The 1,153,433-nt window shown below is 43.5% G+C and overlaps 2 protein-coding genes across 2 annotated transcripts; one reads left to right on the top strand and one right to left on the bottom strand.

The window, feature by feature from the left end:
• Positions 1–62,047: 62,047 nt before the first annotated feature.
• LOC143783380 (uncharacterized) lies at positions 62,048–64,662 on the bottom strand. Its single transcript, XM_077271794.1, has 6 exons — positions 63,451–64,662; positions 63,100–63,182; positions 62,841–62,938; positions 62,616–62,726; positions 62,395–62,501; positions 62,048–62,279 (listed from the first exon to the last, which is right to left on the bottom strand). The coding sequence occupies exon 1, from the start codon at positions 64,611–64,613 to the stop codon at positions 63,549–63,551; it is 1,065 nt and encodes a 354-aa protein (XP_077127909.1). The 5' UTR covers positions 64,614–64,662; the 3' UTR covers positions 62,048–62,279; positions 62,395–62,501; positions 62,616–62,726; positions 62,841–62,938; positions 63,100–63,182; positions 63,451–63,548.
• Positions 64,663–242,537: 177,875 nt separating this feature from the next.
• NXPH1 (neurexophilin 1) lies at positions 242,538–758,898 on the top strand. Its single transcript, XM_077268109.1, has 2 exons — positions 242,538–243,017; positions 756,974–758,898. The coding sequence occupies exons 1-2, from the start codon at positions 242,964–242,966 to the stop codon at positions 757,733–757,735; spliced, it is 816 nt and encodes a 271-aa protein (XP_077124224.1). The 5' UTR covers positions 242,538–242,963; the 3' UTR covers positions 757,736–758,898.
• The last annotated feature ends 394,535 nt before the right edge of the window (positions 758,899–1,153,433 follow it).

Genomic DNA, 1,153,433 nt, shown 5'->3' with positions numbered 1-1,153,433 from the left:
GTGTTAAGAAGTCCTGCAGAGGTCCTGGGCTCCGTACCCCGACGCGCGTTTCGCGTGCAATCTCTCTCGCTTCCTCAGGGGGCGTGGTTAATAGGGATCTCAGTTCCGTTTAAGTAGTCTTTACATCCGATCATGTGATAACGTGACAACGTTATAGTGCGCATGAGTGGATCGCCGGTACGTCCCCATGCTGCGTTACAAGCCTCACTCCCAGGCCGGTCCCAGTCACGTGAGCGGGCCAGCGCCACGTCCACACCACGTGACCAAGGAACGTTGCCAGGGAGAAGGAGGAATGCAGCTGGTTCTATGGTCCAGCGTACAAAAATAAAGTGACTGTGCCGAAAGTGCATAATGTGCCGAATAAGGTAAACATGTAATCCTAATTGTAAAACAATATTTTAAAAATGTGTATATAGTGCCCGAGAGGAAAAATTCCTCGGTATCCAATCACTATATCCATATGAATAAATTAATATTACGTGAACCCTACATTAATGAAAGTGAAGGGATTTTACTACTGCCCATTAGCAATTCGGTATAAAAACCGCTGCTAATGGTTAAAAGTGAAACAGGATAAAAAGTGAAAAATATAATGAATATTTAATTGATCAGGTGACAGATTTACCGGATATACATTATCATATCCCATGTACAGCATTAATTAATAAATTTACACATAGACACTAATTACTTAACACTAAAAAACAGGCAAAAAAGCAGGCAAAAAATGTACATATATAATATTAAAATATACAGACACCAAGAGCAATGGACTCTATTGACATTAGATGTTTATGGGAATCATATTAATGCATATTATTACTCATCAATACAAAGATATTAATCATCCTAATAGTATCCTTACTATATAAATAATCAAATATATAGAGTAATTTATTATATACCATATTGTAAGATGGATATGCATTATATTATATGCGATTGCCTTTTCTAATCTTTGTCTTTTCATTTTTCATCATAGTACTCCAAGAAATCTTGATCGCGCAGGTTATTTCACCCGAGTGTCCCAGATGTCAGAAGCCATATACATACAATGGTGAGTATAGCACACTAAAAATAATTAAAAGAGATACCAAATTAAAACTAAAGGGCAATGTAGGAGAAGCAGAAAATGAAGCAGAAGCCCAATTCCTCAGGCCCCTATTTCACAAAAAGGAGGAAAATCCGTGAGTTTCATTAAGACCCAAGGGTGTCATGCTGCCCACAGTGCTGATCCAACGGCATTCTCTTTGGGCTAGAATGCGCCTCACATCACCTCCCCTAATGCCACACTGTATATGGTCAATTCCCCGTGCCATAAAGGACTTCGGGTTACAGTTGTGGTATTGCTTGTAATGCCGTGGTATGGTTTTTAGTTTCGTCATATCCGTTTCATCTTTCGCAGCCACTATATCACGCACATGTTCGCGCGTGCGCGTGCCCAGTCTACGAGATGTAAGTCCTATATATATTTTAGGACAGCTGCATACAGCATAATAGATCACCTGTGTTGTATTGCAGGTTATATGATGGTTTATGGAAAAAGTCCTTTTCCCATCTACTGAGTCAAAAGTGGTCACACGAGAGATGTTCGGACATGAGATACAGTTTCCACAGGGGAAACAGCCCCTAGATGGTCCACCGGATCCAAAATCAAATTTTGTCAGCTTGGGTACATAGTGGCTCGACACTAGTAGATCCTTTAGGTTTTTACTTTTTCTGGCCGTCATTGAGGGATATTCTCCAAGACACTTAGAGAGCAATGGATCACTTTTGAGGACGCCCCAATGTTTTTGGAGACATCTCCTCATTGTTGCCCATTCTCCATTATACGTAGAGATAAACCGTACTACGTCATGTTGATTAAACATCTTATTAGTTTTTTGATTGCTGTTTTTTCCACTGGAACACAGTAGTTGCTCCCGTGAGGAATATTTTGCTCTCAAGTATCCCTTCTTGATGTTCCTATTACTATATCCTCTCTCTTGAAATCTGGCTCTAAGATCTAATGCCTGTGCCTCAAATTTGGTGGTGGAGGAACAGATCCGCTTCATCCTAAGATGCTGACCAACTGGGATGGCTTTAATTGTACTATATGGGTGACCCGAATCCGCATGCAGAAGTGCATTGACAGATGTGGATTTCCTGAAGACATCCGTCTGTAGGTACCGATTCTCATCAACCTCAATTTTGATGTCCAGAAAATCCACAACTGTCTTACTTGTTTGGTATGTTAGTTTGATGTTATACGTATTGTCATTAAGTTGTTTCATAAATTCATGCAAAGCGTCATCGGGCCCCTGCCATATAATGAACAGGTCATCGATGTATCGCAGCCAGCACTGCACATGGTCCGCGGTCCGCGGTCCCCCTCCGCCAAAAACCTCCCTCTCCCAAAACCCCAGAAAGAGGTTGGCGAAGGAGGGCGCACAGGCCGCGCCCATGGCAGTGCCACGCTGCTGCAAGTAAAATACATCTTTGAACACAAAAAATTTTTTTGTTAATATGAACGTCAGCAGTTCCATGACCAGGTCACAAATGGCTCCATCCCAGTTGCTAGCATCCAGGAAGAAGCGGACCGCCTCCAATCCCACATCATGTCCAATACAGGTATATAGTGATTGTATGTCCGCAGTGATTAGACACATGTTGTCCTCCAACTGAATCCCATTGATCCGTCGCAGGACATCCGACGTGTCCCTGGCATAAGAGGGGAGCGACTCCACCAAAGGTTTTAGATAGTAGTCCACAAATTTGCATATGGGATCGCTCAACCCCCCCATGCCAGAGACTATCGGACGGCCCGGCAGGTCAATGGGATTTTTATGGATCTTTGGGACAAAGTAGAGCGTAGGGACTTTCGGTGATTTAGTAAGTAATCCATCCAGCACCTGTTTGGGTATGACACCCCTCTCATGTGCATCTATCAGAATTCCCTCCAATTCACATAGGAAGTTATGAGTTGGATTGTAATCCAACTTCCTATATGTTTCTTTATCTTTAAGATGCCTAAATGCCTCCCTTTCATAGAGGATACTAGGCCAAAGTACCACATTTCCCCCCTTGTCCGCTGGTTTGATCACAACATCCTCATACCTCCTGAGTTGCTCAATAGCTGATCTTTGTTTGGATGTTAGGTTGTCATGTCTGCGTTTAGTAGAAATGTTCTGAAATTCTTGCAGAACCAGCTTAGTGAAAATCTCCACTGCTGGACACAGGGACAAGGAGGGAAATGTGGTAGATTTAGGTTTACAATCTTGTGGAAAAGTACTCACCGCTCCAGGCATCTGTTCGTCCAGGAGACCCTCCAGCGCCATCAACGCCTCTCTCTCAACATCATCATTAGTCAGCTCATGGCTACCCCTCTCAAATATTTTCTTAAAAATTAATTTCCTTGAGAAGAGGTGTAAGTCCTTGGTGGCTGTGAAGAGATCAAATTTATTAGTAGGGGAGAAGGTAAGACCCCTTTGTAGGACATCCAGTTGATCATTAGAGAGAACATGGTGGGAAAGGTTAATTACCTCCAGACCCTTTTTGTCCTTTTTGTTAGGTTGATTGTTGGATGGATTATTCTGGAGGTTTTTACGTTTCCCAGCATTTCTCTCTCTGTTAAATCCAGAATTTCGTAGATCATAATATCTGGGTTGTGTCTTATTTGACTCCTCATTTGATGACATTGATACAGTAGAGGCAGATCTGGCGTGGGAGGACCCCCTCGACCGATTACCCCTTCTGTTCCATCTATACATAGTATTAGATTGTTGATCACCCAAGTCACGTTGGAACTTCCTTGTTTTATTTTCACAGATACTCTTTTCCCACTTGCTAAATTCATTATCTATTTCTATGTTAAATTGTGCAAGAGTATCACTGGACAAGTCTTGTTTGAATTTAGCCTGAAGATCTTCAATATTTTTATCCAGGATCTCCAGATTAGCTAGATTATTTTGAGCTAAGAGTTCCATGAACCCTCTGGAGCAGCCTGTGGCCAGTTCCTCCCATTTCTGTTTGAAAATGGCATCATCAATTTCAAAGGAGGGGAAAACCTGAATTCTGAGTCCCCTTGGTATGAGGCCCCTCTCTAGATATTTGTTAAGAAATGCCCGATTCCACCAAATTCTTAACCGTTTGTTGAGGAGGTCTTTAAGTTGTCTGAAAATTTCCTGCTTATCCCGACCATTGCCCATCAGAGATGTACCAGGATCGTCACAGAACACATCATTGAGTTGTACCAGCCACGTCTGTTCACGGGCTTTAAAATCCATGTTGGAACTGACTTTAGTTGCTGTAAGATATACAGAAATGAACATATAGGCAAAAAGAGACGTCAGTAAACAATATCACATTAAATGGCGACTCACCTAATAGATATTAGCATAAAAGGAGAATAAAGAGTCATAACTGGCCAATATATTTACACAAAAACTTCTTTTTATTGACAGAAAACGGTCATATGAATATTAATATACCGTGTCTTAATAAATGCTTGATCATAAAAGTATTTTAGTGACTATATCCATATATACATCAAAGGGAGTCCAGATGTTCACACAGGACCAGAGTAAACAGATTCAATTAACTTAAATAGTATATACACACACAAAAAATGGGTTAGGCTATCTGTAGACATGGATTAAATCCAAGTCATATGCGATGTGCTAAGGGTCACCACATGTCCGCAGAAGGCCATCAAAAACATAACAATTAACATAAATAAAATTTAGTTTAAGTTAGATTACCCATATGTGTTAAGAAGTCCTGCAGAGGTCCTGGGCTCCGTTCCCCGACGCGCGTTTCGCGTGCAATCTCTCTCGCTTCCTCAGGGGGCGTGGTTAATAGGGATCTCAGTTCCGTTTAAGTAGTCTTTACATCCGATCATGTGATAACGTGACAACGTTATAGTGCGCATGAGTGGATCGCCGGTACATCTAATGTCAATAGAGTCCATTGCTCTTGGTGTCTGTATATTTTAATATTATATATGTACATTTTTTGCCTGCTTTTTTGCCTGTTTTTTAGTGTTAAGTAATTAGTGTCTATGTGTAAATTTATTAATTAATGCTGTACATGGGATATGATAATGTATATCCGGTAAATCTGTCACCTGATCAATTAAATATTCATTATATTTTTCACTTTTTATCCTGTTTCACTTTTAACCATTAGCAGCGGTTTTTATACCGAATTGCTAATGGGCAGTAGTAAAATCCCTTCACTTTCATTAATGTAGGGTTCACGTAATATTAATTTATTCATATGGATATAGTGATTGGATACCGAGGAATTTTTCCTCTCGGGCACTATATACACATTTTTAAAATATTGTTTTACAATTAGGATTACATGTTTACCTTATTCGGCACATTAAGCACTTTCGGCACAGTCACTTTATTTTTGTACGCTGGACCATAGAACCAGCTGCGTTCCTCCTTCTCCCTGGCAACGTTCCTTGGTCACGTGGTGTGGACGTGGCGCTGGCCCGCTCACGTGACTGGGACCGGCCTGGGAGTGAGGCTTGTAACGCAGCATGGGGACGTACCGGCGATCCACTCATGCGCACTATAACGTTGTCACGTTATCACATGATCGGATGTAAAGACTACTTAAACGGAACTGAGATCCCTATTAACCACGCCCCCTGAGGAAGCGAGAGAGATTGCACGCGAAACGCGCGTCGGGGTACGGAGCCCAGGACCTCTGCAGGACTTCTTAACACATATGGGTAATCTAACTTAAACTAAATTTTATTTATGTTAATTGTTATGTTTTTGATGGCCTTCTGCGGACATGTGGTGACCCTTAGCACATCGCATATGACTTGGATTTAATCCATGTCTACAGATAGCCTAACCCATTTTTTGTGTGTGTATATACTATTTAAGTTAATTGAATCTGTTTACTCTGGTCCTGTGTGAACATCTAGACTCCCTTTGATGTATATATGGATATAGTCACTAAAATACTTTTATGATCAAGCATTTATTAAGACATGGTATATTAATATTCATATGACCGTTTTCTGTCAATAAAAAGAAGTTTTTGTGTAAATATATTGGCCAGTTATGACTCTTTATTCTCCTTTTATGCTAATATCTATTAGGTGAGTCGCCATTTAATGTGATATTGTTTACTGACGTCTCTTTTTGCCTATCTATTATAGTATGTAGATATATTGATAGATAATAGATAGATGATAGCTAGATAGATGATAGACAGATAGATAATAGATAGATATAGACAGAAAGATAGATTTTAGATAGGTAGATAATAGATAAATGGATAATAGATAGATAATAGTTATTAGATAGATAGATAGATAATAGGGAAATATATAATTGATAGATAATTATTTATCTATTATCTATCTGTCTATTATCTATCTATTATCTATCTATCTATCTATCTATCTATCTATCTATCTACCTATTTATCTATTTTCTATCTATCTATTTTCTATCTATCTCATATTCATCTATCTGTAACAAGGCGCAGGACAGTCCTCATCTCTTACACCCCAGCACGCTATATGAAGATGTGGATCCTGACTGAATGTGTGGGTTTCGTCTATGGGGGCACTACACCCTTGCAGGCGGTATGATGGCTGGCCAGGACCAGATGTTGTAAACTGCAATGAGGGAGATCACCAACCAAACATAAGCTGTCTTTTACTGAACACTAACTTGGTGGGAACTATGTACAATAGATGGGGGGTGCATAACTTTATGAACGTTTCCTTTATAACATTGATCATCTTCACAGATGGTCTCTCTACCTCTTCCAAATTTTCTTGCTTCCGCCTCAAGCTCTATCTAGGGGCTCTCTCTTTGTCTCACGCTCCCTGTTCTGTCCTGGCCAGTCACCTCTCTGAGTTATAAACTCAGGACCCTACGGCTAGGCGTCCTGTCCTAGGACCAATCTTTGGTGCATCACTCTGTCCTTCAGTCATTTTCCTTTCTCTACTCTGGATCTCGCTATCCACAGTCTCGGTCTCCATTCACTTCAGGGACACCCACGTCATGCGGCTCTGCACACTGCTCACTATCAAGACCATATGCCTGCTTCTGGCAAGCACTGGGCCCTAACTAACTTCCTGACATGAATCTTTCTCTGTCCCTTTATGTTAGCCCCTCCCACTCTGGGCTAGTACCAAATATATTAACACTGTCTCCCCCTGCTAACTACCTGTTGCTGGGCAGAGTACAACTCTAACAATGCATGTCGCAGTATGTCCATCTCCTTACATATCTATCGATCAATCGATCTGTCTCATATTCATCTATCTGTATAAAATTGGAAAACAATGCAAAAATAAAGATAGTGGGTGCAAATCCCCCCAAGCACAAAAAGGTGGCAGAACTCCAAGGTAAAAAATGTGAGTAGTTTATTGACTCATCACAAATAAACCACTCACATTTTTGACTTTGGAGTGCTGCCTCTATTTCTTGCCTGGATATTAAGATTGGATCACTCAGTTGCACATGGAGGTAGACAACGGAACACTGTCTCTTTAAGACTCTCACTGGTTTATGAGGAGTGCTTCATAAGCCAGTGCAAAAGGCCTTCCTGGCATAAGGAAAAACAAAGCAAAACATACAGCACAGTCCGTGTGGTTGCAGGGATCTACTCACTCATGAAAACCAACAATATACATGTTCAGCTTCCTTGATAGGACACCTAGCACTGGAGTTCCATTCTCTAGGCCTACTGAACACTGAATGCTTCTGGAAGCCGACTATTTAAACCCCAGACCACACCCTCAGGTGAGATAAAGTGGATAACCTCCCACCCGCTCTATCCTTGAAATAAACTCAGCCCTTAAAATAGCCGATTAACCCCTCATAACACATAGTGTGCTGGAGCAAGCCTCTGGGCTTCAATGCACTGAAGTCAATAGCCTCAGCGAAACATATCTCCACTCCAGCACCTTGCCAGTGAGTTTGTCACATATTCCCCCCTCTGCCCAAAGCTGAAGGTATTGGCACCTTTACTCACTAAGCGGGGAAGTCTGGACATGACATCTGCATTACCATGCAGTTTCCCTGACCTATAAACCACATGGAAGCTGTAGTCCTGGAGTGACATAAACCACCTAGTCACCTGGGCATTCTTCCCGTTTCTTTCCCTCATCCATCTCAGGGGTGCATGGTCTTTCACTAATCTGAACTTCTGGCCTAACAGGTAGTACCTCGGTGTGTCATTTGCCCATTTGATGGCCAAGCACTCTTTTTCCATGATGGCATAGTTTTTCTCACAGGCATAGAGTTTTCTGTTTATGTATAGGATGGGATGCTCTTCTCCGTTTACTTCCTGGGACAACACGGCCTCAACCCGACTTCTGAGGCATCCGTCTGTACCGCAAATTCCCTACTGAAGTCAGGTGCAATCAAGACCGTCTGCTTACACAGGGCGAACTTCAACTCCTGGAATGCCAGCTCTGTTTCAGAGGATCATTTGGCCATCGATGTCTTCGTGCCCTTAAGAAGATCAATTGGCTATCATGGCGAATTTGGGATAAATTAAATAGTATCCCACAATTCCCAGAAATGCCCAAACTAGTTTCTTGGAGACAAGTTGCGGCCAATTCTGGATTGCTTCTACCTTATTTGCTTGCCGCCTAATGTTGCCCCTTCTGACTATATAGCCAAAGTATTTTGCCTCTTCTTTCCCCATGTTGCACTTCTTTGGGTTTATGATAAACCTCATGGCTGCCTTCGGAAATCCGATACAGCTTTTGGTTCACCCTCACATGTGGTTCTGTCAGGATTTCATGCTCCATAACCTGTGTACATCCTGGCAACTCCGAAAACAGGTCCCGGTTCTGCTGAAGAAGCTCTCAGCACCGCTGCTTCTGCGCCAGAACTGTGACATCCTCGACTGTGGCTTCAAGATTGGCCCCTAGTCACATAACTTCCACCAGTTCCCTGTTTCGCCATGGTTTGAGCAGGTTAATGTGGTACACCTGGTATAGCTTTCTTCTCCCTGGTTGGTGGACCTTGTAGTTGACCGCACTCAACTTTTTGACCACCTCGTATGGTCTTTGCCACTTGACCAGTAACTTACTTTCCATAGTGAGGAGCAACACTAACGTCTGGTCTCCAGGGCTAAATTGTCTCAGTCTTGCTAACCGATTGTTAGACCCTTGCCTGGGCCTCATGTGCTTGAAGAAGGTTCTCCCTCTCAATTGGCATCACCCTCGAGATCCTGTACTGCATCTGGGCCACATGTTCGATTATGCTTCAGTGGTGTATTACTTCTGCTTCCCAGGTCTCCTTTGCAATGTCCAGAAGTCCCCAAGAGTGCAGTCTGTATAGCAGCTTAAATAGTGAGAACCCTGTCAAAGCCTGCGGGACTCTCTAATGGAGAACAGTAAGTACGGTAGCAGGCAATCCCAGTCTCGGCCATCCTACTTCATAACCTTCTTCAGCATAAATTTCAAGGTCTTGTTGTAACTCTCCACCAGGCCGTCCGTCTGTGGATGGTACACCGATGTTCGGAGTTGGGTAATCTGGAGATCCTTAGACAGCTGCATCATCACTCTAAACATAAAAGGAGTCCTTTGGTCCATCAGGAATTCCTTTGGCAGGTCCGATCGGGAGAAAATGTCGACTAGCACTCACGCTATACTCCTGGTGGAGGAGTCTCTCAGTGGTACTGCCTCTGCTTATCATATTGCATAGTCCATTACTACCAGGATGTATTGGTGACCCCTCGCAGACTTAACTAAGGGCCCAGCAGCAATATGGGCAACGACACTAGGGGACTGCAGAAGTGGGATACAGGAGCAGTTAGCTGACAGGTAGGGCAGGATCGGTAGAAATGAACAATGTCCCGGTGACACTCAGGCCAGTAGAACCTCTGAAGGACCCGCTACTGAGTTTCGCTACTCCCAGATGCCCACCCAAGCCATGAGTATGGGCCAGATCTATTACTCTACACCTTTAGGGACCTGGAACCAACAACTGCTCTATCACTTTCCCTCTTGGTTTAGTGACCCAATAAAACAGCTCCTCATTTAAAGTAAAATATGGAAACCTGGTGTTGGCCCCTGGCTCTTGATCAACCCCATTTATCACAGTCACATTATCAAAAACACCTTTCAATGTAAATGCAGCGCCCCAGAGTCCTGGTCATTGCAGTACTGTGGCTCGGCCGCTAAGGGGGGCTATGGTACGTCTGATGGCACTGAAGGAGTTCATCTGACCAGGTATCACATACACCAATACATTTCACAGTCTGGCCTCCAGGGGGAGCTAAGGGTACTATTCATTAGGCCACTCCTCACAGTCTGGTAAAACTGGGGGTTAGGCAGGAAGTTAGGGAGAACGCTGACTGGGTTGGAACTGGGCAACACCTTGTGGCAGAGGGTGTTGTAGGGGAAGATTCGGTAGGGTCCCTGTCAGGGGTGGGATCCTGACAGAGGCCTGGCAAACAGAGAGAAAGCTACGGGACCGCGCCTGCACTTCATAGCGGCGGTGCCCTAAGAAAGGACAAGAAGCGAGATTTATTGTGCTGAGTGAGAAATGAGATCAACGCAACAGGGAGAAATACCAGTAAGAGTCGTGCTGTTAGACCGAGGCAACATCCTACTGAGGCGTAACTAACCGGTGACCGGAACGCCGAGGAAGTACAGAGCTCTAAGCATTACTTCAAACCAACGGCAGGACAGAGAGCTATAGGCTGGCTGTCTCACCTACATCACCTACGCAGACATAGGGGGCAACTTGTGGAGAGGGGCGACTCTAGGGTCCCGGAAGAGCTCCGAGCCTTCCCGTCATACGGGTGCGTCCTACCATAAGATCTGGGGGACGAGATTAAGAAGAACATCAGAATCGAGTTGTTGTGAGGGAACACGAGAAACAGACACAACAGTTGTGGGGACTATCCCGTAAGCACCGCAGGGTAGGACCACAACACATAAGCGCTAGAAGGAAGGCACAGATTTCCACCTGCAAAGGGAACTCTGGAGGTGCCATCGGACCGGCCGGACTTGCGCAGCCTGGTTAACCGTACTCCGGACTGAGGACCCAGAAGCCTTCAGTAAAGAGGTAAAGAGACTGCAACCTGGTGTCCTCGTTATTTACTGCACCGCACCACCATCCACATCTATTACTGTACGCCCCTCAGCAGGGTCACGGACCGGGTCTAGCCACCGTGACAACCCCAGAGCAGAGACTCAGAGGCCCGTTACCGGGTACCCCTCGGCCCTGCGGCAGTGGGGGCGCTACATAAAATCTTGCACTTGGGCAGTCCCCAAATTCCCCACAGAAACCCTCAACTCAGGAATCTCATCCTCATGGGTCACTGTCTCATCAAGGACATACAGGGGGAACTCATCAGCCTCCGACTACAATGGGGATTCTTCATGGGTGGACAGGCTCCTGTCTGAGTTAGTGGGCACCCTAGTCTATTCACACAAGTCCCATAACAGGCTAACGTCCCCTCTGATTATCACTGTGTGTAGCAATTCTTTGACTACCCTGACCTCATGGAACTCGGTGCCACAGCTTGTTTTTATCATCACTATGGTGACGGGTTAGTCCTGCAGAGGACACCCATGTGTTTACCTGGGATCGACTGGGGGGGGGGGGGGCATTACCAGGGTCACCAAACTCCCTGAGTCCAAGAGTCCTGACCAGTCCAAGAGTCCTGGACACCAGTGCTCCATTTATTGTCACAGAACATGCCTGAGGCCCCTCACCGGGCTGATAGTCCACACTGCAGATAGGATAGACATAGTATGAACATCGCATTCCTCCATCTGTTTGTAAAACATAGGACAGAGGATGGCTATGTGTCCAGGATTGTGACATCTCCAGCAGTGTAAGTCCTTACCTGCAGCCTTTGGCAACCCCTCAGCAACACCTTGGGACCTTGGACTCCTACCAGTGGTGGCTTTTCTACCCCACTTGATATTCGGGCTCCTTCTGGGTAGCCCAGAATGGGGATGAATCACCACAAGGCTTTCTTAGAGACCTCTTGACCACCTGCTACTTTTCTACTAGGCCAGCCAGGTCATCTGCATTTCGGGGGTCTCCCTGGGCAACCCAGGTCTGCACCAGCCTTGGATGGGAGTGGATAAACCTGTTCATTATGACCTGCTCTACCATCTGGTCTGGGGCGGATGACTCCAGCTGCAACCACTTCTGTACCGGATGCAACAAATTAAACATTTGGGAGCGAGGGAATTTATCACCGCAATACACCCAGTGGTGGACCCTTTGAGCTCGGACAGACATAGTCACCCCTGAGAGTGCCAGTATCTCAGTTTTTAGTTTGGCATATTCTCGGGCATCTTGTAAGGCCAGGTCCTAATAAGCCTTCTGGGGCTCGCCAGTCAGATAGGGGGCCAGCACCTCTGCACACTGGTCCGGCAGCAGCTTTTACCGCTCTGCCACCCTTTCAAACACAGTCAAAAAAGCTTCTGGATCACCCCCAAGGGCCGTGGGGTACTCGGTACCGGGTCCGGTCGGCTCAAAGGGGGATGTCACGGTGGCTGACCCGGTCCGTGGCCCTGGGATGTCCGTATAAAAGGGAAAGGTCTTTAAAGGGATATAGTTTGTGTTCATGACGCCACCTGTGGTATTCGGTCAGGGTGACCGACGCTGCTTTAAGGGGTCCGCTGGGGTGATGTTATGGCAGCTAGATGGTATACCTTCCCACAGGTGAAGTATGTCCCCAGGGCTTCCCGGTGTGTAGATGGTGGATGGTGAGAGGCGCAGAGAAGAACGAGGTTGCACTCTCTTTACCTTTACTGAAGATTTCAGCATTCACAGTCCAGGGCACCAGATCACAGGGCAGGCAGAGTCCAGCCGGTTTGGAGGCAAGTCCAGAGTTCCCTTGTCCAGGTGGAAATCAGTAGCCTTCCCTTGTGCTGCGGTGGTGTAGTCCCTTACTGCCTATGGCTTCATATAAGGGTCTCACAGATGTGCGCTCTCTGTCCCCCATTTAGGATAGGACAAAACCCGTATGTTATGATCCTAGTGGCTTAGGATCACAAATCTAACCAGCTAAGTAGAAAATAATAGGACGAGCTCTGGGGATGTGGTAACTGGACTAACCGCAAACCTGATCCTAACCGCACACACTATAGGCAGCCATGGAACGTTTCCTGAAATCCTAGACGTCTCTTCACGGCCTGAGAAACTGACTACCCCTAAAGAGAAAGTAAAGACCTCACTTGCCTCAGAGAAATTCCCCAGAGATATAGAAGCCCCCCACAAATAATAACGGTGAGTTAAGAGGAAAAGACAAATGCAGAGATGAAACAGGTTAAGCAAATGAGGCCCGCTAACGCTAGATAGCAGAAAATAGCAAGGGATCTGTGCGGCCAGTAAAAAACCCTATGCAAAAATATCCACGCAGAGAATGCGAGAACCCCCACACAACTAACGATGTGGGGGGAGCAACTCAGCACCCCAGAGCACCAGCAAGCAGGGAAATCACATATTAGCAAGCTGGACAAAAACTCATCATATACTAGGAAACATCTTGAACTCAGATGAGCAAAAATAAGCAAACAGAACTTAGCTTCTCTTGGAGAGACTGATAACGGATGTAGACAGGAGCAATCAGAATAGCACTGAATACAATGGCAACAGGCAAGGAATGAAGGACCAGGTAGATTAAATAGGAAACCTAACTAGCAGATGACGAGACAGCTGATCCTGCCAGAAACCTGCAAAATAACAAAAAGAGCCACCAGGAGGAGCCCAAAGAGAGAACTCACACAGTACCACTCATGACCACAGGAGGGAGCCCGGAAACAGAGTTCACAACACCTTATGACTGATGACTTGAGCCTGTTTATAGGGTCTCTTAGATAACTCGGCTCTGTGGGTGTCACCGTGCCTCTTGGGTGTAGGTGCGGACAGGTAACCTGCAATTAGCTTTCCTGCCGGTCTCTGAAATAAGACGTAGAGGTCCTTACTCCCTCGGTGATCCGGCTACCGGGATTTTGCGCCTCAGAAGGAGGCAGCCTGAGCGGGGCTGGTCCCCTTCTGGTATCCTCTCCTTTGCTTCGACTTCCTTCATGCTTGCTGCAATACAATTCTGCCTTTCAATGTCTCTTTCTGGGAGCTGCAGCTCTGAGGGCATGCACAGCTCCGTTAACCTTCTTCCCTCTTCAGACTCCGGTCTGGACTAACTGAGCTGAACTCAGCTAGCAACTAACTTCTGTCTGGAACTGACTAACTTTCCCTACAGACTACCAGTTATATATATGTGGGGAATGACCTAATAAATAAAGCAGGAGATCCCTCTGGTGGCCTGGAGTGTGAATGTGTTGCATGTTTGTGATACCTGGATGCAGTTATCCTTTCTTGCCTCCAAACGTAGCATCACTCTCCCCGAGAGGAAAGCAATACCACTGTGATGACCAGGACCCTGGGGCACCGCACTTCCACATCATTGTGCGGGGTCATTTTTTGCATTGCTCGTCTTACTGCCTTCCGACGTATGTTTCGTCACCTGGACTTAGGTGAGGGGTTGATGGCCTTCCACGAATTGCCTCTGTGAGCAAGTCAATCTGCTGCTGCTGCTTTTGGTACCTGTCTTGTTGCTGCTCCTGCTGCTGTTGGTGCTTTTGTTGCCAGCTGTTGCTGCTGTAACTGTTGCTGGTGCTGCTGTTGCTGCTTTGCTTGCACCAGATGTTTAATCAGGTCCTCGGTTTTGCCTGACGTCATTTCCTGGCTTGTGACAGCCTTCACCCAGGACATGCAGTACCTCTTGAAGTAGTCACATGTGTTTGCTGGGAACGCTACCTGCACGTCTAACGCCATCTGTGGTAGATCATCTTACTGGGTTGCATATGGAGGTAGACAACAGAACACGGTCTCTTTACGTTTTTCTGGTTTATTAGGAGTGCTTCACAAGCCAGTGCAGAGTTATCAAAATAAAATAACCTTCCTGGCCTAAGGAAAAACAAAGGAAAACATACAGCACTGTCCGTGTGGTTGCAGGGATCCGCCTGCCCAGGAAAACCAACACATACATGTTCAGCTTCCTTGTTAGGACTCCTAGCACTGGAGTTCCACTCTTTAGGCCTACTGATCACTGAATACCTCTGGAGGCCGATTATTTAAACCCCAGACCCCTCTCTGGGGTGGAGATAAAATGGTCAATCTCCCACCCGCTCTATGGTTGTCCACAAAAACCCAGCACTTAAAATGGCCTGTTAATCCCTCTCAACACAGAGTGTGCTGAAGCAAACTTCTGGGTTTCAATTCACTGAAGCCAATAGCCTCAGAGAAACGTATCTTTCCCCCAGCACTCTATCTATCTATCTATCTATCTATCTATCTATCTATCTATCTATCTATCTAGTGTCTGTCAATTGAAGTGCAGGTGCAGCTTCAGCTGTAAAGTAGTTTAGTTTCCACGCATTCTAGAATTATACAGATAAATGTAGCAGGGTTGAGTTTTTCAGATGCAGCAGAGCTGAGGTTGTCACCTATCTGCTGCCCTGTAGAGGACACACAGAGATATAAAGCTCGGCTCCTGTTGGACTTACCGCTGCCGTCATGTCCGCTGTCACACATGCAGTTTATCTCTTTCCTCTAGAAAGCCATCGCCGGTGTTTTCAGAAGACTCTCAGCAGGACTAGATGGACTGTTGCACACAATGCGAGTAATTAAAAAAGGATTTCTTTCTGTCTTTTTTTTTCTTCTTCTTTTATTAATACCAACCATTTTATTAATTCCGTATATTAAAATTCTATAGACACTGAGTTACAACTTTCATAATCTTCATTTCATTATCTTAATGAGATCTCTCCTACATTATCCCGCAGTTTAATTCTGATCACATTAATGGAGGTACACAGCCAGGAATCTGCGCGGCTGGGGTTTATTTTTTCCTTTATTCCCCCCCCTTCCTCCTTCCCATTTTTTTTTCCTTTTTACGTCCGTTTCGCTTTGGTAGGTTTTATAATTGCAAAGTTGTAATTTTTAGCCGCCAGTTTCAAGTTGATTGTATAAAGGCTTGAGGCACAAGGAATGGAGAAAGCGGAGCAAATGACAGGACTTGCAATGGAGGCGTCGGGGGGGTTCTGGATTATTAGGGACTGGCCCCATGTAGCTATTCAGATATTTGCATTCTTTTATAGAATATTTATCATCATTGTTATCATTACCATCATTATTGCTATGTGTTACGTATCGGCAATATTCCCTCATTAACCCCCTTCCAGCTGGGTAATGATGATGCCACCTTCCCTCAAATACACCGATACTAAGTTTTATATGTGTACAATTACTACTCGGTTAATTTTAAGGCACAATTCAAAAAAGTCTTATGCACAATATTTTATTATTATTATTATTATTATTATTATTTATTTTTATTTTTTTTCGTTTTAAAATCACTAAAGAACGAAATTCAGGCAAAACCTGTACACACAAACCTATAAATGTAACTAACATAAAAATTAGAGTGCTGTTCATCAATACAAAAGTCTATAAAGCCAAAATTGTGTCCAAATAACAAACAAACAATAAAAAACAAACAAACAAAAACACCCACATAAATGATTTTTCCATCTACACTTCTCACTAAAGAGCAATGTAACAACAACCACAAAACCCACCAAAAACTGGTGAAACATAGTATGGTGCATGCTGTACATAGATATTGGAATTAGGGGAAATGAGAGATTACTGCGCGGCTAAGAATAAAAAGGTACGTTCACACATAGGTTTTGATGCATTTTTTCTGCAGGCTATGGCGGTTTTGGTGCAGTTTTTTATGCTTTTTTTTGTATTAAGCTAATTTCATCCGCAGTAAAAAAAAAACAACAACCCTGAAAGCGCAATTAAAAAATGCGCATAATTTTTTTTTAGCAATATTTTACAGTAATGGAAAAACAAAAAAATGCATGAGATTTCAAAGCGTCCCATCTCATTCCCAAGGTGCGTTTTTTCCTTGTTCTTTTTTAATCTACGATGCAGCATGTAATTTTTTTCACTGTTTTAACTGCAGTTTTTCCCCATTGAGATCAAAGTGTAGCACTAAAGAAGCAACTAAATTGTGTGTAGTTTACACTGCAGTTTTCTGCAAATTAGACTGTGGTTTTCTGCAATCACAGGGCAAAAGTCCTGTGTCAATTAGCTTTTAATATATTCTAATACTGGATGAAGCTCTATTTTATTAAAAGTTCAATAATAGTTCAAGTCCCTAACTATCCATTTAAAGAGGACCTGTCACTGGGTCATAGGTAACCAATTTTTGTTCTTATTCACGAGTACAAAAAATCCTATATATGGGCCTTTTTATGTTATAATTATTATGATCTTTTACAAAGAGGCAGTGCTCATGTAAGGGTAATAACGCAGAGCAACCTAAAAACACGCCCCAGAGGATCCTGTATGCCACACCCCATTAGTAAAAACCATAAAAATTTCCACCAATGCATATGGACATTGTCATGGGGATACCGCGACAGAGTGGGGTCAGACGATCGCGGCGTCTGGTGATACACACACCTGCGGTAGTTAGAACGACTTCACCGTCTTCTTAGCAGTGCTGGCTTTCTTTGCTCTGGCGCGGCAAGGGTTAAACGGCTTGGACTCCTGAAGTTCTCTGTCTTGGGTTGTACAAGCTGTTCTGAGTTGTTACTCCCAGCTGGTATAAGAACTTTCCTCCTTGCTTCTGACCTTGCCAGTGATAGTTACCACTTCCTGGTTAGTAGCTGTAGTCAGGAGATTTCTGGGTGGATTTGGTTTGCGTGATTCCTCCTAATCCTCTTCTCATTTAGTTTTTTCCCACCTATTCCTTCCTAGTTTCCCTCTTGGTTGTTTGCTGAGTGTATTTTTATAGTTTATAGAGTATAGTTTTCTTTTACCCCTGTCTGTTTACCCCTGTCTGTCTGGTTTGTGTTATCCTATACACTTCTGTCTCATACATCCCTTAGTGGCAGAGGAAACAAATAAGTTTTATTATAGAAGCAAAGCAAGGTAGAAGACCCAGGCATCTTCACCATCAGGAGTAATCCGGGGGAGAAGGATAGTCTAGGGTTCCTCTAGCTCGAGAGACAGCACCTGCCCATTGTTCCTGGCAATAACAGACATAACTGTACGACCTGCGCTGGGGTGCGTTAGTGTTTAGGAGCTTCCTCCACATGCACTAGATGCCAGAAGTAGTACATTGCCAGCGTCTGTTTCTAACAGCCTTGGCCAAAGCTGACCTCGATGCTGTTAACCTGGGCCGTGACAAGGGGTAAGCAGGGTAGGCACCTGCCTATGACACTACCTCTTACCTACCCTAGGGGGGGCAAGCTTTGAAGAATAATGTTTCACCCCTCTCTCTGCCATCGCTCCCTGCCTAAATACAATTGTATTTGCATCCGTCAGATGCGAAGACTATTGATATCAGCACCGCCCGACATAGAAGCAGATGAGCTGTAATCATCTCCCTGCTCTGCCAGGATCTCCAGCAAGACGCGGGCCATAACACTTCCAGCCTGCGACTTGTTGGAGAAGTCACACACAGGGCATGTTGGCTGGCGCGATGGAGTGACGTCATTGCACTGTCCATCGTCCACTGCTGCAGATTGTGGACACGAGCATCCATTAGGTGAGTATACGCTTTTTTCCTAAAATGTTTTATATTACTGTGCAAGGGGGCATAAAATGAGAGGCTATGCAGATGCGGGCATAAAAAGAAGGACTGTGCAGAAGGGGGATAAAATGAGGGTCTGTGCAATAGGGGGATAAAATAAGAGGCTATGCAGATGGGGGAATAAATTGAGATGCTGTGCAGATGGGGGAATAAAATGAGGGGCTGTGCAGAAGGTGGAATAAAATGTGGGGCTGTGCAGAAGGTGGAATAAAATGTGGGGCTGTGCAGAAGGGGGATAAAATGAGGGTCTGTGCAATAGGGGGATAAAATAAGAGGCTATGCAGATGGGGGAATAAATTGAGATGCTGTGCAGATGGGGGAATAAAATGAGGGGCTGTGCAGAAGGTGGAATAAAATGTGGGGCTGTGCAGAAGGTGGAATAAAATGTGGGGCTGTGCAGAAGGGGATAAAATGAGGGTCTGTGCAATAGGGGGATAAAATAAGGGGCTATGCAGATGGGGGAATAAATTGAGATGCTGTGCAGATGGGGGAATAAAATGAGGGGCTGTGCAGAAGGTGGAATAAAATGTGGGGCTGTGCAGAAGGTGGAATAAAATGTGGGGCTGTGCAGAAGGGGATAAAATGAGGGTCTGTGCAATAGGGGGATAAAATAAGGGGCTATGCAGATGGGAGAATAAATTGAGATGATGTGCAGATGGGGGAATAAAATGAGGGGCTGTGCCGAAGGTGGAATAAAATGTGGGTCTGTTCAGAAGGTGGAATAAAATGTGGGGCTGTACAAGGGAGGCATAAAATGAAAGAATGTGCAGGGGGGCGTAAAATGAGGGGCTGTGCAGGGAGCATGAAATGATAGGCTGTGCGGGGGCAAGAAAGGAGGGGCTGTGTGGGAGGCTATGAAATGAGGGGCCGTGTGTTTGGGCCATGAAATGAGGGGCTGTGTGGGGGGAACAGCAAAGTATATAAGGAGCTGTGGTGACCATACTGCATATCGGGCTGTAGTTGACATTATACTGGGGGCTGTGGTGACCAAACTGGATAGGGGGCTGTGGTGAATATCATACTGTTTAAGGTGCTGTTTGTGGGCCATAATACTGTATGGGGTGCTGTGGGGCCATTATAGTATACATAGGGGCTGTTTTGGACATCATACTATATATAGGTAGACAGTGGTGAACATCATACTATACTGTATATGGGGGCTGTGGTAGTGACCATACTATATATTGGTGGCTTGTTGTGCATATCATACCGTATAGGTGGCTGTGGTGACCATCATACTGTGTAGACGTACAGTGTGAGGAATGTTTACAGTTTGAAGAGAGCAACGTGGTGAGCAGTATGAGTGCATAGTGTGAAGAGGGGCAGCGTGAAATGGGGGCACAGTATGGAAAGGCGTTAGCGGGATTTGTGACACGCTTTTCGAAAGCGCGAGTTAAATTCCGCTGTCAGAGATTGAAACACATCTCCATCCATGGAAAAATAAAAATGTTACAGGTCTCAGAAAATGGCAACACAAACCAAATTTATAAAAAAAAAATTCAAACTTGTGAATTTGTTTTTCACCACTTAAAAAAATAATGTCTGATAATGTTGTACAAGTACTGACATAAAGGATCATGTTATCAGGTCAGTTTTGCCAAACAATGAAATCCGTAAAAAAACTAAATTCCAAAACAATGTCAGAATTTCATTTTTTCATCAATTCATCACATCTCCCCCCCCCCCATTTTCAGTACATTTTATGGTAAAATAAGTACATTGTTTTCAAAAATACAACTCATCCAGTAAAAAAAACCAAAGCTCTCTTATGGCTATGTCAGTGGAAGAATAAAAATGTTATGTCTCTTTGAATAAGAGGAGGAAAAACCCCCCAAAGCCTTTACATGTAAATTTGTCTGTTCCTGAATGGGTTAAAAATTAATTATTTTTACCTGCACAGCCCACTAGGGGGAGCTTAGGAGTTTACTGTATACAGTTGTATTATTATTATTATAATTACTAGATGGTGGCCCGATTCTAACGCATCGGGTATTCTAGAATATGTATGCATAGTGTATAGCACAGTCCACGTAGTATATTGCACAGCCCACGCAGTACATTGCGAAGCCCACACAGTACATTGCGCAGCCCACGCAGTACATTGCGCAGCCCACACAGTACATTGCGCAGCCCACGCAGTACATTGCGCAGCCCACGCAGTACATTGCGCAGCCCACGCAGTACATTAAGCAGCCCACACAGTACATTGCGCAGCCAACGCAGTACATTGCGCAGCCAACGCAGTACATTGCGCAGCCAACGCAGTACATTGCACAGCCAACGCAGTACATTGCGCAGCCCACGTAGTACATTGCGCTGCCCACATAGTACATTGGGCAGCGTACATAGTATATTGCGCAGCCCACGTTGTATATTGCGCAGCCCACGTAGTACATTGCGCAGCCCACGTAGTACATTGCGCAGCCCACGTAGTACATTGTGCAGCCCACGATGTACATTGCGCAGCCCACGTAATATATTGTGCAGCCCACATAATATATTGCGCAGCCCACGTTGTACATTGCGCAGCCCACGTTGTATATTGCACAGCCCACATAGTATAATGCACAGCCCACGTAGTATATTGCGCAGCCCACGTTGTACATTGCGCAGCCCACGTAGTACATTGCGCAGCCCATGTTGTACATTGCGCAGCCCACGTAGTACATTGCGCAGCCCACGTAGTATATTGCGCAGCCCACGTAGTATATTGCGCAGCCCACGTAGTATATTGCGCAGCCCACGTTGTATATTGCGCAGCCCACGTTGTATATTGCGCAGCCCATGTTGTATATTGCGCAGCCCACGTATATAGCAATGTGGGCATGATATCCCTGTTAAAAAAAAAATAATTAAAATAAAAAATAGTTATATACTCACCTTCCGTTGGCGCCAGGATCCAGGAAGCGGTTACCGACGCTTGGGATCCACCAAAGCTCTGCCGAGCCGCTAGCGCCGGCCACCATCTTCCGTTCCCAGGATGCATTGCGAAATTACCCAGATGACTTAGCAGTCTCGCGAGACCGCTAAGTCTTCTGGGTAATTTTGCAATGCATCGCCGGGAACGGAAGATGGCGGCCGGCGCTAGTGGCTCGGTGGACAACGGCGGGTGAGTATAGCAGGTTTTTTGTTTTTTTATTATTTTTAACATTAGATTTTTTTTACTATTGATGCCGCATAGGCAGCATCAATAGTAAAAAATTGGGGACACACAGGGTTAATAGCAGCGGTTACGGCGTGCGTTACCCGCGGCATAACGCGGTCCGCTACCGCCGGCATTAACCCTGTGAGCGGTGACCGGAGGGGAGTATGCGGGTGCCGGGCAGTGAGTGCGGGGAGTAAGGAGCGGCCATTTTCTTCCGGACTGTGCGCGACGCTGATTGGTCGTGGCAATGGTCGTGGGCGTTTTGCCACGACCAATCAGCGACTTGGATTCCATGAGAGACAGAGGCCACGACCAATGAATATCCGTGACAGACAGACAGACGGAAGTGACCCTTAGACAATTATATAGTAGATTAGCTCCCTCTAGTGGTGACTGTGAGCTGAGAAGACTTTATCATTCCGCTCTTCATCTCTCTAGGAAATTTGAAGCTCAGCAAGATGCAACTGTGACTGCTGATATAATATATTAAGAAATTAATCAGAACAGTAAGTAAAAACACATCTAACCTTAAAATAATCAATATTTTATTCAGTTCTATTTTCTAACAGAATTACATCTGATAACTATTCTTAAAAGCCCGGCACACAGAAAATTGTTTGAGTGTGAGAAAAATATTAAAAAAAAAATAAATCCAAGAAAGAACATTTTTTCCCATCTTTCTCATCTAGAACTAAACACTTATGGGAGTTAAAAAGAACATCCTTTTCATTTCCAAGGCTGATAAATCAGAAGTGGTTTTCAAAGCTGCTCCAGATTACTAAGGAGCTACTTTTAAAGTATATCTCCAGCACTTTAGAAAATGAATTCCACTCAAGGCTCCACCAACCTGTATATTATTATTGGGCGGTCGGCCATTGAATGCAATTGGAACAATATATATTTTGTTACAATGTAGCGCAGAGAGGAATGGACTGAAGTTACACAGGGAGACGTGAATGTCACAGATATTTAACACATATACAGAAGAATGAACTACTTAAGCTGGGAAGAAAACAGCAAAATCTTAAAAAAGAACATTAAAAACATTTAAAATGTTTTTTCTAGATCAGGGATAAGATGAGTCAGAAAATATTTCTCCTTCACCATTCATCTTATATTTTCTTAATTATAGAGGTGAGTGTTTCTAGGAGAGAAGTAAACAACAGACAGTATCAAAATTCATGTCATAAATGCAACTCCAGTTAATAACAATGAACAAGAATCTAACAACAATGACACTGTTCGCTATGCAAAAAAACCTATTATAATAATGAGCTCCTGTGCTGCCTATCTAATACTGCCCCCATGTAAAAGAATATAACTACTATAATACTGCTCCTATGTACAAGAATATAACTACTATAGTACTGCTCCTATGTACAAGAATATAACTACTATAATACTGCCCCTATGTACAAGAATATAACTACTATAATACTACTCCCATGTAAAAGAATATAACTACTATAATACTGCCCCTATGTACAAGAATATAACTACTATAATACTGCCCCAATGCACAAGAATATAACTACTATAATACTGCCCCTATGTACAAGAATATAACTACTATAATACTGCCTCCTATATACAAGAATATAACTACTATAATACTGCTCCTATGTACAAGAATATAACTACTATAATACTGCTCCTATGTACAAGAATATAACTACTATAATATTGTCACTATGTACAAGAATATAACTACTATAATACTGCTCCTATGTACAAGAATATAACTACTATAATACTGCTCCTATGTACAAGAATATAACTACTATAATACTGCCCCTATATACAAGAAGATAACTACTATAATACTGCTCCTATGTACAAGAATATAACTACTATAATACTGCCCCTATATACAAGAATATAACTACTATAATACTGCCCCTATGTACAGGAATATAACTACTATAATACTGCTCCTATGTACAAGAATATAACTACTATAATACTGACCCTATGTACAAGAATATAACTACTATAATACTGCCCCTATGTACAAGAATATAACTACTATAATACTGCTCCTATGTACAAGAATATAACTACTATAATACTGCCCCTATGTACAAGAATATAACTACTATAATACTGCCCCTATGTACAAGAATATAACTACTATAATACTGCCCCTATATACAAGAAGATAACTACTATAATACTGCTCCTATGTACAAGAATATAACTACTATAATACTGCTCCTATGTACAAGAATATAACTGCTATAATACTGCCTCCTATATACAAGAATATAACTACTATAATACTGCTCCTATGTACAAGAATATTACTACTGTAAAACTGCTCCATATGCACAAGAATATAACTACTATAATACTGCCCCTATGTACAAGAATATAACTACTATAATACTGCCCCCTATGTACAAGAATATAACTACTATAATACTGCTCCTATGTACAAGAATATAGCTACTATAATACTGCTCCTATGTACAAGAATATAACTACTATAATACTGCCCCTATGTTCAGGAATATAACTACTATAATACTGCTCCTATATACAAGAATATAACTACTATAATACTGCTCCTATGTACAAGAATATAACTACTATAATACTGCCCCTATATACAAGAATATAACTACTATAATAATGCTCCTATGTACAAGAATATAACTACTATAATACTGCCCCTATATACAAGAATATAACTACTATAATACTGCCCCTATGTACAAGAATATAACTACTATAATACTGCCCCTATGTACAAGAATATAACTACTATAATACTGCCCCTATATACAAGAATATAACTACTGTAATACTGCTCCTATGTACAAGAATATAACTACTATAATACTGCCCCTATATACAAGAATATAACTACTGTAATACTGCTCCTATGTACAAGAATATACCTACTATAATACTGCTCCTATGTACAAGAATATAACTACTATAATACTGCTCCTATGTACAAGAATATAACTACTATAATACTGCTCCTATGTACAAGAATATTACTACTGTAAAACTGCTCCATATGTACAAGAATATAACTACTATAATACTGCCCCTATGTACAAGAATATAACTACTATAATACTGCCCCCTATGTACAAGAATATAACTACTATAATACTGCTCCTATGTACAAGAATATAGCTACTATAATACTGCCCCTATGTTCAGGAATATAACTACTATAATACTGCCCCCTATGTACAAGAATATAACTACTATAATACTGCTCCTATGTACAAGAATATAACTACTATAATACTGCCCCTATGTACAAGAATATAACTACTATAATACTGCTCCTATATACAAGAATATAACTACTATAATACTGCCCCTATATACAAGAATATAACTACTATAATACTGCCCCTATGTACAAGAATATAACTACTATAATACTGCTCCTATATACAAGAATATAACTACTATAATACTGCCCCTATATACAAGAATATAACTACTATAATACTGCCCCTATATACAAGAATATAACTACTATAATACTGCCCCTATATACAAGAATATAACTACTATAATACTGCTCCTATATACAAGAATATAACTACTATAATACTGCCCCTATATACAAGAATATAACTACTATAATACTGCCCCTATGTACAAGAATATAACTACTATAATACTGCTCCTATATACAAGAATATAACTACTATAATACTGCCCCTATATACAAGAATATAACTACTATAATACTGCTCCTATGTATAAGAATATAACTACTATAATACTGTTCTCTATGTACAAGAATATAACTACTATAATACTGCCCCTATATACAAGAATATAACTACTATAATACTGCTCCTATATACAAGAATATAACTACTATAATACTGCCCCTATATACAAGAATATAACTACTATAATACTGCCCCTATATACAAGAATATAACTACTATAATACTGCTCCTATATACAAGAATATAACTACTATAATACTGCCCCTATATACAAGAATATAACTACTATAATACTGCCCCTATGTACAAGAATATAACTACTATAATACTGCCCCCTATGTACAGGAATATAACTACTATAATACTGCTCCTATGTGCAAGAATATAACTACTCTAATATGAAATTAATATTGGGTACTTAGTCAACATAATCTTGATTAAAAAAAATGCAAAAGCCGTCTCACCACGTCACAGTGATAAGATCTACCTGCTCACCACTTGACAAACGGTAAGAATTTGATATTTGAGGTTAGGACCCTCCAGATTAGGGTCACCGTGACATGGTGGAATGACTTTTGCATTTTTTTTACTCAAAATTATGTTAACTACGGTAAGTACCCTATATGATTTTCATGCACTATTGCTGTTTGTTTATTTACTGCAGGGTATTTGCTTTTTATAAATAAATTCAACCTAGCACAAAATATACAATGTCGCCAACAGGACAATTTCACTTCTTTATCAAATTTTCCTACCGGGGAATGAATTATAGCAAACGAGACTTAATGTACTGTTCTAAGTTAATTAAAAGAGCGCATTCCCACAGGAGGAGACCGAGCTCTATGATGTTATTGTCAGTGACATTGCTGGAGAGTCCGTAACAATAGAAGCCGGTGGTATATTTATATTGACGTCCATTGCAGATTTACGAGTCGACACATGGAACAAGAATTCCAATGAAAGGCAACCTGAGTAAATCATACGGTAGCGTCATGACTTTCCACAGCTCATCATTGATTTGTCATAGCCTTTGTGAGCCGCTAATGAAACGATCACCCCATGTGTACTTCTGCTTGGTTTAATTAAAATCATTATTTTGCATTGCACTCCGGCCTTTGACAGTGGGGGATGAGCGCCGGTGTCCTCTGTCATTCACCGGTCGGGATCAGGAGGAAGGTGAAGAATATTTTCTATTTTAATGGAAAGGAAAGATTCTTAGATGTCACATAGGTGACAGATCCGTCTCCAGATGTGTTAACGGCTAATTCCACCTAAAACGGAAGTCTTAAGGGGACACTGTCATATCCTCCTAGTGATGAGCAGATCAATCCAATGCAAATCGATTTTGAGTTGAATTTTCTGAAATTTGCAGATCCTGACAAATTCAGACAATTTATGCTTAAATTTGTGAGTATATATATATATATATATATATATATATATATATATATATATATATATATATGTCTGCTGATATTTTAAACATTGCTAAAGATTGCAGAAGCCAGAGTGCACTCATGACGTTAGGCACAGAATCTTGGGCTTTTCCATATCGCGTTGCAGCTATCACATGCACTTCCTCAGCCAGTATAAAAGATGAGGGCAGAGAAAGCAGTGGCCATTTTTGTATTTTACAGCCTAGTGATAGAAGGTCAGAGCACACAGCTCATCATTATCGATGGGGATAGAAAAGCCTAAATCTGATGGCTATTATGCTATTGTAGAGCTGAAGAACATTGAAAAGAGGAGAGGTAATCTCAGACTGGGCATAATAATCCAAAGATTCAAGTGATATAGGGAGGTGCCGAACCTGCAGAGCCAGTGTGACTGTGAATTGATTAATCAGTGACATACTGCAGTAACAGCACCATAATAACACATTTTTTTTTATTCTTCAAACACTGCAAACAAGGAAGACTGTTTAATACACCTCTGTCTTAATTTTGTTTTTGCATTCGTGGGCTCAACAGGGGTTCAGTACTGTGGTGAAATATGTGTATATGTAACTGCTGTTAGCAAAATAGAATGTGTTAACACAAAAACCACAAAACAAATAGAAATGTAATTATTAAAAGACAAAAACTATTGTATTTCAACACCAGAGATATTCCACACAGATTTAACTAAATTGGCCAAGTAATGTGAAGTAATCTTCTACAACTTATTCGAGAGCCTTTTGATAAACTTCATTCTTAGTTTTTCCTTCAGGTACAAAGACGAACAGATTTTTGGCTGTTCCAACTCTTGAACAGCAAAGTACTGCAGTGCACAGGGTCTGGGAAAGGTCAGAGAGGCCCGGCGCCTGTGCACTGCAGTACATCATCTGATGAAGATAGGAGGCGCCGGACCGGACCGCGACACCCATCGGACCGGACCGCAGTGGGAACACCCCTGAGTGAGTATAATAACCTCTTTTTCTCATTTTTTTGTATACATCGGGGGCTTATCTACATACAGCATTACAGAATGCTGTAGATAAGCCCCTGATGCTTTTGGGCTTAGCTCAACTTCGATTTTGGGGGTGACAGGTTCCCTTTTAACATAGAATTGTCCCTAGGGGTCTCAGACTCTATCACACCGGCGAAACGTACTAGATTGCTGGAGTTGCTTAAAAAATAGGGAAGGAACTAGACTGATAGTTCCATCCACTTTATGAGTATTTTACTGAAGGAGAAAAGAATCACTTTTTGAGTCCACTTCAAAAAGGTTAACAGAGCTTAATGGCGAAACACGGAAATATAAAGCAGATCTAGACTTTCCAAGAAAGGAGGCTACCTTTAGACATCAGCTGAACAATTCCAGGGATCAATAAATGATTGGAAACATAAGTAGTTATCTAGAGACTTAAGGTACCTTCACACGAAACGACTTTGTAACGATATCGCTACCGATCCGTGACGTTGTAGCGTCCTCGCTAGCGATATCGTTTCGTTTGACATGCAGCAGCGATCAGGATCCTGCTGTGATGTCGCTGGTCGCTGAATAAAGTCCAGAACTTTATTTGGTCGTCCGATCGCTGTGTATCGTTGTGTTTGAAAGCAAAAGCAACGATACCAGCGATATTTTACACTGGTAACCAGGGTAAACATCGGGTTACCAAGTGCAGGGCTGCGCTTAGTAACCCGATGTTTACCCTGGTTACCAGCGTAAAAGTAAAAAAAACAAACAGTACATGCTCACCTGCACGTCCCCCAGCGTCTGCTTCCTGCACTGACTGAGCCCGGCCCTAAAGTGAAAGTGAAAGCACAGCGGTGACGTCACCGCTGTGCTGTTAGGGCCGGAGCTCAGTCAGTGTCAGGAAGCAGACGCTGGGGGACGCGCAGGTGAGTATGTACTGTTTTTTTTTTTACTTTTACGCTGGTAACCAGGGTAAACATCGGGTTACTAAGCGCGGCCCTGCGCCTAGCAACCCGATGTTTACCCTGGTTACCCGGGGACCTCGGCATCGTTGGTCGCTGGAGTGGAGAGCGGTCTGTGTGACAGCTCCCCAGCGATCAAACAGCGACGCTGCAGCGATCGGCATCATTGTCGCTATCGCTGCAGCGTCGCTTCGTGTGAAGGTACCTTAAGAGAGAAGGGGCAATGCTTTTCTCCAAGAAGATAAACAGAAAGAGGAGACAACAGATATCTCTTCTTCAGATATCGCTGTCCGACCGGCGGCAGCCTAATTTTGGAAGACGGAGAACCTTTGTTAACAAAATTGGAGAGGCGGGATCAGAGGAACAGCTCTTCAGTAAGAATCAACCAGAGCCATAGTATCGATACCTCATCTACTATGCCCTCAGCCAACCAATGTCCCTTGTCCTCATCTTCGAATGAATATTGGCCTTTGTCAACTGAGAGAGAGAGTAGGGGGCCGACCCCAGGTACAAAAATGATCACCCAAGATGATAACAGGATTATAAATCTCTCACCCTATTTACTATTCCCTGTAGAGTAATGTGTTCTGTGTAAAAGTTTATCCTTTGTTCCAACTAATAGATACGATGAGTTTGGATGGGTCAAGAACATCAATCTCTTCTCAAGGAAATTAAAATTGAGAACATTTTTCGAAACGTACAATCAAGCAGAATTTGCACCCTTGAGTATATCTGAGGAGGATCTCCCCATTGTAGGAAACACTAGACATCCAAGCCAAGGACCCTTCACTGGGCTCAAGCCTAATAGTTGGAGGATGCCTCCCCGGCATGGAGATCACCACCAGTATTGAGATTTTCACCAAATTGGTTGCAGATGAGCTCAGAAGAATGGGTTACATTATTAACAGGCGTATTTATATCAAATCTATAAATGAAAGGAGCGGCCCTAGACAACCTTGCCCAGAATAAGGAGCTAATATTCAAAGCCTCAGATAAAGGTGGCAACCTAATCATACTGGACCATATGTGTTGATATTTAGTACTACTTCACTACCATCGATTGCTCCAATTGGTTTGAGGATATTTAGTAACTATTTTTTATTTACAAAAATATTCTTTTTAAATTAACTAATAAAAGTAACGTTTATATATAGATATATAGGTGTATCTTACTGTGTGAACCAATTTGCTATACCCATACCCTAGAACAGCACTATAAGTAATCTGTAGTCTCAGTACCTTACTAGCGGACCTCAGATTACTACACTTGTCATGTCCAGGCAACTAGAGGCTTTGTAGTATTGAGATTTACAGCAAATTTATTCCCAATAATTCCAATTTTTAGGAAAATTTCTCATAGCTGGCAAATTTGAATTTGGACAGATTCGCTCATTTGTAACTCCAATTTTATTGTTATATTTTTTGCCTCATTCTTAAGTTGAAGTAGCTGGAAAATACTCCTCTTTATATGTTTCCGCTTTTTGTTTCCTTCCTTCTAAAGGTAGATTTTTTTTTTTTTTTTTTGCATTTCACGCATTAACCCCTTCACCCCCAAGGGTGGTTTGCACGTTATGGACCGGGCCAATTTTTACAATTCTGACCACTGTCCCTTTATGAGGTTATAACTCTGGAACGCTTCAACGGATTCTGGTGATTCTGACATTGTTTTCTTGTGACATATTGTACTTCATGATAGTGGTAAAATTTCTTTGATATTACCTGCGTTTATTTGTGAAAAAAATGGAAATTTGGCGAACATTTTGAAAATTTCGCAATTTTCCAAATTTGAACTTTTATGCAATTAAATCACAGAGATATGTCACACAAAACACTTAATAAGTAACATTTCCCACATGTCTACTTTACATCAGCACCATTTTGGAACCAAAATTTTTTTTTGTTAGGGAGTTATAAGGGTTAAAAGTTGACCAGCAATTTCTCATTTTTACAACACCATTTTTTTTTAGGGACCACATCTCATTTGAAGTCATTTTGAGGGGTCTATATGATAGAAAATACCCAAGTGTGACACCATTCTAAAAACTGCACCCCTCAAGGTGCTAAAAACCACATTCAAAAAGTTTATTAACCCTTCAGGTGTTTCACAGGAATTTTTGGAATGTTTAAATAAAAATGAACATTTAACTTTTTTTCACACAAAATTTACTTCAGCTCCAATTTGTTTTATTTTACCAAGGGTAACAGGAGAAAATGGACCCCAAAAGATGTTATACAATTTGTCCTGAGTACGCCGATACCCCATATGTAGGGGTAAACCACTGTTTGGGCGCATGACAGAGCTCGGAAGCGAAGGAGCGCCATTTGACTTTTCAATGCAAAATTGACTGGAATTGAGATGGGACGCCATGTTGCGTTTGGAGAGCCACTGATGTGCCTGAACATTGAAACCCCCCACAAGTGACACGATTTTGGAAAGTAGACCCCCTAAGGAACTTATCTAGATGTGTTGTGAGCACTTTGACCCACCAAGTGCTTCACAGAAGTTTATAATGCAGAACCGTAAAAATAAAAAATCATATTTTTTCACAAAAATGATCTTTTTGCCCCCAATTTTTTATTTTCCCAAGGGTAAGAGAAGACATTGGACCCCAAAAGTTGTTGTACAATTTGTCCTGAGTACGCTGATACCCCATATGTGGGGGTAAACCACTGTTTGGGCGCATGGGAGAGCTCGGAAGGGAAGGAGCGCCGTTTGACTTTTCACTGCAAAATTGACAGGAATTGAGATGGGACGCCATGTTGCGTTTGGAGAGCCACTGATGTGCCTAAACATTGAAACCCCACACAAGTGACACCATTTTGGAAAGTAGACCCCCTAAGGAACTTATCTAGAGGTGTGGTGAGCACTTTGACCCACCAAGTGCTTCACAGAAGTTTATAATGCAGAGCCGTAAAAATAAAACAAAAATTTTTTCCCACAAAAATTATTTTTTAGCCCCCAGTTTTGTATTTTCCCGAGGGTAACAGGAGAAATTGGACCCCAAAAGTTGTTGTCCAATTTGTCCTGAGTACGCTGATACCCCATATGTGGGGGGAACCACCGTTTGGGCGCATGGGAGGGCTCGGAAGGGATGGAGCGCCATTTGGAATGCAGACTTAGATGGAATGGTCTGCAGGCGTCACATTGCGTTTGCAGAGCCCCTAATGTACCTAAACAGTAAAACCCCCCCACAAGTGACACCATTTTGGAAAGTAGACCCCCTAAGGAACTCATCTAGATGTGTTGTGAGAGCTTTGAACCCCCAAGTGTTTCACTACAGTTTATAACGCAGAGCCGTGCAAATAAAAAATATTTTTTTTCCACAAAAATTATTTTTTAGCCCCCAGTTTTGTATTTTTCCAAGGGGTAACAGGAGAAATTGGACCCTATATATTGTTGTCCAATTTGTCCTGAGTACGCTGATACCTGATATCTGGGGGGGAACCACCGTTTGAGCGCATGGCAGAGCTCGGAAGGGAAGGATCATCATTTGCAATGCAGACTTAGATGGATTGGTCTGCAGGCGTCACATTGCATTTGCAGAGCCCCTAATGTACCTAAACAGTAGAAACCCCCCACAAGTGACCCAATATTGGAAACTTGACCCCCCAAGGAACTTATCTAGTTGTGTTGTGAGAACTTTGAACCCCCAAGTGTTTCACTACAGTTTATAACGCAGAGCCGTGAAGATAAAAAAAATAAAAAATTTCCCCCCAAAATTATTTTTTAGCCCCCAGTTTTGTATTTTCCCAATGGTAACAGGAGAAATTGGACCCCAAAAGTTGTTGTCCAATTTGTCTTGAGTACGCTGATACCCCATATGTGGGGGGGAACCACCGTTTGGGCGCATGGAAGGGCTCGGAAGGGGAAGGAGCGCCATTTGGAATGCAGACTTAGATGGAATGGTCTGCAGGCGTCACATTGCGTTTGCAGAGCCCCTAATGTACCTAAACAGTAGAAACCCCCCACAAGTGACACCATTTTGGAAAGTAGACCCCCTAAGGAACTCATCTAGATGTGTTGTGAGAGCTTTGAACCCCCAAGTGTTTCACTACAGTTTATAACGCAGAGTCATGCAAAAAAAAAAAAAATTTTTTTCCACAAAAATTGTTTTTTAGCCCCTAGTTTTGTATTTTCCCAAGGGTAACAGGAGAAATTGGACCCCAAAAGTTGTTCTCCAATGTGTTCCGAGTACGCTGATACCCCATATGTTGGGTTAAACCCCTGTTTGGGCGCACGGGAGAGCTTGGAAGGGAAGAAGCACTGTTTTACTTTTTCAACGCAGAATTGGCTGGAATTGAAATCGGATGCCATGTCACGTTTGGAGAGCCCCTGATGTGCCTAAACAGTGGAAACCCCCCAATTATAACTGAAACCCTAATCCAAACACACCCCTAACCCTAATCCCAACGGTAACCCTAACCACACCTCTAACCCAGACACACCCCTAACCCTAATCCCAACCCTATTCCCAACCGTAAATGTAATCCAAACCCTAACCCTAGCCCTAACCCCAGCTCTAACCCTAGCCCTAACCCTAATGGGAAAATGGAAATAAATACATTTTTTAAATTTTTTAAATTTTTCCCTAACTAAGGGGGTGATGAAGGGGGGTTTGATTTACTTTTATAGCGGGTTATTTAGCGGATTTTTATGATTGGCAGCTGTCACACACTGAAAGACGCTTTTTATTGCAAAAAATATTTTTTGCGTTACCACATTTTGAGAGCTATAATTTTTCCATATTTGAGTCCACAGAGTCATGTGAGGTCTTGTTTTTTGTGGGACGAGTTGACGTTTTTATTGGTAACATGTTCGGGCATGGGAGATTTTTTTGATCGCTTTTTATTCCGATTTTTGTGAGGCAGAATGACCAAAAACCAGCTATTCATGAATTTCTTTTGGGGGAGGCGCTTATACCGTTCCGCGTTTGGTAAAATTGATAAAGCAGTTTTATTCTTCGGGTCAGTACGATTACAGCGATACCTCATTTATATCATTTTTTTATGTTTTGGCGCTTTTATACGATAAAAGCTATTTTATAGAAAAAATAATTATTTTGGCATCGCTTTATTCTGAGGACTATAACTTTTTTATTTTTTCGCTGATGATGGTGTATGGCGGCTCGTTTTTTGTGGGACAAGATGACGTTTTCAGCGGTATCATGGTTATTTATATCCGTCTTTTTGATCGCGTGTTATTCCACTTTTTGTTTGGCGGTATGAGAATAAAGCGTTGTTTTTTGCCTCGTTTTTTTTTTTTTTTTTTTTTTACGGTGTTCACTGAAGGGGTTAACGGACGCGGCGATACTAAATATGTGTACTTTTATTGTTTGATTTTTTTTTTATTTAGATAAAGATATGTATTTATGGGAATAATTATTTTTTTTTTATTTATTTATTTAGGAATTTTTTATTTATTTTTTTTTTACACATGTGGACATTTTTTTTTTACTTTTTTACTTTGTCCCAGGGGGGACATCACAGATCGGTGATTTGACAGTGTGCACAGCACTCTGTCAAATCGGCGATCCCACTTAGAGTGCAGCAAGCTTACCAGCGCCTGCTCTGAGCAGGCACTCGGTAAGCCACCTCCCTCCCTGCAGGACCTGGATGCCGCGGCCATCTTGGATCCGGGACCTGCAGCGAGGAAGGAGGTAGGAGACCCTCGGAGCAACGCGATCACATCGCGTTGCTCCGGGGGTCTCAGTGAAGCCCGCAGGGAGCCCTCTCCCTGCGCGATGCTTCTCTATACCGCCGGCACACCGCGATCATGTTTGATCGCGGTGTGCCGGGGGTTAATGTGCCGGGGGCGGTCCGTGACCGCTCCTGGCACATAGCGCCGGATGTCAGCTGCGATAGTCAGCTGACACCCGGCCGCGATCGGCCGCGCTCCCCCCGTGAGCGCGGCCGATCGTGCTGGACGTACTATTCCGTCCTTAGGAAGTAGGGCCCACCTGGACGGAATAGTACGTCTAATGACAGAAAGGGGTTAAAAAAATATCAATCTTTATTTGAAAACAAAATTAGTAATCTTGCAATATTCACACTGACCACTGGTTCTATTTTAGACTTATATATCATATCCTTTAAGGAAGAGTAATTAGCAGGCTCATTATCATCTGAGGCAGAATAACAATGATGAATAACACCTCTTTATAAAATAGATAACACAGGATCCACTATTCACAATAGGTAATATCACAGCTCACCTCCTCCTCCTGTATAATGATTGATAACACCTCTATATACAGTAGATAACACAGGATCCACCATTCACAATAGGTGATGTCACAGCTCACCTCCTCCTGTACAATGACTGATAACACCTCTATATACAGTAGATAACACATGATCCACCATTCACAATAGGTGATGTCACAGCTCACCTCCTCCTCCTGTACAATGACTGATAACACCTCTATATACAGTAGATGACACAGGATCCACCATTCACAATAGGTGATATCACAGCTGACCTCCTCCTCCTGTATAATGATTGATAACACCTCTATATACAGTAGATAACACAAGATCCACCATTCACAAATAGGTGATGTCACAGCTCACCTCCTCCTCCTGTACAATGACTGATAACACCTCCATATACAGTAGATAACACAGGATCCATCATTCACAATAGGTGATGTCACAGCTCACCTCCTCCTCCTGTACAATGACTGATAACACCTCTATATACAGTAGATAACACAGGATCCATCATTCACAATAGGTGATGTCACAGCTCACCTCCTCCTCCTGTACAATGACTGATAACACCTCTATATACAGTAGATAACACAAGATCCACCATTCACAATAGGTGATGTCACAGCTCACCTCCTCCTCCTGTACAATGACTGATAACACCTCTATATACAGTAGATAACACAGGATCCATCATTCACAATAGGTGATGTCACAGCTCACCTCCTCCTCCTGTACAATGACTGATAACACCTCTATATACAGTAGATAACACAGGATCCACCATTCACAATAGGTAATGTCACAGCTCACCTCCTCCTCCTCCTCCTGTACAATGACTGATTACAGCTCTATATGCAGCTGATAACACAGGATCCACCATTCACAATAGGTGATGTCACAGCTCACCTCCTCCTCCTGTACAATGACTGATAATACCTCTATATACAGTAGATAACACAGGATCCACCATTCACAATAGATGTCACAGCTCACCTCCTCCTCCTGCACAATGACTGATAACACATCTATATACAGTATATAACAGGATCCACCATTCACAATAGGTGATGTCACAGCTCACCTCCTACTCCTGTACAATGACTGATAATACCTCTGTATACAGTAGATAACATAGGATCCACCATTCATAATAGGTGATGTCACAGCTCACCTCCTCCTCCTCCTGTACAATGACTAATAACACCTCTATATACAGCAGATAACACAGGATCCACCATTCACAATAGGTGATGTCACAACTCACCTCCTCCTCCTGTACAATGACTGATAACACCTCTATATACAGCAGATAACACAGGATCCACCATTCACAATAGGTGATGTCACAGCTCACCTCCTCCTCCTGTACAATGACTGATAACACCTCTATATACAGTGGATAACACAGGATCCACCATTCACAATAGGTGATGTCACAGCTCACCTCCTCCTCCTGTACAAAGACTAATAACACCTCTATATACAGTAGATAACACAAGACTCACCATTCACAATAGGTGATGTCACAGCTTACCTCCTCCTGTACAATGACTGATAACACCTCTATATACAGTAGATAACACAGGATCCACCATTCACAATAGGTGATGTCACAGCTCACCTTCTCCTGTACAATGACTGATAACACCTCTATATACAGTAGATAACACAGGATCCACCATTCACAATAGGTGATGTCACAGCTCACCTCCTCCTTCTGTACAGTGACTGATAACACCTCTATATACAGTAGATAACACAGGATCCACCATTTACAATAGGTGATGTCACAGCTCACCTCCTCCTCCTGTACAATGATTGATAACACCTCTATATACAGCAGATAACACAGGATCCACCATTCACAATGTATGATGTCACAGCTCACCTCCTCCTCCTGTACAATGACTGATAACACCTCTATATACAGTAGATAACACAGGATCCACTATACACAATGTATGATATCACAGCTCACCTCCTCCTCCTGTACAATGACTGATAACACCTCTATATACAGCAGATAACACAGGATCCACCATTCACAATGTATGATGTCACAGCTCACCTCCTCTTCTCCTCCTACACAGTTGGTCGTTTTCCGATTATGCAATTCTTTTAAGAAAAGTGGATGACATTTATGGAAATCTAATGCCTACTGTGCTGTTTTTCACAATGTGGAAATTGACATTTGGTGCAATTTTAAAATCCACATCGTCAATTTCTCTTGTGGGTAGTATGTCTTATATTTGCAGATTTTCCCCAAAGACTTTACTGAAATATGGAAAATCCACTTATAAAAAAGCATAAGTGAGATCCAGCGATCTCACTTGCATAACAGCAGTGTTTACAAGAGCTAAAGTAAAGAGCCTGTAAGCGCTGCGTTCCTTGTCAGGAAACCGGCAACCCCTGATAGTCTTCGTAGGTGTCCGGTAACATAGGCAATGAGCTGTACACAATAGTATTCTTGAGAGCAGTGAGGATTTTTTAATAAGATGTAAATTGCAAAGTTATTTGTTTCTACAAACACTCTGCAGTTCTGTCTCTTTAACGAGATAAGACAACTTCAAGGTTCTGGAGTCTGAGGCTTCAGTGGAAGTTTGAGAAAGGAACAAGCAATGTATTTGTATCATAAATTTCGCTTTCCTTGTATCTTTTGTACAATAATGAAATGTCAGAGTGTGAGTATCCAGGAAACAAAGTAAAATATCAAACTTATTATCAACTGCAATGTGCAGAAAACAAAAGATTAAGTACATGAAGAAAGAGAGGAAACCAGACAGCTGTGTATCCTGGCAAATGCCAACACTGATGCTCCTATAACGTAGCAAGCGAGATATGTAACCATTAAATATCTACATTATATCACATGTATCCATCATATATTTACATTGTCTCACATGTATCATCTTTTATCTACATTATATCACAAGTATAGATCTATGAGAGATAAATGTGATATAACAGATATATATTTGTTGTACCACATGCATCTATCATATATCTATATTATATCATATGTATCATTATATATTTAAGTTATAACACATGAATCGATTATGTACAGAGGGTGAAATAAGTATTGAACATGTCACCAATTTTTTAAGTGAATATATTTCTAAAGGTGCCATTGACATGAAATTCTCACCAGATGTCGGTAACATCTCATCCAATCCACACAGGCGAAGAAATCAAGCCATAGATGTCCATAAGTTAAGTTATGTGTAATAGTGAGAAATGACACAGGAAAAAAAGTATTGAGCACATGAAGAAAGAGAGGTGCAAAAGGCCAAGGAAAATCCTGACACCGGCTGAGAGCTATCAGTAATTAGAAAGCAACTCTACTACTTAGTGACAAATAACAACAGCTGATTCAACTGATGGCCTATAAAATGGTGTCTCATTACCAAGGTGCTATACAAGAAACATCTTTTTTTTTTTTTTAAATTTGTTTATTAACAAATTATTAAATAAAATTTCCATCCAAAATTATCAAGCATATTATGCAGTACATATAAACTGTGTATTATTAGTCATGTAATAAAATGCAGTTTTCATCTATAGCCAATGTTATCTTATAATTCTTATTATACTTGTTTTCCAGTAGTAACATATGAGTCATTAAGTAAATAAAGCATAAAGAAAACCAGAACTCTTAAGTTAGAACTGTATCTACTCTAACCTCTAATACGCCGCATTACCTCGTGTCTGTCCCCCTGTGTGACATCCCCCGTCCGTGACAGGTCTATAGAGTAAGATGGGAAGCATTCCATCTACCCCAAATTTTTTCAAATTTGCCCGGGCAGCCTCTATTTTGATATAGTGTGCGTTCATATGGAATTATCGAGTTGATTAAGTCAATCCAAGTTCTTATAGATGGTTTTGAACTCCCCATCCACCGCAGTGCCAGTACCTTCCGTGCCATAAAGAGCGTCTCACGTAAGAAAATGTCAGTATAATGATCCCAAGCCTCCTCCTCCCATATTCCAAATAAGCAAACTAGTGGTTCATGGGGGACTGGAATTAACAACAAAGATGCTAATAGCGATGTCACCTCCTTCCAGTATTGAAGAGTGACAGGACAACTCCATATCATGTGGATGATATCTGCATCAGTTGAATGGCAGCGCATACATTCTGACGTTTGAAGCCAACCCATTTTAAAAAGCCGTTTCGGAGTTAGATACGACTGGTGTATTATATACAGCTGAGTCATCTTGTTGTTAACCGAAGGGGATACTTTAATTGGGGATTCCAGGATGTCGTCCCATTCCTCTTCTTGTATATCAGCAAGAAGTCCCCCCACTTCCCTTAACAGATTCAATAGTAAGTGTTGCTCCCGAGGACAGCATATAGGTGTATAGAGAGGAGATGAGAGCTTGTGGGCCCTGCGGCTTAAGAATTCCTATCAAGGGTAGAGAGGATATAACTTGACCTGCGCCTGCCTGTCTCATATATGACTGAATGGCTGATCTGAGCTGCAAATATCTGAAGAACTGAGATCTCGGTATATCGTACTTACTGTAGTTTGCAATTTCTCAAAAGACACAAAAGTTCCCTGATCATACAGATCACCTATTGATGAGACATCATGCCCAATCCAAAAACCAGCGGACGGGTGGTTCAATAAAGTTGGGAAATAGCCATTATTCCACAGGGGCATCTCCACGATAATATCTATGAATCCAACCGTTTTCTTAACTTGCCTCCAAACCGACCTCGCCAAACGCAGTAAGGGTATCATACGAGGGATACTAATTTTCTCCACTTCTAAAAAATTCAATGGACATTCGATTTGCGCCTCATGAAGCAAATGACTTTCAGAGTTAGGAAGGCAGTTATCGGGCATCCACTTATTAATGGCTCCAGTCTGACCTGCCAAGTAATATAGACAGAAATCTGGCAGCGCCGCCCCACCTCCCTGGTTTGGTCTCTTCAGTGTAGTTAGCTTAAGTTTGGGCCTAGATTTCCCCCAAATGAAAACTGTAATTTGAGAATTCAAATTTGCAAAAAAGGACTTAGGGATTGGTACAGCACTATGCTGGAGGCAATAACTAAGCTTGGGAAGCAATATCATTTTAATTAAGTTGACCCGGCCGGCCACGGACAGCGGAAGTTTACTCCACGCTGCAAATTTAGATTTAACTATTTCTAGCAATGGGAATATATTGAGCTGCAGGTCGGATCCACTATTGTGAGAAATATATATGCCCAAATATTTAAAGCTGTGTACAATAGAGAGGGAGGAATGAGTCCCAAGGCCGGGCATCGGAGTACGAGAAAGAGGCATCAACGCGGATTTATCCCAGTTTATGTATAGGCCCGAATGTCTACTAAATTTACCTATAGTAGCTATTACCCGTGGTAGCGTTTCCTCTGCCCTATCCATAAATATCACCATATCGTCAGCATAGAGACCAATGGTATCCACACGGCCAGCTATATTTATACCCTTCGTCAGTAGAGGACCTTATACGTATCGCCAAAGCCTCTATTGCTAGGGCGAAGAGGGCCGGAGAGAGAAGGCACCCCTGGCGGGTCCCTCTATGTAGTGAAAAAGGTTTAGAGGCAGAGCCATTAACAATGATGCGGGCCTTGGGCTTCATATATAAAAGACCTACCCATTTCAAAAAGCCATCACCAAAACCGTATTTTTTTAAACATGCTAACAGAAAGGGCCATTCCAAAGAGTCAAAAGCTTTAGCCGCATCTAGCGATGCCAGTGTCCAGGAATTACCTGGTACCAATGAGCTATATTGAACTACTGACTGGACCCTCCTAATATTGATGGAGGTATTTTTGCCTGGCATTAAACCCGTTTGGTCCGGGTGTATAAGGTCTAATATAATCGAATTCAGTCTTGTAGCTAGAATTTTAGTAAAAACTTTATAGTCTACATTTACCAATGATATGGGCCTGTAAGATCCACATTCCAATGGGTCCTTCCCCTCCTTTCTGAGCACAATAATATTTGCCTCATAAAACGTGTCAGGCATAGAACCCCCTTCTCGCATCCCTTGGAACACTCTCAACAAGATTGGCGCCAGTATGTCCCGATATTTCCTATACAATTCAGTGGGAAACCCATCTGGACCAGGGGCTTTCCCAGAGGCCATGTCCATCAAAGCTTGTTCAACTTCCTCCAATGTAATCTCCGCATCCATAAAGGCTCGCTGAGCTGAGGTCAGTACAGGGAACGTTATATCCGATAGATAATCTAGGTTTTCCCGAGTATCAAAGTCACACTTAGATGTATACAGTGAATTATAGTAATCATAAAAACAGCCAAGTATCTCCTCAGTTGAGGACACTAATGATCCGTCTGATGTTCGGATTTGTAATATAGTATTGGATACATTATGTTGACGTACCAAAAAGGCCAAAAATTTACTAGTTTGATTCCCCAGCTCAAAGTAGGATTGGCGAGTAAAAAATAATTTACGTTTAGATTTAGTGTCTACGTGTTGAACATATAGCCTCTGGGAAGTTAGCCACTCTAGTCTATTACCATTAGGGTATGTGTCCACGTTCAGGATTGCATCAGGATTTGGTCAGGATTTTTCATCAGTATTTGTAAGCCAAAACCAGGAGTGGAGCAATTAGAGGAAAAGTATAATAGAAACATATGCACCACTTCTGCATTTATCACCCACTCCTGGTTTTGGCTTACAAATACTGATGAAAAATCCTGACCAAATCCTGATGCAATCCTGAACGTGGACACATACCCTAAGTCGGGTTAGACACATAAGCAGACTCTGATTCTTTTAATCGTTGCTCCATCTCGTCATCCTCCCTTGATGTCACCCTTTTTATATAAGATATCGTAGAAGATAGGCATCCCCTCAGATATGCCTTGAGGGTATCCCAGAATAGGTTAATGTCTCGGGGTTCTGGGTGGGACGAAATAAAGCATTTCAACTGGTCTACAGTCCTATCACTGGAATTTATCAATTTGAGCCAAAATGGATTTAATTTCCAAGCTATGCCTCTATTCAATTGGCTGAATTTAAGTGTAAGAATGACCGGACTATGATCAGAGATTCCCCTATTACCATGTTCAACACTGTCTACCCATACTGCCAACTAGTGTTGAGCGATACCGTCCGATACTTGAAAGTATCGGTATCGGAAAGTATCGGCCGATACCGGCAAAGTATCGGATCTAATCCGATACCGATACCCGATACCAATACAAGTCAATGGGACTCAAGTATCGGACGGTATCCCTGATGGTTCCCAGGGTCTGAAGGAGAGGAAACTCTCCTTCAGGCCCTGGGATCCATATTAATGTGTAAAAGAAAGAATTAAAATAAAAAAATATTGATATACTCACCTCTCCGACGCAGCCTGGACCTTACCGAGGGAACCGGGAGCCTTCTTTGCTTAAAATGCGCGCGTTTCCTGCCTTCCGTGACGTCACGGCATGTGATTGGTTGCGTGCCGCCCATGTGGCCGCGACCAATCACAGCAAGCCGTGACGTAATTTTCAGGTCCTGGATGCCTAATTCTAGGCATTCAGGATTTGAAAATTACGTTACGGCTTGTGATTGGTCGCGTCGCGGTCACATGGGCGACGCGACCAATCACAAGCCGTGACGTCACGGGAGGCAGGAAACGCGCGCATTTTAAAATTACGTCACGGCTTGTGATTGGTTGCATGCCGCCCATGTGACCGCGACGCGACCAATCACAGCAAGCCGTGATGTAATTTTCAGGTCCTGAATGCCTAATTCATAATTCTAGGCATTCAGGACCTGAAAATTACGTCACGGCTTGCTGTGATTGGTCGCGTCGCGGTCACATGGGCGGCACGCAACCAATCACAAGCCGTGACGTAATTTTAAAACGCGCGCGTTTCCTGCCTCCCGTGACGTCACGGCTTGTAATTGGTCGCGTCGCCCATGTGACCGCGACGCGACCAATCACAAGCCGTAACGTAATTTTCAAATCCTGAATGCCTAGAATTAGGCATCCAGGACCTGAAAATTACATCACGGCTTGCTGTGATTGGTCGCGTCGCGGCCACATGGGCGGCACGCAACCAATCACAAGCCGTGACGTCACGGAAGGCAGGAAACGCACGCATTTTAAGCAAAGAAGGCTCCCGGTTCCCTCGGTGAGGTCCAGGCTGCGTCGGAGAGGTGAGTATATCCCTATTTTTATTTTAATTCTTTATTTTACACATTAATGTTGTTTCGATACCAATACCCAATACCACAAAAGTATTGGATCTCGGTATCGGAATTCCGATACCCGCAAGTATCGGCCGATACCCGATACTTGCGGTATCGGAATGTTCAACACTACTGCCAACCCTTCAGTACTGAATATATAGTCTAGGCGAGAAAGAGACCGTCTGGTGGATGAGTGACAGGTATAACTTTTTTCTCCGGGATGGTGCATCCTCCACAAGTCTAACCAGCCACTACCTTCCATGAATAAAGCTAGTTGGGATGGGACCTGAGAAAAGATCTCCCCCGCCACATCATCCCCCAGTCTCAATCTATCGAGGCGAGTGTCCATAACCAGATTAAAGTCGCCCATATAGATGACATTTGCATCTGGAAAGCTCAAGGCAAAGTTCATTGCCATCCGAAGTATTGATAGATTAGCTGGGGGAGGGTTATATATACATAGTAAGACGTATTCATGAGAGTTAATAAGTGCATGTACAAAGACAGCCTTCAGAATCCCTCCTAGCCTCCCTCAGCTCCCATCTGACCTCTCTGTGAACTAACAATGAGACCCCTCTCGAGTAACTGGTGTGAAATGCATGTATGGACCATTGCACCCACAGTTTCTGTACACATCGGGCCGTGTCTCTAGTCAGATGTGTCTCCACCAACGCTACAATATGTGGATGATAGCGCTTGATTTGTGAGAACACCTTAATTTTCTTCCAGGGAGATTTAATACCCCATACGTTCCAGGTCATGTATATTATTTCAGACCCCATACTCACTCAACAAAATATACATAACGTCATCCGAGCAAATCTTAGGGACAGCACACAAGAGTTGAGAGGTCCATTGGCGGCGATTTCTACCTACAGAACAAATAAAACAAACATAGAGAAAAGAACATAACAAGAACCAAACATTATAGGAGCGTAGTCCCATGCTCCTATTATCAGGTGAGAAAAAAAAACGGGGATACCCTCGCTAAATTAAGTTAAGCGTTCGGTATTGTTGGTAGGTTAAGTACCCACATGCAGAGCTCCATTCCATGGTTATCCACCCAAGTATACTAGGAGTTCTTTGCATTGGACATCTTGTGGACCCGCAGCCACTCAGCCGCTTCCTCCGGATCAGTGAAGAAGACAGAGGAACTTTCGTGAACAACTCGCAGGCGAGCGGGATAGATCATGGAGTATATAACATTCCGGTCTCTGAGTTGCTTTTTAATTTCCAGGAACTGCGCTCGTTGTTTCTGAAGTTCCATAGAGAAATCCGGGAAAATTGAAATCGTAGCATTGTGGAACTTGATGGGACTCTTTTGTCGTGCCAAACGTAAAATGGCATCTCTATCTTTACAGTTGGGGATACGGGCCAAGAAAGGCCTCGGTGGAGCTCCAGGTGGGAGGGGCTTCGTGGGGACCCGATGGGCCCTTTCCATCGAGAAAGTTGAGGAGAATTCGCCTTCCAGAGTAGTCTTAAGCCAGTCCTCAAGAAATTCCTCAGGTCGTTGACCCTCCGAGCGTCCGGTAGACCAATAATACGGATATTATTTCGACGCAGTCTGTTCTCCAGGTCATCCGCTTTTTGTTTTCAGGCGTTTATGGAGCCAGCCACTCTTGTTAATTTAGCCTCCATGGGCGTAATGGTATCTTCAATTTGCGATACTCTCGTTTCCACCTCCGCGATACGTCCTCCCATATTTTGCATATCCAGTCTCAGGCGGCCCACCTCGGTGTGCACGTCTTCTATCTTTTCGGTAAGAGAGGATCTAGTTAAGGAGATAGCTTGCATTAGCTGCTCAGAGGCCTGTTTGAGAGTTAATTCTTCTTGTTCCCCCTCCTCATTACTATCAGAGGAGCGACCTTTACGTTGACCCTGTGAGGGGTTATATCTGAGAGTTCACCCACTATCTGAGGGCTCCTCTCTAGCATATTTTTTCAGTTTATCGGCCATTCCCGATCCTTTTGCGTGCTGCATGGCTGTCAGGAGTGAGAGACAGTCAAGTAACCGGAGATATAGATTGCCAGATTCCAGCCACAGGAAAATAGCAGAGCCGACAGAGATTATATGTGTATATAACTTTATGAGGCGACTTGCGGTGTATGGGCTGCTTGTAATAGTGGAGGCAACAGCATCCAGATCCCAGGAGAGTTCTATGTCCCAGGAGGGGAGTGGGGGAGGGGTCCGCAGCAGCAGCACAGGCAGCGTGGGGGGAGGGGAGCCAGACCCTCCAAATCACAAACGCAGATGGGGCAGGTGTCTTCTAAATAGGGGAACACGGGGCCCAATTTCTCAGGGCACTCACCGCTTGTCCCCTTAGTGCTCAGCAGGGTATATGTTCACCCCCCTAACAGCGTAGCAGGTGATACTCCGTGCCACATCTCTTAATGGCTGATCGGGCGCTTATTGAAAGAACGCCGCCCATGCCGGCACCACCAACCACAGTCCCCCGGCTCCTGGTATAACAGCGCAGGTACCTCCAGCTCCTGCGAACAATCCGGGAATCCAGGAGGAAGCTCCGGTCCCAGCGTAAGTCGGCGCTGCTCCGTACCTCGCCGGAGCACACGCTGGCAAGATGGCCGCCACCTCTCTTTGTTCTCACCACCTCCACAGGTCCCGTCGGCTTTCAGCTCCCCTCCAAGCCTTGGTATCTCTCACACCTCCGTCCCGCACCTTCCAAAGTCAAAGGGGGACCACAGGTCACACTCAGTCCACTCTTTAAAGGGGTTTAGGTGGCAGGATGATAGCAGGATAGTGGGAGCTCTCCGGGAGTATGTCTGCTTCCTTCGGCTACATAGCCACGCCCCCCAAGAAACATCTTTTGATGGGTAAAACCAGTGAGCTGTCTCAAGACCTTCACAACCTTATTGTTGCAAAATATACTGATGACATTGGTTACAGAAGAATTTCTAAACTACTGAAGGTTCCAGTGGGGCCATAATCCAGAAGTGGAAAAAACATAATTTCACCATAATCCAAAGACGACAAGGTGCTCCCTGCCAGATTAAAGACAGAGGAGTGAACAGAATAATTAGAAGAGCTGTCCAGGAGACAAGGACCTCCAGTAGAGAGCTACAGAAAGACCTCAAATCAACAGGTATAATCTGTCAACCAGAATTTTGGACCACCTGTCTTTTGCAAACTGCTCCAGGTCTCACATTCTAGAAGGGAGCCTTCTCCTAACAGCAGTTGTAAGATCTCTCCACAGATGGTCAATGGGATTTAGATCCAGACTCATTGCTGGACACGTCAGATCTCCAGCGCTTCTGTCCATTTCAGGGGACTTTTTGAAGTATGTTTAGGGTTATTATCCTGGTGGAAGACCCATGACCTAGGACGCAAACCCTGCTTTCAGACACTGGGCACTGCATTGCAACCCAAAATCCTTTGGTGATCTTCAGATTTCATGATGTCTTGCACACAGTCAAGGCACCCAGTGCCAGAGGCCGCAAAATAGCCCCAAGACATCTTTGACCCTCCACCATATTTGACTGTAGGTACTGTGTTCTTTTCTTTGCAGGCCTCATTCCGTTTTCAGAAAACAGTTGAATGATGTTATTTACCAGAAAGCTCTATCTTGGTTTCATCTGTGTACAAGACGCTTTCCCAGAAGGATTTTGGCTTACTTGCGTACATTTTGGCAAGCTGCATTCTCGCTTTTTATGTCTCTGTGTCAGCAGTGGGGTCCTCCTGGGTCTCCTACCATAGCGTTTCATTTCATTCAAATGTTGATGTATAGTTCGGGCTGACACTGAAGCACCCCAAGCCTATAGGACAGCTGAAGTTCTTTGGTACTTGATTGGGGCTGCTTAGCCAGCATCCGGATTATCCTGCTTTGCAACATTTCATCAATTATTCTCTGCTTTCCACGTCAAGGGAGTGTCATTGGTTGTAAACTTCTAGATCAAACTGCGCACTGTGGACAAAGGAACAGTAAGATTTCTAGAGATGGACTTGTAACCTTGAGATTGTTGATATTGTGCAGCAATTTTGGTTCTCAGACAGTTCTTTTCTTCTCTTTCTGTTCTTCATGCTTAATGTGACACACACAGACACAAAATACAAAGATTGAGTTAACTTTTCCACTTTATGATCTGGTTTCAGGAGTGATTTTGCATATTGCCCACACCTGTTACTTGCCACAAGTGAGTTTGAATGAGCATCACATGCTTGAAACAAAGTTGTTTACCCACGATTTTGGAAATTCCATTTTGGGGGTTTTTATGGGAAATTATATCCAATTTCCCTTTTTTCTCTGTTATTTTGGGTTGTTCCAAAACACACAAAGAAAATAAATGTGTATAAGAAATGTGTAATTGCAATAATTTCAGGGAGAAATACTTTGTTTCCTGTAACAATTTCAACGGTGCCAAAACTTTTGTCCGTGACTGTATATTCTTGTACATAGGGGCAATATTATAGTAATTATATTCTTGTACATAGGAGCAGTATTATAGTAGTTATATTCTTGTATATAGGGGCAGTATTATAGTAGTTATATTCTTGTACATAGGGGGCAGTATTATAATAGTTATATTCTTGTACATAGGAGCAGTATTATAGTAGTTATATTCTTGTACATAGGAGCAGTATTATAGTAGTTATATTCTTGTACATAGGAGCAGTATTATAGTAGTTATATTCTTGTACATAGGAGCAGTATTATAGTATTTATATTCTTGTACATAGGAGCAGTATTTGTTGTGAATTTGCTTTTTGCTCCCTCTAGTGGTTACTAGTTTTTTGACTCTGGTTTTTCTGTCATTCCTTTTATCCGCACCTGGGTCGTTAGTTAGGGGTGTTGCTATATAAGCTCCCTGGACCTTCAGTTCTATGCCTGGCAACGTAGTTATCAGAGCTAGTCTGCTGTGCTCTTGTCTACTGATCCTGGTTCCAGTTATATCAGCTAAGTCTGCCTTTTGCTTTTTGCTATTTGTTTTGGTTTTGTATTTTTGTCCAGCTTGTTCCTAATCTATATCCTGACCTTTGCTGGAAGCTCTAGGGGGCTGGTGTTCTCCCCCCGGACCGTTAGACGGTTCGGGGGTTCTTGAATTTCCAGTGTGGATTTTGATAGGGTTTTTGTTGACCATATAAGTTACCTTTCTTTATTCTGCTATCAGTAAGCGGGCCTCTCTGTGCTAAACCTGGTTCATTTCTGTGTTTGTCATTTCCTCTTACCTCACCGTTATTATTTGTGGGGGGCTTCTATCCAGCTTTGGGGTCCCCTTCTCTGGAGGCAAGAAAGGTCTTTGTTTTTCCTCTACTAGGGGTAGCTAGATTCTCCGGCTGGCGCGTGTCATCTAGAATCAACGTAGGAATGATCCCCGGCTACTGCTAGTGTTGGCGTTAGGAGTAGATATATGGTCAACCCAGTTGCCACTGCCCTATGAGCTGGATTTTTGTATTCTGCAGACTTCCACGTTCCTCTGAGACCCTCGCCATTGGGGTCATAACAGTTTGCCAGGCCCGTATTAATTTTAATGCATTGCAGAAGAGGGATTATAAGAAAGAAGATTCTGAGTTTTTTTTTTTTTTTTTTTCTTCTTCCCCTTTACCTCAGAGTGGCTATGCTTGCTGCAGACATGAATGTCCAGACCTTGATTACAAGTGTGGACCAGCTGGCTACTCGTGTGCAGGGCATACAAGACTATGTTATCAGAAATCCTAGGTCAGAACCTAAAATACCGATTCCTGAACTGTTTTCCGGAGACAGGTTTAAGTTTAGGAATTTCATGAATAATTGTAAATTGTTTTTGTCCCTGAGACCCTGTTCATCTGGAGACTCTGCTCAGCAAGTAAAAATTGTTATTTCGTTCTTACGGGGCGACCCTCAGGATTGGGCTTTTTCGCTGGCGCCAGGAGATCCGGCATTGGCTGATATTGATGCGTTTTTTCTGGCGCTCGGTTTACTTTATGAGGAACCCAATCTTGAGATTCAGGCAGAAAAGGCCTTGCTGGCTATGTCTCAGGGGCAGGACGAGGCTGAAGTGTATTGCCAAAAATTTCGGAAATGGTCCGTGCTGACACATTGGAACGAGTGTGCACTGGCCGCTAATTTTAGAAATGGCCTTTCTGAAGCCATTAAGAATGTTATGGTGGGTTTTCCCATTCCCACAGGTCTGAATGATACTATGGCACTGGCTATTCAAATTGACCGGCGGTTGCGGGAACGCAAAACCGCAAATTCCCTCATGGTGTTGTCTGAACAGACACCTAATTCGGTGCAATGTGATAGAAAAACCGCAAATTCCCTCATGGTGTTGTCTGAACAGACACCTGATTTAATGCAATGTGATAGAATCCTGACTAGAAATGAGCGGAAAATTCATAGACGCCGGAATGGCTTGTGCTACTACTGTGGTGATTCTACACATGTTATCTCAGCATGCTCTAAACGTATAGCTAAGGTTGTTAGTCCTGTCACCGTTGGTAATTTGCAACCTAAATTTATTCTGTCTGTAACTTTGATTTGCTCACTGTCGTCTTATCCTGTCATGGCGTTTGTAGATTCAGGTGCTGCCCTGAGTCTTATGGATCTGTCATTTGCTAAGCGCTGTGGTTTTACTCTTGAACCATTAGTAAATCCTATTCCTCTTAGGGGTATTGATGCTACGCCATTGGCAGCAAATAAACCGCAGTATTGGACACAGGTTACCATGTGCATGACTCCTGAACACCGCGAGGTGATACGTTTCCTGGTTTTACATAAAATGCATGATTTGGTTGTTTTAGGGCTGCCATGGTTACAGACCCATAATCCAGTCCTGGACTGGAAGGCTATGTCAGTCTCAAGTTGGGGCTGTCGTGGTATTCATGGGGAGTCCCTGCCTGTGTCTATTGCTTCTTCTACGCCTTCGGAAGTTCCTGAGTATTTGTCTGATTATCAGGATGTCTTCAGTGAGTCTGAGTCCAGTGCACTGCCTCCTCATAGGGACTGTGACTGTGCTATAGATTTGATCCCAGGCAGTAAATTTCCTAAGGGAAGACTGTTTAATCTGTCGGTACCTGAACATACCGCTATGCGTTCATATATCAAGGAGTCTCTGGAGAAAGGACATATTCGTCCGTCTTCTTCCCCTCTTGGTGCGGGATTCTTTTTTGTGGCAAAAAAGGACGGATCTTTGAGGCCTTGTATTGATTATCGGCTTTTAAATAAGATCACTATCAAATTTCAGTATCCTTTGCCGCTGTTGTCTGACTTGTTTGCCCGGATTAAAGGTGCCAAGTGGTTCACCAAGATAGACCTTCGTGGTGCGTACAACCTTGTGCGCATTAAGCAAGGTGATGAATGGAAAACCGCATTCAATACGCCCGAAGGTCATTTTGAGTACTTGGTGATGCCTTTTGGGCTCTCCAATGCGCCTTCAGTTTTTCAGTCCTTTATGCATGACATTTTCCGGAAGTATCTGGATAAATTTTTGATTGTTTATCTGGATGATATTTTGGTTTTTTCTGATAATTGGGATTCGCATGTGGAGCAGGTCAGGTTGGTCTTTAAAATTTTGCGTGAAAATTCGTTATTTGTCAAGGGCTCAAAATGTCTTTTTGGTGTACAGAAGGTTCCCTTTTTGGGGTTCATTTTTTCCCCTTCTGCTGTGGAGATGGACCCAGTCAAGGTCCGAGCTATTCTTGATTGGACTCAGCCCTCGTCAGTTAAGAGTCTTCAGAAGTTCTTGGGTTTCGCTAACTTCTACCGTCGTTTTATCGCTAATTTTTCTAGCATTGTGAAACCTTTGACGGATATGACCAAGAAGGGCTCCGATGTAGCTAACTGGGCTCCTGCTGCCGTGGAGGCTTTCCAGGAGTTGAAACGCCGGTTTACTTCGGCGCCTGTTTTGTGCCAGCCCGATGTCTCACTTCCCTTTCAGGTTGAGGTGGATGCTTCAGAGATTGGAGCAGGGGCCGTTTTGTCGCAGAGAGGCCCTGGTTGCTCTGTTATGAAACCTTGTGCCTTTTTCTCTAGGAAGTTTTCGCCTGCCGAGCGAAATTATGATGTGGGCAATCGGGAGTTGTTGGCCATGAAATGGGCATTTGAGGAGTGGCGTCATTGGCTCGAGGGTGCTAAGCATCGTGTGGTGGTCTTGACTGATCACAAAAATCTGATGTATCTCGAGTCTGCTAAACGCCTTAATCCGAGACAGGCCCGCTGGTCATTGTTTTTCTCCCGCTTTGATTTTGTTGTCTCGTATTTACCAGGTTCAAAGAATGTGAAGGCCGATGCTCTTTCTAGGAGCTTTGTGCCTGATGCTCCTGAAGTCGCTGATCCTGTTGGTATTCTTAAAGATGGAGTTATCTTGTCAGCTATTTCTCTGGATCTGCGACGTGTGTTGCAGAGATTTCAGGCTGATAGGCCTGAGTCTTGTCCACCTGACAGACTGTTTGTCCCGGATAAGTGGACTAGCAGAGTCATTTCCGAGGTTCATTCCTCGGTGTTGGCAGGTCACCCGGGAATTTTTGGCACCAGAGATCTGGTGGCCAGGTCCTTTTGGTGGCCTTCCTTGTCAAGGGATGTGCGGTCATTTGTGCAGTCCTGTGGGACTTGTGCTCGAGCCAAGCCTTGCTGTTCTCGTGCCAGCGGTTTGCTCTTGCCCTTGCCTGTCCCGAAGAGACCTTGGACACATATCTCCATGGATTTCATTTCTGATCTTCCGCTATCTCAGGGCATGTCCGTTATCTGGGTGATATGTGATCGCTTCTCCAAGATGGTCCATTTGGTTCCTTTGCCTAAGCTGCCTTCCTCTTCCGATCTGGTTCCTGTGTTTTTCCAGAACGTGGTTCGTTTGCACGGCATCCCTGAGAATATTGTGTCAGACAGAGGATCCCAGTTCGTTTCCAGGTTCTGGCGATCCTTTTGTAGTAGGATGGGCATTGATTTGTCGTTTTCGTCTGCCTTCCATCCTCAGACTAATGGACAGACGGAGCGAACCAATCAGACTTTGGAGGCTTATTTGAGGTGTTTTGTCTCTGCTGATCAGGACGATTGGGTGACATTCTTGCCGTTGGCTGAGTTTGCCCTTAATAATCGGGCTAGTTCCGCCACCTTGGTTTCGCCTTTTTTCTGCAACTCTGGTTTCCATCCTCGCTTTTCTTCGGGTCATGTGGAGCCTTCTGACTGTCCTGGGGTGGATTCTGTGGTGGATAGGTTGCAGAGGATCTGGAATCATGTGGTGGACAACTTGAAGTTGTCACAGGAGAGGGCTCAGCGCTTTGCCAACCGCCGCCGCGGTGTGGGTCCCCGACTACGCGTTGGGGATTTGGTATGGCTTTCTTCCCGCTTTGTTCCTATGAAGGTCTCCTCTCCCAAATTTAAACCTCGTTTTATTGGGCCTTACAAGATATTGGAAATCCTTAATCCTGTATCTTTTCGTCTGGATCTTCCTGTGTCGTTTGCTATTCACAATGTATTTCATAGGTCCTTGTTGCGGCGGTACATTGTGCCTGTAGTTCCTTCTGCTGAGCCTCCTGCTCCGGTGTTGGTTGAGGGCGAGTTGGAGTACGTGGTGGAGAAGATCTTGGATTCTCGCCTCTCCAGGTGGAGGCTTCAGTACCTGGTCAAGTGGAAGGGCTATGGTCAGGAGGATAATTCCTGGGTGGTCGCCTCTGATGTTCATGCGGGCGATTTAGTTCGTGCCTTTCATGCCGCTCATCCTGATCGCCCTGGTGGTCGTGGTGAGGGTTCGGTGACCCCTCACTAAGGGGGGGGTACTGTTGTGAATTTGCTTTTTGCTCCCTCTAGTGGTTACTAGTTTTTTGACTCTGGTTTTTCTGTCATTCCTTTTATCCGCACCTGGGTCGTTAGTTAGGGGTGTTGCTATATAAGCTCCCTGGAACTTCAGTTCTATGCCTGGCAACGTAGTTATCAGAGCTAGTCTGCTGTGCTCTTGTCTACTGATCCTGGTTCCAGTTATATCAGCTAAGTCTGCCTTTTGCTTTTTGCTATTTGTTTTGGTTTTGTATTTTTGTCCAGCTTGTTCCTAATCTATATCCTGACCTTTGCTGGAAGCTCTAGGGGGCTGGTGTTCTCCCCCCGGACCGTTAGACGGTTCGGGGGTTCTTGAATTTCCAGTGTGGATTTTGATAGGGTTTTTGTTGACCATATAAGTTACCTTTCTTTATTCTGCTATCAGTAAGCGGGCCTCTCTGTGCTAAACCTGGTTCATTTCTGTGTTTGTCATTTCCTCTTACCTCACCGTTATTATTTGTGGGGGGCTTCTATCCAGCTTTGGGGTCCCCTTCTCTGGAGGCAAGAAAGGTCTTTGTTTTTCCTCTACTAGGGGTAGCTAGATTCTCCGGCTGGCGCGTGTCATCTAGAATCAACGTAGGAATGATCCCCGGCTACTGCTAGTGTTGGCGTTAGGAGTAGATATATGGTCAACCCAGTTGCCACTGCCCTATGAGCTGGATTTTTGTATTCTGCAGACTTCCACGTTCCTCTGAGACCCTCGCCATTGGGGTCATAACAAGTATTATAGTATTTATATTCTTGTACATAGGAGCAGTATTATAGTAGTTATATTCTTGTACATAGGGGCAGTATTATATTAGTTATATTCTTGTACATAGGGGCAGTATTATATTAGTTATATTCTTGTACATAGGGGCAGTATTATATTAGTTATATTCTTGTACATAGGGGCAGTATTATATTAGTTATATTCTTGTACATGGGGGCAGTATTATAGTAGTTATATTCTTGTACATAGGGGCAGTATTATAGTAGTTATATTCTTGTACACAGGGGGCAGTATTATAGTAGTTATATTCTTGTACATAGGAGCAGTATTATAGTAGTTATAATCTTGTACATAGGAGCAGTACTATAGTAGTTATATTCTTGTACATAGGGGCAGTATTATAGTAGTTATATTCTTGTACATAGGAGCAGTATTATAGTAGTTATATTCTTGTACATAGGAGCAGTATTATAGTAGTTATATTCTTGTACATAGGGGCAGTATTATAGTAGTTATATTCTTGTACATAGGAGCAGTATTATAGTAGTTATATTCTTGTACATAGGGGCAGTATTATAGTAGTTATATTCTTGTACATAGGGGCAGTATTATACTAGTTATATTCTTGTACACAGGGAGCATTATTATAGTAGTTATATTCTTGTACATAGGAGCAGTATTATAGTAGTTATAATCTTGTACATAGGAGCAGTACTATAGTAGTTATATTCTTGTACATAGGGGCAGTATTATAGTAGTTATATTCTTGTACATAGGGGCAGTATTATAGTAGTTATATTCTTGTACATAGGGAGCAGTATTATAGTAGTTATATTCTTGTATATAGGGGCAGTATTATAGTAGTTACATTCTTTTATGTAGGAGCAGTATTATAGTAGTTATATTCCTGTACACAGAGGTCAGTATTATAGTATTTATTTTCTAGCATACAAGGAGCAGTATATTATTAATTATAATCCTTATACTACAATGTACTGAACACTATGTTTGTCTGTATACATACATACTGCTTCTGTCACATTAATATGGATTGGAGCTATAAGGTTTAGTTGCGCAGAAATGAGCACGTACAACCACAAGATGGCAGTGTTACAGCTGCAATGATGCGGTGCGCTGCACATTGCGCTCCCCGCTCTCCTTTTACTTTCCCGCACTATACCTCACATTATGCTTTGTCCTGTTTATGGCACATTCTGTGTTTTTTTTCCTGACAATGAATTTTAATGCCCCACTTATTACAGTATTGTCTCTTTCCAATTTTCTCTGCTCTTAACAGCCGTTTATTGCAATTTTGCCCCCTGGCTATGAAAGCTATGGAGAGTTGCAATAGCCAGAAATGAAATTAGAGATTATTAAAAAGGTCAAAGTATCTTTCACACAATACACAGGTTATCTCAATTTCCAAACCTCATTCTTGTGTCAAAGGTCACCCTGAGAAAAAAATGGAAATAGCACCACATGGATCCTATTGCTCCTCGTTATTCTGCACCGGAGACTCGTAACCTCGTGGAGCGGCTCATTGTTCTGCGCTTCGTCACTTAGTGCCATTCGGTGACCTGAACAAATATTTTAGCAGAAAAATAAAACTCTGCACTGTGAAGTTTTCCAAACTTCTAACAATAAGCGGAGCCGATTTTCATTGGGATAATCAAGCATATGCAAATTAGGTGAGAAGTGCACTGGGGGCGTGTCAATGCACTGGGAAGAAGCAGTCTATGTCCGATGACACGCCCATAGTGCACTTCCAGCCTGATTTGCATATGGATTCTACACTAGCTTTCATCGAATCTCTACAAAAAAAGGTATATTGTTTTAAAGTCAAATGTAGTAGACTAAACAACTGTATATACAGTATAAATAATATATAGGGTTGCATATGTCACTTCGTTCCATCCGAGACATATTCATCAAATATTTTATTTTATGCCGCCTCTGAGTGTGCATACATAGAGAAAAATTGTGTATAGTCACTTTTATCTGTTTATGTCATGATCAACTTTTATGTCTTGCTCTATTGCTTTTTTTCTTCTGTCCCCATCTTTTAAAAGCCACTTTGTTTTGTTTTTTGAGGGCTGTATGGTGTTTGTCTTACCAGTTAAATAATTTTATATTTCGATAATTTTGACAGAAGCAAAAAAAAATCTTATTTTTGTTCATTTTTTAAATTTTTAAAACCAAATCGGAGAAATTGGGTCCTTCAAAGTTTTATTGTGTTTAAAGTTGTTATATTAAATACTTTATTATTTTTATATAGACTTGAACCTGTGATCCTTTGATCGCTGGTTCTATATACTGCAATACCATAGTATGTTCCCCACATTTTCTAAAAATAAAGGGAACGCAGAGGTGGTTTATTTTATCGCTGAGTCTTCTTCCCTGTGATCCTTCCATAGGGGATCCTTGTCCTGGCGCTGTAAAGGTTACAGATACATGGTCCTATTGACGTGAACAGGTCGGACTCTAATTTCCCACATTGCTTGGTGGCCGTTCTGCAGGGATCACAAAGGTCCTAGTGACAATTCATCAATTTATAAGATGGGACCACTGCTCTAACTCTTTTACAAAGAAATCCTCCAGTGGATCCAGAAGATGATACAGATTATTTTAAGGGCAACATGCTTGGTGGTTACGGAGTCTCTTAAAAGTTAACGTGCTTGGAGGTTGCAATGTTCTTAGAGGCAACAGCTTGAACTAGGGTAGATGATCGGCATACACATCAACAATGATCTTCTATTTGAGATACAACCTGTTGGCAGACTCCTCCAGCTCCTCTGCACTTTCTGTCTCACAGCAATGTATCTCAGTATTTGGTACTGTGCCCTCTAATGGTTATCTTTTTTTTTGCAGACTCCTCTGGTGTGGCATTCTGCTGCTGGGCCCAGTCTTTGCCTTAAAGTGGATGCACTCTTTATTCAGAGGAAAAAGCTTCTCTACTCCTCTCGGTGATGCCTGTCCTCTCCGTCCTTAAATTAGCCCCACTAAGAGTATTAATATCCCACATTGTAGACCCCACGTGTCCTCCCATTCTGCCTCATGTCTCTCCATATTGCCCCCATAGTAATCCATAATAGTATAATGTACCCCATAGTCATATATAGTGTAATGCACCCACATAGCAGTATACTGCTCCCTATAATACTATAATTTAGCAGCCCTATAGGAGTATAATGCAGCAGCCCCATAGGAGTATAATGCAGCAGCTCCATAGCAGTATAATGGAGCAGCCCCATAGGAGTATAATGCAGCAACCCCATAGGAGTATAATGCAGCAGCCCCATAGGAGTATAATGCAGCAGCTCCATAGGAGTATAATGCAGCCGCCCCATAGGAGTATAATGCAGCAGCCCCATAGGAGCATAATGCAGCAGGTACATAGGAGTATAATGCATCAGCTTCATAGGAGTATAATGCAGCAGCCCCATAGTAGTATAATGCAGCAGCTCCATAGGAGTATAATTCAGCAGCCCCATAAGAGTAAAATGCAGCAGCCCCATAGGAGTATAATGCAGCAGCCCCATAGCAGTATAATGCAGCAGCTCCATAGGAGTATAATGCAGCAGCTCCATAGGAGTATAATGCAACAGCCCCATAGGAGTATAATGCAGCAGCCACATAGGAGTATAATGCAGCAGCCCCATAGGAGTATAATGCAGCAGCCCCATAGGAGTATAATGCAGCAGCCCCATAGGAGTATAATGCAAGAGCCCCATAAGAGTATAATGCAGCAGCCCCATAGGATTAAAATGCAGCAGCCCCATAGGAGTCTAATGCAGCAGCTACATAGGAAAATAATGCAGCAGCTTCATAGGAGGATAATGCAGCAGCCCCATAGTAGTATAATGCAGCAGCTCCATATGAGTATAATGCAGCAGCCTCATAGGAGTATAATGCAGCAGCCCCATAGGAGTATAATGCAGCAGCCTCACAGGAGTATGATGCAGCAGCCCCATAGGAGTATAATGCAGCAGCCCCATAGGTGTATAATGCAGCAGCCCCATAGGATTAAAATGCAGCAGCCCCATAGGAGTATAATGCAGCAGCTACATACAAGTATAATGCAGCAGCTTCATAGGAGTATAATGCAGCAGCCCCATAGTAGTATAATGCAGAAGCTCCATATGAGTATAATGCAGCAGCCTCATAGGAGTATAATGCAGCAGCCTCATAGGAGTATAATGCAGCAGCCCCATAGGAGTATAATTCAAGTACCCCATAGGAGTATAATGCAGCAGCCCCATAGGAGTATAATGCAGCATCTCCATAGCAGTATAATGCAGCAGCCCTATAGGAGTATAATGCACCCATAGTATAATGCATCAGCCCCATAATATAATGCACCCATGGTATAATGCATCAGCCGAATAGGAGTATAATGCATCCGTAGTATAATGCATCAGCCCCATAGTATAATGCACCCATAGTATAATGCAACAGCCGCATAGGAGTATAATGCACCCATAGTATAATGCATCAGCCCCATAGTATAATGCACCCCATAGTATAATGCAGCAGCCCCATAGTATAATGCACCCATAGCAGTATAATGCATCCCATAGTATAATGCATCCCCTTCCCCTCCACACACCCCCATGGTAGTATAATGCACCCCCATACTGGTATAATATGCCCCATACCGCGATTTTACAAAAATAAAAAGTTTTTCCTTACTTGGCCAAGCTCCAGCAATGTCCTCACCTATGATTCAAACTGAAGAAAAGGACAGCGCCACACCAGATAGTGAAAAGCAGCTCACATATTTATTCTGCCTCCTGCGGCAACGTTTCGGTCCAAAGACCGAAGGGCTTGACAAAGGTCTTGGGACCGAAACGTTGCCGCAGGAGGCAGAATAAATATGTGAGCTGCTTTTCACTATCTGGTGTGGCGCTGTCCTTTTCTTCAGTTTGGATTTGGATGTTCTATCTGGGATGGACCCCCTGGTGAGGACGTGCGCCCTGATGTCCAAAGAGACTATATAATTATAGGGTGTGGCTTTACTGCTTCCTTTTTTGTAACTCACCAATGATTCGGCTGAGTCGCGCAGCGTTGTTCCGGCATATGAGTGACATCATACATCGGCGACGTGCGCGCTGATGTAAGCTGCCAGCTGGAGGCTGTTGACTGTTGCCGTGTGGGAGGAATCTCCCGCACGGCAACTGATTTTAACTGATCATGCGTCGGAGGACATGTGGTCAGTTACGGGCCTGGTTAGCATAACAGAGGGGGCCCACTGCAGGCTCCCTCTGCTCATTGGGCCCCATAAGCCAGTAAGGGCAGTAACGCCCTGATGATGGCCCTGCACACCATTACTGACTCATTGCCAAACTGGTCATGCTGGAGGATGTTGCAGGCAGCAGAACGTTCTCCATGGCGTCTCCAGACACTGTCACATCTGTCACGTGTACTCTCATCTGTGAAGAGTGTGAGGGTATGTGCACACGTCTGGATTTCTTGCAGAAATTTCCTGAAGAAAACCGGAAATTTTCTGCAAGAAATCCGCATTTTTTTTTTGCGTTTTTTTCCCGTTTTTTTCGCGTTTTTTTTTAGCATTCTGCAAGCGTAATTAGCTTGCAGAATGCTAAAGTTTTCCAAGCGATCTGTAGCATCGCTTGGAAAACTGACTGACAGGTTGGTCACACTTGTCAAACATACTGTTTGACAAGTGTGACCAACTTTTTACTATAGATGCTGCCTATGCAGCATCTATAGTAAAAGATAGAATGTTTAAAAATAATAAAAAAAATAAAAAAAATGGTTATACTCACCCAGACGATCTCCTCAGTGGCGTCCGTTCCTCTTCCTATAGCTGGTGTGTGCGCGCAGGACCTTCCATGACGTCGCGACCAATCACAAGACCAATCACAAGACAGTGACGTCATCACAGGTCCTTCACCGCACACCAGCTATAGGAACCGAAGCAGCAGCATGCACCGCTGAGGCGGGAAGACATCGAGGGTGAGTATAGGACTATTTATTTTTTTAATTCTTTTTTTTTTGACCAATTATATGGTGCCCAGTCCGTGGAGGAGTCTCCTCTCCTCCACCCTGGGTACCAACCGCACATAATCTTCTTACTTCCCGCATGGTGTGCACAGCCCCGTGCGGGAAGTAAGCAGATCAATGGACTCCTAGGTGTGCGGAATCCCCGCAATTCCGCATTTTTAATGAACATGTTGCTTTTTTTTCCGCGATGCGATTTTTTCGCAGAAAAAATCGCAACATTTGCACAAAAAATGCGGAATACACTGTAAATAATAGGAGGCATATGTTAGCGTTTTTTTCACGTTTTTATCGCGGTTTTATAGCAGAAAAAACGCGAAAAAAACGCAAAAAATCCTGATGTGTGCACATACCCTAAGAGTGTGAACTGTAATAGTTGTTATTTGTGCCTCCGTCTCGGTTTGTGACTCACTGGATCTTCTTTGGACCTCTGGTCATTACAAAGAGCGCAGGGCATCAATGTCGAATCTGCCAGTTTTGATGTGCTCTGGCAAATGTCAATCTCCCTGCACAGTATTTGGCTGTAAGAACAACACCCATTTGTGGACTTCAGTCCCTCATACCACCCTCATGGAGTCTGTTTCTGACAGATTGAGCAGACACATTGATGTTAGTGGCTTGCTGGAGGTCATTTTGCAGGGCTCTGCCAGTGTTCTTCCTGTTTTTTCTTGTACAAAGGAGGAGGTAGTGGTCCTGCTGCTGGGTTGTTACCCTCCTATGGCCCCGTACAGTTCAGAGGAAAAAGGCACTAGTGATGGGTCATTCATACTGTACTGTATATAAATAAAAAAGTTACATTTATAACTTTTGGCTCCTAAAAATGCTTTGATTAGTTTGTGAAATCCCTCATATCCTGTTCATAGAGCAACTTATCCTTAAGGGGATCCACTACTAGGACAACCCCTGCTTGATCTAAATGTTTGACCCCGATAAAATAAAATAGCTTATACTCGTCTCTTGTGCGGCACCGTTCCAGCAGTCTAGGCATTGGTGGTCCCTGGAATCTCGTGCAGTTGTTGTGACACGTGACCCTGGCGTTCGATCAGAGCTGTCATCACTGTCTCTGCCTTCGGATGTTTTGAGCATGAAGAGGAAGTCAGAGATCAGCTACAGCCTGAACTTCCTCTTCATGTTCAAAACGCCCAAAGCCGGGGACAGTGATGCCAGCGCTGATGGGACGCCATGGTTAGGCGCCATCCTAGACACAATATTCTCCTCCATCCCAATCATTTTTCAGGCAGTTTTATGACTATCGCAATGATTGGAGCCAGAAGCTTTTGATCGTAAGGATAAAGTCTTCATTCTCAGGCTGAGAGCTGCCAGGGTACAGCAAGTGTCTACAGGAATACATAGGAACGGCGGGAGATTTCTTGGGCCTCTTATTCTCAGCAATGGTGGGGATGGGCATGTTGGGTGTCCATCAGTCATTCTTTTATGGATGGTCTAATAGACAAGTAATATTTTCCTATTCACATGGTAATGTCTTATACAGGGTTACCCTATGAAGACAAGCCCTGTCTGTATGCCTTGTTGGGTCATATGGATGTTATACAGGGGGGTCTCGTCCACTTGACATTCTACTGTTACCTTACATGGAGAGACACTGGTAAGTATGGTTGCTGGCCGCTTCTGCCAGTGATAAAAAAAATAATTTCTAGGGGGTTTGGTAGGAAAATCCTCAGGGCTAAATTAGTCCGTTGATCTATTTGGCTAACCCTGATAATTCATACCAGGCAGGACATCATAAAAGGGGAACTCTGACAACAAGGAATTAAACCCTGAGCGTCACCCCATCTATTTTGAGATTGGGGTCCCTGCACACCTGCAGCAAATGAAAGGGTAATGTGGACCCCCTGTTTTCCCAAATGGAACATATTTTAAAGGGGCACTCATCAGATTAACGACAAATGTCATGGATCTGCCATCAATGTCTATAGTTGGAAGAAAATCATGGCTGATCAGAATACCTGTGTAATATCCATACAGATCAGTATATACATTTATTTATAAGGTGTATACTGTATATAGAGAACAAGAAACCCGCGTATTACAGCTGGGAACAAGCTGAGGTCAAATGCTGTGTATATATGACAGTAGTATAGCAATACAATACTGCACCCCTGTATATACCCCACGGGGTTCACCACCTTTGTACTAAATATACTGTGATGATACATAATAAGACTTGGCTCAGATACACGGCTCAGACAGACGGCTCAGATACACAGCTGAGACAGATGGCTCAAACACACAGCTGAGACACCCAGCTGAGACACACGGTTCAGATACACAGCTCAGATACACAGCTGAGACACACGGCTAAGATACGTGGCTCAGACATACGGCTCAGACACACGGCTGCTAGATAATAATGTAATTCTTTATTAGCTTCATACAAGATATCACATGTAGAAGTTCCCACAATGATGATGGGTCCTGAACTCACGGAGAGTTGTCTGTCAGCGATCAGGAGAGGAAAAACCCCCAGTGGAGGAAACCTCTAGGGAACCATGGCTGACGGACTGCCCTTCCCCTGGACAGTGCTGGATCATAGACTCTACATGCCATTTATAGACATGGAGTCACTTACGGACCTTAAACAAAAAGTAAAAACAGTGAAAATCAGACGCCCCCAATAATGGCAGCACGCCCCCCATTTTTATACATTCACTATATTGAAGGTATTATGGAAAGTTCATGGTTACTTACTGGTGCAGACTGGTCTGTGGCCCCAGGTCATGTCCTTTTGAAGGTCGGGGCGATCTCTTCGTCATAAACTCTACATGCCGTTTATAGACATGGAGTCACTACCTGACCTTAAGCAAAAAGTAAAAATAATGAAGATCAGACGCCTCCAATAATGGCAGCATGCCCACATTTTTATACATTCACTATATTGAGGTTATTATGGAAAGTTCATGGTTACTTACTGGTGCAGACTGGTCTGTGGCTCCGGGTCATGTCCGGTTGAAAGTCGGGTCAATCTCTTGGACCATCATAGACTCTACATGTCGTTTATAGACATGGAGTCACTTCCTGACCTTAAACAAAAAGTAAAAACAATGAAGATCAGATGCCCCAATAATGGCAGCACGCCCCCCATTTTTATACATTCACTATATTGAGGGTATCATGGAAAGTTCATGGTTACTTACTGGTGCAGACTGGTCTGTCATTCAGGGTCATGTCTGGTTTACGGTCGGGGCGATCTCTTCATCATAGACTCCACCTGCCGTTTATAGACATGGAGTCACTACCGGGTTCATAAATATTGTGAGACAGAAAGAAACAGAACATCAGGATACAATGAGGATACAATGACACTCCGGCCATGTCTGACAACATGACTTTTGGCTATATACATATATTATCACATGAGAAGAGGTTTTAGTAACTCTGTAACAAGGAACTTACGTGATTTAGGGTTTGAGGGCGTCCAATGCGATCCATCTCTGGGCCTGGATGTGATGGCCGGAGTTACTCGCTTCATGCTCTTTCTGGAATAAGAAGTAAAAAAAGTATATTAGACGCCCCCAATAATGGCTGCACCCCCCCCATCATATTCATTGTGATATCGTCGATGAGATCATGACATCGAAGTTCCATGTAGATTGTGACATCACAGAGCCATAACCTAGGAAAGAACAAAATGAACGAATCCTCTGCAGAAAATAAACAGTAAATAGTAATAGTACATGAAATCTACATTGGGGACCTGGCGGACATTATTTTGATCAAAAGAGTAAAAAGTCCATGGTTACTTACTGGTGCAGACTGGTCTATGGCCCCGGGTCGTGTCCGGTGAAGGTTGGGTCGATCTCTTGGACTGTCATAGACTCTACATGCCGTTTATAGACATGGAGTCACTTCCGGATGTTTTTGGGAAATCCGCTGATCCTGCCGTTCTGCAGGCAGGATATTAGATGAGTCCTCATCATCCGTGGCTGGAACTCAGCTCTGGGTTCACCGCCATCTGCCATAAGCTCGTAGGCAAACGCTATAGCATATAAGCCACAGTCGTAGCAGTTCTTCTGCTGATCCACATCGATAAACCTCAGATTTTTCAGGGGATTGTCGACCACTTCACTGTACATGTTGATAATCTGCTGACGGATGGATGGAGACAGATTCCTGGAGTTGCTGCTGTCGGCCACAAAGATTTGGCCATTTTTATAGCAGGTTGTCAGCCAGTGCATCCTTTCCTCATCATAGTGGATTTGTACAGCATTCTTCAGTACTCTGTACCCTGGTACCATAAGCGCACAGGGGGGCTGCAGGCCATCAAAACCCTCAAACTGGCTCTGCAGCAGGTCCTGGGCCATGATGATGATCTCGTCATCCAGGTAGCCTTCCTCCCCTTTGCTCTGCAGGATGGTTAAGTGCTCTGGAGACAGGTTGTCCTCCTGGTTCCCAATATCGGGCATCTCCACTTGTGGGGTCTCCATCTCCAGGGATAGTTTTCTAAGTAGATCAGTAATGTTTTCTATAGCAGCTCTCTTGGCTGGTGGCAGCATCTCGTGCTGACTATCCTCAGAGGTTGGTGCTTTTCTTTTCAGATTGTCTCGGGGTCTTGTTTGTGGTAGCCCCTCGGGTGCACCTTGTGCACATTCTGGATCGGCAAGATCCTCTCCACTTTCTGCAATGCTAGAAGTGGGCTCAGTGTCACCTACTATGTAGGTTGGGCTCTTCTCACCGCTGTCTTGGCTGATGACGTGGTCTTTACGTCTTTTTATAGCAACTGACCTGAAGCTCCTGACCGCTGTAATGGTGGCAGATTTCAGGGCCTGGAAGGAATCCTTCAACAGAGTTCTCCAATTCCATTGGGATTTCCTGAATCGGGTCAGAAGGCTAAAGCCAATTGACTTGCAGTAAGAGAGAGCCTTGACCAGCAGCCGCTGGCCATAACGGCGACGTCCATGAATCCTCATGATGGCGTCGCTTTCTTTCTCCTTCGTATTCCTCCTGTAGCTTTGTGTATCCAGTAGGGAGTCACACAAATGACAGCTCCGGCTCTGTGCGCAGGCTTTACATAGGCCTTACTCCTTTGCTTCCATTGTGATGTCATAGAGTAGATGATGTCATCGAGTTCCACATTCCACACTGTGACATCACTGCTCCAGACCCAGCTGCTAAGGGCCCACCAGTAACATTGATGCTGATGCCATTCTACAGCTACGTGCAGTTATTAACTGGCCCTTAATCACAAATTTCCAACCACATTCTCCATAAAATGTTATGAGGAGGTTCCTCTATGTGCAGTTATATCTCCACCGAAGTATATGGAGAATGCAGTGTGGGGGGGATTGAAGGACTGCCATTGATTTCTAAAACTCCCACTAAAATATGTTTTTTTGGATAAATCCTTGGGGAAAATCCTCAAGTTTTATAGTTGTTTTGTTGTATAAAGTCTTTCCTGAATACTGAGTCGGTTACATTATTTCCCATTATTATGAAGCTTTTCTACATGTTTATCATTATTTTTATTTCCTGTTATATTTGGGTGGTATACCTGCTTTCCGGCCATGGGGTGATGTAAGAAAATGTGTTTAACATGTGTCCACGCCATGTGGGGAGCTTTAGCATCTACCTGACAATAAATGCCGCCATACTCCTGACATCTACCTGAGAATAAATGCCGCCATACTCCTGACATCTACCTGACAATAAATGCCGCCATACTCCTGACATTGTTCACACTCATCATTGCTCAGATGTATTTTAACCAATCACATTAAAATTTATTATGAATAAAAGAAATTGAAATCTTACAATTTTCACACTGGACACTGAGGATTTTTTTTCAGTTGTTTCACAAATTTAACATGTACATTAGCCACAATGATCAGGGTCTGACCTTATATTTTCTATTGCGGCATCTAATGAGCGTGTGCAAAGGTCATTGTAGAGGGAAGGGAAGCAGGAGGAGCTGTGACATCGCCCATTGTGATTGGTGGATACTGAGTTTTCAGCAGTGTACAGAGGCTGTATCAGTCATTGTAATCCTGCCTCTGATGATAAGGAGTCAGCTGAAAACGGTTCTTGAAAGGATAGGAAGTCTGACTCTTAACTAACCTCAGTGGCCCGAGTGAAAACTGAAAGTTTACTGTTTTTAATCAAGGTCGTGATGTGAAAAAAAACTGCCAAAAGTATTTAAAAAAAAAAACAGTCATCTGAAGAAGGCTTGCAGAAATCGAGAGCATTTATGTAAAAAAGAAAAACTGATCTTTTTAGATGCAGAGATTTTTGTAACAAATCTGTGCAAACAATTGTTGTTTTTCTCCACCAGTTTTGGCTGATTATTTTGACATAGAAAAGGAAATAAATGGAATTATTTTATGTTTATTTTGTTTTTAGTATTTGTTATTACATTCTTTAGATGCCCTAAAAAGATCAGAAATTAAGATGGGAGGTGGAGGGAGGAATTAATTAATTTTATAGTTTTTCTTATCCTGTGACTGCAGTTGCCATCAGCCCTGATCTTGTGACTAGATTTCCCCCAACCTATTGGTCACATATCCGGTCTATCGGCGACCACACATCGGCTGAACCAATGGCGGCTGTTAGATTACCGCTCCCTCCACTGCATTACATTACATTACTGATCCTGAGTTACATCCTGTATTATACTCCAGAGCTGCACTCACTATTCTGCTGGTGTAGTCACTGTGTACATACATTACATTACTGATCCTGAGTTACATCCTGTATTATACCCCAGAGCTGCACTCACTATTCTGCTGGTGCAGTCACTGTGTACATACATTACTGATCCTGAGTTACATCCTGTATTATACTCCAGAGCTGCACTCACTATTCTGCTGGTGTAGTCACTGTGTACATACATTACTGATCCTGAGTTTTACCTCCTGTATTAGGCTATGTGCACACGTTGAGGATTGGGGTGCAGAATTTTCAGCACAAAATCCGCATCTACTGGCAGAAAATGCAGGTGCGGATTTGCCGCTGATTTTATGCGGATTTTGTGCGTTTTTGATGCGGAATTGATGCGGATTTTCTGCGTTTTTTACCCCTCGGATTTCTATTATGGAAGGGGTCAGAAACGCTGCAGTTCCTCCCCAAAGAAGTAGCATGCTACTTCTTTTGTTCTGCAGAGGTTTTCATGCGGATTTTTCCACACCATTAGCACAGCTTTTCTTTTCTATTGATTTACATTGTACTGTAAATCACTGTGCGGAACTGCAGCGTTTCTGCACGGAAAAATCCGCTGCGGATCCACACTAATTCTGCATCGTGTGCACACAGCCTTATACTCCAGAGCTGCACTCACTATTCTGTTGGTGCAATCACTGTGTACATACTTTAAAATACTGATCCTGAGTTATATCCTGTATTATACCCCAGAGCTGCACTCACTATTCTGCTGGTGCAGTCACTGTGTACATGCATTACATTACTGATCCTGAGTTACATCCTGTATTATACCCCAGAGCTGCACTCACTATTCTGCTGGTGCAATCACTGTGTACATACATTACATTACTGATGCTGAGTTACATCCTGTATTATACCCCAGAGCTGCACTCACTATTTTGCTGGTGCAGTCACTGTGTACATACATTACATTACTAATCCAGAGTTACATCCTGTATTATACCCCAGAGCTGCACTCACTATTCTGCTGGGGCAGTCACTGTGTATGTAGCGCCCCCACTGCCGCAGGGCCGAGGGGTACCCGGTACCGGGCCTCTGAGTCTCTGCTCTGGGATTGTCACGGTGGCTAGACCCGGTCCGTGACCCTGCTGAGGGGCGCTCAATAATAGGTGTGGATGGTGGTGGTAGTGCGGTGCAGTGCTGGTCACAGTAAATAACGAGGACACCAGGTTGCAGTCTCTTTACCTCTTTACTGAAGGCTCCAGGATCCTCAGTCCGGAATACGGTTAACCAGGCTGCGCAAGTCCGGCCGGTCCGATGGCACCTCCAGAGTTCCATTTGCAGGTGGAAATCTGTGCCTACCTTCTAGCGCTTGTGTGTTGTGGTCCTCCCCTGCTGTGCTTACAGGATAGTCCCCACAACTGTTGTGTCTGTTTCTCGTGTTCCCTCACAACTCGATTCTGATGTTCTTCTTCGTCCCCCAGATGATATGGCTAGGACGCACCCGTATGATGGATAGGCTCGGAGCTCTTCCTGGACCCTAGTGTCGCCCTTCTCCTGTTGTTGCCCCCTGTGTCTTCGTAGGTGATTTGTGTGAGACAGCCCGCCTATAACTGACTGTCCTGCCGTAGGTTTGAAGTATTGCTTGGAGCCTAGTACTTCCTTGGCGTTCCGGCCACCGGCTACGCGCCTCAGTAGGATGTTGCCTGTTGCCTCGTCTTACAGCACGACTCCTACTTGTGTTTCTCCTTGTTGCGTTGATCTCGTTTCTCACTCAGCACAATATACCTCGCTTCTTGTCCTTTCTTAGGGCACCGCCGCTATCTCGTGCAGGCGCGGTCCCGTAACGTTCTCTCTGTTCGCTAGGCCTCTGTCAGGATCCCACCCCTGACAGGGACCCCCCTGAGTCTCTCCCCGCAACACCCTCTGCCACAGGATGTTGCCTGTTCGATTCCCAGTCAGCTTCTCTCTAACTTCCTATCCAACCCCCAGTTTTACCAGACTGTGAGGAGTGGCCTAATACATAGCACCCTTAGCTCCCCCTGGAGGCCAGACTGTGAAGTGTATTGGTGTCTGTGATACCTGGTCAGGTAAACTCCTTCAGTGCCATCAGACGTACCATAGCCCCCCTTAGCGGCGGAGCATCAGTACTGCAACGAACAGGACTCTGGGGCGCTGCACTCCCCCCCGGTTAAATCCAGTACTCCTGGACTGGGAAGAAAACAACAATACATGTCAGCAAAAAGACATACAATTTTGGAAATGCAATAACAATAAGTAAATTTGAACAGAGCTTCCCTTTATGGGAGGTGAGGACACTTGAACGTTACAAACCTGGTTAAATACTTTAAATAACATACTATAAATAACTTCTCTTACCCAACCGGGTATTCTACTTAGTGCAAATTTCTGAACAATAATTTAACATTGCCTTTAAGGACGTACACGCTGAATCCACTAAAGACCTTCTTATAAAACATTATAAGGCTAATCAACTTTTTCTTCATTTTCCACCTTTACATCTGCAGGACCGCCTGTCTATCTGCCCCAGGCCTACTGCCTCTCGTTCTGTTGCAGGACCGCCCCTTTCCACCCGGGCCTACTGCCTTTCTGCTACTATACACAGTATAGAACTTATCTTCCATCTCTCAGTTCAGGATCACCGAGCCATCTCTGTATGGCTCCTAGGAGGACTCACCGATTTACCCCATCTGGGTTCACTTCCTGTCCTCATTTTTCTAGCAACATCATTAAACATTTCTCACAATTAACTAGCTCACTACATATAACCTTTTTATACGTAAGCATTATTAATACTTTCTTTTAAAGCATCATCATTCTTTAAGTGCTATCGATGAACGTTCCCTTTAAGAAGGAACCAAGTCTCTATGAGGTAGTGCAACTTCTCAAGCTGCAAGTCCGTATGCAGTAAGGACTCCGATGCTGCTTCCAGGAACAGTTTCTTCGCAAAGAGTCCTTTCTTTTATAAAACCAGTAGAGGGCACCTTTAAGAAAGTGCAAACTATTTACAAGGAGTTTGTAATCATGCAGTGTTCATGATCCAGCAGTCTTTTCCAAATAGGGGGTTAAAAGGAGCAGAAAGGGAAAACAAAAACAAAAATAAAAGCAATAGGGATCCCGGGTAAACACAGGGATCCCTTTAAGAATAACCCTAGTCGGGTTTAAAGCAGCAAAGAGCAGGGAATCAAACAGTTAACTATTTACATATCCATGGCATCGAGGTTTACTCTCGCTCTGGCGGCCGTAGCTCCGCATAGACCTCGCTCGGCAAGGTGATTGGCGAGATCGGGGCCTTTAAGAAGTGCTCCATACCCGTGGCCCGATCCCAGGGTGTAAAGCACCGGAGTCTATAGGTCCCAGGGAGAGGGGGTACCGCGACGGGGCCTATCAGCAAGTCCTCTGCTGGTGAGGCAGGGTCGTTCTTCATACCTGCTTCAGATGCGGTCCCTCCGGTGCCGATCTGCTCCGTCTCCGCTGGGGTCTGGAACGCTAGTTGCAGGGCCTTGCGCTGCGGCGTTGTCATCTCCGTTTGCAGCACCTCGCTTTCCGGCAGGGCCTTGCTTTCTGGCTTCGGAGCGCTGGAACTTCTTTACTGCTCTGGACCAGACGAGGCTGCCGACAGACGTCTGGTGAGGCTCCCGATGAAGGTCTTCTTCCACCCGGCCTCAGTGCTCAGCTGCGTCCGCAGGAGTTGGTCGCTGAGCTCATCCACTCTGGCCGGCAGGAAGTCAGTATCAGCAGTGGAGGCTTGGTCACGGAGTCTCTCCGGGTAGCTGGGGGAGTCCTCTGCTCCGACCCCACGCTCCGGTTCCGGGCAGCTCGCCATGGCGTCCTCCACGTGGTTCGCTTCTTCTTCCTGGTCCTTTTCCCGCTCTCTCCTTCGTGGGCGGTTTCGCTTTCTTTGTCTCCGCCCTCCATTGAGAATCAGGAGGCGGATCTCGGCTGCTGACGGACACGTCCTCAAGGGGCAGAAATACTTAGACTGGGCGGCCATTGTCTTTCGCGCTCTTCAGCTTGTTTACGCCCACTTCCACGCCCTTCTTCTTCTCCTGCGCTTCTCGGAGTGCTATAATGGCGGCGGTTTTGGCGGGAATTTATTTTTTTTTTTTTGGCGGCAGTGGCAATGCACAGTCTTTGCAATAAGTCACAGTCCAAGCACAACAAATCACAGTTCCAAGGCACACGTGACCTGATTCTTCAGGCTTAAGTAGATCCTGTTCGTGATGCCAAGTTGTAGCGCCCCCACTGCCGCAGAGCCGAGGGGTACCCGGTACCGGGCCTCTGAGTCTCTGCTCTGGGATTGTCACGATGGCTAGACCCGGTCCGTGACCCTGCTGAGGGGCGCTCAATAATAGGTGTGGATGGTGGTGGTAGTGCGGTGCAGTGCTGGTCACAGTAAATAACGAGGACACCAGGTTGCAGTCTCTTTACCTCTTTACTGAAGGCTCCAGGATCCTCAGTCCGGAATACGGTTAACCAGGCTGCGCAAGTCCGGCCGGTCCGATGGCACCTCCAGAGTTCCCTTTGCAGGTGGAAATCTGTGCCTACCTTCTAGCGCTTGTGTGTTGTGGTCCTCCCCTGCTGTGCTTACAGGATAGTCCCCACAACTGTTGTGTCTGTTTCTCGTGTTCCCTCACAACTCGATTCTGATGTTCTTCTTCGTCCCCCAGATGATATGGCTAGGATGCACCCGTATGACGGGTAGGCTCGGAGCTCTTCCTGGACCCTAGTGTCGCCCTTCTCCTGTTGTTGCCCCCTGTGTCTTCGTAGGTGATTTGTGTGAGACAGCCCGCCTATAGCTGACTGTCCTGCTGTAGGTTTGAAGTATTGCTTGGAGCCTAGTACTTCCTCGGCGTTCCGGCCACCGGCTACGCGCCTCAGTAGGATGTTGCCTCGTCTTACAGCACGACTCCTACTGGTATTCTCCTTGTTGCGTTGATCTCGTTTCTCACTCAGCACAATATACCTCGCTTCTTGTCCTTTCTTAGGGCACCGCCGCTATCTCGTGCAGGCGCGGTCCCGTAACGTTCTCTCTGTTCGCTAGGCCTCTGTCAGGATCCCACCCCTGACAGGGACCCCCCTGAATCTTCCCCTGCAACACCCTCTGCCACAGGATGTTGCCTGTTCAATTCCCAGTCAGCTTCTCTCTAACTTCCTATCCAACCCCCAGTTTTACCAGACTGTGAGGAGTGGCCTAATACATAGCACCCTTAGCTCCCCCTGGAGGCCAGACTGTGAAGTGTATTGGTGTCTGTGATACCTGGTCAGGTGAACTCCTTCAGTGCCATCAGACGTACCATAGCCCCCCTTAGCGGCGGAGCATCAGTACTGCAACGACCAGGACTCTGGGGCGCTGCATGTACATACATTACATTACTGATGCTGAGTTACATCCTGTATTATACTCCAAAGCTGTACTCACTATTTTGCCGGTGCAGTCACTGTGTACTTACGGTACATTACATTACTGATCCTGTACTGATCCTGAGTTACATCCTGTATTATACTCCAGAGCTGCGCTCACTATTCTGCTGGTGCAGTCGCTGTGTACATACATTACATTGCTGATCCTGTGCTATATTTGCTCCTCAAAAAAATGAAGTGAACACTAAAATCCCACATCCTAGATATCACTGAGTGAAATATTCAAGTTGCAAATCTTTATTTGTTACATAGTGGAATGCCTTGAGAACAATAAAACATAAAATTTATCTATGTAAATCACAATTAATATCCCATGGAGGTCTGGATTTGGAATGATGCTCAAAATCAAAGTGGAAAATCAAATTACAGGTTGATCTAACTTAAGCAGAAATGCCTCAAGACAAGGAAATGATGCTCAGTAGTGTGTGTGGCCTCCACGTGCCTGTATGACCTCCCTACAACACCTTAGCATGGTCTTGATGAGGCAGAGGATGGTCTCCTGAGGGATCTCCTCCCAGTCCAGGTGGGCCCTCTGGGGTTCCTCGCTGGCACTGACTCACTGGCTGATATAAGGGCAGATGCCCAGATTTTGTGTGATTTATCTGCTCCGGAGGTTGCTCACCCCATAGATGAGTCTTTTAAACCATTTACAGGGGGTGTGCCATCAACGTTTATGCCCCAAGTTTCCCCTGGGAATGTAATCGATTTATTTGAGACCCAGATACTAAAGGATGTGAAATCTGTTATATATCCGATTGCCCCACCTAACATCACAACTTTAGAGAAACGCGCCCTTTTTGAAATCAGAGAATTTTCTGATGAGGTTGTGAGGAATGCAGATAAGGGCGGCAATGTAGTTTTATTACCAAAAGAGCAGTATTTGGCGGAGGCCACGAGACAGTTGTCTGATACGTCTACCTATTTAAGATTGACACAAGATCCTACAACTAGGTTCAAGAATGAATTACGAACCTTTTTGCATAAAAATGCAGAATTGGGTGTTTTGTCCAGAAAAAAGGCTGAGAAGCTGCTGCCGGAGTTCCCACACCGCCCTCATTGGTATTATATTCCAAAAGTTCATAAGTCCCTCACTACCCTGCCAGGACGCCCCATTGTGTCAGGGATCGGGTCCCTCACAGAGCCATTATCACAGTACATGGATTGGTTGTTGCGCCCTTTGCTGCATGACATTCCCTCCTATATTAAGGATACTGATGAGTTTTTAAGGGTCCTTAGGGGTATTACTTGGCAGGCAGGCTTTTCCTTGGTCTCTATTGACGTGGAAAGCCTGTACACAAGGATCCTCCAGGATTTGGGTGTAGCAGCTTTGAAGAAAATTTGGGATTTTTCGTTTTTCCGTTTTCGTTTTTCGCTCCCCTCCTTCACAGAGCCATAACTTTTTTATTTTTCTGTCAATTTGGCCATGTGAGGGCTTATTTTTTGCGGGACGAGTTGTACTTTTGAACGACATCATTGGTTTTACCATGTCGTGTACTAGAAAACGGGAAAAAAATTCCAAGTGCAGTGAAATTGCAAAAAAAGTGCAATCCCACACTTGTTTTTTGCTTGCCTATTTTGCTAGGTTCACTAAATGCTAAAACTGACCTGCCATTATGATTCTCCAGGTCAGTACGAGTTCATAGACACCTCACATGTCTAGGTTATGTTTTACCTAAGTGGTGAAAAAAAATTCCAAACTTTGCAAAAAAAAAAAAAAAAATTGCGCCATTTTCCGATACTCGTAGCGTCTCCATTTTTCGTGATCTGGGGTCAGGTGAGGGCTTATTTTTTGCGTGCCGAGCTGGCGTTTTTAATTATAGCATTTTGGTGCAGATACGTTCTTTTGATCGCCCGTTATTACATTTTAATGCAATGTCGCGGCGACCAAAAAAACGTATTTCTGGCGTTTCGATTTTTTTTCTCATTACGCCATTTAGCGATCAGGTTAATGCTTTTTTTTATTGATAGATCGGGCGATTCTGAACGCGGCGATACCAAATATGTGTAGGTTTGATTTTTTTTTTATTGATTTATTTTGATTGGGGCGAAAGGGGGGTGATTTAAACTTTTATGTTTTTTTTATTTTTTTCACATTTTTAAAAACTTTTTTTTTTCACTTTCGCCATGCTTCTATAGCCTCCATGGGAGGCTAGAAGCAGGCACAGCCCGATCGGCTCTGCTACATAACAGCGATCATCAGATCGCTGTTATGTAGGAGAATTGCAGGTGTGCTGTGGGCGCCGACCACATGGTGGCGCTCACAGCCACCGGCGATCAGTAACCATAGAGGTCTCAAGGACCTCTATGGTTACCATTCAGAAGCATCGCCGACCCCCGATCATGTGACGGGGGTCGGCGATGACGTCATATCCGGCCGCCCGGCCGGATGCGGTAGTTAAATGCCGCTGTCTGCGTTTGACAGCGGCATTTAACTAGTTAATAGGCGCGGGCAGATCGCGATTCTGCCCGCGCCTATTGCGGGCACATGTCAGCTGTTCAAAACAGCTGACATGTCCCGGCTTTGATGCGGGCTCACCGCGGAGCCCTGCATCAAAGCAGGGGAGCTGACCTCGGACGGTATAGTACGTCCGAGGTCAGTAAGGGGTTAAAAAGAAGTGATGGTTTTGTCAACTTTGTGTGTGAGGGCATGGATTTCATATTAAAACACAATGCGTTCAAATTTATGGATTCCTGGTTCTTGCAATGCACTGGGACCGCGATGGGACCTCCGGTGGCGAGCACTTTTGCGAACCTTTTTCTGGCTTTGTTGGAGGAGGATTATGTGTACAATATTGGAAATATTTTTTTGAGGCCCATCAGACTTTATGTTCACTATGTGGACGACATTTTCATGATATGGGACGGACCTCGTGACTCATTTGATGATTTTGTCCAGTATCTCAATGAGTCTAATCGAATGAATATGTCGTTCACATCGAGATATGGAGGCCCTGATTTGGATTTTTTAGACGTACAAATTAACGTTGTGGATGGTGCGATCTGTACCAGAGTGTTTTGAAAACCGTCTGCTACGAACTCTGTCCTACATTTTGATAGTTTCCATCCGGCTCTTGTAAAATGCTCCCTCCCTTATAGCCAATTATTAAGATTGAAGAGGATTAATAAAAATCAGGCAAGAGACAATAGTCATGGTTCTGCCCACAAACGTGATAAGAGATTTGTTTTTTTTTCGGCCCTATGGACGGTATCATACGGTCGGCTATTCTCAGGAATTGGCACATTCTAGAAAGTGATAAAGATATTGCGGAGGTGGCAGCAAGGGGTCCCATTATTTCTAATAGACGCAGCACCACTCTGGGTGACATAATAGTGAAAAAACGGATGGTGAAGCAACAAGGTAATTGGCTAAGTAAAAGTCTTCCTCATGGTAATTTTAAGTGTGGACATTGTAGTTTTTATAATTAACATGATGTAAGTCAAACACTTTGCATTGGAGATGTCTCACACTGTCAAAGATTTCATCACGTGCAACACGACCCATGTGGTTTATGTGGTTTTATGTCGTTGTAAGTCCTTCTATATCGGCAAGACCATTCGCCCCCTCTATGTGAGGTTCAGGGAGCATTACAACTCGATCGGTTCAGGCAAGGGGGTTCCACGTCTGATCAAACATGTTAGGGAATTCCATGGAGGAAACCCAGAGGGGCTTTCTTTTGCTCGCTTAGAAAGGGTGTCTCTTCCAGTGCAAGGAGGAGATCTGCATAAGCTTCTACTAAAAAGAGAGGCCGTATGGATTATGGGCACTCGAGCGCAAGAATCCGCTGGTTTGAATGAAAGATTGGATATGTCCATTTTCCTGTAATAAGCCGGTTTTATTGTGTTTTTGGATTGTTTTCCAAATGCATTTTAATTGTTATGTATAGCTGCTGCACATGTGTTCCAGCACCGGGGGTGGGGATTAGCTGCCTCCGTCTGTTAAGAGGTGATGTCAGCCTCACTTACCTGTGTGACCAGTAGAAGCGCCACTGCAGCGCGAAACGGCTGTCGTCCATTCCACTCCTGCTCCCATCCTCACGACGCCGATGTTTTAAAGTATTGGAATAAAGAAGTTTTTTTAACCGGTGAGTGCCATCCGTTCCTTTCAATTTTTGTATATATTAACAATTTTATTGTTAGGTTTTTTACTCCTTGTAAATCTCTGATTTTAGATTGTGCCATCTCCAGCTTTTTCTATCATGTACCACATTCCCGAGATTCATTATATTCACTGGCAGCTGCGTGTGTATGGGCGCCGTGTCTCTGTCACCTGGCTGGCACCCTGGCATCTCCATGCCTGCTGCGCATGACCAGGGGCCTCGAGCTTCTTGTGCTCCCGCGCATGTTCGGTTGGGCTTGACAGCCGAGGTACGCCTTGCTGGGGGCGATGAACGTGGTGAATACATAGCTGCCATTCGTTGCCGTGGGTACAAGTGATACACAGGTGATCTGTTGCTAGGGATATATGAAGGTCCTCTCAGATCATCCCCACATATCCCCTTGAGAAAGTGGAACGCGCGTTGGGGCCCATTCTCTTAGACTTCCTCCAGCCTGAGTCTTCATTCACCCACCAAGTAAGAGGTATTTCGCCTAGTGTGCACATACTAACATGCATTAGCAATACCACTTGGCTTACACCTCCTATTCACATTTACGCTGATGTGCCTCTTGTTTACTTATGCTCACTATTGTGCAATTATTGTACAAAGTTTTACCCAGGTGATGGAGTGATCTCCGGCTGTTACTGTCTTTGTCTATCTTTGTTGTCACATACGGTATATCCCTTTTGTACCTTTTTACCATTAGCTGTTTCATTATCAAATCACGTATTAAAAATCATTTTGATCACTCGCTACTGCTTTTTTTCTAGTTTTTCCAAATTATGATTGTCATATGAAGTTTTAATTATTCCCCCCATTTTCACGATCTCTGCCATACGCTGTCATCTTGATCTCTCTATTTAATTGGTTTCTGTTGTAAAATCAAAATAGCCATTAAATAAAATACACTCACCGGCCACTTTATTAGGTACACCATGCTAGTAACGGGTTGGACCCCCTTTTGCCTTCAGAACTGCCTCAATTCTTCGTGGCATAGATTCAACAAGGTGCTGGAAGCATTCCTCAGAGATTTTGGTCCATATTGACATGATGGCATCACACAGTTGCCGCAGATTTGTCGGCTGCACATCCCAAAGATGCTCCATACAAGGCAGGATGGATCCATGCTTTCATGTTGTTTACGCCAAATTCTGACCCTACCATCCGAATGTCGCAGCAGAAATCGAGACTCATCAGACCAAGCAACGTTTTTCCAATCTTCTACTGTCCAATTTCGATGAGCTTGTACAAATTGTAGCCTCAGTTTCCTGATCTTAGCTGAAAGGAGTGGTACCCGGTGTGGTCTTCTGCTGCTGTAGCCCATCTGCCTCAAAGTTCGACGCACTGTGCATTCAGAGATGCTCTTAGGCCTACCTTGGTTGTAACGGGTGGCGATTTGAGTCACTGTTGCCTTTCTATCAGCTCGAACCAGTCTGCCCATTCTCCTCTGACCTCTGGCATCAACAAGGCATTTCCGCCCACAGAACTGCCGCTCACTGGATTTTTTTTTTTTTTCGGGCCATTCTCTGTAAACCCTAGAGATGGTTGTGAATGAAAATCCCAGTAGATCAGCAGTTTCTGAAATACTCAGACCAGCCCTTCTGGCACCAACAACCATGCCACGTTCAAAGGCACTCAAATCACCTTTCTTCCCCATACTGATGCTCGGTTTGAACTGCAGGAGATTGTCTTGACCATGTCTACATGCCTAAATGCACTGAGTTGCCGCCATGTGATTGGCTGATTAGAAATTAAGTGTTAACAAGAAGTTGGACAGGTGTACCTAATAAAGTGGCCAGTGAGTGTAGATTGGTTGTGGACATTGAGGCTGATGGAAATCCATGTTGTATTCCTTTGATGCTGGAAAATTCTCCACAAAATGTCATGTGAGAGTGCTTTCATATTTACCACCAGTGCTAATTTGGCAATCCTGCATACCAAAGCATGGGAAGATTGAGTTTATGCAAATCTCACCTAAAAGTGGCCATTTTCAAACATTCTGGGGCGGGGCTTAAAGTGTATAACAGTCATTTCAGGAGAACTTGCAGTAGAATGTCCGAGTGTTCCGCTAGCTCCGCCCCTCTCAATAGAAGCTATTAAACACCAACCGTCATCTCCCATCTTAGTAATCGGAAAATCTTTATTCACTGGATACAGATTTTACCTGTGAAGTGAGAGTGAACAATCAGTCCAGGAGGAGAAAGAAGCAGAATTCTCTTATATTACAAAGTAGTTGCTTATTTTTATTTTTGCTATTTATGAAATAAAAATGAAACAATGGTTAACTCTTTAACCACCTCATTCTGTGGCCAATTTTCCTTTTTTTGTGTTTTCCTTCCTTCCCTCTTCTTGGAGCCATAATTTTTTAAACATTTTCTGTCCACAGAGCTGAATGAGGGCTTATTTTTTGCCAGACAAATTGTATTTTTGAATGACGCCATTCATTTGATCAAGTGATGCACCAAAAAATTCCATGTGCGTCACAATTGCAAAAAAAAGTGCAATTCCGCAATTGATTTTTCTTTTTTTTTTATTTACAATGTTCATTATATGGTAAAACTGACATGGCAATCAGATTCTCCAGATCAAAATGATTATGCAGATACTTAACATTTAGTTTTTTTTTTTTTAAGTGGTTAAACTTTTTTGGAAATTTATAAAAAAAAATTTTTTCTTGTGTTGTCATTTTCTGACAGTTGTAAGATTGTTAAGTATGGCTAAGTATAGCGAAAATCAAACTCTCTTATGAACACCAGCAGATCCTCTACTGTCATGGCAACCCATAAGCGCCCTGCGATCACGTCATGGAGCATAGAACAGCTTGCCCCTCTCCCGTTGGGCATTAAATGCCATTGTCAGAGGTTAACAGCAGCATTTAGATAGCTAACAGATGCTGATGGAGCTCTGCTTTACCCATGGCTATTAGAGGCAGATGATAGCTGAACAATTCAGCCATCATCTGCCGGCAAAGATGTGAGCTTAGCTTACGAGCCCGCATCAAGGACAGAGAGCCAAAATATGATGCCATATCTCACTAAGAGATTAGATGTCCTGATTTTGGGCATTGAAAAGTTGATAAGTGTCTGTCAAAAAACCCACCTCTGCAGTCCCTGGAGGTACAGTAAAGCCGTATGCTGGCCGCTAGAGTCAAGACATATTGCAGAGTTGTCATATGAAACCGTGAAACTGTCATCAGAGCTCCCAAGGGAAACAAGGAGAATTCTGAGAACAGTTTTAGTTGTGAATGGAGAAGAAATAAGAGATAAATTGTATGTGATGTAAGGACATTAAAAATATTGGAATGTCACCACAATTGGAGAAATTGACTCAATTGCTGTAACCAGTTGGGCTTACGCAGTAGCGGTCCGATATGGGCCCATGAACCCCTCGCAATTAATCCTAATTGGACACGTTCTATCACAATCAGGTGAGTCCTTCCAGTGATAATTATGGTCATAGTGAGTGAAAATGTGTTTAAAGTATTCACACAGTAAGGTTTGATGAAAGGTGGACATTACCTGTCACGTCGCATCTTCCAGGTCATCCTGCCTAATATAAATAAATACCGCCACTCACCTAAGATGGTTTTACTTCATATTCCTGAAACAGACGTTTCTCAAAGTCTCAGAAATGCATAAGATTCAGCTTCCAACAAGCAATTAAAGTCCTTCTGTGTTGTTACGTGACACCCCCATGATGAAATGTACAGGACGTGAAATTAAAGGGGCTATATAAATTGGTTTGGCATTTATAAGAGCTTGGGAAATTGTAGAGTTGAGATTTAAGGTAGAGAAATCTCATTTAATAAATTACTCGAAAAAATGCTAATATGAACCAGAATGAAGACTAACCTGTTATTATCCTGATGGGGCTCGTACTGAGACGGACGCCCAAGAAGGTTTATAGCAGAAAATTAAATCACAGCTCCACTTATCTATCTGAAAAGTTGGGTAAGGCTGCAGATACTTTGCTTCGAGAAGGAAAAGTCCAAGAAAAGTAGAGCAAATGGTGCCCCTTATATTATACAGTGACCCAGCCAAAGTGTGCCATCAAATACTAGGCTCCTGCCAAAGAGTGCCCACATACATAATGCACCCCCAGTCAGAGCATGCCCATGAATATCGGGCTCCTACCAAAAAGTGCCCCCATAGATAATACCCCGATCAGAGCTTGCCCATGGAAACAGGGTTCCTACCAGAGAGTGTCCCCACAGATAATGGCCCAGTCAGGGCATGCCACTAAATACCAAGCTCATGCCAGAGAGTGCCCCAATAGATAATGCCCCAGTCAGGGCATGCTCCCGAATACAGAGAGAGTGCCGCCATAGATAATTCCCCAGTAAGAAAATACCTCTAAATACAGGTTTTCTGCTAGAGTCCCCATAGGTAGGGCGCCAGCCTCAACATGCCCCCAAATAGAGTGCCAGGAAGTGCCACATAGATAATGCCCCACATAGAGCATGGCACTATATACAGTCATTCATCCAGTGTGTGCCCCCCAATACAGTGCTGCTACCAAAGAGTGCCCTCATAGATAGTACTCTATCCATAGAGTGCCCCTATATACACTGATTCAGACAGAGTGTGCCCCCATTTACAGGGCTCATGTAGAGTAAGCTCCCACATAGTGAACCAGTCACAGCATGTCCCCCAAATACAAGACACCTAGAAGAAGGAGCCCCTTTAAATACTGTCCAAGCCAGAGTATATCCATATATAGTGTATATGTGGGCACTGTCAGGCAGTACCCATAAATTAGAGATCACCTATAAAAATCAATACAGAGTTCCTACCAAAGTCTGCCCTCATAGATAGTACTCTATCCATAGAGTGCCCCTATATACAGTGATTCAGTCAGAGTATGCCCCCAATTACAGGGCTCATGCAAAGTAAGCTCCCACATAGTGAACCAGCCAGAGCATGTCCCCCTAAAACAAGGCTCCTATAAGAAAGAGCCCCTTTAGATACCATCCGAGCCATAGCATATCCACATATACAGTAATTTAGGGGTGCTGCCTGACAGTGCCCACACATACAGAGACCCCTAAATAAATCAATATAGGGTTCCTTAAAGAGAGTGCCCCAATAGATAATGTCCCTATAAGTAGTGGCTCACACAAGAAATGCCTCCATATATCTTGACCCAGGCAAAGGGGGCCTCCAAATACAGGGTTTCAGAGAGAGTCCATCTATAGATAATGCCCCAAGGGAGAGTGTGCAAGCCAAGGGGTGCCCTCACATACAGTGCTAACCATAAAATCAAGGATCATGCTCTACATAGTAACCTAGACAAGGAGTACCTGCACATACAGTGACCCAACCAGGTTGGGCCTCCAAATACAGGACGACTCCGGACAGTGTGTCCTCATTAATAGTGCCCCAATCTAAGAGGGGGAGCCTCAGAGCACTCTGTAAAGGATGGTGAATTTACAGATGGAATTTAATTCTGCCCCCATGAGATGCTGAAAAGCAGTACTGTGCAAAAGTTATATACACTCCTCAACATTAAAATTGCAGCACCAAGAAGGAAAACTCGTGGAAATACGTCAGTCCCTGGATGGAGATGTCACTGAACTGCAAATGATAAAAAAAATTGGAAACTAAATTTTCATTCTTTTCTGATTTTTTTCCATCTGGAGTCTGAGAGCCACATGTCGAAATCCCAGTACTTCCATCCTTGGCTGCTATCAGTGAGCTAATTAATGGTTGTCTGTGGAAGGTTCTGCCACTGAATGCACTTGGGTAAATCATCAAGATCCACTGCTGGCAGCTCCTGTGTAATCACCAAGCAATAACGTCCCCGATGTGCTTGGTGGGAGACAAGTCTGGAGACGCTGCAGCCACGGCTGCTCACAGGAGCACCAGAAACATGCGGTCTGGCGTTGTCGTGTTGAAAAATGGCTCATGGGACACTTTGGAAAAATGTGGATATTGTATATATTTTTCGATATATTTATTCATTTTCCAGTATAATTACCCTTTTTAATATCAGCATCTAAGACTTTTATTCCTGCATTTTGAACTGTAACAGCTACGCGTAATGTCTGCTTTGCCCTCAAACAAAAATGAACACACTTGTATAAAGAAATTCTGAATAAGCATCTACAACCATTTTTAATTTAAAAAAATCAGTCCTTTAGCTCTCTGCTTCCCAGTCTCCTGCTGTCTGGTTACATCTCTGAGCTCCAGCGATGGGACATGCCAGTAGTTTGAGTTTTCAGCTGAAATGATATTTCTCAACCTTCCTTGTGCTCCATTGGACTTTCTTATGTGGCTTTGCTCGTACTTTTTTCTTGCACCTTTGTTTAAAAAAAATTGACATGTCTACAGCTTCAATCAGAGCTCGAGGGGAGTTCTGAAGAGGCAAAATGCCACCTGATCTGTAGACGTGATATCGGCCAAAAAAGGCAGAGACAAAGCTGTGGTAGTTGCGTGGCCGCCCGAGGAGAGAGTGGCATTAATATCACAAAAATTTGTTATTGTGGCAGGTTAAATACATTTGATTATAAATGTTTGAAAATTGACAACGCCTTTAATAACTGCTGGATCTATCAAGCGTTTGTGCCTCTTTGTAATAAAGAAGTCAGGTCATCTGATGGAACATTACATATACATTGTATTTATGAACCAAGAGAATCAGAATTAACAAAGTTTTAGTTCCCTACTATTGAGTCCTATTGAGCAATTACTTATGGTTATACTTATAGCCTAGTTTGATGCAAACATCTCAGGCTTCATCCCTTTATATAGAACTGTAACCACCAAGCGTAATATACTACCGAATGTGTATTGTAACTGTCAAGCGTACGCTCCTCTGCCCGATGTAAATGAGGGTCAGCATGAACATAGGCATAGATCCCTACCAGACAGCTCAGCTATATAGAGCAAATGATATACAATATACAGTTGTGTGAAAAAGTGTTTGCCCCCTTCCTGATTTCCTATTCTTTTGCATGCTTGTCACACTTAAATGTTTCAGACAAATATAACACAAGTAAACACCAAATATAGTTTATAAATGAAGGTCTTTATAATTAAAAGAAAAAGAAGTCCAAACCTAACCTAATCTGATAACTGGTTGGGCCACCCTTAGCAGCAACAACTGCAATCAAGTGTTTGCGATAACTGGCAATAAGTCTTTTACAACGCTCTGGAAGAATTTCGGTCACTCATCTTTACAGTATTGTTGTAATTCAGTCACATTGGAGGGTTTCCGAGCATGAGCCGCCTTTTTAAGGTCAGACCACAACATGTCAATTGGATTAAGGTCAGGACTTTGACTAGGCCACTGCAAAGTCTTAATTTTGTTTTTCTTAAGGCATTCAGAGGTGGACTTGCTGGTGTGTTTTGGATAATTGTCCTGCTGCATTAACCAAGTGTGCTTCAGTTTGAGGTCACAAATAGATGGCCAGATATTCTCCTTCAGGGTTATTGGTAGACAGCAGAATTCATGGTTCCATTTACCACAGCAAGTCTTACAGGTCCTGAAGCAGCAAAACAGTCTCAGACCATCACACTACCAACAACCATATTTTACTGTTTGTATGATGCTCCTTTTCTGACATGCTGTGTTACTTCTACACCAGATGTAAAGAGACATACACTTTCCAAAAAGTTCAACTTTTGTCTCATCAGTCCCAGAAATCTTGGGGATCATCTAGATGTTTTCTGACAAACTGAGACAAGTCTTTATGTTCTTATTGCTCAGAAGTGGTTTTCGTCTTGGAACTCTGTCACGCAGGCTATTTTTGCCCAGTCTTCTTATGATGGAGTCATGAACACTGACCTTAACTGAGGTAAGTGAGGTCAGCAGTTCTTTGGATGTTGTTGTGGGTTCTTTTGTGATCTCTTGGATGAGTCGTTGCTGTGCTCTTGGGGTAGTTTTGGTCAGCTGGCCATTCATAGGAAGGTTTACGACTGTTCCATGTTTTCGCCATTTGTGGATAATGGAACTTACTGTGGCTCGCTGGAGTTCCTAAGCTTTAGAAATGGCATTGTAACCTTTTCCAGGCTGATATATCTCATTTACTTTGCTTCTCATTTATTCCAGAATTGATTTGGATCGTGCTTTGATTTGATCGGCATGATGTCCAGCTTTTCAGGATCTTTTGATCTACTTCACTTTGTCAGGCAGATCCTATTTAAGTGCTTTCTTGATTGAGAACAGGTGTGGCACTAATCAGGCCTGTACGTGGCTAGTGAATTGGAACTCAGCTTCCTAAAGTTGTGATGAACCACAGTTAATTTTTTAGTTTATGCTTTAAGGAGGGGGCAGGGTCCTGTAGGTTTGGATTCCTTTTTCTCTTAATAATAAAGACCTTCATTTAAACACTGCATTTTGTGATTACTTGTGTTATCTTTTTTCTAATATGTAAATTTGTTTGTTGATCTGAAACATTTAAGTGTGACAAACATGCAAAAGAATAGGAAATCAGGTAGGGGGCAAAAACGTTTTCACACCACTGTATATACACATATGTAAATATGGAACACCTCGTAGAGGTGTTTAAGAACGACAAAAATTACATACCACCTAATCGGTCATGTAACTATCAAGCGTCTGTGCCTCTGTATAAAATAGAAGTCTTCTGTTCAAACATATATCCAGTGACTAGTATTATTATTTTTCTATTTTAATAGCCCCAATTTTGGTTCCTCAGACTTTCATCCCTGGCAATACATTAGGCAAATAAAGAGCAAAAAACATGAGCGAGCGGGGCTGATGATGGCGTTCTTAAGGACACAAAATAATGTGTGAAAGAAAGAACAATGGGACCACAATGTAGCACAGCGATGTCTAATGACAAGAGTCCCAAATCCAATACTGGGGGTTTGGCGGTGATCCCGAATGTGCTTACTGACCATGTCAGAAGATAAGTACTCACACGAGTAAATTCTAAATGGAATATTGATGAATCCTAAAGTCAACGCGAAAAAGAACTAACAAGAAACTTGGATTTAAGTAAACAGAAAAAAAAAATTCTATCTGGATAAACATGTCAGCGTCTTGGGATCCACCACAATATTGATAATGAGTTTCAAAGCCATTCACCCTTAGAAGTCTCAGTGACTACAGTTTGCCTTTCAAATGGATTTCAAATTGTATTGTTGCCGCGATGCTTTCTCCCGTGATTGCCTTTCTATTGTAGCTCCATGCCTCAATGGACGGTTTGATTGTATGTATCAGGCACATTGTTCAAGTGCTGCTGCTTGTAATCACCTACAATCTATATTGCTTCCCCTCGCCAGTAAAAACTCAACACATCCTACTCCGAGGAATCTCCCCCAGGGGAAAATGTCGCTCATTCTCCCGGTGTCTGATGTCGGGTTGAGGGAATGAGATGGTTATAGTCGTGTTGGTCTTCAATCATATATTATGGAAGTGGCAGAAACCTTGTAAAGTCTGACTCAGGTTTTGTGAACATCCTGCGTTATCGATGAAATGTTTAATGAGAATGTAAGTATTCATTCAGTGGGTACGGAAAGTATTCAGACCCCTTTAAATTTTTCACTCTTTGTTTCATTGCAGCCATTTGGTAAATTCAAAAAAGTTAATTTTTTTTCTCATTAATGTACACTCTGCACCCCATCTTGAATGAAAAAAAAACAGAAATGTAGTCATTTTTAGCAAATTTATTTAGAAAGAAAAACTGAAATATCACATGGTCATAAGTCTTCAGCCCCTTTGCTCAGTATTGAGTATAAGCACCTTTTGAGCTAGTACAGCCATGGATCTTCTTGGGAATGATGCAACAAGTTTTTTGCCCCTTGATTTGGAGATCCTCGGCCATTCTTCCTTGCAGATGCTCTCCAGTTCCGTCAGGTTGGATGGTGAACTTTGGTGGATGCCATTTTCAGGTCTTTCCAGAGATGCTCAATTGGGTTTAGGTCAGGGCTCTGGCTGGGCCAGTCAAGAATGGTCACAGAGTTGTTCTGAAGCCACTCCTTTGTTATTTTAGCTGTGTGCTTAGGATCATTGTCTTGTTGGAAGGTGAACCTGTGGCCAAGTCTGAGGTCCAGAGCACTCTGGAAGAGTTTTTTTGTCTAGGAGATCTCTGTACTTGGTCGCATTCATGTTTCCTTCAATGACAACCAGTCGTTCTGTCCCTGCAGCTGAAAAATACTGCCGTAGCATGATGCAGCCACCACCATGTTTCACTGTTGGAACTGTATTGGGCAGGTGATGAGCAGTGCCTGGTTTTCTCCACACATACCAAATTATCACCAAAAAGGTCTATCTTCATCTCATCAGACCAGAGAATCTTATTTCCCATAGTCTTGGAGTCCTTCATGCATTTTTTAGCATACTCTATGTGGGCTTTCATATGTCTTGCACTGAGGAGAGGCTTCCATCAGGCCACTCTGCCATAAAGGCCCGACTGGTGGAGGCTGCAGTGATAGTTGACTTTGTGGAACTTTCTCCTATCTCCCTATTGCATCTCTGGAGTTCAGCCACAATGATTTTGGGGTTCTTCTTTACCTCTCTCACCAAGGCTCTTCTCCCACGATTGCTCAGTTTGGCTGGACGGCCAGGTCTAGGAAGACTTCTGAGGGTCCCAAACTTCTTCCACTTAAGGATTATGGAGGACACTCTGCTCTTAGGAACCTGGAGTACTGCAGAAATTCTGTTGTAACCTTGGCCAGATCTGTGCCTTGCCACAATTCTGTCTCTGAGCTCCTTGGCCAGTTCCTTTGACCTCATGACTCTCATTTGGTCTGACAAGCACTGTGAGCTGTGAGGTCTTATATAGACAGGTGTGAGCCTTTCCAAATCAAGTCCTATCAGTTTAATTACACACAGCTGGACTCCAATGAAGGAGAAGAACCATCTCAAGAAGGATCGCAAGGAAATGGACATCATGTGACTTAAATATGAGTGTCTGAGCAAAGGGTCTGAATACTTATGACCATGTGATATTTCAGTTTTCCTTTCTTATTAAATTTGCAAAAAATTCTACATTTCTGTTTTTTTTCAGTCAAGATGAGATGCAGAGTGTATGTCAAGGTAATAAAAATGAACTTTTTTGAATTTACCAAATGGCTGCAATGAATCAAAGAGTGAAAAATTTAAAAGGGTCTGAATACTTTCCGTACCCACTGTATTTTATTTGCTTTTTTAATTATTTATTTTCTCATTTGTTTTACACACTGTGCCCCCATATGATCTTAAAAGACGTATGGGGGAATTGTATAATTAATTATTATTATTAATACATTATTTTTATTGATGATTTCTCCTGTAATTGGGGCTGGTGTATTATCTCCAGTTACAGGGAAAATTCAGCCTCCTGCCTGTATAGCGGAGCTGAATTTAGGTCCTAAGATCCAGCAGCTCCTATTCTCTTCCTTCATCAAATTATCAATGGGTCTAGAGAAGGAGGCACTGTCAGTGCTTCATAATCTGTATATAAAACAAAGAGGAGTGGGTCAAAAGACCCAGAGACAACCCAAAATTCACAAATAACAATATATAAATACCGTAATCTTTATTAATAGAAAAATAGCAAACAGGTAGGGGCATGGCGCCACATGGCGCACAGAGACACCGCACAGTCGTGTATAAATACCAAGGGCCCACAAAGCCGGGAAATCAAACACCCATAATCAATTCAAAAGATCAACAGAGAACCATACATTCCCCATATAGGGGGTAAAATAAATTATAATACATATAAGAAGGATGCACTCTCTCAAATTTGATGATGCAATGTAAAAAGTGCTAATTACCTCTTAGTAGGATGTGAGACTTCCAGGGTCCATGCGCCCACCTCGACGCGCGTTTCGGTAACACACCTTCCTGAGGGGGCACTTCTTCTGTATATAGAAGTGTTTAATGTTGTGTTAACAGCAATCATGGTATCAAACTCTCTCTGCCTCCTCTTTTGGGAGTCTGGCTGTGTCTGACATCTCCTGCAGATGACTATCTCCTGCAAGTTGCTTGCTCTGCACTGACATTTTAGACTGTCAGTGCAGAGTTAAGTGTGGACTGCTTAGACATATACAGTCCATAGGTGATCCAGAACTGGTGAAATCTTTTTTTATGGACATCTCCAGGGACACAAACATGTTTGCCTATGTAGATTTTATTGGTGATCAGTTCTTTTTATCAGTCCTTGTGAAATGCTCCTATGGAGAAGGAACTGGGGTATGATTGGGGGAAATAATGGAGATTGATCCTGTAATTAGGATTCCCCTTTTGCCCATGCTGGGATTTTATTGAACTGTTTTTATTCTTTCTCTACAGCAGCAAAGAAACCCAACAACCATCAAGGTAAATACATTTTGGATGTCTCCTTTTTTACTCCTAATTAGGACAAATAGAGTTTGTAGAGGATAATTACCCATCATTACCCCACTCTAATACCTATAGAGCAGACAGATACTGCAGAAAGTCAATTCTAGTTTAAGGATCATTTACCTTTCGACAGTGAGCACGACGTTTCTCCATTGATACCAGCTGATGCAGTGTCCTACTGGGTTGATCCCCCATGATGAACTCATGTCTCCAGGACCTGCCCCAAGATTATCCAAACATGATGACCCCCTCTTGCCCTTAAAAGGAATCTGTCAGCAAGTTTTTGCTACTTGATGCAGGCTGAGAACTCAGTCCAATGATGTGTCACTTAGATTACTGGGTACAGCCGTTCTGACACGGTCAGAGCTTTTAGATTCAGAATGAAGCAAAGCTGAGAAAGCTAACCCCACCCACACCGAAGCTTACCCTGCCCACACCGAAGCAAACGCCGCCCACACTGAAGCTTACCCTGCCCACACCGAAGCAAACGCCGCCCACACCTGGCTCTCTGTGTACAAAGTCCGTAGACAGTGAGGTGCTTAGTAGCTGGACGAGTGCAGCAATGTTAATGGCTTCGTGATAAATCCTTCACAGTTAGTAAACAACAGTGAGCACTTTAACAAGTGACACATCCCTGAAATCTGTGTTTCAGCCTCTATCTCCTGATGTCTTGAGATTACAGAGCAAAAACCTGCTGACAGATTCCCTTCAAGTCCTCACCCTACTCTCCATCCACCACTGTCTCTACAAGACCTGCTCTTGCTGCTGAAAGCCTCACTCTGCTCTTATATCATGTAGATTATTCAGGTCCATATCCTGCTGCCTCTGCTCCACCTGTCAGAAGTGCAGAAAACGTGGAGAAGAATAGCCCGGCGCTGGTATGAAGACAAGTAACCTGAAAATGCCTTATTATATCTACATTTATACTTTTCAATCAACATCTGACTGCACTTTATGTAAGTGGTGGTGCCTGCAGTTAGTCAATGACATTTTATTGCCACAAGTGTCATCTGTAAGAGAAGACCAGCGCTGATCCACGATGGATAAGGTCCTATAGGTGTCCTACCTTCCTTCATCAGTCCGGTGCTCCAAAAAACAGATCTCCCTGACAGAACCTCTCCCTCTTAATGCCTTACCCCCTTAAACCCCCAATTCCTTACTGCCTCTTTACCTTAGTGCTTTCTTGACTTAGCTCCTCTTCCCCTTATTGCTTCTCTCCTTTATTGGCTCTTAGGTGATATTCAGACGTCAACAATTTTATTTGCACATAAAAATATTGGACACTTTCCATCAGTGTTCGGTCAGTGTGTCCGTTGTTACCATCAGTGTTCCGTCAGTGGTTTTCTCATATGCCATAAAATAAATTGCAGACCTATTCCAGGCATGTTTGATCAGAGACTCGAATCAACACCTGACAGATCTGTTTTTTTCTTTGAAGACAACTCGGTCCAAAAAAAACAAACCCATGGACGTGGGAACAGCTCCATAGACTATAATGGGTGCATGTTCTATCCTTGAAAAACAGACAGAACACATGTGTGACTTTTAAATGTCTCATTGAGGCCTTGGTGATTTTTCCCTTTTGCTCCCTATTAGCATTATTTTCCATTATTGCCTCTTTTACTTAGTGCTGCTCCTCTCCCCCTTAGTACTGCTCCCCATTGGTGCCGCTCTCTTACCGCCTCTCACCATTAGTGCTGCTCTCTTACTGCATCTCCCCCATAGTGCTGCTCCCCATTACTGCTGCTTTCTTACTGCATCTCCCCCTTAGTGCTGCTCCCCCTTTACTGCTGCTTTCTTACTGCATCTCCCCCTTAGTGCTGCTCCCCCTTTACTGCTACTTTCTTACTGCATCTCCCCCTTAGTGCTACTCCCCATTACTGCTGCTTTCTTATTGCATCTCCCCCTTAGTGCTGCTCCCCATTACTGCTGCTTTCTTACTGCATCTCCCCCTTAGTGCTGCTCCCCATTACTGCTGCTTTCTTACTGCATCTCCCCCTTAGTGCTGCTCCCCATTAGTGCCTCTCCCCATTAGTGCCACTCACCTTTTAGCGCCTCTCCCCCTTAGTGCTGGCCCTGATAAGTGCCTATCACCCCATACTGCCTTCCCTCATAGTGCTACTCTCCATTAAAGTCACTCCTCCTTAGCGCCCTCTCACACTTAGTGATGCTCCTGATTAGTGCTTCTCTCCCTTAGTGCTGTTCCCCATTAGAGCCGCTCTTCCTTATCACCTCTCCTCTCTATTACCTATACCCTTAGAGTTTTTTCCATTAGTACCTCTTAGTACCTGAGGGCAGGGGCACAGTGATGGGGCAATGGTTGTGGGCAGGGGCACAGTGATGGGGCTGTGGGTGGGGGCAGGGGCACCGTGATGAGGCAATGGTTGTGGGCAGGGGCACAGTGATGGGGGCTGTGAGTGGGGGCAGGGGCACAGTGATGGAGCAATGGTTGTGGGCAGGGGCACAGTGATGGGGCTGTGGGTGGGGGCAGGGGCACAGTGATGAAGCTGTGGGTGAGGGCAGGGGTACAGCGATGGGAGCTGTGGGTGGGGGCAGGGGCACAGTGATGGGGCAATGGTTGTGGGCAGGGGCACAGTGATGGGGCTGTGGGTGGGGGCAGGGGCACAGTGATGTGGGGATTATGGGTGAGGACAGGGGATCAGTGATAGGGATTGTAGGTGAGGTGCACAGTAATAGGCATGGATTTTCTGAATGGTACAGTTATACAATCACTATATGGAGGTTTTATATGGTCACTCTATGGCATTGTTATTTCAAATTATTATACTGTTATTTCAGCACTGTCTGGATTTTTTATATGGTCACAGTATGGTGCTGTTATCTCATCACTGTATGGAGGTTTTATATGGCCCTAGTATGGTACTGTTATCTCATCACTGTATGGAGGTTTTATATGGTCACAGTATGGTACTGTTATCTCATCACTGTATGGAGGTTTTATATGGTCACAGTATGCTACTGTTATCTCATCACTGTATGGAGGTTTTATATGGTCACAGTATGGTACTGTTATCTCATCACTGTATGGAGGTTTTATATGGCCACAGTTTGGTACTGTTATCTCATCACTGTATGGAGGTTTTATATGGTCACAGTATGGTACTGTTATCTCATCACTGTATGGAGGTTTTATATGGCCACAGTATGGTGCTGTTATCTCATCACTGTATGGAGGTTTTATATGGTCACAGTATGGTACTGTTATCTCATCACTGTATGGAGGTTTTATATGGTCACAGTATGGTACTGTTATCTCATCACTGTATGGAGGTTTTATATGGTCACAGTATGGTACTGTTATCTCATCACTGTATGGAGGTTTTATATAGCCACAGTATGGTACTGTTATCTCATCACTGTATGGAAGTTTTATATGGTCACAGTATGGTGCTGTTATCTCATCACTGTATGGAGGTTTTATATGGTCACAGTATGGTACTGTTATCTCATCACTGTATGGAGGTTTTATTTGGTCACAGTATGGTACTGTTATCTCATCACTGTATGGAGGTTTTATATGGTCACAGTATGGTACTGTTATCTCATCACTGTATGGAGGTTTTATATAGCCACAGTATGGTACTGTTATCTCATCACTGTATGGAAGTTTTATATGGTCACAGTATGGTGCTGTTATCTCATCACTGTATGGAGGTTTTATATAGCCACAGTATGGTACTGTTATCTCATCTCTGTATGGAAGTTTTATATGGTCACAGTATGGTACTGTTATCTCATCACTGTATGGAGGTTTTATATAGCCACAGTATGGTACTGTTATCTCATCACTGTATGGAAGTTTTATATGGTCACAGTATGGTGCTGTTATCTCATCACTGTATGGAGGTTTTATATAGCCACAGTATGGTACTGTTATCTCATCTCTGTATGGAAGTTTTATATGGTCACAGTATGGTACTGTTATCTCATCACTGTATGGAGGTTTTATATGGTCACAGTATAGTACTGTTATCTCATCACTGTATGGAGGTTTTATATAGCCACAGTATGGTACTGTTATCTCATCACTGTATGGAAGTTTTATATGGTCACAGTATGGTACTGTTATCTCATCACTGTATGGAGGTTTTATATGGCCACAGTATGGTGCTGTTATCTCATCACTGTATGGAGGTTTTATATGGTCACAGTATGGTACTGTTATCTCATCACTGTATGGAGGTTTTATATGGTCACAGTATGGTACTGTTATCTCATCACTGTATGGAGGTTTTATATGGTCACAGTATGGTACTGTTATCTCATCACTGTATGGAGGTTTTATATAGCCACAGTATGGTACTGTTATCTCATCACTGTATGGAAGTTTTATATGGTCACAGTATGGTGCTGTTATCTCATCACTGTATGGAGGTTTTATATGGTCACAGTATGGTACTGTTATCTCATCACTGTATGGAGGTTTTATTTGGTCACAGTATGGTACTGTTATCTCATCACTGTATGGAGGTTTTATATGGTCACAGTATGGTACTGTTATCTCATCACTGTATGGAGGTTTTATATGGTCACAGTATGGTACTGTTATCTCATCACTGTATGGAAGTTTTATATGGTCACAGTATGGTGCTGTTATCTCATCACTGTATGGAGGTTTTATATAGCCACAGTATGGTACTGTTATCTCATCTCTGTATGGAAGTTTTATATGGTCACAGTATGGTACTGTTATCTCATCACTGTATGGAGGTTTTATATAGCCACAGTATGGTACTGTTATCTCATCACTGTATGGAAGTTTTATATGGTCACAGTATGGTGCTGTTATCTCATCACTGTATGGAGGTTTTATATAGCCACAGTATGGTACTGTTATCTCATCTCTGTATGGAAGTTTTATATGGTCACAGTATGGTACTGTTATCTCATCACTGTATGGAGGTTTTATATGGTCACAGTATAGTACTGTTATCTCATCACTGTATGGAGGTTTTATATAGCCACAGTATGGTACTGTTATCTCATCACTGTATGGAAGTTTTATATGGTCACAGTATGGTACTGTTATCTCATCACTGTATGGAGGTTTTATATGGCCACAGTATGGTGCTGTTATCTCATCACTGTATGGAGGTTTTATATGGTCACAGTATGGTACTGTTATCTCATCACTGTATGGAGGTTTTATATGGTCACAGTATGGTACTGTTATCTCATCACTGTATGGAGGTTTTATATGGCCCTAGTATGGTACTGTTATCTCATCACTGTATGGAGGTTTTATATGGTCACAGTATGGTACTGTTATCTCATCACTGTATGGAAGTTTTATATGGTCACAGTATGGTACTGTTATCTCATCACTGTATGGAGGTTTTATATGGTCACAGTATGGTACTGTTATCTCATCACTGTATGGAGGTTTTATATGGTCACAGTATGGTACTGTTATGTCATCACTGTATGGAGGTTTTATATGGTCACAGTATGGTACTGTTATCTCATCACTGTATGGAGGTTTTATATGGCCACAGTATGGTGCTGTTATCTCATCACTGTATGGAGGTTTTATATGGTCACAGTATGGTACTGTTATCTCATCACTGTATGGAGGTTTTATTTGGTCACAGTATGGTACTGTTATCTCATCACTGTATGGAGGTTTTATATGGTCATAGTATGGTACTGTTATCTCATCACTGTATGGAGGTTTTATATGGTCACAGTATGGTACTGTTATGTCATCACTGTATGGAGGTTTTATATAGCCACAGTATGGTACTGTTATCTCATCACTGTATGGAAGTTTTATATGGTCACAGTATGGTACTGTTATCTCATAACTGTATGGAGGTTTTATATGGTAAAAGTGTGGTACAGTTATTTCAGCACTCTATGATGGTTTTGTATGGCCATTGTATGATACTGTTGTCTTATCAGTGTGAGGAGGTTTTATATGATGATCACAGTACAACACTTCTTTTTCAGCACTAAACTTAGTTTATGGCTACTGGATGTTATCTCAGCACTGTAGAGATGTTTTATAATGTCACATTATGGCACTGTTATTTTATACAGTTGCTGTATGGAAGCGTTGAAACAGTTGATATGTTTTATATGGTCACAGTACGGTACTGATATTTCATCACCATAGAGAAGTTTTCTATGATCACTGTGCTGTATGGTTTAAGCACTATATGGAGGTTTTATATAGTCACTTTATGGCACTGCTATTTTATCACTGTGTGGGTGTTTTGTTTGGCCATTGCATGCTACAGTTGTCTGTCACAGTGTAGGGAGATTTTTTTTATAATAATTGTATTGCACATTTTTTTCAGCACTACACATAATTTTATTTCCATTGAAAGTTATCTCAGAACTCTAAGGATGTTTTATATGGTCACTGTATGGTGCTATTATTTCATGTGAAGATTTTATACAGTTACTCTATGGTGCTACTATTTCAGCATTGTTTGGAGGTTTTATATTTGAGAATGTGGAGATTTTATACGGTCACTTTGAGGTACTATTATTTCAGCACTGCATGGAGGTTTTATACAGTTATTGGATGGCATTATTATTTCAGCACTGTATGGAGTTTTTATATAGACACTATATAGTACTATTCTTTCAGAACTATATGGAGGTTTTATATTGTCACTGTAGGTTTTATATTTGAGTACTTTGTGGAGATTTTATACGGTCACTTTGAGTTACTATTATTTCAGCACTGTATGGAGGTTTTATACAGTTATTGGATGGCATTATTATTTCAGCACTGTATGGAGTTTTTATATAGACACTATATAGTACTATTATTTCAGAACTATATGGAGGTTTTATATTGTCACTGTTTGGTACTATTATTTGAGAACTTTGTGGAGATTTTATACGGTCACTTTGTGGTACTTTTATTTCAGCACTGTATGGTGGTTTTATATGGTCACTCTATGGAACTGTTATTTCATCACTGTATGGACATTTTAGCTGGACACTATATAGCCATTTTATTGCACATTATGTCCTTATTTAGCCCCTTTAAAGCATCAGTGTATATTTATACATTTTTATTTCCTTTTCCCTGGTTCTCTCCATTCAAGTAAAGGTAGACCCCCAGATACTTTGTCCCCCCTGTAAATTTACAATCCTATTTCTGTCCGTCAGCACAGTATTGGAGCCAGTACATATCGGCCATGCGGGCGCCTGTAGACGTCGTGTGCCTTTTATGATTTCACACAGCAGGATGGCTGCTCCTATAAGCTCATTGCCTGTTTTCTGACTGATCCGCGTTCGCCATCCCCTCGGGTTACCGTGTTTTCATCAAGTCTCCATGCTGGATGTATTAATCATAGCCCCTAATTCCCCCCTACATCGCCATTTTTTTTTTATTTTTACTGTTTCTAGATTCTTACATCTTGTTAAACGCAAACTGGCAAAATAAGTTTGAAAACATAATAGTAATAAAAAGAAATGTGTCGGGGCCGTTAGAGAAGATGGATGGTGAGACGCCGGGCTGAGGTGCCATCATTTTACTACAACAAGACTTGCAGTATTTCTACTTTAATCCTTTTTTTTTTTTTTAGTCGCTGGAGGGGCTGTAAATGTGTTTTGCAGTAATGCCACGGACAGCCTCCAGCAAGGGGTTAATAGATATAAGCTATATTAATTCTAAACTATATCAGCTGCTGAAGTCGAGCAGCGCGACATTGGAGCACCGGATGGTACCCGTCGGCCTTTTCTCTCTTTTTTTTTTCCTCTTTCCATGCTTGAAAATCATATATTTACTCGTACAGATAAAGTTAATTTATGCGGGGAAGAACTGGAATGATGAGAGTAAGTGGTGCAGAAAGAGATTAAGAAACAGCCGCATCTCCCCCCTCCCCCGACACCTTCGGCCGTGTACCAGCAAACAGAGCAGATCAGAAATCGCCCCTGAATCTCGATTGGATGCTGTATTTTTACTCTTCGGTTACCATCAAGGGAAAAAAAAGAAAATAGGAATGAAATATGATCTGCATCTATCAGGAGAAGCCATTAGAAAAACAAAATCTGGAAAACCTAGAAATAAAATACATTTATGCCAGCGGTCCTATATATGGAATATGCATTGTTTTGTGAAAACAATGAAGTTTAGCTGCTCTGATCACTACTGATCGCTCTTCGGCTGGACCCATAGATTTAACGCCATTTATGTGAAGCCACCACTAGGGGGAGCTCATTGAATTCAACAGACACTGTGTAGATCCATATGCAGTGAGCTCCCCCTAGTGGTGTCTACAGGTAGTGAAAGTTTTAACCTTTCCAGTCTTTTTTTTGTTTTGTGTTAGCAAATTTCGGCTTGACACTAGTATACGCCATCACTCAGTGATTAATACTCGCACTTTATAAGTCCAACTTGTGTTTATTGCAGGGTGACCCTTGGGGCTTCACCAGTGTCAACTGTCCTAAATTTACAGAGACTGTCCCAAATTTTGAAATCCTGATAAATTCGGTGCATCCTGAATTGAAAGAGGTGGAATTTGTATGAACATCGCCCCCAAAGTTTGCAAGCATATTTCCCAGACAGAACTAGAGTTACTGACATTATCGATGTCCCGGGCCCTGCAAATTGGTTTGCACCAACTCTACGAAGTATGCCACCTATTGGGGACAGAGGGTAGTTCAGCTTCACCCCAATCAGTTATCTCATGGTCTATCTTGAATAGGACTGAATTGATATCTTCTTTGTTTTTTCATAGTTAACCCTTTAATGTACTACAATGTAATAGTAAGTCACTGGTCTTAGTGGCATTCACGGCACCTTGATGTACTACTACGTTTGGTTGATTGCCCGAGCACTGCCACTGTGCCAAGCAGGACGGCTGTAATACATAGCTGCACTATACCTCTGGCAACTCCCTAGTCCTGGCACGTAATAATTGGCAGTGAGTCCTGGCACCCAAATGTTAACACCAAACTCCTGTCACCCATGTTCTGGGACCGATTCCTGGAACCCAAGTATTGGCACTAAAGACCTGGCACCGAAGGCCTGGCACCTAATCATTGGCATCCCAGTTCTGGCAGCCAAGTCTGTTGTGAAATTGGATTCTGGGCTCCCCCGGTGGCCACTTGTGGAATTGAACTTGTGTGCATCATCCCCTCTGTTCACCTGCTCCTATCAGGATGTGGGAGTCGCTATATAACCTTGCTCCTCTGTCAGTTTCTTGCCGGTCAACAATGTAATCAGAAGCCTTCTGTGCTTGTTCCTGCTACTAGACAACTCCCAGCTAAGTTGGACTTTTGTCCTTGTGTGTTTTTGCATTTTGTTCCTGTTCACAGCTGCTGTTTCGTTACTGTGTCTGGAAAGCTCTTGTGATCGGAAATTGCCACTCTGGTGTTATGAGTTAATGCTAGAGTCTTAAAGGAATTTCTGGATGGTGTTTTGATAGGGTTTTCTGCTGACCATGAAAGTGTCCTTTCTGTCTTCCTGCTATCTAGAAAGCGGACCTCGATTTTGCTAAACCTATTTTCATACTACGTTTGTCATTTCATCTAAAATCACCGCCAATATATGTGGGGGCCTCTGTCTGCCTTTTGGGAAAATTTCTCTAGAGGTGAGCCAGGACTGTCTTTTCCTCTGCTAGGATTAGGTAGTTCTCCGGCTGGCGCTGGGCATCTAGGGTTAAAAAACGTAGGCATGCTACCCGGCCACTTCTAGTTGTGCGGCAGGTTTAGTTCATGGTCAGTATAGTTTCCATCTTCCAAGAGCTAGTTCTCATATATGCTGGGCTATGTTCTCTCGCCATTGAGAATCATGACACAAGTCATAGCTCTGAATTCATGGCATTCAAGTCCAGGCACTCAAGTCATGGCATCCAAGTCTTTGAATCTATGTCCTGGTAAATAAGTCCTCGTACCCAAGTTTTGGCCCACAATTCCCTGGCACCAATTTTTGGTACCCAAGTGCTGACACCCATATCCTAACACCCAAGCCTGGCACTCAAGTCTTGGCATCTAAGTCCTTGTACCTAAATCCTGGAAACCTTCTCTTTGGACTCAAGTCTTGCCACTCAAGTCCTAGTACCAAATTCCTTGGCATCACTGTCGTAGCTTTAAATTAGTGGCATCCAAGTCACGGCATCCAAGTCTTGGAATTTATGTCTTTGGGCCTAAGTCCAGCACCCATGTATTGTCACCAAAGTTCTGGCACCAATTTCTGGCACCCAATATTTGCATCCAATTATTGGCACCTATGTCCTGGCACCCAAATCCTGGAATTCAAGTCTTGGCATCTAAGTCCTGGTACCTTAGATCTGGCACCTAATTCTTGGCTTCCAAGTCCTGGCACCTAATTCTTGGCATCTAAGTCCTGGCACCCTAGTATTGGCAACAAAGCCCTGCCCCCATGTCTCGGAACCCACGTACTGGTACCAAGCATTTGGCAACCAAGTCTTGTATCCACATCTTGGCATCTAAATCTTGGTACCTATGTCCCGGAATCCAAGTATCGGCAACAAAGTCCTGCATCCATGTTCTGACACCCAAGTACTGATACCCAGGTCTTAGCAACCAAGTCTTGACATCGAAGTCCTGATACCTTAGATCTGGCACCTAATTCTTGGCTTCCAAGTCCTGGCACCTAATTCTTGGCATGTAAGTCCTGGCACCCTAGTATTGGCAACAAAGCCCTACCCCGGTGTCCCGGCACCCACGTACTGGTACCAAGGATTTGTTTCGACATCTTGGCATCTAAGTCTTGGTACCTATGTCCCGGAATCCAAGTATCGGCAAAAAAGTCCTGCATCCATGTTCTGACACCCAAGTACTGATACCCAGGTCTTAGCAACCAAGTCTTGGCATCTAAGTCCTGATACCTAAGTTCTGGCACCCAACTCTCGCCACCCAAGTCCTGACATCAAAGTTGTGGGATCTGTTGGGTAACTCAAACCTCACCAAAATCATGAAAGAAAGATGCAAATGCTGAAACTGCACTGTCCCTTTGGTTATTTTTGAAGAAATTATTACAGGAGGTTTTGCATAGTGGTAAAGTCTGAGCATGAAATTGCAAATCTCAGGATCTCAGGTCCAGTCAAGTGGATGGGACATGGCTGCAATACCAGGACCAACCACTACTGAGTATACGGCGCTGTGCCAGGTAGATAATGCAGAGAAGCGCTGCAGCATCTTTAGTCAGTGGATCGCCAGCAGTGCCGGGAGTCTGACACCCACGATGGGTATCCTATAATAATAGGCTAGGAAAGCCCCTTTAAGGGGTTAATCATATTCTTGTTGCAAGTCTTGTGTGCTCAGGTTTTTCCACCGATAACACGATGTGAACAGTAACAATTATAATTAAGCTCTGCCTTCACCTGGAGCACGGCTATAATTATGCATTCGTCAAACAACATGCTAGGAAAATAAAGAGATAAAGAAATGAACGCGAGATGACAAATCAATGTTGCGAGCAGTAAGTAATGATACACAAAGGTCTGTTCATTAGACGGTTATAATACCCTGGCAGACGGTGTAATGAGGCACAAGACCACAGGCTGAGCGTCTGCGGCCCTTTAGCCGCTCGCACAATATGTGTTATTACTGCTCCATTCGGCATTGTTTGTTTACAAAGCAAAAAGTATCAGTTCAGCCGAAGATTGGAGCCGATCAGGAATGATTTCCGAGGACTCGCTTTGCCCTATGTGCCCTGCAGATCGGGGTCTTTCGGTGAAGTGGAAGAATTACCAAAGAGCAAAAGGTCCCTGAAAGTTTATTTACTGAAGGATCTCGGCTCTGCTAGTTATCAGTTATGTCCGGTGACGCTACAAATTACAGCTCTGGCGCTGCGGAGTGAAAATTTGCAACGTGAAAATACGAGTCAATTAATGCTACGGATGCCACCTATTGAATTAAAAATGTGTGGATTTCGTTGCATGTGCATATATCCTAAGGGTGGAGACACAAAATCCACTACCGCAGTTCCACAGCCAAAAATGCACGCAGACTTACAATCGCGAATTTCATAACATCTGGTATTTGATGCAGATTTGTGTTGCCGATTTTGAGCTTGAATTCTGCATACAAAATCCACAATACATGTAGAAGATATTTAAAAAATTATTCATGCAATTACTGGGCGGAAATTGAACCCATGCATGATTCTCCTCGGTGTTCCCCTCTGTTGCCTGTAAGTGCATATTTGTATGATTGGTATTTTTCCTTTATCCCTGTACATCCTTCCTTGTTTTTCTGGTTTGTGCATATACATACACTATTAATTCCCACTTCCCTTGGTGGGGGAGGGGGACAGATATAGGGCTGGTTCAGGAGTTCAGCAATGTATGTGGCTTTCAGTGTCTACACTATCACCAGAAGTAATACAGGGAGCAGGGATAGCTAGGGCACCCCTATCATTAGGGACAGTGTTATGACCCCAATGGCAGAGGGTCTCAGAAATATTTACTAAGTCTGCAAACACAAAAACCAGCTCATAGGGCAGTGGTAACTGGGCTGACCATATATCTAATCCTAGCACCACACATAACAGGAGCCGGGGAACGTGCCTACGTTGATTCTAGACGTCTCGCGCCAGCCGGAGAACTAACTAGCCCTAGAAGGGAAAAGAAAGACCTTTCTTGCCTCCAGAGAAAAGACCTCAAAAGCTGGATACAAGCCCCCAACAAATAATAACGGTGAGGTAAGAGGAAAAGACAAACGTAAGAATGAGGTAGGTATTTAGCAAAGAGAGGCCCACTAGCTAATAGCAGAATATAGTAAGATAACTTATATGGTCAGCAAAAACCCTATCAAAAATATCCACGCTGGAAATTCAAGAACCCCCGAACCGTCTAACGGCCCGGGGGGAGAACACCAGCCCCCTAGAGCTTCCAGCAATGTCAGGAATCACATTTAGTACAAGCTGGACAAAAATGAGAGCAAGCAAATAACCCAAAAAACAAGAAGCAGGACTTAGCTTAATTTTGCACGAACCAGGACCAACAGATAGGAGCAAACAGAAAGGATCTGATTACAACGATGCCAGGCACTGGACTAAGGATCCAGAAGGTTTATATAGCAACACCCCTGGACTAACGACCCAGGTGGGTGCAAACTGAGGGAAGAAAATCCCAGAGTCATATCACTAGTAACCACAAGAGGGAGCCAAAAAGTCTAATTCACAACAGTACCCCCCCCTTAAGGAGGGGTCACCGAACCCTCACCAAGACCACCAGGGCGATCAGGATGAGCAGCGTGAAAGGCACGAACTAAATCGGCCGCATGCACATCAGAGGCAACCACCCAGGAATTATCCTCCTGACCGTAGCCCTTCCACTTGACCAGATACTGAAGCCTCCGTCTGGAGAGACGAGAATCCAAGATCTTCTCCACCACGTACTCCAACTCGCCCTCAACCAACACCGGAGCAGGAGGCTCAGCAGAAGGAACCACAGGCACAACGTAGCGTCGCAACAAAGACCTATGGAACACGTTGTGAATGGCAAACGACACCGGAAGATCCAAGCGAAAGGACACTGGATTAAGGATTTCCAATATCTTGTAAGAACCAATGAAGCGAGGCTTAAATTTAGGAGAGGAGACCTTCATAGGAACAAATCGAGAAGACAGCCACACCAAATCCCCAACACGAAGTCGGGGACCCACACCGCGGCGGCGGTTGGCAAAACGCTGAGCCTTCTCCTGTGACAATTTTAAGTTGTCCACCACATGATTCCAGATCTGCTGCAACCTATCCACCACAGAATCTACCCCAGGACAGTCAGAAGGCTCCACATGTCCCGAGGAAAAACGAGGATGGAAACCAGAGTTGCAGAAAAATGGCGAAACCAAAGTAGCGGAACTAGCCCGATTATTAAGGGCAAACTCAGCCAACGGCAAGAAGGTCACCCAATCATCCTGATCTGCCGAAACAAAACACCTCAAATAAGCCTCCAGAGTCTGATTAGTTCGCTCCGTTTGTCCATTAGTCTGAGGATGAAAGGCAGACGAGAACGACAAATCAATGCCCATCCTAGCACAAAAGGATCGCCAGAACCTGGAAACAAACTGGGATCCTCTGTCAGACACAATATTCTCAGGAATGCCGTGTAAACGAACCACATTCTGAAAGAACACAGGAACCAGATCAGAAGAGGAAGGCAGCTTAGGCAAAGGCACCAAATGGACCATTTTTGAAAAGCGATCACATACCACCCAGATGACAGACATACCCTGAGACACCGGGAGATCAGAAATGAAATCCATGGAAATGTGTGTCCAAGGCCTCTTCGGGACAGGCAAGGGCAAGAGCAACCCGCTGACACGAGAACAGCAAGGCTTAGCTCGAGCACAAGTCCCACAGGACTGCACAAATGACCGCACATCCCGTGACAAGGAAGGCCACAAAAAGGACCTAGCCACCAGATCTCTGGTGCCAAAAATTCCCGGATGACCTGCCTGAACCTCGGAAATGACTCTGCTGGTCCACTTATCAGGAACAAACAGTCTGTCAGGTGGACAAGAGTCAGGTCTACCAGCCTGAAATCTCTGCAACACGCGTCGCAAATCAGGAGAAATGGCTGACAAGATAACTCCCTCTTTAAGAATACCAACCGGTTCTGCGACTCCAGGAGAGTCAGGCACAAAGCTCCTTGAAAGAGCATCAGCCTTCACATTCTTTGAACCTGGTAAATACGAGACCACAAAGTCAAAACGGGAGAAAAACAATGACCAGCGGGCCTGACTAGGATTCAGGCGTTTAGCAGACTCGAGATACATCAGATTTTTGTGATCAGTCAAGACCACCACACGATGCTTAGCACCCTCGAGCCAATGACGCCACTCCTCAAATGCCCACTTCATGGCCAGCAACTCCCGATTGCCAACATCATAATTCCGCTCAGCAGGCGAAAACTTCCTAGAGAAGAAAGCACATGGTCTCATTACCGAGCAACCAGGGCCTCTCTGTGACAAAACGGCCCCTGCCCCAATCTCAGAAGCGTCCACTTCGACCTGAAAGGGAAGTGAGACATCAGGCTGGCACAAAACAGGCGCCGAAGTAAACCGGCGTTTCAACTCTTGGAACGCCTCCACGTCTGCAGGAGCCCAGTTAGCCACATCAGAACCCTTCTTGGTCATATCCGTCAAAGGTTTAACAACGCTAGAAAAATTAGTGATAAAACGACGGTAGAAGTTAGCAAAACCCAAGAACTTCTGAAGACTCTTAACTGACGTGGGTTGAGTCCACTCATGAATAGCTCGGACCTTGACTGGCTCCATCTCCACAGCAGAAGGGGAAAAAATAAACCCCAAAAAGGGAACCTTCTGTACTCTAAAGAGACACTTTGAGCCCTTAACAAACAAAGCATTCTCACGCAAAACCTGAAACACCATCCTGACCTGCTCCACATGTGAGTCCCAATCTTCAGAGAAAACCAGAATATCATCCAGATAAACAATCATAAATTTATCCAGATACTTCCGGAAAATATCATGCATAAAGGACTGAAACACTGAGGGAGCATTAGAGAGCCCAAAAGGCATCACCAAGTACTCAAAATGACCTTCGGGCGTATTAAATGCAGTCTTCCATTCATCTCCTTGCTTAATGCGCACAAGGTTGTACGCACCACGAAGATCTATCTTGGTGAACCACTTGGCACCTTTAATCCGGGCAAACAAGTCCGACAACAGAGGCAAAGGATACTGAAATTTAACAGTGATTTTATTCAGAAGCCGATAGTCAATACAAGGTCTCAAAGATCCGTCCTTCTTGGCCACAAAAAAGAATCCCGCACCAAGAGGGGAAGAGGATGGACGGATATGCCCCTTCTCCAGAGACTCCTTGATATACGAACGCATTGCGGCATGCTCAGGTACAGACAGATTAAATAATCTTCCCTTAGGAAATTTACTACCTGGAATCAAATCTATGGCGCAGTCACAGTCCCTATGAGGAGGCAGAGCACTGGATCTGGACTCGCTGAATACATCCTGATAATCAGACAAATACTCAGGAACATCCGAAGGAGTAGAGGAAGCAATAGACACCGGCGGGGAATCGCAATGAATTCCCTGACAGCCCCAACTTGACACAGACATTGCCTTCCAATCCAAGACTGGATTGTGGGTCTGTAACCATGGCAGACCCAAAACGACCAAATCATGCATTTTATGTAGAACAAGAAAACGAATCACCTCCCGATGTTCAGGAGTCATGCACATGGTTACTTGCGTCCAAAACTGCGGTTTATTTTCCGCCAATGGCGTAGCATCAATACCTCTAAGAGGAATAGGATTTACCAACGGTTCAAGAACAAAACCACAGCGCTTGGCAAATGACAGATCCATAAGACTCAGGGCAGCACCTGAATCCACAAACGCCATAACAGGGTAAGAAGACAATGAGCAAATTAAAGTCACAGACAAAATAAATTTAGGTTGCAAATTACCAATGGCGACAGGACTAACAACCCTTGTTAGGCGTTTAGAGCATGCTGATATAACATGTGTAGAATCATCACAGTAAAAACACAACCCATTCTGACGTCTATGATTTTTCCGCTCATTTCTAGTCTGAATTCTATCACATTGCATTAAATCAGGTGTTTGTTCAGACAGCACCACCAGAGGATTATCGGTTTTACGCTCCCGCAAACGCCGGTCAATTTGAATAGCCAGCGCCATGGAATCATTCAGACTTGTAGGAATGGGGAAACCCACCATCACATTCTTAATGGCTTCAGAAAGGCCATTTCTGAAATTTGCGGCCAGAGCACACTCATTCCACTGAGTAAGCACGGACCATTTCCGAAATTTTTGGCAATACACTTCAGCTTCATCCTGGCCCTGAGAAATAGCCAGCAAAGCTTTTTCTGCCTGAACTTCAAGATTGGGTTCCTCGTAAAGCAATCCGAGCGCCAGAAAAAACGCATCAATATTTGCCAATGCCGGATCTCCTGGCGCTAGCGAGAAAGCCCAATCCTGAGGGTCGCCCCGTAAAAAAGAAATAACAATTTTAACTTGCTGAGCAGAATCTCCAGATGAACAGGGTCTCAGAGAAAGAAACAATTTACAATTATTCTTGAAATTCCTAAACCTAAATCGGTCTCCAGAAAACAGTTCAGGAATAGGTATTTTAGGTTCAGACATAGGGCTACTGGTAACAAAATCTTGTATGCCCTGCACACGAGCAGCAAGCTGGTCTACACTTGTAATCAAGGTCTGGACATTCATGTCTGCAGCAAGCACAAGCCACTCAAAGGTAAAGGGGAGGAAAAGAGGAAAGAAAAAAAAAAACCTCAAAATTTCCTTTCTTATTATCCCACTTCTGCAATGCATTAAACATTCAATGTTGGCCTGGCATACTGTTATGACCCCAATGGCAGAGGGTCTCAGAAATAATTACTAAGTCTGCAAACACAAAAACCAGCTCATAGGGCAGTGGTAACTGGGCTGACCATATATCTAATCCTAGCACCACAAATAACAGCAGCCGGGGAACGTGCCTATGTTGATTCTAGACGTCTCGCGCCAGCCGGAGAACTAACTAGCCCTAGAAGGGAAAAGAAAGACCTTTCTTGCCTCCAGAGAAAAGACCCCAAAAGTTGGATACAAGCCCCCAACAAATAATAATGGTGAGGTAAGAGGAAAAGACAAACGTAAGAATGAGCTAGGTATTTAGCAAAGAGAGGCCCACTAGCTAATAGCAGAATATAGTAAGATAACTTATATGGTCAGCAAAAACCCTATCAAAAATATCCACGCTGGAAATTCAAGAACCCCCGAACCGTCTAACGGCCCGGGGGGAGAACACCAGCCCCCTAGAGCTTCCAGCAAGGTCAGGAATCACATTTAGTACAAGCTGGACAAAAATGAGAGCAAGCAAATAACCCAAAAAACAAGAAGCAGGACTTAGCTTAATTTTGCACGAACCAGGACCAACAGATAGGAGCAAACAGAAAGGATCTGATTACAACGATGCCAGGCACTGGACTAAGGATCCAGAAGGTTTATATAGCAACACCCCTGGACTAACGACCCAGGTGGGTGCAAACTGAGGGAAGAAAATCCCAGAGTCATATCACTAGTAACCACAAGAGGGAGCCAAAAAGTCTAATTCACAACAGGACAGGAAGAAGCCCCTGGCCTCGAGTAATCTTTCAAAAGAAAGTCGTAACAGCCATTGTGAGGTGGTGGAATCAGCATACTGCATTTTTTCAGACCATTAAAACAAAGTAGTTAATTTACAGCTGCAAACTTAGTAATAAATCTCGGCACGTGTTTAGGAAGAAGCCGCCATCTGTAGACGCAGAGCCCATCAATCACTATCTTGTATTAGAAGGCAATAGAATCCTTGATTAAATGGAAAGAATTCTTATAAATGCTATCACAGGGAAAATACTGCTGTGGCAAATGCCATGCCGCTGCTTATGTTGCAGAATTTCTTCCTTGTGTTTAGTCAAATATCATTATTCACTGAATTAGCAACGAAAATTTCCAGCTCTCTCTGTGGCAGGTACAGGCTGAGGATTATCTGCCAGGCAAGATCTATTACATCAGGTCCTCTATACAAATGCAAATATGCAGAATTTCACAGAGCATCCCCTTCTTGAGTGGTTGACAGTTCAGATCAGTGACATGGCTGAGCCGATGGCTTGACCTGGCCACTCCATGATGCTGCATTCAGAGGCCTGGGCAGAATCAGAGGAGCGCAAGGGCACTGAAACAGCTGTACAGCAAAAAAATGAATGCAATTTCTGCACTCCTTTGCTAGGAGACCAGTCATCTCTGATAAACAACAGCAGTGGCTGGTAATTTAGCAGTATACAATAAAAATAGAGATCCCTCCATTCTTAAGAAACAGATGATTTCTCAAAAAAAAGTTGTCATGGAAAAATGAAAATCTCCAGAAGGAGGAAGCGCTTGCACTGAATTGAATAGGGAAAGAGAGGAAATTAAGTGTAGCTAGGAGGTGAGAAAACTCATTAAAACATCCAGTGGAGATAGGACCTCCTGGTGTGGACAGGTAATTATGACTGGTATATTTGCTGGGAATAGACATGAAGTCTGATGTTTTGTTAATAAGAGGTGGAGAAATATCCTTTTACATGAACCAGCTTGTTTGGAACAAAAGACTATTTCAGAAAATTGGGCACCATTGGAAAGTTGTGAATATTGGGATTTGTATCGATTTCATAGTGATGGGATATATATTTTCAACTTCAGGACTAATAGGGGAAGAATATGCATATTTTTTGATAACATGCCTAAAAACATGCCTAAAATCCGCAAATTAATAGTGGCCATATAGCTGAAAACAGCCATGCCATGTTTCCTATCTATGGAAAGGTAAAATCATGATAAAAAATATGATGTCGATATCGAACGTCTGTGAATTCAGGAGCGAAGATATCATGAATGTTGGGAATATCATAAGTTTCTGAAACTGAAACCAGATCCCGCTATCAGACCCACATGAGGTCATCAAGGGGAGATATGAGAGTGTAACTTAGGAGCTAATAAAAGGCAAATGCCAAATTTTGGGCCTTCGCAATCCTTGGAGGTGCGGCCAACTGTGATTCTGTGCATTTCTTTCTGGAGTACCTCCCTCCATAATTCTGAAGTCATTGCAGTGACATCAAGTTCAGAAAGTTTCTTTTGTTATTCTTTTTTATATTTATGTATATGCTGTACTGTTTTGTCCCCTTTGTAAAATCTTTTGTATATTTTTTGCAAACACTGTCTATCTTTCTGGATGAAATATAAAATGTAATAGTTCTGCTCCTTTAGTTCTGTAAACCACACTCCGAGGCCATGCGCTACCTGTCAGGTGTCCACACGGCCAGTATAATGATTGGTGGTGGCAGCTATTAAGCATTCTTTGCTTATTGTAGAGCTGGCAGTGACTATACCGAGGAATATATATATATATATATATATTTATATTTCATGCTTTGGAATCAGTTGTATACATACAATACACTCACCGTGAGTTCCCCAATAATCGGCCTAGCAGTGGAAACAGCCTCTAGTATTTTTCGGTCAATTGTGTAATTGTCTTGACGATAGGGGGCAGCACAGGGCAGTTCATGGCAAAAAGGTAACAACTTGGTGGTTCAGGGAGACCACCCCGGCTATGAAAAAAAAAATTACTTATTTTTAAGAGAACTCTGCAATTGTACTCATCTTAGAAGATGAGGCAACCCATTTAAAAGAGTTATGCCCCTCATTAAAAAATATCAGGTATGCTACTTTGTGGATTGGTAAGGGTTCAATGGTTAAGATCCTGAAAATGTGTCTGTTAAGTGCTTCATCAGGATAGATCACTCTTGACATATTTCTGGCTGTCCCGTAAAGAATGAATGGAGCTCTGGTGTGCATGAGCCACTGGAGACACAGACAGAAGGGGGTCCCTGTGCAAGAACAGTTTATGGTCTGTTTCCAGTCTAATGGCATCATGATGCACAATACCACCTGCTTTGGAAATAGTCCCTGTTAAATATGCTTATTTTGCACATTTATTTAATCAGGACTCTTTACCAGATGCGTTACTCTTAAAGGGAACCTGTCACCCCCCCCCCCCCCCCAGGCGTTTGAAACTAAAAGAGCCACCTTGTGCAGCAGTAATGTAATGTAATTTGTCAGAAAATACCTTTCTTCAGTCAAGGAGGAAGGCCTTTCCCCCCCTGCTGCAGATAACACACAGCAAATCACTCACTCAAATCTTCTTGGCGCCGGGCGCCGCCTCCTCACCACTATTTTGAAATGAGCCGGCACCTGCGCTCTTTTCCCCTGCCTGGTTAGGCACAGTGAGCGCTGCCCGTCTGTCCTCATATACAGTCTAGCTGACTGTGCCTGTGCAGCCGCCCTGCCTGTGAATCCCAGCCCCACAATGTGAATAAATCAGAAGACACTGCGGGGCTGGGATTCACAGGCAGGCCGCCGCACAGGCGCAGTCAGCTAGACTGCATATGAGGACAGATGGGCAGCACTCACTGTGCCTGCCCAAGGCCGGCTCATTTCAAAACAGCCAAGAAGACTTGAGTGACGGCTGTGTGGCGTCTGCAGCAGGGGGGGAAAGACCTGCCTCCAGGAATGAAGAAAGGTATTTTCTGACAAATTACATTATATTACTGCTGCACATGCTGGCTCTTTTAGTTTCAAATGCCTGGGGTGGGGGGGGGGGGGGTGAGTGGGTGACAGGTTCCCTTTAGGAGTAGCGCATCTGGTAAAGAGTCCTGATTTATTTCTGCAGTTACAGCACCCAGAACTAAAAGAGCCACCTTGTCAGAATGCAGCACTACTGCTGCACAAGGTGGCTCTTTTACTTTCAAATGCCTTGGGGGGGGGGGGGGGGTGACAGGTTCCCTTTAAAGAAAAATGTCATGATATCTTCATAAAAAATGTAGTGGTTTATTGGATTGTCCACAGAAAAACCACATTGCAGCAAAACATAAAATAGGTGAAATAGTTACGAACAGATTGTCCATTTGTTCCTCATTTTTCCCGAGATGGTAAAAAGCGTCTGTCTGTCTTCAGTAGAAGTCATCCTTCTTTCTGTAAGTTGTCTGAAGTCCATGGAGAATGATGGAGAAGGCAGGAGGTGACTGCCCCACGTGACAGCCCCCCACCCTCCTAAGAGACATGATTATATATGTCCCATAGACCACGTGTTCTCTCTATATGGTGTTCACTTATACTCTGAGCTACATATACAGGAATAGCTTTTGTAATGTCAGCGAAAGACAATGTGCTCAGTACAGAATTGAGAATAAGAATAATACAATTAATAATAAATATTTAACAGTCCCCTCTTACATCTTCGTCCCCTGTGCGACTGCACAGGTTGGGTTGCATCAATGGTATGTCCGCCCCTGGCATGTCGTGTATCTTATCCGTTCCCACAGTGTATTTTAGCTCCCTATTCACAGACTTGGTAGGGATCCTAACGTTTAGACCCACCACTGATCCATGAGTTGAGGAGCATAATCCTCAGTACAGGCTTTGGATAGCCCCCGCCCGGCATCACTAGCAAACAGATGATTTTAGAAGGGAAAGCCATAGCTGAAGGGTTCAGGTCCGTCAGGCTAGAAGCTGCAATTATAAAGCATTTCACCCTTATGGGTGAAATAAAATGACACCTCACTATGACAACCTTGTGCCACGGGTGGCTTCATGAGTTAACCCTTTAAAAAAAATGTCATATACAAATTAGTTGTGCTATGGAGGAGTTGGGGTTCCATAAGAAGACTAAAAGTAGAGCTCCTATTCTCAGCAATTATGGCTGATGGGTTGTGCCATTTAATCTGGCCATTTATCAGTGATGATGGATGGGATATTGGAGTGATCATCTACCTCTGTCCATCCATATGCAAGCCTATCGGATTCCTTGCGCATGCGCGGTGGACCTGGAGCTTGACTGACCTGGGAATAAATCCAATTGGCTGGTGGCATGGAGCAAGAAACGGGTCAAAGGAGGTCACAATGGATGCCAATTTGTATTGGACCTTCTTTCTGGATCAGAAGCCTGGCTGTTATGCCCTTCTTATCTCTAAAGTGGTAAGTTAGACCGTGTCTCTCACATGATGGAGGAGGGAGGTCTTCACTGCTTTACACCAACTGTGAAGAAGGGTAATAAGAAGTTATCTCCTGGGAGTTAAGAAGGTGGATGGTATATGTGGGGTGGTGGCGTGCCAACCAACCACTTGCACTCTTGCTGACAATTTGATGAACTAGAGGAGCTATGATTACCTCTATGATTACCTATATGTGTTTGGGAATTCTGGAGTTTTAACACTTTTACTGTAAAGAACCCTGTCTTGCCTTATAGAAACGCTTTCTTCAACCTGGCTTTGGCCATGGAATTTAGACACTGGGCTCGGATAGGGTAAAATAGCAAAATAAAAGACCATTTCATCTTACTAAGCTTTGGGTTGTCCCAATTCACAAATTATTACCTCCCGCTATCTCCTGCAGTCCCGAAGACAATGGATTGAGTCGTGGTTCACGTGCATTAGCCTAGCTATTCCTTTGTTAATCTTTATGGGCGTTACGATAACAGTTCACAAAGTCTCCAACCTTGGTCATCTTTTACTAACTTAGTAGGTTGAAGTGGTTGTCCCCTTCAAGACATTTATGGGCAATAGTTAGAAGTTTGAAATTTTTTACGGTCTCTTTTCTTGTTGTGTATTATTTATTGTTTGTAGCAAGTTCTTCAATATGCCGCATGTGGATCATTTTGTGCCAAAAAATGCCCTTTCATTTTTGTCTTCGACTTTTTTTTTTTGGCATCTTTTTGGAGCAAAAAGTCACATGTTGTCCGAATATGTCACAAAATTTTAGCAAACAATTCAGGCATGCATGAAATCACCACTCCAGCACATTTATACTAAATTTTGTCACTATTTTTAAAAGTCGCTGTTGATGAATTAACCTGAAAACATCTGGAAGACCCGATCCTCGTCTACAATGATGAACATAATAAACCCACAGGTGAATATACTGTATATAAAATAGACTTTAAAAATGTCGTAAATTAAAAGAAGAATAAGGCGAAAAACACCAAAAACTAGACCCAAAAAAATGTTGATAATTTTTCTTCATTGTTGACCTGCAGAACTCTCAGTCCTTGAAATAAACATTAAAATAAAATAGAAATGTCTCGTAAAAGTATCAGGCGTGATCCGTCACTATGGAGATGAATGGGAATGTATTCGGAGACTCGGACTTACAGTTTTGGAGGAAAGTATTAGAACTCTTTACTAACATTTTCCTATCAAAGCTCTGGCATTTAACTCCTTATTGGTTTTACCTCATTTATTCCACCCTGACCCACAATTAAGGGTTTACAGTTAGGATAAGCAATCACTGGCACGTAATGGGGGTCCGATCCGCTAATGTGCAAAGAAATGCTGCTCTGCCACAAGTAAATGGTGGTTAAAAAATCATTTTTCAGTTCGGTTCTATCGAATGTTTTGCACCGTTCGACTTTTCCAGGCTCTTTCCTTCCTGGCCCATTCAACTTTGATGTGGTCTGTGGTTATAAATCAGCTGAGAGGAGCTGACAAAAAGACAGATAAGAGTTTTTACAAACTCTTCTATTGGGGTGTCAGAATGAGCTCACTTACAGAATCACAGTTAACTCATCCTGCCGAATTCAAAACACAGTACAACACAGAGGATGTAGAAGGAAAACAATGCAACATTTTTAATTGAAACCCAATTATTAAAATTATTTTTTAGCCAAACAGTTTTATGACTATAAGTTAAAACATGTCTTCCTTTAGCATTGTTGATGTCTTCATTAACCCCGACCATTGGCATTAAAGGAAGAACCAAGGGGTTATAATCCATCCATAGAGCATTAACAACACTGTGTACTAAGAATAAAGAGACAAAAACTGAGAGAGGAGTGCAGTCAGGGGCAACAGGTTCCCTAAAAATTTAAGGACCTACTGTGTCGTGGCAGTGGGCTTATATATTTTGATCAAAGTGTTAGCTAAGAAGCTCGGGTTCAGTCCTGATAATCTTGCTTAGGCGCATTCATTAGATCAAGGTATAATATTTGGCTGTATGGTCCATGTCTATTTCTACAGCTATGGTGTACTGCATAGTCTGTCCTCTGTGTTTTTTGTTTTTCTTGGTGCCTTCCAGGTGTTTTAAAACTAAGGAACTGCAAAAAAATAGATTCATGCCTGTTTTACTACATAGTTTTTTTTTCCTGAGACCATATGTAAGGGATTTTTTTTTAGATCAGTTCACTTGGTGTTTACATCTGTCCCAGGTATGTTGGGCTTCGCTTCCAGCCCCTGGGTCCGCTGCCCTCTGTTGTGCTCCACATTGGATTTTGCAGGTTGCCAGCGTGGATCAATCGACATCATCTCCCTAGACGTATTTAAAGACCATTTATGTCTTGGGAGTGAGTCTCTAGACCTCCATGCTTGGAGTGCTCCAGCTTCTTTGCATACTGTGCTTTACTTGGATCCATTCCTACTTGGATCCACTTCCTGCTGTTCCTGAGATCCCTCTGTGTGCCAAGTCCTCACTGCCCAAATGCCTTTCTACTTGCCGTATCAACGCCTGGAGTCAGTGTGCTCACCCGGACCTGAGGCTTAGCCGAACCACCCCACCTGGTGAGCCCTAACATCATTACTGCTGTGGTGTTGTGTCTGCAGGATTGGGTGGTAAAGAGCTGTGGGCAGCATGGGTGTTGTAAGGCATCAGGGTCACCCTGATGGAGCGGTGTCATGGCAGTGGTAGCTACCGCACACGGCTACTCCTAACAGATTACTGAGAGGTTCACCATGACGTGGCAGTGATAGCTACTGCACAGCACTACTACTAACAGATTACTGAGAGGTTCACCATGACGTGGCAGTGGTAGCTACCGCACAGCGCTACTACTAACAGATTACTGAGAGGGTCACCATGACATGGCAGTGGTAGCTACCGCACAGCGCTACTCCTAACAGATTACTGAGAGGTTCACCATGACGTGGCAGTGGTAGCTACCGCACAGCACTACTCCTAACAGATTACTGAGAGGTTCACCATGACGTGGCAGTGGTAGCTACCGCACAGCGCTACTCCTAACAGATTACTGAGAGGTTCACCATGACATGGCAGTGGTAGCTACCGCACAGCACTACTCCTAACAGATTACTGAGAGGGTCACCATGACATGGCAGTGGTAGCTACCGCACAGCACTACTCCTAACAGATTACTGAGAGGGTCACCATGACATGGCAGTGGTAGCTACCGCACAGCGCTACTCCTAACAGATTACTGAGAGGTTCACCATGACGTGGCAGTGGTAGCTACCGCACAGCACTACTCCTAACAGATTACTGAGAGGGTCACCATGACATGGCAGTGGTAGCTACCGCACAGCGCTACTCCTAACAGATTACTGAGAGGTTCACCATGACATGGCAGTGGTAGCTACCGCACAGCACTACTCCTAACAGATTACTGAGAGGTTCACCATGACGTGGCAGTGGTAGCTACCGCACAGCACTACTCCTAACAGATTACTGAGAGGGTCACCATGACATGGCAGTGGTAGCTACCGCACAGCGCTACTCCTAACAGATTACTGAGAGGTTCACCATGACATGGCAGTGGTAGCTACCGCACAGCACTACTCCTAACAGATTACTGAGAGGTTCACCATGACATGGCAGTGGTAGCTACCGCACAGCACTACTCCTAACAAATTACTGAGAGGTTCGCCATGACGTGGCAGTGGGCTTTTACATTTTGATCAATATGTTCAGATTTGAGCACATTTTCTTAGCTCTAGTAGATCAATTTACAATATTTGGATGTAGAGTCCATGGATTTTTTATGCAGTCATAATGTAGAGGGTATTATTTGTAACCTGTGATGGAAAGATGGTTGGGTTTAGAACTGGTCATAGTGGTGTTTGAACATCAAGGCTTTCTGTGCCAAAGCCCCTCTATCCCCAATATACGACGTAAAATCCTATTCTTTTTCTTTGCAGGAATCTTCTATTACAAGGACTAATAAGGAGACCATGATCGTTCCCTTGTATTCCCAACTGACTCATCCGATGCTGTTTCAGTTCAGCTAAAGAATTTGTATCTAGAAGAACTATTTTTCACAAGTTCTTTTCATCTGGCTTGTTGAAATAACTGTGTATTCCCGTATTAATAAAGAATAACTATCTGTGTGTGAAATGTCTGTAAGTTAAGTACACAGAGGGTCAAACGCGCTGACAATATGCTGCATTGAAATTCCCTTTCACAAATAACCCCCCTACGTGAAGTCCGCTGGTTAAGATCCTGTCGAGCCAATGTGTCTGCTTTAATAATAAGATATCACATTCATTGTGCTTGCTTCTCGGCTACACGGCTGTCAGGATTTATACAGAAAAATCTTTTTGATGTTTGGTTGGACAAAAAAAAAGGAAACAGTAGCATTTCTACTATTCAGATTTTCACTCCATTTTACTGGCATCCGTGATACCTAGAATGGGGCAAGTAACTTCATGGGGCAATAACTCATCTACAGAGGTAACGTCTTCACTCCATCGGGCGATGTCGCGGGATCTTTGAAGAGAAAAGCAGCTGAATAATCAACTAAGGTGTCAAAAAATACCTTTAGGCAACTGATGTGTCTTCGATTTCTCATGAGGTGAACAAGATCGCTGGAAATAGCCGAGAGCCAAATTGTGGGACAAATGTAAGATACTGTTAAGATAGACTGAGGAAGTGTAGTGTTATCTGGCCCGGCCAGAGTCAGGAGATAATTGTGACAGCCGAGGTAGTGAAAAGTGTGTAAGAAAAGGGCAGAAGAACCTGGAATGGGCACACCGACTACCGTTGCTGAAATTGGCTGGGCATTGGATGGGGTAAATTTTGCAGAATTGGCACAAAGTATCTTCAACAAAAACATTACTTTTCTCCGCAGAGGCATTCAGGCTTAATAGTTGTAACTAAAGGAGAGGCACATAAAAAAGTTCTGTAAGAAACACATCTACCGAAGTAACATTTTGCAATCTTTCCTCCATTGGGTGAAGTCATGAGAGCTTTAAAGATAAAACCGAAGAACTGTTTGGGGGACAATAGTGCACAAACTTGGGGCAGAATCGCTTGTTAAGGTTAGTTAAAGGTGGGAGTATGCGTTCACCTGGCGGAGCTGTGTGACGGCACAACACCTGTAGACTCGTGTAGACTCATGTAACTGCTGCTGTGGCCCCAAGGCTGGAGGAGAAAAACATCTACCAGATCAATAATTGTAGAGGAGGACGATATCACGCTGCATGGACTGCGCTGTGTTAAATAAGCTGCCTTTTGCATTCCAAAATGGCAACTTTGTTCTCCACCCACCAGACTCCACTGTCCACCTGCCTCAGGCTCTTAACCTTTTCATCCCAAATACAAAAATTATTCCTCTGCCCCCACTGTTCTACTATCCCATGGTCGGAGATGGCATTGATCAATCAGTGTGGACACACGAGATGGTCAGGGCTAGCAGCAATCAAGATATGAAGTCAACAGTGCACCACCAAGGACTGATATGCGACAAAACCCAAAATGTGAACACCAAGAAGAGAACTAGTAATTTGTTGGATAGACAAGAGGTTTGGTAGAAGGTAGGAAGTCAGAACTAGGATCCCAAGCCAAACAAATCCAGAAAAGCCAACCAAGAATACTAACTGAATGGTCCATGCTGAAGATACATCAAAGATAGCATCATACCTTGGGCAAGCCCTCCTTAAACAAGAAGAACAAGTATCTCCAATAAGACATGACTAGCCATCTTTGACATCAATGTAGGTGTAAAGATAACTAAAAGATCAAGCACAGCTTTCAGTGAAGGACCATGTAGGGTGCCAAAGATCTCAACTTTACAAAGTCCTAGACGAGTGCTCCACAGCTCCAGTCCTCAAGAGCCACCAATAGATCATGTTTTCAGGATTTCATCATTATTCCCCAAGTGATAACTCCATCACCTGTGCAATACTAATGAAACCCTGAAAACATGATCTGTTGGTGGCTCTTGAGGACTGGAGATGGTGTACACTGACGTAGACCATAGCCTTTCTTACAGTCCTCGAAAACTCATTTACACCTTTGTCCTTTTTTCATCTCATTTCTGCTTTTTCCTCCAACGCAAACTTCAAGTCTCTTTCATTTCATGAAGGTATCATCCCAAGTAATGTTATGAAATGTAAAGATTTTGAATATTTTTTTTTTTATAATCCATTCCTTCCTGATACCTTAAAAAAAAAAATGAATCGAAAGAGGGAGAAAAAAATACAATCCAAAAATCGAGAGGCTCCCAACTCCTTCTGAATTAGGTTTACAAAGCATTTCTGTCCTCATTTATCTCCTCTCTCTAAGAAAAATCATTCATGTGATCCCGGATTGTGGCTCGTACAAGCGGCATGAATCATGTAGGTACCGTATTCACTCTCTCGGGAGGTTAGCACCAGCTGTCTCATTGACTCCGCCACTCTGTTGGCTGATTCTAAAGGTGCTCTGGCATCATTACCAGAAGGAACTGTTTAATAAGGTGCCACAATGCTAGCAGTTACCAGGCGGAGGGAACGGAAACATCTGGTATAATACAAAGAACAGTCCATTGCTAAAACCCGGGCTTGGCTACAAGTATCTGAGGATAAATATTCACGTATGTGAAAGCCAATATCTCATGCCAAGAAGGAACTGCATGCGTATAAGCCGAAATATTAAACCGGCTACAAAAGGTACACAAATCAGATCGAGTTTATGCTTTTTTTTCACACTTTTGGACAACAAGCTCTATGCGGAGAACTTCCTAAAAGCCCGTGTGGTTGTGTATTTGTCTGCCGCCATCGAACATCTCTTGGCCACAGATTTATTTCCACGAGTAGGAAAGCTATTTCCTTGAGTGCTCAGATCTCACCTCGCCTGAACGTGGTCTTCCCTTTGTGTTTTCCAATAAAAGGAAAATGAAAAGAGTCACTTGGCTCTTAAGACTTCTCACTGTCGAGCGGATGAAGAGCAAAACATTCAGAGTCTTATTCAACGGTACGACCATAATGTTCTGTAACCCCCGGCTACAAATTAGTAATTAGTTGTCAAATGTGCAAAAGGGAGGCGGATATAGAGTCGTTACTTTTTGTGGCAACGTTATATCCCTTTTTATGGTGCGTATTACTAATGACTGAGGTTTATTAACCTATCAGAGGATTGGAATGATGATAACAGCAGGAGATGAGTGTGATGATTAGTATGGGGGTCAGTGACCTGTATATTCCTTTTATTAAGACTGAACTGCATAGGAAAGAATATTACATGTAAGGGAACAGAATCAAATTGTAATATTTAAGTTTTAGGAATGGCCATGGCAGCGGTAGATGAGTGTGATGGTTAGTATGGGGGACAGTGACCGGTATTCAGATAATATCCAGAGTCAATTGTGTAGGAAAAGAGAGAAACATAAAGAAAAAATGCAGTGTAGCCAATAAAATGATGGGAATGGCCATAACAGCAGGAGATGAGTGTGATGATTAGTATGGGAGGCAGTGACCTGTCTGCATATAATTTATGGAGTGGGTTGTGTAGGAAAGGAGAGAAAGCATACGGGAAAAAATGCAGTGTGGCCAACCAAATTTTGGATATCGCCATAACAGCAGGTGATGAGTGTGATGACTGATATGTAAGAAAGTGACCTGTAAATTCATACACACTTGTATACTTATATTATAAAGAGCAGGCTATGTAGCACTGAGGCAGTGCGTGTTTCTGGAGCAATGACATCACAGCCTTTATGATGACTGAATTTACTGCAGCAAATTATATCTATGGATTCATCACAGCAGTAAGAGAGCGTTATGTTTACCTTGTGGGAGGCAGTGACCTGACCACTCATGGCATTATATTAAGTAGGATATAATTACTGTTGGGCAGCAGCAGGCAGTGGGCAGGGATAGATACCTACAATCAGTCAGTTAATGAGTTATACAGCAGAAGTAGATTGTGTTTACCTTATGGGAGACAGTGACCTTTCCACTCACGTCATTAAATAAGGTAAGACAGGTTTTCCATAAGAACAGTGTCATAAAGTGGGCAGGGATACAGTAGGTCATTGTAATAATGAGTAAGCTGATGGAACTGAGTTATGCAGCAGAAGAGGACTGTGTTGATCTTGAGGAGCCTGTGACCCAATATCAACTAATGCAAGGTTTATATGTGGGAGAGTGACTTTTATACCCATACACATCTGTATATATAAATTAAAAAGAGTGTGTTACATAACACAGAGGCAGTATGTGTGTATGGATCCTTGACATTGTAGATTATATGAAACTTACTGCAGCAGATTAAATCTATTGATTGATCGCAGCAGTAAAGGTACCGTCACACTAAGCAACGCTGCAGCGATACAGACAACGATGCCGATCGCTGCAGCGTCGCTGTTTGATCGCTGGAGAGCTGTCACACAGACCGCTCTCCAGCGACCAACGATGCCAAGGTCCCTCGGTAACCAGGGTAAACATCGGGTTGCTAAGCGCAGGGCCGCGCTTAGTAACCCGATGTTTACCCTGGTTACCAGTGTAAAATGTAAAAAAACAAACACTACATACTCACCTTCGCGTCCCCCGGCGTCCGCTTCCTGCACTGACTGAGTGCCGGCCCTAACAGCAGAGCGGTGACGTCACCGCTGTGCTGTGCTTTCACTTTAGGGCCGGCGCTCAGTCACTGCAGGAAGCGGACGCCGGGGGACGCGAAGGTGAGTATGTACTGTTTGTTTTTTTACATTTTACACTGGTAACCAAGGTAAACATCGGGTTACTAAGCGCAGCCCTGCGTTTAGTAACCCGATATTTACCCTGGTTACCATTGTAAAACATTGCTGGTATCGTTGCTTTTGCTGTCAAACACAACGATACACGGTGATCTGACGACCAAATAAAGTTCTGAACTTTAATCAACGACCAGCGATATCACAGCAGGATCCAGATCGCTGCTGCGTGTCAAACACAACGATATCGCTTTTCAGGACGCTGCAACTTCACGGATCGCTAGTGATATCGTTTAGTGTGACGGTACCTTAAGAGAGGACTGTGTTTACCTTGTGAAAGATAGTGACCTAACCTGGTATGTCACTATATTAAATAGGACAAGGTTGCTGTGAGGCAATATAATACAGAGGGCAGGGATAGATACCTGCAATCAATCAGTTAATGGAACAGAGTTATACAGCAGCAGAGTATTGTGTTTTCCTTATGGGAGGCAGTGACCTTTTGACTCACAGAATTATATCAAGCAGGAAAGCTTTGCCACAAGGTCAGTAGCATTAAGTGGGCAGGGATGGGTAACTGCAATGAGTCAGTTGATATAACTGAGTTACGCAGCAGAAGAGGACTGAGTTGATCTTGTGGGGGAAGTGACCCAGTATCTGCTCATGTTAAAATAATCATTGGCAGACGAGTGGTTGGGCAGGAGCAGCTCCATGGTGAGTGGAGAAATACAAGAAAAGAGAATCCATAGACAGCAGTCAATGCAAATCTTGCAGACATTTTACTTGACTATTAGGATATTAGTGCACATCAATAGATAATGGAAATGTGATATCCAGATGTTTTTGCCACAATTTTCCTCTCTAGACATGCAGAAGCTGATCTGTGAAGTCAGAATGTCAGACTCTCCGCGCCAGGTTGTGGATAATTCACAGTGTGATCCGGTTCTTCAGAGGCGCTGTCTGTGGGGAAATATAGTAACATGGGAGCCGCTGTTGGGTGACGGCTGTTTCTGCAGCTATCAGCAATTTCACTCACTAATATAGTTCAGTGTTGAATCTAAAATGTGGGTCACAGACCAAAGTGTCAGTGATTTACGCCTCCACCAGCATGGAAAGGAAGATCTCACATCCATAGACCGGAGGGTGCTGATCATTGCTGGTCACTAGTAGTCAGCACCCGGATCTGCAAAACTCACTTTGGAAATTAAGAAAAAATTTAGACTAGAATGTTCCCGTGATTCTAAATAATCACTACAGAAAGAAATCCCTTTTGGCAAATGGCGTAACTAAAGTCCTATGAGCCAAGGTTCCAATTTTGGACCTGGGCCCCCACCTCCATGTTGGTCAGATGTAAGGTTCTTTGTAGCATTGGAGTTCCTATGAAGACATACCTGTTGTGCAATAGTGTCCCCATCATGGCACCTTCCTGTAATCATGTCCCCATCCTGGACTCTTTCTGTAATAATGTCTTTCATCCTGGCCCCCATCATGTAATAATATCTCCCATACTAGGCTCCTTCCTGTTATTATATCCCCTTTCCAGGCCTCTTCCTGTTATAAGTCCCCCATCCTGATTCCCTTCCAGTAATAATGTCCCCCATCCTGGGCCCTTTCCTGTAACAGTGACCTATTATTATGTTTACCATCCTAGGCCCATTCGTGGCATAATGACCACCATCCTGGACTCCATTCTGGTATAATCATCCCGATTCTGATATAATGACTTTGATCCTGGGGTCCTTCCCAGTACAATGACTCCCATCCTGGTTCCCATTCTGTTGTAATGATATCACAAGGGTGTCACGTCCCCCTGGAAGGCCTGGAGTTATACCGACATGTCAGGTAATGAATTGCAGGTCTTCTTTAGAGATAGTGTGATTTATGTCTATACTAAATGGATTTAGTTTCCTCTGGTGCTGAATAGATTAATGACCCATTCTATGCTGGTCAGAAACATGCAGCTCCATTTCAGCTGCTTCTGATCTGGTCATTACCTCTTCCTGTAAAAACTGGTCAGACCTTCTTGACCCTGCCGGTAAAAGATTTGAAGATTTGTCTTCTTGTGCTTTGTGCTAAAGCTAAATGGTGGAGTAAAGTTGTAGTAGTGTTCTATGGTTTGCTGTTGTCCGTGTGTGTTTATCTCCTGGTCCCTTTTCCCATTTAGTTTATTCCTCCCTGTCCCGATCCTCCTCCCTATTGTTGGTTAGTGCTTTTGCATGATACAGGTTTTCTGTTATCCCTGTTTTGTCTTTGTGTCTTGTTTACCTTACCATGCCTCATGGAGTGGGGGAGGGGACAGATCAGGGTTTAACAGGGGCATAGTAAGGTCGGAGACACAGGCCTCTCTACCTTCAAGAGTACCCCCGGGACATTGATAGTTAGGGTCCCAGTTCCAGGGATAGTTTGAGGCCCCTCTTCCTTACTGAAGACCATCACAGTGTGACAAATGACCCCCATCCTTGATTCAATTCTGGTATAATGACCTCATCCTGGACCTCATTCTGGTATAAGGACCTCATCTTGGACCTCATTCTGGTATAATGACTCCCTTCCTGGTATAATGTCCATTCTATTTTCCAAAACATAAAAAAAAAAGATTTTTCTTACCTTTTTGCACTCCCATCATGGGGTGCGGTGTCTTCTTCTGTACCCAGTAGTAGACTTCAGTGTGCCGGCACAGGAAGCGCATGACATCACTGCCATGGCCGCTTGTGACTGGCACACTGACATCAGCGGCATGTATTTGAGTGCATGGCGGCTCCCTGTGTTGCAATACACTTCAGCTGAATGCGCATCATCGGACACACATCTAGTTGAAGTAGCTTCTGGCGTCAGCGGGCACCCCCCTCCCGAATGGGCCTGGTTGCGGTATTACTCTCTGAGACCGCGAACGTTACGTCCCTGCTCTTGGATTTGAATCAGCAGTAGTAATTGAAACTTTTTTAGTATTATCATCCCTTGTACCGATTTCTCTTGCGAGTACACCGAGTTTTATGTGCAGATTGTTCCTATAGAAGTGAAGAAAATGCATAAAATCCGCAAGTAAAAAACAGCATACCGTATGTGCTTTTGATGCATTTCTAGTGCAGAAAAGCGCTAAAAATGCATTTTATCTGCACATGACTGTATCAATAATGTTTTGTCAAAGCCAAATACTGGGAAGTATGAAGAAGAAAAAGAAGAAGCTGAATTTAAAACATAACATATCAAAAAGAGACAAAAAAGCAATAAAAACACAAGCAAAGTAATTTACCTAATAGGTGCAAAAATGCTGCAGACAATCTGCACCATCAAAAACTCAGCAAATACTCATTGTGGGAACTAAGCCTAACTTTCCTCCAAGAGATCGTCTGACCTCCCAGTCACAGCCTCATACTGTCATCCCTCCTCTTTACAGCCTCCAATGGACTGCAGGAACTTTTCTTCATGTTATCAGCTCCCAGTCTAATGAGGATATATATATATATATATATATATATATATATATATATATATATATATATATAATCAGATACATTTTTTTTCAGTCGTGGATATTTTTCCAATTTAGGTATGTAAAGAGAAGCCAGTTGTAATCACCCCAATCACCTAATCGGCACACTTGTTGATTCCACGGCAGTCATATCATGGAGATTTTTGTTGTGCCTTCCATTCTAGTGAATATATGTACGTATGGGCATAAAAGACGTGTAAAGACTGCACATCCTGAACTGTTATTCTTTGCAGATGTTTTGCATATTTTTTTTTTGCTATAAACATTAAAGCTAATGGAACCGACCTGCAATACCACGCACGACCTATTGACAGTGGTGGTGCTGTTTCTGATAGAAAGGAGAATTTTTTTTTTTCTAATCCTGGACAATAAACTTTAATTTGCATGCATTTTTTATGAACAAAAAAACTTTTGAATTTGATGAAAAACTGCTTCAATGTACCCACATTTCTACTTTCATAGAGTAAAGAGAGGATTTTATAGGATGCTTTTTTCCCTCTATTATTCAAAGGTGTAAGAAGTGTCGTGCTGATATGCTCAATATAATAGTTTTTAGCCTTCGGCTGACATTGGTTTTTTTTAATAGAAGGAAAAAAACGTGTGGATTCTATCCTATGATTATTGGCTGAATGAGACTATATGAAGGGTATGACACGTATGAGGTGAGCCGGCCGGCCACACGCATGTCCATGGCTGTCGGTGCTGGCGCTAAGCAGTGCGGAGGGGCTGTCACTGCCGCTTTAGCTCACAACACGACCTTCTGCACCGCGCGGAATTCTAGAAATCTAATATTATATGATGACAGTTTTGTCACTTGTGTTCACCAACCTCTGCTTAAAGGGGAACCGTCAGCTCCCTGACATGTCTGTTTTGCAAAACTCTTGCATTCCCCAAAAAATAACAATTCCAAAGCATCTTCTATTGAGAATATCTGTTGGACGGTTCCTCTGTTGCACTTCCTGGGAATGGATGAATAAATTGACAAATGGGCGTTACCATCCTCACAAAGTAACTAATCAGTATTAATAATAAGGTAACGACACACCCCCTTGTACATGGATATGATATCGCCTAATTTATTCATGCATTCCATTAGTAATAATTGAGGAAAAGCACAATTCAAACGTTCTAAGAGCAGGGGCTCCTGCATGTTAATTTCAGAAGAATGAATGTAAATATTGATGACCCCAAACATTATGTATGCAACAGGACAGACATCAAAAACAGGAAAAATTCCAGAGGACGTCTTCTTATTCTTGACCAAGTTTGTCTTATAATTTACTCCTTAGCCCCATCCCATAAAGGCTTTAATTCTTACCACAATAGGACATAACGGTACATATTAAGAATGACATTTATTTATCTATTTATTTTTAAATAAACAAAAGTAAATAAAACAATAAAAAAAAATCTATCTATATATGCATATATTATTTTAGTACAAGCACTACTATGCTTTCATTCTTACCCCAATGGTACATATTAGGAGAGATATGTAGTTTTGCATTCATTGTTTTAAAATTAACTAAAGTGCATACAAAATAATAACATAAAAAATATATATATGTATATTTATAATTTGAGTACAATCACAAATAGGCATACTATTATACACTCACCGGCCACTTTATTAGATACACCATGCTAGTAACGGGTTGGACCCCTTTTGCCTTCAGAACTGCCTCAATTCTTCGTGGCATAGATTCAACAAGGTGCTGGAAGCATTCCTCAGAGATTTTGGTCCATATTGACATGATGGCATCACACAGTTGCTGCAGATTTGTCGGCTGCACATCCCAAAGATGCTCCATACAAGGCAGGATGGATCCATGCTTTCATGTTGTTTACGCCAAATTCTGACCCTACCATCCGAATGTCGCAGCAGAAATCGAGACTCATCAGACCAAGCAACGTTTTTCCAATCTTCTACTGTCCAATTTCGATGAGCTTGTGCAAATTGTAGCCTCAGTTTCCTGTTCTTAGCTGAAAGGAGTGGTACCCGGTGTGGTCTTCTGCTGCTGTAGCCCATCTGCCTCAAAGTTCGATGCACTGTGCGTTCAGAGATGCTCTTAGGCCTACCTTGGTTGTAACGGGTGGCGATTTGAGTCACTGTTGCCTTTCTATCAGCTCGAACCAGTCTGCCCATTCTCCTCTGACCTCTGGCATCAACAAGGCATTTCCGCCCACAGAACTGCCGCTCACTGGATTTTTTTTCTTTTTCGGACCATTCTCTGTAAACCCTAGAGATGGTTGTGCGTGAAAATCCCAGTAGATCAGCAGTTTCTGAAATACTCAGACCAGCCCTTCTGGCACCAACAACCATGCCACGTTCAAAGGCACTCAAATCACCTTTCTTCCCCATACTGATGCTCGGTTTGAACTGCAGGAGATTGTCTTGACCATGTCTACATGCCTAAATGCACTGAGTTGCCGCCATGTGATTGGCTGATTAGAAATTAAGTGTTAACAAGAAGTTGGACAGGTGTACCTAATAAAGTGGCCAGTGAGTGTAGTTACATAGGTGCATAGGTTGAAAACAGAACTAGGTCCATCAAGTTAAACCTTTCTCCACCTATGCTTTCATTCTTGCTGAAATGGTACATATTGGGAATGACATATTTTTGCTTTTAATTTTTTTTAAATAAAAAATAAAATATAATAAATTGAAAAAAAAAAAAAAAGAAGCATATGTATTTATATAGTGTCATGGCTGAAAGTGTTGGCACCCTTGAAATTGTTCGAGAAAATGAAGTATTTCTCCCTGAAAATTATTGCAATGACGCGTTTTGTTATACACATGTTTATTTCCTTTGTGTGTATTGGAACAACAGAAAAAAAAAACCTGAGAAAAAAAGACAAACTGGACATAATTACACACAAAACCCCCAAAATGGGCCAAAAAAAAATTGTTGGCACCCTCAACTTAATATTTGGTTGCACCCCCTTTGGAATAAATAACTGCAATCAATCGCTTCCTATAATGACCAACAAGTTTCTCTCACCTCTCAGGTGGAATTTTGCACTCCTCTTTTGCAAACTGCTCCAGGTCTCATATGTGAATCCACCTTCTCCAAACAGAAATTTCAAAATCTCTGCACAGGTGATCAATGGGACTTGGATTCAGACTCTGCGACACTTCAAAACTCTCCAATGCTTTGTTTCCATCCATTTCTAGGGGCTTCTTGGGATTTCTGGGGTTACTATCCTGGTGGAAGACCCATGACCTGGGACACAAACCTAGCTATCAGACACTGGACACTACATTGCGAATCAAAATCCTTTGACAATCTTCAGATTTCATGATGCCTTGCAAACAGTCAAAGCACCTGGTGCCAGAGGCAGCAAAACAACTCCAAAACATCTTTGAACCTCCACCATACTTCACTGTAGGTACTGTGTTCTTTTCTGTATAGGATCACTCCATTTTCAGTAAACATCAAAATGATGTGCTTTACCATAAAGCTCTATCTTGGTCTCATCTGCCCACAAAACGCTTTCCTAGAAGGATTTTGGTTTACTCACGTACATTTTGACACACTGTATTCTAGCTTTTTTATGTCTCTGTGACAGCAGCGGGGTCCTCCTAAGTTTCATTCAAATGTCGATGGATAATTCACGCTGACAGCGATACACCCTGAGCCTGCAGGACAGCTTTAATTGGGACTGCTTATCCACCGTCCGGACTAGACTGCGTTACAACCTTTCATCAATTTTTCTCTGGTGTCCATGTACACGGAGATTAGCTACAGAGCCATGGGTTGTAAACTTCTTGATTATGTTGCACATTGTGGACAAAGGAACATCAAGATCTCTGGAGTTGGACTTGTAACCTTGAGATTGTTAATATTTTCCAGCAATTTTGGTTCTCAAGTCCTCAGACAGTTCTCTTCTCCTCTTTCTGTTCTTCACACTTATTGTGGCACACAATGCAAAAATTGAGTCAACTTCTCCCTTTTTATCTGGTTTCCGGTGTGATTTTCATATTGCCCACACCTGTTACTTGCCACAGGCTAGTGTGAACGAGCATCATATGCTTGAAACAAAGTTGTTTACCCACAATTTTGGAAAGGCGCCAACAATTTTGTCCTGCCCAATTTGTTTTTTTTGTGAAATGATGTCCAATTTGCCTTTTTTGCAGTTTTTTTATTGTTCCAATACACACGTGGCAATAAACATGTGTATAACAAAACGTGTAATTGCAATACATTTCTTGGAGAAATAATTCATTTTTTTGAACAATTTCAAGGGTGCCAGCACTTTCAAATATAATTCACGTTCTGAACTGAATATTTTTATCTTTTTTCACTCTTTTATCCTATAATCATTCTAAATATTGAACAAACTCACACCCACAAGATATAAAACCCCCAAACTGGGGCTCGGTGTGAGGCGGACAATGCAGAAGCTATGCATAAAATCCATCTAAATGCCGGAACATTTGGGAAGACTGAAAAAGAAAATCTATAAAATTGTTTAAACCGGAGGAGGAAAGATATGTCATCAGATGACCCAGGGGGCCCATCCTGCGCTGCCATGTGGAACCGTCTCACTGGAGGATGAAGGGATGTGTTTCAATGTTTAGTGAACCATCGTGAGCCGCTCTGTAACAAAAAATGGCCGCTTGCATCTAAATCTATTACATGCAATGTATTTATAAGAACAATTCTACACTACAGTGATTTAAACTGTCAGCTCAGAAATGGTGCTGACCCCAGCGTCTTCCCTCCACCATGCTTGTCACAACGTTCCATCTCTGTCAGCGCAGACAGCTCATGGGGGCAGCGAGCGCCGGGCTCCCAACAGAGATCTCAGACAGAAAGGTCTCTAACAAATGGAACTGACAAACCGCACAAAACTTTACAATCCTCTTACTTATTTTTTTAGCCTTTGTTGCATCATTTTAGCCAAAAAGTTTTACTTTTTTTTTTAACTCCTTTTTGGCAGTTTCGGATACAAGTGTTTTTTTTTTAAATCACTTTTTGGGCTAAAAGTTGTCTGTACGTCAATCAGGAAATAGTGAATATGCCACAAACACAGGGGCAGATATACCAAACTGTTCAAAGATTTACACATTGTAATCTCACACTACAAAGTCACGTCAGCCTCATGCTGCTTAATAAATTTGACGCATCTACACTAAGGTTCCAAAGTTTAGGGTCACCCAGACAATTTTGTGTTTTCCATGAAAACTCATACTTTTATTAATCCAATGAGTTGCCAAATGAATTGACAATCTAGTCCAGACATTAACAAGGTTCGAAAAAAAGATTTTTATTTGAAATAATAATTTTCTTCTTCAGACTTTACTCCCTTTGCAGCAATTCCAGCATTGCAGACCTTTGGCATTCTAGCAGTTAATTTGCTTAGGTAATCTGGAGAAATTTCCCCCCATGCTTCCAGAAGCCCCTCCACAAGTTGGTTTGGCTTGATGGGCACTTTTTTGCACCATACGGTCAAGCTGCTACCACAACAGCTCAATGGGGTTGAGATCTGGTGACTGTGCTGGCCGCTCCATTACAGATAGATACCAGCTGCCGGCTTCTTCCCTAAATAGTTCTTGCATAATTTGGAGGTGTGATTTGGGTCATTGTCCTGTTGTAGGATGAAATTGGCTCCAATCAAGCGCTGTCCACAGGGTATGGCATGGCGTTGCAAAATGGGGTGATGGCCTTTACCTTGTACAAATCTCCCACTTTACCAGCACCAAAGCAACCTCGGACCATCACATTACCCCCACCATGCTTGACAGATGGCGTCACACTCTTCCAGCATCTTTTCAGTTGTTCTGCGTCTCACAAATGTTCTTCTGTGTGATCCAAACACCTCAAACTTGGATTCGTCGTCCATAACACTTTTTTCCAATCTTCCTCTGTCCAATGTCGGTGTTCTTTTGCCTATATTAATCTTTTCCTTTTATTAGCCAGTCTCAGATGTGGCTTTTTCTTTGCCACTCTGCCCTGAAGGCCAACATCCCAGAGTCGCCTCTTCGCTGTAGATGTTGACACTGACGTTCTGCGTGTACTATTTAATGAAGCTGCCAGTTAAGGACCTGTGAGGCGTCGATCTCTTGCACTACAGACTCTAATGTACTTGTCTTGTTGCTCAGTTGGGCAGCGGGGCCTCCCACTTCTCTTTCTACTCTGGTTAGAGCCTGTTTGTGCTCTCCTCTGAAGGGAGTAGTACACACTGTTGTAGGAAATCTTCAGTTTCTTGGCAATTTTTCGCATGGAATAGCCTTCATTTCTAAGAACAAGAATAGACTGTCGAGTTTCACATGAATTTTTTTTCTGGCCATTTTGAGAGTTTAGTGGAACCAACAAATGTAATGTTCCAGTTTCTCAACTAGCTCAAAGAAAGGTCGGGTTTATAGGTTCTCTAATCAGCCAAACTGTTTTCAGCTGTGCTAACATACTTGCACAAGGGTTTTCAAGGGTATTCTAACCATCCATTAGCCTTCTTACACAGTTAGCAAACACAAAGTACCATAAGAACACTGGAGTGATGGTTGCTGGAAATGGGCCTCTATACACCTATGAAGATATTGGATTACAAACCAGACGTTTGCAGCTAGAATAGTCATTTACCACATTAACAATGTATAGAGTGTATTTCTGAATCATTTAATGTTAGCTTCATTGGAAAAAACTGCTTTTCTGTCAAAAATAAGTAAATGTCTAAGTGACCCTAAACTTTTGAACGGTAGTGTATCTATTATCTATCCATTATCTAGTTATTTATTATCTATCTATTATTATTATTTATTTATATAGCACCATTAATTCCATGGTGCTGTACATGAGAAAGGGGTTACATCTATTATCATCTATCTATCTATCTAATCTAAGAAATAGAAAAATAGATCAGCACATTCAGCATAGAAAGAATCTGGGTGCAAAAGAGCTTCCACAGGCATGCACCAAACCTTGCATGTAGTAGTCCAAAAAAGGAAGCAGCACACCACTGTCTGTGAATAAGGAGCTGTTTTATTTAGCCCATGATGGCGTCGTTTCAGTTCAGGGTAGCATGCCTACTGCCTGAAAAAGGTCCGCTACACTGAACCAAAACGTCGCCATCATGGGTTAAATAAAATAGCTCCTTATTCACAGACAGTGGTGTGCTGCTTCCTTTTTTGGACTACTATCTATCTATCTATCTATCTATCTATCTACTATCTATCTATCTATCTATCTATCTATCTATCTATCTATTATCTATCTATCTATTATCTATCTGTCATCTAGCTATCTATCTATTTATGTTTTATCTATCTATCATCTATAGCTGATATTGATGGATTTTTAGGATTCTTTTCCTATTTACCTATTTATGATGATGCGGAGTTTATAGTTTTGCATGTTCTCTATGGCACTGCAGGTGATATCTGGGCTTTGTACATGGCTTTCTCCATCTGTCCCATAGATTACGAATGAAGCATCAGTATTAAATGCACAGCACTTTCCAGCTTGGCGCACAAGACCCCTGTTCTTGTGATTGGTAGGGGTCCCAGCCTTACTGACCTAGCCATTAGTATGGTATACCCCTTTAATCAGGACCTGTTAATGTGATGCGGTCACTATTACATAGAGATGAGTGAATGCTCCAGAATACACAGATTCTCCTGACTTGTTGCTGCTCATCTCTCCTCCTTATAATCTGCAACTTCTGACCCAACTTTGTAGCCACAAGTGAAACTTTTCCCCCTCTTTTTACCTGCAGACGATCCTGTGGTCCTCACATCGCATTGTGGCTGCAGCTGCTAAACGTCTCGTCATTAATGGCGATTTATCTGTGAAGCAGAAATATCACAAGTTTTAGCTGAAGAATAATTGCACTCAGTAGGTTGCAAATTAAATAATGAAAGAAGACAAGACAAATACCTCCCGATTATTACCTTCCTGTCTTTGTACCTGATACATGAAACATCTCCGATGCTGACATATGCCGACGTTCTGATTAATCCTGGAAATGAGCTTAGCGGACACCATGGGAGAAAATCCCCGAATGGCGCTGCCTGCGCTATCAAAAATCCCTTTGAACTAATTGTCGATATGCTGAGTATTGACAGAAAGCTTTCACCCCATGACTGTTACGTAGCTTATTTAAAGTGAATGGTCATCAGAAAATGGCATATGTTTAAATCAGAGTTTTGTGTTTTGTGTATCTTTTTAAAATATTTGGTGATGTATTTTGTTTTCGTATTATGACCATTATTTAAAAACAAAAATGATTAACTTGCAATTTTCACACTGACCACTGGGGCTAATTTAGATTCATACTTTCTCTTATAACAGGAAGAGTTTTCAGCAGAGGCAGTATTACATTGACTGATATCACAGAATCCACCATTCACAATAGGTGATATCACAGCTCACCTCCTCCTCCTGTACAATGACTGATAACACCTCTATATACAGTAGATAACAGAGGATCCACCATTCACAATAGCTGATGTCACAGCTCACCTCCTCCTCCTGTACAATGACTGATAACACCTCTATATACAGTAGATAACACAGGATCCACCATTCACAATAGATGATGTCACAGCTCACCTCCTCCTGTACAATGACTGATAACACCTCTATATACAGTAGATAACACAGGATCCACCATTCACAATAGGTGATGTCACAGCTCACCTCCTCCTCCTGTACAATGACTGATAGCAGCTCTATATACAGTAGATAACACAGGATCCACCATTCACAATAGGTGATATCACAGCTCACCTCCTCCTCCTGTACAATGACTGATAACACCTCTATATACAGTACATAACACAGGATCCACCATTCACAATAGATGATGTCACAGCTCACCTCCTCCTCCTATACAATGACTGATAACACCTCTATACACAGTAGATAACACAGGATCCACCATTCACAATAGGTGATATCACAGCTCACCTCCTCCTCCTGTACAATGACTGATAACACCTCTATACACAGTAGATAACACAGGATCCACCATTCAAAATAGGTGATGTCACAGCTTACCTCCTCCTCCTGTACAGTGACTGATAACACCTCTATATACAGTAGATAATACAAGATCCACCATTCACAATAGGTGATATCACAGCTCACCTCCTCCTCCTGTACAATGACTGATAACACCTCTATGCACAGTAGATAACACAGGATCCACCATTCACAAAAGGTGATGTCACAGCTCACCTCCTCCTCCTGTACAATGATTGATAACACCTCTATATACAGTAGATAACACAGGATCCACCATTCACAATAGGTGATGTCACAGCTCACCTCCTCCTCCTCCTGTACAATGACTGATAACACCTCTATATACAGTAGATAACACAGGATCCACCATTCACAACCGGTGATATCACAGCTCACCTCCTCCTGTACAATGACTGCTAACACCTCTATATACAGAAGATAACACAGGATCCACCATTCACAATATATGATGTCACAGCTCATCTCCTTCTCCTCTACAATGACTGATAACACCTCTATATAGAGTAGATAACACAGGATCCACCATTCAAAATAGGTGATATCACAGCTCACTTCCTCCTGTACAATGACTGATATCACCTCTACATACAGTAGATAACACAGGATCCACCATTTACAATAGGTGGTATCACAGCTCACCTCCTCCTGTACAATGACTGATAACACCTCTATATACAGTAGATAACACAGGATCCACCATTCACAATAGGTGATATCACAGCTCACCTCCTCCTGTACAATGACTGATAACACCTCTATATACAGTACATAACACAGGATCCATCATTCACAATAGGTGATATCACAGCTCACCTCCTCCTGTACAATGACTGATAACACCTATATATACAGTAGATAACACAGGATTCACCATTCACAATAGGTGATGTCACAGCTCACCTCCTCCTGTACAATGACTGATAACACTTCTATATACAGTAGATAACACGGGATCCACCATTCACAATAGGTGATGTCACAGCTCACCTCCTCCTCCTGTACAATGACTGATAATACCTCTATATACATTAGATAACACAGGATCCACCAATCACAATAGGTGATATCACAGCTCACCTCCTCCTGTACAATGACTGATAACACCTCTATATACAGTAGATAACACAGGATCCACCATTCACAATAGGTGATATCACGGCTCACCTCCTCCTCCTGTACAATGACTGATAACATCTCTATACACAGCAGATAACACAGGATCCACCATTCACAATAGGTGATATCACAGCTCACCTCCTCCTGTACAATGACTGATAACACCTCTATATACAGTACATAACACAGGATCCACCATTCACAATATATGATGTCACAGCTCACCACTTCCTCCTGTACAATGACTGATAACACCTCTATATACATTAGATAACACAGGATCCACCATTCACAATAGGTGATATCACAGCTCACCTCCTCCTGTACAATGACTGATAACACCTCTATATACAGTAGATAACACAGGATCCACCATTCACAATAGGTGATATCACGGCTCACCTCCTCCTCCTGTACAATGACTGATAACATCTCTATACACAGCAGATAACACAGGATCCACCATTCACAATAGGTGATATCACAGCTCACCTCCTCCTGTACAATGACTGATAACACCTCTATATACAGTACATAACACAGGATCCACCATTCACAATATATGATGTCACAGCTCACCACTTCCTCCTGTACAATGACTGATAACACCTCTATATACAGTAGATAACACAGGATCCACCATTCACAATAGGTGATATCACAGCTCACCTCCTCCTCCTGTACAATGACTGATAATACCTATATATACATTAGATAACACAGGATCCACCAATCACAATAGGTGATATCACAGCTCACCTCCTCCTGTACAATGACTGATAACACTTCTATATACAGTAGATAACACGGGATCCACCATTCACAATAGGTGATGTCACAGCTCACCTCCTCCTCCTGTACAATGACTGATAATACCTCTATATACATTAGATAACACAGGATCCACCAATCACAATAGGTGATATCACAGCTCACCTCCTCCTGTACAATGACTGATAACACCTCTATATACAGTAGATAACACAGGATCCACCATTCACAATAGGTGATATCACGGCTCACCTCCTCCTCCTGTACAATGACTGATAACATCTCTATACACAGTACATAACACAGGATCCATCATTCACAATAGGTGATATCACAGCTCACCTCCTCCTGTACAATGACTGATAACACCTATATATACAGTAGATAACACAGGATTCACCATTCACAATAGGTGATGTCACAGCTCACCTCCTCCTGTACAATGACTGATAACACTTCTATATACAGTAGATAACACGGGATCCACCATTCACAATAGGTGATGTCACAGCTCACCTCCTCCTCCTGTACAATGACTGATAATACCTCTATATACATTAGATAACACAGGATCCACCAATCACAATAGGTGATATCACAGCTCACCTCCTCCTGTACAATGACTGATAACACCTCTATATACAGTAGATAACACAGGATCCACCATTCACAATAGGTGATATCACGGCTCACCTCCTCCTCCTGTACAATGACTGATAACATCTCTATACACAGCAGATAACACAGGATCCACCATTCACAATAGGTGATATCACAGCTCACCTCCTCCTGTACAATGACTGATAACACCTCTATATACAGTACATAACACAGGATCCACCATTCACAATATATGATGTCACAGCTCACCACTTCCTCCTGAACAATGACTGATAACACCTCTATATACATTAGATAACACAGGATCCACCATTCACAATAGGTGATATCACAGCTCACCTCCTCCTGTACAATGACTGATAACACCTCTATATACAGTAGATAACACAGGATCCACCATTCACAATAGGTGATATCACGGCTCACCTCCTCCTCCTGTACAATGACTGATAACATCTCTATACACAGCAGATAACACAGGATCCACCATTCACAATAGGTGATATCACAGCTCACCTCCTCCTGTACAATGACTGATAACACCTCTATATACAGTACATAACACAGGATCCACCATTCACAATATATGATGTCACAGCTCACCACTTCCTCCTGTACAATGACTGATAACACCTCTATATACAGTAGATAACACAGGATCCACCAATCACAATAGGTGATATCACAGCTCACCTCCTCCTGTACAATGACTGATAACACCTCTATATACAGTAGATAACACAGGATCCACCATTCACAATAGGTGATATCACGGCTCACCTCCTCCTCCTGTACAATGACTGATAACATCTCTATACACAGCAGATAACACAGGATCCACCATTCACAATAGGTGATATCACAGCTCACCTCCTCCTGTACAATGACTGATAACACCTCTATATACAGTACATAACACAGGATCCACCATTCACAATATATGATGTCACAGCTCACCACTTCCTCCTGTACAATGACTGATAACACCTCTATATACATTAGATAACACAGGATCCACCATTCACAATAGGTGATATCACAGCTCACCTCCTCCTGTACAATGACTGATAACACCTCTATATACAGTAGATAACACAGGATCCACCATTCACAATAGGTGATATCACGGCTCACCTCCTCCTCCTGTACAATGACTGATAACATCTCTATACACAGCAGATAACACAGGATCCACCATTCACAATAGGTGATATCACAGCTCACCTCCTCCTGTACAATGACTGATAACACCTCTATATACAGTACATAACACAGGATCCACCATTCACAATATATGATGTCACAGCTCACCACTTCCTCCTGTACAATGACTGATAACACCTCTATATACAGTAGATAACACAGGATCCACCATTCACAATAGGTGATATCACAGCTCACCTCCTCCTGTACAATGACTGATAACATCTCTATATACAGTAGATGACACAGGATCTACCATTCACAATAGGTGATATCACAGCTCACCTCCTCCTCCTGTACAATGACTGATAACACCTCTATATACAGTACATAACACAGGATCCACCATTCACAATAGGTGATATCACAGCTCACCTCCTCGCCCTCCTGTACAATGACTGATAACACCTATATACAGTAGATAACACAGAATCCACCATTCACAATAGATGATGTCACAGCTCACCTCCTCTCCTGTACAATGACTGATAACACCTCTATACACAGGAGATAAAACAGGATCCACCATTCACAATAGGTGATGTCACAGCTTACCTCCTCCTCCTGTACAATGACTGATAACACCTCTATATACAGTAGATAATACAGGATCCACTATTCACAATAGGTGATATCACAGCTTACCTCCTCCTCCTGTACAATGACTTATAACACCTCTATATACAGTAGATAATACAGGATCCACTATTCACAATAGGTGATATCGCAGCTCACCTCCTCCTCCTGTACAATGACTGATAACACCTCTATATACAGTAGATAATACAGGATCCACCATTCACAATAGGTGATATCACAGCTCACCTCCTCCTGTACAATGACTGATAACACCTCTATATACAGTAGATAACACAGGATCCACCATTCACAATAGGTGATATCACAGCTCACCTCCTCCTGTACAATGACTGATAACACCTCTATATACAGTACATAACACAGGATCTACCATTCACAATATATGATGTCACAGCTCACCTCCTCCTCCTGTACAATGACTGATAACACCTCTATATACAGTAGATAACACAGGATCCACCATTCACAATAGGTGATATCACAGCTCACCTCCTCCTGTACAATGACTGATAACATCTCTATATACAGTAGATGACACAGGATCTACCATTCACAACAGGTGATATCACAGCTCACCTCCTCCTCCTGTACAATGACTGATAACACCTCTATATACAGTACATAACACAGGATCCACCATTCACAATAGGTGATATCACAGCTCACCTCCTCGCCCTCCTGTACAATGACTGATAACACCTCTATATACAGTAGATGACACAGGATCCACCATTCACAATAGATGATGTCACAGCTCACCTCCTCTCCTGTACAATGACTGATAACACCTCTATACACAGTAGATAACACAGGATCCACCATTCACAATAGGTGATGTCACAGCTCACCTCCTCCTCCTGTATAATGACTGATAACACCTCTATATACAGTAGATAACACAGGATCCACCATTCACAATAGGTGATGTCACAGCTTACCTCCTCCTCTAGTACAATGACTGATAACACCTCTATATACAGTAGATAATACAGGATCCACTATTCACAATAGGTGATATCACAGCTCACCTCCTCCTCCTGTACAATGACTGATAACACCTCTATATACAGTAGATAATACAGGATCCACCATTCACAATAGGTGATATCACAGCTCACCTCCTCCTGTACAATGACTGCTAACACCTCTATATACAGTAGATAACACAGCATCCACCATTTACAATATATGATGTCACAGCTCACCTCCTCCTCCTGTACAATGACTGATAACACCTCTATATACAGTAGATAACACAGGATCCACCATTCACAATAGGTGATATCACAGCTCACCTCCTCCTCCTGTACAATGACTGATATCACCTCTACATACAGTAGATAACACAGGATCCACCATTTACAATAGGTGATATCACAGCTCACCTCCTCCTGTACAATGACTGATAACACCTCTATATACAGTAGATAACACAGGATCCACCATTCACAATAGGTGATGTCACAGCTCACCTCCTCCTCCTGTATAATGACTGATAACACCTCTATATACAGTAGATAATACAGGATCCACCATTCACAATAGGTGATGTCACATCTCACCTCCTCCTCCTGTACAGTGACTGATAACACCTCTATATACAGTAGATAACACAGGATCCACCATTCACAATAGGTGATATCACAGCTCACCTCCTCCTCCTGTACAATGAATGATAACACCTCTATATACAGTAGATAACACAGGATCCGCCATTCACAATAGGCAATGTGACAGCTCACCTCCTCCTCCCTTCAGAATGATGCAGCGCCCCAGAGTCCTGGTCGTTGCAGTACTGTGGCTCCGCCACTATGGGGAGCTATGGTGCGTCTGATGGCACTGAAGGAGTTCATCTGATCAGGTATCACAGACACCAATACATTTCACAGCCGGGCCTCCGGGGGGAGCTAAGGGTGCTATTCATTAGGCCACTCCCCACCATAGTGGGTAAACTGGGGGTCAGGCAGGAAGTTAGATGAGAAAGCTGACTGGGTTGGAACCAGGCAAACCTTGTGGCAGAGGGTGTTGTAGGGGAAGATACAGTAGGGTCTCTGTCAGGGGTGGGATCCTGACAGAGGCTTGGCAAGAAGAACGAACGTAACGGGACCGTGCCTGCTCCGGGTAGCGGCGGTGCCCAAGAAAGGATTAGAAGAGAGATAGATTGTGCTGAGTGAGAAACGAGATCACGCAAAGGAGAAATACCAGTAGGAGTCGTGCTGTAAGATCGAAGCAACATCCTACTGAGGCGCACTACCGGTGGCCGGAACGCCGAGGAAGTATCATAACATTCAGCTTCAAGCAATACTTCAAACAGCGGCAGGGCAGTCAGTCTAAGGCGGGCTGTCTAACTCAAATCACCTATGCAGTCTTGGGGGGCAACTTGTGGAGAGGGGCGACTCTAGGGTCCCGGAAGAGCTCCGAGCCTAACCGTCAAACGGGTGCCGTCCCAACCAGAACATCAGGGAGGGACGGAGGATTAGCAGAACATCATCTAGTCGAGTTGTGAGGGAACTTAAGAAACAGACACAACAGTTGTGGGGACTTTCCGTAAGCACAGCAGGGAAGGACCACAACACATAGCGCTAGGGGGAAGGCACAGATTTCCTCCTGTGAAGAGAACTCTGGAGGTGCCATTGGACCGGCCGGACGTGCGCAGCCTGGTGAACCGTATTCTGGACTGAGGACCCAGAGATCTTCAGTAAAGAGGTAAAGAGACTGCAACCTGGTGTCCTCGTTATTTACCGCGACCTGCACCCCACAACTACACCATCATTCACTATTCTATCACCGGACGTTCCCCACTGACAGACAGGGCCACGGACCGGGTCTAGCCACCGTGACAACCCCAGAACTGAGACTCAGAGGCCCGGCTCCGGGTACCCCTCGGCCCTGCGGCGGTGTGGGGGCACTCCAATGACTGATAACACCTCTATATACAGTAGATAACACAGGATCCACCATTCACAATAGGTGATGTAACAGCTCACCTCCTCCTCCTCCTGTACAATGACTGATAACACCTTTATATACAGTAGATAACACAGGATCAACCATTCACAATAGGCGATGTCATAGCTCACCTCCTCCTCCTGTACAATGACTGATAACACCTCTATATACAGTAGATAACACAGGATCCACCATTCACAATAGGTGATATCACAGCTCACCTCCTCCTCCTGTACAATGATGATAACACCTCTATATACAGTAGATATTACAGGATCCACCATTCACAATAGGTGATGTCACATCTCACCTCCTCCTCCTGTACAGTGACTGATAACACCTCTATATACAGTAGATAACACAGGATCCACCATTCACAATAGGTGATATCACAGCTCACCTCCTCCTCCTGTACAATGAATGATAACACCTCTATATACAGTAGTTAACACAGGATCCACCATTCACAATAGGCAATGTGACAGCTCACCTCCTCCTCCCTTCAGAATGACTGATAACACCTCTATATACAGTAGATAACACAGGATCCACCATTCACAATAGGTGATTTAACAGCTCACCTCCTCCTCCTCCTGTATAATGACTGATAACACCTTTATATACAGTAGATAACACAGGATCCACCATTCACAATAGGCGATGTCATAGCTCACCTCCTCCTCCTGTACAATGACTGATAACACCTCTATATACAGTAAATAACACAGGATCCACCATTCACAATAGGTGATATCACAGCTCACCTCCTCCTCCTGTACAATGACTGATAACACCTCTATATACAGTAGATAACACAAGATCCACCATTCACAATAGGTGATGTCACAGCTCACCTCCTCCTCCTGTACAATGACTGATAACACCTCTATATACAGTAGATAACACAGGATTCAGCATCCTCAATAGGTGATGTCACAGCTCACCTCCTCCTCCTGTGCAATGACTGATAACACCTCTATATACAGTAGATAACACAGGATCCACCATTCACAATAGGTGATGTCACAGCTCACCTCCTCCTCCTGTACAATGACTGATAACACCTCTATATACAGTAGATAACACTGGATCCACCATTCACAATAGGCGATGTCACAGCTCACCTCCTCCTCCTGTACAATGACTGATAATACCTCTATATACAGTAGATAACACAGGATCCACCATTCACAATAGGTGATATCACAGCTCACCTCCTCCTCCTGTACAATGACTGATAACACCTCTATATACAGTAGATAACACAGGATCCACCATTCACAATATGTGATATCACAGCTCACCTCCTCCTCCTGTACAATGACTGATAACACCTCTATATACAGTAGATAACACAGGATCCACCATTCACAATAGGTGATATCACAGCTCACCTCCTCCTCCTGTACAATGACTGATAACACCTCTATATACAGTAGATAACACAGGATCCACCATTCACAATATGTGATATCACAGCTCACCTCCTCCTCCTGTACAATGACTGATAACACCTCTATATACAGTAGATAACACAAGATCCACCATTCACAATAGGTGATGTCACAGCTCACCTCCTCCTCCTGTACAATGAATGATAACACCTCTATATACAGTAGTTAACACAGGATCCGCCATTCACAATAGGCAATGTGACAGCTCACCTCCTCCTCCCTTCAGAATGACTGATAACACCTCTATATACAGTAGATAACACAGGATCCACCATTCACAATAGGTGATTTAACAGCTCACCTCCTCCTCCTGTATAATGACTGATAACACCTTTATATACAGTAGATAACACAGGATCCACCATTCACAATAGGCGATGTCATAGCTCACCTCCTCCTCCTGTACAATGACTGATAACACCTCTATATACAGTAGATAACACAGGATCCACCATTCACAATAGGTGATATCACAGCTCACCTCCTCCTCCTGTACAATGACTGATAACACCTCTATATACAGTAGATAACACAGGATCCACCATTCACAATATGTGATATCACAGCTCACCTCCTCCTCCTGTACAATGACTGATAACACCTCTATATACAGTAGATAACACAAGATCCACCATTCACAATAGGTGATGTCACAGCTCACCTCCTCCTCCTGTACAATGACTGATAACACCTCTATATACAGTAGATAACACAGGATTCAGCATCCACAATAGGTGATGTCACAGCTCACCTCCTCCTCCTGTGCAATGACTGATAACACCTCTATATACAGTAGATAACACAGGATCCACCATTCACAATAGGTGATGTCACAGCTCACCTCCTCCTCCTGTACAATGACTGATAACACCTCTATATACAGTAGATAACACTGGATCCACCATTCACAATAGGCGATGTCACAGCTCACCTCCTCCTCCTGTACAATGACTGATAATACCTCTATATACAGTAGATAACACAGGATCCACCATTCACAATAGGTGATGTCACAGCTCACCTCCTCCTCCCTTCAGAATGACCTGTGCACCACTCATTAGATGCTTTATTGCATAATATAGGGTCAGAGTCAGCTCATTGCTGCTGTTTGCATTTCTTTAAACTACAGGATGTTAGAGTCTAAAAAAGCCCTGTGTGAAAATTACAAGATTTCTATATTTTTATTTTTATTAACCCCTTTCCAACCTTAGACGTATAGGTTTGTCTAAGGTTGGCTCCGTTGTTTGCTGCAGGCTCCGGTGATGAGTCCGCAACTTCTCCTGCACATGTCAGCTAATTTCATTTGCTGACATGTGCCTCTAACAGCCACGGGTAGAATTGTGATCCACCCGCGGCTCTTAACATATGAAATGACGCTGTCAATCTCTGACAGCGGTATTTAACATGCTCGCGTCAGAAGCGCATCACTAATCCAACCCATCGGCGCCCGCGTCACATGACCACGGGTCGCCGATGGGTCTGCATGAGACCACTGTGTTTGTCATTGCTGGATAGCTATGAATGCCGCCCAGCAGACAGCGCTCATAGCGTGTGAGCATTTCTGTATTTCTTATTTCGTAACCCTTTCGGAAGATCTAGTCAGACGTGAGCTTCGGTTTCCTCACCCCGGGTAAAGCATCGTGCATCTGTCTGCTTATCGCTGTGTACAGAAAATGCGATACATTTTGGTAAATTTTGGCACTTCATAAATTTGTTGCTAAAAAATTTCTGCAGCAAAGTTCCATAAATTGAATTTGCTGTTGCTGATTCTCTGTTTCTTGTGGATTCTGCAAAGGAAAAAAAGTTTTTAAAAAATATTTGCAACAATTACATTTTGGATTGTATTTTGAGGCTATTAATGCTTTGTTCACGCTATGCAAATTGCCTCTTCTGAGAAAAAGAGTTCACACTAGGCATTTTTGCTTTTTTTATGCTAATTTTCAGCTACTTTTTACAATACCAGCAAAGCCTATGAGATTTCCAAAATCTCATGCACACACATTGTTTTTTTTGTCATTAGTATTTTGTGTTTTGGATTGTTTTTTCTGCACAATGAAGCATGTCACTTCTTTCAGCGTTTTTCACTCATTGGCTTGAATGGGTGGTGAAAAAACGCTGAAAAAGCACACTAAAACTGCAGGTATCAGGTTTGGCTGTGTTTTTTTCTGCCAAAATCTGATTCTATGGAATAGGACTTTTCTTTTTCAACACTAAACTTTATCAGCATGCACAAGAGACAAATCTAGCATGCTAAAACCGCAGCAAAGAAAAATGTTTTTTTTTTTCTGCAGAAGAATAACACTGAAAAAACGCCTAGTGTGAACTTACCCTAACTTTCTTATGGTAAAAAGCTTAAAAACAAAAGAGCCAATATAGGATAATAATTAATTTTCAAATCTGCACAATAGGTAAATTTTTGCATGGAAATTGCATAAATGGAATTTTCTGGTTCTGTAACTTATTACAGACTTTCCAGGCAGATTTCTTACCTACAGGGTGATTTTTTTTCTCACTTGTCATCCGTGTATAATCTGTTTTTTTGCAGCAGCTATTAATCATTTACAGAATTGTATGTTACAGAATTTCAATGCATCCGTAAAAAATCAGATATTCTACATGTTCTTCACGGATGACACTCAGACCAAAAATGCAGTTGTGTGAACGAGCCCTTACTGAGATGGATGAATAAGCAAATAAAAGGCAAATAAGGTCTAGTCGTCGCGGGACAGAATCAAGATATATTCTCACTGGACCAGAAATACTAATACTGGGTACGTCAGGATGGAAATTTCATGTTGTCTTCACAAAAAAATGGTGCAAAGCCCGAACTCTTTGTAATAAAAAAATATAAATATGACACTTTTCTTAAAGATATATATAAAAATAAATATATAAAAAATGATTTTCTACCGTTGCGTTCTATAAACAAATGTGCCTCAATGTTTTCCAAAGATTGAAAAAACCCCAAAACTTTCTTTTTGGAAAAAGAAATGCTATAATTACTCTATTTCTAACTTTCTTTTAGCCATAACTTTATAACTTTTTAAGCACGTTAATGTGGAAAGATTTTAGCCAGGTGTTAAAAAAAAATGCTACAAACTAAAAAGCTTTCAGAAATAGAAGAATACTTTATTATTTTTTATCAACTAACAAAATGCAAAGTGAATGAACAAAAGAGAAATTTAAATCACATTAATATTTGCAGACCGCCCTTTGCTTTTATCACACTTGTACAAAGTCAGGGATTTTGTAGGATTATAGTTATACTGAACTGGTGATAATGATCATCGTAGTCATATATAGGTTGTAACACATTCATTAAATGAAACAGAAACAGCCATGTAGGAGGCTTAAAACTGGGTGAGGAATTAACCAAACTTTGCTACAAAGGTGAGGTTGTGGAAGACAGTTTCTCATCACAGGTCTTACCACAGCAATGAGACACAAGGTCGTAATACTGCCTCGGTAAAGTTTCTCCCAGGAAAAGTTTTCACAGCAGACTGGGGGTTCAAGAAGTAGCATCCAAACTCTTCTGAAGAAGCATCAAGAATTGGCAACATTGAAGACTGTAGACGCAATGGTCGGCCAAGGAACTTAGTGCAGCAGATGAAAGACACATTGTACAAAATAAAGGGAACACTAAAATCCCACATCCTAGACATCACTGAATGAAATATTTCAGTTGCAAATCTTTATTCATTACATAGTGGAATGTGTTGAGAACAATGAAGCCTAAAAATGATCAATGTAAATCACAACTAATATCCCATGGAGGTCTGGAATTGGAATGATGCTCAAAATCAAAGTGGAAAATGAAGTTACAGGCTGATCCAACTTCAGTGGAAATGCCTCAAGACAAGGAAATGATGCTCAGTAGTGTGTGTGGCCTCCACGTGCCTGGATGACCTCCCTACAACGCCTGGGCATGCTCCTGATGAGGCAGGGGATGGTCTCCTGAAGGGTCTAATCCCTGACCTGGACTAAAGCATCTGCCAACTCCTGGACAGTCTGTGGTGCAATGTGACGTTGGAGGATGATGCGAGACATTATGTACCAGATGTGTTCAATCGGATTCAGGTCTGGGGAACAGGCGGGCCAGTCCATAGCTTCAATGCCTTCATCTTACAGGAACTGCTGACACACTCCAGCCACATGAGATCTGGCATTGTCCTGCATTAGGAGGAAACCAGGGCCAACCTCACCAGCATATGATCTCACAAGGGGTCTGAGTATCTCATCTCGGTACCTAATGGCAGTCAGGCTACCTCTGGCGAGCACATAGAGGGCTGTGTGGCCCTCCTAAGAAATGGCACCCCACACCATTACTGACCCACTGCCAAACCGGTCATGCTGAAGGATGTTGCAGGCAGCAGACCGCTCTCCACGGCGTCTCCAGACTCTGTCACATCTGTCACATGTGCTCAGTGTGAACCTGCCTTCATCTGTGAAGAGCACAGGGCACTAGTGGTGAATTTGCCAATCCTGGTGTTCTGTGGCAAATGCCAAGCATCCTGCATGGTGTTGCGCTGTGAGCACAACCCCCATCTGTGGACGTCGGGCACTCAGACCATCCTCATGGAGTCAGTTTCTAACCGTTTGTGCAGACACATTAACCTTTGTGGCCTGCTGGAGGTCGGTCATTTTGCAGGGCTCTGGCAGTGCTCCTCCTGTTCCTCCTTGCACAAAGGCAGAGGTAGCGCTCCTGCTGCTGGGTTGTTACCCTCCTATGGCCCCCTCCACATCTCCTGGTGTACTGGCCTGTCTCCTGGTAGTGCCTCCAGCCTCTGTATACTACGCTGACAGACACAGCAAACCTTCTTGCCACAGCTCGCATTGATGTGCCATCCTGGATGAGCTGCACTACCTGAGCCACTTATGTGGGTTGTACAGTCCGTCTCATGCTACCATGAGTATGAAAGCACAACCAACATTCAAACGTGACCAAAACATCAACCAGAAAGCATTGGTACTGAGATATGGTCTGTGGTCCCCACCTGCAGAACCACTCCTTTATTGAGGGTGTCTTGATAATTGCCAATAATTTCCATCTGTTGTCTATTCTATTTGCACAACAGCATGTGAGATTGATTGTCAATCAGTGTTGCTTCCTAAGTGGACAGTTTGATTTCACAGAAGTTTGATTCACCTGGAGTTATATTCTGTTGTTTAAGTGTCCCCTTTACTTTTATGAGCAGTGTACTTACTTCCCATTAAAACTGGAAGATGACCAGCAGTGCCATCAATTCAGCTCTGGGCTAATGGAGGCTTTGGAGCATTTTTTATTCCAATTTTCTGGGAAAATTCTGTGAAGTTGGAAAATTAAAATCTCAAAAGTTTCGCTCATATTTAGTGTGTCACAATTAAATGTGATAAAAATTAAACCTTGCACTCAACTTAGAGATAGTGATGATTTATTGTAAAACGTTTCGGTCACGTTTGACCTTCATCAGTGACGTACTATATTCAATGGTATATTTGAGGAGACTCACATGCACCAACATCACAAGCAAAAGATCCACTTCACAATCCCTAAATCTACCAAAAATACAGACCTACCAGGTACTATCCCTACGGATATCCTCAAATATACCATTGAATATAGTACGTCACTGATGAAGGTCAAACGTGACCGAAACTATCTCTCAGTTGAGTGCAAGGTTTAATTTTTACCATTGTACAGTTTGGGTACCTACCTTAGCACCACCCATAGTAGTGCTCACGGTGTTTATTTATGTAATTAAATGTCAGACCTTCCTGCAAGAGAAATTCCCGGCAATCATATGATCAGATATGTGACATTCCACAACCAATACGGTTGCACGGTGGATACTTTGCAAGCAAAAAGAAGTCCTGAAAGCAGGACACCCAAAAGTTGACTGTGTGATCAGCTGATTTATAATTTATATATGTTTTTTACTTTGCCACATCTGTATTTTTCTTTTTTATTTTATAATTAATGCTTGTCTATTTTTTTTTAACTTAATACAAAAAATATGATGAAGTCCTAGATCGATGACTTTTGATTCTGAGCTGTAAGGGTTAAGGAATGAGCAGATATGGCGGTGGTAATATATTCGCTGCGTACACATAATTATTCCGTGCCATCAGTCATGTTTTATTGGGGGAGCCGGTTTGTACACATCTAATGGCACTTCTTATTTTGCAGTTTATGTTCTTGATGAATTGCGCTCTAAAAGGGCACAACTTGGCTTTTTGTGCTTGAAATGTCTTTCGCAAAGGGTATAATATTTCCTCAGTCTGTTTTCCTGCCATCTATCACAATTCACCCTAAAAGATAACGGAAGGAGCCGTAGATCGAGGCTGTTCTTCTTTTTTGGTAATAAAAGCAGAACATCGTAAACAAGAATCACTTCGATCAGAAAAATTCAGACTGAAAATCCTGAGGAGAAAATCAGATTGAACACAATTTTCAATTAATAGAATACAATTCCAGCCCAGAGATAAACCAACGAGTAATATCAGACCTGAAACAGGCAAAATGAAAAGGGGGATTTCCATTTCCAATAAGATATTATTTCATATATATATTTTTTATCTTGCCACTCAGAATTTACCAAAAACTGGTGAACACCTAAAGGGGTTGTACAGAACTAAGAAAAAAGGAGCTATATTTCGGATAGGGCATCTTTATCAGGTTGGTGGGACTCCAGCACCAGGCACCCCCACCGATCAGCAGTCGTAGTTTAGTGCCCAAAGAAATAGACTGAATACAATTTTAACAAGTTTTCCATATTGGGTTGCAAAGTAGCTCAGTAAGTTCCTTTTGTGAGGGTTTAGTAGATATATAGTTTGCTTTAATTTTATTCAGCATGTTCCTAAAAAAAGCTGTGTAAGTTCTGCCAGGGCTCGGATAAAGCCTGTGAGTCCTCTCCTGTTTACCCATATACAGAGCTAAAACTTGTGAATCCTGCTTCCCTGGAAAGCCTTATGGAAAAAAAATCTGTAAATCCTACTACTGTATCTCCCACCCACTCACACAGAAAGCCTGCAAGTTCTTCTTCCCCCACCTACTTATAGATAAAGTCTGTGTGTCCTGCTTTCTCCTCTCACTCTTGAGAAAGCCTGTGAGTCCTAGTTCCCGAACCATAAACTAATAGAGAAAAACTGAGTCCAGCTTCCTCCAACCACTTATACAGAAAGTATGAGTCCTGTTTTCTCCACCCACTTATAGAGCAAGCCTGTGAGTCCTGCTTCCCCACCCACTTATAGAGAAAGCCTCTGAGTCCTGCTTCCCCACCCACTCATAGAGAAAGCCTGTGAGTCCTGCTTCCCCACCCACCCACTTATAGAGAAAGCATGTGAGTCCTGCTTCCTTCATCCATCTATTGAGAAAGTCTGTGAGCTCTATTTCCCTGCTCGCTTATAGAGTCTGTGTGTCCTGCTTTCTCCACTCACTCTTGAGAAAGTCTGTGAATCCTACTTCCTGAACCATAAACTAATAGAGAAAAACTGAATCCAGCTTCCTCCAACCACTTATAGAGAAAGTGTGAGTCCTGCTTCTTCCACCCTTCTAATGAGAAATTCTGTGATCCCAGCTTCCCTGCCCATCCATAGAGAAAGCCTGTGAGTCCTGCTTCCCCACCCACTTATAGAGAAAGCATGCGAGTCCTGCTTCCCCACCCACTTATAGAGAAAGCATGTGAGTCCTGCTTCCTCTGCCCACTTATAGAGAAAGCATGCGAGTCCTGCTTCCCCACCCACTTATAGAGAAAGCATGTGAGTCCTGCTTCCTCTGCCCACTTATAGAGAAAGCCTGTGAGTTCTGCTTCCTTCATCCATCTATAAAGTCTGTGAGCTCTATTTCCCTTATAGAGTCTGTGTGTCCTGCTTTCTCCACTCACTGTTGAGAAAGCCTTTGAGTCCTACTTCCCGAACCATAAACTAATAGAGAAAACTGAGTCCAGCTTCCTCCGACCACTTATAGAGAAACTGTGAGTCCTGTTTCCTCCACCCATCTATAGAGAAAGCCTGTGAGTCCTGCTTCCCCACCCACTTATAGAGCAACTTGACTGAAAAATTTAATTGGACTATAAGTTGGTATGCATGCAAAATAGGAACATGTTCACTTTGGCCATTAAACAGACAAAACCTAAGACAGAAACATAATGAACATATACCCTGCAGTAAGTACTGTATTTTCTGGTGTATAAGATGACCTTTTAACCTCTGAAAATCTTCTTAAAAGTCGGGGGTCATCTTATACGCCGGGTGTCGTCTTATAGGGTGGGTGCGGACCAATGTGCATATGGTGGGTGGGAGTGGTCTCCATGACAAAGAGAGGGGGACGTCTCACAGGGAAGGAGTAAGTGGAGTATCCCCCTATTACCTCATTGTGGCAGCGATGCTCTCTATGCTGGGGGGAGGCGGCTCCTCTTTGTGCAGCATGATGTCTCTGTGCTGGGGGCGGCGGCAGCTCCTCTTTGTGCAGCGTGGGGGCTCCGCCGGCATTTCCTCAAAGCCCGGAGGCCCCGTCAGCTCCATTGCTGCGATGCGGTGGCCTCCGGGAAAATGGTCGCTGGGGGCGGCGTATGCTGATTCAGATCTCGTCCCAAGATCTCGGGAGATGGGATCTGAATCTGAGCATAAGAAAAAGCCTGTGATTCCTGCTTCCCTGCCCACTTATAGAGAAATCCTGTGATTCCTGCATCCTTGGCCATAAACTAATAAAGACTGTGAGTCCAGCTTCTCTGCCCACTTATAGAGAAGGCCTGTGAGTTCTGCTTCCCTGTCCATCCATAGAGAATCATGTGAATCAAGCTTCCATGTCCATCCATAGAGAAAGCCTGCAAGCTCTCCTTCCGCGCCCACTTATAGAGAAAGTCTGAGAGTCTTGCTTCTCAGCCCATCTATAGAGAAAGTTTGAGAGTCCATCTTCTCTTGTCCACTTATAGAGAAATCCTGAGTCCAGATTCCCAGCCCACTTAAAGAGCAAACCCGCTTCCTACCTGTCTATAGAGAAAGCCTGCAAGTCCGCTTCCCTGCTCATCCATAGAGAGAGCCTGTGAGTTCTGCTTCCCCACCCATCTATAGAGAAAGCCTGTGAGTCCTGCTTCCCTGCCCATCCATAGAGAAAGCCTGTGAGTCCTGTTTCCCCACCTATTTATAGAGAAAGCCTGTGAGTCATGCTTCCCCGCCCATCCATAGAGAAAGCTTGTGAGTCTAGCTTCCCTGCCCATTCATAGAGAAAGCTTGTGAGTCCTGCTTCCCTGTCCATCTATAGAGAAAGCCTGTGAGTCCTGCTTCCCTGCCCATCTATAGAGAAAGCCTGTGAGTCCTGCTTCCCTGCCCATCCATAGAGAAAGCTTGTGAGTCCTGCTTCCCTGCCCATCTATAGAGAAAGCCTGTGAGTCCTGCTTCCCTGTCAATCTATAGAGAAAGCCTGTGAGTCCTGCTTCCCTGCCCATCTATAGAGAAAGCCTGTGAGTCCTGCTTCCCTGCCCATCCATAGAGAAAGCCTGTGAGTTCTGCTTCCCTGCCCATCTATAGAGAAAGCCTGTGAGTCCTGATTCCCTGTCCATCTATAGAGAAAGCCTGAGTCCTGATTCCCTGCCCATCCATAAAGAAAGCCTGTGAGTCCTGCTTCCCCACCCATCTATAGAGAATGCCTGTGAGTCCTGCTTGTTCTGTCCCCACATGAGGCGAATGGAGGTGTAGTTGACTAATAAGGGTTGTGAGAGAATTGTACCTTAAGTTTTCCTCACTGTAGGGCAGACTGGACCAATGCTGTTCAGCGTTCGGAGAGATGATGCACATCAGGGATTGTGCAATCCAGACTTGTTTATTTGAAAATCTGGACATACAGCGTAGGATGGTAATACAGTAACTTCTCCAGAGTTGAGTCAAGTACAGCAAGTGTATTAGTGACAGCGAGTGAGCAGCAAGAGGTGAAAGACTGATGCCTTCCTAAGCCCGGTTCAAGGGTGTCCTCTCACAACAGCATGTAAACTAAAAATGAAATGGCTGCCAGAGGAAGAGAAGACTTGACCCCTGAACCGGAAGTGGAAGACATGCCCACAAGAATAAATTAATAACAAGCTGCCATATGGAAAAAGACCACTGGGTGGCAGCAGATCTGAAATGCAAGAACATACACAGCATGAAAACACATAAAACTGAAGAGCATAACTAACATGGAACAGCACACTCCCTGTCTGAAATTCCATAAGGGATTTCACTATATTAATGTCATTGAAATAAAGTCCAACAACCTAGAAAATGAAACCAAACATGCATGCAGTGCAATAGCAACAACTTCAAACAAGATAAATGAATGTCTTTAAGTCAGTTCCTGAGATAATCCAAAGGAATCTTCGGATCAGAGAAGCAGCACTAAGCCAAACTATCTCTGACCCAACTATAATCCAATGGACAAAGTACTATTGCAGTGTTCTGTTCGACATTTATCCTACCGGAATGTCTTCGATTGGCAGTACCAATACGAGCTCATGGATTGGCCTCTGAAATGTCTTAGGTTCACATTTCCTAAGGACCTTCTGCTCCACCTTCCGGACCTTACCGTCTTCGCTAGGGAAAGTCTTTGTAATGATTCCCATAGGCCAGTCGATCCTTTGAGCTTGTTGTTCCTTCATTAACACAATGTCTCCTTCTTTCAAGTTCGGTTTACTCTGTCGCCATTTTCTTCTTCCTTGAAGAACCACAAGGTACTCCTTTCTCCACCAGTTCCAGAAGTAATCGGCGAGGTACTGTACGCGTTTCCACTGCTTCTGGTAGGAGTTTGCGTGAGTAAACTCTCCACTGACTGTTAGCGGGTTCCCGATCTTTTGGGTAAGAAGAGTACCCGGCGTAAGAATGGTTGGCATTTCAGGATCCATTGACACTGGGATAAGGAGTCTTGAGTTGATTATGGCAGAAACTTCAGCCAGAAGAGTAACCAAGGTCTCATGCGTAAGTCTTGAAGAGTTCATGTCCATAAGCATAGCATTCAAGATGTTGTGTGAGATCCCGATCATCCTTTCCCAGGAACCTCCCATGTGAGAACTATGCGGAGGATTGAAGATCTAGGTGCAACCTCTTTCTGCCAGTTGATCCTGAATTGGCTTGATGTCGATATCCAGCTCATGCTGTATAAAGTCTGCGAGTTATACTGCAAGCATGGTCCCACGGAGTTCAATCCTGGGAATAGTGTGGTCAGGCTTGGGAGCCAACTTAGCCTTGCCGAAAACGAAACCAACATGATCTTGATTGTCGGATCCCATCACCTTCAGGTAGGCAACAGCTGCAATGGCCTCCGTGGATGCATCCGAGAACACATGGAGTTCCGTCCAAGTGCTAGCAGCAAGTGAGATTCCGGCATAGAATCTCGGTATATGGATTTTGTCCAAGGCACACAAAGACTGCTTCCAAGTTTTCCATTTTGGTTCCTTATCAGAAGGTAGTGGGGCATCCCAGTCCTTGACGGTTTCGGAAAGCTGTCTCAGAAGGGATTTACCTTGTATGGTAATTGGTGCTACGAATCCCAGTGGGTCATATAAGCAATTTACCACTGACAGGACACCACGTTTAGTCTATGGTTTGTCTGCACAGTTGATTTGGAAACCGAAGGTGTCGGCTGACAGGTTCCACCTCAGGCCTAAGCTTCTCTGCACAGGCGGACGGTCTTGTCCCAGGTCTATATCCTTGAATCCAGGTGCGTGGTCACTTGACTCAAAGGCTCTCATGACAGCCAGGCTGTTTGAAGCAATTTTGTGCAGTCAAAGCTTAGCTCGGTACAACAGATGTTGGTTCCTTTTAAGTAGGTCGATTGCCGCTTCTTCTGTGGGTAGAGATTTTAGTCCATTATCTACGTAGAAGTCTTTCTCTACAAAGTCTCTGGCGTCTGTCCCATACTCAGACTCTCCTTCTAGTGCGGTTCTCCAGAGGCCATATGTTGCCACTGCGGGTGAATTGCTGTTCCCAAATACGTGCACCCACATGAAATACTCCACCATCTCTTTGCTGGAGTCATTGTCCTTGTACCACAGGAACCTGAGGAAATTCCTGTGGTCCTCTTTAACTATGAAACAGTGGAACATCTGTTCAATGTCGGCTGTGATGGCAATGGGCTCTTTCCTGAACCTCATCAACACTCCTACTAGGTTGTTTGTCAGATTAGGACCTGTGAGGAGGACATCATTGAGAGATATGCCTTGATGTTTGGCGCTTGAATCAAAGACAACTCTAATTTGCTTAGGTTTCCACGGGTGATATACTCCAAATAAGGGCAAATACCAGCACTCCTCGTTTTCCTTTAAGGGAGGCGCTGGCTCCGCATGGTTGTTATGGAATATTTTGCACATAAAGATGATGATGTGTTCTTTCATCTCTGGTTTATTGCTTAGTGTGCGCTGGAGAGCGTTGAATCTGGACAAGGCTTGTTCACGATTGTTTGGGAGCCTTACCCTAGTAGCTCGGAAGGGTAGGGGAAAAAAACAGTGATTAGTCTCGTCCTTAAGGAACTCATTGTCCATTATCCTGACACATTCCTTGTCTTCCATAGATGGGGCCGATCTTCCCAAGTCGTCTGCATAGGGAGAAGGGATAACATCAGGCAGCTGTACAGGATCTGGAGGCTTTTCCTTCACCTCATAGTGATGAGGACATGGTTTGCAGAAAGTAGTGCGCCCGTCCCGGCGTATGTAGGTCTTAAAGGAATAGACTCCTGTTTGGTCCAAGCATACATTTCCTATGACTACCCACCCCAAGTCAAGTCTCTGGGCATAGGGGGATTAGTCAGGACCATTACACTGTTGGCGGACCTTATGTATCCTTAAATTATCTCTGCCGAGCGAAAGTAGGATTTCAGCATCTGTGTCCAAAGGTGGGATAACACTGGCTAGGTGCTTTAAGTGTGGTTGGTGGAAGACAGCTTCCGGGGTAGGGATCTCATCCCTTTGGTCTGGTATTTGATCGCATTCGATTAGCATAGGTAAGGGGTATTTCTACGTGTCCATTGACAGGAGGAGCAATGAAACCTTGTGCTCTTCTGCCGCTAGTCTCTATGCGCCCCGAGCAAGTATTCAGAGTGTAGGGCGTTGCTGGTCCCTTGATTCTAAAGGCTTCAAAGAACTTATTTCCAGCTAGGGATCGATTGCTCTGATCATCAAAGATGGCATACATTTTTACTGCCTTCTCTGGTTGCCCTTCTGGATAAACTGTGATTAGGAATATCCTGGCACAGCACTTAGCACTTTGATTCTCCCCACATACCTCTGAGCATGAGCAGGAAACAGCTGTGGTGGACTTGGCATGATTCTGTGGCTCCCTTCTATGGCTTGTAGAGAGACTAGAGGTAACTGCGACTGCTGGATCGCTGGTGGCTGAGGCTGGGTTCAAGGATGTTGGGTGTCTTTCGCTGTGACACTCTTCACACTTAATGGCAGATTTACAGTCCTTAGCCATGTGTTCTGATGAAGCGCAGCACTTGAAACATACCCCAAGTTTGCTGAGGATTTTCTTGTGCTCCTGCATGGTTTTGGACCTGAAGCCTCTACATTTCTTCAGTGAGTGTGGTTTTTTGTGAATGGGACAGTCACAATTGAAAGACATATCCCTCGACGGAATAGTATACTGTTTATCGGCAGGTACTGCAGGTGATGGCAGGTTAGTCTTTCTGATGCTTACACTGTTCCTCGAGTTCTTGCATCTATGTTTGATACTTTCATACCTTGATGAAGGTGTCGCTGGAGCTGCAATGTTAGACTCCAGGAAGTCGAGGCTAGGATCGTTCCTCATTTGGGCCTGTTCATCAATGAACTTGCAGAACTGAATGAATGGATGAAAGGTGACATCATGAGACCTTTTATATCTGGAGACGCACACTGCCCACTTCTCTTGCAGACTATGTGGTAGCTTTGAGACGATTGGGTTCACCCCATGGGCAGTGTCCAGGTAGTACAGTCCAGACAGATGAGGGTCTCTTTTAGCAAGCTCTAGCTCCATAAGCAGATCACTTAAGTCCAGAAGTTTGTGGGCTTCCTTAAGGTTGATCCGTGGTATGTTCTACAGTCTCTTGAATAGGGAGTTTTCTATGGCTTCAGCGCTACCATAGGTTCTTTCAAGTCTCTGCCAGGCCGCAGCAAAACCTGCTTCAACCTGCCCCACATACACATGCATGTAGAAAAGCTGCAGAGACACCATCATGTGTTTCTCAACGCAAGCAATGAATAGCCAGGTCTTTCACCGGGAAGGAACAACCACGGGAAGGGCAGCATCCAATAAAGGAAAACCACCTATGCCAAAACATGGTATCCATCCACAGACAGCTGTTTCGGGATATTTGCCCCTCATCAGTGTGGAGTAGGAAACTGGCTATTAGAAGCAGTGCCTAGTGAAAAGACTATAAACATAAGGATGAATGACCTCGGGGAGATCAAAACATCCAACACCGCGGAGACACCATCACGTGTTTCTCAACGCAGTGATCCAGAACACTGCCCCCATCCCTAAAGGGAAATATGCAAATGCATGTAGAAAAGCCGCAGAGACACCATCACGTGTTTCTCAACGCAAGCAATGAATAGCCAGGTCTTTCACCGGGAAGGAACAACCACGGGAAGGGCAGCATCCAATAAAGGAAAACCACCTATGCCAAAACATGGTATCCATCCACAGACAGCTGTTTCGTGGTATTTGCCCCTCATCAGTGTGGAGTAGTAAACTGGCTATTAGGAGTAGTGCCTAGTGAAAAGACTATAAACCTCAGGATGAATGACCTCGGGGAGATCAAAACATCCAACACCGCGGAGACAACATCACGTGTTTCTCAACGCAGTGATCCAGAACACTGCCCCCATCCCTAAAGGGAAATATGCAAATGCATGTAGAAAAGCTGCGGAGACACCATCACATGTTTCTCAACGCAAGCAATGAATAGCCAGGTCTTTCACCAGGAAGGAACAACCACAGGAAGGGCAGCATCCAATAAAGGAAAACCACCTATGCCAAAACATGGTATCCATCCACAGACAGCTGTTTCGGGGTATTTGCCCCTCATCAGTGTGGAGTAGGAAACTGGCTATTAGAAGCAGTGCCTAGTGAAAAGGCTATAAACGTATGGATGAATGACCTCGGGGAGATCAAAACATCCAACACCGCGGAGACACCATCACGTGTTTCTCAACGCAGTGATCCAGAACACTGCCCCCATCCCTTATGGAAAATATGCAAATGCATGCAGAAAAGCCGCGGAGACACCATCACGTGTTTCTCAACGCAAGCAATGAATAGCCAGGTCTTTCACCGGGAAGGAACAACCACAGGAAGGGCAGCATCCAATAAAGGAAAACCACCTATGCCAAAACATGGTATCCATCCACAGACAGCTGTTTCGGGGTATTTGCCCCTCATCAGTGTGGAGTAGGAAACTGGCTATTAGGAGCAGTGCCTAGTGAAAAGACTATAAACATAAGGATGAATGACCTCGGGGAGATCAAAACATCCAACACCGCGGAGACACCATCACGTGTTTCTCAACGCAGTGATCCAGAACACTGCCCCATCCCTAAAGGGAAATATGCAAATGCATGTAGAAAAGCCGCAGAGACACCATCACGTGTTTCTCAAAGCAAGCAATGAATAGCCAGGTCTTTCACCAGGAAGGAACAACCAGGGGAAGGGCAGCATCCAATAAAGGAAAACCACCTATGTCAAAACATGGTATCCATCCACAGACAGCTGTTTTGGGGTATTTGCCCCTCATCAGTGTGGAGTAGGAAACTGGCTATTAGGAGCAGTGCCTAGTGAAAAGACTATAAACATAAGGATGAATGACCTCGGGGAGATCAAAACATCCAACACCGCGGAGACACCATCACGTGTTTCTCAACGCAGTGATCCAGAACACTGCCCCCATCCCTAAAGGGAAATATGCAAATGCATGTAGAAAAGCTGCGGAGACACCATCTGTGTTGAGAAACACTGCTGCCCTTCCCGTGGTTGTTCCTTCCCGGTGAAAGACCTGGCTATTCATTGCTTGCTTTGAGAAACACGTGATGGTGTCTCTGCGGCTTTTCTACATGCATTTGCATATCTCCCATTAGGGATGGGGGCAGTGTTCTGGATCACTGCGTTGAGAAACACGTGATGGTGTCTCCGCGGTGTTGGATGTTTTGATCTCCCCGAGGTCATTAATCCTTATGTTTATTGCCCCACATACACAGTCCTAAGACTCTTGATATGGTTTGTGGATTCAGGACTCAACCATTTTACCATGAGGTTGAGCTCCAGCTCCGCAGATAGGTTGAGATCAGCAATGGCGGCCATGAAGGTTGCTTTCCAGGCTCTGTAGTTCTCTGCATGGTCGTCGAATTTTGAGAGGCTAGTGCTGATTAGCTCCCTGCTCACCATGAACCTGGCAAACTCGGACATGTTTGATCCTTCACTCCTTGTTATCGTATTAGCTTGTGGTGCCCATCGGGCGTATAAGCTGTGTGGCGTGGAAGGGTGAATTGTTCCCGCGTAGAATGTTGTCGCTGCAGGGTTGAGCTGTGGTTTAACCTGTGGAGATTCCGAAGACTGCTGCTTGAACTGTGGAGGCAAGCTGGAGTGTGCCTTGTGGTCGTCTTGTGGTGATGACTGCTCCTGAGGGGGTGCATCATGGCATTGGTTTTGGGTCTCTGTAGGGGCTGTGGGCGATACTGGCACCATAGGTTGGGCTGACTTGGACGTTTCCGCAATGTATCTATATTTATTTTCATTTTAAAAAGGGCTTCTGTAGAATAGAACAAAAAACAAATGTAGCTTTCTTTAAATAACATCTGTCCACATGTTGTGTGTGGTATTACAATTCAACCATATTAACTCTCGGAAAGCTATACCAGATACAACCTGAGAATTGATGTGGCACATAGTTATCATCAGAAAATGTCTAAATCGGATTTTGTGTTACTTTTTTTATACTATTCTATATTTTATTTACATAAAAAAGCAATTTTCATACTGACCACTGGGGTATTTTTGAGACTCATACTTTCAGGAAACATTTTTAACGATCGCATTATCAGCAGAGACCTCATCACAATGACAGGTACCACCTCTACACACATCTTGGAACCATCAGTCACAACACAAGAGGTGATGTCCCAGCTACCCCTGGATTTCCTCCCTTTACACTGACCTTTACACCCGCTCATTAGATGATTCAATACAAAAGATAGGGTGAGCGTCTGTTCATTGCTGCTAATGTACATGTGTTATTTCCTGGAACAACAGGAAATTATAGTCTAAATAAGCCCCAGTGGTCAGTGTGAGAATTGCAACATTTCACATTTTTATTTTTAACATAGATTGTAATATGTAAAAAAAAAATTACAAGCGCTCATTAGATGTTTCAATACAAAAAATAAGGGTCAGCGTCTGTTCATTGCTACTAATGTACATGTGTTATTTCCTGGAACAACAGGAAGTTGTAGTATAAAAAAGCCCCAGTGGTCAGTGTGAGAATTGCAACATTTCACATTTTTATTTTAACATAGATTGTGATATTTAAACAAAAAATTACAAGCGCTCATTAGATGTTTCAATACAAATAATAAGGGTCAGCATCTGTTCATTGCTGCTAATGTGCATGTGTTATTTCCTGGAACAACAGGAAGTTGTAGTATAAAAAAGCCCCAGTGGTCAGTGTGAGAATTGCAACATTTCACATTTTTATTTTTAACATAGATTGTGATATGTAAAAAAAAAAAAAATACATTTACGGCTCAAAGAAAATAGTTTTAAACAATCTGTAATTTTCTGATCACTTCCCTCTAGGATTTACTTACGTTCTTTAGTATACAAAGGGAATTGGAAGGAGTAGAAATCAGACATTATGCACTCCGAGTCAACCATCTTCCTTCATGTGAAAAACAAAGTTCCTAAATGAATGAAGAGGCGAGGTTCTTATCTCAGCGGGGCGACGTGCAGTAATAATATCCCGCTGGGCTGAACAGCACTAGACAAAATAGACTCTCAGGAATTTCGGCTCCTATAATGGAGCATTACCTGCTCACCTCCTAGGTGGTGGAGCATTGCACCCTCCTGCTTGGCGTGAGTGGCAATAATTAATCAGTGGCTGGCTCTCATTAGCCGTGGGCTTGTGATCAGATGCGTGCCCTAACAGGAGGCTCGTCAGTGTTCATGTTCAGGCTGCTTTCTGTGCCATCAGCTCAGCCAGTGATGAAACCATGAAATCCCATTCCCTATGACCTGCAGTGAAACTCTACAGATCACCGCAGCAGATGCTTTAAAATTCGGCTTCATTATGGGCTTGACAGCTCACCCCTTAAATGGGACAAGCAAATACCCGCTACCAGGCGCTTATTAAAATAATGCATATGCTCAAAGATGACGAGATCACACATCACTCAGGAATTTTGCCACATGTCTATAGAATCATCAGAACTTCAGAATTTTTGGAATAAAGTATAAACACAAACATCTTCATTGTTTCATCTATAGAATCTATTCTTGTTTTTTTCCTTTTTCTTTATAAATACTTTGTTAAATACCTTGTAAAATATCACCGGAAATTTGCTTATTTTACTTCCTAAAAATACAAAGTTTCATAATAAGTTGAAAATGTAGCAAATTACAGTTTTATGTTACTTTATGGAAACGTTTCCCTATTAATATGGGAATCTATATGGCAGACGGTAATGACCCCCCATTTATTATGGTTTGTATGAAAGTGCAGACTGGGAATGGTATTATTAAAGGGGTTGTACCAAAGGCATTGAATGGACCTCCACCCATAATTATTCATCACCTATCCATTGATATTCAAAGGAGTAGCTATAATCAGAAAATGACCTATTGATTAAATCAGGTTTTTGTTTTTGTGTTAACTATGTTTTTTTTATTTTTGGCAATTTTTTTTTACATTTTTTTGAACATATCACAATTTGTATTAAAAGCCGGTGGCTTTTTTTTTAGATTAAATATCTCCCTGTTGTGTTAGGAAATAGCACATGAACATTAGCCACAATGAACAGAATCTGATGCTTTTGTATCAAAGCATCTAAGGAGCGGGTGCAAAAATCATCATGAAGGGAGAGGAGCAGGGTCAGCTGTGATATTACCTGTGATACAGTATTATCAACTGTGTATAGAGTTGTAATCCTGGCTCTGAACATAAGGAAACAGCTGAAAACTCTTCCAGAAAGAATAGGAAGAATAAAGCCCTAGTGGCCAGAATGAAAATTGCAAGATTACAAATTTAATTTTGGTTTTAATTAAAATGGTGATATAAAAAATGACATTTTTTTAAATACATGGAACTAAAAAACTTTAAATAATCGTTTCTTTTCTGATTGTTTTATTTTAAGTGGAAAGAATTTATCAAGGAGTTTTTTGGAGTGAAAAAGTCACAATTTGTTTGCTTGCTCTTTTTTCAATTGCAACTTTTTGGCAAATTTTGGTTGATCTAATCAGTATTTAAAATATGGATGAGAAAGTGGATGCCATTGACTATGCAAATAGGTCTAAGACATATATTATACATTGCTAACTTTTAAAAAGTAACAGAAAAGTCAGCCCAAAAGTGAGGAGGCGCGAAGTGGTCCAAATTTCTAGACAGAAGTGTTATTTGCAAAAATGCACCAAATATATTGCAAAACAGCCACAAGTAAAAATTTTACTCAAGGGTGCTAATATCGAGAACTCGAATCTCCATTTTCAGGGATCTGCGTCCGAAGAAATTAATGGGAGCCTCGGAAAGTGCGTTTGATTCATCCTTCTCAGTAATGTTGGGGGTCAAAGATGTTGGACACACATCTCAGTTGCTTTTAGAATGGATCCACAGAATATACTGGAAAATTAAAAAATTAAAAATAGTATTTTTTTAAAATAAAAAGTTAGAAAAACAGGAAAAAAAATTCCGGGTTTTAAAACCAGTGTTAAATTTAGTTGTAAGGAATGTCTTTTGTGGGAAGCTACAGAGGCTCCATCTGTCACTATTACTGCTAGATAAGATAGGCGTGAACGCTCTGCTCCCATTCTCACTTTGATATCGTCTTCTAACACTTCTCTCTGAAGCTTAAAAAACCTGAAAAAATATTTAGAAATATGTTCTTGCATGGTGGAGAGAAAGTAAGTAAAAACTTGTTTAATTCTATATTTAAATATTATATTTTTTTATAGGTGTTGGTCCATTTGTTTCATATATAGTCACAAATTCTGCACCATAGAGTCATTTTATGAGATTATGGCTGCCTGCAGCCACCACTAGGGGGAGCTCCCTGTATACAGAGATACATGATAAGATTCTGTCTGCAGCCACCACTAGGGGGAGCTCCCTGTATACAGAGATACATGATAAGATCCTGTCTGCAGTCACCACTAGGGGGAGCTCCCTGTATACAGAGATACATGATAATATCCTGTCTGCAGTCACCACTAGGGGGAGCTCCCTGTATACAGAGATACATGATAAGATCCTGACTGTAGCCACCACTAGGGGGAGCTCCCTGTATACAGAGATACATGATAATATCCTGTCTGCAGTCACCACTAGGGGGAGCTCCCTGTATACAGAGATACATGATAAGATCCTGTCTGCAGTCACCACTAGGGGGAGCTCCCTGTATACAGAGATACATGATAATATCCTGTCTGCAGTCACCACTAGGGGGAGCTCCCTGTATACAGAGATACATGATAAGATCCTGACTGTAGCCACCACTAGGGGGAGCTCCCTGTATACAGAGATACATGATAATATCCTGTCTGCAGTCACCACTAGGGGGAGCTCCCTGTATACAGAGATACATGATAAGATCCTGACTGTAGCCACCACTAGGGGGAGCTCCCTGTATACAGAGATACATGATAAGACCCTGTCTGCAGCCATCACTAGGGGGAGCTCCCTGTACACAGAGATACATGATAAGATTCTGTCTGCAGACACCACTAGGGGGAGCTCCCTGTATACAGAGATACATGATAAGATCCTGTCTGCAGCCACCACTAGGGGGAGCTCCCTGCATACAGAGATACATGATAAGATCCTGTCTGCAGTCACCACTAGGGGGAGATCCCTGCATACAGAGATACATGATAAGATCCTGTCTGCAGTCACCACCAGGGGGAGCTCCCTGTATACAGAGATACATGATAAGATTCTGTCTGCAGACACCACTAGGGGGAGCTCCCTGTATAGAGAGATACATGATAAGATCCTGTCTGCAGCCACCACTAGGGGGAGCTCCCTGTATACAGAGATACATGATAAGATCCTGTCTGCCGACACCACAAGGGGGAGCTCCCTGTATACAGAGATACATGATAAGATCCTGTCTGCAGTCACCACTAGGGGGAGCTCCCTGTATACAGAGATACATGATAAGATCCTGTCTGCAGCCACCACTAGGGGGAGCTCCCTGTATACAGAGATACATGATAAGATCCTGTCTGCCGACACCACAAGGGGGAGCTCCCTGTATACAGAGATACATGATAAGATCCTGTCTGCAGCCACCACTAGGGGGAGCTCCCTGTATAGAGAGATACATGATAAGATCCTGTCTGCAGCCACCACTAGGGGGAGCTCCCTGCATACAGAGATACATGATAAGATCCTGTCTGCAGTCACCACTAGGGGGAGATCCCTGCATACAGAGATACATGATAAGATCCTGTCTGCAGTCACCACCAGGGGGAGCTCCCTGTATACAGAGATACATGATAAGATCCTGTCTGCAGCCACCACTAGGGGGAGCTCCCTGTATACAGAGATACATGATAAGATTCTGTCTGCAGACACGACTAGGGGGAGCTCCCTGTATAGAGAGATACATGATAAGATCCTGTCTGCCGACACCACAAGGGGGAGCTCCCTGTATACAGAGATACATGATAAGATCCTGTCTGCAGTCACCACTAAGGGGAGCTCCCTGTATACAGAGATACATGATAAGATCCTGTCTGCAGCCACCACTAGGGGGAGCTCCTTGTATACAGAGATACATGATAAGATTCTGTCTGCGGCCACCACTAGGGGGAGCTCCCTGTATACAGAGATACATAAGATCCTGTCTGCAGTCACCGCTAGGGGGAGCTCCCTGTATACAGAGATACATGATAAGATTCTGTCTGCGGCCACCACTAGGGGGAGCTCCCTGTATACAGAGATACATGATAAGATCCTGTCTGCAGTCACCACTAGGGGGAGCTCCCTGTATACAGAGATACATGATAAGATCCTGTCTGCAGCCACCACTAGGGGGAGATCCCTGCATACAGAGATACATGATAAGATCCTGTCTGCAGTCACCACCAGGGGGAGCTCCCTGTATACAGAGATACATGATAAGATTCTGTCTGCAGACACCACTAGGGGGAGCTCCCTGTATAGAGAGATACATGATAAGATCCTGTCTGCCGACACCACAAGGGGGAGCTCCCTGTATACAGAGATACATGATAAGATCCTGACTGCAGCCACCACTAGGGGGAGTTCCCTGTATACAGAGATACATGATAAGATCCTGTCTGCAGCCACCACTAGGGGGAGCTCCCTGTATACAGAGATACATGATAAGATCCTGTCTGCAGCCACCACTAGGGGGAGCTCCCTGTATACAGAGATACATGATAAGATCCTGTCTGCAGTCACCACTAAGGGGAGCTCCCTGTATACAGAGATACATGATAAGATCCTGTCTGCAGCCACCACTAGGGGGAGCTCCCTGTATACAGAGATTCATGATAAGATCCTGTCTGCAGCCACCACTAGGGGGAGCTCCCTGTATACAGATACATGATAAGATTCTGTCTGCCGACACCACTAGGGGGAGCTCCCTGTATACAGAGATACATGATAAGATCCTGTCTGCAGCCACCACTAGGGGGAGCTCCCTGTATACAGAGATACATGATAAGATCCTGTCTGTAGTCACCACTAGGGGGAGCTCCCTGTATACAGAGATTCATGATAAGATCCTGTCTGCAGCCACCACTAGGTGGAGCTCCCTGTATACAGAGATACATGATAAGATCCTGTCTGCAGCCACCACTAGGGGGAGTTCCCTGTATACAGAGATACATGATAAGATCCTGTCTGCAGTCACCACTAGGGGGAGCTCCCTGTATACAGAGATACATGATAAGATCCTGTCTGCAGTCACCACTAGGGGGAGCTCCCTGTATACAGAGATACATGATAAGATCCTGTCTGCAGCCACCACTAGGGGGAGCTCCCTGTATACAGACTATTATTTTCAAATGTTTCTCTAGTAAAACAACTAGAAATATAAAATTCTGATATTAGGGAAACAGAGTTCTGATCCGTCTATGGATATATTATGAAATTAAAACACAAATTTGGTCTTTTTTAATATGATGATTATATCAATATTTGAGAGGAGAAAACCACAAAGGATAAGCTAAGGGTTCCTTAACAAATAAAAAATAAATCTGAAAAAAAAACCAACCTAAAAATAAAATATTCTTTATTTGAATAACTGTTAAAATTGTTAGGAATAAATAGACGACATGAATAAACATACAATCAATAACTGTGGTTAAAGGGTAAGAGAGGTGTTAATTTGCTGCCACTTAGTTCCATCCTCAGCTGGTGGGTCGACGAAGCTCCTCCCTGTGACCAAGTGGGTGTGGCTTAATTTTCCCTTGTATGACTGCAGACAGGGCAGTGGGGGGAAGCTCCTGCTGCAGACACTTGTCTGACAGCCACACACAGGACAGTAATAAGAAGGAGGGTGGATGTGACTGATTCCCTGAGACACACAGGGCAGATTTTTCATATCTCTCAGATGTAATTATAATATGATAGCAGATACGATCAGAGAAAAAAAGGAGATAAAGAGAAGAAATTGGGGGATATGATTATATTTTGGGGGAGCATTTCTTATTTTACAAACATAGATGAGCTAAACTATAAACGGGTATTCCCATCTCCCAGATCCTATCCCCATATGTACCAGGTGTAATAATAATAATATTAACAAATTCCTCCAATTAAAAATGTAGTATAGTTTTTCTGATTCGCTATGTCTCTTTCCTCATGTGCAGGCGTCGCAGGACCTTAGGTACCCATGGTTACGACCACTAGCAGCTGTCACTGTATCAATGGTCATAACCATGGATACCTAAGGTCCTGCAATGCCTGCACAAAAGGAAAGGGACATAGCAAATCTGAAGAACTATACTGAAGGTATTTGCTAATATTATTATTATTATTACATGTACTACATATTGGGATAGGATCTTGGATATGGGAATACCCCTGTAAGGGGAAGCCGTCAGCTTTTGTGTGTTTTATTACATGCTGGTATTACCCTTATAGAACATACAGTATGTGCCTATGGGCTCATAATATCAATCCACAGACACAACGCATAGCATGACCATTACTAAGGCTAAAATTTGGGATGCACACTCCCCTTGGAAAAAGCTTAAACGCGAAACGCGCGTCGGGGTGCCACAGTCACTTAAAGGTACAGTACTTGTTTATTTCCACTTCCATCTTTAAGGTACCTTATCCCTGTTCCTCACCACCATGCCCCCTTCTCATGAACGTTTTGCTGCCTATGTCACAATCAAGCATTAATTGAAAACTTTTTCATTCTTGTGGCTGAATCATGTGGAGGAAATTACTGATATATTGATTAATTATGGGATATGTATAAAGATGTTACAAGCATTGTTATGGGGCTTGTTATGTTTTGACTGCTTTACTACGTATGATATATAAAAAAAATTTTTGGGGGAAGCTTCATTGCTCCACAAATTTATAAATATACAATTATTATTCTAAATCTAGAAACGGCTCCATTCTTAAAGGTGATGATTCACCTGTAATTTGTTTACCTTTTTTTGGTTGTTTTTTTTTTGCATATTGTTGCCCCCATATTGAATGATTTTATCTTTAATCTTTTAATAGTGTATCAATAAAAATCCTTGTGTAATTTTATAGCGTATACCTTCCCACTTATTATTTGATTTATGTAATATTTGGAAGTGCCATGGATCTAGGCATGGTATATACTCTTTGAGGTTTTAAATTTGGGAAGGATTTGTCGTCTTCTAAAATTCGAACTAAATACGTTGAACCTGATGAACCTTTGTCTTTTTCCACCTCCATGAATTGTGTTACTATTGTAGGAATATCATGGAGAGCGCGGTATGAGCTCCTTGATGTATTGTTCACTCTGATCCTGATGATACATTGTTACTTCCCCGCACGTGTGTAACGCTCGCTATATCTGCCGTGTTTGATATGCATTGACTTTTAATTTACTTACCTGTAAATGCCATGTCTGATAACCGCGGCACGGATCATTATCGGCTTCTGGAGAGGATGAGATGGAGTAATGCACAGCTGCTAAAGATTTGCAGCCGGTCTGTCTTGACCAAGATAAGAACCCGAATCTTCTCAGCCTCTGAACATCTTCTACATTGTGACGGAGGCATTTCCGGCCCAGACATCTAAACTGTAAATTACACACAACGCATATTGTTAACAATGGAAAGCAAGAGGCGGTTTTATTAATCCCGCAGCCCGACATCAAGGTCAATAACTTGCCATGTATCATGTATCAGATAGCGAGACTTTACAATCATGGATAAATAACAAGAATCTAGAAATAGAACATTGTTCATCTGACTTCATATGACTCATTGCACAGAAAAATGGTGATAGCATTTTATTATATTCTGACTTACAAGGATAAGGCCACAAAGTAGACATGTAAACGACTAATAAAACTCCTATAATGCTAATGAATAAAGCATATCTACTATCATACCGCCCCATGTACAAGAATATCAATAACTTAATATTGCTCCTATGTACAAGAATATAACTACTGTAATACTTCCTCCTATGTACAAGAATATAAGTTATAACTACTATAAACTGCCCCTATATACAATAATATAACTACTATAATACTGCCTCATGTACAAGAATATAACTACTATAATACTGCCTCATGTACAAGAATATAACTACTATAATACTGCCCCTATGTACAAGAATATAACTACTATGATACTGCCCCTATGTACAAGAATATAACTACTATAATACTTCTCTTATATACAAGAATATAACTACTATAATACTGCCCCTATGTACAAGAATATAACTGCTATAATACTGCTCCCTATGTACAAGAATATAACTACTATGATACTGCCCCTATATACAAGAATATAACTACTATAATACTGCCCCTATATACAAGAATATAACTACTATAATACTGCCCCTATGTACAAGAATATAACTACTATGATACTGCCCCTATGTACAAGAATATAACTACTATAATACTTCTCTTATATACAAGAATATAACTACTATAATACTGCCCCTATGTACAAGAATATAACTGCTATAATACTGCTCCCTATGTACAAGAATATAACTACTATGATACTGCCCCTATATACAAGAATATAACTGCTATAATACTGCTCCCTATGTACAAGAATATAACTACTATGATACTGCCCCTATATACAAGAATATAACTACTATAATACTGCCCCTATGTACAAGAATATAACTACTATAATACTGCTCCTATGTACAAGAATATAACTACTATAATACTGCTCCTATGTACAAGAATATAACTACTATAATACTGCTCCCTATGTACAAGAATATAACTACTATAATACTGCTCCCTATGTACAAGAATATAACTACTATGATACTGCCCCTATATACAAGAATATAACTACTATAATACTGCCCCTATATACAAGAATATAACTACTATAATACTGCCCCTATGTACAAGAATATAACTACTATAATACTGCTCCTATGTACAAGAATATAAGTACTATAATACTGCCCCCTATGTACAAGAATATAACTACTATAAGGCTAGGTTCACATTGCGTTAGTGGGTGATCGCTAACGGACAGCGTTGCACGGCGAAAATGTCGCAATTAACGCCGTGCAACGGGTCCGTTAGCGCACCCATTGACAGCAATGTAAATTTCGCCAGCAGTGCATCACTAGCGCGTGCCTTTTTCGGCTCGCGCTAGTGATGTGCGGCTCTTCTGTGACGCGCCTCGGACGCTGCTTGCAGCGTCCGCGGCGCGCCCGAGGTCCGTTCCCCGCTCTCGCAGATCGGGGATCTGCGAGAGCGGGGACGTTAACGCGACCCCTGAACGCGGCCCCTAAATAAACATTGCGTTAGCGCAATCCGCTAGCGCTAGCGCTAAACGGATTGCCCTAACGCAATGTGAACCTAGCCTAATACTGCCTCTTATGTACAAGAATATAACTACTATAATACTGCTCCCTATGTACAAGAATATAACTTCTATAATACTGCCTCTTATGTACAAGAATATAACTACTATAATACTGCTCCTATGTACAAGAATATAACTACTGTAATACTGCTCCTATATACAAGAATATAACTACTATAATACTGCTCCTATATACAAGAATATAACTACTATAATACTGCTCCTATGTACAAGAATATAACTACTATAATAGTGCTCCTACATACAGGAATATAACTACTATAATACTGCCTCTATGTACAAGAATATAACTACTATAATACTGCCCCTATGTACAAGAATATAACTACTATAATACTGCCTCTTATGTACAAGAATATAACTACTATAATACTGCTCCCTATGTACAAGAATATAACTACTATAATACTGCTCCCTATGTACAAGAATATAACTACTATAATACTGCTCCCTATGCACAAGAATATAACTACTATGATACTGCCCCTATGTACAAGTATATAACTACTATAATACTGCCCCTATGTACAAGAATATAACTACTATAATACTGCCCCTATGTACAAGAATATAACTACTATAATACTGCCACTTATGTACAAGAATATAACTACTATAATACTGCCCCTATGTACAAGAATATAACTACTATAATACTGCCCTATGTACAAGAATATAACTACTATAATACTGCTCCCTATGTACAAGAATATAACTACTATAATACTGCCTCTTATGTACAAGAATATAACTACTATAATACTGCTCCTATGTACAAGAATATAACTACTATAATACTGCTCCTATGTACAAGAATATAACTACTATAATACTGCTCCTATATACAAGAATATAACTACTATAATACTGCTCCTACATACAGGAATATAACTACTATAATACTGCCTCTATATACAAGAATATAACTACTATAATACGGCTCCTATGTACAAGAATATAACTACCATAATACTGTTCCTATGTACAAGAATATAACTACTATAATACTGCCCCCTATGTACAAGAATATAACTACTATAATACTGCTCCTATGTACAAGAATATAACTACTATAATACGGCTCCTATGTACAAGAATATAACTACTATAATACTGCTCCTATGTACAAGAATATAACTACTATAATACTGCCCCCTATGTACAAGAATATAACTACTATAATACTGCTCCTATGTACAAGAATGTAACTACTATAATACTGCCCCTATGTACAATAATATAACTACTATAATACTGCCTCTTATGTACAAGAATATAACTACTATAATACTGCTCCTATGTACAAGTATATAACTACTATAATACTGCCTCTTATGTACAAGAATATAATTACTATAATACTGTCCCTTATGTACAAGAATATAACTACTATAATACTGCTCCTATGTACAAGAATATAACTACTATAATACTGCCCCCTATGTACAAGAATATAACTACTATAATACTGCCCCTATGTACAAGAATATAACTACTATAATACTGCCTCTTATGTACAAGAATATAATTACTATAATACTGCTCCTATGTACAAGAATATAATTACTATAATACTGCCCCCTATGTACAAGAATATAACTACTATAATACTGCCCCTATGTACAAGAATATAACTACTATAATACTGCCTCTTATGTACAAGAATATAACTACTATAATACTGCCCCTATATACAAGAATATAACTACTATAATACTGCCCCTATATACAAGAATATAACTACTATAATACTGCCTCTTATGTACAAGAATATAATTACTATAATACTGCTCCTATGTACAAGAATATAATTACTATAATACTGCCTCTATTCCTTTTTCTTACCCTGTAAAAAGAGTAATAAAATAAAATCTAAACAATAAAAGTGTTTTTCATTTCATATCTGTTATCAGGAGAAAATCTGAAATCACTTTGAAATATACAGAAAAATTATAATAAATAAATGGTTCTATATTTTAATATATGTAAATATTCGCTGATATATTGGCATAACATGGTCACGTGTGAGAATATTTTTCTTGTGCTTTATGACATTTTAGTGTTATAATTAAGATCTAGAAAATCTCATTTGTTCCATCACCCTGCAACCACAATAAATGATTTTTTTTCACGGAATGACTGATTTCCTGGAAATTTTTGTCTTTTAGCCATGTTCTGTCTGTTACGTTTCAGTGAATACCAGAAAAGATAATTTCGAGGCTGTTTATTTTGTATTTGATCCATGGAAAAACCATGAAGTACAAAAGATACAAATTGACATTATATTAGTAAATGATTGAGTTTTACTAAATGACAACCTCAGCTCTGCTACATGTAAAGTATGTGCAAAAGTGCAGATATCACGCTTATTACTAATTAGGCTAAGCAATGACAAATTTGCCTCAAAAAATGATTAGTAGAGGAGTAAATGGTATTAGGGTCAGAATAACCCATTATTGAAAATAGTATCATTAACTTCTGCTGTGATCTTCTCTAAATGACACCAATCGCTCATCGTTCAGCCCAAGCAATTGCTTGGTAGCTGTCAATCATTTGACGAACAGCTCATAGTGATGCATCATCAGAGTGCGGTTGCAATCAGGGAACACTAGGTGGTGCAAAGAGACTATAAGGCACCAGGTTTAATGTAAGTTCATTTGTTAACAAGCGGGTTTAAAAAAATAAAGCTTTTAAGTAACTGCAAGTCAGTGCATGCAAGCAATGGCTCAGTATAGTCAGTGGATGTAGGTGACGGCTCTTGGAGTCAGTGGATGTAGGTGACAGCTCGTGAAGTCAGTGGATGTAGGTGACGGCTCGTGAAGTCAGTGGATGTAGGTGACGGCTCGTGGAGTCAGTGGATGTAGGTGACAGCTCGTGAAGTCAGTGGATGTAGGTGACAGCTCGTGAAGTCAGTGGATGTAGGTGACGGCTCATGGAGTCAGTGGATGTAGGTGATGGCTCGTGGAGTCAGTGGATGTAGGTGACGGCTCGTGAAGTCAGTGGATGTAGGTGACAGCTCGTGGAGTCAGTGGATGTAGGTGACGGCTCGTAAAGTCAGTGGATGTAGGTGATGGCTCGTGGAGTCAGTGGATGTAGGTGATGGCTCGTGAAGTCAGTGGATGTAGGTGACGGCTCATGGAGTCAGTGGATGTAGGTGACAGCTCATGGAGTCAGTGGATGTAGGTGATGGCTCATGGAGTCAGTGGATGTAGGTGACGGCTCGTGGAGTCAGTGTATGTAGGTGACAGCTCATGGAGTCAGTGGATGTAGGTGACGGCTCGTGGAGTCAGTGGATGTAGGTGACGGCTCGTGAAGTCAGTGGATGTAGGTGACGGCTCATGGAGTCAGTGGATGTAGGTGACAGCTCGTGGAGTCAGAGGATGTAGGTGACGGCTCCTGGAGTCAGTGGATGTAGGTGACAGCTCCTGGAGTCAGTGGATGTAGGTGACGGCTCATGGAGTCAGTGGATGTAGGTGACAGCTCGTGGAGTCAGTGGATGTAGGTGACGGCTCGTAGAGTCAGTGGATGTAGGTGACGTCTTGTGGAGTCAGTCGATGTAGATGACAGCTTGTGGCATCAGTGCATTAGGTGATCGCTCGTGGAGTCAGTGGATGTAGGTGATGGCTCGTGAAGTCAGTGGATGTAGGTGACGGCTCGTGAAGTCTGTGGATGTAGGTGATGGCTCATGGAGTCAGTCGTTGTAGATGACAGCTTGTGGAATCAGTGGATTAAGTGACAGCTCATAGAGTCAGTGGTTAGGTGATGGCTTGTGGAGTCAGTGGATGTAGGTGATGGCTCTTGGAGTCAGTGGATGTAGGTGATGGCTCATGAAGTCAGTGGATGTAGGTGACGGCTCATGGAGTCAGTGGATGTAGATGATGTTTCGTGGAGTCAGTCGATGTAGATGACAGCTTGTGTAATCAGTAGATTAGGTGACAGCTCATAGAGTCAGTGGATTAGATGACGGCTCATGGAGTCAGTGGATGTAGGTGACGGCTCATGGAGTCAGTGGATGTAGATGACGTCTCGTAGAGTCAGTCGATGTAGATGACAGCTTGTGGAATCAGTGGATTAGGTGACAGCTCATAGAGTCAGTGGATTAGGTGACGGCTCTTGGAGTCAGTGAATGTAGGTGACGGCTCGTGAAGTCAGAGGATGTAGGTGACGGCTCATGGAGTCAGTGGATATAGATGACGTCTCATGGAGTCAGCTGATGTAGATGACAGCTTGTGGAATCAGTGGATTAGGTCATAGAGTCAGTGGATGTAGGTGACGGCTCGTGGAGTCAGTGGATGTAGGTGACGGCTCGTGAAGTCAGTGGATGTAGGTGACGGCTCATGGAGTCAGTGGATGTAGGTGACAGCTCGTGGAGTCAGAGGATGTAGGTGACGGCTCCTGGAGTCAGTGGATGTAGGTGACAGCTCCTGGAGTCAGTGGATGTAGGTGACGGCTCATGGAGTCAGTGGATGTAGGTGACAGCTCGTGGAGTCAGTGGATGTAGGTGACGGCTCGTAGAGTCAGTGGATGTAGGTGACGTCTTGTGGAGTCAGTCGATGTAGATGACAGCTTGTGGCATCAGTGCATTAGGTGATCGCTCGTGGAGTCAGTGGATGTAGGTGATGGCTCGTGAAGTCAGTGGATGTAGGTGACGGCTCGTGAAGTCTGTGGATGTAGGTGATGGCTCATGGAGTCAGTCGTTGTAGATGACAGCTTGTGGAATCAGTGGATTAAGTGACAGCTCATAGAGTCAGTGGTTAGGTGATGGCTTGTGGAGTCAGTGGATGTAGGTGATGGCTCTTGGAGTCAGTGGATGTAGGTGATGGCTCATGAAGTCAGTGGATGTAGGTGACGGCTCATGGAGTCAGTGGATGTAGATGATGTTTCGTGGAGTCAGTCGATGTAGATGACAGCTTGTGTAATCAGTAGATTAGGTGACAGCTCATAGAGTCAGTGGATTAGATGACGGCTCATGGAGTCAGTGGATGTAGGTGACGGCTCATGGAGTCAGTGGATGTAGATGACGTCTCGTAGAGTCAGTCGATGTAGATGACAGCTTGTGGAATCAGTGGATTAGGTGACAGCTCATAGAGTCAGTGGATTAGGTGACGGCTCTTGGAGTCAGTGAATGTAGGTGACGGCTCGTGAAGTCAGAGGATGTAGGTGACGGCTCATGGAGTCAGTGGATATAGATGACGTCTCATGGAGTCAGCTGATGTAGATGACAGCTTGTGGAATCAGTGGATTAGGTCATAGAGTCAGTGGATTAGGTGATGGCTCATGGAGTCAGTGGATATAGGTGACAGCACATGGAGTCAGTGGATGTAGATCATGGCTCATAGAGTCAGTGGAATTAGGTGACAGTTCGTGGAATCTGTGGATGTAGATGATGGCTCGTGGAGTCTATGGATGTAGATGATGGCTCGTGGAGTCTATGGAAGTAGATGACGGCTCGTGGAGTCCGTGTATGTAGATGACAGCTTGTGGAGTCACTGGATGTAGGTGACAGCTCGTGGAGTTAGTGTTTTTTTTTTCATAACCAGCCAAGGTAAAGCAGACAGCTGGGGGCTGATATTAGCAGGATGGGAGGGTCTATGGATAATGAACCTTTCCCAGCCTAAAAATACAAACACACACACAGGAAAAAAGCTCCTCCGATGTAGTCCACGTTCTACAATGTCTCCAACGTCTGTGAATAGCAGTAAATTTCTTGCTATTCACAGGCGCCGGGTACTGAAGACAACGCTGAGAGCCACTGAGTCTCGCTGCGCTTAGTTAGTTATCAGCGGCTCTGATAAGAGTTATCGTCACTATACGGCGCCTGTGAATGCCAGTGCTTTACTGCTGTTCACAAATGCCCGAGACATGAGCGAATGTGGATAGTTTGGAGGAGCTTCATGGGAATATTTTTGATAATAAATTGGTGAACGCAGGATGGTGTGGAGGAGTCTTTATTCTAATAAAGTATTTTTTCCTGGGTGTATGTTTTTATTTTTTGATTACTGGGTTAGTAATGAGGGTATCTGGAAAAACCATCACCAGGTGATTTCCATAAAAATTCAAGTTTTGTCTTTTATTTAATCCATTGTTTGTAAAAAGTTAAAAACATACATATGAAAAAGTGTCAAGGGGGCAAACATCCCCCGCACACGGGATTAAATAAAAGACAAAACTTGAATTTTTATGGAAATCACCTGGTGCTGGTTTTTCCTTTTTTGCATGCATTTACAAGTGGACTCCAGCCATATTGAACCTGGCACCCGTGGTCCTGTGATACTCTGGTGAGCACTGTGAAAATCCTTTTTCCTCTTTCCCATGTTGGTATCTGATTAGACACCTCTCCATTACTAACCCCTGAACTTGTTGCCAGCTGACATTACACACTTGACATCAACCCCAAAAATATTACCCCAATTGCTACCACACTAGGGAATCGGGAAGAGCCGGGCAAAGCGCCAGAGTTGATGCATCTAATGTGATGTGTCAATTCTGAGGTGACGGCGGGCTGTTATATTTATGCTGAGAAGGGGAAAATATCCATGGGCGTTCCCAGTCTGATAATATCAGCCTGCAGCTGTCTGCTTTACCTTGGCTGATTATCAAAAATGAGGGGGGGGGGTAAATATTATTTATTTAGTCCCCAGTAGCGACTTGCGAGTCAGCAAAGCATCTAGGCATCTTTCCCATGCTGTTCCCATGCCATTTCAGCGATGTTTCCATCCATTTCAGCAATGTTCCTGCCCCCCAGCCCTCTGTTAGGGCTCGCATTTCCCATTGACTTCCATTATACTCATTACACAAGTCGAGTCCATCTGTGCGTCCAACTTGCTCGATTCAAGTACCGAGCACTTGAGCATTTTAGTGCTCAATCATCACTATTTTGAGGCTTGGCCCATGATCTATTAACCCCTTCATGACCCAGCCTATTTTGGCCTTAATGACCTTGCCATTTTTTGCAATTCTGACCAGTGTCCCTTTATGAGGTAATAACTCAGGAACGCTTCAACGGATCCTTGCGGTTCTGAGATTGTTTTTTCGTGACATATTGGGCTTCATGTAAGTGGTAAATTTAGGTTGATAATTTCTGAGTTTATTTGTGAAAAAAACGGAAATTTGGCGAAAAATTTGAAAATTTTGCAATTTTCACATTTTGAATTTTTATTCTGTTAAACCAGAGAGTTATGTGACACAAAATAGTTAATAAATAACATTTCCCACATGTCTACTTTACATCAGCACAATTTTGGAAACAAATTTTTATTTTGCTAGGAAGTTATAAGGGTTAAAATTTGACTAGTGATTTCTCATTTTTACAACAAAATTTACAAAACCATTTTTTTTAGGGACCACCTCACATTTGAAGTCAGTTTGAGGGTTCTATATGGCTGAAAATACCCAAAAGTGACACCATTCTAAAAACTGCACCCCTCAAGGTGCTCAAAACCACATTCAAGAAGTTTATTAACCCTTCAGGTGTTTCACAGCAGCAGAAGCAACATGGAGGGGAAAAATTAACATTTAACTTTTCAGTCACAAAAATGATCTTTTCGCAACAATTTTTTTATTTTCCCAAGGGTAAAAGGAGAAACTGGACCACGAATGTTGTTGTCCAATTTGTCCTGAGTACGCTGATACCTCATATGTGGGGGTAAACCACTGTTTGGGCGCACGGCAGGGCTCGGAAGGGAAGGAGCGCCATTTGACTTTTTGAATGAAAAATTGGCTCCAATCTTTAGCGGACACCATGTCGCGTTTGGAGAGCCCCCGTGTGCCTAAACATTGGAGCTCCCCCACAAGTGACCCCATTTTGGAAACTAGACCCCCCAAGGAACTTATCTAGAAGCATAGTGAGCACTTTAAACCCCCAGGTGCTTCACAAATTAATCCGTAAAAATGAAAAAGTACTTTTTTTTCACACAAAATTTCTTTTAGCCTCAATTTTTTCATTTTCACATGGGCAACAGGATAAAATGGATCCTAAAATTGGTTGGGCAATTTCTCCTGAGTATGCCAATACCTCATATGTGGGGGTAAACTACTGTTTGGGCACATGGTAAGGCTCGGAAGGGAAGGAGCGCCATTTGACTTTTTGAATGAAAAATTATCTCCATAGTTAGCGGACACCATGTCAGGTTTGGAGAGGCCCTGTGTGCCTAAACATTGGAGCTCCCCCACAAGTGACCCCATTTTGGAAACTAGACCCCCCAAGGAACTTATCTAGATGCATAGTGAGCACTTTAAACCCTCAGGTGCTTCACAAATTGATCCGTAAAAATGAAAAAGTACTTTTTTTTCACACAAAATTTCTTTTAGCCTCAATTTTTTCATTTTCACATGGGCAACAGGATAAAATGGATCCTAAAATTTGTTGGGCAATTTCTCCTGAGTACGCCGATACCTCATATGTGGGGGTAAACCACTGTTTGGGTGCACGGCAAGGCTCGGAAGGGAATGCGCGCCATTTGACTTTTTGAATGGAAAATTTGCTCCAATCGTTAGTGGACACCATGTCGTGTTTGGAGAGCCCCTGTGTGCCTAAACATCGGAGCTCCCCTACAAGTGACCCCATTTTGGAAACTAGACCCCCCAAGAAACTAATCTAGATGCATAGTGAGCACTTAAAACCCCCAGGTGCTTCACAGAAGTTTATAACGCAGAGCCATGAAAATAAAAAAAAATATTTTTCTTTCCTCAAAAATGATTTTTAGCCCGGAGTTTTTTATTTTCCCAAGGATAATAGGAGAAATTGGACCCCAAATGTTGTTGTCCAGTTTGTCCTGAGTACGATGATACCCCATATGTGGGGGTAAACCACTGTTTGGGCGCACGGCAGGGCTCGGAAGGGAAGGCACGCCATTTGGCTTTTTGAATGGAAAATTAGCTTCAATCATTAGCGGACACCATGTCGCGTTTGGAGAGCCCCTGTGTGCCTAAACATTGGAGCTCCTGCACAAGTGACCCCATTTTGGAAACTAGACCTCCCAAGGAACTAATCTAGATGTGTGGTGAGCACATTGAACCCCCAAGTGCTTCACAGAAGTTTATAACGCAGAGCCATGAAAATAAAAAATTATTTTTCTTTCCTCAAAAATGATTTTTTAACCCACAATTTTTTATTTTCCCAAGGGTAACAGGAGAAATTGGACCCCAAAAGTTGTTGTCCAGTTTCTCCTGAGTACGCTGATACCCCATATGTGGGGGTAAACCACTGTTTGGGCACATGCCGGGGCTCGGAAGGGAAGTAGTGACATTTGAAATGCAGACTTTGATGGAATGGTCTGCGGGCGTCACGTTGCATTTGCAGAGCCCCTGATATGCCTAAACAGTAGAAACCCCCCCTAAGTGATGCCATTTTGGAAACTAGACCCCCCAAAGAACTTATCTAGATGTGTGGTGAGCACGTTCAACCCCCAAGTGCTTCACAGAAGTTTACAAAGCAGAGCCGTGAAAATAAAAAATCATTTTTCTGTCCTCAAAAAAGATGTTTTAGCAAGCAATTTTTTTTTCACAAGCATAGCAGGAGAAATTGGACCCCAATATTTGTTGCCCAGTTTGTTGTGAGTATGCTGGTACCCCATATGTGGGGGTAAACCACTGTTTGGGCGCACGTCAGGGCTTGGAAGGGAAGTAGTGACATTTGAAATGCAGACTTTTATGGAATGGTCTGCGGGCGTCACGTTGCATTTGCAGAGCCCCTGATGTGCCTAAACAGTAGAAACCCCCCCTAAGTGACGCCATTTTGGAAACTAGACCCCCCAAAGAACTTATCTAGATGTGTGGTGAGCACGTTCAACCCCCAAGTGCTTCACAAAAGTTTACAATGCAGAGCCGTGAAAATAAAAAAATCATTTTTCTGTCCTCAAAAAAGATGTTTTAGCAAGCAATTTTTTTTTCACAAGGGTAGCAGGAGAAATTGGACCCCAATATTTGTTGCCCAGTTTGTTGTGAGTATGCTGGTACCCCATATGTGGGGGTAAACCACTGTTTGGGCGCACGTCAGGGCTTGGAAGGGAAGTAGTGACATTTGAAATGCAGACTTTGATGGAATGGTCTGCGGGCGTCATGTTGCATTTGCAGAGCCCCTGATGTGCCTAAACAGTAGAAACACCCCACAAGTGACCCCATTTTGGAAACTAGACCCCAAAAGGATCTTATCTAGATGTGTGGTGAGCACTTTCAACCCCCAAGTGCTTCACATAAGTTTATAACGTAGAGCCATGAAAATAAAAAATAATTGTTCTTTCCTCAAAAATTATGTTTTAGCAAGTAATTTTTTATTTTTGCAAGGGTAACAGGAGAAATTGGACCCCAATAGTTGTTGCCCAGTTTGTCCTGAGTACGCTGGTATCCCATATGTGGGGGTAAACCACTGTTTGGGCGCACGTCGGGGCTTGGAAGGGAGGGCGCACCATTTGACTTTTTGAACGCAAGATTGGCTGGAATAAATGGTGGCGCCATGTTGCGTTTGGAGACCCCTGATGTGCCTAAACAGTGGAAACCCCTCAATTCTAACTTCAACACTAACCCCAACACACCTCTAACCCTAATCCCAACTGTAGCCATAACCCTAATCACAACCCTAACCCCAACACACCCCTAACCACAACCCTAACCCCAACACACCCGTAACCCTAAATCCAACCCTAACCCTAATCCTAACCCTAATCCCAACCCTACCCACAACTGTAACCCCAACACAACCCTAACCCTATCCTTAACCCTAACCACAAGCCTAATCTTAACCCTATTTCCAACCCTAGCCCTAATTCCAACCCTAAGGGTACCGTCTCACATAACGATTTACCAACGTTCACGACCAGCGATACGACCTGGCCGTGATCGTTGGAAAGTCGTTGTGTGGTCGCTGGGGAGCTGTCACACAGACCGCTCTCCAGCGACCAACGATGCCAAGGTCCCGGGTAACCAGGGTAAACATCGGGTTACTAAGCGCAGGGCCGCGCTTAGTAACCCGATGTTTACCGTGGTTACCAGCGTAAAAGTAAAAAAAAAAAAACGTACATACTCACATTTCGGTGTCCTTCAGGTCCCTTGCCGTCTGCTTCCCACTCTGACTGAGTGCCGCCGTACAGTGAGAGCAGAGCGCAGCGGTGACGTCACTGCTGTGCTGTGCTCTCACTTTCTGGCCGGCAGACAGTCAGAGCGGGAAGCAGACGGCAAGGGACCTGAAGGACACCGAAATGTGAGTATGTACGGTTTTATTTTTTTTACTTTTACGCTGGTAACCACGGTAAACATCGGGGTACTAAGCGCGGCCCTGCGCTTAGTAACCCGATGTTTACCCTGGTTACAAGCGAACGCATCGCTGGATCACTGTCACAACGATCCAGCGATGACAGCGGGAGATCCAGCGACGAAAGAAAGTTCCAAACGATCTGCTACGACGTACGATTCTCAGCAGGGTCCCTGATCGCTGCTGCGTGTCAGACACAGCGATATCGTATGGATATCGCTGGAACGTCACGGATCGTACCGTCGTAACGATCAAAGTGCCACTGTGAGACGGTACCCTAACTCTAATTCCAACCCTAACCCTAAGGCTATGTGCCCACGTTGCGGATTCGTGTGAGATTTTTCCGCACGATTTTTGAAAAATCCGCAGGTAAAAGGCACTGCGTTTTACCTGCAGATTTACCGCAGATTTCCAGTGTTTTTTTGTGCGGATTTCACCTGCGGATTCCTATTGAGGAACAGGTGTAAAACGCTGCGGAATCCGCACAAAGAATTGACATGCTGCAGAAAATACAACGCAGCGTTTCTGCAAGGAATTTTCCGCACCATGGGCACAGTGGATTTGGTTTTCCATAGGTGTACATGGTACTGTAAACCTGATGGAAAACTGCAACGAATTCGCAGCGGCCAATCCGCTGCGGATCCGCAGCCAAATCCGCTGCGGATCCGCAGCCAAATCCGCTGCGGATCCGCAGCCAAATCCGCTGCGGATCCGCGGCCAATCCGCTGCGGATCCGCGGCCAATCCGCTGCGGATCCGCAGCCAAATCCGCACATGCCATAACCCTAACCCTACCCCTAACCCTAACCCTACCCGTAACCCTAACCCTACCCCTAACCCTAGTTCTAACCCTAACCCTAGTGGAAAACGAAAAAAAAAAAAAAAAATATTTTCTTTATTTTATTATTCTCCCTACCTATGGGGGTGATAAAGGGGGGGGGGTATTTATTATTTTTTTTATTTTGATCGCTGTGATAGAACCTACCACAGCGATCAAAATGTACTTGTAAGGAATCTGCCGGCTGGCAGATTTCGGCGGGCGCACTGAGCATGCGCCCGCCATATTGGAAGATGGCGGCGCCCAGCGAGGAGACGTACGGACACCGGGAGGATCGGTAAGTATGAAGGGGTGGTGGGGGGGTGGATTGGAGCACAGGGGGGGTGATCGGACCACAGGGGGGGTGAATTCAAACAAGGAGGGAGCGGACAGGAGGACGGGGGAGCCGGCAGGCGGACGGAGGGGACCGGACCCCATAACGGAGGACTGGGGGGGCGATCGGTGGGTGTGGGGGGGGGTCACTTGAGTATTTCCAGCCATGGCCGATGATATTGCAGCATCGGCCATGGCTGGATTGTAATATTTCACCATTTTTTTAGGTGAAATATTACAAATCGCTCTGATTGGCAGTTTCACTTTCAACAGCCAATCAGAGCGATCGTAGCCACGGGGGGGTGAAGCCACCCCCCCTGGGCTGAAGCACCACTCCCCCTGTCTCTGCAGATCGGGTAAAATGGGAGTTAACCCCTTCACCCGATCTGCAGGGACGCGATCATTCCATGACGCATACGCTGCGTCATAGGTCGGATTGGCACAGACTTTCATGACGCAGCGTATGCGTCAAAGGTCGGGAAGGGGTTAAAATACTAGCACTCAGCTGGTATTGGTTTATTTTAATTCTAAGCCTGGCACAGGTGGGATTATTTTTACTATAAGGAGTTAGGAGGGGGCATTATGGTAAGGAGGCAAAATGGGGGCATTTTTATAGGGAGGCACACTAGGGGCATTATAATAAGGCACATTAGAGAATTACTACAATAAAGAGGTATTGGGTGACATTACAATAAGGGGGTACAATGGGGATCATTATAGGGAAGCACTAGGGTATTATTATAAGAAAGCACAGGGGTTTGACATTTTTATTATTATAAGGAGGCATGGGGTCATTATTGTTATAAAGGGTCACAGGGGGATACTATTACTTTATGTTGTATAATTGTAAGGAGAAGTGTGGGAGAATTATTACTGTGCGAAAGTACAGATAGAACATTATTACTGTCAAGGGTCACAGTTTTAATGTATTGGGGCACAAAAAGAGGTATTATTCATGTAAAGGGCAAATAGGAGGCATTAATACTGCCCAGGACACAGGTTATAATAATAATGTATATGTTTTGTGTCAAAGCCAAAGATGTCCGTGTGTTACATTCTGCAGGGATGAATTATGGAAGGAAGAAGTAGTCATGGCGGTCTGAGCTGAATGAAAAAAAAACAATGGAAAAAGAATGACTACCATCAACGAGAACGTCCCTGGTGAGAACCTACATAGCATACACATATATAGTAGGTACGGAAAGTATTCAGACCCTTTAAAACTTTTCACTCTTTGTTTCATCGCAGCCATTTGGTAAATTCAAAAAAAGTTCATTTTTTCTCATTAATGTACACTCTTCACCCCCTCTTCACTGAAAAAAAAGCAGAAATGTAGAAATTTTTGCAAATTTATTAAAAAAGAAAAAGTGAAATATCACATGGCCATAAGTATTCAGACCCTTTGCTCAGACACTCATGTTTAAGTCACATGCTGTCCATTTCCTTGTGATTCTCCTTGAGATGGTTCTACTCCTTCATTGGAGTCCAGCTGTGTGAAATTAAACTGATAGGACTTGATTTGGAAAGGCGCACACCTGTCTATATAAGACCTCACAGCTCACAATGCATGTCAGACCAAATGAGAATCATGAGGTCAAAGGAACTGGCCAAGGAGCTCAAAGACAGAATTGTGGCAAGGCACAGATCTGGCCAAGGTTACAACAGAATTTCTGCGGTACTCAAGGTTCCTAAGAGCACAGTGGCCTCCATAATTCATAAATGGAAGAAGTTTGGGACCACCAGAAGTCTTCCTAGTCCTTGCCATGCAGCCAAACTGAGCAATCGTGGGAGAAGAGCCTTGGTGAGAGAGGTAAAGAAGAACCCCAAGATCACTGTGGCTGAGCTCCAGAGATGCAGTAGGGAGATGGGAGAAAGCTCTACAAAGTCAACTATCACTGCAGCCCTCCACCAGTCAGGCCTTTACAGCAGAGTTGCCCAATGGAAGCCTCCCCTCAGTGCAAGACATATGAAAGCCTGCATAGAGTTTGCTAAAAAAAACACATGAAGGACTCCCAGACTATGAGAAATAAGATTCTCTGGTCTGATGAGATGAAGATAGACCTTTTTGGTGATAATTCTAAGCGGTATGTGTGGAGAAAACCAGGCACTGCTCATCACCTGCCCAATACAATCCCAACAGTGAAACATGGTGGTGGCAGCATCATGCTATGGGGATATTTTTCAGCTGCAGGGACAGGGGACTGGTTGTCATTGAAGGAAACATGAATACGGCCAAGTACATATATATCCTGGATGAAAACCTCTTCCAGAGTGCTCTGGACCTCAGATTTGGCCAAAGGTTCACCTTCCTGCAAGACAATGACCCTAAGCACACAGCTACTGTAAAATAACAAAGGAGTGGCTTCAGAACAACTCTGTGACCATTCCAGACTGGCCCAGCCAGAGCCCTGACCTAAACCCAATTGAGCATCTCTGGAGAGATCTGAAAATGGCTGTCCACCAACGTTCACCATCCAACCTGACGGAACTGGAGAGGATCTGCAAGGAGGAATGGCCGAGGATCCCCAAATCCAGGGGTGAAAAACTTGTGGCATCATTCCCAAGAAGACTCATGGCTGTACAAGCTCAAAAGGGGCTTCTACACAATATTGAGCAAAGGGTGTGAATACTTATGTGTTATGGAGCTGGTGGTTAGGAATACTTGGAATGACCTGATAGGTAAACCAGAAATATAGGACAAGCTCTGGGGACGTGGGAACTTTACTGACCGCAAACCTGATCCTATCACACACACTATAGGCAGCCGTGGAGCGTACCTAACTCTCCCTAGACGCCTCTTCACAGCCTGAGAGCTAGCTACCCCTAGAGATAAACAAAAGCCTCACTTGCCTCAGAGAAATTTCCCCAAAGTAAAGTCAGCCCCCCACAAATAATGACGGTGAGTTAAGAGGAAAATACAAACATAGGAATGAAAACAGGTTTTAGCAAAAGAGGCCCACTAGTACTAAATAGTATGAAGATAGCAAGGGAACTGTGCGGTCAGTATAAAATACTACAAAATATCCACGCAGAGAGAACAAAAGACCCTCTCACCGACTCACGATGTGAGGGAGCAACTCTGCTCCTCAGAGCTTCCAGCTAGCAAGAAAATAGCATATAAGCAAGCTGGACTGAACTTATCATATACTGAGAAACATTTTCCAAAAGCAATGAGCAAAAATGAACTAGCATGAACTTAACTTCTCCAGGAGGAGACAGGTCACACGTGAAGTCCCAAAGAGAACTGAACCAATACTGAATACAATGACAGCTGGCAACAAGTAAAGATCTAGGTGGAGTTAAATAGGCAACCAGCACTGCAGAAAACGAGCCAGCTGGAGCCCAGCTAAAGACCAGCAGTATCACTCAAAGCCACCAGAGGGAGCCCACGAACAGAACTCAACAAAGTACCATTCACGACCACAGGAGGGAGCCCGAGAACGGAATTCACAACAGTACCCCCCCCTTGAGGAGGGGTCACCGAACCCTCACCAGAGCCCCCAGGCCGATCAGGACGAGCCAAATGAAAGGCACGAACCAAATCAGCAGCATGGACATCAGAGGCAACAACCCAGGAATTATCCTCCTGACCATAGCCCTTCCACTTAACCAAGTACTGAAGCTTCCGTCTCGAGACACGAGAATCCAAGATCTTCTCCACCACATACTCCAATTCACCCTCGACCAACACCGGAGCAGGAGGATCAACAGAAGGAACCACAGGCACCACATACCTCCGCAACAATGACCTATGGAATACATTATGGATGGCAAAAGATGCTGGGAGGTCCAAACGAAATGACACAGGATTGAGGATTTCAGAAATCTTATAAGGACCGATGAAACGAGGCTTAAACTTAGGAGAGGAAACCTTCATAGGAACATAACGAGAAGACAACCAAACCAAATCCCCCACACGAAGTCGGGGACCCACACAGCGACGGCGGTTAGCAAAGCGCCGAGCCTTCTCCTGTGACAGCGCCAAATTGTCCACTACGTGGTTCCAAATCTGCTGCAACCTGTCCACCACAGAATCCACACCAGGACAGTCAGAAGGCTCAACCTGCCCTGAGGAAAAACGAGGATGAAAACCAGAATTACAAAAAAAAGGCGAAACCAAAGTAGCAGAACTAGCCCGGTTATTGAGGGCGAACTCAGCCAATGGCAAAAAAGTCACCCAATCATCCTGATCAGCAGAAACAAAACATCTCAGATAAGTTTCCAAGGTCTGATTAGTTCTTTCGGTTTGGCCATTTGTCTGAGGATGGAAAGCCGAAGAAAAATACAAATCAATGCCCATCTTAGCACAAAAGGACCGCCAATATCTGGACACAAACTGGGACCCTCTGTCCGACACAATGTTCTCCGGAATACCATGCAAACGAACCACATTCTGAAAGAACAGCGGAACCAAATCAGAGGAGGAAGGTAATTTAGGCAAGGGCACCAAATGGACCATCTTAGAAAAACGATCGCAAACCACCCAGATGACAGACATCCTCTGAGAGACCGGAAGATCCGAAATAAAATCCATGGAAATATGCGTCCAGGGCCTCTTTGGGACAGGCAAAGGCAAAAGCAATCCGCTGGCACGAGAACAGCAAGGCTTGGCTCGAGCACAAATCCCACAGGACTGCACAAAAGAACGCACATCTCGTGACAAGGAAGGCCACCAAAAGGACCTAGCCACCAAATCTCTGGTCCCAAAAATCCCAGGATGACCCGCAAACACTGAACAATGAATCTCGGAAATAACTCTACTGGTCCATCTATCAGGGACAAACAGTCTCTCCGGTGGACAACGGTCAGGTCTATTGACCTGAAACTCCTGCAGCACCCGCCGCAAATCAGGGGAGATGGCAGACAGAATCACCCCCTCTCTGAGGATACCAGCCGGTTCAGGAACTCCCGGAGAGTCAGGCACAAAACTCCTAGAAAGGGCATCAGCCTTCACATTCATAGAGCCCGGAAGGTACGAAACCACGAAATCGAAACGGGAGAAAAACAGCGACCATCGAGCCTGTCTAGGATTTAGCCGCTTGGCAGACTCGAGATAAATCAAATTCTTGTGATCCGTCAAAACCACCACACGATGCTTGGCTCCCTCAAGCCAATGTCGCCACTCCTCAAATGCCCACTTCATTGCCAACAACTCCCGATTGCCAACATCATAATTACGCTCGGCAGGCGAAAACTTTCTAGAAAAGAAAGCACATGGCTTCATCACAGAGCCATCAGAGCTTCTCTGAGACAAGACAGCCCCTGCTCCAATCTCAGAAGCATCAACCTCGACCTGAAAAGGGAGAGAAACATCCGGCTGACGCAAGACAGGAGCCGAAGAAAACCGACGTTTCAGCTCCTGAAAGGCCTCAACGGCCGCAGGAGACCAATTCGTCACATCAGCACCCTTTTTGGTCAGATCAGTCAAAGGCTTAACCACACTAGAAAAATTAGTGATGAAGCGACGGTAAAAATTAGCAAAGCCCAGGAACTTCTGAAGACTCTTCACAGATGTAGGTTGAGTCCAATCATAAATGGCCTGGACTTTAACTGAATCCATCTCGATAGTAGAAGGGGAAAAAATAAAGCCCAAAAAGGAAACCTTCTGGACTCCGAAGAGACATTTAGAGCCTGTGAAGAGCAGAACAAAAATGGTTACCTCAATGAACCACAAAAAAGAATTTGTGATAAATATTGACCTGTCCATTCAAAGACATTTTAGCTATAGTATGAAATCCTGGTTTTCTTGTCTGTGGAATTGCCTTTGTTTTGTTTGCTGTGAAACTGCCACTGTATTGTTTTGTTTGTGAAACTGCCGCCCACGAAACTGTTTTTTCCTTCTTTCTTTGTTCAAACTTGTAAAACTTGTATAACCACTGAAACTAACTTAACCATTGAAACTACCTGTACAAACTATATAAAGAGAGGATAGCAGCTTGAAGGAAGGCGTGCTTCAGAAGGCTTCCCAGTGATACACTATACGAGAGGTGTCTTGTGTATTATTTCTGGTGACTCCCCACTTCCAAGGGCTGCTCCGACTGAGTGATTATCCTGACATTTCCTGGCGCCTGAACAGGGACCCGAGGTCAGTGTATTCCTTCAAGAACACCGGCAGAATACGAACAAAAAGAGAATCTGGGATAATGGACGGCAGATGAACAAAAACCTGGCCAGGTAAGAGACACTGTTAGATCTCTTATCTGCCCTGCACTGTCCGTAAGATTTTCTGTGTCGTGTTCTTTAGCGGGTAGTTCTAGTAGAGGAGGATACCTATAGCTCGGGTTCTTGAACTATTTAGGAATTGATCACCTCACGGAGTACAGCATTGAATGAGAGTGAATGTGAATGGAAGGTGTGTGGAAGTTGGGAATAGCCCTATAAGCCGCCCAGGGTGTTGAAACAGAAGAAGTGACTGACCCACTGGGCAACGTGGTTGCGTCCTTTCGGGGAGACCTCTGAGCCTATGTTCAATCTCTGACCCTGTCTTTGACGAAAACCTGGTGACGGATAAGTGTATGATAGTATGAGCCCAGGACAGATAAATTAGCCTGGGACAAGTTTGATCTTCTGTATGATAGTATGAGCCCAGGACAGATAAATTAGCCTGGGACAAGATACGTCTGTCTGGTTGCATTTATGTTGTTTGCTATAGGTGTAGGAATCAGGATTTTCTTATATTAGCACGGTACGCAGAAGCCGTTAAACATCCTAGCTCCTTAGGAAGAAGGTAACGAGGTATTCTCATACCCAAACGCCACCTAGGGCAAGAAAAAAGACATCCTAGCTCCTTAGGAAGAAGGTAACGAGGTATTCTCATACCCAAACGCCACCTAGGGCAAAGAAGCTCAGGATAAGAAAATGGGGAATAAGCAAACAAAGTAGGAACCAGAAGAATTAGATATCTATACTATCATAAAGAAAGAGAAGTTAGCAAATGTTTTGTGTATGTTGTTGAAAATGAAAGGAATTGCAGAGCAAAAGGAATTGCATTGGTATTCAGAGAAAGCTCAATTAAGGGATGAGGTAGACAATATGAATTACCAAAATTGTGAGTTAAGAAGATAAGCTCGAGGAGTATAAGGAAAGATGTAAACTTAGGGAACAGCGAATTGCTTTGCTAGAAGAAAAGGAAGCAAAGTATAATGATGTTATGACAATACTTAGAAATCAGTTGCATGATGCTAATGTAAAACTGAAACTAAAAGAACATGATAATATGTCTTTGAAATCACAGAAAAGTACTAAAGTGAATAGTCATTGCTGTAATCAAATGTGCAAATCTAATGACCAGGAAGAAAGAAAAAGGGGGGAGGAGCAGCCTGTGTGCACTGCTGATAGCCCTGAAGGCAACCCAAATCAGAATTCCTCTCTCTTTACTCCTGAGTCAGGTAGATTAAGACAATTGAGGGAGAATTCGCTTATAAACAGCAGCAATCAAGTACATTGCACAACACTCACCATACAAGAGAAAACAAACCTATGCCAGATATTAGGGAAATTTGACACAAGCGCATCAGCCATTAGTCTTTCCAATAGGTTAGAAGCTGTAGTGACGCAATACAATCTAGGTAATAGGGCTGCATGTGCATTACTTCGGGTATGGCTCCCATCCCAACTCTGTAAAAAGTTGCAGCCTCCTGTAGGATATCACAAAGGATTGTCTGCAGATCTTGAATACAATTGGGGAAATGCTAGTGACAGAATGGAGGAATTAAAGAGAGTCATAGGAGGACGAGATACAAGAGGTACTAATGCCTTAGAAAATGCAAAACTAAACAGGAAAAACAGGTTTTTTACAGAAGGAGATGGTGCCTTACAAACCATAGAATCAGGTACGCAATTTGTAGATCACTTAATGGTTTTCATGAGGGAGAGACAGAGGCAGAGAGGAACAACGGGAGTGGTGGCTCAGAAATCTGGACAATCAGTAGACGAATATTATGTAAGTGTAGAAAATAATTTCAGAGATGAAGGCATGGATCTAACCGCTTCAGGAATGATGAGGTTAGTTACAAAAACCTTTATAGATGGATTGTCTCCAAAAGTGAAGGAAAAGCTTAAGGCTGCAACCCCTGATTGGAGAACCTTGGAAGACCCACACCTGGCTAGACAGAAAGCTGTAGGGATAGAAATGGACTTAAGAGAAAATTCTAAGCCAGTAAGAATTGCACAGGCTAATACTGGCTCTGCTAATCAAAAGTCTACTTGTCATTACTGTAAGAAGCCAGGACATTTCCAAAGGGAATGTAGGAAGAGAAAAGCAGATATAGATTCAGGAACCTTTGTACCCAAAAATAGGATAAATAACCCAGCGCCTGATCAAACAGACAGTTCAGAATGACTGAAAGTTATGCAGGTCTCTCTTCCTTCTAGAAGACCAATAATACAAATTGAGGTTGAGGGTAAAAATGTACCTTTTCTGATAGATACGGGAGCAACATCCTCCATTTTAAATCAGGACTTTTTACCATATCCTGACAATATATCCTCAAAGGTAACATATGCAGAAGGGTATGATGGTAAAATTCAGGCGTTGCCCTTTACAAAACCTTTAAATGTGAGCTTTGGCCCTAAAACCTTTGTATCCAAATTTTTATTTGCTAAAGGTGCCCAACATTTCCTTTGCCAGGGTTCAGACTCTTAATCTCGCGTCTTTGCTCCCTTTAGAGTCTGAGGGGGGTACCATACCTGAGGAAACTGCACTCTCCAACTCCTTTGACCCATCAGAATCAATGCATGATTGTGTACAATTAATGGAACAAGAGACTCAGGGCTTATGTAATGTATGTGACAAGCCACTCTGTAATGCTACATTTGAACTTTTCATAGATGGCAGTAGATATGCAGATATGAATGGACAATTTCATACAGGTTATGCGGTAGTAACTCAGCATGAAGTGCTGAAAGCAGAACCTCTCCCTGCTAATCAGTCTGCACAAGAAGCAGAACTTACGGCATTAGTTGAAGCTCTAGAAATAGCCAAAGATCAGACAGCAAACATATACACTGATTCTAGATATGCACATGGCATTATTTTCGATTTTGGCGTAATATGGAGAGCCAGAGGTTATATGACTGCTTCAGGCCAACCTGTTAAACATGCCTCCCTCATTAGACAGATTCTGGAGGCAGCACAAGAAACTAAAGAAATAGCGGTGATAAAGGTAGCTGCACATGTGAGACTCGACACCGAGGAAGCCAGGGGTAACGATAAAGCCGATAAGGCAGCAAAACAGGCAGCACGTAAACCCTTACATCATGCTCACACACTAGATAGCTCTGAAGATGATGAGGAGAGATTGAAGGAAGCTCAGAAACAGGTAGATGACGAAGAACGAGGGCAGTGGCAGAAAAAAGGGGCAGAAAAGCAGCAAGGATTATGGAAAAAAGGAACTTTGTTGTGTTTACCCAGAGCCTGGTACCCCGCAGTGGCAAGTGACCTCCACCTACCTATGCATGTGTCGGCAAACGGTATGACGCTCAAGGTAAAAGAAAGGTGGTTGGCTCCAGGCTTTGGTAATTTCGCTCGGAACATGTGTGCTGCATGCGCAATATGCCTGGCACACAATCCAGGTCAGACCATTAAAACCCCAACCAAGCATCATGTAAGACCACTGTATCCCTTTCAAAGACTCCAGATCGACTACATCCAGCTTCCTAGGTACAATGGATACGAATATGTGCTTGTGTGTGTGGACATGTTCTCAGGGTGGCCAGAGGCTTATCCAGTTCGTAAAGCCTCAGCAAAAACTACTGCCATTAAAATAGCACATGAACTGATACCCCGTTACGGCATGCCTGAGGTGATCGAGTCAGATAGGGGTACCCATTTTACTAGAGAAATATTCCAGATTGTTATGAAAATGTTGCAAATTTGGGTTGTTATTTTCCACAACAACTGATGTTGAATACTGAGACTTTAACTGCTTATGTACAAGAATTACAAAAACGTTTAACTAAAGTGCATTCGCAAGTTTTTGCTTCCCTTCCAGATCCAGAAAATCTCGAAGGAGGCCACAAGTTGGAACCTGGTGATCAAGTCTACGTGAAAAGACACACCAGAAAGACTCTGGAACTGAGATTTGATGGACCTTTCCAAGTCCTGTTAACAACTCCAACAGCAGTCAAGCTTGAAGGAAAGGCATCATGGATACATGCAAGCCATTTCAAAAAAGCAGTATAAGACTCATGATATTGATGTTAATAATGTTAACCTCAATGGAATGCATGTATGTGGGAATCCCGCAGCCGGGTACTGTAGCCCCTTGGGACAAAAACCCTCTTGGTGTATGCTTCAGAATGTATCTAGTTTTGTGGATTTGGCTCACAGATTGGTATTGCAGCACTCAGCTTTGTGGGATCTGCCTGAGGGTACATTTTGGATATGCGGAGAAGGAGCATATAAATGGCTTCCCGTAGGTATAAAGGGTACTTGTACATTAGGACGCCTAACCCCGGCTACTTTCATAATTTCAAATAAACAAGTGAATATGCAAGCCGTGCCCAAGCACACATTGTATAAAAGAGCTGCAGATAACTCACCACGTCCCTCGGGGAGGCCACATATAGTACAAATGGGAATTCCCAACAAAATTGCTAGTACCATTTTTATTTATCCTATGTTAACACAGATGTGGGATAAATTAGTTAGAGCCACGGATTATCTAGATGACCAGATTTGGGATATATTGGACATATTAAATACTAGTATAGCTGTACAGAATCAGCTTATAATAGTCACTAACCAACATACCCTGGTATTGGATTACCTAACTGCCTCACAAGGGGGTATGTGTCAAATCATCGGACCCACCTGCTGTCATTATATAGACCCGAATAGTACTATGAATATGAGATTTAAATTAGAAGATGTACAACGACTCAGGGATCAGTATGACAAAGACAATGACCAAAATAAGGATAGCTGGTGGTCAGATACCTTTTCTTTTCTTAACCCGGCCAATTGGTTCAGAGGGTTCGGTGGGTGGGTTACCGGGATTATGCAAAGCCTAATACATGCAGTTATAGTTATTGTAATTATATATGTATTATTCAAGGTTGTACTCAAAGGTATCTCGGTATGCACAAATAAATTTTGTGTAATGGATGCGAGAATATAAAGTTTTTTATCTATATGACAAGGTTTTGAATGGAATATGTCAAAGGGGGGATTGTGAAGAGCAGAACAAAAATGGTTACCTCAATGAACCACAAAAAAGAATTTGTGATAAATATTGACCTGTCCATTCAAAGACATTTTAGCTATAGTATGAAATCCTGGTTTTCTTGTCTGTGGAATTGCCTTTGTTTTGTTTGCTGTGAAACTGCCACTGTATTGTTTTGTTTGTGAAACTGCCGCCCACGAAACTGTTTTTTCCTTCTTTCTTTGTTCAAACTTGTAAAACTTGTATAACCACTGAAACTAACTTAACCATTGAAACTACCTGTACAAACTATATAAAGAGAGGATAGCAGCTTGAAGGAAGGCGTGCTTCAGAAGGCTTCCCAGTGATACACTATACGAGAGGTGTCTTGTGTATTATTTCTGGTGACTCCCCACTTCCAAGGGCTGCTCCGACTGAGTGATGATCTTGACAAGCCCTTCACAAACAAAGCATTAGCACGCAGGACCTGAAATACCATCCTGACCTGCTTCACATGAGATTCCCAATCATCAGAAAAGACCAGGATATCATCCAGGTATACAATCATGAATCTATCCAGATACTCTCGGAAGATGTCGTGCATAAAGGACTGAAACACGGAAGGGGCATTAGAAAGCCCAAATGGCATCACCAAGTACTCAAAATGGCCCTCGGGCGTATTAAATGCTGTTTTCCATTCATCGCCCCGCTTTATACGCACAAGATTATACGCTCCTCGAAGATCTATCTTGGTGAACCAACTAGCCCCCTTAATCCGAGCAAATAGATCGGACAGCAGAGGCAAAGGGTACTGAAATTTGACTGTGATTTTATTAAGAAGGCGGTAATCTATACAGGGTCTCAAAGAACCATCCTTCTTGGCCACAAAAAAGAACCCTGCTCCCAATGGTGACGAGGACGGGCGAATATGTCCTTTCTCCAAGGACTCCTTTATATAACTCCGCATAGCGGCATGCTCTGGCACAGACAAATTGAACAATCGACCCTTAGGGAACTTACTACCAGGAATCAAATTTATAGCACAATCACAATCCCTATGAGGAGGTAGGGCACTGGATTTGGGCTCATCAAATACATCCTGGTAATCCGACAAAAATTCAGGGACTTCAGAAGGAGTAGAAGAGGCAATTGACACCAAAGGAACATCACCATGTACCCCTTGACAACCCCAGCTAAACACAGACATTGATTTCCAATCCAATACTGGATTATGAACCTGCAGCCATGGCAACCCCAACACGACAACATCATGCAAATTATGTAACACCAGAAAGCGAATATCCTCCTGATGTGCAGGAGTCATGCACATGGTCACTTGAGTCCAGTACTGAGGCTTATTCTTGGCCAATGGCGTAGCATCAATTCCCCTTAGTGGAATAGGAAACTGCAAAGGCTCCAAGAAAAAAACACAGGGCCTGGCAAATTCCAAATCCATCAAATTCAGGGCAGCGCCTGAATCCACAAAAGCCATAACTGAGTAGGATGACAGAGAGCAAATCAAAGTAACAGACAAAATAAATTTAGGCTGTACAGTACCAATGGTGACAGACCTAGCGAACCTTTTAGTGCGCTTAGGACAAACAGAGATAGCATGAGTGGAGTCACCACAGTAAAAACACAACCCATTCTGACGTCTGTGATTTTGCCGTTCAATTCTGGTCAGAATCCTATTGCATTGCATAGACTCAGGCTTCTGCTCAGAGAACACCGCCAGATGGTGCACAGGTTTGCGCTCCCGCAAACGCCGATCAATCTGAATGGCCAAGGACATTGAATCATTCAGACCCGCAGGCGTGGGGAACCCCACCATAACATCCTTAAGGGCTTCAGAAAGACCCTTTCTGAAAATCGCTGCCAGGGCACACTCATTCCATTGAGTGAGCACAGACCACTTCCTAAACCTCTGGCAGTAAACCTCCGCTTCATCCTGACCCTGAGACAGAGCCAGCAAAGTCTTTTCTGCCTGGTCTACTGAATTAGGCTCCTCATAAAGCAATCCAAGTGCCAGAAAAAACGCATCTACATTTAGCAATGCAGGATCTCCTGGCGCAAGGGAGAATGCCCAGTCTTGAGGGTCGCCACGTAACAAAGAAATAATAATTTTAACTTGCTGAGTAGGGTCACCAGAGGTGCGGGGTTTCAGAGCAAGAAACAATTTGCAATTGTTTTTGAAATTCAGAAACTTAGATCTATCTCCATAAAACAAATCAGGAATTGTTATTCTAGGTTCTAACATCGGATTCTGAACTACAAAATCCTGAATGCTTTGTACCCTTGCAGTGAGATGATCCAAACTAGAGGACAGACTTTGAATGTTCATATCTGCAGCTGAGTCCTGAACCACCCAGAGATTAAGGGGAGGAGAGAAGCAAAACACACTGCAGAGAAAAAAAATGAACTCAGGACTTCTCTTATCCCTCTTTTGTGAGGCATTAACACTTTCGGGCCAGCTGTACTGTTATGGTGCTGGTGGTTAGGAACACTTGGAATGACCTGATAGGTAAACCAGAAATATAGGACAAGCTCTGGGGACGTGGGAACTTTACTGACCGCAAACCTGATCCTATCACACACACTATAGGCAGCCGTGGAGCGTACCTAACTCTCCCTAGACGCCTCTTCACAGCCTGAGAGCTAGCTACCCCTAGAGATAAACAAAAGCCTCACTTGCCTCAGAGAAATTTCCCCAAAGTAAAGTCAGCCCCCCACAAATAATGACGGTGAGTTAAGAGGAAAATACAAACATAGGAATGAAAACAGGTTTTAGCAAAAGAGGCCCACTAGTACTAAATAGTATGAAGATAGCAAGGGAACTGTGCGGTCAGTATAAAATACTACTAAATATCCATGCAGAGAGAACAAAAGACCCTCACACCGACTCACGATGTGAGGGAGCAACTCTGCTCCCCAGAGCTTCCAGCTAGCAAGAAAATAGCATATAAGCAAGCTGGACTGAACTTATCATATACTGAGAAACATTTTCCAAAAGCAATGAGCAAAAATGAACTAGCATGAACTTAACTTCTCCAGGAGGAGACAGGTCACACGTGAAGTCCCAAAGAGAACTGAACCAATACTGAATACAATGACAGCTGGCAACAAGTAAAGATCTAGGTGGAGTTAAATAGGCAACCAGCACTGCAGAAAATGAGGCAGCTGGAGCCCAGCTAAAGACCAGCAGTATCACTCACAGCCACCAGAGGGAGCCCACGAACAGAACTCAACAAAGTACCATTCACGACCACAGGGGGGAGCCCGAGAACGGAATTCACAACACTTATGACCATGTGATATTTCAGTTTTTCTTTTTATATAAATTTGCAAAAATTTCTTCATTTCTGTTTTTTTTCAGTCAAGATGGGGTGCAGAGTGTACATTAATGAGGAAAAAATTAACTTTTTTGAATTTACCAAATGGCTGCAATGAAACAAAGAGTGAAAAATGTAAAGGGGTCTGAATACATCCGTACCCACTGTATGTTCTCAGGGGACCTGAGTATAAAGCACATGAAGATTAAGGATGTTTGACCCAAAAATCCTCAGCACAGCTAATATGGATAATAGCCCTCCCGTCTATCAAGCTCCAGTTCTGCCATACCAGTTTACTCCACAATATTTCTTGCAGTCAGTGCCCAACGTGACATCACAAGGTGGACGTCTGGTTGATTCTCCTAGTCTCGCAATGTGTCCTTCATGTCATGAGAATGTAACAACAAGGGTCTCCTTTAATTCAGGACTTTTTACCTGGTTTTTATGTGTTGCCATTATGTTTTTTTGGTTTGTAGCTGGATGTTGCTTGATTCCTTTCTGTATAAACGCCACAAAAGATGTGGATCATTTCTGCCCACGTTGTGACTGTTGCATCTTCAAGTACAAAAGGCTCTAATTCGCCCCAAACTGATGCCTGAAACAAAGACAAATTGACTTTTTTGGACACTTCAGCGTTAGAAACACAGAAATTGAACTTTAATAATGCAATTCAATGGTAAATGGACACCTGTGATGCCTCTCTTGTTCACATGCGTTACACTTAAAGCTGCCGCCCGTTTTCTTTTTAATGGAGGGCTAGGGAACAGTTTGCATTGACGGAGGAAATGCTGTTGTGAACGGTCTCTGAGCAATTTAGAGCAGAAAGTACATTTTATTAAGATGTTGATTAATTATTCCAAAATCCAAGCTGTCGCTAGTTTAGCTACTGCTCCGTAACCTCCGGGAGTCACTGATTGGTGCCATTTAAAGAAGTACCAAGCCTTTTTTAAAATATGTAAATACACTAGTTAAAATGTTATATACTAAGCACTAAGTGACTTTTACGTTGGGTGGATTTACTGTTATTTATTATGACTTGTAATCAGTGTATTTCAAAATATTAACAGATTGTATGGACTAAAACCACTGTATGTTCTGCGGAGCACGGGTGTAGAGCTAATATTACCATTATATGGTCACTGTGAGGTGGTAATATCAGTCCTAGTACAGGGGTTTTGGATACTGATCAGTATGGCGGTATTATCACTACTGTATATACTGGTAATATTCGGTTATGGACTGGCAGTATGATTTGTCTATTTTACTGCAATATTGATGTTATTATTGGTCTTGGTGCAGGAATGTTTGATAAAAAGTTTCTACCTTGAAATTTTCGGCAAGCACTGCAGCTAGCTGATAACTAACAGTGTGTAGTGTACATCTAGAAGATGAGGGTCCCGGGTGGGTGTGTGGACTTGTGCTTTGTTATCTATGACTTTAGACGGTGTGATGTAGTGACCCATGTTACAGCCAGGGGGCGCTGCATGTGCTTCCCAGGATACGCATGGAGGCGTATCTGTAATGGTGATAATGAAACAGTGTCCGGCATGATTGTAAATGGCCGGTATGTGTTGCAGAAGGAGTCAGCGCTGTAAGCCTGTAGCATTGTTGTTCTGGGACCTGTAGACCTACAAGTATTTGTATAGTTAAAAGGGAGGCTTGCAGGGTTAGTCAGAGAGCTGGGCGGGACTGGCTAACCACACACACCTCCCACCTATGGGGGTGGTTACAGGTATATAATGTGACCAGGGTTTGGGTCACATGTTCAAAGTGTATGGACCTGAAGGTTCAGAGTGTATGGACTGGAATGGTCAGTGTGTAAAGTCCTGGATGGTCTGTGTTGGAATGTCCTGGAGTGGACTGGATTTTTGGAAGCACATGGAGAGGCCATGGATTGAGGGCCTGTGTGTTGGAAGTGCCTGGGACCGGACTTCCTGAATAGCACACGGGAAGGCCGTATCTGCAGAGCCTGTGATGGCTACTGTATTGGGGAAGCTACAGTTATGTCTGTGGGACTGGACTATCTGAAGTGCCCTGGTCACAAGGAGGGTGATCCCAGTTCGGCAGCTTCCCTGGGAACCAGGACTGACAGGAGTCAGTGTGTGGAGCAGGAGCTCCTGTAAGATAACTCCAGATAAAGGGGGTTATGGGCAGAGAAGTTTCTGCCATTGGAACAGTCTGTCAGTGTTATGATGTTCCGTTGATGTAAATAATGAACTGTTCGTGGTGCGGTTTATGATGTTTAATAAACCAGATAGACTGTTTTTGTGAGAAAACATGCCTGAGTGCTTTAATCCGTTGCCAAGTGAGTGTCCCCAACCCACTCAGGTAGCGCTATCTCACAGCGGCCAGGACCAGATGTTGAACAGTCCAATGAGGGAGACCACTAGTCAAAAATAAACTTTTTACTAAACAATAACTTGGTGAGGATTATATACAGTAGAGGGCGGTTACACAACTTTATGAACGTTTCTTTCACAATATGAAGCATTTTCACACACAGTTCCAATTCCTTTCACGTTACTATTTTGGTCTCCACTGTTTCACTTTCCTTCACCACGGCCCAGCTCAGTACTACAGTCCAGCTAGCAAGAGTCCTATTCTCAACCCGCGGTTCCACTTCTTCTTTCCACTCAAGGGAACTATGGTGCCAGTATGGCCGGTATTTAGCTTCTTTGTCACTAACGCTCTGGATCTCCCGCCCCGGACAAACTCTCTTTATCTCGCGTACTCTGTCCCGTCTTGGCGCGTTACTTCTCTGAGTTATAAACTCAGAGCCGTACTGTTCTCCCAGGACCCATCTCTGTTTAATCACTCTGTCCTCCTGTTGGTTTTCCTTTTCGCTCTACTCTCTTTCATGCTAACTACCATCTTGGTCTCCTCTCACTTCGTGGCCCCCATGTCATGCGACACTGCTTACAATCTAGACCTTAGGTCTGTTCTTGACGCACACTGGGCCCTATCTGTCATCCTGACAGGAAACGGTCTCTGTCCCCTCACCTTAGCCCCTCTCACTTTAGGCTAATCTCAAACATTAACTTAAACTTTCCCTACTGTCGGGCAGAACACAACACTATCACCAGTAAGGCATGTCGCCATTCACATTAATCAATACAACAATACACTTGTTCTTCAAGTTAGAACGTTGGCAGGATGTCCATCTCTTTACATAGACACCATTAGGATTTGTCTTGGCTTGCCAGATGAATCAGTAGTCACACGATGCTCACAGATGGGGTAAGAAAAACCAGGTGACAGATTCTGTTTAATGATTATGTAGCCACGGCATAGCAGAAATATTTAGTATTATATAGTGCTATATTGGTAATATAGGTCATGTAGTAAATACGAATTTTTTCCAGGCAGGGTAACAAAGTATTTGTAATATAGACTTTGAAATACCAAGACTAAATGTCAGTCTCAGTCCAATTCTGGATGTAGGTGATGGCTTGATGTAGTGAGTGAATGTAGTTGGTAGCTCGGTGTAGTTAATGGATGTAGATGACGTTTCGGTGTAATCAGTGGATTTAGGTACAGTAACTACTCCCGGGTCGTCAGTGGTTATATGTGATGGCTCAGAGTAGTCAGTGGATGTAGATGACACCTTGATCTAGTCAATGGATGAAGGTGATGATCAGTAAAGTTAATGGATGTAAGTGACAGCTTGGTGTAGTCAGTTGTTGGATCGTGGCCCCAAGGACCAGACTTACCCTGGAGAGGAGTGACTGAGCAGATACCTTTGTGTTTGCTGGAGCCTCTAGTGGTAAGGTCAGGCTTGTACGGCAGGTAGCTGCCAGGTACCACTCCAGGACGTCATCCGGTAGTAGCAGCTGACCTCCAAGGGGACAGGACACTGTAATGACAGGTGCAGGCAGGTACAATACGTATGCTGTCTGGCTCAGCTGATTCATAGACAGGCAGGTACTGGCAGACACGGCTGGTATGCAGACGCTGGTGGATACGGGGATACGGGTGATGTACAGGCAGTCGGGTACAGGCAGACACCACTGGTATACTAGCAGGCAGGTGAGCACGGCTGATACACTAGGAAGCAGGCGGGCTGATATAAAGGCATAGGTAGGAGCCAGTTCGGATTGGAGGGATAGGAACAGTTTCAGGAAGGACTGGGTCACTGTCGAGTGTGACTGGAATTCAGGAATAGGTCGGTCCCAGTTCAGACTTGACGGGCAAGCAGGAAACCACAGATGCGGTCAAGCAGGAAACCACAGATGCGGTCAAGCAGAAAGCCGCAGACGCGGACAGTCAGGAGACCGAAGATGCGGACAGGCAAGACAGGACACGGTTCACATGGGATGCTTTCCTAGCACGGGTGTTGTGAATTCTGCTCTTGGGCTCCCTCCGGTGATTGTAAGTGGTAGTGCTGCTGTCTTTGGATCACAGCTGTCATTAGGTGTGTCCACTTATTGCAATTCTGACTGGGCTATTTAGTCTTGCTTGACCCTTTGGTTAGTGCCAGTTGTCCATTGTTTCCTGGAGGATTCACTTCCCTGCCTGGTCTCTCTTGCTTTCTGATCATTTCAACAAGATAAGTGCTGGCTTTGTTTTCTGCAGTCCACATGCTGTGGGCCTGATCGCTCTAGTTACCTTCCATGTTTGTCTTGTCCAGCTTGGTCTGTATAAGGATTTGTTTAGCCAAGCTGGTATCTCTGGAGATGCAGATATACCCTCCATGCCTTTAGTTAGTTGTGGAGTTTTGTATTTTCTGTGGTGGATATTTTCTAGTGTTTTAATACTGACCGCATAGTACTCTGTCCTATTCTTTCTATATAGCTTGAATTGGCCTCCTTTGCTAAATCCCGATTTCAGTCTGCGTATTTTATTTCCCTCTCTTCTCACAGTCAATATTTGTGGGGGGCTGTCTATCCTTTGTGGGGGATTTTCTCTGAGGCAAGATAGTTTTCCCCTTTCTATCTCTAGGGGTAATTAGTCCTCCGGCTGTGTCGAGATGTCTAGGGAGTGACAGGTACATTCCACGGCTACTTCTAGTTGCGGTGTTAAGTTCAGGGTCTGCGGTCAGTACAGGTACCACCTTCTCCAGAGTACGTCTCATGCTGCTCCTAGGCCACCAGTTCATAACACATGGGACAATTACAAGGACAGGTACATGCAGGACAGAGAGGACCAGTTTCACACAATACTTGCAATGAAGTAGCAGGTGTTCACACTGATCTCTAATGTTGCACAGCTACTACAAAGTAGGGATAGGTATTGGTTCAGACACTGCAGGTATAGAGACAGGTACAGGTTTAAACACTACAGGTTTAGCGATAGGAACTGGTTCAGACACTGCCATTAGCGCTGTTTACTGTTTCACACACTGCAGGTTTAATAATAGGTACAGGTACAGACAGAGCAGGTTTAGGGAAAGATCCAGACTAGATACCAACAGGTCCTGATTCAGACAAGAACAGACACCGGTACAGGTTGAGGGTTGGCATTGGTATTCAGCCCCCAGGGTGACAGAAACAGGAAAGATCAGATACAGGTACAGATTCAGGGTTCAGGCCTGGGTATACCGGCCCAGGGGAACAGGTTCATGCAAGCTCAGAAACAGTACAGGACCTGGCAACTCAGTAACTGCACACACATTGAAAAAGAATAATGCTCAGGCATATTTCAACAGGTGGAGGTGTCGTAAGTACCAAATGCCTCTCAGCAATAGGCTGGGGACACCTTAGGAGTGCACACACTGTCTCTTTAAGAATTAGGAAGTTGCCGCGTGTGCGCCCTAAACATGCGGCCAGGAAGCATGCAGAACCAAAAGAGGGTACAGAGCTTACAGCACACAGTGAGCAGAGGACAAAGAGCTCACAGCTCGGCCTGTGGTGGTGAGTACGTTGGTGTCCCTGAATGGTAGGGAATGGGAAGCCATGCAGAGATGCAGGCGGCGGTGTTACATCAGTAGATGTAGGCTAGAACTTGGTATATTCAGTGTATGTAGGTGATGGCTCCATGTAGTCAGTGGATTAGGTAATAGCTAGGTTTTCTTAGTGGTTGCATGTGATGGCTGAGTAGTCAGTGGGTATAGGAGACATCTTTGTTTAGTCAGTGTTTGTAAGTGACGGTTCGGTGTAGCCAGTTGATGTAAGTGATGGCTTGGTGAATTCAGTGGGTTTAGGTTACCGCTAGGTTTTTACAGTGGTTGCAGATGATGGCTCAGAGTAGTCAGTGGATATAAGTGACATCTCAGTGTAGTCAGTGTATGTAGGGGACAGCTTGGTGTATACAGTGTATGTAGGTGATGGCTTGGTGTAGACAATGGATGTAGGGGACGGCTCGGTGTAGACAGTGGATGTAGGGGATGGCTTGGTGTAGACAGTGGATGTAGGGGACGGCTCGGTGTACACAATGTATGTAGGTGATGGCTCAGTGTAGACAGTGGATGTACTGGGCTGCTCAGTGTAGCCAGTGTATGTAGGTGATGGCTCGGTGTAGATAGAGGATGTAGGGGATGGCTCGGTGTAGACAGTGGATGTAGGGGATGGCTCGGTGTAGACAGTGGATGTAAGTGACAGCTTGGTGTAGACAGTGGATGTAGGGGATGGCTCGGTGTAGACAGTGGATGTAGGGGATGGCTCGGTGTAGACAGTGGATGTAAGTGACAGCTTGGTGTAGACAGTGGATGTAGGGGATGGCTCGGTGTAGACAGTTGATGTAGGGGACAGCTCGGTGTAGACAGTGGATGTAGGTGATGGCTCGGTCTAGACAGTGGATGTAGAGGATGGCTCGGTGTAGACAGTGGATGTAGGGGATGGCTCGGTGTAGAGAGTGGATGTAGGGGACAGCTCGGTGTAGACAGTGGATGTAGGTGATGGCTCGGCGTAGACAGTGTATGTAGGTGATGGCTCGGTGTAGACAGTGGATGTAGAGGATGGCTCGGTGTAGACAGTGGATGTAGGGGATGACTTGGTGTAGGCAGTGGATGCAGGGATGCAGACGCTGGCTCAGTTTAGACAGTGGATGTAGAGGATGGCTTGGTGCAGACAGTGGATGTAGGTGATGGCTCGGGGTAGACAGTGTATGTAGGTGATGGTTCGGTGTAGATAGTGGATGTAGGGGACGGCTCGGTGTAGACAGTGGATGTAGGGGATGGCTCAGTGTAGCTAGTGGATGTAGGTGATGGCTCAGTGTAGACAGTGTATGTAGGTGATGGTTCGGTGTAGATAGTGGATGTAGAGGATGGCTCGGTGTAGACAGTGTATGTAGGTGATGGCTCGGTGTAGACAGTGGATGTAGAGGATGGCTTGGTGTAGACAGTGGATGTAGGGGATGGCTTATTGTAGACAGTGTATGTAGGTGATGGTTCGTTGTAGATAGTGGATGTAGGGAACGGCTCGGTGTAGTCACTGGATATAGGGGACGGCTCGATGTAGACAGTGGATGTAGGTGATGGCTCGGTGTAGACAATGTATGTAGGTAATGGCTTGGTGTAGATAGTGGATGTAGGGGATGGCTCGGTGTAGACAGTGGATGTAGGGGACGGCTCTGTGTAGACAGTGTATGTAGGTGACAGCTTGGTGTAGATAGTGGATGTAGGGGATGGCTCGGTGTAGACAGTGGATGTAGGTGATGGCTCTGTGTAGACAGTGTATGTAGGTGACAGCTTGGTGTAGACAGTGTATGTAGGTGACGGCTTGGTGTAGATAGTGGATGTAGGTGATGACTCGGTGTAGATAGTGGATGTAGGTGACGGCTTGGTGTAGATAGTGGATGTAGGGGATGGCTCGGTGTAGACAGTGGATGTAGGTGATGGCTTGGTGTAGACAGTGTATGTAGGTGATGACTCGGTGTAGACAGTGGATGTAGGGGACCCCTCGGTGTAGGCAATGGATGCAGGTGATGGCTCGGTGTAGACAGTGGATGTAGGGGATGGCTCGGTGTAGATAGTGGATGTAGGGGATGGCTCGGTGTAGACAGTGGATGTAGGTGATGGCTCGGTGTAGACAGTGTATGTAGGTGATGACTCGGTGTAGACAGTGGATGTAGGGGACCGCTCGGTGTAGGCAATGGATGCAGGTGATGGCTCGGTGTACTCAATGGATGTAGGCGACGTGTCAGTGTAGTCAGTGGATTTAGGTTACTGGTAGGTTTTGTCAGTGCTTTTTATTTACTTAGTTGCTCATTTTTTCTCATGTAGGTTTTATATGTTTTATGGCCAACATGTGAACATGCGTTTATGTGCTGCATGTGTACTAACTCAAGTCAAGCTCAGTTGTTGTGTTTTTACTTTGTATTATTGCATTCTGTGCGAGCCGGGGTGTGGCCTCCCTTGCCTGAGCTGGAAACTGTATATAAGGCTTCCCCAGACTGATGGTCCACTGGTTGGGCCCAGTCCTTTTGTCTGCCATTATTTACACACTGAAGTCAACTTTGATACATGGTAAGGTTTTTAATATTAGACAGTGTAGGACTGTCCCAATCAGAGTTACCTTTTCGTGGTGGGATGGCTTTTATGCTATTTTTGATAAAAAAAAAACAGTATTACTAAAAACTCAGTGTTAGTTAAATTCACTTTTTGCTTTTTATTTACTTAGATACAGCAGGGTTTTTGCTCATTTTTTCTCTTGCAGGTTTTATAGGTTTTGTCAGTGATTGCAGATGAAGGCTCAGAGCAGTCAGTGGATGTAAGTGATGGCTCACAGTAGTCTGTGGATGTTGGTGATGCTTTAGTGTAATCAGTAGTAGAAGGTGGTGGTTAGTAGAAGAGTCTCGGTGTAGTCAGTGGATGTGGTTGATAGCTCAGTTTAGAGGATGTTGGTGACGGCTTGTTGTAGTAGTTGGATAAAAGTAACAGCTCGGTGTAGTAAGTGGATGTAGGTGACACCTTGGTGTAGTCACTGGATGTAGATGATGTCTCAGTTTCGTTAATGGATGTAGATGAAGGCTCACTGGAGTTAGTGGATTTAGGTGATTATTCAATGGAGCCAGTAGATTTAGGTGGAGTCAGTGGATTTAGATGAATGCACTCCACAAATCAATTATAAGATTGTTTGCTACATTATATCAGTGCAGGTGCTGGTTTTATGGGCCACCCTTGACTCTGTGAAACAATGTATAACATTCCAAGGATTGTGGTAGGATCAGGTATGAATGATAATATGATAATATATACATGTCACATAGTAGTAACACATCAGGGGTCAGCCCCCCGCACTCACAGCTCCGGCACGGTTCTCTATTATCCTGAGTAACTTGTTACCATCACGAACTGCGGTGGCTTCATTGCTTTGTGTTTTTTTTAATCTAAAGTTAATTAAGTAGCTTGCATTAAAGGAAATGAAGTAGAACCAGAGAAGCCTTTATAGGCAGCAGCAGCAGCAAAAAGAACGAGCCCGAGGTACTATTCCCTTTGTTCTAAAGACTTCCATGGAATGTTGTCAGCAAAATATCTTTATTAAAGAACTGCAAAAGAATGAAAAGCAAACACTGATTATACTGTAATGAAATGGAACTATCCATTATCTATCTATCTATCTATCTATCTATCTATCTATCTATCTATCTATCTATCTATCTATCTATCTATCATCTATCTGTTGTGAGAAGGTCACTGGTAAAATACTGGAGGGGAGATATGTGTCACTCAGGACTTAGCCTCAGTGATAAGAACCTGGAAAAATGCTCCAAATACTAAGTGCTGAGAGGGGTTAATCAGCCATGTTAAGGGCTAGGTTTCTATGGACAGCTGAAGAATGGGGGGGAGGATGTTCACCATATCTCCACCCCGGGGTGTGGTCCAGAATGTAAATAGGCAGCCTTCTGACTCATTTAGGCTACGTGACCATGATCAGGAATAGTAGAGGTTTGGATGCAATGTATTTTCGCTACGTCTAAAACTGCACGTTCTAATTACCGCACTTGTTTTTTAGTACATGTGAATTTACTGCATGTAATGACATTTTATTGGTCAATATATGCAGCGGAGAACTACAGAAATTGACATGCTGCGGCTCGTAAATCCGCACCACGGGTGAGTTTACGCAGCATTAAATAGAAGCACAGTGAGCATGGTATTTCCAGGTCCCCCTCCTCATCGGGCCCCAGGGGCATCATTCGGCCATTCACTTAGTAACTGAATGTTTGTCTTCAGATGCACATTCAGTTGCAATCTATTGCCATGCAGAACCTACCTCCTGCACTGCAATAGGATCCACCAGCCAACCAGAAGCTGTCAGCTGGCGATGGCACGCACATTGCCAGCGTATGATGTCACTGTCATGCAGTGGCGTATCCAGGGAGGGCAGCCAGGGCATGTGCCCCGGGCGCAGCCGACGGGGGCGCCAGCGGGCCGCCTGATGATGCGGCGGTCCAAGGAGGCTCCTCGTCGGCAGCATTCTGTCGCTCCCACACTGAGATACTCACCTACTCCTGGCGGCGCGGTCCCTGCAGTTCTCCGGTTCCCCGACGCTGCAGCTTCTTCCTGTACTGAGTGGTCACATGGTACCGCTCATTACAGTAATGAATATGCGGCTCTACCTCCCATAGGGGTGGAGCCGCATATTCATTACTGTAATGAGCGGTAACGGTGACCGCTCAGTACAGGAAGAAGCTGCTGGCGCCGGGAACCAGGGACTGCACAGTGCTCCTCGTTTCGGCGCCGCCCTGTCTTCAGCAGTGACGCTGAGGTCAGAGAGCGCGGTGACGTAGTTAGTGCGTGCCCTCTGCTTAAACGTCAGTGCTGAAGATGGAGCGGCGGCTGGAACGTGGAGCAGGTGAATATTGAAAGTGCTGGGGGCCTGGGCGCCGGAGAGGTATGTGATTTTTTTTTTTTTATCGCAGCAACAGCAAATGGGGCAAGTGTCTGTATGGAGCATCTTATGGGGCATAATCAACGTTTCTGCAGCACTATATGGGGCAAATATATTTATGGAGCATCTTATGGGGCATAATCAACGATCAACGTTTCTGCAGCACTATATGGCGCAAATATCTTTATGGAGCATCTTATGGGGCCATAATCAACGTTTCTGCAGCATTATATGGTGCAAATATCTCTATGGAGCATCTGATGGGGCCATAATTAACATTTGTGCAGCACTATATGGCGCAAATATATTTATGGAGCATCTTATGGGGCCATTATTAACCTTTATGCAGGATTATATGGGGCTCCTGATTCAATATGGATATTAAAAAACACTTAACCTACCGCTGTCTCAATTAATTTTACTTTTATTGGTATCTATTTTAACATTATGGGGATTCAGGAATGTAAACACACCAAAAACAGGCAGAGATGCTTACCTGTCTAAATGGGCCTCAATACAAATTCACAAGCAGGGTGCAGCAGACCCAAATAAAATAGCAAATGCACAGGTGCAATACCTAATGAAACAGCACCTGTGCATTTGCTATTTTATTTGGGTCCGCTGCACCCTGCTTGTGCATTTGTATTGAGGCCCATTTAGACAGGTAAGCATCTCTGCCTGTTTTTGGTGTGTTTTCTTGAATTTTTCCTTTTTTGGTGTGATTCAGGAATGTACCTTGGCTTGGTTCATACATTTCAATAGCGTTAAGGTTCAAATGGGGGAGGTTTTTTTGGGGGGGGGCGCCAAACTGATCCTTTGCCCCGGGTGCAGGAAAGGCTAGATACACCTCTGCTGTCATGCACCGGCAAGTCCGTGCCTTACATGGTTCAGGAAGAGGATACCTCTGGAACATGGCCAGGTAAGGAGAAACTTTTTTTTTTTAACAAAATAAGAGACATATGGGGGGTGGGGAAGTGGGCAGGATCGAGATATATGAAGGGGCTGGATGGAGATATATGAGGGGGCTGGATGGAGATATATGAGGGGGCTGGATGGAGATATATTAGGGGGCTGGATGGAGACCAGGGCCAGCCCGAGAGATTACGGCGCCCTAGGTGAAACTATTTTGTTGCACCCCTACTACTTTTAACATACCTCCCAACTTTTGAAGATGGGAAAGAGGGACAAAGTTTGCGGCGCACCAAGCGCGCCGCGGCAAATTTTAGGCAACGCCTCTGACCACACCCATTCATAACTAGCCACACCCATATCCACGTCCCAACCACACCCATTTAGCACTGCTGATCACACTGTTTCATAAAGAATAATTATAAACAAAAAAATATGGCCACACAGTGCTCCATCCTGTATAATGGCCACACATGATGCTCCATACTGTATAATGGCCACACATGATGCTCCATATTGTATAATGGCCACACATGATGCTCCATACTGTATAATGGCCACACATGATGCTCCATACTGTATAATGACCACACATGATGCTCCATACTGTATAATGGCCACACATGATGCTCCATACTGTATAATGACCACACATGATGCTCCATACTGTATAATGGCCACACATGATGCTCCATACTGTATAATGGCCACACATGATGCTCCATACTGTATAATGGCCACACATGATGCTCCATACTGTATAATGGCCACACATGATGCTCCATACTGTATAATGACCACTCATGATGCTCCATACTGTATAATGACCACACATGATGCTCCATACTGTATAATGGCCACTCATGATGCTCCATACTGTATAATGGCCACACATGATGCTCCATACTGTATATTGGCCGCACATGATGCTCCATACTGTATAATGGCCACACATGATGCTCCATACTGTATAATGGCCGCACATGATGCTCCATACTGTATAATGGCCACACATCATGCTCCATACTGTATAATGGCCACACATCATGCTCCATACTGTATAATGGCCACACATGATGCTCCATACTGTATAATGGCCACACATGATGCTCCATACTGTATAGTGGCCGCACATGATGCTCCATACTGTATAATGACCACTCATGATGCTCCATACTGTATAATGACCACACATGATGCTCCATACTGTATAATGGCCACTCATGATGCTCCATACTGTATAATGACCACCCATGATGCTCCATACTGTATATTGGCCGCACATGATACTTCGTACCGTATAATGGCCACACATAGCTACTCCTACACACGCAGCTGCGCTCCGTACACACGCGCTCCGCTCCATACACCTCGTACACACGCGGCTCTGCTCCATACACCTCGTACACATTTAGCTCCGCTCCATACACCTCATACACACACGACTCTGCTCTGTACACCTCATACACACACGGCTCCGCTCCATACACCTCATACACATTCAGCTCCGCTCCATACACCTTCTACCTTTTGAAAAGATTTTTTATAATTTTTTCTATTTTTTCTCTGGCGCCCCCTTAGGGTCGGCGCCCTAGGCGGCCGCCTAGTTCGCCTATATGTTTGGGCCGGTCCTGATGGAGACATAGAGGGCAGGATGGAGACATATAGGGGCAGTATGGAGACATATGGGGGCAGGATGGATACATATGGGGGCAGGATGGAGACATTTGGCAGGATGGAGACATATGGGGCAGGATGGAGATATATGAGAGGGCTGGATGGAGACAGGATGGAGACATATGAGGGGGCAGGATGGAAACATATGGGGGGGAGTATGGAGACATTAGGGGCAGGATAGAGACATATGGGGGGCAGTATGGAGATATGAGGGGGCAGGATGGAGACATGAGAGATCAAGATGGAGACATGAAGGGGCACGATGGAGACGTGGAGATCAGGATGGGAGGACATATGTGGAGTGCAGGATGGAGACATGAGGGGGCAGGATGGAGATATATGGAGGGCAGGATGGAGACATAAGAGGAGGCAGGAAGGAGACATAAGGGGGCAGGATGGAGACATATGGAGGGCAGGATGGAGACATATGGGGCTGGATGAAGACATATGAGGAGGCAGGATGGAAACATAGGAGGCAGGATGGAGACATGGGGGCAGTATGGAGACATATGGGGCAGGATGGAGATATATGAGGGGGTAGGATGGAGACATAGGGGGTGCAGGATGGAGACATATTGGGGCAGGATGTAGACATATTACAGAGCAGGATGGAGACTTATGGGGGAAGGAAGGAGACATATGAGGGTACAGGCGGGAGACATATGATGGTAGGATGGAGACATGAGGGCAGGATGGAGATAGTTGGGGAGAAGCCAGGATGAAGACATATTAGAGGGCAGGATGGAGACTTATGGGGGTTGGATGGAGACATATGAAGGCAGGATAGAGACATATGGGGAGAAGGCAGGAAGAAAACCTATGGGGCCGGGATGAGAGGATGTATGGGGGGGGGGGGGGGGCAAAATGGAGACATACAGGACCAGGATGAGAGTACATAAATGGGGGGCAGAATGGAAACATATGGGGGGGCAGAATGATAGAACATATGAGAGGGAGGATTGATACATATGGGAGAGCAGGATGTAGACATATAGGGGCGCAGGATGGAGCCATATGGGATGGAGACCTATGGGTCAGGATGGGAGAATATATGAATACATATGGGTAACAAAAAACTGACTTGCATGTCCAAATCAGAAAACTGGTGCGTACAGAAGCGAACTAGGAGTAGCCATCTCTCTCTATATATAACAAACAAATACAGTTGCACCAGTTGCACTCTGTAGTACTAAAGCATGTAAAAATGTAATATATGAAAAATGCATAACATTACTGCTCTAGATAATGAGAAAAAATGGTTTAGCACTACAGAGACATATGGGAGGGGGGGCAGGATGTAGACCTGTGAGGCCAGGATGGGAGGATATATGGGAACAAGATGGAGACACATGGGGGCCAGGATGAGGGACGTTATTACAGGAAGGTGCCAGGATGTAGGACATTATTACTGTAGGGGCTAATAATGGATTTTATTATTGCTGTGATGTACTTTTTCTTTTTCAGGATACTGTTTTCAGTGAGGGGAGAGGTCCTGTTGCTGTGCAGGGCGACACTGTAACTTTTTTTTACCAGTCCTGGCTGGTAGAATTGATGGCCGTCTGCGCTGCATGATGAAGGAAAGCTAAGATGAATATCTTCAACTAGAGACGTCTCTGGTGAGTCACTGTATTACCTGTACACTGACACTATATACAGAGGTCCTGTGTATAATGTCATTGGTGATCACTGTATTACCTGTACACGGACAATATACAGAGGTCCTGTGTATAATGTCACTGGTGATCACTGTATTACCTGTACACGGACAATATATACAGAGGTCCTGTGTATAATGTCGCCAGTGATCACTGTATTGCCTGCACACTGACACTATATACAGAGATCCTGTGTATAATGTCATTGGTGATCACTGTATTATCTGTACACTGACATTGTGTACAAATCTCATGTGTATAATGTCACTGGTGATCCCTGCATTACCTGTACACTATATACAGAGCTCCTGTGTATAGTGTCACTGGTGATCACTGTATTATCTGTACATGGACACTATATACAGATCTCCTGTGTTTAATGTCCATGGTGATCCTTGTATTACATGTACACTATATACAGAGCTCCTGTATATAATGTCACCAGTGATCACTATATCACCTGTACACTGACACTATATACAGAGCTCCTGTGTATAATGTCACCAGCAATCACTGTATTACCTGTACATTAACATTATATACAGAGCCCCTGTGTACAACATCACTGGTGATCACTGTATTACCTGTACACTAACACTATATACAGAGATCCTGTGTATAATGTCACTGGTGATCACTGTATTACCTGTACACTTACACTTTATACAGAACTCCTGTGTACAATGTCACTGGTGATCACTGTATTACCTGTACACTAACACTATATACAGAGATCCTGTGTATAATGTCACTGGTCATCACTGTATTACCTGTACACTGACACTATATATAGAGCTCCTGTGTATAATGTCACTGGTGATCACTGTATTACCAGTACACTGACATTGTATACAGAGATCCTGTGTATAATTTCACCGGTGATCACTTTCTTACCTGTGCACTGACACTATATACAGAGATTATGTGTATAATGTCACTGATGATCACTGTCTTACCTCTACACTGACACTATACAGAGCACCTGTGTATAATGTCACTGGCGACACTGTATTACCTGTACACTGACACTATGTACAGATCTCCTGTGTATAATGTCACTGGTGATCCCTGCATTACCTGTACACTATATACAGAGCTCTTGTGTATAATGTCAACATTGACTCCTTTATTATCTGTACACTATATAGAGATCCTGTGTATAATGTTACTGGTGATCTCTGTATTACCTGTACACGGACACTGTGTACAGATCTCCTGTTTAATGTCACTGATGATCCCTGTATTACATATACACTATATACAGAGCTCCTGTGTATAATGTCACTGGTGGTCATTGTATTACCTGTACACTAACACTATATACGGGGCTTCTGTGTATAATGTCACTTATGGTAATATTAGTATTGTGTTTTTTATTATTAATCAATATTTTAGTATTCACTCACTATGTGGTATGGTCACGGTGTGGTGGTATTTTTCCATTGTATGTGGCATTATCCGGTCACTCTGTGGTGGTAATATGTAGTCTGGTCATGGTGTGACGGTATTTGTTACTTGTATGTGATATTATTCAGTTATTATGTGGAGGTAATATGTGGTTTGGTCATGGTGTGACGGTATTTGTTCCTTGTATGTGGTATTATTGGTCATATTAAACAAATGTATGTGACACATTCCCTTAACCCCTTCCTGACCTGTGACACAGCGTCTGCGTCTTGAAAGTCGGTGCCAATCCGACCTGTGACGCATATGCTGCGTAATAGAATGATCGTGTTCCTGCAGATCGGGTGAAAGGGTTAACTCAAATTTCACCTGACCTGCAGGGACAGGGGGAGTGGTACTTCAGCCCAGGGGGGGGTGGCTTTACCCCCACGTGGCTACAATTGCTCTGATTGGCTGTTGAAAGTGAATTAGAATTAGGCTATGTGCACATGGTGCGGATTGGCCGCTGCGGATTCGTAGTAGTTTTCCATCACGTTTACAGTACCATGTAAGCCTATGGAAAATCAAATCCGCTGTGCCCATGGTGCGGAAAATACTGCTCGGTATTTTCCGCAGCATGTCAATTCTTTGTGCGAATTCTGCAGCGTTTTACACCTGTTCCTGTATAGGAATCTGCAGGTGAAATCCACACAAAAAACACTGGAAATCCACAGGTAAAATGCAGTGCGTTTTACCTGCGGATTTTTCGAAAAGGTGAGGAAAAATCGACACGCAAATCCTCAATGTGGGCACATGGGGTTAGGGTTGAAATTAGAGTTAGGGTTGGAATTAGGGTTAGGGTTGGAATTAGGGTTAAGATTAGGGTAAGAGGTGTGTTGGGGTTAGGGTTAGGCTTGTGGTTAGGGTTATGGTTAGGGTTGGGATTAGGGTTAGGGATGTGTTGGGGTTAGGGTTGTGGTTAGGGCTGGGATTAGGGTTAGGGGCGTGTTGGGGTTAGGGTTGTGGTTAGGGGTGTATTGAGGTTGGGGTTGTGATTAGGGTCATGGTTAGAGTTGGAATTAGGGTTAGGGGTGTGTTGGGGTTAGTGTTGGAGTTAGAATTGAGGGGTTTCCACTGTTTAGGCACATCAGGGGTCTCCAAACACGACATGGCGCCACCATTGATTCCAGCCAATCTTGCGTTCAAAAAGTCAAATGTTTCTCCCTCCCTTCCGAGCCCCAACATGTGACCAAACAGTGGTTTACCCTCACATATGGGGTACCAGCATACTCAGGACAAACTGGACCACAACTTTTGGGGTCCAATATCTCCTGTTACCCTTGTGAAAATAATTTACCACTAACATGAAGCCCAATATGTCACGAATAGTGTTGAGCGATACTTTCCGATATCGGAAAGTATCGGTATCGGAAAGTATCGGCCGATACCGTCAAAATATCGGATCCAATCCGATACCGATACCCGATCCCAATGCAAGTCAATGGGACGAAAATATCGGAATTAAAATAAACCCTTTATAAACTTGTAGGTTCATTCTACATGAAGGAAAACAACTAAGAATAATGTAGGATGTATTGGGGGACGTGGCGGAGATATTAAAGGGACAGAGGTTTAGCCCAATGTAATAGAATAGCAGGATTTTTAATTTTTTTTTATGAAGTTCGGCGTTAGAAAGAATTTGACTATGTTATTTTTTTTTTTTTTTATGTCAGATATTGATGTTTCACTACTTCCACGCCCTTCACCTTCTTTTTTACTTCTCCCACGCTTTCTTCTTAATTATCCTCATCATCAGCTTCTTTGACATCAACTTCTTCACCTTATTCATCTTCTTCTTCATCTTCTACCTATTATTTTTTGGGTTACATTGTTCATATTCTTTTTATTTTACTATTATCTTCATCATATTCAACTTCTTCATCATATTCTTATTTGTGACAGGCATTCCCGTAGTTGTTATCTATAAAAGTTTGAAGATTACACCTTCCGTTCTGCCTGTCACAAACCAGTTACATTTGTCCGCGTTCAGTTTGGCCTGCAGCATCAGGCTTTATCCAGGGGCACCACGAGGAGGAACGGACTCACCCCCATACACTGCTTAGTCTTCTTCTGCTTATAATTTACATAATATTTTTTTGCTCTGATATTTTGTGTTATGCTTAATGTCCTTCTGCTCTTTGTTCTGCAGCCTCTTGTTCTTCTGCTTCTCGGTCTTCCAGGTCGTCGTCGTCTCCAGGGTCGTCGTCTCCGGGGTCGTCGTCATCGGGGTGGTCTCCGGGGTCGTCGTCATCGGGGTGGTCTTCAGGGTCATCGTCTCCAGGGTCGTCGTCATCACGGTGGTTGTCGTCTCTGGTGTCGTCGTCATCTTAGGGGTGTTCTTCCGGGTCATCGTGTTTAGTCTCTTGAACTTGGAAATGTAGCAGAAGGTACAAGAAGGCTGAGAAAATGCCGAGAACCAGCTGATGGAACTGGAACTCGGATGGCTACCCGAAGGTCCAAGAGCCAATGGAACTACCGAGGACCAGCTGACGTTACTGGAACCCGGTTACTAAGCAGGAGGTACCCGTGCCTGAAAGCACTACCAAGGACCACCTGACGTTGGTGGAACTCGGATACCCAGAGGGAGGCACCTAAGCCAAAGGCTCTGCCCGGAACCAGCTGACGGTACTGGAACCAGGATGGGGAGCAGAAGGTACAAGAGCAAAAGACACTGCCGAGAACCAGCTGACGGTGCTGGAACCCGGATGGGTAGCCGAAGGTCCAAGAGCCAATGGAACTACCGAGGACCAGCTGACGTTACTGGAACCCGGTTACTAAGCAGGAGGTACCCGTGCCTGAAAGCACTACCAAGGACCACCTGACGTTGGTGGAACTCGGATACCCAGAGGGAGGCACCTAAGCCAAAGGCTCTGCCCGGAACCAGCTGACGGTACTGGAACCAGGATGGGGAGCAGAAGGTACAAGAGCAAGTGTCTGCGTGCCTTTTGCAGGACACGATGCCGGCTGCACAGCAGGGGAACAGCTGGCGGTGCTGGACCCCACTGACACATTGGCGAGGTGTTTTTCTCTGTGCAGCTAGCACATCTGGGCCCCAACTGGCGGTTTGTTAGAGCCCAGGGTCAGCAGGAGGAGGAGCAGGAGGAGGAGGAGCAGGGGGAGGGGAGTGTAGGCCGAAGCCTGCACTGGCGGCAGCTTTGGGTCTGTTGTGTCTGCGTGGCTTTTGCAGGACACGTTGCCGGCTACACAGCAGGGGAACAGCTGGCGGTGCTGGACCCCACTGACACATTGGTGAGGTGTTTGGCTCTGTGCAGCCAGCACTTCCGGACAGCAACTAGCGTTGTTGGAGCCCGGGCTCTGCAGGTGGAGCAGAGTGTAGGCCGAAGCCTACTTGAACCGATTTCAAAGGTCACCTTTAACCCCCCCTCAGGGGTTAGAAAGTAGAAGAGCCACAGCTTATGCAGCAGTAGTGCTGCACAAGTCAAAGGTTGCTCTTTTAATTTTTCTCCTTGCACACGCTGAATGAAACACGTATAACATTTAGCCCTTTATACAGTCAAACTGTGTTGGAGGCGCGAGTTCCCTTTGTAATGAGACGCAGCACAGGTGTCAAGAATCCCACCTTGGTGCTGGGTGCAGCCTCCCGAGCGTTGTTATTTGCTGTACAGGAGTCTGCGCTGTCGTGTTATCCCCTGGCCTAGCGCCGTTAGCGCTGCCCATCTTCTGGCATCATGTAATGTCGGCCGGTGCGGTTCGCGATGACCATGAATCCCAGCCCCACAGTGTCTTAACATTGTTAAAACACTGCGGGGCTGGGATTCAGGGCCTGGCGCAGCACATATGTTGGCCTCTCACACTCGGGTCCTTACACCCGCTTCAGACTGTGCGGCGTCATCTGATCCCTTATCGCATGCCACGGCCATGAAGCCGCACAGTCCGAAGAAGGCGGAAGGAGAGGAGGGACAGGCGAACTGATGCACTGATCCTGCCCATGAATCACACCCTCGCAGTCCCAATAAATAAGACACCGAGGGGCGTTGTGTGGGTCAGGGCGGCCGCAGAGGCGCAGCCAGCCAAACAATGATGCCAGAAGACGGGCAGCGCTACCAAGGGGGTTGCAGCGTGTCATTACAAAGGAAAGTCACACCACCGGGACGGTTAAATGGTCAGTCACACAGAGGACACATTTCAGACGTGTTTTCAGTTCCACATGTGCGAGGAGAATACGTTTCTGAGCCACCTTGCACACATGCAGCATTACCGCTGTACAAGGTGGCTGGATAACGTAAAAACGCCTGGGGGAGGGGGGACAGGTTCCCTTCAATTTCAGTTCTTGTGTCTGCGTGGCTTTTGCAGGACACGTTGCCGGCTGCACAGCAGGGGAACAGCTGGCGGTGCTGGACCCCACTGACACATTGGCTGGTGTTTTTCTCTGTGCAGCTAGCACATCTGGGCAAAAACTGGCGGTGTGTTAGAGCCCAGGGACAGCAGGAGGAGGAGCAGGAGGAGGAGGAGCAGGGGGAGGGGAGTGTAGGCCGAAGCCTGCACAGGCGGCAGCTTTGGGTGTGTTGTGTCTGCGTGGCTTTTGCAGGACACGTTGCCGGCTACACAGCAGGGGAACAGCTGGCGGTGCTGGACCCCACTGACACATTGGCGAGGTGTTTGGCTCTGTGCAGCCAGCACTTCCGGACAGCAACTAGCGTTGTTGGAGCCCGGGCTCTGCAGGTGGAGCAGAGTGTAGGCCGAAGCCTAATTGAACCGATTTCAAAAGTCACCTTTAACCCCCCCTCAGGGGTTACAAAGTAGAAGAGCCACAGCTTATGCAGCAGCAGTGCTGCGCAAGTCAAAGGTTGCTCTTGTAATTTTTCTCCTTGCACACGCTGAATGGAACACGTATAACATTTAGCCCTTTATACAGTCAAACTGTGTAATGGAGGCGAGAGTTCCCTTTGTAATGAGACGCAGCACAGGTGTCAAGAATCCCACCTTGGTGCTGGGTGCAGCCTCCCGAGCGTTGTTATTTGCTGTACAGGAGTCTGCGCTGTCGTGTTATCCCCTGGCCTAGCGCCGTTAGCGCTGCCCATCTTCTGGCATCATGTAATGTCGGCCGGTGCGGTTCGCGATGACCATGAATCCCAGCCCCGCAGTGTCTTAACATTGTTAAAACACTGCGGGGCTGGGATTCAGGGCCTGGCGCAGCACATATGTTCGCCTCTCACACTCGGGTCCTTACACCCGCTTCAGACTGTGCGGCGTCATCTGATCCCTTATCGCATGCCACGGCCATGAAGCCGCACAGTCCGAAGAAGGCGGAAGGAGAGGAGGGACAGGCGAACTGATGCACTGATCCTGCCCATCAATCACACCCTCGCAGTCCCAATAAATAAGACAACGAGGGGCGTTGTGTGGGTCAGGGCGGCCGCAGAGGCGCAGGCAGCCAAACAATGATGCCAGAAGACGGGCAGCGCTACCAAGGGGGTTGCAGCGTGTCATTACAAAGGAAAGTCACACCACCGGGACGGTTAAATGGTCACACAGAGGACACATTGCAGACGTGTTTTCAGTTCCACATGTGCGAGGAGAATACGTTTATGAGCCACCTTGCACACATGCAGCATTACCGCTGTACAAGGTGGCTGGATAACGTAAAAACGCCTGGGGGAGGGGGGACAGGTTCCCTTCAATTTCAGTTCTTGTGTCTGCGTGGCTTTTGCAGGACACGTTGCCGGCTGCACAGCAGGGGAACAGCTGGCGGTGCTGGACCCCACTGACACATTGGCTGGTGTTTTTCTCTGTGCAGCTAGCACATCTGGGCCCCAACTGGCGGTGTGTTAGAGCCCAGGGACAGCAGGAGGAGGAGCAGGAGGAGGAGGAGCAGGGGGAGGGGAGTGTAGGCCGAAGCCTGCACAGGCGGCAGCTTTGGGTGTGTTGTGTCTGCGTGGCTTTTGCAGGACACGTTGCCGGCTACACAGCAGGGGAACAGCTGGCGGTGCTGGACCCCACTGACACATTGGTGAGGTGTTTGGCTCTGTGCAGCCAGCACTTCCGGACAGCAACTAGCGTTGTTGGAGCCCGGGCTCTGCAGGTGGAGCAGAGTGTAGGCCGAAGCCTACTTGAACCGATTTCAAAGGTCACCTTTAACCCCCCCTCAGGGGTTAGAAAGTAGAAGAGCCACAGCTTATGCAGCAGTAGTGCTGCACAAGTCAAAGGTTGCTCTTTTAATTTTTCTCCTTGCACACGCTGAATGAAACACGTATAACATTTAGCCCTTTATACAGTCAAACTGTGTTGGAGGCGCGAGTTCCCTTTGTAATGAGACGCAGCACAGGTGTCAAGAATCCCACCTTGGTGCTGGGTGCAGCCTCCCGAGTGTTGTTATTTGCTGTACAGGAGTCTGCGCTGTCGTGTTATCCCCTGGCCTAGCGCCGTTAGCGCTGCCCATCTTCTGGCATCATGTAATGTCGGCCGGTGCGGTTCGCGATGACCATGAATCCCAGCCCCACAGTGTCTTAACATTGTTAAAACACTGCGGGGCTGGGATTCAGGGCCTGGCGCAGCACATATGTTGGCCTCTCACACTCGGGTCCTTACACCCGCTTCAGACTGTGCGGCGTCATCTGATCCCTTATCGCATGCCACGGCCATGAAGCCGCACAGTCCGAAGAAGGCGGAAGGAGAGGAGGGACAGGCGAACTGATGCACTGATCCTGCCCATGAATCACACCCTCGCAGTCCCAATAAATAAGACACCGAGGGGCGTTGTGTGGGTCAGGGCGGCCGCAGAGGCGCAGCCAGCCAAACAATGATGCCAGAAGACGGGCAGCGCTACCAAGGGGGTTGCAGCGTGTCATTACAAAGGAAAGTCACACCACCGGGACGGTTAAATGGTCAGTCACACAGAGGACACATTTCAGACGTGTTTTCAGTTCCACATGTGCGAGGAGAATACGTTTCTGAGCCACCTTGCACACATGCAGCATTACCGCTGTACAAGGTGGCTGGATAACGTAAAAACGCCTGGGGGAGGGGGGACAGGTTCCCTTCAATTTCAGTTCTTGTGTCTGCGTGGCTTTTGCAGGACACGTTGCCGGCTGCACAGCAGGGGAACAGCTGGCGGTGCTGGACCCCACTGACACATTGGCTGGTGTTTTTCTCTGTGCAGCTAGCACATCTGGGCAAAAACTGGCGGTGTGTTAGAGCCCAGGGACAGCAGGAGGAGGAGCAGGAGGAGGAGGAGCAGGGGGAGGGGAGTGTAGGCCGAAGCCTGCACAGGCGGCAGCTTTGGGTGTGTTGTGTCTGCGTGGCTTTTGCAGGACACGTTGCCGGCTACACAGCAGGGGAACAGCTGGCGGTGCTGGACCCCACTGACACATTGGCGAGGTGTTTGGCTCTGTGCAGCCAGCACTTCCGGACAGCAACTAGCGTTGTTGGAGCCCGGGCTCTGCAGGTGGAGCAGAGTGTAGGCCGAAGCCTAATTGAACCGATTTCAAAAGTCACCTTTAACCCCCCCTCAGGGGTTACAAAGTAGAAGAGCCACAGCTTATGCAGCAGCAGTGCTGCGCAAGTCAAAGGTTGCTCTTGTAATTTTTCTCCTTGCACACGCTGAATGGAACACGTATAACATTTAGCCCTTTATACAGTCAAACTGTGTAATGGAGGCGAGAGTTCCCTTTGTAATGAGACGCAGCACAGGTGTCAAGAATCCCACCTTGGTGCTGGGTGCAGCCTCCCGAGCGTTGTTATTTGCTGTACAGGAGTCTGCGCTGTCGTGTTATCCCCTGGCCTAGCGCCGTTAGCGCTGCCCATCTTCTGGCATCATGTAATGTCGGCCGGTGCGGTTCGCGATGACCATGAATCCCAGCCCCGCAGTGTCTTAACATTGTTAAAACACTGCGGGGCTGGGATTCAGGGCCTGGCGCAGCACATATGTTCGCCTCTCACACTCGGGTCCTTACACCCGCTTCAGACTGTGCGGCGTCATCTGATCCCTTATCGCATGCCACGGCCATGAAGCCGCACAGTCCGAAGAAGGCGGAAGGAGAGGAGGGACAGGCGAACTGATGCACTGATCCTGCCCATCAATCACACCCTCGCAGTCCCAATAAATAAGACAACGAGGGGCGTTGTGTGGGTCAGGGCGGCCGCAGAGGCGCAGGCAGCCAAACAATGATGCCAGAAGACGGGCAGCGCTACCAAGGGGGTTGCAGCGTGTCATTACAAAGGAAAGTCACACCACCGGGACGGTTAAATGGTCACACAGAGGACACATTGCAGACGTGTTTTCAGTTCCACATGTGCGAGGAGAATACGTTTATGAGCCACCTTGCACACATGCAGCATTACCGCTGTACAAGGTGGCTGGATAACGTAAAAACGCCTGGGGGAGGGGGGACAGGTTCCCTTCAATTTCAGTTCTTGTGTCTGCGTGGCTTTTGCAGGACACGTTGCCGGCTGCACAGCAGGGGAACAGCTGGCGGTGCTGGACCCCACTGACACATTGGCTGGTGTTTTTCTCTGTGCAGCTAGCACATCTGGGCAAAAACTGGCGGTGTGTTAGAGCCCAGGGACAGCAGGAGGAGGAGCAGGAGGAGGAGGAGCAGGGGGAGGGGAGTGTAGGCCGAAGCCTGCACAGGCGGCAGCTTTGGGTGTGTTGTGTCTGCGTGGCTTTTGCAGGACACGTTGCCGGCTACACAGCAGGGGAACAGCTGGCGGTGCTGGACCCCACTGACACATTGGCGAGGTGTTTGGCTCTGTGCAGCCAGCACTTCCGGACAGCAACTAGCGTTGTTGGAGCCCGGGCTCTGCAGGTGGAGCAGAGTGTAGGCCGAAGCCTAATTGAACCGATTTCAAAAGTCACCTTTAACCCCCCCTCAGGGGTTACAAAGTAGAAGAGCCACAGCTTATGCAGCAGCAGTGCTGCGCAAGTCAAAGGTTGCTCTTGTAATTTTTCTCCTTGCACACGCTGAATGGAACACGTATAACATTTAGCCCTTTATACAGTCAAACTGTGTAATGGAGGCGAGAGTTCCCTTTGTAATGAGACGCAGCACAGGTGTCAAGAATCCCACCTTGGTGCTGGGTGCAGCCTCCCGAGCGTTGTTATTTGCTGTACAGGAGTCTGCGCTGTCGTGTTATCCCCTGGCCTAGCGCCGTTAGCGCTGCCCATCTTCTGGCATCATGTAATGTCGGCCGGTGCGGTTCGCGATGACCATGAATCCCAGCCCCGCAGTGTCTTAACATTGTTAAAACACTGCGGGGCTGGGATTCAGGGCCTGGCGCAGCACATATGTTCGCCTCTCACACTCGGGTCCTTACACCCGCTTCAGACTGTGCGGCGTCATCTGATCCCTTATCGCATGCCACGGCCATGAAGCCGCACAGTCCGAAGAAGGCGGAAGGAGAGGAGGGACAGGCGAACTGATGCACTGATCCTGCCCATCAATCACACCCTCGCAGTCCCAATAAATAAGACAACGAGGGGCGTTGTGTGGGTCAGGGCGGCCGCAGAGGCGCAGGCAGCCAAACAATGATGCCAGAAGACGGGCAGCGCTACCAAGGGGGTTGCAGCGTGTCATTACAAAGGAAAGTCACACCACCGGGACGGTTAAATGGTCACACAGAGGACACATTGCAGACGTGTTTTCAGTTCCACATGTGCGAGGAGAATACGTTTATGAGCCACCTTGCACACATGCAGCATTACCGCTGTACAAGGTGGCCTTTAAAACGTACAAACGCCTGGGGGAGGGGGGACAGGTTCCCTTCAATTTCAGTTCTTGTGTCTGCGTGGCTTTTGCAGGACACGTTGCCGGCTGCACAGCAGGGGAACAGCTGGCGGTGCTGGACCCCACTGACACATTGGCTGGTGTTTTTCTCTGTGCAGCTAGCACATCTGGGCCCCAACTGGCGGTGTGTTAGAGCCCAGGGACAGCAGGAGGAGGAGCAGGAGGAGGAGGAGCAGGGGGAGGGGAGTGTAGGCCGAAGCCTGCACTGGCGGCAGCTTTGGGTCTGTTGTGTCTGCGTGGCTTTTGCAGGACACGTTGCCGGCTACACAGCAGGGGAACAGCTGGCGGTGCTGGACCCCACTGACACATTGGCGAGGTGTTTGGCTCTGTGCAGCCAGCACTTCCGGACAGCAACTAGCGTTGTTGGAGCCCGGGCTCTGCAGGTGGAGCAGAGTGTAGGCCGAAGCCTACTTGAACCGATTTCAAAGGTCACCTTTAACCCCCCCTCAGGGGTTAGAAAGTAGAAGAGCCACAGCTTATGCAGCAGTAGTGGTGCACAAGTCAAAGGTTGCTCTTTTAATTTGGCTCCTTGCACACGCTGAATGGAACACGTATAACATTTAGCCCTTTATACAGTCAAACTGTGTTGGAGGCGCGAGTTCCCTTTGTAATGAGACGCAGCACAGGTGTCAAGAATCCCACCTTGGTGCTGGGTGCAGCCTCCCGAGCGTTGTTATTTGCTGTACAGGAGTCTGCGCTGTCGTGTTATCCCCTGGCCTAGCGCCGTTAGCGCTGCCCATCTTCTGGCATCATGTAATGTCGGCCGGTGCGGTTCGCGATGACCATGAATCCCAGCCCCGCAGTGTCTTAACATTGTTAAAACACTGCGGGGCTGGGATTCAGGGCCTGGCGCAGCACATATGTTGGCCTCTCACACTCGGGTCCTTACACCCGCTTCAGACTGTGCGGCGTCATCTGATCCCTTATCGCATGCCACGGCCATGAAGCCGCACAGTCCGAAGAAGGCGGAAGGAGAGGAGGGACAGGCGAACTGATGCACTGATCCTGCCCATCAATCACACCCTCGCAGTCCCAATAAATAAGACAACGAGGGGCGTTGTGTGGGTCAGGGCGGCCGCAGAGGCGCAGCCAGCCAAACAATGATGCCAGAAGACGGGCAGCGTTACCAAGGAGCTTGTTGCGTGTGTCAATACAAAGTCAAATCACACCTGAGGGACGTTTTAATGGTCACAGAGGACACATTTTAGACGTGTTCACTTCAACATGGGCAAGGAGAATAAGTTTCTGAGCCACCTTGAACACATGCAGCATTACTGCTGTTCAAGGTAGCTGTAAAACATAGAAACACCTGGGGGAGGGGGGACAGGTTCCCTTCAATTTCAGTTCTTGTGTCTGCGTGGCGGTCACAGGACACGTTGCCGGCTACACAGCAGGGGAACAGCTGGCGGTGCTGAACCCCACTGACACATTGGCTGGTGTTTTTCTCTGTGCAGCTAGCACATCTGGGCAAAAACTGGCGGTGTTAGAGCCCAGGGTCAGCAGGAGGAGCAGGGGGAGCGGAGTGTAGGCCGAAGCCTGCACTCGAGCAAGTTGAAAGGAAACCTTTAACCCCCCCCCCCCCCAGGCGTTTGTAGCTGAAAGAGCCATTGTGTACAGCACTAATGCTGGAAAAGGTAAACTTAGCTCTTTTAATTATGGTCCTTGTACATGCGGAACCAAACATTTATGAAATGTGTCTCCTCACAGCGTTAAACCGTCCGGTAGGTGGAACTTTCCTTTGTCGTGTGACGCAGCACAGCCATCATTTTTACCCCCTTGGCGCCGTGCGCCCCCTCCTCAGCGTTGTTTGAATCTGTCCCGGAGCCTGCGCTGTTAGGTTAGCCCTTGGCCATGCACACATGTTGCGCTGCCCGTCTTCTGACCTCATTTGGTGTCAGGCTGGCTGCGCCTGTGCGGGTGCGCTGGCCGAGATCCCGCCTCGCAGTGTCGTCTAATGTAATCCCACCGCGGGCCTGTGATCCGTGCCCGTGCGCAGTGCATATCCTCTCCTCTCACTCCCCTCCCTACGGCTTTTTCAGACTGTGCGGTGTCACGGCCGTGGCATGCTATTAGGGACCAGCTGACATCGCACAGTCTGAAGAAGCCGTAGGGAGGGGAGTGAGAGGAGAGGATATGCACTGCGCACGGGCACGGATCACAGGCCCGCGGTGGGATTACATTAGACGACACTGCGAGGCGGGATCTCGGCCAGCGCACCCGCACAGGCGCAGCCAGCCTGACACCAAATGAGGTCAGAAGACGGGCAGCGCAACATGTGTGCATGGCCAAGGGCTAACCTAACAGCGCAGGCTCCGGGACAGATTCAAACAACGCTGAGGAGGGGGCGCACGGCGCCAAGGGGGTAAAAATGATGGCTGTGCTGCGTCACACGACAAAGGAAAGTTCCACCTACCGGACGGTTTAACGCTGTGTGGGGACACATTTCATAAGTGTTAGGTTCAGCATGTGCAAGGAGCATCACGAAAAGAGGCACTTTTTCCCTTTGCATTATTACTGCTGCACAAGGTGGCTCCTTCAGTAACAAACGCCTGGGGGGGGGGGGGGTCAGGTTCCCTTACATTTAACTTGTTGTGTCTGCGTGGCGGTCGCAGTACACGTTGCCGTATACACAGCAGGGGAACAGCTGGCGGTGCTGAACCCCACTAACACATTGGCGAGGTGTTTGGCTCTGTGCGTACAGCACTTCTGGACGGCAACTAGCGGTGTTGGAGCCCAGGGACAGGTGGAGGAGGAGGAGGTTGGAGGAGGTTGGAGGAGGTAGGAGGGATTGCCACACACACAGCAGGGGAACAGCTGACGTTACTGAACCCCAATAACAGAGGAGGGACTGTTGACTGTGCGTACAGCACTTCTGGACGGCAACTGGCGGTGTTGGAGCCCAGGGACAGGTGGAGGAGGAGGAGGTTGGAGGAGGTAGGAGGGATTGCCACACACACAGCAGGGGAACAGCTGACGTTACTGAACCCCAATAACAGAGGAGCGACTGTTGACTGTGCGTACAGCACTTCTGGACGGCAACTGGCGGTGTTGGAGCCCAGGGACAGGTGGAGGAGGAGGAGGTTGGAGGAGGTAGGAGGGATTGCCACACACACAGCAGGGGAACAGCTGACGTTACTGAACCCCAATAACAGAGGAGGGACTGTTGACTGTGCGTACAGCACTTCTGGACGGCAACTGGCGGTGTTGGAGCCCAGGGACAGGTGGAGGAGGAGGAGGTAGGAGGAGGTAGGAGGGATTGCCACACACACAGCAGGGGAACAGCTGACGTTACTGAACCCCAATAACAGAGGAGGGACTGTTGACTGTGCGTACAGCACTTCTGGACGGCAACTGGCGGTGTTGGAGCCCAGGGACAGGTGGAGGAGGAGGAGGTTGGAGGAGGTAGGAGGGATTGCCACACACACAGCAGGGGAACAGCTGACGTTACTGAACCCCAATAACAGAGGAGCGACTGTTGACTGTGCGTACAGCACTTCTGGACGGCAACTGGCGGTGTTGGAGCCCAGGGACAGGTGGAGGAGGAGGAGGTTGGAGGAGGTTGGAGGAGGTAGGAGGGATTGCCACACACACAGCAGGGGAACAGCTGACGTTACTGAACCCCAATAACAGAGGAGGGACTGTTGACTGTGCGTACAGCACTTCTGGACGGCAACTGGCGGTGTTGGAGCCCAGGGACAGGTGGAGGAGGAGGAGGTTGGAGGAGGTAGGAGGGATTGCCACACACACAGCAGGGGAACAGCTGACGTTACTGAACCCCAATAACAGAGGAGCGACTGTTGACTGTGCGTACAGCACTTCTGGACGGCAACTGGCGGTGTTGGAGCCCAGGGACAGGTGGAGGAGGAGGAGGTTGGAGGAGGTAGGAGGGATTGCCACACACACAGCAGGGGAACAGCTGACGTTACTGAACCCCAATAACAGAGGAGCGACTGTTGGGACTGTGCGTACAGCACTTCTGGACGGCAACTGGCGGTGTTGGAGCCCAGGGACAGGTGGAGGAGGAGGAGGTTGGAGGAGGTAGGAGGGATTGCCACACACACAGCAGGGGAACAGCTGACGTTACTGAACCCCAATAACAGAGGAGCGACTGTTGGGACTGTGCGTACAGCACTACCAGGCAACAACTAGCGGTGTTGGAGCCCAGGGACAGGTGGAAAAGCAGAGGAACACAATGTAGGCCGAAGCCTGAGAAAGTCGAAAGGGAACCTTTAACCCCCCCCCAAGGCGTTTGTAGCTGAAAGAGCCAGCTTGTGCAGCACAAAAGATGCAAAAGGAAAAGGTGGCTCTTTTCATCATGCTCCTTGCAAACACAGAACTAAACACTTATAAAATGTGTCCCCTGCAACCGTAAAACCGTCCCGGAGGTGGGACTTTCCTTCGTAATGTGACGCAGCCCAGCCGTCATTCCTACCCCCCCGGCGCCGCGCACCGGCTCCTCAGCGTTGTTTTATTCCGTCCAGGAGCCTGCGCTGTTATGTTATCCCGTGGCCAGGCACACTTAGCGCTGCCCGTCTTCTGGCATCATTTGGTGTCTGGATGGCTGCGCCTGTGCGGCCGCGCTGGCAGAGAGCCCGCCTCGCAGTGTCTTCTGATTTAATCCCACTGGGGGCCTGGGATCCATGGACATGCGCAGTGCATATCTGAACCTCCACCTCTCACTCATCTCCCTATGGCTTCTTCAGACTGTGCGGTGTCACGGCCGTGGCATGCTGTTAGGGACCAGCTGACACCGAACAGTCTGAAGAAGCCATAGGGAAATGAGTGAGAGGTGGAGGTTCAGATATGCACTGCGCATGTCCATGGATCCCAGGCCCCCAGTGGGATTAAATCAGAAGACACTGCGAGGCGGGCTCTCTGCCAGCGCGGCCGCACAGGCGCAGCCATCCAGACACCAAATGATGCCAGAAGACGGGCAGCGCTAAGTGTGCCTGGCCACGGGATAACATAACAGCGCAGGCTCCTGGACGGAATAAAACAACGCTGAGGAGCCGGTGCGCGGCGCCGGGGGGGTAGGAATGACGGCTGGGCTGCGTCACATTACGAAGGAAAGTCCCACCTCCGGGACGGTTTTACGGTATCAGTGGACACATTTTATAAGTGTTAAGTTCTGCGTGTGCAAGGAGCTAAACAAAAATAGCTACCTTTTCCTTGGGCAGCATTACTGCTGCACAAGGTGGCTCTTTCAGTAACAAACGCCTTGGGGGGGGGGACAGATTCCCTTACATTTCAGTTGTTGTGTCAGCGTGGCGGTCGCATGACACATTGCCGGCTACACAGCTGGGGATCAGCTGACGTTACTGAAACCCAATAACACTGGGTCGTATGTTTTGACTGTGCAGACGGCACGTCTGAGCCTCAACTGGCGGTGTTGGAGCCCAGGAATTTAAGTTCAGGTGGTAGAAAGATGAACACAACAGGAGACCTGGATAACGTATACAGTGACCTAATTATTCAATCAGGAGGAGGAGTGGCAAATTCCGGCGAGATCCAGGCCTTGTTCATTTTCAGGAAAGTAAGCCGGTCAACGTTATCGGAGGATAGTCGCATGCGACGGTCAGTTAGTACACCACCTGCAGCACTAAAGACACGTTCCGATAATACACTGGCCGCAGGGCAAGACAGCACCTCCAATGCATACTGGCTTAGCTCTGGCCATGTATCCAGCTTTGAGACCCAAAACTTGAAAGGGGAAGAGCCGTCTGGGAGTACAGCAAGAGGGCAAGACATGTAGTCTGTCACCATCTGACGGAACCGTTGCCTCCTGCTGACTGGAGCCGTCTGTGATGGTGTAGACTTTTGTGGCGGGCACAGAAAACTGTGCCACAGTTCGGCCATACTGGTCTTGCCTTGGGCAGAGGCACTGCTTCTGCTCCCTCTTTGTGCAGAGCCTCCACCACGGCCTGGACGCACTGAGCTGCTTTGGAATGCACTAGCAGCACTTCTCTCAGTTGGAATGGAGAAGATGATGGAATTGACCAGTGTGTCTTGGTACTCCCGCATTTTTCGCTCCCGGTTCAACGGTGTGATGAGGCTTTCTACGTTGTCCCGGTAGCGAGGATCGAGGAGGGTGAACACCCAATAATCAGACATGTTGAGAATGTGGGCGATGCGGCGGTCGTTTCTCAGGCACTGCAGCATGTAATCCACCATGTGCTGCAGACTGCCAACTGCCCAAGAAACGCTGTCCCCTGCTGGAGGCGTGATCTCTGCCCGCTCGTCATCACCCCACCCTCGCTGTACACACTGAGTACTGGACAATTGTGTAACTCCCTCCTCTGGACGGATGTCTTCCTCCTCCATTGACTCCTCCTCATCCTCCTCACAAACGGTCCCCTGCCTACGCGTTTGTGAGGAACCACGTGGCGCTGACTGTCCAGAAGATGATGGAAATGGTGAATCCTCATCCTCCACCTCTTCCACAACATCATCCCTTAGCGCTTGCAGTGATTTTTCAAGCAGGCAGATAAGGGGGACAGTCATGCTGACTAGTGCATCATCTGCACTCGCCATCCGCGTGGAATAATCAAAGGGACGCAAAACCTGGCAGACGTCATTCATAGTGGCCCACTCTGTGGTTGTGAAGTCTGTACGGCGCTGACTGCGACTTCTTTGCGCCTGAAGCAGCTGGTACTCCATTACAGCTTGCTGCTGCTCACACAACCGCTCCAACATATGTAACGTGGAATTCCACCTGGTAGGTAGGTCACATATGATGCGATGTTCCGGCAGGCGGTGTCGGCGCTGCAGAGCCGCAATGCGCGCTTTTGCCGTGCTGGAACGCCGCAAGTGAGCACACTCTAGACGGACCTTGTGCAGCAGTGCATCAAGATCCGGATAGTCCCTCAAAAAGCTCTGCACGACCAAATTGAGCACATGTGCCAGACATGGGATGTGAGTGAGGTTGCCGAGGCCCAGAGCTGCCACCAGATTTCGGCCATTATCACACACTACCATGCCTGGCTGGAGATTCGCTGGCACAAACCACACATCGCTCTCCTGCTTGATGGCATTCCAGAGCTCCTGCGCTGTGTGGCTACGATTCCCCAAGAAAATTAATTTCAAGACGGCCTGTTGACGTTTGGCCACGGCTGTGCTCATGTCGGTCGTAACAGGTACACGTTCATCACGGGTCCATGTGGAGGTGGACTGTGACGGCTCCTGCAGCGATGATTCTGAGGAACTGGTGTAAGAGGAGGAGTCAATGCGTACAGAATGGATTCCTGCAATCCTTGGAGTGGGCAGGACACGTCCTGCGCCACTCGCACGGTCTGTACCCGGCTCAACGACATTAACCCAATGGGCAGTGAGGGAAAGGTATCGCCCCTGTCCATGTTGACTGGTCCACGCATCGGTGGTGAGGTGGACCTTGCTACTGACGGCGTTCAGTAGCGCGTGTTTTATGTGTCCCTCCACATGCTTCTGCAGGGCAGGGACGGCTTGCCTGCTGAAGTAAAAGCGGCTGGGCACATTGTACTGTGGGACTGCCAATGACATCAAGTCACGGAAGCTGTCAGTCTCCACCAGCCTGAATGACAGCATTTCCAGTGACAGAAGTTTGGCAATGCCTGCAGTCAGAGCCTGTGCTCGTGGGTGGTTTGACGAGAAAGGCCGCCTTTTCTCCCATGCCTGTACTACCGATGGCTGTAGACTGGGCTGGGAGTGTGTGGATGACTGGGAAAGTGGCGCTGCGGGTGGAATTACAGCGGGTCTCTGGACAACAGGGGCAGAGGTTCTTCCACGGCGATCCTGGGAGGACGCCGAACCAGCTGCGTGTGAGGTAGAGGAAGAGGCAACACGAGCTGAAGAGGTGGTAGCTGCCGCTGTTGGTTGGCCTACCTCTTCAGTGTGTTTTTCTAACTCCGCCGGGTGCCTGTTGCGCACATGTTTCCACATGTTGGAGGTATTGAGGTTGCTGACATTTTTCCCTCTTTTGACTTTTTGATGACACACGTTGCATCTGACATAGCAAATGTCATCTGCAACTGTGTCAAAAAAGGACCAGGCACTGCAAGTCTTGGGAGCGCCCTTTTTGGCTTTTGGAAGAGACATGCTCCTAACGGGTGCCAAAGCGGAGGCTGCAGGATCCGCAGTCTTCCCCCTCCCTCTCCCTCTTTGGGCCGTACGGGGAATCTCTTCCTCAGAGCTGCTCCCACCACCTTCCTGTCCCTCACGCCAAGATGGGTCGAGGACCTCATCATCTACACTACCCTCTGCCCCCAACTGCTCCTCCTGGGTAGTCTCAGCAGCAGAGCACGCACCAGTAAGTGGCACCTGAGTGTCATCATCAGCTGATGCGGCCTGCGATGTGGTGACCGGAGCCACTGGCCCACCCGCCTCTTCAGAGGAAGACAGAAAAAGCTGTTGGGCATCACTGCACCCTGCCTCTTCTTCCATTTCTCCAATGCTGCTTGGCTGGCCCCCTGTTTCCAAGCCAAGAGATTCAGAGAACAGAAGTAGAGACGGCTCCTGTCCTGGGCTCTCTGTCTGCCTGGGCAATTTGGCAGGTGGTGAAGAGACAGATGGCTGCTCTCCAGTGCTCTGTGTCTGAGAGGATGTGGCACTAATGGAAGTTGATGCATTAGCTGCCATCCATCCGACAACAGCTTCAATTTGTTCTTCACGCAGCAGCGGTGTACGGCGCTCGGACACAAAGCTTCGCATGAACGACTGTTGCCTGGTGAAAGTGGGTGCTGATGAGTCACCGGTGCCCGCAGCAGGCACAGAATCCCCACGTCCCCTCCCTGCTCCGCGACGGCTCCCACGCCCCCGTGCCTTACTCACTGCCTTCTTCATCTTGGTTGACTGATAAAGATAAGCAGAAAAGTACTAACGGATTTGTGTGCTTATTCCTGAGCAACTCCTCCTAACAGGTATAAGAAGCACTAATTATCTAAAGTGTGGACTAGACTTTAATATGAGCTAATGTGGCCTACAGAAATGTAAAGTGGTGTAACTGGTGTGTTTGGTGAACTTTATTATTTATTTATTTTTTGGGGGCTGAACTGACAACAGATAGAGCTGCAGTCACACGGAGACCGTGCAGACAGACGTAAACGGCGCTACAAGGCCCAAAAACCCTCCTCTACTTTATCCTATGTAGTGTTTTTCCACAAATTAGCTGGAGACGGGTGGAAAGACACTAATAGGATTTTTTTGAATAAATTAGCAGCAGACTACACTATTTGGAAAAAAAAGAAAATTGATTTGGCGGTATGATGCAGTGAACAACCCTGAGCTGGAGACAACCAGGCTATGGCTGCTCACAGACTACAGGGCGAGCTGCAGTCACACGGAGACCGTGCAGACAGCCGTAAACGGCGCTGCAAGGCCCAAAAACCCTCCTCTACTTTATCCTATGTAGTGTTTTTCCACAAATTAGCTGGAGACGGGTGGAAAGACACTAATAGGATTTTTTTAAATTAATTAGCAGCAGACTACACTACTTTGAAAAAAAAGAAAATTGATTTGGCGGTATGACGCAGTGAAAAACCCTGAGCTGGAGACAACCAGGCTATAGCTGCTCACAGATTACAGGGCGAGCTGCAGTCACACGGAGACCGTGCAGACAGCCGTAAACGGCGCTGCAAGGCCCAAAAACCCTCCTCTACTTTATCCTATGTAGTGTTTTTCCACAAATTAGCTGGAGACGGGTGGAAAGACACTAATAGGATTTTTTTAAATTAATTAGCAGCAGACTACACTACTTTGAAAAAAAAGAAAATTGATTTGGCGGTATGACGCAGTGAAAAACCCTGAGCTGGAGACAACCAGGCTACAGCTGCTCACAGATTACAGGGCGAGCTGCAGTCACACGGAGACCGTGCAGACAGCCGTAAACGGCGCTGCAAGGCCCAAAAACCCTCCTCTACTTTATCCTATGTAGTGTTTTTCCACAAATTAGCTGGAGACGGGTGGAAAGACACTAATAGGATTTTTTTGAATAAATTAGCAGCAGACTACACTACTTGGGAAAAAAAAAAAAAAAGGAACAGTATGAGGCAATGAACCACCCTCCCTGAACTGAATACAACCAACTATGGATGGCCTATGTGGCTGCACTCAGACTGGAGACTGGGCTGCACTCACACACACACACACACAGACCCTGCAGATCGCTGTGAAAACAGCGCTACAAGGCAAAAGCAAGGTGAATAGTAGGTGAACACAGCGGTTGCTAAATTAGCCTTTGGAAAGCACAAAGAAGCAAATCGCTATCTCTAAACTGTCCCTCAGTCAGCAAACAGCGTCCTGTCACTAACTGAATTCACAGCAGAGTGATCGCAAAATGGCGCCAGCGACTTTTAAACTGCATCATGACATCATTACACCAGCCAATCACAGCCTTGCCAGTAGTTTCATGCCCTCCATGCTAAACAGGATGTGCCCACACTTGGAATCAATCTCATTGGCTGAATTTCTGCTTTTTGAATCTTAGAACTTCCGATTCCGGTATCCGATACGCGGCAAGTATCGGAATCCCGGTATCGGAATTCCGATACCGCAAGTATCGGCCGATACCCGATACTTGCGGTATCGGAATGCTCAACACTAGTCACGAAAAAACGATCTCAGAATCGCTTGGATCCATTGAAGCGTTCCTGAGTTATTACTTCAAAAAGGATCACTGGTCAGAATTGCAAAAAATGGCCTGGCCAGGTCATTAAGGTCACAATAGGCTGGGTCATGAAGGGGTTAAAGAAAAATAAATAAAAATTTACCTAAAAAGAGTATTGGATATTTTAAGAAATGTTTAATAGGCGAGAGCATGTTTGTTATCTAATGTTCGATGAGAGATGTGTCACAACTCATTTTGTGGAAGTCGTGACAGCTCTTGTTCTGCTTTAATTTAAACGTGGTTTTTCCTTTTGGGCCAGCAAGAGTTAATGTCAGTTTCCTTACCTGGCAGCTGCTGTATTTGCTGGTCAGCTGATGTGGGTGGTGACCACTCACACCATTTTTTAAATAGTCACCTGGCACATCAGCTATCGATGATAGAGTTTTTCTCTGGTGACAGCTGGGTATCATCTGCTTGGGGTCCTGGTTCCGTATCCTCTGCTGCGTGGAGCTTGTGCAGCGCCCCAGAGACCTGGTCGTTGCAGTAACGTCGCTCTGCCGCTAAGGGGAGTGATGGTATGTCTGATTGCACTAAACGAGTTCACCTGACCAGGTATCACAGTCACACATTACACTTCACACTCTGGCCACCAGGGGGAGCAAAAGGTTCTATGTATTAGGCCACTCCTCACGCTCTGGTAAAACTGGGGGTTGGATAGGAAGTTAGGGAGAAGCTGACTGTGTTTTGCCCAGGTAACATCTAGTGAGAGGAGAGCGTTGCTTGGGAAGATCCAGGGGGGTCCCTGTCAGGGGTGGGATCCTGGCAGAGGCCTAGTAAAGGACAGATCGTTACGGAGCCGCGCCTGCACCTCATTGCGGCAGCATCTTAAGAAAGGACACGAAGCGAAGTATATTGTGGAGAAGTGAGAAACGAGATCACAGCACAAAGGCGATAGAACCAGAAGGAGTTGTGCCTCGAGATCGGCAACATCCTTCTGAGGCGCGTAGCCGGCGGCCGGAACGCCGAGGAAGTAATAGACTCTACGCATTACTTTGAACTATGGCAGGGCAGTTAACTCTAGGTTGGCTGTCTCACCTTTACACCTAATGAAGACAACGGAGGCAATTGTGGGAGAGGGGCGTCTCTAGGGTCCCTATAAAATAGCTCCAGGCCTACCCCGTCATACGGGTGCGTCCTATCCATATCATCTGGGGGACGGAGAGAGAGAACAGAAACATACACGACAGTTGTGAGGACTATCCTGTGGTGCTCAGCAGGGAAGTACTACAACACCCAGGCGCTAGTAGGTAGGCTACTGATTTCCACCTGCAAAGGGAACTCTGGATGTGACTTCGGACCGGCCGGTCTCAGCCAGCCCTGTCGAAGCCTTCAGTAAAGAGGTAAAGATACTGCAACCCTGTGTCCTCGTTATTTACTGCGACCTACACCGTCACCTACATCTTTAATTGGGCGCCCCTTAGCAGGGCCATGGACCGGGTCAGGCCCCCGTGACATCCCCAGAACTGAGAGACCCGGTATCGAGTACCCCGCTGCCCTGCGCTTGGGGGCCGCTCCAAACTTGGTGTCACAAACAGGATCTACTTAAGCCTGAGGAATCAGGTCATGTGTGCCTTTGAACTGTGACTGAATTGTGTTTGAACCGTGATTTATTGCAAAGACTGTGTATTGCTATTTGCTGCCAAAAATTCCCACCAAAACCGCCGCCATTACAGTGCCACAAGGGGCGCAGGAGAAGAAGAAGGGCGTGGATTTGTGGGCGTGAACGAACTGAAGAGCGCGAAAGACAATGGCCGCCCAGTCTAAGTATTTCTGTACCTTGAGGACGTGTCCATCAGCAGCCGAGATCCGCCTCCTGATTCTCAATGGAGGGCGGCGACAAAGAAAGCGAAACCGCCCACGGAGGAGAGAGCGGGAAAAAGGACCAGGAAGAGGCGAACTACGTGGAGGATGCCATGGCGAGCTGCCCAGGACCAGAGCGTGGGGTCGGAGCAGAGGACTCCCCCAGCTACCCGGAAGGGCACCGTAACCAGGCCTCCACCGCTGTTACTGATTTCCTGCAGGCCGGAATGGAGGAGTTGATTGACCAGCTCCTGCAGATGCGGGTAACCACCAGGACCGCATACCGGATGACATCTGTGGAGGATTCCTCAACACCGCCACCGCTCCCTACATCGCTACAGGAGCCGCTGCCAACACCGTCGCGGACGCCACCGCCAGCAGAGCCGCCGACATCGAGGACACCGCTGCGGCAGGTAAGAATGCTGACCCTGCTCCGGTGACTGAGAAACTATTGATAGGCCCCGTCGCAGCGCCACCTGCTGCCCTGACTAAGACTACCTCTGAACCGATGAGTCCCAGCACTACTACTACAGTGTGCATTATCTCTACTACTGAACTTACTACCAAAACTGACATTCGAACCCAGATTATACCTGAAAAACCGATTAGCGACATTGATACCGCATCGGGTGAGAAGTCGAACACGGATCTTCCCAAGCCAGGAAGTGTTCGCTACCGAATGATGCCTTGCAACCTACCATGAGAATAAACCTCAGAGCCACGAGTATGTAAATAGTTAACTGTTTGTTTTCCTGCTGTTTTGCTGCTTTAAACCCGACCAGGGTTAGTGCTTAAAGGGATCCCTTTGTTGACCCGGGATCCCTATCGTTTTATGTTTTTGCACAAGTTTTCCAGGTTTATCAAAGACTGCCGAATCATGGACGGTGAATGATTCACAAACTGTTGCTGTATATAGTTGGCACCTTCTTAAAGGTGCCCCCTACTGGTTTTACAAAAGAAAGAAGAGCTTTTTGAAGAGACTGTTCCTGGATACAGCGCAGAAGTTCTTGTTTACCGCAGACTTGCAAATTGATAGTTTGCACTACCTCAAAGAGACTTGAGATGTCCCTCTTAAAGGGAATGTTCGTTGTTGCACTTAGCCAAAATATAATGTTGCCTTAAGAGAGTTAAATAGTAATAATGTTTACATAGGAATAGTATGTAGTTGGTTAGATAGTAATAAGAAACGTTTAATGATGTTCTTTGAAAATTGAGGACCAGGGAAAGTTGAAAACTGAGTTTCAATAACGTGAACCCATAGGGGTTAGTGAGTCCTCCGGAAAGCCATAAGAAGATGGTTGGTGAATCTGTACTTAGGAAGGTAAAGAAAAGTTAATTTGTACTATAGTGTTTTATAGTATGCCTTTAGTGGGTACCTGCCCTTATGCCCTTAAAGGAAGAGTTAAATTATTGTTCCGAATTTGCACTTAGTAGATAGAATGCCCAGCTGGGTAATGATAGTTATTTATAGTCAGTTATTTAATAAGTGTTATTTAAAATCTTAAGCACCATGTAAATATGTTTCTATTTGTAACGTTCAAGTGTCCTCACCTCCCATAAAGGGAAGCACTGTTAAAATTTACTTGTTTACAGCATTTCAAAATTTTGTATGTCTTTTGCTGACATGTATTGTTGTTCTTCTTTCCCAGTCTGGGAGTACTGGATTTAACGCGGGGGGGGGGGGGGGGGGGGAGTGCAGCGCCCCAGAGACCTGGTCATTGCAGTAACGCCGCTCTGCCGCTAAGGGGAGTGATGGTACGTCTGATTGCACTAAAAGAGTTCACCTGACCAGGTATCACAGTCACACATTACACTTCATGCAAAGGAAGAGGGAGAGCTAGGGAGCACTACCAATGGGCGAGGCCTAGCAAAGGACAGATCGTTACGGAGCCGTGCCTGCACCTCATTGCGGCGGCATCTTAAGAAAGGACACGAAGCGAAGTATATTGTGGAGAAGTGAGAAACGAGGTCACAGCACAAAGGCGATAGAACCAGAAGGAGTCGTGCCTCTAGATCGGCAACATCCTTCTGAGGCGCGTAGCCGGCGGCCGAAACACCGAGAAAGTAATAGACTCTACGCATTACTTTGAACCAACGTCAGGGCAGTTAACTCTAGGTTGGCTGTCTCACCTTTTACACCTAATGAAGACAACGGAGGCAATTGTGGGAGAGGGGCGTCTCTAGGGTCCCTATAAAATAACTCCAGGCCTACCCTGTCATACGGGTGCGTCCTATCCATATCATCTGGGGGATGGAGTGAAAGAACAGAAACATACATGACAGTTGTGAGGACTATCCTGTGGTGCTCAGCAGGGAAGTACTACAACACACAGGTGCTAGTAGGTAGGCACTGATTTCCACCTGCAAAGGGAACTCTGGATGTGCCTTCGGACCAGCCGGTCTCAGCCAGCCCTGTTAGCAGTGCTCTGGATTGCGGATGCCAAAGCCTTCAGTAAAGAGGTAAAGAGACTGCAACCCTGTGTCCTCGTTATTTACTGTGACCTACACCGTCACCTACATCTTTAATTGGGCGCCCCTTAGCAGGACCACGGACCGGGTCAGGCCACCGTGACATCCCCAGAACTGAGAGACCCGGTACCGAGTACCCCGCTGCCCTGCGCTTGGGGGCCGCTCCACTTGCAGCAGAAGCTTGAAAGCTAAGTTTTCTTGTTCTTTTTCTGTCTCATGCTTGTCACTACCCCCTGTGTTTACACCATCTGCAGTGGTGAGGCTAGCGTCCTTGCCGGCCAGTGCACTAGCCAGGGTATAGTGATGTGACAGCTAGGGACTAGGCACGTGACGACGGTGGGGGGAAGGACCCACATAGGGTGTTAAGGGAGCTTAGAGATAGGCATAGGCTCTGTTAAGAAGTGCCCCGTCCCTTGATCCCTATTGTTAGGGCCTTCCTCTCCCTTTTTCCATCCCCATTGTTGGTGTTTGTTGCACCATCCACTGGTCCGACCCTTGTGGGTTGTCACAAATTATTAATGTGTGATTGGTGAGGAAGTGGTACAGAAGTGGAGTATTTCCAAGAGTGGGCGGTGGGACTGTGGAAGGTTCGAGGGGTGGAGGCGGAGCTGGGGTGGAGCCTGGGCGGAGTCTCAAGGTGGCCTGAAAATGTTGCCAGTATGGGGCCCTGAAATTCCTGGTGACAGCCATGCTGTACTGTATGCTATTTTGTTTTCCTGTTATGCCAGAAGGGCAGTGTTTGTTTATCTAATTTTGCACTTGTTTACGCAAAACATTTTTTCAATAAATCACTTGAAACGTCAAAAAGTGTTCCTGTGACTACCTCCTGGAGCAGCTGAGTGAGTCGATCTACCACACTATCTATCTATGTATTATCTATCTATTATCTATCTATCTATCTATCTATTATATATCAATTATCAATCTATCTATCTATCTATCTATCTATCTTATCTATCTATTATCTATCAATATATTATCTATCTATTATCTCTCTATTTACTATCTATTATCTATATTCTACTTATTATCTATCTATTATCAATCTATCTATTATCTATCTATCTATTATCTATCAATTATCTATCTATCTATCTATTATATATCTATCTATTATCTATCAATTATCTATCTATCTATTATATATCAATTATCAATCTATCTATTACACTGGTCAACAGCATTTTTGGTGCCAAAGATATTTCATCGAATTTAGGGTATTTTTGGGGTGCTGATTCTGAATATGTCATCAGTTTTGCCAGATTGGCTCAAGTTTTTGAGATTTTTGGTATCTTATTTATAGCACTTGTTGGTAAATGCGACGCATCATCTCATTAATTTCCTTGGATTAGTACTTGAACTGAGCAGTTCTCAATATAGTTTTGTGTTAATTAGTGTTCTAAAAGTTTGTTCATAGCTTGATTTTTGCACTAACTTTATGTTGTTGTCTGTTTTCCAGTGAAAAGCATGAACTCATCAAGAAGAAGTTGTCTTAACGATCCAGACTCATTCTGTTACATTTGTGGTGAATACACACTGCCAAAACATAGAAGAAACATAACAGACTTCGTAAAAAAAAGTGTATTTTGCCTATTTTGGGGTTATGCTTGGGGACCAAGACAAGTTTTGGGCACCACACATAGTGTGCAAAGCATGTATCGAATTATTACGAAAATGGAGCAAAGGACAAAGAAAAAGCTTCAAATTTGGTGTTCCAATGGTGTGGAGAGAGCCAAAAAATCATCATGATGAGTGTTATTTATGGTAAACACAGGTACAGGCACATCTTCACAATGAGGGACAGGCCTTCTTGCAGATTCCATGTTACTCCCATTTTCGTTTCTTATGCTTATTGAATCCTTGCACTTGCACTGCACAGAAATAACAGTCATCATGATGATTTTTTGGCTCTCTCCACACCATTGGAACACCAAATTTGAAGCTTTTTCTTTGTCCTTTGCTCCATTTTCGTAATAATTCGATACATGCTTTGCACACTATGTGTGGTGCCCAAAACTTGTCTTGGTCCCCAAGCATAACCCCAAAATAGGCAAAATACACTTTTTTTACGAAGTCTGTTATGTTTCTTCTATGTTTTGGCAGTGTGTATTCACCACAAATGTAACAGAATGAGTCTGGATCGTTAAGACAACTTCTTCTTGATGAGTTCATGCTTTTCACTGGAAAACAGACAACAACATAAAGTTAGTGCAAAAATCAAGCTAGGAACAAACTTTTAGAACACTAATTAACACAAAACTATATTGAGAACTGCTCAGTTCAAGTACTAATCCAAAGAAATTAATGAGATGATGCGTCGCATTTACCAACAAGTGCTATAAATAAGATACCAAAAATCTCAAAAACTTGAGCCAATCTGGCAAAACTGATGACATATTCAGAATCAGCACCCCAAAAATACCCTAAATTCGATGAAATATCTTTGGCACCAAAAATCCTGTTGACCAGTGTTATCTATCTATCTATCTATTATCTATCAATTATCTATCTATCTATTATCTGTCTATTATCTATTATCTATCTGTTATCTATCTATCTATCTATCTATCTATCTATCTATCTATATATCTATCTATCTATTATCTATCTATCTATTATCTATCTATCTATTATTTATCTATTATCTATCTATCTATCTATCTATCTATCTATCTATCTATCTATCTATCTATCTATCTATCTATCTATCTATCCACACTGCAGATGTCTTCCTCCATGTGCACACACATCTGTATCACCCCTGCTATTTCTCCTGGCTGTCGCTCCTGTATCTATGTGTGTGAGATGTATGTGGCTAGTGAGGGGTTTCGAAGGTGCCCTTCTCCTTTAATAGATAACAATCACTCACTGACATTGCTGGAAACATATTGTGGATGTGAAAAATAGATACGGTAAGTAAAGGATTTAAGAGAGAACCTTTGAGTGGAGATCGTCTTATAATATGTATTAAATAAGACCTAGATTTATGCCAAGGACAGAGCAGTATATAATGTCCCCACCATATAGAACATTTGATGGGGGAACATGGATGAAGATGAGTGGATTTTCTCATTTCATCATTTTCTTGATTGTACAGTTTGCATTTGCTTATAATCTGTTTGTTGACTTTTTTAGCACAACAGTTTGTGCTCCAGAGGTGCTCTTCTCTCTCTCTCTCTCTCTCTCTCTCTCTCTCTCTATACAGCTCTGGCAAAATTAAGAGACCACTGCACAGTTTTATACAAACCAGCTTCTCTCCATGTCTGACAGCCATTCCATTCCAGTGTCAGTTGAATTCCACCCAGAGGACACGTCATTCTACTTAATGTACTTCTGATTAAGTGATCACCTGAACCAAATCCTATTTAACACAGGAAAGTATAAAAAACTCTGCTGTGGTGTTCACAATCCTCTTGCAATAGGACAAGCTGGATGGCAAAACAAGTGCTAGGAATATCCCAAAAGTAATAGGAATGAAAAAATAACTTTTAACCATACCAAAGTTGTTGAAAAGTCATGAGTGAGGAAAAGAAGGGCTCAATTCAGGCTTTACTAGCAGAGGGACACAATGAGCGTCATGTTGCCACCATCCTTAAAATTTCTAAGACGGCAGTCCATTACAACAAGGTCAAGCAGCAAAAATTGGGGACAACAAAGCTACAGACTGGCAGAGGGCGAAAACGACTCTTCACTGAGCAGGATGACCGTCATCGTATTCAAATGTCACTCAGCAACCACAGGATGATATCAAGTGACCTACAAAAGGAATGGCAAATGGCAGCTGGGGTGAAGTGCACGGCAAGAACAGTTCATAACAGACTCCTAGAGGCAGGACTCAAGTCATGGAAAGCTAGAAAAAAGCCTTTCATCCATGAGAAATAAAGGAGAACCAGGCTGAAGTTTGCCAAAGACCATAAGGACTGGACCATAGAGAACTGGAGTAAGGTAATCTTCTCTGATGAGTCTAATTTTCAGCTTTGCCCAACACCTGGTCGTCTAATGGTTAGACGGAGACCTGGAGAGGCATACAAGCCAGTGTCTTGCATCCACTGTGAAATTTGGTGGAGGATCAGTGATGATCTGAGGGGCCTTCATCAAGGCTGGAATTGGGCAGGTTGTTCTTTGCGAAGGACATATGAATCAAGCTACATACAAGGTTATCCTGGAAAAACAGTTGATTCCTTCTGCTCAGGCAATGTTCCCCAACTCTGAGGACTGGTTTCTCTAGCAGGACAATGCGCCATGCCACACAGCTAGGTCAATCAAGGTGTGGATGAAGGACCACCACATCAAATCCCTGGCATGGCCAGCGCAATCTCCAGACCTGAACCCCACTGAAAACCTCTGGAATGTAATCAGGAGGATGATGGATAGTCACAAGCCATCACACAAAGAAGAACTGCTGACATTATTGTACCAGGAGTGGCATAAGGTCACCAGAAGCAGTGTGAAAGACTGGTGGAAAGCTGCCAAGATGCATGAAAACTGTGATTAAAATCATGGTTATTCCACATAATATTGATTTCTGAACTCTTCCCGAGATTAAACATTAGTATTGATGTTTCTAAATGATTATGAACTTGTTTTTTTTGCATCATTTCAGGTCTTCAAGCAATGCATTTTTTTATTATTTGACCATTTCTCATTTTCAGAAAATACTAAATATATTGCTTGGAAATTCGGAGACATGTTGTCAGTAGTTTATAGAATAAAATAACAATTCATATTTTACTCAAAAATATACATATAAAGAGAAAAATCAGATAAACTGAAGATTTTAGAGTGGTCTCTTAATTTTTGACGGAGCTGTATATATTATATATGTATCCTATCTATGTATCCATCCATCTATACATGAACATATATGGTGTAATTCAATCTACAGCACTCCATTTCCCCTCCCTTCAAATAATAAAATAATAGTGGCTTCCTGTAGCCACCACTAGGGGGAGCTTATGAGCTACTGAATACAAAGCCAATGTGAATCTATCTGCAGTGAGCTCCCCCTAGTGGTGGCTACTAGGAGACAGAATTTTGTCATTGAACACTAGTACTTTGGAGTTTCAGAAATCTTATGCTCTGTCTGTTAAACAATTACATTGTGAAACTATCGGTGCAGATTTTGCATCCTTTACTTAAAAATTAAATATTTTTCCAAGTTTCTCTTAGTGGACCCGTTGTTCCCTTCAGATAGGCACACCATCGCTTTACTTTGACAGCAATGACTTAAGGGTAACAGATCTCTGGAAAATCCCAGGAAGGAAAGTCGTAAAGTCCTGTTCCAGATAAGTCAACTAGAAGCCAGATTAGATTCCAAGAGACATCCAGGGATCCACTGAGCAGCAGATTCTTCATCACATCCTTCAGTAGAGAAATAATTAACCCATTAACTCCACAGAGCTAACAGTCTTGGTTCTGTCCAAGCTTTCCAGCTCCAGTCCTCTTCTTTGCACCTATCATTATTTCTCTATAACACTCCCCTAGTGGTCAGAAATAGGTAGTGCAGCTATCTTAGAAATAGATGTATCAGTGTATATGGGGAGTGATTGATAATATTTATATGTCTTCATGGTCCAGGTTCTCTTCTGTATATTTGAGGATACATTACAACGCATTAGGAAATGTACAAGGGAGTCAAATCATTGACTACTGGGCTGAAATGTCCAGCTATGTAGTTTATTAATAAAGGAGAGATTATCCATATAGATGGAATTGAGTCTCCAGGTAAGTTTCAGAAACCCTCTTAAGAAGGACAAACATTGTATGGGGGTCCTATGCCAGCTCCCCAGTGAATGAATACCATCCGTTATAGAAACTGCCCTACATCCTATGAATGTCCTATTTGTCCTCCAGTCCATACTATGGGCATTGGGGTAAATGGGCTCAGGGCCATTATGTCTTCTCCTTGCACCCATCTCCTACTAGACAGGATGTCTATGACATTGGCATCTTGCTGGACCTTAGTTTGAGATCTTTTCTTTGTTATTCCAACTTATGCTGTTTTTTTTTCTATTGCCTTCATTCCACCCTGTCCAAGACTAGTGTCCCTTATAGGTGACATCTATGTGTGCCTGGTACTAGCTAATGCCCTGCCTTCACTTTCCATGTCCCAGCAGGTGCATTGCTTCATTGTCATAGATGCCCCCTCTATAGCCCACCCTACGGGATATGGACAGGCTCCCACCACATGGCCCCTGCACTGTGTGCCCTGTGCATGCTCTGCCCCACTGCTTGCCCTTGCCTTGCTGCCAGTGGGTGTAGCAGGGGGGCACAATGTGTTTTTTTACTTCTCAAACCCCTTCCCACATTTTTCTTTCTTGCAAATATGGATGACTTTTTTTTTTCACCCCTGATCTCCAGTTGAAGTGAAAGTCCAGCCGTGGTCCTGTGCCCCCCAATGCCTAGCAGTGGTCCTGTGCCCCCCAATGCCTAGCAGTGGTCCTGTGCCCCCCCAATGCCTGGCACTGCCCTGTGTGCCCCCCAATGCCTGGCACTGCCCTGTGTGCCCCCCAATGCCTGGCACTGCCCTGTGTGCCCCCCAATGCCTGGCACTGCCCTGTGTGCCCCCCAATGCCTGGCACTGCCCTGTGTGCCCCCCAATGCCTGGCACTGCCCTGTGTGCCCCCCAATGCCTGGCACTGCCCTGTGTGCCCGCCAATGCCTGGCACTGCCCTGTGTGCCCCCAATGCCTGGCACTGCCCTGTGTGCCCCCCAATGCCTGGCACTGCCCTGTGTGCCCCCCAATGCCTGGCACTGCCCTGTGTGCCCAGCTGCTCCAGTCCAGGATGAGGGTGTAGAGAGCAGCAGCCATCAGCCCAGCTCCTCAGTCCCAGAAAGCAGGGGCAGCCTATTGCTCCTCAGCAACCTATTGCATTGTGACTGCAACCCCCACCCTCCTCCAGCACACACTCACACTGGGACTGATCGCAAGTGATCCATCTGCAGCACAATCCTGCCTGCCGACAACTGGGCGATCGCCTCCCTGCTGGATTACATTCCTTCTTCCCGATTCCAGTCATTTTCTACAGATCTTTCCCCCTCCACCTCCCCAGGCTGTGTGCCCTGCGGTCATGGGGTGCACGATCTCCCCCAGGCTGGTGAGAGCCCCCCAGCTCCTGTAAAGTGGAGGCCAGACTTGGATTTATGTTCCTGGAGGAATAGTCGTCCGAGCAGGAGAACACGAGCAAGTTCCGTCCGGGAAGGATGCAGGCTGTCCACTGTGTGTGTGCGCTGCTGCTGCACTCCGCTCTGCACCTGGTAAGTTCTGGCCCCACTCTCCCCATCCTGATAGCATAGCCCTGGGGGGCAGGGGGGCTGCCAGGATGCCCTTGTCACCTTCATTGGGAACTTAGAGGTCATCTGCTGGGGGCTACATCATAGGGGTGCAGCTGGGGAACTGCAAGTACCAGCACAAAGGGGAGTGAAGTACCAACATCACAGCTGGTGAACTACTAGTCCCAGCATCAGCTGCTTTGCAAAACCTGGTGAACGACCACATTGAATCGCAGGTGCTTTGCAAGAGCTGGTGAACTACTAGCACCAGCGTCAAGGGCTTTTCCAAGATCAGGTGAACTACTAGTCCCAGCATGAAGAGCTTTTTCCAAGAGCAGGTGAACTACTAGTCCCAGCATGAAGAGCTTTGCAGGAACTGGTGAACTACTAGTCCCAGCATCAGCTGCTTTGCAGGAACTGGTGAACTACCATATTTAATAGCAGGTGTTTTGCAAGAGCTGGTGAACTACTAGCCCCAGCATCATCAAGGGTTTTTGCAAGAGCTACTAGTTCCAACACCAAGAGCTTTTGAGACAGCCATAGGACCACTAGTCTCAGAATTTTTTTATTTTAATTTTGCAAGAGCTGGTGAACTACTAGTCCCAGCATAAAGAGCTTTGCAAGAACTGCTAAAATATTAGTCCCAGCATCAGGTGAACCACCAGTTTCAACATTAGTTGCTTTGCAAGAGCTGGTGAACTACTGGTCCCAGCATCAAAGGTTTTGCAAGAGCTGGTGATCTATTAACGCCAGCATCAAGGGCTTTGCATGAGATGGTGGACTACTAGCCCCAGCAGTAACTGCTTTGCAAAACCTGGGGAGCTACTAGTTTCAATATCAGGTGCTTTGCAAGAGTTGGTGAACTAATATCCCCAGCGGCAAAGGCTTTGAAACAGCTGTAGAACTACTAGTCTCAGAAACTGGGTATTTGTAAGAGCTGGAGGACTACTAGTCCCAACATTAGATGTTTTTTAGGAGCTGGTAAACTATCATCAGAAGCAGCTACCGAACCAGCAGTTCTAGCATCAGGGTCTTTCAAGGTGCTGGTGAACTACAAGTTCCAGAATCTAAAGCCTTTAGACAGTCTCCTAAATCTAAGTGCAACATTGGAGAGTTTTGAGACAAATGGGGAGCTACAAGTCCCAGCATATGCGACTGAACAATAAGTTGCACATGTGGTGAACTACAACTCCCAACATCGTAGGCTTCGAAGCTGCAGATCGACCAGAAGGTCCAGTACATGAAGACTCCATACAAACCATCTAGAGCTCGAAATGATAGGAAGCTTTTCAGTAGCTGGTGGACTACAAGCTGCAGCAAGTTCTCACCACAGTAGTTAGTCATTAATTACTAAAGGTTGAGGTTCCAGGAGTTTCTGCATACTGTAAGTTTTATAGTAGCAGCATCACTATGAGCCACAGGTGGGAGTCTGGGATGTGGAGGGTCCCAGTATATAATAATAGTCTATTAATATTGTGTTAGGTGAGGAATGGAGAGGCATGTGCAGGGGGTGGGGGGCTGTACTTGTGAAAACTCTTCTTAGGGTCCATTGATATAAAATATCCAATACCAGCCAATTATCAGACAATCAGTGGAATTTACACCAGACTTCAAAATGAAGAATATATATATATATATATATATATATATATATATATATATATATATATATATATATATATATATATATATATATATATATATATATATATAAGGGCTAGGTCTATTTTTGCAAAAAAAAATTAATAATAAAAAAATAATGATAATTAAAAAAAAAATCTCAATATCTGTCATTCCTACTTTGTGCCACCAGAGGGCGCTGCGCCTCTCACTCTGCGACACTTGGCCCTTCAGCTTGGCAGGTGAACTCTGAGGCATCAGACCCAGCTGTTTGCGCCTTTCCCCCTCCTTCTCCTTTACTTTTTTTTTTTTCTTGATTAAGATTCATGAACTTCACTTTAGAAGCCCCTGCCATGAATTGATAGGAAATCCGGAGCCTTCTAGAGGCAGAATAATAAAAAGAGACTTGACCAAACAGCTGGAGGGGCAAGGATGAATCTGCGACTTTTTGCACTGAACATGCGATTTTGCGTCCTTTTTTTTTTTGCGCTGAAAAAATTTGGGATCCCCATCCCCCCCCCCCAAAAGAAAAATGTGTCAGAAATGGCTGATGTGAGCGGAGTGTGGAGTGTTTGTTGGCACTTAAACTGTTTTCTTCCCTCATTATACGAACTGAGCGGAATGTACAACAAGCGCATTAATTCGGCTTTAATTGTAAACTGGGAGCATTTGAGGAGCGTTCAGTGCGGAAACGGCGCGGATTCAATTACCGCTTAGCTGCAGACTTCATTACCTGAATGCTTCTCACTGGGGGGTTCGGCAATTGTGGATCAGGAGACAATTTTCCAATTTCAACTCAAACACATTGCAGCTTGTGAGCAATAAAAAAAAGAAAGAAAATCCTACAATAAAATACAGAACCCAATGGGATCAACTCAGCCAGCGCCTTCCCTTTAACCTCGGCCGATTTGGGATCTATCCCCTTAAATATCCCCATCTCCTATAGGGGCTGCTGCCCTCATCAGTCTGAACCCGTCTATAATCTAATCCCGCACTTCGCCTAGAACCTGGTTCTGGTTCTGTAAATATTTAACATTATGTTAATGCAGGAAACAATGCCGCCTCCTTCTATAGGATTCTATAGGGGAACTGTGCGACTTTTCTGCAGCCCCAGAGCTCCTGGGAAACTGTGCGGCGCTGTCCCTGGTGCTGGTTCTGCCCCAGTATGGAAATCTACACCTGGGATCTCATGAGAGACACATCTGCTAATTACTGGGGATAAACCTTGTATCCACCCGGTGTCATCGTGCAGCTGCTCACAGACCGATGCGACCAGATCGCTGCGATCTCCCCACAGCCGAGGAGGAATCACAGACTGCTGGGGCCAAGATACAACGAGAGGAACAGATCCAAGGACACTGGAAACTGCAGCAAGCACAACACACACCATATACACAGACATATATACATATATACAGTATATATATGCACTCAACACACACACACATATATATATATACACACACACACCATATACATATATATGCACTCAACACACACACACACACACATATATATATATATATATATATATATATATATATATATACACACACAGAACACACACACATACACATATATATACATGCAACAAACACCATATACACAGACATATATACACAGTATATATATGCACTCAACACACACACATATATATATATATATATATATATATATATATACACACACAACACACACACACCATATACATATATATGCACTCAACACACACACACACACACATATATATATATATACACACACACAACACACACACATACACATATATATACATGCAACAAACACCATATACACACCATACATACACATATATACACACACACATACACATATATATATATATACACAGCACACACCATATATATAGTATGTATATATATACACAGCACACAACACACACCATACACACACACACATATATACACCCACAACAAACACACTCATATATATATATATGTATATATATATATATATACACACACACACCATGAAGATACTTACAAGTGCATGTATACATGCAGACTCATACACTGTACAATATACTCATAAATAAATGCATACACAGGAATTTAAAAACATATACACTATGTACATACACACAGACATATATACACATATAAACACACGCATACACCTGAATACAGACACACATGCTGAAGGAAACACATCACATCCACATAAATAATTGCCTCCACAAACAGATACATACACAGAGAGATAACTCTATATGTTTATGTGTCACACACCTATAAACACAATCATAATCATATCCACATGATGGGCATATGATGGGCATACATGGCAGCACATACCTAGATGCACATATTCTGGGGCTTATATCACACACATATATACACACATATACAAATATATATACACACAGACATATACATATATATATATACACAGACATATATATATAATATATATATACACACACATATACACACCTATATTTATATACACACACATATGTCTTTCTCTTTCCCAGCAGTACAGGAGGCCTCTGGTTCCGGTCCAGTCCTCCAGGTTTCGTGTCCTCTTCATAGTAATACATGGAGTCTCCCAGTGGGAACCAGAACTGTTCTGGACTCGGCGCATTTTCTCCTGGGAGATTTGGAAGCTTAATGATTCATGAATAATGACTAATGATCAGGAAAGTGAGGACTACAAGTCACAGTATTCCTGCGGTTCTATCCCAGCACACTAGAATACAATGCTCGGAGCTATAAGGACCCGTTCACATCACTGCAGACCATAGACGGAGCAGCTTCGCGTTAATTCTCTATATCATCTGTCAGTTCTGTGGTTAATAGATTAAATAGTATTCACGAACTTTAGTAGTTTAGTCGGAGCCGTTATTACCGTTCCCGTCCCGCAGCCTGGAGCAGTGTGCACGGAGCCTCTGCGGCTGCGGCCGGGCGTCTCCAGCGGGCGCAGAGCGTTATGTGCGGGTAGAGCACGGTCTAATGACGGGCTGCAGATTACAGGTGTGAACAGCTCCAGACTTCACACCTCCATTATGTCTGTTCTCTTTCTTCATTTCTGGAAAGGTCAGGCCGGTAATAAAGGCGCCGGATTCCGTCTATTGCTGGAAGCCACATTATCATTTGGGGACAATAAGAAGCTCGTTCTCTCCGGACCTGGAAGACGTTTTAGGGGGCTGTGAGAAGAAATCTAAGACTCAACGAATGACCTTTAATTTAACATATAGGGGAGAAAAAGGGAGAGATTAACCCTTCACTGCTACACCTGTGCCGGAAATGAGCTATAGGAATGTAATAAAGGGGAGACTGGAGCAGGGGGGATAGAATGCATCATATCTATCTATCTATCTATCTATCTATCTATCTATCTATCTATCTATCTATCTATCTATCTATCTATCTATCATCTATCTATCTATCTCTATCTATTATCTATCTATCTATCTATGAATCTATCTATCTATCTATCTATCTATCTATCTATGAATCTATCTATCTATCTATCTATCTATCTATCTATCTATCTATCTATCTATTATCTATGTATAATCTATCTATCTATCTATCTATCTATTATCTATCTATCTATTATCTGTCATCTATCTATTATCTATCTATTATCCATCTATTAATCTATCTATCTATTATCTATCTATCTATCTATCTATCTATCTATCTATCTATCTATCTATTATCTATCAATTTATTATCTATCTATCTATCTATCTATCTATCTATCTATCTATCTATCTATTATCTATCTATCTATTATCTATCTATCTATCTATCTATCTATCTATCTATCTATCTATCTATCTATCTATCTATCTATCTATTATCTATCATGACTGAGAAACCTAACATAATATAATCCTGTATATTTTCACTTTGTGACAGACAGGATAACACAATGAATGTGCAGACTTGTATTTTACACTCCATGATTATATCTATAGAAATACTGATCTCCTTTAATGGAGTATATACTTTGCATCTCATATCTATACTAGCATAGCCGATCGCTATAAGGGTGCACATACTTTGCACTATACATATATATCAGTAATTCTGACCATATATGATGGGGATACACTTTACCCTCCATATATATACACCAGTGTAGCTGACCATATAGGACCGGGCATATTCTTTACCCTCCTTGTATACCCACATAGCATAGATATTATTAGTAAAGCTGATGATATGTGCTGGGGCATACACTTTACATATCTGTGCTAGTAACGCTGATCATATAGGATGGGGCATACACTTTACATATCTGTGCTAGTAACGCTGATCATATAGGATGGGGCATACACTTTACATATCTGTGCTAGTAACGCTGATCATATAGGATGGGGCATACACTTTACATATCTGTGCTAGTAACGCTGATCATATAGGATGAGGCATACACTTTACATATCTGTGCTAGTAACGCTGATCATATAGGATGGGGCATACACTTTACATATCTGTGCTAGTAACGCTGATTCTATAGGATGGGGCATACACTTTACATATCTGTGCTAGTAACGCTGATTCTATAGGATGGGGCATACACTTTACATATCTGTGCTAGTAACGCTGATTCTATAGGATGGGGCATACACTTTACATATCTGTGCTAGTAACGCTGATCATATAGGATGGGGCATACACTTTACATATCTGTGCTAGTAACGCTGATTCTATAGGATGGGGCATACACTTTACATATCTGTGCTAGTAACGCTGATTCTATAGGATGGGGCATACACTTTACATATCTGTGCTAGTAACGCTGATTCTATAGGATGGGGCATACACTTTACATATCTGTGCTAGTAACGCTGATCATATAGGATGGGGCATACACTTTACATATCTGTGCTAGTAACGCTGATTCTATAGGTACAGCCAAAGTAACAAAGATAAACCTAGATACTTTGCACTGCTACATCTATAACAGTGTAACTTATGGGAATTTTTTTTGCACTGTATATGTGTATGATTAATTCTGGGAATGTCTGCGCCTGTGATACAGACTCTGCGATAACCATATAGAATCCATATTGGGGGCCCTGGCCATTTTCTCCTGTCTCTACCGCACCTCCTCCTCTGGTCGGCACCATCCTGGTGGTTACATTTTCTTCTGTGATTTATCAGTTTAGTTCTCAGCCCTCTTCGAGTCTTCCTATAACTCATCCTCCCTGACATTTTGTTAAATGGGACCATTGCAGAGAAGAGATTGACGTGTGGACGACCCTTCTATAAGGAATGTGACAGTATACAGTCAGGGTGGGTGGGATGGGTGGTGGTGATGGTGGGGAGAGGGTTCCTCCTCCAAGGCCTGGCAAGCACTTCATCAAGGATAAAAAGCCTTTGCTGCTGCTGCTAGGATGTCACTCAATTTATTGTGAAAGTCGAATGAATTACGTTTAATGAAAGTGGTCCCCTGATGAATATTACCAGCAATTTCCCGAGCTGGCTCTGTCACATTGATATGAAGAAATGCCAGCTTGTAACTAAACTGCCACCCTCCACCCCATACTCAATTACTATGTTCTCGAGGAGCAATTTATATTGGTTTGATAGATGCAAAATATCTGCTTTATGGAGAGATTCAAATATAACCTATCTCTAGAAGACGTAGAAGGGGCACATAGACCCTTGGTCTACAGAAAGCTTTCAAATATTCATCATGACATATAAACTGTACAGAATGATCAACCCCGATCAAGTTTTGGAGTCATCACATACTTTAGAAACTTGGGAAGTATTTGTAAAGGTTAACTCTTTACTGGAAACCTAAGGTAACCTGCTTGACCTGACCAAAAGAGGGTCAATTAAAGGGTTACCTAGTCCACAGGAGGAACTAGACTCATAGTCTACATAAGAAACCAGACTCATAGTCTACAGAAGGAACCAGACCTATAGTTTACAGAAGCAACTAGACCCTTAATCTACCCGAGCAACTAGACTCATAGTCTACAGAAGGAACTAGACCCATATTCTACAGAAGGATCCACACCCATATTCTACAGAAGGAGATAGACCCATAGTCTATAGAAAGGAACTAGACCCATAGTCTACAGAAAGAACTAGACGCATAGTCTACAGGAGAAGCCAAACCCATAGTCTATAGGAGGAACTAGATCCACTTGATCCATAGTCTACAGAAAAAGCTAGACCCATATTCTACAGAAGGATCTACACCCATATTCTACAGAAGGAGATAGACCCATAGTCTACAGAAGGAACTACACCCATAGTCTACAGGAGGAGCCAAACCCATAGTCTACAGGAGGAACTAGATCCACTTGATCCATAGTCTACAGAAAAAGCTAGACTCATATTTTACAGAATGAACCAGGCCCATGTTCTACAGAAGGAACAAGACCCATATTCTACAGTAGGGCTCAGACACATATTCTACAGAAGAAACCATACCCATATTCTACAGAAGCAACTAGACTCATAGATTACAGAAGGATCTAAACCCATATTCTACAGAAGGATCTACAACCATATTCTACAGAAGAATCTAGACTTATAGTCTACAGAAGGAACTAGACAAATAGTCAACAGTAGGACCTAGACCCATATTCTACAGAAGGAACTAGACACATGTTCTACAGAAGAAACTAGACCCATGTTCTACAGAAAGAGCTCTTAAATGTCCAAATTCTTTTAAATATATGCTGTTATTTGCTTTTTCTTATCAATTTGATGGGGTTTCTCTCCATTGGAAACCCCTTACTTATTAATTCGAAGACTGGTTTTGTAGACCCATAGCCTCAAAAAGGTCACCAGGAATTCAAATTCCTTGACTTTTTTTGCACATCCCAAGATCCTTGTCAAAATAAAACTTTGAGAGTTTTTATTTTCAGGTTTTTTTTGAGCGTCTAGCTTTTAAATCCTATTTTTCCATAGTCTCAAGGTGGTCTTCAGACTAAAAAGTCTGCTTAACTGATGCACAAAGCATGACTATTAGGGAACCCGACAATCCAAAGAAATGTCAAGTCTACTCACAAAGGTCATCATACTTATCTTACTACCAGGAAGGGAATTTGTTTGGTTATTTTACTTTTTTTTTTTGCCTCAACTGCAAGCATTTTTTATTTTTTATTTAAAGGGTCAGTTGATAGTCTCAAGAAGGTCAACAGACTTAGGAATTTTGTATAAATCATGGAAATTTATATCAATCAGCCTATATTTGTTGGCCTATTTTTTTTTTGGTCCGTCCAGTTTCCACTGCAAATATTTTATTTCTCATTTCAAGGGTCAAGAGGTCCATATTTTTAGGAAGGTGACCGAGCCTGCACATTTGCATGCCTTGCAGTCTATAGTATGGAGATCTGGGCTGGTCCCATTCCTGGCGGTGCTTCTGGGGTTATATTTGTTTGCTGATTTGATGTTTTTTGGTGGTGACTGCTGGATTTTGGAGCTTGGATGGAGCAGGGATAATACAGAGAATTGACCATGTTATGGGGCTGTCTTGGTCTATTTATTTTACTCACAATAACATAAATTGCTGCTTTGGAGGAAAAAATGGTGTTTCCTTAGAAACCATCTGCGCTTTCGGGTCCTGAATCTTTCTAATTCCCAGCGCTACTGAGGCAGAAAAAGACGCCCGGTGATGGTTAACAGATAAATGATCTGAGACCGCAGGACCAGAGCACAAATGACTAAATGGATTAGGGTCACCGGAATCTACATAAGTGAAAGCCGCTTATTGACACCGTCCGGTCCCGGGGATGACATTTTGTCACTACTGTTTATGCATCTATTTTTTTTTGTTCTTCTTTTTTTTTTTTTGTACAAGGATAGAAATAATTATAGGATTTAAAGAAGTAATATTAAATGAGCAAAGCAATGAAAAGATGTAAAGCGAAGGAGGATGTTCGAAAATGTTCAGTACAAGAAAAGTGTAGAACTTTGTAATTTAAAAATATAGATTTGCAGAGCTGAGTATATATATATATATATCTCTGACTGATCCTTTCTATCATTTATCTATTATCTATCTATTATCTATGTATCTATATATCATCTATCCATCTATTATCCATGTATCTATCTATTATCTATCTATTATCTATCTATTTATCTATTATCTATCTATCTATCTATCTATCTATCTATCTATCTATCTGTCTGTCTATCTATTAATCTATTATCTATCATCTATCTATTATCTATATATATATATATATATATATATATATATATATATATATATCTATTAATCTATTATCTATCATCTATCTATTTATCTATCATCTATCTATCTATCTATCTATCTATCTATCTATCTATTATCTATCTATCTATTATCTATCTATCTATCTATCTATCTATCTATCTATCTATCTGTCTATCTGTCTATCTGTCTATCTATTAATCTATTATCTATCATCTATCTATTATCTATATATTTATATATATATATATTATCTATTAATCTATCATCTATCTATCTATCTATCTATCTATCTATCTATCTATCTATCATCTATCTATTAATCTATTATCTATCTATCTATCTATCTATCTATCTATCTATCTATCTATCTGTCTATTATCTATCTATCTGTCTATTATCTATCTATTTATCATCTATCTATTATCTATCTAATATCTATCTATCTCATATCTATCTATCTAGTATCTATCTATTATCTATCTATCTATCTATCTATCTATCTATCAATCTATTATCTATCTATCTATCTATCTATCTATCTATCTATCTATCTATCTCTATCTATCTATTATCTATCATCTATCTATTATCTATCTATCATCTATCTATCATCTATCTATTATCTATCTATCTATCTCATATCTATCTATCATCTATCTATTATCTATCTATCTATCTATCTATCTATCTATCTATCTATCTATCTATCTATCTATCTCATATCTATCTATCTATCTATCTATCTATCTATCTATCTATCTATCTATCTATCTCATATCTATCTATCTATCTATCTATCTATCTATCTATCTATCTATCTATCTATCTATCTATCTGTCTGTCTATGTTATGAGATGTAGCAGAGGTAAATTCGCACATCAGGCAGTTGCCATAACCTGTAGGATAACCTTCTGCCCTGTCTGAACTTAGCCCAGTCCTGCAGTTACCGGCCGCCTGCCCTCTGCTCCATCTCTCTGTATTACAGCCGCTGTCCTGTTGTTCCAGTGCAATCTCTGCCCTCCTCTGTACAGACTCTGGGGGTCTCACCTGGTGTCCCAGCCTTCCAGCACCATGGAGAGCCCCCAGCCTGACCCCCCAGTAGGCAGGAGCTGCTGCCTGAGATCAGGGCCCTCTCCGGGACCAGCAATCCTTCTACAATCCTCTCCTATTGATTCTTAACTTGTATCAATTCTTGAGAAGAGAGAGACATATTCCTCGGGGGATAAATGAACATCGTTCTCTTTGATTATAACAATCTTAGATAAAGAGAACATTTCTTACAGGACGTTACGAGGAATTGGATTCTGATTCGTCCCCCTGTCGCTTTCCTTGGGGGTCTTGTAAGAATTTGCTGTCTCCCAGCACAAAGGGTTAAGTCTTATTGAGCTACATCTGTAAGACACAGTTCTTTTCTTAAGAGCTGACACTGCCCTGCGCCTCCTGCCTTTGTAGCTCTACAGGGGAGGCTTGTCGCAAGGCGCCGGGAGGGGACCTCACCAAATCTGTGATAAATGAGACATTTTTGCAGCAAATGTGCAGAAATCTTTATTGATTTCCTTTTTCCTCTTTCTCAGCCCTGTACTTGCCTCCTTGTTTAAGTTCTTCTCTCCTCCTTAAGTCATAAGAATGGAATGAACTCCATTTAATTTTGATAAATGGCCCCCGACGCTCGGTATTGATTGGCTGCTGTTGGAGGAAACCACCGCTAAGCAGGCTTTCCTAGTCATTAATACTGACACTTCACCCCTCTGGTAATGTAGCAAGAGTCTTTTTATGGACAGGGAAAATCTGATTGAATCAGTCGTTTACTATCGGAAAAGTTCTATACAAAATCCAGAAATATTTAAAGGGGTTTGCTCTGCTTAGAAAACACAATTTCCAAATATTTTATTGGGCTTCGAGAGTTGATAGATGAGGATCCCTATTTATTGTTCCTCTGGAGGACTCCACAATCCATTGATTTCAGAAGCACCTGTGTAATTCTTCTTGTGTCCTGCAGAGGCAGTGTAGTATTATAGAACACTTGCTGTTGGATTTCCTCAAAGTATATGGTTGATTTTTGGAACTCCTACTTGTCTGAGATAGTGTGATCCGTATATTTTTCCCAAACCTGTCAAGAAATTTAAAAAGTTGTATAAAAAGTAAATACTACCATTGGAAATAAGAAATGGACTTTCATGACAAAGTTCCCTAAGCGAATACATTTTGCTACACCATCACTCTGCTGCAGCCTCTGCTCCCTCCCAAAAATTAAACATCATCAGTGACTTTCATTTCAAGTGTTGGAGTAAACTCTGCTCTGTCATTGTGTGATGTGCCCAGTGACAGTGCACTCTCTTGCTGGCTCAGATCAGTAATAACAAGCCAACAACAGAGCGCACAGTCGGTATACATTGTAAGGTGAATACCAGGCTTGAAGAGACCAGCACCGCCCTTGCAAGAGCAACATTTTTAATGTTACAAAAATGATTTTTCAGCCCAGAATGCATGCATTTAAGTAAAAACTAAGTCTCCACAGGTGGATAACACCTTTTATGCATTTACTGTTAGCTTTTCAAGCAGATAGCTGATGACACCAATAAAAGTATTAACATTCATAAGTCAATGGGGGCCTCATTGTAAAAAAGTGATTGTGCAAAGGGAACAATATTCCCCTTTAAACTGGTTGATTAAAAAATATAAATACATTAAAAAAATGGCATATTAGACCATTTTACTATCTCTGTATAATACCATCATCAGAGAAAGCAGGTGTGAGCTTCAAGTGACCCATGAGTCCATGAGCTTCAAGTGGCTCATGAGCCCATAAGCCTCAAGTGGCAAATGTGCCCATGAGCTTCAAGTGGCTAATGAGCCAATGAGTTTAAGTGGCCCATGAGCCCCGGAGTTTCAAGTGGCCTTTGAGCTTCAAATGGCCCATGAGCTTATGAGCTTCAAGTGGCCCATGAGCCCATGAGCTTCAAGTGGCCCATGAGCTTCAAGTGGCCCATGAGTCCATAAGCTTCAAGTGGCAAATGTGCCCATGAGCTTCAGGTGGCAAATGAGCCCATGAATTTAAGTTGCACAATGAGCCCATGAGTTTCAAGTGGCCCATGAGCTTCAAATGGCCCATGAGCTCATGAGCTTCAAGTGGCCCATGAGCTTCAAGTGGCCCATGAGCCCATGAGCTTCAAGTGGTCCATGAGCTTCAAGTGGCCCATGAGCCCATGAGCTTCAAGTGGCCCTTGAGCTCATGAGTGTTGTGAAATTGGATTCTGGGCTCCCCCGGTGGCCACTTGTGGAATTTAACTTGTGTGCATCATCCCCTCTGTTCACCTGCTCCTATCAGGATGTGGGAGTCGCTATATAACCTTGCTCCTCTGTCAGTTTCATGCCGGTCAACAATGTAATCAGTAGCCTTTCTGTGCATGTTCCTGCTACTAGACAACTCCCAGCTAAGTTGGACTTTTGTCCTTGTGTGTTTTTGCATTTTGTTCCTGTTCACAGCTGCTGTTTCGTTACTGTGTCTGGAAAGCTCTTGTGAGCGGAAATTGCCACTCTGGTGTTATGAGTTAATGCTAGAGTCTTAAAGTAATTTCTGGATGGTGTTTTGATAGGGTTTTCTGCTGACCATGAAAGTGCCCTTTCTGTCTTCATGCTATCTAGTAAGCGGACCTCGATTTTGCTAAACCTATTTTCATACTACGTTTGTCATTTCATCTTAAATCACCGCCAATATATGTGGGGGCCTCTGTCTGCCTTTTGGGAAAATTTCTCTAGAGGTGAGCCAGGACTGTCTTTTCCTCTGCTAGGATTAGGTAGTTCTCCGGCTGGCGCTGGGCATCTAGGGATAAAAAAACGTAGGCATGCTACCCGGCCACTTCTAGTTGTGCGGCAGGTTTAGTTCATGGTCAGTATAGTTTCCATCTTCCAAGAGCTAGTTCTCATATATGCTGGGCTATGTTCTCTCGCCATTGAGAATCATGACAGTTTGACCGGCCCAAAAAAGGGTTAAATTACTGGCTGAGAAAGGAGAGAAAAAAGAAGTCTGCTACAATTTTTTTTTTTTTTTTTTTTTTTTCCCTCTAGTTCTGAGTGTGCTCTTAATTGAATCACTTGCTAGTCTGCCTATACTGCAGCCTTCCTCTCTTCCTCTCCTTCTAATCCTTGAATGGCTCTGTGTTCACCTGTTTCAAATGGATCTTCAGAGTGTAGCTACAGGTTTGAATAATCTCGCCACAAAGGTACAAAATTTGCAAGATTTTGTTGTTCATGCACCTATGTCTGAGCCTAGAATTCCTTTGCCTGAATTCTTCTCGGGGAATAGATCTCACTTTCAAAATTTTAAAAATAATTGCAAATTGTTTTTGTCCCTGAAGTCTCGCTCTGCCGGAGACCCTGCACAGCAGGTCAGGATTGTAATTTCCTTGCTCCGGGGCGACCCTCAAGACTGGGCTTTTGCATTGGCACCAGGGGATCCTGCGTTGCTCAATGTGGATGCGTTTTTTCTGGCCTTGGGGTTGCTTTATGAGGAACCTCATTTAGAGCTTCAGGCGGAAAAGGCCTTGATGTCCTTGTCTCAGGGGCAAGATGAAGCTGAAATATACTGCCAAAAATTCCGCAAATGGTCTGTGCTTACTCAGTGGAATGAGTGCGCCCTGGCGGCGATTTTCAGAGAAGGTCTCTCTGATGCCATTAAGGATGTTATGGTGGGGTTCCCTGTGCCTGCGAGTCTGAATGAGTCCATGACGATGGCTATTCAGATCGATAGGCGTCTGCGGGAACGCAAACCTGTGCACCATTTGGCGGTGTCTACTGAGAAAACGCCAGAAAATATGCAATGTGATAGAATTCTGTCCAGAAGCGAGCGGCAGAATTTTAGACGAAAAAATGGGTTGTGCTTCTATTGTGGTGATTCAACTCATGTTATATCAGCATGCTTTAAGCGTACTAAGAAGCCTGACAAGTCTGTTTCAATTAGCACTTTACAGTCTAAGTTTATTCTATCTGTGACCCTGATTTGTTCTTTGTCATCTATTACCGCGGACGCCTATGTCGACTCTGGCGCTGCTTTGAGTCTTATGGATTGGTCCTTTGCCAAACGCTGTGGGTATGATTTGGAGCCATTGGAGGCTCCGATACCTCTGAAAGGGATTGACTCCACCCCATTGGCTAGTAATAAACCACAATACTGGACACAAGTAACTATGCGTATTAATCCGGATCACCAGGAGATTATTCGCTTTCTGGTGCTGTATAATCTACATGATGTTTTGGTGCTGGGATTGCCATGGCTGCAATCTCATAACCCAGTCCTCGACTGGAGAGCTATGTCTGTGTTAAGCTGGGGATGTAAGGGAACTCATGGGGACGTACCTTTGGTTTCCATTTCATCATCTATTCCCTCTGAGATTCCTGAATTCTTGTCTGACTTTCGTGACGTTTTTGAAGAACCCAAGGTTGGTTCACTACCTCCGCACCGGGAGTGCGATTGTGCCATAGACTTGATCCCGGGTAGTAAATACCCTAAGGGTCGTTTATTTAATCTGTCTGTGCCTGAACACGCTGCTATGCGAGAATATATAAAGGAGTCCTTGGAAAAGGGACATATTCGTCCTTCGTCATCTCCCTTAGGAGCCGGTTTTTTCTTTGTGTCTAAGAAAGACGGCTCTTTGAGGCCGTGTATTGATTATCGACTTTTGAATAAAATCACGGTTAAATATCAATATCCGTTACCACTGCTTACTGATTTGTTTGCTCGTATAAAGGGGGCCAAGTGGTTCTCTAAGATTGATCTCCGTGGGGCGTATAATTTGGTGCGAATCAAGCAGGGGGATGAGTGGAAAACCGCATTTAATACGCCCGAGGGCCATTTTGAGTATTTGGTGATGCCTTTTGGTCTTTCAAATGCCCCTTCAGTCTTCCAGTCCTTTATGCATGACATTTTCCGCGATTATTTGGATAAATTTATGATTGTGTATCTGGATGATATTCTGATTTTTTCGGATGACTGGGACTCTCATGTCCAGCAGGTCAGGAGGGTTTTTCAGGTTTTGCGGTCTAATTCCTTGTGTGTGAAGGGTTCTAAGTGTGTTTTTGGGGTTCAGAAGATTTCCTTCTTGGGATACATTTTTTCCCCCTCTTCCATCGAGATGGATCCTGTCAAGGTTCAGGCTATTGGTGATTGGACGCAACCCTCTTCTCTTAAGAGTCTTCAGAAATTTTTGGGCTTTGCTAACTTTTATCGTCGATTTATTGCTGGTTTTTCTGATGTTGTAAAACCATTGACTGATTTGACTAAGAAGGGTGCTGATGTTGCTGATTGGTCCCCTGATGCTGTGGAGGCCTTTCGGGAGCTTAAGCGCCGCTTTTCTTCCGCCCCAGTGTTGCGTCAGCCTGATGTTGCTCTTCCTTTTCAGGTTGAGGTCGACGCTTCTGAAATCGGAGCTGGGGCGGTGTTGTCGCAGAGAAGTTCCGACTGCTCCGTGATGAGACCTTGTGCTTTTTTTTCCCGTAAATTTTCGCCCGCCGAGCGGAATTATGATATTGGGAATCGGGAGCTTTTGGCCATGAAGTGGGCTTTTGAGGAGTGGCGTCACTGGCTTGAGGGGGCCAGACATCAGGTGGTGGTATTGACTGACCACAAAAATTTAATTTACCTTGAGTCTGCCAGGTGCCTGAATCCTAGACAAGCGCGCTGGTCGTTGTTTTTCTCTCGGTTTAATTTTGTGGTGTCTTACCTACTGGGTTCTAGGAATGTTAAGGCGGATGCCCTTTCTAGGAGTTTTGAGCCTGACTCCCCTGGTAATTCTGAGCCCACAGGTATCCTTAAAGATGGAGTGATATTGTCTGCCGTTTCTCCAGACCTGCGGCGGGCCTTGCAGGAGTTTCAGGCGGATGGACCTGATCGTTGCCCACCTGGTAGACTGTTTGTTCCTGATGATTGGACCAGTAGAGTCATTTCTGAGGTTCATTCTTCTGCGTTGGCAGGTCATCCTGGAATCTTTGGTACCAGGGATTTGGTGGCAAGGTCCTTCTGGTGGCCTTCCCTGTCACGAGATGTGCGAGGCTTTGTGCAGTCTTGTGACGTTTGTGCTCGGGCCAAGCCTTGTTGTTCTCGGGCTAGTGGATTGTTGTTACCCTTGCCTATCCCGAAGAGGCCTTGGACGCACATCTCGATGGATTTTATTTCGGATCTGCCTGTTTCTCAGAAGATGTCTGTCATCTGGGTGGTGTGTGACCGTTTCTCTAAGATGGTCCATCTGGTTCCCTTGCCTAAGTTGCCTTCTTCTTCCGAGTTGGTTCCTCTGTTTTTTCAAAATGTTGTTCGTTTGCATGGTATTCCGGAGAATATCGTTTCTGACAGAGGGACCCAATTCGTGTCTAGATTTTGGCGGGCATTCTGTGCTAGGATGGGCATAGATTTGTCTTTTTCGTCTGCTTTCCATCCTCAGACTAATGGCCAGACCGAGCGGACTAATCAGACCTTGGAGACATATTTGAGGTGTTTTGTGTCTGCGGATCAGGATGATTGGGTTGCTTTTTTGCCTTTGGCGGAGTTCGCCCTCAATAATCGGGCCAGCTCTGCCACCTTGGTGTCCCCGTTTTTCTGTAATTCGGGGTTTCATCCTCGATTTTCCTCCGGTCAAGTGGAATCTTCGGATTGTCCTGGAGTGGATGCTGTGGTGGAGAGGTTGCATCAGATTTGGGGGCAGGTGGTGGACAATTTGAAGTTGTCCCAGGAGAAGACTCAGCTTTTTGCCAACCGCCGTCGTCGTGTTGGTCCTCGGCTTTGTGTTGGGGACTTGGTGTGGTTGTCTTCTCGTTTTGTCCCTATGAGGGTTTCTTCTCCTAAGTTTAAGCCTCGGTTCATCGGCCCGTACAAGATATTGGAGATTCTTAACCCTGTGTCCTTCCGTTTGGACCTCCCTGCATCCTTTTCGATTCATAATGTTTTTCATCGGTCATTGTTGCGCAGGTATGAGGTACCAGCTGTGCCTTCCGTTGAGCCTCCTGCTCCGGTGTTGGTTGAGGGTGAGTTGGAGTACGTTGTGGAAAAGATCTTGGACTCTCATGTTTCCAGACGGAAACTCCAGTATCTGGTCAAATGGAAGGGATACGGTCAGGAGGATAATTCTTGGGTCACTGCCTCTGATGTTCATGCCTCCGATCTTGTCCGTGCCTTTCATAGGGCTCATCCTGATCGCCCTGGTGGTTCTGGTGAGGGTTCGGTGCCCCCTCCTTGAGGGGGGGGTACTGTTGTGAAATTGGATTCTGGGCTCCCCCGGTGGCCACTTGTGGAATTTAACTTGTGTGCATCATCCCCTCTGTTCACCTGCTCCTATCAGGATGTGGGAGTCGCTATATAACCTTGCTCCTCTGTCAGTTTCATGCCGGTCAACAATGTAATCAGTAGCCTTTCTGTGCATGTTCCTGCTACTAGACAACTCCCAGCTAAGTTGGACTTTTGTCCTTGTGTGTTTTTGCATTTTGTTCCTGTTCACAGCTGCTGTTTCGTTACTGTGTCTGGAAAGCTCTTGTGAGCGGAAATTGCCACTCTGGTGTTATGAGTTAATGCTAGAGTCTTAAAGTAATTTCTGGATGGTGTTTTGATAGGGTTTTCTGCTGACCATGAAAGTGCCCTTTCTGTCTTCATGCTATCTAGTAAGCGGACCTCGATTTTGCTAAACCTATTTTCATACTACGTTTGTCATTTCATCTTAAATCACCGCCAATATATGTGGGGGCCTCTGTCTGCCTTTTGGGAAAATTTCTCTAGAGGTGAGCCAGGACTGTCTTTTCCTCTGCTAGGATTAGGTAGTTCTCCGGCTGGCGCTGGGCATCTAGGGATAAAAAAACGTAGGCATGCTACCCGGCCACTTCTAGTTGTGCGGCAGGTTTAGTTCATGGTCAGTATAGTTTCCATCTTCCAAGAGCTAGTTCTCATATATGCTGGGCTATGTTCTCTCGCCATTGAGAATCATGACACATGAGCTTCAAGTGGCCCATGAGCTTCAAGTGGCCCATGAGCCCACGAGCTTCATGTGGCCCATGAGCTTCAAGTGGCCCATGAACCCATGAGTTTCAAGTGGCCCAAGAGACCATGAGCTTCAAGTGGCCCAAGAGCCTATGAGCTTCAAGTGGCACATGAATCCATGAGTTTCAAGTGGCCCAAGAGCCCATGAGCTTCAAGTGGCCAAAGAGCCCATGAGCTTCAAGTGGCTCATGAGCCCATAAGCTTCAAGTGGCAAATGTGCCTATGAGCTTCAAGTGGCTAATGAACCAATGAGTTTAAGTGGCCCATGAGCCCCTGAGTTTCAAGTGGCCTATGAATTTCAAGTGGCCCATGAGTTTCAAGTGGCCCATGAGCTTCAAATGGCCCATGAGCTTATGAGCTTCAAGTGATCCATGAGCTTCAAGTGGCCCATGAGCCCATGAGCTTCAAGTGGCCCATGAGCTTCAAGTGGCCCATGAGTCCATAAGCTTCAAGTGGCAAATGTTCCCATGAGCTCCAGGTGGAAAATGAGCCCATGAATTTAAGTGGCACAATGAGCCCATGAGTTTCAAGTGGCCCATGAGCTTCAAGTGGCCCATGAGCCCATGAGCTTCAAGTGGCCCATGAGCTTCAAGTGGCCTGTGAGCCCATGAGCTTCAAGTGGCCCATGAGCTCATGAGCTTCAAGGGCCCATGAGCTTCAAGTGGCCCATGAATCCATGAGTTTCAAGTGGCCCAAGAGCCCATGAGCTTCAAGTGGCCCAAGAGCCTATGAGCTTCAAGTGGCCCATGAATCCATGAGTTTCAAGTGGCCCAAGAGCCCATGAGCTTCAAGTGGCCCATGAACCCATGAGCTTCAAGTGGCCCATAAGTCCATGAGCTTCAAGTGGCACGTGAGCTCATGAGCTTCAAGTGGCCCATGAGTCCATAAGCTTCAAGTGGCAAATGTGCCCATGAGCTTCAAGTGGCAAATGAGCCCATGAATTTAAGTGGCACAATGAGCCCATGAGTTTCAAGTGGCCCATGAGCTTCAAATGGCCCATGAGCTCATGAGCTTCAAGTGGTCCATGAGCTTCAAGTGGCCCATGAGCCCATGAGCTTCAAGTGGTCCATGAGCTTCAAGTGGCCCATGAGCTCATGAGCTTCAAATGGCCCATGAGCTTCAAGTGGCCCATGAGCCCACGAGCTTCAAGTGGCCCATGAGCTTCAAGTGGCCCATGAACCCATGAGCTTCAAGTGGCCCAAGAGCCTATGAGCTTCAAGTGGCCCATGAATCCTTGAGTTTCAAGTGGCCCAAGAGCCCATGAGCTTCAAGTGGCCCATGAACCCATGAGCTTCAAGTGGCCCATAAGTCCATGAGCTTCAAGTGGCACGTGAGCTCATGAGCTTCAAGTGGCCCATGAGTCCATAAGCTTCAAGTGGCAAATGTGCCCATGAGCTTCAAGTGGCAAATGAGCCCATGAATTTAAGTGGCACAATGAGCCCATGAGTTTCAAGTGGCCCATGAGCTTCAAATGGCCCATGAGCTCATGAGCTTCAAGTGGTCCATGAGCTTCAAGTGGCCCATGAGCCCATGAGCTTCAAGTGGTCCATGAGCTTCAAGTGGCCCATGAGCTCATGAGCTTCAAATGGCCCATGAGCTTCAAGTGGCCCATGAGCCCACGAGCTTCAAGTGGCCCATGAACCCATGAGCTTCAAGTGGCCCAAGAGCCTATGAGCTTCAAGTGACCCATGAATCTTTGAGTTTCAAGTGGCCCAAGTGGCCCATGAGCTTCAACTGGCCCATAAGCCCTTGAGCTTCAGGTGGCCCATGAGCTCATGAGCTTCATGTGGCCCATGAGTCCATGAGCTTCAAGTGGCATGACTTGAAACTCATGGGCCCCAATGCCAAAGCTCCAACTGGGCCCAGAATGAAGGTAAGTCTTTCATAGTATATATAAGCTAAGGGGACTTTTTGGACACCTCGGCTGCAGGGCCGGGGTGTATTTGCAACTTACGCTCCTGGCTATAGAGAGTGACCTACATGATATGAGATGCCAATTGGTTTGATTTCATTAGCGCAATGCTTCATTTTGCCAACGGTGGCACTGCAGGAAATTGAACATTTGCTCCACAGATCTCCACCGATTGCTTGGGATCAGCTTATTATTGTGAGAATCTGCTAACCTGAAAGGCTTTTCTAAAAGAAGGCCACCAAGCAGCATCTAATTCCGATAAGAATACACCATTTTCAGGTTGTAGTCTGCGCTTCTTCCCCTCCAATTTACTGACATCCAGTGCAGCATTTATTAGAAGGCAGGGAATGAATGTTGCCGTCTGCCTCCCACATTGAGCATTATCTGATCATTTTTTCTTGTCACTTTTTGTCTATAGTAATTGTGGTACTTTTGCAATTATTAATGGCAGTTAATGTAACAGCTGCGTGGCGCCGCATTGTGCGCGGCAATTTAGACTCGTGCAGTGGCTACTGTTTTTTTTTTCAATGGAGTTTATGTAATTTTGGCTACGGCTTTATTTCTGTTTAACATTTGACCGGGGCGAACAAAGTGAGCAGTGTGTTACTCCGAAGTTAATTAACATTCTGGTCTGCTGGATAACACTATAGGGGTCACAAGGCGGAATGGAGAAGAAGGCGCCGAAGAAGAGAACGTGGGGGGAGGGGAGGAGAGAAGCCGTCCGCAGTACACCTGCAGCAGAGATGATGGATGCACCAGTGGAGGAAGGCTTTAATACGGCTAATTAATGAGGGAGGATCCACGGCTGCTCATTGCTAAACCGATTTATCAATACAAGCTGCATATTGCAGTCTTAAAGGGGTTGCACCATAATTGGGGGTTACCCCCTATCCATAACATAGGGGACCATTTCCTGATCGTTGATTTGCTCTGAAGATCCCCATATCGTGCTGGCGGTCCATCCCATTGAAAGGTTCGGAAGCGGCATGTTTGACCTCAACCCCATTCATATGGGGGTCTTCAAAGCTACATTCTCTGGATTAGTGGGGGTCCCAGCAGTCAGACCCCCAGCGATTAGGAAGTTACAGATAGAGGATAAAGTCCAATCTGGGTGCAAACACTTTAAAAAGGCGTGTATACTTTTGTAATTTTTTGCAGGCTGGAGAAGGGGTTAACTGAGAATCCGTTAGTGAGCTTTTTCTGATGAGAAAGTTTTCAACTCTTATTTTTGTCTTTTAGTTTATTCTCTTTGTGCTGGATCATGACCTCATCAAAATTCAGTGCAACTTTGATGTGATTAAGACAGGTTGAATATAAAAATAAAGATCATTTTAAAATGTTTAATTTTGCAAAAAATTCATTTTTAGGAATTTGGGGCAGAAAAACAAAAAGGAAAGTGACTTAAAAAAAATCTCAAATTATATATCGATATTGAGTTGAAACAGTGAGATAGCGCTCACCAACGGATTCTCAGTTATCTCACTCTACAGCCGTCAACAAAAAAGTCTGCAAAAGTCAAATGGTCGAACATTTTTAAATGGAACCCAATTGTTAAAAATTATTTTTAGCCTAAAATAAAATATCTCAGAAGGGGTGGCCATATATTTTAATTGATAGGCGGGCATCAAAAAGAGAAGACAGAATTAATTATTCCGATGTATCATTATTTAAGTGAACGATCACCGCATTAATTGTTTGTACCAAAGTGCATAGAACCGCCACTGCGATACAAATTAAATAAGTTGCCGCACTATTAAAAAATCCTATATATTCCCTAAAGAGCAATAATCCCCAAAAGACTTTGCTTCATTTCTCCGGCGCAGAACCTTCTGTAAGATTTCTCGGTGAACACGTGGGAGGAGGAAGGTAAAAGCAGTTTCAACAAGTAATTCTGGTTTTGAACTGCAAGCGGGGATGTAATTGAAAGGCATAATAGGGCGAGCAGTAAAGAAAGAGCAGGCTGCAGTATTTCACTGAACGCGGGGGATGGTAGAGGGTAAATTATAGTAATGTAGTAGAAGGAAGTGAGAAATTGTACTTGAAGAATAAAGGTAAAATGGCAGCAAATTCCAAACTTGTATGTATATATCTCGAAATGGTAATGGTCAGAAGCGGGCAAGGAATGGATGGTAAAATCCTCATGGCATCAATAATTGATAGGAAGAAATCATTTACACAATACGACGTGATTGGGTTGACTTCTCACTGAAAAGAAAAGTTAAACTTTTTAAACTTTTTTTTTTTCTATTCAGCCTTTGTAACTTTATGAATTTGTGTAATATACTTCATTACTTTGCTTTCTTCTATCTTTAACACCAAGCTGTAAGTGTTGGTTTTTCTTCCTGGTTCATTCTCTTTTAGCAGCTGATTTGAACTGCTGATTTCGCTAAGATCCGTACTCAGAGAGTGAGTGTTTCTGCTCCTCTCCTCCATGATCAGGCAATGTTTTAGCATGGTAAAGGGGAAGCAAAGAAACTAAAGGCCCCGTCTCACATAGCGAGATCGCTAGTGAGATCGCTGCTGAGTCACAAGTTTTGTGACGCAACAGCGACCTCAGTAGCGATCTCGCTATGTGTGACACGTACCAGCGACCAGGCCCCTGCTGCGAGATCGCTGGTCGTGTCGGAATGGCCTGGACCTTTTTTTGGTCGTTGAATCGGTCCAGCGATGTCTTCACTGGTAACCAGGGTAAACATCGGGTTACTAAGCGCAGGGCCGCGCTTAGTAACCCGATGTTTACCCTGGTTACCAGCGTAAATGTAAAAAAAACAAACACTACATACTCACCATCTGTTGCCCGTCAGGTCCCTTGCCGTCTGCTTCCTGCTCTGACTGACTGCCGTACAGTGAGAGCACAGCAGTGACGTCACCGCTGCGCTCTGCTCTCAGCTCTCACTGTACGGCGGCTCAGTCAGAGCAGGAAGCAGACGGCAAGGGACCTGACGGGCAACAGATGGTGAGTATGTAGTGTTTGTTTTTTTTACATTTACGCTGGTAACCAGGGTAAACATCGGGTTACTAAGCGCGGCCCTGCGCTTAGTAACCCGATGTTTACCCTGGTTACCCGGGTGCTGCAGGGGGACTTCGGCATCGTTGAAGACAGTTTCAACGATGCCGAAGTCGTTCCCCTGATCGTTGGTCGCTGGAGAGAGCGGTCTGTGTGACAGCTCCCCAGCGACCACACAGCGACCACACAGCGACGCTGCAGCGATCAGCATCGTTGTCTGTATCGCTGCAGCGTCGCTGTGTGAGACGGGGCCTTAATTCTTTTGGTACTTATCTTAGCTAGATCTGCAGCTCAAATAAGATACTAATGAACCAGGTGGAAAAACCAGCACTTTCATATAAAAACTCATTAAAAATGCATACATTATGCATCCTATCATTTAGAATGCATTCTGCATGTGTTGTGCACATGATGCGTTTTTTTCCGCGAAAAAAACGCATCGCGGTAAAAAAAGCAGCATGTTCATTAATTTTGCGGATTTTCCGCGTTTTTCCCGCAATTCTATGCATTGGGAAAAACCGCAACAAAAAACGCATCAAAAATGCGAAAAAAAACGCATGCGGATTTCTGGCAGAAATGTCCGGTTTTTGTTAGGAAAATTTCTGCAAGAAATCCTGACGTGTGCACATACGCTCAGGTTGGTGTTAAAGGTAGAAGAAAGCAAAATAAGATACTGATGTACCGAATATTACAAAGATTCCTAGCTTTACAAAGGCTGATCAATAATTAAATAATAAAAAGTTTAGATAGTGTTTAATAAATTGACTTTAAGCATACAAGTCTAAGTCATACTACTCTCTCGGAAAGTCAGTGAGTTTCTAGGAAAATGGGAGAATTCTCGGCCTACTGAAAGTGTTGGGAAATCATCCAGACCTTGCCAAAGCTTTCCAAAACTCTTGGGAGGTTTCTAGTTCCCTGGAGTCCTGGGAGGTGGAGAGTGAGACGTGAAAGAGGAAAAGAATAAGCGTGTAGGAGATGTAGGTCCTCCAAAGGGTAGTGGCCATGGTAAAATTTTTTGGTAGACCGCTGCAAGGTTTTCCTTTTCCAGTAAAAGTTGGTATGTATGATTATTTGGAAACCACCAACAAGTTTCTCACTATTCCCACCACATAAGTATAATTTCTTTTCAAGTCTAGATTTCCACCTTAGAAAACAAAGTTATTAAAGCTCATGCACCGTATGATAATTAGGACTGAGGTGGGCGTTGAGCGTATGCAAGGCACCCAATGCCTGCCAGGATCAGCAGTAATTTGGCCCATCTTTGGTTGATTGACTTGGCTGAAACCTCCCACATTATCCTTGATGCTCCCTAAATCTAGTCTGGTGTGAGCACATAGTGTATTCCCTGCTGCAGGGTAGAGGGTTCACTTCCAACATGCGCCAATCTAGATTTGGTGAAGGCAGTAGATGACTGTAGGTTGTCCACTACTTTTACATTGGTGGCTTATCCTTAAATTAAAGGTCATGAATGTCTGATCAGGTGGGGTCAGACTCCCAACACCCTCACCGATCAGCTGTTATCAGTGGTGGTGGTAACTGGCTGAATGTAGTCAGAGCAGCTCGTCAAGTGAGTAGTTCTAGCCGGCTTCCGGCGCCACTGCCATCGATAACAGCTGATCGGTGAGGGTGTCAGGTGTTGGACCTCACCCGTTCCGACATTCATGACCTTCGACATAAGGATAGGTCATCAATGTAAAGTAGTGGACAACCTCTTTAAGAGGAGCAGTTATCCACATCAATCAAGCATTGAGGACTTCGGTTACCTCTGATTTACCTGAACCATTGGAATCCTCCGAATGCCGAGTAGACACTCAAGTCCTAATTAGCATATAGGGTCCAATTCATTTTTGCATTTGCACTTTTTATTGTCTAATTTTTTGTGTTTTTCACCTGCCTTTTTTTTTTCATTTGTGTCTTTCTTAAAGTCTACTTTTTGTGTGATCCCGTTTTATTTTATGCTTGCCATTGTCGTCGACGTTTTGGGTTTGCAAATAATTTCATTAGATTGATCAAATGCAACTTTAAGAAGTTGCTAAATTTTGGTCGCAAATATACTCCACTCCCTCCTTATAGTGATTTAAAGTATGAAATCTGACATTTTTTGCACAAATTTAGCAAAAACTTTGCAAAACACGTGACTTTTTTTGCGGTAAAAAGTCTCAAAACAAGTTAAAGGCAAAAATAAAGAACATTTCTCAAAATTTGAGAATCACGTTCAGCATTTTGAAGAATTTAGCTCAACGAATATCGCAAGACAAAAAAATAAGAAGGGTGACGAAACAAAAAAACCTCCCAGAAATGATGAATTGGACCCAAAGTGATTGAGTTTTAGAATTTTGATTTGTAAGGTATACAGCCGTACTCTAGACATATAGCCATGAGTTTAGATGGCGGCTTTCAAATGTGGTGGTAAATGGGTAAAATCCAGGAAGGGGTCATCGTCAGCATCCTCTGCTGGGCAGGAGTGTTACTTGGAGCCCTTCATGGTGGACCACATAATACTTGGTTATACCAAGTCCGCTAATTCGAGAGCTCCTCTTCGCTGCAGCTCATGGCTGCTATTTCTCCAGTTTTCTGGAATAATTTGCTCCTTTTTAGTGACTTTAGTATTTGTGCCTCATTTTTTATAATGCTTTGTCTTTAAATCTTTTTTTTTATATTTCCTTGCCAACTTTACTTATTGAGATTCATAGACAGATTCACTAAATATGACTTTTACTAAAAATTTGTCCCTGCCAGGAAAAAGATTTTTGGTAGAGTTTTTCATTTGGCGCATTTTATAAAATAAATAATCATTTCTTAAAAGGATTGTCTAAATTTTGCACTAAAAGATGCAGAAAATGGTAAAAGACTAAAATAAAGAGATTTTTTGAATTTGGGCAAAACTTACGAACCGCGAAAACAATGACAAAAAAAATGATTCCAACTAAATGAATTGACGCATCGATCTCATAGTTTGCCACTATCCATTAATTATTAGGGGTGCACACACTTTAGCATGCACAAATGTGCACTATAGAAAATATTGCCATTTCTTATTTTGATGTTCTTCATTTATCCTCAATTCCTATTGTCCTCCCTCTTTCCCAGATCTCCAACCTCTGTGGATTCTGGTTTCATTAACTGAGGATTACATGATTAGACCCATCTGTCGGCCATAATTGCTATTTACCATCTCTCATTTCCAGTTGCCACTTTGGGGTCTTTGATTATAACTAGTTCAGAATTAACATTGTCATTATACATATTTTATATTATTATTATATTATTATTATTATTATTATTATATTATTATTATTATTAGTAGTGATGTTATTAAATATTAATGCTCCTGCATTATAACAGAGATCAGACTGAAGAAAATGAATGACTAAGTAAAAAAGTTTAAAAAAGTAAAAAAAACTGTAAAAATATATTTTTTGAAATCACATAATAATAATAATAATAATAATAATAATAATAATAAAAAATGCACATATATATATATATATATATATATATATATATATATATATATAGTACCTTTAAGTAAGTATTATTAGGAAAAAAAACAGTCAATAAAATTGTACCTATTTGGTATCACCAGCGCGTCCAGAACGACCCGACCTATAAAACTGTCCCAATAGTTAACCCTTTTAGTGAACAAAAAAAACGAACCAAAAAGGATGCTTTATCATCATACCACCGAACAAAAAGTGGAATAAAACATGATAAAAAAGACAAATACAGTAGAAATAGAAATAGCACCAATGAAAATGACATCTTGTCCAGGTAAAAAAGTTGCCATATAGCTCCATCAGCCAAAGAAAAAATGTCTAGCTCTCAGAATAAAGCGATGCAAAAATATAGATATTTTCAACAAAATAGTTTTTATTGTTTAAAAGCATCAAAACTTAAAAAATGACATAAATGTGGTATCACTGTAACCGTACTGACCAGAAGAATAAAGCTGCCTTATCAATTTTAAAATACGTGGAATGGCATGAAAAAGAACAAAACAAAAACATTTCTCGAATTGTTGTTTTTAGTTTATTCTGCCTCACAAAAATCAGAATAGAAAGCGATCAAAAAAGGTCATGAGCCGAAAATGTAATTAAAACATAAACTCACCCCACAAAAAAGAAACCATCACATGACTCTGTAGGCTGAAATATAGAAAAATTATAGCTCTCAAAATATGGGGATGCAAAAATTCGTTTTTGAAAAAAAAAAAGCGTCTTTTAGTGTGTAACAGCAGCCAAACATAAAAACCTAATATAAATCAAGTATCACTGTACTCTAATCGCACCGACCCGAAGAATAAAGTTGCCTAATCACCAGTCCAGAGTAACTCTGCTGCCTCATTATAGTAAATGGATCCCTCGGGGGTTTCATCTGAATTACGTCACTCGGAGATTTAGATGGAAACCCAGATGTAAGTGCTCAGCGTAGAGTGCTGGATAAATGTGATCCCAAATGTTATGTAAAATGTTCCCAATAAAAACTTCAACTCAATTCACAAAAAAGGGAGTCCTATCTCAGGTCTCTCATCTGTTAACGGAAATATAGGGGGCTTCCAAATTACTGGTAGCACAAAGACTCTGGAAAAGCGAAATGGCTCTCACACCCAAAAGAAATCCAGCCAATTTATGTGCTTCCAAATCCAGATGCCCTCTTTCTGACCCTCTTTCTGACCCTTACAGTGTGCCTAAACCACAGTTAGTATCAACATGATTGTCATTTCTGTAGTGATGAGAGCCCGCCTAATTTACAGGTGCATGAGCTGGTCACAATGTAAGGGCACAGTAAAGTATGGGTCACTACAGCGGTAGTTTGCAATTTTCAAAATGTGAACTTCAATATGGAGCTTCTTCCCTTCTGAGCTTTGCACTGTGCCTCAAAAGTAGTTATCAACCACAAATGGGGTATTGGCGTGCTCAGGAGAAATTGAACAACAAATTTTGGAAAACAAATTGCATGGTGCATTTACTCATGATATCTTTATGAAAATGCAAAATTTGGGCCAATTTTTTTTTTTGTGGTGAAAATGTAATTTTTTTTATTGTAATGGCTCAGGCCGGCGTCACACTCAGCGTATGAAAATACGGTCCGTTTTTTTACGGCCGTAATACGCAGAAATGTTCCCAAAATAGTGATCCGTATGTCATCCGTAGGCAGGGTGTGGCAGCGTATTTTGTGCGTGTCATCCTCCGTATGTAATCCATATGGCATCCGTACTGCGATATTTTCTCGCAGGCTTGCAAAACCGACATTGAATGGATTTATGGGCTCAAATGTTCGTTAAAACATATATACAGTATCTATATATATATATATATATATATATATATGTCATTGAGACACACATATATATATATATATATATATATATATATATATATATATACTGTATTTATATTTAATTCAGCGTGAGATATGTGAAAAGCCGGTAATTCAATTGCCGGCTTTTTCTTTCTCCTTCACAAACCCGACAGGATATGAGACATGGTTTACATACAGTAAACCATCTCATATCCCTTTTTTTTTGCATATTCCACACTACTAATGTTAGTAGTGTGTATGTGCAAAATTTGGGTGCTGTAGCTTGTAAAATAAAGGGTTAAATCGTGGAAAAAATTGGCGTGGGCTCCCGCGCAATTTTCTCCGCCAGAGTGGTAAAGCCAGTGACTGAGGGCCGATATTAATAGCCTAGAGAGGGTCCATGGTTATTGGCCCCCCCGGCTAAAAACATCTGCCCCCAGCCACCCCAGAAAAGGCACATCTGGAAGATGCGCCTATTCTGGCACTTGGCCACTCTCTTCCCACTCCCGTGTAGGGGTGGGATATGGGGTAATGAAGGGTTAATGTCACTTTGCTATTGTAAGGTGACATTAAGCCAGATTAATAATGGAGAGGCGTCAATTATGACACCTATCCATTATTAATCCAATAGTACCAAATGGTTAATAAAACACACACACATTATTTAAAAGTATTTTAATGAAATAAAGACACAGGGTGTTGTAATATTTTATTATACTGGTAATCCACCTGAAGACCCTCGTCCTGTAAAAAAGGTAAAAAAAAAAATCAACAATATCCCATACCTTCCGTCGTTCTGTCAGTCCCACGATGTAAATCCATCTGAAGGGGTTAAATCATTTTACAGCCAGGAGCTCTGCTAATGCAGTCGCTCCTGTCTGTAAAAAGTTGTGAATGAATGTAATGCAGGGGAATGTCCTGTAGTTACCTTGAGTCGCGGTGATGCGCCCCCTGCTGGATGTCCTCATATGAACTCGAGCATGGGAATTTTTCCCACACTCGAGTTCATATGAGGACATCCAGCAGAGGGTGCATCACCGCGACTCAAGGTAACTACATGACATTCCCCTGCTTTCCATTCATTCCCCAGGGTTTTACAGCCACGAGCACTGCATTAGCAGAGCTCCTGGGTGTAAAATGATTTAACCCCTTCAGATGGATTTACATCGTGGGACGTGACCTGAACGACGGAAGGTATGGGATATTGTTGTTTTTTTATTTTACCTTTTTTACAGGACGAGGGTCTTCAGGTGGATTACCAGTATAATAAAATATTGCAACACCCTGTGTCTTTATTTCATTAAAGTACTTTGTAATAATGTGTGTGTGTTTTATTAACCATTTTGTACTATTGGATTAATAATGGATAGGTGTCATAATTGACGCCTCTCCATTATTAATCTGGCTTAATGTCACCTTATAATAGCAAGGTGACATTAACCCTTCATTACCCCATATCCCACCGCTACACGGGAGTGGGAAGAGAGTGGCCAAGTGCCAGAATAGGCGCATCTTCCAGATGTGCCACTTCAGGGGTGGCTGGGGGCAGATGTTTTTAGCCAGGGGGGCCAATAACCATGGACCCTCTCCTGGCTATTAATATCTGCCCTCAGTCACTGGCTTTACTACTCTGGCGGAGAAAATTGCGCGGGAGCCCACGCCAATTTTTTCCGCTATTTAACCCTTTATTTTACAAGCTGCAGCACCCAAATTTTGCACATACACACTACTAACATTAGTAGTGTGGAATATGCAAAAAAAAAAGGATATGAGATGGTTTACTGTATGTAAACCATGTCTCATATCCTGTCGGGTTTGTGAAGGAGAAAGAAAAAGCCGGCAATTGAATTACAGGCTTTTCTATAGAACACCGCTGCGTATTTCTCGCAAGTCACCCTGCTGGTCTGTGTATAATCCGTATTTTTCTCGCACCCATAGACTTTCATTGGCGATTTTTTTGCGCAATACGGTGACAAACGTAGCATGCTGTTATTTTCTATGGCCGTACAAGACCGTATAATACGGATCAGTAAAATACGGCAGATAGGAGCTGGGCCATAGAGAATCATTGTGCCGTATGCAATCCGTATTTTCTGCACCTCTCATACATCAATAAAACTCGCTAGTGTGACGCTGGCCTCAATGTTATAAACTTCAGTATAGCACATTGGGGTTCAAGGTGCTCACCACACATCTAGATAACTTCCAAGAGGGGTCTAGTTTCAAAAATGTTGTCACTTATGGGGGTTTCCACTGTTTTGGCACATCAAGGGCTCTCCAAATGCGATATGGCATCCACTAATTATTCCGGCAACTTTTTAATTCAAAAAGTCAAATGACGCTGTTTACCTTCCAAGCCCTTTTGTGCATGCAAACAGTAGATTTCCCTCACTTATGGAGTATCGGCATGCTCAGGAGAAATTGCGAAATAAATTGTTATGCAACTTCTCTACTTTGCATGTCGCAAACAATTTATGAGCAGTATTATAGTAGTTATATTCTTGTACATAGGGAGCAGTATTATAATAGTTATATTCTTGTACATAGGGGCAGTATTATAGTATATTCTTGTACATAGGGGCAGTATTATAGTAGTTATATTCTTGTACATAGGGGCAGTATTATAGTAGTTATATTCTTGTACATAGCGGGCAGTATTATAGTAGTTATATTCTTGTACATAGAGGCAGTATTATAGTAGTTATATTCTTGTACATAGAGGCAGGATTATAGTAGTTATATTATTGTGTATAGGGGTAGTATTATAATAGTTATATTCCTGTACATAGGGGGCAGTATTATAGTAGTTATATTCTTGTACATAGGAGCAGTATTATAGTAGTTATATTCTTGTACATAGGGGAAGTATTATAGTAGTTATATTCTTGTACATAGGGGCAGTATTATAGTAGTTATATTCTTGTACATAGAGGCAGGATTATAGTAGTTATATTATTGTATATAGGGGTAGTATTATAGTAGTTATATTCCTGTACATAGGGGGCAGTATTATAGTAGTTATATTCTTGTACATAGGGGGCAGTATTATAATAGTTATATTCTTGTACATAGGAGCAGTATTATAGTAGTTATATTCTTGTACATAGGGGCAGTATTATAGTAGTTATATTCTTGTACATAGGAGCAGTATTATAGTAGTTATATTCTTGTACATAGGGGCAGTATTATAGTAGTTATATTCTTGTACATAGGGGCAGTATTATAGTAGTTATATTCTTGTACATAGGGGCAGTATTATAGTAGTTATATTCTTGTATATAGGGGCAGTATTATAGTAGTTATATTCTTGTACATAGGGGGCAGTATTATAGTAGTTATATTCTTGTACATAGGCGCAGTATTATAGTAGGTATATTCTTGTACATAGGGGAAGTATTATAGTAGTTATATTCTTGTACATAGGGGGCAGTATTATAGTAGGTATATTCTTGTACATAGGAGCAGTATTATAGTAGTTATATCTTATATATCTTTCTTATTTATGTGTCTTCTTACCTATCTAGCTATTTTGTTATGGTTAAATACAGCTTATACATATCAGAAGTTTCCTTCAGTTCTTTGTTGAATTCTAGGCTCATTGTCAAACTGGATTATTGACTACTTTGATCTGACAGCGGTGTAGTAATGATTGAAGAGTATTTAAAGTAAAAATGAATCCTAAATGCCAGTTGATCTATATTGTGCAGCTTCATTTTACATCATTACAGTGGGGCACAATTAGGCCCCCTGCTGTTCCCGGGGATATTTAGGCTCCAATTCATACAATAGGAGGCCACATCCTGACATAAAATCCTATTATTGTGCAGCTTGTAGTAAGTACAATAGATCATCCATTTACTTGGAAATAGTTTAAAAATGATTCTAGCAGTTTCTTATTTTTTATATAGATTTATATCGATTTTTTTCACACTGGACAGTAAAGTGCCATATAATGTGTGTCGGGGAATGCTGAATCCTCTCCAGATTTCTTACATGTTAACTTTTGCCTTCAGCACTCTACATATGCTGATATTTTACTGAGCTTATTCTGGTCTTTTTCAAGTACACAGACGTCAATGCATCTAAGCAGAGCTGCACTGTAAAGCATGGTGAGTAGTAAAAAGCAGCAGAGCTGCAGCCACTTATGTAATTGGCTTCAGCACATCACATATGCTGATCTTCTGCTGAGATCACTCTGGATTAATTTACTGCACAGTAGTCAATAAATTAAAGCAGAGCTGCAGTGTAAAGCATGATGGTAGATAGGGGAAGATCTTAAGATTCTTACATGATAAAGTTGACTTTTAACGCCAACATACTAAATATGTTAACTTTTTGGTAAGCTTCTGCTGTGCTTTTACTGATACACATCTGTCCTTGTGTGTAGGCAGGGCTGCAGTGTAAGGCTGTGTGCACACGTAGCAGACTTTTTGCGTTTTTTTGCGGTTTTTCGCTATAAAAACGCTATAAAACCGCGAAAAAACCGCTAACATTAAGCATCCTATGTAACAGATTGCAATCCGCATTTTTTGTGCACATGCTGCATCTTTTTCCTGAGCGGAATCGCAATCCAGAAAAAAACGCAGCATGTTCATTAAAATTGCGGAATCGCGGCGATTCTGCACACATAGGAGTGCATTGATCTGCTTACTTCCCGCACGGGGCTGTGCACACCATGCGGGAAGTAAGCAGATCAAGTGCGGTTGGTACCCAGGGTGGGGGAGAGGAGACTCTCCTCCACAGACTGGGCACCATATAAGTGGTAAAGAAAAAAAGAATTAACCCCTTAACGACCGCCGATACGCCTTTTAACGGCGGCCGCTAAGGGTACTTAAACCACAGCGCCGTTAATTAACGGCGCTGTGGAAAAAGTGAATAGCGCCCCCCAGAGTCGGATTTTCTCTGGGGTCTCGGTTACCGGGGGTAGCCGAGACCCCAGAGAACATGATTCGGGTTTTTTTTACCGACCCCCGAGTTGCGATCGCCAGTAATTAACCGTTTACCAGCGATCGCAAAAAAAAACCAAAACGCGATTTCCCATTTAATTTCTCTGTCCTCCGATGTGATCGCACATCGGAGGACAGAGAAATGGGGTCCCCGGTCGCCCCCGATGCCCCCCCGATACTCACCTGTCTCCCCCGGTGCTCCTCGTGGCTCCCCATGGGCGCCGCCATCTTAAAAATGGCGGCACACGTGCAGTGCGCCCGCCGGCCGGCACCTGGGAGATCTTTGGGGTCTCGGCTGCTGGGGGTAGCCGAGACCCCAAAGAACATGATCGGGGTTGGTTTTTACCGACCCCTGTTTTGCGATCGCCGGTAATTAACTGTTTACCGGCGACCGCAAAAAAAAAAAAAAAAAAAGTGATGTGTAATTCTCTGTCCTCTGATGTGATCGCACATCAGAGGACAGAGAAATAGGGGGATTCGGGGACCCTATCATTCTTACCGGTGTCCCTGGGTCCTCCTGTGTCTTCTCCTGCCGGCCGGCTTCTTCCTATAGAAAGAAAATGGCGGGCGCATGCGCAGTGCGCCCGCTCTCTGCTGCCATCTGCTGGCCGGCAGGAGAGAATAGTTGGGGCTAAAATTAGGGTTAGGGTTTGGGTTAGGGCTAGGGTTAGGGCTAGGGTTAGGGCTAGGGTTAGGGTTAGGGTTAGGGCTAGGGTTAGGGCTAGGGTTGGGGCTAAATTTAGGGTTAGGGTTGGAGCTAAATTTAAGGTTAGGGTTGGGGCTAAATTTAGGGTTAGGGCTGGGGCTAAATTTAGGGTTAGGGTTGGGGCTAAAGTTAGGGCTATAGTTAGAGTTGGGGCTAAAGTTAGGACTAGGGTTGCGGCTAAAGTTAGGGTTAGGGTTGGGATTAGGGTTTGGATTAGGGTTGGCATTAGGGTTACATTTGGGATTACGGTTAGGTTTGGGATTAGGGTTAAGGGTAGGGCCGACGTTCCCGACGCTAGCGTGGTCTCCGCCGCACAACGGGGGCAGCGGATGTATTTTTCCAACGCATCCGCTGCCCCATTGTGAGGTGCGGGGAAGTGCGGGGAGGTGGGGGCGGAGTTCCGGCCGCGCATGCGCGGTCGGAGAAAGCGGACCGTCGGGAGCAAAAAACGTTACATGTAAGGTTTTTTTCTCCCGACGGTCCGCTAACACACGCCCAAGCATCGCAAAACGGACGCGACGTTTGGCAATGCGTCGCAAATGCGTCGCTAATGTTAGTCTATGACGAAAAAACGTATCCAGCAAGAACTTTTGCTGGATGCGTATTTTCGGCAAAACGACGCATTTGCGACGTATTGCAGTTAACGCTAGTGTGAAAGTAGCCTTAGGGGTGTATTGGGATTAGGGTTAGGTTTGAGGTTAGGGTTGAGATTAGGATTACGGGTGTGTTGGATTTAGGGTTCTGATTAGGGTTATGGTTGTTTTGAGGTTAGGGTTGCGATTATCCTTAGGGTTGTGATTAGGATTATGGATCGGGTTGGCATTAGGGTTAGGCCTCTTTCACACTTCAGTCTTTTGGCGTCAGTCTGAAACGGCCATTTTCATCAAATAGCGGATCCGCCATTTTTTTTGGCGGTTCCGCTATTTTCCCATAGACATGCATTAGCGACGGATTGTGGCGGATGGTCGTCCGTTCCATCCGCCATGTGACGGATCCGTCGAGATTTGGCGGACGTCATCTAGACATTGACGGCCATTGTAACGTTTTTTGTCTGCGCCGAAATGGCGGTTCGCGACGGATCCGTTGCGTTCGTCATTCCATAGAATGGCCGCCTATGGGCGACGGATGCGTTGTTACCGTCATTTCGGCGGATCCGTTGCCCCAATCCGCTTTTTCAATTGCGCATGCTCCAAAAAGTAGATACTTTTCCCAGACAACCCCCAAGTAACGGATCCGTCAAAAAACCGGATCCGTTAATACCGTTTTCTCAACAATTGTGACGGATCCGTCACTATGTCGGAGCTGACTGACGCCAAACAACTGAAGTGTGAAAGAAGCCTTAGGGGTGTGTTGGGGTTAGGGTTGGAGTTAGATTTGGAGGGGGTTTCCACTGTTTAGGTACATCAGGGGGTCTCTAAACGCCACAGCCAATTTTGCGCTCAAAAAGTCAAATGGTGCTCCCTCCCTTCCGAGCTCTGCCGTGCACCCAAACAGTGGTTTACCCCCACATATGGGGCATCAGCGTACTCGGGATAAATTGGACAACAACTTTTGGGGTCCAATTTCTCCTGTTACCCTTGTGAAAATAAAAACTTGGGGGCTAAAAAATTTTTTTTGTGGAAAAAAAAATATTTTTTATTTTCACAACTCTGCATTATAAACGTCTGTGAAGCACTTGGGCATTCAAAGTTCTCACCACACATCTAGATAAGTTCCTTGGGGGCCCTAGTTTCCAAAATGGGGTCACTTGTGGGGGGTTTCTACTGTTTAGGTACATCAGGGTCTCTGCAAACGCAACATAATGCCCGCAGACCATTCTATCAAAGTCCGCATTCCAAAATGGGGTTCCTTCCCTTCCGAGCTCTGCCATGCGCTCAAACAGTGGTCCCCACCACACATGGGGTATCAGTGTACTCAGCACAAATTGGACAACAACTTTGGGGTCGAATTTCTCTTGTTACCCTTGTCAAAATAAAAATTTGGGGGCTCAAAAATCTTTTTTGTGGAAAAATGTTTTAATTTTTATTTTCACGACTCTGCATTATAAACTTCTGTGAAGCACTTGGGCATTCAAAGTTCTCACCACACATCTAGATAAGTTCCCTGGGGGGTCTAGTTTCCAAAATGGGGTCACTTGTGGGGAGTTTCTACTGTTTAGGCACATCAGGGGCTCTGCAAATGCAACATAACGCCTGCAGACCATCCTATCAAAGTCTGCATTCCAAAACGGCGCTCCTTCCCTTCCGAGGTCTGCCGTGCACCCAAACAGTGGTCTCCCCCACACATGGGGTATCAGTGTACTCAGGACAAATTGGACAACAACTCTTGGGGTCCAATTTCTCTTGTTACCCTTGTCAAAATAAAAATTTGGGGGCTAAAAAATCTTTTTTTGTGGAAAAAAAAAATATTTTTTATTTTCACGACTCTGCATTATAAACTTCTGTGAAGCAGATGGGCATTCAAAGCTCTCACAACACATCTAGATAAGTTCCTTGGGGGGTCTAGTTTCCCAAATGGGGTCACTTGTGGGGGGTTTCTACTGTTTAGGTACATCAAGGGCTCTGCAAATGCAACATAACGCCCGCAGACCATTCTATCAAAGTCTGCATTCCAAAACGGCGCTCCTTCCCTTCCGAGCTCTGCCATGCGCCCAAACAGTGGTTTACCCCCACATATGGGGTATCAGCCTACTCAGCATAAATTGCACAATAAATTTTGGGGTCCAATTTCTCCTGTTACCCTTGAGAAAATAAAAAATTGCAGGCTAAAAAAATCATTTTTGAGGAAAAAAAAAGGATTTTTTATTTTCACGGCTCTACTTTATAAATTTCTGTGAAGAACTTGGGGGTTTAAAGTGCTCACCGCACATCTAGATAAGTTCCTTAAGTGGTCTAGTTTCCAAAATGGGGTCACTTGTGGGGGGCTTCTACTGTTTAGGCACATCAGGGGCTCTCCAAATGCGACATGGCGTCCAATCTCAATTCCAGCCAATTCTACATTGAAAAAGTAAAACGGCACTCCTTCTCTTCCAAGCTCTGCGGTGCGCCCAAACAGTGGTTTACCCCCACATATGGGGTATCAAAATACTCAGGAGAAATTGCACAACAACTTTTGTGGTCTAATTTCTCCTGTTACCCTTGTGAAAATAAGAATTTGTGGGCGAAAAGATCATTTTTGTGTAAACAAATGCGATTTTTTATTTTCACGGCTCTACTTTATAAACTTCTGTGAAGCACTTGGGGGCTCAAAGTGCTCACCACACATCCAGTTAAGTTCCTTAAGGGGTCTAGTTTCCAAAATGGGGTCACTTGTGGGGGGTTTCCACTGTTTAGGCACATCAGGGGCTCTCTAAACGTGACATGGCATCCGATCTCAATTCCAGCCAATTCTGCATTGAAAAAGTAAAACGGCGCTCCTTCTCTTCCAAGCTCTGCGGTGCGCCCAAACAGTGGTTTACCCCCACATATGAGGTATCGGCGTATTCAGGAGAAATTGCACAACAACATTTATGGTTAAATTTCCGTTTTTACACTTGTGAAAATAAAAAAAATGGTTCTGAAGCAAAATGTTTGCAAAAAAAAGTTAAATGTTCATTTTTGCCTTCCACATTGTTTCAGTTCCTGTGAAGCACGTAAAGGGTTAACAAACTTCTTGAATGTGGTTTTGAGCACCTTGAGGGGTGCAGTTTTTAGAATGGTGTCACACTTGGTTATTTTCTATCATATTGACCCCTCAAAATGACTTCAAATGTGATGTGGTCCCTAAAAAAAAAATGGTGTTGTAAAAATGAGAAATTGCTGGTCAACTTTTAACCCTTATAACTCCGTAACAAAAAAAAATTTTGGTTCCAAAATTGTGACATATCTCTCTGATTTAAGGGCATAAAAATCCAAATTTTGAAAATTGCTAAATTTTTAATTTTTTTTGCCATATTTCCATTTTTTTCATAAATAATCGCAAGTAATATCGAAGAAATGTTACCACTAACATGAAGTACAATATGTCACGAAAAAACAATCTCAGAATCAGCAGGATCCTTTGAAGCGTTCCAGAGTTATAACCTCATAAAGTGACGGTGGTCAGAATTGTAAAAATTGGCCTGGTCATTAAGTACCAAATTGGCTCTGTCACTAAGGGGTTAAAATAAAAAATAGCGATATACTCACCTTCTGGCGGCCCGTCCTTCTCAGAGGCTTCCGAGGTGTGTGTGAAGGACCTGCGATGACGTCGCGGTCACATGACCGCGATGACGTCGCGGTCACGTGACCGCTACGTCAATGGAAGGTCCTGAACACACAGCATTAGGAACGGACGCCGCTGAGGTGAGTATAACCTTTTTTTTTATTTTTTTTATTATTTGTAACATTCTATCATTTACTATAGATGCTGCATAGGCAGCATCTATAGTAAAAAGTTGGTCACACTTGTCAAACACTATGTTTGTGTGACCAACCTGTCAGTCAGTTTTCCAAGCGATGCTACAGATCGCTTGGAAAACGCTAGCACTCTGCAAGCTAATTATGCTTGCAAAACACTAGTTTTCTGCGGGTATATGCATGCAAATTCTGCATGCGATATACCCGCGGCAGGAGGCGCAGAATTGCCGCGGAAATTTCCGCGGCAATTCTGCTACGTGTGAACTCAGCCTAAAGCGTGGAAATTGATAAAATAAGAGCCTAAACTTTTTATATCATCAGGTTGATTTTCGCTTCCAATATAGCATGTGTCATGATCCAGGTTGTGGTTTGTTTCCCTACAGTGTATGACTCGGCCTGATCTCTGTACCCCGCCTCTTGTTTTCCTTCTCTGTTACCATGTTCCCCGACCGGCTTTGACTCTCTGGCTTGTACCCCGACTTCGTCTTATGTCTCACGTTTTGGATACCGTGCTCCTGTTTGGCTCTGACTTCTGGCTTGTCTCTGACTATGTGCATTGCTGTTACCTCTGGTACTTCTGCTCCTGACAGTTTCTGACTCAGCTCGTTTGACCACTCTTTCGTTACCTGTGACACCTGTGCGGCTGCTCAGTGTTGCTAAGCTGTGAGTGTGCAACCTCTCTTCCCTCACCAGCACCCCCTGTTGGAGGTTGCGCTATACTGCATTGCAGCCGCATCACATCATGTGTCCTAATTTACTAGTGAGTTTAGAATGTTTAAATAGCACAGTGCAGGCAACATGTAGAGGCGCACCTGCAGTGCAAAGCATGGGGGACGAACAGAGGCAGAGTCTGAGCAGCTTACACATCTGTAAAGTGCAGTGAAACTGGCAACTGAATGCGTGCTGCTGATTGTGCATGTTCCTGGAAGAAGTAGAGCTGAGAAACAGTCAATGAGAGGGGAATTGTTACATTATGCTGGCTATTATATAGATATATGCGGCAGATAATAATCGTGATGATGATGGTGGTATCATCGAGTGCTATTGCATTCAGAGCCCGAGGCAGATCGGAATATAATAGGGTGTCACTTGTGATATCAACTCGCACACTTACGGTACAAAAGAGGTTAGTCTGAGCGGTAGAACTAAATAATGGAGACCATTTGGCTACAATGTGTTCATTATCCCACACTGAGCACCTAATAAATATTAATAACCGAGCTCCGCTCCCTGGTAGATATCTTTTCACTACAAAGTAAGAAAAAAACAAAACACAACGTTTTAATTTGGAAAATAAATAAAGATGCAGCAGAGCCGAGTTTGTCAGTGCAGCGGAGCTAAGTTAGCAATTGGCAATTGTGGTTTTGTTCACCCCCCCAATCACATCACCTCCCTATGTCGGCATATTTGCCAATTACTTGCTCCTCCATATCGACCTGATACAATTACTCCCAATCTTTTTGGCAGGGGAGGGAGGAGGCACATGAGAAGGATGCAGCCAGGCTCGGACTGGCCGACAGGAGAACAGGAGAATCCTCCGGTAGGCCGCTGCGAAGGACTGATAATGAGCAGTGCTGTTCCACTTCATTCACAATTTGCAGAAAATGGCATCTAATCATTCATTAAACCAGCTAGCCAATATAATATTATATAGAGGCAAAAACAAATAATTATTGTATAGGAAATTCTATCAGTGAGGGGTCGGCCACCAATCACTAGAATAAAGGATTAGTGTTTCCCTTTCCCATTCTTTCCATCCAGACCATTATTGACAAGTGGGTATCCTTGTGTTCGGACCATAAAGGTCTGGCATTGATCTATTTTTTTTTTTTAATAGATGATAAATCATCATTTTTGGAACACCCCTGTAAATCGTTTTAACAGATTGATAGTATAAGAAAATATAAGATACTTTGCAATGTATATTGGGAGAGAAATCGTTTTCTTTCTCCACTTATGAGCCACTTCTTATCATCTTCCCTACTTCTTCAACTCACTGCTTAAATATGAATTGCTCAAGGCAACCTTGAGAAAAAAAGAATAAAACCATATATTTAAATGATCTTCTGAATTTGACTTCTTCAGTGATCAGCAGCGCGAACCAGTCCACAAAATCCCTTCTGGTTGCTCAAGACATGACAGACCGCTGGCTTACTGAGAAATTAAATTGCAGGTACCCACTGAAGTATATGGAGCAGAGAGGGTGAGGATAAAAGTGAGAAAGAGGCAATGATACACAGTGTTCTTTCTTTCTAGTAAGTGTTTAGGTCACTCTAATGCTGGATTCCCATCTACACTGCTTAGTACTGCTGTGTAACATCCTTAATTCTGCTTCTGATTTTTATTACTCTCACCCCAGTGCTGGATTCACATCTACACTTTTCAGTCCAGCTGTATAATTCTTTGTGCTCCATACTGTGGTTTTTCAGTAAGTGTTTTATAATGATGTTTTGATATGTTGTAAGTGTTTGATATATTTGAAGTGTTTTGATATGGTGTTTCCAATACACATCACACCGAAACTTAAGGGATTCCTGCTCACCTGTCTCTAAATAGCCCTTGGCCAGCAGCATGGAGAATGATATGCAGCAGTCCTGATATCACAGCTACACTGCTCAGTACTGTTGCATAATATCTTCCATGCTGCATCTGCTTCTGACCAACTTCTACAAAGAGACAGGAGAGCAGGAATCCTTCATGTTTGGGTGTGATGTGCAGAAGATACATCATATCATCTAGTCTCTACCCACCAGCTCTGAAACAACTGCTGCTGCTATACAAACAATGCCTGCGCCTGTGGCATTTCTCTAAATGTTTATCAAGTCACATTCATTAATTTTTAAATTAAATGCGTCCTGGTGGGATTTTTTTTTCTTCTAATATTTGAAAGTCGCTGATACTTGAAAGTCTTCTAACCTCGCCGGTAATGGAATACCGTATCGGTTACAAATGCGGACTGACATTGTCAGCGCGAGGAGCTATAATTACACGGCATTTGTGGAAATAAATTAACATTTGCATAAAACGCATTAGGAGCAACAATCTCTGTCATCTGTTGTTTCTGAAATTATTTAGGAACGAAACAGCCAAGAGTTAATCTCTGAACTTCAGCAAGATATTGACATTGGGTTCGGCATACAGCTGTCCGTGTCATCTCTAATTAAGGTTGTCAGATTTTTAATTATGGTTACAGTTCGGTACTGTTAAAGCGCCACAATCGACCGTTATCCGACAAGACAATGTACGGTATATGCGCGTTACTGTATGGAGCCGGTACGTCGCATCCATCCACATTGAAACAATAGCTTCTAATGTAAAGTTACCTGCATTACATGCAACGTACACAGTAAAATATTCTAAGACGCCGCTCAATGCCAGATGGCTGCATGGTAAATAAAGATGTATAATGAATATTGTGATCAGTCCTTGAGAAAACAAGTATCTGATTGTGCCAGGCAAAGAGGGAAAGGATTCTTGGAGTCTGAATTCCTACAACTCATCAGTGTTTTTATAGTTTGTTGTGATATATTTTTTTGGGGGGTAGATTTAGGTTTTGTAGTTTTGTGCTCTTTTTATAGTGTATGGAAATTGGTAGCTAGCAAAACTTTTCTTTTACATTTTATACCCATGGCTTAGCTTGATGCTATATGAAGCATACATAATTCTTATAGGTCCAAACTGTGGCGCTGAGTCACTTCTCATGGCCAAGCCATGAAACGGGATAGTCAGGAGTCCGAGGTCAAAAGCCAGGAAGGTATGTCATAAACAGAATAAAGAGACAAAATCATAGTCAGGTAACGTTCCGAGGTCAGAATACCAGGAGGATAGCAGATCATAGCAGAAGGGGTAAAACAGGCGGATGGTCAGAACTAGGTCCAAGATCAACAACGAAAGATCTACAAATAGAACACAAGGCACAGTGAGACAAACCACACAGAAGCTGAATGTACGTCTGGCAGAGGTCTGGGAGAAACAGCCCAGTTAAGTAGCATGGCAATTACCTGAGATAATGAACACCTGAAGATATCTAGCACCTCCCAGTCTCAGATTGGCCGGCCGAGCTGTCAATCAACACACTGACAGCTCAGCACGCCCCTGCACCAGACTGATTAACTGAGCTGTCAAAGTACTGACAGCTTCAACACGCCCCTGTACCAGATTGGACGGCTGAGCTGTCAGTAACTGCACCCCAGACACACTGATGGGTGGAACCGCGACACATAGTATGTTGGCATTTTGTGTGCATTTTGTCTCCTAAGCACAATATTAACCCCTTCATGACCCAGCCTATTTTGGCCTTAATGACCTTGCCGTTTTTTGAAATTCTGACCAGTGTCCCTTTATGAGGTAATAACTCAGGAACGCTTCAACGGATCCTAGCGATTCTGAGATTGTTTTTTCGTGACATATTGGGCTTCATGTTAGTGGTAAATTTAGGTCGATAATTTCTGAGTTTATTTGTGAAAAAAACGGAAATTTGGCAAAAAATTTGAAAATTTCGCAATTTTCACATTTTGAATTTTTATTCTGTTAAACCAGAGAGTTATGTGACACAAAATAGTTAATAAATAACGTTTCCCACATGTCTACTTTACATCAGCACAATTTTGGAAACAATTTTTTTTTTTGCTAGGAAGTTATAAGGGTTAAAATTTGACCAGTGATTTCTCATTTTTACAACAAAATTTACAAAACCATTTTTTTTAGGGACCACCTCACATTTGAAGTCATTTTGAGGGTTCTATATGGCTGAAAATACCCAAAAGTGACACCATTCTAAAAACTGCACCCCTCAAGGTGCTCAAAACCACATTCAAGAAGTTTATTAACCCTTCAGGTGTTTCACAGCAGCAGAAGCAACATGGAAGTAAAAAATGAACATTTAACTTTTTAGTCACAAAAATGATCTTTTAGCAACAATTTTTTTATTTTCCCAGCGGTAAAAGGAGAAACTGGACCACGAACGTTGTTGTCCAATTTGTCCTGAGTACGCTGATACCTCATATGTGGGGGTAAACCACTGTTTGGGCGCACGGCAGGGCTTGGAAGGGAAGGAGCGCCATTTGACTTTTTGAATGAAAAATTGGCTCCAATCTTTAGCGGACACCATGTCATGTTTGGAGAGCCCCCGTGTGCCTAAACATTGGAGCTCCCCCACAAGTGACCCCATTTTGGAAACTAGACCCCCAAGGAACTTATCTAGAAGCATAGTGAGCACTTTAAACCCCCAGGTGCTTCACAAATTGATCCGTAAAAATGAAAAAGTACTTTTTTTTCACAAAAAAATTATTTTAGCCTCAATTTTTTCATTTTCACATGGGCAACAGGATAAAATGGATCCTAAATTTTGTTGGGCAATTTCTCCTGAGTACACAAATACCTCACATGTGGGGGTAAACCACTGTTTGGGCACATGGTAAGGCTCGGAAGGGAAGGAGCGCCATTTGACTTTTTGAATGAAAAATTATCTCCATCGTTAGCGGACACCATGTCGCGTTTGGAAAGCCCCTGTGTGCCTAAACATTGGAGCTCCTCCACAAGTGACCCCATTTTGGAAACTAGACCCCCCAAGGAACTCATCTAGAGGCATAGTGAGCACTTTAAACCCCCAGGTGCTTCACAAATTGATCCGCAAAAATGAAAAAGTACTTTTTTTTCACACAAAATTTATTTTAGCCTCAATTCTTTCATTTTCACATGGGCAACAGGATAAAATGGATCCTAAAATTTGTTGGGCAATTTCTCCTGAGTATGCCGATACCTCATATGTGGGGGTAAACCACTGTTTGGGTGCATGGCAAGGCTCGGAAGGGGAGGCGTGCCATTTGACTTTTTGAATGGAAAATTAGCTCCAATCGTTAGCGGACACCATGTCGCGTTTGGAGAGCCCCTGTGTGCCTAAACATTGGAGCTCCCCTACAAGTGACCCCATTTTGGAAACTAGACCCCCCAAGGAACTTATCTAGATGCATAGTGAGCACTTAGAACCCCCAGGTGCTTCACAGAAGTTTATAACGCAGAGCCGTGAAAATAAAAAAATAATTTTTCTTTCCTCAAAAATGATTTTTAGCCCAGAATTTTTTATTTTCCCAAGGGTAATAGGAGAAATTGGACCCCAAATTTTGTTGTCCAGTTTGTCCTGAGTACGGTGATACCCCATATGTGGGGGTAAACCACTGTTTGGGCGCACGGCAGGGCTCGGAAGGGAAGGCACGCCATTTGGCTTTTTGAATGGAAAATTAGCTCCAATCATTAGCGGACACCATGTCGCGTTTGGAGAGCCCCTGTGTGCCTAAACATTGGAGCTCCCGCACAAGTGACCCCATTTTGGAAACTAGACCTCCCAAGGAACTAATCTAGATGTGTGGTGAGCACTTTGAACCCCCAAGTGCTTCACAGAAGTTTATAACGCAGAGCCGTGAAAATAAAAAATGTGTTTCCTTTCCTCAAAAATATTTTTTAGCCCAGAATTTTTTTATTTTTGCAAGAGTAACAGGAGAAATTGGACCCCAAAAGTTGTTGACCAGTTTCTCCTGAGTACGCTGATACCCCATATGTGGGGGTAAACCACTGTTTTGGCACACGTCGGGGTTCGGAAGGGAAGTAGTGACGTTTTGAAATGCAGACTTTGATGGAATGCTCTGCGGGCATCAGGTTGCGTTTGCAGAGCCCCTGATGTGCCTAAACAGTAGGAACTCCCCACAAGTGACTCCATTTTGGAAACTAGACCCCCAAGGGAACTTATCTAGATGTGTGGTGAGCACTTTGAACCCCCAAATGCTTCACAGAAGTTTATAACGCAGAGCCGTGAAAATAATAAATGTGTTTCCTTTCCTCAAAAATATTTTTTTAGCCCAGAATTTTTTATTTTTGCAAGACTAACAGGAGAAATTGGACCCCAAAAGTTGTTGTCCAGTTTCTCCTGAGTACGCTGATACCCCATATGTGGGGGTAAACCACTGTTTGGGCACATGCCGGGGCTCGGAAGGGAAGTAGTGACGTTTTGGAATGCAGACTTTGATGGAATGGTCTGCGGGCATCATGTTACGTTTGCAGAGCCCCTGATATGCCTAAACAGTAGAAACCCCCCACAAGTGACCCCATTTTGGAAACTAGACGCCCCAAGGAACTTATCTAGATGTGTGGTGAGCACGTTCAACCCCCAAGTGCTTCACAGAAGTTTACAACGCAGAGCCGTGAAAATAAAAAATCATTTTTCTTTCCTCAAAAAAGATGTTTTAGCAAGCAATTTTTTATTTTCACAAGGGTAACAGGAGAATTTGGACCCCAATATTTGTTGCCCAGTTTGTTGTGAGTATGCTGATACCCCATATGTGGGGGTAAACCACTGTTTGGGCGCACGTCAGGGCTCGGAAGGGAAGTAGTGACATTTGAAATGCAGACTTTGATGGAATGGTCTGCGGGCGTCACATTGCATTTGCAGAGCCCCTGATGTGCCTAAACAGTAGAAACACCCCACAAGTGACCCCATTTTGGAAACTAGACCCCCGAAGGAACTTATCTAGATGTGTGGTGAGCACGTTCAACCCCCAAGTGCTTCACAGAAGTTTACAACGCAGAGCCGTGAAAATAAAAAATCATTTTTCTTTCCTCAAAAAAGATGTTTTAGCAAGCAATTTTTTATTTTCACAAGGGTAACAGGAGAATTTGGACCCCAATATTTGTTGCCCAGTTTGTTGTGAGTATGCTGATACCCCATATGTGGGGGTAAACCACTGTTTGGGCGCACGTCAGGGCTCGGAAGGGAAGTAGTGACATTTGAAATGCAGACTTTGATGGAATGGTCTGCGGGCGTCACATTGCATTTGCAGAGCCCCTGATGTGCCTAAACAGTAGAAACACCCCACAAGTGACCCCATTTTGGAAACTAGACCCCCGAAGGAACTTATCTAGATGTGTGGTGAGCACTTTCAACCCCCAAGTGCTTCACAGAAGTTTATAACGCAGAGCCGTGAAAATAAAAAATAATTGTTCTTTCCTCAAAAATTATGTTTTAGCAAGTAATTTTTTATTTTTGCAAGGGTAACAGGAGAAATTGGACCCCAACAGTTGTTGCCCAGTTTGTCCTGAGTACGCTGGTACCCCAAATGTGGGGGTAAACCACTGTTTGGGCGCACGTCGGGGCTTGGAAGGGAGGGAGCACCATTTGACTTTTTGAATGCAAGATTGGCTGGAATCAATGGTGGCGCCATGTTGCGTTTGGAGACCCCTGATGTGCCTAAACAGTGGAAACCCCTCAATTCTAACTTCAACACTAACCCCAACACACCCCTAATCCTAATCCCAACTGTAGCCATAACCCTAATCACAAACCTAACCCCAACACACCCCTAACCACAACCCTAACCGCAACACACCCGTAACCCTAATTCCAACCCTAATCCTAACCCTAATCCCAACCGTAACCCTAATCCCAACCCTAACCACAACTGTAACCCCAACACACCCCTAACCCTATCCGTAACCCTAACCACAAGCCTAATCTTAACCCTATTTCAAACCCTAGCCCTAATTCCAACCCTAACTCTAATTCCAACCCTAACCCTAAGGCTATGTGCCCACGTTGCGAATTCGTGTGAGATTTTTCCGCACGATTTTTGAAAAATCTGCAGGTAAAAGGCACTGCGTTTTACCTGCGGATTTACAGCAGATTTCCAGTGTTTTTTTGTGCGGATTTCACCTGCGGATTCCTATTGAGGAACAGGTGTAAAACGTTGCGGAATCCGCACAAAGAATTGACATGCTGCGGAAAATACAACGCAGCGTTTCTGCACGGAATTTTCCGCACCATGGGCACAGCGGATTTGGTTTTCCTTAGGTGTACATGGTACTGTAAACCTGATGGAAAACTGCTTCGAATTCGCAGCGGCCAATCCGCTGCGGATCCGCGGCCAATCCGCTGCGGATCCGCGGCCAATCCGCTGCGGATCCGCTGCCAATCCGCTGCGGATCCGCTGCCAATCCGCTGCGGATCCGCTGCCAATCTGCTGCGGATCCGCTGCGGATCCGCGGCCCATCCGCTGCGGATCCGCTGCCAATCCGCTGCGGATCCGCTGCGGATCCGCTGCGGATCCGCTGCCGATCCGCTGCGGATCCGCGGCCGATCCGCTGCGGATCCGCTGCCGATCCGCTGCCGATCCGCTGCGGATCCGCGGCCGATCCGCTGCGGATCCGCTGCCGATCCGCTGCCGATCCGCTGCGGATCCGCGGCCGATCCGCTGCGGATCCGCTGCCGATCCGCTGCGGATCCGCTGCCGATCCGCGGCCCATCCGCTGCGGATCCGCTGCCAATCCGCTGCGGATCCGCTGCCAATCCGCTGCGGATCCGCGTCCGATCCGCGTCCGATCCGCGTCCGATCCGCTGCGGATCCGCGGCCGATCCGCTGCGGATCCACGGCCGATCCGCTCTGTGTGCACATGCCATAACCCTACCCCTAATTACCCTACCCGTAACCCTAACCCTACCCCTAACCCTACCCCTAGTTCTAACCCTAGTTCTAATCCTAACCCTAGAGGAAAAAAAAAAAAAAAAAAAAATTCTTTATTTTATTATTGTCACTACCTATGGGGGTGATAAAGGGGGGGGGGGTTATTTATTATTTTTTTATTTTGATCGCTGTGATAGAACCTACCACAGCGATCAAAATGTACCTGTAAGGAATCTGCCGACTGGCAGATTCGGCGGGCGCACTGAGCATGCGCCCGCCATTTTCCAACATGGCGGCGCCCAGCGAGGAGACGGACGGACACCGGGAGGATCGGTAAGTATGAAGGGGTGGTGGGGGGGTGGATCGGAGCACGGGGGGGGGGAACGGAGCACAGGGGGGGTGGGTCTGGGCAAGGAGGGAGCGGACAGGAGGACGGGGGAGCCGGCAGGCGGACGGAGGGGACCGGACCCCATAACAGAGGACGGGGGGGGCGATCGGTGGGCGTGGGGGGGGGTACTTCAGTATTTCCAGCCATGGCCGATGATATTGCAGCATCGGCCATGGCTGGATTGTAATATTTCACCAGTTTTTTAGGTGAAATATTACAAATCGCTCTGATTGGCAGTTTCACTTTCAACAGCCAATCAGAGCGATCGTAGCCACGGGGGGGTGAAGCCACCCCCCCTGGGCTGAAGTACCACTCCCCCTCTCCCTGCAGATCGGGTAAAATAGGAGTTAACCCCTTCACCCGATCTGCAGGGACGCGATCATTCCATGACGCCACATAGGCGTCATGGGTCGGATTGGCACGGGTTTTCATGACGCCTACGTGGCGTCATGGGTCGGGAAGGGGTTAAAATCCTGAAAATTTGTAGCAATGTTAAAGGGGTCCCAACCGCTGGGACCTCCTCTGATTGCACAAATGGTTTTATGCCCATTAGAATGGGAGGGGGGTTTGCTCATGTTTGACTGCTGTTCCATTAATTCCATATTGGACTGTTGTTGATAATCAAGTGCAGCGCTACGGATTTACCATATAGAATAAGTGGCGCAGCAGTTGAGCATGTGCACTGTTATTTCATTCTAGTGGGAGATATAGTGCCCCGTCCTGCGGATCGTTGGAGGTACCAGGGCTGAAAAAATGATCATGTAACCATGGAGAGATGATAACTTCTTCAAACCAGAACAATCCATATATAATTAAAAGATATTTCTTAAAAAAAAAATCATTTTTCTTCGGGGAGGTGATTGAGAAAGAAAAAAGCTAAATAATACTTATCTCAATGTTGCGATCCATAGAAAGAAAAGAGCAAACAATAAGTTCTAAAGTCCATAAAGTATTACATTCAAGTTACTGCATGGATAAAGTTATGTCTCGGCTGAGATATGGTTAAGAAAGAAAGATCCCGAAAGGTCAGTACTTAGAAATGTCATATCTCATTGACTAAATATGGGGGATCCATTTCTGAAGAAACTAAAGAGAGAGTCTTGTAAAGTTGAAATTGTTAGCATAGGTATCGATACAGCTCAGTTGGCATGTGATTGAGGAAGAAGGTCCAGGCGGGGTGTAGTTATAATAACATAGCATGGATTAAATTTTGGAAGAATGTTCTGGCAGGGCACAACCTAGATAACTCCAATCTCAATATAGGAATTATCTACACTTATAAAAATAGCTTTTTTAATATACTTTGTAACGCACCTCCAGTTCTGAAGACTAAAGTGACTACTTTGTATTGAGCTTGTTGGGATGGGTGTAGTATAAAGGCTCATAGATACTTGATTTGTCGCATGGCATGGGGTGGGGTGGGGGTGGTTGACAGTATAGAGCCGAGTGGAAAATTTTATGGGTATTCAACAACTTCAGTGTTGGGCTAGAGTTTTGCTTAGGGCTAGAGTTATGGATAAGGCTAGAGTAAGGCTTAGGGATAGAATAAAAGCTAGGGCTAGAGTTATGGTTAGAGTTATGGTTAGGGCTATAGTAAGGGTTAGGGCTAGAGTAAGGGTTAGAGCTAGAGTAAAAGTTAGGGCTAGACTTATGCTTAGGGCTAGAGTAAGGGTTAGGGCTAGCGTTATGGTTAGGACTAGAGTAAGGGTTAGGCCTAGAGTTATGGTTAGGGCTAGAGGAAGGAATAGGGCTAGAGTAAGGATTAGGGCTAGAGTTATGATTAGGGCTATAGTCATGGTTAGGGCTAGAGTAAGGATTAGGGCTAAAGCTATGGTTAGGGCTAGAGTAGGGGTTAGGGCTAGGATTATGTTTAGGGCTAGAGTTATGGTTAGGGCTAGCATTATGGTTAGGGCTAGAGTAAGGGTTACGGCTAGAGTAAGGGTTAGGGCTAGAATAAGGATTATGGCTAGAGTTATGGTTAGGGCTATAGTTATGGTTAGGGCTAGAGTAAGGGTTAGGGCTAGAGTTAGGATTAGGGCTAGAGTTATGGTTAGGGCTATAGTTATGGTTAGGGCTAGAGTAAGGATTAGGGCTAGAGTTAGGATTAGGGATAGAATTATGGTAAGGGCTATAGTTATGGTTAGGTCTAGAGTTATGGTTACGGCTCGAGTTATGGTTAGGGCTAAAATTATGGTTAGGGCTAGACTAAGGGTCAGGGCTAGAGTAAGGTTTAGGGCTAGAATAAGGATTATGGCTATAGTTATGGTTAGGGCTATAGTTATGGTTAGGGCTAGAGTAAGGGTTAGGGCTAAAATGAGGATTATGGCTAGAGTTATGGTTAGGGCTATAGTTATGGTTAGGGCTAGAGTAACGATTAGGGCTAGAATTATGGTTAGGGCTAGAGTTATGGTTAGGGCTAGAGTTATGGTTAGGGCTAGAGTAAGGGTTAGGGCTAGAGTTATGGTTAGGGCTAGTGTTATGGTTAGGGCTATAGTCATGGTTAGGGCTAGAGTAAGGATTAGGGATAGAGTTATGGTTAGGGCTAGAGCAGGGGTTAGGGCTAGAATTATGGTTATGGCTAGAATTATGGTTAGGGCTAGAGTAAGGATTAGGACTAGAGTTATGGTTAGGGCTAGAGTACGGGTTAGGGCTAGAATTATGGTTAGGGCTAGAGTTATGGTTAGGGCTAGAGTTATGGCTAGAGTTATGGTTAGGGCTAGAGTAAGGATTAGGGCTAGAGTTATGGTTCCGGCTCGAGTTATGGTTAGGGCTAGAATTATGGTTAGGGATAGAGTAAGGGTTAGGCTAGAGTTATGGTTAGGGCTAGAGTAAGGATTAGGGCTAGAATTATGGTTAGGGCTAGAGTTATGGTTAGGGCTAGTGTTATGGTTAGGGCTAGAGTAAGGGTTAGGGCTAAGGTTATGGTTAGGGCTAGAGTAAGAATATGGTTAGGGCTATAGTCATGGCTAGGGCTAGAGTAAGGATTATGGCTAGAGTTATGGTTAGGGCTAGAGTAGGGGTTAGGGCTAGAATTATGGTTAGTGCTAGAATTATGGTTAGGGCTAGAGCAAGGATTAGGGCTAGAGTTATGGTTAGGGCTAGAGTAGGGGTTAGGGCTAGAATTATGGTTAGGGCTAGAGTTATGGTTAGGGCTAGAGTTATGGTTATGGCTAGAGTTATTGTTAGGGCTAGAGTAAGGATTAGGGCTAGAGTTATGGTTTGGGCTAGAGTAAGGATTAGGGCTAGAATTATGGTTAGGGCTAGAGTAAGGATTAGGGCTAGAATTATGGTTAGGGCTAGACAGAGGTGTATCTAGGGTTTCTGGCACCCGGGGCAAGAATTCATTTTGGCGCCCCCCCAAACCAAGGACATATGCGATTTTCATACTTAGTCATGTACCGACGAGCTCCTCTCCCTAATGCTCTCAATGATCAGTGAAAAACAGAGAAGCAGGAAGAGAAGCTCATTGTCATAGGACCATAAGTATGAAAATCGCATATGAGTGAAGTGTCCATGTGACGAATACTGGAACCTGCAGAGCTGAATCCTGACATCGCAAACTTCTGAATTCTCACAACAAATGCACTGCACACTTTTAGGATTCTTCCTTGCCAGTGGACAGTCACGTCAGTACAAGCATGCGATTTGTTTACTTCTGAACACATTCCAACTAGACGTGCCCGGCCTCGCTCAGTTCATTATCATTGAGTGAGGCCACACATGTCTAGTCAGCATATGACCTCATGTATGTAAATCACCAGCACGAGAGAATTCTGACAGTGTGCAGTGCGCACTGTGAGAACTCAGAAGTCTGCAGTCACAAAGAATGACTGCAGACTCAATACAAACCTGGACATCCCCTTTAATGTATCACAAATAACATTTACATCCAGGTACCTTATAGATAACGTCGTCTCTGGAGTCATTCTCCTTCTTTTCTTCATCTTGTCCAGACCCCATGATGCGTTTTCTCATCCACAGCTCGTCGCTGCAGACTTCCATCTTCTCCGCTCTTTTGCAGAAAATCTCCACATGATGCCCTTAAAGATACAAGTGTCATTAAAGTGCTCCTGAATAAAAAATTGCCCCATCCCCAAATTCTCCCCACACATAATAAATCCCCCTATCCCCTCTCAAATTGTCCACACACATATTATTGTCCTCTACCCCACCCCATCATTGCTCTCTTTAACACCTCCATCATTGCCTTCTCTGTCACACCCATCATTGCCCATTTCACCACCTCCAGCATTTCCTCCCCCAAATGCCATCATTGCCCTTTTCACCACATCCATCGTTTCCTCCTCCCCCACCATCCCCATCTTTGCCCATTCCACCACTTCCATCATTTCCTCTACCACCATCCCCATCATTGCCCATTCCACCACTTCCATCATTTCCTCCTCCCCCAACATCCCCATCATTGCTCTCTCCCCATCAGCCCCATCATTGCCCTCTCCTCCCCCACCATCCCCATCATTGCTCTCTCCCCATCAGCCCCATCATTGCCCTCTCCTCCCCACCATTCCCATCATTGCGCTCTCCCCATCAGCCCCATCATTGCCCTCTCCTCCCCCAACATCCCCATCATTGCTCTCTCCCCATCAACCCCATCATTGCCCTCTCCTCCCCCAGCATTGCTCTCTCCCTGTCAGCTCCATCATTGCCCTCTCCTCCTCCACCATCCCATCATTGCTCTCTCCTGTCAGCCCCATCATTGCCCTCTCCTCCTCCACCATCCCCATCATTGCCATCTCCCCATCAGCCCCATCATTGTCCTCTCCCCCCACCGTCTCCATCATTGCCCTCTCCTCCCCCTACACACACACCATTTACTTTTCTGCACATTCCCCTGCAGCGCACCACACACACACACACTCCTCTCACCTCTCCTCGCGCTCTGCTGCAGCATCTCCATCGTCTTCCTCTGACACAGCCGGCCGCTGAATGATGACGTAACCCTGCGGCGCATCTGTGTGAGAGGAAGTGCAGGCAGGAAGACGGATCGCTGCAGCTCCACTGCTATTTTGTCTTGTAGGCAGCGTAGCTGCAGGGATTTCTCCCTGCCCGCCGCAGCCACCCTGCAGGGGCCACCTCCATCTCCGCACATGTTGGGAGCCGGTGCTCTGCAGCTTCTCTGTGCCGGCTACCAGCTTGACAGTCGGCATAGAGAACAGCTGACTCCCAGACCAGGGGCGGCAGAATGCAGCCGCCGGGGGAGACACTGCGGACCGCCACATTAGGTGGCCCGACTGCGCCCCCCTGCTGGATGTGCCTGGGGCACATGCCCCGGCTGCCCCCCAGATACGCCACTGCGGCTAGAGTTATGGTTAGGGCTAGAGTTATGGTTAGGGCTAGAGGGCTAGAGTAAGGGTTAGGGATAAGGTTATGGTTAGGGCTAGAGTAAGGATACGGTTAGGGCTATAGTCATGGTTAGGGCTAGAGTAAGGATTAGGGCTAGAGTTATGGTTAGGGCTAGAGTAGGGGTTAGGGCTAGCATTATGGTTAGGGCAAGAGTTATGGTTAGGGCTAGAGTTATGGTTACAGCTAGAGTTATGGTTAGGGCTAGAGTAAGGATTAGGGCTAGAGTTATGGTTAGGGCTAGATTTATGGATAGGGCTAATGTTAGGTTTAGAGCTAGATTAAGGGTTAGGGCTATAGTTATGCTTAAGGCTAGAGTAAGGATTAGGGATAGAGATATGGTTAGGGCTAGAGTAAGGGTTAGGGCTATAGTATGGGTTTTGACTGGTGTTATGGTTAGGGCTAGAGATATGGTTAGGGCTAGAGTAAGGGTTAGGGCTTGAGTAAGAGTTATATATGAAATAAACTTTGGCACTCAACTTGTAATGATGTGAAATTTTTAATGGCAGCCACTTGTACAGACGTTTCGGTCAGACATATTGACCTTCTTCAGTGTACTGCGATAATATTGAAAAGCAAAACAATAGAATATGTACAATAATATAAAGTAAACAACAAAAGAAAAAAACAAATAGCATGAGGAGACTCATATATAATGTGCATCTATGGTGGTGGATGGGAAAGGGAATGGGGGTAATAGGACAAAAGGAAAGAGAAAGGAAGTAATCATACCTGGTCTCTTAGAAACACTATTTGTGTGTGGCTTAAGCTCAGATTGAGGTCCTATATATGGATCCTAAGACAAAATTATGTCTGTTTAGACAGGTGCGATCCATGAGAGTCATGACTAAATATTAAATGCAGGACTAACCCATGTATAAGTATGAATGAGGATACAACGGTGGCTACTAGCCGGCGCTTTTGGGTCTGTATTACTATTTTCCTGGGACTGTCCAGTCCGGATAAACAAGTTCTCTTTGTATTCTACTATATACTATTATATTTTTTTAGATCCATTCCATTACCTAGACGAGCAGTGGTACGTCCTCATACACTATCCTCCACCGTTGTATCCTCATTTTTTTCTTTTGTTGTTTACTTTATATTATTGTACATATTCTATTGTTTTGCTTTTCAATATTATCGCAGTACACTGAAGAAGGTCAATATGTCTGACCGAAACGTCTGTACAAGTGGCTGCCATTAAAAATTTCACATCATTACAAGTTGAGTGCCAAAGTTTATTTCATATATAGCTTCTGGTTTGGGAACCCTCTTTGTGCACCTCCACAGCTGTGCCACGTTACACTACACTATTGAGTAAGAGTTAGGCCTAAAGTTATGGTTAGGGCTAGAGTTAGGATTAGGGCTAGAGTTATGGTTAGGGCTAGATTTATGGTTAGGGCTAATGTTAGGGTTAGGGCTAGAGTCAGGATTAGGGCTAGAGTAAGGACTAGGGTTAGAGTAAGGCTGCCGTCACTCTAGCAGTATTTGGTCAGTATTTTATATCAGTATTTGTAAGCCAATACTAGAAGTGGAACAAATAGAGGAAAAGTATAATAGAAACATATGCACCACTTCTGCATTTATCACCCACTCCTGGTTTTGGCTTACAAATACTGATGTAAAATTCTGACCAAATACTGCTAGTGTGACGGCAGCCTAAGGGTTAGGGCTAGAGTAAGGGTTAGAGCTTTAGTTAGCAATAGGTCTAGGGTTAGGTTTAAGGCTAGGGTAATAAAATAGTTACATATAAAAAACATAAAGATGTATTAAGAAAAGTAAAACATATAACAATGTCTAACTTTTTAACGTTGGATTTCAGCAACAAGCAGAAAATACCTAGAGAATTAAAGGTCAAACTATAATTCAGTTAGCATTTTCTTCGTAATACAATACATGTGCTTGGGGGGGATAAAGGGTTCAATACTTGAGTGGTGGAAGGAAATCAAGGAGTGCTAATGGTCCATGGGTTTTGGAATGCAAAATACTGTACATGCTTTAGCCAGGGCGCTATGAACTCATATTGCACCACAGTGCCAGATGCACTCTGACTTTGCTGCTTAAAAAGGCCCAAAACCTCCTCCACCACATAAGAAGACTCTAATAGTACCGATTGCACATACAACGTGAGGTCCTGGTGACCGATTTTCCACTGGAGTCCCCGAGCTTGCATTTGTGCCTCTGGTTATGATTCTGTCTTTACATCTTGTTTTGGAAGTTTTCCATATTTTCTATATTTTCCAGTAAACGATCAGAGATCCAACGGCCATAACTCAGTATCAATGCCCAATATCTTGACATTATTGTAAGTAGAACGCTGGCTTAATTTTCGCCGTACACTGTTTTCGACCTTGGCAGAATCTTTTTATTGCCCTCGTCCCTGTTGTAAATACAAGTTCTATTTTTCCGCGCAGATTTATTTCACCCTTACGAGGGCCTAAAATGTAAATAAAAATTGCTTCTTGAAAATGTTATAGATGAAGGTCACGGTTTTCCACGGTCTTTAAAATGTCATCTGACCCATCAGCTCTTCAGAAGATAATGCATTCCATAAGTCGTCGGTGGGGCTTCCTCTCGAGCGTTTTATGCTTTACTGTTTTTATGTGGCCTTCCAACTTTGTGATATTAATCTTGTTAGGACTCATTGTGTTAGTAAAGATTGTGTAATCCATCAGCGGATTCAATCTGTGATCTCATCAGGCCTGAACCGATCGCAAAGGATATACAAAACTAGCAAATTAAGCCGAAAAAATGCAATGTTTTCTCCAAAATGCTTCTCCTACAGCTCTACATAAAGCACCACAAAAGTTCTAAAAGTCGCAAAATGTACAGATATGTCCAATCTTACCTCTTAGTGTTGAGGTCTCCAGTTTCATATGATGCATTAAAAGACGTCTTGACTTGCTGCAACTTACATTGCAAACACTCGGTGGTCAGACGTAGACATACATAACATAAATATCACCCAACAGCCAAACTGTCAAAGTCTGTATATATTGATGCCAAGAGGAAAAGTAATTAAGGAGACATCTGTAGCAAACGAAAAACACAAAAAAACCCTTAAACAAGAACTCCTGAGGAAGGAGTGGAGCATAGGAGTTGTTGCCAGACATTGGACCTACCAGGTGCTTATCTGCCTTGATATCATCTGTCAGGGGACAATCGGGTGGCCACCATACACGTTAGACTGCTGGACGAACCCTATGATATCGATGGGTTCAGCCAAGATTAGCCTGATGTGTTTAGGGTCTTTACTTTGCCACCATAACTATTCCTCCAGTGATTACATTTCTGTCATGTCCCAGTCTACACAGCAAAGCAACAAGTAAATTGCAGGAAACAATAAATATTAATTTACCGTATTATGTTCTCACTGGTTTCAGGAGAGAAAACCAGCACCAATAGAATTGCTTAAAAAAAATTGAGAATGATGAAAATCTAATTGAAATGATTCATTATTTCCCTTCAATTTGTATAATGTAGAACAATAAATTCTTATATTTAGCATTAAAGAAAAAGTATCATGTGAGATTCCTGGGATTTGGCCACAGTAGGGCTGAGCTGCGGTAACAACTTAATGATTTTTTTCATTAATGATTTTTTCACTAGAAACAAGTTTGCTGTTATCTCATCACTTTTGTAGTAATTAAAGTTCATTCTCCACATTTTTCTTCCCTGAACATTTTACAGACAACAGTTTTTATGATGAGGTGTTGAGATTTTAAAACCAAAGTGTTATAATTATAAACCCACCAGACACCACGGCGTTACTTCTTAATTATACATCAATACTTCTCACTACAAGGACATGTACACGAGTCCTCAGAATGTATGGAATATCAATAGGAATTATCTATCTATCTATCTATCTATCTATCTATCTATCTATCTATCTATCTATCTATCATCTATCTATCAATATTATGTATATATCTATTATATATCTCTCTATTATCTGTCTATTATCTATCTATTATATATCATCTATCTATATATTATCTATTATTAGTTATGAGTAGTGATGAGCGAGTATACTCGTTGCTCGGGTGGTCTCCAAATATTTGTGAGTACTCGTAGATTTAGTTTTTATCACCTCAGTTGCATGATTTACAGCTGCTAGACAGGCCTAGTACATGTGGGAGTTACCTGGTTGCTAGGGAATCCCCACATGTATTCAGGCTGTCCAGCAGCTGTAGATCATGCAGCTGAGGTGATGAAAACTAAATCTCCGAGTACTCACAAATGCTCAGAGATCACCCGAGCGTGCTGAGAGAAACCCGAGCAACAAGTACACTCACTCATCACTAGTCAGGAGTAGTGATGAGCGAATAGCATTGTTGCTCGGGTCTCCCCGAGCACGCTTGGGTGATCTCCGAGAATTTTGGAGTGCTTGGAGATTTAGTTTTCGTCGCCTCAGCTGCATGATTTACAGCTGCTGGACAGCCTGAATGCATGTGGGGATTCCCTAGCAACCAGGCAACCCCCACATGTACTCAGCCTGTCTAGCAGCTGTAAATCATGCAGCTGAGGTGATGAAAACTAAATCTCTGAGCACTAACATACTCGGAGACCACCCGAGCAACGAGTATACTCGCTCATCACTATCTATTATCTATCTATCTATCTATCTATCTATCTATCTATCTATCTATCTATCTATCTATCATCTATCTATCTATTATCTATCTATCAATTATCTATCTATTATCTATCTATCAATTATCTATCTATTATCTATCTATCTATCTATCCTTTTCTTCTGTTGTCATACTTTGTGTTATTACATTTTATTTCAGTTTCCCTCTCTCGTTGTTGTGTATTTAGTAATGAGACATTATTCACTAAGTTGTTGAACTTGATTATTCCGGAATGTTCTTGACACAATTGTGTTTCTCTGTATATTACACAACAATCCTTCTGCAGTGACCCCATGCCACGTCGTGGTTGGAGAGAACTGAATTATAGGAGGCACTGAGGCTTTTTCTTTAATAGAGACATTGTTATTCTTGCCAGGTATTAGCCATGAATCTTGCAAACCACTCGCATGCTTTATGGCCGTTCTCGGGGAGTCATTTAACAACATATTGTTTATAAATTTTAATGAGCAAACATTAACATGGAAGAAGGCAGAAAAAATGAGAATTCAAGAAATGGGATGCAATTTAAAGAGCTAATGACCAGCAGGGGTGTGTTCACCGTACCGGGGGGAATGAATATACAGCAATCAGCCAAGAATGCAGCAATATAAATGCTGCAAAAATAAAGATTATATTCTACCATGATCCCATACAATGACCACATTTATCGAAGACTTTTATGTTTTGTTCTATTTCTATACGTTATTTATAGCAATAAATGAACATTTTTTTATTTTTTATTTTTTTATTTTTTGCTTGAACGTAAATCTTATATTGAGTTCATATTAGTTCTGTATATTTGCAGCAAGAATCAGCAAAGCTCTGGATATTTGTGTGACACTGATTCACCAGGTTAGAAAGGGTCCTTTTAGCGTCTCCCCGACTCCCACACATTGGTTTAGCTTTTTTTATTGCTGTATACAATAGATATAGTCTAGAAAAAATGAAAAACTATTGTCGTGGGAAGGGTTAGCATGGTAAAAAATAATTATTGTATTATTAATGTATTATTATTAGCATTGCATTACTATTAACTATGTATTATTATTTTTGGATTATTATTATTTTTATTAATATAATGTTATGATTATTTTATTGCTTCTATTATTATTATATATTTTAGTATTATTATTTTTATGATTATTTTATTGTTTTTATTATTATTATTGTATTATTTTGAGTATTATTATAACTATTATCATTGTGTTATTATTGTATAATGATTATTAGCATTGTATTATTATTTTTTTATTTTTTTTATTATTTTATTTTTGTAATATTATTATTTTTATTATTATTTTTTTGGATGACTACTATTATTATTGTGTTATAATTATTGTATAATTACTATTAGCATTGTATTATTTTTTTGATTATTATATTATTTTTTTTGTATTTTTTTGTATTATTTTTCATTATTATTGTTATTGTTAAATTATCGACACTTTTAAAACACGGTAACTTGGACCCACGTTGAATCAAATTTGGGAGGGCAGCAACATAGGTTAAGAGCAACACGTGTATAAAATTTAACCTATGATTCTTGATCGTTGATCAAGAGAATGCAAAAAAAAACAAACAATCCATATGAGGAACTTGCTAATTACCCCATATTGCATGGAAATATCCTTCTCAATAAATTCTTATATCAACCACTCCTCTCATGTAATCTACTTCTCAGAACCCATATAGGAGATTACAATACACCATAACAACTTCAGAGAGTTTATTTTGCCTTCACTGCTTTTACTGTAAAGAACCCTCTATATAATAATGATATAGAACCTTCTTTTGTTTAAATGTAGAGGATATTCCCTTAATTATTACACATATTTTTGTCCACCGATACATTTATGATAATTAGTTCATCTTTTCGAAACAAAATAGATTAAAGTTTGAAAGTATGTGGAGGGAATCATATCTGCTTCCATAAAGGTTGTGTACATGCAAGTCAAGAAGCATGGCTTCCATCTCACTTATTTCCAGACCAGTCCTTGTGGTTGTGTCGTCATCTTTGAAAGGTTTGCCCATTCTGCTACCATTTTTACTTGTTTTGGAACCTCATATATATATATATATATATAAAAAAAAATCACCTTTGCAAAAAAAACAAACAAACAAAAAAAATCTTGATTAAACTTTTTCTACTCCTGTAAACTTGCAAAAATAATGCAAACCTTTGTGTCTCCATCGCATCAAACTATAAATAAATTCTTTGTAATCCCTTTTTTCTGTCCACAACTGTTTCTAACTTAGAGAGCAAAAAAGAAGTAAAGAAAAATAGAATAGAAGCAGAGCTGTGTCAGACTGCAGATGGTTTAGTTGTTGTCTGTAACCATAGAAGCACACAGTTCTGCAGAAGGGCTGTGTACCCAAAACGGAAGATTTTATACTCATGACTAGCTAGGAGGTTGCTTCATTTGTTTTATTAATTTCAGAAATATTGTAGCAATAAACAGAAATCAGAAATCAATATTGAAACTTTTGGAATTGGATCCCAATATCAATTTTCATATAAAATATCGAGGATCCTTCCTCTTTTCTTGCAATTTTTCAAAGCTGTGCACCCCTTAATTATTACTATGTAATAAAACAGAGCAAAAGTGTTTAATATTAGTAAATTAAATGTCGCTTCATTAAAGGGATTGTCCCTGTCGGGGGGATACATGCACTGCTGGAAGATATTTTGCACCTGTTTTATTCTAATAATACCGGTCATATGTGTAGAAGTGACAACACTGGTATAATGTGCACCCGTTCCATTTATTAGAATTGGACAAGTGCATGACACCTGACAACCGTGCAAGCATCTAGATGTGTGCAGACAGGATGTCACCGCTGCTTCCTATGCAATGCAGAAGTGAATAGGGCTCTGAAAACCCCTTTAAAGGGGGTTGTACACTACTAGGACAACCCCTTCTTGAACTAAATGTTTGGCCCCGATAAAATAGTAAAATCTTTACTCACCTACAGCACTCGCGGTCCTGGAGCTCTCGTCAGGGATCAGCTGATCCCTGACTTCCTGTTATGGATGTGTCAAAGGCTGCAGACCATTGCACTGCATCTGTCTGCATAAGGTCTCAGCAGTTTGCTTTGCAGACTTGTGCCTGGTCCTTCTGACGCTAGGACCCAGTGGCCATCTCCCCCGTCTCTAATGGTCACACCTTGATCTGGGTGTTTATAACTCCCAACTTGTTGTTGGGTGTTGCAGGTGATATTTTCTATTTGCACTTCTCTGTTGAGGCTTGGAGCTGCAGCAGTCGGCTAGCATCTTCTTTGGAGTTTGGAGGACGTTGATGTTTCTCTCTGAGTCTACTCAATCTAAATGTTCCCTTGTTTTGTGTATCCTAGCTGTCTTTAGTGGTAGTGAGGATTGACTAGTGCTCATCCTGTCCTTCTCAATGCAGAGCTTATCGCCAGGGTAAGGCAGGGATTAGGTATCCTGCTTGGGGATAGGTGCGGAACCTATATAGGGATGATAGTGCAGACAGGGTGACATTAGATATGTCTAGGGGTCTCCACTCCCCCCTTCCTTAGTGTTTGGTTTCCTTTCCCTTATCCCTTTGTGTAGCACTTAGTCTGTCCTATATTGTGCGTGACATTTCCTCTTCATGTTCAATCTGTACAAAGGTGAAGACAGATCACAACCTCATACAATAGCTCTGTGACAGAGAGTGCTGACACAGCTGGACCAAACATTTAGTTCAAGAAGGGGTTGTCTTAGTAGTGACTCAGTAACTCAGAAATGGACTGCTAATGTAAAGGTATTGATAGAATTGCCTTTTGAAAGAGGTACATACACATGTAAAGAGTTGAGCACTAGTCAATCCCCACTACCACTAAAGACAGCTAGGATACACAAAACAAGGGAACGTGTAGCTTTAGTAGACTCAGAGAGAAACACCAACATCCTTCAAACTCCAAAGAAGACGCTAGCCGACTGCTGCAGCTCCAAGCCTCAACAGAGAAGTCCAAATAGAAAATATCACCCGCAACAACGAACAGTAAGTTGGGAGTTATTAATAGTTAGAGGGTGAAATCCAGATGACAGATTACCTTTGAGGACTGTAATTTTTATTGCCACGGGTTTACCACGACAGAGAGGAGGCAGAAGACTGCAGCGTCTGATTTCTCCTACTCTTGCACTGATTAGAAGCACTTCACGTTCATATTAAATAGTGCAGGTTTCTTTTAGCAGTGCAGGGGTTAATCTGCCCTGTTGAGAGCTCTTGGAAGCTTTCCTGCATTAAGGCTCAGTTGTCCACTGTTAGCCACTCCCATCTCCTATATAATCTGGGCCCTGGCTAGCACTCATGGTCAGAGAAAGCTTAATCGGCATGGCTGGAGGTTGCTGTTGGTTATAATAGGTGAAAGGCGTTTGGTGGATTTATCTGTGGCTGTTGCTAGGTTTTGAGTGTGTGATAATTCCATTCTCCTAATTTGGTTTAACCCCATCCTTCACTCTCTGGTGCCTTCCTCTGTAGTTTATGTGTGTATATTTGTATGATTGGTATTTTCCTTTATCCCTGTTCATATTACCTTGTTAGTCTGGTTGGTGTATTACAATTCACTACTGTTCCCCTCTTCCCTAGATGGAAGGGTACACACTTAGGGTGGATTTAGGAGCTAAGGCAAGGTACGTGGCCCGGCATCTTCACCATTAGAAGTAATCTGGGGAACAGGGCGAGCTAGGGTGCCCCCAGCATTAGGGACAGGGAAGAAGCCCCTGTCTCGGGACACCAAACAACAAAGTTGTGACAATTACATTATCACAACATAATACCAAAACACTCAACAGGTTGCAATTCACATCACAGCCACACTATATCTCATCTGCCATTTCTCCTGTGGTGTCTCTGTAGGGAAAATTAATAATTATTAGAGATGAGCGTGTATACTCGTTGCTCGGGTTCTCCTGAGCACGCTCGGATGGTATCCGAGTATTTGTGACTACTCAGAGATTTAGTTTTCATCCCAGCAGCTGAATGATTTACAGCTACTAGCCAGCTTGAATACATGTGGGGATTCCCTAGCAACCAGGCAACCCCTACATGTACTCAGCCTGGCTAGTAGCTGTAAATCATTCAGCTGCTGTGATGAAAACTAAATCTCTGAATACTAACAAATACTTGGAGACCACCTGAGTAAAGAGTATACTCACTCATCGCTAATAATTACATCCAGAGTACCACACTGCACTTTTGGTCCCAGTAGGGTGGTATTTTATGATCAGCTTCTAACCCTTCTACCAAGTAGAGTTTATCCAAAGCAAAGCACAGAAGTCCTACGGATAATTATTAGAAAAAAAAGTGATACTAAAGGCAGTGCAATAAGAATAAATTAAAGTTTTTCTTCTATGTTATTTTCTGCTGAACTTCATCACCGTCTTTAGAGGTCTCAGCATTTTGTACCATTGTACAGATTGCTCTGTGCTTTGACATTTCTTTTTTCAAGCATGGAAAATTCTCACACCTTGGATGAAAATAATAATGTTTTATCTTAACAATGTGCTGACCAAGATCCCTAAGGCCGGTTTCACACGTCAGTGGCTCCGGTACGTGAGGTGACAGTTTCCTCCCGTACCGGAGACACTGACACACGTAGACCCATAAAAATCAATGCATCTGTTCAGATGTCATTGATTTTGTGCGGACCGTGTGCGGACCGTGTCTCCGTGTGCCAAACACGGAGACATGTCAGTGTTCGTGGGAGCGCACGTTTTACACGGACCCAATAGAGTCAATGGGTCCGTGTAAAACACGCACCTCACACGGACATTCTCCGTCTGGGGTCCGTGTGGCGTGCCGGAGACAGCGCTACAGTAAGCGCTGTCCCCCCCCACATGGTGCTGAAGCCGCCATTCATATGTTCCCTGTAGCAGCGTTTGCTATAGAGAAAATATGAATGATAGTGTTTAAAATAAAGATCCATGTGTCCGCCGCCCCCCCACCCCCTGTGCGCCCCCCCCGCTGGTCAGAAAATACTTATCCGGGTCCCCCGTCGGCTGTCGCTCCTTCCTGGTCTGGCCGCGCCTCCTACTGTATGCGGCCGATTACACTCATGAATATGTGGCTCCACCTCCAATAGGGGCGGAGCCGCCTATTCATGAGTGTAAATGAGCGGCCCCACGTGACCGCATACAGTAAGCCGCGGCCAGACCAGGAAGGAGCGACTGCCGACGGGGGATCCGGGTGAGTATTTTCTGACCAGCGGGGGGGGCGCACAGGGGGTGGGGGGGCGGCGGACACATGGATCTTTATTTTAAACACTATTCTTCATATTTTCCCTGCAGCAAACGTTGCTGCAGGGATGATATGAATCGCAGCTTCAGCACCATGCAGAGTGGGTACCACACGCTCCGTGTGGTACCCACTCGCCATACGGGCGGCACACGTGTGCCGCAGGTATGGCCTCCGTGAGTTCCCAGGCACACGGACACGGATAACTCCGGTACCGATTTATTCCGGTACCGGAATTATCTGGACGTGTGGGTCAGCCCTCACAAGGATTCTATTAATAACATCTTCAAGACAGACCTTCAGAAAAAAAAGTTGAGAAAAAAATAGTTATAAAAAAATTACTAAACATTTCCATTTTATTTATTTTTAAATATAATAATAATCCTAATAATCTTTATTTATATAGCGCCAACATATTCCGCAGCGCTTTTCAGTTTAATAGTTTTAAACATAACAGTCATAAGTAACAACGTTAACAATATGTCATGTCGGACGCTGTTCACACTAGGGCGTCCGACAGACAGCAGTAATTCCACTTACATCCACTACACGCTCAGTGGCGTCGGCTAGATTTTATCCAGCTTTCTCGGGGTTAATCTAGCTGGTAATCAGGTTGGAGGCTGGGTCACGCCCACGGCCTTTAAATAGTCGCTCTGGACTTTGGGCGTCGCCGATTATAGCTTGTGCTTTGCCTGGTGATTCCGGTCTGGAGTGGTGGTCTTATTGTAGGAATATCTTATCTGGTGGTGTATTATCCTTTGTCATATTCCTCCTTCCTATTTTGTATTTGTTTTGCCCTGTGCACATTATAGTGTATTCCTGTGTATCTGCGGCGTGGTGCGTTTTTCAGTTTTCCCTGTCTGCGCTTTCTGTGGGGATTGGTGTGTGGTCTCTTCACTGGGTGGCGGGTGGTGGTTTCAGCTTAGGGCTGAAACAGGAGTCAGGGTCAGGCCCAGACATGCACACCTTTAGTGTAACTTCTGGGAAAGGGACAGACAGGGTTTCCCTAGCCTGAGGGATATCGCAGGGGCCCGGGTAACCAACCTTAGTCTACCCAGTACTCCCATGACACAATACAATAATTAAAGCACAATAAGACGACCCTGCTCATGAGAGCTTACAATCTACAATGAGGTGGGGGAGATACAAAGTACAGGTGTGTATTTACAATGACGTATTTACAATGATGGTCCAGCCATCTTCAGGGGGTGGGGGGTGGATGGAGATAATGAATGGGCTACACACACAAACATAAAATGACTTTGATTAGGGAACATGATAGGCTGCTCTGAACAAATGTGTTTTGAGCGAGCGTCTAAAACTATGCAAGTTGTGGATGGTCCTAATATCTTGGGGTAGAGCATTCCAGAGGATTGGCGCAGCACGGGAGAAGTCTTGTAGTCAGGAGTGGGAGGTACGGATTAGTGCAGAGGTTAGTCGAAAGTCATTTGCAGAGCGCAGAGGTTGGTTAGGCCGATAGACAGAAATGAGGGAGGAGATGTAAGGGGGTGCCACACTGTGGAGAGGTTTGTGGGTGAGAACAAGTACTTTGAATTGTATCCTGTAATGAATGGGCAGCCAGTGTAACGACTGGCGAAGAGCGGACGCGTCCGAGTAATGATTAGCCAGATGGATGACCCTGGCTGCTGCATTAAGGATGGACTGGAGAGAGTAAAGTCGCGTGAGGGGGAGGCCAATTAATAGAGCATTAAAGTAGTCCAGGCGGGAGTAGATGAGGGCGACAGTGAGGGTTTTTGTTGTTTCCATGGTGAGAAAAGGGCGGATTCTAGAGATGTTCTTTAGGTGTAAGCGGCACGAGCGGGCAAGAGATTGTATGTGGGAGGTGAAGGAGAGATTGGAGTCAAACATAACACCTAGACAGCGCGCCTGCTGCCGGGGTGTTATTATGGTGCCACCCACGGAGAGGGAAATGTCAGATTTAGGGAGGTTGGTAGATGGTGGGAGCAGAAGAAGTTCAGTTTTTTAGAGAATGAGTTTCAGATAAAGAGCGGACATGATGTTGGAGACTGCGGACAGACAGTCACTGGTGTTCTGTAGTACAGCGGGGTTAAGGTCAGGTGATGACGTGTATAGTTGTGTGTCATCAGCATAAAGATCGTACTGAAAGCCAAATCTGCTGATGGTCTGTCCAATTGGGGCTGTGTAGAGGAAGAAGAGAAGGGGCCAAGGACTGAGCCCTGAGGTACCCCGACAATGAGAGGAAGAGGAGATGAAGTGGAGCCAGAGAACAGAACACTGAAGGAGCGGTCAGAAAGGTAGGAGGAGAACCAGGAGAGCAGTGTCCTTAATGCCTAGTGACTGGAGCCTAGAGAGTAGGAGAGGGTGGTCAACAGTGTCGAAAGCTGCAGAAAGGTCGAGAAGAATGAGCAGAGAGTGGTCACCGTTACATTTTGCTGTCAGAAGGTCATTGGTCACTTTGATGAGTGCAGTTTCTGTCGAATGTACTGGGCGGAAACCGGACTGTGAAGTGTCTAGGAAGGAGTGAATGGAGAGATAACGGGTAAGGCAGGAGTAGATCAGGAGCTCCAAGAGTTTAGAGATGAAGGGGAGATTGGAGACTGGTCTGTAGTTGTTTGTGCAGGATGGGTCGAGGGTGGGTTTCTTTAGTAATGGAGTGATGATAGAGTGTTTGAAGAAGGACGGGAAAAGTACAGAGGAGAGTGAGAGATTAAAGATTGTAGTTAGGTGAGTAGTGACGACTGGAGAGAGAGACTGGAGGAGGTGTGAGGGAATGGGGTCGGTGGTGCATGTAGTCAGACGAGAAGAGGAGAGGAGCCTGGAGACTTCTTCTGTGATGGGATCAAACGTGGAGAGTGAGCCAGGGCTGTTTCACTCTGTGTTTGGAGGTTCTGCGGGTGAGGGGAGCTACTTGGTCAAGGGTGCTTCTAAGGCCTCTTTCATACGTCCAGATAATTCCGGTACTGGAGAAATCGGTACCGGAGTTATCCGTGTCCGTGTGTCCGTGTGCTCACTTGGCACATCAGTGTGGCACACGTGCGGCATCTGTGTGCCGCCCGTGTGCCGCCTGAGAACCACACGGACCGTGCAGGAGAGACAGCGCTACAGTAAGCGCTGTCCCCCCTGCTGTGGTGCTGAAGGCGGCATTCATCCTGTCCTGTGTGAGCGGTCACGAGGGACAGCTCATTACAGTGAGGAATATGTGCATATTCCTCACTGTAACGAGCTGTCCCTCGTGACTGCTCACACAGGACAAGGGGCCGGCGCTGAGAGGAGAGAGGAGACATCGCGGGAGCTGGGTAAGTATTTCTTCTGCAAGGGGCCGGGCGGCGCACTGGGGATGGGAGGTGGGAGGTCCCAGCAACTTTATTTTTAACAAAAATTAAAAAAAAACTTGATCTTTCATCTCTTCTCTCCTGCGGGGAGAAGAGATGAATGCCGCCTTCAGCACCACAGCGGGGGGGACAGCGCTTACTGTAACGCTGTCTCTCCTGCGGGCGGTACGTGCACACGGAGGAGGAGTGGGTCTACGTGTGTCAGTGTCTCCGGTACGTGAGAAAACTGTCAGTACACGTACCGGAGACACTGACGTGTGAAAGAGGCCTAAGAGTGTCATTGAAGTGATGTACAGCCAGATAATAATAAAATAATAATAATAAAATAGTATCAATATCTATTACTATATTATCTAAATCTATATTAAATGATAATTATATACGGTAATTAATTTTATTTTCTTTTTTTAATTTTTAATTCATTTTAGACCTTTTTAAAATGATTTTCCAGAAATATATATATTTTTGTTATTTTTTTTCCCCTTTTTTATTTCACGACTTTGATCAGCCGGCATGTTTCTATGTTTCTGCCACCATTGATAGGCTCTATTATAGTTCATTAGCTGTAACCATGGTAATGACATTTAGAGACACTGATTAATTACACCACCTAATGAATCAAGTCTCAAGATTAGGCGAGCCATCAAAGAGAGAAAAGTTATTATATGAAAACACAATCACAATAGAGCGAGGAAAGCGATCCGACATAAACCGCAATTGCGCACATACGGAAATATAAACAACGAGGGCTGTATTCACTAAAGGGGGCACAGCTGCAGTTTTGCCATGAATGGAAGTTAAAGAGGACCTTTAATTAAAAGCTTAAAAGTCTTTCTTTTAATCTCCAGTGTAAGCAAATAATGTTTTTGTTTTTTTTTTTTTAAAGGAAAATTCCATGGCTCCGTTTTAAAAGAAATGAGGCCAGCATTAGAATCTTAAACAGATAATAATAGGTAAAATGATAAAAAAAAAAAAAAACAAACAGAAAAAGAATAAGTAATCAATAAATAAATTAAAAAAAAGAAAAATCACAAAAAATAAAAGATAAAAAAAACTTGGGAAAAAAATGTAAATTTAGAATCAGGTCTGTTTTTATTGCTTTATGTTTCCTGTGACAGTTTGTCATGAAAAGAAAGTAACATACTTATCTCTGTCGCTCCAATGCTGTCATATTATGACCCTCCGATCTTCGGGGGTGGTACTGACAGTGAGGGAGGTGCTGGGTGGTGCACTCTCCAGAGTCTCCACCCAAGAGGTTCAAAAGTCAGTTTCCGACTTTGTACAGGAGCTGTATACATAAAACGGATGGTTATTTTGGACCCAAATTATTTGCAAAACTATTACATTTTTGTATTTTAAATAAAAATGATTAAAAACGTGCCTACTTTTAAAAAAAGAAACAAAAAAACAGCATTTGCAGATCAGTCTCATTAAAGTGAGTAGGGATGAGATGCAATACCACACACAACCTGTAGACAAGTGTAGCGCTTTTTTAATTTTTTTTTAATTTAAAGACATCAGCCTTTTTTTTAACCCTGGACAATCCCTTTAATTAGGCTCTAAACACAACATATCCAGGCTGATCAGTCTATATGTCACAGGTTCGGGGATATTTACTGTATCTCTTCTCTTCTACATAATGACAAATGGAAATATGTTTTGTGTTACTGTACATGTCACATGAAATTAGTTTTTGCTAATTTTAGGATTTGGTGACAACTAGATGATTCTTAGCTATGTCTTGATATGAGAAACCACACTATTTAGTGAGTGTATTTGCTTTTTCACTCCACTATACACTTGATTATATCACATATATTGCTGACAAGTTTTTTCTAAATTAAATGGTAACATTAAACTTATTGAATAGAACGAGCGCAGTAACGCAAAAAAACAGTATGCGGTAAGCTACAAATCTCCTCAGCTCCCCCTAGTGGTGACTGCAGGTAGCCAGAATGTAATTATCAAACTTTATCGGGGAGATTTATTATAGGTGAATATTTTTATGTCAGTTTTCCTGGAGGTTATATTGTCATTATTTGCACCAAATTAAATAAACGTTAACTCCAAGGAAAATATAGCATTTCTGGCTCATCCTTAAAGGGGTTTTCTGGGCTTGGGGTTCAAGTCTGTAGTCACTTTATGTGACTGCAGACTTGTGAATCCTTACTGCACGCTGGCGCTAGGAGTGGGCAAGCGTGCTACATCCAGTATGTGATTTTCATTCACACGGTCACAGGTCAACTAGATGTGCGAAGTCTCACTCATAACAAGTGAAGTCGAACACGTCTAGTTGGAATGTGGCTGAAAGTATTCATGTTACATTCACACTGACACAGTGATAATACAATGAGATATTAGACTTTGTGTTTCTTAATTACAGTTGTGGATCATTTCTGATATTAGCTTTTGAATTATATTGTGTGACTGTCTAATTAAAATGATTGGAATAAAAAAGAGGGGGTAAAAAAAAGCAGAGTTCTTGATCAACAGAATAAATAGGATAGATGCCCTGTAGATATTAAATGCCTCAAGCCCCCTACATAAAATAAACTAGCGCCTTTTGCTGCCTTTCATGTGGCATTAAAGGGTGTTTAACCTTATTTAAGCTATTAAATAAATAATTAAAAAAAATGTTGTTATTTTTTTAAGCAGCTGAGGAAAAACAGACAGCTGAGACCTGGAGTTATTATTTCTGGGAAGGGACCAATATCTGTGGAGCTTCCCAGACTATTAATATCAATCCACAACTGTCTGCTTAGCCTTTGCTGGTTATTAAAAATGAAAGGTGCCATTTTTTTGGGTCCCTTTATGAGATGTCTTTGTATCTTGACTTACATTGGTGAGTCCGTTCTGATTCTCGCAGACAATATCAGCAGGCTGCGATTTTTTTTTCAGTCTGATCCGAGGTGAGAAAAAACTCACAGATGATGCAATGTTTTCTCGCATTGCACTCATCTGATTTATATGCTTCAGCTCTTCATTCATTTCTAGACCCTTGTTATGCAGTTTGCAGCTTTGTCCAATTTTTAGAATTCTATAGTGTGGTACTGACTCTCCCAGTAACATAGGCTGGATGTCGTGTGTTTGTGTCCAGAGCGCTGCTATTTTCATTTAGTTTGATGTAACAGCACAGCCCAAATACTGCACTTATTTCCCCTTTATGTGCTTTCATCCCTGCCCTCCATAAAGGTTCCATTACTTTCTCCCCTCTCTCCTGCAAATCTGTGTACAAACTCCTCCCCCTCCCTCCTGCTGTCTCTAACACCAAGAATAAGGTGGGGCAGAGCAGAGGGAAAAGTCAATAGATGCTCTGATACATTTCTACCACTGTTTACCAGTAATGTAGGCTCAATGTGATGTCTTTGCATCCTGGATGCTACTATTTTCATTTGCTTTTATCGATCAGTACAGTCCAAATACTGCCATTATTTCCCCGTTATGTTCTTTCCTCCCTGCTCTCCATAAAGGTTTATGTACTTTATCCCCTTTCCACTGCAGAACTGTAGACAAGCCCCTTCCTCTCCCTCCTGCTGTCTCTAACACTGAGAGAAGGGAAGAGCAGAGCAGAGGGAAATGTCAGGAGATGCTCTGATACATTTCTACCATTTTTATAAAGCACTTTGCTAGGTAAAGGAGTTAGAGACACTCCACAGCCAAATGTTAGAACATTTTGAATTAAGGTGTGGATATTCTGAGGGGTAACGTACAGTGCCTTGTGAAAGTATTCGGCCCCCTGGAACTTTTCACCCTTTTCCCACATATCAGGCTTCAAACATAAAGATAAGAAATGTAAATATTTGGTGAAGAACCAACAACAAGTGGAACACAATTGTGAAGTTGAACGAAATTTATTGGTTATTTTAAATTTTTATGGAAAATCAAAATCTGAAAAGTAGGGCGTGCAATATTATTCGGCCCCTGTAACTTAATACTTTGTTGTGCCACCTTTTGCTGTGATTACAAGTCTCTTGGGGTATGTCTCTATCAGTTTTGTACATCGAGAGACTGAAATTCTCGCCCATTCTTCCTTGGCAAACAGCTCGCGCTCAGTGAGGTTTGATGGAGATCGTTTGTGGACAGCAGTTTTCAGCTCTTTCCACAGATTCTCGATTGGATTGAGGTCTGGACTCTGACTTGGCCATTCCTAACACCTGGATACTTTTATTTCTGAACCATTCCATTGTAGATTTTCCTTTATGTTTGGGATCATTGTCTTGTTGGAAGACAAATCTCCGTCCCAGTCTCAGGTTTTTTGCAGACTCCAACAGGTTTTCTTCAAGAATAAGAAAAAAAAATAATGAAAACCAGCTCACCTGCTAGGCATGTGTTGTGGGGAAGCCCGGATAACGTGCAGTCATCACGTGGAGCAATAGGGCAAAACAGGAGAAAAATCCAGCTTCCAAAGATAATCAAATTTATTGAAGATAAAATGCAAAGTCCAAAAACATGGTTCACAGGAGAATGTGTAGCAGCAGGCTACGCGTTTCGAACAGTATGTTCTTTTTCAAAGCAACCTTATAGTGCCCAAATGCTTTGAAAAAGAACATACTGTTCGAAACGCGTAGCCTGCTGCTGCACATTCTCCTGTGAACCATGTTTTTGGACTTTGCATTTTATCTTCAATATATTTGATTATCTTTGGAAGCTGGATTTTTCTCCTGTTTTGCCCTATTTCTTCAAGAATGGTCCTGTATTTGGCTCCATCCATCTTCCCATCAATTTTAACCACCTTCCCTGTCCCTGCTGAAGAAAAGCAGGCCCAAACCATGATGCTGCCACCACCATGTTTGACAGTGGGGATGGTGTGTTCAGGGTGATAAGCTGTGTTGCCTTTACGCCACACATATCGTTTGGCATTGTTGCCAAAAAGTTTGATTTTGGTTTCATCTGACCAGAGCACCTTCTTCCACATGTTTGGTGTCTCCCAGGTGGCTTGTTGCAAACTTTAAATGACACTTTTTATGGATATCTTTGAGAAATGGCTTGCCTCTTGCCACTCTTCCATAATGGCCAGATTTATGGAGTGTACGACTGATTGTTTTCCTATGGACAGACTGTCCCACCTCAGCTGTAGATCTCTGCAGTTCATCCAGAGTGATCATGGGCCTCTTGGCTGCATCTCTGATCAGTCTTCTCCTTGTTTGAGATGAAAGTTTAGAGGGACGGCCTGGTCTTGGTAGATTTGCAGTGCTATGATACTCCTTCCATTTCAATATGATCGCTTGCACAGTGCTCCTTGGGATGTTTAAAGTTTTGGAAATCATTTTGTATCCAAATCCGGCTTTAAACGTCTCCACAACAGTATCACGGACCTGCCTGTTGTGTTCCTTGGTCTTCATGATGCTCTCTGTGCTTCACACAGAACCCTGAGACTATCACAGAGCAGGTGCATTTATACGGAGACCTGATTACACACAGGTGGATTATATTTATCATCATTAGGCATTTAGGACAACATTGGATCATTCAGAGATCCACAATGAACTTCTGGAGGGAGTTTGCTGCACTGAAAATTAAGGGGCCGAATAATATTGCACGCCCCACTTCTCAGTTTTTGAATTTCCACAAAAATTTAAAATAACCAATACATTTCATTCAACTTCACAATTGTGTTCCACTTGTTGTTGATTCTTCACCAAAAATTTACATTTGGTATCTTTATGTTTGAAGAATGATATGTGGGAAAAGGTTGAAAAGTTCCAGGGAGCCGAATACTTTCACAAGGCGCTGTATTTATATTAAAGCATTGGAGTGGGGTCAGCTCATCCTGATTGCAGTCCAAAAATTAGCCACAAAGACAAGAGCGGTGACTAGGGTTGAGCGAAACGGGTCGTTCATTTTCAAAAGTCGCCGACTTTTGGCTAAGTCGGCGTCTCATGAAACCCGATCCGACCCCTGTGCTTGTCGGCCATGCGGTACGCGACTTTCGCGCCAAAGTCGCGTTTCAATGACGCGAAAAGCGCCATTTCTCAGCCAATGAAGGTGAACGCAGAGTGTGGGCAGCGTGATGACATAGGTCCTGGTCCCCACCATCTTAGAGAAGGGCATTGCAGTGATTGGCTTGCTGTCTGCGGCGTCACAGGGGCTATAAAGGGGCGTTCCCGCCGACCGCCATCTTACTGCTGCTGATCTGAGCTTAGGGAGAGGTTGCTGCCGCTTCGTCAGAAGCAGGGAGAGCGTTAGGCAGGGTCCACTAACCACCAAACCGCTTGTGCTGTAGCGATTTCCACTGTCCAACACCACCTTCGGTGTGCAGGGACACTGGAAGCTACATTTTTTTTTTCCTCAGCGCTGTAGCTCATTGGGCTGCACTAGAAGGCTCCGTGATAGCTGTATTGCTGTGTGTACGCCACTGTGCAAACCAACTGCTTTTTTCAAAGCACATATCCTCTTGTTCCTTCCTTTCTGCACAGCTATCTTTTTTGTTTGTCCACACTTTTTATTTAATTTGTGCATCAGTCCACTCCTATTGCTGCCTGCCATACCTGGCTTACATTACTGCAGGGAGATAGTAATTGTAGGACAGTCCCTGTTTTTTTTTTTGTTTTTTTTTTGTGGAAGATTAAGATTGACATTTCTGCTACAGTGCCATCCCTGTGTGTGCCATCTCTCACTGAGTGGGCCATAGAAAGCCTATTTATTTTTTTCCTTGATTTGTGTTCTAAAATCTACCTCAACACAAAAACACTACATCAATCAGTGGGAGAAAAATATTGGCCTCAGTCAGGGCTTGTGTGCCACTCCTGTGTGTGCCATCTCTCATTCAGTGGGCCATACAAAGCCTATTTATTTATTTATTTTTTTTAATATTATTGGGTTTCTAAAGTCTCCGTGAAAAAAAAAAAAAATACATAAAAAAACAGTGGGAGAGTAATATTGCCCTTTCAGCTTGTGTGCCAGTCTTGACTCCTGGGTGTGCCACCTCTCTCTCTCTAATTGTGGGACATAGAAAGCCTATTTATTTTTTTGCTTTTTTTAAATATTATTTGGTTTCTAAAGTCTCCCTGAAAAAAAAAAAAAAAACATAAAAAAACAGTGGGAGAGTAATATTGCCCTTTCAGCTTGTGTGCCAGTCTTGACTCCTGGGTGTGCCACCTCTCTCTCTCTAATTGTGGGCCATAGAAAGCCTATTTATTTTTTTGCTTTGTTTAATATTGGGTTTCTAAAGTCTCCGTGAAAAAAAAAAAAAAATACATAAAAAAACAGTGGGAGAGTAATATTGCCCTTTCAGCTTGTGTGCCAGTCTTGACTCCTGGGTGTGCCACCTCTCTCTCTCTAATTGTGGGCCATAGAAAGCCTATTTATTTTTTTGCTTTTTTTAAATATTATTTGGTTTCTAAAGTCTCCCTGAAAAAAAAAAAAAAACATAAAAAAACAGTGGGAGAGTAATAGTGCCCTTTCAGCTTGTGTGCCAGTCTTGACTCCTGGGTGTGCCACCTCTCTCTCTCTAATTGTGGGCCATAGAAAGCCTATTTATTTTTTTGCTTTGTTTAATATTTGGTTTCTAAAGTCTCCCTGAAAAAAAAAAAAATACATAAAAAAACAGTGGGAGAGTAATATTGCCCTTTCAGCTTGTGTGCCAGTCTTGACTCCTGGGTGTGCCACCTCTCTCTCTCTAATTGTGGGCCATAGAAAGCCTATTTATTTTTTTGCTTTGTTTAATATTATTTGGTTTCTAAAGTCTCCCTGAAAAAAAAAAAAAAACATAAAAAAACAGTGGGAGAGTAATATTGCCCTTTCAGCTTGTGTGCCAGTCTTGACTCCTGGGTGTGCCACCTCTCTCTCTCTAATTGTGGGCCATAGAAAGGCTATTTTATTTTTTTATTTTTTTTATTAGTATTTGGTTTCTAAATTGTCCCTGAAAAAAATATTTTATCTTATTTGGTTTCTAAAGTCTCCCTGACAAAAAAAAAAAAAAAAAAATTAGGTGGGAGAATAATATTGACATTAGTGCTTGAGTGACAGTCCTGCGTGTGTGTCATCTCTGTGATTTTGTGCCACAGAAAACAGAGTGTGTAACATTGTGCCTGATTTTCCTTGTGGTCTCACCAACCTGTTAAGGGATATAGAAATCATACTGAAGTTGTAGCTCACCGTGTAAGTTGTTTGACAGCAACAAATAAAGTTACTTTGGTTAATTTTTTAAAACAATGAGGAAGTCTGGTGCAAGAGGTCGTGGCCGTGGGCGTTCATTGTCAGCTGGTAATGATGGTAGTGGTAGTGGAGCATCAGGTGGTCGTGGGGATAAAAATATTCCACCTAAGTCTGGAGCTGTGGAGCCAGTTTCGTCGTCTGGCTACACAAGGCCTCGAACGCTCTCTATTCTGGGAGTAGGAAAAACGCTTTTAAAGCCGGAGCAGCAACAGCAAGTTTTGGCTTACATTGCAGACTCAGCCTCTAGCTCTTTTGCCTCCTCTTCTGAAACTGGTAAATGTAAAAGCAGCGCGTCGCTTGTGGATGTTCACGGTCAGGGACAAGTCGCTTCCTTGTCCTCCTCAGCAAAAACTACAACAAGAGAGAAGGATGCAGCAGGCGACACAACGGGTCACTCCATGGAGCTCTTTACACATACCGTCCCTGGCTTAGAAAGTGAAACACTTAACAGGCCATGCCCATTACAAGTAGATTCTGACATGGAGTGCACTAATGCACAGCCACAGCCAGAGTACTATGCTGCTCCTTTGACTCAGACCACCACATTGCCCTCTCAGGGTACAGATCCACAATCAGACCCTGATGAGACTATGTTGCCCCGCCACGAACGCTATACCACCGACCGACACAGTGACACAGACGAAGTTGCACACGAGCTCGAAGAGGAGGTAATAGATGACCCAGTTATTGACCCCGATTGGCAGCCATTGGGGGAACAGGGTGCAGGCAGCAGTAGTTCAGAAGCGGAGGTGGAGGAGGGGCCGCAGCAGGCATCAACATCGCAACAGGTTCCATCTGCCGGGCCCCTATCTGGCCCAAAACGCGTGTCAAAGCCAAAACCTGTTGGAGCACAGCGTTGCCATCCGGTTAAAGCTCAGTCTGCAATCCCTGAAAAGGGATCCGATGCTAGGAAGAGTGCAGTCTGGCATTTTTTTAAACAACATCCAATTGATCAGCGCAAAGTCATCTGTCAAAAATGTTCTACTAGCTTAAGCAGAGGTCAGAATCTGAAAAGTCTCAATACTAGTTGCATGCATAGACACTTAACCACCATGCATTTTCAAGCCTGGACTAACTACCAAACGTCCCTTAAGGTTGTAGCACCCTCGGCCAATGAAGCTAGTCATCAACGCAACATCCCTTCCGTCACTGTAAGGCCACCATTTTCCGCACCACCGGCAGTATCTGTGCAGGTTTCTTTGCCAGCCAAAAGCAGTCAGGGTCAGGGAATCACCAGTTTTGTAGGCGGAAATATTGCATCTAGGGCACCGGCGGAAACAATACCGTCTCCAACCGTCTCTCAGTCTGCCATGTCCACCGGCACACCAGCAAGTTCCACGATCTCCATCTCTCCAGTTCAGCTCACACTACATGAGACTCTGGTTAGAAAAAGGAAGTACTTATCCTCGCATCCGCGTACACAGGGTTTTAACGCCCACATAGCTAGACTAATCTCGTTAGAGATGATGCCCTACCGGTTAGTTGAAAGCGAAGCTTTCAAAGCCCTGATGGAGTACGCTGAACCACGATACGAGCTACCCAGTCGACACTTTTTTTCCAGAAAAGCCATCCCAGCCCTGCACCAGCATGTTAAACAGCGCATCGTCCATGCACTCAGGCAATCTGTGAGTACAAAGGTGCACCTGACTACAGATGCATGGACCAGTAGGCATGGCCAGGGACGTTATGTGTCCATCACGGCACACTGGGTGAATGTGGTGGATGCAGGGTCCACAGGGGACATCAATTTCGGGACAGTCGTGCCTAGCCCACGGTCTAGGAAACAGTTGGCTGTAGGCGTTCGCACCCCCTCCTCCTCCTCCTCCTCGTCCTCCTGCAGAAGCTACAGCTCTTCCACAGACCGCAGTCGGCCAACCACTCCATCGGCAGATGACACTGTTGCACACCAGATGTCCCATTATGGGCCAGCTACTGGCAAGCGTCAGCAGGCTGTATTGGCTATGAATTTTTTGGGCGACAACAGACACACCGCGGAAGTTCTGTCCGAGTTCTTGCAACAAGAAACGCAGTCGTGGCTGGGCACAGTAGATCTTGAGGCAGGCAAGGTAGTTAGTGATAACGGAAGGAATTTCATGGCTGCCATCTCCCTTTCCCAACTGAAACACATTCCTTGCCTGGCTCACACCTTAAACCTGGTGGTGCAGTGCTTATTGAAAACTTATCCTGGGTTCTCCGACCTGCTCCTCAAAGTGCGTGGACTTTGCTCACATATCCGACGTTCGCCTGTACACGCCAGCCGTATGCAGACCTATCAGCGGTCTTTGAACCTTCCCCAGCATCGCCTAATCATAGACGTTGCAACAAGGTGGAACTCAACACTGCACATGCTTCAGAGACTGTGCCAACAGAGGCGGGCTGTTATGTTTTTGTGGGAGGATACACATACACGGGCAGGCAGTAGGATGGCAGACATGGAGTTGTCAGGTGTGCAGTGGTCTAAGATACAAGACATGTGTCAAGTCCTTCAGTGTTTTGAGGAATGCACACGGCTGGTTAGTGCAGACAACGCCGTAATAAGCATGAGCATCCCCCTAATGCGTCTGCTGATGCAAAGTTTGACGCACATAAAGGAGCAGGCGTCTGCACCAGAGGAAGAGGAAAGCCTTGATGACAGTCAGCCATTGTCTGGTCAGGGCAGTGTACAGGACGAGGTAGCGGGCGAAGAGGAGGTGGAGGACGAGGAGGATGATGGGGATGAGTATATTTTTAATGCGGAACCTTTCCCGGGGGCACTGGAAATTGGTTGCGTGTCAAGGCCGGGTTCTGGTTTTTTGAGGGACACAAGTGACGTAGATTTGCCTGCAACTGCCCCTCACCCAATCACAACCGGAGATTTGACAACTGGAACTTTGGCCCACATGGCGGATTATGCCTTACGTATCCTAAAAAGGGACACACGCATAACGAAAATGATGAACGATGACGATTACTGGTTGGCGTGCCTCCTTGATCCACGCTATAAAGGCAAATTGCAAAATATTATGCCACATGAGAACTTGGAACTAATATTAGCAACCAAACAATCAACTCTTGTTGACCGTTTGCTTCAGGCATTCCCAGCACACAGCGCACGTGATCGTTCTCACACGAGCTCCAGGGGGCAGCAGACTAGGAGTGTTAGGGGTGCACACATCAGAAGTGGCGTTGGACAGAGGGGTTTTCTGACCAGGTTGTGGAGTGATTTTGCTATGACCGCAGACAGGACAGGTACTGCTGCATCAATTGAAAGTGACAGGAGACAACATTTGTCCAGTATGGTTACTAACTATTTTTCATCCCTTATCGATGTTCTCCCTCAACCGTCATTCCCATTTGATTACTGGGCCTCCAAATTAGACACCTGGCCAGAATTGGCAGAATATGCATTGCAGGAGCTTGCTTGCCCGGCAGCAAGTGTCCTATCAGAAAGAGTATTCAGTGCTGCAGGTTCAATATTAACCGAAAAAAGGACTCGTCTGGCTACCCAAAATGTTGACGATCTAACATTCATTAAAATGAACCACAACTGGATTTCGAAATCTTTTGCCCCACCTTGCCCGGCCGACACCTAGCTTTCATATGAAAAGCTCTTGCCTGTGGACTACTGTGAATTACTTTTCTAATGTCTAATTTGCTGCAGCTGATTGTCCAGCATACGACATGTTTACACCTCCCTAAATGGCCAAACTCCCCACACGGGGCCGTGGTATCGCGACTTGGCGCAAGCACCCGTGAGACTGCTGTTTGTCTGAAGAGGTGGGTGTACTCGCTTTTGGTCGACGGCATTGCTACTGGGTTCCTCATAGTACAATAAAGTGTCTCTGGCGGTGGTGGTGCGCACCCAACGTCAGACACACTGTTGTAACATGAGGGGCCTTGGGCCTGTAACGCCGGCCACAAGAGAGTTCACCCACCCCCAGGTCAAACATTGCTCTACCACTTCCACAGTTATCTCTCACACTTCCACCAATGTTTAGTCTATGCGCTGACATCCTTCCATACCTGCCACTGACAATACCATTGTGTTGACATGTATGATGGTACTTAACATAGTCAGGGGCAGTGTCCTCTATTTACCACAGTAAATACTTTGCGCAAAATTAGTAGGTCTGAAACAACGCAGAGGATCCCACCCCTGAACCTAATGATTGCACCCTTTAGTGTTTTTGTTTTGTTTTAATGCGAGACATTCACATTTAGTTGTTGTTTTGGACTACTAACTGGCAGACACTCATTACAATCGGCCTCCGTTGACCAGACCACTGCTGCCCGTGTACCCCTGTAACTAATAATAAAGTGCCTACTAGGGTTGAGCGAAACGGGTCGATCATTTTCAAAAGTCGCCGACTTTTGGCTAAGTCGGCGTCTCATGAAACCCGATCCGACCCCTGTGCTTGTCGGCCATGCGGTACGCGACTTTCGCGCCAAAGTCGCGTTTCAATGACGCGAAAAGCGCCATTTCTCAGCCAATGAAGGTGAACGCAGAGTGTGGGCAGCGTGATGACATAGATCCTGGTCCCCACCATCTTAGAGAAGGGCATTGCAGTGATTGGCTTGCTGTCTGCGGCGTCCCAGGGGCTATAAAGGGGCGTTCCCGCCGACCGCCATCTTACTGCTGCTGATCTGAGCTTAGGGACAGGTTGCTGCCGCTTCGTCAGAAGCAGGGAGAGCGTTAGGCAGGGTCCACTAACCACCAAACCGCTTGTGCTGCAGCGATTTCCACTGTCCAACACCACCTTCGGTGTGCAGGGACTGTGGAAGCTATTTTTTTTTTTTTTTCCCCTCAGCGCTGTAGCTCATTGGGCTGCCCTAGAAGGCTCCGTGATAGCTGTATTGCTGTGTGTACGCCACTGTGGAAACCAACTGCTTTTTTCAAAGCACATATCCTCTTGTTCCTTCCTTTCTGCACAGCTATCTTTTTTGTTTGTCCACACTTTTTATTTAATTTGTGCATCAGTCCACTCCTATTGCTGCCTGCCATACCTGGCTTACATTACTGCAGGGAGATAGTAATTGTAGGACAGTCCCTGTTTTTTTTTTGTTTTTTTTGTGGGAGATTAAGATTGGCATTTCTGCTACAGTGCCATCCCTGTGTGTGCCATCTCTCACTGAGTGGGCCATAGAAAGCCTATTTATTTTTTCCGTGATTTGTGTTCTAAATTCTACCTCAACACAAAAACACTACATCAATCAGTGGGAGAAAAATATTGGCCTCAGTCAGGGCTTGTGTGCCACTGCTGTGTGTGCTATCTCTCATTCAGTGGGCTATAGCAAGCCTATTTTTTTTTTTTTTTTAATATTATTGGGTTTCTAAAGTCTCCCTGAAAAAAAAAAAAAAACCTAAAAAAACAGTGGGAGAGTAATATTGCCCTTTCAGCTTGTGTGCCAGTCTTGACTCCTGGGTGTGCCACCTCTCTCCCTCTCATTCAGTGGGCCATAGAAAGCCTATTTTTTTTTTTTTTTAAATATTATTGGGTTTCTAAAGTCTCCCTTAAAAAACAAAAAATACATAAAAAAACAGTGGGAGAGTAATATTGCCCTTTCAGCTTGTGTGCCAGGCTTGACTCCTGGGTGTGCCACCTCTCTCCCTCTCATTCAGTGGGCCATAGAAAGCCTATTTATTTTTTTTTTTAAATATTATTGGGTTTCTAAAGTCTCCCTTAAAAAACAAAAAATACATAAAAAAACAGTGGGAGAGTAATATTGCCCTTTCAGCTTGTGTGCCAGTCTTGACTCCTGGGTGTGCCACCTCTCTCTCATTCAGTGGGCCATAGAAAGCATTTTTTTTTTTTTCCTTGATTTGTGTTCTAAAATCTACCTCAACACAAAAACACTACATCAATCAGTGGGAGAAAAATATTGGCCTCAGTCAGGGCTTGTGTGCCACTGCTGTGTGTGCTATCTCTCATTCAGTGGGCTATAGAAAGCCTATTTATTTATTTATTTTTTTTCTTATTATTTGGTTTCTAAAGTCTCCCTGAAAAAAAAAAAAAAAACATAAAAAAACAGTGGGAGAGTAATATTGCCCTTTCAGCTTGTGTGCCAGTCTTGACTCCTGGGTGTGCCACCTCTCTCCCTCTCATTCAGTGGGCCATAGAAAGCCTATTTATTTTTTTTTTTAAATATTATTGGGTTTCTAAAGTCTCCCTTAAAAAAAAAAAAATACATAAAAAAACAGTGGGAGAGTAATATTGCCCTTTCAGCTTGTGTGCCAGTCTTGACTCCTGGGTGTGCCACCTCTCTCTCTCATTCAGTGGGCCATAGAAAGGCTATTTTTTTTTTTGGTTTTTTTAATATTATTTGGTTTCTAAAGTCTCCCTGAAAAAAAAAAAAAAACATAAAAAAACAGTGGGAGAGTAATATTGCCCTTTCAGCTTGTGTGCCAGTCTTGACTCCTGGGTGTGCCACCTCTCTCCCTCTCATTCAGTGGGCCATAGAAAGCCTATTTATTTTTTTTTTTAAATATTATTGGGTTTCTAAAGTCTCCCTTAAAAAACAAAAAATACATAAAAAAACAGTGGGAGAGTAATATTGCCCTTTCAGCTTGTGTGCCAGGCTTGACTCCTGGGTGTGCCACCTCTCTCCCTCTCATTCAGTGGGCCATAGAAAGCCTATTTATTTATTTTTTTAAATATTATTGGGTTTCTAAAGTCTCCCTTAAAAAACAAAAAATACATAAAAAAACAGTGGGAGAGTAATATTGCCCTTTCAGCTTGTGTGCCAGTCTTGACTCCTGGGTGTGCCACCTCTCTCTCATTCAGTGGGCCATAGAAAGCATTTTTTTTTTTTTCCTTGATTTGTGTTCTAAAATCTACCTCAACACAAAAACACTACATCAATCAGTGGGAGAAAAATATTGGCCTCAGTCAGGGCTTGTGTGCCACTGCTGTGTGTGCTATCTCTCATTCAGTGGGCTATAGAAAGCCTATTTTTTTTTTTTTTTTTTAATATTATTTGGTTTCTAAAGTCTCCCTGAAAAAAAAAAAAATACCTAAAAAAAAAAAACAGTGGGAGAGTAATATTGCCCTTTCAGCTTGTGTGCCAGTCTTGACTCCTGGGTGTGCCACCTCTCTCCCTCTCATTCAGTGGGCCATAGAAAGCCTATTTATTTTTTTTTTTAAATATTATTGGGTTTCTAAAGTCTCCCTTAAAAAACAAAAAATACATAAAAAAACAGTGGGAGAGTAATATTGCCCTTTCAGCTTGTGTGCCAGGCTTGACTCCTGGGTGTGCCACCTCTCTCCCTCTCATTCAGTGGGCCATAGAAAGCCTATTTATTTATTTTTTTAAATATTATTGGGTTTCTAAAGTCTCCCTGAAAAAAAAAAAAATACATAAAAAAACAGTGGGAGAGTAATATTGCCCTTTCAGCTTGTGTGCCAGTCTTGACTCCTGGGTGTGCCACCTCTCTCCCTCTAATTCAGTGGGCCATAGAAAGCCTATTTTTTTTTTTTTTTAAATATTATTGGGTTTCTAAAGTCTCCCTGAAAAAAAAAAAATACATAAAAAAACAGTGGGAGAGTAATATTGCCCTTTCAGCTTGTGTGCCAGTCTTGACTCCTGGGTGTGCCACCTCTCTCCCTCTCATTCAGTGGGCCATAGAAAGCCTATTTATTTATTTTTTTAAATATTATTGGGTTTCTAAAGTCTCCCTTAAAAAACAAAAAATACATAAAAAAACAGTGGGAGAGTAATATTGCCCTTTCAGCTTGTGTGCCAGGCTTGACTCCTGGGTGTGCCACCTCTCTCCCTCTCATTCAGTGGGCCATAGAAAGCCTATTTATTATTTTTTTTAAATATTATTGGGTTTCTAAAGTCTCCCTGAAAAAAAAAAAAATACATAAAAAAACAGTGGGAGAGTAATATTGCCCTTTCAGCTTGTGTGCCAGTCTTGACTCCTGGGTGTGCCACCTCTCTCTCATTCAGTGGGCCATAGAAAGCATTTTTTTTTTTTTTTCCTTGATTTGTGTTCTAAAATCTACCTCAACACAAAAACACTACATCAATCAGTGGGAGAAAAATATTGGCCTCAGTCAGGGCTTGTGTGCCACTGCTGTGTGTGCTATCTCTCATTCAGTGGGCTATAGAAAGCCTATTTATTTATTTATTTTTTTTCTTATTATTTGGTTTCTAAAGTCTCCCTGAAAAAAAAAAAAAAAACATAAAAAAACAGTGGGAGAGTAATATTGCCCTTTCAGCTTGTGTGCCAGTCTTGACTCCTGGGTGTGCCACCTCTCTCTCTCATTCAGTGGGCTATAGAAAGCCTATTTTTTTTTTTTTTTTTTTAATATTATTTGGTTTCTAAAGTCTCCCTGAAATAAAAAAAAAACTTAAAAAAACAGTGGGAGAGTAATATTGCCCTTTCAGCTTGTGCGCCAGTCTTGACTCCTGGGTGTGCCACCTCTCTCTCTCTAATTGTGGGCCATAGAAAGCCTTTTTTTTTTTTTTTTTTTTTTTTTAATATTATTTGGTTTCTAAAGTCTCCCTGAGAAAAAAAAAAAAATAAATTAGGTGGGAGATTAATATTGACATTAGTGCTTGAGTGACAGTCCTGCGTGTGTGTCATCTCTGTGATTTTGTGCCACAGAAAACAGAGTGTGTAACATTGTGCCTGATTTTCCTTGTGGTCTCACCAACCTGTTAAGGGATATTGAAATCATACTGAAGTTATAGCTCACCGTGTAAGTTGTTTGACAGCAACAAATAAAGTTACTTTGGTTAAGATTTTAAAACAATGAGGAAGTCTGGTGCAAGAGGTCGTCGTGGGCGTTCATTGTCAGCTGGTAATGATGGTAGTGGTAGTGGAGCATCAGGTGGTCGTGGGGATAAAAATATTCCACCTAAGTCTGGAGCTGTGGAGCCAGTTTCGTCGTCAGGCTACACAAGGCCTCGAACGCTCTCTTTTCTGGGAGTAGGAAAACCGCTTTTAAAGGCGGAGCAGCAACAGCAAGTTTTGGCTTACATTGCAGACTCAGCCTCTAGCTCTTTTGCCTCCTCTTCCGAAACTGGTAAATGTAAAAGCAGCGCGTCGCTTGTGGATGTTCACGGTCAGGGACAAGTCGCTTCCTTGTCCTCCTCAGCAAAAACTAAAAACAAGAGAGAAGGATGCAGCAGGCGACACAACGGGTCACTCCATGGAGCTCTTTACACATACCGTCCCTGGCTTAGAAAGTGCAACATTTAACAGGCCATGCCCATTACAAGTATATTCTGACATGGAGTGCACTGATGCACAGCCACAGCCAGAGTACTATGCTGCTCCTTTGACTCAGACCACCACATTGCCCTCTCAGGGTACAGATCCACAATCAGACCCTGATGAGACTATGTTGCCCCGCCACGAACGCTATACCACCGACCGACACAGTGACACAGACGAAGTTGCACACGAGCTCGAAGAGGAGGTAATAGATGACCCAGTTATTGACCCTGATTGGCAGCCATTGGGGGAACAGGGTGCAGGCGGCAGTAGTTCAGAAGCGGAGGTGGAGGAGGGGCCGCAGCAGGCATCAACATCGCAACAGGTTCCATCTGCCGGGCCCGTATCTGGCCCAAAACGCGTGTCAAAGCCAAAACCTGTTGGAGCACAGCGTTGCCATCCGGTTAAAGCTCAGTCTGCAATCCCTGAAAAGGGATCCGAGTCTAGGAAGAGTGCAGTCTGGCATTTTTTTAAACAACATCCAACTGATCAGCGCAAAGTCATCTGTCAAAAATGTTCAACTAGCTTAAGCAGAGGTCAGAATCTGAAAAGTCTAAATACTAGTTGCATGCATAGACACTTAACCACCATGCATTTTCAAGCCTGGACTAACTACCAAACGTCCCTCAAGGTTGTAGCACCCTCGGCCAATGAAGCTAGTCAGCAACGCAACATCCCTTCCGTCACTGTAAGGCCACCATTTTCCGCACCACCGGCAGTATCTGTGCAGGTTTCTTTGCCAGCCAAAAGCAGTCAGGGTCAGGGAATCACCAGTTTTGTAGGAGGAAATATTGCATCTAGGGCACCGGCGGAAACAATACCGTCTCCAACCGTCTCTCAGTCTGCCATGTACACCGGCACACCCGAAAGTTCCACGATCTCCAGCTCTCCAGTCCAGCTCACCCTACATGAGACTCTGGTTAGAAAAAGGAAGTACTTATCCTCGCATCCGCGTACACAGTGTTTTAACGCCCACATAGCTAGACTAATCTCGTTAGAGATGATGCCCTACCGGTTAGTTGAAAGCGAAGCTTTCAAAGCCCTGATGGAGTACGCTGAACCACGATACGAGCTACCCAGTCGACACTTTTTTTCCAGAAAAGCCATCCCAGCCCTGCACCAGCATGTTAAACAGCGCATCGTCCATGCACTCAGGCAATCTGTGAGTACAAAGGTGCACCTGACTACAGATGCATGGACCAGTAGGCATGGCCAGGGACGTTATGTGTCCATCACGGCACACTGGGTGAATGTGGTGGATGCAGGGTCCACAGGCGACATCAATTTAGGGACAGTTGTGCCTAGCCCACGGTCTAGGAAACAGTTGGCTGTAGGCGTTCGCACCCCCTCCTCCTCCTCCTCGTCCTCCTGCAGAAGCTACAGCTCTTCCACAGAACGCAGTCTGCCAACCACTCCATCGGCAGATGACACTGTTGCACACCAGTTGTCCCATTATGGGCCAGCTACTGCCAAGCGTCAGCAGGCTGTATTGGCTATGAAGTGCTTGGGCGACAACAGACACACCGCGGAAGTTCTGTCCGAGTTCTTGCAACAAGAAACGCAGTCGTGGCTGGGCACAGTAGATCTTGAGGCAGGCAAGGTAGTGAGTGATAACGGAAGGAATTTCATGGCTGCCATCTCCCTTTCCCAACTGAAACACATTCCTTGCCTGGCTCACACCTTAAACCTGGTGGTGCAGTGCTTATTGAAAACTTATCCTGGGTTCTCCGACCTGCTCCTCAAAGTGCGTGCACTTTGCTCACATATCCGACGTTCGCCTGTACACGCCAGCCGTATGCAGACCTATCAGCGGTCTTTGAACCTTCCCCAGCATCGCCTAATCATAGACGTTGCAACAAGGTGGAACTCAACACTGCACATGCTTCAGAGACTGTGCGAACAGAGGCGTGCTGTTATTTATTTGTGGGAGGATACACGGGCAGGCAGTAGGATGGCAGACATGGAGTTGTCAGGTGTGCAGTGGTCTAAGATACAAGACATGTGTCAAGTCCTTCAGTGTTTTGAGGAATGCACACGGCTGGTTAGTGCAGACAACGCCGTAATAAGCATGAGCATCCCCCTAATGCGTCTGCTGATGCAAAGTTTGACGCACATAAAGGAGCAGGCGTCTGCACCAGAGGAAGAGGAAAGCCTTGATTACAGTCAGCCATTGTCTGGTCAGGGCAGTGTACAGGACGAGGTAGCGGGCGAAGAGGAGGTGGAGGACGAGGAGGATGATGGGGATGAGTATATTTTTAATGCCGAACCTTTCCCGGGGGCACAGGAAATTGGTTGCGTGTCACGGCCGGGTTCTGGTTTTTTGAGGGACACAAGTGACGTAGATTTGCCTGCAACTGCCCCTCAACCAATCACAACCGGAGATTTGACAACTGGAACTTTGGCCCACATGGCGGATTATGCCTTACGTATCCTAAAAAGGGACACACGCATTACGAAAATGATGAACGATGACGATTACTGGTTGGCCTGCCTCCTTGATCCACGCTATAAAGGCAAATTGCAAAATATTATGCCACATGAGAACTTGGAACTAATATTAGCAACCAAACAATCAACTCTTGTTGACCGTTTGCTTCAGGCATTCCCAGCACACAGCGCACGTGATCGTTCTCACACGAGCTCCAGGGGGCAGCAGACTAGGAGTGTTAGGGGTGCACACATCAGAAGTGGCGTTGGACAGAGGGGTTTTCTGACCAGGTTGTGGAGTGATTTTGCTATGACCGCAGACAGGACAGGTACTGCTGCATCAATTGAAAGTGACAGGAGACAACATTTGTCCAGTATGGTTACTAACTATTTTTCATCCCTTATCGATGTTCTCCCTCAACCGTCATTCCCATTTGATTACTGGGCCTCCAAATTAGACACCTGGCCAGAATTGGCAGAATATGCATTGCAGGAGCTTGCTTGCCCGGCAGCAAGTGTCCTATCAGAAAGAGTATTCAGTGCTGCAGGTTCAATATTAACCGAAAAAAGGACTCGTCTGGCTACCCAAAATGTTGACGATCTAAAGGTACCGTCACATTAAGCGACGCTGCAGCGATAGCGACAACGATGCCGATCGCTGCAGCGTCGCTGTTTGATCGCTGGAGAGCTGTCACACAGACCGCTCTCCAGCGACCAACGATGCCGAGGTCCCTGGGTAACCAGGGTAAACATCGGGTTGCTAAGCGCAGGGCTGCGCTTAGTAACCCGATGTTTACCCTGGTTACCAGCGTAAAAGTAAAAAAAACAAACAGTACATACTCACCCAGCGTCCCCCAGCCTCTGCTTCCTGACACTGACTGAGCTCCGGCCCTAACAGCAGAGCGGCTTTCACTTTCACTTTAGGGCCGGCGCTCAGTCAGTGTCAGGAAGCAGACGCTGGGGGAGGTATGACGCTGGGTGAGTATGTACTGTTTGTTTTTTTTACTTTTACGCTGGTAACCAGGGTAAACATCGGGTTACTAAGCGCGGCCCTGCGCTTGGTAACCCGATGTTTACCCTGGTTACCAGTGTAAAACATCGCTGGTATCGTTGCTTTTGGTGTCAAACACAACGATACACGGCGATCGGACGACCAAATAAAGTTCTGGACTTTATTCAGCGACCAGCGACATCACAGCAGGATCCTGATCGCTGCTGCGTGTCAAATTAAACGATATCGCTAGCGAGGACGCTGCAACGTCACGGATCGCTAGCGATATCGTTTAGTGTGACGGTACCTTAACATTCATTAAAATGAACCACAACTGGATTTCGAAATCTTTTGCCCCACCTTGCCCGGCCGACACCTAGCTTTCCTATGAAAGGCTCTTGCCTGTGAATTACTTTTCTAATGTCTAATTTGCTGCAGCTGATTGTACAGCATACGACATGTTTACACCTCCCTAAATGGCCAAACTCCCCACACGGGGCCGTGGTATCGCGACTTGGCGCAAGCACCCGTGAGACTGCTGTTTGTCTGAAGAGGTGGGTGTGCTCGCTTTTGGTTGACGGCATTGCTACTGGGTCCCTCATAGTACAATGTAGTGTCTCTGGCGGTGGTGGTGCGCACCCAACGTCAGACACACCGTTGTAACATGAGGGGCCCTGGGGCGGTCCCGCCGGCCTCTAGAGAGTTCCCCCCTACCCCAGCTCAAAATGTGCTCTACCACATGCAAAATTATGTCGCACAGCTCCACCAATCTTTAGTCTATTCGCTGACATCATTCAATGTCTGGCACTGACAATACAAATTTGTAGACATCTACGATGCAACTTAAAGTAGTCTGTGTCTGTGTCCTATATTGGCACCATTAAATAGTTACTGCCAAATTACTATGTCAGAAACTCAGCAGATGAGCCCACCCCTGTACCTAAGTATGCCACCTTTTTTTTTGTTTTGGTTGTTTTGCGAGACATTGACATCTATTTATATTTTGGGAGTACTGGGACAGACACTCCTTGCACTACTCCTCCACTCACCACCAAGCTGCCCGTGTATCCATGTAACCGCTGTAAAACTGCCATGAGCCTATTGTTTGTTATTTTAGGCCTTTGAAGCCTGTCTGCGGTCCCTCCTTCCACTAGTCCTCCACTGACCAGACCACTGCTGCCCGTGTACCCCTGGAACCAATTATAAAGTGCCTACAGCCAGCCCATTTTTTTATGTTAGGCCTTTGAAGCCTGTCTGCGGTCCCTCCTTCCACTAGTCCTCCACTGGCCAGACCACTGCTGCCCGTGTACCCCTGGAACCAATTATAAAGTGCCTACAGCCAGCCCATTTTTTTATGTTAGGCCTTTGAAGCCTGTCTGCGGTCCCTCCTTCCACTAGTCCTCCACTGGCCAGACCACTGCTGCCCGTGTACCCCTGGAACCAATTATAAAGTGCCTACAGCCAGCCCATTTTCTTATGTTAGGCCTTTGAAGCCTGTCTGCGGTCCCTACTTTAAATACTCCTCCACTGACCACCAAGCTGCCTGCCCGTGTATCCATGTAACCGCTGTAAAACTGCCATGAGCCTATTGTTTGTTATTTTAGGCCTTTGAAGCCTGTCTGCGGTCCCTACTTTAAATACTCCTCCACTGACCACCAAGCTGCCTGCCCGTGTATCCATGTAACCGCTGTAAAACTGCCATGAGCCTATTGTTTGTTATTTTAGGCCTTTGAAGCCTGTCTGCGGTCCCTCCTTCCACTAGTCCTCCACTGACCAGACCACTGCTGCCCGTGTACCCCTGGAACCAATTATAAAGTGCCTACAGCCAGCCCATTTTTTTATGTTAGGCCTTTGAAGCCTGTCTGCGGTCCCTCCTTCCACTAGTCCTCCACTGGCCAGACCACTGCTGCCCGTGTACCCCTGGAACCAATTATAAAGTGCCTACAGCCAGCCCATTTTCTTATGTTAGGCCTTTGAAGCCTGTCTGCGGTCCCTACTTTAAATACTCCTCCACTGACCACCAAGCTGCCTGCCCGTGTATCCATGTAACCGCTGTAAAACTGCCATGAGCCTATTGTTTGTTATTTTAGGCCTTTGAAGCCTGTCTGCGGTCCCTCCTTCCACTAGTCCTCCACTGACCAGACCACTGCTGCCCGTGTACCCCTGGAACCAATTATAAAGTGCCTACAGCCAGCCCATTTTCTTATGTTAGGCCTTTGAAGCCTGTCTGCGGTCCCTACTTTAAATACTCCTCCACTGACCACCAAGCTGCCTGCCCGTGTATCCATGTAACCGCTGTAAAACTGCCATGAGCCTATTGTTTGTTATTTTAGGCCTTTGAAGCCTGTCTGCGGTCCCTACTTTAAATACTCCTCCACTGACCACCAAGCTGCCTGCCCGTGTATCCATGTAACCGCTGTAAAACTGCCATGAGCCTATTGTTTGTTATTTTAGGCCTTTGAAGCCTGTCTGCGGTCCCTCCTTCCACTAGTCCTCCACTGACCAGACCACTGCTGCCCGTGTACCCCTGGAACCAATTATAAAGTGCCTACAGCCAGCCCATTTTTTTATGTTAGGCCTTTGAAGCCTGTCTGCGGTCCCTCCTTCCACTAGTCCTCCACTGACCAGACCACTGCTGCCCGTGTACCCCTGGAACCAATTATAAAGTGCCTACAGCCAGCCCATTTTCTTATGTTAGGCCTTTGAAGCCTGTCTGCGGTCCCTACTTTAAATACTCCTCCACTGACCACCAAGCTGCCTGCCCGTGTATCCATGTAACCGCTGTAAAACTGCCATGAGCCTATTGTTTGTTATTTTAGGCCTTTGAAGCCTGTCTGCGGTCCCTCCTTCCACTAGTCCTCCACTGACCAGACCACTGCTGCCCGTGTACCCCTGGAACCAATTATAAAGTGCCTACAGCCAGCCCATTTTTTTATGTTAGGCCTTTGAAGCCTGTCTGCGGTCCCTCCTTCCACTAGTCCTCCACTGGCCAGACCACTGCTGCCCGTGTACCCCTGGAACCAATTATAAAGTGCCTACAGCCAGCCCATTTTCTTATGTTAGGCCTTTGAAGCCTGTCTGCGGTCCCTACTTTAAATACTCCTCCACTGACCACCAAGCTGCCTGCCCGTGTATCCATGTAACCGCTGTAAAACTGCCATGAGCCTATTGTTTGTTATTTTAGGCCTTTGAAGCCTGTCTGCGGTCCCTACTTTAAATACTCCTCCACTGACCACCAAGCTGCCTGCCCGTGTATCCATGTAACCGCTGTAAAACTGCCATGAGCCTATTGTTTGTTATTTTAGGCCTTTGAAGCCTGTCTGCGGTCCCTCCTTCCACTAGTCCTCCACTGACCAGACCACTGCTGCCCGTGTACCCCTGGAACCAATTATAAAGTGCCTACAGCCAGCCCATTTTTTTATGTTAGGCCTTTGAAGCCTGTCTGCGGTCCCTCCTTCCACTAGTCCTCCACTGGCCAGACCACTGCTGCCCGTGTACCCCTGGAACCAATTATAAAGTGCCTACAGCCAGCCCATTTTCTTATGTTAGGCCTTTGAAGCCTGTCTGCGGTCCCTACTTTAAATACTCCTCCACTGACCACCAAGCTGCCTGCCCGTGTATCCATGTAACCGCTGTAAAACTGCCATGAGCCTATTGTTTGTTATTTTAGGCCTTTGAAGCCTGTCTGCGGTCCCTCCTTCCACTAGTCCTCCACTGACCAGACCACTGCTGCCCGTGTACCCCTGGAACCAATTATAAAGTGCCTACAGCCAGCCCATTTTCTTATGTTAGGCCTTTGAAGCCTGTCTGCGGTCCCTACTTTAAATACTCCTCCACTGACCACCAAGCTGCCTGCCCGTGTATCCATGTAACCGCTGTAAAACTGCCATGAGCCTATTGTTTGTTATTTTAGGCCTTTGAAGCCTGTCTGCGGTCCCTACTTTAAATACTCCTCCACTGACCACCAAGCTGCCTGCCCGTGTATCCATGTAACCGCTGTAAAACTGCCATGAGCCTATTGTTTGTTATTTTAGGCCTTTGAAGCCTGTCTGCGGTCCCTCCTTCCACTAGTCCTCCACTGACCAGACCACTGCTGCCCGTGTACCCCTGGAACCAATTATAAAGTGCCTACAGCCAGCCCATTTTTTTATGTTAGGCCTTTGAAGCCTGTCTGCGGTCCCTCCTTCCACTAGTCCTCCACTGACCAGACCACTGCTGCCCGTGTACCCCTGGAACCAATTATAATGTGCCTACAGCCAGCCCATTTTCTTATGTTAGGCCTTTGAAGCCTGTCTGCGGTCCCTACTTTAAATACTCCTCCACTGACCACCAAGCTGCCTGCCCGTGTATCCATGTAACCGCTGTAAAACTGCCATGAGCCTATTGTTTGTTATTTTAGGCCTTTGAAGCCTGTCTGCGGTCCCTCCTTACACTAGTCCTCCACTGACCAGACCACTGCTGCCCGTGTACCCCTGGAACCAATTATAAAGTGCCTACAGCCAGCCCATTTTTTTATGTTAGGCCTTTGAAGCCTGTCTGCGGTCCCTCCTTCCACTAGTCCTCCACTGGCCAGACCACTGCTGCCCGTGTACCCCTGGAACCAATTATAAAGTGCCTACAGCCAGCCCATTTTCTTATGTTAGGCCTTTGAAGCCTGTCTGCGGTCCCTACTTTAAATACTCCTCCACTGACCACCAAGCTGCCTGCCCGTGTATCCATGTAACCGCTGTAAAACTGCCATGAGCCTATTGTTTGTTATTTTAGGCCTTTGAAGCCTGTCTGCGGTCCCTCCTTCCACTAGTCCTCCACTGACCAGACCACTGCTGCCCGTGTACCCCTGGAACCAATTATAAAGTGCCTACAGCCAGCCCATTTTTTTATGTTAGGCCTTTGAAGCCTGTCTGCGGTCCCTCCTTCCACTAGTCCTCCACTGGCCAGACCACTGCTGCCCGTGTACCCCTGGAACCAATTATAAAGTGCCTACAGCCAGCCCATTTTCTTATGTTAGGCCTTTGAAGCCTGTCTGCGGTCCCTACTTTAAATACTCCTCCACTGACCACCAAGCTGCCTGCCCGTGTATCCATGTAACCGCTGTAAAACTGCCATGAGCCTATTGTTTGTTATTTTAGGCCTTTGAAGCCTGTCTGCGGTCCCTACTTTAAATACTCCTCCACTGACCACCAAGCTGCCTGCCCGTGTATCCATGTAACCGCTGTAAAACTGCCATGAGCCTATTGTTTGTTATTTTAGGCCTTTGAAGCCTGTCTGCGGTCCCTCCTTCCACTAGTCCTCCACTGACCAGACCACTGCTGCCCGTGTACTCCTGGAACCAATTATAAAGTGCCTACAGCCAGCCCATTTTTTTATGTTAGGCCTTTGAAGCCTGTCTGCGGTCCCTCCTTCCACTAGTCCTCCACTGGCCAGACCACTGCTGCCCGTGTACCCCTGGAACCAATTATAAAGTGCCTACAGCCAGCCCATTTTCTTATGTTAGGCCTTTGAAGCCTGTCTGCGGTCCCTACTTTAAATACTCCTCCACTGACCACCAAGCTGCCTGCCCGTGTATCCATGTAACCGCTGTAAAACTGCCATGAGCCTATTGTTTGTTATGTTAGGCCTTTGATAGCCTGTCTGCGGTCCCTACTTTAAATACTCCTCCACTCACCACCAAGCTGCCTGCCCGTCTATCCATGTAACCGCTGTAAAACTGCAATGAGCCTATTGTTTGTTATTTTAGGCCTTTGATAGCCTGTCTGCGGCCCCTACTTGCAATACTCCTCCACTGACCACAATGCTGCCTGGAGTGCCTGCCTGTGTATCCATGTAACCGATGTAAAACTGCCATGACTGCCTACTGTTTGTTATTTTAGGCCTTTGATAGCCTGTCTGCAGCCCCTACTTGCAATACTCCTCCACTGACCACACCAATGCTGCCCGTGTACCGCTGGAACCTATTTAAAAGTTCATAGAGCCTAGTTATATATTTTATTTACTATTAATAAGGCCATGATGGACTACGCTGTACCACGCTACAAGCTAACCAGTCGACACTTCTTTTGCGAGAAAAGCCATCCCAACCCTCCACCAGCATGTAGAAGACCGCATTGTCCATGCACTCTGGCAATCTGTGAGTACAAAGGTGCACCTGACAACAGACGCATGGACCTGTAGGCATGGCCACGGAAGATTACGTGTCCATTACGGCGCAATGGGTTAATGTGGTGGATGCATGGTCCACAGGGGACAGCCTACTAAGTCTGTCTGCAGTCCCTAATTCAAATTGTCCTCCACTGTCTAAATCGGAGCTTCCACCTTCTGGCTTTCGGCCTATAGTATCAGAAATTAAACTGCATTTGGCCTTCAACTTTGGTTAGGGCCTACTAACGGCTTCTGCCCCTCCCTGGTGTTGCCCTCAACTAAATAAAGCTGAGCTTCAACCTTCTGCTCCAAATTACCATTTTAAAAAATGCAATAGGCTTTTCCGGCCTACTAAAGGTGTCTGTCTGTGTGCCCCTGCCTGGTGTTGTCCTCAACTAAATAAAGCTGAGCTTCAACCTTCTGCTCCAAATTACCATTTTAAAAAATGCAATAGGCTTTTCCGGCCTACTAAAGGTGTCTGTCTGTGTGCCCCTGCCTGGTGTTGTCCTCAACTAAATAAAGCTGAGCTTCAACCTTCCGGCTCTCATTAAGTGGTTTTAAAAAAAAAAAATGGTGGTTAGGGCCTACTAACGGCTTCTGCCCCTCCCTGGTGTTGCCCTCAACTAAATAAAGCTGAGCTTCAACCTTCTGCTCCAAATTACCATTTTAAAAAATGCAATAGGCTTTTCCGGCCTACTAAAGGTGTCTGTCTGTGTGCCCCTGCCTGGTGTTGTCCTCAACTAAATAAAGCTGAGCTTCAACCTTCCGGCTCTCATTAAGTGGTTTTAAAAAAAAAAAATGGTGGTTAGGGCCTACTAACGGCTTCTGCCCCTCCCTGGTGTTGCCCTCAACTAAATAAAGCTGAGCTTCAACCTTCTGCTCCAAATTACCATTTTAAAAAATGCAATAGGCTTTTCCGGCCTACTAAAGGTGTCTGTCTGTGTGCCCCTGCCTGGTGTTGTCCTCAACTAAATAAAGCTGAGCTTCAACCTTCCGGCTCTCATTAAGTGGTTTTAAAAAAAAAAAATGGTGGTTAGGGCCTACTAATGGCTTCTGCCCCTCCCTGGTGTTGTCCTCAACTAAATAAAGCTGAGCTTCAACCTTCTGCTCCAAATTACCATTTTAAAAAATGCAATAGGCTTTTCCGGCCTACTAAAGGTGTCTGTCTGTGTGCCCCTGCCTGGTGTTGTCCTCAACTAAATAAAGCTGAGCTTCAACCTTCTGCTCCAAATTACCATTTTAAAAAATGCAATAGGCTTTTCCGGCCTACTAAAGGTGTCTGTCTGTGTGCCCCTGCCTGGTGTTGTCCTCAACTAAATAAAGCTGAGCTTCAACCTTCTGCTCCAAATTACCATTTTAAAAAATGCAATAGGCTTTTCCGGCCTACTAAAGGTGTCTGCCCCTCCCTGGTGTTGTCCTCAACTGAACAAAGCTGAGCTTCCACATTCTGGCTTTCGCCCTATACTATCAGATATTAAACTGCATTTGGCCTACTAGTGTGGTTAGGCCCTTGAAACAGTGTCTGCTGCTCTTGGGTTTGCTACTCCACTGAACAAAGCAATGCCGCCTGTTTAGTCCTGTTACCAATTTTGAACTGCATGTAGCCTACTTTATTCTTTGGCCCTATATCTGTTTCCTCCTCATCCTGCCCATTGCCCAGCCACTGCTAAATGAGTCTGCTGGTACATTGACCTAGACCACTACATTCCCCTTGTACTCTACACAGCCAGAATCTGACCCTGCTGAAAGTAAGGTTCCCCTTCCCGCATGTTATACCACCTTACACAGGGACAAAGAGGAAGGTGCAGATTAAAGTGCAGGTTCCTTCATCAGGTGGGGGGGCATACTCGTTGGCGACGTCACTGGCACAGGGCCCCTCAGAGTACGCAAAAGTGTCGCTGCTGGTGGGAGGCGCCCCCGCCATGCAAACACACCGCCGTACTTTGAGGGGCCCTGTGCCAGTGGCAATGCGAACGAGTGGGCCCCCCCCTGCTTGCTCAGGATCACAGCACTTGCAACTTTTAAATACTTACCTTTCCCTGCAACACCGCCGTGACGTAGTCCGCATTTCCTGGGCCCACGAAAAACTTGAGCCAGCCCTACTCCCCCCACAACTTTCCCCCAATTCCCTATGCCCAACTATTATTATACAGTTAATTAAGATTGGCAAGCTTCAGAAACAAGAATGGATGTTTTTGGCATTAAAATGGGCACTGTAGGTGTTTTCCTGGCCTCCACTCACTGCCGACTATGCTTCCCCATTGACTTGCATTGGGTTTCGTGTTTCGGTCGATCCCCGACTTTTAGCGATAATCGGCCGACTGCACTCGACTCGACTCTGGACAAAATCGGGTTTCCCAAAACCCTACTCGATCTTAAAAAAATGAAAGTCGCTCAACCCTAGTGCCTACAGCCAGCCCAATTTAATTATGTTAGGCCTTCGAAGCCTGTCTGCGGTCCCTCCTTCCACTAGGCCTCCACTGACCAGACCACTGCTGCCCGTGTACCCCTGTAACTAATAATAAAGTGCCTACAGCCAGCCCAATTTAATTATGTTAGGCCTTCGAAGCCTGTCTGCGGTCCCTCCTTCCACTAGGCCTCTACTGACCAGACCACTGCTGCCCGTGTACCCCTGGAACCAATTATAAAGTGCATAGAGCCTATTTTTTAATTTAATTTAATATTAATAAAGCCAGGATGAACTACGATATACCACGCTATGAGCTACCCAGTTGACAATTCTTTTGCGAGAAAAGCCATCCCACCCCTCCACCTGCATGTTAAAGACCGCATTGTCCTTGCATTCTGTCAATTTGTCAGTCCAAAGGTACACCTGACAACAGACACATGGACCTGTAGGCCTGGCCACGGAAGGTTACGTGTCCTTTGTGGCTCAATGGGTTAATGTATTGGATGCATGGTCCACACAAGGGACAGCCTGCAAAGTCTGTCTGCAGTCCCTAATTCAAGTTGGCCTCAACTGAATAAAGCTGAGCTTCTACCTTCTGGCTCAGATTAACTGCTGTTTTTAAAAAAATTGGCTTTTCCGTCCTTCTAAAGGTGTCTGCCCCTGCCTGGTGTTGTCCTCAACTGAATAAAGCTGAGCTTCAACCTTCAGTTCCAAACATACAACAAAAAACTGGTACAATACAAAAAGTGGCCTCCAGCTACAAAAACTTTCTCCTACAAGTAGTTAACTGACAGTTTTTTTTCCAGTGAAAACACAGATATGGCATCCAACAAGTGTTGTCCTGTCTCGTCTTCTTTATATTATTGCCAAGAAGCTGCAACTGAAGAAAGCTGTGCTTCAACCTTCTGTTCCAAATTACCATTTTTAAAACTGCAATTGGCTGTTCCGGCCTACTAAAGGGGTCTGCCCCTGCCTGGTGTTGTCCTCAACTGAATAAAGCTGAGCTTCAACCTTCAGTTCCAAATTACCATTTTTAAAAATGCAATTGGCTGTTCCGGCCTACTAAAGGTGTCTGTCTGCCCCTGCCTGGTGTTGTCCTCAACTGAATAAAGCTGAGCTTCAACCTTCAGTTCCAAACATACAACCAAAAACTGGTACAATACAAAAAGTGGCCTCCAGCTACAAAAACATTCTCCTACAAGTAGTTAAATGACAGTTTTTTTTCCAGTGAAAACACAGATATGGCATCCAACGAGTGTTGTCCTGTCTCGTCTTCTTTATATTATTGCCAAGAAGCTGCAACTGAATAAAGCTGTGCTTCAACCTTCAGTTCCAAATTACCATTTTTAAAAATGCAATTGGCTGTTCCGGCCTACTAAAGGTGTCTGTCTGCCCCTGCCTGGTGTTGTCCTCAACTGAATAAAGCTGAGCTTCAACCTTCAGTTCCAAATTACCATTTTTAAAAATGCAATTGGCTGTTCCGGCCTACTAAAGGTGAATGTCTGCCCCTGCCTGGTGTTGTCCTCAACTGAATAAAGCTGAGCTTCTACCTTCTGTTCCAAATTACCATTTTTAAAAATGCCATTGGCTGTTCCGGCCTACTAAAGGTGTCTGTCTGCCCCTGCCTGGTGTTGTCCTCAACTGAATAAAGCTGAGCTTCAACCTTCAGTTCCAAATTACCATTTTTAAAAATGCAATTGGCTGTTCCGGCCTACTAAAGGTGTCTGTCTGCCCCTGCCTGGTGTTGTCCTCAACTGAATAAAGCTGAGCTTCAACCTTCAGTTCCAAATTACCATTTTTAAAAATGCAATTGGCTGTTCCGGCCTACTAAAGGGGTCTGCCCCTGCCTGGTGTTGTCCTCAACTGAATAAAGCTGAGCTTCTACCTTCTGCCTCTTACTAACTGCTGTTTTTTTAAAAAAATTGGCTGTTCCGGCCTACTAAAGGTGTCTGTCTGCCCCTGCCTGGTGTTGTCCTCAACTGAACAAAGCTGTGCTTCAACCTTCTGTTCCAAATTACCATTTTTAAAAATGCCATTGGCTGTTCCGGCCTACTAAAGATGTCTGTCTGCCCCTGCCTGGTGTTGTCCTCAACTGAACAAAGCTGTGCTTCAACCTTCTGTTCCAAATTACCATTTTTAAAAATGCCATTGGCTGTTCCGGCCTACTAAAGGTGTCTGTCTGCCCCTGCCTGGTGTTGTCCTCAACTGAATAAAGCTGAGCTTCAACCTTCAGTTCCAAATTACCATTTTTAAAAATGCAATTGGCTGTTCCGGCCTACTAAAGGTGTCTGTCTGCCCCTGCCTGGTGTTGTCCTCAACTGAATAAAGCTGAGCTTCAACCTTCAGTTCCAAATTACCATTTTTAAAAATGCAATTGGCTGTTCCGGCCTACTAAAGGTGTCTGTCTGCCCCTGCCTGGTGTTGTCCTCAACTGAATAAAGCTGAGCTTCAACCTTCAGTTCCAAATTACCATTTTTAAAAATGCAATTGGCTGTTCCGGCCTACTAAAGGGGTCTGCCCCTGCCTGGTGTTGTCCTCAACTGAATAAAGCTGAGCTTCTACCTTCTGCCTCTTACTAACTGCTGTTTTTTAAAAAAAATTGGCTGTTCCGGCCTACTAAAGGTGTCTGTCTGCCCCTGCCTGGTGTTGTCCTCAACTGAACAAAGCTGTGCTTCAACCTTCTGTTCCAAATTACCATTTTTAAAAATGCAATTGGCTGTTCCGGCCTACTAAAGGGGTCTGCCCCTGCCTGGTGTTGTCCTCAACTGAATAAAGCTGAGCTTCTACCTTCTGCCTCTTACTAACTGCTGTTTTTTAAAAAAAATTGGCTGTTCCGGCCTACTAAAGGTGTCTGTCTGCCCCTGCCTGGTGTTGTCCTCAACTGAACAAAGCTGTGCTTCAACCTTCTGTTTCAAATTACCATTTTTAAAAATGCCATTGGCTGTTCCGGCCTACTAAAGGTGTCTGTCTGCCCCTGCCTGGTGTTGTCCTCAACTGAATAAAGCTGAGCTTCAACCTTCAGTTCCAAATTACCATTTTTAAAAATGCACTTGGCTGTTCCGGCCTACTAAAGGTGTCTGTCTGCCCCTGCCTGGTGTTGTCCTCAACTGAATAAAGCTGAGCTTCAACCTTCAGTTCCAAATTACCATTTTTAAAAATGCAATTGGCTGTTCCGGCCTACTAAAGGTGTCTGTCTGCCCCTGCCTGGTGCAAACACACCGCTGTACTTTGAGGGGCCCTGTGCCAGTGCCAATGCGAACGAGTGGGCCCCCCCTGCTTGCTCAGGATCACAGCACTTGCAACGTTGAAATACTTACCTTTCCCTGCAACACCGCCGTGACGTAGTCCGCATTTCCTGGGCCCACGAAAAACTTGAGCCAGCCCTACTCCCCCCACAACTTTTGCCAAATGACCCCCAATTTCCAGTGCCCAACTATTATTATAAAGTTAATTAAGATTGACAAGCTTCAGAAACAAGAATGGATGTTTTTGGCATTAAAATGTGCACTGTAGGTGTTTTCCTGGCCTCCACTCACTGCCGACTATGCTTCCCCATTGACTTGCATTGGGTTTCGTGTTTCGGTCGATCCCCGACTTTTAGCGATAATCGGCCGACTGCACTCGACTCGACTCTGGACAAAATCGGGTTTCACAAAACCCGACTCGATCTTAAAAAAATGAAAGTCGCTCAACTCTAGCGGTGACCCTTTAATTAGAAAATATAGGCCAACACTGATGTTTGCTATGGCTATACAGTGATACAGGTTATATCTATATTCTGGTGAATGCTTCAGACCAAATACAATGTGAACACAGCCTTGATCATCTGAAAATGCACAAGATCTCCCGTTTCAGCAAATCCATTTACTTTCTTGTCTTCGCTCCTAGTTATGACATAAATGGTTATGATTGCGATTATTTACTTACAACAAATGCCTTAAGAAACTGATGGTGGTGGATGGCGAGCTATAATTATAAAGATGTCTTCAGTCTGGTTCCCAATTTGGCAGTGGAGATAAAGAGGCCAGAAGGTGATATTTGTTTAGATGGTAACTGATCTCGCATAAACTCCTCATCATCACTTGCATTAACTGGGCAGATGTCTGTAAACTGCAATTCTCATACATCTCGTATGTAAATAGTATTGAGCTCCCTGATCACTCCAAGATGAACTGCAAATTGGAAGAGTATGTTTCCCGATAATCGGCTTTTTATTTAGCCTGATATACGGGATGAGGCTGAAAGAAACTCTATTAGTAAACCCGACTCACGTTATAACCCGGAACTGTGAGAAATACCGATTCCTACTGAGGTAAAGCTGATCTTGATGGACATCACACTGAAGGATTATTACGGATCTTCCAGGACTCATTCAAACGTTTTGGCCAAATAATTTTAAGGAACACCCCAATATGGAAGAAAACACCATAGATAAGAAAAGCAGATACATTTTTTTATATATACATAGAAAGAAATTACAAAACTTGTTAGTAACAGAATCAATGCAATAAACAATTAAAATCATCCATCATACAGTATTCAAATAATCAATCTGAGGAATATGTAAAATACTGCCCCTATGTACAAGAATATAACTACGATAATACTGCTCCTATGTACAAGAATATAACTACAATAATACTGCTCCAATGTACAAGAATATAACTACTATAATACTGCTCCCTATGTACAAGAATATAACTACTATAATACTACCCCTATGTACAAGAATATAACTACTATAATACTGACCCTATGTACAGGAATATAACTACTATAATACTACCCCTATGTACAAGAATATAACTACTATAATACTGCTCCCTATGTACAAGAATATAACTACTATAATACTGCTCCTATGTACAAAAATATAATTACTATAATACTGCTCCTATGTACAAGAATATAATTACTATAATACTGCCCCTATGTACAAGAATATAACTACTATAATACTGCCCCTATGTACAAGAATATAACTACTATAATACTGTCCCTATGTACAAGAATATAACTACTATAATACTGCCTCCTATATGTACAAGAATATAACTACTATAATACTGCCCCTATGTACAATAATATAACTACTATAATACTGCCCCCTATGTACAAGAATATAACTACTATAATACTGCCCCTATGTACAAGAATATAACTACTATAATATTGCCCTTATGTACAAAAATATAACTACTATAATACTGCTCCCTATGTACAAGAATAAAACTACTATAATACTGCCCCATGTACAAGAATATAACTACTACTAGCTGTTTCCAGCCAGCTAACGCTCGGCACGCTCACTGCTATCTAATGGGGGGGATTATCTGTGGTAATGTGGTGGGGGGGTGGGATTATGTGTGGTGATGTGGTGGGGGGCAGGATTATCTGTGGTAATGTGGTGGGGGCGGGATTGTGTGTGGTAATGTGGGGGGGCGGGATGTTGTGTGGTAATGTGGTGGGGGGCGGGATTGTGTGTCGTAATGTGGTGGGAGGTGGGATTGTGTGTGGTAATGTGGTGGGGGGCGGGATTGTGTGTGGTAATGTGGTGGGGGGTGGGATTGTGTGTAGTAATGTGGTGGGGGGTGGGATTATGTGTGGTAATGTGGTGGGGGGCGGGATTTTGTGTAGTAATGTGGTGGGGGCGGGATTATGTGTGATAATGTGGTGGGGAGCGGGATTATGTGTGGTAATGTGGTGGGGGGCAGGATTGTGTGTGGTAATGTGGTGGGGAGCGGGATAGTGTTTGGTAATGTGGTGGGGGGCGGGATTGTGTGTAGTAATGTGGTGGGGAGCGGGATAGTGTTTGGTAATGTGGTGGGGGGCGGGATTGTGTGTGGTAATGTGGTGGGGGGCGGGATTATGTGTGGTAATGTGGTGGGGGGCAGGATTATGCGTGGTAATGTGGTGGGGGGCAGGATTGTGTGTGGTAATGTGGTGGGGGGCGGGATTGTGTGTGGTAATGTGGTGGGGGGGCGGGATTGTGTGTGGTAATGTGTTGGGAAGCGGGATTGTGTGTAGTAATGTGGTGGGGGGGATTATGTGTGGTAATGTGGTGGGGAGCGGGATTATGTGTGGTAATGTGGGGAGCGGGATTGTGTGTAGTAATGTGGTGGAGAGCGGGATTGTGTGTGGTAATGTGGTGGGGGGCAGGATTGTGTGTGGTAATGGGGTGGGGGGTGGGATTGTGTGTGGTAATGTGGTGGGGGCGAGATAATGTGTGGTAATGTGGTGGGGGGCAGGATTGTGTGTGGTAATGTGGGGGGCAGGATTGTGTGTGGTAATGTGGTGGGGGTGGGATTGTGTGTGGTAATGTGGTGGGAGGGCGGGATTGTGTGTGGTAATGTGTTGGGGTGCGGGATTGTGTGTGGAAATGTGGTGGGGGGGCGGGATTGTGTGTGGTAATGTGGTGAGGGGCGGGACTGTGTGTGGTAATGGGGTGGGAGGCGGGATTGTGTGTGGTAATGGAGTGGAGGCGGGATTATGTGTGGTAATTTGGTGTGGGCGGAGCTACTGTGCAGGGGGCGGGATTAGCGAGTAATCACGATGCCTCATATATATAGATACTACTGCTCCCTATGTCCAAGAATGTAACTACTGTAATACTGTCCTCTATGTATAATAATATAACTTCCATAATACTGACCCTTATGTACAAGAATATAACTACTATAATACTGCTCTCTATGTACAAGAATATAACTACTATAATACTGCTCCTATGTACAAGAATATAACTGCTGTAATACTGCCCCTATGTACAAGAATATAACTACTATAATACTGCCCCCTATGTACAAGAGTATAACTACTATAATATTGCTCCTATGTACAAGAATATAACTACTATAATACTGCCCCTATGTACAAGAATATAACTACTATAATACTGCCCCCTATGTACGGGAATATAACTACTATAATACTGCTCCTATGTACAAGAATATAACTACTATAATACTGCCCCTATGTACAAGAATATAACTACTATAATACTGCCCCTATGTACAAGAATATAACTACTATAATACTGCTCCTATGTACAAGAATATAACTACTATAATACTGCTCCTATATACAAGAATATAACTACTATAATACTGCTCCTATGTACAAGAATATAACTACTATAATACTGCTCCTATGTACAAGAATATAACTACTATAATACTGCTCCTATATACAAGAATATAACTACTATAATACTGCTCCTATGTACAAGACTATAACTACTATAATACTGCTCCTATGTACAAGATTATATCTACTATAATACTGTCCCTTATGTGCAAGAATATAACTACTATAATGCTGCCCCCTATGTACAAGAATATTACTGCTATAATACTGCTCCTATGTACAAGAATATAACTACTATAATACTGCTCCTATGTACAAGAATATAACTACTATAATACTGCTCCCTATGTACAAGAATATAACTACTATAATACTGCTCCCTATGTACAAGAATATAACTACTATAATACTGCTCCTATGTACAAGAATATAACTACTATAATACTGCTCCTATGTACAAGAATATAACTACTATAACACTGCTCCTATGTACAAGAATATAACTACTATAATACTGCTCCTATGTACAAGAATATAACTACTATAATACTGCCCCTATGTACAAGAATATAACTACTATAATACTGCCCCTATGTACAAGAATATAACTACTATAATACTGCTCCTATGTACAAGAATATAACTACTATAATACTGCTCCTATATACAAGAATATAACTACTATAATACTGCTCCTATGTACAAGAATATAACTACTATAATACTGCTCCTATGTACAAGAATATAACTACTATAATACTGCTCCTATATACAAGAATATAACTACTATAATACTGCTCCTATGTACAAGACTATAACTACTATAATACTGCTCCTATGTACAAGATTATATCTACTATAATACTGTCCCTTATGTGCAAGAATATAACTACTATAATGCTGCCCCCTATGTACAAGAATATTACTGCTATAATACTGCTCCTATGTACAAGAATATAACTACTATAATACTGCTCCTATGTACAAGAATATAACTACTATAATACTGCTCCCTATGTACAAGAATATAACTACTATAATACTGCTCCCTATGTACAAGAATATAACTACTATAATACTGCTCCTATGTACAAGAATATAACTACTATAATACTGCTCCTATGTACAAGAATATAACTACTATAACACTGCTCCTATGTACAAGAATATAACTACTATAATACTGCTCCCTATGTACAAGAATATAACTACTATAATACTGCTCCTATGTACAAGAATATAACTACTATAATACTGCTCCTATGTACAAGAATATAACTACTATACTGCCCCTATGTACAAGAATATAACTACTATAATACTGCTCCTGTGTACAAGAATATAACTACTATAATACTGCTCCTATGTACAAGAATATAACTACTATAATACTGCTCCCTATGTACAAGAATATAACTACTATAATACTGCTCCTATGTACAAGAATATAACTACTATAATACTGCTCCTATGTACAGGAATATAACTACTATAATACTGCTCCTATGTACAAGAATATAACTACTATAATACTGCTCCCTATGTACAAGAATATAACTACTATAATACTGCTCCTATGTACAAGAATATAACTACTATAATACTGCTCCTATGTACAGGAATATAACTACTATAATACTGCTCCTATGTACAAGAATATAACTACTATAATACTGCCCCTATGTACAGGAATATAACTACTATAATACTGCTCCTATGTACAAGAATATAACTACTATACTGCCCCTATATATAGGAATATAACTACTATAATACTGCCCCTATGTACAAGAATATAACTACTATAATACTGCCCCTATGTACAAGAATATAACTACTATAATACTGCCCCCTATGTACAAGAATATAACTACTATAATACTGCCCCTATGTACAAGAATATAACTACTATAATACTGTGGACCTGTGTATATAAATACAGTACATGACTTGGATATGTGGATTTCTCACGTTTGCTGCGGTCACAGTAGTTGCATCACGTTGTGAGAAGATGTCGGAGTTGATCACTCTCAGAGTCATAGTAAACATAGATGACAAATACATCTTCAATTACTCAAATTAACATTTGTATCGACATTCAATCTTCTCACACTGCTCACCCGATCCAAGACAACAAATAAATGCAGTATACAAATCAATTTTCTCACTGAATTATTAAACACAAATCAAACACACGGAGTTTTAAGCCTGAATAACAATGCGGAATAATATCATATTCCAATATCATGTCTTGCTGCCGAGCGCGGCTGTGTGCACTGTGCTATGACATTGAATTAGCAGTGGGAATTGAAAATCCCGCTGGGGATAACACCCTATAATAAGTCGTATTCCATGGCTATTGCTGGTGTCCCAGTGTTTGTCTCTCCCTCTGTACCGTATATATCTGTTTTTTTTTGCTATTTCTCACTTTTGATGACTCTAAAAAGTAAAGACAGAACAATTTATAGTTACATTATAGTTATTGTGAACCTTTACAAAACTGTAAAATAATGGACTAAATTGCAATTCCATTTTTCTTAATTCTATAGGGGTTCATAGACATTTGTATTGAAGGGGGTGCACACTTTTTTGCAAAGATTTTTATTGCTCTTAATGATGAATGTAAAATTAAACATTCAAAAACTTTGAAAATAATCCAATTTTGTGTCATGTTACAGCTTCAATGTAGAGCTATAATATATGGACCAAAGTATTGGGATAGTTGTCTTTATCATTGACTTCAAGCTTCTCATTCAGTTCCATTATTCCTGGTATTTAACAACTTGACACCATTGCCCCACGGTGTATAACATCCAGCCCCTCCCCCCTTCATACAGTCCAATTTCCACCAGTGTAGAACATCCATCCCCATTCACAGTGTATAACATCCATCCCAATTGACCCCGGTGTTTAACATTTAGTCCTTCCCTCACCCCGTGTATAACATCCGGCCCCTCGTCCAGGTATATAGCATCTGGCCCCATTTCCCCTGATGTGTAACGTCCAGCCCATCACCCCCGGTGTACAACTTCCAGCCCCTCTCACCTCCAGTGTATAACTTCCGGCTCCTCATCCAGATGTATAAAATCTAGCCACATTGCCCCCAGTGTGCAACATTTGGCCACATTGCCGCCCAGTATATAACATCCGACCACATTGTCCCTGGTGCATAACATTCGGCCACATTGCCCCCGGTATATAACATTAGGCCACATTGCACCCGGTATATAACATTCGGCCACATTGTCCCTCAGTATGTAACATTCGGCCACATTGTCCCTCGGTATATAATATCCGACCACATTGCACCCGGTATATAACATTCGGCCACATTGTCCTCCGGTGTATAACATCCGACCACATTGCATCCGGTATATAACATTCAGCCACATTGTCCCTCAGTATATAACTTTCGGCCACATTGACCCCAGTATATATAATTTGGCCACATTGCCTCCAGTATATAACATTCGGCCACATTGCCCCTGGTATATGACATCTGACCACATTGCCTCCAGTATATAACATCTGATCTGACCACATTGCCCCTGGTATACAACATTTGGCAACATTGCCCTCCGGTATATAACATTCAGCCACATTGTCCCGCAGTATATAACGTTCGGCCACATTGCCCCTGGTATATATCATTCGGCCACATTATCCTCCGGTGTATAACATCTGACCACATTGCCCCTGGTATACAACATTCAGCCACATTGCCCCCCGTATATAACATTCGACCACATTGACCCCGGTATATAACATTCAACCACATTGCCCCGGTATATAACATTCGGCCACATTGCCCCGGTATATAACATTCGACCACATTGCCCCGGTATATAACATTCGGCCACATTGCACCCGGTATATAACATTCGGTCACATTGACCCCAGTATATATCATTTGCCCACATTGCACCCAGTATATATCATTCGGCCACATTGCACCCAGTATATAACATTCGGTCACATTGACCCCAGTATATATCATTCGCCCACATTGCACCCAGTATATAACATTCGGTCGCATTGACCCCAGTATATATCATTCGGCCACATTGCCTTGGTATATAACATTCAACCACATTGCACCCGGAATATAACATTCGGCCAAATTGACCCCAGTATATAACATTCGACCACATTGCACCCGGAATATAACATTCGGCCAAATTGACCCCAGTATATAACATTCGGCCACATTGCACCCGGTATATATCATTCGGCCACATTGACCCCAGTATATAACATTCGACCACATTGCACCCGGTATATAACATTTGGCTACATTGCCCCCCAGTGTTACTGCATGGAGCCATTCGTGACTGGCACTGTATGGGTAGTGTACAATTGACATTCATTAATTTCTCATTTTTTAACTTTTTTTGCAATTTTTCCTGTAAAATACCTAGAATAAGGTTCTTTGTCATAGTTATTCTTCCCAGAACAGGACTCCTTCCATCATTGCTGCATCAAGCATCATCTGCATAGCCACATATCGAGTACCTGTTGATAGATTAGCCTTATACCCACTGAACTGGTCCATGTATGAATCACTCTAATGGAGAATATCGGTAAGGAAAAAGTTTCATGGAGACAGGGTCAGTTTTCTGCAGATAGAAGAAGGAAGTGGGAAGGGACAGAAGGTACAAGCAGTTCCATACATCTCCATAAGGAAGTTTCTGCAGCTGTATAGTTTACTTCCTTTTCTCTAAGGTGTCACTTGGCCGACATCAATACCTTTAAACTTTTTTATGGCTTCCAATACTCCAGCTGATGCACCATAATCACCAAGAGCTCCATTCCAGACCTGAGGATGGGTCTCCAGAAGCCTTGTACAGTAGTATTCTGAATGCACCAGGGAAAATTATCTCAATCTCCATCTATACAGAACTTGTCCAACTTCATCATCATCTAAGCTGTTGTCATCTCACCATTTGGTGCCACTTACATCTATAAATCTTGGGCTAAATCACAAATATCTCACTACATATGGATTTATAATCCGTATATAGTGGGATATTTTTAATTCAGCTCAAGAAATATTGATCCATGTGGCTCCAAGGTCAACTCCAAAATGCGTTGTCTTCTGCCGGATCTTCTGATTTCTGTGGGGTTGCATGGCCTGACCCTTTGAGCTTGAACCTCATGACCAATACCAAAAAGTGATTTCCATGAGTGTTATGATCATTAGGTCTTTATAGTTCGTTATGATTCTTCTTCTCGCCTTGGTCCTCCCACTTTACCCATAGAACGTCCCTTCCATGTTGTAGGCAGTTCTACAATATGTGGACACCAGTAAACAGTTTCCCATGCTGCTTGGCCCAAAGTGACATGAAGGTTGGGGAAGGAATGATATTAGGTTTGTCTGGTGGCACTCACTTCTGCATCAAGAGGTGAGCAGCACCGATCACACCTGTCGAGACTCATACATATATAATCGATGGAGAGTTGAGTAGCACCAATGATGTCGCGTCTGCCAGGAACACTTGCATGATCGATGAGGAGGTGAGAGGCATCGGACAACCCCTTTATTATTGAGGTGAATTGAAGATACATTAACATAAGTAAGATCTTAAACAGACATTTCAAAATTAGGGAACAAGACGAGCCCCCTTTATTGGTGGGTATCCAATTAGTCCAAACCCTATGGATCATCAATTTATTGTATGAGTAGTATCACTACCAAGCTACACGTCAGTGGTCATCCTGTAGTGAGGACATCTGTTGAGTTTCCCTGACAGATTACCCATATTGCCTAGAGAGGACGATCTACATAAATGGAACGCCAAGTCATGTAGCCATAGTTTTATTGTAGCTAGGAACAAAATAAAAAAACTTGATAAAAAAAATGTTCTGCCATTTGGGGCAGACTAATACTTTTTCATGGATAGAAATGACAAATCATGCCGTGTGATCCTGAAGTCAGGTGTCACTCTACTCCATATGTCTACTCAATAACCGGCAGAAAAGGTGACAGATGAAAAAGTATAACCCAAAACTGCAGGATCAGACTACACACAGGGTTTGTTTGTAGTCTGACACCATGGAAACACACAGATTTTCAAATTAGTTATTTTTTTTAATCCAGACTTTTGCAAAATTACTGTATTTTTTTTAACTCCGTAACTGGACCATGGTGCCTTGATACCTGGTGGTGAAATGATGGTACAATGTTTAGCATTACAACTGTATGATTTCTTGTCCAAGCACTTGTAAGTCTATAACGAGTAAAATGTGAAATTGACCCTGGTCCCCCTGTGTTTATTCGAATGAATTTCCTCCTCCAGATTAATAGACATCCCATTGAGTGCTGCTATATTGAATACAAATCTGGATAATTTGCCAGCTCCATGGTATTTGTGGAGATAGAGGAAGTTCACATGAAGGTCAGTGTGTGAGAGGTGGATCTCATTTCCCTTTCCTTCTAGATTTCCATTCCAATCTTATTATGTAAGAATAAATATCTCTCCTCTGTCAAATCCCCCATTAGGTCTGTCTCCCACCAGGACATATTGCAATACCCTGAGAAGATTTCCTACTTTCCTTGGTTGCCGAATTCATTCTTCTCAATAGACTTTTATCTATTTCCTTCCTAATTATCCCATCAATATTCAATCAATATTCAATTTTTGCTCAGCTTTTGTTCTTTAGTGAATGTTTAGATGGAATGAGAAGCGGTGGGGTCACTGGATATGTTGTCTGTCGTTACGTGTCCATTTCATACTTTCTGGACTAGATTTGTATTGACTTACAATAGATGTCCACAATTGGAAAAATATGGCTGTTGGCTTTCAAACAACAGCACCGTACTTGTTTATACGTTGTGTTTGGTGGACTAAGCCCCATTGAGTAGAGTCACCCCAATAATAGCCGCAACCCATATACCAAGATCAGAGAAAGCTCAGATCATGGCTATTTTAGGCATAGTGTCTCAACTATGAGCTGTGTTCCTGGTGTTTCAGTTTGCCACATCCATCTGAAGGTCGGACCCTCGCCCACCAACCAATAATGGTATTGGGGAAATCCTTTTAGTTAGGAATTAATTAGTGAACCCCACCGGTATTGAGCACACTACCTGAAGGACACTAGTAGAGATGAGTGGATCAAGCAAAACTTGAATGTGCCTGATAGAGCGGATTTTACTGGGAAATCCAATTTGCGGGTAGTTACCCAAATTTCCAAATTTAATGTCCCTAATTATTCTTTTGAGTTCTCTCCAGACCCTAGAGCATAATAAACATAAAATGTAAAACTTGAAGGAAATCCTTGTACTCACCTTACCGCTCAGGTCTCCGGCTTCTCCATTCCTCACCTTCTCCTGTCTTGTCCTCACCACAACTTATGATCGTTGTCGCTTGCGCTGGCACACGTGAGGTCGAGACATCATGTCATTGAAATGCGTGTTCCATGAACTACCGTGCATGTGCAGAACCATCTCAAAGTTGCACGGAGATTTTAGCTCAAGTGGCGGCGATCTGAACATGTGTCAAGGATGGGACAGGTGAGAGTGAGAAGAAGAGGGGCCGGAAAGTTGAGTGTTAAGGAGAGTGTGAAAATTTTTGGGTTTTGACTTTTAACCTTTTAAAGCCATTTTGATGAATCGACACGGAAATGACTTATAAAGAAATCTGCATTTTGGAGAATGCGAATGTTTGTAAAATTTGAGTAGAATTCAAATCCACTTGAATATATTGTCTTATCTCTAAACACTAGCACTTTGTAGTTATCATACAGGACTGTAAATGTCTGCTACTTGGTGGTGCCTTCAGAAGCTGGAGATGCTTAGATGCTTTGGTCAAAAGCTACCATGGCGTTCAAATGATTAGTATCTTCTCCCCTTCATTGTTTACATGAGCAAAGTGGCTCATCCCATTTTGGGTATGACTTTTTTGGGCAACACATCAGCAGCTAGTATCGGCTGTAGTATTTAGGTGACACTCTATTGAAATAACCAGATTTAGATGTAACTCCAACAATGATTGTTTTTATCCTTCAGAAACAACAGTCAATAGAAACTATGACATCTAAGGGGTTAGACAGTGGGAGGGAGTTTAGCTGTAGAAAGACAGTTTTTAACGAAAGTTATCAGAAGTTGAAGGGGTTGCCACATTCTATGGACATTGCAACCCATAAATCGCAAGTGGGCTAATCCAAATCAGTCTTCGAGTCTAGTACTTCATCTGTTTGTTGGACACCCACCCATTAATCATGGTCTCAGGGCATTATTTTAGTCTTTACTTTCAGTCTATCAGTATATCTATTTTTATTTTTGCTGATTCGCACTGATTACCAAGCAGTGGAACTCACCTGATAATATCCAGCACTGTCTACTGTGCAAGAGAACAGCGCCTCATGTGGACAAAATTGGATTAAAATCCGTTGGATTTTTTTCCTTTTAAGAAATAGTCATCTTGAAGTAAAGTGATATTAATAAGAGAAAGCTGAAACTACAAATGCAAAGGTGGAAGGTGCTCTTTGAATCACCTAGTAGACTTTTCTTCGGATTTACAAAGAGCTCAGTGTCTGTTATTGTATCTACAATAAAGGGTTATTTTATTATTCCGGACTTTGATGGCCACCATTATTTATTTTCATCATGAAGCTGTGAACAATTGATGAATTTACTATCAAAGCTACAGATGGCATCAAAGTTTTTGAATCTGGAAGAATGTAGCAAGGTGAAGTATAGATGGTAAATACCGGCCATACTGGATCTATGACGTGACTGCTAGGGGTCATCCCACTGTACGACCATTTCCTGACTTTGCTTTAAAGAAACAACGTTTATGAAGAGTTGTTACATTGGATCCCTAAATGTTGTATATGTTCTTATTTTGTCCTTTTTTTAAGTCACCCTATCAGAATATGACTGATTGCCTCCTAGTGAGCATGTCCTGAGTAATGAGCAATGGTAGCTGTGCAGGGAGAGAAGAGGAAGTAGGAGGAGATGCCACCACCATCACTTATTTTCAGATGTTACCGGTTCCATAATAGGGATATTATTCATTGCAATTCTTCTGGTGATAATAAAATGACTGCTGACCCTGACCTTCTGCTTTTGCTTTAGGAAATGCAGGGGCCTGTATTCTTCCAACAGGTTAAGATTGTTTTGCCATAGGTTGGAGAACACTGAGCTAGAGCGATCCGGGTAAAGTGGAGAAGCAGCTGCACCGAAATCGCATTCATCATATCCGGTCTTCCTGTATTCTGTAGAGTGTAGTATCTGTCAGAATATAAATCAGCGCATTTGAAGGGGTTGTGCCAAGTTAGGATAGTTTAGGAGATAACTTGTTAATTGAGGGGTTTGACCACTGGGACACCCACCAAATCCCCAAAACTGTAAAAATTGAACAACATTCCATGAAAGTAATGAAAGCCTGGGAACTACGGAAGGAAGGCAGCCAGCCCTATTGCATTCAACCACATGGTTCGGTAGGAGACCCTTTAAGGATTCTGACCCCAAGGGGTTCTGATGGCTTGGTCAGCCTTTAAGACTTGGTGACCTCCTTCTCTACCACTTATGATGCCCTACAGTCATCTTGGAGCTCCATGACTCAAGGCCCTCTGGTTTTGAGGCCATACCTGTATCTGGGAGTGCCTGAGGTTGCCATCAGCTCCATGCCTGAAACGCTCCCGATTTGCAGCAAAGACCCCCTCCAATAGGTTTACCATTGGTTTTCTGAATAGGATCCTGGTGGCAAGCAGATCAATCTAAGACCCCATTTGAACCATGTTCTGAAATGTTCCAACCCCCCAAATTTCCAGCCTTGGTGCTGCCTTCTCTATCATCCGCAGATATTGGCGACTGCAGGGAATTTAATAACCCCATGGGTGGTCTTCCATTTCCCAGTGTGGCAGTTAGCTGTAATTACCCCTTTTTCTATATCTTTCCAAGCCATACTGATCCCAGAAAGGCAGCTGTCCTTGATTGAAGAACCCCACATACATCGTCCTATGCTACAGGCAAGACTATGAATTCATGATGATGCCACTTATGATGTGGGCATGGGTCCAACCAGTTGGCAATACACAACCCTAATTTATCTCTGTAGATGACATTTTGCACTAAGCCCTGCAAGTATTATCAGTTGTCCCCTCTCCCCATATAGAAAGTATTTACATACAAGACATAGAGCAAATGTCACACAATCTCCCTCCCCATGTGATAAATGTAATGGGTGCTGCCTGCAGGAACATATGTTACAGTGGATGCTATGGATGTATGACCCCTGTTATTTACTGTCCTCTCACTTCTAGTATCTGTAGCAGTTTTTACCATAGTTGGGACTAATTTATGGCCTGATCGTGCCTGCTGCCTCCAATGAGACAGGGATATTTACTGACTTCAGCATGGCTCGGCTTGGCCTTACCAATGACCTTGACTTGACTATGTGCTGTATACTGGCTCCATTATTTAAGGGTAAATCCTATTAAGATTCATTGTCTTCTTCTCCTATAATATTTACTGTGATGATAAACTGCTCCTTTTAATTGAGGACCACATCATAAAGCACAAGAGCTCCTTGTGTAAAACTCAATATCCATTGTGAAGTGCTCCACTGTCAATTACCTGTCTCTACAGCATAGAAATACTGGGAAAACCTCACCATTCATAGGGATAGTATTATAGTAGTTATATTCTTGTACATAGGGGCAGTATTATAGTAGTTATATTCTTGTACTGTACATAGGGGCAATATTATAGTAGTTATATTCTTGTACATAGGAGCAGTATTGTAGTAGTTATATTCTTGTACACAGGGGCAGTATTATAGTAGTTATATTCTTGTACATAGGAGCAGTATTATAGTAGTTATATTCTTGTACATAAGGGCAGTATTATAGTAGTTATATTCTTGTACATAGGGGCAGTATTATAGTAGTTATATTCTTGTACATAAGGGCAGTATTATAGTAGTTATATTCTTGTACATAGGGGCAGTATTATAGTAGTTATATTCTTGTACATAGGGGCAGTATTATAGTAGTTATATTCTTGCACATAAGGGCAGTATTATAGTAGTTATATTCTTGTACATAGGAGCAGTATTATAGTAGTTATATTCTTGTACATAGGGGCAGTATTATAGTAGTTATATTCTTGTACATAAGGGCAGTATTATAGTAGTTATATTCTTGTACATAGGGGCAGTATTATAGTAGTTATATTCCTGTACATAAGGGCAGTATTATAGTAGTTATATTCTTGTACATAGGAGCAGTATTATAGTAGTTATATTCTTGTACATAAGGGCAGTGTTATAGTAGTTATATTCTTGTACGTACGGGCAGTATTATAGTAGTTATATTCTAGTACATAGGGGCAGTATTATAGTAGTTATATTCTTATACATACGGGCAGTATTATAGTAGTTATATTCTTGTACATAGGGGCAGTATTATAGCAGTTATATTCTTGTACATACGGGCAGTATTATTGTAGTTATATTCTTGTACATAAGGGCAGTATTATAGTAGTTATATTCTTGTACATAGGGGCAGTATTATAGTAGTTATATTCTTGTACATAGGAGCAGTATTATATTAGTTATATTCTTGTACATAGGGGCAGTATTATAGTAGTTATATTCTTGTACATAGGGGCAGTATTATAGTAGTTATATATTCTTGTACATATGGGCAGTATTATAGTAGTTATATTCTTGTATATAGGGGCAGTATTATAGCAGTTATATTCTTGTACATACGGGCAGTATTATTGTAGTTATATTCTTGTACATAAGGGCAGTATTATAGTAGTTATATCCTTGTACACAGTGGGCAGTATTATATTAGTTATATTCTTGTACATAGGGGCAGTATTATAGTATTTATATTCTTGTACATAGGAGCAGTATTAAAGTAGTTATATTCTTGTACATAGGAGCAGTATTATAGTAGTTATATTCTTGTACATAGGGAGCAGTATTATAGTAGTTATATTCTTGTACATAGGGGCAGTATTATAGTAGTTATATTCTTGTACATAGGAGGCAGTATTATAGTAGTTATATTCTTGTACATAGGAGCAGTATTATAGTAGTTATATTCTTGTACATAGGGGCAGTATTATAGTAGTTATATTCTTGTACATAAGGGCAGTATTATAGTAGTTATATTCTTGTACATAGGAGCAGTATTATAGTAGTTATATTCTTGTACATAAGGGCAGTGTTATAGTAGTTATATTCTTGTACGTACGGGCAGTATTATAGTAGTTATATTCTAGTACATAGGGGCAGTATTATAGTAGTTATATTCTTGTACATACGGGCAGTATTATAGTAGTTATATTCTTGTACATAGGGGCAGTATTATAGCAGTTATATTCTTGTACATACGGGCAGTATTATTGTAGTTATATTCTTGTACATAAGGGCAGTATTATAGTAGTTATATTCTTGTACATAGGGGCAGTATTATAGTAGTTATATTCTTGTACATAGGAGCAGTATTATATTAGCTATATTCTTGTACATAGGGGCAGTATTATAGTAGTTATATTCTTGTACATAGGGGCAGTATTATAGTAGTTATATATTCTTGTACATATGGGCAGTATTATAGTAGTTATATTCTTGTATATAGGGGCAGTATTATAGCAGTTATATTCTTGTACATACGGGCAGTATTATTGTAGTTATATTCTTGTACATAAGGGCAGTATTATAGTAGTTATATCCTTGTACACAGTGGGCAGTATTATATTAGTTATATTCTTGTACATAGGGGCAGTATTATAGTATTTATATTCTTGTACATAGGAGCAGTATTATACTAGTTATATTCTTTTACATAGGGGCAGTATTAAAGTAGTTATATTCTTGTACATGGGGCAGTATTAAAGTAGTTATATTCTTGTACATAGGGACAGTATTAAAGTAGTTATATTCTTGTACATAGGGGCAGTATTATACTAGTTATATTCTTGTACATAGGGACAGTATTATAGTTATATTCTTGTACATAGGAGCAGTATTATAGTAGTTATATTCTTGTACATAGGGAGCAGTATTATAGTAGTTGTATTCTTGTACAAAGGAGCAGTATTATAGTAGTTATATTCTTGTACATAGGGGCAGTATTATACTAGTTATATTCTTGTACATAGGGACAGTATTAAAGTAGTTATATTCTTGTACATAGGAGCAGTATTATAGTAGTTATATTCTTGTACATAGGGAGCAGTATTATAGTAGTTATATTCTTGTACATAGAGGCAGTATTATAGTAGTTATATTCTTGTACATAGGGGCAGTATTATAGTAGTTATATTCTTGTACATAGGAGCAGTATTATAGTAGTTATATTCTTGTACATAGGGGCAGTATTATAGTAGTTATATTCTTGTACATAGGGGGCAGTATTATAGTAGTTATATTCTTGTACATAGGGGCAGTATTATAGTAGTTATATTCTTGTACATAGGAGCAGTATTATAGTAGTTATAGTCTTGTACATAGGGGCAGTATTATAGTAGTTATATCCTTGTACATAGGAGGCAGTATTATAGTAGTTATATTCTTGTACATAGGAGCAGTATTATAGTAGTTATATTCTTGTACATAGGAGCAGTTTTATAGTAGTTATATTCTTGTACATAGGAGCAGTATTATAGTAGTTATATTCTTCTACATAGGTGCAGTATTATAGTAGTTATATTCTGGTACATACTGTAGGGTGCATGGAAAGTTGCAGTATATATGTTCTGTGCAGGATGTGCTCAAGACATTTGTCACTCCCAATGCCTTTGAGAATCACATAAAGCATTGGTCATCAGTAAGCAGTCACAAGTGAAAACCTATTTCTCCATGAAAGTACGAGATTCTATTTTATAGGTGAGTTTAACAGAAACAGGACGACATTAACCGACTTTGACTTCTGCCCACATTTTAAATAACATTAAAGTAATTGTATCAGTTTTTTGGCTAAGATCCCATAGAAGATGTATTTTCCTGGAGCCTTCTGCCTGCTCAATTCACACAAACAGTCAAGGTGATTGTCTTCTTACTACATTCTATCCTGCATCTAATTAAAAGTTTTCTTTTTAAAATAATTAGAGATGAACCAAGAAACTTTCTCCAGAGCATCAAGTTTAATAGTCCCAATGTAAATGGAGAGAAAAACATTTTTGTCACCATTTTGACAATGTTCTTTAACACATTGCCAGTGTTGTAATATTCATTCTATGAACTCGTGTCTTAATAGTGTTGTTTTCTTATTATACTTTTCTAGATGAAAAAAACATATACATACACAGAAAGTCAATTAAAGAAACTGATATTTAAATGAATTTGAACCTAAAAGCAATTAATGAAATACTAAATTCTCTGTAGGATTTCTACTCAGTTGCGCTTTCAGGTAGTCACGGGATGAGGTTTCAGTAAAAGGTCCAGGCTGGTTTATCAAAACTTCATAAACCGCTCAGGATAGCAAAACAAAAACATCCTTTTCAAGCACAAAGTGAAAACATAAAGTAAATTGTCCATACAGTAGTGCGGGTTCTCCCACTCGGGTTAATGTCCAGCTCTTTAGTCCTTAGCAAAGACAAACAACACTGGAGGTCTGCACACCTCTACTCACCGACCCTGAATTAAAAAAATGGTCTTCTTCTTTATCTGCCATACCATGCCCCAGGGTGGGGAAATGTGCGCAGCCAGTCCCACCCATCCCTCCTACTGCTCGAAAACCCGGCCTTGACATGCCCTATTAACTCTCTCAGCACTACATGTGCTGGAGCCTGCTTTTCTGGGCTAACATTACTGAGGCTACCAACCTCAATGATACTTATCTCCTCTCGAGAACCTTTCCGGTGGCCATATTACATACTCCCCCATGCTCAAAACTGGGGGGGCTAAACATCTTCCATCATCAAATGATGGGCCCTTGACAGAGCGTCAGTGTTGTTATGTAGTTTCAGTGGGCCTATGCTAAAATCATGGATTACTAGGAACCACCTGATCACCTGTTCCCCTTCTTCTACTGAATCCACCTCAGCAGGGCATGGTCTGACACTGACCTGAACTTCCTGCCTAAGAGGTAGTAACTTAGAGTCACCAACGATACTTGATGGCCAAACATTCGTTCTCCACTATGGAGTAACTCTTCTTGCAGGAAGACAGCTTCCGACTTTTGTACATTATGGGGTGCTCTTCCCTTTTCACTTCCGGAGACAAGACAGCACCCAGGCCAATAAATGACTTGTCCATCTGGACCACAAACTCCTTAGTGAAGTCTGATTCCACCAACAGTGGCTGTTTTCACAGGGCTAGCTTCAGTTCCTGGAAGACCATCTCAGCTTTTGGAGACCATTTCATAGGGGCCCTGCCACTTGGCTAGAAATTTTCTCTCCCCTGTAGGTGCCAGTACCAGTACCCAATTACGAGGGTTGAAATGTCTCACCCTCGCCGATCTATTGTACACCCTCGACTGTGCTTCTTGTGCTTTGAGGAGGTGCTCTTTCACAATGGTCATCACCTCCTGCAGGTTGTAGACTTTGCTTCCCAGGTCTACTTCACTATATCCAGGAGTCCATCGGGGTGTCGGCCATACAACAGTTCAAATGAGGAAAAACCATTAGAGTTTTGTGGGATTTTTCTGATGGAGAATAACAGGTGTGGCAGTAGAACGTCCCAGTCTCAGCCATTCTTCTGTACGATCTTCTTTAACATCGCTTCTCATGCTGGCATCATTTTACTGGCCAGTGATTAGGTGGATGGTCGTGTGTTGGTATTGTTGGGACACCAGTAGAGTATTGGCGCCTGAGATTCAATTGTTTTAAAAGTTGTTTTTTGGACTCATAATCTGCAACCATATTTTTTTTTAAACTTGGACAACTTCTATTAATTATGTAATTGTAATTACCATACAAGGTCCAGAGAATGAAAAAATCCTTCTGATGAGCTCCCCCAACAGGGCTCTTGAGAATCAGTGCAAGAAATTTCTTGTTAATGTTGGTAAAGGAAAAAAAACAAAGTTGTTCTCAGGCCTATATTTCTTGTCTTAATCCTTGGTTGTTTGGTATCGGATGGCCACATTGTAGAAAATTGACAATTTGAATTTACAGATATTCTAGAGCACTTTTTTATATCATGAGTCAGTAGTAGTGCTGACTTTAAGTCTGTGTTAATATTAGTGCTTTGATTTTGATTATTTTACAAAGTATGTAAGTTCTATGTCATCCATTGTATCACTAGAAGTCAATAGTTATTGCATTCGACAGCAGCCGTGGAGCCACATGCCAATGGACTGGTTGTGGAATACTGGTCTAGAGTATCAAAGACAAAAATGTTTCTTTGGACACACCGTCTCTACAATGACAGTATGTGGAAATATGAAGCCACATTCACTACTTGGTCTCCTTTAAAGGGAATCTGTCATCAGTTATTTGATAGCTAATCTGAGAGCAGCATAATTTAATGGCAGAGAGCTTGATTTCACTGATGTATCACTTACACAGCTATGTAGTGCAGTATTCAGAAAATCACTGGAATTATATACTTAACAAAAAAGTGTGAAACAACTGAAATTATGTCTTATATTCTAGGTTCTTCAAAGTAGCCACCTTTTGCTTTGATGACTGCTTTGCACACTCTTGGCATTCTCTTGATGAGCTTCAAGAGGTAGTCACCGGCAATGGTTTTCACTTCACAGGTGTGCCCTGTCAGGTTTAATAAGTGGGATTTCTTGCCTTATAAATGGGGTTGGGACTAGTGTTGAGCATTCCGATACCGCAAGTATCGGGTATCGGCCGATACTTGCGGGTATCGGAATTCCGATACCGAGATCTGATACTTTTGTGGTATCGGGTATCGGTATCGAAACAACATTAATGTAATAATGTGTAAAAGAGAGAATTAAAATAAAAAATATTGCTATACTCACCTCTCCGACGCAGCCTGGACCTCACCGAGGGAACCGGCAGCGTTGTTTGCTTAAAATTCGCGCGTTTACTTCCTTACGTGAAGTCCCGGCTTGTGATTGGTCGCGTGCCGCCCATGTGGCCGCGACGCGACCAATCACAGCAAGCCGTGACGTAATTTCAGGTCCTTCAGGATTTTAAAATTACGTTCTGGCTTGTGATTGGTCGCGTCGCGGCCACATGGGCGACGCGACCAATCACAAGCCGTGACGTCACGGGAGGCAGGACACGCGCGCATTTAAAATGCGCGCGTGTCCTGCCTCCCGTGACGTCACGGCTTGTGATTGGTCGCGTCGCCCATGTGGCCGCGACGCGACCAATCACAGCAAGCCGTGACGTAATTTTAAAATCCTGAAGGACCTGAAATTACGTCACGGCTTGCTGTGATTGGTCGCGTCGCGGCCACATGGGTGGCACGCGACCAATCACAAGCCGGGACTTCACTTAAGGAAGTAAACGCGCGAATTTTAAGCAAACAACGCTGCCGGTTCCCTCGGTGAGGTCCAGGCTGCGTCGGAGAGGTGAGTATAGCAATATTTTTTATTTTAATTCTTTCTTTTACACATTAATATGGATCCCAGGGCCTGAAGGAGAGTTTCCTCTCCTTCAGACCCTGGGAACCATCAGGGATACCGTCCGATACTTGAGTCCCATTGACTTGTATTGGTATCGGGTATCGGTATCGGATTGGATCCGATACTTTGCCGGTATCGGCCGATACTTTCCGATACCGATACTTTCAAGTATCGGACGGTATCGCTCAACACTAGTTGGGACCATCAGTTGTGTTGTGCAGAAGTCTGGTGGATACACAGCTGATAGTCCTACTGAATAGACTGTTAGAATTTGTATTATGGCAAGAAAAAAACAGCTAAGTAAAGAAAAATGAGTGTCCATCATTACTTTAAGAAATGAAGGTCAGTCAGTCTGAAAAATTGTGAAAACTTTGAAAGTGTCCCGAAGTGAAGTGTCAAAAAACCATCAAGCGCTACAAAGAAACTGGCTCACATGAGGACCGCCCCAGGAAAGGAAGACCAAGAGTCACCTCTGCTTCTGAGGATAAGTTTATCTGAGTCACCAGCCTCAGAAATCGCAGGTTAACAGCAGCTCAGATTAGAGACCAGGTCAATGCCACACAGCGTTCTAGCAGCAGACACATCTCTACAACAACTGTTAAGAGGAGACTTTGTGCAGCAGGCCTTCATGGTAAAATAGCTGCTAGGAAACCACTGCTAAGGACAGGCAACAAGCAGAAGAGACTTGTTTGGGCTAAAGAACACAAGGAATAGACATTAGACCAGTGGAAATCTGTGCTTTGGTCTGATGAGTCCAAATTTTAGATCTTTGGATCCAACCACCGTGTCTTTGTGCGACCCAGAAAAGGTGAACGGATGGACTCTACATACCTGGTTCCCACCGTGAAGCATGGAGGAGGAGGTGTGACGGTGTGGGGGTGCTTTGCTGGTGACACTGTTGGGGATTTATTCAAAATTGAAGGCATACTGAACCAGCATGGCTACCACAGCATCTTGCAGTGGCATGCTATTCCATCCGGTTTGCGTTTAATTGGACCATCATTTATTTTTCAACAGGACAGTGACCCCCAAACACACCTTCAGGCTGTGTAAGGGCTATTTGACTAAGAAGGAGAGTGATGGGGTGCTACGCCAGATGACCTGGCCTCCACAGTCACCAGACCTGAACCCAATCGAGATGGTTTGGGGTGAGCTGGACCGCAGAGTGAAGGCAAAAGGGCCAACAAGTGCTAAGCATCTCTGAGAACTCCTTCAAGATTGTTGGAAGACCATTCCCGGTGACTACCTCTTGAAGCTCATCAAGAGAATGCCAAGAGTGTGCAAAGCAGTCATCAAAGCAAAAGGTGGCTACTTTGAAGAACCTAGAATATAAGACATAATTTCAGTTGTTTCCCACTTTTTTGTTAAGTATATAATTCCACATGTGTTAATTCATAGTTTTGCTGCCTTCAGTGTGAATGTACAATTTTCATAGTCATGAAAATACAGAAATTTTTTTAAAAGAGAAGGTGTGTCCAAACTTTTGGTCTGTACTGTATATTAGAAACAGCTTTGAAAAAAAATATGATTTTGGGATACTCTGTCGGGAGTTATTTATGCACCATGTGGCTTCCGTTCCTTTCCTTTTGGCTCAGCATAGCCTAAGATGAGTGTCACGAGATGACCAGGTTTAAAGAAAAGAATCGTGTTTTTTTTTTTACTCTGTTGGCAACTACTTATCCCATACGTGTCTATAAAACCATTGGTGATGTCATCTGCCAACGTTTAGTAGGAGCAACAAAGGAATGTTCAATACATTTTATAGACTGCGTCTCAAGTCAATGGCAATTTAGGATTTAATAAAGGGCATCCAAGGTTTATAACTACAGAAGAGCCTTTACCGAGAGCTGTTCAGCTAGATATTCGTGGAGCGTCACATTGTGTTTAGAGGAAAATGGAATACAAAGGACGAGATACAAAGGACGACACCTCGGGTGTCTTGTTCTGCTTTGCTTTGTCATCTTTGGTGTGAAATCAGAATGTTAGGATGTCAAACCGCTGCGCTGCCAGCGTCAAGTGATATGATTAAAAAAAACAAAATGCAGAATGTTTTTTTTACATCTTTCTAGATCAGGTTTTGTCACTTTTTATTTCTCACATATCAAAGCTTCCACAGCGATGGACTAGCTAGCCCAGTTAGATGAAAAGTCGTGTGGATACATTGTGACACAACAATTCTTGAGGCAGAATCCAGTGTGGGGTACAAATCATTTATATACCACGCCGATCTTGTCTCAGGTGGGGATCAATAAGGAGCTATCCTCGTAAGTAAAACTTCTTCTAGGTGCAGAAGCAAACAAGAGAACGTTTCCTGGATTTGAGACTTTATATAACTTTTGAAATAGTTTTCCAGATAGTTTAAATTTCATTATCCTTTAAAGGATGTAAAACTTTAAAAAATAGCCTTCAGCAATAAAGAGGTTACCTGGGAATTGTTGACACCTTGGATTCCAAGAGATTTGACTTGGTTATAAACTATGGAGTGTATAATTGAAGGGACTCCCTAATTATTACTGGGGATGAGTGGACCGGTGGATGTTCGATTTCGTCGAGTTCAACCGAACTTTAGTCCGATGTTCGCTTAGGGCACCAGAATGCTACTCATACTAGAACCCAAACCCAAAAACCATAGAAGACAATGGGAACCTGTACTTTGGTGCTGTAAAATGGTTGTAGTAAGGGCTAGGGGTCTCTCTCCCAGAACTCTGAATACTAAAACAGACTTCAAGGAGAACAGACTTCCTGTAGAAACCCATGTTTGGAGTTCAGCAACGGGTCGGGTACGATCTTTACAGTTCAGGTTCACTCATCTCTGGTTATTACCCTGTAGCTTGTATACAGGGGTCTGAAGTATGCTGGTTAGGCTCAACAAACTAGTTTGCATTTAGCAATAGCTTGTCAGATGATGGTCAGGGCAGAGAGAACATGGGAAGTGAGGTCAGGACTCAGGAAACAAGTCAGATCATTAGAAGATAGTCTTCTCAGAACTATATTGGGCAGGCAATAAAAGATGAGGGAAGACTCCTTATGTTAGCTGGGTAGAGAGGCATGAGCTTGGGAGCTGCTGGCCATTTAAGAGACAGGAATATATTGTGAGAAGACCTTTGAGGTAGGCTCAGGTCCCATCAGGAATTGACCAATGCAAACACAGGAACCCTCTCAAAGGCACAGAAGAATAATAGGAAGCTCGACAGCAGAATTGACTTTATGACTGCCACCAGTAGTTTACTATCTACGTTAATTAATTTTAGTGTTCTTGGTGGCCCAAGTGCCATAACTTGTCTTCAGCAGCCCTACTTTGCAGCCAACAGAGTACATTTTCAGATTGATTTATTAAGTCAGTATTGAAAGTATCTAGATCAGAGGTGTGAGTCTAGTTTGGCTTACCTGGTGAGGTGGATCCTCCAAGCCCAAGGTTTTGTGGTCAAACGGGCCCTGGGAGTCGGTGCAGCAGGCAAGTGAGGCACACAGGACACGGGTAGTAGAAGCATTTGAGACCGTAGGTAGACTGGAGACTAGGAAGCATGTAGTAGAGGTACTGGAAGCCACAGGCAGGCAGGAGACCAGTAAGCAGGTAGCAGAGGTACTGGAAGCTGCAGGCTAACTTGAGACCAGGAAGCAGGTGGCAGAGACACTGGAAGCTGCAGGCAGACAGGGAACCGGTAAGAAGGTAGCAGAGGTACTGGAAGCTACAGGCAGACAGGGGACCGGTAAGCAGGTAGCACAGGTACTGGAAGCTTCAGGCAGACTGGAGACCAGGAAGCAGGTAGCAGATGCATTGGAGGCTGCAGGCAGACAGGGGACCGGTAAGCAGGTAGCAGAGGTACTGGAAGCTGCAGGCAGACTGGAGACCAGGAAGCAGGTGGCAGATGCATTTGAGGCTGCAGGCAGACAGGAATTAGTCTTAAAAGTCTTAAAACCAAGACATAGGTGTGTGTCTTGGTGGGCCTTATGTAGACCCAGGCAGACTATAACATGTGAGCATGCTGAGCCACCTGCAAAGCTTGACATGGAGCACAACAGAGTTCAGTGGACTGGCGTGAAGGGAGCAAAACCTGGATTTTGGACAGGTGTGTAACAGAGTCACATTGAGAAATATAGACTTAACCCAAGGGGTCATAAGCCACGTGTGCTCCCACACCACTGGAGGAAACTCATAAGTTGGTGCTTAAACAACTCGCTAAAAATCCTAGTTTGCACCAGTCATTTGAAATGCATCATAATTGAAAAATAATATGCTGCACTCCCACTCAGGTATGAGAGCCGCTCCTTAGGCACTGACGTGTCATTGCCGCCAACACATGGTGCTTGTTGACCAATCAAGTTGAGAAGCACATTCATTTTCATATACTGACAAAGACTTGGAGTAATGAAGAAAACCTACTGGTGTAAAGTAGGGTGCAAAAGGGGTCATACAAACCACTACTCTATCCCACAAGTAAATTCTTCAGGTCCTTTTATCTTTTGCATTTCTACAAATGCGAGCATGCTCTGATTTTCTGGAAAACTAGATGCAATTATGCACCAATAACATTTTCCCTTCGGTTCAGCCCTTTTACCGTTCATGAATGACCCTTATTATCTTGTAAAGCAGCATTTTGAATACATGCAAATTTGAAGGGATTTCTGTTTAACACATCTCTTCCTTTATAGAGCCCTTTTAACTCTATTGATTGACAATACTCATGTATTATTAATCGGATGTGACATCAGTAGAATTGGTAATCAGGTCCTCGCTGGAAACCTGCTCTTTACATCGCTTTGTTTTGCCGTGCTCTTCATGTTTTCATATTAAATTGTATGGCTATTTGCATTTGTTTGCCTTTGATTACACGATAAGATGTTTTCACAGAAAAAAGCAAATCACAAGCCGCACGGCATAAAATTATATGGTTATTTCAAGGAATCTAGTCTAGCTGTCTAATGTGTTTTACTTTCACAAAGAAAACCTGAGTATCCAGGCACCTGATGTTCTCCTTATTACAAACAGTACATTCTTGTTATTTTTTGGTGCCATTTTGTATTATTATCCCTATAGAAATGACTTAGAGAAATGAAATATACTGAAAATAGTCACAACCTCTTTTAAAGATCACTCTAGGCAAAATCAATACGGTATTTTGCTTATCACCGATCCTCAGGGGCGGGGCATGACACCGTCAGAAAGAACCTGTTATACCCCATCCTATTCTAGTTATCGATGGGACTCCTAGCATTTATCACATATCCAATTGCTCATCACTTATTTGACTTACAGCTGATGGTTTGTTACAATGTAAGACTTCGTAAAATCCTCTGTTAGTAACAGAGGTTTTATTTAAATCCTTTTCTGGCCAGAGGGAGTGATTATTGTGAAAGTGTTACTTACTTCTCTGATTTCCCACAGTTTTGGTGTTATCACTTTAGTGGTCTCCTCAAAAAGTTGAAAGGTAGAGACGAGGGAACCCGAACTTTAAAGTTCGGGGATCATACAGGACAGTTAGTGTCCAGTGCTAAAAACCGAACACAGACCTTTCCCAGAAGTCCATTGCAATGTTCAGAGTTCTGGGGGAAGTCCAGGAGGAGGGAGAAAAGGAGTTCGGGTTCTGGTTCAAATTGGGGTTGCAGTTCTGACACCCAAACCAATCTTTGGAATAAAGTTTGGGTCGGGTACCAGAACCCAAACTTCCACAGGTCTGCTCATCCCTAGTTCTCACCATATAGATACTTTACTACTGACGGCACTGAGTATGGTGCGGTGACGGAACGACGAGACATCAATCCAAACAGTGGCCAATCGGTGGGGATCGTACAGGACAGTTAGTGTCTGGTACTAAACCCCAAACACAGACTTCTTCCAGAAGTCCATTGCAATGTTCAGAGTTCTTCGGGAAGTCAGGGAAGAGAGAGAAATGGAGTTCGGGTTCTGGTTCAAATTGGGATGCAGTTCTGATACCCAAACCAATCTTTGGAATAAAGTTTGGGTCGGGTACCAGAACCCAAACTTCCACAAGTCTGCTCATCCCTAGTTCTCACCATATAGATACTTTACTGCTGACGGCACTGAGTATGGTGCGTTGACGGAACAACGAGACATCAACCCAAACAGTGGCCAATCGGTGGTGTTAGTGGTCTGGTGACTCTACGGACATGACATTATCATTCGTTCAGGCTGCAGGCTTGGAGCGGTGGCCATTCAGAGACTTAAGTAACACTTTTATTTTTACAATGATCTTCTTTTCCTGTTGTTCAGTTTTGAAACTGGGTGGAAATTTCTATTTAGGCTTTCTGAATTTCAGATTGACTTACACTTGACTTACTACAAATCTGTAGGACTCATTAAAAAACAATACAAAACTCTGTGCTTTTCCATATATCTTTCTGTAGTTGGACTAGTCCAACAGACGACAAAAAGTCCTCCAGTGGGTCTAAATGCAACTGTCTAAATCTACAAACTTAGAGTAAACAGTTGTAACATTGACCAGATTTATCACCGTGGCTCTTGGGTTTTGATAAATCTGTCTAATTTTAAGACTATGTCCCCGATTTATCAAAGTTTTTATGCCAGAATTCAGTTGTAAAAAGCAACAATTTTTTGTGAGGCTGAACAAATCTGCTGCCACTTTTTGCCTTTTCACGGCATTTTTACCTAGCTGTGACAAAGTGGGCAGAGTTGGGGCGGGACATGAATGTTTTACGGGATGTGGCAAATCCAGCTCATCACATTCATGATGAGCAGGGCTTAACCTTAGGCCACAAATATTACTCTAGTTCCTGACTGGAGTAAGATTTCTGATGAGTTGCACACAGAGGAGCAGGCCACTCTGCGCCTTGCTTAATTAGTCATGCGCCACGTACAGACCCAACGGAATTTCACCCAGTGCCGGAAAAATGTTGTTCTTGATGTAGGGGACTAGACTATGTTTAGTCTAAGTTTATGCCACTTTTTAGTCGGCTTGCTTTGTAGCTGAAATGCGCGCCGCTTTTCTGGCACATTTTTGTTGCGTTGTTTTGCACATCACGCCAGGCCCATTTCTCTATAAACCACACCACGTCATTGAGGACACTCCTCTTTATTGGCCAAGAGGCAAAAAGTGTCTAAAACCCATAATAAATATGGTACAGATCATAAATGACAGTTTTTTGGCACAAATTACTCCAGAATTCTGGTGAATTTCGCTGAATAAATATCCTCCGATGAGTTCCAAAGGTCTAAAAATCCACAAATGATCTCTCATGGTGTATACTGTTTGATCGTGCGGTTGTTCTTTACAGATGGATGTTGAGCTCTTAGTGTAATGTCCCTTGGCTGGCCCAGGATTCCCTAGTTTAATAATGTTTCTCTTTTTCCTGATGAAGACCCCATTATGGGGTTGAAACGTGTTGCATATAATTATACTTGTCTCACCTACTACCCTAAAGCTAAGACCAAATCATTGAGTATTGACAAATGTGCTCTCTGCTGATCCCAAGAACCAGGACCTTGGATCCAATGTTAACTAGGCATTGGACAGTAGACTGAACCCTTGGATTGATTGCCACCCACATTACCCCTGAAATAGGAGAGTAACCACTAGCTAGGTTTACTTTTTGGGGGCTTTCTTTGGAACTACCTTCTCTTTCCATCCTTCCATAACATGTTTTTCCTCTTATGAATACACAGCTAGGTCTCTTTTCCGTAGATCACTATTCTCTACGTTCTCTTTGGGCCAAAATTTCCTGAGCTCTTCACCATTTTCCCATCAATTAGCAAGCTTTTCCACCTGATCAGTCCATTGGCCATGGCCATATGTTCTACGTGCTTCGGTAGGTATGATTAATGGGCCGCACACATGAGATAGTCCATGTGCATCCATCTTCTCCGTGGTCCTCCTATATTGCTCTGACCTCTCCCATTATTTCTGCATGGATGGTAAACTCAACACGTAAGAATTTCGAGGCTACAAGAGAGAACATTAACATGAAACTGTACATGTACTATATATTGTAATCCTGTACACATTAATAATCTGCTCCAGCGGAACAAAGTAATATCACTCCAGATATCCTGTTAGACATAATTTTACAAAAAATCTAATATTTTCCCTTAATTTTAGAGATTTCTAGCCTGACAACTGCAGAATGGCCACCGTCAGGACATAAATATCTCAGATTTTATTTCATTGCCCCAGACAAGATCTCTCTCTACTTTTCCTGTAAAAGTTTCTGAAAGCAAAGATTTCTTTCCCCATACATTCTGTGAAAAATTAAATACTCGTGATCAATACCATTTTTTATATCCAGAATTTGTCTCGAAATGGTCATGTGAATCAATGCGTGACTCAGGTGGTGCCAGTCCTGTAGACAGAGTTTTTATATGAAATTTCTAAAGTTCGTAACATATATTTATATCACATAAATTCAAAGGGAATTACTTAAAGGGATTCTGTTAGTTTTTTTTCTATGTAATATAAGATCATTATGATGTAGGGGCTGAGACCCTGATTCCAGCAATGTTTCACTTATCAGGCTACGTGTTGTTGTTTCAATAAAATCAGTGTTTTATCAGCAGAAGATTCACTACAGGACTAGTTGCCATGTGGAATGTAGTCCTCCTCCTCTCCCTCACCACTGATTGGCAGCTCTCTGTTAGTGTACACAGGAAGCTGCCAATCAGTGGTGTGGGCGGGGTTATACAGTGTTCAGCATTCAGAGCACTGCTAGATCTACAGCAGAGAAGACAGTGATTTTATAAAAATGACACCAGCCAGCCCAGTAAGTGATACATCTCTGGATTCAGGGTCTCTAGTCCTACATCACACTGTTCACAGGTTACATAGCAAACATTTGCTGACAAGTTTCCTTTAAATGGGTTTTATCATGATAATAAATCCATCCTATGTAAAAGATCTCAGAAAATATTCACTATTCAAAAACAATTCATTTTTATTTCAGGGTTACCTGTGTAGCCTGACCACTGATCAGACTACACAGATAACATTGAAACAGAAATCTGATGCATTTTTAAAAAATGAATTGTATTTGTAAAGTATATTTTTTCAAAGTTTTTTTAAGATATGAAGAACTTATGTGATAAAGCCCAATATAAAGGGACTGTCACCACTTTTTTAACACCACAAAATTTTTGTATTCAAAAATTGGTACTGATGCAAATCTCATAATCCACAGCACAGGCATTAAGTTAAAGGGTACATCTTGTTGAGAAAAAATATGAGAAACATCACTACAGGCCATTATATGACTTATATACTACAGTTTTTTATTTACAGTTTTCCCCTCTGCAGACTCTACTTCTTATTTTCAGTTGTCTCTGAGCTAGTGGGAAGAGACTCCCTGCAATGGCGTCTCTCATACACAGCACATACAGACATAACAGATTTCTGCCTTCCTGTTCAGACCCCATGTTCAGAAGCAGCAGCAGCATAGAGGACATAATAAAATAGTATGGAGCAGGGTGGCTATTAATCCAGCTCAGTCGTGAGATAAAACACTTAGCAGCATAGAGTACATTATACTGCAGTCCTGAGCTGTGTGGATGTGAATCCAGCACTGAGATAAAATACTGTTAGAAACAGTATGGAGCACATTATTCAATGTTACTGAGCTGTGTAGATATAAAACCAGCACTGGGTTGAGTTAAAATACTTACTAATAGCATCAGTAAGGAGCTAGTTATACTGCAGCCCTGAGCAGCATGGATGTGAATCCAGCACTGGGGTGAGATAAAATAAAATTAGCAACAGCATGGAACAAATTATAAAGCAATACTGAACAGTGCAGCTGTTAATCCAGCTCTGTGGTGGTAAATTAAAGCATTCACTAGTATCTGCAGCATGAAATACATTATACAGCAGTACTAAGCAGTGTAACTGTGAATCCATCCCTGGGATAGATAAAACACTTGCTTTTTAATAGCAGCACTGTCCCTATGAGTATCTTTGCTTTCCTGTTGTGATTTTGCTTTTTGCTCCCTCTAGTGGTCATTAGTGATTTGACTCTGGAGCTTCTGTCTTTTCCTATATCCTCACCTGGGCCGTTAGTTCAGGGGCGTTGCTATATAAGCTCCCTGGACCTTCAGTTCAATGCCTGGCATCGTTGAAATCAGAGCTAATCTGTTGTGCTCTTGTCCTATTATCCGGGTTCCTGTATTTCAAGCTAAGTCTGCTTCCTTGCTTTTTGCTTTTGTTTTGTTTGGTATTTTGTCCAGCTTGTTCCAATCTGTATCCTGACCTTTGCTGGAAGCTCTAGGGAGCTGGTGTTCTCCCCCCGGACCGTTAGACGGTTTGGGGGTTCTTGAATCTCCAGCGTGGATTTTTATAGGGTTTTTGTTGACCAGATAAGTTATCTTGCTATATTCTGCTATTAGTAAGCTGGCCTCTCTTTGCTGAACCTGGTTCATTTCTGTGTTTGTCATTTCCTCTTACCTCACCGTTATTATTTGTGGGGGGCTTGTATCTTGCTTTGGGGTCCCTTTCTCTGGAGGCAAGAGAGGTCTTTGTTTTCTTCTCCTAGGGGTAGTTAGATTCTCCGGCTGGCGCGAGTCATCTAGCGATCACCGTAGGCATGATCCCCGGCTACTTCTAGTGTTGGCGTTAGGAGTAGCTATTTGGTCAACCCAGTTACCACAGCCCTATGAGCTGGATTTTTGAATCTCGCAGACTTACACGTTCCTCTGAGACCCTGTCCACTGGGGTCATAACAGTATGCCAGGCCAGTATTAAATGTTTAATGCATTGCAGAAGTGGGATTATAAGAAAGAAAATTTTGAGGTTTTTTTTTTCCCTCTCTCATTTTTTTTTTTTTTTTTTTTCTTTTCCCCTTTACCTCAGAGTGGCTTAAGCTTGCTGCAGACATGAATGTCCAGACCTTGATTACAAGTGTGGACCAGCTTGCCGCTCGTGTGCAGAGTATACAAGATTATGTTATCAGAAATCCTAGGTCTGAACCCAAGATTCCGATTCCTGAACTGTTTTCAGGAGACCGATTTAAGTTTAGGAATTTCAGGAATAATTGTAAATTGTTTTTGTCCCTGAAACCTTGTTCGTCTGGAGACTCTGCTCAACAAGTAAAAATTGTTATTTCATTCTTACGGGGTGACCCTCAAGATTGGGCTTTTTCGTTGGCGCCAGGAGATCCGGCATTGGCTGATATTGATGCGTTTTTTCTGGCGCTCGGTTTACTTTATGAGGAACCCAATCTTGAGATTCAGGCAGAGAAAGCCTTGCTGGCTATGTCTCAGGGCCAGGACGAGGCTGAGGTGTATTGCCAAAAATTTCGGAAATGGTCCGTGCTGACACATTGGAACGAGTGTGCACTGGCCGCTAATTTTAGAAATGGCCTTTCTGAGGCCATTAAGAATGTTATGGTGGGTTTTCCCATTCCCACAGGTCTGAATGATACCATGTCCCTGGCTATTCAAATTGACCGGCGGTTGCGGGAGCGCAAAACCGCAAATTCCCTCATGTTGTTGTCTGAACAGACACCTGATGTGATGCAATGTGATAGAAAAACCGCAAATTCCCTCATGGTGTTGTCTGAACGGACACCTGATTTGATGCAATGTGATAGAATCCTGACTAGAAATGAGAGGAAAATTCATAGACGCCGGAATGGCTTGTGCTACTACTGTGGTGATTCTACACATGTTATCTCAGCATGCTCTAAACGTATATCTAAGGTTGTTAGTCCTGTCACCGTTGGTAATTTGCATCCTAAGTTTATTCTGTCTGTAACTTTGATTTGCTCACTGTCATCTTATCCTGTCATGGCGTTTGTAGATTCAGGTGCTGCCCTGAGTCTTATGGATCTCTCATTTGCTAAGCGCTGTGGTTTTATTCTTGAACCATTAGAAAATCCTATCCCTCTTAGGGGTATTGATGCTACGCCATTGGCAGAAAATAAGCCGCAGTATTGGACACAGGTTACCATGTGCATGACTCCTGAACACCGCGAGGTGATACGTTTTCTCGTTCTACATAAAATGCATGATTTGGTTGTTTTGGGGCTGCCATGGTTACAGACCCATAATCCAGTCCTTGACTGGAAGGCTATGTCAGTGTCTGGTTGGGGCTGTCGTGGTATTCATGAGGATTCCCTGCCTGTGTCTATTGCTTCTTCTACGCCTTCGGAAGTTCCGGAGTATTTGTCTGATTATCAGGATGTCTTTAGCGAGTCCAGGTCCAGTGCATTGCCTCCTCATAGGGAATGTGACTGTGCAATAGATTTGATTCCAGGCAGTAAATTTCCTAAGGGAAGACTGTTTAATCTGTCGATACCTGAACATACCGCTATGCGTTCATATATCAAGGAGTCTCTGGAGAAAGGACACATCCGTCCGTCTTCTTCCCCTCTTGGTGCGGGATTCTTTTTTGTGGCTAAAAAGGACGGATCTTTGAGGCCTTGTATTGACTATCGGCTTTTAAATAAGATCACTGTCAAATTTCAGTATCCTTTGCCGCTGTTGTCTGACTTGTTTGCCCGGATTAAAGGTGCCAAGTGGTTTACCAAGATAGACCTTCGTGGTGCGTACAACCTTGTGCGCATTAAGCAAGGGGATGAATGGAAAACCGCATTCAATACGCCCGAAGGTCATTTTGAGTACTTGGTGATGCCTTTTGGGCTCTCTAATGCCCCTTCAGTTTTTCAGTCCTTTATGCATGACATTTTCCGGAACTATCTGGATAAATTTTTGATCGTTTATCTGGATGATATTCTGTTTTTTTCTGATAATTGGGACTCGCATGTGGAGCAGGTCAGGATGGTCTTTAAAATTTTGCGTGAAAATTCTTTGTTTGTCAAGGGCTCAAAGTGTCTTTTTGGTGTACAGAAGGTTCCCTTTTTGGGGTTCATTTTTTCCCCTTCTGCTGTGGAGATGGACCCAGTCAAGGTCCGAGCTATTCTTGATTGGACTCAGCCCTCGTCAGTTAAGAGTCTTCAGAAGTTCTTGGGTTTCGCTAACTTCTACCGTCGTTTTATCGCTAACTTTTCTAGCATTGTGAAACCTTTGACGGATATGACCAAGAAGGGCTCCGATGTGGTTAATTGGGCTCCTGCTGCCGTGGAGGCTTTCCAGGAGTTGAAACGTCGGTTTACTTCTGCGCCTGTTTTGTGCCAGCCTAATGTCTCGCTTCCCTTTCAGGTTGAGGTGGATGCTTCAGAGATTGGAGCAGGGGCCGTTTTGTCGCAGAGAGGCCCTGGTTGCTCTGTTATGAGACCTTGCGCCTTTTTCTCTAGGAAGTTTTCGCCTGCGGAGCGAAATTATGATGTGGGCAATCGGGAGTTGTTGGCCATGAAATGGGCATTTGAGGAGTGGCGTCATTGGCTCGAGGGTGCTAAGCATCGTGTGGTGGTCTTGACTGATCACAAAAATCTGATGTATCTCGAGTCTGCTAAACGCCTGAATCCTAGACAGGCCCGCTGGTCATTGTTTTTCTCCCGTTTTGACTTTGTTGTCTCGTATTTACCAGGTTCAAAAAATGTGAAGGCCGATGCTCTTTCCAGGAGCTTTGTGCCTGATGCTCCTGGAGTCGCTGAACCTGTTTGTATTCTTAAGGATGGTATTATCTTGTCAGCTATTTCTCCAGATCTGCGACGTGTGTTGCAGAGATTTCAGGCTGATAGGCCTGATTCTTGTCCACCTGACAGACTGTTTGTGCCTGATAAGTGGACCAACAGAGTCATTTCCGAGGTTCATTCCTCGGTGTTGGCAGGTCACCCAGGAATTTTTGGCACCAGAGATCTGGTGGCCAGATCCTTTTGGTGGCCTTCCTTGTCTAGGGATGTGCGGTCATTTGTACAGTCCTGTGGGACTTGTGCTCGAGCTAAGCCTTGCTGTTCTCGTGCCAGCGGGTTGCTCTTGCCCTTGCCTGTCCCTAAGAGACCTTGGACACATATCTCCATGGATTTCATTTCTGATCTTCCGGTGTCTCAAGGCATGTCTGTTATCTGGGTGATATGTGATCGCTTCTCCAAGATGGTCCATTTGGTTCCTTTGCCTAAGCTGCCTTCCTCTTCCGATCTGGTTCCTGTGTTTTTCCAGAACGTGGTTCGTTTGCACGGCATCCCTGAGAATATTGTGTCAGACAGAGGATCCCAGTTCGTTTCCAGATTCTGGCGATCCTTTTGTAGTAGGATGGGCATTGACTTGTCGTTTTCGTCTGCTTTCCATCCTCAGACTAATGGACAGATGGAGCGAACTAATCAGACTTTGGAGGCTTATTTGATGTGTTTTGTCTCTGCTGATCAGGACGATTGGGTGACCTTCTTGCCGTTGGCTGAGTTTGCCCTTAATAATCGGGCTAGTTCCGCCACCTTGGTTTCGCCGTTTTTCTGCAACTCTGGTTTCCACCCTCGTTTTTCTTCGGGTCATGTGGAACCTTCTGACTGCCCTGGGGTGGATTCTGTGGTGGATAGGTTGCAGCGGATCTGGAATCTTGTGGTGGACAACTTGAAGTTGTCACAGGAGAGGGCTCAGCGCTTTGCCAACCGCCGCCGCGGTGTGGGTCCCCGACTACGTGTTGGGGATTTGGTGTGGCTTTCTTCCCGCTTTGTTCCTATGAAGGTTTCTTCTCCCAAATTTAAACCTCGTTTTATTGGTCCTTACAAGATATTGGAAATCCTTAATCCTGTATCCTTTCGCCTGGATCTTCCTGTGTCGTTTGCTATCCACAACGTGTTTCATAGGTCCTTGTTGCGGCGGTACGTTGTGCCTGTGGTTCCTTCTGCTGAGCCTCCTGCTCCGGTGTTGGTTGAGGGCGAGTTGGAGTACGTGGTGGAGAAGATCTTGGATTCTCGTCTCTCCAGGCGGAGGCTTCAGTACCTGGTCAAGTGGAAGGGCTATGGTCAGGAAGATAATTCCTGGGTGGTCGCCTCTGATGTTCATGCGGCCGATTTAGTTCGTGCCTTTCACGCCGCTCGTCCTGATCGCCCTGGTGGTCGTGGTGAGGGTTCGGTGACCCCTCACTAAGGGGGGGGTACTGTTGTGATTTTGTTTTTTGCTCCCTCTAGTGGTCATTAGTGATTTGACTCTGGAGCTTCTGTCTTTTCCTATATCCTCACCTGGGCCGTTAGTTCAGGGGCGTTGCTATATAAGCTCCCTGGACCTTCAGTTCAATGCCTGGCATCGTTGAAATCAGAGCTAATCTGTTGTGCTCTTGTCCTATTATCCGGGTTCCTGTATTTCAAGCTAAGTCTGCTTCCTTGCTTTTTGCTTTTGTTTTGTTTGGTATTTTGTCCAGCTTGTTCCAATCTGTATCCTGACCTTTGCTGGAAGCTCTAGGGGGCTGGTGTTCTCCCCCCGGACCGTTAGACGGTTCGGGGGTTCTTGAATCTCCAGCGTGGATTTTTATAGGGTTTTTGTTGACCAGATAAGTTATCTTGCTATATTCTGCTATTAGTAAGCTGGCCTCTCTTTGCTGAACCTGGTTCATTTCTGTGTTTGTCATTTCCTTATACCTCACCGTTATTATTTGTGGGGGGCTTGTATCTTGCTTTGGGGTCCCTTTCTCTGGAGGCAAGAGAGGTCTTTGTTTTCTTCTCCTAGGGGTAGTTAGATTCTCCGGCTGGCGCGAGTCATCTAGCGATCACCGTAGGCATGATCCCCGGCTACTTCTAGTGTTGGCGTTAGGAGTAGCTATTTGGTCAACCCAGTTACCACAGCCCTATGAGCTGGATTTTTGAATCTCGCAGACTTACACGTTCCTCTGAGACCCTGTCCACTGGGGTCATAACACTTTCCTTCTCCATAAAACTGCGGCATAAAGGACATTATACAGCAGTACTAAGCAGTGTAACTGTGAAGCCATCCCTGGGATAGATAAAACACTCACTTTTAAATAACAGCACTGTCCCTATGAGTATCTTTGCTTTCCTTCTTCATAAAACTGCGGCATAAAGGACATTATACAGCAGTGCTAAGCAGTGTAACTGTGAATCCATCCCTGGGATAGATAAAACACTTACTTTTAAATAACAGCACTGTCCCTATGAGTATCTTTGCTTTCCTTCTCCATAAAACTGAGGCATAAAATACATTATACAGCAGTACTAAGCAGTGTAACTGTGAAGCCATCACTGGGATAGATAAAACACTTACTATTATGTAGCAGCAGTCTCCCTATAAGTATCTTTGCTTGCCTTCTCTATAAAGCTGTAACATAGCAGAGATTATACAGCAGTATTAAGCAGTGTAACTGGGAATCCATCACTGGGATAGATAAACCACTCACTATTATGTAGCAGCACTCTCCCTATGAGTATCTTGCTTTCCTTCTCTATGAAGTTGCAGCATAAAGGACATTAGACAGCAGTACTAAGCAGTATAACTGTGAATCCATCACTGGTACACATAAAACACTTACTAGTAAGTAGCAGCACTTTCTCTATGAGTATCTCTGGTTTCTTTTTCTATAAACTTCATTAGGCTATAGACTATAATCTGATTCCCCCATAGGTGCATGGCTGATGTAGGGAATGGAAGAAGCAACCAGTTCTGTAGGAACAGTTTATCCATGATGGTGCTAAAGGTTGGGAAGGTGATGGAAGGATAAAACAAGGGATGAAGACAAATCACATGCATGAAGTTTGCAGATGACTTTTTGGGATATCTCCATAGCTTATGTTGAATCCTCTCAGTAAGATGCATTACAGTCCAGAATGTATTTCACAAACCCCCTTCGCGGGGAGACGTCCCCGCCGCCATCCCCTCCATCCTCTCCATCCTCTCCATGTCAACACGCTCGGTAACATATTGCTTTTTGATTCACAGGCAGCAATTTAAAGGAAAAGCCTTTTGGTGTTTTCGCAGGTCATATACAAACTGTCATTGCGGGTCTTTCAAGTATCTCTCAAGGGTAAAGTGATTTGCCGAGACAAAACACATCAATGAAAACTGCTATCCAAACGTATTTGCAGTCGCCCGCTTTTAGGCGCTTTTCCGTACATGTGCTGCCTCTGTTTTGACATTGAAGAGAACGAGTTGGCAGAAATCCCACAATGCCTGTCAAACACTTTACACTTCATAACTAACTAAGCTGGGGAAAAAAAGGCTTTGAGTCGTGTTATAAAGCTGACATATGGAGAGTTTGTTACTTCGGCACCTCATTTCTTCTGATTATATTACGCAGATGAGGGGGCAGGCGTAGATTGGGGATTTGTAGTCTACAAAACCTGGTGGAGACGAGTTATCACCTATCCGATCAGTGGGGGTACGGGCAATAGGACTGGCACCAATCAGTGGTGGTGCGGCAGTGCCATGCTTGACTGCTGCTCCATTAATTCCTTATGGAACTGCCGAGCACTTCCTCGACTTTTTCCGGCAGCCCAATAGAGAAGAAATGGAGGGGCGGTTGGGTGTCCGACCTGTCCATAATTTAGAAACAGGGATAAAAGTTCCCTCTCTGGCAGTCGTTGAAGGTTCCAGCTGTCAGACTCCCATTAATTGGTAAGTTATCACCTCTCCAGGGGATAGATCAGAGAAGCCCTTTATTGGAGGAGGATCTCCATCTCTTGGCCAGAGAAGAGAAGAATTGCAAAGGGCGCCTCTCACTCTGGAGGACCAATCATGTCCTGTGTTATACAGGTAACCTATTGATATGAGTCGCAATGGTGTAATGCCCAATATCTCCTGTGGTGGTGCTGCAGGGAAATGGAGCACATATCAGACTCTAGCTGAACGCCGTGTGTACCCCCAGAAGACCACTTTGTGATTAGTTTACTATCGAAGGAACCCTTATAAGAAGTAAGGATGGTCTAAAGTTTAGAAGCTTTCACAGATTATTTGTCCCTGCCAGAGGGGGTAGCAACAGCCCCTGTAGTCTGGACAACCAAAATTTGCACCAAACTTGGTGTCTGATCCCCTGGAGGCAGCTAGTGACCAACTTGGAGCTTGTGGTCCTTTTTGCAAAATCTTCAACAAGCCACCCAGATATCCCAAGTCTATGAGCCAAAGTTCGTCTTTCAGGTCCAGCACCTAGATGAGGCTCTAACCACCATCGTTATGCCCTTGAAGATAGCTGTATTTTCCAGTTGGGAAGTACTGTGTTTAGGCAGCTCTCTGCCATTGTTGTTTGGACATGTTAAAGTCATATGTGCTACTGTATTATTTGGGCACTATATGGAACATCAAAATATTACCTGGAAAATCTGTTAAAAAATGAAGTCATATAAATCTGTTTTTGCCTTTATTTTCACTGAAAGGGGTTTCCTCATCACAACCATCACATCTATGAGAGTTCCAAAAATAACTGATTAAGTGCGCTCGGCTGTTTTTGAACTTATCGAAAAAGTAAATGGAGAAGGCCACGCATGAACATCCAATCTTTCAGTAACTGCGACTGAGAAAGTGCACGCAGATGTTTTCAGACCTGCCGTAAAAGTTAAAAAACAGTCTCGCGCATGCAAATGGAGAAAGCCATGGATGTACAGTCGCCTCTCCAATCATATACACTAAGTGCACTCAGCTGTTTTCAGACGTCACCAATAAAAGGAAATGTAGACGGAAGCCCATGTACAATCACTTCTCTAGTAACAAATAAGTGCATTCTGATGTATTCAGACGGACACAAAAAAGTCAATAAAGAGCATTGCGCATGCGCAGTCACGTCTCCAGTAACAGTTGTAGATCATGTGTCCAGGGTAGCTTTGGAACATCCCGTAAAAGTGTAAGGGGAGCATCGTTAATTCCAGACACCTCTATGAGGGTTGCAAAAATAACTGATTAACTTATCGAAAAAGTAAATGGAGAAGGCCATGCATGAACATCCAATCCTTCAGCAACTGTGACGGAATAAATGCACGCAGATGTTTTCAGACCTCTGTTAAAAGTTAAGAAACAGCCTCGCGCATGCACACTGCTTCTCCGGTCACAGTTGTTGAGCATGCGTGCTTAGCAATTTTGGAACCTCCCATAAAAGTGACCGGAGAGCGCTGTACATGTGTAGCCACCTCACCAGCCATAGCATTCGAAAAATTACAATTGAATGTTTCCAGACTTTGCATGAAAGTGAATGAAGAGAGCTGCGCATGTGCAACCACTTCTCCAGTCTCAGTATGGGAGCGAGTGCGCGCTGGTTGCTTTTGAACCTATCATAAAAGTAAATGGAGAGTGCTGAGCAAGTGCAACCTCCTCTCCAATCATACGGTAAATACTGTGTCCAGATCTCCAATAAAGTCAATAAAGAGCATTGCGCATGCACAGCTGACTGTTGAGCCTACGCGCTTAGCAGTTTTGGAACCACCCATAAAAGTGAATTGAGGGAGTTGCACATGCGCCGCCGCCTCTCCAGTCACAGCGGCTGATCAAGTTCTGTTTTCAGACTTCCTATAAGGCCGGGGTCACACGAGTGTGCAAAAAAGTCAGTCCCATTCTCATCCAGAAAAGTGGGATGATTTTTTTCCTCCCCATATCGAATCCGTTCTTTCACTCAGCAGCTATTAATCATTTACAGAACGATTTACGGTTTCCTATGTTACAGAATTGTAATGTCACCCCTAAAATTCAGACACCAAACTGGTCAAGTATGGCATCCAATTTTTTTTATTTTCGCACTGAACCAATTTTGCAAATTTTTTCTCATGCAGAATACAGCTGAGAAAAAAGCCGCCGGTCTGCACCGCCTCCGTGACTAACGCTGGTCCGCGTGCAATCCCTGTGTACTTGTCCATTTTATTCCCTCGTGTGAGTGAGCCCTTACAGTAAATGGGGGCAAGATGTGTAGCCTCCGCTCCAATCATAGCGACCACGGCGCCATTAAAAAAAAAATTGGATCAGGGAGAACTCACTTTGGAGATAGGAGCGGGTCCCAACGATGAGAGTCAGAACTATCAGACATTTATGGTATATCTTAAATATCCTTTTAATTTTTGCGCAATTTGAAACTCTGTAACAAAAAAATTGATTTCCGAAGATATTTTCGAAAGATAGATATAGATTTCCGTAGATATGTTAATAAATGAATAATCTTAAGTTTTTTTTCATCTTTTTAAGGTAAAATTAGGGCGTAGCGGGCATCGCCTCTAACTAGCTATGAACAATGCATTGTCTGGCATCACACAGACACGTACGCCACTCCACCTGCACATTGTCACAGCGGATTATCGTTACGTAGGATATAATGCCTTAAGTTGTGTTGAGTCTTTAGAAATGGAGAACAGAAATAGGTGTCTGGAAATAGAATAGCTCTCTCTCCTCCGTGCCGTCGAGCTGAGAAGACACACCATTATTCCCCCTTTTTCTCCGACTGGCTGCGCAGCCGGCAAAAAGGAGAAACCGTCGATGATAAATTATAAGAGAGGAGAACTGGATTGCACAAGCTGCCGTACCAATATATGTGCAAGTTATACATAGATAACACAATACAGAACAAGAAAATCAACCCGGTGACATTTTGATTAAGTGTTCTCCATTCTAAGTCGAGGATGATACGGCAAAATTACTGTGTGACACTGGAAGATAAAGTACACTTTCTTCTCCCGTGATTGAGGTCCAGTGACAAACTGGCACTATAATTCAGACTGTCTCGAGCCAATTGCAGGAGGCACAAGCGGGAGGAGATATATATAATGGAGATCAAAGTGCGGTCGGCTGCTATTGCCACGTTTATATACCGGGTTGTGCTTCAGAGAACGACTTTTTCAGTTTCGACTTATCAAATTCTTCTAGTGAATATTTTATTCCATAAACCTATTAGATAAAATGGTAGAGTTATAATAATAAGGAGACCTCACAGTCATAGGTCTACTAATATACTTGTTTGCCAACTTGGCCACAGATATTTTCTATATCTGATATGCATTTTTTCCAAAAACATCTCCACAACCGTCCACAGGTTTTGTGTTGTATTACTGCTCATTTCCATTTATTTCATTGGAGCTGAGCTGCAGTACCAGACACAACCTGCGGAAGTGCTGCAGGGAACGTAAACACTTACTTTCTGATTTCACCACTGATCTCTTGAGGTCCCAGCTGCAGAAAAAAACAAAAACATAATCAGCTAATCTTAGTGGGATGCAACTGTTAATGTCGGCATTAATTGTTTGGTGAACCTCAGTTAAAGGCAATACTGGAGAACTAGGCTAAAACTGATTGACGGAATATCTGTAGCATGTTACAGGTATTGCACATGACAGGGTGATTTTGCACTTGGTATTATTAAAGGAATATGCATTTCAATGTCACTTGGAAGGTAAAACATTGACATTTCCAGCAACCAGAAGGTGGCACTATATTATTTAGTAACATTTGAGAAAAGTGTAACATTTGTTAAAACTGACAAGAAATTCGTCATCAGAAATGTCCCAATGTTTAAATCAAGGTTTTTATGTTGAATTTATTTTTTATAGATTTTTTTGTTTTTTATATTGCCCTCTATTTAAAAAAGAAAAGATCTCTTGCAATTTTTACAATGATCACTAACTCGAATATTAGACTTACTTCCTGTTCTGTATAAATGACTTTTTTGAATTTATTATCATCACAAAAAGATAATAAGTCTATTCAGTCGATAGCGCAGTATCCACCATTCACAATAGGTGATGTCACAGCTCACCTCCTCCTCCTGTACAATGACTGATAACACCTCTATATACAGTAGATAACACAGTATCCACCATTCACAATAGGTGATATCACAGCTCACCTCCTCCTCCTGTACAATGACTAATAACACCTCTATATACAGTAGATAACACAGGATCCACCATTCACAATAGGTGATGTCACAGCTCACCTCCTCCTCCTGTACAATGACTGATAACACCTCTATATACAGTAGATAACACAGGATCCACCATTCACAATAGGTGATGTCACAGCTCACCTCCTCCTCCTGTACAATGACTGATAACACCTCTATATACAGTAGATAACACAGGATCCACCATTCACAATAGGTGATGTCACAGCTCACCTCCTCCTCCTGTACAATGACTGATAACACCTCTATATACAGTAGATAACACAGGATCCACCATTCACAATAGGTGATGTCACAGCTCACCTCCTCCTCCTGTACAATGACTGATAACACCTCTATATACAGCAGATAGCACAGGATCCACCATTTACAATAGGTGATGTCACAGCTCACCTCCTCCTCCTGTACAATGACTGATAACACCTCTATACACAGTAGATAACACTGGATCCACCATTCACAATAAGTGATGTCACAGCTCACCTCCTCCTCCTGTACAATGACTGATAACACCTCTATACACAGTAGATAACACAGGATCCACCATTCACAATAGGTGATGTCACAGCTCACCTCCTCCTCCTGTACAATGACTGATAACACCTCTATATACAGTAGATAACACAGGATCCACCATTCACAATAGGTGATGTCACAGCTCACCTCCTCCTCCCTCTGTACAGTGACTGATAACACCTCTATATACAGTAGATAACACAGGATCCACCATTCACAATAGGTGATGTCACAGCTCACCTCCTCCTCCTGTACAATGACTGATAACACCTCTATATACAGTAGATAACACAGGATCCACCATTCACAATAGGTGATGTCACAGCTCACCTCCTCCTCCTGTACAATGACTGATAACACCTCTATATACAGTAGATAATACAGGATCCACCATTCACAATAGGTGATGTCACAGCTCCCCTCCCCCTCCTGTACAATGACTGATAACACCTCTATATACAGCAGACAACACAGGATCCACCATTCACAATAAGTGATATCACAGGTCACCTCTTCCTCCTCCTGTACTATAACCTCTGCACAAATCAGAACATGCCTAGAAAATTTCCCATACAAGTTAATGAGTCAGTGCCAGTCTATTGCTGCCTATATCCTTTGGCTACTGAAAAGAACAGAACTTATGGGCTTAATATTAAGCCTTGTGGCAAGTGTGACATTCCAAAATGTCATATTTTTTAATTGATACAAAAATATGAAAAACATTATATTTAAAAAAAAAAGACATTTATCATAAGAACATTTAAACAATAGGTAATTTTCTGATGACACATTCATTATAACCAGGTTCTTCATTTCATATCCTAAGTTTTGTATTTCCTCCTTGTAGTGTTAATTGTCTTTGTGACAATGATGTAACAACCTCTGCTGCACATCACTGGGCTCGCAGCAGAGGTTGTTATACCTGATATCAGCTAGTACTTTGCAGCTATTGGCTGCAGCTAAATAGCATTACTAAGCTTCAGCCAATAGTTGCAGAGCACTGACTGATGTCAGAGGTTGGGGGCGGTTCTGATAAATTTTTGGTGAACTTTGATACCAAGTTAAAGGGGTTATAAAATTTTAGAAAAATTTGACTTCTTTGTTCTAGAAACTGCTCCACTTTGGCTATGGATTGTATCCAGTGTTGCAGCTCAGCTCAAATGAGATAGATGAGGAGGGATAAAAATGTTTTCTTTCTACATAATCCTAATTTTTTTTTTTACACAATTTTACCAATTGTGTAAACTTATTGAATATAAAATCAAAATTAATTTTTGATCCAAGCTTTTTGTTTTATTATTATTTTTCTTTAATTTACTGATGGAATTATCTGTAAAAAAAAATGGTGATATAATCAGCTGGAAGCTCTCCCATAAAATGAGGCTTTCCAGATGTTTGCATTGAATTCTGGGTGGTTTATGGCATAAAGCTGATCCTGGTGAGAATGTAGATAAAGTCGTAATTAATTAATTTGGAATTTCAATGAAGCTTACGTGACGGCACATAGTTTGTTGAATGCTCGTTGTCAAAGGGCTGAGAAAGATAAAATGAAGGCACTGCCATTGTTATATGGGGCATGGAAACTGCTCGGCGAGGATTCGCAGCGCCCATAAATCAGAAAAATAGGAACCGTTATTTTGCTTCCAGTTCATCACAGATCATTGGCATTAAACTGCAAGAGGTGACATTACAAGCAGTAAAAGTGAAAGGCAATGAATCCACAAGCAGGGGCATTATAGAAAAAGAATTCCATATTTATTATTTATGAAAATACAGTGATACATTTAATTAGTAATCAACCCACATACTGTACATATAAGTATAGTATCATATGCTTATTTAGTAGATATAGCTGGGGCGTGACTTTATGGGACGTAGAGTTAACGCTTACTCAAGGCCTTGATGCCTAAACAAGTCCATGTCCCTTCTGTTAGGCCAGTCTCACACGTCCACATAATTCCGGTACCGAAGAAAATGGTACCGGAGTCATCCGTGTCCGTGTGCTCACGTTGCACATCAGTGTGGCACGTGAGCGGCAGCCGTGTGCTGCCCGTGTGCTGCCTGAGGACCACACGGACTGTGCAGGAGAGACAGTGCTACAGTTAAGCACTGTCCCCTGCGTGTGGTGCTGAAGCCGGCATTCATCCCTCCTGTCCTGCTCGGCTGAAAGCAGTGCTTGCAGGAGAGAAGGGATGAAAGGTCAAGTTTTTTTTTGCTAAAAATAAAGTTTGGGGTCACCTCCCATGTTCCACCCCTCCCCACCCCTGCACACCTGCCTGCTTGCAGAGAAATACTCACCCAGTTCCCGCAATGCCTCCTCTCAGAGCCGGCAGCCTGTCCTGTGTGAGCGGTCACGTGGTACCACTCATTACAGTGATGAATATGCGGCTCCACCCCTATGGGAGGGGAGGGGTGGGATGCAGTAGGTGACCCCAAACTTTATTTTTAACAAAAAAAACCTTGATCTTTCATCCCTTCTCTCCTGCAAGCGCTGCTTTTAGCCGAGCAGTACAGAAGTGATGAATGCCGGCTTCAGCACCACACGCAGGGGACAGCGCTTAACTGTAGCGCTGTTTCTCCTGCGGCGATACGTGCACACGGAGGAGAGTGCACACTGTTCTCCGTGTGCACGTGTGCGGGACACTTTGCAGACCGTGCTGCCAGAGAAAAACGGACATGTCTCCGTGTTTTGCACACGGACATACGGTCACGGAGACGTGTGCATAGACCCATTCATTTGAATGGGTCTACGTGTGTCAGTGTCTCCGGTACATGAGAAAACTGTCACTACATGTACCGGAGCCACTGACATGTGAAACCGGCCTTACATTGGAAGACCTCCATTATAATTAGTACATTGGGGGCCCTGTAACAGATTTTAGATTGAATTTGAGAATTGATCACCTTAGAAAGATAAAAATAATTAAATATAATTAATATAATTAATATACTTTGTCAGGAGATGTTTCTGCTGTATTTCCATCTATATATGACTGCCAAAGTGCTGCCTCCCATTGGAGAGTTTTTATCATGGCACCATAATGTATTGAATTTCCATCATAGTAGGAATGATCACATGCTGATTGATGGGCTTTTCCTTCATAGAACAGCATCTCATTTAGCAATATAACGATCCCTTATTTTAATTGTAAAATGAGTTAAAGATAAAATTAAAATATAAATTGAGCAATATTTGACATTTTATCAGAAGCTTTAACCACTGTTGAGGTCCAGGCATCACAAAAACACATTCTTTTTTGGTCTTAACAGCACTCCGCATGGTCTGGAGGGGTATAACAAGCAAAACATTTGTTGCTTAATATAAATACTTTCTCATAGCACCAAGAGTTAAACTAAAATAATGTAAAATAAATGTTAGAATTTAGAATCTCCTACTCAGAAGAAGATAAAAAAGAAAAATGGATTAAATTGAGCAGACAAGACAAATTATGTTTTTATCACTCTATGGATATGATTTGTTTGGATGGAATTTATGCATTACATGTTTTTTTTCTCTTTTTATATTGATGATACTCTGTCAGGAGACATTTATGCTATATGTATCTATGACCATCTATGAGTTGCATCCCATTGGGGAGGGGTGGAGGTTTCTATTATGGCACGATAATTTATTGAATTTACATCCAAATATAATTAATTAATGATGCCCCTGGGTGTAACAGGATCTAATTTATCAACATAATGATCCCTTATTTTTAGGACATACTGAGAATAGGATAAAAATAAAATACAAAATTAAGCAATATTTGAAATTTTCGTTTGATCTTTGTCCACTGGTGAGGTCTAGGTATCATGAAATTGTTACCAGTTGCCCCAAGATACAAAAATACATTCTTTCTTGTCATAACTGCACTCCACATGGTCTGGAGGGGTAGTGCAAGTGAAATTTCTCAGGTCTTTTTTTTAATTGCAATGATTTATCAGAAGGCCAAAAATGAAGATAAAATAACATTCATATCTAATTAACATTACATTATAAAATTAACTAGTAAAAAAAGCTAAGAAAAAATGAATTAAATTGAGCAGACAAGATAAACTATGTTTTTATGATTCTATGGCTATGATCATGCTTTACATGTTTTTATTTTATTTTTATGTTTAAATATATCAAACATCTGTATGATGACAAGGGAAATGTTGAAATATTAGATAAACATATGATTTGTCCTTTTTCACATATTCTCCCATTGCGAACTGACACTTTGATATTTCCATCTTGCGTGCGGCGTGGAGGAAGGTGAGGAGTGATAAATTCGCAGAGTCATTAAAGTAATGGATATGGCTATTATATTAGCACCGTAATGAAATGCACTTGCTGACATGTATATGAGCTTTCTAGTAAAATTGCTTCTCCCATATATTCGGAGTATGTGCCGCACAGACCTGCTAATATCACTTGGCATCTATTCGACATGAGTGATGTCTGTGACATTTTTCACTGTAATTTTCCAAATTTGTCACATTTTAATTGGCACATTCAGGAAATCTCTGATGGAACAATTGCGTTGCTTCAGAAAAACAACAAATTGTCAACACTTTGTCCTAATTTCTTTTTTTCTATTGTTTTATGGGCTCGAAAACACAAAAATGGATATAGTATGTGAAAAAAAATGTATTAAGGTGGTGGATTTGCATCCAAGCATTAGGAAGGTACAAAAGGTTTTTTTTGCTTTATACCAGAAGATAGATGGCATCAATGTTGACAATTTTGTACTAGAGATGAGCGAATCTTTTGAATTCATCAGCTTTGAATTTTTTTTTTTTTTTACAAAAATTCTTCAATTGCCCTGAAAAAATACAAGTATCAAGGTCACACACTATATGTACAGTTTCTTCAGTGTTTTTTTCCTTCCTATCTGTGTTGCTGAGTTGTGAAGTCCTCTTACTATCCAGATTCACTACAGAGCAGCTGCTGCATTCCCTGTCTTGGCTTTTATACAGGCTACGAAAATCCCTCTTGTTTGGATGTGCTATACCATGCGATGTGATAGCTGTAAGGCATTATAGGAAATACCTCTAGGTTGCAACTTTCTTGGGCTGCTGCAATCTGTAAAATTGGCAAGGCCAATTTAGATGAGGGGCTAAAAGAACAGCAAATTGTTCAAAATTTTGAAAAATTTAACATAGCTTTGTATTACGTTGATTCGATCCTCTCTAATCTGTACATATCGAAATAAGTCAGGTTAAGGGAAAGGTTAATGAAGGACAGATCTGTATGTATAAGAATAAACATTAACACAAATTAATTTGTAGTTAAGCCAGAAATATGTGAAGCCGGCATCTTCTTGGCCTATTTCCTTTCCTCCCCAATCACTGAATAGGTGGGGATATTCCTTACATGATGTCAGAGCTGTGCTTTGTGCTCATTGGACAATTAGATGAATTCTCTGCTGCTCAGCTGCTGCTGCTCTCACAGCATGAAGTCATACACTGCTGTGTGAAAACTGCAGCTGCGCACCCCTCCTCCCTCTCCTCAGCAGTTACTGAACATGTAGACTGTGAGCAGAAAAAGGGGAACTACAGGTAACTGAAAGCAGAGGATTTTCACCTTAAAATATGTAAAATTAAATTGTAAGCATAAGTAATCTTTTATTCAACTTAAGTGAGAATAAATTAAATGGATGTCATCTGGAAAGAGCAGAAATCCATGCCAATGTGTCCAGCTGTCCCTTACCTTTATTCAATTATTATCAACTCTTCCAATTTCTCGTGAAAATAAATCAACGCATTATCACTACAATAATGCCCTTAATATGATGCAACACAAATCACAACCAATCGGTGGCTTCATATCTATATATATAATTACCTTAAATTGTCTGTCATCCACTTGCGTCTGGACGTCCTCGAATCCCACAATCCACCGTGCCGCATCGGAAGTATACCGACCACCATATATGAATACCCAAGTGATGGGTATTCCAATATGGCACCTGCTGGTGGTACCAGGCCCTTGCGCAGTACCACCAGCGGGTCATTGCCGGAACCCCCGCTGCTGGGATCCAGGTTGCCGCTGGGATCCCGACCGCCACTGGGATCCAGACCACTGCTGGGATCTCAGCCTCTGCTGGAATCCAGGCCGCCACTGGGATCCCTGCCGCCAGGAGTCACCACCCTCCAGATGCAAGAGCATCGGGCCTCAATCTAGTAGACACATATACTACAAACGACTCATGAAAGAACAAAGAAAATTTGAACATTAATTTTTTTTTTCATACAGCTGATCATCTTGCAGCACACATCTAGGGAAGTGTCAAGCCAGGAACAATGGTAAGGAAGGACAAAAGCTTGACTTAGGTCATCTCTGGGGGGGCCTGTCTGTGATTGATAGAGAATTAGGGGGCATTATATAAGGCCAGTTTGGGTCTTCTCGTATAAGAGCTACAGTATGTGGTCATAATGGTCACTGTTGTCCCAGGAAAATGTATACATGCCAGTGGTTGGAAAACATGGCCGTCGGCTACACTTTTCTAAATTCGGATGTCTTCCCACCTTCTTGGGTTTCCCCCATAAAATTGGTAAGACAGATATTGTTTGTCTATATGTGTCCGAATATGCAAGTCATGTCTGGGCAGCTTTGATGTGTATTGAACAGGGTTGAGCCAGTAAACATTTTGTTTTGGGAAGTTGTAAACAGTTTTATTCATGTACTCTATGTCTATTAAAGGGTTATTTACAAAATCACCATTCATGGTCTCATAGACAAAGAATGGGCCAGTGGTCGAACCTCCATCCGCACCTTCGCTACATTCAAGATGGGGCGAAGTTTTCAAGTTCCGGAGCCCTGTTCTCGGGATCATTGGGGATCTCAGTGGTCAGATCCCAAGCGATCAGTAATTTTGTTTTCCCACCCCATGGATAGGAATAATGTATGATTTTAGGGATAACTCTTTAATGCCCCATTAAGCTTTTTTTTATTGCATATCTAGTAAGATAATTTTTTTTACAGTGACACAATTTTTTTTAAAATTTCTACAAAGTGTGGCCACCAGTTCTGAAAGATCTATGACGACCACTACACTGCGAAGCCAATTCAACATCTACATCTTCCATGTATGGGATGTGGCAGAAGGACATTTTAGACCCCCTTAGATACCAGGGCCTCTTCAGACGAGGGCACCCCCGCGGCATTCACATCAGACTGCCTTGAGGATAAAAGGACGTGACAACCTCTCTCAGCTCATTTATGATTTAGTTCTCTGGCTGTCACATTTTTTCATTCCTTACATTACCATCCATGAAGCTCTCCTGGAGGACTGAGCTCATTTTCCACTATCCTGGGACATCATAGAACTTTAGAAAATATTTTCTAAGTTCTGATCATGTTCAAATAGGTGAAATGTGCAAGAAATATATTAAAAAAAATGTCAGTGGGACTATAGGCAAAGATACATCTCTTTGGTGATTTATAAAAATAGTCATTTTCAAATATGTACACTAAATAATAATGTTCAGAGTCTGAAAAGTAAAATTTAATAGGTCGAGAAGATACTCTTTAAGTGAAGGTTTTAGCTTCATGTTGTTTTTAGATCTAACATTTTGTGCCAATTTATTCCTTAACATATTTTAAGAAGGGTTAAAAGTCTGTTTTTGTGTATAGGTGCCCAAATCCTCTAAATAGACATTTGGCTACCTTCAGCCACCACTAGGGGGAGCTCAGGAGCTTGCTATGTACAGTTTGCATACTGAACTCTATTATAATGTAGTCTGCTCTTGAGCTCCCCCTAGTGGTGGCTTCAGGCGGATAGACATGTGTCTGTTAATTCTAAAGCATATACTGTATAAGGAAATAAGAAAAAAATAACTCTGACCCCGATTTAAGCATTTTTTATGCATATTTTAAAATATTAGAAATTTTAAATGACACAACATTTGTATTGGTAAGTTGGACAAAGCTACATTTTGGGAGGGATGTATCAGAAAATAAGGAATGAGAAATGTCTAATATTAGGGGTTGGTTACCCAACATTACGTAGTGATTACATAGGGTGCTAGTAAATAAATTCTAGAAAATAATATGTATAAAATTTGAATTCTTTTATTTTTTGCAAAAAACAATACAAAATATATTTTACAGTAATATGTTTTGAACGTGTCCTGCTTCTCTTAGAATGTGTCCTTCCTTCTCTTATTTTTTTCCTTTATAATGATGAAATCTTTTTTTGCTGATTTTTCTCATTACTGGGTTCACACTAAGTCATGTCAAACCTCAGACACTGTATTTCCTTCACTTTCTGTTTTTTTTTAATTTGTTGTTCAAAACAATCAGTGTAAAATAATAGAATTTTTTTTTTCTAACCCGGTTTTCATAATTCCACGTCTCAGACACCTATTAAATTTGCAAAATCCTTAATGTCCTTATTAGGGATACGATTAAGTTTTTGAAATATATTAATTCACATATATATCTAAAATATATATTTCAAACACAAAAACCCATTAAATTTACAAAATCCTTAATGTCCTTAATATATATATATATATATATATATATATATATATATATATATATATATATATATATACCGTATATATATATATATATATATATATATGAAAACAATATACATACATATTTCAAACAGTTAGAACCTCAAAGTCCTTATTATATATTTATCATACGTGTGTTATATATGTATTAAAAAAGTATATATTTCAAACACTTAAAATACCATATTAAATAGGAATAAAAATTCAATTATAAAAAAAACATTAAATTAGCAAAATCCTTAATGTTCTTAATATATATATATATATATATATATATATATATATATATATATATATATTTTTTTTTTTGTTCCACTACTTAAAACACATTGCATTTACAAAATCCTTGATCCTTATTATATACATGCATATATATATATATATATATATATATATATATATATATATATATATATTTCAAATTGTAATAGTATTACAAATAAAGACAAAAAGGATTTTGTACATTTATATATATATATATATATATATATATATATATATATATACATATATATATATATATTGACATATATATCTTCCTCGACCCATTAAATAACCATCTGATTGCTGCATTTAATTAAAAACATTAAACATACAAATCAAACATAGTAATGAGACATCAAAAGAAATGGCTAATTATAAAGAAAAATAAAATAACCAAATTCTTGCATAACAACAGAACATATGCTATAGTAATTACCAGTATATAAAATATAAAAAGAATCAAAAATAAAACAATGCATAGGTAAATGTAAATATGTAAATTATACTGTCATACCGCACCATTTATTCAAAATGCTTAATGAAAATGAATCTTACATTGATACATTTTCCCCTTAATCTTTGCTACTGTAAGAAAAAAAAATGGCAATAACATTTCCCTTTATTTGATTAATATCTTCAATTCCTCACATTCAACCTCGTTAGACTTGCGAAGACACCGAAGCGTGCACGTGAATGTAACATTATCTTATTTCTAAATTTAATATTTTGACTTTTTACGGAAACATTTTCTGAGAAGAATTAAGTGAATCATTTGTCTAGAACTCTATATTCCATGGAAGGAGGATTTTTTTTATTATTTTTTTTTTCTATTTTCCTGCCAGGAAATGTGTGTAAATGCCATAGTGGAGCATTTATACAGCATCTATACACCATTGAGCATGGATTGACTTCAGTCTTTTTTTTTTTTTTTTTGCGACGACTGCAGAGCTCAATAAATAATAGCTCAGATACAAACTGTAATGGCTGTGAAATAGAGGGATAAAAAAAAAAATCTTTTGTTTCATCCTCTGTGTGTTCCGGAGAAGGTTTCTTTGAGTAGTGGTTTTATCATTAAAAGCTGGTTATCCACAGGCATTTGCAAATGAGCTTCACTGTCAGTTTATCTTACACGAACACTTCAGTCATTTTTATGCGACAGTACAAAGGACTTGCACTGTGGGAATTCAGGAGCACAGCTGTCAGAAATGCCATCTTTACATATTACTGTCCAAGGCTTGTGTCTCTCCTTGCTGCAGACTACAGATGAGAGATCTCAGGGGATTTGTATGGCATAATACGATTGCTTACTAAAGATGGAGCGAAAACAAATCTGCCAACACAAAGCATAATATTACAAAAAAAATAAACATCGTATGAACGCGTCAGACCTTTATTTCCAGAAAATCTTTTTTATCTCTTGAACCAAAAAAATATAAATATCTTCATTCTGTACTTTTAGATTTATTTATTTCTTATTTTTATTTCTCTTAAATAATAAAAAAAAGTTAAAATATCTTCATTCTGTACTTTTACATTTATTTATTTCTTATTTTTATTTCTCTTAAATAAAAAAATTAAAATATCTTCATTCTGTACTTTTACATTTATTCATTTATTTTCTTATTTTTATTTCTCTTAAATAAAAAAAATAAATATCTTCATTTTCTACTTTTGTATTTATTTATTTTCTTATTTTTATTTCTTTTGAATAAAATAAATATATATATAAATAGCTTCGTTTTCTACTTTTATATTTATTTATTTGTTTTATTATTTTTATTTATTTTATTCCTATTTTTTTTATTTTGCTTTTTATTTAATTTAATTTTTTTTTTTATATCTATATATTACCACGGCTTTTACGCTTTTTTTTTTTTTTTTTAATCAAAATAGCCTAAATTTTATTTACATGTACTAATATTATTTACTGATTTACTTGCTGTAGGTTATAAGCCCATTTTTGTTTTTTTGTTGTTGTTTTTTCTCTGGTTTTGTTTATATACGTAATATTTTTTAAATATCGTTACAATTTATTTTCTGCATAATAGTATGTATATATATATATATATATATATATATATATATATATATATATTATATATATATATATATATATATATATATATATATATATATATATAAGCATTGAAAACATATATGTAATTTTTAAGAAATTACCATTACATCCAACCTTAAAAAAATAAAACAAAACAAAAATAAATCAAGGAAATACTTGTTCAGGAGGGTTCATTTGTAGACCAATCCACATTGATTAAAGTGGCACAAAGGATTGTGATCATACAATCACTTCTAATTTCTGTTGAAGGGCTTGACTCCATATTTGTTATTTCAGTCTATCTCTATATCAGCTTCTCTACACTTTTCAAAGTAGACTTTTGTGGATTCCTAGTTTGCTGGCAAGGCTCGGCTAATAAATATGTCACTTTTCATTTTCAGACCATCCATGAAAGTACTCTTGGATTGCCCAATTCACACTTCAATAGTCCCCCTGTGAATATTATGAAGATAACCAGTGATATATTCATTTTGGGAGCTTTCTCTCTGAGTACAGCTCAGGGTGAAATAAGAAGCCACAATGGCCCTTATCTTTATAGAGATCATTCTTCAAAACATATATATCCAGGCTGTTCATTCCAATGTCTTCGTATTGTATAGCATCGCCACAATAGCCATTGCTCATGGTTTCTGATGCTTAAGTTGGATAAAATGACTGATACAAGGTTTATTAATCATTTTTTTTCCAATTTCCTTTCTTTATAGACCATTATTGGTACCCAGCTACTCCTCAACAAATTTTGAAAATAATAATTTTAATTTATTTTTTGCATTTTACATACAGGTGCTTCCCGCAAAATTAGAATATCATCAAAAAGTTAATTTATTTCAGTTCTTCAATACAAAAAGTGAAACTCATATATCATATAGAGTCATTACAAACAGAGTGATCTATTTCAAGTGTTTATTTCTGTTAATGTTGATGATTATGGCTTACAGCCAGTGAAAACCCAAAAGTCATTATCTCAGTAAATTAGAAAACTTTATAACATCAGCTTAAAAAATGACTTTAAAATCTGAAATGTTGGCCTACTGAAATGTATGTGCAGTAAATGCACTCAATACTTGGTCGGGCTCCTTTAGCATCAATTACTGCATCGATGCAGCGTGGCATGGAGGTGATCAGCCTGTGGCACTGCTGCGGGGTTATGGAAGCCCAGGTTGCTTTGATAGCAGCCTTCAGCTCGTCTGCATTGTTGGGTCTGATGTCTCATCTTCCTCTTGACAATACTCCATAGATTCTCTATGGGGTTAAGGTCAGGCAAGTTTGCTGCCAATCAAGCTCAGTGATACCATTGTTTGTAAACCAGGTATTGGTACTTTTGGCCGTGTGGACAGGGGCCAAGTCCTGCTGGAGAATGAAACCTCCATCTCCAAAAAGCTTGTCGGCAGAGGGAAGCATGAAGTCCTCTGAAATGTCCTGGTAGACGGCTGCGCTGACTTTGGTCTTGATAACACACAGTGGACCTACACCAGCAGCTGACATGGCTCCCCAAACCATCACTGATTGTGGAGACCTCACACCAGACCTCCAGCAGCTTGGATTGTGGCCTCTCCACTCTTCCTCCAGACTCTGGGACCTTTATTTCCAAATGAAATGCAAAATTTACTTTCATCTGAAAACAACACCTTGGACCACTGACAACAGGTAGTTCTTTTCCTCCTTGGCCCAGGAAAGACGCTTCTGGCGTTGTCTATTGGTCATGAGTGGCTGACACAAGGAATGTGACACTTGTAGCCCATGTCCTGGATAAGTCTGTGTGTGGTGAAGCAATGACTCCAGCAGCAGTCCACTCCTTGTGCATCTCCCACAAGTTTTTGAATGGCCTTTTCTTAACAATCCTTTCAAGGCTGTGGTTATCCTGGTTGCTTTTGCACCTTTTTCTACCACACTTTTCCTTCCACTCAAGTTTCCATTAATATGCTTGGGTACAGCACTCTGTGAACAGCCGGCTTCTTTAGCAATGACCTTTTGTGGCTTACCCTCCTTGTGAAGTGTGTCAGTGACTGCCATCTGGACATCTGTCAGGTCAGCAGTCTTCCCCGTGATTGTGGAGCTACTGAAACAGACTAAGGGACCTCTTTAAATGCTTAGGAAGCCTTTGAAGTTATTTTTGCTAATTATTCTAATTTACTGAGATAATGACTTTTTGGTTTTCATTTGCTGTAAGCCATAATCATAAACATTAACAGAAATAAACACTTGAAATAGATCACTCTGTCTGTAATAACTCTATATAATATGTGAGTTTCACTTTTTGTATTGAAGAACTGAAATAAATTAGCTTTTTGATGATATTCTAATTTTGGGAGAAGCACCTGTATGTAGCTGCCGGTTGGGATCAATTACTCAACGATCTCTTACTGGCTTTTAATGAAAGCTGCTGGTCTCTTGAGTTGCCTACATCAGGAATGACAGAGACCACAAATCACCTTGTTATGACAACTGGTGACCCAATGACATCAGCTACTGTTGGGCTACTTAAATTGGCCATGCTGCAATCTTGGGCTGGTGGATATCAGATTGTAGTACATGTACCACAAAATTATAAAATTCATATCTCACGGAGATACGTTAAGTGCTTTAATCCTGTGTTTTTAATTATAGCTTGGTATATTTTATGATAGTGGGGACTTGACCTAAAAACATTGAGATAAACTGTTCTAGAACATGATTTGGTCTCGATCACCATTTGGTCTTCATCTTCAGTCTTTGATTCCTTGGCTTGGTTTCCAGTTCTCCGCACTGTTCAGGCTTTTATCATGACCTTGACTTCTACAGTATATCTTGACTCTGATATTATTTTTTCTAGGCTATGACCACGCTTGTTCCTAATAAAGACTGCTTTACCCAACTGTGCCAGTAGTTATTATTCCGGTGTTTACCAACTGCTGAGCACTCCTAAGTCCGCCATACATATTAGATGGCTATCGGCCGAATGATGACAGCTATCTTGGCAGTCTCTCCAAGACAGCTGTTACTATACATGTCTGGCAGCAGTTTATCTTTGGGACAACAAAAGGATTGTCATTCCGAATCTGGATATCATGAATCCTTCTCTCCCCTCAATAATCAATTGCACACTGCCTTTTTACACATTGCAGAAGATTGCATCAATCACAGAAGGCCAACATGATCTTGGGTGTGACTGTATGTGATTCCCCATAATGCTTTTAAGCTATCACATGGCAAAGCGCAGTCAATCAGGAGGGACAATGAGAGACAGTATAAAAGCTGAGGCAGGGTATGTAGCAGCAATTTTAGGGTGATTTATGAGAATGTAAATATGTCACAGCACACAGCTCTCTAGTAGAGACAGGACGAGAAAACCATACTACGTTGGACAAATACTAAAGAGAGTTGGACAACTGCAGCACTGAAAAAAGTGAGTGCAGTAGTCTACAAATAATACAGAAGTTCAGTTGAGGTGGGAGAGGTATCAGCAGCAATGCCAGACTCTTTGTGATTGATCAGTAATAATATATAGCTGACATCTGTCCTGCTGCATTTGAATTTCAATTACACATTTATTCTTTATTCTTAATGTACTAGAAATCAGCAGCAAGACAGTACAATAGTTTTTGTCGAAAAGTCACAAGAGACTACTGATTTTTTGTATTTCTTGCGCAAACCTGTTTGCGAAGTGGGGAATAATTATTTTTAAAAAATACAAAAGAAAGTGCCTACTTCACAAACTGTGCATGTAGTAACCATTTTTTGCACATCTGTTTGACTAGTCAAATCTTACATCTGTTCATTCTACATAAAATACAATGCCCAGTTGCCGATGTTGGGTTTTTAGTCTCCTATCAAACTAGCATTTCTTATTCCATCGTTATTGTAAAGGAGGTTACATTTTGTTGAAAAAAATTGAAAAATATAAAGAAAAATGTAAACATTTAACTGTGCCTTTCTGTTTTTGCACACCTGTTTTACTAGTCCAATTTGAGAACCCTACGTCCCACACTTATACTGCCTCCTGCTGCTACTTTCTACTTTCTGCAAATGTACCGTCCTACCTGGTATTCATTTTTGCATCTTTTTTTTGTATGAGGGTTGAATAATTAGGGTTTAAACAATTGTAGAAAGTTAATTACAGTGTTGCATAAAATGTATGGTAAAAGAAAAAGTCGAAATAACAATTGAGGGGGTAGTTTAAAAGTGAATAAACCTACACAATGGCTAAGAATGTAGGAGCTGCTAAGAGAAGCAGAAGCATTACCCCTACACCGGCATGTGTGTGTATGGAGGTGCAGATGGTGTCATGGACTATATAGGACATCATTTGCCTCAGTCACAGCTGGATGATGTTACCTCTGACAGCGACACCGGCAGTTTGATTCAGTGTTCTGCGCAGACCGGTCTGCCTGATCACAAATGATAAAGGGATAATTTTTGTAAAGTTTTTTATAATTTTAAGAAGCGTGAAGTCTGTCAGTGCACTGTGTTATTAAATGGGTTGCTAGTCTTTATGGTGTGGGCACTTTGACATTACAAAGCCTGTGTTTGATGTAAAGAGAAAAGACAGAAAGGAAAGGGAATATGATATGGTCCTTGGAGACCCTTGCACAAATCTTTTCAGGGCAATCAAATACATCTTCTGCAAATCAAATTTTTGCCAAAAATTTGTCGAACTTGATGAATTATAATTTCTAAAGATTCTCATCTATCATATATCTATCTCGAGTCTATGCATTCTGGGTAGGTAATATAGAACTCTTGACCTTTGTGAGCCCCTTGAAAACAGTCCTACCATTGTCAAGGTACCTTTTGTGACCCTGTTTTATCCCTGAGCCTCCAAGCATTTGAAGCCAACATGTTTTATATTTTTATTTTTTATTTTTTATGTCTTGTTGTAATAAATGACTACATGGAATGGCAGCATGTTTTCAATTGCAACATATATCTCTATGCACCTTGTCTTTGTATATTTTCATGTATCTGAGTAATTGCGCCTTTCCCATTGATCCGAATGCCTTTGTTTTGTCAGTAAAGTCTATTCCCAGTCATGTAATCTGACTTTTATTTCGAGTCGAAAACAAATCAAATACATGCATTTAGCTGCTTCCCCGAGTCCTCCGGAGGATCTAAGTCTATAATGTCTAACCTCAGTCTTCCGGAGTCCCAGGTGAGCCCGGTCTAGTCAACTTGATCTGACTTGCTCTTTTCTTACAAGGAATTGATCTCAGCCACGTTTCACTTTGCAGACACTTAACAGTTTAAGCAATGGCAATTTAATGAATAACTTTTACAGAAATTTCCCTAATGAAAAGAGTTCGTAAGCTGATGACTTTTGGGATGTGTTTAACAAACTATTCTTTTATACTGGATGTAACAGTAGCGAGGCCGGAAACAATCATTGTATCATCATTATTGGTTTGTTATTCAGAATCTAAGCATTAAAAAAAAAAGGATTGTAGTGTATTATGCTTCAGGTCTATGCAGAAATGAGAAAACAATAGCTACAATATAATAGATAAAATATGCAGAAACGAGTAAAAAGTAAAAAGTTTTTTATTTTTTTCTATACACTGCGCCATCCTGGTGGAGCCATAGATTGCAGCTGAGCCACATTAAAGTAAATCAAGGTTAGATATCACTTACCGTAAATATGTAATTTTTTTTTAATCTGATGTAGATGCCGCTGTTTTTCTGAATCCGATGTTGTTTGTCTTTTGGTTCTATGCCTCTCCATTCCTGAGATATGACCTCTTTTTCACTGTATGAAACGCTAGTCTTTTTAGCCAACTAGGCATGGTCCTCAAGGAGATGCCTACAGAGTAGACTTGAGGACTACACCTACTTGGCTAAAAACACTAGACAGGGAAGAAGTGACCATATCTCAGGAATTGAGAGGAGCGGAAATAGAAGAAAAACAACGCTGGGTTCAGTAGAACAGAGGCATTACTGTTGTGAATTTGCTTTTTGCTCCCTCTAGTGGTTACTAGTTTTTTGACTCTGGTTTTTCTGTCATTCCTTTTATCCGCACCTGGGTCGTTAGTTAGGGGTGTTGCTATATAAGCTCCCTGGACCTTCAGTTCAATGCCTGGCAACGTAGTTATCAGAGCTAGTCTGCTGTGCTCTTGTCTACTGATCCTGGTTCCAGTTATATCAGCTAAGTCTGCCTTTTGCTTTTTGCTATTTGTTTTGGTTTTGTATTTTTGTCCAGCTTGTTCCAAATCTATATCCTGACCTTTGCTGGAAGCTCTAGGGGGCTGGTGTTCTCCCCCCGGACCGTTAGACGGTTCGGGGGTTCTTGAATTTCCAGTGTGGATTTTGATAGGGTTTTTGTTGACCATATAAGTTACCTTTCTTTATTCTGCTATCAGTAAGCGGGCCTCTCTGTGCTAAACCTGGTTCATTTCTGTGTTTGTCATTTCCTCTTACCTCACCGTCATTATTTGTGGGGGGCTTCTATCCAGCTTTGGGGTCCCCTTCTCTGGAGGCAAGAAAGGTCTTTGTTTTCCTCTACTAGGGGTAGCTAGATTCTCCGGCTGGCGCGTGTCATCTAGAATCAACGTAGGAATGATCCCCGGCTACTTCTAGTGTTGGCGTTAGGAGTAGATATATGGTCAACCCAGTTACCACTGCCCTATGAGCTGGATTTTTGTATTCTGCAGACTTCCACGTTCCTCTGAGACCCTCGCCATTGGGGTCATAACACATTACACCAGGCAAAGGATGTCCATGTTTACAACAAGTGAAAGGTTCACCTTAAATAGGACACAGCCTATATACACAATTGATGGAAAAATGTAGAACTTGTTTTTAAACTCATGTAAAGCCTTTATTTAAATTGAAAATATATATTTTGTCTTTAAAGAGGTCTCCTGCTGACAGCTATTCATCCCAACTCCCTCTATACATAAGCATGCTCATTTCAGCTGAGTGTGCATGTGTTCTCAATAAGGAGAAGAGAGCAAGCCACGGCCAGACATCTTTGTTCATGGACTAGGACTGTATTCTATAATTTAACATGCCCCATACGTCTCTCCTCTGAAATTACCTGTTGGGAAGGGCCCTTTGGCTGAATCCTACTGTTATGCACATGAGACACCAATTAGGCGTAGAGCCATAAAGGGCCCAATGTCTTCCACATCTATGACTTTGAAACCTAGAACATGTTCACCACATTTTCGTGGGTCCATCTAAATTAAATGGGATGTGGCTTATGCCTTGGATTGCCAAGTGCCACCAGCTCTTGGTTATTGTGTCTTCTTGCCTGTTTGAAATGGGTCCAAAGATACTCAAGGGCATAACAATAGGTATGCTAAAGGACATGCCAGCCAGTTTTCCTTAACCACGAAATTTAGATACGAAGCAGGGTCTGGAGAACCAAATAATTGCCCCAGATGAAGACAGGTCTATCTAGAATTTTGTTTAACACTTGAGGTTACGCCAGTTCCATAGAACCCCATAGAATCACGTACATAGAAGTATTTGCTTGGAGACGAATCTGCTGACTCCTCCGCCTTCTGCTTGTTAAGATTTCCTGGTTAAGTTCATTATGGTGTTTACCGCTCCTCTCATATCTCAAGATCTGATTAATAAGAAGATTTATGAACATGATTTCTTTTACAGGATCCTATTTCTGGAGAGATTTACAGAATCACTGCAGATTGTTCCAGCGCGGCGCACGTTGTTTATTGGCTTTATTTTCTTTACAGCAAAGACTGTTGGGAATACAGATATAATGCCATAACCATCTGTCAGCGTCAATGGAGGCATGTGGCGAGGAAGAGACTGTAGATCAGGGATGCGGAGAAAATAAGAATCATAGGCAAAAAGCAAGAGAGCAGTCTCCACATTGTCTTCACTTAATGTTCAGGTTTATTATGTATCTCCTATTTATTTATATCTATTTACTATATCTATCTATTAGGAATGAGCCATTATGCCAAAATTTGAATTCTGAAGATTCTCTGAAAATCTGCTGAGGAGCTCAATTTGGAGTGAATATATTTCATATCCATCGAATGAGCCTTGGTTGCTGTTAAAATGCCAACCCCAAAAAGATGGGCCAGGAAAGGGTTAAAAAACATAAAACAATCATACTCTCCTAGCCCTCCACCTGTCCCTGCAGCTTCCTGCTTGTCTTCCTCTGGCTTCCTGGGCATCCATGATGGGAATTCTGACATAATGACATCATGATGCACATCGTCCTGTGAGTGGTAGTGCACATCATGACGTCATCACATAGGAGGACTTGCCGGCACCAAAAGCGAGAAAGAAGAGTGAGAAAAAGGCCAGCGAAGTAATGGATTGGGGCCTAGGAAGCCAACTGAGGGGCAGGTGAGTATGAAGAGGTTTTATTATTAAACCCCTTTCTGGCTCAAGTTTATCCAGCAAAATAGTGGCCAGCTTTTTGCCGATGTGCCGGGGTCACACAGAGCAAACCTCCCATAAATGCGACTTACTAAACAGATTTTATTTTTCAGCAGATTCACTCATCATCACTATCTATCTATGTATCTATCTATTATCTATATATCTATCTATGTATCTATCTATATATTATCTATCTATCTATCTATCTATCTATCTATTATCTATATATCTATCTATGTATCTATCTATCTATTATCTATCTATCTATTATCTATCTATCTATCTATCTATCTATCTATCTATCTATCTATTATCCATCATCTATCTATCTATCTATCTATCTATCTATCTATCTATCTATCTATCTATCTATCTATCTCTCTATCTATTATCTATATATCTATCTATGTATCTATCTATCTATCTATCTATCTATCTATCTATCTATTATCTATCTGTTATCTCTCTATTATCTATCTATTATCTATCTATGTATCTATCTATTATCTATATATCTATATATGTATCTATCTATATATTATCTATCTATCTATTGTCTATCTATCTATCTATCTATCTATCTATCTATCTATCATCTATTATCTATCTATCTATCTATCTATCTATCTATTATCTATATATCTATCTATGTATCTATCTATCTATCTATCTATCTATCTATCTATCTATCTATCTATCTATCTATCTATTATCTATCTATCTATCTATTATCCATCATCTATCTATCTATATATCTATCTATCTATCTATCTATCTATCTATCTATCTATCTATCTATCTATCTATCTATCTCTCTATCTATTATCTATCTATCTATCTATCTATCTATCTATCTATCTGTTATCTATCTATTATCTATCTATCATCTATCTATCTGTTATCTCTCTATTATCTATCTGTTATCTATTATCTATCTATCTATTATCTATCTATTACCTGTTATCTATCTATTATCTGTCTATCTATTATCTATCTATCTATTATCTATCTATCTATCTATGTCTATTATGTATCTATTCATCTATTATCTATCTATGTATCTATCTATCTATTATCTATCATCTACCCTATGTACAGTATACAGTATCTATTATGTGAACCCCCTCTATATTAACCCTGTTTGCACACCACCCATAGATTAATCCCCCCCTACGTTCTCCTTCTTCTGTTGGATAAAGGCGATGGTTTTTACTAGCGTTAGTCTTTTTTTTTGTTTCATGGTCAGATTCTTTTATCTTCCCGACACTTCAATTACTGACAAAAACTGTCCATAAATGCTCCGTGTGGCTCGGTCCCATCTGTAATGCCGCCTCCATTGAAGGCATAGCACACGTACTGTGACCAATCCTTAATGAGGCCCGGTAGGCCGGCCGATTGACATTGATGGAGATTTCTCCCTTCTCAGTCATTGCAGCATCGTTTTCTCTTCAGTGTCTGAAAGGAAAGCGAATCAGACGCCACATCCAAAAGCGCAACAGAAAAAGGAAAAGGTCAAGTTACTGTTGCTTGCCAGAAATTAATTAATACAAAAAATGGAAAATGTTTTTTTTTTTTTTTTAAAAGTCTAATGTTAAGTACCCCTCCCTTCACTGGCGGAGCACCCGATGCCACGATACGATGCACTAAACCTGTTCTTTTCTGCACTGAACAATTCAGTATGCGAAGACTCACATCTTGCAATGAATTTTTCTATTCTGCGCTAATGGCAAAAGAGGAAAAAGAAAATTAGGAAAATGTACACAATGGCGCCTGTCCTGCGACTATTTCATTGTTTCAGGTGAAGTAGGTAGTAGATATGTTCGTCAGGGTTCAGTTTTCCTGACAGATTTTCACATCTTCTATATAGAGTTACATTATAAAAAGAAAAAAGTCTTCCTGTTTCCTGCGACCACCTTTTTAGGGTATCAGGTGCTTACATTTACTTATTTGTCTGTCCTATCACCTTTTGAGTGCGGCTTTATATATTTTCCTTCTGCTGGTATTTCTTGCAGGTGATAGTTTCATTTTGACGTCCAGCTATACTGCTGTAGTTTAAGCCAGTCAGTGAAAGACCAGCTAGGGTTAATCTCTTTGCTGTTTATGTTCTTTACCCTGCACCTATCTTCTGTTTCTTTTTAGGAAGTAGGTGGCATTTTTTCTAACATTACGTACTTAGTAGTTTATTTTGGGGTTTGTTTTACTCACTCTGGGATCTCTTTCTATTTCAGCACACTTTCCTTTCTATAGGTAATTTTCACTCTGCTCTGTCTTCCTGTTTTTTTAGGAGGAATGTGAAGCTCTCGATGGTCTTTCAGGCAGTATAGGTCCGAGTTGCTATAATCTAGTCTGTGGTTAGGGCTATCTCGGCTCATGCAGGAACCAGTAGGACTGCGGGGTCAGGATCTCTAGTCTGTACAGGAAGCGGCAGGGTCAGTTGCAGTTTTTCTAGTGTGTTACTTACTTTTCTGAGTGAATTGCTACACTATCACGCTTTTTTGGTAAGATTTGATAACCTAGAAATAGTTGATTCCTGTTCTGTTCTCGTGAGCCAATATAACAAGAAATGGGACATTTCTGGACCCTCTTTTTTCCAAGATCCAAGTGACAGCCTCATGGGCTATCTTTTTAGTATACTCCACCATGAGGGGCATGCGCTAAGAAATGAAAATAAAAATATTCTTCCATATTTAACCACTAGGTGCAGAAAGATCTGTTCCTTACATAAGGGGACTTTTGAAAACAACAGTTTAGTGATACGTACAACCAGCAGGTTTTTCCAACTCTGTTACTGGTGGTTTGTGTGCTACTCATTGGCTACAGTAACAGAACATTTTTGGGGGTGGTGTAATGGTTTAGTAGGTAGCAATTGATCTACTTAATATACTTTATATTCAACCAAAAGCAACATCTGCAAAAAGTTTTTTGGGGGGTTTGCTGTGGCCTGATTCATTATTGCATTTTCAACTTTTTTTGGCTTAATTGTTGGTGTTTTTCACCTGTTATTTTTATTTGCGCCCTATTCTTCTTTTAATTTGCACCTTTTTTTTAAAGACTACAGAAGCAGATCTTCCTGAAAGTTTTTTTTGGGAAGTGGAGAGGTCATGTAGAGAGGTGACTAGTGAAGAGTGAATATACTCGTTACTCGAGATTTCCCGAGCACGCTCAGGGGTCCTCTGAGTATTTTTTAGTGCTCGGAGATTTAGTTTTTAGCACCACAGCTGGAATTATTTACATCTGTTAGCCAGCATAAGTACATGTGTGGATTCCCTAGCAACCAGGCAACCCCCACATGTACTTATGCTGTTTACAGATGTAAATCATTCAGGTGCGGCAATAAAAACTAAAACTCCGAGAACTAAAAAATACTCAGAGGACCCCCGAGCGTGCTCGAGAAATCTCGAGTAACGAGTATATTTGCTCATCACTAGAGGTGACACGTGTAAAAATGTGCGGGAACACAACAAAGTTGCTTTAAAACTCTGTTCACATATTCATTTTAGCTTTTAGCCATTGCTGCATTGGGTCCTTCATATCAGCAAACTGAGCTTGTGACGAACCCAGTGGCACATAATGGGGTCGGTCTAGATTTCTTTTTGGTTCTCGTCAACTTGTTGGGAAGAGTAAAGATGGATGCTGGTGGGATGAGCATTGCCTTTTTTCATGGCAGTGTCATTTTAAGAAGGTTTTTACCATGAAAGACATTTTTTACTTATCCAAAGGGATCCAAGTCTGCTCTTTTTCCTCACTGTATAACCATGATGAAGAAAAGTTTGAAGGAATGAATAGTCGCGCATGCGCACTGCTATCTGTGGGTGGACAGAGATAGCCAAACACAGTGCAAAATTCTCTAGTCTTTGCTGCTTATCCTCCAGGACATAAGTCATCCATTATTCCTCATTGAACAAAAACAGTGAAGAGGGATTTAAAGGGTTTAACAGTTGCATGTGAAACAGATGGAGACAACTGAGCACAGTGCAAAGTCCAACAGATCTGAAACATTCAACATTCTTCCTCCTTACACAAGATGAAAAGGAGTAACAAAGACATCCAAGCACAGTGCCAAGTCCCATAGTCCCCAAAAAGAACATTATTTCCTATCCACATGGACCTACATCAACCCTTCTTCCTCTCTGAAGTACCATGATGGAGAGCGATTGGAAGGGATTAACGGTTGTGCATGCGCACTGTTGCCCCAATTAAAGTCTGTTTGTCTACCAGAGTCAGCCAAGCACAGTACAAAGCCCATTAGTCCATAAAATAACATTTATTACTAATCAACAGGGACCCAAGTCTACCATTTTTCCTCACTGTACAACCATGGTGACGAGGGATTTCCATATATAGATCAACTGGCCTATGTATGACACTTCCATTAACACAACAAAATGTGTTTGCCGGCGCATGCGTGGTGGCCGTATCTGGCGGCTGAGTGCCGCTGCCGTTTTGGAACCATAAAAGGGACATAAATATCCCCCATTTACACCTCCCTTTATTTTCGCTTCCATGAATTTACATCAGCGGGCATTTTTATTCTCGCATGGACTATTGCGCTACTATGGCAACGCGTCCATGGCGATGTTGGCTCCGCCCCCTGTATCGATGCTTGGAACGGGGGAATGTGGAAGTGATGTCAGACGCCGACTTGAGCGAGTGCAATGGCCGGCCTCAGCAAAGAGAAAGTACACCAATTGTCCAATTAGCTAGCCACTATAGAAAGATCTACTTTGGGCACATTAACATACATTCCCCCGGACGAAGCTAAACGCGAAACGCGCGTTGGGGCTCAGGACCGCATATACAGGTTATGTAGCACTATTTATCCTTATGTTTGATTATACTGACTTATGGGACTTGTAGGATTTTTGATGAATAGGAAGTCTGTTCATTGAGGGCAGCTAAGCTGTTGGTATGGAGGCTATGTGGTGGCAATAGTTGAGCACAATGCACTATGCACTTTATTAGGCTATATATATACCACCACATATATCCCTATAGGGTTATTTAGTATGGTCCACTGTTGGGACAGTTATATATGTACTTACAACCTATCCCTATACTTAAAACCTCAGCAATATAAAATCTAACTATACATATTACTCATGTACCTCATTAGTTTGGTGCATACTCCTTGTACTATATGTGCTACATGAACAGGTATAATGTGGTGTACTTGCATATGTTGTCTCCACTGTTAGAATTTTAATTGCTTGATATATTTAAAAAAAAATTTTTGTTGTTTTTAAAAAAATATTTAATAAAATTTACCGGTTTATGAAAAATATGACATTGACTTCCGCTTTTGGTGCTTATTGGATTTTCATGGTGACGAGGGGTTTGAAGTTTTTGAATGGCGCGCATGCGCGATACTGTTCCAATTAAAGTCTGTGGAATTGTTAGCGATTGATAAACACATTACAAAGTTCAATAGTTCCTAAAAATTCATCATTCTTACTCCCTACGCAAGGTGAAGAGGAGTTTGAAGGGATTAACGCTTGCGCATGTACATTGTTGCTTGACTTAAAGTCTGTGGAACTACCAAAGACAACCAACCAAGCCCAGTGCAATGTCCCGTTATCACAAAAAAACACGTTATCACCTATCCACATGGACCTAAGTCAACTCTCTGTTCCATATTGAAAAGCCACAATGAAAGGGACATTGCAGGGATTAATGGTTGCGTATGCACACTGTTGCTCACACCTAAAGTCTGTGGGACTGCCAAAGACATCCAAGAATGGTGCATAGTCCCCAAAAAGAACAATACTACTTATCCACAAGGACCTAAGTCAATAATTCTTCCTCAATGAGAAACCTCGATGAAGAGGGATTTGAAGGGATTAACTGTTACGCATGCGCACTGTTGCTCCAAAATCTATGGGACAAGAGACAGCTGAACACACTGCAAGGTCCAATAGTCCCTAAAATTACATTTATTACTAATCAACAGGGACCCAATATACCATTTTTTCTCACTGTACAACCATGGTGAGGAAGGGTTTGAAGTTTTTGAATGGCGTGCGTGCGCGATACTGTTCCAATTAAAGTCTGTGGACTTGTTAGCGATAGGTAAGCACATTGCAAAGTCCAATAGTTCATAAAAATGCATCATTCTTACTCCCTACACAAGGTGAAGAGGAGTTTGAAGGGATTAATGCTTGCGCATGTACATTGTTGCTCGAATTAACGTCTGTGGATCTACCAAAGACAACCAAGCCCAATGCAAAGTCCTGTTATCACTTTAAAACACATTATAACCTATCCACATGGACCTAAGTCAACTCACTGTTCCGTATTGAAAAGCCATGATGAAAGAGGTATTGAAGGGATTAATGGTTGCGTATGCACACTGTTGCTCACACCTAAAGTCTGTGGGACTACCAAAGACATCCAAGAACAGTGCAAAGTTCCACAGTCCCCAAAAAGAACATTACTACTTAGCCACATGGACTTAAGTCAACCGCTCTTCCTCATTGAGAAAACTTGTTGAAGAGGGATTTGATTAACTGTTGCGCATGCGCACTGTTGCTCCAAAATCTATGGGACAACAAGAGATAGCTGAACACATTGCAAGATCCAATAGTCCCTAAAATGACCTTAATTACCTATCCACAAGTCCACCAGTCTTCATCACTGATTGACGGGCGCGCATGTGCAATACTGTTCTGATCCAAGACTGCGGAACTGACGGAGACAACTGAGCACAGTGCAAAGTCCTATAGACGTTAACAAATTTGGCCCACACTTATTATCATCTTCTTTTGAAAGTTACCGAGATATAATTGAGTAGAGCGATTTTCCATATCAATAAAGATATATTAAAGTAACACTTAATTTCCAGCCCTTGTTACTAACATTGAAAAGATGTACCAGCGCTGATTTTTAATAGCTTGTGCATGTCAATAAAACCTGTTAGCCCAGATTAGTTTAGTATTTGAAGAACGTTTACTGCGAATGGAATATTAACATCTTGTGAATTCTTCTCTTTTTTTTTTTTTTTGAACCAAAAGATGGAGATCAATTAGGTGTAAATTATAACTTCTATAGAACGAGGGCAGCTGTGAATCGCATTCAGAACAGACGGGCGCCGGCTCTGCTCTGCAGATATTACTCAGCCTTTTGTTCTAAATTGTAAATCAGTACGGTTTAAATGTCAGAAAATCACTGTCTCTGAATGCGCGATATTTATTGACTGCTCCTGAGAAGCAGTTGGAAGATCTTTTGTGAAATCCTTCATTCACTATGATTCATCAATACTTTTACAACGGCAATAAATGTTCAAGGGTTTGTGGAGCTTAGTGGAATTAGAAACAGTTACCTGTCCTTGTACTTGATATCCTCGGCTTTTTGTGCTTGCAGAACAGAATCATTGCTGAACGTTTCGTGAAAAAAAAAAGAAGAAGGATGCAATTTGTCATAGCGGTTCTTATTTTTACCGATGGAGCAGAATTTGTTGTGCCATTTGATGAGTCCAACAGATCATAGAGAAAATGAGGTTAAAGGTGTTGTATCATAAAGCCATGCCCTTTCCATATGCTCTGTTAAGGCCACGTGCACATGTTGCGGAAAGTTGTGCGGATTTTTCCACACTGATTTTGGCAAATCTGCAGTAAATCCGCACTGCGGATTTACTGCGGCATTACTGCGGATTTACTGCGTTTTTTTTTTGCGGATTCCACCTGCGGATTCCTATTATGGAGCAGGTGTAAACTGCTGCGGAATCCGCACAAAGAATTGACATACTACGGAATAATCAACGCAGCGTTTCCACACGTTTTTTTCCACAGCATGTGCATGTTTTGTTTTCAATAGGTTTACATGGTACTCTAAACTCATGGAAAACTGCTGCAAATCAGCAGCGGCCAATCCGCTGCGGATCCGCAGCAAAATCCGCAGCAAAATCCGCAACGTGTGCACATACCCTAAGGCTTATGGATGTCAAAGATTGGGGTCTCCTGTTCAAGAACACCCCGACTAATGAGACAAAGAGCCAATGCGACACGTGGAAGTCTTAGAACCATAAGGATTTAAAGCGCCCTTGTTGGTACTTCATGACTGCCGGATCATGCAAACTTCCTTGGCTGGCACTCAAATTTCGGCATCGTGGGAACAACTGGCAGTTATGAGGCCCTTGTAAAGTCATAATGTTGCGGCGCAAAAGACATCATGGCATTGCAAGGTCCTGGTAAAAGCCAGACATGACTAATATAATCAGACTCGGACTGGCCCATTGGAGAGCAGATGAATCTCCTGGTGGGCCCCTGTGAAGGAGTGCTAATGAGTGGTGTTAACAAACTTGATTAATTATTTATGGGGAAAGGCATCAAACAATGATTCATTATACAAGCTATTCAGTTTAAGATTATATAGAAGCTTTAAAAAGTTGTGTACTGGAATAAGATAATTTTTCGATGTAGCTGAACGGTGCGCATGTAGATTCAATGTTACTGGTGGCCTTTTGTTACCTCAGTCTGACACTGAGTATGCCAGTGCATTCGATGACCGGCTGAGGAGGTCTGCCGGACCATGATTACAGAAGTCCCAACACTCACAGAAGGAGCCACCTTGTATTTTTATTATATCACACTGTGGAAAGCTCGAAAGTGGGCTGAAACTTTCAGTTGGATCAGTGTGATATAATAAAGATATGAGGTTAAACCTTCCGGGAGCGCCGGAACTTCTCTAATATTGTCCCATTTACCCTTCTCTTGCACCACCGCTATAATGGAGTGCCGATCATTTTGGAATTCTGCAGGACCATAGTCTGGCTGCCATGTGGTCACTACAAATCTATTTTGCTCCCATCTAAGAAATAGATTTTCACCCGAATGGCCAGAAGTTAACTATCACTATATTTCAGTGCAGTGCAACAGCCTACAGGGGAAATATACACTCACTGGCCACTTTATTAGGTACACCTGTCCAACTTCTTGTTAACACTTAATTTCTAATCAGCCAATCACATGGCGGCAACTCAGTGCATTTAGGCATGTAGACATGGTCAAGACAATCTCCTGCAGTTCAAACCGAGCATCAGTATGGGGAAGAAAGGTGATTTGAGTGCCTTTGAACGTGGCATGGTTGTTGGTGCCAGAAGGGCTGGTCTGAGTATTTCAGAAACTGCTGATCTACTGGGATTTTCACGCACAACCATCTCTAGGGTTTACAGAGAATGGTCCGAAAAAGAAAAAAAATCCAGTGAGCGGCAGTTCTGTGGGCGGAAATGCCTTGTTGATGCCAGAGGTCAGAGGAGAATGGGCAGACTGGTTCGAGCTGATAGAAAGGCAGCAGTGACTCAAATCGCCACCCGTTACAACCAAGGTAGGCCTAAGAGCATCTCTGAACGCACAGTGCGTCGAACTTTGAGGCAGATGGGCTACAGCAGCAGAAGACCACACCGGGTACCACTCCTTTCAGCTAAGAACAGGAAACTGAGGCTACAATTTGTACAAGCTCATCGAAATTGGACAGTAGAAGATTGGAAAAACGTTGCTTGGTCTGATGAGTCTCGATTTCTGCTGCGACATTCGGATGGTAGGGTCAGAATTTGGCGTAAACAACATGAAAGCATGGATCCATCCTGCCTTGTATGGAGCATCTTTGGGATGTGCAGCCGACAAATCTGCGGCAACTGTGTGATGCCATCATGTCAATATGGACCAAAATCTCTGAGGAATGCTTCCAGCACCTTGTTGAATCTATGCCACGAAGAATTGAGGCAGTTCTGAAGGCAAAAGGGGGTCCAACCCGTTACTAGCATGGTGTACCTAATAAAGTGGCCGGTGAGTGTATATTAAAATATGCGACAATATCAGATTGCTAGAAATTTCTCAAACCTAATCCATGATGATCAGCGGATTGGCCAGCGGGCTTTAAATTAAAAAAGGATTTGCAATTATAAGATATCATAATGTGCTGCACTTCCTTAGAAAGATGTGCCCAATTTAGAAAGCGATAGAAGGAAGGGGTCTTTTGACTAAAATCCTCAATTCTTGCTCAGGTTCAGTAAAAAGAGCATCCGTCACTCTGAACGATCAGCCCGGTCCTGCATTACATGGACAATAGATACAATTTGACAATAGAATTCTTATTTTCCACGAGCTCCTACTGTCAGATTTCCCCACAGATCACAGATGATCATTGGGTTTTAACAGGGTGATAATACTTTGTGATATGCTAATTGGGAACCTTCTATCAAGAAGAGTTTGACCAGTATATATAACCTAAAATATATACACTGTGTTCCAAATTATTATGCAAATTGGATTTAAGTGTCATAAAGATTTAATCGTTTTGTTTTTCAAATAAATTCATGGATGGTATTGTGTCTCAGGGCTCAATGGATCACTGAAATCAATCTTAAACACATGTGATATTTAGTTTTCCAGGTGATTCTAATTAAAGGAAAACTACTTAAAAATGATGTTCCACATTATTAAGCAGGCCACAGGTTTCAAGCAATATAGGAAATAAAAAGGATCTCTCTGCTGCTGAAAAATGTTAAATAGTGCAATGCCTTGGACAAGGTATGAAAACATTAGATATTTCACGAAAACTTAGGAGTGATCATCATACTATGAAGAGATTTATGACTGAAACAGAGTTCATGCAGATAAAGGCATATTGAGGAAGGTTTCTGCCAGACAAATTCATTGAATTAAGAGAGGAGCTGCCAAAATACCATTACAAAGCAGCAAAAAGTTATTTGAAGTTGCTGGTGCCTCTGGAGTCCCTCAAACCTCAAGGCGCAGGATCCTTCAAAGGCTTGCTTTGGTGCATAAACCTACTATTCGGCCACCCCTAAACAGTGATCACAAGCAGAAATGGTTGCAGTGGGCCCAGACATACATGAAGACTATTTTTCAAGCAGTCTTGTTTACTGATGAGTGTCCAGCAACCTTGGATGGTCCAGATGGAAGGAGTAGTGGATGGTTGGTGGATGGCCACCATGTCCCAACAAGGCTGCGACGTCAGCAAGGAGGTTGAGGAGTCATGTTTTGGTCCAGAACAGCTGGTAGGGCCCTTTAAGGTTCATGAAGGTGTGAAAATGACCTCTGCAAAGTGTATAGAGTTTCTGACTGACAACTTTCTTCCATGGTATAAAAAGCAGAAACATGCCTTCAGGAGCCGAAGCATCTTCATGCATGACAATGCCCCATCTCATGCTGCAAAGAATCTCTCTGAGTCATTGGCTGCTATGGGCATAAAGGGAGATAAACTCATGGTGTGGCCACCATCTTCCCCTGACCTCAACCCTATGGAGAACCTTTGGATTATCATCAAGCTAAAGATCTATGAGGGTGGGAGGCAGTTTTCATCACAACAGCAGGTCTGGGAGGCTCTTCTGACTTCATGCAAAGAAATACAAGCAGAAACTCTCCAAAACTCACACGTTCAATGGATGCAAGAGTTGTGAAGGTGATATCAAAGAAGGGCTCCTATGGTAACATGTAACTTGGCCTGTTAGGAGGTTTAGGAGTTAAATAGCTTTTTTGTTCAGTGAATGTGACCTCCTAATGCTGCAAATTCCACAAATGAGCATTTTCAGTTCTTTAAAACATATCAAATGTTTAGAAATTCTACCGTGCCTAATAATTTGGAACAGTGCATTTTAAGTTTTTATTCATTTTGGAGATTATACTGTTATCATTGGGAGGTTTCTTCAATAAAATTTGATGTATGCTCTATCGGGTGATGACTTTTATTAGACTGATTGTCATTTGGACCGACCATTTAGGAAAATCAGAGAAAAATGTCATTTGCATAATAATTTGGAACATAGTGTAAATCTGTATTGTTCATATTAATTTTTAAAGATAAGAGAGAAGGCTACATTCCCACGATCAGTAATCAGCAGCGCTTTGGACGCAGCACATGTATGGTGGACGTATACGGAGCTGTGTCAGGGCTACGTTCCCACAATCAGTAATAGGCAGCGCTTTGGACGCAGCACATGTATGGTGGATGTATACGGAGCTGTGTCAGGGCTACGTTCCCACGATCAGTAATCAGCAGCGCTTTGGACGCAGCACATGTATGGTGGACGTATACGGAGCTGTGTCAGGGCTACGTTCCCACAATCAGTAATAGGCAGCGCTTTGGACGCAGCACATGTATGGTGGATGTATACGGAGCTGTGTTAGGGCCATACCTCCCAACCGCCCCGGATCCAGCGGGACTGTCCCGATTTTGACAGTTAGCCCCGCGATCCCGGGCGGGACATTAGTTGTCCCGCACTGGTTGGGAGGTGTGTACATCACCCGGTCAGCTCCCTGAGTAATGCCTTTTGGTCTTTCAAATGCCCCTTCAGTCTTTCAGTCCTTTATGCATGACATTTTCCGTGAATATTTGGATAAATTTATGATCGTGTATCTGGATGATATTTTGATTTTTTCGGAGGACTGGGATTCTCATGTCCAACAGGTCAGGAGGGTTTTTCAGGTTTTGCGGGCTAATTCCTTGTGTGTGAAGGGTTCTAAGTGTATTTTTGGGGTTCAAAAGATTTCTTTTTTGGGGTACATTTTTTCCCCCTCTTCCATTGAGATGGATCCTGTCAAGGTTCGGGCTATTTGTGATTGGACGCAACCTTCTTCTCTTAAGAGCCTTCAGAAATTTTTGGGCTTTGCTAATTTTTATCGTCGATTTATAACTGGTTTTTCTGATGTTGCTAAACCTTTGACTGATTTGACCAAAGAGGGTGCTGATGTTGCTGATTGGTCCCCTGCTGCTGTGGAGGCCTTTCGGGAGCTTAAGCACCGCTTTTCTTCCGCCCCTGTGTTGCGTCAGCCTGATGTTACTCTTCCTTTTCAGGTTGAGGTCGATGCTTCCGAGATCGGAGCTGGGGCGGTCTTGTCGCAGAAAAGTTCCGACTGCTCCGTGATGAGACCTTGTGCGTTCTTTTCTCGAAAATTTTTGCCCGCCGAGCGAAATTATGATATTGGTAATCGGGAGCTTTTGGCTATGAAGTGGGCTTTTGAGGAGTGGCGTAATTGGCTTGAGGGGGCTAGACATCAAGTGGTGGTATTGACCGATCACAAGAATTTGATTTATCTTGAGTCTGCCAGGCGCCTGAATCCTAGACAGGCGCGCTGGTCATTGTTTTTCTCTCGGTTTAATTTTGTGGTCTCATACTTACCAGGTTCTAAAAATGTGAAGGCGGATGCCCTTTCTAGGAGTTTTGAACCTGATTCCCCTGGTGATTCTGAACCTACAGGTATCCTTAAGGATGGGGTGATATTATCTGCTGTTTCCCCAGACCTGCGACGGGCTTTGCAGGAGTTTCAGGCGGATAGACCTGATCGTTGCCCGCCTGGTAGACTGTTTGTTCCTGATGATTGGACCAGTAGAGTAATCTCGGAGGTTCATTCTTCTGTGTTGGCAGGTCATCCCGGGATCTTTGGTACCAGGGATTTGGTGGCTAGGTCCTTCTGGTGGCCTTCCCTGTCTCGAGATGTACGAGTTTTTGTGCAGTCTTGTGATGTTTGTGCTCGGGCCAAACCTTGTTGTTCTCGGGCCAGCGGATTGTTGTTATCTTTGCCTATTCCGAAGAGGCCTTGGACTCACATCTCTATGGATTTTATTTCTGATCTCCCTGTTTCTCAGAAAATGTCTGTCATCTGGGTGGTGTGTGACCGTTTTTCAAAGATGGTCCATTTGGTGCCCTTGCCTAAGTTACCTTCCTCATCCGAGTTGGTTCCTCTGTTTTTTCAAAATGTGGTTCGCTTGCATGGTATTCCGGAGAATATCGTTTCTGACAGGGGGACCCAGTTCGTGTCTAGATTTTGGCGGGCGTTCTGTGCTAGGATGGGCATTGATTTGTCTTTTTCGTCTGCGTTCCATCCTCAGACTAATGGCCAGACTGAGCGAACTAATCAGACCTTGGAGACTTATTTGAGGTGTTTTGTGTCTGCGGATCAGGATGACTGGGTTGCCTTTTTGCCGTTGGCGGAGTTTGCCCTCAATAATCGGGCTAGTTCTGCCACTTTGGTTTCTCCTTTCTTTTGCAATGCGGGGTTTCATCCTCGTTTTTCTTCCGGTCAGGTGGAGTCTTCGAATTGTCCTGGAGTGGATACTGTGGTGGATAGGTTGCATCGGATTTGGGGACAGGTGGTGGACAATTTGGAGTTGTCCCAGGAGAAGACTCGGCATTTTGCTAACCGCCGTCGTCGTGTTGGTCCTCGTCTTCGTGTTGGGGACTTGGTGTGGTTGTCTTCTCGTTTTGTCCCTATGAGGGTTTCTTCTCCTAAGTTTAAGCCTCGGTTCATCGGCCCGTATAAGATTTTGGAGATTCTTAACCCCGTGTCCTTTCGATTGGACCTCCCAGCATCTTTTTCTATCCATAATGTCTTCCATCGGTCATTATTGCGCAGGTATGAGGTACCGGTTGTGCCTTCCGTTGAGCCTCCCGCTCCGGTGTTGGTTGAGGGTGAATTGGAGTACGTTGTGGAGAAGATCTTGGACTCCCGTGTTTCCAGACGGAAACTTCAGTATCTGGTCAAGTGGAAGGGCTACGGTCAAGAGGATAATTCTTGGGTGACAGCCTCTGATGTTCATGCCTCTGATTTGGTCCGTGCCTTTCATAGGGCTCATCCTGATCGCCCTGGTGGTTCTTGTGAGGGTTCGGTGCCCCCTCCTTGAGGGGGGGGTACTGTTGTGAATTTGGTTTTTGGGCTCCCCCGGTGGTCACTGGTGGTACTGGACTTGTGTGCTTCACTTTCTCTGTTCACCTGTTTCCATCAGGATATGGGTGTATCCTATTTAGCCTTGCTGCTCAGTTATTCTAGTGCCGGCCATCAATGTAACCAGAGCCTTTCTGTTGCATGTTCCTGCTTCTAGACTACTATCAGCTAAGTTGGACTCTTAGTCCTAAGTTTGTTTTGCATTTTTGTTCCAGTTCACAGTTATGTTATTTTTCTGTAGCTGGAAGCTCTTGTGGGCCGAAATTGCCACTCCGGTGTCATGAGTTGACACATGAGTCTTAAAGTAATTTCGGGATGGTATTTTAATAGGGTTTTCAGCTGACCGTGAAGTTCCCTATTGTATCTTCTTGCTATCTAGTAAGCGGACCTCGCTTTGCTGAACCTACCTTCATACTACGTATGTCTTTTCCTCTGAACTCACCGCCAATATATGTGGGGGGCTTCTGTCTCCTTTTTGGGGGAATTTCCCTAGAGGTAAGCCAGGTCTGTCTTTTCCTCTATTAGGGTTAGTTAGTCCTCCGGCTGGCGCTAGGCGTCTAGGGATAAAACGTAGGTACGCCACCCGGCCACTGTTAGTTGTGTGGTAGGTTTAGCTCACGGTCAGCTCGAGATTCCATCTCCCAGGAGCTAGTCTGTAGTTTAAGTTCTCTGACGTTTCCTTGCCATTGGGAACCATGACATACTACTAGGGGGAGCACACTACATTCAATGTTATACAGCTACCACTCGGTGGAGCTTACTATATATATATTTATAGACCCCCCACAAGTGGGAACACACATCATACAAATTTCATTCAAATTTATACAGCCACTGCCATAGGGGGAGCTCACTGCATACAGATTTATTTAGTGACCACCAGGGGGAGCTCACTATATACAGGTTTATACAGCCATCAGTAGGGGGAGCTCACTGCACACATATTTATACAGTAACCACTAGGGGGAGTTCACTACATACAGATTTATACAGTCACCACTAGGGGGAGTTCACCACAAACACATTTATGCAGTCACCACTAGGGGGAGCTCACTGCATGTTTAGACAGCCACTACTAGAGGGAGCTCATTACACAAAGACTTATACAGCTTCCATTGTGTTCAATGGTGGCTATATAAATACACATGTTTCTAGCCTCCCTTGGCTGTAAATAGCCATAATTATTGAAAATTGATTAGCGCTCAGTGGGAAATCAGCCCATTCAGAGTTGGTTATAAGGCCCTATGATATCTGTGTGCGTCGCTGGCAGGTAAACACTTTATAATGGTGCTGATAATCTTTTACAGATGATGAACAATAATGAACAAAGATACTTTAGAAAATTTAAAACCAAAGGGAAAAGACTCTCGAGCTAAGTGGCTCCATTGAAATAAAATCATTCAAACATTGTTCTATACATAAAACCTACCACCTAAGTGATTAAAATAAATGAAACATACTATGAAACAAAAAAATGCTCGTGAGCGTTCGTATTCCTGAACCACTTGGCGACAATGAGCTCTTGTTAATTGATGATTGTTATTCAGAACATTATGTTCACAAAATTGTTACTAGGAGCGAGATGTTTACAGTGTTAGCAAATTTGGGGAGGAGACAGCTGCATGAAACAGATTGTTTTGGGCTTGAAGTAATGCCAACCAGCCTGGCAATTGTGACCGGCTCTTCCCTGTATTGTACATGTGCCCGAAAACTCATTAGCATGCCTATTTTTATTAATTAACTTTCAGAAATGGAGTTTAGATGATAGATGCTGTTCAAGTTGTTTCAGAACTGGGCAAAAATGGAAATAAGAGCAAACCTGGATCAGGAAATATCCAGAATCACTCATATTTACAGTATTATGTTACTTTGTATCACATTCTATCATTTTCTGTTATACATTACAGGATGTAATATCATGTAAGTATCAAATATATATTTAAATGGTCCCGGGATTTTAAGACAACATGATTTAATAGGTAATAAATTGACAATCTGCAAATCATTTTATTTAAATATTATCTTGTTTTTACCCCCCCCCCCAAATGTTTCCAAAGCGCTGGCTACTATGTGTCTTTTTTTTATGTAACTTGTTCACATTCATGTTATCAAGTGTAATTCATCTCTATCAGCTGAGACACTGAGAATAATTAAAGTGAACCTGTCGATTCATCAGACAGTTATTACAATAAGAAGGATTTGTAGACCCATACATAAAATAATATAGTATCATGTTGGGGTAACCACTATAAGAATCAAGCTCAGACCAATAACACTTGGAACGTATCAAATATAAGGAGAGAGAATTTTAAAGTTAATAATAATAATAATAATATTATTATTATATTTTATAGTTAAACATCAATAATCTTTATTACAAAAAATCACACAGTGAGAGAAAACAGGACAAACAAACCCCTAAAAAAAAACGTAAAAACAGTTAGGGTAAGGTGGTTCAGACAATTTATGACTAGCATATACAAATATATTATAAGTCAGTACATCCATTATACATAATAGAAAAGTGCATAGCCATAGTAGAATAATTACAGGCAATGGAATGAAAAGCAAAGAGGTTGTGCTGCTCGATGTTAATGATCTGCATTAGTCGGTATCAAAAGAAGTTCATATAAGGCAGGAGAAGCATATCGACCAGACATGACTAGGAAATACAGACCATGGGCCATTGTTAATGATTTGAACTACAGTGCCCAGCATCCCAACGCGCGTTTCGCCTGTAGCTTCATCAGGGGTCGCTGAAAGACAGCATCAAGTTGGCGCTGTTACACTGATTAAAATGATAGCTGGGTTGAAGAAATCTGTCTTATGGTTCTGGTTTAATCTGTGTTTGAAGTTGTGAGTTAAGGAGATGCTTGTGCTTTGGGTAGGGTCTGTGGGGTTTTTTTTTTGCTGCCTCGGCCTCATCACCATCATTCTGGGCTTAAATGGCAGGTCACTGAAGAGGATAGGTAAGATAACTTTTCTTTGAAGGAGTCTATTATATTTAAAGGAATAGATCATCATCATACATCAGGAAAATCACTGAAATAGATGGAAACAGCAATCAAAAGTAATGGGGACAGCATCTCTGACTCCCAGGTTGCTGCTGGGAATAATGCTGTTAGAGTATTGCTCGACTTTTACATACTGACAATAAAACATACAAAACCGCCAATAAAATTGAATTTTACAGTAAAACAAATGTTGGGAAACATACTTTCCTGTATAATGACTTGCATATAAGAGAAAATCAACACAAGAAAAAAAATCCTTGCCTCCTCCACCCATTTAGGCTGCATGCCCATGATCAGTAATACTGGAAGCACAGTGGACGGGATTAAATAGTAATCTCATGCCCACTGTGCTTGTCTTTTACGCTGTGTAAACTCACCTGCGGTGCAGGTTTCCGATCCGCAGCATGGCAATTGTGGGGAGGCTGCGGGCTTGTATTGTATTGCAGCCTGATAATATGTGCTCCCAGCTGTCTGCTTTACCTTTGCTGGTTACCAAAAATAAGGGGGGGGGACATCATTTTTTTAATTGCTTATTAAAACAAGGCTAACTACACTTGTGTAAAAGCACTTTACAATGCATGTGCCTTTTTTAACTGTGGAATTATAGCAACCAATGCAAGTCTGTGGGGAAATTCAGGAAATTCAACACAGAAGACTGAGCACTCCCGAATGAGAAATTGATATGCTGTGGCTCGGAAACCCGCACCACAGATGAGTTTACACAGCGCAAAAAAGAAGCACAGTGGGTACTATTAATTCCATCCAGCGTGCTTGTACTGTACAACACAACATTTCCGACACAGCAAAAATACAGTACACTGCATCCAGAACGCTAATATTACTGATTGTGAGCATGCAGCCTAAAGCTGCGAAGCATGTGGGGTGGGGACTCAAGCACCCAAGATACTCGATCGACTAACATTCATACCCGAGCACCCAAGAAAAACATGATTTTGTGATACTCTGTTTGGAGATGATTATGCTATATGTATCCATACGTTGCCACCTAATGATTGTGATGCACACTGCAACTTGTTGCGAAAATTCCTTATATAGTGGGAGAATGTTTTGAATTTGCTGAAAAGCAACGGTGGCTGCATTTGCATTTTTTAATTTAGAAAAATGTAATTAAAGCCATAGGCAACCATTGGGTCGTAAAGTCCCTATGTTTAGAAAATTAGAAAAATAGTAAATATATTTATTAATCAAAAGAGCCCCACGATTTTTTATGGTTATATCTGGTATGACAGTTCTGTTCCGTATTGGCGCTCAACTGATATACGTGACAAAATCCATGGCCAAAAACAGATCGTCTATTGAAATAAGATGTTTTTTTAACCAAAACTTTAAGGAATCTTAAGAGGAATTCAAAACATAAAATTGGTGGAGGGATGCGGGCAGAGCCTATGCTTTACACTTTACTCACTCCTTCCCCACCGGCCCTTTCTTCCTTAAGTCCCTCTCAGTAGAAATCTGTATATTAGAGATTTCAGAGTGTATGGCGCAAGCTGCAGAATGATCTTCCTTGCTGGGTATGTTTGAGCACAACGGCCGTGGTTAATTCCAGTTATTAAGTTCGGTGAGCAGGTTGATGGGAGGATTAATCCTCAATAATGGGAAAATGGAGAGTCCTACATGACACATAATAGTAAATTAATGCACAATTCATTGTCAGGTCTTCAGGAAAAGGGATTTAATTCCTCTGATGTCTTTGACCTTTGATGCTCATTTTAATGTCTTGAATAAAATGAGGCATGGTGTTTGGTGTCTGATATGTTGGCATAACAGTATATCTGTGCATTTATTGTTCTTTATTTTAAGATATAAAGTAAAGTTTTTATTTTCTATGTGCTATTATTCCATATTATTGTTCCACCATTTAATATTTACCTATTATTCTATAAAAATTTAATCTAGAAATTTAAAGATGATGATAAAAAGTAGCATGAGCATTTTAAAGCTGGAGTAAGACAAGAGATGATGGGAAAAGCACACTGTGATGCGGCTGCAGTGCAGTTTAGTGCAACCTCCACCAGGGGGAGCTGGTGAGAGAAGAGAGGTTGCACACTCACAGCGTATCAACACTGAGCAGCTGCAAAGGTGTCACAGGTAACGAAAGAGTAGTCAGACGAGCAGAGTCAGAAACTGTCAGGAGCAGAGGTACCAGTGGTCACAGCAAAGCACGTAGTCAGAGACAAGCCAGAAGTCAGAGCCAAATGGGAGTGCGGTATCCAAAACTTGAGACATAAGATGAAGTCGGGGTACAAGCCAGAAGTCAAAGACGGTCAGGGAACGTGGTATCAGAGACGGAAAGCAAGAGGCGGGTTCAGAGATCAGGCCAAGTCATACACTGTAAGGAAAACCACCAGACGAATTTTAAGTCATGGATAGGGAACTGGTCTCACACAAATATGGGAAGTCAGAGGCAGAAGGATCACCAGGGTATACGTGTCAGCTGCTCTAGCTTGGAAGCAAGAACTATCACTGACGCTGGCCAGCAGACTGCAGAGGACTGAAAAAGCCCAGCCAGCTCCAAAACGAGGCAGAAGGGGGTTAACCACCGCATGATCAGTCCAGAGAGATAATAGCAGAAAACAAACTCCGGACTGGATCATGACACACACCTCCCCATGCTTCCTTCCCCTCTATTTACAATGGTTGCTGCTGATAAGACAGACAATGACCACTACACTTTCCTAGTGGATTATTTTTTGAGGATATTAGGCCATTGCTGTACTTGAGCTGGTGACTAACGTAAGGAAAATCTGATAAAATAATATATAATTCAAAAATAAAAATAGTATTGAGTATAGATGTAGACTAGTTAGAACAGAGATATTTAATTGGAAAAATGATCTAGTTTATTCTCTTTAAAGGAAATTTACAACCAAAAGCAAAATTAAAGGGATTGTCCATTAAAAATAAGTTATCACCTATCCGCGGAATGGGGGATATCTTGATAATAGGTGGGTGTCACACTGCTGATCGGCAAAAAAGGGATTTTTATCCCTAACGTGGCACTTTAATTCCAGTTACAAAATGGATCGGCAGGAACGATGACTGACCGCTGCTCGATTCATTCTTTACGCGGCTGATAGAAAAAGCATGCACACTGCCGCTCCATTCTCAGGGAGAAAAAAGTGCTATGTTCTGCTAATTGATGCAGGTTCCATCATTTCGACCCCCAATGATCCACAAGTTATCACCTATCCTTTATATAGTCAAAAGTAGAATGATTGTAACTTACGTGGTTGAACAAGTTTCAAGGGTTTATTCCATCTGTAGCATCATATCTAATGATGACGCGTTTCTGCTCTAACTATGATTTTACATGGGACAGGTTCTGTAGACACGAGCACCACCAACTTCACGAGTGCTGACTGTATCACTTACTGTTCTATCCTTCATAGACAAGATCATTTGCTTTCTCCAAATAATCCATTTAAGGCATCCAAAAATGTCTCTTATAATGTTGACTTTGATTATTCACCTATGTATATAGCAAACTTTCCCTTGACATTTACCATATCATTTGTCTTTGAAAATAGCATCTTAAGGTTTATTTCAGTAGAAAGTTAAAGTTTCCTACAGCTTTATATTGACTGTTCTGTCTTCCTGTATTGCCTGGTTTAATGGATACACTGTTCAGGCTCCAATTGACAAAATCCACATCTCTGTAATAAAAGTACAGTGAACAATTGCCCCATGCTAGACTGTCAATATTATCTCCTGCTACATTAAAGAAGCACTCCTCCTCCTCCTCCTTGTCCTCCTCCTCCTTGCCCTCCTCCTCCTTGTCCTCCTCCTCTCATCAAAGTTCTTATCTTATTAATATACTAGCTGAAGAGCCCAGCGTTGCCTGGGCATAGTAAATATCTGTGGTTAGTTATAGCACCTCGCTTCTCTTATTTTCCCATCACGCCTCTCATTTTCCCCTCACATCTTTCATTTTCCCCCTCACATCTCTCATTTTCCCCTTCACTCCTTTAATTTCCCCCCTCACTCCTCTCATTCCCCTCTCACTCCTCTCATTCCCCACTAACACTTGTCATGTTGACCTCACTTCTGTCATTTTCCGATCACTCCACTATTTTCCCTCACTCCTCTCATTTTGCACTCACACCTTTTCATTTTCACCTCACACCTCTCATTTTCCCCTCAGTATATACATGTTTGTCATCTCCTTTATATATAGTATACACCTGTATGTTATCTCCTGTATATAGTATATACCTGTATGTCATCTCCCCTGTATATAGTATATACCTGCATGTCATCTCCCCTGTAAATAGTATATACCTGTGTGTCATCTCCCCTGTATATAGTATATACCCATGTGTCATCTCCTCCTGTATATTGTATATACCTATGTGTCATATCCTCCTGTATATAGTATATACCTGTATGTCATCTCCTCTATATAGTATATACCTGTATGTCATCTCTCCTGTATATAGTATATACCTGCATGTCATCTCCCCTGTAAATAGTATATACCTGCTGTATGTCATCTCCTCCTGTATATTGTATATACCTATGTGTCATATCCTCCTGTATATAGTATATACCTGTATGTCATCTCTTCTGTATATAGAATATACCTGTATGTCATCTACTCCTATATATAGTATATACCTGTGTCATCTCCTGTATATAGTATATACCTGTATGTCATCTCCCCTGTAAATAGTATATACCTGCTGTATGTCATCTCCACCTCTATATACCTATGAGTCATCTCCTCTTTTATATAGTATATACCTGCTGTATGTCAACTCCTCCTTCAAACACCAGTGGGTTGAACTGTCTCTTTTCCGGAGGACGGTGGATGTTAAGCGATATCGGGTGTTCTGGGGGCATACTTGCTCAGTCGATAGGGTACAATCATGTACATTCACAATTTGTTTCGGAGCTCTTTCATCAGGTCATATGTAAAAATGCTATTTGACTCTCGACAAAAGCCCATTTCAAAAGCTTTTACTGAGCAAGTGGGTCCATACAATACTCAGTTTCGACTGACGTCACAGTTCAACCCACTGGTGTCTCACAGCAGCGCCAAGGAAGAGGATCATTATCAAAAGATATTGGATGTGCTTATACCATTTTTGGGAAAAAGCCACTGTCTACAACTGCCCAATTTACACACAACATGGAATTTGGTGACATAGTGTGTAACAAGATTATTAAAAAAGTATGGAATCAAAATACTTGATCTTTAATTGAACCGGATCCTAAGTGAAAGATTCCCCCATATTTCTCAACAATTCATAAGGAAATGCTCAAGTGCACTATTGACTTCTATGGAGACAGTCAGATACACCTGGAGCTCGCACTGGCTCACCCTCCCACTTACCCTGCCCTCTCTTGAAAGGCGCTGACTATCCTAGTACCGATCTGGCTGATGAAGATATTTGTCCAGGCAATGTACGCTTGGAAAAATTATGCAAATTATCTCTCCTCAAGGAAGGAGAAATCTATCTCTTCATTGCCATCCATAGGTAGCTATCATATAAGTCAAAGTCCCAGCCTTTAAAAAGTCTTGAAGCATGACAAAGAATATCAGCCAAACCAGACACCTCCATTTGTAGACAGCACTTTTTGCTCCTCAAAAATTACCAAAATGCATCACATAGTGGCGGTCATCGTACTTGGAGATGCATGATCAGACTTTGCAAAGATGACAGATTACAGATCAGACCATAGCATGGCTTGTTTGCATTCTGTAACTATTGAAACTGATACGCACAAGTCTTGAGGAACAGTGTGCCGGTGTAAGAGTAACTTTTCGAAAAGTTGGTGGAGCTGGCCAAGACTGTTGTAAGAAGACCAAAATTTGCCAACTTTTATTAAATAGTTTTGCACTACAATTCTGGAGAAATTTGATTCTGTTTGATGAAATGAGGGGGCCATAGCCTGCATAGAAGCTATATCTGCAAAACTAAAATATTTTTTAAATTAAGGCTATGGCCCTGATTCACCATTGTCTTTGTGCCAGCATTTTATCTAGTTTTAAGTGTTTTGCGCCTTTTTTTGCACCCAATTAATTATTCTAGTTGCGCTATGTTGAAGCCCATTTTATATTTGCTCACCTGTAAATTTTTCCGCTTTGTTTGCATTGTTTAGCGACTGGGCTAATTCATCAATCTCGACTTTTTAAAAAGTTGCAAAGTTTGGCACAACTCCACTCCGGTTCCCCTTGTAGTGATTTTATAGACATGTTACAAAGTTTATGCATCTTCTGCAACATTTTTTTTAATAAAAGCAATTGTTTGATCAAAACGTTGCAAAATTGGCAAAAAGCGGGAAAAATTCTCTTTTTTTAGTTTGCACCAAATTAATGAACCATATGCACGACTTTGATGAATTTGGCATAATAATTGTCAGTGAATACCCCAGGACAAAGACCCCCATTCATCATTTTCATATTTGTTTTTAAATCCCTTTTTTCCTTTTTGTCTTTTGGTATTAGTTGCCATTTTTGGTGCCCAGTTAATCAAAATGGTGCACGCGATTCATGAATTTAAATGAAAGTAAACAAACAGGATTTATTTTGGATATATTGACGACATGAATAAAATAATTTCAAAAGTATACACACCTTTAACATTTTAACTATTTTCTCTATTTTTTGCCATGGGTAAAAAGTTGTTTTGGGAAAAGGTAACATCTTATTTTGTTATATTATCTTCCCCCAGAATTTAAATAAAATATACTATAAAGTAAAATGCTCTGGAGAGGATGGTGATCATCGGCAGGTTATAAGATGACAGCCGCTATTGTACTGTACAACAGAACGAATAATAAAATCCTTTCATAGATGGCACTAAATATAAATTCTCCAAATCAAAAGATATTAAGAGAGTTGTAATTCAGGAAGTCTTAAATGGGAATGATGGCCGGAGCACAGGGACCATTTTATTGCCCTCTTAAAATCGTGCTGGCGGCCCGTAATGAAAGCGCTGAAATTCTTCATTCATTTTCAGAGAAATATGAATTGATCACATGCAGCAGGCCACAGTTTCATTATACTCTCAGCTCCAGCTGACTGACTTCTTCATAAAACGTGCCATTCTTTTCCTCTTGTAGCCTTTTAGTTTATGATCAAAATCAATGAAGACTGAAGCTTTCCACGGCCATCTATAAAATGCAATTACTGTATACAACACACTGTAAAGATCCCACCGTGTATACGTTGAGGAATTATTTATGCCACTTTCCTCCAGAGCAGTATTGATCTTCATTACCGAGTTCTTTACAAAAAGCCTAAAGTCTACATGTTCAACAAAATATATAGTTATTGAGCCGGATTTATTACTTGAGCATTAATGACCTTTGCTTTACCTCCCGTCTTTAACTCTACCATTGTCCACAACACGATTTATCTTTCTGACTTTAAAAACAGTGGTGCATTTTTCCTACAAATATCATCATTTGTTACTTTTATTTACTTCTGAATTTTAATTACTTTTAATTTATTTGCTTATTTTATTTCTTTGAGTATGGTACATTGTGTATTTTTTCATATTTTATACACAATTTTGCATTTTCCATCAACTATCATCCTTTGATATTTTTTTTTTTATTATTATGTGTTTTGCATTCTATTTACTTTTTATTTATTTGCCAATTTAATTTTTTGGGGTGCATTGTATATTTTTTCTAATTTTACATACAATGGGTAATTTTTCTACAAATATTATTTGTTCTTTAATTTTTTATTATTATTTACTTTGAATTTTATCTACTTTTCATTTATTGGCTTATTTTTTAGTACATTGAAATATTTTTTCTAATTGGGTCATTTTTCTACAAATAATATTTTTTCTTTATTTTTTATTATTTAGTTTGAATTTGAGTTGACTTTTTATTAATTTGCTTATTTTTTGAGAGCATTGTTTATTTGTTTGTAATTTTACATACAATGGTGCATTTGTTTTTACAAGTGTCATCTTTTTTCATTATTTACTTTGAATTGTAGTTACTTTTTATTTATTTGTTTATTTTTTGAGTATATTGTTTTCTAATTTTACATACAATGGTGCATTTTTCAACAAATATCATCCTTTGTTATGTTTTTTATTGTTACTTTTTGTTTAATTGGTTATTTTCTATTTTTTGAGTACATTGAATATTAAAAAAATATATATTTTGCAAATATTTAATCGTCTAAAAATATTTTTTTTAGGTAATATCTTATCTAGCAGACCTATTTTTAAGCAGAAATCCCTAAGTGTCAATCAAAATATATAGAAAGATATATGGAAAGTGATTAATAAACTTGACCAGAGATAAAACAGACAAAACAGACCACCAGGGGAAAAAAGTGAACAATGGTATCAAAAAAGGGTATATTTATTTGCTAGAAAAAAGATACGAAGATATAAAGGGTGCTTCAACAGCGGGAACGTGGATAGCAGGTGAAACAAAGAAAATGTAATACATAGAGTACAAGAAGCAGGATATATCAACAATTGTATAAATATAGCATTATTAGTGGCCTCCCTGATAATCCATATAATACGTGGTGAAATAGCTTAACAGCATTAAATTAAATACATATGTTACCTTTAATGGTATATTTACTTTCAGCTACAAGAGGACCATCACCGCGTCTCTCTACCCCGATGCGCGTTTCGCTTGACTTCGTCTGGGGGCATCTCTGTTGAAGCACCTTTTATACCTCTATATCATTTTTTTTCTAATAACATAAAATACCATTTTTTGACACCATTATTCACCTTTTCTGGAGGTCTATTTTATCTCTGGTATCGGTGCAATATTCTATAAAGTGAACATGAATATTACGTTTACGCTCCATTTTTTTTTTATAGATGTTCTTTTCCAAAACTGTTATCATTTATTTTTTATACTAATTTTTTAAAAATTTTGTTTTATTTGTTTTCATTTTTTTAAAATTTTCCACACATATTTTTTTTAAAAAGAGACTGAAGAATATGTCAAAGTTTGCTTCATCTCATGTCCTGAACCCTGTTTCACATATAATGGTATATTAGACCTATTTACCTAAACTATAACTTTTGTGTTGTAATTATTTTTAAAGAGAAAAAGAGGAAAGAAAAGCAATTCATAAAGAATATGTACACCTATATAAAAATATGTTTATTAGGATCAAAACTTCATAAAACCTATTAGAACAGAAAAAATCCCTAGCAATGACATCCAGACATACAAATATCCATATATACAGTTAATATAATAAGATATAAACTTTGCAAAATATGCGTATATATAGCAATTTATATAAAGATGTAGATCATATGCATAAATACGCAAAAATTTAATAAAGTGCAATAATATATGAAAATATAAGGTACAATAATAAGAGCTAGCAAGGTGCAAGATGATATAATAAGTATAGAAACCACCAATATAAATGTATTAAAATAAGTTAAGGCAATAAATATCCAAAACACAGATATAGAAACAATGAAAATAGTAATAATAAAGAATCCGGTTAATGATGAATAATATAGTAATATAATGCTATATACTCAACAGCGTAAAGTATAACTTTGCTTTTAAATATATCAAACTCATAGTGTGAGATCAAAGTTAGTATAAAGGAAAGCCAGTGATGGATCCCCACGTGTATTGCTGGTCAAGCAGGCTTCATCAGGGGAGAGGAAACTAATAATTTTTTTGCATGCTATCTATTATTATTATTTACATGAAGTCAACCTATTTTGTATTTAGATTCTATTTATATTTATATTTTCAACTAATTATTACTTTGAACATTAACCTTTTGTTTTTCTGCCATCTTTAAAAGTATGATTGTCATTATCATGAGTGTTTAACTTTTTTAACCCCTTACTGACATCGGGTGTACACTTGCGCTGATGTCAGACTCCCTCCCTTTGATGGGGGCTCCGGCGGTGAGCCCACATCTTTCCTGGCACATATCAGCTGTTTTGAACAACTGATATGTGCCCGCAATAGCCGCGGATGGAATCGTGATCCACCCACGGCTATTAACTAGTTAAATGCCGCTGTCAAACTCTGATAGCGGCATTTAGCAAGCGCTTCCGGCAATCGCACCAGAAATACGCCCACCGGTGACCCACACCCACCAGTGTGTTGGCATGACAACCTGAGGTCTCCTGGAGACCTCTATGGTTGTCAGTGCCAACTGGCTGTGAGCACCACCCAGTGGTTGGCGCTCATGGCAAGTGAGTAATTCAGCTATATAGAGGCGATCTGATCACCGCCTCTATGTAGCAGAGCCGATCGGGCTATGGCAGCTTCTAGTCTCCTATGTAGACTATTGAAGCAATAATACCTCAATATCGGACCAACGTGAATTACTGTCGAACAAAGAGAAGCATAAAGAGTCAATAGATCTTTATTAAATACAAAATAAAAAGAATTAAAAATAAAATTAAAGAAAAAGAGTAACACAAGCAGAGCACCCCCGGAAGAAGCTGATATTGCCAAACATGCATCGGGGTGGGGGGATATTCTTATCCGTCCTGTTGTGAATTTGGATTCTGGGCTCCCCCGGTGGCTACTGGTGGAATTGAACTGTGTCTTCATCTTCTCTGTTCACCTGTTCCCATCAGGATGTGGGAGTCGCTATATAACCTTGCTGCTCTGTTAGTTCCTTGCCGGTCAACAATGTTATCAGAAGCCTCTCTGTGCTTGTTCCTGCTCCTAGACAACTACTAGATAAGTTGGACTCTTGTCCATGTTTGTTTTTGCATTTTTGTTCCAGTTCACAGCTGTAGTTTCGTTACTGTGTCTGGAAAGCTCTTGTGAACAGGAATTGCCACTCTGGTGTTATGAGTTAATGCCAGAGTTTTAAAGTAATTTCTGGATGGTGTTTTGATAGGGTTTTCAGCTGACCATGAAAGTGTCCTTTCTGTCTTCTGCTATGTAGTAAGTGGACCTCAAATTTGCTAAACCTATTTTCATACTACGTTTGTTATTTCTTCTTAACTCACCGCCAATACATGTGGGGGGCCTCTGTCTCCTTTCGGGGTATTTCTCTAGAGGTGAGCTAGGACTAATATTTTCCTCTGCTAGCTTTAGTTAGTCCTCCGGCTGGTGCTGGGCATCTAGAATCAACGTAGGCATGCTACCCGGCCACTGCTAGTTGTGCGTTAGGTTTAGTTCATGGTCAGCTCAGTTCCATCTTCCAAGAGCTAGTTCATATATATGCTGATGCTATGTTCTCTTGCCATTGAGATCATGACAGTTTGACCGGCCCACTAAAGGGTTAAAATCCTTGGCTGAGAAAGGAGAGAAATAAGTAGTCTGCTGAAATTTTTTTTTTTTTCTCTCCTTCTTTGAATGGCTCTGTGTCCACCTGTTTGTAATGGATCTTCAGAGTGTAACTGCAGGTTTGAATAATCTCGCCACGAAGGTACAAAATTTGCAAGATTTTGTTTGTCATGCACCTGTATCTGAGCCGAGAATTCCTTTGCCGGAATTTTTCTCGGGGAATAGATCCGGGTTTCAGAATTTTCGAAATAATTGCAAATTATTTTTGTCCCTGAAATCTCGCTCTGCCGGAGACCCTGCACAGCAGGTCAGGATTGTGATTTCCTTGCTCCGGGGCGACCCTCAAGACTGGGCTTTTTCATTGACACCAGGGGATCCTGCGTTGCTCAATGTGGATGCGTTTTTTCTGGCCTTGGGGTTGCTTTATGACGAACCTCATTTGGAGCTTCAGGCAGAAAAAACTTTGATGTCCCTATCTCAGGGGCAAGATGAAGCGGAAATTTACTGCCAAAGATTCCGTAAATGGTCTGTGCTTACTCAGTGGAATGAGTGCGCCCTGGCGGCGACTTTCAGAGAGGGTCTCTCTGATGCCATTAAGGATGTTATGGTGGGGTTCCCTGTGCCTGCGGGTCTGAATGAGTCCATGACAATGGCTATTCAGATCGATAGGCGTTTGCGGGAGCGCAAACCAGTGCACCATCTGGCGGTGTCCACTGAGAAGTCGCCAGAGAGTATGCAGTGTGATAGAATTCTGTCCCGAAGCGAGCGGCAGAATTTTAGACGGAAAAATGGGTTGTGTTTCTATTGTGGTGATTCTACTCATGTTATATCAGCATGCTCTAAGCGCACTAAAAAGCTTGGTAAATCTGTTTCCATTTGCACCTTACCGTCTAAGTTTATTCTATCTGTGACCCTGATTTGCTCTTTGTCATCTATTACCACGGACGCCTATGTCGACTCTGGCGCCGCTTTGAGTCTTATGGATTGGTCCTTTGCCAAACGCTGTGGGTATGATTTAGAGCCTTTGGAGACTCCTATTCCTCTGAAGGGGATTGACTCCACCCCATTGGCTAATAATAAACCACAATACTGGACACAAGTAACTATGCGTATTAATCCGGATCACCAGGAGATTATTCGCTTTCTGGTGCTGTATAATCTACATGATGATTTGGTGCTAGGATTGCCTTGGCTGCAATCTCACAACCCAGTCCTCGACTGGAGAGCTATGTCTGTGTTGAGCTGGGGATGTAAGGGGGCTCATGGGGATGTACCTGTGGTTTCCATTTCATCATCTATTCCCTCTGAAATTCCTGAGTTCCTGTCTGACTATCGTGACGTCTTTGAAGAATCCAAGCTTGGTTCGTTACCTCCGCACCGAGAGTGCGATTGTGCCATAGATTTAATCCCGGGTAGTAAATACCCAAAGGGTCGTTTATTTAATCTGTCTGTGCCTGAACATGCTGCTATGCGAGAATATATAAGGGAGTCCTTGGAAAAGGGACATATTCGTCCATCGTCATCTCCCTTAGGAGCCGGTTTTTTCTTTGTGTCAAAAAAAGACGGCTCTTTGAGACCATGTATTGATTATCGGCTTTTGAATAAGATCACTGTTAAATATCAATACCCATTGCCGTTGCTGACTGATTTGTTTGCTCGCATAAAGGGGGCCAAGTGGTTCTCTAAGATTGACCTTCGTGGGGCGTATAATTTGGTGCGAATCAGGCAGGGGGATGAGTGGAAAACCGCATTTAATACGCCCGAGGGCCACTTTGAGTATTTAGTGATGCCTTTTGGTCTTTCAAATGCTCCGTCAGTTTTCCAGTCCTTTATGCATGATATTTTTCGCGATTATTTGGATAAATTTATGATTGTGTATCTGGATGATATTCTGATTTTTTCGGATGACTGGGACTCTCATGTCCAGCAAGTCAGGAGGGTTTTTCAGGTTTTGCGGTCTAATTCTTTGTGTGTGAAGGGTTCTAAGTGTGTTTTTGGGGTACAGAGGATTTCCTTTTTGGGATATATTTTTTCCCCCTCTTCCATTGAAATGGATCCTGTCAAGGTTCAAGCTATTTGTGATTGGACGCAGCCCTCTTCTCTTAAGAGTCTTCAGAAATTTTTGGGCTTTGCTAACTTTTATCGTCGATTTATTGCTGGTTTTTCGGATATTGCTAAGCCATTGACCGATTTGACTAAGAAGGGTGCTGATGTTGCTGATTGGTCCCCTGATGCTGTGGAGGCCTTTCGGGAGCTTAAGCGCCGTTTTTCCTCTCCCCCTGTGTTGCGTCAGCCTGATGTTGCTCTACCTTTTCAGGTTGAGGTCGACGCTTCTGAGATCGGAGCTGGGGCAGTGTTGTCGCAGAGAAGTTCTGACTGCTCCGTGATGAGGCCTTGTGCCTTCTTTTCCCGTAAATTTTCGCCCGCTGAGCGGAATTATGATGTTGGGAATCGGGAGCTTTTGGCCATGAAGTGGGCTTTTGAGGAGTGGCGCCATTGGCTTGAGGGAGCCAGACATCAGGTGGTGGTATTGACTGACCACAAAAATTTGATTTATCTTGAGACCGCCAGGCGCCTGAATCCTAGACAGGCGCGCTGGTCATTATTTTTCTCTCGGTTTAATTTTGTGGTGTCATACCTACCGGGTTCTAAGAATGTTAAGGCGGATGCCCTTTCTAGGAGTTTTGAGCCTGACTCGCCTGGTAACTCTGAGCCCACAGGTATCCTTAAGGACGGAGTGGTATTGTCAGCCGTTTCTCCAGACCTGCGGCGGGCCTTGCAGGAGTTTCAGGCGGATAGACCTGATCGTTGCCCACCTGATAAACTGTTTGTTCCTGATGATTGGACCAGTAGAGTCATCTCTGAGGTTCATTCTTCTGCGTTGGCAGGTCATCCTGGCATTTTTGGTACCAGGGATTTGGTGGCAAGGTCCTTCTGGTGGCCTTCCCTGTCACGAGATGTGCGAGGCTTTGTGCAGTCTTGTGACGTTTGTGCTCGGGCCAAGTCTTGTTGTTCTCGGGCTAGTGGATTATTGTTGCCCTTGCCTATTCCTAAGAGGCCTTGGACGCACATCTCGATGGATTTTATTTCAGATCTGCCTGTTTCTCAGAAGATGTCTGTCATCTGGGTGGTGTGTGACCGTTTTTCTAAGATGGTCCATTTGGTTCCTCTGCCCAAGTTGCCTTCTTCTTCCGAGTTGGTTCCTCTGTTTTTTCAAAATGTTGTTCGTTTGCATGGTATTCCTGAGAATATCGTTTCTGACAGAGGGACCCAATTCGTGTCTAGATTTTGGCGGGCATTCTGTGCTAGGATGGGCATAGATTTATCTTTTTCGTCCGCTTTCCATCCTCAGACGAATGGCCAGACCGAGCGGATTAATCAGACCCTGGAGACATATCTGAGGTGTTTTGTGTCTGCTGACCAGGATGATTGGGTTGCTTTTTTGCCATTGGCGGAGTTCGCTCTCAATAATCGGGCCAGCTCTGCCACTTTGGTGTCCCCGTTTTTCTGTAATTCGGGGTTTCATCCTCGATTTTCCTCTGGTCAGGTGGAATCTTCGGATTGTCCTGGAGTGGATGCTGTGGTGGAGAGATTGCATCAGATCTGGGGGCAGGTGGTGGACAATTTGAGGTTGTCCCAGGAGAAGACTCAGCTTTTTGCCAACCGCCACCGTCGTGTTGGTCCTCGGCTTTGTGTTGGGGATTTGGTGTGGCTGTCTTCTCGTTTTGTCCCTATGAGGGTCTCTTCTCCTAAGTTTAAGCCTCGGTTCATCGGCCCGTATAAGATATTGGAGATTCTTAACCCTGTTTCCTTCCGTTTGGACCTCCCTGCATCCTTTTCTATTCATAACGTTTTTCATCGGTCATTGTTGCGCAGGTATGAGGTACCGGTTGTGCCTTCCGTTGAGCCTCCTGCTCCGGTGTTGGTTGAGGGTGAGTTGGAGTACGTTGTGGAGAAAATCTTAGACTCTCGTGTTTCCAGACGGAGACTCCAGTATCTGGTCAAGTGGAAGGGATACGGCCAGGAGGATAATTCTTGGGTGAATGCATCTGATGTTCATGCCTCTGATCTGGTTCGTACCTTTCATAGGGCCCATCCTGATCGCCCTGGTGGTTCTGGTGAGGGTTCGGTGCCCCCTCCTTGAGGGGGGGGTACTGTTGTGAATTTGGATTCTGGGCTCCCCCGGTGGCTACTGGTGGAATTGAACTGTGTCTTCATCTTCTCTGTTCACCTGTTCCCATCAGGATGTGGGAGTCGCTATATAACCTTGCTGCTCTGTTAGTTCCTTGCCGGTCAACAATGTTATCAGAAGCCTCTCTGTGCTTGTTCCTGCTCCTAGACAACTACTAGATAAGTTGGACTCTTGTCCATGTTTGTTTTTGCATTTTTGTTCCAGTTCACAGCTGTAGTTTCGTTACTGTGTCTGGAAAGCTCTTGTGAACAGGAATTGCCACTCTGGTGTTATGAGTTAATGCCAGAGTTTTAAAGTAATTTCTGGATGGTGTTTTGATAGGGTTTTCAGCTGACCATGAAAGTGTCCTTTCTGTCTTCTGCTATGTAGTAAGTGGACCTCAAATTTGCTAAACCTATTTTCATACTACGTTTGTTATTTCTTCTTAACTCACCGCCAATACATGTGGGGGGGCCTCTGTCTCCTTTCGGGGTATTTCTCTAGAGGTGAGCTAGGACTAATATTTTCCTCTGCTAGCTTTAGTTAGTCCTCCGGCTGGTGCTGGGCATCTAGAATCAACGTAGGCATGCTACCCGGCCACTGCTAGTTGTGCGTTAGGTTTAGTTCATGGTCAGCTCAGTTCCATCTTCCAAGAGCTAGTTCATATATATGCTGATGCTATGTTCTCTTGCCATTGAGATCATGACACCGTCCTACAGCACATTTTTTCTACTAAGGTAATTATTTCTATGGCTTTTCTTTTCCACTTCTTTACTTATTTGTTTAATTATTTACATCTGTGGACTATGTGGACTTGTATAACACTTGGCTCACAGCCATCACTGCTACATACATTTTTTCCAGGCAGCTTTTGAATGATAGTTATATATTAAATTTACATATTTTTTGCGATTTGTTTCTAAGCTGTTCAGGATATTATAATCCTTACTTATCAGTCATAAATGTTTACCAGTGGTACTATATAGTGCTTGCACAAGATATGTATTACTTTATTATTTTTTGGACTATCCTTACGTACTTTTTCTAGGACAAATTAGTTATACCTCCCCCCAACTGGGAACTCTGCTAGTGTTACTCTTTTTCTATAATTTTATTTTTAATTGTTTTTATTTTGTATTTAATAAAGATCTATTGAATTTTTATGGTTCTCTTCGTTCGACAGTAATTCACCTTAGTCCGAAATTGAGGTATTATATCTATAATCAGCTCTCAAAATGCGCCAGCTTTTCTAGTTGGTCTGTTTGATAAGTTTGGTGCATCTTTACCCTGTCTATTTTAAGAGGGGAAATCAAATCATCAAACAATTTTTTCCAGAGAACTGGCATAGAAAAGTTACAGTTATTTTTGCGCAATAGATGGTTATGCAAATATTTTTCAATTTTTAGTGTTTTGATAACTTTTGGAAAACTTGGTGGAACTTGGTAGAAGGAAGAGTGTCCAACCATCGCCCAACTGACTGTATATATTTTCCCATAGCCAAAAAAGTGGTATAAATTGTAAAAGAAATGTATTCCTTCATAATTTGCTATTATTTATGTGCCCTATCATTCTTATCTATGGTCTTTTTTCCCTTATGGTATTTTTTATGTCTTCTTTGTGCAGCCATGTTGTCTTGTTATCACAGACATCCATCTTTCTGTTTTAGAGCCTTCCCGACAGCGCTGGATTTTGTTTTTCCGTTTACAATGTATAGTTTAGTCTCACACAAGTCATTGCACGTTGCTATTCGCTTCCAGCAAAGAGATATTCTGGTAAACATTTGTTTCCAATTAGAAAATAAAAATGCATTGAATGCAAATTGTGAATCTGACACTTTTAATTAATTAAGCTAATACGAAGAACAGGGCTGCAATCAGGAGGATGAAATTAACTGGAACAGAACTTATTCAGATTTCCTTTCTGTTGCTTTTAATTTGGAGATCAGGATTTGTTTAGAAGAAAGAAAAGAAGAAAGAAAGAAAAGATTGTTCTCCTTCTGCCCCGAGGTTACTCTCTACCACGAACTTAGAGATGGATTTTAGGGTTTTATGTAAAAAAAAAAAAAAAAGGTTGAAAATTCTTTTTTTTGGAACGCAAAAAAATTGAACAGAGGGCTTGTCTCATGAAGATAATCCCGTTTTGAAAATTAAGTCAGTGTGGCCATCATCAGATCATCATGAGTCTGACTACTCTTACCTTCACAAACCAGTTATGGTCGTTGGTGGGGTTGCGAAAAGTCACGCAATTCCCAACTGAGGAAAAGTAACATCAACGTCAATGTGCATGATAGAAGTTGAAGGGTGATATTCCATGGACAATGATCGGTGAAAAAAACTTCTTTACTAGTTATATAAGAAAGACATGAAGGCGTTGGAGCACAGATGGTGGTGCAGACTATGGCAGTTTCAAGTACACATTATGCTTCAATGGGTCTAAGTACCAAGGTGTCCAGAAGGAATAGTGTCCAGGTACCCGGACCCATTGAAGCGTAGGGTGTACGCGAAACGGCCATAGTCCGCATGGTCATCAGCGCTCCATGTCTTTTTTATGCAATTAATAAAAAAGATTTTTTTCACCGATCAGTGTCCATGGAGTCTACCCTTCATCTTCAATCCTGCACATTCGAATGAGCTCGTCTGCCCGGGTGTTCACATGCACCTGTGAGCCTTTGGTGTAGGAAGCATTCTGTCCGCAAGACTAATCCAATGCTCATGTGTAGTTATGTGAGTTTGGTTAGTGCTGATTTTCCTTCTTCTTTCACAGTAACATTTCATGCCAGATATTCAAGTTAATGGTCGTCCATTTATTGATACATGGACACACCGGGTCTGCTATGCAGGAGCCGCCCTCACATTGAGGGAACCTGCCATTGTTCAGATTCATGTGCCCTAGTAGGACGCAAGGAGTAGGACTGCCCAATAATAACTCCAATATCCTAAACTGCCAACTGGGAAACATCCTTCAAAAAGATTTTACATGACTTTTCTAGACGTGCTGATTAATATGACTAGAAGTTACCAACTGTAAATGGCCAAATAAGAGAATCGAAAACTAAAACTTTTGCCGCAAACAGTTGGTCCAATGTTAAAAGTCAAGTGATTAGCTGCTATCCCCAAAAGAAGTTGTATGGACTGTCTCAAGAGAAATCTGTTATTACTTCCTACCATTAAACCCTTTCCCTCTTTTTTCCCTTTTTTTCTCTTTCATTTTTTCCTCCCCTTCTTACAAGAGCCATAACTTTTTTATTTTTGCAAACAAAATTGACGTATCAGAACAAGTTGCAGATTTGAATGACCCCATTCACTTCACCATATAATGTGCTGAAAAAATATCAAAATGGGGAGAAATGGCAAAAATTTTTTAACTCCACCACTGTTTTTTGTGTTTTGTGTCAGCATGTCCTGAAAAATGAGAAAAAAATATCAAAATGGGTGAAATGACAAAAAAAAATGTAATTCTGCCAGTTTTTGGGGTTTCATTTCAATACTTGATGATAAAATTGACCTGGTGACAGGATTACATGAATTTTCAGGTCAGTACGAATATGGCAAAACAAAAAATGGCTAAACAAATTAGAATTTTATAAAAAAAAAATTGTGTCACCATTTTCTAAACCATTGATATTTTTTCATTTTTTTCATTCCTCTGGTGGAACTGTATGAGGGTTTCTTTTTTGTTTGTGATATGTAATTTTAATTGTTTTTTTATTTTTATCATTTTCGCTTTTTATTGCAATTTGTAGTGAGTGACCAAACATGTCTGTTCTGTTTTTTTTTTATTCACAATGTTTACTGTATAAATTAATTTACTTTATATCTTTATAAATAAGACTTTCAAAGACAAGCTTATACTTTAATTTTTTTTTTTCCTGTTGGGAGAAAAGGGGTTATTCAAACTTTTATTACTTTGTTTTTTATCTATTTTTAAAAGCTTGATTACTTCAATATAGTGCAAATTGATAATCTCCTTTGTAGTCCAGCCACAATTCTATAATCTCAAGTTAGGTATGGTAACTTTTCTGATTGAGAACACATTCTACCTCACCTTCATGAGTATTGGGTGGGGGTGGTTGGGAAGAATGACTGTCGAACAAGTGACAGTTCGTCTGACAGCTGTGGAAAGTATTTGGCTACTTTTGGATATTTTTGAGACTCTTACTGTTTAGCCCCTTCCTGACATGGGGCAGGTACAGGCTGGCTCTGATTGGTGCAGTTTAATTACTTAAGAGCCAACGGCAATCTCTGACATTAGAGTCTTGTGATTACAGGACGCGGCACAACTTGGTGATGGGATCTCAAGATGCTGATGGGTTGTCTTTCCAATCCACGCCTCCTGAAAGAGTCTGCCATTTTTGTTCTTCCATGAGAATCTCAAACAGAGGATGGGCTTCAATGAAGAACCTATTTTGTACTATATACTGCAATACATAAGCCCATAGGTATTGCAGGTTCAAGACCCCTGAGGGCACAAAAAAATAAAAAAGAATCGAAAAATTATTAAAAGTATTTAAAAAAAAATTAAAAGTTTAAATTGTCACTGTGTTGCCAAATTTAAAGAAATAAAATAAATAAACATATTTGACCTAATCATGTTAATAAAAGTACAAGGTAAGTCTGAACAAAATAAACCAATACAGTAAAAACCATAAAACAAATTCATCAATGTACTTTACACAGAAAAAGAACACTGAAACGCGATTAAACTGTAAAAAAAAAAGGTACGCGTCATACAAAATGCAAAACACAAACCCGTCAAACAGCTCGGATGACAGAAAAATATGGGAAACAGAAAAAGATGAAATGTTTGTAAAATAAAAAAAAAATAGAGTTCAGAGTTTTTCAAAATGTTTCACCCAAAACTACGAGTAGTAAAGCAAAAAATAAGGCTATGCTGAAGCAAAAATAAAAAAGTTATGACTCTTGAAAGAAGGGGAGGAAAAAAAGGAAATCACAAAAAAAACCCTGGGTCTCGTCGAATGTGAACAAGATCAGACTCTGTCACTTCTACAAGAAGACGTTTCTAGTTCCCTTCCGCACATTGAGGTGTCCATGACCCTACAAGACGGTGGTGAACTAATATACATATTCCGTTGTTTGGTATCATACTTTTGAGGACCCCCAAGTCACAAAGATGGCACAAGGAATATCCAATCAAGGAAATTACATGGTGCAATGGCACAAATTGATGTATCCAAAAACAGAATTAAATTAGAGAAATTACGAACTGGAAAATTAAAATTTGATTTTACTCTCAGAGGGGTGATGCATTGAATATCTAGTCTGGCTTATTGCTCTTGCATTCGGAGATTGAAATGTTGTTTTTTTTTCCTCATTAGGTATATGAGTTTAATAGGTTGATTGGTTCAGACAACGTCTTCCTAAATTTGTCCATAGTGAACAATGGGAATTATGCCAAAATCTAGTAATACCAAAGTACTTGTCTTTGGGGGGGAAAATGAATGCTCGTAAATACCAATGTATGACCTGAAATAGTTCGTTTCATTCAGGGTGGCTGACCCAACTCTCAGCCTATGGCTGTATTGTCAAAATGGTTGGAGCTTTGGTCTAGATGGACAGACACAGGTTAAAGACTACTGACAGACGATTGACCGCCAACTGAACTATTTTGGTTCGGCCATTAGTGTGACTTTGGATACTTTTGCAAAAACAAAATATTGATCGATGATAAGAAAACTTCAAAAGCCAAAAAAGTTATCCAGTACCATCATCACCTTGGCATTGGCGATAGCATTAACTCAGGCATCACCGATTAAGACCAATTATTGGTGTCAGCGATCACATGGATATAGCTTCTACCTGCTACATTTTGTCTGAAATTAAGTTTAAAGGCTTCTTTTCTGCAGCGAAGGCAGAGTTTGTAGTTTCTCAACAGTGTGAAAGCCACAGAGTGTAGACTGCTGTCTTAGAGGGGATGTCCACCACTAGACAACCCCATATCTATACAACGCTCCCCCATTCTCAGCCCTCTGTCCCTCGATTGTTACCAAGATAAACATTGTCATGTGACCATTAAATTCAGCAGCAACTCCTGATCGGCTGCTACATTCAGAATTACATCAAAGAAAAAAAGGAAAGAACTAATATCTTTAGGAAATGGCTTCACATTGACTTATCTCACAGAGTAGAACACAATTGTCTGAACAAGGAAGCATAGGACGTTTTATTATAGTAAAGAAGGTAGAATTGTAACATAGCAAACAGGTAGTATTACAGGAGTAATCCGCTTTACATAAGATATAACATTTCAGTAGATATATTCTTGTACATAGGGGCAGTATTATAGTAGTTATATTCTTGTACATAGGAGCAGTATTATAGTAGTTATATTCTTGTACATAGGAGCAGTATTATAGTAGTTATATTCTTGTACATAGGGGCAGTATTATAGTAGTTATATTCTTGTACATAGGAGCAGTATTATAGTAGTTATATTCTTGTACATAGGAGCAGTATTATAGTAGTTATATTCTTGTACATAGGGGGCAGTATTATAGTAGTTATATTCTTGTACATAGGAGCAGTATTATAGTAGTTATATTCTTGTACATAGGGGGCAGTATTATAGTAGTTATATTCTTGTACATAGGAGCAGTATTATAGTAGTTATATTCTTGTATATAGGAGCAGTATTATAGTAGTTATATTCTTGTACATAGGAGCAGTATTATAGTAGTTATATTCTTGTACATAGGAGCAGTATTATAGTAGTTATATTCTTGTACATAGGAGCAGTATTATAGTAGTTATGTTCTTGTACATAGGGGCAGTTGTCATGATCTCTGCAGGCAGAGATCATAGCAAGCCTATAGAGGGACAAGCTCTCGGAAGATGGAACTATACTGACCATGAACTAAGCCTGCCGCGCAACTAGAAATAGCCAGGTAGCATTTCCTATTTATCGCTAGATGCCCAGCTCTGGCCTAAGACCTAAATAGCTAGCAGAGGGAAATATAAGACCTGGCTCACCTCTAGAGAAATATTCAAAAGAAGACAGTAGCCCCCCACATATAATGACGGTGAGTTCAGATGAAACAACAAACGCAGCAGGAAAATAGTCTTAGCAAATTTGAGGTCCGCTTACTAGATAGCAGAAGACAGATAGTATACTTTCATGGTCAGCAGAAAAACACTAACAAAACACCATCCAGAGATTACCTTAAACTCTGGCATTAACTCATAACGCCAGAGTAGCAATCCCTGATCAACGAGAGCTTTCCAGACACAGTAACAAAACTTCAGCTGTGAACTGGAACAAATAGGCAAAACAAAACATGGACAAAAGTCCAACTTATCTAGTAGTTGTCTAGAAGCAGGAACAAGCACTGAGAGGCATCAGATAACATTGTTGACCGGCAAGAAACCACCAGAGAAATGAGCTTAAATAGCGACACCCACTACTGATGGAACCAGGTGAAACAGGAAAGAGGATGACAAGTCCAATTCCACAAGCGGCCACCGGGGGAGCCCAGAATCCAAATTCACAACAGTACCCCCCCCTCAAGGAGGGGGCACCGAACCCTCACCAGATCCACCAGGGCGACCAGGATGAGCCCTATGGAAGGCACGAACAAGATCAGAAGCATGAACATCAGATGCATTGACCCAAGAATTATCCTCCTGGCCGTAACCCTTCCAGTTGACCAGATACTGGAGTTTCCGTCTGGAAACACGAGAGTCCAAAATTTTCTCCACAACGTACTCCAACTCACCCTCAACCAACACCGGAGCAGGAGGCTCAACTGAAGGTACAACAGGTACCTCATACCTGCGCAATAACGACCGATGAAAAACGTTATGAATGGAAAAGGACGCAGGGAGGTCCAAACGGAAAGAAACAGGATTAAGAATCTCCAATATTCTATAAGGGCCGATGAACCGAGGTTTAAACTTAGGAGAAGAGACCCTCATAGGGACAAAACGAGAAGACAACCACACTAAATCTCCAACACAAAGCCGAGAACCAACACGACGATGACGGTTGGCAAAACGCTGAGTCTTCTCCTGGGACAACTTCAAATTGTCCATAACCTGCCCCCAGATGTGATGCAATCTCTCCACCACCGCATCCACTCCAGGACAATCCGAGGATTCCACCTGACCGGAGGAAAATCGAGGGTGAAACCCCGAATTACAGAAAAACGGGGACACCAAGGTGGAAGAACTGGCCCGATTATTGAGGGCGAACTCTGCCAATGGCAAAAAAGCAACCCAATCATCCTGGTCAGCAGAGACAAAACACCTCAGATATGTCTCAAGGGTCTGATTAGTCCGCTCGGTCTGGCCATTAGTCTGAGGGTGAAAAGCAGATGAAAAAGACAAATCTATGCCCATCCTAGCACAGAATGCCCGCCAAAATCTAGACACAAATTGGGTACCTCTGTCAGAAACAATATTCTCAGGAATACCGTGCAATCGGACAACATTCTGAAAAAACAGAGGAACCAACTCAGAAGAAGAAGGCAACTTGGGCAGAGGAACCAAATGGACCATTTTAGAGAAACGGTCACAGACCACCCAGATGACAGACATCTTCTGGGAAACAGGCAGATCTGAAATAAAATCCATCGAGATGTGTGTCCAAGGCCTCTTAGGAATAGGCAAGGGCAACAGCAGTCCGCTAGCCCGAGAACTACAAGACTTGGCCCGAGCACAAACGTCACATGACTGCACAAAGACTCGCACATCTCGTGACAGGGAAGGCCACCAGAAGGATCTTGCCACCAAATCCCTGGTACCAAAAATTCCGGGATGACCTGCCAATGCAGAAGAATGTACCTCAGAGATGACTCTGCTGGTCCAATCATCCGGAACAAACAGTCTATCAGGCGGACAACGATCCGGTCTATCCGCCTGAAACTCTTGCAAGGACCGCCGCAGATCAGGAGAAACGGCCGACAAAATTACTCCCTCCCTAAGGATACCTGTGGGTTCAGAATTACCAGGAGAGTCCGGGTCAAAACTCCTAGAAAGGGCATCTGCCTTAACATTCTTAGAACCCGGTAGGTATGACACCACAAAATTAAAGCGAGAAAAAAATAAAGACCAGCGCGCCTGTCTAGGATTCAGGCGTCTGGCAGTCTCAAGATAAATCAAATTTTTGTGGTCAGTCAATACCACCACCTGATGCCTAGCCCCCTCGAGCCAATGGCGCCACTCCTCAAACGCCCACTTCATGGCCAAAAGCTCCCGATTCCCAACATCATAATTCCGCTCTGCGGGCGAAAATTTGCGAGAAAAGAAGGCACAAGGCCTAATGACGGAGCAGTCGGAACCTTTCTGCGACAACACTGCCCCAGCTCCGATCTCCGAAGCGTCAACCTCAACCTGAAAAGGCAGATTCACATCAGGCTGACGCAACACAGGGGCAGAGGCAAAACGGCGCTTAAGCTCCTGAAAGGCCTCTACAGCATGAGGGGACCAATTAGCAACATCAGCGCCTTGTCTGGTCAAATCAGTCAGTGGTTTAACGACATCCGAAAAACCAGCAATAAATCGGCGGTAAAAGTTGGCAAAGCCCAAAAATCTCTGAAGACCCTTAAGAGAGGAGGGCTGAGTCCAGTCACAAATAGCTTGCACCTTGACGGGATCCATCTCAATGGAAGAGGGAGAAAAAATATACCCCAAAAAGGAAATTTTCTGGACCCCAAAAACGCACTTAGACCCCTTCACACATAAAGAATTAGACCGCAGAACCTGAAAAACTCTCCTGACCTGCTGGACATGAGAGTCCCAGTCATCAGAAAAAATCAGAATATCATCCAGATATATTATCATAAATTTATCCAGAAAATCGCGGAAAATATCATGCATAAAAGACTGGAAAACTGAAGGGGCATTAGAAAGACCAAAAGGCATGACCAAATACTCAAAGTGGCCCTCGGGCGTATTAAATGCGGTCTTCCACTCATCCCACTGAGTAAGCACAGACCATTTACGGAATTTTTGGCAGAAAACTTCAGCTTCGTCTTGCCCCTGAGATAGTGCCATCAAAGTTTTTTCTGCCTGAAGTTCCAAATGAGGTTCCTCATAAAGCAAGCCCAAGGCCAGAAAAAACGCATCCACATCGCGTAACGCAGGATCCCCTGCTGGCAATGAGAAGGCCCAATCTTGAGGGTCACCCCTGAGCAAGGAAATCACAATCCTAACCTGCTGAGCAGGGTCTCCAGCTGAACGAGACTTCAGGGACAAATAAAGCTTACAATTATTTCGGAAATTCTGGAAGCTAGCTCTATTCCCTGTGAAGAACTCCGGCAAAGGAATTCTCGGCTCAGATACCGGAGCATGTACCACAAAATCTTGTAAATTTTGTACTTTCGTGATGAGATTATTCAAACCCGCAGTTACACTCAGGAGATCCATTATTGTCAGGTGCACACAGAGCATACAGAGATTAGGAGGAGAGAGAGAAAAAAGACTGCAGCAAGGCAGACTGGAGGAAAAAAAAAAAAAAAAAAAATTCCAGCAGACTTCTTATAACTCTCCTTTCTCAACCTGGGTCTTTAACACTTTATGGGCCGGTCAAACTGTCATGATCTCTGCAGGCAGAGATCATAGCAAGCCTATAGAGGGACAAGCTCTCGGAAGATGGAACTATACTGACCATGAACTAAGCCTGCCGCGCAACTAGAAATAGCCAGGTAGCATTTCCTATTTATCGCTAGATGCCCAGCTCTGGCCTAAGACCTAAATAGCTAGCAGAGGGAAATATAAGACCTGGCTCACCTCTAGAGAAATATTCAAAAGAAGACAGTAGCCCCCCACATATAATGACGGTGAGTTCAGATGAAACAACAAACGCAGCAGGAAAATAGTCTTAGCAAATTTGAGGTCCGCTTACTAGATAGCAGAAGACAGATAGTATACTTTCATGGTCAGCAGAAAAACACTAACAAAACACCATCCAGAGATTACCTTAAACTCTGGCATTAACTCATAACGCCAGAGTAGCAATCCCTGATCAACGAGAGCTTTCCAGACACAGTAACAAAACTTCAGCTGTGAACTGGAACAAATAGGCAAAACAAAACATGGACAAAAGTCCAACTTATCTAGTAGTTGTCTAGAAGCAGGAACAAGCACTGAGAGGCATCAGATAACATTGTTGACCGGCAAGAAACCACCAGAGAAATGAGCTTAAATAGCGACACCCACTACTGATGGAACCAGGTGAAACAGGAAAGAGGATGACAAGTCCAATTCCACAAGCGGCCACCGGGGGAGCCCAGAATCCAAATTCACAACAGGCAGTATTATAGTAGTTATATTCTTGTACATAGGAGCAGTATTATAGTAGTTATATTCTTGTATATAGGAGCAGTATTATAGTAGTTATATTCTTGTACATAGGAGCAGTATTATAGTAGTTATATTCTTGTACTGAGGAGCAGTATTATAGTATATTCTAGTACATAGGGGCAGTATTATAGTAGTTATAGTCTTGTACATAGGGGCAGTATTATAGTAGTTATATTCTTGTACATAGGAGCAGTATTATAGTAGTTATGTTCTTGTACATAGGGGCAGTATTATAGTAGTTATATTCTTGTACTGAGGAGCAGTATTATAGTATATTCTAGTACATAGGGGCAGTATTATAGTAGTTATATTCTTGTACATAGGAGCAGTATTATAGTAGTTATATTCTTGTACATAGGAGCAGTATTATAGTAGTTATATTCTTGTACATAGGAGCAGTATTATAGTAGTTATGTTCTTGTACATAGGGGCAGTATTATAGTAGTTATATTCTTGTACATAGGAGCAGTATTATAGTAGTTATATTCTTGTATATAGGAGCAGTATTATAGTAGTTATATTCTTGTACATAGGAGCAGTATTATAGTAGTTATATTCTTGTACTGAGGAGCAGTATTATAGTATATTCTAGTACATAGGGGCAGTATTATAGTAGTTATAGTCTTGTACATAGGGGCAGTATTATAGTAGTTATATTCTTTTACATAGGAGCAGTATTATAGTAGTTATGTTCTTGTACATAGGGGCAGTATTATAGTAGTTATATTCTTGTACTGAGGAGCAGTATTATAGTATATTCTAGTACATAGGGGCAGTATTATAGTAGTTATATTCTTGTACATAGGAGCAGTATTATAGTAGTTATGTTCTTGTACATAGGAGCAGTATTATAGTAGTTATATTCTTGTACTGAGGAGCAGTATTATAGTATATTCTAGTACATAGGGGCAGTATTATAGTAGTTATATTCTTGTACATAGGAGCAGTATTATAGTAGTTATATTCTTGTACATAGGAGCAGTATTATAGTAGTTATGTTCTTGTACATAGGGGCAGTATTATAGTAGTTATATTCTTGTACATAGGAGCAGTATTATAGTAGTTATATTCTTGTATATAGGAGCAGTATTATAGTAGTTATATTCTTGTACATAGGAGCAGTATTATAGTAGTTATATTCTTGTACTGAGGAGCAGTATTATAGTATATTCTAGTACATAGGGGCAGTATTATAGTAGTTATAGTCTTGTACATAGGGGCAGTATTATAGTAGTTATATTCTTGTACATAGGGGCAGTATTATAGTAGTTATATTCTTGTACATAGGGGCAGTATTATAGTAGTTATATTCTTGTACATTGGAGCAGTATTATAGTAGTTATATTCTTGTACATAGGAGCAGTATTATAGTAGTTATATTCTTGTACATAGGGGCAGTATTATAGTAGTTATATTCTTGTACATAGGAGCAGTATTATAGTAGTTATATTCTTGTACATAGGGGGCAGTATTATAGTAGTTATATTCTTGTACATAGGGGACAGTATTATAGTAGTTATATTATTGTACATAGGGGCAGTATTATAGTAGTTATATTATTGTACATAGGAGCAGTATTATAGTAGTTATATTCTTGTACATAGGGAGCAGTATTATAGTAGTTATATTCCTGTACATAGGAGGCAGTATTATAGTAGTTATATTCCTGTACATAGGAGGCAGTATTATAGTAGTTATAGTCTTGTACATAGGGGCAATATTATAGTAGTTATATTCTTGTACATAGGAGCAGTATTATAGTAGTTATGTTTTTGTACATAGGGGCAGTATTATAGTAGTTATATTCTTGTACATTGGAGCAGTATTATAGTAGTTATATTCTTGTACATAGGAGCAGTATTATAGTAGTTATATTCTTGTACATAGGGGCAGTATTATAGTAGTTATATTCTTGTACATAGGAGCAGTATTATAGTAGTTATATTCTTGTACATAGGGGACAATATTATAGTAGTTATATTATTGTACATAGGGGGCAGTATTATAGTAGTTATAGTATTGTACATAGGAGCAGTATTATAGTACGGTAGTTATATTCTTGTACATAGGGGCAGTATTATAGTAGTTATATTCTTGTACATAGGGAGCAGTATTATAGTAGTTATATTCCTGTACATAGGAGGCAGTATTATAGTAGTTATAGTCTTGTACATAGGGGCAATATTATAGTAGTTATATTCTTGTACATAGGAGCAGTATTATAGTAGTTATATTCTTGTACATAGGAGCAGTATTATAGTAGTTATATTCTTGTACATAGGAGCAGTGTTATAGTAGTTATATTCTTGTACATAGGGGCAGTATTATAGTAGTTATAGTCTTGTACATAGGGGCAGTATTATAGTAGTTATATTCTTGTACATAGGAGCAGTGTTATAGTAGTTATATTCTTGTACATAGGAGCAGTATTATAGTAGTTATATTCTTGTACATAGGGGCAGTATTATAGTAGTTATATTCTTGTACATAGGAGCAGTATTATAGTAGTTATATTCTTGTACATAGAGGCAGTATTATAGTAGTTATATTCTTGTACATAGGGGCAGTATTATAGTAGTTATATTCTTGTACATGGAGCAGTATTATAGTAGTTAAAAGTGCTGAATAGGAGGATTTGTGGGTTATGATCCGCGCTGCCATCTACTCCAAATCAGACAAAGTGTACAATTGAACAGTGGTTTAGTCTATTCGTTTCGGAGTGCATGTGACATGACTCTTTCCTCAGGAAATACCACGATACCATACTTGTGGTATTTTCTGAGGAAGGAGTTATGTGCACTCCGAAATGCATAGACTAAACCACTGTTCAATTGTACACTTTGTCTGATTTGGAGTAGCTGCCAGCGTGGATCATAACCCACAAATCCTCTGATTCAGTGATTTAGCTACGGTCGCACGGCGACCGGTGGATCTGCGGCAGACGCCATTGTATGCTTGTGAACATTTTATATCAAGTGATCAGTTATATTACTGGTAAATCTTCTATTAATTGTGAGATAAGACACTATCTGCTCTTCTTCTTTCCTACAAGTTATATTACTAGTAGTTAAAAGTGAGAACAACAGCTTTGGAACCCTAGCGTTTTGCAGTGCTTACTAGGATCTTTTTAAAAGTCAACCTAATTAGCAAATACCATGTTTTACTTCTTTTAATTGTTTAGTTTTGCTTAGTATTCAAAATAGTGTAAGGCATAGAAAAAAACCCTTATATGTTAACTATAAAAAATGAAGCATTCCTATTATAAGGATACATTTACCTAAAAAAATGAAAACAGCTCATTTAAAGCTATAAACTTTTGAATCAATTTTACAAAAGTATGGATTTTTTAAAATTTTTCCAATTATTTTTTGAAGATTGTTTTTTTTCTTGACCAAAATAAAGTACAACTTCCATTTTTTTACATTGTTTATCATTGATAAAAAATATGTAAAAATGTTAGTATACATATTTATAATATTTTCCAATATTGATGAATATAAATACGAAATATATTATATAATTTTGATATATTATTATTTTCTAAAGTAACACGAAATCAGCAACAAAACTAAATGTCTAAGGCTATGTGCACACAGTGCGTTTTTTATGTGTTTTCGCAGCGCTTTTCCGAGCAGAAATGAGCCAAAAACGCTAAGGAATCCTTATGCAAGCTTATTCATTGACAATCCTGAAGTGTTGTGCACATGATCAGTAAATTTACATGCATATTTGCAGTGCGTTTCTGCACCCATTGACTTCAATTGAGTGAGTCAAATCATCTGCAAAAACGCAGGTATAAAAATGTTTGTGGATTTGCTGAGTTTTTATTTTGCATTTTACCGGCTTCCAATGGTGGGAAACAGGCGCGGTGGTTTTTATGGGCGGTAACGTAACTGCCGGTAAGAACGTCGGTCAGAGTGCTGCGGGGTCATGCTGGCAGATGTCAGTGTGAAGATGTCAGTGTGACCCCGCAGCTGTGACTGTGACCTGCAGGCATGGGCTGATGAGACTACTGCTCCCATCAGGCGACGTCTGCTGTCACTGATAACAGTGACTGCGGGTGCCACTGATGGGAGACGTAGTCTCATCTGCCAGTGCCTGTGCCCACAGTTAAAAAAAAGAAGTAAAATTACATACATATTCAAATAAAAACAAATTATACTCACCTTAACTCCCAATCCCTGACACCCTCGTCTCCTTGAAATAATGTAAAATAGTAAACCAACATATACTCACCTGTCCGTCGTAGTCCTGTTAATCCCGATTGTCCCACGGCGATCTCACCTGTAGAGTAGTCACATCAGGAGATGTGACTGCTCTACCTGGCACCCGGTGATACACTGACAGGAGGTAATCGCTCCCGCAGTGTAACACCGAGCTGCCGTGAGAGTTCACCAGAGTTCATCCGGTGCTCTCACTTACTGCACCACTGCATGAAAACTTTCCTACACCGCAGTGGTACCGCAAGGGAGATCACTGGAGCTAATCAACTGATGAACTCTGGTGAACTCTCTCACAGCAGCTCAGTGATAAACTGTGGGAGCAATTACCTCCTGTCAGTGTATCGCTGGCTGTCTTTGAGAGCAGTTACATCACTGATGTGACTGTTCTCAAAGTCATCAGGATCGTCATGGGACATTATGGATTATCTTCTCGGCAGACAGGTGAGGAATATTGTGGTTTATTATTTTATTTTTGTTGCAGGAGGCCTTGGCATTGGGGGATTAGGCATTTGATGAGAATGGTTTAATTAAGATTAGGAAAGGAGTCTGTGTCATTTTTTCAAATAAAGGACTTTATTCTGGGTGTCTGTGTTTTTATACAATATCACTATGGGGTTACTAATGGATAGGCGTCTTATAGACACTTCTCCATTACTAAACTCTGGGCTTGATGACACCTGACAATACAAAGGTGACATGAACCCCACAAATATGAACTTCACTTGCCACCACTGCAGGGCAAGTGGGAAGAGCGGGGCTAAGCACCAGATTTGGCACATCATATACATGAACCTTTTCTGGGGCGGCTGAGAGCTGATGTTTTTAGTCTGAGAGGGGCCATTATCCATGGCCCCTTCCTAGGCTATTAATATCAGCCTGCAGCTGTCTGCCTAGCCTTTGCTGGTTATATTTTATAGGGGGACCCCATGTCAATTTTTTTGGTGATCCCCTGTAAACTAGACAGTACAGTCTAAGCAAACAGCTGTGAGCTGATATTAATAGCCTGGGAACCTTTATGGCTATTGACTCCTTACCAGAATATTAACATCAGCCCTCAGCCATCAGCTTTCCCTCTGCTGGATATTAAAATTACGTGGAAGCCCATGCAATTTTTTTTTCTTTTTTTTTCTTTAAAATTAAAGGCCCCGTCACACATAGCGAGATCGCTAGCGAGATTGCTGCTGAGTCACAAGTTTTGTGACGCAACAGCGACCTCAGTAGCGATCTCGCTATGTGTGACACGTACCAGCGACCCGGCCCCTGCTGCGAGATCGCTGGTCGTGTCGGAATGGCCTGGACCTTTTTTTGGTCGTTGAGGTCCCGCTGACATCGCTGAATCGGTGTGTGTGACACCGATCCAGCGATGTCTTCACTGGTAACCAGGGTAAACATCGGGTTACTAAGCGCAGGGCCGCGCTTAGTAACCCGATGTTTACCCTGGTTACCAGCGTAAATGTAAAAAAAACCAAACAGTACATACTCACCATCTGATGTCCGTCAGGACCCTTGCCGTCTGCTTCCTGCTCTGACTGAGATCCGGCCGTACAGTGAGAGCAGATCACAGCGGTGACGTCACCGCTGTGATCTGCTCTCACTGTACAGCGGCACTCAGTCAGAGCAGGAAGCAGACGGCAAGGGACCTGACGGTCATCAGATGGTGAGTATGTACTGTTTGTTTTTTTTTGGTAACCAGGGTAAACATCGGGTTACTAAGCGCGGCCCTGCGCTTAGTAACCCGATGTTTACCCTGGTTACCCGGGTGCTGCAGGGGGACTTCGGCATCGTTGAAGACAGTTTCAACGATGCCGAAGTCGTTCCCCTGATCGTTGGTCGCTGGAGAGAGCTGTCTGTGTGACAGCTCCCCAGCGACCACACAGCGACTTACCAACGATCACGGCCAGGTCGTATCGCTGGTCGTGATCGTTGGTAAATCGCTATGTGTGACGGGGCCTTTACAGTTGCTTGTCTGGTTACAACCTATGTACATTGGTTCTGTTAATAGGCTAGTGACAATGTGTGTGTGTTTGTGTGTTTGTGTTTACTTATGGGCTTAGTAATGAGGGTGTTGGGCTACCACCTTTTCATTACTAAACCTTTAACTAGGTGTCAATGACAGATGCTGACCCCCAAGCCCTACTACTGCATCAGCATGAAAAAGGTAGTGTTGGACCAAGAAACTACATCACAAAACTTTTTTTAATTATCTTTATTTAGCTCGAGAAAGCATTCATTGCTGTACAAAAATGCATGCAAAAACAAAAACACATACAAAAACGCTACAAAAAAGGCACCAAAAACGCTGCAAAATGCAAATTTTTTCTGTAGCGTTTTTCCTGTCAAGAGATGCAGAGACCTTGCAGAAATTTCTGCAAGCAAATACTCAACGTGCGCACATAGCTTTAAAAACATTTTGCACGGAACACAGGTATTTACTTCATTCTGATGTCTTACGTTTCTGAGAGATGACTTTTTATTATTATTATTATTGTTTATTTATATAGCACCATTAATTCCATGGTGCTGTACATGAGAAGGGGTTACATCAAAATACAAATATCACTTACAGTAAACAAAACTAACAATGACAGACTGGTACAGCGGGAAGAGGACCCTGCCCTTGCGGGCTTACAATCTACAGGATTGTGGGGAAGGAGACAGTAGGTCAAGGGTTGCAGTAGCTCCAGTGGTGTTGAGGTGGCCGTGTAGTCTTTACAGGCTGTAAGCTTCTTTGAAGAGATGGGTTTTCAGGTTTCTTTTGAAGGATCCAAAAGTAGTGGATAACCGGATGTGTTGGGGCACTGAATTCCAGAGGATGGGTGATATTCGGGAGAAGTCTTGGATGCGATTGGGTGAGGAGCGAATAAGCGTGGAGGAAAGGAGGAGGTCTTGGGAGGACCGGAGATTACGTGAGGGAAGATATTGAGAGATTAGTGTGGAAATATACGGAGGAGAAAGATTATGGATGGCTTTGTAGGTCAGTGTTAGTAATTTAAACTGGATACGCTGAGAAATTGGGAGCCAGTGAAGGGATTTGCAAAGAGGGGAAGCAGGAGTGTAGCGAGGAGAGAGATTAATTAGACGGGCAGCAGAGTTAAGGATGGACTGGAGGGGTGCGAGAGTGTTAGAAGGTAGGCCACAGAGGAGTATGTTGCAGTAGTCGAGGCGGGAGATGATTAGGGCATGCACGAGCATTTTGGTAGAGTGTGGGTTGCGGAAAGGACGGATTCTGGAAATATTTTTGAGCTGGAGGCGACAGGAGGTGGCGAGAGCTTGGATGTGCGGTTTGAAGGACAGGGCAGAGTCAAGGGTTACTCCGAGGCAGCGGATTTTGGGGACAGGGGAAAGTGTGATTTCATTTATTTTGATAGATAGATAGATCAGGTAGGCAAGATATGCGAGAGTGAGGAAAGATAATTAGTTCAGATTTGTCCACATTGAGCTTGAGGAAGCGAGAGGAGAAGAAGGAGGATATGGCTGATAGACACTTTGGGATTCTGGAGAGCAGGGAGGTGACATCTGGACCAGAGAGGTAGATCTGAGTGTCATCGGCATATAAATGGTACTGGAAGCCATAGGACTTTATGAGTTGTCCCAGGCCGAGTGTATAGATTGAGAAGAGTAAGGGTCCTAGGACAGAGCCTTGAGGGACACCAACAGAGAGGGGGCGAGATGAAGAGGTAGTATGGGAGTAGGAAACGCTAAATGTGCGGTTGGCAAGGTATGAGGAGATCCAAGATAGGGCGAGGTCTTTGACCCCAAAGGAAGAGAGGATCTGTAGTAGGAGGCAGTGGTCAACTGTGTCAAAGGCAGAGGACAGGTCTAGGAGGAGGAGAATAGAGAACTGTCTGTTAGCTTTGGCTGTAAGTAAGTCGTTAGTAATTTTGGTCAGGGCAGTCTCAGTGGAATGGTGGGGACGGAAGCCAGATTGTAGGTTGTCGAAGAGAGAGTTAGATGCAAAGTGAGAGGAAAGTTCAGCATGGACGTGCTGCTCAAGGAGTTTGGATGCAAATGGGAGCAAAGATATGGGGCGATAGCTGGACATGGCGCTTGGGTCAAGGGATGGCTTTTTGAGGATAGGTGTGATTGTGGCATGTTTGAAGGCAGAGGGGAAGGTACCAGAAGTTAGTGAAAGGTTGAAGAGATGGGTTAGGGATGGGATTAGTGTGGTGGTGAGGTTGGGGAGGAGGTGGGATGGGATGGGGTCAAGTGCACAAGTGGTGAGGTGTGATTTGGAGAGAAGATGAGCAAGCTCCCCTTCAGAGATTTTGGAGAGTGAAGTTATGGGGTTTGGGCATTGATCTCTCATACAAAGGGGTAGTGGTGGTTGGACAACAAAGACTTGCCTTGTTTGGTCTATCTTATTTTTGAAGTGCGTGGCAAAGTCCTCGGCAACGATTAGGGAAGTTGGAGGGGGCAGTGGTGGGCGGAGGAGGGAGTTAAAAGTGTTGAACAACTGTTTGGGGTTGTGGGATAAGGAAGATACGAGGGTTGTGAAATAGGCCTGTTTAGCAGAGGTGAGAGCTGATTTGAATGCCAGTGTTGCTTGTTTGAGTGCAGTGAAATCATCTTGTGAATGCGTTTTCTTCCAACGCCGTTCTGCAATTCTGGACACTTGCCGAAGCTTTTTAGTGATGTTATTGTGCCAGGGTTGTCTATTGGTTCGTCGCGCTCTGCTATGCATGACAGGGGCAACCGTGTCAATAGCTTTAGACTTTAGATCAGGAGTAGTAGTTTGGCTTCACTCTTCTGGTTTGTTATTACAGACTAGTTGGGAAAGTTTCATGAAGATAATAATGATCTTATCAAACACATATTAAAAACTTCAATATATATTTCTCAGTTTTGTTTTAGACCTGAAAGATTGAAAGATAAGCAGGTGTGATAAGAAAGATCGCGCATTTTTTGTTTAAGATTTTCTTCTAGATTCTTTATTTATTGTTCATTGTTTAAAATATGTGATTTTTCACTTTTAAATTGCTTTCAATTTGTTTATTTTATAGTTTGTGAGTGTTAAAAAAAAAATCACATTTCAGTTAAAGGTAGATTAAAGGTGTAAAGATATGGATGGTTACTATGGCTGTTATGATACGAGTAAAGATTGAGGTCGAAATGTTGGAGAAGAAAAATTGTACATTATGTTAGTTGGTCATACAGCGCTATTGGTCATATGGTGGAGAAGGTCTGAGGCCGTTCAGTTGTTAGTCAATAGATTGTTTGGCAAAAGGATGTCCATCTATGACTTGGAGTTAAAGAGAAAAGAGGTCAATCAGGGAGATGAAAGTTAAAGGCGTACTCCGGGAAACGAAAAATGAATTTAAATTCATATATGCATCTTACTGTTGTCATGTACCAGTCGATACATTCTGATGACCCTCGGGCAACAAGTACCAAGCATCGGTTGCATGATCTCAGCCATGTATGTTTGACTTTGAAACTCTGCGGCGTTTTGGTGAAAACACATTTGAAAAGCAGAGGTGGAGCAAACCTCAAGGGTGACTCGTCGGAATGTCCGGTCTCTGATGGCTTCTTTCCCGTCCTTTCTCCTTAGCGACAAGTCTCTTTCTACATGCGCGTATGTCTAAGGAGAGACATGAGTCACTGGCAGTGGGTGAGTAGAAACCACTGGGGTTATGCCTATTTGACTAGATACCCATAGTCCCCAGCGGATGCTACATCAAAAATAACATGGGTGTGACTTGCTTCTTGCTTCTCGTGCAAGCCAAATCCTCATCTGAGTGCATGTTTGATTCTCCCTCTTCTCCTCACTCTCCGCTGTTCTATACTTTCATGTCTCATATGTCACATATGAGGTGAGAAGAAGCTCAGAACGCGGCTGTGTAATATCATGGCTTCTCGATACCTTACAGCTCCATTTCTACTTTCCCTGCTGTCCCTTTCAAGCCACTTGACATAACACATACAATCTGTGAAGGAACATGGAGTGAGCACGGGCCATACTGGGCGGGAGCTCTGAAATGGTATATGAGAGCGGTGAAGAAGCAGAGAGGAAGAGCAGAGACCATCATTAGAGAGAAGGAGTAACATCAACACACGCAGATGAAAACTGGTCAGGAGGAGGCCGGTGTGCAAAAAGAGTAGTCAGCAGGTCACCCTCCATAATCTGTGATATAGCATCCCAATAGGTGGAGAGCACCCAGCACTGACAGCCCCAATGCAGAGCCGGTGTCAGTCAGTGTCGGGGTCGCAGTTACAGCCGCCGCTCCATATACTTGGTGCGGTGACTGCACCTGTGCCGGCTCCTTCCCCATGACTGAAATCCGATTGCTGCCCGAGGGAATAAAGTTAATTTTCATACCTGCAGGTTAAAGAGGTTGTCCGGTCCAAATCGATAAGTATGTGTCACTTATGAATCCCCCAGCACACACACTGTGCCGGTTTCTGAGCAGGGACCGGAGGGTATGTATGCGCTATACATACTCCCAGACACAGCCTGACCAGTGGGCACAGCCTCGCTCCATACACTTGTATTGAGCAAGGCCGCACCCCGACTAGGGCAGTGGCCATTCAGTGGGCATGGCCAACCAGAGGGTGCGGCCTTGCTCCATACATGTGAATGGAGCGAGACTGCAACCACTGGCGGGCTATGGCTAGGAGTATGTATAACACATACATTTCCTCCGGTCCCAGCTCAGAAATTGGCGAATCCTTGCAGTGCACACTGCGTGCGCTGGCGGGATTCATAAGTTTTTAGTTACAGAGTGACTGCAGACTTTTCGATATGGACCGAACAAATCCTTTAACAGCGTTTTTACTGGTGAAAGGTTGTCTTTAACAGAACGCAGTTTTAAATACATTTTTATCTCCCCAGAATATCCCTTTAAGCATAAGACTTTGATGTGGGCTTGACTATAAAATGTAAAATAATATAAAAATATTTTTTTTATATTTCTACTATATTTATATCATTTAAGATTGTAATCACATATTTTATTGGTTATTTATTTATTTATTTTTTCCACAGTTACCGTAGTTTTAAAAATTTAATTTATGAATGCAGCAAATAAATAATTCATTTGAAAATCTAATATTTAGGAAAGTTGACGAAACACAAAATTTTGTGAAGAAGTAAAATTTGAAATTGTCGCAAAAACAAAGCATGACAGTGGAAAATCTAATTTGGAATTCATCACATGTATTATTTCATAAAATGTGTTAAAGAATTAAACTGGAATCTCAAATTAAATGTACTAAAGTGCTAAACTTGATTCTTGATTTAAATCTCTTCTTGAGAAAGCCGCGTATTTTATTGCTCGGCGGAAAGTTCAATTTGCTCACTTTCAAGGTTAGATAGAATCCTTAATTGTTTTTATGTTAGTCAAAAATGGTTCCATTAAAATCCTGCTCTCCGAAGTCCATGCAATCATGTTCATAATGTTACATTCTGTGTTAAACATTCTAGAATTGAGTGGCCAGGGAATATTAACATGGGTAGATAATTCATTCTGTTTATGAACATGCAGGGCAATATCAATGTCCATATTATACTTGCACCTCAGCCTTGACTTCCAGAAAATGACCTCGTGGATTAAAAGGGAAAGGGAAAATAGTTGTTCAGATCTGTTATTGTTCAGACGCGAATATTCCTTTTTTTATTAGCCTGAAAAAAAAAAAAATGTCAAAAAAATAAAATAAAATAAAACATTTCAACGCAACAATTACAATAAATAGTGGCCATTTAGGGGAAATAAATATTTACATGATATTTGTCATTTAAACAAATATTGCATAATATTTGAAAATTTGTAGTATGTTTTATCAGAAAAATATACTTTTTTTCATTTATAAAGCACTTCTTTCTCTTCTCCCTGCCTGTTGATCTCAACATTCACTCTCAGAAATTGCTAAAATATATATTGGCAAAAAAAAGATTGAATAGATTACAGCTGTGTATTGTAGTCAAGGGAGATGAGTTGCTGGGAGATGGAGATGGATTCACAGCTACACTGCAAATTCTATGTATAATTTCCTCCATTCTGCTGCACTTTAGTGTTTGTTTTTTTATTTTACTCCAGTGCTGGATTCACAGCTGCACTGCTCAATGCTGCTCTATGATGTCCTCAAGCCTTCTGAACTTGCTCTGTATAGAGACAAGAGAGCAGGAATCCCTTAAGTCTGTATGTACTGTGTATGGGAAGCATCATATCACTTAGTCTCTACCCACTAGCTTAGAGTCAACTGAAAATTAGAGATTGAGCCTACTGAGAAGAAATCTGGGGAAAAATGTAGTATAAAAGTTTTGTAATGGGCCAGATATCATCTTATTCCTCATGCATGCATACAGGACTCCTTATTCTAAAAATGTACCTAAAATTTTAACCCACAGTGTATATAATTCTGTACTTTTTCTGAGTAGAATCATAGACTTCTGGGATCTACTGAAACTTGATATGCAAACATCAAAATGGATCCTATTGGTCGTTATTTTTTTGTGCCAGTTTGGATAAATCAACATCTGCATGGCGCCAAAACAGAAATTGTAACCATTGCAAATATTTTAAGTTTCTTAAATTTAAACCGGTGTAACAGGCCAAAGTAACCCCGTCCCAGATTAACCCCGGGTATAATTTGGCCTAGGCCAGAGTATACCCCGGGGTATAAACTGGCCTAGGCCAAACTATACCCAGGCATAAAATGGCCTAGGCCAAACTATACCCCGGGGTGTAAAATAGCCTAGGCCAAACTATACCCCTCCAGGCCACATTATACCCCCCAGGGTTAAAGTGGCCTAGGCTACATTTAACCCTGGGTATATTTTGGCCTAGGCCAAACTATACCTAAGGATGTAAAACAGCCTAGGCCAAACTATAACAGGCCACACTATACCCTCAGGCCAGACTATAGCCTTTTACTGGTTGCTATGGGATTTTACATGGCCACTTTATCCTAGCAACGCCCTGGATACGGTTGGAAAAGGGGTTTATCTACCTTGGGGGCACCCTCACAGCACTGCGGGGAAGCCGGGGAACCCTTTTACTGGTTGCTATGGGATTTTACATGACCAATTTATCCTAGCAACGCCTTGTATACGCTTGGAAAAGGGGTTAATCTACCTTGGAGGACACCCTCACAGCACTGCGGGGTGGGTGGGGATCCCTTTTACTGGTTGCTATGGGATTTTACATGGCCACTTTATCCTAGCAACGCCCTGGATACGGTTGGAAAAGGGGTTTATCTACCTTGGGGGCACCCTCACAGCACTGCGGGGAAGCCGGGGAACCCTTTTACTGGTTGCTATGGGATTTTACATGACCAATTTATCCTAGCAACGCCTTGTATACGCTTGGAAAAGGGGTTAATCTACCTTGGAGGACACCCTCACAGCACTGCGGGGTGGGTGGGGATCCCTTTTACTGGTTGCTATGGGATTTTACATGGCCACTTTATCCTAGCAACGCCCTGGATACGGTTGGAAAAGGGGTTTATCTACCTTGGGGGCACCATCACAGCACTGCGGGGAAGCCGGGGAACCCTTTTACTGGTTGCTATGGGATTTTACATGGCCACTTTATCCTAGCAACGCCTTGGATACGCTTGGAAAAGGGGCTTATCTACCTTGGGGGCACTGTCGCAGCATTGCATGGAGGCTGGGGAACTCTTTTCCTGGTTGCTAAGCGATTTCAAATGATCAATCTAAGGTACTTACACCATGTAAAACCCTATAGCAAGCAGGGTGCCCCCAAGGTAGATAAACCCCTTTTCCAAGCATATACAAGGCATTGCTAGGATAAAGTGGTCATGTAAAATCCCATAGCAACCAGTAAAAGGTTTCCCCACCCACCCGCAGTGCTGCAATGGTGCCCCCAAGATAGATAAACCCCTTTTCCAAGCGTATCCAAGGTGTTGCTAGGATAGAGTGATCATGCTATATCCCATAGCAACCAGTAAAGGGGTTCCCCACCCACCCCTCAGTGCTCGTCAGTGCCCCCTAGGTATACAAAGCCCTTTTCCAAGCATATCCAAGGCGCCAAGACAACGAGCTGGCACGAGCAGGGCTGAAGATTTCATGTCACATGTGACTATAGGGAGGGGGTGGGGCTTAGAAAGGGAGATCCCTGGCGTCACCAGAGGTGGAGGAGCTTGAAAAGGAGCAGTGCCCGATGGGAGGGGGAGCTGTGACCTAGAAGAATGAGCAGCTTTCCCTCAGCTTACCCTGGGGGGTATAATCTGGCCTGGAGGGGTATACTTTGGCCTAGGCTATTTTATACCCCGGGGTATAGTTTGGCCTAGGCCAAAGTATACCCGGGGTATAATCTAGCCTAGGCCACTTTAACCCCGGGTATAGTCTGGCCTGGGGGTATAATCTGGCCTGTTACACCGGGAATGACTAATCTACTTTTACCTATAAATTGGCTCCATGTGGCGGCCGCCGACCTCCAGGCTTTGCCGTAGGGTAATTATATCATAATTGAGCCAGCAGGGCTTAAGGTAAAACAACTTTGTTTAGCGAGTAGACTCATTTCGGCAGGCAAATGTATGCAAATGAGCAAAACTTTCCGAAGCCTTCTATACGCTCCTTCTTATTTATCTTTCTGGAATCTACTTAGAAGTGCTCGGAAAATAAGTAACCCTTAGCAGTATGTAAAAACAAAATGTCATCTTGTCTCTTACGGGAATGGGATGAGGAAGGTCTACTAATGTGAGGAGGCGGTAAACAATGGCGGCTGGTAGAAAATACCATCTTAGACAAGACGCATTCATCTCGGCGCCCTCAGGTTCTTCGCGAATAGCTCGGTGTATTTTCTAAGAACTGTTTTGATAGGGACTTTCATTAATCTCGGCATTGTTTGCCTGAGAACAATTTACAATTTGACACATTAAAACCTGACATTTTTTCACTCTGTTCATTAAAAAAGTATGTGTGAGGAAAAATTGCATTTTTGACATATTACCGGCTTGTACATTTCACCTCATTATTGCTTTATAGAGGTGAAAGAAATCTCAGTTATTCACAAAAAAAGAAAAGGAACATGAAAAATAGGTAGAGTTGCGCGTTGGTAGCCCGTGATATCGCTTTTTCAGGGGGTAAGTACAAGTACCAGCATCTAAGGGTATGTTCACACAGGAGGAAGAAAATTCTGATGAATTTTTCAAAAAAGGAATCCCGATCAGGAACGATCCCTGATCGGTTTTCTTTTCTCAGTTTTAGGATATGTGCACACAACGAGTTTTTCAGCCGGATTCCAAATGGAACCCTTCTGATAAAGTGTTGTAAAAAAGTAAACAAGGAGATTACTGTGCACATGTTGTGTCCTTTACAACTTCTCTTGACTGCTTCAAGGTATAGAAACTGTGAAGTGGTTAGAAGAAGTAGCAGGCTTAGTCTGCTTATTCTCTGGATGGTTTCTGCTAGAAAGCCACTCGATTATAGTGGAAAATATAAAGAAACTGGGAAGTTTGGCGCCACGAAGAAAGGAGGCAAAGCCGCCAGTGGAAGCTCTTCAGGAAAAAGTTGTTTTTTTATTTTTGTAAATTCACCATACGGATTCAGAGATATGGGCGTTTTTAAGTACAATTTTTTATGGTCTTACAAAAGGGGCGGTGCTCATAGGCAGATCATTCACAGCTGCCTAAAGACACGCCCCTGAGGATCCTATATGCCCTGCCCCATGAAATGACGCTAAAAATTATCACCAAATAAAATGGTTAAAACTGTGTGGAAGATTTAAAAAAAGGACAACAAAAATAAAAGATTGAAAATAGAATACTCAGGAGAGCTGTGGGATAAAATTAGAGCAAAAACTGGACACTTTGGTCCTTGTGAAAGGTCTTCTTGTGTTTCATTTTCTTTATAGTGAGCTGGGAATCACAGAAAAGGGCATAATAAGTCATGAAAAGGACAAAATAATCTTTTAAAAGTAGTAGAGAGTCCCTTTAGCAAAGTATGGGTGCAAATCCATCATGCAGATCAAAGCTTGGCAATAGTCCAAGAAATAGTTTAAGGAGTTGTTAAGAATTAAAAATATGATTGTCTATCCTAAGGATAGGATATTAGTGTAAGACTAATGGGATCCAATTTCTGACACCTATGACAATGGAGCTCTGCCTTGTCTTCTGTTTATCAGGTACAGCGCCACACTTTTCATAGTGGCTGGGCATGGTACTGCAGCTTCTACTAAAACTACAGAGAACTGTGCCAAAAAACAATGAAGGGGACATGGTGCTTGGTAATGTGGGCACTTTAATTTGTTGATCAGTGTGATTATGGATACTTATAAATTACCCATCTGATATTAACGGCCTATTGTTAGGATAGATCATCAGTGTTTGGAATTGGCGAATCCCTTTTATCCACATATTTCCATTGTGTCTATCTACATTAGAATTCCGAGAGTCAAGCTATGCATTTCAACTCCATCTTTCATCTTTGCCAGCCCTCTTTTCTGCTGGGCATATTATAGGACAATATTATAATTATTATTACTATTAGTACTTATTTTTAGAGCGCCGTTGTTCCCATTGTGTTTGCACAATAGCTACTGAAGTTTTCGAAAATCACGTGATTTTATAAAGGTTCTCTAAAAATAAGTCGAAATCTTCAGTCGACTCTATGACTGAATCTGGAAACAGTTACATTTCCCTACAGCACCACCATAGGAGAAATAAGGTATTGCAATGTGGAATAACATGTCTGGTCCTCCAAATAGAGAGAGATCATTTCTAAGGTTTTGGCTAAGAAAAAAAATGACTTGAATTTCCTAATGGGATATTTCAATCTTTGTTTTCTAAACAGGACAATCCCTTTAACATGAGGTACATCTGCTAGAAAACTACAATGTGTCACTATGTTATAGGAATATTTGCTAATATTTTGAGATTTTCTGGTCCTGGTTCTTTTACTCTTTTCCACGCCTGTTATGTTTCCCTCTCTCCATTTACTAACTTACTTTGAGATGTTAAAGGGGTGGTCCGATAATAGGATAACCGCTTCTTGATCAAACTGTTTAGCCCCCATAAAATAATAAAGCCTATACTCCCCTCTTGTTCCGGCGTTGTTCCCATGGTGACGGCACATGGTGGTCTTCCTGGGGCTCCGATGTGATTGTTGTGACACATGACACCGGGGCCCAATCAGCGCTGCCGTCTCTGTCCCGCCTACAGACAAATCAAACCTGAAGAGGAAGTCCGGGCTGCAGCTGATCTCTGACATCCTCTTCATGCTGAATTCGACAGGAGATGGTGACAGTGACGCTGCCATGATGTGTCACAAAAGCAGCACAGGAGCCCTGGCAAGGAACGACGCCGATAAGGGAGGTGCCATCGGGGTCAAGGGGTATGACAAGAAGTTGTCCAAGTAGTGGACAACATCTTTAAGGCACAACCCTAACAGTACCATCCATGGCATCGCCCTCTAAAAAAAGGAAACCACCCAATCTCTTAAAGGGCTTTCCCATCTCATAAAGTCACGGCATATTCCCATCACTTTATGACCAGTGAAGGATTGATCTCCAGTCCGTACACTAATACTGAGAATTTAGGATAGGCGTAAACGGATTGAGGCAATCTGGAGTTTTAAGTGAAACTGAATGACCAAGAACCTCTGTACTGGAGGAAAATAGTGAGAAGGACACATTACTCTTATTCTAAGGATCGTGTGTCCTAGAGGTTGATTCCCACCATAGAGCACACTCTAATGAGATACCTTCATTTCATGACATTGGAAGACCCCTTTAAACATACCTGCCTGAGCACCCCCCTCAGCATTATCAGCCAAAGCACATATCCATCATTTTTCCATTCACTGTCTATGGGACTGTATCTCAGGCAGTTCCATAGACAATAAATAGTGATATACACAAACAGCCATCGCTCCATCTAAATGGAACACTTCAGAACCCTATTCTTTTGATCGTTGGGGGTCACATTGATTGGACCCTCAGTGATCAGCAAGTTATCCCTTATTCTGAGAATGAGGCAAACCGGCAAACCCTTTAAAGTAAATGGATCGTTACATTGAATCTTATAATGAAAATTCCCCAGGGATTTGCATCCCACTGTTCACAATCAAGCCCTTTTATTGAATTTTGCTGTTGAGTTGATAATTGGAAGTTCAGTATTTTACTTGTTACAGGAGACATTTCCCCCACAGGAATGCAACATCGTATCACCCTATTGTGACTCCACTCTTAATTTATATCCCTCGTGGCCATCCTGACAAGCTCCTGTCACTGCTTAATGAAGTCTCTCCTATTTATTGCTCGGTACTGACTAACTTTTCCATTACATCTGCTGTGGGATCATCTGTCAGTAGCTCTTATTCCATGGCTGCAGAATAGGCTGCTAGAGATAGTGCTCGAAGATAACCTCCCATACCCGCGACTTACCGGAAGGAGAAAACGAGAGCTGTCTGTAATTGAATGGAGCCAAATCCCTGCAGAAAGATGATTTATGCATCACACACCATGAGTATCAGGCCGAACTGAGAGAACAATTCAAGGCGCAATTAATATTCACATCTGATCTACAATAGACATTACAAAAATTGTAAAAACATTGACTTTTTTTTAACCAAACATTATTTTATTTTGCATTGGACATTTATCAGTATTAAGGGAGAGGCTACGATTTAAAATTATTTTTATATTATAAGAATAATTTATCTTGTGTTCCTTTAGGAAATGACTAGTATAATACTATCCTTATTAAACAAGAATATATCTAGTATAATACTGCTCCTATGTACAAGAATATAACTACTATAATACTGCTCCTATGTACAAGAATATAACTACTATAATACTGCCCCTATGTACAAGAATATAACTACAATAATACTGCTCCTATGTACAAGAATATAACTACTATAATACTGCTCCTATGTACAAGAATATAACTACTATAATACTGCTCCTATGTACAAGAATATAACTGCTATAATACTGCTCCTATATACAAGAATATAACTACTATAATACTGCTCCTATGTACAAGTATATAATTAATATAATACTTCTGCTATGTACAAGAATATAACTACTATAATACTGCTCCTATGTACAAGAATATAACTACTATAATACTGCTCCCTATGTACAAGAATATAACTACTATAATACTGTCCCTATGTACAAGAATATAACTACTATAATACTGTCCCTATGTACAAGAATATAACTACTATAATACTGCCCCTATATACAAGAATTTAACTAATATTATAATACTGCTCCTATGTATAAGAATATAACTACTATAATACTGCCCCTATGTGCAAGAATATAACTACTATAATACTGCCCCCTATATAAAAGAATATTACTACTGTAATACTGCTCCTATGTACAAGAATATAACTACTATAATACTGCTCCTATGTACAAGAATATAACTACTATAATACTGCCCCTATGTACAAGAATATAACTACTATAATACTGCCCCTATGTACAAGAATATAACTACTATAATACTGCCTCCTATGTACAAGAATATAACTACTATAATACTGCCCTATGTACAAGAATATAACTACTATAATACTGCCCCTATGTACAAGAATATAACAACTATAAGACTGCCTCCTATGTACAAGAATATAACTACTGTAATACTGCCCCCTATGTACAAGAATATAACTACTATAATACTGCTCCCTATGTACAAGAATATAACTACTATTAGTCTACGTTCACATTAGCGTTCGGCGCCGCAGCGTCGGGCGCCGCAGCGTCGCCGCATGCGTCATGCGCCCCTATATTTAACATGGGGGCGCATGGACATGTGTTGTGCTGCGTTTTGCGACGCATGGCCGCAAGCGTTGGGCGCAGAGAACGCAACAAGTTGCATTTTTTTTGCGTCCAACTTTCGGCAAAAAAGGACGCATGCGTCGCAAAACACAGCGTTTTAGCGTGCGTTTTGTCGCGTTTTTGTTTGCGTTGTGCGTTGCGTCGCCGACGCAGCGGCGCACAACGCAAATGTGAACGTAGCCTAATACTGCCCCCTATTTGCAAGAATATAACTACTGTAATACTGCCCCTATGTACAAGAATATAACTACTATAATACTGCTCCTATGTACAAGAATATAACTACTATAATACTGCCCCCTATGTACAGGAATATACCTACTATAATACTGCTCCTATGTTCAAGAATATAACTACTATAATACTGCCCCTATGTACAAGAATATATCTACTATAATACTGACCCTATGTACAATAATATACCTACTATAATACTGCTCCTATGTACAAGAATATAACTACTATAATACTGCTCCCTATGTACAAGAACATAACTACTATAATACTGCTCCTATGTGCAAGAATATAACTTCTATAATACTGCTTCTATGCACAAGAATATAACTACTATAAAACTGTTCCTATGTACAAATATATAACTACTATAATACTGCTCCGATGTACAAGAATATAACTACTGTAACACTGCTCCTATATACAAGAATATAACTACTATAATACTGCTCCTATGTACAAGAATATAACTACTATAATACTGCTCCTATGTACAAGAATATAACTACTATAATACTGCTCCCTATGTACAAGAACATAACTACTATAATACTGCTCCTATGTACAAGAATATAACTACTATAATACTGCTCCTATGTACAAGAATATAACTACTATAACCCCTTTCTGACATCGGACGTACTATCCCGTCGAGGTGGGGTGGGTCCGTATGACTACCGACGGGATAGTACGTCCAGTGCGATCGGCCGCGCTCATGGGGGGAGCACGGCCGATCGCGGCCGGGTGTCAGCTGACTATCGCAGCTGACATCCGACACTATGTGCCAGTAGTGGTCACGGACCGCCCCGGGCACATTAACCCCCGGCATACTGCGATCAAACATGATCGCAGTGTTCCGGCAGTATAGGGAAGCATCGCGCAGGGAAGGGGCTCCCTGCGTGCTTCCCTGAGACCCTCGGAGCAACGTGATGTGATCGCGTTGCTCCGAGCGTCTCTTACCTCCTATCCCTGCAGGCCCCGGATCCAAAATGGCCGCGGGGCTGCATCCGGGTCCTGCAGGGACTACTTCCGGGTCCAGAGCAGGCGCTGGTAAGCCTGCAGCGCTGTAAGTCAGATTGCTGATCTGACAGAGTGCTGTGCAAACTGTCAGATCAGCGATCTGTGATGTCCCCCCCGGGACAAAGTAAAAAAGTAAAAAAAAAAAAATTCCACATGTGTAAAGAAAAAAAGAAAAATTCCTGAATAAAAAAAAATATATATTATTCCCATAAATACATTTCTTTAAATAAAAAAACAATAAAAGTACACATATTTAGTATCGCCGCATCCGTAACGACCCAACCTATAAAACTGTCCCACTAGTTAACCCCTTCAACGAACACCGTAAGAAAAAAAAAAAAACAAGGCAAAAAACAACGCTTTATTATCATACTGCCGAACAAAAAGTGGAATAACACGCGATCAAAAAGACGGATATAAATAACCATGGTATCGCTGAAAACGTCATCTTGTCCCGCAAAAAACAAGCCACAATACAGCATCATAAGCAAAAAAATAAAAAAGTTATAGTCCTCAGAATAAAGCGATGTCAAAATAATTATTTTTTCTATAAAATAGCTTTTATCGTATAAAAGCGCCAAAACATAAAAAAATGATATAAATGAGATATCGCTGTAATCGTACTGACCCGAAGAATAAAACTGCTTTATCAATTTTACCAAACGTGGAACGGTATAAACACCTCCCCCAAAAGAAATTCATGAATAGCTGGTTTTTGGTCATTCTGCCTCACAAAAATCGAAATAAAAAGCGATCAAAAACTGTCACGTGTCCGAAAATGTTACCAATAAAAACGTCAACTCGTCCTGCAAAAAACAAGACCTCAAATGACTTTGTGGACCAAAATATGGAAAAATTATAGGTCTCAAAATGTGGAGACGCAAAAACTTTTTTGCAAAAAAAGCGTCTTTTAGTGTGTGACTGCTGCCAATCATAAAAATCCGCTATAAAAAACGCTATAAAAGTAAATCAAACCCCCCTTCATCACCCCCTTAGTTAGGGAAAAATAATAAAATTAAAAAAAATTATTTATTTCCATTTTCCCATTAGGGTTAGGGCTAGGGTTAGGGCTAGGGTTAGGGTTAAGGCTAGGGTTAGGGCTAGGGTTATGGCTAGAGTTAGGGCTAGGGTTAGGGCTAGGGTTAGAGCTAGGGTTAGGGTTAGGGCTAGGGTTAGGGCTAGGGTTAGGGTTAGGGTTGGGGCTAGGGTTGGAGCTAAAGTTAGGGATAGGGTTGGGGCTAAAGTTAGAGTTAGGGTTGGGGCTAAAGTTAGGGTTAGGGTTGGGGCTAAAGTTAGGGTTAGGGTTGGGGCTAAAGTTAGGGTTAGGGTTGGGGCTAAAGTTGGGGTTAGGGTTGGGGCTAAAGTTAGGGTTAGGGTTTGGATTACATTTACGGTTGGGATTAGGGTTGGGATTAGAGTTAGGGGTGTGTCAGGGTTAGGGGTGTGGTTAGGGTTACCGTTGGGATTAGGGTTAGGGGTGTGTTTGGATTAGGGTTTCAGGTAGAATTGGGGAGTTTCCACTGTTCAGGCACATCAGGGGCTCTCCAAACGCGACATGGAGTCCGATCTCAATTCCAGCCAATTCTGCGTTGAAAAAGTAAAACAGTGCTCCTTCCCTTCTGAGCTCTCCCGTGCGCCCAAACAGGGGTTTACCCAAACAACTTTTGGGGTCCAATTTCTCCTGTTACCCTTGGGAAAATACAACAGCGGGGGCTAAAAATCATTTTTGTGGGAAAAAAAAGAGATTTTTTATTTTCACTTCTCTGCGTTGTAAACTGTAGTGAAACACTTGGGGGTTTAAAGTTCTCACAACACATCTAGATAAGTTTTTTGGGAGGTCTAGTTTCCAATATGGGGTCACTTCTGGGGGGTTTCTACTGTTTGGGTACATCAGGAGCTCTGCAAATGCAACGTGACGCCTGCAGACCAATCCATCTAAGTCTGCATTCCAAATGGCTCTCCTTCCCTTCCGAGCTATGCCATGCGCCCAAACAGTGGTTCCCCCCACATACGGGGTATCAACGTACTCAGGACAAATTGGACAACAACTTTTGGGGTCCAATTTCTCCTGTTACCCTTGGGAAAATACAAAACTGGGGGCTAAAAAATAATTTTTGTGAAAAAAAAAAAGAATTTTTATTTTCACGGCTCTGCGTTATAAACTGTAGTGAAACATTTGGGGGTTCAAAGTTCTCACAACACATCTAGATAAGTTCCTTGGGAGGTCTAGTTTCCAATATGGGGTCACTTGTGGGGGGTTTCTACTGTTTGGGTACATCAGGGGCTCTGCAAATGCAACGTGACGCCTGCAGACCAATCCATCTAACTCTGCATTCGAAATGGCGCTCCTTCCCTTCCAAGCTCTGCCATGCGCCCAAACAGTGGTTCCCCCCCACATACGAGGTATCAGCATACTCAGGACAAATTGAACAACAGCTATTGGGGTCCAATTTATCCTGTTACCCTTGTGAAAATACAAAACTGGGGGCGAAAAAATCATTTTTGTGAAAAAAAAAAATAATTTATTTTCACGGCTCTGCGTTATAAACTGTAGTGAAACACTTGGGGGTTCAAAGCTCTCAAAACACATCTAGATTAGTTCCTTAGGGGGTCTACTTTCCAAAATGGTGTCACTTGCATTGAAAAGTAAAATGGCGCTCATTCCGTTCCGAGCTCTGCTATGCGCCCAAACAGTGGTTTACCCCCACATATGGGGTATCGTCGTACTCAGGACAAATTGCACAGCAACTTTTGTGGTCTAATTTCTTCTCTTACCCTTGGGAAAATAAAAAATTGGGAGCAAAAAGATCATTTTTGTGAAAAAATATGATTTTTTATTTTTACGGCTCTGTATTATAAACTTCTGTGAAGCACTTGGTGGGTCAAAGTGCTCACCACACATCTAGATAAGTTCCTTAGGGGGTCTACTTTCCAAAATGGTGTCACTTGTGGGGGTTTTCAATGTTTCGGCACATCAGGGGCTCTCCAAACGCAACATGGCGTCCCATCTCAATTCCAGTCAATTTTGCATTGAAAAGTAAAATGGCGCTCCTTTTCTTCCGAGCTCTGCCATGCGCCCAAACAGTGGTTTACCCCCACATATGGGGTATCAGCATACTCAGGACAAATTGTACAACAAGTTTTGGTGTCCATTTTCTCCTGTTACTCTTGGTAAAATAAAACAAATTGGAGCTGAAATAAATTTTGTGTGAAAAAAATTAAATGTTCATTTTTATTTAAACATTCCAAAAATTCCTGTGAAACACCTGAAGGGTTAATAAACTTCTTGAATGTGGTTTTGAGCAGCTTGAGGGGTGCAGTTTTTAGAATGGTGTCACACTTGGGTATTTTCTATCATATAGACCCCTCAAAATGACTTCAAATGAGATATGGTCCCTAAAAAAAAATGGTGTTGTAAAAATGAGAAATTTCTGGTCAACTTTTAACCCTTATAACTCCCTAACAAAAAATTGTGCTGATGTAAAGAAGACATGTGGGAAATGTTACTTATTAAGTATTTTTCTTGACATATCTATGTGATTTAAGGGCATAAAAATTCAAAGTTGGAAAATTGCAACATTTTCAAAATTTTCACCAAATTTCCATTTTTTTCACAAATAAACGCAGGTAATATCAAAGAAATTTTACCAGTATCATGAAGTACAATATGTCACGAGAAAACAATGTCAGAATCACCGGGATCCGTTGAAGTGTTCCAGAGTTATAACCTCATAAAGGGACAGTGGTCAGAATTGTAAAAATTGGCCTGGTCATTAACGTGCAAACCACCCTTGGGGGTAAAGGGGTTAATACTGCCCCTATGTACAAGAGTATAACTACTATAATACTGCCCCTATGTACAAGAGTATAACTACTATAACTCTGCCCCTATGTACAATAATATAACTACTATAATACTGCCCCTATGTACAAGAATATAACTACTATAATACTGCTCCTATATACAAGAATATAACTACTATAATACTGCCCCTATGTACAAGAATATAACTACTATAATACTGCCCCTATGTACAAGAATATAACTACTATAATACTGCCCCTATGTACAAGAATATAACTACTATAATACTGCTCCTATGTACAAGAATATAACTACTATAATACTGCCCCTATGTACAAGAATATAACTACTATAATACTGCCCCCTATGTACAATAATATACCTACTATAATACTGCTCCTATGTACAAGAATTTAACTACTATAATACTGCCCCTGTGTACATGAATATAACTACTATAATACTGCCTCTATGTACAAGAATATAACTACTATAATACTGCTCCTATATACAAGAATATAACTACTATAATACTGCCCCTATGTACAAGAATATAACTACTATAATACTGCCCCTATGTACAAGAATATAACTACTATAATACTGCCCCTATGTACAAGAATATAACTACTATAATACTGCCCCTATGTACAAGAATATAACTACTATAATACTGCTCCTATGTACAAGAATATAACTACTATAATACTGCTCCTATGTACACGAATATAACTACTATAATACTGCCCCTATGTACATGAATATAACTACTATAATACTGCCTCTATGTACAAGAATATAACTACTATAATACTGCCCCCTATGTACAATAATATACCTACTATAATACTGCTCCTATGTACAAGAATATAACTACTATAATACTGCTCCTATGTATAAGAATAAATCTGCTGATATTGCATCCTATAGACTGTGTTACAATTTCTATAGTAATAACATTAGTAATATATAATATTATGTTTTATAATCATCATTATTTTAGTAATATTGTTATGTTATGGGCTTTTTGAGATTACCCTTTTAAGCAATAGACATAATTATATGAGTTTGATACAATTACTGAGTGATAGGATGTGAGAACAGACGTCTAGGAGAATTGTATCTCTTTCCAGATTGTGTTATGTTTTATTTACATGCCACACATGGACTAATTAGGCTTGGATGAACTCCGCAGATAGGAGCATCTGTGCTGCTGGGATAAATACATATGTTATTGTTTGGAAAGCTAATCAATAGAGTCAATATTTTGGCTTTAATTTTCCAGAATTATATTTATTTTCCAAGTGATTCTCTGCTTCAATGTCGTCCATGTGGCTTTAACCATCCTAATAAGCTGTAATTATAATCCTCTATTAAAATAATCCCTCTAAGGACAGCTATTGAAACTGTCAAAAATCCTTATGACCCCAAGCTAAGGGATGTCGTGAAAATAATCCAAAAAAAGTGTTTATTTAGTTGTAAGTAGTGTTGAGCGATACCGTCCGATACTTGAAAGTATCGGTATCGGAAAGTATCGGCCGATACCGGCAAAGTATCGGATCTAATCCGATACCGATACCCGATACCAATACAAGTCAATGGGACTCAAGTATCGGACGGTATCCTGATGGTTCCCAGGGTCTGAAGGAGAGGAAACTCTCCTTCAGGCCCTGGGATCCATATTAATGTGTAAAATAAAGAATTAAAATAAAAAAATATTGCTATACTCACCTCTCCGACGCAGCCTGGACCTTACCGAGGGAACCGGCAGCGTTGTTTGCTTAAAATGTGCGCTTTTACTTCCTTCCGTGACGTCACGGCTTGTGATTGGTCGCGTGCCGCCCATGTGGCCGCGACGCGACCAATCACAGCAAGCCGTGACGTAATTTTCAGGTCCTGGATGCCTAATTCTAGGCATTCATGATTTTAAAATTACGTTCCGGCTTGTGATTGGTCGCGTCGCGGTCACATGGGCGACGCGACCAATCACAAGCCGTGACGTCATGGGAGGCAGGAGACGCGCGCATTTTTAAAATTACGTCACGGCTTGTGATTGGTTGCGTGCCGCCCATGTGACCGCGACGCGACCAATCACAGCAAGCCGTGACGTAATTTCAGGTCCTGAATGCAGAAATAGGCATCAGGACCTGAAATTACGTCACGGCTTGCTGTGATTGGTCGCGTCGCGGTCACATGGGCGGCACGCAACCAATCACAAGCCGTGACGTAATTTTAAAAATGCGCACGTCTCCTGCCTCCCGTGACGTCACAGCTTGTGATTGGTCGCGTCGCCCATGTGACCGCGACCAATCACAAGCCGGAACGTAATTTTAAAATCATGAATGCCTAGAATTAGGCATTGAGGACCTGAAAATTACGTCACGGCTTGCTGTGATTGGTCGCATCGCGGCCACATGGGCGGCACGCGACCAATCACAAGCCGTGACGTCACGGAAGGAAGTAAAAGCGCGCATTTTAAGCAAACAACGCTGCCGGTTCCCTCGGTGAGGTCCAGGCTGCGTCGGAGAGGTGAGTATAGCAATATTTTTTATTTTAATTCTTTATTTTACACATTAATGTTGTTTCGATACCGATACCCGATACCACAAAAGTATCGGATCTCGGTATCGGAATTCCGATACCCGCAAGTATCGGCCGATACCCGATACTTGCGGTATCGGAATGCTCAACACTAGTTGTAAGACATCTTAGTCTTGTTTAGTGCTGCTTGCATTGATAACTTATGTTTGACCCATTGACAGCGTAAAACAATTTGATAATAGTAAAGTGACTGAAAGTAGACGTCCACCTCATATGATTATTTTTAGGCTTTGTATTCTGTGCTGATTTTATATATATATACACTCACCGGCCACTTTATTAGGTACACCATGCTAGTAACGGGTTGGACCCCCTTTTGCCTTCAGAACTGCCTCAATTCTTCGTGGCATAGATTCAACAAGGTGCTGGAAGCATTCCTCAGAGATTTTGGTCCATATTGACATGATGGCATCACACAGTTGCCGCAGATTTGTCGGCTGCACATCCCAAAGATGCTCCATACAAGGCAGGATGGATCCATGCTTTCATGTTGTTTACGCCAAATTCTGACCCTACCATCCGAATGTCGCAGCAGAAATCAAGACTCATCAGACCAAGCAACGTTTTTCCAATCTTCTACTGTCCAATTTCGATGAGCTTGTACAAATTGTAGCCTCAGTTTCCTGTTCTTAGCTGAAAGGAGTGGTACCCGGTGTGGTCTTCTGCTGCTGTAGCCCATCTGCCTCAAAGTTCGACGCACTGTGCGTTCAGAGATGCTCTTAGGCCTACCTTGGTTGTAACGGGTGGCGATTTGAGTCACTGTTGCCTTTCTATCAGCTCGAACCAGTCTGCCCATTCTCCTCTGACCTCTGGCATCAACAAGGCATTTCCGCCCACAGAACTGCCGCTCACTGGATTTTTTTTCTTTTTCGGACCATTCTCTGTAAACCCTAGAGATGGTTGTGCGTGAAAATCCCAGTAGATCAGCAGTTTCTGAAATACTCAGACCAGCCCTTCTGGCACCAACAACCATGCCACGTTCAAAGGCACTCAAATCACCTTTCTTCCCCATACTGATGCTCGGTTTGAACTGCAGGAGATTGTCTTGACCATGTCTACATGCCTAAATGCACTGAGTTGCCGCCATGTGATTGGCTGATTAGAAATTAAGTGTTAACAAGAAGTTGGACAGGTGTACCTAATAAAGTGGCCGGTGAGTGTATATATATATATATATATATATATTATAAATATCGTATATATATATATACGATATTTATAACCATGTATATAACCCCTTTCTCATGTACAGCACCATGGAATTAATGGTGCTATATAAATAAATAATAATTATATATATATATATATATATATATATATATATATATATATATATAGATATATATATATACACACACAAACATGCCAAAGAATAGGAAATCAGGAAGGGGGCAAAGACTTTTTCACACAACTTTATATATATATATATATATATATATATATATATATAAATTGAGAGGATAGCAGCACACCACTGATGAAAAAATGAAAAAAACTTTATTCAGGCATAGCAAACCATATTAAAAACATGAAAAGCCTATATATGTAGTTGTGTGAAAAGGTTTTGCCCCCTTCCTGATTTCCTATTCTTTGACATGTTTGTCACACTAAAATTCCAACAACTGCAGTCAAGCGTTTGCGATAACTGGCAATGAGTCTTTTGCAACACTCTGGAAGAATTTTGGCCCACTCATCTTTGCAGAATTGTTGTAATTCAGCCACATTGAAGGGTTTACAAGAATGAACTGTCTTATTAAGGTAATAGCACAGCATCTCAATTGGACTAAGGTCAGGAGTTTGACTAGGCCACTCCAAAGTCTTAATTTTGTTTTTCTTAAGGCATTCAGAGGTGAACTTTCTGGTGTGTTTTAGATCATTGTCCTGCTGCAGAAACCAGGTGCATTTTATCTTGAGGTCACAAACAGATGACTAGACAATCTCCTTCATTATTTTCTGGCAGATAGCAGAATTCAAGGTTCTATTTACCACAGCTAGTCTTCCAGGTCCTGAAGTAGAAAAACAGCCCCGGATCATCACAGAATCACCACCATATTTTACTGTTGGTATGATGTTCTTTTTCTGAAATGCTGTGTTACTTCTATGTCATATGTAATGGGCCTTACATCGTTCAAAAAGTTTAACTGTTGTCTCGTCAATCTATAGAGTATTCTCCCAAAAGTCTTGGGGATCATCAAGATGTTTTCTGGCAAAACTGAGATGAGCCTTTATGTTCTTTTTGCTCAGCAATGGTTTTCATCTTGGAACTCTGCCATGCAGGCCATTTTTTCCCAGTCTCTTTCTTCTGGTCATGAACACTGACTTTAACTGAGGCAAGTGAGGACTGCAGTTCTTTGAATGTTGTTATTGGGTCTTTTGTGATTGTTTGGATGAGTCGTTGCAGTGCTCATGATGTAATATTGGTTGATTGACCACTCCTGGAAAAGTCACCACTGTTCCATGTTTTTTTCATGTGTAGATAGTGGCTGTCACTGTGGTTTACTGGCATCCAAAAGCTTGAGAAATGACTTTATAACGTTTTCCAGACTGATAGATATTAATTACTTTGTTTCTTATTTTTTGCAGAATTTCTTTGTATCACAGTTTGATGTCTAACTTTTGAAGATTTTTTTCTTCTGTTTCACTTTGTCAGGCAGGTCCTAGTTAAGTTATTTCTTGATTGAGAACAGGTATGGCAGTAATCAGGCATGTGTATGGTGAAGGAATTTGAGCTCAGCTTCCCAAAGATGTGATAAACCAAAGTTAATTTATGCTTTAAGAGGAGGGGGCAATCACTTTTTCACATAGGGCCCTTTAGGTTTGGATTTCTTTTTCCCTTAATTATAGAGACATTCATTTATAAATAGCATTTTGTGTTTAGTTGTGTTATATTTGTCTAATATTTAAATTTGTTTGGTGTTTGGTGATCTGAAACATTTAAGTGTGACAAACATGCAAAAGAATAGGAAAACAAGAAGGGGCAAATACTTTTACACACAGCTGTATGTATGTATGTATATATATATATATATATATATATATATATATTTATATATACAGTATATATAAACAATTTTGCGGTGTACATAGCCAGTCTTGTGAAACTGTTTCATGAAAAATTTTGCCTGCTCTTTCCTGCAGTGGTTTTGCCTAGGAAAACCTTGGTAGGTGCAGCAGTGTCTTAAAGAGGATATCCGGGACTTTACAAAAAAATGTATCTAAGCACTAACAGGCAGGTAATTGCAGCTTACCTGCCTGTTGTGTTCGGCGCCATTCTTCCCCATACAATTTGAACCATTGTACTCGTTGGACCTCTACAGTGGTTAGTATTTTAGCTTATTTAGCAAATTAGGGGTACTTTACCTACAGTGCCTACAAGTAGTATTCAACCCCCTGCAGATTTAGCAGGTTTACACATTTGGAATTAACTTGGCATTGTGACATTTGGACTGTAGATCAGCCTGGAAGTGTGAAATGCACTGCAGCAAAAAAGAATGTTATTTCTTTGTTTATTTTTTTTTTAAATTGGGAAAAGTTTTTTCAGAGGGTCATTTATTATTCAACCCCTCAACCCACCAGAATTCTGTTTGGTTCCCCTAAAGTATTAAGAAGTAGTTCAGGCACAAAGAACAATGAGCTTCACATGTTTGGATTAATTATCTCTTTTTCCAGCCTTTTCTGACTATTTAAGACCCTCCCCAAACTTGTGAACAGCACTCAAACATGGTCAACATGGGAAAGACAAAGGAGCATTCCAAGGCCATCAGAGACAAGATCGTGGAGAGTCACAAGGCTGGCAAGGGGTACAAAACCCTTTCCAAGGAGTTGGGCCTACCTGTCTCCACTGTTGGGAGCATCATCCGGAAGTGGAAGGCTTATGGAACTACTGTTAGCCTTCCACGGCCTGGACAGCCTTTGAAAGTTTCCTCCCGTGCCGAGGCCAGGCTTGTCCGAAGAGTCAAGGCTAACCCAAGGACAACAAGGAAGGAGCTCCGGGAAGATCTCATGGCAGTGGGGACATTGGTTTCAGTCAATACCATAAGTAACGTACTCCACCGCAATGGTCTCCGTTCCAGACGAGCCCGTAAGGTACCTTTACTTTCAAAGCGTCATGTCAAGGCTCGTCTACAGTTTGCTCATGATCACTTGGAGGACTCTGAGACTGACTGGTTCAAGGTTCTCTGGTCTGATGAGACCAAGATCGAGATCTTTGGTGCCAACCACACACGTGACGTTTGGAGACTGGATGGCACTGCATACGACCCCAGGAATACCATCCCTACAGTCAAGCATGGTGGTGGCAGCATCATGCTGTGGGGCTGTTTCTCAGCCAAGGGGCCTGGCCATATGGTCCGCATCCATGGGAAGATGGATAGCACGGCCTACCTGGAGATTTTGGCCAAGAACCTCCGCTCCTCCATCAAGGATCTTAAGATGGGTCGTCATTTCATCTTCCAACAAGACAACGACCCAAAGCACACAGCCAAGAAAACCAAGGCCTGGTTCAAGAGGCAAAAAATCAAGGTGTTACAGTGGCCTAGTCAGTCTCCTGACCTTAACCCAATTGAAAACTTGTGGAAGGAGCTCAAGATTAAAGTCCACATGAGACACCCAAAGAACCTAGATAACTTGGAGAAGATCTGCATGGAGGAGTGGGCCAAGATAACTCCAGAGACCTGTGCCGGCCTGATCAGGTCTTATAAAAGACGATTATTAGCTGTAATTGCAAACAAAGGTTATTCCACAAAATATTAAACCTAGGGGTTGAATAATAATTGACCCACACTTTTATGTTTAAAATTTATAAAAATTTAACTGAGCAACAAAACTTTTTGGTTTGTAAGATTTATGCATCTGTTAATAAATCCTGCTCTTGTTTGAAGTTTGAAGGCTCTAACTTATTTGCATCTTATTAAACCTGCTAAATCTGCAGGGGGTTGAATACTACTTGTAGGCACTGTAAGTGCACAAACACAGCTTCTTTTCCCAAATTTTCATCCAGAATTTCCAGACCAGACCTACTTATTTCAATTAGGCCATGTCCACATGTTCAGTATTTGGTCAGTATTTTTACATCAGTATTTGTAAGCCAAAATCAGGAGTGTGTAAAAAAAAGCAGAAGTGGTGACGCATTTCTATGATACTTTCTGTTGTGAAATTGGATTCTGGGCTCCCCGGTGGCCACTGGTGGAATTGAACTTGTGTGCATCATCCTCTCTGTTCACCTGTTCCCATCAGGATGTGGGAGTCTCTATATAACCTTGCTCCTCTGTCAGTTTCATGCCGGTCAACAATGTAATCAGAAGCCTTTCTTTGCATGTTCCTGCTACTAGACAACTCCCAGCTAAGTTGGACTTTCGTCCTTGTTTGTTTTTGCATTTTGTTCCAGTTCACAGCTGCTGTTTCATTACTGTGTCTGGAAAGCTCTTGTGATCTGAAATTGCCACTCTGGTGTTATGAGTTAATACTAGAGTCTTAAAGTAATTTCTGGATGGTGTTTTGATAGGGTTTTCAGCTGACCATGAAAGTGCCCTTTCTGTCTTCCTGCTATCTAGTAAGCGGACCTCGATTTTGCTAAACCTATTTTCATACTACGTTTGTCATTTCATCTTAAATCACCGCCAATATATGTGGGGGCCTCTGTCTGCCTTTTGGGGAAATTTCTTCTCTGGAGGTGAGCCAGGACTGTGTTTTCCTCTGCTAGGATTAGTTAGTCCTCCGGCTGGCGCTGGGCGTCTAGGGATAAAACGTAGGCACGCTACCCGGCCACTGTTAATTGTGCGGCAGGTTTAGTTCATGGTCAGTTTAGATTCCATCTTCCAAGAGCTAGTTCTTATATATGCTGGGCTATGTTCTCTCGCCATTGAGAATCATGACAGTTTGACCGGCCCAAAAGGGTTAAATTATTGGCTGAGAAAGGAGAGAAAAAAGAAGTCTGCTGAAAAATTTTTTTTTTTTTCTCTAGTTCTGAGTGTGCTCATAATTGAATCACTTGCTAGTCTGCCTATACTGCAGCCTTCCTCTCTTTCTATCCTTCTAATCCTTGAATGGCTCTGTGTTCACCTGTTTGAAATGGATCTTCAGAGTGTAGCTACAGGTTTGAATAATCTCGCCACGAAGGTACAAAATTTGCAAGATTTTGTTGTTCATGCACCTATGTCTGAACCTAGAATTCCTTTGCCTGAATTTTTTTCAGGGAATAGATCTTGCTTTCAAAATTTTAAAAATAATTGCAAATTGTTTTTGTCCCTGAAGTCTCGCTCTGCCGGAGATCCTGCACAGCAGGTCAGGATTGTAATTTCCTTGCTCCGGGGCGACCCTCAAGATTGGGCTTTTGCATTGACACCAGGGGATCCTGCGTTGCTCAATGTGGATGCGTTTTTTCTGGCCTTGGGGTTGCTTTATGAGGAACCTCATTTAGAGCTTCAGGCGGAAAAAGCTTTGATGTCCCTATCTCAGGGGCAAGATGAAGCTGAAATATACTGCCAAAAATTCCGTAAATGGTCTGTGCTTACTCAGTGGAATGAGTGCGCCCTGGCGGCGATTTTCAGAGAAGGTCTCTCTGATGCCATTAAGGATGTTATGGTGGGGTTCCCTGTGCCTGCGGGTCTGAATGAGTCCATGACAATGGCTATTCAGATCGATAGGCGTCTGCGGGAGCGCAAACCTGTGCACCATTTGGCGGTGTCTACTGAGAAGACGCCAGAAAATATGCAATGTGATAGAATTCTGTCCAGAAGCGAGCGGCAGAATTTTAGACGAAAAAATGGGTTGTGCTTCTATTGTGGTGATTCAACTCATGTTATATCAGCATGCTCTAAGCGTACTAAGAAGCTTGACAAGTCTGTTTCAATTAGCACTTTACAGTCTAAGTTTATTCTATCTGTGACCCTGATTTGTTCTTTATCATCTATTACCGCGGACGCCTATGTCGACTCTGGCGCCGCTTTGAGTCTTATGGATTGGTCCTTTGCCAAACGCTGTGGGTATGATTTGGAGCCTTTGGAAGCTCCTATACCTCTGAAGGGGATTGACTCCACCCCATTGGCTAGTAATAAACCACAATACTGGACACAAGTAACTATGCGTATTAATCCGGATCACCAGGAGATTATTCGCTTTCTGGTGCTGTATAATCTACATGATGTTTTGGTGCTAGGATTGCCATGGCTGCAATCTCATAACCCAGTCCTCGACTGGAAAGCTATGTCTGTGTTAAGCTGGGGATGTAAAGGGACTCATGGGGACGTACCTTTGGTTTCCATTTCATCATCTATTCCCTCTGAGATTCCTGAATTCTTGTCTGACTATCGTGACATTTTTGAAGAACCCAAGCTTGGTTCACTACCTCCGCACCGGGAGTGCGATTGTGCCATAGATTTGATCCCGGGTAGTAAATACCCTAAGGGTCGTTTATTTAATCTGTCTGTGCCTGAACACGCTGCTATGCGAGAATATATAAAGGAGTCCTTGGAAAAGGGACATATTCGTCCTTCGTCATCTCCCTTAGGAGCCGGTTTTTTCTTTGTGTCTAAGAAAGATGGCTCTTTGAGGCCGTGTATTGATTATCGGCTTTTGAATAAAATCACGGTTAAATATCAATATCCGTTACCACTGCTGACTGATTTGTTTGCTCGTATAAAGGGGGCCAAGTGGTTCTCTAAGATTGATCTCCGTGGGGCGTATAATTTGGTGCGAATCAAGCAGGGGGATGAGTGGAAAACCGCATTTAATACGCCCGAGGGCCACTTTGAGTATTTGGTGATGCCTTTTGGTCTTTCAAATGCCCCTTCAGTCTTCCAGTCCTTTATGCATGACATTTTCCGCGATTATTTGGATAAATTTATGATTGTGTATCTGGATGATATTCTGATTTTTTCGGATGACTGGGACTCTCATGTCCAGCAGGTCAGGAGGGTTTTTCAGGTTTTGCGGTCTAATTCCTTGTGTGTGAAGGGTTCTAAGTGCGTTTTTGGGGTTCAAAAGATTTCCTTCTTGGGATACATTTTTTCCCCCTCTTCCATCGAGATGGATCCTGTCAAGGTTCAGGCTATTTGTGATTGGACGCAACCCTCTTCTCTTAAGAGTCTTCAGAAATTTTTGGGCTTTGCTAACTTTTATCGTCGATTTATTGCTGGTTTTTCTGATGTTGTTAAACCATTGAGTGATTTGACTAAGAAGGGTGCTGATGTTGCTGATTGGTCCCCTGATGCTGTGGAGGCCTTTCGGGAGCTTAAGCGCCGCTTTTCTTCCGCCCCTGTGTTGCGTCAGCCTGATGTTGCTCTTCCTTTTCAGGTTGAGGTCGACGCTTCTGAAATCGGAGCTGGGGCGGTGTTGTCGCAGAGAAGTTCCGACTGCCCCGTGATGAGACCTTGTGCTTTTTTTTCCCGTAAATTTTCGCCCGCCGAGCGGAATTATGATATTGGGAATCGGGAGCTTTTGGCCATGAAGTGGGCTTTTGAGGAGTGGCGTCACTGGCTTGAGGGGGCCAGACATCAGGTGGTGGTATTGACTGACCACAAAAATTTAATTTACCTTGAGTCTGCCAGGCGCCTGAATCCTAGACAGGCGCGCTGGTCGTTGTTTTTCTCTCGGTTTAATTTTGTGGTGTCATACCTACCGGGTTCTAAGAATGTTAAGGCGGATGCCCTTTCTAGGAGTTTTGAGCCTGACTCCCCTGGTAATTCTGAGCCCACAGGTATCCTTAAGGATGGAGTGATATTGTCTGCCGTTTCTCCAGACCTGCGGCGGGCCTTGCAGGAGTTTCAGGCGGATAGACCGGATCGTTGCCCACCTGGTAGACTGTTTGTTCCTGATGATTGGACCAGTAGAGTCATCTCTGAGGTTCATTCTTCTGCGTTGGCAGGTCATCCTGGAATCTTTGGTACCAGGGATTTGGTGGCAAGGTCCTTCTGGTGGCCTTCCCTGTCACGAGATGTGCGAGGCTTTGTGCAGTCTTGTGACGTTTGTGCTCGGGCCAAGCCTTGTTGTTCTCGGGCTAGTGGATTGTTGTTGCCCTTGCCTATTCCGAAGAGGCCTTGGACGCACATCTCGATGGATTTTATTTCGGATCTGCCTGTTTCTCAGAAGATGTCTGTCATCTGGGTGGTGTGTGACCGTTTCTCTAAGATGGTCCATTTGGTTCCCTTGCCTAAGTTGCCTTCTTCTTCCGAGTTGGTTCCTCTGTTTTTTCAAAATGTTGTTCGTTTGCATGGTATTCCGGAGAATATCGTTTCTGACAGAGGGACCCAATTCGTGTCTAGATTTTGGCGGGCATTCTGTGCTAGGATGGGCATAGATTTGTCTTTTTCGTCTGCTTTCCATCCTCAGACTAATGGCCAGACCGAGCAGACTAATCAGACCTTGGAGACATATTTGAGGTGTTTTGTGTCTGCGGATCAGGATGATTGGGTTGCTTTTTTGCCATTGGCGGAGTTCGCCCTCAATAATCGGGCCAGCTCTGCCACCTTGGTGTCCCCGTTTTTCTGTAATTCGGGGTTTCATCCTCGATTTTCCTCCGGTCAGGTGGAATCTTCGGATTGTCCTGGAGTGGATGCTGTGGTGGAGAGGTTGCATCAGATTTGGGGGCAGGTAGTGGACAATTTGAAGTTGTCCCAGGAGAAGACTCAGCTTTTTGCCAACCGCCGTCGTCGTGTTGGTCCTCGGCTTTGTGTTGGGGACTTGGTGTGGTTGTCTTCTCGTTTTGTCCCTATGAGGGTTTCTTCTCCTAAGTTTAAGCCTCGGTTCATCGGCCCGTACAAGATATTGGAGATTCTTAACCCTGTGTCCTTCCGTTTGGACCTCCCTGCATCTTTTTCTATTCATAATGTTTTTCATCGGTCATTATTGCGCAGGTATGAGGTACCGGTTGTGCCTTCCGTTGAGCCTCCTGCTCCGGTGTTGGTTGAGGGTGAGTTGGAGTACGTTGTGGAAAAGATCTTAGACTCCCGTGTTTCCAGACGGAAACTCCAGTATCTGGTCAAATGGAAGGGATACGGTCAGGAGGATAATTCTTGGGTGACTGCCTCTGATGTTCATGCCTCCGATCTTGTCCGTGCCTTTCATAGGGCTCATCCTGATCGCCCTGGTGGTTCTGGTGAGGGTTCGGTGCCCCCTCCTTGAGGGGGGGGTACTGTTGTGAAATTGGATTCTGGGCTCCCCCGGTGGCCACTGGTGGAATTGAACTTGTGTGCATCATCCTCTCTGTTCACCTGTTCCCATCAGGATGTGGGAGTCTCTATATAACCTTGCTCCTCTGTCAGTTTCATGCCGGTCAACAATGTAATCAGAAGCCTTTCTTTGCATGTTCCTGCTACTAGACAACTCCCAGCTAAGTTGGACTTTCGTCCTTGTTTGTTTTTGCATTTTGTTCCAGTTCACAGCTGCTGTTTCGTTACTGTGTCTGGAAAGCTCTTGTGATCTGAAATTGCCACTCTGGTGTTATGAGTTAATACTAGAGTCTTAAAGTAATTTCTGGATGGTGTTTTGATAGGGTTTTCAGCTGACCATGAAAGTGCCCTTTCTGTCTTCCTGCTATCTAGTAAGCGGACCTCGATTTTGCTAAACCTATTTTCATACTACGTTTGTCATTTCATCTTAAATCACCGCCAATATATGTGGGGGCCTCTGTCTGCCTTTTGGGGAAATTTCTTCTCTGGAGGTGAGCCAGGACTGTGTTTTCCTCTGCTAGGATTAGTTAGTCCTCCGGCTGGCGCTGGGCGTCTAGGGATAAAACGTAGGCACGCTACCCGGCCACTGTTAATTGTGCGGCAGGTTTAGTTCATGGTCAGTTTAGATTCCATCTTCCAAGAGCTAGTTCTTATATATGCTGGGCTATGTTCTCTCGCCATTGAGAATCATGACAACTTTCCCTCTGATTGTTCCACTCCTGATTTAGGCTTACAAATACTGATGTAAAATACTGATCAAATACTGAACGTGTGAACGTGGCCTTGCCAATATTGTGGATGAACTAAAAACAGAAGGTTTGCCAGCATCTGGTGGAAAAAAAAAAATATTAAAAAAGGCTTTGATGGAAAGCCAACAGATCACCACGTATCAGTCTCAACAGAGGCTTCGTACCAGCATTGTGGCTGAGAATATAAGAATTAGATACACGATTCTTTTGGATGGAATCAGAACTGTGATTTGGTAGAACTCTAGGATTGATTCCATGTGTGGACCCTAGACACACTGGTCCAACATTGACACTCAGTGTCGGACTGGGGTGCCAAAGGCCCACCAGTAAGATTAACTCCAGGACCCCACTTTTAAGTTACATGGAAATATGAATTTATCCTCCTTCACAAAATTTCACGGCAATAAACTGAGTTGATTGTTAATTTAATGCTGCCTTTGTCTGTATGTGGTGAATCAAATGTATTGTGCCAGGTACTGTTCATATAAGTGGGTGGTGGTTCATTCCTGCAAGAGGGCCCACCAGAGGATTTTCCTGTTCTCCCGTGGGCCAGTCCGAGCCTGCTGACACTGGTTATAGGTCAAACTCAATAAAGACAGTTGAAAACGGGAATGTGTCCATGGCAGCTTTCCAGACTTGAGGTGGTGGCATAGTACACCACAATTTAAGATTTGGTCAACTTGTCCCAAAGTGTCCTCAATTGGAAGAATGGGAAATAGGACACTTAAGTCTTTATCAAAATACGTAGAAAGGAATTATTCATATCGTACATAGTACTGTTTCCAACCAGACGGCCTCCAAACACGTTAGTACGTGCGCTGGTCATCAACTTGTTAACCATTCTGCACAATGGGGACTATTCTGACGAGGTCTGAGTTTTATAACTCATACAGATGGGCTCTTTAATGGTGTGATGCCAACGGTATGTTTTGCTGCAACCTCGGGAAGAGTTGCGAAATGCAGAAGCTTCCGAATTCCCGGTAGAGCGATTATATCTTCCGTGCCCTGTTTATGTGCACCTGCTATACACGGCAGTCACTTTAAGATGATTGTAATCAGTGACATGATACTTAGTAAAATGTGGAAGGTATCAGAGGAGACTCCTGGGATGTACATTTTAGATGCAGCTTAATGTCTTCATTAGAAGTACAGTTTTGCTTTTCAAATAAGGGAATAAGGTGGGGGAGCAAATTTTCTTCTGCTTGCAAAATATTATAATTTTTTGGATTTATTTTTCTGGCTAAATTTGCACTTGGTTAACATAAAAAAAATCCCAAACTGTATTGAAGGGACTATGAAACATGAGGAAGTTGGATGTTATGGTCGGGGTAGCTGCTGCTATTCAGCAACCAATTTAACTTGTCGATTTTTCGTTTTTTTGCTCCATCTTTCTTTGAGGGGTGTTTACAATATTTATTCTGAGCCTAAATGAAGAGGCAATATGATTCCCCAGGCCAGTGCAATTAGAGGATAAGTAAACTTTTAAACTAAAAATTTTCTTATGTTGCCAGTTTTGAAGACCCATAAGTAGGGATGAGCGGACCTGTGGAAGTTCGGGTTCTTGTACCCAAACTGAACTTTAGTCCAAAATTTGGTTTGGGTACTAGAACTGTTCCCGAACTAGAACCAGCACCCGAACCCCATGGAAAACAATAAAGACCTGAGCTTTGGATCTGGAAAAAAAATTCTCTCTCTGAAACGAACTTTCGCCGGAAACCCAAACTTTCAAACTTTGCAATGGACCTCAGGGAGAAATCTGTGTCCGTTGTTTAATGCCAGACTCTAATTTTCCGGTACGAACCCCAAACTTTTATATTCGGATTCGCTCATCTCTACCCATAAGTTTTTTAATTCTTTTTTTAAAAAGCTGAAAAGGCTTGTTCTTTGTGCATTTATCTGTAGTTTTTATTAATACTATTTTGGATCTCAAAACATTTTTTGATCACTTTTTATTGCATTAAATTGAAGAAGTTTGGAGACAAAAGGATGCCAACTCTGGCCTTTCATTTTTTAAATATTTTTGGTGTTTAATGTACGGCATAAATCCATTTGTATTTTGATAGATTTTACTGCTGTGATCAAATATTTTAATTTAAAAAAATAATAATTTCTTCACTTTTAAGCATGGAAAAAGGAGGCGTTTTACACTTTATATATTTTCTAGTTTTTATGTTTTTTTTAAACTTTATTTTATTTTTTAGTCCTCATAGGACTTCAACCTACAATTATTTAGTCACTTATACAATATACTGCAACACTACTATACACTACAGTGTTGCAATAGATGCTGCAAATGAAGATGTCTCAAAAATCTCAGCCTATAGATGGGATTCACAGGAATTTGAAGATAGTAGCCATAGGGGAAAATGGCAGGTCATTAATTACCTAATACATAGATAAATGTAATATCATGCATGTTTTCCACTTTTGTTCTTGGTTTGGAATATCTGTAGATGAGTTGTGTGAAATAAACAGCTTTAAAAAAACAACAAAAAAAACATGATTTTGCGATACTCCGTCTGGAGATGTTTATGCTGCATTTGTCTGTATGTGACCACCTAATGGCTGTGATGTGTATTGCAGCTTATTGAGGATTTTACACTAATGTATAAAATTGTAAAGTCCCTGATATACAAACAGTAAGGTTTGAGTGGACACATCTGTACATGCCAGATATTTTTTATAGACTGTCCATGTCAAGGCAAGAGCTTCTGTTTGCAGCGGCTCTCGACTTTAGCTCGGAGGCGGACTACTGGGTCATTGTTGGCTTTAGTGGAAACCAAGCAAAAAGACTGGATCATGAGTGTTTTAAAGGGACTGTGCTGGATTAGAAAAACTGGGCTACAGACTTCTAGAAACAGGGCCACTCATATCTACAGTAGGGTTGAGCGCACCCATGGAAGTTCGGGTTTTGGTGCCTGATCCAAACTTTATTCCAAAGTTTGATATGGGTACCAGAACTGTACCCAACTTGAACAAGAACCTGAACCACATTGAAAACCATTGGGACCTAGACAACTGTCTCTCCATGGACTTCCCCCAGAACTCCGAGCTTTGCAATGTACGAGAGTCTTCCATGCTTGGCATTTAGTACTGGGCATTAAAAGTCCGGTACGAACCCTGAACTTTTAAGTTTGAGGTTTGTTCATCTGTAGTCTACAGGAATTATGTACTATTGCAGCTCAGCTCCATTTTGTTTGAGCTACAGTACCAGACACAACCTAAAAACGTGTGGTGCTGTTTCTGAAAGAAGTCGGTCAGGTTTGTCTAGGAACTGCGTTGGGACTAGGGAAGCTTCAAAACAGTTAAAGGACCTTCAGATCTTAGTGTCGGATAATGATTGCTCATTACTAGGAATTGTATGCAAGGAGGATTAAGTTGAAAAATTTCTATGACCATAGTGGAAAGGGGCTCTATATAAGTTTGGCCATGGAGCTCATGACTATAAAACTGTCAAGAGCCCTGCTGCAGACTTACAGCAGGAGTCTGTGCACGTGTTACAGAAGGACAGAGAGAGTAAGGAGCACTGCGGTGAGCTTACCTGCCAGAGCGCTGGACCTGAAGCACGTGACCTCCGGGGGAGTGAACGTAGGCAGGGCCAGATGTCGAGTAGAGGCGGCGACCGGCGAAGCCGGAGAGCAGTCTGAACGTGCCGAGGTCAAGCTGGGAGGCAGATGAAGTGCCAGCAGGGTGAGACGTAAGCATGGTCGAGACATAGCAAAAAGGTCAAGGAGCCGAAGATAATGGTGCAGTACAAACAGAGCAGACCGAAGGGAAGTTAGAGTACCAAGACGAAGGTCAGAGCCAGAAACAGACAATAAGCACAGAGTCACAAGGCAAAGCACATGCACAAGAAAGCAAACGGAATAAACAGTATGCAAGCACACCACGGGGTCAGACACACAGCCGAGACAGATGTGCGGGTGCAGAGAAGAGCGACCAAGGTTATTAGAGGACTGGGGGGTCTGCCATACCAAGATAGGTTATTACACTTGGGGCTATTTAGTTTGGAAAAAAGAAGACTAAGGGGTGATCTTATGTTAATGTATAAATATATGAGGGGACAGTACAAAGACCTTTCTGATGATCTTTTTAATCATAGACCGGTGACAGGGACAAGGGGGCATCCTCTACGTCTGGAGGAAAAAAGGTTTAAGCATAATAACAGACGCGGATTCTTTACTGTAAGAGCAGTGAGACTATGGAACTCTCTGCCGTATGATGTTGTAATGAGTGATTCATTGCTTCAATTTAAGAGGGGACTGGATACCTTTCTGGAAAAGTATAATATTACAGGGTATATACACTAGATTCCTTGATAAGGCGTTGATCCAGGGAACTAGTCTGATTGCCGTATGTGGGGTTGGGAAGGAATTTTTTTCCCCATGATGGAGCTTACTCTTACCACATGGGGTTTGTTTGCCTTCCCCTGGATCAACATGTTAGGGCATGTTAGGTTAGGCTATGGGTTGAACTAGATGGACTTAAAGTCTTCCTTCAACCTTAATAACTATGTAACTATGTAACTATGTATCACTGACAAGGATCCCCAGATGAAGGCAGGTGAATAGAGCCCTCCCCAAACCAAAAGGAGGCTATACAAATTAACCTTGAAAGGACATGGAAGGAATCCTGTCCACAACCATGACAAAAACTTCCATCTCTGCTATGGGTTGTGATTTCTGTTTTTACGTTAACTTCATTGCCAGGAACGATCCGCAGAATGTTCCTCTCTTCTTTCACGAGTTTTCTCACCGCTCTCATCGCCGGTCAATAACACATTATTCATACAATTAAACATGTAATCTACTTAATTAAATCATTAGGTAACATTTACAACAGATACTTAGCTTTTATAGGTTTTTAAGGCTTCAGGTAATTAAAGAGACAGGTTTAAGATTGTTAGATCATCTCACCATACATTTTATGAATCTATAGACGATAACATCTCATTTACTGGCAGAAGATGGAAATTTTTCATCAGTGTCCTACAGGTGGATCATACAGTGTATATATCATTTAGAGAGAAGTCAGAGCTCCCATCTTCGAATAGCTAAGCTATAAATTACTGCAAATCATAAAGGGGTTATCCTAAACCGTTCTGTACTGAGTTAAAGAAGCACTCCTCCTCCTCTTCCTCCTCCTCCTTGTCCTCCTTCTCCTCTCATCAAAGTTTTTATCCTCTTAATATCATGCAGTCATCATATTATACAGAATTGTGTACTTACAGTTGCTCATTTTGCCTTTCTGCCCAATTAATTCTTCTCTTTTCTCTGCGCTATGTAGAAACAGGAAGTCACCTTTCCCTGCATTTATCATTCCCCTCTTCAACTCCTGACCCATCGGCTCCCTCCTCCCCCGCCAGAGACTTTTTCAGTGACTCATACAGGGAAAATTGACCTCCTGATTCTACATAGAGCTTAGAGGGATTCATCTCTCCAGTTATTAATCTTGTCATGTCATAGACCTAATAAAAAAGAGAAGAATTATCTGGGTAGAAAGGAAAAAGGAGCAATTGTAAATACACAGTGCTAAATAATATGATGATTGCAATATATTAAGAGGATATAAACTTTGATGGGATTGCGTCTTTGAGTAGTCATAAATACTCCCATTGCTTACCACAGCTTTTCTGTTTTGAAAAATTAACCATCTCCCCCAGCTTCAGTATGTTTAAAAAACAAACACGCCACGCCTTTCTCGTCCTCCCCCGGTCTAGTGGGAATTCTTTACCGCTGCTCTCGATGTGTCATTATCGGCAGTACTGGCACAAACCACCTAGAGGTTCTGAGCTCACTTATTGGCTACAGGGCTAGCAATGTGATGTCATCGCTGTATATAATAACAGTCATCGGGAGGAGCGGCAGATGCTCTGCGCTGGACCCGGAGAGAGTGAAGAGTAAAGAACAGTGTTGTTTTCTATAAGATAAACTGCAGAGTTTTTTTTATGAAATGGGACAACCTCTTTAAATCTATTGCTGTTCCTTGAACTCAATTGTGGAATAACAAAAAATTTATGGAAATCGAGGTCCTCAAATGTGTTTATTAATTTTATAATAATATTGATAAAATACATCGTAATTTATGGGGGATTACTAAGAAAAAATTTAGTTTAGAAAGTTAGAAATAATTTTTGTTGCTTTTTTTTCTATTTCTATTTAACTTTTAATAATCTCGTTTAGTCTGACATTTCCTGCTTACCATAAATCACGTTTTTAGCTTTGATGTTTAGACTGGGACAGAATGAACTTAGTCATCTCATTATTATTTAATAACAGATCTAAACTATTGCTGGAGCTCTATGGAAGGCAAGGTAATGCTATACTTACAGATGACGCTTTGTATGTAGATCCACTTTCTTTGTAGAGCTGCGTTTAATCTTTTCCTGGAGACTGTTGGGGAGCTTTTCTGGCCATTTACAAAACTTTATTACTATTAAGCAGCACACTTCTTGCTGCACTGTTTTTGCGGAAAAAAATGGAAGGATGAGTATGTCTCCAGTATGGCTGTCCCAAGGGAGTTTTTTGAAAATAATAAATAACTACAAAGTAAAAAAAATAACGAAGCATTTTTTTTTTCCTGCATGACAAAAGAGGATGAATTAAACTAAAATTCTATACACGGGACATTCCACTTTAAGAAAAATTAACTTTGCTTTTTTTTTTCTTTAAATTAAATGTATATTTTAATTTAAAATATTTTAAAATTAATTTTTAACCTTAAATCTGAACAGCAGGAAGAGAAGCAACTAAGAAATAGAGATCAGCTTTTTCCACGTTTAATAAGCCATTTTCTCAGAGCTTTTATATCTCCGATGTCTGACTCATCCAGTGTAAAGTCTTTGAAGTTTGAACTTAACTTTTTTCGTGGGTTTTGCAGAACATAGTGACTCGTACCAGTACCACTCCCTCAGTCTTGGCAGTCAGACATGTATAGTAACTAGGATAGGTCCCCTTCTTTCACATATAAATGGGTTTCATACAGCAGCCCCAGTACTCTCTATTTCATATGCAGAATAGTGTGACGATTTGGCTACTGTGATCTTTAAGACTTCTCAAGGTAATAAAATTGGAATATTATTTTCTATGTTATTACAAAATGGATCACAAGTGTTAGAAAATTTATTGCGCTAAGAATTTTTGCCACTAGGCGGTGCTAGACCAGATAACACGTGACTGAATAAAACAGCACACCATGAGGCCATGCATGGTAGTTCAGGCAAATCTTAAAATGATTTCGTAACAAAATATTGTTATGTGCTTGCAGAAATATTATTACGATTTCTACAGAAGTAGTATTGAAGATAATTGCAGGGGATTGTCCTATAAACAACAGATATTATCTATTTTCAAAATAGGCAATGCATTTTTAATTTCTGGGGTGTAATGTTGGGTTTGCCACCCTTCAGGGGAACAGGGGTCCTAACAATCCTTGTTTGATTGAAGTGTAGTGAACAATGAACATGTGCAAAAAGTATATTCACTATCTATAGAATTGTGGGTCACACATGTTCACTACTAGTAATGGGTGAACCCCTGGATGTTCGGGTCTAGCTGGTTGGGCCAAACATTTAAAAAAGTTACGTTTGGGTACTAAAACAGTACCCGAATCTGGAAGCATTTCAAATGAATGGAGGGCCTGAACATCCATTGTTTGCAATGCTGTCATCTGTAGGACAGAGCGGGAAACACTGCCTCTGATTGGTGGAAAGATCATTACCAGTGGTTAGAGAGCAGCAGTTCCCATGCTGTCAGATAATAGTGTGAGCCAGCAGCTGTGACCAGCGGAAAAAAGTTTACCTCCGGTCACAGGCGTCGGTTGATGAGAGAGTACTACTCCCATCAGCCTACCCTGCTGCCCTATTCATCTGCCAGTGCCTGCGCTATAAATAAATAAATAATAATAAAAAACATGACATGGGGTCTGTTCTATTTTTCATACTGTACCAGTTCGCCCATCACTACTCACTACTACTCCAAATACAGGACGTTTAAAGAGATCTGTTCTTGGGAGTGGGGATCTCAGTTGTTGGACTTCCAGTGCTCATACATTTATTATCTATTCTGTAAATAGGATATAAATAAAGTTTTTAATGACAGTTTTACTCTTAGACCTTTTGATACTGCATCATATCTTCATTCCAGTTGTCTCATGAGGCTGAAGTACAGTACCACAAACAGCCTTTAAACAAAAGTGGCACTGTATAAGGAAGATGGAAATTTGGCTAAAGTATAATTTCTAAAAATGACCCTCATTTTCAGCTTCTTATCCACCATTAAATTTGGGATAAGACCAACCTGGAATTCTCTTCTCTAAAGTGTTCCCATAGGAGCCCTCATGGTCCATACACTCCCAGCTCTTTGGGAAGGTCTTACTCATTTTATCCAATGTTCAGTTTGTGGTTTCCTGTTCCTTTTCCAATTCAGAATACATTTTCATTCTGATACTTTGGCAAAGGCATCTTAGAGCTAGAACCAAAATATTAGCAGATGTTGGCAAGTATGTGATTTAAGGGTCCTGTGCCAAAAATTCTGGTTCAAAAGTTGCAAATCTTTGTCTGAATCATAATTGTGCAAATACGTATGACTTTTTTTCTTGCGTTTTTCAGTGTCGTCACCTCAATTCTAAAAAATGGAGATGGCCTATCACAGGGGCAGAACTTAAAATAATAATTTATGAGAGAGATTAGCGGAAATCTACGTCAGCTTATAGGTGGAGTGATTTTGTTCCGAGGCTAACTGGCTGCCCAAAATGAACCAAATGTATAATTATTTGAGCATTTCAATCCATTGCGCTTTGTTTAAGACAAGGGTATGAAAGTTGATCTTAATGGGGTTGTCTAGCAGATAACAATTTGTTACTTACCAATAGCTCTGAATGGCTTAAAAGCATAGGAAAAGCAATACTTGCCTAATTGATCCTTAGTTGCTCCCTTTCCAAATCCCCTTGCCGTTCTCTACTTCAGTGTACAGGGAATGTTAGAAAATGCCCACTCAACCAATCACTGGCCTCAATGGGAACACACCCCCAGTTAATGATTGGCTGAGTAGAATTTCCTGTGTGCCAAGACAGGATCAGGAAGTAGAGGCTGGCGGAGAACCAAGGTAGCATTGAAACAGAAGACGCAGGGAAACATTAATGTGAGTTTTGCTTATTATACCTTTTGTTTTAACTAATTTGGGCCAGTGGTAGCACATTTATACCAGCCTGACTCTACATTTTTCTGCCACAAGGTGGTTGAGCATTAACATAAAGCAAGGCCATCTTGAACTAGCTCTATGAACAAGACGGGAGGACATAAATTGTAAAGCTAGAGTCCACCAATTCTGTTGATGGCACTTTTTTTTTCTTCACCAACAATCACTACAATGAGACATAAAATTATAACTGCAGACTGTTATATACTGTATTTAATCAAGTCAATGAATGAGATCATAAAAGAAGCTGTATTAGTTCATTACAAGCCAATCATTTTGCACAAAGAAAGGCAAAGCTATCAATTTCTCGATTCGTGTCGGATTCAGGTTTATTTAGAGGGGTAAAAAAAGTTGCATTGAACAGAAGAAGTGTCAGAAAGATATACAGATGCACAATTGCTTATTGTTTCAGAAATAAGACAGGTGAGGTGGCTGAGATCACATCCAATTTTCTATTTGCGCCCGGCTAAATTGGATTTGAGCTGTCGTCTTTCCATCTGAGGAAGGCGTGAGAGGAGGACACTGAATTTAGTCTTTTTACCAAGTCTGCTTTCCGAAAAGGTAGAAGCTGTTACAAATTACAGGGCACTTGATGACAAGCGGCAAGAAAGTTATAGTTCATTCAAACCTGGTGTAGCGAAAAAGAAAAAAAATGGGAGGGTCGGTCCGACGTGCGGAGACATAACTGTAGGTTTGAGTGACAGGGTTGAGTGGTTGACTCAAGAAGATGAATTGTAAGACAAATACACAGCTGCTGCCCTATTATGTGCGGTGTGAACGAGAGACGTTCATTTTATTGTACATATGGCTCCAGATCAGCCCGACAGCTCTGAAGAATTGAAGGCGCGGTAATAATGGATTGGTTACGGAGCGGAAGGTGTGGCTTGTGACTTTGCTTTTGAAGAAGGAGAAACAGTTTTTCTTCAACCTGTTCTGTGTTCTTCTCATAATAAACTGCTTCAAGATCCAAGGAGATAAAAATATGTAGTTTCTTGGTGGCAGTGCCAATAGTCCAGACCTACGGCTCAGACCTGAAGATGACATTTCTCTGAAGACTGGTTACTTTGATTGATTGGTTTGATTGTCTATATTGTCCAGGATTGTTGTTCTTGGTGGGTTTTTTTGGCCAAAATAGTAGCTAGATGAAAAAAAAAATTTTTGTAATTTCTAGCTGTTGGTGCCGATAGACACGACCTACGGCTCTGACCTAAAGATCACATTTCTCTAAAGACTGGTTACTTTGATTGATTGATTGGTTTGATTGTTTATATTTTTGAGGATAGTAGTTTCTGGTGAGGTTTTTTTTTGGCCAAAATAGTAGTTAGATGAAAAGAAACAATTTCTGTAATTTCTAGCTGTTGGTGCCAATAGACACGACCTACGGCTCTGACCTAAAGATCACATTTCTCTGAAGACTGGTTACTTTGATTGATTGATTGATTGGTTTGATTGTTTACATTTTCCAGGATAGTAGTTTCTGGTGAGTTTTTTTGTCCAAAGTTGTGGTTGGATAAAGAAATAATTTGCACCCCAGATGCAATTTATGGATTGTGTTTCTTAGTATTTTGATATGTGGTAAAAGTGATCTTCCTGGTGGAAGTGATCTATATGTTTAAAGTGACCTACAGTATGTAGTAGGAGTAATCTTATATGTAAGGGGAAAAATATATCAAAATTAGTTGTAAATCGTGATGGCTGGAAGATTGGGGAACCTGTTAAATGGACTATTTTAGTAAGTTACAGTATATAACAATTTACTAATGGTTTAGGCATATGTATTTTTCATAGAAAACCCCTTTAAAAAATGTTTCCATAGTTATACAACAATCCATAAAAATCCATTGACAATCAATGACAATAGTTTAGTGAGTCCAGTGGGCGATTCGCATTCACCAGTGGTAATTCCATGCAAACTCGGTGTGACCCCCCCCCCACAATTAACACAGTAGTAAAGACTCCAAAAGTTCTGAGACACCAGAGAATATATATAGGGATAAAACGTTACTTTTATTCCATCCTTAAAATCATGAAAATACAAAAATGAGGTAGACGATTAGATGTTTTGGCCATAATAGGCCTTTATCAAGCCAGAAATCCAAATGATGAAATGGCTGACTTTGTTTTATCCCTAAATACATTCTATGGTGCCTCAGAATTTTTGGATTCTTTAATGACAATGGTTTAGGTTAGAGACTTGGATCTAGAATTTTAGTTTGTTGGCCTTGATTTAATTTATTAAAAAAACTACAAAAATTAATAAGCCACAATTATGATTATTATTTATGTAATAACACTGGCGCTTTACCAACAGTCTAGGTTCCAAATTTCAGGTCGCCTCTTCACTTTTGACATCATCAATCTGTCCAAATAACCCACCCTCTCACTTTGTAACATCACTGGCCTTCTCAAAATATCAGTTAGTTAGGTGGGATTCTCATTTGGTGCCACACAGATATCATAGGAGTGCACTATGTAGCATCACTATCAGTTTTAATGCATTGTCCTTGACTACAGTCATGGCAGCCAACATCAGGTTGATGTGGTGAACACAGGTACAGCAAGGCTGAAACCAAGCAAATCTACTCATATAATCTAGTGGCAGATTAGTGTAGCGGTAGTGGTCTATCAATGTTGATACAACTATGTGGTTACACACTGTATAGTCATGCAGATTTTGGTGGTTACACAACTATGTAGTTAACAGAACTTGGTGGTTACATAGCATCACTTAATGGTTGCATCAAAAATTAGATACAGATCTTGGTGGTTACAAAATAATGTAGATATAGAGATTTTTGTATCCACAACAATGTAGCTACAGAGCTTGGTGGTTACACAGCGATGTAGATACTGATCTTGGTGCTTACACACAATGTAGTTACAAAGCTTGGTGGTTACACAACAATGTAGATACAGAGCTTGGTGGTTACACAACAATGTAGATACAGAGCTTGGTGGTTACATAACAATGTAGTTACAGAGCTTGGTGGTTACACAACAATGTAGATACAGAGCTTGGTGGTTACACAACAATGTAGTTGCAGAGCTTAGCGGTTACACAACAATGTAGTTACAGAGCTTGGCGGTTACATAACAATGTAGTTACAGAGCTTGGTGGTTACGCAACAATGTAGTTACAGAGCTTGGTGGTTACAGAGCAATGTAGTTACAGAGCTTGGCAGTTACACAGCAATGTAGTTACAGAGCTTGGTAGTTACACAACAATGTAGATACAGAGCTTGGTGGTTACAAAACAATGTAGCTACAGAGCTTGGTGGTTACACAACAATGTAGTTACAGAGCTTGGTGGTTACATAACAATGTAGTTACAGAGCTTGGTGGTTACATGACTACCTTGATACAGAGCTTGTTGTGTTATGATTTTCCCAATGGCAGGGAAATCAAAATAACAACGGACTAGCTCTCGGGTGATGGGAACTAAAGTGACCGTGACCTGAACCTGACACGACACTGGAAGTAGCCGGGGAGTGTTTCCTACGATGCCCTAGACACCACGCGCCAGCCGGAGATCTAACTACCCCTATCAGAGGAATATACAGGCCTGCCTTACCTCCAGAGATGAACCCCAAAAGGAGATAGCAGCCCCCCACAGATATTGACGGTGAGTCAAGAGGAAAAGACATACGTAGGATGAACAGCAGATTTAGCACAGTGAGGTCCGCTTACTAGATAGCAGAAGTACAGGAAAGAGTCACTTCACGGTCAACTTCAAAACACTACTCAAAAACACCATCCTGAAATTACTTTAAAACTCCAGTGACAACTCATGCCACTGGAGTGGCAATTTCAGTCCACGAGAGCTTCCAGCTACAGAGAGTCACATTGCAAATAGCTGGACAAAAATAGCATTAACTAGAAACAAAATTCAACTTAGCTGAACAGGATCTTGAGGCAGGAGAATGCAACAGAATGCTACTGATACATTGTTGGCCGGCATCGGACCAGCAGCCAAGCAGCCTTAAATAGGAAACTCCCCTAATGGGTGTCAACAGGTGATCAAGGATAGAAGAAGGCAAATAAGTGGCACTACCATAAAACACCACCGGGGGAGCCCACAAACAGAATTCACAACATTGTTGATTACATACAAATGTAGACACAGAGTTTCGTGGTTAAACAACAATGTAGTTATAGAGCTTGGTGGTTATGCAACAATGTAGATACAGAGCTTGGTGGTTACATGACTACATAGGCACAGTGCTTGATGGTTACTAAACCATGTAGTTACAGAGATGGGTGGTTACTAAGCAATGTAGTTACAGAGTTTGGTGGTTACGCAACAATGTAGTTACAGAGCTTGGTGGTTACACAACAATGTAGATACAGAGCTTGGTGGTTACACAACAATGTAGATACAGAGCTTGGTGGTTACATGACTACAAAGACACAGAGCTTGTTGATTGCATACAAATGTAGACACAGAGTTTGGTGGTTAAACAACAATGTAGTTACAGAGCTTGGTGGTTGCACAACAATGTAGTTACAGAGCTTGGTGGTTACACAACAATGTAGATACAGAGCTTGGTAGTTACCCAACAATGTAGTTGCAGAGCTTAGTGGTTACACAACAATGTAGATACAGAGCTTGGTGGTTACAAAACAATGTAGTTACAGAGCTTGGTGGTTACATGACTACATAGGCACAGAGCTTGGTGATTACATACAAATGTAGACACATAGCTTGGTGGTTACTAAACAATGTAGTTAGAGAGCTTGGTGGTTACACAACAATGTAGATGCAGAGCTTGGTGGTTACATGACTACATAGACACAGAGCTTGATGGTTACTAAACAATGTAGTTACAGAGCTTGGTGGTTACTAAACAATGTAGTTACAGAGCTTGGTGGTTACTAAACAATGTAGTTACAGAGCTTGGTGTTTACTAAACAATGTAGTTACAGAGCTTGGTGATTTCACAGCAGTGTAGTTGCAGAGCTTAGTGTTATGTAACAGCATAGATACAGAGCTTGGTGTTCAGACAACAATGTAGTCACAGCTATTGGTGGTTGTGTAAAAACAAAGATACAGACTTTGGTGGTGACACAACAAAGTAGTTACAGATCTTGATAGTTACTAAACAATGTAGATAAAACAGCTTTACAAGACAAGATGGCCTGCTAACTCACTGAGGTGTCAGGTTACACCTCTAATTATATTCCATGGGGAGAGTAAGGGGGGAGGAATGAGTAGCAGAGTGATAATACAGGGAATCACACAGAGTTCCAACAAATCTTCTACCTTGCCCCAGAGATGGATTCACATCTACACTACTCAGTACTGTTGCGCTGAATAATTTTCTCCATACTGCTGCTACTTCTGTTTGTGTGTTAACTAAGGATTAAAGAGCAGAAATCCTTCTCTGTATGCTATTCTGTGTATGGTAAATGTCATAGCAGATAATCTCCACCCACCAGCTCAGAGACAACTGACAATTAGATACAGAGCCCACAGTGGGGAAAACTGGTGCAAACAGCAGGATAACAATCATATAATGATCAGACATGTTGTTACTCCTCATGTACATACATATAATGGCTTATTCTGAAAAGATACTTGAAAGTACGGTTGCTATTTAAGGATAGAACATTTGTAATAGGGTGTATCAGTATTCGTGCTCACTCAATGGAAAATTCCATGCAAAAATACATGGTGTCTTTATTGGCCCATGTACACACGTGGCAGAGTTTCGGTGCAAGAGGAAGTGAAACTTTGTGAAGCCACTTGTTCTTGACCTGAAACATTACTACCTCTCCACATGGAGCAATAAAGACTCCATTTTGTTCATGAAATTTGCTATTGAATGCTTTTTTGTGTACTATAGGTCGTTGAGTTGCAACCTGTAGGCTGGCACCTATACCTGCACTTTTGCTTGTGCAGCTCCATTTTTGTTTTCTACATATCCAGTAGCCAGTTACGTGTATCACTCTTCTTTAACTCTTGCACTGCTGACATTTGGTGGCTTCAGTGATTTTAGTACATATCGACATGTTTTTCTGCTGATGTCCGCCTACTGGGATAATTTGTAAGTCAATTTCCTCTTCCTTCTCATAATCCCTTCCTGGATGTTTGCAACGACAATGTGTATTTGAGTCTGTTTGTCTTTTTTTGGGGTATTAAAGGTGAAATCTGTGTCACTTCCACCCCAAACCATGTATCTTTCCATTTGCTAAAAGAGGAAGGTCCGCAAATTGCATAGCAGAACACTTGCACGTCTGGTCATTCATCGACCGCCGATGATGTCCTCTGCAGAGATCTACCCAACCAACGACGGGCTTTAGTCCTTTCTTACACTGCTCTGGTGAGATAAAAGCTGAGTTCTGATTTGTTGTTGGGGATATGAAGACGATTTTATTCTAAGGCCGTTCTGATGAATTTTTGGTTTTGGTATGGTACATATTTAGAGCAGACTTTTCCTGACACTTGCATTCTCTTCAGTTGCTTAAGACTCGCCGGTAACGTAAGCCGGTCCTTTCGGCTGCAAAATAAAAATCTACAAATCATTTTGCTTTTGATTTTGTCACAATGATTTAGCGATGACAAACACATTACGGCATCGAGCAGCGAATACAGTTCAGTGTTACATCCAATTTAAGAACTGAAGTCTTCTGCAGTAACCGGCTGTAATGATGAGCGGCACAGAAGCACATGTCTGCTCTGCCGAGAAATGATTCTTCCTTAATCCACAGAAGCTCAGCAAACTGACAACACTTAACATGATTATGTCAAGTTCAAGCAGAATTTAGAGGAAGGCCAGACATGGCGGAGATGTCACTGTCACTTATTAATACCTTTCGTGGTAACGACTTACACAACCTGCAGAACCGAGACACTTCGGCTTATCTAAGTGGCTATTGAGAAGAAGGATGATACACCCATTAATATGACGCAATGCAAGCAATGCACCTCATGTTTAACCCTTGAAGGACTACCCATCATCTTTTGGGTCACTGCATTAAAGGGTGGGTTGGCTCATAAACAGAGAAGAGCTAGTTTGCCAAAATTCCATTATGGCAGAATCAATCAAAAACAGCCTGGAAATTCGATTAACAAAAAAGAAAAAATTGGTAAAAATCGTATCGGCCAGGAAGGCGTTAAAAATTGTACTCAGCCAATTCCATACCTCTCCCGCCACCATCGGTCCTCTGATTGACTCCTTTGTCTTCTCTCTTCTCTTCCGCGAGCTTCCGGAAAAGTACTTGGAAAAGAGGCACTGATTAATGTCAATGAGATGTGTTGCAATCCGCCTGACGGTGGGGTACCTAGTGAGGAGCAGCGCCACCAAAGTCCCAGAGATAGGTAGATAGAAGTAGCTTAATAGAGGATTGGCAGAGGTGGGAGAGGAAAGCGGGAGGCACAAGGAGAGAGGAGAATAAAAAAAGTTTATCCTTTTTACTGCCCTCGCATTTTCTAATAGTCTGTGGATCGTCTATAAGAACAACCCGACCATATGTTCTTTAGGAAGGTTGTCCACCATGCAATCATGATCATGATATAAACTATGGTAAATGTTATTACTAATATGATACCTGATATCATTGTGCATCATTTGTGACTATTGGTGGTTGTTGTGGCGGTGGGAAATGTTTTGGAATATGTTGTCCTTTTTAACGCAATAATCCTGATTTCTTCATATTACTTGTGACTTGCACCCACTACATCCACAAAGGACTGCAATTAAAGAGCAATTGATTATATCCCATGCTCTTGTATTAGAAGATTACAAACCTTTCATTCCACATGTGCAATCCGTAGACTGGCTGAATCATTGTAAAACACAATGTGTCACTGTGTAATGGAGACATTTCTGTGATCTATGAATAGAAAAACACGAGAGCGGCATAAATATTCTAGTGCATAAGTGATGTTGTGACAAGGCAGTCAGCACAATGCAATTTAGATTATGACTATTTCATCGGAAAGACTTCACTGTACAATGTGGTGTTTAGTGTTTGCAGGAGCGGGAATTGTTTTATTTGGTAACTGATTTGTCAGTCTGATATATGATGTATATACAGCAGAGTCCCTATGTATTGCATATGATGTATATACAGCAGAGTCCCTGTATATCCCATATGATGTATATACAACAGAGTCCCAGTGTATCTCATGTGATGTATATACAGCAGGATCCCTGTGTATCCCATGTGATGTATATGCAGCAGAGTCCTGGTGTAACCTATGTGATGTATTTACAACAGCCTCAGTGTATCCTATGTGATGTATATACATCAGCCTCAGTGTACCCTATGTGTTACACATACATCAGCCTCAGTGTCTCCTATGTGATGTATATACATCAGCCTTAGTGTATCCTATGTGATGTATATACATCAGCCTCAGTGTACCCTATGTGTTATATATACATCAGCCTCAGTGTCTCCTATGTTATGTATATACATCAGCCTCAGTGTCTCCTATGTGATGTATATACATCAGCCTCAGTGTATCCTATGTGATGTATATACATCAGCCTCAGTGTATCCTATGTGATGTATATACATCAGCCTCATTGTATCTTATGTGATGTGTATAATCAGCCTCATTGTATCCTATGTGATGTACATAGTTCAGCCTCAGTGCACTCTATGCGATATATATAGCAGTCTTAGTGTATCCTGTGTGATGTGCATACAGCCGTCTAAGTGTCTCCTATGTGATGTATATACAGCAGTCTCAGTGTGTCTTTTGTGAGGCTGGAGAGACATCTATGTGAGGTCTGACATACATCAGTCTGAGAGGGTTTAGTGAATCCTGCATTGAGCAGGGGGTTGGACACGATGACCTTGGAGGTCCCTTCCAACTCCAGCAATCTATGATTTTATGTATATACAGCAGTCTCAGTGTCTACTATCTGATGTATATGACATGCTCAGCAAACCTTATGTGATGTATACAGCAGAGTGTCATTGTATCCTATGTGATGTATATCCAAGAAACTGTAGAAGAGATCAGCGCAAAACACGGCCTTATCTGAGAAATATAGTGATCTTTACGCTCAGATTAAACTCACCTGTTTAATCCCTAAAAACAGCATATAGTGCAATATCAGCTGCAGCAGATCCACGGGTCAGCCAGTGACCATCAGACATCAATAGGTTAGAAGGAGTTTGTGGATAGTCTCCACGCTGCCGACAGGATTTAAGACATATATCCCAGTATAGTAAAATAAGATGATGGTTTATTTTGACGTGTTTCGAAGTACAAAATTACTTCTTCAGAAGAAGTAAATTTGTACTTCGAAACATGTCAAAATAAAGCATAATATTATTTTACTACACTGGGATATACAGTATGTCTTAAATCCTGTTGGCAGCATGGAGACTATCAACAAACTCCTTCTAACCTATTGATATATGATGTATATGGAAGCCTCAGCATACCTTATGTGATGTATATACAGCAGAATCTCTGTGTATCCTTTGATGTATACAGCGGTTTCAGTGCATCCTGTGTGAAGTAGAAACAGCAGTCTCAATCTATCCTATGTAATGTATATACAGCAGCCTCAGTATATCCTATGAGATGTATACTGCACAGTCGAGGAGCTATACTTTCACATGACAACACCAAGCCACAAGGCTGCCTGCAAGCCTTAACGTGCACCCATGGCTGCAGTGTCTCCAGACTTGTCGCCCATCAAGCACATCTGGGATGTCATTGGTCGGTGATTATACAGAAGCTGCCAGCAGGGATGTGTTATGATTTGCCCTAGTGCATTCAGTGGCAGAACCTTCCTCAGCCAACCATTAATAAGGGCAGCATGGTGGCTCAGTGGTCCTGGGTTCAAATCCCACCAAGGGCAACATCTGCAAGGAGTTTGTATGTTCTCCCCGTGTTTCTGTGGGTTTCCTCCAGTTTCCTCCCACATTCCAAAGACATACTGATAGGGAATTTAGATTGTGAGCCCCATAATAACCTCATTGATAGCTGCTAAGCCTGTACGTGACGGGATTTCTGCATGTAACGTTCATACTTCAGAATGAAGAAATCCAATTGATTTGAAAATGTTGTTTCCATTGTTTCATCCTTTGCAGATCAGAAACTGGTCTATCCATCCTGTGATTTCCATAATCCCCATCTTTTCCTTTTTGGTGTTGCCATTTCTGTTTTGAGACACTCAATGCCATTCCTCTGTAGCTAATCATTGTATGGACTCACCTATGATACTTATACTCTCTAAGGCAATGATACATTTAGCTGCATAGGGACCTAGAGAAGGAAGAAGAAAGGCAGAGCTGGATGTGGAGGGGTCCCCAAATGCTCAGGTAGACTACCATTCTCTAGATGACGATGGGTTCGTTGAGGTCGCGACATAACTCAGGGATAAAAGATCCTTAATCGATCGATCCATGACTGATCCTTCAGTTGCACTTCATTGAATTTTGCCTTTTTATTTGTACATTGTAACTATAATTCTTTAAATGGTAATTTTCCCTTTTTAACACCGAACTTTGCTCCCTCATTTCAGGATTGATAGGGGGGAGTCTAAGGAATTTGGACCCCATTGATGATAACGTTACAACACATGCAAAAGCTTATACAATGGGAACACCCGTTTAAATGAGTCTGCCTGCATCCTGGAGGTTAATCTAAAAGATCACCCCTGCTCATATGTCTTGGAGGGAGAACAGAGGAAGGAATTCCCTGTGTGCCGCAGATGAGAGCCTTTGTATTACTCACCGACAGTTGTATTCAGCTTCGCGTCTACAGAGATACTAATGGCGTTTCCTGCTCATGTAAATCCGTGTTTGTATTGTTGGAATATTGAATTATTTATCAAGTGGTGAATCGGTAGACTTCAGCGGCAACAAGAAGGAAAATGCAAAACTGCGCACAAAGGGGCTGCTTAATGCAATGTGGTGTAGTCAGCAGATCTCGGAACACTCTTGACCTACATAAATGACGCTTGCACTGTTTGCGCATCAAATGATGTCTAGAGAAGTTCTTTGAAGTTATTGTTGTGCACACTGAACATACCAAGAAGATCTAACAGGTTATTCCTAGAAATAAGTGAATCAGTTCTATGTGAACATGGCAAATTCAAATTGTCCATGTGACTTTCACAAATCTCCTAAATGAGCCACTGCCTGTTTGTACATTGCAGGAGATTGCACCAGCTAAAGAAGGCTCACATGTCCTAAGGTGTGACCTCCCGAGCTTCCCCATATTGTATTCCAGCTATTACATCACATGGTACAGCAGAGCTAATCAGAATTAATTATCATAGCTGTCACGATATTGTAGGGAATGTAATATGATTTCGTAGCTTTGCTGTGGGCTAAACCCCTCCCCCCTTCTCTCTTTGCTTCTAAGTATTCTTCTCAATGCTCTGCCCTGCCCCCAATCCCAGGAAGGTTTATTGCGCTTGTAGAGGCACAAATCTCCCTCCAGCTGAAAACTTGTCTGATATCCTTCTCAAGACATGCGGCCCTTTGTTCTGTTATAGTAAGATATTGGGCCAACGGTTTAAGCTAGGAAAATAATACATCCAGTTTGTGGATCTCCATCGGCGGATCTATTGGCCACGGTAAACGCGGGCCTCTAGTTCCAACCGGGACAGAGTATGGATTTCTCTGGAACTGAGTGTCCCTACTAGCCTGAATTTAGTATGTATAGACAGCAAATCTTAATACAAGATGAATGCTGGGTGTGTTATGATTCTGACATTTCTGTAGCGGAGATACAGGCATTAGACAAACTTGTGTTAAATTTACTAAGACTAAAAAGATAGGAGGGACTGAGGAAACCAGCCCTGTTCATGATGTCACACGGCGGTGGTTATTTAAGTGACTCCACTTTATCCAGCCTCCAGAGTCTGCCAGAGTCTGTCTGAGTCTTATCTGAGGAGTCCTGACTGCCAGTCCTGATGCATTGGGACATATGGGAACTCCACCCATTAGTCTGGTTGCCTGACATGAACTGAGAAGATGTGAGTGTTACCTTTTCTCATTTAATCCCTTTATTTTATAATTACCTTGTACATTTTAAATTGTCTCATATTGTATCATCTTTATATGCCTTTTTTGTAAACACTGCCTTAAACTTTCAGAGTAAAATATATAAATTACTAGTTCGTTCTTCCTGTTCTAAAACGTACCTTAAGCCTTCTGAAGGGAATTACGCTACTGTTTTGGGTTAGCTTCGAACCTGTTTAATCGAAGCTGGTGGCGGCATACCTTTGTACTGGGTAGTTGGGAGTCGTGGTAGCGACTGTGGCGTTGATAATTATTGTTCCTGCCTGAGTGGGAGTAGTTATATCGCCTTGCTGCAGCATGCCCAATAGCCAGTACATAGCAGGCAGCCTTTCTGGTGACTAATTACCCTAGGTGCAGTACCTAATCTGACCTGGAGAGTAAGGGGGCGCCAGAGAGCTGCAAGTTTCAAGTGGAACTGTAAGCGGGATATACATAAATCCCTGCAGTTCATGGTATATTGAAGAGCAGTGGGATAACTAAAATAAGCCCCTGCTGTAAACGAAGAGGTCAATAGCCTTGTGTGTGTTTTTTTTCATCACATTGTAGCAGTGGAGGGATACCTAAGATAAGCCCCCTGCACATGTGATAGCCGTCTGTTGGCCTAAAGTCACCCCGATCCGTGACATAGGGGTGACGGTCACGGTGGGAATCGTGGCAAATTGGTGGCAGCGGTGTGGATTCATGACAATAGCCTGTATAAAAGCCAAGGAAAGGAAGGCAGCGACCCTTCTGTAGTGAATCTGGATAGTGAGAGGACGTCACATCTCACAACTTAGTCATAAATATAGCAGTATTAAGCTGTATAATACTGATATTGTATAGATAGTGTGTGACAGCACAATAGTGAAGAATAATTGTCATCCACTTACACACGGCCATATACAGTATGTTTGCTTTAAACAGATTGTGAAGATCTGAGGTTGTGGGTTATAATAATCACCTAGGCAGGTCAACGATTCAACTATTTTTTATTCCTTACATCCATGGTTTTAAAATAACTCCGAGAATATGGTCAAAAAACAATATGTCCAATCCACGAGATCCTCCCCCTGAGGCCGGTAGTCCCATTGCCCCTGTACCAAGCGGTACCTACTTTCTCCCAACTTTTGGTTGGCCCACAGATTTCGTATCTCCCGCTGGTATAGTTTGTAGTCAGAGTCCGCGCTCTTCCAAAAGGCAGGTAACACAACTAAAGCCCATGTATCCAAAAGCAACAGTTCAAGAAAGTTTCTGAACTCCAGATGACACATCCCTCAACAGTAGCACGTGTGTCCAGCCCAACCGAGAACTCCATAGGTCATCCATCCATGTGCTCCAGAACCTCAGCCTAGATCCTTTCCCCTCGATGTCATTCTCCCCACTGCCTGACTAGACATATGGATGCTTCCCCCCCTCCCTGGGATCAGACCCCCGAATGAGCAGAAGTGTACATACCCTCCCCCTTAAACATTTGCTTTTAGCTCAAAGAATGAAGAATATACCAGTATCCCATCACCTGGAATGGCATGTGGGACCCCCTGTGGTGACACCCCCCCTGGGTATTCTATCCCCATATACAGGACGGTCGCATCGGGGGGGTGCTTGGTGTTCTTTAGAGACACCCCCATCCAGTTTATAATATATAGAGTATATGGTGGACCCCCAAGTAGGGGTAAGTCAAGTCTTGGAAACAATTTCTACTTGATCGTATAGAACCACACAAAAAGATTGATTGAAGGCAAGAAAAGAACGTTTCTGCTGACTTAATTTGCATCCATCTCACATAGCTGAAGTCTCCTGCCAAATTTCTAAAGTCAGAACAATACTTGGGAACATGAATAGCACTGTTGGTAAAATTATATATTTTATAGCCCGTAGCATGAAACAAAAGGAAAATTCCCACATTCCGTGCTGCTCCGTCTGGCTTATAATAGACAGATATTGGATCGGTTTCCTTGTGGTATTATTAGGGATGTTGCTCCAGTGATGGACATAACCCATAGATAATGCTTTGCTTTAGTTATTTCATTGCACTAAAATGAGAATTTAATGAGATTATTCTTGTCGGAAGGTTTCGATACATCATGTTCTATGGGAACATTCAGCAATTTTGCTGTTCAATGGATATTCATGTTTCACATTTAAAAAAACAAGTCTAGTCATCACTTTCCTCATTATGTCCCGTATCGTGGCTGATGTGTTCGGTTCTACTCTATATATTGCATATATCTGATCCATGGGTCAGGAAGGAATTTTCTTTTTAATTCTTTTAGGTGCAGAGAAATCTGACTGTATTTAAAGTAGAATCCACAACAGATGTCAGAAGCTGAAATGTGTGTGCGCGGGGCAGAGAGCTGTGACATCATCTATTGTGAATGGCGGATCCTGTGTTACCTACTGTATATAGAGGTGTTATCAGTCATTGTACAGGAGGAGGAGGAGGTGAGCTGTGATATCACCTATTGTGAGTGGTGGATCCTGTGTTATCTACTGTATATAGAGGTGTTATCAGTCATTGTACAGGAGGAGGAGGTGAGCTGTGACATCACCTATTGTGAATGGTGGGTCCTGTGTTAGCTACTGTATATAGAGGTGTTATCAGTCATTATACAGGAGGAGGAGGTGAGCTGTGACATCACCTATTGTGAATGGTGGACCCTGTGTTATCTACTGTATATAGAGGTGCTATCAGTCATTGTACAGGAGAAGGTGAGCTGTGACATCATCTATTGTGAATGGTGGATCCTGTATTATCTACTGTATATAGAGGTGTTATCAGTCATTGTACAGGAGGAGGAGGAGGTGAGCTGTGACATCATCTATTGTGAATGGTGGATCCTGTGTTATCTACTGTATATAGAGGTGTTATCAGTCATTGTACAGGAGGAGGAGGTGAGCTGTGACATCACCTATTGTGAATGGTGGGTCCTGTGTTAGCTACTGTATATAGAGGTGTTATCAGTCATTATACAGGAGGAGGAGGTGAGCTGTGACATCACCTATTGTGAATGGTGGGTCCTGTGTTAGCTACTGTATATAGAGGTGCAAGAATGAGAGTATTAAAAAGCAACATAACTAAATTAGAGTCTATATTACTCAGTTGCTTTCTGTAGGAAATTACTTTTAATCCAAGCCGTACAACAGCATATGAAAAAGGTGTGGAAACCACATAAAACGACCAAAAACTGGAAACTCAATTCTATAAATAGTTTTATTAGACATATAAAAATGTTACACATAAAAGAAAACAGGACATGAATAGTACAAAATGGAATTATGGTGCAAGACACTGCACAGAGATATAATTGTGTCAGTGGACAGGCGGACCACAGACTCCTAATAATCAAAGATAACCGTATAGAGGAGAGGACACCGGAGTGTAAATCCCAATCCTGCAGGTGTGGGGCATATAATGATATTACACCCTAATCCCAGGGTATGGGCACTAAAAAATATTACTAATTATAATGTACCACCCAGGGTATTCATGCACTGAGTATCTATGGCCCATCCATACTTACACGCCCTTGGGAAAAGTCACATAAGAAGTGTAATTAAAGCTGCACCATACACCTTGCCTCCCTAAGCCCCCGCCAAACAAATCGGCAACACTAACAGAGAGTCTCCATATAGCTCCATAATTAACCGGCCACTCAGCCTATGTAATATATTACCTCTCACAGAAGGGGGGTAGAAAAGGAATGCTCCGGTGCCCCTGGGTCCGGTCCGCTGGTCACCCGACGCGCGTTTCGGAGCTCGCAAGCTCCTTCGTCAGGGGGCGTGTCTAATGCTCGGGACAGACTGTATATAGAGGTGTTATCAGTCATTGTACAGGAGAAGGAGGTGAGCTGTGACATCACCTAATGTGAATAGTGGATCCTGTGTTATCTACTGTATATAGAGGTGTTATCAGTCATTGTACAGGAGGAGGAGGTGAGCTGTGACATCATCTATTGTGAATGGTGGATCCTGTGTTATCTACTGTATATAGAGGTGTTATCAGTCATTGTACAGGAGGAGATGAGCTGTGACATCATCTATTGTGAATGGTGGATCCTGTGTTATCTACTGTATATAGAGGTGTTATCAGTCATTGTACAGGAGGAGGAGGTGAGCTGTGACATCACCTATTGTGAATGGTGGATCCTGTGTTATCTACTGTATATAGAGGTGTTATCAGTCATTGTACAGGAGGAGGAGGTGAGCTGTGATATCACCTATTGTGAATGGTGGATTCTGTGTTATCTACTGTATATAGAGGTGTTATCAGTCATTGTACAGGAGGAGGAGGTGAGCTGTGACATCACCTATTGTGAATGATGGATCCTGTGTTATCTACTGTATATAGAATTTGGCCAAATTTGGCCAAATACAGAATTTGGCCAAATAGTGTGACCCATCAGATTAATGAGACCACCTTGACGATGGTTGATGGGCTCATACTATTTGGCCAAATTCTGTTCAAAGCGTCTCATAAATATTTTTCCTAATGTTCAAAAAACCATTTTGCTATTCATATTTCATGTATTTCATATTCGACATGCTTTGGCACGCTAGAATGCAACCTTTTTTTGTATATTGTATATGGAGGTAGCTTCTCCTGGTATGCACCTATTCACACTAGTTTGGATGTGCCAGTCATTTTTCTGTCATCGTTAAATCTCCAAGCAGTCATAAATACTCTGAGAAACCCGAGCAACGAATACACTCGCTCATCACTACACCGAACCACTTGGTTATCACTTTTGCCTTGTGATTCCATATTTTGCTTTAGTGAGTCATCTGTCACTTTTTTATATTTCCGCAGTGGAAAATTCTGCTCGGATAGCAATGGTAATGTGTATTTTGCACTAAAAACACTGGAGAGCGATGTGTGATGTGAGTGTACCTTCCTGTTGGGTTTACAAACAGCATTTCTTAGGGTATGTGCACACGTTCAGGTTTTATTGCGTTTTTTTCGCATTTTTTCATGATAAAAACACTATAAAAACTCATTAAAAACGCATGCATTATGCATCTTATAATTTAGAATGCATTCTGCAATTTTTGTGCACATGATGCGTTTTTTTCCGCTAAAAAAACGCATTGCGGTAAAAAAAGCAGCATGTTCATTAATTTTGCGTTTTTTTCGCGTTTTTCCCGCTATTCTATGCATTGGGGAAAAACGCATAAAAAACGCATGCGGATTTCTGGCAGAAATGTCCGTTTTTTGTCAGGAAAATTTCTGCCAGAAATCCTGACGTGTGCACATAGCCTCAAAATCCTGTGGGTCTCATTTTGTTATTAAATTTTCCCTTTTTTGTCTATTTTTTTGTATTTTTTGCCAGTTTTTTATTTGCACCACTTTCTCTCCTTTCAATCTGTGATTTTTTTTAAAGTCTATTTTATATCTATATACCTATTTTTTTATGTTCGCAATAGTGGGCAGGGTTTGAAGTTTCCAGCTGATTCATCAAACGCGACTTTTAAAAAATGAATACAATTTTTGCACTCCAGTCCCCCTTTAAGCGATTTTATGTACAGTACATCTGAAATTTTTCACAATTGTTGTGACATTTTAGCTGGTGCCAAACCGATTAAAGAGAAAAAAAAGAGTATTTGTGATTTTATGCAAAAATCATGAACTGCGTGCACCATTTTGAAGACATTGGCTCAAAATACATGGAAGAAAAAAAAATTGACCAAAAAATCCCTGCAAATGATTCCTGTGTTTTTTATGCAATATTTGCTGATATATGTTAGCTGCAATTCAATAGGAAGATAGTACATTAATTTTTTGGGGGGATGGGCGCTTTATTTTTCACACTTTTGGTGTATTTATTGAGTTCTTTGCTTTTATTTTTCCAAACACATCACAATCTAAGTTCGGCTTTTTTTCATATATTTTCTACAGGTTTTATACCCAGTAGGGGACAACCCCTTTGAGAAATGATTCAGAATTTGTAATATTGAATTTCATCATAATGAATGAATAATTCATTCCCAGCTCATCATTCATGTGACCTGGCAGCTCTGCTGAGTGTTTGTGCTGCTGTTTGTTTGATCACAGCATTATGTCGCTTTTGTCCGCACCTTGCTCCATGTATGACTGGCCCACGAGGGGCACTTAAGGTTTCATGTACAAAAGACTGTCAATTTTTCTACATTTCCATATCTTACTTATCTCGTGTTTGATAACAGTGAAACTACCGGATCTGCCAAAGCAAATGACAGATAAATGTGTGATTGATATTGAAATTACAGAGCGCTCTTTGAAGGATAAATACAAAAGAATTGGTAATAGCTCGCATCCTAAATAACATTTAGGCTTTCAGCAATCAAAACAAAGTACAAAGTCTCAAAGTCCGCAAGTATAAGATCATAGGAATCCGCTCACTTCCGTGTGTGGACTAAAAAATTTCATTTTAATCCCTTTTTTTTCAATAATTGAAGCTAAGAATGGCTGATGCTGAATTTTAATGGTCTGATGCTTTACATCAAGACCAAATTCAGTTAAAAGGGTTGTCTGACACTTTTTTATTTTAATAATAAGCCCAATATAATCTACAACAAAAAACCCAAAACACACTCAACTACTCATTCTCTGATGCTGCTCAAGACTATGAGCATGTCCTGAGCAAACATTTTTAGCCAATTCTTGGGGCCCCCAATAATTAGACATTTATCACCTATCCTTAAGGACTCCAGTGGATTGGACATTTCTAACCTATCATTGGGGCCCCAAATGATCATATATTTATAATAATATATCTTTTGGTTCCCCAATGAACAGTTAATAATCACATGTATCTAGGACCCCCAATGTTCAGACATTTATCACCTATCCTTGGGGCCCCAAAGATCTGAAATGTATCATCTATCCTTGGGACCCCCAATTATAAAACATTTATCATCTGGTCTTGGGGCCCCCAGCGATAAGACATTTATTACCTAAACTTGGGACCCCCAATAATACAAAATGTAATACTTATCTTTGGGACCCCCCAATGATCAGACATTTATCACTTATCCATGGGGACCTCAATGATCAGACATTTATCACCTATCCTTGGGGTCCCCAATAGTCGGACATTTATCACCTATCCTTGGGGACCCCAATAATCAGACATTTATCACCTATCCTTGGGGACCCCAATGATCAGACTGCTTTTCCTGAATCTCTGCCCATCTAGCCTGACTGAGAGCTCCTCAGTGTCTACGCTGAATTTCTGAACACTTACCATAATTGACAGCTCTTCAGTTCACACCTACCTACTTTTAGCCTTATTGACAAATGTTCAGTGTCACTCCTACCTACTGCGACCAAATTTCTGCCCACCTCGCCTTATTGACAGCTGCTCAGTTTCCTAGTATGCGTCTGCTGAATCTCTGCCCACTTTCCTCAGTGTTCCTCCTACCAACTGGTTCTGAATATCCACCCATCTAACCTTAGTGACAGCTCTTCAGTGTACATCTAACCTTAGTGACAGCTCTTCAATGTTATTCCTACCACCTGGTTCTGAATCTCCGCCCATCTAACCTTAGTGACAGCTCTCCAGTGTTATTCCTACCACCTGGTTCTGAATCTCCACCCATCTAACCATAGTGACAGCTCTCCAGTGTTATTCCTACCACCTGGTTCTGAATCTCCCCCCATCTAACCTTAGTGACAGCTCCTCAGTGTTATTCCTGCCACCTGGTTCTGAATCTACGCTCATCTAATCTTAGTGACAGCTCCTCAGTGTTTTTCCTACCACCTGGTTCTGAGTCTCTGCCCATCTAATCTTAGTGACAGCTCCTCAGTGTTATTCCTACCACATGGTTCTGAATCTCCGCCCATCTAATCTTAGTGACAGTTCTTCAGTGTTATTCCTACCACCTGGTTCTGAATCTCCGGCCATCTAACCTTAGTGACAGCTCCTCAGTGTTATTCCTACCACCTGGTTCTGAATCTCTGCCCATCTAACCTTAGTGACAGCTCTCCAGTGTTATTCCTACCACCTGGTTCTGAATCTCCGCCCATCTAATCTTAGTGACAGCTCCTCAGTGTTATTCCTACCACCTGGTTCTGGATCTCCGCCCATCTAATCTTAGTTGCAGCTCCTCAGTGTTATTCTTACCACCTGGTTCTGAATCTCCGCCCATCTAACCTTAGTGACAGCTCTCCAGTGTTATGCCTACCACCTGGTTCTGAATCTCCGCCCATCTAATCTTAGTGACAGCTCCTCAGTGTTATTCCTACCACCTGGTTCTGAATCTCCGCCCATCTAATCTTAGTGACAGCTCCTCAACGTTATTCCTACCACCTGGTTCTGAATCTCCGCCCATCTAATCTTAGTGACAGCTCCTCAGTGTTATTCTTACCACTTGGTTCTGAATCTCCGCCCATCTAACCTTAGTGACAGCTCTCCAGTGTTATTCCTACCACCTGGTTCTGAATCTCTGCCCATCTAATCTTAGTGACAGCTCCTCAGCGTTATTCCTACCACCTGGTTCTGAATCTCCCCCCATCTAATCTTAGTGACAGCTCCTCAGTGTTATTCCTACCACCTGGTTCTGAATCTCCACCCATCTAACCTTAGTGACAGCTCTCCAGTGTTATTCCTACCACCTGGTTCTGAATCTCCGCCCATCTAATCTTAGTGACAGCTCCTCAGTGTTATTCCTACCACCTGGTTCTGGATCTCCGCCCATCTAATCTTAGTGACAGCTCCTCAGTGTTATTCCTACCACCTGGTTCTGAATCTCTGCCCATCTAACCTTAGTGACAGCTCTCCAGTGTTATTCCTACCACCTGGTTCTGAATCTCCCCCCATCTAATCTTAGTGACAGCTCCTCAGTGTTATTCCTACCACCTGGTTCTGGATCTCCGCCCATCTAATCTGAGTGACAGCTCCTCAGTGTTATTCCTACCACCTGGTTCTGAATCTCTGCCCATCTAACCTTAGTGACAGCTCTCCAGTGTTATTCCTACCACCTGGTTCTGAATCTCCGCCCATCTAATCTTAGTGACAGCTCCTCAGTGTTATTCCTACCACCTGGTTCTGGATCTCCGCCCATCTAATCTGAGTGACAGCTCCTCAGTGTTATTCCTACCACCTGGTTCTGAATCTCTGCCCATCTAACCTTAGTGACAGCTCTCCAGTGTTATTCCTACCACCTGGTTCTGAATCTCCGCCCATCTAATCTTAGTGACAGCTCCTCAGTGTTATTCCTGTTGCAGAGTGCGTCTTCTTGCAGTCACCGCTGTGGTTACGAGAGCTTCAATCAGCAAGATATCTTGAGTAAACAGTATTTACTTCATACTGGATAAACATGAGATACAATTCAGTGTCACACAGTCCGTGCACTGAGGCATAACACATTCAAGAAGAAGAAAGAATAATCAGGAAGTAAGAAAAACAACCAACAATTGAGAGCTTCCCTCCCAACATTACAGCAAGTATATAACTTTACACACTATCGCCATCTGCTGTCTGGTTAGTATAAAGTCCTCCTTTCACTTATAATAAGTCCTAATCTGTTGCATATGCCAACACCCTTTCTCAACAGTAAGGACTTATTCAATCAAGCCCAACTTTTTTATTAGTCTCTGATGTTTATCAGCATTCAACGCCTTCGTAAAGATGTCTGGTGTCATTTCTTCAGTAGGACAGTACTCCAACCTCAAGACTCCTTGTTCCTGATGATCTCTCAAGAAATGATATTTCACATCAATATGCTTGGTTCTTGGATTGACTCTTTCCATCTGAGCAAGAACAAGACATCCTTGATTGTCCTTTTTCAGTTTTGTTGGTGCCAACTGTGGTTGTCCTAATTCTGTCAACAATTGTCTTAACCACAGTACTTCTTGACTCGCATGTGCTGCGGCAACATATTCTGCTTCTGTTGAAGATAGTGTCACAATTGACTGTTTCTTACTTGTCCAACTTATTGGTCCACCTGAGAGGAAAAAAATATGTCCACTGGTAGATCTTCTGTCAGTTGGATCTCCAGCCCAATCTGCATCAACATATCCTGTTAAAATGCAATCATCACTTGTGGGTAATTTCAGCTTAACATTGCTAGTTCCTTTCAAATAATGCATTACTCTCTTCACGGCATTCCAATCAGCTTTATTTGGTTTTGATACCTTTCTACTCAGGATTCCTACTGCTGCTGCGATGTCTGGTCTTGTAACGGTCGCTAGATACAGTAGTTTTCCTATTGCTGTTCTGTATTCTTCATTATTTGGTAGCATATTTTTTTCACTGTTCATCTCTTTGAGATAATTAGTTTCCATTGGAGACTTTACTGTTTTTGCATCCTTTAATCCAAATTTTTCTGTTATGTCTTGAATCATGTGATTTTGATTCAGTAGGAAACTTCCGTCTTCTTCTCTTTCTACCTGTATTCCTAGATATTGTTTTACATTTCCCAAGTCTTTGATTTCGAAATGTTGCTTCAGGATTTTTAGAATGTTTTCGTTATCCCTTTCTTGTTCAAAACAAATCAAAATGTCGTCTACATATATGAGTATATAAATCCATCTATTAATCAGCATTTTTGTGTATAAGCATGGATCAGCTTTGCTTCTTTGAAATTTTTCATTTCTAAGTACTTCCGTGATTTTGTCATTCCACGCTTTAGCTGCTTGCTTTAAACCATATATGCTTTTCTGTAGTTTACAAACTTTGTTTGGATTTCTTTCATCTTTGAATCCTGGAGGTTGTTCCATATAAATGTCTTCTGTTAAATCTCCAATCAGAAAAGCTGTCTTTACATCCAGATGTCTCAGTTGCATCTGTTTCATTGCTGCAACTGTAAGTAAAGTTCTTATTGTAGTGTGTTTGACAACTGGAGCAAATGTCTCATCATAGTCTTCTCCATATTTTTGAGAATACCCTTTAGCTACGAGTCTTGCTCGGTATCTTTCAGCTGTGCCATCTGTTTGGTATTTAACTTTAAAAATCCATTTACATCCTATGGTTTTTCTTCCTTCTGGTAAATCTGTTAGTGTCCATGTATTTGAGTCTTGCATGGATTTAATTTCTGTTTCTGTTGCTTCTATCCATTTATTAGCTTCTTCTACAGGAAGATTAGATATGTCTTCCCAAGAGGTAGGCTCATAGATTTTTCTTGTGCTTGTCTTGTATGAGAGACGTTTTGGTGGTTTTCCTTTGTTCTCTCTCATTGAACGTCTTGGTTCTGTGTCTGTTTGTAGTTGTGATTCTTCACTTTCAGTATTTTGTTCTTCATTAATTTCTGCTTCTTTCTCATCAGATATTTCTTCAGTTGTGTCACTATTGGTTTTCTCATTTTTTGTTTCAACTGAAATCATAATGTCTTCATTTAAATCTTCAATGAATGTCACACTGTTACTCACCGTAACTCTGTCTGTTTTGGGATCTAGGATTCTGTATCCTTTGCAATTTTCACTATATCCAACAAATATTCCTTCCATGGATCTGTTTTGAAGTTTGGAACATTTTTCTGTTGGAATGAATATAAAAACTTTACATCCAAAAACTTTTAAATGATTGACAGTTGGTTTCATACCTTGCCACAGTTCATATGGAGTTTTCGTCAGTTTTCTGGAAAAAAGTCATTTCTGTAGATATGTAGCTGTCATTGCTGCCTCACCCCAATATTTCTCTGGTAGTTTTGAATCCATCAGCATACATCTTATCATTTCTGTTAGAGTTCTGTTTTTCCTTTCTGCTACTCCATTTTGTTCAGGTGTGTATGGAACCGTTTTCTGGTGTTCTATTCCATTTTGTCTTAAGTAGTCTTGTATTCTGTGACCTGTAAATTCACCTCCATTATCACTTCTGATGACAATTGGCTTCCTTTGAAATTTGTTACTTGATCTTGTTACATAGTCTACAAGTTTATCAAAAACTTCACTTTTATTTTTAATTAAGTATGTGACTGTGTATCTTGAGTAATCGCCTATAAAAGTCAACATGTATCTATTGCCTCCTGATGTAGTCACTTTCATGGGTCCACATACGTCAGTATGCACCAAATCAAGTGGTCTTTCGCTTTTCATCTCACTTTCTTTTGGAATAGATATCCTTGTGGCTTTGGATTTTATACAACATTCACATCTTATGGTAATTGAGCAATCTGATATCTTTAAATCTTTTGTCAATTCTTTTCTCTGTAGTTCCCTTATACTGTCAGGGTGTCTATGTCCTAGACGTCTATGCCACATGTGAATACAGTTTTTGTGATCATGTGTACATACCTTCATCTGTTCCTTTGGTGTGTCAAAATGATATAATTGTTCATCTGCCTTGACTTTGGTTATCACCTTATTTCCTGCAATAATTGCACACTCATTGTCTTTGAATTTCACTGTAAGTCCTTTTGCTGTTAAACGTTTCACAGATAATAATCCACCTTCCAATTTTGGAACATACAACACATCTTGTACAAGTATCTTTGAATTTTGCCCGAACTTGTTTGAACAATTTAGCATACCTTGTCCGATACCTTCTGCGGTTATTTTGCTTCCATCTGCAAGATAAATGGCTTCTTTCTTATCTAAATCAATATCAGTAAAGAAATTCTTGTCACTTGTCATATGACTCGTTGCTCCTGAATCAATAAACCAATCAAGTGATGATTTCTTGTCTGTTACTTTAAATTAGCCATTCCAATTATTCTCACATGAATCGGAAATTGTGTTTTTTACTTTCTGTGTATGCTTTTTATGTTGTAATTTTTGTTGTTCTGCTTTCCATATGGTACAGTCTTTCTTTAAATGACCTTTTTTCTTACATCTGAAGCATTCTCTTGTCTCTTTATTCTAGGGTTTTTTGAATTCTGTAGCTTTAAGAGCGTTTTCACTGTCCTTTTCAGTAGAAGAATCATTTCTTTGTTCTTTTCTTCTCTGATATTCATCTATTAGTCTTGTATTCACAAAACCTAATGTAATGTCAGTTTCTGGTCTCGTCTCAAGGGCATTTATCAAGGCTGTATACGAATCTGGTAAACTGCACAACAATATAGCTGCTACATGACTTTCTTTAACATCTTCACCAATAGATCTTAGCTGTGATATCACTTCCATCATTGAGAATATGTGCTTCTGCATATCGTCATTTGCACTCAATCTCATACTGTAAAGCTTTCTTAATAAAAATAACTTGTGATTCAAGCTAGGTCTTTCATACAGTTTTCTTAATGCTTCCCACATTCCCTTAGCTGTTTCTTCATTTCTTATATGTATTAATTGAGCATCATCCACTAATAAGCTAATGGTGGCTTTAGCTTGTCTATTCTTCTTATCCCATGTCTGATTATCTTGATCTGGTCTTGCTGTAACAATTACTTCCCATAGATCATGCTTAGATAACAACATCTCTACTTTGAATTTCCATAACTGATAATTTTCACTATTCAGTTTAGCTACTGTAAATTTCAGTTCTGTGTTACTCATGATCTTTATATAGTCTTACTTGTTTAGAGAGTTGTACTGAAGATATTCTCCTGTATGTCCAGCTCCTGGGATCATGAATTCCTCTGTCACTCTGTATTTATTTCCTTCTGTTTACAGAGCTTATCTGTGTGCTCTGTTATCTGAATAAACCAGGATCCTGCTCCCTGGGCTTGTAGTGCAGACCTATAGTGTCTGGGCCCATAACCTGTTGCAGAGTGCGTCTTCTTGCAGTCACTGCTGTAGTTATGAGAGCTTCAATCAGCAAGATATCTTGATTAAACAGTATTTACTTCATACTGGATAAACATGAGATACAATTCAGTGTCACACAGTCCGTGCACTGAGGCATAACACATTCAAGAAGAAGAAAGAATAATCAGGAAGTAAGAAAAACAACCAACAATTGAGAGCTTCCCTCCCCACATTACAGCAAGTATATAACTTTACACACTATCGCCATCTGCTGTCTGGTTAGTATAAAGTCCTCCTTTCACTTATAATAAGTCCTAATCTGTTGCATATGTGTTATGACCCCAATGGCAGAGGATCTCAGAGGTTACAACAAAGTCTGCAAACACAAAAATACCAGCTCATAGGGAAGTGGTAACTAGGCTGACCGTATACCTGATCCTAGCACAAACAACTAGCAGTAGCCGGGGAACGTACCTACGTTGATTCTAGACGTCTCGCGCCAGCCGGAGAACTAACCAACCCTATAAGGGAAAATAAGACCATTCTTGCCTCCAGAGAAAAGACCCCAAAGTTAAATACAAGCCCCCAACAAATAATAACGGTGAGGTAAGAAGAAAAGACAAACGTAGGAATGAACTAGGTTTTAGCAAAGAGAGGCCCACTGACTAATAGCAGAATATAGGAAGATGACTTATACGGTCAGCAAAAAACCCTATCAAAATATCCACGCTGAATATTCAAGAACCCCCGAACCGACTAACGGTGTGGGGGGAGAATATCAGCACCCCTAGAGCTTCCAGCAATATCAGGAATCACATTTTGTACAAGCTGGACAAAAATTAGGACAATGCAAATAACCAAAAATAAGGAAGCAGGACTTAGCTTATCTTGCAAAGAACCAGGACCAGCAGACAGGAGCAAACAGAAATGAACTAATTACAACGATGCCAGGCACCAGACTGAGAATCCAGGAAGTTTAAATAGCAACACCCCTGGCCTAACGAACCAGGTGGGTACCAAGCTGGGGAAAGACAATCCCAGTGCCATACCACTAGTGACCACAAGAGGGAGCCAAGAAGTATAGTTCACAACACATATGCCAACAATTCCTACCACCTTGTTCTGAATCTCCGCCCATCTAATATTAGTGACAGCTCCTCAGTGTTATTCCTACCACCTAGTTCTGAATCTCCGCCCATCTAATCTTAGTGACAGCTCCTCAGTGTTATTCCTACCACCTTGTTCTGAATCTCCGCCCATCTAATATTAGTGACAGCTCCTCAGTGTTATTCCTACCACCTGGTTCTGAATCTCCGCCCATCCAATCTTAGTGACAGCTCCTCAGTGTTATTCATACCACCTGGTTCTGGATCTCTGCCCATCTAATCTTAGTTATAGCTCCTCAGTGTTATTCTTACCACCTGGTTCTGAATCTCCGCCCATCTAACCTTAGTGACAGCTCTCCAGTGTTATGCCTACCACCTGGTTCTGAATCTCCGCCCATCTAATCTTAGTGAGAGCTCCTCAGTGTTATTCCTACCACCTTGTTCTAAATCTCCGCCCATCTAATATTAGTGACAGCTCCTCAGTGTTATTCCTACCACCTGGTTCTGAATCTCCGCCCATCTAATCTTAGTGACAGCTCCTCAGTGTTATTCCTACCACCTTGTTCTGAATCTCCGCCCATCTAATATTAGTGACAGCTCCTCAGTGTTATTTCTACCACCTGGTTCTGAATCTCCGCCCATCCAATCTTAGTGACAGCTCCTCAGTGTTATTCCTACCACCTGGTTCTGAATCTCTGCCCATCTAACCTTAGTGACAGCTCCTCAGTGTTATTCCTACCACCTAGTTCTGAATCTCCGCCCATCTAATCTTAGTGACAGCTCCTCAGTGTTATTCCTACCACCTTGTTCTGAATCTCCGCCCATCTAACCTTAGTGACAGCTCCTCAGTGTTATTCCTACCACCTTGTTCTGAATCTCCGCCCATCTAATCTTAGTGACAGCTCCTCAGTGTTACTCCTACCACTTGGTTCTGAATCTACGCCCATCTAATCTTAGTGACAGCTCCTCAGTGTTACTCCTACCATCTGGTTCTGAATCTCCGCCCATCTAATCTTAGTGACAGCTCCTCAGCGTTGTGAATGGCAAACGACACCGGAAGATCCAAACGAAAGGACACTGGATTAAGGATTTCCAAAATCTTATAAGGACCGATGAAGCGAGGCTTGAATTTAGGAGAGGAGACCTTCATAGGAACAAACCGAGAAGACAGCCATACCAAATCCCCAACACGAAGTCGGGGACCCACACCGCGGCGGCGGTTGGCAAAACGCTGAGCCTTCTCCTGTGACAACTTTAAGTTGTCCACCACATGATTCCAAATCCGCTGCAACCTATCCACCACGGAATCCACCCCAGGACAGTCAGAAGGCTCAACATGTCCCGAGGAAAAACGAGGATGAAAACCAGAGTTGCAGAAAAATGGCGAAACCAAAGTAGCGGAACTAGCCCGATTATTAAGGGCAAACTCAGCCAATGGCAAGAAGGTCACCCAATCATCCTGATCTGCAGAAACAAAACACCTCAAATAAGCCTCCAGTGTCTGATTAGTTCGCTCCGTTTGGCCATTAGTCTGAGGATGAAAGGCAGACGAAAACGACAAATCAATGCCCATCTTAGCACAAAAGGATCGCCAGAACCTGGACACAAACTGGGATCCTCTGTCAGACACGATATTCTCAGGAATGCCGTGCAAACGAACCACATTCTGAAAGAACAAAGGAACCAGATCGGAAGAGGAAGGCAACTTAGGCAAGGACACCAAATGGACCATCTTGGAAAAACGATCACACACCACCCAGATGACAGACATACCTTGAGACACCGGAAGATCTGAAATGAAATCCATGGAAATGTGTGTCCAAGGCCTCTTCGGGACAGGCAAGGGCAAAAGCAACCCGCTGGCACGAGAACAGCAAGGCTTAGTCCGAGCACAAGTCCCACAGGACTGCACAAATGACCGCACATCCCGTGACAAGGAAGGCCACCAAAAGGACCTAGCTACCAAATCTCTGGTGCCAAAAATCCCCGGATACCCTGCCAACACCGAGGAATGAACCTCGGAAATGACTCTGCTGGTCCATTTATCAGGAACAAACAGTCTGTCAGGTGGACAAGAGTCAGGTCTACCAACGTGAAATCTCTGCAACACACGTCGCAAATCAGGAGAAATGGCCGACAAGATTACTCCCTCTTTCAGAATACCAGCTGGCTCTGAGACTCCAGGAGAGTCAGGCACAAAGCTCCTAGAAAGAGCATCAGCCTTCACATTCTTCGAACCAGGCAGGTACGAGACCACAAAGTCAAAACGGGAGAAAAACAATGACCAACGAGCCTGTCTAAGATTCAGGCGCTTAGCAGACTCGAGATACATCAGATTTTTGTGATCAGTCAAAACCACCACACGATGCTTAGCACCCTCGAGCCAATGACGCCACTCCTCAAATGCCCACTTCATGGCCAACAACTCCCGATTCCCAACATCATAGTTCCGCTCAGCAGGCGAAAACTTCCTAGAAAAAAAGCACATGGTCTCATTACAGAGCAACCAGAGCCTCTCTGCGACAAAACAGCCCCTGCACCGATCTCAGAAGCATCCACTTCAACCTGAAAGGGAAGTGAGACATCAGGCTGACACAAAACAGGCGCCGAAGTAAACCGGCGCTTCAGCTCTTGGAAGGCCTCCACGGCTGCAGGAGCCCAATTAGCAACATCAGAACCTTTCTTGGTCATATCCGTCAAAGGTTTAACAACGCTAGAAAAGCTAGCGATAAAACGACGGTAGAAGTTAACAAAACCCAAGAACTTCTGAAGACTCTTAACAGACGTGGGTTGAGTCCAATCATGAATAGCTCGGACCTTGACTGGGTCCATCTCCACAGCAGAAGGGGAGAAAATAAAACCCAAAAAGGGAACCTTCTGCACTCCAAAGAGACACTTTGAGCCCTTCACAAACAAAGCATTCTCACGCAAAACCTGAAACACCATCCTGACCTGCTTTACATGAGAGTCCCAATCATCAGAAAAAAACAGAATATCATCCAGATAAACAATCATAAATTTATCCAGATACTTCCGGAAGATGTCATGCATAAAGGACTGAAACACTGAAGGAGCATTAGAGAGCCCAAAAGGCATCACCAAGTACTCAAAATGACCTTCGGGCGTATTAAATGCAGTTTTCCATTCATCTCCCTGCTTAATGCGCACAAGGTTGTACGCACCACGAAGATCTATCTTGGTGAACCACCTGGCACCCTTAATCCGGGCAAACAAGTCCGACAATAGAGGCAAAGGATACTGAAATTTAACAGTGATTTTATTCGAAAGCCGATAGTCTATACAAGGTCTCAAAGATCCGTCCTACTTGGCCACAAAAAAGAATCCTGCACCAAGAGGGGAAGAGGATGGACGAATATGCCCCTTCTTCAAAGACTCCTTGATATAAGAACGCATTGCGGCATGCTCGGGTACAGACAGATTAAATAATCTACCCTTAGGAAATTTACTACCCGGAATCAAATCTATAGCGCAGTCACAGTCCCTATGAAGAGGAAGAACACTGGACCTGGACTCACTGAATACATCCTGATAGTCAAACAAATACTCAGGAACTTCTGAAGGAGTAGAGGAAGCAATAGACACCGGCGGGGAATCGCAATGAATTCCCTGACAGCCCCAACTTGACACAGACATAGCCCTCCAATCCAAAACTGGATTATGGGTCTGTAACCATGGCAGACCTAAAACGACCAAATCATGCATTTTATGCAAAACAAGAAAACGAATCACCTCCCGATGTTCAGGAGTCGTGCACATGGTCACTTGTGTCCAAAACTGCGGCTTATTTTCCGCCAATGGCGTAGCATCAATTCCTCTAAGAGGGATAGGATTTACTAAAGGCTCCAAAACAAAACCACAGCGCTTGGCAAACGACAAGTCCATAAGACTCAGGGCAGCACCTGAGTCCACAAACGCCATAACAGGGTGGGAAGACAATGAGCAAATTAAAGTCACAGACAAAATAAATTTAGGTTGCAAATTACCAATGGCGACAGGACTAACAACCTTTGTTAGGCGTTTAGAGCATGCTGATATAACATGTGTAGAATCACCACAGTAAAAACACAACCCATTCTGACGTCTATGATTTCTCCGTTCGATTCTAGTCTGAATTCTATCACATTGCATTAAATCAGGTGTCTGTTCAGACAACACCACCAGAGGATTAGCGGCTTTGCGCTCCCGCAAACGCCGGTCAATCTGAATGGCCAGCGCCATAGAATCATTCAGACTTGTAGGAATGGAGAAACCAACCATCACATTCTTAATGGCTTCAGAAAGGCCATTTCTGAAATTTGCGGCCAGAGCACACTCATTCCACTGAGTAAGCACGGACCATTTCCGGAATTTTTGGCAATACACTTCAGCTTCATCCTGGCCCTGAGAGATAGCCAGCAAAGCTTTTTCTGCCTGAATTTCAAGATTGGGCTCCTCATAAAGCAATCCGAGCGCCAGAAAAAACGCATCAATATTTGCCAATGCCGGATCTCCTGGCGCCAACGAGAAAGCCCAATCCTGAGGGTCGCAACGCAAAAAGGAGATAACAATCTTAACTTGCTGAGCTGAGTCTCCAGACGAACGAGGTCTCAAAGATAGAAACAATTTACAATTATTCCTAAAATTCCTAAATTTAAATCGATCTCCAGAGAACAGCTCAGGAATAGGTATTTTAGGTTCTGACATAGGACTACTAGTAACAAAATCCTGAATGCCCTGCACACGTGCAGCAAGCTGATCCACACTAGTAATCAGTCTGGACATTCATGTCTGCAGCAAAGCTTTAAGCCACTCAGAGAAAAAGGGGAGGAAGAAAAAAAAAAAAAAAAAAACTCAGAATTTCTTTTCTTTTAATCCCACTTCTGCAATGCATTAACTATTCACTTAGGCCTGGCATACTGTTATGACCCCAATGGCAGAGGATCTCAGAGGTTACAACAAAGTCTGCAAACACAAAAATACCAGCTCATAGGGAAGTGGTATCTAGGCTGACCGTATACCTGATCCTAGCACAAACAACTAGCAGTAGCCGGGGAACGTACCTACGTTGATTCTAGACGTCTCGCGCCAGCCGGAGAACTAACTAACCCTATAAGGGAAAATAAGACCTTTCTTGCCTCCAGAGAAAAGACCCCAAAGTTAAATACAAGCCCCCAACAAATAATAACGGTGAGGTAAGAAGAAAAGACAAACGTAGGAATGAACTAGGTTTTAGCAAAGAGAGGCCCACTGACAAATAGCAGAATATAGGAAGATGACTTATACGGTCAGCAAAAAACCCTATCAAAATATCCACGCTGAATATTCAAGAACCCCCGAACCGACTAACGGTGTGGGGGGAGAATATCAGCACCCCTAGAGCTTCCAGCAATATCAGGAATCACATTTTGTACAAGCTGGACAAAAATTAGGACAATGCAAATAACCAAAAATAAGGAAGCAGGACTTAGCTTATCTTGCAAAGAACCAGGACCAGCAGACAGGAGCAAACAGAAATGAACTGATTACAACGATGCCAGGCACCAGACTGAGAATCCAGGAAGTTTAAATAGCAACACCCCTGGCCTAACGAACCAGGTGGGTACCAAGCTGGGGAAAGACAATCCCAGTGCCATACCACTAGTGACCACAAGAGGGAGCCAAGAAGTATAGTTCACAACACATATGCCAACAATTCCTACCACCTTGTTCTGAATCTCCGCCCATCTAATATTAGTGACAGCTCCTCAGTGTTATTCCTACCACCTAGTTCTGAATCTCCGCCCATCTAATCTTAGTGACAGCTCCTCAGTGTTATTCCTACCACCTGGTTCTGAATCTCCGCCCATCCAATCTTAGTGACAGCTCCTCAGTGTTATTCATACCACCTGGTTCTGGATCTCTGCCCATCTAATCTTAGTTATAGCTCCTCAGTGTTATTCTTACCACCTGGTTCTGAATCTCCGCCCATCTAACCTTAGTGTCAGCTCTCCAGTGTTATGCCTACCACCTGGTTCTGAATCTCCGCCCATCTAATCTTAGTGACAGCTCCTCGGTGTTATTCCTACCACCTTGTTCTGAATCTCCGCCCATCTAATATTAGTGACAGCTCCTCAGTGTTATTCCTACCACCTGGTTCTGAATCTCCGCCCACCTAATCTTAGTGACAGCTCCTCAGTGTTATTCCTACCACCTTGTTCTGAATCTCCGCCCATCTAATATTAGTGACAGCTCCTCAGTGTTATTTCTACCACCTGGTTCTGAATCTCCGCCCATCCAATCTTAGTGACAGCTCCTCAGTGTTATTCCTACCACCTGGTTCTGAATCTCTGCCCATCTAATATTAGTGACAGCTCCTCAGTGTTATTCCTACCACCTTGTTCTGAATCTCCGCCCATCTAACCTTAGTGACAGCTCCTCAGTGTTACTCCTACCACCTTGTTCTGAATCTCCACCCATCTAATCTTAGTGACAGCTCCTCAGTGTTACTCCTACCACTTGGTTCTGAATCTACGCCCATCTAATCTTGGTGACAGCTCCTCAGTGTTACTCCTACCATCTGGTTCTGAATCTCCGCCCATCTAATCTTAGTAACAGCTCCTCAGTGTTATTCCTACCACCTTGTTCTGAATCTCCGCCCATCTATCCTTAGTGACAGCTCTCCAGTGTTATTCCTACCACCTGGTTCTGAATCTCTGCCCATCTAATATTAGTGACAGCTCCTCAGTGTTACTCCTACCGCTTGGTTCTGAATCTCCACCCATCTAACCTTAGTGACAGCTCTCCAGTGTTATTCCTACCACCTGGTTCTGAATCTCTGCCCATCTAAGCTTAGTGACAGCTCCTCAGTATTACTCCTACCACTTGGTTCTGAATCTCCACCCATCTAACCTTAGTGACAGCTCTCCAGTGTTATTCCTACCACCTGGTTCTGAATCTCCGCCCATCTAATCTTAGTGACAGCTCCTCAGTGTTATTCCTTTACACCTGGTTCTGAATCTCCGCCCATCTAACCTTAGTGACAGCTCTCCAGTGTTAATCCTACCACCTGGTTCTGAATCTCCACCCATCTAATCTTAGTGACAGCTCCTCAGTGTTATTCCTACCACCTGTTTCTGAATCTCCACCCATCTAATCTTAGTGACAGCTCCTCAGTGTTTTTCCTACCACCTGGTTCTTAGTCTCTGCCCATCTAATCTTAGTGACAGCTCCTCAGTGTTATTCCTACCACCTGGTTCTGAATCTCCACCCATCTAATCTTAGTGACAGCTCTCCAGTGTTAATCCTACCACATGGTTCTGAATCTCCGCCCATCTAATCTTAGTGACAGCTTCTCAGTGTTATTCCTACCAGCTGTTTCTGAATCTCCACCCATCTAATCTTAGTGACAGCTCCTCAGTGTTTTTCCTACCACCTGGTTTTGAGTCTCCGCCCATCTAACCTTAGTGACAGCTCTCCAGTGTTATGCCTACCACCTGGTTCTGAATCTCCGCCCATCTAATCTTAGTGACAGCTCCTCAGTGTTATTCCTACCACCTTGTTCTGAATCTCCGCCCATCTAATATTAGTGACAGCTCCTCAGTGTTATCCCTACCACCTGGTTTTGAATCTCCGCCCATCTAATCTTAGTGACAGCTCCTCAGTGTTATTCCTACCACCTTGTTCTGAATCTCCGCCCATCTAATATTAGTGACAGCTCCTCAGTGTTATTCCTACCACCTGGTTCTGAATCTCCGCCCATCCAATCTTAGTGACAGCTCCTCAGTGTTATTCCAACCACCTGGTTCTGAATCTCTGCCCATCTAATCTTAGTGACAGCTCCTCAGTGTTATTCCTACCACCTTGTTCTGAATCTCCGCCCATCTAACCTTAGTGACAGCTCCTCAGTGTTATTCCTACCACCTTGTTCTAAATCTCCGCCCATCTAATATTAGTGACAGCTCCTCAGTGTTATTCCTACCACCTGGTTCTGAATCTCCGCCCATCTAATCTTAGTGACAGCTCCTCAGTGTTATTCCTACCACCTTGTTCTGAATCTCCGCCCATCTAATATTAGTGACAGCTCCTCAGTGTTATTTCTACCACCTGGTTCTGAATCTCCGCCCATCCAATCTTAGTGACAGCTCCTCAGTGTTATTCCTACCACCTGGTTCTGAATCTCTGCCCATCTAATATTAGTGACAGCTCCTCAGTGTTATTCCTACCACCTAGTTCTGAATCTCCGCCCATCTAATCTTAGTGACAGCTCCTCAGTGTTATTCCTACCACCTTGTTCTGAATCTCCGCCCATCTAACCTTAGTGACAGCTCCTCAGTGTTATTCCTACCACCTTGTTCTGAATCTCCGCCCATCTAATCTTAGTGACAGCTCCTCAGTGTTACTCCTACCACTTGGTTCTGAATCTACGCCCATCTAATCTTAGTGACAGCTCCTCAGTGTTACTCCTACCATCTGGTTCTGAATCTCCGCCCATCTAATCTTAGTGACAGCTCCTCAGCGTTGTGAATGGCAAACGACACCGGAAGATCCAAACGAAAGGACACTGGATTAAGGAATTCCAAAATCTTATAAGGACCGATGAAGCGAGGCTTGAATTTAGGAGAGGAGACCTTCATAGGAACAAACCGAGAAGACAGCCATACCAAATCCCCAACACGAAGTCGGGGACCCACACCGCGGCGGCGGTTGGCAAAACGCTGAGCCTTCTCCTGTGACAACTTTAAGTTGTCCACCACATGATTCCAAATCCGCTGCAACCTATCCACCACGGAATCCACCCCAGGACAGTCAGAAGGCTCAACATGTCCCGAGGAAAAACGAGGATGAAAACCAGAGTTGCAGAAAAATGGCGAAACCAAAGTAGCGGAACTAGCCCGATTATTAAGGGCAAACTCAGCCAATGGCAAGAAGGTCACCCAATCATCCTGATCTGCAGAAACAAAACACCTCAAATAAGCCTCCAGTGTCTGATTAGTTCGCTCCGTTTGGCCATTAGTCTGAGGATGAAAGGCAGACGAAAACGACAAATCAATGCCCATCTTAGCACAAAAGGATCGCCAGAACCTGGACACAAACTGGGATCCTCTGTCAGACACGATATTCTCAGGAATGCCGTGCAAACGAACCACATTCTGAAAGAACAAAGGAACCAGATCGGAAGAGGAAGGCAACTTAGGCAAGGACACCAAATGGACCATCTTGGAAAAACGATCACACACCACCCAGATGACAGACATACCTTGAGACACCGGAAGATCTGAAATGAAATCCATGGAAATGTGTGTCCAAGGCCTCTTCGGGACAGGCAAGGGCAAAAGCAACCCGCTGGCACGAGAACAGCAAGGCTTAGTCCGAGCACAAGTCCCACAGGACTGCACAAATGACCGCACATCCCGTGACAAGGAAGGCCACCAAAAGGACCTAGCTACCAAATCTCTGGTGCCAAAAATCCCCGGATACCCTGCCAACACCGAGGAATGAACCTCGGAAATGACTCTGCTGGTCCATTTATCAGGAACAAACAGTCTGTCAGGTGGACAAGAGTCAGGTCTACCAACCTGAAATCTCTGCAACACACGTCGCAAATCAGGAGAAATGGCCGACAAGATTACTCCCTCTTTCAGAATACCAGCTGGCTCTGAGACTCCAGGAGAGTCAGGCACAAAGCTCCTAGAAAGAGCATCAGCCTTCACATTCTTCGAACCAGGCAGGTACGAGACCACAAAGTCAAAACGGGAGAAAAACAATGACCAACGAGCCTGTCTAGGATTCAGGCGCTTAGCAGACTCGAGATACATCAGATTTTTGTGATCAGTCAAAACCACCACACGATGCTTAGCACCCTCGAGCCAATGACGCCACTCCTCAAATGCCCACTTCATGGCCAACAACTCCCGATTCCCAACATCATAGTTCCGCTCAGCAGGCGAAAACTTCCTAGAAAAAAAGCACATGGTCTCATTACAGAGCAACCAGAGCCTCTCTGCGACAAAACAGCCCCTGCACCGATCTCAGAAGCATCCACTTCAACCTGAAAGGGAAGTGAGACATCAGGCTGACACAAAACAGGCGCCGAAGTAAACCGGCGCTTCAGCTCTTGGAAGGCCTCCACGGCTGCAGGAGCCCAATTAGCAACATCAGAACCTTTCTTGGTCATATCCGTCAAAGGTTTAACAACGCTAGAAAAGCTAGCGATAAAACGACGGTAGAAGTTAACAAAACCCAAGAACTTCTGAAGACTCTTAACAGACGTGGGTTGAGTCCAATCATGAATAGCTCGGACCTTGACTGGGTCCATCTCCACAGCAGAAGGGGAGAAAATAAAACCCAAAAAGGGAACCTTCTGCACTCCAAAGAGACACTTTGAGCCCTTCACAAACAAAGCATTCTCACGCAAAACCTGAAACACCATCCTGACCTGCTTTACATGAGAGTCCCAATCATCAGAAAAAAACAGAATATCATCCAGATAAACAATCATAAATTTATCCAGATACTTCCGGAAGATGTCATGCATAAAGGACTGAAACACTGAAGGAGCATTAGAGAGCCCAAAAGGCATCACCAAGTACTCAAAATGACCTTCGGGCGTATTAAATGCAGTTTTCCATTCATCTCCCTGCTTAATGCGCACAAGGTTGTACGCACCACGAAGATCTATCTTGGTGAACCACCTGGCACCCTTAATCCGGGCAAACAAGTCCGACAATAGAGGCAAAGGATACTGAAATTTAACAGTGATTTTATTCAGAAGCCGATAGTCTATACAAGGTCTCAAAGATCCGTCCTTCTTGGCCACAAAAAAGAATCCTGCACCAAGAGGGGAAGAGGATGGACGAATATGCCCCTTCTTCAAAGACTCCTTGATATAAGAACGCATTGCGGCATGCTCGGGTACAGACAGATTAAATAATCTACCCTTAGGAAATTTACTACCCGGAATCAAATCTATAGCGCAGTCACAGTCCCTATGAAGAGGAAGAACACTGGACCTGGACTCACTGAATACATCCTGATAGTCAAACAAATACTCAGGAACTTCTGAAGGAGTAGAGGAAGCAATAGACACCGGCGGGGAATCGCAATGAATTCCCTGACAGCCCCAACTTGACACAGACATAGCCCTCCAATCCAAAACTGGATTATGGGTCTGTAACCATGGCAGACCTAAAACGACCAAATCATGCATTTTATGCAAAACAAGAAAACGAATCACCTCCCGATGTTCAGGAGTCGTGCACATGGTCACTTGTGTCCAAAACTGCGGCTTATTTTCCGCCAAAGGCGTAGCATCAATTCCTCTAAGAGGGATAGGATTTACTAAAGGCTCCAAAACAAAACCACAGCGCTTGGCAAACGACAAGTCCATAAGACTCAGGGCAGCACCTGAGTCCACAAACGCCATAACAGGGTGGGAAGACAATGAGCAAATTAAAGTCACAGACAAAATAAATTTAGGTTGCAAATTACCAATGGCGACAGGACTAACAACCTTTGTTAGGCGTTTAGAGCATGCTGATATAACATGTGTAGAATCACCACAGTAAAAACACAACCCATTCTGACGTCTATGATTTCTCCGTTCGATTCTAGTCTGAATTCTATCACATTGCATTAAATCAGGTGTCTGTTCAGACAACACCACCAGAGGATTAGCGGCTTTGCGCTCCCGCAAACGCCGGTCAATCTGAATGGCCAGCGCCATAGAATCATTCAGACTTGTAGGAATGGAGAAACCAACCATCACATTCTTAATGGCTTCAGAAAGGCCATTTCTGAAATTTGCGGCCAGAGCACACTCATTCCACTGAGTAAGCACGGACCATTTCCGGAATTTTTGGCAATACACTTCAGCTTCATCCTGGCCCTGAGAGATAGCCAGCAAAGCTTTTTCTGCCTGAATTTCAAGATTGGGCTCCTCATAAAGCAATCCGAGCGCCAGAAAAAACGCATCAATATTTGCCAATGCCGGATCTCCTGGCGCCAACGAGAAAGCCCAATCCTGAGGGTCGCCACGCAAAAAGGAGATAACAATCTTAACTTGCTGAGCTGAGTCTCCAGACGAACGAGGTCTCAAAGATAGAAACAATTTACAATTATTCCTAAAATTCCTAAATTTAAATCGATCTCCAGAGAACAGCTCAGGAATAGGTATTTTAGGTTCTGACATAGGACTACTAGTAACAAAATCCTGAATGCCCTGCACACGTGCAGCAAGCTGATCCACACTAGTAATCAGTCTGGACATTCATGTCTGCAGCAAAGCTTTAAGCCACTCAGAGAAAAAGGGGAGGAAGAAAAAAAAAAAAAAAAAAACTCAGAATTTCTTTTCTTTTAATCCCACTTCTGCAATGCATTAACTATTCACTTAGGCCTGGCATACTGTTATGACCCCAATGGCAGAGGATCTCAGAGGTTACAACAAAGTCTGCAAACACAAAAATACCAGCTCATAGGGAAGTGGTATCTAGGCTGACCGTATACCTGATCCTAGCACAAACAACTAGCAGTAGCCGGGGAACGTACCTACGTTGATTCTAGACGTCTCGCGCCAGCCGGAGAACTAACTAACCCTATAAGGGAAAATAAGACCTTTCTTGCCTCCAGAGAAAAGACCCCAAAGTTAAATACAAGCCCCCAACAAATAATAACGGTGAGGTAAGAAGAAAAGACAAACGTAGGAATGAACTAGGTTTTAGCAAAGAGAGGCCCACTGACTAATAGCAGAATATAGGAAGATGACTTATACGGTCAGCAAAAAACCCTATCAAAATATCCACGCTGAATATTCAAGAACCCCCGAACCGACTAACGGTGTGGGGGGAGAATATCAGCACCCCTAGAGCTTCCAGCAATATCAGGAATCACATTTTGTACAAGCTGGACAAAAATTAGGACAATGCAAATAACCAAAAATAAGGAAGCAGGACTTAGCTTATCTTGCAAAGAACCAGGACCAGCAGACAGGAGCAAACAGAAATGAACTGATTACAACGATGCCAGGCACCAGACTGAGAATCCAGGAAGTTTAAATAGCAACACCCCTGGCCTAACGAACCAGGTGGGTACCAAGCTGGGGAAAGACAATCCCAGTGCCATACCACTAGTGACCACAAGAGGGAGCCAAGAAGTATAGTTCACAACACATATGCCAACAATTCCTACCACCTTGTTCTGAATCTCCGCCCATCTAATATTAGTGACAGCTCCTCAGTGTTATTCCTACCACCTAGTTCTGAATCTCCGCCCATCTAATCTTAGTGACAGCTCCTCAGTGTTATTCCTACCACCTGGTTCTGAATCTCCGCCCATCCAATCTTAGTGACAGCTCCTCAGTGTTATTCATACCACCTGGTTCTGGATCTCTGCCCATCTAATCTTAGTTATAGCTCCTCAGTGTTATTCTTACCACCTGGTTCTGAATCTCCGCCCATCTAACCTTAGTGTCAGCTCTCCAGTGTTATGCCTACCACCTGGTTCTGAATCTCCGCCCATCTAATCTTAGTGACAGCTCCTCAGTGTTATTCCTACCACCTTGTTCTGAATCTCCGCCCATCTAATATTAGTGACAGCTCCTCAGTGTTATTCCTACCACCTGGTTCTGAATCTCCGCCCACCTAATCTTAGTGACAGCTCCTCAGTGTTATTCCTACCACCTTGTTCTGAATCTCCGCCCATCTAATATTAGTGACAGCTCCTCAGTGTTATTTCTACCACCTGGTTCTGAATCTCCGCCCATCCAATCTTAGTGACAGCTCCTCAGTGTTATTCCTACCACCTGGTTCTGAATCTCTGCCCATCTAATATTAGTGACAGCTCCTCAGTGTTATTCCTACCACCTTGTTCTGAATCTCCGCCCATCTAACCTTAGTGACAGCTCCTCAGTGTTACTCCTACCACCTTGTTCTGAATCTCCACCCATCTAATCTTAGTGACAGCTCCTCAGTGTTACTCCTACCACTTGGTTCTGAATCTACGCCCATCTAATCTTGGTGACAGCTCCTCAGTGTTACTCCTACCATCTGGTTCTGAATCTCCACCCATCTAATCTTAGTAACAGCTCCTCAGTGTTATTCCTACCACCTTGTTCTGAATCTCCGCCCATCTATCCTTAGTGACAGCTCTCCAGTGTTATTCCTACCACCTGGTTCTGAATCTCTGCCCATCTAATATTAGTGACAGCTCCTCAGTGTTACTCCTACCGCTTGGTTCTGAATCTCCACCCATCTAACCTTAGTGACAGCTCTCCAGTGTTATTCCTACCACCTGGTTCTGAATCTCTGCCCATCTAAGCTTAGTGACAGCTCCTCAGTATTACTCCTACCACTTGGTTCTGAATCTCCACCCATCTAACCTTAGTGACAGCTCTCCAGTGTTATTCCTACCACCTGGTTCTGAATCTCCGCCCATCTAATCTTAGTGACAGCTCCTCAGTGTTATTCCTTTACACCTGGTTCTGAATCTCCGCCCATCTAACCTTAGTGACAGCTCTCCAGTGTTAATCCTACCACCTGGTTCTGAATCTCCACCCATCTAATCTTAGTGACAGCTCCTCAGTGTTATTCCTACCACCTGTTTCTGAATCTCCACCCATCTAATCTTATTGACAGCTCCTCAGTGTTTTTCCTACCACCTGGTTCTTAGTCTCTGCCCATCTAATCTTAGTGACAGCTCCTCAGTGTTATTCCTACCACCTGGTTCTGAATCTCCACCCATCTAATCTTAGTGACAGCTCTCCAGTGTTAATCCTACCACATGGTTCTGAATCTCCGCCCATCTAATCTTAGTGACAGCTTCTCAGTGTTATTCCTACCAGCTGTTTCTGAATCTCCACCCATCTAATCTTAGTGACAGCTCCTCAGTGTTTTTCCTACCACCTGGTTTTGAGTCTCCGCCCATCTAACCTTAGTGACAGCTCTCCAGTGTTATGCCTACCACCTGGTTCTGAATCTCCGCCCATCTAATCTTAGTGACAGCTCCTCAGTGTTATTCCTACCACCTTGTTCTGAATCTCCGCCCATCTAATATTAGTGACAGCTCCTCAGTGTTATCCCTACCACCTGGTTCTGAATCTCCGCCCATCTAATCTTAGTGACAGCTCCTCAGTGTTATTCCTACCACCTTGTTCTGAATCTCCGCCCATCTAATATTAGTGACAGCTCCTCAGTGTTATTCCTACCACCTGGTTCTGAATCTCCGCCCATCCAATCTTAGTGACAGCTCCTCAGTGTTATTCCTACCACCTGGTTCTGAATCTCTGCCCATCTAATCTTAGTGACAGCTCCTCAGTGTTATTCCTACCACCTTGTTCTGAATCTCCGCCCATCTAACCTTAGTGACAGCTCCTCAGTGTTACTCCTACCACCTTGTTCTGAATCTCCGCCCATCTAATCTTAGTGACAGCTCCTCAGTGTTACTCCTACCACTTGGTTCTGAATCTACGCCCATCTAATCTTAGTGACAGCTCCTCAGTGTTCCTCCTACAATCTGGCTCTGAATCTCCGCCCATCTAATCTTAGTGACAGCTCCTCAGTGTTATTCCTACCACCTTGTTCTGAATCTCCGCCCATCTAACCTTAGTGACAGCTCTCCAGTGTTATTCCTACCACCTGGTTCTGAATCTCTGTCCATCTAATCTTAGTGACAGCTCCTCAGTGTTACTCCTACCGCTTGGTTCTGAATCTCCACCCATCTAACCTTAGTGACAGCTCTCCAGTGTTATTCCTACCACCTGGTTCTGAATCTCTGCCCATCTAATCTTAGTGACAGCTCCTCAGTGTTACTCCTACCACTTGGTTCTGAATCTCCACCCATCTAACCTTAGTGACAGCTCTCCAGTTTTATTCCTACCACCTGGTTCTGAATCTCCGCCCATCTAATCTTAGTGACAGCTCCTCAGTGTTATTCCTTTACACCTGGTTCTGAATCTCCGCCCATCTAACCTTAGTGACAGCTCTCCAGTGTTAATCCTACCACCTGGTTCTGAATCTCCGCCCATCTAATCTTAGTGACAGCTCCTCAGTGTTATTCCTACCACCTGTTTCTGAATCTCCACCCATCTAATCTTAGTGACAGCTCCTCAGTGTTTTTCCTACCACCTGGTTCTGAGTCTCTGCTCATCTAATCTTAGTGACAGCTCCTCAGTGTTATTCCTACCACCTGGTTCTGAATCTCCGCCCATCTAATCTTAGTGACAGCTCCTCAGTGTTATTCCTACCACCTGGTTCTGAATCTCCACCCATCTAACCTTAGTCACAGCTCTCCAGTGTTATTCCTACCACCTGGTTCTGAATCTCTGCCCATGTAATCGTAGTGACAGCTCCTCAGTGTTATTCCTACCACCTGTTTCTGAATCTCCGCCCATCTAATCTTAATGACAGCTCCTCGGTGTTATTCCTACCACCTGGTTCTGAGTCTCTGCCCATCTAACCTTAGTGACAGCTCTCCAGTGTTATTCCTACCACCTGGTTCTGAATCTCCGCCCATCTAATCTTAGTGACAGCTCTCCAGTGTTATTCCTACCACCTGGTTCTGAATCTCCGCCCATCTAATCTTAGTGACAGCTCTTCAGTGTTATTCCTACATCCTGGTTCTGAATCTCCGCCTATCTAACCTTAGTGACAGCTCTCCAGTGTTATTCCTGCCACCTGGTTCTGAATCTCCACCCATCTAATCTTAGTGACAGCTCTCCAGTGTTATTCCTACATCCTGGTTCTGAATCTCCGCCTATCTAACCATAGTGACAGCTCTCCAGTGTTATTCCTGCCACCTGGTTCTGAATCTCCACCCATCTAACCTTAGTGACAGCTCCTCAGTGTTACTCCTACCACCTGGTTCTGAATCTCCGCCCATCTAACCTTATTGAAAGCTCTTCAGTGTCCATTCTCAATGCTTCTCCTGAATCTCTGTCTACCTTAGCTGACTGACAGTTTTTCACTGCTTTTGCAATTTATAAAGTTCTGAGTTTATAGAATACGATAAAAACATAAAGCGCCTATTTTGGAACATAACATCGAGCTTCACAGTGATAGTAAAAGCAATTCAAGAACAACTGGCAATCTCTCTAAACATTTTATTCTTACTCCTCTATTTTAATAGTATTATAAATACCCTTTATATTCACATTTAAGCAATTTGTAAGAGAATTAAAGCCGAGCATTTTGCTGATGACAGATGAGGAACGTTGCAAAAACTAAGAAGAATTTTTCAAGTGAGGGAAATAGGAAATCTAGAAAGTGTTAATAGATCTATTGCGTTACTACTGTAATACTATATATTTTTTGTATGAGAGCAGCAGCTTATATTGGAAGCTACGTTCCGAGCCTTGATCAGCATGTCAGATATTCTACACGATATACAGAACTATTGTGGCCTTCAAAAACATGGCAGAACTTTGACAGACTCCATTACGGGTCAATGTGATCAGATCAGATATGGAGATATTGAGTCTTTTATGAACAGAAGCCATGACACATATGTAACCATAACAATAGAGAAATCAACTCAGTGATCTGAGCTTGATTTTTTACACATTTTAAAATGTATATAAAAATGAATTATGAATTCCCAATTCAGACTGGATTTACACATCTGTGTTTCATGGTCCATGTGAGAAGCTGGCCATGGACTAAAGACTATTGGACCAATGGAGGTAGAGCAGAGTCCACGGCTTTAAGGGATACAAACTTTTTCCAGCAGGGAGAACCGGTTACGTTAATCTTATTGTGTTTTATTAGAAATTTGCTTGCTTGTTTCCATTCATTGACAGTAAACAGAGGAAGATATATGGGCATGATCTCATGTATACATAAGGCCTACATTAGCATTTCTATTCTTCATCTGGTGGGGGCATGTGTCTATTTGTTCCTCACTGCAGGGGGCATTCCTAATGCACAACCCTACAGACAGGCTGGACACTAGGCTTCAAAAACATTCTTCATCCTTTGAGCTACCTGTAGCAAATGTTTAAAGAGGATGGGGTGTTAATATCTAAGCCCAACCAGAGGACTGATTTCAGGAGAGGTAGAACAGTAAGCCACATGTTTAGTGAAGGAATTGGTGAGATGACGTCAAGTCGTGAGTATCATTGGCTGAGGCTAAGTCCTCTTGTCCATGTACGGATGGACTATGAAGATTGGAGGTCAGTTGCCAGGTGGAGATGGATACACATGCTATCGGGTTGTGGTATATGTCATCTGGATTTAACCCCTTCCCGACCCATGACGCCACATAGGCGTCATGAAAACCCGTGCCAATCCGACCCATGACGCCTATGTGGCGTCATGGAATGATCGCGTCCCTGCAGATCGGGTGAAGGGGTTAACTCCTATTTTACCCGATCTGCAGGGAGAGGGGGAGTGGTACTTCAGCCCAGGGGGGGTGGCTTCACCCCCCCGTGGCTACGATCGCTCTGATTGGCTGTTGAAAGTGAAACTGCCAATCAGAGCGATTTGTAATATTTCACCTAAAAAACTGGTGAAATATTACAATCCAGCCATGGCCGATGCTGCAATATCATCGGCCATGGCTGGAAACACTAATGTGACCCCCCCACACCCCACCGATCGCCCCCCCAGTGCTCCGTTATAGGGTCCGGTCCCCTCCGTCCGCCTGCCGGCTCCCCCGTCCTGCTGTCCGCACCCCCGTCCTCCTGCCCGCTCCCCCCCTGCTCCTATGTCACCCCCCCGTGCTCCGACGCCCCCCCCGTGCCCCGATCTCCCCCCCCTTATACTTACCGAGGCTCCCGGTCCCCGTCCGCCTCCATCATGGGCGCCGCCATCTTCCAAAATGGCGGGCGCATGCTCAGTGCGCCCGCCGGCCGGCAGATTCATTAGAGGTACATTTTGATCGCTGTGGTAGGTTCTATCACAGCGATCAAAATAAAAAAATAATAAATAAACCCCCCCCTTTATCACCCCCATAGGTAGGGACAATAATAAAATAAAGAAAATATTTTTTTTTCTTTTTCCACTAGGGTTAGGGTTAGAACTAGGGTTAGAACTAGGGGTAGGGTTAGGGGTAGGGTTAGGGTTACGGGTAGGGTTAGGGTTAGGGGTAGGGTTATGGCATGTGCACACAGAGCGGATCGGCCGCGGATCCGCAGCGGATCGGCCGCGGATCCGCAGCGGATCGGCAGCGGATCGGCAGCGGATCCGCCGCGGATCGGCCGCGGATCGGCCGCGGATCGGCCGCGGATCCGCCGCGGATCGGCAGCGGATCGGCAGCGGATCGGCAGCGGATCCGCAGCGGATCCGCAGCGGATCGGCAGCGGATCGGCAGCGGATCGGCAGCGGATCCGCAGCGGATTGGCAGCGGATCGGCAGCGGATCCGCAGCGGATCCGCAGCGGATCCGCAGCGGATCCGCAGCGGATTGGCCGCGGATCCGCAGCGGATTGGCAGCGGATTGGCCGCGGATCCGCAGCGGATTGGCCGCTGCGAATTCGAAGCAGTTTTCCATCAGGTTTACAGTACCATGTACACCTAAGGAAAACCAAATCCGCTGTGCCCATGGTGCGGAAAATTCCGTGCAGAAACGCTGCGTTGTATTTTCCGCAGCATGTCAATTCTTTGTGCGGATTCCGCAGCGTTTTACACCTGTTCCTCAATAGGAATCCGCAGGTGAAATCTGCACAAAAAAACACTGGAAATCTGCTGTAAATCCGCAGGTAAAACGCAGTGCCTTTTACCTGCAGATTTTTCAAAAATCATGAGGAAAAATCTCACACGAATCCGCAACGTGGGCACATAGCCTTAGGGTTAGGGTTGGAATTAGAGTTAGGGTTGGAATTAGGGCTAGGGTTTGAAATAGGGTTAAGATTAGGCTTGTGGTTAGGGTTACGGATAGGGTTAGGGGTGTGTTGGGGTTACAGTTGTGGTTAGGGTTGGGATTAGGGTTACGGTTGGGATTAGGGTTAGGATTAGGGTTGGAATTAGGGTTACGGGTGTGTTGCGGTTAGGGTTGTGGTTAGGGGTGTGTTGGGGTTAAGGTTGTGATTAGGGTTATGGCTACAGTTGGGATTAGGATTAGGGGTGTGTTGGGGTTAGTGTTGAAGTTAGAATTGAGGGGTTTCCACTGTTTAGGCACATCAGGGGTCTCCAAACGCAACATGGCGCCACCATTGATTCCAGCCAATCTTGCGTTCAAAAAGTCAAATGGTGCTCCCGCCCTTCCAAGCCCCGACGTGCGCCCAAACAGTGGTTTACCCCCACATTTGGGGTACCAGCGTACTCAGGACAAACTGGGCAACAACTGCTGGGGTCTAATTTCTCCTGTTACCCTTGCAAAAATAAAAAATTACTTGCTAAAAAATAATTTTTGATGAAAGAACAATTATTTTTTATTTTCACGGCTCTGCGTTATAAACTTCTGTGAAGCACTTGGGGGTTGAAAGTGCTCACCACACATCTAGATAAGTTCCTTCGGGGGTCTAGTTTCCAAAATGGGGTCACTTGTGGGGTGTTTCTACTGTTTAGGTACATCAGGGGCTCTGCAAATGCAATGTGACGCCCGCAGACCATTCCATCAAAGTCTGCATTTCAAATGTCACTACTTCCCTTCCGAGCCCTGACGTGTGCCCAAACAGTGGTTTACCCCCACATATGGGGTATCAGCGTACTCACAACAAACTGGGCAACAAATATTGGGGTCCAAATTCTCCTGTTACCCTTGTGAAAATAAAAAATTGCTTGCTAAAACATCTTTTTTGAGGAAAGAAAAATGATTTTTTATTTTCACGGCTCTGCGTTGTAAACTTCTGTGAAGCACTTGGGGGTTGAACGTGCTCACCACACATCTAGATAAGTTCCTTGGGGGGTCTAGTTTCCAAAATGGGGTCACTTGTGGGGGGTTTCTACTGTTTAGGCATATCAGGGGCTCTGCAAACGCAACCTGACGCCCGCAGAGCATTCCATCAAAGTCTGCATTTCAAAACGTCACTACTTCCCTTCCGAACCCCGACGTGTGCCAAAACAGTGGTTTACCCCCACATATGGGGTATCAGCGTACTCAGGAGAAACTGGACAACAACTTTTGGGGTCCAATTTCTCCTGTTACTCTTGCAAAAATAAAAAAATTCTGGGCTAAAAAAATATTTTTGAGGAAAGGAAACACATTTTTTATTTTCACGGCTCTGCGTTATAAACTTCTGTGAAGCACTTGGGGGTTCAAAGTGCTCACTACACATCTAGATAAGTTCCCTTGGGGGTCTAGTTTCCAAAATGGAGTCAATTGTGGGGAGTTCCTACTGTTTAGGCACATCAGGGGCTCTGCAAACGCAACCTGACGCCCGCAGAGCATTCCATCAAAGTCTGCATTTCAAAACGTCACTACTTCCCTTCCGAACCCTGACGTGTGCCAAAACAGTGGTTTACCCCCACATATGGGGTATCAGCGTACTCAGGAGAAACTGGACAACAACTTTTGGGGTCCAATTTCTCCTGTTACCCTTGGGAAAATAAAAAATTGTGGGCTAAAAAATCATTTTTGAGAAAAGAAAAATTATTTTTTATTTTCATGGCTCTGCGTTATAAACTTCTGTGAAGCACTTGGGGGTTCAAAGTGCTCACCACACATCTAGATTAGTTCCTTGGGAGGTCTAGTTTCCAAAATGGGGTCACTTGTGCGGGAGCTCCAATGTTTAGGCACACAGGGGCTCTCCAAACGCGACATGGTGTCCGCTAATGATTGGAGCTAATTTTCCATTCAAAAAGCCAAATGGCGTGCCTTCCCTTCCGAGCCCTGCCGTGCGCCCAAACAGTGGTTTACCCCCACATATGGGGTATCATCGTACTCAGAACAAACTGGACAAAAACATTTGGGGTCCAATTTCTCCTATTACCCTTGGGAAAATAAAAAATTCTGGGCTAAAAATCATTTTTGAGGAAAGAAAAATTATTTTTTTATTTTCACGGCTCTGCGTTATAAACTTCTGTGAAGCACCTGGGGGTTATAAGTGCTCACTATGCATCTAGATAAGTTTCTTGGGGGGTCTAGTTTCCAAAATGGGGTCACTTGTAGGGGAGCTCCAATGTTTAGGCACACAGGGGCTCTCCAAACGCGACATGGTGTCCGCTAACGATTGGAGCTAATTTTCCATTCAAAAAGTCAAATGGCACGCCTCCCCTTCCGAGCCTTGCCGTGCACCCAAACAGTGGTTTACCCCCACATATGAGGTATCGGCATACTCAGGAGAAATTGCCCAACAAATTTTAGGATCCATTTTATCCTGTTGCCCATGTGAAAATGAAAGAATTGAGGCTAAAAGAAATTTTGTGTGAAAAAAAAGTACTTTTTCATTTTTGCGGATCAATTTGTGAAGCACCTGGGGGTTTAAAGTGCTCACTATGCCTCTGGATGAGTTCCTTGGGGGGTCTAGTTTCCAAAATGGGGTCACTTGTGGAGGAGCTCCAATGTTTAGGCACACAGGAGCTTTCCAAACGCGACATGGTGTCCGCTAACGATGGAGATAATTTTCCATTCAAAAAGTCAAATGGCGCTCCTTCCCTTCCGAGCCTTACCATGTGCCCAAACAGTGGTTTACCCCCACATGTGAGGTATTGGTGTACTCAGGAGAAATTGCCCAACAAAATTTAGGATCCATTTTATCCTGTTGCCCATGTGAAAATGAAAAAATTGAGGCTAAAATAATTTTTTTGTGAAAAAAAAGTACTTTTTCATTTTTACGGATCAATTTGTGAAGCACCTGGGGGTTTAAAGTGCTCACTATGCTTCTAGATAAGTTCCTTGGGGGGTCTAGTTTCCAAAATGTGGTCACTTGTGGGGGAGCTCCAATGTTTAGGCACACGGGGGCTCTCCAAACGCGACATGGTGTCCGCTAAAGATTGGAGCCAATTTTTCATTAAAAAAGTCAAATGGCGCTCCTTCCCTTCCGAGCCCTGCCGTGCGCCCAAACAGTTGTTTACCCCCACATATGAGGTATCAGCGTACTCAGGACAAATTGGACAACAACGTCCCTGGTCCAGTTTCTCCTTTTACCCTTGGGAAAATAAAAAAATTGTTGCTAAAAGATCATTTTTGTGACTAAAAAGTTAAATGTTCATTTTTTACTTCCATGTTGCTTCTGCTGCTGTGAAACACCTGAAGGGTTAATAAACTTCTTGAATGTGGTTTTGAGCACCTTGAGGGGTGCAGTTTTTAGAATGGTGTCACTTTTGGGTATTTTCAGCCATATAGAACCCTCAAAATGACTTCAAATGTGAGGTGGTCCCTAAAAAAAATGGTTTTGTAAATTTTGTTGTAAAAATGAGAAATCACTGGTCAAATTTTAACCCTTATAACTTCCTAGCAAAAAAAAAAATTGTTTTCAAAATTGAGCTGATGTAAAGTAGACATGTGGGAAACGTTATTTATTAACTATTTTGTGTCACATAACTCTCTGGTTTAACAGAATAAAAATTCAAAATGTGAAAATTGCGAAATTTTCAAATTTTTTGCCACATTTCCGTTTTTTTCACAAATAAACTCAAAAATTATCGACCTAAATTTACCACTAACATGAAGCCCAATATGTCACGAAAAAACAATCTCAGAATCGCTAGGATCCGTTGAAGCGTTCCTGAGTTATTACCTCATAAAGGGACACTGGTCAGAATTGCAAAAAACGGCAAGGTCATTAAGGCCAAAATAGGCTGGGTCATGAAGGGGTTAAGGAACTATCCTAAGGACTGTTGTTGTCAGCTGGAGCTGGATACACGTGCTACGGTCATGGTATATGTTTTCTGGATTTGAGGAAGTACCTTAAGAACTGTTGTTGCTGGCTGGGGTTGGATACACATGCTAAGGTCATGGTATCTGTCATCTGCATTTCAGGAACTATCCAAATGACTGTTGTTGCCAGCCGGAGCTGGATACATGTGCTATGGTCGTAGTATCCATTGTATGGAGGAGCATAGGCTGTGACTGCAGACTGTAGCGGTGGGAGATACAAAAGCTGTAGGCCAACCAAAAGTTGGGAGACAGTGGGTATTGCCTGGTACGGGGCAGTGGAACTACCAACCCTGGGTTGGAATCTTGTGGACTGAGGGCAATGTATTGTGGCCATCTACCACTGCTGTAAGACTATGTATGTAAGGAATAAAAAATAATTTAATCATTAACCTGCCTAGGTGATTATTGCAACCCACAACCTCAGATCAACCTCAGATCTTCACAATTCAAGTACAGACCGCGATATACAGAATTGCCATATATGAATATGAGGCTGTTGAGTTCAGGACAGAAGATGTTCTGTGTATACTTGAACCACATTGAAATGGAAAATTGTGAACATATTCTGCACTACTGAATAAGATGTAGATCCAGGCATAATAATATAAAAGATGGTGGTTTTATTCAGAGTCAAATGACTCGTTTACCTTTCTCAGTGACTGCAAACTGCAGTGTTTTATTCGGCTCTCAACAGGAAATAGCACACTTACATTAGGCACAATGAACAAATTCAGACATTATCTTTTGTATTGAAGCATCTAATGAGCATGTGCAGAGGTCATTGTGAAGTAAGTGGGAGCATAGGGAGCTGCGACATCTCCTTTTGTGATTGGTGGATCCAGTGTTATCAACTGTGTATAAGAAGTGTAATCTTTCATTGTAATCCTACCTCCTCTGATAATAAGGAAACTGTTGAAAACTCTCCCTAAGGCCATGTGCACACGTTCAGGGTTTTTCGCGTTTTTTTCGCGTTTTTTCGCTATAAAAACGTGATAAAAACGCGAAAAAAACACTTACATATGCCTCCTATTATTTAGAGGGTATTCCGCATTTTTTGTGCAAATGTTGCGATTTTTTCCGCAAAAAAATCGCATCGCGGAAAAAAAAGCAACATGTTCATTAAAAATGCGGAATTGCCGGGATTCCGCACACCTAGGAGTCCATTGATCTGCTTACTTCCCGCACGGGGCTGTGCACACCATGCGGGAAGTAAGCAGATTATGTGTGGTTGGTACCCAGGGTGGAGGAGAGGAGACTCTCCTCCACGGACTGGGCACCATATAATTGGTAAAAAAAAAAAGAATTAAAATAAAAAATAGTCCTATACTCACCCTCTGATGGCCGCCGAAGTGTTCCCGCCTCTCCGGTGCATGCTGCCGCTTCGGTTCCTATAGATGGTGTGGTTCAGGACCTGTGATGACGTCACTGTCTTGTGATTGGTCGCGTGACCGCTCATGTGACTCACGCGACCAATCACAAGCCGTGACGTCATCACAGGTCCTGAACCACACCGGCATCTATAGGAACGGACGCCGCTGAGGAGATCGTCTGGGTGAGTATAACGATTTTTTATTTTTTTTATTATTTTTAAACATTCTATCTTTTACTATAGATGCTGCATAAGCTGCATCTATAGTAACAAGTTGGTCACACTTGTCAAACAGTATGTTTGACAAGTGTGACCAACCTGTCAGTCAGTTTTCCAAGCGATGCTACAGATCGCTTTGAAAACTTTAGCATTCTGCAAGCTAATTACTTATTATTATAAGGAAGTGGGAAGTGTGAAAACTGCAAGATTACTTATTTTATCTTATAATAATAATTGAGATATAATAAAAATCTAAAAGTTTTTTAAATTATTCATAACACAAAAAGCTGATTGAAATAATAGGTAATTATTTGAGGACACATTCCCTTTAAAGGGAGGGTGCCGTGATTTTAATTTTTGTATTAATAATTATTGATTATATAATCAATTATTTTTAATACAAAACTAAATGTACTACTTTCATACTTTTTTATTTATTCCCTTTTACTTCTACCACTGGAGGCCGCCATTTTCATTAGTGTGGGTGTAAGTGTCTGGGCACGACACTTGCACTCCTCACTTACGGCAGCCATGGACATAGGAGCCAACGGTCGGGCTCCGACCCCATCTCCTGCCTCACAGCTGTGACTTGGGCACGCCCACTGAGCTGCTACGTCACAGCTGTGAGAGGAGATCGCGGCCATTTTGTTTGCTGTGGGCTGCGATGACCGAAGATGTTGGGGAGAAGCTGCTGGGAGCGAGGGTCCAGGGTAAGTATCTGCAGTGCTAGCAGTGATCGCAGCCTGTAATTAGTATTACAGTACAGGCTGCCATCACTGCCGACCTGCACTGTCTTGCTGAAAGCTTCCTCCCTCAGTCCAGGGGCCAGAAATCCCCCAGCAGCAGCAGCGTGTCTCCCTGTACATGGAGCGTTATGTCTGCTGCTTCTCTGTGCAGCACTGATGGCTGGAGCCTGGATGTGTTGCACCTCATCACACTCACACAGTGACTGTAGGTGCAGCCTGGAGTCCCTGTTTCTAAAAATAGAGCAACTCTGCAGCTGGGGATCCCTGGGTGGTTACAAGGGGCGGCACCCAGGCTGGCCAGTAATGGTTAACCCTTCGCTGCCTGCTGTGCATGGTGCAGGAAGATCAGTGTGCAGGCAGGCAGCAGTCTGGGGGCTTCACCTATGGATCAGGTGAAAGGTCTGCACAGTGTAAAGAGGTGGGCTATGGTTGGCACAATAATATTGTTCTAACACTTGGGCTATGGTTGGCACAAGGAAGCAGACCCCAGGGGGTGATGACACTCAGCAAGCTCTAGCTGCTGTGTCACTACAAGTCCCAGCATGCCAGGACTGAGCTCCTAAGTGTCGTAGTCCTGCAGCTCCTCAGGTCTCCTGCCTGATCTTCCTACTATACATTCCAGAGCAGAGGGCAGGTGGCAGCAGTCTGAGACTAGTGATCCAGGGAGCAGAAGAGGAAAGACTGTGGCTGGGCCCTGACACCCACACTAAGCTCACTGACACCCACCCCATGCCCCCTGACACCCACCCCATACTCCCTGACACTCACCCCATGCCCCCTGACACCCACCCCATACTCCCTGACACTCACCCCATGCCCCCCCTGACACCCACCCCATACTCCCTGACACTCACCCCATGCCCCCTGATACCCACCTCAATCTCACTGACACTCACCCCATGCCCCCTGACACCCACCCCATACTCCCTGACACTCACCCCATGCCCCCTGACACCCACCCCATACTCACTGACACTCACCCCATGCCCCCTGACACCCACCCCATACTCCCTGACACTCACCCCATGCCCCCTGACACCCACCCCATACTCCCTGACACTCACCCCATGCCCCCCCTGACACCCACCCCATACTCCCTGACACTCACCCCATGCCCCCTGATACCCACCTCAATCTCACTGACACTCACCCCATGCCCCCTGATACCCACCCCATACTCCCTGACACTCACCCCATGCCCCCTGACACCCACCCCATACTCACTGACACTCACCCCATGCCCCCTGACACCCACCCCATACTCCCCGACACCCATCTCGTGCTCCCTGAAACCCACCTCAATCTCACTGACACCGCAAGCCTTGTGTCTTTCAGGACAAGCTGTGAGGATCGTCACCAAGGGCGTACATACAAATCATAGGGCGACAAAGCATATGATCTATTTGCCCACCCCCCAAAAAAATAAAAATAAAATAAATATAATAATTGTGGGGGTCACAGAAGGGCATAGCTCACAACTTTCCTGCCTTTGCATAATAAATATACCACCATATATATTTATTACATAATACTGCCATATAGGTCATACATAATGCCGCCATATATATTTTATAACATAATACTCATAAAGACCACACATTATACCTCCACATATATTTATTACATAGTACTGCCGTATAGGTCATACATAGTGCCGCCAGATATATCTATTACATAATACTGTAATATGGACCGTACGTAATGTTGCCATATATATTTTTTACATAATGCTGCCATATAGATCAAACATAATATTGCTGGATATATTTATTACATAAAACTGCCATATAGATCACACATGATGCCACCATATAATGTATATTTTTAACATAGCACTGCCATATAGACCACACTTGATGCCGCTAATTATTATGTGTGACCTGTATGATGGCATTATGTGTGATCTATATGACAGTATTATATGTGATATGTATGGTTGTATTATGTTTGATCAGTATGGTGCAATAATATAAGAACTATATGACGGGATTATATGAGAACTATATTGTGGGATTATGTCTGATTATCTATGTGGCAGTATTATGTGAGAATTATATGGTGGTTTTATGTATGATCTACATGGCGGTATTATGTGTGATCTATATGGCGGTATGTGTGATCTATATGGCAATATTATGTGTGATCTGTATGGCAGTATTATCTTCATAAAGGGGACCCATTCTAGGGTTGTTCTGGCTGAGCACCTGCACGCGGGTCTGGGGTAATAGAGGGGGCAGCATGACCTCCAGTTAGGTGCAGTCAGGGCTAGTGAGGCAGCTGAAGAGAGGGGTCTCATTTTTATCGTTACTATATGGCTACATTTCCTTCCCAGCGTCACCCCGTACTTCGCCTGTCGTCTCACTTTCACACATCGCCAGGACAGGATGGAGAAGACAGGATCTGAGGAGGGGAATGGGGTCTTTGCATGCAATGGCTGGATCAGAACAGGCCATCAATCCGCAGAAATGTTTCCTGGATTTCTGTGGAGCAGACGGTCCATCCATGTGTATAAAAGACAGTGCTCTATGTGCATACAATCCCTGACTGCTCCGCGCACTGAACATGGTGCCCCCTCCATAGACCAACACACTGCTCTCCTGAAATACTCTGTGCTGCTGTCACCCTGCTCCCTCCACCACATATCTCCCAGAATCCTTGCTGCCTGCCTTCCTCGGTGACTGTCTACTTGTCAGTATAAGGCTGCCGTCACACATTCATTATTTGGTCAGTATTTTACCTCAGTATTTGTAAGCCAAAACCAGGAGTGGGTGATAAATGCAGAAGTGGTGCATATGTTTCTATTATACTTTTCCTCTTATTGTTCCACTCCTGGTTTTGGCTTACAAATACTGATGTAAAATACTGACCAAATACTGCTAGTGTGACGGCAGCCTTACTCTGCAGTCACCAACAAAATGGCCGCTCACTGGGTTCCTGAATATCATCCGCTCTTATCCCTTAGCAGACACCCAGAAGGGAAGGAGAGGAGACATCACACACGTCAGCAGACTCCGCCCATAATTACTGCAGTGCTGTAATGTGAGCTAGTTGTACATGAGGTTTTTGTCAAATTTCAGCAGCTGCTCCCCCTAGTGTTTAAAAGTGGAAATGCCAAACCTTTTAAAATTATTTTTCATATTTTACTAAATTATAAACAAACGAAAATATTTTTTAAGAAAATGTAAACATTAATTCTTTACAATTTTTCAATTGCTGGAAAAAAATTTTTTTTGATGGCACCTTCCCTTTAAGGGGCTGATTACCCCATTATGATCCATTCTGCTAATCCTTTTACTTAAAAAAAGATTACCTGGATTGTACCCTCTGTACTTCAAATTTTGTCCATTTGAGTGATTTTCTTCAGTGTTTTTAACTTTCATTTCACCATATAATAATATCAAGGGTCGACATTTACAATATATTCTTTAGATACACTGTAAAAGAGCAAATTGTATGTGAAAAAAATGAGCAAAAAGGTTCTGAAACTTTCCCTTTACAAAAGAGCAGAAATTCCTTCTTCGGCACAAAAAAAATTCTGCAAAATTGCATAAGGGAATCGTTAACACCAGGAGAATAATAGACAGAAAATAATCGGATTTAAATTGCTGTATCCCGTTAATATGGCTAGCCAATGACCATGGCTATTGATCACATCAGCCATTCTTACCCCCATATTTTCAGACAAAATCTGAGACTAGGAAAAATATTCATTCATTTTCAAAAAAACATCCATTTGGTAATGATGATTGACTTCCTTCTGACCATAGTCATGTTCTTAAGAAATCTTTTGCCACCTTTGCAGGAAGCAGTGCCAAATCCTCGCTGGCTCGCCAATGTGTGCAGTCATGTCGACTAAATATAGCTTTCTTTAAGGAGTTTGTGGCACTTTACTTCCCCTTCGAAGGAACCATTCAGTCATCCTTGACATGTAGCAATTATAGTATTCCGCCGCTGCTCACTTGAAAGCTTGCCTAATGTAGCCAGGATAGATATAATCATAGCTCACCCGGGCATTCATTGTTAAACTCCATTTCCTATTTGCTCATAATATACAAAAACATTCCATATAAAAATTATATTGTAATGCAAAAATGGGACAGTTATTTCACAGATTACAAGCCATATCGAGACCCTCCGCTTATTCACACAATCGGTGTTTTTCGGTGGGGAATCCATTCTGAAACATGTCTGTAAAGAAATAAGACAGCGCTACCAGAGTGAGAAATTGCTAGAAGACGTCGCTTTTCTGTTTGTAGCAGGCTTTATTGGAAGCATCTCAAGATATTGCTTTTAACTAGAGATGAACGAATAAATTCGACTGGAATTGAATGTTACAAAATTCCAAATTCTCCAAAATGCGGATTTTATGTTATTCGCTTCCATGTGGATTTAGGTGGCTGCTATTTTTATGAACCATAAAGGGCTATAAAAAAATTAAAAACCTTGCGCACACCATATCGGTTACCTCTCCGAATCCTCCACTACTCACCACTAGTGTTGAGCATTCCGATACCGCAAGTATCGGGTATCGGCCGATACTTGCGGTATCGGAATTCCGATACCGAGATCCGATACTTTTGTGGTATCGGGAATTGGTATCGGGATTAATATCAATGTGTAAAAGAAAGAATTAAAATAAAAAATAGGGATATACTCACCTCTCCGGCGTAACCGGGAGCCATTGTACCTAAGAATGCGCGCTTGAAGGGCCTTAGATGACGTCACGGCGCCCGCTCTAATTGGTCCGTAGCGGTCGCGTGACCGCTACGCGACCAATCACAAAGCCGTGACGTCACCTAAGGTCTTTCAAGTGCTTGAAAGACCTTAGGTGACGTCACGGCTTTGTGATTGGTCGCGTAGCGGTCACGCGACCGCTACGCGACCAATCAGAAGCTGCGGACATCTTCTAAGGTATTTCAAGCGCTTGAAAGACCTTAGGTGACGTCACGGCTTTGTGATTGGTCGCTTAGCGGTCACGCAACCGCTACGGACCAATCAGAGCGCCGTGACGTCATCTAAGGCCCTTCAAGCGTGCATTCTTAGGTACAACGGCTCCCGGTTACGGTGGTAAAGTCCAGGGCGCATCAGAGGGTGAGTATATCCCTATTTTTTATTTTAATTCTTTCTTTTACACATTGATATGGATCCCAGGGCCTGAAGGAGAGTTTCCTCTCCTTCAGACCCTGGGAACCATACAGGATACCGTCCGATACTTGGTGTCCCATTGACTTGTATTGGTATCGGGTATCGGTATCGGATTAGATCTGATACTTTGCCGGTATCGGCCGATACTTTCCGATACCGATACTTTCAAGTATCGGACGGTATTGCTCAACACTACTCACCACCCGTCCAGTCCTCAACGCATTCTCTGATCACTTGGAATCTCCTGGATCTCCATCATAGCGTTAGGGCCCAGGGATCTGTACATATGCACGTAAGGTCATGGCTCACATTGTGATGTCATAACACCATGATCTCCCGTGCACTTGCCAGGACCTCCCAGGCATCATGAAAGCCGGAAGTCCCGACCCAGTGTGAGAGAATTGGGGAACATCCTCACCCGCCAGGTCATTGTTGAATTTCCTGATCCCTGTCACTCACACTGAAATCCTCAGAATTCTCACTCACGCTATACTGGGGCTGATGAGGTGCAGCAGATTCTACATATGTGATTGCACATGTCATGATGTCGCTACCTATCATGCACTTGCTCTGAATCCTCCTGGTCCTCATCAGAGCTGGAAGTCCAAGCTTAGTAAGTGAAGCTCAGGATTCTAGCATGAGCGGCAATGATCAGAACATGCAGCGAGGACCGGACAGAGGTAGTGAGTAGCAGAGGGGCTGGAGAAGTGAGTGGTGAGGATTTTTTTAACTTTTTTTTTATTATTCTTTGGGGTCTGGAGAGATCACTGAGCATAATAAGGGATATCAAATTCATGGAAAACAACTTCTTTAGGATTGATTTTCAACGCTGTGAGGCAGTGACTGGTATCATATGCGAGAGTCGCTTTGTGTCCCCCAGGATGGGCACGGAAGCATATTGGAGTGCATTGCAGTCACAGGCATAGCTGTGATTGCAATGCAAAATAAAAGTAAGTGTTCGTCTTGGGCAAGCTATTTGTCCAAGGCCGATTTAGGAAAACCTGCCATGGGCTTTAATTTTTGAAGTGGACTACAGGATGGTGGTGGGGCAGCCGTTTCCTCCCAGCTGGATCTTCCATGTGGCCTATGGTCACAGGTCCCTTGTAAAAACCCAGAAGCAGAGGGTTGGGTTGTCAGTTTGGTTTTTCAAGTGTGCAGAGCAGGAGGCTCTGCCATAGCCTCAGCCCGTGTGAAGCAACATGGAGCCAAAGCGGAGCAAAAAGGCCTGGCACCCTCAGCGTACACAGCAGTGCAGTCGATCCCGGTTATGGACTATTTTGTTTCCCAGATGTGATCTGGAGGATCCTATTTACTTTTTTGTTTATGAGTTCACTGACCATTGAAAGAGACTTTGTTTTTGAACTTTCCTGGGTCACTGCCTGTCTGTCACGCTGCACCAACCTCAATGCAATACAGCGCGAACAGGCAAATTGAAATTTTGTCCAAGAAAAAACAATGGGCAGCGGCGGGAGAAATGTATGGAGACAACAATCGGACTACAACCGTTTCGTCCTGCGTGTGCTTCTATGGGTTGAAGGTCCTTGGACTTGTAGAACCACACACAGCACGAAATGGCTGTAGTCCGATTGTTGTCTCTGCACACTTCTCCCGATGCTAAGTTTTAACCGCTGGGAATAAAGGATTGTGTGCAGAACGGTGAGTGCTGCCCATTCTTCTTTGACATTTTGTTGCACTGCATTCTTTGGTAGCACCCATGTTCCTTCTCCAGATTTCCATGGGGCTGATCAGCAAGATATACCCATACTAGCATACTAGTCCTGTTGCCGATCTCACCTACTCCCACTAACAGCTTCGAATTTTGCCTGATCCACTCATCTCTACTTTTAAAGTAAGACTGTAGGTTACGTCAGAACTTGTTAAGCTGGAAATGGATGCAAAAGTCACCAAATTTTCATATAATACAGGATACTCAAAACAATGCAATAATGTACTCAAAAAGTAAAAAATACCCAAAAGCTTGATAAATAAGGAGGATATAAAAAGAGCCAATTGCATTGGCATGAATGACTTTCTGCATTAAAAATACCGTTAGTCTCAATGTACTGCAGTAATTTACAATCTGAGATATATATATACTGTATTTCTGTGTATATAAGACATACAGTACTTGCTCTGCGCCTTCTCAGCCTCCTTTCCTTTAATCATCATTAGCCTGAGTTATCCGAGTTATTCCCTGAGCTGGAAACACACATAATTACCATTTTGTGTCCTTCTATAAAATGGAGGCATCAGATAATTGACTTTTTGTTCAAGCTCCGCTACACATTTATCCCTTCCTTCCTCACAAGTTCTGTATCTAGCCCTTCAAGGGGAGGACAGGCAGTTATTAAGTTTCAAGGTTTTAAAAAAGTTCCTAATGTGCGAATTCTCATTTGTTTTCTCCATGAAGAGAGTATTTATACTACAATATTGATGGAAAAGATTTGTCATAATGCACAATAGAGGTGAAAAAAATATTGTAATTTTGTATTTGCTGCAAAAATAATATTGTACGAGGATGTTATTAAAGTATTGGCTGACCTATGTAGCTGATCGATATAATAACGTACGGATTTACATTTTGAACTTCCATACTATAGCAACATATACTTGACCCTTAATTCTAAACTTATGGTATTTAATCCCCAAGGGAATACATGCTTTGTTTACAAACCCCAAAAGGGTACATACTATTCCATGTCAGGGAAAACTGCATTCTTACATGGTAAGGTAATAGCTTTGGAAGTTCAATGGATAAAAGAATGTACCAAATGCAACAAAAATGAAGAAAATTCTTCCATAAGCTCCGCGGGGGCGGTACTTATGAGCTAAGTATTGACCAGACCAAATGGTGAAAAAGAATGAAAATGGGGAAATATTTCACCCCACTACACAGAGCCTACACTATCATCCTAAGATGATACTTACCTCATAAGTACCGCCCCTGCGGAGCTTATGGAAGAATTTTCTTCATTTTCAATCTGGAAACCTACAAATTGAGCATAGAAGTGCCAATGTTAATGACACTGCTTGGCGGTATTATAAGGGCATTTTTATTTTGGAACTGTGTAGCAGATTTTTGGACAGTGTGTGGGGTATTGTCTAGATACATCAGAACAATATATTTTTAATTGTGGTATTTATTGGTACTTTTTAATTATTATAATTGTTATCTGTGATTATTTGGAATAAAATCTAGCTATATTTAAATTTCTGAGACAACTTCCCTTCCTTTAAATAGGAAACTCCAGCACCAAGTTTATTCTTAAACTCCAGGTCCTATACCTTGCAAAATAGGAGAGCAGTAGCAAAGAATATTTTATGTAGGCTCCTCCCCTGACCTTGGTCCCAACCCTTAACCCCACCTACGAGCAGCCAGCAGGCAATAATCCTTACTTTCCAAATAAAAATATGGTAAAAATCTTTAAATGTATTAAAGTATATTAAAAAAAGATATTATTGCAACATTTTGTGTCTAAAATGTACTTTTTAAAATTTTTCATGAAAATTCTTCATTATTCATGGAAAATTAGGTAAATGTGCATTTCAGAAATTCATTATAGTCTATAACATATTTTATTTTATTTGCAATTTGAAGCATAAGAAAATGATAATCAGCCATAAAATTAGAGAATTGAATGTCTTTGAACTAAATTGCTAGAGAATTGTTCACCTCAGTCAATCAATGCTGGTTCGCCCATTTATTTACAGTCCAATGCACATTTTTCCTTGGTAACTGAAATAAAAGGAGACAGAAAAAGTCAATTCTCTATATCTAAATGGGGATGTTTCTTCAGGTTTTGCATGTACTAATCCCATCATCATTGCAGAGAGGGCAATCTGTATAGTCACATATCGAGCACCTGTTGTCAAATTAGCCATATACCCACTGAACTGGTCCATGTATAGATTAGTCTAATGGGCAACAGCAGTAAAAGAAAGGGTTTTTCTTTGGAGACAGGGTCAGTGTTCCATGGATAGAGAAAGGAAGTGGGATGGAACAGTAATACAAGGAGCATCATACATCCCCATAAGTGAGGTCTCGCTATAATGTCAGTCGCAGAAAAATTTTCTCCAAATATACCATTGAAGAGAATTTCTGTTCTTATTTAATCTAAATAGGGACACAGTTCTGTACGGAATATTTCTTGACTTAGCTTTATTTTTGTCCAAGAACATTTTTTTTTCTAAAAAAAGATCTCCAAATCCCTTGCAGAGTAATTTTTTTCCACAAGAGGGCATTATTGAGCTTTCTGCATACTGGTATATTATTGAGTTCAATATCTGAACAGTATGCAGTAAGAGCTGGAGCTCCCTCTAGTGGTAGACAATTTTTTAAAATATTCGACTCTTTGTAACTTCCTAAAATACTCTTTCTAGTGACCTTGGAATAATTTTTTCTCTGAAACCACTGTCTTAAAAATTCACCACTGTTCCTAATCTTTTATTACCCTCACTTTGGTTCAATGAAGTATTAAAGATGAGTCTGTCACCCCCCCAAATGCATTTCTAATGAGCGATACAGTGTTGTAGGAAACTTAGCCCCCATAACAACCATATTAGCACTGCACATGTTACTGGTACAGTGCCTGAGAATATGACTTGTAAATCGTATGCAAATGAGGAGATTATGGTGCACCCTTGGCATTACCAAGGGTTTTGGTGCACAGTTATGCCACCTCATTTGCACATTGGGGCCTTTTCCCCTCTAATGAATGACAGTCTGAATGCTACTGGCATGTGTGCGGCTGCACACGCACATATAGTGTGGCTGGCAGCATTCAGACTGTGTTCCTCACTCGCACCAAACACAAGGGGTGCACTGAAGCCTCCTCATTAGCATGTGAATTAAAAGTTATTTTCTCAGGTATTGCATCAGTGACAGGTACAGTGTTAGTACCTACAACACCGAATAGTCCTTTTAAAATACATTGTGGGGGTGACAAACTACCTTTAAAGGGAATTTATCATTAATGTGTCCCCTGAACACATGTGCAAACATATGCATGAAGGTTTTGAAATGTAAACTCATCAAAACCTTTACATCTTCTACCTGTTGCTGCATTTCTGAGTGATTAGCATTTTAATTCATATGCAATTTGGTGTTAAGTGCTTCTTGCATGACAGAGCAGTTCCCAAGCCTTGGTCTCATAGGTTGTTTTGCCACTTAGGACCATCGTTTTCAGCTCATTTGACATGCCTGGCAAGGATATCGGTGAGCTATCACTCAAGCTGAAGAGGCTGGTGATGGGTGGGGAAATAACCTTGGGGTGAGGCAGAAGCTCAGGAAGTGTCCAGTCATTTCCAGAGCACTTAATGTTTTATTTCCATATGCATTAAAAGCTAACTGCTCAGGAATGTAGCAACAGATAAAAGATATAAAGGTGTTGATGCATTTAGATTTTAAAAGGCGTTCATGCCCAGACTATATATGCAAATAGTAAATAGTATTGTACACATTTCCAAAATGATATATTCCAATAATTTTGTAGCTACCCCTTTAACAGTGTTGTTGTAATTGTATGATCTTGCACTGACTACAAGTAAATTAGCCGTACTAAACTGCAATACCAATTATAGACCTTGGACCAGGAAGGCACTGTTTTCGGGAAAAATGCTCAAGCATTTTGAATGTTTTCTTTGTACATATCCTTTAAAGATAACAAATTGTCAAACCCATTTTGCAAAGTCTGCAAAAATGATTAAACAATGAAGTAACTTTGTTTAGCTGAAAGTAGAGAGTAAAAATTTGAACTGATCCTGCTGGTTCGTGTAAAGACTAGAGATCCTGACCAACAGTCCCTGGAGGTTCCTGTATGAGCAGAAATAGCCCTAATCACAGACTAGAAGATGGAAACTTGGACCTAAACTGCCTGCAAGGCCATCGAGTGCTTCACATTCCTCCTAAAGAGTCAGTGGGCAGAGAAGAGGGTGAATTACCTACAAAAAGGAAAGTGTGCAGAAAAGGGAAAGATCCCAGAGTGAGTAAAGGAAACCCCAAAATACAAAACAAAGTATAAAGTGCGTACTGTTAGATTACCGTATTTTTCGGACTATAAGACGCACTTTTTTCCTCCAAATTTGGGAGGAAAGTGTGGGTGCGTCTTATAGTACGGATATAGCATGTGGGGAGGGGGGCAGCAGCAGTGGGATCGCACTGTTATCCCACTTCAGGATGTCCCCGCTGCCCGGAATCAGCTGCTGGGGAAAGCACATGGCCCCGCTGATTAAGTGCAGTGAATATTTATTAGCTGCTCCCCGCCCACCGATCAGCTGAGCGGTGAGCCGGGAGCAGCAAATGAATGCTGCACTTAAGCAGGGACACACAGTTTCCCCAGCACTGATTCCGGGGAGAATCTGTGTGTCCGGGGGAGGAGGAGGCAGCAGCAGGGGCCAGGAGATCGCTGCCTACCTGCCTGTGCTGGACGCTGAGCTGTCTGTGCTGCACAGGGAGGACCTGTGTGATGTCAGAAGTGGGAGGGCTGGAGCATCACATGGCAGCTCAGAGCCCTCCCTCTTCTGACATCATCACAGGTCCTTCAGACTCCCACCTAGAATCTGCAGCTTCCTCTTATGTCCTGCGCTGTGGAAAGGCAACAACAACAGGGAGGGCTCTGTGTGTGTGCAGCCATGGGATGCTCCAGCTTTTACCTCACAACAGTGTGGCTGGCTGCCACAATTAAGAGGTCAGTCTTTACAAAACACAATAAAGCACTCTGCCACTCCTTTGGTGAACTATAACTCCCAGCATGTCATAGGATCTGCAGGACATGCTGGGAGTTATAGTTCTCCCATGGGATTTTAAAGCAGCACTCCAGTGTTATTTTGCAGTGCTGGAGTGGTGCTTTCACTATAAGCCCTGTGCACCCATTCTTAGGGCTCATTTCCACATGCGAGGCACACGTCCGTATCTCGCATGTGGAAACCAAGCTGTGGAGCCGGCACTCCAGAGCGGAGCGTGCGGCCGTATAGGAACACATGGAGCTGCACAGCTCCGTTCCAAAGTGCCGGAGCCAGAGCTTGGTTTCCACATGCGAGATACGGACGTGTGCCTCGCATGTGGAAATGAGCCCTTATACTCACCCTCCAGCGTCTTCATATCGTACTTCACAGACACCACACTGGTCCTGCAGCTTCCAACATAATAACATACTATTATATATAATAACACCACATATAATAGTATGTTATTTATGTTATTAAATATTTTACCACATTTTTTTTGCTTCAAATATTTTTTTCCCTATTTTCCACCTCTAAAACCTGGGTGCGCCTTATAGTCCGGTGCATCTTATAGTCTGAAAAATACGGTATATGCCGCCTACTTCCCAAAAAAGAACCAGAAGGTAGGTGCGAAGAAAAGAACAGAAACAGCAAGGAGATAAAACCTTTCAGTAATTTCACTAACTGGCTTTAAGGTATAGCAGAATGGCTGAACATCCACATGAAACTATCACCCACAGGAAATGCCAGCAGGGGGACAGAATATAAAGCCGCACCCGAAAGGTGATAGGGCAGACAAACAGAAAAGCATAGTTGAAATCAACAAGTCAGTAATGATTTTTCTCACAAATTGACATAATAGATATTATACATGACAACATTTGTGATGTTTAAGTCCCAGCCCAGAAATATATATGAATGCCCAGAATAAAATGCCCAATATTTTTAAGCCCAGACAGAATTATGTTCCAGTTTACTTGACTGTATCGCAAGAAAAAAAAAAAAATAAGAAATTATAAAGTATGCAGTTTGGGTCTTAGAGTCTGAAAAAATAATAATTTAATCTATGTCTTCATAATTCAGAAGACCAAACTTTTTCATTTCTTTTTTTTCTATAACTCTTTGTTTTTCAGAAAGTGATTTTTCACTTTTATTTTAGGATACATGTCTTATATTCTAGGTTCTTCAAAGTAGCCACCTTTTGCTTTGATGACTGCTTTGCACACTCTTGGCATTCTCTTGATGAGCTTCAAGAGGTAGTCACCAGGAATGGTCTTCCAACAATCTTGAAGGAGTTCCCAGAGATGCTTAGCACTTGTTGGCCCTTTTGCCTTCACTCTGCGGTCCAGCTCACCCCAAACCATCTCGATTGGGTTCAGGTCTGGTGACTGTGCAGGCCAGGTCATCTGGCGTAGCACCCCATCACTCTCCTTCTTGGTCAAATAGCCCTTACACAGCCTGGAGGGGTGTTTGGGGTCATTGTCCTGTTGAAAAATAAATGATGGTCCAACTAAACGCAAACCGGATGGAATAGCATGCCGCTGCAAGATGCTGTGGTAGCCATGCTGGTTCAGTATACCTTCAATTTTGAATAACTCCCCAACAGTGTCACCAGCAAAGCCCCCCCACACCATCACACCTCCTCATCCATGCTTCACGGTGGGAACCAGGCATGTAGAGTCCATCCGTTCACCTTTTCTGCGTCGCACAACGACACGGTGGTTGGAACCAAAGCTCTCAAATTTGGACTCATCAGACCAAAGCACAGATTTCCACTGGTCTAATGTCCATTCCTTGTGTTCTTTAGCCCAAACAAGTCTCTTCTGCTTGTTGCCTGTCCTTAGCAGTGGTTTCCTAGCAGCTATTTTTCCATGAAGGCCTGCTGCACAAAGTCTCCTCTTAACAGTTGTTGTAGAGATGTGTCTGCTGCTAGAACTCTGTGTGGCATTGACCTGGTCTCTAATCTGAGCTGCTGTTAACCTGCGATTTCTGAGGCTGGTGACTCGGATAAACTTATCCTCAGAAGCAGAGGTGACTCTTGGTCTTCCTTTCCTGGGGCGGTCCTCATGTGAGCCAGTTTCTTTGTAGTGCTTGATGGTTTTTGCCACTGCACTTGATGACACTTTCAAAGTTTTCCCAATTTTTCGGACTGACTGACCTTCATTTCTTAAAGTACTGATGGCCACTCGTTTTTCTTTACTGAGCTGCTTTTTTCTTGCCGTAATACAAATTCTAACAGTCTATTCAGTAGGACTATCAGCTGTGTATCCACCAGACTTCTGCACAACACAACTGAAGGTCCCAATCCCATTTATAAGGCAATAAATCTCACTTATTAAACCTGACAGGGCACACCTGTGAAGTGAAAACCATTCCCGGTGACTACCTCTTGAAGCTCATCAAGAGAATGCCAAGAGTGTGCAAAGCAGTCATCAAAGCAAAAGGTGGCTACTTTGAAGAACCTAGAATATAAGACATAATTTCAGTTGTTTCACACTTTTTTGTTAAGTATATAATTCCACATGTGTTAATTCATAGTTTTGATGCCTTCAGTGTGAATGTACAATTTTCATAGTCATGAAAATACAGAAAAATCTTTAAATGAGAAGGTGTGTCCAAACTTTTGGTCTGAACTGTATGTGCTAATACTTTGTTGGAATAATAAAGTCTTTTATATATTTAGTAATAGAGTTGCATTATGATGTCATACATTCTTTATATGTAAATGTCCCACTCCGTCCTATAATATATAGCCATGATAAAAGGGCCGTCATTTTCGCACCATTTGCAGTCTGTGACTGCTATAAACAGACCTGACTTCGGCCATTAATGGTCGTTCCTCTCATTTCTCATCCACCGGCAATCACATTGATTACAGTCAGTAATCAGATCACAATATCATCTTGCAGAACAGGTTTATAATGCAGAAGTAATCCTGGTGTTAAATGTCAGGAAATTAACTAACAGATGGAGAATTACAAAAAGTATGCAGATGAGGGATAGACAAAGCTAAAGAACATGAAAACAAAGAGCGGCGAGGAAGAATTGGAAAGATAAGAATGTTTTGGTGACACATAAATATGAAAAGTGCCTAATGATAGAGAAAAATTAAATTCTGGGCTTTATAAAAGATGCAATTTCTCCTATCATCTTAATTAAAGTTGATGATATGAAATAATTATTAAATTACAATAATTAGGTCAAATATTTCTCAAATGTCCTGCCGTCTGTTAGCACAGTTGAAATGTTGCTATTTTAAAGGACGAATTTACCCCATAAACAAGTCGTACGTCTGAATAGGTCCTAGTGCAGCAATTAAAATGATACCTGTATTGTAGTAATCCGATATTCCAGTCCTGAGAAATTAGGCTTTAAAAATCATATTCAAATTAGCCAGTAAGAGCATTAGGGGCGTGTCCATACATTCAAGAGCACTTACAGACTAAATGGCACATGACTTCAAAGTTTGATTTTTCAGCACTGGCACATCGGATTTCTACAATATAGGTATCAATTTTATTATTTTCCAAGGACCTATACAACCATACTACTAGTTTCAGTAACAGAATAATCCCTTTAAATGAAGTCTACCATTTTTATTTTTTCTAAAACATTTCAATACATTTTTTCTTATTTTTGTAGAGTGGGTAAAAGACATACGAGTGCACTTAAATAAGAAATGTGGACAAAAGAGATAAGTGAATATTCAAAACGTCTACATTTCGTACTAAAGAGACATGTATGTTGCAAATTAGAGAATGGAGACCATGTAGCTAGAATAAGGATGAGTGATGGGAGAACGTGCTCTGATAAGGTGTTATCCGCCATGCTCGTGTGCTTACCGAGTGTCTTCGGCGTTCTCAGATAATATGTTTGAGTCCCCGCGGCTGCATGTCTCGCGGCTGTTCTGTTGATGTAGGCAGTTACACCCCATCTACAGAGTAGCCCGGAAGAAGAAGAGTTGCTCTGCTGATGTCGGAGCAGCTGAATCGGACCGCCATGAGCCGATGCTGGAGAGAGCAAGTAGGTAGTTGTTAACTAGTCAGCAACTACCTGCCTGTTAGTTTTTTTGTCTCATACTAAAAAAATCAACCCCTTTAATGAACAATTATGTTTTGCCATATGTAAAAAAGATGGGCTTAAAGAAGACCATAGATATGTAGTTTTTTATAACACTCTGTTAATGCCGCTGTTCTCCTGATTCCATCGTTATCTTTCTTTCGTTCCTGCTCCTCTCCGTTCCTGAGATATGGCCTTATTTTTGTATATTAATCTATCCTTTTTATCCAAAAGGGTGTGATCCTCAGCTTTGTTCTGTGGGCGTATCCTTGAGGATCACACCCCTTTGGATAATAAGAGTAGATTGTTATACATAGAAGAGAGGGCCGTATCTCAGGAACGGAGAGGCGCAGAAGTAAAAGAAAAATAGCGCTGGATTCGAGAGAACGGGGGCATTTACACCAGGTTAAACTCCAACCATTAGTGGGTGGTCCCCTTTGGTATGGTGGATCTCCAGTGTAGCATTAGGGGGTTGTCAGGCTGGACTGGGGTTGGGACTTACATGTCCCTGGATTGCTAACAACAGAGTTAGAAGACTGGGATGGCCATGTACATGGGCGGAAACAGTAGGAAGGGACTCTTGTCCCAGAACAGTATAGGGCCCTTTGCCGTCCAACAACTCATCATAATGAACAATTCGACCTGCTTTGTAGATGGTAGTGGCCCCATGACTTCTTGGGTCCCTATGCAGCTGTTTAGGTTGCTATGTCTGCTCATGGCCATGCATGTATGTTATATCATTATGGATGCAGTGATATCCATGGCATTGACGCCTATGGGAACCCAAAAGCCTCTGTAGAACCCACCAGTGTACGTGGGAGCCCTGGTATAAATGTTGTTCTGGGGCCAAGGAACTTCATGGAACTCTTCTGTTTATTCAGTTCACCATCATTACCTAAGGACTGTAAAAAAAAGTTTTGCCAAAACTCTTGGAGTAAAGTGAAGTCCTATTTTATCGCCGGCAGATCTCAGTGGAATGAGCTCCGCAGGAGGTTTGTAATCAAATTGTTAAAGAACTATTAAACCTTTGTCATTTTTTAATTTGTGAATTAAACCTACAAATGGATTAAAACTTATTTGCAATGAAGTGAAACCACTTGATAGAAAAACAAATAGAAACGGCCATTTAAGAGGAGCAATTTCTAAGTGAAACCATTAAAAAGCACATTAGGAGCAGTCTGTGAGCGCCGTACAGGAGGAGCGAGGCAGAAGGCTATTATCCCCTAGAAAGTGACAAGGAATCAGCATGTAACAAATGTGGTGATCCTGCAAAAGCTGCGGCATTCATCGTACAAAGAGCAGAGAAAACCAAGCTAAAAATACCAATACAGCCAGCCTCCGCTATATGAAGCCAGGTTCTGTATAGAGGCGAAATACTTAAAAGCCGAATCACACATAGAATGGCAAAGATAAAGACATACATCGATAGAAACACGCATAGATCTATAGAATCATGCACACACTAGAGATGATCTAATAATTTGATGCGAATCACAGGAACTCCAATTAAGCTGAAAATATGTGTGTAACTGTCTGATGTCTCAAAGGACTGTAACCTTTCAAGCTCTGTAATGCAAACACTGCATTAGTAATGTTGAAGTGACCGTGCCATAAAAAGGTTACCTAGTAGGTTTTAATGGAGCAAAAATCATCCCTATTAGTCATTTGTGATCTGACAGACTGTCCTTTGCAAAATACTGACTCGAACTGATGGTGTCACTGTCAGAGGTAACATCATCCTGCTGTGCCTGAGACTAGCGATACACCTATATACCCTACTGTCCTCCTGAGACTAATGATACACCTATATACCCTACTGTCCTCCTGAGACTAGTGATACACCTATATACCCTACTGTCCTCCTGAGACTAGCGATACACCTATATACCCTACTGTCCTCCTGAAACTAGTGATACACCTATATAACCCTACTGTCCTCCTGAGACTAATGATACACCTATATACCCTACTGTCCTCCTGAGACTAGTGATACACCTATATACCCTACTGTCCTCCTGAGACTAGTGATACACCTATATACTCTACTGTCCTCCTGAGACTAATGATACACCTATATACCCTACTGTCCTCCTGAGACTAGTGATACACCTATATACCCTACTGTCCTCCTGAGACTAATGATACACCTATATACCCTACTGTCCTCCTGAGACTAATGATACACCTATATACCCTACTGTCCTCCTGAGACTAGTGATACACCTATATACCCTACTGTCCTCCTGAGACTAGCGATACACCTATATACCCTACTGTCCTCCTGAAACTAGTGATACACCTATATAACCCTACTGTCCTCCTGAGACTAATGATACACCTATATACCCTACTGTCCTCCTGAGACTAGTGATACACCTATATACCCTACTGTCCTCCTGAGACTAGTGATACACCTATATACCCTACTGTCCTCCTGAGACTAATGATACACCTATATACCCTACTGTCCTCCTGAGACTAGTGATACACCTATATACCCTACTGTCCTCCTGAGACTAATGATACACCTATATACCCTACTGTCCTCCTGAGACTAATGATACACCTATATACCCTACTGTCCTCCTGAGACTAATGATACGCCTATATACCCTACTGTCCTCCTGAGACTAGTGATACGCCTATATACCCTACTGTCCTCCTGAGACTAGAGATACGCCTATATACCCTACTGTCCTCCTGAGACTAGTGATACACCTATATACCCTACTGTCCTCCTGAGACTAATTATACGCCTATATACCCTACTGTCCTCCTGAGACTAGTGATACACCTATATACCCTACTTTCCTCCTGAGACTAATGATACACCTATATACCCTACTGTCCTCCTGAGACTAATGATACACCTATATACCCTACTGTCCTCCTGAGACTAGTGATACACCTACACTCACTGGCCACTTTATTAGGTACACCTGTCCAACTTCTTCTTAACACTTAATTTCTAATCAGCCAATCACATGGCGGCAACTCAGTGCATTTAGGCATGTAGACATGGTCAAGACAATCTCCTGCAGTTCAAACCGAGCATCAGTATGGGGAAGAAAGGTGATTTGAGTGCCTTTGAACGTGGCATGGTTGTTGGTGCCAGAAGGGCTGGTCTGAGTATTTCAGAAACTGCTGATCTACTGGGATTTTCACGCACAACCATCTCTAGGGTTTACAAAGAATGGTCCGAAAAAGAAAAAAAATCCAGTGAGCGGCAGTTCTGTGGGCGGAAATGCCTTGTTGATGCCAGAGGTCAGAGGAGAATGGGCAGACTGGTTCGAGCTGATAGAAAGGCAACAGTGACTCAAATCGCCACCCGTTACAACCAAGGTAGGCCTAAGAGCATCTCTGAACGCACAGTGCGTCGAACTTTGAGGCAGATGGGCTACAGCAGCAGAAGACCACACCGGGTACCACTCCTTTCAGCTAAGAACAGGAAACTGAGGCTACAATTTGTACAAGCTCATCGAAATTGGACAGTAGAAGATTGGAAAAACGTTGCTTGGTCTGATGAGTCTCGATTTCTGCTGCGACATTCGGATGGTAGGGTCAGAATTTGGCGTAAACAACATGAAAGCATGGATCCATCCTGCCTTGTATGGAGCATCTTTGGGATGTGCAGCCGACAAATCTGCGGCAACTGTGTGATGCCATCATGTCAATATGGACCAAAATCTCTGAGGAATGCTTCCAGCACCTTGTTGAATCTATGCCACGAAGAATTGAGGCAGTTCTGAAGGCAAAAGGGGGTCCAACCCGTTACTAGCATGGTGTACCTAATAAAGTGGCCGGTGAGTGTATATACCCTACTGTCCTCCTGAGACTAGTGATACACCTATATACCCTACTGTCCTCCTGAGACTAATGATACGCCTATATACCCTACTGTCCTCCTGAAACTAATGATACGCCTATATACCCTACTGTCCTCCTGAGACTAATGATACGCCTATATACCCTACTGTCCTCCTGAGACTAATGATACACCTATATACCCTACTGTCCTCCTGAGACTAGTGATACACCTATATACCCTACTGTCCTCCTGAGACTAATGATACACCTATATACCCTACTGTCCTCCTGAGACTAGTGATACACCTATATACCCTACTGTCCTCCTGAGACTAATGATACACCTATATACCCTACTGTCCTCCTGAGACTAGTTATTCACCTATATACCCTACTGTCCTCCTGAGACTAATGATACGCCTATATACCCTACTGTCCTCCTGAAACTAATGATACGCCTATATACCCTACTGTACTCCACTTGTTCCTGATTATTATGCTTATAGGAGGCACAGAGGAATGATTAGGACCTGCATTTGGTAGGGCTACTGCCCAGACGGCTGCTGCCGGCTGGTGCTTCTGATGCTCCTCGCAGCTGCCATATTCTTGGCTATTAGTGATGAGCGAGTATACTCGTTGCTCGGGTTTTCCCAAGCATGCTTGGGTGTCCTCCGAGTATTTGTGACTGCTCAGAGATTTAGTTTTTGTTGACACAGCTGCATGATTTGCGGCTGCTAGACAGCCTGAATACATGTGGGAGTTGCCTGTTTGTTTAGGAATCCTCACATGTATTCAGGCTGTCTAGCAGTCGCAAATCATGCAACTGCGTCAACAAAAACTAAATCTCCGAGTACTCACAAATACTCAGAGGTCACCCGAGCGTGCTTGGAGAAACCCGAGTAACGAGTATACTCGCTCATCACTATTGGCTATGGTATGGAGTCTTCTTTCTTTAAAACTACCACATCCATTGCCATTGCCACTTTTCTATTACCATACAGTTAGATTATGATTAATTTTTGACTATATTTTTAACGAAAATTATTCAACTGTTGCCAAAAGAGATTTAATATTTAATGTTAGGTAGGTACAGAAAACCAAATGAGTCAAAGGCCACAGTATAGGTGCGATGTGTTCTGTGGTCAAATTGAACTAGTAAATCAGTTGTGCTAAAAAAGACATGCACAGTTAAAAATCACCTTTTTTTACAAGTTTTTCAAAATTCAGCCCCCTTTCTAAAAATGCTAAGTAGTTATACTTCCAGAAATCAAGCACCAGCAACAAGGCGCTGTATTGATGTGGCATGTATGAATGTAAAATTTCATTAGTAAAACAGATGTGCAAAAAAGTATTATTTGCAACACGCACACTTTATGATATATAAAGCGCTGTTATATATGTATTTTTAGAATGTTTCTTTAGCATTTTTAAAAAACAATTATTTCTTCCCTTGTAACAAGTAATCATACTGCCTCTGACTGACCCTGATTTCAAATTTATTTTTCTTTAAACACCATTAAGGTAGCTTGCTGCTGCTTTCTAGTGCATTAAGAATTAAAAATAATTCAAAGTCAGCAGGACAGATGCCATCTACACCATATCACTGATTAATCACACTGAGTCTGGCACTGATATTTGTACTTTTCCTATCTCTTATTCTATCAATTGAATCTCTGCAACTTTTCAGACTACTACAACCCCTGGCAAAAATTATGGAATCACTGGCCTTGGAGGATGTTCATTCAGTTGTTTAATTTTGTAGAAAAAAAGCAGATCACAGACATGGTACAAAACTAAAGTCATTTCAAATGGCAACTTTCTGGCTTTAATAAACACTAACCAAAAACTGTGGTAGTCAGTAATGGTTACTTTTTTTAACCAAGCTTAGGGGAAAAATTATGGAATCACTCAACTCTGAGGAAAAAATTATGGAATCAACGTGTAAATTTTCATACCCAAAACTAACACCTGCATCAAATAGATCTGCTCGTTAGTCTGCATCTAAAAAGGAGTGATCACACCTTGGAGAGGTGTTACACCAAGTGGACTGACATGAATCATAGCTCCAACACGGGAGATGTCAATTGAAACAAAGAAGGGGATTATCAAACTCTTAAAAGAGGGTAAATCTTGTTGCAAAAGATGTTGGTTGTTCACAGTCAGCTGTGTCTAAAATCTGGACCAAATAGAAACAACATGGGAAGATTGTTAAAGGCAAACATACTTGTAGACCAAGAAAGACATCAAAGTGTCAAGACTGGAAACGTAAAGCAATATGTCTCCAAAATAGGAAATGCCAAACAAAACAAATGAGGAACAAATGTGTGGAAACTGGAGTCAACGTCTGTGACCAAACTGTAAGAAACCGCCTAAAGGAAATGGGATTTACATACAGAAAAGCTAAACGAAAGCCATCATTAACACCTAAACAGAAAAAAACAAGGTTACAATGGGCTAAGGAGAAGCAATTGTCGACTGGATGAAAGTCATATTCAGTGATGAATCGTGAATCTGCATTGGGCAAGGTGATGATGCTGGAACTTTTGTTTGGTGCCGTTCCAATGAAATTTATGAAGATGACTGCCTGAAGAGAACATGCAAATTTCCACAGTCATTGATGATATGGGGCTGCATGTCAGGTAAAGGCACTGGGGAGATGGCTGTCATTACACCTTCTATAAATGCACAAGTTTCTGTTGATATTTTGGACACTTTTCTTATCCCATCAATTGAAAGGATGTTTGGAGATGATGAAATCATTTTTCAAGATGATAATGCATCCTGCCATAGAGCAAAAACTGTGCAAACATTCCCTGAAAAAAGACAAATAAGGTCAATGTCATGGCCGGCAAATAGTCCGGATCTCAATCCAATAGAAAATCTTTGGTGGAAGTTGAAGAAAATGGTCCATGACAAGGCTCCAACTTGCAAAGCTGATCTGGCAACAGCAATCAGAGAAAGTTGGAGCCAGATTGATGAAGAGTCCTGTGTGACACTCATTAAGTCCAAGCCTCAGAGACTGCAAGCTGTTAGAAAAGCCAGAGGTGGTGCACCAAAATACTAGTGATGTGCTGGAGGGTTTTTTTTTTTTTTCATGATTCCATAATTTTTTCCTGAGAATTGAGTGAGTCCATATTTTTTACCCTATGCTTGGTTAAAAAAAAGTAACCATTACTGACTACCACATTTTTTGTTCTTGATTTCTTTTAGTGTTTCTTAAAGCCAGAAAGTTGCTATTTGAAATGACTTTAGTTTTGTGCCATGTCTGTGATCTGCTTTATTTCTACAAAATTAAACAACTGAATGAACATCCTCCAAGGCCGGTGATAACATAATTTTTGTCAGGTGTTGTATTATCATCTTCCCTGGTGCAGTTATACAACACAATACTGTTTGGAGTATTTATACAATGTGCTAGGACTTTCACCTCACTATTGCTGAGCTTTGAGCTCTGATATCTTCTCACTATCCTAAATCACCATAAAATGGCTGCTGAATTCCATTCCATTCCCTGCCTTGGCTTTTATACAGGCTATCATAGTCCTGATTGGTTGTGTTATACCATGTGATGTTATAGCTGCAAGTCATTATGGTAAAGCCTGCCCAGTTAAGCCTGAAATCAGTTCAACCTTCTGTGATTGATGCAATCTTCAGCAGTTTGCAAAAAGTCAACAATTTTTATTTAATTCATCTGAATCACATTGCACATTGATGCAATTTTCCGGGACCTGCAAATTTAATATAATTAAACTTGAATACAATTCTCATTTCATCCATTTAATCATCTCTAATACACACCTATACAATCATACATAAATTTAACATAGAAACATGAAGTATAGAAACATGTACACAGATATAGAAATATAGGTATGTATATATACCTAAATATCCAAACTTACAGAGACATACATTGAATGAAACATATGTGCACCTAAAATAACAGTCACATCTATAGAAACATTCATAAATGTATAGAAACATAAAGATAAATGTAAATGTCTATAGAAGAATACCATAGCTTGTAATAAATAATTCCATTCACTAGGGGGAGCTGCTTTCATACACATTTATTTTGCTCCCTTTGTACTCACTAATAAATGTGTAGACAGTGAGCTCCCCCTAGTGGTGACTGCAGGAGCTCAGGTTTTTTTTATCATGTAACTTCATAGCTGTGTGCAGAACTGCAGAGAAATTGAAGCTTTACAAAAGAAAACTAAGCCCTGATCCACATAAAGATATTTTATTAAATCGTCATAAATGGGATCTAGGGTAAATAAAAAAAAAGTTTAGATTTAGTCTTGTGGTTATGCAGCCTTCTTCTCCCAGTGAATGACAACAAGTTCACAGTTTATGATTTTGATTCATATCTGGTTCAAGAGATATTTTCTGTTGTAAACGACTCTTTTAGACACAGGGGATGGCAGTTTTAAGAATTTTGACAGAACTTATATACCATGATACATATTGGAAAAAAAAAGCAATAAAACATCATTATAGTTGTACAATTTTTTTTTAGTAAGGAAGCATTAGTCTCGGAATCCTTAGGAGGGCCCAGTTGCACCCTGGAAAAATATACAGTGCACTAAAACATAACAATGTATGCAAGGTATTGGTTGATATTATGGCCACCTGTGTATTTGCTATCTTTACTTGGGCCTGGTGCACCCTGGGTAGTGCAATTGTTGGAGGCCTTGAACAGGTAAGCATCCATGCCTGTGTTCTGGTGTTTTTTTGTTTAGTATAGTGGAGGTTTTTCCTCTTATGGTGTTTTTTTTAGATTAGGACTGCCAATATACAAGGACCCTTGACGTGGGTTGGCAGCTTAAATATTGTGGCCATAATATCAACCAATACCTTGCATACATTGTTATGTTTTAGTGCACTGTATATTTTTCCAGGGTGCGACTGGGCCCTAGATGGCTCTGTACACTGTGGCCTCTGTTCACACAGGATGCATTATGGTGAGCCCGCTATACATATGGCCTCAGTAATAGGCTTTGCACCATATACTTTGCATTCCTGTGTGAACATGCCACATACAGACTATTTTTTTTTTCTATTTTTTGCACGGGTGCTCCAAGCGGCCAATTCCTGATTGTAGGTTGGCTGCATTAGTATTATTTGCACCTGTGTATTTGCTATCTTTACTTGGGCCTGGTGCACCCTGGTTAGTGCAATTGTTGGAGGCCTTGAACAGGTAAGCATCTCTGCCTGTGTTCTGGTGTTTTTTTGTTTAGTATAGTGGAGGTTTCACCCTCACTGTCAAAAAGTGTTTTCTATTATCTAATCTGTATCTTCTCCCATTCAGTTTCATTCCATTGCTTCTCGTGTTTCCATGTGCAGATGAGAATAATGATCTTGTACTGATCTTTGGATTATTGGGGGTCCCAGTGAACAGACTCCCAACAATCAACAAGTTCTTCCCAATTTGATGTACTGGGAATAACTTGCTTTTTTGGGGGAAAAAACCCCTTTAATGAAATGTACAGAAAGATATGGGTGGACATATCTGTAAAGTGTAGAGTCTCATCATACTTTGGCACCTTTCTAATCTTGCCTTAATATTTTTGAGCTTTATATTTTGATAGTCCCATGCCATGGTCGACTCTTGACTGTCACAAAATGGCTATGGACTGTGCATCATTTTTGCCTGTATTTCGGTTCTCAGGTTTCTTAAGATTTATGAGCAGGAATACTTATAGTACTAGAAAACAGAAGTTGAGTAAACATTTCAGTATATTTTGGTGTGTTGGCAGAAATCCAACCAAAGACGGAGAACAGTTAAACTCCATTCAAGTGTTGTGCGTGGTGAAATTCAATGCCAACATCCCAGTGCCTGAAGGCATTGGTACGTACTAACGAGAGGCCCAAAGTAACTCCAAGTGTTTAGGCACAGTATGAACACAGTATGCCGCCTTCTTATACCTCTGTTTCATTACCTGTCAACACTTACAGTATCACTAACCTGCAATGATTACATCCCACGGACAACTTTTAATAAGTTAACAATGTAAACGTAACTTTTTGTGCTGCCATTGGTTTCACCGATGATTTCCCATAGTCATACCCATTGACTTAGTTTTGAAAAAATATATATTTTGACCCTTCAAGCTTCTGTCCATCAAAGTGATCCATTATTCATATCTGACTAGACATAATCTGCTACTCATCATTTTTTCTTGATAACTTATTTAGGATCTCTACGAACCAAACTTCTAGGCTCAGCAGCTTTTGCCTCGGCGTAAAATTCTGACATGATTTATATCAATCTAATACGAAGTTGAAACTTGGATTCACTTGTAGTTTAGCTTCTCAGAGCTTATGGCTGGACCATCAATGGTCTAATGTTATGACCTTCAATAAAATCCAAGAAAAATGTTTCTAGTCAAGTGAAATCCCTTCTTCAAGTCCTACATCTATGAACTCTCAAAAGATGTGTCCTACACGCCTTATCTCAAGACAAGCTTGGCAAGATGACTGGCTTTGAAGAAAAATATGATTTTGTGACGCTATCGGGATATGCTTATGCTTTATGTACCTGTGGCCACCCAGAAGTTGTGGTGTAAATTGTAGAGTGTGGATGGTTGTGCTAGCTTGTAATGTAATGTATCGAATTTCTATCTGGGAAATTTAGGGTGAAGCAAAGGTAAACAGATCTGTATCTGCAGGTAGAGATAATTTGTCCACTTGGACTTCTCTAAAGCAGAAAAGTTGTCATCCTTTCTGCAAAATGGTAGGGTCTTACTACTGGTCTTTTGAGTAACCCTTGACAAGTTTGGATTCTGCTGAGGTCTAGGAGATCTAGTTAGCTCTGGTATGTAGACAGGATGATGGATTTCCCTGTGACTGGGGCTAATTTGCCAGCCCAAGTTACAGGGGAAATCATTTATAAAAAAAAATATTAAATTTTGAAATACCCTATGAAAAGATTTTTAATGACCTTATGGGTACACAGTGTATGAAATGAATGAATAAAATAAGATAAAATAAAAAAATAACGTTTTTTACTAGCTGCATTCCCTTTGAAAAAAAACAAAACAACAAAAACCATATGTCTAATATATAAAATTGTTAAAAATAATGGAATAAAATTTGTGGTCATAAAAAAATATATAGATGTAGAAAAAATTAAAAACAGACATGTATTTTCTTTTCTTTTACCCCTAATATCGCCCGATTAAAACAAAATAACCCATCATGAAATAATGATGCGAAAAATATTTGAATATTAGAAAGAGCAAATTTTTACAGCTTTTAAATATCTTGTATGAAAAAATAGAAGATTTATATAGTCATTATTGGGGAAAATGGCCTGGTGTTGAACTAGCTAAAAACAGATGAGGAATATCGGTTATGGTTCCATTCAAAATGGAAAACATGAACACAGCCTAATAATAACCTAGAAGAGGCAGCCTGGAATTTGTTATAGGCTGTAGCTCATTTTACCAGAAATTTTCCATGTATTTTTATGACTTTCCGCTCTGTATTTTGGCTATTCACTCTGCGTTGCGACTTACATCTTTCAAAACTGCATGACAGGACAAATTTAGAAAAAAAAACCCCATTCCTAACACTGTCACAAAAAATGGATAGAATTCTGAAATATTCATGGAGCACAAAGCGGCGCTTAGACTGCATCATTATTTACACACTTATCTCAATGCCCAGATTTCTTTTTTGAAATTCTTTAATGTGAGTACATCGCGTTGGAATCCAGTGTAATTCCCTGCTGAATTTCATGTTTAATCTGCAACGTTTGACAATATACTTCATAAAAAAATAAGGAAAAAAATTCAATAAAAAAAGCAAATAAAAATGTCTTGATATTATTTCAGACAAAATGGGTAAAAATAGTTCCCGTTCTAAAATCAGGCAATAATTCTTTAGCCTACGGAATTACGAGCAGTGACAGCTGCTGCGATTACATGAAAAATAGTCATATCTGATTATTCCTGATTTGAGATACTTGAATTTAAACACTGGAAAGGATTGTCGTTTGTTTTCAAACACAAATGAGATGTTGAGTGCTTTAAAGGATGCTAAGATATTCAATACCCTTGATTCATCCTCTACTTCCCATCAATTTCACATTTCCCGTCAAGCTTGAGGAAAATACATAGAATTATGTGGTGATATTTTGTCTCATTATTATTAATAATCTTTGTTATTTTTTTCATAAACCCAAATAATTGTCTTTTGATTTAAAGAGGATCTGTCACTGGGTCAAAAGTGGCCAGCTTTTGCTCGTGTTTTATTTCTGCTGTTCCTCTCAATAATTCCTAATTCTTTCTTTTTATTTGCTAAATGATTTAACAGTTATTATTTCCCTTTTCATATAGTGCAATTTTTTTGTGTGACTATAATAAGGGGGTGTGACTCACAGATCCCCAGGGGCGTGTCTTTAGCATGCTCTGCATCGTTATCTTATAAGCACCGCCCCCTTGGAAAAGACTATTAAAAATATCACTAAATAAAAGACCCATATCTCTGGAATATAAATAAATAAATAATGGAATTCTCAGCAGAGCCGCAAGAATAACATAGAAAAAAAGGGACTTTTCACCTGGTGATGGGTCCTTTTTAAAGGAGTTGTCTACTTCATTTTTTTTTGTAAAGTGAGACCGAGAAAATGGAAAAAAAATGCACTAACCTACCGATCTACCGATCCTCCATAGCGCCGTAGTTTCTTATTTGTCTTCCTGCCTCTTCTCTTGAAGGGAATGAGCATGTGGCCACTGAAGCCGATCAGTGAGTGACTCCATACATCCTGTTCTGGCCATGTAGACTCGAGACCACTATAGCCAATTGGTCGTCAAAATAATGACTCATTAGTCACCGCTGCAACCACTCATTGGCTGATTTGGTCACATACATGTTCCTGCTAGTAAAGGGAGCAACGAGCAAGCTGCTGATCATCGAGGAGCTAAGTATTGGACAACATTTACTTTGAGCCAGTAAAGGACCTTCACACAAGATGACCCATGACGGTGTTGACAACCCCATATACATCCTAAGGATAGGTCATAGTCAACCAAATCCAGTAAAAGTAACAGTGAATACCTAGAAATCAATGATTAGGACAAATGGAGCTAAATGTGTCAGTCCAAAGTCATGAGCTACATTCAACACATCTCTCTGTACTTCAGAGCTCATGAGAAACATAAAGGGAACCTGTCAGCAGGATTGTGCTCAGTAACTACAGACAGTGTCAGGTCGGCGCCGTTATACTGATTACAATGATACCTGATGATGGAATCCATCTTGTGGTTGCTGTTTAATCCTTATTTTCAGTTTTGAGTCTAATGAAATGCTCGTGCTCTGGGGCGGGGCTGTGGGCGGGGCTTTATATGGTGCTCTGCTTACATATTCATCTGTATGGCTTCTGACAGGTCACTGATCCCTCACTGACCCGCTGTTGTGAATTCTGTTGTGGGTTCTGCTCTTAGGCTCCCTCCGGTGGTTATAAGTGGTAGTGCTGCTGTTTGTCCTTCACAACAGTCATCAGCTGCTTCCACTTTGGACGGGACTATTTAGTCTGGCTCCTGCCTTTAGTGAGTGCCAGTTGTCCATTGTTTTCTAGGGATCCACATCTCTGCTTGGTTTCTCCTTCTGGATTGTCCAAATCATCAAAGATAAGTCCTGGCTCTGTTTTTGCAGTCCACATGCGGTGGACTTAATAGTTCTGTGAATTGCTATGTTTTTTCTTGTCCAGCTTTGTCTGTGTTAAGATTTACTCAGCCAAGTTGGAAGCTCTGGAGTCACAGAGTTACCCTCCATGCCTTTAGTTAGGTGTGGAGATTTTTGTATTCTCTGTGGTGGATTTTGTAGTATTTTTTATACTGACCGCACAGTACTCTTTCCTGTCTTTTCTTTCTAGGTAGCGTGGCCTCCTTTGCTAAATTCTGTTTTCAGTTTGCGTTTGTAATTTCCCTCTCCTCTCACAGTCAATATTTGTGGGGGGCTGCCTTTCCTTTGGGAATTTTCTCTGAGGCAAGATAGTATTCCTGTTTCTTTCTTTAGGTGTAATTAGTCCTCCGGCCGTGACGAGGTGTCTAGGGAGTGACAGGAACATCCCACGGCTACTTCTAGTTTATGTGTTAAGTTCAGGGTCTGCGGTCAGTATAGAGGCCACCTACTCCAGAGCTCGTCCATGCTGCTCCTAGGCCACCAGTTCATAACACCCGCCCCCTAGTTTACATAATGAATATTATATGGTTTTTTTCTTAATTACCTTCTGCAGGCAGGTGCCGGCAGCGGCGCCTGCGCTGCAGCATGATCACATCTATAATGTGTATTTAATAATTTTTTTTAATGGTATACATTAATTCATTTAAAAAAATGGCACCCGCCACATCTGCGCAGTAGCAGCTATTGGCAATCTGATAGCTGCTACTGTGTAGGTGGCGGCGGCACCATCTTGCTATAGAAAAAAGTAGTCTCGGCTCAGATTGCACCTTCCACACCTCCGCAGTAGCATCTATTGGCGCCATCTTGGAGAAAGCACTGAGGGATCAATGACCTGTCAGAAGCCCATACAGGTGAATATGTAAGTAGGGCACCGCATAAAGCCCCCCGCAACCTCCCTCAGGCCCACAACCCCCCATATAAAGCCCCCCCACAATCCCCCACAGGCCCACAACCCCCACATAAAGCCCCCCCACAATCCACCACAGGCCCACAACCACCCACATAAAGCCCCCCCACAATCCCCCACAGGCCGCCCCGGAGCACGAGAATATCATTAACTGAAAATAAAGATTACACAACAACCACAAGACGGATTTCATCACCAGGTATCATTGTAATCAGTATAACAGCGCCGACCTGACACTGTCTGTAGGTTCCTGTGCACAATCCTGCTGAGAGGGTTAGAAATATTGCAAAGTCCAATGTTTCACTCGATCACTGACATTACAACGCACAAAAAGAATGTTCTGTCCACTTCTACCAAACCATTCAATCCATCCAATGCACCACCCCAGCCAAACCACTAACAAACAGCTACAATACAAGCTGAAGGGCAGCAGGCCGATCATTTGGTTACAGAACAAGTCCTGACTCCTGACATTTGGGTTGTGATTCAGTTTTGCAGATATTGATTTTGCAAACTTAATCATAACTCGAAATTGGTCTCATTGGAGTTATTTTTGTAAGTATGTAGGTTTTTTTGTAAAATAATCCTGAGCATTTACTTTCTAAATGAAAAATAATTACCGTATGTCTTTTATCTTTCTTTCCTTTTTCATTGTTTCTTTCTCCTTCCAGCCTTTTTATTTATTTTCATTTTTTCTTCCTTCCTTTTTCTTTCTATCTTCTTCCTTCCATTTTCTTTCTTTCTTTCCTTCTTCCTTTTCCTTTCTCTCTCCCTTTGTTTTGTCCTTCCTTTTTATTTCTTTGTTTCTTTCTTTCATTCCTTTTTCTTTCTCTCTTTCTTTCTTTCTTTCTTTCTTTCTTTCCCTTTTCTTTCTTTCTCTTTCTTTCTTCCTTTTTCTTTTTTTCTCTTTTCTTTTCTTCTTTCTTCCTTCCTCTTTCTTTCTTTCTTTCTTTCTTTCTTTCTTTCTTTCTTTCTTTCTTTCTTTCTTTCTTTCTTTTTCCCATAAAGAGAAATCTAAGTAGCACTCCATGAAATATTCAATGCAAAATATTGGAAATTTTTTTTGCCCATGTGAGACGTGCAACGTTTTGTCTTAGCCTTTGTCAATCTTGAACACTTCCTGGAGTGCGGGGTACATTTTTTGGATTCTCTATTCATAGTGGTTGTTGGATCACAACCTGTGGACTGGCGCCAACTGCTTCACTATCCACTTGTGGTGCCTCATTTTTTGTGTTTCACCTATATGTTTATTACATATCTTTCTCATATCTATCTATATAACTATCTATGTAAACTTTTCAGATATATTTTTATAGATATGTGCAGAAACATAAAACTATTGAACTCCAAGTGTAAAGATACAAAGTATAGGGCGTCATTGTAAGTGTGATTATGCTTATTTCCTCATTATTGTGGAGTTTCACACCAGAGCATTTATCTGCCTTTTATCAATTTACTTATGACATTGAGTTTGGCGGACTGATGGGCTGCCACTGAGATAAATGTAAAGATTTACCTTCAGTATTAGTTGTAGAGGTTTTGGTTAGGAGTTTCAGATCTATGCCCCCTGCTGCGGAACATTTTATGCTAAGGCTCGCTCACTATTGAGACAAGAGCTTTTCACTGCCTTTGTTTGGATGAATAGACTCTGAGGCAACAGGATCATTATGGCGCATTGCTTCAATTCATCCCTTTAGAAAGCGAGAAAGTGGGGCTGCATTGTATTCTGGGGCCGCACAAAGGTCGGACATCGGAAATGTGTTATTCCAGAAGGTAGCACACATTAGATATTGTTTAATAATATTATATTATCACTCTGTAAAGCCAAATAAAAGCTAAAACCTATTTTCTATGGATTTGTCAAAATGGATGTCAAATTGTTAGTGCAACTTTTTAGGGGCATTTTTCAAGAAGTTAAAATGACCTCATTGAAGAACCATCAACATTTAGGATATGAGGAACTATCAACATTCACAATATGAAGAACCATTTATATTTAGGATATGTAGAACCATCAACATTCAGGATATGAAGAACCATCTGCATTTAATATATGAAGAAACATCTACACTAAGGATATGAAGAACAAATCTTCATTTAGGATATTTAGGACCATCTATATTTGTTTTTTTTTTCAGGATATAAAGAACTATCAGTATTAATGATTTGTAGAACCATCAACATTTAGCATATGAAGAACCATCAACATTCATGATATGTAAAACCATTTGAATTTAGGGTATAAAGAACCATCTAGATTTAGGGTTCGAAGAGCCATCAACATTCATAATATGAAGAACCTTCTAAATTTAGGATGTGAAGACTTATCAAAATTTAGGACTCAAAGTACAATCAACATTCAGGATATGAAGAATTATCAACATTGAGGATTTCAAGAATCATCAACATTCAGAATATGAACAACTATCAATGTTTAGGATATGTACAATCATCTGCATTTAGGAAACCATCTAGGTTTAGCATATGAAGAACCATCTATATTTGTGATATAAAGACCCATTAACAATCAAGATATGTAGAACTATCAACATTTAAGATACAAGAGAACCATGCGCATTTAGAACATGAAGAACCATCTACTTTCAGGATATGATGAACCAGAAACATTTAGGATATGAAAGAGCCACCTACATTTATGATATGAAGAACTATCAATAATTAGGATATGAAGAACAATCTACAGTCAGTGAATGAAGAACCATCAACATTTAGGGATTGTAGAACCATCTATATTTGTGATATAAAGACCCAAGAACAATCAAGATATGTAGAACATCAACATTTAAGATATGAAGAACCATCTCCATTTAGAGTATGAAGAACCACCTACTTTCAGGATATGATGAACCAGAAACATTTAGAATATGAAGAACCACCTACTTTCAGGATATGATGAGCCAGAAACATTTAGGATATGAAAAACCACCTACATTTAGGATAGGAAGAACTATCAATAATTAAGATATGAAGAACAATCTACATTCAGTGAATGAAGAACCATCAACATTTAGGAATTGTAGAACCATCTATATTTAGGATATAAAGAACCATCAACAATCAGGATATAAAGAACCATCAACATTTAGGGTATGAAGAACCTGAAGAACCATCAACATCTAATATATAATTGCCTAGAATACTACTTCCTGCAATTTGTGCCAACTTCCGTGGCTTTGTCCGGAGATAATGTCCGGAGATAATGTCCGGAGCTAATGTCCGGAGCTAATGTCTGGAGATAAGTGACGTCACCAGTGTCCTACACCCAGGCAGAGCACAGGGGCCCCAGGCAGCATATGGGGCCCCAGGCAGAGCACAGGGGCCCCAGGCAGCATATGGGGCCCCAGGCAGAGCACAGTGGCCCCAGGCAGAGCACAGGGGCCCCAGGGAGCATATGGGGCCCCAGGCAGAGCACAGTAGTCCCAGGCAGAGCACAGGGGCCCCAGGCAGCCTATGGGGCCCCAGGCAGAGCACAGTGGCCCCAGGCAGAGCACAGGGGCCCCAGGCAGCATATGGGGCCCCAGGCAGAGCACAGGGGCCCCAGGCAGCATATGGGGCCCCAGGCAGAGCACAGGGGCCCCAGGCAGAGCACAGGGGCCCCAGGCAGAGCACAGGGGCCCCAGGCAGCATATGGGGCCCCAGGCAGAGCACAGGGGCCCCAGGCAGCATATGGGGCCCCAGGCAGAGCACAGGGGCCCCAGGCAGCATATGGGGCCCCAGGCAGCATATGGGGCCCCAGGCAGAGCACAGTGGCCCCAGGCAGAGCACAGGGGCCCCAGGCAGCACATGGGGCCCCAGGCAGAGCACAGGGGCCCCAGGCAGAGCACAGGGGCCCCAGGCAGCATATGGGGCCCCAGGCAGAGCACAGGGGCCCCAGGCAGCATATGGGGCCCCAGGCAGAGCACAGTGGCCCCAGGCAGCATATGGGGCCCCAGGCAGAGCACAGTGGCCCCAGGCAGCATATGGGGCCCCAGGCAGAGCACAGTGGTCCCAGGCAGAGCACAGGGGCCCCAGGCAGCTTATGGGGCCCCAGGCAGAGCACAGTGGCCCCAGGCAGAACATGGGGCCCCAGGCAGAGCACAGTGGCCCCAGGCAGAGCACAGTGGCCCCAGGCAGAACATGGGGCCCCAGGCAGAGCACAGGGGCTCCAGGCAGAGCACAGGGGCCCCAGGCAGCATATGGGGCCCCAGGCAGAGCACAGGGGCCCCAGGCAGCATATGGGGCCCCAGGCAGAGCACAGGGGCCCCAGGCAGCATATGGGGCCCCAGGCAGAGCACAGGGGCCCCAGGCAGCATATGGGGCCCCAGGCAGAGCACAGGGGCCCCAGGCAGCATATGGGGCCCCAGGCAGAGCACAGTGGCCCCAGGCAAAGCACACACCAAATCGGAGGCCGAGGGGCCCCGCCAACCAAATCGGAGGCCGAGGGGCCCCACCCACCAAAGCGGAGGCCGACGGTCCCCGCCCACCAAATCGGAGGCCGAGGGTCCCCGCCCACCAAATCGGAGGCCGAGGGGCCCCGCCCACCAAATCGGAGGCCGAGGGTCCCCGCCCACCAAATCGGAGGATAAGGGGCCCCGCCTACCAAATCGGAGGCTGAGGGGCCCCACCAACCAAATCGGAGGCCGAGGAGCCCCGCCCACCAAATCGAAGGCAGAGGGACCCCGCCCACCAAATCGGAGGCCGTGGGGCCCCGCCAACCAAATCGGAGGCCGAGGGTCCCCGCCCACCAAATTATTCTTACATTTGAATAAATAAAGTATATATGGATTCTAGACTCCCGATTCTTTAGAATCGGGCTGCCATCTAGTTTAGTATAATGTTATTGGCTGTTGAACTTAGGTCATGTGCCATAATTCAATTATTACATTCTCAAGATGGACACATAGAAAGCATGAAGAACAGGAGGATGCCATTACTAGTGCTCACTGTACGATTTTGCATCTGAATGTTTTATGAATAAGGGTGGGGGGCTTCTAACCACTGGTTATCAGCTGTGAGATGATCTGAAGATTTGACATGGAACTTGCATACTTTAAGAGAGTTATGGGGTTTATTGGTAACGTTGTATGTATATATTTAAAGATGTATCTGCCGTTACTTACCTATGGGATAGTCACATAAGTCACGTAATGTAGTTATGTAGTCTAGTAATGTAGGATTTTCCTGTAGAGCTGTCATTTTAGGAAAAAGTCAGTCTTGTAGGATAGATAGTTAGTTTTATAAAATAGGCAAATAATATAGTTTGTAGTATAGTCATATATTTTGCACAAAATTGCCCACAACTAAGTCAAACTGTTTGGACAGGGAACTCAACTTAATAATAGAACTTCAGCCAAAAAATAACTAAATGCTCATAGAGTATAATCCTAAAATATCAAAGTTTATTAGACAATATTAAAAAAATTTAAAGTTAAAATACAGAGGTTGCTGAGCTTCACTATGTGAACAAACAGACTGATACAATAAAGTGCAAGGTGCATGACAATAAAAATAATTATTTGCACAAAATAATACAATAAATCAGTCATACAAAATGCTTGAGAAACCAAAATATGAAAAAATATGAAACAATGTAAAGAAAAGAAAAGAAACACCACCTTGTATATAAAGTAGGGGTATAAGTGCAGAAAATTACTAAAATTCAAGGCATAGACACAAGTAGGGCTGAACATAGCCACACTTAATCCACTAAAGCTTTAAAATAATGAAGCATTATTACATAAGTGTGAGCAAATGAATATTTACAGAGTGGTAAAGTCAGTGTGTGTGCGCCCCGTCGCCCCAACGTACGTTTCGTTGCTACTTCATCAGGATGCCTCTTACCACTAAAGAGACTTTATGCAAATTCTCAGTTTTCAACCTCAGCAAAGTGTGTAATAACCATTCAGTTTGAAGCAACTTAAAATATTGATTTTTTAATCTGGATATTTAGGGACTTCTTTTTTTTACCTCCATAATTTGCAAATTTGGAGGCACTTATCGATGTTAATTAGCAGCCATTAACTTCTTCAAGACTCCATACTTCCAACCAGACACGGTGACTGGCAGCTTCGGTTGATATGCATCCCATGAGCTGTCTTATGAAGCTTTATTATGTCTGGACCTGGTAGCATTGGATACCCAGTAGGACCATTACTACCTAAAACTTACTAACAATGAGCTTAATATTATGCCTGCAGACTTGTCTAAAGTTGATAAAAGAGCCGATACTAATTTGCAATGCATTGGTGTGGACGGATGGACAATATCACCTTAATATTTTGCATAATTATTAACGAGTGAATAAAAAACCCTCTAATGCACAGTGACAATGCCGCACAGCCATAAATCTTCTTTGAGTGAGAGGTTTAATGATGTGTGAAATCATTGCGTACCTGGAGGTTCTGGTGAACATATCCCCCCACCGTCCTCTATGTGTATAGATAGGGCCTGTAGGTACATTCGTGTTGGACTAATTACAGGTGTAATTTTGTGAACACTCTGTCTCACGCATTTTTTATTTAATTTTAATATACAAGTGCATTGTATATATTATATACAGTCATTATAAACAGAGCGATCTATTTCATGTGTTTATTTCTGTTAATGTTGATGATTATAGCTTACAGCTAATGAAATCCCCAAAGTCATTATCTCAGTAAATTAGAATAGTTTATAACACCAGCTTGAAAAATTATTTTAAAATCCGAAATGTTGGCCTACTGAAATGTATGTTCAGTAAATGCACTCAATACTTGGTTGAGCTCCTTTTGCATCAATTACTGCATCAATGCAGCATGGCATGGAGGTGATCAGCCTGTGGCACTGCTGAGGGGTTATGGAAGCCCAGGGTGCTTTGATAGCAGCCTTCAGCTCGTCTGCATTGTTGGGTCTGGTGTCTCTCATCTTCCCCTTGACAATACTCCATAGATTCTCTACTGTTGTTAGTAAACCAGGTATTGGTACTTTTGGCAGTGTGGACAGGTGCCAAGTCCTGCTGGAGAATGAATTTTCCATCTCCAAAAAGCTTGTCGGCAGAGGAAAGCATGAAGTGTTCTAAAATGTCCTCGTAGATGGCTGCGCTGACTTTGGTCTTGACAAAACACAATGGACCTACACCAGCAGATGACATGGCTCCCCAAACCATCACAACCTGAACACATGCAGGGATTGCCTGTTTGTTAGGGAATCCCCACATGTATTCAGGCTGTCTAGCAGCTGCAAATCATGTAGCTGCGGGGACACAAACATAGTCTACGAGCGCGCCCAAGCTACTCAGAGAACGCCCGAGCATGCTCGGAAATCTCGAGTAACAAGCACACTCGCTCATCACTAATAGCCATGTCTTATAGTCATGCAGTATAGTCATGTAGGACATTATCAGTTCTCAGCATACTTGTATGGTTATGGAGGAGACACAGTATTTTGCGTTTCTACGATAGCTGTAGAACAACGGGTTTTAGAAAAATTCCAATTATTTTATGATAAATATATTCCATTATTTAAAGTCATTTATCATGGAAGAGCTTCTGCTGGAGATCTCGCATACGAGGACTCACATAAATCTACACTGCGTGCAATACAATTGGTGTTTGTAATTTACAGGTCCATATTTGTCTATTTCCATTGTTTTGTGAGGTTGCCGCACTTTTGGCAAGTCACGTGCTGAGCAGTTGGTTCCATATGGTGCCATATTACTGAAAGAACTCTACAGAGTGTTCCGTGCGCATACCAGATAAGTTCAACATCTTGGAAATAGTTCAGTGGAAAAATAGATGAATCTGAAGGGTTATACACATATTTATATACAATTCTACCCTTCCAAATGGAACGCCCACCAGGGCCGTGGGGCACTCGGTACCGGGTCTGGTACTTAAGGGGATGTGTCACGGCGGCGGTGATCCAGTCCGTGGCCCTGGGCGCCCATGTTAAAGGAAAGGTCTTTAAAGCAGTGTATGAAGTAATAAAAGTTCATGATGCCACCTGTGGTGTTCGGTCAGGGGTGACCAACGCTGCTTAAAGGGGTCCACTGGGGTGATATTATGGCAGCAGGGATGGTATGGCTTCCCACAGGTGAAGCTGGGTCCCCAGGACTCCCGATGTAGTAAGGACAGGTGGTAGGTGGTGTAGAAAGAAAGGAGGACACAAGGTTGCAGTTTCTTTACCTCTTTACTGTATGATTTAGGCAGCCACAGTCCAGGGTACCAGATTACAGGTGCTGGTGGTGGTCCAGCTGGCTTGGAAGCATCTCAGGAATCCCCCTAACCAGGTGGAGTTGGAAGCCTTTCTTCTAGCGCTGTGGTGTTGTAGTCCCTTGCTGCCTTAGGCCTCACACAAGGTTCTCACATTCTTTCTCTGTCCATCTTTAGGTAGAACACTAACCCGTACAACAGGTAACTCAAGCTTTTTTACAGGATCTCTATCACGACCCGGGCTCTATCTGTTACTGTGTCCTTGGGTGATAATGGTGGACAGGTAACTTGAAATCTAGCTGTCTGCCGGTTTCTGCCGTGGGGCATGAAGTTACTCCCACAACCTCGGTCTTCCGGCTACCGGTATCTGTGCTCAGCGTGGAGGAAGTTCAGTCACAACTTCTCTTTCCAGCTCTTCACTTCGCCTTTACTCCTTCCTCCTTTCAGTCTCTTTACAAGTTGCTCTGCTCTCTTTTTTTCCTTCCTAGAAGCTGCAGAATCACTTGTCTGCACAGCCCCAGATTTCTTTCCTCACTCCTCGCTCTTCTTTCACCAACTGCCTCTCTCCAACTGCCTAGCAACTGCCTAGGAACTGACTCCTCCTCCCAGCCAGAAAGAGCAGCTCCCCTAAAGTCAGGTGTAGAGCTCCCCCTTCTGGCCTGGAGTCAGAACGGTGCTGTTTATACTGAATACCTGTTAAAGGGATCCTTCCTCGCTTCCAAGCATGACATCACTCTCCCCATGAGGAAAGCAATGCCACTGTAACAACCGGTTACCTGTGGTGTTACACTTACCTTTACTCAACATATCCCAAGGTGGGTGGTGTGAGAAGAGCAGCTTTGAAAAAAAAAGAAAGAAAACATACTCTGTGGGGAGATGATTATGCTATATGTGCCTAAATGTGGTCATCCAGTGGCTGTAATGTGAATTGCAGACATTTTCTAGCATGTTAGATTACTGTATATAAAAGTTTTTTCAGAGAGACTGGAGACTTTAACAAAGTTTGAGAAAAGATCATAATGGCTTCAGTATCATTCGCTTCTTTTGAGGAATATTGACTCCTATTTGTTAGCTGCTGGGGCATGGCATGATTTTCATTCATTCAGTGGCACATATAGTGCATGCCTAAATATTAATATTTATCCATACATTGGCACATAAGTAAAAAACCATTGTAAGATACCTATTTCAGGATGTAATACCAACAAATATTGAGCCTATGGGAATGACTGTTAATACTATTTTACTTCAGATGTGTGGATGACTAGATATATTTTTTGTAGGAAATTATCTTAAAAGAGTCATTGCATTTTCCATCCACATATATATATATATATATATATATATATATATATATTTTACCTGGTGTAAATGCCACTGTTCTCCTGAATCCGGGGTTGTTTTTCTTTTGTTCCTGCGCCTCTCCATTCCTGAGATATGGCCTCATCTTCCTAGTATAGGAAGTATAGGCTCTATCCTGAAGAAGACACCTACTGAGAAAAATTGAGAAACGGACACACTTAGCTATTAATACTTGACTTATATACAGGGAAGAAGGGGCCATATCTCAGGAACAGAAAGGCACAAGAAGAAAAGAAAAACATCGTCCGATTCAGGAGAACAGCAACATTTACTCCGGGTAAAAAAAAATGTACATATTTATTGAAAGTGACAAGTTGTCTTTAAATCCCAATTACATAGCTGGTTTATGTAAACATGTTATACATGGCAAAAGGACGAAGGGAAGCACAGAAAATCTATGAACCAGTAAACTGAATTCTGGATCTACTCTCTTCATCATAAATTTATTGTCTAGTGTCCTACTAGTGATCTGTTGTAATCTATGAGGAAACGATGAAGAAAGTGTTCAAGTTCCTTGCAATGCCACTAAAGGAGAGATGAGGAATTACACCGACTCCCCTGAAATCAGAAAATCAGCAGATTGTATGTGTAATGCATGGACATGGCAGTGCCTTCAGATCAGGAGACAAAGCCACCCTTTAGCTTTGCTTATACGTACAATTCCTTAATAGGGAACATCTAACTGAGAATCTGCACCCTTTAATATAAGCACACAGAAGTGCCAAATAAACTCATCTAAGTCCTTTTTCAGCCATGAGAGGAGACAACTTTTAATATAAAACCCATGGTTCCTCCATCGGCTTCTCCTGGATTTCCCAGGGTACATGAGCATTACTAGAAAGAGATCAGTATTTATGAGCTGTTCCAGTCTCCATCTAGGACCATTTGGTGACTGGCATAGGATAATGCTCAGCAGATGGCAGAGTCCAAATACCCATGATAACAGCAGCTGTTATTTTCAGGGATATCAGTTGATAGCTCTTTATGTAGAAAATACAAGACGTATTCAAAAAGGAATTAACACTTTCAGGATTTTTGGTCTTCAGGATCATGGAAAAAAATGTTTGTTATCTTGCCATTCAGAATTTTCCTTTGTATCAGTGCCAATATAGATGTGTTCTTATTTATCTTTGTCTTTGACTCTACGTACTTCAACATAAGTGAAACCAGATGATCATCTTTGAAAAAAATATACACTGCTCAAAAAAATAAAGGGAACACTTAAACAACAGAATATAACTCCAAGTAGATCAAACTTCTGTGAAATCAAACTGTCCACTTAGGAAGCAAAACTGATTGACAATCAATTTCACATGCTGTTGTGCAAATAGAATAGACAACAGATGGAAATTATTGGCAATTATGAAGACACTCAATAAAGGAGTGGTTCTGCAGGTGGGGACCACAGACCACATCTCCGTACCAATGCTTTCTGGCTGATGTTTTGGGCACTTTTGAATGTTGGTTGTGCTTTCTCACTCATGGTAGCATGAGACAGACTCTACAACCCCCACAAGTGGCTCAGGTAGTGCAGCTCATCCAGGATGGCACATCAATGTGAGCTGTGGCAAGAAGGTTTGCTGTGTCTGTCAGCGTAGTGTCCAGAGGCTGGAGGCACTACCATGAGACAGGCCAGTACACCAGGAGATGTGGAGGGGGCCGTAGGAGGGCAAGAACGCAGCAGCAGGACCGCTACCTCCACCTTTGTGCAAGGAGGAACAGGAGGAGCACTGCCAGAGCCCTGCAAAATGACCTCCAGCAGGCCACAAATGTGCATGTGTCTGCACAAATGGTTAGAAAACGACTCCATGAGGATGGTCTGAGTACCAGACGTCCACAGACAGGGGTTGTGCTCACAGCCCAACACCGTGCAGGACGCTTGGCATTTGCCACAGAACACCAGGATTGGCAAATTCGCCACTGGCGCCATGTGCTCTTCACAGATGAAAGCAGGGTCACACTGAGCACATGTGACAGACATGACAGAGTCTGGAGACACCGTGGAGAGCGATCTACTGCCTGCAACATCCTTCAGCATGACCGGTTTGGCAGTGGGTCAGTAATGGTGTGGGGTGGCATTTCTTTGGAGGGCCGCACAGCCCTCCATGTGCTCACCAGAGGTAGCCTGAATGCCATTAGGTACTAAGATGAGATCCTCAGACCCCTTGTGAGACCATATGCTGGTGCAGTTGGCCCTGGGCTCCTCCTAATGCAGGACAATGCCAGACCTCATGTGGCTGGAGTGTGTCAGCAGTTCCTGCAAGATGAAGGCATTGAAGCTGTGGACTGGCCCGCCTTTTCCCCAGACTTGAATCCGATTGAACACATCTGGGACATCATGTCTCGCACCATCCACCAATGTCACGTTACACCACAGACTGTCCAGAAGTTGGCGGATGCTTTAGTCCAGGTCTGGGAGGAGATCCCTCAGGAGACTATCTGCCGCCTCATCAGGAGCATGCCCAGGCATTGTAGGGAGGTCATACAGGAACGTGGAGGCCACACACACTACTGAGCATCATTTCCTTGTCTTGAGGCATTTCCACTGAAGTTGGATCAGCCTGTAATTCATTTTCCACTTTGATTTTGAGCATCATTCCAACTCCAGACCTCCGATGGATATTAGTTGTGATTTACATTGATGATTTTTAGGTTTTATTGTTCTCAACACATTCCACTATGTATTGAATAAAGATTTACAAGTGGAATATTTCATTCAGTGATATCTAGGATGTAAGGATTTTAGTGTTCCCTTTATTTTTTTGAGCAGTGTATATATTTTGTGATACTCTGACAGGAGTAAATTATGCTGTATATGTCTGAGTTTGTATGTGTCTATATGTGCAACTTTGTATGCATATTTGGCTAGATGAGTGCTAATGTATCTATGTATATACACTATCTAGTTTTGTGTTACTTAACAGGAGATATGTATGATATAAGTGTCTATATGTTGTCACCTAGAGGTTGTCAAAATAATGATGTCATTAAAGATGAGAGAATCTGTGAGAGTCTGATTGAATTTGTCCTGAATTTTACAAAAGTTTAGATTCTATTAAATCCGTATATTTTATAATAGAATTCTTTTGAGAATTCAGCAGAATGACAGCCATCCAACAACCAGTTTGCTGATGCGTAGAGAGATGGGAAAGACCTAGTCATTAACTGTCCCATCCATTGCAGCCCCCACATGTCTGGTGTTCCACAAAGCTCCCTATGGCCTCTTCTTTCCATAGGACCTATGTAAAACATCCTCTTCCTTTTGATGAGTTGTGTGAGATGAACAGCTTTTTAAATAAAACTTGATTTTGTGATAGTCTGTTGGGAGAGGTTTCTGCTATGCTTCTATGTATGTATTGGATGTATGTGGCCACCCATTAGTTGAGATGCTATCAAGTCCTTATGCTATGCTGAGATTGTATCATCAGAAAGTAGAGTCCTGATGAAATTTGTCAATTAGTAATGGTGGACTGTATATATTCACATGTAATACTGAATAATGTGGTTGCCTAGGACTAAGATTTTAGGATAGGTTATCAATATGAAAACAGTAGTGATATGCACCTGTCTTGGCTCCAGGACAGGACTCTGCTCCCTTCGCCTATCGTGGCTGCCCTTTGCTATGCTATACATTAGCTTTCACAAGTTACCTGACATATTCTAGTGACATCGTCACCCAAGTCCCGTTAAGTCTCATTCTGACATGTCTCTGGGGCTGAGTATTGACTAAGCTTTCTGTTCAGTTACCATGTGTTTTGGATTTTTTAATCATCTCAGAAAATTCCTGTGTTTTCTTCTATATGCGCCTTCTTTCTGGCTTAGGCCTGCTGGTTAACCCTTCACCTGATGTAAGTGTGAGCTGATTGGGAATATACCGCTGGCCGTCACCAACCATTAACCATTGAGAATATTGTTGCCTGCAGTACTAATCACCGGCCACAGAAGGTCAATGTTTCCTCTGTAACTCCTCTATGACTTTGGCTTAGACTACGTAGTTTGTGCAGAATTTTTATCTAGACACAGTTACCCAGTCCTGCGACGAGACATAGAAACAGTGTTTCTGTTGGCAGAGACTTGTGTTATGTTAACTGGACTCTGTTCTGCTGGTTTGATCTGCAATTAGGACAGACTCATATGGAGATGTGAATTAACCTGTTGCATTGTTGGCTGGTCGAAAGGTAACAAGGTTAGAGTTTAACAGTAAACGTTTGTTTGACAAGTTTAGCGTTTACTGCTTCCCTTGTCCATAGCTTTGCTGTATCCTGGGGAGCCCACCCCAGTCCACGACATACATAAGCATAATTAAATCATCTCAGGACTAGTTCACACCCCGATGCTGCAATTACTGGACATCTTCTTCAGTTGACCTGTTCAGTTCCTCTGCTCATCTGCTCCTTGGGCTCTTTGTCTTACGGCCTATCTGTCTGCCATCCAGCTGACGCTGCAGTTCTAGTCCTTTCTGCTCCATGTGCCATCTATCAAGTCATGTGTCATTGTGTTCGATCCATGTGTTTACCCTGACCTGTGGCTTAGTGAATCCACCTCACCTGATGAGCCCAAACAAATGGTTGTCTAAAATCTGACACCCAACCGATCAGCAAGAGTCCTTACTGCAGTGCTATACATCAGGTGCAGAGCCAAAATACCACAGCTCCATACACTGTGTAGTGGATATCTTGGATACTGCAGTACCTGAGAATGGCCACTACATAGCGCATGGAGCTGTAGTGTTATGGCTCCCTACACTTGATTACTGGCAGCCGCGAGAATATGTCAGATTTTCATGGATAGTCCATCAATATTGTAATCCTGGACATCTCCTTTAAATAAAATTCAATAGTCTGGTACACTTCACCTAATATGTTTATTTATTAGGGACCTGTCAATATTAGAAATTCTCTATTCTTCACTATTTTATTCTTCCTGATATTCCGGGCGAAAACTTGAAGTATTTTGAGAAGAACCTTGTCATTTGTATCAATTCTATTAAACAGTAGAACAATTGATCTGTTGGGTAGGAAGCTTAGCGATCGCTTCATATCGCGGCCTCTCTCCTCGTCACGGCGTCCGTTAAGCCGCTTCATTCAGGCTCAAACAAATAAAGATTGTGTTTATTTTATAAAGCTTAAATTAAATTTCTCCTACTTGGAGCTCTTATCCGGGTCTGCGGCTCCCACACTTGTCTTTACACACACACAGTATAGTGAATGCGCTCTCATTTATTAAAATCTCAAGGAGAAAATTATGATAATCCAGTGCTGAGGACCAAAGAGACTGTGCTCTTTCTAGAAAATTAATTAGATCATGTTTGAATACTCATATTTCTCTTTTGTATTTAGCTATGCGAAAATAGTTCTCCTTGATTGCCTTGGGGTTTAGGGATGACCTACTACCGACCCAATTAAAAAAAATACACAACAAAGCGGCTAATTTTCCGAGCAACCAGTCATTGAGTTTATCACTTTCCTACTTTTGTAGTTTTTAAAAGAATGTTATCACTTGGAAAATCGATTATGAAAAAGTCAGGCGAGATAAGTGATTTTTTATTTTTTTTCTGATGCGTAGAATAATAAAATGTACTGATGTAGCGGGACTGAATTGATCATTTAAAAAGATATTCCCTTTAAATTATCACTCATTGACCACTTCTATAAAGCAAAACTGTAGCAAGCAACCCTGTAAGTTACACACCATTATAATCAGGGTCTCTGTCAATGGTATACATCATGAATGGAATATCAGAAACCCGATGATAGGTTCCTTTGGGGGAGAGGAGAGTTTAGAGTTACCTAGTTTATCATCAGTCAGGATCACTGGCACTGTAACTCATTCTGCAGTTTGTTATGTACAGTGTTACTGTTATGATTCTGAGGCAGAAACAAGAGTGGACCCTCTGGACCGTGGAAGGCGACCCTCCGGGCGAGCAAGCCTGGTGTTAACCAACCCCTATACAGGGACTGTTAGGGAGCAGGCCCGGAGATAACCTAACCACGGTAGCAGATACCAGGAGAGACGGCTCTTGATAGGAAAATAAACAGAGGAGGGGACTAGGCAGGAATACTAGGAACGAGGAAGGTGGAATCCTGGAGAAACAGAAAAGGGAATGAGCTGAGGATGACCAGAGACAGGTAGGAACTGAGGGAATTAGGGGGAGAGGGTAAACCAAGAAGAAGCTGAGAATTTAGCACTAGAGAAAGAGGAAACGAGCGCAGAACCAGTACAGAGGTTCAGAGCTCAGAACCAGAGACGAAGAAGGCCAGAGACAAAAGCAAAAGAGCTTGAGACACTCAGGCACCTCCTAGCAGGGGAGGTGGCCTGATATACCGTGAGGTCCACTGGGATAGGTTGCTGGGAGTCCAAGTGGAGCAAAACATCCGGCGCTGGAACCCGGGACCGGGAGGAGGGTCTTAGCGTCGAATCCTGCGCGCCTGCGCAGAAGCAGACATCCTACGGTGCGGAGGAGGCGCGCGCCGAGGACGAGCGTGCTGCTGACCGGAAGTAGGAAGTGCGGCAACGGGGGAAGGAGACGCAGCGGTGGAAGGGACAGTGCGCCGGAACCCGGGAGAGGAGCGAACGCTGAGAACAGAGGCGGCAGCGGAAGCAGCATGTCGGGAGCCAGGGATGGAGCGGTAAGTATGAGTAGTAACAGTACCCCCCTCTTTAAAATCCCCATTCTTGAATTTAGCGAGAAATTTTTTAAGAAGACGAGGTGCATTGATATTCTCTAGAGGTTCCCACGATCTTTCTTCAGGACCAAAACCCTTCCAATCCACCAGAAAAAACTCTTTTCCACGAACTCTCTTCTTGGCTAAAATATCTCTCACCTCAAAAATGTTATTGGCATGGAGAGGCTGCAGAGAGATACAGGGAGAAGGATGGAAGCGGTTAAGGATAACAGGTTTGAGCAGAGATACATGAAAGGTATTGGGAATACGGAGCGAGGCAGGCAACTTCAGCTTGTAGGCGACTTCGTTGACCCGACTCAGAACTTCAAAGGGCCCGATGTAACGAGGACCAAGTTTGTAGGAAGGAATCTTGAGCCTTATGTAACGTGAGGCAAGCCAAACCTTATCGCCAGGCAAGAATGGAGAAGAGTCTAAACGTCTCTTGTCAGCATGTGTTTTCATTTTGACAGACGCCATCTCGAGAGCCTTTTTAACCTCTCCCCATATTGCTGAGAAATTTGAAGTCAAAGAGTCTGCGGCTGGAACTCCTGTAGTGGAAGAAATCGGAAGAGGCATATTCGGATGTTGACCAAAGACAACAAAAAAAGGAGATTTAGCTGAAGACTCATTAGAGTGGTTGTTATAGGCGAATTCGGCCCATGGCAGAAGGCTTACCCAATCATCGTGGTGAGAATTGATGAAGTGACGGAGATAGACAGCCACAATCTGGTTAGTTCGTTCAGCTTGACCATTAGTTTGGGGGTGATAGGCAGAAGAAAAATCTAGAGACACCTTCAAAAGCTTGCATAGCGCCCTCCAAAAACGAGACGTAAACTGAACTCCTCGGTCAGAGACAATGTTTTGAGGAAACCCATGAAGTTTGAAGATAGTTGAAATGAAGATCTTTGCCAATTCCGGAGCTGTGGGAAGTCCAGGCAAGGGAATGAAGTGGGCCATCTTGGAGAACCGATCTACCACCGTAAGAATGACTGTACAATTTGAGGATCTCGGTAAATCGGTAATGAAGTCCATGGCGATGTGTTGACACGGACTGGAAGGCACAGGAAGAGGAAGCAACCCACCACGAGGTAACTGTCTTGGCACTTTGCATTTCGCACAAGAGGGACATGAGGCGATAAACTCTTCGATATCCTGTCGTAATGAAGGCCACCAATAGTAGCGGGAGACGAGAAGGAGAGTTTTCTTAACTCCGGCATGGCCTGCAAATTTAGAGGAATGTCCCCAACGCAGCACTGTCTCTCTGTCGTTTTCAGAGACTAAAGTCTTACCCGGAGAAGGACAGATCACCCCTAAAGGGGCTACAGTAACGATCTTACTGGGATCCATGATATGTGCTGGCTCCTCGTCAAAGTCCTCAGGCTGCGAAAGTCTGGACAGAGCGTCTGCTTTGACATTTTTGTCACCAGGCCGAAAACGAAGCTCGAAGTCAAAACGAGCAAAGAACAGGGACCACCGAGCCTGCCGAGGATTAAGCCTGTGCGCGGTTTGAAGATAGGCCAAGTTCTTGTGGTCAGAAAAAATCACAAAAGGATGAACGGCTCCTTCTAGAAGATGTCTCCACTCCTCCAGAGCCAACTTTAAGGCCAAGAGTTCTCGGTCCCCAATGGTATAATTACGTTCCGAAGCTGAAAACGTTTTGGAGAAGAAGCCGCAGGGAACCAATCGACCCGTAGAGGTTCTTTGGGAGAGCACCGCTCCGGCACCTGTGGCAGAGGCATCCACCTCGAGAACGAATGGTTTATTGATTTCGGGATGATGTAAAACTGGAGCGGAGGAGAAGGACTGTTTCAGAAGCATAAAGGCTTTTTCGGTCTCTGGAGTCCATGTCTTCGGGTTGGACCCTTTATGGGTGAGAGCAGTGAGCGGCCGCACTACAGAGGAGAAATGTGAAATAAATTGCCTGTAGTAGTTGGCGAACCCTAGAAACCGTTGAATGGCTTTTGTTCCATAGGGACGTGGCCAATTGAGAATGGCGCTCACCTTCTCAGGATCCATTTTAAGGCCAGTGTCCGAAATGATGTATCCCAGAAAGGGCAAGGAAGTTTGTTCGAAGAGGCACTTCTCATATTTGGCGTAAAGACGATTCTCTCTTAAACGTTGCAGAACCAGACGAACGCTTCTTCTGTGAGAAGGTAGATCTGCCGAAAAAATCAGGATGTCGTCTAAATACACCACCACACAGGAATAAAGAAGGTCTCGAAAGATGTCATTCACGAATTCTTGGAAGACTGCGGGAGCATTGCTGAGTCCGAACGGCATGACTAGGTATTCGTAATGCCCGTCCCGGGTATTAAAGGCAGTCTTCCATTCATCGCCAGAGCGAATTCGAACAAGGTTGTAGGCACCCCGTAGATCTAGCTTCGTGAAGATCCGCGCCCCTCTTAGTCGGTCGAAGAGCTCTGGAATAAGAGGCAGAGGATACTTATTCTTGACCGTAATGTTGTTCAGGCCCCGGTAATCAATGCAGGGTCGAAGAGATCCGTCCTTCTTCTTGACAAAGAAGAACCCTGCACCAGCAGGGGAAGAAGATTTTCGAATGAATCCTCTAGATAAATTCTCTTGGACGTAATCGGACATAGCTTTGGTCTCGGCGGGAGATAACGGGTAGATTCTCCCTCTAGGGGGAGTGGAACCGGGTAGAAGCTCGATTGGACAATCATAGGCCCGGTGCGGAGGTAGAGTCTCGGCCTCTTTTTTATCAAAGACATCCAAGAAGGACCAGTATGGAGTAGGTAGTCCGGAGGGAACGGAGTCAGCTGGAACCGGAACTACAGGACGAACGGGAAGAAGACATTGGCTTTGACATGTAGATCCCCAACGGAGCACATCACCCGAGCGCCAGTCCAGAGTAGGTTCGTGCGTGCGGAGCCAAGGTAGACCTAGAAGCAGAGCATGGGTTAGATTAGGTAAAACGTAGAGAGTAATCTTTTCACGATGAAGAGCCCCAATACGCAGTTCAATCTCCTCCGTAACCAAAGTGATGGCGTCTTGCAAGGGTTTTCCATCCACGGAGGTAATCAAACGAGGGGGGTCCAAAGAAAGAACTGGAATGCGAAGCCTCCGAACCGCCTCAAGACTGATAAAATTGCCTGCCGCGCCCGAATCCACATACGCGAGCTCCGAAAAGCGTCTTTGATTGAGAATAAGCAAAACAGACAAAAACAAAGGTTGAGAGGAGTCAGAGTCACCTAGGGAGGCCTCTCTTACCTGTCCTAGGCGGAGGAGTTTTCCGGCCTCTCAGGACATGCCCGTAGTAAGTGTGAGGCGCTACCGCAGTAAAAGCAGAGTCCCTGGGAACGTCTCTCCCGACGACGTTGCTCTGCCATCTTGACTTGGTCGACCTGCATGGGTTCTGGTACGGATGCAGTAGGTGACGAAGAGGGCCTAGGACTCCCAGACCTGCGGAGAGATGGTAGAGGGCGAACAGACCTCCTCTCTCTAGCGGATTCACGTGATCGTTCTTGAAAGCGAAGATCAATGCGCGTGGAGAGGGATATGAGGTCCTCTAAAGAGGTTGGGGTATCTCGTCCAGCCAACTCATCCTTAATTCGACTGGACAGACCTAGCCAAAAGGCACCAACCAAGGCCTCGTTATTCCACCCTAACTCAGAGGCCAGGGTACGGAAGCGAATAGCATATTGGCCAACAGATAGAGAGCCCTGCTGAAGATTGAAAAGCGACTCAGTTGTGGAAGCTAAGCGTCCGGGCTCGTCGAAAACCCTACGGAAAGTCTCTAAAAAGGAGGACAATTGAGAGACTACGGGATCATCCCGCTCCCATAGAGGATTTACCCAGGACAAAGCCTCTCCTTCCAAGTGAGACACTATAAAAGCCACCTTGGCTCGGTCAGTGGGATATTGCTGGGGAAGGAGCTCAAAGTGGAGGCGACACTGGTTTAGAAATCCCCTACAGAGTTTGGGATCCCCGTTAAACCTTGGAGGTTTACCAAGGCGAGGCGGCGGATGAGGCGAAGAAGAGGAATTAGAGTCCTGTGGTACCGGAGCGGAAGCCGCGGAGACAGACTGCAAATTAAATAAGCGATCGTCTATGGAAGCCATGTAAGATAGCATACGTGCTTGCGTATCACGCTGTTGGGAAAGTTCCTGCTGCAGACCCGCAATTTGATTAGCATTAACCGGGTCGGCGGTCTGTATAGCAGTCAGGTGGGACTCCATGTTTTTCATGAAGGACATAATGCGCTGTTGATTGTCGCGCAAGTGCGCCAATTCCTTCTGAGCAGAGAACGTGGTACCTGCGGGGTCCATGGCCTGAGTGTACTGTTATGATTCTGAGGCAGAAACAAGAGTGGACCCTCTGGACCGTGGAAGGCGACCCTCCGGGCGAGCAAGCCTGGTGTTAACCAACCCCTATACAGGGACTGTTAGGGAGCAGGCCCGGAGATAACCTAACCACGGTAGCAGATACCAGGAGAGACGGCTCTTGATAGGAAAATAAACAGAGGAGGGGACTAGGCAGGAATACTAGGAACGAGGAAGGTGGAATCCTGGAGAAACAGAAAAGGGAATGAGCTGAGGATGACCAGAGACAGGTAGGAACTGAGGGAATTAGGGGGAGAGGGTAAACCAAGAAGAAGCTGAGAATTTAGCACTAGAGAAAGAGGAAACGAGCGCAGAACCAGTACGGAGGTTCAGAGCTCAGAACCAGAGACGAAGAAGGCCAGAGACAAAAGCAAAAGAGCTTGAGACACTCAGGCACCTCCTAGCAGGGGAGGTGGCCTGATATACCGTGAGGTCCACTGGGATAGGTTGCTGGGAGTCCAAGTGGAGCAAAACATCCGGCGCTGGAACCCGGGACCGGGAGGAGGGTCTTAGCGTCGAATCCTGCGCGCCTGCGCAGAAGCAGACATCCTACGGTGCGGAGGAGGCGCGTGCCGAGGACGAGCATGCCGCTGACAGGAAGTAGGAAGTGCGGCAACGGGGGAAGGAGACGCAGCGGCGGAAGGGACAGTGCGCCGGAACCCGGGAGAGGAGCGAACGCTGAGAACAGAGGCGGCAGCGGAAGCAGCATGTTGGGAGCCAGGGATGGAGCGGTAAGTATGAGTAGTAACAGTTACAAAGAGGATGTAGAAACTAAATGGTTTGAAATTTTACACACTTTCAGGAAAAGAAAAATTTAGTTTTTTAATAGTTTTTAAGGGACTTTATCAACACTCGACTAGTATCTAAACCAAGACCAGAACCTTGCAGGTGCCCGTGCCCTCATAAAAATGATACCTTTCCTGTTAAAATCAATTAAGTTGTTTTGAAAAAATTGTCATTTTGTCAAACATGTAAATATGGTGCCTCTTGGGCATGGCCGAGAGGATTGATGCACCTTCCCATGTACATCTCTTAAGGCTATTTCTGCCCTTGTCTCCACTGAAATCTTGTGCCACTCATGAGAGTACCAGTGCACGCACAGAACAGGCAGCAGGTGTATCTGGTACTTAATTAGCATATAAGAAAAAAGGATGATTTTGTTAAAATAGACCTAATGGCTTTTTTCAGCAAAAGAATAATTTTTCTGAAGACACAGTTACGTACAAGAAGCTGTATTTCTGTAACAGAGTTTAAATGGAACCATTTCTACAGCCTCTATGTATCAATGTACATATTAGATTGCAGAATGATTTGTAGCACCAATGAGCAGTGTCGTAACTTGAGTCCGATGGGTCTCGGTACCAAATTTGGATCTGAGCCCCCCTTGCATGTTGGTCAGATGTATGGGCCCTTCTAGATATTATAAAGACATACGTGTTCACCCACCGCCCTTCATTATGTAGTAATGTCCCCCATCCTGAGCTCTTTCCTGGTATATATGTGCCTCATCCTGGTATACATGTATCCCTTCCTAGTTATATGCCCCCCATCCTGGTATATATGTCCCCCAACCTGGGCCCATCCTGGTATATAGCTCCTCCATCCTGGTATATGTCTCTCATCCTGGTATATATGTCCCCCAACCTGGGCACATCCTGGTATATACATCCTTCATCCCGGTATATATGTCCCCTATCCTTGTATATAGGTCTTTCTTCCTGGTATATGTGTGCCCCATCCTGGTATATATGTCCCTCATCCTGGTATATGTGTGCCCCATCCTGGTATATATGCCCTTCATCCTGGTATATATGTGCCCCATCATGGGCCCCTGGGCCCCTTTCTGGTATATATGTCCCCCGTTCTGACTCTGGATTAAAAAAAAAAATTACTCACCTTCCTCCAGTCCCACGATGTGCTACGTCCTCTTCTGTAACAGGCGTACGAGCCGGCATCTGACATCGTAGTGCCTGCTATGGACAATGCATGATGTCACTGCTATACGTCATCTTTGACTGCCACATTGACATCAGCTGCAGGCTTCCATTTGTCCCACAGCATGTATTGCGGTGCAGGGAGCTGGATGGTTCCTGTGCTGCCATACATTTCAACTGGATGTGCATCCTTGGACACACATTCAGTTGTGCTCAAAAGTTTACATACCTCGGCAGAATTTTTGCTTTCTTGGCCTTTTTTTCAGAGAATATGAATGAAAACACCAAAACTTTTCCTGCACTCATGGTTAATGGTTGGGTGAAGCCATTTATTGTCAAACTACTGTGTTTTCTCTTTTTAAATCATAATGACAGCCCAAAACATCCAACTGACCCTGATCAATAGTTTACATACCCCATTTCTTAATACCGTGTATTGCCCCCTCTAGCATCAATGACAGCTTGAAGTCTTTTGTGGTAGTTGTGGATGAGGTTCTTTATTTTCTCAAATGGTAAAGCTGCCCACTTTCCTTGGCAAAAAAACTTCAGTTCCTGTAAATTCCTGGGCTGTCTAGCATGATCTCCCCAGAGTGGCTCAATGATATTAAGGTAAGGAGACTGATGATGGCCACTCCAGAATCTTCACTTTTTTCTGCTGTAACTAATGACAGATCCACTTGGCCTTGTGTTTTGGATCGTTGTCATGTTGGAATGTCCAAGTACGTCCAATGCGCAGCCTCCGGGCTGATGAGTGCAAATTTGTCCTTGTGTTATGATTTAAAAAGAGAAAACACAGTAGTTTGACAATAAATGGCTTCACCCAACCACTAACCATGAGTGGAGAAAAAGATTTGATGATATCATTCATATTCTCTGAAAAAAGGCCAAGAAACCAAACATTCTGCCGGGGTATGTAAACTTTTGAGCACAACCGTATAGCTTAAGTAGAAGCTGGAGTCAGTGGGCACACCTCCAGCACAGACTACTCGTGGTTGCAACTGTGATCATTACGCCCTTGTCAGTGAGCTTGTTGACCGGTGAGTGGATAACACTTATTGGACGAAAGTTTACAGGAAAGGAATTACTTTTCTCAGGGCACAGTAACCTTTAAGGTGCTGGGCATGGCTTAAATACTAATTGGGAACTGATAGACTCCCTTAAAAAGCTATTTTAAGGATATGAACATCTTTGGGGCTTTTTTTTAATTAAATATGTATCTTTTTTATCTTTGTAATAGGGTTTCAATAAAATTTGGAGCTGTTTGGCTTCTATATCCTCCGTGTATCACTGTACATAACAGACTGCAGAATGAGATACAGGACCAGTGAGCTTGTTTAATGGCAATTCTTAACAGATGGAAATTAACGGGAAAGGGACATTCACTGTACAGGGTTTGGCTTGGTTTAAACACCATGTTCTATTATTTCTGGCCTGACCCCTTTAAGAAAGCGAAAATTCAATTTTGTAAAAACTCTACAAGTCGGATTTATCTCTATTAATATGGTAAACTCAAATTAACGAAGTTTATGTGTTGATGGTATTAATCCGGGATTGTTGTTTTAAACTCTTTCCGTAAAAGAATTATATTAAAAATAGCATCAATTTATTAGGCAAACACAAAAAAATATATCTATATTCCTTAATGAGGATTTCGGCAGAGTTTCTTTACTTTGCATTGTCTTTCGCAGAGCAACAAACTTCATGGAGAGATTCTTAATTAATAGTTAATCTTGTTGTTATTACTATCTAAGCAGCAGAAGCTTAGAGACAGGGTTTTGTGAGATTTTAATTTTGATTAGATATTTCTCTAAGCTGGCATTCTTTGAATAGGATTTTTAATGGAAATGTGGTTTAAAACAACAGACGGGTATTTAATCACTTTTTTTTGTGCCGGGGTTTAGTAAGCCATAAAGAAATTTATACAAAACCTTCCTGTCCCCAGATCTTATATGACCTTTGTAAAAAAAAAAGAAAAAGCAAAATACACCATGGGTGGTAATCATCATAGGTCTGGGTGGAAGGGGCTGTCTGCTATGAAAAAAAAGTTTAAAAACAGCGAATGGAGATGAACTGTAATTCCAGGCATAGTCCATGGGCAGGGTGGCATTTTGACCTAAGAAAATCACTTTAAAGGGGTTTTCTGGGACAATTCAATTTTTTTCTTATTTGCCTAAGAACATATAGCCACATAGTTGATACCTGTAGAGTGTCGATCTCTGCCAGCACAAAGTGGTAATGGACTGCTTCTGCTGGCGAATCTGTGGCTTCCGGTGATGTCACATCAACAGCAACTTCTTCTCTTCCGCTATGTTCTGCTGATGGAGCGTGACTGCAGATGTTATGCTGATTGACAGCTAGCTCCCTGCTGCCTAACTGCGGGGAGCCAGATATCAATCAGCATCTTGTCGCCAGTCACACCCCATTAACAGAGAAACCTGGAAGAGGAACAGCTTCTTTATTGACGTGAAGAAGCAGAATTGCTAGAAGGAGCAGTCTGTGGTTACTCTAAGCCGGCGATGGACAGAAGAAGCCGGTAGTTAGCAACTACATGTATGTTAATTCTTAGGCCAATATGAAAAAATAAAATAGTTCCCCAAAAAACCTTAAAGTTACAAACATGTTAAAGATCAGAGTGGGGCTGGACCACTGGAGCTCAAGAAATCTCCCAATGGCTCCAGACTTGGACCCGTTAATGAACCTTTTGCGGTCCAGCAGAAGTTGACACCACTTTGAGCTGGTTTTGGAGAAATTCATAAGGGAAGAAACACAAATAAGATCTCATTCATGGGATATCCTAAAATGCAATATTCTGAAAAGATTGAAATTTAGCTTTAGGTGGGCCCAAATAATCCCAATTAGAAACCACTGAATCTTTCGAAATTTGAATTTGGCATTTTCACCAAATGTTTCTAAGAAAAATTATTTCCCGCAAATTCATTCTTTTTAATTTGATAATACTTCATAGCCTCCAACTGCCCCGAAAGGACAAGTGTGACATTTTTCTCTTTAATTTCTCACTCTACTCTTCATTAGTGCTGCGCTGTCACACACATCCGTACAGTTTTGTCAGTGTTTTATGTCTTTCCTTCATCATGTTTCGTCTTTAAGTTGAGTCTTCAGGACTCCTAATGACTAGTGTTGAGCGATACTTTCCGATATCGGAAAGTATCGGTATCGGAAAGTATCGGCCGATACCGTCAAAATATCGGATCTAATCCGATACCGATACCCGATCCCAATGCAAGTCAATGGGACGAAAATATCGGAATTAAAATAAACCCTTTATAAACTTGTAGGTTCATTCTACATGAAGGAAAACAACTAAGAATAATGTAGGATGTATTGGGGGACGTGGCGGAGACATTAAAGGCACAGAGGTTTAGCCCAATGTAATAGAATAGCAGTTTGGTTTTTTTTTATGACGTTCGGCGGTAGAAAGATTTTGACTATGTTAATTTTTTTTTATTTTGTCAGATATTGATGTTTCACTACTTCCACGCCCTTCACCTTCTTTTTTACTTCTCCCACACTTTCTTCTTCATTATCCTCATCATCAGCTTCTTTGACATCAACTTCTTCACCTTATTCATCTTCTTCTTCATCTTCTACCTATTATTTTTTTTCTTACATTGTTCATATTCTTTTTATTTTACTATTATCTTCATCATATTCTACTTCTTCATCATATTCTTATTTGTGACAGGCATTCCCGTAGTTGTTATCTATAAAAGTTTGAAGATTACACCTTCCGTTCTGCCTGTCACAAAAGAGTTACATTTGTCCGCGTTCAGTTTGGCCTGCAGCATCAGGCTTTATCCAGGGGCACCACGAGGAGGAGCGGACTCACCCCCATACACTGCTTAGTCTTCTTCTGCTTATAATTTAGATAATATTTTTTGCTCTGATATTTAGTGTTATGCTTAATGTTCTTCTGCTCTTTGTTCTGCAGCCTCTTGTTCTTCTGCTTCTCGGTCTTCCAGGTCGTCGTCGTCTCCAGGGTCGTCGTCTCCGGGGTCGTCGTCATCGGGGTGGTCTTCAGGGTCGTCGTCTCCGGGGTCGTCGTCATCGGGGTGGTCTTCGGGGTCATCGTCTCCAGGGTCGTCGTCATCACGGTGGTTGTCGTCTCTGGTGTCGTCGTCATCTTAGGGGTGGTCTTCCGGGTCATCGTGTTTAGTCTCTTGAACTTGGAAATGTAGCAGAAGGTACAAGAAGGCTGAGAAAATGCCGAGAACCAGCTGATGGAACTGGAACTCGGATGGCTACCCGAAGGTCCAAGAGCCAATGGAACTACCGAGGACCAGCTGACGTTACTGGAACCCGGTTACTAAGCAGGAGGTACCCGTGCCTGAAAGCACTACCAAGGACCACCTGACGTTGGTGGAACTCGGATACCCAGAGGGAGGCACCTAAGCCAAAGGCTCTGCCCGGAACCAGCTGACGGTACTGGAACCAGGATGGGGAGCAGAAGGTACAAGAGCAAAAGACACTGCCGAGAACCAGCTGACGGTGCTGGAACCCGGATGGGTAGCCGAAGGTCCAAGAGCCAATGGAACTACCGAAGACCAGCTGACGTTACTGGAACCCGGTTACTAAGCAGGAGGTACCCGTGCCTGAAAGCACTACCAAGGACCACCTGACGTTGGTGGAACTCGGATACCCAGAGGGAGGCACCTAAGCCAAAGGCTCTGCCCGGAACCAGCTGACGGTACTGGAACCAGGATGGGGAGCAGAAGGTACAAGAGCAAGTGTCTGCGTGGCTTTTGCAGGACACGATGCCGGCTGCACAGCAGGGGAACAGCTGGCGGTGCTGAACCCCACTGACACATTGGCTGGTGTTTTTCTCTGTGCAGCTAGCAGTACCGGGCCCCAACTGGCGGTGTTAGAGCCCGGGGTCAGCAGGAGGAGGAGATGGAGCAGAGTGTAGGCCGAAGCCTGCACTGGCGGCAGCTTTGGGTCTGTTGTGCCTGCGTGGCTGTTGCAGGACACGTTGCCGGCTGCACAGCAGGGGAACAGCTGGCGGTGCTGAACCCCACTGACACATTGGCTGGTGTTTGGCTCTGTGCAGCTAGCAGTACCGGGCCACAACTGGCGGTGTTGGAGCCCGGGCTCTGCAGGGGGAGCAGAGTGTAGGCCGAAGCCTACTTGAACCAATTTCAAAGGTAACCTTTAACCCCCCCTCAGGGGTTACAAAGTAGAAGAGCCACAGCTTATGCAGCAGTAGTGCTGCACAAGTCAAAGGTTGCTCTTTTAATTTTGCTCCTTGCACACGCTGAATGAAACACGTATAACATTTAGCCCTTTATACAGTCAAACTGTGTTGGAGGCGCGAGTTCCCTTTGTAATGAGACGCAGCACAGATGTCAAGAATCCCACCTTGGTGCTGGGTGCAGCCTCCTGAGCGTTGTTATTTGCTGTACAGGAGTCTGCGCTGTCGTGTTATCCCCTGGCCTAGCGCTGTTAGCGCTGCCCATCTTCTGACCTCATTTAATGTCGGCCGCTGCGGTTCGCGATGACCATGAATCCCAGCCCCGCGGTGTCTTAACATTGTTAAAACATTGCGGGGCTGGGATTCATGGCCTGGCGCAGCACATATGTTCGCCTCTCGCACTCGGGTCCTTACACCCGCTGCAGACTGTGCGGCGTCAGCTGATCCCTTATCGCATGCCACGGCCATGAAGCCGCACAGTCTGAAGAAGGCGGAAGGAGATGAGGGACAGGCGAACTGATGCACTGCTCATGCCCATCAATCACACCCTCGCAGTCCCAAGAAATAAGACACCGAGGGGCGTTGTGTGGGTCAGGGCGGCCGCAGAGGCGCAGGCAGCCAAACAATGATGCCAGAAGACGGGCAGCGCTACCAAGGGGGTTGCAGCGTGTCATTACAAAGGAAAGTCACACCCCCGGGACGGTTAAATGGTCACACAGAGGACACATTTCAGACGTGTTTTCAGTTCCACATGTGCGAGGAGAATACGTTTATGAGCCACCTTGCACACATGCAGCATTACCGCTGTACAAGGTGGCCTTAAAAACGTACAAACGCCTGGGGGAGGGGGGACAGGTTCCCTTCAATTTCAGTTCTTGTGTCTGCGTGGCTTTTGCAGGACACGATGCCGGCTGCACAGCAGGGGAACAGCTGGCGGTGCTGAACCCCACTGACACATTGGCTGGTGTTTTTCTCTGTGCAGCTAGCAGTACCGGGCCCCAACTGGCGGTGTTAGAGCCCGGGGTCAGCAGGAGGAGGAGATGGAGCAGAGTGTAGGCCGAAGCCTGCACTGGCGGCAGCTTTGGGTCTGTTGTGCCTGCGTGGCTGTTGCAGGACACGTTGCCGGCTGCACAGCAGGGGAACAGCTGGCGGTGCTGAACCCCACTGACACATTGGCTGGTGTTTGGCTCTGTGCAGCTAGCACATCTGGGCCCCAACTGGCGGTGTTAGAGCCCAGGGTCAGCAGGAGGAGGAGAGGGAGCAGAGTGTAGGCCGAAGCCTGCACTGGAGCAAGTTGAAAGGGAAACTTTAACCCCCCCCCAGGCGTTTGTAGCTGAAAGAGCCATCGTGTACAGCACTAATGCTGGAAAAGGTAAACTTAGCTCTTTTAATTATGGTCCTTGCACATGCTGAACCTAACACTTATAAAAAGTGTCCCCTCCTACCGTGATACCGTCCGGTAGGTGGAACTTTCCTTTGTGATGTGACGCAGCACAGCCGTCATTCTTACCCCCTTGGCGCCGTGCGCCGCCTCCTCAGCGTTGTTTGAATCAGTCCCGGAGCCTGCGCTGTTAGGTTAGCCCTTGGCCATGCACACATTTTGCGCTGCCCGTCTTCTGACATCATTTGGTGTCAGGCTGGCTGCGCCTGTGCGGCCGCGCTGGCAGAGAGCCCGCCTCGTACTGTCTTCTGATTAAATCCCACTGGGGGCCTGAGATCCATGGACATGCGCAGTGCATATCTGAACCTCCACCTCTCACTCATCTCCCTACGGCTTCTTCTGAATGTGCGGTGTCACGGCCGTGGCATGCTATTAGGGACCAGCTGACACCGCACAGTTTGAATAAGCCGTAGGGAGATGAGTGAGAGGTGGAGGTTCAGATATGCACTGCGCATGTCCATGGATCTCAGGCCCCCAGTGGGATTAACCCCTTCCCGACCTGTGACACAGCGTATGCGTCATGAAAGTCGGTGCCTTCCCGACCTGTGACGCATATGCTGTGTCACAGAATGATCGCGTCCCTGCAGATCGGGTGAAGGGGTTAACTCCTATTTTACCCGATCTGCAGGGAGAGGGGGAGTGGTACTTCAGCCCAGGGGGGGTGGCTTCACCCCCCCGTGGCTACGATCGCTCTGATTGGCTGTTGAATTGAAACTGCCAATCAGAGCGATTTGTAATATTTCACCTATGAAAATGGTGAAATATTACAATCCAGCCATGGCCGATGCTGCAATAGCATCTGCCATGGCTGGAGACCCCGATCTGCCCCCACCCCAGCCCACCGATCGCCCCCCCAGTCGTCCTTTTTGCCCCGATCTCCGTTCCGCTCCCCTCCTCCCTCCTGTCGGCTCCCCCGGTCCTCCTGTCCGCTCCCCAGGTCCTCCGATCCCCCCCCCGTGTTCCGGTCCCACCCCCCCATACTTACCTAGCTCCGATGTCCCTCCCGGTGTCCGGCCGTCTGCTTCATGGGCGCCGCCATCTTGGAAAATGGCGGGCGCATGCGCAGTACGCCCGCCGAATCTGCAAGCCGGCAGATTCGTTCCTGCACATTTTGGTCGCTGTGATAAGTTCTATCACAGCGATCAAAATAAAAAAAATAGTGAATAAATCACCCCCTTTATCACCCCCATAGGTAGGGATAATAATAAAATACAGAAAATATAATTATTTTTGTTTTTCCATTAGGGTTAGGGTTAGGGGTAGGGTTAGGGTTAGGGGTAGGGTTAGGGGTAGGGTTGCACTTAGGGTTGCACTTAGGGTTGCACTTAGGGTTGCACTTAGGGCTAGGGTTGCACTTAGGGTTGCACTTAGGGTTGCACTTAGGGCTAGGGTTGCACTTAGGGTTGCACTTAGGGTTGCACTTAGGGCTAGGGTTGCACTTAGGGTTGCACTTAGGGTTGCACTTAGGGCTAGGGTTGCACTTAGGGTTGCACTTAGGGCTAGGGTTGCACTTAGGGTTGCACTTAGGGTTGCACTTAGGGCTAGGGTTGCACTTAGGGTTGCACTTAGGGTTGCACTTAGGGTTGCACTTAGGGTTGCACTTAGGGCTAGGGTTGCACTTAGGGTTGCACTTAGGGTTGCACTTAGGGTTGCACTTAGGGTTGCACTTAGGGCTAGGGTTGCACTTAGGGTTACACTTAGGGTTGCACTTAGGGTTGCACTTAGGGTTGCACTTAGGGCTAGGGTTGCACTTAGGGTTGCACTTAGGGTTGCACTTAGGGTTGCACTTAGGGCTAGGGTTGCACTTAGGGTTGCACTTAGGGTTGCACTTAGGGTTGCACTTAGGGTTGCACTTAGGGCTAGGGTTGCACTTAGGGTTACACTTAGGGTTGCACTTAGGGTTGCACTTAGGGTTGCACTTAGGGCTAGGGTTGCACTTAGGGTTGCACTTAGGGCTAGGGTTGCACTTAGGGTTGCACTTAGGGTTGCACTTAGGGTTGCACTTAGGGCTAGGGTTGCACTTAGGGTTGCACTTAGGGTTGCACTTAGGGTTGCACTTAGGGTTGCACTTAGGGCTAGGGTTGCACTTAGGGTTGCACTTAGGGTTGCACTTAGGGCTAGGGTTGCACTTAGGGTTGCACTTAGGGTTGCACTTAGGGCTAGGGTTGCACTTAGGGTTGCACTTAGGGTTGCACTTAGGGCTAGGGTTGCACTTAGGGTTGCACTTAGGGCTAGGGTTGCACTTAGGGTTGCACTTAGGGTTGCACTTAGGGCTAGGGTTGCACTTAGGGTTGCACTTAGGGTTGCACTTAGGGTTGCACTTAGGGTTGCACTTAGGGCTAGGGTTGCACTTAGGGTTGCACTTAGGGTTGCACTTAGGGTTGCACTTAGGGTTGCACTTAGGGCTAGGGTTGCACTTAGGGTTACACTTAGGGTTGCACTTAGGGTTGCACTTAGGGTTGCACTTAGGGCTAGGGTTGCACTTAGGGTTGCACTTAGGGTTGCACTTAGGGTTGCACTTAGGGCTAGGGTTGCACTTAGGGTTGCACTTAGGGTTGCACTTAGGGTTGCACTTAGGGTTGCACTTAGGGCTAGGGTTGCACTTAGGGTTACACTTAGGGTTGCACTTAGGGTTGCACTTAGGGTTGCACTTAGGGCTAGGGTTGCACTTAGGGTTGCACTTAGGGCTAGGGTTGCACTTAGGGTTGCACTTAGGGTTGCACTTAGGGTTGCACTTAGGGCTAGGGTTGCACTTAGGGTTGCACTTAGGGTTGCACTTAGGGTTGCACTTAGGGCTAGGGTTGCACTTAGGGTTGCACTTAGGGTTGCACTTAGGGCTAGGGTTGCACTTAGGGTTGCACTTAGGGTTGCACTTAGGGCTAGGGTTGCACTTAGGGTTGCACTTAGGGCTAGGGTTGCACTTAGGGCTAGAATTAGGGTTAGAATTAGGGTTAGAATTAGGCTATGTGCACACGGTGCGGATTTGGCTGCGGATCCGCAGCGGATTGGTCGCTGCGGATTCGTATCAGTTTTCCATCACGTTTACAGTACCACGTAAACCTATGGAAAACCAAATCCGCTGTGCCCATGGTGCAGAAAATACAGCGCGGAAACGCTGCGTTGTATTTTCCGCAGCATGTCAATTCTTTGTGCAATTCCGCAGCGTTTTACACCTGCTCCATAATAGGAATCCGCAAGTGAAATCCACACAAAAAACACTGGAAATCCGCGGTAAATCCGCAGGTAAAGCGCAGTGCGTTTTACCTGCAGATTTTTCAAAAACTGCGGAAAAATCCACACAAATCCGCAACGTGAGCACATAGCCTTAGGGTTGGAATTAGGGGTAAGACTAGGGTTAGGGGTGTGTTGGGGTTAGGGTTGTGGTTAGGGTTGGGATTAGAGTTAGGGGTGTGTTGGGGTTAGTGTTGGAGTTAGAATTGAGGGGTTTCCACTTTTTAGGCACATCAGGGGGTCTCCAAACGCGACACGGCGCCACCATTGATTCCAGCCAATCTTGCGTTGAAAAAGTAAAATGGTGCTCTCTCCCTTCCGAGCCCCGACGTGTGCCCAAACAGTGCTTTACCCCCACATATGGGGTACCAGCGTACTCAGGAGAAACTGATCAACAACTTTTGGGGTCCAATTTCTCCTGTAACCCTTGGGAAAATAAAAAATTGCGGGCTAAAAAATTATTTTTGAGGAAAGAAAAATGATTTTTTATTTTCACGGCTCTGCGTTATAAACTTCTGTGAAGCACTTGGGGGTTAAAAGTGCTCACCACACATCTAGATAAGTTCCCTTGGGGGTTTAGTTTCCAAAATGGGGTCACTTGTGGGGAGTTTCTACTGTTTAGGCACATCAGGGGCTCTGCAAACGCAACGTGATGCCCGCAGAGCATTCCATCAAAGTCTGCATTTCAAAACGTCACTACTTCACTTCCGAGCTCCGGCAAGTGCCCAAACAGTGGTTTACCCCCACATATGGGGTATCACCGTACTCAGGAGAAACTGGACAACAACTCTTGGGGTCAAATTTCTCCTGTTACCCTTGGGAAAATAAAAAAATCAGGGCTAAAAAATTTTTTTTGAGGAAAGAAAACGTATTTATTATTTTCACGGCTCTGTGTTATAAACTTCTGTGAAGCACTTAGAGGTTCAAAGTGCTCACCACACATCTAGATAAGTTCCCTTGGGGGTTTAGTTTCCAAAATGGGGTCACTTGTGGGGGGTTTCTACTGTTTAGGCACATCAGGGGCTCTGCAAAAGCAACGTGATGCCCGCAGAGCATTCCATCAAAGTCTGCATTTCAAAACATCACTACTTCACTTCCAAGTCCCGGCATGTGCCCAAACAGTGGTTTACCCCCACATATGGGGTATCAGCATACTCAGGAGAAACTGGACAACAAATCTTGGGGTCAAATTTCTCCTGTTACCCTTGGGAAAATAAAAAAATCAGGGCTAAAAAATACGTTTTCTTTCCTCAAAAATTTTTTTATTATTTTCACGGCTCTGCGTTATAAACTTCTGTGAAGCACTTAGGGGTTCAAAGTGCTCACCACACATCTAGATAAGTTCATTTGGGGGTCTAGTTTCCAAAATGGGGTCACTTGTGGGGGGTTTCTACTGTTTAGGCACATCAGGGGCTCTGCAAACGCAACGTGACGCCCGCAGAGCATTCCATCAAAGTCTGCATTTCAAAACGTCACTACTTCGTTCCGAACCCCGACGTGTGCCCAAGCAGTGGTTTACCCCCACATATGGGGTATCAGCGTACTCAGGAGAAACTGGACAACAACTATTGGGGTCAAATTTCCCCTGTTACCCTTGGGAAAATAAAAAATTCAGGGCTAAAAAAAATTTTTTGAGAAAAGAAAAAATATTTTTTATTTTCATGGCTCTGCGTTATAAACTTCTGTGAAGCACTTGGGGCTTCAAAGTGCTCACCACACATCTAGATTAGTTCCTTGGGAGGTCTAGTTTCCAAAATGGGGTCACTTATGGGGAAGCTCCAATGTTTAGGCACACAGGGGCTCTCCAAACGCGACATGGTGTCCGCTAATGATTGGAGCTAATTTTCCATTCAAAAAGCCAAATGGCGTGCCTTCCCTTCCAAGCCCTGCCATGCACCCAAACAGTGGTTTACCCCCACATATGGGGTATCATCGTACTCAGGACAAACTGGACAACAACATTTGGGGTCCAATTTCTCCTGTTACCCTTGGGAAAATAAAAAATTCTGGGCTAAAAATCATTTTTGAGGGAAGAAAAATTATTTTTTATTTTCACGGCTCTGCGTTATAAACTTCTGTGAAGCACTTGTTGGTTTAAAGTGCTCACTATGCATCTAGATAAGTTCCTTGGGGGGTCTAGTTTCCAAAATGGGGTCACTTGTGGGGGAGCTCCAATGTTTAGGCACACAGGGGCTCTCCAAACGCGACATGGTGTCCGCTAACGATTGGAGCTACTTTTCCATTCAAAAAGTCAAATGGCGCGCCTTCCCTTCCGAGCCTTGCCATGCGCCCAAACAGTGGTTTACCCCCACATATGAGGTACCGGTGTACTCAGGAGAAATTGTCCAACAAATTTTAGGATCCATTTTATCCTGTTGCCCATGTGAAAATTAAAAAATTGAGGCTAAAAGAATTTTTTTGTGAAAAAAAAGTACTTTTTCATTTTTACGGATCAATTTGTGAAGCACCTGAGGGTTTAAAGTGCTCACTATGCATCTAGATAAGTTCCTTGGGGGGTCTCCTTTCCAAAATGGGGTCACTTGTGGGGAAGCTCCAATGTTTAGTCACACAGGGGCTCTCCAAACGCGACATGGTGTCCGCTAACGATGGAGATAATTTTTCATTCAAAAAGTCAAATGGCGCTCTGTTATGAAACCAATGGCGAGGGTCTCAGAGGAACGTGGAAGTCTGCAGAATACAAAAATCCAGCTCATAGGGCAGTGATAACTGGGTTGACCATATATCTACTCCTAACGCCAACACTAGAAGTAGCCGGGGTTCATTCCTACGTTGATTCTAGATGACACGCGCCAGCCGGAGAATCTAGCTACCCCTAGTAGAGGAAAACAAAGACCTTTCTTGCCTCCAGAGAAGGGGACCCCAAAGCTGGATAGAAGCCCCCCACAAATAATGACGGTGAGGTAAGAGGAAATGACAAACACAGAAATGAACCAGGTTTAGCACAGAGAGGCCCGCTTACTGATAGCAGAATAAAGAAAGGTAACTTATATGGTCAACAAAAACCCTATCAAAATCCACACTGGAAATTCAAGAACCCCCGAACCGTCTAACGGTCCGGGGGGAGAACACCAGCCCCCTAGAGCTTCCAGCAAAGGTCAGGATATAGATTTGGAACAAGCTGGACAAAAATACAAAACCAAAACAAATAGCAAAAAGCAAAAGGCAGACTTAGCTGATATAACTGGAACCAGGATCAGTAGACAAGAGCACAGCAGACTAGCTCTGATAACTACGTTGCCAGGCATTGAACTGAAGGTCCAGGGAGCTTAAATAGCAACACCCCTAACTAACGACCCAGGTGCGGATAAAAGGAATGACAGAAAAACCAGAGTCAAAAAACTAGTAACCACTAGAGGGAGCAAAAAGCAAATTCACAACAGTACCCCCCCCTTAGTGAGGGGTCACCGAACCCTCACCACGACCACCAGGGCGATCAGGATGAGCGGCATGAAAGGCACGAACTAAATCGGCCGCATGAACATCAGAGGCGACCACCCAGGAATTATCCTCCTGACCATAGCCCTTCCACTTGACCAGGTACTGAAGCCTCCGCCTGGAGAGGCGAGAATCCAAGATCTTCTCCACCACGTACTCCAACTCGCCCTCAACCAACACCGGAGCAGGAGGCTCAGCAGAAGGAACTACAGGCACAATGTACCGCCGCAACAAGGACCTATGAAATACATTGTGAATAGCAAACGACACAGGAAGATCCAGACGAAAAGATACAGGATTAAGGATTTCCAATATCTTGTAAGGCCCAATAAAACGAGGTTTAAATTTGGGAGAGGAGACCTTCATAGGAACAAAGCGGGAAGAAAGCCACACCAAATCCCCAACGCGTAGTCGGGGACCCACACCGCGGCGGCGGTTGGCAAAGCGCTGAGCCTTCTCCTGTGACAACTTCAAGTTGTCCACCACATGATTCCAGATCTGCTGCAACCTATCAACCACAGAATCCACCCCAGGACAGTCAGAAGGCTCCACATGACCCGAAGAAAAGCGAGGATGGAAACCAGAGTTGCAGAAAAAAGGCGAAACCAAGGTGGCGGAACTAGCCCGATTATTAAGGGCAAACTCAGCCAACGGCAAGAATGTCACCCAATCGTCCTGATCAGCAGAGACAAAACACCTCAAATAAGCCTCCAAAGTCTGATTGGTTCGCTCCGTCTGTCCATTAGTCTGAGGATGGAAAGCCGACGAAAACGACAAATCAATGCCCATCCTACTACAAAAGGATCGCCAGAACCTGGAAACGAACTGGGATCCTCTGTCTGACACAATATTCTCAGGGATGCCGTGCAAACGAACCACGTTCTGGAAAAACACAGGAACCAGATCGGAAGAGGAAGGCAGCTTAGGCAAAGGAACCAAATGGACCATCTTGGAGAAGCGATCACATATCACCCAGATAACGGACATGCCCTGAGATAGCGGAAGATCAGAAATGAAATCCATGGAGATATGTGTCCAAGGTCTCTTCGGGACAGGCAAGGGCAAGAGCAAACCGCTGGCACGAGAACAGCAAGGCTTAGCTCGAGCACAAGTCCCACAGGACTGCACAAATGACCGCACATCCCTTGACAAGGAAGGCCACCAAAAGGACCTGGCCACCAGATCTCTGGTGCCAAAAATTCCCGGGTGACCTGCCAACACCGAGGAATGAACCTCGGAAATGACTCTGCTGGTCCACTTATCCGGGACAAACAGTCTGTCAGGTGGACAAGACTCAGGCCTATCAGCCTGAAATCTCTGCAACACACGTCGCAGATCCGGAGAAATAGCTGACAAGATAACTCCATCTTTAAGAATACCAACAGGATCAGCAACTCCAGGAGCATCAGGCACAAAGCTCCTAGAAAGAGCATCGGCCTTCACATTCTTTGAACCTGGTAAATACGAGACAACAAAATCAAAGCGGGAGAAAAACAATGACCAGCGGGCCTGTCTCGGATTAAGGCGTTTAGCAGACTCGAGATACATCAGATTTTTGTGATCAGTCAAGACCACCACACGATGCTTAGCACCCTCGAGCCAATGACGCCACTCCTCAAATGCCCATTTCATGGCCAACAACTCCCGATTGCCCACATCATAATTTCGCTCGGCAGGCGAAAACTTCCTAGAGAAAAAGGCACAAGGCCTCACAACAGAGCAACCAGGGCCTCTCTGCGACAAAACGGCCCCTGCCCCAATCTCCGAAGCATCCACCTCAACCTGAAAGGGAAGTGAGACGTCAGGCTGGCACAAAACAGGCGCCGAAGTAAACCGGCGTTTCAACTCCTGGAAAGCCTCCACGGCAGCAGGAGCCCAGTTAGCTACATCGGAGCCCTTCTTGGTCATATCCGTCAAAGGTTTCACAATGCTAGAAAAATTAGCGATAAAACGACGGTAGAAGTTAGCGAAGCCCAAGAACTTCTGAAGACTCTTAACTGACGAGGGCTGAGTCCAATCAAGAATAGCTCGGACCTTGACTGGGTCCATCTCCACAGCAGAAGGGGAAAAAATGAACCCCAAAAAGGGAACCTTCTGTACACCAAAGAGACACTTTGAGCCCTTGACAAACAAAGAATTTTCACGCAAAATTTTAAAGACCAACCTGACCTGCTCCACATGCGAATCCCAATTATCAGAAAAAACCAAAATATCATCCAGATAAACAATCAAAAATTTATCCAGATACTTCCGGAAAATGTCATGCATAAAGGACTGAAAAACTGAAGGCGCATTGGAGAGCCCAAAAGGCATCACCAAGTACTCAAAATGACCTTCGGGCGTATTGAATGCGGTTTTCCATTCATCACCTTGCTTAATGCGCACAAGGTTGTACGCACCACGAAGGTCTATCTTGGTGAACCACTTGGCACCCTTAATCCGGGCAAACAAGTCAGACAACAGCGGTAAAGGATACTGAAATTTGACAGTGATCTTATTTAAAAGCCGATAATCAATACAAGGTCTCAAAGATCCGTCCTTTTTTGCCACAAAAAAGAATCCCGCACCAAGAGGGGAAGAAGACGGACGAATATGTCCTTTTTCCAGAGACTCCTTGATATATGAACGCATAGCGGTATGTTCAGGTACCGACAGATTAAACAGTCTTCCCTTAGGAAATTTACTGCCTGGGATCAAATCTATAGCACAGTCACAGTCCCTATGAGGAGGCAGTGCACTGGACTCAGACTCACTGAAGACATCCTGATAATCAGACAAATACTCCGGAACTTCCGAAGGCGTAGAAGAAGCAATAGACACAGGCAGGGAATCCTCATGAATACCACGACAGCCCCAACTTGAGACTGACATAGCCTTCCAGTCCAGGACTGGATTATGGGTCTGTAACCATGGCAGCCCTAAAACGACCAAATCATGCATTTTATGTAAAACCAGGAAACGTATCCCCTCGCGGTGTTCAGGAGTCATGCACATGGTAACCTGAGTCCAATACTGCGGTTTATTTGCTGCCAATGGTGTAGCATCAATACCCCTAAGAGGAATAGGATTTTCTAATGGTTCAAGAGTAAATCCACAGCGCTTAGCAAATGAGAGATCCATGAGACTCAGGGCAGCACCTGAATCTACAAACGCCATGACAGGATAAGATGACAGTGAGCAAATCAAAGTTACAGACAGAATAAATTTAGGTTGCAAATTACCAACGGTGACAGGACTAACAACCTTAGCTATACGTTTAGAGCATGCTGAGATAACATGTGTAGAATCACCACAGTAGTAGCACAAGCCATTCCGGCGTCTATGAATTTTCCACTCATTTCTAGTCAGGATTCTATCACATTGCATTAAATCAGGTGTCTGTTCAGACAACACCATGAGGGAATTTGCGGTTTTTCTATCACATTGCACCGAATTAGGTGTCTGTTCAGACAACACCATGAGGGAATTTGCGGTTTTGCGCTCCCGCAACCGCCGGTCAATTTGAATAGCCAGTGCCATAGTATCATTCAGACCTGTGGGAATGGGAAAACCCACCATAACATTCTTAATGGCTTCAGAAAGGCCATTTCTAAAATTAGCGGCCAGTGCACACTCGTTCCAATGTGTCAGCACGGACCATTTCCGAAATTTTTGGCAATACACTTCAGCCTCGTCCTGCCCCTGAGACATAGACAGCAAGGCCTTTTCTGCCTGAATCTCAAGATTGGGTTCCTCATAAAGTAAACCGAGCGCCAGAAAAAACGCATCAAGATCAGCCAATGCCGGATCTCCTGGCGCCAGCGAAAAAGCCCAATCCTGAGGGTCGCCCCGTAAGAACGAAATAACAATTTTTACTTGCTGAGCAGAATCTCCTGATGAACAGGGTCTCAGGGACAAAAACAATTTACAATTATTCACGAAATTCCTAAACTTAAACCTGTCTCCGGAAAACAGTTCAGGAATCGGTATTTTAGGTTCTGACCTAGGATTTCTGATAACATAGTCTTGTATGCCCTGCACACGAGTAGCCAGCTGGTCCACACTTGTAATCAAGGTCTGGACATTCATGTCTGCAGCAAGCATAGCCACTCTGAGGTAAAGGGGAAGGAGAAAAAAAAAAAAACTCAGAATCTTCTTTCTTATAATCCCTCTTCTGCAATGCATTAAACATTTAATACTGGCCTGGCAAACTATTATGACCCCAATGGCGAGGGTCTCAGAGGAACGTGGAAGTCTGCAGAATACAAAAATCCAGCTCATAGGGCAGTGATAACTGGGTTGACCATATATCTACTCCTAACGCCAACACTAGAAGTAGCCGGGGATCATTCCTACGTTGATTCTAGATGACACGCGCCAGCCGGAGAATCTAGCTACCCCTAGTAGAGGAAAACAAAGACCTTTCTTGCCTCCAGAGAAGGGGACCCCAAAGCTGGATAGAAGCCCCCCACAAATAATGACGGTGAGGTAAGAGGAAATGACAAACACAGAAATGAACCAGGTTTAGCACAGAGAGGCCCGCTTACTGATAGCAGAATAAAGAAAGGTAACTTATATGGTCAACAAAAACCCTATCAAAATCCACACTGGAAATTCAAGAACCCCCGAACCGTCTAACGGTCCGGGGGGAGAACACCAGCCCCCTAGAGCTTCCAGCAAAGGTCAGGATATAGATTTGGAACAAGCTGGACAAAAATACAAAACCAAAACAAATAGCAAAAAGCAAAAGGCAGACTTAGCTGATATAACTGGAACCAGGATCAGTAGACAAGAGCACAGCAGACTAGCTCTGATAACTACGTTGCCAGGCATTGAACTGAAGGTCCAGGGAGCTTAAATAGCAACACCCCTAACTAACGACCCAGGTGCGGATAAAAGGAATGACAGAAAAACCAGAGTCAAAAAACTAGTAACCACTAGAGGGAGCAAAAAGCAAATTCACAACAGCGCTCCTTCCCTTCCGAGACTTACCATGTGCCCAAACAGTGGTTTACCCCCACATGTGAGGTATCAGTGTACTCAGGAGAAATTGACCAACAAATTTTAGGATCCATTTTATCCTGTTGCCCATGTGAAAATTAAAAAATTGAGGCTAAAATATTTTTTTTGTGAAAAAAAAGTACTTTTTCATTTTTACGGATCAATTTGTGAAGCACCTGGGGGTTTAAAGTGCTCACTATGCATCTAGATAAGTTCCTTGGGGGGTCTAGTTTCCAAAATGGGGTCACTTGTGGGGGAGCTCCAATGTTTAGGCACACGGGGGCTCTCCAAACGCGACATGGTGTCCGCTAAAGATTGGAGCCAATTTTTCATTCAAAAAGTCAAATGGCGCTCCTTCCCTTCCGAGTTCTGCCGTGCGCCCAAACAGTGGTTTACCCCCACATATGAGGTATCAGCGTACTCAGGACAAATTGGACAACAACGTTCGTGGTCCACTTTCTCCTTTTACCCTTGGGAAAATAAAAAAATTGTTGCTAAAAGATCATTTTTGTGACTAAAAAGTTAAATGTTCATTTTTTCCTTCCATGTTGCTTCTGCTGCTGTGAAACACCTGAAGGGTTAATAAACTTCTTGAATGTGGTTTTGAGCACCTTGAGGGGTGCAGTTTTTAGAATGGTGTCACTTTGGGGTATTTTCAGCCATATAGAACCCTCAAATTGACTTCAAATGTGAGGTGGTCCCTAAAAAAAATGGTTTTGTAAATTTTGTTGTAAAAATGAGAAATCACTGGTCAAATTTTAACCCTTATAACTTCCTAGCAAAAAAAAATGTTGTTTCCAAAATTGTGCTGATGTAAAGTAAACATGTGGTAAATGTTATTTATTAACTATTTTGTGTCACATAACTCTCTGGTTTAACAGAATAAAAATTCAAAATGTGAAAATTGCAAAATTTTCAAAATTTTCGCCAGATTTCCATTTTTTTCACAAATAAACGCAGAAATTATCGACCTAAATTTACCACTAACATGAAGCCCAATATGTCACGAAAAAACAATCTCAGAATCGCTAGGATCCGTTGAAGCGTTCCCGAGTTATTACCTCATAAAGGGACACTGGTCAGAATTGCAAAAAACGGCAAGGTCATTAAGGCCAAAATAGGCTGGGTCATGAAGGGGTTAAATCAGAAGACAGTACGAGGCGGGCTCTCTGCCAGCGCGGCCGCACAGGAGCAGCCAGCCTGACACCAAATGATGTCAGAAGATGGGCAGCGCAAAATGTGTGCATGGCCAAGGGCTAACTGTTGTGAATTTGGATTCTGGGCTCCCCCGGTGGCTGCTTGTGGAATTGGACTTGTCATCCTCTTTCCTGTTTCACCTGGTTCCATCAGTAGTGGGTGTCGCTATTTAAGCTCATTTCTCTGGTGGTTTCTTGCCGGTCAACAATGTTATCTGATGCCTCTCAGTGCTTGTTCCTGCTTCTAGACTACTACTAGATAAGTTGGACTTTTGTCCATGTTTTGTTTTGCCTATTTGTTCCAGTTCACAGCTGAAGTTTTGTTACTGTGTCTGGAAAGCTCTCGTTGATCAGGGATTGCTACTCTGGCGTTATGAGTTAATGCCAGAGTTTAAGGTAATCTCTGGATGGTGTTTTGTTAGTGTTTTTCTCCTGACCATGAAAGTATACTATCTGTCTTCTGCTATCTAGTAAGCGGACCTCAAATTTGCTAAGACTATTTTCCTGCTGCGTTTGTTGTTTCATCTGAACTCACCGTCATTATATGTGGGGGGCTACTGTCTTCTTTGGAATATTTCTCTAGAGGTGAGCCAGGTCTTATATTTCCCTCTGCTAGCTATTTAGGTCTTAGGCCAGAGCTGGGCATCTAGCTATAAATAGGAAATGCTACCTGGCTATTTCTAGTTGCGCGGCAGGCTTAGTTCATGGTCAGTATAGTTCCATCTTCCGAGAGCTTGTCCCTCTATAGGCTTGCTATGATCTCTGCCTGCAGAGATCATGACAGTTTGACCGGCGCCAATAAAGTGTTAAAGACCCAGGTTGAGAAAGGAGAGTTATAAGAAGTCTGCTGGAATTTTTTTTTTTTTTTCCTCCAGTCTGCCTTGCTGCAGTCTTTTTTCTCTCTCTCCTCCTAATCTCTGTATGGCTCTGTGTGCACCTGACAATAATGGATCTCCAGAGTGTAACTGCGGGTTTGAATAATCTCATCACGAAAGTACAAAATTTACAAGATTTTGTGGTACATGCTCCGGTATCTGAGCCGAGAATTCCTTTGCCGGAGTTCTTCACAGGGAATAGAGCTAGCTTCCAGAATTTCCGAAATAATTGTAAGCTTTATTTGTCCCTGAAGTCTCGTTCAGCTGGAGACCCTGCTCAGCAGGTTAGGATTGTGATTTCCTTGCTCAGGGGTGACCCTCAAGATTGGGCCTTCTCATTGCCAGCAGGGGATCCTGCGTTACGCGATGTGGATGCGTTTTTTCTGGCCTTGGGCTTGCTTTATGAGGAACCTCATTTGGAACTTCAGGCAGAAAAAACTTTGATGGCACTATCTCAGGGGCAAGACGAAGCTGAAGTTTTCTGCCAAAAATTCCGTAAATGGTCTGTGCTTACTCAGTGGAATGAGTGCGCCTTGGCGGCAACTTTCAGAGAAGGTCTCTCTGATGCCGTTAAGGATGTTATGGTGGGGTTCCCTGTGCCTGCAGGTCTGAATGAGTCCATGACAATGGCTATTCAGATTGATAGGCGTCTGCGGGAGCGCAAACCGGTGCACCATCTGGCGGTGTCTATGGAAAAGACGCCAGAAAGTATGCAGTGTGATAGAATTCTGTCCAGGAGCGAGCGACAGAATTTTAGACGGAAGAATGGATTGTGTTTCTATTGTGGGGATTCTACTCATGTTATATCAGCATGCTCTAGGCGTACAAAGAAGCTTGATAAGTCTGTTTCCATTGGCACCATTCAGTCTAAGTTTATTTTGTCTGTAACCCTGATTTGCTCTTTGTCATCCATTGCCACGGACGCCTATGTTGACTCTGGCGCCGCTCTGAGTCTTATGGATTGGTCCTTTGCCAATCGTTGTGGTTTTGATTTAGAGCCTTTGGAGACTCTTATTCCTCTGAAGGGGATTGACTCCACCCCATTGGCTAATAATAAACCACAATACTGGACACAAGTAACCATGCGTATCAATCCGGATCACCAGGAGATTATTCGTTTCCTGGTGCTGTATAATTTACATGACGATTTGGTACTGGGATTGCCATGGTTGCAGTCTCACAACCCAGTCTTGGACTGGAGAGCAATGTCTGTGTTGAGCTGGGGATGTAAGGGTATTCATGGGGACTTACCTTTGGTTTCTATTTCGTCGTCCATTCCCTCTGAAGTCCCTGAGTTCCTCTCTGATTATCAAGACGTCTTTGACGAACCCAAGCTTGGGTCGTTACCTCCGCACCGTGAGTGCGATTGTGCCATAGATTTGATACCGGGTTGTAAATATCCCAAGGGTCGTTTGTTTAATCTGTCTGTGCCGGAACATGCTGCTATGCGGGAATATATAAAGGAGTCTTTGGAAAAGGGACATATTCGTCCATCTTCTTCTCCCTTGGGAGCTGGGTTTTTCTTTGTCTCAAAAAAAGACGGCTCTTTGAGACCATGTATTGATTATCGGCTTCTGAATAAGATCACTGTTAAGTATCAATACCCATTGCCATTGCTTACTGATTTGTTTGCTCGTATAGAGGGTGCTAAGTGGTTCTCTAAAATTGATCTTCGTGGGGCGTATAATTTGGTGCGGATCAGGCAGGGGGATGAGTGGAAGACCGCATTTAATACGCCCGAGGGCCACTTTGAGTATTTGGTCATGCCTTTTGGTCTTTCTAATGCCCCTTCAGTTTTCCAGTCTTTTATGCATGATATTTTCCGCGATTTTCTGGATAAATTTATGATAATATATCTGGATGATATTCTGATTTTTTCTGATGACTGGGACTCTCATGTCCAGCAGGTCAGGAGAGTTTTTCAGGTTCTGCGGTCTAATTCTTTATGTGTGAAGGGGTCTAAGTGCGTTTTTGGGGTCCAGAAAATTTCCTTTTTGGGGTATATTTTTTCTCCCTCTTCCATTGAGATGGATCCCGTCAAGGTGCAAGCTATTTGTGACTGGACTCAGCCCTCCTCTCTTAAGGGTCTTCAGAGATTTTTGGGCTTTGCCAACTTTTACCGCCGATTTATTGCTGGTTTTTCGGATGTCGTTAAACCACTGACTGATTTGACCAGACAAGGCGCTGATGTTGCTAATTGGTCCCCTCATGCTGTAGAGGCCTTTCAGGAGCTTAAGCGCCGTTTTGCCTCTGCCCCTGTGTTGCGTCAGCCTGATGTGAATCTGCCTTTTCAGGTTGAGGTTGACGCTTCGGAGATCGGAGCTGGGGCAGTGTTGTCGCAGAAAGGTTCCGACTGCTCCGTCATTAGGCCTTGTGCCTTCTTTTCTCGCAAATTTTCGCCCGCAGAGCGGAATTATGATGTTGGGAATCGGGAGCTTTTGGCCATGAAGTGGGCGTTTGAGGAGTGGCGCCATTGGCTCGAGGGGGCTAGGCATCAGGTGGTGGTATTGACTGACCACAAAAATTTGATTTATCTTGAGACTGCCAGACGCCTGAATCCTAGACAGGCGCGCTGGTCTTTATTTTTTTCTCGCTTTAATTTTGTGGTGTCATACCTACCGGGTTCTAAGAATGTTAAGGCAGATGCCCTTTCTAGGAGTTTTGACCCGGACTCTCCTGGTAATTCTGAACCCACAGGTATCCTTAGGGAGGGAGTAATTTTGTCGGCCGTTTCTCCTGATCTGCGGCGGTCCTTGCAAGAGTTTCAGGCGGATAGACCGGATCGTTGTCCGCCTGATAGACTGTTTGTTCCGGATGATTGGACCAGCAGAGTCATCTCTGAGGTACATTCTTCTGCATTGGCAGGTCATCCCGGAATTTTTGGTACCAGGGATTTGGTGGCAAGATCCTTCTGGTGGCCTTCCCTGTCACGAGATGTGCGAGTCTTTGTGCAGTCATGTGACGTTTGTGCTCGGGCCAAGTCTTGTAGTTCTCGGGCTAGCGGACTGCTGTTGCCCTTGCCTATTCCTAAGAGGCCTTGGACACACATCTCGATGGATTTTATTTCAGATCTGCCTGTTTCCCAGAAGATGTCTGTCATCTGGGTGGTCTGTGACCGTTTCTCTAAAATGGTCCATTTGGTTCCTCTGCCCAAGTTGCCTTCTTCTTCTGAGTTGGTTCCTCTGTTTTTTCAGAATGTTGTCCGATTGCACGGTATTCCTGAGAATATTGTTTCTGACAGAGGTACCCAATTTGTGTCTAGATTTTGGCGGGCATTCTGTGCTAGGATGGGCATAGATTTGTCTTTTTCATCTGCTTTTCACCCTCAGACTAATGGCCAGACCGAGCGGACTAATCAGACCCTGGAGACATATCTGAGGTGTTTTGTCTCTGCTGACCAGGATGATTGGGTTGCTTTTTTGCCATTGGCAGAGTTCGCTGTCATGATCTCTGCAGGCAGAGATCATAGCAAGCCTATAGAGGGACAAGCTCTCGGAAGATGGAACTATACTGACCATGAACTAAGCCTGCCGCGCAACTAGAAATAGCCAGGTAGCATTTCCTATTTATCGCTAGATGCCCAGCTCTGGCCTAAGACCTAAATAGCTAGCAGAGGGAAATATAAGACCTGGCTCACCTCTAGAGAAATATTCCAAAGAAGACAGTAGCCCCCCACATATAATGACGGTGAGTTCAGATGAAACAACAAACGCAGCAGGAAAATAGTCTTAGCAAATTTGAGGTCCGCTTACTAGATAGCAGAAGACAGATAGTATACTTTCATGGTCAGCAGAAAAACACTAACAAAACACCATCCAGAGATTACCTTAAACTCTGGCATTAACTCATAACGCCAGAGTAGCAATCCCTGATCAACGAGAGCTTTCCAGACACAGTAACAAAACTTCAGCTGTGAACTGGAACAAATAGGCAAAACAAAACATGGACAAAAGTCCAACTTATCTAGTAGTTGTCTAGAAGCAGGAACAAGCACTGAGAGGCATCAGATAACATTGTTGACCGGCAAGAAACCACCAGAGAAATGAGCTTAAATAGCGACACCCACTACTGATGGAACCAGGTGAAACAGGAAAGAGGATGACAAGTCCAATTCCACAAGCGGCCACCGGGGGAGCCCAGAATCCAAATTCACAACAGTACCCCCCCCTCAAGGAGGGGGCACCGAACCCTCACCAGATCCACCAGGGCGACCAGGATGAGCCCTATGGAAGGCACGAACAAGATCAGAAGCATGAACATCAGATGCATTGACCCAAGAATTATCCTCCTGGCCGTAACCCTTCCAGTTGACCAGATACTGGAGTCTCCGTCTGGAAACACGAGAGTCCAAAATTTTCTCCACAACGTACTCCAACTCACCCTCAACCAACACCGGAGCAGGAGGCTCAACTGAAGGTACAACAGGTACCTCATACCTGCGCAATAACGACCGATGAAAAACGTTATGAATGGAAAAGGACGCAGGGAGGTCCAAACGGAAAGAAACAGGATTAAGAATCTCCAATATTCTATAAGGGCCGATGAACCGAGGTTTAAACTTAGGAGAAGAGACCCTCATAGGGACAAAACGAGAAGACAACCACACCAAATCTCCAACACAAAGCCGAGAACCAACACGACGATGACGGTTGGCAAAACGCTGAGTCTTCTCCTGGGACAACTTCAAATTGTCCATAACCTGCCCCCAGATGTGATGCAATCTCTCCACCACCGCATCCACTCCAGGACAATCCGAGGATTCCACCTGACCGGAGGAAAATCGAGGGTGAAACCCCGAATTACAGAAAAACGGGGACACCAAGGTGGAAGAGCTGGCCCGATTATTGAGGGCGAACTCTGCCAATGGCAAAAAAGCAACCCAATCATCCTGGTCAGCAGAGACAAAACACCTCAGATATGTCTCCAGGGTCTGATTAGTCCGCTCGGTCTGGCCATTAGTCTGAGGGTGAAAAGCAGATGAAAAAGACAAATCTATGCCCATCCTAGCACAGAATGCCCGCCAAAATCTAGACACAAATTGGGTACCTCTGTCAGAAACAATATTCTCAGGAATACCGTGCAATCGGACAACATTCTGAAAAAACAGAGGAACCAACTCAGAAGAAGAAGGCAACTTGGGCAGAGGAACCAAATGGACCATTTTAGAGAAACGGTCACAGACCACCCAGATGACAGACATCTTCTGGGAAACAGGCAGATCTGAAATAAAATCCATCGAGATGTGTGTCCAAGGCCTCTTAGGAATAGGCAAGGGCAACAGCAGTCCGCTAGCCCGAGAACTACAAGACTTGGCCCGAGCACAAACGTCACATGACTGCACAAAGACTCGCACATCTCGTGACAGGGAAGGCCACCAGAAGGATCTTGCCACCAAATCCCTGGTACCAAAAATTCCGGGATGACCTGCCAATGCAGAAGAATGTACCTCAGAGATGACTCTGCTGGTCCAATCATCCGGAACAAACAGTCTATCAGGCGGACAACGATCCGGTCTATCCGCCTGAAACTCTTGCAAGGACCGCCGCAGATCAGGAGAAACGGCCGACAAAATTACTCCCTCCCTAAGGATACCTGTGGGTTCAGAATTACCAGGAGAGTCCGGGTCAAAACTCCTAGAAAGGGCATCTGCCTTAACATTCTTAGAACCCGGTAGGTATGACACCACAAAATTAAAGCGAGAAAAAAATAAAGACCAGCGCGCCTGTCTAGGATTCAGGCGTCTGGCAGTCTCAAGATAAATCAAATTTTTGTGGTCAGTCAATACCACCACCTGATGCCTAGCCCCCTCGAGCCAATGGCGCCACTCCTCAAACGCCCACTTCATGGCCAAAAGCTCCCGATTCCCAACATCATAATTCCGCTCTGCGGGCGAAAATTTGCGAGAAAAGAAGGCACAAGGCCTAATGACGGAGCAGTCGGAACCTTTCTGCGACAACACTGCCCCAGCTCCGATCTCCGAAGCGTCAACCTCCACCTGAAAAGGCAGATTCACATCAGGCTGACGCAACACAGGGGCAGAGGCAAAACGGCGCTTAAGCTCCTGAAAGGCCTCTACAGCATGAGGGGACCAATTAGCAACATCAGCGCCTTGTCTGGTCAAATCAGTCAGTGGTTTAACGACATCCGAAAAACCAGCAATAAATCGGCGGTAAAAGTTGGCAAAGCCCAAAAATCTCTGAAGACCCTTAAGAGAGGAGGGCTGAGTCCAGTCACAAATAGCTTGCACCTTGACGGGATCCATCTCAATGGAAGAGGGAGAAAAAATATACCCCAAAAAGGAAATTTTCTGGACCCCAAAAACGCACTTAGACCCCTTCACACATAAAGAATTAGACCGCAGAACCTGAAAAACTCTCCTGACCTGCTGGACATGAGAGTCCCAGTCATCAGAAAAAATCAGAATATCATCCAGATATATTATCATAAATTTATCCAGAAAATCGCGGAAAATATCATGCATAAAAGACTGGAAAACTGAAGGGGCATTAGAAAGACCAAAAGGCATGACCAAATACTCAAAGTGGCCCTCGGGCGTATTAAATGCGGTCTTCCACTCATCCCCCTGCCTGATCCGCACCAAATTATACGCCCCACGAAGATCAATTTTAGAGAACCACTTAGCACCCTCTATACGAGCAAACAAATCAGTAAGCAATGGCAATGGGTATTGATACTTAACAGTGATCTTATTCAGAAGCCGATAATCAATACATGGTCTCAAAGAGCCGTCTTTTTTTGAGACAAAGAAAAACCCAGCTCCCAAGGGAGAAGAAGATGGACGAATATGTCCCTTTTCCAAAGACTCCTTTATATATTCCCGCATAGCAGCATGTTCCGGCACAGACAGATTAAACAAACGACCCTTTGGATATTTACAACCCGGTATCAAATCTATGGCACAATCGCACTCACGGTGCGGAGGTAACGACCCAAGCTTGGGTTCGTCAAAGACGTCTTGATAATCAGAGAGGAACTCAGGGACTTCAGAGGGAATGGACGACGAAATAGAAACCAAAGGTAAGTCCCCATGAATACCCTTACATCCCCAGCTCAACACAGACATTGCTCTCCAGTCCAAGACTGGGTTGTGAGACTGCAACCATGGCAATCCCAGTACCAAATCGTCATGTAAATTATACAGCACCAGGAAACGAATAATCTCCTGGTGATCCGGATTGATACGCATGGTTACTTGTGTCCAGTATTGTGGTTTATTATTAGCCAATGGGGTGGAGTCAATCCCCTTCAGAGGAATAAGAGTCTCCAAAGGCTCTAAATCAAAACCACAACGATTGGCAAAGGACCAATCCATAAGACTCAGAGCGGCGCCAGAGTCAACATAGGCGTCCGTGGCAATGGATGACAAAGAGCAAATCAGGGTTACAGACAAAATAAACTTAGACTGAATGGTGCCAATGGAAACAGACTTATCAAGCTTCTTTGTACGCCTAGAGCATGCTGATATAACATGAGTAGAATCCCCACAATAGAAACACAATCCATTCTTCCGTCTAAAATTCTGTCGCTCGCTCCTGGACAGAATTCTATCACACTGCATACTTTCTGGCGTCTTTTCCATAGACACCGCCAGATGGTGCACCGGTTTGCGCTCCCGCAGACGCCTATCAATCTGAATAGCCATTGTCATGGACTCATTCAGACCTGCAGGCACAGGGAACCCCACCATAACATCCTTAACGGCATCAGAGAGACCTTCTCTGAAAGTTGCCGCCAAGGCGCACTCATTCCACTGAGTAAGCACAGACCATTTACGGAATTTTTGGCAGAAAACTTCAGCTTCGTCTTGCCCCTGAGATAGTGCCATCAAAGTTTTTTCTGCCTGAAGTTCCAAATGAGGTTCCTCATAAAGCAAGCCCAAGGCCAGAAAAAACGCAACCACATCGCGTAACGCAGGATCCCCTGCTGGCAATGAGAAGGCCCAATCTTGAGGGTCACCCCTGAGCAAGGAAATCACAATCCTAACCTGCTGAGCAGGGTCTCCAGCTGAACGAGACTTCAGGGACAAATAAAGCTTACAATTATTTCGGAAATTCTGGAAGCTAGCTCTATTCCCTGTGAAGAACTCCGGCAAAGGAATTCTCGGCTCAGATACCGGAGCATGTACCACAAAATCTTGTAAATTTTGTACTTTCGTGATGAGATTATTCAAATCCGCAGTTACACTCTGGAGATCCATTATTGTCAGGTGCACACAGAGCAATACAGAGATTAGGAGGAGAGAGAGAAAAAAGACTGCAGCAAGGCAGACTGGAGGAAAAAAAAAAAAAAAATTCCAGCAGACTTCTTATAACTCTCCTTTCTCAACCTGGGTCTTTAACACTTTATTGGCCGGTCAAACTGTCATGATCTCTGCAGGCAGAGATCATAGCAAGCCTATAGAGGGACAAGCTCTCGGAAGATGGAACTATACTGACCATGAACTAAGCCTGCCGCGCAACTAGAAATAGCCAGGTAGCATTTCCTATTTATCGCTAGATGCCCAGCTCTGGCCTAAGACCTAAATAGCTAGCAGAGGGAAATATAAGACCTGGCTCACCTCTAGAGAAATATTCCAAAGAAGACAGTAGCCCCCCACATATAATGACGGTGAGTTCAGATGAAACAACAAACGCAGCAGGAAAATAGTCTTAGCAAATTTGAGGTCCGCTTACTAGATAGCAGAAGACAGATAGTATACTTTCATGGTCAGCAGAAAAACACTAACAAAACACCATCCAGAGATTACCTTAAACTCTGGCATTAACTCATAACGCCAGAGTAGCAATCCCTGATCAACGAGAGCTTTCCAGACACAGTAACAAAACTTCAGCTGTGAACTGGAACAAATAGGCAAAACAAAACATGGACAAAAGTCCAACTTATCTAGTAGTTGTCTAGAAGCAGGAACAAGCACTGAGAGGCATCAGATAACATTGTTGACCGGCAAGAAACCACCAGAGAAATGAGCTTAAATAGCGACACCCACTACTGATGGAACCAGGTGAAACAGGAAAGAGGATGACAAGTCCAATTCCACAAGCGGCCACCGGGGGAGCCCAGAATCCAAATTCACAACAGTTCGCCCTCAATAATCGGGCCAGCTCTTCCACCTTGGTGTCCCCGTTTTTCTGTAATTCGGGGTTTCACCCTCGATTTTCCTCCGGTCAGGTGGAATCCTCGGATTGTCCTGGAGTGGATGCGGTGGTGGAGAGATTGCATCACATCTGGGGGCAGGTTATGGACAATTTGAAGTTGTCCCAGGAGAAGACTCAGCGTTTTGCCAACCGTCATCGTCGTGTTGGTTCTCGGCTTTGTGTTGGAGATTTGGTGTGGTTGTCTTCTCGTTTTGTCCCTATGAGGGTCTCTTCTCCTAAGTTTAAACCTCGGTTCATCGGCCCTTATAGAATATTGGAGATTCTTAATCCTGTTTCTTTCCGTTTGGACCTCCCTGCGTCCTTTTCCATTCATAACGTTTTTCATCGGTCGTTATTGCGCAGGTATGAGGTACCTGTGGTACCTTCAGTTGAGCCTCCTGCTCCGGTGTTGGTTGAGGGTGAGTTGGAGTACGTTGTGGAGAAAATTTTGGACTCTCGTGTTTCCAGACGGAGACTCCAGTATCTGGTCAACTGGAAGGGTTACGGCCAGGAGGATAATTCTTGGGTCAATGCATCTGATGTTCATGCTTCTGATCTTGTTCGTGCCTTCCATAGGGCTCATCCTGGTCGCCCTGGTGGATCTGGTGAGGGTTCGGTGCCCCCTCCTTGAGGGGGGGGTACTGTTGTGAATTTGGATTCTGGGCTCCCCCGGTGGCTGCTTGTGGAATTGGACTTGTCATCCTCTTTCCTGTTTCACCTGGTTCCATCAGTAGTGGGTGTCGCTATTTAAGCTCATTTCTCTGGTGGTTTCTTGCCGGTCAACAATGTTATCTGATGCCTCTCAGTGCTTGTTCCTGCTTCTAGACTACTACTAGATAAGTTGGACTTTTGTCCATGTTTTGTTTTGCCTATTTGTTCCAGTTCACAGCTGAAGTTTTGTTACTGTGTCTGGAAAGCTCTCGTTGATCAGGGATTGCTACTCTGGCGTTATGAGTTAATGCCAGAGTTTAAGGTAATCTCTGGATGGTGTTTTGTTAGTGTTTTTCTCCTGACCATGAAAGTATACTATCTGTCTTCTGCTATCTAGTAAGCGGACCTCAAATTTGCTAAGACTATTTTCCTGCTGCGTTTGTTGTTTCATCTGAACTCACCGTCATTATATGTGGGGGGCTACTGTCTTCTTTGGAATATTTCTCTAGAGGTGAGCCAGGTCTTATATTTCCCTCTGCTAGCTATTTAGGTCTTAGGCCAGAGCTGGGCATCTAGCTATAAATAGGAAATGCTACCTGGCTATTTCTAGTTGCGCGGCAGGCTTAGTTCATGGTCAGTATAGTTCCATCTTCCGAGAGCTTGTCCCTCTATAGGCTTGCTATGATCTCTGCCTGCAGAGATCATGACAGCTAACCTAACAGCGCAGGCTCCGGGACTGATTCAAACAACGCTGAGGAGGCGGCGCACGGCGCCAAGGGGGTAAGAATGACGGCTGTGCTGCGTCACATCACAAAGGAAAGTTCCACCAACCGGACGGTATCACGGTAGGAGGGGACACTTTTCATAAGTGTTAGGATCAGCATGTGCAAGGAGCACCACGAAAAGAGGCACTTTTTCCCTTTGCATCATTACTGCTGCACAAGGTGGCTCCTTCAGTAACAAACGCCTGGGGGGGGGGGACAGGTTCCCTTAAATTTAACTTGTTGTGCCTGCGTGGTGGTCGCAGTACACGTTGCCGGCTGCACAGCAGGGGAACAGCTGACGTTACTGAACCCCAATAACAGAGGAGGGACTGTTGGGACTGTGCGGACAGCACTTCTGGACGGCAACTGGCGGTGTTGGAGCCCAGGGACAGGTGGAGGAGGAGGAGGTAGGAGGAGGTAGGAGGGATTGCCACACACACAGCTGGGGAACAGCTGACGTTACTGAACCCCAATAACAGAGGAGGGACTGTTGACTGTGCGTACAGCACTTCTGGACGGCAACTGGCGGTGTTGGAGCCCAGGGACAGGAGGGGGAGGTGGAGGAGGTAGGAGGGATTGCCACACACACAGCTGGGGAACAGCTGACGTTACTGAACCCCAATAACAGAGGAGGGACTGTTGGGACTGTGCGGACAGCACTTCTGGACGGCAACTGGCGGTGTTGGAGCCCAGGGACAGGTGGATGAGGAGGAGGTGGAGGAGGTAGGAGGGATTGCCACACACACAGCTGGGGAACAGCTGACGTTACTGAACCCCAATAACAGAGGAGGGACTGTTGGGACTGTGCGGACAGCACTTCTGGACGGCAACTGGCGGTGTTGGAGCCCAGGGACAGGAGGGGGAGGTGGAGGAGGTAGGAGGGATTGCCACACACACAGCTGGGGAACAGCTGACGTTACTGAACCCCAATAACAGAGGAGGGACTGTTGACTGTGCGTACAGCACTTCTGGACGGCAACTGGCGGTGTTGGAGCCCAGGGACAGGAGGGGGAGGTGGAGGAGGTAGGAGGGATTGCCACACACACAGCTGGGGAACAGCTGACGTTACTGAACCCCAATAACAGAGGAGGGACTGTTGGGACTGTGCGGACAGCACTTCTGGACGGCAACTGGCGGTGTTGGAGCCCAGGGACAGGTGGAGGAGGAGGAGGTAGGAGGAGGTAGGAGGGATTGCCACACACACAGCTGGGGAACAGCTGACGTTACTGAACCCCAATAACAGAGGAGGGACTGTTGACTGTGCGTACAGCACTTCTGGACGGCAACTGGCGGTGTTGGAGCCCAGGGACAGGAGGGGGAGGTGGAGGAGGTAGGAGGGATTGCCACACACAGCTGGGGAACAGCTGATGTTACTGAACCCCAATAACAGAGGAGGGACTGTTGGGACTGTGCGGACAGCACTTCTGGACGGCAACTGGCGGTGTTGGAGCCCAGGGACAGGTGGAGGAGGAGGAGGTGGAGGAGGTAGGAGGGATTGCCACACACACAGCTGGGGAACAGCTGACGTTACTGAACCCCAATAACAGAGGAGGGACTGTTGACTGTGCGTACAGCACTTCTGGATGGCAACTGGCGGTGTTGGAGCCCAGGGACAGGAGGGGGAGGTGGAGGAGGTAGGAGGGATTGCCACACACACAGCTGGGGAACAGCTGACGTTACTGAACCCCAATAACAGAGGAGGGACTGTTGGGACTGTGCGGACAGCACTTCTGGACGGCAACTGGCGGTGTTGGAGCCCAGGGACAGGAGGGGGAGGTGGAGGAGGTAGGAGGGATTGCCACACACACAGCTGGGGAACAGCTGACGTTACTGAACCCCAATAACAGAGGAGGGACTGTTGGGACTGTGCGGACAGCACTTCTGGATGGCAACTGGCGGTGTTGGAGCCCAGGGACAGGTGGAGGAGGAGGAGGTAGGAGGAGGTAGGAGGGATTGCCACACACACAGCTGGGGAACAGCTGACGTTACTGAACCCCAATAACAGAGGAAGGACTGTTGACTGTGCGTACAGCACTTCTGGACGGCAACTGGCGGTGTTGGAGCCCAGGGACAGGAGGGGGAGGTGGAGGAGGTAGGAGGGATTGCCACACACACAGCTGGGGAACAGCTGACGTTACTGAACCCCAATAACAGAGGAGGGACTGTTGGGACTGTGCGGACAGCACTTCTGGACGGCAACTGGCGGTGTTGGAGCCCAGGGACAGGTGGAGGAGGAGGAGGTGGAGGAGGTAGGAGGGATTGCCACACACACAGCTGGGGAACAGCTGACGTTACTGAACCCCAATAACAGAGGAGGGACTGTTGGGACTGTGCGGACAGCACTTCTGGACGGCAACTGGCGGTGTTGGAGCCCAGGGACAGGTGGAGGAGGAGGAGGTGGAGGAGGTAGGAGGGATTGCCACACACACAGCTGGGGAACAGCTGACGTTACTGAACCCCAATAACAGAGGAGCGACTGTTGGGACTGTGCGGACAGCACTTCTGGACGGCAACTGGCGGTGTTGGAGCCCAGGGACAGGTGGAAAAGCAGAGGAACACAATGTAGGCCGAAGCCTGAGAAAGTCGAATGGGAACCTTTAACCCCCCCCCCCCCAAGGCGTTTGTAGCTGAAAGAGCCAGCTTGTGCAGCACAAAAGATGCAAAAGGAAAAGGTGGCTCTTTTCATCACGCTCCTTGCAAACACAGAACTAAACACTTATAAAATGTGTCCCCTGAAACCGTGAAACCGTCCCGGAGGTGGGACTTTCCTTCGTAATATGACGCAGCACAGCCGTCATTCCTACCCCCCCGGCGCCGTGCCCCGGCTCCTCAGCGTTGTTTGATTCCGTCCCGGAGCCTGCGCTGTTAAGTTATCCCTTGGCCAGGCACACTTAGCGCTGCCCATCCTCTGACATCATTTGGTGTCAGGCTGGCTGCGCCTGTGCGGCCGCGCTGGACGAGAGCCCGCCTCGCAGTGTCTTCTGATTTTATCCCACTGGGGGCCTGGGATCCATGGCCATGCGCAGTGCATATCCTCGCCTCTCACTCCCCTCCCTACGGCTTCTTAAGACTGTGCGGTGTCACGACCGTGGCATGCTATTAGGGACCAGCTGACACCGAACAGTCTGAAGAAGCCATAGGGAGATGAGTGAGAGGTGGAGGTTCAGATATGCAATGCGCATGTCCATGGATCCCAGGCCCCCAGTGGGATTAAATCAGAAGACACTGCGAGGCGGGCTCTCGGCCAGCGCGGCCGCACAGGCGCAGCCATCCTGACACCAAATGATGCCAGAATACGGGCAGCGCTAAGTGTGCCTGGCCACGGGATAACATAACAGCGCAGGCTCCGGGACGGAATCAAACAACGCTGAGGAGCCGGGGCGCAGCGCCGGGGGGGTAGGAATGACGGCTGTGCTGCGTCATATTACGAAGGAAAGTCCCACCTCCGGGACGGTTTTACGGTATCAGTGGACACATTTTATAAGTGTTAAGTTCTGCGTGTGCAAGGAGCTAAACCAAAATAGCTACCTTTTCCTTGTGCAGCATTACTGCTGCACAAGGTGGCTCTTTCAGTAACAAACGCCTTGGGGGGGGGACAGATTCCCTTACATTTCAGTTGTTGTGTCAGCGTGGCGGTCGCATGACACATTGCCGGCTACACAGCTGGGGATCAGCTGACGTTACTGAAACCCAATAACACTGGGTCGTATGTTTTGACTGTGCAGACGGCACTTCTGAGCCTCAACTGGCGGTGTTGGAGCCCAGGAATTTAAGTTCAGGTGGTAGAAAGATGAACACAACAGGAGACCTGGATAACGTATACAGTGACGTAATTATTTAATCAGGAGGAGGAGTGGCAAATTCCTGCGAGATCCAGGCCTTGTTCATTTTCAGGAAAGTAAGCCGGTCAACGTTATCGGAGGATAGTCGCATGCGACGGTCAGTTAGTACACCACCTGCAGCACTAAAGACACGTTCCGATAATACACTGGCCGCAGGGCAAGACAGCACCTCCAATGCATACTGGCTTAGCTCTGGCCATGTATCCAGCTTTGAGACCCAAAACTTGAAAGGGGAAGAGCCGTCTGGGAGTACAGCAAGAGGGCAAGACATGTAGTCTGTCACCATCTGACGGAACCGTTGCCTCCTGCTGACTGGAGCCGTCTGTGATGGTGTAGACTTTTGTGGGGGGCACAGAAAACTGTGCCACAGTTGGGCCATACTGGTCTTGCCTTGGGCAGAGGCACTGCTTCTGCTCCCTCTTTGTGCAGAGCCTCCACCACTGCCTGGACGCACTGAGCTGCTTTGGAATGCACTAGCAGCACTTCTCTCAGTTGGAATGGAGAAGATGATGGAATTGACCAGTGTGTCTTGGTACTCCCGCATTTTTCGCTCCCGGTTCAACGGTGTGATGAGGCTTTCTACGTTGTCCCGGTAGCGAGGATCGAGGAGGGTGAACACCCAATAATCAGACATGTTGAGAATGTGGGCGATGCGGCGGTCGTTTCTCAGGCACTGCAGCATGTAATCCACCATGTGCTGCAGACTGCCAACTGCCCAAGAAACGCTGTCCCCTGCTGGAGGCGTGGTCTCTGCCCGCTCGTCATCACCCCACCCTCGCTGTACACACTGAGTACTGGACAATTCGGTAACTCCCTCCTCTGGACGGATGTCTTCCTCCTCCATTGACTCCTCCTCATCCTCCTCACAAACTGTCCCCTGCCTACGCGTTTGTGAGGAACCACGTGGCACTGACTGTCCAGAAGATGATGGAAATGGTAAATCCTCATCCTCCACCTCTTCCACAACATCATCCCTTAGCGCTTGCAGTGATTTTTCAAGCAGGCAGATAAGGGGGACAGTCATGCTGACTAGTGCATCATCTGCACTCGCCATCCGCGTGGAATAATCAAAGGGACGCAAAACCTGGCAGACGTCATTCATAGTGGCCCACTCTGTGGTTGTGAAGTCTGTACGGCGCTGACTGCGACTTCTTTGCGCCTGAAGCAGCTGGTACTCCATTACAGCTTGCTGCTGCTCACACAACCGCTCCAACATATGTAACGTGGAATTCCACCTGGTAGGTAGGTCACATATGATGCGATGTTCCGGCAGGCGGTGTCGGCGCTGCAGAGCCTCAATGCGCGCTTTTGCCATGCTGGAACGCTGCAAGTGAGCACACTCTAGGCGGACCTTGTGCAGCAGTGCATCAAGATCCGGATAGTCCCTCAAAAAGCTCTGCATGACCAAATTGAGCACATGTGCCAGACATGGGATGTGAGTGAGGTTGCCGAGGCCCAGAGCTGCCACCAGATTTCGGCCATTATCACACACTACCATGCCTGGCTGGAGATTCGCTGGCACAAACCACACATCGCTCTCCTGCTTGATGGCATTCCAGAGCTCCTGCGCTGTGTGGCTACGATTCCCCAAAAAAATTAATTTCAACACGGCCTGTTGACGTTTGGCCACGGCTGTGCTCATGTCGGTCGTAACAGGTACACGTTCATCACGGGTCCATGTGGAGGTGGACTGTGACGGCTCCTGCAGCGATGATTCTGAGGAACTGGTGTAAGAGGAGGAGTCAATGCGTACAGAATGGATTCCTGCAATCCTTGGAGTGGGCAGGACACGTCCTGCGCCACTCGCACGGTCTGTACCCGGCTCAACGACATTAACCCAATGGGCAGTGAGGGAAAGGTATCGCCCCTGTCCATGTTGACTGGTCCACGCATCGGTGGTGAGGTGGACCTTGCTACTGACGGTGTTCAGTAGCGCGTGTTTTATGTGTCCCTCCACATGCTTGTGCAGGGCAGGGACGGCTTGCCTGCTGAAGTAAAAGCGGCTGGGCACATTGTACTGTGGGACTGCCAATGACATCAAGTCACGGAAGCTGTCAGTCTCCACCAGCCTGAATGACAGCATTTCCAGTGAAAGAAGTTTGGCAATGCCTGCAGTCAGAGCCTGTGCTCGTGGGTGGTTTGACAAGAAAGGCCGCCTTTTCTCCCATGCCTGTACTACCGATGGCTGTAGAGTGGGCTGGGAGTGTGTGGATGACTGGGAAAGTGGTGCTGCGGGTGGAATTACAGCGGGTCTCTGGACAACAGGGCCAGAGGTTCTTCCACGGCGATCCTGGGAGGAAGCCGAACCAGCTGCGTGTGAGCTAGAGGAAGAGGCAACACGAGCTGAAGAGGTGGTAGCTGCCGCTGTTGGTTGGCCTAGCTCTTCAGTGTGTTTTTCTAACTCCGCCGGGTGCCTGTTGCGCACATGTTTCCACATGTTGGAGGTATTGAGGTTGCTGACATTTTTCCCTCTTTTGACTTTTTGATGACACACCTTGCATCTGACATAGCAAATGTCATCTGCAACTGTGTCAAAAAAGGACCAGGCACTGCAAGTCTTGGGAGCGCCCTTTTTGGCTTTTGGAAGAGACATGCTCCTAATGGGTGCCAAAGCGGAGGCTGCAGGATCCGCAGTCTTCCCCCTCCCTCTCCCTCTTTGGGCCGTACGGGGAATCTCTTCCTCAGAGCTGCTCCCACCACCTTCCTGTCCCTCACGCCAAGATGGGTCAAGGACCTCATCATCTACACTACCCTCTGCCCCCAACTGCTCCTCCTGGGTAGTCTCAGCAGCAGAGCACGCACCAGTAAGTGGCACCTGAGTGTCATCATCAGCTGATGCGGCCTGCGATGTGGTGACCGGAGCCACTGGCCCACCCGCCTCTTCAGAGGAAGAGAGAAAAAGCTGTTGGGCATCACTGCACCCTGCCTCTTCTTCCATTTCTCCAATGCTGCTTGGCTGGCCCCCTGTTTCCAAGCCAAGAGATTCAGAGAACAGAAGTAGAGACGGCTCCTGTCCTGGGCTCTCTGTCTGCCTGGGCAATTTGGCAGGTGGTGAAGAGACAGATGGCTGCTCTCCAGTGCTCTGTGTCTGAGAGGATGTGGCACTAATTGAAGTTGATGCATTAGCTGCCATCCATCCGACAACGGCTTCAATTTGTTCTTCACGCAGCAGCGGTGTACGGCGCTCTGACACAAAGCTGCGCATGAACGACTGTTGCCTGGTGAATGTGGGTGCTGATGAGTCACCGGTGCCCGCAGCAGGCACAGAATCCCCACGTCCCCTCCCTGCTCCGCGCCCACGCCCACGCCCACGTGCCTTACTCACTGCCTTCTTCATCTTGGTTGACTGATAAAGATAAGCAGAAAAGTACTAACGGCTTTGTGTGCTTATTCCTGAGCAACTCCTCCTAACAGGTATAAGAAACACTAATTTTCTAAAGTGTGGACTAGACTTTAATATGAGCTAATGTGGCCTACACAAATGTAAAGTGGTGTAACTGGTGTGTTTGGTGAACTTTATTATTTATTTATTTTTTGGGGGCTGAACTGACAACGGATAGAGCTGCAGTCACACGGAGACCGTGCAGACAGACGTAAACGGCGCTGCAAGGCCCAAAAACCCTCCTCTACGTTATCCTATGTAGTGTTTTTCCACAAGTTAGCTGGAGACGGGTGGAAAGACACTAATAGGAATTTTTGAAAAAATGTGCAGCAGCCTGCACTACTTAAAACAAAATGAAAATTGATTTGGCAGTATGACGCAGTGAACAACCCTGAGCTGGAGACAACCAGGCTACGGCTGCTCACAGACTACAGGGCGAGCTGCAGTCACACGGAGACCGTGCAGACAGCCGTAAACGGCGCTGCAAGGCCCAAAAACCCTCCTCTACGTTATCCTATGTAGTGTTTTTCCACAAATTAGCTGGAGACGGGTGGAAAGACACTAATAGGAATTTTTTGAAAAAATGTGCAGCAGCCTGCACTACTTAAAACAAAATGAAAATTGATTTGGCGGTATGACGCAGTGAACAACCCTGAGCTGGAGACAACCAGGCTACGGCTGCTCACAGACTACAGGGCGAGCTGCAGTCACACGGAGACCGTGCAGACAGCCGTAAACGGCGCTGCAAGGCCCAAAAACCCTCCTCTACGTTATCCTATGTAGTGTTTTTCCACAAATTAGCTGGAGACGGGTGGAAAGACACTAATAGGAATTTTTTGAAAAAATGTGCAGCAGCCTGCACTACTTAAAACAAAATGAAAATTGATTTGGCGGTATGACGCAGTGAACAACCCTGAGCTGGAGACAACCAGGCTACGGCTGCTCACAGACTACAGGGCGAGCTGCAGTCACACGGAGACCGTGCAGACAGCCGTAAACGGCGCTGCAAGGCCCAAAAACCCTCCTCTACGTTATCCTATGTAGTGTTTTTCCACAAATTAGCTGGAGACGGGTGGAAAGACACTAATAGGAATTTTTTGAAAAAATGTGCAGCAGCCTGCACTACTTAAAACAAAATGAAAATTGATTTGGCGGTATGACGCAGTGAACAACCCTGAGCTGGAGACAACCAGGCTACGGCTGCTCACAGACTACAGGGCGAGCTGCAGTCACACGGAGACCGTGCAGACAGCCGTAAACGGCGCTGCAAGGCCCAAAAACCCTCCTCTACGTTATCCTATGTAGTGTTTTTCCACAAATTAGCTGGAGACGGGTGGAAAGACACTAATAGGAATTTTTTGAAAAAATGTGCAGCAGCCTGCACTACTTAAAACAAAATGAAAATTGATTTGGCGGTATGACGCAGTGAACAACCCTGAGCTGGAGACAACCAGGCTACGGCTGCTCACAGACTACAGGGCGAGCTGCAGTCACACGGAGACCGTGCAGACAGCCGTAAACGGCGCTGCAAGGCCCAAAAACCCTCCTCTACGTTATCCTATGTAGTGTTTTTCCACAAATTAGCTGGAGACGGGTGGAAAGACACTAATAGGATTTTTTTGAATAAATTAGCAGCAGACTACACTACTTGAAAAAAAAAAAAAAAAAGAACAGTATGAGGCAATGAACCACCCTCCCTGAACTGAATACAACCAGCTATGGATGGCCTATGTGGCTGCACTCAGACTAGAGAGTGGGCTGCACTCACACACACACACACACAGACCTTGCAGATCGCTGTGAAAACAGCGCTACAAGGCAAAAGCAAGTAGGTGAACACAGCGGTTGCTAAATTAGCCTTTGGAAAGCACAAAGAAGCAAATCGCTATCTCTAAACTGTCCCTCAGTCAGCAAACAGCGTCCTGTCACTAACTGAATTCACAGCAGAGTGATCGCAAAATGGCGCCAGCGACTTTTAAACTGCATCATGACATCATTTCAGCAGCCAATCACAGCCTTGCCAGTAGTTTCATGCCCTCCATGCTAAACAGGATGTGCCCACACTTGGAATCATTCTCATTGGCTGAATTTCTGCATTTTGAATCTTGGAACTTCCGATTCCGGTATCCGATACGCGGCAAGTATCGGAATCCCGGTATCGGAATTCCGATACCGCAAGTATCGGCCGATACCCGATACTTGCGGTATCGGAATGCTCAACACTACTAATGACATATAAATGTTTTTCGCGTTTTTTCTAAAATCGCCTTGGTATTAGTCGTCCTCTTCTTTTCTTCCAATGATAATTGTCTTTACTATTAAGCCTCTTATACAGTCTTCAAGATAATATAAAGTTTTAGTCTAGATTTCTGTGTTCTAATGGAGTTGTCCTACTGGATTTGGTCAAGGATTCTGTACGTCCTTAGCTACAGTGAAGTTCAGGTATTTCTCACTTTTTTCAAGTCTTACTTTATCGTTCAGCTTCCAAAAGCAAGAAACTTAAAAGCTACATATTTGGATAAATTTGACCTTAAACTGGTTGTCCCATCTACTGATAAAAGTCTTCAGTCTCTCTATGTGACTGCAGACTTCTAAATTCTGATATTATCTGCCCACTGTCAGGAATCGCCAATATTGCCGGTGAGATTGGTTGTCACGTGACCAGGAAAATTAGATTTGCATTCCGACTAAGGAATTGAGAAAAGCCGAGCATGTCTAGTTGGCACATGACTGCATGTATGCAAATCACATACCTGAGGCCATACGATTGAGCGTTCTCTACAGCAATGCCAATGACCCTTGACAGCGTGTGTACCACACACTGCCAGGATTCAAAAGTCTGTGGTTACATATAGCGACTGCACAGTTTTATCAGAAACTAGACAACCCCTTTAAATGGGAATTCATTCTATGCTCACATATGTTAGCCAACTGTACTGCACTATGATTGATGTACCTGCTACAGGTCCTGCTGGTCATGTATCCTGCGGCTCATATCAAGAGGTTTCTTCATACAAATGTCTTTCCTCTCAAACCTGTCATGTCCATACATGCTACTTACCTATAGATATTGGGGTGACCTGCAAGTAAATGGTGAATAAATCCTGTGTATCCAGCTTACTGGAGCAGCAGCTGCAGGGAGAAAATAAAATGATATTGTAACTGGAGCCATTCACTTCCGGAAATAGGAGCGGAGCAGGGAGGTGTAACAATCACCGCTCACTAAATTGAGTGCACTGTAATCACTCCCCAGCACCATAACAGCCTGATCCTCAGTGTGAGTGCACAGAGCAGGCTGTCAATCAATGTTTGGGGGAGTGGTTACAGGCAGACAAAATATACTGAACAAAAATATAGTCACAACACTTTTCTTTTCACTCACATTTCTCGTGAACTGAACTCAAAGATCTAAGAATGTTTCTATGGACACAAAAGGCCTTTTTCTCTCAAATATTGTTCATACATTTGTCTAAATTTATCATAGTGAGCTCATCTCCTAGTCTGTGTTAGTGAGATTTTCTCCTAATCTATGTTAGTGAGCTCTTCTCCTAATCTGTGCTAGTGAGCTCTTCTCCTAATCTGTGTTAGTGAGCTCTTCTCCTAATCTGTGTTAGTGAGCTCTTCTCCTAATCTGTGTTAGTGAGCTCTTCTCCTAATCTGTGCTAGTGAGCTCTTCTCCTAATCTGTGTTAGTGAGCTCTTCTCCTAATCTGTGTTAGTGAGCTCTTCTCCTAATCTGTTAGTGAGCTCTTCTCCTAATCTGCGTTAGTGAGCTCTTCTCCTAATCTGTGTTAGTGAGCTCTTCTCCTAATCTATGTTAGTGTGCTCTTCTCCTAATCTGTGTTAGTGAGCTCTTCTCCTAATCTATGTTAGTGTGCTCTTCTCCTAATCTGTGTTAGTGAGCTCTTCTCCTAATCTGTGTTAGTGAGCTCTTCTCCTAATCTATGTTAGTGTGCTCTTCTCCTAATCTGTGTTAGTGAGCTCTTCTCCTAATCTGTGCTAGTGAGCTCTTCTCCTAATCTATGTTAGTGTGCTCTTCTCCTAATCTGTGTTAGTGAGCTCTTCTCCTAATCTATGTTAGTGAGCTCTTCTCCTAATCTGTGTTAGTGAGCTCTTCTCCTAATCTGTGTTAATGAACTCTTCTCCTAATCTATGTATTTTCATCGCTACGACGGCACGATTCGTGACGTTCTAGCGATATCGTTACGATATCGTTGTGTCTGACACGCTACTGCGATCCGGATCCCCGCTGAGAATCGTACGTCGTAGCAGATCGTTTGAAATTTTCTTTCGTCGTCTAGTGTCCCGCTGTGGCGGCATGATTGCATCGTGTGACACAGGTTGTATACGATGTGCGCACAGTAACCAACGGCTTCTACATCGCAAATACGTCATGAAATTATCGCTCCAGCGCCGTGTATTGCAACGTGTGACCGCAGTCTACAATGCTGGAGTGATAATCATACGACGCTGCAACGTCACGAATCGTGCCGTCGTAGCGATGAAAATGGCACTGTGTGACGGTACCCTTAGTGAGCGCTTCTCCTAATCTATGTTAGTGTGCTCTTCTCCTAGTCTGTGTTAGTGAGCTCTTCTCCTAATCTGTGTTAGTGAGCTCTTCTCCTAATCTGTGTTAGTGAGCTCTTCTCCTAATCTGTGTTAGTGAGCTCTTCTCCTAATCTGTGTTAGTGAGCTCTTCTCCTAATCTGTTGGTGAGCACTTCTCCTAATCTGTTGGTGAGCACTTCCCCTAATCTGTGTTAGTGAGCTCTTCTCCTAATCTGTGTTAGTGAGCTCTTCTCCTAATCTGTGTTAGTGAGCTCTTCTCCTAATCTGTTGGTGAGCACTTCTCCTAATCTGTTGGTGAGCACTTCCCCTAATCTGTGTTAGTGAGCTCTTCTTCTAATCTGTGTTAGTGAGCTCTTCTCCTAATCTGTGTTAGCGAGCTCTTCTCCTAATCTGTGTTAGTGAGCTCTTCTCCTAATCTGTGTTAGTGAGCTCTTCTCCTAATCTGTGTTAGTGAGCTCTTCTCCTAATCTGTGTTAGTGAGCTCTTCTCCTAATCTATGTTAGTGAGCTCTTCTCCTAATCTATGTTAGTGAGCTCTTCTCCTAATCTATGTTAGTGAGCTCTTCTCCTAATCTGTGTTAGTGAGCTCTTCTCCTAATCTGTGTTAGTGAGCTCTTCTCCTAATCTGTGTTAGTGAGCTCTTCTAATCTGTGTTAGTGAACTCTTCTCCTAATCTGTGTTAGTGAGCGCTTCTCCTAATCTTTGTTAGTTGGTCCAAGCAAAAAGCGTATCATGTGCACAGACCATATGCTATCAAAGGTACGAGTGGTATTCGTAAAAAAAAAAAAGCTGGCACGTGTACGAGAAAAACTGAACTATGAATGAGGCCTTACCTTGTGAAATTGTTATGTTGTCACTGCAATGAATAGATCTGGTGGTATTTCAAGTGGTGAAGGACCAATGGCATGTATGGGCTCCGTAGTTATACGCAGCTATAGCCATTTGTTAAAACGTAGTCATGTGTGGCTGATGTCAAGAAAAAAGGATGTAATCCCAAGCAAATCTAATAAATTAGGGCAAAAATATGACATTGTGATAAATCTAAACTGGAAGAAGCTGTTGCAGTCACATAATGAGCCTCTGATATGACCACTAACATGAAACGCAGTGGCCAACCATTTGCCAGACACAAGACTTGAGGTCCTTACAAATATCAGCACCAAGACACTGTCAACATTTGAGGCTTTTTAAATGAGCGTTCTTGAGGCTGGGGGTGCACTGGCATACAGAAATTGTTTCCTTATGATTGTAAGCTTTTTTAAAGCATCTCATGTCATAATTTACATGGATAGATTCTTTTATAATTTGCCTGACCTTAAATACCTTGCTAGAGCCTGAAACATCAATCTCATGGATTCATATCTACAAAAGAGGGGTCAATATTTTCCTCCCCAGGCTCCTCCTTGTCATCAGAGGGTTAATCTCTATCAGCGGTCGGCTGCAATCATTATCTGGTGGTTTATGAGTTAGATCATTGTCTCTGGGTCATCGATAGTCTGTTGCTTTTCAATAAGACAAAAGGACAGTGGGAGCCTTTAAATTGTTTTTATCGACTAAGGAAACAGTGAGATTTGTATTCACGCCGGGCTTTTGATATCTCTGTGTTACAATTCTTCCTTGTGCTGCGCTTGTAGAATAGAGAGGCTTTATTAAACTCGATACATTGAACGGCACATCAAATATCATGGCTTCCCACCACTTATCGCCAGAGGTTATCCCTCGTTCTTTCTGCAGGTTCTAAATGACGGATGATTTCTGTAATCCAATGGAACTTTCTTTTTCATCGTTCTTTTTTTTAATAAATCTTTATCGAGGTGTTCACTGTATTTTCAACATTTATTTTTATCGATCTTCCAGTCCGCTGACTTCAACCCTCGTCGCTAAGAGTTCCTTCTTCACTGTTATCTACAGAACATCTGTTCATTCCTTTAATATGATTTCTTTTCCTTCAAAAAAGCCTTACCAGGTCCAAGAAACCTTCTCTGGGAGGATTTCCAACTAGTCCAGAAGTGCTGATTATTAAACATTAATCCATATTTTCAGTTTACTTGTACCAAAAGCAACACCTGTCGCACTTCACCGCCCCGATGACCTGTCGGTACTCAGTAGACTCCATCAACTCATCACTGAATGTAAAGATATAAGTAGGAATATAAAATGTTAGATATTCTTTATGTTGCTAGAGTGTAAAAAATATCTAAGATGAACCATAACTACAAGGAAAATGTCTTGCCTAACAGAAACAATTTTATAGATTCTATAATGAAATCCAAATTTAATACAAAATGTCCTTGGGTTTGGGACGATCACCTCTTGGTGAAATTACAGAATGGTCTCAAAGAACTTTTCTAGCTCTGGAGGACCTGACTTGTTTAGAGTTGAACAGGCAACATGTAATACTTAATTTTTCCTGTGGAGGCACTGCAGGGAAACCAAAATCTAACTACTTGGTTTCCAACAGTTTAGAGCTGATTGTCTGATTGGCTAAATTGGTTCGAATTGTGCACTCAGTAATTTCATAATATGTTTTTATAGACAGAGCATCTTTTTTCAGATCTATTATGGAGTTAAAGGCGTCTGTTCACCCCAAAACTGAAATTGAAATATTTAGACCTTTTCCATAGGGCACAATAAAAAATGTACTGTTACTTAGACTTTAGTATATGTGTTTTATAGAAAAACGGTTTTATTGCATATGTAAATGAGGGGGCTTTGGGGTACCTGTGGCTTGGTCCATTGTTCCGCTCTCCCAATTACCATTATCTGACCTTTCCCTCATGAGAATTGGCAGCACTTGCTTTGGAGCATGGCTTTATCTAACTCCTCAGCCCTGTACCTTCTGACACTGGGGCGGCCAAGTGGCTGCATGCACAGTGTCAGTGTGCTCAGAGGCTGAGTTCTCATTCCCGTCTCCTGTGTATAGCGGCCACTCGCTACACATAGGATTATAAAGCAGCATGCGACCACTATACACAGGAGAGGGAGGGGAGAGTGTGCAAATATTAACATTCTGTGCATTCTCACCTCTCTCTTGTCAGCATCAGTCGCACCTGCTGAGAACAGCTGCTATACACAGGAGACAGGGATGAGAACATGGTCCTTGTGCACACTAACACTGTGTATGCAGGAACTGGGCCGCTCCAGTGTCAGTACATGCAGGGTTGGGGAGTTAGATAAGGCAGTTCTCAAAAGCGAGTGCTTCCAATCACCAACAAGAGAAGGGCAAAGGATGGTATTTGAGGGGCAGAACAATTAGCCAAGCCATTAGCCATGCCACGGGTACCACATAGTCCCCTCATTTAATAAAGTCCACATACCAATATCATTTTTATTGGGGATAAGGCCCCTATGGGAATATCTAAATAAACCATTTCCAGTTTTGGGATTGACAGACGCCCTTTAAAGAAAAGTTGTACTGATCCATCTTTATTGAACTTCAGGTTGACGTATAGTCTAATCATACACAGAGGCAAGAAATGGTGCTTGGAGGGGTTGGAAACAGGTGAGGAGGACTCAGAAAAGGGGTTTTATGTATGGGTCAAGATTTTTAACAAACCTGTATCTATTGGAAGAGCAACTGAAACAGTGACCAGACATGAATATAATCTGAGGGTGTCGTCAGCCTGTGGTGTCCATAGTAGCTATAAAGATCAATTCCACTAGCTCTATAATAGTCAGGGCTATTATAGAATCCAGCTCGGTAGGCGGAGAAGGCTCCCATGACCTCAGGTATGGCTGGAGAAAGAGGGTGGGCATGCTTTCCCAAAATACCTTGCAATTATGACATGGTATAGCACATCCAATCAAGAAGACTGTCATAGCCTGTATAAAAGCAGAAGCAGGGAATGTAGCAGCCAATTTGTGGTGAACCTGAATAGTGAAAGGACGTCACAGCTCACTGCTCAGTCACATAGACAGGGAGAGAAAGCCACAAAAAATGAAGAAACTGTACAGATAGTGTGTGACAGCAGAGCAGTGGAGAACAGTTACCGTATGTTTACTCATTTGACATTACTAAGGATGTGTTTGCATTAAAGAGCTTGAAATAGGTCGGATGCAGTCCTAGTAGACCTCAGAGTCTAACATGCCTTTCTTCATTGCAATTATAGGCTTTGGAGTACTTTCAGTTGGCGGCAAATCGATTCACTGCAGACCAAAGTTTGGGGCAAAATTTGACAAAGGTGACAAATTTGAATTGAAAAAGATAAGCTCATCCTTACTTTTGAGAGTAGCGTCAAAATGATCTGGAAAATAGGGTCTGTGCTAGGAAGAATGTATGAAACCATTAAGATTTTGTGCCTCAAACGAGTTTTGTAACCACCAAGTGTACAGTGCCTCCAAGTGAGTAAGTGACCGCAACATTACATTTTGTGTGCCACTATGAATGTAGAGGAGAAGTAATTTGTTCTACTCTACAATTGCCATTTCTTACTTAGCAACCTCCATGTCACAAGTATGGAACACAATTATGTAGACACGGAAACATTTTGTGGAATTCTTGAAAGTTTTAAAAAGTGAAAAATATTGATTTTTTTTAGGAGAACTCCTGATTCACATGAAGAAATTGCGATTTTGCAGTTTGGTGGTGGGTGCAGAACTATGTCATTTTTATATTGAAAAATTATCCGTACATCATGTTCTATCAGTTGGAAGAAGGAGCTGACCCGTTACCTAGACACTTGGGATGAAAGACGCATTTGTTCACTAGAGTGCTGCTAAATAGGTTAAATTACAGTCCAGTCCTCTATAAATGGATTTTAGTCTCGTCGAGTCTTGCTGTGAATTATAAACGCTTTCTCATTAGTAGCTCCGATGCCTTTGATGTCAGTTATTCAAAGTTTTTGTCTTTCATGTCTGAGTGTACACATGTTCCAGCTCGATTTAGGTCGAGCGTCCTACATGCCATATTTCATGGCTATATTGTTTTCTGCAAAGGTTAATAAAAATGAAAAAGAACGGGGGTGGAAGGGGAGGGATAAAAATAGTTTCTGATAATTGCTGACACAAGCTTACAAGTTTCAGAAACCTTGATTAAAAAAAATGGAACCCTAAGTCTACCCACGGCGCACATCACAACCTGCGAGAGCTGATTAAAGCGTGGGCTCAGCCTTGGTGAGAATGGCTGCACAGTAAGTAGAATTCTGCCAGTTGCTCCTTAGCAATAGACTCCATGCTGACCCTTATGACCACCGCCTATTTATTACTTGGGTTCTCTGCTTTGGACAACCCCTACTTTTGAGATGGGTCCTATGACAATAATTTGAATAAGAAGGAAAGACCGTCACTACTGCTCCCGAAGTGTACGTGGTTGAGAAGGACACATCAGGAAGATAGTTTGTGACCAGTTTATCATCATGTAGACAAACCTTAGCATGGAAAAAGACAAAGGGTCGAAGTTCTTGCTGCAAAAAGATACCTTTATTTCGATATGGCAAAAAGTAGAAATTGTCCAATTTTTCGACCAATAACGGTCTAGACATCTATGGATGTCCTTGACCAATACCAATGTCGGTTGAAATGTTGGACCGGCTCAAAACAAAACTAACTTTTTGCAGCAAGAACTTTCACCCTTTGTCTTTTTTGGGTGCTGAGTTTTTCGTCTATATGATAATAAACTGGTCACAAACGATCCTCCGGATGTGTCCTCCCCAGCTGCAATTTGTGACAAACCAGGGAGTAAGGATTCACTTTTTCTGCTGCGCCAACACAAGAGAAATGAGCCATTACACAGCGTCCATACATATTATTGGGATCTGTGCTAATGTAGAGCAGGACAAATCCACCAGAGAGAGAGACGCTGTCTGTACCCGCGCTCCAATCTGGCTACAAAAATGAGGCTCCTCATCAGGCCAAGAATGAGCAACTTCTCTTCCGATAGTATCTTCTTTGAGAGGAGAAGTTAACTTTGTTCAGACTCTACAATTATTAAGGTACTACTAAGTCCTGCACACTTGATGGTAGCCATTGGTGGGCACAGACAGAAGAAGACCCCTGTGCAAGAACAGATATATGAGCCCTTTACAGTCATAATGCACAGTTCTAACTTCTCTTTATTATCTATCTATTATCTATCTATCATCTATCTATTATCTATCTATCTATCTATCTATCTATCTATCTATCTATCTATCTATCTATCTATTATCTGTCTATTATCTATCTATCTATTATTTATCTATTATCTATCTATCTATCTATCTATCTATCTATCATCTATCTATCTATCTATCTATCTATCTATCTATCTATCTATCATTTATCTATTTATTATCTATCTATCTATTATCTATCATCTATCTATTTATTATCTATCTATTATCTATCTATCTATCTATATATTAACTATCATCTATCTATTATTTATCTATTATCTATCTATCCTTTATCTATCTATCTATCAATCTATCTATCTATCTATCTATTATTTATCTATCTATTATCTATCTATCTATTATCTATCTATCTATTTATTATCTATCTATTATCTATATATCTATCTATTATCTATCTATCTATATATTATCTATCATCTATCTATTATCTATCTATCATCTATCTATATATTATCTATCATCTATCTATTATTTATCTATTATCTATCTATCCTTTATCTATCTATCAATCTATCCATCTATCTATCTATCTATTATTTATCTATCTATTATCTATCTATCTATTATCTATCTATCTATTTATTTATTATCTATCTATTATCTATATATCTATCTATTATCTATCATCTATCTATTATCGATCTATCATCTATCTATATATTATCTATCATCTATCTATTATTTATCTATTATCTATCTATCCTTTATCTATCTATCTATCTATCTATCTATCTATCTATCTATCTATCTATTATCTATCTATATATTATCTATCTATTATCGATCTATTTATCCATTTATCTATCTATCTATCTATCTATCTATCTATCTATCTATCTATCTATCTATCCTTTATCTATCTATCTATCTATCTATCTATCTATCTATCTATCTATCTATCTATTATCCATCTATTATCTATCTATCTATCTATCTATCTATCATTTATCTATCTATCTATCTATCTATCTATCTATCTATCTATTATCTATCTATCTATCTATCTATCTATCTATTATCCATCTATTATCTATCTATCTATCTATCTATCTATCTATCATTTATCTATCTATCTATCTATCTATCTATCTATCTATTATTTATCTATCTATTATCTATCTATCTATCTATCTATCTATCTATCTATTATCTATCTATCTCTATCTATCTATCTATCTATCTATCTATCTATCTATCTATCTATCTATCTATCTATCTATCTATCTATCATCTATCTATCATCTATCTATCTATCCTTTATCTATCTATCTATCATTTATCTATCTATCTATCTATCTATCTATCTATCTATCTATTTATCTATCTATTATCTATCTATCTATCTATCTATCTATTATCGATCTATTTATCCATTTATCTATCTATGTTCGTCTACTTCTACATTAGGGATTCAATCTACTTGAAAACTTGTTAATAAATGTAGATCGTATTAGAATGATGCCCAACAGCAAAATCCTGGATGTAACACCTGCACCCTCCTGCAACCTTTATTTCACTAGAATTAATTAGAATGTTAATTAGGTGACAGTAGAAGAAACAAAACCTCAGCATCTTTTATGGTTACTACCGAGAAGGTGGGAGATAGCTAGAAATGTCCAAGACAGATACAGATTGTCATAAATGAAGTGTTTGCTAATTGTAGTGTGAATCTTATACAGTAAAGTATAGAACTCTCTCCCGATACAACGTTGTGCCCTCAAAACAAATGCGAAAAACTCCTTGTGCGTCTAAACCTTTACGTCGTCATTCTCTTTTCAGCCTTCTCTTGTCAATTACTGAAACGTTAGTCGCTATGTGACTGTCACCAGTATCAGATATATTCGTTCTCACTGGTCTAATTTTTCAGGAGGAAGTAGCTAACTTCTCCTTATTGAATTTCATTAAAAAGAAACTGGTTATCCACCACATTATTTCATTTAAGGGGAGGTTGTCACCCCCAAAATACATTTTAAATGGGCTATATAATGAGCTATACAGTGTTGTGGGGGATTTAGCCCCTATAACAATCATACCACCCTGCACATGTTACTGGTACATTGCCTGAGAAAATAACTCTTACATCGTATGCAAATGAGATGGAGAAATGTTGCATCATATTTTTGACCATTCCAAAAGTGCACCAAAGCGAAGTCCCCGAGGTCCCCTACAGCACTGTATAGCCCATTTAAAATGCATGTTAGGGGTGATGGACTCCCTTTAATAAATCGGCCCATGGTGGTCTTCAAAAAAAAAGTTGCCTTTGCTCCACACTGATGAAGTGTCTCCAACCGGTCTCCTGGCTTACTCTTCCAGAGAGGACACCACATGACAATTGCAGTGTTGATATTCAATGTGAGCCAGAGGAGAGAGCAGGAGACTGCCTGTCATGTCTCACCAGCTGAGGTGGATTCTCTAAGCCCCCGGTTTGGATGAGCAGTTGTTAAGAAGCATGGACAGGTTGGAGCAATAGAAATGAAAACACAAAAAAGGCAACTGGAGGAGTAAAGTAGTAGACCGCATGATAGAGCCTCAGACTCTGTGAAGCAGAGCCCAGCAATGTAACAGAGCAAGGTATGTTAAGAGACTCACTATACTAAATTAGCAGATTCCAGCGATGTAGCAGAGCAAAGTAGGTTAAGAGACTCATTGTACTAATGTAGCAGAGCCCAGCAATGTAGCAGAGCAAAGTAGGTTAAGAGACTCATTGTACTAAACTAGCAGAGTTCAGCAATGTAGCAGAGCAAAGTAAGTTAAGAGACTCAATGTACTAATGTAGCAGAGGCCAGCAATGTAGCACAGCAAAGTAGGTTAGGAGACTCACAATACTATTGTAGCAGAGCCCAGCAATGTAGCAGAGCAAAGTAGGTTAAGAGACTCACAGTACTATTATAGCAGAGCCCAGTAATGTAGCAGAGCAAAGTAGGTTAAGAGACTCACAGTACTAATGTAGCAGAGTCCAGCAATGTAGCAGAGCAAAGTAGGTTAGGAGACTCCCAGTACTATTGTAGCAGAGCCCAGTAATGTAGCAAAGCAAAGTAGGTTAAGAGACTCACAGTACTATTGTAGCATAGCCCAGCAATGTAGCAGAGCAAAGTAGGTTAAGAGACTCACAGTACTATTGCAGCAGAGCCCAGTAATGTAGCAGAGCAAAGTAGGTTAAGAGACTCACAGTACAATTGTAGCAGAGCCCAGCAATGTAGCAGAGCAAAGTAGGTTAAGAGACTCACAGTACTATTGTAACAGAGCCCAATAATGTAGCAGAGCAAAGTAGGTTAGGAGACTCACAGTACTATTGTAACAGAGCCCAATAATGTAGCAGTGCAAAGTAGGTTAAGAGACTCACTGTATTAATGTAGCAGAGCTCAGTGATGTAGCAGAGCAAAGTAGGTTAGGAGACACAGTACTATTGTAGCAGAGCCCAATAATGTAGCAGTGCAAAGTAGGTTAAGAGACTCACTGTATTAATGTAGCAGAGCTCAGTGATGTAGCAGAGCAAAGTAGGTTAAGAGACTCACTGTACTATTGTAGCAGTGCCCAATAATGTAGCAGAGCAAAGTAGATTAAGAGACTCACAGTACTATTGCAGCAGAGCCCAGAAATGTAGCAGATCAAAGTAGGTTAGGAGACTCACTGTACTATTGTAGCAGAGCCCAGCAATATAGCAGTGCAAAGTAGGTTAAGAGACTCACAGTACTAATGTAGCAGAGCCCAATAATGTAGCAGAGCAAAGTAGATTAAGAGACTCACAGTACTAATGTAGCAGAGCCCAGCAATGTAGCAGAGCAAAGTAGGTTAAGAGACTCACAGTACTAATGTAGCAGACCCTAGTAATGTAGAGTGCAAAGTAGGTTAGGAGACTCACTGTACTAATGTAGCAGTGCCCAATAATGTAGCAGAGCAAAGTAGGTTAGGAGACTCACTGTACTAATGTAGCAGTGCCCAATAATGTAGCAGTGCAAAGTAGGTTAAGAGACTCACAGTACTAATTTAGCAGAGCCTAGTAATGTAGCAGAACAAATTAGGTTAAGAGACTCGCTGTACTATTGTAGCAGAGCCCAATAATGTAGCAGAGCAAAGTAGGTTAAGAGACTCACTGTACTAAATTAGCAGAGGCCAGCGATGTAGCAGATCAAAGCAAAGCAGCACAGTTGTGGTGGTCAGGTGACTTGTTGATGTAGCAAAGCCCAGCAACATAGCAGATCTGAGCATGTCAGTAGGCTTACTGTGGCAAAGTTCAGTTGTAGGAATGGTAGAAATAGAATCCTACAGTAGTGGCTTTCACACTAATTACCTGATTACTCAGGCAGGATGTGGCCACCTGAGCTAGTGCAGGGGTGGTACCGGGATATTATGGCTACCAGATGCACAGAGGAGCAGATGAATAACACTGTGTCTTCTTGCTCTGTTTAGATGGTGAGGACTTTTGAATAATTATCTTATTTTTATTTAAGATCACCATGGGCCAATTTGTGAAGTTAAATGTAGCAGTAGACAACCCCTTATATACCGATATCTCAGGAAAGTAGGAGCGGTAAGAAACGTAGCAGGTTTATTGCATCGTGTCCTGTTTTTATAGATTTCTCTTGGAAGAAAAAACAAAACAAATTTTAAGCACAGAAATATATTAGAGTAATCTGTTTCAGGTAAGTAACTCTGATGCTGTGACCGTGCTGTATATTAATAGCCATATGCCACTTTTTTGTTTTTGCTGCAGATGGCAGAGTTAAGAAGCAAAAAAAACAGGAATTGAATTTGTGTGTGTAATTATTGGCAGGTGTTCATATAATGTAAGATCACAAACCAGCCATTTCTGGAGCAAAACATGAAAAAAGATTTTATGAAAGACTGTAAAGCAGGAATATTTTTGGTCATAATGAACAATCTATAAAATGTGCAGCTTTTGTGTTTATAACGTGGCTTGCATTAGTACTCCTTGGCATATTTTGTGTTTTGTACCTCATAATCTGAAATTTCAGTTTTTTTTAGGGTTTGCATCAGTTCATGTAAAGAACATTCCTACACAACTGTGAACATTTGGTTTTCTTTTTATTGTGAAGCAAACAACAAATAGGACAAAATAACTGAAAACTTCTGTGTGCAAAACTATTCACCGCCTAAAGTCAGTACTTTGTAGAGCCTCCTTTTGCCGCAATTACAGTTGCAATTCACTTTGGATAAGTCCCTAGGAGCTTTCCACATCTTGTCACTGGGATTTTTGCCAGTTCATCAAGGCAAAACTGATCCATCTCCTTCAAATTAGATGGTTTCCTCTGGTGAACAGCAATCTTCAAGTCTGACCACAGATTCTCAGTTGGATTAAGGTCTGGGCTTTGACTAGGCCACTCCAAAACATTTACACATTTCCCCTTAAACCACTTGAGTGTTGTGTTAGCAGTATTCTTTAGGTTCATTGTATAGTTGTAAGGTGAGCCTCCATCCCAGTCTCAAATCAACGTCAGACTGAAAAAGGTTTTGCTCAAAAATATGCCTGTATTTCACAACCATCCATCTTTCCCTCAACTTGGGCCATTTTCCCTGTACCTGCTGCCGAAAAAACATCCCTACAGTATGATGTTGCCACCACCATGTGTCACTGTGGGATTGGTGTTCTTGGTGTGATGAGTTGTGTTGGACACAGCATTTACCTTGGTGGCCAAAAAGTTAAATTTTAGTCCCATTTGACCACAGCAACTTCCTCCATACATTCGTGGCATCTCCCACATGTCTTTTGGAAAATTCAAAACAAGCCTTACAATTTTTGTAAGAAAATGCTTTTTTTGGCCACTCCTTCACAAAGGTCACCTCTATGGAGTGTTCGGCTTATTGTGGTCATATGGACAGATACTCCAATCTCTGCTTGGGAACTCTGCAGCTCCTTCAGGCTTACCGTTGGTCTTTGTGCTGCCTCTTTGAGTAATTCCCTCCTTTCCTGGGCTGAGGGTTTTGGTGTGTGGCCCTCTATTGGCAAGTTTGTTGTGGTACTATGTTCTTTCCATTTGATGATAATGGATTTGATGGTTCTCTGGGGGATCATCAGAGACTGGGAAATTTTTTGAAAACCCAACCCTGACTTGCACTTTTCAACAACTTTGTCCTTGACTTGTTTGGAGATCTCCTTGGTCTTCATGGTGCTGTTTGGAGATCTCCTTGGTCTTCATGGTGCTGTTTGGAGATCTCCTTGGTCTTCATGGTGTTGTTTGGAGATCTCCTTGGTCTTCATGGTGTTTCGTTAATGGTGCCTCTTGGTAATGGTGTTGCAGCCTCTGTGGCCTTTCAGGAAAGGTAAAGTGGATATATATATAGTGACAGCATGTGACACTTAGACTGCACACAGGGGACGTCCTGTCACTAACCATGGGACTTATGAAGGAAATTGCTTGCACCAAAAATGTTTATGCGCTTCATAGCAAAAGGGGAGAATACATATGCGCATGCTAATTTTTAGTTATTTGATCTGACAAATTAAATTAATGTCTACACTTTTTCTCACTTCACCAAGTTAGACTATTTAGTGCTCATGCCTCACAGACAGCTCAGATTACAAAAATACTTAAACACCTATTGTAATGTAACAAAATAGGTAAAAGGCCAAAGGGTGAATACTCTCCCAAGGCACTGTTATATATATATATATATATATATATATATATATATATTTACAGTAGTTTATCTAAGATCTTCTGTGTCAGATCAGGCTCTCCATTTACATTAACCAAACCTGTGCTCTGTATCCCTTTCAGCCTGAGCTACAGCAGCTCTTACAAACAGACTGCTTAACGTATTCTCCATTTATATAGAGACCCCATGTCTCTCTCAGCTGCAGCTTACATTTTGGCTGATCACTCACCAGCAGCACATTTGACTCTGCTTCATCCAGCAGACTGACTGACTCCTCAGTCACTCCATTCAGAGAGAGACCATGGCACGTCTCTCTCAGCTGCAGCTCAAATCTTGGCTAGTCCCACAATGAATCTACTTCATGCTTCTTAGAGAAACCATGCAGGTGCATCTAATCAAGACTCCGCAGAGCTGGGATTTAACGCTGTCCTTGCCAGCTATGCTACATATCCCCCTCTCTGCCCAAAGCCGAGGGCTGGGCATCATCTGCCAACTCACACTTACAACAGGGGTCACTCTACCAAAACTGATTACTGGCCCATTTTCTAAGGGGTCTCTGAAAGGGTAATGCTATTTTAGAGGATCCCGTTTTCCCAATCTAAAACGACAAAATATTATTTAGCACCATATGTAGTTTTACTTTGAGAACTGCAATATTATGTTGGACCTTTATGAATAGTATTTTTGGGGCTCTTTAAAGTTTTATCCCTACCTCCTGGACCCTTATAGATTCTGAGAAGGAAAAAACATATTATTTAATTGTTAATGAGGTTGTCAGAGCACCTAAAATATCTAAATAATTCAAAATATGTATACTTACACCCTAACCATTGTTGTAATATGTTTTATTACACAACACTTACTTTTTCCTATCCTGCTAATCCTTAAATTTGTTTTTTTACTGCACTTCCCGTGACGTTTTGTTTGAGAGGAGTCTCTCTCTTGATGACATTTTTTCAGTTAGAAGCTATGGTCATAGAGATAGAAGCAGAGAGCCAGCGCTGCACTCACATCTCCAGTGTCCAGGACATCTTTAGAGAGGGTGGCAATGCAAAAAACTAGTAAACAACTGCAGCATTGCCCCCTGTGACGTTCTGTTCAAGGGAGGGTAATGGACACTACGGGGCGTGAGTGCAGCCTCAGCCTCTTGTGACGACATGTTTGAGACTTCTCTCAAACAAAACATCAAAGGGGGGAGAGTTAAAAAAAACCATACAGTGATTAGCTAGACAGGGAGACAGGGAAAAGTGTAGGGTATTGTGTAAAATAGTAAATTACAAAAGTAGTTAGGGTGCAAGGATAGAGATTTAGAAAATACATTTTAGGTGCCGAGAATCTCTTTAAGGAAAATGCAACACAGCGCCATTTAGGTGAGGTCGTTCTTTACCTGGGTGAAACTGTAAAGGGGTCCTTCTTTCTCTGGGTTGTAGGAGTAGATAGATAGATAGACAGATGAATGGATGGGCGGACAGATACATGGAGCCTACCTTCGAAATATTGTAATGACAAGTATAGTTAATTTTATAAAAGACATCATACGAAGTTCTTTTTGTGGAATCTGTGTCGCTATCGGTAAAGTTTATTCATGGAGAAGCAATGTACAGATTGTTAGTTTGTTAAGTTGCAGGATTCTGATCCGATGGTGAACACTGCAATTAATCACGTCCTTGTTGAGATTTAAGGCGGAGGTGTAAGCAATTCTACCAGACGTGGACGATTTATGATTTTTGCTGGGAAGTTCAGTTTCTCGGTGCAGATATGTAACAGCTGTGTTGGGGTTTTCCACTAAACGTTTTCCAGACCATCAGGCAGCTATGAGGCAAAGCAGGAAAACATTTGGGGTTGTACAAGGCCTATTACCCACCACTAACAAAACATCTGGTGGAGACCTCATGTTTTCCAAAGTAATCATTTTTCATGCTAATAACTGCGAGGAAGATTTGTCTAAAGACAGAGCATTGTACTTTTCCCTCCTCTTTATCTACCTAGAAATAGCTTATGGGGCCAACTAGCGAGTGTGTTGGTGGCCACCCACCCGACTGTCTAGGAAGAGTCCAATTCACAAAATAGCTTTCAAAAAGTAAATATTTTTGCAAGAAGAAGATTAGATTTCTCAGTATAAATTCTCAACCCTCCTCAGACAGTCGTAGATCTGTATAAGTGGAACCAAAGAAGTGTATAACTCGCAGGTTCCGAGTCTATCTTCTGTATTCTGTGAAGATTTTATCTGCAGCACCCTCTACATGCAGTCTCATAGTCACACTAAGGAAGACATACTGCATCTGCATCCCGCTCCTCCTCCTGCTACATGCAGTCTCACAGACAAACTAAGGACGACATACTTCGCCTGCATCTCCCTTCTCTTCCTCCTTGTGCATGCAGACTCACAGACACACTAAGGATGACATACTGCGCCTGCATTTTCCTTCTCTTCCTCCTCTTCCTCCTTGTGCATGCAGACTAACAGACACACCAAGGATGACATACTGCTCCTGCATCTCCCTTCTCTTCCTCCTTGTGCATGCAGTCTCACAGACACACTAAGGACGACATACTGCTCCTGCATCTCCCTTCTCTTCCTTCTTTTGCATGAAGTCTCACAGACACACTGAGGATGACATACTGCTCCTGCATCTCCCTTCTCTTCCTCCTTGTGCATGCGGTCTCACAGACACACTAAGGATGACATACTGCTCCTGCATCTTCCTTCTCTTCCTCCTTGTGCATGCAGTCTCACAGACACACTAAGAATGACATACTGCTCCTGCATCTCCCTTCTCTTCCTCCTTGTTTTGTGCATGCAGTCTCACAGACACACTAAGGACGACATACTGCGCCTGCATCCCACTCCTCCTCCTGCTACATGCAGTCTCTCAGACAAACTAAAGACGACATACTGCTCCTGCATCTTCCTTCTCTTCCTCCTTGTTTTGTGCATGCAGTCTCACAGACACACTAAGGATGACATACTGCGCCCGCATCTTCCTTCTCTTCCTCCTTGTTTTGTGCATGCAGACTCACAGACACACTAAGGATTACATACTGCTCCTGCATCTCACTTCTCTTCCTCCTTGTTTTGTGCATGCAGTCTCACAGACACACTAAGGACGACATACTGCTCCTGCATCTTCCTTCTCTTCCTCCTTGTGCATGCAGACTCACAGACACACTAAGGATGACATACTGCGCCCGCATCTTCCTTCTCTTCCTCCTTGTTTTGTGCATGCAGACTCACAGACACACTAAGGATTACATACTGCTCCTGCATCTCACTTCTCTTCCTCCTTGTTTTGTGCATGCAGTCTCACAGACACACTAAGGATGACATACTGCGCCTGCATCTCCCTTCTCTTCCTCCTTGTGCATGCAGACTCACAGACACACTAAGGACGACATACTGGGCCTGCATCTTCCTTCTCTTCCTCCTTGTGCATGCGGTCTCACAGACACACTAAGGATGACATACTGTGCCTGCATCTCCCTTCTCTTCCTCCTTGTGCATGCAGTCTCACAGACGCACTAAGGATGACATACTGCTCCTGCATCTCCCTTCTCTTCTTTCTTGTGCATGCAGTCTCACAGACACACTAAGGAAGACATACTGTGCCTGCATCTTCCTTCTCTTCCTCCTTTTGCATGCAGTCTCACATACACACTAAGGATGACATACTGCGCCTGCATCTCCCTTCTCTTCCTCCTTTTGCATGCAGTCTCACAGACACACTAAGGACGACATACTGCGCCTGCATCTCCCTTCTCTTCCTCTTTGTGCATGCAGTCTCACAGACACACTAAGGATGACATACTGTGCCTGCATCTTCCTTCTCTTCCTCCTTGTTTTGTGCATGCAGACTCACAGACACACTAAGGATTACATACTGCTCCTGCATCTCACTTCTCTTCCTCCTTGTTTTGTGCATGCAGTCTCACAGACACACTAAGGACGACATACTGCGCCTGCATCTCCCTTCTCTTCCTCCTTGTGCATGCAGACTCACAGACACACTAAGGACGACATACTGGGCCTGCATCTTCCTTCTCTTCCTCCTTGTGCATGCGGTCTCACAGACACACTAAGGATGACATACTGTGCCTGCATCTCCCTTCTCTTCCTCCTTGTGCATGCAGTCTCACAGACGCACTAAGGATGACATACTGCTCCTGCATCTCCCTTCTCTTCTTTCTTGTGCATGCAGTCTCACAGACACACTAAGGAAGACATACTGTGCCTGCATCTTCCTTCTCTTCCTCCTTTTGCATGCAGTCTCACATACACACTAAGGAAGACATACTGTGCCTGCATCTCCCTTCTCTTCCTCTTTGTGCATGCAGTCTCACAGACACACTAAGGAAGACATACTGTGCCTGCATCTTCCTTCTCTTCCTCCTTGTGCATGCAGTCTCACAGACACACTAAGGAAGACATACTGTGCCTGCATCTTCCTTCTCTTCCTCCTTGTGCATGCAGTCTCACAGACACACTAAGGACGACATACTGCTCCTGCCTCTCCCTTCTCTTCCTCCTTGTTTTGTGCATGCAGTCTCACAGACACACTAAGGAAGACATACTGCATGGGGGGTCTTTTTATTCTGTAGTCCCCGTGTTATACTTAATATATTAGTTTATGGGGTATTTTGGTGAATTGAGGTTTCCAAACATTTATATAGTTGTCTACCATTGCTGCATCCTCCTCCTCTGTTACAACATGTGGTTTTAAAGACACATTATGAAAGACATACTGCACTTGCATCTCCCTCCTCTCCCCTCCTTGTGTTTTATTTGCTGTCTGCCTGTTATAACCCAACAGTTCTTATATCACCTCTTCTGGAAGTAATATTTTTTTTGAACATTTTGAGAGATGTCTTCCTTGGCTGCTCCTCTGCCCCCTTCCCCCCCACGGTGCGCCGCCTCATATACCCTCTGATAATGCACCACAATTCTTCTTCTCATTTCTTCCCTCAATCATATTTACTGTATTATTCTCAAGGGTATTTTGGGGAAGTAAGGAGGTTTCTGAATGATTATAGAGATGTCTTGCCTTGCTGCACCCTCTCCCATCTCACAGCATGCAGGTAGTCCCATACATAAAGGAAGAGATGCTGCTGCTGCATCCCCCTCCTCCTCCAAACCAATTATATTGGTAATTATATTAGTTATAGTTTTATGTGGATAGTTTTGGTGAATGAGGGCTGTACGGAAGCCCTGTGGGCAGGAAAAAAATATAAAGGTGAAAGTAGTGGTATTCATTGCAGACAGACAGTAAGCATTTTCTACTACTTTTTATTGACCATGTACTGGAAAACCCAAGGTGAAAAGAAGACAATGACACATTCGCCATTGGAAGGCACAGGAAGACTACGTTTATTTTGACATATGAAGAATATTAAAAACGTGTTTCTTACAGTTTACCAACTTTTGGAAATTTTCATCCAGGAGAGAATAAGTTTTATGGTATAGACAGCGCTTTGCTGAAAATTCTGTGCCCTGGTCACGCCACCATTAAGGGACCCGTCCTTCCACACTCATCCTCCTCCCACTCCATACCGATTATTTGCCCCATCGCCTCCCATGACGCCGTGACACAAGAACACTTACAAATGTGCTAGATCCAGGAGGTTTCCGCATTTTCCAGGAGCCCCCCATTGAAACCTGCAAAAGTTGACAAATAAGTTTTTTTGGCACCATATTGTTACATTGTTTCAGAACTGTATGTTTGCCTTACTTGAACACTAAATGGATACATTAATAATTCGACAAAAAAAAAAAAAAAAGATGAAAACCAGCTCACCTGCTAGGCATGTGCTGTGGGGAAATACCATGCAGTCATCAGTGACTCATCACGTCGAACAATAGAACAAAAGAGGAAAAAAATCCAGATCCAGCTTCCAAAAATATCCAAATTTATTGAAGGTAAAATGCAAAGTCCAAAAACATGGTTCACAGGAAAATGAGTAGAAGCAGGCTACGCATTTCGAACGATATGTTCTTTTTCAAAGCATTTGGTTGTATTAATTGGGCAGTGTATGCTTATATCATATTGGAGCCATAGGGTTGCATTATTAAGGCACTGTAAGGTTGCATTATTTAGGAACTGTAAGATGGTATTATTTTGTATCTGTATGGTTGTATGCTCACATTATTTGGGGACTCTATTGTTGCATTATTTGGACACTATATTGTAGTATATGGTTGTATTAAATAGACACTGTATGGTTCTATTATATTGGCGCTATATGGTTGCATTATGTGGACATTTTGGGGTGCATTATTTCAGCGCTATATGGTTGCAGTTGCATTATTTGGGTAATTTTGCAGTGTATTATTTCAGCACTGTTTAGTTGCATTATTTGGACATAGTATGGGTGTACTGTATTATTCACACACGGTATGGATGCATTATTTCAGCACTGTATAGTTGCATTATTTGGACATTGTATGGGTGTATTATTCCCACACGGTATGGATGCATTAGTTGAGCACTGTATAGTTGCATTATTTGGACATAGTATGGGTGTATTATTCCCACACGGTATGGATGCATTAGTTGAGCACTGTATAGTTACATTATTTGGACATTGAATGGGTGTATTATTCTCACACAGTATGGATGCATTAGTTGAGCACTGTATAGTTGCATTATTTGTACATAGTATGGGTGTATTATTCCCACACAGTATGGATGCATTAGATGAGCTCTGTATAGTTGCATTATTTGGACATTGAATGGGTGTATTATTTCTACACGGTATGAATGCATTAGTTCAGCACTGTATAATTGCATTATTTGGACATAGTATGGGTGTATTATTCTCACACAGTATGGATGCATTAGTTGAGCACTGTATAGTTACATTATTTGGACATTGTATGGGTGTATTATTCCCACACGGTATGGATGCATTAGTTCAGCACTGTATAGTTGCATTATTTGGACACAGTATGGGTGTATTATTCCCACATGGTATGGATGTATTAGTTGAGTGCTGTGTAGTTGCATTATTTGGACATAGTATGGGTGTATTATTCCCACACAGTATGGATGCATTAGTTGAGCACTGTATAGTTGCATTATTTGTACATAGTATGGGTGTATTATTCCCACATGGTATGGATGCATTAGTTCAGCACTGTATAGTTACATTATTTGGACATTGTATGGGTGTATTATTCCCACACGGTATGGATGCATTAGTTCAGCACTTTATAGTTGCATTATTTGGACATAGTATGGGTGTATTATTCCCACACGGTATGGATGCATTAGTTCAGCCCTGTATAGTTGCATTATTTGGACATAGTATGGGTGTATTATTCCCACATGGTATGGATGCATTAGTTGAGCACTGTATAGTTACATTATTTGGACATTGTATGGGTGTATTATTCCCACATGGTATGGATGTATTAGTTGAGTGCTGTGTAGTTGCATTATTTGGACATTGTATGGGTGTATTATTCCCACATGGTATGGATGCATTAGTTGAGCACTGTATAGTTGCATTATTTGTACATAGTATGGGTATATTATTCCCACACGGTATGGATGCATTAGTTGAGCACTGTATAGTTGCATTATTTGGACATTGAATGGGTGTATTATTTCTACACGGTATGGATGCATTAGTTGAGCACTGTATAGTTACATTATTTGGACATTGTATGGGTGTATTATTCCCACACGGTATGGATGCATTAGTTCAGCACTGTATAGTTGCATTATTTGGACATAGTATGGGTGTATTATTCCCACACGGTATGGATGCATTAGTTCAGCACTGTATAGTTGCATTATTTGGACATAGTATGGGTGTATTATTCCCACATGGTATGGATGTATTAGTTGAGTGCTGTGTAGTTGCATTATTTGGACATTGTATGGGTGTATTATTCCCACATGGTATGGATGCATTAGTTGAGCACTGTATAGTTGCATTATTTGTACATAGTATGGGTATATTATTCCCACACGGTATGGATGCATTAGTTGAGCACTGTATAGTTGCATTATTTGGACATTGAATGGGTGTATTATTTCTACACGGTATGGATGCATTAGTTGAGCACTGTATAGTTACATTATTTGGGCATTGTATGGGTGTATTATTCCCACACGGTATGGATGCATTAGTTCAGCACTGTACAGTTGCATTATTTGGACATAGTATGGGTGTATTATTCCCACATGGTATGGATGTATTAGTTGAGTGCTGTGTAGTTGCATTATTTGGACATAGTATGGGTGTATTATTCCCACACAGTATGGATGCATTAGTTGAGCACTGTATAGTTGCATTATTTGTACATAGTATGGGTGTATTATTCCCACACGGTATGGATGCATTAGTTCAGCACTGTATAGTTGCATTATTTGGACATAGTATGGGTGTATTATTCCCACATGGTATGGATGGATTAGTTCAGCACTGTATAGTTGCATTACTTGGACATTGAATGGGTGTATTATTTCTACACGGTATGGATACATTAGTTGGGCACTGTATGTTTGCATTATTTTGGCACTGTATTGTACTCCACACCATTGAGGGGTCGGGGTGGGATTGCATATGGCTGCACCAAGCCTTTTCTCCCATATCTCCAGCGCTAGGATCCTCTAGAGCATTTACATATGTATGAATGATATCCGCCGCTCCTCTTGTGAAGCCGATGACTTTAGGTTATGGGTTCCTCTAATATAGCTGTAAGACATGATGCTATTTTTCTAAGTCTCGGTGCTCAAGAAATAGACAGGAGATAAGCAGCAAAGATAGAAGATCTTATTTAAATCCTAGTATGAAGCAGCGGGGGCCGAACAGCCTCAGCACAGATTTGTCTGTCGTCCCCTGTGTAATATTTCCATCTCAGTTCTCTTTATTCCATATATCCAGGATTGATAGGAACAGAAAGGGACTGAAGACATAAAGCGAAGAATGGGACACGGATGCAGCAGAGCTGAAGCAGCATTCGCCCATATTCTCACGCCTTACATGTCCTGCAAACCAATGGGAATTGGGATTCTTGAGATACAGCAGAGCTGAGTTTGTGATTTGGCAGAATGCAATGAACAGTATATAAAAGAGAACATAATATATGATTCTCAATGCCCCAGAGCAGAGACTAGCGCTCTAACCACAATGGTTATTACTACCCGTCCTTCATATATAGCGACACCATATTTCCATCAGTCCCTGGTCTCATAAGGGTTCTTTCCTCTTGTCAATCACTCAATTTCATAGCAATCACATCTTCTATGCAGAGCACGTAGTAAACCAGGACTTGATAAGAAAATATATAAGAAAACTTAAATTTCTGTGCGTATGTAGCAGAGCTGCATATATCGTCTGATGTTTCTGAGCCTTGGGATCGTTTTTTTATTTAAAGGGGTATTCCCATCTCTAAGATCCTATCCCAATACAAAATGGGTGTCATAATAATAATAATATTAGTAAGTACCTACAGTTAGAAATGTAGTATAGTTCTTCCAATTCGCTCTGTCTCTTTCCTCATGTGCAGGCACTGTAGGACCTTAGGTATCCACGGTTATGACCATTGGCAACTAGATGTCACTATATCAGTGGTCGTAACCATGGATAACTAACGTCCCACAATGCCTGCCTATGAGAAAAGAGACATAGCAAATCAGGAAAACTATACTACATTTCTAATTGGAGGTATTTGCTAATATTATTATTAATATTACTACACCTACTCCATACAGTATAGGGATAGGATCTTGGAGTTCTTTGCCTGCACTCTTATGGAAAATTAAAGACAAATCACACATATTTCTACTTGCTGTGCCAGATGGCAAACTCAGCTCTGCTACATCTCCAATACTAATGTATTATTAAAAGAGCTCAGGATAGGCGGGGGTGCCCCCAAAACATTCAACAGGTTATCATCTATTCTGTGGGTTGCTCATCATTTGCTAAATTAATTCTTTAAGAATGGATTCAGAAGGGAGGTGTCTTGGGGGGCCCAACATTTTCCTGAATTCAATGAGCAGGAAAGGGGTTAAAAAATTAAAATATAATATTTTACCTGACCTCACTTGTCCCACCACTTAGCCTTGCTTTAGCCTGGTCACCTTCTTCAATGCGGTCATCAGCGCAGGCATTGGGCCATCTTTGTCATCTTCTTACACCCCCATCTTTGATGTCATAAGGTCACTTGTTGCATTCCATGCACATCATGACACATGTGGAGTGATGTTGTGATGTCAAGGCGCCATGGCCTAGTCAGTACTGGAAACACCAAAGATGATGATCAGTGAAGATGGCCCAGTGCCGACCACCAGTGAAGGCAGTATAGATGAGGGCAGATGATCAACATTTAATTTATATGTAAGTTTATTTTCCTCTGGAACCTTCAGAGCTTGTAGAACCTAATAATATGCTCACGATTAGCATTGATTTGATGCAAATCTAATTTTTGGGGAAAACTTGAGCGGACTGTCGTATTGGAATCTTGGAAGATTTGTCCATAACTGGCCAATGGGTGACTCGCTCTTGGCTTGGTTATTTACATAAAGGACAAGTACATAAAGCTATATTTTTGCCCTGTACAACAGACTTAGTCCACTTCACGAGAACCCCTAGAAGTTAAATTGTAGATGTATTATGGACACCAAAATATAAAACTGGTCTGACGCCCCGACACCCTGACACTGATTGATATATTGCGCAGTACTTTGTTATAATTGTACCCCCCAGATAACTGGAACTATTTAATTATGTTTCTTATCATTACCATCCTCATCAGTCAGAGACATGACATGGAAAGTGATATGAGACGGATCTGCTCCACGTCCCCGGCTGCACGATGTGTCACTCTTATTTTTAGTCTTATTCTGTCATCTGGTTCTGCTGAGACAAACTATCTCTGATGTATCTGTGTACAGGATCTCACCCGCCTAAGGATGTTTGTCTCGTGCGCGGTGTCGCGCTGGGAATGGATAGCGCTTATATTAATAACTGGGACCTTGTAAGAGGCTTCCTGAAAAGCAAAAACTTTACAAACAGCCTCAAATACACATGAGTCTCCACAGCTGTAGTATCACAGAGGGTAGTAACTATTTGGGGTGCAGAGTTTATGGGATCTGAAGTCTATGGGGGCCCTAAAGTTTTCTTTGCTATATCAGAGGACCCCAGACATGTGAAGCTTAGGGGCCCGGTAACAGGTTTCGCATTGGTTCCCATGAGTAGAGTTGAGCGAGTATGTTCGGATTCGGTCATCGAATCTGAATTTGCCATATTCGTGCCATATTGCTACCCCATTCATGCCGAATTTATGTTTGATGATGGTTCCGAACAAATTAGGTCATTTCTACTCCCATTGACTCCAATGACGTTCGGCTATGTTCGGCAAATATTGCAAAAACAATATTCACCGCCGATTGTAATCGGAACCAAATTTCGAAAAATTTGCTCAACTCTACCCATGAGCTTCACGCTCTGTATCACACATTACATTACATCATACTTGCCACCAAAGGAAAATTACTTTACCAGAAGATTTGGAAAGTATCTAAGATTTGGGTGAAATATTTCTGGAAGGTTTAGAAAAGCGAGGCATTGACGGGATGGAGAATGAGCGTGGAGTGGACTGTCATCAATATGTAGGGTCTGTCTCAATCCATGTGTACACATTGGTCTGCATCAGAGCTGTAGACAATTGATGAGTGAATCGGACGAATTCGATTGGCCAGATTTACTTCATTTTGTCAAGGAAATTCAGTTTGTGTCAAATTTATTTGATGCAAACAGAATTGATGGTAAAAGTCATTTATTATGTACTGAGGTCCCTCCAGATTCTAGAGCATACTAAGCAAAGGCGTTAAAAAATATTATGCTCACCTCGACCGTCACATGTGCTGGCGCTGCAGTTCTCCGCCTGGTCCTTCACTAGCTTGTCTACTCCCTTTGACTCCACCTTCAGTTTTCAGTTCATTTGCTTCAGCGCGTATTCAGCAAAATGGTAGGCGTAAGCCACCATTTTTCAAAACCATTATGGCCATCAAAAGGTTAAAAGATAATAAAAAAAATCCTTATACTCACCTTATTGCTCACCTCTCCGGTCGATCTGTTCCTCACCATCACCCGTCCAGTCCTCGTCGCATCCTCTGATACATGCCACTTGTGCTGAAATCCCTGGGATTATCACGTTAAGCTGGGATTGGCGGCTCTGATGAAGGTTGGGAGGGTTCGGCATATGAGTGCACAGGGTAATTCCGCATGTCATGATGTCTTAACCTATTAAACTTGTGTTGAACCCTACTTGACCTCATCAGAGCTTGAAGTCCAGGCTCAATGTGAGAAGCCCGTGGACTTCAGTGTGAGCGGTGAGGATCAGAAGATGCGACAAGGACCAGACAAGTGATGGTGAGGAGCAGAGGAGCCAGAGAGGTGAACAGTGAGGTGAGTATAAGGATTTTTTTATTCTTTACCTATTACATTTATTATGCCCTGGGGACTGGAGAGAACCCAAGAGAATAATAAGGGACATTACATTTATGGAGAATAACTTTTCTTCATAATTGAATAACTGGGGAAAATCCTATCGAAAAAGTAAATTTGCATTTTGACTGATCGGCTCAACTCTAGTCTTCACGCTTCGGCACCTTTGACTTTCACTGTGTCCAAAGTGATATCATGATGTTCTGCAGTTTCATGATGTCTCCCCATGATGTCACTTGAGGGCTAGTCAGCACCAGGGGTGCCAAAGAATGAAGTCAAAAAACAAGACCGGAGTCATAGGGAAGAAGTGAACTAGTGGAGGATGGGGTGGAGAGCATGCAGCACCAGGGCAGGTGAAGGGTGAGTTGAGGATAATGTTTTTACTGGCCTTAAAAATAACTAACTAAAATGGTGTCCAGCTAACATTTTACTTGAATCAAATCACATAAAATTCGCAATATGGTAAAGTTGAATATTTTGCGGAATAAGAAGAGCATTACATTCATCTCGAATGGCTTTGCTCATCTCTACTGTAGGCACAAAAAGGTTGAATGTTTTTGATCAAGACTTAAAATACAGTTTCTTCATTATATAATTTAAATATATTGGAGGAAGAAAGACTCAATTGTAAAAGTATACACACCCTGTCAATTAGAGGGGCTCATTTTTAATTATTTTTTTGTAAAATACAAATTTTAAACTAAACTATGTTCTATATATTCATATCTTCAGCATTGAACCTTGCAGAGAAAGAGAGCGCACTGTTGCAATGTATCGCCGTGCATGAGATGAGAATAGCATTGTATATATATATATATATATATATATATATATATATATATATATATATATATATCCCGTGCTCTGTGGGTCTCTTATGATTTATAATGAGGGGTGCATTGAACTCAGCCTCTGGTCTCTTCGACCTCCTCACAAAGCGCAAAAATTCTTTAGTCCCATTAAAGTCTCGAATGTTGACGGTCTGTTCGGTATTGAGAGATGCTTTCACACTTCCTCTGATTTCCAGGTAAAGGACTCTTGCCGTGAACTATCCTACTTTCTGAGCATATTAGACAGGGCTTTTGCTCGTTAGCCCTCATGGGAATAAAATAAAAGATATGTGCTGCTTATTTTGCAAATGGTTATAGAACAGAAGATGTAAGTGGAGTAATTATGATTTACAAGTGTCGGATGTTACATTTGTGGCATTAGGACAACCTTCACCTCCTTTTTTTTGGTAAAAATTGGTGCATGTCTACAATTCATTTTACAGCACCTTGTCGCTCTTTATGTGCCCCAAATTTAATTTGTAACACCTTGAAAATATTTTCGAAATAATAATTTTGTTTTCATTTTTAGAGCTAGGGACAATTGAGGCAAAATTGCAATTGGCAAAGATCACAAAGTATTGGTTGAATAGTGCTGACCGGTCAGACGTCGTTTGGATGCTGGTTGATCTTTTACATTATGCTGGGATTTCCTGCTGGAGTAGGGGAGCGAGCGCTGCCTCGCAGTCATGAAAATATATCTATTTGTTGCACTCAATGAAGCAATGAGGGCCCTCAAAAGTATCCATTTGGAATCAGATGCATACTGCAGATAGAGTTCGGGAGGTGTGTGATATATGGATTGGGCTCAGGAGCTAAAACAGTTCTTCTAATAGCTCCGATCGCTACTGTTTAACCCCTTAAATGCCACTGTCAATCACTGAGTGCAGAATTTAAGTGGTGCAGTTAAGATGGGGAGCCTGATTGTGCTTCGGAAGAAGGAAAGAAAATGATGAAATTAAAAAAATTAAAATCACACGCCCCCGGAAGAAGAATACGCGAAACGCGCGTCGGGGTGAGACGCAGCTGCATTGACACTTTACACAGGTATTAGTATGTGACTCCATGCACCTTTTATTTTCAAACTAGAGTAGCACTATGCACATAGACACTTTAGTGTACTATATTTATTGATGGTAACTATAATGGATTGTTATTAGGGTGTACCATTTAATTCGTATAAATGGCACCTTTATCTATATTAGACTGGATTTGAATAATGTTTTTTGTGGTTACCATATGATTATAATACCTATTATGCTATATACCTGTATATGAATCAGTGTGTCATTCTGCTGTTGGTTGTTAGTCGTTTTGTTGAGGCATCCATTATATACTGTTTACATGATTTTATGGATATGTATTTTAAATAAACGTTATCAATTGTTTTATATACACTTCATGGGCCTTTTTTTTGGTTCTAAGGAACAAAAATTAAAATCTGTTTTGTTTTTAAGGGGATAATTGATATAAATACATTTTCAAGTCACATCCATCATCTCCTGAAGTAGTTTTCCCACAGCTATAAATGTTTTTGCTGAGTCCTAGTTCTAACAAACATTATATTGAACACTGAAGGATTCCCAACCAATAAAAAACCTACCCAAGAGGAAGGAGGTGCTACAGAAGCCAATCAGGATGTTTCAGTCACTCATAGCTCTATGACCACGCCCCTGCGGAACTATGATGTAGCCATTAATCAATAGCTGTGTTATTTGATAAAATCCCTTTTAAGACATACCATTTATTTTTACAATTCTTTTTTCCCTTTTGTGCTTTTTTTATGAATACATCAGCCGCAGATCCTGCTATCAAAATATTATGTTTTGAAGAATGGAGATATCAGGATTTGGTGTAATAAGATGACAACATTTCAAATATCTGATGGTGATAAAAGCCTCTTTTTCCTTCAATTGTAAAATGGATTTTCTGACAGTGATCAAGTCGTGTATTTCAGACGAGGAGGCCCCGGGCAATGGGAAATATGTCAGAGACTTCGCGGGTTTAACTAGAAATCTAAAAAAATAAAATAAAGAAACATTTTACAAAAATTCTATTCTATCTAGACTTAAATGTACACAGATCTTACATTTCATGTCTGAGCCACGGTTATGAGAAGCCATCCATTACTGAAACAGAAGACAGATTTCATTTTTCTCTCTTTTAATTTCTTTTGACACACCTAATTAACTGGATTGGATTTACGGTCTTGTCTTGGCATACATCAGTTTGTATTAACAGGATACTAAATTACAATGAATTAGTGCCACTATCATCATCGGGACAGAAGAGGCAGAGTTTCCTTGTGGATAGGAAATCTTTGGTAAAATAATATCGAAGAGCTGTAACATAAGAGACTGATGAGACTAAAAGATGTTGTTACTCAGTGATCAAAACTTTACAGATCATCTATAGTTTTACTGCAATCTGTATAAATTGTTTGGTGTCGCTAGTAAATGCATTATATTTCATATCTTGTAATGACCCTGAATTACACTCTGTATTATACTCCAGAGCTGCATTCACTATTCTGCTGGTGCAGTCACTGTGTACATACATTACATTACTGATTCTGAGTTACATCCTGTATTATACTCCAGAGCTGCACTCACTATTCTGCTGGTGCAGTCACTGTGTACATACATTACATTACTGATCCTGAGTTACATCCCGTATTATACCCCAGAGCTGCACTCACTATTCTGCTGGTGCAGTCACTGTGTACATACATTACATTACTGATCCTGAGTTACATCCTGTATTATACTCCAGAGCTGCACTCACTATTCTGCTGGTGCAGTCACAGTGCACATACATTACATTACTGATCCTGAGTTGCATCCTGTATTATACTCCAGAGCTGCAATCACTAGTCTGCTGGTGCAGTCACTGTGTACATACATTACATTACTGATCCTGAGTTACATCCTGTATTATACCCAGAGCTGCACTCACTATTCTGCTGGTGCAGTCACAGTGCACATACATTACATTACTGATCCTGAGTTACATTCTGTATTATACCCCAGAGCTGCACTCACTATTCTGCTGGTGCAGTCACTGTGTACATACATTACTGATCCTGAGTTACATCCCGTATTATACCCCAGAGCTGCACTCACTATTCTGCTGGTGCAGTCACTGTGTACATACATTACATTACTGATCCTGAGTTACATCCTGTATTATACTCCAGAGCTGCACTCACTATTCTGCTGGTGCAGTCACAGTGCACATACATTACATTACTGATCCTGAGTTACATCCTGTATTATACCCAGAGCTGCACTCACTATTCTGCTGGTGCAGTCACAGTGCACATACATTACATTACTGATCCTGAGTTACATCCTGTATTATACCCAGAGCTGCACTCACTATTCTGCTGGTGCAGTCACTGTGTACATACATTACATTACTGATCCTGAGTTACATCCTGTATTATACCCAGAGCTGCACTCACTATTCTGCTGGTGCAGTCACTGTGTACATACATTACATTACTGATCCTGAGTTACAGCCTGTATTATACCCCAGAGCTGCACTCACTATTCTGCTGGTGCAGTCACTGTGTACATACATTACATTACTGATCCTGAGTTACAGCCTGTATTATACCCCAGAGCTGCACTCACTATTCTGCTGGTGCACTCACTGTGTACATACATTACTGATCCTGAGTTACATCCTGTATTATACCCCAGAGCTGCACTCACTATTCTCCTCGTGGAGTAAATGTGCATATATTTTCCTTTTTTAATCTTATTTTAATCCTGATTTACAAATGGTTGGTATTTGAGACAGTCAGCAACCTATTAACAGACAAACCTCTAACTGATTTAATTGTTCTACTGATTTTATAACATTGTGTTATATTCTAGCTACTTTGTATTAGTATTTATCATTAGTTTTTTGTACACTGTGTTGTTACATGTTACATGCTGCCACTCATCGTCAGCAGCCATATGAAATAACTGTAACAGGAAAAAATGATAAAGTACGACAGAAGCCCATGGAGAGGAAGGGACACCTGCTACTTTCAGGAAAGGGAGATGTGGGCCTGGGCCCAGACCCTCAGTGGATGTTAGTGGACAGGGAAGGGCAAGAGGTCAGGTGGGACGTCAGTGTCAGTGTTCTTTGTCCCAGCCGTGGTTAGATGGGACATTGTCACTTTCAGGAGCTAGCTTGTCCTTCTGAGGTCAAGTGAACATAAGTGTGTGACCATGGAAGTGTTGGGCTGGGGATTGGGAGACATGGTGGGTAGGAAGGAAAAGGACGGTAAAAAATGACCAGACGTGGTCTGGAGCTGATAGAGTTGTGCCATGTAGGAGGTGGACCAGCAAGTGTCACCACCAGCTTAAACAGAGGATTTGGAAAAGACTTTGGTGGTTAAGGGTATTGGATGTAAACCTGGTGGAGGAGGATCCCGGTGTTCCTGTAGAAACAGCAGTAAGGTCTGCTTGTCTTGTAGGCTAACCAAAAGTTGAGGTTTTGGTAGGAATTGGCAGAACCCTGGAAACTTCCTGACTTCTCTGGAAATCCGGTAGATATCCCCTATTTCGTGAAGCCTCTTAGACAATTAAAGAAAGTGTGAGCTTCCCGGCTGCATAGCCAAAAACTTATATGTTAGGAACACACAAAAAGTGTAAGTGTAAATCCTTGCCTTTCTTCTTTATGGAGTTTCCCTTTAAGAGACCGAGTTGATCCATTGACCACATTAAGATAAATATTACAGTATAATCGCACTGGGCCGAGTTTTTCCGTGTAAGATCTGAGGGTATTTGCCAGATTTGAAATCTTAATTTCAATGATTTTCAGTATTTCGCTCCAAGGCTCCGAGTTTACCGCTAGCAGACAAACCCCAAGACACTTTTTGCAGAAGTAGCACATCAATCAAGGCATCAATTATCCCCCTGATTCCTCATAAATCTTTTTCCATAAGTTCAAACAGATAGCAATGAATATCATCTGCTCTTGAAATTAAATTGAGTTCTATTGCTGAGGGACTGTGCGGGGTAAGTGATTACATTTTTCTTTTACAATCATTGAGCTCCCATCCTCGGCTTTCTCGGTGTAGTGACAGCGGCTCAGCGCCAGGAAGTGACAAATACGTCAAAGTCACATAACATCAGCAAAGGTTAATGAGCATATTAGGTGCCTGAGAAATGACTCCTGTGATTGGCGCTGGGGATAACGCATGAGGCTATGAATCTCCTCATCGTTCTCACATACTATCGAGTCACTGCTATCTACACAGCAAGTGGAAGTCACCTCACATTGGATATCAGTGTCTATGGTGCTTAGAATATGCCTGCAACCTCTCTATATAGATATAATGAAAAGTATAAAATACTGCCCTCTATGTGAAAAATAACTTCAATAATACTGCCCCAATAAACAAGAATATAACTACTATAATACTGTCCCCATGTACAAGAATATAATTACTATAATACTGCCCCTATATACAAGAATATAACTACTATAATACTGCCCCTATGTACAATAATATAACTACTATAATACTGCTCCTATGTACAAGAATATAACTACTATAATACTGCCCCTATGTACAAGAATATAACTACTATAATATTGCCCTTATGTACAAAAATATAACTACTATAATACTGCCCCTATGTACAAGAATATAACTACTATAATACTGCTCCTATGTACAAGAATATAACTACTATAATACTGTCCCCATGTACAAGATTATAACTACTATAATACTGAAATAACAAAGGGGATAAGCCAGCGCTGCTTGTGGTCAGAACATAATACATAAAGTGCACATGCACATATTGATTTCTAACAGTATTTGAAAATGAGACATTTAGCAAAAAATTGATCAATTCTTTGAGCCACCCCGCCACGCCAAGGCATTCTCATAATGGGGCAGTCCTACTCTACGATTTTTATATTCGCTGTCCACTACGGCCTCCTAAATGTATTAAAAGCAAGACCACATTAAATGCAAACTGTACCTGAAGCTTTTCTGAATCACTCCCATGGTGCCAGAAAGGGCAAGCGCAGATAAAGGTTGACTACATCCGGTTGACCACCACTGTTGCCATGCGCACTGGGTTATGCAAGTAGAGGAGAACTGCCCTATTATGAGAATGCCTTGGCGTGGTGGGGTGGCTCAAAGAATTGATCAATTCTATTATTATTATCCAGAGAAAAAGAAAAAAATGATTTGCACTCACCAAGCCCGATAAAACAGATAAGACTTTATTAGGACATATGCGAAATGGACAAGGAGATCATGTTGACCACAGGATGACAGCTGTTTCGCGCACGCAGCGCTTCCACAGATCCCGAGGATCCTCTGGATCTGTGGAAGCGCTGCGTGCACGAAACAGCTGTCATCCTGTGGTCAACATGATCTCCTTGTCCATTTCGCATATGTCCTAATAAAGTCTTATCTGTTTTATCGGGCTTGGTGAGTGCAAACCATTTTTTTCTTTTTCTCTGGATTTCAAGCACTTTTTTGGTTATGCACCCGAAGCGCCCGTGTATGGAGTAGGTGGTATGGGTACTGGCATAGCAGCTTAAGGCATGCTGATAGGTGATCGCAGAAAGCAGCAGTATATATATATATATTTTTTTTTTCTGGACATTGTTTCTACTATTATTATTATTATTATTTATATAGCTTGATTGATTCTATGGTGCTGTACATGAGAAAGGGGTAACATACAAATTACAGATATCACAGTAAACAAACTAACAATTACAGACTGATACAGAGGGGAGAGGACCCTGCCCCTTGCGGGTTTAAATTCTACAGGATGGTGGGGAAGGAGATAGTAAGTTGGGGGTTTGCAACAGGTACGGTGTTGGTGAGGCGGTAGCTCCGGTAGTGGTGAGAAGTCAGCAGGGTCAGTGCAGGCTGTAAGCTTTCCTGAAGAGGTGGGTTTTCAGGTTCCATCTGAAGGATCCAAATGTGGTTGATAGTTGGACTTGTTGGGGCAAAGAATTCCAGAGGATGGGGGATATTCGGGAGAAGTCTTGGAGGTGATTGGATGAGGAGTGAATAAGTGTGGAGGAGAGAAGGAGGTCTTGGGAGGACCGGAGATTACGTGAGGGAAGATATCAGGAGATTAGTTCAGAGATATATGGAGGAGACAGGTTATGGATGGCTTTGTAGGTCAGTATTAGTAATTTGAACTGGATACGCTGAGGGAATGGGAGCCAGTGAAGAGATTTGCAGAGGGTGAAGAAGATGAGTAGAGAGGAGAGAGATTAATTAGTCGGGCAGCAGAGTTAAGGATGGATTGGAGAGGTGCAAGGGTGTTAGCAGGGAGGCCACAGAAAAGGATGTTGCAGTAGTCGAGGTGGGAGATGATAAGAGTATGCACAAGCATTTTAGTAGATTGACGGTTGAGGAAAGGACGGATTCTGGAGATATTTTTGAGCTGGAGGTGACAGGAGGTGGAAAGAGCTTGGATGTGCGGTTTGAAGGACAGGGCAGAGTCAATGGTTACCTGGGGCAGCGGACTTCCGGTACGGGGGAAAGCGTGATGTCTTTAATGGTGATTGATAGATCAGGTAGGGAAGATCTGTGAGATGGAGGAAAGATGATGAGTTCAGATTTGTTCACATTGAGTTTTAGAAAGCGATAGGTGAAGAAGGCGGATATGGCTGACAAACACTCTGGGAATCTGGAGAGCAGAGAGGTGGCATCTGGGCCAGAGAGGAAGATCTGAGTGTCATCAGCATAAAGGTGGTACTGGAATCCATGAGACTTTATGAGTTGTCCCAGGCCAAGTATATAGATTGAGAAGAGAAAGGGTACTAGGACAGACCCTTGAGGGACACCAACAGAGACGTGGCGAGATGAAGCGGTAGTGTGGGAGTGGGAGACGCTGAATGTGCGGTTGGAAAGGTATGAGGAGATCCAGGATAGGGCAAGGTCTTTAATGCCAAAGGAGGAGAGGATCTGTAGTAGGAGGCAGTGTTCAACTGTGTTGAAAGCAGAGGACATGTCTAGAAGGAGGAGTACAGAGTATTGTCCGTTAGCTTTGGCTGTAAGCAGGTCGCTAGTAATTTTGTTCAGGGCAGTCTCAGTTGAGTGATGGGGGCAAAAACCAGATTGTAGATTAATATAATATTGTTCCTTTGTACAAGAATATAACTACTATAATACTGCTCCCTATGTACAAGAATATAACTACTATGATACTGCTCCTATGTACAAGAATATAACTACTATAATACAGCTCCTATGTACAAGAATATAACTACTATAATACTGCTCCTATGTACAAGAGTATAACTACTATAATACTGCCTCCTATATACAAGAATATAACTACTATAATACTGCTCCCTATGTACAAGAATATAACTACTATAATACTGCACCTATGTACAGGAATAAAACTACTATAATGTTGTCCCTATGTACAAGAATATAACTACTATAATACTGCTCCTATGTACAAGAATATAACTACTATAATACTGCCCCCAATGTAGAAGAATATAACCACTATAATACTGCTCCCTATGTACAAGAATATAACTACTATAATACTGCACCTATGTACAAGAATATAACTACTATAATACTGCCCCCAATGTAGAAGAATATAACCACTATAATACTGCTCCCTATGTACAAGAATATAACTACTATAATACTGCCCCTATGTACAAGAATATAACTACTATAATACTGCTCCTATGTACAAGAATATAACTACTATAATACTGCCCCTATGTACAAGAATATAACTACTATAATACTACCCGTATGTACAAGAAAAAAACTACTATAATACTGCCCCCTATGTACAGGAATATAACTACTATAATACTGCCCCTATGTACAAGAATATAACTACAATAATACTGCTCCTATGTACAAGAATATAACTACTATAATACTGCCCCCAATGTAGAAGAATATAACTACTATAATACTGCACCTATGTACAAGAATATAACTACTATAATACTGCCCCCAATGTAGAAGAATATAACCACTATAATACTGCTCCCTATGTACAAGAATATAACTACTATAATACTGCCCCTATGTACAAGAATATAACTACTATAATACTGCACCTATGTACAAGAATATAACTACTATAATACTGCCCCCAATGTAGAAGAATATAACCACTATAATACTGCTCCCTATGTACAAGAATATAACTACTATAATACTGCCCCTATGTACAAGAATATAACTACTATAATACTGCTCCTATGTACAAGAATATAACTACTATAATACTGCCCCCAATGTAGAAGAATATAACCACTATAATACTGCTCCCTATGTACAAGAATATAACTACTATAATACTGCCCCTATGTACAAGAATATAACTACTATAATACTGCTCCTATGTACTAGAATATAACTACTATAATACTGCCCCTATGTACAAGAATATAACTACTATAATACTACCCGTATGTACAAGAAAAAAACTGCTATAATACTGCCCTCTATGTACAAGAATATAATTACTATAATACTGCCCCTATGTACAAGAATATAACTATTATAATACTGCCCCCTATGTACAGGAATATAACTACTATAATACTGCCCCTATGTACAAGAATATAACTACTATAATACTGCTCCCTATGTACAAGAATATAACTACTATAATACTGCACCTATGTACAGGAATAAAACTACTATAATGTTGTCCCTATGTAGAAGAATATAACCACTATAATACTGCTACCTATGTACAAGAATATAACTGCTATAATGCTGCTACTATGTACAAGAATATAACTACTATAATACTGCCCCTATGTACAAGAATATAACTACTATAATACTGCCTCCTATGTATAAGAATATAACTACTATAATACTGCCCCTATGTACAAGAATATAACTACTATAATACTACCCCTATGTACAAGAAAAAAACTACTATAATACTGCCCCCTATGTACAGGAATATAACTACTATAATACTGCCCCTATGTACAAGAATATAACTACTATAATACTGCTCCTATGTACAAGAATATAACTACTATAATACTGCCCTCTATGTACAAGAATATAATTACTATAATACTGCCCCTATGTACAAGAATATAACTACTATAATACTGCCCCCTATGTACAGGAATATAACTACTATAATACTGCTCCTATGTACAAGAATATAACTACTTTAACCCCTTTCTGACATTAGATGTACTATCCCGTCGAGGTTGGGTGGGCCCGTATGACCACCGACGGGATAGTACGTCACATGCGATCGGCCGCGCTCATGGGGGGGAGCGCGGCTGATCGCAGCCGGGTGTCAGCTGACTATCGTAGCTTACATCCGGCACTAGGTGCCAGGAGCGGTCACGGACCGCCCCCGGCACATTAACCCCTGGGCACACTGCGATCAAACATGATCGCAGTGTTCCGGCGGTGTAGGGAAGAATCGTGCAGGGTGGGGGCTCCCTGCGTGCTTCCCTGAGACCCCCAGAGCAACGCGATGTGATCGCGTTGCTCAGAGGGTCTCTTACCTCCTCCTCCCTGCAGCAGGGATCCAAAATGGCCGCAGGGCTGCATCCGGGTCCTGCAGGGAGATGGCTTCACAGCACCTGCTCAGAGCAGGCGCCGGGAAGCCTCCAGGAGTGCACGTCAGATCGCTGATCTGACACAGTGCACAGCAAGGTGTCAGATCAGCGATCTTGCACTATAACATGATGCCCCCCCCGGGGCAATGTTATAGTGTAAAAAAAAAAATATTCACATGTGTAAAAAAAAAATTCAAAACAAAAATAAATATATATATATATTGTTCCTATAAATACATTTCTTTATCTAAATAAAAAAAACAATACAAGTACACATATTTAGCATCGCCGCGTCCGTAACGACCCAACCTATAAAACTCTCCTGCTAGTTAACCCCTTCAGTGAACACAGTAAAAAAAAAGAGGCAAAAAACAACGCTTTATTATCATACCGCCAAACAAAAAGTGGAATAACGCACGATCAAAAAGACGGATATAAACAACCATGGTACCGCTGAAAACGTCATCTTGTCCTGCAAAAAACGAGCTGCCATGCAGCATCATCAAAGAAAAAATAAAAAAGTTATAGTCCTCAGAATGAAGCGATGCAAAAATAATTATTTTTTCTATAAAATAGTTTTTATCGTATAAAAGCGGCAAAACATTAAAAAATTATATAAATGAGGTATCGCTGTAATCGTACTGACCCGAAGAATAAAATTGCTTTATCCATTTTACCAAACGTGGAAAGGTATAAATGCCTCCCCCAAAAGAAATTCATGAATAGCTGGTTTTTGGTCATTCTGCCTCACAAAAATGGGAATAAAAAGCGATCAAAAAATGTCACGTGCCCGAAAATGTTACCAATAAAAACGTCAACTCGTCCCGCAAAAAACAAGACCTCACATGACTCTGTGGACCAAAATATGGAAAAAATTTTGTGGTAACACAAAAAATATTTTTTGCAATAAAAAGCGACTTTCAGTGTGTGACAGCTGCCAATCATAAAAATCAGCTAAAAAACCCACTATAAAAGTAAATCAAACCCCCCTTCACCACCCCCTTAGTGAGGGAAAAATTAAAAAAATTAAAAAAATGTATTTATTTCCATTTTCCCATTAGGGTTAGGGCTAGGGTTAGAGTTAGGGCTAGGGCTAGGGTTAGGGCTAGGGTTAGTGCTAGGGTTAGGGCTAGGGTTAGGGTTAGGACTAGGGTTAAGGCTACAGTTAGGATTGGGGCTAAAGTTAGGGTTAGGGTTGGGGCTAAAGTTAGGGTTAGGGTTTGGATTACATTTACGGTTGGGAATAGGGTTGGGATTAGGGTTTTGGATGTGTCAGGGTTAGGGGTGTGGTTAGGGTTACCGTTGGGATTAGGGTTAAGGATGTGTTTGGATTAGGGTTTTAGTTTTAATTGGGGGGGTTTCCACTGTTTAGGCACATCAGGGGCTCTCCATACGTGACATGGCGTCCAATCTCAATTCCAGCCAATTCTGCGTTGAAAACGTAAACCAGTGCTCCTTCCCTTCCGAGCTCTCCCGTGCGCCCAAACAGGGGTTTACCCCAACATATGGGGTATCAGCGTACTCAGGACAAATTGTACAACAACTTTTGGGTTCAATTTCTTCTCTTATCCTTGGGAAAATAAAAAATTGGGGGAGAAAATATCATTTTTTGACAAAAATATGATTTTTTATTTTTACGGCTCTGCATTATAAACTTCTGTGAATCACTTAATGGGTCAAAGTGCTCACCACTAGAGTTGAGAGACTTTTACTTTTTTAGGATCGAGTCGGGTGAAATCGGCCGATTATTGCGTAAAGTCGGGGGTTGACTGAAACACGGAACCCAATGCAAGTCAATGGGGAATCAAAGTCGGCAGAGAGTGGAGGATAGGAAAACACCTACAGTGGCCATTTTAATGCCAAAAACATCAATTCTTATTACTGAAGCTTGTCAATCTTAATTTACTTTATAATAATAGGCCATGAAAACTTGGGGTCATTTGGCTAAAGTTGTGGGGGGGGGTAGGGCTGGCTCAAGTTTTTCGTGGGCCCAGAAAACGCGTAATACGTCACGGCGGTGGAGCAGCAAGAGGTAAGTATTTCAACTTTGGAAGTGCTGTGATCCTGAGCTAGCAGTGGGGGCCCACTCGTTGGCATTGGCACTGGCACAGGGCCCCTCATAGTACGGCGGTGTGTTTGACGGCGGGTGGCGCCTCCCTCCGGCAGAGACACTTTTGTGTACTATGAGGGGCCCTGTGCCAGTGACGTCACCAACGAGTATGCCCCCCCACCTGATGAAGGAACCTGCACTTTCATCTGCACCTTCCTCTTTGTCCCCGTGTAAGGTGGTATAGTATGCGGGAAGGGGAACCTGACTTTCAGCAGGGTCACACACAACCCAGATAACGGACATTTTCTGTGAGACAGGGAGATCTGAAATAAAATCCATGGAAATGTGCGTCCAAGGCCTCTTCGGGATAGGCAAGGGTAACAACAACCCACTGGCCCGAGAACAGCAAGACTTAGCCCGAGCACACACTTCACAAGACTGCACAAAGGTGCGCACATCCCTTGACAAGGAAGGCCACCAAAAAGACCTGGCCACCAAATCTCTAGTACCAAATATTCCAGGATGACCAGCCAACACAGAAGAATGGACCTCGGAGATGACTCTACTGGTCCAATCATCCGGAACAAACAGTCTTTCTGGTGGACAACGATCAGGTTTATCCGCCTGAAACTCCTGCAATGCACGTCGCGAGTCTGGGGAGACGGCGGACAATATTACCCCATCCCTAAGGATACCAGTAGGCCCAGAGTCTCCAGGAGAGTCAGGCACAAAACTCCTGGAAAGAGCATCCGCCTTCAAATTCTTTGAACCTGGCAGGTATGAAACCACAAAATTGAAACGAGAAAAGAATAACGACCAAGGAGCCTGTCTAGGATTCAGATGCCTGGCAGACTCAAGGTAAATCAGATTTTTGTGGTCAGTCAAGACCACCACACGATGTCTAGCACCCTCAAGCCAATGACGCCACTCCTCAAATGCCCACTTCATGGCCAAAAGCTCCCGATTACCCACATCATAATTGCGCTCGGCGGGCGAGAATTTTCTAGAAAAGAACGCACATGGCTTCATCACCGAGCCATCGGAACTTCTCTGTGACAAAACCGCCCCCGCTCCAATCTCGGAAGCAACAACCTCAACCTGAAAGGGAAGTGAAACATCTGGTTGACATAACACAGGAGCAGAAGAAAACCGGCGCTTAAGTTCCTGAAAGGCCTCCACAGCCGTAGGAGACCAATTAGCAACATCAGCACCCTTTTTAGTCAAATCAGTCAAAGGTTTAACAACACTGGAAAAATTAGTAATGAACCGACGATAAAAATTAGCAAAACCCAAAAACTTCTGAAGACTCTTAACAGATGTAGGTTGTGTCCAGTCACAAATCGCCTGAACCTTGACGGGATCCATCTCAATAGTAGAAGGAGAAAAAATGTACCCCAAAAAAGAAATCTTCTGGACTCCGAAGAGACATTTTGAGCCCTTCACAAACAGAGAATTGGCCCGCAGGACTTGAAACACCTTCCTGACCTGTAGAACATGAGACTCCCAGTCATCAGAAAACACCAAAATATAATCCAAATACACAATCATAAACTTATCCAGATATTCACAGAAAATATTGTGCATAAAGGACTGAAAGACTGAAGGAGCATTAGAAAGTCCAAAAGGCATTACCAAATACTCAAAATGGCCCTCAGGCGTATTAAATGCGGTTTTCCACTCATCACCCTGCTTTATCCGCACAAGATTATACGCACCGCGAAGATCTATCTTAGTGAACCACCTAGCCCCCTTAATGCGAGCAAACAAATCAGTCAATAATGGCAATGGATATTGATATTTGACTGTAATCTTATTCAGAAGGCGATAATCTATACAAGGCCTCAGGGAACCATCTTTTTTAGCCACGAAAAAAAAACCTGCTCCCAGAGGGGACGAAGATGGACGAATATGTCCCTTTTCCAAGGACTCCTTAATATAATTTCGCATAGCAGTATGCTCTGGCACTGACAGATTAAATAAACGACCCTTAGGGAACTTACTGCCAGGAATTAATTCTATAGCACAGTCACAATCCCTATGAGGAGGGAGCGAATTGAGCTTAGGCTCCTCAAAAACATCCCGATAGTCAGACAAAAACGCAGGGACCTCAGAAGGAGTAGATGAAGCGATTGAAATCAGAGGTGCATCATCATGAACCCCCTGACATCCCCAGCTTAACACAGACATAGTTTTCCAATCCAGGACTGGATTATGAGTTTGTAACCATGGCAGACCAAGCACTAGTACATCATGTAAATTATACAGTACAAAGGAAGCGAATCACCTCCTGATGAACGGGAGTCATGCGCATGGTCACTTGTGTCCAGTACTGCGGTTTATTCATAGCCAATGGTGTAGAGTCAATTCCCTTCAAAGGAATAGGAACTTCCAGAGGCTCCAGACTAAAACCGCAGCGTTTGGCAAATGACCAATCCATAAGACTCAGGGCAGCGCCCGAATCCACATAGGCATCGACGGAAATGGATGACAGTGAACAAATCAGAGTTACAGACAAAATGAACTTAGACTGCAGAGTACTAATGGCAAAAGATTTATCAACCTTTTTTGTGCGTTTAGAGCATGCTGATATAACATGAGCTGAATCACCACAATAAAAACACAATCCATTTTTCCGCCTATAATTTTGCCGTTCACTTCTGGACTGAATTCTATCACATTGCATAGTCTCAGGTGCCTGTTCAGAAGACACCGCCAACTGGTGCACAGGTTTGCGCTCCCGTAAACGCCGATCAATCTGAATGGCCATAGCCATAGACTCATTCAGACCTGTAGGCGCAGGGAACCCCACCATAATATCCTTAATGGCCTCAGAAAGACCATCTCTGAAGTTTGCAGCCAGGGCGCACTCATTCCACTGAGTAAGCACCGACCATTTCCGAAATTTTTGACAATATACTTCCGCTTCATCTTGCCCCTGAGAGAGGGCTAATAAAGCCTTTTCAGCCTGAATCTCCAGATTAGGTTCCTCATAGAGCAATCCCAGTGCCAGAAAAAACGCATCCACACTGAGCAATGCAGGATCCCCTGGTGCCAATGCAAATGCCCAATTCTGAGGGTCGCCCCGCAGGAAAGATATTACAATCTTGACCTGCTGAGCAGGGTCTCCAGAGGAGCGAGATTTCAAAGACAGAAACAATTTGCAATTGTTCCTGAAATTCAGGAAGGTAGATCTATCTCCAGAGAAAGACTCTGGAATAGGAATTCTAGGTTCAGACATAGGAGTGTGAACAACAAAATCCTGTATGTTTTGAACTTTTGCAGCAAGATTATTCAGGCTGGAAGCCAAACTCTGGACATCCATGTTAAACAGCTAAGGTCAGAGCCATTCAAGGGTTTAGAGGAGGTAAGAAGCAGCTAGACAGCAATTAAGGGCTAGGCAGCAAAACTCTGAGGGGAAAAAAAAGAAAAAAAAAAAAAATTACCCTTCAACACTTCTTTTCCTCCTGCTCCGGTGCGTCCGGCTATACTGTCATGTTCCCAATGGCAGGGAATTTAACAAATAACATGGGCAAAAACAGGACGAGCTCTAGGGTGATGGAACCTGAGCTGACCGCGATCCTGAACCTCAACACTCAACTAACAGTAGCCGGGGAGCGTTCCTGGGGGGACTCTAGACGCCTCGCGCCAGCCGGAGATCTAGCTTCCCCTATCAGAAGAATCACAGACCTATCTTGCCTCCAGAGAAATATTCCCACAGAAATAGCAGCCCCCCACATATAATGACGGTGAAATGAGAGGAAGGCACAAACGTAGTTATGAAAATAGATTCAGCAAAATGAGGCCCGCTTTAAGCTAGATAGCAGAGGATACAAAAGGTGCACTGCGCGGTCAGCTTAAAAACCCTTCAAAATACCATCCTGAAATTACTTGAACTCATGTGCCAACTCATGGTACATGAGTGGTAATTTCAGCCCACCAGAGCAACCAGTAGCAGAGAATTACATATCTGCAAGCTGGACTAAAAACATGAAAGCAAACATGAAACAGGGAAATCAGAACTTAGCTTGTCTTGAAGGCTTTAGGAGCAGGTAACAGAGACACACTGATACATTGATAGCCGGCAAGGGAATGACAGGAAAGCCAGGTTAAATAGGAAACACCCAGCCTCTGATGGACAGGTGGAAACCAGAGACCGCCACCCACCAAAGTCACCCAGTACCAGTTGTAACCACCAGAGGGAGCCCAAAAACAGAATCCACAACAGCAAGTTGGCTAAAAGCAGTTCAAAATTGGTAACAGGACTAAACTGGTGGCGTTGCTTTGTTCAGCGGAGGACAATTGTAAGGAGTAGCTGACACTGAGTAGGCCCAAATAAGTAAGTAGGCTAAATGCAGTTCAAAAATGGTAACAGGACCAACCAGGCGGCATGGCTTTGTTCAGCGGAGGACAATTGTAAGGTGTGGCTGACACAGTGAGTAGGCCCAAATAAGCAAGTAGGCTAAAAGCAGTTTAAAATTGGTAACAGGACTAAACTGGCGGCGTTGCTTTGTTCAGCGGAGGACAATTGTAAGGAGTGGCTGACACAGTGAGTAGGCCCAAATAAGTAAGTAGGCTAAATGCAGTTCAAAAATGGTAACAGGACTAACCAGGCGGCATTGCGTTGTTCAGTGGAGGACAATTGTAAGGAGTGGCTGACACAGTTAGTAGGCCCAAATAAGTAAGTAGGCTAAATGCAGTTCAAAAATGGTAACATGACTAAACTGGCAGCGTTGCTTTGTTCAGCGAAGGACAATTGTAAGGAGAGGCTGACACAGTAAGTAGGCCCAAATAAGTAAGTAGGCTAAATGTCTGCCAAAAATTTTTTCATAAATAAACCGGTGCCATAGCTAGGTACAAGGGTGGGCTCCTCTGCTGAGTAGCAGACAGTGGTAGTAGGCGCAAAGTATTAACTGGTCTAAATGGAGGCCAGGGCCCCTGTATATTGTAAATATCATCTACCATTTCAACAAATTTGTATTGGCAGTGCGATTGAGGGATTTAACAGCACAGACTACACAGTGGTGGAGCAGGGAGAGGTAAGTAATGCAAGTGGTAGAGCACTGTTTGAGCTGGGGGGAACACTCTCTCATGGGCGGCGGTACTGGCCCTGGGCCCCTCATATTACGACGGTGTGTCTGACGTTGGTTGTGCACCACCACCGTCAGAGACACTTCATTGTACTATGAGGGCCCCTATGCCAGTGCCGTCGCCCAAGAGAGGGCACACCCACCTGTCCAGGCAAATGGCACTCGCACAGGTGCTTGCGCCAGGTGGTGAACACGGCCCTGTGGGGGGAGTTAGCCCATTTAGAGAGGTATAAAAATGGCCTATGGTGGACATTCAGTAGCTGCAAATGGAGGAATTGGAGAAGTAAGTAAGAGGAGGCCAAAAGCAAGACATTTTTCAGGCAAGCTATGCGTCAGCAGGGGAAGGTGGGGCCAAATAATTTGAAATCCATGATTGGTTCATTTTAATGAAGGTTAGATCATCAACATTTCGGGTAGCCAGACGTGTCCTTTTTTCGGTCAGTATTGAACCAGCAGCACTGAATACTCTTACTGATAGCACACTAGCAGCTGGACAAGCGAGCTCCTGTAATGCATATTCTGCCAATTCAGGCCAGGTGTCTATTTTAGATGCCCAGTAATCAAAGGGGAATGACCTGTGAGGGAGAACATCGATAAGGGCAGAAAAGTAGTTCGTAACCATACTGGAAAAATGCTGTCTCCTGTCACTTTGAATCGATGCAGCAGTACCTGTCATGTCAGCAGTCGTTGGGAAATCACTCCACAACCTGGTCATAAAACCCCTCTGTCCAACACCACTGCGGATTGGTACACTTCTAACACCTCTGCCATGTTGCCCACTACTCATGTGAGAACCATCACCGCCGCTGTGTGCTGGGAATGCCTGAACCAAACGGTCTACAAGAGTTGCTTGTTTGGTAGCCAATATTTGCTCAAGGTTCTCATGTGGCATGATATTTTGTCATTTTCCTTTATATCGTGGATCCAGGAGGCAGGCCAACCAGTAATTGTCATCGGTCATTATTTTGATAATGCGAGGGTCCCTTTTTAGGATACACAAGGCATACTCAGCCATGTGGGCCAATGTTCCAGGTGTCAATTCACTTCTTGTGGTGGGTTGAGGAGCACTTTCTTGCAAATCAATATCACTTGTGTCCCGCAAAAAACTCTGTACCTGACCTTGCAACGCCACCAGTTTCTATTGCCCCCTGAGAAACATCCTCCTCAAATAAATATTCATCCCCATCATCCTCCTCCTCTTCATCCGCCACCTCATCCAGGAGAGTTCCCTGAGCTGACAATGGCTGACTGTCATCAAGGCTTCCCTCCTCTTCGGCTGCAGACGCCTGCTCCTTAATGTGCATCAAACTTTACATCAGCAGACGCATTAGTGGGATACTCATGCTTATGATGGCGTCGTCTGCACTTACCAGCCGTGTGCATTCCTCAAAACACTGAAGGACTTGACAGAGGTCTTGGAGCTTCGACCACTGCACACCAGACAACTCCATGTCTGCCATCCAAGTGCCTGCCCGTGTATGTGTATCCTCCCACAAATAAATTACAGCACGCCTCTGTTCGCACAGCCTCTGAAGCATGTGCAGTGTGGAGTTCCACCTTGTTGCAACGTCGATTATTAGGCGGTGCTGGGGAAGCTTCAACGATCGCTGATGGTTCAGCATACGGCTGGAGTGTACGGGCGACCGGCGGATGTGCGAGCAAAGTCTTCGCACCTTCAGGAGCAGGGCTGATAACCCCGGATAATTTTTCAGGAAGCACTGCACCACCAGGTTCAAGATGTGAGCCAGGCAAGGTATGTGTTTCAGTTCTGAAAGGGCTATGGCAGCAATAAAATTCCTTCCGTTATCACTGACTACCTTTTCTGCCTCAAGATGTACACTGCCCAGCCATGACTGAGTTTCTTGCTGCAAGTACTCGGCCAGTACTTCCGCAGTGTGTCTGTTGTCACCCAAACACTTCATTTGTAACACAGCCTGCTGACGCTTACCACTAGCTGTTCAATAATGGGACACCTCGTGTGCAACACTGGCAGCTGCGGATGGAGTGGTCGTGCGACTGTGGTCTGTGGACGAGCTTTCGCTTCTGGAGGAGGAGGAGGAGGAGGAGGAGGAGGGGTGGTGAATGCCTACAGCCAACTGTTTCCTAGACCGTGGGCTAGGCAGAACTGTCCCACTATGGCTGTCCCCTGTGGACCCTGCAACCACCACATTAACCCAGTGCGCCGTGATGGACACGTAACGTCCCTGGCCATGCCTACTGTTATGATCCTAGTGGCAAGGATCGCAGGTCGGACAAGCTAAGTAACTGAACAGACTACTAGCTCTGGGGAAGTGGTAACTGAATTGACCGCAACCTGATCCTATCCGCAAACAACTATAGGCAGCCGTGGAATGTTACCTAAAAATCCTAGACGTCTCTTCACGGCCTGAGAAACTGACTATTCCTGGAGGGAAAGAAAGTCCTCTCTTGCCTCAGTGGAATGACCCCAAAGATATAGAATAGCCCCCCACAAATATTAACGGTGAGTTAAGGGGAAAGCACAAACGTAGAGATGAAATCAGATTTAGCAAATGAGGCCCGCTAATACTAGATAGCAGAAAATAGGAAGGGAACTGTGCGGTCAATAAAAAACCGTACCCCAGAGCTTACCAGCAAAAAGAAATCACATATTAGCAAGCTGGACTAGACTCATCATACACAGAAATCATATTGCAGGGAGATGAGCAAAAAATATTCAAACAGAACTTAGCTTATCCTGAAGAGGCAGAAAATGAGATAATCAGGAGTAATCAGAATAGCACTGAATACATTGACAGCCGGCAACAAGTGGAAGTGAAGCAGAGCTAAATAGGAGCCTCCCTGGTGAATAACGAGGCAGCTGATCCAGCCAGACCCGCAGGATAATAAACCAAACCACCAGGGGGAGCCAAAAAACCAAAGTCACACAATACCATCTGTGACCACAAGAGGGAGCCTGAAAACGGAGTTCACAACAGCCTACTGGTCCATGCATCTGTTGTGAGGTGCACCTTTCCACTGACTAATTGCCTCAGTGCATGGACAATGCGGTCTTTGACATGCTGGTGGAGGGCTGGGATGGCTTTTCTCGCAAAGAAGTGCTGACTGGTTAGGTCATAGCGTGGTACTGCGTAGGCCATCAGGTCTTTGAAAGCTTCGCTTTCAACCAACCAGTAGGGCATCATCTCTAATGAGATTAGTCTAGCAATGTGGGCGTTCAAACCCTGTGTACGCAGATGAGAGGATGAGTACTTTCTTTTCCTATTGAGAGTCTCTTGTAGGGTGAGCTGGACTGGAGAGCTGCATATGGTGGAACTATGGTGGTGGTGGTGGTGGACATGGCAGATTGAGAGAGGGTTGGTGATGGTATACTTGATGTTGGCCTACATACAGTGTTTCCTACCAATAACCTTGTGATTCCCTGACTGCTTTGGCCTTGCGATGATACCTCCACATTTGCTGCTGGTGGTGTCCTAACCAATGGGCTTACAGTGAGGGAAGCAATGTAGCGTTGCTGACTACCTTAATTCTGAGCAGGTGCACCAACGGTACGTTACGTTTGGTAGTTAGTCCAGGCTTGTAAGTGCATGCTGGTTACTGTAAATGTCTACGCATGCACGTTGCATTTAAATTTTGAAGATTCTTCCCTCTGCTAAAGGTCTTTGAGCATTTCTTACAGATAACTTTGCACTGATCATTCGGATCTTGGTTAAAAAATTGCCACACTGCACTCTTCCTACTATCGAATACCTTTTCAGGTATTGCACGCTGTGCTACTTTCACCGGATGGCCACGCTGTCCTAAAACTGTTTTTGACACACGATTTTGGCCTGATACGTGCCTGCCAGATGACAGCTGTTGCGATGTAGATGGCTGCTGCGGATCATCCACCTCTGCTTCTGAGCTACTGGCAGCGGCACCCTCTTTCCCCAATGGCTGCCAATCTGGGTCAACAACTGGGTCATCTATCACCTCCTCTTCAATGTCATGTGCACCTTCCTCTGTGTCACTGTGTAAGGTGCTATAGCGTTTGGGACGGGGCACCATAGTCTCATCAGGGTCAGATTCTGGCTGAGTACAGTGCGAGGGCAATGTAGTGATCTGAGTCAATGGAACAGCATAATAATCTAGCTGTGGCTGTGCATCAGTGCACTCCATGTCCGATTCATCTTGTAATGGGCTGTGAACTATTTCCCTTTCTAACCCAGGCACGGTATGTGTAAAGAGCTCCACGGAGTAACCTGTAGTGTCGCCTGACGCATCGTTCACTTTTGGTTTGGGTGAAAGACACAAGGAAGCGACTTGTTCCTGACCGGGAGCATCCACTGACGACTCACTGCTTTTATATTTGGAACTTTCTGTAGAGGAGGTGAAAGAGCTAGAGGCTGAGTCAGCAAGGAAAGCCAAAACTTTTTCCTGCTGCTCTGGCTTTAAAAGCTTTTTTCCTACTCACCGATAGGGGAGCCTTCGAGGCCTTGTGTAGCCAGACGATGACGCTAGCTCAACACCTCCAGCCTTAGGTGCTATTGTGCTTTTCCCACTACCACCAGATGCTCCACCACCACTACCACCATCATTACCAGCTGGCAATGACTGCCCACGGCTTTTTCCACCAGACTTCCTCATTTTTGGGAAAATCTAACCAAAATAACAACCATTATATGGTACTGTAAAACAAGGTAGAAGGTGTATATAAAATTGTTGAGAATTTAAATCTCCCTTTTTTGGGGGAGACTGAACCCAAACTCAGGCCCAGTGTATAAAACAACGCAATGTGAGTGGCAGCAAGTGGCTGGCTGATACACCACAAACTAAGAGGACTGAGGTATATCCACTTTGGAAGATTTTGAATCTCACTTTTTTTGGGGGAGACTGAACCCAAACTCAGGCCCAGTGTATAAAACAACACAATGGAAGTGGCAGAAAGTGGCTGGAAGATATATGAAAAAATACAAGGACTGTAGTACAATTTCAATCTCCCTACAATGATCTCAGGACAAGTATCCAATTCCAATGAAAAGACAGCGCCAACATGTTCAGTGAAGAATGACTTACATCTTTAATCTGCCCTCTGCGGCGACGTTTCGGTATAACAACCTTTATCAAGCACAGTCAAGCACATGTCCCAACCACCATTAAATACTCTAGGCACCACCCCCCATTACACAAACCACCAATGAGAGAAGGCACCATAATGAAAATACACTTAAAAACATACAAATATACAAAATGCTATAGTATATATAAAAATAACATGTCCCGCCATCAAATAGAGGTATATTAGGTCCGATCGCTAAAACGTTGGTAAACCAACCCTCTAAACTGTAATCAAAGTTCCCCACAGAATCACATAAACAAACTGTGATCATCCAATCGATATCGCGCATTTCCGGTAACTAAGAGACGAACACACCCCCCAAATGATGTCACAAGCACCCACAGTCCAATGCGAAGTCAGACGAACGCGGAAGTGGAAAGAGTTACTGCGCAAGTCCCATTACACGATCCTCACTGCGCACGTCACAAAGCGTCCAAGCATGTTGCCAAGGTGATTATCGTCCAATTGGTTTCTCAATTGTTCATCACATGACCGCAGCATTAGATGGATTGATCTGCCGATCTGGTTCAGCATCCACAGAAGTCCATACAGATAATAGTACATGGTTCCAACAGTAATGTCCAATGAACATTACTGTTGGAACCATGTACTATTATTGTACAAGTATGGCAGCAATAAAAGGACTGCTGCACACAAAAGTGTGGACAAATAAACAAGATAACTGCAGAAAGGAGCAACAGGATTTTTGCTTTTAAAAAAGCAGTTGGTTTGCACAGCAGCGTACAAACAGCAATGCAGCTATCAGGGAGCCTTATAAGGCAGCCTAATAAGCTACAGAGCTGATGCACAAAAATCTAGCCTCCACTGTCCCTGCAAAAAAAGGTGGTGTTGGACAGTGGAAATCGCTACAGCACAAGCGGTTTGGGGGTTAATCTTCCCTCCCTAACTATGTCCCTGCTTCTGACGAAGCTACAGCAACCTCTCCCTATGCTAAGATCAGCAGAAGTAAGATGGCGGTCGGCGTGCACGCCCCTTTATAGCCCCTGTGACGCCGCAGAAAGCAAGCCAATCACTGTCATGCTTTTCTCTAAGATGGTGGGGACCGAGACCTATGTCATCACGCTGCCCACACTCTGCGTCCACCTTCATTGGCGGAGAAATGGCACTGAATGCGTCATACGAAACGCGACTTTGGCGTGAAGATCGCCGACCTATTGGCCGATCCCATACTAGGATCGGGTTGGGTTTCATGAAACCCGACTTTGCCGAAAGTCGGCGATTTTTGAATTTGTCCGTTTCGCTCAACCCTACTCACCACACATCTAGATAAGTTCCTTAGGGGGCCTACTTTCCAAAATGGTGTCACTTGTGGGGATTTCAATGTTTAGGCACATCAGGGGCTCTCCAAACGCAACATGGCGTCCCATCTCAATTCCTGTCAATTTTGCATTGAAAAGTCAAATGGCGCTCCTTCCCTTCCAAGCTCTCCCATGCGCCCAAACAGTGGTTTACCCCAACATATGGGGTATCAGCATTCTCAGGACAAATTGTACAACAACTTTTGGGGTCCAATTTCTTCTCTTACCCTTGGGAAAATAAAAAATTGGGGGCGAAAAGATCATTTTTGCGAAAAAATATGATTTTTTATTTTTACGGCTCTGCATTATAAACTTCTGTGAATCACTTAATGGGTCAAAGTGCTCACCCCACATCTAGATAAGTTCTTCTCCTTCGCTTCCGAGCTCTGCCATGCACCCAAAAAGTGGTTTACCCCCAATTATGGGGTATCGGCGTACTCAGGACAAATTGTAAAACAACATTTGGGGTCCATTTTCTCCTGTTACCCTTGGTAAAATAAAACAAATTGGAGCTGAAATAAATTTTTTGTGAAAAAAAGTTAAATGTTCATTTTTATTTAAACATTTCAAAAATTCCTGTGAAACACCTGAAGGGTTAATAAATTCTTGAATGTGGTTTTGAGCACCTTGAGGGGTGCAGTTTTTAGAATGGTGTCACACTTGGTTATTTTCTATCATATAGACCCCTCAAAATGACTTCAAATGAGATGTGGTCCCTAAAAAAAATGGTGTTGTAAAAATGAGAAATTGCTGGTCAACTTTTAACCTTTATAACTCCCTAACTACTATAATAATATACTAATATAATATAACTACTATAATACTGCTCCTATGTACAAGAATATAACTACTATAATACTGCTCCTATGTACAAGAATATAACTACTATAATACTGCTCCCTATGTACAAGAATATAACTACTATAATACTGCCCCCTATGTACAGGAATATAACTACTATAATACTGCTGCTATGTATAAGAATATAACTACTATAATACTTCTCCTATGTACAGGAATATAACTACTATAATACTGCCCCTATGTACAAGAATATAACTACTATAATACTGCCCCCTATGTACAAGAATATAACTACTATAATACTGCCCCCTATGTACAAGAATATAACTACTATAATACTGCCCCTATGTACAAGAATATAACTACTATAATACTGCCCCCTACGTACAAGAATATAACTACTATAATACTGCCCCATGTACAAGAATATAACTACTATAATACTGCTCCTATGTGCAAGAATATAACTACTATAATGCTGCTCCTATGTACAAGAATATAACTACTGTAATACTGCCCCTATGTACAAGAATATAACTACTATAATACTGCTCCTATGTACAAGAATATAACTACTATAATACTGCCCCCTGTATACAAGAATATAACTACTAAAATACTGCCCCTATGTACAGGTATATAACTACTATAATACTGCTCCTATGTACAAGAATATAACTACTATAATACTGCTCCTATGTACAAGAATATAACTACTATAATACTGCTCCTATGTACAAGAATATAACTACTATAATACTGCCCCCTGTATACAAGAATATAACTACTAAAATACTGCCCCTATGTACAGGTATATAACTACTATAATACTGCTCCTATGTACAAGAATATAACTACTATAATACTGCTCCTATGTACAAGAATATAACTACTATAATACTGCTCCTATGTACAAGAACATAACTACTATAATACTGCCCCTATGTACAAGAATATAACTACTATAATACTGCTCCTATGTACAAGAATATAACTACTATAATACTGCCCCCTGTATACTAGAATATAACTGCTATAATACTGCCCCTATGTACAGGTATATAACTACTATAATACTGCTCCTATGTACAAGAATATAACTACTATAATACTGCCCCTATGTACAAGAATATAACTACTATAATACTGCTCCTATGTACAAGAACATAACTACTATAATACTGCCCCTATGTACAAGAATATAACTACTATAATACTGCTCCTATGTACAAGAATATAACTACTATAATACTGCCCCCTGTATACTAGAATATAACTGCTATAATACTGCCCCTATGTACAGGTATATAACTACTATAATACTGCTCCTATGTACAAGAATATAACTACTATAATACTGCCCCTATGTACAAGAATATAACTACGATAATACTGCTCCTATGTACAAGAATATAACTACTATAATACTGCTTCTATGTACAAGAATATAACTACTATAATACTGCTCCTATGTACAAGAATATAACTACTATAATACTGCCCCCTGTATACTAGAATATAACTGCTATAATACTGCCCCTATGTACAGGTATATAACTACTATAATACTGCTCCTATGTACAAGAATATAACTACTATAATACTGCCCCTATGTACAAGAATATAACTACGATAATACTGCTCCTATGTACAAGAATATAACTACTATAATACTGCTCCTATGTACAAGAATATAACTACTATAATACTGCTCCTATATACAAGAATATAACTACTATAATACTGCCCCTATGTACAAGAATATAACTACTATAATACTGCTCCCTATGTACAAGAATATAACTACTATAATACTGCCCCTATGTACAAGAATATAACTACTATAATACTGCTATGTACAAGAGTATAACTACTATAATACTGCTCCTATGTACAAGAATATAACTACTATAATACTGCTCCTATATACAAGAATATAACTACTATAATACTGCCCCTATGTACAAGAATATAACTACTATAATACTGCTCCCTATGTACAAGAATATAACTACTATAATACTGCCCCTATGTACAAGAATATAACTACTATAATACTGCTCCTATGTACAAGAGTATAACTACTATAATACTGCTCCTATGTACAAGAATATAACTACTATAATACTGCCCCTATGTACAAGAATATAACTACTATAATACTGCTCCTATGTACAAGAATATAACTACTATAATACTGCCCCCTGTATACAAGAATATAACTACTAAAATACTGCCCCTATGTACAGGTATATAACTACTATAATACTGCTCCTATGTACAAGAATATAACTACTATAATACTGCTCCTATGTACAAGAATATAACTACTATAATACTGCTCCTATGTACAAGAATATAACTACTATAATACTGCCCCCTGTATACAAGAATATAACTACTAAAATACTGCCCCTATGTACAGGTATATAACTACTATAATACTGCTCCTATGTACAAGAATATAACTACTATAATACTGCTCCTATGTACAAGAATATAACTACTATAATACTGCTCCTATGTACAAGAACATAACTACTATAATACTGCCCCTATGTACAAGAATATAACTACTATAATACTGCTCCTATGTACAAGAATATAACTACTATAATACTGCCCCCTGTATACTAGAATATAACTGCTATAATACTGCCCCTATGTACAGGTATATAACTACTATAATACTGCTCCTATGTACAAGAATATAACTACTATAATACTGCCCCTATGTACAAGAATATAACTACTATAATACTGCTCCTATGTACAAGAACATAACTACTATAATACTGCCCCTATGTACAAGAATATAACTACTATAATACTGCTCCTATGTACAAGAATATAACTACTATAATACTGCCCCCTGTATACTAGAATATAACTGCTATAATACTGCCCCTATGTACAGGTATATAACTACTATAATACTGCTCCTATGTACAAGAATATAACTACTATAATACTGCCCCTATGTACAAGAATATAACTACGATAATACTGCTCCTATGTACAAGAATATAACTACTATAATACTGCTTCTATGTACAAGAATATAACTACTATAATACTGCTCCTATGTACAAGAATATAACTACTATAATACTGCCCCCTGTATACTAGAATATAACTGCTATAATACTGCCCCTATGTACAGGTATATAACTACTATAATACTGCTCCTATGTACAAGAATATAACTACTATAATACTGCCCCTATGTACAAGAATATAACTACGATAATACTGCTCCTATGTACAAGAATATAACTACTATAATACTGCTCCTATGTACAAGAATATAACTACTATAATACTGCTCCTATATACAAGAATATAACTACTATAATACTGCCCCTATGTACAAGAATATAACTACTATAATACTGCTCCCTATGTACAAGAATATAACTACTATAATACTGCCCCTATGTACAAGAATATAACTACTATAATACTGCTATGTACAAGAGTATAACTACTATAATACTGCTCCTATGTACAAGAATATAACTACTATAATACTGCTCCTATATACAAGAATATAACTACTATAATACTGCCCCTATGTACAAGAATATAACTACTATAATACTGCTCCCTATGTACAAGAATATAACTACTATAATACTGCCCCTATGTACAAGAATATAACTACTATAATACTGCTCCTATGTACAAGAGTATAACTACTATAATACTGCTCCTATGTACAAGAATATAACTACTATAATACTGCTCCTATATACAAGAATATAACTACTATAATACTGCCCCTATGTACAAGAATATAACTACTATAATACTGCTCCCTATGTACAAGAATATAACTACTATAATACTGCCTCCTATGTACAAGAATATAACTACTATAATACTGCCCCCTGTATACTAGAATATAACTACTATAATACTGCCCCTATGTACAAGAATATAACTACTATAATACTGCTCCCTATGTACAAGAATATAACTACTATAATACTGCCCCTATGTACAAGAATATAACTACTATAATAATGCTCCTATGTACAAGAGTATAACTACTATAATACTGCTCCTATGTACAAGAATATAACTACTATAATACTGCTCCTATATACAAGAATATAACTACTATAATACTGCCCCTATGTACAAGAATATAACTACTATAATACTGCTCCCTATGTACAAGAATATAACTACTATAATACTGCTCCCTATGTACAAGAATATAACTACTATAATACTGCCTCCTATGTACAAGAATATAACTACTATAATACTGCTCCTATGTACAATAATATCACTACTATAATACTGCTCCTATGTACAAGAATATAACTACGATAATACTGTCCCATTTACAAGAATATTTGTTAATGACTATAAAAATTAGCAAAAAATAAATAGATCCATATCTCTGGAATGTTTAGTTCATTTAAAAATATAGTAATAAAAAAAGCCACTTTATATTCAAGGGACAGGCAGGAATAAAATAAGAACAACAAAACAGACAATTTTAACCCGGTGACAGGACCTCTTCTGAATGGTTTCTCCTTGTGCATTTATTAGTAGGCAAATCCCCTTTATACTAGCTATTGAACCCGTTCTACGCCTGGGTGGTGAGCATTTATATTGGTATATGGTCCCCATCCTGTCATGTGCTGCTCCCATCCTGCACCCCCATTTTAATCAGTGATGGCAACAGACACTGTGGCGGTATTGAGTCGAAAGTGGCTGCCTTGCTCCACAGACGTGTGTTATATATTCTTTAGAAAGTTACTTGGTAGCTTTGCTGACGTATTGTATAGTGTAGATATTCTTACACATGCTCCTGATATCTGTAACGAAATCATTAATATGGGCGGAAATGCCACGACATCTTGAGAGGACGGGATTGTGACGCAGTAATCGGCGCCTGCGCAGTCCGCGCAGCAGTGTCTCTTCAGATGTATGTAAGTAACGTCATGAGGGCGGGATCGTGTCCACGGTGTCCTCACACCCCCTGATTCCGGGAGCAGGGGGACATTTATGGGCCGGAATCAGGGGGTGTGGGGACACTGTGTGGGTGGAAACTAAGTGATATGGGCGGGATTGTGACACAGTATTCAGCGCCAGCGCAGTCTGCACTTTCCGGCGCCATTTTTACTTGAATACTGACACTGTGTCTATAATCTAACGCTAAGAGCGCCGCGCTTGCGCAGTCTATAAAGGCTTCGGACAGAGTGACGCACCTACCGTTATATTATAGATATGTAGCAGTGCTGATTTGGAAGCAATATAAGAAACTGATTTGACAACGCGTTTTCTATATGGATTTACAAGACATACAAGTGTGTGAGATTCAGGCTCAGCTCCGCTCCGTCTCTCCACACTTTGTATGTGGCCGGCTTGTTTACCAGGAAAGCAAAACCGTATTACACCATAAATGTCTCAATCCATGTACAGTTTTCATGGACAGCTAATTACTAAATCAGGTAGAAAATGAAAGTCAGATCTAATCACTTAATTGATTTCAGCGAGACAGGTTCACGTCCATTTATATTTTCAGTCTGAATGGCTGGGATAGAAAAAATGACATTTTGTAAATTAATCTGATTAGATATGCTAAATCAAGTAATGAGAGGAACATTTAGAATTAAATTGTAAAAGAAGAAATTAGACAAATACGTGCTTGGCGGATAGATGATAGAGAGATAGATAGAAAGATAGATAGATAGATAGAAAGATAGATAGATAGATACATAGATACTAGATAGATAGATAGATAGATAGATAGATAGATAGATAGATAATATATAGATAGATAATTAATAGATAATAGATAGATAATAAATAGATAGATAGATAGATAGATAGATAGATAGATAGATAGATAGATAGATAGATAGATAGATAGATAGATTATAGATAGATAATGGATGGATAGATAATAGATTGATATATAGATAATAGATAGATAAATAGATAACAGATAGATAGATAATAGATTGATAGATAATATATATAATAGATAGATAATAGATAGATAATAGGTAGACAATAGGTAAATAGATAATAGATAGATAGATAGATAGATAGATAGATAGATAGATAGATAGATAGATAGATAGATAGATAGATAGATAGAATTATATAAGTGACTTTTGGAATCTTCTCTATCCCTATTATCTATACCATCCATCACCAGACAGAGTGGAATTACACAAAGATGATGCGTCACAAGACATAAATGTGTCTAATATCATCTGTGAAGCCAAACTCGCTCACTTTCACAAAGTAAAACAGAAATGCGCAAATTTGGTAAAAAAAAATGTACAGCTGATTAGCTATTGAGGAAGTTGCAGGATACATTTCACAAATATCAGAGGTTGACTGTGCAATTAAGCCGGGATTTGTGTCTAATAGTAGTGACCAGAGCCATTTCCGATCGCTTCTATTTGATTACTTAGGTGTTTCTGTCAATTTCTGAGAGTGAAATTAAATTAAATGCACCATTTAGTGTGGAAGGGAACCAAAGGGCTACAAGGGCCCGATACTGCCACGCCATGACCAGACCAAATATTACCACCACATAGTGACCAAATAATAGCACATACAAGGAACAAATACCACCACACAATGGCCAGACCACATATTACCACCACATATTGACCGAATACTAAAATATTGATAATTAATAAAAAACACACAATATTAATATTACCATAAGTGCCATTATACACAGGAGATCTGTACATAGTCTACAGTTTATAGTATATAGCGTACACATAATACAGTGACTACTAGTGATATTATACGCAGGACCTCTGTAAATAGTATAGAGTGTACAAGTAATACAGGGACTCACCAGTGACATTATACACAGGAGCTCTGTATATAGTGTACAGGTAATACAGTGATCACCTGTGACACACACAGAAGATCTGTACATAGTGTCAGTGTACAGGTAATACAGGGATCACCGGTGTCATTATACATAGGAGCTCTGTATATAGTGTATAGTGTACAGGTAATACAGTGATCAACAGTGACATTATACACATGAGCCCTGTATATAGTGTCAGTGTACAGGTAATGCAGAGATCACCAGTGACATTATACACAGCAGCTCTGTATATAGTGTCAGTGTACAGGTAATATAGAGATCACCAGTGACATTATACACAGGACCTATGTATATAGTGTCAATGTACAGGTAATACAGTGATCACCAGTGACATTATACACATGAGCCCTGTATATAGTGTCAGTGTACAGGTAATATAGAGATCACCAGTGACATTATACACATGAGCTCTGTATATTGTGTCAGTGTACAGGTAATGCAGAGATCACCAGTGACATTATACACAGCAGCTCTGTATATAGTGTCAATGTACAGGTCATACAGTGAGCACCGTTGACATTATACACAGGAGCTCTGTATAAAGTATATAGTGTTAGTGTACAAGTAACACACTGACTCACCAGTTATGTCTCTAGTCGAAGTCCTTCATCTTTGATTTTCTTCTTCATCCAGCACAGACCGCCATAACGTCTTCCAGCCAGGACTCATCTCTGCATAAAATAAAACAGTTATGTAGAGCACCGCTTTCAGAGCACATTCCCCACTTTTTCCCCAACGTCTACTCTGTACAGCTGAATACAGACGTGCATCCACCATTAATACATAACTAGTTAATATGCAACCCACCATTACAAATATAAATTGTAATCCACCACTGCTCCCCCACCAACTGTAAATAGAAACTTTCACCACCTAACAAATACATAAATTAATTAGCACCTGTACTCTTTACACCAATTCATTACCAGCCACACTCCTGCATACTTAACGCCCCCCACTATTTACCTCCCGCACCCCAGATTCATTATATTTACATGCCCCCATGCACTTCAATTGATTATGTCATGTCCTCTCTCTCCCACACCTACCCAAAATTCATCATCATTTGCTCTCCCCCACCGTAGGCGCAGTCACCAGCGCGTCACAAAAAAGGCGGAGGACGCTTCCCTGGAGCACCAGGAAAGATCCCTGGGCGGAGTTGTGCACTATCGATGGCGGCATGCTGGCACACAATACTTTATTATACCCTGGGGTTTGGTGAGCAGAAAAAAAAATAGGGGGCTCATACAGCAGTAAGGGTAGTAATGCGCTGCTGGTGGCTCTGATGGTAATTACTGTAAACAGAGAACATTTGATACACCAGAACTGTGCTTTTTCACATCAAAAACCTCCATGAAAAATACTGTAAAAAGTAATCAAAATGTGATATGAACCCCAAATAGGTACCAATAAAACTGAGCTCACCACACACACACAAAAAAGAAAATAAGCCCTCACAAATCTTCAGCTTCATAATAAAGACAATATTACAGGTCTTTGAAAAATGGCAAAACATACACTTCTTTTTATAAACTTTTAGTTTCACCACTTTAATAAAACGAAATATTATGCAGGTTTGATATCACTGTAATCATACTGACTTGAAAAATCATGTTTCTTGCTAAGTTTTACCATATAATAAATGCCGTAGAAAAAAAACTCAAAAACAGTGGTGGGATTGCATTTTTTTCACTGTTACAACCCACTTGGAATTTTTCATTTTCATTGAATGGGAGAATGAAGAGTGTCATTCAAAACTATATCTTGTCCAACAAAAAAGCCTTTATACTTCTATGTTGATAAAAAAAAAACATAAAAAAGTTATGGCTCTTACAGAAAAGGGTGGTAAAATCGATAGAGCAAAAAGGAAATATTTCCCGGTCTGGAGGATAAAGAATGAACGGTACATGCATCAGATTGTGGGAAGAGGGTGAATAATGAAAACTGAGCTCTGATTGGTTGCTGTGGGCAGTATTGATACATTGTATTTACCATTGTCTGAGAGAAGCTTTATGTAACCAATGAAATCACAGAATCTGTAGCATTTTGATAAATATCACATACTCGGAAAAATGTAAGAGTAATATTACTTTACTGGCTGAGAATCCAGTTCCGTGCACACTAGGGAGACCATATGTTCAGCCTGTTCCCGGTATGATATTTTATCTGGGTCGACGTGCGCCGTTCTTCCTACTGCATATAAAGCAGAGCTTAGAAGTAAAGGTGCAGCTTAGGTTCCTTCTACTAGAGAGATACATTGCCTCCAGCGTCTGTTCCGGGAATATTAATTTCCTGTAGTTAAATATGTATTCAGTAAATAAGCTTTATGTCAATATTATGTTTACAGTTGTAGCAGAGCCGAGTTTGCTACTTAGCATAATGCAAAATTCATACAGACCTGCAGGTTTTGCACTGCCTTCTCTTGGGAACCGTCACCAAATTTGTCATGTTGAACTGGACACATGACGTAATAGTGTCTTTTGGGTGCAATAAAACTTTTTTTTTTTAAGTTTTGGCACCTAATGATTTAACTTTTTTTAAATCCAAGTGGGTGATATGAGACTGTTTTCACTGGGGTGTGTACTATTTCCCCCTGTACGATGCTGCTTAATCATGCAAGCAGAAAGACACAAAGAAAAGAAGAAAATATCCCCACCATAGTATAGAGCAGTTTCCTCAGTGTACAAGATGTATGACAGACAGCTTGATCTGCTTGTCTAACCTCCTGTATGATTAGAAAGCACAGATCACACCTTTCAGAGATGGTCCCTCTGGGAAAAAGGGCAGCACAGCTGAGTTCAGCTGTGTCACATTACAAACCATTCTATCAGCTCTCCTCATTTCATAGCACTATCACCTCTGCTTTACTTCCCCTCCTCTGCACTGCCCAGCATGTGTCAGTATTGTAATCACACTAACAGCTCTGGCAAAAATTAAGAGACCACAACATCAAAACTCTGTCATGGGCAGCCCAATCTCCAGACTTGAACCCCATTTAAAACCTCTGGAATGTAATCAAGAGGATGATGGATAGTCACCAGCCATCAAACAAAGAAGAACTGCTGACATTACTGTACCAGGAGCAGTGTGAGAGACTGGAGGAAAGCATGCCAAGACGCATGAAAGCTGATTAAAAATCATGGTTATTCCACAAAATATTGATTTCAGAACTCTTCTGGAGGTAAAACAATAGCATTGTTGTTTCTAAGTGATTATGAAATTGTTTTTTTTCCATTGTTTGAGGTCTACAAGCAATGCATTTTTTGGTTATTTTGACCATTTCTCATTTTCAGACAATAAATACAAAATTTATTGCTTGGAACTTCGAAGACATTTTGTCAGAAGTTTACAGAATAAGAGAACAATTTACATTTTACTCAAAACTATACCTATAAAGAGAAAAATCAGACAAACTGAACATTTTGCAGTGGTCTCTTAATTTTTGCCAGCGCTGTATATCTATTCAACTCAACCTGTACTCTCTTTGCAGTGAGATCAAGGCTATCATTACGTCTCACACAGAAATAGTCCAGGACAGGCAGGTTACACCTGTATAAGATGTAATAACAGCCCTGATGACACTGAAGAGAGAGTACAAGTTTCCACAGCACAGCAGACATAATTATGATCACTGACATACTCAGTAATCAGGAGAGCTGATAGAATGGTTTGTAATGTGACACAACTAAACTCAGCTGCACCTCTCCACCCCCTCACACTGACTCACACACTGAGAAACCTAACCTATGGTGGGGGGTATATATTTTTTTTATTTGAGAGATGCTGCCTGCCTGCTTCATTCATTAATAAAATTTGAGAGCAATTACAAAAGTGAATATTCAAATGTCATTGACGGATGACTGATTATTTGTCGATTGTTTTTGCTATTTACTATCTTGTTTTTTTGTATGATATGAAAAAGAATATCAATATTTTATGCAAAAGAATCATATAGAATTTAGTAACATTAAAAACTGTAGAAATGTATACCGTCTGCATTATTCTGATCTTTTGTTTTCCCCCTTTTGTTCCGACAATTACCTTGAGGCCAGAGAGAAAATTCCTCATTCTTTCTGTCGCCTTCCACAACACATGCTGCTTTATGACAATCGGTAGCTAACAATCACCTGATAAACTACAGGCTGCCATAAACAGCACTTGTATCTGACAGGTCTGCCGGGCAGCAGGAGGGGCGTCTGAGCCAATGGACGACCCCAGTGTTACCATTAGAACATTCTGCAGCTGTGTGGCGCACTGGAGATAATAACATGAAATTATAGAATATTTGCTTATTATAAAAGAGTTTTCATATAAAACAAGCAGAAATACTTTATTATAAGGAAAAAAGGCTGAGATTAACTGATAGATCAGAAATGAGTCACGTAAAGAGGAGCATTCACTAAATTTTTCAAGTTGAATTGGACACAGGATGTAATAGTGGTGGAATAAAGACATTTTTGTTATTTGTTTTTTATTTCACCTCTCCATTTTGAAGATATTAGCAATTAAAATATTTGGCAACTTTGTAAAGTCTGAGAGGGTGATGTTAGACAGTTTTCACTGCAGGGGTGTACTTTTTCCCCCTGTATGATGAGGACCAATCATGAGCAGGCAGCAACCCTCAAATAAAAAAAAGACATGCCCCCCACCATAGGTTAGGTTTCTCAGTGTGTGAGTCAGTGTGAGGGGGCGGAGAGGTGCAGCTGAGTTTAGTTGTGTCACATTACAAACCATTCTATCAGCTCTCCTGATTACTGAGTATGTCAGTGATCATAATTATGTCTGCTGTTCGGTGGAAACTTGTACTCTCTTTTCAGTGTCATCAGGGCTGTCATTACATCTCATACAGGTGTAAACTGCCTGTCCTGGACAATTTCTGTGTGAGAGTGTGAGATGTAATGATAGCCTTGATCTCACTGCAAAAAGAGTACAAGTTGAGTTGAACAGATATACAGCTCTGGCAAAAATTAAGAGACCACAGAAAAATGTTCAGTTTGTCTGATTTTTCTCTTTATAGGTATATTTTTGAGTAAAATGTAAATTGTTCTTTTATTCTATAAACTTCTGGCAATATGTCTCCGAATTTCCAAGCAATAATTTTTGTATTTTTTTCTGACAAAGAAATATGGTCAAAATTAAAAAAACAAACAATGTTTTATAGCGGCCATCACCAAGCCCTGATATCAATCCTATTAAAAAAGGCCGGTGCGGGCAAGGTGACCTACAGACCTGGATTGGTTACATCAGTTTTGTCAGGCGGAATGGGCCCAAATTCTGACCAATTATTGTGAGAAGCTTGTGGAAGGAGATCCCAAACGCCTAACCCAAGTCATTTAGTTTAAGGGCAATGGTACCAAATACTAATGAAATGGATGTAAACGTTTGCCTTTGCAGTAAGTAATAAAAAATGCTTTAAAACATCCTCTCTCATTATTCTGGCATTTGGCAAATATTAATAATTATGGTAATTCTAATTGACCTAAAACGGGAAAGGTTTATTCTGATTTCATGTCAGATATGGAGAAAAACCTGCAGATGGGTCTTTATATAGTGGATGGAAACTTCTGGTTTCAACTGTGGATAGACAGATATATAGATAATGGATAGATAATTTCCGACTGTAGTATACATACACTTTATTATATCCGGCGTGTGACATCCTGCACGGAGCGGCACAGCTTGCATCGTTCTATATTTCATTATGTTCTGATTGTGAACCAGTGTCCCCGTGAATTGGATCTGAGTGAATTCCTATGAGATCGATATTAATGTTGACATTCACTTTGCTTAATCATTAAATCATCACTGAGTTTCCTTCCTAAATCAGATTAGGAGGGCGGCTGTGTGCAGGCAGATTACTGAGGCTGATGTGTTCTGCACAGCGTCCCCCGCTGTCTCACTATGCAGATCCCCTCCGTTACACTGCCGCATGCCCCAGTTGGACCTGCTACCAACAGATGCATCTATAACGCATGCAAATGTAATCAGAACCACTGTGTAATCTAAATGTTACATTAGCCGTTCACCAATGAATGCACAAATGAGATGTGCACTAAGGAGGCTTCTCCTGGCAGTGCCGCAATGAAGCGTGAGAAGCAACGAGAGGCTCCAAAGAAAGGAACCAGTCCTCCTGTTTAGATGTGGAAGAATGTTATATTGCATAAAACAATTGTTAGCTTTCTTATAACATATGACTAAAAAGATGAGAAATGTTACTGCTAAACGGCCAATCTCACCTGTGTTCTCACCAGCTCCATTACTGTAGGGAGGAGAATAATCTGGAGGGAAGAAGCCCCATAAAGCACAAGATGCCACTTAAAGGGTTGCTTCCATAATCACATTATTTTTCACAAAGCGCAATAAATGCATACTTGTTGATAATGTACATACTAAGTTGAACATTAAGTTTCTTTCTTACATCTGTAGCTTCATTTACTTGAATGGCTGGTCCTATTGTTATCTGCTAAAACTACATTTCTCAGCAACATTTGCTTCTCCTCAGTGCTGCAGGCCCCTCACTCCCTTTCCTGAGTGTTCCTGATGAGTCTTATCTCTCCGGGTTATCATCAAGCTAATATAAGTGTAGAATTCAACTTATTATTTTGTGCAATGTCTGCTCCTTCTTTCAGTACCTTGCGTGACTTGTAATATCTTCTGACATATCCATCAGTATCTGCCTGTGTGGTTTTGCATCAGTGGTAGCTGGTTCAAGCAAAGCTCAATTCTCCTGCATTTTTCCACATCAGCAGTTCAGACTTGTGTTTGTTTCCTGCTGCTGACCAATTAGTTTTGTGAGACTGCAAATGCATCTCTGTTGAGGCAGAAGGCAGAAGATAATCATCTGCAATATGCATCAATATAGCGCTATTTGCAGTTTCACATTACTGAACTCAGCAGCAGGCAAAACAACCTGCTAAACTAATGTTATCCTGTGTACACAGAGCCCCATTGCACAGTTTATCTTTCCTTTCAGTCCCCTGTTTAAAGACCATCATAAGAATATCTCTAATTTTTGTTCCTTCTACATATAGTCAATTTTGCAGTGTATATTTTTCTGTCCCCTCTATATTTAGCTGATCATGCAGTATCTTTTTCCCCCTTCTGTATAGAGACCCATCTTGCAGTATGTCTCTGTTTTCTGTCTGCTCAATATACACCCCATCCGGCAGTATATATTTCCTTTCTGTCCCCTTTTTATGTATCCCCATCCTGCAGTATCGCACACACAAGCGATAATTCTCTCTTCAGAGAGAAACTGAACAGATTATGGAAATGACACTAAGCTCATATTCTGATCCAAATTTCATCAGTGTAGGTTTACCATGAAAGAATTGTATCACAACTGCGGAAAAGATGGAGAACAACATTTCTCCATCTTCTCCATTGTCTGTGTCCACGTAAATCAGATTACTCTCAGATGTCATACGAGTGCAGTCCAATGTTTTTCCCGCATCCATTGACTTGAATAGGTGCACGTGACACCGCCTTTTGGACATGAATTTCCGCCAATCTAAGTGATGAAAACTATGTTAGGTGGCCATTAATTTTCAGACCCTTCAGCGACAATTTTGCCTCTTCATTGCACCACCGGAAGGAGCTGATTTCAAATGCATCATATCATCACAGTCTTGATTTTTTTTCTCAATAAAATTAATGAAATGAAAACAACCAACTTTGTAATATATCTGTTGAGGGAAATGTACTTCTTTCTAATGGACTGATCTTTCACTTTCAATTCAGGGGTAAAGTCTGTATTCAGTGAAGACAGATTTCCCCATTACTGAGATAGATGACAGTTGGTGCTTATACACCATGTTCCAAATTATTATGCAAATGACATTTTTCTCTGATTTTCCTAAATGGTCGGTGCAAATGACAGTCAGTCTAATAAAAGTCATCACCCGTTAGAGTATACATCGAATTTTATTGAATAAACCTCCCAATGATAACAGTATAATCTCCAGAATGAATAAAAACTTAAAATGCACTGTTCCAAATTATTAGGCACAGTAGAATTTCTAAACATTTGATATGTTTTAAAGAACTGAAAATGCTCATTTGTGGAATTTGCAGCTTTAGGACGTCACATTCTTTGAACAGAAAGCTATTTACCTCCAAAACCTCCTAACAGGCCAAGTTACATGTTAACATAGGACCCTTCTTTGATGTCACCTTCACAATTCCTGCATCCATTGAGTTTCTGCTTGTATTTCTTTGCCTCCAGAGCTGCTGTTTGGATGTGAACTGCCTCCCACCCTCATAGATCTTTTGCTTGATGATACTCCAAAGGTTCTCTATAGGGTTGAAGTCAGGGGAAGATGGTGGCCACACCATGAGTTTATCTCCTTTTATGCCCATAGCAGCCAATGACTCAGAGGTATTCTTTGCAGCATGAGATGGGGCATTGTCATGCATGAAGATGATTTTGCTCCTGAAGGCACGTTTCTGCTTTTTATACCATGGAAGAAAGTTGTCAGTCAGAAACTCTATATACTTTGCAGAGGTCATTTTCACACCTTCATGAACCTTAAAGGGCCCTACCAGCTGTTTCTCCATGATTCTGGCCCAAAACATGACTCCTCCACCTCCTTGCTGACGTTGCAGCCTTGTTGCGACATGGTGGCCATCCACCAACCATCCACTACTCTATCCATCTGGACCATCCAGGGTTGCTCAACACTTATCAGTAAACAAGAATGTTTGGAAATTAGTCTTCATGTATGTGTGGGCCCAATACAACCATTTCTGCTTGTGAACACTGTTTAAGGGTGGCCGAATAGTAGGTTTATGCACCACAGCAAGACTTTGAAGGAGCCTACACCTTGAGGTTCGAGGGACTCCAGAGGCACCAGCAGCTTCAAATATCTGTTTGCTGCTTTGTAATGGCTTTTTAGCAGCTGCTCTCTTAATCCGATGAACTTGCCTGGCAGAAACCTTCCTCATTATGCCTTTATCAGCGCAAACACATCTGTGCTCAGATACAGCCACAAATCTCTTAACAGTACGATGATCACGCTTAAGTTTTTGGGAAATTTCTAATGTTTTCATCCCTTCACCAAGGCATTGCACTATTTGATGCGTTTCGGCAGAGAGATCCTTTTTCTTTCCCATGTTACTTGAAAACTGTGACCTGCTTAATAATGTGGAACATCATTTTTAAGTAGTTTTCCTTTAATTAGAATCACCTGGAAAACTAATTATCCCATGTGTTTAAGATTGATTTCAGTGATCCATTGAGCCCTGAGACACAATACCATCCACGAGTTTATTTGAAAAACAAAACAATTACATCTTTATCACACTTAAATCCAATTTGCATAATAATTTGGAACACAGTGTAAAAGTCTATGGAGAAGGGAGGAGCAGGAGGCCGACACAGACAGTTACAGTTCTCCATAGAACTTTATGAGAACCAACTGTCATCTCCTATCTCAGTAAAGGCAAAGTTTATATCCACTGAAAACTGAAAGAATGGATGATCAGGGGGAGAAAGAAGTGGATTACTCTATTTCTAATTAGATAAGTGTCATATTTTCAAGTCTACTACTGATCTATGAAAAAAGGTCAACTTTAACAACTCTCCTTATTATCTCTCATGACACTTTTAGCCCAGATCTGGCCAACTATGCAGAAACATCACAGTGTATGATGATATCCCCCCCAAAGAGCCGAATATACCACAGGCCCGGGATTGACCGGTTGGGTTGTGATGATTATTCAGGTTGCGTCGCACTTGTGTCGCTGCGGGAGCATTACCTGCCTGCAATGTGCATCGCGTGCGCGGTGCCAGAGTGGAATATATTGGTATAAGTAGTCCGCTCCCTTTGATGTCTGATATCTTCTACTTTCACGCACTTAGGATGCCATTGGCTAAGTCAGTGAAGGGAATAGATAAGGGTCGCATATTATATCCGGAAAATGGGTTTAAACGGCAATAGGACGTGTAGTTGTTGGTGGGCTTTCACCTAAGATCACATTAAAGACCGTGTTCTTTCAAAGTGAATGCTTATAACGAAATATTATGTTTTCAGTGAAGCGTTAATGTATTTTTTAAAACATTTGTGACATTTTTCTTTAATTTTCCATCACTATTAGGATTTTAAAAAGATTTTCAAATATTGCAGTTTTTACTCTGCTCAATGAGTTTCATAATAGACTGATAATTCTTGTTCTGTAAGGATAATATATAAACCTAGAAACAACCAAGAGCATAATGCCCCCAAAAGATTCATCACATCAACAGTTTCATATGAAACATGTATATTTTATTAGCATAATACAGAAACAAAAAAATATAAAAAACTCAAATAGTACAAATGATGAGGATAAGGTGAATGACTAAAAGACACGCCAAAATGGAGATGCACACATTACACAGTGTAAGGGTGCCAGTACAAGCATAGAATAAGTAGTCTATTAAAATAAGGCAACAATATTGCAAAAAATTGTTATAAGGATGGAGAGAGAAAGTGCAAAAATCCTAGGCTACAAAGCCAGTAGATAGTGAGCATAGCTCCACCATGTCCCTCCTAAGTCCACCCATATTGCAACGTGCCCATAAAGTGGAAATCTAACTTAGTCCCATATCATGTGTTGCGCTTACCCATGTGTGCAATCTCCTGCTAGGAGTGTCAGACCGAAAGCCCCGTTCTGTAAGGATAATGTCTGGAAAGTCTCATTATCGTCACAGACAGGAATAAAATGAAAGGCAACACCTTTATATGGATAACACAGGATCCACCATTCACAATAGGTGATGTCACAGCTCACCTCCTCCTGTACAATGACTGATAACACCTCTATATACAGTAGATAACACAGGAGCCACCATTCACAATAGGTGATGTCACAGCTCACCTCCTCCTCCTCCTGTACAATGACTGATAACACCTCTATATACATAGATAACACAGGATCCACCATTCACAATAGGTGATGTCACAGCTCACCTCCTCCTCCTCCTGTACAATGACTGATAACACCTCTATATACAGTAGATAACACAGGATCCACCATTCACAATAGGTGATGTCACAGCTCATCTCCTCCTCCTGTACAATGACTGATAACACCTCTATATACAGTAGATAACACAGGATCCACCATTCACAATAGGTGATGTCACAGCTCACCTCCTCCTGTACAATAACTGATAACACATCTATATACAGTATATAACAGGATCCACCATTCACAATAGGTGATGTCACAGCTCACCTCCTCCTCCTGTACAATGACTGATAACACCTCTATATACAGTAGATAATACAGGATCCACGATTCACAATAGATGATGTCACAGCTCACCTCCTCCCCCTCCTCTACAATGACTGATAACACCTCTATATACATAGATAACACAGGATCCACCACTCACAATAGGTAATGTCACAGCTCACCTCCTCCCCCTTCACAATGACTGATAACACCTCTATATACAGTAGATAACACAGGATCTGTTGTGAATTCCGCTCTTGGGCTCCCTCCGGTGGTTATAAGTAGCATTTTTGTGAGTTCTGCTCTTGGGCTCCCTCCTGTGGTTTTGAGTGGTATGGCTGCTTCTTGGATTTAGCATCAGCAGCTGTTTTCACTGATCGTCTTTCTGGCTCTGCTATATTAGTCTGGCCTTTTCCCTAATTCTATGCCAGTTGTCAATTGTTGAGCTTGGAGTCATGGCTCTCTGAGGATTTCCCTGTCACTCTGACCATTTCAGCAAAGCTAAGTCCTTGCTTGTCTTTTTGCAGTTCACTTGTTGTGGACTTTGTTGTTTAGCACTTTCTATGTTTTGCTCATTTGTCCAGCTTATCAGTATGTATCTAGTCAGCTAAGCTGGAAGCTCTGGGCAGCAGAGTTTTCCCTCCACACCTTTAGTCAGGTGTGGAGATTTTTGCATTTCTCTGCGGTGGACTTTTTCTAGTTTTTATTACTGAACGCACAGTTTTCTGTTCTGTACTAATTCTATATAGCTAGAAGTGGCCTCCTTTTCTAAACCTTGTTTCATACTACGTATGTCATTTCCTTCTCCTCTCACAGTCATTATTTGTGGGGGGCTGTCCTATCCTTTGGGGATTTTCTCTGAGGCAAGATAGCTTTCTTGTTTCTACCTTTAGGGGTAGCTAGATCTCCGGCTGTGACGAGGTGTCCAGGGAGTGACAGGAACATCCCACGGCTACTGCTAGTGTCTGTGTTAAGATCAGGAACTGCGGTCGGTATAGTTACCACCTGCTCAGAGCTAGTCGCATGTCGCTACTTAATCACCAGACCATAACAGTACAACTGGCCAAAAATGAGATGAATGCATCTCAAAAGAAGGAAAAGAAAAAGAGTTCTGAGCCATTTTTTTTTTCTTTAGTCTGTTTTGTCTTTTTCCTTCCTCTTAATCTCTGGGTGATTCAGGATTTGGATGCGGGCATGGATGTTCAGGGGTTGTTTTCTCGTGTGGATCAGCTTGCTGCAAGAGTACAGAGTATTCAAGATTATGTTGTTCAGACTCCGGCCTTAGAGCCTAGAATTCCTACTCCAGATTTGTTTTACGGGGATAGATCTAAGTTTTTGAACTTTAAAAATAACTGCAAATTGTTTTTTGCTCTGAAACCCCGTTCCTCTGGTGACCCCATTCAGCAAGTAAAAATAGTTATTTCTCTGCTGCGTGGTGACCCTCAGGACTGGGCATTCTCCCTTGAGTCAGGGGATCCGGCATTGCTTAATGTAGATGCATTTTTTCAATCGCTTGGATTATTGTATGACGAACCAAACTCTGTAGAGCATGCTGAGAAAACACTGTTGGCCCTGTGTCAGGGTCAGGAAGCGGCAGAATTATACTGCCAGAAATTTAGAAAATGGTCTGTGCTCACTAAATGGAATGAGGATGCTCTGGCAGCAATTTTCAGAAAGGGTCTTTCTGAAGCCCTTAAAGATGTTATGGTGGGGTTCCCCACGCCTGTTGGTTTGAGCGAATCTATGTCTCTGGCCATTCAGATTGATCGGCGCCTGCGCAAAAGAAAAGTGGTGCACCATATGGCAGCGTCCTCGGAGCAGAGTCCTGAGCCCATGCAATGTGATAGGATTTTGACTAGAGCGGAACAGAGGGGATACAGACGTCAGAATGGGCTGTGTTTTTACTGTGGGGATTCTGCTCATGCTATTTCTGATTGCCCTAAGCATATTAAGAGGGTCGCTAGATCTGTTACCATTAGTACTGTGCAGCCTAAGATTCTCCTGTCTGTGACCCTGATTTGCTCATTGTCATCTTTTTCTGTCATGGCATTTGTGGATTCGGGCGCTGCTCTGAACTTAATGGACTTAGAATTTGCCAGGCGCTGTGGTTTTTCTTTGCAACCTTTGCAGAGCCCTATTCCTTTGAGGGGTATTGATGCTACACCGTTGGCCAATAATAAACCTCAGTATTGGACTCAGCTGACTATGTGCATGGCTCCAGCACATCAGGAAGATTGCCGTTTTCTGGTGTTGCATAATTTACATGATGTTGTTGTACTGGGTTTTCCATGGTTACAAGTACACAATCCAGTGCTGGATTGGAAATCAATGTCTGTGACTAGTTGGGGTTGTCAAGGGGTACATAGTGACGTTCCTTTAATGTCAATTTCCTCTTCCCCCTCTTCTGATGTTCCTGAATTTTTGTCAGATTTCCAGGATGTATTTGATGAGCCCAAGTCCAGTTCCCTTCCTCCACATAGGGACTGTGATTGTGCTATTGACTTGATTCCTGGCTGTAAGTTCCCTAAGGGCCGACTTTTCAACCTGTCTGTGCCTGAACATACCGCCATGCGGAGCTATGTAAAGGAGTCTTTAGAGAAGGGGCATATTCGGCCGTCTTCGTCACCATTGGGAGCGGGATTCTTTTTTGTTGCCAAGAAGGATGGCTCCTTGAGACCCTGTATTGATTATCGCCTTCTTAATAAGATCACGGTCACATTTCAATACCCTTTACCTTTGCTCTCTGATTTGTTTGCTCGGATTAAGGGGGCTAGTTGGTTTACCAAGATTGACCTTCGAGGGGCATATAATCTTGTTCGTATTAAACAGGGTGACGAATGGAAAACTGCATTTAATACGCCCGAAGGCCATTTTGAATACCTGGTGATGCCTTTCGGGCTTTCTAATGCTCCTTCTGTATTTCAGTCCTTTATGCATGATATTTTCCGCAATTATCTTGACAAATTCTTGATTGTGTATTTGGATGATATTTAGATTTTTTCCAATGATTGGGAGTCTCATGTGAAGCAGGTCAGGATGGTATTCCAGATCCTTCGTGATAATGCTCTATTTGTGAAGGGGTCTAAGTGCCTATTTGGAGTTCAGAAGGTCTCTTTTTGGGGGTTTATTTTTTCTCCTTCGTCTATAGAAATGGATCCTGTTAAGGTCCAAGCCATTCATGACTGGATTCAACCCAAATCTGTGAAGAGCCTTCAGAAATTTTTGGGCTTTGCTAATTTTTATCGCCGTTTCATTGCCAACTTCTCTAGTGTAGTTAAACCCCTGACCGATTTGACGAAGAAAGGCGCTGATATGACTAATTGGTCCTCTGAGGCTGTTGAGGCCTTTCAGGAGCTTAAACGCCGATTTACTTCTGCCCCTGTCTTGCGTCAGCCGGATGTTTCTCTTCCTTTTCAGGTTGAGGTTGACGCTTCTGAGATTGGGGCAGGGGCCATTTTGTCACAGAGGAATTCTGTTGGTTCCTTGATGAAGCTATGTGCCTTCTTTTCCCGAAAATTTTCGCCTGCGGAACGCAATTATGATGTCGGCAATCGGGAGTTGTTGGCTATGAAGTGGGCATTTGAGGAGTGGCGACATTGGCTTGAGGGAGCCAAGCACCGCATTGTGGTCCTGACCGATCATAAGAATCTGATTTACCTCGAGTCGGCCAAGCGGCTGAACCCTAGACAGGCTCGGTGGTCCCTGTTTTTCTCCGGTTTTGATTTTGTGGTCTCATATCTTCCAGGATCTAAGAATGTTAAAGCGGATGCCCTCTCTAGGAGTTTTTTGCCTGATTCTCCTGGAGTCCTTGAGCCGGTTGGCATTCTTAGGGAAGGGGTGATTCTGTCTGCCATCTCCCCTGATTTGCGGCGGGCGCTTCAGGAATTTCAGGCTGATAAACCTGACCGCTGTCCTGTGGGGAAGCTGTTTGTTCCTGATAGATGGACAAGTAAGGTAATTTCTGAGGTCCATTGTTCTGTGTTGGCCGGTCATCCTGGGATTTTTGGTACCAGAGATTTGGTTGCTAGGTCCTTTTGGTGGCCTTCCTTGTCGCGGGATGTGCGTTCTTTTGTGCAGTCCTGTGGGACTTGTGCCCGGGCTAAGCCTTGCTGTTCCCGCGCTAGTGGGTTGCTTTTGCCTTTGCCTGTCCCGGAGAGGCCTTGGACGCATATTTCCATGGATTTTATTTCGGATCTACCTGTGTCCCAGAGGATGTCTGTTATCTGGGTGGTTTGTGACCGGTTCTCTAAAATGGTCCATTTGGTACCTTTGCCTAAATTGCCTTCCTCCTCTGATTTGGTTCCATTATTTTTTCAGCATGTGGTTCGTTTGCATGGCATTCCAGAGAATATTGTGTCTGACAGAGGTTCTCAGTTTGTTTCCAGGTTTTGGCGGGCCTTTTGTGCTAAGATGGGCATTAATTTGTCTTTTTCTTCGGCGTTCCATCCTCAGACAAATGGCCAAACTGAGCGAACTAACCAAACCTTGGAAACCTATTTGAGATGCTTGGTGTCTGCTGATCAGGATGATTGGGTGGCTTTCTTGCCATTGGCCAAGTTTGCCCTTAATAATCGGGTCAGTTCGGCTACTTTGGTTTCGCCTTTCTTTTGTAATTTTGGTTTCCATCCTTGTTTTTCTTCAGGGCAGGTTGAGCCTTCTGATTGTCCTGGTGTGGATTCTGTGATGGACAGGTTGCAGCAGATTTGGACTCATGTGGTAGACAATTTGACGTTGTCTCAGGAAAAGGCTCAGCGTTTTGCTAACCGTCGTCGGTGTGTTGGTCCTCGGCTTCGTGTGGGGGATTTGGTCTGGTTATCCTCTCGTCATGTTCCTATGAAGGTTTCTTCCCGTAAGTTCAAGCCTCGGTTTATTGGTCCTTATAAGATTTCTGAGATTACCAATCCAGTGTCTTTTCGTTTGGCCCTTCCAGCCTCTTTTGCCATCCACAATGTTTTCAATAGATCTTCGTTGCGGAGATATGTGGTACCCGTTGTTCCATCTGTTGATCCTCCTGCCCCGGTGTTGGTTGAGGGGGAGTTGGAATATGTGGTTGAGAAAATTTTGGATTCTCGTTTTTCGAGGCGGAGGCTTCAGTATCTTGTCAAGTGGAAGGGTTATGGCCAGGAGGATAATTCTTGGGTGGTTGCCTCCGATGTCCATGCCGCCGATTTGGTTCGTGCTTTTCATTTGGCTCGTCCTGATCGGCCTGGGGGCTCTGGTCAGGGTTCGGTGACCCTTCCTCAAGGGGGGGGTACTGTTGTGAATTCCGCTCTTGGGCTCCCTCCGGTGGTTATAAGTAGCATTTTTGTGATTTCTGCTCTTGGGCTCCCTCCTGTGGTTTTGAGTGGTATGGCTGCTTCTTGGATTTAGCATCAGCAGCTGTTTTCACTGATCGTCTTTCTGGCTCTGCTATATTAGTCTGGCCTTTTCCCTAATTCTATGCCAGTTGTCAATTGTTGAGCTTGGAGTCATGGCTCTCTGAGGATTTCCCTGTCACTCTGACCATTTCACCAAAGCTAAGTCCTTGCTTGTCTTTTTGCAGTTCACTTGTTGTGGACTTTGTTGTTTAGCACTTTCTATGTTTTGCTCATTTGTCCAGCTTATCAGTATGTATCTAGTCAGCTAAGCTGGAAGCTCTGGGCAGCAGAGTTTTCCCTCCACACCTTTAGTCAGGTGTGGAGATTTTTGCATTTCTCTGCGGTGGACTTTTTCTAGTTTTTATTACTGACCGCACAGTGTTCTGTCCTGTACTAATTCTTTCTAGCTAGTAGTGGCCTCCTTTGCTAAATCTTGTTTCATACTACGTATGTCATTTCCTTCTCCTCTCACAGTCATTATTTGTGGGGGGCTGTCCTATCCTTTGGGGATTTTCTCTGAGGCAAGATAGCTTTCCTGCTTCTACCTTTAGGGGTAGCTAGATCTCCGGCTGTGATGAGGTGTCCAGGGAGTGACAGGAACATCCCACGGCTACTGCTAGTGTCTGTGTTAAGATCAGGAACTGCGGTTGGTATAGTTACCACCTGCTCAGAGCTAGTCGCATGTCGCTCCTTAATCACCAGACCATAACAAGGATCCACCATTCACAATAGGTAATTTCACAGCTTACCTCCTCCTCCTCCTGTTCAATGACTGATAGCACCTCTATATACAGTAGAAAACACAGGATCCACCATTCACAATAGGTAATGTCATAGCTCACCTCGTCCTCCTGTACAGTGACTGATAACACCTTTTTATACAGCAGATAACACAGGATTCACCATTCACCAAGATGATATCACAGCTTACCTCCTCCTCCTGTACAATGGCTGATAACACCTCTATATACAGTAGATAACACAGGATCCACCAACCACAATAGGTGATGTCACAGCTCACCTCCTCCTCCTGTACAATGACTGATAACACCTCTATATACAATAGATAACACAGGATCCACCATTCACAATAGGTGATGTTACAGCTCACCTCCTCCTCCTGTACAATGACTGATAACGCCTCTATATACAGCAGATAACACAGGATCCACAATTCACAATAGGTGATTTCACAGCTCACCTTCTCCTCCTGTACAATGACTGATAATCCCTCTATATACAGTAGACAACACAGGATCCACAATTCACAATAGGTAATGTCATAGCTCACCTCGTCCTCCTGTACAGTGACTGATAACACCTTTTTATACAGCAGATAACACAGGATTCACCATTCACAAAGATGATATCACAGCTTACCTCCTCCTCCTGTACAATGGCTGATAACTAGTGTTGAGCGATACTTTCCGATATCGGAAAGTATCGGTATCGGAAAGTATCGGCCGATACCGTCAAAATATCGGATCCAATCCGATATCGATACCCGATCCCAATGCAAGTCAATGGGACGAAAATATCGGAATTAAAATAAACCCTTTATACACTTGTAGGTTCATTCTACATGAAGGAAAACAACTAAGAATAATGTAGGATGTATTGGGGGACGTGGCGGAGACATTAAAGGCACAGAGGTTTAGCCCAATGTAATAGAATAGCAGGTTTTTTTTTTTTTTGGATGACGTTCGGCGTTAGAAAGAATTTGACTATGTTAATTTTTTTTTTTTTTTTTATGCCACATATTGATGTTTCACTACTTCAACGCCCTTCACCTTCTTTTTTTCTTCTCCCACGCTTTCTTCTTCATTATCCTCATCATCAGCTTCTTTGACATCAACTTCTTCACCTTATTCATCTTCTTCTTCATCTTCTACCTATTATTTTTTGGGTTACATTGTTCATATTCTTTTTATTTTACTATTATCTTCATCATATTCTACTTCTTCATCATATTCTTATTTGTGACAGGCATTCCTGTAGTTGTTATCTATAAAAGTTTGAAGATTACACCTTCCGTTCTGCCTGTCACAAAACAGTTACATTTGTCCGCGTTCAGTTTGGCCTGCAGCATCAGGCTTTATCCAGGGGCACCACGAGGAGGAACGGACTCACCCCCATACACTGCTTAGTCTTCTTCTGCTTATAATTTAGATAATATTTTTTGCTCTGATATTTAGTGTTATGCTTAATGTTCTTCTGCTCTTTGTTCTGCAGCCTCTTGTTCTTCTGCTTCTCGGTCTTCCAGGTCGTCGTCGTCTCCAGGGTCGTCGTCTCCAGGGTCGTCGTCTCCCGGGTCGTCGTCATCGGGGTGGTCTTCAGGGTCATCGTCTCCAGGGTCGTCGTCATCACGGTGGTTGTCGTCTCTGGTGTCGTCGTCATCTTAGGGGTGTTCTTCCGGGTCATCGTGTTTAGTCTCTTGAACTTGGAAATGTAGCAGAAGGTACAAGAAGGCTGAGAAAATGCCGAGAACCAGCTGATGGAACTGGAACTCGGATGGCTACCCGAAGGTCCAAGAGCCAATGGAACTACCGAGGACCAGCTGACGTTACTGGAACCCGGTTACTAAGCAGGAGGTACCCGTGCCTGAAAGCACTACCAAGGACCACCTGACGTTGGTGGAACTCGGATACCCAGAGGGAGGCACCTAAGCCAAAGGCTCTGCCCGGAACCAGCTGACGGTACTGGAACCAGGATGGGGAGCAGAAGGTACAAGAGCAAAAGACAGTGCCGAGAACCAGCTGACGGTGCTGGAACCCGGATGGGTAGCCGAAGGTCCAAGAGCCAATGGAACTACCGAGGACCAGCTGACGTTACTGGAACCCGGTTACTAAGCAGGAGGTACCCGTGCCTGAAAGCACTACCAAGGACCACCTGACGTTGGTGGAACTCGGATACCCAGAGGGAGGCACCTAAGCCAAAGGCTCTGCCCGGAACCAGCTGACGGTACTGGAACCAGGATGGGGAGCAGAAGGTACAAGAGCAAGTGTCTGCGTGGCTTTTGCAGGACACGATGCCGGCTGCACAGCAGGGGAACAGCTGGCGGTGCTGAACCCCACTGACACATTGGCGAGGTGTTTTTCTCTGTGCAGCTAGCAGTACCGGGCCCCAACTGGCGGTGTTGGAGCCCGGGGTCAGCAGGAGGAGGAGAGGGAGCAGAGTGTAGGCCGAAGCCTGCACTGGCGGCAGCTTTGGGTCTGTTGTGCCTGCGTGGCTGTTGCAGGACACGTTGCCGGCTGCACAGCAGGGGAACAGCTGGCGGTGCTGAACCCCACTGACACATTGGCGAGGTGTTTTTCTCTGTGCAGCTAGCAGTACCGGGCCCCAACTGGCGGTGTTGGAGCCCGGGCTCTGCAGGGGGAGCAGAGTGTAGGCCGAAGCCTAATCGAACCAATTTCAAAGGTAACCTTTAACCCCCCCTCAGGGGTTACAAAGTAGAAGAGCCACAGCTTATGCAGCAGTAGTGGTGCACAAGTCAAAGGTTGCTCTTTTAATTTGGCTCCTTGCACACGCTGAATGGAACACGTATAACATTTAGCCCTTTATACAGTCAAACTGTGTTGGAGGCGCGAGTTCCCTTTGTAATGAGACGCAGCACAGATGTCAAGAATCCCACCTTGGTGCTGGGTGCAGCCTCCTGAGCGTTGTTATTTGCTGTACAGGAGTCTGCGCTGTCGTGTTATCCCCTGGCCTAGCGCTGTTAGCGCTGCCCATCTTCTGACCTCATTTAATGTTGGCTGGTGCGGTTCGCGATGCCCATGAATCACAGCCCCGCAGTGTATTGACATAGTTAAAACACTGCGGGGCTGGGATTCATGGCCTGGCGCAGTACATATGTTCGCCTCTCGCTTGGGTTCTTACACCTGCTTCAGACTATGTGGCGTCAGCTGATCCCTTATCGCATGCCACGGCCATGAAGCCGCACAGTCTGAAGAAGGCGGAAGGAGATGAGGGACAGGCGAACTGATGCACTGCTCATGCCCATCAAACACACCCTCGCAGTCCCAAGAAATAAGACACCGAGGGGCGTTGTGTGGGTCAGGGCGGCCGCAGAGGCGCAGGCAGCCAAACAATGATGCCAGAAGACGGGCAGCGCTACCAAGGGGGTTGCAGCGTGTCATTACAAAGGAAAGTCACACCACCGGGACGGTTAAATGGTCACACAGAGGACACATTTTAGACGTGTTTTCCGTTCCACATGTGCGAGGAGAATACGTTTATGAGCCACCTTGCACACATGCAGCATTACCGCTGTACAAGGTGGCCTTAAAAACGTACAAACGCCTGGGGGAGGGGGGACAGGTTCCCTTCAATTTCAGTTCTGGTGTCTGCGTGGCTTTTGCAGGACACGATGCCGGCTGCACAGCAGGGGAACAGCTGGCGGTGCTGAACCCCACTGACACATTGGCGAGGTGTTTTTCTCTGTGCAGCTAGCAGTACCGGGCCCCAACTGGCGGTGTTGGAGCCCGGGGTCAGCAGGAGGAGGAGAGGGAGCAGAGTGTAGGCCGAAGCCTGCACTGGCGGCAGCTTTGGGTCTGTTGTGCCTGCGTGGCTGTTGCAGGACACGTTGCCGGCTGCACAGCAGGGGAACAGCTGGCGGTGCTGAACCCCACTGACACATTGGCGAGGTGTTTTTCTCTGTGCAGCTAGCAGTACCGGGCCCCAACTGGCGGTGTTGGAGCCCGGGCTCTGCAGGGGGAGCAGAGTGTAGGCCGAAGCCTAATCGAACCAATTTCAAAGGTAACCTTTAACCCCCCCTCAGGGGTTACAAAGTAGAAGAGCCACAGCTTATGCAGCAGTAGTGGTGCACAAGTCAAAGGTTGCTCTTTTAATTTGGCTCCTTGCACACGCTGAATGGAACACGTATAACATTTAGCCCTTTATACAGTCAAACTGTGTTGGAGGCGCGAGTTCCCTTTGTAATGAGACGCAGCACAGATGTCAAGAATCCCACCTTGGTGCTGGGTGCAGCCTCCTGAGCGTTGTTATTTGCTGTACAGGAGTCTGCGCTGTCGTGTTATCCCCTGGCCTAGCGCTGTTAGCGCTGCCCATCTTCTGACCTCATTTAATGTTGGCTGGTGCGGTTCGCGATGCCCATGAATCACAGCCCCGCAGTGTATTGACATAGTTAAAACACTGCGGGGCTGGGATTCATGGCCTGGCGCAGTACATATGTTCGCCTCTCGCTTGGGTTCTTACACCTGCTTCAGACTATGTGGCGTCAGCTGATCCCTTATCGCATGCCACGGCCATGAAGCCGCACAGTCTGAAGAAGGCGGAAGGTGATGAGGGACAGGCGAACTGATGCACTGCTCATGCCCATCAAACACACCCTCGCAGTCCCAAGAAATAAGACACCGAGGGGCGTTGTGTGGGTCAGGGCGGCCGCAGAGGCGCAGGCAGCCAAACAATGATGCCAGAAGACGGGCAGCGCTACCAAGGGGGTTGCAGCGTGTCATTACAAAGGAAAGTCACACCACCGGGACGGTTAAATGGTCACACAGAGGACACATTTTAGACGTGTTTTCCGTTCCACATGTGCGAGGAGAATACGTTTATGAGCCACCTTGCACACATGCAGCATTACCGCTGTACAAGGTGGCCTTAAAAACGTACAAACGCCTGGGGGAGGGGGGACAGGTTCCCTTCAATTTCAGTTCTGGTGCCTGCGTGGCTGTTGCAGGACACGTTGCCGGCTGCACAGCAGGGGAACAGCTGGCGGTGCTGAACCCCACTGACACATTGGCGAGGTGTTTTTCTCTGTGCAGCTAGCAGTACCGGGCCCTAACTGGCGGTGTTGGAGCCCAGGGTCAGCAGGAGGAGGAGAGGGAGCAGAGTGTAGGCCGAAGCCTGCACTGGAGCAAGTTGAAAGGAAACCTTTAACCCCCCCCCCAGGCGTTTGTAGCTGGAAGAGCCATCGTGTACAGCACTAATGCTGGAAAAGGTAAACTTAGCTCTTTTAATTATGGTCCTTGCAGATGCTGAACCTAACACTTATGAAATGTGTCCCCTCACAGCGTTCAACCGTCCGGTAGGTGGAACTTTCCTTTGTCATGTGACGCAGCACAGCCGTCATTTTTACCCCCTTGTCGCCGTGCGCCGCCTCCTCAGCGTTGTTTGAATCTGTCCCGGAGCCTGCGCTGTTAGGTTACCCCTTGGCCATGCACACATTTTGCGCTGCCCGTCTTCTGACATCATTTGCTGTCAGGCTGGCTGCGCCTGTGCGGGTGCGCTGTCCGAGATTCAGCCTCGCGGTGTCGTCTAATGTAATCCCACCGCGGGCCTGGGATCCGTGTCCATGCGCAGTGCATATCCTCGCCTCTCACACCCCTCCCAACGGCTTCTTAAGACTGTGCGGTGTCACGGCCGTGGCATGCTATTAGGGATCAGCTGACACCGAACAGTCTTTAGAAGCCGTAGGGAGGGGAGTGAGAGGCGAGGATATGCACTGCGCATGGACACGGATCCCAGGCCCGCGGTGGGATTACATTAGACGACACCGCGAGACTGAATCTCGGACAGCGCACCCGCACAGGCGCAGCCAGCCTGACAGCAAATGATGTCAGAAGACGGGCAGCGCAAAATGTGTGCATGGCCAAGGGGTAACCTAACAGCGCAGGCTCCGGGACAGATTCAAACAACGCTGAGGAGGCGGCGCACGGCGACAAGGGGGTAAAAATGACGGCTGTGCTGCGTCACATGACAAAGGAAAGTTCCACCTACCGGACGGTTGAACGCTGTGAGGGGACACATTTCATAAGTGTTAGGTTCAGCATCTGCAAGGAGCACCACGAAAAGAGGCACTTTTTCCCTTTGCATCATTACTGCTGCACAAGGTGGCTCCTTCAGTAACAAACGCCTGGGGGGGGGGGGACAGGTTCCCTTAAATTTAACTTGTTGTGCCTGCGTGGCGGTCGCAGTACACGTTGCCGTATACACAGCAGGGGAACAGCTGGCGGTGCTGAACCCCACTAACAAATTGGCGAGGTGTTTGGCTCTGTGCGTACAGCACTTCTGGACGGCAACTGGCGGTGTTGGAGCCCAGGGACAGGTGGAGGAGGTTGGAGGAGGTAGGAGGGATTGCCACACACACAGCAGGGGAACAGCTGACGTTACTGAACCCCAATAACAGAGGAGGGACTGTTGACTGTGCGTACAGCACTTCTGGACGGCAACTGGCGGTGTTGGAGCCCAGGGGCAGGTGGAGGAGGAGGAGGTTGGAGGAGGTAGGAGGGATTGCCACACACACAGCAGGGGAACAGCTGACGTTACTGAACCCCGATAACAGAGGAGGGACTGTTGACTGTGCGTACAGCACTTCTGGACGGCAACTGGCGGTGTTGGAGCCCAGGGGCAGGTGGAGGAGGAGGAGGTTGGAGGAGGTAGGAGGGATTGCCACACACACAGCAGGGGAACAGCTGACGTTACTGAACCCCAATAACAGAGGAGGGACTGTTGACTGTGCGTACAGCACTTCTGGACGGCAACTGGCGGTGTTGGAGCCCAGGGGCAGGTGGAGGAGGAGGAGGTTGGAGGAGGTAGGAGGGATTGCCACACACACAGCAGGGGAACAGCTGACGTTACTGAACCCCAATAACAGAGGAGGGACTGTTGACTGTGCGTACAGCACTTCTGGACGGCAACTGGCGGTGTTGGAGCCCAGGGGCAGGTGGAGGAGGAGGAGGTTGGAGGAGGTACGAGGGATTGCCACACACACAGCAGGGGAACAGCTGACGTTACTGAACCCCAATAACAGAGGAGGGACTGTTGACTGTGCGTACAGCACTTCTGGACGGCAACTGGCGGTGTTGGAGCCCAGGGGCAGGTGGAGGAGGAGGAGGTTGGAGGAGGTAGGAGGGATTGCCACACACACAGCAGGGGAACAGCTGACGTTACTGAACCCCAATAACAGAGGAGGGACTGTTGACTGTGCGTACAGCACTTCTGGACGGCAACTGGCGGTGTTGGAGCCCAGGGACAGGTGGAAAAGCAGAGGAACACAATGTAGGCCGAAGCCTGAGAAAGTCGAAAGGGAACCTTTAACCCCCCCCCAAGGCGTTTGTAGCTGAAAGAGCCAGCTTGTGCAGCACAAAAGATGCAAAAGGAAAAGGTGGCTCTTTTCATCATGCTCCTTGCAAACACAGAACTAAACACTTATAAAATGTGTCCCCTGCAACCGTAAAACCGTCCCAGAGGTGGGACTTTCCTTCGTAATGTGACGCAGCACAGCCGTCATTCCTACCCCCCCGGCGCCGCGCACCGGCTCCTCAGCGTTGGTTTATTCCGTCCCGGAGCCTGCGCTGTTATGTTATCCCGTGGCCAGGCACACTTAGCGCTGCCCGTCTTCTGGCATCATTTGGTGTCAGGATGGCTGCGCCTGTGCGGCCGCGCTGGAAGAGAGCCCGCCTCGCAGTGTCTTCTGATTTAATCCCACTGGGGGCCTGGGATCCGTGTCCATGCGCAGTGCATATCCTCGCCTCTCACTCCCCTCCCTACGGCTTCTTAAGACTGTGCGGTGTCACGGCCGTGGCATGCTATTAGGGACCAGCTGACACCGAACAGTCTGAAGAAGCCATAGGGAAATGAGTGAGAGGTGGAGGTTCAGATATGCACTGCGCATGTCCATGGATCCCAGGCCCCCAGTGGGATTAAATCAGAAGACACTGCGAGGCGGGCTCTCTGCCAGCGCGGCCGCACAGGCGCAGCCATCCTGACACCAAATGATGCCAGAAGACGGGCAGCGCTAAGTGTGCCTGGCCACGGGATAACATAACAGCGCAGGCTCCGGGACGGAATAAAACAACGCTGAGGAGCCGGTGCGCGGCACCGTGGGGGTAGGAATGACGGCTGTGCTGCGTCACATTACGAAGGAAAGTCCCACCTCCGGGACGGTTTTACGGTATCAGTGGACACATTTTATAAGTGTTAAGTTCTGCGTGTGCAAGGAGCTAAACAAAAATAGCTACCTTTTCCTTGTGCAGCATTACTGCTGCACAAGGTGGCTCTTTCAGTAACAAACGCCTTGGGGGGGGGGGGACAGATTCCCTTACATTTCAGTTGTTGTGTCAGCGTGGCGGTCGCATGACACATTGCCGGCTACACAGCTGGGGATCAGCTGACGTTACTGAAACCCAATAACACTGGGTCGTATGTTTTGACTGTGCAGACGGCACTTCTGAGCCTCAACTGGCGGTGTTGGAGCACAGGAATTTAAGTTCAGGTGGTAGAAAGATGAACACAACAGGAGACCTGGATAACGTATACAGTGACCTAATTATTTAATCAGGAGGAGGAGTGGCAAATTCCTGCGAGATCCAGGCCTTGTTCATTTTCAGGAAAGTAAGCCGGTCAACGTTATCGGAGGATAGTCGCATGCGACGGTCAGTTAGTACACCACCTGCAGCACTAAAGACACGTTCCGATAATACACTGGCCGCAGGGCAAGACAGCACCTCCAATGCATACTGGCTTAGCTCTGGCCATGTATCCAGCTTTGAGACCCAAAACTTGAAAGGGGAAGAGCCGTCTGGGAGTACAGCAAGAGGGCAAGACATGTAGTCTGTCACCATCTGACGGAACCGTTGCCTCCTGCTGACTGGAGCCGTCTGTGATGGTGTAGACTTTTGTGGGGGGCACAGAAAACTGTGCCACAGTTGGGCCATACTGGTCTTGCCTTCGGCAGAGGCACTGCTTCTGCTCCCTCTTTGTGCAGAGCCTCCTCCACTGCCTGGACGCACTGAGCTGCTTTGTAATGCACTAGCAGCACTTCTCTCAGTTGGAATGGAGAAGATGATGGAATTGACCAGTGTGTCTTGGTACTCCCGCATTTTTCGCTCCCGGTTCAACGGTGTGATGAGGCTTTCTACGTTGTCCCGGTAGCGAGGATCGAGGAGGGTGAACACCCAATAATCAGACATGTTGAGAATGTGGGCGATGCGGCGGTCGTTTCTCAGGCACTGCAGCATGTAATCCACCATGTGCTGCAGACTGCCAACTGCCCAAGAAACGCTGTCCCCTGCTGGAGGCATGATCTCTGCCTGCTCGTCATCACCCCACCCTCGCTGTACACACTGAGTACTGGACAATTCGGTAACTCCCTCCTCTGGACGGACGTCTTCCTCCTCCATTGACTCCTCCTCATCCTCCTCACAAACTGTCCCCTGCCTACGCGTTTGTGAGGAACCACGTGGCGCTGACTGTCCAGAAGATGATGGAAATGGTGAATCCTCATCCTCCACCTCTTCCACAACATCATCCCTTAGCGCTTGCAGTGATTTTTCAAGCAGGCAGATAAGGGGGACAGTCATGCTGACTAGTGCATCATCTGCACTCGCCATCCGCGTGGAATAATCAAAGGGACGCAAAACCTGGCAGACGTCATTCATAGTGGCCCACTCTGTGGTTGTGAAGTCTGTACGGCGCTGACTGCGACTTTTTTGCGCCTGAAGCAGCTGGTACTCCATTACAGCTTGCTGCTGCTCACACAACCGCTCCAACATATGTAACGTGGAATTCCACCTGGTAGGTAGGTCACATATGATGCGATGTTCCGGCAGGCGGTGTCGGCGCTGCAGAGCCGCAATGCGCGCTTTTGCCGTGCTGGAACGCCGCAAGTGAGCACACTCTAGGCGGACCTTGTGCAGCAGTGCATCAAGATCCGGATAGTCCCTCAAAAAGCTCTGCACGACCAAATTGAGCACATGTGCCAGACATGGGATGTGAGTGAGGTTGCCGAGGCCCAGAGCTGCCACCAGATTTCGGCCATTATCACACACTACCATGCCTAGCTGGAGATTCGCTGGCACAAACCACACATCGCTCTCCTGCTTGATGGCATTCCAGAGCTCCTGCGCTGTGTGGCTACGATTCCCCAAAAAAATTAATTTCAACACGGCCTGTTGACGTTTGGCCACGGCTGTGCTCATGTCGGTCGTAACAGGTACACGTTCATCACGGGTCCATGTGGAGGTGGACTGTGACGGCTCCTGCAGCGATGATTCTGAGGAACTGGTGTAAGAGGAGGAGTCAATGCGTACAGAATGGATTCCTGCAATCCTTGGAGTGGGCAGGACACGTCCTGCGCCACTCGCACGGTCTGTACCTGGCTCAACGACATTAACCCAATGGGCAGTGAGGGAAAGGTATCGCCCCTGTCCATGTTGACTGGTCCACGCATCGGTGGTGAGGTGGACCTTGCTACTGACGGCGTTCAGAAGCGCGTGTTTTATGTGTCCCTCCACATGCTTGTGCAGGGCAGGGACGGCTTGCCTGCTGAAGTAAAAGCGGCTGGGCACATTGTACTGTGGGACTGCCAATAACATCAAGTCACGGAAGCTGTCAGTCTCCACCAGCCTGAATGACAGCATTTCCAGTGACAGCAGTTTGGCAATGCCTGCAGTCAGAGCCTGTGCTCGTGGGTGGTTTGACGAGAAAGGCCGCCTTTTCTCCCATGCCTGTACTACCGATGGCTGTAGACTGGGCTGGGAGTGTGTGGATGACTGGGAAAGTGGTGCTGCGGGTGGAATTACAGCGGGTCTCTGGACAACAGGGCCAGAGGTTCTTCCACGGCGATCCTGGGAGGAAGCCGAACCAGCTGCGTGTGAGCTAGAGGAAGAGGCAACACGAGCTGAAGAGGTGGTAGCTGCCGCTGTTGGTTGGCCTACCTCTTCAGTGTGTTTTTCTAACTCCGCCGGGTGCCTGTTGCGCACATGTTTCCACATGTTGGAGGTATTGAGGTTGCTGACATTTCGACCTCTTTTGACTTTTTGATGACACACGTTGCATCTGACATAGCAAATGTCATCTGCAACTGTGTCAAAAAAGGACCAGGCACTGCAAGTCTTGGGAGCGCCCTTTTTGGCTTTTGGAAGAGACATGCTCCTAACGGGTGCCAAAGCGGAGGCTGCAGGATCCGCGGTCTTCCCCCTCCCTCTCCCTCTTTGGGCCGTACGGGGAATCTCTTCCTCAGAGCTGCTCCCACCACCTTCCTGTCCCTCACGCCAAGATGGGTCGAGGACCTCATCATCTACACTACCCTCTGCCCCCAACTGCTCCTCCTGGGTAGTCTCAGCAGCAGAGCACGCACCAGTAAGTGGCACCTGAGTGTCATCATCAGCTGATGCGGCCTGCGATGTGGTGACCGGAGCCACTGGCCCACCCGCCTCTTCAGAGGAAGACAGAAAAAGCTGTTGGGCATCACTGCACCCTGCCTCTTCTTCCATTTCTCCAATGCTGCTTGGCTGGCCCCCTGTTTCCAAGCCAAGAGATTCAGAGAACAGAAGTAGAGACGGCTCCTGTCCTGGGCTCTCTGTCTGCCTGGGCAATTTGGCAGGTGGTGAAGAGACAGATGGCTGCTCTCCAGTGCTCTGTGTCTGAGAGGATGTGGCACTAATGGAAGTTGATGCATTAGCTGCCATCCATCCGACAACAGCTTCAATTTGGTCTTGACGCAGCAGCGGTGTACGGCGCTCTGACACAAAGCTGCGCATGAACGACTGTTGCCTGGTGAAAGTGGGTGCTGATGAGTCACCGGTGCCCGCAGCAGGCACAGAATCCCCACGTCCCCTCCCTGCTCCGCGCCCACGCCCACGCCCACGTGCCTTACTCACTGCCTTCTTCATCTTGGTTGACTGATAAAGATAAGCAGAAAAGTACTAACGGATTTGTGTGCTTATTCCTGAGCAACTCCTCCTAACAGGTATAAGAAACACTAATTTTCTAAAGTGTGGACTAGACTTTAATATGAGCTAATGTGGCCTACACAAATGTAAAGTGGTGTAACTGGTGTGTTTGGTGAACTTTATTATTTATTTCTTTTTTGGGGGCTGAACTGACAACAGATAGAGCTGCAGTCACACAGAGACCGTGCAGACAGACGTAAACGGCGCTGCAAGGCCCAAAAACCCTCCTCTACTTTATCCTATGTAGTGTTTTTCCACAAATTAGCTGGAGACGGGTGGAAAGACACTAATAGGATTTTTTTAAATTAATTAGCAGCAGACTACACTACTTGAAAAAAAATTAAAATTGATTTGGCGGTATGACGCAGTGAACAACCCTGAGCTGGAGACAACCAGGCTACGGCTGCTCACAGACTACAGGGCGAGCTGCAGTCACACGGAGACCGTGCAGACAGCCGTAAACGGCGCTGCAAGGCCCAAAAACCCTCCTCTACTTTATCCTATGTAGTGTTTTTCCACAAATTAGCTGGAGACGGGTGGAAAGACACTAATAGGATTTTTTTAAATTAATTAGCAGCAGACTACACTACTTGAAAAAAAATTAAAATTGATTTGGCGGTATGACGCAGTGAACAACCCTGAGCTGGAGACAACCAGGCTACGGCTGCTCACAGACTACAGGGCGAGCTGCAGTCACACGGAGACCGTGCAGACAGCCGTAAACGGCGCTGCAAGGCCCAAAAACCCTCCTCTACTTTATCCTATGTAGTGTTTTTCCACAAATTAGCTGGAGACGGGTGGAAAGACACTAATAGGATTTTTTTGAATAAATTAGCAGCAGACTACACTACTTGAAAAAAAAAAAAAAAAAAGAACAGTATGAGGCAATGAACCACCCTCCCTGAACTGAATACAACCAGCTATGGATGGCCTATGTGGCTGCACTCAGACTAGAGAGTGGGCTGCACTCACACACACACACACACACACAGACCTTGCAGATCGCTGTGAAAACAGCGCTACAAGGCAAAAGCAAGGTGAATAGTAGGTGAACACAGCGGTTGCTAAATTAGCCTTTGGAAAGCACAAAGAAGCAAATCGCTATCTCTAAACTGTCCCTCAGTCAGCAAACAGCGTCCTGTCACTAACTGAATTCACAGCAGAGTGATCGCAAAATGGCGCCAGCGACTTTTAAACTGCATCATGACATCATTTCAGCAGCCAATCACAGCCTTGCCAGTAGTTTCATGCCCTCCATGCTAAACAGGATGTGCCCACACTTGGAATCATTCTCATTGGCTGAATTTCGGAATTTTGAATCTGGGAACTTCCGATTCCGGTATCCGATACGCGGCAAGTATCGGAATCCCGGTATCGGAATTCCGATACCGCAAGTATCGGCCGATACCCGATACTTGCGGTATCGGAATGCTCAACACTACTGATAACACCTCTATATACAGTAGATAACACAGGATCCACCAACCACAATAGGTGATGTCACAGCTCACCTCCTCCTCCTGTGCAATGACTGATAACACCTCTATATACAATAGATAACACAGGATCCACAATTCACAATAGGTGATTTCACAGCTCACCTTCTCCTCCTGTACAATGACTGATAATACCTCTATATACAGTAGATAACACAGGATCCACAATTCACAATAGGTGATGTCACAGCTCACCTTCTCCTCCTGTACAATGACTGATAATACCTCTATATACAGTAGATAACACAGGATCCACCATTCACAATAGGTGATGTTACAGCTCACCTCGTCCTCCTGTACAATGACTGATAACACCTCTATATACAGTAGATAACACAGGATCCACCATTCACAATAGTTGATTTCACAGTTCACTGCCTGGGTGGTCACTTGGGCCAGACATCCGTACATGAACATGTAGCTTAAATGCTGCTCTCAATGATTGATAGTGACATTTTCAGGGTTGACAGGAACGATTTGAGCTCACAGAATGTTAAGGCGAAATTTAAGATATATAACTGTACAAGAAATGTCCTCTACTTGGAGGAGCAATTAGAGGTTTTTCGAACATCTACACCCCCCCTCAGCCGCTGTGGCCCCATGTAAATGTGAGCAGGTTGCGGAATGCAGTATCGGACGGGAGGCAGAGCAAGGGTTAAGGATACTTCACTTGAACAGGAGCTAACTCCATGCAGGGAGAGGAAGTGGTAAGCAGAGGTATAGCAGGTGATATAAGCACAAATGGTGTGCAGGGTGAGTTAAAGAGCAACAATAAGTAATGCAACAGTTCTTTAAGGGTTAACTTATCAGTCCGATGGCTTCCTGACTGTAAAGTATTTGGTTCAAACGGTGGCACCAACGCAGTCAGCGCATGGTGACTCCAGTGTCATCCTGAAGGCGTTGTTGATCCGGGTTCCGTCGGTGATTGTGGGTTCTGGTCGACTAGGACGGGGTCCTGGGTCCAGGGTTCATTGTGCGGTATGAAGTGCAATCTCCAACTCCGTAGGAGCTTAACGTGGCTCAACAGATATAAGCGGGTGAGATGGGACACAGTTCCCAGTGAGTCACCTAGTCCTTCCTAAGCAGTATGCGTGCAGAACTTACTGACCTGGAGCGTTTAGGACCTTTAGCTGGAGGAGCCAACGAGCACACTTCACGTGGCAGCGTACACGATGATATCGTCCAGATAGATGAGAGTGGCCTCAAAGTTCAAGTCGCCTAAGCACCTCTCCATGAGTTGTTGGAAAGTGCCAGGAACGTTAGCAAGGCCGATTGGCATCCGCTTGAATTTCAACAGGCCTATGGGTAGTATGTAGGCCATCTTTACTCGGTCATGCTCAGACATAGGTACTTGCCAATAGCCACTGGCTAAATCCAACGACGAGAAGTATTTTGTGCTTCCCAGTGCAGACAACAATTCCTCAATTCTTGGTAATGGATATCTCGTACAGTACAGGCTTTCAATTTGCGGTAGTCCACACAGAATCGTAGAGTTCCATCCTTCTTTCGTACAAGCACAATGGGAGCAGCCCATGGGCTTTGACTCCCTCAAATAACACTGTTCTGTAGCATCTGTGTCAGCATTCCCTTCACTTCTTGGTACATTTTTGGAGGGATTTGGCGGTATCATTCTCTTATGGGCATGGCATTTCTAGTTGGAATCTCATGGGTGATGGCTGTAGTGCAGCCAAAATCATCCTCATGGCATGCAAATATGTCATGATATTGTCCTAGTAGGGCTTCCACCTGTTGTACCTGTTGCAGTTTGAGTTCTGTTAATTCGGCCCGCATTTGCTCCAGTATACGGAGCCCCTTCCGCAGGTGCTGGGGTTATGGTACTGAAGATGCATCTACAACCACTGTCCAAGGATCTCCCCATTTCATTGTCACTGCCTTTGGTGGTACCAGCTCTTCTGGCATGCCCAGAAATTGCGCTACTTCACTCCTGGGTTGGAGCATGAGTCTGCCTTCCCCCAGATTTACACATCGCACTGGAATCATCTCATTGTGCATAGTAGCAACGTGGAGCCCTGGAGGTAGTTGCTCCATAATAGCTGGCTCTATCTGTGTCTTGACTCCTTCCAGAGGGGTGCAAGCCTGGAAGGGCAGGGTAAGCATGGTCTGTCCCTGTAGCAAGACAAGATGAGCCTGGACAGACAGAGTGAGCACAGTTTGGCCTGGGGGAGAACAATGGTGGCTGCAGCTGGGACGATCACTATCCCCAGTGTCTTCCCATCACTAGAGGTTTCCTGGGCTTGGACTGCATGAATTAGCTGCTGAAACACTCTTCTTTGGGGAGTGTGGAGCTCCACTGTTTCAGGAACATATCTGGGGACTCGTCGATAAGGGGTCTTCAGAATTCCTTTAGCACATTCATCCCTAGAGTGATAGTATGCCCTCTACCTGCGTCTTCAGCCGTCGACACTACTCCCCTCCGACCCAGGTCTTTGCCACAGATGATGATTTGCATCCAGACCACCCCTGCGACCGGGATGGGTAATTGATTGGCAGCCATCAATTTCATCACCGGGCCCCATTCAGGCTGCATCACTTCAGGGAATTGTCATCTGAAGTATGTTTCCGGCATTGTGGTCACCTGTGAGCAGGTGTCAACCATACAGCAGATGGCCCAACCATCTATTTCGGCCCAGACAAGAGGGCACATGGAAAATAAACTTGTGGGACTTCTGATTCTCCTTCTTGACTGCTCAGGCTCCGGGCAGCGTCCCCCAGCCTCGGAGCCTCCTAGTTTAATGGACGGCACTGAAGGGGCCGCCCTTGCTGTGCACATCCCAGAGTCAAATGTCCAGTCTCTCTGCAGTTGTAACATGTAGGAAGTTCTTCTCTGCGGAACGTTCTCACTTCTCAATGAGGTTCAGGACCAGCCCTACCCACGGGCAGGTTTAATGATGTTACCGGTTTGTTCCTTGAATCGGACAACTCTTCTAGAATATCCCAGATTTCTTTTAGCAAGTCTTCCACCCATCTAGGTTCGGTGGCCATTGTCACAGATACCTCTCCGCTCCGTACCCTCCCCGCTGGGACCGTCATCCCCTGCTCCTGCTTGCGTGTGAGCGCTTTGCTCCCGACTTCAGAAAAGGTCATGCGTGGACTTACTCACAAGTGCTCTCGCAAGGCCTGTTTCAGCAGCGCATTTCTCAAGCCTGTCATCAACTGATCCTGCAGTACTATGTCAATCGGCCCTACACTACGCCATCTTTTTAGTAATGGCAGTATGGATCTCCTGTAACTCGTTCATGTACTGCGTCACTGTCTCCTCCTCCCTTTGAACATGGCAAAATAAATGCATGCATAATTCCCCTACATCTGTGGGGTCCCCATGTGTTTCTTCCAGTATTTGTAACACCTTGTCAAAAGTGTCCCATTCCTGGGGGAAAGTTGTAGCATGACGGAATGCCTTTCTTCTCCATCTAAAGCCATTAAAACAACCTCTGCCTTTAACGCAGGGGTCATGGGGTGCATCCTCATCATACCCCTGACCCGCTCAGTCCAGCTCCATAACATATTGCTCCCATTAAACTTTAGGAGGTTGCTTAACATCGCCCCCAGGGATATGCTGAACCTTGGGCCCCCCAATTGCTTGCTCTGCTGCCTCCGTGCTGTTGGACTGCATTCTGCCGACTACGCCAAGTGTGAGCTGGTTGTGGGATGCAGTAACGGACAGAGGAAGAGCAAGGGTTAACGATACCTTACTTGAACAGGGGCGTAACTCCACACAGGGAGAGGAAGGGGTAAACAGGAGTATAGTGGGTGATATAAGCAAAAATGGTGTGCAGGGTGAGTTAGACAGCAACAATAAGTAATGCAACAGTTCTTTAAGGGTTAACTTATTAGTCCGGCGGCTTCCTGACTGTAAGTCTTTGGTTCAAATGGTAGCACCAACGCAGTCGGCGCGTGGCGAGTCCGGTGTCATCATGAAGGCGTTGTTAATCCGTTGTGGGTCCTGGTTGCCTGGGATGGGGTCCTGGGTCCAGGGTTCGTTGTGCGGTATGAAGTGCAGTCTCCAACTCCGTTGGAGCCTAACGTGGCTCGACAGATATAAGCGAGTGAGATAGGGCACGGTTCCCGGTGAGTCACCTGGTCCTTTCTAAGCGGCATGCATGCAGAACTTACTGGTCCGCAGCGTTCAGCACCTTCAGCTGGAGGAGCCAATAGGCACATGGCACGTCTCTCGTCACAGTCTCTGTATGTGGTCACAGCCTTTGCTGTCACGGTGCTCAGAGGATGGCTCACCAACTTTTCCCTGCTGCGCACTGCTTGTTCCCGCCAGGAATGACTGCTTCCACGCGCTCTGGCCTTTTAAGCTTAGCCACATCCCCTGCTGCAAAGTGCAAAGGTCAGTCCAGGTTTCTAAGCTTTTCCCCAGACAACAGAGGAGACAGCCCCAACAGTTCTGGACTCGGCGCAAGAGAGGTACCCCTGGTCCGGTCCTTCTTCTTACATAAACATTGCTGCACACACTGCGTAGCGGTAGTTGTGGAGAACTCCAGCCCGGATGCTATTCAATATCTCCTGCCTATTATGTTCACATCCCTCTAAAATGTGTCCACTTACATGGTCAGACGACACATAGAGCGTGTTTGTAGTCTGTTACCATGGATACACATAGGTCTGCACTGAACTTACACACAATACGGTAACAGAAATTCAAGAATTTCATACGGTAAGTGTGACGCCGACCATACTCATAGAACAACCATAAAGAACTTATCAGATGCCGGAGAATTGACTGAAGCTATTAGAATAGCTGAACATAAAGAGTAAAGAGCTGTAATGGGACGGCCAGGCTCCTCCATCAATCCAGAGCAGGCTAAAATAGATTTCTTATTTCCAATGAAGCATTGATGAATTGTACTCAGGTAGAGCACACTGCCGGGGATATGGCATTTCTGAAAAGTCATTTTTCATCTCACTCAGGAAATTGATAAATGGTAGTGGAGATGATAGGAGTATCCAATTATTTCAAGTGTTGTTCCTAAGTTAAAAAAAATACTAGATCTATTATCTATCTATCTATCTATTACCTATCTATCTATCTATCTATGTATCTATCTATCTATCTATCTATGTATCTATCTATCTATCTATCTATCTATCTATCTATCTATTACCTATCTATCTATCTATCTATCTATCTATCTATCTATCTATCTATCTATCTATCTATCTATCTATCCATCTATCTATCTATCTATGTATGTATCTATCTATCTATCTATCGATCTCCTTTACCTATCATTTACAAATTGTAAGATTGCATATACTTATAATTTAACTAAAAGTAACATTATAAATAAATTAAGTTACAAATCCTGTACTGATCTGGAGTTACATCCTGCATTATACTCCAGAGCTGCACTCACTAGGGTTGAGCGAAACGGGTCGATCATTTTCAAAAGTCGCCGACTTTTGGCTAAGTCGGCGTCTCATGAAACCCGATCCGACCCCTGTGCTTGTCGGCCATGCGGTACGCGACTTTCGCGCCAAAGTCGCGTTTCAATGACGCGAAAAGCGCCATTTCTCAGCCAATGAAGGTGAACGCAGAGTGTGGGCAGCGTGATGACATAGATCCTGGTCCCCACCATCTTAGAGAAGGGCATTGCAGTGATTGGCTTGCTGTCTGCGGCGTCACAGGGGCTATAAAGGGGCGTTCCCGCCGACCGCCATCTTACTGCTGCTGATCTGAGCTTAGGGAGAGGTTGCTGCCGCTTCGTCAGAAGCAGGGAGAGCGTTAGGCAGGGTCCACTAACCACCAAACCGCTTGTGCTGCAGCGATTTCCACTGTCCAACACCACCTTCGGTGTGCAGGGACTGTGGAAGCTATTTTTTTTTTTTTTCCCCTCAGCGCTGTAGCTCATTGGGCTGCCCTAGAAGGCTCCGTGATAGCTGTATTGCTGTGTGTACGCCACTGTGGAAACCAACTGCTTTTTTCAAAGCACATATCCTCTTGTTCCTTTCTGCACAGCTATCTTTTTTGTTTGTCCACACTTTTTATTTAATTTGTGCATCAGTCCACTCCTATTGCTGCCTGCCATACCTGGCTTACATTACTGCAGGGAGATAGTAATTGTAGGACAGTCCCTGTTTTTTTTTTTTTTTTTGTGGGAGATTAAGATTGGCATTTCTGCTACAGTGCCATCCCTGTGTGTGCCATCTCTCACTGAGTGGGCCATAGAAAGCCTATTTATTTTTTCCGTGATTTGTGTTCTAAATTCTACCTCAACACAAAAACACTACATCAATCAGTGGGAGAAAAATATTGGCCTCAGTCAGGGCTTGTGTGCCACTCCTGTGTGTGCTATCTCTCATTCAGTGGGCTATAGAAAGCCTATTTATTTATTTATTTTTTTTCTTATTATTTGGTTTCTAAAGTCTCCCTGAAAAAAAAAAAAATAAATAAAAAAACAGTGGGAGAGTAATATTGCCCTTTCAGCTTGTGTGCCAGTCTTGACTCCTGGGTGTGCCACCTCTCTCATTCAGTGGGCCATAGAAAGCCTTTTTTTTTTTTTTTTTTTTTTTAATATTATTGGGTTTCTAAAGTCTCCCTTAAAAAACACAAAATACATAAAAAAACAGTGGGAGAGTAATATTGCCCTTTCAGCTTGTGTGCCAGTCTTGACTCCTGGGTGTGCCACCTCTCTCTCTCATTCAGTGGGCCATAGAAAGGCTATTTATTTTTTTGGTCTTTTTAATATTATTTGGTTTCTAAAGTCTCCCTTAAAAAACAAAAAATACATAAAAAAACAGTGGGAGAGTAATATTGCCCTTTCAGCTTGTGTGCCAGTCTTGACTCCTGGGTGTGCCACCTCTCTCTCTCATTCAGTGGGCCATAGAAAGGCTATTTATTTTTTTGGTTTTTTTAATATTATTTGGTTTCTAAAGTCTCCCTGAAAAAAAAAAAAAACATAAAAAAACAGTGGGAGAGTAATATTGCCCTTTCAGCTTGTGTGCCAGTCTTGACTCCTGGGTGTGCCACCTCTCTCTCTCATTCAGTGGGCCATAGAAATGCTATTTATTTTTTTGTTTTTTTTAATATTATTTGGTTTCTAAAGTCTCCCTTAAAAAACAAAAAATAAATAAAAAAACAGTGGGAGAGTAATATTGCCCTTTCAGCTTGTGTGCCAGTCTTGACTCCTGGGTGTGCCACCTCTCTCTCTAATTGTGGGCCATAGAAAGCCTTTTTTTTTTTTTTTTTTTTTTTTAATATTATTGGGTTTCTAAAGTCTCCCTTAAAAAACAAAAAATACATAAAAAAACAGTGGGAGAGTAATATTGCCCTTTCAGCTTGTGTGCCAGTCTTGACTCCTGGGTGTGCCACCTCTCTCTCTCATTCAGTGGGCCATAGAAAGGCTATTTATTTTTTTGGTTTTTTTAATATTATTTGGTTTCTAAAGTCTCCCTTAAAAAACAAAAAATACATAAAAAAACAGTGGGAGAGTAATATTGCCCTTTCAGCTTGTGTGCCAGTCTTGACTCCTGGGTGTGCCACCTCTCTCTCTCATTCAGTGGGCCATAGAAAGGCTATTTATTTTTTTGTTTTTTTTAATATTATTTGGTTTCTAAAGTCTCCCTGAAAATAAAAAAAAAAAAACTTAAAAAAACAGTGGGAGAGTAATATTGCCCTTTCAGCTTGTGCGCCAGTCTTGACTCCTGGGTGTGCCACCTCTCTCTCTCTAATTGTGGGCCATAGAAAGCCTTTTTTTTTTTGTTTTTTTTTTAATATTATTTGGTTTCTAAAGTCTCCCTTAAAAAACAAAAAATACCTAAAAAAACAGTGGGAGAGTAATATTGCCCTTTCAGCTTGTGTGCCAGTCTTGACTCCTGGGTGTGCCACCTCTCTCTCTCATTCAGTGGGCCATAGAAAGGCTATTTATTTTTTTGGTTTTTTTAATATTATTTGGTTTCTAAAGTCTCCCTGAGAAAAAAAAATAAATAAATTAGGTGGGAGATTAATATTGACATTAGTGCTTGAGTGACAGTCCTGCGTGTGTGTCATCTCTGTGATTTTGTGCCACAGAAAACAGAGTGTGTAACATTGTGCCTGATTTTCCTTGTGGTCTCACCAACCTGTTAAGGGATATTGAAATCATACTGAAGTTATAGCTCACCGTGTAAGTTGTTTGACAGCAACAAATAAAGTTACTTTGGTTAAGATTTTAAAACAATGAGGAAGTCTGGTGCAAGAGGTCGTCGTGGGCGTTCATTGTCAGCTGGTAATGATGGTAGTGGTAGTGGAGCATCAGGTGGTCGTGGGGATAAAAATATTCCACCTAAGTCTGGAGCTGTGGAGCCAGTTTCGTCGTCAGGCTACACAAGGCCTCGAACGCTCTCTTTTCTGGGAGTAGGAAAACCGCTTTTAAAGGCGGAGCAGCAACAGCAAGTTTTGGCTTACATTGCAGACTCAGCCTCTAGCTCTTTTGCCTCCTCTTCCGAAACTGGTAAATGTAAAAGCAGCGCGTCGCTTGTGGATGTTCACGGTCAGGGACAAGTCGCTTCCTTGTCCTCCTCAGCAAAAACTACAACAAGAGAGAAGGATGCAGCAGGCGACACAACGGGTCACTCCATGGAGCTCTTTACACATACCGTCCCTGGCTTAGAAAGTGAAACATTTAACAGGCCATGCCCATTACAAGTAGATTCTGACATGGAGTGCACTGATGCACAGCCACAGCCAGAGTACTATGCTGCTCCTTTGACTCAGACCACCACATTGCCCTCTCAGGGTACAGATCCACAATCAGACCCTGATGAGACTATGTTGCCCCGCCACGAACGCTATACCACCGACCGACACAGTGACACAGACGAAGTTGCACACGAGCTCGAAGAGGAGGTAATAGATGACCCAGTTATTGACCCCGATTGGCAGCCATTGGGGGAACAGGGTGCAGGCGGCAGTAGTTCAGAAGCGGAGGTGGAGGAGGGGCCGCAGCAGGCATCAACATCGCAACAGGTTCCATCTGCCGGGCCCGTATCTGGCCCAAAACGCGTGTCAAAGCCAAAACCTGTTGGAGGACAGCGTGGCCATCCGGTTAAAGCTCAGTCTGCAATCCCTGAAAAGGGATCCGAGTCTAGGAAGAGTGCAGTCTGGCATTTTTTTAAACAACATCCAACTGATCAGCGCAAAGTCATCTGTCAAAAATGTTCAACTAGCTTAAGCAGAGGTCAGAATCTGAAAAGTCTAAATACTAGTTGCATGCATAGACACTTAACCACCATGCATTTGCAAGCCTGGACTAACTACCAAACGTCCCTTAAGGTTGTAGCACCCTCGGCCAATGAAGCTAGTCAGCAACGCAACATCCCTTCCGTCACTGTAAGGCCACCATTTTCCGCACCACCGGCAGTATCTGTGCAGGTTTCTTTGCCAGCCAAAAGCAGTCAGGGTCAGGGAACCACCAGTTTTGTAGGAGGAAATATTGCATCTAGGGCACCGGCGGAAACAATACCGTCTCCAACCGTCTCTCAGTCTGCCATGTACACCGGCACACCCGAAAGTTCCACGATCTCCAGCTCTCCAGTCCAGCTCACCCTACATGAGACTCTGGTTAGAAAAAGGAAGTACTTATCCTCACATCCGCGTACACAGGGTTTTAACGCCCACATAGCTAGACTAATCTCGTTAGAGATGATGCCCTACCGGTTAGTTGAAAGCGAAGCTTTCAAAGCCCTGATGGAGTACGCTGAACCACGATACGAGCTACCCAGTCGACACTTTTTTTCCAGAAAAGCCATCCCAGCCCTGCACCAGCATGTTAAACAGCGCATCGTCCATGCACTCAGGCAATCTGTGAGTACAAAGGTGCACCTGACTACAGATGCATGGACCAGTAGGCATGGCCAGGGACGTTATGTGTCCATCACGGCACACTGGGTGAATGTGGTGGATGCAGGGTCCACAGGCGACATCAATTTAGGGACAGTTGTGCCTAGCCCACGGTCTAGGAAACAGTTGGCTGTAGGCGTTCGCACCCCCTCCTCCTCCTCCTCCTCCTCGTCCTCCTGCAGAAGCTACAGCTCTTCCACAGAACGCAGTCTGCCAACCACTCCATCGGCAGATGACACTGTTGCACACCAGTTGTCCCATTATGGGCCAGCTACTGCCAAGCGTCAGCAGGCTGTATTGGCTATGAAGTGTTTGGGCGACAACAGACACACCGCGGAAGTTCTGTCCGAGTTCTTGCAACAAGAAACGCAGTCGTGGCTGGGCACAGTAGATCTTGAGGCAGGCAAGGTAGTGAGTGATAACGGAAGGAATTTCATGGCTGCCATCTCCCTTTCCCAACTGAAACACATTCCTTGCCTGGCTCACACCTTAAACCTGGTGGTGCAGTTCTTATTGAAAACTTATCCTGGGTTCTCCGACCTGCTCCTCAAAGTGCGTGCACTTTGCTCACATATCCGACGTTCGCCTGTACACGCCAGCCGTATGCAGACCTATCAGCGGTCTTTGAACCTTCCCCAGCATCGCCTAATCATAGACGTTGCAACAAGGTGGAACTCAACACTGCACATGCTTCAGAGACTGTGCGAACAGAGGCGTGCTGTTATTTATTTGTGGGAGGATACACGGGCAGGCAGTAGGATGGCAGACATGGAGTTGTCAGGTGTGCAGTGGTCTAAGATACAAGACATGTGTCAAGTCCTTCAGTGTTTTGAGGAATGCACACGGCTGGTTAGTGCAGACAACGCCGTAATAAGCATGAGCATCCCCCTAATGCGTCTGCTGATGCAAAGTTTGACGCACATAAAGGAGCAGGCGTCTGCACCAGAGGAAGAGGAAAGCCTTGATGACAGTCAGCCATTGTCTGGTCAGGGCAGTGTACAGGACGAGGTAGCGGGCGAAGAGGAGGTGGAGGACGAGGAGGATGATGGGGATGAGTATATTTTTAATGCCGAACCTTTCCCGGGGGCACAGGAAATTGGTTGCGTGTCACGGCCGGGTTCTGGTTTTTTGAGGGACACAAGTGACGTAGATTTGCCTGCAACTGCCCCTCAACCAATCACAACCGGAGATTTGACAACTGGAACTTTGGCCCACATGGCGGATTATGCCTTACGTATCCTAAAAAGGGACACACGCATTACGAAAATGATGAACGATGACGATTACTGGTTGGCCTGCCTCCTTGATCCACGCTATAAAGGCAAATTGCAAAATATTATGCCACATGAGAACTTGGAACTAATATTAGCAACCAAACAATCAACTCTTGTTGACCGTTTGCTTCAGGCATTCCCAGCACACAGCGGCGGTGATGGTTCTCACATGAGCCGTTGTGGGCAACATGGCAGAGGTGTTAGAAGTGTACCAATCCGCAGTGCACACGAGCTCCAGGGGGCAGCAGACTAGGAGTGTTAGGGGTGCACACATCAGAAGTGGCGTTGGACAGAGGGGTTTTCTGACCAGGTTGTGGAGTGATTTTGCTATGACCGCAGACAGGACAGGTACTGCTGCATCAATTGAAAGTGACAGGAGACAACATTTGTCCAGTATGGTTACTAACTATTTTTCATCCCTTATCGATGTTCTCCTCAACCGTCATTCCCATTTGATTACTGGGCCTCCAAATTAGACACCTGGCCAGAATTGGCAGAATATGCATTGCAGGAGCTTGCTTGCCCGGCAGCAAGTGTCCTATCAGAAAGAGTATTCAGTGCTGCAGGTTCAATATTAACCGAAAAAAGGACTCGTCTGGCTACCCAAAATGTTGACGATCTAACATTCATTAAAATGAACCACAACTGGATTTCGAAATTTTTTGCCCCACCTTGCCCGGCCGACACCTAGCTTTCCTATGAAAAGCTCTTGCCTGTGAATTACTTTTCTAATGTCTAATTTGCTGCAGCTGATTGTACAGCATACGACATGTTTACACCTCCCTAAATGGCCAAACTCCCCACACGGGGCCGTGGTATCGCGACTTGGCGCAAGCACCCGTGAGACTGCTGTTTGTCTGAAGAGGTGGGTGTGCTCGCTTTTGGTTGACGGCATTGCTACTGGGTCCCTCATAGTACAATGTAGTGTCTCTGGCGGTGGTGGTGCGCACCCAACGTCAGACACACCGTTGTAACATGAGGGGCCCTGGGGCGGTCCCGCCGGCCTCAAGAGAGTTCCCCCCTACCCCAGCTCAAAATGTGCTCTACCACGTGCAAAATTATGTCGCACAGCTCCACCAATCTTTAGTCTATTCGCTGACATCATTCAATGTCTGGCACTGACAATACAAATTTGTAGACATCTATGATGCAACTTAAAGTAGTCTGTGTCTGTGTCCTATATTGGCACCATTAAATAGTTACTGCCAAATTACTATGTCAGAAACTCAGTAGATGAGCCCACCCCTGTACCTAAGTATGCCACCTTTTTTTTTGTTTTGGTTGTTTTGCGAGACATTAACATCTATTTATATTTTGGGAGTACTGGGACAGACACTCCTTGCACTACTCCTCCACTCACCACCAAGCTGCCTGTGTATCCATGTAACCGCTGTAAAGCTGCCATGAGCCTATTGTTTGTTATTTTAGGCCTTTGATAGCCTGTCTGCGGTCCCTACTTTAAATACTCCTCCACTCATCACCAGCTGCCTGCCCGTGTATCCATGTAACCGCTGTAAAACTGCCATGAGCCTATTGTTTGTTTTTTTAGGCCTTTGATAGCCTGTCTGCGGTCCCTACTTTAAATACTCCTCCACTCACCACCAAGCTGCCTGCCCGTGTATCCATGTCCCCGCTGTAAAACTGCCATGAGCCTATTGTTTGTTATTTTAGGCCTTTGATAGCCTGTCTGCGGTCCCTACTTTAAATACTCCTCCACTCACCACCAAGCTGCCTGCCCGTGTATCCATGCAACCGCTGTAAAACTGCCATGAGCCTATTGTTTGTTATTTTAGGCCTTCGAAGCCTGTCTGCGGTCCCTCCTTACACTAGGCCTCCACTGACCAGACCACTGCTGCCCGTGTACCCCTGGAACCAATTTTAAAGTGCCTACAGCCAGCCCATTTTATTGTGTTAGGCCTTCGAAGCCTGTCTGCGGTCCCTCCTTCCACTAGGCCTCCACTGACCAGACCACTGCTGCCCGTGTACCCCTGGAACCAATTTTAAAGTGCCTACAGCCAGCCCATTTTATTGTGTTAGGCCTTCGAAGCCTGTCTGCGGTCCCTCCTTCCACTAGGCCTCCACTGACCAGACCACTGCTGCCCGTGTACCCCTGGAACCAATTTTAAAGTGCCTACAGCCAGCCCATTTTATTGTGTTAGGCCTTCGAAGCCTGTCTGCGGTCCCTCCTTCCACTAGGCCTCCACTGACCAGACCACTGCTGCCCGTGTACCCCTGGAACCAATTTTAAAGTGCCTACAGCCAGCCCATTTTATTGTGTTAGGCCTTCGAAGCCTGTCTGCGGTCCCTCCTTCCACTAGGCCTCCACTGACCAGACCACTGCTGCCCGTGTACCCCTGGAACCAATTTTAAAGTGCCTACAGCCAGCCCATTTTATTGTGTTAGGCCTTCGAAGCCTGTCTGCGGTCCCTCCTTCCAATAGGCCTACACTGACAAAGGTACACCTGACAACAGACACATGGACCTGTAGGCATGGCCACGGAAGGTTACGTGTCCTTTGTGGCTCAATGGGTTAATGTATTGGATGCATGGTCCACACAGGGGACAGCCTGCTAAGTCTGTATGCAGTCCCTAATTCAAGTTGTCCTCAACTGAATAAAGCTGAGCTTCTACCTTCTGGCTCTCATTAAGTGTTTTTTAAAAAACAAAATGGTGGTTAGGGCCTACTAACGGCTTCTGCCCCTCCCTGGTGTTGCCCTCAACTGAATAAAGCTGAGCTTCAACCTTCTGGCTCTCATTAAGTGTTTTTTAAAAAACAAAATGGTGGTTAGGGCCTACTAACGGCTTCTGCCCCTCCCTGGTGTTGCCCTCAACTGAATAAAGCTGAGCTTCTACCTTCCGGCTCTGATTAACTGCTGTTTTTAAACACATTGCTGGTTCCGGCCTACTAACGGTGTCTGCCCCTGCCTGGTGTTGCCCTCAACTGAATAAAGCTGAGCTTCAACCTTCTGGCTCTCATTAAGTGTTTTTTAAAAAACAAAATGGTGGTTAGGGCCTACTAACGGCTTCTGCCCCTCCCTGGTGTTGCCCTCAACTGAATAAAGCTGAGCTTCTACCTTCCGGCTCTGATTAACTGCTGTTTTTAAACACATTGCTGGTTCCGGCCTACTAACGGTGTCTGCCCCTGCCTGGTGTTGCCCTCAACTGAATAAAGCTGAGCTTCAACCTTCTGGCTCTCATTAAGTGTTTTTTAAAAAACAAAATGGTGGTTCCGGCCTACTAACGGTGTCTGCCCCTGCCTGGTGTTGCCCTCAACTGAATAAAGCTGAGCTTCAACCTTCTGGCTCTCATTAAGTGTTTTTTAAAAAACAAAATGGTGGTTAGGGCCTACTAACGGCTTCTGCCCCTCCCTGGTGTTTCCCTCAACTGAATAAAGCTGAGCTTCTACCTTCCGGCTCTGATTAACTGCTGTTTTTAAACACATTGCTGGTTCCGGCCTACTAACGGTGTCTGCCCCTGCCTGGTGTTGCCCTCAACTGAATAAAGCTGAGCTTCAACCTTCTGGCTCTCATTAAGTGTTTTTTAAAAAACAAAATGGTGGTTCCGGCCTACTAACGGTGTCTGCCCCTGCCTGGTGTTGCCCTCAACTGAATAAAGCTGAGCTTCAACCTTCTGGCTCTCATTAAGTGTTTTTTAAAAAACAAAATGGTGGTTAGGGCCTACTAACGGCTTCTGCCCCTCCCTGGTGTTGCCCTCAACTGAATAAAGCTGAGCTTCTACCTTCCGGCTCTGATTAACTGCTGTTTTTAAACACATTGCTGGTTCCGGCCTACTAACGGTGTCTGCCCCTGCCTGGTGTTGCCCTCAACTGAATAAAGCTGAGCTTCAACCTTCTGGCTCTCATTAAGTGTTTTTTAAAAAACAAAATGGTGGTTAGGGCCTACTAACGGCTTCTGCCCCTCCCTGGTGTTGCCCTCAACTGAATAAAGCTGAGCTTCTACCTTCCGGCTCTGATTAACTGCTGTTTTTAAACACATTGCTGGTTCCGGCCTACTAACGGTGTCTGCCCCTGCCTGGTGTTGCCCTCAACTGAATAAAGCTGAGCTTCAACCTTCTGGCTCTCATTAAGTGTTTTTTAAAAAACAAAATGGTGGTTAGGGCCTACTAACGGCTTCTGCCCCTCCCTGGTGTTGCCCTCAACTGAATAAAGCTGAGCTTCTACCTTCCGGCTCTGATTAACTGCTGTTTTTAAACACATTGCTGGTTCCGGCCTACTAACAGTGTCTGCCCCTGCCTGGTGTTGCCCTCAACTGAATAAAGCTGAGCTTCAACCTTCTGGCTCTCATTAAGTGTTTTTTAAAAAACAAAATGGTGGTTCCGGCCTACTAACGGTGTCTGCCCCTGCCTGGTGTTGCCCTCAACTGAATAAAGCTGAGCTTCAACCTTCTGGCTCTCATTAAGTGTTTTTTAAAAAACAAAATGGTGGTTAGGGCCTACTAACGGCTTCTGCCCCTCCCTGGTGTTGCCCTCAACTGAATAAAGCTGAGCTTCTACCTTCCGGCTCTGATTAACTGCTGTTTTTAAACACATTGCTGGTTCCGGCCTACTAACGGTGTCTGCCCCTGCCTGGTGTTGCCCTCAAATGAATAAAGCTGAGCTTCAACCTTCTGGCTCTCATTAAGTGTTTTTTAAAAAACAAAATGGTGGTTCCGGCCTACTAACGGTGTCTGCCCCTGCCTGGTGTTGCCCTCAACTGAATAAAGCTGAGCTTCAACCTTCTGGCTCTCATTAAGTGTTTTTTAAAAAACAAAATGGTGGTTAGGGCCTACTAACGGCTTCTGCCCCTCCCTGGTGTTGCCCTCAACTGAATAAAGCTGAGCTTCTACCTTCCGGCTCTGATTAACTGCTGTTTTTAAACACATTGCTGGTTCCGGCCTACTAACGGTGTCTGCCCCTGCCTGTTGTTGCCCTCAACTGAATAAAGCTGAGCTTCAACCTTCTGGCTCTCATTAACTGTTTTTTAAAAAACAAAATGGTGGTTCCGGCCTACTAACGGTGTCTGCCCCTGCCTGGTGTTGCCCTCAACTGAATAAAGCTGAGCTTCAACCTTCTGGCTCTCATTAACTGTTTTTTAAAAAACAAAATGGTGGTTAGGGCCTACTAACGGTGTCTGCCCCTCCCTGGTGTTGCCCTCAACTGAATAAAGCTGAGCTTCAACCTTCTGGCTCTCATTAAGTGTTTTTTAAAAAACAAAATGGTGGTTAGGGCCTACTAACGGTGTCTGCCCCTCCCTGGTGTTGTCCTCAACTGAACAAAGCTGAGCTTCCACATTCTGGCTTTCGGCCTATACTATCAGATATTAAACTGCATTTGGCCTACTAGTGTGGTTAGGCCCTTGAAACAGTGTCTGCTGCTCTTGGGTTTGCTACTCCACTGAACAAAGCAATGCCGCCTGTTTAGTCCTGTTACCAATTTTGATCTGCATTTAGCCTACTTTATTCTTTGGCCCTATATCTGTTTCCTCATCATCCTGCCCATTGCCCAGCCACTGCTAGATGAGTCTGCTGGTACATTGACCTAGACCACTACATTCCCCTTGTACTCTACACAGCCAGAATCTGACCCTGCTGAAAGTAAGGTTCCCCTTCCCGCATATTATACCACCTTACACAGGGACAAAGAGGAAGGTGCAGATGAAAGTGCAGGTTCCTTCATCAGGTGGGGGGGCATACTCGTTGGCGACGTCACTGGCACAGGGCCACTCAGAGTACGCAAAAGTGTCGCTGCTGGTGGGAGGCGCCCCCGCCATGCAAACACACCGCCGTACTTTGAGGGGCCCTGTGCCAGTGCCAATGCGAACGAGTGGGCCCCCCCTGCTTGCTCAGGATCACAGCACTTGCAACGTTGAAATACTTACCTCTCCCTGCTCCACCGCCATGACGTAGTCCATGTTTCCTGGGCCCACTAAAACCTTGAACCAGCCCTACCCCCACAACTTTTGCCAAATGACCACCAATTTCCAGTGCCCAACTATTATTATAAAGTTAATTAAGATTGACAAGCTTCAGAAAACAAGAATGGATGTTTTTGGCAGTAAAATGGGCACTGTAGGTGTTTTCCTGGCCTCCACTCACTGCCGGCTATGCTTCCCCATTGACTTGCATTGGGTTTCGTGTTTCGGTCGATCCCCGACTTTTAGCGATAATCGGCCGACTTCACTCGACTCGACTCTGGACTAAATCGGGTTTCACAAAACCAGACTCGATCTTAAGAAAATGAAAGTCGCTCAACCCTAGCACTCACTATTCTGCTGGTGCAGTCACTGTGTACATACATTACATTACTGATCCTGAGTTACATCTTGTATTATACCCCAGAGCTGCACTCACTATTCTGCTGGTGCAGTCACCGTGTACATACATTACATTACTGATCCTGAGTTACATCCTGTATTATACCCCAGAGCTGCACTCACTATTCTGCTGGTGCAGTCACTGTGTGCATACATTACATTACTGATCCTGAGTTACATCCTGTATTATACTCCAGAGCTGCACTCACTATTCTGCTGGTGCAGTCACTGTGTACATACATTACATTACTGATTCCGAATTACATCCTGTATTATACTCCAGAGCTGCACTCACTATTCTGCTGGTGCAGTCACTGTGTACATACATTACTGATCCTGAGTTACATCCTGTATTATACCCCAGAGCTGCACTCACTATTCTGCTGGTGCAGTCACTGTGTACATACATTACTGATCCTGAGTTACATTCTGTATTATACCCCAGAGCTGCACTCACTATTCTGTTGGTGCAGTCACTGTGTACATACATTACATTACTGATCCTGAGTTACATCCTGTATTATACTCCAGAGCTGCACTCACTATTCTGCTGGTGCAGTCACTGTGTACATACATTACATTACTGATCCTGAGTTACATCCTGTATTATACCCCAGAGCTGCACTCACTATTCTGCTGGTGCAGTCACTGTGTACATACATTACATTACTGATCCTGAGTTACATCCTGTATTATACTCCAGAGCTGCACTCACTATTCTGCTGGTGCAGTCACTGTGTACGTACATTACATTACTGATCCTGAGTTACATCCTGTATTATACCCCAGAGCTGTACTCACTATTCTGCTGGTGCAGTCACTGTGTACATACATTACTGATCCTGAGTTACATTCTGTATTATACCCCAGAGCTGCACTCACTATTCTGTTGGTGCAGTCACTGTGTACATACATTACATTACTGATCCTGAGTTACATCCTGTATTATACTCCAGAGCTGCACTCACTATTCTGCTGGTGCAGTCACTGTGTACATACATTACATTACTGATCCTGAGTTACATCCTGTATTATACCCCAGAGCTGCACTCACTATTCTGCTGGTGCAGTCACTGTGTACATACATTACATTACTGATCCTGAGTTACATCCTGTATTATACCCCAGAGCTGCACTCACTATTCTGCTGGTGCAGTCACTGTGTACATACATTACATTACTAATCCAGAGTTACATTCTGTATTACATTGTGCTACTTTGTGACATAACCTTCTTTTCCTTTGTATTTTTAGAATGGTCCCATCCTACCATGTGTCATTTAGCAAGTCGACATTTGCTCCTTAAAGCTCTAGGACCTTAGTGTAATTTGCACTCGTGACTCCACTCGATATTGGTTCCCTCTGTGGATGGTGGATCCAGTGACTCCTGGCATCTTCCTCATATAAATCATTTCGAGCCCCTTATACTTACTGAGAATGTACAGACTAATGAGAGTCAGTCTTAATTAAGGCTCTTATTAGCGGTGATTACTGGTGTCCGCTCTTTATTTTGCTCATGTCCTCGATACCCCGCTTCTCCCCATCATTTGTACCGCACACCATTCCCATCCTCAGAGCTGCCAGATTTTTCTTACATTTGTATTGCATTAAGTCCCATTATAAGAGATTACTTTGCAAATCCCTTCATAAAGGATAAGACACCAAGAAGGAGTCTGGGAAGTAAAGCTCTTTTTATGCACAGTGCATCAAAGTGGTCCCAATGCTCTGAAGACGCAGCAATTTCTTCAACGTCGGCTGGCAGTTTCTTAAAATATAGGTCTGTCAGGCTCATAATAGATTCTTACATTATTTGATTTGCGGTTCATCTAAGAAACATTCATATTTTGGAAGAATGTCAGAATTCTCCATGGAGCCGATTCAGCTGTCCTACGGGGGGATAGCTGTGAAATGATCTTGTAACATTAAAGTAGAACTACTTGGCGGTGCACAATTCCTAATTGGTGGCCCATTGCTAGAACAGGCCATCAAGTTGGACCCCCGCTAATCACAAGAACAAAGGGATCCATTCGGCTTTGACCAGACATGGAGCTACCGCCGTCTGTGCACACTTTGGCCTTGTGGCTCAGGGACTTACAAGTTGGCAGAACTAGGAGGGTTATTCCCATCTAGGACATTTATGACATATTCACGAGATGTGACACAAATGTCACATCGATATAGGTCTCACAGGGATCTCGAGAATGACGTTGAGGAGGTTCCTGCGCATGAACGACTCTCTCCATTTGTTTGTATATGAGTACCATTATTGATTCCATCGGGAATGAAGAGGTGGCCCAACTCTTCCAGTTGTTACTATTCTGAAAATTGCTTATCAAGTTTGCTCAGCACTTTTGAAGACTTCCATATAAATAAATAAAATTGTGCATGCTACGGCACCTCTCCCGACTGCTATTTTTTTTTGGGTTGGAATTAACATACAAATGAATGGCGAGTGCTGCGCATGCGCAAGCACCTCTCCCAAAGGCAGTTTTTATCAGCAGTTTTATTAGCATTTTCTAGAACATCTACACAAATCAATGGAAAGAGTCCTTCATGAGTGGCCACATTTCTAGTACCGGGAGAAATTTTCACCAGTAATGGTTGGAATTAACATACAAATGAATGGAGAGTGCTGCGCATGCGCAAGCATCTCTCCCAATGGCAGTTTTTATCAGCAGTTTTATTAGCATTTTCTAGAACATCTACACAAATCAATAATAAGAGTCCTTCATGAGTGGCCACATTTCTAGTACCAGAAGCAATTTTCACCAGTAATGGTTGGAATTAACATTCAAATGAATGGAGAGTGTTGCACATGCGCAAGCACCTCTACCAATGGCAGCTTTTAGCACCAGTTTTATTAGCATTTTCTAGAACATTTACACAAATCAATGGTAAAAGTCCTTCATGTGTGGCCACTTTTCCAATTCCAGGGGTAATTTTCACCAGTAATGTACGGAACTACCGTACAAATGAATTCAGAGTATTGCGCATGTTCAGGAGCCTATCTTGATGGCAATTTTTAGCAGCAATTTGCAGGACACCTACAAAAATCAATGGAAAGAGTCCTTCATGCATGGCCACATTTTCAGTATCGGGGAAAATTTTCAACAGTAATGTTCGGGTCTACCATATATGTGAATGAACAATGTTGCACATGCGTGGGCACCTTCCTTGATGGCAACATTTATAAGCAATTTTTGAAAATTCCATGGAAATTAATGGAAAGGGTTCTTCATGCAGTTTTTGACAATAATGTTAAAACCACCATGCAAATGAACAGAGAGAGCAGAGCATGCGCCACCTCCTTTCTTTTGCCGAGGACACCTGAAAAATGCAATGTTTTTTTTTAGTTATTTCATCTCACAGTTAAGTCTGGCATGTTAATAGTTGTCTATAGCCAGTTTTACCTCTAGTTTTGCATCTCAGTCGCCCCCCAAGTTAATGTGACTGGGGTCTAACATTAGACCTGGTGCACCAAAACTGGTACTGACATCTGACAATATCCATCTATGAAAACAGGAATAACCCTTTAACATGTTTCTAATAGATTTACTCTTTAAAGCAAAACTCAAAATTTGCCCCCGATTCTTGGGCATGTGGTAAGATATAGGTGGAAATATTAGTAACTAGGTATCTGTATGAAATGTCCTCCCCCAGTAGTAAATTGTCCTTGTTTCCAATATTTAATTTTTAATTTAATTTTTCATTTTCTTTTTTTCAGGTGATATGTGCAAATATAACAGGTGGTGGGAAACTTGGAAACTTTAAATCAGGAGGCTCCATATCAACACTTAAGCATATATGGACAGAAAGTAACAAAGACTTGTCTATCAGTCGACTCCTTTCACAGACTTTTCACGGTAAAGAAAACCAAACTTCCTTGGATATGAGATACGATACTCCAGAGCCGTATACGGAGCAAGAACTTTGGGAATGGCTGAGGAACTCGACAGATCTTCAGGGACCACGTTCCCGATCCAAAAGACGGCCAATTGTTAAGACGGGAAAGTTTAAGAAAATGTTTGGCTGGGGGGATTTCCATTCCAACATCAAAACTGTAAAGTTAAATTTATTGATAACAGGGAAAATTGTGGACCATGGCAATGGAACCTTCAGTGTCTACTTTCGGCACAACTCAACTGGTCAAGGAAATGTGTCCGTGAGCTTAGTTCCTCCAACCAAAATCGTGGAATTTGACTTGGCTCAGCAATCGGTGATTGACGCGAAAGATTCCAAGTCCTTCAATTGCCGTATTGAGTATGAAAAGGTCGACAAGGCTACCAAGAACACTCTTTGCAACTATGACCCTTCAAAAACATGCTACCAGGAGCAAACCCAAAGTCATGTATCTTGGTTATGCTCCAAGCCCTTCAAGGTGATCTGTATTTATATATCATTTTATAGTACAGATTATAAACTAGTACAAAAGGTGTGTCCTGATTACAACTATCACAGCGACACGCCATACTTCCCTTCTGGTTGACAATAAGACGTATGCAAGACTTACCTCTAAGGAAAACAAAAATAAAAAAAAGGTGACTGGGCTGGAACCGTATCCAAGAAAGTCCCATCAATTGCCTGGAATGTGTCTACTTAATAAACGATGATGAAACAAAACAAAAACAACAAAAACTTTTCTATGGAATCAATCAGATGCTATTGACCTTTCCCCGACTGATCGCTCCATAATCTATTTACTAGGTGTAAGTCACTGTGGATATAAAGGGAACACACACAGAAACGCACACGCAATGTCGCAAATGTCGAATACATAATGTTTCACAAAAAAAATATTTACAAGGAACCAAAAACAAAAAAGAATTAGCCATATCCAAGTCATAAGTATCAAAAATTGAGCCCTCACCACAACTTTAACCCAGGAGGTTTTGCTTATTCTAGATTTGCCAATTTAGGACTTTGTATCTATAAGGTGTGTGCCGTCGGTATGAATCCTTCAGGTTAGCGACCTAACAAACCTAACACACAAAAAAAGGCACATTGATGATGGTGAATAGAGTCAATTGGAGCCCATGGTAAATAAAGATGAAAATCCATTTACAATTTACACGGTCTACTAAGTCACATCGGAATATGTCAGGTTCCTCTTCCCGAAACACCGAGGTTGAGTTGAGAAATGTTGACACAAAACTCCAAGGTTGAGTTGAGAAATATTGACCCAAAACTCTGAGGTTGAGTTGAGAAATGTTGACCCGAAACTTCGAGGTTGAGTTGAGAAATGTTGACCCGCACTTGTGTAATTTGTGAATGGGTGAAATCTTTCTTCCGGTATATTGTATACTTAAGTATCCTAGTCGACATTTGTATGAATGGTTTGTATTGTATATAGTTTAACCCGTGTTCCTTGAGCAGCTTCTTAATATAACTAGTAAATGTCTCCGCTTGTTATTGGTTAAATACAATGAGAGGACTTGAGGATTTCCATGTTTATCGACTTAGCTGTAAAACTTCATTAATACGAGAGGACATAATTATGTATAAAGCATTTATTCTGCTAAGTATTGTTGAAAGCTAAACATATACAACATTGAAGTCTGTATGCATTTAGATATTTTATTTCTGGACGAGATAAAAAAAAAGGTGAATTGTATATAAAAATAAAAGACATAACGTTGAATTTAAAGAGGTGAAACTGGTGTCTCAATCAGGAAATGTTTCCACTTTTTATCCAAATGTTTATGCAGTAACCATTGCCAGACAATGCAAAATAAAATTCCTGAAGGGCACGCACATTACCGCCACTCGCTACCATAAAAATACTTCTACAGAAAGCTGAAAAATACTTCCATATGGTGCAAATACAATAACACTATTTACTGTCATTATAATACTGCCACACAATGCTAAATAATATATCTACTGTATAAGGTAGACACATAATATTGCCATTTATCATACAATGCTAACTAGTATATATATGGTACACACATAATATTGCCATTCACTGCCACAATAATATTGCAATACAATGTCAAATAATACTCCTATACAGTACACACATAATACCACTGAAATTAATACTTCTTCATGGTGTGCACACAATATTGCCACTCATTGCCATAATAATACTCCTATATAATCTAAATGAATGCTCCTACACCATGCACACACACAATACCACCATTCACTTCTATTAAAAAACTGCCATACAATAATAAATAATATATCTATATGGTACAATCATAATGCTGCCATACACTGCCATAATAATACTGCAATACAATGTCAATAATATATAATAAATACAATAATAATACTAAACAATGATGCTATTCACTGCTATGATTATACTTCCATACAATGCAAAATAATACTCCTATATGGTGTGCACACGACACTTCCATTCGCTGTCATAATACTGTTACACAAAGCTAAAGTACAGCATTACTTTATGCACTCACAAAGGGGTTTCTTAGCATTACTTTTTGACCCCTTCCCTCCCCTTCCCTTCATTTTTTATGCTTTGGGGATCTGGAAAATAACAACAAAGATCCAAAAACGTCATCTTGTTGATAGTTTCCAATTAGTAAAACATCATATTAAAGTACAAAACAAAACAACAATAGAAAAATACAAAAGTGCGAATAGAAAATGGAAACATTTTGTAAATATTTTATGGTTTATGGTTCTTCCAGGTGAAGCTTCATATTAATAACATCATATTAGGTGATCGCACGCGATTGTACGGAGTCTGAGCTCTCGCCCTCTGCACTCGCGCCGTGGCAGATTCTGCAGATCCACAATGATGTGATATTGGCTTCTAGAAGACCCAGCAAGAAGCCGCAATCGATGCACTTTAGCCATGTCTAACAACGCGAAGGTCAGAGGAGACTCCAGCCCCAGTTTATCAACAGAAATCAGCTACTATTGTTTGGTGTAATTAAAATATAGTCCCAGAGCAACAGGGCATTACCAGGTGATTAATACAAACTGCTCAGCTACGGGCCGACCGTGAGAGGGGCATTAATCACTGCTAATAAGCCGTCCTTCGGGGGAATATTACTGCAGGTTAGTGTATGGCTGGAAATGAATTATTACACACAGCATGAAAACAGTTCCACGGTAAAAATCAACTGTATCTATCTATCTATCTATCTATCTATCTATCTATCTATCTATCTATCTATCTATCTATATATATTATATATCTACTATCTATCTCTATTATCTCTATCTATTATCTATCTGTTATCCAGCTATCTATTCTCAAGCTATTATCTATCTATTATCTATTATCTATCTATAGTCTATCTATCTATCTATCTATATATTATCTATCATCTATCTATTATCTATCTATCCATTATCTATCTATCTATCTATCTATCTATCTATCTATCTATTATCTATCTATCATTTATCAACCTATTATCTATCTATAGATATTATCTATCTATATATCTAGCTATCTATGTATTATCTATTATCTATTATCTAGAAAACAAAAAATGGAGGCAGTACACCAGTATAAGGTGAAAAAAGTGCTTATTTAGTAGCCCATAGTGGCAACGTTTCGGCTCAAAAACTGCCTTTCTATCTATCATCTATTATCTATCTATTATATACAATCTATCATCGATCTATCTATCATCTATCTATATATCTAGCTATTAATGTATTATCTATCTACTATCTATCTATTATCTATCTATCATCTATCTTTCTATATATCTAGCTATCTATTGTCTATCAATTATCTTTCTATCTGTCTATCCATCTATCTTTTACATATCTATTATCTATCATCGATCTATTATATCTATCTTTCTATCTATTATCTATCTATCTATCTAAATATCATCTATCTATTATCTATCAATCTAGCTTTTATCTATCAGGTTTATTAACCTTTTGCCTAATAATTGTGCACACAGTGTGGAAATCAAATCCTCTCAAATAAATTTGTCTAACCCTACGATATAAAAGACAATAATAACAAGATAATTATAGAGGGCAAAGAAAAGGCTCAGATATTAAACAGACACTTTTCATCCGTGTTCACCAATGAACTGACTGTTCCAGTGATCTTTTAACAAAACAAATCAAAGTTCAACACCTGATATAACTAGTTTAACACAAGAAGAAGTATGCTTGCATCTGAGAAAATTTAACATTGACAAATCCCCTGGCCCACACGGCATTCATCCACGGATACTGAGGGAATTGAGCTCAGTAATTGACAGACCGCTGTGTCTCATATTTTTAGACTCTATTGTAACAGGGGTGGTGGCAAAGGATTGGAGGATGGCTGACATTGTCCCAATATTTAAGAAAGGTAAGGTATATTAAATATTAAATAGCACTTATTTTTTCTATTTTTCTTTTATGCAGGATGCAATTTGCATCACAACCAGTAGGAGTCATATATTGGCACATATAACACAGACATCTCCTGACAGAGTATTGCAAAAAATGTTTTCAAAGCCATTGACCTACATCATTTATCGAGATACAGCAAGTCAAGAGTAAAGGAAACTTTAGCATATTTTATCAATTTATCTGTTACACTGTTATTTTATTAATGGTCATATAATACACAAATTTCAATTGAGCAGCATGAAAAAAAAGTTCCTATATAACTGGCATAGCGTTGTGTGTTTTTCCTTTGAAGAAGACTCTTGATTGGCTAAATATTATTGGTCATGTTGCAAGGCTCGTTAGAAGATCAGACATTGACTTATGGGGTAACTACCTTAAACTGTGCCAGTTTCCTTGGAAAGCTGATGCAGTGCCTAGCGAGGACTAATGGTGCAAGAACTGAACACTGGAGAATCTTCAGTATATCGAAATAGTTGAGGAGTGTAGAAGACATGACACGTTGTGCTAAGATTATACATTTCCAAGGGCACCTGGTGTGCAGATTATGTGCCAGTTGCGACAAACAATCAAATAACCGGTGCAATGCTGATGATGACCGGCATGAGCTCTGAAGATAGAAGTGGTATCCTGTTACCGAGAAGCGACTGGGGCTTCTCGTTAAGAGCAATAGTCTACCAAAGTTCGGTAAATGACCGAGTTCGCTAAAGGCTCTTTCAGACGTCAGCGTTTCCAGTAGCAGCACAGGCCTGTATCATCAGCATGACAAGTATCAGCGCCTGAGAATCATCAATACTGTTTGCGTTATTCCCCATGCCAGGTGCTGAAGTGAAGACAACTCACATCACTGTCATGCCAACAAAGACACATCTATTGGATGCGCCAATTCAGGTGCTTTGCCCAGCTCTTCCCACTTGCCCTGTAGCAGTGGCAAGAGGGGTTCATATTTGTGGGGTTGATGTCACCTTTTTATTGTCAGGTGACATGAAGCCCTTAGCTTAGTAATGGAGAAGTGTCTATAAGACATCTATCCATTGCTAATCCTTTAGTTATATGCTAAATAAAGACACAGCCAGAATAAAATCTTTTAACCCCTTAGTGACTAAGCCAATTTTGACCTTAATGACTAAGCCAATCTTTACAATTCTGACCACCATCACTTTATAATAACACTGGAATGCATCAACTGATCCCACTGATTCTGAGATTGATTTTTCATGACACATTGTACTTCATGATAGTGGTAAAACTTCTTCGAAATTAATTGCGTTTATTTATGAAAAAAATGAAAGTTTGGTAACTCACTGATGGTCAGCACCATGGGAACAGAGTTGTAACGGTGCTCGCGCTGATGTCAGTGAGTTGAGCTGAGTTCATTGGCTATGAACTCCCAGGACTTTTCTGACAACACCACGAGTGTGAAAACTTTCTCACGCTCATGGTGACATCATGTCATAGAAACCACAGGGGCCTGGCTGGAAATGCAGTCTCATTGACCAGGGGATACCTCGATGACGTCACCGCTAGTCGCTGATGCTGTGCTCATCATTCCTCAGTGGTTCTAAGCCTGGACGAACGCATCTTGGCACCATCCAGTTTGAAAACTGTTTATCCCCAGACATGGATTACTGCATTGGACAGAACTATGGACAGATGAGTGATATGGTTGTTTTGTTTTGGTTTTGTTATAGGAGACGAGAGCTTCAATGGAATGGGTGATTATGTTTGTATGGTTTCATTTAGATTCATTAACTCCTTCATGACATGCGCCATACTAGTACTGCGCTGCCGGCACTGCATTTGTGCCATCAGCAGTACTAGTACGGCGCATCGATCACCGTGGTCTCGCGCTGAGCACTGCGGTGATCGGGTGCGGGTGTCAGCTGTATATGACAGCTGACACCCCGCAGCAATGCCCACGATCGGCGCTATCGCCGATCGCGGGCATTTAACCCCTCTGATGCCGCTGTCAATAGTGACAGCGGCATAGAGGGGGATCGCGCAGGGACGGGGGCTCCCTGCGCTCTCCCACCGGAGCAACGCGATGAGATCGCGCTGCTCCGGTGACCTGGAAGGAGTCCCCGGATCCAAGATGGCCGCGGGACTCCTTCCGGGTCATGAGATGACCTAGCTTGCTGGCGCCTGCTGAGAGTTCCTAATAGCAGGCGCCGGCAAGCCTCTGCCCTTGCCTGTCACATCGGTGATCTGACAGAGTGCTGTGCACACTGTCAGATCACCGATCTGTGATGTCCCCCCCTGGGACAAAGTAAAAAAGTTTAAAAAAAAATGTCCACATGTGTAAAAAAAAGAAAAATAAAATTCCTAAATAAAGAAAAAAAAAATAAAATATTCCCATAAATACATTTCTTTATCTAAATAAAAAAATCACACAATAAAAGTACACATATTTAGTATCGCCGCGTCCGTAACGACCCCACCTATAAAACTATATCACTAGTTAACCCCTTCAGTGAACACCGAAAAAAAAAAAAAAACGAGGCAAAAAACAACGCTTTATTCTCATACCGCCAAACAAAAAGTGGAATAACACGCGATCAAAAAGTCAGATATAAATAACCATGGTACCGCTGAAAACGTCATCTTGTCCCGCAAAAAAAAAGCTGCCATACAGCATCATCAGCAGAAAAATAAAAAAGTTATAGCTCTCAGAATAAAGCAATGCAAAAACAATAATTTTTTTATATAAAATAGTTTTTATTGTGTAAAAGCGCCAAAACATAAAAAAATTACATAAATGAGGTATCGCTGTAATCGTACTGACCTGAAGAATAAAACTACTTTATCAATTTTACCACACGTGGATTGGTATAAACGCCCCCCCTAAAAGAATTTCAGGAATTGCTGGTTTTTGTTCATTCTGCCTCCCAAAAATCGGAATAAAAAGCGATCAAAAAATGTCATGTGCCCGAAAATGGTACCAATAAAAACATCAACTCGTCTCGCAAAAAACAAGATCTCACATGACTCTGTGGGCCAAAATATGGATAAATTATAGCTCTCAAAATGTGGTGATGCAAAAACTATTTTTTGCAATAAAAAGCGTCTTTTAGTGTGTGATGGCTGCCAACCATAAAAATCCGCCCAAAAAACGCTATAAAAGTAAATCAAATCCCCCTTCATCACCCCCTTAGTTAGGGAAAAATAATACAATTTTAAAAAATATATTTATTTCCATTTTCCCATATACTGTGCAAGCGCCGCACAACGGGGGCAGCGGATGCTGTTTTTCCACGCATCCTCTGCCCCATTGTGAGGTGTGGGGAGGTGGGGGCGGAGTTCCAGCCGCGCATGCGCGGTCGGAAATGGTGGACCGTCGGCACAAAAAAAGTTACATGTAACGTTTTTTGCTGCCGGCGGTCCGCCACAACACGACGCAACCGTCGCACGACGGTTGCGACGTGTGTCAATACGTCGCAATGCGTCGCTAATGTTAGTCTATGGGGAAAAAAAACGCATCCTGCAGATGACTTTGCAGGATGCGTTTTTTCGCCAAAACGACGCATTGCGACGTATGCAAAAAAACGCTAGTGTGAAAGTAGCGCCAGGGTTAGGACTAGGGTTAGGGCTAGGGTTAGGGTTGGGGTTAGGGCTAGGGTTAGGGCTGGGGTTAGGGTTGGGGTTAGGGTTTCAGTTAGAATTGGGGAGTTTTCACTGTTTAGGCACATCAGGGGCTCTCCAAACGCGACATGGCATCCGATCTCAATTCCAGCCAATTCTGCTTTGAAAAACTAAAACAGTGCTCCTTCCCTTCCGAGTTCTCCTGTGCGCCCAAACAGTGGTTCCCCACAACATATGGGGTATCAGCGTTCTCAGGACAAGTTGGACAACAACTTTTGGGGTACAATTTGTCCTGTTACCCTTGGGAAAATAAAAACATGGGGGCTAAAATATCAGTTTCGTGGAAAAATAAATATTTTTTATTTTCACGGCTCTGCGTGATAAACTGTAGTGAAACACTTGTTGGTTCAAAGTTCTCACAACACATCTAGATAAGTTCCCTGGGGCGTCTAGTTTCCAATATGGGGTCACATGTGGGGGGTTTCTACTGTTTAGGTACATCAGGGGCTCTGCAAATGCAACATGACACCTGCAGACCAATCCATCTAAGTCTGCAATTCAAACGGCGCTCCTTCCCTTCCGAGCTCTGCCGTGCGCCCAAACAGTGGTTCCCCCCATATATGGGGTATCAGCGTACTCAGGACAAATTGGACAATAACTTTTGTGGTCCAATTTCTCCTGTTACCCTTGGGGAAAAAAAAAATTGCGGGCTAAAACATCATTTTGTGTAAAGAAAAAATGATTTTTTAATTTTCACAGCGCTACATTCTAAACTTTAGTGAAACAATTGGGGGTTAAAAGTGCTCACCACACATCTAGATAAGTTCCTTAGGGGGTTTTCTTTACAAAATGGTGTCACTTGTGGGGGTTTCCACTTTTTAGGCACATCAGGGGCTCTCCAAATACGACATGGGTTCCGATCTCAATTCCAGCCAATTTTGCATTGAAAAGTCAAATGGCGCTCCTTCCCTTCCGAGCTCTGCCATGTGCCCAAACAGTGGTTTATCCCCATATATGAAGTATCAGCGTACTCAGGACAAATTGCACAACAACTTTTGGGGTCCAATTTATCCTGTTACCCTTGGGAAAATAAAAAATTTGGGGCAAAAAGATCATTTTTTGTGAAAATTAATGATTTTTTTTTTACGGCTCTACATTATAAACTTCTGTGAAGCACTTGGAGGTTCAAAGTGCTCACCACACATCTAGATTAGTTCCTTAGAGGGTCTACTTTCCAAAATGGTGTCACTTGTGGGGGTTTCCACTGTTTAGGCACATCAGGGGCTCTCCAATCGCGACATGGGTTCCAATCTCAATTCCAGCAAATCTTGCATTGAAAAGTCAAATGGCGCACCTTCCCTTCCGAGCTCTGCCATGTGCCCAATCAATGGTTTACCCCAACATGTGGGGTATCGGCGTACTCAGGACAAATTGTACAACAACTTTTTTGGTCCAATTTCTCCTGTTACCCTTGGTAAAATAAAACAAATTGGATCTGAAGTAAAAATTTTGTGAAAAAAAAGTTAAATGTTCAATTTTTTTTAAACATTCCAAAAATTCCTGTGAAGCACCTGAAGGGTTAATAAACTTTTTGAATGTCGTTATGAGTACCTTGAGGGGTGCAGTTTTTAGAATGGTGTCACTTTTGGTCATTTTCTGTAATATAGACCCCTCAAATTCACTTCAAGTGTGAGGTGGTCCGTAAAAAAAATGGTTTTGCAAATTTTGTTGCAAAAATGAGAAATCGCTGGTCAACTTTTAACCCTTATAACTCCCTAACAAAAAAAAATTATGTTTCCAAAATTGTGCTGATGTAAAGCAGACATGTGGGAAATGTTGTTTATTAACTATATTATGAGATATAACTCTCTAATTTAAGGGCATAAAAACTAAAAGTTGCTAAAAAATTGCTAAATTTTCATAATTTTCGACAAATTTTTGTTTTTTTTCACAAATAAATGCAAGTCATATCAAAGAAGTTTTACCACTATCATGAAGTACAATATGTCACGAGAAAACAGTGTCAGAATCGCCAGGATCCGTTGAAGCGTTTTAGAGTTATGACCTCATAAAGTGACAGTGGTCAAAATTCTAAAAATTGGCCCTGTCACTTAGGTGAAAACAGGCTTCGGGGTGAAGGGGTTAAAGGAGTCTGTGTCAATCTTTCAATTAAAGGACATTATTCTTGCTATGTCTTTATTTACCATATAACTATAGGATTAGTAATGCATAGGTGTCTTATAGATGCTTCTCCATTAGTAAGCCGTGGGCTTGATGTCACCGGACAATACAAAGGTGACATCAACCCCATAACTATGAACCCTACTTGCCACCATAACAGGGCAAGTGGGAAGAGCCAGGCAAAGCACTAGAATTGGTGCATCTAATAGATGCTCCTTTTCTGAGGTGGTTGTGGGCTGCTATTTTTAGGGTGGGGGTCCAATATCCATGGCCCCTTACCAGCCTGAGCAAATCAGCCCCCAGCTGTCAGCTTTAGCTTGGCCGGTTGTCAAAATAGGGGGACCTCACACATTTTTTTTAAATGCATTTAATTAAAGAATAAAAAAACAGCATGGGAACTTCTCTATTCTTGATAACCAGCATTGCTGAAGCTGACAGCTGAGGGCTGCAGCCCGCAGCTGTCAGTTTTGCCTGGCTGGTTATCAAAAATCCAGAGGATTTTTTAAATTCTTTATTTATAGATCAATTGATGTGTCAATTGATGCCACTTTTCCTGGTGTCTGCCCCTAATTTTAGCTGTTTTGACAGCTTTTTGGCCCCCCTGAAGGTGTTGTGTATGCGTTTGGTTTTGCCTCCCATTGAAGTCAATGGGGTTTGGGTATGTTCTTCATCTCTAGTAATAAGTACAATATGTTTTATAGCACAGAGAGAGAGCTCTGCCTAGCATGATACATACAGTGCAATAATCACAAAACTGTCCATTTTTTAGACACCCAATAAAAGAATTGCTATTCTCTTATGTGGTAGAGGGGCTTTCAAAAAGCACCAGGGTCTGGGTATCAATATTTCCAGATTATAATGTTCCCAAAAAGAAAGGGAGCGATTGCCTTTTCCCCCACCCTATGTGCATCAGCACCGGAAAAGGAAATGACAAATGAGTCATAGTATAATTTGACTGCTTAGAGAGAAATGGCCATAATAAAGTGATGAGAAGGTGAGAGCGTTTCATTAAAGTGCTGAACGTCTGACTGACACTGTGAATGAGGAAACTCTTTATGTTGTAGGGGACTACACACCCAGACTGCAGTTATAGGGGGTTCCAGACTACACATCCACACTGCTGTTATAGGGGGATCCAGACTACACATCCAGTCTGCTGTTATAGGGGGATCCAGACTACACATCCACACTGCTGTTATAGGGGGATCCAGAATACACATCCAGACTGCTGTTATAGGGGGATCCAGAATACACATCCACACTGCTGTTATAGGGGGATCCAGACTACACATCCACACTGCTGTTATAGGGGGATCCAGAATACACATCCAGACTGCAGTTATAGGGGGTTCCAGACTACACATCCACACTGCTGTTATAGGGGGATCCAGACTACACATCCACACTGCTGTTATAGGGGGATCCAGACTACACATCCACACTGCTGTTATAGGGAGATCCAGAATACACATCCAGTCTGCTGTTATAGGGGGATCCAGACTACACATCCACACTGCTGTTATAGGGGGATCCAGACTACACATCCACACTGCTGTTATAGGGGGATCCAGAATACACATCCAGACTGCAGTTATAGGGGGTTCCAGACTACACATCCAGACTGCTGTTATAGGGGGATCCAGACTACACACCCAGACTGCTGTTATAGGGGGTCCAGACTACACATCCAGACTGCTGTTATAGGGAGATCCAGACTACACATCCAGACTGCTGTTATAGGGGGATCCAGAATACACATCCAGACAGCTGTTATAGGGGGATCCAGACTACACACCCAGACTGCTGTTATAGGGAGATCCAGAATACACATCCAGACTGCTGTTATAGGGGGATCCAGACTACACACCCAGACTGCTGTTATAGGGGGTCCAGACTACACATCCAGACTGCTGTTATAGGGAGATCCAGACTACACATCCAGACTGCTGTTATAGGGGAGCTCCAGACTACACATCCAGACTGCTGTTATAGGGGGATCCAGAATACACATCCAGACTGCTGTTATGGGGGGATCCAGACTACACACCCAGACTGCTGTTATAGGGGGGATCCAGACTACACACCCAGACTGCTGTTATAGGGGGGATCCAGACTACACATCCAGGCTGCTGTTATAGGGGGTCCAGACTACACATCCAGACTGCTGTTATAGGGGGATCCAGAATACACATCCAGACTGCTGTTATAGGGGGATCCAGAATACACATCCAGACTGCTGTTATAGGGGGGATCCAGACTACACACCCAGACTGCTGTTATAGGGGGATCCAGACTACACACCCAGACTGCTGTTATAGGGGGATCCAGAATAAACATCCAGACTGCTGTTATAGGGGGATCCAGACTACACACCCAGACTGCTGTTATAGGGGGGATCCAGACTACACATCCAGGCTGCTGTTATAGGGGGTCCAGACTACACATCCAGACTGCTGTTATAGGGGGATCCAGAATACACTTCCAGACTGCTGTAATAGGGGGATCCAGAATACACATCCAGACTGCTTTTTATAAGGGGCTCCAGAATACACATCCAGACTGCTGTTATAGGGGGCTCCAGACTACACATCCACACTGCTGTTATAGGAGGCTCCAGAATACACATCCAGACTGCTGTTATAGGGGGATCCAGACTGCACACCCAGACTGCTGTTATAGGGAGATCCAGAATACACATCCAGACTGCTGTTATAGGGAGATCCAGACTACACATCCACACTGCTGTTATAGGGGGATCCAGACTACACACCCAGACTGCTGTTATAGGGGGATCCAGAATACACATCCAGACTGCTGTTCTAGGGAGATCCAGACTACACATCCACACTGCTGTTATAGGGGGATCCAGACTACACACCCAGACTGCTGTTATAGGGGGATCCAGAATACACATCCAGACTGCTGTTATAGGGGGATCCAGACTACACACCCAGACTGCTGTTATAGGGGGGATCCAGACTACACATCCAGGCTGCTGTTATAGGGGGTCCAGACTACACATCCAGACTGCTGTTATAGGGGGATCCAGAATACACATCCAGACTGCTGTTATAGGGGGATCCAGACTACACATCCACACTGCTGTTATAGGGGGATCCAGACTGCACACCCATACTGCTGTTATAGGGGGATCCAGACTCCACATCCAGACTGCTTTTTGTAAGGGGCTCCAGAATACACATTCAGACTGTTGTTATAGGGGGGCTATAAACTACACATCCACACTGCTGTTATAGGAGGGGGGCTCCAGACTACACACCCAGACTGCTGTTATAGGGGGGTTCCAGACTACACATCCAGACTGCTGTTATAGGGGGCTCCAGACTACACACCCAGACTGCTGTTATAGGGGGGTTCCAGACTACACATACAGACAGCTGTTATAGGGGGTTCCAGACTACATGCCCAGACTGCTGTTATAGGGGGGCTCCAGAATGCTGTTATAGGGAGATCCAGACTACACACCAGACTGCTGTTATAGGGGGCTCCAGAATACACATCCAGACTTCTGTCATAGAGGGTTTCCAGACTACATATCCAGACTGCTGTTATAGGGGGCTCCAGACTACACATCCAGGCTACTGTTATAGGGGGTTCCAGACTACACATCCAGACTGCTGTTATAGGGGGCTCCAGACTACACATCCAGACTGCTGTTATAGGGGGCTCCAGACTTCACATCCAGACTGCTGTTATTTGGGGGCTTCAGACTACTCTTCCAGACTGCTGTTGTAGGGGACTCCAGACTACACATCCAGACTGCTGCTATAGAGGACACTTTGACCCCTTGGGAACATATTATTTCTCCTAACCCTTTGAAGATGTAATGTTTGGTTTGCAAACCTCCAAAAATTGATTATTAACCCCAATAAATCAAAAATCCAAGCTCTCTCCTCCACTTTTCATGCCCAAGGTCATCTCTCCAGTTTTGTCATTATGCATCATCAGCTCATGGCGTGTAGGTGCATTATCTGAAAATCTTCACATACACATAGAAGATAAACTGAAGATAGCAAAGGTACAACCCCCTGTTATTGATATTCTCTGCAGGAATACAAAGGTAAGTAGGAAACATGGAGCTGCTCGTCATGTGAGATACTTGTTTGTAGGTATAAGTATTTTGCTACTGATCAATGCAGAGTAGAATTCTCATTCTGAGAGACGCTTTGTGTACTGCATCGGTACTGCCCACTGGTGGTGGTTGAATCTTTTGAAATACAAATTCGTGAGGTTCATAACAATTTTCCAAGAAATATAATTAGTATCAAATCAATTTGCCATGAGTTGCAGTACTACAAAGCCTCAAGATGACCTGAATAGATGTGTAAAACTTTGATGTCTCCTAGCACTGTATCCAACTCCTTTCAATCTTCTTAAAACAAACAGAGCCTTACTAATGTCAAAGTGACCTCACCATAAGACAGATGGTAACTATTATTTAACAGCAGCCCATTTAATAATACAGCACTCTGATTTCCCATGTTTTATTTTATTAAATAAGCAGTCCACAAATTATCCCTCTATGTCAATTGTGATCATGCAGACAATTATGTGCAGAACATTAACTCGAACTGATGGTGTTGCTGTCAGAGGTAACATTATCCTGTTTTTACTCAGAAGAGTGATGTGTCATATATTCCATAATTCTATGCTTCCTCTCAGCCTAAATGCTTGCTGGGAGCGAAGGAGACCAATTGTGGCCTGTATTTGGTACTTCTACTTCTGGCTAGTACCGGTGATAGTGCTTTTGTTCCTGTGTTAGCAGCTCCCACATTCTTAACCGTGTTATGGATTTTTGATTTTCTTTTACACTACCCTGTCCATTGTTATTGCTACCACCAAACATTTTGTACAACATTATAAATATACTACCATTTTTTCAACTCCAATTATTCAACCCTTGCTAAAAAAGGATGTAACTAGAAATCCAAAGTATGTACATGTACATAATGCATAACAAGTGGGCAAAAAATGCACAGTTAAATGTCAATATTTTTTAAACATTGTTTTTAACAAACATCAACCCCTTTCCCAAAAATGACACGATAAGAAATGCTAAATATGTGCATATCCAAAAAGCCAGCACCTGTACCAGTGCACTATATTAGACGTAAAATGTAACTAGTAAATCAGATGTGTGAAAAACATTCCTCGCGACACGGACAATTTGTGTGGTAGACAATCACAGATAAACGTCTGGATTTTTTATGAATTTTCTTTTATCTTTTTAAAAAGCAATTATTCCTCAGTTTCCAGAAAGAATTGCAAAAAGTACAATTTCAAAAAGTACAGTTGCTGGTGACTGACAAACTCTATCCCTGACTGACACTGATTTCAGATTGTGATGTCTTGCTGCTGCTTTCTAGTGCATTATGAATAAAGAAAAGCAAAAGTGCAAATGCAAGTCAATTTCAGAAGGCTAGATGCTAACAAAATCACTGATCAATCATGCAGATGTCATGTCGGACGCTGTTCAGACCAGGTCGTCCGAAAGACAGCGGTAATTCCGCTTTTGACCACTATTTGCTCATTGGCGTCTGCTAGATTTTATCTAGCTGTTCCGGGGTTAATTTACCTAATCCTTGGATTGGAAGCTGGGCCATGCCCACTGCCTTTAAATAGTTCTCCTGATCTTTGGGCGTCGCCGATTATAGCTTCTGTCTTGCATTGTTATCTCGGTCTGGAGTGGAGAGCTGGTGGTTGGAGATTCGTTGCTGGTGGTGTATATTCCTTCGTCTTATTTACTCCTTCCTATATTTGTATTTATTTTGCCCTGCACATTTATAGTGTATTCCTGAGTGTCTGCGGCGTGGTGTATATTTTCCTTTATCCTTGCCTGTGCTAACTGTGAGTATTGGGGAATTACATCTTCACTGGGTGGTGGGCGGAGGTTTCAGCCTAGGGCTGAGCTCAGGAGACAGGGTGAGGTTCGAGGCCTGGACATGCACACCATCAGTGTAAACTCCAGGTAGAGGGTCAGTCAGGATTTCCCTAGTCTGAGGGAAACTGCCGGGGCCCGGGTTATTAGCTCTCGCTCACCTAGTCTCTCCCTGACACCATATTCATGTAAAAAATAAAGAATAAAAATAAAAAATATGGATATACTCACCCCTCCGACGGAGCCTGGCTCTCTGAGTATATCCATATTTTTAATTTTTATTCTTTATTTTTTACATGAATATGGATCCCAGGGCCTGAAGGAGAGTCTCCTCTCCTTCAGACCCTGGGAACCATCCAGGATCGCTCTGTGCACCCGTACCCGGCGTATAAGACGACCCCCGACTTTTGGGACAATTTTTAGGGGTTAAAAAGTCGTCTTATACACTGGAAAATACGGTACAATCAATTGAGGTTTTGATACCTGAAAAAATTGAAAAGGAGCAGTAGTGCCTATTCATTACCACTACTCCATTCACTGTCTATGGGAGTGGTGTTCACTCATGCTCACTACCAAACCTACAAATCCATAGTAAATGTTCATTACTGCTCCATTAACACAAAAAGCAAACTCAAAATACTAACTTTCAGCCCCTGTTCTTGGGATTGATGGTGCCCTTGCATTTAGTTCCCCCCAAATAAGCACATGAATGAGCATGAATCTTTTACCTCTCCTTCCTATGGTCACTGTAAGGTGGTGGCTGGACTGGTCCATGATGGGAGATATTTGTCATTGAGGTGGCAAGCCTTTGTCTTGTAGGACCCATATAAAGCAAGCTCCATCATGTATAGTGCTGAGAGGGGTTTTTAATGGACTCGGATTTTGGGGTCAGGGTTTTTGGAATGGCCGAAGAGCTGGATGGGACTGGCCGTTCCCTCACCTCCAGTTCCAGTATTTGGCATGGACTATAAAAGGCAGTTCACCTGTTTCATTTAGGGCTGGGACTGGAGGTGGAAGCACCTCTGGTGTATGGATCAGCTTTTCAAGTGACTGACAAGGCCTATGAAGCCTATTTTCAGATATATTGATGCTTTCTTTAACTTGTTTTTTATGCAAAGACAAGAATATTTTCTGCTATATTAGGGAGATTTATAGTCTCTGTGCCTACCTGAAACCACTGCCAGAGTAGAATATCTACAACACTTTTATTTTTTTTTATTATAGAGCTGCTCAATCACCGCAAGACTGATCAGTCCCTTACGTGAGACAGTCCGTGCATCCTAAAAAAAAATAAAAATAAAAGAACAAAATTGAATATCTAGCCTACTGTATGACCCAATGAAAATAAACAGTCTACAAAAATGAATAAAAGCTCAAGTATTCTTTCCAAAGCTTTACAATCTTACCACTATTCATGTGCTGAAAAGAAAGTGGAGAGATATTATTATCATCTAATTTTTCTATGTCGGATAAGAAAAGCATTGATCATATCCTCGATCATCTACTCTGCAGAGAATTATAAAAGCCAGCTGCTCGGGAGGAACGTATTAATCTCAAAATAATGATTTCTTCAAACAAAGAAGGGAGAAAACAGCTTCCGTCCTCCACGGTGAGTGTGAATGGAGCCCGCCACCTTCATTATCTGCACCCGAGCATTGTATCTATGGATGATTATATGCAATGTTTCAACCATGGGGCAAGTATTGTCTGGAAATTTTATTGCACAGGAACATCTGCCACCTAAATATAGCCCCAACTCCCTAAGGTGATGTGAGGTAATAGAGGGAAGATTACATATAGAGAACATGGAGTCAAGTTCACGTAGATGATCGTCTTCATTGAGTGTTTCACCTTGACGAGATCAGGTAAAGTGTATCCAGTTGGATATGTGTTATATAATTAGAGGGAATCCATCAGCAGGTTTTGCTATGTAATCCGAGAGCTGCAAAATGTAGACATCCTGATTCCAGTCAACCATAGTCTGTGGATTGGTGTTTCAATAAAATCAGTGTTTTATCAGCAGGAGATTATTATCACTACAGGACTAGTTGTCTCGTGCTTCCTGGTCCATCCACACCCACACCATTGGTTCGCAATATACAGTGTACACAGAAAGCTGCCAATCGGTGATGTGGGCGGGGTTAAACAAGGCTCAGCATTCAGAGATCTACAGCAGAGAAAACTGTGTTTGTATCAAAATGACAGCACACAGCCCTCTCAGTGACATATCATTGGAATCAGGGTCTCATGCTGCTCTCAGATTGCATAGCAAAAACCTGATGACAGATTCCTTTTAAAGGGAATGCACCATAAATTTAAAGGAGTTGTTCAGGGCTGAAATATTGATAATATATTTTGGCACAGGTCATTGATATAAAATGACTTTGGGTCTATCAGCAGGTCTCGCACCTGCTGGAAGTACACAGTATATGGAATCAGGACAGCACAGCTCCAAACACAGCATAGTGGCCATTCTCAGGTACTGCAGCTCAGCTCTCATTGGAGTAACATGAGCTTTGCTGCAGAACCCAAGAATGGCTACTAGAAAGCTTCACTTTGCACCAGATGCTGGCCGGAAGTCGAAGGTTCGCAGGGCTTTGATCTCGTAGCCACAGACTACCAACATGGCTGCTGGACCATGGGGGTCCTGAAAATCTTTTTTGGTCAACTATGTTATAAATCCTTTCTATAATACTTGTATAGAATGTTCACAATAGTGTGTTTGCTTTATGGCATCTGCAACGAATGAACGTTACGGAACAGAAAAGTGTCTGTAAACTTATATAATTTCCATTTTTTTAAGATGTAGCACAGCTAGAAAGGACGGAGGAGCATAGAGTTTTATCTGCGTGTATAGCGTTACTATCCTAAATTATCTAGGCTTTAATCAGTACAATAAAGTACTCCACTGTTCTTCAGTGCCCTGCTCTCTCCTCATAATGAGATGGCACTGCTAAGTCCACACTGTAGTGAACATGAGATGACTCTGCTCATCCTGCCATAGTCTATACAGCAAAGCCAAATAGGGACCAGTACTAGTAAACCTGCTGCCCGGTGGTCCTGCGTATTCATCAGCTCTGTATAACCCCCGCCCCACCATTGATTTGGCAGATTTCTGTGTCCACTGGGCATGGGCAGAAAGCTGTCAATCAGTGATATGGGTGGGACTATATAGAGCTCAGCCTTCAAAGAACTGGTGGATCTGCAGCAGATAAAACAGGGATTTTATCAAAACTGCAGCAAGGAGCCCAGTAAGTGACACATTGCTGGAATCAGGGTTTCTGTCTCTACATCGTACTGCTCTCAGATGGGGTAGCAAAAACCTGGTGACAGATTCCCTTTAAACTTTTTTGTTTCCTCGAATACACCTTTGATTTCCCCTTTGCTAAAAAAAATTAAAATTTTACTGATCTCTTGTGTCCTGTCCTATAAGGATTTGATTTTTTTCTATGTAATTATCATTTTGACCTATTTTATGTAATTTATTTTACTGGGTTGTTTTTGCTGTCATTTGCCTCATAAAATATAAACATAATTAAGTTTATTTTTTTGCCTATTTAAGAAGCATCAAAAGTTTTGAAAGAAAAAGAATAAATCCCGCAAGGATCCTGTATAATCAGAATTTTACTCCGTCTATTTCCCATGTGATATCGCGTCAACTAATGATTGATGAAAAAATGTTTAGGGAAAGCGCAACTTTTCTTTTCTTTTTTTCTATCAATTATTATTTTTGTAACTAAAGTAAAATGGTCTAAATATAATTTTTTTTTTCCTATTAGTTAATAATGAAGGCTATTTATTATAAGGAAATGCATCACATTTTAATGGCAATTAATGTTTTTATTAATCTGCTTTTTCTGACGGCAGAACTTTTTATTCTAACTTTTGGACATGAACAAGGGGCGGCCATCTTGCCTGAGCTGCTACTCTGAGCTGAAACAGCAGTTCAGAATTTTTTTTAACAGCAGGTACCTGTAATACGCGCTATAAAGGGCTTCCATGGGCAAGCTTAGCTCTAGCCGCTCAATCTATTGGCCTTCACCCTTAAACCTGACCTTACACAGGGGCCCCTGGGTTGGGGCAACCTAGCACAAATAATTGGCTGCTGGCTGGTGGAGTAAGATGGCAGCAAGAAGGGTCTTCATGCTAGGTTTTTACTCTTATTCAGGGACATAATTGGCAAGCAAGAGTTTGAGAGCAGAGTAAGACTCCTTAATTTCCTTGGGATTGTGTTGTGAGCATGCTTTGTGACATGTGCAGAGGACATTTTGCATACAAACTAAGGTGGATATGAAATGTCTCCAAAAAATGACCAGGACAGCTTACCGACACCCTCTCCCTGAACAGTGACTTTAGCATATGCCACAGGGTATTCCCAAGAAAACAGAAGAAATTGAGTAATGTTCTAACTTTCCTATCTCTAAGCTTACACAGGGGCCCCTGGGTTGGGGCAACGTAATAGGCTGCTGGCTGGTGGAGCAATATGGTGACAAGAAGGGTCATCATGCCGGGTTCTAAGTCAGGGACAAGAAAGAGATTGACTAGAATATGAACAGAGGCCTGAAAACAGAATAATGAAAATAGTACCACAAGAGCAGAGAGCAAGGATGTGAACCAGGTCAAGCAGAAATTAATAACTGGCAAAATGGAACAAGGATGCAGGAAGTGACATTGCAGTGTCCCCACCCAGGGCTAATTAGCAGTGAGACAACACACACCAGAGACAGATGTTGACACTTAAGCTCCCTGGATGGCCCCACATGTCCCAGAGAATAAGTAGAACCTCCATGTTCCCCGCAGCAACAGAGGCGGCAGGCACCAGCCCGGCTTTCACAGCACCTAGGCATGGAAAACCTAACTCATGGAAGACTGCCTAATTTCTATGGGAGAGTTTTGTAGGCATGCTTTGTGACATGTGCAGAGGACATCTTGCATAGAGATGGAGATGGTGGATATGAACTGTCTCCAATAAGGACAGCTTTCCTCTCTACTCCCTCCCTGCGCAGTGACCTCTGCACATGCCCACAAACTAATACTCCCAACTAATACTGATGATTAGGGGGCTTCAGAGCTCTGTCACATTTACATTTTTTTTGCACAGCAGTGCTCCAGTCACCAGAATGGGATGGCATATACTAGCCCTTTGTCACCATGTTACCCACCACTAGCCCTTAGAGGAAAGGCCTATCTAGGACCTTCAGGACCAAGTCATTTTTTTATCAATCAATGATGCTTTTCATAACAGTCATAACAATTTTGTGTATTCTTTTTTGGGAAGCACAAACAATTTATTAACTTACGGTAATTTTTTTTGAGTGGGGAGAAATGCAAACAAATCAGTGTTTTCCTTTTTTTTCTTTTATACCCAGGTATAAACGATACTTTAACTTTATTCCGTGAGTCGATATGATTGCAGCTTCGTTTGACAGTCACTGATTTATTTTTTTATGTTTTTTCATTGACACAAGAGCTTTTATCTGGGGCAAATTGTTTTTTTTTTATGGCACCATTTAATTGGCCGTAAACTGTATTGAAGAACCAAAAACAAATTCACTGTGGAGTGGAATGGTGAAATGCAGCCGCAATCAGACCACACTCGAGTGCAGTTCAATATTTCCACGGACGCTCAGGATTCAGAGGGTGGAAAACTGTTTTGTTTGGTTTTTTTCAATTCTCCACATACGAGAAAATCGGATGACACTAAGACCACGCTGTGATCAAACCCTGATCAGAATAATTGATCCATTTTTCTCATACGTGAAATAAACTGATGTCTGAATGAGGCCTCATCTGCAGCTAAATCACAACCTACAATTGGTTGTACAAGGAAATTTAAAGAGGATATTCATTGGATTTTTCAATTTTAACATAGTCCCTCCTCTAGTTGGCACTGATCTATGGATTTTGGAACAGTTGTTCTTTTTCTTCTGCTCCCCTCTGTTCCAAAGTTATGTTCTCCAATAATAATGGTGCAAATTTTACCTTTAACTAAGTGGGTGTAAACCACAGAACTTCTCTGTGGGTGTGGCTGTGCTTTGATTGGCCGGCAACAAAGGGAGAAAAATCAATCACCCAGAAAAAATGTATGTGGTATACGCCCAGAGGGTTGAAGGAGAAATTTGCACTATCATTATCGGGGGTCATAACTTTGGAATGGAGGGTCATAGAAGAAAAAGAAAAACTGTTCCAGAATAAGTGGAAACGTGTCAATTGGAGGAGGAACTCATTTTAAATTTAAAAATCTGGTGAAAGGTTCTCTTTAAATGCAGAATAAGCAAATGGGAGTGACCCCTTCTCTAATTATTTCTTATGTATTCCTTTCAAGACCATGACCAATACCGGATTATCTTATCTGTGTATTAACAATCCTTTTCAAGTCTTACTTAAACGAAATATAGAGTAACGGGTACATGTTTTGAGAAAATCCATTCTTCTACAAAGACCTTCTAAGTTTCACTCTGAGACACTACAGTAAAGATGAACGATATTCACTAAAGGTCGTATAACTTATAAGACAACCTTTATTATATCCAAGATGGGATACCCAGGTGATCTGACCTATATTGACATTTAAGGACAGTATTAGAAGACCATGAATCAAAGATTTCGACAATTATATCAAATACCAAAAAAATCTTATATTAATCCCCTCAAACTTGTGGGAATTATATAGGATGATTGTCTGAGGTTATGGAGCTGATTGGGAACATGTGGTGGGAATGACACTTTAAAGAAGTTTGGATGAGAAGACGGAAACGTGATTTTTTTTGAATATAGATAATTATGTTTCTTCAAAAAAAGAGAACATAGTTTTTTAAAGGTTTGTAGGTTCGTGAGTGAAGATGAAGAGAAAAAAGAAATAAAGAAAATGTGCTGTAGAAAGTGAAAAGAAAATAGTAGATGAAAATGCTTTAACTTCAATTGGTTGGCTTTGGCTAACATTAGGTGCAGAGTCTAAAGAATGGCCCAATTCTTCACCCTTAATCTCTACAAGGAGGCATGGTTTTCCTCGTCAGACTCACTGGTTGTGGGATCCGAGATAGCCATCAACTGGACAAAGGTGTAGATGCCAATTTTTGCAAAAGTAAAGCCATTGATAAAGCTGAGGTCATCAAAAGGAAAAGGTCAAGATGTGAGAAACCATGGGAAGAGACTATGACATAACCAGTAGACATGAAAAAGTTGACTTGTGCTGCCCTAGTCAAGTGCCCAGGGCATCTCTAATGCTTCCTAGGCACCTTAACATCATGACATCTCACGAGTACTCGTCACTAGGCCTCATATCAAAGTTATGATATTCTTTGTGTACGAGAGGTGCCCAGGATGCAGTCCGCGGATGCCGGGTACAGAATTGTGTATTGTAGGCCCGTAACCAAGGAGGACCAGATTAGTATAAAGGTATAAGTATAAGAACAAGGAAAGGATAAGGTCAAGCACAAGGTCAAAGTTGGAGTCGAAACCCTCATGTCCACTAAGTAGGCACATTTTTTTCAACCTATAAGGACAGACAATTTTGGTCCTTAGTGTGACAAAAAAAAATAATTGTAAATTAAAAATAAATACATTTAAAACTAATAAAATGTAAAAGTTTAAATTATACAATAATAAATATAAAACTTAAAAAATAAACACATTTTTATCACAACAGGTGTCTGAACCATTAAAATATTTCAGTATTTTATCAAAAATACTCTAAAAAAAAGAATAAAAAGGTTAAAATTTATATTTCTTGGTCACCCTGCCTCCCCAAGAATATTTAATAAAAAGCTATTAAAAAGTTGTGTGTTCCTCAACAGTACCAATAAAAACAACAACTTCTATCAGGAAAAACAAGCACTCATTTGATTAAATCAACTCTTAGAAGGCAGGGATGAAATGGCTCTTAGAAGGCAGGGATGAAAAACTAAAATGAAAAAGTGAAAAATGGCTATGTTATCAAGGGAATTAGGGTTAAAGTGAGGGTTATTCCTGTCTGGTTCTTACCGAATGCTTTGGAGAACTGTAGGAAACTCTTATTAAGAAATAAGGATTACCTCCATTTCTTCTTTAGATCCCAGAAATCCGTTTAGCATTTAGGTGGAAAGGTTCTTTGTTATATAAACTGCCCTGCTAATATATGGCATATAATATTGGCTTAGATCATCTATTTTACATATTTTATTAAACTGCCTCACAGGTTGGGGTTAGTCCATGCATTATGCATTTAATATAGAGATCTCTAGATGATGAGGTTGACTGATACCCTTATTGTGAGGCCATCAAACATTCTCTCCTGGCCAAGCTGTATCATCAGACATCGATGGGATTATATTTACAAACCCCATTACATTCATTTTAGAATTTATATTTGCTGCCTTTCACTTCGGCACATAAGATGTATGACTTTCACTTTTCATGACTTGTTTGAGTTGAACAATTCCATGGAGTTTTTAAAATGACCATTTCCTATCTTCTCGCGTTCATATACAGAGATGAAGAGTCAATGTTTTCAGTGTCATTTGCCCGACCATTAACTGCATGTCCGCAACATGGACGATATATTCAGTCTCCAAAATGGGCATACTTGTTCCTCACCTCTAAAGAATATGGCATCTGTTGGCATTTACCCCAAACACACTAGTAATCGATATTCCCCTCTATATGTCTGCAATGTTTTATTTTCTAGATACTTTCCCAAGCGACAGTTTTACTAGCTGACATGAAACTTGGGAAGTCTTGCTTGCGAAAAGACAGAGAGACTTGTAATTGAGATCCAGCTACATTATAGGCAATGATCCATTTGAAAAAAAATAACCAAAATAGATCTCTTTCATAAGAAAAGAATCATCACATAACCTCGTTCGTGACAGGGCTGTCTTCCACCTAATGTCTTGCAGAAATCCATCACATAGTATAGCACAGCCAATCAGGAGAGACTATAAAAGTCTGTATAAAAGCCAGGGCAGGGAATGCAACAGCCATTTTCTAGTGAATTTTGATAGTGGGAGGACGTCACTGCCCACAGTTCAGTAAGAGAGATAAGTTATATAAATATATACAGGTCCTTCTCAAAAAATTAGCATATAGTGTTAAATTTCATTATTTACCATAATGTAATGATTACAATTAAACTTTCATATATTATAGATTCATTATCCACCAACTGAAATTTGTCAGGTCTTTTATTGTTTTAATACTGATGATTTTGGCATACAACTCCTGAAAACCCAAAAAACCTGTCTCAATAAATTAGCATATCAAGAAAAGGTTCTCTAAACGACCTATTACCCTAATCTTCTGAATCAACTAATTAACTCTAAACACATGCAAAAGATACCTGAGGCTTTTAAAAACTCCCTGCCTGGTTCATTACTCAAAACCCCCATCATGGGTAAGACTAGCGACCTGACAGATGTCAAGAAGGCCATCATTGACACCCTCAAGCAAGAGGGTAAGACCCAGAAAGAAATTTCTCAACAAATAGGCTGTTCCCAGAGTGCTGTATCAAGGCACCTCAATGGTAAGTCTGTTGGAAGGAAACAATGTGGCAGAAAACGCTGTACAATGAGAAGAGGTGACCGGACCCTGAGGAAGATTGTGGAGAAGGACCGATTCCAGACCTTGGGGAACCTGAGGAAGCAGTGGACTGAGTCTGGTGTGGAAACATCCAGAGCCACCGTGCACAGGCATGTGCAGGAAATGGGCTACAGGTGCCGCATTCCCCAGGTAAAGCCACTTTTGAACCATAAACAGCGGCAGAAGCGCCTGACCTGGGCTACAGAGAAGCAGCACTGGACTGTTGCTAAGTGGTCCCAAGTACTTTTTTCTGACGAAAGCAAATTTTGCATGTCATTCGGAAATCAAGGTGCCAGAGTCTGGAGGAAGACTGGGGAGAAGGAAATGCCAAAATGCCTGAAGTCCAGTGTCAAGTACCCACAGTCAGTGATGGTGTGGGGTGCCATGTCAGCTGCTGGTGTTGGTCCACTGTGTTTCATCAAGGGCAGGGTCAATGCAGCTAGCTATCAGGAGATTTTGGAGCACTTCATGCTTCCATCGGCTGAAATGCTTTATGGAGATGAAGATTTCATTTTTCAGCACGACCTGGCACCTGCTCACAGTGCCAAAACCACTGGTAAATGGTTTACTGACCATGGTATTACTGTGCTCAATTGGCCTGCCAACTCTCCTGACCTGAACCCCATAGAGAATCTGTGGGATATTTTGAAGAGAAAGTTGAGAGACGCAAGACCCAACACTCTGGATGAGCTTAAGGCCGCTATTGAAGCATCCTGGGCCTCCATAACATCTCAGCAGTGTCACAGGCTGATTGCCTCCATGCCACGCCGCATTGAAGCAGTCATTTCTGCCAAAGGATTCCCGACCAAGTATTGAGTGCATAACTGAACATTATTATTTGATGGTTTTTTTGTTTGTTATTAAAAAACACTTTTATTTGATTGGACGGGTGAAATATGCTAATTTATTGAGACAGGTTTTTTGGGTTTTCAGGAGTTGTATGCCAAAATCATCAGTATTAAAACAATAAAAGACCTGACAAATTTCAGTTGGTGGATAATGAATCTATAATATATGAAAGTTTAATTGTAATCATTACATTATGGTAAATAATGAAATTTAACACTATATGCTAATTTTTTGAGAAGGACCTGTATAAGATATACACATGTATACTTGTAATGTATTAATAATTTTATCCTACATCAAAAGCAGCAATAATTGAGACAATGAGAGATACCACCCATGACTGTTAAAGTTTTAATCATATTTACTTTTTTTTATTCCAGTGATTTATTAAAGTAGGTGAGACAATGCTTTTCTCCCCTGCATTTCCCAATGTACAGACCACAAGTCATACAAATGCGATAATAATTAGCTAATAGATTGGCACCACCAGGGATCTGAGAAGAAAGCAATGCCAGGAAGATAGAGGTGGTGTCTCCTTGTAAGGGACCAATATGGGTGTATTGGGCTGTGCACATGTTAGGTTATTTCCTTGGAATGCTCAGGGCCAAGGGGAAAAAACGCTGAATTACCAAGTTGGATCGGATATTCAGATCACACTCGGCCATGCAAGTCAACGAGTGCGTGGAAAACATCGGACTTCACTTTTTTCCCCAACTTTTCCTCATCTTAAAGAATCGGATCTCACTAAGATCACTCTGATCAAACTCATAGCATAATCGGTCCGGTTCTCTCAGATGAGAGAATATACGCTCTTGTGACCCTAGCCTTAGGATCAATCGTGACGAGGTTCACTTCATTTACCCCAAACACTAGTGATCGATATTCCCCTCCATATGTCTGCAATGTTTCATCTCCTGGATACTTTCCCAGGCGACCGTGTTCTACTAGCTGACATGAAACTTGGGAAATCTTGCTTGCAAAAAGACAGAGAGATGCTAGGTTTATAAAAATAAACTCTCTTTTATTGCAGAACTGAAGGGGAACTAGTCCCCATGAATATGCAGTACGATCTGCAGGCACCATGCTATAGAGAAGGGGGAGCTGAGTAAATTGATATATAGTTTTCTGAGAAAAGTTTCAGTATATCTTGTGTTTTAATCATTCCGCTGCTCTTTCTGGGATCTTTGGTCCAGTGGGTGGTCCTATCAATGATTGACAGACTGTATAAGTGTGTACAGAAAGATCTCCCAATCACTGATGGGACCGCCCAAAGATCTCGAAGAGAGCAAAGCCTTAAATGATTTAAACACATGTTATACTGAATATTTTCTCAGAAAATTGTATATCAATCCACTTGGATTCCCCTGCTCTACAACATGGTGCCTGCAAATTGGACTGAATTTTCGTGACAGGTTTCCTTTAATTAACAGTATGTCCGAATGATAGCACACACATTGTGAAACCAACGAATCTTTTGTAATTAACAGAGGTTCTATCTTTACGGTTTTCAGTGGATGCTTAGTACTTGGGGGTAACATTAAAGATGCGTGACATCCAATATTTGGTCCCTACTTCCTCCCAATGATTTCTTTGCTGATTGTGTGCCAACTTCAGTGCAGCCGCAGTGCGGTTTTTCTAGTATTTTTTTAATAGAAACTTCCAGAATACAGCCTTCACTACGTTGCCTCCTTCCTGCTCCTTTGCTATCTCAGGGTCCCCACTCTACCAGCAGTGATACTTGTCTGGACTCTCGGCTAAATACACAACTTAAACTGATCTCTGTTCTGCTTGATGCCACAATTCTGGGACACAAGAGAAGTCTTCTTTGTTCTGTCTTGAATCCAATCGACCGTGGTTCCTCCAGGTTGCTTTCCTGTCATCACTGCTGCTCTCATCTAGGGAATAACACTTCTTAGGACCTAAGACCTACTAGTTTTTCAGGGCCTTCTGCTTGTTTCTAACTCCCTCCTAACCAATGATTGTAAGTGCTAACATGTACAATAACAAGTGCGCTTATAGCAATTACAGCACAACTGGAGCAACTTTCAATGTCATATTAATAAATTAAAAAAATAATATGATACAAAACATTCCAACCATTCTTTAGAAGGAGCTGCCTTCTCATTTCATTATATCCCTGAAATTCCTTCTGTGTGTCTATGGTTTATGGTGTTCTCAGATTCCCAAGAACATTTGAAGTCCTCCCTGTACATTGTTCCTCCAATAGTAACCCATTCACTTCATACACCACAAGACTTGGTTGTCTCCAGACTTTGGTTTTTTTTCTCCGCGAACCTCAGCGCTGTCTCCGGCCGGGGCACGCGAGGTATCCGGCGCTCCATAACCCTGCGGCCATCTGTCTGTGGCAGACGCTGCACAGTAAAAGCCTGAGGATCTGCACAAACATACAGAACAGGATCCTCATCCTCTGTATCACCAACGATTAAAACAGTGAGTACTATCAGCCTGAGAGCATTAACAGGTTACATCTATTTGCTTATCCTAACATAACAACATCGTTGTTAATCCATTATATTAGGCAAATATCTTCCTGCAAGCAGATTTGCAAGACATGCTCTTAAACAGCTGATCGATCCTGGTTGGCACAACAAATCACCTGCATATTGGAACACCAACAAGTCATTTATATAACATAAATAACCACAAAACTCATAGTGAGTATACCAAATTGTTATTATTGAAGCGGGTTGTAATCACTGTTCCCCAACACAACTAATGTGAATTTAAATTTATTTAATTAGTGGGAATCTTTGTGGTCCAAAGGAGCAATACTCAAAACGTATCACGTTTACCACAAACAGACTCCCTACATGGATTCCTAGCAACGCACAACACAAATACCAATGAAGTGAGTACAACACCAAAAAATTATCCATACATACCACTTACAGTAGTTCAATCCATGTTACTTCTGTCATAATTAGTGCGGTGATTATCCTTAATTATGATTAAGCAACTTGTTTGTTTCCATTGAAGTCTTAGGGTACCGTCACACAGTGAAATTTCCATCGCTGCGACGGCACGATTCGTGACGTCGCAGCGTCGTATGAATATCGCTCCAGCGTCGTAGACTGCGGTCACACGTTGCAATCACGGCGCTGGAGCGATGCCGAAGTCCCCGGGTAACCAGGGTAAACATCGGGTTACTAAGCGCAGGGCCGCGCTTAGTAACCCGATGTTTACCCTGGTTACCAGCGTTAACGTAAAAAAAACAAACAGTACATACTTACATTCCGGTGTCTGTCCCCGGCGTTCTGCTTCTCTCCACTGTGTAAGCGCCATAGCCGGAAAGCAGAGCGGTGACGTCACCGCGTCACCGCTGTGCTCGCTTTCCGGCCGGCAGGCGCTCACACAGTGCAGAGAAGCTGAGACGCCGGAGGACAGACACCGGAATGTGAGTATGTACTGTTTGTTTTTTTACGTTTACGCTTGTAACCAGGGTAAACATCGGGTTACTAAGCGCGGCCCTGCGCTTAGTTACCCGATGTTTACCCTGGTTACAAGCGAACACATCACTGGATCGCTGTCACACACAACGATCCAGCGATGTCAGCGGGTGATCAAGCGACGAAAGAAAGTTCCAAACGATGTGCTACGACGTACGATTCTCAGCAGGGTCCCTGATCGCTGCTGCGTGTCAGACACTGCGATATCGTAACGATATCGCTAGAACGTCACGAATCGTACCGTCGTAGCGATGGAAATTTCACTGTGTGACGGTACCCTTAGACTTGTATTTGTAGAGTTTTGGGATCTTTAGATCCAGCTTTTCTTGCTGCACTATTTAGAGTATCAGCTAGTAGAGCTCACACGTGGGTTAGACTTCACAGAGTCAGTAAATGAATGCTGTACCCTGTTAGCAGTCACAGGGTGCAGCTGGTAGACACTGGTGGGATTCCTATGATTCACCCCCGCTATACTGGTGATTGGACTCGCTCTGACCCTCGGTGGCTTTTGAGCCCGCGTCTGCGGACACTCTGAGTCAAATGATGAGTCCAAGCGGGAATTCCCACCCTACACTGACCGGTGGTTAGGACACAACTAAACTAAAGATTTACCGCACGTGGTACAGCACCGCTCTGGTGGATGCCACTAACCACCCTAACTAGGGCTAGGAAAGCGCACTAGTTGCGCATGGCGCCACACTGGCGGTCGCTGCTAATTGACAAAGTAAACTCGTGCCTGGTGCTGGATGGCACAATCTGGTGCTAGGTAGCCCAATCACCAAGGTACATTCAACAACATTAGGAATAAGTATGATTAAGGAGTTTTCACCAGATTCAGTCACACATCCACACACACACAATTTCAGCTTTTCAGAGCGGCCATGCAAGCCTTTTATAGCTGTAGCCTTCCGGGACCTTCCTAGTCATTTAATCGGAGCCGTTACAGGACCTGAGCATGTGACCTCCGACTTCCAATGAGAGGTCGTCCCACGGGCATGCTCAGTAGATGAAAAGCAGGACGTAGTCCCTGGAACATCTGCTCACCGCTGATCAATGCTGGTAACAAAGGCTGAACCTGGGGCAGCAGCTGTAACCAGTCGCACAGTATCAGCTTGAGCCAGATGCTGGGACCGATGTCTCCGCTGAGCAGGCTCCACTGCAGCTGGGGAAGAATGGGAGACCACAGAGGACATGGTTTGAGATTCCCCCTGTGCAGCGGTGGGAACTCGACACCTAACACATTGTACAGTCCGGTTTATTACTAAATTCATTGCCTGAAAATACAAATTATGTGTTTCACTCTAATTTGAAGGAAAATCGAGCAGCAAGGTGTTCAATTTCCCTATTTTCCACAGGAGACTTAGAGCATTTCACAGTCCAAATTGAAATATGTGGACTGTGTAATTTTAGGTTCTCCATTGCAAGAAATGTTCCTTGCAGCTACTTTCTGCTCTCCTTAGATGAGGATACTGATTGCGACTCCCTTTTCAATCATTTCAGGACCACGTTAGTAAGATGTATGAAAATGTCTTCCAATAATTGTTTCCAAGATTTTGAAGACCAACATTTACTTCTTAGTAAAGACTTAATAACTTCTACTGTCCAGGACTTGTATTTACTTAAATATCTTCTATTTTTTTTTCAATTTGGGAGACGAGAGGATAAAGAGAGTAATGGAGAGTTGATGCATTGAAAAGCGGATGGATTGTTACCATTGACCTCCATTTCTATGTGCTGCTTGTGCCAGACTTACCCTCTCTTTTATCCCAGATTCTTCCATGGGATCATCTGTATACAGCTATATACCCAGAAGTATAACATTGGGTACATAGTATATAGCCCGGACTATGAGTTTTTATTCTCTCTTTTCATGATGTTACTCTTTTTATGTTGGGTATTATTTATTATGTAAATGTACAGTATACTGTAGTACTTTGGACTTTTTATATCGGACATCCTGAGCTGAAGATTAAATGTTTCCAAGATTCAAGAACTTTTTACAAACTGAAAAAAATGGCCATTTACACCCCTCAGGTAGTTCATGAGGCAAGATTTAAATGTTATTATTTTATCGACAGGGATAATGATAACCATGGGCACTGCCGGCTGTAAGTATTGCCTGGTGTAACCTGAAACTTCTCGTCCCATTTTAAAATTTGTAATGATCCTCTACCTTTAATTTCAGGGCACTGGAGATAATCCTGTGTTATCCTCCATAAAATAAGTCATAGGGTTTAAAAGAAACTTTGAGCATGGTGGCAGTGGTCACGAGGTCATGCAGAGCGGCTAACTAAAGAAGAAGAGAACAGCAGCTTGGAGACAACTCCATTCATAATAGTTGATGTCACAGCTCACTGCCTTCCCCTTCTTGCACAATGAACTAAGCACAATGCACAGAGCATGTCTACAACACTCTCCCATCAACAGTTGATGTCATATATCACCTCCTCCCCGAGCCTGCACAATGACCTCTACACAGGCCACAAAGCATGCCTACAACAATTTCCCATTATTAGTTGATGTCACAGCTCACTTCCTCCCCCTTCTTGCACAATGACATATGCACAATCCATAGAGCATGCCTACAACACTCTCCCATCAATAGTTGATGTCACAGATCACCTCCTCCCTGTCCCTGCACATTGACCTTTGCACAGGCCACAGAGAATGCTTACAATACTGTCCCATTAATAGTCGATGTCACAGCTCACCTCCTCCCCCTTCTTGCACAATGACCTCTGCACAGGCCACAGAGAATGCTTACAACACTCTCCCACCAATAGTCGATGTCACAGCTCCCCTCCTCCCCCTTCTTGCACAATGACCTATGCACAATCCACAGAGCATGCCTACAACACTCTCCCATCAATAGTTGATGTCACAGATCACCTTCTCCCTATCCCTGCAAAATGACCTCTGCACAGGCCACAGAGCATGCCTACAACACTCTCCCACCAATAGTTGATGTCACAGCTCACCTCCTCTCCCTTCTTGCACAATGACATATGCACAATCCACAGAGCATGCCTACAATACTTTCCCACCAATAGTTGATGTCACATATCACCTTCTCCCTGTCCCTGCACAATGACCTCTGCACAGGCCACAGAGAATGCTTACAATACTGTCCCATTAATAGTTGATGTCACAGCTCACCTCCTCCCCCTCCTTGCACAATGACCTATGCACAATTCACAGAGCATGCCTACAACACTCTCCCACCAATAGTTGATGTCACAGCTCACCTCTTCCCCCTTCTTGCACAATGACATATGCACAATCCACAGAGCATGCCTACAACACTCTCCCATTAATAGTTGATGTCACAGATCACCTCCTCCCTGTCCCTGCACAATGACCTCTGCACAGGCCACAAAGAATGCCTACAATACTCACCCATTAATAGTTGATGTCACAGCTCACCTCCTCCCCCTCCTTGCACAATGACCTATGCACAATCCACAGAGCTTGCCTACAACACTCTCCCATCAATAGTTGATGTCACAACTCACCTCCTCCACCTCCCTGCACAATGACTTCTGCATACCTCACAAACCGTGCCACAAAATTCTAACCCCTAGCAATAAATGAGTCATTTACAAACCAAAAGCTTTTATAGTCCATGTGACACAGGTAAAACGTATCTCTGAATGCTATAACAAAACCCAAGATGAGATAACAACCGTCGTCATAACAAAATAGAATATAAAAAAAAACACAATTCAAAATTGTGAACAGATTGAAAAACAAAAGGTATCATTATCTGGTTAAACTATTAAAAAATAATAAAGATCATGCCTTTATAGAGATGGTATCCAGTGCATCGGGACTCAGGCTAGATCTGTGTTTGTCAGATTTTTGTTGTCTGTTTTGTTGTTATAAGGCTTCTCTGAAAGTATCTTCTCCGGCTTAATAAAATGTTATCTGCTCAGCTACAGCATTTGTGACATCTTCTGGGCGCCCTGCTAACATGTCTGCCTTACGTTAGAGGGAAGAACTAATCTGAATGCAAAATGGAGCATTAGTCATCTGCAATGGAAATCAAAAGCAATATCCGGCGCCGAGCTTGGTTGTTTGTATTTGATTCCTATAATCAGTGATAACCTTTCTTGTGAGATCCTGTTCGGCGGCGTCACCTCTCAGTTTAATAATCCACCTCTCCATAATACTTATGAGCCGCCAACCCATTAAACTGTACGATGGAAAGCACAGTGAATTACTCACCTTCTCTAGATGTTTTTTAATACTTGTTTCCATATTAGAGGATTGAAAATTGACTGTTGGTGCTCGTCCTCTTACATTGGATTGGACCATTTAGGTTACTTGACATGTTGTGTGTTCGTGGGAGCATGTGGATGTAGGTTGGGAACCGGTAAAGCAGTCAGCTTTCTGGGAGTAGAAGAGGTTAAGATAGTCATTTAATAGGAGTGAGAATGAACAGAGTTTTCCGGTCCGGGTTAGTTTGAAAAGCATCCAAAGTTTTTTAGGGGCTGCTTTCCGATCACTCAGGATAAGTTGTAGAGGGCATGTGAAGCTGATTTATATATCATCCTATGTGGCCTCTGTGCTAACACTCTCGCACCTCTCCAGTCCGTCTTCCACTCCATTGCCCAATTAATCTACCTTTCTCCTCCTCCTCTTCCCCCTCTGCAAATCCCTTCATTGGCTATCAATTCTCCAACATATCCAGTTCAAACCTTTAGCATTGACCTACAAAGGCATCCATAATATGTCTCCTCCATACATCTCGAAATAAATCTCCCAATATCTTCCAACACGTATTCTCCGATCCTCCAAAGACCTATTATACATTTGCAGCGCCCCAGAGTTCTGGTCGTTGCAGTACTGTGGCTTCGCCGCTAAGGGGAGCCATGGTACGTTCGATGGCACCGAAGGAGTTCCTCCAATCAGGTATCACAGACACCAATATGTTTCACAGCTGGGCCTCCGGGGGGAGCTAAGGGTGCTATTCATTAGGCCACTCCCCACCATAGTGGGTAAACTGGGGGTCAGGCAGGAAGTTAGAAGAGAACGCTGACGGGATTGAACGGAGCAACACCCTGTGGCAGGGGGTGTTGTGAAGGGAGAGACTGTAGGGTCTCTGCCAGGGGTGGGATCCTGGCAGAGGCTTGGCATTGAAAGAACGTAACGGGTCCGCGCAGGCTCCTGGAAGCGGCGGGACTCAAGGAAAGGACTAGAAGCGAGACAGATTGTGCTGAGTGAGAAACGAGATCAAGCAGAAGGAGAATACCAGCAGGGGTTTTGTTGAAAGAGGCAGCACCCTGCTGAGGCGCAATACCGGTGGCCGGAACGCCGAGGGAGTGGATTAGAATACAGCTTCAAGCCATACTCCAAACAGCGGCAGGACAGTCGGTCTCAGGCGGGCTGTCTACCACATATCACCTATGAAGTCTTGGGGGGCAATTGCGGGAGAGGGGCGACTCTAGGGTCCCGGAAGAACTCCAGGCCTACCTGACAAACGGGTGCCATTCCAACCTGAATACAGGGAAGGGGTGGATTACAGAGGAACATCAAATCGAGTTGTGAGGGAACTTAAGAAACAGACACAACCGTTGTGGGGTTACTTTCCGTAAGCACAGCAGGGAAGGACTACAACACATAGCGCTAGAAGGAAGGCACAGATTTCCACCTGAGAGGAGAACTCTGGAGGTGCCATTGGACCGGCCGGACTTGCGTAGCCTGGTGAACCGTGTTCTGGACTGAGGACTCAGAGATCTCCAGTAAAGAGGTAAAGAGACTGCAACCTGGTGTCCTCGTTATTTACCGCGACTTACACCCCACAACTGCACCGCTCCACCGCTATCATTACTACCACCTATTACACCGGACGTCCCCCACTGACGGACAGGGCCACGGACCGGGTCTAGCCACCGTGACAACCCCGAGACTGAGAACTAGAGGCCCGGCTCCGGGTACCCCTCGGCCCTGCGGCGGTGTGGGGGCGCCGCAGACTTGGCGTCACGAACAGGATCTACTTAAGCCTGAAGAATCAGGTCATGTGTGCCTAGAGACTGTGATTTACTGTACTTGAACCGTACTTTATTGAAAAGACTGTGTTGTGCCATTTGCCGCCAAAATCCGCCGCCATTGCAGCGCTGAGGAAAGCGCAGGAAGAGAAGAGGGGCGTGGAGTGGGCGTAGACGAGCTGGAGAGCGCGAAGAATAATGGCCGCCCAGTCTAAATATTTCTGTGCAGTGAGGACGTGTCCGTCAGCAGCAGAGATCCGCCTCCTAATCCTTAATGGGGGGCGGAGGCAGAGAAAACGAAACTGCTCACGCAGGAGAGAGCGGGAAAAAGACCAGGAAGCGACCCACGTGGAGGACGCTATGGCCAGCAGCTCCGAACCTGACAGCGGGGTTGAAGTGGAAGTCTCCCCTGACTACCCGGCTGAGCCCAGCAGCTTGTCCTCCGTGGATAACACCAAATTCCTGAGAGCCGAGATGGAGGATTTATATAACCAGCTCCTCCAACTGCATGTAAGAGTCCAGGCCCCGCATCAGGTGGGACCGGCAGTGGATTCCCGGACATCGGAAGAACCAGCGGGACCTGTCGCGGAAAGTGGAATCGTACCAGTGGGTGAGTCCGCCGATCCTACCCCACTAGCAGAGGGTGTGTTAGTGGGTCCCGTAGCAGCACCACCTCTCCCGGGGACCCATAGACTTCAGCGCCTGTTACCATGGGAGGAAGCCACGGGCATGGAACACCGTATGCGAGCCCCAATCACCCCTACTCCCTTGCCGTGTGAGGTCAGCGCGGAGCGCACGGTGTGCCGCTGGGTGAACCCTGGATCCAATCTCATGGGGTTCCCCGGGGTGGAGACTCAGAAGGGAGAAATGGTGCAGGCCCTAAGCTGGGAGGAATACCAGATCCAGCTAGAACAGCGGTGGCGAGAGGAAGAGAAAACACATCAGGCTAAACGGGAGGCCTATCATCAAAAAGATTTGGCGGTCAAGGACCGGGCCCGTAAGGACCCCACCACTCACCAGGCCCCGCGCAGGCAGGGCATCATCACCGTCTTTAAACTTCAAGGAGGCTGGGGCTTCATTAAAGAACCGGGGCTATACGCAGAGGTCTTTGTTAACCGACGGGATGTCGAGTCACACCTTAGAGAGGGTCACCCCGATCGAGACCTCTATCCGGGAGACAGTGTTACCTACACCCGGCACCTTGGGGAAAAGGGGTGGTTCGCTCTGAACGTCTACAAGAAAGAGAAACCAGCCCCTGTGGCCAAAGTGCCGCCGTGTGACCGATCTGTAACCACCCTGGTCGGCCCCACCTGCCTGACCACAGAACTTGCGATCTGCCACCCGATCGCCGCCACCACTGTCGTGCCTAAAGAGGTGCCCCTTCGAGTGACCGATGTTCCGGATGTGCCAGCACAGAGAGAAGTGGGAACACAGACCTTGATCGCCGCGCACGACCTGGTCGTGCAACAGACCCGAACCCATGGGGTGTATCTGGCAGCGGGAGTGGACCTGAAACCTGAATTGCAGGGGTCCGCCCGCCAGGTGGCGCCTCATGGAAACTTCTGAAAGAAGAGTCACTTTGTGAAAATGTAAATAGTTACTATTTGTTCTTTTGAGTTGTTGCTAAACCCGCCCAGGGTTAATGGATCCCTTTGTTGACCCGGGATCCCTGTGTTTGTTCTGAGTTTTCCTAAAATTTTTGCACAAGTTTAAAGAACTGCAGAAATCATGGACTGTGCATGATTCGAACTTCCCTTGTAAATAGTTTGCACCTTCTTAAAGGTGCTCCCTACTGGTTTTAGCCAAAGACACTTTGCGAAGATATTTGCCCTATTTGTTTGAGCCAAAGACACTTTGTGAAGATACCGTTCCTACCGGTTCTAGTTAAAGACACTTTGCGAAGATACCATGCCGGAACCTTTGCATGGGCCGGTAGGCTGAGAAGACGAGCTACCTTAGAAAGACTTGGTCCCCTCTTAAAGGGGATGTGAGAAACTGAACTTGAGAGAGATACTGTTGCAGAACAGTAATGCCATAATGATGCCTTGAAAAGAAATGTAACTGTTTTACATGCTAAGTTATATGTGTTGAATTTGTTGAAATGTCTAAATAATGTTTTGCAGAAAGAAAAGATGCAGAGAGCCCGTAGGGGTAGAGATAGAGGTCTGCATAGTTGAAAGTAAGCAAAGTAATAATGAAGGTGAGGATAGAAGGTAAACCCCGCGTCCCCATTGAAAGTTACTTTGTTACTAAGGACAGAGAGTGAACCCGTAGGGGTTAGAGAGTGAGTCCTTAAAGGAGCCGAGTAGAGCTGGCTCAGAGTTCTTTAAACGAAAGGAATGTTATATCTATACCATGTATAGTAGAGAAAGGCAGTAGGCCCTGGATGAACAGGGCGGTCCTGTAAAAGAAAGGAGAGGCAGTAGGTCTGGTGCCATAGGGACAGGCGGTCCTGCAGGTTCAAAGTAGGAGAATGTGAAGTTACCTTACCCTGTAATGTGATTATAGGAAGGCCTTTGGTAAACTAAGAGTGTATGTTTCCTAAAGGCAATGTTAATTTATTGTTCCAGAATTTGCACTAAGTAGAATACCCGGTTGGGTAACAGGAGTTATGCATAGCCTGTAATTTATAATGTTGACCATGTTTGTAACGTTAAAAGTGTCCTCACCTCCCATAAAGGGAAGCCTGTTCAAGTATACTTATTGTTTTGCACTCAACAAAATTGTATGTCTGTTTACTAATCTGTATTGTTGTTTTTCTTCCCAGTCCCGGAGTACTGTGTTTAACCAGGGGGGAGTGCAGCGCCCCAGAGTTCTGGTCGTTGCAGTACTGTGGCTTCGCCGCTAAGGGGAGCCATGGTACGTTCGATGGCACCGAAGGAGTTCCTCCAATCAGGTATCACAGACACCAATATGTTTCACAGCTGGGCCTCCGGGGGGAGCTAAGGGTGCTATTCATTAGGCCACTCCCCACCATAGTGGGTAAACTGGGGGTCAGGCAGGAAGTTAGAAGAGAACGCTGACGGGATTGAACGGAGCAACACCCTGTGGCAGGGGGTGTTGTGAAGGGAGAGACTGTAGGGTCTCTGCCAGGGGTGGGATCCTGGCAGAGGCTTGGCATTGAAAGAACGTAACGGGTCCGCGCAGGCTCCTGGAAGCGGCGGGACTCAAGGAAAGGACTAGAAGCGAGACAGATTGTGCTGAGTGAGAAACGAGATCAAGCAGAAGGAGAATACCAGCAGGGGTTTTGTTGAAAGAGGCAGCACCCTGCTGAGGCGCAATACCGGTGGCCGGAACGCCGAGGGAGTGGATTAGAATACAGCTTCAAGCCATACTCCAAACAGCGGCAGGACAGTCGGTCTCAGGCGGGCTGTCTACCACATATCACCTATGAAGTCTTGGGGGGCAATTGCGGGAGAGGGGCGACTCTAGGGTCCCGGAAGAACTCCAGGCCTACCTGACAAACGGGTGCCATTCCAACCTGAATACAGGGAAGGGGTGGATTACAGAGGAACATCAAATCGAGTTGTGAGGGAACTTAAGAAACAGACACAACCGTTGTGGGGTTACTTTCCGTAAGCACAGCAGGGAAGGACTACAACACATAGCGCTAGAAGGAAGGCACAGATTTCCACCTGAGAGGAGAACTCTGGAGGTGCCATTGGACCGGCCGGACTTGCGTAGCCTGGTGAACCGTGTTCTGGACTGAGGACTCAGAGATCTCCAGTAAAGAGGTAAAGAGACTGCAACCTGGTGTCCTCGTTATTTACCGCGACTTACACCCCACAACTGCACCGCTCCACCGCTATCATTACTACCACCTATTACACCGGACGTCCCCCACTGACGGACAGGGCCACGGACCGGGTCTAGCCACCGTGACAACCCCAAGACTGAGAACTAGAGGCCCGGCTCCGGGTACCCCTCGGCCCTGCGGCGGTGTGGGGGCGCCGCACATTCCTAACCCAATCGCCTCAAAGACTTCTCCCGAGTATCCTCCATCCTCTGGAATTCTGTGTCGTAACATGTCCGATTATCCACCACATTCGGAACCTTTATGGCCATAATCATTGCAATAATTTCAGCAGAATTTGAAAATTTGGGCTGCATCAACCAATCAGAGAACATCCGTGGGAGTGCCCAGGAGGGTAGATGCCTGGGAAATGAAGGATCAGGTGGTTTGATTTTAATATGTTCAAATCAATAGAAGTAGTATGGCTGATTTTTCCATATGTCTGCCTAATTTTGACCAAATTTTTAAATAAGTCCTAGAGATTGAGAAATAATTATTTTTTTATTGAGGAAAATTATCTAATAGTTTTTCTGTGAGTGACAAAAGTATGTGACCCTTTGCTATCGGTATCTGGTGTCACCCCCTTTTGCAGAAATAATTAATATAAACGTCTACGGTAATTGTTGATTAGTTCTGCGCATCAGGTGGAGGAATTTTAGCCATTCCTCCCTACAAAACAGTTTTCACCTCTGCTTTGCTGAAGGGTTTTCTCCCAAGAACTGCTTGCTCCAGGTCCTTATACAACATTTCTATAGGATTAAGCTAAAGACTGCGACTTGGACATTACCTTTATTCATCTTTAACCCTTCTTTTGTGGAATGACTTGCGCTTTTGGTTGTTGTCTTGCTTCATGGTCAACGTTCTATTGAGATTTAGCTTATGGACAGCTGTCCGTACATTTCCTTTTTGAATTTGCTGCTATAATTCAGAATTTATTATACCATTTATGATTACAGCCATCCTGGTCCTCATTCCTCAAAACAGGCCCAAATCCTGTTACTACCACCACCATGTGTCACAGATGTGTGAGGTTTTTATGCTATAATGGAGTGTTTTACTTTAGCTAAACATAAGACTTCACTTTTACACCATAAACTTTTTTTGTCTCATACATCCACAAAACATTGTTCCAGAAGCTTTATTCCTTTTCTAGGTGATCTTTAACAAACTGCAGAGTGGGAGCAGTGTTATTTTTGGAAAGTAGTGGCTGTCTCCTTACAATCCTGAATTGCACACCATTGTTGCCCAGTGTTCTCCTGATAGTGGCCATGATCATTAACAAGAGGTCAGAGATGCCTTTAGTTGCTTAGAATTTACCTTGGGTTCCTTTGTGACCTCGCAGACAATTATACCCTTGCTCTTGGAGTCATATCTGTTGGTTGACCACATCTGGAGAGGGTAATAATGGTACTGTGACGCTTGTCACAACCCACGGACAGGCCGTGAGTTAGACATTCTGGGGTAAATACCAAAATAGCACATAGTAAACCAAGGGAAAATATGAAGTCATAAGTCAGGTCACATACCAGGGTCAGATTACCAGAGAAACAGCGGATAAGCAAGTGGCCAATAACAAGCACAGTTCCAGGGAGCACAAGCTTAGAACAAGCTTTGACTGACAGTGATCTGGGCCAGACAACTCACCTAAATAGCAAGGCAATTACCAAGAACAGGGAGCACCATACAAAACTATGTAAAGCAGTCAATACAAGAGAAGATAGTATTCTGCTACAGATGGATCTGGATAAGTTGGTAACTTGGGCCGAGAGTGGCAGATGTGGTTTAACAATGATAAATGTAAGGTTATACACATGGGAAGAAGGAATCAATGTCACCATTACACACTGAACGGGAAACCACAGGGTAAATCTGACATGGAGAAGGACTTGGGGATCCTAGTTAATGATAAACTTACCTGGAGCAGCCAGTGCCAGGCAGCAGCTGCCAAGGCAAACAGGATCATGGGGTGCATTATAAGATGTTTGGATACACATGACGAGAGCATTATACTGCCTCTGTACAAACCCCTGGTTAGACCGCACATGGAGTACTGTGTACAGCTTTGGGCACCGGTGCGTAGGAAAAATATAATGGAACTAGAGCGAGTACAAAGGAGGGCAACAAAATTAATGAATGGGATTGGGGAACTACAATACCCAGAGAGATTAGCAAAATTAGGATTATTTAGTCTAGAAAAAAAGACGACTGAGGGGCGATCTAATAACCATGCATAAGTATATAAGAGGACAACACAAATATCTCTCCGAGGATCTGTTTATACTAAGGAAGGTGATGGTCACAAGGGGGCATTCTCTGCATCTGGAGGAGAGAAGGTTTTTCCACCAACATAGAAGAGGATTCTTTACTGTTAGGGCAGTGAGAATCTGGAATTCCTTGCCTAAGGAGGTGGTGATGGCGAACTCAGTCGAGGGGTTCAAGAGAGGCCTGGATGTCTTCCTGGAGCACAACAATATTGTATCTTATAGTTATTAGGGTCTGTAGAAGGACGTAGATCTGGGGATTTATTCTGACGGAATATTGTTGTGAATTTGGATTCTGGGCTCCCCCGGTGGCTACTGGTGGAATTGAACTGGTGTCTTCATCTTCTCTGTTCACCTGTTCCCATCAAGATGTGGGAGTCGCTATATAACCTTGCTGCTCTGTTAGTTGCTTGCCGGTCAACAATGTTATCAGAAGCCTCTCTGTGCTTGTTCCTGCTCCTAGACAACTACTAGATAAGTTGGACTCTTGTCCATGTTTGTTTTTGCATTTTGTTCCAGTTCACAGCTGTAGTTTCGTTACTGTGTCTGGAAAGCTCTTGTGAACGGGAATTGCCACTCTGGTGTTATGAGTTAATGCCAGAGTTTTAAAGTAATTTCTGGATGGTGTTTTTTGATAGGGTTTTCAGCTGACCATGAAAGTGTCCTTTCTGTCTTCTGCTATGTAGTAAGTGGACCTCAAATTTGCTAAACCTATTTTCATACTACGTTTGTTATTTCATCTCAACTCACCGCCAATACATGTGGGGGGCCTCTGTCTCCTTTCGGGGTATTTCTCTAGAGGTGAGCTAGGACTAATATTTTCCTCTGCTAGCTTTATTTAGTCCTCCGGCTGGGCTGGGCATCTAGAATCAACGTAGGCATGCTACCCGGCCACTGCTAGTTGTGCGTTAGGTTTAATTCATGGTCAGCTCAGTTCCCATCTTCCAAGAGCTAGTTCCTATATATGCTTATGCTATGTTCTCTTGCCATTGAGATCATGACAGTTTGGCCGGCCAACAAAGTGTTAATTGTTTGGGCTGAAGCAGGAGGAAAAGAAGTGTTGAAGGGAAATTTTTTTTTTTTTTTTTTTTCCCCCTCAGAGTTTTGCTGCCTAGCCCTTAATTGCTGTCTAGCTGCTTCTTACCTCCTCTTAACCCTTGAATGGCTCTGTGTCCACCTGTTTGTAATGGATCTTCAGAGTGTAACTGCAGGTTTGAATAATCTCGCCACGAAGGTACAAAATTTGCAAGATTTTGTTTGTCATGCACCTGTATCTGAGCCGAGAATTCCTTTGCCGGAATTTTTCTCGGGAAATAGATCCGGGTTTCAGAATTTTCGAAATAATTGCAAATTATTTTTGTCTCTGAAATCTCGCTCTGCCGGAGACCCTGCACAGCAGGTCAGGATTGTGATTTCCTTGCTCCGGGGCGACCCTCAAGACTGGGCTTTTTCATTGACACCAGGAGATCCTGCGTTGCTCAATGTGGATGCGTTTTTTCTGGCCTTGGGGTTGCTTTATGACGAACCTCATTTGGAGCTTCAGGCAGAAAAAAATTTGATGTCCCTATCTCAGGGGCAAGATGAAGCGGAAATTTACTGCCAAAGATTCCGTAAATGGTCTGTGCTTACTCAGTGGAATGAGTGCGCCCTGGCGGCGACTTTCAGAGAGGGTCTCTCTGATGCCATTAAGGATGTTATGGTGGGGTTCCCTGTGCCTGCGGGTCTGAATGAGTCCATGACAATGGCTATTCAGATCGATAGGCGTTTGCGGGAGCGCAAACCAGTGCACCATCTGGCGGTGTCCACTGAGAAGTCGCCAGAGAGTATGCAGTGTGATAGAATTCTGTCCCGAAGCGAGCGGCAGAATTTTAGACGGAAAAATGGGTTGTGTTTCTATTGTGGTGATTCTACTCATGTTATATCAGCATGCTCTAAGCGCACTAAAAAGCTTGGTAAATCTGTTTCCATTTGCACCTTACCGTCTAAATTTATTCTATCTGTGACCCTGATTTGCTCTTTGTCATCTATTACCACGGACGCCTATGTCGACTCTGGCGCCGCTTTGAGTTTTATGGATTGGTCCTTTGCCAAACGCTGTGGGTATGATTTAGAGCCTTTGGAGACTCCTATTCCTCTGAAGGGGATTGACTCCACCCCATTGGCTAATAATAAACCACAATACTGGACACAAGTAACTATGCGTATTAATCCGGATCACCAGGAGATTATTCGCTTTCTGGTGCTGTATAATCTACATGATGATTTGGTGCTAGGATTGCCTTGGCTGCAATCTCACAACCCAGTCCTCGACTGGAGAGCTATGTCTGTGTTGAGCTGGGGATGTAAGGGGGCTCATGGGGATGTACCTGTGGTTTCCATTTCATCATCCATTCCCTCTGAAATTCCTGAGTTCCTGTCTGACTATCGTGACGTCTTTGAAGAATCCAAGCTTGGTTCGTTACCTCCGCACCGAGAGTGCGATTGTGCCATAGATTTAATCCCGGGTAGTAAATACCCAAAGGGTCGTTTATTTAATCTGTCTGTGCCTGAACATGCTGCTATGCGAGAATATATAAAGGAGTCCTTGGAAAAGGGACATATTCGTCCATCGTCATCTCCCTTAGGAGCCGGTTTTTTCTTTGTGTCAAAAAAAGACGGCTCTTTGAGACCATGTATTGATTATCGGCTTTTGAATAAAATCACTGTTAAATATCAGTACCCATTGCCGTTGCTGACTGATTTGTTTGCTCGCATAAAGGGGGCCAAGTGGTTCTCTAAGATTGACCTTCGTGGGGCGTATAATTTGGTGCGAATCAGGCAGGGGGATGAGTGGAAAACCACATTTAATACGCCCGAGGGCCACTTTGAGTATTTAGTGATGCCTTTTGGTCTTTCTAATGCTCCGTCAGTTTTCCAGTCCTTTATGCATGATATTTTTCGCGATTATTTGGATAAATTTATGATTGTGTATCTGGATGATATTCTGATTTTTTCGGATGACTGGGACTCTCATGTCCAGCAAGTCAGGAGGGTTTTTCAGGTTTTGCGGTCTAATTCTCTGTGTGTGAAGGGTTCTAAGTGTGTTTTTGGGGTACAGAGGATTTCCTTTTTGGGATATATTTTTTCCCCCTCTTCCATTGAAATGGATCCTGTCAAGGTTCAAGCTATTTGTGATTGGACGCAGCCCTCTTCTCTTAAGAGTCTTCAGAAATTTTTGGGCTTTGCTAACTTTTATCGTCGATTTATTGCTGGTTTTTCGGATATTGCTAAGCCATTGACCGATTTGACTAAGAAGGGTGCTGATGTTGCTGATTGGTCCCCTGATGCTGTGGAGGCCTTTCGGGAGCTTAAGCGCCGTTTTTCCTCTGCCCCTGTGTTGCGTCAGCCTGATGTTGCTCTACCTTTTCAGGTTGAGGTCGACGCTTCTGAGATCGGAGCTGGGGCAGTGTTGTCGCAGAAAAGTTCTGACTGCTCCGTGATGAGGCCTTGTGCCTTCTTTTCCCGTAAATTTTCGCCCGCTGAGCGGAATTATGATGTTGGGAATCGGGAGCTTTTGGCCATGAAGTGGGCTTTTGAGGAGTGGCGCCATTGGCTTGAGGGGGCCAGACATCAGGTGGTGGTATTGACTGACCACAAAAATTTGATTTATCTTGAGACCGCCAGGCGCCTGAATCCTAGACAGGCGCGCTGGTCATTATTTTTCTCTCGGTTTAATTTTGTGGTGTCATACCTACCGGGTTCTAAGAATGTTAAGGCGGATGCCCTTTCTAGGAGTTTTGAGCCTGACTCGCCTGGTAACTCTGAGCCCACAGGTATCCTTAAGGATGGAGTGGTATTGTCAGCCGTTTCTCCAGACCTGCGGCGGGCCTTGCAGGAGTTTCAGGCGGAGAGACCTGATCGTTGCCCACCTGATAAACTGTTTGTTCCTGATGATTGGACCAGTAGAGTCATCTCTGAGGTTCATTCTTCTGCGTTGGCAGGTCATCCTGGCATTTTTGGTACCAGGGATTTGGTGGCAAGGTCCTTCTGGTGGCCTTCCCTGTCACGAGATGTGCGAGGCTTTGTGCAGTCTTGTGACGTTTGTGCTCGGGCCAAGCCTTGTTGTTCTCGGGCTAGTGGATTATTGTTGCCCTTGCCTATTCCTAAGAGGCCTTGGACGCACATCTCGATGGATTTTATTTCAGATCTGCCTGTTTCTCAGAAGATGTCTGTCATCTGGGTGGTGTGTGACCGTTTTTCTAAGATGGTCCATTTGGTTCCTCTGCCCAAGTTACCTTCTTCTTCCGAGTTGGTTCCTCTGTTTTTTCAAAATGTTGTTCGTTTGCATGGTATTCCTGAGAATATCGTTTCTGACAGAGGGACCCAATTCGTGTCTAGATTTTGGCGGGCATTCTGTGCTAGGATGGGCATAGATTTATCTTTTTCGTCCGCTTTCCATCCTCAGACGAATGGCCAGACCGAGCGGATTAATCAGACCCTGGAGACATATCTGAGGTGTTTTGTGTCTGCTGACCAGGATGATTGGGTTGCTTTTTTGCCATTGGCGGAGTTCGCTCTCAATAATCGGGCCAGCTCTGCCACTTTGGTGTCCCCGTTTTTCTGTAATTCGGGGTTTCATCCTCGATTTTCCTCTGGTCAGGTGGAATCTTCGGATTGTCCTGGAGTGGATGCTGTGGTGGAGAGATTGCATCAGATCTGGGGGCAGGTGGTGGACAATTTGAGGTTGTCCCAGGAGAAGACTCAGCTTTTTGCCAACCGCCACCGTCGTGTTGGTCCTCGGCTTTCTGTTGGGGATTTGGTGTGGTTGTCTTCTCGTTTTGTCCCTATGAGGGTCTCTTCTCCTAAGTTTAAGCCTCGGTTTATCGGCCCGTATAAGATATTGGAGATTCTTAACCCTGTTTCCTTCCGTTTGGACCTCCCTGCATCCTTTTCTATTCATAACGTTTTTCATCGGTCATTATTGCGCAGGTATGAGGTACCGGTTGTGCCTTCCGTTGAGCCTCCTGCTCCGGTGTTGGTTGAGGGTGAGTTGGAGTACGTTGTGGAGAAAATCTTGGACTCTCGTGTTTCCAGACGGAGACTCCAGTATCTGGTCAAGTGGAAGGGATACGGCCAGGAGGATAATTCTTGGGTGAATGCATCTGATGTTCATGCCTCCGATCTGGTTCGTGCCTTTTATAGGGCCCATCCTGATCGCCCTGGTGGTTCTGGTGAGGGTTCGGTGCCCCCTCCTTGAGGGGGGGGTACTGTTGTGAATTTGGATTCTGGGCTCCCCCGGTGGCTACTGGTGGAATTGAACTGGTGTCTTCATCTTCTCTGTTCACCTGTTCCCATCAAGATGTGGGAGTCGCTATATAACCTTGCTGCTCTGTTAGTTGCTTGCCGGTCAACAATGTTATCAGAAGCCTCTCTGTGCTTGTTCCTGCTCCTAGACAACTACTAGATAAGTTGGACTCTTGTCCATGTTTGTTTTTGCATTTTGTTCCAGTTCACAGCTGTAGTTTCGTTACTGTGTCTGGAAAGCTCTTGTGAACGGGAATTGCCACTCTGGTGTTATGAGTTAATGCCAGAGTTTTAAAGTAATTTCTGGATGGTGTTTTTTGATAGGGTTTTCAGCTGACCATGAAAGTGTCCTTTCTGTCTTCTGCTATGTAGTAAGTGGACCTCAAATTTGCTAAACCTATTTTCATACTACGTTTGTTATTTCATCTCAACTCACCGCCAATACATGTGGGGGGCCTCTGTCTCCTTTCGGGGTATTTCTCTAGAGGTGAGCTAGGACTAATATTTTCCTCTGCTAGCTTTATTTAGTCCTCCGGCTGGGCTGGGCATCTAGAATCAACGTAGGCATGCTACCCGGCCACTGCTAGTTGTGCGTTAGGTTTAGTTCATGGTCAGCTCAGTTCCCATCTTCCAAGAGCTAGTTCCTATATATGCTTATGCTATGTTCTCTTGCCATTGAGATCATGACAGAATATATGCTGAACTAGATGGTCAATGTCTTTTTTCAGCCTTGCTAACTATGTTGCTATGTTGCTGTGGAAATCTCTGCACCTCCCAGTCAGATAGGTCCACTGAGCTGTCAGTCAAAGCACCGACAGCTCAGCATGCCCCAGCACAGGATAGGATAACAGAGCTGTCCATCACTGAGTTCCAGACACTCTGAGCAGAGGAATCGTGACAGGTACTGAATTTCCTCCATTTGTAATCTGCCATCAGCAACTGTTCTTCTGAGGTCTTCCCTCCATGACACACTTCCATAAACGTGTTGTGAAGACCACATTTTGATAAATTAATGTTCTTTAAATTTAACAGGTCACCCAATCACACTTGATTTTCATCCCATTGATTGAAAACACCAGACTATAATTTAACCTTAACATTATCTGCGAATCCTAAAGATTCAAGACCTAAGATAAAAAAGAGCTTGTACCCTGTAGCAAGCAAATCAGTAAAAATCAAAAATACATGTGAATAACATAGGGGACTTAGATAATGATGTTTTGATTTTTAAAAAAAAGCATAAAAGCCATCCGACCGCGACAAGGTTTACCCAAACGGGACGGTCCCTTGCTCTTGTAGGTCACCTCACTATATGTCAGCAAACGTCAAAATAGATAAGGGCAGAACAGGACCAGGTCCTAAAGGTTCACATACTTTTGCCATTCAGACATATGATTTTGGATTATTTTTCTCACTTAAAAATATTACAAAATCTGATATTGTTTATTCTTTTTATTTGGTCTGTTTTATGTACTTTAAGGACTTGTGTGAAAATATAATGTAGAGATACGTCAAACTAATGCAAAACTGTGAAAAATTCTGAAGGGTTCACAAACATTGTATCTATTTATCTATTTCGCAAACAATAATGGGGATGGGGCAGTTCCCCTTCAGACAGTTGTTGGTGGTTGGGGGGATTGACAAGAGTCCAAACTCCCACTAAATTGATATCCTCACCTATACTAAGAGTAGAATAGACCATAGTCCTGGAGAATCCCTTTTGCTATATTCACTTTACGAGTTTATGTTGTAGCACATCTAAAGTTAAAAAAAACACACAATTACCATGCAATGTAATGAGTCTATTTACTGTGAACATCTTTGTCGTATCTTAATTTCATTCACAGCTTTATTCCTCAAAAGACATTCAGAAAATAACCTGTCCTTAATTAACCAAGAAAGTTATGGAAAACAGAAGAGGTTTAATGTCAGAACATATTAGACATGCAGAGAAGGAGAGCAGAGGGTCAAGTATTTCAATCAACCTGTCTGTTTTCCCAGTTTTAAGCTAAGTAGCTATCCTGAGTTATAAAAAAAATGGAACATCATTACGTTCCAATCACACTCATGAACGTCTGAATGTCTGGAATACAGAAATTTTAGTCCCTCACTCTCCTGCATATTAAGTCACAAAAAACAATGGAGATTTTCATTGCTGGTATCTTGGAAGTAGAATCAAGCAATGGGGTGGATATGGCACCCAGGGGATGTGGCACCCAGAGGATGTGTTGCACTTATTTCTAATTTCTGGAGTCACAGAATTGTTGATACCATGACACGAAACCAAGAATACTGTACAGATTAAAATTTGGCCAAACTTGCCAACTTCTATCTTCTGGGCTTTGTGGCATCCCTACTATCAACCAACCGATGTTGGGAGTCACTTTTTGTTGTATTTCTTTTTTTCTTTTGTTATTATGGCTTTTTATTTGTCATTGTTATATGCAAGAACAACGCATTTACAAGAAAACCCAAAAGAATACAGCAACTTTTGAAACAATAGAGAGATTAACTCCAAATCCTTATACAGACAAAGTAACTGTTGGGAATGAACAAGAGCACTTTGACAGCACATAAAAACCAGGCATTATGAAAAAAACTCTTAGCTATATAAGAATACTGAAGAAGGATTCTGAGGGATATTCTGGAGAAAAGGGATCTTTTGTAATTCCCTCATCATGAAATCTAGCCTCTCACCTAGCCAAATCAGTTCCCATGCTTCGCACTGATGAGGGCCAACAGCCTGAAACACCGTGTCTGCGAATTGAGATACTGATTTGGCTTTTATCTTAAGTCATATTGCACGACTCGTTAAAGGGTTGATTGTGACTTGTAGGATCGCTACTTCCAACAGGTGGTGCTATAGAGTTCAAGTCCTCTTTTTCTCTGAAGAGGCAATTTGCATATTAAATTTCCTAGAGGAACATTGCACAGAGAATAAGCCTCCATACCTTGACAAGCCGAAGCTGGTATGTCGGAGAAACCTTACCCCTTAGACCTCTGCTTAAAAGAGAGACACCGGACACAGAGTCGGATGTATGCTCCTTCCTCGGCAAAGGCTGGCACACAACTGAACTTTATTCTTACAACAAAGAATCTTGTAATGGGCAGGAAGTGGGTGTTGTACAACTTCTGAATAGTACTGGTGTCAGTCTATGATAGGTCCTTGCCAACTCCACTCCATATATGGCATTCAATCCAATGTCCAGTATCTGCTTCATGTTCCAAAAATTAATTCCAGGGTGTTATTCCAGGATGTAGTCGCTGTCTTTGTAACATCATATCTGAGCTGGTGTATGTAAGGTTTAATAATTGATTTCAGTAGCCATTCTCTCCTTCAAACTAGAGTTCACAGCACAAGCTCCAGGGCCTTCAATAAGCCCTGGGAGAGACTGAACAAAGCAGCAAATCCCAGAGGTCAATGCATATGTGTAGTTAACTCGATTGTGGCTGGAAGCCTCGGTCTAGAGGAAACATTGGGCTGGACATATGACTCAACAGAGGTGCAGAGGACCGGACAGCGGGCAAGGAGCAGTGGGATCAAACGGAAAAATGGAGTAGTCAGGGAAGAATATTTTTTCAATTATTTACATAATACATTTTTATGCTTTGGGGGTATGGAGAGAGAACACAGAGCATAAAAAGGTACATTAAATTCACGCAGAATAACTTCTCTGTGGCCAGAAGAGGTAGCTGTTGGTCAAAGAAGCATGCAGCTGACGGCTCTTAAAGGTGCATGGCAACCTTAAGCCTGTGACAAATGTAAAAGGGGAAGGAACTGCATTAGGAAATAGGTTCCTTGGGGGAGGGTGGCTTCTTAAGGATGAATTTAGCAAAACCAAGGCCAATGCCAAGATTGTGAACCATTTTGCTACACCCTCACCTCTGTGCCTTGCTAATGAAAATCTTTTAGAGTTTTTGAATGAAATCATAATAATAAAATTAAAAAAATAATAAAACATATCACTGACTGTGACATAAGTGTCTAGTCATGGTGGAAATCAGACCATTCTCACTCTATTTTTATATCGTTCATACACTATAAGGTGAAACTGTCATGATGTTAGCTACATGAAGTATAGTCAACGGAGAGGAAATGGAGCATTAAACAGAGAAGTCCAGTTGGACATCTGCAGAAACAACCATACACCTTTGTCAGACATGGGACCCTCAAATCTCCACTGAAACAAAAACTTAAAAAATGATATCCTCTAGGTGAAAATTAATCTGCTGAGCTTTTATATAGAACATTTGCTATGGAATGAAGCATTATAATATGTCAAATGGTCATCAACATCTTCCAAAAAAAATCAAGAGGAGGTGACTTGATAGCTACTATCAATTTACTGTACTATTGAGAAGATAAAGAACAATAAAACTGTTCAAAAACAAGAAAATCAAATGAGATAAAAAAATTAGACAAAGAAAATGGTAAACAAGAAAATTATGGCAAAATGGAGTAAAAAAAAATGATGTGGAAAAAGCAGACTGCAGAGAAGATGATGAAATACAGGAAAAATGGATCAACTCAAGAAACATTTTATTAGCACATAATTAAAACAATTAGAAAAAATTTAGGAAAAATGGAAGATGATTGGAAAGAAGTAGTGGACGATGGAGTAAAAGAGGCTGAAGAAGTAGAAGAAAACATTAAGTGCATATTAGAGATGAGAGAAATAATTTGAGGCAAGTCTGTTATTTTGTGATTAGATTAGTTTGAATACAACAAAAATGTCTGCCTTGATGACCAACACTATTTTAATTGATGCTTTCTTCTTAAAGCAAGGAAGTAGTTAAAAATATAAAACTTTATAGTCACTACATCCCTGACCTTTCCTGGCCAATGTCCTGTTGACCCACTTTCTTCCTCCGGCTCCAGCTTTCTCTTCCGTCTTCACTCTTCAGCTCTTGTATAGCCGATTTTGTCTCAAAATCATAAAGTTTTGGGGCGATAAATATCATGATGTCACGTGAGCCTTAGTGGATGTCAGAAGTGCCAAAGAGGCAAGAAGATTTAAGATGGAGGGGAAGACTGAAGACTGAGGGATGAAGTGAATCGGCAGATGACCAGGTGGGGAGCAGTTGCACTAGAACAAATGAGGTGAGCAAAATATTTGTTTTATTTTTTAATCCTCACGTTCATTATGCTGTCGGGTCTGGAGAGACTTCAGAGCATTATAAATGGACATTACAAGTAATTCGATTTGCATTGAATAAATTCAGCACAAGAGGAATTTCTCAGCCAAATCTGAGTGAATTTGACTAATCAAATTTCGTTAGATTCACTAATCTTTAGCAAATAAGAAAAAGCAGGAAGACTGTGAAAATTGAAAAAATAGGTTTTATTCGTCCATAAATATAATAATGATAACAAAATGATGAATAAGAGAATAGGAAAGAAGTAGAAGATGACAAAGAGATAGAAGAAGATAAGGAAAGAGAAGTAGAAAATTCTGAAAACTAAAGTGATGAAGTTGAATACGTTATAAAGGTAGATGAAGTAGAAGAAATGATAGAGAAGATTACAATGACAGAGAAAATGAAGTAGCAGAAGATAAAGATTATGACGCAAAAGTAGCAGTTGACATAGGTGATGACTGATGATGAAAGAGATGATTAAGTCAAAGATCATAAAGCAAAAGATCATATAGAAGCAGAAGTTCATGATAGTTTAAGATAATCATGAAAATCAATAAGAGAACAAAGATTTTATGAAGTAAAAAACATGAAGTAGAAAACAGTTTAAAGCAGAAGAAGAATTAGAAGATGGTAAAGATCATGTAATAGAATTTGAAGATGATGAAGACAAACAAGATCATTAAGCATGACAAAGTAGAAGATGATCGAAAACTGATGCGGAAAAATGAGATGAAGTACATATTGAAGCAGAAGACAATAAAGTTGAAGTTTGAAAATATTTAAGATTGCGATTATCAATCAGCAATGAAGATTAACATGATGAAGATCGAGATGATGAAGACCTTATAGTAGAGACTGAAGATCATTAAGTTGAAGAAGATCAGGAAGCAGAATTCCATCATGAAGTGGATAAAGAAATAAACATGGTGAAGGAGAATGTGAAGGAAGGAGAAGATGCTGAAATTGAAAAATAAGATCAAGTAGAAGATGAAATAGCATTTAAAATATTCGCAATTTATGAAGATGATCAAGATAATGAAGATCTAGAGATGAGACGATCAAGCAAAATTTTAATTTGCTGGTTCACACAGATTTTCCAGGGAAATATGAGTATTATTATTATTATTACAAATGTACTCTATATGAAAAACTCATGACACTCAAACCACACCCAGACCACGACTAAGCCTATCTAGTCGAAAAGCGTCGTTTCTGTATCCCCTGGGATTCTTATTGGTGTACCCAACACGTCTTATTACAATAATCTAATATATAAAGCTGAATGTGTGTATGTATGTATGTATGTGTGTATGTCCGGGATTGGCATCTGAACCGTCGCAGCTACAGCCACAAAATTTTGCACAGTCACACGTCTGGACCCCGAGAGCGTCATAGGCTATGTTGTGAGGTGAAATTTTAACCCCGCGCTTTCCAATTCACCAAACGATGATTTTGCCCCTATCTACATAATGGGGAAAAAATGAAAGGAAAAGTGTTGGACGCAAATTAACAGATGCCAGATGTGAACAAGGGGGACTTAAAGAATGAGAGCGATGGCGCCAAAGAGTATATACTGTACAGTTGCTAAGGCGGGGCCCCGACATGGGATAATCACCACACCACCACGGGGATATGAACACACACACAAAATGCGCCACACACTACCACGTGCTCGAACACATATACCACCCTCAGCGCACATTTCACCACCCATACACCAACCTCGCCACATAAAAGTCGAAACACAAAAGTCGCCGCTCAAAACTCGCCACGCACAAAACTCTCCACATGCAAAACTCGCCACACGTGCAAAACTCACCTCATGGAAAACTCGCCACACGCAAAACTTGCACACGCGGAAAAATTGCCACATGCACAAAAGTTGCAACACATGCAAAAGTTGCCTCATGCAAAACTTGCACATACTCAAAAGGCACCACACATAAAACTTGCCACGCGCAAAACTCGCCATGCGCAAAACTTGCTGCACACAACTTGCTACACTGACCTGTCACATGCAACTCAACACACAAATAGTTGCTATACGCATGTCGCCACACAAAACTCATCTCACAAAAGTCGCTACATGCATGTCGCCACACGCAACTCAACACACACAACTTGACACACGAAACTCGCCCTAAAACACACACAAGTCTGGTATTATCCTTCAAAAATAAAAATCTGATTAATAAGCAGACAAACTACAAGAGCAACAAATGTACCATATAGGAATCTGGCAGCTGTCAGTCACATGACCAGTCTATTATGTGTATGTGTGAGCTAATATATATGACATACAGGTATATGCTATGTATAGGAGGAGATGACATACAGGTATATACTATATACAGGAGGAGATGACACACAGATATATACTATATATAGGTGAGATGACACACAGGTATATACTATATACAGGAGGAGATTACATACATGTATATACTATATATAGGAGGAGATGACATACAGGTATATACTATATACAGGGGAGATGACACACAGCAGGTATATACTATATTTAGGGGAGATGACATACAGGTATATACTATATACAGGAGATGACATACAGGTGTATACTATATATAAGGGAGATGACAAACATGTATATACTGAGGTGAAAATGAGAGGTGTGAGGTGAAAATGAAAAGGTGTGAGTGCAAAATGAGAGGAGTGAGGGAAAATAGTGGGGTGATCAGAAAATGACGGATGTGAGGTCGAAATGACAAGTGTTAGGGGGGAATGAGAGGAGTGAGGGGGAAAATAAGAGGAGTGAGGGGGAAAATGAGAGGTGTGAGGGAGAAAATGAGAGATGTGAGGGGGAAAATGAAAGATGTGATGGGGAAAATGAGAGGCGTGATGGGAAAATAAGAGAAGTGAGGTGCTATAACTAACCACAGATATTTACTATGCCCAGGCAACGCCGGGCTCTTCAGCTAGTATAGAATAAATGTGAAGTTTTATTATTCACTGATAACAAAAAGACAGGTGCCGCGCTGGAAGAGAGGCTGTAGCTATGTGGCAAATGAAGTGCAATGTCCTTCTTCCTTCTGGAGAATCTTTCCTTTGCATTTCTGATTAAAATAATCTGACGTTTTTTCTCATACGTGGTAAAATCCGAATGTGTGAATGAACCCTAAGTAGAAGAAGAAGAAAAATGAAATAATTCAAGTTCTGTCCATCGATCTGCAATTCAAGATAAAGATAATAGAAATCTCATTAATCTGAGAAAGATGTTAGAATAGAGGGAAGCAGATGAAGATTGAAAAAAAAATGTTAAAGAATATGAAGTAAAGGAGGAAACACTGAAGGTGATGTACGTAGAAGAAGAGAAAGAATTTGGAATATCCAAGATTCTATCGATCTGTGAGCAAGAATCAAGAATGAGAACGATCTGCTCCAATCTACAGGAGCATGCGCGATTGCATTTGCAAATAAGCAGAGGAAATAAATAACAAACAGACTAATAAAAAAAATGATGTAGCAAATTGCTGGGAACAAATGAGATGTTTTCATCAGCAACGCACATTCAGAGAGTTCAATAAATAATGTATGTGCTTACTGAAGTAGCTTAAATATAATGTAGCTTTTAGAGGTGTGAATATGTAACTGGCATTTAAGGAGACAAGAAAAATGTGAGATTTGCGAAAATACAAACATGAGCATGGATATAGGACATAAACACAATTAGTAGTTTAAGTTCTGTGTGGGCACGATAAGCTCCGGTACAGGAGTCGACGTACAATAGAGAGTTGTAATGACAGAGAGTTACTGTACACGCTGTACCAATGAGACGAGGCGGGAATGCTAATTAGCCCGGCATAACACATCGCTACAACATAACAAAGACTATTTATGTTTATAGCCGGGTCTTCAAAGAACAACAAATGAAGAAATTAGAACACAATAGCCGGCAATTCAAACTGCGATCATAATTAAAATATAATTAGACTACTTTCATAGAAATAGGTTTTGTAAATCTCACCTTCATCTTTCATATTATGGAAGCCCAAATGATCAGAAATGCTTCTTTAGACGTGAATTAAGGTGTTAAGTCTTTTGGAAGGTGTTTAAAATAAAGGGTGGACTATTTTGGAAGCCATGAAATTTGGAAATAAATAAATAAAAAATATATATATTTAAAACATTTGGTCACGTCAGTGCCGTAAAGGCATTGTTCCCTTGTCCCCTTTCAGCCTTTCACCTGCCGTTCTCTTCTAGTCGCCAGGTCAGGCAAGTTCCTAATTTCAGTCCATCAGCGGTCTGTTCCCGTTTCCCCACTACGCCTAGCAGTCACATGACTCCCACAGAGCATTTGGTTTCATCCTCTAATCCTTTACTGATTTTATGTCGGTAGGTCATCTTCAGTGGTTCCAAAGTACTGAGATGTCGATGTTGATATAATTGAAAGCACAACCCGAAGGAAGGTTTGGGGAAAGAGCACAGACTTGACTAGAGGAAGCTTAAAGGAGTTGTCAAGTGAAAAAAAGTTATTCCCTACTAATAGGACAAATGATAACTTACTGATCAGCAAGGACTGCTAGGACCTGCAACGAAAATCAGAATGGAGAATTATTATCCCCAACAAAATTAAAAAATAGATGCCCAACCACAGCTCCATTCACTTTCTATGGGGTTTGCAGAAAAAAAAAGCGTAATGCTTGGCAGCCCCATGGGGAATGAATGGCGCGGTGATTGAGGATATGCAACACCCACGAGGGCTGTGGGGTACTTGGGACCGGGTCAGACAGTTCTTTGGGGAAGTCACGGGGCTGTGATCCCACTCCGTGTCCCTGGGCATGTGATAAAAAATGCAAGGGGGAAAGTTATATAGGATTGATTTGTGGTGTTCGGCAAGGGATGGCCGACGCTTCGATTCAGGTCCACTGGGGTCAATGGTGATGCAGCAAAGATGGTACAGCTTCTCACGGGTAGAGCGGGGCCCTAGGGCAGATGTAACAGGCGGTTCAGGTGGTTGTGAGCGTTGGGGTGCAGAGAATCAGCAAGGGATGCAGAAATGTACAGTCTTCTTTACCTTTACTTCTTGGTAAATGAACATGCAACACGGGGTATCAGTGACTGATTAAAGAAGGGGTCCGGCTACCCTGGAAGCATTCAGGGGGATCCACCCTACCAGGTGGGGTTTGAGGCCTTCCTACTGCGCTCCCTTTTTGGGTCCCTGCTGCCTGTAGCTAAGCTACGGCCCTCTCCTGCATGTTGGCTTTGTCCTGTTTGGCAGACAGCGCGAGTCTATCACGGGCACTGCCTTTTCACTGGCAGCCTCGGGCTCTTGGTCTGCTGTGGTGCCTCTGGGTGTTCGGTGTGGCCAGGGAGCTTACAGTCCCCTGCCCTTTAAATTCAGCTGTTGGGGCGTACAGCACCCTCACAGCCAAGGACGCTGGCGTCCTTCTTGTCAGTGCTCCGCTCTGGGGTCAGCTCTGATGCAGCTGCAATTCCCTCGAGTCCTTGTCTCTGCTCCTCTCTCTCTCCTCTCCTCACACACTAGCTCTCTAACAGACTACCCTGACCCCTCCTCCCGACCAACTGCCCAACAGACTTAACTGACTCCTCCTCCCGACCAGAGAGAATAGATCTCCTAAAGTCAGGTCTAGAGCTCCCCCTTCTGGCCTGGAGCAGGAATTGTGATGCATGCTGTGTATGACCTGGCATGGGGACCTCTTCCTGCCTCCAAGCATGACATCACCCCTCAGAGGGAGGCAATCTCAACGTGGCAACTGGACTCTGGGATGCTACAGATATGCACGGTTACTTTATTCAGAAGCTAGGGGCAAAGTTGTGTAATTACACTCTGATCAGAGTTGGATCTGATTTTCGAGGATGTGAAGAATAAAAGAAAAACGTTTCTCCATCTGCTCCATTCAATCTGTCTGTGAAAATCAGACTGGATCGGATGTCAAGAGCTTTTCCTCACTGACCCATAGACGTGAATGGCTGAGTGCGTTTCAATTATCGGATGCAGTTCATACATGCTGCAGGTATTTTTTCCTCGGACCGCTCAGTCCAAGGATAAAAATTGGACATGTGCACTGCTTCACTGAATAACATAGGGACAAGTGCTATCCATCAAAACCATGAATTGTACCTGTCCGATTTGTATGGTCTTGTGCACAAGCCTCAACAGTGATAAGAATGACCCATTCTGCTAATTGGTACAGGTTTCAATTATCAGATTCTCACCAAACAACACGTTATCCAGTGGATTAAAGATAACTTGTTTTCATAAGAAAACCCTTCTTACTGCACTTGGCAGATAAGCATTGGGGAGCTTAGGAAGAGTAGCTGAAAATACCAATGTGCTCATCACTGGTGCAATCAGAGGTGAACAAGGAGGAAGAGTCAAAATAGTGCTGGCCATAGCGAAACATCAGGCCTCCTTAGTTATTTATAAATTGTTTTTTTTACTTTAAAAACAACTACATACCATTTCAGAAAACGCTAGTGAAAACCTTATTGATTTTGCCCTCCTGGAAAAATAGTCATGTGCACGTTCCCTAATAGACAATATGGTGGGGGATGTAATATTGGGAAAAAATTGCTGAACTGTTTCCTAAATATATGGTTTAATGGGTTATTTGGCTTGGTTAGCATGTTCCGGGGTAATGAGTGTAATGACCACTGATAAAGAGACAGCTGCAGAGAATATCTTGCTTTCGAAAACCCAACATTTATTTATTTATGTTTATATTGCATTGGTGAAATGTATAAAACCTAAGACAGAGACAAAAAGTATTCAGACTCCTTTACATTTTTCACTCTTTGGTAAATTCAGAAAAGTTAATTTTTTTCGTGTGATATTTCAGTTTTTCTTTTTTATTAAATTTGCAAGAATGTCTACATTTCTGTTTTTTTCAGTTAAGCTGGGGTGCAGAGTGTACATTAATGAGAAAAAAATGAACTTTTTTGAATTTACCAAATGGCTGCAATGAAACAAAGAGTGAAAAATTTAAAGGAGTCTGAATACTTTCCGTACCCACTGTAAGCAAAATCAAAAGTGCATTTAAATAACACAGGATACTTTGTAAACACCATTTTTGATAAATAATAAGTCTAAAAGCCATCCTACCAATGTCAAGGTCTACCCAAATCAGGAGGGTCATAATCTCCAGTATTAAAACCTTACTATGCGTCATAGTGACATCAGTGGGAATAAGGTTAAGGACTGAGCAAGACCAGGTCCCGAACATGGACACACAACAAGCGGGAAGCTATTTGAATGTAATGTCCAGCCCAAAGGAAGGGAGACCGCGTTCTTACCTGCACTGGATGCAGAAAGCTAAGAAAAAACCGAAAAAACCAGAACTGGAAATTGGCTGCAGAGAATCTCTTACTTTAGTAAACCCAATATTTATTTATTTTGTTATGTTTTTATTGCATTGGTGAAATGTAGCAGCAATGAAACAGAGGATTTTCATTTTCAAGCCTTCGTTTTTAAAGATCATCATCAGTTAAATATTAACTTTTTTTAAGAAGCACTCCTCCTCCTCCTTGTCCTCCTCCTGGCTGTCTGCAACTGACACTAGAGGAAGTTGGGCACCTAACAATATAAAGTATGCGTGTAAACCCCTTACCAACCTGTAATTAGCTTTTATATTAAGGGTATCTACATAGTTCCCATAAATTAAATTAATAGTACATGAAAGTAAAGTGATGACACAGGCATCATAAGAGTAATATACAGCTACCAGCTGTTTAGATGCTGTAGTGAGGATTGACAGTTGCAGCAGCTAAGCGGATGACAGCTGGATGGGGTTCCCTCTGTTACCCATTCACTTGCACCACACCAATAAGGTGATCACAGAGAGCTGAAAGGTTGGTAGTAAAACAAGCAAAACAATATACAAAAAAAATTGGTAACCTTCAAAGGAAAAGTACTACACTGATGTAAAAAGAAAATGGCAATGCTGATTTAATAAAAGATAAATATTTTCTGTGTTCTAAAATGGCGATATTGAAAATGTATTGCTTATCCTGAACAATTAAGCTCTTATATGACTCAATCAGCAAAAAAAAAACTATGGGTTTTAAAATGAATTTATTATATTTATTGCTTTATTATCTTTTTTTTTTTTTCTTTTACAAATGAGCAAAAATATAAACTAATAAAAAAGAGACTGCTAAAAAATGAAATCTAAATATAGGTCCTTGCCTAATCTGCATATCAGTTAATTTGGTATTTGATTGGATTGTGCCACCCCATAGCAATTAAATTAAAATGCCCGAACAGTACATGAAAACAGTTAATGAGCGCATTTCTTGTAGGGAGCTCTATCTGCAAGGTTTTCATTTAGATAAATGCACTGAATTTCATATGCAATAGTCAAATAATCCATTACAAAATTACATTTCTTGTTACCCCTGTAACTAATTTAGAGGAAACATGTAAATTTACTTAAGAATTAGCAATGTTATTTATTTCTTTTTGCCTCCCCTCAATTTTCATTGGGTGTGACATTTTAGGAATAGCATTTTATTTATATCCCATTTTGATTTTTTTTTTTATGCTACATAGTATTCTAAGTTTAATCAAAAGTCAATTTAGAAAGGCCATTCTGCCTAAGGGATATTTTTCCATTAAGTATTTTGACATATCGGTGGCCTTAAGGGATTATTGGTTTTTGAAGAAATATTAACAGCTGAAAATTTGCATTTTAATACAGTTCTCCTCAACTACTCATGCAATTTTATTTTTAAGACCTGTGACAGGCTTCAAAGCTTTGGTTCTAAAGCAATCTCGTCAAAAAGTAGCTAACATAATTTTATTACAAATGACTAACTTTTCTAATATTTTTTCTAATCCGGCTTGAGGTGTCTGTGAAATCAACACCGAAACTTTATAATCTGTTTAAACAAGGATGTGACAATGTTTTACATATAAGAAACATAGGAAGCGGGTGGAAATATATTATTTATTTATTATTTGTTTATTATTTAAGAAGACAGATAATTCGATACATATTTTTTATTTAGATTCAACACATTCCACAAATTTAACATCGCGCTGAAATTTTTTTTCAACATCACTCTCATAACAGGCAGTTCATAGTTAGGGCAAAATTGAAAAAAAAAAAAAAACTAACCCCCCCCCCCAGCTACACTATAACATTGGGCAGAAATGGGAGCGAGCTCACCACCTAATGCATATAAAGGATAACGTGATCAGAGAAATGGGAGCGAGCTCACCACCTAATACAGATAAAGGATAACGTGATCAAAGAAATGAGAGCGAGCTCACCACCTAATACACATAAAGGATAACATGATCAGAGAAATGAGAGCGAGCTCACCACCTTATACAGATAAAGGATAACGTGATCAAAGAAATGAGAGCAAGCTCACCACCTAATACAGATAAAGGATATCGTGATCAAAGAAATGAGAGCGAGCTCACCACCTAATACAGATAAAGGATAATGTGATTAGAGAAATGAGAGCAAGCTCACCACCTAATACAGATAAAGGATAACGTGATCAAAGAAATGAGAGCAAGCTCACCACCTAATACAGATAAAGGATATCGTGATCAAAGAAATGAGAGCGAGCTCACCACCTAATACAGATAAAGGATAACGTGATCAAAGAAATGAGAGCAAGCTCACCACCTAATACAGATAAAGGATAACGTGATCAGAGAAATGGGAGCAAGCTCACCACCTAATACAGATAAAGGATAACGTAATCAGAGAAATGGGAGCGAGCTCACCACCTAATACAGATAAAGGATAACGTAATCAGAGAAATGGGAGCGAGCTCACCACCTAATACAGATAAAGGATAACATGATCAGAGAAATGAGAGCGAGCTCACCACCTAATACAGATAAAGGATAACATGATCAGAGGAATGAGAGCGAGCTCACCACCTAATACAGATAAAGGATAACGTGATCAGAGAAATGGGAGCGAGCTCACCACCTAATACAGATAAAGGATAACGTAATCAGAGAAATGGGAGCGAGCTCACCACCTAATACAGATAATGGATAACATGATCAGAGAAATGAGAGCAAGCTCACCACCTAATACAGATAAAGGATAACGTGATCAGAGAAATGGGAGCGAGCTCACCACCTAATACAGATAAAGGATAATGTGATTAGAGAAATGAGAGCGAGCTCACCACCTAATACAGATAAAGGATAACATGATCAGAGAAATGGGAGCGAGCTCACCACCTAATACAGATAAAGGATAACATGATCAGAGAAATGAGAGCAAGCTCACCACCTAATACAGACAAAAGGATAATGTGATCAGGGAAATGAGAGCGAGCTCACCACCTAATACAGATAAAGGATAACGTGATCAGAGAAATGGGAGCAAGCTCACCACCTAATACAGACAAAAGGATAATGTGATCAGGGAAATGAGAGCAAGCTCACCACCTAATACAGATAAAGGATAACATGATCAGAGAAATGGGAGCAAGCTCACCACCTAATACAGATAAAGGATAACATGATCAGAGAAATGGGAGCAAGCTCACCACCTAATACAGATAAAGGATAATGTGATCAGAGAAATGGGAGGGAGCTCACCACCTAATACAGATAAAGGATAACGTGATCAGAGAAATGAGAGCGAGCTCACCACCTAATACACATAAAGGATAACGAGATCAGAGAAATTAGAGCGAGCTCACCTCCTAATACAGATAAAGAATAACGTGATCAGAGAAATGGGAAAAGCTCACCACCTAATACAGATAAAGGATAATGTGATCAGAGAAATGGGAGCGAGCTCACCACCTAATACAGATAAAGGATAATGTGATCAGAGAAATGGGAGCGAGCTCACCACCTAATACAGATAAAGGATAACGTGATCAGAGTCCTTGCTTTCCAAGTAGTCATTCCAAAAGAAAATCCATAGTGAGACAACAGGTATTACTGTAAACATCACTATTCAGATGAAGTCAAATCTATAAATACAGGTGATAAGGTACCTTAACCGATAAAATAGAATACAGTGTAGATCCACTGGGCTGGATAAGGCGTGAAAAGGTATTTATTATACTTCAAATTAATAAAACCAGATCTTAAAAACAAATGCATGGATCAGTCCACCTCATGGCAGACACCGAATGTGTAGCCCAACCCAGGGTTTCGCCCTACAAATGACCACTTCTTCAGGAGCTTAGTCAACACTCTGGTGATAGCTCCATATATACCGCGTAAAATATTTATTTGCAACCAGGTGAATTACAAGCAACATAGCATCCCTCAGATAAAGCAATTTTGCATAGAAAGGGTTTCACCTTACAAATGACGACTTCTTCTGGGGTTTGGTAAGTGTTCTAATGATAGCTCCATATATACCATGTAAAATACTTAATTGTAACCAGATGACTTACAAATTACATAGAATCTCACACATAAAGCAGCTTCACATATGTAGAATTTTGCCCTACAAATGACTGCTTCTTCAGGAGTTTGGTCAACGTTTTTTATGGGATGGTGAGTATCACCCTCACTTCCTTCCTTATGCATGAACACTTGATGTTTTCTCATTGGGTTGGCACCCGTGAGCCTGGGCAGTGATGCCTAATAGCGATTTGGATACCTGAAACAAGTGTGCGGATACAAGTGCGGCAGCGGTGCGGATCCTTGTTGTGCTCTTTTTTGTGGACTTCTTCTGAGTCCATGTTCACATGTTCAGTATTTGATCAGTATTTCACATCAGTATTTGTAAGTCAAAATCAGGAGTGGAACAAATAGAGGAAAAGTATAATAGAAACACGTCACTACTTCTGCATTTTTCATCTACTCCTGATTTTGGCTTACAAATACTGATGTAAAATACTGATTAAATACTGAACTTGTGAACAAGACCTAACAAATAGGCAATGTCCAAAGCAATTAACCCCTTTTTGAGCCAAACCCAATTAGAATACTTTTTCAGCACTGTCTTGTTCTGGGGTCTGCTGGAGTAAGTGGAACCAAATTAATAAATTTTGTGCATATTTCATCTGCCGTGAACCAGAATTTAAAATGAACTCGGGTCATGGATTGAAGCTCATTCCTGCAATAATTTATGAAACTTTTGTTCATTATGGGGAATCGGTGAGCCATGTCTTCACCCGCTATGACCCATCTATTTGGAACTCATTTAAAAATGGCAATAGCCGCAATATTTTTGCGCAACTAACTCAAAAATGTTCAACTTTTCTGCTCCAGCATTCTGGTGAAAAGCATTTGATGAATTCTCCAATTTTATTCTTCGTTTTCAGAACTTTTGAATTGGCCATAAAGAGAACACTATGTCTTGTTAATCAAGGTAATGTCTCGAAGTTCCAAAAATGTTGACTGATTTTAGAATTTATCCCCCTGGAAAAAATGAAATAAATCTGATTGTCTGCAGGCACCACTAGTGGGAGCTGAGTCTGATCTTCTAGTGTTGAACTCAATAGGGGACTGTTTAAATCTCCAGTGAGCTCCCCCTACTGACACATTCATATTAAAGGGAATCTGTCACCTAGTTACTGCTACCACATCAGCCTGATATACTCAGGTGAATAAAGTAAAAAAATACAAATTTTATTAGTAAAAAGTTAAAAGATAAAAAGAACAATGTAACATGATGCAGTGCAGGAATTAACAGACACACCAGGATCACCACTCACAGAAATTATTGCACATGTTCCATGCATCCAGTAATCAGATGCATAAGGTGCTGGTGTATTAATAGATAAGCCCTGGCCAGAACTATCCCAATGAAATAACACCATAAAAAGTAACTAGACTGGTAAATATAAGTCCCATATAGGGATGGTGCTTACCAAGGTTGAGGAGTGGGACCCCGACGCGCGTTTTGTGTGTATAAAACACCGCTTTCTCAATGGGATGCCCTTTTTATCTTTTAACTTTTTTCTAATAAAATTTGTATTTTTTACTTTATTCACCTGAGTACTCTCTTAATTCTATATGAATTTCTTGGTCTTCTTTAGAGGGAGTCACTACTTAGTGCCACCACCCTGCATATAGTATGCAACTGAGGATTTTGCTTGCACCCATCAGCATGATATAAGGGCAGACAGCCTGATTCCAGCTATGTGTCACTTGTTGGGCTGCTTGTGGCAGTTAAGATAAAATCACTATTCTTGTGACAGAGTCTCGTTAAAGGGAACCTGTCACCACGTTTTTGGAAGATGGGATAAAAATAGCGTTAAATAGGGGCAGAGGTGGGCGTTACATTAGTGTGTGTGTTATGCGTTTATTACCCACCTAAGTTGCCGAAATAACTTTGCAAAGTCTCCGTTTTCGCCTGTCAATCAGGCTGGTCAGGTCGCATGGGCGTTGTCTTCCCCCAGATTTGGCGTAGTTTTCCGTTGGTGGCGTAGTGGTGTGCGCATGCCCAAAGTCCGGAATCCTCTTCCAGGGGATTTAAAATAGCGCGGTGTTCGTTATTGCATTGGTGATCGGTGGGCGCGGCCATCTTCCTTTGGCCGCGCGTGCGCAGAAGCGGCGCTCTGCTGGCCGCGGCTTCAGGAAAATGGCCGCCGCGATATCCATCTGCGCACGCGCGGCATCCCGCGGCCATTTTCCTGAAGCCGCGGCCAGCAGAGCGCCGCTTCTGCGCACGCGCGGCCAAAGGAAGATGGCCGCGCCCACCGACCACCAATGCAATAACGAACACCGCGCTATTTTAAATCCCCTGGAAGAGGATTCCGGACTTTGGGCATGCGCACACCACTACGCCACCAACGGAAAACTACGCCAAATCTGGGGGAAGACACCACGCCCATGTGACCTGACCAGCCTGATTGACAGGCGAAAACGGAGACTTTGCAAAGTTATTTCGGCAACTTAGGTGGGTAATAAACGCATAACACACACACTAATGTAACGCCCACCTCTGCCCCTATTTAACGCTATTTTTATCCCAGCTTCCAAAAACGTGGTGACAGGTTCCCTTTAAGTCGGGAAACAGTCCAGAAATTCGTTTTTTTCCACTGTAGCATCCAGCGCCATCGTGTTCCCGTCTTCTATGGTAGGCATGCTGCTGTGACAATCAAAGAAATGATTCAGTACTCTTCTCCAGGACTTTCCAGCGTTTAGTTTAAGCATCTCATGTTCGGTGTCACCCTATTACAGAATACATTACTGTCTTTAAGACTCATTAGAGAAGTATATTTTACCACTTATAGCATCTATTTTATTGCAAATATATGCCTTGTTTTGATCAGCGGAAACATTTTCTAGAGATGCCATTATATATGCATGGCAGGAAGTACAATGATCCCTGAATATCATTTACATCAGGCACTTGGACTAATAGCATTTATAGGTTTTTTATATTGTTGTCTATTGTGTTTTTTCTTCTTTTCTTTTTCTGCTAATGTTAGCTGCAATAAGTACATTAAAAACATATTATGTTAGTATAAGAAAGAAGGGGAAAAAAAAGGACATTAAGTTGGCATAACGCGTTTGACTTGACGGGGGTTTTATATCAATGTATTCTTTGTGTTTTATAATGTAGATACATACATAGAGAAAATAAGTGCATACCGATTTATTACATTGTTTCAATTACTTTAATTATAGAAATGAGTGAAAGATGCTGAAATTCAAATTTTGCAGATTCGTTTGAATTCCGATGCAAAATACAATTTGCATCAAATTTATTCGAATTTGTCTCGATTGCTGGTAAAAAAGCCATTTGTTACATTCGGACTTCTGAGGTCTCCCGAACCCAGAAAATAATAGAAAGATGGGTATGCAAGGTGTTACAAAAATAATATAGTAGCATACGCATGTAGCCCCTCACATGTCTCTGCCATCGCAGATCCCTGTATGATATCCGAGTGATGTGTGTTGTCTTACTTGCACCCATAGGCTTATATGGGTGTGAGTGAGCAGAGAAAAAAAAACACTCATGTGAGCTGCCCCATAGATGAATACTGGTCCCAGTGCTATGCGATAAAACATAAGTTATTAATCAATTTAGAGATGTGTAGTAAGTTTTTGATAAATTGTATATAACAGATTGAATGATAAACAGCAATACTGTGCCCGTGTTTCGGACTGCCATGAGTAGATCAAACAGGGAGACCACATTAATAGGATTATAGATTAACAATTGCCTGAGCCGCCTCAGCCAACAGCGCCGAAGGTTAATAAAGGTACAATATCATGTTAATGTTTACAGTTTATAATCCAGCGGGAGACATTTGAGTCTGGGAACCTGAGCATATTACATTTTCTAAAATCAATTTCTGTATTTGGTAAAGGTCTTTCAATATAAGTTCATCTAAAAGAATGTATTATTATTAATGACTCGATAAATCATGGCCTGGTAATTAAAAGGCAATGGCTTTTGCTGCGAGGCTGGTTTAAATGTCAATATTTATTAAGAGATTTTACTCAGATATCACTATACCTGGAATATAGAAAGAAAAGGGTCGAGAAACTTCAACCTTAAACAAGAGATTTTTGAAGAAGGGTTCCAAAGTTTGAAGAAGAGAGTTCCCTGCCCATAAGGGCTGACACTCTATAGGAGAGTGGACCCTGCCCATAAGAGCTGACACTCTATAGGAGAGAGGACCCTGCCTTTAAGAGCTGACACTCTACAGGAGAGTGGACCCTGCCCATAAGAGCTGACACTCTATAGGAGAGAGGACCCTGCACATAAGAGCTGACACTCTATAGGAGAATAACCTCTGCGCATAAGAGCTGACACTCTACAGGAAAGAGGACTCTGCACATAAGAGCTGACACTCTACAGCAGAGAGGACCCACTGACCATAAGAGATGACACTGTACAGCAGAGAGGACCCCACTGACCATAAGAGATGACACTGTACAGCAGAGAGGACCGTGCCCATAAGAGCTGACACTCTACAGGACAGAAGACCCTGCACATAAGAGCTGACACTTTACAGGAGAGCGCATCCTGCCAATTAAAGCTGATACTTTACAGGAAAGAGAACCTGCCCATCAGAGCTGACATACTACAGGAGAAAAATATGTAAAAAAAAAACTGAGATAAAAAAGGGGTGATCAAGGCACTACCGAGTGCAACAAAAAGGCAGGTAACATCTACATATGATATTATTTTTTTAAAAATGGGGCTACGTGTTTTCAACATCTGGCAGATGTCTTCCTCAGGCCTTACATGTGTAGGGGGAAGGCTGGGATGAAGAAGATGTCGTCGCAACAATGGGGTTGTTGGGAAGGTTTATGTATTTTCTGTATGTTATGAGTGTGATAAAAAGTATTGTTGCATTTTTTTCCTATGGCTGATTGTGACAACATAGCATTTAATCTTAATTATCAAAACATAAATTCAGTAATCAAGGAGTCAGTGACTGTTATGTTGACTTTTGATTTTATGCGTTTGTTGTTCAGTTGGTCAAGAACTATACACTGTTATTATATGAGTCTCAAACATTGATATTTGATATTTTTGAATAGCTAATGTTTGTCTCTTATATCAGCTCCTACAACTTATTGTCTGCTATCTTTGCAAGACAGTGATGCAGGTTCATTGAGCAATGGATGTTTGCCTAATATGTTGAATAACCATTGCGTGGCTTGTTGACTTGCAAAACAGAGGAGTAAAAGCGATGTAAATTGATTACATAGTCAAACAATGCAAGCTAATCTCATCACATCTTCCTCTTGACGTCTGGATGCTGATGGAAGTAAAACGGTTGTGAGCTATACAAGTGAAATATGTCTCTGTAACAGATGAGTCAAGAGATATAGAGATCCAAAGAGCCAGAGACGCTTTACAAAACCACAGCCAGGAACACTCTACAGGATAGCTGCCAGATCATGGCTCCATCACGAGGGACACAGATTTGACCTTTTACAGGATGCCAACTTAGAGAACCATGGCCCCAGCTGAAAGAATATAGATCCATTGACCATCACTGAACCATGGATACATTTGGGGTAGTCAGGATTTAGACCCACAGATCACCTGAGACCCATAGATACATTTCGGAAAAGCCAAGATTGGGACCCACTGGTCACCTGGCTCCATGGAGATGTTCGGAGAAGCCAGATTGTGACTCTCCAGTCACCTGGTCTTGTACCTCAATGGAATGTCAGCTTCCCAAAATTGTTGTTACCTCCTCTCTGTGCATGCCACAAGTGGCAGTAGTCAGCCCTGGAAGCTCTGAAGTCACAGCTGCTCTTATCCCAAGTAAACGGAAGGTTGAGACTCTGTAATTTTGCACCATGTTGGGTTTTTTGCTGGGACTGTTGTATGTTTTACCTGCCTGTTTTGTGGTTCAATAAATATTTGCCACACTGTTTTCCCATCACCCTGTGTTGTCTGAGTAGTATTACGCCCACTATAAAAGGAGATCGGGCATTCGGTGGGATGTTCCCTGGTCCATGCGGTTTTGGCTAGCGGCCTAGAAAACCCACTGACCCTGTGTCTTCATACTGGTGTTGTCTGTTCATTTCTCCTACAGGCTATGCCTAAGGCCATCCCTGGGAATGCATGAGGTCTCTACACTTGAAGATCCATACAGTAGATAGGGATACAGTTTGCACTACACTAGGAATTAATTAGTTAATAGAGTTGGGATTAGTCCACAGTTTGGGAGGGGTTAGATAAGGTTTTATTGAAAATGTTTTCTGGGTTACAGTCAGTCAGACAGTAGAGTCAGACAAGGTCGAGTCAGAGCTTAGGACTCAGACAAGTTCTGTGTGGAGTGGAGAGCAAAGCTAAATATAGCAGAGATAGCAGGTGTGCACTAGAGTACAGGTAAGCTGCAGCAGAAGACGATGGGTCTGACAAATATAAGTTTCCTAGAAGAATGAGGGCACAGCTTCTATCACGTCTTGTCACCAGGACAGTCTTACCCCTAAGGTCTGGAATAGGTATAGAGAGTCATGCCTCGGTCTCCCTGATGAGGAAGATGTTAGCCAAATTTTAGCGTGAAGTGAAGGTGGTGTATCTCAGGACAGGAAAGGGACAAGGACAGATGGATCACAAAACCAAGGGAACATCGCTAAAAAGAGACTTCATCCTAATCCATATGTTGCTGCCATGTGTAAACGAATTGCACGATAAAATCGGACTTGTTAAACTGGACCCAATATCTTATATCTTGTTTGTAGCTGGAACTGATCCCATGGACGGGGAGGTAACGACTGCTCTTGAAGAAAAAGTGTGTAAACGATGTACTCCACCACACCACAAACAAGCAGCAAACACAAACGCGTGTGCCCCGACCCCGCTTCACATGCACATAGTGGTGATCCCTCTGGACAAAAATCCCTATGTTATCGTTGCGATTACTGGGGCTGGTGGCTTTATACTGACAGCCTGGGCTTAGTATAAGTCTCAGTTGGAGCTTACCTTTCGCATTTTGCCTATTTAGTATCATAAAATATCATGGAGAAATATGACAACGCCTTTCAGTTTAACAAAAATGCTTTCATCAGATTTTACAATAAAAAGAACATTGATTATCAAATAGATTTTTTAGACCTGATGAGGCTCATGTACTGTTGCATACTTGAATAATTAGGATTTTATAAGTCCAGCTAGAGGATTTTTTAATTACAAAATGTTTGAGTTTTCTGGATAATACAACACACACGAGGTGTATCAAGTAATGAATACTACATGTGTTTATGAACAATTGTACACTTTACAACACAAGATTTTCCCTTATTTTTACAAAAACTGGAAAGTTGGAATGATAAATAAGATTTTTTACTGAAATTGTGAAATTAATAAAAAATAATTGAACTCAAATGATTAACTGAGACATCTTTAGACATTAATTACATAGACAACTTTGTAATCCTAATGATCCATACAATAAAATAATTCTGACTATTGGAAAATGAAAAACAGCATGAAAAACATTCAAACTATTACATAATTGCTTTATAACATACTCAACACATACACAAAAAATATTTATTGTATTTACCCTTACAAAAATCCACATTTCTATCAAATCTACAACTTTCCTTCAAAATGGAATTTTCTCCAGACTTTAAACATGGGAGCTACAAAAATATTTTTATTTAAGAGTGAGTCGTTTTCAAAGACCCGATTTATAATTTCATGGTTTGATTTTTTCCCTTTTTTAACTTTTGGTATTTGTTTCTGTCTTTTCAGACAAATTCTTCAAAATGGCACATGTGAGTTGATGAATTTTGTGTAAAATCTAAAAAAAAAAAAATAGTCTTTTTACATTTTTTGTGCCTTTTTTAGAGCAAAATGTTGCATAGTGCTTTAAAATGGTGCAACTGTGCGAAAAAATAATTAGACAGATTCAAATTTTGGGATAGTTGAAAAAGTTGCAAATAATAAATTAGGCTTAAATATCGGGTGACGAAAACTATGAACACGTTAATGTCAAACAAAATAGAACAGACGAAACCATGTAAAATGTACTTAAAAATGGCATAAATTATATAATGTATAATACGCAAAAATAAAAGTATACAAAAGAGAAATCAGGTTGTTTTCTGGATAGAAATATGCAAAAAGCCTTCTTCAAAATTATATTAAAAATAGACAATCCCAATACTGAAAAATTATAAGATTAAACCCTACGCGTTTCAGACTAAAATCTATTTGAACAATGACTATGGTTTTGTTCAAAACGCGTAGGTTTATTTTTACAGTTTTGCAGTAAGGGGATTATTTATTTTTAATTTATTCTGGAATAAAGATATTTAGATATTTTTAACCAGAAAACAGCAGGATTTCTTCTTTGTTTGCTCCTCATCATATTAAAACAGGATTGGATATTATTCATGTCAAGGAATGCTGGCAACTAAAATACGAAAAAAGGGAAAAGATAATAGTGAATCGAGGTGACACTGATAAAATGTTTCAAAAAGTTTTGGTTTAGTATCATGCTTTGTCTGAACAGTGCCCACTAGAGGCTTGGAGTAGCAGGTGCAATATTACAAGATCTTGCAGACCACATATTAAACACTTGAGAACTAAAAAACAAGTATAAAATGTGACTTATTAATCAAACTACATGTGCAGCGTGAGGCAGTTTTATCTTTTAGACATCCAAACGTTGGATGCTTTAAAATTAACTTTGCTATCGGCATAAAGGTGCAGCTCCCACTGAACATGTTTGATTTGTGTTATTGCAGTGTTTGATTCCCTTTGTCCTTCATTTCCTTTGATAAAAATGGCGGTGTAATCTCTAAAACAATCTGACTACAATAAATATTTCAGTAGTCTTTGAACTCCGCTGATTTTTTTTTTATTCTTGTCCTTCATCAAACGGAGAACTTTTAAAACTTGAGAATTGGTTCCTATAATTGCTTCATTTGTTTGGGGTCCCTCATGTCCTTTATAGTGACATAAGAAGATTAAGAGGAAAAAGTCTAGAAAGAAAGAAGTTCCCTCAACTAATGAAAGATTTAATTGACACAGTGATAATACAATGAGATATTAGACTTTGTGTTTCTTAATTACTGTTGTGGATAATTTCTGATATTAGCTTGTGAATTGTATTGTGTGATTATCGAATTAAAATTATTGGAATAAAAAATAGAGGGGAAAACAAAGCCGAGTTCTAGATGGATAGATAGATAGATAATAGATAGATGATAGATAGATAGATAGATAATAGATAGATATATAATTGATAGATAGATAGATAATAGATAGAATAAATAAGATAGATAGATGGATGATAGATAGCTAGATAGATAAACAGATAGATAGATAATAGATAATAATAGATAATAGATAGATGATAGATAATAGATAGATAGATAATAGATAGAAAATAGAAAATAGATAATAGATAATAGATAGATAATAGATGGATAATAGATAGATAATAGATAGATATCAGATAGATGATAGATAATAGATAGATAGATTCATAGATAATAAATAGATAGATAGATAGATAGATAATAGATGAATAGATAGATAATAGATAGATAGACAGATAGATAGATAGATAGATAGATAGATAGATAGATAGATAGATAGATAGATAGATAGGAAATAGAATTTTAGGCAAATTTCCTAAAATTCACTGTCCCTGTAAATTTGAACAGTTTGGAATTTGATCCTCATGGATAGGCCAAACAAAATGCTCAGCTCCATTTCACACTTTGCTGAAGAGTCATAGAACGAGCTAATGGCAACAGGCGCAGTCAGGTGGGTTTCCCCATAATGGTGTGCCAGCTGAAGTCTGTGGGAGGGTGCTCTGCATGCGTGTGTGTTACCGTTGGGATGTCCTACTCTACGTTTTTATGTGTGTTTGTCTTTATGAAAATGCTCATTGAGCTCTTCTCTCTTAGCCGGATGCCAAAATAGCCGAAGTGCTCTGGATATGACATCTAACTGAGGTATACTGCAATCATTTTAATGATTAACACCTCCTGACAAAGGTGCTGACACAGTGAAACGTGGGTGGAGGGCAGTGATAACTACCATCCCTCTTTGCGATGATGTAGCTTAAACAGCTGCAGGAACCTTTCCTTGCAACCAGAATAAATGTAAAATCTGTCCATTTATAATGACCACGGACAAGATAAAGATCCCCAATTCACATCAGGACTACAAGATCCCAGGTACTTTCATCTGCATCACATCTAATGTGCTGTACCTAATTATTTGTACTAAATGTCCAACTGGGGGTCTGTATGTAGGGAAGACAGGGCAAAAGCTTAGAACAAGAATGAATTCTCCTCCCCACACGAGAGAAAAAAGAATGGAGCGACCTGTGGCAATACATTTTTTGTCTCCAAGATCATAGCATTATGGACATGAGATTACTTGTATTAAAAGGTAACTTCAAATCTCAGAGAGACAGAAGAGTCTGTGAGTATAAGCTGCTGCTGATCTTTGGCACACTCAGTGCATGAATGAATGTGTCGCATGGATTCATGTTTTTTTACATCAATTAAGGAATTTGCTCCTCAGATCGTGTGGAGGCTTCACAACACAGAACCAGACCCCAATCAGAGGACAATAAAACATTCACACTACTTATCTAAAAATAATTAGAATTGAGAGTCTTCAGTGGTTGATACCTTTTAATGGCTAACTGAAAAGATGGTAACAAATTGCAAGCTTTCGAGACTACACAGGTCTCTTCATCAGGCATGGACTAATACAAAATCTGAAGAATCATATATTTATGCACAACACAGCACTCCTTATCTATGAACTGTTCCAATATTTATGGAGAGACATAAACATTTTAGCACTCTCACATAATGATAGTTCTGCTTCACGTCACCTGTCTTATCTATGGCGTTTTTTCTGGGCTGTATTGTGCATAAATATGTGTTTTTTTCAGAATTTGTATTAGTCTATGCCTGATGAAGGGACCGGAGTAGTCTCGAAAGCTGCAATTTGTTACCATCTTTTCAGTTAGCCATTAAAAGGTATCAACCACAGGAGACTCTCAATTCCAAATATTATTCTATCTACTGGCTAACACTGTACCAAGATATATATCTTTCCTGTATAAATACTTGAAACAAATTTGATTAGATTTAAATCAAATTGCTGTTCTCTAGTCATTAGCGATGAGCAAACGTTTTCAAATTCTAATTCACCAGCTTCAGTGGATTTTGTCTCCAAAAATTTGATGCATGATTAATAAATTTGATGTGAATTGCAGATGCTTCAATTGCCCCAAAAAGACACATGTGATACTCTGAGGTCTCCAAGGAATCCATCCAATCCGTTCGAAGCACTTTAATGCAAGCACAGCCTTAGTATTATCAATGTGACCTCTACATATATTGTATAGCTATGGGTAAACAGATGGTAACTGTTCTTCATTGCTGTGCTTGCAAACATTATCTGTACAGTATATTCAAAGTTTCTTGGGCTTTCTCACCATTTTTCTATTGCTAAGCTGTTAATGCTTCTTACAGATTCTCCCCAAAATGGTTGTTGCCCTGCATTCTTTGCCTCGGCTTTTATACAGGCTATCATAATCCCTTCTGATTGTCTGTGCAATACCATGCCATACCAGACAATAACAAATTACATACTTCATTGTTCCAAAAAAATGTAGAAAATATCCCAAAGCTCAATGGTTTGCAAAGATGTGGCTCTACGGGACTGAAGGATTTGGACTTATTTCAACCTGATCTTTAAAGAATCCTTAGTAACCAAATGATGATTCATTGGGGCTTAGCTCTTTCTTGTAAACAAGATATATTTATAGATCAAGTTTTGGTTATTTAAATAAAGGATCCAACATTCAACAAAAAAACAGGGAGGGTTAATTAAGTAGAAAACTTTAAGGAGAATAAAACCAAACTAATAGTGCCAAACAGATAGCGCTTTTCTGTTTCACAGAACCACAGCAGAGATCAAGTTATAACAGCCAGAAAGATGTACAAAAAAAATAATATTGTGGCACTGCATTGGCCAGAAAGATCAATGAAAATAATTTCATGTCCAAAAAAGACAAAAGTATTCTATACCTTTATTGGCTAACAAAACACCCACATATATATATATATATTATTATTATTATTATTATTTATTGTTATAGCGCCATTTATTCCATGGCGCTTTACAAGTGAGGAGGGGTATACATAATAACAAGTACAATAATCTTGAACAATGCAAGTCATAACTGGTACAGTAGGAGAGAGGACCCTGCCCGCGAAGGCTCACAATCTACAAGGGATGGGTGAGAATACAGTAGGTGAGGGTAGAGCTGGTCATGCAGCGGTTTGGTCGATCGGTGGTTACTGCAGGTTGTAGGCTTGTCGGAAGAGGTGGGTCTTCAGATTCTTTTTGAAGGTTTCGATGGTGGGCGAGAGTCTGATGTGTTGTGGTAGAGGGTTCCAGATTAGGGGTGATACGCGAGAGAAATCTTGTATGCGATTGTGGGAAGAGGAGATAAGAGGGGAGTAGAGAAGGAGATCTTGTGAGGATCGGAGGTTGCGTGTAGGAAAGTACCGGGAGATGAGGTCGCAGATGTAAGGAGGAGACAGGTTGTGGATGGCTTTGTACGTCATGGTTAGGGTTTTGTACTGGAGTCTCTGGGCAATGGGGAGCCAGTGAAGGGATTGACAGAGGGGAGAGGCCGGAGAATAGCGGGGGGACAGGTGGATTAGTCGGGCAGCAGAGTTTAGAATAGATTGGAGGGGTGCGAGAGTGTTTGAGGGGAGGCCACAGAGCAGAAGGTTGCAGTAGTCAAGGCGAGAGATGATGAGGGCATGGACTAGGGTTTTTGCAGATTCTTGGTTGAGGAATGAACGGATTCGTGCAATATTTTTGAGTTGAAGTCGGCAGGAAGTGGAAAGGGCTTGGATATGTGGTTTGAAGGAGAGATCAGCGTCAAGGATTACCCCGAGGCAGCGAGCTTGTGGGACTGGGGAGAGTGGGCAGCCATTTACTGTAATGGATAGGTTCGTTGGGGGGGTCACGTGAGATGGGGGAAAGATGATGAATTCTGTTTTGTCCATGTTAAGTTTCAGAAATCTAGCGGAGAAGAAGGATGAAATAGTGGACAGACATTGAGGGATTCTGGTTAGTAGGGAGGTGATATCTGGTCCAGAGATGTAGATCTGTGTGTCATCAGCATAGAGGTGATACTGAAAGCCATGAGATTCTATGAGCTGTCCCAGGCCAAAGGTGTAAATGGAGAAGAGCAGGGGCCCAAGGACTGAACCTTGTGGGACTCCGACAGATAGGGGGCGAGGTGAGGAGGTGGTGTGTGAGTGGGAGACGCTGAATGTCCGGTCTGTTAGGTATGATGAGATCCAGGATAGGGCCAAGTCTGTGATGCCAAGGGATGAGAGGGTCTGTAATAATAGGGAATGGTCCACTGTGTCAAAGGCAGCCGACAGGTCGAGGAGGAGGAGGACAGAGTAGTGTCGCTTGCTCTTGGCGGTTAATAGGTCATTGGTGACCTTAGTTAGGGCAGTTTCAGTGGAATGGTGTGACCGGAAGCCAGATTGTAAGCGGTCAAAGAGGGAGCAAGAAGAGAGATGGGAGGACAGTTCAAGGTAGACGTGTTGTTCCAGTAGTTTTGAGGCATAGGGGAGAAGTGATATAGGGCGATAGCTAGATACAGAGGATGGGTCAAGAGAGGGCTTTTTGAGGATAGGTGTGATGGCGGCATGTTTAAAGCTTGAGGGGAAAACACCAGTTGTTAGTGATAGGTTGAAGAGATGGGTTAGGGTTGGGATGAAGATTGTGGTGAGGTTTGGGATGAGGTGGGATGGGAGCGGGTCAAGTGCACAGGTGGTGAGATGCGATCTTGAGAGTAGAGTGGCGAGTTGATCTTCTGTAATGGTGGAGTAGTTGGTTTTGGAGGTGGAGGGTAGGGAAGTTGGGAGGAAGGGCTCTGGGGCTTGTTGACCAAAACTGTCTCTGATGTTATCAATCTTCTGCTTGAAGAATGAGGCAAAGTCTTCAGCAGAGATAAGTGGGGAGAGAGGAGGTGCTGGGGGACGGAGGAGAGAATTGAAGGTGTTGAATAACTGTTTAGGGTTGTGAGACAGGGAGGATATGAGAGATGAGAAGTAGGTTTGTTTAGCTGTGGCGAGTGCGGTCTTGAAAGTAGTGAGGGACTGTTTGAATGCGATTAAGTGGTCGTTGGAGTGGGATCTTTTCCATCTGCGCTCAGCAGCCCTGGAAGCTCGCCTCAGTTCCTTGGTCAGGCTGGTGTGCCAGGGCTGTCTGTTGATTTTGCGAGCTTTGGTATGTGTAAGTGGGGCAGCAGATTCCAAAGCTACAGCTATTGTGGTGTTATATAGAGCGGCAGCATCATCCGCATTGTGTATGGAACTTATGTCAGTGAGAGGTAGGAGGGATTCAGAGAATGAATGTAGGTCAAGATGTTTAAGATTTCTGCGAGGGTGTGAAAGTTTGTGGGGTGGGGACTCTAGACATGGAGTGGAGAGAGATGAGAATGTGAGAAGGTTGTGGTCAGAGAGAGGAAGAGGTGAGTTAGAGAGGTTAGATAGGGAGCAGAGGCGGGTGAAGATGAGGTCCAGTGTGTGACCATCTTTGTGAGTGGCTGCAGAAGACCATTGAGTGAGGCCGAAGGAGGAAGATATATATACTGTATTTGCAATCTTTCATAAGATAGAGACAGATTTACAAATTAATTACTGAGTAAAGACCATGACATTTAAAATAGAATCATGAACTGAGGTGTTGTCACACTTGAAATTGTTTCAGAAAATGAAGTATTTCTCCTAGAAAATTATTGCAATTACACTTATTTTGTTATACACACGTTTATTTCCTTTGTGTCTTTTGGAACAACATCAAAAGGGGGAAAAAAAGACAAATTGGACATAATTTTACACAAATGCCCAAAATTGGGCAGGACAAAGTTGTTGCCACTTTTCCAAAACTGTGGTAAGCAATTTTGTTTCAAGCATGAGATGCTAATTCATACACACCTATGGCAAGTAACAGGTATAAGAAATATGAAGAACACCCTGGAAACTAGATAAAAAGGGGAGAAGCTGACTTAGTCTTTGTATTGTGTGTCTGTGGGTGCCACATTAAGCAAGAAGAACAGAAAGAGGAGAAGAGAACTGTCTGAGGACATGGGAACCAAAATTGTTCAAACGTATCAACAATCTCAAGGTTACATGTCCATGTCCAGACATCTTGACGTTGCTTTGTTCATGATGTGCAACATAATCAAGAAGTTTTGAAGCCACGGCACTGTAGCTAATCTCCAGGGACGGCAGAGAAAAATTGATGAAAGGTTGTAACTAGTGTTGAGCATTCCGATACCGCAAGTATCGGGTATCGGCCGATACTTGCGGTATCGGAATTCCGATACCGGGATTCCGATACTTGCCGCGTATCGGATACCGGAATCGGAAGTTCTAAGATTCAAAAAGCAGAAATTCAGCCAATGAGATTGATTCCAAGTGTGGGCACATCCTGTTTAGCATGGAGGGCATGAAACTACTGGCAAGGCTGTGATTGGCTGGTGTAATGATGTCATGATGCAGTTTAAAAGTCGCTGGCGCCATTTTGCGATCACTCTGCTGTGAATTCAGTTAGTGACAGGACGCTGTTTGCTGACTGAGGGACAGTTTAGAGATAGCGATTTGCTTCTTTGTGCTTTCCAAAGGCTAATTTAGCAACCGCTGTGTTCACCTACTATTCACCTTGCTTTTGCCTTGTAGCGCTGTTTTCACAGCGATCTGCAGGGTCTGTGTGTGTGTGTGTGTGAGTGCAGCCCAGTCTCCAGTCTGAGTGCAGCCACATAGGCCATCCATAGTTGGTTGTATTCAGTTCAGGGAGGGTGGTTCATTGCCTCATACTGTTCCTTTTTTTTTTTTTTTTCCCAAGTAGTGTAGTCTGCTGCTAATTTATTCAAAAAAATCCTATTAGTGTCTTTCCACCCGTCTCCAGCTAATTTGTGGAAAAACACTACATAGGATAAAGTAGAGGAGGGTTTTTGGGCCTTGCAGCGCCGTTTACGGCTGTCTGCACGGTCTCCGTGTGACTGCAGCTCGCCCTGTAATCTGTGAGCAGCTGTAGCCTGGTTGTCTCCAGCTCAGGGTTTTTCACTGCGTCATACCGCCAAATCAATTTTCTTTTTTTTCAAAGTAGTGTAGTCTGCTGCTAATTAATTTTAAAAAATCCTATTAGTGTCTTTCCACCCGTCTCCAGCTAATTTGTGGAAAAACACTACATAGGATAAAGTAGAGGAGGGTTTTTGGGCCTTGCAGCGCCGTTTACGGCTGTCTGCACGGTCTCCGTGTGACTGCAGCTCGCCCTGTAATCTGTGAGCAGCTGTAGCCTGGTTGTCTCCAGCTCAGGGTTTTTCACTGCGTCATACCGCCAAATCAATTTTCTTTTTTTTCAAAGTAGTGTAGTCTGCTGCTAATTAATTTAAAAAAATCCTATTAGTGTCTTTCCACCCGTCTCCAGCTAATTTGTGGAAAAACACTACATAGGATAAAGTAGAGGAGGGTTTTTGGGCCTTGCAGCGCCGTTTACGGCTGTCTGCACGGTCTCCGTGTGACTGCAGCTCGCCCTGTAATCTGTGAGCAGCTATAGCCTGGTTGTCTCCAGCTCAGGGTTTTTCACTGCGTCATACTGCCAAATCAATTTTCTTTTTTTTCAAAGTAGTGTAGTCTGCTGCTAATTAATTTAAAAAAATCCTATTAGTGTCTTTCCACCCGTCTCCAGCTAATTTGTGGAAAAACACTACATAGGATAAAGTAGAGGAGGGTTTTTGGGCCTTGCAGCGCCGTTTACGGCTGTCTGCACGGTCTCCGTGTGACTGCAGCTCGCCCTGTAATCTGTGAGCAGCTATAGCCTGGTTGTCTCCAGCTCAGGGTTTTTCACTGCGTCATACCGCCAAATCAATTTTCTTTTTTTTCCAAATAGTGTAGTCTGCTGCTAATTTATTCAAAAAAATCCTATTAGTGTCTTTCCACCCGTCTCCAGCTAATTTGTGGAAAAACACTACATAGGATAAAGTAGAGGAGGGTTTTTGGGCCTTGTAGCGCCGTTTACGTCTGTCTGCACGGTCTCCGTGTGACTGCAGCTCTATCTGTTGTCAGTTCAGCCCCCAAAAAATAAATAAATAATAAAGTTCACCAAACACACCAGTTACACCACTTTACATTTCTGTAGGCCACATTAGCTCATATTAAAGTCTAGTCCACACTTTAGATAATTAGTGCTTCTTATACCTGTTAGGAGGAGTTGCTCAGGAATAAGCACACAAATCCGTTAGTACTTTTCTGCTTATCTTTATCAGTCAACCAAGATGAAGAAGGCAGTGAGTAAGGCACGGGGGCGTGGGAGCCGTCGCGGAGCAGGGAGGGGACGTGGGGATTCTGTGCCTGCTGCGGGCACCGGTGACTCATCAGCACCCACTTTCACCAGGCAACAGTCGTTCATGCGAAGCTTTGTGTCCGAGCGCCGTACACCGCTGCTGCGTGAAGAACAAATTGAAGCTGTTGTCGGATGGATGGCAGCTAATGCATCAACTTCCATTAGTGCCACATCCTCTCAGACACAGAGCACTGGAGAGCAGCCATCTGTCTCTTCACCACCTGCCAAATTGCCCAGGCAGACAGAGAGCCCAGGACAGGAGCCGTCTCTACTTCTGTTCTCTGAATCTCTTGGCTTGGAAACAGGGGGCCAGCCAAGCAGCATTGGAGAAATGGAAGAAGAGGCAGGGTGCAGTGATGCCCAACAGCTTTTTCTGTCTTCCTCTGAAGAGGCGGGTGGGCCAGTGGCTCCGGTCACCACATCGCAGGCCGCATCAGCTGATGATGACACTCAGGTGCCACTTACTGGTGCGTGCTCTGCTGCTGAGACTACCCAGGAGGAGCAGTTGGGGGCAGAGGGTAGTGTAGATGATGAGGTCCTCGACCCATCTTGGCGTGAGGGACAGGAAGGTGGTGGGAGCAGCTCTGAGGAAGAGATTCCCCGTACGGCCCAAAGAGGGAGAGGGAGGGGGAAGACTGCGGATCCTGCAGCCTCCGCTTTGGCACCCGTTAGGAGCATGTCTCTTCCAAAAGCCAAAAAGGGCGCTCCCAAGACTTGCAGTGCCTGGTCCTTTTTTGACACAGTTGCAGATGACATTTGCTATGTCAGATGCAACGTGTGTCATCAAAAAGTCAAAAGAGGGAAAAATGTCAGCAACCTCAATACCTCCAACATGTGGAAACATGTGCGCAACAGGCACCCGGCGGAGTTAGAAAAACACACTGAAGAGGTAGGCCAACCAACAGCGGCAGCTACCACCTCTTCAGCTCGTGTTGCCTCTTCCTCTACCTCACACGCAGCTGGTTCGGCGTCCTCCCAGGATCGCCGTGGAAGAACCTCTGCCCCTGTTGTCCAGAGACCCGCTGTAATTCCACCCGCAGCGCCACTTTCCCAGTCATCCACACACTCCCAGCCCAGTCTACAGCCATCGGTAGTACAGGCATGGGAGAAAAGGCGGCCTTTCTCGTCAAACCACCCACGAGCACAGGCTCTGACTGCAGGCATTGCCAAACTTCTGTCACTGGAAATGCTGTCATTCAGGCTGGTGGAGACTGACAGCTTCCGTGACTTGATGTCATTGGCAGTCCCACAGTACAATGTGCCCAGCCGCTTTTACTTCAGCAGGCAAGCCGTCCCTGCCCTGCAGAAGCATGTGGAGGGACACATAAAACACGCGCTACTGAACGCCGTCAGTAGCAAGGTCCACCTCACCACCGATGCGTGGACCAGTCAACATGGACAGGGGCGATACCTTTCCCTCACTGCCCATTGGGTTAATGTCGTTGAGCCGGGTACAGACCGTGCGAGTGGCGCAGGACGTGTCCTGCCCACTCCAAGGATTGCAGGAATCCATTCTGTACGCATTGACTCCTCCTCTTACACCAGTTCCTCAGAATCATCGCTGCAGGAGCCGTCACAGTCCACCTCCACATGGACCCGTGATGAACGTGTACCTGTTACGACCGACATGAGCACAGCCGTGGCCAAACGTCAACAGGCCGTCTTGAAATTAATTTTCTTGGGGAATCGTAGCCACACAGCGCAGGAGCTCTGGAATGCCATCAAGCAGGAGAGCGATGTGTGGTTTGTGCCAGCGAATCTCCAGCCAGGCATGGTAGTGTGTGATAATGGCCGAAATCTGGTGGCAGCTCTGGGCCTCGGCAACCTCACTCACATCCCATGTCTGGCACATGTGCTCAATTTGGTCGTGCAGAGCTTTTTGAGGGACTATCCGGATCTTGATGCACTGCTGCACAAGGTCCGCCTAGAGTGTGCTCACTTGCGGCGTTCCAGCACGGCAAAAGCGCGCATTGCGGCTCTGCAGCGCCGACACCGCCTGCCGGAACATCGCATCATATGTGACCTACCTACCAGGTGGAATTCCACGTTACATATGTTGGAGCGGTTGTGTGAGCAGCAGCAAGCTGTAATGGAGTACCAGCTGCTTCAGGCGCAAAAAAGTCGCAGTCAGCGCCGTACAGACTTCACAACCACAGAGTGGGCCACTATGAATGACGTCTGCCAGGTTTTGCGTCCCTTTGATTATTCCACGCGGATGGCGAGTGCAGATGATGCACTAGTCAGCATGACTGTCCCCCTTATCTGCCTGCTTGAAAAATCACTGCAAGCGCTAAGGGATGATGTTGTGGAAGAGGTGGAGGATGAGGATTCACCATTTCCATCATCTTCTGGACAGTCAGCGCCACGTGGTTCCTCACAAACGCGTAGGCAGGGGACCGTTTGTGAGGAGGATGAGGAGGAGTCAATGGAGGAGGAAGACATCCGTCCAGAGGAGGGAGTTACACAATTGTCCAGTACTCAGTGTGTACAGCGAGGGTGGGGTGATGACGAGCGGGCAGAGATCACGCCTCCAGCAGGGGACAGCGTTTCTTGGGCAGTTGGCAGTCTGCAGCACATGGTGGATTACATGCTGCAGTGCCTGAGAAACGACCGCCGCATCGCCCACATTCTCAACATGTCTGATTATTGGGTGTTCACCCTCCTCGATCCTCGCTACCGGGACAACGTAGAAAGCCTCATCACACCGTTGAACCGGGAGCGAAAAATGCGGGAGTACCAAGACACACTGGTCAATTCCATCATCTTCTCCATTCCAACTGAGAGAAGTGCTGCTAGTGCATTCCAAAGCAGCTCAGTGCGTCCAGGCCGTGGTGGAGGCTCTGCACAAAGAGGGAGCAGAAGCAGTGCCTCTGCCCAAGGCAAGACCAGTATGGCCGAACTGTGGCACAGTTTTCTGTGCCCGCCACAAAAGTCTACACCATCACAGACGGCTCCAGTCAGCAGGAGGCAACGGTTCCGTCAGATGGTGACAGACTACATGTCTTGCCCTCTTGCTGTACTCCCAGACGGCTCTTCCCCTTTCAAGTTTTGGGTCTCAAAGCTGGATACATGGCCAGAGCTAAGCCAGTATGCATTGGAGGTGCTGTCTTGCCCTGCGGCCAGTGTATTATCGGAACGTGTCTTTAGTGCTGCAGGTGGTGTACTAACTGACCGTCGCATGCGACTATCCTCCGATAACGTTGACCGGCTTACTTTCCTGAAAATGAACAAGGCCTGGATCTCGCCGGAATTTGCCACTCCTCCTCCTGATTGAATAATTAGGTCACTGTATACGTTATCCAGGTCTCCTGTTGTGTTCATCTTTCTACCACCTGAACTTAAATTCCTGGGCTCCAACACCGCCAGTTGAGGCTCAGACGTGCCGTCTGCACAGTCAAAACATACGACCCAGTGTTATTGGGTTTCAGTAACGTCAGCTGATCCCCAGCTGTGTAGCCGGCAATGTGTCATGCGACCGCCACGCTGACACAACAACTGAAATGTAAGGGAATCTGTCCCCCCCCCCCAAGGCGTTTGTTACTGAAAGAGCCACCTTGTGCAGCAGTAATGCTGCCCAAGGAAAAGGTAGCTATTTTTGTTTAGCTCCTTGCACACGCAGAACTTAACACTTATAAAATGTGTCCACTGATACCGTAAAACCGTCCCGGAGGTGGGACTTTCCTTCGTAATGTGACGCAGCCCAGCCGTCATTCCTACCCCCCCGGCGCCGCGCACCGGCTCCTCAGCGTTGTTTTATTCCGTCCAGGAGCCTGCGCTGTTATGTTATCCCGTGGCCAGGCACACTTAGCGCTGCCCGTCTTCTGGCATCATTTGGTGTCTGGATGGCTGCGCCTGTGCGGCCGCGCTGGCAGAGAGCCCGCCTCGCAGTGTCTTCTGATTTAATCCCACTGGGGGCCTGGGATCCATGGACATGCGCAGTGCATATCTGAACCTCCACCTCTCACTCATTTCCCTATGGCTTCTTCAGACTGTTCGGTGTCAGCTGGTCCCTAACAGCATGCCACGGCCGTGACACCGCACAGTCTGAAGAAGCCATAGGGAGATGAGTGAGAGGTGGAGGTTCAGATATGCACTGCGCATGTCCATGGATCCCAGGCCCCCAGTGGGATTAAATCAGAAGACACTGCGAGGCGGGCTCTCTGCCAGCGCGGCCGCACAGGCGCAGCCATCCAGACACCAAATGATGCCAGAAGACGGGCAGCGCTAAGTGTGCCTGGCCACGGGATAACATAACAGCGCAGGCTCCTGGACGGAATAAAACAACGCTGAGGAGCCGGTGCGCGGCGCCGGGGGGGTAGGAATGACGGCTGGGCTGCGTCACATTACGAAGGAAAGTCCCACCTCCGGGACGGTTTTACGGTTGCAGGGGACACATTTTATAAGTGTTTAGTTCTGTGTTTGCAAGGAGCATGATGAAAAGAGCCACCTTTTCCTTTTGCATCTTTTGTGCTGCACAAGCTGGCTCTTTCAGCTACAAACGCCTTGGGGGGGGGTTAAAGGTTCCCTTTCGACTTTCTCAGGCTTCGGCCTACATTGTGTTCCTCTGCTTTTCCACCTGTCCCTGGGCTCCAACACCGCTAGTTGTTGCCTGGTAGTGCTGTACGCACAGTCCCAACAGTCGCTCCTCTGTTATTGGGGTTCAGTAACGTCAGCTGTTCCCCTGCTGTGTGTGTGGCAATCCCTCCTACCTCCTCCAACCTCCTCCTCCTCCACCTGTCCCTGGGCTCCAACACCGCCAGTTGCCGTCCAGAGGTGCTGTACGCACAGTCAACAGTCGCTCCTCTGTTATTGGGGTTCAGTAACGTCAGCTGTTCCCCTGCTGTGTGTGTGGCAATCCCTCCTACCTCCTCCAACCTCCTCCTCCTCCACCTGTCCCTGGGCTCCAACACCGCCAGTTGCCGTCCAGAAGTGCTGTACGCACAGTCAACAGTCCCTCCTCTGTTATTGGGGTTCAGTAACGTCAGCTGTTCCCCTGCTGTGTGTGTGGCAATCCCTCCTACCTCCTCCTACCTCCTCCTCCTCCACCTGTCCCTGGGCTCCAACACCGCCAGTTGCCGTCCAGAAGTGCTGTACGCACAGTCAACAGTCCCTCCTCTGTTATTGGGGTTCAGTAACGTCAGCTGTTCCCCTGCTGTGTGTGTGGCAATCCCTCCTACCTCCTCCTACCTCCTCCAACCTCCTCCTCCTCCACCTGTCCCTGGGCTCCAACACCGCCAGTTGCCGTCCAGAAGTGCTGTACGCACAGTCAACAGTCGCTCCTCTGTTATTGGGGTTCAGTAACGTCAGCTGTTCCCCTGCTGTGTGTGTGGCAATCCCTCCTACCTCCTCCAACCTCCTCCTCCTCCACCTGTCCCTGGGCTCCAACACCGCCAGTTGCCGTCCAGAAGTGCTGTACGCACAGTCAACAGTCGCTCCTCTGTTATTGGGGTTCAGTAACGTCAGCTGTTCCCCTGCTGTGTGTGTGGCAATCCCTCCTACCTCCTCCAACCTCCTCCTCCTCCACCTGTCCCTGGGCTCCAACACCGCCAGTTGCCGTCCAGAAGTGCTGTACGCACAGTCAACAGTCCCTCCTCTGTTATTGGGGTTCAGTAACGTCAGCTGTTCCCCTGCTGTGTGTGTGGCAATCCCTCCTACCTCCTCCTACCTCCTCCTCCTCCACCTGTCCCTGGGCTCCAACACCGCCAGTTGCCGTCCAGAAGTGCTGTACGCACAGTCAACAGTCCCTCCTCTGTTATTGGGGTTCAGTAACGTCAGCTGTTCCCCTGCTGTGTGTGTGGCAATCCCTCCTACCTCCTCCTACCTCCTCCAACCTCCTCCTCCTCCACCTGTCCCTGGGCTCCAACACCGCCAGTTGCCGTCCAGAAGTGCTGTACGCACAGTCAACAGTCGCTCCTCTGTTATTGGGGTTCAGTAACGTCAGCTGTTCCCCTGCTGTGTGTGTGGCAATCCCTCCTACCTCCTCCAACCTCCTCCTCCTCCACCTGTCCCTGGGCTCCAACACCGCCAGTTGCCGTCCAGAAGTGCTGTACGCACAGTCAACAGTCCCTCCTCTGTTATTGGGGTTCAGTAACGTCAGCTGTTCCCCTGCTGTGTGTGTGGCAATCCCTCCTACCTCCTCCAACCTCCTCCTCCTCCACCTGTCCCTGGGCTCCAACACCGCCAGTTGCCGTCCAGAAGTGCTGTACGCACAGTCAACAGTCCCTCCTCTGTTATTGGGGTTCAGTAACGTCAGCTGTTCCCCTGCTGTGTGTGTGGCAATCCCTCCTACCTCCTCCTACCTCCTCCAACCTCCTCCTCCTCCACCTGTCCCTGGGCTCCAACACCGCCAGTTGCCGTCCAGAAGTGCTGTACGCACAGTCAACAGTCCCTCCTCTGTTATTGGGGTTCAGTAACGTCAGCTGTTCCCCTGCTGTGTGTGTGGCAATCCCTCCTACCTCCTCCTACCTCCTCCAACCTCCTCCTCCTCCACCTGTCCCTGGGCTCCAACACCGCCAGTTGCCGTCCAGAAGTGCTGTACGCACAGTCAACAGTCGCTCCTCTGTTATTGGGGTTCAGTAACGTCAGCTGTTCCCCTGCTGTGTGTGTGGCAATCCCTCCTACCTCCTCCTACCTCCTCCAACCTCCTCCTCCTCCACCTGTCCCTGGGCTCCAACACCGCCAGTTGCCGTCCAGAAGTGCTGTACGCACAGTCAACAGTCCCTCCTCTGTTATTGGGGTTCAGTAACGTCAGCTGTTCCCCTGCTGTGTATACGGCAACGTGTACTGCGACCGCCACGCAGGCACAACAAGTTAAATGTAAGGGAACCTGACCCCCCCCCCCCCCAGGCGTTTGTTACTGAAGGAGCCACCTTGTGCAGCAGTAATGATGCAAAGGGAAAAAGTGCCTCTTTTCGTGATGCTCCTTGCACATGCTGAACCAAACACTTATGAAATGTGTCCCCACACAGCGTTACACCGTCCGGTAGGTGGAACTTTCCTTTGTCGTGTGACGCAGCACAGCCATCATTTTTACCCCCTTGGCGCCGTGCGCCCCCTCCTCAGCGTTGTTTGAATCTGTCCCGGAGCCTGCGCTGTTAGGTTAGCCCTTGGCCATGCACACATGTTGCGCTGCCCGTCTTCTGACCTCATTTGGTGTCAGGCTGGCTGCGCCTGTGCGGGTGCGCTGGCCGAGATCCCGCCTCGCAGTGTCGTCTAATGTAATCCCACCGCGGGCCTGTGATCCGTGCCCGTGCGCAGTGCATATCCTCTCCTCTCACTCCCCTCCCTATGGCTTCTTCAGACTGTGCGATGTCAGCTGGTCCCTAATAGCATGCCACGGCCGTGACACCGCACAGTCTGAAAAAGCCGTAGGGAGGGGAGTGAGAGGAGAGGATATGCACTGCGCACGGGCACGGATCACAGGCCCGCGGTGGGATTACATGAGACGACACTGCGAGGCGGGATCTCGGCCAGCGCACCCGCACAGGCGCAGCCAGCCTGACACCAAATGAGGTCAGAAGACGGGCAGCGCAACATGTGTGCATGGCCATGGGCTAACCTAACAGCGCAGGCTCCGGGACAGATTCAAACAACGCTGAGGAGGGGGCGAACGGCGACAAGGGGGTAAAAATGATGGCTGTGCTGCGTCACACGACAAAGGAAAGTTCCACCTACCGGACGGTTTAACGCTGTGTGGGGACACATTTCATAAATGTTAGGTTCCGCATGTACAAGGACCATAATTAAAAGAGCTAAGTTTACCTTTTCCAGCATTAGTGCTGTACACAATGGCTCTTTCAGCTACAAACGCCTGGGGGGGGGGGGGTTAAAGGTTTCCTTTCAACTTGCTCGAGTGCAGGCTTCGGCCTACACTCCGCTCCCCCTGCTCCTCCTGCTGACCCTGGGCTCTAACACCGCCAGTTTTTGCCCAGATGTGCTAGCTGCACAGAGAAAAACACCAGCCAATGTGTCAGTGGGGTCCAGCACCGCCAGCTGTTCCCCTGCTGTGTAGCCGGCAACGTGTCCTGCGACCGCCACGCAGACACAAGAACTGAAATTGAAGGGAACCTGTCCCCCCTCCCCCAGGTGTTTCTATGTTTTACAGCTACCTTGAACAGCAGTAATGCTGCATGTGTTCAAGGTGGCTCAGAAACTTATTCTCCTTGCCCATGTTGAAGTGAACACGTCTAAAATGTGTCCTCTGTGACCATTAAAACGTCCCTCAGGTGTGATTTGACTTTGTATTGACACACGCAACAAGCTCCTTGGTAACGCTGCCCGTCTTCTGGCATCATTGTTTGGCTGGCTGCGCTTCTGCGGCCGCCCTGACCCACACAACAGCCCTCGTTGTCTTATTTAATGGGACTGCGAGGGTGTGATTGATGGGCAGGATCAGTGCATCAGTTCGCCTGTCCCTCCTCTCCTTCCGCCTTCTTCGGACTGTGCGGCTTCATGGCCGTGGCATGCGATAAGGGATCAGATGACGCCGCACAGTCTGAAGCGGGTGTAAGGACCCGAGTGTGAGAGGCGAACATATGTGCTGCGCCAGGCCCTGAATCCCAGCCCCGCAGTGTTTTAACAATGTTAAGACACTGCGGGGCTGGGATTCATGGTCATCGCGAACCGCACCGGCCGACATTACATGATGCCAGAAGATGGGCAGCGCTAACGGCGCTAGGCCAGGGGATAACACGACAGCGCAGACTCCTGTACAGCAAATAACAACGCTCGGGAGGCTGCACCCAGCACCAAGGTGGGATTCTTGACACCTGTGCTGCGTCTCATTACAAAGGGAACTCTCGCCTCCATTACACAGTTTGACTGTATAAAGGGCTAAATGTTATACGTGTTCCATTCAGCGTGTGCAAGGAGAAAAATTACAAGAGCAACCTTTGACTTGCGCAGCACTGCTGCTGCATAAGCTGTGGCTCTTCTACTTTGTAACCCCTGAGGGGGGGTTAAAGGTGACTTTTGAAATCGGTTCAATTAGGCTTCGGCCTACACTCTGCTCCACCTGCAGAGCCCGGGCTCCAACAACGCTAGTTGCTGTCCGGAAGTGCTGGCTGCACAGAGCCAAACACCTCGCCAATGTGTCAGTGGGGTCCAGCACCGCCAGCTGTTCCCCTGCTGTGTAGCCGGCAACGTGTCCTGCAAAAGCCACGCAGACACAACACACCCAAAGCTGCCGCCTGTGCAGGCTTCGGCCTACACTCCCCTCCCCCTGCTCCTCCTCCTCCTGCTCCTCCTCCTGCTGTCCCTGGGCTCTAACACACCGCCAGTTTTTGCCCAGATGTGCTAGCTGCACAGAGAAAAACACCAGCCAATGTGTCAGTGGGGTCCAGCACCGCCAGCTGTTCCCCTGCTGTGCAGCCGGCAACGTGTCCTGCAAAAGCCACGCAGACACAAGAACTGAAATTGAAGGGAACCTGTCCCCCCTCCCCCAGGCGTTTTTACGTTATCCAGCCACCTTGTACAGCGGTAATGCTGCATGTGTGCAAGGTGGCTCAGAAACGTATTCTCCTCGCACATGTGGAACTGAAAACACGTCTGCAATGTGTCCTCTGTGTGACCATTTAACCGTCCCGGTGGTGTGACTTTCCTTTGTAATGACACGCTGCAACCCCCTTGGTAGCGCTGCCCGTCTTCTGGCATCATTGTTTGGCTGCCTGCGCCTCTGCGGCCGCCCTGACCCACACAACGCCCCTCGGTGTCTTATTTATTGGGACTGCGAGGGTGTGATTGATGGGCAGGATCAGTGCATCAGTTCGCCTGTCCCTCCTCTCCTTCCGCCTTCTTCGGACTGTGCGGCTTCATGGCCGTGGCATGCGATAAGGGATCAGCTGACGCCACATAGTCTGAAGCGGGTGTAAGAACCCAAGCGAGAGGCGAACATATGTACTGCGCCAGGCCATGAATCCCAGCCCCGCAGTGTTTAAACTATGTCAATACACTGCGGGGCTGTGATTCATGGGCATCGCGAACCGCACCGGCCAACATTAAATGAGGTCAGAAGATGGGCAGCGCTAACAGCGCTAGGCCAGGGGATAACACGACAGCGCAGACTCCTGTACAGCAAATAACAACGCTCGGGAGGCTGCACCCAGCACCAAGGTGGGATTCTTGACACCTGTGCTGCGTCTCATTACAAAGGGAACTCTCGCCTCCATTACACAGTTTGACTGTATAAAGGGCTAAATGTTATACGTGTTCCATTCAGCGTGTGCAAGGAGAAAAATTACAAGAGCAACCTTTGACTTGCGCAGCACTGCTGCTGCATAAGCTGTGGCTCTTCTACTTTGTAACCCCTGAGGGGGGGTTAAAGGTGACTTTTGAAATCGGTTCAATTAGGCTTCGGCCTACACTCTGCTCCACCTGCAGAGCCCGGGCTCCAACAACGCTAGTTGCTGTCCGGAAGTGCTGGCTGCACAGAGCCAAACACCTCGCCAATGTGTCAGTGGGGTCCAGCACCGCCAGCTGTTCCCCTGCTGTGTAGCCGGCAACGTGTCCTGCAAAAGCCACGCAGACACATCACACCCAAAGCTGCCGCCTGTGCAGGCTTCGGCCTACACTCCCCTCCCCCTGCTCCTCCTCCTCCTGCTCCTCCTCCTGCTGTCCCTGGGCTCTAACACACCGCCAGTTTTTGCCCAGATGTGCTAGCTGCACAGAGAAAAACACCAGCCAATGTGTCAGTGGGGTCCAGCACCGCCAGCTGTTCCCCTGCTGTGCAGCCGGCAACGTGTCCTGCAAAAGCCACGCAGACACAAGAACTGAAATTGAAGGGAACCTGTCCCCCCTCCCCCAGGCGTTTTTATGTTATCCAGCCACCTTGTACAGCGGTAATGCTGCATGTGTGCAAGGTGGCTCAGAAACGTATTCTCCTCGCACATGTGGAACTGAAAACACGTCTGCAATGTGTCCTCTGTGTGACCATTTAACCGTCCCGGTGGTGTGACTTTCCTTTGTAATGACACGCTGCAACCCCCTTGGTAGCGCTGCCCGTCTTCTGGCATCATTGTTTGGCTGCCTGCGCCTCTGCGGCCGCCCTGACCCACACAACGCCCCTCGGTGTCTTATTTATTGGGACTGCGAGGGTGTGATTGATGGGCAGGATCAGTGCATCAGTTCGCCTGTCCCTCCTCTCCTTCCGCCTTCTTCGGACTGTGCGGCTTCATGGCCGTGGCATGCGATAAGGGATCAGCTGACGCCACATAGTCTGAAGCAGGTGTAAGAACCCAAGCGAGAGGCGAACATATGTACTGCGCCAGGCCATGAATCCCAGCCCCGCAGTGTTTAAACTATGTCAATACACTGCGGGGCTGTGATTCATGGGCATCGCGAACCGCACCGGCCAACATTAAATGAGGTCAGAAGATGGGCAGCGCTAACAGCGCTAGGCCAGGGGATAACACGACAGCGCAGACTCCTGTACAGCAAATAACAACGCTCGGGAGGCTGCACCCAGCACCAAGGTGGGATTCTTGACACCTGTGCTGCGTCTCATTACAAAGGGAACTCTCGCCTCCATTACACAGTTTGACTGTATAAAGGGCTAAATGTTATACGTGTTCCATTCAGCGTGTGCAAGGAGAAAAATTACAAGAGCAACCTTTGACTTGCGCAGCACTGCTGCTGCATAAGCTGTGGCTCTTCTACTTTGTAACCCCTGAGGGGGGGTTAAAGGTGACTTTTGAAATCGGTTCAATTAGGCTTCGGCCTACACTCTGCTCCACCTGCAGAGCCCGGGCTCCAACAACGCTAGTTGCTGTCCGGAAGTGCTGGCTGCACAGAGCCAAACACCTCGCCAATGTGTCAGTGGGGTCCAGCACCGCCAGCTGTTCCCCTGCTGTGTAGCCGGCAACGTGTCCTGCAAAAGCCACGCAGACACAACACACCCAAAGCTGCCGCCTGTGCAGGCTTCGGCCTACACTCCCCTCCCCCTGCTCCTCCTCCTCCTGCTCCTCCTCCTGCTGTCCCTGGGCTCTAACACACCGCCAGTTTTTGCCCAGATGTGCTAGCTGCACAGAGAAAAACACCAGCCAATGTGTCAGTGGGGTCCAGCACCGCCAGCTGTTCCCCTGCTGTGCAGCCGGCAACGTGTCCTGCAAAAGCCACGCAGACACAAGAACTGAAATTGAAGGGAACCTGTCCCCCCTCCCCCAGGCGTTTTTACGTTATCCAGCCACCTTGTACAGCGGTAATGCTGCATGTGTGCAAGGTGGCTCAGAAACGTATTCTCCTCGCACATGTGGAACTGAAAACACGTCTGCAATGTGTCCTCTGTGTGACCATTTAACCGTCCCGGTGGTGTGACTTTCCTTTGTAATGACACGCTGCAACCCCCTTGGTAGCGCTGCCCGTCTTCTGGCATCATTGTTTGGCTGCCTGCGCCTCTGCGGCCGCCCTGACCCACACAACGCCCCTCGGTGTCTTATTTATTGGGACTGCGAGGGTGTGATTGATGGGCAGGATCAGTGCATCAGTTCGCCTGTCCCTCCTCTCCTTCCGCCTTCTTCGGACTGTGCGGCTTCATGGCCGTGGCATGCGATAAGGGATCAGCTGACGCCACATAGTCTGAAGCGGGTGTAAGAACCCAAGCGAGAGGCGAACATATGTACTGCGCCAGGCCATGAATCCCAGCCCCGCAGTGTTTAAACTATGTCAATACACTGCGGGGCTGTGATTCATGGGCATCGCGAACCGCACCGGCCAACATTAAATGAGGTCAGAAGATGGGCAGCGCTAACAGCGCTAGGCCAGGGGATAACACGACAGCGCAGACTCCTGTACAGCAAATAACAACGCTCGGGAGGCTGCACCCAGCACCAAGGTGGGATTCTTGACACCTGTGCTGCGTCTCATTACAAAGGGAACTCTCGCCTCCATTACACAGTTTGACTGTATAAAGGGCTAAATGTTATACGTGTTCCATTCAGCGTGTGCAAGGAGAAAAATTACAAGAGCAACCTTTGACTTGCGCAGCACTGCTGCTGCATAAGCTGTGGCTCTTCTACTTTGTAACCCCTGAGGGGGGGTTAAAGGTGACTTTTGAAATCGGTTCAATTAGGCTTCGGCCTACACTCTGCTCCACCTGCAGAGCCCGGGCTCCAACAACGCTAGTTGCTGTCCGGAAGTGCTGGCTGCACAGAGCCAAACACCTCGCCAATGTGTCAGTGGGGTCCAGCACCGCCAGCTGTTCCCCTGCTGTGTAGCCGGCAACGTGTCCTGCAAAAGCCACGCAGACACAACACACCCAAAGCTGCCGCCTGTGCAGGCTTCGGCCTACACTCCCCTCCCCCTGCTCCTCCTCCTCCTGCTCCTCCTCCTGCTGTCCCTGGGCTCTAACACACCGCCAGTTGGGGCCCAGATGTGCTAGCTGCACAGAGAAAAACACCAGCCAATGTGTCAGTGGGGTCCAGCACCGCCAGCTGTTCCCCTGCTGTGCAGCCGGCAACGTGTCCTGCAAAAGCCACGCAGACACAAGAACTGAAATTGAAGGGAACCTGTCCCCCCTCCCCCAGGCGTTTTTACGTTATCCAGCCACCTTGTACAGCGGTAATGCTGCATGTGTGCAAGGTGGCTCAGAAACGTATTCTCCTCGCACATGTGGAACTGAAAACACGTCTGCAATGTGTCCTCTGTGTGACCATTTAACCGTCCCGGTGGTGTGACTTTCCTTTGTAATGACACGCTGCAACCCCCTTGGTAGCGCTGCCCGTCTTCTGGCATCATTGTTTGGCTGCCTGCGCCTCTGCGGCCGCCCTGACCCACACAACGCCCCTCGGTGTCTTATTTATTGGGACTGCGAGGGTGTGATTGATGGGCAGGATCAGTGCATCAGTTCGCCTGTCCCTCCTCTCCTTCCGCCTTCTTCGGACTGTGCGGCTTCATGGCCGTGGCATGCGATAAGGGATCAGCTGACGCCACATAGTCTGAAGCGGGTGTAAGAACCCAAGCGAGAGGCGAACATATGTACTGCGCCAGGCCATGAATCCCAGCCCCGCAGTGTTTAAACTATGTCAATACACTGCGGGGCTGTGATTCATGGGCATCGCGAACCGCACCGGCCAACATTAAATGAGGTCAGAAGATGGGCAGCGCTAACAGCGCTAGGCCAGGGGATAACACGACAGCGCAGACTCCTGTACAGCAAATAACAACGCTCGGGAGGCTGCACCCAGCACCAAGGTGGGATTCTTGACACCTGTGCTGCGTCTCATTACAAAGGGAACTCTCGCCTCCATTACACAGTTTGACTGTATAAAGGGCTAAATGTTATACGTGTTCCATTCAGCGTGTGCAAGGAGAAAAATTACAAGAGCAACCTTTGACTTGCGCAGCACTGCTGCTGCATAAGCTGTGGCTCTTCTACTTTGTAACCCCTGAGGGGGGGTTAAAGGTGACTTTTGAAATCGGTTCAATTAGGCTTCGGCCTACACTCTGCTCCACCTGCAGAGCCCGGGCTCCAACAACGCTAGTTGCTGTCCGGAAGTGCTGGCTGCACAGAGCCAAACACCTCGCCAATGTGTCAGTGGGGTCCAGCACCGCCAGCTGTTCCCCTGCTGTGTAGCCGGCAACGTGTCCTGCAAAAGCCACGCAGACACAACACACCCAAAGCTGCCGCCTGTGCAGGCTTCGGCCTACACTCCCCTCCCCCTGCTCCTCCTCCTCCTGCTCCTCCTCCTGCTGTCCCTGGGCTCTAACACACCGCCAGTTTTTGCCCAGATGTGCTAGCTGCACAGAGAAAAACACCAGCCAATGTGTCAGTGGGGTCCAGCACCGCCAGCTGTTCCCCTGCTGTGCAGCCGGCAACGTGTCCTGCAAAAGCCACGCAGACACAAGAACTGAAATTGAAGGGAACCTGTCCCCCCTCCCCCAGGCGTTTTTACGTTATCCAGCCACCTTGTACAGCGGTAATGCTGCATGTGTGCAAGGTGGCTCAGAAACGTATTCTCCTCGCACATGTGGAACTGAAAACACGTCTGCAATGTGTCCTCTGTGTGACCATTTAACCGTCCCGGTGGTGTGACTTTCCTTTGTAATGACACGCTGCAACCCCCTTGGTAGCGCTGCCCGTCTTCTGGCATCATTGTTTGGCTGCCTGCGCCTCTGCGGCCGCCCTGACCCACACAACGCCCCTCGGTGTCTTATTTATTGGGACTGCGAGGGTGTGATTGATGGGCAGGATCAGTGCATCAGTTCGCCTGTCCCTCCTCTCCTTCCGCCTTCTTCGGACTGTGCGGCTTCATGGCCGTGGCATGCGATAAGGGATCAGCTGACGCCACATAGTCTGAAGCAGGTGTAAGAACCCAAGCGAGAGGCGAACATATGTACTGCGCCAGGCCATGAATCCCAGCCCCGCAGTGTTTAAACTATGTCAATACACTGCGGGGCTGTGATTCATGGGCATCGCGAACCGCACCGGCCAACATTAAATGAGGTCAGAAGATGGGCAGCGCTAACAGCGCTAGGCCAGGGGATAACACGACAGCGCAGACTCCTGTACAGCAAATAACAACGCTCAGGAGGCTGCACCCAGCACCAAGGTGGGATTCTTGACATCTGTGCTGCGTCTCATTACAAAGGGAACTCGCGCCTCCAACACAGTTTGACTGTATAAAGGGCTAAATGTTATACGTGTTTCATTCAGCGTGTGCAAGGAGCGAAATTAAAAGAGCAACCTTTGACTTGTGCAGCACTACTGCTGCATAAGCTGTGGCTCTTCTACTTTCTAACCCCTGAGGGGGGGTTAAAGGTTACCTTTGAAATTGGTTCAAGTAGGCTTCGGCCTACACTCTGCTCCCCCTGCAGAGCCCGGGCTACAACACCGCTCGTTGCTGTCCGGAAGTGCTGGCTGCACAGAGCCAAACACCTCGCCAATGTGTCAGTGGGGTCCAGCACCGCCAGCTGTTCCCCTGCTGTGCAGCCGGCAACGTGTCCTGCAAAAGCCACGCAGACACTTGCTCTTGTACCTTCTGCTCCACATCCTGGTTCCAGTACCGTCAGCTGGTTCCGGGCAGAGCCTTTGGCTTAGGTGCCTCCCTCTGGGTATCCGAGTTCCACCAACGTCAGGTGGTCCTTGGTAGTGCTTTCAGGCACGGGTACCTCCTGCTTAGTAACCGGGTTCCAGTAACGTCAGCTGGTCCTCGGTAGTTCCATTGGCTCTTGGACCTTCGGCTACCCATCCGGGTTCCAGCACCGTCAGCTGGTTCTCGGCAGTGTCTTTTGCTCTTGTACCTTCTGCTCCCCATCCTGGTTCCAGTACCGTCAGCTGGTTCCGGGCAGAGCCTTTGGCTTAGGTGCCTCCCTCTGGGTATCCGAGTTCCACCAACGTCAGGTGGTCCTTGGTAGTGCTTTCAGGCACGGGTACCTCCTGCTTAGTAACCGGGTTCCAGTAACGTCAGCTGGTCCTCGGTAGTTCCATTGGCTCTTGGACCTTCGGGTAGCCATCCGAGTTCCAGTTCCATCAGCTGGTTCTCGGCATTTTCTCAGCCTTCTTGTACCTTCTGCTACATTTCCAAGTTCAAGAGACTAAACACGATGACCCGGAAGAACACCCCTAAGATGACGACGACACCAGAGACGACAACCACCGTGATGACGACGACCCTGGAGACGATGACCCTGAAGACCACCCCGATGACGACGACCCCGGAGACCACCCCGATGACGACGACCCCGGAGACGACGACCCTGGAGACGACGACGACCTGGAAGACCGAGAAGCAGAAGAACAAGAGGCTGCAGAACAAAGAGCAGAAGGACATTAAGCATAACACAAAATATCAGAGCAAAAAAATATTATGTAAATTATAAGCAGAAGAAGACTAAGCAGTGTATGGGGGTGAGTCCGTTCCTCCTCGTGGTGCCCCTGGATAAAGCCTGATGCTGCAGGCCAAACTGAACGCGGACAAATGTAACTGGTTTGTGACAGGCAGAACGGAAGGTGTAATCTTCAAACTTTTATAGATAACAACTACGGGAATGCCTGTCACAAATAAGAATATGATGAAGAAGTTGAATATGATGAAGATAATAGTAAAATAAAAAGAATATGAACAATGTAACCCAAAAAATAATAGGTAGAAGATGAAGAAGAAGATGAATAAGGTGAAGAAGTTGATGTCAAAGAAGCTGATGATGAGGATAATTAAGAAGAAAGCGTGGGAGAAGTAAAAAAGAAGGTGAAGGGCGTGGAAGTAGTGAAACATCAATATCTGACATAAAAAAAAAAAAAAATAACATAGTCAAATTCTTTCTAACGCCGAACTTCATAAAAAAAAATTAAAAATCCTGCTATTCTATTACATTGGGCTAAACCTCTGTCCCTTTAATATCTCCGCCACGTCCCCCAATACATCCTACATTATTCTTAGTTGTTTTCCTTCATGTAGAATGAACCTACAAGTTTATAAAGGGTTTATTTTAATTCCGATATTTTCGTCCCATTGACTTGCATTGGGATCGGGTATCGGTATCGGATTGGATCCGATATTTTGACGGTATCGGCCGATACTTTCCGATACCGATACTTTCCGATATCGGAAAGTATCGCTCAACACTAGTTGTAACACAAGATAATCCTGATGGTGGATAAGCAGCTCCAAAGAAGTTGGAAAAAAATTCAAACTGTCCTTCAAGCTCAGGATTCATTTGAATGAAATGAAAAACTTTGGCAGGAGACCCTGGTGGACCCCATTGCTGACATAGAAACATAAAAAAAAACAGATTACATTTTGTCAAAATGTATGTGAGTAAGCCAAAATCCTTCTGGGACAGTGTCTTGTGGACAAATGAGACCAAGATAGAGCTTTTTGGTAAAGCACATCATTCAGCTGTTCACTGAAAATGGAATGAGGTCTACAAAGAAAAGAACACAGCACCTACAGTCAAATATTGTGTAGGTTCAAAGATGTGTTGGGGTTGTTTTGCTGCCTCTGGCACTGGGTGCCTTTATTGTATGCAAGGGATCATGAAATCTAAAGATTACCAAAGGATTTTGGGTTACAATGTAATGCCCAGTGTCAGAAAGCTGGCTTTGCACCCTAGGTCCTCCAGCAGGATAATGACCACAAACATAGTTCAAGGAGCCCCCAGAAATGGGTGGAAACAAAGCGCTGGAGAGTTCTGAAGTGGCAGCAATGAGTCCGGATCTAAATCCCATTGATCACCTGTGGAGAGATCTTAATATTCCTGTTGGGAGAAGACGCCTTCACATATGAGAGACCGGGAGCAGTTTACAAAGGAAAAGTCCAAAATTCCAGCTAAGAATCTTGTGGGTGGTTATAGGAAGTGATTGATTGCAGTTATTTATTCCTAAAGGTGTGCAGCCATATATTAGGTTTAGAATGCCAACAATTTTGGACTTTCTATGAAATTATGTCCAATTTGTCTTTTTTTTTTTTCCAAAAATACACACAAAGGAAGCAAACATGTATATTACAAAACAAGAGTAATTGCAATTATTTTCAATTCTATACTAAATTTTCAGGAACTTTTTTCAGGGTGCCAACAGTTTTGGCCATGATTGTATATTACAAAAGAATATTTGTTCATGGGATAGATGGGGTAATGTTTCCTAAAGATTAGAAAAGTTAATGAAATAAAGTTTTTGTTACAAATAGAGAACAATTGCCCTGTAAAGACGTGTTACACACTGAGGTGACCTATGACTGCACTGAACCCCTTTCAAGCTCTTTAACGTAAGCGCATCCTTAATAATCTCCAAATTACATCAACATATATGGCTCTGGCTAAAAAGATAACTATTCTCCACTGGTCTGCTGTCACACACTATCTGTGCAGTTTCTTCAGTGTTTTCTTAATTTCTCTCCCTTCCTCTAAATCTCTATTGTTGAGCTGTGACGTTTTCTCACTATCCAGATTCACACCATAGTGGCTGTTGCGTTGCCTGCTTTGACTTTTATACAGGCTGTGATAGCTCCTTATAATTGGCTGTGCTATTGAAAGCTGTAAAAGGCATTGTGAGAATGCATGCCCAGATATATTTGAGGTCAATGGAGCCTTCTTTTGTTGATGTAATCTACTGCAATGTGTAAAATGGCGGAGGCCTTTTCAAACGATTCAAGCAAAGTGAAATTGTTCACATTTGTTGGGTCCAAGCTATTTTTTTTTTTTTAAATTGACCCAAATTTAATTTTTTGCATTGAATCGATTTGCTCATCTCTATTGAACCTTTCCATACCCGTCGTTGTGTTTTTCCTCCGCGTCACCGGTCACCTCTATTCGTCTCACTTTTCCATTTCATGAGCCACAAGTGTAAGTTATATCTTTAATATGTTTATAATGGCTGCATTTAAATGAGCCTAGAAAACCATTCGCCGTGGTAATGACATGGGTTATTGAAATTCATCCGTGCTTAGGGCTATCTCCGGTATCTCATCGGCTTATTCCTTCATGACTCTTCTGATGATGCGTTCTCTGAAATTTACTGCATCTGTTTCCAAACAAATATTACAAGGTGCGGAGGGAATGAGGAGGCCTCTTTTTGATACTGGACACACATGGTTACCATCCTCGACCGATGGTCAATCTCACATTTACAGTTTCTGTTGTGACTTGGAAACATGAGGAACACAACATCTTCCAGGTGCTGTTGAAGGACTTTTTTTTTCTAGTCCTTTTTGTGCAAAAAGTGTAGTTATTAAACTCAGCATGGGAGACAATCTGAAACAGGATCTTCATCAATCAGATTAACTACTTTCAAAGATGAAAGCAGACGTGGCACAGTGTGAGCCTGAGCAGATATTTATCAAAAGCCATATTAATAACCACTTTCAGGCTTCTTCTGACAGCCTCATCTTAGCTTCCATGTTTAACATTTTAGTATCATATGTTTTTGTCAGAATGAAGCTGCTAAGAGCATCAATTAATGAATTCCTCTGAAGTGTGGTTTGGAAAGGTAATAAAGTAACATCCCAAGGGTCTTCTTCAGCAATCATCATAAGCATGTCTGCAGCAATACAATTTGTGACACAATGTACACTCCGGGGTCTGATCCGAGAACATTCGCAGTAAATATGTTTAGTAAACTGGGTGCATCCGGAATATTAAGTATTTCCTTCCATGTGGGTGTAATAAGCCTCTGTGGCCTGTATGTTAATATTAGGAAACAATTGTTAATATATTTTCTAAATGTTTTAGTTAAGGTCCATTATGCTTTGCTACAAGAAGACGCATTTGACATCTTCTAGCATGGATGGATCACCTGCTTGGAATAGAGAGTCTTCATTCATCTTCATTATTGAACATTACAAAGAAAGTTAGCAACCCTTTTAAGGGTCGGATGTGTAGCTTGTGGCCTATGAACCTCAACTCAAAATTTGTACTATGGCCCGTAACATAGTATGTGGCATTCATAATACTTGTGTCAGAAGGGGTCCAAAGGCTACTCTAAAGCCATCAGTCCAACACAGCCCAGTTATGACTGCTACTGTTCTTTTATTATGCCAATAGTTCATTAAAAATTCATTGCCATGTGCTCTGGCCTTGTAGAGAAAATTTCCAGTTGGAGGGACATAAAGGGGTTGTATGGTCTTAGCTGTATTGCCTAAGTCTGCAGTCACGGGTTGTCACAGTGTAGAGGGATCATCATTTTACTCATTTGCACATTGAAACATGAAAAGCAATGGAATCGAACTGAAAGGGAGGAGATACAAATTAGATATTAGAAAAAACATTTTGACAGTGTGGGTGATCAAAGAGTGGAACAGACTGGCACGAGAGGTGGAGAGTTCTCCATCAATGGAAGTCTTCAAACAGAGGCTGGACAGACATCTATCTGAGATGGTTTAGTGAATGCTGCTTTGAGCAAGGGGTTGGACACGATGACCCTGGAGGTCCCTTCCAACTCTAACATTCTATGATTCTACGATTCTATACCATGTGATAGCTGTAAGGCTTTGTGCAGCCATACCTGAGGCCGTGTAAGCCTTTTAAGGCTGATACGATTTTGGCGTTGTGAATGTTTTGGCAATTAGCACAAATCTAAAGGCCAGGTTTTAACCTAAAAAGTTACACAAATTTGATTTGTTCATCTCTATTGCCTAGGGTGAACCCTGAAAATTAGCAATATTCCAAAATATCTCCTAATTTTTCAGTATGTACAGTTCAAGATAGTGCTATTGTTTTCTCCAAGAATTCGCCAAATTCATCCATCAGATTTCCAGAGAGAGGTAATTTATCACTCTAGAAAACATATCATTACCATCTCTCTAGAGTCCAGTTCTCAAACTATTCATGTGCATCATGATCTTAGGCTTGTGGGCGTCTGATCATCCATGAAAATCCAACTCCTGAAGTGCATGACGCACAGTTCATGTGTTGATATCACTTGTAGTCAGTGATATAACAGATGATAGGTATTTTTGGGGAGTTTGTGAGGTCTAGTATGTGGCGGCTGAGCTATTTGTACTTACAGGACACAAGGGTAGATGTATCAGATTAGAATCCAATAAAATGGCAATGAACGGCAATAAAGGGGTGAAAAAAAATACTCAACCCTCCTCTCCCGAGCCCTTACCTGTCACTTTCTCTGGTCCATTCTTCTCTTCAGCCTTCCTGCTGCTCCCTCTGGTCAGGTGTTCTTTTCCAGTGTAAATACTGTAGATAATACCAGTATTTTCAGTTGAAAAAAATTAAAATAACATATTTATTTGATCATTCTAAAATTTATTAAAAAATAACACAACATGGGCATGAAACGCATAGACCAAATGTTTCTTTTATGTTTTTGTTATTTTGGGGAATTTTAGAGTGGTCAAACAATTATTTTAATTTTTTTCAATTGCGAACGCTGGAATTATCTAGTCTACCTTATCCACATACTGGGAATTGGCCCATACGTCTGTCCGCGCAGCGGACTCAACAAGCTACCTTGGCCACCTTGAAGTGGTGAGCTGATGAACTTTTTGTTTCTATAGTCTTCTCTTGTGGCATCTTTGGCATCTCCACTGCTGACTGGTCCTTGCAACATCATTCTAGACTAGGCTTCGAGTGACATCATGACATGAAGTGTCTCACTGCCTGGAGGGAATTACAGAATGCCTAAAACGAAGAACAGGTGAGAGCCAGAGAACACTAGTTGGTATCCCAGGTTCCCTTTTATCCAGAGCTCTCATGCTTATAATCTCGGCTTGTCTTATTTGTTTTGGTATGAGGGAATACACCATCTCCACGGCACAATCATATTCTTCTAGAAATCTTCTCTTATGCCAAAGATGCCCGAAGAGAAAACCGTACTGTAAAGAGCAACATAGTGCCTAAAGAAATGACTGGACTAGAGAGCGACAGGTTAAAACTGAGGACAAGTGAGAATTATTATTATTTTTTTTAACCCTATGATCTTGGGTTTGCAAAGATCCATATGCATAAAAAATGCATACTAGATCGGTATTGAATAAATTTGAGGCCAAAATAGACCAGGAGGTAATCAGCTCACCATTGTTGATGTCCGAATACAGAATTAAAAAAACGGAGGGCTAACAACCCCACTTTGGAACCACAAACAAAACGTAAGGAGAGACCAGCACCAAAAACTTATAAAAATAAAAAATGTATTACGTCATTTAAAAATAAAAAAAAGTAATGGGACACAAAATGAAACAAAAAATGAGAAAAAAAAGGAGAAAAAGAGTGCGGTGTACCCCCCCCCCCCTTTTTTCCCCATTTTTGGTTTGATTTTGTGTCTCATGACTATTATTTTTATTTTTAACTGACTTATTTCATGTTTTATTTCTATCATTTTTCTGTGCTGGTCTCTCCTTACATTTTTTGTGAATTGGAGTGAATCTGCTTAGCTCTAATTTTGGCAGGTTCGCCCATATATATTGGCATCCTATAACAGCTCCATTGTTATGACCCCAATGGCAGAGGGTCTCAGAAGTTATTACCAAGTCTGCAAACACAAAAACCAGCTCATAGGGCAGTGGTAACTAGGCTGATCGTATACCTGATCCTAGCACCACAAATAGCAGCAGCCGGGGAACGTACCTACGTTGGTTCTAGACGTGTCGCGCCAGCCGGAGAACTAACTAACCCTAGAAGGGAAAAGATAGACCTTTCTTGCCTCCAGAGAAAAGACCCCAAAAGTTGGATACAAGCCCCCAACAAATAATAACGGTGAGGTAAGAAGAAAAGACAAACGTAAGAATGAACTAGGTTTTTAGCAAAGAGAGGCCCATTGACTAATAGCAGAATATAGGAAGATGACTTATACGGTCAGCAAAAACCCTATCAAAATTTCCACGCTGAGTATTCAAGAACCCCCAAACCGTCTAACGGCCCGGGGGGAGAATATCAGCCCCCTAGAGCTTCCAGCAAAATCAGGAATCACATTTAGTACAAGCTGGACAAAAATAAGAGCAATGCAAATAGCCAAAAAATAAGGAAGCAGGACTTAGCTTATTTTGCAAGAACCAGGACCAGCAGACAGGAGCAAACAGAAAGGAACTGATTACAACGATGCCAGGCACCAGACTGAAAATCCAGGAAGCTTAAATAGCAACACCCCTGGACTAACGAGCCAGGTGGGTACCAAACTGAGGAAAGAAACTCAAAGTGTCATGTCGCTAGTGACCACAAGAGGGAGCCAAAAAATCCAATTCACAACAGTACCCCCCCCTTAAGGAGGGGTCACCGAACTCTCACCAAGACCACCAGGACGATCAGGACGAGCAGCGTGAAAGGCACGAACCAAATCGGCCGCATGAACATCAGAGGCGACCACCCAGGAATTATCCTCCTGACCATAGCCCTTCCACTTGACCAGATACTGAAGCCTCCGTCTGGAGAGACGAGAATCCAAGATCTTCTCCACCACGTACTCCAACTCGCCCTCAACCAACACTGGAGCAGGAGGCTCAACAGAAGGAACCACAGGCACAACGTAGCGCCGCAACAAAGACCTATGGAACACGTTGTGAATGGCAAATGACACCGGAAGATCCAAGCGAAAGGACACTGGATTAAGGATTTCCAAAATCTTATAAGGACCGTTGAAGCGAGGCTTAAATTTAGGAGAGGATACCTTCATAGGAACAAACCGAGAAGACAGCCACACCAAATCCCCAACACGAAGTCGGGGACCCACACCGCGGCGGCGGTTGGCAAAATGCTGAGCCTTCTCCTGTGACAACTTTAAGTTGTCCACCACATGATTCCAGATCCGCTGCAACCTATCCACCACAGAATCTACCCCAGGACAGTCAGAGGGCTCAACATGTCCCGAGGAAAAACGAGGATGAAAACCAGAGTTGCAGAAAAATGGCGAAACCAAAGTAGCGGAACTAGCCCGATTATTAAGGGCAAACTCAGCCAATGGCAAGAAGGTCACCCAATCATCCTGATCTGCAGAAACAAAACACCTCAAATAAGCCTCCAGTGTCTGATTTGTTCGCTCCGTTTGGCCATTAGTCTGAGGATGAAAGGCAGACGAAAACGACAAATCAATGCCCATCTTAGCACAAAAGGATCGCCAGAACCTGGAAACAAACTGGGATCCTCTGTCAGACACGATATTCTCAGGAATACCGTGCAAACGAACCACATTCTGAAAGAATAAAGGAACCAGATCGGAAGAGGAAGGCAGCTTAGGCAAAGACACCAAATGGACCATCTTGGAAAAGCGATCACATACCACCCAGATGACAGACATGCCCTGAGACACCAGAAGATCCGAAATGAAATCCATGGAAATGTGTGTCCAAGGCCTCTTCGGGACAGGCAAGGGCAAGAGCAACCCGCTGGCATGAGAACAGCAAGGCTTAGCTCGAGCACAAGTCCCACAGGACTGCACAAATGACCGCACATCCCGTGACAAGGAAGGCCACCAAAAGGACCTAGCCACCAAATCTCTGGTGCCAAAAATCCCCGGATGCCCTGCCAACACCGAGGAATGAACCTCGGAAATGACTCTGCTGGAACATTTATCAGGAACAAACAGTCTGTCAGGTGGACAAGAGTCAGGTCTACCAGCCTGAAATCTCTGCAACACACGTCGCAAATCTGGAGAAATGGCTGACAAGATTACTCCCTCTTTAAGAATACCAGCTGGCTCTGAGACTCCAGGAGAGTCAGGCACAAAGCTCCTTGAAAGAGCATCAGCCTTCACATTCTTTGAACTTGGTAAATACGAGACCACAAAGTCAAAACGGGAGAAAAACAATGACCAACGGGCCTGTCTAGGATTCAGGCGTTTAGCAGACTCGAGATACATCAGATTTTTGTGATCAGTCAAGACCACCACACGATGCTTAGCACCCTCGAGCCAATGACGCCACTCCTCAAATGCCCACTTCATGGCCAACAACTCCCGATTGCCAACATCATAATTCCGCTCAGCAGGCGAAAACTTCCTAGAAAAAAAAGCACATGGTCTCATTACAGAGCAACCAGGGCCTCTATGTGACAAAACGGCCCCTGCCCCGATCTCAGAAGCATCCACTTCAACCTGAAAGGGAAGTGAGACATCAGGCTGGCACAAAACAGGCGCCAAAGTAAACCGGCGCTTCAGCTCTTGGAAAGCTTCCACGGCTGCAGGAGCCCAGTTAGCAACATCAGAACCTTTCTTGGTCATATCCGTCAAAGGTTTAACAACGCTAGAAAAGTTAGCGATAAAACGACGGTAGAAGTTAGCAAAACCCAAGAACTTCTGAAGACTCTTAACTGACGTGGGTTGAGTCCAATCATGAATAGCTCGGACCTTGACTGGGTCCATCTCCACCACAGAAGGGTAAAAAATAAAACCCAAAAAGGGAACCTTCTGTACTCCAAAGAGACACTTTGAGCCCTTAACAAACAAAGCATTCTCACGCAAAACCTGAAACACCATCCTGACCTGCTTTACATGGGAGTCCCAATCATCAGAAAAAAACAGAATATCATCCAGTTAAACAATCATAAATTTATCCAGATACTTCCGGAAGACATCATGCATAAAGGACTGAAACACTGAAGGAGCATTAGAGAGCCCAAAAGGCATCACCAAGTACTCAAAATGACCTTCGGGCGTATTAAATGCAGTTTTCCATTCATCTCCTTGCTTAATGCGCACAAGGTTGTACGCATCACGAAGATCTATCTTGGTGAACCACTTGGCACCCTTAATCCGGGCAAACAAGTCCGACAACAGAGGCAAAGGATACTGAAATTTAACAGTGATTTTATTCAGAAGCCGATAGTCTATACAAGGTCTCAAAGATCCGTCCTTCTTGGCCACAAAAAAGAATCCCGCACCAAGAGGGGAAGAGGATGGACGGATATGCCCCTTCTCCAGAGACTCCTTGATATACGAACGCATTGCAGTATGCTCAGGTACAGACAGATTAAATAATCTTCCCTTAGGAAATTTACTACCTGGAATCAAATCTATAGCGCAGTCACAGTCCCTATGAGGAGGAAGAGCACTGGACCTGGACTCGCTGAATACATCCTGATAATCAGACAAATACTCAGGAACTTCCGAAGGAGTAGAGGAAGCAATAGACACCGGCGGGGAATCACCATGAATTCCCTGACAGCCCCAACTTGACACAGACATTGCCTTCCAATCCAAGACTGGATTATGGGTCTGTAACCATGGCAGACCCAAAACGACCAAATCATGCATTTTATGAAGAACAAGAAAACGAATCACCTCCCGATGTTCAGGAGTCATGCACATGGTTACCTGTGTCCAAAACTGCGGCTTATTTTCCGCCAATGGCGTAGCATCAATACCTCTAAGAGGGATAGGATTTACCAACGGCTCAAGAACAAAACCACAGCGCTTGGCAAATGACAGATCCATAAGACTCAGGGCAGCACCTGAATCCACAAACGCCATAACAGGGTAGGAAGACAATGAGCAAATTAAAGTCACAGACAAAATAAATTTAGGTTGCAAATTACCAATGGCGACAGGACTAACAACCCTTGTTAGGCGTTTAGAGCATGCTGATATAACATGTGTAGAATCACCACAGTAAAAACACAACCCATTCTGACGTCTATGATTTTTCCGTTCATTTCTAGTCTGAATTCTACCACATTGCATTAAATCAGGTGTTTGTTCAGACAACACCACCAGAGGATTAGCGGCTTTGCGCTCCCGCAAACGCCGGTCAATTTGAATAGCCAGCGCCATGGAATCATTCAGACTTGTAGGAATGGAGAAACCCACCATCACATTCTTAATGGCTTCAGAAAGGCCATTTCTGAAATTTGCGGCCAGAGCACACTCATTCCACTGAGTAAGCACGGACCATTTCCGAAATTTTTGGCAATACACTTCAGCTTCATCCTGGCCCTGAGAGATAGCCAGCAAGGCTTTTTCTGCCTGAATTTCAAGATTGGGTTCTTCGTAAAGCAACCCGAGCGCCAGAAAAAAACGCATCAATATTTGCCAATGCCGGATCTCCTGGCCCTAACGAGAAGGCCCAATCCTGAGGGTCGCCCCGCAAGAAAGAGATAACAATTTTAACTTGCTGAGCTGAGTCTCCAGACGAACGGGGTCTCAGAGATAAAAACAATTTACAATTATTCCTGAAATTCCTAAACTTAAATCGGTCTCCAGAGAACAGTTCAGGAATAGGTATTTTAGGTTCAGACATAGGACTACTGGTAACAAAATCTTAAATGCCCTGCACACGAGCAGCAAGCTGATCCACACTAGTAATCAAAGTCTGGACATTCATGTCTGCAGCAAGCTCAAGCCACTCAGAGGTAAAGGGGAGGAAGAAAGAGAAAAAAAAACAAAAAAACTCTGAATTTCCTTTCTTATTATCCCACTTCTGCAATGCATTAAACATTCACCTTTGGCCTTGCATACTGTTATGACCCCAATGGCAGAGGGTCTCAGAAGTTATTACCAAGTCTGCAAACACAAAAACCAGCTCATAGGGCAGTGGTAACTAGGCTGACCGTATACCTGATCCTAGCACCACAAATAGCAGCAGCCGGGGAACGTACCTACGTTGGTTCTAGACGTGTCGCGCCAGCCGGAGAACTAACTAACCCTAGAAGGGAAAAGATAGACCTTTCTTGCCTCCAGAGAAAAGACCCCAAAAGTTGGATACAAGCCCCCAACAAATAATAACGGTGAGGTAAGAAGAAAAGACAAACGTAAGAATGAACTAGGTTTTTAGCAAAGAGAGGCCCACTGACTAATAGCAGAATATAGGAAGATGACTTATACGGTCAGCAAAAACCCTATCAAAATTTCCACGCTGAATATTCAAGAACCCCCGAACCGTCTAACGGCCCGGGGGGAGAATATCAGCCCCCTAGAGCTTCCAGCAAAATCAGGAATCACATTTAGTACAAGCTGGACAAAAATAAGAGCAATGCAAATAACCAAAAAATAAGGAAGCAGGACTTAGCTTATTTTGCAAGAACCAGGACCAGCAGACAGGAGCAAACAGAAAGGAACTGATTACAACAATGCCAGGCACCAGACTGAAAATCCAGGAAGCTTAAATAGCAACACCCCTGGACTAACGAGCCAGGTGGGTACCAAGCTGAGGAAAGAAACTCAAAGTGTCATGTCGCTAGTGACCACAAGAGGGAGCCAAAAATCCAATTCACAACACTCCATGTTTACAGTCCTAGAGCTCTTTAGTATGACCCTTACCACTATATATTACTCTCTGAGGATTGCATGGCTGTGTGCTTGATTTTAAAATATTTAAAAGCCATATCCATACATACATTATGCAAATATAATAGTAAACTACTTATTGTTTTTTTTATCAGGATATTTAATACCATATTTTTTTATTTTATCATGTACTGTATATTGCCAGATAAATACTTAAGTACTGAAACATTGTCACTTTTTTCAAAGTTTAAAAAAAGAAAATGTTTTCTTAAATGTCCCTTATACATTCAGGCCAAATGATAAAATAAAATTAATTTTGCATTCTGCTCCACAAGTACATGAATCTGCGCATATTAAATGACACCACTCTTATGGGCTACAATTTTCGTGGAAAATAATAATCAACTTTAATTTTCCTAATAAAATGGGAACATCCAAAAACAGAAGAGCAGACGCTTGAAGCTTGCTCTAGATTTTATTCAGTACAAACACTTACAGAAAAAAACAACAAAGCAACTCATATTGTAAGGGGAAAAAAAGTACAAATGCACTGTAATGGTTATGACATTTTATTTTCAATTTCCAAATGTCCCAGACAATCTGAAAACAATAAATTGCATTTAAAAAAAAAAAAAATTACAGTATGTAACAATTGCTACGTGGGTGTTTTTTTTTACTTTAATAACCCATTATTTTTTGTTGACTTGTCTAGTTACAGAACATGTTTTTTGTTTTCAGGGCTTTTTTTGTTTTCGACTTTCATTTTTATGTATCATTAGAAAATAAATGATTACGTAAATTAGTTTTTTTTATAAACATATTTGGTTTAGTGACCATAAGCCTATTTTTCAAAACATTGCAGTTTTCACATTGCCCTCTAAAATAGAAACAAGAGCAAAAGTAGCAGCATGTTTATATTCTGGCCTGAATGTTAGTCATCCTGTTGGTATGCCAGGTGCCTTCTGAACTCCTCTGGAACTCTTTGTCTATGTCGTCAACTTGCCGTTGCTTTTTCTTTGTCAGGGATGGCAGCACCAGACCCAATGCCATACATTCTTTATAAACTTTTTTTTTTGCTGTGTCACATTGTGGCGCATCCAGGAACAATACAATCTCACCGGATTAGAGATGAGTGAATAAATTTGAGTGGAATTGAATTATGCACAAATTTTACAAAACTGCATTCGCTAAAATATGGATTTTGTAATTTGCTTCTGCACAGATTCAGCCAGATGGTTGGGAAAATCGGAACTAACAGGCGATGTTGAATTTTGCTTGATCTGCTTATCTCTAGACTTGAATGTCAGCCTTTCTCTTGGTACAACAGGTGCCTTTTGAACTCTTGCAAGACTTTTCGCCTATGACATCAGCTGGTTTTCGCTCTTTCAGTGTTAGAAACTGCACTGGCTACCAGTCGTAATTTAGTTCTTGCAGAAGTTTCCTCTGTGGCTACGATATCTTACTGGACTTGACGTGATTGTTCATAGGACTGCTGTTTGTGTCTGCCTCCCAATTCATTGCTCATTCAGCCACTTTCTCCTCTCCTCTCCTCTGTAGTTTGTCCCTGAATCTTCTCAGCATTAGGCCGATTTCACACATCCTGATATTTCAGGTACCGGTAAATACGGAATCGGAGATATCTGTGTCCGTGTGTCCATGTGACACATCCGTGTGGCACACATGCAGCAGCCACATGCCGCCCATGTGCCGCATCTGGACCACATGGACGGCCATCAGGAAGAAGCGCTACAGTAAGCGCTGTCCCCCTGCGTGTGGTGCTGAAGCCAGCTGTCATCCCTCCTCCCCTGCCCGGCCGGCAAGCAGCACGAGCCAGGGAGAATGAATGAATGAAAGAAAAACTGACGTGGGGTCCGCCCCTATATTTTACAACCAACCTGGCTAAACTCACAGGTGTGGGCTGCTATTCCCAGGCTGGTATGGGGCCATGGATATGGGCCCCTCCAGCCTAAAAAAAGCAGCCCGCAGCTGCTCAGAAAAGGCGCATCTATTAGATGCACCAATTCTGGAGCTTTGCCCGGTTCTTCCCACTGCCCTGTAGTGGTGGCATATGAGGTAATGAGGGGTTAATGTCACCTTCCTATTGTAAGGTGACATTAAGCCGGCTTAGTAATGGAGAGGTGTCAATAAGACACCTCTCCATTACTAATCCTACAGTTGTTAAAGGGTTAATAAAACACACACTGTAAGAAAAAAGTCTGTTAATGAAATAAAACAATATACACAGTTTTCCCATCTTTATTTTTGTGGCATTCCAAGCAAAGCCATCAATCTCCTGTAATAAATCATAAAATAAAAAAACAACAATATACCATACCTGTCTGCCGTACAGTCAAGTCCCATGCAATAAACCATATCAAGGGGAATTTCAAGTTTACAACCGGGAGTGCTGCTAATGCCACCGCTCCCAGCTGTAAACGACTGGGGAATGAATGAAACGCTGGGAACGGAGCTATGGTGAATAGTGGTGATTTGAGGGAAAGTGCAGGGCATGTTTAACGTAGGGGTAGCTGTGGACTGTCCTTGTAAGGATGGGAGCTTTGGGGATAGACTACTGCTAGCCCCTTAGGGACTGATAGGGTATTGTCCATCCCATTACTGGCCTGAAGAATCATTGATGATCTTCCTCCACCCATACATCTACCGGATTTGGTGAGACTGTTTCTATGTATTAATATGTGATTACGCAGTCCTATTGCTGTATGTGCTATATAGCTTATGTATGTAGTTTTGTTGCTGTATAGCTTATATTTGCATCATCATGGGTGGTGTTAATTTTGCTATAATCATACAAGTGCAGCCAGGTTAACAGTGTCGTGTTATTGGTGGTTAGTCTCCGTTACAGAGCATACAGTTTAACACCATCTACACTGTTTCCGGTTCTATATGGATTTCTTTTTTAGTCACCATATTAGAAATCTTTTTTTATCCTAAGTTGTTGTCTTGTCTGTTTGATGTGACAGTAACCTTCATCAACAGGAATTCAACCGATTTTCACAAAGGGTGGCACTATTTTTTGTTACTTTTAAGGATTTATATTAAAAGTTATATTTTAATTCTCACATATGCTGTATAATGATTTCTCTTCAGTGAAATCTATAATTAAGTTACATTGGTGGTCATATTTTCCATCACAGCTTTTTTCTCAATCCATCACATTGGCAAACACGGCCATGTTTTCTAATTCTTATAGTCCAGCATATAAGATACTGTGGCCCCTTGGTTGCTAGATTATTCAAATTTTACTTTTGCAATAAAAAAATAAGAGCAAATACTTAATCCCAAATATTTTCTTGCATTAAGATACAGTTCTTTCTTCTCTTAACATGATATAAAATCTTATTTCTTTGGACTTTGGAACTAGATATAGAAGTAAATGAGCATTTCCATTTCCGTCTCCTGACATATTCTCACATTCTGAAGCAATGTAACGCCCACCATACACACTAACTTTGAGAAAATCCAGAGGGGGCAGGGTACATTTTGACACATTGTCAGCATCTTCATTTCCATCAACATCTGTAAAAGTCCTCGACTTCCATGTGGCCTTCCTATTCCAGCGGATTCTCATTCAATTCTCGTGAAGTTATTTTTTATGCTTTGGAAATATACTTTGATGCACATGGCCGCCGTGCATTGACTTTGTTTTAGGTACTTTTTTTCATGTCTTTATAACTGGGAAAAGTGGAAGCAGGTGTGATGAAGAAATTGTGACATAATGGTACGAGTGAGAACAGGATGACAGTTCCCATTGTGATCCACTTAGTTGCCTGCTGACTGGAGAGAGGTAGGACAGGTTTCTGACATTCTTCCAATCTCTAGGTGTGCTTTATTACTATGTTCTATCAAAAGCTACCAATTCACGAAGGTCAGATAAAAACATACATCTTTCTTGAGCATCTCTTGTTCATAGAGTCCTAGGTATTCTGAGAGCTCATGTCCACTCATCTTTGGATCCCCATGTCCCCTCAGGATGGTGGACAGGCCTCATATCCCTTCACTATTCCTGGTCGGAACATTTATAAAATCTCCATAGATACAACATAACTAGCAAAAAAGGAACAGGTCCAATGGTTGTGGCAAACTCCACTCTTCAAGGAACGAGAAGGAAGCATATACATGACCATGACCCCCTCCGGTCCTCAGGTGAAAGTGAGGGCAAAAATGGCGGTTGTCCAAGACCATCCACATAGACGGTTTTAGTGTGCCAGCCAAAGCAGAAGTCTCTGTTCTTTTGATGAGAGGTCTGGACAGGGTGATCACTTCCTTTATGATATCCATAGTTTAAACTAAGGCAAATAGACATGTTTAATCCCAATGGGACAATCCCCTTACAACAGGTCCATTGTTATATCTACTTTTCTGTTCAAAAATAGGACCTGTTTGGGAATAGGTCTGTGTGAAGATCTAATGTTGTGGGTTGTAATAATCCCCTAGGCAGGTTAACGATTCAACTATTCTTCATTCCTTATGTCAATGGTTGTACAACAAATCCAGGTAGACTGCCAAAATTCAATGTCCTCAGTTCAGAAGTTCCCAACCTGGAATTGTTCCACTGCCCCTGTACCAGATGATACCCACTGTCTCCCATCTTTGGTGGCCCTTATAGTGTGCATTCACAGCCTATTTCCTCCACATGATGGATATCACGACCGTAGCTAATGGATACCCGTACAGTCAACAACCGACCTCCAAACTTCATAGGCCATCAATCCATGTCCTCCAGGACGCCAACCTCGATCTTCTCCCTTCGCAATCACTCTCCCCTCTCTGACTAAACATGTGGCTCCTTTTCCCCTCCCTGTGATTAGCCCCCTGTATGGGCAGAAGTGTACACATGTGCACACGTTCAGGTTTTTTCACTCTAAAAACGCTATAAAAACTCATTAAAAATGCATACATTATGCATTCTATCATTTAGAATGCATTCTGCATGTTTTGTGCACATTGATGCGTTTTTTTCTGCGAAAAAAACGCATCGTGGTAAAAAAAAGTATCATGTTCATTAACCCCTTTACCCCCAAGGGTGGTTTGCACGTTAATGACCAGGCCAATTTTTACAATTCTGACCACTGTCCCTTTATGAGGTTATAACTCTGGAACGCTTCAACGGATCCTGGTAATTCTGACAATGTTTTCTCGTGACATATTGTACTTCATGATAGTGGTAAAATTTATTTGATATTACCTGCGCTTATTTGTGAAAAAAACGGAAATGTGGCGAAAATTGTGAATATTTTGCAATTTTCCAACTTTGAATTTTTATGCAATTAAACCACAGTGATATGTTACACAAAATACTTAATAAGTAACATTTCCCACATGTCTACTTTACATCAGCATAATTTTGGAACCAAATTTTTTTTTTAGTAGGGAGTTGTAAGGGTTAAAAGTTGACCAGCAATTTCTCATTTTTACAACACCATTTTTTATTAGGGACCACATCTCATTTGAAGTCATTTTGAGGGGTCTATATGATAGAAAATACCCAAGTGTGACACCATTCTAAAAACTGCACCCCTCAAGGTACTCAAAACCACATTCAAGAAGTTTATTAACCCTTCAGGTGTTTCACAGGAATTTTTGGAATGTTTAAATAAAAATGAACATTTAACTTTTTTTCACACAAAATTTACGTCAGCTCCAATTTGTTTTATTTTACCAAGGGTAACGGGAGAAAATGGACCCCCAACGATGTTTTACAATTTGTCCTGAGTGCGTAGATACCCCATATGTGGGGGTAAACCACTGTTTGGGCGCATGACAGAGCTTGGAAGCGAAGGAGCGCCATTTGACTTTTCAATGCAAAATTGACTGGAAATGATGGGACGCCATGTTGCGTTTGGAGAGCCACTGATGTGCCTAAACATTGAAACCCCCCACAAGTGACACCATTTTGGAAAGTAGACCCCCTAAGGAACTTATCTAGAGGTGTGGTGAGCACTTTGACCCACCAAGTGCTTTACAGAAGTTTATAATGCAGAACAGTAAAAATAAAAAATCATATTTTTTCACAAAAATTATCTTTTTGCCCCCAATTTTTTATTTTCCCAAGGGTAAGGGAAGAAATTGGACCCCAAAAGTTGTTGTACAATTTGTCCTGAGTACGCTGATACCCCATATGTGGGGGTAAACCACTGTTTGGGCGCATGGGAGAGCTCGGAAGGGAAGGAATGCCGTGTGACTTTTCACTGCAAAATTGACAGGAATTGAGATGGGACGCCATGTTGCGTTTGGAGAGCCACTGATGTGCCTAAACATTGAAACCCCCCAACAAGTGACACCATTTTGGAAAGTAGACCCCCTAAGGAACTTATCTAGAGGTGTGGGGAGCACTTTGACCCACCAAGTGCTTCACAGAAGTTTATAATGCAGAGCCGTAAAAATAAAACAAAACTTTTTTACCACAAAAATTATTTTTTAGCCCCCAGTTTTGTATTTTCCCGAGAGTAACAGGAGAAATTGGACCCCAAAAGTTGTTGTCCAATTTGTCCTGAGTACGCTGATACCCCATATGTGGGGGGGGAACCACCGTTTGGGCGCATGGGAGGGCTCGGAAGGGATGGAGCGTCATTTGGAATGCAGACTTAGATGGAATGGCCTGCAGGCGTCACATTGCGTTTGTAGAGCCCCTAATGTACCTAAACAGTAAAAACCCCACAAGTGACACCATTTTGGAAAGTAGACCACCTAAGGAACTCATCTAGATGTGTTGTGAGAGCTTTGAACCCCCAAGTGTTTCACTACAGTTTATAACGCAGAGACGTGCAAATAAAAAATATTTTTTTTTCCACAAAAATTATTTTTTAGCCCCCAGTTTTGTATTTTTCCAAGGGTAACAGGAGAAATTGGACCCTAAATATTGTTGTCCAATTTGTTCTGAGTACGCTGATACCTGATATGTGGGGGGAACCACCGTTTGAACGCATGGCAGAGCTCGGAAGGGAAGGAGCATCATTTGGAATGCAGACGTAGATGGATTGGTCTGCAGGCGTCACATTGCGTTTGCAGAGCCCCTAATGTACCTAAACAGTAGAAACCCCCACAAGTGACCTAATATTGGTAACTAGACCCCCCAAGGAACTTATCTAGTTGTGTTGTGAGAACTTTTAACTCCCAAGTGTTTCACTACAGTTTATAACGCAGAGCCGTGAAAATAATAAAAATAAACTTTCCCCAAAAAATTATTTTTTAGCCCCCAGTTTTGTATTTTCCCAAGGGTAACAGGCAAAATTGGACCTCAAAAGTTGTTGTCCAATTTGTCTTGAGTACGCTGATACCCCATATGTGGGGGGATCACTGTTTGGGCGCATGGGAGGGCTCGGAAGGGAAGGAGCGCCATTTGGAATGCAGACTTAGATGGAATGGTCTGCAGGCGTCACATTGCGTTTGCAGAGCCCCTAATGTACCTAAACAGTAGAAACCCCCCACAAGTGACACCATTTTTGAAAGTAGACCCCCTAAGAAACTCATCTAGATGTGTTGTGAGAGCTTTGAACCCCCAAGTGTTTCACTACAGTTTATAACGCAGAGCCATGCAAATAAAAAATATTTTTTTTTCCACAAAAATTATTTTTAGCCCAAAGTTTTGTATTTTCCCAAGGGTAACAGGAGAAATTGGACCCCAAAAGTTGTTCTCCAATGTGTTCCGAGTACGCTGATACCCCATATGTTGGGGTAAACCCTTGTTTGGGCGCACGAGAGAGCTCGGAAGTGAAGAAACACTGTTTTACTTTTTCAACGCAGAATTGGCTGAAATTGAGATCGGACGCCATGTCGCGTTTGGAGAGCCCCTGATGTGCCTAAACAGTGGAAACCCCCAATTATAACTGAAACCCTAATCCAAACACACCCCTAACCCTAATCCCAACGGTAACCCTAACCACACCCCTAACCCTGACACACCCCTAACTCTAATCCCAACCCTAATACCAACCGTAAATATAATTCAAACCCTAACCCTAACTTTAGCCTCAACCCTAAACCTAACTTTAGCCCCAACCCTAACTAGCCTTAACCCTAGCCCCAACCCTAGCCCCAACCCTAACCCTAGCCCTAACCCTAGCCCTAACCCTAACTCTAGCCCTAACCCTAGCCCTAACCCTAGCCCTAACTCTAGCCCTAACCCTAACCCTAACCCTAGCCCTAACCCTAACGGGAAAATGGAAATAAATACATTTTTTAAATTTTTTTATTTTTCGCTAACTAAGGGGGTGATGAAGGGGGTTTGATTTACTTTTATAGCGGGTTTTTAAGCGGATTTTTATGATTGGCAGCCGTCACACACTGAAAGACGCTTTTTATTGCTAAAAGTATTTTTTGCCTTACCACATTTTGAGAGCTATAATTTTTCCATATTTGAGTCCACAGAGTCATGTGAGGTCTTGTTTTTTGCGGGACGAGTTGACGTTTTTATTGGTAACATGTGTGGGCATGGGAGATTTTTTTGATCGCTTTTTATTCCGATTTTTGTGAGGCAGAATGACCAAAAACCAGCTATTCATGAATTTCTTTTGGGTTAGGAGTTTATACCGTTCCGCGTTTGGTAAAATTGATAAAGCAGTTTTATTCTTCGGGTCAGTACGATTACAGCGATATCTCATTTATATCATTTTTTTATTTTTTGGCGCTTTTATACGATATAAACTATTTTATAGAAAAAATAATTATTTTGGCATCGCTTTATTCTGAGGACTATAACTTTTTTATTTTTTTGCTGATTATGCTGTATGGCGGCTCGTTTTTTGCGGGACAAGATGATGTTTTCAGTGGTACCATGGATATTTATATCTGTCTTTTTGATCGCGTGTTATTCCACTTTTTGTTTGGCAGTATGAGAATAAAGCGTTGTTTTTTGCCTCGTTTTTTGTTTTTTTTTACGGTGTTCACTGAAGGGGTTAACTAGTGATATAGTTTTATAGGTGGGGTCGTTACGGACGCAGTGATACTAAATATGTGTACTTTTATTGTTTGATTTTTTTTTTTATTTAGATAAAGGAATGTATTTATGGGAATAATATTTTTTTTTTCTTTATTTAGGAATTTTTTTTCTTTTTTTTTTGCACATATGGAAATTTTTTTTTTTACTTTGTCCCAGGGGGGGACATCACAGATCGCCCATTTGACAGCTTGCACAGCACTCTGTCAAATCGGCGATCTTATTTCCAGCAGTGCAGGCTGCAGCTTTCATCTGCAGCCTGCTCTGCACCCGGAAGTGATCCCTGCAGGACCCGGATGCAGCCCCGCGGCCATTTTGGATCCGTGACCGCTCCTGGCACATAGTGCCGGATGTCAGCTGCGATATGCAGCTGACACCTGGCCGCGATCGGCCGCGCTCCCCCTGTGAGCGCGGCCGATCGGCTATGACGTACTATCCCGTCGAGGGTCAGATAGGCCCAGGTCACCTCGACGGGATAGTACGTCTAAGGTCACAGAGGGGTTAATCTTGCGGATTTTCTGCGTTCTATGCATTTGGGAAAAAACGCACAAAAAACGCACCGAACGCATTATTATCATAATAATTAATATTTTTTTTTATAGCGCCATTTATTCCATGGCACTTTACATGTGAGGAGGGATATACATAATAAAAACAAGTACAGTAATTTTAAACAATACAAGTCACAGCTGGTACAGGAGGAGAGAGGACCCTGCCTGCGAGGGCTCACAATCTACAAGGGATGGGTGAGGATACAGTCAGTGAGGATAGAGCTGGTCGTGCAGTGGCTTGGTCGATCGGTGGTTACTGCAGGTTGTAGGCTTGTCGGAAGAGGTGGGTCTTCAGGTTCTTTTTGAAGGTTTCCATGGTAGGCTAGAGTCTGATATGTTGTGGTAGAGAGTTCCAGAGTATGGGTGATGCGCTGGAGAAATCTTGTATGCGATTTTGGGAAGAATGGGTGTATTGTATTGTGCATTCATCAGTGTAGGAAGCTTGGGGTCGTCTATTTGGGTAATGTGAAAGTCCTGGTGACCTATGATAGCATAGTGGCTCATAGGTGGCATGTGAGGGGAGGACTGAGTTTCACTTCTCAGAAATCTTCATGATGAAATATGCCCCTACCCCATGTTTACTTCATCACAAGGTGCATCTCAAACTTGGGGAGTTTCCTGTCCTAGTTGGGGACTAAACTGTAGAACCGAGGGGATTTGTTGAAGCACAAAGTCTGTGACTAATTCAGAAGCCAATATACAAGGTGCGGGGAGGCACAGATACGGGATACCCATTCTAAGAAATTATCTAGGGACACTCATGATTATAAGAAAAAGAGAGTCTATAGATGGAAACGTTCAAATGTGAACTCTCATGGTGAGAGATCAATCTCAGTTTCATCAGTCTCCTCTTCTGGCGAATTATCTGATTCATCCATGATGGTTACTCGATTTGGCAAACAAAAGAGGAAATGGGATAGAAAACCCGGCTATAACAAACGGCAGGCTACTGTGGATGATAACACCAATACACCCAAGGTGATTAATCTGTCGGAAGAAATTTTTTCTGAAGGCGAGATTTCTTTATTATCTAAAGGATTGTCATTCTCACCTGCCTCTCGTTTTGATCATTTTACAGCCGTAAAAGATCTTAATATATTTGCTAGATCTTTGATTTTCAAGAAATGGTTTCATAACAAGGAAAAACAGCAAGATCCACCTAGACTTGATGATCAAGAGGTACTTGGTATACTTGAACAACTGCAAGAGGAGCATGATGCAACACCCTTGGGTAAGGTTCCTGTGACTCTTAAACAGAAGTCTCAGAGATTTCCTGCACTTTCTGTATGTCCGAGTGTTGACGTTTTTGTCCGTACAGTCTCTGAGGAACTTGCTAAAATTCCTTCTAGTATCCATTCAGATAATTTGACGAGAGAAGAATGCATAGCTCTCAATGGCCTTAAAAGAAGGAGGGGAACATTGTGGTTTGGCCATGTGTGATGTACGAGCAAGAAATGAATCGGTTGTTGAGAGATCGTCAATGTTATAAAAAGTTAACATTTAACCCCCTCTTATCCAATAGATCACAACTTGAGGTACTCTTACAGAATGCAAGGGAATCAAATCTCATTACTAAAGAAATACAGGATTTGCTTAATACTAAAGAGCCATCTATATCCACTATATATTTATTACCGAAGATCCATAAAGATCCTTTATGCCGCCCAGGTAGGCCTATTATATCTGGTGTTGGAGCCTTGACTGAGAATGTTTGTCGGTATATTGATTCACATCTTAAACCACTTGTTAAAACTTTGCCGTCATATTTGTGCGATACCATAGATCTCCTTCGAAAAATCGAATCTATGGTGATTGATGACGATATGCTACTTGTCACTTGTGACGTCGAGGCACTATATACAAGTATAAAACACGAGGACGGTCTCAAGGCATCAAGATATTTTTTAAGCATGTTGAATTTTAAAGTTGAGGAAATAGATTTTATCATTCTGTTTTTAAAATTTGTTTTAACACACAATTTTTTTACCTTTAATGGCTCCTTCTTCCTGCAGCTCCAGGGAACAGCTATGGGTGCAGCTTGTGCACCCTCTTACGCTAATCTGTTCCTGGGGCTGTGGGAGAGGGAGCTGATTTCTACCGATGCCATGGATCGGGTGGTTTTTCGGACCCGTTTTATCGACGATATATTTTTTATCTGGCGTGGCACTTCGGTTGAACTTTTAGATTTTATTGAGGTTTTAAATACAAATCAACTCAACATAAAATTGACATGCCATTCTGATATCAATGCTGTGGATTTTTTGGATATAACTATTAAGCGTGACAATTTTGGGGTGTTACAGACGGATTTATTTCACAAAAAACGGCTGTAAATTCAGTATTGCATGCCTCCTCTTCACATCCGAGACATGTTATTAATGCTATACCTGTTGGGCAATTTTTAAGGCTAAGACGGGTGTGTTCATCTTTTAAGGATTTTACGATAAGGGCAGATGAAATGAAGCAAAGATTTTTGGATCGTGGATATAGCCATAGATGTGTGAAGAAAGCCTATTTTCGGGCCTTAAAAACAGAACGGGAAAATTTTATTTTCTCCACTAGTATGCCCCAGAAAGAAGTTAAAGTTAGGCTGATTACAGAATATCACTCCCATTTGGAGCTGATGCGTGATATTCTTTCTAAACACTGGTCTATACTCACGAGTGACCCTATTTTAAAACAATACGTACCTGAACGACCATGTGTTACGGCATGTCGTGCATGCAATTTAAAGGATCATCTTACAAAGAGTTTCTATCCTATCAATCAGTCGCTGCTATTTCCCACTCTCATTTCAAAACCCATTGAGAAATGGGGTTGTGCCCCATGCGGGAATTGTATTGCATGCTCTAATGTTGATTGTGCTACTGGTTTTGTTGGTTCAGATAACAAATCTTATCAAATTACCCAGACAATCACATGTAATACAAAAGCGGTAATTTACCATGCAACATGTCCGTGTTCTAAAATTTATATTGGGCTCACAACTAGACCATTGAAAATACGTGTGCGTGAACACGTAAGAGAAATTAAAGCAGCTGAGAAAGAAACAATTGTTGAACATTTGAAAACGTTACCAAGACATTTCAAGATCCGTCATGGATGTGATCCAACTGGTCTTCGTGTGATTGGTATAGATAGGATTATTACTGATTTGCGTGGGGGTAATGTTAGTCATAGACTTGCCCAGAAGGAGAATAGATGGGTCTCAATGAGGCTTTGAGTTATTCGTCATTTCTCTGATCATCTTTTAATTATGTTATAAATTCTTTTATTACATGTTTTTATATTTTTATATATTTATATATTTATATATTTTTAAATAATATGCATTGTCTTTATTATGCTCACATTAATTCTTTTTCTTAATTCTTTTTATTAATTATTTTCAGTCATGTCTTATATAATGCATTGGTCTGATGTATTTATTAATGAACAATTTCTTGGAACTATTGGAGTGAAGATCTGGAATATCATTGGATGATGTATCATTTTTTGGGATTTGATATTTATAGACTGTTATGTAATTGATTGATCGTATTATTGTACTGTATATTTATGGATAATATTGTAATATTAAATTGTATGAGCTTTGTTTCATTATGAGTATATGTATATGTTTATTAGCATTATTTATTATTTCATTATTTATATGCGTCTTTATGTATTAATTGTTTATATATATTGATAACTACTTTTTCTAATTATTCATATACACTCACTGGCCACTTTATTAGGTACACCTGTCCAACTTCTTGTTAACACTTAATTTCTAATCAGCCAATCACATGGCGGCAACTCAGTGCATTTAGGCATGTAGACATGGTCAAGACAATCTCCTGCAGTTCAAACCGAGCATCAGTATGGGGAAGAAAGGTGATTTGAGTGCCTTTGAACGTGGCACGGTTGTTGGTGCCCGAAGGGCTGGTCTGAGTATTTCAGAAACTGCTGATCTACTGGGATTTTCACGCACAACCATCTCTAGGGTTTACAGAGAATGGTCCGAAAAAGAAAAAAAATCCAGTGAGCGGCAGTTCTGTGGGCGGAAATGCCTTGTTGATGCCAGAGGTCAGAGGAGAATGGGCAGACTGGTTCGAGCTGATAGAAAGGCAACAGTGACTCAAATCGCCACCCGTTACAACCAAGGTAGGCCTAAGAGCATCTCTGAACGCACAGTGCGTCGAACTTTGAGGCAGATGGGCTACAGCAGCAGAAGACCACACCGGGTACCACTCCTTTCAGCTAAGAACAGGAAACTGAGGCTACAATTTGTACAAGCTCATCGAAATTGGACAGTAGAAGATTGGAAAAACGTTGCTTGGTCTGATGAGTCTCGATTTCTGATGCGACATTCGGATGGTAGGGTCAGAATTTGGCGTAAACAACATGAAAGCATGGATCCATCCTGACTTGTATGGAGCATCTTTGGGATGTGCAGCCGACAAATCTGCGGCAACTGTGTGATGCCATCATGTCAATATGGACCAAAATCTCTGAGGAATGCTTCCAGCACCTTGTTGAATCTATGCCACGAAGAATTGAGGCAGTTCTGAAGGCAAAAGGGGGTCCAACCCGTTACTAGCATGGTGTACCTAATAAAGTGGCCAGTGAGTGTATATCTGGTGCACAGTGCAATTATAGTTTCTTTAATGTGAGTTATTTTGCTGAATTTTAATATAATATATCATGGTACTTTGCGATCCTGAGTTCCAGCTTGGCGGTGGTGCGCATGCGCGGTTTTCCCTGCTTTGTGGTCTTATTCATCTCGGTGTCTTTTCTCCCTGGTGACATGTTCCCCGCCTTCCCCTATCACGTGACATACGTGGGCAGGGTTTGAGCGATGTGCTCGTTGCTGGGGTGACGCCGGGTGGATGAGGCCATTGACTGGGCGGCCGCGCATGCGCCGGCATATGCCGCTTAGCTTGGATAACTCAGGGATAATTAGGATCCTATATAAACTCACCCTTTTGAGTCATTGTATACGCCCCTGGAAGAAGGCAATCGCTGAAACGTGCGTAGAGTCTGAGCACATGTAGGTATGTGGAGCCTCTGATGTTATTAGATTTTACTTATTTCACCCATGCTGCTGTGATTATATGTTAGCGGTCTATTCAGTATTGGCACTCTTTGCACTTTGTTGTCCTGTTGTGGCACCGTCCCATTATAGCACTAGTTGCACTATATAATTCTTTGGACTGAAGTGCGATATATCATTTACTTTGTGCAATATTAGTATATGGTAGTGGTTCAGTGGTACTGGCATTTTTTGCACTTTATTTGCACCTTATTTTTATGCACTTTATATTTATAGCACAAGTTGCATTATCATATTTATTATATAGTAAGTCATTAAATTTTGTGCAATATTGGTATATGTTGGCAATCCACTTTGTCTTTTTATAAAAGCACTTTATAATCGTATTTTTGCACCATTTGCATTTATATATTTTGGGTCAAGTGCAATGTAACTTTTATATTGTGCAATATTAGTTCGCACTATTGTTTTATTTTTTTGGATTGGTTATAATCATATAATTTGAATCACATATATATATAAAAAAAAATTTTTGAACAATTTTTATGTTTTTTTATCCCATTGTTGCACAATTTTTTATAATTTTGCACTATATTTGTAGTAATTTTGCACCGCTATATTTTATTCATTTTTGTGCAAATATCGAGGAGTGCTGGCATATGTCATATGAGTGTGGGGGTTAATAATCTATTTTGTATATTTTGGTTGGTGTCCTTTTCATACCATTATATTTTGCTCAAATGTTTATCAGCTATATTTTGTGTATAATTAATTTTTTTACCTCATTATATCTTTAATAAAAATTATTTTACACGTTGTCTTTTTGTTGCACTTTTTATTTGGGATGATTTAAGGTGCGGGGAAGGCAGACTCATACCTACGAGTCGGCTGTATTATATATAGAATCTATTAGCCAAATGGCAACATTTTAGTTTGTGCCATATAGGCTAAAAGTGGAACAGCTTATATCTATAATACTGAGAACCCATTTAGGGACTATATATTTTGGTACGGTAGATACATCGATGATATCATTATGATTTGGAACTTCAATGTATCTACCATGCAGAATTTAATTGATTATTTCAATAGCAACCCCTTCAATCTCAGTTTTACTGCCCGTCAGGAACACACATGCATAGAGTTTTTGGATTTAAAACTCAAAGGCCTAAGTGATATTCCTGTAGTGACATCAACCTTCAGAAAAACCACAGCAGGAAACACAATATTGCGGGCAAATAGCCATCACCCCAAACACACAATTAAAAGTATACCTGTAGGTGAAATGGTTAGAGCAAAACGTAACTGTAGCACACAGGAGGATTACTCCAGAGAGGTTGAGGACATTAAAGTAAGACTCAAATAGAGAGGTTACAGCAAAGGGTATTTACAAAGGGCAGAAAAAATAGTCGACAAAAAACCCCGCTTTAAACCCAAACAGAATAAAAAAACATGTTCCACTAATCCCATCACTGTGGTCTTCCAATATAGTAACCAATTTGCTTCTATTAGCAAATTAATCAGAAACAACTTAACTATTTTAAGGGAAGATCCTGACATTGCGGCCATACTAAAATATGGATGTAGAATTGTGTCAAGAAAAGCACCATCTTTAGGTTATAGTCTATCACCCAGCTCTTTAAATACATCCCATGCCCAGCCTTCCAACTGGCTTAATATTAAGGGCTTTCACAAATGCGGTGCCTCAGTCTGTAAAATTTGCAAATTTACACAGAAATGCTCCGATTTTATGGACGCAAATAATCAGAAAACGTATAATATCAAAACATTCCTGAATTGCAACACCAATAATGTAGTTTACATTATGGAATGTACAACCTGCCATCTCAAGTATGTCGGGAGTACTATACGTCCACTCAAAACAAGAATCCGTGAGCATATTTATGACGTGGAAAATGTCAATATTCATAGAAATATGTCACAAGTGTCACAACACTTCATTAACCAACACCAATCTAATCTTGATTCACTAAAGGTTTATGCAATTGAGAAAACACACAGACCTTTTAGAGGAGGGGACATTGAGGTGACTCTCAGAAATAGAGAGACCTGGTGGATCTTCAAATTGGGAACTAGAACACCGCACGGCCTCAATAAGAGAAAGGATATCATGCTTTTTTATTAGTGATATTGCCCTCAAAATATATATTTTTTACCCTTTTGAGATCCCCCTAAAAAATATATGCAGCTAGGTGCTATTACAGCACGCACTATCTTAGGTTTATTTATTTGGTTGCATTCGTATTTTTAAGCTTTTATCCATAATCTGTGTGCTCTTGTGGTGAACCATATAAATAATGCTCCTCAATGTTATGTATCAGCACCCCTCTGGTGCTCGAACTAACCTGGGATGATCCGGTGCCACGCTGCTGGACTTACACAACCGCGATGCCTTCCTCTCTTTTGCGCATTTGACCGCTGCTCCATCGTCTTCATGATGGACTTTTGTAATTAGATGTCCTTACCGCAATTCATAAGTTCTATATTCAGTACACCATTTTATCACCTTCCATATTATTCATTGTAATATCTTTATTGAATTTCTATAATATATTTTTCTAGCAATTATTATTTGATTACTAATCATTTCATATTTTTATTATTTATATATTTTCTTAGGTTCCTGATTCTTGATATCGTTCAAGATTATGTCTGCTTCTCTGTCTCATATGCCATGACACACTTTCGAATGATTATTATGGAGAATGTAGACAAACTATTTCACCAGGCTTTCCATTTTGATATTGTTCTAATTCTGCTTTTTCAGCTATTTCATGAAGAGTCTGGAATATAATAATTCTTTTGAAAGCTATTTTTGTATTTAATGTAATTTTGCATATCTCATTTGTAAATAATTATTTTTTCTAAGAATTGTGCAATCATATATGTAATATTTTACATTTCTTGTTCCACATAGCCAAAGTATATATGTTTTTTGCTTGTCTTTTGTTTTGTTTTTTTCTCTTCTCTGTTTTGTGCGGCTAATTGCAGCCTGCATACACTGTCATGTGTTTTTACTTTGTTAGATTACCTTCTCAATTAGCCATAGCACCGATGTGCCTACCGGATGCTAATATAAAAAGCATGGGACAGGCTGTACAATAGATATCATGATTAAGGGTGCTCTGTCACCAGAAACGCGTAGATATTGTTTTTAATCACATTGTGCTGATGTTTTTATCCTCTATTTTGATATGAAGTGAATAAAGTACCAAGACATTGTTTTTCACTACCTCGTCGAGCTGGATCTTCTTTCTATTAAAAGTGGAACAGCCCAGCTAAGAGAAAAAAATATCCTCTTTAAATAAGGCAAAAAAACATAAATCTCTCATACAGAAACATGAATCAAAAATATAAATAAATATTTGAACCAAAAATAAATTGTTTAAAAACTTAAAAAAAAATAAATATAACATTCCACTCCCTGACTGATCCATCCAAAGCTTTGATTTGACCCCAAGTGTTTGAAAAGTAAACTCCAGAAGGACACATAAAGGATGAATGTGCTCAGCTCCGTTCAAGCCTAGAAGAACTTTCAGTGCTCTAAAATGCATCCCCAGCACTTTTCATAATAAACATGATATTTCGGTTAAGGACGTCTTTATGTTCTTCAAAAATTGAAGCCCAGTGCTGGCCGGGAATTATAAGTCAATAAGTAGCTGCTAAGTTATCAGCTGCTCACAAGAAGCACTAAAGGTAAATTAAACCCTGTTGGACAGTGATAAATATTTTGCACAAGGGCGTCTGTAAATTGAATTCTCGTTCAAGTTGCTAAAAATGCGAGTAAAAATAGATTCCACAATTTTATATTTTACGACATCAATAACTGCGCTGAATTTTCTGTCTTTGGGAAAAACTGCCAAATGTTCTGGCCATAAAACATTTCTTTTTATAGTGTTATTTACTTTATAAGCAAAGATGGAAGATGACAGCCTACTATGGAAAAATTCATTTTTTTAACATTTTATTTGTGAGTTTACAGTTTTGGCTTAGTTTTAAATTTACAAGTCAACCTCTTTACATATGGCCAATTGGGGACCAGCTTATCATTTCCATCTATGGGACAGTGTAACTCTGGTGGGTGTGGACCCAATGCGCTATGGGAAGAGTATACTCTGGAGGGACATGACTAAGTGTCTACCGGGTCTTCACTGGGCCTCTGATGCTGTCGATAGACCCTAGATAGCACTACAGAGCAGTCTCCAGGAATGCAGAAGCTGACCGGAGGGTCAGAGGCATAGGTAAGAGTTACAGCAGGGCGAGACAGAAGAGTAGTCACGCGGTCCGAGGTCAGGGCAGACAGCATGGTTCACAATACAAAGCGGGAGTCAGGGATTGAGAAGTCAAAGAGTGCAGGTAAACAGGCAGAGTCAATAATGGGAGACAGAATACAGAGATATGCATAAACAGATGCTATCAGGCTAGGAACTAAAGTTAAGGCAAGGAATGGTGGGAGGAGCTGCCTAATACAGATCCTGCTGGCACGGGATAGGCCAGGGAACCTAATCTCTGCAGGACACAGCAAGGTTAGATTCCTGCAGAGTGAAGCCACACCCTCCTCAAGGAACAGAGCATGGTATTATACAGGCACTGAGGCTCATGGGTGCTAAAGATTGGAGTTGGAATAGGTAGTGGAGAGAGTGGTTTTGCCCCCAGTACTAAGTTTCAGTAACTTTTCTGGTGCCTCTTGTGGTACCCAGTTTCTTGAGCCTTGTGCAGATGAGGCGCATTTGGCAGAGGGCCCATGAAATATATAGGGTTTCCAAGGTACTGGTTCAGGAACACTGTTACACCAAAAGCCGATAAGGGCAATGTTCCAAAGCAGATTGATGCACATTTTGGGAGACCCTATTTGATTTCCTTAGCATACCCTAATATCTAAAATTTAGACATGCCCATTTTTTTATAATACTGTATAGTGGTACTACAAGCTATCTCCTATTGTGTGGCGGAGAGCTTGCAGGAACATTCACGACCACAATATAAAGTAAAGAGCTATACTAATTCATGCAGCCCCTTCATTCAGCAGAACAGTGGAGGTTTGATATTGATAACCTGGGATGAATAAATCTATTTGAAGCAAAATCAAATTCTGCATGAATTTCACCCCAAAATTCTAATTTGTTATATTTGGAATTTTAAGGAGGGGGGGGGGGGGAATAATGTTTTTAGAATCCAGCAAAATGACGGATTCCTTTTGTTTCTGTAAATTGGCTAAAAATGAGAAAAAAAAGCATACTCACATCACCCCTTGCGTGTCTCACCGCCTCACAACCCAGTCCTTTGCTAGCTCCCTTCTCTCTTTGGCACTCCTTTGCATTGATCAGGCCTCACATAAGGTCATGATGTCAGAAGGCAATGCACCAAAGAGTGAAGACTAAATCGAAGACCTACTGGGCAGAGTGAGCAGCGGAGGTGGCCAGAAAGGTGAGCGGTGAGGTGAGCATTACCTTCTCTCTTTGGCACTCCTTTGCATTGATCAGGCCTCACATAAGGTCATGATGTCGGAAGGTAATGCACCAAAGAGTGAAGACTAAGTCGAAGACCTACTGGGCAGAGTGAGCAGCGGAGGTGGCTAGAAAGGTGAGCGGTGAGGTGAGCATTATTTTTGTTTTAAAACAATTTGCTGGCTACAATTCAAAAAACAGTTAGCCAGATGGATGCCATTTTGCTGAATTTGAATGGAATGAATGAAAAAAAAACAACGAATATTCCAGAGAATACGAATTTTTGTAACATTTTTGTTACATTGTGTGCAAAATTATTTGGCAGTCCGTATTTTGACGATATAATTTTTGTGCAAATTGTCCAACTTCATGCTCTATAATCTTCAATGCTTATTGGATGAAGCGAATCATGTGATGAGTACAGTATTTGTGTAATGAGGGGGGTGAAGAGTGAGTATGCCCCACCCTTTATCGGGGTGCAGCTTATTTTTCTCAGGCAAAATGGGCCAAAAAGTGTTTTAACTGACCCTGAAAAGCCACAAATTGTTTTTTGTTTCTTAAATATTCAGGTTTCAGGTTTATTAACATTTTGGATTGACCAATAGCACTGGAAATGTTCAATAATGAAATTAATTATCAAAAATACAAATTGACTAATAATTGCGCACACAGTGTAGAATTCAATTCCTCTTGAATAAATATATATCTGTTTTCAATATCTATTATCTATCCTTCTTTCTATCAATCATCTATCTGTCTACTATTCATATTTATATCTCATTAATTTGTTTTCCCTGTAAGATGGCCTTCGCACAGGTCCTTGAGGGGAGGTATGTATCAACAAAGTTGGTAGCCTCGGTGATGTAAATCCCGAAAAGGCAGCTCCAGCATATATAGTGCTGAGAGGTTAATAGGGCGTGTCAGGGCCAGGATAGGAGCAGTCAAAGAGATGGGTGGGACTGGCTGCTCACATACGCTCACTCCAGGGCGTGTTACGGAAGATAAAAAGATCAGTTGTGTCATTCAGTCTCTATGAGTAGAGGAGTGCAGACCTCCAGTGTTGTTTGCCTTTGCTAAGGACTAATGAGCTGGACACTAACCCCAGCGAAAGAACCTGACTATTGTATGGACTATTTACTTTATGTCTTCACTTTGTGCTGGAAATGGATGTTTTTGTTTTGTTATCCTTAGCGGTTTATGGAGTCTTAACCCCTTTACCCACAGGCCATTTTCAGTTTTTGCGTTTCTATTTTTTGCTCCCCTTCTTCCCAGAGCCATAACTTTTTTACTTTTCTATCAATATGGCTGTGTGAGGGCTTATTTTTTGCAGGACAAATTGTACTTTTGAACGACTTAATTGATTTTCCAGATAATGTACTGGAAATTGAAAAAAAATTCTAAGTGCAGTGAAATTGAAAAAAGTGATTTTTTTTTTTACCATTTTCACCAAATGTTAAAACTAACCTGCCTTTATTATTCTCCAGGTCATTACGAGTTTGCAGATACCAAACCTGTATAGGTTCTTTTTTATTTAAGTGGTAAAAAAAAATCCAAAGTTTGTTAAAAAAAAATGCTCTGTTTGCCGAGACCTGCATCTCCATTTTTTGGGATCTGAGGCTGGGTGAGGGCTTATTTTTTGTGTGCCGAGCTGACATTTTATTGATGCCATTTTGGCATAGATATTATTTTTTGATCTCCCGGTATTGCATTTTAATGCAGAGTTTTGGAGACTGAAAAAACGTAATTCTGGTGTTTTTATTTTTTTTCTTGTTACGTTGTTTACAGATCAGATTAATTCTTTGTATATATTGATAGATCGGGAGTAGTGTTGAGCATTCCGATACCGCAAGTATCGGGTATCGGCCGATACTTGCGGGTATCGGAATTCCGATACCGAGATCCGATACTTTTGTGGTATCGGGTATCGGTATCGAAACAACATTAATGTGTAAAATAAAGAATTAAAATAAAAAATATTGCTATACTCACCTCTCCGACGCAGCCTGGATCTCACCGAGGGAACCGGCAGCGTTCTTTGCTTAAAATGCGCGCGTTTACTTCCTGCCGTGACGTCACGGCTTCTGATTGGTCGCGTGCCGCCCATGTGGCCGCGACGCGACCAATCACAGCAAGCCGTGATGTAATTTTCAGGTCCTCAATGCCTAATTCTAGGCATTCAGGATTTTAAAATTACGTTCCGGGTTGTGATTGGTCGCGTCGCGGTCACATGGGCGACGCGACCAATCACAAGCCGTGACGTCACGGGAGGCAGGAAACACGCGCATTTTAAAATTACGTCACGGCTTGTGATTGGTTGCGTGCCGCCCATGTGACCGCGACGCGACCAATCACAGCAAGGCGTGACGTAATTTCAGGTCCTGAATGCTTAATTCTGCATTCAGGACCTGAAATTACGTCACGGCTTGCTGTGATTGGTCGCGTCGCGGTCACATGGGCGGCACGCAACCAATCACAAGCCGTGACGTAATTTTAAAATGCGCGCGTTTCCTGCCTCCCGTGACGTCACGGCTTGTGATTGGTCGCGTCGCCCATGTGACCGCGACGCGACCAATCACAACCCGGAACGTAATTTTAAAATCCTGAATGCCTAGAATTAGGCATTGAGGACCTGAAAATTACGTCACGGCTTGCTGTGATTGGTCGCGTCGCGGCCACATGGGCGGCACGCGACCAATCAGAAGCCGTGACGTCACGGCAGGAAGTAAACGCGCGCATTTTAAGCAAAGAACGCTGCCGCTTCCCTCGGTGAGGTCCAGGCTGCGTCGGAGAGGTGAGTATAGCAATATTTTTTATTTTAATTCTTTATTTTACACATTGATATGGATCCCAGGGCCTGAAGGAGAGTTTCCTCTCCTTCAGACCCTGGGAACCATCAGGGATACCGTCCAATACTTGAGTCCCATTGACTTGTATTGGTATCGGGTATCGGTATCGGATTAGATCTGATACTTTGCCGGTATCGGCCGATACTTTCCGATACCGATACTTTCAAGTATCGGACGGTATCGCTCAACACTAGTGTTGAGCATTCCGATACTGCAAGTATCGGGTATCGGCCGATACTTGCTGTATCGGAATTCCGATACCGAGATCCGATATTTTTGTAGTATCGGGTATCGGTATCGAAACAACATTAATGTAAAAATGTGTAAAAGAAAAAATTAAAATAAAAAATATTGCTATACTCACCTCTCCGACGCAGCCTGCACCTTACCGAGGGAAGCGGCAGCGTTCTTTGTTTAAAATTCGCGCTTTTCTTTCCTTTACAAGAAGTCCAGGCTTGTGATTGGTTGCGTGCCGCCCATGTGGCCGGGACGCAACCAATCACAGCAAGCCGTGACGTAATTTCAGGTCATTCAGGATTTTAAAATTGCGTTCCGGCGTTGTGATTGGTTGCGTCGCAGTCACATGGGCGACGCAACCAATCACAGCAAGCCGTGACGTAATTTCAGGTCCTTAAGGATTTTAAAATTACGTCCCGGCTTTGTGATTGGTTGCGTCGCAGTCACATGGGAGACGCAACCAATCACAAGCCGTGACGTCACGGGAGGCTGGACACGCGCGCATTTTAAAATGGGCGCGTGTCCAGCCTCCCGTGACGTCCCGGCTTGTGATTGGTTGCGTCGCGATCAACCAATCACAAGCCGGGAGGCTGGACACGCGCGCATTTTAAAATTTTAAAATGCGCGCGTGTCCAGCCTCCCGGCTTGTGATTGGTTGACCGCGGCGCAACCAATCACAAGCCGTGACGTCACGGGAGGCTGGACACGCGCCCATTTTAAAATGCGCGCGTGTCCAGCCTCCCGTGACGTCACGGCTTGTGATTGGTTGCGTCTCCCATGTGACTGCGACGCAACCAATCACAAAGCCGGGACGTAATTTTAAAATCCTTAAGGACCTGAAATTACGTCACGGCTTGCTGTGATTGGTTGCGTCGCCCATGTGACTGCGACGCAACCAATCACAACGCCGGAACGTAATTTTAAAATCCTGAAGGACCTGAAATTACGTCACGGCTTGCTGTGATTGGTTGCGTCCCGGCCACATGGGCGGCACGCAACCAATCACAAGCCTGGACTTCTTGTAAAGGAAAGAAAAGCGCGAATTTTAAACAAAGAACGCTGCCGCTTCCCTCGGTAAGGTGCAGGCTGCGTCGGAGAGGTGAGTATAGCAATATTTTTTATTTTAATTCTTTCTTTTACACATTAATATGGTTCCCAGGGCCTGAAGGAGAGTTTCCTCTCCTTCAGACCCTGGGAACCATCAGGAATACCGTCCGATACATGAGTCCCATTGACTTGTATTGGTATCGGGTATCGGTATCGGATTGGATCCGATACTTTGCCGGTATCGGCCGATACTTTCCGATACCGATACTTTCAAGTATCGGACGGTATCGCTCAACACTACTCAACACTAATCGGGAGATTCTGAATTCGGCGATACTAAATATGTGCATTGTTTTTAATTGTTTTATTTTGAATGGGGCGAATAGGGGGTGATTTAAACTTTTATATTTTTTTCATTTTTCAAATATTTTTTACATTTTTTAAAAACTTTTTACTGTCTTCAATAGTCTCCATGGGAGACGAGAAGGTACGATCATCCGATCAATTTTTACTACACAGAGCAGGGATTCAGCTCTGTTCTGTGTAGCAGAAATGCTCACTTGCAGTGAGTGCCGACCGCTGGGCGGCGCTCATAGCTATCTGGCCATGACAACACCAGGAGTATCCTGCAGGCCCCCAGTTGTTATGCCAACCCATCGGCGACCCGCGGTCATGTGACATGGTTGCCGATGGGCAGGGTTTGTGACGCACTTCAGGCACGAGCATGTTAATGCCACTGTCAGAGAAGGATAGCGGCATTTAACATGTCAAGAGGTACGGATGGATCACGATTCCACACGCGGCTGTTAGGGGCACATGTCAGCTGACATGTGCCGAAAAAAAGTAGTCTCAGCGCCGGAGCCCATATCAAAGGGGGAGACCCGACATACGTTGTACATATACGGAGCATGACATGAAGGGGTTAATAAACCAGCCTGGACATTTTACTGAATCCACTTCCCGTATCTACCCCAAAACACAACAGAGATAGAAGAAACCCTTCTTCTCCTTTTGTTATATTTGTAATCTTTGATATAATGAGATTATGGCCTTGCTCTATATAATATTCTATTCGACCACGCTGGCAAATGAGTTGTGCATCCCCAATATCCGCAGCACACAGCGACCACTGAGCTGCGGTGATTACATTTTGGATGACATCTTTAATCTCTTGCTGATGATATTTTGTAAATCTCGCTTTGATTTTATATTATATTATAAAAGGAACACAATAACGTTTACATATAAAGCCTATAAATATAATGTATTACAGGCCGGCGGATTAATCATGTCCTACAGGAACAGACATATTAAACGAGAAGGCAAAATACAGATTGTGTATAAAAACACAAGTAATAGAAATCTCCGGTGTATGCGGAAACAAAAACTGACAGAATTAGCATAAAACAGCATTTCATGGCATTATACCTGCATCGTGTGTGTCAGCGCACGGGGCTCTGTCTCTTCTTATCATGTTTCAGAGTTCTGTCTGAGTATTTGTTGGGAGGATTTTTTCAGCTTCGTTGACTACATGGTAACTGGTACACTTTTGAAAAATGTATACTGCTTTGGATGAGTTCACTTTTACTATTTCTCTGGCTGAACTACAAGCTGTGACGTACACTCTCTGTTCAGATTCACCCCATAATGGCTTCTGCATTTCCTGCCTTGACTTTTATACTGGCTATGAAAGTAATTTTTTTACAGTCTTTTATACTAGCTATGATAATCCCTCCTAATTACCTGTGCTATACCATGTGAAGCAATTGCTGCAAGGTATTATGGGGATGTTCACCCAGCCGTGTCTAAAGTCATATGATGAAGAAAGAGGAAGATGAGAGAGAGAATCATAGAATGTTGGAGTTGGAAGGGACCTCCAGGGTCGTCGTGTCCAACCCCCTGCTCAATGCAGGAGTCACTAAACCATCTCAGACAGATGTCTGTCCAGCCTCTGTGTGAAGACTTCCATTGAAGTAGAACTCACCACCTCTCGTGGCAGCCTGTTCCACTCATTGATCACCCTCACTGTCAAAAAGTGTTTTTCTAATATCTAATCTGTATCTTCTCCCTTTCAGTTTCATCCCATTGCTTTTCATGTTTCCATGTGCAAATGAGAAGAAGAAGAAGAAGGAAGAAGAAAAGCAAAATGATGAGAAGGATGAAAAAGATGAAAAGGAAGATGAGGAAAAGAGGGAGGAGCAAAAGGAGGAGAAGATGATGGAGAAGGAGGAAGAGAAGAAAAAGGAGAAGAAGGAGTAATAGAATAGAAAAAGGAGGAAGTGGAGGAGAAAAAGTAGGAACAGATGGAGTAAGAGAAGAGATAGAAGGAGTAAGAGGAGAAGTGTTATTTCTCACCTGATGATGTGCATCCCCAAAGCCCTTGGTCCAGAAGAGCAGATGGAAGACAGCACTAACGGATAACAATAATGCTTGAGGAGAATCGGTTGGAGCAATGAAGGCTGTATGGCAGCTGAAGGAATTGGTGACTTTAGGGACTAGAGACTCAGTGCAGGTGGACCAAGGAAGCAGAGTCCCAATAACAGTGTAGTAGACTTGAGAATTATAGCAGAGCCCAGCAGTGCAGCAGAATTGATCATGTCAGGAGAGATACATGTAGTGATGTAGCAAAGCCCAGTGAGATAAAAGCACTGGGGCGGTCACAAAATTTGTAAGCAGCAATGTAGCAGAGCTCAGCGACATAGCAGCGCTGGGTATGTCAGATAGCACACAAGTGATGATAGAGCATACTCCAGCAATAAAGCTGAGCTAGGCTTCTCTGGAGACTCACCAGTAGCAATGCAACAGTGCTAGTACAAAAAAGCCGTCCACAGTAATGCCATGGATGTCACCTGAATACTCAGGTGGTATTTAGCCACCTGAGCTAGAATGTAAGAAAGAAGGAGGAGAAAAAGAAAGAAGGTGATGAATAAGTATAAAAAATGAAGGAAGAAGAAGGTGCAGGAAGAAGAATAAATAAAATGAAAAGAAAAGTTGGCTCCATTTTCATTCACAGTCATCCTATTGTAAAGGGACTAATTCAATTGCTAATTATATTATAATATTACTAATATGTTATATATGGATTACATTTTTTACTGGCAACAATTGTTGTTGTTATTATTGATACCGTTATTTGACTTTTTTCTTTTTATATTTATGCATTTGTTTTTTACGTAAATATATTAGAATAGAACATTTTGAATTTCTTTGTAAACTCATTTCTAGAGCCAAACTTTGTCTACACAAAAGAAAAAAAAAACAAAACAGAAAAGCAAATTAAAACTGTTTGGAACTGACATAGTGATGCAATGCAATTACCGGGAAGAGACAGTGGGTGTCAGATCTGCTGATCAGTTGCACTGCCATCTATTAAACCTGACAGCTCCACATAAAAAGCTTTTAGACAAATCTTAATCATGATAAAAAGCTGCAGAATAATGCATGGGGTCACATCTTGTCAATATGGAAAACAGGGTTTTACATATAATGTATAAAATGTGGAAAGCAGAACAAAACCTCTTTAAAAAAAAATATTCTGCAAAGCTTGATCTTGCATGCATTGTTATAATAGTAAATCATTATGTGTGTAGGAAGTAAACTAAGAATTTCCAGGTTTAGTATTTGAAGGGAGTGTCTCATGTATAGGATTCTAGTTTTATTATTATATTTCAGTGTAAAGAAGAGAAATTATCCGTTTGTTATTTTTCTTAAATTTTGTGGATTTTTATTTTTTTTTCTAAATCTCTAAAGCCACCTTACCTGGAGCCGGACATACCTGAGATATACATCCTTCCTAAAATGACTGTGAATGATGCAAGAAGTGTGTGCGCTTATGACCACTGTAATGATCTGGGGGTCACTTGACGGAGAAATGTCATAGATTACAGCCTCCAGGAACAGACAGAATACAGCGACTCCGCTATATATATCAAGGAGCGATAGGTAATCTGAGGGCAGCAAAAGCGTCAACAGCCTCAGTAGACCAGGAGAAAGTACCCTTCTTGGATATATCAGTAAGATGTTTGAGCAGAGCTGAGGAGTTCTTAATGAACCTACGATAAAGATTCGCAACCCCTAAGGACTTCTGTAAAGCTTTACAATTGGTTGGTTGTACCGAATCAAGGAAGGCCCAGGCTCGGACTGGCCCACCGGGGAATCGGTGGATCCCCCGGTGGGCCCAGGCACTGACACCTGCTGGCAGGGCCCCCACTGCTCCAGGGGCCCCCACTGCTCCGGGGGCCCCCCTGGCCGCCCCCCACCCACCCTCCTTGAAGACGATACTCACCCTGCTCCAGCGATGGTCTCGGCGTCTGCTCTGCACTGCATCTTCTTCCTGCTTGTGCGGTCACGTGGTACCGCTTCATTAAGGCCATGAATATGCGCATATTCATGACTTTAATCAGTATCACATGACCGCACAAGCACAAGCAGGAAGAAGATGCAGTGCAGAGCAGACGCCGAGACCATCGCTGGAGCAGGCAGCAGGGTGAGTATCGTCTTCAAGGAGGGTGGGAGGGTGGCGGCCGGGGGGCCCCCAGAGCGGCCCCCGGAGCAGTGGGGGACACTGGAGGGGGGGGGGCAGAATGCTGGACACCCACTGGGGGCAGATTGCTGGAGACACACTGGGACAGAACGCTGGACAGACTGGGGGCAGAACGCTGGACAGACTGGGGGCAGAACGCTGGACAGACTGGGGGCAGAACGCTGGACAGACTGGGGGCAGAACCCTGGACAGACTGGGGGCAGAACGCTGGACAGACTGGGGGCAGAACGCTGGACAGACTGGGGGCAGAACGCTGGACAGACTGGGGGCAGAACGCTGGACAGACTGGGGGCAGAACGCTGGACAGACTGGGGGCAGAACGCTGGACAGACTGGGGGCAGATTGTTGGACACACGGGGGTAATATGCTGGACACACTGGGGCAGATTGCCGGACACACTGGGGCAGATTGCCGGACACACTGGGGCAGATTGCCAGACATACTGGGGCAGATTCCTGGACACACTGTCTGGGGGCAATGCTGGACATACTGGGACAGATTGCTGGACACTGGGGCAGATTGCCGGACATACTGGGGCAGATTGCTGGATACACTGTCTGGAGGCAATGCTGGACACACTGGGGCAGATTGCTGGACACTGGGGCAATATGCTGGACATACTGGGGCAGGTTGCTGGACACACTGGGGGTAATATGCTGGACACACTGGGGTAGATTGCTGGACACACTGAGGGCAGGACTGGAGGCATGGGCAGAATGTAGATACAGGGCATGATTGGAGACACGGGGCAGAATGAAAGACATGGGGCAGGATTGGATCATGGGGCAGGATGGATACGATGGAGACAGATGGGGCAGGATGGGGAGATCATATGGGGTAGAATGGATACTCATGAGGGCAGGATGCGAGAACATATGGCTGGAGCCAGGAATGAGATAAACGGGGCCAGGGTGGGGAATATTATTACCATAGGGGCTAATTAAGGGATATTATTACTGCAGTGATGTATTTATTTTATTTTTTGAGTATACTGTTTTAATTGGGGGGGCGGTCCTGTTACTGTGTAGAGTGACACTATGTCGCCTCTTTTTCTTCATGTGGTGTAATGCAGAAGTTGTGAAAAATTAAGTAATGTGTTCTGCAAGTGGAGCTCGAGATAACTGTGTTATTTCCTGCAGAAATGAGTCCTGGCTGGAAGAAATGATGGCGGTCTGTGCTGGATGAAAGATGAAGGACTTCACCTAGAGACGTCACTGGTGAGTCAGTGTTACCTATACACTGACACTATACACTGTATACTATATACAGAGCTCCTGTGTATAATGTCACCAGTGATCACTGTATTACCTATACACTATATACAGAGCTCCTGTGTATAATACCACCAGTGATCTCTGTATTACCTCTACACAGACACTGCATACTAAGTACAGATCTCCTGTGTATAATGTCACTTAGGCTGCCGTCACACATTCAGTATTTGGTCAGTATTTTACATCAGTATTTGTAATCACACGTAATTGCTCTATGTTTTTACAAAGACAAATCCCTTCAAAACGAAGGGTATATGTACCACCCAGCAAAACTTCCACATATAGTGGGATCTATGCAATAAAGCGATCTCCACTATGGTACTAATATAAAATAAATTTTATTGAACATAATGTTAAAAACACAAATAGGATAAAATTACTACATGTAAGAAAGGTACACAATCCAATAAAAGGGACTATACTGCCATGGGAGATTGCAAGATGGCTCAGGCTGAATGCAGTATATATACAATGAGAAATACCTATGCTATGATATGAGAGTCCATGGATGGAAAGCTGCCTCTATCAACGATACCTAGCTTAATAATATGGTGTCCTAAATCAGACCCCTCAAAAATACATGGCATATGCTAGAGGGACGCCGGGGTCATTGCAGCAGGCGAACAGTAAGGTAATATCCTTTTACTACCTCTAGCATATGCCATGTATTTTTGAGGGGTCTGATTTAGGACACCATATTATTAAGCTAGGTATCGCTGATAGAGGCAGCTTTCCATCCATGGACTCTCATATCATAGCATAGGTATTTCTCATTGTATATATACTGCATTCAGCCTGAGCCATCTTGCAATCTCCCATGGCAGTATAGTCCCTTTTATTGGATTGTGTACCTTTCTTACATGTAGTAATTTTATCCTATTTGTGTTTTTAACATTATGTTCAATAAAATTTATTTTATATTAGTACCATAGTGGAGATCGCTTTATTGCATAGATCCCACTATATGTGGAAATCAGTATTTGTAAGCCAAAACCAGGAGTGGGTGATAAATGCAGAAGTGGTGCACATGTTTCTATTATACTTTTCCTCAAATTGTTCCACTCCTGGTTTTGGCTTACAAATACTGATGTAAAATACTGACCAAATACTGCTAGTGTGACAGCAGCCTTATGGTGATAGTATTGTGTTTTTTTTTTGTTTTTTTTATTTCTGATCAGTATTGTAGTATTCAGTCACTATGTGGTGGTAATATGTGGTCTGGAAATGGTGTTGTGGTATTTGTCCCTTGTATGTGCTATTTGGTCACCAAGTGGTGGTAATATGTGGTGTTGACACGGTGCGGTGGTATTTGTCCCTTGTATGTAGTATTATTCGGTCACTATGTGGTCTGGTCATGGTGTGGTGGTATTTCTTCCTGTATGTGGTATTATTGGTCTTGGTATAGTGGATTGTGTTGTGTATGGCAGTCATTTGTTCTCTCTGATATTAATTAGGAGAAGATTCTTTATTTCCATTAGAGTTTTAATGCTTTGTACACAGCGGCGGAGATGCACTTACAGGGGTTTCCTGTTGAAAAAAGTAATCACCTCTCCACAGGATAAGTGATAACATATTGATTGGTGGGGGTCTGACTGCTTGGATCCACTCAGCAAAATGTGGAACTTTTCATCCCCATTAGACTGGAGTGGCATGTCCGACTAGATCACTGATCCATTCATTCCCTCAGTGGCTGCACTTGTTTTTTTCTGGAAGCCCCAAAGAGAATGAATGGAGCTGCGGTCAGAAATCCCACCTGCCGCTGCATTTTAAAATAGTGATAAAAGTGTCCTGTCAGGGATAAAACTTCCCCAGTTTCTAATGGTCGGATCTAAGCGATCACCTATCCTGTGGAGCCCATGGATCAGTGATAACTTGTTTTACCTAGAACCACATTAATGTAAACTACCGTAATTATACATCCCAGTTATTGGGGCACACGGTAGATGTGCAGCAGCCGCCGGTGTTTTACAGCCGATGCTCCACTATAATGACAGATATTTGCATATAGCTGTAGGGTGGGCCCCTAGAGTCCATTCCTCTGGTGGGCCCCAGACACCCCAGTCCGACGCTGGGAAGGCCTGTACCTTAAAGGAATCCATCTGCGCTCAATCATAAGTCCTATGCGCGGGAAGAACTTCACCCTCAGTCTCGGAAAAAATATCCTCAGAATCCTGAACCAAATAGGAAGGAGATCTCATAGATGACAGGGATTTAGGTAAACAATTGAAAAAACAGATATTCTCCAAGACTTAACCTCACAAGTCTCCCAACTGATGGTACGATTGTGTTTCAACAACCAGGGCATAACCAACACAATTCTAGCTGGTAAAGAAGGAAGAATTATGAATAAAGTGGATTCTTTGTGTAACATACCCTCATTCATGCACACATTCTCAACCTTAGAAGTAACATGAGTCTGGGTAAGGAGAGAACTATCAGTTACAGTTACTTGGACAGGATGACCAAGAGTTGCAACTGTATACCCACACTCAACAGCAAAATCACTGTCAATAAGATCTAAGGCGCAACTTAAGTCAAGAAACACAAACGTGAATATGTCTTAAGATTTGGTAGCCAAAAAAACTTGTAAAAAGCAACCAGAAGTCTGCATGTGAGATAACCTCAAACCTTTAGAATTGGTGTCCTTACATTTTAGTGATTCTTTTCTTTCCTTTTCCTTAGGGTTAACAAATCCATTATGGAATTTCAAACACTGAACCATTTCATGACCTGTTCTACCACAGTATAGACAGAAATTACCCGATGGTTCAACTTTTACTTTCTTTGGAAGCACCAATCTGCATTGATTCTCCTGCCTCAGTAGGATGAAAGGGAGAAGTCACAAAAACACCCTTGAATATTTTCTTATCCATAAGATGTCTGTCCAAATGCACTGCCAGTGACATGGTCTCATCCAGCGGCAATGGAGAGGGACTATAAGCCTTCATATTTCGTATCAACCATGGAACAATTGACTGCGGAGAGCTTTGTTACAGGAGGACTTCACTGCCCAGCATCTGCAGATAAGCCTTTTATCACTGATCTACTGTCTACTGGAAAACTACTAAATTATACTTTTATTTAGTTTGCAACAATTGAAAAAAAATCATAAAAATGTAAAATGACTTCAAGCAAATCTGTCCTGTCACACTAAACCAGTAGAAAAGCATTTTTTTATTACCTTATTATCACAACAGGATAAAACAACTTTTATCAGTCTAATATGTAGAGGGACTGTTTTCATCCTTTTACGCTGTAATTTGGCAACCACTCTTTTTCAGTGAGCAATGCCTTTTTCATCAGCATTCTCCAAGTGCTATAAGAGATGGAAATTCTGCTCCTTTTCTTTTTAGGATGCATTGCTTATGTTATTGGAGTATGTTATTGTCTAATGACTTGCTTGCCCAAAACTAAAAAAACACCTCTTGATTATTTCTGTATGCAGTTTAACAGACAGGAGAGCAGGAGCAGAGACAAAATTACAAATTCCTGTAGAATGACAAAGCCCTGCCTCCACTTCCTGTAGAAATAAAGCCACACCCCACTTCCTGTAGAGATGAGGAGACTTCACTCTAGACATCAAGCAGCTTGGATTGTGGCCTCTCTACGCTTCCTCCAGACTCTGGGACCTTGAGTGCAAGGTCTAATGTGAAGTTTGTACAATCAGTGGTGGTTTGGGGAGCCATGTCATCTGCTGGTGTAGGTCCACTGTGTTTTATCAAGACCAAAGTCAGTGCAGCCGTCTACTAGGACATTTTAGAGCACTTCATTCTTCCCTCTGCCGACAAGCTTTTTGCAGATGGAAATGTCATTCTCCAGCAGGACTAAGCACCTGTCCACACTGACAAAAGTACCAATACCTGGTTTACAAACAACAGTATCACTGGGCTTGATTGGCAGCAAACTCGCCTGACCTTAACCCCATAGAGAATCTATGGAGTATTGTCAAGAGGAAGATGAGACACCAGACCCAACAATGCAGATGAGCTGAAGGCTGTAATCAAAGCAACCTGGGCTTCCATAACCCCTCAGCAGTGCCACAGGCTGATCGCCTCCATGCCACGAAGCATTGATGCAGTAATTGATGCAGAAGGAGCCCGACCAAGTATTGAGTGCAATTAGTTTTCAAACAATAAAACAATGGATCACAATGGCGCTACTCTTTTTGTACCTAGAAATAAAGCTAAATTAGTTTTTAACTGCCATGTCATAATTCATAATTTCTGATAAAAATAATTGTGCTGGTCTTTACAATTACAGCTATTTTATGGTTTTCCACTTTTTACGAAGTTAACACAAAAACCCTATAGTATTAAAGTGTATGTAAGTCTGTATTCATCAAGACTGGTGATTTTCATTCCGGTCTTGATGTAGGGGTGGGGGAACTGGAGTAAGATTTCTGGAGTAAGAAATGCCACAGCTCATCATGAATGAGAGGACATGTGGCATCACGCGCTCACCCCATCTGGTCAGAGCTGGGGGAAACTGGTGTGAATATAGCAAACATTGCAAAAAAAATTGTGTAACACAGATTAAAAGGTAGCAGCTTTTCAAAGCAATTAACACCAAAGTTCTGGCAAAATTGCATTGATAAATCAAAGCCTATGTACATATGTTTAAATATTGGCCACATAGTATTTGTGCATCAAACTAACGTCTTAATCCATTCTCGACACCACTGTTTTTCGTTATTGCGCTGTCATTATTTCGTCCCCGTCTTCCAAGAGCCATCACTTTTTTACCTTTCAATCAACAATAACCATCAACATAACCATGTTGACTTGTTTTTTGCAGGAAAAGTTATATTTTTCAAATATACCATTTATTTTACCATTCAATATCCTGGAAATTGTGTAAAGAAATTGTTAAAAAATGCAGCAATTCTTTTTTCCATTTGCACATTTAGGGAATGCTAAAAATAACCTGCCACTATGATTCTCCAGATCAGTAGATTTACACCGATACCTGACTTGATGCTTTCATTGATGCCATTTTGGGGCAAATATGACACTTTTCCTACAGCATTGTTTTGCGGTGTTGCAATAATTGAACAAAAACACAATTCTGATGTGAACATTTATTTTCCCTTTACAGTTTTTAATGATCGGGTTAATTAATATGAAATGTCGATAGACCAAACTTTTTCTGATGCAGCAATTTCACTTTTTTTTTTTCTTATTTCTTTACTTTTAATAGAAGAAAGTGGGGTGATTCAATCATTATATTTTCCATTTGTTCATATTTTTTTTTTAAAAGTTTGCTTTTTTACTGTATTTTTAGTCCCCATAGAGGACTGAACCTGCAATCTTTTCATTGCTTGTGAACAGCAGAAATAACAGGAAGCATGAGTCTGGTATGAAGGATAGAGATCAATGCGAAAATTGCAAGATTCTTGTTTATTTTTATTTATTTGCAGACTAAATCCAGGTACTGATATGGGAAATTGAAAAAAAATAAAACTTTATTTAAAATGTTTAATAAAAAATATATGTAACATTAAAACCTGATGTAACCAGTCGAGTCGATCATTATCTGATTTTATTTTTATTTATTTTACTCGCTTATATAGTGCCATTAATTCCCACCACTATTATCATCTTAGTTGTGATAAAATGGTGTCAGATCCCCCCAAGGCATTGCAGCTATAATAGAAAGGTGTCAGAACACACTGAAAGTCACAGCTTTGTGTCTATGGGGTCGCCACGTAGTACACAACATTAGATGGGTGGATTTAATGTTATGGCTGATCGGTGTAGACATATACAGTACTGTACAACATTTTTAAAGCAAAATCAAATCAACATTTAGCTTTCAAAACAGCATTGATTCATCTATCAACACTTGCACAAAGTCAGGGATTATGTGGGATTATAGGCAGGTATTTGAGAAAACAATTATTCCAAACAGATGATATCGATCATCATTTTCATATGTACATTGTAACACAATCATTAACTGAGACAGAAACCGCAGTGTAGGAGGCTTAACACTGGGCAAGGAACAGATAAACTCTGCCACAAATGGTGAAGTTGTGGAAGACAGTTTCATGGCTGAGCACAGCAACAAGACAAGGTAGTTATACTGCATCAGCAAGGTCTCTCCCAGGCAAAGATTTTAAAGCAGATGGAGGTTTCCAGATGAGCTGTTTAAGCTCTTTTGAAGATGCTCAAGAAATAGGCAACATTGAGAACTGTAGACCAAATAATTGACCAAAGAAATTTAGCGCAGAAGATGAAAGACATATTATTCTTAATTCCCTTCGACACTGGAAGATGTCTTGCAGTGTCATCAGCTCGGAAATGGCTCAACCAGTGAGACGCAGCTTCACCCATCTACTGTTTAGAGAAGTCTGGCCAGAAGTGGTCTTCATGGATAAATTGTGCCTAAAAACCATATCTTCTATCTGGACGCAAGATGAGGAGCTTCAACTATGCATGAAAATATAAAAATTGGGGTGCAGAAAAATGGCAGCAGGTGTTCTGCACTGATTAGTCGAAATGAAAGATATTTAGCTTTACAAGAAGACAGTTTGTTCTCCGAAGGATGGGAGAATAAAGAGGGTCTGCAGGAATAACAACGCATGATGGAGGTTCTGCAAGTTTGGGGCTCCATTTCAGCAAATAAAGTTGAGTATTTGTTCAGGATTAATGATGCCCTCGATGCTGAGATCCATCATCTAATACCATCAGGGAGGCAACTGATGGGCTCCAAATTTATTCTGCAGCCAGACAACGGCCTCAAACATCCTGCCAATGACATTAAGAATGAGGAGTTCCGTGGGTGATAATCCGGCCCCCACAGAGCCCTTATCTCACATCATCCAGTCTGCCTGGCGTCACATGAAAAGACAGAGGGATCCGCACAAGCAAAATCCAGAGAAGATGTGGGATCAGTTCTCCAAGATGTTTGGAACGACCTCCTTCCGAGATCTTGCGAAAACTGGGTGCAAGTGACAAGTACCTAAAAGAACTGACGGGTGATCACCAAATATTGATCAGATTCAACTTTCTCTTTTTTATACATTCACTTAGAATTTTGTTAATTGATAAAAGTAAACTATTATCTTATCACTTCTATTTTGAATGCTTCTTACCGTGCAGCATTTTTCCACACCTGCCTAAATTTATGCAAAACTTATGCTGCAAAGTAAGGATGATTTCGAAAATAGAAGTGTAAATAGTCTATCTTTCATAATTTACCTATATATACTGTATATACGGCATGTATGTGTTTATATCTAATGCTATACACCATATATACTAATATTCTATGTCTGAGATTTTAAGCACCAGCAGATCCCATTGTATTCGAACGTGAGTTACAAGCCGAGCACTTTTCTTGCATTATTCTCCTCAGGGGATAAGAGACAGTAAAATTGATTATTGGGCTTCAGTGGAAAGAAAATAAGGGAAAATAGGATAGAAGAGTAATCAAGTGCACTGGACAGGACAGAAGACTATCACACTAACTTTAGTGATTATCCCTTCTAATGCTGCTCAATGGTCTGCAACCATATTACACAATCCCATCCTAATGCCTTATACAGGAGACGGACAAATCAAATACATTTTCTCTCTTTATGCCATTATCCCTTGGAGCAGAGTGCTAAGCTGTTGCATTCAACAGGGCTTTTGAGATTGGTCTTGGTAAAGAATAGGATTTTAAAAGAGATTTCGCTACCACCATGTTTTTAGAATAAATTAATTTATGGCAGAATAATGGACTATATAGTCCATGGAATTATTAAAAAGAATCTTTCATTAAAATTCCCACCACAAGCTATCATATATGCTACTGGTACCTTTGGTATGGGTATGGAAAGAATGGGGCTCAGGTGCCGTGAAACATGGAGCCAGACTAATCAAGGTCACAGCAAACAAAATTCACTCAATGTAGTAGTAATGATAAAGGTCAGGGCAGACAGCAAACAAGGTCAGGAGGACACAAGTGAGGATGGAAACTGGAGGATAACTTAGAAGCTTAGACGCACGTGAAGCTTTAGGAGACCAGACATCATAGCAGAAAGACAATAGTAGTGTCCATTTGAACGAACCTGGAGAGCAGGAAGAGAGGGGATATGGAATTTGCCAGCGGACTGGGCACCATAGGCGGTTATCTAGTGACAGTGGCTAAGGTGGTGGTAAGGAATCATAAAAGCCTCTTGATACGAGGCAGAATGGCTTTTAAGTCTTCTTAGAGACCAGAACACAATTTGGATCTATTCCCCCTTTGCAATTATCCTCATAGCAGGTCAAAGAAACAGATGTCAAAACTATTGTGGAAATAGTGTAGGGCCGTATTACCAATAAAAAATAACAAAAGTGGCCCCAATGTAAGGTTAGGCGGATATTATTCACACTGGATAATGTTGAATTTGTAGTCCTCCAGATCTAGGGCTGATCTACATAATTGGCAATGTCTCTTCCAGTCCCTGAGGCCAATATAGTTAACACTATATTCATTTCCTGGTAGGTCCTCTTCAATTTTCATCATGATATTATTTTGGCACTGTATGTATCACATCTGTCAGAGGCCACAATTGTGGGTCCACTGGATAGCTTTTTTGGAAAGGCTGCTGGCTTGAGGAGTGATCTAATGGTAACAAGGGTCAAGAATGACGTGAGATCAAGGCCAAGAGGTTATGCAAGAGACAATAATGGAAAATAAGTGGATGGTCAAAATTCAAGTCGAGGTCATAAAATGTGAGAAATCAGGAAGACAGTACAAGAGCAAAGACTAGAGCTGCATGCCAGGTAAGCAGGACTCATTGACTGGCAGTGGAAGTCAGAGACCCAGGGGATTAAGTAGCAGACAAGGCCTAGTGCTCTTAGAAAACAGTAATCAAAACCAAACATTTAATCAAATAGGTCCCTGATCTAGCATAACAAAAGGTTCTAGGAATAAAACAGGACTGACACAGTCATGCATCACCCGCAACAAAAGCGCAACACCACCTAGCAGCAGGAAGAAATAATAGAGCGGACAGTAACCAGCACAGATGTTACGGTATGTGTCCACTGTCTGTTACTATTATTGTCTACAGAACTTCACAGATCTAATGAGCTCCTACCACTGCCAATCGTTCACCTTTCACGTCTTCTCAATATTTTCCCTCCAAGAAAAAACAATATAATTTCATGAGGTTGATCCCTATAAACGGACCCCAAGCAAGTGTCCGGATTGGTTCTTAAAGCGCTAGTACCCTGATTTCTGTGAGTTTTATCTGGAACTATTGTTTTCTTATTGGACGTGGGACTGTCCTTATGCTTTATGATGGGCATATTGCATGCAGCCTCACAACGTCTGAACTCCTTGAAAGGAAGTGGTGTAATGACATCTGAGGAACCACAGAGATCATGGTACTCCTCTGCAAAGTGATTGGCGCAATATGCGAGTGGTGTGTAGGTTGGGCAGGCTCAAAAAATGGTTGATCCGTCAGAGAGCATAGCCTATATTCGCTTTGGTGCTGCTGGGCCTGCTGAGAGCACCAAGAGCTGAGATCCCTGACCCATTTGGGACCACATTGAGGACATTTTTCTATTCTAGGATCAGAACTCTGAAGCCTGATCAAGTTTATCAGTAAAATGCTACTTTATATTTCTCATTTCCTAGAAAAAGCATCACAAGTGTAATATCTACAGTAGACTCGGACATGAACAGGTGGAGTTGTGCGATGTCCCAGTTTGGCTGATGTGATAACATGGTCCACATACATCAGACAATGTGCAGCACTAAACAACTTCTGAGCAGCAACTTGATTTTGTTGATTGGAGATCATTTAATTTCCTCTTCATACAGGCAGACAGCACTTTTGATGAACACTGAACAATCTGTATTAGGCCATTCTTCTCGGCAGCACAAGCCCTGTTTGCCCAGGACGAGGCACTGCCGAGATTGATGATCATTTGTGCAGCATAATTCACCAGATGAATGAGCGTTTTGCTCATTTATGATAATCTTGGATTGTAAAAGAACCTTTAAGGTCCGTATGCATTAACCAATTTTCAGTTTTAAACTACTGATGTTCCAATCGGCAGTCATTTTTAGCCTGTTTATACAGGCAGACCGCGCTTCACGATGTAAACGTAATGATCTGTAATAGATCGTTCAACGCTTAAAGGCTGTTATTGTTCTCGGCAGCACATGTCAAGTCCTGTTTACACAGGATGATCAGCACAAAAGATCATTTAGCCTGATGAACGATCGGATGATCAGCATCCAGTTTAGATTGGAAGATTATCGATTTACAATCTTTCAGTGTACACGCACCTAACTTCTTCAAATCAATCCAAAACTAGTTGACATGTTGGGTAACATTGGCCTCCAATTTCCATGCTTCAGGTACTTCACCTACCTTTACCACAATCACCCGAGGAGAAGAGGCGCATTCTTCTGAAAAATGTAATGGGGAAACTCATGTTGTGTAGTGTGAACATGGGTGTTTAGATTATGGAGGGAAACAGCACAACTGGTACCAGGTCCCTGATGAGAAGTGGTCCCAGTACAGTTTGTAGGCATCCATTACTTCCATAGGTAGAAAGGACCCATTAAGAGATTCTAGGATAATAAATAGGTGTCTGAAGCTCCAAGTCCTCCATTCCAAGTGATAAAAGTTGCTATAGGGTTAACCAGTAGAAGGGGGGGTCTCTTTTGATCTTTGCTATGGGGCAATCTCCTCTCTATTTATGCCAATGTGAAGATGAAATACAAGATATTGTAGGCTGCCACTCTAATCGGAGCATCTCTAATTGAGTTACTTCCCGCATTCTATAAATATTCAGAGCTTATCCAAAAATCAATAGACGCGTTCTTGTATCATAAAACATGATTAACTTATTTTGCAATTAAATACTGACACAGCAGGGACTGAATTTCCTTGAAAGAGTTTCTTGGATGAAAATATTATTATGGTTTAGAGATTACGAGCTAACAAGTAGAGATCTGTGCTCCTGGCCGGGAAACCAATAAATGGATATTATAAGCGCATTAATTATTGCAGTAGTAGAAACAAATGTGATTGATGACAGAATTCATTATATCATATTACCTAAAGAAATTCCTATATACGTTGATCACACCTGCAATACCTCCCCTGCCAAAAATACAAACCAGTGGCATTTACTAAGTCCGGTCATTGTTTCTTTAGCAATCGTCTTAGATGTTTGGAAGCATGTTCATGGAATGTTCAGCCCAGCATAGACAGGGCTGTTTGTCTGTATAGTAATGTGTCATGATCTCTGCAGGCAGAGATCATAGCAAGCCTATAGAGGGACAAGCTCTCGGAAGATGGAACTATACTGACCATGAACTAAGCCTGCCGCGCAACTAGAAATAGCCAGGTAGCATTTCCTATTTATCGCTAGATGCCCAGCTCTGGCCTAAGACCTAAATAGCTAGCAGAGGGAAATATAAGACCTGGCTCACCTCTAGAGAAATATTCCAAAGAAGACAGTAGCCCCCCACATATAATGACGGTGAGTTCAGATGAAACAACAAACGCAGCAGGAAAATAGTCTTAGCAAATTTGAGGTCCGCTTACTAGATAGCAGAAGACAGATAGTATACTTTCATGGTCAGCAGAAAAACACTAACAAAACACCATCCAGAGATTACCTTAAACTCTGGCATTAACTCATAACGCCAGAGTAGCAATCCCTGATCAACGAGAGCTTTCCAGACACAGTAACAAAACTTCAGCTGTGAACTGGAACAAATAGGCAAAACAAAACATGGACAAAAGTCCAACTTATCTAGTAGTTGTCTAGAAGCAGGAACAAGCACTGAGAGGCATCAGATAACATTGTTGACCGGCAAGAAACCACCAGAGAAATGAGCTTAAATAGCGACACCCACTACTGATGGAACCAGGTGAAACAGGAAAGAGGATGACAAGTCCAATTCCACAAGCGGCCACCGGGGGAGCCCAGAATCCAAATTCACAACAGTACCCCCCCCTCAAGGAGGGGGCACCGAACCCTCACCAGATCCACCAGGGCGACCAGGATGAGCCCTATGGAAGGCACGAACAAGATCAGAAGCATGAACATCAGATGCATTGACCCAAGAATTATCCTCCTGGCCGTAACCCTTCCAGTTGACCAGATACTGGAGTTTCCGTCTGGAAACACGAGAGTCCAAAATTTTCTCCACAACGTACTCCAACTCACCCTCAACCAACACCGGAGCAGGAGGCTCAACTGAAGGTACAACAGGTACCTCATACCTGCGCAATAACGACCGATGAAAAACGTTATGAATGGAAAAGGACGCAGGGAGGTCCAAACGGAAAGAAACAGGATTAAGAATCTCCAATATTCTATAAGGGCCGATGAACCGAGGTTTAAATTTAGGAGAAGAGACCCTCATAGGGACAAAACGAGAAGACAACCACACTAAATCTCCAACACAAAGCCGAGAACCAACACGACGATGACGGTTGGCAAAACGCTGAGTCTTCTCCTGGGACAACTTCAAATTGTCCATAACCTGCCCCCAGATGTGATGCAATCTCTCCACCACCGCATCCACTCCAGGACAATCCGAGGATTCCACCTGACCGGAGGAAAATCGAGGGTGAAACCCCGAATTACAGAAAAACGGGGACACCAAGGTGGAAGAACTGGCCCGATTATTGAGGGCGAACTCTGCCAATGGCAAAAAAGCAACCCAATCATCCTGGTCAGCAGAGACAAAACACCTCAGATATGTCTCAAGGGTCTGATTAGTCCGCTCGGTCTGGCCATTAGTCTGAGGGTGAAAAGCAGATGAAAAAGACAAATCTATGCCCATCCTAGCACAGAATGCCCGCCAAAATCTAGACACAAATTGGGTACCTCTGTCAGAAACAATATTCTCAGGAATACCGTGCAATCGGACAACATTCTGAAAAAACAGAGGAACCAACTCAGAAGAAGAAGGCAACTTGGGCAGAGGAACCAAATGGACCATTTTAGAGAAACGGTCACAGACCACCCAGATGACAGACATCTTCTGGGAAACAGGCAGATCTGAAATAAAATCCATCGAGATGTGTGTCCAAGGCCTCTTAGGAATAGGCAAGGGCAACAGCAGTCCGCTAGCCCGAGAACTACAAGACTTGGCCCGAGCACAAACGTCACATGACTGCACAAAGACTCGCACATCTCGTGACAGGGAAGGCCACCAGAAGGATCTTGCCACCAAATCCCTGGTACCAAAAATTCCGGGATGACCTGCCAATGCAGAAGAATGTACCTCAGAGATGACTCTGCTGGTCCAATCATCCGGAACAAACAGTCTATCAGGCGGACAACGATCCGGTCTATCCGCCTGAAACTCTTGCAAGGACCGCCGCAGATCAGGAGAAACGGCCGACAAAATTACTCCCTCCCTAAGGATACCTGTGGGTTCAGAATTACCAGGAGAGTCCGGGTCAAAACTCCTAGAAAGGGCATCTGCCTTAACATTCTTAGAACCCGGTAGGTATGACACCACAAAATTAAAGCGAGAAAAAAATAAAGACCAGCGCGCCTGTCTAGGATTCAGGCGTCTGGCAGTCTCAAGATAAATCAAATTTTTGTGGTCAGTCAATACCACCACCTGATGCCTAGCCCCCTCGAGCCAATGGCGCCACTCCTCAAACGCCCACTTCATGGCCAAAAGCTCCCGATTCCCAACATCATAATTCCGCTCTGCGGGCGAAAATTTGCGAGAAAAGAAGGCACAAGGCCTAATGACGGAGCAGTCGGAACCTTTCTGCGACAACACTGCCCCAGCTCCGATCTCCGAAGCGTCAACCTCAACCTGAAAAGGCAGATTCACATCAGGCTGACGCAACACAGGGGCAGAGGCAAAACGGCGCTTAAGCTCCTGAAAGGCCTCTACAGCATGAGGGGACCAATTAGCAACATCAGCGCCTTGTCTGGTCAAATCAGTCAGTGGTTTAACGACATCCGAAAAACCAGCAATAAATCGGCGGTAAAAGTTGGCAAAGCCCAAAAATCTCTGAAGACCCTTAAGAGAGGAGGGCTGAGTCCAGTCACAAATAGCTTGCACCTTGACGGGATCCATCTCAATGGAAGAGGGAGAAAAAATATACCCCAAAAAGGAAATTTTCTGGACCCCAAAAACGCACTTAGACCCCTTCACACATAAAGAATTAGACCGCAGAACCTGAAAAACTCTCCTGACCTGCTGGACATGAGAGTCCCAGTCATCAGAAAAAATCAGAATATCATCCAGATATATTATCATAAATTTATCCAGAAAATCGCGGAAAATATCATGCATAAAAGACTGGAAAACTGAAGGGGCATTAGAAAGACCAAAAGGCATGACCAAATACTCAAAGTGGCCCTCGGGCGTATTAAATGCGGTCTTCCACTCATCCCCCTGCCTGATCCGCACCAAATTATACGCCCCACGAAGATCAATTTTAGAGAACCACTTAGCACCCTCTATACGAGCAAACAAATCAGTAAGCAATGGCAATGGGTATTGATACTTAACAGTGATCTTATTCAGAAGCCGATAATCAATACATGGTCTCAAAGAGCCGTCTTTTTTTGAGACAAAGAAAAACCCAGCTCCCAAGGGAGAAGAAGATGGACGAATATGTCCCTTTTCCAAAGACTCCTTTATATATTCCCGCATAGCAGCATGTTCCGGCACAGACAAATTAAACAAACGACCCTTTGGATATTTACAACCCGGTATCAAATCTATGGCACAATCGCACTCACGGTGCGGAGGTAACGACCCAAGCTTGGGTTCGTCAAAGACGTCTTGATAATCAGAGAGGAACTCAGGGACTTCAGAGGGAATGGACGACGAAATAGAAACCAAAGGTACGTCCCCATGAATACCCTTACATCCCCAGCTCAACACAGACATTGCTCTCCAGTCCAAGACTGGGTTGTGAGACTGCAACCATGGCAATCCCAGTACCAAATCGTCATGTAAATTATACAGCACCAGGAAACGAATAATCTCCTGGTGATCCGGATTGATACGCATGGTTACTTGTGTCCAGTATTGTGGTTTATTATTAGCCAATGGGGTGGAGTCAATCCCCTTCAGAGGAATAAGAGTCTCCAAAGGCTCTAAATCAAAACCACAACGATTGGCAAAGGACCAATCCATAAGACTCAGAGCGGCGCCAGAGTCAACATAGGCGTCCGTGGCAATGGATGACAAAGAGCAAATCAGGGTTACAGACAAAATAAACTTAGACTGAATGGTGCCAATGGAAACAGACTTATCAAGCTTCTTTGTACGCCTAGAGCATGCTGATATAACATGAGTAGAATCCCCACAATAGAAACACAATCCATTCTTCCGTCTAAAATTCTGTCGCTCGCTCCTGGACAGAATTCTATCACACTGCATACTTTCTGGCGTCTTTTCCATAGACACCGCCAGATGGTGCACCGGTTTGCGCTCCCGCAGACGCCTATCAATCTGAATAGCCATTGTCATGGACTCATTCAGACCTGCAGGCAAAGGGAACCCCACCATAACATCCTTAACGGCATCAGAGAGACCTTCTCTGAAAGTTGCCGCCAAGGCGCACTCATTCCACTGAGTAAGCACAGACCATTTACGGAATTTTTGGCAGAAAACTTCAGCTTCGTCTTGCCCCTGAGATAGTGCCATCAAAGTTTTTTCTGCCTGAAATTCCAAATGAGGTTCCTCATAAAGCAAGCCCAAGGCCAGAAAAAACGCATCCACATCGCGTAACGCAGGATCCCCTGCTGGCAATGAGAAGGCCCAATCTTGAGGGTCACCCCTGAGCAAGGAAATCACAATCCTAACCTGCTGAGCAGGGTCTCCAGCTGAACGAGACTTCAGGGACAAATAAAGCTTACAATTATTTCGGAAATTCTGGAAGCTAGCTCTATTCCCTGTGAAGAACTCCGGCAAAGGAATTCTCGGTTCAGATACCGGAGCATGTACCACAAAATCTTGTAAATTTTGTACTTTCGTGATGAGTTTATTCAAACCCGCAGTTACACTCTGGAGATCCATTATTGTCAGGTGCACACAGAGCATACAGAGATTAGGAGGAGAGAGAGAAAAAAGACTGCAGCAAGGCAGACTGGAGGAAAAAAAAAAAAAAAAAAAAAATTCCAGCAGACTTCTTATAACTCTCCTTTCTCAACCTGGGTCTTTAACACTTTATGGGCCGGTCAAACTGTCATGATCTCTGCAGGCAGAGATCATAGCAAGCCTATAGAGGGACAAGCTCTCGGAAGATGGAACTATACTGACCATGAACTAAGCCTGCCGCGCAACTAGAAATAGCCAGGTAGCATTTCCTATTTATCGCTAGATGCCCAGCTCTGGCCTAAGACCTAAATAGCTAGCAGAGGGAAATATAAGACCTGGCTCACCTCTAGAGAAATATTCCAAAGAAGACAGTAGCCCCCCACATATAATGACGGTGAGTTCAGATGAAACAACAAACGCAGCAGGAAAATAGTCTTAGCAAATTTGAGGTCCGCTTACTAGATAGCAGAAGACAGATAGTATACTTTCATGGTCAGCAGAAAAACACTAACAAAACACCATCCAGAGATTACCTTAAACTCTGGCATTAACTCATAACGCCAGAGTAGCAATCCCTGATCAACGAGAGCTTTCCAGACACAGTAACAAAACTTCAGCTGTGAACTGGAACAAATAGGCAAAACAAAACATGGACAAAAGTCCAACTTATCTAGTAGTTGTCTAGAAGCAGGAACAAGCACTGAGAGGCATCAGATAACATTGTTGACCGGCAAGAAACCACCAGAGAAATGAGCTTAAATAGCGACACCCACTACTGATGGAACCAGGTGAAACAGGAAAGAGGATGACAAGTCCAATTCCACAAGCGGCCACCGGGGGAGCCCAGAATCCAAATTCACAACAGTAATGGCAGTCCAGTTCTCTGTATTCCGTTTCTGCACCAATTTCTATGATCGTCGGACGAAGAGAACAGGAAGCTGTAGAATCAATGTTCTTCTTCCTGGATTGACCATAAGTAGAGATAAACACTTGATTATAGTTATACCCCTGTGGGTCTTTCTTTTGTTTAGCTGAAGATTTTGACAAGCAATTTTCCTGGCGCAGGTTTGTTTTCTTGGCTGTTGGACAGATAAGAGTTGAGCTAGCAACATGCAATGACTGGACCAAGTACGGTAGATGGCCTATATCTCCGCGGTTGATGAAGGAAGGTCTCTGTGATTGCTTTGGGAAACTCAATACCTGATGGGTCAAAGGATAAATAAATCCATTTGAGCCAACAAGTTATGTTTTACAATGAAGGCCTGTGGACTGCTTGGGATGTCAGCACCAGCACCGGGACTGAGAGCTGGCTAGTGCTTTCCACTATCCCCTATTTCACGCATCTTGTATTCTTTTTCATATACCTTGCCTCTCTATTAAAAGGACGCTTGGGGTACGCGAGTGATATACAAACAAAACATCACAACGTTGCTACATGACACAATGATGTACGTCGAACAGGCGTCATGACAAGCCAAGTCATCAACTAGACCTTAAAATAATAACATTATGTCGAGGTGATACCTAATCCAAAGATGTCAGGATGCTGTTGGAAAACACAACTGAAGACCAGAGCGGAGCAGCGAGGGGCTGCCCAACTGAGCAAGCTGGGCTGGGAAAGGTGAGTCTAATTTTTAATTTTTTTATTAACCTAAGTTTAGTATTCTCTAGGGTCCAGAGTGACCTTACAGCATAATAAGGACCATTCTATTTGGGGTGAATAAATTCCACACTATTCAAGTGTCCTACCGAAATTCAAATGTATCTGTCATATCTAATTTCAGCAGATTTGCTCATAACTATGTTTATCACCATTGTCTGATCCTGCTTCTCTCGCACTTTCTTCAGAAGTAACTGACACTTGGGGGAAGTCAGAGAGCAGCAGTATTCACTTACTTCTTGCCGGTGTCAGTGTTCTCAGAAGAAAGTGAGAAGGATGTGGCCGCTGATTGGCTGCAGGGCTGGTGTGACATAACAATGTAATGCCAGCCCCAGAAGAGCAGGTGCCGATATCGCTGAAGAGGCTCCAGCGCCAGAGTTGAGAATAGCTATTCGTATATGACATTGGGGGAACCATTTTGTAGACAACCCCTTTAATCAAAGAAAAATATTTTCAAGGTATAGAAGCCGGTGACATCTTTATCTCTCCCATTAGATAATTATATTATTATAGGTCAGAAATAGTGTTGAGCAATACCTTCCGCTATGCAAAGGTATCGGTATCGGATTGGATCGGCCGATATCCAAAAAATATCGGATATCGCCGATACCGATACCCGATACCAATGCATATCAATGGGACACAAAATATCGGAATGGTTCCCAGGGTCTGAAGGAGAGGAAACTCTCCTTCAGGCCCTGGGATCCATATTCATGTATAAAATAAAGAATAAAAAATATTGATACACTCACCCCTCCGACAGCCCCGGCTATCACCGGTCCAAGTGTCTGCCTCCGTTCCTAAGAATGCAGGGAGTGAAGGACCTGCGATGATGTCGCGGTCTTGTGATTGGTCGCATGACCGCTCATGTGACCACTCATGTGACCACGACATCATCGAAGGTCCTTCACTCCCTGCATTCTTAGGAACGGAGGCACCGCTAAGAGCCAGGGTCCGCCGGAGGGGTGAGTATATCAATATTTTTTATTTTTATTATTTATATTTTACATGAATATGGATCTCAGGGCCTGAAGGAGAGTTTCCTCTCCTCCAGACTCTGGGAACCATACGCACCGCACACTTCCGATTCCGATTTCCGATATCGCAAAAATATCGGAACTCGGTATCGGAATTCTGATACAGTAAATATCGTCCGATACCCGATATTTGCAGTATTGGAATGCTCAACACTAGTCAGAAATTATTACTTAATTGTGGCAGAATCACAGATGATAGACTTGGATTTATTACCTTTATTATTGTTGTGTTTCTTTCTATTTTTAATTAAAATAGTCATTAACAGCCTAACTATTCCTACTGGTGGAGCAGAGCTGGTTCTGAGACATATCGATTTCCTTTGTGCGCCCTGATAACTGATTGAGGTATGATAATACAGTAGGTTTGCCCAGAGTCTCATATAACATACTATAAATTTGATTACAGGCTCCAATTTCTCACAATACAAATTCAATAAAATCAGGCGATATGCTAGAAAATCCTAGACAGCTACAATTTACATCATAACTAGAGATTAGCGATTCTTTTGACATTTTAAATCAACTGATTTGATGCAAATTGGATGCAATGCAAAGCCTCCAAATACAGTGAAAATACAGTGAAAGGATATATGTAACTTTCTGAGGTCTCCAAGGACTGTATCGAACACCTTCCAAGTATCAGTCATAATAAAAATGTAACGATTAGAACCCAAATTAATATTTCTTGCATTAACATTGGGTGACACCATAAGCAAGCTTTTTAGAGGACTTCTGTGCCAAGAAGAGATGAGCGGATCTTTGGAAATTCGAATTCACCATCTTCACCGAATTTCCATCAAATGTTTGATTTGCAGTGAAAAAATTCATATAAATCTCAATACTGGAAAGCCTGTAATTTCTTGAAAAATACCCATTGGGGAGAGGAAAAAAAGAGAAAGAGAAACCTGCTGATCATAAAAGCTTATACTATACAGGAGAGAGAAGACCTCACTGACCATAAGAGCTTACACTGTACATGAGAGAGAGGACCTCACTGACCATAAGAGCTTACACTCTACAGGAGAGAGAGGACCCCACTGACCATAAGAGCTTACACTCTACAGGAGAGAGGACCCCACTGACCATAAGAGCTTACACTCTACAGGAGAGAGAGAGGACCCCGCTGACCATAAGAGCTTACACTCTACAGGAGAGAGGACCCCACTGACCATAAGAGCTTACACTCTACAGGAGAGAGGACCCCACTGACCATAAGAGCTTACACTCTACAGGAGAGAGAGGACCCCACTGACCATAAGAGCTTACACTCTACAGGAGAGAGGACCCCACTGACCATAAGAGCTTACACTCTACAGGAGAGAGAGGACACCACTGACCATAAGAGCTTACACTCTACAGGAGAGAGAGGACCTCACTGACCATAAGATCTTACACTCTACAGGAGAGAGAGAGGACCCCACTGACCATAAGAGCTTACATTCTACAGGAGAGAGAGAAGACCCCACTGACCATAAGAGCTTACACTCTACAGGAGAGAGAGAGGACCCTGCTGACCATAAGAGCTTACACTCTACAGGAGAGAGAGGACCCCACTGACCATAAGAGCTTACACTCTACAGAAGAGAGGACCCCACTGACCATAAGAGCTTACACTCTACAGGAGAGAGAGGACCCCACTGACCATAAGAGCTTACACTCTACAGGAGAGAGAGAGGACCCCACTGACCATAAGAGCTTACACTCTACAGGAGAGAGATGACCCCACTGACCATAAGAGCTTACACTCTACAGGAGAGAGAGGACCCCACTGATCATAAGAGCTTATACTCTACAGGAGAGAGAGGACCCCACTGACCATAAGAGCTTACACTCGACAGGAGAGAGAGGACCCCACTGACCATAAGAGCTTACACTCTACAGGATAGAGATGACCCCACTGACCATAAGAGCTTACACTCTACAGGACAGAGATGACCCCGCTGACCATAAGAGCTTACACTCTACAGGAGAGAGAGGACCCCACTGACCATAAGAGCTTACAATCTACAGGAGAGAGAGGACCCCACTGTTTCATGTTGCGTTGTATGGGGATCTGAGGTTGAGGCATTAATGTAGGCATTAGAGACTAGTTATGTGGCATGTGAGACTAGTACATGCTGATGAGGAATAAAAAAGTAAAATAAAAGAGATTGGCTAGCATAATATAGTACAGAGGTCGTCATAACAATGAGGAAGGATGGGGGTGCATATAAAATCTTTACACAGTTCCCACAAATGTGTTCAAACAACCCTACATTTAACCCCATGGAAAGCTGAGCTGCAATCCGACTGGTTACAAAAGCTATGGACAATGTTACATTTGTCATAGAGAACAATAGAAATTAAAATCTAAAACTTGTTGAAAATTACACAGCTAATATCAAGAGGAAGATTACATGCATAAATCAGGGCTAACGGGAAACCTAAAAACACACGGAACACGTAGTGATCACCCACCGCTTGATTTAATAAAATGTTATCATATAAGTATACAAACCCTATGCAAGACGCATCGCTTTCATTAAAATATTACATTAAATAAATTAACCAGTGACAGTAATGCCGGCTCTGCGGATATATGTAAGTCATTTAAATCTTGCTGTAAACTTAAGTGATGTCGTAAGCAACAAATGTCTTGTAATGAACATTTCATTAGGACATGAAATCTAATTGGGTTACAGCGAAGATTAGGCAAAAAAGAAATAACACAATACATTGTAACTATTAGCAGAGATGGAAAAGTCTCTCTTCTTTGTCTTCCTTGATTGTTGTCTAGAGCCACCTATACTTTATAACATATTATTATCCACAGAGAAACAATTGAAAGCACAATTGTGAAAATTCGTAAATGTAAATGGAAGTGACATGAGGGAGGCGCATCATTGTCTCCGGCTGCAGTGATGCTCCGTCAGTCAGAATTACTAGAAACAATTGCAATCATGTTTTTTTGCTAAATAAAACGTAAAAGATTTGATTTCCTTCACGCAGTAGAAAGCGGGGTGACTCTTTTATAAAACATGGTACTCCCCTTTAAGAGTGTGGATACAAAACATGTGACGGAGTGGTAACTCAGTCAGGGATGGTAAAAGGAGTGGACACATATGTAGACATCAGTTCAACAATTTTACTCACAGAGCTTGATGGTTGCAGAGTCTTTCATAAAACAACAAAGGTAGAAATGTTGGTATTAGAGATGGGAGAATTTCGATTAGAAGAAGTCCGATCCATCGGCCAGGTCGGTAATGAATGACCACTGGATTGGAGCCTTGGGAATTTCTTTACACATGCCATTTCGGGCCCTTCTTTTAATTAGCCGGGCTGGAGCAACATTTTGTGAGTGTCACAGCACAATGATGATATCGCATCAAAAGAAGATCCGAAAATGGCAGGAGGTAAGGAGATCTGAATGGCTCCCGTCCAGCACTCATAGCTAGGGTTGAGCGAAACGGATCGTTCATTTTCATAAGTCGCCGACTTTTGGCAAAGTCGGCGTCTCATGAAACCCGACCCGATCCCTGTGTGGGGTCGGCCATGCGGTACGCGACTTTCGCGCCAAAGTCGCGTTTCAATGACGCTAAAAGCACCATTTCTCAGCCAATGAAGGTGGACGCAAAGTGTGGGCAGCATGATGACATAGAGCTCAGTCCCCACCATCTTAGAGAAGGGCATTGCAGTGATTGGCTTGCTTTCTGCAGCGTCACAGGGGCTATAAAGGGGCGTTCCCGCCGACCGCCATCTTACTGCTGCTGATCTGAGCGTAGGGAGAGGTTGCTGCCGCTTCGTCAGAAGCAGGGATAGTGTTAGGCAGGGTACATTCACCCCCAAACCGCTTGTGCTGTAGCGATTTCCACTGTCCAACACCACCTTTTGTTTGCAGGACAGTGGAAGCTACATTTTTTTTTACTCAGCGCTAGTGTTGAGCATTCCGATACCGCAAGTATCGGGTATCGGCCGATACTTGCGGGTATCGGAATTCCGATACCGAGATCCGATACTTTTGTGGTATCGGGTATCGAAACAACATTAATGTAAAAATGTGTAAAAGAGAGAATTAAAATAAAAAATAATGCTATACTCACCTCTCCGACGCAGCCTGCACCTTACCGAGGGAAGCGGCAGCGTTCTTTGTTTAAAATTCGCGCTTTTCTTTCCTTTACGTGAAGTCCCGGCTTGTGATTGGTTGCGTCGCAGTCACATGAGCGACGCAACCAATCACAGCAAGCCGTGACGTAATTTCAGGTCCTTAAGGATTTTAAAATTACGTCCCGGCTTTGTGATTGGTTGCGTCGCAGTCACATGGGCGACGCAACCAATCACAAGCCGTGACGTCACGGGAGGCTGGACACGCGCGCATTTTAAAATGCGCGCGTGTCCAGCCTCCCGGCTTGTGATTGGTTGACCGCGACGCAACCAATCACAAGCCGGGACGTCACGGGAGGCTGGACAAGCGCGCATTTTAAAATGCGCGCGTGTCCAGCCTCCCGGCTTGTCATTGGTTGACCGCGACGCAACCAATCACAAGCCGGGACGTCACGGGAGGCTGGACAAGCGCGCATTTTAAAATGCGCGCGTGTCCAGCCTCCCGTGACGTCACGGCTTGTGATTGGTTGCGTCGCCCATGTGACTGCGACGCAACCAATCACAAAGCCGGGACGTAATTTTAAAATCCTTAAGGGCCTGAAATTACGTCACGGCTTGCTGTGATTGGTTGCGTCGCCCATGTGACTGCGACGCAACCAATCACAAAGCCGGGACGTAATTTTAAAATCCTTAAGGACCTGAAATTACGTCACGGCTTGCTGTGATTGGTTGCGTCGCCCATGTGACTGCGACGCAACCAATCACAAAGCCGGGACTTCACGTAAGGAAAGAAAAGCGCGAATTTTAAGCAAACACCGCTGCCGGTTCCCTCGGAGAGGTGAGTATAGCAATATTTTTTATTTTAATTCTTTCTTTTACACATTAATATGGTTCCCAGGGCCTGAAGGAGAGTTTCCTCTCCTTCAGACCCTGGGAACCATCAGGAATACCGTCCGATACTTGAGTCCCATTGACTTGTATTGGTATCGGGTATCGGTATCGGATTGGATCCGATACTTTGCCGGTATCGGCCGATACTTTCCGATACCGATACTTTCAAGTATCGGACGGTATCGCTCAACACTACTCAGCGCTGTAGCTCATTGGGCTGCCCTAGAAGGCTCCATGATAGCTGCGTTGCTGTGTGTGTACGTCGCTGTGCAAACCAACTGCTTTTTTCAAAGCACAAATCCTGTTGTTCCTTCCTTTCTGCACAGCTATCTTGTTTGTTTGTCCACACTTTTGTGTGCAGCAGTCCTTTTTATAGCTGCCTGCCATACTTTTCTGAGATTACTGCAGGGAGATAAAGATTGGCAAGTCTGCCTCTGTGCCATTGCTGTGTGTGGCATCTGTCTCTCATTGTGTGCCACAGAAAACCAGTGTGTAATACTGGGCCATTTTTTTTTTTTTGTAAACTCTCCCTGAAAAAAAATAAATAAATAGTGGGAGATAAAGATTGGCAAGTCTGCCTCTGTGCCAGTGCTGTGTGTGGCATCTGTCTCTCATTGTGTGCCACAGAAAACCTAGTGTGTAATACTGGGCCATTTTTTTTTTTTTTTTTTGTAAATTCTCCCTGAAAAAAAATAAATAAATAGTGGGAGATAAAGATTGGCAAGTCTGCCTCTGTGCCATTGCTGTGTGTGGCATCTGTCTCTCATTGTGTGCCACAGAAAACCAGTGTGTAATACTGGGCCATTTTTTTTTTTTTTTGTAAATTCTCCCTGAGAAAAAAAAAATAGTGGGAGATTAAGATTGGCATTTCTGCTTGAGTGCCGGTCATGTGTGTGCCATCTGTCTCAAATTATTGGGGCACAGAAAACCTAGTGTGTAACATTGGGCCTGGTTTTCCTTTCGGTGTCAGCCACCTATAAAGGTGTATATAAATCCTACAGAAGTTAGAGTTCACCTTATAAGTTGTTTTACAGTAACAAATACCGTTACTTTGGTTATGTTTTGCAAACAATGAGGAAGTCTGGTGGAAGAGGTCGTGGCCGTGGGCGGTCATTGTCAGCTGGTAATGATGGTAGTGGTGGTGGAGCATCAGGTGGTCGTGGTAAAAGCAGTACAGCACCTAAGTCTCGAGTTGTTGAGCCAGGTTCGTCGTCTGGCTACACAAGGCCTCGAACGCTCCCTTTTCTGGGAGTAGGAAAACCGCTTTTAAAGCCGGAGCAGCAAGAACAATTTTTGGCTTTCCTTGCTGACTCAGCCTCTAGCTCTTTTGCCTCCTCTTCTGAAAGTGCAAAATGTAAAAGCAGCGCGTCGTTAGTGGATGTTCACGGTAAGGGACCAGTCGCTTCCTTGTCTTCTTCACCCAGAACAAGAGAGAAGGATGCGTCAGGAGACACAACGGGTTACTCCATGGAGCTCTTTACACATACCGTTCCTGGGTTAGACAGTGAAACAGTTAACAGGCGATGCCCATTAGAAGTTGAATCGGACATGGAGTGCACTGATGCACAGCCACAGCCAGATTACTATGCTGTTCCTTTGACTCAGACCAGAACATTGCCCTCGCAGTGTACTGAACCAGAATCAAACCCAGCTGAGACTATGGTGCCCCGTCACGAACGCTATACCACCGGCTTACACGGTGACACAGACGAAGTTGCACACGAGATAGAAGAGGAGGTCATAGATGACCCAGTTGTTGACCCCGATTGGCAGCCATTGGGGGAACAGGGTGCAGGCAGCAGTAGTTCTGAAGTGGAGGAGGAGGAGGAGCCGCAGCAGGCATCAACATCACAACAGGTTCCATCTGCCGGGCCCGTATCTGGCCAAAAACGTGTGGCAAAACCAAAACCAGTTGGAGGACAGCGTGGCCATCCGGTTAAAGAAGCTCAGTCTGCAATGCCTGAAAAGGTATCCGATAGTAGAAAGAGTGCAGTCTGGCAGTTTTTTAAACAACATCCAAATGATCAGCGCAAAGTCATCTGTCAAAGATGTTCAACTACCTTAAGCAGAGGTCAGAATCTTAAAAGTCTAAATACAAGTTGCATGCATAGACATTTATCCACCATGCATTTGCAAGCCTGGACTAACTACCAAACGTGCCTAAAGGTTGCAGCACCCTCGGCCAATGAAGCTAGTCAGCAACGCTACATCCCTTCCCTCACTGTAAGCCCACCATTTCCCGCAACACCTGCAGTATCTGTGCAGCTTTTGTCTCCAGGCCAAAGCAGTCAGGGAATCACCAGGTTCATAGTAGGAAACACTGCATGTAGGGCACCGGCAAGAATACCATCTCCAACCCTCTCTCAGTCTGCCATGTCCACCGGCACCACCGCTAGTTCCACGATCTCCAGCTCTCCAGTCCAGCTCACCCTTCATGAGACTCTCGTTAGGAAAAGGAAGTACTCATCCTCGCATCCGCGTACACAGGGTTTGAACGCCCACATTGCTAGATTAATCTCATTAGAGATGATGCCCTACCGGTTAGTTGAAAGCGAAGCTTTCAAAGCGCTGATGGACTACGCTGTACCACGCTACGAGCTACCCAGTCTACACTTCTTTTCTAGAAAAGCCATCCCAGCCCTCCAACAGCATGTTAAAGACCGCATCGTCCATGCACTCAGGCAGTCTGTGACTACAAAGGTGCACCTGACAACAGATGCATGGACCAGTAGGCATGGCCAGGGATGTTACGTGTCCATCACGGCACACTGGGTGAATGTGGTGGATGCAGGGTCCACAGGGGACAGCAATATTGGGACAGTTCTGCCTAGCCCACGGTCAAGGAAACAGTTGGCTGTAGGCGTTCGCCCCCCCTCCTCCTCTTCCTCGTCCTCCTGCAGAAGCGAGAGCTCGTCCACAGACCGCAGTCGCACATCCACTCCATCCGCAGCTGCCACGGTTGCACACCAGGTGTGCCATTATGGGACAGCTAGTGGCAAGCGTCAGCAGGCTGTATTGGCAATGAAGTGTTTGGGCGACAACAGACACACCGCGGAAGTTCTGTCCAAGTTCTTGCAGAAAGAAACTCAGTCATGGCTGGGCACTGTACATCTTGAGGCAGGCAAGGTAGTGAGTGATAACGGAAGGAATTTCATGGCTGCCATAGCCCTTTCCCAACTGAAACACATTCCTTGCCTGGCTCACACCTTAAACCTGGTGGTGCAGTGCTTCCTGAAAAGTTATCCGGGGTTACCCGACCTGCTCCTCAAAGTGCGCAGACTTTGCTCGCATATCCGCCGTTCGCCCGTACACTCCAGCCGTATGCAGAACTATCAGCGGTCTTTGAACCTTCCCCAGCATCGCCTAATCATCGACGTTGCAACAAGGTGGAACTCCACACTGCACATGCTTCAGAGACTGTGCGAACAGAGGCGTGCTGTTATGTATTTGTGGGAGGATACACGGGCAGGCAGTTGGATGGCAGACATGGAGTTGTCAGGTGTGCAGTGGTCGAAGCTACAAGACCTGTGTCAAGTCCTTCAGTGTTTTGAGGAATGCACACGGCTGGTTAGTGCAGACAATGCCATAATAAGCATGAGCATCCCCCTAATGCATCTGCTGATGCAAAGTTTGACGCACATAAAGGAGCAGGCGTCTGCAGCCGAGGAAGAGGAAAGCCTTGATGACAGTCAGCCATTGTCTGGTCAGGGCCGTGTAGAGGACGCGATAGCGGGTGAAGAGGATGAGGAGGATGAGGAGGATGATGGGGATGAGTACTTTTTTAATGAGGAAGCTTCTCCTGGGCCAACAGAAATTAATGGCGTTGCAAGGCCGGGTTCTGTTTTTTTAAGGGAGACAAGTGACGTAGATTTGCATGTAACTGCCCCTCAAACCAGCACAACCGCAGATTTGACAACTGGAACTTTGGCCCACATGGCGGATTATGCCTTACGTATCCTCAAAAGGGACCCACGCATTATTAAAATGATGACCGATGATGATTACTGGTTGGCCTTCATCCTTGACCCTCGCTATAAAGGCAAATAGCAAAATATTATGCCACATGAGAACCTCGAACAAATATTAGCAACCAAACAAGCAACTCTTGTAGACCATTTGATTCAGGCATTCCCAGCACACAGCGCCGGTGATGGTTCTCACACGAGCTGCAGGGGGCTACAGGGCAGAGGTGTTAGAGGTGCACAAATCAGAAGTGGCGTTGGACAGAGGGGTTTTCTGACCAGGTTGTGGAGTGATTTCGCAATGACCGCAGACAGGACAGGTACTGCAGCATCTATTCAAAGTGACAGGAGACAACATTTGTCCAGTATGGTTACTAACTATTTTTCATCCCTTATCGATGTTCTCCCTCAACCATCATTCCCATTTGATTACTGGGCATCCGAATTAGACACCTGGCCTGAATTGGCAGAATATGCATTTCAGGAGCTTGCTTGCCCAGCAGCTAGTGTGGTATCAGAAAGAGTATTCAGTGCTGCTGGTTCAATATTAACCGAAAAAAGGACTCGTCTGGCTACCCAAAATGTGGATGATCTAACCTTCATTAAAATGAACCACTCCTGGATTTCAAATTATTTTGCCCCACCTTTCCCGGCTGACACCTAGCTTTCCTATAAAAAAGTCTTGCTTGTGGACTGGTCTTACTGAGTGTTCCAATCTCTTAATTTGCAGCAGCTGTTTGTCCAGCATACGACATGTTTACACCTCCCTCAATGGGAAAACTCCCCCCACGGGGCCGTGGTCTCGCCACTTGGCGCAAGCACCCGTTAGAGTGCCGTTTGTCTGAAGAGGTGGGTGTGCCCGCTTTTGGTCGACGGCACTGCCACTGGGTCCCTCATAGTACAATAAAGTGTCTCTGGCAGTGGTGGCGCGCACCCAACGTCAGACATACCAATGTAACATGAGAGTCCCTGGGACGGTACCGCTGGCCACAACAAAGTTCACCCCCCCCAGCTCAAACTGTGCTCTCCCACGTGCAAAATTATCTCTCACAGCTCCACCAATGTTTAGTCTATGCGCTGACATCATTCAATGCCTGGCACTGACAATACCAATTTGTTGACATCTATGATGCTAGTTAAAGTAGTCTGTGTCCTATATTGACACCAGTAAATACTTACTGCCAAATTACTATGTCAGAAACTCAGCAGATGAGCCCACCCCTGTACCTAAGTATGCCACACTTTTTTTTTTTGCGAGACATTAACATCTATTAATTTTTTGTGAGTACTGTGTCAGACACTCCTTGCAATCGTCCTCCGCTGACCACACCAATGCTGCCTGTGTACCCCTGCGAGATAACTCTAAGTGCCTTGAGCCTATTTTTAGTTATTTTAGGCCTAGTAAGCCTGTCTGCTGTCCCTCCTTGCAATCCTCCTCCACTGACCACAACAATACTGCCTGTGTACCCCTGCGAGATAACTCTAAATGCCTTGAGCCTATTTTTATTTATTTTAGGCCTAGTAAGCCTGTCTGCGGTCCCTCCTTGCAATCCTCCTCCACTGACCACAACAATGCTGCCTGTGTACCCATGTAACTTAGTTAAAACTGCATAGAGCCTATTTTTATTTATTTTAGGCCTAGTAAGCCTGTCTGCGGTCCCTCCTTGCAATCCTCCTCTGCTGACCACACCAATGCTGCCCGTGTACCCCTGGAACCTATTTAAAAGTTCATAGAGCCTATTTATATATTTTATTTAATATTAATAAAGCCATGATGGACTACGCTGTACCACGCTACAAGCTAACCAGTCGACACTTCTTTTGCGAGAAAAGCCATCCCAACCCTCCACCAGCATGTAAAAGACCGCATTGTCCATGCACTCTGGCAATCTGTGAGTACAAAGGTGTTGTGAATTTGCTTTTTGCTCCCTCTAGTGGTTACTAGTTTTTTGACTCTGGTTTTTCTGTCATTCCTTTTATCCGCACCTGGGTCGTTAGTTAGGGGTGTTGCTATATAAGCTTCCTGGACCTTCAGTTCTATGCCTGGCAACGTAGTTATCAGAGCTAGTCTGCTGTGCTCTTGTCTACTGATCCTGGTTCCAGTTATATCAGCTAAGTCTGCCTTTTGCTTTTTGCTATTTGTTTTGGTTTTGTATTTTTGTCCAGCTTGTTCCAAATCTATATCCTGACCTTTGCTGGAAGCTCTAGGGGGGCTGGTGTTCTCCCCCCGGACCGTTAGACGGTTCGGGGGTTCTTGAATTTCCAGTGTGGATTTTGATAGGGTTTTTGTTGAACATATAAGTTACCTTTCTTTATTCTGCTATCAGTAAGCGGGCCTCTCTGTGCTAAACCTGGTTCATTTCTGTGTTTGTCATTTCCTCTTACCTCACCGTCATTATTTGTGGGGGGCTTCTATCCAGCTTTGGGGTCCCCTTCTCTGGAGGCAAGAAAGGTCTTTGTTTTCCTCTACTAGGGGTAGCTAGATTCTCCGGCTGGCGCGTGTCATCTAGAATCAACGTAGGAATGATCCCCGGCTACTTCTAGTGTTGGCGTTAGGAGTAGATATATGGTCAACCCAGTTACCACTGCCCTATGAGCTGGATTTTTGTATTCTGCAGACTTCCACGTTCCTCTGAGACCCTCGCCATTGGGGTCATAACAGTTTGCCAGGCCAGTATTAAATGTTTAATGCATTGCAGAAGAGGGATTATAAGAAAGAAGATTCTGAGTTTTTTTTTTCTCCTTCCCCTTTACCTCAGAGTGGCTATGCTTGCTGCAGACATGAATGTCCAGACCTTGATTACAAGTGTGGACCAGCTGGCTACTCGTGTGCAGGGCATACAAGACTATGTTATCAGAAATCCTAGGTCAGAACCTAAAATACCGATTCCTGAACTGTTTTCCGGAGACAGGTTTAAGTTTAGGAATTTCGTGAATAATTGTAAATTGTTTTTGTCCCTGAGACCCTGTTCATCAGGAGATTCTGCTCAGCAAGTAAAAATTGTTATTTCGTTCTTACGGGGCGACCCTCAGGATTGGGCTTTTTCGCTGGCGCCAGGAGATCCGGCATTGGCTGATCTTGATGCGTTTTTTCTGGCGCTCGGTTTACTTTATGAGGAACCCAATCTTGAGATTCAGGCAGAAAAGGCCTTGCTGTCTATGTCTCAGGGGCAGGACGAGGCTGAAGTGTATTGCCAAAAATTTCGGAAATGGTCCGTGCTGACACATTGGAACGAGTGTGCACTGGCCGCTAATTTTAGAAATGGTCTTTCTGAAGCCATTAAGAATGTTATGGTGGGTTTTCCCATTCCCACAGGTCTGAATGATACTATGGCACTGGCTATTCAAATTGACCGGCGGTTGCGGGAGCGCAAAACCGCAAATTCCCTCATGGTGTTGTCTGAACAGACACCTAATTCGGTGCAATGTGATAGAAAAACCGCAAATTCCCTCATGGTGTTGTCTGAACAGACACCTGATTTAATGCAATGTGATAGAATCCTGACTAGAAATGAGCGGAAAATTCATAGACGCCAGAATGGCTTGTGCTACTACTGTGGTGATTCTACACATGTTATCTCAGCATGCTCTAAACGTATAGCTAAGGTTGTTAGTCCTGTCACCGTTGGTAATTTGCAACCTAAATTTATTCTGTCTGTAACTTTGATTTGCTCACTGTCATCTTATCCTGTCATGGCGTTTGTAGATTCAGGTGCTGCCCTGAGTCTCATGGATCTCTCATTTGCTAAGCGCTGTGGATTTACTCTTGAACCATTAGAAAATCCTATTCCTCTTAGGGGTATTGATGCTACACCATTGGCAGCAAATAAACCGCAGTATTGGACTCAGGTTACCATGTGCATGACTCCTGAACACCGCGAGGTGATACTTTTCCTGGTTTTACATAAAATGCATGATTTGGTCGTTTTGGGGCTGCCATGGTTACAGACCCATAATCCAGTCCTGGACTGGAAGGCTATGTCAGTCTCAAGTTGGGGCTGTCGTGGTATTCATGAGGATTCCCTGCCTGTGTCTATTGCTTCTTCTACGCCTTCGGAAGTTCCGGAGTATTTGTCTGATTATCAGGATGTCTTCAGTGAGTCTGAGTCCAGTGCACTGCCTCCTCATAGGGACTGTGACTGTGCTATAGATTTGATCCCAGGCAGTAAATTTCCTAAGGGAAGACTGTTTAATCTGTCGGTACCTGAACATACCGCTATGCGTTCATATATCAAGGAGTCTCTGGAAAAAGGACATATTCGTCCGTCTTCTTCCCCTCTTGGTGCGGGATTCTTTTTTGTGGCAAAAAAGGACGGATCTTTGAGACCTTGTATTGATTATCGGCTTTTAAATAAGATCACTGTCAAATTTCAGTATCCTTTACCGCTGTTGTCTGACTTGTTTGCCCGGATTAAGGGTGCCAAGTGGTTCACCAAGATAGACCTTCGTGGTGCGTACAACCTTGTGCGCATTAAGCAAGGTGATGAATGGAAAACCGCATTCAATACGCCCGAAGGTCATTTTGAGTACTTGGTGATGCCTTTTGGGCTCTCCAATGCTCCTTCAGTTTTTCAGTCCTTTATGCATGACATTTTCCGGAAGTATCTGGATAAATTTTTGATTGTTTATCTGGATGATATTTTGGTTTTTTCTGATAATTGGGATTCGCATGTGGAGCAGGTCAGGTTGGTCTTTAAAATTTTGCGTGAAAATTCTTTGTTTGTCAAGGGCTCAAAGTGTCTCTTTGGTGTATAGAAGGTTCCCTTTTTGGGGTTCATTTTTTCCCCTTCTGCTGTGGAGATGGACCCAGTCAAGGTCCGAGCTATTCTTGATTGGACTCAGCCCTCGTCAGTTAAGAGTCTTCAGAAGTTCTTGGGCTTCGCTAACTTCTACCGTCGTTTTATCGCTAATTTTTCTAGCATTGTGAAACCTTTGACGGATATGACCAAGAAGGGCTCCGATGTAGCTAACTGGGCTCCTGCTGCCGTGGAGGCTTTCCAGGAGTTGAAACGCCGGTTTACTTCGGCGCCTGTTTTGTGCCAGCCTGACGTCTCACTTCCCTTTCAGGTTGAGGTGGATGCTTCGGAGATTGGGGCAGGGGCCGTTTTGTCGCAGAGAGGCCCTGGTTGCTCTGTTATGAAACCTTGTGCCTTTTTCTCTAGGAAGTTTTCGCCTGCCGAGCGAAATTATGATGTGGGCAATCGGGAGTTGTTGGCCATGAAATGGGCATTTGAGGAGTGGCGTCATTGGCTCGAGGGTGCTAAGCATCGTGTGGTGGTCTTGACTGATCACAAAAATCTGATGTATCTCGAGTCTGCTAAACGCCTTAATCCGAGACAGGCCCGCTGGTCATTGTTTTTCTCCCGCTTTGATTTTGTTGTCTCGTATTTACCAGGTTCAAAGAATGTGAAGGCCGATGCTCTTTCTAGGAGCTTTGTGCCTGATGCTCCTGGAGTCGCTGATCCTGTTGGTATTCTTAAAGATGGAGTTATCTTGTCAGCTATTTCTCCGGATCTGCGACGTGTGTTGCAGAGATTTCAGGCTGATAGGCCTGAGTCTTGTCCACCTGACAGACTGTTTGTCCCGGATAAGTGGACCAGCAGAGTCATTTCCGAGGTTCATTCCTCGGTGTTGGCAGGTCACCCGGGAATTTTTGGCACCAGAGATCTGGTGGCCAGGTCCTTTTGGTGGCCTTCCTTGTCAAGGGATGTGCGGTCATTTGTGCAGTCCTGTGGGACTTGTGCTCGAGCTAAGCCTTGCTGTTCTCGTGCCAGCGGTTTGCTCTTGCCCTTGCCTGTCCCGAAGAGACCTTGGACACATATCTCCATGGATTTCATTTCTGATCTTCCGCTATCTCAGGGCATGTCCGTTATCTGGGTGATATGTGATCGCTTCTCCAAGATGGTCCATTTGGTTCCGTTGCCTAAGCTGCCTTCCTCTTCCGATCTGGTTCCTGTGTTTTTCCAGAACGTGGTTCGTTTGCACGGCATCCCTGAGAATATTGTGTCAGACAGAGGATCCCAGTTCGTTTCCAGGTTCTGGCGATCCTTTTGTAGTAGGATGGGCATTGATTTGTCGTTTTCGTCTGCTTTCCATCCTCAGACTAATGGACAGACGGAGCGAACCAATCAGACTTTGGAGGCTTATTTGAGGTGTTTTGTCTCTGCTGATCAGGACGATTGGGTGACATTCTTGCCGTTGGCTGAGTTTGCCCTTAATAATCGGGCTAGTTCCGCCACCTTGGTTTCGCCTTTTTTCTGCAACTCTGGTTTCCATCCTCGCTTTTCTTCGGGTCATGTGGAGCCTTCTGACTGTCCTGGGGTGGATTCTGTGGTGGATAGGTTGCAGCAGATCTGGAATCATGTGGTGGACAACTTGAAGTTGTCACAGGAGAAGGCTCAGCGCTTTGCCAACCGCCGCCGCGGTGTGGGTCCCCGACTACGCGTTGGGGATTTGGTGTGGCTTTCTTCCCGCTTTGTTCCTATGAAGGTCTCCTCTCCCAAATTTAAACCTCGTTTTATTGGGCCTTACAAGATATTGGAAATCCTTAATCCTGTATCTTTTCGTCTGGATCTTCCTGTGTCGTTTGCTATTCACAATGTATTTCATAGGTCCTTGTTGCGGCGGTACATTGTGCCTGTAGTTCCTTCTGCTGAGCCTCCTGCTCCGGTGTTGGTTGAGGGCGAGTTGGAGTACGTGGTGGAGAAGATCTTGGATTCTCGCCTCTCCAGGCGGAGGCTTCAGTACCTGGTCAAGTGGAAGGGCTATGGTCAGGAGGATAATTCCTGGGTGGTCGCCTCTGATGTTCATGCGGCCGATTTAGTTCGTGCCTTTCATGCCGCTCATCCTGATCGCCCTGGTGGTCGTGGTGAGGGTTCGGTGACCCCTCACTAAGGGGGGGGTACTGTTGTGAATTTGCTTTTTGCTCCCTCTAGTGGTTACTAGTTTTTTGACTCTGGTTTTTCTGTCATTCCTTTTATCCGCACCTGGGTCGTTAGTTAGGGGTGTTGCTATATAAGCTCCCTGGACCTTCAGTTCTATGCCTGGCAACGTAGTTATCAGAGCTAGTCTGCTGTGCTCTTGTCTACTGATCCTGGTTCCAGTTATATCAGCTAAGTCTGCCTTTTGCTTTTTGCTATTTGTTTTGGTTTTGTATTTTTGTCCAGCTTGTTCCAAATCTATATCCTGACCTTTGCTGGAAGCTCTAGGGGGGCTGGTGTTCTCCCCCCGGACCGTTAGACGGTTCGGGGGTTCTTGAATTTCCAGTGTGGATTTTGATAGGGTTTTTGTTGACCATATAAGTTACCTTTCTTTATTCTGCTATCAGTAAGCGGGCCTCTCTGTGCTAAACCTGGTTCATTTCTGTGTTTGTCATTTCCTCTTACCTCACCGTCATTATTTGTGGGGGGCTTCTATCCAGCTTTGGGGTCCCCTTCTCTGGAGGCAAGAAAGGTCTTTGTTTTCCTCTACTAGGGGTAGCTAGATTCTCCGGCTGGCGCGTGTCATCTAGAATCAACGTAGGAATGATCCCCGGCTACTTCTAGTGTTGGCGTTAGGAGTAGATATATGGTCAACCCAGTTACCACTGCCCTATGAGCTGGATTTTTGTATTCTGCAGACTTCCACGTTCCTCTGAGACCCTCGCCATTGGGGTCATAACACAAAGGTGCACCTGACAACAGACGCATGGACCTGTAGGCATGGCCACGGAAAGTTACGTGTCCATTACGGCGCAATGGGTTAATGTGGTGGATGCATGGTCCACAGGGGACAGCCTACTAAGTCTGTCTGCAGTCCCTAATTCAAATTGTCCTCCACTGTATAAATCTGAGCTTCAACCTTCTGGCTCTCATTAAGTGCTTTTTAAAAAACAATTGGTGGTTAGGGCCTACTAACGGTGTCTGCCGCTCCCTGGTGTTGTCCTCCACTGTATAAATCTGAGCTTCAACCTTCTGGCTCTCATTAAGTGCTTTTTAAAAAAAATTTGGTGGTTGGGGCCTACTAACGGTGTCTGCCGCTCCCTGGTGTTGTCCTCCACTGTATAAATCTGAGCTTCAACCTTCTGGCTCTCATTAAGTGCTTTTTAAAAAAAATTTGGTGGTTGGGGCCTACTAACGGTGTCTGCCGCTCCCTGGTGTTGTCCTCCACTGTATAAATCTGAGCTTCAACCTTCTGGCTCTCATTAAGTGCTTTTTAAAAAAAAATTGGTGGTTAGGGCCTACTAACAGTGTCTGCCGCTCCCTGGTGTTGTCCTCCACTGTATAAATCTGAGCTTCAACCTTCTGGCTCTCATTAAGTGCTTTTTAAAAAAAATTTGGTGGTTGGGGCCTACTAACGGTGTCTGCCGCTCCCTGGTGTTGTCCTCCACTGTAGAAATCTGAGCTTCAACCTTCTGGCTCTCATTAAGTGCTTATTAAAAAAAAAAAAGTTTGGTGGTTGGGGCCTACTAACGGTGTCTGCCGCTCCCTGGTGTTGTCCTCCACTGTATAAATCTGAGCTTCAACCTTCTGGCTCTCATTAAGTGCTTTTTAAAAAAAATTTGGTGGTTGGGGCCTACTAACGGTGTCTGCCGCTCCCTGGTGTTGTCCTCCACTGTATAAATCTGAGCTTCAACCTTCTGGCTCTCATTAAGTGCTTTTTAAAAAAAAATTGGTGGTTAGGGCCTACTAATGGTGTCTGCCGCTCCCTGGTGTTGTCCTCCACTGTGTAAATCTGAGCTTCAACCTTCTGGCTCTCATTAAGTGCTTTTTAAAGAAAAAAAAGTTTGGTGGTTGGGGCATACTAACGGTGTCTGCCGCTCCCTGGTGTTGTCCTCCACTGTATAAATCTGAGCTTCAACCTTCTGGCTCTCATTAAGTGCTGTTTTTTAAAAATTTGGTGGTTGGGGCCTACTAACGGTGTCTGCCGCTCCCTGGTGTTGTCCTCCACTGTATAAATCTGAGCTTCAACCTTCTGGCTCTCATTAAGTGCTTTTTAAAAAAAATGTGGTGGTTGGGGCCTACTAACGGTGTCTGCCGCTCCCTGGTGTTGTCCTCCACTGTATAAATCTGAGCTTCAACCTTCTGGCTCTCATTAAGTGCTGTTTTTTAAAAATTTGGTGGTTGGGGCCTACTAACGGTGTGTGCCGCACCTTGGTGTTGTCCTGTGTTATTTTCCTGACCTTTAATCTTCAGGCTTTCGGCCTTCATTTGTAATATTAAACGGCATAGGGCCTACTAGTTGGGTTGGGCCTACTAACGGTGTCTGCCGCTCAAAGGTGTCCTCCTCCACTGAACAAAGCAGTGCCGCCTGTTTACTCCTGTTACCAATTTTGAACTTTATTTTGCCCACTTTATTATTTGGGCCTACTAACTGTGTCTGCCTCTCATTACAGTTGTCCTCCACTGAACTAAGCAATGCTGCCTGGTTAGTCCTGTTACCAATTTTGAATTGCATTTAGCCCACTTTATTATTTGGCCCTATATCAGTGTTTCCTCCTCATCCTGCCCATTGCCCAGCCGGTGCTACATGAGTCTTGCGGTACTTTGACCCAGACCACTACATTCCCCTTGCACGCTACACAGCCACAATCTGACCCTGCTGAAAGTCAGGTTCCCCTTCCCGCATACTATACCACCTTACACAGGGACAAAGAGGAAGGTGCAGATGAAAGTGCAGGTTTCTTTAACAGGTAGGGGGCATACTCGTTGGCAACGTCACAGGCACAGGGCCCCTCAGAGTACGCAAAAGTGTCGCTGCCGGTGGGAGGCGCCCCCGCCGTGCAAACACACCGCTGTACTTTGAGGGGCCCTGTGCCAGTGCCAATGCGAACGAGTGGGCCCCCCCTGCTTGCTCAGGATCACAGCACTTGCAACGTTGAAATACTTACCTCTCCCTGCTCCACTGCCGTGACGTAGTCCACGTTTCCTGGGCCCACTAAAACCTTGAACCAGCCCTACCCCCCACAACTTTTGCCAAATGACCCCCAATTTCCAATGCCCAACTATTATTATAAAGTTAATTAAGATTGACAAGCTTCAGAAACAAGAATGGATGTTTTTGGCATTAAAATGGGCACTGTAGGTGTTTTCCTGGCCTCCACTCACTGCCGACTATGCTTCCCCATTGACTTGCATTGGGTTTCATGTTTCGGTCGATCCCCGACTTTTCGCGATAATCGGCCGACTGCACTCGACTCGACTTTGGACAAAGTCGGGTTTCGCAAAACCCGACTCGATCTTAAAAAAATGAAAGTTGCTCAACCCTACTCATAGCCAATGGTCAATGGATCGGAGTTCTATAAATCAAATTTTCCTTACTCTAGTTTATAAATATCAATGGACTGACAGCTGCAGCATGTCAAAGAACAACAGTCCGCCGCCTCCAATTGTCAGGGCAATTGTGCAATTGACTGACGAGTGATGGACCAGCCCAAGGGTGTTTTCACTCATAGTGAATGTATAGTATACACACATCTGATTCCAATGCATGTAATACAGTGGTGTGAAAAAGTGTTTGCCCCCTCCCCTATCTCCTATTCATGTTTGTCACACTTAAATGTGTCAGATCATCTAACAAATATAAATATTAGACAAAAATAACACAAATAAACACAAAATGGAGTTTTTAAAAGAAGGTTTTTATTATTAAGGGAAAATGAAATCCAAACCTACAGTGCCCTGTGTGAAAAAGTGATTTCCCCCTAAACCTAATACCTGTTGGGCCACCCTTAGCAGCAACAACTACAATCAAGTTTTTGTGATAACTGGCAATGAGTCTTCTACAACACTCTGGAGAAATTTTGGCCCACTCATCTTTGCAGAATTGTTGTAATTCACATTGGAGGGTTTCCGAGCATGAACCACCTTTTTAAGATCATGTCACATCATCTCAATCGGATTAGGGTCAGGACTTTGACTAGGCCACTCCAATGTATTCATTTTATTTTTCATAAGCCATTCAGAGGTGGACTTGATGGTGGTTTGTGATCATTGTCCTGCAACGTAACCCAAGTGCGTTTCAGCTTGAATTCACGAACAGATGGCCGAACATTCTCCTTCAGGAATTTTTGGTTGACAGCAGAATTCATGGTTCCATTTACCACCGTAAGTCTTCCAGATCCTGAAGCAATAAAACAGTCCCAGACTATCACACTACCACCAACATATTTTACTGTTGGTATGATGTTTCTTTTCTGAAATGCTGTGTTACTTCTACACCAGATGTAATGGGACATACACCTTCCAAAAAGTTAAACTTTTGTCTCATCAGTCCACAAAATAATTCTCTCAAAAGTCTTGGCTATCATCAAGATGCTTTCTGGCAAAGCTGAGATGAGCCTTTCTGTTCTTATTGCTCAGCAGTTGTTTTCATCTTAGAACTCTGCCATGCATGCTATTTTTGCCCAGTCTCTTTCTTATGGTGGAGTCATGAACACTGGCCTTAACTGAGGCATGTGAGGCATGTAGTTCTTTGGATGTTGTGGGATCTTTTAGGACCTCTTGGATGAGTTATTGCTGCTCTCTTGGGGTAATTTTGGTATGCTGGTAATTCCTGTTAAGGTTTACCCTGTTCCATGTTTTTGCCATTTGTGTACAATGGCTCTCACTGTGGTTTGCTGCAGGCCCTAACTTTTAAAAATGGTTTTATAACCTTTTCCACATTGATTAATCTCAATTACTTTGTTTTGCTTTTGTTTCAGAATTTCTTTGGATCATGTCATGATGTCTATCTTTTGAGGATCTTTTGGTGTACTTCACTTTGTCAGGCAGGTTCTATTTAAGTGATTTCTTGATTGAGAACAAGTGGGGCAGTAATCAGGCCTGGGTGTGGCTAGGAAATTTGAACTTAGCTCCCCAAAGATGTGATAAAGCACAGTTAATTTATGTTTTAAGGGGGTGGGGGGAAATCACTGACGACCTCACAATAACAAACGGAACTAGGTGTGCTCACAATTCCACCTATTGGTGCGGAAGCAGATAGTTCAAATAGCCAATCTAGAACAGGGGCGTGCTGAGCTGTCCGTCTGGTGATAGACTGTTCAGCCATCGAATTGAGTCCGGGGCATGATGAGCTGTCAATGTGTTGAGTGACACTTCGGTCATCCAATCAGGACCTGTGGGTGTCGGGGCTCCCTCCATGTGTCCATGGGTTGTTTTTCCTTCTATCACAATGTAATTAGCCTCTTTCTACTGTTTTGCTGCACAAGCACTTTATATTGCCCATCAAGATTTAGGCATATTTAGTTATAAACTGTTTTGCATTATTACTGACCTTCTGAGGAATTATGGAGGATGTATCTATTTAATGCTGCCCAGTTTTACAGCTCTTCTTGAATCCACCAGGTTTTTTTGCCTTATGCTTTTTCTTGCCCCACAGATTTTGTGCCTCCTGTTCAGACATGGCACTTTGGTGTCTCTTTTTCTCCCTTTTTTTAATTCTTCCTTTTTACCCCTATTGGTTAATGTTTTTATGAATTGTCTAAATAAAGATTGTTACTTTTTTGCCTGATACGCTTCTACAGGTATGTCCGATTTTTGGGCTGTTATTCTGTTTTGGATGAGCATCTAACATAGACCGAATTTTCTTCTTTGGGTTACTATATGTATACCAAAGTATGGTCACTGACAACCTCACAATAACAAATGGAACTAGCTGCTGTCACGATTCCACCTATTGGTGTGGAAGCAGTAACAGTTCAGCTACCCAATCTAGGACAGGGATGTGCTGAGCTGTCTGTATGGTGATGGACAGCTCATCCATCCAATCCAAGGCTGGGGCATGCTGAGCTGTCAATGTGTTGAGTGACAGTTCAGCCGTTCGAAGGCAACTCCCTTTAAGAGTACAATCGGCTTAGCCACTTATTTTTCTTTTTCATTTCTTTCGTAGTTTTACAGATGTGAAGGACAATTTCAGAGTTACTCTACAAAAAAATGTATTTTACCTTCATGGTTCATATCTATAAATTTCAATTTGAAGGTTTGCTGGAGCTGTAATGGCGCTTTAAAAAGAAATATCTCCATGTTTCAACTTACAGATTCTCAGAAACCTAAGAACTCTAGTGCCAATTGACAGTCCTCCCACCATAAGTCATCGGCACTTCAAAGTTCCCCAGGATCTTTTTCGAGTTCATCTTAGTAAGTGCCTACTGTAGAGGATGTGGGAAGAATAAGACAAGACGGTTACCTTGGATCTCCTTGTATGCATCTATAATGTATGCCTCAAGGCAGCCATGTTATAAAAAATCATATTTTGCCACATATGATTGAAAATAATGTAAATTAGGACTTATCTAATCTCCACTATTCTCTATTTCCAAGTAGATAGGACTTGTATAATCTTTTTCACATTTTCACTCAAGTGTAGGTTCAAAACAGATGTCCACACCACATCCACCACCTAGTTTCGGGTGCCTCCTGTTTAACCTATAGCAAAATAAGATATAAGAGAAAGATGTCCTCCGAATAGTGAAGCTCTAAGAAAATTAGTTTACTGCAAGAAAGCATATATTTAAGTCATAGAATAAATACTTTAAACAATACGTATATAGCATTGTGGCTTGATCAGCTGCTCAACTCAGAGTTTCTTTAAAAAAAATCAGCAACCAGCACAACAAGTCCAATTCGATGGGATCTTGTGAAGATCTGACCACCAACAATCCCAGGAAACTGCACTAAAATGCACCAGTGGAACAGAGAGATGGTCACGTGTTGGCTCCACCGATCTATCGGTTCTTTATAGGACAACACGAAATCAACCGAGTGCATCACGCATCTCACATTTTTGATGTAGTTAAGGCTTTAAGAAGGCCAAAAAAAGTGAAATACTGAGCAAAAAAAGTTGGTTCCCATTAGCAATGTTGTAAATAAGACTGATTACAGGTTGAGGCAGAAGTTCTTCTTATCTTTGCACATTGTCTTATAATCTTATAATTGTGTTCACATAATTACTCGGAATCAATCACTGTCAGGATTATGGCGCTAATGTAATTGGGATTTGTGGCTGCTCGTACTATCTTGGAGTCTAGTTTCCGTCTTGATAAGCAGATCAAATCAATATAGCAAATGGGAATATGAAGTGGGTGAGAATAATTCTGTTTGAAAGGCCAGCTTTCTCAATTCAATACCGAGGAGGGTTTTCTTCCGTAGCAGACAGAATTTGTGTAAACTTTCTGTATTTTCTGTATTTATAGCAAACTTAGGCATCTATCTCCTAGAGATGAGTGACTTCATTCAAGGTGAAACAAATTTGCCTCGAAAGTTGCAAACAAAATCAGATTTTTTTTGACGATTTGATTCGAATGGACAAGCTGCACTGTGAAGGCTGGAAAAGAGTTGAAAAAAAATCTTATACTCATCCTATCCACGGCTCTACCCATAACTTTCCCACCACTAAAGTCCTCCAATTGACTCGTCTTTCTTATTTCTAATAATGTCTATCGTCCTTCCAGCCACGTTTTCTTTTCACTAGGACCCATGTTGACATGTGGGTTTGTGACGCATGTCAATGACGTGCACCTCATCATATGTGGCGGAACTGAAAATAAGGGGAAGATACTTTAAAAGACAGAATAGTCGGTGGAAGCAATAGCAGCACAGATATGGTGAAGGAGAGTATAAGTTTTTTTTATATATCTTTTCTGGTCTTCTAAATAGAAAATTGAATTTAACCCTTGAATTGGATGAATCTGCTCAAATTGTATTTTGAGAGATTTGCTCAACTCCACCATCTGTCTCTTGACAGATTACCGTAAAGACCCTTAGGCAGTAGTAAGAGTGTTACACCTTCCTTCACATGAGAGCAGAGCTGCATCTATCTATCTATATATCTATCTACCTACCTACCTATCTATCTATTATCTATCTATCTGTCTATCTATCACCTTTTCTATGCTAAACACTTATTTCTGTGTATAACACTAAAAAGGCTTGTTTTCACTCCACACCAATATCAATGATCTTTAGGCACCCATGACTAAGGATGAACGGACCCATGGATGTTCGGGATCACCGGGTCAGCCGAACTTTGGTCCAAAGTTCAGTTCAGGTACAAGAAGTTGACCCGAACTTGACCCCGAACTCCATAGAAACCAATGGGAACCCGAACTTTGGTGCTATAAAATGGCTGTGAAATGGTCATATTTAGGACTAGGTGGCTGCAAAAGGAAGCAAAATTGAATTAAGAGCAGGACAATTGCCCTGCAAATGTGGACAGGAAAATTAAAAACTTAAAAAAACATAGAATAAAAACATGTAAAAAATAATGTTCTTGAACCAGTAGGCAGACGTCCAAGTGGAGGAGTGGCGCAGTGCCTTGCTTGTGTAGTTGACTCTACTTATCAATAGATAAATGAAAAAAAAATTTGAGGTTTCCCCTATTTTAAATAACCAGCCAAGGGAAAGCAGACAGCTGTGAGCTGGTCTTATTATCCTGAGAAAGGGCCAATATCCTTAGACCTTTTCAGCCTATTAATATCAGCCCCCAGCTGTCTGCTTTACTTTTGCTGGTCATTAAAAATGGGGGGACCTACAAAAATTGATGAAGATTCCCCCTATTTTTAATAACTAGCTAAGGCAATACAGACATCTAGGGGCTGAAATTAATAGGCTGGGAAGGTCCATTGATATCAGCCCCTTACCAGCCTAATACGATTGATGAGCCAATTCTGGCTGTTAGCCTTGGCTCTTCCTGATTGTCCTGGTGCATTGGCAATCGGGGTAATGGGATTTTGGGGTCGATGTCAGCAGCTGGCGCCGACATCAAACCCTGGGACTAGTAATGGAGAGGCATCTGTCGGATACCCCATATTTAAAGGTAAAAGACACACACAAAAAAATGTAGACTCCCAGACAAATTCCCTGGTTTACCCATTTATTATTAAAAAATAATCCCAGCAGCTCCGACGTAATCCATTGTGGTTCCCACGATGTCTAGTGACTCTCTACTGCAACCTATGGAGCAGTTTTATATAAAAAAATGCTCACTTCATTTTAGCAGAATTATGCCTGTTGACTTGCTGCTACTCTTATTACATGTAAAGTGTTCTTCCCTGTAGCAGCTAATAGAAACCATATGATTTACAGTTTTTATAAAGTTTATATAATGCAGCAAATTCTTCTGCTCCTGTTATTCAGCCTTTGTACCTTAATCAACATTTCACAGCACAATATGATACCCCCACAGTCCCCACACAGTATGATGTCCTCACATAGCTCCTAAAACAGCATGATGTCCACACAAACCCTCTCACACTGTATAACGTAATGTGTCCTCACTCATTATGATGTCCCCATAAAACCCCCACACTGTATTATGTCCACACACTTTATGGTGTTCCTACAGAGCCCGCAGGCAGTTTATCCACACACAGCCCCCTATTCAGTATATCCCCATACATCTCACCTACTCAGTATGTCCCAACAAAGCCATCCTGCACAGTATGTCCCAACAAAGCCCCCTTACATAGTATGTCCCCACAAAACACCCTGCATATTATGATTTCCCTACACAGTATGATGTCCCCACAGAGCCCCCCCACATTGGATGTACCTATACAGTATAATGTCCCCACAGAGCCCCCCACATTGGATGTACCTACACAGTATAATGTCCCCACAGAGCCCCCACACTGGATGTACCTACACAGTATAATGTCCCTCAAACAGTAAGTCACCACAGAGCCCTCCCACAACGTATGATGTCCCCCACAAAGTATGTCACTACAGAGCCCCCTTACACATTATGGTGTCCTCACACGCCCCCCTTACGTAGTATAATGTTCCCACACAGCCCCCCAAGCAGAATGATGCCTGCACAAATGCCCTTTAGGGAACAGCATGTAATCCCTAAATATGCCCCTTAGTACACAGCATAATGTCCCCATACATGCCTCTGAGGGTACAACAAGGTCTCCCTACACATACCCCTAAGGGCACAGTATGATGACCCTACAATTTCCCACAATGTACTGTAAACTAGAAAATAAAACAGCTTCTCCCCTGCTTCATTCTAAGGATGCGGATACCAGTGAAAGTGAGACGCTGGGCAGGGATAGGGGCAGCGTAGTGCGGGACGCCACTGAATCCGGCTTTTTGGCTGTCCATTCCGCACTGCAACACCCGAAGAGCTGCAAGTGGCCCATGGGCCACACTTTGCCAGGTTGTCTGCAGACTGAATAAACTGAGATGTTTTAAAATGTAGTTTCCATTTGTCCATCATTGGCATATCCGTAACATCTCCAACCTTTGGTTTCCATAATTCCACAACTTTTCCTTCTTGGTGTTGCAATTTCAATGTTGGGCAGTTTGTGTTGGTGTCACTTGGACATTACTAAGGCTGTGCTTGTGATGAAGAAGTTAAAAAGTATTCACTACAGTCCTAGAAGACCTAAGGGTGTTACACACATGTATTCAGGAATATCGGAGGCTTTGCAGTACTTGAGATTCTCAACAAATTGATTACAAACTTTGGGAAAAATTTCAAAATACTCATTCATCTCTACCTATAAACTTAGCTCTTGTAACCAAGTCCCTATAGCCCAGCCGCTATAATCTAGATCCAATGACAAAGTGAATATACCCCAACCCCTACAAACCTTGTCATTAGATCCTTAATTTCTAGAATCCCAACCCTATTATTATTCTATTGCTTAAAGCCAAGTTTCTGAAGTCCCTTTAAATCTAGTCCCTAAAGCTTCAGCGCCACAGTTTCAATAACCATGTCCCTATTCCTTGTTATTGGACATTATTTCCCCTTTAAAACCCTGAAAGAGATGGAAGCCCCATAAATCCGCACACGTGCTAAGTCCGATGTTGAGGTGCATTTATTTGCAGTTTATTAAGTTTCACGAAGGAGGGAGAAGATTAATTTCCCCTCTTCTATTCTGCTCACAAATTAGTATAAATGTATTCCAATCAGCGGAGTCTTCCCTTCAGTTTTATACAGTTTCCTCGTTGGAATGAATGCTTTTATTGACCACTGTTGAGGGCTCACATTTTTTTGTATCCGTCGTCAAATAATCAATGCACCCATTATTCTAACTTTTGGCTGGAACGGCAGCATGGCTGTGGACGCGTAACGAGAAAGGACCAGAACTCTGGGTAATTTGCCTGCGGTGATGTTCTGTTCATCGGGAGTTGTTGGAATTAAACACCGCCAACCAGGGAAAATCAATATCGCCGTTTAAATGGTTTCACTGGGATCTTTGTAATGATTGAATATTACTCTTCTTACAAGACCAGAGGATGTTCTCTGTCTGCCGCAAACCACTTACTAAAATGCTTTGACAACCCCGAGAGTTTAGAATTATATGTCCTTATTGATATCTCCAGGTCGCTCCTCTACTCAGATTAATAGGTCGCCCAGGCTTTAATTATACACCCGAGCCCACTAACTGGAGGAGGGCCATTAAAGGGTTAAAATGTAAAATGACCTACTGTCCTTACATAGAAGAAAACATTGGGGACTGGAAATGCTTATAGTATTTTCATTTAGTCATTAGGGGGTGACAGATTCACAAGTTTTATATCCATGGGCCCCATGGGAAATTTGCACCTACTGTGTGCAGGTCGGGTATCAGTGACAGCTACATTTGCTACGTCCTAGCAGGAACTCATTGCCTTACATTTTTGCAACTCTCACTGAGTTCAACGCTACCTGTATAAATGCATATACAACTAGCTCCCCCTAGTGGTGGAGGCTGACAGGTCAAATTTTATCATTTCTGAACCTCAACCCCTTTCTGACATCGGGCGTAATAGTGCGCCAATGTTGGATACCCTTCCTTTGATGTGGGCTCCGGCGGTGAGCCCACATCTTTCCGGGGACATGTCAGCTGTTTTGAACAGCTGACATGTGCCTGCAATAGCCACAGGTGGAATCGTGATCCACCAGGGGCTATTAACCAGTTAAATGCTGCTGTCAAATGCTGACAGCGGCATTTAAATGGTCCTTTCGGCAATTGCCCTGGAAATACATACACCGGTGGCCTGCATCATGTGATCGAGGGTCACCGGTGTGTCAGCATGACAACCCGAGGTCTCTTGGAGACCTCTAAGGTTGTCGCTGCCGGATTGCTGTGAGCGCCACCCAGTGGTCGGCGCTCATAGCAAGTCAGTAAATCTGCTCTATATAGGTGATCTGAACATCACCTCTATGTAGCAGAACCAATCGAGTTGTGCCAGCTTCTAGTCTCCTATGGAGACTATTGAAGCATGGCAAAAGTAAAAAAAAAGTGTTTAAAAATATAAAAAAAATAAAAGTTCAAATCATCCTTCTTTCACCCCATTCAAAATAAAACAACAAAAAAACAAAATCTTACATATACATATTTGGTATCTCCGGGTTCAGAATCGCCCGATCTAGCAATAAAAAAAAGGATTAACCTGATCGCTAAACGACGTAGCAAGAAAAAAAATCAAAATGTCATAATTACGTTTTTTAAAATGCAATAATGGGAGATCAAAAGATCAAATCTGCACCAGAATGGTATAATTAAAAATGGTAGCTCGGCACACAAAAAATAAGCCCTCACCTGACCCCAGATCACGAAAAATAGAGACGCTACGGGTATTGGAAAATGGGCCATGGCACAATTTTTTTTTTAAGCAAACTTTGAATTTTTTTCTCACCGCTTAGATAGAAAAGAACCTACACATGTTTGGTGTCTATGAACTCGTAATGACCTGGAGAATCATAATGGCAGGTCAGCTTTAGATTTAGTGAACATGGCAAAAAATCCAAACAAAAAACGTGTTGGTCATTAAGTGGACAATTCCAGTAAACATGTTGGTAATGACACGGGCGATGTTCCTGGACACGTGCTAGTAAAAGGCTGGGATGTCACACCAGGAGAAATAATGGCGGCTGGAGACCGAGTACCGAGGGACCAAATTTGCACACCTCTAGCAGACCAATTTTGTCTTTTATTTCGAACCAACGAAATTTCACACAATGCAGGTTCTATGGTATATACAGTATGACAATAGTCAATTATTTGAACAAAAATATTTAGTGGACTGTACTATAAAATGATTCCACTGCAAATGATGGTGCGTTCATTTGTGGCAAGGAGACCCCCTGAAGAACCAAGAATTTTTCTGCCTCCTCTACAGCTAATTCACGCCTGTAGGTGGAAATAGTTGTAAAATTATGAAGAAAAGCCTATCTATGGCATCCACCTTGTAGTACCAGGTTGTACATATCCAGTAGGGATGGAGAACGTCCTTGCGATTGTGTGAACAGGGGGCAGGGTGCTTTTTTCGCAGGTGTTCTGGCTGATCGAGCCACTTCTGCAGCATCAGACATATTGCTTTTTGTTTCCAAAATGGCTTAATCAAGGTTTAATCAAAGCTCCACGCATCGCATTCTACTAAACGGAGACAAGTGGCATTATTTAGCACAAAACCTATTTATTTCAAGGTGTATAGAAAAGAAAACAAAGAGAAAACAAAAAAAAGAATAAAATAATCAGGAAGGAACGTCAATGAATGAGGATTAGATTTACCATACAGACAATGTAGACATGATGGAGGGTCGTTATTCATCAATAGGAACGCATTCTGGATCACCTGTCTTATGGTTATATATTGTTTATTGAAAAGGTAGATACTTTATTGAAAAGGACTGGGTCAGTACAGGTGGTACTGGCCCAGTCCTATTATACCCCAGTATTACTTATTCTTATATATTAATTTTATCAAGATACTTTTTGTAACAATAATTCATTATCCCTCGACCTGCTCAAAGAACCAAAAATATTCCAGAAATTAGGTTCCTAGAATTTAGGTTCCTTGTGCACCTCTGTCTCGGGGAGACAGAGATTGATACATAAGGGGGTGGTGAATGCGCATGGTCTCCAGAAGTTGCCAGTATGAAATCTATAGGTTACAGAAGTAGCAGTTACATCTAAGCATGGTGTCTTACAGGGCCTTAAAACCACCACACTATCACACGAGACAAGTTTTATAAATATCACACTTGTTATGGGGCCATAATAACAAATTTTTACATTGAAGACCAGAATCTTCCATTTTCGATTTCGACATCGACTTCCTTAGATAGTGGCTGATTAACGTGAAATGATTCAACATACCAAACCAATTTAACCTAAAGTATATGTTCATTGAAACTGGGAGAAAAAAGGTAAGTGTGTGAACAGATAATCCCTTCAAATAATGTTATGTAAATATTATAACGCACGCCAAAAGAAACAGTGTAACATACAGTAATAAACTCGTACGTTAAGTTCTCTATTTTATTATCAGCAATTATTGCAACAATTTGGGCTATTCTGTTTATCTAGAAATATAGGGGATCATTTATCTATACAATTTAGGACATATTAATATTATCTTTTTCTGAGGGCTGTCCCTATACTCATTTCTTGTTAAGCTGGGGACTATTTTTGATGCTACATAACCATCTATTATGCTTATCTTTTATTTTTTTGCCCTATACGTACCTGTCTATCTGGATATAAGGGAAAAAACAAGGAAAGGGAGGAACAACTGCCTATTAGAAGGGGCGCCAATCTTGTTTATAAGGGTGCCAACCTCCGCAGCCATGTGGCATCAGGCCAGGTAATCAGATAGGGAATAATAGAGATATATCCTCATTATTAACATCATTAATGCTTTAATATTCATCAGGTAGAGGAATATACGAGAAACATATATAGTTCATCAAAAACATCATTTATATTATACCTATCAGATTTATATTACTAGCAACTCTTTGATTGTCTCAGCATCACTGATCCCATAATTGTGGCCATCTTGTGCCAATATCACCTTTATATTGGCTAGCATCATCTATTTGCCCTATTATTGCATTATCCTTCTTAATTCTTTATTTCACCTCTATTGACCTTATCTGTATTCCTACCTGTTATAATATTGTTATGACGGGGTTTAATAGGGTCAAAGAGGGGGCGCCAATCTCGTTTATAAGGGTGCCAACCTCCGCAGTTATGTAGCATCAGCTTAGGCATTAATTAGAGAACATTAGGATTATCCTTTTTGGTCTTCTTTCTACAGGACATACCTACAGTTATATGGAGGTGTACTAACCCATTCTTGGATAAGAACACATTTTATATCCCAGGTAGCTACTTTTTATTACTGTATGTTACACGGTTTATTTGTTTTTTAGGTGTGTTTTATAATATTTACATAACAAAATTATTTCAACATACCATACCAAAAATAATAGATGTCAAGCGCATGATCAAAATCAGCTCCCAAAGAGGTACATGCTGGCAATTTAGGGCAAATCTCCTAAATGTTCTTGAGACTCCTGAAATACGGTGAAACCCTCTGGACTCCTGAAAAAGTCAGCAAATCTCTTGGGTGGTGCAAAACCTCTCTAGTAGCACACTTAACAAGGTTTCTTTATTCAGGGAGATGGGAAGCCTTGCATAAGTCGGGAATGGAGGACAGACAGGCGTGGACAGGTCATAGAGATGACGACAATGTGTAAAGGAATATAGCTTCAGGAATGGGGGTGAATGAGGCCAAAATTTGTCTGTAGTGAGTTTTAGAAAACAAGCTTCGAATGGATACTCTTTTCAGATGTTTGCTGTTAAAGTTTGGCATGTTTTGACCTACACAGTAATGGTTCTTTGGTCACTTTATGTTGGAATTATTTGAGCACCGTATGACATTATTGTAGTGGTGGCACTATATAATATCATTATTTGGGGAATGATATAGAAGTGTTATTTTACTTAAGCTAGCCACTATTTTTGGGGGCACAATACTGTAGCGATCATTAATTTATGCACTGTGTCACGATCCATTTTTGGATGTGTGGCAGCACTGGTTCCACTATGTTTTAAATATAGCTTTTTTCCATTCAGGCCAGTGGGGGTTTATGCCAGTTTCCCTTGTGTGCTGTGTATTGCAGTTGCTGAGTTGCTAGGTCAAATGATGTGGGTGGTGACCACTCCTACCATCCTTTAAATGGTCACCTGATGCATCAGCTGACTGTTGATGATAGAGTTTCCTTTCGGAGACCAGCCATGCAGTTGCAGCTCTCTGGTGTCAGCTACTTCTGGAGTTTGGAGTCCTGGTTTTGTGTTATCTGTGGTGTGGAGCTTGGCAGTGGATTCTGGAAGCTAAATGTGTTGTGTTTATTCCTTGTCCATCTCGTGTTTGTCACTGTCCCCTGTGTTGTACTATTTGCAGCGGTGAGGATCACGCCCTTGCCGGCCAATGCACTAGCCAGGGCAGTGCTAGCTAGAAATGAGCGGTGTTCGAGTCGAACTGTTCGCCAATTTCAAATTCGAGCTGTTTTGGGCGGTGTTCGAGTCGTTCGACGAACCCGAACAACAATTTGCTTAAAATTCGGCTGTTCGAGTTTCAGTTCGATAACTGTTCGTTCACCAAAAGCCTAGCTTGATTTGCACATTAAAACTGTTTATAATTGTTAATGGACTGTTTCAGTGTATAGTGGGCGGGCGGGGGATAGATCTGTGCTGAAATAACGCCGATCTCCATTTTTTTTTCTTTCCCGCATTTACAGAGGGGCGGTGCAGTCTCTCAGCCTATCAGCAGTGCGCACACACACAGCAATGTGCATGTGATGCAGACAAGCAAGGGCATGTGTCATTGGCTGTGTATGTCACATGTCAATCCTTGCCCAATGAGAACCAGCCATTTGCCCCGTCGTCACCATTTCCTCACTGCTGCAGCTTAGTGTTAGACGGCACCGCTGCTGCTGTGGGCGCTATACATTCAAAGAGTCTTTTTTTGCCAGCGAATTTTCTGAGAGATAGGTTTAGGGAGTCGGGAGGAGTTGGGACTAGTTGTAGTATCAGCCCTTTTCAGGGTAGGTTACAGCAGTTCATAGCACTGTTTGCCAGGCAGGTCTGAGCCAGTGCTGTGCAAGTGTTAGTCACAGCATTTGGTGTAATCTAGCTCAGCTAATCCTTTTGGGCTAGTAGCATTGTCTGATAGTCATCTGAGTAGCCCGCCTGTGAAGCTAGCTACACTGCCTGTGTATCTCAATTTTTACGGCATCTAACCCAGTAAATCGTTTTGGGGTTTTGGGCTTAGTAGCATTGTCTGCACGTCAGCAGAGTAGCCCGCCTGTGAAACAAACTATACTGCCTGTGTATCTCTATTTTCACTGCATCTAATCCAGTTGATAGTTTGGGGCCTAGTAGCATTGTCTGCACGTCAGCAGAGTAGCCCGCCTGTGAAACAAACTATACCGCCTGTGTATCTCTATTTTCACTGCATCTAATCCAATTGATAGTTTTGGGCCTAGTAGCATTGTCTGCACGTCAGCAGAGTAGGCCGCCTGTGAAACAAACTATACCGCCTGTGTATCTCTATTTTCACTGCATCTAATCCAGTTGATAGTTTTGGGCCTAGTAGCATTGTCTGCACATCAGCAGAGTAGCCTGCCTGTGAAGCTAGCTACACCGCCTGTGTATCTCAATTTTTACAGCATCTAACCCAGTTAATCGTTTTGGGGTTTTGGGCTTAGTAGCAGTGTCTGCACGTCAGCTGAGTAGCCCGCCTGTGAAACTAACTACACCGCCTGTATATCTCTATTTTCACTGCATCTAATCCAGTTAATAGTTTTGGCCTAGGAGCAGTGTCTGCACTGTCCGACGAGCCCTGGTGCAACGAGATCAAGAGGTGGGGCAAATCACGCTGCAGGAGTGGTCAGATCAGGGACCTATGCACCCTTCTGCACAGTTTTGAAATAGCAACGAAGATGTTTAGTGCTGACGATGCCATTATCAGCATGACCATTCCTTTGATTTACTGTTGTGAATTCCGTTCTTGGGCTCCCTCCGGTGGTTGTAAATGGCACTTTTGTGAATTCTGCCCTTGGGCTCCCTCCGGTGGTTTTAAGTGGAACTGCTGCTCCTTGGATTTATCTTAGCAGCTGCTTCCACTGATCGTCTCTCCTGCTCTGCTATTTAGCCTGGCTCTGATCTTCAGCCAGTGCCAGCTGTCAATGTTTCTTGGTTGGATTCAGATCTCTCCTTGGATTTCCTTGATAGTCGGTCCTGTTCAGCAAAGATAAGTCCTTGCATGTTCATTTGTTGTCCTCTTGCTGTGGACTTAATCATTCAGCTCATTTTATGTTTGCTCTAGTCCAGCTTGTCAGTATTCAATATTCAGTTAAGCTGGAAGCTCTGGGGAAGCAGATTTGCCTTCCACACCGTTAGTCAGGTGTGGAGATTTTTTGTAAACTCTGTGATGGATTTTTTAGCTTTTAATACTGACCGCACAGTATCCTTTCCTATTCTGTCTATCTAGTTACAAGTGGCCTCCTTTGCTAAATCCTGTTTTCATTCTGTGTATGTCATTTCCCTCTCCACTCACAGTCCATATTTGTGGGGGGCTGTCTGTCCTTTGGGAATTTTCTCTGAGGCAAGATAGCTTTCCTGTTTCCATCTTTAGGGGTAGTTAGTTCTCCGGCTGTGACGAGATGTCTAGGGAGTGACAGGAACATTCCACGGCTACTTCTAGTGTTGTGTTAGGTTCAGGAACTGCGGTCAGTAAAGATACCATCTCCTCAGAGCTCGTCCCATGTTTCTCCTTAACCACCAGGTCATAACATTTACATGCTGGAGCACACCTTACACAGTGTTCAAAGTCAGGTGGTGGAACAAGAGGAGGAGGAGGAGGAACAGGAGGAGTCGTATGCGGAAGGGATCATATCTCCAAGGTCAAGAAGGTTGGCAGCACCAAGGCGGCTGGCATTGGAGGCTGGGGGAGAGGGATTACCGAGGTCACTTGGTAGCAGCCAAACTGTTGAGGAAGGTGCAGGAGGCAAGGAAGAAGTGGAGGAGGAACTGACGCTGGGCATGGAAGACTCATCAGATGAGGGAGACCTTGATCAAATTTCTGTTGTGCGAGGTTGGGGGGAGAGGGCAGACGATGGAAGCATAATTCTCACCTCACCACCACCAAGACAACAAGGACTTGGTCCTCCTGGATGCGCAAGACACATGAGTGCCTTCTTGCTGCACTACCTGCAACATGACCCTCGGATTGTCACAATCCGAAGTAATGCCGACTACTGGGTTGCCACACTCTTAAATCCCTGGTACAAAAGCAAATTTGGTGAAATAATTCCTGCCATAGAAAGGGATTCACGCATGCAGGAGTATCAGCAGAGACTGTTACAGAATCTAACATCTGCTTTTCCACAAACCACCAGTGGTGCACGTAGTGAATCTCTGAGTTCTAACTTGCCAACCGTGGGACTATCGAGTCATCACTCAAACCGTAACAGTAACATCGTATCTGGTGGTAACAGCAATTTTTTTCCAATCGTTTCAAGATTTTTTTAGACCATCCTTTGCAAGGCCACAGGAGACAAGAAGTCTGACACACAGCCAACGCCTAGAGAGGATGGTACAAGAGTATCTCCAAGTTAACATCGATGCCATGACTGTGGAACTGGACCCTTGCTCATTTCGGCCTTCCAATCTTGAAAAATGGCCTGAGCTCGCCACTCATGCCTTGGAGATCTTGTCGTGCCCCGCAGCCAGCGTTCTCTCTGAACGTGTGTTCAGCGCTGCTGGTGGTGTGCTGACAGATAAGCACATGCGGCTGTCCAGTGACAATGTAGACAGATTAAAGTTCATCAAGATGAGCAAATCCTGGATCCGCAAGGACTTTTCTACCCCTGTGTCATCTTGGGGAGACTAAAAGCTTGATGATTTTTGAAAATCACCTCACCAACCGTTTTAAAAAACTCTGGCGAAATTGATGGCACTTAAGTGGTGTCTGTGGCCGAATTTTTGGAAAAAATGGAGAATCTTTGATTTAGTCTCCTTGCTGAGTTTTACATGACGTTGCCATCGACAATTCCAGGTGGGTGGGGTCATCTGCAGAGTTGTTTACTCATGCTATGGCCTGGGATTCAGAGGTCTGCTCCAAAGCTTCAGTGTCTGCTAGTCAGCAGAGTAGCCCAGCCACCCACCGCCTGTTTACCTAAGTACTATTTTTAACAGCATCTGGCTCAGGAAATCCTTTGGGGCCTAGTAGAATTTGGTGCTACTCAGCAGCGTACTTTACCCATGAAGCAAGCTACACTGCCTGTTTAGCTAACTACTATATTGTAACGGCATCTAGCCCAGGAAATCCTTTTGGGCCTAGTAGAATTTAGTGCTACTCAGCAGCGTACCCCACCCATGAAGCAAGCTACACCGCCTGTTTACCTAACTACTATTTTGTAACGGCATCTAGCCCAGGAAATCCTTTTGGGCCTAGTAGAATTTAGTGCTACTCAGCAGCGTACCCCACCCATGAAGCAAGCTACACCGCCTGTTTACCTAACTACTATTTTGTAACAGCATCTAGCCCAGGAAATCCTTTTGGGCCTAGTAGAATTTGGTGCAACTCAGCAGCGTACCCCACCCATAAAGCAAGCTACACCGCCTGTTTACCTAACTACTATTTTGTAATGGCATCTAGCCCAGGAAATCCTTTTGGGCCTAGTAGAATTTGGTGCTATTCAGCAGCGTACTTCACCCATGAAGCAAGCTACATCGCCTGTTGATCTAATTACTAATTTTTAACTGATCCTGCCCAGGAAATCGTTTTGTACCTAATAGCATTTTGTGCTACTCAGCAGAGTACCCCACCTATGAAGCAAGCTACACTGCCTGTTTACCTAACTACTATTTTTTAATGGCATTTGGCCAAGGAAATCCTTTTGGGCCTAGTAGCAATTTCTGCTACTCAGCAGAGTACCCCACCCATGAAGCAAGCTACACCGCCTTCTTTCTTTCTCAATCTAACCCCTCGGCTCTGGGGTGTCCACTCTCCCTCCAGCTCTCTCCTTCTCACAGATGGACTACCGCGTGTCGAGGTAATGGATAATATGTGCCGCCTTACAAACGTCCATGACAACACATTCGAGGAAACAACTAAACGCCTCAAATAGTGAGCAGGATATGGAGCACCCCATGGGCAAACAGTGATCTATGTAGTATGCTCCTTCACAGAAGCAGCCCAATGGGAGGACACTATTCGGAGGCACAGGTAGTAACCGGAACGCCCCCTCAATATCTGTTTTGGCCATTAGGGTGCCCCTTCCCAACTTCTTGACCCACCTGATTGCCTCATCAAAGGAGGTACAGTGCATAGTACTGTACTTGGTTCGGCGTCCATGTTGTCGTTTACTGACCTGCCCCTTGGCTATGACAAATGGTGGATTAGTCTGAATGTATTGGGTTCATTTTTTGGCAGAACTCCCAACGGGGGTACCACTACGTCTTCTAAGGAAAGTGTTCTGAATGGACCCGCCACCATTCTACTTAAAGATAATTCTTTTTTTTTTTTTGTCAAGACGTCTGGGTGTTGGTAGAGTGAGTTTAGATTTTTACTCCAGCCTTTCTTAACTTTAGAAGGGCATGATGTGCCTATATCTGTGTCTCCTCCTCCTTTTACTCCTCCACCTCTTTTCTTTTCGCATGACTATGTGTAATTGTGACTTTTCCATGTGTTTGTTGTGTCTTCTGAGCAGTTTGTCAGCTTTTGGACACCTTTTAAAGTGTTTTCTATGTGTTTTCCATGTGTTTGTATGTGTTTGTGCTTGCCTGCCATTGGTTTCAATGGGGTTCGACGGTGTTCGTCGAACAGTTCGGCGAGCATCTCCCTGTTCGACGAACCGAACCCGAACACTAGGGAGGTGGCTCATCTCTAGTGCTAGGTTGCAGTGAGGGACAAGGTTCCTGATGGTGGTGGGGGGAAGGACCCACTTAGGGAGTTAGGGGAGTGCAGGTACAGGCTCACGTTTGAGCAGGAGGTGACCATCCTTCATTCCTTATCGATAGGGCCTTCCTCTCCCTTATACCATCCCGTTGTGTGTGTTGTGCCGTCCACTGACCAACCCCCTGAAGGGATTGTGACACACTGTATATTATGCTTATTTCCAAATTGTATGACCATAAACCATACGGTAGATGATGCCAACAGAAGCCATAATACAACATTGTGCCCTCATTTTTTCCTGTCCCATGTTTTAATTGACACCACATTATGGAGTTATTTTTCCTGGGGCTAAGAATGGAGGGCCACATGGTGACACATATAGTGCCAACAGCTCCAAGACTTTGAAAATCAGGGACTTCATGTGCCTCCTGCATATGGCTGTAACCGTAGTTGCCCTACTATGAGCTTGTGTATCACTGGAATACCTGCCTCTCTTTTCTAAAGCTTATTACACTTTATTATTCCTTTCAAAGAAAGAAAAGAGTAGCCACTCTCTGATTTATTAATGTCATCTCGTATGTGCCTGAAAAATTTGCCAGCACTGATTAGGGCAGGTATTAAATGATAATTGGACATTTAGTGCTCATCAAACAGAAACTGACAGATGGGCCTCTAATTAAATTAGAGTTCTGACATTATTCACAATGGTTTATGAATCTTCTGTGGTGACCTTCATGCATCTCTTCATTTTTTTGGAAAGGAGGGTAAAAGAATTAGTGCAAACTCCTCGGGGTAAGATAAAACGCTTGTAATTGTGCTCTCTGTTTGTGCAGAAACGAAAAGCAATTCAACTTAGGATGAAAAATAATGTGCAAAAATGGAAAGCTAAAGAAAGTCAATGGTTTGTATCCTCTGAGTATACAGCTCTGTACTGCTAATCTATCGTAACAATTAAATGGGATGTCTAGGATTAGAAAAAGGCTGATAATTGAAGAAACAGACTTATCTGTGGGTGAAAATAGCCAATGACATGATCTATTAACTCTAATCAACATAAACTGTATACATTTTGCTGCAAATACCAAAAGTACAAGAAGTATGTAGTTTCTCAAACTCTTTTTGGAGTGGATAGTTCCTCTCTTTCTGCTTTTAATCAGCACTATAGGTGTTGGATCTTCCTTTCCTTCATCTCCCAGCATTCCTGCTTAAGATATGGTGCAATGGTTTGCCTTCCCTGAACTGAAAGCCCACCCCTCGGGTATGTCTGTATGCAGTTTGACTAACTGCATAGCAGGATAAGAGAGAAAATGATCCACTTCATTTCTTGCTGAAAGACAAAACTCTACTGTAAAGTGGTTGCCTGGCAGCTTTAAAATGGCTACCACAGACAGGTTTAGCGCATGCCACTCTACATACCAGATCCCAGGGGTTGCCCTGGCTTTACCCTCTAAACCTTGTACAGGAATCTGGACAAGGGTCCCTTAGCTGGATCAATGGAATAAGCAATTTTTCGGTGGTGCAAGCTGACAGGAGTGGTCAGCTTCCTTAGTTACAATGAAGACGGCATGAAGGTACAAAATCAGAATCCGTAAAAACAGTCAGAAACACAAGCCAAGGTCAAAACAAGGAACAATGATAACAACAAGGAAGTAAATAAACAGGACTGATCCAGTGATGCAAACATTTATATCTGGCAGCATCCAGCAGTAAGCAGCTGGACAGCACACCCAACAATACTGTCAGACAGCGCTGTAAGTCCCAGCCGCCCAAATCTAAATGACTGTACAGAGCGTGCACCATTCTATGCTTCTGGCTCCAACGTCTGACATTCAGCACAACTTCCTAGCCTGCATCCACTTCCTGTAGAGAAACACAAACTCACATCTCACTTCCTGTAGAAAGACAAAAACCCACCCTCACTTCCTGAAAAGAGACAGTGAACTGCCCTTCCTTCCTGTAGAGACACAGATCCATCTACAATTGCTGTACAGAGACAGAGACCTGCCCTCAATTTCCTGTAGAGAAAAAAAGACCCACCTCCATTTCCTGTTAAGAGGCAAAGACCCACCCTCACTTCATGTACAGAGACAGTGACCTACCCTCACTTCCTGTACAGAGACAGTGACCTACCCTCACTTTCTGTACAGGGACAGTGACCTACCTTCACTTCCTGTACAGAAACAGTTACCTACCCTCACTTCCTGTTGAAAGACAGTGAACTACCTCACTTTCTGTACAGAGACAGTGACCTACCCTTACTTCCTGTTAAGAGACATAGACCCTTCCCCACTTCCTGTAAAAAGACACAAACCTGCTCCCACTTCCTGTAATCTGTCTCCATGTCATTTCTGTTATAGACAGATTGCACTTGACAAGAGGCAGTTGGATAGAAGAGAAACTTCTAGTGCTTATCATTTGTTAGGGCAACATAATTATCAGAATTATTTATTGGAAATTGATCAATATTTATCAAGTTATTTATTAAATGAAGTAAAGTCTGAAAGTACAGAAACCATTTCAATGTATGCTTAACAAACCAACAAGGACTAGTGGTTATATACATCAATAGGATTATCAGAGGTTCCGTAAAACAAGGGAGTTGCGGTGCATCCCCACACTACACCAAAGCATCTCTTGAAAGCATCATCAATAGGTTTCTATCCAACTGTTGGGAGCTTACAAGACCATTGTCTATGTGGACATTGCAATTCAGCTTGACCTATGATTTCCATGACCATCCTGCTTCTTATTGACTGGGATGCATAGAATTACCAATAGTGATTGAATTATGTTTTTAAATGTACTAGCCCTGCCCCTGGTCTCTACCACCCAGAAACTCTCATTTGTGGGTAAGTAAATTCAGCCCTTTTTTGTCCCTACATTTGTCATGCTTGTTTATCAAAAAACAGTCCAGGAAATTTTGAACCTGTTGGCAAGTAAGGGTTCATATCTTAGGAAATATAAGCTGCAAGTCATCAGCTTAATGGCAAGAAGCAACATTGGCAGGAAGTTCATACCACTTTGAGGGACATTTTAAGGTAAAGAGTGGAGATGATCGGATCAGGTTCAGGTAAAGTTCAAATTTGTCTAATCGTATTCCCAGAAACATTGATTTGCAGAAAAGTTATACTTCGTGAACTGATTGTCCCTTATTATGAGCTGTAGTCTTTCCAGACCCCAGAGAATAATAAACGTAAGACATAAAAAAAAACTCCTTGTCCATACCTCTTCAGCCCATTTGCTCCTCACAATCACCCATCCAATCATCATTACATCTTCTTATCACCCCTTCTTGAGCTAAAACCCCTCATCGGAGCCACAAGTCCTAGTCCTTTGTGAAGAGATATGGGATGGTTCTGATTAAATACGTCTAAGATCATCACAATGTCATGACATGACAATGTGCGCTCGCGCGTACATGAATGGAAACATCCTGGACCTCATGAGAGCCAGATGTCCCAGCCTAGTATGAAAAGACCCAGGGACAGTAGGGAGCAGAGGGACGAGAGACACGAGCTGTAAGGTGAGCTTAAGTATTTTTTTAAGCTTTTGCTGGCCGTTTACCCTATTTTGCTTATTCCGTGTGAATGCAAAAAATCTGTATTTTGGAGAATGCTAATTTTTGTAATATTCAATAAGAATTTATTTCCAATCGAATATTTTCGTTCCTCTCTATTTAAGAGTACTCAAACTCCGGATTTAGGCCTTACAAAATGTAATAATGACAAGGTGTGTCCATGATCTTGTCTCAAGATATGACAGTGATAGCATACTTACCAACATTGGCATAGGCTGAAAATGGATGTCTACATCCTTCTCTTTCACCCAAGTATAATTCCAGCTTGGAAAACCATGAGAACCCGCTCTTGCCAGGGGGGCTCCAAAACTGAGCATTACTTAGTTCTGGGGCTTACTTTTGGGCAGAGTTTACATAAATCCCACTCCTTTAGGCTTAGGACAGCCCGATATTTTTCAGAATTTAATAGAAAAATCAAGACAGTTCCAAAACAGACAAGATTGTCTGGCGTAGCTTACTGAAAAAATAAGAGTTCTAAATTAAAATATACTGAATATATTAATCCCCTTTCAAATAAATTACAATAACATTTCTTCAAAAAAAAAATTTTTTTTTTGTTCAATTTCTTAGGAGTTGAAAATCCTACAAGTTATCAACATTTCTGCACATTTTCACTCTTCCGACGTTAATATTAATAGACGGAGATCAATATTGGATTAGTAAAATTGGATCTTGTATCTAACTCCTAAATGTCAGAGTGGGAACGATAAAGCTTGATATTATTATAATTGTATTATGGCACTGTACAGTTCTATAATGTGTACTGTTAATATAGAGACGCGGTAATATAATTGAACTGTAATTTATAGCAGTAAAATAGTCCTGTTGCTGTATTGAATAAGTAATCATCTAAAATAATATGCAGCATACAAAAAAAAAAATAATCAAAATACAAAGTAAATTCAAAGCAAATAATAATTTTACCAAATTTTGTAAGCTACAATTTTCTATAGTTACTGTAGGTATAGAAAAACAAGCAAATAAAGATTTTTTCATGGAAGTTCACCAGAGCAGAAGTTTTGGAGCTGGACAGAAAAGACCGGCATGAGTTACAAGAGAGTAAAGCCACCATTAGCTTCTGTATAAGTAATATGTTATGTAAGAATTGTCTATAACTCGCATTCACCGAACAGATATGCAGGACCCTGATTCTGTGGTCATGTCGATAGTCCATGGTAGGCGGACCAAAGACCTGCGACAAAATTGTTGGTACACTCCTGTTAAAGCAAGAAAAACCCATATGGTCACTGATATAACTTGAAACTGACAAAAGTAATTTGTAATTTAAATGTAGTAATTTACTGAATATCAAGTAATAAAAATCAGACTTTGAATTGTGTTTAAACAGAAAAAAAAATCTAATAAAAATGGCTTGGACAAAAATGATGGTACCCCTAAAAAAGATTAAAAATAATTTAATCATACTAATATGTGAAACTAAAATATGTCCTGTAATTAGCATCATACTGTAGGTGTCTACAAAAATATAATCAGTCAGTCTGCCTACTTAAATGGTAAAAAGTAGTCATTTCATGAATCCATTCTGGTTGTCATATATTATATTATTCTCTGCAATATATTTCTGAAGGTCATCTCTTATGTTGCCCTCCGAAACTTTGCACACTACTGATGTCAGACTTAATGGTGGGTAGCTGCCTGGATGCACCTTCTTACCCTTCTTAAATATCGGTACCACATGAACCATCCTCCAATGTTGTGGCACCAACCCTGTACAAGAGAGTCTAACAATATAAGAGACCACGGTCTGTCAATTATTGAGCTCAGCTCCCTCAGTAGCCGTGGATGAATGCCATCTGGGCCGGGGGATTTGTCAATGTTTAAGTTGCTCAGATGCAAGCGTACTTCTTTTTGCGTAAAACTAGTTTTTTGGTTTTTGCCTTGAGGAAAGATCACTGGAACACACATTCACATTGGTGAACCCGGATGAAAAGCGCCTGTTTAATACCTCAGCTTTTTCTTTGTCCTCTATAATTGTACTGTTATTATTGTCTTTTAAGGGGCCAATACCATCTCTTTTTTTCTTTTTGGCATTAATGTATTTTTAAAAAATGTTTAGATTAATTTTAATGTCTCTGGCTATTTATTTCTCTGTAGATAACTTTACTAGCTTGATTTCTTTTTTACATTTCTTATTTAGATCTTTATACTCTTGAAATGCTATTTCTGTTTTCTCAGCCTTCAGGATTTTGAATGCCCTTTGTTTTTGTCTTATTGACCTTTGTACTGTCTTATTTATCCATAATGGTTTCCTTTTTTTCCTTCACATTTTATTACCAGAGGGTATAAGTATAGGTTTTCTACAGGATTCTAATAGCATTTCCTGAAACTTGCCCCATTTATGCTTGGTATACCGAGTTATCATGACATGGTCCCATTCTGCCCGATTAAGCTCTTCCTTTAATTTGTTGAAATCAGCGTTCCTTAAAAAAAAACTGATGTGACAAGTGACAAGTGTCCCATTACTACACTGAACATGGAGCAAAGAAAGGTAAGTCGAGAGTAATCTGAAGGGATTAATAAGAAAATTGTAGACAAATATGTTTAAAGTAAAGTCTAAAAGACATCTCCAAACAGCTTCATGTTCCTGTTATTACATGTCAAAGATCACAGCCAGTGAGGTCACGCTAAATCTACCATGCTGTTGCCTTTTTGTCAAGAACAGCCCTCTGCTGCCCCCTATCATTAATACAGTTAGGCAATTGACCAACAATTAACAGAGGAGGCCGCAGGCTATTCCCACTAATAGACCGTTTTGATGATACACCTCCAATTCCAAACCATATATATATATATATATATATATATATATATATATATATATATATATATATATATATACTGTATATATACCCCAGTACTGCTGACTCCACAATAACCCATAAAAGATTATTAGCTGCCATCACCAATTGTTTACAGACCAATTGGCCGCCTAGTTTCAGGTAGAGTATGGCTTTCAGAAGTGTGGTTAACAGAACAAAAGGAGCAGAAATATATATATTTTTTAAATATACACATTCTTCCCCTATTTGACCTGAAGATGAAAATGTATGTTCCATGAATATTGGAGCTTGTAAGGATCCAATATTGATAACTTCCCATTGGCAGTGAACCAACTAGTTGCAGTCCTCCAGTTTCCTTTGAGGTGAACAAAAATTACCTCTAAAGGTCTTAGATCATGAATCTACAAACCCTAGTCTTCCTGCCTCTCTTCATAATAGTTATCCTGCTATGCACTGCAGGGGTCCTCTGCTTCAAAATAAGTTTAAAGCTGAAGCTTACTCTTTTAATTAGGATTCCTCAGTACACCATATGTTCAATCTGGTTCTATTATCAAAAGAAGGTTTTAGATTGTAAGTTATTTCTCCTTCTTGAGATTCTGTGTGAGAGAGGAAGGGGGAGGTGAATGCCCCCTTCCTGGAGAGTCCGTAGGGATCATAATTTTTTCTATGATGCAACAGTAGCACATATTATTCATAAGTTTATGGTCTATGGGACTGTAACTGACCTCCTTAGACATGACCACAGGAAAATTGATGACAGATTAAAAATGGATCATATGAATGGTAACCAAAGAGTCCAGAAAAACTTCCAAAGAGATAAGAGGAGAACTCCAAGGTCAAGGTCCATCAGTGTCAGACCGCACAATCTGTGGCTGTCTTGGCCAAAGTGGACTTCATGGAAAACGACCAAGAAGGAAACCACTGTTGAAAGCAAATCACAAAAAATCCACACAATCATTTGCCAAAATGCATATTGAAAACACACAAAGCTTCAGGGAGAATTTACTTTGGACAGAGGAGAGAATCTGGAGCTTTATGGAGTCACATCAGCTCTATATTCACAGATGCAAAAATGAAGCCTAGCCTACAAAGAAAGACATGTTTTGGGGCCGCTCTGCTAATTCTGGCACAGGGGATCTTGAATCTGTGAAGGGTGCAATTAAATTTAAAGACTATCAAGGCATTCTGGAGCCAAAGCTCTGGAGTATAATACAGGATGTAACGCCTGATCAGTACAGGATCAGTAATGTAATGTATGTACCCAGTGTCTGCACCAGCAGAATAGTGAGTGCAGCTCTGGAGTATAATACAGGATGTAACTCAGGATCGGTAATGTAATGTATGTACCCAGTGTCTGCACCAGCAGAATAGTGAGTGCAGCTCTGGAGTATAATACAGGATGTAACTCAGGGTCAGTAATGTAATGTATGTACACAGTGACTTCACCAGCAGAATAGTGAGTGCAGCTCTGGGGTATAATACAGGATGTAACTCAAGGTCAGTAATGTATGTACACAGTAACTTCACCAGCAGCATAGTGAGTGCAGCTCTGGGGTATAATAGAGGAGGTAACTCAGGATCAGTAATGTAATGTATGTACACAGTGACTGCACCAGCAGAATAGTGAGTGCAGCTCTGGAGTATAATACAGGATGTAACTCAGGATCAGTAATGTAATGTATGTACCCAGTGTCTGCACCAGCAGAATAATGAGTGCAGCTCTGGAGTATAATACAGGATGTAACACAGGATCAGTAATGTAATGTATGTATACAGTCACTGCACCAGCAGAATAGTGAGTGCAGCTCTGGAGTATAATACAGGATGTAACTCAGGATCAGTAATGTAATGTATGTACCCAGTGTCTGCACCAGCAGAATAATGAGTGCAGCTCTGGAGTATAATACAGGATGTAACACACGATCAGTAATGTAATGTATGTACACAGTCACTGCACCAGCAGAATAGTGAGTGCAGCTCTGGAGTATAATACAGGATGCAACTCAAGATCAGTAATGTAATGTATGTATACAGTGACTGCACCAGCAGAATAGTGAGTGCAGCTCTCGGGTATAATACAGGATGTATCTCAGGATCAGTAATGTAATGCATGTACACAGTGACTGCACCAGTAGAATACTGAGTGCAGTTCTGGAGTATAATGCAGGATATAACTCAGGATCAGTAATGTAATGTATGTACACAGTGACTGCACCAGCAGAATAGTGAGTGCAGCTCTGGAGTATAATGCAGGATATAACTCAGGATCAGTAATGTAATGTATGTACACAGTGACTGCACCAGCAGAATAGTGAGTGCAGCTCTGGAGTATAATACAGGATATAACTCAGGGTCAGTAATGTAATGTATGTACACAGTAATTGCACCAGCAGAACAGTGAGTGCAGCTCTGGGATATAATACAGGATGTAACTCAGGATCAGTAATGTAATGTATGTACACAGTGACTGCACCAGCAGAATAGTGAGTGCAGCTCTGGGGTATAATACAGGATGTAAAAGAAAATGATAGGTAATGTATTTATCTTGTACATTGTTCCTTAATACAGTAATAACTTCTGCAGATATTCACGCTCAGTAACCTCCCATCACGTCTCCACTGTAACATGAAAACATTAAATTTATTTAGCAAATACATAAAAAACACCAAATATTTTCTGCAAATTGCTATTTCCTACCCCATAGTGATTCTTTCCATCCTGGTAATATAGAGCAGCATATTGATTTGGTTATTTGTGACATTTGCATTAATAAATCAAGGCATTAGTAAAAGCTAATCCTGCCGAGTAACTAATCAAGGAAGATGTCGTCCAAACATAAAATATGTGATTAAAAGGAGGTGCTGCGAATCTTATGCAAAGAACCTGGACCTATAATGAAATTGCCACTGAATGGAGATGTGAGGACTTCAGGCTTGGTTTAATTAGGTCACAGAGTGAAATCCCAAAGGACCGAGAAGAATTGAGCAGCTAATAATCAGTTTGTTCTTTACTGATTACCGGCTAATCATGTCCCAAACACAACCTTAGTCCTTCACTAATTATGAATATATTTGCAAGTCTTTCATAATCATCCATCTTCAAGAGTTTCTCCAACAAGAATCTTCGAGAGGTCGCCCATTGTTCAGGCTGCAAATATTTATATCTCATTCTTATTTCATGTCAACATGATCTGCTCCCGAAATCGGAAAAACGGAAAATAACTGATTCAAGTGCAGAATATGGAGGAGGATCTGTGGTCATCAGGGATAAAGGAACTGTAAAGGAAGATGGAAAATTGGCAAAGACCTGTTGGTGCGATTTGATCAAAATGCCTAAGCCCACTGACATGCCACAGTGACCCCTTTATGTGTGTCCCTACTATATTGAGTGCAGTATTGCAGGGCTGCTATCACCACTGCAGCAATATGGCATCCACAGGGGAAGTCAGTGTCTGGAGGAAATTGTTGCCACCAGAGGAATTATTTCCAATTGCCACCATCCATCTATTCCTACTTGTTCATGTTTAATTTTGCATTAATACATATAACAGTGCTCCCTGAATTCAACTTCTCTTATCAAATGTTCATATATTTATTAAGTCTGAAAATCTAAAGGAATTGCAAAATAAGAGTTTGATAGAATCAAATTGATAGAATGTAATTATTATTATTCAAAGTAATTAATTCTCTAAACCTGACATATTCTCATAATTTGAGATCATTTGAGTTGCTGCTATTTTTCACACTGCAGAAGCTTGCCTCAGCAAGAGCAGGGTCACACAACCTCAAGGCAAGACCATGCAGGCTTCTCCATAATGCCTTGTAGTAATTACATCACATGGCATAGCACAGCCAATCTGGAAGGACTTCATAGCCCGTGTAAAAGCCAAGGAAGGGAATACAGCAGCCATCTGGATAGTGAAAGGACGTCACTGCTGACAGCTGAGACAGAGAGAAAGCTTTAAAACAGCAAAATAACATTACAGGTTGTGTGTGAAAGTCTAGTAGTGAAAATAGTCGTATATGTTGAAGCCACTGTGACATTACCAAGGTTGTGTTTGCGATAACGAACTTGAAAGCAATGTGTTAAAGTCTTAGAAGATCTTATAATTGTATACGTGTCTTTCCCAGGAATTTGGAGTACTTGTTATTCATTACAAATTGATCACATTAACTATCAAGCGATCGCACGCTCTTGTAAAAGAAAAAGTAAAAAAATGTAATAAATATGTTAAATTACCATGATCCTCCATTTCCAATAAATAAAAACATATACATGTTTGCTCTCTACACATCAATAAAAGTCTAAACTTTGACATTATTATAGTATCCAAATTTTATGTTTTTCAGTCACTTTACCTTGCAAAAAATTTGAGTAAATGTGAATCAAAAAGTTTTATGTACAATACATTGAAGATGTTTGGAACAACCTCTAGAAGACGTGATGAAGGCAACAGATGATCACCAAATATTAATTTACCGTATTTTTCAGTCATATTATTCGAATGCAGCTTACCGGGGAGCAGCTGCCATGGAGCAAGGTACCAGGAGGAACAGTTGCTGCTGCAGGAAGCTAGTGGTAACAGAAGTGGTGCGGGCCCTCGGGCAGGTTGCTGCTGCAGGAAGCTAGTGGTGGGGCAGGGAGGAAGGGGTGATCGGCAGTGCAAGGCTGCGGTGGGCCCAAGTCTTTCACAAAATGACGGTGGAGACCCATCGTTTTTACTGCAGTGGATTTCATGAAAATGACCGCTGAAGGAGGCACAAACGCAGATTGAGGTCTCATCTTCCGAGATCTCAGCTCCCGATATCTCAATCTGTATGTTCACTGCCTCCGGTGGCGATTTTCCCTAAGTCCACGGCAGTGGAAACAATGGAAAGTGCCTTTGTCTCCGCCGACATTTCCTGAAAGCACGCAGCCCTCTGCAGCCCTGCACAGCCGAATATCTCCTCCTCCCAGCCCGGGGTTCGCTGCATCACCCTACTCCTGCGGACACCGCCGCCGCCAACTTCTTGCTGCAGCGACTTTGCCTCCTGGAACCCGACTTCACCGTAGCCGCCCACCTCCCAGTAAGCTACAGTAAAAACAGACTATAAGACACACCATCGTATTATTAAAAAAATGTTTTCCTATTTTCCTCTTAAAAATTTGAGGGGGGCGCCTTTCCATCCTGTACGTCATATAATGTGCAAAATAAAGTAATTAAATGTAATTTAACGTAATTTAATGCGCATCTCCACATTGTTTTACTTTGTATGAAAATGCAGCAGACCACACCATGCTGTACAGAGGGACATGGCAAAGAAGCGTATCCCACGCAGTTTACTTCTTTTTTTTTTTACATTGGATCTCTTTGGTAGAAGGATACCTAGAGATCCATCCTGACTGTGGCCTTTGTCAGGTGCATTTGCAGTGCCCCAGGGTCCTGGTCATTGCAGTAATGTCATTTTCCTCTAGGGGAGAGTGATATTACGTTTGGAGGCAAAGAAGGACAACTGCATCCAGGTGTCACAAACATGCAACACATTTCACCACTCCAGGCCACCAGTGGGAGCTCTGCTCCTATTTACTAGGTCACTCCCCACACTTAGCTAAAACTGGTTGTCTGGAGGGATAGTTAGTTGCTGGCTGAGCTTCGCTCAGGTAGTTGGTCCCTGACAGGGGTGGGATCCTGTCATAGATTGAGGAAGAAGGACACAGAGCTGTGCCTGCCCTAAGGTCTGCAGCTTCCAGAAAGAGACATTGAAGAGAACTGTATTGCAGAGAGGATGAAAGAAGTCGTAGCAAAGGAGTGGATACCAGAGGGGGATCAGCCCTACACAGGCTGCTTCCTGAGGCACAAGATCCCGGTAGCCGGAACACCGAGGGAGCAACGATCCTTTATGCCTTGCTCCAGAGACCAGCAGGACAGCTAATTTCATGTTACTGATCTGCCCCTACACCCAGGAGGCAAGGTGGCACCGCTTAGAGGCTGGGGCATGATAGAGTCCCTGTAAAACGCCTCAAGCCACCGGTCATACGGGTTTGTCCTATCCTATCCGGGGGACAGAGAGAGAGAGAGACATAACATCCATAACATCTGTGAGGACCTTAGGAGAAGCTTAGCAGTAAGGGACTACAACATCGCAGCGCTAGAGGAAGGCTACTGATTTCTACCTGGACAAGGAAACCGGCCGGACTCTGCCTGCCCTGTGGTCTGGTTCACTGGACTGAGGATGCTGGAATCTTCAGTATAGGTAAAGAGACTGCAACCTTGTGTCCTCGTTCTTCACTGCGCCTCACACCATCCACCATCTACACACCGGGAAGCCCTGGGGATACACTTCACCTGTGGGAAGGTATACCATCTGGCTGCCATAACATCACCCCAGCGGACCCTTTAAAGCAGCGTCGGTCACCCTGACCGAATACCACAGGTGGCGTCACAATCACAAACATTCCCCTTAAAGACCTTTCCCTTTTAAACGGACGTCCCAGGGCCATGGACCGGGTCAGCCACCGTGACATCCCCCTGTGAACCAAAGGACCCGGTACTGAGTACCCTGCTGCCCTTGGGGGCGATCCACATTCGTCCTGAAATGCACCTAGCATGTGGCAGGCGGTATATTTAGTTCCTAGATAATAATACACCCTTGTTCTAAATTAGTTACCATGGCAGCAATTATGTTGAAGAGGAGGAATGTAGAGATGATCATAAAAATGTAAGTGGAAATAAACTCTACTCAAATTTGACAAAAATCTGCATTTGCCAAAATGCTAATTTTTTTGTAATTCGCCTCCTCATGGATTCAAATTTCCTTTACTATCACCTTTATTTTTAGCAAATATTGAAATTTTGTGTGTATCCGCTGGGGTGCATTCCATCATTCATCATTCCACCAATTTTCAAAAATCATTGAGTGTCTGTGATTACCATCATCCTAATTTTGAACTAAAATTAGGGTTTTCAGTTTTGGCAATTTGAAGCAAATCAATCTGTTACAAATCAAATAATAAAAAAAGAACATCAAAGCTGGGAAAGTCAAATTAGAAAAGATCTGATTATCTCTAACTGTTATAATTTAATAAAAAATTATTTTAGTATATTACAGGGGCGGAGGTCACTGTTTGATAATTATATGCGAGTGTTATATTACGCAAATGGGTCCGGTTAATGCTTTTTTGATTGTAAATAGAAAAAAATGAAGTTCGGGTGATCTTATATTAACATCTCTCCATCTCCGACAAAGACAGGTATAACGATGAATTTAACAGACGGCTGTTCATAATGAAGTGCTTTACATTCTCGACCACGACTTCATTTACTGTACTTAAAGGTTTAACGAGTAAGATGTATGCAGACAATAATTGATTTTGCTGATTTTCTCATTTACATTTTGTAGCTGTCAGCATTTTTTACAGGTTGCACAATTCTATTTAACCAGATGGAAACATGTGAACAAAACGTAATTATGTTTAAAAGGAGATTAGCCCACCTTCAAAATTCATAGCTTACTTTTTTTTTCATGGTTGTAGAGGAAAGCATGAGCGCAGATCAAGACGATCTTTCATCAAGATTGATACCTTTCATTTAGACCATATAACTTCAAAGACCAAGGTCTAACTGGTCCACCAGGGAATCCTCTTGTGAGCTTACTCTCTGACACATCCTGACACAAAGAAGACCACTCTATTAAGAGGAAGCTTTGAAGGCAACCACTTACCACTTGGGTCTATTTCTCGTTGAGATTTTTCACAAATATCCAAGTATGTACTATATTAAAGATGTAAAGATGTAGCTAAAGTAGGTGTGTACATGTTCTGTATGAATGGCGGAGGATTATCAGAATCATGTCTTCCGATAAGCCAAATGATTCCAAGTGACTACATTGTTTACAGATAGAGACAAGGAGGCAGCACTATCTGTTTATAAGTATACTAGATGGTGGCCCGATGCTAACGCATCGGGTATTCTAGAATATGTATGTAGTTTATTTATGAAGATTTTAGAATAATACAATGAATACACAGGATTTGGCTGGCCGGGCACAACCAATTAGCGAAGCGTGGTTCAAATCCCGCGCCAATTCGTGGCCGGAGTGCGCCTGTTGCTGATTGTTTGCGGCCGGCCATGTAGTATATAGCACAACCACATAGTATATAACAGCCCGCGTAGCATATAACACAGCCACATAGTATATAACAGCCCACGTAGCATATAACTGCTCACGTAGCATATAACACAGCCCACGTAGTATATAGCACAGCCACGTAGTAAATTGCACAGCCACGTACTATATTGCACAGCCACGTAGTATATTGCACAGCCACGTAGTATATTACACAGCCCACGTAGTATATTGCACAGCCACTTAGTATATTGCACAGCCATGTAGTATATTGCACAGCCCACGCAGTATATTACACAGCCACGTAGTATATTACACTGCCCACGTAGTTTATTGCACAGCCACGTATTATATTGCACAGCCACGTAGTATATTGCATAGCCACATAGTATATTGCACAGCTGCGTAGTAGGTTGCACAGCCCATGCAGTATATTACACAGTTTTGTAGTATATTACACAGCCCAGGTAGTATATAGCACAGCCCACGTAGTATATAACGCAGCCCATGTAGTATATAACACTGCCCACGTAGTATATTGCACAGCCACGTAGTATATAACACAGCCACATAGTTTATTGCACAGCCACATAGTATGTAGCACAGCCCATGTAGTATACTGTACAGCCACATAGTATATTGCACAGCCACATAGTATATTGCACAGCCAAGTAGTATATTGCACAGCCACAAAGTATATTGCACAGCCACATAGTATATTGCACAGCCACGTAGTAGATTGCACAGCCACATAGTATATTGCACAGCCCATGTAGTATATTACACAGCCCATATAGTATATTGCACAGCCCATGTAGTATATAGCACAGCCACATAGTATATTGCACAGTCACGTAGTATGTAGCACAGCTACGTAGTATATAGCACAGCCCACGCAGTATATTACCCAACCTCGTAGTATATTACACAGCCACGTATTATATTGCACAGCCACGTAGTATATAGCACAGCCCATGTAGTATATAGCAATGTGGGCACCATATCCCTGTTAAAAAAAGAATTAAAATAAAAAATAGTTATATACTCACCCTCCGGCGGCCCCGAATCCAGCCCAGGCCTTTCCCGCTCCTTGAGCGCTGCTCCGGTCCCAAGAATGCATTGCGGCAATAACATGTGATGATGTAGCCGTCTCGCGAGACCGCCATGTCATCTCTGGTCATTGCCGCATTGCATTCTGGGGACCGGAGTGGCGCGTGAGGAGCGGGAAAGGCCTGGGCTGGATCCAGGGGCCACCGGAGGGTGAGTATATAATGATTTTTTATTTTTTTATTATTTTTAACATTGTATGTTTTTACTATTGATGCTGCACAGGCAGCATCAATAGTAAAAAGTTGGTCACACAGAGGGTTAATGGCAGCATTACCGGACTGCCTTACACTGCATTATGCCACGGTGTAAGGCTATCCAGTTAAAGCTATGTGGGCAGCCGATGCTGACTGGGGGGAGTATGGAGGGGGCACTGACTGCAGGGGAGTAGGGAGGGTCCAATTCACGGCCGGACTGTGCCAGTCGCTGATTGTTCGCGGCCTCGGACCGTGACCAATCAGCTTTTCCGTGACAGACAGACAAACAGACAGAAGTGACCCTTAGACAATTATGTAGTAGATAAGTCATTTAAAGGAAAAGACAGGAGTCATCACTATCTGTATCTAGATAATTTACAGCAAAAGACAGGAAGGCAATGCATCATATGTCCAGATCATATACATTGCTATCTACACCTATATTATTTACCAAAAGAGATATGAAGGCAGTACTATATTACCAAGATTGTTTACAAGAAGTGCAACTACAGTAATCATTTACAGGGAGATACAGGCAGACAGTACTACCTGTGCCTACATCATGTACATTTAAAGACAGAGAGGTAGGAAGATCACTTCCTACATTATCAACATAGAGAGAGAGAGACAGTACTATCGGGACTTGTATCATTTAGAGAATGAGACAGGGAGGCAGTTCAATCTGTATCTCCATCATTTACAGGAATAAACAAAAGGAGGCACTATCTGTACCTACATAATTTATAAGAAGGAAATACTATATGTAACTACTGTAGGGTTTCAAGGACTAAGGTAGGCAATAGGTAGCATTCATACATGCACTGGATTCTAGTATCAAAACAATTTGACATTTTTTTTCCACAGGTTGCACAGTATCAAACAAAAACCATAAGCATAAGTCGTTATCCATCTCCAAGCACTAAATAGACAGCGTAGACCCTGGCTACTCATACATGTCTGAGCTAGTCCCAATTCAGTCAAACAAAATAGCTATCATCCGTAGCAACCACAGAAAATTGAAGTTTGGTGCACATTGCCTGTGCAGTCTCTTCACAGAGAGAGACTCTGGCTTGTTTCTCTTTTCAGCTCCAACACAAATCCAGTCTGGTCATCTTCCCCCAGCTGTATGACTGAGGTGAACACCGAGCCCGGTTATATGCAGGGCTAGCCAAGTGCACTAATCAGAGCCTGTGGAGCTAGGATTTAACCTTAAACTACCTAGCTATGGTACATACCCCACCGTCTGCCTAAAGCCGGGGGCTAGGTACCATACGCCAACACAAAGAGCCAACAGGGCTTTAAATTGACCTGAACATGAAGCCCATGTTTGATGGCACGAGGGTGACCTAATACCTCCAAGAACCTGCCCCTATTTTTGTATACCAATTTTCAGTTGTGCTGATTTTTATAAGGTAGCAAGGTCCCTGCCAGTTTGACAGCCCTAATAGTTGACCTCCCAACCCTTTTCCATCACCCTACAGGTCCCCTGCCACTGGGAAATGAACTTACTCTCCCTTGTGGTCACTAACACAAAAATGTGATCTCCAGACTAAAATTATCTCACTTGAGGTGACCGATTATATCCCTCTGAGTTTTTCATCTTGGACCTTCAGGAGGTGTTGTTTTACCTGTCCTTTCACTTTGTTCCCATGACACAACTAATCATTATACTTGGTCCCTTACGGAAACTGACTATCAGCTGCCATCTTTTGGGGAACCTCATTTACATTTTCCAGAATAACTTTTACTGTTAATCTCCTCAGTATGGCATCACAAACTTGTACTGGGACTACTCCAGGTCAGGGATATTGGTTTCAGGGGATGCTTCCTCATTCTGATTTTTATTCAGTAGACTGAACAGAATTACACCATTTACATAATGTGACCTTGTTTTCATAGCCGACTGCTGATGGCATACCAGACTACTGGGTGCTACAGCTTTAGCACATAAGTCTCAGAACAAAGAAAAAAACCTTGACCAATAACAATTGTTCAGCGCAAACTCCACCCACGGTAGGAAGGATGCCCAGTCATCCTGCCTGGCTGAAACAAAATGTCACACGTATGTGACCAGGGTCTGGTTGGCCCTCTCTACCAACCCATTCATCTCGGGATGGTATGCTGAAGAGAGATTCAGTTCGATGCTGAGTAAACGACAAAGCTCTCTCCAGAACCGAGACGCAAACTGGGGACCCGGTCACTGACAATTTTGTCAGGCATACCATGTAGGCGGAAAACGTGCTTAATAAACAACACCACCAAGGCCCATGCAGAAGGTAGCTGAGGAAGAGGCACCAAGTGCTCCATTTTGGAAAAATGGTCTGTGACTACCCAAGAGGGTGAAATGGAACCGGGAGCAGAACAGGTACCATCTAGCCTGGCGAGAATTTAGCCACTGGGCAGTCTGTAGATACACAAAATTTTTGTGGTTGGTGTAAACTTGGAAGGGAAAGTGAGCCCCCTCCAGGAGGTGTCTCCACTCCGAGAAGGCCAACTTCATGGCTAGCAACTCCCGGTCCCCGATGGAATAATTCCTCTCTGCAGGTGTGAAGGTCTTGGAGAAGAAGAAGCAAGGATGCTTCTGACCTTGAGCATCCTTCTGGAAGAGGACTGCTCCAGCACCAACAGAAGAGGCATCCACCTCAATGATAAATGGTTTATCAACATCAGGGTGATGTAGAATAGGAGCACTAGCGAAGTGTGACTTAATAGAGAGAAAGGCCTTGGAGACCTCCTCCAAACACAATTTGGGATTTGCTCCCTTCTTGGTGAGGGCAACCAAGGGAGCTACCAAAGTTGAGAAGTGGGGAATGAACTGGCGATAGTAATTAATGAACCCCATAAAGTGCTGCACTGCTTTAAGGGAATGGGGTTCTTGCCAGTCCATCACAGCCTGTAGCTTGGCAGGATCCATGGCCAATCCCTGGGCAAAGCTGATATAGCTCAGGAAAGGCAAAGACTCCCGCTCAAACACACACTTCTACAATTTGGCATAGAGGGAGTTTGCCCGTAGGAGGTCGAAGACTTTGCAAACATCTCTCTGGTGGAAGTCTATATCAAGAGAGTAGATGAGAATATCATCCAGATAGACTACGATCGAGGTAGTGAGCATATCCCGGAAGATATCGTTCACAAAGTCTTGGAAAATGGCAGGAGCATTACAGGGCCCAAAGGGCTTCACCAGGTATTCATAGTGCCCGTCCCTGGTGTTAAATGCCGTCTTCCATTCGTCCCCCTCACAGATGCAAATCAGGATGTAAGCACCTTGCAGATCAAGCTTAGTAAATACCCTCTCTCCCTGCAACCTATCGAATAGCTCAGATATCAGAGGCAGAGGGTATTTATTCTTAACAGTGATGGCGTGAAGACCCCTGTAATCTATGCATGGATGTAGTTCTTCGTTCCTCTTCTGCACGAAGAAGAACCCCGCCTCTGCAGCTGAAACTGACTTCCTAATGAATCCTCTTGCCAGATTCTCCTATATATTGGGTCATCACTAGGGTTGAGCGAAACAGGTCGTTCATTTTCAAAAGTCGCCGACTTTTGGCAAAGTCGGCGTCTCATGAAACCGAGCCGATCCCAGCGTTGCATCGGCCATGCGGTACGCGACTTTCGCGCCAAAGTCGCGTTTCAATGACGCGAAAAGCGCCATTTCTCAGCCAATGAAGGTGAATGCCGAGTGTGGGCAGCGTGATGACATAGGTCCTGGTCCCCACCATCTTAGAGAAGGGCATTGCAGTGATTGGCTTGCTGTCTGCGGCGTCACAGGGGCTATAAAGGGGCGTTCCCGCCGACCACCATCTCACTGCTGCTGATCTGAGCTTAGGGAGAGGTTGCTGCCGCTTCATTAGAAGCAGGGAGAGCGTTAGGCAGGGTCCATTAACCACCAAACCGCTTGTGCTGTAGCGATTTCCACTGTCCAACACCACCTTCGGTGTGCAGGGACACTGGAAGCTACATTTTTTTTTTTTTCTCTCAGCGCTGTAGCTCATTGGGCTGCCCTAGAAGGCTCCCTGATAGCTGTATTGCTGTGTGTACGCCACTGTGCAAACCAACTGCTTTTTTCAAAGCACATATCCTCTTGTTCCTTCCTTTCTGCACAGCTATCTTTTTTGTTTGTCCACACTTTTTATTTAATTTGTGCATTAGTCCACTCCTTATTGCTGCCTGCCATACCTGGCTGAGATTACTGCAGGGAGATAGTAATTGTCGGACAGTCCCTGTTTTTTTTTTTTTTTTTTATTGTGGGAGATTAAGATTGGCATTTCTGCTAGAGTGCCATCCCTGTGTGTGCCATCTCTCACTCAGTGGGCCATAGAAAGCCTATTTATTTTTTTGCTTGATTTGGGTTCTAAAATCTACCTGAAAAAAAATCACTACATCAATCAGTGGGAGATTAATATTGCCCTTTCTGCTTGTGTGCCACTCCTGACTCCTGTGTGTGCCATCTCTCACTCAGTGGGCCATAGAAAGCCTATTTATTTTTTATTATTTGGTTTCTAAAGTCTCCCTGAAAAAGAAAAAAAAATAAAACAGTGGGAGATTAATATTGCCCTTTCTGCTTGTGTGCCACTCCTGACTCCTGTGTGTGCCATCTCTCACTCAGTGGGCCATAGAAAGCCTATTTATTTTTTATTATTTGGTTTCTAAAGTCTCCCTGTAAAAGAAAAAAAAAAATAAAACAGTGGGAGATTAATATTGACATTTGTGCTTGAGTGACAGTCCTGCGTGTGTGGCATCTCTGTGATTTGGTGCCACAGAAAACAGAGTGTGTAACATTGTGCCTGATTTTCCTTGTGGTCTCACCAACCTGTTAAGGGATATTGAAATCATACTGAAGTTGTAGCTCACCGTGTAAGTTGTTTGACAGCAACAAATAAAGTTACTTTGGTTAAGTTTTTAAAACAATGAGGAAGTCTGGTGCAAGAGGTCGTCGTGGCCGTGGGCGTTCATTGTCAGCTGGTAATGATGGTAGTGGTAGTGGAGCATCAGGTGGTCATGGGGATACAAATATTCCACCTAAGTCTGGAGCTGTGGAGCCAGTTTCGTCGTCTGGCTACACAAAGCCTCAAACGCTCTCTTTTCTGGGAGTAGGAAAACCGCTTTTAAAGGCGGAGCAGCAACAGCAAGTTTTGGCTTACATTGCAGACTCAGCCTCTAGCTCTTTTGCCTCCTCTTCTGAAACTGGTAAATGTAAAAACAGGCAAAGCTTGTGGATGTTCACGGTCAAGGACAAGTCGCTTCCTTGTCCTCTTCAGCAAAAACTACAACAAGAGAGAAGGATGCAGCAGGCGACACAACGGGTTACTCCATGGAGCTCTTTACACATACCGTCCCTGGCTTAGAAAGTGAAACACTTAACAGGCCATGCCCATTACAAGTAGATTCTGACATGGAGTGCACTGATGCACAGCCACAGCCAGAGTACTATGCTGCTCCTTTGACTCAGACCACCACATTGCCCTCTCAGGGTACTGATCCACAATCAGACCCTGATGAGACTATGTTGCCCCGACACGAACGCTATACCACCGACCGACACAGTGACACAGACGAAGTTGCACACGAGCTCGAAGAGGAGGTAATAGATGACCCAGTTGTTGACCCTGATTGGCAGCCATTGGGGGAACAGGGTGCAGGCGGCAGTAGTTCAGAAGCGGAGGTGGAGGAGGGGCCGCAGCAGGCATCAACATCGCAACAGGTTCCATCTGCCGGGCCCGTATCTGGCCCAAAACGCGTGTCAAAGCCAAAACCTGTTGGAGGACAGCGTGGCCATCCGGTTAAAGCTCAGTCTGCAATCCCTGAAAAGGGATCCGATGCTAGGAAGAGTGCAGTCTGGCATTTTTTCAAACAACATCCAATTGATCAGCGCAAAGTCATCTGTCAAAAATGTTCAACTAGCTTAAGCAGAGGTCAGAATCTGAAAAGTCTAAATACTAGTTGCATGCATAGACACTTAACCACCATGCATTTTCAAGCCTGGACTAACTACCAAACGTCCCTTAAGGTTGTAGCACCCTCGGCCAATGAAGCTAGTCAGCAACGCAACATCCCTTCCGTCACTGTAAGGCCACCATTTTCCACACCACCGGCAGTATCTGTGCAGGTTTCTTTGCCAGCCAAAAGCAGTCAGGGTCAGGGAATCACCAGTTTTGTAGGAGGAAATATTTCATCTAGGGCACCGGCGGAAACAATACCGTCTCCAACCGTCTCTCAGTCTGCCATGTACACCGGCACACCCGAAAGTTCCACGATCTCCAGCTCTCCAGTCCAGCTCACCCTACATGAGACTCTGGTTAGAAAAAGGAAGTACTTATCCTCGCATCCGCGTACACAGGGTTTTAACGCCCACATAGCTAGACTAATCTCGTTAGAGATGATGCCCTACCGGTTAGTTGAAAGCGAAGCTTTCAAAGCCCTGATGGAGTATGCTGAACCACGATACGAGCTACCCAGTCGACACTTTTTTCCAGAAAAGCCATCCCAGCCCTGCACCAGCATGTTAAACAGCGCATCGTCCATGCACTCAGGCAATCTGTGAGTACAAAGGTGCACCTGACTACAGATGCATGGACCAGTAGGCATGGCCAGGGACGTTATGTGTCCATCACGGCACACTGGGTGAATGTGGTGGATGCAGGGTCCACAGGGGACATCAATTTTGGGACAGTTGTGCCTAGCCCACGGTCTAGGAAACAGTTGGCTGTAGGCGTTCGCACCCCCTCCTCCTCCTCCTCCTCGTCCTCCTGCAGAAGCTACAGCTCTTCCACAGACCGCAGTCGGCCAACCACTCCATCGGCAGATGACACTGTTGCACACCAGTTGTCCCATTATGGGCCAGCTACTGGCAAGCGTCAGCAGGCTGTATTGGCTATGAAGTGTTTGGGCGACAACAGACACACCGCGGAAGTTCTGTCCGAGTTCTTGCAACAAGAAACGCAGTCGTGGCTGGGCACAGTAGATCTTGAGGCAGGCAAGGTAGTGAGTGATAACGGAAGGAATTTCATGGCTGCCATCTCCCTTTCCCAACTGAAACACATTCCTTGCCTGGCTCACACCTTAAACCTGGTGGTGCAGTGCTTATTGAAAACTTATCCTGGTTTCTCCGACCTGCTCCTCAAAGTGCGTGGACTTTGCTCACATATCCGACGTTCGCCTGTACACTCCAGCCGTATGCAGACCTATCAGCGGTCTTTGAACCTTCCCCAGCATCGCCTAATCATAGACGTTGCAACAAGGTGGAACTCAACACTGCACATGCTTCAGAGACTGTGCCAACAGAGGCGGGCTGTTATGTTTTTGTGGGAGGATACACATACACGGGCAGGCAGTAGGATGGCAGACATGGAGTTGTCAGGTGTGCAGTGGTCGAAGATACAAGACATGTGTCAAGTCCTTCAGTGTTTTGAGGAATGCACACGGCTGGTTAGTGCAGACAACGCCATAATAAGCATGAGCATCCCCCTAATGCGTCTGCTGATGCAAAGTTTGACGCACATAAAGGATCAGGCGTCTGCACCAGAGGAAGAGGAAAGCCTTGATGACAGTCAGCCATTGTCTGGTCAGGGCAGTGTACAGGACGAGGTAGCGGGCGAAGAGGAGGTGGAGGACGAGGAGGATGATGGGGATGAGTATATTTTTAATGCGGAAGCTTTCCCGGGGGCACTGGAAATTGGTTGCGTGGCAAGGCCGGGTTCTGGTTTTTTGAGGGACACAAGTGACGTAGATTTGCCTGAAACTGCCCCTCAACCAATCACAACCGGAGATTTGACAACTGGAACTTTGGCCCACATGGCGGATTATGCCTTACGTATCCTAAAAAGGGACACACGCATTACGAAAATGATGAACGATGACGATTACTGGTTGGCCTGCCTCCTTGATCCACGCTATAAAGGCAAATTGCAAAATATTACACCACATGAGAACTTGGAACTAATATTAGCAACCAATCAACTCTTGTTGACCGTTTGCTTCAGGCATTCCCAGCACACAGCGCACGTGATCGTTCTCACACGAGCTCCAGGGGGCAGCAGACTAGGAGTGTTAGGGGTGCACACATCAAAAGTGGCGTTGGACAGAGGGGTTTTCTGACCAGGTTGTGGAGTGATTTTGCTATGACCGCAGACAGGACAGGTACTGCTGCATCAATTGAAAGTGACAGGCGACAACATTTGTCCAGTATGGTTACTAACTATTTTTCATCCCTTATCGATGTTATCCCTCAACCGTCATTCCCATTTGATTACTGGGCATCAAAATTAGACACCTGGCCAGAATTGGCAGAATATGCATTGCAGGAGCTTGCTTGCCCGGCAGCAAGTGTCCTATCAGAAAGAGTATTCAGTGCTGCAGGTTCAATATTAACCGAAAAAAGGACTCGTCTGGCTACCCAAAATGTTGACGATCTAACATTCATTAAAATGAACCACAACTGGATTTCGAAATCTTTTGCCCCACCTTGCCCGGCCAACACCTAGCTTTCCTATGAAAAGCTCTTGCCTGTGGACTACTGTGAATTACTTTTCTAATGTCTAATTTTCTGCAGCTGATTGTCCAGCATACGACATGTTTACACCTCCCTAAATGGCCAAACTCCCCACACGGGGCCGTGGTATCGCGACTTGGCGCAAGCACCCGTGAGACTGTTGTTTGTCTGAAGAGGTGGGTGTGCTCGCTTTTGGTCGACGGCATTGGTACTGGGTCCCTCATAGTACAATAAAGTGTCTCTGGCGGTGGTGGTGCGCACCCAACGTCAGACACACTGTTGTAACATGAGGGGCCCTGGGCCTGTACCGCCGGCCACAAGAGAGTTCACCCACCCCCAGGTCAAACATTGCTCTACCACTTCCACAGTTATCTCTCACACTTCCACCAATGTTCAGTCTATGCGATGACATCCTTCCATACCTGCCACTGACAATACCATTGTGTTGACATGTATGATGGTACTAAACATAGTCAGGGGCAGTGTCCTCTATTTACCACAGTAAATACTTTGCGCTAAATTAGTAGGTCTGAAACAACGCAGAGGATCCCACCCCTGAACCTAATGATTGCACCCTTTAGTGTTTTTGTTTTGTTTTAATGCGAGACATTCACATTTAATTGTTGTTTTTGACTACTAACTGGCAGACACTCATTACAATCGGCCTCCGTTGACCAGACCACTGCTGCCCGTGTACCCCTGGAACCAATTATAAAGTGCCTACAGCCAGACCATTTTATTGTGTTAGGCCTTCGAAGCCTGTCTGCGGTCCCTACTTCCACTAGGCCTCCACTGACCAGACCACTGCTGCCCGTGTACCCCTGGAACCAATTTTCAAGTGCCTACAGCCAGCCCATTTTATTGTGTTAGGCCTTCGAAGCCTGTCTGCGGTCCCTCCTTCCACTAGGCCTCCACTGACCAGACCACTGCTGCCCGTGTACCCCTGGAACCAATTTTACAGTGCCTACAGCCAGCCCATTTTATTACGTTAGGCCTTCGAAGCCTGTCTGCGGTCCCTCCTTCCACTAGGCCTCCGTTGACCAGACCACTGCTGCCCGTGTACCCGTGGAACCAATTATAAAGTGCCTACAGCCAGCCCATTTTATTGTGTTAGGCCTTCGAAGCCTGTCTGCGGTCCCTCCTTCCACTAGGCCTCCACTGACCAGACCACTGCTGCCCGTGTACCCCTGGAACCAATTTTACAGTGCCTACAGCCAGCCCATTTTATTGCGTTAGGCCTTCGAAGCCTGTCTGCGGTCCCTCCTTCCACTAGGCCTCCACTGACCAGACCACTGCTGCCCGTGTACCCCTGGAACCAATTTTAAAGTGCCTACAGCCAGCCCATTTTATTGTGTTAGGCCTTCGAAGCCTGTCTGCGGTCCCTCCTTCCACTAGGCCTCCACTGACCAGACCACTGCTGCCCGTGTACCTCTGGAACCAATTTTACAGTGCCTACAGCCAGCCCATTTTATTGCGTTAGGCCTTCGAAGCCTGTCTGCGGTCCCTCCTTCCACTAGGCCTCCGTTGACCAGACCACTGCTGCCCGTGTACCCCTGGAACCAATTATAAAGTGCCTACAGCCAGCCCATTTTATTGCGTTAGGCCTTCGAAGCCTGTCTGCGGTCCCTCCTTCCACTAGGCCTCCACTGACCAGACCACTGCTGCCCGTGTACCCCTGGAACCAATTTTAAAGTGCCTACAGCCAGCCCATTTTATTGTGTTAGGCCTTCGAAGCCTGTCTGCGGTCCCTCCTTCCACTAGGCCTCCACTGACCAGACCACTGCTGCCCGTGTACCCCTGGAACCAATTTTACAGTGCCTACAGCCAGCCCATTTTATTGTGTTAGGCCTTCGAAGCCTGTCTGCGGTCCCTCCTTCCACTAGGCCTCCACTGACCAGACCACTGCTGCCCGTGTACCCCTGGAACCAATTTTAAAGTGCCTACAGCCAGCCCATTTTATTGTGTTAGGCCTTCAAAGCCTGTCTGCGGTCCCTCCTTCCTCTAGGCCTCCACTGACCAGACCACTGCTGCCCGTGTACCCCTGGAACCAATTTTACAGTGCCTACAGCCAGCCCATTTTATTGCGTTAGGCCTTCGAAGCCTGTCTGCGGTCCCTCCTTCCACTAGGCCTCCGTTGACCAGACCACTGCTGCCCGTGTACCCCTGGAACCAATTATAAAGTGCCTACAGCCAGCCCATTTTATTGCGTTAGGCCTTCGAAGCCTGTCTGCGGTCCCTCCTTCCACTAGGCCTCCACTGACCAGACCACTGCTGCCCGTGTTCCCCTGGAACCAATTTTAAAGTGCCTACAGCCAGCCCATTTTATTGTGTTAGGCCTTCGAAGCCTGTCTGCGGTCCCTCCTTCCACTAGGCCTCCACTGACCAGACCACTGCTGCCCGTGTACCCCTGGAACCAATTTTACAGTGCCTACAGCCAGCCCATTTTATTGCGTTAGGCCTTCGAAGCCTGTCTGCGGTCCCTCCTTCCACTAGGCCTCCACTGACCAGACCACTGCTGCCCATGTACCCCTGGAACCAATTTTACAGTGCCTACAGCCAGCCCATTTTATTGCGTTAGGCCTTCGAAGCCTGTCTGCGGTCCCTCCTTCCACTAGGCCTCCGTTGACCAGACCACTGCTGCCCGTGTACCCCTGGAACCAATTATAAAGTGCCTACAGCCAGCCCATTTTATTGTGTTAGGCCTTCGAAGCCTGTCTGCGGTCCCTCCTTCCACTAGGCCTCCACTGACCAGACCACTGCTGCCCGTGTACCCCTGGAACCAATTTTAAAGTGCCTACAGCCAGCCCATTTTATTGTGTTAGGCCTTCGAAGCCTGTCTGCGGTCCCTCCTTCCACTAGGCCTCCACTGACCAGACCACTGCTGCCCGTGTACCCCTGGAACCAATTTTACAGTGCCTACAGCCAGCCCATTTTATTGTGTTAGGCCTTCGAAGCCTGTCTGCGGTCCCTACTTCCACTAGGCCTCCACTGACCAGACCACTGCTGCCCGTGTACCCCTGGAACCAATTTTAAAGTGCCTACAGCCAGCCCATTTTATTGTGTTAGGCCTTCAAAGCCTGTCTGCGGTCCCTCCTTCCTCTAGGCCTCCACTGACCAGACCACTGCTGCCCGTGTACCCCTGGAACCAATTTTACAGTGCCTACAGCCAGCCCATTTTATTGCGTTAGGCCTTCGAAGCCTGTCTGCGGTCCCTCCTTCCACTAGGCCTCCGTTGACCAGACCACTGCTGCCCGTGTACCCCTGGAACCAATTATAAAGTGCCTACAGCCAGCCCATTTTATTGCGTTAGGCCTTCGAAGCCTGTCTGCGGTCCCTCCTTCCACTAGGCCTCCACTGACCAGACCACTGCTGCCCGTGTACCCCTCGAACCAATTTTAAAGTGCCTACAGCCAGCCCATTTTATTGCGTTAGGCCTTCGAAGCCTGTCTGCGGTCCCTCCTTCCACTAGGCCTCCACTGACCAGACCACTGCTGCCCGTGTACCCCTGGAACCAATTTTACAGTGCCTACAGCCAGCCCATTTTATTGTGTTAGGCCTTCGAAGCCTGTCTGCGGTCCCTACTTCCACTAGGCCTCCACTGACCAGACCACTGCTGCCCGTGTACCCCTGGAACCAATTTTAAAGTGCCTACAGCCAGCCCATTTTATTGTGTTAGGCCTTCAAAGCCTGTCTGCGGTCCCTCCTTCCTCTAGGCCTCCACTGACCAGACCACTGCTGCCCGTGTACCCCTGGAACCAATTTTACAGTGCCTACAGCCAGCCCATTTTATTGCGTTAGGCCTTCGAAGCCTGTCTGCGGTCCCTCCTTCCACTAGGCCTCCGTTGACCAGACCACTGCTGCCCGTGTACCCCTGGAACCAATTATAAAGTGCCTACAGCCAGCCCATTTTATTGCGTTAGGCCTTCGAAGCCTGTCTGCGGTCCCTCCTTCCACTAGGCCTCCACTGACCAGACCACTGCTGCCCGTGTACCCCTCGAACCAATTTTAAAGTGCCTACAGCCAGCCCATTTTATTGTGTTAGGCCTTCGAAGCCTGTCTGCGGTCCCTCCTTCCACTAGGCCTCCACTGACCAGACCACTGCTGCCTGTGTACCCCTGGAACCAATTTTACAGTGCCTACAGCCAGCCCATTTTATTGTGTTAGGCCTTCGAAGCCTGTCTGCGGTCCCTACTTCCACTAGGCCTCCACTGACCAGACCACTGCTGCCCGTGTACCCCTGGAACCAATTTTAAAGTGCCTACAGCCAGCCCATTTTATTGTGTTAGGCCTTCAAAGCCTGTCTGCGGTCCCTCCTTCCTCTAGGCCTCCACTGACCAGACCACTGCTGCCCGTGTACCCCTGGAACCAATTTTACAGTGCCTACAGCCAGCCCATTTTATTGCGTTAGGCCTTCGAAGCCTGTCTGCGGTCCCTCCTTCCACTAGGCCTCCGTTGACCAGACCACTGCTGCCCGTGTACCCCTGGAACCAATTATAAAGTGCCTACAGCCAGCCCATTTTATTGCGTTAGGCCTTCGAAGCCTGTCTGCGGTCCCTCCTTCCACTAGGCCTCCACTGACCAGACCACTGCTGCCCGTGTACCCCTGGAACCAATTTTAAAGTGCCTACAGCCAGCCCATTTTATTGTGTTAGGCCTTCGAAGCCTGTCTGCGGTCCCTCCTTCCACTAGGCCTCCACTGACCAGACCACTGCTGCCCGTGTACCCCTGGAACCAATTTTACAGTGCCTACAGCCAGCCCATTTTATTGCGTTAGGCCTTTGAAGCCTGTCTGCGGTCCCTCCTTCCACTAGGCCTCCGTTGACCAGACCACTGCTGCCCGTGTACCCCTGGAACCAATTATAAAGTGCCTACAGCCAGCCCATTTTATTGCGTTAGGCCTTCGAAGCCTGTCTGCGGTCCCTCCTTCCACTAGGCCTCCACTGACCAGACCACTGCTGCCCGTGTACCCCTGGAACCAATTATAAAGTGCCTACAGCCAGCCCATTTTATTGTGTTAGGCCTTCGAAGCCTGTCTGCGGTCCCTCCTTCCACTAGGCCTCCACTGACCAGACTACTGCTGCCCGTGTACCCCTGGAACCAATTATAAAGTGCCTACAGCCAGCCCATTTTATTGTGTTAGGCCTTCGAAGCCTGTCTGCGGTCCCTCCTTCCACTAGGCCTCCACTGACCAGACCACTGCTGCCCGTGTACCCCTGGAACCAATTATAAAGTGCATAGAGCCTATTTTTTTATTTTATTTAATATTAATAAAGCCAGGATGGACTACGATGTACCACGCTATGAGCTACCCAGTTGACAATTCTTTTGCGAGAAAAGCCATCCCACCCCTCCACCAGCATGTTAAAGACCGCATTGTCCTTGCATTCTGTCAATCTGTGAGTCCAAAGGTACACCTGACAACAGACACATGGACCTGTAGGCATGGCCACGGAAGGGTACGTGTCCTTTGTGGCTCAATGGGTTAATGTATTGGATGCATGGTCCACACAGGGGACAGCCTGCTAAGTCTGTCTGCAGTCCCTAATTCAAGTTGTCCTCAACTGAATAAAGCTGAGCTTCTACCTTCTGGCTCTGATTAACTGCTGTTTTTAAACAAATTGGTGGTTCCGGCCTACTAACGGTGTCTGCCCCTGCCTGGTGTTGTCCTCAACTGAATAAAGCTGAGCTTCTACCTTCTGGCTATCATTAAGTGCTGTGTTTTTAAAAATTGGTGGTTAGGGCCTACTAACGGTGTCTGCCCCTCCCTGGTGTTGTCCTCAACTGAATAAAGCTGAGCTTCTACCTTCTGGCTCTGATTAACTGCTGTTTTTAAACAAATTGGTGGTTCCGGCCTACTAACGGTGTCTGCCCCTGCCTGGTGTTGTCCTCAACTGAATAAAGCTGAGCTTCTACCTTCTGGCTCTGATTAACTGCTGTTTTTAAACAAATTTGTGGTTCCGGCCTACTAACGGTGTCTGCCCCTGCCTGGTGTTGTCCTCAACTGAATAAAGCTGAGCTTCTACCTTCTGGCTCTGATTAACTGCTGTTTTTAAACAAATTGGTGGTTCCGGCCTACTAACGGTGTCTGCCCCTCCCTGGTGTTGTCCTCAACTGAATAAAGCTGAGCTTCTACCTTCTGGCTATCATTAAGTGCTGTGTTTTTAAAAATTGGTGGTTAGGGCCTACTAACGGTGTCTGCCCCTCCCTGGTGTTGTCCTCAACTGAATAAAGCTGAGCTTCTACCTTCTGGTTCTTATTAAGCTTTTTTTTTTTTTTTTTTTTAATTGCTGGATGGGGCCTAATACCTCTGTTTGCTGCTCCCTGGTGTTTGTCCTCAACTGAATACAGCTGAGCTTCTACCTTCTGGCTCTCATTAAGTGCTGTGTTTTTAAAAAATGGTGTTTAGGGCCTACTAACGGTGTCTGCCCCTGCCTGGTGTTTGTCCTCAACTGAATACAGCTGAGCTTCAACCTTCTGGCTCTCATTAAGTGCTGTTTATTTAAAAAAAAAAATGGTGTTTAGGGCCTACTAACGGTGTCTGCCCCTGCCTGGTGTTTGTCCTCAACTGAATACAGCTGAGCTTCTACCTTCTGGCTTTTGGCCTATAGTATCAGATATTAAACTGCATTTGGCCTACTGGTGTGGTTAGGCCCTTGAAAAAGTGTTTGCTGCTCTTGGGTTTGCTACTCCACTGAACAAAGCAATGCCGCCTGTTTAGTCCTGTTACCAATTTTGAACTGCATTTAGCCTAATTTATTCTTTGGCCCTATATCTGTTTCCTCCTCATCCTGCCCATTGCCCAGCCACTGCTAGATGAGTCTGCTGGTACATTGACCTAGACCACTACATTCCCCTTGCACTCTACACAGCCAGAATCTGACCCTGCTGAAAGTAAGGTTCCCCTTCCCGCATGTTACACCACCTTACACAGGGACAAAGAGGAAGGTGCAGATGAAAGTGCAGGTTCCTTCATCAGGTGGGGGGGCATACTCGTTGGCGACGTCACTGGCACAGGGCCCCTCAGAGTACGCAAAAGTGTCGCTGCTGGTGGGAGGCGCCCCCGCCATGCAAACACACCGCCATACTTTGAGGGGCCCTGTGCCAGTGCCAATGCGAACGAGTGGGCCCCCCCTGGTTGCTCAGGATCACAGCACTTGCAACGTTGAAATACTTACCTCTCCCTGCTCCACCGCCGTGACGTAGTCCAAGTTTCCTGGGCCCATTAAAACCTTGAACCAGCCCTACCCCCAACAACTTTTGCCAAATGACCCCCAAGTTCCAATGCCCAACTATTATTATAAAGTTAATTAAGATTGACAAGCTTCAGAAACAAGAATGGATGTTTTTGGCATTAAAATGGGCACTGTAGGTGTTTTCCTGGCCTCCACTCACTGCCGACTATGCTTCCCCATTGACTTGCATTGGGTTTCGTGTTTCGGTCGATCCCCGACTTTTAGCGACAATCGGCCGACTGCACTCGACTCGACTCTGGACAAAATCGGGTTTCCCAAAACCCGACTCGATCTTAAAAAAATGAAAGTCGCTCAACCCTAGTCATCACCTCCGTCTCCGATAGAGATAGGGGATAGACTAAACCCCAGGGAGGCCCTGAACCAGGCAAGAGGTCAATAGGACAGTCATAGGGCCAGTGGGGCGGAAGGGTCTCCGCAGCCCTCTTGGAAAGCACGTCCACATTGGGCCAATAGTGCTTGGGGAGAGAGGAAAGATCTGCGGGTACCTCAGTAGTAGCAACCTGAAGGCACCCCCTCAGACATCTACCATCACAAGATTCACTCCATCCTAGAACTCTCCCTGAGGACCACTCTATATGAGGAGAGTGGTAGCGTAGCCATGGTATCCCTAAGAGGACCTCATCAATTCCCTCGGGAATGACTAGCAGAGAGATAATCTCCTAATGGGATAGAGATATGGATAAAGTAAATGAGATTGTATGGTGTGTTATCTGTGAGGGCAGTGTCGACCCATTTACCACTCATATGGTCACAGGTTTGGCGAGCATCACCAGGGGTATTGTGTGCCAATGGGCAAAGGCAGATGACATAAAATTGCCTTCCGCTCCGGAATCCACGCAAAGCTCTACTACAACCACTAGACGCTGACGTTTGCCCAACCGCTGGGGACATCTGTAGGCAAGATGTCCTGACCGCCGGCAGACATGACAGACCTTGAGTGCACAAGCGGTCTGGGACTTAGATGCCGCTCATGACACCTCCATGGCCTCATGTGGCTCGGACGCCAGGACCGGAGAGTCCAGAGGTATGGCAAAGGTGGGAGCCAGCCGAAACCTCTACCTACACTGGGCTGGCTCCAACCTTCGCTCTTTAAAACGAAGGTCGATGCAAGTTGATACAGCTATTAGCTTCTCCAGTGTGGCAGGAACCCTAGAGGCCAAAGCGTCCTTTACATGATCAGCCAGCCCCTCCAAAATACAGGGATGAAGGCTTTATCCAGCCACTCCAGCTCAGATGCTAAAGTCTGGAAGTAGATGGAAAAATTGGTGACCAAGGATGAGCCCTGTGTCAGTGTCAGCAGTTGGAGTGCCATATCATGAGTGGCTTGAGGTCCCAAAAAGACATGTTTCAGAGTGCTCAGGAACCATGGAGCACCCTGCACCACATGATTGTCATGCTCCCACAGCGGCGTAGCTCACTCCAATGCCCTGTCTGACCAGAGAGATATAATGAATCCCACTTTAGCCCACTCTGAGGGGAAACGTGCAGCCAGGAGCTCAAGGTGTATCCACACTAGTTCACGAATCCCCTGCATGACTTGCTATCGCCAGAGTACCTATCTGGCAGCAGGAGGCGGGATAAGGTCAGAACAGGGGTGGCAGTGAGCAAACTAGCTGCAGCCACGCTAGCAGCCTGAACAGCTACTGCGGTAACATCCACAGCTGAGGTTGCGCGCTCAGGAGCCGCCAACCTGCCCTCCAGCTGCTGAATGTACCGCTGCAGTCGCTGTTCGTCCGCCATTACTAGCCAGACCCTGGCGCTAGTATAATGTTAGGGCTGGCGGAATGCACCGAATAAATATAAAGATAGTAAAAAGTGTGTTCGCAGCCCGGGGTCCACCGTGCAGAGATGGAACCTGCTGCTAGATAATGGCGGCACTATATGGTGGTACTACGCCAGAATAAACACGGGTTCCGTCACCCGGTATGAACTGATGCGAACTCTGTTGCAGGTCCAGCCATTGTAACCTGCACTGTTCAGCGAGGAGCAGATGCTCCTGGGACTAAGTCCTGCTTTTCCTGCATTCCTCTACTGAGCATGCCCAAGGGACGACCTCTCATTGGAGGTTGAGGATCACATGCTCAGGTCCTGTAGCTGCTCCTATTGGACAACTAGGAAGGTCCTGGAGAGCTTCCTCTATAAAAGGTTTGCATGGCCGTACGGTCATTCCCATCCCTAGAGTTGTTGAATGCTCGCGAGTGTTGTAGCTGTCTAGCGCCAGATAGTGCCATCCAGCACTAGGCACAAAATAGACTGCAGTACTGTACACACTCTGTGCTGCTATCTATAGCGTCTCCTGACAATCCGTCAGTGTAGGGTGGGAACTCTCGTTTGATCCCAGCATCTGACTCATGGCCTCCCCAGGCGCGGGCTCAAAAGCCACCGAGGGTCAGAGCGGGATCAACCACCAGCATAGTGGGGGTGAGTTGCAGGGATCCCACTAGTATCCAATTGCTTCGCCCTGTGAATGCTAACAGGGAACAGAATTATCTTTAATCTCGGCGACTCTGTGAAGCAACAGAGTTTGCTCCTACACAGACCGGGTGACGGTACCCGTGTCTATTCAGGCGTAGTACCGCCATATAGTGCTGCCATTTACTAGCAGCAGATTCCACTCCTGCACGGTGGACCCCGGGCTGCGAACGCACCTATACTATCTCTATATTTACTCAGTGCGTTCCGCCAGCCCTAACACACTGGATTCTTGTATTAAAACAATGTGATATTTATTCTCCACTGGTGCTAACGAAGCACAATAGGCCCTGGCTACTCATACATGGCTAAGCAAAGCCCGATCTGGTCAAACACAACAGCCACTGATACATGTATTTTGGTGCAGACAGCCTGTGCAGTTTCTTTTGAAAGAGAGATTCTGGCTTGCCCTTCTCTTTTAGCTCAAACACAAATCGATTCTGGTCAGCTTCCCCCCAGCTGACTAAAGTGAGCACATCGCCTAGTTATATGCAGAGCCAGCCAGGTGCAAATAATCAGAACCTGTAGAGCTAGGATTTAACCCAAGCCTACCTGGCTTTACTATACTACATTATTTTTAGGGAGATACAGGGAGGCAGCACTATATGTGTTCATATCATATTTATGTTTATCATTTTTACACTTACATAATCTACAGGAAGAAACAGGGAGGCAATACTTTCTGTGCATGCATCATTTACAGTGAGAAACAGGGAGGCAATATTACCTGTGCATGCATCATTTGCAGGAAGAGACAGAGAGACAATACTATCTGTGCATGCATCATTTACAGGGAGAGACTGGGAGGCAATACTATCTGTGCATGCATCATTTACAGGGAGAGACTGGGAGGCAATACTATCTGTGCATGCATCATTTACAGGAAGAGACAGGGAGGCAGTACTATCTGTGCCTGCATCATTTACAGAAAGAGACAGGGAGGCATTACTATCTGTGCATGCATCATTTACAGGGAGAGACCGGGAGGCAATACTATCTGTGCATGCATCATTTACAGGGAGAGACTGGGAGGCAATACTATCTGTGCATGCATCATTTGCAGGAAGAGACAGGGAGGCAGTACTATCTGTGCCTGCATCATTTACAGAAAGAGACAGGGAGGCATTACTATCTGTGCATGCATCATTTACATGGAGAGACTGGGAGGAAATTCTGATATGTCCACATACATTTACAGACAGAAAGGCAGTAGTCTCTGCGACTGCGGTCGTTACGCCCCCGACTGTTGATCTATTGTGAATGCATATTCCTAAAACTTTCAGTTATTTGCAAAGAGGATTCATTATAATAGTATTCTCCCCTGAGTTTATCTGTATTCAATCCATATAACGGATACAGTTTCTTGAACAGAACATGTAAGGTAATGTAGCTGAAGATTTTTAATTAATGTTGCTTGAAAAAAAAAACTCTTCGAAGCAGTTGAGCTTATTTAGTATATAGGAAAATCGCCGGCTAATTCTTCTTAATTTGCTCACTTTTAAGTGCAGACTATAGGTAATTATTCGCCATTAATCAAGATTTGTTTAGGAAAGTAGATTAACAAAAGTAACGAGCAAACGCAAGCTTAAAATATACCAAACAAATTACATGTTTACACTGCACGTGAAATGCTGATAGTGTAATCACTGTGTAATCAATATATTATAATTATAGGGATACGGAGGCAGCTATTCACTAATAAAATGCAAATGCCGAGAAACCTAGAGTAGCAAATTAAGACAGGAGCGGCAAACGTAGTAACTAACCCTCACCCACAGACAAGAGGAAAGAAGTTCTCCATAAATCCTGGGAATGGAGCTTGAATGGAGGGATGGATGCCCATGTGCACCACCGCTGCATTTTTTGACTATGGTACTGTGGGTTTGATATAATCACATAGACAATGAATGTAGTGATGAGGCGCAACCAGTATCTCCTGCAATCACACAGACAATCAATGGAGTTGTGGGTCAAATGCACCAGCCATCTCTCCAATCAGGGCATTTTAGAGGCCTGATCTAAGGATTAGTGAGGGAAGCAGAAAGAATAAAACAAGAGCAAAAACTTGAAACTTTTGACTGGTTGACAGCTCCTCTATGAAGCGTACCTGTCACACTCCAAACTATGTATATGCACAGAAGGGTTGTCAGCCATCCAGATGTTCCAGGACAGTCCGTAAAAGTGGGGCACTTTTTTGCCCTGTCTGAAAAAATATTTTAGGCATGTGAGAAGAGTAGACATGGAGCACCGCATGGCAGGACTGGTAGGGTGTGTAGTGATTACTTTTTTTTACCATTTTGCTCACTATAATTCAGAAAAAAAGGCAGCCGCACAGCTGTCAGTTTCTCTGAATTCGAGAAAATTATAAGAAAAAAATTCAAATTCTGGAGAATTCAAATTTTTTGAAAATTTGAGATTTTAATTTGCCTTGAACAGATTTGCTTATTTCTAAATCCGACCATAGACATGACATAGCATGACAGAGTAGCTTATGTCCTCTGAAAACCAAAGGTTCTGGTGTCTTTTCTGCCAACTCCTAATCTCCCCACAGTCATCTGTCTGGGTTGGCTAGTCTTGCCAAAATTGCCGGGATTTGATGACTTTTAATGAATTGGACGGCATCTAATGTGTATGACGGCCTTCAAGAGTTTGTTTTAACGTTTATTTCATAAATGAATAGTGCTCATGAAAACACACAGCTTAGCATCTTTCTCCTCCTGGATTGACCTTTCATTCTGAGTTCATGGAGGAAATCTGGAAAATCTGTATTCAGTGAAGACAGGTGTTCACATTACTGAGATAGAAGATAAAAGCCGATGTTCGTAATTGTCAGTATTGTCATACTACATACAAATGTTTGAAGTTTTTACAAACTGGGAAAATAAATTCTGAGGAAATATGACAGTAACCTGCGACCAAGAACAATTCACTGACGCAAACATTTTGGAGACTGTGATGAATGATCCTCGGCCTTGTTCATCTTCCTGCAAATGTTTCGTTATTAAGTCAATTGTCTGAATGTGATAATACTCATTTATATCCGGTGGCAGTCCGGTACTCCCACGCAGACAGCCGGGCTCCAATCATTTTTCATGGATGTCACTTGACGGTATCTGACATTCAGATTTGCACTTCACTTTTCCAGTTCCTGACTTTGTTGTGGGGCTTCGGTGGAGCCGGCACATTCTGCGTTTCCAGCTATCGATGCATATCCTTCGTCATATTTCATCTCCATCACTCAGACCGGAATTCTACTCCATCAATATCAGTTAGTTCCACCCTATGCACCAAATCCAATCCTGATACAAATAAAGGAAAAAAATTACCATAGTTCCTACAATGTGATATTAACCTTTAGCACCTTACATAGACATGAGTGAATCCCTGACGAAATTCGAATTCTGTAGATTTGCTCAAATTCAGCATGGAAATTTGAGTAGCGTGGAACTTATTCAATGAGAGTTGAAGGTATCAAAATTGGCATTAAAAAGGCTTTTTATTATGTTCTAAGGTTTCCTGATTCCAAAGCATATTGAATAAATGGGCTAGGAAGGAGTTAAAAAGAATACAGTGCCATACTCAACTGTCCCTGGCAATGCTGCTCCAGTTTTCCCCATCATTTTGCTAAATTCAAACCCGCCAAAAAATTGAATTAGATAGAATCCACAAATTTTGGTAAATTCTAAATGAATGTCATTAATTTTAAATTCATTCTCTGATCCTTAACTCCTTAATTCAATTTTTGTGCTTTCGATTTTTAACTCCTCTTATTCCAAGAGCCACACCTTTTTTATTTTTCCATCAACATAGCCATATGAAGGTTTGTTGCTTCTGCGGTATGAGTTATACTTTTGAATGACACCACCCATTTTATCATGTGATGTACTGGAAATCAGTAAAAAAATCCAAGTGTGAAAAGTCGCAAAAAAAAGTGAAATTCTGTAATTGTTTCTTGTTATTTTTATTTACATTGTTCTTTTTTGCGGTAAACATTCTAGGGAAATATGATTATCCACGTCAGTACGATTATGGAGATACCAAACATGCAGAGTTCTCATTTTATTTAAGTGGTTAAAAATTTTAGAAATATTAAAAAAAAAAAAATCTTATGGGACCATAATCAACCTTTGTGCAGCATTATATGGGGCATATTTTTGTATGAAGCATCTCATGGGGGCCATCATAAACTTTATGGAGCATTATATGGGGCATATTTTATTATGTAGCATCTTATGGGGCCCATCATGAACTTTATGGAGCATTAAATGGGGCTCATGATTCAATATGGATATTCAAAAACATTTAACCAACTGATGTCTCAATTAATTTTACTTTTATTGGTATCTATTTTTATTTTTGAAATTTACCAGTAGCTGCTGCATTTCGAACCCTAGGCTTATACTCGAGTCATTAAGTTTTCCCAGTTTTTTGTGACAAAATTAAGGGTCTCGGCTTATGCTCGAGTATATATGGTAATACCTCACATATATTGCCATGTGTTTTTTGCACTTTACATCTTTTTCAGGGTGCAGTGGGGCCCAGATGGCTCTGTAATCTGTGGCCTCTGTTCACACAGGATGCATTTTAGTTAGCACTGGGCAGCCCGCCTGATCTAAGAGTATGGGCCTCATTAATAGTCTGTGAGCCAGATGCTCTGCATCTTCTGTGTGTGAACATTGCCGCATATAGACTGAATCTTTTTGTGCACTGGTGTACCAAATGGCCAATCCCTGATTGTAGGCTGGCTGTCTCATTGGTATTACTGCACCTGTGTAGCCGCCATCTTTAAATGGGTTCACTGCGCCCTGTTAGTGCATTGTTTTGAGGCCTGGGCAGGTAAGCGTCTCTGCCTTTTTCTTGATGTTTTTTATAGATTTTTGGAGGATTTTCACATCATCTTTTTGTGGTTTTGATGTTAGAGCTCACTAGCAGAGGCCATAGGATCAGTGTTATGGCTATGCTTGCTATGAAGAGCCAACTGCCTCTTGCTCATGACAATCATACTTGTCATTAGTCAACAGTTGGTTAATTCAAGTAGTTGAATAGTCTTTTCCAAAAAATTGGTGGGAACTCAGACAGCACAAGTAACAATTATCATGTAAGCCCCAATGGGATTCTCAATCTAATGTCCCTAATTCATGCTGCTCATATGTCCTGCAGCACCTCCGGACTTGTCTCCCATCCTGCACATCGAAGACACCATTGGTCGGTGATTGCACAGGAGCTGCCAGAAGTGGATCTTGATGATTTGCCCAAGTGCATTCAGTGGCAGAACCTTCCCCAGATGACCTTTAATAACCTCAGTTGTATCAGTCAAGGATGGAAGTGTCGGCATTTTGGCATGGTGGCATGGTGCTCATGATCAACACTAAATTTATTAAGATATTTTGAAAAAAATTGTTTCTATTTCTTTAGCGCTAGCATCTCATTAACATGTCTCTATCCTTTGAATTCTGCAATTCTACCACTTTTTCTTTTTGGTGTTGCAATTTCATTGTCGAGATGTCTATTAGGCTACTAAAAAAATGGACAACAAGCCCAGCAGTAAGTCAAGATCTTAGTTTTTTTTACCAAAATTTAACAGAAACAACCAAAACTAACTAATGTACCAATAAGAAAATAAAGATTTACTTTATGAATTGATAGCAATGCGCGTCTATAAGAGGGACTAAAGTCCTGGAGAATGGCAAAAAGTTCTATATTTCTATAACAAAACTTTCCCTTTCAGCCGCTCGTTAACTACTCTATAGCGATATGAAGTCAGCCGTAGATGGTCATATTTTGTGCATAGTGCCCTTTCGGGTTTTTTAAAGCCACTTTCATGAATTTAGATAAAAAGGAAATAAAAATCCATTGATCTGATCTTGCTTGCCAATGAATGATAACAGAGAAAGCACTTAAAAGTAAAACCATCCGTGCCTAGTGTTATTCCGTGAACCCTCGACCCACCCCGGTGTGAAGGCTTAAGTTAGAAAAGTCAAGCTAGTTCCAAGTAAGTCAAAAGTAGAACTTTTTAAAGACTACTACTCTTTTATTTGCCGGGGGTTTGACTTGAAAGCTGTTGAGCAGGATTCATTCCACTTAAAATGGAGATAATGCAACAAGAATTGTACAAGGAAACGTGGAAACTGGGAAAGGTCTACATCAATAAAAAAGGTATTCCGGTCAGGATTGAATAGAAAATGGATTCATTTATATTGGTCACTGAGCAATGATGTTGATGCTTTAATTGATCTATATCAGGAGCAAAAGGAGGACAATTTACTGGAAAGCCAATTATTGGTCTAGCAAAGGAGAAAAAAAAATCTCAGGATCGAATAAGAAATGTTGAGGACCTGGGCAGAAAGGGTCTTTGGCATCTTACCAAAAGCCTCAGGGTTTTTATACTATTTTTGAATTTATTATTCTATGATGGTTTATCCAGAACTTTGCAAGTTTTACAACCTCCAGCGCACACTTAAAACTCAAAACTCAAAAAATTAGTTTGTAGTAAGCCTCTTTTTAATTTTTGGTTATACCCATTCTGTCTGCAACAACACATGCCAATGTGTCCCAACCACCATGTTCTGAAAATAACAACTGGAAACAAATGGGTTAATCTGTGCTACCATCGAAGAAGACTGAAGTGATGTAGAATCCAAGTGTAAGCGGTTTATTCGTTAACGCGTTTCAAAGTTTTACGACGACTTCATCAGGTCAAACCACTATATCAATTCAGAAGTGAGGTCCAGTAAATGGTGGCTAGTAGATGTTGTTACTGAGATGCGGGGTCAATGGGTGCTCTCGTCCGCTGGCCCGGCTGTCTTTAGCAGGACTGCATGGACCACGGCTCATACCACTGAATGCCCGCTCTATCTCCCCGTGGGCACTACACTACACAGACAACACTGGGTTAAGGTAAAACAGTGTGGCAATACTTTATTGAACCACAGCACACAATAGCAAACAGAACATTCCCAACATGCCTGGAATTGTATGGGTACATAGGCGCATATAAAATATCACTGCGTCTCCACGTATTTCCAGTATGACACGATGTCAGAGCTCCCAGGGTCACTACTCCATCTGTGGATGAACGCACAGAGAAGGGGTAATGACAAGTATAGGGAGATGACCAAGAACTGTCGATAGAGTCCATACAAGGTCCAAAGCCAGTTGACACAAGAGTCACCACCTGGCTTATCTGACCATCTCCATGGAACCAGGCGACCAGCGGGTCCCAACCCTGGCTTTCTCCAAACAGATCCATGGTTCAGAGATGGTCACTAGATCAGATCTGTGTCCTTCCAATCGGAGCCCTAGGTTGTATCCTATAGAATCCTAGATCAGTGTCCCTTGTGATGGTGCCATGATGAATTGGCTGCAGTAAACGGGGTCTACTTTGCTGTAGTACCTCTTTCAGTACCACCCCGTGGTTCAGGAGGTCCACTCTGCTTTTGCTGGATTCTGAATGAAGGACGTTGGCTGGAATTCCTTGGTTACATGGGTGCATATAAAATCTCACTGCTTCTCCACATATTTCCAGTCTAACAACACTTTATTCACAGCACACAGAATATATCACACAGGTACAGAGGGCAGGCCAATAGAAAAACAGCAGGCCAGACATACATCACAATAGCCGCAGGTGGCCGGAGCCTGCCGATATTTACTGTGGGAATTACAAAGGTGGGGGAGGTCAGAAGGAGAATATCTTGTCCAGGGGTGCAGCCTGTGGACTGATGCATTTCACATGGAACCTATTATACATACATATACTGAATAACATATTCTTGGTGCTGGGGGGTTCTGTAACAGATGTAAATACATTTTTTTAATGAAAACTCACCAGCTTCACTAAATTTAAAAATAAAAATTTGATTCATGACAACAAGTGCTTCAAATGGAAAGAAAAATGTGTGTAACACTCTGAGGTCTCCAAGGACTGTATCTAGCCTCTTCCAAGCTCTTTATCACATACACAGTCTTTGTAATGTCAAAGTGACCTCAGCATATATTGCATAGCTATGTGTTGTGAATTCTGCTCTTGGGCTCCCTCCGGTGGTTGTAAGTGGTAGCGCTGCTGTCTCTGAATCACAGCAGTTATCAGGTGTGTTCACTTTCTGCAATTCGGACTGGGCTATTTAGTCTTGCTTGACCCTTTAGTCAGTGCCAGTTGTCCATTGTTCCTGGAGGATTCACATCCTTGCCTGGTCTCTCCTGCTTTGCTGTTCTTTTCAACAAAGATAAGTTCTGGCCTATTTTGCTGTCCACATGCTGTGGTCTATTGTTAAGTTCTTTTCCATGTTTTTGTCTTGTCTTGTTTGTATTTTCTGTGGTGGATTTTCTAGTGTTTTTATACTGACTGCATAGTACTCTGTCCGATCCTTTCTATTTAGCTAGAAGTGGCCTCCTTTGTTAAAATCTGTTTTCAGTCTGCGTATGTTATTTCCCTCTCCTCTCACAGTCAATATTTGTGGGGGGCTGCCTATCCTTTGGGAATTTTCTCTGAGGCAAGATAGTTTTCCCTTTTCTATCTCTAGGGGTAATTAGTCCTCCGGCTGTGTCGAGATGTCTAGGGAGTGCTAGGTACATTCCACGGCTACTTCTAGTTGCGGTGTTAAGTTCAGGGTCTGCAGTCAGTACAGGTACCACCTTCTCCAGCGTACGTCCCATGCTGCTCCTAGGCCACCAGATCATAACAGTACAACTGGCCAACAATGAGTTAACCGCATCTCAGAAGAAGGGAAGGAAAGTGCTGAGCCATTTTTTTTTCTGTAGTCTGTTGTGTTTTTTCCTTCCCTCTTTACCTCTGGGTGGCTCAGGAGTTCGGCGCTGGTATGTATGTTCAGGGATTAACTTCTCGTGTGGATCAACTTGCTGCTAGAGTACAGGGTATTTCGATTATATCATTCAGACTCCAGTTTTAGAGCCTAGAATTCCAACTCCTGATTTGTTTTTTGGGGATAGGTCCAAATTTTTGAGCTTTAAAAATAACTGTAAACTGTTTTTTGCTCTGAAACCCCATTCCTCTGGTGGTCCCATCCAGCAGGTTAAAATTGTTATATCTCTGCTGCGTGGTGACCCCCAGGATTGGGCATTTGCTCTGGAACCTGGGAATCCGGCGTTGCTTAATGTTGACACCTTTTTTCAGGCGCTTGGGTTATTGTATGACGAACCTAATTCAGTGGATCATGCTGAGAAGACCTTGTTGGCCCTGTGTCAAGGTCAAGAAGCGGCAGAATCATATTGCCAGAAATTTAGAAAATGGTCTGTACTGACTAAATGGAATGAGGATGCCTTGGCTGCAATTTTCAGAAAGGATCTTTCTGAATCCGTTAAAGATGTTATGGTGGGGTTCCCCACGCCTGCTGGTCTGAGTGATTCTATGTCTCTGGCTATTCAGATTGATGGGCACTTGTGCGAGCGCAGAGTTGTGCACAATATGGCATTGTCTTCTGAGCGGAGTTCTGAGCCTATGCAGTGTGATAGGATTGTGTCTAGAGCTGAACGACAAGGATTTAGACGTCAGAATAGGCTGTGTTTTTACTGCAGCGATTCTGCTCATGTTATTTCTGATTGCCCTAAGCGTACCAAGAGAATCGCTGGTTCTGTTACCATCAGTACTGTACAACCTAAATTTCTGTTGTCTGTGACCCTGATCTGCTCATTATCGTCATTTTCTGTCATGGCATTTGTGGATTCAGGCGCCGCTCTAAACTTAATGGACTTAGAATTTGCCAGACATTGTGGTTTCCCCTTGCAGCCTTTGCAGAGTCCTATTCCTTTGAGGGGCATTGATGCTACACCGTTGGCTAAAAATAAACCTCAGTTTTGGACACAGCTGACCATGTGCATGGCACCAGCCCATCGGGAAGATTGTCGTTTTCTGGTGTTGCATAATTTGCATGATGCTATTGTGCTGGGTTTCCCATGGTTACAGGTGCATAATCCGGTGTTGGATTGGAAATCTATGTCTGTGACTAGTTGGGGTTGTCAGGGGGTTCATGGTGACATTCCCTTGATGTCAATTGCCTCCTCCTCCTCTTCTGAAATTCCTGAGTTTTTGTCAGATTTCCAGGATGTATTCAATGAGCCCAAGTCCAGTTCCCTTCCACCGCATAGGGACTGTGATTGTGCTATTGACTTGATTCCAGGCTGTAAGTTCCCTAAAGGCCGACTTTTCAACCTGTCTGTGCCAGAACATACCGCCATGCGGAGCTATGTTAAGGAGTCCTTGGAGAAGGGCATATTCGGCCATCTTCTTCACCATTGGGAGCAGGTTTTTTCTTTGTTGCCAAAAAAGATGGCTCTTTGAGACCCTGTATTGATTATCGCCTCTTGAATAAGATCACGGTCAAATTCCAATACCCTTTGCCTTTGCTTTCTGATCTATTTGCTAGGATTAAGGGGGCTAGTTGGTTTACTAAGATTGACCTTCGAGGGGCATATAATCTTGTTTGTATTAAGCAGGGTGACGAATGGAAAACTGCGTTTAATACGCCTGAAGGCCATTTTGAATACCTTGTGATGCCATTCGGACTCTCTAATGCTCCATCTGTGTTTCAGTCCTTCATGCATGATATATTTCGGAATTATCTTGATAAATTCATGATTGTATATTTGGATGATATTTTGATTTTTTCAGATGATTGGGAGTCTCATGTGAAACAAGTCAGGATGGTATTTCAGATCCTTCGTGATAATGCCTTGTTTGTGAAGGGGTCTAAGTGCCTCTTTGAAGTACAGAAGATTTCTTTTTTGGGCTTCATTTTCTCTCCTTCATCTATAGAGATGGATCCGGTTAAGGTTCAGGCCATTCATGATTGGATCCAGCCCACATCCGTGAAGAGCCTTCAGAAATTTTTGGGCTTTGCTAATTTTTATCGCCGTTTCATTGCCAACTTCTCCAGTGTGGTTAAACCCCTGACCGATTTGACGAAGAAGGGCGCTGATGTGACGAATTGGTCCTCTGCGGCTGTTTCTGCCTTTCAGGAGCTTAAACGCCGATTTACTTCTGCCCCTGTGTTGCGTCAGCTGGATGTTTCTCTTTCTTTTCAGGTTGAGGTTGACGCTTCTGAGATTGGGGCAGGGGCCGTTTTGTCTCAGAGGAATTCTGATGGTTCCTTGATGAAACCGTGTGCCTTCTTTTCTCGAAAGTTTTCCCCTGCGGAACGCAATTATGATGTCGGCAATCGTGAGTTGTTGGCTATGAAGTGGGCATTTGAGGAGTGGCGACATTGGCTTGAAGGGGCCAAGCACCGTATTGTGGTCTTGACCGATCATAAGAATCTGATTTACCTCGAGTCTGCCAAACGGCTGAATCCTAGACAGGCCCGATGGTCCCTGTTTTTCTCCTGTTTTGATTTTGTGGTCTCGTATCTTCCGGGTTCTAAGAATGTTAAGGCTGATGCCCTCTCTAGGCGCTTTTTGCCTGATTCTCCTGGGGTCCTTGAGCCGGTCGGTATTCTGAAGGATGGGGTGATTCTTTCTGCCATCTCCCCTGATTTACGACGGGTTCTTCAGGAATTTCAGGCTGATAAACCTGACCGCTGTCCAGTGGGGAAACTGTTTGTTCCTGACAGATGGACTAGTAAAGTAATTTCGGAGGTTCATTGTTCTGTGTTGGCTGGTCATCCTGGGATTTTTGGTACCAGAGATTTGGTTGGTAGGTCCTTTTGGTGGCCTTCTTTGTCACGGGATGTGCGTTCTTTTGTGCAGTCCTGTGGGACTTGTGTGCGGGCCAAGCCTTGCTGTTCCCGCGCTAGTGGGTTGCTTTTGCCTTTGCCTGTCCCTGAAAGGCCTTGGACGCATATTTCTATGGATTTTATTTCGGATCTTCCGGTTTCCCAGAGGATGTCAGTTATCTGGGTGGTTTGTGACCGGTTTTCTAAGATGGTTCATTTGGTACCTTAGCCTAAGTTGCCTTCCTCTTCTGATTTGGTTCTGTTGTTTTTTCAGCATGTGGTTCGTTTGCATGGCATTCCGGAGAATATTGTGTCTGATAGAGGTTCCCAGTTTGTATCTAGGTTTTGGCGGGCCTTTTGTGCTAGGCTGGGCATTGATTTGTCTTTTTCTTCTGCATTTCATCCTCAGACAAATGGCCAAACCGAGCGAACTAATCAGACTTTGGAAACTTATTTGAGATGCTTTGTGTCTGCTGATCAGGATGATTGGGTGGCTTTCTTGCCATTGGCCGAGTTTGCCCTTAATAATCGGGCTAGTTCGGCTACCTTGGTTTCACCCTTCGTTTGTAACTCTGGTTTTCATCCTCGTTTTTCTTCGGGGCAGGTTGAGCCTTCTGATTGTCCTGGGGTGGACTCTGTGGTTGATAGGTTGCAGCAAATTTGGGCTCATGTTGTTGACAATTTGGTGTTGTCTCAGGAGGGGGCTCAGCGTTTTGCTAACCGTCGTCGGTGTGTTGGTTCCCGGCTTCGGGTTGGGGATTTGGTCTGGTTGTCTTCCCGTCATGTTCCTATGAAGGTTTCTTCCCCTAAGTTTAAGCCTCGGTTTATTGGCCCTTATAGGATTTCTGAGATTATCAATCCAGTGTCTTTTCGTTTGGCCCTTCCGGCCTCTTTTTCCATCCATAATGTTTTTCATAGATCTTTGTTGTGGAAATATGTGGTGCCCGTTGTTCCCTCTGTTGATCCTCCTGCCCCGGTGTTGATTGATGGGGAGTTGGAGTATGTGGTTGAGAAGATTTTGGATTCTCGTTTTTCGAGGCGGAAGCTTCAGTATCTTGTCAAATGGAAGGGTTATGGCCAGGAGGATAATTCTTGGGTTGTTGCCTCCGATGTTCATGCTGATGATTTGGTTCGTGCCTTTCATTTGGCTCGTCCGGATTGGCCTGGGGGCTCCGGTGAGGGTTCGGTGACCCCTCTTCAAGGGGGGGTACTGTTGTGAATTCTGCTCTTGGGCTCCCTTCGGTGGTTGTAAGTGGTAGCGCTGCTGTCTCTGAATCACAGCAGTTATCAGGTGTGTTCACTTTCTGCAATTCGGACTGGGCTATTTAGTCTTGCTTGACCCTTTAGTCAGTGCCAGTTGTCCATTGTTCCTGGAGGATTCACATCCTTGCCTGGTCTCTCCTGCTTTGCTGTTCTTTTCAACAAAGATAAGTTCTGGCCTATTTTGCTGTCCACATGCTGTGGTCTATTGTTCAGTTCTTTTCCATGTTTTTGTCTTGTCCAGCTTGGTCTGTATAAGGATTTGTTTAGCCAGCTGGTATCTCTGGAGATGCAGATATACCCTCCATATCTTTAGTTAGCTGTGGAGTTTTTGTATTTTCTGTGGTGGATTTTCTAGTGTTTTTATACTGACCGCATAGTACTCTGTCCTATCCTTTCTATTTAGCTAGAAGTGGCCTCCTTTGTTAAAATCTGTTTTCAGTCTGCGTATGTTATTTCCCTCTCCTCTCACAGTCAATATTTGTGGGGGGCTGCCTATCCTTTGGGAATTTTCTCTGAGGCAAGATAGTTTTCCCTTTTCTATCTCTAGGGGTAATTAGTCCTCCGGCTGTGTCGAGATGTCTAGGGAGTGCTAGGTACATTCCACGGCTACTTCTAGTTGCGGTGTTAGGATCAGGGTCTGTGGTCAGTACAGGTACCACCTTCTCCAGCGTACGTCCCATGCTGCTCCTAGGCCACCAGATCATAACAGCTATGGATGGATGGATGTTAACCGTTCTTCACTGTTGTGCTGTCATACACTATATGTACAGTTTCTTTGGTATTTTATGGCTTTCTTTCCCAATATCTATGTATAAGCTGTGAGCTCTGATATCCTCTCAATATCCAGATTCACCTCAAAATGTCTGCCGCACTCCCTGATTTGGCTTTTATGCGGGCTCTGATAGTCTCTCCTAATTGTCTGTGCTATACTATGTGACATGATTGCTGCAAGACATTATGGTGATATTGATGACTTATCCTGTTGATAGTTCATCAATATCAGATCCGTGGGGATCCTACACCAGGAGCCCACAGCAGTGGCCAGATGTAATCCGCTGGTGGTGGTGCAGGGTGGTGGACACCCACCAATCTGATACTGATGACTCATTACTTGGATAGATTACGATTATCATTGCAGTGAAGCATCACTTTAAAAGGATTGTTATCAAAAGAGTCCCATGAAAAAGTGCAGATCACGTAACTGGCACCTAAGCAATCAGCTTAATGTGTTTGGAAATCTAGCAATAAGTGCCAACACAAGGGAAATTTAAGGTATTTTCCAAAATTGAAAAAAAATAAAGTTGTGGTCAAGAAATGTGATAAGTTTTTAAATAAAGAATTACCCGCCTCTCCACCCCTGCTGCATCGGTGGTGCCAGTCTTGCTGACTTGTCCTGCAGTGCACGTGCACATGACAGATTCAGCCTTTCACTAGCCAGTTATGATGGCTACACGTATGGCACTAGATGGCTCAGGCAAGTAATTGGCTGAGCAGTCACATGCCAATGTAGGACATATCATGACTGCACGAAGTCATGTAGAAGTCAAGTCGAAGACCTGTAAGGACTGCCAAGCTACAGGAGCAACGGCACTATAATTTTTTTTATATAAATGAATTTTTTTATTACATTTCCTGCGCCAACTTAATTTTTGGTCAACCTTCTTCATTCAAACTAATGGAATAACAGTATAATGCTGAGCAGGACAAATCCTCCAGAGCGAGAGACGCTCTTTCTCTCCGCTCTACAAGGGATGAGGATTGTAAACAGGACGCCCCCTTCCCCTAATAATTCAGATTCACCTAATAGGGTAGATAAAAGTGGATTCAGAAAAACTAGAAAACCTTTCTAAGCACTTAACATGGAGAGCGAGAGATTACATTTCAATAGTTCAGTCTGTCATTCCGAGTCACTACTGAAAGCAAAGTCACTGCGGGAACGAAACGTGGCTCCAGCATTTAGGTCTGGCTTCACGCTGCTTATTTTGCATTCAGTCCTCTAAAAGGCTTATTAATGTCGTCTGGGGGGACACTGTCAGAAATGGCAAAATGAATCTGGGGATTTTCCCTCAACATCTAAATGACATACTGCAGCAGGAGAATTAAACAGATGACTAACCAAGTGCCCTTTTGTCCGCAGATGAAGACGACATTGCCAATTTGTAAACCAGAGACTGACATTTGGGTGGATTAAACCATCCTGTCATTGTGCTGTGAGTTCCTAATCACTAGTGTTTTCTTGATCTCAAGTGCCTCAGTCAAGTGGCTCCTCAGAATCTTGTTTGCTAAAGCCGTCAGCGCCACTTTCCTATAAACATTTATCCATATTTATCCTTGAAGGAGCTTTTCTCCTACGCTGACTGATGAAAATAGCTGGATTCTTGATATTTAATTAAAACATTAAGCAGAAAAAGCTTTAGTGTCAACATTCTCAAGCATCTCACCATTACTGGTACTTTTCGTAATTGAGTTTTTCTGCAATTTTATTTTATTTTTTTATCTTTCATTTTTTTAATTATGATTTTTATTTACTTCTTTATGAAATAATATTTTTTATATTATGTATTTTTTGTATTATATATATATATAAAAAAGTTTACTGCATTATTATTTTCATCATGTTTTTTACTTCTTTATAAAATGATATTTTTTTATTATTTTACTATTTTTGACATATATATACATTTATGTGTTTACTTCTTTATTTTTTTAAGCATTATTTGTTTTACTTTCTTTATAAAATAATATTTTTTTATATTATTATTATTATTATTATTATTATTATTAATAATAATTTACTGTTTTTGACATGATTTTTTTTTATTTATTTTCTTAATCACTTTTTTTTCTTTCTGCAGGCTTAAGTCCCTTAAAGGAACTAAAATATACAGGAACAAATAAAAAAATATTTTTAAAAATAAAAAAAAGATAAAAGTTTAAATCATTCTCTTTTCGACCATTAAAATAAAGAACTAAAAAACATAAAAAATTAAACATATATGGTATTGAATCTGAGACTTAGTACATTGCAAGTGCAAAAATATCACTACATCACATCTGCAGTGTGGAGCCTCAGTCCTCACAGTGAACAGTTTTTAATGCCGGCATTTGTCGGGGATCATATTGAGTTGGGAGGGGGCTGTGTAGGGCATCATATTGAGTGGTGATGGTGATCATCATATTTTGGGACTTTGGGCATCATTATATTGAGCGAATGTTGGACTGTGGGAGCCATCATACTGAATGAGTTCCATCATATTGGGGGACTCTGGAAGCCATTAAACTGATTGAGGCGGTGGAGGGGCATCATGCTAAGTAGGTGGGGGAATGGGGGCATCATATGATGTGAGGCACTGTGACGACATCATACTAAGTGAGTGGCTTTGGGTGCATCATACTAAAAAAGGGTCTATAGGAGTATCATACTATCTGAGGGTCTGAGGGGTATCATACTGAATGAATGGCTGTGAGGGCATTATGCTAAATGATGGACTGTTGGGGCATCATACAGCATGGAGGACTGTGGGGGCCATTGTTAAGGCTGGTAGAACACACCAAATAATATTTAGGAAGATATACGGTGCGTTCGCAACCCGAGGTCCACCGTGCAGAGATGACACCTGCTGCTAGGTAATGACGGACAGTATGTGGCGGTATAACGTGAACACACGCGGGTTTAGTTCACCCGGTATGTAGGAAGCGAACCTTTTTGCATCACAGGGCCGCAATACCGCGGAGTGAACGCAAGTGTTTAGGTCACAGGACCCTGCCCCAAGAACACAGGGTTAGAGTCCCTCTATACCCACTAGCGTTCGGTGCCGCAACTGCAGTGCCAGAGAGAAAACTAAAGTAAAGATTTACCAAACTATGTGCGTACATCGCCGCTCTGGTGGATGCCACTTACCACCCTAAATTTGGGTCAGGAAAGCGCACTAGTTGCACATGGCGCCGTTCTGATGGACGCTGCAATAGACACTGTACTCTCGTGCCTAGTGCTGGATGGCACAATCTGGTGCTAGTTGGTTCCAATCACCCACACTCAGTCAACAACGCTAGGGAAGTGGTTCAATTAGGAGCTTTCATCAGATTACATCCACACATCCACATATACACGATTTTGGTTTTATACTAGCACATGGCAGAGCGGCCATTCAGACCTTTCATAGCTGTGTCCTTCCGGGACCTTCCGGAGGTCCAATCAGGGCTGCTTCAGGAACTGAACATGTGACCCCCAACCTCCAATGAGAGGTCTTCCCATGGGCATGCTCAGTTGACCGAAAGCAGGACTTAGTCCCTGGAGTGTCTGCTCGCCGCTGATTATTGATGGTTACAATAGCTGAACCTGGGAGGGCAGCAATAACCAGACACTCAGCATCAGCTTGAGCAAGATGCTGGGAGCGGCATCTCTGCTGAGCAGGCTTCTCTGCGGCTGGGGAAGAATGGGAGACCGCAGAGGACATGGTTCGAGATTTGCAGCGGTGGGAACTCAACACCTAACAGCCATTATGCTAAGTGAGGGTCATCATGTTGACTGGGCCCATCATACCGAGTAAGGGGCAACTATACCTAGTAGGGACTAGGAAACATCATATTGAAGGGAATAACAATGTATGCAGGGCTGTGGGGATGTAATACTGAGTGGGGGTGTGGGAGCATGATACTAACAGGCCATAATACTGGATGGAGGCATATTCCTGTGTGTGGGTGAACTTTGGAGACATTATACTGTGGAGAAGGGCACTTTAGTGGTTTCATGATGTGGGGCTATTATGCTTTGTTGGGGGCACTGTTGCAGGAGACACTATAAAATCATCATATATTAAGTGTGTGTGTGGGTGGGGGGGAATTCACTGTGTATGGAATAACATTCTCTGTGTGGGTGGGATCACCTTTTTAAGTATCATACTTTATAATGGCCATGAAAGGGGTATTGTGGGTGATAACTCTAAGGGGCTTCAATAGGGGCACAATTACTGTGTGCCAGAATACACATCCCTTTTCCTGTTTATAAAAGTTGGGAGGTATGATCCTGCCTCCTGGCCAAATATTTTATTAGAAGATAGGGGAGCCCAAATAGAGCCTTGCAATTTCTATTTATGTCCCTGCTTAAAATCACGGTAGTCTGATTTGTATTCTGTTTTGCTTTGACTTTTCACCCTACTAGTTGTTATGTCCCACGACTTACATAGTATCATACATAGAATGATACAGTGTTGTATTACCATTGTATTGCTGTTGTTACACTACTAATTTACTATCCAGTCAGGTTTGCTTTTTGAAGTTTGTTGTGTCTCTCTCCATGTAGCCCAGCTCTGATGTATATAACTCATCCCATTTTCCCCAGTTAGTGTTTGTCAGCCATCATTCAAGGTTCATCTCTGTAGCAAAAATTGTATATAGAGGACAAGGGCCCATCAAACTCAAAACCAAACTGTCACAAACTGTTAGGTGTTACAGTAGGGATTCCAGAAACAATAAAATACAAAAATAAGGCAAGGTACCTGTCCCTGTCCTTACCCTTCAAAGATTTCTCAACCTTGCCATGGATGTTGGCACCCTAGATACGAGAAATGGCGCTTCCACTCAATGTCGGCTGCTCCTCATGATGAGCCCTATTAAAACACTACCACCAATAAGTGCAAATTAACACATGAACAAACAACAAAATAATAGATATATTTCACTATCCTAAGGGTACCTTCACACTGAACAACTTAACAACGATAACGATTGCGATCCGTGACGTTGCAGTGTCCTGGATAGCGATATCGTTGTGATTGACACGCAGCAGCGATCAGGATCCTGCTGTGACATCGTTGGTCGGAGCTAGAAGGCCAGCACCTTATTTCGTCGCTGGCTCGCCTGCTGACATCGCTGAGTTGGAGTGTGTGACGCGGATTCAGCGATGTCTTCACTGGTAACCAGGGTAAACATCGGGTTACTAAGCGCAGGGCCGTGCTTAGTAACCCGATATTTACCCTGGTTACCATTGTAAATGTAAAAAAACCCAAACACTACATACTTACATTCCGGTGTCTGTGGCGTCCCCCGGCGTCCGCTTCCCTGCACTGTGTCAGCGCCGGCCGGCCGTAAAGCAGAGCACAGCGGTGACGTCACCGCTCTGCTTTACGTCCGGCGCTTACACAGTGCAGGGAAGCGGACGCCGGGGGACGCCACAGACACCGGAATGTAAGTATGTAGTGTTTGGTTTTTTTTACATTTACACTGGTAACCAGGGTAAACATCGGGTTACTAAGCGCGGCCCTGCGCTTAGAAACCCGATGTTTACCCTGGTTACCCGGGGACTTCGGCATTGTTGGTCGCTGGAGAGCTGTCTGTGTGACAGCTCTCCAGTGACCTCACAACGACGAAACAGCGACGCTGCAGCGATCGGCATCGTTGTCTATATCACTGCAGCGTCACTAAATGTGACGGTACCTTTAGGCCTATAGACAAGTCCAGACAAACAATAACAGCCCCCTTGCCTAACAAGTGTTGTAAGTTTTATAGCAAATGAAGGAGACAATTCATAATATCATAGTAACAGGTCCTATGCAATATACATATTTATATTCATTAATAGTGGCAATAATCCCACAAATTCAACAGTATCAGCCCCCTTGCCTAAATAATGTTATAAATTGTATAGCATATCCATTATACATGTTTACATACATTATTAATAGCGGCAATAATCCCACTGTTGGCAGATATGCAACAGATACAGACTTATTTGTGTGCAGGAGGAGTTTACACTTTTCTGATAGTAGATGGCGATGTTGTTACAGTGATATGCTTAGTTGAATGTAATGCATATACTTGTTGTACTTTGGTTTCACTTTATCTCAGGTGAAAGGTCCTTCAGGCTTCCTGCTATGCTGTATTAAGAAGCTGATGCATGTACCTCATGTTCTGTAGAGATAAAAGTTGAATTACCCCATATAATCTACTCTCACAAGTTTCTTCTGTGACCAAACTATGCAACAGCCAGTACTGACCCAAGACCTCGAGACAAACTTAGTAGATTTAACTTCTGCTCATTTGCATAAATTATGCACATCCACACAGCAAACAAGGAATATTGTTTCAATCACAAGTGCAATATAAATCCTAAAGGATTTACATAAATATTAAATGGTACTTATTCCATGTAGGGCACTGTCCCTGTTCCAAGGTGCTACTTCTTACTGGTTACTGGGGTTCATGAGGGTACTTGTATAATCCAAAATTCAGGGTTGTAGACAATGGTACCTTCATTGTGGAATTCCCATGGCTGCAGAGTCAATGGCATAAGCACGGGAGAGCTGGTCAGCTACTCTTAAATAGCTTCCTTGTGGTAGCAATCAAACTGTCCCCTCCAGACACCTGTAACCAAGAAACTAACTAATAAAGCCATATTGCTTTAGTGGGTTTTTTCCTTTTTGGTTTTTCCTCTCTGTACATCCCTGGTTCAGCATTGTCTTTTTACCTACTGCAGTTGTTTCAGCTAGGGCTGTTTCTATTGTGCATAATGCAAGAATTCAGACTGAGAATAAACTTCTTCTGGAATCTTCGTCCATGCCTCTGCAGTTGAGTTGGCATTATCTGATGAAGTTCTTGGTGTGAGTACCGGTACATACAGACATCCCTAGACACACTGTCTCAAGAGTCCCGCACTGGCAGCCCAGTTATGGAGTCAGAATACTAGTGCGCTGTATCATTATCTTACTTTATTTTTTATTGACATAATTTCCTGTTTGAAAAAAAATGTAATTTAGTCTTATAATTAGTGTTGAGCGATACCGTCCGATACTTGAAAGTATCGGTATCGAAAAGTATCGGCCGATACCGGCAAAGTATCGGATCTAATCCGATACCGATACCCGATACCAATACAAGTCAATGGGACACCAAGTATCGGACGGTATCCTGTATGGTTCCCAGGGTCTGAAGGAGAGGAAACTCTCCTTCAGGCCCTGGGATCCATATCAATGTGTAAAAGAAAGAATTAAAATAAAAAATAGGGATATACTCACCTCTCCGACGCAGCCTGGACTTTACCGCCGTAACCGGGAGCCGTTCTACCTAAGAATGCGCGCTTGAAGGGCCTTAGATGACGTCACGGCGCTCTGATTGGTCGGTAGCGGTCGCGTGACCGCTACGCAACCAATCACAAAGCAGTGACGTCACCTAAGGTCTTTCAAGCGCTTGAAAGACCTTAGGTGACGTCACTGCTTTGTGATTGGTCACGTAGCGGTCACGCGACCGCTACGGACCAATCAGAGCGCCGTGACGTCATCTAAGGCCCTTCAAGTGCACATTCTTAGGTACAACGGCTCCCGGTTACGGCGGTAAAGTCCAGGCTGCGTCGGAGAGGTGAGTATATCCCTATTTTTTATTTTAATTCTTTCTTTTACACATTGATATTAATCCCGATACCGATTCCCGATACCACAAAAGTATCGGATCTCGGTATCAAAATTCCGATACCCGCAAGTATCGGCCGATACCCGATACTTGCGGTATCGGAATGCTCAACACTACTTATAATGTGAATAATGAATAATTAAAAATATTTTATTAATTGCATTCAATCTGAATTAGAAATACATTAATATCAAATGTTCAAAAAGCTTAAAATTTACAACAGAATATTTTTGTTAATTCTGTCAATCAGGAGCAGGACAGTGACACTTACAGAATTCCTAGTCTGTTACGTGACTGACACCGATGGCACCTAATGGATCCCACTGATCTATAATTGTCAGGATTAGAGATGAACAGGGACCTATCTCGGCTTGCACAAGATCCATCTCCCTACAAAGCGTTCATCCATCAAGTCACCATGGCTCGATACCCAAGCAAAGATGTGAGTACTTATACCAGAGGGGAGTGGAGAAACCAGAACAGCTGAGATAACTCAGGATGGAAAGCTTTACAGAAATGTATAACCCTTGAAACAAAAGAACAAGCAATGTAGATCCAACCTGTGCAGGCATGTGTGTAGCCAAATGCTGTGATCTTCTGACCCCTGAAATAGAGAACACTCTCTCTTGCGGTAACCCCATGACACACAGTCTGTGTCCGCCAGTAGTGGTTACTATTTGGCAATATTTATTTATTTATATTTATTTTAATGGCCTTCAATTTTATATCGAGCCATGGTGACTTGATGGCTTAATGCTTTGTAGGGAGATGGATCTTGTGCAAGCCTAGATAGGTCCCCCAGGGTCTTCTCTGCCATTATCTTGATTGTATCAAGCTATCAGGTTGCTGGTCTTCGTCTTTGCCTTGTTCCTTCTAATCTTCCAACCACAATATCCTTCTCCAGTGATTGCTCTCTTCGTATGATTTGTCCAAAGTAGACATGTCGTAGCTTGGTGATTTTTGCTTTGAGTGACATGTCTGGCTTCTGGCTTGATTTGTTCCAAAATTGATTTGTTTATTCTTCTTGCATCCATGGTAGTAATAACATCCTTCTCTATGACAACATGTTAAAGGCATTCATTTTTCTTAGATCTTGTTTCTTTATTGTCCAGGTTTCACATCCATATGTGGGTTCATTAATGGAGTATTATTTGGATTCTGCATGTAAGTTGGGCACTCTTTGGATGTATTTGCGTGGTCTGAAATATTCCAGTAAAATTCTAGCAACATATGGCAGAATGTTAGAATTGTATCCGTTGAAATGATGAGAAAAATGCAAAAAAAAAAAAAAAATTAAAAAATGCAAGTTTCAGAAGGGACAGTTTTGCTTATTACCTGGGACCCAATTTTTTTTTTAACTACAACATATGTAAGTTGGCAAAAAAATAAATATAAATATATATATATATTTACACTCACTGGCCACTTTATTAGGTACACCTGTCCAACTTCTTGTTAACACTTAATTTCTAATCAGCCAATCACATGGCGGCAACTCAGTGCATTTAGGCATGTAGACATGGTCAAGACAATCTCCTGCAGTTCAAACCGAGCATCAGTATGGGGAAGAAAGGTGATTTGAGTGCCTTTGAACGTGGCATGGTTGTTGGTGCCAGAAGGGCTGGTCTGAGTATTTCAGAAGCTGCTGATCTACTGGGATTTTCACGCACAACCATCTCTAGGGTTTACAGAGAATGGTCCGAAAAAGAAAAAAAATCCAGTGAGCGGCAGTTCTGTGGGCGGAAATGCCTTGTTGATGCCAGAGGTCAGAGGAGAATGGGCAGACTGGTTCGAGCTGATAGAAAGGCAACAGTGACTCAAATCGCCACCCGTTACAACCAAGGTAGGCCTAAGAGCATCTCTGAACGCACAGTGCGTCGAACTTTGAGGCAGATGGGCTACAGCAGCAGAAGACCACACCGGGTACCACTCCTTTCAGCTAAGAACAGGAAACTGAGGCTACAATTTGCACAAGCTCATCGAAATTGGACAGTAGAAGATTGGAAAAACGTTGCTTGGTCTGATGAGTCTCGATTTCTGCTGCGACATTCGGATGGTAGGGTCAGAATTTGGCGTAAACAACATGAAAGCATGGATCCATCCTGCCTTGTATGGAGCATCTTTGGGATGTGCAGCCGACAAATCTGCGGCAACTGTGTGATGCCATCATGTCAATATGGACCAAAATCTCTGAGGAATGCTTCCAGCACCTTGTTGAATCTATGCCACGAAGAATTGAGGCAGTTCTGAAGGCAAAAGGGGGTCCAACCCGTTACTAGCATGGTGTACCTAATAAAGTGGCCGGTGAGTGTATATATATATATATATATATATATATATATGTATATATATATATACATACTGTATATATATATATATATATATATATATATATATATATATATATATATATATATATATATATATTTCACAAAGGTAAAGTTGCATTAAAATTCAGTAGGAATTGTTTAATGATTATTTTTAGGTACTTTACAATATTTATCACCAGGAGAATCCACTTGGTTGTAAAGGTAATGAGGTTGTTCGCCTTTCCTCTATAAGGACACTGAGCACATTTATGGGGAATATTCATGACTTTTGGTATCTCTGTATAATAAAAGCAAAATCTACTACCTAAATGAGGATTGTTAAAGAGAAAATATATTTCTGGGATTTTTTTTTTTCTATTTTAATTAAAATCCATGGCAAAGTCTGTGCCCTTGAATTAGGGGAATTAGAGAATTACAACTAACCTTTGTATGAACCAAAGAGAATCAGCTCGGAACTTCATGGCTATCCAAGACACATAAAAGACTCCAAAATGTATCTGTATAAGGAAGATGTCCTATTCTTATTTCAGTGACTGCAATTAATGCTTCCGATTCATCATTTAAATTTTTTTATGTCACTTTTCTTTTTTTTGTCTTATGATATTCATCAACATATTTTAGCGCTAAATTCTTTAAAATGTGCCCCATGAATTTTGTGCAAAATGAAAAAGAGATTTTTATTTTTGTCTTTACCCTGTTTTTATAGTTTTTTTTATGGCAGTAAGTAAAAAATGTCACAAAATTTGTGAATAAATTGCAGGCATACATAAAATTACTCTAAGGTCTGGAATATATGTGTGCAAAAATTGTTGAGACTTTTTAAAAAGCGACAATTGATGATTTTGTTGCAGAACGTAACTTTTTATTTTCCTTTTTATGTTCTTTTTTAAGAAAATTTTCTTTAATATTCCATTGGAGATGGAGGAACCGGTATGTTAAGGAGGTGTGTGTATTTTATAAGTATTCATATTTTATGAAGGACAGTTTAGCTGTTAAGAAGGAGTTGCCCGGTAGTTGAAAGCCCATTAAGACAATCAACCCCCTACCGACATTTGACGTACCGGTACGTCATACCCTGACTTTAATGCGGGCTTGCCATCTCTCTCTGTACATAATAGCTGATTTCATCAGCCATCATGTGTTTCTAAAAGATGCGGGTAGAGCGGAGCTCCACCCATAGTTGTTAACCTGTTAAATCCAGCTGTAAATCACTAACAGCGGCATTTAAGACGTGTCGGCAGAGGAGTGCCTCATTCCACACCCTCATCGGCGCGCCCGTGACTTGATCATTGGGCACAGATGGGTTGTCTTCTGAAGACCCCCATGCCTGTAATTATGATCCTCCTGTGAAAGCCAGGCATTCATAGATCATGATTTTTATTATACATAGCACAAGTGATCGGATGATCTCGGCTTCATGTCTCCTAAGGGGACTATTGAATAAAGTAAAAGGGTATAAAATGTTTTTTTTTTTAAAATATGAAAAAATACAAAAACACAAGTGTTCAAATCAACCCCTTTTTACCCGATTTAAAAATAAAATTAAAAAAAAATTAAAAATATACATAATTTGGTAACGCTGCGTTCGTAAAAGTCCGATCTATCAAAATATAAAGTAAATTAATCCGATCAGTAAATGGTGTAATAAAAAAAAATAGAAACTCCAGATACTCCAACATTGCAATAAGATGCAATAAGAAGAGATTAAAACATTGTTTAAACATTAAACATCAGCTCAGGACACAAAAATAAACCCCCTTACAGCCCCATATCCTGAAAAGTGAAATGTTACTGGTCTCGGAAAATGTTTTTTGGCTTTTTTTTTTTACAGATTTCCAACATTTTTTACACTACTTAAATAAAAAAAAACATGCATGTTTGGTATCTGCGTGCTCGTACTGACGCGGAGAATCATATTGGCAGGTCAGTTTTACTGTATAGGGAACACAGTAACTAAAAAGCCCAACAAACTATTGTGAAATTGCACTTTTTTGTTTCTTGCAATTTCAACGCACATGTTGTTTCTGCTTTCCAGTGCATCACGTGATAAAATAACTGGTACCATTCATAATTACAACTTGTCCTGCAATAAACAATCCGTCATATGGCTATATTGATGGAAAATAAAAAAAAAGTTAGGACTTTTAGAAGAAGGGGAGGAAAAAACGAAAACAAAAGAAAAATGGAAAATGGCCACAGCATGAAGGGGGTCAATGACCATCACCTATCCTAGAATTGGAGTTTGACCCCTGAGAACATCAGATCGATGGCATTAAGCTGCAACATCAAGCGCTACCACATACAGATATAATGGGCCTGGATAAGGAATGAACTGGCTCCTGTGTCCAGAAAATGTTTTGGACCTTTTGAAGGTGATCATGGAGCTTTTGGGGTCAAACCTTAACTGATTAAACTTCCATGACCAATAGTAGCACATTGCTACCGGTGTTATAGTCCTGTAAAACTCCCATCTGTAATTTCTTTTTGGCCACCAGTTGACTTTTTTGGGGCAATCATTCGGTATTGAACCACACAAATCAATGACGGAGAGGACATCCTGGAGATTTGCTTTCTGGTCTATATGTCCATAATGTGTTCTTATATTCCAGATAGAACAAAGATACAATTAAAGACCAGGATTCAAGGAGTCAGACATTTCCCCGTTAACAAATGTTACATTGTATCTCCCGGGCTCACTAAAACAGATTGATGACTGACTTTGTTAAACATGTTGGCAACACAAATTCTCAATATTCTATTTATCAGTTCCACTTTCCCACATGAGATTGGAGAGTAATAGCACATTTGTCCAAAAATCTCTAATTAACTGTACCGGAGAACTTGCTGCTCTCAGATCCTAATGTGTTTTTGATATTCCCCTGCCCATCATGTATCAGTGTTCACCAAATAACAGCACTCGGGATAATAAAGGTGTAGATATTAAATTAACAACAGTGGTAAACAGTGTAGCTGCACTTCTCCTCTCTGCAAAAGCAATGAAGTGGATGACACCAGGATTCACGCTGATCTACAGCGATGACAGATGGGCATCATTTAATATAATACATCAGTGGGCAACCCACATACCACAGCTGTCCTCCACTAAATGAATTAGATCAGGGTAATTAATCCAAGGCAAAAACTAGTAAGAGAGTAGGACCCACTAATAAATGGATAAATGGAATAATTTACACCATGGTTTCCAAAATAAAGAATAATAATAAAAAATAGAAATAAAAAAAAAAAAATTTTTTTCAACTTTTTCTAGTGTTCAGTAATTTAGAACATAAAACTCAAGTACTCGCGAGTTACTTACAATGTGGTGCTTCTTCTCCTCTTCCAAACAACTTCTCCTCTTGACCTCACGTTGGCATGTTTATTGGTGTCTACCAAGTAACAAAAACCGAAACAGAAGGATTCCTACTACAGAACACAAGATATGTGTAGTACCCATAGGACTGGAAACCGGGGTAAACTTGGAAAGTAAGAATTAGCATCTTAGGGAAAAGTTGTTACATGTTTGAAAAGCTAGAATTCCAACAGAAAGAAAAATTACAGCAGTTTAGAAAATAAAAAATATAGCACCTATAGTTTACATCCAATGGTCAAAACTTCCCAGTTTCTACAAACTGTCTATGAAATTGTGGACTTTGGGAAGAACAGGATTTTGCCATGTCTTTATGGTTCTCTCAAAATAGTTGTGCCATCATAAGCAACTTTTTGGGGAATGCCAATTCATAAACAAGGCTGTGTTTATAGCAGTTTCCTAGGACTGTATCCAACCCCTTTCAGGCTCTCTAATGTAAATTTAGCCTTAGTAATGTCAAAGTGACATCAACATATATGGGTATGTGTAAATAGATGGTAAGCGGTGATAACCAACAGCTTGTTCCTCACACACTAATTTTCTTCACTGTTGTGACCCACCATATAAACCATTTGTTTCAGTGTTATGCCTTTCTTTTCCTTTCTCTTTGATTTGGGTGTGATCTGTAAGATCCTTCCACTATCCAGGTTCCCAAGCAAAATGGTCGCTGCATTCCCTGCCTCTGCTTTCATACAGGCTCTGATAACTGCAAGGTACAGTGCCTTGCAAAAGTATTCGGCCCCCCGGAACTTTTCAACCTTTTCCCACATATCATGCTTTAAACATAAAGATACCAACTGTAAATTTTTGATGAAGAATTAACAACAAGTGGAACACAATTGTGAAGTTGAACAAAACTTATTGGTTATTTTAAATTTTTGTGAAAATTCAAAAACTGAAAAGTGGAGCGTGCAATATTATTCGGCCCCTTTACTTTCAGTGCAGCAAACTCACTCCAGAAGTTCATTGTGGATCTCTGAATGATCCAATGTTGTCCTAAATGCCTAATGATGATAAATATAATCAACCTGAGTGTACTCAAGTTTCCGTATAAATGCAGCTGCTCTGTGATAATCTCAGGGTTCTGTTTGAAGCACAGAGAGCATCATGAAGACCAAGGAACACAACAGGCAGGTCCGTGATACTGTTGTGGAGAAGTTTACAGCTGGATTTAGATACAAAACATACAAAATGATTTCCAAAACTTTACACATCCCAAGGAGCACTGTGCAATCGATCATATTGAAATGGAAGGAGTATCATACCACTGCAAATCTACCAAGACCCGGCCGTCCCTCTAAACTTTTATCTCAAACAAGGAGAAGACTGATCAGACATGTAGCCAAGAGGTCCGTGATCACTCTGGATGAACTGCAGAGATCTACAGCTGAGGTGGGACAGTCTGTCTGGAGCGCCCCCATGTGTAGGGCAGTGGGGTTCTCGGATACCGGGTCCTTTGGTGCTTCTGGGGATGTCACAGTGGCCCGACCCGGTCCGTGGCCCTACTGGGGGGACGTCCACTTGAAGGGTGTAGTTTGTAGTAGTTTGTACGGTGTTCGTGACGCCACCTGTGGTATTCGGTCAGGATGACCGACGCTGCTTAGGGGTCCGCTGGGGTGATGGAATGGCAGCTAGATGGTATACCTTCCCACAGGTGAAGTATGTCCCCAGGGCTTCCCGGTAAGGTAGATGGTGATGGTGTAGGTTGCGGTAAATAACGAGGACACAAGGTTGCAGTCTCTTTACCTTTTTACTGTAGACTTCAGCGTCCACAGTCCAGAGCACTGTTCACAGGGCTGGCTGAATCCGGCCGGTCCGAAAGCACATCCAGAGTTCCCTTTGCAGGTGGAATTCAGTAGCCTTCCTACTAGCACCTGTGTGTTGTAGTACCTCCCTGCTGAGCACCACGGGATAGTCCTCACAACTCTCGTGTATGTTTCTGATATTCTTTCTCCGTCCCCCAGATGGTATGGATAGGATGACCCGTATGACGAGGTAGGCCTGGAGCTATTCTATAGGGACCCTAGTGACTCCCCTCTCCCACAATTTGCCTCCGTTGTCTTCATTAGGTTTAAAGGTTGGGCAGCCAACTTGGAATTAACTGTCCTGCCGTAGTTCAAAGTAATGCGTAGAGCCAATTACTCCCTCGGTGTTCCGGCCACTGGCTACGCGCCTCAGAAGGAGGCCGCCGATCTCGGGGCAGACCCTCCTCCCGGTGTTATCTCCTTGTGCTGTGATCTCGTTTCTCACTCTCCACAATATACTTCGCTTCGTGTCCTTTCTTAGGATGCTGCCGCAATGAAGTGCAGGCGCAGCTCCGTAACGTTCTATCTCTCGATCTGTCTCTGCCAGGATCCCATCCCTGACAGGGACCTCTGTCTGCAGCTCAGATGTTCCTCCTTCTCCCCCTGTCTGCCTGACAGGTCTCCTCTGGGTCAAACCCAGGAGCGTTCTGCCTGACTTCCCATCCAACCCACCAGTTTTACCCATGTGTGAGGAGTGGCCTAGTTAATAGCACCTTTGCTCCCCCTGGTGGACTGGAGTGTGAAGTGTAGTGTGTGACTGTGATACCTGGTCAGGTGAACTCCTTTAGTACCATCAGACGTAACATCACTCCCCCTGGTGGAAGAGATACATTACTGCAACGACCAGGACTCTGGGGCGCTGCATGTCCATAGGACAACAATCAGTCGTACACTGCACAAATCTGGCCTTTATGGAAGAGTGGCAAGAAGAAAGCCATTTCTCAAAGATATCCATAAAAAGTGTCGTTTAAAGTTTGCAACAAGCCACCTGGGAGACACACCAAACATGTAGAAGAAGGTGCTCTGGTCAGATAAAACCAAAATCGAACTTTTTGGCAACAACGCCAAAAGATATGTTTGGCATAAAGGCAACACAGCTCATCACCCTGATCACACCATCCCCACTGTCAAACATGGTGGTGGCAGCATCATGGTTTGGGCCTGCTTTTCTTCAGCAGGGACAGGGAAGATGGTTAAAAATGATGGGAAGATGGATGAAGCCAAATACAGGACCATTCTTCAAGAAAAACTGTTGGAGTCTGCAAAAGATCTAAGACTGGACCGGAGATTTGTCTTCCAACAAGACAATGATCCCAAACATAAAGCAAAATCTACAATGGAATGGTTCACAAATGAACGTATCCAGGTGTTAGAATGGCCAAGTCAAAGTCCAGACCTCAATCCAATCGAGAATCTGTGGAAAGAGCTGAAAACTGCTGTTCACAAACGATCTCCATCCAACCTCACTGAGCTTGAGCTGTTTGCCAAGGAAGAATGGGCAAGAATTTCAGTCTCTCGATGTACAAAACTGATAGAGACATACCCCAAGGGACTTGTAATCGCAGCAAAAGGTGGCGCAACAAAGTATTAAGTTAAAGGGGCCGAATAATATTGCACGCCCCACTTTTCAGTTTTTGAATTTCCACAAAAATTTAAAATAACCAATAAATTTTGTTCAACTTCACAATTGTGTTCCACTTGTTGATTCTTCACCAAAAATTGACATTTGGTATCTTTATGATTGAAGCATGATATGTGGGAAAAGGTTGAAAAGTTCCAGGGGGTCGAATACTTTTGCAAGACACTGTATTATGGAGAAGTCCATATGGCTGAGCCTGAGGTCATTTAATCCGTGTGTGATTAATGCACTATTCTGAAATATCTAAAATTGTTTGAATTTGTTGGTTTCAAATTCCTTAAAGTCTGGAAAAAAAATTAAATCATCTCACTCATTTCTATTATAGATTAAATTTAATGATTTTGAAGGTTTTCATAATTTATAGATGGAAAAAAGTATAATTACTTGCGCTATGATTCAGGATACATAAAAGTACATCACTTAAAAATGGACGTATTTTGATAAGTTACCTGCTTATGTAGGATATTCGTGCTTGTGGCAAGTGTTATATGATGTTTATATGGCAGGTTGCTGCTATACATGCACAGGTAGATGCTGTAGTATAAGCCTGTTAGAGGTTTACTAGAAGGTCCAGATGAAATGTGGCCATGGAGGCTCATATGGATGGCAGAGGAGGCTTAGCAGCTGGGGGCGTGGGCTGTCGCTCCAAAAAATAGTCCTCAAGAGCACTGGCCCGGCCGGTGACAGACGCTCAGTAGATCGCATCCGGAGGTACCTGTGTGTCCAATGGGGTACTTCCAGGACCTGTAGGATGTGCATGACGTATTCAGGGACGTGACTCCCACAGTCACATGGTGCTAGTAAGAGTACAGAATGAGCAAAGGACCAAAAAACTGACGCGTTTCAGAATTCCTTCATCAGAGATTCATAATTTATACAACCCCTGGCAAAAATTATAAAATCACCGGCCTCGGAGGATGTTAATTCAGTTGTTTAATTTTGTAGAAAAAAAGCAGATCACAGACATGGCACAAAACTAAAGTCATTTCAAATGGCAACTTTCTGGCTTTAAGAAACACTAAAAGAAATCAAGAACAAAAACAGTGGTAGTCAGTAATGGTTACTTTTTTTAACCAAGCAGAGGGGAAAAATTATATAATCACTCAATTCTGAGGAAAAAATTATGGAATCATGAAAAACAAACAAACATAAAAACCCTCCAACACATCACTAGTATTTTGTTGCACCACCTCTGGCTTTTATACCAGCTTGCAGTCTCTGAGGCATGGACTTAATGAGTGTCACACAGGACTCTTCATCAATCTGTCTCCTTTCTCTGACTGCTGTTGCCAGATCAGCTTTGCAGGTTGGAGCCTTGTCATGGACCATTTTCTTCAACTTCCACCAAAGATTTCCAATTGGATTGAGATCCGGACTATTTGCCGGCCATGACATTGACCTTATGTGTCTTTTTTCCAGGAATGTTTGTACAGTTTTTGCTCTATGGCAGGATACATTATCATCTTGAAAAATGATTTAATCATCCCCAAACATCCTTTCAATTGATGGGATAAGAAAAGTGTCCAAAATATCAACATAAACTTGTGCATTTATTGAAGATGTAATGACAGCCATCTCCCCAGTGCCTTCACCTGACACGCAGCCTCATATCATCAATGACTGTGGAAATTTGCATGTTCTCTTCAGGCAGTCATCTTTATAAATCTCATTGGAACGGCACCAAACAAAAGTTCCAGCATCATCACCTTGCCCAATGCAGATTCGCGATTCATCACTGACTATGACTTTCATCCAGTCATCCACAGTCCACGATTGCTTTTCTTTAGCCCATTGTAACCTTGTTTTTTTCTGTTTAGGTGTTAATGATGGCTTCTGTTTAGCTTTTCTGTATGTAAATCCCATTTCCTTTAGGCAGTTTCTTACAATTCCATCACAAATGTTGACTCCAGTTTCCACCCATTCGTTCCTCATTTGTTTTGCTGTGCATTTCCTGTTTTGGAGACATATTGTTTTAAGTTTCCGGTCTTGATGCTTTGATGTCTTTCTTGGTCTACCAGTATGTTTGCCTTTAACAACCTTCCCATGTTGTTTGTATTTGATCCAGATTTTAGACACAGCTGACTGTGAACATCAACATCTTTTGCAACATTGCGTGATGATTTACCCTCTTTTAAGAGTTTGATAATCCTCTCCTTTGTTTCAATTGACATCTCTCGTATTGGAGCCATGATTCATGTCAGTCCACTTGGTGCAACAGCTCTCCAAGGCCGATGATTTCATAATTTTTGCCAGGGGTTGTAGAAATTGCAGAGGTGTTCCACAATCCCTTGGATAGGTCATCAATTTTTGATTAGTGGATGTTTTACTTTCAGAACTAAACTGAGAGATTAAGGTTACGTTCCCATTATGAGCTTTGGTTAGTTTTTGATGTTGGAGATTTTCTACAGCATATCTATTAAGTAGATTGGATTCCTTAAATTTTTTTCATGGCAGTTTTTAATGTGTTGTTTACAAGAGCTTTTATCGCATTTTTGATGTTGTTGTTTTTTGTCTCTTTTTGGTATATTATGCTTTAAATAAAGCTGCTTTTTTATTATACTTCTTGGCCATTGGCTTTGACAAAATATTATTGACTTAGTCGGAACACATGTGTTTTTGATGCGTTTCTGCTGTATGTGCGTTTCTTACCTGCTGAATTTGTGCATCTAATGCAGGTCTATGGGAAAAAAAATCTGCACAAAAAACTTAGTGTACCAACTAGAGAAATTGACAAGCACCATAGGATGGTTTAAGCGGAGTTTTTTTAAAAAAAGCACAGTAGGTATGAGATTTTTATAAATCCCATCTACTTTATTGGAACTGTAAGATGCTGAATTGGTGATGCAACAAAAATAGGCGGCATAAAAAATGCACCTGAGGTTGTGGGTCATAATAGTCATCTAGACAGGTTAACGATGCAACTATTTTTTATTCCTTATGTCCATGGTCTTACAGCAACTCCAAAATACAATTCCTCCAGTCCACAAGATCCCAACCCGGGGCTGGTAGTTCCACTGGCCCCATACCAGGCGACACCCACTGTTTCCCAATTTTTAGTTGACCCACAGCTTTTGTCCATTCTCTTCCAGACAACTGATACCATGACCACAGCACATGTATCCACCTCCAGCCAGCAACAACAATCCTTTGGATAGTTCATCAAATCCAGAAGACAGATAACACAACCATAGCACATGTATCCAGCTCCAGCCAGCAACTGATCTGCAATCTCCACAGGCCATCCATACATGGGCACGGGGACTTCAGCAACAGATCCATTCCTCACCCCTTGACATCACTGCAACAACTGTCTCACTAAACATGAGACCTGTTGTTCTCCCTCTCCTGGGATCAGCCCCCTGAATGGGCAGAAGTGTTCACACCATCCCCTTAAACATTTTTTGAAGAATGTTCCAGAGCCCAGTCGCCAGCTTGTCTGCAGGGTATGTTTTAGGGATGCCCTTTACAGAGAGGAGCAAATACACACATACCCCCACCAGAAGCAGGACAGACATGCTAATGTAGACCTAATGTATACATGAGATCCAGACTGCACGTCTTCCTCTGCTTACTGTTACTGAATGGGAATGTTAATTTGTGAGGCTGAACACTTTCCAGGAGAGATTTGTGTGCTTAAACTGATGAGCAAGCAAATCTCTAATAAACACAATAATAAGATCGATGAATCGGTGCTCTGTGTTAGAAAAGGTTTGTCGCTAGCTCCTCACACTGGGCACACAGCTTAAAGGAGCCTGTCTTAGGCCCAGTTCACATTAGTGTTTCCGTGCGCAGCGTATGATTCGCATACATATGCATGCGTCATGCATGCATATCTTTAAACACAGTGTACGCAGGGACATGCGTTTGCATGCGTACGCATGCTTCATTTCGCGGTGTGTGGCAGTGTCTGGCAAACACAACATGTTGCATTTTTTGAGGCATCAAATATTGCGCAATAATGCACATGCAGATGATTGTGGATGAGTGCATCAAAAAATGTATTACTGTCTATGGGAACGCATTGGTACGCAATGACATGTGTATGCATGCGTTCAATACGCATGCGTACTTTAGACTGCGCATGTCCGGAAAATGATGTCACCGCCTCCACCATGTGCATAAAAATGCAAATGCATTTAAACGCATGCACACACAGCGGGTTTTTCGCATCATGCGCAAGATGATGCGGAGGCGTTTCCATTGAAACAAGAAGGACTCTGATACTCTTGCACAGAGATACTTTAATGTCATTGTCATTAATGTCATTTAAACCATTGTTTCAATTGCCATTTACTCCAATCAGCTATAATATTAAACCACATTGAACCTATCCCACAGAAAAAAAATACTGCTGGCCAAGATAGAAAATTGTTAGAACATGTTCTTCACTTAAGGAAGAGATGGCACAAGGTTGCGAAGAAGGTGAGCCAATGGAGAAAGTGAGATGAGGTAATGATCTGCTGGAAACCTTGGACCCTCGCATAATGTGGATGTGACACTTGCCTAAACATTAGACCAAGTACCATCTATCTAAACCCTTTGCAGACCAAGTTCCTTCTTTCGTGGCAGTAAGATTTCCTAATGGCACCGCTGTTGTGAATTAGACTTTTTGGCTCCCTCTTGTGGTTACTAGTGATATTACTCTGGGAGTTTCTTCCCTCAGTTTGCACCCACCTGGGCCGTTAGTCCAGGGGTGTTGCTATATAAACTTCCTGGATCCTTAGTCCAGTGCCTGGCATCGTTGTAATCAGATCCTTTCTGTTTGCTCCTATCTGCTGGTCCCGGTTCGTGCTAAATTAAGCTAAGTCCTGCTTCTTTGTTTTTTTGGGTTATTTGCTTGCTCTCATTTTTGTCCAGCTTGTACTAAATGTTATTCTTGAGCTTGCTGGAAGCTCTAGGGGGCTGGTGTTCTCCCCCCGGGCCGTTAGACGGTTCGGGGGTTCTTGAATTTCCAGCGTGGATACTTTTGATAGGGTTTTTGCTGACCATATAAGTTATCTTACTATATTCTGCTATTAGCTAGTGGGCCTCTCTTTGCTAAATACCTAGCTCATTCTTACGTTTGTCTTTTCCTCTTACCTCACCGTTATTATTTGTTGGGGGCTTGTATCCAACTTTTGGGGTCTTTTCTCTGGAGGCAAGAAAGGTCTATCTTTTCCCTTCTAGGGTTAGTTAGTTCTCCGGCTGGCGCGAGACGTCTAGAATCAACGTAGGCACGTTCCCCGGCTGCTGTTATTTGTGGTGCTAGGATTAGATATATGGTCAGCCCAGTTACCACTGCCCTATGAGCTGGTTTTTGTGTTTGCAGACTTAGTAAATATTTCTGAGACCCTCTGCCATTGGGGTCATAAAGTATGCCAGGCCAACATTGAATGTTTATGCATTGCAGAAGTGGGATATAAGAAAGGAAATTCTGAGGTTTTTTTTTTCCCTCTCTTTCTCCCCTTTACCTTTGAGTGGCGTGTGCTTGCTGCAGACATGAATGTCCAGACCTTGATTACAAGTGTAGACCAGCTTGCTGCTCGTGTGCAGGGCATACAAGATTTTGTTACCAGTAGTCCTATGTCTGAACCTAAAATACCTATTCCTGAACTGTTTTCTGGAGACCGATTTAGGTTTAGGAATTTCAAGAATAATTGTAAATTGTTTCTTTCTCTGAGACCCCGTTCATCTGGAGATTCAGCTCAGCAAGTTAAAATTGTTATTTCTTTTTTACGGGGCGACCCTCAGGATTGGGCTTTCTCGCTAGCGCCAGGAGATCCGGCATTGGCAAATATTGATGCGTTTTTTCTGGCGCTCGGATTGCTTTACGAGGAACCCAATCTTGAAGTTCAGGCAGAAAAAGCCTTGCTGGCTATTTCTCAGGGCCAGGATGAAGCTGAAGTGTATTGCCAAAAATTTCGGAAATGGTCCGTGCTTACTCAGTGGAATGAGTGTGCTCTGGCCGCAAATTTCAGAAATGGCCTTTCTGAAGCCATTAAGAATGTGATGGTGGGTTTCCCCATTCCTACAAGTCTGAATGATTCCATGGCGCTGGCTATTCAAATTGACTGGCGTTTGCGGGAGCGCAAAACCGCTAATCCTCTGGTGGTGTTGTCTGAACAAACACCTGATTTAATGCAATGTGATAGAATTCAGACTAGAAATGAGCGGAAAAATCATAGACGTCAGAATGGGTTGTGTTTTTACTGTGGTGATTCTACACATGTTATATCAGCATGCTCTAAACGCCTAACAAGGGTTGTTAGTCCTGTCGCTATTGGTAATTTGCAACCTAAATTTATTTTGTCTGTGACTTTAATTTGCTCATTGTCTTCTTACCCTGTTATGGCGTTTGTGGATTCAGGTGCTGCCCTGAGTCTTATGGATCTGTCATTTGCCAAGCGCTGTGGTTTTGTTCTTGAACCGTTGGTAAATCCTATTCCTCTTAGAGGTATTGATGCTACGCCATTGGCGGAAAATAAACCACAGTTTTGGACGCAGGTAACCATGTGCATGACTCCTGAACATCGGGAGGTGATTCGTTTTCTTGTTCTGCATAAAATGCATGATTTGGTCGTTTTGGGGCTGCCATGGTTACAGACCCACAATCCAGTCTTGGATTGGAAGGCAATGTCTGTGTCAAGTTGGGGCTGTCAGGGAATTCATGCTGATTCCCCGCCGGTGTCTATTGCTTCCTCTATTCCTTCGGAAGTTCCTGAGTATTTGTCTGATTATCAGGATGTGTTCAGCGAGTCCAGATCCGGTGCTCTGCCTCCTCATAGGGACTGTGACTGCGCCATAGATTTGATTCCAGGTAGTAAATTTCCTAAGGGAAGATTATTTAATCTGTCTGTACCTGAGCATGCCGCAATGCGTTCGTATATCAAGGAGTCTCTGGAGAAGGGGCATATCCGTCCATCCTCTTCCCCTCTTGGTGCGGGATTCTTTTTTGTGGCCAAGAAGGACGGATCTTTGAGACCTTGTATTGACTATCGGCTTCTGAATAAAATCACTGTCAAACTTCAGTATCCTTTGCCTCTGTTGTCGGACTTGTTTGCCCGGATTAAAGGTGCCAAGTGGTTCACCAAGATAGATCTTCGTGGTGCGTACAACCTTGTGCGCATTAAGCAAGGAGATGAATGGAAGACTGCATTTAATACGCCCGAAGGTCATTTTGAGTACTTGGTGATGCCTTTTGGGCTCTCTAATGCTCCCTCAGTGTTTCAGTCCTTTATGCATGATATTTTCCGGAAGTATCTGGATAAATTTATGATTGTTTATCTGGATGATATTCTGGTTTTCTCTGAAGATTGGGAATCACATGTGGAGCAGGTCAGGATGGTGTTTCAGGTTTTGGGTGAGAATGCTTTGTTTGTTAAGGGCTCAAAGTGTCTCTTTGGAGTACAGAAGGTTCCCTTTTTGGGGTTTATTTTTTCCCCTTCTGCTGTGGAGATGGACCCAGTCAAGGTCCGAGCTATTCATGAGTGGACTCAACCCACGTCAGTTAAGAGTCTTCAGAAGTTCTTGGGTTTTGCTAACTTCTACCGTCGTTTTATCGCTAATTTTTCTAGCGTTGTTAAACCTTTGATGGATATGACCAAGAAAGGTTCTGATGTTGCTAACTGGGCTCCTGCAGCCGTGGAGGCATTCCAGGAGTTGAAACGCCGGTTTACTTCGGCGCCTGTTTTGTGCCAGCCTGATGTCTCACTTCCCTTTCAGGTCGAAGTGGATGCTTCTGAGATTGGGGCAGGGGCCGTTTTGTCACAGAGAGGCCCTGGTTGCTCGGTAATGAGACCATGTGCTTTCTTCTCTAGGAAGTTTTCACCTGCTGAGCGGAATTATGATGTTGGCAATCGGGAGTTGCTGGCCATGAAGTGGGCATTTGAGGAGTGGCGTCATTGGCTCGAGGGTGCTAAGCATCGTGTGGTGGTCTTGACTGATCACAAAAATTTGATGTATCTCGAGTCTGCTAAACGCCTGAATCCTAGACAGGCCCGCTGGTCATTGTTTTTCTCCCGTTTTGACTTTGTGGTCTCGTATTTACCAGGTTCAAAGAATGTGAAGGCTGATGCTTAGTGTTGAGCATTCCGATACCGCAAGTATCGGGTATCGGCCGATACTTGCGGTATCGGAATTCCGATACCGGGATTCCGATACTTGCCGCGTATCGGATACCGGAATCGGAAGTTCCCAGATTCAAAATTCCGAAATTCAGCCAATGAGAATGATTCCAAGTGTGGGCACATCCTGTTTAGCATGGAGGGCATGAAACTACTGGCAAGGCTGTGATTGGCTGCTGAAATGATGTCATGATGCAGTTTAAAAGTCGCTGGCGCCATTTTGCGATCACTCTGCTGTGAATTCAGTTAGTGACAGGACGCTGTTTGCTGACTGAGGGACAGTTTAGAGATAGCGATTTGCTTCTTTGTGCTTTCCAAAGGCTAATTTAGCAACCGCTGTGTTCACCTACTATTCACCTTGCTTTTGCCTTGTAGCACTGTTTTCACAGCGATCTGCAAGGTCTGTGTGTGTGTGTGTGTGAGTGCAGCCCACTCTCTAGTCTGAGTGCAGCCACATAGGCCATCCATAGCTGGTTGTATTCAGTTCAGGGAGGGTGGTTCATTGCCTCATACTGTTCTTTTTTTTTTTTTTTTTTTTTTTCCAAGTAGTGTAGTCTGCTGCTAATTTATTCAAAAAAATCCTATTAGTGTCTTTCCACCCGTCTCCAGCTAATTTGTGGAAAAACACTACATAGGATAAAGTAGAGGAGGGTTTTTGGGCCTTGCAGCGCCGTTTACGGCTGTCTGCACGGTCTCCGTGTGACTGCAGCTCGCCCTGTAGTCTGTGAGCAGCCGTAGCCTGGTTGTCTCCAGCTCAGGGTTGTTCACTGCGTCATACCGCCAAATCAATTTTAATTTTTTTTCAAGTAGTGTAGTCTGCTGCTAATTAATTTAAAAAAATCCTATTAGTGTCTTTCCACCCGTCTCCAGCTAATTTGTGGAAAAACACTACATAGGATAAAGTAGAGGAGGGTTTTTGGGCCTTGCAGCGCCGTTTACGGCTGTCTGCACGGTCTCCGTGTGACTGCAGCTCGCCCTGTAGTCTGTGAGCAGCCGTAGCCTGGTTGTCTCCAGCTCAGGGTTGTTCACTGCGTCATACCACCAAATCAATTTTAATTTTTTTTCAAGTAGTGTAGTCTGCTGCTAATTAATTTAAAAAAATCCTATTAGTGTCTTTCCACCCGTCTCCAGCTAATTTGTGGAAAAACACTACATAGGATAAAGTAGAGGAGGGTTTTTGGGCCTTGCAGCGCCGTTTACGGCTGTCTGCACGGTCTCCGTGTGACTGCAGCTCGCCCTGTAGTCTGTGAGCAGCCGTAGCCTGGTTGTCTCCAGCTCAGGGTTGTTCACTGCGTCATACCGCCAAATCAATTTTAATTTTTTTTCAAGTAGTGTAGTCTGCTGCTAATTAATTTAAAAAAATCCTATTAGTGTCTTTCCACCCGTCTCCAGCTAATTTGTGGAAAAACACTACATAGGATAAAGTAGAGGAGGGTTTTTGGGCCTTGCAGCGCCGTTTACGGCTGTCTGCACGGTCTCCGTGTGACTGCAGCTCGCCCTGTAGTCTGTGAGCAGCCGTAGCCTGGTTGTCTCCAGCTCAGGGTTGTTCACTGCGTCATACCGCCAAATCAATTTTAATTTTTTTTCAAGTAGTGTAGTCTGCTGCTAATTAATTTAAAAAAATCCTATTAGTGTCTTTCCACCCGTCTCCAGCTAATTTGTGGAAAAACACTACATAGGATAACGTAGAGGAGGGTTTTTGGGCCTTGCAGCGCCGTTTACGTCTGTCTGCACGGTCTCTGTGTGACTGCAGCTCTATCTGTTGTCAGTTCAGCCCCCAAAAAAGAAATAAATAATAAAGTTCACCAAACACACCAGTTACACCACTTTACATTTCTGTAGGCCACATTAGCTCATATTAAAGTCTAGTCCACACTTTAGAAAATTAGTGTTTCTTATACCTGTTAGGAGGAGTTGCTCAGGAATAAGCACACAAATCCGTTAGTACTTTTCTGCTTATCTTTATCAGTCAACCAAGATGAAGAAGGCAGTGAGTAAGGCACGTGGGCGTGGGCGTGGGCGCGGAGCAGGGAGGGGACGTGGGGATTCTGTGCCTGCTGCGGGCACCGGTGACTCATCAGCACCCACTTTCACCAGGCAACAGTCGTTCATGCGCAGCTTTGTGTCAGAGCGCCGTACACCGCTGCTGCGTCAAGACCAAATTGAAGCTGTTGTCGGATGGATGGCAGCTAATGCATCAACTTCCATTAGTGCCACATCCTCTCAGACACAGAGCACTGGAGAGCAGCCATCTGTCTCTTCACCACCTGCCAAATTGCCCAGGCAGACAGAGAGCCCAGGACAGGAGCCGTCTCTACTTCTGTTCTCTGAATCTCTTGGCTTGGAAACAGGGGGCCAGCCAAGCAGCATTGGAGAAATGGAAGAAGAGGCAGGGTGCAGTGATGCCCAACAGCTTTTTCTGTCTTCCTCTGAAGAGGCGGGTGGGCCAGTGGCTCCGGTCACCACATCGCAGGCCGCATCAGCTGATGATGACACTCAGGTGCCACTTACTGGTGCGTGCTCTGCTGCTGAGACTACCCAGGAGGAGCAGTTGGGGGCAGAGGGTAGTGTAGATGATGAGGTCCTCGACCCATCTTGGCGTGAGGGACAGGAAGGTGGTGGGAGCAGCTCTGAGGAAGAGATTCCCCGTACGGCCCAAAGAGGGAGAGGGAGGGGGAAGACTGCGGATCCTGCAGCCTCCGCTTTGGCACCCGTTAGGAGCATGTCTCTTCCAAAAGCCAAAAAGGGCGCTCCCAAGACTTGCAGTGCCTGGTCCTTTTTTGACACAGTTGCAGATGACATTTGCTATGTCAGATGCAACGTGTGTCATCAAAAAGTCAAAAGAGGTCGAAATGTCAGCAACCTCAATACCTCCAACATGTGGAAACATGTGCGCAACAGGCACCCGGCGGAGTTAGAAAAACACACTGAAGAGGTAGGCCAACCAACAGCGGCAGCTACCACCTCTTCAGCTCGTGTTGCCTCTTCCTCTAGCTCACACGCAGCTGGTTCGGCTTCCTCCCAGGATCGCCGTGGAAGAACCTCTGGCCCTGTTGTCCAGAGACCCGCTGTAATTCCACCCGCAGCACCACTTTCCCAGTCATCCACACACTCCCAGCCCAGTCTACAGCCATCGGTAGTACAGGCATGGGAGAAAAGGCGGCCTTTCTCGTCAAACCACCCACGAGCACAGGCTCTGACTGCAGGCATTGCCAAACTGCTGTCACTGGAAATGCTGTCATTCAGGCTGGTGGAGACTGACAGCTTCCGTGACTTGATGTCATTGGCAGTCCCACAGTACAATGTGCCCAGCCGCTTTTACTTCAGCAGGCAAGCCGTCCCTGCCCTGCACAAGCATGTGGAGGGACACATAAAACACGCGCTTCTGAACGCCGTCAGTAGCAAGGTCCACCTCACCACCGATGCGTGGACCAGTCAACATGGACAGGGGCGATACCTTTCCCTCACTGCCCATTGGGTTAATGTCGTTGAGCCGGGTACAGACCGTGCGAGTGGCGCAGGACGTGTCCTGCCCACTCCAAGGATTGCAGGAATCCATTCTGTACGCATTGACTCCTCCTCTTACACCAGTTCCTCAGAATCATCGCTGCAGGAGCCGTCACAGTCCACCTCCACATGGACCCGTGATGAACGTGTACCTGTTACGACCGACATGAGCACAGCCGTGGCCAAACGTCAACAGGCCGTCTTGAAATTAATTTTTTTGGGGAATCGTAGCCACACAGCGCAGGAGCTCTGGAATGCCATCAAGCAGGAGAGCGATGTGTGGTTTGTGCCAGCGAATCTCCAGCCAGGCATGGTAGTGTGTGATAATGGCCGAAATCTGGTGGCAGCTCTGGGCCTCGGCAACCTCACTCACATCCCATGTCTGGCACATGTGCTCAATTTGGTCGTGCAGAGCTTTTTGAGGGACTATCCGGATCTTGATGCACTGCTGCACAAGGTCCGCCTAGAGTGTGCTCACTTGCGGCGTTCCAGCACGGCAAAAGCGCGCATTGCGGCTCTGCAGCGCCGACACCGCCTGCCGGAACATCGCATCATATGTGACCTACCTACCAGGTGGAATTCCACGTTACATATGTTGGAGCGGTTGTGTGAGCAGCAGCAAGCTGTAATGGAGTACCAGCTGCTTCAGGCGCAAAAAAGTCGCAGTCAGCGCCGTACAGACTTCACAACCACAGAGTGGGCCACTATGAATGACGTCTGCCAGGTTTTGCGTCCCTTTGATTATTCCACGCGGATGGCGAGTGCAGATGATGCACTAGTCAGCATGACTGTCCCCCTTATCTGCCTGCTTGAAAAATCACTGCAAGCTCTAAGGGATGATGTTGTGGAAGAGGTGGAGGATGAGGATTCACCATTTCCATCATCTTCTGGACAGTCAGCGCCACGTGGTTCCTCACAAACGCGTAGGCAGGGGACAGTTTGTGAGGAGGATGAGGAGGAGTCAATGGAGGAGGAAGACGTCCGTCCAGAGGAGGGAGTTACCGAATTGTCCAGTACTCAGTGTGTACAGCGAGGGTGGGGTGATGACGAGCAGGCAGAGATCACGCCTCCAGCAGGGGACAGCGTTTCTTGGGCAGTTGGCAGTCTGCAGCACATGGTGGATTACATGCTGCAGTGCCTGAGAAACGACCGCCGCATCGCCCACATTCTCAACATGTCTGATTATTGGGTGTTCACCCTCCTCGATCCTCGCTACCGGGACAACGTAGAAAGCCTCATCACACCGTTGAACCGGGAGCGAAAAATGCGGGAGTACCAAGACACACTGGTCAATTCCATCATCTTCTCCATTCCAACTGAGAGAAGTGCTGCTAGTGCATTACAAAGCAGCTCAGTGCGTCCAGGCAGTGGAGGAGGCTCTGCACAAAGAGGGAGCAGAAGCAGTGCCTCTGCCCAAGGCAAGACCAGTATGGCCCAACTGTGGCACAGTTTTCTGTGCCCCCCACAAAAGTCTACACCATCACAGACGGCTCCAGTCAGCAGGAGGCAACGTTTCCGTCAGATGGTGACAGACTACATGTCTTGCCCTCTTGCTGTACTCCCAGACGGCTCTTCCCCTTTCAAGTTTTGGGTCTCAAAGCTGGATACATGGCCAGAGCTAAGCCAGTATGCATTGGAGGTGCTGTCTTGCCCTGCGGCCAGTGTATTATCGGAACGTGTCTTTAGTGCTGCAGGTGGTGTACTAACTGACCGTCGCATGCGACTATCCTCCGATAACGTTGACCGGCTTACTTTCCTGAAAATGAACAAGGCCTGGATCTCGCAGGAATTTGCCACTCCTCCTCCTGATTAAATAATTAGGTCACTGTATACGTTATCCAGGTCTCCTGTTGTGTTCATCTTTCTACCACCTGAACTTAAATTCCTGTGCTCCAACACCGCCAGTTGAGGCTCAGAAGTGCCGTCTGCACAGTCAAAACATACGACCCAGTGTTATTGGGTTTCAGTAACGTCAGCTGATCCCCAGCTGTGTAGCCGGCAATGTGTCATGCGACCGCCACGCTGACACAACAACTGAAATGTAAGGGAATCTGTCCCCCCCCCCCCAAGGCGTTTGTTACTGAAAGAGCCACCTTGTGCAGCAGTAATGCTGCACAAGGAAAAGGTAGCTATTTTTGTTTAGCTCCTTGCACACGCAGAACTTAACAGTTATAAAATGTGTCCACTGATACCGTAAAACCGTCCCGGAGGTGGGACTTTCCTTCGTAATGTGACGCAGCACAGCCGTCATTCCTACCCCCACGGCGCCGCGCACCGGCTCCTCAGCGTTGTTTTATTCCGTCCCGGAGCCTGCGCTGTTATGTTATCCCGTGGCCAGGCACACTTAGCGCTGCCCGTCTTCTGGCATCATTTGGTGTCAGGATGGCTGCGCCTGTGCGGCCGTGCTGGCAGAGAGCCCGCCTCGCAGTGTCTTCTGATTTAATCCCACTGGGGGCCTGGGATCCATGGACATGCGCAGTGCATATCTGAACCTCCACCTCTCACTCATTTCCCTATGGCTTCTTCAGACTGTTCGGTGTCAGCTGGTCCCTAATAGCATGCCACGGCCGTGACACCGCACAGTCTTAAGAAGCCGTAGGGAGGGGAGTGAGAGGCGAGGATATGCACTGCGCATGTCCATGGATCCCAGGCCCCCAGTGGGATTAAATCAGAAGACACTGCGAGGCGGGCTCTCTGCCAGCGCGGCCGCACAGGCGCAGCCATCCTGACACCAAATGATGCCAGAAGACGGGCAGCGCTAAGTGTGCCTGGCCACGGGATAACATAACAGCGCAGGCTCCGGGACGGAATAAAACAACGCTGAGGAGCCGGTGCGCGGCGCCGGGGGGGTAGGAATGACGGCTGTGCTGCGTCACATTACGAAGGAAAGTCCCACCTCCGGGACGGTTTTACGGTTGCAGGGGACACATTTTATAAGTGTTTAGTTCTGTGTTTGCAAGGAGCATGATGAAAAGAGCCACCTTTTCCTTTTGCATCTTTTGTGCTGCACAAGCTGGCTCTTTCAGCTACAAACGCCTTGGGGGGGGGTTAAAGGTTCCCTTTCGACTTTCTCAGGCTTCGGCCTACATTGTGTTCCTCTGCTTTTCCACCTGTCCCTGGGCTCCAACACCGCCAGTTGCCGTCCAGAAGTGCTGTACGCACAGTCAACAGTCCCTCCTCTGTTATTGGGGTTCAGTAACGTCAGCTGTTCCCCTGCTGTGTGTGTGGCAATCCCTCCTACCTCCTCCAACCTCCTCCTCCTCCACCTGTCCCTGGGCTCCAACACCGCCAGTTGCCGTCCAGAAGTGCTGTACGCACAGTCAACAGTCCCTCCTCTGTTATTGGGGTTCAGTAACGTCAGCTGTTCCCCTGCTGTGTGTGTGGCAATCCCTCCTACCTCCTCCAACCTCCTCCTCCTCCACCTGTCCCTGGGCTCCAACACCGCCAGTTGCCGTCCAGAAGTGCTGTACGCACAGTCAACAGTCCCTCCTCTGTTATTGGGGTTCAGTAACGTCAGCTGTTCCCCTGCTGTGTGTGTGGCAATCCCTCCTACCTCCTCCAACCTCCTCCTCCTCCACCTGTCCCTGGGCTCCAACACCGCCAGTTGCCGTCCAGAAGTGCTGTACGCACAGTCAACAGTCCCTCCTCTGTTATTGGGGTTCAGTAACGTCAGCTGTTCCCCTGCTGTGTGTGTGGCAATCCCTCCTACCTCCTCCAACCTCCTCCTCCTCCACCTGCCCCTGGGCTTCAACACCGCCAGTTGCCGTCCAGAAGTGCTGTACGCACAGTCAACAGTCCCTCCTCTGTTATTGGGGTTCAGTAACGTCAGCTGTTCCCCTGCTGTGTGTGTGGCAATCCCTCCTACCTCCTCCAACCTCCTCCTCCTCCACCTGTCCCTGGGCTCCAACACCGCCAGTTGCCATCCAGAAGTGCTGTACGCACAGTCAACAGTCCCTCCTCTGTTATTGGGGTTCAGTAACGTCAGCTGTTCCCCTGCTGTGTGTGTGGCAATCCCTCCTACCTCCTCCAACCTCCTCCTCCTCCACCTGCCCCTGGGCTTCAACACCGCCAGTTGCCGTCCAGAAGTGCTGTACGCACAGTCAACAGTCCCTCCTCTGTTATTGGGGTTCAGTAACGTCAGCTGTTCCCCTGCTGTGTGTGTGGCAATCCCTCCTACCTCCTCCAACCTCCTCCTCCTCCACCTGTCCCTGGGCTCCAACACCGCCAGTTGCCGTCCAGAAGTGCTGTACGCACAGTCAACAGTCCCTCCTCTGTTATTGGGGTTCAGTAACGTCAGCTGTTCCCCTGCTGTGTGTGTGGCAATCCCTCCTACCTCCTCCAACCTCCTCCTCCTCCACCTGCCCCTGGGCTTCAACACCGCCAGTTGCCGTCCAGAAGTGCTGTACGCACAGTCAACAGTCCCTCCTCTGTTATTGGGGTTCAGTAACGTCAGCTGTTCCCCTGCTGTGTGTGTGGCAATCCCTCCTACCTCCTCCAACCTCCTCCTCCTCCACCTGTCCCTGGGCTCCAACACCGCCAGTTGCCGTCCAGAAGTGCTGTACGCACAGTCAACAGTCCCTCCTCTGTTATTGGGGTTCAGTAACGTCAGCTGTTCCCCTGCTGTGTGTGTGGCAATCCCTCCTACCTCCTCCAACCTCCTCCTCCTCCACCTGCCCCTGGGCTTCAACACCGCCAGTTGCCGTCCAGAAGTGCTGTACGCACAGTCAACAGTCCCTCCTCTGTTATTGGGGTTCAGTAACGTCAGCTGTTCCCCTGCTGTGTGTGTGGCAATCCCTCCTACCTCCTCCAACCTCCTCCTCCTCCACCTGTCCCTGGGCTCCAACACCGCCAGTTGCCGTCCAGAAGTGCTGTACGCACAGAGCCAAACACCTCGCCAATGTGTTAGTGGGGTTCAGCACCGCCAGCTGTTCCCCTGCTGTGTATACGGCAACGTGTACTGCGACCGCCACGCAGGCACAACGAGTTAAATTTAAGGGAACCTGTCCCCCCCCCCCCAGGCGTTTGTTACTGAAGGAGCCACCTTGTGCAGCAGTAATGATGCAAAGGGAAAAAGTGCCTCTTTTCGTGGTGCTCCTTGCAGATGCTGAACCTAACACTTATGAAATGTGTCCCCTCACAGCGTTCAACCGTCCGGTAGGTCGAACTTTCCTTTGTCATGTGACGCAGCACAGCCGTCATTTTTACCCCCTTGTCGCCGTGCGCCGCCTCCTCAGCGTTGTTTGAATCTGTCCCGGAGCCTGCGCTGTTAGGTTACCCCTTGGCCATGCACACATTTTGCGCTGCCCGTCTTCTGACATCATTTGCTGTCAGGCTGGCTGCGCCTGTGCGGGTGCGCTGTCCGAGATTCAGCCTCGCGGTGTCGTCTAATGTAATCCCACCGCGGGCCTGGGATCCGTGTCCATGCGCAGTGCATATCCTCGCCTCTCACTTCCCTCCCTACGGCTTCTAAAGACTGTTCGGTGTCAGCTGATCCCTAATAGCATGCCACGGCCGTGACACCGCACAGTCTTAAGAAGCCGTAGGGAGGGGAGTGAGAGGCGAGGATATGCACTGCGCATGGACACGGATCCCAGGCCCGCGGTGGGATTACATTAGACGACACCGCGAGGCTGAATCTCGGACAGCGCACCCGCACAGGCGCAGCCAGCCTGACAGCAAATGATGTCAGAAGACGGGCAGCGCAAAATGTGTGCATGGCCAAGGGGTAACCTAACAGCGCAGGCTCCGGGACAGATTCAAACAACGCTGAGGAGGCGGCGCACGGCGACAAGGGGGTAAAAATGACGGCTGTGCTGTGTCACATGACAAAGGAAAGTTCCACCTACCGGACGGTTGAACGCTGTGAGGGGACACATTTCATAAGTGTTAGGTTCAGCATCTGCAAGGACCATAATTAAAAGAGCTAAGTTTACCTTTTCCAGCATTAGTGCTGTACACGATGGCTCTTCCAGCTACAAACGCCTGGGGGGGGGGTTAAAGGTTTCCTTTCAACTTGCTCCAGTGCAGGCTTCGGCCTACACTCCGCTCCCCCTGCTCCTCCTGCTGACCCTGGGCTCTAACACCGCCAGTTGGGGCCCAGATGTGCTAGCTGCACAGAGAAAAACACCTCGCCAATGTGTCAGTGGGGTTCAGCACCGCCAGCTGTTCCCCTGCTGTGCAGCCGGCATCGTGTCCTGCAAAAGCCACGCAGACACCAGAACTGAAATTGAAGGGAACCTGTCCCCCCTCCCCCAGGCGTTTGTACGTTTTTAAGGCCACCTTGTACAGCGGTAATGCTGCATGTGTGCAAGGTGGCTCATAAACGTATTCTCCTCGCACATGTGGAACGGAAAACACGTCTAAAATGTGTCCTCTGTGTGACCATTTAACCGTCCCGGTGGTGTGACTTTCCTTTGTAATGACACGCTGCAACCCCCTTGGTAGCGCTGCCCGTCTTCTGGCATCATTGTTTGGCTGCCTGCGCCTCTGCGGCCGCCCTGACCCACACAACGCCCCTCGGTGTCTTATTTCTTGGGAGTGCGAGGGTGTGTTTGATGGGCATGAGCAGTGCATCAGATCGCCTGTCCCTCATCTCCTTCCGCCTTCTTCAGACTGTGCGGCTTCATGGCCGTGGCATGCGATAAGGGATCAGCTGACGCCACATAGTCTGAAGCAGGTGTAAGAACCCAAGCGAGAGGCGAACATATGTACTGCGCCAGGCCATGAATCCCAGCCCCGCAGTGTTTTAACTATGTCAATACACTGCGGGGCTGTGATTCATGGGCATCGCGAACCGCACCAGCCAACATTAAATGAGGTCAGAAGATGGGCAGCGCTAACAGCGCTAGGCCAGGGGATAACACGACAGCGCAGACTCCTGTACAGCAAATAACAACGCTCAGGAGGCTGCACCCAGCACCAAGGTGGGATTCTTGACATCTGTGCTGCGTCTCATTACAAAGGGAACTCGCGCCTCCAACACAGTTTGACTGTATAAAGGGCTAAATGTTATACGTGTTCCATTCAGCGTGTGCAAGGAGCCAAATTAAAAGAGCAACCTTTGACTTGTGCACCACTACTGCTGCATAAGCTGTGGCTCTTCTACTTTGTAACCCCTGAGGGGGGGTTAAAGGTTACCTTTGAAATTGGTTCGATTAGGCTTCGGCCTACACTCTGCTCCCCCTGCAAAGCCCGGGCTCCAACACCGCCAGTTGGGGCCCGGTACTGCTAGCTGCACAGAGAAAAACACCTCGCCAATGTGTCAGTGGGGTTCAGCACCGCCAGCTGTTCCCCTGCTGTGCAGCCGGCAACGTGTCCTGCAACAGCCACGCAGGCACAACAGACCCAAAGCTGCCGCCAGTGCAGGCTTCGGCCTACACTCTGCTCCCTCTCCTCCTCCTGCTGACCCCGGGCTCCAACACTGCCAGTTGGGGCCCGGTACTGCTAGCTGCACAGAGAAAAACACCTCGCCAATGTGTCAGTGGGGTTCAGCACCGCCAGCTGTTCCCCTGCTGTGCAGCCGGCATCGTGTCCTGCAAAAGCCACGCAGACACCAGAACTGAAATTGAAGGGAACCTGTCCCCCCTCCCCCAGGCGTTTGTACGTTTTTAAGGCCACCTTGTACAGCGGTAATGCTGCATGTGTGCAAGGTGGCTCATAAACGTATTCTCCTCGCACATGTGGAACGGAAAACACGTCTAAAATGTGTCCTCTGTGTGACCATTTAACCGTCCCGGTGGTGTGACTTTCCTTTGTAATGACACGCTGCAACCCCCTTGGTAGCGCTGCCCGTCTTCTGGCATCATTGTTTGGCTGCCTGCGCCTCTGCGGCCGCCCTGACCCACACAACGCCCCTCGGTGTCTTATTTCTTGGGAGTGCGAGGGTGTGTTTGATGGGCATGAGCAGTGCATCAGTTCGCCTGTCCCTCATCTCCTTCCGCCTTCTTCAGACTGTGCGGCTTCATGGCCGTGGCATGCGATAAGGGATCAGCTGACGCCACATAGTCTGAAGCAGGTGTAAGAACCCAAGCGAGAGGCGAACATATGTACTGCGCCAGGCCATGAATCCCAGCCCCGCAGTGTTTTAACTATGTCAATACACTGCGGGGCTGTGATTCATGGGCATCGCGAACCGCACCAGCCAACATTAAATGAGGTCAGAAGATGAGCAGCGCTAACAGCGCTAGGCCAGGGGATAACACGACAGCGCAGACTCCTGTACAGCAAATAACAACGCTCAGGAGGCTGCACCCAGCACCAAGGTGGGATTCTTGACATCTGTGCTGCGTCTCATTACAAAGGGAACTCGCGCCTCCAACACAGTTTGACTGTATAAAGGGCTAAATGTTATACGTGTTCCATTCAGCGTGTGCAAGGAGCCAAATTAAAAGAGCAACCTTTGACTTGTGCACCACTACTGCTGCATAAGCTGTGGCTCTTCTACTTTGTAACCCCTGAGGGGGGGTTAAAGGTTACCTTTGAAATTGGTTCGATTAGGCTTCGGCCTACACTCTGCTCCCCCTGCAGAGCCCGGGCTCCAACACCGCCAGTTGGGGCCCGGTACTGCTAGCTGCACAGAGAAAAACACCTCGCCAATGTGTCAGTGGGGTTCAGCACCGCCAGCTGTTCCCCTGCTGTGCAGCCGGCAACGTGTCCTGCAACAGCCACGCAGGCACAACAGACCCAAAGCTGCCGCCAGTGCAGGCTTCGGCCTACACTCTGCTCCCTCTCCTCCTCCTGCTGACCCCGGGCTCCAACACCGCCAGTTGGGGCCCGGTACTGCTAGCTGCACAGAGAAAAACACCTCGCCAATGTGTCAGTGGGGTTCAGCACCGCCAGCTGTTCCCCTGCTGTGCAGCCGGCATCGTGTCCTGCAAAAGCCACGCAGACACCAGAACTGAAATTGAAGGGAACCTGTCCCCCCTCCCCCAGGCGTTTGTACGTTTTTAAGGCCACCTTGTACAGCGGTAATACTGCATGTGTGCAAGGTGGCTCATAAACGTATTCTCCTCGCACATGTGGAACGGAAAACACGTCTAAAATGTGTCCTCTGTGTGACCATTTAACCGTCCCGGTGGTGTGACTTTCCTTTGTAATGACACGCTGCAACCCCCTTGGTAGCGCTGCCCGTCTTCTGGCATCATTGTTTGGCTGCCTGCGCCTCTGCGGCCGCCCTGACCCACACAACGCCCCTCGGTGTCTTATTTCTTGGGAGTGCGAGGGTGTGTTTGATGGGCATGAGCAGTGCATCAGTTCGCCTGTCCCTCATCTCCTTCCGCCTTCTTCAGACTGTGCGGCTTCATGGCCGTGGCATGCGATAAGGGATCAGCTGACGCCACATAGTCTGAAGCAGGTGTAAGAACCCAAGCGAGAGGCGAACATATGTACTGCGCCAGGCCATGAATCCCAGCCCCGCAGTGTTTTAACTATGTCAATACACTGCGGGGCTGTGATTCATGGGCATCGCGAACCGCACCAGCCAACATTAAATGAGGTCAGAAGATGGGCAGCGCTAACAGCGCTAGGCCAGGGGATAACACGACAGCGCAGACTCCTGTACAGCAAATAACAACGCTCAGGAGGCTGCACCCAGCACCAAGGTGGGATTCTTGACATCTGTGCTGCGTCTCATTACAAAGGGAACTCGCGCCTCCAACACAGTTTGACTGTATAAAGGGCTAAATGTTATACGTGTTCCATTCAGCGTGTGCAAGGAGCCAAATCAAAAGAGCAACCTTTGACTTGTGCACCACTACTGCTGCATAAGCTGTGGCTCTTCTACTTTGTAACCCCTGAGGGGGGGTTAAAGGTTACCTTTGAAATTGGTTCGATTAGGCTTCGGCCTACACTCTGCTCCCCCTGCAGAGCCCGGGCTCCAACACCGCCAGTTGGGGCCCGGTACTGCTAGCTGCACAGAGAAAAACACCTCGCCAATGTGTCAGTGGGGTTCAGCACCGCCAGCTGTTCCCCTGCTGTGCAGCCGGCAACGTGTCCTGCAACAGCCACGCAGGCACAACAGACCCAAAGCTGCCGCCAGTGCAGGCTTCGGCCTACACTCTGCTCCCTCTCCTCCTCCTGCTGACCCCGGGCTCCAACACCGCCAGTTGGGGCCCGGTACTGCTAGCTGCACAGAGAAAAACACCTCGCCAATGTGTCAGTGGGGTTCAGCACCGCCAGCTGTTCCCCTGCTGTGCAGCCGGCATCGTGTCCTGCAAAAGCCACGCAGACACCAGAACTGAAATTGAAGGGAACCTGTCCCCCCTCCCCCAGGCGTTTGTACGTTTTTAAGGCCACCTTGTACAGCGGTAATGCTGCATGTGTGCAAGGTGGCTCATAAACGTATTCTCCTCGCACATGTGGAACGGAAAACACGTCTAAAATGTGTCCTCTGTGTGACCATTTAACCGTCCCGGTGGTGTGACTTTCCTTTGTAATGACACGCTGCAACCCCCTTGGTAGCGCTGCCCGTCTTCTGGCATCATTGTTTGGCTGCCTGCGCCTCTGCGGCCGCCCTGACCCACACAACGCCCCTCGGTGTCTTATTTCTTGGGAGTGCGAGGGTGTGTTTGATGGGCATGAGCAGTGCATCAGTTCGCCTGTCCCTCATCTCCTTCCGCCTTCTTCAGACTGTGCGGCTTCATGGCCGTGGCATGCGATAAGGGATCAGCTGACGCCACATAGTCTGAAGCAGGTGTAAGAACCCAAGCGAGAGGCGAACATATGTACTGCGCCAGGCCATGAATCCCAGCCCCGCAGTGTTTTAACTATGTCAATACACTGCGGGGCTGTGATTCATGGGCATCGCGAACCGCACCAGCCAACATTAAATGAGGTCAGAAGATGGGCAGCGCTAACAGCGCTAGGCCAGGGGATAACACGACAGCGCAGACTCCTGTACAGCAAATAACAACGCTCAGGAGGCTGCACCCAGCACCAAGGTGGGATTCTTGACATCTGTGCTGCGTCTCATTACAAAGGGAACTCGCGCCTCCAACACAGTTTGACTGTATAAAGGGCTAAATGTTATACGTGTTCCATTCAGCGTGTGCAAGGAGCCAAATTAAAAGAGCAACCTTTGACTTGTGCACCACTACTGCTGCATAAGCTGTGGCTCTTCTACTTTGTAACCCCTGAGGGGGGGTTAAAGGTTACCTTTGAAATTGGTTCGATTAGGCTTCGGCCTACACTCTGCTCCCCCTGCAGAGCCCGGGCTCCAACACCGCCAGTTGGGGCCCGGTACTGCTAGCTGCACAGAGAAAAACACCTCGCCAATGTGTCAGTGGGGTTCAGCACCGCCAGCTGTTCCCCTGCTGTGCAGCCGGCATCGTGTCCTGCAAAAGCCACGCAGACACTTGCTCTTGTACCTTCTGCTCCCCATCCTGGTTCCAGTACCGTCAGCTGGTTCCGGGCAGAGCCTTTGGCTTAGGTGCCTCCCTCTGGGTATCCGAGTTCCACCAACGTCAGGTGGTCCTTGGTAGTGCTTTCAGGCACGGGTACCTCCTGCTTAGTAACCGGGTTCCAGTAACGTCAGCTGGTCCTCGGTAGTTCCATTGGCTCTTGGACCTTCGGCTACCCATCCGGGTTCCAGCACCGTCAGCTGGTTCTCGGCACTGTCTTTTGCTCTTGTACCTTCTGCTCCCCATCCTGGTTCCAGTACCATCAGCTGGTTCCGGGCAGAGCCTTTGGCTTAGGTGCCTCCCTCTGGGTATCCGAGTTCCACCAACGTCAGGTGGTCCTTGGTAGTGCTTTCAGGCACGGGTACCTCCTGCTTAGTAACCGGGTTCCAGTAACGTCAGCTGGTCCTCGGTAGTTCCATTGGCTCTTGGACCTTCGGCTACCCATCCGGGTTCCAGCACCGTCAGCTGGTTCTCGGCACTGTCTTTTGCTCTTGTACCTTCTGCTCCCCATCCTGGTTCCAGTACCGTCAGCTGGTTCCGGGCAGAGCCTTTGGCTTAGGTGCCTCCCTCTGGGTATCCGAGTTCCACCAACGTCAGGTGGTCCTTGGTAGTGCTTTCAGGCACGGGTACCTCCTGCTTAGTAACCGGGTTCCAGTAACGTCAGCTGGTCCTCGGTAGTTCCATTGGCTCTTGGACCTTTGGGTAGCCATCCGAGTTCCAGTTCCATCAGCTGGTTCTCGGCATTTTCTCAGCCTTCTTGTACCTTCTGCTACATTTCCAAGTTCAAGAGACTAAACACGATGACCCGGAAGAACACCCCTAAGATGACGACGACACCAGAGACGACAACCACCGTGATGACGACGACCCTGGAGACGATGACCCTGAAGACCACCGTGATGACGACGACCCCGGAGACGACGACCCTGAAGACCACCCCGATGACGATGACCCGGGAGACGACGACCCTGGAGACGACGACCCTGGAGACGACGACGACCTGGAAGACCGAGAAGCAGAAGAACAAGAGGCTGCAGAACAAAGAGCAGAAGAACATTAAGCATAACACTAAATATCAGAGCAAAAAATATTATCTAAATTATAAGCAGAAGAAGACTAAGCAGTGTATGGGGGTGAGTCCGTTCCTCCTCGTGGTGCCCCTGGATAAAGCCTGATGCTGCAGGCCAAACTGAACGCGGACAAATGTAACTGTTTTGTGACAGGCAGAACGGAAGGTGTAATCTTCAAACTTTTATAGATAACTACAGGAATGCCTGTCACAAATAAGAATATGATGAAGAAGTAGAATATGATGAAGATAATAGTAAAATAAAAAGAATATGAACAATGTAACCCAAAAAATAATAGGTAGAAGATGAAGAAGAAGATGAATAAGGTGAAGAAGTTGATGTCAAAGAAGCTGATGATGAGGATAATGAAGAAGAAAGCGTGGGAGAAGAAAAAAAGAAGGTGAAGGGCGTTGAAGTAGTGAAACATCAATATGTGGCATAAAAAAAAAAAAAAAATTAACATAGTCAAATTCTTTCTAACGCCGAACGTCATCCAAAAAAAAAAAAATCCTGCTATTCTATTACATTGGGCTAAACCTCTGTGCCTTTAATGTCTCCGCCACGTCCCCCAATACATCCTACATTATTCTTAGTTGTTTTCCTTCATGTAGAATGAACCTACAAGTGTATAAAGGGTTTATTTTAATTCCGATATTTTCGTCCCATTGACTTGCATTGGGATCGGGTATCGGTATCGGATTGGATCCGATATTTTGACGGTATCGGCCGATACTTTCCGATACCGATACTTTCCGATATCGGAAAGTATCGCTCAACACTACTGATGCTCTTTCAAGGAGCTTTGTGCCTGACTCTCCTGGAGTCGCAGAACCAGTTGGTATTCTTAAAGAGGGAGTTATTTTGTCAGCCATTTCTCCTGATTTGCGACGCATGTTGCAGAGATTTCAGGCTGGTAGACCTGACTCTTGTCCACCTGACAGACTGTTTGTTCCTGATAAGTGGACCAGCAGAGTCATTTCCGAGGTTCATTCCTCGGTGTTGGCAGGTCATCCGGGAATTTTTGGCACCAGAGATCTGGTGGCTAGGTCCTTTTGGTGGCCTTCCTTGTCACGGGATGTGCGGTCATTGGTGCAGTCCTGTGGGACTTGTGCTCGAGCTAAGCCTTGCTGTTCTCGTGCCAGCGGGTTGCTCTTGCCCTTGCCTGTCCCGAAGAGGCCTTGGACACACATTTCCATGGATTTCATTTCTGATCTCCTGGTGTCTCAGGGTATGTCTGTCATCTGGGTGGTATGTGATCGCTTTTCGAAAATGGTCCATTTGGTGCCTTTGCCTAAGCTGCCTTCCTCTTCCGATCTGGTTCCTGTGTTCTTTCAGAATGTGGTTCGCTTACACGGCATTCCTGAGAATATTGTGTCTGACAGAGGATCCCAGTTTGTTTCCAGGTTCTGGCGATCCTTTTGTGCTAGGATGGGCATTGATTTGCCGTTCTCGTCTGCCTTTTATCCTCAGACTAATGGACAAACGGAGCGAACTAATCAGACTCTGGAGGCTTATTTGAGGTGTTTTGTTTCGGCAGATCAGGATGATTGGGTGACCTTCTTGCCGTTGGCTGAGTTTGCCCTTAATAATCGGGCTAGTTCCGCTACTTTGGTTTCGCCATTTTTCTGCAACTCTGGTTTCCATCCTCGTTTTTCCTCGGGACATGTGGAGCCTTCTGACTGTCCTGGGGTAGATTCTGTGGTGGATAGGTTGCAGCAGATCTGGAATCATGTGGTGGACAACTTAAAATTGTCACAGGAGAAGGCTCAGCGTTTTGCCAACCGCCGCCGCGGTGTGGGTCCCCGACTTCGTGTTGGGGATTTGGTGTGGCTGTCTTCTCGATTTGTTCCTATGAAGGTCTCCTCTCCTAAATTTAAGCCTCGCTTCATCGGTCCTTACAAGATATTGGAAATCCTTAATCCAGTGTCCTTTCGCTTGGATCTTCCGGTGTCGTTTGCCATTCACAACGTGTTCCATAGGTCCTTGTTGCGACGCTACGTTGTGCCTGTGGTTCCTTTTGCTGAGCCTCCTGCTCCGGTGTTGGTTGAGGGCGAGTTGGAGTACGTGGTGGAGAAGATCTTGGATTCTCATCTCTCCAGACGGAGACTTCAGTATCTGGTCAAGTGGAAGGGTTATGGTCAGGAGGATAATTCCTGGGTGGTTGCCTCTGACGTGCATGCGGCCGATTTAGTTCGTGCCTTTCACGCTGCTCATCCTGATCACCCTGGTGGTCTTGGTGAGGGTTCGGTGACCCCTCCTTAAGGGGGGGGTACTGTTGTGAATTAGACTTTTTGGCTCCCTCTTGTGGTTACTAGTGATATTACTCTGGGAGTTTCTTCCCTCAGTTTGCACCCACCTGGGCCGTTAGTCCAGGGGTGTTGCTATATAAACTTCCTGGATCCTTAGTCCAGTGCCTGGCATCGTTGTAATCAGATCCTTTCTGTTTGCTCCTATCTGCTGGTCCCGGTTCGTGCTAAATTAAGCTAAGTCCTGCTTCTTTGTTTTTTGGGTTATTTGCTTGCTCTCATTTTTGTCCAGCTTGTACTAAATGTTATTCTTGACCTTGCTGGAAGCTCTAGGGGGCTGGTGTTCTCCCCCCGGGCCGTTAGACGGTTCGGGGGTTCTTGAATTTCCAGCGTGGATACTTTTGATAGGGTTTTTGCTGACCATATAAGTTATCTTACTATATTCAGCTATTAGCTAGTGGGCCTCTCTTTGCTAAATACCTAGCTCATTCTTACCTTTGTCTTTTCCTCTTACCTCACCGTTATTATTTGTTGGGGGCTTGTATCCAACTTTTGGGGTCTTTTCTCTGGAGGCAAGAAAGGTCTTTCTTTTCCCTTCTAGGGTTAGTTAGTTCTCCGGCTGGCGCGAGACGTCTAGAATCAACGTAGGCACGTTCCCCGGCTGCTGTTATTTGTGGTGCTAGGATTAGATATATGGTCAGCCCAGTTACCACTGCCCTATGAGCTGGTTTTTGTGTTTGCAGACTTAGTAAATATTTCTGAGACCCTCTGCCATTGGGGTCATAACACACCGCCCTCTTTCACAATGGTTGTTCAGGAAATGTCTGAAGGTCATTATAAGAGTTGACAAGAGGTTAGGGTGATGACTTGGTCTCGAAATTCGTTAGATCTTGATCTGATTGATCACTAGTGGGATGTACTGGAAAAACAAGTCTGATCCATGGAGGCTGCACTGAGCAACTTACAAGACTTAAATAATCCGAAGCCAATGTTTTGTTGCTGTGCACCATTGGCCGTGAGAAGTCCATTCCTTCAGGGGTCAAATCTAGAGATGAGAGGATCTAGCAAAATTTGAAATTGACTGTTCACTCAGTAGGCAGTAAGGTGAGCATAAGAATTTATTTATTTTTTTAACCTTTTACGGTTTAGAAAAAGGTCATCCAGCAGCTACCATTATTGCTGAATCCAAATGGAATCAAATTACAAATAAAAATGCATTTTGACAAATGCCGATTTTTTAAAACTGGAGTCGAATTCTATTTCACTTGTATTTATTCTCTCATCTCTATTCAGGAACTGTTTTGATAGCCCAAGGGCGATCAACACAACAAGGTGGTTTTAATGAACGGTGTAGAGCAGTTCCGAGTATGTTTGCTCTTGTTTATGTCAGTTTACAAGAGCAAAACCAGATTCCTCCACTTAAAATGACATAAAATTTACTTTCAACTTTTACCTTCTGCTCACGACAGGCCGATTGCTTGGAGGAGAGCTTTATTCTGGTGGCCTTTAATGTCTTGCCGACAGTTCCTTTTTGGTTGCAGTTATCTATTTCTTTGGAATATAGCTGACAGGCAGTCTTAGCTTAGTGCGTCTGGGAAGCAAATATGCAAGGAACTTCTGCTACCGTCTGAAGGCAAATTGCTAGATTAGCAAAATATGTTAAAGTACCTAACGGAACTCGGCATTTAAATTCAATTTTAAATTCTACAAACATCTCTGGAGTGAAAGTTCTTGTCCATTTGCATCACTCGTGTAACTTTTTAACTCAACGTGAATAACCAGTTTGTTCTTCTCAGAAGACATGAGTTGTTAGGAGTGATCACTTGCAGTCTCCAAAAGTTGCTTGACTGATACTTGGAGGCTGCCCCTGGAACATCAAGAATATTGGCATTTCCTTTGTTAAAAGAAAGCTCCTCATAAAATTAATTGAGTTTTCATTCACTTTTAAGGTCTCGCTCACACTGGCATATATTATGGATGAGTACAATGAGAAAAAACATCGCATAGCACTCTGACCAAAGTTACTCAATGAGGCAGCGATCATCTCTGGTCTAAGTGGCGTCAGGAAAAAATCACAGCATGCTGTAATTGACTGGATAACCTCTACTTCTACCCCTTTGTCGCCCACGTGATGTTTTTTGTCTAATTTCTGAATCTGAGAGATCGGTTTCAGTCGAAGATAAGTCAGTTTCCCTTTCTCCCCATTCAGAACGGTCACCCAGGACTTGATATATTCTGCTGTCTCTAAAATCCTGAAGATCCCTGAGATACTGCCTATGCTTTCTTTCTTTCAAGTTATACTTAAACTTCTCTATTGAGTTTTGTAATTGGCTCTCCTTTATACTGAAATCACTTTCCCCCTTAAACTTGTTTACCACTTCAATCTGTTCTTTAAGTTTAACATTAAGTTTCCCAAAGTTAGATTTTTCTTCATTCACTAATAAGTTCCTAAATCTAAGGGAGCTACTGGTTGCCTTTTTCTCCGAGCTACTAAGAAGTTAAGGGTTTCTACAGCGTGGGGCAGGTAGAAGGGTAATACCGTTTTTTATATAATTATCAAGGCTTTGGATTTCCCACCAAGAAGTTATATGCTCTTTGTACAATTTATTTAAATCCTTAAAAGCTACTGTGTATGTCGGTGTGTATTTTCTTTGGGCAAAAGTTTTTTCAGAGAAAATATCCTTGGCCTCTGTGAGCCAAAGATCTGTGTCTGGACCTGCCGACAAAAAAGCCAGCAATAACAGTCTCAAGATTGCTAATACAAAAATCAGCAAAAAGCGCAGTCTATTTGACCCACTTCAATGTCTTCTCTAAACCATTGTCCACACTAGCCAGGAGAGACAAATTAAACTAAAACATAACTTTTAATATATGTTTTCTCCATGATTTGGTGGGTATAATTTAGTAGCCTTACTTGGGGACTGTCCTTGTCAGGGCAGGAGCATTACAGGGGCACAATAGGGGATATTAGAAACTCTCCCCTTTCCCCCTCCGATCCATACAACGGATTTATGGACTCCTACAGATGTGCAACCTATAAAAAGGACTTCAACTTTGGTGAGACCAAAGCATTTATTATTGAGCACTGGTAACTTTCAGCACTTTTGCACTTTATCACTTTTGGTTGTTTGTTTGGATTTATCCATTGTTTTTAAGAAAACACATATTAAAAGTTATGTTTCAGTTTAATTTGTCTCTTCTGGCTAGTGTGGACAATTGTTTAGAGAAGGCATAGAAGTGGGTCAAATAGAATGCGCTTTTTGCTGATTTTTGTATTAGCAATCTTGAGACTGTTATGGCTGGCTTTTTGTCGGCAGGTCAAGACACAGATCTTTGGCTCACAGAGGCCAAGGATATTGGCCAAATACATTGCGCTTTTTGCTGATTTTTGTGGCTGATGCTACAAACAATTTTTTGAAATGTGGAGACTCCCATTGAATTTAATAGAGTTCAGGTATGTTCATCGAACTGTTCGGAGGACGTCTTTTGGCGAATTGAACCAAACCTTGGAAGGTTCCGAACCAAACCATCTCTGGTGCCATATGTACACCTATTCTCTACGCTTTCTCCTCTAACATACCCTTAGTCTGCATACACACTTAAAGCCCATTCATCATTCGCTATTTTTTTAAGTCACTTATTTTTGTGTCTTGTGGAACTTGCTGCCTTTTTTTGGTAGGTGAACCCATGAAACAGACTTTAAAATTTAAAGAAGAAAAAAGAAATAGCGCAAAGAAAAAGGTGAGAAAGACCAAAAACTGGATAAAAAAGTGTAAAGGCTATAATAAACCAGGCCCATAAGGCTGTTTTTGCATGTTTTTATGGTTTACTTTTTTATAGACTTTTTGGCTGTGCGGCTAAAAAAATGGACTGCAGAATAGTGTTGTTTTGTCATAAATCTGCATTTGTTTTTTGCCTTGAGTGGATGTAGAAGAAGTTGTTTCAATCAAAACTTCATAAATATCTACAAAATGGGTGGTACTTTTATGGTGCTAGAGAATGGAGAAGTGATGCACATGTGGCGCTCCATTTCACCACAGGACCCCTCTTCGCTGGTGGAATCAGTGGTCACTTCACTATGCCAGTTTAACAAAAAAACATGATGCACCCAAGAGAAAAAGTAAATCCTGAAACTTCTGGGCCCATGAAAAATGTCAGACATCACAAAGTGCATCATTTGAAGCCTTTTCAGACATTATTATGCTCAGGGTTCTGGAGAAAGCAAAGTACACAAGTTGCATTCAATTTGCATCCAAAACATTTCCAAGTCAAATTCGAGCAAATTGCTGAATTTTTACAAATTCGATCATCACTTGATAGGAATGATGATGGCATCCATTCATGTAGTTTCCTTTTACCCAGGACATTCTTCTATGGTATTGGTGGTTTGAAATTGGCAAGAATGGAGTCGAATAAATCTCAATGTTCTTCACTCTTCACTTGTAGACTGTCCTGCTTGGGTTCCCAGGTCTCCAGAATGGCCACCAATTCACTGGGGTGCTCTACAACGAATCCAAGAATATAGCCACAGTTTATCAATGGGATAGAAGCTAGGACCTGTACTGAGAAGATAGGCGAGGACTTGGTACCATGAGTGACCAAAAATAAACCCAAAGGTTGATGCAATGCAAGAACAAAGCCAAGGTTGGGATTAAGGTCAAAGTAATGGATAAAGATCAGGAACAAAAGGCACATAAGGATTTAAATGAAAAAGAGAGTAATGATGACCGGCACTGCAAGCTCCAGTTTTCATCTACTCAACTCAGCAATTGTATGCTTTTACAAAAATGTCAGCACTTTATTTTGCATTCAGTGCCGCAATTTTTTCCTACCTCTATTACCACACAAGGATGTTATTTTACAAGTGATGGCAGATAGAGTGGTTTATAAAAGGGCCACATCAATAGGCACCAGTTTCTTTCACAGTTCGCAGAGGAGGCAAGCTGTGCCACAATACACTAAGGCTATGGCTGAAAAGAGGAGTTTAAACTAGAAATCTTAGGAGTAGAAAAGCAAAAGAAATCTTTATCGTCATAGCAAAATCATTAATTATTGACCAAAGATTGAAGAAGATTAACATGGAAAATATTGAGATTCTGGAGAGAAGGTGGCAGCTTTAAGCAAACGAGAAGTATAAGACAATCTGGAGGATTTCATCACATGGAATTGTACCTAAAAATCAGGCCAGAAGATCATATCAAGATGAACCTCATGAATCAGACAACAATCCAAAAGTTGAGATAGGAGTGAAATTCGGGAAAATGGTCTGGAAATTGATCAGGATCAAAGTCAGGATTCTAACAAAGATTATGCAAAAAACACCTAAATGTAGAAGCAAAAGATGGCAGACTGATTCCTCTCCAAATAGAGCTGCTTGGCTCAAATTTATGAGTGGCCATCTTTTTCATTATACTGCCAGCTAAGTAGTGGAGGAAAGCCGTGGATGGATCTAGGAGAGTTGTAACTGAAGACAGTACCAGAAAAAGAAATGTCCACTTGCTAAGTATCAAATATATAGTATTTTTGGTTTTAAAAAGAGATGAGAGAATCTCACGAAATTCGAATTTGGCCAGGAAATTTGATTCTCGTTATGAACTGAATTGGTCGTAAAAACCATTTTTATATCTTTTGAAGTTGGTATAAGCATTAGAGATAGAGATGAGCACATTGATTTGCAGAACCAGCGGCCACATTAGTACTCCACAACCTGGCGAACCACCACCTACCTGCCTACATCCCTTGCCCACATTCTGATTAGTAAATAACAAAAGACTGACAGTCACTTCCAAATGGAAAACCGATGTGTATAGGTACATACTAAGAGTATCCACATCCACACATAACTAACAAATAAAGTTGTATACTGTTGTGCAATAGCATGTAAGCATGAAATATACGAAATATGAATTGCATTCCTGCTGTAGAAAATAGGAAAAAGAGAAGATACTTAGTAAACAGTTTGGCCACTTTGTGCATTCCCAGCAGCCACGGCAAGGTGACCTTCTTTTGCTGGGACCTTATCCTGATGTGAATTCTCTCCAAGGCTAAAGCCTACATTTAAATGGGTAGGTATGATACTGCTGTAATTAAAACCGCCATGGGCTGATGGGTGGAGTGCTTGGTCAGGGAGCCAATATATAAATAACAAAAGACTGACCTTCACATCCAATCAAAAAACAGGTATGTACAGGTGCATACTAAGAGTAGCCATTTCCATACATAACTAACAAATAAAGTTGTACTCTTTAATGCTGTAGCATGTTGTGAGGATACAGCATTGTATCTTAATTAAGCATACATCTATTTTTAGCACGCGAGCATAAATAGACTGTTATCTATATGTTGACTTTTGAATTTATGTGTTTCTTTCTGATTGGTCAAGAAAACAGACTTTTGCTCGTGTAAGACTGTAATATTGACTTGTAAGTTTACAATTTGTTGTAACATATTGTGCTCTTATCCTGGATGACTGGTGATACAGGGTCATGGAGTGATGATGTTTGCTGTTATGTTGATTACACATTGTCCAGGCCAGTCAGTTTGTTGACAAAATAGAGGAGGAAAAACTATGCAAATAGATTGCAAATCAAACAATGCAAGTTGGTTTTATCATCATTCTTATCTTTTATCTGTAAATGCTGGATGAAGGACAGTTGTTAACTGTAAAAAGAGTTTATATACTTCCAGACATCCAGACAGCCAAGAGATCCAAAGATCCAAAGAACCAATCACTCTCTACAGGACAGCAGCCTAGACATCATGGCCTGTTATGGTTCTCAATGGCAAGAGAACATAGCCCAGCAAACATAAGAACTAGCTCTTGGAAGGATGGAAACTAAACTGACCATGAACTAAACCTGCCGCACAACTAACAGTAGCCGGGTAGCGTAGCCTGCGTTTTATCCCTAGACGCCCAGCGCCGGCCGGAGGACTAACTAATCCTGGCAGAGGAAAATATAGTCCTGGCTCACCTCTAGAGAAATTTCCCCGAAAGGCAGACAGAGGCCCCCACAAATATTGGCGGTGATTTTAGATGAAATGACAAACGTAGTATGAAAATAGGTTTAGCAAAATTGAGGTCCGCTTACTAGATAGCAGGAAGACAGAAAGGGCACTTTCATGGTCAGCTGAAAACCCTATCAAAATACCATCCTGAAATTACTTTAAGACTCTAGTATTAACTCATAACATCAGAGTGGCAATTTCAGATCACAAGAGCTTTCCAGACACAGAAACGAAACTACAGCTGTGAACTGGAACAAAATGCAAAAACAAACAAGGACTAAAGTCCAACTTAGCTGGGAGTTGTCTAGCAGCAGGAACATGCACAGAAAGGCTTCTGATTACAATGTTGACCGGCATGGAAGTGACAGAGGAGCAAGGCTAAATAGCGACTCCCACATCCTGATGGAAACAGGTGAACAGAGAGGATGATGCACACCAGTTCAATTCCACCAGTGGCCACCGGGGGAGCCCAAAATCCAATTTCACAACAATGGCCCCAGCATGAGGGACACAGATTTGTCATTCTACAGGATGCCAGCTTAGGGGACCTCGGCCCCAGTTGGAAGAATACAGATCTGCTCAATTGACTAGCGCAAATCCATTGATATGTTTGGGGTAATCAGGAATAGAACCCTTCGGTCACCTCGCTCAATGGAGATGTTCAGAGAAGGCAGGTTGTGACCCTCTGGTCAACTTGCCTTGTACCTCAATGGACAGTCATCTTCTTAAGCTTGTCTTTACCTCCTCTTTCTGTGCGTGCCACAGGTGGGGTAGTCGGCCCTGGAAGCTCTGAAGTCACAGCTGCTCTTATCCCAGTGAGTCAGCGGAAGGGTGATACTCTGCAAAGTGCACCTTCTTGGGTATTTTGCTGGGACTGTTCTATGTGTTATCTGCCTGGTTTGTGGTTCAATAAAGTATTGCCACACTATTTTACCCTCACCCTGTATTGCCTGTGTAGCATTATTCCCACAGTGAAAGAAGAGTGGGTGTTCAGTGGAATGATCCCTGGTCCATGCAGTTTCAGCTAGTGGACCAAGGTGCCCATTGACCCCCCGTGTCTCCACACATGTAAACATGAAATATCTAAAACTTGAATTTCATTACTGCTCTAGAAAATAGGAAAAAGCGAAGATCCTTAGCACATAATTTGGCCAATTCATGCATGCCTAGCAACCACTGCAAGGTGACCTTCGTTTGCTTTGACTCTATCCTAATGTGAATCCATCTTCTGATTAGTGGGCCCAGCAAAACATCATGGCAACAATGAATAAGGTCTGTTGAATTTATATGCTCATCTCTACCCCGGGCATAAAAAATAAAGGAGTTAAAATATTTTAAAAAATTATATACTTACAAAAGAAAAGACTGGAGCTGGAGAGGGGAAGAAAGCCTGTAGAAGACTGGGAGGGGAGCAGTAGGACAGGTGAGGGGCTAGAAGCCAGTGTGGCATATCCACATTTTTTGTTAAATTTGAAGCAAATTCAGCTCACTCATCTCTAGTCCTGAAAGATTTACATTCCTTTAAAGTTTTTTTACAGACACTTTTATAAAGATATCCATCAACACTAAAAATGCTGTTATCACAGTAAACTCAATGAGTTTATTTTTGAAAATGTCACCCTTCACAGTTTCTAATTTTTCTTTTGAAACTTCAAATCATTTAACTTTCCAGTATTAAGGAATCAGCACTGCTTTTGTTCACGAAAATGCTATATTGTGAAGATTATTATGTTGGCTTACCAGCCAAACCAGTAATTATAATGAGTAGATTCAACACAGCTGATTGCATTCATAAACAGCCATTTGTTCTGCATTGCTCTGCACTTTTACAATGCTTAATATCATAATTTGTGAGAAAGAATATTCAGTTTTTCTCAATTGATTCCTGTTGAGTGACAGAAATTCATTTCCTAATATGCAGATGTTGTCTACAAACAGTGGGGTGGAGGGTGAGAGGGTTTCGTAACCAAGAGAACAAAATGACATAGAAAATGTGAACTTTGAAAGGAACTTTACTTCCAACTAATCCTAAGAATATTTAGCAGAGCAAGGATCAAATATATTGTTCTGTCTACAAATAAGTTTTTGGTTAGTGCGGCATCTTGTTTGGCTCTTTGGTAACATCTGGAAGATAAAGTTCAAGAACTGTGAACTTTGGGGTTGAAGCAAACTGTGGACAAAGGTTCTTAACCAAAAATGAATCCCAGTTTGGTCCAAATGGATATGCCTAGTTTTTTTAACCCATTACTTGCCAAATTAGCAATTTTCATTTTTTTTTTTTTTTTTTTTTTTTTAATGAAAGATTTTTAATGATTTGGGTCCTAATGAATCAGAAACAAAATTTGCCAAATTTTTACAAGTACGGATTTTTCAGAAAAGGGCGTCCCAATATTCAATTAAAAATGACAATGACATGATTTCCTGTTTTGAAAACATTAATTTTACAAACACAACACAAAAAATTGGACCTAATTATAAAAATTATAAAATCTTAGTTGCTAGAAGCAAAAGATTAGGCGTCCCAAAAAAAGGACATTGGTAGATAATGGGTTAAGACACTAGAACCAATAAGCACATCTCAAATTTACTACATGTCATTCTAATCTATGGTGGAAATTATTGTAAATTTTTTGGGGCGGCTGATGGCTCCACCTCATTCATTAAGCCCTACCTACTAAAGATGAATGAATCTCTTGAAATTCCGCAGCTTGAACACATTTTTCCCCAAAATTGTTTTAGTGGCAAATCGCAATTACAGCAAAGCCTTAAATTGACCTAAAAAGATGTGTAACACCGTGATGTCTACTAAGACTATCTTGAACACTTTTTAAGCTTTTTATCTCAAACACAGCCTTAATAATGTCCAAGAGATGTCAACATATCTGGCTACGGGTAAACAGATGGTAGGTTTTTATCACGGCTGTATTGTCACACTATCTGTAATGTTTATTTTGTGTTTTAAAGCTTTCTCCACTAATCTTTATTGCTGAGCTGTGGGTTCTTATTATTCAGATTCATTACTAAATATATGTTGCATTCCCTACTTTGGCTTTTATACTGCCCTCTTGTTTTGCGTGGGCTATATCATGTGATGGGATAGCTACAAGGCATTATAGGGAAACCATGGCCACACCTAGGATTATGTGAGCCTTCGGCATTGTATAAAATAACATCAGGCATTTTTGGAAAATTTGCTCAAAATTGTTTAAATTTGACAGGTGCAGTGAATTTCCTAAAACTTGATACTAATTCCATTTCCATCAAATATTATTTGCTCATCTCTACCTACTTTTTAAGAAAAAAATTGCGTTTATTGGAAAATTGAAAATTACATCAAATATTTAATGACCCATCAATACTATAAAGGATCCAGATGATCACAAACTAATATTTCAGATCAAGTTAGCACACCCTAAATAAAGTTACACGTGTATTAGATTTCATAGTCACTTTTTTTCTTCTGCCAATATATTCAATAATATTTTATATATGAAAAATTCCCTTTAAAGCATAAGGCTACAACTTGTAGGAAAGCAATTGTTAACTACCTACATTCCCCACAATAATTTAAAATGGATTTTGTTGCAAATATCAGTCTAATATGTCCCAGAACTGTTTTATTTCTCATGCTTTGTTACTGCTTATCCATGGGCAGTTCTTCATCAGCCTTCTTCCAGAACTATTGATTCTGGAACTACCTTCATCTCATTCCCAGAATACATTGTCTCTGCCATTATCCATTTACTTGCCTGTCCTGAACTGAAACTCTTCCTCCCTATTTTGTCTGAGTCCAGTTTATCAGAGAGGAGAGCAAGAGCAGAAAAACAAATACCCGTCTCACTTCCTGTGGAGTAAAAAAGACTTGCCCCCACTTCCTGTTATCCATCTCTATGTCTTTGTTTAGACAGGTTACACTTTGGAATGACTTTTATGAATTATCCAAGACAACATAATTATTAATTAACCCATTATCTACCAATGTCCTTTTTTGGGACTCCTAATCTTTAGCTTCTAGCAACTAAGATTTTATAATTTTTATAATTAGGTCCAATTTTTTGTGTTGTGTTTGTAAAATGAATGTTTACAAAATAGGAAATCATGTCATTGTCATTTTTAATTGAATATTGGGACGCCCTTTTCTGAAAAATCCGTACTTGAAAAAATTTAGCAAATTATGTTTCTGATTCATTAGGACCCAAATCATTAAAAATCTGTCATTTAAAAAAAAAAAAATGAAAATTGCTAATTTGGCAAGTAATGGGTTAAAGTAATTTGCAGACTGTCTCTGCTTATCATTTTATTTATCAAGAACATTATAAGTCTATAGATTGTATCACGCATTATGAACAGTCACTGAACAAGGAGGAATTACTGGGAGCTACGAGAGCAGTTTATAGAATTAGATTATTTAAGGTTCCGTAGGTCACCTTTCTGCCACATTTTTGTTGATCAACACTAATGTAACTGTTGAATGCAGATAGAAAAATCATCAAATCCAGCATCAAATCCTATTAAAAAAAATGTTGATTTATTTGGAAAATGTTAAAACCGCACTCTCCAAATCCAACACCAATGTCAAGGCGAACGCGTTTCAGACAGAGGAAAATGTTAAAACCTCATGCTCCAAATCCAACACCAATGTCAAGGCAAACGCGTTTCAGACAGAGGAAAATGTTAAAGCCTCATGCTCCAATGTCAAGGCAAACGCGTTTCAGACAGAGCAATTAATAGTAGTTGTAAAAAAGGACAGCATGTAAAGAGATAAGTGCAGAAGGTGGAAACCAGTAAAAAAGCGTATTGAAGTTGACTTGGTTAAAGGGGTTGTCCAGGCTTAGGGCTCAAGTTTGCAGTCACTCTGTGCCCACTGTCAGTATTCTACAGTGTTGGTGCCAGAAAAAGGTGGTCGTATGACTGCAATTATGTGATTTGTATACTTCCGGCCACATTCGATCTTGTCAGGTCTGACCTTGCTCAATTCACTTGTATTGCAAGAGGTTGCACATGTCTAGTTGACACATCGCCGTGTGTATGCAAAATGTATACTTACGGTCACGCACCCGCCAGCTTCTGGGACTAGAGAAACCACTGTTTAGTATGTTATTTGTGAATTAATAAAAAAACAACTAACCCTATTGGAGCTATATGGGGGGGAGTAGTAGGCATTACCCAGGGCACCATCCAACACAGGGTCTGACCGGCACACAGTAGAACGATAATGGATCAGACGCTGCACAGATGAACAGAAAAATCTGTTTATATCCATTGTAGATCATCTAAAGTAAAACATGTTGTCAAAATACGGAAATGGATAAAACCTCGGAGCTTTGTGAACATGTTATTGATTTCCATAGATTTTAAATTCCAGTTACTGGGCCGGCAAACACGACACATCTGCGTGAACAATACAGAACAATGCAGCTTTAGCAAACCTCAGAAAAACGGAGACATCCAAACGAGACTGGAAGCGGCAAATATTAACCCGCGGGATGACACAATGCCCTGGCCTTGAGTTCATTTCTTACGTATTCATGTAAACCATAAGATCTTGTCTTCAATTAAATATAAATAAAATAGAATCACAATTTTGAAATGTTTATGAATGGCTTAACCATTAAATAGCAGCCATATTTAGTCTTTTCGCTTTAGTTTTTCCATCTCGGCAAAACTCGTGAGTTTTTTATGTCTCTATTGATGTAGTCGTATGGGAATTTGATTGTTCTATTTCACTAGTTTTGAATTATTATTATTATTATTATTATTTATTGATATAGCACCATTGAATCCATGGTGCTGTACATGAGAAGGGGTTGCATGACACCATTCATCTTACCAAGGGGAGAATAATCCTAAATGGGATGGAATTATAAACAGAAAAAGGCAATTCTGACATTTTTTTTTTTTTTTTTTTTTTTGGGGGGGGGGTTATGACGTTTACATTGTGGTAAAAATTACCAGCTATTTGGTAAGTACCACTATAATGGTGCCAAATATAGATCGTTTTTTTGCTGTTTTTTTCTTTTACTTAAAAAAAAATAAAAAACGCACAAGAGAATTTTTCTTCGGTTGCCTTATTCTGAGAGTAATAACTTTTTTTTATGTTTTAGTTATACAAGGAAATTTATTTTTACAAGAAAAACTGTAGTTTTCATTAGTACCATTTCGGGGACCTTGGAACTTTCTATTCTCTTTTTATTCCAATTTTTCATTGAGGTGATTTGACCCCCGCAAAAAAAGCAATTCTGCCATTTTGATTTTTTTTATATATATATATATATATATATATATATATATATATATATATATATATATATATATATATATATATATATATATATATATATTTGCTATTTATGTTTTCTGGAAAAAGGATCATTTTATTCTTTTGTATTATTGTGGGGTTTTTTCCAGGTTGATTAAAAATGCTTTAGTCCCTTAAACGCATATACAACACACTGCAATACCAACAGCGGCAGCTAATGGGTTAAATTATTGCAGCGCTATCAGAGCTACAGTTAAAGACAGTCAACATAAATACTATATGGACGGGCTCAGCTCCAGGGCCAGATGCTTACATTCGCTGTGCATTTATGGCGGATGTGGCCAAGGGGATAAAAGGTAATGATCAATAGAGAGTGAAAAAATCTTTTTATATTTTTAGTGACTATCCAGATTAAAAAAATAGAATATTGCAATAATGTTGTTTTACATTTACCATTAACGTACATATCATAAGACATTTTCTTTTTTTTGCAGCTCACTTGTCAGCTTTGCTGTACTGACTGAAGCGGTGTCAGCAGAGTCATTTCATCATTATTAGGCCGGCGTCACACTGGCGTGTTTTACGGACTTATGAGATGCGCATAAAATACGGATTGCATACGGTACCATGATTCTCTATGGCCCTGCTCCTATCTGCCGTACTTAACTGATCCGTATTATACGGTCTTGTACAACCGTAGAAAATCGCAGCATGCTGCTTTTGTCAGCATATTGCGCAAAAAATCCGCCAATGAAAGTCTATGGGGGCGAGAAAATTACAGATTACACACGGACCAGCAGTGTGACTTGCGAGAAATACGCAGCGGTGTTCTCTAGAAAAGCCGGCAATTCAGTGCGGTGTACAGTAAAATCACACTGACAGAATAGAATAGAATAGGTAGAATAAATGTGTACACGTAGAATAGGTATATATATATGTCAGTGAGACACATATATATATATATATATATATATATATATATATATATATATATATTTATATTTAATTCAGCGCAAGATAGCATAAAAGCTGGTAATTCAATTGCCGGCTTTTGCTCTCTCCTTCCCAAACCCGACAGGATATGAGACATGGTTTACATACAGTAAACCATCTCATATCCCTTTTTTTATTACATATTCCTCTTTAGTAATGTAACAAGTGTCTGTGTGTAAAATTTTGAAGCTCTAGCTATTAAATTAAAGGGTTAAATCCCGGAAAAATTGGCGTGGGCTCCCGCACAATTTTCTCCGCCAGAGTGGGAAAGCCTTTGAATGAGGGCAGATATTAATAGCCTAGAGAGGGTCCATGGTTGTAGAACCCCCCCTGGCTAAAAACATCTGCCCCCAGCCACCCCAGAAAAGGCACATCTGGAAGATGCGCCGTTCTGGCACTTAGCCTCTCTCTTCCCACTCCCGTGTAGCGGTGGGATATGGGGTAATGAAGGGTTAATGTCACCTTGCTATTGTAAGGTGACATTAAGCCAGGTTAATAATGGAGAGGCGTCAATTATGTCACCTATCCATTATTAATCCAATAGTATGAAATGGTTAATAAAACACACACACATTATTAAAAAGTATTTTAATGAAATAAAGACACATGGTGTTGTAATATTTTATTATACTCTCAATCCACCTGAAGACCCTCGTCACCTGAAATAAAGTTAAACAAAACAAACAACAATATTCCATACCTTCCGTTGTTCAGTCTTGTCCCACCCTGTAAATCCATCTGAAGGGGTTAAATCATTTTACACCCAGGAGCTCTGCTAATGCAGCTGTGCTCCTGTCTGTAAAATTTGGTGAATGAATGGAATGCAGGGGAATGTCCTATAGTTACCTCGAGTCGCGGTGATGTGCCCTCTGCTGGATGAACTCATATGAAAAAAAAGCTGGCAATTGAATTACCGGCTTTTCAACTATCTTGCGCTGAATTAAATATAATTATATATATATGTGTCTCACTGACATATATATATATATATATATATATATATATATATATATATAGACTGTGTATATGTTTTTAGGAATATTTTAGTCGATGGATCCATGATTTGTCCATTTTGCAAGCCTGCGCAAAAAAATTGCCGTACGGAAGCCATGCAGATGCCATATGGATGACACATGGATACATTTGTCCGTAAAAATCACATCCTCGCATTGAATACGGAACAGTGTTTTGTGAAAATTACTGCGTATTACGGCCGTAAAATACGGAACGTATTTCCCTACGCTGAGTGTGACGCTGGCCTTAGAGTGCGGAGAAGGGGTTGTCAGCTCTATCTTTACTGGAGGAACCCTAGATAAGTCAGGACACTATACACAGAGATAAGGCTCTGCATGTAGTCTCCCTGTAACTTCCATAGCTCTGAAGGAAGGGGCGGTGATCTCTCACTTCCTAGAGAATGTAACGACCTAGCGTGATTATTTTCCTACAAACTCCCATTTATAGCGGCTTCCATAAAGCACACTGCGCTGTCAGAGATGTGACTTGGACCCCTATGCAAAAATTATAAAAGGCCTCCCACTAGTGATGAGCAGACATGCTGGGATAGCGTTTAATCCGAGCTCGCTGTGGTGTTATCCGAGCATCTGGGTGTGCTCTACTATTATGTCCGAGTCCCTGCGGCTGCATGGGTTGCGGCTGTTAGAACACATTTGAGGATTGCGGAACAAACAGGCAGCCCTGCATGTGTTCAGGCTGTCTAACAGCCGCAAATCATGCAGCCGCAGGGACTCGGACATATTATATACGAGCACCCGATAACACCCGAGCATGCTCAGATAAGACGTTATCACTAGTGTTGAGCATTCCGATACCGCAAGTATCGGGTATCGGCCGATACTTGCCATATCGGAATTCTGATACCGAGATCCGATACTTTTGTGGTATCAGGAATCGGTATCGGGATTAATATCAATGTGTAAAAGAAAGAATTAAAATAAAAAATAGGGATATACTCACCTCTCCGACGCAGCCTGGACTTTACCGCCGTAACCGGGAGCCGTTGTACCTAAGAATGCGCGCTTGAAGGGCCTTAGATGATGTCACGGCGCTCTGATTGGTCTGTAGCGGTCGCGTGACCGCTACGCGACCAATCAGAAGCTGCGGACGTCTTCTAAGGTATTTCAAGAGCTTGAAAGACCTTAGGTGACGTCACGGCTTTGTGATTGGTCGCGTAGCGGTCACGTGACCGCTACGGACCAATCAGAGCACCGTGACATCATCTAAAGCCCTTCAAGCGCGCATTCTTAGGTTCAACGGCTCCCGGTTATGGCGGTAAAGTCCAGGGCGCGTCAGAGGGTGAGTATATCCCTATTTTTTATTTTAATTCTTTCTTTTACACATTGATATGGATCCCAGGGCCTGAAGGAGAGTTTCCTCTCCTTCACACCCTGGGAACCATACAGGATACCGTCCGATACTTGGTGTCCCATTGACTTGTATTGGTATCGGGTATCGGTATCGGATTAGATCCGATACTTTGCCAGTATCGGCCGATACTTTCCGATACCGATACTTTCAAGTATCGGACGGTATCGCTCAACACGAGTTATCACTCATCACTATCATATATTGCTTCCCCCACCCATGGACTTTTGTAAAGGTGAAATATAGATAGTTAAAATATCTAAAAAATAATTACAAACATTTCTCTTTTGTGGACTCATAATGAAATTTGCATAACGCATGCATTCTATATATTTGTCTGTCTACAGATGATACTTGCCAACTCTCCTCTAATGCCCCCACAAACCTAAAAAAAAGGGAGACCTTTTTGGGAAATTACCCACCAAAATCACCTTCAATTTTGGTTGCCTTCTGCTTGACTTTGGGGCTCCTTATTATGTCAAAGCCCAGACATATCAAAGCTTATTTTTTTTATTTATCTTCTGTTAAGGGTGTCAGATAATTAGAATTTTGTATATTAAATAAGTAAAAAAAAAATCAATATTCACTTCTTTGATAATATTAAAATTGAAATTATTACTTATTGAAAGGGTTCTCCATGCTTTTGATATAGATGGTCCAGCCTAGGGATATGTCATCATTATCAGATCTGTAGGGGTCTGGCACACCCCCAGAACAGCTACTATGAGGACCCGAAGCCAAAGCACCACAGCGCCATAGACTGTGCACTGGCCGTTCTAAGGTACTGCAGCTCAGATTACATCCTCTTCAGTGGGAACTGAGATGCAGTACCTCAGAATGACCACTAGACAATTTACAAATTGCTGGTGCTCTTCCCTCTGCAAAACCTGTTAATAGCTGATCGACGGGGGTGTTGGGTGACGGACACCTAAAATTTGATATTGATGATGGATCTTAAGGATAGGCCATCAATAGTAAAGTACTGGACAACCCCTTTAAGAGTCAATTCTTAAAAATATTGTTGCAAAAATGAAATTTCTTTAAAAAATGTCATTTTAGTCCTAATGGACATGCCGTACACGTTCTACTACGCTGACTCGTCACATTTTATAAACATTACTCAAGGCAAAAAAAAAAAAGCTTCAAAAGGGTTGAAGTTGAGTCACTCTTTAAAATCTAGAGGCCTGCGAATCATTTCTAAGGACGAGAAGTAACAGTCTACTAAAAGAAATGAACTTCTATCAAGCACACAACGTAATAACAGCGGGATGCTGGAGAAATCCTGAAATAGCTACTTTTCATTTTTTTTTTTAAATAAATAAATAGTTTATTAAAGCCCTTGTTGCCACAGCGGGAAAGAAAAAGAGGAAAAAATGCTGAAGTAGCCACTTAAAAGATATATTTATTTAAAAAAAATACCTTTAGAATGTGAAGTCATAGAGGAAAAAAAAGCATGTTAAGAAACACTTAATAAATTCACTCACCTACACCGCAGCAGGGCAGGTCGCACAATGGAGAAAAAGAGAAACAGCAATAACATATAAAAACAAACAACCAACAACAAAGAAGAAATGGAAGCCGGAAAGCCATTAAGCTCTGGACGTTTATTCACATCCTTCAGCTGATTGTTTAAACCATTTAAAAGCTTCTTTGAGAAAAGGATTTCATTCATAAATCCTGGAATATTTAATTGTGAAATCTGCTGATCTATAGGAAAATATTAAACTATATAATAAAAATAAATAAACAAGTAAAGCAAATAAAATGAATGGATGTAAAGAAAAAATACAAGTGCAAATACATGTTTTACTGGCTGATATGTAAGTAGGTAACCATTGTTTATGATGATAAAAGGGGTCCTAAGGTGCACTGACCTGGTAAGGAGAGAAAGCCCTGACTGATTTGTCCTACTCCTTATATGTCCTCTCACTGCCTAAGTATTATTTAAAAAATATAGAAACATTTTTATTTTATTTATTATTTGACTAGGTAAGTATTTTTTTTTAATATTGTACATTTCTGACTACTAGAGCATACACCATAACACACAATACACATTTCTTACTTTGTGCATCTCAGCTTTGCTGTATAGACTGGAACGTGGTCAGCAGAGTAATTTCATTACCATTAGAGGATTTAGCGCAATTGACAGCATTGATTTCCGAATTCTCCCTTTTGTGGCAGCTTATATTTGACTGGCTGCAAGCTTCTTTTACCTTTCACAAACCCAATAGCAGCAGAACTTTCAGTACACTAGAATTATGATTATGAACTTAAAAACACTTTAAAACTAATAAAAGCCTAAGATCCACAAGCCGGTCACCGACCATATGAAGCGGTATACTATAGGAAGTGTGGATTAATAATGATGAGGTTCCAGTTGACAGTGGACTTAAAACAGTGGTTTATTCGACGCGGTTCAGCGCTCTTATGGCCCCTTCTTCAGGAATTACCGCATACAACATACAAGGACAATGTGCTAGCAATGTTTAAGTATGTGTCAGATTAAAAAAACGGCGATAAACAATCAAATGACGACTAATGTCAAAGTTCATGGAAAACAGACAATTAACAAATCTTTATACCAGGGAAATTCTCATATAATCAATCATATGTATTAAAGATTACTACGTTAATTACGAATCTATTCTTCTTTTTCAGGGATTTAAGAAAAAGAAACAATATAAAAATAAAAAATGAACAAAAAAAAACATGAACCAACTTGAGCTGAAAGAATTTCGTCAAGAACCTATGAAGTAGAGTGTTTAAATACCAGAGTCGGCTGCGAATAGCTCAGGCTAACCATAAATATTCTGGGATTTGTTAGGTGATTAGTGTTTCCTTGTTAGGTTGAAATACCACTGTGAACTATAATTAAAATGTCCTTTTTATTATTTGTCTTAAAAAAGAATATATTATTATTAAAATATTATTAAATGATTAAATTGTGTGCATTATTTAACTAATCAGTTCAACAAATTTTAAAACAATATTATACCTATCCGGGGTGAGGAAAGGTGGACTTATTCCGTTCGTAGCTGAAGGCACACACAGACATGAGAGATTCCTGTTCTTCTATCCCTAAATAGCACATGTTTAGAAGCAGAAGCAGCATGGGGAACGTTATACAGCATGTACTTAGTAATGTAGCTGTGAATCCAGCACTGGAGTGAGAGAAACAATTATTAGAAAATGCATTATACAGCATGCACTTAGTAATGTAGTTGTGAATCCAGCAGTGGAGTGAGATCAACAATTATTAGAAAAGACATTATACAGCATGTACTTAGTAATGTAGTTGTGAATCCAGCACTGGATTGAGATGAACAATTATTAGAAAATGCATTATACAGCATGTACTTAGTAATGTAGTTGTAAGGTAGTTTCACACTAGCGTTTTGAGGAGCTGCGGAGGGCTGCGGACTTCCTCCGTGAAGCCCCACCCTCGGCCGCTAGCTCCACCTACTTTTGCATGCAGCATGCATGCAGCCTGCGTACCTATCTTTAACATTAGGTACGCAGGTTGTGCCGCTGTATGCCGATGCTTCCGCATGCGTTGTTTTGACGATGCGGAGAAAAAAAATTGCTACAAGCTGCGTTCTACGCTGGTCGCCGCATCGTCAAAACGACGCATGCGAAAGCATCCGCACACAGCCACACGACCTGCGTACCTAATGTTAAAGATAGGTACGCAGGCCACATGCACGCCGCATGTAGAAGTAGGTGGAGTTAGCGGCGGAGGTGCGGCCAAGGGCGGGGCTTCACGGAGGAAGTCCGCAGCCCTCTGCAGCTCCTCAAAATGCTAGTGTGAAACCGGCCTAAATCCAGCACTGGAGTGAGATAAACAATTGTGATGCTTTAAAGGTAGAAAACAAAAAGGTGGACCCTCTGGACAGCGGCAACGAACCCCCCACGGACCAGCTAAACAGATGGACCACCCCCTATACAGGGAGAGTTAGGGGCAGGCCCATGAGGGACTATCGCCATGGAAGCTGGGGGACCAAGACGGAAAAAGGAAAGAACACTAGGCTGACGAGAGCGATGGGGGCTAAGGACTGGCAAGGACCCAGGAATGCCGGGACACAGAGACTGGCAGGAGTACCGCAGAGACTCAGGAACTGATGGAACACAGCAGAGACACAGAGACTGGCAGGAACACCTCAGAGACACAGAGACTGGCAGGAACACCGCAGAGACACAGGAACTGGCGGGGTACTGCGGAGACACTGGCAGGAACACTGCAGAGACATAGAAAGAAACCCAAAGTCAGAGAGCACAGGAATGCACAGAGACCACGGGCAGCCAAGAGCACTTGAATGCACAAATGACCATCAGGCACAGAGGTGAGGAAGATGCTGGAATTTGTAGCAGTGCTGCACATTACTTCTGGGTGAGAGTCCTCCAGTATGATAGAGAGGACAGGGCAGGAAGTACAGGACATTATACAGCATGCACTTAGCAGTGTAGTTGTGAATTCAGCACTGGAGTGAGATAAGCAATTATTAGAAAATATATTATACAGCATGTACTTAGTAATGTAGTTGTGAATCCAGCACTGGAGTGAGATCAACAATTATTAGAAAATACATTATACAGCATGTACTTGGTAATGCAGTTGTGAATCCACCACTGGAGTGAGAGAAACAATTATTTGAAAATACATTATACAGCATGTACTTAGTAATGTAGTTGTGAATCCAGCACTGGCATGGGAGACACAATTATTAGAAAATACATTATACAGCATATATTTAGTAATGTAGTTGTGAATCCAGCTCTGGAGTGAAATAAGCAAGTATTAGAAAATACATTATACAGCATGTACTTAGTAATGCAGTTGTGAATCCAGCACTGGCATGAGAGAAACAATTATTAGAAAATGCATTATACAGCATGTACTTAGTAATGTAGTTGTGAATCCAGCACTAAAGTGAGATAAGCAATTATTAGAAAATACATTATACAGCATGTACTTAGTAATGCAGTTGTGAATCCAGCACTGGAGTGAGAGAAACAATTATTAGAAAATATATTATACAGCCTGTACTTAGTAATGTAGTTGTGAATCCAGCACTGGAGTGAAATCAACAATTATTAGAAAATACATTATACAGCATGTACTTAGCAGAGTAGTTGTGATTCCAGCACTTGGGTAAGATAAAGATGTATTAGAAAGCAGCAGTATGGAAGAAATTATAACTCCCTGGTGAGCAGTATACTTGTAAAGCCAGTTCTGGGGTGAGATAAACACTTGCTAGAAAGTAGCAGCACAGATCTATGTTTGCATGTGTCTCTCTATTTCTTTCTGCTTCACCCTAATCCTCCTCACTCTTCCTTCTCCATAGAATTCAAAAGGTAGCTGTAATCTGATCTCTCAGTGAGGTGCTAGTTCCTAATGCTTTAACCATGACAGACTTTATCAGTTTTTCAAAGTGATTGATGGGATCAGGAGGTAAAAGGAGGGGGGAAAGTGGCTCATAGGGGGAGAAAGAAGCAGATTTCTCTGATGTGACATATTGCAAAATTTCTTGGAATTGATTTTTTGCAATTAATTTATGCCAAGTTTGTTAATAATCATTTTATTTCAACAGCGCCAACAATTCTGCAGAACTTCACAATTAAGCGGGGACATGTACAGGCAATAAAAACAATACATAGTAACAAATAGTTCACCAGTGGTGTTGAGCGATACTTTCCGATATCGGAAAGTATCGGTATCGGAAAGTATCGGCCGATACCGTCAAAATATCGGATCCAATCCGATACCGATACCCGATCCCAATGCAAGTCAATGGGACGAAAATATCGGAATTAAAATAAACCCTTTATAAACTTGTAGGTTAATTCTACATGAAGGAAAACAACTAAGAATAATGTAGGATGTATTGGGGGACGTGGCGGAGACATTAAAGGCACAGAGGTTTAGCCCAATGTAATAGAATAGCAGGTTTTTGTTTTTTTTTTATGACGTTCGGCGGTAGAAAGATTTAGACTATGTTAATTTTTTTTTATTTTGTCAGATATTGATGTTTCACTACTTCCACGCCCTTCACCTTCTTTTTTACTTCTCCCACACTTTCTTCTTCATTATCCTCATCATCAGCTTCTTTGACATCAACTTCTTCACCTTATTCATCTTCTTCATCTTCTACCTATTATTTTTTTGGTTACATTGTTCATATTCTTTTTATTTTACTATTATCTTCATCATATTCTACTTCTTCATCATATTCTTATTTGTGACAGGCATTCCCGTAGTTGTTATCTATAAAAGTTTGAAGATTACACCTTCCGTTCTGCCTGTCACAAAACAGTTACATTTGTCCGCGTTCAGTTTGGCCTGCAGCATCAGGCTTTATCCAGGGGCACCACGAGGAGGAACGGACTCACCCCCATACACTGCTTAGTCTTCTTCTGCTTATAATTTAGATAATATTTTTTGCTCTGATATTTAGTGTTATGCTTAATGTTCTTCTGCTCTTTGTTCTGCAGCCTCTTGTTCTTCTGCTTCTCGGTCTTCCAGGTCGTCGTCGTCTCCAGGGTCGTCGTCTCCGGGGTCGTCGTCATCGGGGTGGTCTTCAGGGTCGTCGTCTCCGGGGTCGTCGTCATCGGGGTGGTCTTTGGGGTCATCGTCTCCAGGGTCGTCGTCATCACAGTGGTTGTCGTCTCTGGTGTCGTCGTCATCTTAGGGGTGGTCTTCCGGGTCATCGTGTTTAGTCTCTTGAACTTGGAAATGTAGCAGAAGGTACAAGAAGGCTGAGAAAATGCCGAGAACCAGCTGATGGAACTGGAACTCGGTTGGCTACCCGAAGGTCCAAGAGCCAATGGAACTACCGAGGACCAGCTGACGTTACTGGAACCCGGTTACTAAGCAGGAGGTACCCGTGCCTGAAAGCACTACCAAGGACCACCTGACGTTGGTGGAACTCGGATACCCAGAGGGAGGCACCTAAGCCAAAGGCTCTGCCCGGAACCAGCTGACGGTACTGGAACCAGGATGGGGAGCAGAAGGTACAAGAGCAAAAGACACTGCCGAGAACCAGCTGACGGTGCTGGAACCCGGATGGGTAGCCGAAGGTCCAAGAGCCAATGGAACTACCGAGGACCAGCTGACGTTACTGGAACCCGGTTACTAAGCAGGAGGTACCCGTGCCTGAAAGCACTACCAAGGACCACCTGACGTTGGTGGAACTCGGATACCCAGAGGGAGGCACCTAAGCCAAAGGCTCTGCCCGGAACCAGCTGACGGTACTGGAACCAGGATGGGGAGCAGAAGGTACAAGAGCAAGTGTCTGCGTGGCTTTTGCAGGACACGATGCCGGCTGCACAGCAGGGGAACAGCTGGCGGTGCTGAACCCCACTGACACATTGGCTGGTGTTTTTCTCTGTGCAGCTAGCAGTACCGGGCCCCAACTGGCGGTGTTGGAGCCCGGGGTCAGCAGGAGGAGGAGATGGAGCAGAGTGTAGGCCGAAGCCTGCACTGGCGGCAGCTTTTGGGTCTGTTGTGCCTGCGTGGCAGTTGCAGGACACGTTGCCGGCTGCACAGCAGGGGAACAGCTGGTGGTGCTGAACCCCACTGACACATTGGCTGGTGTTTTTCTCTGTGCAGCTAGCAGTACCGGGCCCCAACTGGCGGTGTTGGAGCCCAGGGCTCTGCAGGGGGAGCAGAGTGTAGGCCGAAGCCTAATTGAACCAATTTCAAAGGTAACCTTTAACCCCCCCTCAGGGGTTACAAAGTAGAAGAGCCACAGCTTATGCAGCAGTAGTGCTGCACAAGTCAAAGGTTGCTCTTTTAATTTCGCTCCTTGCACACGCTGAATGAAACACGTATAACATTTAGCCCTTTAAACAGTCAAACTGTGTTGGAGGCGCGAGTTCCCTTTGTAATGAGACGCAGCACAGATGTCAAGAATCCCACCTTGGTGCTGGGTGCAGCCTCCTGAGCGTTGTTATTTGCTGTACAGGAGTCTGCGCTGTCGTGTGATCCCCTGGCCTAGCGCTGTTAGCGCTGCCCATGTTCTGGCATCATTTAATGTCGGCCGGTGCGGTTCGCGATGACCATGAATCCCAGCCCCGCAGTGTCTTAACATTGTTAAAACACTGCGGGGCTGGGATTCAGGGCCTGGCGCAGCACATATGTTCGCCTCTGACACTCGGGTCCTTACACCCGCTTCAGACTGTGCGGCGTCATCTGAACCCTTATCGCATGCCACGGCCATGAAGCCGCACAGTCCGCAGAAGGCGGAAGGAGATGAGGGACAGGCGAACTGATGCACTGATCATGCCCGTCAATCACACCCTCGCAGTCCCAATAAATAAGACAACGAGGGGCGTTGTGTGGGTCAGGGTGGCCGCAGAGGCGCAGGCAGCCAAACAATGATGCCAGAAGACGGGCAGCGCTACCAAGGGGGTTGCAGCGTGTCATTACAAAGGAAAGTCACACCACCGGGACGGTTAAATGGTCACACAGAGGACACATTTTAGACGTGTTTTCAGTTCCACATGTGCGAGGAGAATACGTTTATGAGCCACCTTGCACACATGCAGCATTACCGCTGTACAAGGTGGCCTTTAAAACGTACAAACGCCTGTGGGAGGGGGGACAGGTTCCCTTCAATTTCAGTTCTTGTGTCTGCGTGGCTTTTGCAGGACACGATGCCGGCTGCACAGCAGGGGAACAGCTGGCGGTGCTGAACCCCACTGACACATTGGCTGGTGTTTTTCTCTGTGCAGCTAGCAGTACCGGGCCCCAACTGGCGGTGTTGGAGCCCGGGGTCAGCAGGAGGAGGAGATGGAGCAGAGTGTAGGCCGAAGCCTGCACTGGCGGCAGCTTTTGGGTCTGTTGTGCCTGCGTGGCAGTTGCAGGACACGTTGCCGGCTGCACAGCAGGGGAACAGCTGGCGGTGCTGAACCCCACTGACACATTGGCTGGTGTTTTTCTCTGTGCAGCTAGCAGTACTGGGCCCCAACTGGCGGTGTTGGAGCCCAGGGCTCTGCAGGGGGAGCAGAGTGTAGGCCGAAGCCTAATTGAACCAATTTCAAAGGTAACCTTTAACCCCCCCTCAGGGGTTACAAAGTAGAAGAGCCACAGCTTATGCAGCAGTAGTGCTGCACAAGTCAAAGGTTGCTCTTTTAATTTCGCTCCTTGCACGTATAACATTTAGCCCTTTAAACAGTCAAACTGTGTTGGAGGCGCGAGTTCCCTTTGTAATGAGACGCAGCACAGATGTCAAGAATCCCACCTTGGTGCTGGGTGCAGCCTCCTGAGCGTTGTTATTTGCTGTACAGGAGTCTGCGCTGTCGTGTGATCCCCTGGCCTAGCGCTGTTAGCGCTGCCCATGTTCTGGCATCATTTAATGTCGGCCGGTGCGGTTCGCGATGACCATGAATCCCAGCCCCGCAGTGTCTTAACATTGTTAAAACACTGCGGGGCTGGGATTCAGGGCCTGGCGCAGCACATATGTTCGCCTCTGACACTCGGGTCCTTACACCCGCTTCAGACTGTGCGGCGTCATCTGATCCCTTATCGCATGCCACGGCCATGAAGCCGCACAGTCCGCAGAAGGCGGAAGGAGATGAGGGACAGGCGAACTGATGCACTGATCATGCCCGTCAATCACACCCTCGCAGTCCCAATAAATAAGACAACGAGGGGCGTTGTGTGGGTCAGGGCGGCCGCAGAGGCGCAGGCAGCCAAACAATGATGCCAGAAGACGGGCAGCGCTACCAAGGGGGTTGCAGCGTGTCATTACAAAGGAAAGTCACACCACCGGGACGGTTAAATGGTCACACAGAGGACACATTTTAGACGTGTTTTCAGTTCCACATGTGCGAGGAGAATACGTTTATGAGCCACCTTGCACACATGCAGCATTACCGCTGTACAAGGTGGCCTTTAAAACGTACAAACGCCTGTGGGAGGGGGGACAGGTTCCCTTCAATTTCAGTTCTTGTGTCTGCGTGGCTTTTGCAGGACACGATGCCGGCTGCACAGCAGGGGAACAGCTGGCGGTGCTGAACCCCACTGACACATTGGCTGGTGTTTTTCTCTGTGCAGCTAGCAGTACCGGGCCCCAACTGGCGGTGTTGGAGCCCGGGGTCAGCAGGAGGAGGAGATGGAGCAGAGTGTAGGCCGAAGCCTGCACTGGCGGCAGCTTTTGGGTCTGTTGTGCCTGCGTGGCAGTTGCAGGACACGTTGCCGGCTGCACAGCAGGGGAACAGCTGGCGGTGCTGAACCCCACTGACACATTGGCTGGTGTTTTTCTCTGTGCAGCTAGCAGTACTGGGCCCCAACTGGCGGTGTTGGAGCCCAGGGCTCTGCAGGGGGAGCAGAGTGTAGGCCGAAGCCTAATTGAACCAATTTCAAAGGTAACCTTTAACCCCCCCTCAGGGGTTACAAAGTAGAAGAGCCACAGCTTATGCAGCAGTAGTGCTGCACAAGTCAAAGGTTGCTCTTTTAATTTCGCTCCTTGCACGTATAACATTTAGCCCTTTAAACAGTCAAACTGTGTTGGAGGCGCGAGTTCCCTTTGTAATGAGACGCAGCACAGATGTCAAGAATCCCACCTTGGTGCTGGGTGCAGCCTCCTGAGCGTTGTTATTTGCTGTACAGGAGTCTGCGCTGTCGTGTGATCCCCTGGCCTAGCGCTGTTAGCGCTGCCCATGTTCTGGCATCGTTTAATGTCGGCCGGTGCGGTTCGCGATGACCATGAATCCCAGCCCCGCAGTGTCTTAACATTGTTAAAACACTGCGGGGCTGGGATTCAGGGCCTGGCGCAGCACATATGTTCGCCTCTGACACTCGGGTCCTTACACCCGCTTCAGACTGTGCGGCGTCATCTGATCCCTTATCGCATGCCACGGCCATGAAGCCGCACAGTCCGCAGAAGGCGGAAGGAGATGAGGGACAGGCGAACTGATGCACTGATCATGCCCGTCAATCACACCCTCGCAGTCCCAATAAATAAGACGAGGGGCGTTGTGTGGGTCAGGGCGGCCGCAGAGGCGCAGGCAGCCAAACAATGATGCCAGAAGACGGGCAGCGCTACCAAGGGGGTTGCAGCGTGTCATTACAAAGGAAAGTCACACCACCGGGACGGTTAAATGGTCACACAGAGGACACATTTTAGACGTGTTTTCAGTTCCACATGTGCGAGGAGAATACCTTTATGAGCCACCTTGCACACATGCAGCATTACCGCTGTACAAGGTGGCCTTTAAAACGTACAAACTCCTGGGGGAGGGGGGACAGGTTCCCTTCAATTTCAGTTCTTGTGTCTGCGTGGCTTTTGCAGGACACGATGCCGGCTGCACAGCAGGGGAACAGCTGGCGGTGCTGAACCCCACTGACACATTGGCTGGTGTTTTTCTCTGTGCAGCTAGCAGTACCGGGCCCCAACTGGCGGTGTTGGAGCCCGGGGTCAGCAGGAGGAGGAGATGGAGCAGAGTGTAGGCCGAAGCCTGCACTGGCGGCAGCTTTTGGGTCTGTTGTGCCTGCGTGGCAGTTGCAGGACACGTTGCCGGCTGCACAGCAGGGGAACAGCTGGCGGTGCTGAACCCCACTGACACATTGGCTGGTGTTTTTCTCTGTGCAGCTAGCAGTACCGGGCCCCAACTGGCGGTGTTGGAGCCCAGGGCTCTGCAGGGGGAGCAGAGTGTAGGCCGAAGCCTAATTGAACCAATTTCAAAGGTAACCTTTAACCCCCCCTCAGGGGTTACAAAGTAGAAGAGCCACAGCTTATGCAGCAGTAGTGCTGCACAAGTCAAAGGTTGCTCTTTTAATTTCGCTCCTTGCACACGCTGAATGAAACACGTATAACATTTAGCCCTTTAAACAGTCAAACTGTGTTGGAGGCGCGAGTTCCCTTTGTAATGAGACGCAGCACAGATGTCAAGAATCCCACCTTGGTGCTGGGTGCAGCCTCCTGAGCGTTGTTATTTGCTGTACAGGAGTCTGCGCTGTCGTGTGATCCCCTGGCCTAGCGCTGTTAGCGCTGCCCATGTTCTGGCATCATTTAATGTCGGCCGGTGCGGTTCGCGATGACCATGAATCCCAGCCCCGCAGTGTCTTAACATTGTTAAAACACTGCGGGGCTGGGATTCAGGGCCTGGCGCAGCACATATGTTCGCCTCTGACACTCGGGTCCTTACACCCGCTTCAGACTGTGCGGCGTCATCTGATCCCTTATCGCATGCCACGGCCATGAAGCCGCACAGTCCGCAGAAGGCGGAAGGAGATGAGGGACAGGCGAACTGATGCACTGATCATGCCCGTCAATCACACCCTCGCAGTCCCAATAAATAAGACAACGAGGGGCGTTGTGTGGGTCAGGGCGGCCGCAGAGGCGCAGGCAGCCAAACAATGATGCCAGAAGACGGGCAGCGCTACCAAGGGGGTTGCAGCGTGTCATTACAAAGGAAAGTCACACCACCGGGACGGTTAAATGGTCACACAGAGGACACATTTTAGACGTGTTTTCAGTTCCACATGTGCGAGGAGAATACGTTTATGAGCCACCTTGCACACATGCAGCATTACCGCTGTACAAGGTGGCCTTTAAAACGTACAAACGCCTGGGGGAGGGGGGACAGGTTCCCTTCAATTTCAGTTCTTGTGTCTGCGTGGCTTTTGCAGGACACGATGCCGGCTGCACAGCAGGGGAACAGCTGGCGGTGCTGAACCCCACTGACACATTGGCTGGTGTTTTTCTCTGTGCAGCTAGCAGTACCGGGCCCCAACTGGCGGTGTTGGAGCCCGGGGTCAGCAGGAGGAGGAGATGGAGCAGAGTGTAGGCCGAAGCCTGCACTGGCGGCAGCTTTTGGGTCTGTTGTGCCTGCGTGGCAGTTGCAGGACACGTTGCCGGCTGCACAGCAGGGGAACAGCTGGCGGTGCTGAACCCCACTGACACATTGGCTGGTGTTTTTCTCTGTGCAGCTAGCACATCTGGGCCCCAACTGGCGGTGTTAGAGCCCAGGGTCAGCAGGAGGAGCAGGGGGAGCGGAGTGTAGGCCGAAGCCTGCACTGGAGCAAGTTGAAAGGAAACCTTTAACCCCCCCCCCCAGGCGTTTGTAGCTGGAAGAGCCATCGTGTACACCACTAATGCTGGAAAAGGTAAACTTAGCTCTTTTAATTATGGTCCTTGCAGATGCTGAACCTAACACTTATGAAATGTGTCCCCTCACAGCGTTCAACCGTCCGGTAGGTGGAACTTTCCTTTGTCATGTGACGCAGCACAGCCGTCATTTTTACCCCCTTGGCGCCGTGCGCCGCCTCCTCAGCGTTGTTTGAATCTGTCCCGGAGCCTGCGCTGTTAGGTTACCCCTTGGCCATGCACACATTTCGCGCTGCCCGTCTTCTGACATCATTTGCTGTCAGGCTGGCTGCGCCTGTGTGGGTGCGCTGTCCGAGATTCAGCCTCGCGGTGTCGTGTAATGTAATCCCACCGCGGGCCTGGGATCCGTGGCCATGCGCAGTGCATATCCTCACCTCTCACTCCCCTCCCTACGGCTTCTAAAGACTGTGCGGTGTCACGGCCGTGGCATGCTATTAGGGATCAGCTGACACCGAACAGTCTTTAGAAGCCGTAGGGAGGGGAGTGAGAGGCGAGGATATGCACTGCGCATGGCCACGGATCCCAGGCCCGCGGTGGGATTACATTACACGACACTGCGAGGCTGAATCTCGGACAGCGCACACACACAGGCGCAGCCAGCCTGACAGCAAATGATGTCAGAAGACAGGCAGCGCGAAATGTGTGCATGGCCAAGGGGTAACCTAACAGCGCAGGCTCCGGGACAGATTCAAACAACGCTGAGGAGGCGGCGCACGGCGCCAAGGGGGTAAAAATGACGGCTGTGCTGCGTCACATGACAAAGGAAAGTTCCACCTACCGGACGGTTGAACGCTGTGAGGGGACACATTTCATAAGTGTTAGGTTCAGCATCTGCAAGGAGCACCACGAAAAGAGGCACTTTTTCCCTTTGCATCATTACTGCTGCACAAGGTGGCTCCTTCAGTAACAAACGCCTGGGGGGGGGGGGACAGGTTCCCTTAAATTTAACTTGTTGTGCCTGCGTGGCGGTCGCAGTACACGTTGCCGTATACACAGCAGGGGAACAGCTGGCGGTGCTGAACCCCACTAACACATTTGCGAGGTGTTTGGCTCTGTGCGTACAGCACTTCTCGACGGCAACTGGCGGTGTTGGAGCCCAGGGACAGGTGGAGGAGGAGGAGGTTGGAGGAGGTTGGAGGAGGTAGGAGGGATTGCCACACACACAGCAGGGGAACAGCTGGCGTTACTGAACCCCAATAACAGAGGAGGGACTGTTGACTGTGCGTACAGCACTTCTGGACGGCAACTGGCGGTGTTGGAGCCCAGGGACAGGTGGAGGAGGAGGAGGTAGGAGGAGGTAGGAGGGATTGCCACACACACAGCAGGGGAACAGCTGACGTTACTGAACCCCAATAACAGAGGAGGGACTGTTGACTGTGCGTACAGCACTTCTGGACGGCAACTGGCGGTGTTGGAGCCCAGGGACAGGTGGAGGAGGAGGAGGTTGGAGGAGGTTGGAGGGATTGCCACACACACAGCAGGGGAACAGCTGACGTTACTGAACCCCAATAACAGAGGAGGGACTGTTGACTGTGAGTACAGCACTTCTGGACGGCAACTGGCGGTGTTGGAGCCCAGGGACAGGTGGAGGAGGTTGGAGGAGGTTGGAGGGATTGCCACACATACAGCAGGGGAACAGCTGACGTTACTGAACCCCAATAACAGAGGAGGGACTGTTGACTGTGCGTACAGCACTTCTGGACGGCAACTGGCGGTGTTGGAGCCCAGGGACAGGTGGAGGAGGAGGAGGTAGGAGGAGGTAGGAGGGATTGCCACACACACAGCAGGGGAACAGCTGACGTTACTGAACCCCAATAACAGAGGAGGGACTGTTGACTGTGCGTACAGCACTTCTGGACGGCAACTGGCGGTGTTGGAGCCCAGGGACAGGTGGAGGAGGAGGAGGTTGGAGGAGGTTGGAGGAGGTAGGAGGGATTGCCACACACACAGCAGGGGAACAGCTGACGTTACTGAACCCCAATAACAGAGGAGGGACTGTTGACTGTGCGTACAGCACTTCTGGACGGCAACTGGCGGTGTTGGAGCCCAGGGACAGGTGGAGGAGGAGGAGGTAGGAGGAGGTAGGAGGGATTGCCACACACACAGCAGGGGAACAGCTGACGTTACTGAACCCCAATAACAGAGGAGGGACTGTTGACTGTGCGTACAGCACTTCTGGACGGCAACTGGCGGTGTTGGAGCCCAGGGACAGGTGGAGGAGGAGGAGGTTGGAGGAGGTTGGAGGGATTGCCACACACACAGCAGGGGAACAGCTGACATTACTGAACCCCAATAACAGAGGAGGGACTGTTGACTGTGCGTACAGCACTTCTGGACGGCAACTGGCGGTGTTGGAGCCCAGGGACAGGTGGAGGAGGAGGAGGTAGGAGGAGGTAGGAGGGATTGCCACACACACAGCAGGGGAACAGCTGACGTTACTGAACCCCAATAACAGAGGAGGGACTGTTGACTGTGCGTACAGCACTTCTGGACGGCAACTGGCGGTGTTGGAGCCCAGGGACAGGTGGAGGAGGAGGAGGTTGGAGGAGGTTGGAGGAGGTAGGAGGGATTGCCACACACACAGCAGGGGAACAGCTGACGTTACTGAACCCCAATAACAGAGGAGGGACTGTTGACTGTGCGTACAGCACTTCTGGACGGCAACTGGCGGTGTTGGAGCCCAGGGACAGGTGGAGGAGGAGGAGGTAGGAGGAGGTAGGAGGGATTGCCACACACACAGCAGGGGAACAGCTGACGTTACTGAACCCCAATAACAGAGGAGGGACTGTTGACTGTGCGTACAGCACTTCTGGACGGCAACTGGCGGTGTTGGAGCCCAGGGACAGGTGGAGGAGGAGGAGGTAGGAGGAGGTTGGAGGGATTGCCACACACACAGCAGGGGAACAGCTGACGTTACTGAACCCCAATAACAGAGGAGGGACTGTTGACTGTGCGTACAGCACTTCTGGACGGCAACTGGCGGTGTTGGAGCCCAGGGACAGGTGGAGGAGGAGGAGGTTGGAGGAGGTTGGAGGGATTGCCACACACACAGCAGGGGAACAGCTGACGTTACTGAACCCCAATAACAGAGGAGGGACTGTTGACTGTGCGTACAGCACTTCTGGACGGCAACTGGCGGTGTTGGAGCCCAGGGACAGGTGGAAAAGCAGAGGAACACAATGTAGGCCGAAGCCTGAGAAAGTCGAAAGGGAACCTTTAACCCCCCCCAAGGCGTTTGTAGCTGAAAGAGTCAGCTTGTGCAGCACAAAAGATGCAAAAGGAAAAGGTGGCTCTTTTCATCATGCTCCTTGCAAACACAGAACTAAACACTTATAAAATGTGTCCCCTGCAACCGTAAAACCGCCCTGGAGGTGGGACTTTCCTTCGTAATGTGACGCAGCACAGCCGTCATTCCTACCCCCCCGGCGACGCGCACTGGCTCCTCAGCGATGCTTGATTCTGTCCCGGAGCCTGCGCTGTTATGTTATCCCGTGGCCAGGCACACTTAGCGCTTCCCGTCTTCTGGCATCATTTGGTGTCAGGATGGCTGCGCCTGTGCGGCCGCGCTGGCAGAGAGCCCGCCTCGCAGTGTCTTCTGATTTAATCCCACCGCGGGCCTGGGATCCATGGACATGCGCAGTGCATATCCTCGCCTCTCACTCCCCTCCCTACGGCTTCTTAAGACTGTGCGGTGTCACGGCCATGGCATGCTATTAGGGACCAGCTGACACCGAACAGTCTGAAGAAGCCATAGGGAGATAAGTGAGAGGTGGAGGTTCAGATATGCACTGCGCATGTCCATGGATCCCAGGCCCCCAGTGGGATTAAATCAGAAGACACTGCGAGGCGGGCTCTCTGCCAGCGCGGCCGCACAGGCGCAGCCATCCTGACACCAAATGATGCCAGAAGACGGGCAGCGCTAAGTGTGCCTGGCCACGGGATAACATAACAGCGCAGGCTCCGGGACGGAATCAAACAACGCTGAGGAGCGGGTGCGCGGCGCCGGGGGGGTAGGAATGACAGCTGTGCTGCGTCACATTACGAAGGAAAGTCCCACCTCCGGGACGGTGTTACGGTATCAGTGGACACATTTTATAAGTGTTAAGTTCTGCGTGTGCAAGGTGCTAAACAAAAATAGCTACCTTTTCCTTGTGCAGCATTACTGCTGCACAAGGTGGCTCTTTCAGTAACAAACGCCTTGGGGGGGGGGGGGACAGATTCCCTTACATTTCAGTTGTTGTGTCAGCGTGGCGGTCGCATGACACATTGCCGGCTACACAGCTGGGGATCAGCTGACGTTACTGAAACCCAATAACACTGGGTCGTATGTTTTGACTGTGCAGACGGCACTTCTGAGCCTCAACTGGCGGTGTTGGAGCCCAGGAATTTAAGTTCAGGTGGTAGAAAGATGAACACAACAGGAGACCTGGATAACGTATACAGTGACCTAATTATTTAATCAGGAGGAGGAGTGGCAAATTCCTGCGAGATCCAGGCCTTGTTCATTTTCAGGAAAGTAAGCCGGTCAACGTTATCGGAGGATAGTCGCATGCGACGGTCAGTTAGTACACCACCTGCAGCACTAAAGACACGTTCCGATAATACACTGGCCGCAGGGCAAGACAGCACCTCCAATGCATACTGGCTTAGCTCTGGCCATGTATCCAGCTTTGAGACCCAAAACTTGAAAGGGGAAGAGCCGTCTGGGAGTACAGCAAGAGGGCAAGACATGTAGTCTGTCACCATCTGACGGAACCGTTGCCTCCTGCTGACTGGAGCCGTCTGTGATGGTGTAGACTTTTGTGGGGGGCACAGAAAACTGTGCCACAGTTGGGCCATACTGGTCTTGCCTTGGGCAGAGGCACTGCTTCTGCTCCCTCTTTGTGCAGAGCCTCCACCACTGCCTGGACGCACTGAGCTGCTTTGGAATGCACTAGCAGCACGTCTCTCAGTTGGAATGGAGAAGATGATGGAATTGACCAGTGTGTCTTGGTACTCCCGCATTTTTCGCTCCCGGTTCAACGGTGTGATGAGGCTTTCTACGTTGTCCCGGTAGCGAGGATCGAGGAGGGTGAACACCCAATAATCAGACATGTTGAGAATGTGGGCGATGCGGCGGTCATTTCTCAGGCACTGCAGCATGTAATCCACCATGTGCTGCAGACTGCCAACTGCCCAAGAAACGCTGTCCCCTGCTGGAGGCGTGATCTCTGCCTGCTCGTCATCACCCCACCCTCGCTGTACACACTGAGTACTGGACAATTCGGTAACTCCCTCCTCTGGACGGACGTCTTCCTCCTCCATTGACTCCTCCTCATCCTCCTCACAAACTGTCCCCTGCCTACGCGTTTGTGAGGAACCACGTGGCGCTGACTGTCCAGAAGATGATGGAAATGGTGAATCCTCATCCTCCACCTCTTCCACAACATCATCCCTTAGCGCTTGCAGTGATTTTTCAAGCAGGCAGATAAGGGGGACAGTCATGCTGACTAGTGCATCATCTGCACTCGCCATCCGCGTGGAATAATCAAAGGGACGCAAAACCTGGCAGACATCCTTCATAGTGGCCCACTCTGTGGTTGTGAAGTCTGTACGGCGCTGACTGCGACTTTTTTGCGCCTGAAGCAGCTGGTACTCCATTACAGCTTGCTGCTGCTCACACAACCGCTCCAACATATGTAACGTGGAATTCCACCTGGTAGGTAGGTCACATATGATGCGATGTTCCGGCAGGCGGTGTCGGCGCTGCAGAGCCGCAATGCGCGCTTTTGCCGTGCTGGAACGCCGCAAGTGAGCACACTCTAGGCGGACCTTGTGCAGCAGTGCATCAAGATCCGGATAGTCCCTCAAAAAGCTCTGCACGACCAAATTGAGCACATGTGCCAGACATGGGATGTGAGTGAGGTTGCCGAGGCCCAGAGCTGCCACCAGATTTCGGCCATTATCACACACTACCATGCCTGGCTGGAGATTCGCTGGCACAAACCACACATCGCTCTCCTGCTTGATGGCATTCCAGAGCTCCTGCGCTGTGTGGCTACGATTCCCCAAAAAAATTAATTTCAACACGGCCTGTTGACGTTTGGCCACGGCTGTGCTCATGTCGGTCATAACAGGTACACGTTCATCACGGGTCCATGTGGAGGTGGACTGTGACGGCTCCTGCAGCGATGATTCTGAGGAACTGGTGTAAGAGGAGGAGTCAATGCGTACAGAATGGATTCCTGCAATCCTTGGAGTGGGCAGGACACGTCCTGCGCCACTCGCACGGTCTGTACCCGGCTCAATGACATTAACCCAATGGGCAGTGAGGGAAAGGTATCGCCCCTGTCCATGTTGACTGGTCCACGCATCGGTGGTGAGGTGGACCTTGCTACTGACGGCGTTCAGTAGCGCGTGTTTTATGTGTCCCTCCACATGCTTGTGCAGGGCAGGGACGGCTTGCCTGCTGAAGTAAAAGCGGCTGGGCACATTGTACTGTGGGACTGCCAATGACATCAAGTCACGGAAGCTGTCAGTCTCCACCAGCCTGAATGACAGCATTTCCAGTGACAGAAGTTTGGCAATGCCTGCAGTCAGAGCCTGTGCTCGTGGGTGGTTTGACGAGAAAGGCCGCCTTTTCTCCCATGCCTGTACTACCGATGGCTGTAGACTGGGCTGGGAGTGTGTGGATGACTGGGAAAGTGGTGCTGCGGGTGGAATTACAGCGGGTCTCTGGACAACAGGGCCAGAGGTTCTTCCACGGCGATCCTGGGAGGAAGCCGAACCAGCTGCGTGTGAGCTAGAGGAAGAGGCAACACGAGCTGAAGAGGTGGTAGCTGCCGCTGTTGGTTGGCCTACCTCTTCAGTGTGTTTTTCTAACTCCGCCGGGTGCCTGTTGCGCACATGTTTCCACATGTTGGAGGTATTGAGGTTGCTGACATTTCGACCTCTTTTGACTTTTTGATGACACACGTTGCATCTGACATAGCAAATGTCATCTGCAACTGTGTCAAAAAAGGACCAGGCACTGCAAGTCTTGGGAGCGCCCTTTTTGGCTTTTGGAAGAGACATGCTCCTAACGGGTGCCAAAGCGGAGGCTGCAGGATCCGCAGTCTTCCCCCTCCCTCTCCCTCTTTGGGCCGTACGGGGAATCTCTTCCTCAGAGCTGCTCCCACCACCTTCCTGTCCCTCACGCCAAGATGGGTCGAGGACCTCATCATCTACACTACCCTCTGCCCCCAACTGCTCCTCCTGGGTAGTCTCAGCAGCAGAGCACGCACCAGTAAGTGGCACCTGAGTGTCATCATCAGCTGATGCGGCCTGCGATGTGGTGACCGGAGCCACTGGCCCACCCACCTCTTCAGAGGAAGACAGAAAAAGCTGTTGGGCATCACTGCACCCTGCCTCTTCTTCCATTTCTCCAATGCTGCTTGGCTGGCCCCCTGTTTCCAAGCCAAGAGATTCAGAGAACAGAAGTAGAGACGGCTCCTGTCCTGGGCTCTCTGTCTGCCTGGGCAATTTGGCAGGTGGTGAAGAGACAGATGGCTGCTCTCCAGTGCTCTGTGTCTGAGAGGATGTGGCACTAATGGAAGTTGATGCATTAGCTGCCATCCATCCGACAACAGCTTCAATTTGTTCTTGACGCAGCAGCGGTGTACGGCGCTCTGACACAAAGCTGCGCATGAACGACTGTTGCCTGGTGAAAGTGGGTGCTGATGAGTCACCGGTGCCCGCAGCAGGCACAGAATCCCCACGTCCCCTCCCTGCTCCGCGCCCACGCCCACGCCCACGTGCCTTACTCACTGCCTTCTTCATCTTGGTTGACTGATAAAGATAAGCAGAAAAGTACTAACGGATTTGTGTGCTTATTCCTGAGCAACTCCTCCTAACAGGTATAAGAAACACTAATTTTCTAAAGTGTGGACTAGACTTTAATATGAGCTAATGTGGCCTACACAAATGTAAAGTGGTGTAACTGGTGTGTTTGGTGAACTTTATTATTTATTTCTTTTTTGGGGGCTGAACTGACAACAGATAGAGCTGCAGTCACACGGAGACCGTGCAGACAGACGTAAACGGCGCTGCAAGGCCCAAAAACCCTCCTCTACGTTATCCTATGTAGTGTTTTTCCACAAGTTAGCTGGAGACGGGTGGAAAGACACTAATAGGATTTTTTTAAATAAATTAGCAGCAACCTACACTACTTGAAAAAAAAAGAAAATTGATTTGGCGGTATGACGCAGTGAACAACCCTGAGCTGGAGACAACCAGGCTATGGCTGCTCACAGACTACAGGGCGAGCTGCAATCACACGGAGACCGTGCAGACAGCCGTAAACGGCGCTGCAAGGCCCAAAAACCCTCCTCTACTTTATCCTATGTAGTGTTTTTCCACAAATTAGCTGGAGACGGGTGGAAAGACACTAATAGGATTTTTTTAAATAAATTAGCAGCAGACTACACTACTTGAAAAAAAATTAAAATTGATTTGGCGGTATGACGCAGTGAACAACCCTGAGCTGGAGACAACCAGGCTATGGCTGCTCACTGACTACAGGGCGAGCTGCAATCACACGGAGACCGTGCAGACAGCCGTAAACGGCGCTGCAAGGCCCAAAAACCCTCCTCTACTTTATCCTATGTAGTGTTTTTCCACAAATTAGCTGGAGACGGGTGGAAAGACACTAATAGGATTTTTTTAAATAAATTAGCAGCAGACTACACTACTTGAAAAAAAATTAAAATTGATTTGGCGGTATGACGCAGTGAACAACCCTGAGCTGGAGACAACCAGGCTATGGCTGCTCACAGACTACAGGGCGAGCTGCAATCACACGGAGACCGTGCAGACAGCCGTAAACGGCGCTGCAAGGCCCAAAAACCCTCCTCTACTTTATCCTATGTAGTGTTTTTCCACAAATTAGCTGGAGACGGGTGGAAAGACACTAATAGGATTTTTTTAAATAAATTAGCAGCAGACTACACTACTTGAAAAAAAATTAAAATTGATTTGGCGGTATGACGCAGTGAACAACCCTGAGCTGGAGACAACCAGGCTATGGCTGCTCACAGACTACAGGGCGAGCTGCAGTCACACGGAGACCGTGCAGACAGCCGTAAACGGCGCTGCAAGGCCCAAAAACCCTCCTCTACTTTATCCTATGTAGTGTTTTTCCACAAATTAGCTGGAGACGGGTGGAAAGACACTAATAGGATTTTTTTGAATAAATTAGCAGCAGACTACACTACTTGAAAAAAAAAAAAAAAGAACAGTATGAGGCAATGAACCACCCTCCCTGAACTGAATACAACCAGCTATGGATGGCCTATGTGGCTGCACTCAGACTAGAGAGTGGGCTGCACTCACACACACACACACACACAGACCTTGCAGATCGCTGTGAAAACAGCGCTACAAGGCAAAAGCAAGGTGAATAGTAGGTGAACACAGCGGTTGCTAAATTAGCCTTTGGAAAGCACAAAGAAGCAAATCGCTATCTCTAAACTGTCCCTCAGTCAGCAAACAGCGTCCTGTCACTCACTAACTGAATTCACAGCAGAGTGATCGCAAAATGGCGCCAGCGACTTTTAAACTGCAGCATGACATCATTTCAGCAGCCAATCACAGCCTTGCCAGTAGTTTCATGCCCTCCATGCTAAACAGGATGTGCCCACACTTGGAATCATTCTCATTGGCTGAATTTCTGCATTTTGAATCTTTGAACTTCCGATTCCGGTATCCGATACGCGGCAAGTATCGGAATCCCGGTATCGGAATTCCGATACCGCAAGTATCGGCCGATACCCGATACTTGCGGTATCGGAATGCTCAACACTATTCACCAGTAACAGGAGGAGACATTTGTTGAAATGACAGCGACTAATTAATTGTTTGCTTTTGGATATAAACAATTTTGGGTATTCTTTTTTCAATTTTTTTTAGCCTGATTTTTTGTAATTAAGTTCTATTGTCAAAAGACTTCTAGTGATTCCACGAAAACAAACTATTGGTATAATTTTAGGCAAAATTAGCATTGGATCTAAATTTAATAGGAGCATATGGGTTTTTTTTGCAGCTGATGAATCTGCTGATGAATTTTAGCTGTCTGGTATCCAATATGGCCCCCATCACCGTCCCTTTAGTGTTTACTTTTAACACTATTTTGGATTCAAATGTTGGTAAGTGTAAAAATGGCCTCTATGTGGGTTAACCCAAAACAAAAGGTCTTGATCAGAATGGGGCAATTTAGTTTTGGGTTAATACCCTCTTAACCCAATTAAAGGGAATCTGTCACCAGATTTTTGCCACCTAATTTGAGATGAAGCATAATTTAGGGGTAGAGACCCTGATTCATATGATGTGTCACTTACTGGGCTGCTTGCTTTCGTTTTTTTTTTTTTTGTTTTTTTTTAAATCTCTGTTTTATTAGTAGGAGATTTTCACAAGAGTACTAATAAATCTATAACTTGGTAGTCTTCCATATTCATAAGCTCTGTATGACCCCACCCTCACCACTCATTGGCAGCTTTCTGCCTAGGCACTGTGAACACCGGAAGCAGCCAATCAGTGGTGTGGGTGGAGTTATACAGAGCTCAGCATTCAGAGAACTACAGCTGAGAAAAATGTGATTTTTTTTTTCTCAAAACGGTAGTGAGAACCCCAGTAAGTAATACATCGATGGAATCAGGGTCTCTGCCCCTACTGTGACTGTTATGCTGCTCTGAGATTGGTAACAGATTCCCTTTAATAATATAAAGTGTAGGAAATAGAGGAGTGACGCATATATTTTCATTTACAATCATGTTACCTCTCGCGAACCCCCACAAAAACAAAACGTCAGGGCAGTGGGTATTACAGGAAGGCAGATGAGTTGTCAGAAGGATCCTCTTTTTGAAAAGCCTTTAGTACATCACTAGCAATTAATGCAAGTGGTATTTTAGACAAGGGAGCTAATGAGCTTTAATATGCATGCAGGTGAGGGAGTGCTGAATCAGTAGAGCCATTAATGAACCTATGACAGCCTAATTAGCTACAATTTAAAATCTATGGATTCTAATCAGAGGCGCTGAACACTGCTGCAAATCTGTGTATGAATGAGGTTTTCAAAATGCTCCAATCTGTTGCCTAGTCACTGATTGATAGTAATTGCTTTTTTTTTATCCCCCGCTATTGTGTATGTGCAAAAATGCCCAATTTTACAGTGATAGAGGATTACACAGCCCTCCAGTTAAACGAATGTGATGTCTGCGACTTTGAGCTTCAATTGAATATTATTTAAAAAAATAAATTAAAACAACTTAGAATAAAAAATGTTACATCATTGTCACGTACAGAGCCGGGGACGCAAACTATTTTTTGTTTTTGTTTTTGTAATTTTTAATTTTCAATTCTTGTAATTACACACGAGGTGATTACATCCTTCCAGATTTGCCACAAAGTTATAGCAATGTATACTGTCATTATTTTATTTCAACAAATGAAAAAAAAATTATCAGGAGAAATGAAAAAACAACTATAGAAATTATAGCTCGAACTGTGTATGTTCTGAAAAAAAAAGCTGTTTTCTCACTTGCTCTTAATGTTTCTTCTCTGACATCACAGGATGATTTTCTCTGCCTAAAGATCTAAATATTATTTTTCTTCTTTCCTTCTTTATAGGCATATTATACCGGTATACAATCTTTTTTTAATATTTTGTACATTTGAAGTAAATAAAAAAAAAGTTGTTTTATCATAAAGTAACTGAAAAAAATAACAAAAACAACTACACTAACTGTATTTCTTTAATACACTTTAAAAATAAATGTCACAAAGCAATAAACCATATGGACTTATTTTGGATCCCTGTAATTGGAAGAGAAAACTGGCGTAAAAGCTTTGAAAATGGAGAGTGACATGTCATTTTTTTGGGCCAGTTTGAATATGCTGAAACTCCCGTAATACTCCCGTAATACTGGCGTAATACAAATGTGCGCTATGCCATTCTTGAAGGATCAACCCTTTAATGTTTTTTGATCAGTAGTGAAAGGGTATAGTTACAATAGTGGAGCACTCCCAATAATATTGCAAAACTAAGAAGAAAGTGGAGTAAGCCATATACCACCAAAAGGGAACAAAAACTGGATAGATTTTATTAAGACGTAAAATAAAAACATACTGAAATAGAAATTGCATAGCAAAAAATAAAGACATGTGGAGCTGACATGGAGGTAGGCAAGGAGAGGGTAGAGGTCAGAATGACGCCTGGGGAAGCAGAGCCGCAGAATCACTAGAACATCTATGGAGGCAGCACCAAACGGTAGGAAAAGTTAGTTATAAAATACATCATATACGCCAACAGTGTGAGCTGCTATAGGGGATGATTCCTGTTTACCCATGGTAGTTCTCGACCGATGTTGCCCTCCTTGCAGCCCCGACGCGCGTTTCGCGTACCTGCTTTATCGAAGGGGGTAGATGGAATATCCTGCATCAAGGGTTTTAATATGTGCCGATATGAAGGCACCAATGATTGTGGCGCATGCTCCCCGGACTACAGGCACGTAAAAGGTCATTTCCTCCACTGCCGTCGCTGTATAGTGCGCTTGCGGGTGAACTCGCACCCGATGACGTCATGGAGCATGCGCACAGTGCTTCATGGATACCTGCCGAGGGAGTGACGTGATATAAAAGTCGCGGTGGCATGCGCACCATTGGCCACCATTTTGTTGCAGATCACAGGCGCGGCCATCATGGATGGTAGCTGTATGCATGTCTCGTGCCTTCACAGAGGGGTGAGAGCGGAAAGTGGTCATCACTACTGATCAGTAATTTTCGTTAAAAAAAAGTTGCACAATTGCGTTTTTTTCCTGTGGCATTTCACTGGTTGGATCCTGTATGGGACCCATTAAAGGGAATCTGTCACCTCAAATTGGCGGGCTATGTAAATGCCCTGTGTTCGGTCAGATGGGCGGTGTTTCGTCTTCTTTTCTCCACCCCATCCTTCCCCTCTGCCCGCAATGTTTTCGGGAATTTGAGTAGGTGTCCTCCATAGTTCACGCGTGTGCAATGCAATCTTGCCTTGCCAGCGCACTATGTCCTGGAAGTATTTTGCTGTGTTCCGGGACATAGTGCGCCGTCGCATGCGCAGTAATGCTTCTCGGCTTTGCCCGCAGACGGGCAAAGCATACTGCGCGTGCGCGAGGCAAGATTGCATTGCACACGTGCAAACTATGGAGCACACCTACTCAAATTCCCGAAAATATTGCGGACAGTGGGAAAGGATGGGGTGGAGGAAAGAAGACGAAACACCGCCCATCTGACCGAACACAGGGCATTTACATAGCCCGCCAAATTGAGGTGACAGATTCCCTTTAAGGGGTTCACTTTTCTCCCACAGCCACACCAAATATTGGTTTGATTTAGATGAATCCTTTGTTCATTCACTTTGCATTTTTTAAACCATTTTTACGTTGCAGCAATTTTTTCCACACCTGCCTAAAGCTTTTGCACGTTCCTGTATATCGGCAGCAGAAGCATAAGGTGGCCTCAGTTACAATTTTGGGGTCCATAAAAGCCATTATATAAATATTAATAGACGGACATATAGAATATTTTTAACTTTTTAAATTGCAGTAGAAACGGCAAAAGCAAAACAATTCGGGAAATAATGACTAATGAAAACAGAACAGTATCTCTAAAAATATTGCTAAAAAAAAAAGCTCTACATGTCACAAAAAAAAGATTACTGCAAAATCCCAACAATTAGGACTCAAACTGGACATCCCCTTTAATTGCTTGAATCTACATTTCCCCATAGTTTGCAATTAGCGGCTGAATTATAACCCGCTGCTTCCATAGCTCAGCGCAGAAGATGCATCTCTCTATATCATCAGCTGTTTTCTACAAAACGAAAACAATATAACAGTAAGAAAAAGCAAATCTGTATTTTTTTTATTTCACTTTTGCAAATGTTCTGTAATTTATCATTACACTCCAAGAAAGTCACCATAAACAGTCATCTCCGAATGGTGAATTAAACGAGATTGTTCTTTCCTGTCACAGTGATGAAGGACTTTTGGGCTATATTCCCAGCAAACACATCATTAGTGTACATATATTTAAGCTGATTATTTCATTCAGCGCTAAAGACGTGAGGCTAAAAGAATAAGAGGATGAAATTACCCTCCAGATTTTTTTTTTAAATACCAGGTTTTGTGTCTTGTGTAAATTAGAAATCATTTCGATGGAAAAATAGCAAAACTATTATCAGCTCAAAAACAGCAACAATTCTAAAACCAAGAGTATAAACCTAGTGAAAAGCTAAAGAAAATATTACAATACATGTGTAATATATTGTAACATTAGATAAATCAATAGTACAAGTGAATATAAGAAGCTTTATAATATACATTATCGGAGAATTCAGCTTCTTTCTCCACTTATGAGCCACTTCTCCGGCTCCAATCCTCCCGAGCTCATCAATTGTTATGAAAAATTGCTAAAATCCTTATTGGTCCATACAAGGAGGGTGTGGTTAGTTCCAAAGATCCTAGCTCTACAGAATAGATGTTAATTTTGCCAACAGTTCATTGCGTCATCATTTTGGGAGGAGCAATACAACGGAAGAAGTTTGGTACCGATGTAGAGAGTCAATAGGAGAACATGGATGGTGATTATCAGAACTAACACTTACTGGCCAGGGGGATAAAAGGGGAAGGGCTCTAAATCACCGTATGGAGCACAATATTCTGGAGCCTGAAATTACTTGCTCTGCAGAAGTCAAGGTGAAGAAAGTGTTGGGATTGTAGTCTGCGAGAGGGTGAAAGTCTATGTAGAGGAATCTACTTGCGTATTGTGACCAACCTCTGAAGGTAGGTAATACCAAGTCATAGTAGGAACTGGTCAGCCAACCACTGGTTAGGCTAGATTGTAGAGATGAGCGAATCAGTGTGCCGGACTCAGGTCAGTATTCTATGGTCGCTTTCCGAGAGTCCTGCAAACAACCTCAGCATCCCTGACTCCCTTTTGCTTGGCCTCCTTAGCGCAATGTCATCGTTGCAATGTGACACATGCCAGGCTAATTGAAAGAAGAACCAGGGATGCAAAAAAATAAAAGGTAGGTGGCATGGTTCCCTACTAGCAGCTACGGGATCCTAACTTGGCCTCACGACTAGGGTCTTGAGAATTTATTCATCTCTACTAGATAGGCTAATATTGGTGGAGGGAGGATTAGAGGCCACCTAGAAAGTGCTGAAGGCCATGAGCATCACTTGGGTAGGGATAGATTTGGTGCATGCTCAGGGAGGAGGCAAGTCATTCACATTTACGAAATTCCTTGAGCTGTCAGGATGACCTGGCAAGTGAAGAGGACCTCAACCATGTCCAAGGTGAAACTGTTCATTGGATGAAGCCTTGTCCTACCGGATTAGTGTTTGGAATTTGCATTATGCTAGATGACCAAATTCATGCACATAACACTTGTCTGGGCCATTAAAGATATGCTTAGAAAACTAGACTATTGCTTTGTATGGTGAACCCCTAAAAAATCTTGGGTTTTGCCCCTCGGATTCGGAAAAAGTTTAGCTCCTTCTCTCATGCACTAAACTAGATTTGGTGCATGCTAAGGGAGGAGGCAAATCATTCACATTTATGAAATTCCTCGAGTTGTCAGGATGACCTGGCAAGTGAGGAGGACCTCAACCATGTCCAAGGTGAAACTGTTCACCAAATGAAGCCTCGTCCTATTGGATTAGTGTTTGGAATTTGCATTATGCCAGTTGACCAAATTCACGCACATAACACTTGTCTGGGCCATTAAAGACATGCTTAAAAAACTAGACTATTGCTTTGTATGGTGAACCCCTAAAAAATCTTGGGTTTTGCCCCTCCGATTTGGAAAAAGTTAAGCTCCTTCTCTCAAGCACTAAACGAAAATTACTTTTCCAACTTTTTGATGTTCATCTTTGCTAAGCTCACTGGTCTAGAACCTTCTCTGTTTCTTCTACTTACCTGTTTCATATATTTCTGCACATTCTTTCTGTTGTTTACTAGGACAAATCTCCTAATTACCATGCAAAAAAAGGAAAGAAAATAAAACCCCCATCTGCCTCACTCAGCATTGTTTTTTTTTCTTTCTTAGAACTTGCACCTGTCTTAAACAATGATGAATTGTAATGCACAATCTTTGTTCACTCATTTGTCTGATAACGACTTCTCTGATAATAATTAATTTGCATATTTAATTTCCTCAGTTTTGAAGGAGCACTTATGAACCTTTCCCTAATTATTACACATTTTTTTCACTGTTCATTATTCATGGAATGTATTTAATAAATAAATTTTTTTATTGCAAGGAAATTTGCAATTATTATTTTTCTGGTAAGTGTCATTTTCACTGCATTGAAGTCGTTTTCAAGAAGACGCAGTCATTTACGTCTCAGTGCATTCTGATATATAACAATGTATTTTTAATGTGCTATTGCTGTTTTACTCTGCTATCATTATACGCATTACGCTATGAACCAAACCTGGAATTTGCTTGTTTTAGGTTTGGAAATACAAATAATTTACTGATGAATTGCAAATCTGATTATATTCATAGATTGATATGCAAATGGAGCGATTTATGTAAATGAGACCCCTTATTATGGAGTACATTATGTTACAAATCAAGATAGGTTTTTTATTTTAGAGGTGTTTTGGAACTTTAATGTTAAAGATTGTACTATGGGGAAAATAAGTATTTGATACACTGCCAATTTTGCACGTTTTCCCACCAACAAAGAATGAAGAGTTCTGTAATTTTTATCGTAGGTACACTTCACCTGTGAGGGACAGAATCTAAAAATAAAAAACGGAAAATCACATTGTAATATTTTTACACAGGTAAATTGCATTTTATTGCATGAAATAATTATTTGATCACCGACCAACCAGCAAGAATTCTGGCCCTCACAGTTTTTTCTTTTTTTCAAGAAGCCTCCTACTCTGCACTCATTACCTGTATTAATTGCATCTGTTTGAACTCATTACCTGTATAAAAGACACCTGTCCACACACAATTACACTCCAACCTCTCCACCATGGCCAAGACCAAAAAGCTGTCTAAGGACACCACCGATAAAATTGTAGTCCTGCACAAGGTTGGGATGAGCTACAAGACAGTAGGCAAGCAGCTTGGTGAGAAGGCAACAACTGATGGCACAATTGTTAGAAAATGGAAGAAACACAAGATGACTGTCAATCTTTCTCAGTCAGGGGCTTCATGCCAGATCTTACCTTGTGGGATAAAAATGATTCTGAGAAAGGACAAGAATCAGCCCAAAATTACATCGGAGGACCTGATCAATGACCTGAAGAGAGCTGTGACCACAGTCTCAAGCATTACAGTTAGTGACACACTACACCGTTATGGATTTAAAATCCTGCAGGGCACGCTAGGTCCCCGTGCTCATGCTAGCACATGTCCAGGCCAGTTTGAAGTTCACCAATGACCAACTAGATGATCCAGAGGAGGCATTGGAGAAGGTCATGTGGTCAAATGAGACCAAAATAGAACATTTTGGTCTCAACTCCAGTCGCCGTGCTTGGAGGAAGAAGAAGGATGAGTGCAACTCCGAGAACACAGTCCCAACCATGAAGCATGGTGGGGAAACATCATACTTTGGGGGTGCTTTTCTGTAAATGGAACAGGATGACTGCACCGTATTAAAAGTAGGGTGGATGTGGTCATGCATTGCGAGATTTTGGCCAATAACCTCCTTCCTTCAGTAAAAGCATTGAAAATGTGTCATGGCTGGTTGTTATAGCATGACAATGACCCAAAACACACAGCCAGGGCAATTAAGAAGTGGCCCCATAAGGAGCCTAGCCAGCCTATAGACATGAACCCAACAGAAAATCTTTGGAGGAAGCTGAAATTCCTTGTTACCCAGCCAAAGCCCCAACACCTGAAAGATCTGGAGAAGATCTATATGGAGAAGTGGGCCAAAATCCCTGCTGCATTGTGTGCAAACTTGGCCAAGAACTACAGGAAAAGTCTGATATCTGTAATTGCAAACAAAGATTTCTGTACCAAATATTAAGTTCTACTTTTCCATTGCATCAGAAACTTATTTCATGCAATAAAATGCAAATTAATTATGCAAAAATCATACTATACTCACAGTAATCATACTGTGATTTACAGGATTTTTTTAAGCTTCTGTCACGTATAGTGTGGGAAAGACTAAGTGCAACACGAAGGTATGAAGGGAAGGGAGCCCAACACTAGGGAAGGAAGGAGTGGGGACACCTAGGCAGATCTAAAGTCACCCTGTCTGCCCTAAACATCCCCATATAGGTTCTGCACCTATCGCTGAGCAGGAACCTAATCCTTGCCTGACCGTTGCAATAAGCTCTGTTTAGGGAAGGATGAGGTAAGCACTAGTTAATCCACACTGCAACTAAAGACAGCTGGGATAGACAAACAATGGGAACACTTATCTTTAGTAGACTCAGACATGTAACATAGACATCCTCCAGCAACACCAAAGAAGAAGATAGCCGACTGCTATAGCTCCAAGCCTCAACAGGGAAAATGGAAATGTCAGGCGATTCCCAGAAGCAGACAGAAAGACAATAAGCACCCAGTCCAGTCCATGTGTCAATTGGAGCCGGGGGGAGGTTGACATTGGGTCCAAGAGTCAGAAGTAGTGATGAGCGAGCATACTCATTGCTCGGGTTTTCCCGAGCACGCTCAGGTGGTCTCCGAGTATTTGTGAGTGCTCGGAGATTTAGTTTTTGTTGACGCAGCTGCATTTATTTGCAGCTGCTGCACAGCCTGAATACATGTGGGGGTTGCCTGATTGCTAGGGAATCCCCACATGCATTCAAGCTGTTTAGCAGCCGTAAACCATGCAGATGCATTAACAAAACTAAATCTCCGAGCAGTAACAAATACTCGGAGACCACCCGAGCGTGCTCAGAGAAACCTGAGCAACGAGTATACTCACTCATCACTAGTCAGAAGATCTAGGAAGGCGTCTACAAAGCCAACTGCAGAGACCCTCTGCAGCCAGATGCTGTGCGACTGTCTGCAGCCTCTGAAAAACTTGTGACAGATTCTGTCTCACACAAGTGAAGTGTTCCTATGATAAAAATTACAGATCTCTCCATTCTTTGTAGGTGGGAAAACTTGCAAAATCGTCAGTGTATCAAATACTTATTTTTCCCACTGTAGGTGCTGTACACACCATAATTGACATATCCTTATACATGTGAATTAACTCAGATGTTATGCATGTACACAGTACATGCATGTCTATAAGCAGAACAGTAAGTGCAGCAATGGAGTATAATACAGAATTCATAGTGATTAGGACCTGTGGGCACCTACTGGATCCTTCAAACTAGAGAGCACCCTAGTCGATCCCTGTCCCCTGTATTGCCCCGGAAGTTGTAAATGCCAGGGTTACCTTGCTATGCTCCTATCTTTAACCTTACAGTATCTGATCCCTCCAACACCCAGGGAGGTGTGAGGCTGAAGTATACAGGATAGCACTTACCAGACCAAAAGACAAGAGAAGACAGAGAGAGATAAAAAAAAACTACAATCAAAAATACTCACAAAACAACAGAGTAGAACATGGGAGGGATAGGTAGGAGAAGCCAAATAGGAGGATGAGGATAAACAAGCAAACTAACTCGACACAGCAATCTCCAGAACAAATCTCCAAATATCTACTCACAACATTGAATAACTCCTCCAAAACCGAACCAGAAAGTAGAACTATCACTGGCAACTCTTAAGCGGAAGTGGTGAGCATATATTCCAGAGGGGAGTGGCCAACACAGAACAGCTGAAGCAATGGAGAGCTCCAGAAAATCAAATTAACTGATTAACCTTTCCAATCATAGAACAAAGGAAAATCCTGCACTGTTTAATAGGGTGGTTTAGCAGTTCTAATCAGTGCAGGATTTCCTATGACCAGACGCTGCGATCTTCTGGCTCCTCTCTGTTGCGGTATGCCCATGACAACAGGATGTAACTCTGGATCAGTACAGGATAAGTAATGTAAGTATACAGTGACTGCACCAGTAGAATAGTGAGTGCAGCTCTGGCATATAATACAGGATGTAGCTCAGGATCAGTAATGTAATGTATGTACACAGTGACTGCACCAGCAGAATAGTGAGTGCAGCTCTGGAGTATAATACAGGGTGTAACTCAGGATCAGTAATGTAATGCATATACACAGTGACTGCACCAGCAGAATAGTGAGTGCAGCTCTGGGGTATAATACAGGATGTAACTCGGGATCAGTAATGTAATGTATGTAAACAGTGACTGCACCAGTACAATAGTGAGTGCAGCTCTGGGTATAATACAGGATGTAACTCAGGATCAGTAATGTAATGTATGTACACAGTGACTGCACCAGTACAATAGTGAGTGCAGCTCTGGGGTATAATACAGGATGTAACTCAGGATCAGTAATGTAATGTATGTACACAGTGACTGCACCAGCAGAATAGTGAGTGCAGCTCTGGGGTATAATACAGGATGTAACTCAGGATCAGTAATGTAATGTATGTACACAGTGACTGCACCAGTACAATAGTGAGTGCAGCTCTGGGTATAATACAGGATGTAACTAAGGATCAGTAATGTAATGTATGTACACAGTGACTGCACCAGCAGAATAGTGAGTGCAGCTCTGGGGTATAATACAGGATGTAACTCAGGATCAGTAATGTAATGTATGTACACAGTGACTGCACCAGTACAATAGTGAGTGCAGCTCTTGCGTATAATACAGGATGTAACTCAGGATCAGTAATGTAATGTATGTACACAGTGACTGCACCAGCAGAATAGTGAGTGCAGCTCTGGAGTATAATACAGGATGTAACTCAGGATCAGTAATGTAATGTATGTACACAGTGACTGCACCAACAGAATAGTGAGTCCAGCTCTGGGGTATAATACAGGATGTAACTCAGGATCAGTAATGTAATATATGTACACAATGACTGCACCAACAGAATAGTGAGTGCAGCTCTGGAGTATAATACAGGATGTAACTTAGGATCAGTTCAGGATCAGTAATGTAACGTATGTACACAGTGACTGCACCAGCAGAATAGTGAGTGCAGCTCTGGAGTATAATATAGGATGTAACTCAGGATCAGTAATGTAATGTGTGTACACAGTGACTGCACCAGCAGAATAGTGAGTTCAGCTCTGGAGTATAATACAGGATGTAACTCAGGATCAGTAATGTAACGTATGTACACAGTGACTGCACCAGCAGAATAGTGAGTGCAGCTCTGGAGTATAATATAGGATGTAACTCAGGATCAGTAATGTAATGTGTGTACACAGTGACTGCACCAGCAGAATAGTGAGTTCAGCTCTGGAGTATAATACAGGATGTAACTCAGGATCAGTAATGTAATGTATGTACACAGTGACTGCACCAGCAGAATAGTGAGTGCAGCTCTGGAGTATAATACACGAGGCAACTCAGGATCAGTAATGTAATGTATGTACACAGTGACTGCACCAGCAGAATAGTGAGTGCAGCTCTGGAGTATAATACACGAGGCAACTCAGGATCAGTAATGTAATGTATGTACACAGTGACTGCACCAGCAGAATAGTGAGTGCAGCTCTGGAGTATAATACAGGTTGTAACTCAGGATCAGTAATGTAATGTATGTACACAGTGACTGCACCAGCAGAATAGCGAGTACAGCTCTGGAGTATAAGGCTTGTTCACATATTTGGTCAGTTTTTTTACATCAGTATTTGTAAGCCAAAATCAGGAATTGGTGAAAAATTTGGAAGTGTTGAATGTGTTTCTTTTATACTTTCCGTCTGATTGCTCCACTCCTGGTTTTGGCTTACAAATATTGAAGTAAAATACTGACCCAATACTGAACGTGTGAATGATGCCTAATACAGAATGTTACAGAATAACTGTACTATTGTGGACATACCATTTTAGGCTGGGTTCACACTGCGTTAGCAGCAGCCCGTTCAGCTCATACGCTAACGGGCTGCTGTTAACGCAAGTGCCGACGTTTACATCGCGCTAGCGCAGATAGAACATCTGCTAGCTCTATCTGCGCTAGCAGTGACGGACCCGGAAACGCTGCAGCCCGCTTCTCAGGGTCGTCACTCAATGATGGCACATCCCTAGCGCACACCCTTTGTGGGCGTGCGCTAGCGATGCGTTCGACATTGCAGTCAATGGCGGCCGTAACGGACTACGTTACACCATGTTTATGCCGCGGGGTAACGTAGTCCGTCTAACGGACACCATTAACGCAATGGGAACCCACTCTTAGGGTGGTCAGAAATAAAAGGTAATAAATTTGTAACAATGTGCATCTAGGGATATAGTCAGTGAGCGGTCAGAATGCCTAAGTAACTATATAATCAGAACTGGCAGCACATGCTTAGTACATGCAGTATAATGGCAGTAATTATAACTTCAATTAAATTCCCACTAGGTCAGTGGGCTTGTAAAGATAAGAATTTAATAAATCTGAAGCAAATCAAGGTGATAAATCAAGCTGCCTCCATCCACTAGATTTACTCTTTAATCTATAAACACTGAGCAGTGAACATACTTTGCTGATAATCAGGAACACGTAGAGGAGTTGTAGGAAAACTTCCATTATTAATCTTATCAGATTAGTGTTTCATTTTCTATCAGCTCTTTATTAATGAGAAAATAAAATCAGTCAGATCTTGTCTTTTTTGAGGGATACTAATTAAAATAAAAATTAGAGAATTGCATCCATAAGTTCATTATTACCCCCTTACCTGGAATAATCTGGTTAAAACAATAAAGGTTCTGGATTATTGGTTCCAGGGGTAGTCTGCATCCCTAGATCATGGGTTAAAATGCACAAAATGTATTTATTACCCCCATAATTGATTTGTCCCACAATGGCCAAACATAAACAGAAGCCTACAACAGCTCTGAGCTAATGCTACATTTTTCAATAATTTACCTCAATTTTGGTTGCCCAACCCCCACCTTAGTCCCTTTCACTACACACTTTAAATTAAGATAAAAAGCAAATGTGGTTGAAAAGTTGCAATTTTTTATGCTGTATGCTATGTGCTAAAATATGAAACTTTTTGAGGTAGTCCGTGGTTTTTGCACAGGGCTCCCCTGTTACCACTATTTGTCCCTGTTAAGAGGTATGGAGCTATATTCCTATTTTTCACAGAGGCTGTACTAATCTATGCTGCTGATGATGCATATGGCTGAGGATTATCTTATGCCATATGCACCAACAGAGCATTATTTGCAGTTTCACATCTGTGCTCTCTCGGTGACAAACACGGCTCAGTCCTGCCCTGCCTTATTATGATATGTTCCATTGTGGAGCAGTATAGGAAAGTTGAGCTCTGCTAAAAACCAGCTGACAATAATGTTAAGCCATTATGCAATTATACTGGTATAGAACCTCAGTTTCAAAAAAGTTGGGTGCCTGTGTAAAATGCAAAATGGAAGAAGTAAAAAATAATGCAGTTATCTGGAAATATCATCACATTATTTCAAAACAGAACATAGAACATAGATTGGAAGCTGAACTTAGGACATTTTTCCATTCAATTTAAAAAAAGTATCTCTTTTAAAAATTGACTACAGCAACACATCTCAAAAAACTGGTGCCCGGTCCATATTGACCAATGTGGAGATTCCCCTCTTCTTTTTACAAAGTCTGTAAACTTCTGGGAAGTGAGGACACAATTGTTGGATTTTTGGGAGAAGAAGGTTGTTGTCCCATTGTTGTCTGAAGTCGGGTTCTTGCTGCTCCACAGTTCGAAGTTTTTGCCAGATTTTTTGTTTCATAATGTGCCAAATCTATTGGTGAAAGATCTAGAGCACAGGTGGCCGGTTCAGGCTACGTTCCTGCAATGAGTGGTTGGTGAGTTGTTGTCACTACGTAAATTCTCTGCGTGAAAAACGCAACGTCTTACAGTTCCAGAAAAGTGGATTTGAATTGTAGAAATCTCATGCCCACTATGCTTTATTATGAAGAGGTTATCCAGGATTTTATAAAACAAAGTCAATTAGTTTCTAACTGGCAACTACCTCTCTGTTGTACCTGGCGCCGGTCATTGACCGCTCCTGCCAGAGATTCAGCCACTTCCTGTCAACAGAGCAGAAGTTTCTCTTTCTGTTGACATGGCGGGACTACTGGTGTCAATCTGATAGAAGGCTGGCTTCCCCTGCCTAATTGAGGGAAGCCGGCTGTCATTCAGTATGACACCAGTAGTCACGCCCTACCAACAGGAAAAGAAGCTGCTGCCCTGTCGACAGGGAGAAGCTGAATCTCTGGCAGGAGTGGTAAATGACCAGTGTCGGGTACAACAGGCAAGTAGTTGCCTCTATTAGCAACTAATAGCATTTTTTTATAGTCCCGGATATCCCCTTTAATTCAGAGTGATCTAAGCTGCGGTGCGTGTTTCAAATTGGCAACATGACAGCTTTCTCTAGCAAGTATGCAGAGTTTTATGTGCAGATTTTTCCAATAGACATACCTTAGATGCATAAAATCCGCAGTTAAAAAATGCAAATGCATTTTTGGTGCATTTCCACTGCGTAAAAGCTTCAATAATGCATGTAATCTATAGCTAAGCATGTCAAGTTTTTTCAAAGTCAAATAACAGGAAGTATCAAAAACAAAGCAGCTGATCATAAGAGCTTACACTCTACAGGAGAGAGAGGACCCCACTGACCATAAGAGCTTACACTCTACAGGAGAGAGAGGACCCCACTGACCATAAAAGCTTACACTCTACAGGAGAGAGAGAGGACCCCACTGACCATAAGAGCTTACACTCTACAGGAGAGAGAGGACCCCGCTGAACATAAGAGCTTACACTCTACAGGAGAGAGAGGACCCCGCTGAACATAAGAGCTTACACTCTACAGGAGAGAGAGGACCCCGCTGACCATAAGAGCTTACACTCTACAGGAGAGAGAGGGAGGACCCCGCTGAACATAAGAGCTTACACTCTACAGGAGAGAGAGGACCCCGCTGACCATAAGAGCTTACACTCTACAGGAGAGAGAGGACCCCACTGACCATAAGAGCTTACACTCTACAGGAGAGAGAGAGGACCCCACTGATCATAAAAGCTTACACTCTACAGGAGATTAAGGACCCCACTGACCACAAGAGCATACACTCCATGGGAGAGAGAGAGGACCCCACTGATCATAAGAGCTTACACTCTACAGAGGAGAGAGAGGACCCCACTGACCATAAGAGCTTACACTCTACAGGAGAGAGAGGACCTCACTGACCATAAGAGCTTACACTCTACAGGAGAGAGAGGACCCCACTGATCATAAGAGCTTACACTCTACAGGAGAGAGAGAGGACCCCACTGACCATAAGAGCTTACACTCTACAGGAGAGAGAGGACCCCGCTGACCATAAGAGCTTACACTCTACAGGAGAGAGAGGACCCCACTGACCATAAGAGCTTACACTCTACAGGAGAGAGAGAGGACCCCACTGATCATAAAAGCTTACACTCTACAGGAGATTAAGGACCCCACTGACCACAAGAGCATACACTCCATGGGAGAGAGAGAGGACCCCACTGATCATAAGAGCTTACACTCTACAGAGGAGAGAGAGGACCCCACTGACCATAAGAGCTTACACTCTACAGGAGAGAGAGGACCTCACTGACCATAAGAGCTTACACTCTACAGGAGAGAGAGGACCCCACTGATCATAAGAGCTTACACTCTACAGGAGAGAGAGAGGACCCCACTGACCATAAGAGCTTACACTCTACAGGAGAGAGAGAGGACCCCACTGACCATAAGAGCTTACACTCTACAGGAGAGAGAGGACCCCACTGACCATAACAGCTTACACTGTACAGGAGAGAGAGAGGACCCCACTGACCATAAGAGCTTACACTTTACAGGAGAGAGAGAGGACCCCACTGATCATAAGAGCTTACACTGTACAGGAGAGAGAGATAACCCCACTGAGCATAAGAGCTTACACTCTACAGGAGAGAGGACCCCACTGACCATAAGAGCTTACACTCTACAGGGGAGAGAGGACCCCACTGACCATAAGAGCTTACACTCTACAGGAGAGAGAGGACCCCACTGACCATAAGAGCTTACAATCTACAAGAGAGAGAGGACCCCACTGACCATAAGCACCTACACTCTACAGGAGAGAGAGGACCCCATTGACCATAAGAGCTTACACTCTACAGGAGAGAGAGGGAGGACCCCGCTGAACATAAGAGCTTACACTCTACAGGAGAGAGAGGACCCCGCTGACCATAAGAGCTTACACTCTACAGGAGAGAGAGGACCCCACTGACCATAAGAGCTTACACTCTACAGGAGAGAGAGGACCCCACTGATCATAAAAGCTTACACTCTACAGGAGATTGAGGACCCCACTGACCACAAGAGCATACACTCCATGGGAGAGAGAGAGGACCCCACTGATCATAAGAGCTTACACTCTACAGAGGAGAGAGAGGACCCCACTGACCATAAGAGCTTACACTCTAAAGGAGAGAGAGGACCTCACTGACCATAAGAGCTTACACTGTACAGGAGAGAGAGGACCCCACTGATCATAAGAGCTTACACTCTACAGGAGAGAGAGAGAGGACCCCACTGACCATAAGAGCTTACACTTTACAGGAGAGAGAGGACCCCACTGATCATAAGAGCTTACACTGTAAAGGAGAGAGAGAGGACGCCACTGACCATAAGAGCTTACACTTTACAGAAGCGAGAGAGGACCCCACTGATCATAAGAGCTTACACTGTACAGGAGAGAGAGAGAACCCCACTGACCATAAGAGCTTACACTCTACAGGAGAGAGAGAGGACCCCACTGACCATAAGAGCTTACACTCTACAGGAGAGAGAGGACCCCACTGACCATAAGAGCTTACACTCTACAGGAGAGAGAGAGGACACCACTGACCATAAGCACCTACACTCTACAGGAGAGAGAGGACCCCATTGACCATAAGAGCTTACACTGTATAGGAGAGAGAGGACCCCACTGACCATAAGAGCTTACACTCTACAGGAGAGAGAGGACCCCACTGACCATAAGAGCTTACGCTCTACAGAAGAGAGAGGACCCCACTGACCATAAGACCTTACACTCTACAGGAGAGATAGAGGACCCCACTGACCATAAGAACTTACACTCTACAGGAGAAAGAGGACCCCACTGATCATAAGAGCTTATACGCTACAGGAGAGACAGGACCCTGCTGATCATAAGAGCTTACACTCTACAGGAGAGAGAGAGAGAGAGAGAGAGAGGACCCCTCTGACCATAAGAGCTTACACTTTACAGGAGAGAGAGGACCCCACTGATCATAAGAGCTTACACTGTACAGGAGAGAGAGAGAACTCCACTGACCATAAGAGCTTACACTCTACAGGAGAGAGAGAGAGGACACCACTGACCATAAGCGCCTACACTCTACAGGAGAGAGAGAGGACCCCTCTGACCATAAGAGCTTACACTTTACAGGAGAGAGAGGACCCCACTGATCATAAGAGCTTACACTGTACAGGAGAGAGAGAGAACCCCACTGACCATAAGAGCTTACACTCTACAGGAGAGAGAGAGGACACCACTGACCATAAGCGCCTACACTCTACAGGAGAGAGAGGACCCCATTGACTATAAGAGCTTACACTCTACAGGAGAGAGAGAGGACTCCGCTGATCATAAGAGCTTACACTCTACAGGAGAGAGAGGACTCCGCTGACCATAAGAGCTTACACTCTATAGGAGAGAGGGGACCCCAGTGACCATAAGGGCTTACACTCTACAGAGGAGAGAGAGGACCCCACTGACCATAAGAGCTTACACTCTACAGAGGAGAGAGAGGACCCCACTGACCATAAGAGCTTACACTCTACAGGAGAGAGAGGACCTCACTGACCATAAGAGCATACACTCTACAGGAGAGAGAGGACCCCACTGATCATAAGAGCTTACACTCTACAGGAGAGAGAGAGAGGACCCCACTGACCATAAGAGCTTACACTTTACAGGAGGGAGAGGACCCCACTGATCATAAGAGCTTATACTGTACAGGAGAGAGAGGACCCCACTGACCATAAGAGCTTACACTTTACAGGAGAGAGAGAGGACCCCACTGATCATAAGAGCTTACACTGTACAGGAGATAGAGAGAACCCCACTGACCATAAGAGCTTACACTCTACAGGAGAGAGGACCCCACTGACCATAAGAGCTTACACTCTACAGGAGAGAGAGGACCCCACTGACCATAAGAGCTTACACTTTACAGGAGAGAGAGCACTCCACTGATCATAAGACCTTACACTCTACAGGAGAGAGAGGACCCCACTGACCATAAGAGCTTACACTCTACAGGAGAGAGAGAGGACCCCGCTGACCATAAGAGCTTACACTCTACAGGAGAGAGAGGACCCCACTGACCATAAGAGCTTACACTTTACAGGAGAGAGAGCACTCCACTGATCATAAGACCTTACACTCTACAGGAGAGAGAGAGGACTCCACTGACCATAAGAGCTTACACTGTACAGGAGAGATAGAGGACCCCACTGACCATAAGAACTTACACTCTACAGGAGAAAGAGGACCCCACTGATCATAAGAGCTTATACGCTACAGGAGAGACAGGACCCTGCTGATCATAAGAGCTTACACTCTACAGGAGAGAGAGAGAGAGAGGACCCCTCTGACCATAAGAGCTTACACTTTACAGGAGAGAGAGGACCCCACTGATCATAAGAGCTTACAATGTACAGGAGAGAGAGAGAACTCCACTGACCATAAAAGCTTACACTCTACAGGAGAGAGAGAGGACACCACTGACCATAAGCGCCTACACTCTACAGGAGAGAGAGGACCCCATTGACTATAAGAGCTTACACTCTACAGGAGAGAGAGAGGACTCCGCTGATCATAAGAGCTTACACTCTACAGGAGAGAGAGGACTCCGCTGACCATAAGAGCTTACACTCTATAGGAGAGAGAGGACCCCACTGACCATAAGAGCTTACACTCTACAGAGGAGAGAGAGGACCCCACTGACCATAAGAGCTTACACTCTACAGGAGAGAGAGGACCTCACTGACCATAAGAGCATACACTCTACAGGAGAGAGAGGACCCCACTGATCATAAGAGCTTACACTCTACAGGAGAGAGAGAGAGGACCCCACTGACCATAAGAGCTTACACTTTACAGGAGAGAGAGGACCCCACTGATCATAAGAGCTTACACTGTACAGGAGAGAGAGAGGACCCCACTGACCATAAGAGCTTACACTTTACAGGAGAGAGAGAGGACCCCACTGATCATAAGAGCTTACACTGTACAGGAGAGAGAGAGAACCCTACTGACCATAATAGCTTACACTCTACAGGAGAGAGGACCCCACTGACCATAAGAGCTTACACTCTACAGGAGAGAGAGGACCCCACTGACCATAAGAGCTTACACTCTACAGGAGAGAGAGAGGACACCACTGACCATAACCAACTACACTCTACAGGAGAGAGAGGTGTTGTGAACTCTATTTTTGGGCTCCCTCTGGTGGTCACAAGCGGTACTGTGTAGTGTTGTCTTTCTGCAGGTTGGCTTCATCACCTGGTTCGTTATCCTTGGTGGGTTTCCTATTTAGCTCACCTGGATACTCAGTTCCTTGCCTGCTATCAATGTATTCAGTGCTCTTCAGATTCCTGGTGACTACCTTGCTCCCAGTCTCTCCAAGACAAGCTAAGTTTTTGTTTGTTCAGTTTCTGATTATCACCAGCGTTCATCATGTTTTTTGTCCAGCTTGTTAAAATGTGATTTCTTACTTGCTGGTTGCTCTAGGGGACTGAGTTTCTCCCCTCACACCGTTAGTTGGTGTGGGGGTTCTTGAAATCTCAGTGTGGATATTTTGTAAGGGTTTTTTACTGACCGCATAGACCCCTTTTCTATTTTCTGCTATCTAGAATTAGTGGGCCTCTTTTGCTGAATCTGCTTTCACCCCTGTGTATGTGCCTTCCTCTAACCTCACCGTTATTATCTGTTGGGGGCTTCTATATCTTTTGGGGATTATTTCTCTGGAGGCAAGAGAGGTCTTTCTTTCTCTCTAGGGGTAGTTAGTTCCTCAGGCTGGCTCGAGACATCTAGGATTTTAGACACGTTCACCGGCTGCCTCTAGTGTGGTTGGATAGGTTCAGTTTTGTGGTCAGTCCAGTTTTCCACCTCCCTAGAGCTTGTCCTATGTTTAGTCACCTTGCTGGAGTAATTTGTGATCCTCAACCACTAAGGATCATAACAGTATAGCAGGCCAAAAAGTGTTTTATGCATCGCAGAAGTGGGATTAAAAGAAGACCTGAGTACATTTTTTTTTTTTTTTTTGTGCTGCAGTCTGTCTAGCTTCTTTCATCCCCTTGAACTCTGAGTGGTTTTGAGCTCAGCTGCAGACATGGATGTTCAGACTCTGACTTCTAGTGTGGATCATCTTGCTGCACGGGTGCAAAGTATTCAGGATTTTGTTATTCATAGCCCTATGTCAGAACCAAAGATACCCATTCCTGAGTTGTTTTCTGGAGATAGATCTAGGTTTCAGAATTTTAAGAATAATTGTAAGTTATTTCTATCTCTGAGACCTCGTTCCTCTGGTGATTCCGCTCAGCAAGTAAAAATTGTTATCTCCTTGTTGCGTGGTGACCCGCAGGATTGGGCTTTCTCTCTGGCGCCAGGAGATCCTGCATTGCTTAATGTGGATGCGTTTTTTCTGGCTCTTGGATTGCTTTATGAGGAGCCTAATCTTGAGAATCAGACAGAAAAAGCGTTGCTGGCCCTCTCTCAAGGGCAGGATGAAGCAGAGGTGTATTGTCAAAAATTTCGGAAATGGTCAGTGCTTACTCAATGGAATGAGTGTGCCCTGGCTGCAAATTTCAGAGAAGGTCTTTCTGAAGCCATTAAGGATGTTATGGTGGGGTTCCCCACCCCTACAAGTCTGAGTGATTCTATGGCTTTAGCCATTCAGGTTGATCGGCGTTTGCGGGAGCGCAAATCTGCTCATCCTTTGGCGGTATTTTCTGAACAGGGACCTGAGTCTATGCAATGTGATCGAACTCTGACCAGAATTGAGCGACAAAGTCATAGATGTCAAAATGGGTTGTGCTTTTACTGTGGTGATTCTGCTCATGTTATCTCAGCATGCTCTAAATGCTTAAAAAAGGTTGCTAAACCTGTCACCATTGGTACTATACAGCCTAAATTTATTTTGTCTGTTACTTTGATTTGTTCTTTGTCGTCCTACTCGGTTATGGCATTTGTGGATTCGGGTGCTGCCCTGAATCTGATGGATTTGTCATTTGCCAGGCGCTGTGGTTTTGTCCTGGAGCCTTTGGAATTTCCTATTCCTCTGAGGGGAATTGATGCTACGCCATTGGCTGAGAATAAACCTCAGTATTGGACGCAAATGACCATGTGCATGACTCCCGTTCATCAGGAGGTGATTCGCTTTCTTGTTCTGCATAATTTACATGATGTTGTCGTTTTGGGTCTGCCATGGCTGCAGGCTCATAATCCAGTTTTAGATTGGAAAGCTATGTCTGTGTCTAGTTGGGGTTGTCAGGGAATTCATGGCGATACTCCAGTGGCGTCTATTGCTTCTTCCACTCCTTCTGTGGTCCCTGAGTTTTTGTCTGACTACCAGGATGTATTTGATGAGCCCAGGTCCAGTGTCCTGCCCCCTCATAGGGATTGTGACTGTGCTATAAATTTAATTCCTGGTAGTAAATTCCCTAAGGGACGACTTTTTAATTTGTCTATACCAGAGCATGCCGCGATGCGGAGTTATATAAAGGAGTCTTTGGAGAAGGGACATATTCGCCCATCCTCTTCCCCTCTTGGTGCAGGATTCTTTTTTGTGGCCAAGAAGGACGGTTCTTTGAGACCGTGTATAGATTATCGCCTTCTGAATAAAATCACAGTCAAATTTCAGTATCCTTTGCCACTATTGTCTGATTTGTTTGCTCGGATTAAGGGTGCCAATTGGTTCACCAAGATAGATCTCCGTGGTGCGTATAATCTTCTGCGCATTAAGCAGGGAGATGAATGGAAAACAGCATTTAATACGCCCGAAGGCCATTTTGAGTACTTGGTGATGCCTTTTGGACTCTCTAATGCTCCTTCTGTGTTTCAGTCCTTCATGCATGACATTTTCCGAGAATATCTGGATAAATTTATGATTGTTTATCTGGGTGACATTTTTTTTTTTTTCTGATGATTGGGAGTCCCATGTGAAGCAGGTCAGGATGGTGTTTCAGGTCCTGCGTGCTAATGCTTTATATGTGAAGGGCTCAAAATGCCTCTTCGGAGTACAGAAGGTCTCCTTTTTGGGTTTTATTTTTTCTCCTTCTACTGTGGAGATGGACCCAGTCAAGGTCCAGGCTATTCATGACTGGACTCAGCCCACGTCTCTTAAGAGTCTTCAGAAGTTCTTGGGTTTTGCTAATTTTTACCGTCGTTTCATCGCTAATTTTTCTAGTGTGGTTAAACCTTTGACGGATTTGACCAAGAAGGGCTCTGATGTGACTAATTGGTCTCCTGCGGCCGTGGAGGCCTTTCGGGAGCTTAAGCACCGGTTTTCTTCAGCTCCAGTCTTATGTCAGCCAGATGTCTCTCTCCCCTTCCAGGTCGAGGTTGATGCTTCCGAGATTGGAGCAGGGGCTGTTTTGTCGCAGAGAAGCTCTGAGGGCTCTGTGATGAAGCCGTGTGCTTTCTTTTCAAGAAAGTTTTCGCCTGCCGAGCGAAATTATGATGTTGGTAATCGGGAGTTGTTGGCTATGAAGTGGGCATTTGAGGAGTGGCGACATTGGCTCGAAGGAGCTAAACATCGTGTGGTGGTCCTGACTGATCACAAAAATCTGATTTACCTCGAGTCTGCCAAGCGCCTGAATCCTAGACAGGCTCGTTGGTCGTTGTTTTTCTCCCGTTTCAACTTCGTGGTCTCGTACCTGCCTGGTTCGAAGAACGTGAAAGCTGATGCACTTTCTAGGAGTTTTGTGCCTGACTCTCCGGGAGTTTCTGAGCCGGCTGGTATTCTCAGAGAGGGAGTGATTTTGTCTGCCATTTCTCCAGATTTGCGACGAGTGCTGCAGAAATTTCAGGCGGATAGACCTGACCGTTGTCCACCAGAGAGACTGTTTGTCCCGGATAGATGGACCAGCAGAGTTATTTCCGAGGTTCATTCTTCGGTGTTGGTGGGTCATCCTGGGATTTTTGGTACCAGAGATTTGGTGGCTAGGTCCTTCTGGTGGCCTTCCTTGTCGTGGGATGTGCGTTCCTTTGTGCAGTCTTGTGAGATTTGTGCTCGGGCTAAGCCTTGCTGTTCTCGTGCCAGCGGTTTGCTTTTGCCTTTGCCTGTCCCGAAAAGGCCTTGGACGCACATTTCCATGGATTTTATTTCGGATCTGCCAGTATCTCAGAAAATGTCTGTCATCTGGGTGGTGTGTGATCGTTTTTCCAAGATGGTCCATTTGGTGCCCTTGCCTAAGCTGCCTTCCTCCTCCAATTTGGTTCCTCTATTTTTTCAGAATGTGGTTCGCTTGCACGGCATTCCTGAAAATATTGTGTCTGATAGAGGATCCCAGTTTGTGTCCAGGTTTTGGCGAACTTTTTGTGCTAAGATGGGCATTGATTTGTCTTTTTCGTCGGCCTTCCATCCTCAGACTAATGGCCAAACTGAGCGAACTAATCAGACGTTGGAGACTTATTTGAGATGTTTTGTTTCTGCTGATCAGGATGATTGGGTGACTTTTTTGCCATTGGCCGAGTTTGCCCTTAATAATCCGGCTAGTTCTGCTACCTTGGTTTCGCCTTTTTTCTGCAATTCTGGTTTCCATCCTCGTTTTTCCTCGGGTCAGGTTGAGTCTCCTGACTGTCCTGGGGTGGATTCTGTGGTGGATAGGTTGCAGCAGATTTGGAGCCATGTGGTGGACAATCTGAAATTGTCACAGGAGAGGGCTCAGCGCTTTGCCAACCGCCGCCGCGGTGTGGGTCCCCGACTTCGTGTTGGGGATTTGGTGTGGCTGTCTTCTCGGTATGTTCCTATGAAGGTTTCATCTCCTAAGTTTAAGCCTCGCTTCATCGGTCCTTATAAGATCTTGGAAATCCTTAACCCGGTGTCTTTTCATTTGGATCTCCCGGCATCGTTTGCCATCCATAATGTGTTCCATAGGTCTTTGTTGCGGAGGTATGTGGTACCTGTGGTTCCTTCTGTTGAGCCTCCTGCTCCGGTGCTGGTCGAGGGCGAATTGGAGTACGTGGTGGAGAAGATTTTGGATTCTCGTATCTCTAGACGGAGACTTCAGTATCTGGTTAAGTGGAAGGGCTATGGTCAGGAGGATAATTCCTGGGTTGTCGCCTCTGATGTTCATGCGGCCGATTTGGTTCGTGCCTTCCACGCAGCTCGTCCTGATCGCCCTGGGGGTCTTGAGGAGGGTTCGGTGACCCCTCCTCAAGGGGGTGGTACTGTTGTGAACTCTATTTTTGGGCTCCCTCTAGTGGTCACAAGCGGTACTGTGTAGTGTTGTCTTTCTGCAGGTTGGCTTCATCACCTGGTTCGTTATCCTTGGTGGGTTTCCTATTTAGCTCACCTGGATACTCAGTTCCTTGCCTGCTATCAATATATTCAGTGCTCTTCAGATTCCTGGTGACTACCTTGCTCCCAGTCTCTCCAAGACAAGCTAAGTTTTTGTTTGTTTAGTTTCTGATTATCAGCGTTCATCATGTTTTTTGTCCAGCTTGTCAAAATGTGATTTCTTACTTGCTGGTTGCTCTAGGGGACTGAGTTTCTCCCCTCACACCGTTAGTTGGTGTGGGGGTTCTTGAAATCTCAGTGTGGATATTTTGTAAGGGTTTTTTACTGACCGCATAGACCCCTTTTCTATTTTCTGCTATCTAGAATTAGTGGGCCTCTTTTGCTGAATCTGCTTTCACCCCTGTGTATGTGCCTTCCTCTTACCTCACCGTTATTATCTGTTGGGGGCTTCTATATCTTTTGGGGATTATTTCTCTGGAGGCAAGAGAGGTCTTTCTTTCTCTCTAGAGGTAGTTAGTTCCTCAGTCTGGCTCGAGACGTCTAGGATTTTAGACACGTTCACCGGCTTCCTCTAGTGTGGTTGGATAGGTTCAGTTTTGCGGTCAGTCCAGTTTTCCACCTCCCTAGAGCTTGTCCTATGTTTAGTCACCTTGCTGGAGTAATTTGTGATCCTCAACCACTAAGGATCATAATAGAGAGGACCCCATTGACCATAAGAGCTTACACTCTACAGGAGAGAGAGGGAGGACCCTGCTGATCATAAGAGCTTACACTCTACAGGAGAGAGAGAGGACCCCACTGACCTTAAGAGCTTACACTCTACAGGAGAGAGAGAGGACCCCACTGACCTTAAGAGCTTACACTCTACAGGAGAGAGAGAGGACCCCACTGACCATAAGAGCTTACACTCTACAGGAGAGAGAGGACCCCACTGAGCATAAGAGCTTACACTCTACAGGAGAGAGAGGACCCCACTGACCATAAGAGCTTACACTCTACAGGAGAGAGAGCACCCCACTGACCATAAGAGCTTATAATCTACAAAAGAGGGGCACCAACATGCATACCACTGGTCTGTCCATTCCCTATGGAACTGCAGGTCAAGCTCTGATGACAACTATCTCTCAGTACCTTAGACAATGAATGTGGTGGTGTGATATATTTGTAACATATCTGTAATCTATGAGGAAAGGGATCCTTAAATAGTTCTATAATGGAAACTGCTTCTGAAAAAATAATGTCTAAAAACACCTAAAAGCTACAATTAAGATTCAAATCATTATTACATTTGATTAATCTAAAAAAAAATATATCTGAAATAAAATATTTTTACAAATCCTTCCCCATTTCTCAAAAATATTTTGCTACTTTGTTAATCCTTTTGGAATCCTTCACCTTGTTATCCAATTACGCGAAATGGAGTTTCCCTTGTTATTCACTTTATTTGGTCCCAGTTGTCTGTTTAAAAAAATGATGGCAACAATCTTTTTTGTTATTCAATTTTTTCTTTTTATTAACAAAATGAATGTACATTGGAAGATGAACCTCTTCTAGGAGCCGTGGAAGTTATCTTACACAGTCAAGAGAAAATAGAAGGTAGTTACATTGACTGATACACAAGACATGACTATTGAATATCAAGTAGCCCCGCAAAAATGAGACCATCAAAGGTGAGTTTCATTTTCCTGTAATGAAAACTTGGTCGTAAAATATAAATAAATATATAAATAAAAAAAATTGTGAAAAAATAAAAGTATAAACGTCTGATAAATTCACGTTCTGCTTCCAGTCCCTCAAGGATAACACTTCACTTTATGTTTCTGAATGCCAACATTTATAATGAAAAATTAATTTTTAGTCCCTCTTGTTCTAAATGAAGAACATTGAGGTTACGGCAAATCAAGCCGTCTGCCTTAATAAGAGAAGCAATGGAAGAAAAAAATATATATATATATTCTGGAGCCGGCGTTGCAAAGTACATGAAATTCTCCACATATATTAAAAACTCCCAGATGAATCAATTTAATAATGTTGGGATTTACACAGTTATTATAAACTCTTCATTATTTACCCGGTCTGCAAAAAACGAGGCAGAAAAGAACATCTTAGTCTGGTGGTATTAAGGCTGCCATTCCCTAACCCGTTCCTAGACCATCTGCTACATCATGATCAGCTCATACTGTAACATTTACCAGTTACCCAACTGCAGATTAGCGGATTTCTCTACATTTCCAAACATCTGGTTTAATAGAGTTTCAGAAAAAGGAAACATATGTAGCATTATGTATTATTTATTCACTCATACATGGATACTTTACATTAAAGTACTGGACTTCAAAGATTATAGAAGTCATATTCTTATACATAAATGGCAGTACATACCGATCACTATTATAGTTGTTATATTCTTGTACATAGGGGCAGTATTATAGTAGTTATATTCTTGTACATAAGAGCAGTATTATAGTAGATATATTCTTGCACATAGGGGGCAGTGTTATAGTAGTTATATTCTTGTACATAGGGGCAGTATTATAGTAGTTATATTCTTGTACATAGGGGCAGTATTATAGTAGTTATATTCTTGTACATAGGAGCAGTATTATAGTAGTTATATTCTTGTACATAGGAGCAGTATTATAGTAGTTATATTCTTGTACATAGGAGCAGTATTATAGTAGATATATTCTTGTACATAGGGAGCAGTATTATAGTAGTTATATTCTTGTACATACGGGGCAGTATTATAGTAGTTATATTCTTGTACATAGGGGCAGTATTATAGTAGTTATCTTCTTGTACATAGGGGCAGTATTATAGTAGTTATATTCTTGTACATAGGAGCAGTATTATAGAAGTTATATTCTTGTACATAGGAGCAGTATTATAGTAGTTATATGCTTGTACATAGGTGCAGTATTATAGTAGTTATATTCTTGTACATAGGGGCAGTATTATAGTAGTTATATTCTTGTACGTAGGAGCAGTATTATAGTAGATATATTCTTGTACATAGGGAGCAGTATTATAGTAGTTATATTCTTGTACATAGGGGCAGTATTATAGTAGTTATCTTCTTGTACATAGGGGCAGTATTATAGTAGTTATATTCTTGTACATAGGGGGCAGTATTATAGTAGTTATATTCTTGTACATAGGGGCAGTATTATAGTAGTTATATTCTTGTACATAGGGGCAGTATTATAGTAGTTATATTCTTCTACATAGGGGACAGTATTATAGTAGTTATATTCTTGTACATAGGAGCAGTATTATAGTAGTTATATTCTTGTACGTAGGGGCAGTATTATAGTAGTTATATTCTTGTACGTAGGGGCAGTATTATAGTAGTTATATTCTTGTACATAGGGAGCAGTATTATAGTAGTTATATTCTTCTACATAGGGGACAGTATTATAGTAGTTATATTCTTCTACATAGGTGCAGTATTATATTAGTTATATTCTTGTACATAGGGGCAGTATTATAGTAGTTTTATTCTTGTGTATAGGAGCAGTATTATAGTAGTTATATTCCTCTACATAAGGGCAGTATTATAGTAGTTATTTTTATGTATATGGAGGGCAGAATTAAAATAGTCATAGTTCATGGGATTGCTTATTTATCATGTCCTCCTCAAAACACTGATTTACTCAACAAAATACCGTAAATTAAGTATTACTTTACTGAACAAGCCAGGTGACGTTATTATGACTATAGATGCTAAAAGGACCAATGCTAAGGACAAGAAGTGAATGTCGTATTTTCAGAAGGATTAGCTGAAAATTGACGAGGAATGCATCTTCAAGAGAGCTACAGTATATCCACTCCATTCTCTTTTAAAGGGATCATTGCTGCAATGTTGGTGCTTTGTTCATCTGAATCTTCATCTCAGCCTTGTACTAAATGTCTAAACCAATAACTATTCACTTTTATTGCCCACCAGACACCCGATTCCTAATGATATAGGTCCAAAAGTCTGCACAATGCCACTTAGGGGAAGTAATTCATGACTTACCTGTCTGTTCAAAATGTCATTGGTCTCATAAAAGAAGCTCATGGGAAAAGTCATAGAGCAATAGCGGTAGGAAGCAATGAAGTGATTCTAATATTTTAGACAAGTGTCTCTTGTCGATATCCTCCAGAGTCGGAGCACAATAATATATTATAAGTTTATTCAATAATAAATAGTATACATTGGCAATAGAGGAGATGTGAACAGATGGAAATCCGGAGTATTCTACAATAAATAGCGAATAGTGGAGACGATACATTACATCAAGGCAGGACAATGAAAGATAAAGGCGCGCTACGTGCCATAACGATCCCCATTGTGTACGTGTCTTTCCGAGTCCATTTTCAGTTGAGAATATACTAGCTTAACCCCTTCACTTCTTAGCCGATTTAATTCTTGCGCGTTTGCTTTATTCCTCCCATCTTCCAAGAGTTTTTTTTTCTCCGTCGACATGGCCGTGTGAGTCTTTGTGTTTTTTTACGGGTGGAGTGGTTGTTTTGAATAACTCCACTCAGGTTACCATAGAATGTACTGGAAGACAGGAAAAAAAATCCAAGTGTGGTGAAATGGTAAAAACAAACAAACAGCAATTACGCCGTTATTGTCCGGGTTTTGTTTTTACATTATTCATTTTGCCGTAAATATGACTTGATAAAATCATTTTATGGATATATCAAACTTATGGGGTTTGTTTTTTGAAGTGGTATCTAAAATTTAGAAATTTGTAAAAATAAAACTATAATAAAATATAATAAAAAATACCAAATTGTACGCCTCACATCTTGAAGGGATTAAAGGGAATTTGTGACCCCAAAATTGGCCTATAAACTAAGGCCACCGGCATCAGGGGCTTATCTACAGCATTCTGTAATGCATTCTGTAATGCTGTAGATAAGCCCCCAATGTATCCTGAAAGAAGAGAAAAAGAGGTTACATTATACTCACCCAGGGGCGGTCCCGGTTTGGTTTGTGTCTAGGGGCATCGCGGTCCGGTCCAGGGCCTCCCATTTTCATGCCATGATGTCCTCTTCTTGCATTCACGCTGCGGCTCCGGCGCAGGCGTACTTTGTCTGTCCTGTTGAGGGTAGAGCAAAGTACTGCAGTGCGCAGGCGCCGGGAAAGGTCAGAGAGGCCCGGCACCTGCGCACTGCAGTACTTTGCGCAGCCCTCAACAGGGAGGATAAAGTACGCCTGCGCCGGAGCCGCAACGTGAATGCGAGAAGAGGACATCATGGCATGAAAATGGGAGGCCCTGGACCGGACCGTGACGCCCCTAGACCCAAAACAAACCGGGACCGCCCCTGGGTGAGCATAATCTAACTCGTTTTTCTTATCTTTCAGGATATATCGGGGGCTTATCTACAGCATTACTGAATGAGATAGGCCCCTGATGCTGGTGGCCGCAGCTCATATACGATTTTTGGGGTGACAGATTCCCTTTAAACCCCGGGTGAAGCCTAAAGGTATTGCTTAAAAGGTATGGACACTTTTACAGCTAATGTTGTACATCGTGACGTCATGATGCTGCTAACCTCCAACACACTTTTGCAGGACCCTTCCAGGCGCCATGACAGCCTAAAGTCCGCCACAGCATTAGAGGCCTGAGGATTTCAGCGAGAGTGGCGAGGACCATAAAATGTGGTGAAGACTAGACAGGTGAAGGTGCGCAACCGAGGAACTGGAGAGGTGGATGAAAGTTGAGTACAAGTATTTGTTTTTAATTTTTGACACATTACTTGTATTATGCTCTGCGGCCTGGAGAGATTTTCTAGGAAAAAAATATGAAAACAGACAAATTTAAATTTTGCCTGATCTTCTCATCTCTAGTTCTTATCATTCCCGTTGACCTAAAATGAAATATGTGACAACTTTCCTAATATTCGTGATTAAAACTCTTTTACCGTTTTGTAACAGCTCCTAAATAAAGGCAGCGAAAGCATTGTTAATATAAAAATGCACCACAATTAATACAAACATTTGTTCTTTATGTTTGGAAATAGTTTTGATTTAAAAAAAAAATAGTATTTTATATATACCCCTTCTGTGCAGACGTAGGTGTCTCTATGATAACAGCAAAATCCTGTGTAGTCTGGTCCTGCAGTCATGTGTTATTTTACTCCATCCTGTCTTCTACTGCCTGTATGTGTCAAGTGATAGAGAGTGGTCTCTTCTATTTCAGGGGTCAGAAGATGGTACGGTTTGGCTACACACACGCCTGCACTGGTTGGATCTCCTTTGCTTTCCAGTTAGCTGTGCAGATTTCCCTTGCTCTTTTGTTGCAATGGTTAAGCACTTCTATTTGATTCCTAAAGCTTTCCGTCCTGAGTTATCTCAGCTGTTCTGGTTTCTCCACTCCCCTCTGGTAAAAGTACTCACCTCTAAGCTTGTGTAGTTGCCAGTGATAGCTTGCTATACCTTGGTATTGGTATGGAGATGTGGGCTGTGGAGAGAGAAGATGTCTAGGAGTTGTCTTCGTAGATTGCTGTTTGTTTGGTGTCTTCTTTTTCTGTATCTCCCTTTTGGTTTGCCTAATCCTTCCTTTCCCTTTATACCTCCTGTAGTTTGAGTTCGCATTGAGTGATTGCTGTTTCTTCTACCCTTGTCTGTTTTTCTTTGTTTTTAGATCATAGAGCAGGACTAGTGTTCTTTCTGCCCTCTGCACTAGCCAAGGCCGAGCTTAGGGTAAGATATGGATAGGATCATGATCGCTTCATGTAGGGAAATAACCAGTCTAGGAACAGCAGGGAGCTCAGGGCAAATTTCAAGGGTTGCCCCCCTTGTCTTTCCTTTTTTTTCAGTCCCACCTTTCCCACCAGTCTCACTGTTTGCCATATGGCTGGTTGGTGGAGCATGACATCCAGGGACTGCCCCAGAGTGGTGATTGCTATCTACCGGCAGCCATGTCTCACATCCCTATCAGAGGGCATGTGAATACTCGGCAGGCACTAGGCAAGCCTGGTTCATCACGCAGGCGTCTACACCCGCCAGCATGACGGTATGTTAGGAGAACTTTTTTTTTACTTTATTATTTATATTTTTTTTATTAGATCAAAAATCTAATTCAGAAGTTAAAAAAAAAATAACTAACACAAGTTGGTCCCTGTAAAGGGAACAAAGCAGTTGGTGGACAAATTTTCATATTATACAGTATTGCAAATTTGATCAATTACACCCCCCTGTAACTATTTGACATTTTAAAACAAACTTTTATGTAGATTTTCAGATTAGTTCAACAGTGTATTTTTTTTCACAAATTTTGCCAAAAGGTCCCAGATATGTCAGGATTTATCCTATCCAATAAAGTTATTGTGTTTGAATGAAGTCCAATGCTAGTCACTGTGCTATACTACCAATATAGTTTTTCAATGTTTTTTAAAGCAATTAATTTTTAGGATTGAGTCTGCAATCACCTACGTATGAGGATCAGTGATTATAGACTTCGAATGATTGGATCTTAGATCATTAATTTCCAACCCCACCCCACTCTTCCAGAAGTTTACATTATTTTGTAATTTTCTTCATACACCTGATGAAGGCTGTTCATAGGCGAAACGCGTTGTGTTATAAATGTTATTTTTAATCCAATAAAATTGTAGCTGAGCTTAGTTCCTTTACGACAGACATGATTATTATTTTAGTTACAACTATTTTTCCTAAATAGAAAATTATTTTATCCAATTCCAATCACACCTCCATTGTGGAAGCGCCGATGACCTGGATTCCGGTTTCTCCATATCCTCTACCATTGGAACTTCAGTGGAAGCATTTCCACGTAACAGCAGGCTGGCAGCAATCTGCATTGTGGTTTATATTGGGTCTTCATTCTTGTTCATTCTTGAGTTGTGCCTCAGTTAGCACATCGATCCCAGGTGAGCATATATGATACATTTCTCACCTTTCTGTTATTATATAATCACTATACTTAGATAGCGCTCTTTTCGTTTCCCCTACATCTTGTGTAGCCTATTTTCTGGCACAATTATGTAACTGTGCCATGATGTTATTAGATAACTTTACAATGGTGATTTTATGCCACTGTATAGCACTTTATTGTGTAACTGTATAGCGGTATTTTTAAACAACTGTATATCTTTTTAGCAGGCAACTGTATTGTTGTATTATTTATTATCTAACTTTACAGTGATGTTATTAGTTAACAGTATAATGGTGATATGATATTAGGTAACTGTATACCGGTATTACTATATAACTATATAGCAGTATTATTAGATAACTCTATGACGGTGATAATAGGCAGCTGTATAGTGATGCTTTTATGTAACTGAATAATGGTGTTAGATAATAAACTGCTACAGTTGCCAACTATCTGTGTGGCGTTGTTTTTATGTAACTGTATAGCAGTATTTTTTAGACAACCACATATCATTACTAGCAAGCAGCTATATTATTGTTGTATTATTTATTATCTAACTGTACAGAGATGCTATTGGATAACTGAATAGTGGTTATATTAGGCAACTGTATACTGGTATTACTATATAACTATATAGTGGTGCTATTAAATAACTTCATAATGGTGATATTAGGCAACTGTATAGCAGTTTGTTGTGTAACTGTATAGCGGTGCTTTTTTTTAACTGTATAGCGGTATTTTTAAACAACTATATATCTTTTTAGCAGGCAACTGTATTGTATTATTTATTATCTAACTGCACAGTGATTTTATTAGATAACTGTCTAATGGTGATATTAGGCCACTGTATACTGGTATTACTGTATAGCAGTGTTATTAGACAACTGTATAATGGTTATAATGTATAACCGTATAGAAGTTTATTGTGTTACTATGTAGCAATGTTTTTATGTTACTGTACAATGCCATGTATGATACCGTCTGTTGGTGTCACTCCCATGTAATGTACTGTCATACTATATACTAATAACCATATAATGCCTAGTATAAAGTGCCACACGGTGTGGTGCCAAAATATCAGTTCCACACGTTGGCAAAATAACAGAGCTATATAGTTGCCTAAAAACATCGCTATACATTTAGATATTAAAGGGACTCTGTCACCTGAATTTGGCGGGCTATGCAAGTGCCCTGTGTCCGGTCCGATGGGCGGTGTTTCCTCTTCTTTCATTCACCCCTTCCTTTCCCGCTGTCTGCAATATTTTCTTGAATTTGAGTAGGTTTCCTCCGTAGTTCACGCGTGCGCAATTCAATCTTGCCTCGCGCATGCGCAGTATGCTTTGACCAACTGCGGGCAAAGCCAAAAAGCATCACTGCGCATTCGCCGGCGCACTATGTCCCGGAAGTATTTTGCTGTGTTCCGGGTCATAGTGCGGCGGCGGCGCATTTTTAGGCAACTATATAGCTCTGTTATTTTGCCAATGTGTGGAACTGATATTTTGGCACCACACCGTGTGGCACTTTATACTAGGCATTATATGGTTATTAGTATATAGTATGACAGTACATTACATGGGAGTGACACCAACAGACGGTATCATACATGGCATCGTCCAACATACGACCAACCTTGCTCTTAGTACAGAAATAATACTCATCGACTACTAAAATAGATGACTCACGCAGAGCCTATCGTCTGCCGGGCCACGTCACACCGAAAGATTCGATATCGGAGCCGTTCATCTCATCAGACTGATAACATGGTCGGTGTCTTGTTTCATATTCGAAACCTTTCTTCTCACAGATTATAAATGAATGAAGATGACAGAACGGGAAGGACAGCGAGAGAGAGAGAAAAAGAATGATAATTAATTTTAAAAGGTGCCATCAGTTATTCTCGGCTGGCATTCAATTTTCTGTGCATTTTACTTTTAGATGCGTGGGCTATTCAGCGCCGAATATTATGGTAATTGCAGAAGTGACTTAGTTTTTCACCCAAGTAGAGAGTGTGAGGAGCACGGCTGATGAACACAAGTTCCAGATGACAAATGGTGCTTGAAGTTTTCATGTCTGCTAATTCAGTTTTGATTAGTACATGAATGGATACTGTAATATAGATGACATTTTTCAGGGAGAATGACCATCTGATTTCGACACATAATGCACTGCTTCGCTGCCATTTGCTCTTTGAAGTAATTTCACTTTCGATGCTAATAATGCAATAAAAAGCCATAGTGCCTGATTTGGGATGCAGTTATCTATGAAGCCGCATCTACATTTGGAAGGTATTAATATCCCACTCTGTTCGATTTGGACAAGGATTGTAACTTTGAAATAGTAAATGAGATTTTAAACATATAAAAGCAACAAAATGGGTTTTACAAGCTACAGACCGAGGTCATAAAATATTAAACAATAGTTGTCAGCCATTAGCGTTGGAAAATGTTGGATTAAGCCATTTTTGTTTGCATGAATTTTAAAGATAGGAGGACACAAAGTCATTTGGGCCCCTAGAAGCCATTAAAAATGTTAAAACACCCGTTTCAGTTACTTTTGAGGCTATGTTACCGCAATGAGCTTGTGAGTTTTTAATGCTGCAAGTAACCTGTGATGACTGAGCGCTAACACTCACATGAGGAAGAACAAACCAGGGGAAATGTTACACCTGCACACCACAGAATCGCAGGCAACACCTAAACTGACCCCCATTTGTCCCTGCCTGACAGCGGAAGTTGGCACCCTAAAATTATGCAATGGCGCCCCAACTCAACGTCCGGTGACCCTAATAGTCCTTAACTGTGCACCCAACTATACAGAGAGGGTAGCCCAAAACCACAACAACAGAACGGGGTGCACACAGACAGAGGGTGAGACACAGGGTGGAAGAAAAAGAAAGGAACCTGTAATGACCAGAGGTCCGAATAAGATCCAGTGAGTCACAAACCAAGACCAAGGCAGAAATCTCCAACTGTATTTACTCAAAGGCAAAATAATAAAGGTAATATGGAGAATATTAAGGCAGATGCACCCCAAAGATACACTAGCTCAGCAGCAGCTGAAATCACTGTGCCACTCCAAGGTCTCCTGAGAACCGTATGCTACAAAAGACTAATAAGAAATTTACCTAACAGGGCAACTAAAAAAACAGGAACAAGTGTAAATTGAATGTATGTTATCAGGGGAGCCCCTGGAACGGCACACTGAGTATAACTTACACAACTCTAATATGAGATACACCTCTAAAGTAACAATTAAACACTCTGCGCAGGGATACCCGGGTATCTATAGCTTATGGTACAGTATCCTGAGATAGATCTCCTCTCAGGCAGGAATCCGCACAGGCTGCAGCCAGTCCATATCTTCAGCGCCAATGAGTTACAGCAAGCTCCTCTTGTCTTATCGGCCGATGCCGAGCCCAAACGCCGGGGACTTAGTTAGTGGCCTCACGATATTGTCTCTTCTTCTGTAGCTCCTAGGAATGCTTCCACGACAACCCGTCCGTCTCTGTATCAGCAATCTGTCCAGACTTGTTTCTCCAATCAATGCACAGGTATTCCACAGACTCTCAAATACGTAGTGGGTTTGCAGTAAAGTTTCAGTCTTTCAAAATAAAGGTTAGCTCCTCTCCAGAAAAACGTTAGCAACAAAAGTCTCTCACAGAGTTGAACAAAAGGTTAGTTTTTCTCCAGGAAAACGTTAGCAATGAAAAGTCTCTCAATAGCTTCTTTTTCTCCAACAAACTCGCAGTAAAATCCACACACAGTCTCTTTGCTATATCACAGCAGCTTCTGCTTTTTCTTCCCGCCTTTCTCTTCTCAGCTCTCACTTCCTTATTTTACTTTACACACGAGACACCAGACCCCACCCCCCAGCACACATTGTCTCTCGGGGTTTTGCAGAGTCTGTCCTCTGCTGCAGCAAGCAAAAACCACAGGGTCCTAGTGCCCTCTCAGTGGGACTACAGTTCACTCTCTTACATGCCACCCCACTAGAGGTTGGCGTCCTCGACATACCTTCCCACTCAAATTCATCTTGAGCATATCGCTGAGGCGGTATTCCTGCCGTAGATCGTGTAGTTCTCCTGAGTCTTACATCAACAGGTGCAACCTTAGAGGGAGCTAAAGTCTCTTCCGTGGTCGTGTTAGTGGGCGCAAGTGGAGTTGTCTCCTCCTGCGGCTCGATGTCCTGTGATACAGCGTCAGGACCAAGCAGTTGACCTGATGCACTCTACTCAACAACATCCTCCATATCCCCAACATTCTCATCACCCGAGGCCAGATCAGTCACAGGGGGCAAATAAGCAGGCGCAGGAGTAAGTACACCATCAAACTCAAGATCATTCAGAGTTCCCGCCCCTTGGAACATGGCCTCTGGCTCTAGGGGGGTAGGCGCCGAATCTTCAAACCAGCACCGTTGTAACATGTTACGATGCAAATTACGGGTTGGCCCCCCTGTCCCCACCGGTTCGACCTCGTACACTGGAATCTCAGGGTTCACCTGTTTTTTTATCAGATACGGTATCGCCTCCCATCGGTCACTCAGCTTCCCTGACCGTCGTTTTGTCCTCACCAACACTCTGTCTCCCGGAGAGAACAGCTCTGTTTGTACAGATCGCGTGTCCCTATGGACCACCTGGCGAAGGCGGTCGCCCACCACCTGATGCACCACCCTCAACCGCCACCGATGCTCTCGTACCCACTCGGATGCAGTCCGAGGGGGGGCGGAGGAGGGATCTGGCATGTTCAAATCCTCAATGTCTCCGCCAGGTCTACCAAACATCAACATGTGTGGTGAGTAACCAGTAGTACTGTGCACCCTGTTATTGTAAGCCCACATCAATTCGGGGAGATACTCAGGCCAGCATGTCTGTTGCTGACTCTCTAAGGACCTCAACATTTGCAACAAGGTCCGATTAAAACGCTCACACGCCCCATTACCCTGAGGGTGGTAGGGCGTTGTTCTCGACTGCTCGATACCATAGAGTTGGTGCAACTCTTTCATCAGCGTCCCCTGAAAGCAGGCCCCTTGATCTGAATGTATTCTCTGCGGACACCCAAACACTTGGAAGAAATGTCGGCACACTGCCTCAGCCGCCGACTTGGCCGTCTGATCTCTTGTCGGCACCGCTACAGCATACTTGGTAAAGTGATCTGTCATCACCAGGCAATAGGAGTACCCTGACGTAGAGTACCCTATCAACACGTAGTCAATCATGAGTAGCTCCAGTGGAGCTGAAGTCTTAATAGACTGTGTGGGAGCCCGCTGCTCAGGGCTTTTGTTGAGCCCACAAATTCGGCACTGCCGACACGCGTCAGCCACCATCCCTCCCAACTCAGGGCAGTAGAGGATTCGCTGCAACCACTGAAGTGTCTTTTCACTTCCAAAATGGGCCCCCTTCTCATGCGCCTCACGAGCGACCACTGGACCCATCCCCACAGGAATTATCAGTTGGTACCGATGCTGCAGCTCCAATGGCAGGTACACCTTACGATACAAAAGACCTTGTTCCACACACAATTTATCCCATTGTCGAAGGAGTTTCACTCCTTCCATGGACAACTGAGCCTTGTCCTCTGCACTGGGCCAGGCCTTGTTTTGTACCCAACGGCACACAAGTGCAACGTCCGGACACTCATCCTGGACTCTTGTCCAATCTGAGGATGTTTTACCCAGGACACAGGGCATCCCGGTGGCCACCCCACTTGAGTGTACCACACTTTGGAAGATAGGTATCTGCCCCAAAGCTGGAGTTTCAGTGTCCTCAAATTGTTCGTCAACATCTTCCCCTGATAACCGAAGGGGCACTCTTGACAATGCATCTGCATTGCCGTTTTCTCGACCAGAGCGAAATTTAATGCGGTAATTGAACTTGGCTAGTCTGGCGACCCACCGCTGCTCTAACGCTCCCAGTTTTGCATTCTCTAAGTGAGCTAGCGGGTTGTTATCTGTCATGACTAGCACCTCAGCTCCTGTTAGATACTCGGCGAAGCGTTCTGTCATTGCCCACACCAGGGCCAGCAATTCCAGCCGGAATGAGCTGTAGTTAGCCGGATTTCGCTCGGAGTCTCTTAAAGATCTGCTGCCATAAGAAATCACTCGCTCTCGGCCATCCTGCACCTGTGCTAGTACTGCCCCCAACCCATGAAGACTACCATCGGTATACAACAAAAAAGGGGTGTCAAACCGGGCGTAGGCCAGCAATGGGGCACTCGTTAGAGCGGTTTTCACTTCATCAAATGCCTTTTTCTGTAGGGGCCCCCATGGAATGGGGCGATTTCGAGGACCCAGCGCTGTCCCTCTCAAAAGTTCATTCAAGGGACTCACCACTTGTGAGAATTTAGGCACAAACCGCCGATAGTATTCTGCTAGGCCCAGGAAGGCCCGCACTTCTCGCAGGTCACAAGGAGGTGGCCACTCTTGTACCGCCTTGATCTTACTATCTAAAGGTAGTACCCCGTCCGGGGTCACCAGATGCCCCAAATATTCAATCTGGTTTCGTAACAGTTGACAATTTTTTGGCTTTATTTTCAGGCCGTAGCTCTTGAGCCGCCGGAGAACTTGACGCAGCTTCTCCAGATGATCTTCAAATGAAGTTCCGAACACCACAATGTCGTCTAGATATATCAGGACTGATTCAAAATTTAGATCGCCCAAGCAATGTTCCATCAGGCGTTGGAAGGTTCCCGGGGCGGTAGCGAGGCCAAAGGGCATCCGGTTGAACTCAAAGAGCCCCATTGGCAAGACAAACGCCGTCTTGGCCCGATCTTTTTCAGCCATTGGGACCTGCCAGTACTGGCTTGCAAAATCCAACGTTGAGAAATACTTGGCCCGACCCAGGGCCGACAGGGATTCTTCAATACGGGGTAAAGGATATGCGTCCCGTACGGTGTGGGCGTTCAATTTTCGATAGTCCACACAAAATCGGAGTGTCCCATCCTTCTTGCGGACCAAGACTACAGGGGCCGCCCAGGGACTCCGGCTCTCTCGGATCACTTGGTTTTCCAGCATACTGGCCACAATGCTCTTCACCTCTTGATAAAGCGCTGGAGGAATTTGACGATATCTTTCTCTAATGGGTGGAGTATCCCCCGTTGGAATCTCATGCTCAATCGTCTGGGTACACCCAAAGTCCTCTCCATGTCGGGAAAAGGTCTCTTGATGTTCCCACAAAACTCTCCAACTGCTCCAACTGCACGGGGGTCAGCTTCTCCCGATCCACTCCCATCTGCTCCATGATCACATGACCATTCCATTCCTCCGTAGGAGGCTCAGTCCGGCCTACCTCAACCGCAAAGGTCCAGGATGACTGTTGGTCTGGTCGCAGTTCGAATCCTGCATTTTCCGGCACCTTTTCTGCCGGCACGAACAGTTCAGCCAGAATGGTTCCAGTGGAAATTGCAACAGCTTCATCTAAAACATTGATGCATCAGACCGGCACTCGTCCATTCTTCACAATCGCCAGAGACCGGGCCACATGTACCTTGGCAAGTGAGGAACCCTCTCGGGCGGGCTCAAGTAGCACTTCAAGTCCATTCAATCTCTGTGCAGCTCCCACAGGCAGCATTAAGAGTTCCTCTTGTCTTGGTCCCAGCAGGATCGGGGCCCTCGATGGCACTCGGACCCGGCCCACCCGGCCACCTGGGACCGCACTTTTCAGCAAGTCGCAACTCAGCACTAGACGGTGTAGAATTCTCTGTGTGGGTCGGTGTCTTGTCGCATGGGCCCAGTATCGGGGTCCTTCACTGGCATACATCTGGTGATTCAAGTCTCGCAGCACGTTCATTCCGAGCGTCACTTCCATCCCTCTTCTAGGGGGATGATCCACCAGTACTACCCCTTTCTGCCCCAGCTCTTGACCAAACATTTTTAGTTGCATCCACACGATTCCCTTGACTGACAGTTGACCATTATTCGCGGCGGTCAGTCGTATCACTCGGCCATCCTCTGGAATCACTAGTCGACTGAAGTATCTCTCATATACTTCTAGTGGCATTATAGTACATTCGGATCCCGTGTCAACCAAGCACCTCATCTTCCGCCCTTCAAACTCTGCTTCTATCACTGGACTACATGCAAACAAATCTTGCTCATTCCGTCGAGGGCTTTGTGTGGGTGGGGCCGCTGCTGCTTGCCCTCTCATGGCAGCGGCTGGAAGTTTAAAGCCAGCGACGGGGTTTCTGGGGCTGCAAGCGTCCGGCAGTAACGAGAGATGTGTCCCTGGCGCCCACACTTCCAGCAGGTGATTGCTCCTCGTGGACGAGGGCTTGACTCATTCTGATAGGACGACCTGGCCGTCTGTGGGGTCACTATTCCAGGGGGTGGGGCAGGAGGCCCCCATGAGGGGGTAGAGGCGGGATCAACTGTCAGTTGAGACAATTTCAGCTTCATCTCCTTCACCTCAGCACGCAAAGCTTGTACCACGCTCACCAGCCCCTCTCCCCCTGACCCTGATGACCCACCTTCCTCCAGCTGGGCACTGTTCACTGACCCCTCGGGCACATGGGCAGATTTCTCTTCTCTTTCCACTGCAGTTCGGTAAATCTGCCAGAAGGATAGTTCTGGTGCAGCCCGGGCCATTTCCAACAGTTTGTCCCGGAGAAGTCTATTAGCTAAACCGGTGATGAATTGATTCCGGAGCAAGCAGTCTACCTCCCGGAACGCTCCCATGGCCCCCTGGTCTAGTCGCTGCATTTCATTCAGCGTCTCTTGCAAGATATTAGAGTACTGCATCAGGGACTCACACTCTCTCTGGGGACGATTAAAGAATACGGACCGAAGCTGGGCCACACGTGCTCGGCCCCCCAAACTCCCCTCTAACAGTTCCAAAATCTTTTCTAACGTATCCCTCTTTGATTCTGGGCGCACCATCACCATACGCCTAATATCACCCTCCAGTGCATTTAATGCCAGCTCAGCGCGTAACGCGGGGGTCAAATTACACATGCGCAGAATACTCCGGATTCTCTCAGCCCAATCTTGCAACGCCATATTGCGCCCATCGTATTTCGGCATGTGCTGAAGTAAAGCTCCTACAGGCACATACCCTCCCGGAGTCGCCGCGGCTGCCAGGGGAACCCCAACCCCCGAGGAGGATGCGGATACCGCGGGGTCATTTCCACCCTCGCCCCCGTCCATGACAAACACTGGATCCTGCCGACTACGCCAAAAATGTAATGACCAGAGGTCCGAATAAGATCCAGTGAGTCACAAACCAAGACCAAGGCAGAAATCTCCAACTGTATTTACTCAAAGGCAAAATAATAAAGGTAATATGGAGAATATTAAGGCAGATGCACCCCAAAGATACACTAGCTCAGCAGCAGCTGAAATCACTGTGCCACTCCAAGGTCTCCTGAGAACCGTATGCTACAAAAGACTAATAAGAAATTTACCTAACAGGGCAACTAAAAAAACAGGAACAAGTGTAAATTGAATGTATGTTATCAGGGGAGCCCCTGGAACGGCACACTGAGTATAACTTACACAACTCTAATATGAGATACACCTCTAAAGTAACAATTAAACACTCTGCGCAGGGATACCCGGGTATCTATAGCTTATGGTACAGTATCCTGAGATAGATCTCCTCTCAGGCAGGAATCCGCACAGGCTGCAGCCAGTCCATATCTTCAGCGCCAATGAGTTACAGCAAGCTCCTCTTGTCTTATCGGCCGATGCCGAGCCCAAACGCCGGGGACTTAGTTAGTGGCCTCACGATATTGTCTCTTCTTCTGTAGCTCCTAGGAATGCTTCCACGACAACCCGTCCGTCTCTGTATCAGCAATCTGTCCAGACTTGTTTCTCCAATCAATTCACAGGTATTCCACAGACTCTCAAATACGTAGTGGGTTTGCAGTAAAGTTTCAGTCTTTCAAAATAAAGGTTAGCTCCTCTCCAGAAAAACGTTAGCAACAAAAGTCTCTCACAGAGTTGAACAAAAGGTTAGTTTTTCTCCAGGAAAACGTTAGCAATGAAAAGTCTCTCAATAGCTTCTTTTTCTCCAACAAACTCGCAGTAAAATCCACACACAGTCTCTTTGCTATATCACAGCAGCTTCTGCTTTTTCTTCCCACCTTTCTCTTCTCAGCTCTCACTTCCTTATTTTACTTTACACACGAGACACCAGACCCCACCCCCCAGCACACATTGTCTCTCGGGGTTTTGCAGAGTCTGTCCTCTGCTGCAGCAAGCAAAAACCACAGGGTCCTAGTGCCCTCTCAGTGGGACTACAGTTCACTCTCTTACAAACCCAAAAAGACCTTTGATATACGTGAAAACCACCAAACTCTGAATGTAATAAAATGGGGAAAGAGCTGAGAAAGAAGAATATGCCAACAAACCGCAGGAGAAGCAATACAGAAAAGCTCAACAATATAATCCTTGACTGGGGAACTGGGACTCCAAGCATCCATCTAACTTGGAATGTACAGTAGATGTGCCAGGAGAGTATAAAGCAACCTGTGATAGGACAAACCAAACAAAGAAGTGAAAACACCTGCACAGAAGCAAAACAGCAAAGCAAAAGAAAGACAAGACATTATCAGCAGTTGGATAGAGACAACACAGGCTGTGGTCAAACAGAGAGGGAAACTGACCCACAGTCAGAGATCATCAGATCGAGATTTTGATGTTGCAGATTTTCTGGAGCATTTAAATTGGGTTACTTGTGGGTTTTTTTTTGTGTCTTTGGGTGCATTTTTGAGAAGCTCTACGGAAGGACAAAAACATCCGCAGCAAAATCCGCAATGTGTGCACATACCCTTGTAATAGAGTGCAGGGTTGAGTATGTCACCACGGAACAGACAGACCAACTGTTGAAGGGGATTTATTAACAGGGGTAGAATTCTCCTCGCAGGGGGTAAACGGGGTTAATAGAGTCAAGTAAAACAGTAAACAGTTAAGCGGAATCAAAAGTGTTAACGAGTGTTCTTGTAACTTATCAGCCCAGGGAGATCCTGACTGGAGGGTCCATTTACCAACGTGGATACAGTCACCAGCAGGGCTTGAGATTCTGGCCTTTTCTGTGTCTCCTGGAAAGTCCGGGGTTAAGTCTCTGCAGCCTGTTCTTCTCAAAGTGAAACTGGAACCAGGAAATAGCACAGTCTCTCCGTCACTGCTGCAGGAGTCTCCGTAAGCCTGACAGCTTCTCTGTAATAACGATGTCACACACACACTGGGCAGTTACTTATCACACTCAGGGATCTTTGCTTGTCATTGCGGTTACCAGGGCTGCACTGAGTCACTGTCTCTGCACTGTCAGGGGAAGAGTCTTCTCAGATTATGGAGGCTTCCAAGTCCCCACTCTCACTCCAGCCTTAGTGCCCTCACGGGGCACTCTGTCATGGGGAGCGCGGTGCTGCAGCCTGCTTTCTCTCTGGCCCGCTGTCCCCTCTCTGGCTCGCTCTCTCTCCCGCACTTTTCTGACCACTCCCCTCTCTTTTCCCAGCAGTCACCTGGTCCCCTTTGTCCAGGGCAGAAAGTCTTCCCCCCAACAACCCAGCTGTCTGACTAAGTGGTTCCAGGCAAGGAGCAGGGAAAGCAACCTCCTTACATTCTCAAAGCGTGGAAAGCCGCTGCTGCCTCCCTGTGGCTGGAGGTAAGGGTTTTTCCATATGTATGTTGACAAAATGGAAACTGCCACGTTTAGGCAGGTTGCCCAGTGGGAATAAAAAGCCTTGGGACTCCAAATTGGTTTTTGTTCATATCAACACGTGTTCATACTTGGAAATGAAAAGAAAAGGAAAATAATTGAAAGGAAAGAAAAAATGGTAAAGAAAAAATGGGAAAAGAAAGGGAAAGGCGAGAGAAGAAAGGGAAATGAAAATTAAGGGAAAGGAAAGGAAAAAGAGGGCAGATAAAGGAAATAAAAGGGAAAGGAGAGGAAAGAAAAGAAAAGGAAAGGAAAGGATAGTAAAAGTAAAGGAAAGGGAAGAGGAAGAGAAAGTAAAGACAAGGTAAAAGAAAGGAAATTGAAAGAAAGAGAGTCGTTATGGGTTGGAAAAAAAGGATGTTTGTGAATGAAAACACACTGATATTTTTTTTCTGGGGGGATGGGGGATACATTTTGTGCAACAGCTTATTTTTTAGAAATTTTGAAGACCTGTAGATAATTTTGTAATGTAAAAACTGAACATGAAAAAATGTCACACCTAAATGGTGCTGTAGTTTGAAATAAAAAAATGAATAATTAAATAATTAACCTAAATTCTCTACAAGATTAAAGTGTGTTGGTAATGTTTTCAGCAATTTGCTGACTTTTACCATTGAAGGACTGGCCTATTTTGGACCTTATAGATTGAATAATATATTTTAACAAAATGGAAAAGCTAACATTTTTTTAAAAAATTTGCACCGACCATAATATATGTTTTTTGGGGAAATAAGTTGTAGTTTGTATGGACACCAATTACTGTATGTACAGTATAATTTACGTTTTGACTTTGGCAAATATTTTTGTTGAGGTTGAAAAAAACCCTGCAATTCACCAAATTGTGTGGGCTGACAGAGGAAACCCACTCCCTCTGTAAATATGATTAGATGCCAAATTAAAGGGGATACTTGTTGTGATGGCAGTGGAGTGTTGGGAGTAGAATATTGACTGTATATTACCACTGGCATCCACTGCTGATGGCAGCAAGATGGCACCACTGCCTGTAGCATCTGATGGACATACCAGTGTGTCCTGTTGTAGTTTGAACACTGTAATAAGGATAACATGGTGTATTGTGTGGTACATATCATTTATAAAGAGAAGAAGTGGATAAACTCCATCAAAAACATTTGAAAAAGTAGCAAACCATTGTGAGTTAAACCAGCCATCAACTCTAGGTTGCGGAGGAAGCAACGTGGCCAAACAATGAGAAAACACATTGAGGAGTTCACTCCTCAACTTCCAATTGATAACGTCCACAATGACTTGATGTGTATGTATATGTCAATGAATGAAGTTATTGTATGTACTGTCCAAAACTAAGCCCAGTGTAGCAGCCATTGCTTGGAACCAGTCCATATACAGTAAGCCAAGAGAGCCTCATTTTCACCCATACGGTTCAAATTTTCACCGAACCTACTTTGAACATCCATTTTGATGAATCAGTAGGTTAGATTTTTTTTTGGAGAAATTTCGCAACCACTATCTACAACCCTGATGGTTCTTCAAGCCTTTGCCTTTTTTTCTTAAGAATGGAGAAGGTTGTGGTGCTGGGATCACATTACCTGTGTAAAGTATAGGAATAAGTTGAACTTTTCAAATTTGCTTATTTCGGTTACTGTTTAAAAATAAGAAAGTATTTTGCTATGAGAGTCCAAGTAATGTAGCTCCACCCTACAATAATACAAAACAAACCGGAGGGGAAAAAAAGTCTTGATATGTCCAAGATTTGGATCCATCATGACTTATTTTTGCTTGTTTTGTTTTTTGTTTTTTTTCCAGTTTGGGTTTTATTTTTGTAAGATGGAGCTGTATTACTGGGTCTTTCATGGAAAAGCAATTTCTGAAATTTACACAGTAACTGAAACAAGCACATTTGCACAGTTCATCTGATTCCAGGATTGTACACAGGTAACGGGTGATCCAAACTTCCAGAACCGTTCTTCAGAATGAAGGGTCACTATAATGCCATAGCCCCTTTAATGGCATGCCTGTTACATCATCACTTCTGTAAGTTTAAGAGGCTTTGTCTGGTTCTGAACCTTTGTAATCTCAGAAAGCTTATATCACACATGCTAATCTTAATGAAAGGCTCGCTGGAGTATGATGTGTCAACTTCTTTAAGAGGAACAAGCCATTTAATGAATTTGGCAGACTCATCGCCTCTGTGGCGTGCACCTTGCCAAAAAATGCAACTCTAATAATTTCTGGCATTTTGGGTGAAATTGACAGTTGGTGTAGCCTTGCTCTTTCCAGCCCTGAATGCTCCCCTGCCATGCCCATTTTGTTAGAGCAGATTCAACTGGTGTGAAAACGCCAAAAGTTGCAAACTTCGCATTGTGCAAACATTTGGGAACTTTTCAACGCATTTTACACCAATATTCTGGCAACAAAAGCTTTGTCGAATCGCTCCTTCTGTGTTGACCGTCCACAAATAACCGCTAATGCTACCTTTACCATCCTAAAACGGCAAAAAGATACAATATTTGAAAAAATAAGTACAAATAATAAATTCAATTGTGAGATTACGCAAGATTATTCTTCGCAGACTCGCAAACATGAGAGTGAGCTCCTATATTACTTACACCCTGGGTGCTCCACACTTCTGTAGGTCGCCCCCTTTCATGTCTTGCAGATATCATTATACTTCACCCCAAGTCATTTTTTTCGGTCTCTTTTCCCATACAATTGGCTGTGGCATAATTCACCGGCAAAGTACAATCAATCGAGTTTAAAGTCTCATTACCGTCCATTCATCTTTACTTACACTGTAAATACGTCTAATAAAATGAGTAATCCCAATCACCATGATAGCGGAATGGACAAGTATATTAGGCTATGCCGCTGCTCATTGAGTTCGCCATCAATGTACGCCGTTGTTGTTATTGACAGAACAGTTTGCAATATTTTTCTAATGGATTATATTAAAACACGAGCGGCTCTCAATTACGAGAATTCATTAATTAGGTCAATGGCGAACGAGTCGATAACCCGATTGAATCAGATTGTATTTTCGGTATAAAATCAAAGTAGTTTCAACTTGCTTCATCAATATGTGTTCTAAGTGCTAATATTGCTGAATCTGCAGTACAAGTACTTGAAAAACCTCCTAACTTTGTTTTAAAGGGAAGCAATAAGCAGAAAATGACCTCTTAATAAAATTATTATTTTGTGTTGAATGTATTTTTCTTAATGTTGGCAGTTCTTTTTTTACATATCACAATCTGTATTAAAGGGAACCTGTCACCCCGTTTTTTGAAGATGAGCTAAAAATAGCGTTAAATAGGGGCAGAGCTGGGCGTTACATTAGTGTCTTTTTTGTGCCTTTATAACCTACCTAAGCTGCCGAAATACCTTTGTAAAGTCGCCGTTTTCTGCTGTCACTCACGCTGGTCTGGTCCTATGGGCGTGGTGACAGCGCTGTTTCTCCCCCAGAATCCTGCTCATCATTACGTTGGTGGCGTAGCGGTGTGCGCATGTCCAAAGCGAAGATCCACTGCCCAGGAGATTCAAAACAGCGCGGTCTTCGCTATTCGCAGTTTACCGGTGGGCGCGGCCATCTTTCCTGTGGCCGCGCGTGCGCAGATGGAGCGCTCTGCTGCCCGGGGCTTCAGGAAAATGGCCGCGGGATTCCGCGTGTGCGCAGATGGAGATCGCGGCGGCCATTTTCCTGAAGCCCCGGGCAGCAGAGCGCTCCATCTGCGCACGCGCGGCCACAGGAAAGATGGCCGCGCCCACCGGTAAACTGCGAATAGCGAAGACCGCGCTGTTTTGAATCTCCTGGGCAGTGGATCTTCGCTTTGGACATGCGCACACCACTACGCCACCAACGTAATGATGAGCAGGATTCTGGGGGAGAAATAGCGCTGTCACCACGCCCATAGGACCAGACCAGCGTGAGTGACAGCAGAAAACGGCAACTTTACAAAGGTATTTCGGCAGCTTAGGTAGGTTATAAAGGCACAAAAAATACACTAATGTAACGCCCAGCTCTGCCCCTATTTAACGCTATTTTTAGCTCATCTTCAAAAAACGGGGTGACAGGTTCCCTTTAAAAATAGAAATTTTGTTGCAATTCTCACTTTGGCCACTAGGGAATTTTTTTATCCATAGGGTTCAATACAGCAAAGCTTTTATGCCATAAAAGGCTAAGAAAATAGGCAACACTTTGGCGCAACGTGAGGCTGCGTTAATATTTGGTGACTTTTTTCATTCTCCATTTTCACCCAACAAAGTGCTTGGAGCTAGGGTGCAGGAGAGGGGTGTGGTGACTTCCGCTTGTCAAATTCATTTTGAGTGGCAGCGTTCTCTACACCACAAATCTTACTCCAGCTGGGACTGGAGTAAGATGTTCAGCAAGGCAAACAAAGAGGCACACACAACTCGTCAGATGCTCCTGATTCATTAGACGGCATGTGCCTCTCAATTAATCACGAGTCTTGCACTCCTGCACCTTCATCAAGACCACCTTGAAGATCACCATCTTGATAAACCGGGGGTCCATATTTTCTTTTGTTTCAGGAAACTGCACATGCACATCAGCTGCAACAGTCAGTTCCCACCCATATCTTTGGTATTGAGGCATCTAATGAGCGCGTGCAAAAAAAATCATAAATGATGTTGCACGCCTGTTTTCTGCAAAAAAAATGTGACTTTTTGTAAAGACTTTATTGATTTTATGTCACTATAGAGATTGTTTTAAAAAGTGGTTGTAAAATGGGTTCCGTTACCTATGAAAAATATGATTTATGCCAGATTTATGAATTGCAACTTTTTTATAAAAAGTTGCTCACTAAGTTCAAAATAAGTTTTACTCCAAGTGTATCATACATCAAGCAACAGTTTTAATGGCAACGCGGTAGCAAACAAAACTAACTTTGAAATCTCAAATTGTGGCTTTAATGCTGTCAATATGATCCGTAAAGGGTTTTTTTTTTCAGGATTAAAAAAAAATTGCTGTTTTTTTTCTGAAATAATACTACATTACTACACAACTGTCGTAGGGCGGCTACTGGTGAAATTTTATATATATATATATATATATATATATATATATATATATATATATATATATATTCCTGGAAACTCTTTTTAAGTCTATACCCATACAAGCCCCCACCTATCTAAAAATTATCGTTTATTGCATTTTAAGATTTTCTGGTATGTGCACATGTTAAGTATTTGCAGCCGACATTTATGCACCAAAAACATTTGGCAGGAAAAACTGTGGAAATTATGCGCATTTTTGCCATGTTTCGGCATGCATTTTTTTGTGTTTTTTCCCCATTCATTTGAATTAGTGAAAAATGCTGCAAATATGCTGAAAGAATTAACTTACAAGGAAAAAAAAAGTGTGCAAAAAACTTCAGAGATTTAATTCACCTTTCTTGAGTAAATGGCTAAAAATATGCAGAAAAACAAGGGGAAAATGCAGCAAAAGAGCAACATGTGAACAAGCATTTACAGGGGTTTTGCATCAATGTCTAATAGTAGGGATAGGCAAATCTAGATCAAATTTGGGCTGAACATTTGACTTGCATGGAATTTATTGAGTGTCAGTTGAATGTGCATTAATATGTGCGGAGGTCTTAGCAGACCCCAAAGAATAATAAACACTTGTAAAAACTATAAACGCCAAAAAGACCACTGTCTGTGAAACAAGGTTGTCCAATATTTCGGGCCCAGGTGTTAATGAATAATTATCCTGGCATCTGCCGCACATCAAGATCATAGGTGCTCTTCTGAAAATACACGAAATTCCATAACCATATGCGAGAAGAAAGAGAAGGCACTCACCGATCTAAAATTCCCAACTTTATTTCGTCTTCATATTAAAATTCCATATATTCCCCATAAATTCATAAATTCCACATACAGTTAGGTCCATATATATTTGGACAGAGACAACATTTTTCTAGTTTTGGTTATAGACAATACCACAATGAATGTTAAACAAAACAATTCAGATGCAGTTGAAGTTCAGACTTTCAGCTTTCATTTGAGGGTATCCACATTAAAATCGGATGAAGGGTTTAAGAGTTTCAGCTCCTTAACATGTGCCACCCTGTTTTTAAAAGGACCAAAAGTAATTGGACAGATTTTAATAATTTTAAATAAAATGTTCATTTTTAGTACTTGGTTGAAAACCCTTGGCTGGCAATGACTGCCTGAAATCTTGAACTCATGGACATCACCAGACGCTGTGTTTCCTCCTTTTTGATGCTCTGCCAGGCCTTCACTGCGGTGGTTTTCAGTTGCTGTTTGTTTGCGGGCCTTTCTGTCTGAAGTTTAGTCTTTAACAAGTGAAATGCTGCTCAATTTGGTTGAGATCAGGTGACTGACTTGGCCATTCAAGAATATTCCACTTCTTTGATTTAATTAACTCCTGGGTTGCTTTGGCTTCATGTTTTGGGTCATTGTCTATCTGTAGGATGAAACGACGACCAATCAGTTTGGCTGCATTTGGCTGGATCTGAGCACACAGTGTGGCTCTGAATACCTCAGAATTCATTCGGCTGCTTCTGTCCTGTGTCACATCATCAATAAACACTAGTGACCCAGTGCCACTGGCAGCCATGCATGCCCAAGCCATCACACTGCCTCCGCCATGTTTTACAGATGATGTGGTATGCTTTGGATCATGAGCTGTACCACGCCTTCGCCATACATTTCTCTTTCCATCATTCTGGTAGAGGTTGATCTTGGTTTCATCTGTCCAAAGAATGTTCTTCCAGAACTGTGCCGGCTTTTTTAGATGTTTTATAGCAAAGTCCAGTCTAGCCTTTTTATTCTTGATTCTTATGAGTGGCTTGCACCGTGCAGTGAACCCTCTGTATTTACTTTCATGCAGTCTTCTCTTTATGGTAGATTTGGATATTGATACGCCGACCTCCTGGAGAGTGTTGTTCACTTGGTTGGCTGTTGTGAAGGGGTTTCTCTTCACCATGGAGATTATTCTTCTATCCTTCACCACTGTTGTCTTCCGTGGACGCCCAGGTCTTTTTGCATTGATGAGTTCACCAGTGCTTTCTTTCTTTCTCAGGATGTACCAAACTGTAGATTTTGCCACTCCTAATATTGTAGCAATTTCTCGGCTTGTTTTTTTCTGTTTTCGCAGCTTAAGGATGGCTTGTTTCACTTGCATGGAGAGCTCCTTTGACCGCATGTTTACTTCACAGCAAAACCTTCCAAATACAAGCACCACGCCTCAAATCAACTCCAGGCCTTTTATCTGCTTAATTGAGAATGACATAACGAAGGGATTGCCCACACCTGTTCATGAAATAGCCTTGGAGTCAATTGTCCAATTACTTTTGGTCCCTTTAAAAACAGGGTCGCACATGTTAAGGAGCTGAAACTCCTAAACCCTTCATCCAATTTTATTGTGGATACCCTCAAATGAAAGCTGAAAGTCTGAACTTCAACTGCATCTGAATTGTTTTGTTTAAAATTAATTGTGGTAATGTCTATAGCCAAAATTAGAAAAATGTTGTCTCTGTCCAAATATATATGGACCTAACTGTATATACCAGGATGGGGCCCAGGATAAGGGACATATGTACCAGGATGGGGCCCAGGATAAGGGACATATATACCAGGATGGGGCCCAGGATAAGGGACATATATAACAGGATGGGGCCCAGGATAAGGGACATATATACCAGGATGGGGCCCAGGACGAGGGATATATACCAGGAAGGGGCCCAGGATATGTGACATATATACCAGGATGGGGCCCAGGATAAAGGACATATATACCAGGATGGGGCCCAGGATAAGGGACATATATACCAGGAAGGGGCCCAGGATAAGGGACATATATACCAGGATGGGGCCCAGGATAAAGGACATATATACCAGGATGGGGCCCAGGATAAGGGACATATATATCAGGATGGGGCCCAGGACGAGGGATATATACCAGGAAGGGGCCCAGGATATGTGACATATATACCAGGATGGGGCCCAGGATAAAGGACATATATACCAGGATGGGGCCCAGGATAAAGGACATATATACCAGGATGGGGCCCAGGATATGTGACATATGTACCAGGATGGGGCCCAGGATAAAGGACATATATACCAGGATGGGGCCCAGGATATGTGACATATGTACCAGGATGGGGCCCAGGATAAAGGACATATATACCAGGATGGGGCCCAGGATATGTGACATATATACCAGGATGGGGCCCAGGATAAAGGACATATATACCAGGATGGGGCCCAGGATATGTGACATATATACCAGGATGGGGCCCAGGATAAGGGACATATATACCAGGATGGGGCCCAGGATAAGGGACATACATACCAGGAAGGGGCCCAGGATATGTGACATATGTACCAGGATGGGGCCCAGGATAAAGGACATATATACCAGGATGGGGCCCAGGATATGTGACATATATACCAGGATGGGGCCCAGGATATGGGACATATGTACCAGGATGGGGCCCAGGATAAGGGACATATATACCATGATGGGGCCCAGGATATGGGACATATATACCAGGATGGGGCCCAGGATAAGGGACATATATACCATGATGGGGCCCAGGATATGTGACATATATACCAGGATGGGGCCCAGGATAAGAGACATATATACCAGGATGGGGCCCAGGATAAAGGACATATATACCAGGATGGGGCCCAGGATATGTGACATATATACCAGGATGGGGCCCAGGATAAGGGACATATATACCAGGATGGGGCCCAGGATAAGGGACATATATACCAGGATGGGGCCCAGGATATGTGACATATATACCAGGATGGGGCCCAGGATAAGGGACATATATACCAGGATGGGGCCCAGGATAAGGGACATACATACCAGGAAGGGGCCCAGGATATGTGACATATGTACCAGGATGGGGCCCAGGATAAAGGACATATATACCAGGATGGGGCCCAGGATATGTGACATATATACCAGGATGGGGCCCAGGATATGTGACATATATACCAGGATGGGGCCCAGGATATGTGACATATATACCATGATGGGGCCCAGGATAAAGGACATATATACCAGGATGGGGCCCAGGATATGTGACATATATACCAGGATGGGGCCCAGGATAAGGGACATATATACCAGGATGGGGCCCAGGATAAGGGACATATATACCAGGATGGGGCCCAGGATATGTGACATATATACCAGGATGGGGCCCAGGATATGTGACATATATACCAGGATGGGGCCCAGGATATGGGACATATATACCAGGATGGGGCCCAGGATAAGGGACATATATACCAGGAAGGGGCCCATAATAAGGGACATATATACCAGGATGGGGCCCAGGATAAGGGACATATATACCAGGATGGGGCCCAGGATATGGGACATATATAGCAGGATGGGGCCCAGGATAAGGGACATATGTACCAGGATGGGGCCCAGGATAAGGGACATATATACCAGGATGGGGCCCAGGATAAGGGACATATATACCAGGATGGGGCCCAGGATAAGGGACATATATACCAGAATGGGGCCCAGGATAAGGGACATATATACCAGGATGGGGCCCAGGATAAGGGACATATGTACCAGGATGGGGCCCAGGATAAGGGACATATATATCAGGATGGGGCAGAGGATAAGGGACATATGTACCAGGATGGGGCCCAGGATAAGGGACATATGTACCAGGATGGGGCCCAGGATATGGGAAATATATACCAGGATGGGGCCCAGGATAAGGGACATATATACCAGGATGGGGCCCAGGATAAGGTACATATATACCAGGATGGGGCCCAGGATAAGGGACATATGTACCAGGATGGGGCCCAGGATAAGGGACATATATACCAGGATGGGGCCCAGGATAAGGGACATATATACCAGGATGGGGCCCAGGATAAGGGACATATATACCAGGATGGGGCCCAGGATAAGGGACATATATACCAGGATGGGGCCCAGGATAAGGGACATATGTACCAATATGGGGCCCAGGATAAGGGACATATATATCAGGATGGGGCCCAGGATATGGGAAATATATACCAGGATGGGGCCCAGGATAAGGGACATATATACCAGGATGGGGCCCAGGATATGGGACATATATAGCAGGATGGGGCCCAGGATATGGGACATATATACCAGGATGGGGCCCAGGATAAGGGACATATATACCAGGATGGGGCCCAGGATATGGGACATATATATCAGGATGGGGCCCAGGATAAGGGACATATATACCAGGATGGGGCCCAGGATATGGGACATATATACCAGGAAGGGCCCAGGATAAGAGACATATATACCAGGAAGGGCCCAGGATATGGGACATATATACTAGGATGGGGCCCAGGATAAGGGACATATGTACCAGGATGGGGCCCAGGATATGGGACATGTATAGCAGGATGGGGCCCAGGATAAGGGACATATATACCAGGAAGGGCCCAGGATAAGAGACATATACAGGTCCTTCTCAAAAAATTAGCATATAGTGTTAAATTTCATTATTTACCATAATGTAATGATTACAATTAAACTTTCATATATTATAGATTCATTATCCACCAACTGAAATTTGTCAGGTCTTTTATTGTTTTAATACTGATGATTTTGGCCTACAACTCCTGATAACCCAAAAAACCTGTCTCAATAAATTAGCATATCAAGAAAAGGTTCTCTAAACGACCTATTACCCTAATCTTCTGAATCAACTAATTAACTCTAAACACATGCAAAAGATACCTGAGGCTTTTAAAAACTCCCTGCCTGGTTCATTACTCAAAACCCCCATCATGGGTAAGACTAGCGACCTGACAGATGTCAAGAAGGCCATCATTGACACCCTCAAGCAAGAGGGTAAGACCCAGAAAGAAATTTCTCAACAAATAGGCTGTTCCCAGAGTGCTGTATCAAGGCACCTCAATGGTAAGTCTGTTGGAAGGAAACAATGTGGCAGAAAACGCTGTACAACAAGAAGAGGTGACCGGACCCTGAGGAAGATTGTGGAGAAGGACCGATTCCAGACCTTGGGGAACCTGAGGAAGCAGTGGACTGAGTCTGGTGTGGAAACATCCAGAGCCACCGTGCACAGGCGTGTGCAGGAAATGGGCTACAGGTGCCGCATTCCCCAGGTAAAGCCACTTTTGAACCATAAACAGCGGCAGAAGCGCCTGACCTGGGCTACAGAGAAGCAGCACTGGACTGTTGCTAAGTGGTCCCAAGTACTTTTTTCTGATTAAAGCAAATTTTGCATGTCATTCGGAAATCAAGGTGCCAGAGTCTGGAGGAAGACTGGGGAGAAGGAAATGCCAAAATGCCTGAAGTCCAGTGTCAAGTACCCAGTCAGTGATGGTGTGGGGTGCCATGTCAGCTGCTGGTGTTGGTCCACTGTGTTTCATCAAGGTCAGGGTCAATGCAGCTAGCTATCAGGAGATTTTGGAGCACTTCATGCTTCCATCGGCTGAAATGCTTTATGGAGATGAAGATTTCATTTTTCAGCACGACCTGGCACCTGCTCACAGTGCCAAAACCACTGGTAAATGTTTACTGACCATGGTATTACTGTGCTCAATTGGCCTGCCAACTCTCCTGACCTGAACCCCATAGAGAATCTGTGGGATATTGTGAAGAGAAAGTTGAGAGACGCAAGACCCAACACTCTGGATGAGCTTAAGGCCGCTATTGAAGCATCCTGGGCCTCCATAACATCTCAGCAGTGTCACAGGCTGATTGCCTCCATGCCACGCCGCATTGAAGCAGTCATTTCTGCCAAAGGATTCCCGACCAAGTATTGAGTGCATAACTCAACATTATTATTTGATGGTTTTTTTGTTTGTTATTAAAAAACACTTTTATTTGATTGGACGGTTGAAATATGCTAATTTATTGAGACAGGTTTTTTGGGTTATCAGGAGTTGTAGGCCAAAATCATCAGTATTAAAACAATAAAAGACCTGACAAATTTCAGTTGGTGGATAATGAATCTATAATATATGAAAGTTTAATTGTAATCATTACATTATGGTAAATAATGAAATTTAACACTATATGCTAATTTTTTGAGAAGGACCTGTATACCAGGAAGGGCCCAGGATATGGGACATATATAGCAGGATGAGTCCAAAATGGAGAAAATATATACCAGGATTGGGAACATATATACCAAGATGGGGCCATGATGAGGAACATATATACCAGAATGGGGGGGACATACTGTATACTCTAGGATGGGCCAAGATTGGGGGCATATACAGTATACCAGGAAGGAGCCCAGGATGGGGGCATTACTACATAATGGGGAGAGGGGAACTTCTATGTCCTTATAGGTTTTAGAAAGATACAAAGGTCGTACATCTGACTGTTATGTGGGGGCGGGGGTAGATGTGTGTGGAGGGTTCCAAGTCCAAATTTTGCACCCAGGCCCATCCAACTCAAGTTATGCCACTTGGTCCACGTATAGTTTGGAGCATGTATAGAGCCAATATGGCCAAGTGTATGGATCCTAAAACTAAAAATGCAAATCAAATCAATGGTGAAAAAAGGGGTAAAGATCACCTAAATTATCGTTTGCAATCAAGGAGCTTCAACTTGACGTTTGTGGTGCAGGATTTCCTCCGTCGTGATGGTGCCAGCAAATCACAGTCACAGTCTGCAGACACTGTGTATCCCGGTGCCTTAATATGCCAGCCAAGTTCTCCAAGGTCATAAAAGCAGTTTATCAAAATCTTCTATCATTTATAGCAGGCAATAAATTTATTCTGGTTGCAGAATCTATGAATATTTCGGATACCTTGTGAGATAAACACTATTGCTTCCAATATTCAGCCTGCCGCATGCCAATGACATATTATTGCTCCGGCTTCAACATTTGTTCTTGTCACTTGTCTGTAGAGCCAAGAAATTGAGAACTTACAGATTCGTTTGCTTGAAATTTAAAAGTGAAAACTAGAGCTGGACTTCACAAACGGGGATACGAGTATAATGTCCCACTGTTACTTAAGTCAAATCATGATGCATTAAATATAATATGCAAATAACTTATACTATTTCATCTCTCTATACAGTCAAACCCATTGATGCCATGACGCCACAAAGAAAACAAAGGTATCCAGCCTTTTGGATATTCAAAACTTCACCAATTTATTAGCACGGGTTAAAAGGTCCTGGGTAGCTGATGAACTTTGTACAGGGTGGGCCATTTATATGGATACACCTAAATAAAATGGGATTGGTTGGTGATATCAACTTCCTGTTTGTGGCACATTAGTATATGGGAGGGAGAAAACTTTTCAAGATGGATGATGACCATGGCGGCCATTTTGAAGTCGGCCATTTTGGATCCAACTTTATTTTTTCCAATGGAAAGAGGGTCATGTGACACATCAAACTTATTGAGAATTTCACAAGAAAAACAATGATGTGTTTGGTTTTAACGTAACTTTATTCTTTCATGAGTTATTTACAAGTTTATGACCACTTATAAAATGTGTTCAAAGTGCTGCCCATTGTGTTGGATTGTCAATGCAGCCCTCTACTCCCACTCTTGAGACACTGATAGCAACACCGCAGAAGAAATGCTAGCACAAGTTTCCAGTATCCGTTGTTTCAGATGCTGCACATCTTGTATCATCTTGGGAGACATTGGTGGCCACTCAACTGGCCCATGACGACCAATCCACTTTCCAGGAAACTGTTCATTTTATAAGTGGTCATAAACTTGTAAATAACTCATGAAACATTAACGTTACATTAAAACCAAGCACACCATTGTTTTTCTTGTGAAATTATCAATAAGTTTGATATGTCACATGACCCTCTTCCCATTGGAAAAAATAAAGTTGGATCCAAAATGGCCAACTTCAAAATGTCCGCCATGGTCACCACCCATCTTGAAAAGTTTTCCCCTTCCCATATGTTAGGTGTCGAGTTCCCGCTGCTGCACAGGGGGAATCTCAAACCATGTCCTCTGCAGTCTCCCATTATTTCCCAGCCACAGTGGAGTCTGCTCAGCAGAGACGTCAATCCCAGCATCTGGCTCAAGCTGATACTGTGCGACTGGTTACAGCTGCTGCCCCAGATTCAGCCTTTGTTACCAGCATTGATCAGCGGTGAGAAGACCTTCCAGGGACTAAGTCCTGCTTTTCATTGGAGGTCACATGATCAGGTCCCTTAGCGGCTCCGATTGGACCACTAGGAAGGTCCCGGAAGGCTACATCTATAAAAGGCTTGCATGGCCGCTCAGCCATGCGCTTTTATAAATCTATAATCGTGTATGTGTGGATGTGTGTATGCAATCTGATGAAAGCTCCTAATTTATCCCCTTCCCTAGCGTTGTTGACTGAGTGTGAGTGATTGGAGCTAACTAGCGCCAGATTGTGCCATCCAACACAAGGGACGACAGTACAGCGTCCATAGCAGCGTCCGTCAGAGCGGCACTGTGTGCAGATAGTTTGCTTTCCTGGCCCAAGCTTAGGGTGGTTAGTGGCGTCCACCAGAGCGGTGCTGTACACACATAGTGCTGTGTTGTGAATTCCGTTCTCGAACTCCCTCCTGTGGTCATGAATGGTACTTCGGCGAGTTCTGTCCGTGGACTCCCTCTGGTGGCTGTGAGTGGAACTGCTGGTTCTGAGGTTGCTTCCTCAGCTGCCCTCGTTTGCGGCTAGGCTGGCTTCTCTATTTAACTCCACTCAGATCGTTACTCCATGCCACGTGCCTCTTATCCGGTCACAGTTTCCTGGTCCTCCGTACTGGACACCACACTTAGAAGTGACTTCTGAACTAAGAGGGTTTCCGTGCCCGGTTTCGCATACCAGCAAAGGGACACTTAATCTCTTGAGAAAGGCTCTTTAGCCGAAACGTTGAGAAAGAAACGATATATGTCCAAATAAGATGTATTGAAGAAGTATTCACAAAAATTTTTTTGGGAAACCCTATATCTGGAACCAAGTGGGGAAACCCGATTGTTTAAATAAATTTTGAGCATGTTAAAATAAACTTTGAGTAGTGTGCCGGAGTTTTTCTTATACTAATGTATTAGTACTGGCTCAGATCTCTCTCGGATCTTTCTGATGACCTGTCTACTCCAGCAAAAGCTAAGTCCCTGCTAGTTCATTTGTTGTTCATTTTGTACTGAATATGTTTCTTAGTGCTTGCTAAGTTCTAGACCAGCTTGCTAACATGATATTGCCTTGCTAGCTGGAAGCTCTGGGTTGCAGAGTGGCACCTCCGCACCGTGAGTCGGTGCGGGGGTCTTTTTGCACACTCTGCGTGGCTTTTTGTAGTTTTTTGTGCTGACCGCATAGATCCCTTTCCTATCTTCAGTCTATCTAGTAAGTCTGGCGTCCTTTGCTGAAACCTGTTTCATCCCTGTGATTGTGACTTTCCTCTTAACTCACAGTTAATATATGTGGGGGCTGCCTTTACCTTTGGGGAAATTTCTCTGAGGCAAGGTAAGGCTTATTTTCCTATCTTTAGGGGTAGTTAGCTCTTAGGCTGTGAAGAGGCGTCTAGGGAGAGTTAGGTACGCTCCACAGCTATTTCTAGTGTGTGTGTTAGGATTAGGATTTGCGGTCAGCAGAGTTCCCACTTCCCAGAGCTTGTCCTTTATTCTAGTTTAACCATCAGGTCATTCCAGGTGCACCTAACCACCAGGTCCATAACAGTACAGCTGGCCTACAAAGTGTTAATGCATATCAATAGAGAGATAAGAGAAGTTCTGAGACCATTTTTTTTTCTCTGCAGTGTGTTTTGTCTTTCTTTTCCCCTTAACCTCTGGGTGGTTCAGGACTCAGGTGTAGATATGGACATTCAAGGTCTGTCCTCTTGTGTTGATCACCTCACTGCAAGGGTACAAAGCATTCAAGATTATGTAGTTCAGAATCCTATGTTAGAGCCTAGAATTCCAATTCCTGATTTGTTTTTTGGACATAGATCTAAATTTCTGAATTTCAAAAATAATTGTAAACTGTTTCTTGCTTTGAAACCCCGCTCCTCTGGTGACCCCATTCAGCAAGTAAAAATCATTATTTCTTTGTTACGTGGCGACCCACAAGACTGGGCATTCTCCCTTGCGCCAGGAGTTCCTGCATTGCTAAATGTAGATGCGTTTTTTCTGGCGCTTGGATTGCTTTATGACGAACCTAACTCTGTGAATCAGGCAGAGAAAATCCTGCTGGCTTTGTGTCAAGGTCAGGATGAAGCGGAGGTATATTGCCAGACGTTTAGAAAGTGGTCTGTGCTTACTCAATGGAATAAGTGTGCCCTTGCAGCAATTTTCAGAAAAGGTCTTTCTGAAGCCCTTAAGGATGTTATGGTGGGGTTTCCCACGCCTGCTGGTCTGAATGAGTCAATGTCCATGGCCATTCAGATCGATCGGCGCTTGCGTGAACGCAAGGTTGTGCGCCATTTGGCGGTGTCCTCTGAGCAGAGGCCTGGGCCTATGCAATGTGATAGGACTTTGACCAGAGCTGAACGGCAAGAACACAGACGTCAGAATGGGCTGTGTTTTTACTGTGGTGACTCCACTCATGCTATCTCTGATTGTCCTAAGCGCTCTAAGCGGTTCGCTAGGTCTGTCACCATTGGTACTGTACAGCCTAAATTTCTTTTGTCCGTTACTCTGATTTGCTCTGTGTCGTCCTACTCTGTTATGGCATTTGTGGACTCAGGAGCTGCCCTGAATTTGATGGACTTGGAGTTTGCCAGGCGCTGTGGTTTTTTCTTGGAGCCCTTGCAGTATCCTATTCCATTAAGGGGAATTGATGCTACGCCTTTGACCAAGAATAAACCTCAGTACTGGACTCAGTTGACCATGTGCATGGCTCCTGCACATCAGGAAGATGTTCGCTTTTTGGTGTTGCATAATTTGCATGATGTGGTCGTGTTGGGTTTGCCATGGCTACAGGTCCATAATCCAGTATTGGATTGGAAATCAATGTCTGTGTCCAGTTGGGGTTGTCAAGGGGTACATGGTGACGTTCCGTTGTTGTCAATTTCTCCTTCTACTCCTTCTGAAGTCCCTGAGTTTTTGTCGGATTACCGAGATGTATTTGATGAGCCCAAATCCAGTGCCCTACCTCCTCATAGGGATTGTGATTGTGCTATTAAATTGATTCCTGGTAGTAAATTTCCTAAGGGACGGCTTTTCAATTTATCTGTGCCGGAACACGCCGCTATGCGGAGTTATATAAAGGAGTCCTTGGAGAAAGGGCATATTCGCCTGTCGTCGTCACCGTTGGGAGCAGGGTTCTTTTTTGTGGCCAAGAAGGATGGTTCTCTGAGACCTTGTATAGATTACCACCTTCTCAATAAAATCACGGTCAAATTTCAGTACCCTTTGCCTCTACTGTCTGATTTGTTTGCTCGGATTAAGGGGGCTAGTTGGTTCACCAAGATAGATCTTCGAGGGGCGTATAATCTCGTGCGTATTAAACAGGGCGATGAATGGAAAACAGCATTTAATACGCCCGAGGGCCATTTTGAGTACCTGGTGATGCCATTCGGGCTTTCTAATGCTCCATCTGTGTTTCAGTCCTTTATGCATGACATCTTCCGAAAGTATTTGGATAGATTCATTATTGTATATTTGGATGATATTTTGGCCTTTTGGGATGATTGGGAGTCTCATGTGAAGCAGGTCAGAATGGTGTTCCAGGTTCTTCGTGCTAATTCTTTGTTTGTGAAGGGGTCTAAATGTCTCTTCGGAGTTCAGAAGGTTTCCTTTTTGGGCTTCATTTTTTCCCCTTCTACTATCGAGATGGATCCAGTTAAAGTTCAGGCCATTTATGATTGGACTCAGCCTACATCTGTGAAGAGCCTTCAGAAATTCCTGGGCTTTGCTAATTTTTACCATCGCTTCATCGCTAATTTTTCTAGTGTTGTTAAACCATTGACTGATTTGACCAAGAAAGGTGCTGATGTGGTGAATTGGTCCTCTGCGGCCGTTGAGGCTTTTCGGGAGTTGAAACATCGTTTCTCTTCGGCCCCTGTGTTGTGTCAGCCAGATGTTTCGCTCCCTTTTCAGGTCGAGGTTGATGCTTCTGAGATTGGAGCAGGGGCTGTTTTGTCTCAAAGATCTTCTGATGGCTCTGTGATGAAGCCATGTGCTTTCTTTTCTAGAAAGTTTTCGCCTGCTGAGCGTAATTATGATGTTGGCAATCGGGAGTTGTTGGCTATGAAGTGGGCGTTCGAGGAGTGGCGACATTGGCTCGAGGGAGCCAAGCATCGCGTAGTGGTCTTAACGGATCACAAGAATCTGACTTATCTCGAGTCTGCTAAGCGGTTGAATCCTAGACAGGCTCGATGGTCGCTGTTTTTCTCCCGTTTCAATTTTGTGGTTTCATACCTTCCGGGTTCTAAGAATGTGAAGGCTGATGCCCTTTCAAGGAGTTTTGTGCCTGATTCCCCGGGAGTTCCTGAGCCGGCTGGTATTCTCAAAGAGGGGGTAATTTTGTCTGCCATCTCACCTGATTTGCGGCGGGCGCTGCAGGAGTTTCAGGCTGATAGACCTGACCATTGGCCAGCAGAGAAACTGTTTGTCCCTGATAGATGGACTAGTAGAGTTATCTCTGAGGTTCATTGTTCGGTGTTGGCTGGTCATCCTGGGATTTTTGGTACCAGAGATTTGGTGGCTAGGTCCTTTTGGTGGCCTTCCTTGTCACGGGATGTGCGTTCTTTTGTGCAGTCCTGTGGGACTTGTGCTCGGGCCAAGTCCTGCTGTTCTCGTGCCAGTGGGTTACTTTTGCCCTTGCCAGTCCCGAAAAGGCCTTGGACGCATGTTTCCATGGATTTTATTTCAGATCTCCCTGTCTCTCAAAGGATGTCGGTCATCTGGGTGGTTTGTGATCGCTTCTCTAAGATGGTCCATTTGGTACCCTTGCCTAAATTACCTTCCTCCTCTGATTTGGTTCCACTATTTTTCCAGCATGTGGTTCGTTTGCATGGCATTCCGGAGAACATCGTGTCGGACAGAGGTTCCCAGTTTGTTTCAAGGTTTTGGCGGTCCTTTTGTGCTAAGATAGGCATTGATTTGTCTTTCTCTTCGGCTTTCCATCCTCAGACAAATGGCCAAACCGAGTGAACTAATCAGACTTTGGAGACCTAACTGAGATGCTTTGTTTCTGCTGATCAGGATGATTGGGTGACCTTCTTGCCATTGGCTGAGTTCGCCCTTAATAATCGGGCCAGTTCGGCTACTTTGGTTTCGCCTTTTTTTTGTAATTCTGGTTTTCATCCTCGTTTTTCTTCAGGGCAGGTTGAGCCTTCGGACTGTCCTGGTGTGGATTCTGTGGTGGACAGGTTGCAGCAAATTTGGACTCATGTAGTGGACAATTTGACATTGTCCCAGGAGAAGGCTCAACGTTTCGCCAACCGCCGTCGCTGTTTTGGTCCCCGACTTCGTGTTGGGGATTTGGTTTGGTTGTCGTCTCATCATGTCCCTATGAAGGTTTCTTCTCCTAAGTTTAAGCCTCGTTTCATTGGTCCTTATAAGATTTCTGAAATTCTCAATCCTGTGTCGTTTCGTTTGGCCCTTCCAGCTTCTTTTGCCATCCATAATGTGTTCCATAGGTCTTTGTTGCGGAGATATGTGGCGCCTATGGTTCCCTCCGTTGACCCTCCTGCTCCGGTGTTGGTCGAGGGGGAGTTGGAGTATGTGGTGAAGATTTTAGATTCTCGTATTTCGAGACGGAAACTTCAGTACCTGGTCAAATGGAAGGGCTATGGTCAGGAGGATAATTCCTGGGTTTTTGCCTCCGATGTTCATGCGGCCGAGTTGGTTCGTGCCTTTCATTTGGCTCGTCCTGATCAGCCTGGGGGCTCTGGTGAGGGTTCGGTGACCCCTCCTCAAGGGGGGTACTGTTGTGAATTCCGTTCTCGAACTCCCTCCTGTGGTCATGAATGGTACTTCGGCGAGTTCTGTCCGTGGACTCCCTCTGGTGGCTGTGAGTGGAACTGCTGGTTCTGAGGTTGCTTCCTCAGCTGCCCTCGTTTGCGGCTAGGCTGGCTTCTCTATTTAACTCCACTCAGATCGTTACTCCATGCCAGCTGTCAGTGTATTAGTACTGGTTCAGATCTCTCTCGGATCTTTCTGATGACCTGTCTACTCCAGCAAAAGCTAAGTCCCTGCTAGTTCATTTGTTGTTCATTTTGTACTGAATATGTTTCTTAGTGCTTGCTAAGTTCTAGTCCAGCTTGCTAACATGATATTGCCTTGCTAGCTGGAAGCTCTGGGTTGCAGAGTGGCACCTCCACACCGTGAGTCGGTGCGGGGGTCTTTTTGCACACTCTGCGTGGCTTTTTGTAGTTTTTTGTGCTGACCGCATAGATCCCTTTCCTATCTTCAGTCTATCTAGTAAGTCTGGCCTCCTTTGCTGAAACCTGTTTCATCCCTGTGATTGTGACTTTCCTCTTAACTCACAGTTAATATATGTGGGTGGCTGCCTTTACCTTTGGGGAAATTTCTCTGAGGCAAGGTAAGGCTTATTTTCCTATCTTTAGGGGTAGTTAGCTCTTAGGCTGTGAAGAGGCGTCTAGGGAGAGTTAGGTACGCTCCACAGCTATTTCTAGTGTGTGTGTTAGGATTAGGATTTGCGGTCAGCAGAGTTCCCACTTCCCAGAGCTTGTCCTGTATTCTAGTTCAACCATCAGGTCATTCCAGGTGCACCTAACCACCAGGTCCATAACAGTGCTGTAAATCTTTAAGTTTAGTTTCTCCCTGGCACCGCAGTGGCGGCATCACACGCTAGTGCATCTAGAGAGACTCTAACACTGTGTCCTTGGGGCAGGGTCCTGTGACCAAAACACTAGCGTTCACTCTGTGGTATTGGGGCCCTGTGACGCAACAGGGTTCTCCTCCTACATACCGAGTGAAGTTAACCCACATGTGTTCACGTTATACTGCCATATACTGTCATTACCAAGCAGCAGGTGTCACCTCTGCACAGTGGACCCCGGGCTGCGAACGCACCTTATGTCCTCCTTAATATTAATTTGTGCGTTCCGCCAGCCTTAACACCCATATACTAATGTGCCACAAAGAGGAAGTTGATAGCACCAACCATTCCCATTTTATTTAGGTGTTTTCATATAAATGGCCCACCCTGTATTTTGGCTTATATTATGAAGACTCAAAACCGGTTTAATATCCGACCACCTATTGGATGCAATTCAATACTGCAATGTGTAATGTGAGGTCTGTTGTTATGGTTTAATCAGTTCAGTCAGATAATCAGCAAATGGTGGCATCAGGATGTTATTGTTACACCAGGTGCTCTATGGATATTTTCAGGTTGGCCATGCCCTGTAAGCTATTTTTTGACCTTTTGGTGCTACTTGACCCAGATTTTCTAGCCTTGATACAGAACCCCAACTGCCCTATCTTTTATTGAATTCTCTCTGGCAGATTTACTCTGCAACCCTTGATATAGGTATAGAGACTGTCTCTATATTTTGCCTGGTACTGCTTAGTTTGGCCATTTCTTCCCCTTCTTCATTAGAATCTGCCATAGAATAATTTTTGTCATTGACAGCAACCTTGCCACGGCTCCAAATCTAACATTGTGCCTTTGATGCTCGCAGGATCAGTGTGCCAGTTACCCACTGGAGGAGTTCAGGTTCCCCTCTCTGTGTTACAAATGTTAAGATGGTAGAAGATGAAGAGACATTAGATAATTACTGCCTAGCCACAATAACCCTTGGCATATAGACATCATAGAGGGTTTTTCTTCTATGCGTCTGAACATAGAGCAGCTCCCTTTCTGGTAGATTGGCCACCATGTTGCTCATTGACTGTATGGTTGGCCACGTGATCCCACTACGATGATACTTAATCATTGGGGTGAGAGAAGTTGGTCATACATACTGAAGCAAACATCTATATCTATATTTACTGATTTCCCCCATACACATGAGTTTGTGTGTTCAATGGTGAGAGAAACCAAAAGGATCAGGTGTTGAAATTCCCACTGACAGATCAGGATTCAATAGGCCCTTATATCAGATGATTGGCCATTCTCTCTGAAAATTATTGGGTTTGTCAAGCTTTGTTGGAAAAATATTTAGAATTGAGAGTCCTCAGTGGTTGATACCTTTTAATGGCTAACTGAAAAGATGGTAACAAATTGCAAGCTTTTGAGACTACATACGTCTCTTCATCAGGCAAAGACTGAAACAAATTCTGAAGAATCACATATTTATGCACAACATAGGATAGAGAAAAAAAAAAAAAAGGAGGGAAAAAAAACCATGGACAAGCCAGGTGACATGAAACAGAATTACCATGGGTGATAAACAGTTACGTCCATAAATATTGGGCCAATTCTTAGATAAGGAATGTTTTATTGTCCTGTGATTAGGGTCTGTTGTGATGACCCCACATGGTCTGATGGGCAAGTTCCTTAGTTGTAGTTAGTTGATGTAAAAAGACATAAATCCGTGTGACACATTCATTCCTGCATTTAGAGTGTCAAAGGTCGTCATCAGGTTATATTCCCAGACTCTCCCGTCTTTCTGTGTTTTGAAGTTACCTTTCAATACAAGTAATTTCATGTCCATAATGTTATGATTTGGGAGACAGAAATGTATTGCCACAGGTAGATCCATTCTTTTTTCTTTTATTGTATGGCGATGAGAGTTCATCCTTGTTTTCAGTTTCTGCCCTGTCTCCCCCACATACAGACCCCCAGTTGGACATTTAGTACAAATAATTAGGTACACTACATTAGAAGTGACACAGCTGAAAGTTCCTGGTATCTTGTAGTCCTGATGTGAATTGGGGATCTTTATCTTGTCCGTGGTCATTATAAAGGGACAGGTTTTACATTTTTTCTGATTGCAGGGAAAGGTACCTGCAGCTGTTTGAGAGGACAGGGAGCTCTTGACAATGATGCTTCTTAGATTTGGGGGCTGCCTAAAACACAGTAGTGGGGGGTCTGGAAAAATGGATTGTAATCGGCATCTTTTTGCAGTAAAGGTCGTAATTTCCGTGCAGCTCCCCTTAGCGCCTCCAGATTTGGATTGTAGGTGACTTCTAGAGGCACCCGGTTATTTTCTTCTTTAGTTTTGTAATGTAGCAGGTGATTCCTTGATATTCTGGTGGCTCTTGTGATCTGATTTTCAATTGTTCTTGGATGGTAGCCCTGATTCAAAAAGGTCTTTCTGAGGCGACCCAGGTGTTCATCTCTATCCATTGGGTTGGAACATATACGATTGTATCTGATGGCTTGGCTGTAGACAATGGAGTTTTTTATGTGTTTTGGATGGAAACTGTCCCATTTAAGGTATGTTGGACGGTCGATTGGCTTCTGATACAGGGATGTCTCTATTTTATTGTTCTGCAGCTTAATGATGGTGTCCAAAAAGTTAATTTCAGTGCAGGAGTAGTTGAGTGTCAAGTTGATGGTGGGATGAAATTGATTAAAATGTTCATGGAACGTCTTTAGCTGTGTTTCAGACTCCGTCCAGATGATTAAAATATCATCAATGTAGCGGTAGTACGCCAGAGGCCTGATGGGACATGAGGACAAAAAGTCACTTTCAAGCTTGGCCATGGCCAACTGGGGGTCTGTATGTGGGGGAGACAGGGCAGAAACTGAGAACAAGGATGAACTCTCATCGCCATACAATAAGAGAAAAAAGAATGGATCTACCTGTGGCAATACATTTCTGTCTCCCAAATCATAGCATTATGGACATGAAATTGCTTGTATTGAAAGGTAACTTCAAAACACAGAAAGACAGGAGAGTCTGGGAATATAAACTGATGACGACCTTTGACACTCTAAATGCAGGAATGAATGTGTCACGCGGATTTATGTCTTTTTACATCAATTAAGGAACTTGCCCATCAGACCATGTGGGATCATCACAACAGAGACCCTAATCACAGGACAATAAAACAATCCTTATCTAAGAATTGGCCCAATATTTATGGACGTAACTGTTTATCACCCATGGTAATTCTGCTTCATGTCACCTGGCTTGTCCATGGTTTTTTTCCCCTCCTTTTTTTTTTTTTTTTCTCTATCCTATGTTGTGCATAAATATGTGATTCTTCAGAATTTGTTTCAGTCTTTGCCTGATGAAGAGACGTATGTAGTCTCGAAAGCTTGCAATTTGTTACCATCTTTTCAGTTAGCCATTAAAAGGTATCAACCACTGAGGACTCTCAATTCTAAATATTTTTCTATCTACTGGCTAACACGGTACCAAGATATATTTCTTTCCTGTATCAAGCTTTGTTCTAATGTATATGGTGGCCTTTTCACTAATCACTATTGGGGCTTTTTTTCTTGTTCTCATGAGACAACTCCCTAAACCACTGGCTGTAAAAAAACATATTTTCCTAATATTTATAATTTCTATACTGGTAAGCTCGTTATTCAGTGTCGGACATAGACCACTTTTAGTCATAATCATCCTGAAGGACTAAAGCTGATGAAAAGTCTAAGGAATTTTGCACCATTGGGTCAAAATGCCCCTAAAGAAGGTATGGATTTTATGGATCTTTAGGCAGAGTTCGTGAGAGTCGATTTGCAGGAACTGATCCATTGACCACGCTGGTAATCTTTGGTCACTGGATGGGAACCCTCTAAGAAGCATTACCTGTTGACATCCCTGATTCCTGTTTTGAATAGTTGGCCTGGCACAATGTCATCAATGTGGCATATGTGACATCGCGCCAGGCCAGCTATTCAAGAGAAGAGCCAAGGATATTGTCAGATAAGAGGTAATTTTTAGATCTCCCATCTAGCAATCACAGTTTGCTGGCCGATGGACTGGGTCTTGTGAATCGATTCGCATTAGCTCTTATTCCCATGTCTTCAAATTAGTCTCCAAAAGCAACTGCTTCCAGATATGAAGTACAGAATCGAAGGGCGGTAGTGAGGAAGAAGACTACTCGCCATGCTATCAGGGCTCAATGTTAGACATTCACTTTAATGATAAGCCATGAATTAGAAAATCCGTTAAATCTATATAATGCTGCAATATAATAACGTTCAACTATCGCCATAGGAAAGGTCCTTGATTAGAAATGTAAAAATGAGAAAAGTCCTGATTAAGTTTGTAATTTATATGAAGAACTATACTTTTGATTAAACTTTATAGCAAATTAAAACTATTTTAGTTGTAATAGGATTAATTTTTCCATTTCTAAGTAATAATTTAACAGGACTAAATTTCATTTAGTAAATATAATACATATTTGGTTTTAATTACTACTTACTGTTAAGTGATCGGAATTAATTAAAAGAAGTCGTAGAAAACTTTCTGAGATATGAGGGAGGTGGATAATAATTAAGGTGCACATCATTGGAATCCAGTGGTGTCAAAGTAAATTGATAGCAACTGTTGTGTCTTAGCTTATTAGAATTGGTAGGAAGTTTATTGCTAGTGATGAGCAAATATACTCGTTACTCGAGATTTCCTGAGCACGCTCGGGGGTCCTCCGAGTATTTTTTAGTGCTCGGAGATTTAGTTTTGCTTGCCGCAGCTGAATGATTTACATCTGTTAGCCAGCATAAGTACATGTGGGGATTCCCTAG

The sequence above is a fragment of the Ranitomeya variabilis genome, chromosome 6 (genome assembly GCF_051348905.1).
Source record: "Ranitomeya variabilis isolate aRanVar5 chromosome 6, aRanVar5.hap1, whole genome shotgun sequence".
Taxonomy (NCBI): domain Eukaryota; kingdom Metazoa; phylum Chordata; class Amphibia; order Anura; family Dendrobatidae; genus Ranitomeya; species Ranitomeya variabilis.
The sequence above is the reverse complement of the archived record's forward strand: the minus strand, read 5'-3'. Positions and strand labels throughout refer to the sequence as shown.

Bases quoted from the DNA above. Each gene is read 5' to 3' on its own strand.
- LOC143783380 (XM_077271794.1), bottom strand. From the start codon at position 64,613: ATGAGGATTCATGGACGTCGCCGTTATGGCCAGCGGCTGCTGGTCAAG.
- NXPH1 (XM_077268109.1), top strand. From the start codon at position 242,964: ATGCAGGCTGTCCACTGTGTGTGTGCGCTGCTGCTGCACTCCGCTCTG. The intron at 243,018-756,973 runs GTAAGTTCTGGC...TCTTTTTTTCAG, and splicing joins TGCACTCCGCTCTGCACCTG to GTGATATGTGCAAATATAAC.